General features: G+C 39.0%; 5 protein-coding genes and 2 non-coding genes across 27 annotated transcripts; 3 read left to right on the forward strand and 4 right to left on the reverse strand.

The window, feature by feature from the left end:
* Positions 1 to 612: 612 nt before the first annotated feature.
* Positions 613 to 99,288, reverse strand: Epc2 (enhancer of polycomb 2). 2 transcript variants are annotated; one of them, XM_021186102.3, is made up of 14 exons: positions 98,850 to 99,288; positions 62,982 to 63,141; positions 37,948 to 38,093; positions 28,375 to 28,581; positions 21,936 to 22,084; positions 20,790 to 20,922; positions 18,708 to 18,899; positions 15,596 to 15,685; positions 14,218 to 14,366; positions 13,774 to 14,117; positions 5,193 to 5,329; positions 3,428 to 3,587; positions 2,285 to 2,618; positions 613 to 1,106 (listed from the first exon to the last, which is right to left on the reverse strand). In XM_021186102.3, exons 1-14 carry the CDS (start codon positions 99,000 to 99,002, stop codon positions 1,034 to 1,036), a joined length of 2,427 nt encoding a protein of 808 aa, XP_021041761.1. In that variant the 5' UTR covers positions 99,003 to 99,288; the 3' UTR covers positions 613 to 1,033. The 2 variants fall into 2 exon arrangements, with proteins under 2 accessions (XP_021041761.1, XP_085691045.1); XM_085834919.1 differs by lacking the exon at positions 18,708 to 18,899.
* Positions 99,289 to 158,094: 58,806 nt separating this feature from the next.
* LOC115030473 (small nucleolar RNA SNORA29) lies at positions 158,095 to 158,234 on the forward strand. Its single transcript, XR_003836069.1, has one exon. It is a non-coding gene; the product is annotated as a small nucleolar RNA SNORA29 (small nucleolar RNA).
* A 74,983-nt stretch (positions 158,235 to 233,217) lies between these two features.
* Positions 233,218 to 611,104, reverse strand: Mbd5 (methyl-CpG binding domain protein 5). Of its 13 annotated transcripts, XM_085834923.1 has the most exons (20): positions 610,364 to 610,460; positions 538,527 to 538,598; positions 527,812 to 527,912; positions 519,504 to 519,586; positions 483,504 to 483,556; positions 461,338 to 461,403; positions 450,521 to 450,613; positions 433,688 to 433,840; positions 385,733 to 385,837; positions 317,397 to 317,573; positions 303,488 to 304,152; positions 299,618 to 299,720; positions 298,436 to 298,616; positions 291,603 to 293,738; positions 276,755 to 277,771; positions 275,033 to 275,244; positions 269,758 to 270,966; positions 250,282 to 250,355; positions 237,587 to 237,662; positions 233,219 to 234,904 (listed from the first exon to the last, which is right to left on the reverse strand). In XM_085834923.1, exons 11-20 carry the CDS (start codon positions 303,598 to 303,600, stop codon positions 234,833 to 234,835), a joined length of 5,193 nt encoding a protein of 1,730 aa, XP_085691049.1. In that variant the 5' UTR covers positions 303,601 to 304,152; positions 317,397 to 317,573; positions 385,733 to 385,837; positions 433,688 to 433,840; positions 450,521 to 450,613; positions 461,338 to 461,403; positions 483,504 to 483,556; positions 519,504 to 519,586; positions 527,812 to 527,912; positions 538,527 to 538,598; positions 610,364 to 610,460; the 3' UTR covers positions 233,219 to 234,832. The 13 variants fall into 13 exon arrangements, with proteins under 13 accessions (XP_085691056.1, XP_085691049.1, XP_085691050.1 ...); XM_085834924.1 differs by lacking the exon at positions 527,812 to 527,912; XM_085834925.1 differs by lacking the exons at positions 519,504 to 519,586; positions 527,812 to 527,912; positions 610,364 to 610,460 and adding an exon at positions 610,997 to 611,104.
* Orc4 (origin recognition complex subunit 4) lies at positions 610,272 to 657,586 on the forward strand. 7 transcript variants are annotated; one of them, XM_085834932.1, is made up of 15 exons: positions 610,476 to 610,587; positions 620,420 to 620,487; positions 623,319 to 623,395; positions 623,994 to 624,084; positions 625,225 to 625,273; positions 627,174 to 627,246; positions 627,606 to 627,691; positions 631,012 to 631,060; positions 634,083 to 634,234; positions 644,429 to 644,602; positions 650,605 to 650,691; positions 653,132 to 653,240; positions 653,907 to 654,002; positions 654,088 to 654,155; positions 657,188 to 657,586. In XM_085834932.1, the coding sequence occupies exons 4-15, from the start codon at positions 624,029 to 624,031 to the stop codon at positions 657,374 to 657,376; spliced, it is 1,188 nt and encodes a 395-aa protein (XP_085691058.1). In that variant the 5' UTR covers positions 610,476 to 610,587; positions 620,420 to 620,487; positions 623,319 to 623,395; positions 623,994 to 624,028; the 3' UTR covers positions 657,377 to 657,586. The 7 variants fall into 7 exon arrangements, with proteins under 7 accessions (XP_029329914.1, XP_085691058.1, XP_021038334.1 ...); XM_085834931.1 differs by lacking the exon at positions 610,476 to 610,587 and adding an exon at positions 611,276 to 611,429; XM_029474054.2 differs by lacking the exons at positions 610,476 to 610,587; positions 625,225 to 625,273 and adding an exon at positions 610,272 to 610,421.
* Positions 657,587 to 659,649: 2,063 nt separating this feature from the next.
* On the reverse strand, positions 659,650 to 743,931 carry Acvr2a (activin A receptor type 2A). 2 transcript variants are annotated; one of them, XM_029474050.2, is made up of 12 exons: positions 743,536 to 743,931; positions 693,562 to 693,769; positions 691,002 to 691,111; positions 690,695 to 690,849; positions 677,158 to 677,181; positions 673,381 to 673,524; positions 671,531 to 671,674; positions 670,206 to 670,351; positions 668,662 to 668,776; positions 666,324 to 666,462; positions 664,142 to 664,272; positions 659,650 to 663,169 (listed from the first exon to the last, which is right to left on the reverse strand). In XM_029474050.2, the coding sequence occupies exons 1-12, from the start codon at positions 743,588 to 743,590 to the stop codon at positions 662,975 to 662,977; spliced, it is 1,566 nt and encodes a 521-aa protein (XP_029329910.1). In that variant the 5' UTR covers positions 743,591 to 743,931; the 3' UTR covers positions 659,650 to 662,974. The 2 variants fall into 2 exon arrangements, with proteins under 2 accessions (XP_029329910.1, XP_021038300.1); XM_021182641.3 differs by lacking the exon at positions 677,158 to 677,181.
* Positions 743,586 to 790,955, reverse strand: LOC147005927 (uncharacterized). The gene is made up of 4 exons (XM_085828540.1): positions 790,550 to 790,955; positions 745,741 to 745,763; positions 744,030 to 744,718; positions 743,586 to 743,669 (listed from the first exon to the last, which is right to left on the reverse strand). Exons 1-3 carry the CDS (start codon positions 790,953 to 790,955, stop codon positions 744,032 to 744,034), a joined length of 1,116 nt encoding a protein of 371 aa, XP_085684666.1. The 3' UTR covers positions 743,586 to 743,669; positions 744,030 to 744,031.
* Positions 790,956 to 874,250: 83,295 nt separating this feature from the next.
* LOC115030416 (U6 spliceosomal RNA) lies at positions 874,251 to 874,359 on the forward strand. Its single transcript, XR_003836022.1, has one exon. It is a non-coding gene; the product is annotated as a U6 spliceosomal RNA (small nuclear RNA).
* Positions 874,360 to 1,153,433: the final 279,074 nt, after the last annotated feature.

Below are 1,153,433 nucleotides of genomic sequence, written 5' to 3' on the forward strand. Positions count from 1 at the left end.
ATGAAGGTGTCCAACACTTACAGTCAGACGTTTTCCAACCCGTTACTTGCCTTGTAGCCACAGGAAAACTCTCCAAAATTGAAAAGACAATCTTGCCACAACCCTCCCCCCTCCCAAAACCTGGGATGGCTCGATATATAGACTTCCAATAATTATTGCAATGATATGATGCAATACATACCTGGTAAATATCTTTTATGTGGTGTGTTACAGTTTTAAAGCCAGTTAAAATATGCAGTCTTCAGATAAAATGTAATCCATGAAAAATTTTCATATCTGCACAGTTTAAATGTGCTAGATGCATAATTTCCTAGTCCACTTTTTCTGTGTAATTATTTTTTTATAAACTGGTATTATAAATAGAAATATACATTCAAAATATATGGAAAAGTGAGTTACTACATTAAATTTGCATGTATCGATCCATCCCTTTCCCCTGCACAGTAATAGAAAATACTATTTTGCCTTGAAGTCGTATTTGACAGTGAAATGCCACTAAAGTATTTACCAAAAAGTCCATCTAGTCAAATTGTGAAACAAAATGAACCAAGTGAAAACTTTACAGTTCCTTTAGAAAAAAATTACAAGAATTTCATTTCCTAGCTATGAATCTTTAACTTTTTAGACACAAAGTTGGATTTATTTTTTTTACAAGATACAAAATGTAAACATGGCAAAATAAATAGTTAAAACAAGTGATGCAGGATCCCATTTCATGCTCATGATCCCATTAAAGAATTATTTTTAAAATCCATTCAGTTGCAAATTCAAGTGCAAAAGCATGATGATGAATATCTACTATTCAAGTAACAGAAATAATATTGATGATACAAATAAACTATTTTACAAGGTAGTGATTTTCCCAATTTTACAAAATATACATCATATATTGACTTAACATCCGGTATACTGTACTCCATTTAGGTCCATTGTTCTGCTCTGTGATCCACAGAGTGCCTGCCACCCGCCTTTGTATTCCGCTGGAATAGGCATGACTGCAACCATCCACACAGGTCAGGCCACGTGCCTTCCGTTATGTCACCTCCATAGCTACTGTTGTCTCTGCTAGTCCATTTAAACCCAGTCTTTCTGGTTCATGGTTCTCTCTATAAGAAGGTAAAGAGGAGAATAAGCATTAGCACTCTTGAGAATACACTGACCATGTATAAATCCCATTTTTAAGTAACTATAACTAAACATAATTCTGGAAAACTCCCCATTTTTATCATTTCTAGGCAGGAACGAAGAGGTTTTCTTCAGTTCAGAAATTCCATTAATTTCTAATACTAACAATAGATTAGGGAATATAACATGATTAATTCAAGTTTCTTTTTATAGGCTTAAGATCATAAACTTTTTAACCCATGCAGATCAATTTTCTTCTGCTTTACTGTTTTCCTTGCAATAGTGCTATTGAAAGGAACATAAAAACTTGCCCTGCAAAACTTGAAAATTCATCAAATTTACACACATATACACACACACACATACAAATACTATAAAAATGAAAATTCTTTTTAAAAATATAAAGCTTAGAATAACAGTTTGGTTTCACCTTAAGCTCTGATCACAGCTTCAACCTATATTCTCAATCTATAAAAATGAGATAGGATGGAGGCTGGAGAGATGGCTCAGTAAGAGCACTGTTGCTCTTACAGTAAGAGCAGTGTTGCTCTTACAGAGGACCCAGGTTTGATTGATTTCCAGCATCCAGATAATGGCTTGCATCTATCTGTAACTCTAGTCACAGGGATCTGATGTATTCTGCTGGTATCCTTGGGTAACAGGTATGCACACAGCGCACACACACATGCATGCATGCATGCTAAACACTCATACACATAAAATAATAAATATAAAACATTTTTAGTAAGTTTAATAATTTTAATAAAATGTCCTCTGTGTATCTCTGGCTGTCCTGGAAATTGCTCTGTAGATCAGGCTGGCCTCGAACTCTGAGATCTTCTGCTTCTGCTTCCCTAGTGCTGGGATTAAAGGCATGTACCACTACCACCTAGCTTATTTAAATAAAAAAATTTTAAAACATGATGAGACTGACTGAAGTGTTTAAAATCAGTCAATTTGACTTTTTTATGTTTTCTTTTTTTACAACTCTGGTTGGCTCTAGGCAAAGAGCTTTCTTTGTAGCAAGCAAATCCTCACGCTTTTGAAAAATCAAGTCTGTCAAAAGATATAGTTGAGCAGCACAAAGCCAAAACGGCCCTTCTCTTGATTCAGGACAGCTAGAGCACAGCTCAGGAATGGTACCCACGCGCTCACACACCTGGCTATGCTGCTAATGGCACTGCTGGGAGTAACCTTTGGCACTCTGTCCATGCTGGCAGCAACTGTGGCAAGTTTTAAGGCTGTTGGCGATGGTGCTGAAGTCCGTGTATTGATATGCACATTGACAGGAGAAACAACACTGACGTTATTGAGGTGCACTGCATTGGTCAGGCAGGAATTGTTCATGGGAAGTGTCTGAGGACTGCTTGTGCACAACGCTGGGATCAAGTGGTTTGTAGTAGTGTGGCCAACTGTCCTTACAAGCTGTACAGCTGAAATCCCTGGGCTGGATGATAAAGCCATATTGGTGGAATATAATGTTTTAGAGGGTCCTGCAGAAGAGGGAACAATCACTCAATTAGTGTGATGAGACAATAAAAAATGTTTAAAAAAATCAGGAACTCAGTAATAAAAATAAATGTACCCATATTCTAATTAAATAAATATGAAGTTAACTTTCTATATCACAGTCATATAAGGAGGTTTCCAAAGCATTTTGCTCTCTCTGTATGTGGCAACTCTGGAGATAAATACAACAGGACAGATGAAAATGATAGCTGGGTTTTCCTAAGGATTTATAGGCGCACAGGATCAGCAAGGGCAGACTACATAAAGGGGTAAAAAACAAAGTGATCCTGAGTACATATAAACAAACCCAGAGAAGTCTGAGCTTGGGAGCTGTGAGAGGACCAAGCAGCACGTCTTTGGGGTCAGGCAGTAAGCAGCAAGTGGCTTTCACAGCTGTAACATATCAGAGGAGGAGTGGGGGGAAGTGTCTTTCTGCATGTGGACGTGGATTGCAAACCCGACTTCAGACTTTTTAATAGACTGTGCTGTTTTAATTTCACTTTTTAAACAATTTATAGATGATTCAATAGGGGTGGTTAACAATGAACTCAATGGATTTCCTAACATGTGAGGCAACTGATAGTTCATGAATGGAATCAGAATGGATGGAGATAGGCATATAGAAGGTACAGTGAGAATTCTGGAAAACACTCAGCTATTCATTTGTATCAGTTCAAGGCATTCTGAACAGCACTGTATACATTTCCCCTGTGTATGTGAAAAAAAAAAATCAAACCCAACTTGATGAGTAGCAATTTTAAGTTAATAAGTATTACAGAAACCCCAGTTGTACCTGAAGGCTGGACAACACCATTCATATTGTTGTGGCCAGTGTTCTGTTCCTTGGATCCCTCACTGCGACTTGGAACAGGAGCACTGACCACTGCAGATGCAGCAAAGTGGGCGCTGGCTGAGTCAAGTGTTTTAGACATACAGTCAGAGGTGCTTGAGCCCTATAAAACGGATAGCAACACAGTTCAGTTTTCCACATCTATTTATCTATCTAATCGCTCTCCATTTTTCTGCATGTGTTGGGGTAGGGGAATAACAGCATGTGTGTTTGTAGAGGTCAGAGGACAACTGTCAGGAGTTGGTTCTGTTCTTTCACAATGACAATTCCAGGGATCCAACTCAGGTAGTTAGACTTAGCAGCAAGCGCCTTTACCTGCTAGGCCACCCTGCCAGCACCTTATACTCTGTTTTGTTAGATGTGATTAATGATATTAAGAAATGTGTGGCACTCAAAAGGATATTGCCATTCTAATCATACATAGTCATAATATGTTCTTAGATGAGAGATTTAAGACTTCAGACTTTTTTTGGTATATGAAGCATGAAAATAACTAGAAACTAGAAAATAATTATTTCTGAAAAAGAACTATCAAACTGAAAAACCCATGCTCTATTAATCTTCTTACATAATAATAAATACTTTAAAAACTGCTTGATGAGTAGACACTGGATAAAATGAAATCCCAGCCATGACTCATAACCAGTCTATCACAATGTAAATACCTAGACGGACCCAGCTTTGAAACAGGCTGCAAACACTTCAGGGTAGTTATCTGAAGAGACGCAAAAAAAACAAACCAAATGAAGTACAGTGGCCACTCTTCCATGCTTCTGTGTAGAACTGGCTGGTACTATGGTACTAACATAGATAGCTGCAGACTATAAGCCAAGTCCAGATCTACCAGTACTGTCACAGGGGTGTGGCTCATCAAGACTTCCATGGTGTCAACTCAAGACTTGAATGTAAAAGGACAGACGCTTGAGGATGAACTAAAGCACTGTTGGTAGATCTTGGTCTGAGAACTCAGAGAGTGACTGAATGGTGTTAGTCTTAGTTATTACTGAGATTCTTGCTCTTTAAAATTATGGACAACAAAATTTCAGACCTTAAATGTGAAGTTTATTTTGCCAATTCAATTTTGAGACTAAGTCCTTTTATCTCTGTTTTGCTTTCAATGGCCTAAAGCAACAGAACCAAGTTCTTGCACAGTTCTAGCAGCCATGGCCCACAAGGAGTCTCCCAAGGCTCATATCAAGGTTTGCTTTTCTGGGTTGGTTCCTGCAGTCTTTTATAGTATTTTTACTTTTATCACTTGTGTCTGTATTTATGGATGTCTAGGAACTTCTGGTGGCACGTGGCATTTCTTTTTCCCTTCAGGGAAATGTGATTCACACAGGCAAGGGGGCCTGTGAAGCTTAGATTTACCACATAATTTAACTGAATTCCTTCTCCTTCTAAGCTGTACTGACATAGGACTTAAGTATAAACATGAAGAGGTTAGAAAAGCCATATTCTTGGGGAAAAAAAATGAGGGGGGTTTAAAAAATAGCTAATTATTTTATAAACTCTCAACAATCCTTCTAAAATCTAGTTAATTCTTTCCTAAACAAAAACTACCATATTTAGCTCTCAAATAACCAGACTAGTCTAGAAACTAGCTATTCAGAAATAGATAATAAAAGGAAGTCTGGGCTAATTCTCAAACTCAAGAACAGAGGAGCAGAGTCACCTGTAGGAACGTGAGAAAGAAGAGAGTGACAGTCACCTGTGCTTTTGGATGTGTCTGCTGTGAGGAATGCTGGGATTGTTGTTTCTGATGAAGCTGCGCAAGTTGCTGCCTTTGCATTTGAACTAGCTGCTGTTGATGTGTCTGAAACTGCTCTTCTGTGATGCCCCCTGTTACTGATAAAGGATAAAAGAGTATTAGAGTACTTTTAGTGACATAAGCAGAATACAACACAAACTCGCAAAGATGAAAAGCAAATACAAGCCACGACATACATCTGCAAAGTAGAATCCCAATGGCAAATCTTTCTGAGTGCTGTATGTTCATGTCCACAGTCTCCTTTGTTCCTATGCAGTTTTTAACTGTATAACACGATGGAATTGAAATCTGTTTTTGAATTTTTGTGTTTTTAAAAAAATGTTTGTGTGTTTAGCATGTATATGTGTATGACAATGTATGCACAGAAGTCAGGTCGTCAGGCTTGGTGGCAAGTGTCTTTCTTTACTCACTGAGCCATCATGCTGGCCTCAGCTTTGCAGTCTTTCTTTAGGATGCCCATGGAATAACAGTAGTAATAATAATGATAAACATATGCATTTACTACTGTAAATATAAATAATTACCAAGTTACAGCCTTAATAAGAGACAAGTGACTTCTGCTGGTTTTTATGACACTTAAGTGAAAATATTTTCTGTTCTGATTATAAATTGGAGTAGAAAACAATCACATTCAACAGCCATAAGCCCCAGTGTGAGCCAGTGCAGTCAATGTCTAAATAAATCCTACAAAGTAAGGGCTGGGAAGGAGACATTTTAAGAAAACTAGAGTTATAGTGGACCCTTCCAGGTGCAACCAACAATGCTCTGAAGAGTGTATGAAGCTATGGGTTTTAGGTAAAAGCAATATCCCTGTTTTCTTAAGCTGACAGAAGGATCAGTTCAAAAGAGTTACAATAGGTACATTTTCTTTTCTCTAAGAAATGTACATGAAATTTCATGAACTCATATTTAAGTGATGAGCCAATGCAGCGAACACAAGGTAATTTCATAGAAATGAGCACTCATTTAGAATATAAGTCTCCAGAGACACCAGGATACACACACTCTTAAAAGTAATTCTCACTTTTCCTTTCTTTTCTCCTTGCAGTGCTATGGGGTCCACATCGTCGGCTAAACTAATCCCACCACAGAGCTACATCTCTAGACTAATTTTACTTTTTTTTTTTATTCTTTTCTATTTTACTCAATTAGTAATAATTTACTGTCTACTCCCAGAATGTGCCCTAGGGATCTTGGTGACTATAGGGAAAATGAGTTAGAAAAAGGGTTATTACTATAAAGTCCCACAGTACATCTGGGAATAAACAAAACGTCGGTCAATGTTTACATGGGCCGAGCAATCTAATCAACATGATTTACAACCGAGGCACCTACTCCCCCAAAGCTTGTGTTCAGTAACACTATCAAATAAGACAATTTTTGATAGTAATTTGACAGCAATATAGACAAATAGCTAAGCTATGCTTAGCAAGATGGACAAAGCTTTAGATATACTTTCATCTCTCTTATATGATATAGCATCACAATTTCTATTGAATTATGAAGGGAAAAGTATTTTATTTCTAGAAGATTCCAAACACTGGCATATTTATTATACTGCTCACTTTAGAATCTTTACCTGTATTTTTGAAGTATACAATAGTTATTTTACTGAATTACCAACAAAAATCAAAAGTCTTTCTTTGTACATGTTAAATTCATTGCAAGTGTTCTATTTTTAAATAAAATAATTAAGTCTAAAGTTACAATCTTCAAAATCAAATGAAAATATGAAGTATTCATGAATTTCCAGCTTTTTGAAAACCTTGGGAAAAGAGATGAAAAAATAGCTTATTAGATATGAAGGCAGGAAGAAAAACCATAAATCTAAATAATTTAGCAAGTCTTATATGTCTTTTATGTTGAGCCATTTGGAAAGGAAAAGGTAGAGAACCCAAAGCTAGCTAGTCCAGTGAACCAGTGCTCTCTGACTAGATCCGAGCTTATGTTGTGGAAGAGTGAGACTCGTGCTTGTTAACTTATAAATAGTAAGACATACACTTTTAGAGCCATTTAAAAACAGAAATGTGAACAAGACTTTGTTTTTTTTCTCTTTCCAAAGCCTTGTGAGGCAGTTAGTTGGTAAGATGGCAGTAATTTAGAATAAAACACTAACTCTGATAAACCCATCCAGAACCTTTTCAATGTATTTAAAGAATTTAAATCTGAGCATTTAGATTTCAAATATTCTGATAAGGGATATTTATAATGTTCACACAAATATTCTAAAACATTCTTAAATGCTTTATGTCAGATATGGAACAGTTAACTGTTATCAAAATTAGTAAACAAAATAAAGTATCATTTTTAATTAAATACATTATTTTTGGTCTTGATTGTGGTGTCCCTGGCTATGATCCTGCTAAGGCAGAAAGATAGGCTGAGGCTCAATTACTCTTGAGTTAGTCTATAGCTAACAAAATATTGCCCACTAAGTGTTCTGCACACTTCAGTGAGCAAGTAGTATTTATGTATATATTTAAAAGCAGTACTAAAACTCTCATTCCTGACCCCACTTCTGGTTAAGAATCACTGATAAAACAACAACAAACAAAATCATAGCTAAAACCTAAAATCAAACAAAGCCTAATTTTACAATACAGATAAGCTCTTACTCAAGCTAAGTTTGCATTCAGAAATAGAATGTTATTACGGTGTTTCGTGTTTCAAACTTTCTTTATCTACAATCTTCTAGAGTTCTGTTTATGTATTCAATTCTAAGATACAATGCTGGAACAACTACCCACCCCTCTTTAAGACAAGGTTTCACATAGTCAAGCCTGGCCCAGAACTCACTATGCAGTGGAGGATGATATTGAACCCACAATCACCTGCTTCTACCTCTCTCATGCCACAATTATAGATGTGTGCCCACATCCAGCACAAAACACTTTAACTCCTTTGTTAGCAGGAGTGGTTAACGGAAAGGTGGTAAAGAGATACAGACACAGCAGTAAGCTGATTCTCGGGGTTGATGAATTTGAGGGAAAGAGTAAAGCTTAGATTAAAAACACTTTCTCAGTGGATTATTTTTCCTAAGTTACAGGAATATTTCCACAACATTTATTTTCTTTTTACACTGAGTCAACTAATGGCATACATGAAAATGCATCAGAAAGGTCACAGTTACAGTGAACACATCCATTTGGGATGAAATGAAGGAAAGGAACTCCTCACTGGAAGGGGTGGCGGTGGCACAGGCAGAAGTGGTAATGGATCAAACAACAAGCTCTCTTCCCGCTTGTGGCCATTCGAACTCTTCTCACTCACTAGGTTACTGTACTAGTTCTATCAGGTCACAATCACCACAAGCCTGTCCGTCCTGAAAGGTGACAATACTTAACTGTTTTAGGTATATGGGAAGCATTCTTTTCCTTAAATAAACAGCTTTACAAAGTTTCCTGGTTAATATCCTCTGACAGACTGGTATAACCACTAACAAATTTCTTCCTTATGTGTCCAACACCATACACAGTAGAACCTTGCATTTCTTGCTGCTTGTACATCACTGCCAGTATTTTCGAAACGCGCCCTTCTTGGCTCCCTTCTATACACTGGATTTGCTTACCCCTCTTGCACTAGTTGGCTTTCATTCTTCAGACGACTCCATATAGCCTTTACAGACACTAATGGCCATTACTTTTCTACTGTGTGCTGTCTATATGGCGCTCTGCTTGGGCTAAGTAAGCTCTTTGCACCTTTCTCTACAGGTCTCTGGTTAATGATCCATTAAAACAAACAAACAAACAAACAAACCCCCCAAAACCAACCCACTCTGGATACTTTATACAGTGACATAACTACAAAATTCTAAGATTGGATCCACAGAGACATTGTGGTTATATAGGTATATTCAAATATTTCTTGATTTTGTATTGCTGTCCACTGATAAACTAAAGAGAAAAGTAAACAGCACATGTTCTAGTTACTCTGGAATGATAATCCAACAAGGGAATATGGACCTTTTCCACTTGTGCCCACTTTTGCTTTTTAATTTTTAACAGAATTTCGTAAGCTGGGCTAAGATATATTCTTGAGAAAGCACGATTTTTCAAATACTGGCCTAGACCAAGTTTTCACAGTTTAACAGAGAACTAATGTGCTGGTGAAGATTATGTTATCTTGCATTCTCTACCTGGGGAGTCTTTGTCGTGAATTAAAGCAAATGGTTTAAAGCAATGCTGACCACACCAGGATTTCACTGTAAGGGACAGGACAGATGTGGGTCTGAACTGGGTGCAGGCAGATGGGGAGGTTCTGTCTTATATCTTACACATCACAGTGTAGAGTAAGCAGTGGTGCTCATAAAACACTGGAGGTTTCCAGGGAAGAGCTAGGGGAGTTGGAATTACTGTGCAAGCCTACAAAAGTTCTTAGACTTAACTTGGAGATACAGGAAAATAACTGCCAGAGTTGGGAGGGTCGGGGAATGATGAACAACTGGGATAATGACAACAGATTTACAATGTCCAAGCACAGGAGTTAATAATAAAAGAATGTTAATACTTTTAACAGTCATGCTACAGTGTTCTAATAGCTTAGCTTAGGTCTGGACCTTTAGAGGAGGCCCTAATCTTCCCAAGTAAGTGTGACCTTATGAGTATTTACACTAGTTGTCTCACTTCCTAATGCTTTTCATCCCTGCGAACCTTCCATGGCAATTTCAGAATGGGAAGAGAAACTAAATAAATGAAAACTCAGGAATTCTTCCTGGAATACCATATAAACTGTTAATGATTGTATCTGGAGATGCTCAAAAAGGGTATTGGTATCTATCAAAGCATGCATTAAAAAAAACTATTATCATGTTAACTTGATAAAACCATGTTGAACAAAAACCTGGCCCTTCAAGTTTGAATCAATAAAGCTGTTTTACATATGAAACATGTTTTCTTGAATTTTATACCAAAGAAAAAAATTTTTAAAAATTGACAGTACCAGTTTCAAATGACTACTGACTCTAGTACCCTTTACTCCTATAAAGAATGGAATGTTGCCATGTGCTGTCAGATTCTTGAAGATATCGTTTTTTTCCTCGACTTTTCAATCATTAAACATAGTGCTTTGTATATAAAACAGTGTAAATAATTTTATATGAAATAATTTTTCTGTTTATTCACTCAACACAGCCTCTTTCCTTTCTCAGTTCGGTTGAGTTTTTAAATTAAGAATACCTTTACGTAGTAATTGGTAATGTTTCTCATTTCATTTAAAATATGTTTTCTGTCTTAGTCTTTCTGATATTTAGGGCACACATTTAAATTTTCTTTGAAGCATATCAAAAATGATAAATGTTAAGTTAGGTATGATGGGATACATATGCAATCCTAGCTCGTGAGAGGCTGATGCAGGAAGATCATTAAGTTTGAGGCCAGACTGGGCTACATGGACATCCTATCTCTAGATAATCAAGACATTAAATGAAACACTTTTAACACAGAGATTTTGACTTTAAAAGTTAACCATGTTGACTAACCACACGAACATAAAGACTCTCGGCCGCTTTCCTTTGAGTACGCACGGGATAGAGCCTTCTTCCTGCTTTCCTTAAGAACTAAGAACATGCCGCAGAAACAAAACTACTGCTAAGTACATGCAATTCCATTTCTGCTTAAATTCTTCATTTATTGGGATTTCTCAGCAGGGAAAGAAAACAGGTAAAATTATATGCCTGTCCTATTAGTTTTAAAAAAATACACAGCTTTTGAGACCAAAGTTCACCCACATGAGTAAATGACAAAATTATTAGGCACAGAGGGAACCCATGTGGGTATTTACTCAACTGTACTGGGAAGTCCCTCTCAGTTATCCAGCTGTTGTCTACAACAGCTCACTAGATACCTACAGTCCCATGTCTGACACTCTCACTTCTAAAGCAGTGCAAAGACCCAAACGTAGGGCCTGTCCTGCCTAGGAAAGCTCTACCACGGAATGAACATGAACTTCTCCAATCAACAAGCCAATATGTTAAAAATGTATTAAAAACAAAAACTCTCATCATCTCAAGGACAAGAAGACCTCAGGCAGTCTAGAAGTAAATAAACTCTTTGTTTTACTAACATATAAATAAGAAAAGCTGATTTAAAAAGACTGAATTCTAGGGCTGGGGAGACGGAAGAGTTGGCAAAGTGCCTGCTGTATAACCACTGCAACCTTAGGCACTCATGCTAAAAGTAGGGTGAAGCAGAAAGCACATGTAATCCCAGTACCACAAAGACAGAGGGAGGCACAGTTCTGGAACTCACTGGCTGGTCAGCTCAGAAAATCCTCCTGTTTCTACAAAGCATCAGATAACCAACATTGATCTCTGGCCCCCATACATGCATACACACATAACCATATGGGCACACATACTAACACACACATACCACATATAAACACACACAGAATGACTTCTAATATACCTTCGTTATTACTTAAATTCAAACATTTTTGTGTATGCATGTTCCCTTGTGTGTGTACAAGTACATGGGCATATGTGCAGACCAGAGAACAACCTTAGGTGTAATTCTTCAGGTACTATCCACCCTTAAAAAAAAAAAAGACCTTGCTTGGAACTTAGCAAGGAGGCTCAACTGGCTGTCAGAGAGTTCCAGAGATGTGCCAGTCTCCACCCTCTTAGTGCTGGGATTACATGAATACACTACCATGCTTGGCTTTGTAAGTGTGTCTGTACATTCTAGAGCTCAAACAGAGGTGGGAAGGTATGGTATTATATATTGAAAAACACAAGAAAAAATGGCAGATGGCATGTACACTTATGGTAATTTAAATGCTTTTTTCATAATGATACATGGATAATGTAACTCAATATGATAGCTGATTGTTAGAAAAGTTTCAGTTATATTAAGTTATAATTTTGGATCAGTATATATTCAGAATTGATACAGCAACAGAAAACATATATTATCTTGAAAACATTTATGTCAAATCCAGAGTTCATTTAGAACATACAGTAGAAATCTGTAAATACTCAAATTGAGAATCCATTCAAACCATTTTAAACATGCTATATGTTGGTAGAGTTAAAAAGCCAACATATAGTCAAACACAATTATCAACACCTATATTGGATATGTTTTGAATTCCCTTTTTGAACAGTGTTTGGTACAGAAATTTCTATTCATATAATTTTGAATAATCTTGGGAATTGGCTGGAAAAACTCAATACTATTTAACTTCCTGTAATAACAGATTCCTAGAAACTCAAAAGATCTCAAATTATATGAGATATTTTTATCCATTTCAGATTAAAAGGCTCATTAAGCTTCACCAGCTCACAAAGTATAAAGAATGGGGCATCATTTTCTTAAAGTTCAGCTTGGAGAAAAGGAGCCAACATATTTGGAGCAAACCAGTAAATAACATTCAGACAGGGGAGGATCTCATGGGTCCCTGCACTACTCAGGGGACCTAATGGCAACCTAGGGCTGCTGGTGGAGAGGAAGTCAGCCATCTTCTTCAGTCATGTAGCTACCGGTGAGTCATTCATACTCCAGTGAATAGATTCACTCCCACGTCCACAGTAAAGGCCACGATTAAACAAAAGCACAACAAAACAAAAAGGTAAGAAAATGGAACAGGGACTTGATAGGTGGGAGAGGGTCTTTGAAAGGGCAGGGAGGAAATAAGAAAGAGGAGAGGAGTATATGTCACCAGAATATACCATTTATGTTCATGGAACTGTTGAATAAATTGTTTTAAAAATGAAATAAGAGGTTTTATTTAGTATATTTCCACTGGCTACCACGCATAATTGTAGTGTATATATTATAAACATATTTATAAATTATATATACTTGTAAACATGTAATTAGATTATCCACAGAATAAAACACATCAAAATTATATTTTGGAATACCTAGATATTCAAATTATTCTTAATGTATATACCATAAAAACACTAAATTATTTGAGCACAAACTCATTACATACATACACACATAGGGAGGCAGGGCCTCAAAAGTAGCTATGTAGTCAAGGATGACCCTGAACTCCTGATTTTCCTCTCTGTACCTTCCAAAGGTTGAGATTATAAACACATGTTAATATATCTAGCACAGTATCTCTTAAAATGAAAAAGATATTTCTGATCTCAATTAGAAAGGAAAGCATGCTGACGAAAACCACTATTCAATAGCATCCTTAATTTTTTTTTTTTCCTAGAAAGGCTTTCAAGAGAACTCTCAAAGAGCAATGCTTACATTCCATCTAAGTCAATGAACACTTTTTAAATAAATAGCATTGTAGAGCAATGATCAGGAGGCAGCCAGTGAGCAGTAAATTCACAGGGAACACTGGGCTCAGCCCACACGCTTGCCACACCACTCACATGCAAAAATTCAAGGCATTTAGTAGGGTGCTGTCTCCTAGGCTGAGAACTGAACTGAACTACAATTTATTTTCCAAATAGAAGTAGGAAAGTAAGTCTCCAAAATGTATTATGAGTTCATTTATTAGGTAATGGACACGGAGGAGAACAGAGCAGCAGCAGCCATCTGAAAGACCTTTTAATGCTTACCTGATATGCCGTTCTTGCTGGTGTTCAATAAAGCTACAGATGCTGCAGAAACTCTTTTACTGCTCACAGTCTGCCCTGGTTTTCTTGAGGTACATTCTTCACTATCAATGTCCTGTACATTTAGTAGCCTTGGCTGGAAACACTGTAGTCGACATGATCTGATATTGCTTAATATTTCAGAAAGAGACAGTCTATTTTCACAAGGTTTACTGGAAGCGTTGGTCCGAGAGAAATTAGAAGAAAAGTCTATAGTTTGGGAAGAGCTTGAAAACCCGTTCAGCATCTCAGGGTCTATCTGTTTCAGGACGGGGTCATGTTCTGTGGATATTCGGTCCATTATGACCCTGTAAAGCAATATAAGACATACATGTGTATATCATATATAACTGTTTCTCTATTGATTGCCTTTCAGGTAGACAATGCTACAAGGTCAAAGCAGCTTACCTGCCACCTCTGCCAATTCGCCTCCTTGCAAATCCTATACATCTTCTTGGAACTGTAAGTGTCGTAAGACAATGCTTATACCTCAACTTATCCAAGTCTGCCAACTCTGAATTTTCACACATATGGTTATTAGCTTGGTCCAAACGCGGCTGCGAAGAAAGAGAAAAAAGATAACTCAGAGTAATTCTGAAATGAAGAAAAGTTAAATCATGATAAAAATGAAATGACTGCAAATTGTATTAGAACAATTAAAATTTAGATGAAAAACTGTAAAACTGAGGCTAAAATGTTTTAATCCAGTTAAAATTTAAAAAATTAAAATCAAAAGCTAATCAAATTAGATAAAAAGTTTCCTTATCCAAATTACCCACTCGAAATTGCATACACTTAGTATGTATTTAAAAGATACCTTTAAAGAATATGTTTTAGGTTTCTTTATATAGAGAGCGATAAAATTATTAATTTATAGCTTTTCTACATGATAAACTAGAATGACGTTTTTTAGGGGGTGCTAAAGGCAACTAAAAATTTAGTGGAAGCATATGTACAGGCCGAGCTTAAGTGTTCTCTTTGCTTTTAAGAAACGTAGGGCTTGTTTCTTGGCCTTTTTATTACATGCATCCTCCTGTTTTTCTGTCTCAGCACTTTGTCCCCCTTGTATAGTTTTCTCACCTTCTATCACCATACCTTGAAAATAAATCCCTATCCTTCCTAAACCAAGACTGCCCTCAAAAAAGCTGTCTATCTATCTGTGCATACCATAATGCAGTCAAATGGTTTGCATAAACCATGCTAACAGGGCAAAACTCCCTTTTCTACTCTATAGTTATATACCTGACAGAAAACTTTAGCACTGTGACGCCAAGGCCATTCTCTAAACACTGCACCCAAAATGGGACATTAATAACAAAGAGATCCCTAATGTATCTGAAATTTATGGATGACAACTTTGCCATAAACTATAAAAATATACTTATTGGGTCTCTCTCTCTCTCACACACACACACTCACACACACACACACACACACACACACACACACACACACACACACACACTTCAGTGAATATCCAGAAGCCACCAAAAGTTCTAAAGCCAACTTAAACATGTGCAATTAATTTTCACAACTGCTAAAGCTGTAATTAAAGCTCCAAAGGAAGTAATTTTGAAAATAGGAGTTGTCTAAGTAATGAAGTCTAATATTCTGTGAAAGAATTTGGCATCTTTCATCTTCTTCTGCTGGTATTCACACGCCACAGGAGGCATTAAATAAGGAATATTGATGCACTTCCCACTTTTAGACTGAGCCTACGTTACCTTGACATGAATGATCTGTTAATTCCAGCTCACAAAAATATCACAAAAAACAAAGTTCTTACAGCGTAATACTGGCATCCTGCCCGCCTTCTGAAAGCACAGGAACCATCAGGATCATTTTCTTCTTCAGGTTCTGAAGCTGGAGATGGTACCTGGATAAAACAGGTGCTCCATTTAGCAGTTACCAAGTTAGCATAGCAAGGTACGTAACGAATGAAAATAAAGGCAGATCACAAACACGCTTGCCTACATCCAGCAGGTAGCTAATTTGTCTGAAACATTAAATGACTGGTAAATATTTTCTGTAGCTAAAAATCCTTTCTAAGATTTATTCTTGCATCTAAGCACACTTGGTACTGTTTTTGAACGAAGGCTAGACATTATCACTACAGTTTTTATATATCCCATTTATATAGTCATAAATAGTTCAGGCATAAATGCTTGATGACAATTATGCCTCACCTATAGTAGTTGTCATTTTTATCTGGACTTTCTTTCTATAATAAGGTCAAATGCTAGGAAGAAGTGGGCACTGGACTCTCTGGAAGCAGACAGCAAGCTGTGAGTACCATGTGGGTACTGGAAGCACACTCAGGTCCTCTGTAAGAGCAGCAAGTGAACTCAACCATCTCTCTAGCTCCTTAAATCACTGCTTAAACCTAGCAGCTCAGAAACAGAAATTTAGCGAAGTATATAAAAACACTGGTTGCTGAGAGAAAGTTTAAGACTACAACCAACAGTGGAGGAAAAGTGTAAAGGCTTTTAAAGAGTCGCTACATTAAAAAGGATTTTGCCAGGACCAGATGCTACCAGCCAAATATCCTTATATAATGTGAAAAGTATTCCTGGGAAAGAACTGACTCAATAGAGCACAGTCTTATGTCATAAGAACAGGCTAAGTGATGATATAATATATATGATAAAATATACTTTGATACAGCAGAGAAGCAATAAATATAACGTCCACAGTAATGGTTAAACAACACAAAGGCCTTGGGTCTTAAGTTTGGGTTGTCTCTCAATCTCACTTAGCAGCACATCTCTTTCCTCACAAAATGCCCACCTCATCATATTAACCTGGTAGTTAATAAGTCAAAAATCTCATTCCTTTTTAGAGGATTTTCCCCCTCCACATTAATTCTAAACTGTGGTGACTACCATGGAGCTGGGTCACCTCGGAAGAAAGGCATTTATTTGAGGTTCCAATATGCCTTTGATAGCCTGCAGGGGAGAACGGCACAGCGGGCTGGGGCTGATCCTCCTTCCTGAGGCACCAACTCCCAAACTCAAACTGCAAAGAAATCTCAACTCTACAGCTTGGTTCCTCTCTGCAGATGTCTGGCAATTTCTGGCATGAAGTGCCTCACTCCTTCATTCTCTAGGATGGACTCCAGCACACAAAGGCAGCACCACAGAGCAAGCAAAGGACAACCAGAAGTACAATCAGTACAGACAGACAGGGTTTCTCCATCTTCCCAGGTACAGTCTGCTAGTCAGCCTTGGTTAAAACACTTCCTTAAGCTTACCAACTCCCTTGTCCATTGTTTACTGAGCAACATATTCTCTCTCCCCATGTGTCCTGGAATCCACTCCTGGGAGAATTTAGAACTACAGTCTAAATACCTACGTTATTTAGTGATGCCAACATATAGGCAAAAAGTCTGCAATAATGAGAAAATACCATAAAAACAAAAGTTGTCTAAAGCTTTTAAAAAAAGGCCTCAGGAAACCTGTAAAATGCAATTTTAATGGGGGGCGGGCAATGTAATTAACTATAAAAATTAAAATGAAAACTCCTTAATATATAAGAGACGTATGTCAAACAATGCTGAATGAGGTCTTATCTAAGTTTTGCACAGTTTGAATGTATTTAACTGTGCCATTTTCTGATTAGGCTTTTTAACAACTTCCCATTTGCCTGCTTTCCATGCACCATCCATCCTTACGCTATCTATCCCTCTCTCTGTGTGTGACTCCAGAAGTGGCCAACTGCTACAATTCCCTTCCATCATGCTGTATTTCTGCTTGCAGCTTCGGCTTGCTCTACCTGGAAGAACTTGATAGGTCACTATTTGTTACATTCTTCATTTCTTCAAAATGATCATCTGATGACTTTCCCATGACTGCAAAGGGGTATCCCAGACTAACTTTATAGTTTTTCTGACAAATACACTGACAGGTTTTATTAAGTGGCTCTTAAGAACATGTAATATAATGCATATTCTTGTATTTTTAATGCATATGAACACTGCAGTATAGTTTTGGGGGGAAAACCCCTAAGTGGCAGGGTCAAGAGTGATGCAGGCATGGTGAGCACAGTCCTACAAGCTGGTTGTCAATCACGTGCCTGCGACAATCAAAGGCTTCACGAGCAGGCTTGCACCTAAAGGTGTATATTTGATGCTGACTTTAAAAAGAAAATTGCCTTTAAATAAATAAAACATTAAAATATGACACATCTGCTAGTAGTTTCAAGTGGTTATAGTATTTTCTTTGGAATGCTTTAGGTCATATAGAAAAAAGAAAAACAGATTTTTGTCAGACCAGGTGCTTTAAAAAAAAAATAGCCTGACCCTTTAATATAAACATTAAAATAGCAATGATAAAAATAGAATTAAAAAAAATCAATTCTAAATACTTTGCCAAGAAACTGTTGAATAGTTGACAAAGAATTTTTTTTAAGTTAAAACTTTAATTAGCTCTTCTAAATCTTTAAAATAAAATTGCTATTACCTGACAAATAAAATTTACACTAAATCAAAAAGAGGTTATGTTGGTAGAATATGAAAGAGAGAACACTACTGGTACATATTTATACTTATGTGTAAATGTTTTCTAATACTAAGATCTTGGACTCAGTAACGCTATTTCTAAAAAGCCACGTTAGAAACAGGAAGAAGATAAAGATTTTTTTTATAAAAGGCAAAACCTGAAAACTATGTTAATGTTCCATACAGAATACATTTCTACAGTTGACAAAAAAATAACAAAGAGTAAATATAAACTAGGGCAACATATATGTGTGTATACATGTACACTTATGAACCATGTAAGAAATGTTTTATAACACTAGGCGAGCAAAGCAGCATCAAGACCAAGATGCCAGTTACATGGCAGAACACAGCAATATAAAGAGTAGGAGGACATGTGTTTAAAACAGTTTCAAACAAGCACCTGTGGAAATTCATCTTCATCTGAGCTCTGAAAGTCATATTGCTTAATGTCACTCTTATTGATCACAGGCAATGTCTCAGGAGTGGGCTGCTGAGGTGCTATCACAGCCTCTGCCTTAGGCTTCTTTGGGTACTTCTTCTTTTGACGAACCACATCAGCAGCCTCTTCTTTCAAAGACAAATGATGAGGGTGCTGTTTACATGACGAATTTTCCCCCAAAAGGAAGAAATGAAAATCATTTTAGAAATCATGAAAAACTATGCTCCTCTTTGAAAAACATACATTTTTCTTTAGGAGTTAATTTTAATTATTGTTTTAAGTATGAAAACTTTATTATGTCATAAACTGAAACATGGTTTAGATTTACTTTCTGATAATTATGGTGTTGATAAGTTTGATTTTTATGAAGAGTTAATTTATAATTTTTAGGCTATTCTATTATCATGCCATCCCATGTTTAAAAGGTATTTTAATTTAATTCTTACTTAAGTCCATTGTGTTGGTGAACAAAATTCATTATTTTATTTTTAAAAATAACTGAAGTGGACCACTAACTTATTTAGTTCTACACTAATTTCCAATTTATAAAAACGTCTGTGTGAGGTAATCTTTTGAAAAAATAAATTTATAAGCTAGACAAACACTTTCATTGTTTACAACATGTAATTATTGCCTTGACTGAACAATAATCAAATGGTCCTCAAGTACCCCAGGGTTCGGTGTAGTCCATCTGGCAAAGGGTCTGATTGAAGGGTTTGGTCCCTTCTTTCCACAAAGTTTTTTTTTTATATATACTGGTTGGTATTGCTTTTAATAAAAGAAGAACTCACTTTTTAAAAAGCTGAAAAATGATTGAGCAACAAAGTAAAAAAATATTGAAAGTTTAAAATTATTAAGGAAGTTATATATTGTCTTATGTAGTCCAGATATTAAAAATAGCTTGGAATGAGAAACAGTGCACATGACAGAAATGCTGTGTGAGGGACAGATCATACTCAATGAAATATAAGCTGCTTGACAGAAATTGATAAGGGGGCAAACTATTAGATCAAAAAGGGAACTACACACTCTTAGCAATTTTCCATGTTTTAAGATGGGATGAGTAAAAATTAAATATAGTAACTATGTGCACAGGGTAAGACAACACTATGTCTCTAAAAATAATAACTACTTTATTTACTTAGGTAAGCCCTAAAGTAAGATTCAATATAATTCTGCCAGTAATTATGGGTTAAAATTTTATATTGAATGCCTAGTAATTATACTCTTGGGAAAAGCACTGATTGATATAAATGGATTAAAAAATAGTTTTCAAAGCAACATGTATTGTGCTGGTAACTTTTTTGGGCAATCAACACAAGTGTGATTCAAAGGGAATCAGGTGGGTGGGCTAGATGCCTGTGATTAATAAGAACCGGCTGCTTGAACTGACATGAGCTGAATGCGGAGGAGTCAGACTGCTCCACATTCTTCCTTAGTGTTTAAAACTGAACCCATGAACAATATCACTATACATTTTTCAAAGATGAATTTTCCACAAACACCCCAAGTCATGTATAATGTCTGTCTAGATGTTTCATATCAATGCTTATTTAAATCTAAACTTCTTAAAATTAAAGGTTCTATACATTTTTGTATACCCAAATTAAGTAATATTTGAATACAGCAAATAGGTACTAAAGAAATACAAATCTTAAGCTAAAAATACAATGTTTACCAAGGCTAGCTCTTTCACTTGGAATACACTATTATCCAGAAAGTAGAGGACTTTCTAATGCCAATCAAGGTACGGAACTGGCAAATACTGGTTCTGGCAATGACCCTGTTTTCTAGAGAAGCAGGCAGCACATTAAAAACAATCCACTTTGGTAGACATGAACTCAAACTGTGAATCTAACACTTAATACTTATGATCTAGAAGTCACAGAGGTAGAGTTCTCAAAGGACTAATGGGTTTATATGTATATAAAAACACCCATCAAAGTGGTGGCATTAAAAAAAAAGTGCTATTTATTTTCTTCCTTTACTGCCATATTACAAGATTAATACAACCACTCATGATGCTCTCCAAAGAATATTTACCTTAGGTTTACATTCTTGAACTTTGTGATGATTTCCATTATGAAGGGTTGCTGGACTGGCATATAACTCTTTTTCTGATCTATTAACTTTCACTTCATTAAGGATTTCACCCCCATAGTCTCCCAAATGATATCTTCAAAAGACAAAAAAGTATAAGAAAAGAAAGCAGTTTAGTAATAAAGAAAAATATATTCACAACAATGACATTTTAAGTAACTGAGTCAGCAAAGTAGAGTTCTCAGTTCTGGGGGATGGGAAGGGGTGAGACAGGGCCTCAAGGGTCCAGCCAGGTAGCATCACAGTAGACTCAACTCCTGATCCTCCTGCTGAACATGTAACACCAAGCCTAGCTTTAGAATATCAGATTACTGTTACGAGAAATGCTACAAAAACAAAGCAGTTCATATTTGAGGTCCAGTTAAAAACACAATAAACAAGAAACTTTAACAACGCCTAAGGTATACAATACATAAATTAATCACATAATGTGTTTTATCAAGCACCAGGAATGTTGCTTTGAATGGTTATTTCAGCAATAACACAAAATTCCCTAAAACCTAACAGAACTTTAGTCTATTTAATTATGCAGGAAAATACTTGATAGATAATTCTGAAGAGTGTAAACAGGATATTTTGCTTTCCAACCATTCATTTCCTTTAGTATTCAAGAAAAAGTAAGAGACAAATAGGCAAGATAATCCTTCGGTTTCATTAAGAAAAGTCCAACGATTCTGCCAATATCTAAAACAATCAATTCTCTATACCAGTGTTTCTCAATGTATGGGGTGTAATCCTTTGGTTCATATCATATATCTTACCTATGAACTATTTACATCATGATTCATAACAGTAGCAAAATTACAGTTATAAAGTACCAATGAAATACTTTTATGGTCTGGGGTCACCACAGCCATGAGCAGCTGTGTTAAAGGATAGTAAGCGGCATTAGGAAAGCTGAGAACCACTGCTCTCTATCAAAATACCCCCACTTCAATGCAATTCAAATCCATAACAATCTAATTTTAAAAACCACTAGTAACTACCAATCTTAAAGAAGTAGGAACGAAATTCTTCTAGACAAGCAATATCCACTGTCACAAAACCTGGCTAGCCCAGCCTCGTAGTATGAAAGAACAGCAATGTTACCTTTTTTCCACAACTTCCAGTGTTAAGTGCAATAATTCCCGTTTGGTTTTTTCTCTTCTCTTAATCATTTCCAAAATTGTTATGGCTCTGCTGAACTCCCGCCTCAGCTTCAGCATCTTTTCATAAGAAGCTTCATCATTCTTACGGTTCTTTAGAAATAATGACAATTTTAGAGAATAATGAAATTATCTTTTATTTAACACGATCTGACAAAATCTCAATTATCCTATACGTTTTAAATTAGAAACACAAAAAATATGCAAATAGCAACTCCATAAGAACTCATCTGTGTATCTATGAAAATTTAAGTAGAAGCAAATGTTTAGGGGGGAAAATGCTGATAACTATTGGCACAGAAAGAATAATTTCAATGTGAAAAAAAGAAAAAAAATCCACCTAAACCTAGTATATAAAAATTATAAAGTCCTTCTATTACAGTAATGTGTTACCCAATGATTAAAAAATATGGGGATCCATCCCATAAACAACCACCAAACGCAGACACTATTGCATATGCCAGCAAGATTTTGCTGACAGGACCCTGATATAGCTGTCTCTTGTAAGGCTATGTTGGGCCTAGCAAATACAGAAGTGGATGCTCACAGTCAGCTATTGGATGGATCACAGGGCCCCCAATGGAGGAGCTAGAGAAAGTACCACAGGAGCTGAAGGTGTCTGCAACCCTATAGGTGGAACAACAATATGAACTAACCAGTACCCCCAGAGCTCCTCCTGTCTCTAGCTGCATATGTAGCAGAAGATGGTCAAGTTGGCCATCATTGGGAGGAGAGGCCATTGGTCTTGTGAAGGCTCTATGCCCCAGTACAGAGGAACACCAAGGCCAGGAAGCGGGAGTGGGTGGGTTGGGGAGCAGGGCGGGGGGAGGGTATAAGGGACTTTTGAGATACCATTTGAATTGTAAATGAAGAAAATATCTAATAAAAAAATAGTTCTACCAAGATCAAGGTACCTAAAAAATAGCTCAAATGAGTGTCTAAATATATATCCATCCAAGTCTGTAAGTGGGAGCTACAAAGTTTAAACATAATCAAGACTGAACTTCACCTCTAGTGACTCAGAAGGCTGAAAACAGTATATTGAGCACCTCAAGAAATGAGATTCTCGCACCCTCACAGAGGCAGGGGGGAGAGGATGGGGTGGGAGCTTGTGGAGGGGAAACCTGGAAGAGGGACATTTGAAATGTAAATAAATAAAATAACCAATTAAAAAATCTAAAAAAAAAAAGGAAAGACTGCCTCATTGCAGATGATGAAAGAGATCTAGCAAAAACTCTAGGCTTCAGAATACTGTTAACTTCTTACTTGTAAAAATAAAACATGGGGGGGGGGGCTTTGGGGGACTTTTGGGATAGCATTCGAAATGTAAATGAAGAAAATACCTAATTAAAAAAAAATCACTTCAACTAAGAATTGGCTTCATTGTAATAAGTAGCATTCACGAGAATATAAAATCACCAATGATGTACATAAGTCAAATGCCCCAAGGTGGTCTCATTTAAACATAGACCTCTAATACTAGTCAATTTTCACAAAAACTTCTACTTAAACAATCTTTTCATTCTTGAGTTAACAACTGAATATAGAATTAAAGAACCTAAAAAATGTCAAAGATCTCATAAATACAAGATTATAAATGAAAATAAAAACAAAAAATTAAAACCCTGAGTTTTACATTTTCTTTTTTTTTTAAAGATTTATTTATTTATTATTATATGTAAGTACACTGTAGCTGTCTTCAGACACACCAGAAGAGGGCGTCAGATCTCATTACGGATGGTTGTGAGCCACCCACCATGTGGTTGCTGGGATTTGAACTCTGGACCTTCGGAAGAGCAGTCGGGTGCTCTTACCCACTGAGCCATCTCACCAGCCCCACATTTTCTTTTTATATATACTTTCTAGCACTTGGAAAATAATCATCTATGAAAATAGTGTAAACCATATTCCTTTATAGTACTACATATGGAGTATTTTAAAATGCTGTTTGTCTGATTTAACCAAAACAAAATTCACTTTATCCCCTATCCCTGGCTAGTGCTCTGACAAAAGTGAAATATAGAGCACAGCATTAAGCAGTTCTGGGGAGCAAATGGGCAACAATACTTGTAAGTGACAATAACATTATCAAGAGCAAACAAGTGCCTGCTATACTGCTAATGTTATATATGATTTCTGGACATGTGAGCAGGTGCGCAAACACACACACACACACACACACACACACACACACACGAGGCACTAAAATCAAAAGATGAACATTCCTATGAGGCCATATTTACCTATCAGTGAAATGACATTCTCATGTCCACCAGAAACTCTAAAGATTCCATTAAATTCCTAACCTTTTTCTTTCTCCGCTGTGTCTAAAACATTATTTTTTATTTTATAATTATTATAGACTATTTTTATGATTATTATAAAACAGTAATTATTAATGTGTCTTCAAAACATTATTTAAAAACAATTTCTGACATACAAAAACAACACAAATGCTTTCCGTGGATGTTTGACCAGATCTCCAAAGGTTTCAAGTTTAGTTTATTTCTAATTATGTATATAAATGTTCATAATATTGGCAATATTTTCAGAACTTGAGATGAACATATGTCCCTAAATATTCTAATCTGCTTTTATAAAAACAATTATGTTTTCATATACTCAAAGCAAGCACAAAGATCAAATTCTAGAAAATAAGACCAATGAAATATTAGTAAAATAGAATTTTTATTTTCAAAATTAATTTTACAAATCTGATTCAAGATTAAAAATTGTTTCTAGTTGTCATGTTTCTAATATCCCATTTTTAAAAAAAGTTCTGTTTTTTTTGTGGTCATCATGATTTTATGACCTTTTTTAAAATGTAGAATCTTTATTTTTGTAGTGTATTCTTCAACTGAGTGTACTGATGCTTTTGGACGATTAAACTCAGGTTATGTGTTTTGGTACCATTACTACAGAAATGACACTGAGTCCGCCTCACATCCTGTCAAGCATTAGATAACACAACTTGTCCTATTATGCTGACTACTCAGGATGCTAACTGTTGGGTTTACCTACTAATATATTAAATTAACCTGTAATGATGTAGAATTATATATTTAGTTTGTCATTAAAATTCCTCATAAGTTTAATGTCAATGATTCTTTTACTTGAAATCATTATTAGTATTATAGCTGCCAATTGGTAAAGTTTAAACTCTGTTTCTATTGATATTTTAAAGTTTGACATTTAACTAAAAAGAAGTAATGAATGAATAAAGAAAACACACACACACACACACGGTAGACATTTTCAGCTATAAAAATGAGATTATATTTTACAAAACAGATAAAATTTTAGATCATTAAACAAAACAAGCTAAGACTCAGACAAATACATACTTTTTGTGTGTGCAGAGATGTGTATATTTATGGTCTTGAAAACAGAAAGGGGATAAATAGATCTTGGAAAGGGGTATAAATATATGAAATACAGGGTATAAAGTTCTATTTTTTGTGATCTCCATGACTTTGTGACTTTCATTTTTTTAATGGACAATAGTCACTTTTGTAGTGTATTTTTCCACCTGAGTTTCACTGACGTGTTTCCATGATCAAATTCAGGCTACAGGTTTTAGTCCAACTACACAGAAATGATCCGGACTAAAGGAAGATGTAAGAAGACCAGCATGTGGAGAAGAGGTCTGGGGACAGAGGACAGTACAGACACATGTGAAACCTGAAATCTTTTACCTGCGTCCAATCTCAACCTTAATCTCCCTTTTACATAAGTATGGGATCGTGGGCTAGTCTATGAGTTATGATTTATTATTCTCATTGTTTAATGCTTAAACATTCCCACCTAACTTCAGGTTGGCTCCTGTGCAGTACTACGGGTCCAACATTCTTATTTTCTTGAACAGCAGAATCCTTTTCCAGGTTTATCTTTATTTATATCAACATTAAAAATTGGAAGTCTATGCTGACACTACTTCTATCTTTTCCAATGGCCTTATTTTCCGGTTTCTAACTGTTCACCCCTTTCTTATAACGACCTCTCTGCTCTAGGCCAACTTCTGTTTCCTTTAAAACACTTTTTAATTCTTGTTTTATCTTAATTATATTGTGTGTGCAGGTATGTGTACAAGCGTACAGGTGTCTACAGAAGTTAGAGGTACTGAGTTACCCTGGAGCTGAAGTTACAGGTACTTGTGAGCTGTGAACCAAACTTGGGTCTTCTTTAAGAGCAGCAAGTCCTCTTAACTGCTCCATCCCTCCAGCCTCATAGGGTTAACTCTTTCCTTCTAATTGTAGTCATATTATACTTCTGTGCCTACCATCAAATCCCTAGGGAAATGATTTTTAACTCGTGTCATTTCGAGTAATTGCATATCTTTTCATAATGTAAGATGATTCACAGGTGACTGATGTGCATAGGCAGAACTGAGAACCTGGGAGTTTCCCTTCCCACCTAATTACTTTTTTTGAGCCAAACAGAGGAAGACAGATGGCACAAGCAATAAATAAGACTGTATCTATGTAATTAGCATATTAAATACACATGCTGATTAGGATTTTTAACTAGTGCATTTAGATAAGATCATCTGGTATACAAATGTCCTAAAGTACTTATTAATACCCAAATTAATTTTAGTTCAGTGAGTCATAGCTAAGTTCTAGATTGTCATGTAAACATTTCAGTAGTCCTTTTCTTTTCATAAGCAGTGCTTTTAAGTTTAATGATGCAAAAAAGGAAACAGGGCCTTGTTACCAGCAGCAGCATCCCTGCATGCTCCCTCCTGCCTACCTCCTCTTTACCTAGTATGCAGTACAACCCGAGGAACACTTTCCCACCTTCTAATTTTGAAACACAATAAACATTTGTTAATAGCACACAGTGCATGGCAGGGATAATCCATTTGGTCTACAATTGAGAAGAATAAAAAGCAAAGAGCACTGAAAAGGAAATGTAGTAGTACCCCGACTACAAGGAAAATGAAAGTAACATAGGAAAAGGTGAGAAGCACCTCTATGAGAAACTGCTATTGGTGATCAAGGAGCGGTGACACGCCTACTTTAAGAAACGTTACTAGTAGTTCTCACAATACAACGCTGCTAAAAAAGAATAAATTATATTTTTATATCTAGGATGTTACTTACATGCAAATCAATATCAATTTTCACATTTACTCACTAAAAGAAGAACAATACTTCTTTCCTTCCAGCAAAGATTATCAAGAGTCATGTCTGAATGTAATCCAATTGATGACACTGCTTTTTAAAGGCAGCTGGCAGTTCAGATTGCCAATGCCGACGACAAGTCTCTCTCTGCATCTCAACAGTCTTCATGCAGGTAAAGCTTAACTGTGCTCATAAACCCAGTGCATCTTAGTCTTTTCTAACTAAAATGTTATATCTTCGGAACCCCTACATCTCCTTAGTTAAGGCTGGAGTGCTAAACTGAGAACTAGGCCTGTGATAGTGAGTCATATATTTTTGGAAAATTTGTCCTCTGATGTTTAGGAAAATAATAAAGACTCATACAAAAACTTCCTAGTTATTAAGCAGTAGGAGATTTTTCCTAAAACACACAATGCCTGCATCTGCTATCCTTCACAGCTGTTATCCTAACAGCTGTCAGAGACAAGCTTTCAACATTAGGAGAAACTAGAATCCACAGAAGATGCTTTGTTCCAAATTATAATTCTCCAGTATTTATCTATGTGTTCCTAATTCCTTGTGATGTTAAGAGAATATGTTACCATGAGTAGTATTTCCTGTTTCTTATGAGAAATACAGGGTGGTGAATAACACCCTGAAACAATATTTTCATTTAATTTTATATCATTCATATCATTCCACAGTACAAAATTCTATTTCTCTTAAATTCTGCTTCACAGTTTTGAATTTCAGATGAAGACATATCTGTCAATTTGAAATCTGACACAACTAAAAAAAATGAGCCAATCAAACAAACAAACAAACAAACAAACCCACGCCACTGTTACTCTTGGGGATTGGTAGAACAACTTTTCCTTACTTCCTACCCCATAAACTTACAGGCAGCAAGACCTATTCTCATTTGCAGGAATTAGATTATTATTTCAAAACTCTTAAGCCTCCCATGAGGATAATTACTGTTCAAATTCCTAACTTTCCAAATAGAAGTGATTCATGAGCACATACCCAGCTTCGTGAGGAACTCAAACCCTCAAAGTTCTAAGCACAAGAGACTCTTCCTATTGCTCTAACTGGAAGTCTAAACTAACTGTGGTCAGACTGCTATGGCAGGCTACAAATACTGTCAGCATGTGCTCAAAAGATCAACGGAAGAGTAGGCTTTCAGCAGGTTAGGTCATCAGTGTCACTATGTTCAAATAATAAATGGCAGTAAACACTATCAAGCTACATACAGTCAGTTAAATTACAATAGGACATTACCTTCCGAGTCTGCATTTTCTCTGTCCTCCTCCGAAAGGCAACGTAAGGATCATTGTTGGTAGAGCCATCTCTTTTCTCTTGCTTAATCTGGGGGATGAGGGATGGCCCCCTGCAGTTCTTTCGTTTTCTCACCCAGTAGTCATATACAGCTTTAATAAGATAATCATCTTCATTTAGCAGCAGTTTTGCTTCTTGAAGTGTTACAAGCTAAATAGAAAGCACAAGATGTCACCAATGGAAACATCTGAGAAAGAGATCAGGATAAACTACAGCAATCGCAGAAAATGTGATCCACTGACATAATTACAATTAGATAGTGTGACAGCAGGTGAAGATGGAAGTCTATTCAACCTAACAAAAGTCTCTTAAACTGGGATGTTATCTTAAAAATTTGTATTTTGTCCAGGAGGCAGTAGTTCCACTACTTAAAATATCTGATAAGGAGCTAGGGAGATGGCTCAATTAGAAATGTGCTGGCCTTAAACATGAGGACCTGATGTCAGGCATTGACACCCACTTAAAAAAGGTATGGGGTGTGTGTGTGTGTGTGCCTGCAATCCCAGTGCAAGGAGGTGGTGACAAAGGACTCCTGCATATTGATGGCTGGCTCGTCCAGTTTAGTCAGCAAACTCCAGGTTCAGTGAGGAACTACAACTCAAAAGTAAGGTGGAGGGTTACTGAGAAAGCAGGTGCCAACCTCTGGAACACATGTATGTAAGCTCATGTGAGTTCCTGTGTGGACATAAATTTACAGAATAAATGTGATCACTGGATTTCCCAAGCCTATGGTACTGATGTCTAAGGTTAATTAATTGGTCTATTATAATTTGGCTGCCCTTTCCTATTGCTCCAACTGGAAGTCTAACCTAATTGTGCTAAATAAGGCAGGCTAAACAAATACTGTCAACACATGGTCCAAAGATCACAGAAGAGTAGGCTTTCAGGAGGTCACCAGCATCACTGTGTTCAAACAAGTAATGATAGTAAACACTGTCAAGCTACATCCAGTTAAACCATTACAACCTTGCTGTATTATTTCTGGTAGGTTTTCCAGCCTTGAAATTACTTGATCTTTTTCTAATTTAGAGTTCATTATAAATAACTGACAGCTCCATTTATACCCTGCTAAAAAGCTAGTTGAGTGATCCAATCTTTTCGAGGAGTAAGGCAATGCATATGATTAAGGACATTTTTATACATCTTATTTTCAGTTATATAAACATCTTACCTGCTGAATTCATAAAGGAGAAATAAGCCCGCTAATGCCTATGTCAGAGCTCTTATGGAAAACATCTGTCAGAGTTGACAGTATCTTGAACCAGTGTTTACAACAAGAATTTTCTAGCACTAAGCCAGCAGCCTGCATAGTGACTTTACTCTTATATATAATTCCTACAAGGAAAAGAATATACTGCTAATTCAGCCCATGTACTCTTGTCCACATGACAGTCAGCTGAGGATAAAAAAGGACTGGTATTTTTAAACATATTTTCTTAAAGCTATTTTTAAGACTATGCTTATTTAATGTGTATGCATGTATGTAAATGCTCCCATGTGGAGGCAGATGACAACCTTCATGAGTAGGTTCTTGCTGAGGGAGGGGGGTCTCTTGTTTCTGCTGCTGCACTGTCAACTGTAGGTTAACTAGCATGGGGGCTTTAAGGTGATTCTCCTATCTTTGCTAGCCATTCTATGATCTTACTGTAGGACTACAGACGTATGCTATTGCATCTGACTTTTTACACAAGTTCTGAGACCTAAATTCAGGCCATCAGGCTTGTTGTTGCCTTTACCTGCTAGGTATCTCCCTAACCCTCTAATGGAATCTTAAAATAGAAAGCTTCAAACTGTTAAAAACAATTCTGTTGAACAGTAATTTAGATCCCTAAGGTCTACAAGAGCAGGACTAGAACAAGAACTGATTGCCTACCTATATATCTATGTGTGCATGGGAGAGTAGCAGACCTACACTCAGGACCTAAGGCAGGTTAAGTGAGCACCCACCTAATGACCGACAGACACTATTAATCCAGAACAGACTCCCTGAAGCTCACAGATTCTAACTCATACTGACAGCATCACGGCATTTTTGGCAGCAACCACGTATTCCAGAGCCCAGAAGAACCAGTGCTCTGCTAAGTTGCATGTTGTTCACCTGTTTGGTCATTACACTGCTGATACTATTTTATAATCTTTGCTAATTAAATCAAGATCTTATTCTAATTCTAGAGTGGGGAGGAGAACAAGGGCTCTTTTCCAGTCAGCAGAGCGATGGTGAGATTCTTAACCCACACCACAATGTGAAAACATCCTATGCTCCTGCATGTGCTAGAAGACTAAATCGCCAGTTTACCTCTCTTTTTCTCATGCTCTTTGCTCCAGCTTCTAATTTCTTTTTACCTTTTAAAATATTTGACATTACAATAATTTAATATACAATTTATGGTTAAACATTCTGACATTTTAAAATTTCAATTATAGTTTCCAAACATCTATAAAATGACAACCCATTATACTTCTGTATTTGTCTGTTTGTTCATGCATGCAGGGATTGCTCTACTGTAGTCCTGGTTCACAGTTCTGCCTCGGCCTTCTCACTGCTGGGATTACAGCTAGGCAGGACAGTGCTGGGCCTTATCTACCACTCTGTACTAAGTTTTAAAAAAAACCTGTCACTCAACATGCATTTCACTTACTGAAAAGCAGTGGAAGCCAGTAGTGAACTGGTCTGAAAAGGTCTGTAGCAAATTTGTTACTTCTGAAACAGCTCTGGGCTCACTGGTTATCTGGGAATGACAGGCAGGGAGAAAACTCCTTACCAATGGGCTTCTCTTGAAGACGATTACAAGTTGTGTGGTACTAAGGACCATTTATTTTGCTGACAGACAAAACTCAAGGCCTTGCAATTTCAATATATGTTGAATAAACAAATAAATTATAAAATATTAAAGATTTTAAAAATATCAATTAAGCAAAAAGAAAGTATCAGCTCCATTAGTTTACAGATTGTGGAGAAAGAGCAAATAAACTAAGATAAATTCTCTGGCTAAACACACTGACAAAGTGGACACCAAGACAAATAACATTGAAAGGGAATGTGGGGACTCCCAGCCAGAGTACTGCTGTAGTCAGACACAGTGGAGCACGGAGGCGCTTCATCTGATGAAGTCTGCATCTGTGAGGGCAATTGCTTATAGGCCCTCTTTCTCTTACCTCTCTTCTTTCAAATCTAGTGGTTTCTAAATAACTAATCATTCACATTAAATTTAAAGTGTTAAATGATACCTTTTCATTTTCTGCTCTCTAAGAATGAATAACTGCATTCAGTTTAAAATTGACATAGTGTGTAGTGTCATGATTTTTATACAGATAACATGAGAAACATTTTTACTTATTAAATCACTTGTAATTTATAGTTCCACACAATTATAAAAAGCCAATGTAAGGAAAAATATCATCATTTAATTAAGTAGAAATATACACTGTAACACATAGAGTATTCTACATGTATTAAGTTGAGGAAAAAGCATTCTTTTTTCAGAGGCCTTCCAACTATGGTAATGAAGCTTTGAGAGAAGCCCAGTCTCAAAGACAGGGTCATCAAGAAAGCACTGTAACATCAGCCATGTACTATTTTTCAAAGGACATGTGTCCAAATTAAAAGAGTTCTATTTCAATTTGAAGCCTATTAATACCACAGCTAAATAACACAATACTTTCCTTCTTCATAAAGAACCAAAGCTAACCCATTAAAATTCATATCCCTTCCAGGTGGAGTGAGAAACACTTGGAACCTCAACAGCTGGGAGGTAGAGGCCTGGAGATTAGGAGCTTCAGGCAAGGCTGATCTACATGAGACCCTGACTCAAAGCAAGCAAACCAGAAATCAACTAGCCAAGCAAGCAAACACAAATTGTACTATTCCACTTATCTGCTGCTCATTTGAGTTAACTACTTAAGAAAAATCTTTGCAATCCATTCTTTCATTCAAAACTTTCACTACAGTTTCATTTAGGAACTGTTTTCTAGCCACACACTGATAAGATTGCTGATGTGCTGAAACCGCAGCAATGTCTAAGAAACACTCTGGTTTTCCAGCAACACAAAGCTAAAACAAATCTTTAAAACACTTTGAGTTGTAATGGAAAACATAAGCAAACACTAAATTTGAGAGAGTTGCTTTAAAAGTTACACTACTTGGGGGCTGGAGCAATGGCTCTGCAGTTAGCATGAGCTGCTCTGTTGAGAACCCTAGTTTGTTTCCCAGCACTGACATGTGGCTCACAACCCCCCCTAACTCCAGTTCCAGGTGATCCAACATCCTCTTTTTATCTCTGCAGGCACCTGGCATGGACATGGTTCGCAAACATGCAAGCATAAATAGTCTTGCTCATTCAATTTAAAAAATCTAGAAAAATTTTAAATTAGATTGTCTTTCATCGACTTAATAACATACACGTACTAAAACATATCACAGCATTCAGTGTGACTACTTAAAAGCTGTACAATTTGACAGCGGTAATGAAGACTAGAATACAAAATGGCCCTTTATCAATATTATTTCTCTTGAAAAAGAACTATTTAACTATCAGGATGCCCAGAAAGACCCCAAAGTTCTAGCTCCCCTTCTATTTCTAACCTCAGATTCTGGCAGGAACCTAGCACCAGAAAAATAGGATGGCTGACCCTGGCGAGGAGACAGAGCAGGGCAGAAGCGAGTGTGGCTGCTTTTTCACTAATTCACAAGTGGCTGTGGAGATGGTGGACGTGGAACAAGTGTGAAGTTTAGTGAAGAATCATCACAGTGGCATCTAGACTGCTGCTTACTAAAACCATGGTATTAGGAATGTAGACTTGGCCATTTAGGCAAAGGGACACAACAGTGAAGAGCTATAAGAAGGACAGGGCATTCGTTAGAGAAGCGGGGAGAGGTCAAGCACCTGGAGTCAGGTGGAAGACTAGCACTTTTTCCTCCTTCTTAAAAAAGGGGATTTTATGAATAAAATAGCTTCTAGGAGAATAGGAGTTCAGCTGAGAAACAATACAAATGGAAGAGGTAGAATGAAAGCACTAGTCCCCTTTAGGGTAGATTGGCTGTGGATGATTATGCGTACAGGAATGGTGTCCTTAAGAAAGAAAGGGAGAGCTGTAGAATTGACAAGGGGTCTGAAGATGATGACTGAAAATTCTGCTGCCCTGTCAGAGATGTTCTAGAGAAACACTGCCTGGAGCTCAGCAGGTGGACACAGCATTTGAGGACCAGCAAGAGGCTACTGGTAGCTTAGGTTATACAAGCGTAAGGGCTGAGGTCAGAACATCAAATGAGTATTAACACATGAGGAAAAGGGCAATGGAAAAAGAGGAAAAAGAACATCATCTAATGTGGGCAACATCACCCAACACAGGGAGACATGGGTTGAAAGAGGTTCTCAGGTGGCAATCTGGGCCAAGTAAGACCGTGGGAGTATCCAACTTAGTCGGTTATGAGTAAAAGCCTATGGGAAATGTAGGAAGCAGCAAGTTATTTCTTATCTTTTGAAATTTAAATTTTCAAAAGGGAGAGACAAGATGGTGATTTGATGAGAAAGATGAGATGAAAAGAAAGGATTCTCTTGGGAACAAAGACCCTTAGACACTTCTTTGAGGAGACAAAGACTTAAGAAATGTGATGAAAGATAAGTAAAACTGAAATACTGAAGAAGTATGTAGTTACACACACAAATCAGGAAGGATTGGAAATCTGCCTTTGTGAGAAGATAAAAGGAGGTATGTAAGTAGGAAGGGAGGAAAATTTCACAGTTTATGGGTGATGGGTGTCTGTTTTCCCCACATATTATTAGAATCACTCTGTTCAGGGCAGGGATGCTGGAAGGCAAAAAGTAGTCTTTTTATGGGAATGTGTGCTAGGTGAAAAGCAGTGTTAATAAATACATCATCTATGTGAAAAAAGAGAAGAGAAAACTTCTGTTTTAGAAAGTATTTTATTAAGGTATTTATATTGAAAGGAAAATCAGTGAAAGAGAGCGCAACTTATGGTAGCTTGTGGCAAACAAACAACTCAAAACCAAAAACCAAAGCAAAATAAATAAATAAATAAATAAAAAATCAAAGCCCTACAACAAAACACCAAAAACCATTTTCACTTAGAAAAGACTGCAAATGTACAAAGCTTGCAAGTATAAACTGTTTCAAAGAACACCTGTGTCTTTTTAACCTAGACTCAATCACTGCTATTTTTAATACTTTTATCCAAACTATCACCCATGTTCAATTTTGTCAAGTGATTAAGATAATGATCCTACCACTTTCCTCTTTCCAGTATGAGGTAAAATCTAAGTTCAGGCATGGGAAATGGCTGTCATGACTGAAAAGATTAAAAAGAGAGAGAGAGAGAGAGAGAGAGAGAGAGAGAGAGAGAGAGGAGAGAGATGAGTTTGTATAATCTCTGCAAAGACATGTTAGGACCATCCAGGATGAAAGGGTAATTCGTCTTAGAAGGGTGTCAAGCTTGAGGGGTCTTAGTGGAGATGCAAAGAGGTTAGTTATATCAGAAAAGGGGGAAAGTCCTGAAGCATCATAGAGGTCATAGGCACAGAGGTCCATGGCTTATTCTATCCATTAGAGCCGGCGGTGAGGTGATACTACCCTGAATGAAGGTAAGAACACTGAGAATGGAATCCCACCAAGTCAGCTGTACTGCCAGAGCTCAAGAGGCCTGAGGCCAACTCCACAGCCTGAGAGATGAGGCGAGGCCTTGCCTCAAAGAAATAAAAACAAACAAGGAAACAGAAGCAGCTCAGGGAAACAAAACCAGAGGGACAAAACTGTTTAAGAACAACACCAGAGACAGTTTTAAGATACAGAGGACAGCCAGCTCAGCAGCAGTGGAATTTTTAGAATATACAAGGAAGGCCCTGGGATCAATGTCCAGCACTACAGAGGGAGAAGGATAGGAGAATACAGAAATAAGCCATAGATGATAGACTGAAACTAATCACAGCATTTGGTGACAGTTTTCAAAAATGATTTCATTGCTAGGATCTCCAGAACAACAGGAGCAAAAATCTTGCCTATCTTTTAAAGTTTTTCCTCCACCAACCTAATAAACTCAATCCTTTGCCCTGTGAGGCTATGCCAGCTCCCAAAAGGAAAAACTAGAGATCCATGAATTAACAGAGCAGGGAGTCAGGAGGGCAGATGGCTCTTTGGGGTCTGGAAATTCTTAGTTCTGGTCACAGGATCTTATCCCAGTCCTTTGATAACACTTGTGCCATTGCTTCTCTGCTTTTAAGTAGGTGCTATCAAGTACGCTGCTCAGCGACTCCTTTGAAGGCCCAGTATCTCATTCCTCAGCAAAGAGAAAACGAGATGGCACTGAGCAGCTGTGCACAGTGAACTGCCAGGTGCGTGTGCCTTGTTTATCCTCTTCCTACTTGAATAAGCTGTCATCTGTCTCATTCAGTGTTATCAACTATTTGTTTGCCTAGACACTAAGAAAGTAAGGCACTAAACAAGATAGAAGACTTTTGATGTAGGATCTCAGCCATACCAAGTGAATTTCTAAGCCATTACAGAAAATAGAATAAATTCCAAAAGATTAGCTCAGCCTAAATTTGCTGGGAACATCTGTATATAAAAGGATCCCAGAAACTATTTGATACCTGTGGATATAAACTGAGGACAATTGTGCACATAAATCTAATGAATCCTGATGTGATAATGAAGAAAAAAAACTAATAAAAAAGATATCTAAAATATTAGTAGGTTTAATACTTTAAAACATGGGTTATGTTTCCCAGGCTGATCTTAAATTTGCCATGCTGTCAACTGATGAGTTGGTAATACTTCCGACTACCTCTGGAGAGCTGGGATTACAGGCACATGCCACCACACCTGGTTGCATGACCATGCTAGGGATCAAATTCCAGACTTGGTAAGTACTTTCTTAACTGAGTTTTAGCCTCAGCCCCAAAGTGTGCTTCTTTTGATAGAACACTGGGCATTATTTTCTATCAAGACAAAGGGTAGGATAGCTACCTACCTACTGTATAGCTAAGTAATTTTCCAATGGAAAGGCTTTGAAAATGTTCTGAAGAGCTGCTAATACCTTAGACCAGCAGTTCTCAACCTTCCTAATGCTGTGCCCCTTTAATACAGTTCACCAACCATAAAATCATCTTTGTTGGTTTTTCTTAACTGTAATTTTGCTGTTATGAATTATAAAATTAAATATCTGGTATGTGATGATCCCAAAGGGTCACTACCCACAGGTTGTGAACCATGAACTTAGAAATTTAAAGAATTTAAGTTGTAGAGAAAATTGATTTTTATAGACTGGTAAAAAACAAATTAAGACTCTATTGTATATTTTATTTGTAATTTTGTTATATCCCTAAGTTCCTTATGAGTAATTAGTACATTAATATACCACACAGGTACACCAAAGTAATTTTTAAAAGTTTATTTAAAAATCTAATCATGTAAAAACAAATCCTTTATTATAGCAAGCTTGCAAGACAGAAACAGCATAAGGAGTACAAAAATCCCCCAAATCTCCACATCTAAATACAACCATAGTCAGCATTTTGTTGTATCTTCTTTTCCCTAATGCATATATGCAAGTATGTTTTAAACAAACCATAGTTTTCTAAATAAATTCTGTATCCTGTTTTCAAAAATCAGAAACATAAGCAATATTTATGGTATTAGTCACCATTTAGAGTCATTTTTAATGTCTGCATTATACTCTATCTTACAGTTAAATGTCTCTCTCTTTGAGTTTCTGTGGTACATGGGAGAGACCACCAGGTCTTACACATGTGAAGTAGGAGCTTCACCACTGAGCTACATTCCCAGCCACCTAGTTACTTTTCTGCAGAATAATTCTAGACATGAGGTCATTAAGTCAAAAGGATACTTAAAGCCTCCTGACATGTGATGTCTAATTTTTTTTCTAGAAAAATAGTTTTTATTTCAAATTCCTTGTGAAATTTTGGGGCAGTTCACTAAAGAAAATTCTCAATTACTTTGTGAATAATTTCATATAACAACACTATAATGTATGTTATTATAGTTAAAATTCATTAAAAGATAATAGAAACTTGTATAAATTTAGGCAACTGAAAACAAGATTTAAGATAACTACTTCAGATACCCAATTAAATAAAATTAGTTACTGAAATATCAAAACTACAGTAACTATGCAAAGGATCAAGGCATTATGACGGTCACAACAGTATTCTCTAAGCTCCTATTCAAAAAAATTATGAAGTATTTTGTTTAAATAGAAATTCTAGGATGCTGAGAGAAAGGGAGAGGGAGAGGGGGGGTTGGGAGGAGTAAGGGGGAGGGGGAGAAGGAGGGAGAACGAGAGAAAGAGAGAAAGCAAGAGAGAGAGAGAGAGAGAGAGAGAGAGGAGAGAGAGAAAGAAAGAAAGAAAGAAAGAAAGAAGAATGGTTGGAGGGAGGGAGGGAGGAAGTGCAGCACTTTCAGATAACATCCTTAAATATTCAGATGCAAAGGTGTTAATTGGTTTAATTATAAGAAAAGAGACAATTTTATATGGTACAGTACCTGGTTAGAACTGGCTTTTTCAAGTCTGTCAATCATAATTTCAAATTGCAAAGGTTTAATTTCCATTTTTCTGTTAAGTCTATTTAATAATGTCTCATCTTCTGAATCCATATCATAATCTGGTTGCTCGTTGTCTAGGTTAAAAGCTAGAAAAGAAAAAGAGAAATTCTTCAAATTGAGCTGAAATTATGAAGTTACATACTTAGTTTTAGAGACTATACAGTGACAGGCATATTGCTTTACATATATATGGAATAAGAATACCAACCAAAAAACTACTTTTTAAAGTATTTCACGTATATGACAAAACATAAAACAGTAATTATAACAGATGAACATGCCAATGTGATAATGACTACAGAAGAACATTAAAAATCTAGAATTAAGCTTAGCATACAGCACAAAATGTAAATCACTGACGATAAAATGTAAAGTAAAAAATAATTTTTAAAGACAAAAGCCAGCACCCCTGCTTATGAGGCAGGGGAAAAGACAAGAAAGCAGAATAGCTGGCTCGTTACAAAACAAATGAAAGCTAATGCCTATCTTACTGTGAAGCTAAGAATGACATATCACAACATTCAACATAAAAGCCCAGATACTCTAATATATAAAAAGAAATTACAGAAAGAACTATATGGACAGTTTTAAATTAAAAAATCACAAAAACTAATTTAAAATAATTGGCTATATAAATTTATATTTTTACATATAAAACTTTGTAAGTCAAAGAACTGAGGAAAAAGTAACATATAAAGGTCCACTTTTCTTACAATTTCTCAGAAATACAAGAAAAACCCCAATACCTTTAAAAAAACTGGTCAAGAATTTTTAGTGGAGAATAAAAACCAATGTACTTTTAAAAATGCAAATCAGACACACACACAGTATTTTTCAGTCATCAGCTAGACTAAGATTTAAAAGTTGCTAGGAAGCTATTTTGGGCTGTGAGGAGGAAATTATAAGCTGGCATTTATCAATTAAAATACACTCTCAAACTTGTTAATTTCAGTGACAGAAATTTACATAGCATTTAACTTATATTGCATCCTACATAATAAAGTTAATAAGTCAGGAGGTTCAAGTTATTGGTGAACTTATCACACACTATTCTATACTTATGATTAATTTTAAAAGTATACTCAGTTTGTTTTAAAAACGTAATTCTTACCTTTTTTATATTGTTTAATTACATGATTATCATTTATTTACAAGTAAGCTTTCAAAAAGTCAATCTATTTCAGATCAGACTCAATGAGAGACGTTACAGATCCTACAAACTATACAGCTTACTCAACGCCACTCTTTCTTCCACAAAGAAAATGCTATTTGCAGCTCACACAATGATACACCTTTGGTGTACAGACTAATGACAGTTACCCAGGTATCTGATACAAGTCCAAGCTATTTTGAAAGAAAGACTTGCCTAAATGCTAAGCAGCAGTAACTCAGTAAACAAAAATTCCCACAGGTTCAGGGGCAGAGCTATATATAAAAGCGCATGACCATCTGTGCACACCTATCTAATCTTACTCACCTCTTGCTCCTCCACCTCCTATCTGCTCTATCTAGATTCTATTCTGGCAAAAGCCAGCACCCCTGCTTGTGAGGCAGGGGAAAAGACAAGAAAAGCTGGGGAAAAGTTTAGAGAGATTAATGGTGACAACTGACAGGAGATCTGACAAAATGCTAAATCAGACCCAGGGCAAAGACTGGCTTACACCAGCACCCCTTTACTCTAGCATTACCACTGTCCTTCTTATTTGAAAACTGTACAAGAATCCTTAGAGATTCAGACTTCATGCTGTTTGCCAACCAGGTACATGTGTTTCAGCATTCTGTTTACTGCATACTTGGGTTCTTTATGTTATCAGACAAAAAGCTGTCACTGCTTTCATCATACATAGCTCTACACAGTACTTGGGGTAAAATGAGTACTAAATGCTGTTGGCTAAACCTGTATTTGATAAATACTGTACAAAATGATTCTTTTAAACTATAGAAGCAGAATATTTTTAATTTATTGACACCTCGGTTTATGAAACCCAGTAAACATAACAAACGATAAAAATAATGGGTTAGTGTTCCAGGCTGGTCAGACAAAAAAAAAAAAAAAAAGAGAGTCCCCTATACATAAGAAAGGGAGGTGGCAGGAGACAAAAGAGCTGGAAATGTGTTGATACAATAGATTGACAGAAAGTATTGACAAAATATTCCTGTACCTAAGGCTCAGAGAACATTAATGAAGAGGGGGAGAGAAATACTGTAAGAGCTTGCTGTGAGATTGTGTCTCCTAGGAATGTCAGAAGCTATACCCATAAAGTCACATCAGCATGATTGCCCAAACATGAGCTGAACAAGCACAACAACAGACTGCCAAATAGATGGGGTGAAGCCCATGAGGCTTTAACCCTGCAGGCAACTAAGGAATGCTGGGAGCAGAAGAAACAGGCATTCCCGGGAAAAGCACACCAATTAGTTGCCCAGTGCCAGTCAGTCAGCCCTGAAAACATATATACAAGTACCATAATATGGACTGAACAGGTTTTATTTGGGAATACCTATGTGTATACATAAGCATACATGATTGCAATAACAATCAGTGAAAAAGGAGGCCTTGAATTTGAAGAGAGTGGGGAGGAAATATGAGAGGGCTTAGAGTGGGGAAAGGAAAGAAATGTTGTAACTAGATCCTAATTCAAAGAATGAAATTTTTAAAAAGGCCCTGACAAGTGAATAAGGGTTATGTGTCTTCCTGCATGTAGATTTCTTGTGGTAAAAGCCTATCAGCAATGAACAAAAAGGAAAGGATTTAAAGGTGTGAATAAGCACACTGAGAAGGAAAGCCAAAGTGGGAAAGAAAGCAGAAAATTCCCTGCGGTGTCCACCAAGAAAGTACGGTTACTTTCTGTAAGAAGAGCAACAGCTACTGTATGGGAAAGAAATTAGAATAGTCTCTTGACAGAATATATGATGTGTTTACATGCTGACTGGCGTTAGCTTAGGAGATATATGCACAGTTTAGCCAGGAATGCCTTTCAAAGTTATTCAGCATTATACCATATTCATTTCCAAGTCTCTAATAAGCTCAGCAGCCTAATGGAATGAAAACACATAAAACCAGAAAGACCAGATTTCCAGTAGCTGAAATATGATGAGATGGTTTCAGATTAAACAGCTAGCTAAGCATGGTATAAAATGAGTAGAATCCAATTCAATGGAGCACATAACAAGGACAGGCAGTGGCTGTCTTCACAGTATCATTATTAACATGACTGTTAACTACTATATAATATCATGCTTATTACATGTTGTATGATACAGAGAAACATTCTTTTCCTCTGTCTTTCCTCTCCAATCTTCAGGAATTGTAATACTAGCTTGGTTTCTACCCCCTTCACAGTTTCCTCATGACATGTGGATCTGGAAGAACTTAAATGGGTGTACATTTATTTTCTTATGTCCTCTGTGGTGGTTTGAGTATATTTGGCCCATGGGAAGTGACACTATTAGAAGGTGTGGCCTTATTGGGGGATGGGTGGCCTTGTTAGAGGAAGTGTGTCACTGTGGAATCAGAGCTTTGAAGGCTCATGTATACCCTCAAGTCTGGCCAGTGTGGTGTCTAATCTTCTGGCTGCCTTCAGATCCTTTAGCAGCATTTCTACCTGCAAGCTGCCATGTTTCTCACCAAGATGATGAACTAAACCTCTTACCTTCTAACAGTACTAATTAAAGCTATGTCTTTTTATCAGTTTTTAAGTAGAAAGGGGAAAGGAACAGTACTTTGTTCAATACAGTATTTTAAGCAGTCAATATTTTCTGCTACTTCTTTTTGTTTGACACCAAAACATTCTATTTCTATAGTTTATTTTCCATCTCATGGCCTTTCAATCTATAATACAATTCTCACCTATTCAGTCTTTTTACTTACACAAGAGTGCAGCAGTATGTGTAGCATAAGTATTCTCTGACATACTAAACATGTTTATCAGAGTACTTAGAAATCAAGGCTTTTCAAAGAACAAACCCCAACCAATCAGGTCTCTACTTATTTGTGAATTCAGAACTCTTTACACAAACCATTCTTATATTTATAGATGTCTACCTTGCCCTGGACCCTTCTTCTGCTGAATCTGACACACTTCCACAGAGAACTGCACCATAGATGTGCTCAAACAGCCAGAGTCTAAAGTATATACAACAGATTTCCTCCAACAAAAACATGAACCTAAGTTAAATAAGGCAGGTGATCATGAGGCTTGTATTAAAATCCCATTCTCATAAAAGCAAATGGCAAGTCACTAGAGCTGATGAGAATGGAGTAAAAGTAATAAATGTTTCAGAATTAACAGGGAAGAGAACACTGAAATACACAGTACAAATCAGGAGCCCTCTTCCTCCTTTGTATGTAGGAGTTAGCTAAAATCACATTTCCTTCAAAGGGATGAGGAGTATGAGTTTGAAAAAAATGACTGGTTGAAAAACTTTTATAGAGATAGATTTTCTTCTTTCAGGGTAAAGAAAGAACCACTTTCTGCTCAAATATCAGCCTGGATGTTAATTTATAGAGGCTGTTTCAGAAAACTGTGGCCTCAAACACCAGCTACATCAAAGACAGGCTGAGGTGCCATCAGTGGACGTTTAACACCTTCGTGTAAAAGCGATGGCTTTCTGTAAAAGCAGGATACTCCTTTGGCCTGCTGTACAAGCCGACAATCTGAGATGAACTCCTAGAGCCAGTGTAAAAGAAGAAGAAAACTGACCCAAAAAGTTGTCTTCTGGCCTCCATATTTGGGTTTTGACAGTTATTCCCTCTGAATAATAATTTTTAAAATAATTTTAAAAATTTACAAGTCAACACAAATGTTCACAGCAAATTTATTCACAGTAGCCAAAAATGTCTTCTAGTGGTGAAGCAGCAATGGGCTTACAGTCCCAATGTATAAGACCAAATTACTGATACATACCAAATTACTTGAAAAATTGCAATGGAATTATGTTGACTTTGAAAAATGTCAATTGTACAAGTCACATAGTATATATTCCATTTATATAACATTCTTGCAATGACAAAATTATAGAGCTAAACAAAAGATTAACAGCTATAAAACAATAAACTTATATATCTCCTTAAATTTTCATAAGAATAAAATAATATGCACCTATCACAATGCCAACTACTGAGCAAGCATTCAAGAAATATTGATAGCTCCTATGATTTAATTCTACATCATTAGTTGATCAAGACTATTGTCTAATTTTGCAGAAGTGAAGTAAATAAAGTACAATACAATGTTACTGCTCATTTTGGTATTGATGCCCATTATAATGAATATACAGAAATCATGGTTTTTAATTAAATATGGTAAGTCTCAACTATAGCAGGGAATAATACTCTATTGTGAAAATAATAACCCTGTCTGTCTCTCTGTTGGCAAAGACAAATCTGAACTCTAATTTTAGGGGCTCCAAAAGGCATGTACATGGTATACAGACATGCAGGTCAAAATGTCCCTACATGTAAAGTAAAATAAATTTTAAAAAGATTTTAAATGATACAATTCTAAGTAGTACCCTCTGTAAATGAGATATTATTTATTAACCTCACCATCAATAAGTAATAAAATGAGAGAACTGTATCTAGTCAGAGGCAAAAATTTACATTATATGTATATACCCACACTCACAACGATGTATGTCCAATTTAGCTATAATGGGTGGTTTACTACTTTAATAAAAACATATTAAACACTAAAACACATAAATACACTGGCCAGCTGCCTCTGAGTCCTCACTTTTTACCATCATGGTCACTCATCTGTATGGCAGCAAGCATATTCACAATGCTGTTCATCCACTTTCAGAAGCACCTTGCATGTTCTAGTCCAGCATCATCTCCCTCTGCCTTTCCTTGTAATGCTGCAGAAACTGCAGTGAAGATATTACTGTTGCAGAGCGATGATGAAACAGGCATAAGTGTCCAGGCTTTCAAGGATGACCGATTTCTATGTAAAAAATACCTGAACAGGAAACCTAGTGATTGCCAGGGTTTTTTCTGCACAAATACACCTTGTGGTTACCCAGCTTAGGAAAAAAAAATGTTGTGTGGAAATGTTAGGGAAAAAATTTGTATCCTTTGAATTACTTTGACCGTATCTATTTTAGGTTTCTCTGTAAGTCACCGTTTACTTGTATTACTCACAGTAGCTAAGTTACCCTGAGGAACTTCTGAGTGATTTCTCTGTAATGAACTTAAATCACCACTGGGTACTGAAAACTACTGATTAGCATTCCTTTCCAAATAGTCAGGGTGTGCGTGTGTATGTGTGTGCTTGTGTGTATGTTAGGAACAACCCCTCCTGTTTTCCTTTCCTAAGAACTATCAGGCAGAGCAATTCCAACAAGGAAAGAAGGCAGGTAGCAGAGTTCAGAGAATACAGAGGGGAAAAGAACCTTACATTTACAACAAAGCAAGCAGATCATCAAAACTTAGAAATACATTTGTGAAACGCATACCTCGCACACTAAGATAGCTAGAAGCCACACCAAAGAGAGCAAGAAACATCATGTTTGCTAAGAGCCTCAACAAAGTTGTTGGTAGGAATGCACAAAACCATCTTAGTGTGTTTACTTAGAAAAACTATGTATACTAGTCATCTATACAAACCCTCCTCTTTTCAAACCTAAAGAGCAAGAACAGGTTTTGTGTTTTGTATTTTGTATCTCATCTTACTACCCAACAGAGCGAAGAGTAGCTACCATGTAAATTGGGTAGGGTGATTTACAGTTCTTCTTTAGAAATGGAAGCTTGTGGTGCAAAAGAGGTTTAAAAAAAAGTCATAAAACCAAATAGCCCCTAGAGCCCAGACGTTCAAAGAGTGACTGATGTAAGTCTTTCTTTTCATGTTTAGTAGAAAAACACTAGGTATGTAAAAAAAACTTTGGAATTAACTATGGTCACTCATGCAATATGTAATAAAGGGAGAAAAAGCAATCTTAAAATTTGTATTGCTATGCTCACTCATTCATGGAATCCAGTTGGAACTTTTAAAAATTCTCTTCTCCCTACCACCATTTTCACTGAATGAAATACAGAGAAATGCATGGAATACAGAGTATGCCACCCCAAAATACACTACACTGGCTAGGCATTCTATGACCCTGAGGCCTGTGCTCAGCTCACCAGGGTTCTTAATCAGTTTCTGAGCAGCGAAACTTATTCCCAGATAAAGATACTTGGAAAGCAGCAGATCCAAGAAGAGCACGACAACCTTCCCTTTGAGTCCTCAAAGCAAACAAAGCTCTCATGTGAAGACACCTCACCAAACAGGAGATGGAGAGCAAGATGACCCAGAATAAGGCTACAAACAGACCTGTTATCTGCCTTTCATTTCCCATTACTTTTTCAGAATTGCTATTCTTTGTTCTGAATAGTACATCAGTTTCTGGACACACCTATTTTTTCTGATCTTCATTTACCTATGAGGTTCCCCCATGCAGCTGTAATAATCTGTATGCTTCTCTTCTAATAGTGTCTTTTATGTGGGTTTAATCCCCAGATCAGCCAGAATACCCATGTTAAGGCCTTATTTTCAAAAAAGCAAGGAAGTTAAATAAAGACTGACATATGAGTTTATTTATGTGTTGACACAGCAAAGTTATGTAATTTAGAGCTGAAAGACCACATTGTACAGCTCAGAAACTGGTTAAGAACCCTGGTGAGCTGAGCACAGGCCTCAGGGTCATAGAATCACTGGCATTTTAATTACACATAGAAGATAAATCACATCATTCTAGTCTTACCTGCAGCAATGAAAGTCTTTAGAACATCAAAATGAAATAAAGACAACAATATGTCAAAAGACAGTGTGATGGATTGTATATCCTTGGTCCAGGGAGTAGCACTATTAGAAGGTGTGGCCCTGTTGGAGCAGGTGTGGCCTTGTTGGAGTAGGTGTGTCACTGTGGGTGTGGGCTTTAAGACCCTCATCCTAGCTGACTGGAAGCAAGTATTCTGCTAGCAGCTCCTCTGGCACCATGCCAGCCTGGATGCCACCATGTTCCTGCCTTGATGATAATGAACTGAACCTCTGAACCTGTAAGCCAGCCCTAATTAAATGTAATCCTTCTAAGAGTTGCCTTGGTCATGGTGTCTGTTCACAGCAGTAAAACCCTAACTAAGACAGATAGTTTTTGTTTTATAATGAACTTAAATATTTAAGCTTACAAATTATACTTATTAACCAAAGACAATACAAAAAGATTATCATGGACTGGTGAGATGGCTCTGCAGATCAAGGTCCTTGCCTTATAGGCCTGATAACTTGAGTTAGAGCCATGTTAGAAAGTGAGAACTGACTCTACAAAGTTTTCCTCTGACCTCCACACATGTGCTACCTTTTCAACATTTACCTAAATTATAGTAGTTTTAAAAAATCATATTAGTCAGGCTAAAGAGCTCAGTGGTTAATTACCACTGACTGCTCTTCCAGAGGACCCAGGTTCAATTTCCAGCACTCACATGGCAACTTGCAACTGTCTGTAACTCCAGTTCCAGTGGATCCAACTCCTTCACACAGACAGGCCAAACACCAACACATTGATTAATTAATTAATTAATTAATTAAAAATGTATTAATCACATCCATTTATTTCCTAAATGATTATCCATGGAAACTACTTTTAAAAATCCCTTTAATTGTAGGCAACAAAGTAAGACAGAAACACAAGTATATCTTGTCCCTAAGGCTTGTCTTTAAGCACTTTTAACAGTACTTTCTAAGAGAAGCATGTATTTAAAGACTAACCAGGCTATATCTCCTATCCAACTGTCTAGTTCTTTCTTATGATTTTTAAAGCCATTATTACTTCAGTTTATCTGAAAATATCTGACTCCTCAAATATAATACATATGGCAAGCTACCCTTGGAAGCAAGCAATATACCAATACTATAAAACACAGAGAAAGTGAATACAAAGGCATTCTAGAAGTAGCAAAAGGAATAAGGAAAGGAGTGTATTTAACCACAAAATATAAATTGAGACTGGGCAAGAGGCTATGTGACCCAAATCTACCTTTACAGCAAAACAAGTGTCCAGGACTACATAGCCAAAGAAGCTGTATGAGCATATGTTTAGTATCAATAGATATTCTATACCCAAATCTCACATAAAGTAGAATACAAGAGTATCTGCATAAGATCCACCCCCCTCTTTACATGGTTACCAACACAGTCTTGAAGCCAGTGTTTCTCAAACCTCACCATCCACTAGAAACCACATGGAGGACTTGTTAATACTGGGAGCAATGATTTATTTGCAATGTGGTAGGTCTAGAGTGAGGTTTATAAGTCTGTCCCCAAGTGACACTAAAGGACACTATTCTGAGAACCACAACTCTAGTGCACTAAAACATCAGAAATGTTGTGTCTAATGTACAATACACTGAACTTCAAGAATTTGTAAAATTTTCAGGTCCAAAGGTAGCTACTGAAAGCTAAGAGAAGTGCCTTTGCTGGGAGCTCTCCGAGGTTCTGAAACAACACCCGAGCCTGCCTGAGAACCATCCATCAAATAATAGCTCTGAAGGAGTAACCAGGACCTTTAAAGTGACTCCCAGATTTCTTAGAGTTATAAGACTTAGCCAGAGATAGTGTTCATACCTCTCATCTCTAACCTACAAGGAAAGTGAACTGAAGCCAAGTTCAAAGTTATTTCTACAATGTTGCGCAGTGAAGTCCAACCAGTCACTGATTGAATTCTTCAAAAACTCTATAATCAGGATGATTCTTGGTCCTTTTGGTCAGCCAACTACCCACTTCCAAAAACTCATTATATATAAATAAATACTAAATATCACTGGCCAGGAGTAATGGCAATTACAGGAACTATAAGCAACAATAATGAGCAAGTTGGTAACGTTAATTCTTTTATGTTTGAACTTGCAGCCTGGTAATGTGGCAAAACAAGGAACACCTGCTGCCCCTTTCCTTTTCCGAAAGATGCTGGGCTGCCAGGGCTCAGTAGTAGAGTACTTGCCTGGCACACACTGAACCCTAGGGAATACTAAGAACAGAAGAAACTGTCTTCTCCATGGATGTGGACACCAACTGGTATCCAGTATCAAGTGGTCAACCTGAAAACATCACAGAGTTGGAAGTGTCAAGAAAATTTTATTTCCCCTGTATTATTTTCTCCTTTCAGATTCTCTCTCTCTCTCTCTCTCTCTCTCTCTCTCTCTTGGTTGCTTTGCTATTCAAAAGAAAATTCTGTGAAGGATAGTAATAGTTATGAAAAAAAATGCTCCTAACATTTGAAGGCACTCAACTTCATAAGAAATATATGTTATAATGCTACCAAGAGAAACAGAAGCCACAGGTACCAAACTAAGACAAAGGATATCATTACAGGAATCTAAAACTGGTTGACAGTGTACAGGGACCATTTGTACCACTTTTCTCTAAATTAAAAAAAATTCTATTTCTGAAATAAAGGATTTAATAATTTAATTTTTAAAATATTGTGATAGTTTAGGCATGACATATACTAGAAAAAAAAGCTACTGCGCTGAGAGCAGGAGAAACTGTCTTCTCCATGGACAAGAACAACAACTGGCTCTCCAATATCAAATGGTCAGTCTGAAAGCATGTATGTAAGTAATAGTATATAATACAGTATCTATTAAATACACACACATATATAGGATATATAAGTCTATAATAAAATAGTATATAAGATAAGATGGATGCATTTATAACTATATATGCACATGCATATACATATATGCATGGAACAACAATTAATGGAAAAAGAGGCCATGAATTTGAAAGAGCAAGAAGAGGTATATGTGAAGGTTCGGAGGGAGGAAAGTAAAGGAAGAAATGATGTAATTATAATTTCAAAAAAAAAAAATAAAAGAAAAAATGTACTATACCAAGGTATATAGTTTCTTCAATAAACAGACCAAACATTAAAAGCAGTATTTTAATTAGACAACTCCCCCCCAAATTAGCATTTTCAGGTTAATATAAAATGGTAAAATCTCCAAGAATACTATATTTGAGCTTTTATGTCAAATAGAATCATGCTTCTATGACATTCATTATATTCAAGATTAGTCACTAAAGCACAACAGAAGGCTGGAAACAATCAAGTCTTCTTTAACAAAAAACTCGATGGGAGGGGTGCACACACCAAACAGGCTTCTTAAAAAAAAAAAAGAAGAAGAAGGACATCCTATACATGCCAATATATTTCTAGGGCTGGAGAGGTGGCTCAGCAGTTAAGAGCACTGACTGTTCTTCCAGAGGTTCTGAGTTCAATTCCCAGCTACCATATGTTGGCTCACAATCATCTGTAATGGGATCTGGTGTGTCTACAGTGCATGCATATAAAATAAATAAATATCTTTTTTAAAAAGATCAATTTCCAGACTACAGTCTTTTTAAAACTACTCTTTAACATAAAAAAGCAAGGTGTAGAAAAATCATACAAGGAACCAGGGAGGTAGGTTGGTGGTTAAGAGTGCTGGCTGCCTTCAGGTGACCCAGGTTCCATTCCCAGCAGCCACATGGCAGCTCACAACCTTCAATAACTCTAGTCCAAGAGGATCTGACATCCTCTTCTAGCCTCTCTGGGCAATGCACACAGATGATGCACATTCACACATATAGGCAAAACAGCCACACACGTGTGTTTGTGTAATAAATTTTTAAAAAGGGAAAAATACACACAGGGTATAATAAGAGGAACAAAATAAAAAGAACCACATGCTTGAGTTTAGGTGAGAAGATAAGACAATAAAAGAACTGATAAAGAGTTCACTGTAAGAGTGGCTGCAGGGCAGGCTCAACACATGGGAGATTTGCTTCAGAGTGGTGTGTGTTTGTCTTTAAAGAGTCAAAATGATCTGGTCTATTTAAAGTCATATTTGTGTATATAAAAACCACTTTGTGTTTTAACAGTTCTAGGTCAGTGGTCCCTATTTACTCTCTGACACACTCATATTTTCCCTCTAAACTATCATCATTCTTGTTCACTCTCCAGTTTGGCAGGCAGAGAATGAGAGCTGAAATTCTTATCTAGACCGAGGTCAGGCAGCAAGTGATAACCATCATAAACTAAACCCAAAACCAACACACACAGAAGAATAGAAATATATTAGTTTCTCATATAGCATACATTTCAAAAATCAAGATGTATTCCTAGAATCTTAAGTGGGGGCAAGAACACTTGCAGTGTTTTCCAATAGGCTGGCTGTTTCAACACTTACATACAAGACAGTGAACTCAGGTCTGATCTCAGAACATAGCTGAAATCAGAAAGAACTGGAAAAAAAAATGCCTACAAAGCAAAATTTTGTGGGCAATTAATGTTATTTTCTTTGGCATTCTTTGCTAAGGATTTTACCAGTTTTTTCAAAAAGAAATATCTGTGCCAAGGATATGAAATTCTAAATTACAAAATATAAATTACAAAGCTACAGTAATCTAAAATAAAATATGAGCATAAGGTTCCACAAAGTAGGGAACTCAGAAACGAACCCTCAGGTGTATATTATAATGACAGACAAGGGTCCCAAAAATGAACCAATCAGAAGAACAGATGATGAGAACTGAATATTCACATGAGGAAATGAACTCTTATAACAAATAACTAAAAATGGGTTTAAGACGAGAAACTACAAAACTACTAGAAGAAAACACAGGAATTAAGTCCTGACAAGATTTCACACTAATTTTCCTCCCTGTATTTTCCTCACCTCTAACAGAACTTTACAGTATAAACCAGGCAGATCTGGAACTTGTCAGCTCACAGTACTCCCACGTCCTAAGCCTCCCCGTTACCCAAAGCACCAAAACAAACAGCTTCTACACAGCAAAGGAACCGATGAACATCATAAAAGAAAAAGGAGGGAAATGCAAGGCATATATGTAAGAAAAAGATACTATCCACAATAAAAGCACTACAGTTCAAGAACAACCCCTACTAAGAAATCCATTTTACAAATCTGCAGAGATCTTGAAGAAGTATTTCTCTAAGGAAACATAAACAACCAATAAGCATATGAAAGGATGCTTAACATCAATAATCATCAGAGACTACAAATTAAATCACAATTAGATCTAACTTCCCTCCTGTTAAGGTGGTCACTAGCACCAAAAAAAGCCTAAGAAAAAATGTACTGCTGAGCATCAATTAGTATGGCAGTTCCTCAAAGCACTACAAATCCTCCTCTGCATAATGATAATAATAATAATCATCATCATGACGATGATGCTAATAATAATAATTACGATGATGGTGATAATAATAATTCAATAATCCAATCTGGGTTAATGCCCATAAGAAACTGAAAAGAGGATCCTGAAGAGCTGCGTGGTTGCCCACACTTAGCGCAACACTGTTCAGAATAAACAATAGAAGCAACCCAAATGTTCATATACTGATGAACAATTTTTTAAAAATATGATAGACATGGTGGAATATTATATAATACTACATTAAAATACTATGAGAAAAAGTCTTGTTATAAGTTAATGACATGGATGAATCTTGAGGACATTATGCCAAATGAAGTAAGCAAGCCACAAAAGGTACTGTAGAAGTCAAGAGGTATCTAAAACACTCAAGCTCATAGAACAGAAAGTAGATATTGTTATTGTCAGGGCCTGGCTCCAGGGAGGTAACGAGCAATTATTATTCAAATGATATAGAAGCTTAGTTTTACCAAACGAAATAGAAGTTCCAGAGATCTACCTAATAATATATACTGAAAGTTATTAAGGTAAATTTATGCTCTGCCATTTCTTTACTACAATGAAAAGCTAAGCAAAAACTCAACGTTCAGGCAGAACCATGCCATAATTGGTAAATCCACAGTAAGGTGCTTCCTACAAAGTAATTAGGCTGTCCCTTAAACACATCACTGGTATGAAGCAAAAGAAAACTTAAGAGTAATCTGAATAGATACGACAGATAATGAAAAACTTTTTTTTAATTATACACAAGCTCAAAGAGATTAGTTAACTATATTTTATCAAAGACAGTTTATTCATTTTGATAACCATGCTGTGGTTAAATGAGAAAATGCCATTGTTCCTAAGAAACATACATTGAGGTATTTGTAAGTAAATCTAAAATTTACTCAAAAAGAGTTAAGAAAGAAAACTACCGTGGGGAAGAAGAGAATGACAGGGGAATAGGGAAAACTGGGGAGCGAGCAATGAATACTGCTAACTCTACATTTACTGAAGCATGGAGACAAGTCTACAGAATTCTCACACCATTCTGGCATCTTTCCCCTGACTTGGAAGTTATGCCAAATTTTAGGAATGTGATTTAAATTATATCAAAATAAAAATTTCTCAGAAAGTATGTTTAGGCACCATTTTCTCTCAGTACCAATTTCATCTTCTAATATAAACACAAGTCCATTTAAACCTACATATACCAAATATAACTAAAGGTTGTTTTATAGCCCACCAAATACAAAATTAATTAATATTTCAATCTGTTTCTTTTCAAGTCTGAACTAAACACTATTAGTAATCAAAATTGTTTTCTGCTCCCAGTGTCTAGTAACAGTGAAAATACATAGTTCAGTACCTTGAAGAGGAGGCACATCTGCAACTGAGGTCTCACACCCAGTAACAACCACATTCTCTTAAAAAAAACAAACAAACAAGCAAAAACCAAATCTAATTCTAGATCCTTCAAAAATGGTTCCCATAGTCTATTCCTTCATACCTAATATAGCATTTTGTCCAAGAATTCCTGTTCAAGTATTATCAATGCCTAGAAATTCACTAAAAATGCTTCTAGAAAGGACAGCAAAGTAGTTGCTATAAACAAAATGAAACTCTTGGCTAAATGTTAATGAAACTGTATTTTCTTTGAATGAATAAAACTTAACTAATAAATAGTGAGCAAACTTACAAACAAATAAACTAGACTAGTGTAGTGGTACATTTTGAAATCCTAGTACTCAAGACAAAGAACAGAGGCAGGTTACTGCATAATTGAAGCTACCCTGGGTTACAGGGAGTTTCAGTCAATCAAGAGCTACAGAGGAAGACCTTGTTCCAAAACAAACAAACCAAAACCTAAAGCAACTAAAATATATATGTACACACACACATATATAGTTAGATCACTTTAATTGAAGTAGACACGAAAATGATCTTATTTAAAATTAAAATTTACTTTAAAAGTAAGTAAGTTGCACATATATTCTAAAGCAAATACTTGAGAAACCATTCTCTGCAAGCACCTCCAGGACAGGATATAAATTATAAAATATATATATACCCATGTATGTAATCCCAGCATGAGGAGACAGAGCAGGGATATCCTAAGTCCAGTGTTACAGCAGACCCAAGAGGAAGAGAACAAAGAAAGAAGGCTGAAGAAAGAAGGAAGGAGGGAAAAGAAAGGGGAGGGAGAAGAACAAACAGCAAAAAATTCTATAAAACCAAATAATACCAAAGTTATTAACTAAAGCTGAATAAACTCCATTAAGCCAAAAGGCGAATATTTACAATTACTGAAGGCATCTTAAACACATAAAAAATTTCACAAGTTTTTGACTTTTTCTCACAAGTCTCTAGCCATCACAGAAGACAAAAGAGCAAACACAAGCAGTGCTTGGTATCACTACCATCACCTGCAGACTACAACTATGCTTTAATTAGAGAGAAAAAGTATAAAGATTGTCAGAGAAAGCCAGAAACTGATTACATGTGTAACAACTTCAGGTTTCCAGGTAAGGAACTGAAAATTTGCCACTTCATCTTAATAACACATGAAAAGGTAAACAAAATGAACAAGGTCATAGTTTAAGTCATTGTCACCAAAATTGGAGACAGACAGGTGAATTCAGACTCTGAAACCAATTCAGGAGATATGTGTATGCTTAAGCCATGACTAAAGGTGGCCTAGAAAAGTCTAAGCACCCAGCCATTGGGGTGCTGCATACATTTCACCTTCGGGTATGTGAGTAGGTCTGCAGCGGATACAGGGTCCCTCAGTGCTTCTGGTGGGAGAGGAAATGGAAGCACTTTGAAATATGCCAGAACATTTAGTTCTTAGCAAATGCTGCACATGAGTTATTTTACCAGAGCCTAATCTGCTGATGGTTTATCATAAAACTCGGATCTGGTGGAAGAGAAAAGCCAATTCTAGAGGCTTGGTGGGCACCGTCCTGTTACTTGCCCCATCAAAAGGACAAAAAAAAAAAGAAAAAAAAAATGGGTGTTGGGGGTGGAGAAAAAGAAAACCTTTGAGAAGCACCAGGGTTCGGACTCCAGATACCCAGGCTCACCAGAAGAACAATGTGTCTGTCTGATTTTGTACTATTAATTAACCACTCCCCAACTCATACTATTCAAGTCTTCTTTGCTGCAGTCTACTTTGCCCAATACATCACATCTAAGTAAAGAGAGACTTAATAGGTACCACAATCAGATCTAAGACCTGATAGGAATGTTATATTGTTCTGAATAGGAAATAAGAAAACTCTAACATAACTAAATTAACAGCAGCAAATTGACAACATGCAAGGCAGATGGATAATGTAAGCTGAAAAACAGGAATCCTAGAAAAGAAAATCTAAACCAATGATAAGATCAAAATTACTAGCAACAAAAAGTTTATTAGATTAGAGACAATTAAGGAAAGAGTCTCTTGGGTGGGCCCAGGGATTCACATTTGTAATTCCAGCTCTGAGGAGGCTAAAGGAAATTATTCTAAGTCTGAGGCCAGCTGGGTTTCAAAGCATGGCCCTGCCTCAAAAAATCCAAAATAAATACTAAAACTCACAACACATTAAAAAGAATAAAAGCCAAAGACTTAAAACTAGAGATCGCCCATAAGTGGTCCTTTAACCTCAACAGACAAACTGTGTGTGGCATGTGCACAAGCATACACACAAGCATGCACAAACACCAAAAAAATATATATAACAGCAAAAAGTAAAAAAAATCTAAAAATAAGCCAGGAGGAGAAAGTGGACCTACAGTGAACCAAAGATAAAAATGACATTCAATACTTAAAAGTGCAAGCAAAGAGAATAAATTGAAATATCTGAAATGTTGAAAACCATCATAAAACCTTCTACCCTAAGAGTACACACGCTATGAAATAATCCTCCCAAAATAAATAAAAAGTTCTCGGACAAATAAAATCTGAGGTGATTTGCTGCCACATGCTTGACTTGCATGAAATTTCAAAGTCCACCAGAGAAAGAAAATGACATGGGTAAAAAAATCTAATCTGTATAAAGGCAGACAAGAAAATAAGTAAACAAGAGCAAAATAAAACTGTGATTTTTTTTCTTATTCCTAACTACCTAACGGTAAAAAGATAATTTGTTCAAAACATTAATGATGACAACATATTATGCATACACATGTGATCTTTCATATGATGAATCAGTCAGCTATTAACTACATACAACAGTAGTTCTATATGATTATGACATTTAAAAACATTTCTATCACTCACTCGTTTTTGGTGATGCTAGTGTGAATCATACTGTGTTGCTAGTCATATAAGAAACAAAGCACATTCAATTACGTACATCATGTAATATCTGACAATCAATGACTGTAAGTGGTCTATGCATTCATATATTACACTTTGTCACTATGTTGTCCTTGTTTACGAAATAGGATGTCACTAGATTCCTCAGGATGGTCTGGAATGTCAGGCTTAAGTGATCCTTACCTCAATCTCTTGCATAATTGAGACAAGCCACTATGCTCAAAACTATACTAAAGCTTTTATCATTAGAGTACACTCTTGTAAAGCACACGCACACACACACACACACACACACACACACACACACACACCTAGTGTAAAACATTCACATATTCATGTATACAACACAATGCATATTTAAAACAAAGTTACTAATTGCCATGTGTTGGTTGTCTTTAAGAAATGAGTCACTGATTTTCTTCTACGATTAACACTATAGATTTTCTTACACTATTTGTATGTGCAGGCCGCCGAGTGCATGTGGAAGTCAAAGGATCATTCTCAGGAGTTAGTTCTCTCCCTCCACCATGTAAAAGCCCAGAAACTGAACTCAGGTCAAGTTTGGTGACCAAGCAATTTCACATCCACACACCTCTCCTTCTGTGTATGGTCCTATTTGAGTGCAACAAACTATGCATGTGCACTGGAATGAGAGCAATTTTCTTACTTGTTTCTCTTCTCTGAAAACACACTGAATAAACCTCTTTTCCACTTTTTCACACTACTACTTGTTCCTTTGACATACTGAGAATGGGTGACCAAACCTAGCTTGTTGGGGCTCAGAGTGTCCAGGCTTATAACCTAAATCTCTGGGAATAGTATGAGAAACAAATGGCCTAGTGTAACTAAAATTTATAACACTAAACAAAGCCTAGACGTAGCTCAGTTAATATTAGCTATTTCACTACATAAGAAGAACAGTTTAGTTTCCTATTAAAATCCCCACCCCCACCCCCCGGACCCTGAGCTCCTGGGGACTAGATCATCAACCAAAGAGTACATATGGAGGGACCCATGGCTCCGGCCACATATGTGGCAGAGGATGGCCTTGTTGGCATCAGTGGGAGGAGAGGTCCTTGGGCCTGAGGGTGTTCGATGCCCCAATGTAGGGGAATGCCAGGGTGGGAAGACAGGAGTGGGTGGTTGGGTGGAGGAGCACCCGCATAGAGGCAGGAGGTGGGGAATGGGATAGGGAGTTTCCAAAGGGAAGACATGGAAAAGGGAAAACATTTGAAATGTAAATAAAGAAAATATCCAACTAAAAAAAAGAAAAACAAAACAAAAAGCAATGGGGGGAAAAAAGAAACCTTTAAAAAGATCCAAAGAAATAAGCGTTTTCAGAGAACTTTTTTGTTTTTTGGTTTTTTTGTTTTTTGTTTTTTTTTTTTTGTTGTTTTTTTTTTTGCGGGGATGGGGGTTGGGATTCGAGATAAGGTTTCTCTGTGCAGTATGGTTATCCTGGAACTTGCTTTGTAGACCAGGCTGTTGTTGAACTCAGAGATCTACCTGCCTCTGCCCCCCAAGTGTTGGGATTAAAAGTGTGTGCTGCCACAACCAGCCAACAGCAGAGAGCATTACTTATAGATAGGTAGCCCACAGAATTATAAGGCAGGAAAGCAAACTTCCCTTAGATTTTGTACACGATAGGGAACTAAGATATTAGATTGTGCCAACTCCCAAGGTAGCATGGCATCTCTCCAGCATCTTCAGGAAAGATGCTAGTTGCTAGGTGAATGTGCTGCAGGTCTATTCCTGCTAAGTCTTACTGGCACAACCAGGTATGCTCTATCTTTCTATAGTATATTCTGCAGGAAGACACACGAGGGAGTTCTAAGTGTTTTTAAGCCAGCAACAACACTACCACCACCCATGTCTGGCACCCTGCCCCTTCTCATGAAGAATGTTCTGTCATTCATTAGTTCTCTGCCCAGCCCAAAGAAAAGTGTGCCCGACAGCTGCATGCACCACCCTTTTCTATCAATAGGTAACATGTTTTCTACAGCCAACCTCATTTTTTTGTTTTATATGTATTAATAGTCTTAAAACACATGTCACAATACATGCAATTTAACTATTAGAGTGTTTACTTTCTCCCTGATTGCTTTATTCATGACACTCTGTTATATTTAAATCTAGGTGATGGTAAATCTATTCCCCTCTTTTTAAATACCAGACATTCAAATTACTGAGGTCAAAGGAGCATGCATTCTCCTTGAACTCAAGACTTTTCATCTCTCTACCAAAATGAACAAGGGTTGATTACTTTGTTCTTCCCAAAATATCTTTACTAAGTAGCATCTTCTAGGTCAGGAACACCCTCCTTACTGAACTAGCACCCATCCAGATACTGCTGTCACTTCTATCTAGCTCATGTTAGACTCAGGAGGTGGCAGGAGTTACTGAGTAACCTGGGGAGAAGAATTTTAGAACCAGCTGATCTGAACTGCAGTTGCTGTTTGAGTCTGGCCCTGCTGGCTATCTCAGTCATTCTTCTAAACACCTGAACTAGGTTAATCTGGAAAGTGCCACAAACTGAATACAAACTGCCTCTAACTGGTGGTACTGTTTTTCTAGCGCTTGCTTATTTTAATAGGGAATGCCATTTCATACAATCTATATTCAGTCTGATTTCTTGACAAATACTCAGTGATGGAGGGGGTGGAGGGAGAGAGAGAGAAAGGGAAAAAGGGAGAGAAGGGGGAGGGGAGGAGGGAGGGAGGGGGAGGGAGAGAGGGAGAGGAAGAGGGGGGAGGGAGAGGGAAAGGAAGAGGGGGGAGGGAGAGGGAGAGGGAGAGGGGAGAGGGGACAGGGGAGAGGGGAGAGGGGAGAGGGGAGAGGGGAGAGGGGAGAGGGGGAGGGAGGGAGAGAGAGAGCGAGGGAGGGAGAGAGAGAGCGAGGGAGGGAGGGAGAGAGGGAGAGCGAGAGAGCGAGAGAGCGAGAGAGCGAGAGAGCGAGAGCGAGAGAGCGAGAGAGCGAGAGAGCGAGAGAGAGAGAGAGAGAGAGAGAGAGAGAGAGAGAGAGAGAGAGAGCGAGAGAGCGAGAGAGTGAGCCAGCCAGCCCAGAAGTACATTCTTCCCACCAGGTAATTCTAGTGTGGTGCAGAAATGCAGCAAAGCTCAGCCACTGCCTTGGCCTTTTCTCTTTCAGTCAAAGTATAAATAGATCATTCCTAACTCTTTTCAATAAAATTATGCTTGTCCCTGTCTCAAGGAAAAGGGTGTATAATCAGTTTTGTTCACTGGGGATAACACTGAAGATTATGCATGGATAAGAAAGTAAAATTAAATGTTAGTCTGGCATGTATTTTACTTGTTGAAAATAAAAACAATATGAAAGCCCACTTTATATTGAGTATTACATTTCCCTTTTTTCCATGTAGAATGAAAACAATCGACTTACCAAACAGCCTACACCAAGTATACTGAAGTGAAAGAACTGTCGACACATACCTATCTTCTCTGGTTTCAGGATCTTAGGAACAGATTAGAACAACTCAATCTTTTTTGAGTGTGTTTTCAACCTGACAGGTAATAAGATGCTACTTCACCAATTCTTTATCCTGAACTCTCTCCTAGTTCTGCAGGGCAGGTAATCTATAGATACATATTTGCAGGTTGTGATGGTGTATATAGCTTGGCCCAGGGAGTGGGGGTTTGTTGGGAATGGCTGTGGCCTTGTTGGAGTAGGTGTGTCACTGTAGGCATGGGCTTTGAGACCCTTATTCTAGCTCCTTTCCAGGAGCCAGTCTCAGCTTCTCTGGCCCCACGCCTGCCTGGATGCTGCCATGCTCCAGCCTTGATGATAATGGACTAAACCTCTGAACCTGTAAGCCAGCCCCAATTAAATGCTGTCCTTTACAAGAGTTGCCGTGGTCATGGTGTGTCTGTTCACAGCAGTAAACCTCTCACTATGACAGAAGTAACCCTAACTAAGACACAGGTGTAATTCAGTGAAAGAGGAGATGAACCTTCCTTCTAAACTAAGAAACACAGCCTTGCTACCAAGAACCATTCTACTGGCTGCAAAAGCAGATCCAAGGTAATGTAAAGCAACACTTCAAATCTATTCATGTTCTAAAAGTCTGACACTTGACAACAACTAAAAAAAATTTTCCCAGTAAGTAAAAGGGTATTGGGAAATTAAATAACTGACTGAAAGAAACCACCACTGTTCATAAGGGGATCTAAATGTAATTAACTTATTGAAGTCCAAAAGGAAGACCCTCTTGTGTTATGAGTAAATTCTCAGAATACCAGCTCAGAGACTCTAGAAAACAGACACTGAGAAAGACAGGAATGAACAAGATATTTATCTCACATCCAGATTTATTCCACTTTCAGCATCTTGTGGTGGGGTGTGGGGGGGGGGGTCTGTGCTAGGAGTCAAACCCAGCACTTTGTATATGCTGGACAAATGTTCTACCACTATCCTATATTTCTGGCTTTTGCTTTTATGAGGTGGATCCTTACTATGTAGCTCAGACTGGCCTTGAACTCACAACCTTCCTGACTCTACTTCCCATATGGTGGTATTATAGGGATGTGTCATCAAACCTGATCTCTACCCAATCCATCTATTCTAAACTAACACTGCTGGCGATTAAGAGCACTCCCTTTTAAATTCCTAACTTAGATGCCATAGAGTAAGTCTTCAGATTTGACTGTATGTGTTATTAACTTTAGTCTTATATTTAACTCAGTATATAATTTTTATGTCCGGCAAAATTACTGATTGAGAATGATCATGATTTGCATGTATTTATTTTTAATTTTCAATTCATTTACTCACTTATTCAACAAACATTTCATTGTAATCATAATCATGTTACATAGTATACTAGGCAAGGAGATTTAGATTTTTAAAATGTGAATTTTAGATCTCAAAGTGCTTTATGGCTTGGAGAGTCATCAGAAAGGGGCTTTAAAGTGAACAGAGCTAAGAATTTTGCTGAACAGAGTCAGGAAACAAAGGATGAGACTTATCATAAAAGTAAAGGATTAAGAAGGGACAAGCAAAGAAGGTGTACATAAAGCAAGTTTTTTGTTGGTTTTTTTTTTTGTTTTTTTTTTTGGTTTTTTCGAGACAGGGTTTCTCTGTGTAGCCCTGGCTGTCCTGGCACTCACTTTGTAGACCAGGCTGGCCTCGAACTCAGAAATCCGCCTGCTTCTGCCTCCCAAGTGCTGGGATTAAAGGCGTGCGCCACCATGCCGGGCCATAAAGCAAGTTTTAGAGCTCAGCACTCTTATAGCTTAAAGCGTGAAAGGCTAGAGAAATTAGAAAACCAAAATTTGCTGTGACTGCAGTTTCAGACTGCACTGGGTAATGGTATACTGTAGTGAATGGGATAGGCTCCTAATGAGCTTAGAAGGCAGAGGAGGAGAGGGGAGGAAAGACACCCAATTTCAATTCAATTCAGTAAAGGTGACATGATGCAGAGCCAAACATGGTTGGTGAGACACAGAGAAAGGCTTTACATTACACAAGCAGGCTAGAACGTCTATCATATAAATAACAGATAAAGAGGTGCTAAGGCATTTTTAAATGGGTAAGCACAATTGTAGGAGCGCATATGACTGACTCAAAGGTCTAAACTCAAGTAAGTTCTATCCCAACAGCATTTACTCTTCCTCCAGCCAAAACGAACCCACACCACAGAAGGAGATTTTAATCAATACTTAATAATGTAGGTTTCTGCCCCTAGTAATGTAAATTATTGGATACTTAGAAATCTTCAGTAAGAAAAAAAAATTAGTGGCATTTTCTAAAGTTCCTTGTATTTACAGGGTTTACAAGAAGTCGTGTTTTAAATTTAAGACTTTCTTTTAAAAATCTAATTAAAAAAACAAACTTGAGAGTTCCTAACCTTAAGTCCAATTGGTCTATAAGGTGAGCAAACTATGGAATATCAATTTAACAAAAATTTACATAAGCTTAAAATGGCAGGTTATAGATACAAAACCCTAAAATTTGAAAAATAAGTGGAAAAGGCAGAATATAAAACCACATGTATAATATGAAATATAATACACTACATATTACATGTTAACAAGCTTAGGCTAAAATAAAATGAATGACAAACTGAAAGATCAATGTAAGAGTCATGCTTATTGAATGGGGCTGATTCAAACGTGTTACAGTTAGTTTTGGTGTTTTATTTCCCAAGAAAAATTTATAAACACAAAACAACTGTTTCTTTGGTTTGGAAAAATGTTTAAGTGAAAATCTGTCTCCTTTCTCACTGATATTAAAATAAAGGCAATTCAAAAAACTGAAAGGATTCAAAGATAAAACAAATCACGTAAGTAATGTTTGCAAATATATTTATTCCCAAATGTTCAGGGGAAGGGCTGCACTGTGGCTGAGTAGTACAGTGCTTGTCTAGATCTGTCCCATCCTGAGTACAGCAAGAACACAAAACAAAAGGTTTCTGAAAATGACTTTTGCACAATAGGGCTTAATTTTTAGTACCATTTAAAAGCAATGAGTCAACATGTATATAAAAGCTTCAGTTGGGACAATAGGAATTGAAGATGAAAACTCAATTCAAAGATAAAAAACAAAGATGGACATCTTAGGATCAAAGGAAGATAATCATAAATATGCTGATGTTTCAGGATTACCTAGGGGACTTTATTAAAATTTGTATCATTAGGAGGATGTAATCCAGGGGTAGAGTACATGCCAGGCATTAACAAACCCCAGACCTAATCCCCAGTGCTTTCAAATATGCATTTCCAGTCAGCATACCTATGGACAGTCAGAGAGCAGAGCTTCAGCAGGACGTCCCCAAAGCCCTGAATCTCTGTCTTAACAAGTAACCCAACGTGTAAACCATGCTGGCAACTCTGACAAGATAGGAAACATTGACACTTGTGTGCAGAATATTAACAATACAGGAAATAAGGTTTTAATCAAGAACCCGACTGCGTGAGACTGAGAATTTGGAACACCACTCTGGTGCAAGGCAGACTTTGTAAAGAAGACAGAATAGCATAAGGATGAAAAACAGAGGGTAGTAAAAATGTTACAATAAGGAGATTGTCAAATACCACTAAAACTGGAGATGGTGACCATTTATGTACCAACAGTGGGAGGAATACTATAGTAAAAGAGCAGTAAAAAAAATTACAATTAGAATTTTATAAAACTTAAGTGCAAGATGTTTTGAATTTTTCTAAAGATATAGCCCTACTGTGAACATTAAAAATAAATCTTATTTGAGTATGGCAAACCATCCTCTTTTTATCAGTGTAATAAACTGTGTTCTAAAAATCTTATATTGTATAAATATTACAGGTCCAAATATTATTAAAACTCAAAGTGATCTCCAAGCTCAAATGAAAATACAAACAGATTTAAATATCTAATGTTTAACATTCTATTCATCAAAGAATATGAACTAAAAGCTTAAAGTCTCAGACAATACAGAATATTTTCAGTGGCTGATAATTTAAAATTACAAAATTTAAAAAACAATCAATTAGCAAACTTACGCTGAATATGAATGAACTGCTTGGGCTGTTTGAACTCCCCTTTGTACAAGCGATTGTAATAGTTGACGTTGCTCTCTGCCTCAGGAACTGGAATGACCATGCTCTCTTTTTTTTCTCTAAATACTTGCTGCGCTGAAATAGCTCGCTGTAGGTGATGTTCCTGGAAAATATAAAGTAGGTAATGTAAGTTGTGTTAGTAATATTAACTCCGTGCATAATTCTACTTAAAAGTTACTTTGTTAATTGATAAATGCAAAAATCAATTTGGAATAGTTCCCCTTTGCTAAACCACAGGTTTTTTCTGCATAGCCAAGAAAGCATTACCATCAGTCTCCCTTAATTCCTGCAGCTTATAATCAGCATCATAACTTTATAACAATTTTTAAAAGTAGAATTCTTAAAGACCATATATACATGTTTAGTATATACAGTATAGACCTTATGTGCTAAATAAATTGAGGTGTTCATCACCACTACCACATTAAGAAGAAAATATTCAAGTCATAGGAAATACGTTTGTATTATAAGTTTTAAGTATCTTCTTCACTTGAAATCGAATAATTAAAATAAAGATGAGTACAACAATCATATAACAACCATGGCAGGAAATGTTTAATAAATATTAAACAAAAAGTTCCTATAAAACATGTAGGTTCTGGTCACCTTTCATCAACAGCCTCTGAAATGTCCTGTACTTAGTCCCTTTAGAGCAGCTTTACCTTTTAGACAGCAAGCCAGGTCATGCCACTCCCACAATGATCACCTTTGGGTCAGTAGAAGGATAAATTCCTCAATGAGTCTTAAGGCTCTGTATCTCTCAACATCTCAACCTCTCTCACCTTTTGCTCTAGCCACAATGCTTCTTCCTGTTTTGAAGTTGTATCCAAATAGCCTACTTTTGAAAGTATCCAAATGGCCTACTTTTGAAATTCTTTAGTTTCATCTATCAGAGAGGCCTTCCTAGAATTTCCTTGTCCATCACTTCCTGAAAGGACTTATTTTCCTCCAGACCATTAGTTACATAAGATACACTAAAAGTCTCATTTGTCCATCCACCTGCTAAGCACAAGTAGTTCTGCCCCTTATGTAAACTTTTACATTTCCAAATTGCATAAAACAGCAACAAAAGCTGATAAATATATGTTTAATAAATTAAATCTACTGGATTACTAGTATTTTAGAAAATAAAAAATAGGAGTAGGGCCACAGGCCTCATCCGGCCGGATCAGCGCCGGGGTAGCTAGAGCGCAGGGTTGCCTGACATCCGCCAGCTACCCACGACCCCCGCCACAGGATTTTGGGACTGCTGGTGAGTGGAACACAGCTTCTGCTCCAGTCCAATCACGCGGGACCTGAGACTGCTCTGGTTGGGGAGAGAGAAATCCGGCCTACATAGGGCCACAAGCCTCTTCCGGTCAGAAAAGCACCGGGGCAGCTAGGGCGCAGGGTCGACTGACACTCGACAGCTACCCACAACACCCGCCACAGGATCTTAAGACTTCTGGTGAGTGGAACACAGCTTCTGCTCCAATCCAATTGCGCGAGGGACCAGAGACTGCATTAGTTAGGGAAGCAGAAAACCGGCCTGAGTAGGACCACAGGCCTCTTCCGGCTGGACCAGCACCGGGGTACCGCCAGCTACCCACGACCCCCGCCACAGGATTTTGAGACTGCTGGTGAGTGGAACACAGCTTCTGCTCCAATCTTTAAACAGTGACAACGATAACAACTAACCCCAGAGATTACCAGATGGCGAAAGGTAAACGTAATAATCTTACTAACAGAAACCAAGACCACTCACCATCATCAGAACCCAGCACCCCCACTTCGCCCAGTCCAGGGCACCCCAACACACCGGAAAAGCTAGACACGGATCTAAAAGCATATCTCATGATGATGGTAGAGGACATCAAGAAGGACTTTAATAACTCACTTAAAGAATTACAGGAGAACATGGCTAAAGAGTTACAAGTCCTTAAAGAAAAACAGGATAACACAATCAAACAGGTAGAAGTCCTTAAAGAAAAACAGGATAACACAATCAAACAGGTAGAAGTCCTTAAAGAAAAACAGGAAAACACATCCAAACAGATGATGGAAATGAACAAAACCATACTAGACCTAAAAAGGGAAGTAGACACAATAAAGAAAACCCAAAATGAGGCAACACTGGAGATAGAAACCCTAGGAAAGAAATCTGGAACCATAGATACGAGCATCAGCAACAGAATACAAGAGATGGAAGAGAGAATCTCAGGTGCAGAAGATTCCATAGAGAACATCGGCACAACAATCAAGGAAAATGTAAAATGCAAAAAGATCCTAACTCAAAACATCCAAGAAATACAGGACACAATGAGAAGACCAAACCTACGGATAATAGGAGTGGATGAGAATGAAGATTTTCAACTCAAAGGACCAGCAAACATCTTCAACAAAATTATAGAAGAAAACTTCCCAAATCTAAAGAAAGAGATGCCCATGAACATACAAGAAGCCTACAGAACTCCAAATAGACTGGACCAGAAAAGAAATACCTCCCGACACATAATAATCAGAGCAACAAATGCTCTAAATAAAGATAGAATACTAAAAGCAGTAAGAGAAAAAGGCCAAGTAACATATAAAGGCAAGCCTATCAGAATTACACCAGATTTTTCACCAGAGACTATGAAAGCCAGAAGATCCTGGACGGATGTTATACAGACACTAAAAGAACACAAATTCCAGCCCAGGCTACTATACCCAGCCAAACTCTCAATTAACATAGATGGAGAAACCAAAGTATTCCACGACAAAACCAAATTCACACATTATCTCTCCACGAATCCAGCCCTTCAAAGGATAATAACAGAAAAAAACCAATACAAGGACAGGAACCACGCCCTAGAAACAACAAGAAGGTAATCCCTCAACAAACCTAAAAGAAGACAGCCACAAGAACAGAATGCCAACTTTAACAACAAAAATAACAGGAAACAACAATTACTTTTCCTTAATATCTCTTAATATCAATGGACTCAACTCCCCGATAAAAAGACATAGACTAACAAACTGGCTACACAAACAAGACCCAACATTTTGCTGCTTGCAGGAAACTCATCTCAGAGAAAAAGATAGACACTACCTCAGAATGAAAGGCTGGAAAACAATTTTCCAAGCAAATGGTATGAAGAAACAAGCTGGAGTAGCCATTCTAATATCTGATAAGATTGACTTCCAACCCAAAGTCATTAAAAAAGACAGGGAGGGACACTTCATACTCATCAAAGGTAAAATCCTCCAAGAGGAACTATCAATCCTGAATATCTATGCTCCAAATACAAAGGCAGCCACATTCATTAAAGAAACTTTAGTAAATCTCAAAGCACACATTGCACCTCATACAATAATAGTGGGAGACTTCAACACACCACTTTCACCAATGGACAGATCATGAAAACAGAAACTAAACAGGGACACAGAGAAACTAAGAGAAATTATGAATCAAATGGATCTGGCAGATATCTACAGAACATTCTATCCTAAAGCAAAAGGATATACCTTCTTCTCAGCACCTCATGGCACCTTCTCCAAAATTGACCACATAATTGGTCACAAAACAGGCCTCAACAGATACAAAAATATTGAAATTGTCCCATGCATCCTATCAGATCACCATGGACTAAAGCTGATCTTCAATAACAAAATAAATAATAGAAAGCCAACCTTCACGTGGAAACTGAACAACATGCTTCTCAATGATACCTTGGTCAAGGAAGGAATAAAGAAAGAAATTAAGGACTTTTTAGAGTTCAATGAAAATGAAGCCACAACATACCCAAACTTATGGGACGCAATGAAAGCATTTCTAAGAGGAAAACTCATAGCTCTGAGTGCCTCCAAAAGGAAACTAGAGAGAGCACACATTAGCAGCTTGACAACACACCTAAAAGCACTAGAACAAAAGGAAGCAAATTCACCCAAGAGGAGTAGACGGCAGGAAATAATCAAACTCAGGGGTGAAATCAACCACGTGGAAACAAGAAAAACTATTCAAAGAATCAACCAATCAAGGAGCTGGTTCTTTGAGAAAATCAACAAGATAGATAAACCCTTAGCCAGACTCACTAGAGGGCACAGTGAAAGTATTCTAATTAACAAAATCAGAAATGAAAAAGGAGACATAACAACAGATCCTGAAGACATCCAAAACACCATCAGATCCTTCTACCAAAGGCTATACTCAACAAAACTGGAGAACCTGGATGAAATGGAGAAGTTCCTAGACAGATACCAGGTACCAAAGTTGAATCAAGATCAGGTTAATGATCTAAACAGCCCTATATCCCCCAAAGAAATAGAAGCAGTCATTAAGAGTCTCCCAACTAAAAAAAGCCCAGGACCAGATGGGTTTAGTGCAGAGTTCTATCAGACCTTCAAAGAAGATCTAATCCCAGTTCTTCACAAACTCTTCCACAAAATAGAAACAGAAGGTACTCTACCCAACTCATTCTATGAAGCCACAATTACTCTGATACCTAAACCACAAAAAGACCCAACAAAGATAGAAAACTTCAGACCAATATCCCTTATGAATATTGATGCAAAAATCCTCAATAAAGTTCTTGCTAACCGAATCCAAGAACACATCAAAACAATCATCCATCCTGACCAAGTAGGTTTCATCCCAGGGATGCAGGGATGGTTCAATATACGGAAATCCATCAACGTAATCCAGTATATAAACAAACTCAAAGACAAAAAACCACATGGTCATCTCGTTAGATGCGGAAAAAGCATTTGACAAGATCCAACACCCATTCATGATAAAAGTCTTGGAAAGATCAGGAATTCAAGGCCCATACCTAAACATGATAAAAGCAATCTACAGCAAACCAGTAGCCAACATCAAAGTAAATGGTCAGAAGCTTGAAGCAATCCCTCTAAAATCAGGGACTAGACAAGGCTGTCCACTTTCTCCATACCTATTCAACATTGTACTTGAAGTCCTAGCCAGAGCAATTCGACAACAAAAGGAGATCAAAGGGATACAAATTGGAAAAGATGAAGTCAAAATATCACTCTTTGCAGATGATATGATAGTATATATAAGTGACCCTAAAAATTCCACCAGAGAACTCCTAAGCCTGATAAACAGCTTCCGTGAAGTAGCTGGATATAAAATTAACTCAAACAAATCAATGGCCTTTCTCTACACAAAGAATAAACAGGCTGAGAAAGAAATTAGGGAAACAACACCCTTCTCAATAGTCACAAATAATATAAAATATCTTGGCGTGACTCTAACTAAGGAAGTGAAAGATCTGTATAATAAAAACTTCAAGTCTCTGAAGAAAGAAATTCTAGAAGATCTCAGAAGATGGAAAGATCTCCCATGCTCATGGATTGGCAGGATCAACATTGTAAAAATGGCTATCTTGCCAAAAGCAATCTACAGATTCAATGCAATCCCCATCAAAATTCCAAATCAATTCTTCAACGAATTAGAAAGTGCAATCTGCAAATTCATCTGGAATAACAAAAAACCTAGGATAGCAAAAACTCTTCTCAAGGATAAAAGAACCTCTGGTGGAATCACCATGCCGGACCTAAAGCTCTACTACAGAGCAATTGTGATAAAAACTGCATGGTACTGGTATAGTGACAGACAAATAGACCAATGGAATAGAATTGAACACCCAGAAATGAACCCACACACCTACGGTCACTTGATCTTCGACAAGGGAGCTAAAAACATCCAGTGGAAGAAAGACAGCATTTTCAACAAATGGTGCTGGCACAACTGGTTGTTAACATGTAGAAGAATGCGAATCGATCCATTCCTATCTCCTTGTACTAAGGTCAAGTCTAAGTGGATCAAGGAACTTCACATAAAACCAGAGACACTGAAACTTATAGAGGAGAAAGTGGGGAAAAGCCTTGAAGATATGGGCACAGGGGAAAAATTCCTGAATAGAACAGTAATGGCTTGTGCTGTAAGATCGAGAAGTGACAAGTGGGACCTCATGAAACTACAAAGCTTCTGCAAGGCTAAAGACACCATCAATAAGACAAAAAAACCACCAACAGATTGGGAAAGGATCTTCACCTATCCTAAATCAGATAAGGGACTAATATCCAATATATATAAAGAACTCAAGAAGGTGGACTCCAGAAAGTCAAATAACCCCATTAAAAAATGGGGCTCAGAACTGAACAAAGAATTCTCACCTGAGGAATACCGAATGGCAGAGAAACACCTGAAAAAATGTTCAACATCCTTAATCATCAGGGAAATGCAAATCAAAACAACCCTGAGATTCCACCTCACACCAGTCAGAATGGCTAAGATCAAAAATTCAGGTGACAGCAGATGCTGGCGAGGATGTGGAGAAAGAGGAACACTCCTCCATTGTTGGTGGGATTGCAAGCTTATACAACCACTCTGGAAATCAGTCTGGCGGATCCTCAGAAAATTGGACATAGTACTACCGGAGGTTCCAGCAATACCTCTCCTGGGCATATATCCAGAAGATGTCCCAACCGGTAAAAAGGACACATGCTCCACTATGTTCATAGCAGCCCTATTTATAATAGCCAGAAGCTGGAAAGAACCCAGATGTCCCTCAACAGAGGAATGGATACAGAAATTATGGTACATTTACACAATGGAGTACTACTCAGCTATTAAAAAGAATGAATTTATGAAATTCCTAGCCAAATGGATGGACCTGGAGGGCATCATCTTGAGTGAAGTAACACAATCACAAAAGAACTCACACAATATGTATTCACTGATAAGTGGATATTAGCCCAAAACTTAGGATACCCAAGATATAAGATACAATTTGATAAACGCATGAAACTCAAGAAGAATGAAGACCAAAGTGTGGACACTGTGCACCTTCTTAGAATTGGGAACAAAACACCCAGGGAAGGAGTTACAGAGACAAAGTTCGTAGCTGTGATGAAAGGATGGACCATTTAGAGACTGCCGTATCCAGGGATCCATCCCATAATCAGCTTCTAAACGCTGACATCATTGCATACACTAGCAAGATTTTGCTGAAAGGACCCAAATATAGCTGTCTCTTGTGAGACGATGCCGGGGCCTAGCAAACACAGGAGTGGATGTTCACAGTCAGCTATTGGATGTATCACAGGGCTCCCAATGGAGAAGCTAGAGAAAGTACCCAAGGAGCTAAAGGGATCTGCAACCCTATTGTTGGAACAACATGATGTACTAACCAGAACCCCGGAGCTCTTGTCTCTAGCTGCATATGTATCGAAAGATGGCCTAGTCGGCCATCAATGGAAAGAGAGGCCCATTGGACTTGCAAACTTTATATGCCCCAATATAGGGGAATGCCAGGGCCAAAAGAATGGGAATGGGTGGGTAGGGAAGTGGGGGGCGCTATGGGGGACTTTTGGGATAGCATTGGAAATGTAATTGAGGAAAATATGTAATAAAAATATTAAAAATCAAAAAAAAAGAAAAAAATATATTGCACTCAAAGTAACTGAGGTGTTAATATGCTTAGTAACTTATCATGGTCACATAATTTTAAGTGATAAAGCATATATGAACTTGGCTACATATGTAGAAGCCAAATTCTTAATTATATCATTTATACAATTTTACTTTTTTAAGTTCTATAAAGCCTAAGAACTTAGATATTAACTTCATTCACGCCTTCGGTATAGGCACCAGCCACACTCACAACCACAGTCCCACAATGGGCACAATAGCTATGAATGTGACTCAAACACAGCCTTACTTAAACATTATGAGATTTTTTTGTAATTTTTAATAATTCAATTGAGTGGTTCTCAACCATGAACTTTGTGAACACCATCTTAATGTCATGAAAAATAAATGTGGTATGTTCTCACTATCTGTATATATACACGGCTCCAGTTTGCAGGTGATGTGTGCCTTTTGGTGTCACATTCCAAGCACAATCCAATTTACACCATCAGACATAACATGGGCTCCTAGTAGCTTGGTAAGTGAGATGCAGCAATTATCAATAATATTTCAGTCTACTACTGTAAGCAGTAGGTGTTTCGTGTCACTCAAAAGTCACAGATGAGGATGAGCTACCAATGTAGGTGATGGGTATGAAACCCAGTCCCACCGCAAGAGCAACCGTGTTCTCAATCGCTGAGCCCCTCCATGTCATTGTTTTTTTTTAATACAATGTCAAATAGCCCACTAACTTTTATGCTTTAAAAACAACAAACAATTTTTTAACTAAAAGCTTTTTAGTTGTATCTTAAAAATATTTCAAATTGACTGGGCATGGTGGTGCATGTCTTTGATCCCAGCACTCAGGAGGCAGAGGCAGGCGGATTTCTGAGTTCTAGGCCAGCCTGGTCTACAGAGTGAGTTCCAGGACAGCCAGGGCAGAGAAACCCTGTCTCAGAAAACAAAACCAAAAAAATTTAAATCATATTTTAAAATATTTTAAAAATCAGAAGAGGAATTTTTAAATAAAAATATCCAAAGATACTGAATGGAGAAAGAATGTTATCCTAAAAATATTTCAGTCACAAATACGTGCACTATTATCACTGGCAACCAAAATTTCAAAAGCATTCCAATACCATAAATGTTCTGAGAAGGTCTTCCTGCTCATAATAAAAGTAACCAAAGCCTTCAAGAGATTTAGAGATCATCAAATAGTAACATAAATTGCTATTCTTATCTGTAGTATCCTCAGCAATGAGCAAACAATATCCTACTTCTAAATAACACAGTCTATAGGATCCAGGTTTAGAACAGCACATTTAAAGTGAAATAATCTAGCCATACACTTTCCCTCCTAGGAAATGACACCCTATGAATCATTCTCACCCTTCTAAGTCTTCTTTAAAGTTCTTTTTATCATTTCTCAAATTCATATACCTTTCAATTATAAGCCCCCCAGTCTCACAGGCTTTTGTTTGTTTATTTAGGGTTATCATGCTCACAGAACTTCTCCATCATATTGGAATAAAGCAAAGCAGGTTAGCTACCTCCTACTACTGTCTCATTTTCTAAGCTTCATAAACACAACCTCTCATTCTATCAGCATGTCTCTCCCTAAGCATGCTCCCCCAGAATCACAATGCCCACCATTTCCTCTGCATCCTCCTGCCTACCTTCACCTCTCAAATTCCTGGCCCTCTCCTCAAGACAAACAACTTCTACTTTACACTCCTCATTATACAAACAGCTCTAGGCTGTTATTAACATTTTGTTCCTTGATTTTATGAAAAGCTTCAGTTTATCAACCTTTCCATTTCTCTATCAGACCCACTCATTGCCCTCATTGTTCATCCAGGTCTGGAATATACTCGAGACTACCCATCTTCTCTCCATTCTTCTATATTCCATTCTATGTAAAAGCATTGATCAATAACTCAATACCGTATGACTTTAAGCTCTACTTATGCTTTTCACATATATTCAAGAATTTATACATATAGCACACATACATGCAAAAAAAAAAGCTTCAAGATACAGGAAGTGCACTAGGCTAGTATGAAAATTAGCTGATGCTGCAACAGATAAATTTAAAAATTATTTATTGTCAGTCATCCTTCCAACATGTTTAAGTGTAACTGTTAGACTTTGATATTACCTTGTCACTTGAAATTTTAGAGTGAATGAGCACAGTCTCTGCTATTAAGAAGCTTTTTTGGTAAGAGGGAAATACTCCAGTATTCAATCATGTTTGACCCTGACAAGTATGTCTCTTTTCAATTAGTCAAACCACAACAGGAAAAGATGCCCAAAGAATGCAAATCTAATTTGAGACTTTTAGGAAGACTGACGAATTGACAAAGCAATAAAAGAAATAATGCAGGCAGCGAAACCAACATGAACAAAATGGACAAAGGCCAGCAACAAACGGAAGGCCTTAGGACAGGATTAGTTGTGTTCCCACACCTTCCATGGGCTTTTCTTTACAGAGTAGGACCCAAGCTCACGATTACATTTTCTCATATATTAATAACTAGTACTGTGTTATAAATTTTGAATATATTAGCAGTAGAATTTGAGTCAACTGAACAATTGCAAGGATTACACAAAGACAACACAACTAGCATTCAGGAATTAAGAAGCAAAGTTCATTTCTAATACTTAGAAAGTAAGACAAGACAGGCAATGCCTTCCTTTCAGTTACAAAGTATTTTCTAGCTCTTAGAGACCATCTACAATCACAACAATCTTGAGAATCAAACAGGTAATCTGTTCCTAGATAAATTACATCTATATTAGAGAATCAAATTTCAGGACTTTGATTCCAGTGTTGTTGAACTATTCTATCCTCACAGGGCAAGGGCATTCGTTAAAGTAGAGATGAGAAACCACATTCTTATAATACCAACAGTTTGCAGACTTGGGTAATAAGAATCTGGGTTGAATAGCACCACATTTTACATTTTACAATTTGTATTCTTAGCTGGGCAGTGGTGGGGCACACCTTTAATCCCCGCATTTGGGAGGCAGACGGGGCAGGTTTCTGAGTTTGAGGCCAGCCTGGTCTACAAAGTGAGTTCCAGGACAGCCAGGGCTACACAGAGAAACCTTGTTTCGAAAACAAAACAAACAAACAAAAGCTACAATTTGGATTCTTCTAATAAAAACATCACTTTCCTCCAAGTATAAAACATTTTAAAGTATTAATATAATCATGCTTTAAAGTATTAAAATTATCAAAAGATTTTAATAGATGAGGATTTCATCTGTGGTGCTTTGGCTGGTGACTTGGTCATTCAAAGTAACTAAAATAGTAGCACTACCTGATCTTTCCTTTAAAGGGGCAGCCCTGTAGCCTTAGTGATGGCTCAGCAGGTAAAGGAGCCTGACAACAGGCTCGATGATAAGAATTTGATATCTGGAACCTACATGGTAGAAAAAGAAATATCTGCTCCCAATTTTAAAACTAAAAAGTACACTTGCTGGGATAGCTAAGAGGGTACAGCACTAGCATATCACTCCAAGGCACCTCTTAACTCAGGCACTAACCAACAGGCCTGCCATTCCATCTCTGAGGCTTAGAAGTTCACGGTCATCCAAGTCTGAGCTTCCTACTGACCTATATAAAACTGTTTCCAATCTACCACCACAATGGAAAAGTTAAAAAGGCGATAAGATGGCTCAGCAAGATACCTAGCTTTGCCACCAAACCCAATGACCTCATTCTGAATCCACATGAATGTGGAAAGTGAGAACCAATTTCAAAGTTATTTTCTGACTTTCACAGTAGAACCATGTAATATGTACTCACATACACATACCATAAACATATAATAAGTAAAATTTAAAGATAAAACAGGCTATTACTATATTTACACCCAAATATTTTGTGTCTTGATAGTGATTATTTTAGATTATTTTCCCTAGTAAGCCATGGAATTATATATAAGCTATGAAAAGTAAACAAATTAAGTAATTTATGACTTTCAGTCATACCTAAGTACCACAGTCTCTTTACTTTTTCCTTTTGGGAAGGTATCAGCTAAGGTTCTATGTCCATCCATTAGGAATTAGGACTGAAATCTAAGTCCTGTTGAATTTAACAATGCTCACAGCCCAACCTGTTGGCTTTCAGAATTTACTCACTGAATGAATGAATGTAAGGAGCTGCACATTAAGTCAAAGGTTATCTGTCAGCTTTAGAACTCCACAGGCAACACCATCAACTAAAGGCAACTACAGGCCACGTGCACTTCACTACTGTAAAGTTACTAGTAGCAAAGTAAGCCTCTTATAAACCACAAAGACACGGAAACAGATGATCAGTACCAGACACAAAACAAAATTCTGGAAACAAAAATACTCACACAGAAGAACACAGGACACAAACTCCTATAAAGGCGGGACAAAAAAACCCAAGCCTACCTGACCTACAGAAGATCGGACAACGGCAATTCTGAAATACTAGCAAGAAGAGCGAGACTTTTTTTTTAAAGGCCTAATTTAAAAAATTATACACAATGGGAAAAGTTGAGTCTACAAAAATGAAAATGAGAGAACAAAACTTAGTAAATCTCTTCAGTAATTTAAACCCCTGAAAATATCATTCAACTCTACCTATACTGATGCACTCTTGTTATCCCTGGAATGAAGGTGTAAAAAAAAGACCCAAACTTAATTAAATCCAACTCTATCCCATATGATGACATTTTGGGCAACTGACTACATAAATAACAGTGACCCAGATCATTCTCTGGTACCAAAAGAAAAAAGAAAAAAAGAAAAAAACCCACAAAAAAATCCACCATTAAACATCTCCATTTGTTTAACATTCTACAGAATATGTAAAGCTGTATTCCCAAGATCAGGATGTGGTGGCCTATAGCTATAAATAATCCCAGAAATCAGGAGGTAGAGGCAGCTAGATTCAGTGTTTGAGTCCAAGTCTGGGCTACATAGCAAAAATTGTCTCAAAATAACAACACCGACCTGGGGATGTTGGCACATGACTACAGTAATCCTAATATTTAAGAGCCAGAAGCAGAAGGACCTAAAGTTCAAAGTTAGCCTGGACTATACAGCAAGACCCTGGCTTTAGAGACTAATAAAAATAAAAGTGAACAACAAACCATATTCCAGGAAATTTTAAAATTAAAAACTTCAAAATTATATATTATATATATAAGTAAGGCTTTTTATTGGGGAGCAAAATGAAGGGACAGTATGCCCCAAACTATACTCCTCCACATAAGAGTGACATCATGGTCCAAAGAGCCTTCAGAAACCACCTCAAAGCTCATAGTTCACCAGGCAAGCTGAGAAGAAAGAAATGCCATTTCAAGCATGCCTTCAAGTCAGCATAGCTGAGTGTCACTGGGGGGGGCGGACTTGAACACGACCAGCATGTCTGTGGAGCATTTTCTTGAGTGCTAGCTGATAGTTGAGACCATAGGCCACTGTGGGAGGTGCCACCCTGGGAAGTTGGTTCTGTGTCTCATAAGGAAGACAGCTGAGGCAAGCCAGAAGAAGCTTGTTACTCCACTGTCTCTGCTTAAGTTCCTTCCTTGGCTTCCGTAGATGACTGAATGTAACTTTTAAACTGAAATAAACATCTTCCCCAGTAAACTGGTTTTGGGCAGAATATTTCCTCACAGCAACAGAAAAGTAAACTTGAACATGCACCAAAAGAACCTTGGAGCATTAAGAAAACAAAACAAAATACCTGACTTAAGAGGTTCAATAAAAGGCTTAACCAACCAGAATATTCTATGAACTCAGGAGACAGGTCACATAAAGCTATTAAGAGGGGAAAGTGCAGAAATGAATGAAGGTACAGAAAATCTAATCCTAGTGGGATACAATCAAGTGGAAAAATACACTTTTAAAGGAAATTAAGGAGGAAGCAGGAAAGAGAAAGCAACAAGGATATTATTTGAAGAAATAATGGCCAAAAAGACATCCATATCTGATAACTTTCAAGAAGCTCAAAGGATAAGGACAAGCCAGAGATAACCACACCATGAGACTGTCAAAAGTTGTTAAAACTGTTGTGGAAATCCTATAACTCATTAAAGTATTTAGAATAGTTTACTGTATAACACAATGTTGCTTACTTTTTTAGGAAAGACATGACCAAAATAACCAAAATAATAGAATTTTAAGAACAAGAGGGGGAAAAAAAACTACAACATTTAAATGTCTAAGTATTACAAACAAACTTTCAATAACCTATCCATATTTGAAATTCCCCTGATAGGAACGTCAGCAACTTGGTAGAAGACAAGCAACCATGAAAAGTCCCCTCTCACATTACTCTGTGACCAACAGTAGTCCAAGGCAAACACCTCTGTTCATTTCTAATCACCACTCTACTTGAGTTTCGAATTAGTGTAAATAACAGCAGGCAGATTAAAAATAGGAATAAGATCATCTTGTATATAACATAATCATGACTTAGGTGTGGTGATTAGTGGTATAACCATTGTTAAAACACAAAACTGTACAGAAAATAAGCACAATATATTGTGTTCAATATATTCTACAAACTTCAATAGCTAGAAAAAAAATCTATGAAGTGAACAAAACAAAGATGGAAGCAAATAGGTATGTTCTGATAGCATTACCTTAATAAACTTTAACAGTTATTATTTATGTAATCAGTATAACTGGAAATGACTAGAGTTTTCAGTTTACTTTAGCAATTTACATAATGAACTGTTAACACTGCCATTTAACACTTTTTGAAAAATGTAAGGACTTCTTTTTTGAGACAAGGTCTTACCATGTAGCTACAGTTGGTCTAGAACTTGCTATGTAGACCAGTCTGGAATTGAGCTCACTAGACCAACATGCCTCTGCCTCCTGAGTACACATCTTAATTTAAGGACTTTAAAAAGGTGATTATGCATTAAGAAGAAAAGACAGAAGACCAAGATTATCACAAGTCACATACTCAAGATTATCTCATAAGTAGTAATGTGAATAGACTGATAGATGACAATATGAATGGATAAAGTATTAAAAAGAAACAGAAAAAGAGGGGGGAAAAAAGGCCTGAAAGATGTGTTCAAATATCAGGCACTGCATTGGTTCCTAGTGCCCTCTAAGTCTTTTCAAGTTCTCTGCAACTGTCTCAGAGGGCAGGTGCTACAGAAGCAGGCAACACCAAAGTTTAAAACCATTTATATGTATTGGCAGTTCCTCTGAAAATCAAAGAAAGGAACAGATAGAGGAAGATAGACAAGAAAGAAAAACAAACCTCTAGAAATCATTTTCCTATTCTAATTAAACTTGCAGTTTTTCTAGTAAACTTTAAATCTGATTCTTAGCCCAACAGTGAACTAAAGTCACCGTCAGAGAAAAAACCAGATGCAACTGGAACTCATTAATGCTACACAAAAGGAGATTCAGAGAGACAAATAGCACATTTTTCTCTCACAGATGAGCATAAACCACATTTAAATGTGTGTGTGTGGGTGTGTGTGTGTGTGTGTGTGTGTGTGTCATAAAACTAGTCAGGAAACCATGACAGAGAAGAGTTTAAGGGAGGTAGAAAACAGCAAATTCAAAATCTTAAGAGAACAAAACTTGAAAGTTTTGAACTATTTACAAGTAATTTAACTACATTCCCCAAACAAATGTTAAGAACATTAATGAGAATACAAAAGTACCTATCACTCAACAAAACAGAATTCAATGGGATAAAATAGTTTTTCAAATCTAAACCAGTGGTGGCACATGCCTTTAGTCCCAGCACTCAAGAGGCAAAAGTAGGTGATTCTGTGAGTTTGAGGTCAGCCTGGTCCACAAAGCCACGCTAGAGAAAAACTGTCTCAAAATAAAAAAAAAAGAAGAAAAGAAAAAAGAAAGAAAAGAAAAGAAAAGAAAAGGAAAGGAAAGAAAAGGGAAGAGAAGAGAAGAGAAGAGAAGAGAAGAGAAGAGAAGAGAAGAGAAGAGAAGAGAAAGATAGGGAAGAAGGATGGGGGAAGTGCTATTTAGGATGTGAGGAAATTTTATTCACTGCTAGTGGGGGTACACACTGGTATAATCATTATTTAAATCAGTATTAAGTTTACTAAAAAATTATAACTGGGACCACTATATGACTCTCATACATATACATATATGTGTAAATAATACATATATAAATAAAGTATATAAAAATAAATTTGTGGTGATTTGAGCAAGAAATGTGGCGCCTGGGTTCATACATCTGTACAGTTGGTCCCCAGTTGCCAGTGTTGTTTAGAGGAGGATGTGGAATCTTTAGGAGGCAGACATATGCTGAAGAACATATATCACTGGAGCAAGATCTGAGAGTTCAGAACCTCACCCCACTTCCAGTTTACTCTCTCCACTTCCAGTCTGCAGTTGAGGATGAACGCGTTCAGCTTCCTGTTTCAGCCACATATTGTTATGCCTCTCCAGACATTAGGGACTCCATTTCTGGAATCCTAAGGCCCGAAACCCTCTTCCTTTTGTAAGTTGTCTTGGCCATGGTGCTTTATCACAGCAACAGAAAAGTAAGCAAGATAGAAACTGACACCAGAAAAGTGGGCTGTTGCTGTGGAAGAGCCCGATCATGCTGTTTCCTGGAGGAATGTGGAAGACTTTAGAGTGTGGGCTTACGAATGATGTAAGGAAAGCTTACACAGCTCTGGTAGGAGTCTGGAAGCTGGCAAGGCTGAGGGTGATTCTAGTGGTACAAGTCCTGCTGAAAAGGTTTCAGTGGGAAAGAATATTAATAACTGGGGTAAAAGCCACTTATATGTACGGTATGTTGCCAAAGAATCTGGCAGCCTTCTGCCCTATGGACTTTTTTGAGGCAAAATTGAAACATTTCTTTGACAAATGAAATTTCCCGAGAACATCTGAGTAACCCATGGCACAGTTATTACTGATAGCTCTTACTGCAGATTTGTGATGAAATACAACATGTGAGACAAAAAGAAAGACAAGTTGTAGAGTTTGGAGAGAAAAGGTGCAGTAGGAACTTTATTTAGTGTTACAGGAGACAGGTGTGAGGAACTGTACCACAAAGGAGATTCACTTCTTTAAGGAGAGGCCTGTTCTGCACTGGAATAAAGGAAAGCACCCTTAGGGCAAGACCCACCCAGCTAAGCTTCCAACTAGTAAAAGGTCTAAGAATTTTGCTCCTAGAAAATAACAGCATACTAAAGCGCCTGCTAAGAGGACAAGAGTCCATCCCATCTTTGGAAATAGAAAAGCTTTAAGAGGGAGGAGACCATAGACTCTTCTTCCATGATTTCAGAGAGCTAAGAGCAAGTAACATGTGGGAGTTCTGGAGTTGCTTCACTGCATGAAGCCATCCATGAAAGCTGCAGGGGAGACTCCAGTGTGCTGAAAATGACAGAGCCATGAGCCACCTGTCTGCCAAGGAGAGCTAACATACAGGAAGTCAAACCAGCCCAAGAGAGCTCCAGGACAACATGGACTATACAGTGAGCATAGTTCAAAAGTTCATCTCAAAAGGGTACAGAGTATTTTAGTAAACATAATACAAATTTAAATGGTCACTTACAAGGAATGAAGTCACACAAAATCTAAGATACATGGGCATTAAATTGAAACTGGGTAACAAAGATCTTTATGAACCCATTAAGTATTTAGAAACCAAACACACTCTTCAACTATGGACCAAAGAGATAAAGAAAGAAAACTGACCAATATTGTGAATTAAATAAAAAAAAAAAGAAAAAAGAAAAGAAAAGAAAAGAAAATCAAAACAAGAACCTGAAGATGCTTAGAGGGTAAAAGCAAGCCTGACAAGCTGTGTTCAACTCCCAAAACCTACAAGGTAGAAGAAAATAACCAGCTTGTACAAGTTGTCCTTTGACCTCCATACTTGTTCATGCCTGTACACACACACACACACACAATGTAATTAGATTAAAAAATGTAAAATATCAGCAAAGCAACACTTATGAGAAAAAAGATTTGGGCCAAAGTTCAGTGGGAGAACACTGGGCTAGCAATGTGTAAGGCCCTGGGCTTAATTCCCCAAAAACACAAAAATTAAATAAATAAAATAAACCAATAACCTGAACATCTACCTTAAGAGAGTAGAAAAAGAATAAATTAAATGCAAAGTAAGCAAAAGAAAAGAAATAAGACAAATGAGGAAATCAATTAAACAGAAACCAGAAAAATACATAAAAGGAAAAGCAGATAATTTAAGAAAATTCACAAAACTGATGATAATACAGGTCACAGAGAAAATTAGATGCAAACTATCAGTATCAGCAAACATTTCAATCAATTTACTACCAAGAAACTGGGCAATCAGCTAACAGGGACACATTTCTTATCCCCCCTCTGGTTCCTCCCACCTCAGATTATATAATACATTCTGATCAATTTCCCCTCCCCCAGCTCCTTCCAGATTCTCCCCACCTACATAACTTCACCCCCTCTCCCCCTTCTCTCTTTAGAAAACAGGCAGACAAACATGATTAAAATTGGGGGGAAAAACCCACTAGAAATGCACATTACAAACAACTAAGAAACACAAAAACCACAAAAATAGCATTGTTTGTCTTGTGCTGGCCATCTACTGTTAAATGTGAGGTCTACTCTTAAGTGTGATTAATATACCCAGTGAAAGTCCACTGGTTAAAACTAATTTTTTCCTTTGTGAGTGTCACCTGGAGATAGTTTATAGGTTAGGGCTAGGAGCCCATGTCCACGTCCCCTCTCTGAGATGGGACCTGGTCTGTCATGAGCCTGTGCATGCCCTGTGCATTCTCCCACAGTCTGAGTGAGTTCATATTTGCATCCATCCTACAGTGTCTGGACGAGTTCTCTCGGTGTCATACATACCCTCTGGCTCTTATAATCTACCCACCTCCTCTTCACAGAGCCCCCAGAGCCCTGAGGGAAGGGGCGTGATGAAGACCTCTCATTTAGGACTGAGTGCTCCTAAGTCTTTGACTCTGCACACTGCCAAGCTGTGGATCTCTGTGTTAGTTCAGGGACAGATTTCTCGAAAGAAACAAACTGTAAAGCTTACTCAGAAAGACACAGATAACCTGAGTAGCCTTTCGAGCACTGGCATGTCTGAACTATACTTTTAAAACCCACAAAAAGAAAACTCATGGACAAAGGCTTTACTGGAGGATGTCTTCAAATAAATAGCTAACTAAAAAACAACAGCAACTCTATCCAAACTTTGCAAAATTATGAAGAGAAGGGACTGTCCCCAAATCATTCTATGGAACAGTATTTCTCTGATACTAAAATGAGAAAAGAATTGGAAAAAACATATATACCAAATATCCCTATATATGTAATCACTCAAAACAAAAAATGAGCAACTAGAGTCTAATAGTGTATTGAAATACTCTATTACACAAACAAATGGGGCTTATCTCAAGAGTTAAGCTGGGTATGATAGTATATATATATATATATATATATATATATATATATATATATATATATATATGTGTGTGTATATATATATAAATCCTAGAGGTAAAAATGATCAGGAAATGAAGAACAGCTTAGGCTACATACTGAAGGCTAGCTTGAGATACACCAACCTCGACTTGAAACAAGTAAACAAGAAAATATTCAAATAGACTATTATCCACAATGTTATTTTTAAAATGAAAAAAACATGATAATCTCTATAGACAGATATAAGCACCTGAAAACAAGTAAACATCTATCCCAAAACTCAGAAAAAATATAAAAGCTGGGTTTAGAGAGATTGCTCAGTGCCTGAGAGCACTGGATGCTCTTCAGGAGGCCCCAGGTTTGGTTCCCAGCAGCCCTCTTAGCCGCTCACAACTGTCTGTACCTCCAATTCCAGGGAATCCTACCTCTTCTTCTGGCCTCTGTGGACACCAGAAACACAAGTGGTATGCCCAAACATGGGTGCAGACAAAACAGCCACACACATAGTAAAAATAAACCTTTAAATAAACTGTTGGATAAAATACACGGCAAGCTCTTCAGTGTAGTGAAGGGCATTGCATACACTTACATCCTCAAGGCTTTCCTCCCAGGACAAGGGATAAGACAGCAGCCAAGACTATTTTCTACCTAATACCTACTGCAAGTTCATGCCATTATCATCAAGCAGAAGGGAGGGAAGGAGAAAATCAACTAATTTGAATGGACCTGAGACCACTCACTCTCCACTGGTTTGAGACTCACCAGACAACTCTTAGAACTCTCTTGCTATGCAGCTCTGAGGTCTTAAAATTATTAAGTTCTGGCCTATAAAGTCTTCATTCCAATACCAAGATCAGTGGGATTCTCAGCTCTGTATTTCAACCAAATTCTGATTCTAGTATCTCAAAATCTACCTTTTCTTTCTTAATTCTTTTCTATTATTTGTTTGTTTGTCTGGAGACAAGTTGTCACTACTGTTGCTCTGGCTGTCCTCAAAGTCACAGAGATGCACCTGCCTCTGTCTCCCAAGTGCTGGGATTAAGGACATACACAAACACCACCACAGCCAGCTTGGATCTTCCTTTTCACTTAGTACATGTTTCAACAGTATAATCTTGAATTCTAATCACACCTATTATTTTCTATCTAAGAATCTGTTGAACCCAGTAGTAAACATCAACGTAGCATAGTTTAATCTCCAATGTTTTTGTGCAGGGTGTGTACCATATTAAAATGTCATAACCAACCCAGTCTTTAAGTTTTCTATTTATAAATGTCATTTAAAGAATTCAGACTCAGTAAGAGTGATTTCCAGTTCTTACTAAGCACATCCTGGATAATCAGTATTTTGAAATGAAGAAAACAAATATAAAAACAATACAAAAAACAAAACAAAAATGTTCTTCAGAGAATAATGAGACATATCTGAAGAATATCCACCTCTCTGGTATTTTTAAACATACACTTCCTTTGAAGGTAACATCATACACATTTCATTAATTTTGCCACCTTTGCCTGGTAGTAGTGGTGCTTTAATCTCAGCATGCAGAAGGCTGTAGCAGGTGTGTCTCTTAATTCAAGGTTAGTCTGGTCTACAAAGTGAGTTCCAGGACAGCCAGGGCTACACAGAGAAACCCTGTCTCAAAAAGCAAAAACAAAGGGGGGGGGGGGGGAGAGGAAATCAAGTGTTAGCTTGAAATAAAGTTAAATTATTAAACTTCCTGTTCTTTCTGTTAATGTATATTTAAGGATGTTCACCAAACAAAGTAAGTGTCCATTTGCAATAAGTTCTCTTTAGATTGAAACTCAAGGTAGAGATTGTTTCTGTCCTAAAAACCAGCTGAGGTGGATTTAAGTGACTCAGAACTGATAAGTCCACACTTCTCTTTTTATTATAATTACTTGGGAGGTATATGAAGGCCAGGTGGAGTAAGGGACTTTAATTCAGCATGTTACAGTATAGGCACAGATGAAAAACTGGAAGCCATCTCAACCTTATGGAAATGTCATAAGCTTTATTACTTGACTTACAGATCAATGTCTGAAAACTCATTATAAGTTACTTTAACTTGCTCCACTTGATAAAGTAACAAATATCTGCCCTTCATTCCTATATCTAGCTGCTGGGTTTCTGAAACCTTGTTTTGAACCATGTATTTGCTAATGATAATTAAGAACATAATCTTCAACATCAACTCTACTTAGGAGGGTGACACAGACACCCATGGCATTTAGTCTATAGGCATTTACTCAACAGAGAAATGAGCAGAAGATTCAAAGCAGTAACTGACATTTGGTTGTAAAAAATAAAAATGGCTTAATGACAGTTAATTTTTTATTTATCCTCATTTCTCAAATTATCTTTCATTCTTATCATACTAGGGTTGATAACCTCACATAGTATTTCAAGAACTACATTTTAAAAACAACCAAAAATCAAGGTTTGGGGAGATGGCTCAGTGGGCAAGTGCTCAACAAAGCATGAAGACATGAATTTGGGCCCTCAGTATCCTACACAAAAGCCAGCCGTGGTCATGTGTGCCTATAACTACCTTGCTTGAGAAAAGTAAAGAGACGGAGACAGAAGGACCATCCCTACTAACCTAACCAAAATACAGAGAGCTCCATAAGCGGTGAGACATCCTGAGGGGTTACGGTGGAGATGCCTGACATCTTTGACTGCCACACAGGTTCAGATGCACTTACAGATACTCCCCTCCTACACACACATGTACACACAAATCTCCAAGAACTGTATTATTGTGTGGTAATTTAAATAAGAATGGCCCTCATGGACTCAAATATTTGAATATTTAGTTCACAATTGATAGACTGTTTAGGAAAAGTATAGCCTTGTTGGAGCTGTGTCACTCTGGTGATGGGTTTTGAGGTTTCAAAAGCCCACAATAAACCCAGTTTTTCTCACTCTTTCTCTGCCTGCAAATTGTGGATCAGATGTAAGCTCTCAGCTACCGCGCTGCTCCAGTACCATGCCTGCCTGCCACAATGCTTCCCAACAGGATGGAAATAGAATAACCCTCTGAAACTGTGAACAAGCCTCCAAATTAAACCTGTAACTGTTCTAAGTTGCCTTGGTCATGGTGTCTCTTTACAGCAACAGAATTGTAACTAAGACTCAGTGACTGAAAAAAAAAAAAAAGACAAAGAACATAAGGTACAGCTAGCAGCCTGCCAACTCATCAGGTGTGGTGGTTTGAAAACGAATGGCTTATATGTTTCAATACCACCCCCACACCCTATCCTTCATTCCCGTTGACAGAACTGTTCGGAAAGTATTAGGAGGTTAGGACCCCCTGGAATGCCCAGAAACTAGTCTTCCAGTGATCTGAGATCCTGTCAAGTTGACAATTAACCTTAACCACAATAGTCTCCATTATCAATATTATGCCATATTTTTTAATATTTTCAAATCCTAAAGAGCATTGGAACAACCTAGAGAATCTTAAAATAATAATAATAAATTGCATTTAAAAGTTCACATTTTGATTCTCTAACTTTAGGATGCGACCTGGTGTTTAACATTTTAAATATTCTCCCAGGTAAGACCAAATCACCATCTCAAACTTTTGTATAACAAAGTTTTCAACTATATAAACATCTGGAAAGGTACTGTTAAGGTAGAACCTCTATGAAAAACAGCTTGACAGCATGTCTTACAAAGTCCACACTTTATATAAAACTACCATTACCTGAAGCCATTTCACTTTAAGCACATAGTTACTAAAAGTCATTCTCACGGTAACTTTATTTGTTAACAACCAAACGTCACCTAACAGGTAAATAGCTGCTGTACAACAGCTATGAAAGGAATACTATTCAGCAATAAAAAAGGATGAAGCTTCCTTTCAGAAGTGAGAAGACTTTTTAAAAACAGTTGCCTCACTATGTGTCATTGGCAGGTCTGTAACTACAAATTTGTGGTGATCTTCCTGCCTCTGTCTCCTGAGTATTGTTATTATAGGTTTGTATGGCCACACCTAGCAAGGGATGAAGTACTGATAAATGTTTATATATATATATATATATATATATATATATATATATATATATATAAAATAATTCTGAGTAACGATAAGCTAGAGAGGGTTAAAAGTATATCATGTTCCATTTATACAAAATTCTAGAAAGTATTATCATTAATCTCCAATTAAGGAAGACTGTTGCTTATTTAAAACCCTAGGTAGTAGAGTGCAGAACATTTACGTTCACTATCCTGACTATGGAAATGGTTTTGCAGGTGTACACAAACACGAACACTACCCAATTACATAACATAATATGTATAGTGTGTCAAGTATGCAGAATGTAAGAACTTTGTCTTTTAAGGGATTGAGAATTGTAGGTGGTTGACTCTGAGGGTCATTTAGAACCTTAGTTCTAAGTTACCACTAAACACTAGACAGTGATGACCCAGGTGTCTGAAGCCACTTATCAGAAGAGAAACCAGTCTGGACAGTCAAACTGTAATTAATATTTATAGCTATGAACTTTGTATTATAAAATATAAAAATTGCAGTAGGTATCTTTGCAGGTATTTGTCCCATTCTTTAAATTCCTGTTCTCTCCCACAGACTGAATAGCCATCAACCAAGTTGTTTTAATCAATCGCCTCATGATACCCCAAATCAGTAAACTGAACCAGACTAGATATGTAACCTGAACGAGCCAATCATATTCTATCTCTCAGTAACTTAGAAAAATGAATTACAGAAGCTCTGGCATGGCCATATTTGTTCAAGATGTCTAAGATCTTTTGTAGAGAATTAAAAGAAAAACAATATTTGGCGGCTAGTGTTTGAGAAGCATAGGTAAACAATCTCTATTCATAGGCAGAGATCTAAGTCAACAACCCAAGGGAATTGATGCACCTAGCACAATTACATAATTTAGTAACGTTGTAGAGTATGAAATTAGCATATAGAAATCAATAGCTTGGGCTAAAGAGATGGATCAGTGATTAAGAGCACTTGTTACTCCTAGAGAGAACCTAGGGGCTGGTTCAGAACACCTATATCAGGTGGCTCATAAACGTCTGTAACTGTCATTCCAGGGAATGCCCTTCTCTAGTTTCTAAGGGCACTAGGCCCACACAGGGTGCACATACATATGCAGGTACTCATATGTATACATATAATCAGCATAAACAGTTTTGAAAGTAAAAAAAAAAAAAACAGCTTTTATGACAATAGAAGGAAATATTGAAATGGCATTTACAATAAAAACCACATAAAACTTCTATAAATAAGCTCAACAAAAAAAAAAAAAACAAAATATCATTAAGAAAAGCATTCCCCAAAGATAAGCAGACTTCAGCAAATGAGAGAATCTATAAATATATCAATTCTCTATAAGTGGATTTACCAATGTATGGGGAATCCTAACAAACACACCAACATTATTTTCTGGATTTTTGGCAAAATAATTAAAAAGTTCACATGAAAAAATTCAATGGCACCTAGGAAATCTCTGAGAAAGCAGATAGCGAGAGAGGCAACAGTGAATAAGAGATGAAATAACTGATAGAACATAATGATGAAATTATAAAACAATTAACAAATAAGGCAGTAAACATTCTGCTCAATGGAGCCAAAGACAAAGTTAGACGTTAGGCATGAGAGAGAAGTGCTGGCCTACAACTCTAACCCCAACTACAGAAGACTGATATATGGGCGACACAGAACCATGTCTTAAGACATTCAAAAGGCCCTAATACCTAGGGAACTTTGGAGAAAAGATAACTGTATTTTTTCTTTGGACAACTGGATACCTATTTGGATAAAGGAAGCTTGTTATAACTTTTAGGAGCTTGGGATGTGACTCAGTGGTAAAGAACTAGGCTAGCATAAACAAAACCTTGGGTTTGACAGTACAAACAAACAATAGCAAATACTAGAAGAAATCATACAAATTTCATAGTAAAGATTAAAGTAGTTAATAACCAAAGGGAGAGACCTTTTAACTTCAATTATATAATAGAAATATTTTTATTAAGAAGTTCTTACTGAGCCGGGCGGTGGTGGCGCACGCCTTTAATCCCAGCACTTGGGAGGCAGAGGCAGGTGGATTTCTGAGTTCGAGGCCAGCCTGGTCTACAAAGTGAGTTCCAGGACAGCCAGAGCTATACAGAGAAACCCTGTCTCGGAAAAAAAAAAAAAAAAAGAAGTTCTTACTGGCTGCATGTCAGTATTTTGTCAAAATATAACTAATAGTAGAGCCATCTTTAAACCACCACCTAGCTACACCAGTGCCACAGAGCCCATAGGGGTTTAATGAACATGAGTTCATAATGAACATGAACATTTTAGTTCCTTTGTTTCTAAACCACTATTCATTCCAAGCTCAGGTTAGAGCAATGACCCAACTACAAGCTGTCTTGTTTCTACATCATCTATGTCCTAGGCTTTAGTGACAAGACCACACAGACTCAACCAAAGAGATTCATTTCTCAAATTTTCAATCTAACAGAAATAGGTAAAAACCAAAACAAAGTGTCTGTTCCCTTCTCTCATAGTCATATATAGGATACTGCAGTAGTACCCAACTAAATACTCAGTTGATTCCGCCGGTGGTGTGGTGCGTTCCTCACTACCCACACTAATGTTCTGGGTTCCCAAATGAAAGACACATGCATAACATTTATATTTTGATATGCCTAAAACAGCTCAACAGCTGAGCCATTTCTTAACCTCCACGTGGCTAATTCACCTCCCTCCAATATTCCCGAGTTATTACACTAAATTCTATATTCCACCTTTGTTGCCCTGGACCCAGTCAGGGAGCCCTCTTGGGCTGCGAGCCCCTGGCTCCTACACGGTGACCATGCTCTCTATCTTCTATCTTCTCAGGTGTGGTGTCTTAGTTTTTAATTGAGTACTACTAAAGGATACTTGTACAGAAAAAAGGCAAAGACAGCAAGAAGAACATTCACCTCAAAAGCCAACCATGGACTTCTGAAGGTTTCTGAGATTTAGGGATCTTTGTTTCATTGTCATACTTTTCTGGCATCTTTTCACATATTTAATATTGTTATGATAGAGAAGTAGTTACAGGATGCACAAACCTACTCTGGAAATCCAAAAGGATACCACAAGTGGAAAACTCCACACCTATAGTACACAATGTAGAAGTTAATAAAAGTGATATGCCATCAAAAACAAAATAAAGGTTATAAAACCATATGATCAATTCAACAGAACAAGGCATTTAAGAAAACTCAAGAGTGTAGAGGAATTTTAATCCAGCAACTTGGCTACTCTGGCTAGAATACAGATGAATTTTTAATCCCAGGAGACAAGGTAAGCAGATCTCTAAATTCAAGGCCAGACTGGTACAGAGCAAGTTCCAGGCATAGGAAAGCTTGGGTGAAGGTAGGTAGGGTGGTAGACACGGAGTCAACTGAGTGGCAGTGCAATAGAGTTGAGTATGGTAGTTCAGTTGGTGGCATTTTAGTTCACAGAGTTCAGTTTTTACAAACAGGTTGCAGAGAGAACAAGCTGACACAGGTGAAAACAGAAAAAGTCAGTGAATGAGAAAGAGCCAGAAGATGAGAACAGATTGCTAGAGTTAGTTTGAGGCCAAGCAGAGCAATTCAGTCACAAGTCGAGAGAAGACAGTTAGAATCAGTCAGCTTGGAGAGGAGTTTGAGCCAGAACAGCTGAATTGAACCAGCCAGCCAGAGCTCATGAAGAGCTAGAAACGTGTCGGGCAGTGGTGGCGCACGCCTTTAATCCCAGAGCTTGGGAGGCAGGCAGAAACCCTGTCTCGAAAAAAAAACCAAAAACCAAAAACCAAAAAACACAACAAAAAAAAACAACTAGAAACATGAGTTTATTCAGCAGTAAGTTTCAGAGATGACAATTACAGCTGGTGAATAAAAGATACTTTTACACAAAAGGGACGGATAGCAATATATAATGGTTACCTAAAATAAGCCAACACCTATGGCTATAAGGAATGAGAAAACGTTTAATGCTTTCACACCAAGACAAGACAAAAATGCCCACTTTTAATCAACACAATACTAGCTGTCCTCCCCAGACTAATCAACCAAGAAAAAGAAGTAAAGAGCATCTAACTGTCACTGTGCAGATGGCATGATCTATACACAAGAAAACCCAACTCCACCAAAAGCTAGAATGTATCAAAATTGCAGAATACAAAGTCACCAAAACAAAATGAATAGCATAGCAATACACCAATCAATTCCTAAAGTATTAGAATGACAAAATCAGTGCCATCTAGCCATCTACAACAGCTACCAAAGGAGGCTGGGGGGGGGGGCAAAAAACTAAATGTATAGGACTGAATATGTAATGAAATATGAATGACTGAATATGTAATGAAAGAAAAGCACCTCTCCAGTAAGAACCATAAAACACTGATAAACTATAGAGAATAAAGAAGTATGTGTGTATATACATATATACATATACATACACACACACACACACACAGGAAGGAAGGTGGGGGGAGGAAGGAAGGAAGGTGGAAAGATGGCTCACCAGTTACCACATACTGCTCCTGCTGAGGCCCTGAGTTTGGTTTCCAGAACTCAGGATGGGTGGCTCACAACTGCCTGTAATTCTAGCTCCAGGAGATATAGTAAATCTCCTGGCCTTTTGGGGCACCTCTACATATATGGTATATGTAGACACATGCGCATGAATAAAAGAGAAAAAAAAAAAGGAAAAAGGAAATGGGGGAAAATGAGGGGGATGAAGGAGAGGGGAGGGGACAGTCTATCCTGATCTCAAATTTGGGTCCCTAGACAAATGGCATCAAGATCTTACACTGATAGTTAATCTTCATTGTCAACTTGACTGGATTCAGCATCACTATGGAAACATACTTATGAGTTTGTCTACACAATTTCAGAAAGGTCTGAGTAGAGAAGTTCCCACCCTGAATGTGAGCTGCACTATCCCATGAAAAAAAGGGGAGCCATACTTGAACATTAGCACTCCTCTGTGCTTCCTGGCTACAGTCATAATGGAACCAGCCACCTCACTCCTGCTGGCTGCTGTCTCTGCTACCAGAATAGACTCCATCTCCTCTTAAATCATGAATCAAAATTGAACCCTTCCCTTCATAGGTTATTTTTGTAAATTACTTTGTCACAACAGGAAGAAAAGTACCTGATTTATTTGGAAATTTCTTAAAAACAAAAATCTTAAGCTCCATACTAGACCTATTGATTGAGACACTGAGACTGCAACCCCAAATGTCTGTTTTAATAAACCTTCAAAATAATCTGAGATATATTAACATTTGAAAATTACTGAACTAAACCATTTACACTACTCTGGGGGTATTATGGAAGCCATGACAAGTCCTGCTAAGTGGCTAACCTATCTCACATGGCCTACCTGCTAAGCACTATACAGGAACAGTTCTGCTCTCAGTCTTTAGGGAAATCAGTCACTGTCCTTTATCATAAAGTAACAATCAATGTATCTCCTACATAACAAGCAAGCAGCAATGTTTCTTATGACATCTTTTCATAGACCTTTTCCCCCAGGAATCACGGATCCCCAAAATATTCACAGAAAATAACTGAAGGATCCACAGAATGGCTGAGAACTAGTCATCTTTTAATTTCCCTAACCGCAAGCAAATTTAACATTTCCTTCGGATTTACTAATGTAGTCAATAGTAGGAAGTGTACTAGCAATACTAACAGAAATCATAAATCTTTTCATGTAATGTTACAATGTTACTTGTCAAAATATTGTTTATATTCATCACTACTTAAAATTTAACATAATCAGATCAAACTCTGCACCCTGTTTTAAAGGTAATATCATTTTAACTGTTTTCTCATACAACTTTTCTCTGATTTTTTTCCCTCTCAGACAGGGTTTCACTGTGTAGCTCTGGCCAGGAACTCACTCTGTAGACCAGGCTAGCCTTAAACTCAAGAGACCCGCCTGCCTTTGCCTCCCAAGTGCTGAAATTAAAAAGCATGAGCCACCTCTGTGGACTGTCTCTGATTTTGCATATTAAAGAATTATCAGATTGCCAAGAGAAACCATAACCCAAAAAAGCTGAGAATCCCTAGATAAAGGTTCTCACATCAAGTGTTACACCCTCCATTTAGAAACTGAGAGAGGAGTCATTTCCTAATTATCCAAACTAGAATGCTACCAGAAATTAATGAGCAAGGGCAGATGTAAACATTTCTCATTTTGCCTGCAATAGTCCTGTTATCGTTCACTGCAGATTGAATTGCTAATAATGTTCCAGCTAAAATATTACAAAAATAAAACATGTGGCATGGCTCCACTCACCAATCACTTTGTTTTCTAAATGTGTTAACCCTGAAGCTCACTGGTGTACCAGACAGTCTTCGTCCACTCTTCTTGTATATACCAACCCCTGAAGAGGCTGTCATCACACTTCTCTCATGACTATGCATTTATCCAATCTTTAAAATAAAAATTAACTCTGAAAAACAAATACAATAGTATTTGTCTAACTAATACTTTAAAAACCAATTACTGCTTCAAAAGTAGCTAAAAGTTTTGTTCTTCTTGCCAGTAATTTTAACTTTTAAGTTAATTTGACTGTTAATTACTCTGCCACAAAACAGAAAATACATATTAACTTGCTAGTGCATTGAAACTAAAGCTTTTAAAAATAAATATATTTTCAACTGGCAAGATAAAGAAAAAAATGGGGAACTATGAAAGAATGTTTTGGGGATACTTCATATTTTATTCTTCCCATTCCTTTACTCTGCATCACTGAAAATTGTTCGTCAATAATAGTTGTTATCAAATGGCATATAAGGCTGATTCAAATCTTGCCAAAAATGAGCTCTTTAATTTTAAAACCATGCTTTGAGAGGCTGATGAGATGGCTCAGTAGCTCAGAGCACTGCTGTTCTTAGGATGGAGTGGGGCTGGGTTTCTAGCACCCACATGGCAAGTCACTACCATCTGTAACTCCAGGTACAGAGGATCAGACACACTCTTTTGCTCTGTGGGGGCACGAGGCATGTACCTAGTTTACTTAAATACATGCAAGTGAAGCACTCATACACACTTAATAAAAATAAATAAATCTTAACAAAAATGACCTTTTGAGATGGTTATCACTTCCTTTGACCATGGGAAGAGGCAAAGGCCAAGGTTATTTTGTCCAATTAACAGTACTATTAACTGTTGATTCCTGGTCAACAAAAGCTTTACACCCTTTGCCCAAGGAGGGCAGTGGTGAGGAGATGCACTGACAAGTAAAAATGACAGGCTAACTCTCACAATGCAGCCATCTATCTGATTCCAACACTAGACTCGCTTAAGGGAAAGAGACCTAAAAAACAGACAGCTAAAGGAAATGCTGCTGAGGAAAATCTGACAGTGACTACCATTTCCTAACTCCACGAAGAACAGTACTGAAAGGTGAGGTAAGCAAATTTGTAGTTGTAAAATTTATTCCATTTATACAGTTCAGGCAAGGCACATAATCAAAGAGTAACTTTTTTTTTCTGTTGTTGTTTTGGTTTTGGTTTTTTTTTTTTTTTTTTTTTTTGAGACAGGGTTTCTCTGTATAGCCTGGCTGTCCTGGAACTCACTTTGTAGACCAGGCTGGCCTTGAACTCAGATATCTGCCTGCCTCTGCCTCCCAAGTGCTGGGATTAAAGGCGTGTGCCACTTTAAGACAAGTCTAATAATAATAAGAGACCTTCTGCTGTCTTTATTGGTCTCCTTAGTGATGTATTTTTATCAGCCATTCCTCCTCTGCTAGCCCTACCACTCTACTTGAAATGAAATGCAGGGATACTTGCAGTCATATAGTCAAAGTTAACCAAGTAGCTGTGAGCAGAGTTAATGCCAATATTATAAACCTTCCATCATTTAAAGTAAAAAAGGACATAAGTTCCTGGTCGATATCCTGCTTGTGTTAGGTATTAAATTAAACAAACATAGTAACGATGTTATGCCTATTAGTCTAGCTGGGAAAATGTATACTCATTCTCTCCTTTCATATACAACATTCATACTCAGACAGTTTTACACACAAATCCAATAGACACAAGAAAGCTGACTAAAACAATTAACAGCGATGAGTAATAGCAGCAAGATAGTGCAAGAAAATCAAAGCTAAAGAAACAGCCAAAATATAGACTAGACTGCTCTATCCCTTTATAAGAACAAAAAGGTATCAGACAATGGATAAACATAATCAATTCTCATATAAAAAATACCCCATGGCAAAACAATAAATGGCCATGAGAGCTGCAGAATTCAATCTTTACAGGAGCATCCCAACACCCAGTGCCATATTTGTTCTCTTCATCTAGTCATGCCTGGACTGTTAGACAGAATGGAAACTCGCTATCAAGTCCTTTTTGCAGGCAAAAGTCATCTAAAGGTCAGCCTAATTCTATTTCAGAAATGAGGAAATCAAGGGCCAAGAAGGCTAAACAAGCTCTTTGAAGCACAGAAACTCATACAATTCTGCAAAGTGTGCAAGATTGGCTTTCTTTAAACACTTGTGGAGATTTCTTTTACTCTAATCTCATTGAACCCCTTTCAAATTCATGGTTTGTAAAACTAAGTACACGAATTCACTACAGTTCAAACCATGGATTTTAAAAAAGTAATCTATCTAACTGTTCCATACACAAAGCAGTAACTATCTGGTCAACTTCCTGCCTAGAAGTAGACCACCTCTATAACTACAAGGCTTAAAGACAGAAACTTCATGCAAGTCTCACAGAAATCACACTCCACATCCCAAGAATCTGAAAATTTAAACTAAGAAAAATTTAGCAGTGATAAAAATAGTAGGGCTAGTGAAATAGCTAAGGGGTAGAGGTGGTTGCTGCTAAGCCTAATGATCTTGAGTTCAACTCCCAGAAATCACCCAGTCTCAAAAATTGTCCTCTGACCTCCACACAAGCCATTTTGCATGCATATACACACACGTGCCCAAACACCACACACACTAAATAACTGCAATTGAAAATTTTAATTAAAAGATAGAAATACCTGAATGCTTACTTTATGCCAATTTAACTTTTCTAAATACACAACAATTCACCCTCCAACAAATTGATAGGATCTTATAAATACTGGCATGTCTCAGAATGGGGGGTGGGGAGAGGGAGAGAGCCTCAACTAGGAACATGTACACTTAACCAATATTATTCAGAGCTGCCATGGCTCCTGGACTTGTCTCTGGGAAAATTCTCAGAGCTCCTTAAAGTTGCCTGATTCGTTTTCTGCTGCTTGAAACCAACAAAATCATCTTAACTGTAAAATGTAACATAGGGCCTCATTTTCAGAGCCTGACACAAATGATAAACTTATACCACAGATAAAGCATTCCTTTACATTTAAAAGGAATGTATATATAAAAGGAATTCAGTTTCTTTAATAATACCATCTGCCTCAAGTCAGATGAAACAATACAAAGGTAAGGCTCAGAATCCTAAAGTCAGACACAGGATCTCAGTTCAATTTTTGACTCTACTGTTTTTATTTTAGACAGGTCATGTTGGGCGAGTTTAATTTCTACAGTGCCATTTCTGCCCTCTAGAAATGAGACATTCACACTTGCTATAGTGAACTCTAACCCCTATGTTGAACTTAACAAAGATGAGATACGTGCTCAACATAGTCTGGATGTTACATAACATAAACAACCTGAGGCTCAGATAAGGTAGGGAGGGAACTTCCATCAGTAAAAGGCCACCTAATGATCAGAACTAGAAAAACTGACTCCAGACCCACACCTGAAAAACCTTTCTTCCAGACTGCTCTATCATTCCCGGGCCTAACACACAAAGCCACCTAGAATCTGTATAGTTTTCTGCTTTGCTCAACTTAATCTCCACCCCGTTCTTCCTCAATCACTTACCAAATATTTACAGAATTTCTACTATATTTTAAACAGAATTTAAGATAGGAGCATTCAGATAGGAAATGTTAATAAAAGAAAGTTTAAAAAAAGTTTGCATATCCAAAAAAGAAAAGGCTAAAAAAACTAATAAAATATGGATAGAGCAGCACCACCTCCTCCTGGAGTCTGGATCAGTAGGAGAGGGTTATGAATAAATGATAAGGAATCTGGAAGAACCTTCCTTTTGTCTATTTAACAGTCATAGACCTTGCTTTAAATACCTTACACTCAAATATTTGCATCAACATATAATGTACAACTAAGCTCGAAAGCTCAAAATTGGGGTGAGCAAGATGGCAATTGGGTAAAGACACTTGTTATATAAGCTTTTGATCTGCCTTTGATCCCCAGATCCTACATAAAGGTGGAAAAATAACTGATGCAGCCAGGTGGTAGAGAGAGAGGCAGGCCGGTCTCTGTGAGTTCAAGGCCTGCCTGATCTACAAAGCAAGCTCCAGGACAGCCTGGGTCAGGCAGTGAACCCTTTTGAAAACACAAACTAACAAAAAAGAGAACTGATACAATGAATCTATCCCTACCCTCACAGGAGCACCCTAGCATTTCTGCACTAGTTCACACAATGTAACGGTATAAAAGAAAACTCAAAATTCTCTTTCTGTAGGCAGCCTACTCTATACCTCAGAAAGTTTTCTCTCATCGCAACTTCACTGGCATTTTACTTTTTCTGATGTACTCTGATGTCTGCCATGTTACCTTAAGGCCCTAGTTTTTGCTAATTTTCCCGATACTGTACATAATCTTTACCTCATTTTAAGCTCCATGAAATCAAGATATATATTTTCTTGAAAAAACTAAGAATACTTCTGCACACTAGCTTTTACATAACTTTGATATCCAATGCATCTCAATAACTAATATCCCACTATCTCATTTATGTAAATAACATAACACTTGTCATGTTTTTACAAAACTATATTCTATCAGAAATCAGGAAAACATCAGTGTCTTGGTTAATTCTGAAAAGATATTAAGACTCAATATATTTCACTCAAAAAATATCAATTAAAATACAAGTGACAGAAATCAAGAAATAGGAATGGGGGAAATTCAAGTCAGACCTGTTTTCTTTGAAAGTAAGATAAAAGGTGTACTGGGCACAACTACAATTTCATGGGAAGTGGATGCAGGAAGACAGTGAGTCTAAGGCCAGTGTGGCTACAAAGCAGGGTTCTTGTCTTAAAAAACACTGACTATGGGTAAATGTAGGTACATGTATGTATGTATGTATATTATATGCATGTGTGAATGCTAAATCATGATTCATGTGCTTGAATGAAGATCTCTCACAGAAATCTGGCCATAGTTATAATAGTTAATTAACGCAGGACCAAAAAAAAAAGTATTTCAGGTGTAGCTATGTGTTAAAAAACAAAACAAAACAAAAAATACCCTGAGTATCAAAAAAGGCCTATACTTATAACTCACAAAAGTAATTTAAAGAAATTTATATCACATTTATTTAAAATTCTTAGTACAGTATCTTAGATCTAAACAGGAGATAGTATAAACAGTAACTACCACTATACAACATTCAAGAAGAAATGACAGACTGACTACTGATTTTTCAACTGGCAGACTTTTGGCAAAAGATAGCAAACATAAGGAAGAGAAGAAAACGATGTGAAAAAACACATCCAAAGGAAATGGCTAAGAGAAAGATGTGATCAGCAAAGACAGTGCCATGCTACCAAACGCAGTTTCTAGATCATCTATCGGAGACTGACAGAAGGTAGCTCAAAATCAAGTCAAATAGCCTCATAAGCAAACTTCTCAAACACGATTCGGTTCTATCTGAATCTTAGGCATAAAAGCTGGGTTTTAATTTTCTGAAGGTTTAAAAAGAGGTCTTATTTTATATTCTACTGAAAATGTTAAGTCAGGTAATCAAACACCAAAAAAGAAATGTGATTAAGTCAAAGCACCAACACAGTGAGGTCAGAATTCGAGCAGCCAATCAAATGCTTAAAGGCATTTCCTGCAATATTAATAGTCAAAAGAGAAAGCCAATCACAGAAACCTCCAGCTTTCTTTTGACAGTAACAGAAGCTAGGGAGCCAATCCACACACACCCGTGGTTGACAATAAGGCGGGACTGAAGGTTCATTGAAGAAATTCTTCAGGGTGCAGTTACTATGAACTCCGCACACAAGTAACAACACTCCAGAGTCGTAAACACTGTCAAATCGGAGGAAATTCAGTCTTGGGTATAACTTAACCCCCGGGAAGAAGGAAACAGCATTTTGCCCAAATTTTAACATCTGGTCAAAAACGCAACTGTCAATGCGGACGCTCTGAGTCCTCAAGTTGTAAACAGCCATCCCACAAGCAACTTCCCCGGACGCTCGCTGCACGGGAAGCGCGGGCCTGGAGGCCAGTTTCAAGCATTCGGGCTCCGTCCTAATTCCGTACAACCGAGGAGGGGCCAGCCCGGCAGGCGAAGCCCGCGTGTAGATCAGAGGACTCGTAACGCAGAGTCTGGACCGGGGGTCGCTGCCCGGCCGCAGGGATGCATCGCCTACTCCCGCGGCACCTCTAGCGGGCAGCGCAAACCATCACCCATCACCCCACTCGCAGGAAGATGCATGTTTTGAAAGAGCTTTACTTTCCCGAGATCGTTTGTTTCAAAGGCAATTTCGTGCACGCACGAATTTTAAAACGCAACGAAAATAGCGCCTTAGCCCAAGGACCCTTTCTCGACCCATTAACCCCACTCCCCGCGAGATGTCTACGAGGTAAACAGAGGCTGTACGCCAAGTGCGGGCCGGCGCATCCCTGCGCCATTCCCGGCCGCTGCTTACGGCAGGGCCCCCTTACGGCAGCGTAAGCGGCGCCGAGAGCTAATCACAACACTGGGACGCAACAACATGGCGGCCGCGGGCGGGCGCTGCGCCGGCCGACGGGTTTACGCTACTCCGCCGGCGTAGGGTCCGGAGCGCGCAGCGGCAGCGGCGCCCTCCAGCGAGCGTAGAAGCGCTCTGTGAATGGCGAGGCCCGGCTGACAAAAGGGAGGGGGGAGGAGGGAAGGGGGGGGTAATAAACACTCGAGTCCCTACCGATTCCTCCTCCTTCTCCATCCCGGTGGGCATCTGGGGCACGGCCCGGTTGATGGAGACGCAGTCGTTGAGATCAGGCATGTCCTTGCCGCGGTAGATGGGCAGCGGTTTGGCGGCGTCCAGCGCCCGCGCTCGGAAGGAGAGTTTACTCATTGTCTCCCCGCCTTACAGGAACAGCCCGGGCGGCGGCGGCGGGGCGGGCGGGGAGGGGGGGGAGCACTCCCGCCGCCTCCTCCACCTCCTTCCTCAGTGCAGCGCGGCCGGCCCGCTCCTCCTCCTCCTCCGCAGTGCCCCCGGCCCCAGCATGGGCGCCCACCCCGCCCCAGAACAGCCCCCCGCCGCCCGCGGCCGCTTCCACACTCTAGATCCGCCGCTCGCCCGCCCGATCCGCTCCCTGCGCCATGGCCAACATGGCGGACATTACCACAGCGGCGGCGAGCGATCCCGGCAGCCCGCGCGAGAGCGCGCCCCCGCCTCGGGGACGCGCGTCGCCCTCTCCCTCCCTCCCTCCCTCCCTCCTTCCTTTCCCTCCCCTGCCTGCCCACCCACTCGCTCCGCGGCGCGGCGCGGCCAGCCCAGCCGGCGAGAGCGAGCCGAGTCCCGGTGGCCCTCCTCGGCGGGACGCTCGGCACGCAGGCGGGGCGGCAGGTGCCAGGTGCGCTCGGTCCCCGGCTCCGGAGCGGGCGCCTCGGTGCCTCCGCCGCCGACTCGCTCCGCGCGCGGGGCTCCCTCGGGAAGGCTCGGTGCCCAGGACCGCTCGCCTCGGAGGGACAGGAGGCTGTCCGCCCCCGGGCCGCCGGCCGCCCCTCGAGTCTGCACTTGGACAGCTCTGCTCGCCCCGGCGCCTGCTGGCTGGTTTCGCGCCTCGGGTTTGCGCATCCCCGGAGAGGTCCGACAAGTCCGCTGCGTCTGCCCACGCCGAGAGGCACAGCCCTGCTGCGTCTCGCGCCCTGAGAACTTGGGCAGTCCCTGTCCAGAGGAGCTCTCCAGAGTTAGGCACCGGAGCTCACCCTCGCCTTCGCCGGGAGGATGCTCGGGGTAGACAGGAGGGTCGGTAGTTGGAGACTGCTACTTGAAATAGTTGCTGGACGCGGCAACAAGCGGACTTGCACCTGTCATCCAAACTTTCTTAGTTTGATGGTTGGCATTTCTTGAAATCTCTAACCAAAGCTAGTTGTATGTAAAAACACTGGTTACTGTGACGACTCAAAAAGAGTTTAATAAAGTTCCAGACTCCAATTAGTTTGCGTGTTACTGTGTTACAACTAAACTGTTGGATAATTAGTAACAAGAGTCGTAACTACTTGAAAGGGCAGCTGCAAAGATGATGGGGAAAAAAAAAATCTTGAAGAAAACGCTACAGACCACACAAAAGAGTGATGGAAAGTTAATTACCACATGACATCTGTAGTCAGTTGCTGTGACAGGTCAAAGAAATTAGACATAGCTTTGGCCAGAACTGGTTTGCGAAAGCTCTGCAAAAAGGAATCAAATTGACTCAATTAAATACTAGTCACTATTGATACAAACCTTTGTTGCAGTTTCTTAGTCTTCAAGCAGTACATGTTTCTAAGCAAATTGCCTCACTGTGCAACAGTTTTACCATTTTCTAATCATTGAAAAATACCCTACCTAGCTCATAAAAGGGTAGATAGATGGTTTGCTAAAGTCCAACAATAAAAACGGATTTCTTTGTCATGTCTTAATATAGCAAAACCATCTACCTCTCTTCATTGCCACCCATTATTTTTCTCTATTTTCTTCTCTCCCTGCTTTTTTCCCCCTCCCTCCCCCCCCTCCAGCTTTTCCTTTGAAAGCTGAATGGTGAATATTGACTTCCTGGTAACACAAAATAATCTAACCAGTCTGTCCCGGGACACTTTGGGATGGTATTCAGTGGCCTTGTTTTATGTCCACTTGTTACTGGTAACAATGCAAACAGACTGTGGCTCAGTTCTTGTAAGCAACACCTTTCTCATGCTTGTGAGCCTGTGCTGTTGTGTCACCCTCTAGCGTAATTCCAATCCTTTGTAAGGAAGAACAAGAAGTTCTCAGAAGGGGGACTGGGGGGGTCATTATTGAGCACTAGTCTGAAAATCAGGGGGAAAAGTGTTTGAAAAAATGAGTCATTGGGGCCTTTTATCTGGATTCTCAGCCCTTCTCAGGCTCAGAAACGGTAGCTTCTTTCTAGTCTCTCTGCCTAATGTTACACTCAGAAAAAGAAATGTGGACATTGTTTGGGGGGGGGGATATAGTCCCAAGCAGTTGAAGTCCACTCAATTCTTATAGCTATATACTTCTACATAGGGAGAAATGCTGTGATTTTTGCTAAAAAGGAAACAGACTCAGACCTATAATTTGTCAAGTTCCAATACCAGGGGACAGCAGACCTGGATTCAAATCTGGCTCTATCCTAACTCCAAAACACTTGTTCTCCTAGTTGCACACTTTAGTATCCAAGCTCTTTGGTTTATTGGCCATCCAATGTTCAAAAGTTTCTGACCCAAAGTTAATTAATGAAAGCCCCAGAGTTAATTAGTGAGAATGGCTAGCCTTACCTCACAGAAACAGGCATCTAGTATGTTTGCTGATAGCTAGGAAGTCCTATCAGCTACACAAAGAATTTCAGTGCTGCTGTGACATTCTACTCCAGGTTGGAGTTTTGAGTGCCTTCCTGGCCTGCCATCAGGCCTAGCCATTGATGCTAATTTTTCTTTTCTTTGGCCTACCCAGGAACCCTTGCCATCAGAACTTTATAAACAATAAGAACATCTCAAAGAAACTTTTTTTTTCTAATGTAAAACTCAACCAAGAGAATGGCTTTTGCATCATAGTTGGTTTGCTGTTGGTCTTTGCTTTAAATGAGAATCAATTTTTATCCTCCAATGTTCGCTTTTCTTCTTGCCTTGTTGGCAGTGATTACAGAGCTAAGAACAAAACAGTTTGAAGCAAATGCCACAGTAGCCTTTCACCTGAGTCACAGTCTGTATTTTCTTAGACTCCAACTCAGTGCCTAAACTCAAATGCCTCTTTCACTTTGGAAAGTAATTTTTATTTCTATGCAAATACTATTTATTATACTACTTATTTCTGTTTGTTGAATGCTCTTATTTGTTAGTGCTAAAGACACAAATATCTTTTCAACTTTTGAAGTAAATCCTCTTAGGAAACTTACCAAAACCTGTTTCAAATGGTTATATAGCTGAACCTATTCTAATCTACATATGCAATGCACATGTGTGTGTACAGCCATCCTAAAAATCAGTCCACTTCAAATATGTTCTGGATCAATCCAAGTGACAGTCATTTAATCTGGCGAATGTAATATATAAACACCAAGAATTAGAACCAGTTTCATAACCATAAAAAAATCTACAAATAAGAAACTAAAAAAAAGAAAATTACATTTCAAGTTTCCAATTCCCAGTATAATAATCAGGGCTTCCAAATAATAGACAAATTCCTTTTTTTAAAAAAAGAACCCTTAAACTAGTAAACAAGGTTGCTAGTCAGTGATTTCAGGGTTTTGCAAATGTCACGTTCCCTCTAATTGACTCCCAGTCTCAGCCAACCCAATTGAAAGTTAATTGGGTTGGTATGTGGACTGTATCTCCGCCCTTCCCCCCTCTAGGTTTCTAGGAACCAACCTAGTGCTAATAAAGCCTCCTTGTTCCCCATATGTAATCTGAATGTGGGAGTCTGCATTCATTACAATCAACTGGAATCAATCCTGCAGTCCCGGAGCACTTTATGACGGCAGCTCTTGATTGTCTGAGATGTTGGGATAGAGGCAGGACTGAGGGGACACATGACAAATGTCTACTTTCACCCCTTCATTTGCCACAGGGAACATGAGACAGTAAATAAAAAGCTGTAGCTGTGGCTCAGTGACCGGAGCATCTCTTCTCTCAGACCTGCTTGGAATCACAGGGTGCCACCTTGTGTATAAGCTGACAATTTACTTCCCAACTCCACCAAGGCTCCAGACAGACTCAAAAATAGTCTGCCCCAAATCGCTGCATCTTATTGACCAGGGAAAGATGAGACAGACTAATTGAAGGAAACAAATTTGAAAACACACAACTCCAGAGAATCTACAACACTTTATTTTAAGTCTGGCAGCCCGTCTCATTTGTCTCCCCACCCCTGACCGGAAAACACACCCAATGTCCCACATATGGAATAGATTGACTCACAGGCTTTTAAGTGGGGGAGGGGTAGAAGTAATTAAAGCTCTTGCGATGGGCCTAATATTTCTGATTTGGATAATTATCTGTGTTCTAACCTGTGTGTGAGTGAGCCACTTAGATTTAATTTCAGGACTTTGAATTTCTTAGAAGCATTAGGTTCTATTCAGCTGATGGATATGGTCCTATTTGTTTTAATAAAGCGTGATATGGCTGTTTGGAAAAATGAATTTGAAACAAGGTGGGGAAAAGCAAAGTCATGAATGGCAAATAAGATATCTTTTAGTGCTATAATTAAGGGAAAAAATCTCTGCCTTCAGTACTGCTCCCATGTAGCTAAGACTTAAGTTATCTAAGGCTTTTGTGTTATTTCCAATAAGGCGTTCAAATGAAGAGCCTGGGGCTTTGCAGGAGTGTGGTGTTGGCTAGGTCTCCTGTAACAGGCTCATCTCAGCTACTTTCTCTGGCTTTGTCTACTGACTCATCTTTTTCTCAAGGACCCCAGAAAGGTAGCTGGGAAGGTATATTTACTTATCCATAGTCTCCCTCTCCTCCCACTTCCTGGTCTCCCTGACCAGAAACAGGCTCAGACCACTCAGCCCTCTGGGGTGGAAAAGTCTTAGCTGAGAGGACTCCATTGCTAGGAAACCTGGTCTCAGCTATGCTAAACGCTTCTCCCCAATTCTTAGCTGATTTTTGGTTTGTTTGGTTTCTTCTTGTTGTTGTTGTGGTCTCCCACTAACGAAAAGCCGATGTTTAACATAAAAGCACACATTCATGAGTAAGGTTTGCAGCAGGAACCCTGAGTTAGAGAAGATGGAGAACTGATTTAATAAGAGCCACGCCGCGTTGAGCTTATTGTTGTTGTCCTAGAACAAAACAGTTCATTTCCTATGGCACTTGCTTATTGAATTCCATGGCAGATAGTCGGGAGGCAGAGAGGAGCGCAACTTTACAGCTCCAGATCAGAAGGCCTTTTACTTCCCTTTCCTCAGCCAGTAGAGGTGACTTTGCTTGTAAAGAAGCAAACCACTGAAAGAAAACCCTGATGGTTTACCTTTTTACTGGCATACCTAAGCCACTCACCTTGCGTCCAAAAGAGTTTCATGTAGCTTTTGAAGGTGGCTTACATAAGTGGCAAGGTGGGATTTGAACTCTAAATTCCTAGCATCATGAAATACATACGCCAGCTTCACAGTTCATGGTGCCCATTCTATACTAGGATTTACTCAGGATATTTGCTACTGCTCTCAATGGGAATGTCCAGAAGGAAACAGAACAGTTAGACAGTACAACATTCATCTCAACAGTATCTTTACAATAGACGTAACAGGGCCCCCTAGTGATGTTTCCTGCAGTGACCTTCTCTATAAACTATGAGATTAAAATGAGCCTGGTTGTCCGGGACTATGAGAATGAGCCCAGACAGGTTTGGGGGGTAAATGGACACTGTGGCCCCCCAGGCAACCTGTCATGAATAGCATTTTTTTTTCCTCTACTGTTTTGGCCTACCCAGAAATCCTTAGAGGGCACACCTGTGATCTCTATCTTGAGGCTGGAAGATACAGGCTTCTGACCTGGATCTTTACATGGAGATCTTGAGGCAGAGTGGCCATGAAAAGGTCAGACCCAGGCAAGGTAGTGCATGCCTTTAATACCAGGAGACTGAGGCAAGCAGATCTCTGAGTCAAGATCAGCCTGGAACAAAGTAAGTTCCAGATCCAGGCATGCTGGTACACACCTTTAAACTGGGCCATACCTTCTGCTGGAGGCCTACATAAGGACATTGGAAGAAGGAAGACTCACTCTTTTCCTGCTTGCACTTACTTGCTAGCTCATCTCTTGGTACCTACCTCTTCAGGATTCCAGCTTATACAGAAGACCAGCTAAAACAACTAGCCTCGTGGACTGAGCTAGACTTTTGGACTTCCCATTCACAGCTGCCCATTGTTGGGTTAGTTGGACTGCAGACTGTAAGTCATCACAATAAATTCCCTTAATATAGAGAGACATTCCATTAGTTCTGTGACTTCTATAGAACCCTGACTAATACAGAAGTTGGTACCAGGATTGGTTCTAGAGGAGCACAAGTATAAAGATGAATCTTTTAAGAATCTGGAATTGACTTAAAAATTCACCAGCACCTTCAACTACTGAAACCTCTTAAGATACGTCCTCTCCCGGGAGCTTGGAGACTATGGAAGGTCCACGGTGAAAACTAGATTTCAAACTTAAAGAAACAAATGCCTCTGATCATCTTGCTCCATCAATTGTAATTGGCAATGAATTAGGTTACCCAGTATATGAAATTTTCTACAGTTTGGGGGAAAAGAAGAAAAATGATTTTGCTGGCTTATTGCTCTTAATATATCTGGATAAATTGCTCTATGATAAAAAGGAAAAGAGCTCTATGATAAAACCAAACTGTTCCAGATGCAAATAAACAATCTAAAGGTTTCTAAGTGTGCCCTTGAAGAGAATTTTCTCTCCGGCAGCCATAGAGCTCGAGTTGCAGGAAATCAAACTGAAACCCTCATTATAAGGTTGGCTAAATTACAGTGAAAATTCAAGTCTGAGCCTCAGAGGATGTCAGCAGTTAAAGGAAGGGCATTAATTGAATGGGATCCTATAACTTGGGATGGGGATGTGTGAAGCTGAGAATTTTGAATCCTCTGATCCCCAAGGGTTTACATCACCTGAGGAAGTAGTACCCTCAACCCCAACCCTTGAAATAATGCCTTTTTCTCATGAGGAAATTAATCCCTCAGAGTCTGATAAACCAGCAGTGACTTTCTCTGAAGAAAATGCTGGGCAAGACAATATCGGTGTTCCTCAAGGCCTACCAATTGTTTCTTCCAGACTCAAGGCAAAGCAGGACCCTAGAGGGGAGGCAGAAAGTATAGTCCAGGATGAAAGCATAGTCCTTAGTACACTACGAAGGAGCTTAATGAGTTTGCTAATTCATTCAAGCAGAAGTCTGGGGAATATGTGTGGGAGTGGATTTTGAGGGTGTGAGATAATGGTAGAAGGAACACAAAACTAGATCAGGCTGAGTTTACTGATATGGGCCCTCTGAGTGGAGACTCTAGGCTCACACAGTTAAAAAATAATGTCAGAAATTTGAATGGTTAGATGAAGCATTTATCAAAAAATGGCCTACTGAAAAGGAGTTGGAGAAGCCGGATATTCCTTGGCTTAGTGTTGAAGGGATTTTACGACTCAGGGAAATTGCAATACTAGAGTGGATACATTGTGTAAACGTAATCCTCCACAATGGGAAGGCCCGGAAGATATGCCCTTCACGAATCCTACAAGATGCAAACTGGTGAGAAGGGCACTAGCACATTTGAAGAGTTTTGTTCTTGTCCTTTTCCTTGTACCAGATCTAAGGGTTGGAGATGCTGCTGCTCAATTGGGTGAATTAAATGCAGTGGGTTTAATGGGGCTTCAAGGTAGCAAGGGCCAGGTGGCAGCATTGACAAGGTGATTATAGCTATTATAATGGGTAGCATAGACAAAACAATGCTCGTAATGACCTCCCTGTAATGGTCAGCACAGCAAAGGTGAGATTTATAATGGCATGACTTGTAGCTAATCAATCATGGTGTTTCCAGGCATGAAATAGATAAGAAGCCTATTGCATATCTATTTGATCTGTATAAACAGAAAAATTCTCAAACAAATGAAAGAAAGGTTACATTAGATCATGGTAAAAAGCAATATTGGCCAGTGAATTCATTTCCAGACTTGAGCCAATTTGCAGACCCAGGACCCCTTGAATGAAGGGGTGGCCAGGTTCCCCTGAGGAAGGATCTTAATAAGACACCTAAAAGTTTTACTGTAAGCCTTTCTCCAGTTCTTCCCCAAAGGGACCTATGGTCTTTAAACAGGAAACTGTACACTGGAGGAAAGGAAACAATCAGACTTTCCTGGGTCTATCAAAACTAGTTCTGGAAAAAAAAAAAAAAAACTAGTTCTGAATTGACTAGTTCTGATATCCTGATCCGAGGATATCCCAAGAAACAGTGTGCCCACTTAAAGTAGGGACTTATGGAGCCCAGGTGATTAATGGAATTTTTGACTGATGTCTGACTCACAGTAGGTCCTGTAGGTCCCTAAGTACATCCTGTGGTCATTTCCCAGTACTAGAATGTATAGGTGGGATGGATACACTTAGAAGTTGTCAGAATTCTTACACGAGTTCCCTGACCCACGGAGTGAGGCTATTATGGTTGGAAAAACTAAATGGCCTTTAGAATTGCCTATGCCAAAGAAAATAGTGAATCAAAAACAGTATCGAATTCCTGGAGGAATTGCAGAAATTAGTGCCACTATCAAGGACTTGAAAGATGCAGGGTGTTGGATCCTACCATATCTCCCTTTAGCTCTCCTCTCTGGCCAGTGCAGAAGACAGATGGATCATGGAGAATGACAGTTGACTATTGAAAACTAAATCAGGTAGTAATTCCGATCGCAGCGGAGATCGGAATTGTATGAGATGCAGTTTCATTACTTGAGCAAATTAATACATCTCCTGGTACCTGGTATGCAGCTATTGATCTAGCAAATGCCTTCTTGGTACCTGTCCATAAGGACCACCAAAAGCAATTCGCTTTCACTTGGCAAGCCCAGCACTGTACCTTCACAGTTTTGCCTCAAGGAAATTGTAACTCTCCTGCCTTGTGTCATAACTTAGAAGAGATCTTGATCGTCTGTCTCTTCCAAAAAATATCTCATTGGTGCACGATATTGATGACAAGCTGGTTGGACCAAGTAAACAGGAAGTAGCAACCACTTTGGACTCATAGGCAACACATATGCTTATCAGAGGATGTGGAATAAATCCAATCAAAATTCAAGGACCATCTACCTCAGTGAAATTCTTAAGACTCCAGTGGTGTGGCGCATGCAGGGATATTCCTTCTGAGATGAAAGATAACTTATTGTACCTGGCCCCTCCCACCACCAAGAAAGAAGCACAATATTTAGTGGGTCTAATTGGATTCTGAAGACAGCATATTGTTCACTTGGGTATGTTATGCAGGTCCATTTACCAAGTTATTTGGAAGCCTACTATTTTCGTGTAGGTCCTGGAACAGGAGAAGGCTCTTCGACAGGTCCAGGCTGCTGTGCAGGCTGCTCTACCACTTGGACCATATGGTCCAGCAGACCTGATGGTACTTGAGGTGTCGATAGCAGATAGAGATGCTGATTGGAGCCTCTGGAAGGCCCCAGTACGTGAATCACAGAAGAGACCTTTGGGTTTTGGAGCAAAACTCTACCATCATCTGCAGACAACTATTCTCCCTTTAAAAAATAGCTCTTGGCCTGCTATATTGGGCCTTTGTGGATGGAAACTGACATAGGACACCAATTTACCATTTGGCCTGAACTGCTCATCTTGAGCTTTATGTTATCGGACTTAGGAAACCATAAAGTAGGACGTGCCTAGCAGCAGTCTATTATCAAATGGAAGTGATATATACGTGATCAGGCCAGAGCAGGTCCTGAAGGCACAAGCAAGTTACATGAAGAAGTTGCTCAAATGCCTATGGTTACAATGTCATCTACTGCCAAGCATGCGCCTATAGCCACATGGGATGGTCCGTATGATTGGTTGACTGAAGAAGAGAAGACTAAGACCTGGTTTACTGATGGCTCTACACATTAGGCAGGCACCACGCAGAAGTGGACAGCTACAGTATTACAACCCCATTTCGGGACAACCCTGAAAGGCACTGGTGAAGGAAAATCTTCACAGTGGGCAGAACTTCAGGCAGTATACATGGTATAACAGTTTGTTTAGAAGAAGAAATGGCCAGATGTATGATTATTCACTGACTCATGGGATGTAGCCAATGGATGGACTTCATTGTCAGGGATTTGGAAAGATCACAATTGGAAAATTGGTGAGGAAGACATCTGGGGAAGAAGTACATAGATAGATCTCTCCAAATGGGCAAAGGATGTGAAAATATTTGTGTCCCATGTAAATGCTCATCAAAAGGTGACTTCAGCTGAGGAGGAATTCAATAATCAAGTGGATAAGATGACCCATTCTGTGGACAGTCAGCCTCTTTCCCCAACCATTGCTCAATGGGTACATGAACAAAATGGCCATGGTGGCAGAGATGGGGGTTATGCTTAGTTTCAACAACACGGACTTCCACTCACCAAGGCTAACCTGGCTACAGCTGCTGCTAAATGCTGGATCTGCCAACAGCAGAGACCAACACTGAGCCCCAGATATGGCACCATTCCTCAAGGTGGCCAGCCAGCAACCTGTGGCAGGTTAACTACTTTGGACCACTTCCTCCGTGGAAAGAGCAACGTTTTGTTCTTCCTGGAGTAGATACTTATTCTGGTTATGGATTTACCTTTCCTACGCAGGATGCTTTTGGCAAAACCACCATCCACGGTGGTTTTACAGATTGCTTTATCTGCCCTTGTGGTATTGCACACAGTATTGCTGCTGACCAAGGAACTCTCTTCACAGCCAGAGAACTGCGACAGTGGGCCCACGATCATGGAAAAAAATAGTTCTGGATGAGAAAAAAAAAAAACAGGAAGGCTTGAGGGACTAGGATGGCAACCCATAGAGATGTAATTTACTGAGTTAAGAGTACAGATTATGTCTGAGGCCACCTTAGAGCACTGTCATACAATAGATTATGTGTTTTGTTTTGTAGACTTTGGAAAATTAAGATATGTACATATGTTAATACATCATACAATTGACACTCAGTATTTCAATATGTTTTTGCCTTGAGTTCTAAAAAGGCTGATTCTAATATTGTGCATTTATTAAGGTTGGTGCCTATCTTGGAGACACCTTTACAGATTGAAGCTGATGATACTTCAACATATGTATCCATTAGAATATGATATTTTAGACATTATGACATAGAAAATGTTACAGATATATCTTACAATCCTACAGGTCAAGCAATTATACAGAAAACTAACAGGACTTTAAAAGAAATACTTATTGAACAGAGGGAGACAGGGGATCTCCCAGAGATAGATTAAATAATTCTTTATTGCCTTTAAATTTTTTAAATGTCAGTAAGATAGATAACACAGCTGTTAAAATACACTGGATTTTAGAAAGGACTGTTGAGTTAGATCAGCATAAGTATGTGATAACTTTAGAATGGAAGGCAGGAAATGTGTTGCATTGGGAAAGAAGTCTTGTCTTTGTTTCAACAGTAAAAGAAAAGATTATGATTTCCATCAAAATTAATAAAGATTAGATTAGGGGAGACCCCCTGAAGATCTAGGCTGTACCCATTGGAGGGCATGGTGTCGGGGAAAACCAAGAAGGAAAAAAACAAGTAACACGAATGCAGATTCCTCTACATGAGAATAGCTCTGAAACTGGCTGAGACATGAATGTTTACAGCCAGGACTTCGGCTATGCATAGCCAATAGATTTTGTTGGCTACAGAGTCCTCAGGACTTATCATCCCATCCTTTCAAATGGTATGGATGGAAATTTATATTACAGTTTGTCCATACAGTCCAAATGTACTTATACGGTTTGATGCCTTTCACCTGCTCAAAACAAAGAACAGAGTATCATCTTTAGCTAAATTGTACACATTGCACATTCCATACATGTGTCAATGCAGAAATGTATATTACCTATGAAAGTTTATATGTTTGCCGAATAAAAGGACCAGACACCAAAGAAGACAAGACAAATAGCCCATGTGACTTCAGCCTCACAGTCTACCTCGATTGCTGTTGCCTTAGAAGTCGGCATCCCGCAAAGCTTCTCTATGGACAACTAGATCATCCAGCATCACAGACTGTTCTGGGTAGGATCAGTTAAGTCCTGCACTGTCCCATCATCACTCAGGGAACAAGCCCAAGCCCATGATCTAGGCATTTATTCATAAATAAATAAGCTTCGGAGTCGGTACTCAGGAACTGGGGCGTGGCTGGAAAAGCCCAAGGTTACAGAGGTCATGCTGTTTTGATTTGCTTCAAAAGGAGCCATAATGCATTGCGGTGGATTTAACCCATCTTACTGGAACAGAAAACGACATTTAAAACTTTTTTCAAAGATTTATTTCTTTTTATGGATGTTTTTTCTGCATTTATGTGTGTGCACCACTTACATGCTTGGTGTCCTTGGAGATCAGAAAAAAGGCATTGGATTCCCTGGAACTAGAGTTAGAGAATAGTTGGTAGCCACCACGTGGGTGGTTGCAATTGAACCCAGAACCTCTGTACAAGCAACAAGTGCTCTTAACTGCTGATTCATCTCCAGTCCCTAGACTCTGAGGAATAGATATAAAGCTGGAATTATTTCCAAAATATTTCCTTAGTGGGAGAGTTCTCGGCTACCTTTCCAGCACCATGTCTGCCTGCCTGCATGCCGGCATGCTTCCTGCCATGATGATAATGGACTAAACCTTAGGAAAGGGAAGTAAACCCCAGTTAAATGCTTCCCCCCCCCCGCCCCGTTAAGAGTTGCCGTGGCAATGGTGTCTCTTCACAGTAATAAAACACTGCCTAAGACACCCCTCCAACTCCCAGCCAAAACAAACCCTTCCTTTTCTTAATTGCTTCTTACTTATATTGTTGCAGAAATGAGAAAAGTAACTATACAATGGCCATTTAAATTTTCAATGTTTTAGTTTAAAACGGAGCAAAATGAAACATTTTTTCCCTGCACCCTCTTGCTTTAATAACTCCATCTCTGTTCCTTTTTCCCTTCCTGTCAGCTAGCCAGGTGTAGGGATAATTATTCACACTCTCATGCCCCAAACCTGATATCGAGGTGCTATGCTCATAATCTAGCACTCGGGAAGATGAGGCAGGAGGAGTGCAAATTTGAGGCCAGCTTGTGCTACATAGTAAGATCTATTTCAATGGATGGAAGATAGATAGATAGATAGATAGATAGATAGATAGATAGATAGATAGATAGATGGATGGATATCATGCTGAGAGGCAGGGAGGCTATGGAAATGTCTCACTCAGTATTTTTCTTGCTATGAATGAATGAGAATCCCAGCTCCTGGCAAAAATCCATACACTGTGGAACATGCCTGTAACCCCATAGCTGAGAAGGCAGAAACAAGGGGAAACCCTGGGTACCACAGGCTAGCCATTTTAGCCAATTGGAATCTCCAGGATCAACGAGAGACTGCCTCAAAAAGCCAGGTAGACAAAGCTAGAGAGATATCTCAGTGCGTAAGAGCACAAGCTGTTCCAGCAGACCCAGGGCTCAATTCGCAGCAACATGACTGCTCACAACTGTCTGTGATTACAGTTTCGAAGGATTGGAGGCCTTCTCTGGTCTCCACATGCACCATATACACAGGTAGTGTACAAATATATACGCAGGCAAAACACCCATACACACATAGCAATAAGAAACTTTTTTAAAAAAAATAAGGTTGAAAACAAACAGGAAGACACTTAATATCACTTTCTAGCCTCCACATATTCATGCACCTGCATGTGAACACACCCCTCACAATACAAGAATACACACACACATATAATATATAATATATAATGTATAATATACAATGTGTAGTATGTAATATATAACATATAGTATATAATAATTCAAAGACACAAAAAAATTCATGACCCAGCCAAAGAGATGACCTTAAATTTTTCAAGTAAGAAAGCTATATCTTTTATTTTATTTTATTTTATTTTATTTTATTTCATTTCATTTTATGGAGATAGGGTTTCTCTGTGTAGCTCTGGCTGTCCTAAACTTACTTTATAGACAATGCTGGCCTTGAACTCACAGAGATCTACCTGCCTCTGCCTCCCAATTACTGGGACGAAAGGCATGTACCACCACACCTGACCTGAAAGTTCTATCTTTATTAGAGAAATATCATATATTTACCAGAGACCATCTTGTGTCTAAATCTTGAATCAGACTCTAAAACTGCTTCTTAGCCTGTGCGTCATAACCCTTGTGGGGTCAAACAACCCTTTCAGAGGGGTTGCCTAAGACCACCAGAAAACATAGATAATTATATTATGATTCATAACAGTACAAAATTACAGTTATGATGTAGCAACCAAAACCATTGTATGGCCAGGGATCGCCACACCATGCGGAACTGTGTTAAAGCATCGCAGCATTAGGAAGGGTGAGGACCACTGCTCCTGAATCATCCCATTTGCCGAGAGCTTTAGTCCAGGTTGGAGAGTGGCACTTGCTTTTGCAGAGGAATTGGTTCGACTCCCAACACTGATATGTCAGTTTGCAAACCATCTGTAACTCTAGTCTTGAGATCAGACATCCTCTTCTGACCTTTGAAGGTATCAGGTATGCATGCAGTATACACACACACACACACACACACACACACACACACATATATATATATATATATATATATATATATATATATATGGCAAAATATTCTTACACTTAAAATAATAAAATAAGTCTAAACAAAATTCCAAAAGTTCTCTTCCTCAACTATGGAAAAAAATCATGTGAGAAAATCCTGTCATTTCTACCTTCTTTTCTCCACCTTTCTTCCCTCTCCCCTCCCCTCATTTATTGTGTGGGCCTCTGTGTGTGTATGCCTGTATATGTGTGTGTGCCTGTGTATGTATCTAAGTGTGTGTGTCTGTGTGAATATCTCTCTGTATGTGCCTGTTAGTGTGTGTGCCTGTGTCTGTGCCTATGTATATTCATATGTGTGTATATGTGTGTCTGTATGTGTGTGTATGTATCTATGTGTGTGTATGTCTCTGTGTATATGCCTGTATGTGTCTATATGTGTATATGTATGTTTGCCTGTGTGTATGCCTGTTTGTGTATATGCCTGTGTATGTATATGTGTATGTCTGTGTATGAGCCTGTATGTTTTTTATGCCTGTGTGTATGCCTGTGTGTGTGTATTTGTGCCTGTATGTGTGTGTATGTGTGTATGTCTGTGTGTGTGTGCCCATGCTTGTGCCACAGCACTGCAGATATGGAGATCAAAGGGTAGCCTGTAGGAGCTGGTTCTTTATTCTCACTGCACAGGGATCCAGAGACAGCACTCAGGTTGTCAGTCTTGGCAGGAGGCACCTGTACCTGCTGAGCCATCTTGCAGGCCCTTCTTCCTTCTTTTCTTTTTTTTTCACTCTCATCTTTAAAAAAAAACAAACATTTTTATTACCTCTTGATGTCTTTATCTTGTGTGCATGCATGTGCACATGTGTGGGGATCAGGAGACATCTTGTGGGAATTGGCTCTATGTGGGTGTAGGAGACTGAACTCAGGTCTTTGGGCTTGGCCATAGGCAGCTTCTGTTCAAAATCAGACGAGGCTTCCCTGAAAAGACCCATTACAGTTAACGGGCCGGCTTGTCTGTTCTTTTGGGAAATAAACTGCCATGTTCACAAGTGACATAAAAGTGACGTTAGCAGAAGTCAGAAAGACATATCTCTACAACATACAGGGAGGACTTCTAGAAGAACCCAATGGCTTTTGAAAAGGTTTGTCTGATTGTCAGTTTATACATACCCCAATAAGTTTCCTTGCATACCCACCTTTCTTTAATGAAGAGCCAGACATCTGAGGAAGTCAAGCTTTTCAGTAGATGTCTGGTTATCTGTTGTTGTGTTCAGATTTTAAAAGGTTGTTTTCATTTGTTTCTTTTTTTCAACAGTCTCACTGTGTAGCTATGTTAACCAAGTTGGTCTCTAAATCACAGAGACCACCTGCCTCTACCTCCCAAGTGCTGGAATAGAAGGTAGGATGTATTTATTTAGGTCTCTCTCTCTCTCTCTCTGTCTGTCTGTCTGTGTGTGTGTGTACGTGTACATCTGTGTGCTCAAGGCCTTTGGAGTTACAGGAGTTTGAGGGACTCCAGACTTACTACACGGGCTCTGGGATGTAATGTCCAGTCTTTGCAATGATGCAGCAGGCACTTAGGCACTCAGCTAACTAGCTGAGCCATCTCTTTAGCCCCTTGGTTTTGGATTCTCATTTTCCTGTCACAAGGGTCAGAGACTGGTTTCCTTACAAGGTTTATGACTTTGAATGCCTTTCCAAACAGAGTTCCCAGGACTCAGTGAGCTTTCCCAAGACTCCATTGTGAAAGAGTCTACTGTTGGATACATATATTGTGTAGTTATTAAATCAGTCCCAGGTTAGGTGTGGTAGTGGCACATGCCTATAACCCCAGTACTTGAGAGGCAAAAGGATCAAGAATTCAAGGGCGGCTTAGGACATGAGACCCAGACTCCAAAACAAACAAACAAAAATAAAACAACAAATTAAAAACAAAATAACAGGACCTGACTTCCTGACCCTTTGACCTCTTTTTTTAAAATCAATATTATTTATTTATTTATTTATTTATTTATTTATGATTGTTCTAGTGCCGACAATTACTAGGCAAGCATTCTACCAGTGAGTTATAGCATTAGCCCCTCCCACTTTGACCCTTTTATTTATCATTGATATGAATAAATTCAAAGGAAATTTTGGCATAGAAGGTTGTAGACTTAGTTAGATTTATCAATATGTCTGAATCCCAAGAGGTAGGAAAATTCCCCTCACAAGAGTTTAGGGGGAAAAAAAAAGAACAATAGCTTTCCTGACTGGCACTATGTTCTCTGACAAAATATTTGTCCTTTATTATTTTTACGAAAATAATGTTCTGCTTAAATAAGCTAGAGTCAAGCTTGATGTGTTTTGTTAATTTTAATGGAGCCATTAAGTTTGTACGTATTTCATTATTTTTAGAGTCACTTTACTAATTACAAATAGTTTGTCATTACATGAAGTACAAGTATAATTCAAGTACTTAGAATTGAAAATGTCAGCTTTATTTCTATTTATTTCTTTCCCAAACCAAAGATTTCTTTCATTCCCTCAGAGGTGGCATTTGCTGTCAATAGCACAACCAGTAGGCCAAAGCCAACATAATTACTGGCTTCCCATCTCCTCAGCTAGATGATCTCTAAATATAAATTCCTGGGGTGGTCATGAAGTTACACACAACAGTCAGTATCGTAATTAATAGGCCCAGCTTGGTACAGATATACCATGATCACTTATCAAACAGGCATTGTCTAACATGACATGACAACATCACCATTGCCCAGCGGGCCTTTTCACCATGGCTCCTAACCTAGCCCTGACTAGAATACCAGGCCATGGTGAACATCAGAAATGTAACCCTATTCTATAGAGACAGATTGGTGAGGACATACCACAGAATACCTAACTCCTCAATCCACTCAGATGGTGACATCCTGGAGGAGGCTCACTCACATAACAGTTTTTATCATACGAAACTTTGGAAATAGACATAGCAAGGATAAAAAGAAAATTAAAAATGATCCTGGATGCTGAGATTATTGTTATAATACATTCCTGCCTCTCTTTGTCTTCAAGTATTTAAGGAAGAGTAATAGAACTCCTTTAAGACATTTTCGGTTATCTACTTTGTGAGAGGAAGGCATGCACGCTATGGTGTACATGCATGTGGAGGTCAGAGGAACTTGCAGGCATCGTTCTCTTTTTGTACCATGTGGATCTCAGAGTTCCAATTCAGACTGACAGCTCGTGCCGTGCCTTTCCATGCTGACCCAACTCACCAACCGAGAATGTCCAACTGAAAATAACTTCTTTTTGTGCAGTGTAATCCTAGCATGAAAAATGGGTGTTGCAGATAAGCCCTCACTTTGACCCTGTAGACAAGGGTCTACTAGTGGGACTGTAAGTGTGACCACCAACCTTCCAACTTGTGCCAAGTGGGCATAAGAAAATGTCTCATGATGAGCAATGGTCCATAATTAGAAAACATTCTAGCAAATGGACTGAGGGAAAGATCAAGACACACTGCTGTGGTTCATAAATTTCCTGCATGCTCAGCTCCAGTGCCTGTGGCAGACAAGAAAACACATTTGACATTATCATGATACTGTCCTTGGAGCAGATCCTTTTGATGGAAGGTGCGATGTTTCAGGGCTGCTTTGATGTGTGTGGAGATACATCAACATCTCTGTGAAAGTAATGGTTATCAAGTATTGTATAGAATTAGAAAGAAAAGCCTTTTAGGCACGGAGATAGACTTTTTTTTTTAGCTTTAAAGAAGCAAATGGATTTTAAAATTTGAATAAAAATAAAATTTGAAATCAAATTAACAAAAAGGAGTGTAATTATTTTATCAAAAAGCTTACTCTTAAATGATGCTGTTTCCATGGATGCCAATTTGGCTGATCTGGGACGTGGCCCAGAATGTACACTTCACAAAGCAGGTGATTCTGCCTCGGAATATTCCACACTGTGGTTCCTCTTTTATGCTCATTTTTTCCCCTTTTCTCTAGTTTTCATCTTTTTCTTGTTTCTCTTATGTTTCTTTGCTCTTTCTCTTTGACTCCTTCTCCTTTTCTTTCCTTCTTCTGGAAATGGAAGGGGGATATTGAAGGAGGGTGGCAAAAAGGGTGGGAAGACTGGATGGAAAGAACCTGAAGAATAAAGAAGAAAGGAAACGCCAATTTCATCAACTTCAAGCTGTGCTCTCAAACAGTACATGGCCTCACCATGTTCTCCATGCCCCTGCAATTGTGGCTCACACGTTGGGCTACCTAATTCTCTACTGTCATGGTTCATAGTTGGAGGCCAGTAGAGGCCAAGGGAAAATGGGCATGGATCTTGGATTAAAGCTTGCCAATGTCCAAATTTAGTTCTGCCAACTAAAAGAAGCTGCATTTAAAATGCTCAGAGCTGCCAGGCGGTGGTGGCGCACACCTTTAATTCCAGCACTTGGGAGGCAGAGGCAGGTGGATTTCTGAGTTCAAGGCCAGCCTGGTCTACAAAGTGAGTTCCAGGACAGCCAGGGCTATACAGAAAAACCCTGTCTCAAAAAACCAAAAAAAAAAAAAAAAAAAAAAAAAAAAGCTCAGAGCAAAACCAGTATCTCCATCTCTTCTATGACTGCTTGCTTTTGTTTATCTCTGCCACAGAGAGACTTGTTCAGATTTGTTTTTCTAACATAGTAAAGCAACACTGTTTGAAGAACGTTGACCTAGGAGTCAAAGGAACTTTACCCACAGCAGCCCCTAGCATCAGCTAATCTTGGTCCTTGGCACATCATGCAAACTTTCAGTTCTCACTGCCCATTACTGTCAAAACAAGGGGAGTTATCTACAATGTTCATCTTGGTGATAGGATTATGCTAAATTAAATTATATTAACCTTTTATAAAGTGTCGAGATAAAGCTAGGCATGCAGAATTATAAAGATAAGTGAGCTTTTATTATATTTTAATTTTTAAGATTTATTTTTAATTTTTAATCATGAATATGTGGAGGTCTGTGCAAGTAAGTGAATGTGACCTTGAAAACCATAGGTGTTGGTCTCCTGGAACTTGAGTTGAAGACATTTGTGAACGGATACGTTTATCCAAACACAGAAAAGCAATAGGAAGGTATCCTGAAAAACTCAGTGTAGGCCTTCGCTTATCGTGACTCTTTGTTTGTTTGTTTGGTTTTTTGTGATTTTTTTTTTTTTTCTGAGACAGGGTTTCTCTGTATAGCCCTGGCTGTCCTGGAACTCACTTTGTAGACCAGGCTGGCCGCAAACTCAGAAAATTGCCTGCTTCTACCTCTCAAGTTCTGGGATTAAAGGTGTGTGCCACCACCACCTGGCTTCCTTGTCTATGACTCTTGAGTCCTTGCTTCTAATCAGAAACAATATCCACGCATCAGAGGTTTCCCAGATATCTAGAATCAGATATTCTATGCCTGGTGATTTTATGTAAGAGGTTGAGCAACCTCTTGTAGTGTGAAAAAACATTTCCTGGGGAGACACAAAATATCTACTCACCCCAGATAAGGAGCCCACAACAGAGCTTGTACATATACCACCAAAGTCCAATTTGGTGAACCAATACGTTTTATTAACCAATGAGTTACTTAGAGGGATATGAAAGCTCTCAGTATCATGGGTGACAGCTTACAAAATCTGGGAACCTGGTGCACACTTCACAGCCTTCAGACAGCTCAACAGGTTGGACAGTGTTCTTACCAGTGCCTGAGTTGGTACCTCATCCACATAGCAGGGCTGGGTTTTGTTTCTTCAGGACAGCTGGTCTCTGAGTCTTCTTTGCAGCTTGTCTTGTCTGAGAGTGATTCTTGGCCGTCTTTATTCCTTAACATTTGAGGCAATGGGATCTGACAGAGTGGAGCTGATAAATGAGGCATATTAAAGTCTCATGCAATAGCTAACTTTATTCAGAGCATCGGACAATTGATACTCTGAGGGTTAAGAAAATTCACATGAATAAAGTTCTCATGAGTTCAAGTTATACAATCACAAGGACGAGCCACATGTGGCAAAGCATGTTTTACTGTAGAGGCACAAACATTTAGCTGAATGACACCAGCATAGTGAGTAATGGGAAGTAAATTCACTCCTGTCTGCTACACCTGGGGAACAACACAGTCCAAGGGCAGTTCCACGGTTTGAAGAAACTGAGGTCACAAGACTCTTGTTTTCTCGGAGTTTTCTCACAAGCACTCAGCATTCTCCTTGCATGACTCCATTCTAAGACTATGTTCTGACACTTAGGCTACCAGAAAGGAGACTAGAGAATCTGGTCAGTTTCAGGGATTTCCTGACGCTATTTTAAGTTGTTTACCCACTATCTTAAAGCTTCCCTGTTGGATGGGATGGGAAACTGTCACCTACCAGTCTCCTTGACAATTAAAAGCAAACTGGTTGAACATCTTCACACTATCCTGTAAGCCTACTCTTGGCTGCTTTATTGAGTTCTTATATTTACCACCCTATCTTCAGCTGGCAGAGTCAGACCCCTGCCTGAGCCTGAGACAAATCAGAGTCAGCTGCTGTGGACAATCTGTAGCATCCCCATATCCCACACCTGGAATTAAAACAGGAACATATTTGGGTAGCATAACTGTGTTTCTTTCTTTTTTTTTTTTTTTTTTTTTTTTTACAGTTTCTAAAATTTATTTCTGTTATACTTTTATTTGATGGCAGAAAATCAATTACTGATAAATTACTGATAATAAACAATACATAAGTGATACAGAATAAAATGGTATAGTAAATCTATACATCCATCCCTAAGTTATAATCACTCTCTAAACTCATTTTAGTCTAGATATTGCTGATTCATTATGAAAACCTACTATTCCTAAAAAGAGAGTTTATCATTTCAACTTTAACAAAATCTTTTAAAGTAGGTAAATATAGTTTATTTGATTGGCTTAAACATAAAAATAGTAATTTTCGGGCTGGTGAGATGGCTCAGTGGGTAAGAGCACCCGACTGCTCTTCCGAAGGTCCAGAGTTCAAATCCCAGCAACCACATGGTGGCTCACAACCATCCACATCGAGATCTGGCGCCCTCTTCTGGAGTGTCTGAAGACAGCTACAGTGTACTTATATATAATAAATAAATCTTTAAAAAAATAGTAATTTTCTATGTTTGAATATTTAATATACCACATTATGTTCAGATTCATTGTTTTCTATTTAGGGTTGCATTTTCAGAATATTAACTTGCATGTTTGAAAAAAGGTATATCAGAGGGGTTATAAGGAGTACCTTAAGGTGGGAGTGATTTTAAAATAATTTACAAGCATCCATTTATGGAAGTATTTCACATTCTATAACTGTGTTTCTAAAGAAACCAAGATTCTCACTAAATTATTCTAAAGAGAATATTTCTACTCTCAACTTTGGAATAAAGAGGAGATATCAGGGAGAATGAAAAATATTAGATGTGCTGAGCTGGAGAGATGGCACTAGCTGCTCTTCCAGAGGTCCTGGGTTCAATTCCTAGCACCCATATGGCAGCTCACAACCCTCTGTAACTCCTCTTCCAGGGAACCTGAGACCCTTACATAGACATACACGCAGGCAAAACATCAATGTACATAAAATTTAAAATTAATTAATTTAAAAATATTAGAAATGTTTCTCTCCCTTTGATCTTTTCACCTTGTTCATTTCTTCATTCCAGCATCACGCCTGCTATGCTTTCTATTTTCTACTAAGTAAAGCTTTCTATGAAGTTCTTTGAGGATTCACAGATGAAAATGTACTCTCCTTTGGTGCTGGTTGCCTTTTGAAGGACCTCAAACAGGCCTGAGCATAACAAATGTGACTCTAGCAGGCCTTGCCCTTCTCCCCCATTCCCCCTGCCCCACTAAAACCATTAGTCTACATCCTAAAACTAGCCACCAAGGTCTATTCCCTTATTTGAACAATTCCTCCCCCAGAGGCTGACCACCAATGTTCAGCTCTCAAAGTATTGAAGTACAGCAACCAAAAGCCCCCCTTGGCTCACCTAATTAACATGACCAAACAAAATTAAACACCTCATCCTAACACAGGGTTTCTCCTTTTACCTTTGTAAACTGCTATTTGCCTGTGGGCTGCGTCTGTCTCCTCTCTATCCAGACGCAGTCAGTCCTTTGTCCCTCTGGAGCAAATATTCCTTCTTTTCCTCCCACGTTCCGTTCCGTTCTCCTTCTCCCACATCCTCTGTCTCCTGTTTTTGTCTCTTATTCCCCTCCCTTTGTTCCTCTGGGGCAAATAAATCTCCTTTGTGTTGAGAATGTGGATTTGGGGTGCTGATATTGGTCCCCTCACCTACTATAAGACCTAAGGTGTAAATAGACATAGGTAACTAACTATACAGCAACATATAAAAAATAGGCATCATATGGGAACTTCAACACTAAAAATAATGGGGAAAGAAACTATGCAGAGATTACTTCTGGCTGATGGGGTTGGTGGTATGTCAGAGGAAACTTAAGAGACGAAATATGACCTAAGCTTTGGAAAATATGTAAACAGGTAGATACAGACAGAAAGGTGTTTTTGCTGGCTGAAAATGCTGAAATGCACACACAGGAAGGAAGGATCCCAGAGAATGGAGCAGGGTGAATGCAAACATCTACAAATTAAACCAGTAATGCTTCCAGTCTAGGTTCTGCCTAGTAATAAACATGCCATCAACATAGTTTTCATTTTCAGCATTTGCTATTGCAGATGGTAAAAGAGCTAGCTGTCGGCCCCACCGGGTGATTGTGAACATGAAGTGTAGTGAAGCCTGGGAATACACTACAAGTTGCTAGGGTCTGGATATCCCTCAAAATGCCTGTGTTGAAATTTAGTTGCCAGTGTAATGGCATGAAGACTTCTAGTGAGCACAGCCTCATCCTTCCTGTTGCCCAGCAACTCATCTGTCTTGTGGTGTCATGTCTCTCTGAGCAGAAGCTCCGACTGGACTCCCATGATCTATCTCCATCAGGCTTGGACTCCACAGATCTAACACCTGTCCAGTCTTGCCCTCCATGTCTCCACAGCCATGTGAGAGTGGCCATTTTGTGTGTTAATCTGTACATGCCTTTCCTAGGTTTCCTATGGGCCACAAAGCCCTCCCCAGTCTCTCCTTTCTCTGTCACTTCACTCTTCCATTCACCCCAAGTTCTAGTGTCTACATCCTATGTACTAGTGCATGGCTGCCTTCTCATCAGACCATACTTGTCCAAATTCCTTCTCGAATTGCTCTTCCCTGGATTTTCTGCTCAGAGCCCTTACAGCTCCATCATCAAATAACATCGGTCCCTCTCTCACAAAGCCACCCTGATGGCCATGCTGCTCATCATTTGGTCTCAGTGACTCAGCTACTGTCTCAACACTTCCTCCACACGTAGGCTACTGGAGCATTCTCCATACACGTTGTCATTGTTCACTGGTCTCCAGATCAGATCCAGCGACCTCTGGTGTTTTTTCAAGCTAAATTTTTAGAAATTTAGGACAGTGGAACTTAATAAACTACTTGTTAAATAGGTTAACCATGTACCCATTGACTTAGGCTTCGTAAAATACTCTACAAATCTTGGGTTCTTTTTCATCCTTTCTCTGACTGCCTATTCTATTTAGTTCTTGGAACCACAATTTCCATTCCAGTTCAACCTGACCACAGATGTCTCCCGTCAGGAGTCAAAGGCCATTCTCTGTTTTCAAGCGACACTGGCCTGCAATGAAATAGAAGCTTTCACATCCATCCATCAACCATCTTTCGCTCTCTCGCTGTATCACAATTTCACTTACACATACATCTTGAAGAGGAATGGTTTTTGCCAAAGTCATTCCAACTCCTGACTTGTGAACAGAATTTCACCCAATAGAAGGAATAATGGGGAAGAAAAATGGAGGTAATATCCCAATTCAAACTCACATCCAGTTCAGCTTTGGATATTGTGTACGTGCCAGGCTAAGTCTAAGGGTGCATCTCCGCACCTGCTCTTCTCCAGCTGTAACCGTTTATCTGCACATTTGGTACCACTGATGTTGAGACCCCTACAACCACGTGTTGGGAAGGAGGGGGCGTTTCATGGCATCAGCATATTCCACAGTCTCCTTTGCTTCTACCCACTAGATGCCAGCAGTGTCCACACATTATGACAGGGAGAAATGGCTTCAAACAATTGACAAGTATTTCCAGGGGGGGAAAAATCACTCTTGACTGAGTTAATTATGGTTATCATCTAAACTTTAGCTAAAACGGTATTACCTCTTTGAAGTCTTCCTTAGCCCCTTAGAGTAAATCAAATGCCCCGTTATCTGCTGTTTCATTACTTTTTGTCTTATTTTATGAGTATGGGTGTTTTGCATGCATGCATATCTGTGCACCATGTGAATGCCTGGTGCCCTTGGAGCTATAACAGGGCATCAGACTCTGTGGAACTGTAGTTACAGACAGTTGTATGGTGTACCACATGGGTCCTCTGAAAGATCAGCCAGTGCTCTTAGCCACTGAGCCACTTCTCCAGAGGTAGTTTTTTTAATATTGTATTTAGTCCCTTCATATCATATTATTTATTGTTCTATTTTAATATTTAACATTTTAACATATTTAATATGTTCTCAGTTCTTTTACTACTGTATACAGTTCCTTCAGAATATATATGAAGGCTTGTAGTTATCTAGTTATTAGCATGTATATTAAAGTTCTCTATAAACAGAACCAATAGGATACATAAGCAGGATTTATTTTATTAGAGCAGCTGCAATCATGGAGGCTGAGAAATCTCTGAGCCGCTGTCTGAAAAGTGGTAAGTGGGTCCTCTCACAGCTGCAAGACTAGTACCAGAGAAACTCATTTTCAGCCGCCATCAAAGGCAGGAGAATCCTGGGAGTACTGGTCCAAACCCCAAGTCTCAGGACGGGGCAAGCTGCAATTCTGAAGTCCAAGTGCAGACAAGGAGGAAGGTCCAGGTTTAAGAAGAAGGAAATCTTTCTCTCCCTTTTGTTCTATCTTAGCCTCTAGCTAATGCGATGGCTTGGTCGCTATCTAGGGCAAACCTCCCGCTCTTCCCCCTGAATCACATGCCACCCTCCTCCAGGCACACCCAGCAGTGATTAATGCGTTCTAGCTCTCAGCGCTCCTTTACTCAGTCAGACTTACACCTAAAACCAGCCACCGCAGCACGTTTCCAGGCTGCTCCGTGCCTTGCCCTTAACACAGTTACCCGGCTCATATCCGAGACTCTGTAAAAGAACTGTATAATCTCACACCCAATAGCGAAGTCTTAGAAAATTCAAAGACATCCTGATTATTGTCTTGCAGCTGGAGGTCTTTAAGAAGTGGTGTAGTTTACAAAGGACAGGAGCTTTTAATATTCTTTCTGAAAATCTGGGAGACGGGGAAGAGCAGCCATAAAAATCAACAAGCCAGAAAAGTATCTGATAAACCCTTGAGGACACAGAGGGACAGACAACATAGATGTTTGTGTTTGCAAGAAGCACTTGATGGAGGTTGGCCCGCAGCAGGACCCACAGCTCCCATAAGGCCATAGTGCACAGAAAGGATGTTCTTGATCTGGACCATGGCAAGCAGCAACAGCAAGGGACCTCGGGACAAACTAGGAAAACAGTTGAAGAATTTGTCCCCAGCTTCTCAAGCGTAATGTATTTGTGACTAAATTAAACACAAAAGCTGCTTTCCCTTTCCTTCAATAAATGGATAATGGGTCCTTCTCCTTTATGGAGGTGTAAACAAAATAGGAACTAAGCCATTTCCTCATATCCCCCAGCTATCAGCAGCATCTTTCCAAACAAAGGACCTTTGACTTGTTTTTGCCTTTTTTGCTCTAAACTGTTTATGCTTTATCTTGTTTGTATTTTATCTGAAGGGTGTTAAGAGTCAGGGTCTGAGCAAGAAAAACAAAAACTTGATAAGAGATGTTTTACAAAGCCTGTTGGGAAACCACAAGGCTAGCATCATAGCTGAGGTCTTGTGAAAAGAGGAGGCACTCTGGTTGTCTCAGCTCTAGGCCTAAGGGATAAAAATGGAATGGGGAGGCTGTGTACAGTGATCTGTGGTCTTCAGAACAGGGATGAGGTGATCAGGTGATGGGTCGGGGGACAGAAATAACTTTCCTATTCTCCGCTGCCTCATATTACTGCCCTCGACTGCTAGCAATCCTGTCCTGAAGCAGCAACAGGTTCTACTGGAGCTCCCAGGGGCGCAAACATCATGGGAAGGGGCAGCAAGAAGATCCTATGTCAGACATAAATGCCAACAATTTGTAAAGGAGTGTTGGTTTTCCAACAAAACTTCGATTAGGAGATGGAATAGATTTTGAAAGTTGACACATTCAGAAATGAATGGTGCATGGCTGTCTCAGAGACTTGATTGTCTTCATTGTTGTAGTTGTGTGCCACACTTCAGAGCATGGATTGAACTAAACTCCGAGTCTGCCTCTCCCCTGCAGGCAGGGATGTTATCGGTCTCACCATGCCACAGCTTCCTCTTTCACTTTGTCTGTGATGAAAATGGAGAAGTGAGAGAAAAGCACCGGGGCAGCTGGGCGCAGGGTCGGCTGACACTCGCCAGCTACCCACAACACCCGCCACAGGATCTTAAGACTTCTGGTGAGTGGAGCACAGCTTCTGCTCCAATCCAAGTGCTCGGGACCTGAGACTGCATTAGTTAGGGAAGCAGAAACCGGCCTGAGTAGGGCCGCAGGCCTCATCCGGCCGGATCAGCGCCGGGGTAGCGGGAGCGCAGGGTTGCCTGACACCCGCCAGCTACCCACGACCCCCGCCGCAAGATTTTGGGCCAACATCAAAGTAAATGGTCAGAAGAAAACTTCCCAAATCTAAAGAAAGAGATGCCCATGAACATACAAGAAGCCTACAGAACTCCAAATAGACTGTACCAGAAAAGAAATACCTCCCGACACATTATAATCAGAACAACAAATGCTCTAAATAAAGATAGAATACTAAAAGCAGTAAGAGAAAAAGGCCAAGTAACATATAAAGGCAAGCCTATCAGAATTACACCAGATTTTTCACCAGAGACTATGAAAGCCAGAGGATCCTGGACGGATGTTATACAGACACTAAAAGAACACAAATTCCAGCCCAGGCTACTATACCCAGCCAAACTCTCAATTAACATAGATGGAGAAACCAAAGTATTCCACGACAAAACCAAATTCACACATTATCTCTCCACGAATCCAGCCCTTCAAAGGATAATAACAGAAAAAAACCAATACAAGGACAGGAACCACGCCCTAGAAACAACAAGAAGGTAATCCCTCAACAAACCTAAAAGAAGACAGCCACAAGAACAAAATGCCAACTTTAACAACAATAATAACAGGAAACAACAATTACTTTTCCTTAATATCTCTTAATATCAATGGACTCAACTCCCCGATAAAAAGACATAGACTAACAAACTGGCTACACAAACAAGACCCAACATTTTGCTGCTTACAGGAAACTCATCTCAGAGAAAAGGATAGACACTACCTCAGAATGAAAGGCTGGAAAACAATTTTCCAAGCAAATGGCATGAAGAAACAAGCTGGAGTAGCCATTCTAATATCTGATAAGATTGACTTCCAACCCAAAGTCATTAAAAAAGACAGGGAGGGACACTTCATACTCATCAAAGGTAAAATCCTCTAAGAGGAACTATCAATCCTGAATATCTAAGCTCCAAATACAAAGGCAGCCACATTCATTAAAGAAACTTTAGTAAAGCTCAAAGCACACATTGCACCTCATACAATAATAGTGGGAGACTTCAACACACCACTTTCACCAATGGACAGATCATGGAAACAGAAACTAAACAGTGAAACTAACAGAAATTATGAATCAAATGGATCTGGCAGATATCTACAGAACATTCTATCCTAAAACAAAAGGATATACCTTCTTCTCAGCACCTCATGGTACCTTCTCCAAAATTGACCACATAATTGGTCACAAAGCAGGCCTCAACAGATACAAAAATATTGAAATTGTCCCATGCATCCTATCAGATCACCATGGACTAAGGCTGATCTTCAATAACAAAATAAATAATAGAAAGCCAACCTTCACGTGGAAACTGAACAACACTCTTCTCAATGATACCTTGGTCAAGGAAGGAATAAAGAAAGAAATTAAGGACTTTTTAGAGTTCAATGAAAATGAAGCCACAACATACCCAAACTTATGGGACGCAATGAAAGCATTTCTAAGAGGAAAACTCATAGCTCTGAGTGCCTCCAAAAGGAAACTAGAGAGAGCACACATTAGCAGCTTGACAACACACCTAAAAGCACTAGAACAAAAGGAAGCAAATTCACCCAAGAGGAGTAGACGGCAGGAAATAATCAAACTCAGGGGTGAAATCAACCAAGTGGAAACAAGAAAAACTATTCAAAGAATCAACCAATCAAGGAGCTGGTTCTTTGAGAAAATCAACAAGATAGATAAACCCTTAGCCAGACTCACTAGAGGGCACAGGGAAAGCATCCTAATTAACAAAATCAGAAATGAAAAAGGAGACATAACAACAGATCCTGAAGACATCCAAAACACCATCAGATCCTTCTACCAAAGGCTATACTCAACAAAACTGGAGAACCTGGATGAAATGGAGAAGTTCCTAGACAGATACCAGGTACCAAAGTTGAATCAAGATCAGGTTAATGATCTAAACAGCCCTATATCCCCCAAAGAAATAGAAGCAGTCATTAATAGTCTCCCAACTAAAAAAAGCCCAGGACCAGATGGGTTTAGTGCAGAGTTCTATCAGACCTTCAAAGAAGATCTAATCCCAGTTCTTCACAAACTATTCCACAAAATAGAAACAGAAGGTACTCTACCCAACTCATTCTATGAAGCCACAATTACTCTGATACCTAAACCACAAAAAGACCCAACAAAGATAGAAAACTTCAGACCAATATCCCTTATGAATATTGATGCAAAAATTCTCAATAAAGTTCTTGCTAACCGAATCCAAGAACACATCAAAACAATCATCCATCCTGACCAAGTAGGTTTCATCCCAGGGATGCAGGGATGGTTCAATATACGGAAATCCATCAACGTAATCCAGTATATAAACAAACTCAAAGACAAAAACCACATGGTCATCTCGTTAGATGCAGAAAAAGCATTTGACAAGATCCAACACCCATTCATGATAAAAGTCTTGGAAAGATCAGGAATTCAAGGCCCATACCTAAACATGATAAAAGCAATCTACAGCAAACCAGTAGCCAACATCAAAGTAAATGGTGAGAAGCTTGAAGCAATCCCTCTAAAATCAGGGACTAGACAAGGCTGTCCACTTTCTCCATACCTATTCAACATTGTACTTGAAGTCCTAGCCAGAGCAATTCGACAACAAAAGGAGATCAAAGGGATACAAATTGGAAAAGATGAAGTCAAAATATCACTCTTTGCAGATGATATGATAGTATATATAAGTGACCCTAAAAATTCCACCAGAGAACTCCTAAGCCTGATAAACAGCTTCGGTGAAGTAGCTGGATATAAAATTAACTCAAACAAATCAATGGCCTTTCTCTACACAAAGAATAAACATGCTGAGAAAGAAATTAGGGAAACAACACCCTTCTCAATAGTCACAAATAATATAAAATATCTTGGCGTGACTCTAACTAAGGAAGTGAAAGATCTGTATAATAAAAACTTCAAGTCTCTGAAGAAAGAAATTCTAGAAGATCTCAGAAGATGGAAAGATCTCCCATGCTCATGGATTGGCAGGATCAACATTGTAAAAATGGCTATCTTGCCAAAAGCAATCTACAGATTCAATGCAATCCCCATCAAAATTCCAAATCAATTCTTCAACGAATTAGAAAGTGCAATCTGCAAATTCATCTGGAATAACAAAAAACCTAGGATAGCAAAAACTCTTCTCAAGGATAAAAGAACCTCTGGTGGAATCACCATGCCGGACCTAAAGCTCTACTACAGAGCAATTGTGATAAAAACTGCATGGTACTGGTATAGTGACAGACAAATAGACCAATGGAATAGATTGAAGACCCAGAAATGAACCCACACACCTACGGTCACTTGATCTTCGACAAGGGAGCTAAAAACATCCAGTGGAAGAAAGACAGCATTTTCAACAAATGGTGCTGGCACAACTGGTTGTTAACATGTAGAAGAATGCGAATCGATCCATTCCTATCTCCTTGTACTAAGGTCAAGTCTAAGTGGATCAAGGAACTTCACATAAAACCAGAGACACTGAAACTTATAGAGGAGAAAGTGGGGAAAAGCCTTGAAGATATGGGCACAGGGGAAAAATTCCTGAATAGAACAGTAATGGCTTGTGCTGTAAGATCGAGAATTGACAAGTGGGACCTCATGAAACTACAAAGCTTCTGCAAGGCTAAAGACACCATCAATAAGACAAAAAAACCACCAACAGATTGGGAAAGGATCTTCACCTATCCTAAATCAGATAAGGGACTAATATCCAATATATATAAAGAACTCAAGAAGGTGGACTCCAGAAAGTCAAATAACCCCATTAAAAAATGGGGCTCAGAACTGAACAAAGAATTCTCACCTGAGGAATACCGAATGGCAGAGAAACACCTGAAAAAATGTTCAACATCCTTAATCATCAGGGAAATGCAAATCAAAACAACCCTGAGATTCCACCTCACACCAGTCAGAATGGCTAAGATCAAAAATTCAGGTGACAGCAGATGCTGGCGAGAATGTGGAGAAAGAGGAACACTCCTCTATTGTTGGTGGGATTGCAAGCTTGTACAACCACTCTGGAAATCAGTCTGGCGGTTCCTCAGAAAATTGGACATAGTACTACCGGAGGATCCAGCAATACTTCTCCTGGGCATATATCCAGAAGATGTCCCAACCGGTAAAAAGGACACATGCTCCACTATGTTCATAGCAGCCCTATTTATAATAGCCAGAAGCTGGAAAGAACCCAGATGTCCCTCAACAGAGGAATGGATACAGAAATTATGGTACATTTACACAATGGAGTACTACTCAGCTATTAAAAAGAATGAATTTATGAAATTCCTAGCCAAATGGATGGACCTGGAGGGCATCATCTTGAGTGAAGTAACACAATCACAAAAGAACTCACACAATATGTATTCACTGATAAGTGGATATTAGCCCAAAACTTAGGATACCCAAGATATAAGATACAATTTGCTAAACGCATGAAACTCAAGAAGAATGAAGACCAAAGTGTGGACACTGTGCACCTTCTTAGAATTGGGAACAAAACACCCAGGGAAGGAGTTACAGAGACAAAGTTCGTAGCTGTGATGAAAGGATGGACCATTTAGAGACTGCCGTATCCAGGGATCCATCCCATAATCAGCTTCTAAATGCTGACACCATTGCATACACTAGCAACATTTTGCTGAAAGAACCCAAATATAGCTGTCTCTTGTGAGACGATGCCGGGGCCTAGCAAACACAGGAGTGGATGTTCACAGTCAGCTATTGGATGTATCACAGGGCTCCCAATGGAGAAGCTAGAGAAAGTAACCAAGGAGCTAAAGGGATCTGCAACCCTATTGTTGGAACAACATGATGTACTAACCAAAACCCCGAAGCTCTTGTCTCTAGCTGCATATGTATCGAAAGATGGCCTAGTCGGCCATCAATGGAAAGAGAGGCCCATTGGACTTGCAAACTTTATATGCCCCAATATAGGGGAATGCCAGGGCCAAAAGAATGGGAATGGGTGGGTAGGGAAGTGGGGGGCGCTATGGGGGACTTTTGGGATAGCATTGGAAATGTAATTGAGGAAAATATGTAATAAAAATATTAAAAATCAAAAAAAAAAAAAGAAAATGGAGAAGTGAGAAGAGCCATTGAGGCTTAAGATGTGTGCAAGGATTTGAGGAAATGGGGGGGGGGCGGGAAGCAGAGAGAAGAAAAAACAGCTGATTGGAGGTCAAGAAGGTCATTAGACACTACCTAGATATCACGGTGTACTGGCTAGTTTTGTGTCAACTTGACACAAGCAGGAGTTATCACAGAGAAAGGAGCTTCAGTTGAGGAAATGCCTCCATGAGATCCAGCTATAAAGCATTTTCTCAATTAGTGATCAAGTGGGGAGGTTCCCTTGTGGGTGGTGCCATCCCTGGGCTGGTAGTCTTGCGTTTATAAGAGAGCAGGCTTAACAACCAGAGAGGCAAGCCAGTAAAGAACATCCCTCCATGGCTTCTGCATCAGCTCCTGCTCCCTGCCCTGATTGAGTTCCAGTCCTGACTTCCTTGGTGATGAACAGCAATGTGGAAGTGTAAGCCAAATAAACCCTTTCCTCTCCAACTTGCTTCTTGGTCATGATGTGTGTGGAGGAATAGAAATCCTGACTAAGACACAGGGTAAGCTGTTTGCCCATGTGTGGTGTGATAGATAGTGCATCTTTCCCCTTTGGCATTTTCTGAAACATTTAAGAGAAGGTTTCAACTGCTTTCCAAGTTTGTTTTTAAATATGAAGCTACTCAGAAAGAGACCATAAATTACCCCAGCCTTTAGGTGGGCTACAGAAGAAAGCAGAGAACAGATGGCCATCTGGCCAGGATGGTCATCCAGGAAGAACATGCCTTGAGTTACCAGGCTCAAGGCCAGCCATGCCTTCATGAGCTCCTCTGCCTTTACTTTCAGAACGCCTCCATCAGGGCATCAGGGAAGATGCAGAGGTGAGGAGAAATCCACTTCAGTGTAGCTGCACATGGAAATGCTGAGCAGAGGGGTTGGGGCCACTCTCATTAACAGAACTCCTTTAAGATAACAGGGCCCAAAGTCCACTGGGAATGAGACAGCTTGCTCTTCAAGAGCAAGCCCCTCCTTCTGCCTGTCTGATCTCTCAAGTCCTGATGTAAGCTTGTCACCCGTGCTCTTGTCTGGGAGCCTCACTGATAAGTAACCTCAGCTTCTATCTATCTGTGCCTTAATGAGTTCCTCCTGCAAACTCAAGCCCTAGAAAGCCCGTGCTCACAGACTTTGAAAACCACCTTTCTCCCTTCCTTCCTTCCTTCCTTCCTTCCTTCCTTCCTTCCTTCCTTCCTTCCTTCCTTCCTTCCTTCCTTCCTCTCTCCCTTCCTTCTCTTCTTTTTTAGTTTTTCCAGACAGAGCCCTGGCCATCCTGGAACTAGCTCTGAAGACCAGGCTGGCCTCAAGATCTGATTGCTTCTGTCCCCCGAGTGCTGGGTTTAAAGGCCTGTGCTTTTTTTAACAATAGGTTTTGTCCAGCCAGGGTGGTGGACACACGACTTTAATCTCAGCACTCAGGAGGCAAAGGCAGGTAAGTCTCTGAGTTCCAGGCCAGCCTGTTCTACAGACTGAGTTTCAAGATGGCCAGGGCTACACCAAGAAATCTTGTCACAACAGGTTCCCAGGACCCAACAGGGAGGAGATTAGCTGAAATACCCAACAAAGGGGAGATAGAACCTGTAGAGACCATATCCAGTGGATAGGCATGGCCCCCTGAGTGAGGGATGGGGCTACCCATCCACCTCAAAAATATTAACCCAGGATTCCTCCTGTGAAAAGGAAATGCAGGGACAAAGAGTAGAGCCAAGACTGAAGGAAAGGCCATCCAGAGACCGCCCCACCTAGGGACGAATCCCATCTGCAGACAACAAACCCAGACACTATTGCTGAAGCCAAGAAGTACTTACTGACAGAAGCCTGATATGGCTGTCCCCTGAGAGGCTCTGCCAGAGCCGGACCAACACAGATGTGAATGCTCACAGCCAATCATCAGACTGGGCATGGGGACCCCAATGGGTCATACCACCATGATTGAATTGTGCAGGATTCCTGGCACTGTCCTGGCTCTAAATGAATGATTCCTGTATGGTAACCAGAACAGGGCAGGGATTGATGCTAAACCAACTTCAGGATACTGTCATTAGGGCACTTCAGTCTTGCCAAAGCCAACCGTCTCAAGTCCCTGAAACTAACATTGTATTACTGATATTTATTGTTTATTTCCCCACCCCCACCCCCCAATGATTTGAGGACTTAGCAAATAATTATCTGCTAGAATCCACAGGAAAATCTTATTTGTGAATGAATGCTATTCCCATTTTTACTTTATATGATAAAAGTGCAATGTGCGTTAGAGACACCATGACCAATGCATTTCTTATAAAGGCAAACAGTTAATTGGGGCTGATTTGCACTTTCAGAGGTTTAGCCCATTATCATCATAGTGGGAAGCATGGCAGCATGCCAGTAGATATGGTGCTGGAGGAGCCAAGAGCTCTACATCTTGATATGATGTAGGCAGTCAGGAAGAGACCGGACTTCCACACTGGACAGATCTTGAGCAAAGGAAATCTTAAAATCTGTCCCCACAGTAATGTACTTCCTCCAACCAGGCTACACCTCCTCCAACAAGATCACACCTCCTAATAGTGCCACTCCCTTTGGCCAAACATTCAAACCCATAAATGTATAAGGGCCATTCCTATTCAAACAATCACAATAATATTACAACCTACCAAGACTTTCTCAACAGAAGTGAGCCTTGTCTTTTATTATCTTCTTTCACTATGAGTTTGTGACAGTAAAGAATTAGATGACCACTGCTAGGAGCCTCAGTCCTGATCCTTGTTGGTAACATTTTACATTATAATGAAAATACTTTTGAGTTCTCTTAGAAGGGTCGTGTGTTACCTTAGGAAGCTGCCGATCACATGGGGATCTGCTGTATCCATCTACTTGGGTAATCAACACTTCAAATGCCTTCTGCACATTTGTGGGATTATCTTCTACCATCACAAGAGTCAGCAATGCACCTGTAAGACAGGGTAAGCCTGAAATGCAGAAAAGGCTCAAAAAGAAAGAACATGAGGGAAAGTAGAAATCATACAAACAAGTGATCTCATGATACCTTCTTTGGAAGCGTCTGGTGGTGCTTTGCTTGTAACATGTTTCAAAGAACAATGTTTTGGAAACAATCTCAGTGGTTACTATGTTCTACTGGTTTCCATGAGTTCTTACATCTCAGAGTACATAAAATGAGTTCTTTGCCTGTTTTTGAGACACAAAGTTTCATTATGTAAGCCTGCCTGGTCTGGAACTCACTATGTAGACCAGGCTGGTCCAGAACTCTCTACCTAAAGGTAGAGATCCCTCTGCCTCCTCCTCCCAAGTACTTGGATCAAAGGTGTGCACCACCACAACTATTTCATGAGTTTGTTTTTTGAGGCGCAACAACACAGAAATTCAGGGAGGACCTGTCTTTGCTATGTAATCAGAAAGTGTTTGCTGGCACAAATTCGGTTGTTCCCCACAATCTGTGTGGAGTTCTCACTTCTGGCCAGTTTTATTATATCTACTTTCTCTTTCCAGGATGCTCACAGTGTATTTTGCAGCTGCTAGCAAGTGTGTGGTGTCATCTAGGAGAGGATGATGTTGTGAGGAAGTCAAGTTTATACTTGGTAGATAGGGATTTATGTTTTAAAGGAGGAAAACATCCATCCTTTTAAAGATTCTCAGAGCCATAGTCATTCTCTGGGCGGAGCACAGGAGTTATTCACAGTCAAGCTACAGTGACTAGGAGAGTCACAGGCCCTGAACGAATCGCCCTGGAGGAGGGGACCTTGGAGAGAGGCCATCAAGGTAGAACTTGGAAGTGGAACAGGCCATGTTCATCATGTCAGTGTAGCTCAGCGTTGGTGTTGTCTCTGGCTTTAAGCCATGGAGGTGCACCTTCTTGGTAGGACTAAATCCACCCTCGGAATAGGCTTACACCAAAACATCATCCTGTCTCCAGATCGGTGTTTCTTCTTAAGACCTCGGTTTCGAAATCTCAGAACAGGGTCAATAGTTGCCTTAAGTCCCTGCCATGTGGTCAGGAACACAGATTCTTTTCTATTCCCATTGATGAATTGGAACCAAGAGACTGTTCCCAACCTGATGTGTCTGTGGACTGAAGGGGAATTCGTTTAGGAATGGAAACCCAGTGTGGGAAAGAGAAGAGGAAGAGGCTCACTTCTCTTCTCGTGAGGAAAGGCTTATGGACACAATCTCAACTCCAACCAGAGGTGCCTATTACGGAGCAACAGCGCATTTTACACCTTCAGAGGTATTCGCCCTTTGGAACTGTCCTGACATTTTTTTCCATTTGCAACATACACATTTATGATATTTATACTTCTCTGCTACCACCCGGATCAGGCTGGGGGAACGTGAGCCCCTCTGCTTGTGGAAATGCTGGGGAATGTTCCTGAAATGAGGAAACACACAAGCTGTAAAATCTGTCTGCATGTTTGCATCACAGGCTGTTCCCTGGTACAGAGGCAGAGCGGGTGGCCCAGACTCAGTGCTTTTAGAAGGTTCTTTTGATGTTAAAGGAAACGAGAAGAACCTAATGTTTCTTTCAAATGTAGTGTGTGCACAACAAGAACAGGAGGTATTCTGTCTTGGATGCCTCTGATGAGATCTTTACATTTTTCCTTTTTTATTTTCTTCAAAACAAGGATCAAGGCTTCTGGTTTTGCCTGTGTATTGTAATTTGCCTGTAATTCCAAGGGCATTAAGAGTTGTCAGAATTCACACTGTTGGTATTTGCTACCTGGGTAAAATTCTCAGTATTTGAAGCTTTTTCAAATGATTGAAAAAGCCATGGGCCTACCATTTGTGCCCAGGAAAATAAAATAAAATAAAATAAACAATATAAAAAACAATCAAACACACAAACAACCTGGGCTGTCACCTATAGCTGAGGGTAGGGTGGTGACCTGGACTTTGCAGAGCTCAGACTTCCTATCCACAAAATGCCATGATAGTACCTAGTTTATAAGGTGTGACTGCAAGATAAAATGTGGTGGTGGTCACACAAATGAAATGCAGTTACCTGTGTCATGCAGAACCAGTGTCAGTATCAAGCTGGAAATGGCTAGCACACTCTCACAAAAGTAGATAGCTCCATTTTTCACGAATTCTGTCAGCCAGTTGTCAAACTATTGGTAGTTTGTAAGTACAGTGGTTGGAATTCTCACACCATAGATGTCAGCAACCGCAGACAGGGCTTCTCCCAGTTGACAGCCAAAGATTTACAAGCATTCCACCAATGCTCATAATAAATGTGAGGGTTGTTTTTTTCCCCCTTTGAATTCAGTGCTCCCTGCCCCTGTATCTGAGTTGAGGAAGGGTTTTGCTCTGTAGCACAGGTTGACCTTGAACTCAGACTTCTTCGTCAGCCTCCCAGTGATGGGATTCCATGTATGTCGTGCCCTGCTCAATTTCTTGTTTGATGTCCTAACACTATGGGGAACTAAATTGTGTGTGTACAAATGTCTTGACAACGTAACTTTGTTCAGTGGGACAACGTCTCTTAATTAAAAAAATAATTTTTTAAATTAATGTGGAACACCTGAGAGATTGGATTTCATGTAACACCAAGCTTTGTGGTCATGGTAGATCCTTTAGGCTGATCACTGTACATCCCTCCCCTCTGCCTTTACCCTTCTTCCCATGCTGAAGGACTAGTAGTGTTGCTTTGAGTGAAAGTTAGACCGAAGCTAATGCACAGCTCCACAGATAGAAAATGGTAGATTCTTTAGTCATGGAGATGGGATTTCTCTCCAATGGTGACCTGTTTAGTGGTGCATTATGTGACCAAGCTGTGGCTTTCATTCCAGATACAGAAACGGGCTAACAGAGCGGTTGCATCTTTTGTGCTCACCTGTTGGGGTATGAGGATCTAACCCGCAGGTATCGGGCAGGTGGGGGGGAGGGGGAAGCCGACTTTATGAGGCTCTGAGCAGAAAAGTAGAGTGTATTTCTGTGACATTACTGGCTTGAACTCTGAAACTACCTTTCCCCAGTAAAAACAGTTTATACCACAGTTATATCTGCCTTTTATTTGAAGCCCCCAAAGCTTTCAGTTTAATACATGGAGGGAATATATTGCAAATACAGCTGTCCTTTCTAAGTTCTCCAGGTAGTAACCTGTAATCAACACCTACTTAGAGAGACTATCCTGCTTCCAAATCTCAAAAGCACAAAGCTCAGTTTAAAGAAGACCGTGTTATGGGGGTGTCTTAGTCAGGGTTTGTATTCCTGTACAAACATCATGACCAAGAAGCAAGTTGGGGAGGAAAGGGTTTATTCGGCTTACACTTCCATACTGCTGTTCATCACCAAGGAATTCAGGACTGGAACTCAAGCAGGTCAGGGAGCAGGAGCTGATGCAGAGGCCATGGAGGGATGTTCCTTACTGGCTTGCTTCCCTTGGTTTGCTCAGCCTGCTCTCTTATAGAACCCAAGACTGCCAGCCCAGAGAAGGTCCCACCCACAATGGGCCTTTCCCCCTTGATCACTAATTGAGAAAATGCCTTACAGCTGGATCTCATGGAGGCACTTCCACAACTGAAGCTCCTTTCTCTGTGATAACCCCAGGCTGTGTCAAGTTGACATATAAAACCAGTCAGTACAGGGGGTAAGATAAATACAGAACGGGGATTTGTTCAGCTACCGTAGTAGAGGCAAGCATAGGTGAACCTCCCTTTCAAGTTCTCTAGGCACAACATCCCAGGGACCCTTTTAGGGTTTTTCATGAGTTATTTCATCCTGAGTCACTCAGAAATCTTACCAGAAATGGTACTTGGGAAATTCATTCATGGCTGCAAACATGATGAAGACACTTAAGGAGTGATGGAGATGATCGTGGATGCTGTGAAAACAACCTACTACACTCTGCAAAGAGAAGCCTGCTTCTCTGTCCACTCCCATGACAGATTTTTCCAGACTTCATGCAGGAAAACTGGGCGTGGGACCCAGGAAACAGGGCTCAGGAGTGTGTGCAGACAGCCCTGTGCCCTAATCTCCTCATGAGCAGCTCACTTCTCTATGGAGCCTTTGAACTTGTCTGATGCTAACGTCTTCCCATACTCCAAAGGCTAGAGTCTTCAGAGGCTCAGCTGCCAGGCTGGTGCCTAAGAGGGACAACGGCACTAGTGAGAAGTCATTCAGGGTCCTGGCACTGGGAAGCGGCGGAGATCTCGAGGGAGTCTATGAATGGCTTCTGATGCCGTTTAGGGAGTATGAAGTCTTCCTTTCTCCTTTTGCTGAAAACTCCCACTGGAACTGAAAGGAACCTCTGTCTGATTTATTTCAAAGGAGAGCCTGTAAAATAAATAAATAAATAAATAATAAATATGCTGAACATTATACAAGTAGCTCCTTACTGGCTAATTTTCAGAGCTAAATATCTGAACTGGTCAAAAGTACTTTTTTCTTATTATTCAAAGGGAATGAGAATGGGACTTGACATCAGATACATTTTTTAAAAATATACATATTCTCTCTGTCTGCTGGAAAGATTTAAGCAGGTACAGAAACAATTTTTAGGGAGCGAGCTGGTCCCTAACAATGTTCATCACGACAAAGTCAACTTCAGAAAGGAACGGTGTTCTTGCACACAGTACTGCTACGGTATTGTTCTCATTTGGGATCAGCAAACTCTGAAATTTCTAAGACGCAGCAGAGCCATCCTGTTTCCATGTTCATTTGCCAGGTGAAAAAGTTAGAGAGAGTATGGCAGGGTCCCTCTAGGGTCATGGCTTATTTGAGGTGTGGAATTTAGCAAGCCATATAAGCAATATGTAGAGGAAGATGTGCACCACCCCCTCACTTCCTGCACATCCAGGAAGCAGGCATGAAGACGGAAGTGACCATGCTTCAGAGGTAGGTAGAGCTGCTGCTACAATATCATTCAAAATGAGGCTGAGCCATTTAACCGACAGAGACCCATTCGGATCACTGCAACAAGCATTGAGAGCAGTGATTCTTTTGCCTCTCGAGTAGGCAAAAGATCCTATAAAGGATCAAGGGACCCAAGAAGAACCACACATCCTAGCCACCAAGGGCATGAGAACCGCTGTGGAGTCAGGCGAGGGAGAGAGGAACTGTCGCGTTCATCCAGTTCCTACTGTCAACACTAAGCTGTTCTTCCTCATCTCGTTATTTCTGCCTTATTTTTTTAGTGTTTGCTTCCTCATCTCGTAGTTTCTGTTTCCTTTGGCCTTTCTGCTCATGCATAGACCCAGTGGCACCTTGTAATTTCTCTCAGTGCTCCTCGGCTTCAGCCCCAGACTCTTTGCTTTGCTTGGCCTCATTTACTGCTTCCTCATCCTGTCTTCTAAGGAGAGTTTTATAGCCTGGCTCATCCTCTCCTGTTCAGTAGCCCCTCTATCCTGTGGCCTGCTTTCTGTGGTTTCCGTTACTCATGGTTAATGTCAGTCTGGAAATTATTAAGTGGCAAGTGCCATAAATAAATAATTTATAGATTTAAAAATTGTTAGCTTTTCTTCTCTCTCTCAACTTTTCTTTTCTTCCTCTCTTTCCAGGGTTTTGCTATATAGGTTAGTCTTCAAATTTGCACACCACCTTCCTAGTCCTGCCATGTCTTCCCATTCAGCTCTCCCTCCCCTCCTTTGTCTCTGTCTCTTTGTCTCTCGGCATCTCTACCTCTCTGTGTGTCTCTCACTCTTTGTCTCTCTGACTCTCTTTGTCTCTCTCCTTCTTTGATATTGTGTGGATATAGAGCACAGGGCTTTGTGCTATTGCATGCTAGAGCAGCACTTCATTACTGAACTACATCTTCAGTCTGTGTGTGTGAGTGTGTGTGTGAGTGTGTGTGTGAGTGTGTGAGTGCCTGTGAGTGTATGTGCATGCAAGTGTGTGTGTATGTGTGTGTGTGTGAGTGTGTGAGTGCATGTGTGTGTATGTGAGTGTGTGAGTGCATGTGTGTGTGTGCGTGTATGTGTGACTGTGTGAGAGTGTGTGTGTATGAGTGTGTGAGTACATGTGTGAGTGTGTGAGTGTGTATGTGTGTAGGTAAGGTCTGACAACATTGCCAAGACTGGCCTCGTCTCCTGTCTCTGCCTTCCCAATGCTGTAGTAATAAGTGTGTTCCCTCATGTCCATCTCACCCTCAAGTTTCTTGTTGAAAGACAGCAACGTAAGATCAGACATGAGAGAACACAGAGGGTGAGCATTTCCTACCTCACCTCTTCTGCCCTTGATACTGTGATCTTTCAGTGGCCTTATCTCTCTAGATTCCATCTCTTATTACTTGACTCCTTCAGCTGTTCAGTTTCTTCTTCCTGGGCATCAAGCCAAACTTGGTGTGATAACATCCCATCATTGCTAGACCGTTGGGCCCTCTGTGTGACTAATTATAATTTCTAAGTTGACCATTATAAAGTTTCCCGTCCCACACTCTCTTTCAGACCCTTCTCCTCTGCCCCTCATCAAGAGAAGGTGTCTAGACAAGCGTGGCAATGCAGGCCTTTAATCCCAGCACTCCATATACAGAGCCAGGACGAGCTCTGTGAGTTCAGGGACAGCCTAGTCTACATAATGAATTCCAGGGCATCCATAGTGAGACTCTATTTTAAAAATGTGTGTGTGTGTGTGTGTGTGAGAGGGGGGGGGATGGAACCTATGTTCCTTCTTTTCAAACCTGGTCTGACTTTTGTGTTTACCTTCACACATGAAATAGAACCTCAGAGATGAGATGTAACTTCCAAGCCTAACCATAAAAGGAAATTGCTATGGCTTGCACAGAGCTCTTAAAGGTTTTCATATTGGAAATGTCATTCCTAAATTCATGTCAGTGATATCTGGAGTTGAAGTCATGAGGGTGTCCTATAGTGACATCAGTGGTTTTAGAAGAGGAGAGAGACATGAGCTAGCAACAAAGTCCTCATTAGGCACTAATGTCATGCTCTTGGATGAACCAGATTCCACAACCATGCGCCAAACTTCTTTGTGAGTAACCCTGCGCGACTGTAACTTCGATACTCAGAAGGATTGGTGTGAGTTTGTTTGAGCCCAGTCTAGGCTACCTAGCAAGATCCTGTTTCAAAAACCTAAATTACATTAATCATCCAGTCTTAAGTATTTTGTTATATTGACTGAAAGTAGACAGAGACATTGGGAATCCTTGCTCCTGGCTTTAGGGACACCTATTTTTGGAGCCCTCAGCCACCTTGAAGCCGATGCAAAGAAGATATTAGGTAGGTACAGATGCCCAAGGAGCCTCACTACTTCCTGCACCCATCTGCACCCATTTGGTCTCCTGTCCAGACAAAGCTGTGTGGGCAGGTGACCTCAGAATGATTCTTGTTTTATCCAGTTTCATGAGAACAACCTCACTGAGCCCATTCAACCTCTGAGAAATATTAGAAAAATGGTTGTTACTGTTTCAGGGTAAGTGGCTGAGTAGCTGCAGGAAGAATGCGTTTGGCATCCCATACTCTGTGCATCTTCCCAAATACCCAGGTGAGCAGGTCTCTGGTTTCCTGAAGGACCCCGGCTGACATTCAGAAAAAGTCACTAGGAGGTAAGATTGAAAAAAGCATTCAGAGATGCTAGAGTGAGACTTCCCTCTCTAGTTCACAGGTCGGGCACAAAGGCTCAAGTAAGAAAAATTCAACTAGAACTTTATAGGAGTGTACGGAGAATCACTTTGTTATATAGATGCTGTGGGCTGAAGTAACTACTTGTCCGTTTAGAGTTGATTGTCTCAGGAATTTTGTCACACTAACAAAAAGCTAACCAACCCCTACCACTGCTATCCAGAATTACTATATACCGGCAGACAAGATGGATGCTGTAACTGGGATGTTAGTCCCCTAGAATTTATTTATTAGAAATTTAATCTCCAAACGCATATGTTAATGGCATGTGTAGTATTTGGAGGCGGGGCCTTTAGGAGGTGACTGGAAGAGGTTATGAGAGTGGCTTCCACAGTGTTATCATATTTATAAACAGGAGTGAAATCCAAGTCAGAGCATTCAGCCAGCCTGGCCATGTCATGCTCTGCATGTTGTGACCTAGCAAGAAGACTCCCCTGAGGAAAGGCTGGCTCTGTGGTTTTAGAATTCTGACCTTCAGGAACTGGCTGGGGGTCAATTAAACTATGTTTCTTTATGTGTTTTTCCAGTCTTGGGGCTTTGCTATATGTAATGGTTTGTATATTCTCGGACTAGGGAGTGGCACCATCTGGAGGTGTGGCCTGGTTGGAATGGGTGTGTCACTGTGGGTGTGGGCTTAAGACTCTCACCCCAGTTGCCTGGAAGTCAGTCTTCCACTAGTAGACTTTGGGTGAAGACGTAGAACTCTCAGCTCTGCCTGCGCCATGCCTGCCTGGACACTGCCATGCTCCCACCTTGATGATAATGGACTGAACCTCTGAACCTGTAAGCCAGCCCCAATTAAATGTTGTTTTTATAAGACTTCCCTTGGTCATGGTGTCTGTTCACAGCAGTAAAACCCTGACTAAGACACTATATTAATAGAGAGTAGTCTAATACTCTGACTTTCTGGCAGGTGCCCTTCTGAAAGCTTCATAGCTTACCATGTCCCTTGACTAACTTATATCAGTAAATGTTTACCGATTTGCTTTTCAGATATTAAAACAAAGCCTTTGATGATTGTACTTGCTGGTTTTGTGTCAACTTGATACAAGCTGGAGTTATCATAGAGAAAGGAGTTTCAGGTGAGGAAATGCCTCCATGAGATCCGGCTGTAAGGCATTTTCTCAATTAGTGATCAAGAGGGGAGGGCCCCTTGTGGGTTGTTCTGTCTTGGGCTGGGCTGGTAGTCTTGGTTTCTATAAGAAAGCAGGCTGAGCAAGCCAAGGGAAGCAAGCCAGTAAGTAACATCCCTCCATGGCCTCTACATTAGCTCCTGCTTTCTGACCTGCTTGAGTTCCAGTCCTGACTTCCTTATAATAAACAGCAGTATGGAAGTGTACATTGAATAAATCCTTTCCTCCTGAACTTGCTTCTTGATGTTTATGCAGGAATAGAAACCCTGACTAAGACAATGATGTTTGGCAATTTTTGTGTATAAATGTTTCCCTATGACTGGTTTTGAGTCTTTAACATGATATCCATAAATATGGCCTTGGGAGGAGATTCAGACAACAAGCTCTGACTGTACAAGTCTATACAAGTCTATACAAGCAGATTCCAGCATGCCAGCACCTCTAAGGTCTTTACTGTTTTCTTATATGAGAATGACAGTCCAGTCCCTCCACTGCTCCTTAAACACTTCCAAGCTCATTCCCCTAAGTCTTCCATTGGTGCTGGTCCTACCTGCTTCTAAGACCCCTGTGTTTCCCTCTGGTATAGAAGCATCTGAGGTACTTTGCATAGTACTTGGTACATACATAGTGAGTCATTGTGTTTATTGGATAGATGAAGGAGTGCATGTGTGCATGCCTTCTGTCTCATGAAAGAGGCTGTTGTGAGCAGCTGTCTGCCCGGTATGAAGCCAGGCAGAACATATTCACTAAAGATGTAAATGATGCATCTGGGAACGACTTCCCAAGGGTTGAGATACTGCTCAGTCTCATCTCATTGAAAGGCTGTGCTCCAGTGATCAGTAATTCATGTCTTCTCCATCCTGTGCTAATTTTCCTCACTTGTGAAGCCCCAGGAGGCTTCCCTTGGTAGATGGCAACGCCCTGAAAGGTGAAGGGCATCTGTGCAACCTGAACGTCTTGCTTATCTTTGTCTGTGAGAAGGGGGACAATAAAGCTATCAGGATGGTGGGTAGACACGGGGAGGAGCGGTAGGACTGGGGGATGGTGGTGGGAGGGAGCTGGGGCTGAGAAACACTCCAGAGGGGGAACTGAAGGTTCCTAATTCATGCCCTACATATTTTGAGGGCTGGAGGTAGGGAACATTCTATAATTACAAGTATATTCAAAGTTGGAACAATACTGGGCCATTTATTCTAGAGAATAACAAATAGCAATAGGCCATTTTGACTCTCTGTAAGAGAAGACAGGCATGAAACGTGACAAGCTCCTTACAGGAAAGTTTGTTGCTACATCCATACACTAGAAGTGTAATACTTGACCTCATGACTCGAGCTCAGGTCTGGGGACTAACATGGTGAGAGGAAGGAATGGACCTCAAAGGTTATTCTCTGACCTCCCATTTGCGCTGTAACATATTCATTGCCACCCCCTGTTCGAAATGAATAAAAAAAAACAAGCAAGGGTAAAATAAAAATTAAAAAGGAGTTAAGAGGTAAAGCTTCCAAGCCTCCTGGGCACCTGTGGGAAAGACCCACGTGTTCACGGTCTGCCTTCTCTTGTGTCTCCACCCTCAAGGGACAGTCAAGGCTGGAATTCATGTCTAGCACACATTCCTGTGTGACAACACAGAGGAAGTGTGGCACTGACAGTTGGCTCCACATCTGCCATCCTTGGTGTCAGCTGAAGGGAAAGGGAAGTGTCGCTCCCCGAATCTGTTACTGTGCTCATCTGGAGGCTTGCTCCTCCTTCTTTGCTTCAGTGACTCCTCATGTTATTTCCCAAGAAGGAACTCATTAAAATAAAAATTCCCAGTTTCCAAAGCACTTGAATGTAAGACCTAAGTTCCCAGAGCCAGCCATATAGTTGGAGGTAAGGAGACAGAGGTTCCAGTCTCTATAGGCAGAGTAAGTGATTCTTTACATGAATCTCTGATCCCCAAGGTGATAGATGAACTTCAGCGTGGACTGTGAAATTTCAGTCATCTCAGGAGAGGACTTATGACTTTCACTGATGCCTCAAAAGGGCAGCACTAAGAGGCCCATTCTTAATAGAATCGGGTTGCAATGGAAATATCATGGTCCTACAGTCGTTTGTTTGTTTGTTTGAGATAGGGTCTCTCCATGTCATCCTGGCTGTTCTGGAACTCACTATATAGACCAGAAAGATCTTGATCTCAGAGATCCACCAACCTCTGCCTGGGATTAAAGGTGTGCGCTACCACACCTGGCATGTAGGAAGCCCATGTCCACCCAAGTGTGGTGAACAATCTCACAGGGGCTGCCCGAAGAGCAAAAGAGCAAGCAGAAGAGCTTGGCCTCAGGCAGGTGAGTTAGAAAAATGATGAATCCTGACTACGAGAATCCAAAGGAACTTGGACAGACGGTGTGAAATCCTGGCCTCAGCAGCCCTCCTTGCTTTTAAATGGACAGTGTACAGAGTGTGTGAAGGGCTGGGCAGCGGAGGCAAACCAATTTCAAATATATTTTCCAACACAGTTCTAGATCTATTTTCATTCAGTCATTTCATTTTAGATAAAAGACTTTCCAATTTAAACCGAGTCCAGTTGTTCATCTGAGAAAAGTCTAGTTAGCACCCCCTTTCTCTGTTTCCGGACCTTTTGAACTACTGTTAGTGTACTGGAAAGTGAACAACTTTTCTATAAATACTGTCTGGGAACTGAAGAAAAAGATTCATGACTATATTACTTGAAAACAGAATAGCACAGTGCTTAAACAGGTTTATCTCCTCAGATAGATATCCTCTGCCCACAGGTTGTGGACACACTGTCTTTATTTTTAGTTAAAGAAACATTTTGTAAATCCCAAAGAGACAAGCTAGCTCTCTGGCAAGGGATAAGGGTTTGTTGTTCTACACCGCTGTACATTCCATCAATATGAGGCACCAGTGGTTACATGCACGCTTGCCTGTCTTTTTTGTCCTTCTGTCCCTGCGTTTCTTTCAACTGCAGTGATGGCAGGATCCCTAGCATTTCCCTGTAAGCTTTCCTCCTGGTAGATGACTGTACTGGCCTAGAGGATAACTGTGCTCTTCAGAGAGGAACTCAGTCATATCTATTCACATGAACCTGGTTTATAAAAATGCTGACTGCACAATAAGACTCCTGGAGAATTTTTGATCTTAGCCATTCTGACTGGTGTGAGGTAGAATCTCAGGGTTGTTTTGATTTGCATTTCCCTAATGATTAAGGATGTTGAACATTTTTTCAGGTGCTTCTCAGCCATTCGATATTCCTCAGTTGAGAATTCTTTGTTTCGCTCTGTGCCCCATTTTTAATGGGGTTATTTGATTTTCTGGAGTCCACCTTTTTGAGTTCTTTTTACATATATATATATATATATATATATATATATATATATATATATATATATATGAGAGAGAGAGAGAGAGAGAGAGAGAGGATATTAGTCCCCTATCTGATTTAGGATTGGTAAAGATCCTTTCCCAATATGTTGGTGGCCTTTTTGTCTTATTGACAGTGTCTTTTGCCTTACAGAAGCTTTGCAATTTTATGAGGTCCCATTTGTCAATTCTTGATCTTACAGCACAAGCCATTGATGTTCTATTCAGGAATTTCCCCCCTGTGCCCATATCTTCGAGGCTTTTTCCCACTTTCTCCTCTATAAGTTTCAGTTTCTCCACTTAGACTTGACCTTAGTACAAGGAGATAAGAATGGATCAATTCGCATTCTTCTACATGATAACCACCAGTTGTGCCAGCACCATTTGTTGAAAATGCTGTCTTTTTTCCACTGGATGGTTTTAGCTCCCTTGTCAAAGATCAAGTGACCATAGATGTGTAGGTTCATTTCTGGGTCTTCAATTCTATTTCATTGGTCTACCCGTCTGTCCCTATACCATGCAGTTTTTATCACAATTGCTCTGTAGTACAGCTTTAAGTCAGGCATGGTAATTCTACCAGAGATGGAAAGAGAAACACTCCTCCATTGTTGGTGGGATTGCAAGCTTGTACAACCACTCTGGAAATCAGTCTGGCGGTTCCTCAAAAAATTGGACATAGTACTACCGGGAGATCCAGCAATACCACTCCTGGGCATATATCCAGAAGGTGTTCCAACCGGTAAGAAGGACACATGCTCCACTATGTTCTTAGCAGCCTTATTTATAATAGCCAGAAGCTGGAAAGAACCCAGATGTCCCTCAACAGAGGAATGGATACAGAAAATGTGGTACATTTACACAATGGAGTACTACTCAGCTATTAAAAAGAATGAATTTATGAAATTCCTAGGCAAATGGTTGGACCCGGAGGGCATTATCCTGAGTGAGGTAACACAATCACAAAAGAACTCAAATGATATGTACTCACTGATAAGTGGATATTAGCATAGAAACTTAGAATACCCAAGATACAATTTGCAAAACAGATGAAACTCAAGAAGAACGAAGACCAAAATGTGGACACTTCACCCCTTTTTAGAATTGGGAACAAAACACCCATGGAAGGAGTTACAGAGACAAAGTTTGGAGCAAAGATGAAAGGATGGACCATCCAGAGACTGCCGCACCCGGGGATCCATCCCATAATCAGCCACCAAATGCAGACACTATTGCATATGCCAACAAGATTTGGCTGAAAGGACCCTGATATAGCTGTTTCTTGTGAGGCTATGCCAGTGCCTGGCAAACAGAAGTAGATGCTCACAGTCAACTATTGGATGGATCACAGGGCCCCCAATGGAGGAGCTAGAGAAAGTATCCAAGGAGCTAAAGGGGTCTGCAACCCTATAGGTGGAACAACAATATGAACTAACCAGTACCAACAAGAGCTTGTGTCTCTAGCCGCATATGTAGCAGAAGAAGGCCTAGTCAGCCATCATTGGGAAGAAAGGCCCCTTGGTCTTGCACACTTTATATGCCTCTATACAGGGGAAACACTAGGGCCAAGAAGTGGGAGTGGGTGGGTAGAGGAGCAGGGGGAGGGGATAGGGGACTTTCAGGATATCATTTGAAATGTAAATGAAGAAAATACCTAGTAAAAAATTGGGAAAAAAAATACTCCTGGAGGAGTCCAATTCTTCCTCTGGATAAAAGCAAGCCCTGCAATATGTTCTCAGTGCTCTGTGCTAAGCATCTGCCTGTGGCTAATAGGTTGTCTGCTTCCTGACTCCTGTACAGTGCCAACATCATATCATGGTGTACACTACGGTGGGGAGTGAGCCTTTAATTCCAGCGCTCAGAAGGCAGAGGTAGGTGAGTCTCTGTGAATTCAAGGCCAGCCTGGTCTACAGCTTGAGTTCCAGGAAAGCTAGGGCTATACAGAGAAACCCTGTCAAAAAAAAAAAAAAAAGGAACAAAGGAAGGAAGGAAGGAAGGAAGGAAGGAAGGAAGGAAGGAAGGAAGGAAGGAAGGAAGCTGAACAAAAATCAATGCATATGATATTAAGTGAGGACATTCAATCTCAGAAAGAAAAAAGCAGCATGTTTTCCTCAATATCTAATCTCAGAATGGAATGTAAGTTGTTCATTTTGACCTAGTTTGCTTTCCGTTGCTGTGATAAGACACTCTGAGCGAAAGCGACTTGGGCAGGAAAGGTTTACTTCAGCTTACACTTCCATGTCATACACCGTCACTGACAGGAGGGAGTCCGACTAGGAACTCAAGGCAGCACCGTGGAGACAGGAGCTGAAGCAGCAGTCACAGAGAACCCTGTTTGCCAACTTGTTTCCTATGGCTTGCTCAGCCTGCTTTCTTATACCCTCCAGGGCCACCTGCCCAGGGGTGGCACCACCTACATTGGTCTGGGCCCTTCCATATAGTGCCCCACAGACTTGCTTAGAGGCCAATCTGATGGAGGCAACCCCTCCAATGAGAGTTGCTCTTCCCAGGTGTGTCTAGGTTTGAGTAGTGCTCAAAAAGTAATCAGTACACATGACTATTCATAAACAAATGTACATGTGGGCACGCTATATAACATGTAGAAAGGAGAACAAGAAAGGGTAGCATTATTGGATGAGAAAATGGGGTATAGATAAGGGGTGTGAGCTGTAGAGAGGCTAGAAAGCTAATTGTTTTTTTAGTTTAACCCTGGCATGGATTTTTCAGTGTTCTTTCCCTTTTGGGGCGGGTGCGGGTGGGAAAGTGCGTTAAAATGCGATTACTATGAAGGTGTGCAATCCAAGGCGAAGCTCCGGGACTTCACAGTGGTTATTTGAACCGTGCTGAAGCTCATTGAGATGTGCAGACTCTGGGTCTGTACAGCCAGCAAGTCCTTGTGGATGACGGCTTGAAAGTTCTCTATCATAAAGCGATTTTTATAATTGAAAACAAAAGTGAAGCAAATGTCTATACAAAGACTTGAGCTAAAACTTGAAATTCTAACCTGATGACATTAAATGTAGGCTGATTAGTCTGCTACATTTATAGCAACTTATCACACAGCGTTAAAAAATTAACATATAATCCCAGTGTTCATTAGCAGGTGAGTATATAAACACAGTGTAGCACTCACCTTCAATGAATGTTACTTACCATTAAAAAGAAGCCCGCTATTGTTAGGCGACCTCAGGATCTTAGGACTATGCATATAGAGGGAATCAGGACTGTGGTTGCTTTTGAGAGTGTGTGTGTTTGACTGGGCAAACACTTAGGGAAGCTTTCTGGCCGCTAGAAGTCTTGTTTAGGATGGTATTTACATGGAATATAAACATTCATCAAACCCAACAGAACAGTGCACTTAAAAAAATCTACATTTAATCTCACATACTTGTATTTTAAAGCACAGCATTTCTTCTCCCCGTTTCCGATTCAGTGGGTCTGGAACAGTGGGGTAGAGAATTTATTCTGTGTGTGTGTGTGTGTGTGTGTGTGTGTGTGTGTGTGATTGAGTGTATGTGCATACGTCAGAGGCCAGTCTCAGATGTCATGTCTCAAAGGCTGTCCACCTTGTTTTTTGAGACAGGGTCTCTCACTGGGACCTGAGCTTTGCTGACTGTTCTAGCTGGCTGGTGAATTCTAAGTATCTGCCCGTCTCAGCCTCCCTTCACTAGGGCTATGCCACCATGTTTGGCTTTTTTATGGTGCTGGTGATTCAGTGCAGGTCCCCCATGCTTGCAAGGCAAGCACTTTGCCAACTGAACTATCTCTCCAGCCCCAATTCTTCATTCTTAATCAACACCTGCTTCTAATGCAGAAGTTATCCCAGAGTGGCAGGTCATGTAAAAAGGAAGGGTAGGGAATCAGGGACATATGGGTTTTTCTGACTCAATTTAGCTTTCTCCCAAGGGATCTGCATTGCAATTAGAACAATGTCTCCACTCATTACTCAGCCAGTCAGCAGGCACTTCCAGGCAGTTCCATGAATAGAACATCTTTTGAGTAATTACTATTTATCTCATTTAAAGAAACCATGAGACAACCACTCTTCCAAACGTGTGTAACATTTAATTAAAAGAAAACACCTGTGTATACATGAAATTGGGACCATTTGATTGCGATATCAAGGGCATCAACATTCACTTTATCCAATTTATATTTTTCCTGGTCACTTACCAAACTATTCCCAACGGCCCTGATCCCTTTTGCTCATGTGCCCTTTAGCATAACACTCTCATGGATCGGTTTGTGCTTGTAATGGCTGTTCAGGTGCTGTTTCTACTTCCAGTTTGCCTTTGATCTTAAAGGTCTCCATTTTCATTGCAGCTAATCATGAATTCAGCAGATCTCAGGCTCTCTGAGTTGAGTTTCAGGGAAGTAATACTCCACCCCAGCCCCCACCCTCAGGTCCCTGCTGTCTTGTCAGAGCCCTTGTTCCAAGAACAATTGAAGACTTTATTCTGATCAAAGCCCAGTCAGACAGATAAAAGACACCATCCTAATTCCCAGATGATACTAGTTTTTGCTGAGCCTCTTTCCCAGGGTAATTTCTGCTAACTACCTAAGTGCTGACTTTTAATCCTAATTATCTCAGCCTATGATGTTCATAGAGATCCATCCCTTTGAAACCTTCCTAACCATTTTCTACTTCCTCAATTCCAGGTCATTTAAAATAGCGCTTTTTTTTTAAAGTTTTTTTTTCATTTTTATTAGATATTTTATTTACTTACATTATTTATTTACAGTTCAAATGTAACCTGAATTCCCCCTCCCCATCTTCCCTGTTAGCCAACCCACCCACTCCTGCTTCCCTATCCTGAATCGAGTCCTACATCAGGGTAGGGGAATTGAGTCTTCTGTCCTGGAACAGGCCTCGAACTCAGAAATCCACCTGCCTCTGCCTCCCAAGTGCTAGGATTAAAGACATGCGCCACCACTGCCCTAAAATAGTGCTTTTTGACGAATAATTGATGGTCCAGAAAATATTTCTCTCTGGTGATAAAGATGGAAAATTTTCTTCTTTGCTATGGAAGAGCAAAGTGTCCCAGATCAGAATGGCTTGGCAAAAACTTGTTGTTAGAGGGAATTCCCACTTAGGTAGACTACAAATCGAGGGACTTAAGCAAAAGGTGGTACATTTGGCAAAAAGCAATCGGGATGAAGGAACCACGGGGGCTCTTTGGTCCAAAGGAAGGTGAGCTGCAATAGATAGCATTGGCTGTCTTCCTACCTACAAGCAAAGGACTCTGTCTGGTAGTATGAGGAACAGAATGATAGATCTTAGTATGAGGAGGAAACATTTTCTTACAAATACTACTTAGAGATAGAATGAGCTGTTTGGGAGGATGTAATAGCTTTCTATGGCCATGGTAACAAATGATCATGAATTTAGCTTCTTAAAACAGCAGTCATTTGTTATTGTTCAGCTCAGGAGGTCAGAAATCAAGGCACAGTGGGTTCCACTGGATCTTCTCTGATTCTCAGAGTGCAGAGACAAGGGAGCTGGCCAGCCTATGTTCCATCCTGGGATCTCTGAGAGACAACTGAGCATCCAAGCTCATCCAGTGTGCCAAATTCAGTTCCTTATGGTCATCAGGTCATTGCTCCCTCACTAACTGTGTCTTTTATTCTCAGGGGCTACTGCATTTGTCCCCATGTTTCTTATGTGCATCTTCCTCAGCAATGGCAGGCTGAATCCTTCTCATAATTAGATATGGTGAGTTTTCCTTCTGCCCCATTCCTTAGACTCCTGATATCTGCAGCTTCCCTTAAAGGTTTATATGAAAGGGATGGGTGTAGCTCAATCAGAGTGCTTGCTGAGCATATATGAGGCCAGGTTTGATCATTCCCTAGCAAGGGTGTGTATGTGTGTGTGTGTGTGTGTGTATGTGTATGTGTTTAAGGCTCATATGAGTATTTTGACCCTACCTGGATGATTATCTCCCACACTTAGGTTCCGATGACAAGTCACTTTAGTCATATCTTCAGGATCCTTTCATGGTACTAGACAGATTGATGTGGTAGGAGTCTTGTGAAGCGTCTTTGGAGTTCTGCCTACCACAGGAGCTCTCTATTCACAAAGACAAAGATTATAAGGAAGAGAGGGGGCAGATACCAGTGAAAGAAGTGTTGGCCTCTACTCTACATAATGCAGAACTATACAGGGAAGTACAGGCCTTGTGCACTTACTTGTCACAATGACTGGTGTTATTGTAGCTTTGATGTCACTAGAACAAGGATACCGTATTTATACAGTATTTGGGACAATCCTGTAAAGTGAAGATTTCTCTCCCCAGTTGTTAGTAGAGCACCTGCTGAGAGGTTCTAGCCATCCAGACAGCCGCCAGTACAGGATGTTGATACATATACCCTCACAGAAGCCCAGATGCCCTTGTACCCTGTTTGTGCCATTTTGCTTTCAATAAAGATACTAGAGGAGAAAGGGACACAGGATCTGGCTCCTCCCAAAAACACAGTAAAAACAAACTGGTGATATAGGCATACAGGCAGGGCCTTGAGGTGTGGGTACAGACTCAGCTCTGGATAGGAAGGCCTGTAGCTATAATGTCTGGTTGCTCTGCCTTCATCTGTTGTGTTGATTCTGTGGTGCTGAGATGTCTGCCAAAGTAAGGAGACACTTGCAATTAGTTCCAAAGGGACAATAGAGGACATGCTTCCTCGAAGGGTTCTATGTAGAAGAAAGTTCTTGAAGGTAGACCCTACTGTGTCAAAGGCAACTTCAGGGACAGGAGTGACGACGCATCATGCTGGGCTAACCTACCACGCTCCACTGTGAAGTGGGGAGAGCAAACAGGAGTACCTGGTATGCACAAAGGGTGGAGGTAAGATGGAGAACCTGGCAGCAGAAGGAGGCAGGAGCGAGGCCAGGTTAGAGAGAGAGAGAGAGAGAGACATGGCTCCTTTTGTGTTTCCCACTCTGAATTCTCAGAATACATGGGTTTCTTTCCTCCTACTTCCCCATCTTCTTGACATCAAGTGAACTCACCTTTTATTTCCACTTTCATGCATTATGTTTATCCCAATATGAATTTTAAAAGCTCTATCTATCTATCTATCTATCTATCTATCTATCTATCTATCCAGGTGTGTGTGAATGTAGGGTGTTTTCTTAACTGATGATCAGTGGGGGAGGACCCAGCTCATTATGGGTGAAACTACTCTTGGGCTGCTGGGGTTCTATAAGAACCTTGGGTTTAATAAGAAAGCAGGCTGAGCAAGCCAGTAAGCAGCATGCTTTCATGGCCTCTGCACCAGCTCCTGCCTTCAATTTCCTGCCCTGTTTGAGTTCCTGTCCTGACTTCTTAATATAAGATTGTAAGGCAAATAAGACACCATTTCCTCCCCGAGTTGCTTTGGTTTTGGTGCTTCATCACAGCAAGAGTAACTGGAAAGACAGGTCCTCTGGAAGAGTAGCAAGTACTCATAACCACTGAACCATCTCTCCAGCCCTCAATAGGAATTGTGAATTGCCATTGATATTTAAGAAGTTCTCAAATGTATATATCTAGACCAAATGTTTTTTTTCCTGAATGTAAGATTTTTTGCATTTGCTTATACACTTGGAATGTCTCTTGCACTAAACAGACATGCCCATTTTTTTAAAGTTCTTTGTAAGTTTCTAGTTTCATACAAAGTGTTTTGATCATATTCACCCCCTCAACTCTTCCCAGATCCACCCCCTTCTCTATCAGCTCAACTTTGTGTCCTTTAAGAAAAAAAAAACCCCGGGCTGGAGAGATGGCTCAGTGGTTAAGAGCACCGACTGCTCTTCCGAAGGTCCTGAGTTCAAATCCCAGCAACCACATGGTGGCTCACAACCATCCGTAATGAGATCTGACGCCCCCTTCTGGTGCATCTGAAGACAGCTACAGTGTACTTAGATATAATAATAAATAAATCTTTAAAAAAAAGAAAAAAACCCTCCCAGACCTACTTGTGCTGCCTAAAATGTTCTGGGATATATGCTCTTCCACTAGAGCACAGCCAGCTTACCAGGGGCTAAACTCTTGGAAAACCCCTCTTTCCTCAGCAGCTGATGTCTGTCAATTACGCCACCACTTCTGCACCCACCTGTTCTCTTTATGATGGGATTTGCTCTGGCCTGAGCTTGCACAGGTTTTCTGCATGGTATTGTAACTTCTGCGAGTGCATATATGCAACCTTCCTACTGTGTGCTTGCTGTCTGCCTCTTCTGGCTCTTCCACACATTCCACCTCCTTTCCTGCAAGACCCCCAAGCTTGGGAGGAGGGGTGAGGGGTTATATTTATATACATGCATATACATATACATATACATATACATATACCTATCCTTTATGGCTGAGCACTCTGCAGTCTCTTATTCTCTATCCCATGGCCAGTAGTGAATGTCCATGTCAATCCCCATCTATTGTAAATAGTAGATGAGGGTCGAGAGTGCACTGAAGTGAATTTAACATTCCTAACACAATCACTGGTCTTCCCTGGTCTTCCTTCTTTTCTTAGTCAACAATGCTCCATTTATGCTTAGATAGTTTCGTTAACGGAATTCTGGAGTTTAAACCATATCATATAAATCAAATCATGTATTCCAGGTGGTTTAGGAAGGATGATTCTACATGTGTGGAGGTACAGGATAAGTGTGATGGTTTGTGTGTGATTGGCCTAGGGAGAGGCACTATTTAGAGGTTGTGGCCTTGTTGGAGTAGGTGTGTCACTGTAGGCATAGGCTTTAAGATTTAAGACCCTTGTCATAGCTGCCTGGAAGCCAGTCTTCTCCTAGTGCCCTTCAGATGAAGATGTAGAACTCTCAGCTCTCCCCTGCACCATGTCTTGCCTGGATGCCTCCATGTTCCTGTGTTGATGATAACTGACTGAAACTCTGAACCTGTAAGCAAGCCCCAATTAAGTGCTGGGTTTTTTGTTTTTTGTTTTTTGTTTTTTTTTTGATAAGAGTTGCCTTGGTCATGGTGTCTGTTCACAGCAGTAAAACCCTCACTAAGACAGTAAGTGAAGGTCAGGAAACATTGGGGTAGCCAGCCTCCAGGAATGTTATCAATGATCCCAACCTCTTAGTCATTTCTGCTTTTGTTTGTCCTTTCCCACACTGAATGTGGCTATCTAGAATTAACAGATATGATACCATGTTACTTCTGAGGTGTGATCCTTGAAGATATACTAGATCATAATTTTGTAAAAAGTGTATGGTGAGTGAGTTTGCTCTGAGGGAAGCCAGTTGACATGCCATCCCTCCTTCCTTCCATCTCTGCCCACTGTTCTCCAGAGAACTTAAACAGCTCTATGGAGAAGTCCAGTTAGCAAGAGACAGAGGCTCTTATCAACATCAGTGGCTAAGGCTTATTAACCACTCCCATAATTGTTTTATTTCATAGCAGGTTTCTTGATCCCTGTGGCTCTAGCAGTCTGAATTGAGGTACTTAATGTGCATGCGTGCCTTTGTGTGTCGGGTGGGGATATACATGGAGGCAGATGTGAGCTGATTTGCTCTGCCATTCTTTGCCTTGTTCCCTTGAGACAGGGTCTCTTGTGAACTCAGAGCTCACTGTTTTTTGGCTAGGCTGGCTGGCTGGCAAACCACAGCAATCTTGTGCCTATCCCTTATGGTGCTGATGTCACAAGAACGTGGCGGCATGATCAGCTTTTCGCATGGGTCTTGTTGACTCTGCAGTTTACGATCTTGGTGAGATATTAGTTAGTGGCTGTCAAAACCTTGCCTTTCAGAAGTCTTACAGTGATCAATATAATATGCCTTGTGCTCCAGTCCACCTATGATCTCATCTTCTGCTCTCTGCTCCCTCACTTCCTGATCTCTGAAGCAACTGCTTCTGTCTTGTCACCATCTGACATGGTGTCTAGGATGGACAGTCATCTAGGTCCCCAGGGGGCTGACCAAACTGTCAGATCTATATAGTGCCCTGAAGGGTGTCCCTTCCCAACCCTGCTTCCACCTTCTCCCCACCCTTCTTCCCCATCACTGTTCTGGCATCCTAAGCCAGGGCCTCGTGCGTGTCAGGCAGGTGCACTGCAGCCCTCTCCTGTTCCTAGACTCTTTATTTCATTTTAGGAGCACCCCCCCGCCCCAATAATCTTTTGCATTCCTAATTTTATCTCAGTGTCTGCTTCCCCAGAGACCAAAACAAACCCAAGTACTTCTGTAAGCCCTTAACATACATTAATTAATCTAAACGTGTGACTTTTTTTTTCAGAATTCTTAAAAATATAAAATCCCAGTAGCATGAGAGTTAATTAATCCTTAACTTTTTGTTAGAAATATCCCTCTTGGTTCTTAATCTTAAATCATTTTAAAAACAACTCATTTTCCCCCTGGACCTTGTGCAGCCTGACTTCCCTCCAAGGTTCTGGCTCTCTCAGTACCTGCTCTTCTCACCAACAATATGTTTTCTTTGCTCTCTCCCAACACCACATCCAGCTGTCGCTTCTCTGCTTTTCCTGTGAATCCTTGCCAGGGTCTTCTCACAGTGTTTCCCCCCTTCCCTTCCCCACACTATCTCCGAGCACTTTCTCCACTGGAATTCGTCCATTGCCATGGCTTCTGATAGCACCTGCAGATGTCTCAAGGTGGTGCGGCCCCTGTCACTTCTGTACATGGTCACACTTGAGAAGATGCTCCGTAAGAGAAGCCACATGAAAGACTGGAATCTGCCTGCTTAAGTTCAAACCACTGGCATCTTAGAAAGCCAGGCGACCACACAAGAGATGCTAAGGAATTAACCTGACCGTAAGCAAATATAGTCATCAGGCGAGCGTCCTAGTTTGCTTTCTAGTGCTGTAATAAACACTATGACCAAAAAGAACTTGGCCATGGAGGGACACTGTTTAATGGCTTGCTTCCCCTGTGTCTTAGTTTAGTTATGTTTCTATTTCTGTAGCAAAACACCATGGCCAAGACAACTTATAAAAGAAAGACTGGGCCTGCCTGGGCTTCTGAGATTTTAAAACTCATCCCTAATGAAGTACCTCCTCCAACAAGGCCACCCCTCCTAATCCTTCCCAAACAGTTCCTCCAACTGGGGACCAAGCATTCAAATATATGACCCTCCCTATGGGGCCCATTCTCACTCAAACCAGCACACTCTGACTTGCTTAGTGACCCCCTCTTACATAACCCAGTGCCACTACCTACTCAGGGGTGGCGTGCCCTCAGTGGGCTGGGTCCTCCCATGTTAATCACCAATCAAGAAAATGCCCCTCAGTCTTGCTCACGGGCCAATCTGATGAAAACAGTTCCTCAACCAGAGTTCCCTCTTCCAGAGACTCTAGCTTGTGTAAAGTTGACAAGTTAAAACAACAACAACAACGACAACAACAACAACAACAACAACAACGACAACAACAACAAAGAAGCACAGTGAGAAAAAATTTGCATTACAAATTCAAGCAAACATTCTAAAATGGTAAAATAGAAAGAAGATAGAAAAATATGAGCACTACATAGGGCTATCAAGGCAAACGGATGGTGGGACACCAGATACTGACTCGAAAAGGAAAGAGTTTGGACCCTAACTTTATACAGTGTGTGTATGTATGTGTGTTTATGTATGTGTATATGTGTATGTGTATATATGTATATGTATTGTGCTGAAGGACCATAATACTGCTACTCGGAGGCTGAGCCTGTCTCTGAGGAATGAGCAATGGCTAGCATCATGGGAAACCATCAACTTCACAGCCACCAATGGCTTTCCGTGCACACCTTGCTGAACTTGAGGTGGGCATCTTTCTGTGCCCCTTGAGAGCAGGCTCCTGTTCTGTCAATGACTGTGTTGCCATGAACTGACTTAGGCACTGCACATAAAATAGTTGTTTTCTTCTCTTACTACTAGATATGGTGGCTACGTTTATGCAGTAGATTAACATTGCCATGATATGAAGAGAGAGGGCTTTTCAGTGTTCTCTTTCTTTATAAAATGGCTGGACATACTATCATTGCTTCTGATTGTTTGACCCTACGTTACATGTGGTAAAATCCAGAAGTTTGAGTAATGAACTTGTAAGGATTTTTATCCCCCATCCTTTTTTTTTTTTTATCTCATTTTGAACTTTTAGAATTTCTTTTTTTTTTAATTAGGTATTTTCCTCGTTTACATTTTCAATGCTATCCCAAAAGTCCCCCATACCCACCCTCCCAATCCCCTACCCACCCACTCCCCCTTTTTGGCCCTGGGGTTCCCCTGTACTGGGGCATATAAAGTTTGCAAGTCCAATGGGCCTCTCTTTGCAGTGATGGCCGACTAGGCCATCTTTTGATACATATGCAGCTAGAAACAAGAGCTCCGGGGTACTGGTTAGTTCATATTGTTGTTCCACCTATAGGGTTGCAGTTCCCTTTAGCTCCTTGGGTAATTTCTCTAGCTCCTCCATTGGGGGCCATGTGATCCATCCAATAGCTGACTGTGATCATCCACTTCTGTGTTTGCTAGGCCCCAGCATAGTCTCACAAGAGACAGCTATATCTGGGTCCTTTCAGCAAAATCTTGCTAGTGTATGCAATGGTGTCAGCGTTTGGAAGCTGATTATGGGATGGATCCCTGCATATGGCAATCACTAGATGGTCCATCCTTTCGTCACAGTTCCAAATTTTGTCTCTGTAACTCCTTCCATGGGTGTTTTGTTCCCATTTCTAAGAAGGGCAAAGTGTCCACACTTTAAACAGGAAATCAGCACACTATATCAGTAAATGTAAATGTTAATACATCTACGTCTTTCCAAATTAGTAGGGCAGGTGATGAGTTCTTCTCTAATATGGTAATAGATGTGGTGCTGCTGTTAAATACATAGTTAAAACTTATATAAAATTGATCCCCTCTTACACTGTAATTAAATTTGTATACATTTTGGTTTGTTTGCATGTTTAAGCTTGGATAATTTCACCTCTCTTTAACTAAAAACAAAGCAAAAAGCAATGGTTGTTTTCTAATCTGAGGCGAAGTTGAGTCATATAATAAGTTGGCATATAATAACTGTGTCTCAAAGAATAAATGAGGACACAACACCCAAGAGTGACAGAAGAGCTGTCACCAGGCAGATTTCCAGTGCTGCCTCTTTACCAGTGGCCAGCCACACCTCTGCAAAGTGACAAAACAAACTGTCCGCAGTTAGGAAAGGAGCCAAGCAGCCTTTACTCTCCAATCACAGAGAACTTTAAGAAGCAGCACGCACGGTCTGCTCTATTTTAATGCTTAGATGCGTGGCATGATGAGGTTAACAGTTTGCAACTGTAGCACCTCTCTGATACCTCACAGCTTCACACGCTGGTCCAGACTCCAGGATGGGCCGCACTATGGGCTCAGGCTGGGACTTGCACTTGCCTTAAATTCTTTCTTTGTTGTGAATTCTGCTTGGTTCAAACAAAATGGACACATCACCCATATCCACAGGCAGGGAGCCATCCGGAAGATCCTGTGGAGGGCGGCAATCCAGTCAGGCTGTCCTTCACAGGTCGCTGATAGCATCTTTGTTGTTGTTGTTGCTTTTCTTCAGTCTTTGTGTTATTTACTGGCAAATTCCAAGTAAAATTAGCACTGAGGAATACGAAATGGCCAGTGAGTGTGGAGCCACTCTGGTCCAGATTTTAATTGGACATTTTTTTTTCGGACTGGATATGGTAGGACACACTGGGAAGCTGGAGAAGTAACTCAGTAGTTCTCAACAGCATTAACAGATAAAAGCAAGTGTGATAGGATGGAGCATGCTAGAGTTTATACTCCACAGGAAAGGGAAGACTGCTTATGGAGTCCATGGTCATCGTGTGTGCATGCATGTGTGTGTGTGTGTGTGCTTCTATATAGGTTTGTTTCTGTGTGTTTAATGTTGTATATTTAATATAAAATCAGATGCTGTCTTTATATTCATAGTCTAGAATCTAAAAGGCGCCGACCTCGTGCTGATGCTAATGAGTCACAGTTCACAGCAAATCCAAGGTCTGTGAAGTGTACGGCTTGCAAGTGACGAACGGCTTTCATCTCTAGATGTTGGGGGGAAAAGATCCAAAACAATATTTCACGATGAAAATCATATGATATCAAAGTCCCATGTCTACATGGCATTATTGTGATCTAACCATTTCTGTGTGCTTCCATATTTTCTGTGACCATTTCAGAATGTTTAAGTACAAGCAGTTAAGACAGTTACTTTAGGCCTCACACAGCTTATAATATTACCATCTTTATACAAAAAAGATTAGCAAGCCCTGATCTGGAGAAATTGTATGTGTGTATATGTATATATCAGTATGTGTGTATACATATATATACATGTACACACACATTATATGTATGTATGTATATATGTATAATGTATATATGTGTATGTGTGTATGTGTGTATGTATGTGTGTATGTTTGTATGTGTATATGTATATATGTATAGATGTATATGTATAAGTATAGATGTATAGATGTATATATATGTATGTATGTGTGTGTATACATATATTTTTTTTCATGGGCATGGTGCATGTGCATATGTGTTTGGAAGCCAGAGGTCAGTCTTTGGTGTAGCTCATCTAAGATGCCTTGCACCTTTTTAGACATCAAGTTTCTCATTGGCTTGGCCTGGAAGTTGTTGAGTAAGTAAGGCTGGCTGGCCAGTGGTCCCCAGAATCACTCGTCTCCACCTCCCCAGCTGTGGGATAACAAGTACAGTCTACCATGCTTTTTGCATGGGTTCTGGAGTCTTGACTTGAGAAGCTCGTCTTTGCCAGCTGAACCTTCTCTGGGAAAGAGAACTCATTTTTATGATCATTTTCTTGTCAGATTTGTTGAATGCCTAGGGAAATGATATATTTGGGAGTGCCAAGGGCACTATTGCAGCTCCCTGCATCCTGTGGGACCCATTCTGTCCTATGTGCTACTCCTTAGCCTCTATATCTTCTACCCTGGAGCACCCTGTGGAGTTGGCCTAGGCCTCTGGAGCAGCCTTTCCTGACCACACTGGGTTGGATTCCTTGTCATTGGTCAAGACACAGTTATGCAGGTAAACTTTCTTGCCTTCGATGTAAAGACAAGTTTCTGAAATACATCTTTCATGCTAGAGGTCTTCTGTGGAGTCAGGCCTGGATCTTTGCCTGGATCACACTAATCCTAGTTCCATTCCTTCTGGGTACTGTTGGCATCATTGCCATTGGGGTCTCCTGAGTACTTTAACCCTTAAGTTAAAAACAAGACTGGTGGCCGGCAAACACCAGAGGCCTTCTGTTTCTGCCCCCCACAGTGCTGGAGCTGTAGATGCATATGGTCATGTCAAGCTTTTTAATTGGGCAATAGGGGTTTGAACTTAGGTCCACATGCTTATCCATTGAGCCATCTTTTCAGCCCTTACTAAATTATTTTTAATCTCATCTGTTCACTGGGATTGCCATCTTAGTGATAAAGTATGAAAACACTTGTCATTCAGATTCTAGAAGATGAACACATTTGCCTTAATTTTAGAAATGATGTGTCATATTTATTTCCATTCAGATTTATAATCTCTGGGAGTTAAATGTCAATATATGCTCACAACATTTTCTTTTTAAAAAATCTCTATAATGTTCCTCAACAGAGAAATGGATACAGAAAATGTGGTACATTTACACAATGGAATACTACTTAATTATTAAAAACAATGACTTCATGAAATTCATAGGCAAATGGATGGATCTAGAAAATATCATCCTGAGTGTGGTAACTCAGTCACAAAAGACCACACATGGTATGTACTCACTGATAAGTGGATATTAGGCAAAGGGCATGGAGTACCCATGATACAACTCACAGACCACATGAAGCTCAAGAGAAAGGAAGACCAAAGAGTGGATGCTTCAGTCCTACTTAGAAGGGGGAACAAAATAATCAAGGGAAGTAGAGAGTGGGAGGAACTTGGGAGGAAGAGAAGAGGGAAAGGGGAAAAAGACGGGAAGAATCAGGTATGGGAGGAGATAGAGGAGATGTACAGAGGGTCAGGAAATCAAACAGATGTGTGTAGCAATGGGGGATGGAGAACTGGGGTGGCAACCAGAAAGTCCCAGGTGCCAGAAAAGCAAGAGCCTCCCAGGACACCACGGGGATGACATTAGCTAAAATACCCCACAAAGGGGAGGGAGAACCTGTCGAGACCATATCCTAGGCATGGTTCCCTGGTTGAGGGATGGGGTCACCCACCCATCTCCAAAATTTTAACCCAGAATTGTTCCTGTCTAAAGGAAATAAAGGAACAAAGAATGGAGCAGAGACTGAAGGAAAGGCCATCCAGAGACTGTCCCACCTGGGGATCCATCCCACATGCAGACACCAAACCCAGACACTATTGTGAATGCCAAGAAGTGCTTGCTGACAGGAGCCTGATACAGCTGTCTCCTGAGAGGCTCTGCCAGATCCTGACCAATACAGTTGTGGATGCTGGCAGCCAACCATCGGACTGAGCACAGGGACCCCAATGGAGGAGTTAGGGGAAGGACTGAAGGAGCTGAAGGAGCCTTATCTGGCATTAATGGGAAGTGGGACCCTTGGTCCTGTGAAGGCTGATGCCCCAGAGTAGAGGAATGTTAGGGCTGTGAGGCAGGAGAGAGTGGGTGGGTACGGGAGCACCCTCATAGAAGCAGGGTAAGGGGGGATGGAATGGGGGTTTGCAGAGGGAAAGAGGATAACATTTGAAGTGTAAATAAATAAAATATCTAAATAAATACATAAATAAATAAAATTATAACAAAATTACTTTTATTTTACTTTAAGCTTTATAATAATTACAAAATTATTATAATCATTTTGAATGTTTTAAATAATACATGAAAAGTCAAGGAAAAGATAAAATTAACTCAAAACCCTACCATACATGCTATAAACCAGTGGTTTTCAACCTTCCAAATGCTATGACCTTTAAATACAGTTCTCTATGAACCCTAATCATAAAATTATTTTGTTGCTACTTATATAATTTTGCTGTAACTTTGATACTGTCATGAATTGTAATGTAAATATTTGATGTGCAAGCTATCTGATATACAACCCCAAAGGGGTTGTAACCCCTAGGCTGAGAACCACTGGGTAAACATTTTAACCATTCTGTCCTGTTTTCAGTCATTTATAAGTCAGGGAGTAAGTCTGATTGTCACAAAGTTGTCATGTCCCAATATCAAACTAAAATCATCATTTAATTCAATTTATATTTGTTTGTTTGTTTGTTTATATTAACCATTCCATTAATTACATCTCAAATGATATCCCACTACCCAGTTACCCCTCCACCTATCCCTATCCCACATCCACCCTCCCCCTCCCTTTTGCCTGTATGAGAGTGCTCCCCCACCCACTCACACTATCTTGCCCTACCACTCCAGCATCCCCTACGCTGGGGCATCAAGCCTACCCAGACCAAGGTCCTCCCCTCCCATTGCTGTCAGACAAGGCCATCCTCTGCTACATATGTATCTTGAGCCATGGATCCCTGCAGGTACACTCCTTGGTTAGTGGTCTAGTTTCTGGGAGAACTGGGTGGTCAGGCCAGCCTATGTTGTTCTTCCCATGGGGTTGTAATCCCCCTCTGCTCCTCCAGTCCTTCCACCAGCTCCCCTACCAGGTTCAATTTGTTTTTAATTGCTATGATGGGCTTGTTTTTAGCAATGATAGTTAGAAACTGAGTCCTCGTGCTCATATACGAAGACTCAAGTATTTAAAGTCATTTTAAAAGCTTTGAGAGCCCAAGATGACATCCTTAAAATTAACATAATTAAATAAATAACACACTAGTTTAATTAACAAAGCATAATGAATACAGGCCAGCAGCTGGCTTCACGTAAGGATGATGCAGTTGGGCCACTAGACATGGTGCTGGAAGGAGTCTGAGCATATACACGGCAGACAAAATAAACAGTGCAGGAAAAGTTATGTTATGGCAACTTTCTAAATGATATGAATGAATGACTTGTTTCCAATTTTCACCATTTCCTTTCCAAACATTGTGAACTCTATGTCAAAATTAAGCATTTTTCTAGCACCTGCAAAATTAGAGCAAATTCAGATGGCATTTCCTTCTTGTGACTTGATCTTTCCTTAGTGATAAGGCAAGGCAGTTTGTCCTTGAGTGTTCTCCAGCTCTCTGTCATGTGAGCCACTAGCCAACATGCAGAGTGGGCTGTTCAGATGTTTCTTCTTGTAAGGAGCACAGCAGTGACATTCCCTGCCCCTCTCCACAATGACTGCCTGATCGCTTTCGAAAAAGGTCACACCAATTCCCTGTTCCTTGAAGGTGTGGAAGTTTGCCAAATTCTCACCAACACGGACTTCTACAGATCTTCTAAATCTTTGCAGGTCTGGTAGTTGAAAACAAAGACTTGTATCTAAATGAAGTACCTTTCTCTCTCTCTCTCTCTCTCTCTCTCTCTCTCTTTCTCTCTCTCTCTCTCTCTCTCTCTCTCTCTCTCTCTCTCTCTCTCTCTCTCTCTCTCTCTCTCCCTCTCCCTCTCCCTCTCCCTCTCCCTCTCCCTCTCCCTCTTCCTCCCCCCCTCTCTCACTGTGTGCGCGCGTGCGCACACACTTGAGTGCATGCATAAACACACGTGATAGCATGCATGTGGCAGCTAGAGGACAGCCTGTAAGAGTTAGAGTTGTTTTGTCTTTCCTCCATGGAAGTCCCAGGATGTGAACTCATCAGCAGGTGACTTTCCCATGGAACCATCGTGCCGACCCTAGGTGCTTTTAGCCTGTGTTTCTGTGTTTCTAATGTGTCTGAATGATGTGGTGAGTATTGAAATCTGAAGGCAACTCATTTACTCATTTGTTTGGTCTGTTTATCTGTGGGCAACTTATCACCCAGTAGCCACAAAACACTATCCTGCAGATGGTTAAGATTTCCGCGTCTCTTGCAGAGTAATGCTCACGTTTAAAAACTGTTTGCAAGCCTGAAGGTCCTAGGAAACTTCATGTGAATTCTACTTACTCTCATTGTACCCTGAGAAGACAGCAGATCCAAGAATGGGACCCCATTGGCAGCTGTCCTGGCCTTCTGTACTGATATGAGAACAGTTGCAGTTGTCTCTGGATTCAAAGAATTTCTAAGACGGGGGTAGATCCCCCTCTGGGGAAGCATTTTTCTAAACAGTTGATAAAAGTGTCGTTTGTGTTTCCAAGTTCCAGAGTCTTGATTTTCCATGTGTGGGTTCAGTGTCTGGGGACAGTATCTTAAAGGGTATCTTAAAGCCATTTGCCCAGATGACAGAGAAAGCATGCTTGCAGTAAACCTCTTTGGAGACAGAGTATATCCAATCATCCCTGCAATCGCCCAGGCCTAGCAGAATGCCTGACACAGGATTGCAGGAACAAGAACATCCATGTATGTCTTGGACATTTGGGTGGAGGAAACAGTTGAGTGTTTAAGGAACTCCTTTCATATGGAGGCTACTATTTAGACTTTGCTGGAACTGATGACAAGATATTTTAAATGCTAAGTACAAGTTCTCTCTAAAAACACAACTGAATGGCTTACCAATTCTATTAGTAACCAGAAAAGAAAACTTGATTATAATCAGAAACGCTTTTACTAAGGGAACCAATAGAGTCAATTGCCTCATTACTGATGAAGCTGAAAACACAAGTTAGGAAACAAAAGTCCATCAGTAGCCAATAGGAGAAGTCTCTAAAGAGTTCTTTGACCTCTCTTGTGGTGTCTTCATCACAAACCCACCCTAAATCAGGGTCATAGCTGGTGGCAGCCTATAGACAGGACATGGAACAAAGGAGTTTCTGCTTTTGCCTGCCTGCCCTCACTCTTGCTGGCAAGTTCCTCTCTCCTACTGCTGAGGCTTTCCTACATTAGCATTAGAATCTATTTCTTTGGGATTCCAAAGGAGACTTAAGACCGGCTGAGACTTCCAGCCTCATGGTTGGACTCTTGACTTTGTATTGGAAGACAGACATTGTTGGACTATCCAGACCACAGCCTGTAAGTCACCACTCTAATAAATCCACTTTTGATTATATGGAGTTATTCATTCGGCTGTATTCCTCTAGAGAACCCTGGCGAATACACCAAATTACCCAGAAGACCTAGGGAGTGAAAGATTCTCTTGTTTAGAGGACTATCACGCAAGTCTACACTGAGAACAAGATGCCAAGCCATAATTGCTGATCTTCCAGTTAATGGAGGGCCCATGGCTAAGAATAAGGTTGAAAGGGCGAGGGGTGGGGGTGGGGGTCTGGCAAGATGGCTCCGTGTGTAAAGATGTCTACTACTAAGCCAATAATCTGAGTTTGATCCCTGGGAACCACATGGTGAAAGGAGAGAATCAGCTGTGGCAATGATCTCCATAATTGTGTTGTGGCACATGCACCCACATATGTACACAGGCACACTAAATAAGTACACAAAAGTGTGATAGAGATTAAATTAAAAGAGAAATGCACAACATTGTCTTCCTTCTTCCCACCAACTCTCAGTGCCATCTCATGTCCCTAACTTTGCTGACTGAGAAACATTTCTGTCCTATGTGGTAAATGTTTGGTTTCAGACCCCAGGACAAGGGACTGAGGTGCATATCTTACACATAAAAGCAGACCTGGTTTCCAGGTTCTCCCAGCATCCCTCAGTCCCTACCTGGCATACCCTGCCCTCTACCTTAAACGTCCCAGCCCAGGGGCTGGGCTGCCCTTCTCCCAGAGGCTTTTCTCTATATAATCCAGACATCATCTTCGTCATCATCATCATCATCGTCATCCTCTCTCTCTCTCTCTCTCTCTCTCTCTCTCTCTCTCTCTCTCTCTCTCTCTCTCTCTCTCTGCAAGGGTTCCCGTTCTCTGTTTCTTTGTCCCTCCCCAACCCCCTCTTTCCTCATGATTATGTCCCTGGCCTTTGTCCTTGGGGCCACTAAACTCGCCCACCAGAGAGCAGCTTGCCAATAAACCTGCCTATAATATAATATAATATAATATAATATAATATAATATAATATAATATAATATAATCTGGCTTAAATTAGCTCATTTCACCAATGTCAGAGAAATGACTTATCAGTAAACCGCAAGCTTCTAGGTGACACTGGGCATACAGAATCCATATCAAGTAAAAGGTTCATGCACAAGAAAGATTTTTACATTTATTTTTCTTTGAGGAGTACTTTCCTTGGGAGGCCTCCTCACAGTTCCCAGGCTGCCGCGCCTTCCTTTTTTTTTTTTTTGTTGGTTTTTGTTTTTGTTTTTGTTTGTTTGTTTTGTGTGGATTTTTTGTTTTGTTTTGTTTTTTTTGTTTTTTTTGTTTTTTGTTTTTTTGAGACAGGGTTTCTCTGTGTAGCCCTGGCTGTCCTGGAACTCACTTTGTAGAGCAGGCTGGCCTCGAACTCAGAAATCTGCCTGCCTCTGCCTCCCGAGTGCTGGGATTAAAGGTGTGTGCCACCATGCCCGGCTGCCTTCCTTTTTTTCTGTCACTACTTATTGACTGAGTGAAATCACTCTGCCCCAGCCTCCCTTTCAGCTCTGCAGAGACTGGAGTCTTGCCAAGGGGTCTTTGATATCACATTTTCTCCATCACAGAAATCATATAAAATCAGCAGTTATAAATGTTCCAGTGACTAAGCAGAAATCCATTCTGAAGCAGGCCAAATGCAAGGAGCCAATTAGAGCACAAACAGGTCTGAAGAGCTGAAGCCTGCTATGGTGATCGTTATGAGAGCCATAACCTAATAGAAGAGAATTGCTTTTTTTGTTGTTGTTGTTATTTGTGTCTTAATCCCAGATTTCTACTCTGAAAACCTTCCTGGGCCTACTATTGTCTCCAGAGCACATCTGTGTTGTGTTTATCCAGCGCATTCACCTAGCTCAACTGTCTTCTTAGCACTTGCTGTCAGGGATGATAAGGTATTGGAACATTATCTCATGCGATTGTATATAATAAAGGACTTTGGTAAATCTAGACAAATAAGAATAACCCAATTTGAGTTTAAAAGTCCTTTAATGTGTACATTTAGAGCTCACCATGCTAATAGTGTGGGAAGAAATAAAGACCGATCAAGTACCTAGACTAAAATACATTAGAGATGAGCCTACAGTGTGTTTAGTACTGATTTGGACTCTAAAAGTCTAAGGCAGACATTCCAATGTGGTGTGGTTCTTCACTCTGGCTATGCAATAGAGACATTTGGAATATCTATCTATCTATCTATCTATCTATCTATCTATCTATCTATCATCTATCACAGTGATTCAAAACTTTCCTAATGTTGCAACCCTTTAATACAGCTCAGCGTGCTGTGATGACCCCAGGCATAGAATATTTTGTTGCTACTTAATACTTGCAGTTTTGCTACTGTTAAAATTGTAATGAAAATATCTAATATGCAGGATATTTAATGTGACCATCAAAGGAGTCAGGACTCACAAGTTGAGAACTGTTGTTCTACTATTTATCCATCTCTTCTCTCTCTCTCTCTCTCTCTCTCTCTCTATATATATATATATATATATATATATATATATATATATATAAATAAAATGCCTAATCCCATTCCTAGATGATTTTAATCAATTTGTTAGAGTGAGGCTATTTTTTTAAGTTCCCTAAGTGATCTGTCCATGGCCAAAAGTTTAAAGGCATTGCTTTGAAAAAATATAATATTAAATAATTTATACATAAACTATTGGGCCAATTTATTTTGACCTGTGTAATAACAGAGAGCATATTTTTCCGTATGCTTTTAGAATATGGCCTTTATGTATTCATGACATTACAGTGAGTCATCAAGAAGGAATCCTGAAGACCTCCATGATGACATCTGAGCAGCTACAACCTCCTGGCCTTCCTACATCAAACTCTTTTCTAGAGCTTGATTTCTAGAAGGAAGTAGAGTATATGTGTATGTTAAATAACATATAAAAATACATAGGTCCGAGCATCCCCTTTTGTTAGTTTATGTTACCATATTTCACCTCGTTGCAGCTGCAGCTGAGTTTCTCAGTTACCAACTTTCCCTGTATCCCACCTCTTAGCTCATTCCTCCTGCAACTTAGCTTTGCTCTTAATGCTCCAACATTCCTCAAACTTTCAAGTACTCATTATCAATAAACTCTTGGCCCTATTAATATTTAACTAGCCAAGAATCATTGTGATTAAGGAAATTATATGAGATGCCAACCACATGGCCTTCATCTTTTTGAGACAAACTTTCCTGGGGTTTGGCTTATGAAAAATTGACTACATTGTCCATAGTTTGACCTATCTTTCTTCTTCACATTCTTCATTTTTGTCATTTTCTTTACTGAAAGCAATTACGGTCACCTGGGGAAATGTGTTTGAGGACTAGAACTGAACAGCAGAAGGAGTGAAATAGTCAGGGCCTGCTGCAACAAAATATGACATCCTGGGTGGCCTAAGCATCAAAATGTGCTCTCTCATCATTCTGGATTCTAAAAATCCAAGTTTGTTCCCTTATAAGAATGTAAAGAATCTGATATGTACTTCTCTCCCTACCTTCAAGTGGTAGACCAGTAGTCTCTAGTATTCACTGGCTTGTACCATGTCAGCCTGAGCCTTGTGTTCTCTTTCTCTTTGTCCCCTCTACTTCTCCATTTCTTCCTTATGTATGAATACTAGTTGTACTTGATTACAGCCATCTAAGACCTAATTCTACCTGACTGCCTCTCTAAGACCTTATCACCTGTTACAGTCTGAGGTATTAGAATTAGGGCTTTAATTCTGGGGAATCAGTCCAGTCTGGTTTGAGTCTTTTCCTGTGATGTCTAAGATGCAATGGTTTACATCTTGCTTCCTCAAAAGCTGGCTTGACAACACTATCTGTGGTTCCTTCCAGTTTCATAATGCTTTTATTGACATCGTGGCTGTGGTCTCATTGGCATTGTGTTCCTCCAAAGGAAACATCACTTGTTGTAGAGAGAGAAAACAGATACTTGATTCCAAGAACTTCCTACCTCTCAGGAGACCAAAAGCTCACTACAACAGTAACATTGTTTTCTGTTGTTCTTCCCCATCCCCTGCTCCCCACACCTTTTCTCAAGCTGCCACTCTGGCTTGCATTTTTTGGCTGACTTTCCTGGAAAGTAATTTGGGTTTAAGTCATTACCTACTGCTTTAGGAAAGCGAAGGAAGCCACGTATCCAAGTCTCTCAAATAACTCAGATGCTGGGGCATACTGCTCTGAGTCCTCTGTCCTTTATAGAGGAAGACAAGTCCCGTGAAGGGATGGGTGGTGGTCTCATCTGAGAGTAAAGAAGTCAACAGGATGAGCAGAAACGGCGCACCTGGGGGGAATGCGGTCCAATGAGGCCGAAAATAAGTGGGAGAATTACCATAGCACCCAGGAAACTGCTTGAAGCTTTGGTTCATATTTGCAAGAACATTGGGTTTTCTTACAGGTAGAGAGCACACCCATAGCTGTTTCTAAGATCAGGGCACAAAGCTGTGAAGGGGGAATTGGTTTTGATGGTTCTTTTGGGTTTTTTTTTTGTTTTTTTTTTTTAACCTCTAGAACTTGGCTCATAACGAAACCATTTATGGTCATTGTTTTACCCTGATGTTATGATGTCAAACAAAATAAAAGATACTTTTTGCTTCAGGAAAACTTTTCATAAGATAGCTAAAAGCTTATTAAAAGTCATCTCCCAATATGTGTGAGAATCCTCTAGAAAGAGCATGAACTGATGTCAGAAACAAAGTACAAGTAAAGTCTGTGGGATCGCTAAGAGATCAAAGCAGGAAGTCACACTGTGTTTGAGAAGACTTTAGAAAAGAATATAAACCAATGGGTGTGGTGGGGTTTACTATGTGGTAAAAAATACCTCTTACTTAGCCACTCTGATTTCCTTTTTAATCTATCAAACAGGGAACATTACTTCCATCCAAAGGTGGAGATATTATGTGCAGAATTACACCATTTTTGCCTATACAACAATTCTGAGCCAATTTCTCTGCCTATTCCGATGACTATATCTCAGTACAGTCCCGAGTGTAAGGAGTGCTAGGAAAAAGAGAGAACAAAGAGATACCAGGACAGCAGATGCTCCAAGGACCTGTCTTCTAATACAGACTTCCTGCATCCTGATCACTTCCACTCAGATGTCGCCAAGGCTGGGTGACAAACATAGTCTCCACCCATTGCTCTCACTCTGCTCTGTGTTCCAGACCCAGTTTCCCCTACATGTGGGCTCCTGTACATACACACAGCCATCTGCACACACTTCTCTACAACAAGGAGGCTTTGTGATGCTCTGAAGTGGGAGACCAAAGGAAGCTTTCATTTTACCGCAGTTCACTGTAGCCTCTCTATCCTCTCAATTATGACTGTTCTTATAGTGAGTTTTAATATTGTCAACTGGTGACAATATTTAATATTTGTCCCACCTGGTGATGCAAAGGTCAGGAACAAGCCCCTGTATCTCTAAACGTCCCTGAAGTTCCACAATGTTCAGAAGAGAATAGATGTTTTTTAAAATACTTATTAGAAAAAAGAAAGTGGGGGAATATCTTGGAATGTGTTTGGCAAGAGAGACAATTTTCTGCTATTGCAGGAACAGAGAGCAACAAATAATAAATGGGACCTCACAGAACTAAAAAAACAAACAAACAAAAAACAACAACAAAAAAAAACCAACAAAAAAACCAAACCAACCAACCAACCAAACAAACAAACAAAAAAAACCAAAAAACAACACTGCATGGCAAAAGCCATCAAAGGACAGCAGCAGCTACAGAATGGGAAAAGATTTTTACCAACCACATCTGAGATAGGACTAATATCCAAAATATAAAAAGAACTCAAGAAACTAGCTATCAAAAATCAAATAATCCAATTTAAAAATGGGGTATGAATCTAAACAGAATTCTTGGTAGAGAAATCTTAAATAGCTAAAAAACAAAACAAAACACCCTTAGCCATCAGGGAAATGCAAATCAAAGCTACTTTCAGATTCTATCTTATACTTGTCAGAATGGCTAAGGTCAATAATATAAGTGACAGGTCATACTGGTGAGGCTGTGGATCCAGTAAGGGGAACACTCCTCCATTGCTGGTGAGAGTGCAAATTTGGGCATCCACTATGGAAATCAATATGGCAGTTATTGATATTATTATTGTTGTTGTTATTATTTGTTTATTCACTTTGCATCCCAGCTCCCCCTCTCCTCCCAGTACCCCCTCATACAGAACCTTCTCAATTTCTCTCTCTCCTTTGAGAAGGGGGAACCCTCCTCTAGGTATCACCGCCCCCACCAGCCCATCAAGTCACTGCAGGGCTAGGCACATCCTCTCCCACTGAGGCCAGCCAAGGCTGTCCATTTAGAGGAACAGGATCCACAGGCATGCATGCAACAGATTAGGAAGAACTTCCTTTCCTGTTGTTGGGGACCAAGCTGCACATCTGCTACATATGTGCAGGGAGCCTAGGTCTAGGCTGTGCTCACTCTTTGGTTGGTGATTCAGTCCCTGGGAGCCCCCAAGGGTTCAGGTTAGTTGACTCAGTTGGTCTCCCTGTCCTCTTCAGGTCCCTCAATCCTTCTCCCAACTCTTCCATAAGGCTCCATGAGTTCCATCGAATGTTTGGGTGTGAGTCTTTGCATGTTTCCATTGACTGCTGGGTGGAGCCTCTCAGGGGACAGTTTTGCTAGGCTCTCTGCAGGCATAACAGAGTACTATTAATAGTGTCAGGGATTGGGTCTTGCCCATGGGATGAGTCTTAAGTTGGGGAACTCATGGGTTGGCCATTCCCTGTGTCTCTGCTCTGTCTTTGTTCCTGCACATTTTGTAGGTGGGACACATTTTGGGTGGAAGGTCTTGTGGGTGGGTTACTGTCCTTATCCCTCCACTGGGAGTCCTGCCTGGCTAGCTGCAGTAAGTGACCACTTCAGGATCCATATCCCCCACTGCTAGGATTCTCAGTTAGAGTTGCCCCCATAGACCCCCTGGGGCCTTAACACCCCCCCACACACACTCCCATCCTAGGTCAGTCCCTAGAGATGCCCCACCACTTATTTCCCTTCTCATTCTCTTGCTCTCCCTACATCTGATCCTCCCCCTGCCCTGTTCCTCCTTCCCATCCCCTCTCTATTCAGTACCCTCCTTTCATAGACCTCCAATATCTATTTTGTTTCCTCTTCTGAGTGAGATTCAACCATCCTTTCTTGGGTCCTCCTTGTTATTTGGCTTCTGTGGGTCCATTGATTATAGCATGGTTATCTTGTACTTTATGGCTAATAACCACTTATAAATGAGTACATACCATGCATGTCATTTGGGGTCTGGGTTAACTCACTCAGGATGATATTATCTAGTTCTATCCATTTGAATATGGCAGTCCTTAAGAACATTGGGAAACTAATCTACCTCAAGACCCACTTATACCACTCCTGGGCATATACCCAAAGGATGCTCCATCCTATCACAAGGACACCTGCTCAACTATGTCCATAAAAGCTTTATTCATAAAAATCAGAAACTAGAAACAATCTAGATGCCCCTCAATTGAAGAATGGATAAAGAACATGTGGTACATTTACACAATGGAGTATTACTCAGCTGTTAAAATGGTGATTTTATGAAATTTGCAGGCAAATGGATGCAACTGGAAAAAAAAAAATCCTGAGTGAGGTAACCCAGACCCAGAAAGAGAAACATGGTATGTAGTCACTTACATGTGGATATTAACTGTAAAGTAAAGGATAACCATGCTACAATGCACAGACCCAGAGAGGCTAAGTAACAAGGAGGGCTCTAGTGGGGAATGCATGGATCTCCCTGGGAAGATGAAATAGAATACATTTTGTGGGTGAACTGGAGGCAGGTGGGGATGGAAGAAGAGGAGTATGGTGTGGGAGGGAGGAATGGAGGAGAAAGTGTGGGGAGAGATGACTGGAATGGGGGTGGGGCACTCCAGGGAAGTGTGGGAACCTTATGCAGTGGAAACTTCCTGGAATCTATGAGGGTGACCCTAGTGAGGACTCCTAGTAATGGAGGATACGGAGTCTGAACTGGCCATCTTTTGTAGGCAGGCAAGACTTCCAGTGGTGGGACTAGGTTGATTTGATTGAGTTGTTGGCCAAGGGGTTCCCATGGAGATCCCCAAACAATCCAGGCTGATGCTAGAACAGAGGGTCACTTTCTGAAAACTGACAATGAAGCCCCATCATTGAGGATAACTTTGGCTTGTTCAACATAGAGGAGATGAGCTGGTGCCTGCATGGAGCCTTTGCCTACATTCTAGTCTCTTTGATGTGGTAAGGTACTCTGCAGGCTACTGAAAGAAACCTGGACACCAACCCAGTCACAAAACCTTCAACCTCTAATTCATTCTGGCTGCAAGATGTGCTGGGACAATGGTGATGCTGAACTTGTAAGAGTGGCCAAAGTCTAGTTTAACTGGAGGTCCATGACCTACATTGCTTGCATGGCTAGGAACCAGAGACCTAGGATAGAACCAAACACGACTGGCAAATGAAACAAAACAAAACAAAACAAACAAACAAAGTAAAGAAGAAACAATGAAATGATTCCAAATGATATTCTGCTATACTTAGAGATTGGTACTTTGTCCAGTCATCCAAGAGGCTTCCTCCAGCAGCAGATGGGACCACTCCCATGCAGAGACCCACAACAACAAAATGCTGGCGAGATGGTTTAGAACACTGTCCACTCTTCCAAAGGACCCAGGTTTAATTGCCAGCACCCACAAGGAGGTTCATAACTGTAGCACTAGTTCCAGGGGATTCAATGCCCTCTTCCAGCTTTTGTGGGTACTACATATACGTAGTGCACAGATATACACATAGAAAAAATGCACATACACATAAATTTTTTATCTAATGCTTTATCAATTGGATTTTCATTCTAACTGTATACTGTAACTTGTGTGATATCAACTTCCCTTTGAAAACTAAAACAGCTAGATTAAAAAAAAAAAAACCTCTGCATTTGGAATAACCAGAGAGTTACCAAGGTAGACAGGAATAAGGGCTAAGACCCTGGAGACTGCAAGCATGTATCACAGTGAACCACAGTAGGAGACATGTCCGCTCCAACTCACAGGCATTTGCTAATTCTTTTTTTTTTTTTATTTTTTTTTATATTTTTATTACATATTTTCCTCAATTACATTTCCAATGCTATCCCAAAAGTCCCCCATAGCGCCCCCCACTTCCCTACCCACCCATTCCCATTCTTTTGGCCCTGGCATTCCCCTATATTGGGGCATATAAAGTTTGCAAGTCCAATGGGCCTCTCTTTCCATTGATGGCCAATTAGGCCATCTTTCGATACATATGCAGCTAGAGACAAGAGCTCCGGGGTTCTGGTTAGAACATCATGTTGTACTAACCGGAACCCTGGAGCTCTTGTCTCTAGCTGCATATGTATCGAAAGATGGCCTAGTCGGCCATCAATGGAAAGAGAGGCCCATTGGACTTGCAAACTTTATATGCCCCAATATAGGGGAATGCCAGGGCCAAAAGAATGGGAATGGGTGGGTAGGGAAGTGGGGGGCGCTATGGGGGACTTTTGGGATAGTATTGGAAATGTAATTGAGGAAATTATGTAATAAAAATATAAAAAAAAAACAAAAAAAAACACTTAAAACAATATATTATAATAAAATTACTTAAAACTTGTGAAAAAAAAAAAAAGAACATCATGTTGTTCCAACAATAGGGTTGCAGATCCCTTTAGCTCCTTGGGTACTTTCTCTAGCTTCTCCATTGGGAGCCCTGTGATACATCCAATAGCTGACTGTGAACATCCACTCCTGTGTTTGCTAGGCCCCAGCATAGTCTCACAAGAGACAGCTATATTTGGGTCCTTTCAGCAAAATCTTGCTAGTGTATGCAATGGTGTCAGCGTTTAGAAGTTGATTATGGGATGGATCCCTGGGTACGGCAGTCTCTAAATGGTCCATCCTTTCATCACCGCTACGAACTTTGTCTCTGTAACTCCTTCCCTGGGTGTTTTGTTCCCAATTCTGAGAAGGTGCACAGTGTCCACACTTTGGTCTTCATTCTTCTTGAGTTTCATGCGGCATTTGCTAATTCTTAGATGAGAGGCTGAGAACACAATCTGGAAGCGATCGATGACAAAGACAAAGCAAGTAGGAGTTCCCATAGTGGAAGATATAAAAACTGGAACTTGGGCATCCCTGCATGTGGGACCATGGAAATTTGGGGTAAGACACACACAGGCAAATTTGTATTCTTTGCGTTTAAGAACCACGGGGACTGCTGTCTGCTTCCCTCTCTTGCTGCCCTTAGTGACTGACAGTGAAGGGGCTTGGGTAAAGACCTCAGGCTGGCAGGTGAGATCCTTCCAAAGAGACATGGTAGGAGAAAGGAAGACCCCCAAAATAGTTATTTCTGAGTTCAAGTTCAATAGAAATCTAATTTCACATCAGCTCAATCCAAGGCTGGGCTAAGGCAAACAACCCTGTGTCGCCGTCTTTCAGAAACAAAGATCACTTGTGAGAAGAGAGCCTTCTCTAGAACTTCCAAGTTGTTATTTCACGGTGTAAAGGTTTGTGTACCTTCTGAAGCCTGACCTTTTGGGTCTCCTGTGGAAAAATAGCACGTGCTTCTGGCTTTAGTTCCTTATTAACTGAGACGGTTTCTAGCTTTCAATGTCTCTGTCTCTAGAGTGGGTCTAGTCTCAGGCCAGTCATTTCCTGCTTACCCTGCCAGTGATGAAGCAATCCTGGCTCTGTGGTAATGGGGACAGCTGCAGAGAGGATTCCAAACATTGGGTACACATACCAGGGTCACAGCACAGCCTCAGCCAATGGCAACAGTATCAGCAGGAGCACAGTCAGGTCCTATAGCTAACCAGCCTCCAGCATCTTCCTCCAAAGATTCTCTCAAATCCAGAAACCAGAGAACTCTTCTCTTTGCCTTTCACCTTGGTTTTGAATGTGTTTTCAGACCATCTTCAAGAGACCTCTTGTTAACCTCCATCCTCTAAATGTCTTCTCAAAGGGAGGCCAGGGAACACTCAGTGGGTAGGACCTCAGTTCACATCTTTCTTTTTCCTTTATTTCCTTTGCATGTGCATGCATGTGTGGTATTCACAACTCTATGTATGTTCATGTCAGGAGAGGGCACATGTGTATGTGCTTGTGTGTGTGTGACAGAGGTGACACCAAGTGTCTTCCTTGGCTATTGTTTATTTATTTATTTATTTATTTATTTATTTATTTATTTATTTATTTATTTTTGGTTTTTCGAGACAGGGTTTCTCTGTGTAGCCCTGGCTGTCCTGGAACTCACTTTGTAGACCAGGCTGGCCTCGAACTCAGAAATCTGCCTGCCTCTGCCTCCCGAGTGCTGGGATTAAAGGCGTGCGCCACCACGCCGGGCTTGTTTATTTATTGAGATAGGGTCTTTCACTTGAGTCAAGAGCTTGACAGTTTCGAGAGCCTAGGTAGGCAGCTTACTTGGGGGATCCCTCCCCTCTGCCTTCTAAGTTCTGGGAGTTTAGGGGAGCCATTGCCCCACCTAGCATTTATATGGGTGCTTGTGATTCACACGCTGATCTTTGTTTGCACAGGAAGCTCTTTACTTGCCAAGGCAGCTCTAACACTTATCAACCTACAAGGAAGACAGCTTCATCCAAAAGAGCTCTATCTCATGTTAAATTAGTGTTGGCTTCCTTGGTGACCACTAATGACACACTCTTAGTCACTAAAGACAGAGAGGCTGCATGAAGAACAAACTGTAAAAAAACCAAACCACATGACAGCGCTGTGCTTCTTAAACCCACAGGATAAAAATTTTGCCAAATTTTCCACAGTCCTATATGAAGATAGCCCTCAGAGTTTCAAAGTCACGAGTGGATGGGATAAAGCATACAACAGAAGTGTCCCATTGATAAAATACGTTCAAAGGCACTGGGCTGTCAACATCAGGTCCCCACTGCAGCCAAATCTTTTCTGGTGTTCAGTCATTCAGATCTGAGGAAGCAATGACAGGAGATGGCTATTTGGTTGGTATTATAATCTCTGCCTTCTCGATCTTCCCTTCATCCAGGGAAATGTGAGTGTCAGGAGAGGAATGGGAGAGATGCTGGAGCCATTTCTTAGGCATTTCCCTGACCCAACTGGCATATGCACTTTCAGAGACACCTGTGGGCATAACAAAGTCTTGCTCCATTTTCTTGTCCTTTTCTGATGATGGACACATTGTTTCCTATTCTATCTCTTTGTCTCCTGGAATTCTCAGAGGACAGCTGTGGGGGAGCTTCCAGAAGGTTTAGGAGCCTTCTTGCAACGAGGTAGTTCCACAGAAGGCCGGTTTCCTCACAAGTACCACGAAATGAGCCTCCGAAGGCTGTTGGGGTGTGTGGGGTGGTACACAGCCAAAGCATGTGCACTTACCCACACTGCTGTTACTGGCTCACTCCCAAGCCTGAACAACAATGGGCCCGCTGAGGACAGATTCTGTTACCACAGTCCAGAAAACTCTTATTTTATTTCCATATAGAAACCATTTAATCAACCAGAACAGCCTGTGGTCAGGCAACCATGCCCACACATGGTCCTGAAAGCCTTCTGTGCTTTGCCATGGGCACAGATACTATTCTTGAACATGTTGCTACGATTGTGTCTTGTTTGCCTCCCACTTCCCACCACCTGCAGGTCTAGTGATCTCTACAGGCCTGTGGCTCCCTCTAACTGACCACTGAGGGGGGAGACAAGTTGGCTTTTGGGTGGCGTGAGCTGACGTTGACTGCTTTGTGGTTAGTTTGTTTGTATAGAACAGCATCCCTCCTATATACACTTCTGTACCCTACTTCTCACGACACAAGGATGGTGGCGGCATAGTGCCAAGGCCTGCAACTGAGTGATGGTGCCTGCAATCATAAAGGCAGGGACAGAAAAGGCATATGAAGAAATACATGGGTTTTTTTTTTCCTTCTATTGTCTCTATTTTCCAAAATGTTTTTCCTTTTGGAAGAGAGATGCCAGGAAGTCCTATCCTGAATCCTCTGAGTGTCAGACTGGGATGCAGTCCTTGTTCCACTTACCTATAGGACATAGCAGCGTGTCCTCTAATGTCAGACCACAGTCAAATTCTGCTTCAGCTTCTTTCTAGCTATGAAGCCTTGGGTAAGTGGCTCAACCTCTCTAGTTGGAGATTTTTCACTTACAAAAGAAACACAAGTCTCCATCTTGTAGACTTGAGAAGATGGCTTAAGAAATCCCAGGAAAAATTTGCAGCCCTGGTGTATATGCAGAAGTGTGCAACAAAATAAGCTAGATAAACACCTTATTTTCTACCTTTCCTGAATGAAAATCTTTGTTTTGCCCAGCAGATATAAAAGTGAAATTAGAAAAGCCAAGATATGGGAAGAGAATATGAGAAGGGAAAAAAGGGAGGGGGTCTGGAAGAGAAGTGGGAGCTGGACTCCGTATATGCTAGGGTCTCTCACATTCCTTAAGTGCCTCTGGGTACCACACAGACAAGAGAATGAGTCTATTCCCCCAAAAGATGCTTCCAGGGCTTCTTTGCAATAAAAAGGAGATCAGCTAGAGGATTTTTGAAAAAGGACACTCTATAGAGGATGTTACAGAATTTCCAAAGTCAACCTAGGAAATTAATTTAGTGTCAACTGTTGGGTGAGATGTGCCTGGACTCTCAAGGAAGTCAGGCTACACGCATTTATGAGTCATATCTGCCATTTTTAATATTATACAGAATTTTCAGTTGATATCATTTCCAAATGTAAATATGGATACAATTTTTCCAGTATCTCATAGATTCTTGGAGTACTGGGCTGAGGAAGGAGCTGTTTATCATTTCATAAAACCCTTGCCATTCATTACAGGCATGTGTCAGTGGGACAGCCACCAAGGGATGACAAGGAATGTCCAAACAGGCATGCAGAGCCAAATGAACATACTAGAGGCGGGAGACTATTTCCAAAGGTCACATGTAATGATGGTGTGGTTAGTGCAGAATGCACGAGCCATTGAGTGTCATCTGAGTGGCAGAGCAGGGGCCCAGTCAACACATTGGCACTTGACATTTGAATTTGATCTCTCTAAGCTGTAATAAACTAATGCCACTTAGGAACACATAGAGAGTGGCTCAGAAGACCATGACTATGCAGAAAGAAAAATGTCAAAGATTCCTGCAGTGTAGGTGAGACAGGTGAAGGTCTGAGCTGAAATAGAATCCATAGGAAATTACTTTTTAATCTTTTCCCAACATCCATTCATTTATTCAGTGTGTGTGTGTGTGTGTGTGTGTGTGTGTGTGTGTGTATGTTTCTGTGTATTTGTGTGTTTGTCTGTTGTCTGTATGAAAGGGCAAATTTTGGGAGCTGGTTCTTTCCCACTACTGTTGGTTTGAGATGAAATTCAGTCATCAGGTTTGTGCATCTCTCCTTGCCGAACCATCTCACTGGACCAGAACTTATGTTTTGAGTTATTAGATCTTGGAAAGCTTCTATCAGTAGAAAGGATGACTTCCTGGTTGCTGGTTCGAGTATCTAAAGTAGGTGATGGGGATTCAAGGAACAGAGAATGTGCACATGGGAAGTGGGTGCTAGCAGATCAAGGGTTGAGTCTAGAGGAGTGTATGTGCATGTGTGTATGTTGCTCAAGCTCCTGTGTGTGTGTGTGTGTGTGTGTTTGTGTGTGTGTGTGTGTGAAAATAAAGAAGGACTGGGGCTAGTGAAAGTGTTTTCAAAGTGAAATTGAGAAGAGATTAGCTTATCTGCTCCTTCATATTATCTTTGCTGCTGTTCTTCAGAGGACACCCCAAAGGCAAAGCAAACAACTAATGTCTACTAAGTGTTTCCTCTGTGCCATTCTTGGGCCATTAAATACTTTACCTATATTACCTCATTTGATCTTCAAAATGGTTTTATGAAATGAGTATTATCATCTTGAGTTTGCAGATGGGCCAACTGAGATTGGAAGGGATTCAGTGCTAAGACCCACACCAATGTCAAATGGTAGCACTGGTGTCCAGCCATGGGAATAAAGACATTGTCTGTAAAGGAGAAAGGAGTCTTTCTTGTTCCTATTTCTGGTTGCAGGAGGATAGGGTAACAAGAAATGTAGATGAACAAATGTGTTTTGGCAGTTTTATTATCTCTCTATTCCTAGATTCGTTGATGCTTTCAAGACATGGCCACATCTCCTATTTCAGGTCTCTTTCAAATTATCTCTGTGAGATAGCCCAGGCAGACGATCATGTCTCTATTAATCAATCAACAAATATTTGGTACCACACTGAGCAAGTCACTGTTCATAATGGCACGTTCTCTGCTTCCAAGGAGTCGAAGTCTAGGAAAGGGGCCCTACGGGGGAGTGGTGGGGGGGGGGGCGGAGATGTGACTATTTGAAGCTTGTGCCCTGATTGCTAAGTGGAGGCCATGGAGCCTTAGCTGTCAAATGGTGTTCCATGGAAACCCCAGATCCTAGCAGCTATGGTAATGCTTCTTTCTGCTTCAGAAGGGTTCTGCCCTCAGAGACTTCTGGTAATGCCGAAGACAGCTTGGGTTCTGACAACATTCCACAGAGCCCGCCAGGTAGGAGAAAGGACAGGTGCTCTTAGCATGCAAGGCACAGGGAAGCTGCTGAATGTCCTGCTGGGTACAGGACAAAGCATTAAGGAGTTCTCCACCAACACAGAAATCATGGCCAGGCTGAGAAGGCTCCTCCAGAAAAACAGACCAATAAAACAACAAAATCACAGCACACAATTCACAAGTTCATCTGAGGACTGAGATGCACTAGGGAATTCGGTGCTTTCTTGAGAGACTTCCTGACCCAGCAATCACAAAGACCTCTTCCCAACAAAGTGACACACTATGACACTCTAAAATTTCAAAGATGGTATTTAAAAAAAATCTACCATTTGAGGGTTTTCTCAATAAAATACAGAACTACATTTGGAAATTGAAGCTGATATAAGACTACAGTCATCTATAACACTTCCATATTTTTGTGTTTATCAAGCAACCTAGTTGAATTTGCAAATAAACGCTAGGGTTGAATTTTGTACATTTGAATAAATGAAATATTCGTTTTGAGGAAGGGGAAAGGCTTTTACCACTTCAAACAAACAAGCAAGTAAACAAACAAACAAACTCAAAACTATGAGAATCTACTGGGAGTAAAATCCAAGACCATGCCTGCCTTTGAGCCTCTCACATGTTCTTCATAGCAGCAGAATTAGGATTGTTTCGGGGAACGTAGCACAAACACAGAGTCCTTGCACAGCTCAGACTTCCTGAATCAGAACCTGCATTTATACAAAATGCCACTCATAGTAGAGTTTAGAAGTTCTAGCCTCTAGAATGTCACAGAACAGAGACCTTCTGGGCCATTACAAGTAGGCGGGACTACAGGCAGAGCAGAGTTTCTACAGGTGAGATTCAAATGATCGAGAAAGGATATATGGGTGGAACCCCAGGTGAGGAGAGGAGCAATGTAAGAGGTCTTAGATCAAATGTCGTCCCAACAGAATGTTCTAGAAGCAGGGTACAGGAAGCATTTGAAGAACTAGGGGGAGTGGGGAACTTGGAGTTGAATGCATGGTATCCCTCCAGCTTCCTCCTGCGGTGGCTGCCTCCTTACAGAGAAGCCTCCACTGTATTCCAGGCCAGGACTGCCAACCAGTCGGGCACCATGAACCAATTATACCTTCAATAACACCAGAATTCGAGGCTCATTATCTCCAATTTCTAGAGTGGAGCCAACGGCTTCCAAAGCTCTAATTACCAAAGGTCAGCGGAGCACCTGAAACAGGAAGTCTGGTCTAGCACATTCTTGGCCTGCCTTGGATCTCCGTCCTCCCAGAGGAGGGGCTGCTCTCAGTTGCTGGAAGTCCTTCCAGAGTTTCTGGGCCCTTGAGGGTCAGTGGCAGAAGAAAAGGGGCTGCTCCCGTCTTCAGTTGGGCGCAGTTTAGGGTAGCGAACGGACTGTAGCCTCGTGCCACAAAGGGCCAGGTGGCTAAGAAGGTTTACAAGAGTGATGCTGGGACAGAGGTGCCCTGGGACTAGTAAAGTGGAGCTAGGGAAAAACAGGAAGCGTCTGCTATGGAGTTGTGTCTCCATTGCTGTATGAAGTTGGAACCGTAGCTGGCATTCAGTAAAGCGGCACAGAAACCTCAGGGAATCACTCAGTTTTCTGGGAAATCCACCTCCGTTGTTTAGCTATTGTTACTGTAAGTGTGTACGTGTGGAGGTGCGTGCGCCACACGCTATGGGTAGAAGTCAGAAGACAGCTTTGTGCAGTCAGGGCTCTCCTTTCATGTTTATGAAATTGATTCACCAGGCAGGAGCCTTTACCCACCTAGACATCTTTCTAGACTTCCTTGCGAATGCTACCTGAAGCCCTGTTTCCCTGAATAATCTTTCACATGCTAGCAATGGACGTTTTGGGAACTGGAGACTGGCTGACAGCCTGGAGTATAAGCCAGGTGGGGACTCCTCAAGTCCTGATTTTGCTAGGAATCTGGGTGTGCTGAGCTTTCTCCTGACCTCTTGTCTAAGTCAAGGCAATGGACTAAACGTTAGTAAAGGGACAAGTGCCCAAGGGATGACAGGAAAGTGTCAGATCAGCCACTCTCTCCCTCTAGAGACACCTTCTGCCATTACCTAGAGATGCTACCTAGAGGCAGGACACTCCTGCCTAGCTCTGGCCACCTTGGCTGGGCACCTTGAGCCCTGCTTAAGAGGCTTGTTCTTGGCTGTCAGAAGCCAACTATGAGGATTCGGAGCCGGCGGAGACCCTGGTTCCTGGTTAATGATTCTCAGCTTCTCGAGCCCTGAGTTTGTTCAGATATTTGGGAAGAAGGGCTCTGAAATCTGAGTCTAGGCAGCTCTGGACACTATTGGGGTGCAGCACGAGTACTTGTCTCTGAAATGGGCTATAGAGTCACAGGAATGGGACATATGACGGTTGCTTGTGGGAAAAGTGGAAGTTACTATCCCTTTGACCACCTAGGTCTCTGGCCTAGGTGTCAGACATGACCCTGGATTCATGGCCTGGTCTTTGGAATTAGGTGACCATGTAAGGAGCCTACGATGTAGCCTAAGCAACAGGTCTCGGGTTTCTCTAGGATCTACTAATGCCTGAAACTTACACTTTGGGATTTAAAAAACACCAAAACTTTCTGGCAACAACAAACCCTAGGGAGGGGGGTTAACATTAAGCTAGGAATACCTTAACATAGTAAATGTGTTTGGGGCTTCAACACGGTCTGGGCAGGGGGAGAGGGAGGATCGACGCATGAAGAGAAACAGGAAAGACCCAAGCTAACTGTAAGGCAATAGCCTCTGGAGTAGCACAGCAGGTTGTCCTTCAACAATAAACTGGTTGTGGATGAACCAGAATCCCTGGGAACACTTCAGGGAAAGGTGGGCACAGGGTGGGGAAAGAGCCAGGCAACTGTCAGACCCTAGTCTTTAGCAGGACAGTGGAGCCCTGGTGATTTTATACCTCAAGATCCAGAAAGTAGGCAGTAGGATACGATAGAGTTTTTTAAAAATTAGTAGCTAGTGAGATGGTTCGGCAGGTGAAGTCTCCTGTTGCCAAGCCTGATGACCTCAGTTTTGATTTCTGGAACCTCCATGGTGAAGAGAGAGAATCTCTGACTTCCACATCTGCACCACAGCATATGAACACCCACGTTTCAAAGAAATACATGGAGGGGAGAAATGGCTCAGAGTTTAAGAGTACTAGCAGCTTCGCATGGGTCCCAGGGCTGGATCTCAGCACCAGGCGGTCACATGATGTACAGACATATATGCAGGCAAAACATTCATACACATAAAATAAAATAAATAAATCTTCAAAAATCATTTTAAAAAGAATTATACTAGCCTTCAATAATGTAATTATGGAGAATAATCCCATAATATCTTAGTGGGAAAAAGGGAGCATTGTGTAGCTATGGAGTCTGGCTATCTCCTGAAATGCACATGCATCCATGCTGAGAGGATATCATCTGGATAAAACTTTGAGGGCGACAGTATTTTCTTCAGGGTCCTGGTTTTCTTTAACCAGTACTGCCTGCTTCTGTCAACAATAGCTGCTTATCTAATGGCAGCTTTACTTTAAATGGTTGAAGTTAGCAGCGTGAGGAGCAGTGCCAAAGGGCCTTGTGGCCCTAGAACTCGCCTCTCAGCCTCCCTACCCCCCTTTCTTCCCTCCTGCAGCTGCCTTAGGTCATTCTAGTGTTGAGTCTCTCACTGCCCTTGTAGATCCTCCATTTAGAGCTTGTTTTGTGTGCTGGAGGGAGGCTGACTTTAGGAACCACAGCTAAAACCCTGGCTGGACTTGGCTAATAGGAGAGGGAAGCAGGGGCTGGGGGGGGGGGGAACCACGCATAATGCCAGAACACTGGTCCCTTATCTTCTTCACTGAAGGCTACTGGCAGCATGCCTTCCTCCCATGGTTCTTCCTACAAACCTCTGTGCATCTCTTCCCTTCACTCTATTTCTGCTGGGTACGGTGGCCAACACCTGTAATCTCAGAGCTTGGGAGAGAGAGGCAGTACCTGGAGTCCAGGGCATTCCTCTGTGACATGGTGAATGAGATCAACCTGAGCTATTTGAGGGCCTGTCTCAAAAACAAAACCAAGGGGTGGATGAGACTCTTCATGCTTTGGTTGTCACTAAAATGAGGAAATTATGTGGGATTATCTTTGTCTTGGAGTCATCATCAGGGAGAAAGACACAAGGAGAACTGAAATACAGAAGAAGAGATGGATGTAATAATTGGAGTAGAGATAGGAAGGATGTGGCCACAAGTCAAAAACAAAAACTGGATGGGATGAAGAACAGATGCTCTCCTGGGACTCTAGAAGGACTTACGGGATCTGGAGATTAGATATCCAATAAATAAGGTTTGGGGAGCACATCAAAAAATGAGCTTTGGGGGGAACATCCAAATGTAAGCAGAGAAGGGGCAGTGAACACACCTCTCAGGACTCTTCTCAAGGACCCCACCATTCCTCACCCTATAGTTAGAAGATTTCCTACAGAATGCAGTGATCTGTGCTTGCTTTTGTTAGTCTAATTCGGAGACTGGCTCCCGCTGAGTTGTATCCAGCAGAATTTGGCTCCCTTTAAACAGTAGCTTCCGTTTGTATGCTCTTTTCTTTACTCTGTAATCTTTGGAGAAGGCTCAAACATCTCTCTTCTCTAGGAGAACTGGTTTCGGAAAAAGTGTTATTCCTGGCCAGAAAATATTTCAAATACAGTCATCATAGATGTAACTGGATACGTGGGATGCTGTCTGGATACCACCCAAACATCAAGTCTTTGAGATCAGAAGAGAAAGATTCAAGGGTTTATTGCAAAACTTTTCTATTGAGTTTTGTGGGCCAGAAGCATCAAACCACAGAGGACTCATAAGAAATGCATATCTAAGGTCACATCCCAGACCCAGTATCTATCACTGAGGAGATCTGCGAAGTGATCTTCATGCACACAAAGCCTATAAATATCCAAGTTTATCTTATTGTGTTTCATTAATTAAATCTTCTATTAGAAAGCAAGCATTAACTATTCATTATATGCCAGCATCTTTTCTAGGGGACTATGGTGGCAGGGAGTAGCATTGTTGGAGGTGCAACCTTGTTGGAGGAAGTATGTTATTGTGGGTGGGATTTGAGATTTCAGATACTAAAGCCGTCCATGCCCAATGGCTCACTTTCTTCATGCTACCTATGGATTCCGATGTAGAACTCTCAGTTACCTGTCTAGCACCATGTCTGTCTACATGTCACCATGCTTACAGCCATGATAACAATGGACCAAACTTCTGAACTCTAGACCATCCTCAACCAAGTGTTTTCATTTATAAGAGTTGTCATTGGCATGGTGTCTCTTCACAGCAACAAAACCCCAAGACAGAAACACAGTAGCAAAGTAATACCTACATCCCTTCCTCCCATTCTCGTAGGGCAGATGAACAAATATCTAAGAAATAGATATTGGGGAGCAGGGTGGGAGGAGGGCATAGGGGACTTTTGGGGGTAGCATTTGAAATATAAATGAAGAAAATACCTAATAAAAAATTGGAAAAAGTTGGAAAAAAATCTATAACTCACAGGAAATGTGCATAAATAAAATGTATGCATTATTTAAAAAAAAAAGAAAGAAAGAAAAGAAAAGAAATAGATGTTGGGCTGGAGAAATGGCTCAGTAATAAAGAGCACTGGTTGTTCTTCCAGGGGTCCTGAGTTCAATTCCCAGCAACCACAGGTTGGCTCACATCTGTAATGGAGTCTGATACCCTCTTCTGTCATGCAGGCATACATGCAGGCAGATACTGTATAGATAATAAATAAATAAATAAATAAATCTTTAAAACGTTTTTTTTTTTAAAGGAAAGAAAATTGATGTTGAGAGATCCACTCACTGCTGCCATTCTTCACCGGCAGGAGGTAGAAGACACCCAGAAGCCAACCGCCTCAGGAGAAAGCAGAGAGGAATGCTTTGAGCATTATGAAGAGATGTGGAACTGGGAGGTGTGAGAGTAGAGAGAAACTGCCCGCTGTGAGTAGGCTGCCCTGCCACCCACAGCTATGGTGAAATCTATCCTGTTCTGCCACTGAGCGCCACATCCGGGCTCCAGCCCTTGCAGCAGCAGGGGTCTGTGTTGATGTTACCACCAAAGACCATGTAAGATGTCCCTGGTCTGGGCTGCCACCAGGGACCATGTTAATTGATTTTTAAGAAGTGTGAGAGCTAGCCCCATCCTTTGCCAGCTGCAGCACATGGTAGAGCTGATCCTGCACCTCACCTGGGCAGCCCAGTAGAGCTGGCCATGGTGGCGAAGGCACAGGAGACTTGGCCCAGGATGGGATGAGGATAGAAGAGCTGGAGAGCTGGCCCCACCTCGTGCAGCCTGCAGCACTTGGGAGAGTTAGCCAGGGGAGTGTTTTTACAATTCTACCTCCTATGCTCATCCATCTTGTCTTTCTGAGGGTTTGTGGCTTACCACTATGACCAATTTCTTTAAAATCTCCCATCCTTAGCACCTCTTATCTCCCAAGTGTAGTCTCTTACAAAACACTAAAAGATCTGACCTTTGATTCCCCTCTGAGTGCCAAAGTACCTCCATGTTCCTCAGGAAGCAGGACTGCATCTACTTTCAGTTCCAAGCCCTGTGAGATATTCTCAGCCCCACTCGCACTCTTGTAGGCTTTGTCATGACTCATCCTTAACATTCTCCCTTAACACTGCCCTGTGTTTTTCTCTTAACTGATGAACTGTTCTCGTGTTTCTTTGAGAAAGGAGATAGGATGGGGTGGGAATGCTCATTTTCCTACTTACAATCCATGAGCAGATCTTCCCTTGCAGACTTTTCCCTTTAGCTAGATGCAGCATCCCTCTCGAAAGTTCATGGTGTCCCAGGTATTCTGAGTGGTCACACAAACACACACATACATGACACATGAACACACAGAAACACACACATGAACACACACATACATGAACATACACAAACATACACATGAACACACAGAAACACACACATGAACACACAGAAACACACACATGAACACACACATGAACACATATGAACACACACACACACACACACACACACACACATCCCGGTCATTCCTCTAGATGAGTCCACTCTATCTTATCATTCCTACTGTAACTCACAGATACTGCAGGATCTCCCATCTGTTCCTCCTGTAAGTTTTATCCGTGTTATTCTAATACAGTTAATTTTAGCTACTTTCATCTTTGAACTGTTTCTATTGCAGATATTCACCTCTTTGATTCATTTTTCCTATCCTTCCTTCCTGTCAGCAAGTTTAGCCATCTTTGGCTAAACTAATCAATGTTGTATGTACATATTACTATGGTATTCACAGCTGAACATATAGAATGATATTTTTTCTGGGTTACCTTTGATTGTCTTAGAGTTATTAATTATTTTATTCTTCATTGCTCAGGTTTTTAAATGTCACTAAGTTTTTCTAAACTTGCCAAACAAATTATATAGCTTCTCTCCTGGGTCACAGATGGATAACCAAGTTCCCTCTTCATTCTCAAGTTTGACACCATTGCAAATACTGCTGAAACTCAGCTCAGCTGAGAGTGTTACTAGACCCTGGGCTTAAATGTGGTGGCTCTAGGTTGGTGGTTATAGGATGGCTACACTTCTCACCTGACAGCTCAGGATTCCAAGCACAGGTGTTCTAGAAAACAAGATGGCACTCTTGAGGCCTTTTGGGTCGTTGCTTGGGAGTCAGGTTGCATTTCTGCTATATCGTTAAAGTCCACCCAGAAGCCTGGGGGCTGGGCAAACCTTTCCAATGTATGGGAGGAGTGTTACAGAAGATTTGTCTGTGTTTTGCACGCGCGCGCACACACACACACACACACACACACGTAGAATATCTTTTGAGAGATTTTCAAGAATTTGAGAGCAAAACTGGGTCACTGGAGACAGACAGAAAGAGACTTAGTGTATAAATCATTTTGAATGTTTTGAATTTTGCATTCTCTGCTTGAATTACTTCTTAGAATATACTGAATGATTAATTATTTGTACCTTATCACAACTTTTCTGCATGTTGCCTGCCGTCCCCGTTCCCCCCGCCCCCACTCCCCCGGCCATGTGTGTTCTCAGGTTGCACTAGAGCTGTACTGTCCTAGAGAACATTTACGATGGTGGGAATAGCCTGCATTTGAGCCAATAAGCTTAAGAAATTATGAACAAAATTCACACCATACTGCACATCACAGTTCCAGGAAGGAAAGGATTGAATGGGACCAGTGCCCACCAGGAAGATACCCTGGGTTTCAGATTCTAAATAGTTTTGCTCAAGTGCACCCTAAAACAGCTTTAAGCTTTTGTGTACCCTTTGTGCAAATTAACGCTGACATCTAAATGCTCCATCTTTGGCTTGAGAGTTTATTTTTGTTAGGAGTTATAAAAGATTAAACATTTCATACGATGAAATGAGATGAGTGGCTATAATTGGAATAAATATTTCATGGGCTGGTTTGATAAAATAAGTTTTAATTACGGAATAATGCAGAATAACTCTGAAGGAAATCATGCGAACAAGTCTGTCATCATTAACCGATGGTGCTCCAGGCTAAATTTAGAGCACCTCAGAGGGGCGCACTTCACCCTTGACAGGCACATGGCTCGGGGCGGATGGTGGCAGGGAAGCTGGGGAAACACGGGGCCGGGAACACGGGCACCGTGGACACGATGGGCATGACATCATAGAGACTACTCGGACGTGATGGGATGTGATGGGACGTGATGGGACTTGGTCGTGAGCCCGCAGACAGTAAGCCTTGAGGGGTGACAACGACGACTTGATGAATGAATCGTTAAAGAAACCAATATATTCATCGTCTCTCTTTTGGCTCAAGGATCTTTTCCTACCCCAGAACAAGGTTCTGTTTTGAGATTACAGAGGGCAGTGGTCATGCGGGACTTTTGGGAAATGATTGTAGAAATCAGTCCTTGGGAGCTAAGATTCTAGCAATGGAGCCTCTCTAACACATTTCATGACCTTTGTGCCGCGGAGAAGTTTGTACAGCCTTAGATGTACTTTCTTCCCAGTCTGATAACAGCTGCTGGGGGAAGATGGAAGATGACTTTAGCAGGCAGTCGCTGCAGCTTCTGTTGAAGTTTGGGAAGAGAAATGAAGAAAGGACAATGTGCTGTGGGATGAGTCAGGGTTGTGCGGCTGGCAGGATTGCTCTCCATGGTATTCTTGTTTATTTAGAGTGGAAAGTGGCAAACTCCAGGGCTGGTTTTCGCGGGATTTCGGAAGAACCAGCAAAGTGAAACCCAGTCGTTTTGTGACCAGTAGTGGACTCTGCTCCAACCCCGCCCTTCTCCCCCGCCAGCCCCTCCCCTCCTACCCAGGAACTTCAGGTTGAACACCGAGGCAGGTGTGGCGTCCCGGCTGGCTACAGCATATTCCTCATACACAGACTGTGACGTCAGACCCAGAGGGAGACAAAATTATTCCTTAAAGTTCTTGAAGTTGGGCATAAGAATGGCATACAAAGGGTTTACAGGTGCCACACTGGAGACCAATATGCCATCTTTCAAAACAGCCTATGCAGAGTCTCGTTTCCCTTCTGCCCAATCACTGTTTTCTTTGGTCCATGTGTAGACGACTGGCATCCAAAAGCCACACCGTGCCTATATATTCCTCTAACCTGAGAATCATACTCTGTACACATGTTGGACACAGAACTCTGAGAGAGGAGTGGGGAGTCCTGTCTCCTCTAACGTCCTGAAACTGTGAACAAAGATCATGCCCTACTGGCGTGGTGGGCCGAGTCCCTGATAGCGTATCCTTTTCTGATCAGAAAACTGCCCCTGCCCTACTGTAGGCTCAGCAATTTGTAGTTAAATCATATAGGTTTACATCTGCCCGTGGCCCTCACCAGCTGCACTCACTCCACGTTCTTTGGTCATCTTGAGAAGGTAGCAGATGTTTACTGACAGCTGTTCATTACCAGTTCTCTGTAATAAGCAATCAGTGCTTACCTTTCAGACAAGACTTAGCACAAAGGCCCCTCAGCATCGCTCTGTTTCCTATTTAAAACCCACACCTCTGTCTACTTGCAGAGTCATAAAAGACTCAGAGGGCAAAGAGGGTAGACACATTTGGCCCCTTCCATTAACACAAAGACCTACAGTGCCAGGAAGTGGCAAAAGGCGCAGCTGTCTAACACCTTAAGGTAGACTGACTGAATGCTGTCTGTCCTGGAGAGCGACCGAAAGGACCCAGAGGTTCAAAGCTGCTCAGTGGAGTGAAAGAAAAGATGGATGAATTAAATCCAGGAAAGTGAAGATACTTCATGGGACAAGATCTGGATAACATTCCGTAGAAGATACTTAAAGCATTGGTGTATGCTCTCTCATCCTCTGCCTTGGGGTGACATCTAACACATCAATTAATAACTTCTATAGCATGTGTTTAATTTGCCTATAATTGTCATAAAGAAAAGCAATTACCTTCCAAACCCAGCTGGTTTAATCGGCGTTAGGATTCACTCCATCATGTTGATTTCAGTGACTAATGCTTCTCTCTCCTCAGAAATGGACTCAACATTACCACTGCTGCAGGATACTTCACATGGCTGCTTCTCTTCTCCCATCCCAGCATCTTCATTAAGGCTTCTGGATGGATGGTGTGCTGAAGCCAGCACCCCATGGGGTGCACCCCCTTGTCAGCCACCTAAATAGTCCACCGTTCTGCAGATGTAAGGAGAGGGGCAAATGAGCCCGAGCCATTGCAGAAGATGTCAGCTTCTCTGGAGGCTCGTATTTCTGTTAGTTTTTGATAAAGTATCGGATGTTCTATTACCTCTGTCGCTATCTTTCATCTGAAGTGCCCATTGCTGAACCTCAAGATGTTATTTTCTAAGTAGCAAATGCCTGGTGTTTGCCTCTATAACTCAGACCCAGACCCTTTGTTTTTGGGTTGTGATAAGGACACACTTGTTCCCAGGGGAGAGGGTTCAAGGACAACCTACCTGGGCATTGTCTGTCCTGGGATTATTACCTGCTTAGTGTACTCTCCTTCACAGAGTCTGCCTGCCTGCTGTCTCTGTCTGATGCCTAAGTCTTTGCTGATAGCTTTTTCACATCCCCTCTCTTCTCTCAAGAGCTACTGGGAGCTCACTTGAGATCTGCCCAGTGTCTTCTTTGCCTCACCATAATCTCTTTCTTTAAACTCTAGTAGATTACCCTGTCCACCCATTCCATGGTATTTCTGCCTTAGAGCTTTCCTATGTTTTGGCCCTACTTCTCAATAGCGGTGGCTCCATTAATGACAGGGTTTGAGCATGTGTATAGCATATATTGGTTTCAGAAAAAGAACCTGGGAGGGGTTGACATGGTGGTGAGGGTTAACAAACCACCTCAGACATCATGGATTCAGATGTTCACCCTGAGAGCTTTCTTCCATGGAAACGCATCCTTATCAACACAGAGGGGAATTTTAAGTCAGACCTGGAAGCTTGGCCACTTTTCTATGACCGTGATATAACACTATGGCTAAGGCAGCTTGTAAAAGAGTTTGGTTGCATCCCAGAGGATTAGAGTTCATGCTGACTGCAGGGTCAGTGAGGGGAGGCCTGACCAGCAGCTGAGAGCTCACACGACCATGCGGGAAGTAGAGAGCGTACTCGGACTGGCATGGCCTTTTGAAATCTCAAACACTCCACACACATACTTCCTCCCCAAATGGCCACTGGTTCCCAACTGGTTAAACCAACTGAGAACCAAGTATTCAAACCTGTGAGCCAAATGCAGCTCATTCTTTTTTTTGTTGTTGTTTTTCTTTTTTTTTTTTTTTCGGTTTTTTGAGACAGGGTTTCTCTGTATAGCCCTGGCTGTCCTGGAACTCACTTTGTAGACCAGGCTGGCCTCGAACTCAGAAATCTGCCTGCCTCTGCCTCCCAAGTGCTGGGATTAAAGGTGTGCGCCACCACGCCCATCGATGCAGCTCATTCTTATTTAAACCAACACATTCCACTCCCTGGCTCCCATACCTGTACAGCAAGGTACATTTAATCCAACTTCAAAAGGCTCCAACAGTCCCTCAGTCTCCGTACATTTAAAGGTCCAAGGTTCAGAATCTCAAAGGTTCTGAGCTCAAGCGGATCTCTTAACTGTAAACCTTGCTTAAAAAAGAAAAACAAACCACCAACAACGAAAACTACACACTTCCAATATACAATGGCACAGAATGTACATTACCATCCCGAAAGAAAGGAAAGGCCGGCGGGGTGGGGGTGGGGGAGGGGGCGAGGGAATGCCACATCAAATCAGGACCACAACCCAGCACGACAAACTCCGACTGACTCCCGTACTTCCAAGTCTGATGTCTGAGGGCTTAAAGAGCTATCCTTCCACCTTTGCTCCCTGCAACACACTTCTCTCTCTCGGGCTGGTTCCTGTGTGCAGAAGCACTCCCTGTGAGCAGCTCTCCTTGGCAGTTGGTTCCTGGCTCTGGCTGCTCTGACATCTTGGGGTCTCCAAAGCAATCAGGCTTCACATTCACGGCATCCCACACTGGTCTCTCAGGGCCTCAGTGCAGGGACTCCCCTGCCAGACGCAGCAGCTCTCTGTAACCTTAGAAGAAGATCTCATGACCTTGTTATATTTCCTAATTCTAAAGACTGCATGCGGGTGACACTGGCAAGTTAGGCTACCAACTTTGGGTGAACCCAGGCCTCTAGAATTAAGAAGGCTAGGTTGATTCCATGACAGATTTCAAATTGCCAGTGAAGAAGACGAGGGCTAAGAACTGGACAAATCCAGGAAAGTCCACATAAATCAAATACTAATAGGAAAAACCCCAGGCTCCAGCCTCCATGCCCCAATAATAGTTCCGGAATGCCTAGAGATAGAGTAAGACAAAGCCCACCGACCCCGGGGATTCCTCAGCAAGCTTCCAGCCCCCACGCCCGGGTAATGGTTCCAGACGACTAGAGATAAAGATAAAACTCTTCTACCCCGGAATTCCAAAGTTCTTTAAATCAGGCTTAGAGCTCACTTGGTTGTCTCTCTGTCTTGGTAATGGGAGACCCCAGCATGCTGGACTTCTGCAGAACGAAACACTTAGGTGCATTCACATACCATTGGAGTCCAGGGTGTCATTCTTTTGAACCGTGGACCCTCACAGAATCACTTTTGAAGTGGATTTTATTAGTTGTTCCTCTCTAAGAGAAAAACATTCCTTAGGTTGTTTCCTTTCACAAGTTTAGCTGAGTGGGGTCTTGCACCTTTCCCCCATTCCAGCTCAGACCCTGCCTTTACGTTTTTCATCTCTCAGTCCTTTTCTGGGTTTCTGATACATTTAGAGTTTTTCTTCAAGGCCAGTTCTGGAGGAGGAGTTTCTGACTTCACCTCCTGCTTCTAGCCAGCTGAGTTCTTTTTATGTGTGTCCAGTCTCCCGCCCAAACTCCTCCAATACCCACTAGAACTGGAAACATTTTTCTTTTAAACATTTTCTTCCCTACCAAAATTTAGGATCAAGAAGACAGAGATCTGTGCACACTGTTCCACACTCATCCCAAATACCCAATGTCATGCCTGGCGTTATTACCAGTGACTACTGGACAGATACATTGATTGATTGATTGATTGATTGATTGATATCTAATTGATACCCATAAGATGTCGCCACTGCTGAGGCCTCTCAAATGTGTGCTCCTGGGGCTGGAGAGATGGTTTAGCAGTTCAGAGCACATATTGCCCTTGCGGAAGACCCAAGTTTGTTTCCCAGCACCCACCCACTTCTGGTGGTGCACAACTACCTGTAACTTCAGCTCCAAGGGGTTTTCTTATATTATATATGTATATAATCCTTTTGAATTTAAAATAAAATAAGGGCTGGAAAGATGGGTCAGAGGTTAAGACCCCAAGATATTAGAGGAGCCAGAGCCAGGAATCACCTTCCAGGGAGAGCTGCTCACAGGAGTGTTTCTGCACACTGGACAGCTACAGCTATGGAGACTAAGAAAAGGCAGGGTCTGTGCTGGAATGAGGGCTAGGGTGTCCTCAACTGCCCACATTCATACATACATATAAAAGATTTCTTTATTTATGCATGTGAGCACACTGTCATTGTCTTCAGACACACCAGAAGAGGGCATTGGATCACACTACAGAGGGTTGTGAGCCACCATAGGGTTGCTGGGAATTGAACTCAGGATCTCTGGAAGAGCAATTGGTCCTCTTAACCTCTGAGCCATCTCTCCAGTCCCCGCCACCCTTTTAATTTAAAAAGTTTGGCAGGGCATTGGTGGCTCATGCTTTTTTTTTTTATTATTAGACATTTTCTTTATTTACATTTCAAATTTTATCCCCTTTTCTAGTTTCCCCTCTGAAAATCCCCTATCCCTCCCCTGCTCCCCAAACCAACCAATCCTACTTCCTGGCCCTGGCAGTCCCCTATACTGGGGCATAGAACCTTCACAGGACCAAGGGCCTCTCCTCCCATTGATGACTAACTAGGCCATCCTCTGCTACATATGCAGCTAGAGCCATGAGTCCCACCATGTGTTTTCTTTGATTGGTGGTTTAGTCCCAGGGAGCTCTGGGGGTTCTGGTTAGTTCATATTGTTGTTCCTTTTATGGGGCTACAAACCCCTTCAGCTCCTTGGGTACTTTCTCTAGCTCCTTCATTGGGGACCCTGTGCTCTATTTCAATCCTTCTTAGAAGGGGGAACAAAATACCCATGGAAGGAGTTACAGAGACAAAGTTCAGAGCAGAGACTGAAGGAAGGACCATCCAGAGACTGCCCACCTGGGGATCCATCCCATAAACAACCACCAAACCTAGACACTATTTCGGATGCCAACAAGAGCTTGCTGACAGGAGGCTGACATAGCTGTCTCCTGAGAGGCTTTGCCAGTGCCTGGCAAATACAGAAGTGACTGCTCACAGGCATTCAGTGGATCATGCTTTTAATCCAGCACTGTGATGTAGGCAAGCCTAGACTGCATGGAAATGTAGCATAGCCAGAGCTACATAGAGAGAGCCTATCTCAATTTTTTAGAAAAATAAAACAAAACAAAACTCTGTGTGTGTGTGTGTGTTGCCTGTCCATCACTCCCTTGACACCCTACTTGGGCCATTGGTTTTTTGTTTATTTTGTTTGATTTTTTTTTAATTTGTTTTGTTTTTGAGGCAGGGATTTCTTTGTGAAGCCCTGGCTGTCCTGGAACTAGCTCTGTCTGCTTGTTTCTATCTACAGAGTGCTGGGATTAAAGGCACACACCACTTTAAGTAGGGATTAGTGAAGTAATCTCCGTGTATTAGATCTGCCCAAACTTCTTCCTGCTGGGGGGGGGGGGGACAGAGTCAGACAAAAGCATGGCCCAGTGTCATTGCCTTCCAGGGAGAAAAGAATTTATTAGAATCCGGAACATTCCCCTTGCAAGCAGACTTGGTTTGATTTTGTTTATTTTGAAATGTTAATGTGACTCAAAGACACAGATGTCTTGAAACAGAAAGAGTTAGAAAGAAGGAAGGCTCCCAGCACTCGGAAGGCAGAGGCAGGCAGATTTCTGAGTTCGAGGCCAGCCTGGTCTACAAAGTGAGTTCCAGGACAGCCAGGGCTATACGGAGAAACCCTGTCTCGAAAAACAAGAACAAAAACAAAAGAGAAGAAAAGAAAAGAAAAGAAAAGAAAAGAAAAGAAAAGAAAAGAAAAGAAAAGAAAGGAAAAGAAAAAAGAGGGAAGACTAGAGCTTTTTCCTGTTCACCAATCACCAAATTCAGAGGGGTGGGGGCACATCTACCCTCCTGCAGCTTCCTAGGCTTCCTAGGTGGTACATGGGGAACTTTAAAGTACCCAAGCCAGTGCCTTCTAGGAAGAGGTCCTGAGACAGACCCTGACACCCAGGAGCTTAGAACCACACCAAGGCACCTGGGTGTTTGGAACCGCTCGACTTCAGGAAAGGAGGGAGATGCAGCCCCAGTAGAACTCACAGTTCCCTGCATCTGAGGCTGTGTTCTGCCATCCAAAGTGCTACGGCAGCCTCTTCCACGGAAGGCATGAAAGCCTCCCTTGTCTTCAAAGTTAACTATTTCCTGAATCTCATTTCCACATGTTCTTGTGTTTAGAAAACGGAGAGGTTCGCTTCATCTTGGTGCTGTCACGAAGATGAATACAATCTCATGGCCTCCCCCAGCTAGGCGTGGCCTTTGGAGGTGAATTTTGGGCCAACCAGAGGCTAGGGAGCACAGAGGCAGTTTGTTAGAAGTACGTGGTTGGCTGGGCCTGCAGGCCTTTTGTCAGAACCATTTTACCTGTCTCGGGCCACTCTGCGATCACGTGAGACTGCTAATGAGCCTAAACTGGATGGCTTTCCAGATCATGGGACTAACGGGCAACTTGTACTCTCATTCATGGGTTGAGCTTAGGAACGGCCCTGACTTTGACAACACAGGGCCTCCATCTCTCTTTTGGTCTCCAGGAGCCATCTTCTTAGTGGCTCCCCAGAGCCTCATCAGACCTTCTCAAACTTCTCCACTGAAGTAGCCCTGACAAGAGTGTGTGCCCCCAAGCAACAGATAGGAAATTTCTTTCAAGTGCCTTTTCTATCTTAAAAATTCATGTGAATTTTGCATCTGGCTTTATAATCTATTCATGCTTGTTTTTAACATAAATATATTATTTCCTTTAAGTATTCAAATAATATGACAGTTCAAGGAAGCTGCCAGCAGAGGGGGGCTGGGTGGCAATCGAGCTGAGAGAAAGAGTGCTCAGCCCTCACAGTCGAAGCCTTGGCTAACTCTCTTCCCAGCACAGCCCTTCAAGTAGAGACTTTGGTTAGAAGAAATATATTTATAATAAAATAATTAAGGTGCTTTCAGCCTTTATAGAGCATACTGTGAACACCCCTACAACCTTTTTCTCTAAGAAAAACCCTGGAAAGGAATATCTGTGTTGCCTTAATTCTCAATGGCCTTACTCTGTCTGGCTATCATTGTCCCCTGCAGTCTGTGAGTTCTGTCCCCACTCTATGGTCACTTGCTGATACTGTCTCTATGTCGTACATAGAGAATGGCAGCCTTCTGTCCAGACCCCATTCTGATAATTACATGTAAGCTATCCTAGTTTGCTTTCTATCTGTTCTTCCTTTCTATACACTATGATCAAAAGCAACATGAGGAGGAGAGAATGCATTGCATCCTACAGCTTAGAGCCCATCATGGAGAGAAGCCAAGACTCAGGGCAGGAACCTGGGTGCAAGAACTGAAGCAGAACCACGGAGCACTGCTCACTGGCCTGCTCTTTGGGGTTTGCTCATCCACATTTCTTACACAACTCAGGACCCAATGCCCAGGGATGGCATTGCCAGCAGGAGGCTGAGTTCTCCCACACCAATCATTAATCAAGAAAATGCTCCACAGACGCATACAGGCAGTTCAGTGGGGATAATTCCTCAACTGGGGTTCCTATTCCCAGATCACTCCAGCTTGTGTCAAGTTGACCGAGAACCCTAGCCAGCACACAAGCTTTGTTTGGAACTCAACTCTGTCTTAAACCAAGAGAAATCTCAGGAGAACCTGGCCTGTTAAGGTACTGCCCTGGTCTTGAGGCCCTGGCTTAATTTCATGGGGGACTTTTTTGTGTGGTGGGGCCATCTGCTGGTGGCCAGATGTTCAGGACTGTTTGAATAAAGAGAGGAGGCCATGAAGTGCTTCAATTTAGTGCCAAGACGGGAGCTGGATATTGTGATCTCATCTTGTAAATGAGAAGGTGCACTGAAAAGCAGCTGCCCACAGGCGGTCAAGAAGCTCCTGGCCATAGAGCCCTAGGAAACCCCAGTCCAGAGAATGTGGAGATGTTGCGAGGTCTGGATGCAAATCTCTGTCTTATGTTCACAGGGTAAATAGGGTCCCAAGAAGAAGTTGGTGCTTATAGAATGTCCCCAAGAGACTTAAGTAGCTGTGATCAGCAACCAGGTGTCCAAACAGAGCATCCTAGAGAGGAGAATGGTGTTTTTCCTCGGGGAGACTCTAGCAGTATTGGAAAGTGGGTGGAACTCACAGGTGAAGCGCAGGCAGAGGTTATGAAGAACTGCAGTTTAATGTTTCTTTTTTTTTTTTTAATGTGGCCTTAAAAACATTCACATCCTCAAAGGCTTTGGGAACTTCAGAGGAAATTTTTGTCTATCAAGTATTTAGTCATGGGATCTTTCTTTCTAGTGTATGATCTAAAAACAAAACCAACCAAATAAGCTGGTGCTTGCACGACACACACACAATTAACTTTCCCCTCCAGAGTGGTGTCTCAAGAGGTGACACACCAACTCTAAGATGCTCATGATATCTTCAGAACCATCTGTGGGGATGACTGGAAAGCTGTTCCGAGTCACACTTGTGATTTGAATCACCCATCTTATTCTTTAGCTTTGTCTTGGAATAATTTTTGTTTGATTCCAAAGACACATCCATTATCAAATAAGTATTATCTTTCATCAAGCCTGTTTCTCTGTAGACTATACATTTCTTGAATGGATGGAACATGTCTGGCTTATCTTTGGCCACTCAAGCCCTGGCCAGGTGCTTCAGAGATGCATGGATGGTATTTGTTTCTGTGATGGCTCACTCCCCTCCACTGAGATGTTGTATATGCTGTAGAACCCAAGTATCAAAGGGTTTGCCTCAGAGCATACACCTTTAGTCCCAGCACTCAGTAGAAGCAGGTGAATGGATCTTTGTGAGTTTGAGGCTAGCCTGGTCTGCAGAGTGAGTTCCAGGACAGCTAAGGCTACACTGAGAAAAAAAATCAAAACAAACAAACATTTATGTTTACTTCTCAGTGAATTAAGTAGGTGATCTTTACTCCAAAGAGTATTGCTTTAAATCTCCCCACACAAAGCCCATGGTAGATGCCTGTGGAACCAGAGCTAACCTGTTCACTTTGTTCGCCACACAGAGTGGGCCATCAACATTTTCTCCTACACTGCTCTTCTTTGTGAAAGCACAAAGTGAAGATGAAAGACACGTGGAAGAGGAAGTTGGCACTTGATGGATTGAATATATAGTCACTTATTTATTACACTTCTTAGAATTTGGTATAATTGCTTTGACTTTTGCAAGCTGGGAGAAGACATTTCAGTAGATAATGCTCTCAAGTGATGGTTACCATACTGTGTGTGAAAGTGAAGGTTCTAAACAAAATACGTTTAAAAAAAAAATAGTTCCAAAGAACTGAATGGGAGTCTGGAGACCAGTCCCTGGTGGGAGGAGGCTGGGAAGCTGGCAAGTATTCCTTGGCCAGATCTTAAGTCAAACTCTTAGCTCCTAGGACTGGGAAAAGATCAAGTCCATGTGCAGTCCAAAGCCTACAGATGCCTGTGAAGCTTTTCTGGGCAGAGATTTCCAGGGTGAGGATTGGTGGGATTTCAAGTCCTGAGCTTGGGGAGCTCAGGGATTGGTGGGTTTCTGTAGAAAGTTAAGGGATTGGTGGCCTTTTTTCCAATCCTCTTTTCCCTGCATTGGGCCCATGGGTCAGGAAGGGAGGACCTTCCTGGGCACAGACAGCCTTAGCTGAGGTGGAGGAGCCGCTGTGGGAGGATGGAGAAGAAGTGGTCCCTGCTTTGACAGTTCCTGTGGTGGTACCTCACGGCCTGTCTTGGACAACACTTTTATGTTGCTACTTCTCATCAGACCCACAAAGGAGGAAGGGCAAATAGTAGTATGCAGGTTCAGACTAAGAACAGGAGGTATCCAAGCAGATCCCATGCTACTGGTGAATGGCAGTGCTTAGCATCAGCTCGTCAGAGCCTGGCTTAGCATCAGCTCTTCAGGTCCTGGCTCAACTCATGTTACTCTGGGCTTGACTAAAAGAACTATAGAAGAAACTTATTTTTTAAATAAAAGTATCAGGCCTCACCTATCTCCTGCTGGGGAAGTCATGTTCCTACTTTTTGGTTGCTAGAGCCAGAGTGGAACGAGAGGGACCAGGAGGACTCTTGTCAGAGCCGAGGTAAGAAGCACGCAAGCATTTTGTGTTTATCTGAATGGTACAGGGGTTCCAATCTGGCTTGTTTGATGCTGAGTATTCTAAGGGACCATAATATCATTGTAAATATGCGAACCCTGTGCATCGATGGGTCTGTGTTTCTCCCAAAACAGCAATATTTTTTAGCAATAGTTATTTCTATGAAAATGCAAAATCTTCTTTGATACATGACCAAGGGATGTCTCCAACCTCCCACCTCCTCCTTCACCCCACCCCTCTGAGAAGTAAGAGCCTTTTGTTCTTCTACCTACAGATGAGGGCCATTAAAGAGGTGGAGATCTCAAGCTTAGACTGAACGGCCCTTGATGAAGGGGATTTGGCCCAGGCCAGAGAAGCAACATGAATTTAGAGGCAAGTTCTTAGGAAAGGGGAGGAAACACCAGGGCCTGCTTCCTGGAAGTCCTTCCTAGAGCTCAGACTGTGCTGGGCCTACCCAGCTGCTGCTGCTTCTTTTTCTGCTGTGTGAGACAATGGCATTGGCATCAGAAACTGCTTTGTGGTCACCAGTTGCCTCTGAATCCAATGATGACATCACCCCTAGGTGACAAAGACCCTCTTGTGTATGTTGCCATGGCAACCACCACACACTCCCAGCATGCTCTCACCTGCGGTGGTACATGTGATTACGTCACAGCCCAAATAAAAGGCAGAGACCCCCAACTCCTCGCCCCTTCTTTTCCTTCTTCTCTTCCTCACTTCCTCCCCCACCCCCAATAAACTTCTTCTTGTGGGACTGAGCTGGCTTGGTGTGATCTGTCTGGATACGAGCCGCCTCCTAACACAACATTTGGTGCCTTGACTCGGGGATTGCTAGTAACCACCCAGGTTTGCCACCAACTCTAACCAAGTGTTTCTCTGCTAATGCAAAATGTGTTTTTCTCTGTTAATGCAACCTGTCAAAGTCACTGAACAGTTAAGGTTTTTGGTGTATCCCTGCCTTGGTAAATGATTTTTGCTACTGCCATTAGATTCTAGTGTACTCTCTTGTCTAACTCAGATAAGACCAATAGATACTGTTCTCAATCTTGTCAGAGGTCTGCCAATTATTAATATTTCAGCTTATGACAGACAGAATCTCCCAAAGCCCAACAGACCCCCAAAGATCCCAGAAGATAATGGACATAGCTACTAGAGACTGCCTGGATTGTGGTATGATAACCACTGAGTAACACTGTGGGCAAAACTGGATATCCTAAGAGTCAAATGCCTCATACTGCCTTAAGTCAAGGTGGGTCATTTCTTATTTCACATGTGTCTATTCCACGGGGGGTCCAGGGAGCTCTCCATATTCTGGGCTTGAAGTTGCTATGGAGACCACAGGGATCTGGGAACTGTTTAGGCAGTGGACTATAGATGAACTCTGTCATTTTTAATTAATACACGACTCCTAGATTATAATTTATTCTTCCCCAGATTTCTGACTACATTGACAGCTAAGCTAACAGTAGCTTGACAGCTAGAAAACAGACCTAGCTCCTTACTACTACACTAATAAACTTGTTCACTGGCTAAGACTGCCAGATTTCTTACAGACTTCACGACAAATGATGCACAAGTTCAGATGTAAGCTTTCATAGGTATAACCTGTCACTTCCTTACCTAAGTTCAGTTTCCAGCAACTAACTGCTTCATATTTCCTCTTCTTGCTATTCCATTGTCCTAACACTGACCAAGAGTTCTTATATATTTGCCTAACCCTAATAAGACATTCCACTATACGATCCAATGTATAATCACAAATTCAAATTTTAAGTTTTCTTTTGTTTTCTTCTATTTTATTTTATTGATTTATTATATATTTTATTTATTTATTATATTACAGTAAGTACACCGTAGCTGTCCTCAGATACTCCAGAAGAGGGCCATCAGATTTCGTTACGGATGGTTGTGAGCCACCATGTGGTTGCTGGGGTTTGAACTCAGGACCTTTGGAAGAGCAGTCGGTGCTCTTAACCACTGAGCCATCTCGCCAGCCCCCAAATTTTAAGTTTTCTTGATTGTCTTTTAACTAAATGTAAAGTGTTTCATGCTGAATCTGTAATATAAGCTATCATACTCAAATATGTTTCATTTGATTGTACTTTAACTATAGACTTAAGATGTGTTTCTCTTATGATCAACTATATTCACAAGGTCAAGGTTTTGAATCTTCTTTGTCTCTAAATTATAAACTTAAAATTGTTTCTCATTATGCATATTCAGTTTCCTAGACAGAAGGAAAAAGCCCTTCTTGTTCCTTCTGCTCCACGAAAGGCTTAAGGTTCCCCATAAGCTCATCTTAAAGACTGCTCATGTTGTTAACTCATCTTCTTATCTCCTCTGTAAACTCATAAGCTACAGGAAACCCACTCAGTTCTACCTTTCATGGACCAAACAGACTCCAGAGACATACATCTGCTAGTCAATAGCCTAAAGTTCCCACTTCCTACCTATTTCAGGGGGTGAGATTTCTCTCCCTGGAATTGAGACTCACCCCCAACCACCAAGACCTAAGGGTTTCAATTTTTTTTCTCCCAAACACACTTAACTTTATTCTCTACCTATAATGTGTGTGTGTGTGTGTGTGTGTGTGTGTGTGTGTGTGTGTGTGCTCAAGTGCATCTTGTTAAGTCCAGGCACTTACTACATCCAGGACAGCTCAAGAGAAGCAACCCCCAGATGCTCCAGTCTTCTCTCACAGACACTTCTACTGGACCCATTCCTTCTGATCTATCCACAGATGGTTCCACAGACCCTGCACACCAAGGAAACAGCCAGTTCTCCTAAGACTGGACCAATGTTCCCATACCCATTTTCCTAGGTTTCCTAGAGACACATTGCCCCCAAATCAGCAGGAAGTAGCTAAAGATCACAATGAGCACATTCCTGTTCCACCATCACCTCTTTCTAATTATTTTTTCTGTTTTAATTAAACGAAAACACGGGAATGTTAGCATTTTGTCTAGGTTCTGCTGCCCCACAGCTACCTGGCAACAGATATAAAAGGGGCTGCTTGCCCCCCTCTACTCCTTCTTGCTTTCCCTCTGTCTTCTTGCCCCTTCCTCTTCTCTCCCCATTCCCCTCCCCACTCTCTCTCTTCACATGCCCATGGCTGGCCTCTACTTCTCTATTCCTTTATTCCTCAACTTCCCTGCTCTTTCTTTCTGCCTTTCTCTGCCTCTACTACCCTCTCAACTCCCCTCCCCATGCCCTGAATAAACTCCATTCTATACTATACCATTGTGTGTCTTGTCCCTCAAGGGGAAGGGATGCCTCAGCATGGGCCCATGGAGGCACCCCTTCCCCACACCTGATTGCACATCCACCAAACATATTCCTTCTCTCCTTACCTTTTTATAAAACACAACAAATGGGCTGAGTATGCTTGGGACCAGTGAACAACTTTCAGTGTGCGCACACACACACACACACACACACACACTAGGACCAGCATGTTCCATACATTGTCTATTCCATAGAGAAGGCCTTTGTAAGGTTCTGGCCAGGACTGGCCAAGTTGAGTCAATCTTGTCACTCCTCCCCTCCCCACCCTCTGCGACATTCCACAAGACAATTGCCGGTGCCTTTTCTTCTTTTGCTTCATTTTGCCAGAGTGAAGAGATTCTTTCTGTGGAGTTGAGCTGTGTCCTATTGGCAGGCATATGTCAATTCCTAGCCACTCATACCTCGGGATGTGGTTGTATTTGGATGTAGTCTTTAAAGAGATGGTTAAGATTGAGTGAGTTGGATCTGATCCAATATGACTAGTGTTATAAGAAAAGTTTAGGGCTCACACTTACCACAGGGGACAGCATATAAAGAGCCATCCACAGCAAAGATGCCTCAGGATAATACCTTCTTACCTCTTGACCTCAGACTTCTAACTTCCAAAACTATGAAAAAAATAACTTTCTACCATTTAAGCCACCCAGTCTATTGTTACAGGATATCTGAACCTGTTTATGAGTAGGGTTTGGTCCAGCCCTTAGCACACACCTTTAATCCCTCTGGCTGGAATACAGGCACACCCTTAGTTCTCACATTTAACCCCAAACAATGAAGGTAAGGTTAGTTTGCAGAAGGAAGCACCATGTTTGAAAGTGATGTCTAATTGAGTGGCAGGAAAAGTGACAAATCAGAGAAAGATTGACAGAATAGGATATTCCCCACTCTCATAAGAAGAGAGAGGGAAGCTACTTAAGGGAGAGAGAGACAGTAAAAGAAAGTACAGTGCAGGAATACAGTAGAGTTCATGGAGAGCAGCACAGAGAGGGAGAAGGAGGCAGTTTTCCTGGGAGAGTTTTACAGAGACAGATCGAAGAGAGAACAAGCTAGACACAGGTAAAGTCAGAACAAGCAAGAGAATGAGTAGGAGCCAGAAGATTAGAACAGATTGCTAGAGTTAGTTTGAGGCCAAGCAGAGTAATTCAGAAGCCAAGAGAAAGCAAGAGCGAATATGTCAGCTAGGAGAGTTTGAGCCAGAACAGTTGAGTTGACATACAGAGTTCAGAAAGAACTAGAAAGGGTGAGCTTAGTCTCAGAGGTTGAAAACATTCTAGGCCTAGATAAGAGAGGCTAGAAGCCTCTAGGTCTAGGCCTAGATTAGCAGACTGAGATAGTAAGTCTCCCAGACAACAATTGTAATAGGAGAAGAAAGGTTACTTTTGCAATCTGTAGTACTTTACACTTGAAACCTCAACTAATGCCTCTTTCTTCAGACCAACTGCAATGATGGCTTCCTGCCTTCTCTTCCTTTCCCTTAAAAATGTTATTTGTATGGGAGTTTTGCCTGCATGTATATCTGTGCACCATTTGCATGTCTTGTGCCCAAGGAGGTCAGAAGAGATGTCAGGTCCCTTGGAAATGGAATTACAGATGGTTGTAAGCTCCCATCTAGGTTCTAGGAAAAGAACGCAGGTCTTCTGCAAGAGTAGCCTTATCCACTGAACCATCTCTCCAGCCCTAACTGTCTTCTTTCTTAACTATTGGTGCTCATGAGGCCACTACCAATAGAAAGGAGCCTGAGGACCTTTCTCAGTGACTTTGAAGGCAACCGCTCCCCCAAGCCCCCATCCTTTTCGGATCAAGGATGTATACAGGCTCACCAGATGCTTCTATTGTGGACATTCTGTAGAGAGGAGAGGCTAGCTTCCTGGATCCCCCCCCCCCCCCCCCCCCCGCCCATTCAAGCCAGTTGACTCAACTTTGACTCCATTTCTTCTGCGCTTATGAAGTTTAGTTTGGGGCCCCTTTGGGTCTGGCATTATCAGTAGTGTTTGGTGGCATTAGACTAGACTAACTGCCAGTCATTTACTCCCGTTCCTAAAGCAAGCCGTGAGTTAGGGTTATCTAGGTTGACAGAAACAGCCACTCAATTAGACATCACTTTCAAACATGGGTGCTTCCTTCTGCAAACTAACCTTACCTTCATTGTTTGGTATTAAAGGTGAATAGTAAGGGTGTGTCTTGTCTTGTCTTATCTTGTTTTGCCTTCTATGACCTGGGTAAGTGAAGGTCAGAGTGGTGGTTCAGGGAACCCACAGGCAACGTACTGGCTGACTTTATCTATCAGATACAAACCAAGGGCTCACTGCACCAAACTATCAACACTGGGTCATTCCAAATAGGATTAGCTTTATTGAAAGCCCGCTGATACTACAGGCTGCTCAAAACTCTGTCCCCATTCCTCTTCCTTTCTTTCTTCTTTCTTTCCTTCCTTTCTTCCTTCTTAAATTTTTTTAGTTTTGATTTTTCAAAGCAAGGTTTCTCTGTAGCCTTGGGCTGTCCTGGAACTCACTCGGTAGACTAGGCTAGCCTCAAAATAATAGTGTTCCACCTGCCTCTGCCTCCCAAGAGCTGGGATTAAAGGTATATGCCACTACTGCCCATCCCGTCCCCATTTGTAATGAGGCCCCAGTTATAGGGTACTGGGAATGTGATTGACTGTACGTGGATGCCTTTTATCATCCATGCACCATAAACTGGTGCAGGTGAAACTTGTAAACTATTCTGATCCATCCTGTAGCAGTTGTTGACGCCCTCACTTCTATTCCTTTGCTTTCTTCTGTCTCAATGCCATTTATTTTATCTATTTTTATGTTGCTGGAGATGAACCGAGGTCCTTGTACACTGTGGCAAGTGTCCTACCCCAGAGCTAAACCCTACCCCTGAAGATTGTTTTAGGTCAGGTCCCAGGGTTCTCGGCCTGTGTTAAGAAGAACTTTTTATGGTCCAAAATTGGCTGTACTATGGCTGCTTTCGTACCCGGGGGAGGGGCTTGTTGTTCTTGATGCCACCTCTGCAACAGGGGTCACCAGGAGGTGCCCTGAAGTCTCCTACTGGTGGCTGAGTAAGATGCCATTATCCTGCTCTCAGAGGTTAGGTGAGCTGACCTGGTTGCGTCTATCCCTCATTTCAGCAGCACAGCACAGAGTGGGCCTTTGGCATTCCACAGTTCCTGGTTCAAATACTGCCTCCCACACTTGGTCATTGGGTTAATGTTTGACAGGTTATTGGCAGGGAGCCACCAAGAGCCTCATTCCTGTCTCTGAAGCAGGTGTGGGGCTGAGGCCCTGGACTAGCAGTCTGGGCTTCACGCCAACTTTGTCACTCACTCACACCCTGGGTGGTAGGAAGTCACAGAGTGTTCCCTCAGTTTAATAGCAGTTCCCTCAGACATGGGTGGTTATGAAACTCAAACGAGATGATGCGTGCAAACATTCAGCTCAGTTCCTGCTCATTATGACCCTGACAGGATCACATCATTATGGCTGCTGAGAGCACCCACAAAGCCTGACACACAGTTGGTACTAAACAAATATTGGTTTAGTGAACATGGGAGGTGGGCTGGAGGCTAAGTCCTTGATGGGTTCTTCTGTGTTTGGCAAGGGGACAGCCTCAGACAGTGAGACTGTGATGTCTATGGATCTGGTGTTTTAGAGCCTAAGAAGCCAATGAGAAGTAAGAGTCTGATCTTTCAGGAGACAGGGAGGGTCTCCCTCAGTTCTCTTCAGCATCTGTCTGAAGATGGAGATTGCCATGGGTATTGGCAGGACACAGTCCTAGGGGGAAAAGTCAGTGGACGGTGCTTCTGGGCTCTCGAGCTTGGGCTAGGCCTATTGCCTAATGCTTGGGAGCCATCTTTAACAGATATTTGTTGGTTTTGTCCTCCTGCTCCCATCTGCCACCTCTAAGCTGAGAGCACCAACCAGGAGGTCTGGCTCAAGCAGGGCATCCAGAGGTTAGTGAATGAGACAGTCTATTGTCAGAGGGATTAGCAAGGGTGCAGGAGAGGTGTATCAGTAGTTGCATGTCCATGTTAACTAGAGTAAGCACGGAAAGTAGCATCCTCATTAGGGGCATTCCCAGGATGGTGGAGGAGCACTGTTACTGAATAGCAGGAACACAAGGACATATATAGACTGATAGGCTGGATGCACACAGGCATCCATGTATACACAGACACACAGACACATTAGAAACACATACACACAGAGATATAAAGAGATAGACTCCTACATACACATTGAGACACCTAGCAACAGACATACAAAGGATAAAGCAGAATTCAAGCTTCCTTCAGTCCTTCAGGTCAATGTGTGTTGGGCTCCCTGGGCTAGGCAGCCTGTGTGGGATGCTAGGGTTTTAAGTCTCCGGTGTTTCTGGGAATTCTGTACTTTGCAGGAGCTCCTCAGACCATGCTAAGAGGGTGATCCCTGGACCATAATCTGAGAGACATGTGTTTAATGCCCATTATTACAGTGATGACTTTGGAGAGATGAACAAAGGAACTGATGTGACAATTCTGGGTCCCAAAGGCCAGTCTCCACTCTGATCTAGAACACTCGTGAAGCATGCCAGAAAGGTTGACCACATGGGACCCAGCTTAGCAAGGACAGTCATGGACATTAAGACCTGGTTTTCCTCTCTCTTACCTCTCCCTCCTCCTGGACCTTGTGTGTGGAAGCACACAGACGACACTTACTTAGAATGCCCAAGCCCTATAGCCCTGCACAGTCCCCAAATATACTCTACCTTTCTCCCCTCCATCCCAAGGTCAGCAAAACTGCCCCCCTACATCATCATCATCTTCCACAGGAAAGGCTGTTAGCAGACACTCCCTGGCCTGGCTGTCCTTGTGGGGACAAAGAAACATTAGGAGAGAGCAGAGGTTCACTGGCTCTGGGGTTCACTAGCTGGTGGCCTTAGGCTAATTCTGGGCACCATTGTCCTTAATGCAATGTCCTGGAAGAGAATAAAGGATGCAGATAGTACATTCCCTTCCTGTTTTGTGGAATAACCTCCCCTCCCCTCCCTCCCTCCCTCCCTCCCTCCCTCCCTCCCTCCCTCCCTCCCTCCCTCCCTCCCTCTCTCCCTCCCTTCTTCCCTTCTTCCCTTTTTCTCTCCCTTTTCACTCCCTTTTCTCTTCCACCTCCTCCTGCTTCTTTTTCAAGCAAGTAGACATGCCTTATGTTTTGGGGGAAGGAGGAAGAGAAGAGCAGGAGAAACAAATGTCTCCAAGTCTGAGGGGTCACAGGCAAAGCAGAGGGAGGTCTGAGTTTCATGAGTCCCGCTCTCTATCTCCTGCAGTGTCCCAGGTGGGCAGGACCCCACAGGGAGGACCCCATACCCAGGCAAGGAAAGTACACACTTTCCTGGGAAACACTGAGGACAGAGATACAGGGAGCCTGGCAGTGCCCCTGTGCCAAACAAGGTGCTGGGACCTTAAGTCTGGACAAAGATGGGATTGCCCCCTCCACTAGCTTTGTGGACTGGGGCCACAGGAAATCTTGAATTTTGTGTTAGGAGAATAAAAGAATGCTCTGTTTCGACTCCTCTTTGGTTTGTGATCTGACATTTTTTTATTCTGATTTTAGCAGTTAATTTCTTCAGACACATTTTTGTTTTTAAGTATGTGCAGTATTTGTGTGTGTGTGTGTGTGTGTGCATCTCTATGAGTGTGTGCACAGACACCTCTTTGAAGTAAAACTCTTTTATTAAGAGTTTTTAAAAGGCAGACAAAAGTCACTGTGTGCATGTCCTGCCTCTCAATTCAGCCATGAAATGATGGGAAGACTCAGGCCTTGCCATGGCTAATCTTGGTTGTCAACTTGATTGAATCTGGAATCAACTGAAACAGAGCAGCGCGTACACATGTGAGGGGCAACTCCTGATTAGATTGAAGCAGGAAGACCCATCCTAAGGGAGGCAACCCAAGTCAATAGATCTAGAAGGAAACCTTTCCTCCTGACTGCTTGCCCTCATGCTGGCTGGCAGGTCCATCCATCCTGTCTTGGTGGTATTGTTGCATAGTCGCTATGAGATTCAGCTTCTCCAGACTTCCCACAGAGACCGAACAGCAGCTCTTCTCCAGAAATCCTCCAGGCCTTCATTACCAGAGCAGGACTGCGGACACATCCAGGCCCATGAACCAAGCAGTCAAGCTCCTGCCCTCTCCAGTGTGGATAGACATTGTTGGACTCCCTAGACCCTACCTCAGAAGCCAGTTTAATAAGTACCAAATATACATGTGTATGTGTGTGTATGTGTGTATATAGAGCTATATTCATTCTATATGTTCTCCTCCTCTAGAGAATGCTTAGTCTCCATCCTAAAAGAGGAAGAAGAAACTACAGCATCCATCATGCTGTGGGTCTGCTCTGCCCTGTCCTTTTCACACCATCTCCTCACACCTTGTAAGGTGTAGCTGCTCCCCTCTGCCTCCCGGTGCTTCCTGCTTTGGCGTAGACATGTAAGGTTGTATTCTTAACACTGGATCTCATGGCTGCTGTTCATGCTGCCTTTGCTCTTAGTGTCTGGGACAAAGAACTTCCCAGGGCAGAGACTTTTGAGCTTCGAGGAAAATCCTAGTGCAGGAGAAGCTACAGAAACTTATCTAAGACTTATGGCAGAGTTTTTTTGTTGTTGTTGTTGTTTTTTGTTTGTTTGCTTTTTCAAGACAGGGTTTCTCTGTGTAGCCCTGGCTGTCCTGGCACTCACTTTGTAGACCAGGCTGGCCTCGAACTCAGAAATCCGCCTGCCTCTGCCTCCCGAGTGCTGGGATTAAAGGCGTGCACCACCACGCCTGGCTATGGCAGAGTTTCTTATGCTTCCTTAGAAATAGTTTGGCTTAATAACAACAACAAAAATGAAAAAAAAAATGCTCCAAAAGGTAAGGATTTTTACCTTCTCAAAATGAGCGTATTTGATATTTTACAAGAGCTCTGTAAATTATTGCTTGAATCCACTCCTTTGATTAAAGTCTACATAACAGCCAGTGTCAAGTCCAATGGAAACTTCCTTTTCCAAATTCTGGGGGTTGAACAGAACCCAGGATTCCTCAGGAACTTATAAAACTGGCTCCCTTCTACCTAAAGGAGCCATTTCCCTTATCATTGGCAGAAGGAACACAAGGCTATCCATAATGCGTGTTACTAAATCAGAGCACATGCTGACTGTCAGGCTCTCTCCGCAGTACAAGGTCCTAGATCTTCTCACCTCTTCCCTTATCCTAAAGCTCATGGGCTTCTGGCCCCTCGGTTGCTCATTCTTTTAGTCCTGCTATTTCCAGTATGTTTGCTCTTGCTCTCATTGTCTTCCTCTTCTGTTTCCCCCACCCCCACCCTCTCTCTCTCTCTCTCTCTCTCTCTCTCTCTCTCTCTCTCTTTCTACCCCATCCCCATCCCCATCCCTCTTCTCTGCTCCTGTTTCTCTGATGACCATGTCTAGTCCTCTGGTTATATACAGTCTTCTTTCTCTCTCTGCTCTGAACTCTTCCAAATGCCTCTGGCTGTTCTCTGCCTCACATTTACAATGAAAACTTTGCCTTTAGCCATGCCACACCACGCCATGCCATGCCACTGAGCTGACATATTGTCAGTTTGTACGTCTGGTGTTGAAACCCTGGAGAGCATAAATGGAGCCCTTTCTAAGGAGCTCAGCCTTTCCCAGTGGAGCCACGCTGCTGATTCAATTCTCCTGAGGTATGAATCATTTGCTACTGCTGGCTTCTGGTAATCTTATTTGACTGCAAAATTTAAAGTCCGTCTCTTTAGCCACTTTCTTCCTCTGCCTGCTCTCTTCTGGTACCCGAGAATTGCCTTGGAGCTGCCTGCTCTGCCTCTCTTTGATCCTGGAGCCTTCTACTTCTACAAAAGTTGTGCCCCGATGCCAGGCGGCTTCTCTCACCACCCTGAGCATCTACCACATGCTAAATGATACCTTTGCTTTGTGGTTTGGGACATTTCTCTCTGACAAGTCTCTCGGGCCACTTGAGATGCCCTGGATTGAAATTCTTGTCACCAGAACATTTACTCTTCTCTCCTCTTCCATGTTCCTCCTCCCCATGTTCTGTCTCTGTCCCTCTCACTGACTCTCTGAAGCCTGCAGTTTACATCCTGCAGGTTCATCAGACAGCCCTGTATGCCCTCCGGGGTCTCTAAGATATTGAAATCTTCTCTCAGGAATAATCTTAATCAAACATACTCTATTCATGAAATACATGTGGCTCCTTATCTGAGATGTTTACTCCCAGGACAAAATCATCATACAAAAATTCATCCTAATCCAAAATATTTAGAGCAGAGGCTGTTAATTCCTTAGTCCAAAAAGGAGACAATGGCAAGCTAAGGGCTCCATGGGACTAAGAGGTTTTATGGGTGCCACCTTAGTTGGTTTATGCCACTTGGTCATCTTAATCAAGATGATGGTGAAGTTACATGGTATGTATTCTCTTTAACCTTAGTAACGATGGCTGCCAGCCACGTGGATGCTTCCATCTTGATGAAATCATCAGCCAAGATGGCAGCAAGCCACATGGTTGCTATGTACTCCAACATAAGCCAATCGGGCTTATATCCTCCTCCCCCCTCCCCCTGTGTGCACACTCTCTTACCTCGCCCCTCTGTCTTCCTCTGCATGGCAACTTTCTGGCCTCATTCCTTGCAACTGATAAACTCGCCCAAGAGCTGCTCCCAGTAAACCTGCATTTATATTTTAATTTAGCTTGCATTGGCTCATTTTGTCAGCAGAGAAAACTGACCATCAATGACCACAAACTACAGACGTTTCCCCATCCCGAGACTTGGCAGCCTCTGCCAGAGATGCTTAGACCCCTGACATTATTAGAAAAAAAAAGTCTAAAGGTGTCAATTCAGTTGGGCTGCAGTTCTCACTGTTGTTCACGTGTGCTTAGCATGTTGATGGCTTCCATTGCGACATAGTGTTCAGACAGCAGACACAAGAAAAGACCCCCTCTCAACTGTGTATGTGATAACCACAACATATTATTTGGCAAATATTTATGAAGAGACTTGATTTTCTGAGCCAGGCACTGTCCTATATGTTAGGGATGTAATGAGAAAGAAGGCAAACTGTTACAGTAAAGATAATTATTACTGTTGTAAGTTGTGTTTTTGGAGAACTTATAAAAAGAAGTAAAAATATCAAAAATATAATTTAAAACAGTGTGATTTGTCATTTCTTTTTGAGACCAGGTCCCTCTATATAGCCCAGCCTGTCCTGAAACTTGCTATGTAGACAAAGCTGGTCTCAAACTCAGAAATCCACCTACCTCCGCCTCCTGAGTGTTGGGATTAAAGCAGGGAGTTTAGAGTAGTAAACTCTTTTCTTTTTAATGAAGGCATATTCATATAACTACAAACAACATCTCAGAGGACTGAAAAGCAGAGCATTAACACATGACCACTACATGACCATTACATGGCCATCACATAATCATCACAATACTCCCCCATAAACCAGTGTGCATATGGTTTCCTGTGCGACAGTAAGACAGGCCTCTGCTCTTTGGATTTGTAGGATACACAGAGTTTTACTCTTCGGACAGCATTGCTGACATAATTTATACATCTACAATTCACCCATTTAAAGTAGTTTAGTGGTGTATATTGTAGTCACTGTGCTAGGCATCCATCACTATAGTCCTTTAAAATGCTTTCCTCTCCCTACAAGGAAAGCCGACACTCGTTTGCTGTCACCCCAGTACTTCTAAACACCTCTCGCAAGTCCTGGACAACCACTTTCTGTCTCTACAGAGGAACCAAGTTTGGACATTTCACATAAGTTGAATAATACAACTTAGAGTCTTTTGTGGATTCTTCTTCTCTTCCTCTTCCTCCTCCTCCTCCTCCTCTTCTTCCTCCTCTTTATCTTCTTCTTCCTACAATGTCTTCAGTGTTGTTCTATCAGCCTTTCATTCATTTTTTATTGGTAAATAATATTCCATTGTAGCTGGGTGGTGGTGGCGCACACCTTTAATCCCAACACTTGGGAGGCAGAAGCAGGTGGATTTCTGAGTTCAAGCCTGGTCTACAAAGTAAGTTCCAGGACATCCAGGGCTATACATAGAAACCCTGTCTCAAAAAAACCCTAATAATAATAATAATAATAATAATAATAATCCATTATATGAATATACCATGTTTTGCTGATTCATTGATCAGTTGGTGTATATTTGAGTGGTTTCCATTTACAGGCTGTTGAGAACAAAGCTATGACCATCATAGATAAGTTTTTCTATAGACATGTCTTCATTATGTCAGCTATAGTGACCTCAAGGTCACTCTGGGATATGTGAGACCCTCAAGTATGTACTTCAAAGAGGAATTGATGCTTCATAAACAAACACTGTAGTTAATCACTTAAGTTGCTTATTTCATTTAAAAAGTCCCACCTGTAATGTAGGGAGTTTCCAATTTCTCCAATGTTCACCAGTACCTACCTGTAAGTGGGTTTATTATTGTAATACTACCATGGGAGACCTGATAATGTATAAGAGGTGGTTACTTATTGTGGTTTTGATTTGCTTTCCCTGAAAGCTAATGCTGCTGAACATATCTTCATATGTTTATTGGCAGTTTGCTTACCTTTTGACTCATTCAGATCCTTTGCCCATTTTTAATGGGTTATGTCTTTTTCTGCAACAGCATCGTAACCATTTATTATGCATTCAAGATAAAATTCTGTAGAAGGAGTGTGATTTCTATAAAAGTTTTCTCCCATTCGGTTGGTTGCATTTTTTACTTTCGTTTTGTTTTGGTTTGGTTTGTTTTGGTTTGTTTTGGTTTGGTTTGGTTTGGTTTGGTTTTTGTTTTTTTGAGACAGGGTTTCTCTGTATAGCTCTGGCTGTCCTGGAACTCACTTTGTAGACCAAGCTGGCCTCAAACTCAGTAATCTGCCTTCCTCTGCCTCCCGAGTGCTGGGATTAAAGGCGTGCACCACTTTCTTGCTAGAATCCTTGAAAGCACAAACTTTTTTTATTTGCTGAGAGTTTAGTTTTGTCCTTCCTTCATTGATCCTAATTTTGATGTCATATCTAAAAAGTAAAACTATTAACATACCACTGCCTGATCCAAGGTCATGAAGATTTACACCTGTATTTCTCTTCCAGAGTCTGTAAGACTCTGTAAGTCTATGCTTCATTTTGAGTTAATGTTTTGCAGGCACTGTAAATTGAGTAAGAACCATAAATTGAATATAGGTTTGAAGAGGATGGTTACAAAAACCCATAAAAATGTCCAGGAAAAAAGATGACAGAAATTTAAGAAATACCCATAAAAGTCAAGAAAACAATTTTAAAATCAATAATCCATATAAAAGAAAAATTCTAGTGAACATCAGAAGAGAATATAGAGCTAACAGTTAATCCATTATTCTCTAAACCTCTTTTCCAAATGATTGAGACCCACTGAGTCAGCCACAAGTGTGGTCATCTAGTTGGTAGGGATAGCAAGGTAGCAGGGGATTTTCATGCAGAGGAAATCGTAAGAATGTGGTTGGAGGAGGATGTGTGTTGATGTTCATGAAGCCATTCCCTATGGCAGGGCTACGGAGGACAACAGGGTCAAGTCAGGAGAAACGAGTGGAGATGGAAGTTTGGGCATAGTCAACAAAGAGACTCTCAGCTGTTCCGCCTGCCATACCAAATTACCTCAAATGAAGAGTGTGATAACGCACTGATTTCTCTGGAAGCTGGAAGTCCAAAGTGCAGGGTATCAGGGTGGCTCCTCACCTCCTGTCAATTGTATCCATGTAAGGCATAGCTCTGCCAATGACATCTGTATTTCCCACTTTGTACTTTTCTAAGGGTCTCACGTAGCCCAGACTGGCCTTAGACTTATTTTGTAGCTCGGGTTATCCCGACTTCCTGAATATCCTCCTGCCTCTAAATGCTAGCATCACAGGCTTGCCTCATGAGGTGTTGTGGCCTGAGTATAATATGCACCCTGTAGGTTCAACTGTTTGAATACTCAGTCCCAAGACGTTTGCAAATGTTATGGAACCTTTAGCTGGTGGGGCATTGCTGGAGGAAGTACAGTACTGGGGGTGGGCTTTGAGAGTTCATAGCCTAGCTATCTGCTTGCTGTTTTAACTTTGCTTCCTGAGTGTAGATGCAATGTGATCAGCCAGCTTCCTGCTCCTGCAGCCTTGCCCTCCCAGCCTGTGGCCCTGTCTTTCTTGTCACGATGATCTCTATCACTCTGCAACCGTAAGCCACAGTAGACCTTTCTGCATTAAGTTGTTTTTCTCAGACTATCTTACCACAGCAACATAAAATTAATATACCATGGGAGAGATACCCAAGTGTGCACCCCCAGGCCCCTTGGTAGATTGACTGGTGACTACAATGAGCAAATATACAGTGGAGAGATGAGAGAGAAGACAGAGCCGAGCGTTCTGTACACTGTGGAGAGAAGAGGAACTGGAGGTGTAATGGAGTTGAGGAACAGGAGGATGGGAGAAGCCTTCACAAATACCCGAGGCCATGGAGAGGTCTGGCCTGGGCTATCGCCAAGGGTCATGTCTGGGTCCAGAGTCCTCATTGCAGCTGGGGTCTGTGCCGATGTCTGTGGCCCATGCTGCCACCAAAAGCCATCAGATGTCAATGGTCTGGGCTGCTGCCTGAGACCATGTTGATGTCTGGGGGCCATACTGACATTAGGGACCCAACTGATTTGAGTGTCCTGTGCTGTCATTTGAGGCCATGGTGATGTCCTGACCTCGACTGTCCTTGAGGGCCATGTCTGGGTGCATGGTCCTGCTGATGCCAGGGTCTATGACAATGGCCATGGCCTGAATAACCACCAAAGGCCATGTGGATGTCAGTGATCTGGGCTGCCACCTAAGACAATGTGAATGTCTGAGGTCATGCTGCCACTGGGTAACACACTGATCTGAGTGGCCTGTTCCACGCTGCTGCCAGGGGCCATGTCTGTGCCCATGGTCTGATCCCAGCCATACAGATGTCCCTGGTCTGGGCTGCCACCTGAGTCTGAGTGTTGTGCTGAGCTGACCATTACTGGCTACCACACTTGGGAGAGCTGGTTCTGCTCCTTGCCTGGGCAGCATGGGAGAGCTGGCCCTCAGAGTATAGGTGCAGGAGAGCCGACAGCTGATCAACTCAGCTTCCACCCAGGCCCAGATCCAGGGCTTTGAGTTGGCCCATCCCAACATCTACCCCACCTATGAACTGCTGAAGCCTGTGAAAGAGTCAGCCCTACAGAGGCAAGCTGCAGGATCACAGGGCAACAGCAGGATATCCTAGAGTCCTGGTGAGAATCCAGTATTGACAGTGTAGCAGAAGACAGAGGCCTCAAACCAGACCAACACCTCATTGCGATGAATACTTGAAGTCAAGAAGTGTGGACAAAAGGGTAGATACTGTGTGATACGCGGTGATGCAGTGCAGCTTCCACAGTGAGATGTTTTTTAAAAATCTTTATTTATTTATTTATTTATTTATTTATTTTCATTTCGTTTTGTTTTCTTTCGAAGGGTAGGTTGCCAGGGCAGTGGGTGGATCTGAAGGGACAGATGGATGAGCGGGGTTGTGTTGTGAGATGTGAAATTCACAAAGAATCAACATGGCGTTTAAAAAAAATTAGTGTATCATGCCTAGCTTATCTCATTGCTTAAAATTTGAGAGAGGGTCTCTAATTTGCCCAGACTTGCTTCAACTTTCATTTCTGTCTTCGTTGGATTTCAGGCCTAAGCTGCTGAGCCCTGTATAGTCTTCCTGTTTGGATTACAAATGGCTGTCTTATTATTGTGTCCTTGACAGGCATGCTTTCCAGTTGCTTTACATCTTCTTAGAAAGACAGCAATCCTATGGATTATAGTTCTACTCTTCTGGCCTCGTTGAACCTTACTGGCTTCCTTAAAGGTTCCATCTCTGTAGAGGGCAAACCGTCCTTGTGCTCACAGATAAGCACTGGAGAAGTCAGGAAAGTTAAACACAAAGGCTTCCTTCAAAGGAAGGAGTTGTTTACTTGTCCTGGAATGCGGAGAATGGATGTGGTTTACAACCTAATGCTATTTTGCTAGTAATGAGCCAGGTTCCACCCATATCCTCTAGAATAATCTGTTTATCCCAGACTACCCCTCCCTGTTCAAAACCTTGAGCCTTACTTGAACATTGAGGAGATGCCATTTGTACTTTGTAGCAGCCTAAGTGTCTTCTGGTATTTTAGGGCCAGGCCAATCCTGAGTCTCGCAGGCAAATGTTTACCTCCTAGGGAATTCTACCCAGACCTTTATCTTAAACATTGTTTCTAATTCAACAGATCCCTTCTTACAGATGTAGCAGTCGGTACTTTGTAAAGTGCTTCAATGTAAACACGTTTTAAGTTTTGTTGTACTCAGGACACTGAGTTAATTGTTATCAGAAAAATCTTTATTTCCCAAAATTGTGCTCTGCTTAAATATGGCTACATTTAACAAACTGGTATCGGCCCTCAAAGTTGTAGCTGAGCACCTGTTACCTAACTCACACCTGTGTGAGTTTCATTCATTTAAAAAAATTTTAAAAATTATTATTATTACTACTATTATTACTTTATTAATCATTCCATTTATTTACATCTCAAATGATATCCCACTTCCCGGTTACTGCTTCACAAGTCCCCTCCCCCATCCCACAACCTCCCTCTCCTCCCTCCCCTTTGCCTCTATGAGGGTGCTCCCACACCCACCCACCCTCCCCCCCTCTATCCCGCCATCATTCCTCTACACTGGGGCATCAAACCTCCACAGGACCAAGGACCTCTTGGCAATGGCAACAGTGTCAGGTTTGGTGTCTGCAGACAGGATGGACCCTGGGTGGGGCATTCCCCGGATAGCCCTTCCTTCAGTCTCTGCTCCATTATTTGTCCCTTTAGATAGGAACATTTTGTCCCTTTTCTTCCTTTAGACAGAAACATTTCTGGGTTAAAAACTTTGAGATCGGTGTGTGTCCCCCATCCCACACTGGAGGGGGGGGCTGTGCCTATCTACTGGAGGTGATCTCTACAGGTTCTATCTCCTCGTCTCTGCTAAAATCCTCCCCATTGGGTCCTGGGAGCCTTTTGTTTCCCTGGCATCTGGGACCCTCTAGTGGCTATCCCCAGTTCCTCATCCCCCTACATATTTTTATTCAATTTCCTGACCCTCTGTACCTCTTTCCTGTCCCCTGCAGTACCTGATATTGTCCCTCATATTTCCTTCCCCTCCTCTCTCCCTCAGGTCTCCCCCTCTCCCTCCATCATCCTGGGCGAAGTAACCCAGACACAAAAGAACACACATGGTATGTACTCACTAATAAGTCGATATTAGTCCAAAAAACTCACAATGCCCATGATAGCACACAGACCATATGGAACTTAAAAGAAAGGAAGACGAGGGTGTGGATGTTTCAGTTTGGCATTGAGGGGAAACAGAATGATAGAGGGAGGTGGAGTGAGTTTCATTCTTACCTACCCCTGACTGTTGAAAAGCCTTCAGGGACCTCCCACAGATTTTCAAATATAGTTATGAATGGTAATAGGGCTATAACACAGCCTAATACAACTCAATGTATGCCTGCCTATACTATTCACTCCTCTCATTTCTATTATCAAATACCTAACAAGAAAAACTGAAGGAAGGAATAATTCATTGGGCTCATGGTTTGAGGGGAGACATGGTGGTAGGAGGTCCCATGGCACTGGACAGCTCCGTGGCTGTGGTGACTCTATATACAGTATCTGCTTGTTCAGATCCTAGCAGATGAGGAAGGAGAGAGAGAGAGAGAGAGAGAGAGAGAGAGAGAGAGAGAGAGAGAGAGAGAGAGAGAGAGAGAGAGAGAGAGAGAGAGAGAGAGAGAGAGAGACTGGTGTCCAGCCCGTAGGAGATTGTATGCTGCTGTGTTCAGGGTGGGTCTTCCTTCTCATTTAATTCTCTCTGTAAATACTCCCACAGACGCAACCCGAGGTATATTGAACATGGACATGTTCTGGGAACACCTTAATCCAGTCTAGTTCAAGTTAAGGCTTTTTACTTTAATTGAATTTTATCTCCTGGATTTTACCCAGCAGGGCCACAGATAAGACATGTCACTTTGAAAGTCTATTCTGGCAGTGACAGAGGAGACTCTTAGAAGTCTGGAGGGAAGCAGAGCTAAGCAAGAAAGTTACAGCAGTAACACAGGTTGGAGATGGTGATGGCTGGAACTATCGGCCTTGGAAATGGAAAGAAAGGTGAAATGTCAGGGAGCTGTGACTGGCGGCGGGGAGGAAGGGGACAGAGATGCTCTTCCTGGAGGTAGCAGAGGTAGTAGGAACATGTTCTTGGGCAGCTGATGAATGTCAAAGCTGAGTTGCTGGTGAAACATTTGGGAAGTGAAACAAGAACAAATAGACCCGAAGGAAAGGTTGGTGGGGAGCTTGGTGCTTTTGGCTTTCATGGAAGGATGGCATCCAAGTCTCCAGAGGTCTGTGATGGCCAGTGTTCCTCCACAAAGGAGCACAAACAAGACCAAGACCTGTGTGCTCACTACGCACAAATAAATAATGCGATATTGGCGTTCACGATGCAATTGAGAAATGAGCAAGAAATCACACGAGGCGCGTAGAAAGAGCACTGAGAACACCGATACGCGACGGAGAGGATGAGCGCTGTCACACTTCTGAAGGACGGAAAAAGGAGAACAGACTGGAAGGGTTTTTAAGGTTAGATCTTGTTTAATCGTTTGTGAGGAGAGCAAGGCCTTTTGCCTGAGATGGACAAGGCTGGTAGAGGAGCCGATGTGGCAGAGGGGCTAAGAGGAGTTAAGTCTCAGGATGTGAGCAGACCGTTATCTGCTGCTTCCACCTTCCCCGTGGCAGGACTTGCTCCTCTGCAAGGCAGAGAGGCTTCTGGGAGTCTGTTGCCTGCGCTGAGCTGTGCAGGTAGTGATCTGGGGAGAGATGAGCGAAAGCTCCATCCTCAGTCTTCCCCTGTGATTGGAAGGGTTCTGTCTTTGAGCACTTCCTGTTTCTACTTCTTCTGAGACTTGTTTTGGAGAAAGCTTTGGCGTAGCTCATAAAAGAAAAGAAAAAAGACCCACATACATCTAGGGTAACTGGCTCATTTTTGAGCTAAGGCAGCTCTCATCTTTCTTGTTTTGATTTGCATGTTGGTCGAATGGGCTCATACTTTTAAATGAAAGTTCTGAACTGGAATGCAACCAGATACAGGAAGTTTTCTTTTTTTTCTTTTTTTTCTTTTTTTTTTTTTGTGGTTTTTCGAGACAGGGTTTCTCTGTGTAGCTCTGGCTGTCCTGGAACTCACTTTGTAGACCAAGCTGGCCTTGAACTCAGAAATCCGCCTGCCTCTGCCTCCCGAGTGCTGGGATTAAAGGCGTGCGCCACCACGCCCGGCTACTTTTTTTTTTGTGAGGAAGTTTTCTTTGAGCTGAATTTTGATAGGTGACTTTGGAACTGCCAACAAGCCAGGATGAAAGATTAAGCAACTGGAGCTGTCACACCGCTTCAAACAAGGCCGCTAGAAACACAGAACCGGAAGCTGCTGCACGCAGACGTGAAACAAGGAGATCCTGACTTCCGCTGCTTCTCATCTGTGCATTCAGGGTTTTATGCAGCCTTGGTAGAACCTGCCTCTGACAGATACCCCTCTGACACTGAACAGTCCCCCAAACCCAGGAGAGAGAAGGGATAAAATCTTGAGGACCTGGGTCCGTTGTGCTTTTGGTACCAACCTCCTTTAGCCTGCCAGGTGCCTGTCTCCTTGTTAGTCAGATAGGCTGCCTGCAAGACAGCAAGATGTCCCAGACTGTGTGGCTTAAGCAATAGACAAGTATTTTTCAGTTGTAGATGCTGGACGTACAAGAGCAAGGATCAGTGGGCTCTCCTTGGCTTGTACATGGCTCTTACAGTGTCTTACCACTGATGTATGCATTTCCTAGTTTCTCTCCTTTTTCTACAAGGACAGCAGTCCTATTAGATTTCGAGGTCCTATTTCCTACTGGAAATAGAGTTGGGGAGGGGACAAACACTCTGCAGTCTCCCCTTAACGTCCTCAGGAGGGGATTCTCTGGGTGACGTTCAACCTGTCACACAGCTCCTTCTGTGTTCCTATGCCAGGTGGCTTCAGGGGTCACCTCTCTCTTGTTAGAATTATCTAGTGGCTGAAGACTGAAGAGCCAGCTTTTCACTTTGAACTAACTTGGTTTTGGTGTCCTCACTGATACAATCTCTAAGGAGGCCCCATAGTTCTCATCTCAAAGGACTATCATGAGAAATAAAGGAATAATTTTAAAATGTAGAGTCCAGCCTTTGAAAGATACTGAGGGCTGCTGTCACCTCTTATTCAGGGTCCCTGGCTTCTGTCATTGTGTCTATTTCTCTTCAGCAACAGGGTTCCCTCCTAGACATATTGGGCTGGCCTGGAACTTGCCATCTTCCTAATCCTGGCAGCCTTTCTAATACTGAGATTACAGGTACCTGTTTGCTAGGTCTAGATTCCAGCTGTCTAAAGTTCTCTCTCTTCCAGCTGCTTCCTTAGTCCTTGTGGCCTAGGCATGGACGTCATCCAGTGATAGCCACTTCATTCTCACCAACTTGATTTTTTTTTTTTTAAATACAAAGACCCATAATGAATCTTTTTTTTTTTTTTTTGTGGCATTTGGCAAACAGTTTCTAAAGGAAGGAACTTAAATGTTCCCTACTCATCATTTTGTCTCATTGGTCAAGGAAACCTAGTTAGGTCTTTCTGATTGGTCAAGGGAACCTGGTTAGGTCTTTCACTAATCATGCTCTGCCTTGGTTCAGTCATTCAAATCTGGGAAAGAACCATTTTCTTGTGTACTCAGTAGTTGGACAAGGAAGGGTGAAAGCCAGGAAAGGAGCACAAAGAGGCACCGTGTGCACCTGTGATTACGTCATCACTATGCGCCACCACTTCACATCGCTGCCTTTCCCAAACACATTAGAACAAATGACCTTTTAAAATGGCTTTTCTTTCTCTCTTCCTCTTACAGCCCTCTTAACACCTGACTGCCCCTCTAGCCACTCTCTGGGAACTATTTCCATGCACTCCTATTTATCTTCTGGAAATTGTCCACAGAGACCTCAGTCCTTTACTTACTTGAACTCCTTGACCCAGTGAGACATCCTGTGTAACGGGGTTCTGCTGTTTCCTGTGCTGACTGCTAACCAGCCTGAGGTTCCCCTGCTATATGCCTCAGATTTCCGACTTCTGGACTTCAGCAGATTCGTAGGTTTCTTAGACTGTAAGGTTCTACGAGACAGAAACAACATCTTCAAAGTGACCAAAAAGGACTGTTTAAGTGATTACCAACAAAGGCAGGATCGTAGGATGTGTATTTCCACACAGTGAGGGATCCAATTGATGTTATGTCCCTACTTAGAATTCAGTATGAGAAGGGGTCAGAAGTCTGTCCCCTTTGGTACTGTGGATGGTTATCTCTGAAGGGAAAACACAACTACCTTTAGAATTCGATAGTTGGAGAGACAGGAAGCTACAAAGCCACAATGTGAAGCCAGAGTTTCCTGAGTTTGATAGAGGAAATCAAAGCATGTTATGGAAAATAATCAACACTTGGTGTTTGGTGGATATTTTCCCCTCTGAAAGATGAGACTCACTACTGGGCATCTATAGCAAGTGGTAGCATGTGTCACGGGTCAAGAACAGGAAGCTCAGATGATGATCTAGATTGGTCCAGGTCTGTGCCTTCAATGAAACAGGTAACTCCCACTGCCCTCAGGGACCAGAGCTAGAGATCACAAAGCTCTTTGTCAACAGAGAGAATGATCTATCTGGTTCTCACCTTAGTGTTGGCTTAGTTTCAAGGGTTGGACTTGGTGTCATAGACGAATTTGAGAAATTTTGTTTAGCAGATGGAGTCTCTGTATCCAAGGCTGGTACACATTTCTGCCTTAGCTTCTCCAGTTCTGGGATTAAAGTTGTGAGCTACCATGCCTGGCTGAGATTATATATATATATCTGGATTATATATTATATATATATATATATCTGGATTGAATGAGACTCACTTTCCTATTAGATTCCTGTTCCAGAGTGGGCAAAAGAAGGTGAAGAGGCTCCCAAAGTTCAGACCCTTTCTCACAATACCATCCTTTGTGGGCTAATGTCCCTGATTACCCCCATCCCCATCCCCACACCCCGCAAGTCTGGGCTGTGTGGAATACACAGCTTAGGGTATCTGGCTAAATTATGAGCTAGAGGCTCTACAGTGGTTGTGGTATCCTTTTACCCTTCCTTCCTTCCTTCCTTCCTTCCTTCCTTCCTTCCTTCCTTCCTTCCTTCCTTCCTGATGACGTCCAGGGCCTCTGATATCTGTCTTGCACCCTGGATGGGTGACTCCCAAGCCGGTGTCAGGGCTTGGCAGTGACCTGACTCCGATCCAGGAAGATGTATCTGGATAGATACTGTGAGTTTATAGAAAGATCAAGGTCATTCTCAAGCAAAATAGTCCATGTTAGTTATCAGATGTCCCAGAATCCTCTGCTTCCTTTGGTTATTCTACCACCACTTCCTTAGGACTAGGTATTCCACACTGAGTAAGAAAAGCTGGGTCTCTCTCCCAGGAGCTTTGCTTGCTTCCACTGCTGATGATACTCACAGGAGCAGCATACAATAGCCTGGTGTCTTGCTATCTGGACTAGGGCTTCTCAAAGTTGCATGCACTCAGCCCCAGTGTGATGCAAAGCAATCTGTGGGAATGAAGGAAGAGGGAAAAAAAGCCATTCTCAGCTATCTCAATGTTTCTTCACTTCTATTTTGAGTATTCCTAAAATGTAATGTAATGTAAAATGTTATATACATAACACTATACACACACATATGTAGTATACCTTCAATTTTATTTTTATTTTACTGATACAAATTCCTTGTTTAAAAAAGGGTGGAAACCATTGACTAAGAAAAACAAAAGCTAGTCGGGCCTGGTGATACCCACCTGCAACTCCAGCTGCATGGAAACAGGAGGATCTGGGGTTCAGTCTGCCTGGGCTACACAGTGAGACCTTGGCTCAACAAGGAGGAGAAGTGGGGTAGAGAAAGGGGGAGAGGAAGAGGAGGAAGGGAGAGAGGAGAGGGAGAGGAGGGAGGAGGAGGGGAAGGAGGAGGGGAGAAGTTGTTTTGCTCTTTGGTCCAACCACACCTTTCATCTTTATCTTCCATTTGGAAGTCTATGAGTTCCTGGTGGCAATTTCCGGGTATGGTCTCTGATTACACTCAGAGTGACAGTGCTTGCTTCTGCCCCTTTCCAGGATGCCTCAGCTTCTCTGGGACCATGATCATTCTGGTCATTTGGGAAGAGGCTGGGAGCCAAGAGAAGTGAGGAGTAAGTTATCCAGCCTTCACTGCTGATTCATCCCCAAAAGATGAATGCTCTACCAGAGATAGTAGGTATATTCCTCAGTACGGTTCCTGCATGCTTGTTTCTTGGCTCCTGTAAAATGATGTTTCCCGTACTTTGACAGATAAACCAGTGCAAAGAGAATCAGCTTAAAATAACTAGCTCCTACCTCCATGGTTATACTGAAATTTCAAGGGACTTACCTAATTCAAAATGATCACCACGTGTGCAAAAATAGGGCAGCACCTGCCAAGGGTCATGAGAGAGTTCTGAACACTCTCCTCAGGACCAGGGCAACCACTGAGGGTGAACTTGGGTAGGAGAGCTGAAGTCTCCGTCCTGTCTGCTGAGTTCCCCACAGCCTTTCTCATACCCAGCAGCTCCATGGACAGGAAACCCCACAGAGGCCCTGTCTGGGAGTAAGTATCCAGTTATCTTTCCATCACCAGGAGTATTTCTGCTTCCTCTTACAGCAAGGTGTGCCTATGTCTTCACAGCATGCAGAAACCTTAGCATGGGATTTAGATAGGAGCTCCCAATTAAAAAATAATCTTTAATGGCACTTTTAAATGCCTCTATTATATATGTCCTTTCTTCTCTTTTAAAAGCACTTCTCAGTCTACCATATCTTTTCATTTCATGCTACTTTATGGGGTAAAAAAATAATTCCAGGATAGTTATGAATCCACCCAAACCCACGTCCTTCCAACTCTCATACTCAAATCTTCCAAGAACTTCTTGACCCTTGCTTGGTTATAATTCTGAGTACTCATGTTTAAATAAGAGGACATATTTAACCACACACAGTTAAATGTGACCAGCAAGGTCCATTAAAGTGGCCAACAGCTGGGAGAGATTTCTTAAGCTACTTACTTGAGGCTGTATCATTATCTGGAATATGTTCATGGAATAATGAGAAGCTTAGCTTCTTTATTAAGGTGGATATAATTAGGTACTACATATATAGCGATTATAGTAATAACTACATTTATGTTGCACTTGGTGTATGTAGTTAATCCACATCAATTTAAGTAACACTCAACAGTTTTATGAGATAGCTTCTAAGTTCATTGCCATTTCTCAGATGATATAACTGAGGAATGGAGACGTCACACCTCACCAGTCTGACCGTAGGATCTTTCTAGTTACCCATCCTATGAGACAGAGCCATTCAGTGTCAATGACTGAGACTTCACATTTCAGTCTCTCATCTCAAATCCATCCTCACCCGCCCTAAGGTCTGCATTGTTTAGCTGTTTACACATTTGAAGTCTAGCTACTTATTTGTAGAGCTGTTCTCAACTTCATTGTGAAGCTGAGACTTAGAAATGTTCACATTTGCCTTGGTTACTATGACCAACTCATGTAACCTCTTGGAGAAACAGATTTCTAGATTACTTCATTGGAGAATGGTTTTGTTGGCACACTTCTACATGTAGCATCATGAATAGTAGAATCCATTCTGGAAACACCACAGCTAAGTCAGTCCAGAAACCTGAGGCTGGGGAGAGGAACCACAAAAGGCATCTCCGAGGAGTCACCTGTGGTAGCATGACCCTAGGCAGGACATCTTGTCCTCTGTTAGCACCTTCCTAGTACTCCCAGCATGCTGGACAATGGTAGTGTCTGACAGTCCCTTCTTCTGACAGAGAGGCTATTTGCTGATCAAAATTTTTACATTGCATGTGAGCAGTGCATGGCAGTAAGAGTTTTATATGTTATGTCACCCAGCTTTCAACAAAGCAAGTACCATGATTCTATTTTTTTAGATGAAGGACTTGCCCAAAGTCAAGCTACTAGGTAGAATCAGAACTACATCTGAATGCATATCCATCAGGACTCTCTAGGGCCCAGCCTGTAACCATTATAATGGGCCGTGTCCATGGCGTGTCCAGTTCTGTGTACATGACCTCCTGTTATAGGGAAGGGATTTTTGCTGGCCCAGGGGTCATTGGATCCGATACCTGTTATTGTTTGCTTTGTTGGTGCCTGTTTATTTTTTTAAAACAGTGTGAGCTTTGAAAATCCCCCCAATTGCACTGTTCATTGAGCATAGTAAGTGACTAATTGGGGCTGGAGAGATGGCTCAATGGTTAAGAGCACTGACTGTTCTTCCAGAGGTCCTGAGTTCAATTCCCACATGGTGGCTTGCAACCATCTATAATGGGATCCAATGCCCTCTTCTGGTGTGTCTGAAGAGAGTGATGGTGTACCCATATACATTAACTAACTAACTAACTAAATAACTAACTAACTAAATAAATAAATAAATAATTTTTTTAATAAAAAGAAAGTGACTAATTGTGGTTAGAATGTTTGCCGAATACATACATACATACATACATACATACACACATACACACACACATAGGCTGGTATGCACCATGAAAGGCTGTATGTTCTATCCTGATGAAATGGAGATCCAACAGTCCAATGGCCTGTTGTAGGCCCTGACCACCTTCTATCTGCCTCTTAGTTCTTCCATAATCTTCAGTGCTCCCTTGTACTTTGAACATTGTACTTTGAACATCAAGCACCTTCCACCATAGCCCCTTATAATTATTATACTTACATGTTTATTTACCTGTTCTCACCATCCATTCATTGAGGACAGCCAGAATCTGCACTGCTTCACACAGGGTGTCACATACAGTGACACTTAGTAAAGATTTATTCGGTGAATGAGTATAGCAACAGTACCTCCAAGATCTTCTGAATTGCTTCCATCAGAATTGTTGAGTGGATAACCAAAACTACTGATACCCGAGCAAGGCAACTGTAGAGAACACACATGTATCGTGATCCTCATAAGCAAAGGCCTCATCTTATTCCAAGAAAAGCGCCCACAAACCCATCTTGACCTTCCACTTCCTAAAGGTCCCCTATATGGCTATTGGTCTTCTTGTAGACTCTAAGCCACATGTACTTAGGAAACTCTTCTAAGCTATTATCTCAGTCTTGATTATCTTGGGTCTCATGGTCAAGCAGCAATGTCCAATTTGCAGCCCAGTGGCACTGTGCCTCAGGATAGCTATGAATGTAGCCCTACACATTTGTAGGTGACATTGCATGGTGTTGAATATCCCTGAAAAGTATAAAGTTCAATGTTTCACTTCCTTAACTATGATGGATCAAGATAGACTCAGTTGACATCAATTTTGCTGCTTCTGGAATCAAGTTCCTAATTATTATATAATGCAAGTCTGTCTGTAGTTTACATATGCTTCCAAACTGGCAGTGTTTTGAAAATTTCAATTTGAACCCCTACACTCTTCTTCTTCAGCAGGTATTTGGTGCTGCCTGGTACACTTTTGATTGTTATGACTTAGGAGAGGGTGTTACTGACAGAACAGTGGCTGACAGACACTGGGAAACAAGGCAGCCCCTTCAATCAGAAATGACCTGGCCTCAGTGTCACTAGTACCAAGGCTGAGAAGCCCAGTATTGAGGTGACACTTGTTAGACTCTTGAGAAACAAAGACTTAAAGCCTATTCGTTGACATCATACTTTCTAAGATCCATGGGAACACAGCAGAAAAGTGTAAAAGAGCAAAGCAGCAAGAATGTGGGAACTCTTCCCCTACTTAATGTCTGAAAGGAAGATTTGTAGGCTCTCAAGTAGCATATTTGCCTTTGGGAAGTTTTTCTACGTTGATCCCTGGCACAGATCATTGTATTTCCTATGGAAATCTCATAATGTGAGGTATTTAGCACAGAGTTCGACAGTCTTGCATTGAAAAGGGAACTTGGGAAAGTGGAACCATGGTTGGTTTTCACATTGAAAAGTTTCAGGCCATTTTCTTTTTCTAATGCTATAACCATCTAGATGAAAATATCCCTTTGAGTGAGATGCAAACTACTATCCTTCTACACAGACAGTCCAATGCATTTATACTTAATTCATGAAGGCATAATGTTACAAAAAACATTTGTATATTATGAAGCCATATGGCATCAAATTTTCCAATTTATAGACAACTTTGTACTTACATAAATTATTAAATCAACCATTTTTCAGGTTTATAAAAGGTGACTGAAGTACACACACAGTGTGTATAAGAGCAGATAAGGCTGATCATACATTTTTACAGTAGATACAAATTAACTTTCATATTTAAAGATAACACGTTTGCCTTGTTTTTTATGAATCAGACTCCCCATTGATAGCAGAATTTCCCATGATTCCGCTGTTCACTGCTTTTTTGGCTCATTGTTTTGATTCTCACTTTTGGGTTGTTTACACAGATGAATAACTAATGTTCTGATATCTTTGGTTAATGCAAATATGATACAGTGAGTCAAAGAAAAGATAAACTAACAGTATTCCAGCTTTAGATTGGTATCTCTGTTCATAGCTTGAGTCTTGCGTTGTATCACTTGGGCAAGTGGTCGAAGGGAATAGATACTAGGTGAGATTTAGAACCTTGGCCTTCTTGTCAGAAAGAATAGTGCTACCAACTTCCTAAGCATCTTGCTAGGTCTTAGATCCTAATGGAAAATTGCTTGCAGTGTGCAAGTGAAGACTGCACACTGCATGGGAGGTCATTATGGTTAACAACATATTATCACCATCCTAAGTGAAAAATCAGCTCACGTGGTCTGAGAATCTTCAGAAACCTTACAGAAGGTGAACCGTCAGCCTCAGCTCCTCCCACACTGCCATGCTGTTACAAAGTAAGAAGGCCACGTTTACTTTAAAGACAGATACAACAGAACTCTGAGTAGGGGTCTTCATAGATGACTAAACATGGCTCATGATATTATATGGGATGAGTGCTCTTCAAGTATTTCCATTCAAAGTGTATCTCAAAGGTATGTTCCAAAAAATGTCCTTTTAAATAGATTGTTAAAAACAAGTCCTGGGCTGCCTGTAATGCTACAGAACAAATTACACAACGCCTTCTTAGTTAAGTTTTCCTCATTGGAAATAATCTGTTGAAGCTACTTAAATGTGTGCTTTATTCTTATGTGCTTCCCAGAACTGTGAAAGGGCAGGAAATATATTATATTTCCTTTGGTAGTTAGGACCATTATGTTCTGTAAAGGAAAAAGAAATTCATTCTTTCCCAATGTTTCTTTTTTTTTTTCTTTAAAAAGGGTTATTTTAGGAAATAAAAATTTTAGTAACGTAGAAGGGTAAGTTTTCATTTAAAAATAATTTGGCTTCAAATACTACAAAGGAAATGGCTCTATGGAAATATGAGTTACCAGTTTTTTAATTGTAAGGTAGATGTAACATTTTAAAAAGTGTTACAGCTTTGCACGACCTAAAATCCTGACAGTATTTACATTCCCTGCTTATCTGAAACCATGGAAGTGTACGCGAAAGAGGAAGCCCCATGTGGACAGGCTCAGCCTCACTCCGCACCTGCAGCAAAGCCACGAGCAACTGTGAGGTCACGGCAGAAACAGATTCATATGGTTTCCTGGCGCAAAGTATATCACGGTGCAAATGGAAATGCACAAAAGAAGGAGTGGCCGAGTCAGTGTAAAGATGGAAGGGCAAAGGCTGACTCGTCTTTTGTACAGCAACAGGTCACACATGCAGACCCACCAGGCATACAAACACGCCCGTGTCTATCTGAGAATACACACAGCTATGGACACAAACAAGATGAAGCAGGCTGATGCAAAACAAAACAAAACAACAACAACAACAAAACAAAACAAGACAATAGTTGCTTAAAGAGACCAAATACATCAACTTGTAACAAACACGTGTCCATTACATGACACAAGGCCTTCTTAGTTAAGTTTTCCTCATTGGAAATAAATGAGGGAAATTACCAAAGGAAATGTAATTCATTTCCTGCCCCTTCACAGTTCTGGGAAGCACACATAGAATAGAGCACACATGAGACCCTCCCTCTTGCTACTCATCTCACCTTCCCAGAGGACAAAATGAACATGGAAGGAAGTTCTGATGCAGCTCTTTGCATTCCTCCAGGCTTGAGGATAAGGGTTAAGGTGAGGACAGAACAGACAGCAAGACACAGAAATATCTGAGGGGAAATCTCTGAACTTTGCTATAAAAAAATGAGCCTGGTGGAGGATGTGTGTGGTGGCACATACCTTTAATCCCAGCACTTGGGAGGCAGAGGCTGGAGGATCTCTACGTATTCCAGGCCAGCCTGGTCTACATAGCAAGTTCCAGGATAGCCAGAGCTACATAGAGAGACCTTGTCTTAAAAAAAAAAAAAAAAAAAAAGGGACCTGGGTGGGGTGTGTGTGTGTGTGTGTGTGTGTGTGTGTGCACGCGTGTGTGTATGTCCTGTGCACTCTGAGCTTTGTCTCTTTTATCTTGAGTTCCTGGAACACTGTTACTTGATGGGACTGCAGAGTTTAGGAGGAGGAGGATTAGAAAGGAATAGCATCTTGGAGTCCAGAGCCTGGAAGGGGACAATGTCCCAGCAGCTGAGTGCAGGACTAGAGGATAGCCAGTGTTCACTGGGGTTTTGGATGGAGGCTGATTCCAAGAAAGAGGGATAACAAATTCTTTCTTTTGACAATCTCTAACTGAGGCTGTCTGAAATTTTACTTATGGCACCATCACGCACAATATACTGTCCTTGGTTATTGATCATTACACTGTACTTTATGCGCTCAGTTTTAAGTCTGCATACTTGTAATGGAGTAATTTTCTATATTTATTTCACATTTCTCTTATTTAATGCAACATAAATAATTTGCTTAATAAGACTCAACTCACATATTTCAGCCACATTAATATATATGCATATATAAAAATAATCTGTGAATGATATAAATAATTCTTTAAATAAAATAAATCTGATATGTTACATAATACTAATAAAAATTACCATTGCTCGTAATTTTGCAAGCCACTTTCACACTTCTGGGTAAATTGGTACTGACGAACGATATAAAATGTGGTTTGATTTATGTTTCCACTCTGAAAAGGAAAAACTGAACTGTCATCATCCTTCTGTCTGTAGATGGTTTCAAAGTATCGCTTCTGTCTCCACGTGTAGAAATGAGAAGTTTTACCAAGTTTTACTTTGTCAGATGTTGTATGCAAAATACCCCAAACAAACAAAATCTCTGATTCTGAGCATCATTGACAGAAAACGATCACACAGGTAGCCATCAAAGACTTACTAAATAAATGATTGATTGAAATAGTTCATCTAATTTTTTTTTAATTTTATAAAACCTATTCTGTTCTAAAAGTGCCCTGAATGGGAGAGCCGTATCACCTTTCCAAGGTAGGAAAGGGGGTGGAGAGATGATAAGACCAGAGGCTAGGGCGGTGTGCTCCGAATGTGTCAGGACCATCTCACCCATGAAATCACTGCAGCTGTGGTTATCTGCACAACACACACAGAGAACTGAACATATCACTACTTCCCAATGGATGGTGGAGGGGCCCACGTGGCCCCACTCCACCTGAGGGACTGTTAGCAGCTAATGATTGCTTGGTAGCCTCCTCGTTTTTCCTCCTGGTGTAGCCAGAGACAAGTTGCCCTTGTGCCATCAGTACAACCCCGCCACCCCCACATGCTCTAATCAAGCTCTGCAGGGCAGGCCCAGGGACACACCAAAGCAGGAGAACACTTACTGGCAAGAGCAAGGAGATGAAGGAGCGGTGGAGGAGTGGAAGTGGCTCAAACTCATTATAGAAATGTATAAAACTGTCAAAGAATAACGATGCAATAAATGGTTGAGGTCCTGAATCCTTGATTTAGGCTCACGAGCATTTCTCTCTTCAGAAATTTGGAGACTTCCTAGACACCCAAAACTCAGTCTAGTGTTGCTGGGCCGTTTAAAGAGACATTATAAATGAACACTCAGTGGTGTGCAGTGTATGCCATGACGTGTGTATTACATCATCATGCCTTTCCTCTGCCATTAAATACAAAACCAGCATCTTTTACATTATCATAGAAAAGCATTTAGGTTGTATTTTTATTTATCACTTTACACTGGTAGTCTCTGGTAGGTGTACTCCATAGAAACCAAAGATTTTTGTACACTATTTCTTTGTACAATAAAAGATAAAGTGTGCATTAAGTATGCTTGTACATGACAATATTGTACAATATTTACATTTCTAATATCACCATGAAATTCTGTATTTTCTATATACAACACTGAAAATTCTCCAGAAACATTTGGACTATTTCTTATAATCACAATTTTAGTACAATAGAAAACGTTCTCAGCGATCACTTGACCATTTACCGCTTTGTTCATACAGGGATTTTGATTGTTCTGTTTTGCTTTTGACATTCATTTTCCTTCCTGATCAATGCTTGTCTCCATTGCTGTTCCCTTTAGGGCCCTGTGGTGGTGGTAGCTATCTGCCATAGATTACAGATTGATCTAACGGTGGCCCTATCAATACCTACATACAGGTGTGTCTGTGCATGCTCCTCTGATAAACACTGTGTGTCAGTGGAACAGTCTCTGTTATCTGGAGATCTTCCTCCTCTTGGGTTTGGGGGGCCTCATTTGTCTGTCACCCTGTGGGATTTGGTGAACCTGGAAATAAGGTGGGGGAAAAACAACAACAAGATTGGAATCACAAACACCATATGACTTCTGACAAAGAAATAGGGCAGAAAACAGTCTGATTCACTTTCAATCACTATATCCTGAGACACTTTAAAATACCATGAAGACCTGAGTCTGTGGGAACACTGCCTCAAAAAGGGATGGGAAACAGTAAAAGACACACCCAGAAGAATCCACTCAACAGGGGAGCATGTCTGAGCCAGCAGAGCTCCCTCAATCAGCTAAAACCAAGTATTCGTTTGTTCTTTTCCTAACACCCCTTGTTTCATAACTGTTACAAAGTGTCAAAGGTCAGAGCAGCTACATGTAGCTCAGTCCAAGGATGTCTGTTCATGAGCAGAATCAGCAGGGATGTTAGAACATCACTGTCATTCACCGGCAGGTCTGAGTTTGTGTAAACTGGGGAGAGTAATTAATAGAATGCAATGGTATATACTAATAAAGGAACTAGAGGCATTTAATCCCGTGGGTCACATTGAGAAAGGGTTGGATGGTACTAGATACATTTTGAGGAGCAGGAGGCAAATAATCAGATCTTCCAAGTTGTAACATGGCTACTGATGTCAGAGAATAAAGTAAGACCCAGAAGGCAGAGTAGAGTTAAAGCTGTGTGCTAAACAGCTAGTATTTGGAAACAAATGCACTGTAGTATTTACCAATTCCCATGGTCTAAATACTTCTATCACAGATGATTTTAACCTACTAACATGATGTCACAGGACTAGGAAAACAATCAGTTGGTTTAACTATGTGTTTAGAATATAATGTTTAAGGGTTGGAGGCTGGGTTAACTGTAAGTGCTTGCCAAATATGCACGAAGCCCTAGATTCAATTACCAACAATGTGCCAATTAAAATAAAGTTTAGACAACACCAAACGTTGTTTGCCTTTAGTCAAAGGTAAAATTCTTTTTACAAATAGTATTTAAAACTTTGAACTCTGAACTTCTTAGACTGCCTGTTTCTTTGCCATTTTCCACACATGTTTTTAAAACAAGCACAAATTCGGAACTGAGGAGTTATGTAATTGAGGAGAGAGTCTTTATTCACAACAGCAAATTAGTAGTTTGTGGATCAACTATGGCCTGAAAACCTGTTATACTAGCTGTAAACAGGTTTGTGTGTAAGTGCTTTAATACCTTTGAAACCACTGTAAACATGAGAAATTCTAGATTTTGGTTCTCAAGAGAGTTGAGGCAACTCCAGTGCCCCTTCCCACATGGCTCAACTCTGCTCAGTGCGAAGGAGAAAGCACGTCTGAAGAATACATTCCAAGATGGCCTCATTAGGTACCAATGCCTGGGGGCACAAAGGCCAAATGTCCCAAGGTAGAGAGGCATGAAATGAAGGCCAACCCATTTTCACATTTTTCTTGGGAAGGTAAATCATTTACTGCATTTCTTAATCCACTTGAGTTGGTGACGTCTGGGCTCATAGGAGCTACGCTGACATTTCTTCATGCCTTCTCTCGTTACTATCAAGCAGGACGCAAAGGATATACAAAGATGGGGCAAGCACATCAAGGTCTCAAGGAACGGTGGGCACTCCACAAAGAAGGGATCTAGGTCTGGAAGTGGCCAAGTGGAGTCACACCTTTCTCTGCAGGCACCAGAATCAAGTGAGCCATGGCCTATGGCTGGGTGTCTCAACAGGCTCAGCAGCAGGCACATTTTTATTGGCAACTCTCAATTTTAGAATTGATGCTCTCATTCCTGATCCTCTTTAGTGACAGAGACTATATATATATATATATATATATACACACACACACACACACACACACATATATATATGGTTCTAGAGGATGCTGTAGTTGATGGCTACAAGTTTACCAGGAAACTTAGGTTTCCTGGTAAAATCCAATCATAGGTTAGATGAACACATGTCTATGACCTGTGCCATCTTGAGGCTCCCTAACTGTTACCCATCATGAAGCAGCCAATGGATGGGTTGTAAGTTTCAGATGGCCTAAGTAAATGGCTTGTCATTCCTATGCAGCCTGAAATAATGCTTACTTTAAAGAGATTACTGACATTATATTTATGTGTTGAGTCTGCATGTGATGGAGAGAGAGCTTTATACCTCTCATCTCAAACTAATGGATGCATAGGTCAAGAAAAGTGTGAAGAGAAAGCACATCTCTTCCTTAATCACAAGGTTTACAGTTACTAGTGACAGAAATATGCACAAATCATCTTAATTTTAAGGTAGCAGAAGGAAAATAAGAAGTTAATATACCCTCTAAATTGACCAAACTTTTTATCGCACTTGGTTTTTTTGTTTTTGTTTTTTTAATGGATGGAGTGAGGTTGCATTGGTGTATATTTTGGCTACAGTGATGGTCACTGCAACTCACAGTCAAACTCAGAAAGCTGGGGTTGGGACCTCACCATATTGCTGCTGCCACTTAATGAACCTTTTTAAGAAAACAAAAGTTACTTATCTCAGGGAAAAAAAAATCCATAGCTAATACAGGCTCCCTTCCCTTAAATTCTTTTCTGCCGCCAGTCTTTTGCTTGCCTGGCAGTTTAGTATTGCTATGAGAGTTGCTTTACAATGTTCAAGAGATTTTAACAACAACAACAAAAAAGTGTTAATGCAATTTATTTTCAAAGAGACTAGAATAATGGAAAAAAATAAATTGACTTACAGTCCCAGACATTTTGTCCAGTTCGCTCATGGCCTCGTGAATAGCAGCTTCTAAATGGTTATTTAGTTTCCCACTTCTGGAAGCAATGAAAACAACATGCCAAATTAACAAATTAAAGAAACAAAAGCCTCAATTTAATTCCCTAATCAGAAGACAAAAATATCAATTCTATCAGAGAAAGTCAATCTAGATTCCCATTTGGGAAGTTCAGGCGGTAAAGCATCATCCTGGGCTTCCCAGCACGGAACGCTAACCATTAACGTAATACGGCCGATAAGGTTAACACAGGAAGCCCACGCCACTGTGTGTTTCTTCTGCATTTTCATGAAGAGGACTGGGCCAGGAGCTCGGTGGTCTCCAAAGCTGTGCTTCCTACCAGGAAACAGGCTGTGGCTAGGACACCGAGGCTGAACTGCAAGTTCTGGCCACTAGGGAGCTCCCTCCACCCTTTCTGGATCATCTCAGCTAAGTACAATTGAGCAAAGAGAAAGCTACATTTTGGTGCGTGGGTAAGAACGGCTCGTTACCTTGTTACACCTGAGGCTCGAAGGCTGGTTTCGCCACAGTTCCCCTTAAACTGAAATGACTTGATCCTTTCAACAGACACACAAGGACTGTCTCAGAAGCTTTTGACTATTGCTTTCCGATCAGCATTCCATGAGTAACGTACAATATGTGCCATTAAAAAAAAAAACGATATTGATGAAGCTGTTGTGCCTGTTACTACAGTCAGGCAGTTCTCTGTGGCTCTACATTGTTTGCCTACCCTACCTTATTTCTCACGTACATATATAAATCTTACTCCGCAATCTTCTAAATATGCAGGCAATCTGCTAGCATTCATCCCATCAGGACAACTGACAGGAAAGCCCTGAAGCAAACTCCTATAGTGAGCTATCTGTTACCATGGCGTCCTAAGAGTTAAGTCCTATCTATCTATCTCAGTGACTACATGGAGGTTGGAAATTTGCAGCTGTGGGAGAAAACGCACTTTAACTTCAGTGTAATGCCTTCGGGTGAAGTCTCTCCACTTACCACAGTGTTCCCTAGGCTTTATCCTCTATAAAAAAAAAAACGACCTGATAACTCCTCTATTTTGTTTTCCCTGTGCTTTACAGACACTTAGTTGTTCATCTTTGAGTATTACACGTTTAGGCACACCATGAAGGCTCCACATATTTGCTAAGCGGATTTGCCCACAGTGAATATAAACGGTCCTATATCATATTAAAACAAATGTGCAGTTAAGTCAGTTCTACTGGAAGGATAGATCAACCTACCTACTAACCTAAACCAGTTGTAAGGACACTACCAACAATTCCCTCCAGCATGCTCTTAATGATCTCCCCCCCCCCCCCCATGCAGAGAAGTTCAGGGAACAAAGTAATCCCAATATACCCACTCTCCAGAATGGGTTGTTAATAAATTACATGTTCTTATTAAGTATTCTTTTAATCAAAAAGATAAATCTAGTATTTCTATGTGGTCACTATTCTCAGTCACACTCACTCCCCCATGTCTCCCTAGCTCATGTTTTATATGATACACCATGGACAGAATTGCTTTATGTACTTATCCATATTAAAAAGCTGTCATGATACACAATTCATCTCTTCCTGCTCCTATATCATCATCACCATCACCACCACCACCACCACCATCACCATCATCACTACTGCTTTTTTGAGATAGGGTCTTGCCAATGTCGACCTGGAACTAACTCACAATCCTGTGCCTCTGTGCTAGGATGGAAGGCATGCATCACTACATCAGTGTCCCTGTATCTTTATTTTGGACATCATGGCACTTGATATAAATCTTTCATTCTTTCTCCCCAGTGCATGGCATTTTCACATTCCAGGGTTAGGAAGCCCTGCATCTTTTAGAGTGAGTCACTGTGCTGTTTGTCCAGGGAGGAGTTTGCTAAGTGTGATCCCGGGTGGCTGAGAGGAAACTCAAGTCCAGGTCTCTGGAACCATCTACGTTTGGCTATTTGGTGAGAATCCTGATAAAGTCATCCACAGGGAAACTGCCCAACAACATCACACTTCCTGCAGGGCATTCAGTAGGCTTATCTTTAATCTGTCATTTTGACTGAGAAACAGGCATTTAATTTTTTCAAAAATTAAAAAAGTTGTACTTATGTTGTTTGAGTGTCTTCTTTACAAGTATGTTTGTACAGCATGAACATGCCTGGTAGCCACAGAGGCTAAAAGGAGTGTTGGATGCCCTGGGACTGGATTTATAGATGATTGTTAGATTCCATGTAGGTGCTAGGAATTGAGCCTCAGTCCTCTAGAAGAACAGCCAGTGTTCATAACTACAGAAATATTTCTGTATTTCAGGCCCCATATGTATTTAAGTGTCAAGGATATTTCATTTTTTTAATGTATTTTGATTATAACATATTATGGATTAAAATAGACTACACCTAAATAGTTCTATTTAGCTAAGAAAAAAAAGATAAAACATTTCATTAAAAAAAAATCCATCAGGGAACCTTGCTCTCTTCCCTTGAATCTCTTTAAATATATATAAGTAAATATTTATATTATTTATTTATATAAGCCATACATTTATGTATATATGTATATATATATATATGTGTATATATATGTATATATACACATTCATACATACACTTATTTATTGATTGATTGATTGTGACTGTGTACACGCCATGGTGTTGAGATCAAAAGACCAGTTATGAGACTTGGTTCTCTCCAACCATGTGAAACCCAGAGCTGAACTCAGAAGGCATCTTTACAAAGCCAAGCTGCCTTGCCAGCTCTCTATTGAATTTTAAGAGCAAAAGTACTTCCTATTTATTGAAAGGCTTATATTTGCCAAGAATTGTGTTAGATCTTTATGTGTTGTCTCATTTAATCTTCAGAACAATCTCATAAAGTAGGTATTATGGCAACTGTATGTATATAGTACTTCATAAATTTTTTACATGAAAAGGTAAAGTCCTTTATCATTATGTAATTCAAAGAATATGTATTTAACTATATATAACTTTCCAAGGTATGAGCCATAATTTTTTTCTATGAAGAACATAGTAACATGACCAAAGTACAAAAATGATTTAATAACATTACTTGTTGAATACTAAGTTAGAACATTAGAAATTCATTGTCCACCCAAGTATTACAAACAATATTTGTAAAAATACATGCAATATGGGCCAGCGAAAGGGTTCAGTTTGTAAAAGTACTTGTTATCAAAGCCTGATCACCTGGGTTTGATTCCCAAAACAAATGTGGGAACAGAGGAGAACCAACCCCACAAGTTGTCTTTCGACTGCACATTTGCCATCACACGTGCATGCGCCCCCCGCCCCCGTCCCAGACAAATAGTTAATTTAGACTAAATAGCACAGTGCTGCATTTATAGTGAACTTAAACAGGTATTAGATGGAGAAATGACTATTTTTGGAAGGAGAATACACAGATGTGGAGCATGAAGTTATTTGAGGATATCATGAGAATGAAGATGTAAAGACATTTTTCCAGCTGTCACATCTACAGAATGGTTTCCACAGTATTCCTGCCAAGTACAAGTGAGCTCAAGAGAGGAAGAGAAAGAAAACTTCATGAGTTCATAAAGGGAACAGTCAGTCACATTTTGGTTTTCTAGTCTTGAGAGTCCCCCCCCCCATGGCATCTTTGCTAGTATTTTCTATTTCCTGCTGGTATTTAATAATAAACATTTTTACTAATGGACACTCTAAACCCTAATTGATTAAGCAAGAGACACTCATATGATCACATTTCTAGTTATCAATGGAGATAACTGCCAATTCTCTTCTCCTTTGACTGTATTGTCACATACTATCTTTATCTTCACTAACTACAAAGGAAAAAAGGCCAGACAAAACCTGTGGATGATACTAGATGTAAGTGTGAGCTGAGAGATTATGTATCACTTTGTAAGACTATGACTAATTTCAGGTAGAACACAACAAATTTGGATAAAAATGGAAAATCAAGAAGTATGTGCTCTGAAAATCTAATCTATAAAGCAGTGTGACAACTCAAAACAATTTTTAAAAGCTTAGTTGAATTTAATCTTTTTTAATGTTTGGGAGTTTTATGTGCATATGATTCATTTTGGTAAAATCCACAACTCCTGCTATTTCTCCTCCTCCCCCTACTACTTTTCCCTCCCAATTCACATTTTTCCTCCTCCTCCTCCTCCTCTTCCTCCTCCTCCTCCTCTTCCTCTTCTTCTTCTTCTTCTTCTTCTTCTTCTTCTTCTTCTTCTTCTTCTTCTTCTTCTTCTTCTTCTTCTTCTTCTTCTTCTTCTTCTTCTTCTTCTTCTTCTTTCTCCTTCTCTTCCTCCTCCTTCTTCTTCTTCCTCCTTCTCCTCCTCCTCCTTTTTCTCCTCCTCCCCCTCTTCCTCTTCCTCCTCCTCCTCCTCCCTCCTTTTCTAAGTCCACTGAGTCCACTTCTGACTTCATACATACTGTACATATATGGGGATAAGACATTGGCTAAAGCATGGGTATCTTCTCCAGGGCCACATCTCTGAAGAAGACTGACTCTACATCTTCCACAGCCATCTGTTGCCAATAGCTCTTCATCTAGGGGCAGAATTTCAGGAGTTCCTCTCCTGTCCATGCTGGAATGTTGACTGGCCTGTTTCTCTGCAGATGCCCACTTCCTCTGGCCCTTATTTTTTTCTGTCACTCCCTCTTCCGAGATGATTCTCACACCTTAGTGGGTAATGTGTGATGCAAGTGTCTTATCTAGAACTGGACACTTCACAGTCCCTCATTCTTTACATGTTGATCAGTTGTGGGACTCTATACTCATCACTATCTACCCCAAAAAAGTTTCTCTAATGAGGGTTGAAAGGTGTTTTAATTTATCAATATAAAGATCTTAGGGACAGAGGAGTTCTGACATAACCAGGATCACAGAAAGGACAGTCTCCAGTCAGATATAGTGAGGACAGGTAGCACTAGAGATAAGCAGATGGTGGGCATAAGAGCATAAGCCAACAGAAACCAAGGTTACTTGGTGTCATCAGATTTCAATTCTCCCACCATAACAAGTCCTGGTTACACCACTACACTGGAAAAGCAAGACTTGGATCTAAAATCACTTTTGATGATGGTGATAGAGGACTTTAAGAAGGACATAAATAACTCTCTTAAAGAAATACAGAAGAAAACAGCTGGAAGCCCTTAAAGAGGAAACACAAAAATTCCTTAAACAATTCCAGAAAACACAGTCAAACAGGAAAAGGAAATGAACAAAACCATCCAAGATCTAAAAATGGAAATAGAAACAATAAAGAAATCACAAAGTGAGACAACCCTGGAGTTAGAAAACCTATGAATGAGATCAGGAGTCATAGATGCAAGCATCACCAACAGAATACAAGAGATAGAAGAGAGAATCTCAGGTGCAGAAGATACCATAGAAAGCATTGACACAACAGTCAAAGAAAAAGCAAAAAGCAAAAACCTAAGCCAAAACATCCAGGAAATCCAGGACACAATGAGAAGACCAAACCTAAGGATAATAGGTATAGAAGAGAGCAAAGATTCCCAACTCAAAGGGCCAGTAAATATCTTCAACAAATTTATAGAAGAAAACTACCCTAACCTAAAGAAATAGATGCCCATGAACATACAAGAAGCCTACAGAACTTCAAATAGACTGGACCAGAAAAGAAATTCCTCCTGTCACATAATAATGAAAACACCAAATGCACTAAACAAAATAAGAATATTAAAAGCAGTAAGGGAAAAATGTCAGGTAACATATAAAGGCAGACCTATCAGAATTACACCAGACTTTTTACCAGAGACTATGAAAGCTAGAAGATCCTGGGCAGATCTCATACAGACCCTAAGAGAACACAAATGCCAGCCCAGGCTACTATACCCAGCAAAACTCTCAATTACCACAGAAGGAGAAATCAGATATTCCATGACAAAATGAAATTTACACAATATCTTTCCATAAATCCAGCCCTACAAAGGATAATAGATGGAAAATACCAACACAAGGAGGGAAACTACACCCTAGAAAAAGCAAGAAAGTAATCTTTCAACAAACCCAAAAAGAAGACAGTCACAGAAACATAATTCCACCTCTAACAACAAAAATAACAGGATGTAACAATCACTTTTCCTTAATATCTCTTAACATTAATGGACTCAATTCTCCCTAAAAAGACATAGACTAACAGACTGGATACATAAACAGGACCCAGCATTTTGCTGCATATAGGAAACATACCTCAGTGATAAAGGCAGACATAACTCAGAGTAAAAGATTAGAAAACAATTTTCCAAGCAAATGGTCCCAAGAAACAAGCTTGAGCCCTTCTAATATTGAATAAAATCTACTCTCAACTAAAAGTTATCAAAAAAAAAAAGATAAGGAAGGATACTTCATATTGGTCAAAGGAAAAATCTACCAAGATGAACTCTCAATTCTTAACATCTATGCTCCAAGTGCAAGGGCACCAACATTCATAAAAGAAACTTTACTAAAGCTCAAAGCATATATCACACCCCACACAGTAATAGTGGGAGAATTCAATACCCCACTCTCAGCAATGGACAGATAATGGAAACAGAAACTAAACAGAGACACAGTGAAACTAACAGAAGTTATGAACCAAATGGACCTAACAGTTACTTATAGAACATTTCACCCAAAAGCAAAAGAATATACTCTTCTTCTCAGCTCCTCATGGTACCTTCTCCAAAATTGACCATATAATTGATCACAAAACAGGCCTCAACAGATACAAGAAGATTGAAATAATCCCACGCACCCTATCAGATCAGCATGGACTAAGGCTGGTCTTAAATACTAACAAAAACAATGGAAAGTTCACATACACATGGAAGCTGAATAATGCTCTACTCAGTATAACTTGGTCCAGGAAGAAATAAAGAAATAAATTAAAGGCTTTTTAGAATTTAATGAAAATGAAGACACATCATACCAAAACTTATGGGAAACAATGAAAGCAGTAGTAGGAGGAAAACTCATAGCTCTAAGTGCCTCCAAAAAGAAACTGAAGAGAGCATACATTAGCTGTTTAACAGCACACCTGAAAGCTTTAGAACAAAAAGAAGCAAATACACCCAAGAGGAGTAGACTGCAGGAAAGATTCAAACTAAATAGAAACAAAAAGAACTATACAAAAGAATCAACCAAACCAGGAGGTGGCTCTTTGAGAAAAATCAACAAGATAGATAGACCCTTCCTTCGCCAGAGGGCACAGAGACAGTATCCAAATTAATAAAATCAGAAACGAAAAGGGAGACATAACAACAAAATATATCTTAAAATAACTATTCTGTTTGTTGAATATCAACAGTTGAAAATATTAAAATCATGTTCTACTGTGCTTGAAATTAGCATTTTCTTAATGTTTAACTTCAAAGAATTTTTGTTATTTTGAAAAATTTAAAATATACTTACTGATAAAATAATTTCTCTCCTAGAAACACTGATAATCTTTTTTAAGTAAACTGATTGTTAGACAATATATATATATATATATATATATATATATATATATATATATATAATGTGTTTTTAAAACTTTCACTATGTCAGGTGGTATCATATAAGGACTTTTGAATATATTTCTTAATGATTAACTTTTAATATTTTATGCTCTTTTACTCTGCTTCACTCCAAAGGATATTTTGTATGCTTTGAAACAATTTTGTACTCAACATTACATATAGGACTCTCACTCATGGATAGTACTAAATATTCATTAATGATATTTTTAGGGTATGACAGGATATGCATTTAGAAGTTGAACAAATTTTTATGTATTATTTGATTCTCAAAATACTCAATATTATTAATATCCTTGGTATATAAAATACATTTAAATAATAAAAAATTTAAGAAAAAAAAGAAAACACTGTAACTCAAAAAACAAAAAAAAACGATCTTGGGGGCAGTTTATTACTATGTCCATTTAGCAGAGTAATGGTAGTAGTTTCTCTGTTAGGGCTTGTGACCTAGCCAGCCAATAGCTGTTGACCTAGTTAGTAGTATCAGGGACAAATTATGTCTTATAGATCAACCCTTACATCTAATAATAAACTAAACCCATGCCACTATTGTGCTAGTGGGTTTGTACTGCCAGGGTGAGCAATCCTGAAGCTTGCTGTGTTCACAGATGGGTAAGAGAGCTGATTACATTTTTGTCCTAGTAGCTTACATAGCATCTTCTGTATAGCACTGTGAAAGCTCTCCAGTAGGGATGAAGCTTCCAAATTGTCACCAACTCGATTTTCACAAATTCCATGGCTCAAGTGTGGTGACCTTTCTCAGTTTTCAAGTGGCTCATTTTGATCATCTACCATTTTCCAGCTTTATATCAGGCAACCAAAAGAGTTTGTACGCATGGTAGTTGAAAATAATAATAATAATAATAATAATGCATCTGAAGGCTTTAGAATTATCTTTAGTAGAGACACTTCTTTAAGTAAAAGATTAACCTGAATTAAGCATTAAAATGTTACTAATTCTTATGATTAGGATGTAATAGATATGACAATTTAAGGATACTCATTTATGATATTAATGATTATAATGACTACATAAAATTCTGAACACTATAACATGTTTCAACTGGCAAAAATATGGGACAATTTATTTCTTTTACTTTCACCTATGTATGTCAAGTTCTGTATGTAAGGCTCTCTATATTGTCTAAGTATAGTACTAAAGAAGAGATTAATATGCACACTTTAGAAATGTAGATTTAGAGTCAGAGAGATTAAGCAACATACCCAGAGGTATACAACTGTGAAGCCACAAAAAAAATAAGATTTGTATCCAAGTCAAAAATCAGCATCTTAACTCTCTGAACACTTTCCCTTCTCAAACCTTTCCTCTTCATGCTCTACAGCAATGCTTAAATCTTTGTCATTGTTGTGGTTTAAATGTAAGATATTTATTTTTTTTCCAATTAGTCAAATATTTTAATCAGAACACAAATGGTTTTATATAGAGACATGCATAGTTAAATTAGCATAAGGAATCAAGACATTATAGGCAATTGTTCAGAGACATGAACTAGATTTCTCAAGTGGCTCCCAGTCATTTTTCTTGATGGGGGGGGGGGGTGTTGCTTTACATGAATGTAAGATATTTCATGTATTTAAACGCTTGGTCCCAAGCTGGTACAGCAGTTTGGGAAGGTTGTCTAACCTTTAGGAAGTGGAGCCTTGCTGTAGTAAGCAGACTACTGAGGGACAGGCCTCGAGGTTTTATAACCTGGTTCCACTTCTTGCTGATTCTGTTTCCTGAGTGCAGATACAATGTCCCCAGCTGGCTTCAGGTTCTTGCCCTCAAGCCTTACCAGCCTGCATCCCTATTGGGATGGACTGTCCCTCTGGAACTGTAAGCCAAGACAAACCTTTTCCCCTGAGTTGCTTTTGTAGGTATTCTTTGTCAGGTATTTTCCCTCACAGGTACGAGAAGTAACTACATCTATAATAGCTTTGGTGAGATGGCTCAGCTGCTGCTCTTACAGAGGACCTGGTTTGAATTTCCTGTTGCTTGCAGCTCTGTGTAACTCCAGTTCTAGTGGATCTGATTCCCACTTCTTACCTCCAAGGCACCAGGAACCAGGCATACACATGGTGTACATACAATGCAGGCCTGCATGTGTGCACCCCTAAAACAACAATAAACAAACCAAACCCAAAACTGACCCCCTCAACCCCCCTAATAATAAAAGATCCCACCTTTATTGTGGTTTTCACAGAAAATTTCACACGAAGAATAGAAATTGGTCTCCTTTCTCTACTTCATTTTATTCCATAATCCATGAGCACTTTGTATGCTACCAAAAAACTGGGAACCAGCCTTGGCCTGGCCACAATGCCCTCCCCCTCTCCCTGGTTCATCTACTTTTCCCTAGTATTTTGCTCCATCTTTTCATTTTGTTAACTGTCTTACTTTCCTAGCATTCAATCCTTAGTAGACTAATCTCCAAATTGGTCAGAGTACCTCTGTGGGAGAGTAACATTTCTACATATCGAATACCATTCTTCCAGTTTCAGACTTGTCTGTCAGCCACCCCACAGATGCAACATATATCTGTCAGACAGTGTTTCTACCCTGTCCTCACTGTGTAAGCCCAGGTCTGTGATTCCTTTCTTTCCTATTCTGATCACCAGCATGGTTTCTTTATTTTGTCTCTTAAATATTTCCTGATCACATTTCTTCTCTTCCATTCTCATTACTGCTTGGGTTCTTACCGTTCCTCACCTCCTGGCATGAGCTTCTAGATCATCTTCTACCACTGAGACTGCTTCCCTAAGATCCCTCCTTCTATACACTCAAATCAAGGTGAAAAATCTGACCACCTTCCTGCTCTGGACACTTCAAATAAAGAGAATATGCTGGCTCCTGCTTAGACTTTTGGTTCTATTTCTTGGAGTGTTCTATCTGACGTTTTCCCAGATTCAATACTGATCTTATCTAAGTACTGTCCTACCCCACCCCATTTTGGTACTGTGTAAGGTTTTGGTTTTGGTGTCATCTCTAGGAACCATTTGTTCTTTTTCTGAGTTAGAATCTCTCTACCTAGCTCTGGCTGTCCTGGAACTCACCATGCAGACCAACCTGATCTTCAACTCACAGAGATCCACCTGCCTCTGCCTCCTGAGTGCTGGGACTAAAAGTGCATGCTAGGATGCCCAGCTCTAGAACCATCTTTGCTGAGGTTACTGTCACTTCTCTGTGAGATATATATATATATATATATATATATATATATATATATATTTCCTTGTTAGTCTCACAGTTTAATTGTGTGTTTTGGGATCTGTCTCTAATGACAGTAACATCACAGGTGGCACATTTTTTTTCTAAATTAGGAACAGATAAAATTGGATATAAGTGAGTGAATAAATAAGAGACTTGGTTCAACATCATTTACCAGTTATGTAACTTTCAACTAATTAGTCATGATATTTGGGTCTAAGTGTCCTCCTCTGCAAATGGGTTTGGTACTTACGGATTATTTTGTGATTGGGAGAATGACACAAAAGGAAACAATGGCCATGTAAAATGCAAAACACTGCTCTGGTGTCCAGGAGGCCGGCCAGCGTAGCTGGACAGCAGCATAGTAAATAAGGCTGCATCTTATTATTTCTGCTTTGTGTTTTCTCCTTTTGCTCCAATCTGTATGCTAAACTCTGTGATTTCCTATGATTAAGTACACTGCTTAACATAGTCCCACATCAACTCACCACAGAGAGTAGACTGGCACTAAAGAAACAATTTTAAAATTGTGTTATGAATTACGTTTCAGAAACAGCCTAACTGAAAATTTGGTGCAGGGGGGAGAGATCCACTTCATCTCAAAGGAGTGTTTGTAAGTATCACTTGTGTGTTACCAAATACATCTTGCAAATAACCCAAGTACCTACTGTGCTTCCGTGGCAGATGCATTTGGAGTTTTTTACAGCAAAAGCAGGGGCACCACTGCGGATTCAATACTGACTCACTATAAATGTGTGACTTCAGTATCTCACACTATCCCATTCTGTTTGCGCCTGTGTTAATTTTACTGGTCCTGTCCTACACCTAACCTTTTCAGGGAAAGTGCCACTTCAGTGCTGAGGGCCCTAGAACTTCTAGGATCTACTACCAACCATGTAAGTGAAGCTGGCATTTTTAAGAGGATGGTGAGTGGGGCTGGTAAGTGGGAGATCACTCATGAACTTGTGACACTCTTGTGTTCTCCCCCCCCCATTGCATAAAATAAAATAAATAAAAAATACAATAAAGTCTCAAAACAAGACCAGCAAAGACAAAGCCTATGCCTTAAGGTGTGTGCAAGGATTGTCTTACAAATGAACAAAGATTAATGTGTAGTTCTTTTTAGAAAGAAATATTTAGTTGTGTGTGTTTACGTTCCCAGCTCATCAGCAGCACCATGGTGCATACTTAAGAGATCAGAGTATAACTTGCAGGAGCCGGTTTTCTTCTTCTACTATGTGGGTCCAGGGTTTCTAGCTCTAGTCATCAGGCTCCGTAGCAAGGACCATCTTGCTAGCCCTGCTATATAATACTTGGTTGTTTGAAAATGGGGAACTAAACAGCTATGCCAATGACATGGTTTAAAATTACCTTCCGTGTACACATGCAGAACTACATTTGTTTCTCTACCTTAACATGAAATAATAATTCATGAACTACCTCATCATAAAATGCTTTATAATATTATTACCTTCATATTGGTATATTTTATTCATCAAATAACAATCCAGAAAGACGTGAATAATAATAGTTCAATGCTCAACTTCATGTTAGAGTTCTAAGAGTACTTATATTCCAGTCCACAGCTGTGGTGAAAGAGCAGCCAATGTCATTAGCATCGCCTTGCTTGATGGGTAGGTAATCTGCTAGTGTTGATACATGTGTGTAACTGCATGTTCCACCCAGCCCACGCCGCCCAGTATCCTACAAAGAGGTGAAGATGGAGACAGGAAAGAATGGAAGAAGAGGCAAATCCCACATGCCATACAGACGAATTACACGGAAAACGTCTTTCTGTAACAGCATTGTCTGTTATGGTCTTCTGATAATAAATATCAAAAAAAAATATTTACTGCACAAAACAAATCGTTGAGACTTCATAGTCTCTGACGGAAAGAGAGAATGGAAAACCAAAGCGCTTACTTTCTGCTCCTTTTCCGGACGCGGCTGTAGGCTTCTAAACCTTCTGTGAGAGTCTTCAACTTCTCGGGCTCCACCTGAGTGAAGGTACGAAGACCAAACCACATTACCCAGACCTATAATTGTTCAACATGCTTTTTATTCTACTTTCTTGCTGTATGGCAATTGTGTCACTGGGGAAAGGAGCCCCCTCCCCGACCCCCAACAAATATAATGTCCTTGCTCAACTACAAGCCGATTCTGGGACTTTATTATGTTGAAGCATCAGTGGAAATGAAAGCTTGGCTTTGACACTTGTCAGTGTTTTGGAAATAACATTTTGGGAACAAAACCTGGACTTTAAATAGCTTTCATTATACACTATCATTTAGCCCACAAATCCTGGCTCACTCTCTCCACGCTTTATGCTCCCAGAAGCTGCATCTTCACAACTCACAGGAGAAAGGTAAGAGAGGTGCTCAGGGAAGGGGGTGGGCTTTGGAGGCCATAGGTTAGAACTGGGATCTTAACTCCTCATTTCCTACTATGACCAAAGCATTTAAATATTCCTTTAAGAGTTTTAGGTTTATTTTACTTTAGTGAGTATACTTGGGGCCTGTGGATATCGGAAACGGGCATCAGAGTTCCTTGAACTGAAGTTACAGATGGTTGTGAGCCACCACGTGGGTACTGGGAACTAAACTTGAGTCCTCAAGAACAACAAGTGCTCTTAATGGATGAGCTAACTCTCCACTCCCAGACACTTATATTTTCTACCTCATTTTCCCTGAGCAAAAGGCCAGTAATAGCTATCTCACAGCTATGTTTTGTGATTGTTAGAATGAAAGGCCACATTGTACATAGCCTAGTTAAAGGTAACCAATGAAAGGCCACATTGTACATAGCCTAGTTAAAGGTAACTATTATGTAGCAGGCATTAGGTTCCCCAGAGGTCAAAAACCAAACCAAACCAAACCAAACCAAAACCCCAAGATGGGTCCTTGCTATTGTAAGAAGCAGGGGCTAATATTTTGTGGGCTTGTCTCCTCTTTTGTTCTGCTTTCACTGTAAACCTGTGAAGTTGGCTTTCTCTATAGAGCTTGGCTACCCGGTGGGGCTGGGTACTCACGGGCATTGGGGATATACAGAGCTTTGGCCACTCCCTCCCCCACTAAAAACAAAAAGCAAAGAAAATGTACATGCATCAAAATTCTTTGGAGAATATTTTGCTGTTGTTGTTGTTTTTTGTTTTTTTTAAATCAAGCTATCCCTTATCTGTATGCTCCTCACTACTAAGCTACTTTTATTTAAAAATTCAGAGTTTGGGAAAAGCTTCATGGATAAGAAAATAATACTTATAAGTAAAGAAATTAGCTTTTGCCTTTAAATTTTAATGACACTCATGAATGTCATTTATAAATAATTTCTCTGTGGCCTCCTCCTCAAACTAGTGTGCACAGTAAGAATATCAAAGCGTTTTATTTTCATGTCTGCATGCCAACACTTCTGTCTGTTCAGTCAGGCAGCACAAAGGTATTTGTTTTTGTAGCTCCGCACATTGTCTCAAAGAAACCAAGTTTATTAGGGATATCTGAGCCAATGTGCACCAGAACAAAAGACATCTTTGTTCCTGCTGCATGTCATAAAGAGATGTGTCTTACTGACCAGAAAAGCACATGTGAGCTGAATATATCCACATCTCTAAAACACAGAAGGCTTCTAGTACAGTTTCACATTTCATGGTAAAGTTCTATTTTATGTTCACTTTCATGAAAGGAACATACAACATACTCTATTATTACATTTATGAAACCATACTACAGTTACACCTTTCTCGTTATTTGAGCCCAGGACTCATTATAGAGTTGGTTCCCAGTATAGCTCATGCCTAACTCCTCATTTTTAAATGAACTTCCTGCCACTAGGAGGGAAACCTTACTGCACAGAAAGATCTATCCAACCTCATAGTGGACAGAGACCTCAAAAGTGTGACGAGGCACAGAATTCAGGTTAATATTGAAACAAAAGATGCAAAGATTAGTCTGTTGGCCTTAGTTTTAAAAACTGGTTAGGCCAAAATACTTTTTTAAGTTCTCAATTTATAATTTTAATTGAGTAAGAAGTAAGGGACAGTAAAAAATTCTAGTGCAGTTTATGTAAAAGGAACTACTTTATCATTTACTATGATAATCTTACAAATTAATTTTATTTTGCATATGAGAGTAGTGAGTTTAAACAATATGGCTAGAATTGAATAATTCTGATTCCAGAATACTCAACCGCCTTCTACTATGTTAAGTTTAAGACTAATTAAAATTAATTTTATAGCTAAGAAAGCTACATTAAAAAGAACATGGATATATATGTGCACACACACACACACACACACACACACACACATATCACAGAAAGCTAGGCTAAATTATTCAAAATAAAAAATTGTTTACCGATATTTACTAACATGTGCAAATTTATTTTCAGTTAAATTTTTATGTTTATCTGTATGCATGCATTTGCAGTTTTATTTATGCTTATGTGTATGCATGCATGTGTTAGTGATCAGTCACAGAGGTCAGAGGACACCTTGCAGCAGTTAGTTCTCTTCTTCACCATGTGGGTCCCAGGGCTTGAGTTCATGTTTTGGGCTTGAGAGCAAGCACCTTTATCCACTGTGCTGTACTCAATTTTTTAAATGCCTAGATGAGTTTCCAATGGTCTTTAATTTTTTCGAATTCATTTACCTACCACAGTTTCTTGATTTAAATCTGCGTCTGAAGCTATGAGATACAGTCACATTGAGCTACATTATTCATAGATGGTTCAGTGGCCTTGAGAGGAGTAATGGGAGTGGCTTCTGAAACTAAACAAAAGGAAGGTACACACCACTGTGCATTTCTGTGATAAAACCATATATATCCCCAGGAAAAATGTTTATTTACTGTGTGTACAGACACACAGACACACACAGACACACACACACTGTATATTGTTTCTGGAAAAAGAGTGGAATATTTGAAAAATTTTAAGAAACTCTTTAAAAGTACTCCTAAAAATGGCATCAGAGAGGAACAAAATATATTCAAAGTCTAATCAAATGGAAATCATACTTAATGATTTAATAAGATTCCTTTATAAATTAGTTATCATGTAAATAAAAACAGGAAAATCAAGCATATAAATATAACATTACAATATTAAACACACAAATATCTTTTATAAAACTTACACTGAAGGAATGAGTTATTTGAAGATACTTAATGGTTTATGTATAGTTATAATTTTAGATTTTGGTATACTTACAAGTCAGGTCTTCTATAAATTATTTTCTAGATTAGTGCAAAACTGACAGACTCATTTTATCTTTGGTCATCATCTCAAAGTTTCACTCTAATAAATGCGGCCATTAGCAATGGCCACCATTACTCTTCATCCACATTTAACAAGTGTAAGAAGCAATTCCCATCAAATATCCAATGAAAATTTTTACAGAATTTAAAAAATAATCTACAAGTCTGCATGGAAGAACAAAGAATCCTAGATAGCCAAAACACTCTTAAACAAAATAAAACAAAACAAAGCAAAACAGAATGCCCCAAAACTCTGCTGGAGATATTCCCATTCCTAAGAAGCACAGTAACAAACACAGCATGACACTGGTGTAAAACCAGACACACTAATATAGCACTCATTTGAGGGACCCTGAATCAATTCCAAGCACCTATAACCATCTGACGCTTGACAAAGATGACCAAAAAAAAAAAAAAAAAAAAAAAAAAACACTGGAGGAAAGACAGCATCTTTAACGAATGGCTTTGGAAAAACTGGATACCTATGTGTAGAAGAATAAAACTTTATACTTCTCTCATCCTCCACACAAATCAACTTCAATGCATCAAAAAGTTCAATGTTGAAACTATAACTCTAAAGCTTTGTTAAGTGAGAGTAGGGAGTACATTTCAGGGTATAGGCTTAGAGACACTCTGAATAGGGCTTTGGTCACCAACGAATAGGACTACAGTGGTTTGAACGAGCTTGGCTCTTTTATCTGAATGCTTGATCCCTGGTTGGTCGAAATGTTTGGGAAGGATTAGGAGGTGTGGCCTTGTTGGAGGTGTGTCATTATAGGTTGGATTTGAGGTTTCAAAAAACTCCTTCAACTCCAAGTACTCTCTCTGCCTTGTGGATGTGGATCAAAATGTGAGCTGTAAGCTGTTCTATTGCTCCAATGTCATAGGACCTAGTCCCATGAAACTGTAGGCCAAATTAAATGATTGCTTTTATAAGTTACCCTCATCATGATATTTTTTTCCTCATGGTTATGGTAATGGTAACAGTAATGGTAACAGTAGCTAAGACAAGGACCAACAACAAATAATAAATACTTCATGAAATGCAAAGGAAACTGATAATAGACGGAAGAGGCATCCTATAAAATGGGAAAAAATTATTTACCAGCTATATATCTGACAGAAGATTAGTGTCTACTATAAGCAAAGAACTAAACAGCTAAATACCAGGAAAACAAGTATCTCAACAATTGTGGGCTATGGAACTGAACGGAGGATTAGAATGGAGTATTTCTTAATGATTAGAGAAAAATCTATAATTGTCTATGATCCTTAACTATCATTGAAATGCAAATTAAAACCATTTTTAGATTTCATCTTACTCTAGTCAGAACAGATACTATTAAGAAAATAAAAGACAAAAACATACGTAAGGATTTGGGGAATGAGAAACTTTTATTTTTGTTGTCAGTACAAGCTGGTATAGCCACTATTGGAATAGTGTGGCAGTTCTTCAGAAAACTAGAAACAGGGTTGCTACATGTCTCAGCTATATCATTGTTGAAGCATGGTCCAAGAATGGAGTTGTGTAAGGAGAATTTTGAGTACCTGGGAGACAACTCCAACTTCAACTGTTGTTATTCATGTCCCTGTATGGAAAACACAATTTTGTCCCATGTGGCTTACCCATGCCATGTGACTTGCCCACTGTGTGTGACCTGACTTTGTGATTGTACAATTTACTCATGTGACTCCTCTTAATCCTTGGAGTATAAATTGTCTGATGCTCTGAATAAAACTGGATATTGCACTAGACTTTAGTCTGCCCCATTTTATCAGCTCCTTCTTCCTGGGTCCCACCATGTCTAGAGATAAACATACCATAACTGGGCATACACAGAAAGAAATGCACAACTACAAAGACTCATGCTCCTCCAATGTTCATAGCTGCTCTGTTCACAATAGTTAGGACATGGAAGCAGTGTAGATAACTATCACTCGATGCACAGATAATAAAAATGTGGTACCTGTGCACAATGAAATTTTATTCAGTTGTAAAGAAAAAAGAAATTATGAGATTTACAGGTAAATGGAAGGAACTAGAAAACATTATATTGTATCTTGAGTATTCTAAGTTTCTGGGCTAATATCCACTTATCAGTGAGTGCATATCAAGTGACTTCTTTTGTGATTGGGTTACCTCACTAAGGATGATATCCTCCAGATATATCCATTTGCCCAAGAATTTCATAAATTCATTGCTTTTAATAGCTGAGTAGTACTCCACTGTGTAAATGTACCACATTTTCTGTATCTATTCCTCTGTTGAGGGACATCTGGGTTCTTTCTAGCTTCTGGCTATTATAAATAAGGCTGCTATGAACATAGGGGAGCATGTGTCCTTATACCATTTAGAACATCTTCTGGGTATATGCCCAGGAGAGGTATTGCTGGATCTTCCAGTAGTACTATGTCCAAAGACTGACTTCCAGAGTGGTTGTACAAGCTTGCAATCCCACCAGCAATGGAGGAGTGTTCCTCTTTCTCCACATCCTCGCCAGCATCTGCTGTCACCTGAACTTTTGATCTTAGCCATTCTGACTGGTGTGAGGTGGAATCTCAAGAAGAAGAAGGAAGACCAAAGTGTGGATACTTCATTCCTCCTTAGAATAGGGAACAAAATAACCATAGAAGGAGTTATAGAGACAAAGTTTGGAGCTAAGAAGAAAAGATGGACCATCCAGAGACTACCCTACCTGGGGATCCATCCCATAATCAGCCACTTAACGCAGACACTATTGCATACGCCAGCAAGATTTTGCTGAAAGGACCCTGATATAGCTGTCTCTTGGGAGGCTATGTCAGTGCCTGGAAAACACAGAAGTGGATGCTCACAGTCAGCTATTGAATGGAACACAGGGCCCCTAGTGGAGGAGCTAGAGAAGGTACCCAAGGAGCTGAAGGGGTCTGCAATCCTATAGGTGGAACAACAATATGAACTAACCAGTGCCCCCAGAGCTCGTGTCTCTAGCTGCATATGTAGCAGAAGATGGCCTAGTCGGCCATGATTGGGAAGAGAGGCCCCATGGTCTTGCAATCTTTATATGCCTCAGTACAGGGGAACGCCAGGGCCAAGAAGTGGGAGTGGGTGGGTAGGAGAGCAGGGTGTGGGGAAGGTTATAGGGAACTTTCAGGATAGCATTTGAAATGTAATAAAAGAAAATATCTAATAAAAAATTTAAAAATAAGAAAAAGAAAATATTATATTGAGATAGCCTAGAACCAGGAAGACAAATGTTGCATATTTTCATTCATACATGGACCTTAGCCTTGAATCTTTTGATTTGTGTTTAAGTTGGAGCAGAATCTAGAATTCTAGAAAGGAACAAGTAATGGGAAGGTGAAAGAAAGACTTTAAGGATAAGGACTAGTAGAACATAGGTTACATGAAGAATAAAGAGGGAGATTGAAAAGGAAGCTTAAACAGAGAGAGGAATGGGAGTATAAAACAAAGTAGGGGATGGGAGATAGAGAAACAATTTTAAGGTATAGGGGAATTTCCCCTATTTGACTGGCTGATAAAGTCAACAGGAAGCCAATCACTGGGTGAAGATATGGAGGCAGAGTCTTCCAAGCAGAACAGGAAGAGAAGGGGAGAAGAGAAGGGTCTGATGAAATGGAGGACAAAGGGAGAAGGAGATGAAGATGGAGCTGACCCACGTGGCCTGGAAGAGCCGCAAGTCGCTAGAGATTTTATATATGGGCAATAGAGTAGCATAGGCTACATTTGCCCAATCTAGGTGTGCAGCTTGTATTTATATCAATTGAGTTTTGTGTTCTTTGGGCAGGCATTTTGGGGTTGGAGATTTATTGTTATATATACTGGGCTTGTATATTATAAGTCTCTAGTGTTTTCATTTCAAGGAGCTAAGGGGAGCTGAATGACAGCTTCAGGCATTTCAAGAAAGACTGGTTTGGTCAGCTTAGCAAGCAGAGACAAGGAGCTAGCTTGAGAGTGGGCTTTTGACTGGAACAGCTTGGCAGCAGGCTGGCCACAGGAACCAGGGCAAGATGGTTGGTCGCTTGGGGCTGGCCATGGAGGTGAGAGAGACTGCCGATGGTGGTACATAGTTGTGATTAGCATGGATAGTTTTTTTAAAAAACTACATGCTACAAGAAGTTTGTTTCAAAAAAAAAAACATGAATACCTACTATTTTATAAACTTCACATATAAGTTCATAGAAATGCATCTAATTGTGATTATTCACTAATGGGAAAATGTTCTTTCCAGAAGCCATAGATTGCCCAACAAAATGCCTTTGCCAAGTATTGGATACTTCTTTTCCAATTGTTGGTCAGGAGTGCCCTGGAGTCAGTATAGGATCTTGGTTGCCCACCAATAACTCAATGATTGTTGAAGATGATCCACATTTTGGTCATAGGACATGGAGAAATCAAGATGGTGCTAAACAGGAAGCTTCCTGCCTTGACTAATTTTGTTGTAGCAGAAGGTACTGTGTAGACTTCTGGTGAGAAAGCCATCAACAATCTTACCTAGCTGTGAATCCTGTGAGATGTGATGAGCGAGTCGAGAATATCCATGGCAACAGTGGCATGAATGCTATGGGGGTAACCAAACACTTTCTAATAGGATTTAAGAACTGTTCCAAAGAAGGGAACACATGCCTTTTTCTGTACATCTGTTCAAGAATCCAGGTCTCAAGGTGAATTTACCCCTATTATTTTTCTAATCTGACATGATTATCAAACTCTCCTCTAAATTTGTATGTCTCTCTCTCTCTCCGTTAGTCTATGGACAAATGATGGAGCATCATCCATATCACAGATTTCATAACTGAGATGAGACATCTGTCTTCAAGCATCCCATCTCATTTCTAGCATGTCTTGGGATTCTGGGCTAATGAGGAATTCTGTGTGTAGAGTTAGAAGGCCAAGGTTTGAATTTGACTGAATAGCCTGTGACTCGCATCTTTACCAATGCCTTTTCTCTGAGCTTCAGTTCTCTCCCCTGTAAAGTGGGGGTAAGGATGTACATCATGATCAGTTACTGAGATCTAAAAAGAACATTGATATAAAGTCACTTTACAAACACCAAAGTATTCTTTCCCCAAATGCTATTGTATGTGATGTTATTTTTAGTAGAACATTATAAAAACCTTTCAACAGTTTGTTATATATTTACATCAATTTATATTTTAAAATACTCACATAGTATATCTGAAGAATAATGAAGTTATTTAAATTTTTGAGGTGGCCTAAAGTTTAGTATATGAATCCACAACTATTATTTGTTGACAGAATAAATTAATACATGAAAAAGAAAAATATTAAATAGTAACAGTACAGGCAATATGCAGTGCTAGTTAAAGTCTGGGAAACACAGATCTGAACTAATATACAAATACGAAGTGTCCATTAGCTACTATAAAATTATTAAATAGAAACACTGAAGATACCAGTAAATATTTAACAATAACATCTTTTAACTGAAAAATACCACTAACTTAAAAGAATACTATTTCAGTACTTTGGAGATAACTGAAATTTGTTGATAAGTAATAACTTTTTAGTATTAAAAGTTGATTTATTTATGATTAGAAGGATAAAAATAATTCCCCAGCGTAGAGCAGATGAAAAACTTCTTCAGAAATCCTGGCATTTTCAGTGTGCCAACCAGCCCATCACCACCATCCTATCCAGGGACACTCTCAACAGCACTTTGGCAGCCACTTCCATTCTACTGGAATACTTAAGAATTTTTTACAGAATTGCTAAGTGTTACAAAATTATTAAGAAATAGTAAATCCTTCAATGTGATATGAAGCACCGTATTATGCCACCATATATGAATAGAAAAACAAAACAAAACAAACAAACAAAAAAAAAAACGTTTGGGGCAAACTTGAATTTCTGGAAAAAATGTGTCACAGAAGCATGGGTTAGAGTCGCCTGAGAATTGAGATTTCATTTGCTGCTGTCTAGACAGATGTTGCTCTAAAGCTTGGGGACTGCCATCTACATTAATCTCAGTTATCAGTTTGTGGAGGGAACAAACCTCTGATTCTAGTTTAATCTTGCTTAAGGGAACAAAAGGTTACCACAGTTAAAGTTTATAGCCGTACCTAGCTTTTTGACCAGTTTAATATTTTTCTTGATATTCATATCTTTGGACTGATCTAGTTCTTCATTCTTATTATCTTTCGAATTTGGATTAGGGCCTGACTTTTTTGGTCTGGATTTTATCTTTCTTATTACTTCCAATATGATTCTGCTTCATTTCTAAGAAGATTCTGGTACCAGCAGAACATTGGTTACCTTAACACTAGTCAAAATGTAGCCCAAAGAATGTGACCGTGAAGAAAAATACTCATTTCCAAAAGTGGTTAGAAAGATAAAGAAAAAGTGAATGCACGAGGAACATGTTGGACACAGGATCACAGTACTACAGACTACAGATTAGCTACCATGTGTAATCAAGTACACAAAGAACACTCTTTAAATAAAATGCTAAAACATTGCAGGAGAGTATATCACCCAGACTAGGTTCCCTGGTGCAACTTAAGTTTATATCCCTGGAACATAGACACAGCCATTTTTGGTTATGTACCACACTCTCAAAAATCTGTGTATGTGATGATGCTGAACTGAAAAACAGAAACCATGGTGCCTCTAAATGAGTCAGTTTTAACAAGGAGGGGGTTGGTCTCTTTAATCAACCAACCAGAGAGCCATCTTTATCACTATCACTGCAAATACACGTAAAAAGAGTCAAAGTGTGAATTTAAGAAGGGCACTTCCACACACTGATGCTTTCTGTAGAAGTTTTTCTGGTAATTAACAAGTGTCTCCCTATCTGTCTTACAATAAATGTTTCTTGGAAAAGAAACATTTTTTTTGAGCTCTTTTGTTAAAAAGTCTCTTTTAAGTTTTAGAATATACACAAAAGCCCCAATGAAATATGAAGAACAAAGAGATAACATTGAAAACAGTGAAAAGATTTATTCATGCAAAATAAGAATTTTATGCTTTGATTATTAGTGAGTAGCAATCTTTTAAGAGTAGTTTGCATGATCAAAAGTGGCAGATGACACCTATCTATCCAAAATAGTATAACATATAGATTTTTAAAGCACAAAATCAAAAACATACAGAAAATAAGTGACCCAATTAAAAATGGACTAATATATTGGAATAAAGACTTTTCAAAACAAATATGGATGGTTAATAAATATGTTAACAATTGTTCAACATCATTAGAAAAAGGAAATGCAAATTCAATCCATTTTCAGTCTCTACTCACAAATAACTAGGAAATCAGACCAGCATATATGTCCATCAACTAAGGAATGGATATTGAAAATGAGGTACACATGCACAATGGGATTTTTATTTAGTCACAAATAAAAATAAACATAAGAAACCTGAAAGTAAATAGATAGAGCTTGAAAAAATTATGTCAAGTGAGTCCAGGAAAACAAATGTCATGTGTTCTTCTTCACTTGTGGATCTTAGTTTTCCAATCTCTAAATTTGCATGTTTAACTTGGAGTGACTGCAGAAGCCAGGAAGCTAGAAAGAAGCTATGGGGAGAGGCGTGTATAAGGGAGGGTGAAGGTAGAGCTAAGAATATGGAAACAGAAGAGAGAATACTAAGGATAGAAAGTTAGCGGAAAGGTTATGTGGGTGGTATACAGGAAAAGATGGGGCAGAGGTAAAGTCAACCAAAATGGAAGACATTTGAAAAAGTTGTATTCAGACCAGCTAGTTACCAAACTAAAGAAAATCTACTTTATCCAGCAAAACTTGCTGCTGGAGAGATGGCTTTGTGGTTAAGGGCATTTGCTGCACTTGCAGAGGACCCAGGTTGAATTTGCAACACCCATGTGGTTGCTTAAAACCAGTTATAACTCCAGTTTCAGGGAATACAATGCCTTGTTTAGACCTCCATAGGCACCAGAAGATACTCATGTGGTACAAATACACACACATGTAGGCAAAACCACTGATTAAACATAACATAAGATCTTAATATCATAAAAAACAAAGAAAAAAAGAAAGGAAGAAAGAAAGAAAGAAAGAAAGAAAGAAAGAAAGAAAGAAAGAAAGAAAGAGAGAAAGAAAGAGAGAAAGGAAGAAAAAGAAAAGAAAAGATGAAGAGAAATGATAAAATAATTGGGCCTTTTGTTCCTCGAGATTCAACGTGACAAGACTCATGCCCAGCTCTGCAGCAGACAATCTGTATGGTCTCCCTTTACTCTCTAACCCCACCCCCAATGTATCACAAAGCCCTTCTCCTCCAACCTTCCTGCTCCCAATTTATCCCACGGTCTCAAACTCCAACACCAGCAGAAATTCACCGGGACTATACCTGCCTATCAGGCCAGGTAAGTCAACTGAACACCTTCATCATTTCCTCCTCCCTTCCAAATCCAATCTCCCAGTCTCATCCCAAACTCCTTAACAGAACACCAGCTGCACCTCTCCCCCATCTGTGGATCCCCACAGAGGGACTACTAATTATTCCCCTCCCCCTACTCCTAGTTTTATCCCACTCCTCAACCCCAGCAGGCACCCCTGCTACCAAGTGCAGCTCCTGGCAGGGAGACAAGTAGACTGCCAGGGGATCCACACTCTCTTTCTGCTCCTCCAGGTCTAAGCCTCAGGCAGCCACAACAGTCTCCTAAAGTCCAGGGAGGAAGGAGAAACTAAGGAACAAAGCACTCACCCAAAAGAGACAAAACTAGATATCACCACCCAGAACTATTATAGTCATTCCAATCCTAGATGCCTGGATTAAGCTGCATATCAACAACAAAAGGGCAGAAAGCTTACAAACTCATGGAAACTGAACAGTTCTCTGCTGAATGATAAATGGATAAAGACAGAAATAAAGAATGAAATACTTTCTAGAATTCAATGAAAATGAGTACAGGCCATACTCAAACTTATGGGACCCAACAAAAGCAGTTCTAAGAGGCAAGTTCATAGCACTAAGTGCCTACATTTAAAAAAAAAAAAAAAAGAAGCTCAATATCACACCTGAAAGACTAAAAAGAAGAAATTACACTCAAAAGGAGTAGGTGGCAAGAAAAAAACCAAACTCAGGGCTGAATTCAATAAAATAGAAATAAAGAGAGCAATTCAAAGAGCCAATGAGGCAAAGAGTTGATGTTTTGAGAAAATCATAAGATCAGCAAACTCTTATACAAATTAACTAAGAGAGAGAGAGAGAGAGAGAGAGAGAGAGAGAGAGAGAATATCCAAATTAATAAAATCAGAGATGAAAAGGAAAATGTAATAACAGCCACCAAGGAAATTCAAAGAATCATTAGGTCATGTTTTAAAAATCTGCACTCCACAAAACTGGAAAGTCTAAAAGAAATTTATAATTTGATAGGTACTATCTATCAAAGTCAAATCAAGATCAAATAAATAACCTATGTCCCCTAGTGAAATAAAAGCAGTCATCAAAAGTCTCCCAACTAAGAGAAAGCTCAGGGCCAGGTGGCTTTAGAACAGAATTCTACAAGACTTTCAAATTATTCTCCTCAAATTAGTCCATAAAATATGAACAGAAGGAACATTAGCCAATTCATTGTATGAGGCTACAGTTACCCTGATACCCAAACAAAGACAACAAAGAAAACAAAGAAAGGAAATTACAGATCAATTTCCCTTATGAATATACACACAAAAATACTCAAAAAAATACTAACAAACCAAATGCAACAGCACATCCAAAAGGTCGTTCACCGTGATCAAGTGTGCTTCATCCCAGAGATGCAAGGATGCTTCAATATATGAAAATCAGTACATACAATTCACTATATAAACAAATTGAAAGAAAAAAGCCACATAATCATCTCATTAGAGGATATTATTAAATTAACTCCCCAAATCAGTAGCTTTCTACAATACAAATGACAAAGGGACTGAGAAAGAAATCAAGGAAATGACACCTTTCATAATAGTCCCAAATAATATGAAATATAGTTGTGTAACTCTAACCAAGAAAGTGAAAGACTTGTATGACAGAAACTTCAAGTCTTTGAAGAAAGAAATGAAAGATATGAAAAGATGGAAAGATCTCCCTCTCCCATGCTCATGGATTGGTAGGATTAATATAGTAAAGATGGCTATACTATGAAAAGCAAATCTACAGATTCAAGGCAATTCTTATCAAAACTCCAACACAATTCTGCACAGACAAGTCTCAGCTTCATATGGAAATAGAGAAAAAACACACTACTGCTAAAACAATCCTGAACAATAAAAGAACTGCGGAAGGTCTCACCGTTCCTGATTGAAGTTATACTACAAAGCTACAATGATAAAAACAGAGGATAAAGTGGGGAATAGTCTTGAACACATTGGCACAGAAAAAAAAAAAACTTTCTGAACAGAACACTGCTAATGCAGGTTCTAAGATCAACAATTAATAAATGTGACCTCATGAAACAGAAAAAGCGTTGCATGCAAAAGACACAATTGTTAAGGCAAAGTGGCAGCCTACAGAATGTGAAGAGATTTTTTTTTTCTCTTTAACCAACTCCACATAGGATAAAGGGCTAATATCCAGAAAATTTAAAGAATTCAAGAAACTTGGTATAAAATATAAATAACCCAATTTAAAAATGGGATACAGATCTAAACAGAATTCTTAAGTAGAGCAAACTTGAATGGCTAAGAAACACTCACGGAAGCATTCAACATCCTTAGCCATCAGGGAAATGCAAATCAAAACTATTTTGCAATTCTTTCTTACACTTGTCATAAAGGCTAAGATCAATAATACAAGTGACAGCTCGTGCTGGCAAGGAAACTGGTACAGCCACTATGGAAACTAGTATGGTGGTTCCTAGGGAAGATGGGAATAAATCTGCCTCAGGACCCAGCTATGCCCATCACACCCACCTGTGAACCTCCCACATATGATGTACTCACTTTTGAAATGGTATCACAACAGTTATAGAGGTAATCAACCACCAGTCCCTAATTGGATTTGAGGCCACTCACTCCACAGGAGGGAACTTGTTCCTGGTACAATAAATTTGGCTAAAACTAAAACCAAAACCAAACCAAAACAAAGAAACATGGGATGGGGTTTGGGGAGGGTGAGTCAAAGGCTCTAGCTAAACTGCTGTTTAGCTAAACTGATGTAGTGTTAAACTGCCTTCTAAATATTTATGTTTATACTCCTAGACAAATGCTACGCGCAGCCTTAATCAGAGAATCACCTTGTTTGAATGCAGACACTCATGAGTGTAGAAGGTGTTGAGAACACGGGATAGTTTGAGTGCTCAATTGTAAATATAATATCATCTGGGCAAGACAAAAGAAATTCCAGTGTGATAATGAACCCACAATCATTGTGAATGCCTGAACTGGGTGTGCACAACAGGCCTGTCACAGTGGGTCGCAAGAGGAGCTGGGGGTAGTAGGGTGGGCGCTGGGGTGCCCAATCCATCACTGCTGAACTATTTGCTATGGATAGATTCAGAAAGAGGGGGAGTCTTTGCTTTTGGCTGTGAACCCACAGAGGACCCAATAGGCTTCAGTGGACAGTCTCAATACAATGGTCACACAGGTGATCCTGGTTAAACTAAATAGATCTCAAAGCAAACTCAAAAGTTATAGATCTAAGGAAAGTTGCTGGTGGGGAGGGAGGAACAAGGGAGATAAGAGGGGATGGGGAATAGAATAATTAAAATGCATTGTATACATATGAACGTGTCAAATTACTATTTGTGCTTCTTAAAAGTAAAATTATTAAAATGTGTACTTTATTTAAAAATTATTGAAATAATTACCCAAAGATAACCACATACCCTCACAATCTTAGCACAATGGTGGATGATACCTGTAATAACTGGATTAGCCATGTATGTTTCCAAGAATTCTCTAATGCTATGCCAAGATTCAAGGTGCATCTGTTATCTGGTCATGAGTATGTGTGTGTGTGTGTGTTTGTGTAATTCTGTCTCTCAGAACATACTGTTCATTATAAGTGAACAAAAGAAAAAAAATTGGAGCTTTCTGAGTAGTGTTAATACAAGGTACACACATCTTCCTGTGTTGCCACACACAGCAGCGGCCAACTTGGCTTCTTTCACACACTATTAAAAACCTCTACTGGGGGGAGGGAGAGATGGCTCAAAGGTTAAGAGCACTGACTTCTCTTCAGAGGTCCTGAGTTCCCAGCAACCACATGGTGGCTCACAACCATGATGTCTTTTTCTGGTGTGTCTAAAGACAGTTACAGTGTAGTCATATACATTAAATAAATAATTCTTTAAAAAAAAACAAACCTCTACTAGCTAATATTGTCAAGGGCTGGGGGCTGGGAGATAGAGGAAGGAAGTCTGAATTGGTAAGTTTTCAAAATAATTGAGAAACTACAGACTGTCAATTTCACTTAACAAAGAATTCTAAAATGTTGTTAGGCAGACCCCCTTCTTGAGATTAATTTACTAATTAACATTGAAAATGTAATTTGTATGCTATGTGATAACATTCATAAACCCATCACAAACTATTTTACTTGCTTAGTATATTCCATATGATTCTTTTATTTTCATCCTGGTGAGTAAATCTCTATATACAGATAATAAGCCAACAACAACAAAGATCTTCTACCTCAATTCAACAATGGTGGAGTTCAAATGAACTAATTGTCTTAAATAGGGGAACCAGGCTAATTTTTACTGGGGCTTCTTCTGTTTTGAGAACATACAGAAATCTCATTCAACTCTTGAAACACTATTAAGAGTAGGAACTACTGTTTCCACTAGAGGAGACCAAGCCCTTAGCGAATGATACACACACGCAGGTCTACTTAATTGTCTGGTAGTAAGCTCCTAACAGAATGTCCAAAGCGCCTTCTGCAACACTGTTTCTCATGGTCTCTTTAAGATGCAGCAACATTGTATCTTAACAAACTGTCTCAGAAACTAGGTCTATCTTATGCATTATCAGTCTTCTGCTACCTGCTACCCAGTACCAAACATTAAAATGCCTTTCTAATAGAATAAACTAAGCAAATTTTATTCCCTAGAATGATTGCACTCTACTAAAGTCAGCCATTGAACAATACCAGAGTTCTAATCTATACTGAAGACTGCTCTGTATAACTGGGAGACAAAAGAGGCAAACAGTTTGGTTTTAAATAGTAGTCTGTGATCCTGCTATTATTTATTTTCCTAACTTGCATGATTCTAGAAAGAATTGCTAGTGGCTGCTAAGAACAAAGAGTGTAAAAGAAAAAAAATGTGGGATGGGGTTGGTGGGATAACAAATCTATTTTACAAATGAGTTAACAGGTTTTATCTGGTAGGATCTGACAGGATCTTGGATTAATTTACTTTGTTGAACATACAAATAGCATCAAAGACAAAGGCTAGGAAGGCTTAACATGACAACATGTAAGACAGCTGTTTGGCTTACTATCGAGGTAAACACCAGGAGAAATGGCCTTGCAGCGGCTCAGAGGAACTAATAAGGTTTACTGTAATAAACCTAGGCTTATATAAAGTGTTGACCACCCATCACTACACAGAAGGAAGTGTATAGTTTTTACTTTTTAAAAACAGAAGCCTGCTTCTTAGCATTCAAGGCTTTATCCCATATTGCGAGGGATCCTATGTAAATAAAACTCATTATCATAATTAGTTCACTTTGATCAAAGGACAAATTTAAAAACTGTCCTATTAGGTATCTTTTTCGAATAACAGATCATACTTTGCTGTACTAAGGTCCTGAATATATTTTAATCTTTCCATAATGATAGGGGTCATTAATACACCACACAAAGGCTTGAATTCTGACTGTCTTCTTTGAGTCTTCTTGGGTCTCACAAAAATGAGAAAAGTGAGCATTATTCAATAAGATGAGGAAGCCTTTTCTCGGTTTTGTGAAATACACATAAAAATAAGTGCAGCAAAATAAGTACGTTGCTTTTTTACAAACAAAAGTGATATGGGTCTTGCAAAAACGATGTTTAAAAAAATGCTAAGTAGCCTAGAGCTTTCACTGCTGTTGTGCCTTGCTTTCAAAGTTACTTATGACGTGTCTCTGTATGAGTGTGTGTGTGTAAAGGTCAGGAGATCACTTGGAGAGTTCAGTTCCCTCCTCTCAGCATGTGGCTCCTAGGAATCTAGTTCAGGTGGTCATGCTTGGCAGTCAACACCTTTCTTTCCCTGCTACTCCATTTTGTTAGTGCTGTAACTTGCTTTTTAGTGATAGGCAAATATTTTATGTATTATCATCAATATTTCAATAGATATTTTAGTTTTCACATAATGTATGCTTTAATTTATATATTTTGAATTACTAAAAATACTTTTCATGTGTCTTGATAACAAAGTTTTAACTTGAGAAATCAATATTCTAATGTCAATGAAGGGAAAAAATAATTCCCCCCTCCAAGATTTCATGTTCTACTGTAGGAAGAATCTGGTTTTTAAAATGAAAATAAATTGTTGTTTTAAATGTAGCAACAAAATGGTTTTTAAAGTCATCTAGAGATCAGGAGGGCATGAAGTGACTTAGCAGGTGAAATGCTTGAGTTTACATCTACATATAAAAGCCAGGCAGGTGTGGTGGCCCACAGGGAAAAAGGGCTGTGCCAGACTAGTTGAAACAAAGAAGCTAGGGGTAGTGAAGGACCCAGAGACTGAGGAAGACACTTGGCAACCACCAGGGACCTCTAGGATCTCCACAGGCACACATATATATGTGTATATGTACCCATACATATGTGCCTACATAATGCAAAAACGTATGCATACCATACAGACTTAAACAAACAAACAACACATGCTTTTATCATGTGAGGGTACACAATGGCATCTAGAAGCAGACTCAGGCAAGAACAACGTTTGGAGGAGGGTCATAATCTTTCTTTAGTTGTATATTTTTATAAAATGGTACCTGAACAGCTTTGGTTCATTTGCACAGAAATTGTAAAGCAGTTTAGCGAGTCGCTCTTGGATTTGTAGCAGTTTCATTTATAAGCAGCCCAACTTTGCTGTTTCTAATTATCTTTTGAATAAACTGTCAAAAATATTTAGGTTTATCAACTTAACAGATGCTTGGCTGGCCTCAGAGAGTATTAAGAATAAAATGTTTTGTGAACTGCAGTATGGAATTCATTTTCTTATCAAAAGTAGAAACACCAGGCTCAAAGTGTATCATGACAAGTATATACTAGGTATTATAAGCAAGGGTTTGAAGACCTCCTGGCCTCATGATGAAAGACAGTCCTTTTATTGTGCTGGCAAAAATGTTCCTAGTTTCCTGCCATTAAATCTAAGTGCCAGCTTAAGTCTGAGCAGAGCTGAATTGCTTTGCACAACGCCCTCTTTATGAGAACAGTGTATACCTGTAAGAGAGATTCTTATTAGCTAAGAAGATGAGAAATTCTGTTTCTTTATATGAGGGAATTGGGCATGATTTTCTCCTTCTTATCCAGTAAAAAATGTTTCTATTTAAGTTAAACCTTCTGCATGCTTCTTGCAGCCAATTTTACCAATTGTAAGGGAGGTCAGAAACCCCTATTTATTTCTTCTATCTCAGATGGTAGTTCATGGAGACATTTTCATTTAATTTATATGGTCAGACTGTGTTAAGTAGACACAGACTATTGATATAAACATTTCCACATGTTATAAAGACCCAGAACTTCCTCTGAAAATAATTCAGGTGTAACTGGCTGCTTTCTGTAATGGCTGTAGCTCCACCCAGATTTTACCAATGCCCTTCCTCTGGATGTCACATGTAAACTGGTACAGGAGAGCTGTCTGTTGGCAGACCTTGCTACCTGGGAGCAACCCTTCCTCTGCCATGTTTCTCCCACTCACTGACACTTGTCTTCCTCTATTTATGGAGTAAATGGCTACATAAATACAGAGAAGGCAGGCAGAGTTGACAGAATTCTAGACATTTGGTTTCGTGTTAGGGGCACCCTGAGCCTAGTGGGTCTATAAGTTTTTCATAACTCACCCCTTGGCAATATGACACTTTGGTGACTATAACCATCCCCTCTTCATTTTATGTTCCAGAAGCTTGTGAGACCTCAATGAGTCATGAAGAATCTTAAAATCAAATCCAAAGAATCCAAAGTGATGATAACAAAAAAGAACAATTGATATTTGAACAGAGGTTAGTATTTGACAATGGATAAAGATTGGTATACCTTCCCTTCCTCGGGGCTTTGTTGGCATGAATTGTGAACGTCGTCTTCTCTTATGAATTTTCCAGGCCAGGAAGTCAGTCCTTTGATTTGGCCCCAGACCAAGTCGCCAACGTTGAACGTCCTTGGTCTATAGTGTATCAACTCATGTGAGGAGGGGGAGTCTGGATTCCGTAGGTCGTCTTCACTACTAATGCTTTTAGCATCTGAGGGACTAGGCACACACCCATTAATGCTTTTGGCATTAAAGTCTCCATTGTAATGGATGTAGTCTTTGACCAGAGAACTTTCCAAACTATTTGAAGAACCCGGAGACTGCCCCTCTAGGACTAGGTCTTGTTTTGCAGTGCCTAGCAGCTCTCCAAAGCCCCGACTCTGACGAGGTCTGTTTCCATTAATGTGTGTACATCTCTCCACAGTACTCTCTAGTCTCTCTTTAAAACTCATCATAGTTCTTTTGTAATTATTATACCTGAAATTTTCCTCCAGAATCTTATCACTTTGACAGTTTCTTGGTGGTAACAGTATCGGGTGCTGTTCCCCAGCTAGAAATGGCAGTGTAGAGACATTGTTGGGCCTTTCATGGCAAGGACTACTGTGGATATGGCCTGGATGATCTAAAAACTCTTCATACTTCCACCTGTTGCGCTCCCCTCTGGGACTTTGCTCCCCATCCCACTGTTTTCTGGATGTGTGGCAGCTCGCTGACTTGAAACACTCAAACCCGTCTCCTTCGCTGGAGTTCTTCCCATGGTCTATGTTCTTGGGTAGCCGTGCCCCTCTTGCATTCCTCAGCCTGCCATCATGATCCACTCCTCCCATGTTCCGCCCGTGGATGACAGCGCTCACAGCACTGGACAGATTTAATGGGTCACCAATGGAGGCAGTGAAGGCACTCATGGCGCTCAGGGCTGGGATAGGGCTGATTTGAGTCGTGCTGTTGACAGCAGTGGTGATGACAACCTGCATTCCTTTGCTGGCTGCATCCACAACTGCTTTGTAAATGGCATCTACGGAGGCATCTCCTTGGCCACCCATAACAAGGCCGTCCTTCATAGGCTGACCAAGAGACGGGTCAATCCTTGGCTGCAGCTCACAAGGTGTATCTTGGAAATGTGGAAGTGCAAGGTTTGGGTTCTCAGGAAGTGCTGTGAGCCCAGGCTGAGTGCTTATTCTTTTATTTAGAAGAGCTGCATCTCCTTGCATCCTCACCTTAAATAAGTAGAGGAAGGAAAGAGAGAGGGAGGGAGAGAGGGAGGTAAATAGAGGGAGAGAGAGCAAAGGAGAGAGAGGGAAAGAGAGAGAGAGAGAGAGAGAGAGAGAGAGAGAGAGAGAGAGAGAGAGAGAGAGAGAGAGAGAGAGAACGAGAGAGAGAGAGAAGAGAAAAATGTAAAGACCTTAAAAATATTATAATTTAAAGATTCACCAAAAGATAAACAAGGAAGTACAAAGAACAAGAATAAAAATGAAAGGAAAAAAATCATTCTGTATAGAAAACCTCACACATTGACTGTATTTTTATATTTGGGTAAATTTTTTTTTAGTTGAAGTAGTTCAACAGATCTTTTAAACTTATCATTGCCAAATGTTTTCTAGAAAAATTAAACTTGAGGTAGTTGGACACAAGGTGTTTCCATGTGTTTGCTCAATGGTCTTACAGGCACTTGAAACTTAAGATTGATAACTAATTTAACTAAGTTAAATAAAGATAAGATAAAGTAAATTCCTTTTCTAACAATGAATTACTTTGATATGACATTACACATGCTAACTTTTATTTATATTTATTTTGTGTATACAATGTGTGTGGGCACACATGTCATGGTGCATGTGTGGAGATCAGAGGACAATTTTCTGGAGCTATTTTTTTCTTCTCACCTTTATGTGACCTGGGGGTTGAATTCAGGTTGCCAGGCTTGTGAGAAAAGAGCCTTTATCCTGTTATGGTTTGTACATGCTTAGCCCAGGAAGTGGCACTATTAGAAGGTGTGGCCCTGTCGGAGCAGGTGTGGCCTTGTTGGAGTAGGTATGTCACTGTGGGTGTGGGCTTTAAGACCCTCATCCTAGCTGCCTGGAAGCAAGTACTCTGCTAGCAGCCTTCAGATGAAGATGTAGAACTCTCTGCATCTCCTGCACCATGCTTGCCTGGATGCTGCCATGTTCCTCCAGTGAAGATAATGGACTGAACCTCTGAACCTGTAAGCCAGCCCCAATTAAATGTTGTCCTTATGGAGTTGCCTTGGTCATGGTATCTGTTTCATAGCAGTAAAACCCTAACTAAGACACCCTCTTAGTCATCTCACTAACCAGACAGGATATTTGTTGAAGTCTTTAGACTGGGTATTAATTCCTACTCTTCGTTCTTATCAGACCATTTCCCGAGATGCATCCTCATGCTGCCAGAAAGGACAATGGTTGTCTATAGAGTGACTATCAGTTAGGAAAAGGCAAGGGGAAGGGATGTCTATATAGGAAGCATTAATGAAGTTTGGAAAAAAATTTTGTGGCTTCTCTAATTTTGCAAACACTGTATAAGAAATACTGTGACAGATTTTAGGTCTAATATAATCATTAGTTATCAATCTTAATTTCTACTCATCTCTGGCCAATAGACCACTCCCCTCTGGTCTCTACTTACTTTCTTACTAAACCAGCACCTAGGATCAAATGGCACATCACCCACTCTTTTGCTACTACCCCTCCCCTTGTCTGGACTTGCCAAATAAAATCTAAACCTTAGATCATTTTAAATTCTGGTTTTGTCTACATCCACAGGAAGGTAAAGTATTTTATGAATAGATATTTATGTTTTCCAACCTGGCCTGTTGCTGCTCCTTCAGTCCTGTGGCCTTCCAGTCAGGAATCATTTTCCCCACAACACTCTTTCTGTACTTCTTCAAGATGATTGCCATATCATTTCCTACCCTATTCTTGGTAGATAGCCCTACTTACCAGAGAAAATGAAGCTCGTGGTAAGATCTGTCACACTCCGGCAGTTCTTGATCCTTTTTTTTTTTTTAAAGATTTATTTATTTATTATATGTAAGTACACTGTAGCTGTCTTCAGACACTCCAGAAGAGCGCGCCAGATCTCATTACAGATGGTTGTGAGCCACCATGTGGTTGCTGGGATTTGAACTCTGGACCTTCGGAAGAGCAGTCGGGTGCTCTTACCCACTGAGCCATCTCACCAGCCCAGTTCTTGATCCTTAATAGCTTATATTTCTCATAAGTTATGCTTTGCTTACATTTTGTCCAGTTTTCCATCTGCTCTATGGAAGAAAGCTCTGTACTTCCCTTTCTTCATATTTACATTCATGTACTTTTTTGGCTCTTTATGTTTAGCATATGATATGTTCATGCCTCCCTACCTAGAAGGTCACTGCTCAACCCAGTGTACCCTCTGGAGCATTAACCCAGGCCTCCTGCTCTTCACAGTGTCAGTTTGGTTTTTGAAGCAATACCTCATTTTACAAGTCTCAATGTTCCATTTGTCATTCTGACCATTGCAATATGACCCTGCTTCTACCACTTCCCCAAACTGTATTCTCCTGGAGTTACTCTCATGTCCTAACAGCACAGCGAGCTGGCTGCAGGCTTTAGCTTGCTTTCTGGATGCTGTAGGTATGCACATCTTCCATTATGAATTAATTTATTACATATGTGTGGATATTTCATTCTAGGTGAAAGATGTGTTCATCACCATTCTTTACTAAACCAACACTTCTCTGTCTTACTCTATCTTACTTCCTTTCTCAGAAGAAAGAAAGAAGGGCTGTAGAGCACCCTGGCAGACCCTTAAACTATTAAAGCATGTAGCAATATCTAGTTTCTCTTCTCCATCCCTCCCTCCCTTTCCTTTCACGGTATGAGGAAATATACTGCACCACTCTTCTGCTAATACTATGGTGTTAGGATTTCGTAGTCTTGGAGGTCTCAGCATATTTGAGCGAATAAGACTACCTAATCTTTTAAGCTTATAGATAGATGGATATAATGTAATAAAATTATTTTCTGATTCATCAATACCTTAGAGCCTCTTAATTTCTGACTCATGTTGTAATGAATGCTCTGCTATGTGCTCTTCTATTCACATGTGAAGATGTCTCGTAAGTCAAACATATGTGAATTAAATGTCTGGGCTAGAGAACAGATATGTGTTTAGACACACATATACACATATATACAAATATGCTTAAGAACTTGATAAACTACCAAATTATCTTCCAAAAGAAATGAGCGAGGCTGGATATATAGCTCAGTGGTAGAGCATTTCCACAGCTTGTACACGGCCTCACTTAGGTTTGAACTCTATCAAAAAGAACAAAAAAGCTAATAAAGCTTAACCAGAATCCATATGGAGCAACAATAAAATCAAAGTGCTGACTCCTTTATACCTTTACCAGCAGTGCATGCCATCAATGGGGAATACACAGTAATGGACATATTGGTTATTCTTTTCATGGTATATTAATAATTAATATTTCATTTCCTGTGAACTCTCTGTTTATAATTATTCATTATTTTCTAGTCAAGTATCCTTTCCTTCTTGATTTATAGGAAGTACATTAATATGAAGGGTGTCCATATATGGCATGCATTATGTATATATTTCCTGACATTTGATACTTCTATAACTTTGATCATATAGAAATTAATATTTTTGTATTAGTTACATATTTTTCTTTTAACCTAATGGTTTTATATCTTGCTTAACTAGCTTCCTCTGTTTTATTATTTATAGTCTGTGGTGGTGCATGTCTGTAAGTCCAGCATAAGGGAGTCTGAGGAAGAGGGTGCAAATTCAAGACTTGGACTACATAGTGAGCCCCCCTTTTGTTTGTTTTTTTAAAGTGTTACATCTTTAAAAAAATATTGTATATTTCTTTTTTACACTCATATAACATAACTCTTTCTATATAATCTTTAGCATATTAGTCACCTTTGTAGAAGTAGTTGACCATGTGGCCTAAATCAGGAGGAGAGGGTAGTGGAAGCTAACATGGAAGAAAGTGTATATTAATTATGAGAGTAATGTGTACACAAGGCACAAAAGGGCATAAGAGGGTAACACTATTAGTTTTCACTCACAATTCCAAAAAGACTACTGCCTTATACAAAATAAAATTATTTTTTCAGAAAGGACTGGAATGTTTAACAATAGTCAATATTAAGAAATAACTGTCAATAGGCTCTAAAGGGTACTTTTTCATTCCTTCTCTATTTCAATAGAACCAGACATTGTTTCCAGCTAAAGTCATGTGTGGAAGGAAAGTACCTGGAAGTTCTGAAACAGACAAGCCATGGGGTTATTGTTAGCTGGGCAAGGGACTGTGGGTTGTCCTTGGAAGGCCTGGAGATTCTGGTGTCCCTGGAGAAGGTGTTGCTGCGGCTGCTGATTTGGAGGAAACATCTGATTGCTGTTTAGCAGCGACTGTAGATGAGTCAGTTGATGGTTATTCAATGAATTGTTTATGGATGGTATATCACCTACAGTTTTGAAAAACATAAAATATAAGTAAACGTGCTTCTTCAGAGAACTAACTTATGGTTGTCTTTGCACCTGATAATTTCTGAAACAAAAACTGAAAGCTCAGCTTCATGGGAAAATTGGTCTTTTTTTTTTTTTATCAGCCTTACTTAGTTGTAAGTAAAGAATAGCTTTAGCATTTAGTTTTATCTGTAAGGTCAGCCTTTTATTTTATACTACATAAAAATTGCTTAGTCATTAATGTTAAACTTCAGAGTTAAGTGTCCCTATGTTTATTTTTATTAGAACACCTACAATTAAAGGTTGAAAATTTTCCTTAGCAATTACTTAGCAGTAAATAGTTGAGCAGATGATGATAAAGAGTGGGTATGATATAGTCTCATTTATAAAAAAAACAATCAGCTTTAAGTCATAATCATCAATAAATGCCACCAATTAAATTAAATGCTTATTTTTGAAATACTCATTTTGTTGCTCAGTTAAATGTTAGTCAGCTAAAATTAAAACTGTAAACCCAACAATACAAAAGAATTCACTGCTACAGCTGTTATGAAGAGTTTTAAATCAATGATGTCAATGGATAGCATTAGTAACTGATACATAGTTAAAATTTAGAATTGTCTTAAGTTGTTTAAATTCTTTTGGGAACAATTTTGTAACCTGAGCCTGTATGTTTATTATGATTTTTTTTTTGGCTAACTATATTTTAGGTCTAGACAAAACTAATAGCACTGCAGTATAATTATAAAAGTTTCCATAAAGTAATGCACATAATTAGCTCTGCAGCGCATCAAGATGCTCTTGACAACACCATGTACTCTTGCTTCTATTTCTGGGTTTCGCGGGCACTTCCTATCTATCCTTCTCCCTGGTGTTACCTGCACCCACCATTATAAGTACTTGACATTATTTTCAACTTTTTCCTGATAAGCTGACCTATACAGAGGACTGTATTTATGGACAAATCCATTATTATAAAAATGATAATTCTGAGGAAACCTAGTATTATTTAGAGGGACATTTTCCTTTGTCTTGGGGGAAACCCCAGCTTGGGGTATTTTGATTTCTGGCCTTTTTAGTTTTGCTTCTCAGGGTTCACCTGGAAGTACTTCCTCCAATTGTCCCCACCCTAGTGCAGCTGCTCATACCAACCCTGTGATGCCACACCAACTAAAGTAGAAATGAAGGCTCTTTACAGGATGCAGACTGTACTTGGCTGAAGGGACTGGTAGGTAGGTTAGGTTCAGGTGGCATCAGAGTTAGAAGATAAGAGGAAGCAGATTACAATGGTATTTAGTAATGCTAGAATCAGAAAAGGAAAAAGCCATTTTTGATGTTTGTTTAGCTATAGTTTTGTGTGGGTGTTGTTATATTTAATTACTTAAATAAACTGTGACATAATGAAGACATTTTAAAAAAAATAGTGTGACAAAATGTAGTTTTAAAAAGGAGAATAGAGAATTAGAAAAACGTTTCTTAAAAAAAAATTTGTGAAAAAATTGAACTTACCAAGCAGACCTGTCCCCAGTAGAGGGTTAAGTAGCTGTGGCACCACAGAGTTACTGTTGAGTTTAGCTGGACCAGGTGGATTCCCAGCATTATTAGATATATTCAGCAATGTTTCTGCCATTGACACCACTGCTGTCCCACCAAGTGTTGAGACAGTCAGTGCTGCCACTGCTGATGATGTAGTGGTTGTGGTAGTGGTTGCCTGGGAGGAGGTTGCTATGGAAACCTCTGGATGAATAGCGGTGTTGGCCGATGCCGAGTTCAGGACACCTCCCAACAGCTGGGGATTCAAGGCCATTAATCCTGAGGCCCCAGTGACAGCTGGGAGGAGCAGGGGGTTAAAAGTAGTGTCACTGCCTGCTAAAGGGTTTCCCAGGGGGCTGCCTAAAAGGGTATCAGCTCGGCTGTTGTCTGACTGATTGCTTGGCAAACGGTCTGGTGGGGCTGTCATCTGTGTTAATAAGGGTAAAGGGGTATTTTGCTGTTGCAAAAGATCTGAGATGGTCAGATTGAAAGACGGCAGGGGAAGCATGGCAGCTGCTTGGGCTTGGTTCTGAAGCAGGGCTGCTAAGAGCTGAAAGTGAACAGGCTGTAATACCTGCCCATCCACATCACCGGAGAGAAAAGCTAAAGCAGCGTTTACATTCGGGTTGAGAAAACCTAAAGGGTGGAGGTTGATCTCAGACTTGCCTTCTCCTGCTGAAGGCTGGAGGATATTTAATAGATTCTGGTTTAGGAGATGCTGTTGATTCACTGGCAAAGAGATAGGTAGAGAACTGAGGAGGCTGGGGTTCAAGGGGTGTGGAAGATGGTTGTTTGAAGTGCTGTTGGATGGAAAATGAAGGGCATGCTCTTGGCCAACAAAAGGAAAGTCACTCCCAATGGGCAGCTGACTCTGCAGTGGGTTTCCAGCTGCGGTGGTGACTATGACACCATCTTGGAGAACAGATGTTGTCTTTGTGATGGCAGGGTGGTTGCTGCCAGCTATAGCTATGGAGGACGGCAGGCTTGAACCACCTACAATGAGAAAACAGAAACAGTTATTAGTTATGGACAGTTAGCAACATTACCCATAAAGCTTCCAGAGATACATTTCAGGTTGTTCTACTTACTTGACTGTAAAGAGATTAATTGTAACACAGATGATTTGACATCTGGTAATGGAACTTAAATTTGAAAACTAGTGTCTGACAACATTTGCTGAATAGCAAAGAGGTTTCTGTGCATAGCTCCACAAAGTGAAGATGGGCAAGGGTGGTAGAGTTAATCCACTCAGTTTGGTATGTTAAAAAAAAAAGAAAAGCTTCATTTCTTTCCCCCAAATTATACCTTTTGGTATACCTGTTTGTCTTATTTATAAGATTAGTAGTTTCTCTTAATGAACAAAACACATTTTCTTAAAACTATAATATACATGAAAACATAAATCAGCTAATAAAAGGTACCCAGTTAATAGAAAATATCAAATAACATTTTATTATATAGCTTTCTGGTCTTCTACACCAGTATGTATATATGAATTCAGGTACAGTCAGTCAGCCTCTCTCTCTCTCTCTCTCTCTCTCTCTCTCTCTCTCTCTCTCACACACACACACACACACACACAACCATGCATTTTGGAAACAAAACAATTATGCTATAATTTTGTAGCTTTTCATTTATCAATTTACTGTGAGCACTTTTCCCTGTGAATTTATATATACTGAATCATTTTAGTAGTTTCACGTATTACGACTTGGTAACCTAACCACCCTAAGACAATGATTGTTTTTTTGCAACACTTTGAAAATAATTGTTGGTGACACTTCAGTAAATATTCTTATTAATGTATCTTTTTAATTACCCACTTTTTTTGTTTTTTAAAGACAGGGTATCACTGTGTAGCCCTGGCTGACCTGGGACTCTTTATGCAGAACAAACTGGCTTGGAACTCATGGTCTTTGTCTCCCAAATGCTGGTACTAGGGTGTAAGCCACCACACTGGGCCACTCAAGTATCATCTAAGGATAAATTCTTGGACATGGAATCCCAGAGTCACAAAGCTTTCCACATGTATTGCCAAACTGTGCTCAAACGAAATAGAGGAATACACACCAAGTTTAAATTCCTTTAAGCTGTATAATAGTGCATATCTCTCACCAACACATTATCGCTATTCTTGACAGTGAAAAAGATAATAATTAACAATCTGTTGTTCTGATAGTATAAAAAGACGCTGCACTTAAATGCCCTGACATTAGACTAATATCCTTCCAAAATAGCACCCATATTCTTAAAACCCATAATAAATGTTAAACTTAAGATAACTTTATATTTAAAACATTTTAGTTGATGTATAATTACTATTATAATAATTATTAGTGGTTCTCAACCCAGGCTACACAACAGAATTACCTAGGGAAATGAAATAAAAATACAAAACAACAAAACTAAAGCTAGTATCTGGGCCCTAACGCAGACCAGCTGAAAATTCATCTCTAAGAGAACCACCTGGGGTATAATTGTCTTTAAAATCAACTCTGCTGATCCCCGTGCATATAGGGAAGGCAAGATAGGAAAGGTAAATCTAAATCTAAAAGCAACCCCTACCTCTGCTCTGCCTGACAACTTTTTTTTTTTTTTTCTTTTTTGAGCGGGGCAGATGATAGGTGGATAAAAGGTCTTCTTTCCATTAAGATATTGTTTTATATAGTACATTCATTGGACAAATGTTTTGTTTTCAACTATTTCACACATATATATGGTACTACTGTCACCAAAAATCTAAAGGAATTGAAAGTCATTTCTGTTGTGATGTGCCATCAGAATAACCTCATGTTACAATGTAAGCAACATTTTCCCCAAATATACAGAAATGTTTTCATAACTGTGGAATAGTAAAAATACAATATTGTTTTCATCAAATGGAATAATGTAAAAAAATTTTAATGTATATACTTTTTGGTTATATTTTAAAACTAAAACTATGTAGTATGTGAAGTGACCATATTTATTAAGCCACACTGATAAAGTTCAGCATTCATATTTTGATTTCTGTCATCACATATAAGCTCAGTGGTGAGCATTTTCTCAGATACCTTGCTACTGATTTGTGTGCACGGGTGCAGCATGCGTGCATGTGCATGCGGGTGTGTATGTAACAGGTGGTTAAACCTAAAGCCTCAAGTCCTAGAACTATACCACTGAGTTTTGTTATTTTTAAATAGGGTTTTTTTTTTCAAGTTGCCCAGATGGCCTCGAGTTTGTGATCCTCCTGCCTCAGCTCCATGACTACGAGGATTCTAGTTACATACCACCATACCTGGCTACTACTGAATTTTTCCTAAGGAAGTTTATTCCAAAGTGTTCATATAAAAAGTTTCATCATTGTGATGCTTGCTATGAGAATCAGAGATAGGTAAGGAGAGCTGGCCAGTTGGAAAGTCCATACACACTGCCATTATTCTTGGCATCGGCAGGATGGTGGTGGGGCAGCAATAGTGGCAAATCAAACCAGTACTGCCGACACCGCCTTTCAGAGTGATGCCAGTATAACGGTTTCTGTTTTCCCATCTGTCATAGTCTGATCTTTTAAAAAAAAGCTCTCAGTGTTTTATTTAAAGGCTGAGATTAAAAAGAAGGCTTTTTGAACATATATAAATATTTATGAAATATTATCATGAAATAATGACATGTTCACAAAGGTTAGAGTTAGAAGACATACAGAATGCTGAAGTAGGCATGTGGTATACAACTCTTTAAATATTAATTTGAATTTTTTTTCACAAAGCAATCAACACCTTAAATATTTCATTGGCTCCCCAAATTGCTATTTCCATACATACAATTCATCATTTGCATCTGGAGTCCGTGTGTTAGGTGAGCCAGTGAGTCTTATTTACTGGGACTCACTGTCACTGTCAAGTTTCTACCTGCTAAATTATAATGACAAGCTTAAATGTGGAGCTCACCATTCTTCTGACCCCATGCAGAGTATATTTCCAAAATATTTAGCATATATGTAGCAAGGCTTTGTAGATGGGTTTCCTTAGAGATTTTTTTTTATTACTTTAATTTGCCACTGAGAAGCATCCATATTTATGATTCAAGAAGTAGCCATTTGGGGATAACACTGTTTTAAAAGCTCTCCATCTAAATATTCTTGAGAAATTATAATAAAACACAGTCAGTATGAGTGTTTTTACCCTGACAATGAGAAAGGACAAATCCAAGCAGGATGCAGATCCAGACACACATGTAAATACAAATATATATTTTAATACAAATATATATTTTAATCTTCTCCAATTTCTAACAATTCAGTTCAACAAACAGGTACATTCTGCTGGAGAACAGGATTGAAATAGTGGTAAAGGTTTAAAAACCTTGCCATCCCCCCCACCCCCCAAATTCAGAGTTTAGGCAAAGTGGTAAATGCAGAAATCTGTATTCTTCCCCCATCTCGAATATAGGTAGGATTTTTAAATGTCTTTTTATGTATTAGCCAGGATGATGAGACTGCAATATGCTAAGGCTGGAACATCTATATAGACGTCTGCAACAAGGGGACAATTACAAAACTGGTGGTGTCTGAGAAAACTGCACAAACAAGAAAACTACAGTTTGATCAGGCATCTGAGGGATGTAAACAAGATAAAAAGTGCTTCAATGCAGAAGGTGATTCTTTTCCCTTAAATAAGAAAGTAAGGCAGATGATGGGGACTATGTCCTGAGTTTCACAAATACAGAAATATCTGAAATATGTGTATGGCTTTTATAGACCCTGACTCCCTCAGCCCATGGTTAAGCCTGCCAGTTTACACGAGCAGTAAATACATTTGAATAAATATTTTAAACCATTGAAATAGTATCATTTGTTCTCTCTCTCTGTATTTCAAAGACATCACAGTCATGACATGTGCTTGGATTAAAAAAACTGTTGGTTGGTATAATGAATCTACAGAGGCCCTAATATTTGTACTCATTTCCATAAGGGAGGTAACAATGTAGACATGAAGGTGAAAACTGACTTTCCAACTTACTGATCCAGTGCCAGGAGATGGAGACATCAGAAAGGAGGTGGCTTGAAGATGACAGATTACTTTAGAATGCTCTCAAGTTTCTCAAGAATTTAAGTTACCTCACAGCAGGAGACATTTACTTCAAAGGACAGTTGTAAGGTTATTCATTTATGTATGGAGTTACTCAAAGAGAAATCTGAATTTGCATGAATTTTTATATTAGGTTTCTATTTTGTATAGGAATTTTGAACCGTTATACAGAAAATGTGGTACATTTACACAATGGAGTACTACTCAGCTATTAAAAAGAATGAATTTATGAAATTCCTAGGCAAATGGATGGACCTGGAGGGCATCATCCTGAGTGAGGTAACCCAATCACAAAAGAACTCACATGATATGTACTCACTGATAAGTGGATATTAGCCCAGAAACTTAGAATACCCAAGATACAAGATACAATTTGCAAAACACATGAAACTCAAGAAGAACGAAGACCAAAATGTGGACACTTTGCCCCTTCTTAGAATTGGGAACAAAATTCATGGAAGGAATTACAGAGACAAAGTTTGGAGCTGAGATGAAAGGATGGACCATCTTGAGACTGCCATACCCGGGGATCCATCCCATAATCAGCCTCCAAACGCTGACAGCATTGCATACACTCGCAAGATTTTGCTGAAAGGACCCAGCTATCTCTCGTAAAGCTATGCCGGACCTTGCAAACACAGAAGTGGATGCTCACAGTCAGCTATTGGATGAATCACAGGGCCCCCAATGGAGGAGGTAGAGAAAGTACCCAAGGAGCTACAGGGGTCTGCAACCCTATAGGTGGAACAACCTTATGAACTAACCAGTACCCCGGAGCTCGTGTCTCTAGCTGCATATGAATCAGAAGATGGCCTAGTCGGCCATCAGTGGAAAGAGAGGCCCATTGGTCGTGCAAACTTTATATGCCTCAGTACAGGGGAATGCCAGGGCCAAGAAGTGGGAGTGGGTGGGTAGGGGAGGGGGGGAGGGTATGGGGGACTTTTGGGATAGCATTGGAAATGTAAATGAAGAAAATACCTAAATTTTTTTTTATTGAAACTGATAGCAAAACTAGGGTAATCATACTACAGTTACAAAACTTCGGTCTTAGCATCATTTATGCTTCAGCTATGTAAGTATAGGCTCAGGCATCTGTTTTAGAAATCCATTCTTGCTTTAAGTCTTAAGAACAGAAGAAAAGTTTGAGACATTCAAAAACTATTGCACTAATTCATTAAAAGGATCAGGCCTGGAAAATGAATTGTTTCCAAAAATAAAGTCTTTTTGGTGAAAGTAAAAATAAAATGTAAACAGGCATTATTTTATGAACCTATTTCAGAGTTCTGCATAAGAAACTTTCTTGAACTGTGTAAAGAAAGTGTTAGTTAAAATAGTTCTTTTCCATAGCCAAGATGTTTGGTACTTAATTAATAGTAGGGAAAGGAGGTTTTTTTTTTTTTTTTTAAAGATGAAATATCATCAAACATATAGAAATAATTACATAGGCATCTGGGAATTTGGAAGAAGTTAGCCAGTTTCAGTCATTTACTTAGTAAGGATATATAAGATTATTTTGTGCCAACCACTATGAAGTGACAATTTCTTTTCCTGGTCCTGTTGTTTTAAAGGAGTAGAAAGGGAAAGCCATTCAAATTAAAGGGGTCCCAGATTCCTAGCCTAGACCTACAGAGGCAGGCAGGCTAATGTGGTGAGGGAATGAACATGCTAATCTGCTGCGTGCTGCACATAAACCATACACACACACAACTCATGTGCTCATGAATTTAGTGTGTTTATACAAATAGCCTAAAATATTTGAGGGATTTACAAAAAGATATTTCTTATTATTAAATTCTTTTTTATTATTATTAAATTCTTAAGATGTGTAATTTCTTTTAGTTTTAGAATTGCTTTTGCCTCTTCAGTTTTATCTCCCTGGTTACCAAGACTCCTTGAGAGCAGCTCATATTGTGATCATCTTTTATATGTTTGCCTCTTAAATATTATTACTTTTGTTAGAAAGTACATGTCAAAAAGCCCATACCATGCAGATCAATGAAATGTTTAAAAAATGTCACTAACTAGTTTGATTCACTTAACTCTAATTTTGAATGAGTATTATTTAGTGCTAACAACTTTTCTAAACAGAAATCGCCACATATTGCTTTTATATCCATGCAACTCAAGAGCTTAAGAAAAATATGAAACTTATGAAAAATAAGTGTAATGAAAAATACCCCTTTACTGTTTGACCTTTATCATTTGCTTTACTAACTGTACTTTTATTGTAAACAGGTCAAAAGTAATCCTTAATAAAAATAAATCCTTCTAGAGATAAAATATGCTCTATGAGTTTAATAAATATATTTTTATTTCTCAGTCCCACTGAAATATGAAAAAGTGTCTTCTACATTTAAAGGACTGTTTTTTAAATGATAATAACATAGTGCACTGAAAGATAACTTTTATAAGAAGTCTAAGTATTCCAGTAAAACTTGATTGATATTTTCAAGCCTTAGTAACAGACAGATTAATGTGCATTTAGAAAAACGCGCCAACTTCACCCTTCTGATTTGGATCCTAACACAGATTCTTGATATTCCAAGCTAAGCAGTAGGGATACAGAGGAAGGGACCTGTAGCTATTTTATTTTTCATAAGAGAGAAAGGGACCTCAGACAAAAGTACAGAGGATGGAGAATGGGGAAGAAAACAACTGCAAGATCTTAGCAAATGTTCTTACTCTGTAATAGATGCTGCAGAAGAGAAGGTGGGCAGGCAGAAAGAAATGTAGCTTAAATTTTAGGATGTTAGGGACACCAGTCTCCAGATGTGATCAAATGAATTCAGAAAAAGCAAAAATGTGTGTGATTCTAGTCTCTTTCTCTTCTGGTGCTGGGGTTGGAACCAGGACTACATGCATGCTATGCTGCAGTTCTACCCTGAGCTACATCCCCATCCTGCACCAATACACAGAACCTCTTAGACTTTAAAAAATTTGGGAAATGTCAGATTGGCTAAGTAACAAAGTTCATGTGTTTTTAGGTAAACAGGATATTTGTGTGATGGCAAGACCTGAAAACGGAGGTTACATGTCTTGTTGGGGTTTGTTTTTTTGAATATGTGTAAGTTAAAAATGCATCACTAAATACCAACTAGAAGTTTCATTTCAAGAGGATATACTGAATTTTTAATATAGTCAACTTCCTATCTTATATCCTATTTTATCTGCAACTATAAAATTACAGTGCCTAGTTTATTACAGGTGCTCAATAAACACTGCATTATTTGATGAATATTCTAAAACAATTGTGTCATGGCAATGAGCTACAAAAGTCAACTTATAATGCTCCAACTAGTATTTTATTTTGACAAGTGAAATGCAACATTTGGAGAACACTGTAGTGCTATTTTTGAACAGTCTTTCTGATAGCTTGTGCATATAAGTGCTAGTGGGTGCTACAATCACTCCAGTGTGTCATGATTGTGATTAAACATTGATGTGGAAAGTGGAGGTATGCTGGAATGAGGCTGAAAATATCAGACTAGTTTTTTTTTTTAAACTTTCATTTGCTATACATTAAAATGCTTAGTAGACTGTCAAGCCAGCAATCTAAAAAAACTGTGTGCGTGTGAGAACATGCCATGGTGGCTATAAGCTGGGAGGACAGTTTACAAGAGTGGGTGCTCTCCTCCCACCATGTGGGCCTGGGTCTCTAAGGCTGTCACACTTGGCAGCAAGCACGTTTATCTGTGGAGCCATCTGGCCGGCTCTAGGGAGTTTCTTATTGTGTGAAGAAACTGAAAAGTGTTTCTTTAGGACGGGGTCTCTGGGCTGCTCCATCACTGAGGCACAGTCTACAGAGTTGGGCTGCCAATGAGCCCCAGACCATGGTATAGGATGAATGCTCACACCTGTGCCCATGGGTGCATCTCTCTGGAGCACTTCTAAATTTTGGAGTCTTTCAGCAGCTCTTTTGGATTACTATTTTTGGTTTAGCTTTTTGGTTGTAAAGGGTGAGCTGTTACTTTGAATTCTAAAGATAATAAAAAACTAATTTTTACTCTTTGATTGGCTTGCACTGATACTGTTATATTCATAGGAAGTAAGAGTTTTATTATTTTGAATTATTTAGGACTACATGAATGTGGAAATGAAATCTACTTCGACAGAGATACATTTTAGCATTGTTTTTCATTAAGTCAGTTTTTTTTTTTTTTGGTAGGGTTGATATTACTTCCTAGTATCTGGATACTTTTTGAACCAACTTAAATATTTTTGGACCAGATTTTAGTAAATAATAGCTTAGGTATCTTCTAGGGAACTGGAAGAATTGGTGGTTGTGTAAGAGTGCTTAATATGTTACAATGGAATAAAGTCTTCCAACTAGTATACTAGAACAATTTATTTCTTTAAAGGTACAAAATAGATCACTGAATCAGCAAACATCATACCACTGAGTTTTGTTATCACTCTTGATTACATAGACTTAATGTCTGAAGTAAAAACATATTTTAACTCCTCTTGTATACAAGATAACATTAAACCTATGATATGTAAACGGAACAAGTGGTGTGACCCTGATATGAGGAGACCTTCTGAAGGACTGAGACATTGCCTATAGTGAAAACATCTCATCAATAAAAAAGTATTCATTTTGCCGGACATTAACTAAGGAATAGATTTTCAAGCAGTTTGTTGTCTGGTTAAATAACAAGAGCACAGAGCACTTCAAACTTGCAAATCACTAGCATCACATGGGAAAGAGAATCTAGGCTTTAAAACCCTGAGGCTGAAATGTTTCCGCTAGGAACCAGCATCAGTTCAGTTACAACTGTCAAGGGGCCCTGCTGCCTTCTTTAGGCTAACAAATGCCCCGCAGCTACCAAGTCAACATGGCCATCTCTACCTGTCTGCACTGTAATCCCCTCTGGGCAGGGCAGAACTTCCCTTTGCCTTATTTACTGGCATGGTATGACAATAAATACACTGAGCTAATAGACTCAGTGGCTTTTTGTGGTCTCATTATTTCATGGTCTTATACCTACCATTTCATTAGAGTTTCAAATGTATTTTGTGCTGAGTGCAAACATTTTCATTTGCTGTTAAGAATTTACATAACACACACATATATGTATGTACATACTCATGAACATATATTTATTCATAGGTTTATTTATATCTTGATGAGTTAATGCACAGAGTTAAGGCAAATAAATGTTTGTTTGTTTCTCTTCTGTCACAAACCCATACTCTTGTCCCTCAGAGCATTGTAATTTCATGTGCTTAAGCAGAGATGATTGTTTTTAACAGGAAAAAGTATTTTCTAGTAAAGATATTTTAAGGACTTATTATATGGAAAGCAGCATGGTTATTACTAAGAATATTCATATAATAACTTAAACCCTTCTGTTTGTACTCTGTGAAAGATCACAGGACCAAAAGCAGGACTAGCTATAGGGATGGAAGCAGGCTCTGGGTCATGGCGCAGGTGCTGTTATTTGGAAAGCAGACTGGTAAGCCCACTGAAGTTTGCTGGTCAAGAACACTTGACTTTTAAACTCCCCTCTAACATACTTTGTCTAACAGGACATCATACTCAGGTGCTGAACTTTGTCTCTCAAAAACCTGAAAATTATGTACACACGGTGATGTGTGTGGGAATGAATTTGTATGCGTGCAGGAGAGTGAGTATGTGTGGGGTTTGGAGGTCAGTGTGAGTTGTGTGATGTGTGTGGGAATGAATTTGTATGCGTGCAGGAGAGTGAGTATGTGTGGGGTTTGGAGGTCAGTGTGAGTTGTTCTCCTTAATTGTTCTTCATTGGATTTCCTGAGATGGAGGCTCTTACTAAACCCAAGGCTTACTGATTTGGCCAGATTAGCCCCAGGGGTGGGTCTGTGTCTTCTAATGCTGGGAGTCCAGGGCTGTGCCACTATGTATGGCTTTCCACACGGGTTGTTGGGGCTTCAAAGTCAGTAAACACTTTACTGACCAAGCCATTTTCTGTGTCTGGATTGAGGTAGGGGACTTTGAGGTCTAGTTTCTAGATCCATCTACAACATTTCTTGACAATTTAGGCACATCACCAAGGATCTTACTGTTATGTATTAATTGGGAATATTAGGCTTGCCTTGCAACTGATAATCAAAAGGTAAGAGATACTTGCACACACTTCAAGATAAAATATTCAGAAGCACTCATGGAAAGGTAACTTAATTAATAAAACACATAGCCTTAAGTTTTTAGAATAAAGGAATTTAGTATTTTTTATATAACCACACAATCTTTGCCTCCAATTCCTATAACTGAACTGAATGCTTAAAAATGTGAATACAGAATTCACATATGGGCTTGTAAACCAGTATCTTTAGAGTTTAAGACAGAACGAGTCTCCTTGAAAAACATTCTGAGGGGCTAGAGGGATGGTCAGTGGACAGAGGCATCTGCTATGCAGGCTTAGCCATCTGAGGTCAAGCTCTGGCGCCCCCTGGAGTGGAAGGTGAGAGTGGACTTCACAGAGTTGCCTCCGATGGCCACATGTGTGCTGTGGCACACGCCTGCCTTCCCCACTGCCTGGAAACATGTGATAAAAAAAAAAAAAAAAAACTATTTTGAAAATTAGTTACTTATTGAATTAAGCACAAGAGCAAGTCATTTCTTAATGTCTTCGTGTTGTATTTCTGATTTACACATAAAAGATTGGGCAAGGCACTGGAGTGAAACGGTCACCTGTGGTTAGGCTTTGTTGGGAGAGTAGAGTTGGACCATGCTTCCTATCAGTCTGCCACTGTACCATCATGCCATGCAAGACTCAAAGAGCTGACATCGTCCTGCTTCAGGTCTTCAGAAGCATCACTCATAGGGAACTGATCCTGTGTCAGTTATAAAGGTCACCAAATACAGTTCACATATTCGGGGAATTCTCTTGATATTCTGAACAGCTCATCGGCACCTACAGAAATATTCTAATCATGTGTGCTATGATACCAGACTCCAAAGAAAGAAGGCGGAAAGAACTGGCTTTTATCTAAAACATATTAAAAATTTACATCTGTGGATTGTCACATGACTTGAATAATAATTTGAAAAGGAAATCAGTAATTCTGGAGACTAAACATTTCAGATGAACTTACGTAGCTGAGAAGGTGATTATTTCAGGATCAGAGAAACCTGAGTTCTAATCCTGGTTAAGTTAGAAGATTTTGGTTAGTGAGGTTGTCTGAGGTTCAAGTTTCTCATCTGTTAAATGAAGACAACATTTTATACTATGGGCATCTATACAGGCCATGAATAATGAGTGGAGTACTTGGCACACAATAGCTATTCCATGATAGCTATTTGCAGCATTTTACAAATAAAATATGGTAGCACGTGCTTTCAATCCCAGCACTCAGAAGGTCAAGACAGGAAGATCATGAGTTTGAGTTCAGCATGAGCTATGTACTTTATCTCAAAACAATAGAAAAAGACCAAAAGGTGCATTTCTCTACTCTTACAAAGAAAGCTGTTGCTTTATTCTAAATGCCTAACATCACTGTTCAATGAGTATTAATGAAAGAACAAATACCAGTGTAAACAGGTATTTATGCCAGGCAATTATGATAGTACATTCAGTTGACATAATTCACTTCATAACATAAAAAATTATGGGGTAAGAATCCGTTTTAGAATTTACCTTACCAAAAGAATTCATCAGTAAATCAACCCATATTCATAGTCAGCTGATCTCTGTACAACAATTAGTATTTAAGTTTATTAGATCTAATATTTTCAAGGTTTTAACTGACCTAGATTTCTACTAAGTCTAAAGTGTTAGCCTACACGTGCTCAGCCATATGCGCCACACTGCTCAACATTTGTTATTATTCTTTTGGGTATTCATATGCTAAAGCTTTCCTTATTTTAATAAACTTTCAGCCCATGTGCCTTGATACCCCATTATCAATCTAGGTTATATGTTTATATGGATAAATGAAACAAGAAAATAAATGACCAAGGCTATATAAAATAGGTCTAAATTTGACAATCAGAAGAAACAAGAATATAAATAAATGTCTTTTTCCCATAATATAAACATAAAAATACATCATTATTGAAACACATACATTTGCACATATGAACGTAGACCTGACATGAAGCAAACTATGATAAAGGAGTATAAAAACTGAGTAATAAATGAGACTAACAATGCTTTACCGAAATGACTGAAGGCATGCTCAATAAATATAGTACATCTTAAAACACTTACGGACTTACTGTTGTTTTAATTTCTAAGTGCATATATTAAAACTTTTATTTGTACAGTATTAGCTAAAACAGCATGAGTCAGCGAGAAATTGGAAGCCCATTATGCACCTTTAAACACATAAAGTTTCACAAGGGTCCTCAAACTAAGAATAACAAGGCACTAGTTACTTCAAATCATTTTAAGCCTGCATTCTTTTTTTTTTTTAAACACAGGAGATCATTGTGCAGTTCTTCATAGAATACTGACATCCAAACAACACAAAACACAAACGGTGAAAGATGGCAGTGTAAGGTGGCAACACCAGGAAACACTTGACTTTACCTTTAACAGACAAGTGGATGGTAACATTTCCCACACAGTGGTATATGCAGCCTATACACATCTACACGGTAACATACTCGCAAAGGTGTCAGCAGTTTTCTCATCATGACTAGTGATCTGGTTTTTATTTATTTTGTGGTGCTGGGATTGACCTCAAGGTCTTGTGTACACTGGACAAGGGCTCTTCCATGGAGCTAACCCCAACCTCCGATGGTTTAGTTTTTAAATCCTGCTCATTTTAAATATGAATGCTAGTGTCCCTGCCCTCTTTTATTTCCTCCTTGTCGGTTCCTACAAGTCTGAAATCGTGTTACATTTTGAGTATTTTCTCTAATGCTTCCATGATCATCTTTTCTGTTGCTTCAATGATTTACCTCTCTAGTATTCCAGGAATAATTTTTATAATGATTTCTAAAGATTTTATTGTGCAAAACACAGTTTTTCTAATGTGTTATTTCTGTATAAACTTGTATCCATTAATGGTGCATGAATATTTAGAATAATTTGGGTCCAAAACCTTAATATGGATGCTAAAAATATAGTTCAGTTCTATGAGAAATTTTAAAGGAATTTCATGATAAAAAATTCTGGAAATCAGGTTTTCAAGCCTCATTTTATTAGAAAATTTAAATTATTTTTTAAAAAGGAAGTAGCCAATATCCATCTTTGAATTTTCTCGAACAAATAGCAAAGGAGAGCAGACTACGGTGAGAAACACATTAGAAGACAGCCTCCTACTCCCACAGCCGCTAGTGATCCTTTCCTACCCAGTGACCTATTTCTGTTGAGCAGCAAGAAAAAAGAAATCCATTTCTTTTGGCCTTTCTGGATTTTCCAAGATGAGCCTCATTTACCTGTGTACAAACCAAAGCTAGGTAAACAACTTCCATATTGGCGTACGCCAAGGACACATCTCATGGACCAGGACACCTTGCCTTCTGTGGCTTCCTTTGCAGTGTACAGTCCAATGGTTATGAAATCAATTGAAAGTCAAACAATATTCAAAATGACACAGATGGACAACAAATAACAAGAACACACGGAATCCTCTCAGTTGGTATTCTTTCTAAAAGACAAGTCCCTATCCTTATCATTCTGTAAATAAAATTATAAATACTAAAGAAATGAAGAAAATATTCACAATGGGGAAAGGAACATCTGTTATCATAATAAATATTTTGGTACAAAAATTTAAAAACTGTAGAAAACTTTAGTACCTTTGGGTACTTTTTTCTAATAAAATCATACCTGCTTCAGAACTTGTTTGATTATAGCTGCTAACAATGCTGTTTGGTATCACTGGAGTGGAGGACGTTGAAATTCTTGACTGAGGTGGATTGGGATGTAATGAGTTTCCTAAAGCCATGCCCGACTGACTGAGCATCCCACAGTTCCCGCTAGCCTGAATCTGATTTATTAAACCTGCAAGATGGTGGTTGGGGACTGGACTGTTACTGTGAACAAAGTTAGTGTTTGCATTGTGGCAGTGCACGGCTTCCCCTCTTAAAGGTATGCTCTGTGTCAATGAATTCTGAAGAACAGTGGAATTCATATTAGGATCTGGAAAATGCAGCTGGTTAGCAGAGCAAGGCAAAGCAGTATTTGATCCCCCACAACCCGGGGTACTATTGCTACTCAAGTGAGAGCTTTGACAACTCATAGACTGTAGTAACTGAGACATTGAACTGATGGGAAATGACCCCTGCCCATGCTTCCTTAGCAAGTCAGGTCCAGGTTTAGGAGCTGTAGAACTATCCATTTGGGACTGTCTGAGCAAACTCAACACTGTGGTGGGTGGCTGCTTTCTTTTCCGTAATGAGTCTTTTTGCTGAGACATCAACTTATCTCTTAGTGCTGCTCGACCACTTTGACCTTCACCTGTTGGGAGAAGCATGTTGGCAGTTGGAGGGAACATGGTGTTTAAAGTGCTGTGTCCTTCAGTGTTGCCGCTGCTGGCAACAGCTCCAGAATTGTTACTGCTGCTACTGTTGTTACCAGCAAGTTTGTTTTGATTTGCTAGCTGTGCTTTGGCTGCTGCTGAGAGTAAACTACTTGCTGGAAAGGAGGCAGCATTGTGCTGGTTCAAGATCTGATTTAAAGGCATTCCCAGCAAACCAGGCTGACTCTTTACAGAACCATTTCCGGCAGGTGCAGTAGGAAAAGCTGCACTGCTTGGGGTATTGAGTACATTACTCATTCCAGCAATTAATGGGTTAGGGATATCCTTGTACTGATGATGTCCATCAGACTTGGTAGAAGGGCTTGATGGCATTGATGGCCTTGGGGAACCTATTGTTGACCTTGGTGACCTAGGTGGAACCTTTATGCCACTACAAGTGGCCTGGGGTCCTACAGGTGGCATCATGAAATTTCCATGATCTGATGATGTGGAAGATGAGCGTGATCTTTGGGGCGATGCCTCAATCCTTCCAATTCCAGTCCCCATCATGTGCACTGGGGATGTCACTGGAGAAGGGGACAGGGAGGTTGAAGCTGAATGCTGAATTCTTTGTACATGACTCCCGTGATTCATATGACCAGGTTTTACAGTTGGCAAAGGGAGATTACTTGGCAAAGGAACAACAGCAGGAGGCATGCTTACATTCATCACAGGTACCTGAGAGTGGACATTTGAATGGAAACTGGTTGGATTAATGATAATAGGGTTCTGATTCACTGGTTTACTAGGAATAGGGTCAAGAATGCCAAGTGGATCTTTCTCAGATGTTAATGGCTTTTTCTGAAGAGCACAAGAAGGTGGAGGAGGGGGAGGTGGGCCTTGGGGTGGTTTGTGGTGGAACATTGCTCGTGGTATTTCCATATTAGTTGAAAAATTACACATTGGTTTTTTCATTACTGGACTCTTTGTAGTCAAGGTTGGGGAAAGAGGTATATTAGTTCTTCCAGCCATTGCACAGGATGACTGTACGGGAGAACCATGTAGCATTACTGAAGGTGGAGAAAGAGGAGTCCTATTTAGGTGAATAGGGCTGGAATTGGGAGCTCCATGAAAACCAGGGTTATTTCTTGTGAAGACATCAGGGCTTCCGAGCGGGTCAGTCCTTGGAGAGATTGAGCCATCTCCATAGATCTGGGACCCTGATGATGCTGGGCTGGGCAGGCCTCCATGGCTGCCACGAAATGGAGATTTCTGTCCATGCTCACTACTGCCCAATCTCTGGCGGGGGTAGACAGGGTGGAGCTCCTGCTGCTGGCTTCCAGGCAGGTCTTGCATGTATAGCCTTCCCATGGCATTTGATGATCCAGTCATTAACTTGAAAGGATTCTTACATTCTGGCATTACAGAATTTGTAATTCCTTCATGAGACTTGTTTCTTACTGATCTTGGAGTTGCCGCCCGTGAAGGTACTACTGGAGTTGCATCTGATGTGAAAGAGAAAAAGAATTTCATTAGTTGTCTCAATTGTTTTGGGACAGTTGGGAAGAAGAGAGAAAAAGAGAAAACAGAGGAGGGTGAGACAAGGACACCTGGGAATGCAGATTTGTAAGTGAAAGCCGTAACTCTACACATTTAAAAGAATTCTCGAAGCCATATTAAACTTTGATTTAAACAAAGTCTATTATTCATCCTTAAATGATGAAAGGTTCTCAGTAACTACTTATTATCCTTGTTTACTCCTTGTCTGTTAAGAACGCATGGCCATAACAATCAGTACAGACTGACATTAGTCATTTTAATATTCAGAATTTGAAAAGCCAAGACTGACAGCCCAGATGGCGAAGGCTGTTTTGCTGCAGTTGCAATTTTTAAGAACAGTCACAACAGAAAATTTGTAATCTTTCTGGCATTTTTTTCTTGTGGTGCTTAAATAAATTGCTATTTGCACAAGACAATGAGTTACTCTGTAACTGTTTCTGTTACCTAACTGAAACTTCCTGAGATGCTATGGAAATAGTTCCTTATCGTAGGATTTGTCACAGTAAGAGCAAGGCTCTTAGTTTCTGTGATTTGAGTAAATGACGTTTCAGTTCTTTATTGCAGCAGTGATAACAAGAATACATGTAGTGATATAACCACACTTAGCTTCCTGGATGGGAACTATCTGTAATTCTGTATAATACAATTTCTTAATTTGTTCTTATTGTGAAGACAGCTTTAGTTAACCAGCTTGGGTGAGATATTACAGTCCTTTTCTAAGGACAGACTTCTCATGTAAAGTGTAGTTGGGATGTTAGCGTCTTCAGGACTGTGTTGCACTCCAGCACTCCCTTTCACATCAGCTCATCTCTCCATCTTTTCAGAATCCTTCAGTTCCTTTGGAGATCAGACAGGATATAGGCAACAAAAGTAAGCTGGCTCATCATACAGAATTTTCGGTCTAAGATTTTTAAAGAAAAAGTTTTAAGGCCCTAAGAATACTTAAGTATTTTATAATGTTGCACACCTTCTAAAACAAAGATGGCAAATAATACCCATATACTAATTCCCATTCATTTGTATTGGCTGCTTAGAGAGTTGTGTTGGAAAGAACGCTGAGAGAGCTGCACTTTGTGAGAAATGCCAGAGTCTCTATGGAGGCACAGGAGCTGGAAGTGCCACCAATCATACTATATATTTGCCATATCTATTTTGAGACTTAAAAGCATATTAGCAATTATACTTAGTTTCATTTGCAATCAGAGATACACTTAAGGGATAATTACATACTTAAAATGAATCAACTTCTACTATTTGCAAGAGAGTATACAGGTCAAATCATATAATAACTTTGAAGACAGCATTTCTCCATCATGGGCACAGAGATTCTAGCTAGGAGAGGGCTGAGCATGTGTTCCCAGTTCCCGACTGGAATATGGAGACTTTCTGATTCTAGTATCATAGGGGTTCTTTGAAAGAGTAAGTATTTTGGGACTAAATAACATAACAGAAGACACAGGATACACTTAACTGAGGCTAATTTTCTTGTTAAAGAGGGATCATTAAATGTTATTAATTAAAGGAACAAGGGATTAAGATATGCAGTTCGTGGTACTTGGTGGACAGTGAGAATAGAGTTAAATGTAGTAGCATCACTAGCAGGACCATGGACCTGCTTGCATTTTTAAAATTATCAATATGCTTATATAATTATCTATAGTCCCATGATTAAGATACAGATAGCAGTGGCATTTTTTTTTTATATTCAGCTAATAGAATTTATACAATAGTTGTGGTTTAGAAAGAATTTCTTCTATATCTTGGGATAAATTGTTATCTTTAAAATAATAGTAATGTTAAATAGACAAGAGTCAGGCTGATGTTGAATGACAGGGGCCAAAGTACAGTTAGCAAGTGTGAAATCTTGGTGCTGGTCAGGTACTGTCAAGTATATACAGGTAGAGCATTTGAAGGAACAAATGGAAATGAAGTTAACATTTATGCTAAAGGGAGGTGAGCATTGCTTTGTAAGTCTGAATTTTAAATTACTTAAACCTCACTTTATGGTGACATAAACTCAGGAAACAAAGCTTGAGTGTGAAGCTAGTAAAACAGTGCACTTAATTCAATCAAACACACTGTTCTAAAAGGAGATGTCACACATCTCTCATGGTAGCTTCAATTTCAAGAATTGAACTTGTATGTACAGGTACAGTACAAGTCCTAGTATACGATTCTGCTAGGGTTTTTAGAACAACAGTGCAGACTGCAGAGACAGGCAAATGCCAGGATACCACAGGGTATGATATCAGCATGTTTAAGAGCAGCATGAGCTGGAGTTGGCTCAGTGGTTAAGAGGACCTGAGTTGAGCTCCTAGCACCCACATGGCACCTGACCACATCTGTAGCTCCAGTTCCAGGAGACCAGGTGTCCTTATCTGACCTCTGCTGGCACCAGGCATGTATGTTGGTGCTCAGATATACAGACAGCCTTAAATCTAAAAACAAGAGCATATGCAACACGCGCAAAATTCATGCAAAGTGGTTAGTAGCTATGCTAAGGTGGCAGGGCAATGTTAAACTATAATAACTTATTACCATCAAATGTACACTTACAATGTTAGAGCCAATTTGAAGTTAAGAACCTATACCTTGTTAGGAAATAAGTTCCCTGAAAGATTGGTTTTTCTTATCTACTTCAGTTCAAAGTTAGTGGGTTATTGTACAGAAGCTCTCTGTTAACAGCACCTAAATATCAATTTTTCTCTCAACTCTTGGCCTGAGGTCTTTTAGTATGTATATGATATGCAAATATTCTTGCATCCAGGGCTCTCATTGGTTTGGCTCCAGTTTACTTATTATTATTTAATCTCCTACTCAACTCAGATTATTTCCATGCCATCTCCTATGTATGGCACACTACATATGGTATATAATTATGGATAAAGTTTCTATTCTTTTTACATGTAAATTATTTTTCAAAGCTAGTCTTGTTTTGAGTTCTTCCATACAACCTTGGGTGATGGTTAGACACATCATGGTGATATTTTTAAGAACTTTATAAAACAGAATCAGCTGTCTACTGAATAGACACTTGGGAGCTTAGCTACATTTGTTTTGAGTTACTGTTTCAATGTTAGATTATAGCTCCTCAGCCTCACGTAATCTCACAGAGTACAAATTGATCATTAGGGAAAAAAAAATTAACAGTGAGAAAGTCAAATGGACCCAATCTTAAGCAAGTAATCAAAGTTAATGTTACCAACACAAGATTAGCTGACATCATGTGCTTCTTGATGAAGATATGACATCATTCACATAACATTCCTGCCAAACCTGGCATAAATGTAATATGAGGAAACAATTATGAAATCCAAACTGAGGAACATTCTGTAAAGCTAGCCCATGTGCCTCAAAAATGTCAGTGTCATGAAAGATTGACACAGACTGGGGAATTGAAGAGTAAAGAAATGGAAAAGCTAATTACAGTGTACAATCTCAGGTTATATTCAGATCCTAAAGTAGGAATGAACTTTTAATGCTAGCAGGGTTATTAGTAGGAAAATAAAAGGAACTTGAATACAACAGGCTACATATTAGCTCCTAGAATTTTATCAGCATCATTGGATTGTGGTGGCACAGAAGAATATCCTCTCCCTCTACATACACATGATATTATATCCTTCATCAGAGAGTTTCTGATGTTAGCAAGAATATTTATAAATGGCCTGGAAGATCAAACTTTACAGCATAGGGGAATTCTACAAATACCCTGGCACTTTTCTGTACCTTTGCAATTTTTTACAAAGGAAAGTGTCATGGCTAGTGAGGTAGCTCAGTAGGCCAATGTACTTGCCCCTAGGCCTGACAACCTGCCTTTGACCCATGAGAGAGAATCTACTCTTGCAAGTTTCCTTCTGACCTTCACATATGTACTGTGACCATGCATGTGCATGCATACACAAACACACTTCAATACACAAATATACTAAAATTTTTACTTAAAAAGAGATTGTGTGTGTGTGTGTTGTCGGAGTGTGCCGTAAAAAGCTCTTGGCCAAGTGTTCTGTATTCGGGTAGGTGCTTAATAATTAGCTACCATAATTAAAAAAAAAGTAACATGGTTAATTCCTTTTTATTTAACTGTGATTGACAATGGGCTTTCTCATGTATTATATCCTGGTTACAGTTTTCTGTAGCTCTACTCCCCTCGCCCCCCAGTTTCTCCCCTCCCATCTGGATCCACCTCCTATATCTCTCCCATTAGAAAACAGACTTCTAAGGGAAAGTAATAAAATAAAACATAATAAGATCAAACAAACTTCTAATAATACTGGTAAGCTATATTGGGACTTGATCTTATCCACTGAAATCTAGCCCTATGTAAGTGGATGTTTTCTATAAAACAATGTAGTCTTTATTCCTGTTAGCTTTTCTGTATGCAGATACAAAGAATTTTAATTTGCTGGTTAGTATTGATTTTGATTATGCAACTGTACGTTATGAATAAGAAAAATTTAAAAACATATCCATGGTAATTTTTTTCAAAGAAAATTTGCTCTTTGTACTCAAGATGTTAGAACACACAAAACTGTGGATGTTCAAAATAGATAATAAGAAATCCCTTGCAAGGTGATTTCTAGCTATTCTTTCTTTGGAATGGAGTCAGGAGATTTGCTAACCCTGCAGCAATGTTACATACTTGTTCCTCCTCCAGGACTGGTGAGCACCAGAGAAGGATGCGGGGCCTCCATGCTTTGATGGAGTGTGGCCACTGCAATGATTTTTCTTTTATGTATGCATAGCTTTGTGACATCATCATCTGCCTTAACATCTTCTGCAGTTCTCTGCTTCACAGCAGCTCCAGGATCAAAATTAAACACCTGGAAAAAAACCACAGATTCTGTTTATAGTATGTCTAGCAAACATTTAATAGAAAAACCTCTTGTTTACACAGAGAAATGCTGGGCATAGATTAAGCTACAGACAGGAATTAAGCCTTTAAGGTTTTAAATGGAAGGAAAACAACTTTACATAATTTAAAAATACTTCTGGCCAAATAAATTTTTTTTAGTGAAAGACAATGAAAATTATACAAATTTTATGATAGTTAATTTAATTAAAGACAGGGAAGGGTATAAAATCTAATAATGTTTATAATTTAGGTACTTCCTGACGGCGTGACAGCACAGAAACAGATGGAGCACACTGTGAAAAACGTGAAAAGCCACAGCATCCTATATCCTTGTTTTTGCCAGAGCATCCCGGTCTGCTCACTTTTATTGCTACATTAATATTACCTCCTTACTGATCTAAAAATCTACTGTATGTCAAAAATTCTTATTATATAAATTTATTTTAAAAATATGGTAATATACAAAAAGAAAAAGGTGTTTATTAATCATTAGTTTTAAAATTAATACTAAATGTACATTTCAGAGAATAATTATCTATTTTTTTAACCAAATAATATTTCACTATTTTAAATTATATTGCTTTTTTACTTTGTAAAGCAGTAAAACTGCTTCATATTCTTATGATGAGAGTTGAACTTTGTGATTTTAAGAATATCTATGGCAGATTTAGCAATACCAGTGCAGAGACTATCATTACAGATTTGAGTAGCCATAGTAGTGAATGAACATACTGTACTATATATAAGCAAAGCTCCAATGAAATGTTCAATATGTCACCTATGAAAATGAATCAAATTATTTTTTCACAATCTTTAAGCATTCCAAAGTGCATATAAGATAACTGAAATGAATGTAAGCTAGAAAACTAATGTAAAAGTGAGATGCCAGGTGAGAAAAGCGAAAACATGAAATGACCCAAGCCAAACCCTGACTGAAACCCTGCTGCAGCTCTACTGTGAAACGGTTACCTTGGGAAGAATAAGAGGACACTCCAAGCCACACTTGCATGTTCCGTCAGTGAGCAGGTAGGTCTTAACCTGGTCCAAGCAAGATAACAAAGACCCACTGGGACTGCAAAGATAGTTAAAAAAAAAAACATCAGGAAATAATTTTGACTACATATATAAATGTATACGCTTTTTAAAAATAAAAAGTAAAATTTATAGACTTATTGGCCCTTCATGAGATATTATTTTCCTAGTATGGAAAGACATTTTATTTCCAATATTATGTTAGGTATTAATTACAGATGCTAAAAGCATCTCTTTGGAATGGAAATATTTTTCAGGAAAATACTTATTTTTCATAGAAAATGAAACAAATTAATTTTTGAAAATTTGGGATTGAAGATGGTAAACTTCTATTCTTAGCAAAGGACAGAAACAGGTAAGATAGGAAGAGGAAAAGTATGTGAAAGTAATGCTGTTCATCTGAGCTATAAGATCTGCTTTAAGCTGGTTGAGAAAAGTGAAATGGCAGCATGCTGAGTCTCAAACCAGAAAGTCTAAAGCACAAAGAAGCTGGAGGGAGCACATTTCTCCTGTGTCTGCTGCTGCCCGTTGCTGTGGAAGCAGAGGAGCGTCCAGCCACACTTCTTCCCATCCCCTCTGTGTGCATCTCTCAAGATGGATAAGTGTGACCCAATTCAAACTCCACTAAACACAGAGAGACTGACAGAAAGGGAAAGAAGGATTAGGTAGAACTGACAGAAGATGGTAAATTTTTGAAGAAATGCAGTGTTAGGTATCACAAATTGCTGTATAGGTTTCCATGCTCAGGTTTTCATCCATGAAGTCAGTAAAATAAGAAAGCATAAAGTCATTTTAAGTCTATACATTAAGAACTAAGTTTATATTTTAGGATATTTTATTAGTAGGTTGATTTTTTTTAACAACATAAATGCATTCCAAAATTTGTATCTATTAAGAGAATATATTTTATTTGTGACTCTTTAGAAAAACCTTTCCTTAAGCCTTATTCATAAAAAAAAAAAATACCATTTCCCATGCAAAACGTCACTCCTGGATAGTCTATTCTGCATCCACAGAAGCACAGACAGTACTTGAAACGGGCTAGGTTAAGATATGTTTATAAAAAATTATACAAGTCACTTTGGCACAAAGAAAAGGTCTAAAAAAAATTCTCCATCTTAGTTGAGTGATCTATTTAGATGACATGAAATAGTAATAATTTCACAATGTAGACTGGAATTTCACCATAGCAGACCGGCATCACCACAAATGCCTTTGTAGGCCTGATAATCTTAATTAAAAAGTGCAACTAACATATATCATATTTCTTTTCTCTTATGAAGAATTATTAAGTTTAACACCAAGAAACTGCTCAATATTCCACTTAAAACAAAGTTTATGGACGGCAAGCTACAGGGATTTAATTGTAAAATTTAGCCTAAAGTGAAGAATTCCTAAAGTCTATTAAGAATACTCCAGACACTTTAAAAATACTTTCCTACCACTCAGTTCAGTCTTTTTCTTCAGTTGTAGCTCTTTAATTAACTTTTGGTAGTAATAATTAATGTAAAAATAGTTATGTCTTAAATCACAGATAAAGCTTACAGGATTGGAAACAGGTGGCAAACTTAACTAACATGCAGCCTCTGTGCCACGAAGCAGGAACAGCTGGAAACTAAGCTAATAATGAGCTGTGTGCATGGCTGTGTGCAGGGAGCTGTGTGCATGGCTGTGTGTAGGGAGCTGTGTGTATGGCCGTGTGCAGGCAGCTGTGTGCATGACTGTGTGCAGGGAGCTGTGTGCATGACTATGTACAGGGAGATGTGTGCATGGCTGTGTGCAAGGCTGTGTGCAGGCAGCTGTGTGCATGGCTATGTGCAGGGAGATGTGTGCATGGCTGTGTGCAGGCAGCTGTGTGCATGTCTGTGTGCAGGCAGCTGTGTGTGACCAGGAGCAGCAGAAGAAGGGCTAACTTCCCACAAATGTTCCGGCAGAAATTAACTGGCCTCAGCCAAACAGATCAGATCCATGTTGGCTTTACTTAATGTGGAAGCATTTTAGTTTTACCTTATCTGGTTAGTTCTTCTCTAAGAATTTTTGATGTTCAGATTTGATTTGGAGACATTACGCCGAGGCGATTATTAGATGTTCAAGACTAGGGAGATTTGGAAACTCACCCACAAGGTCACTGTGAATTCTTAGACCTTAGTCTTGTTTTTGATTCTTAGACTTGGCCTGACTTTTGGTCACAGTGATGTGAGAAGCTGATTTCATGAGTAGTTATCAAAACTTTGGAATCGCTTGGCCCAGGTTGTATGCACTTTTTTTTCTTTATAGATCTTGAACAACATGAACACAAACATGTCTCTAATAACGTGAAGTGTTGTATTAGTAACAAGATATTTCTGGCTATATATGAACAATGGTGGCAGTAGGAATAGTTTGAGAAAATTAATCATGAGTGATTGTGTATCTTATTTCCATGGGCTAGACTACACATTCCCTATTTTTTTATTCCTTCACTGCAATGAACAGAGAACACCTTTAATATTACAGAACAAAGAAATGTATCTGACAAAGAAAGGAATTAAGTTTACCTCAAGAAACTTCTAACCTGAATCAAAACAAACCCATATCTACTCTGCCTTCTTGAGTTATGGGATATCATTTTTTATATTTATATAGTAAAGAGTATCTCATGCATATATTTTTTGTTTTTCTAAGGATAAGGTTTCTGGTATCCCAGACTGATTTAACTCACTATGTAGTTAAAGCCTGCTCTAAATTCCTGGTCTTCCCACCTCTCTCTCCTAGGCATGCACCAAATGCCCATTACATATATGTAGCACTGTAGAACAGAAGAATTGTGTTGAATCTAGGTTATAAAAACCACACTGAAACTCATGCCACCAGTATAATGATGTGCTGTCTTCTTTAAGTATATCATAAAAATTTATGCATCCAATCTGTCATTACTTATTAAAATCTATAAATAAATTTAGGCACCAATTACTTAATAGAAAAGGGTAAATTTTTTTTTTTTAGAATTGGACTCATTATGTAGCCCAGGGTGGCCTAGAACTTGCTATGTACACCAAGGTGGTCTTGAACTCACAGAGAGGCACTTGCCTCTCCTTCCCAAACACTAGGGTTAAAAGAGTGGGTCACCATTCCTAGCTCGGGAGCTAAAACTTTATTAACAGCCAGCCAATTTCAGTGTGTGTTCATTTGTTCTCTCTCTCTCTCTCCCTCCCTCTCCCTTCCTCTCTCTCTCTCTCTCTCTCTCAAACACACACACACACACAAACACACACACACACACACACGTTTATATACTTGCCAAAAACATGAGCATTATGACTTTTTTTGTTTTTGCTATTACAGTAAGATTACTGATTAAAAATATATACAGAAAAGGTACAAGTTACTTTAAGTTAAGAAGTCTAACAATGAAAATAGTTAATTAGCTTCAGAAAAGCTAGAGGGAGTATTCTGAAGCAGGGTGATCTTTAAAATAAGATATTGGATCTATTTCTACTGTTTTGCATTCTCCTGTGAAAATAGTATTCTTGTTTATATTTCTTTTAGAAAGCTTTGCATTTTCTTTATCATTCTTACAGAGAAGCAGAAAGATAACTTTACAAAGATGAAAGTGATACATAAAGATTCTCCTCAATAATCTAAGGAATTTACATTGCTAAACAGCAAAGAATAAACATACTTGTGTATTTCCAGCACAGAGGTCATTTATTCCAGTCTATGTTAGGTGCTGTCAGTCAAAACATTTTGTTCCTTTAAAGAAGATCAGTCTTTTACTGCCTTAATCTTGAAATTGCAAACTTGGGGTAAGAGTTAGCAAGAGCTCACCTGATGTAAAGCACGCCATTATGGTCCACACGCCGCTGCCAACCCACAGGAACCTGGATAGCTGGAAGACCTCCTTCCTTGTCTCCTCCGTCACACTCTTTGCCTCCATTCATTTTCTGTGTCTGCTTGGGTGCTCCAAAGATATCAGCAATAAGATGATATCCTTCTATTACAGAGCATGGTGGCCTTCAAAACTGGGCCAGCATAGTACAGTTTTCCCGGACTACGAAGTACACGGGGAAACTTGGGCTCAGTTTGGAACCAAGTCCTTGAAATCAGCCATTGTGAAAGTGTTCCCCATTATAATCTACATTAAATAAAAAAGTATTTCATTCCTAGGCATGGTCTACATAGGCAAAACCAAACACTCTCAACCAGGGAAAATCATAATTCTCCTATGCTGGTACCTGTCTGAAGCAGAAGAGGAAGGGATGAAAAGTTTTTAGTTGTACATTTTGCCTTGAACCTTGATACTGGACTAAAATAACCTCTACTATCTAGACACTGGTCTGTTCTGGCACCAGCAGCCAGGTAATGTCTCCAGTACTGCCCGCCGTTAAAGGCCACATGCTTTAAGCTTCCACTTCATTTTCCAATGGGAATCCAAGGTGTTGCAGGCTGGTTCATCTGATGTTTTCATGTCTTCAAAATTCCAATGATGTAGCCTGAAATACATGTACATATATAAGCTGCACATTTAATGTTGAAAATTGAGAAGCCACATAATTTAAAAATAAACTAAATGTACCCAGTCACCTTTGTGTTCTCTGCTGTCAAAATCATATATAAAATTGAATTTTTTAAAAAAAAGTTATCTTATAGTCTTTTAAATTGGAATAGAATAACACTTTCCCTTCCCTTTCTTTCCTCTAGCTCCTCCCATACCTTCCCTCAAACTGTTCCCATGGGCTACTCTTCCCCCTGTCACTCTCAAGTGGATAGCTTAGTTTTCTTTAATATTGTTATACATACATATAGACATGTATATACACACACACACACACTACTGAGTTCTTTTTTGTTGTTTATGTGTACATGGTATTGGGCAACTATAAGGGGCTGGTCCTTGGGAGAGGCTGATTCTAGCAAACTTATTTTCTTATAGATTGATCCATTCACTGTAACTAAATCATTTGATTTATTTTTCACTACAAGCAACTTTTAAATTACTTGAAATACATCCAAAATTATGGTTGCTCACTCTCTCTTCCTCTTAACTTGAAATGAAAATATACCCACCAACTTTTATGACCTGTCTACCACAAAAACATGATTTAATGAAATCACATTTTGATTACTCTTTACTATTAAACTTAGCTATGATTAAGCTTTCTTTCCTAATCATTATATTGTACTACGTTTCTTTATTTTTAAAGGAAACAGTAGAGGAAATAAAAAAATTATACATTTCTATATATAAAGGAAAGTTTTCTCTTACATTTGATTTATAGTCAAAAATTTCCAAAACCTGTTATATTGTGGTATACTCTCTAAACTTCTTTATTAAGTTACAAGCTGTATTTAAAAAAGACATACTGAGCTGGGCATGGTGGCACACGCCTTTAATCCCAGCACTTGGGAGGCAGAGGCAGGCGAATTTCTGAGTTCGAAGCCAGCCTGGTCTACAGAGTGAGTTCCAGGACAGCCAGGGCTACATAGAGAAACCCTGTCTCAAAAAAACCAACCCCCCCCCCCCCAAAAAAAAAAAAAAGACATACTGACTTAACAGGGACTAGTGGTAGTGTGTGTGTGTGTATATCATACTTTTACACAGGTGATTTTGATAAAGCAATTAAATAAAAAAATAAGTAAATTTAAAAAGTTTGATTTACTCTTTCAATATTATGGAGAATGCAGTGTCATAGTTGGTAGAATTGGGTTGTAAAGAAGTCCTTAGGTGGACAATTTAACATGTACTATAGAGTCAGATCAGTGAAGTCATGAAACCGCATTAAAAATGAAGAATACTGTACTAGTATTTAAGAACAGGACATGTCAAAAAGTTTCAGGGTTAGAGAGATGGCTCAGCAGTTAACAGCACTGACTGCTCTTCCAAAGGTCCTGAGTTCAATTCCCAGAAACCAAATGGTGGCTTACAACCATCTGTAATGAGATCTGATGCCCTCTTCTGGTGTGTCTGAAGACAGTGACAGTGTACTCACATACATAAAACAAACAAACAAATAAATAAATCTTAAAAAAAAAACCCAAAACAACTTTCCAGCGAGAGCGTAATTCACAAATGACAGGATTCAGAGGATGTTTTAAACTAATTTCAGAAGATTTAAGTGAGAAATTAACATATTGTTAAGCAATATGTCCATATAACTAAACAAGTTAATCAAAGGAAGTAGGCATATAACTAGTCAATATCCATTCTTAGACTCTACATATTTAAACTGGCTTAAAATCATTCAGAGGTCTTTCATTAGGAAAGCAAGAAACCTTCTTACAGTGAAGGCCATTGTAGATTTAGACATATGCCTTAGGTGTGCCTTGGCCCAGAGACAGGGTAAAGATGTTGTACTGAAGCACACACTGATTTCATTGAAAAGGAGGAACTGTGTTTATAGGTGTGGTAAATGATGGTAGACAATTGGAAAGCAGCAAACTTCCCCAATATTTATTGAGAAAAAATTCAGTGTGTGAAGAATACTGCTACATAGTCACAGCTCCAGTGGGGCTGGTGATTCTATCACTAGGCTCCATCTCCTGTGCTATACTTCTTATATAAATGACCCACTTTTAGGCTCAGTATTCTTTTTAACTCTGTTTTCCTTTCACCAAACTTTTGAATATGACTATGTTTATTTATATTTTATTAAATACTCAAAGAACAGTAAGTATTAAGCATTGTGCTACTTTCTAGGAATACAAAGATGGTAAGTGTTATGGTACCAAATTTGACCCTCTAGTTTAGTTGATATTAGTTAGCATCAGGAAGTTAGCATTTGAAAGGTGATCAGTTCATGCGGAAAGGTTGATGAGGGAGATTAGTGGGTCTGAGAGGGATCTTCTCAACTCTGCAAGGTTACAGTGAAAAGACAGGCATGTAGAGAACAGCAGGGGACCTCTTAGTAGGTACTGCACATGAAGCTGCCTTGATTTTGAAGTTATCAGACTTAGGAACAGTAAGAAACAGGGTTCTGTTGTTTAGAAGCCATGTAAATTTAGTAGCCTACACACAGTGACAGAACAATTAGTGTAATATTTTGCATTAAATCTTGTGTGCAAGCTTGAAGATAAAACTAAAAATTGAGCCATAATTTCACTGTGGAATAGTATCTACTGTGTAACTGCACATTTCAGTTATTTTTTTTTCTAGAAATGTTACAAAGTACACATTAAAATAGTTTACCATCATAAACAACAATGTATCACCACTCTATGTTCATGTACTGTGTTTTGTCAGATTCCAATGTATATATATTTTAACATATAGATTATACTTATATTTTATTTCACAAGTGCTATTGTTATGAGTCTCACAATGATAATCATGGTCACAATATAATAAATGCCAGGTTTTACTGATTATAATTGATAAGTAAATGTCAGTAATTGTCATAGTAACAATGTGAGATGAATATTATCTTTTTAAAAACATTTTTAAAATTACTTTTGCATTTTACAATCCAGTTGTTGCCCCCACTCCAGGTCTGCCCTCCCACAATTCCTCATCCCATTCCTCCTCCCCCATCTCTAAGAGGATGTCCCCTGGGCCCTGCCAGGCCTCCCCTCTCCCTGGGTCCTCAAGTCTCTAAAGGGTAGGCTCATCTCTCACTGAGGCCAGAGCAGGCAATACTCTGCTGTGTATGTGTTGGGGGCCTTGGACCAGTTGTCTGGTTGGTAGCTCAGTGACTGAGAGATCTCAGGAGTCCAGGTTAGTTGAGACTGCTGGTCTTCTTATGGGGTTGCCCTGAATAAAGGACTTAGGAAACACTGCAGATCTAGTTAAGTACTATCTCCAATTACCACGTCATTTCTCTTTTTAGACTCATCATCTTTATTTTTCCTCAGAGGTGATCACTACCATTATTCTGGTCTATATTTGTGTATTCTTATGTATCTACATAAGCAATATGTATATTGTTACATTTATATTACAATTATACACCGTTCAACAACTCACTTTTTAGAATTTAGCATTTTTGGGGAAAATGAATTGCTTCTAAATATTTTCCAAGCATTAATGTATCTTGTTTATTTTTTTCTGGAAAACTTAATATATACAATTGCCTTATTTTTATTTGATGTATGTTTTGCCTATACGCATGCTACATGTGTGCAGTGTCTGCAGAGGCCAAAGGAGGATGCCAGAACTGGAGTTAGAGACAGTTTTGACCTGTCTGCCATATGCCATATGCTGAAAACTACATTTTTGTTTTCTGCAAGAGTAGTTACGTGCTCTGAGCCATTTCTCCAGTTCCTCCTTTTTTCTACTATTAAATCATTGCCAGTTTGTATTTTTTCCCCTTGGACACTTTTGTATGGCATTAAATATTTTCCCTAAATATTTCTTTTAATAATTAAGATGGATTTTTGAGAATTTAGTAACTTTCATTTTTTTCTTTGTCGACATCGTTTTTCTCCAAGCTTTCATAAATATAAACAAGTTTCGGCTAACGTTCCTACAAATATAACTACATAGTATTAATAATCCACCCAGAATTCTTTGTAAAAACACAAGTGTATAGTTCTGGGCCCTTCAGACATTCCTTTAGTGTATGAAGAAATCCTAGAAAAGGACTGACGGTCACGATTCTAAAGCTTCTGATGCCTATGCATTGCATTGTTTTGTAAAATATTAAAGTATGCTCTACTTGCTTCTAGGACTCTGGCAATTTTATCTTTTATAGAAACCAACCCATCTTCTGAGATGCAGTCATATATATTTTTAAGTAACTTTCAGTATAAAATTTGAACACCTTCTCTTGTTTTCCAAATTTAGCATTTTAATATTACTATGCTTCAAAAAAACCTACATTCCACAACCTGCTTCTCTCCTTTCCCTTGGAGACCAATCTTGTTTATGTGGCTTCATGAAACTCCAGGAAAACAGGTTAAAACAGAAAAGACTGTGATATTCAGGCTAAAGCCCTCGTAATTAGCATTTCGGATCTAAGATTCAGTTTATGCTTCAGGCTAATCTGTATAAAAATTCACTTTGAGAGAATTCAATTTCAGTGGCTTGATTTTTTTGTTGCCCTGGCTTCTTCTGACCATTCAGAATCTAAGTAAGATGTTACTTCCCCCTAAAACAATAATTTATATTAAACATGGACACTCCTTTATCTGTAATTAATTCACTAATGCTTCCTGTTTTATGCTTATTAGCAAGATTAATTTGCTTACTGACTCTTTTTACAGGGATAGAAACACTGAGAGGAGTCTTGACTCACTTTATCCTTCCTATATTCATAGTTCTGATATTAATTCCTATTGACTGTGCATATTCTAGTCAACATGATTTTATACTCTAATTTTTATTGTAATACCTTTTAACATCACAAATCTAAAGTGAGAGATGTTTTAATGGAGGCCAATGGGTGCATGTATGTTGATAAAATCTAAGCCAATGAATTTATGCATGCTGATAAAAATCTAAAAAGCATTTTTGTCCTCTAGATTTATCTTTAAGAATTTCACAACTTCTGAGTAACAACATAAGTATAGACAACTAGGCTTCTATGAAGAACTTGTGAACTATCAGTTTTATTAAGTAAAATATATTAATTGTATTAATAAACTAGAAAATGAATGAATATTTTAACAGGGTGCTATTAATGCAAAAGTCCTACTTTTTCAATCTGTTTTACTTATGTTCTTGTTAACATAAGAATAGACTTAATATGCATTACTAAATGTATTTTTAAAAGTCACTCAAAAACCTATGAAAACTAAATATCTGAGAATATGATATCACGAAAGTACTAAATAGCCATTCTTCATAAAAGTATTTAAAATGCCATAAAGTTGTTGGAATAATGTCAAACAAACTTTACTAACAGTGATGATATTCTCTATCAATGCACATAACTAACTGGTTTTGTGCTCAGTGGATGAGCTTAAGATACACAGTAGCACAGAACTAACAGCAAATGATTATTCAATTATTAGGAAGAAACTGTACAATAAGTAAAATGTAGAAATTATGTCATACAATTAAATCATCACCAAGCTTTTTAAAATACAATTTTAAACTTGGCTCATGAAATATTTATAAGTCTATTCCCATCCTGCATTGGCAAGACTGAATGCTTCATTTTTCAAACCGATAGTAAGTTTCATATAGAACAATCCTCTGTGCTTGTATTCCAACATTCACATGAATGTGATTAGACTAAAATACATTATTAGCAGTATAGAGAGTTGTATCTAAATGACTACAACATAGCTATCATTTGACTGAATACTAAAAGAAATAACCACAACCTTTCTATTTGTTAAATTATGCTTGTTAGAGTAGCCATAGACCACACTTCCCCAAATTATTTTTTCATAAAATATCAATTACTTAAATGTGTCCTTCTTTGCACCTACCCAGCCCTTGTCAATCTTCATATATTTATTCAAGTCATGGATGTTTATTTATGAGCATCTTATCTTTTCTCATTTGTAAGGACATCTTTGAATCTTATTAGCCCATCTATACTAGTTATTACTTCCATTTGGTAGTTATGATGACTTAGTGGCCACTTCCTCTAAAACCTATCTTTTTGATAAATCTTCTGCAAGAGACCCCAAAACCCTATTCCAGGCTTTGCTTCCTCTAATAAGCACCAGCAGAACTGTAAGTAGTTGTACCAGAACTTTCCTTGTTGACAACTAAAGTTCTCAAATTCTAGATGTTCTGCTTTTTCAGAACATAAAGTATTAAAGTTCACAACCTGTGTAGCTCAGTCATTAAGAATACTGGCTGCTCCTGCAGAGAAAGAAGGTTCAATTCCTGGAAACTTCATGGTGGTTCACAATGGTCTGTAACTCCTGTTCAAGAGAGGAATCCAATGCCCTTTTGTGACCTCTATGGGAACCAAGCATTCAAGTGGCGGTCAGACACAAATGTAGGCTAAGTACCCATATGAATAAAATAAAAACAAAAACATTAAAAAGAAATAAAAGTTTATCACATGAGAATGACATCCCAGTCATACAGGAAAGACACATATCACAAAACTTAAGGTCTTGGGATAGGCTCAAAAGAACTTTGTACTCTTCACAGTCAAGGTAACATGTATGGCGAAGAATATTACTTATAACCAGGACACTTATTTTGGTTATAAAATTTTTACAAATCTCATCAGTCTACAGAGAGAGTTTTAGGTCAGCTAGGATTACACAGAGAAAGTATGTCTTGAAAAATCAAAAATCAACTATTAATCAATCAATTAATCAATCTAAAATTATGTATGATGGATTGGAAGTAGCCCAAAATACTTTTGTGGTTTTCACAGGGCCTTGTGATCTTCAGTGAAGTGTGACAAGGATGTCAGGTCTCACTGTTTCTAAACGTCAAGAAGTCTCATGCTGTTGTCACATGAATTTTTGATCTTAGCCATTCTGACTGGTGTGACGTTGAATCTCAGAGCTGTTTTGATCTGCATTTCCCTGATGATTAAGGATGTTGAACATTTCTTTAGGTGCTTCTTTATTTAGCTCTGATTCTCTGGAGTCTAAATTCTTGAGTTCTCTGTATATATTGAATATTAGCCCTTTATTGGATGTAGGATTGGTAAAGATCTTTTCCCAATCTGTTGGTTGCTATTTTGTCCTATTGACAGTGTCCTTTGCCTTACAGAGGCTTTGCAATTTTATGAAGTCCCATTTGTCTACTTTTGATCTTAGAGCATACGCCATTGGTGATCTGTTCAGGAAAATTTCCCCTGTGCCCATGTGTTTGAGGCTCTTCCCCATTTTCTCTTCTATTAGTTTCAGTGTATCTGGTTTTATGTGGAGGTTCTTGATCCACTTGGACTTGAGCTTTGTACAAGGAGATAAGAATGGATCAATGTGCATTCTTCTACATGCTAACCACAAGTTGAGCCAACATCATTTGTTGAAAATGCTGTCTTTTTTCCGTTGGATGGTTTTAGCTCATTTGTCAATGATCAAGTAACCATAGGTGTGTGGGTTCATTTCTGGGTCTTCAATTCTATTCCATTGATCTACCTGGCTGGCACTGTACCAATAACATGAAGTTTTTATCACAATTGCTCTGTAGTACAGCTTGAGGTCAGGGATGGTTATTCCTCTAGAAGTTCTTTTATTGTTGAGAATAGTTTTTACTATCCTATACTTTTTGTTATTCTAGATGAATTTGCAAATTGCTCTTTCTAATGCTATGAAGAACTGAGTTGGAATTTTGATGGGGATATCTGTAGGTTGCTTTCGGCCAGATGGCCATTTTTACTATATTAAACCTGCCAATCCATGAGCATGGGATATCTTTCCATCTTCTGAGATCTTCGAAGGCCACTGATTTGAGTTAGTTTTATATTTAGCTACTTTGCTGAAATTGTTTATCAGGTTTAGGAGTTCTCTGGTGGAATTTTTGGGGTCACTTAAGTATACTATCATATCATCTGCAAATAGTGATATTCTGACTTCTTCCTTTCCAATTTGTATCTCTTTGATCTCCTTTTGTTGTCTAATTGCTCTGGCTAGGACTTCAAGTACTATATTGAATAGGTAGGGAGAGAGTGGGCAGCTTTGTGTAGTTTCTGATTTTAGTGAGATTGCTTAAAGTTTCTCTCCATTTAGTTTGATGTTGGTTACTGGTTTGCTGTATGTTTCTTTTACTATGTTTACGTATGGGCCTTGAACTCCTGATCTTTCCAAGACTTTTACCATGAAGGGTGTTGAATTTACCATGAAGGGTGTCAAATGCTTTCTCAGCATCTAGTGAGATTATCATGTGGTTTTGTTCCTTGAGTTTGTTTATATAGTGGATTACATTGATGGATTTTCATATATTGAACAATCCCTATATCCCTGGGATGAAGCCGACTTGATCATGATGGATGATTGTTTTGATGTGTCTTTGGATTTGGTTTGTGAGAATTTTATTGAGTATTTCTGCTTCAATATTCATAAGGGAAATTGGTCTGAAGTTTTCTTTCTTTGTTGGGTCTTTGTGTGGTTTAGGTATAAGCGTTAATTGTGGCATCACTGAACAAACTGTGTAGTGTTCCTTCTGTTTCTATTTTGTGGAATAGTTCAAAGAGTATTGGTATTAGATCTTTGAAGGTCTGATGTTGGTGAGGTGTGGAGAAAGAGGGACACTTCTCCACTGTTGGTGGCATAACTATAACCAGTGGAAATCAGTCTGGTGGTTCCTTAGACAATTTGACACTGTACCTGAGGACCTAGCTATATCACTTCTGGGCTTATAACCAAAAGATGCTCCAACATATAACCAGGACACATGCTCCACTATGTTCATAGCACACTTATTTAGAATTGCAAGAAGCTAGAAAGAACCCAGATGTCCTTCAACAGAGGAATGGATACAGAAAATGTGGTACATTTACACAATGGAGTACAATTCAGCTATTAAAAGCAATGAATTCATGAAATTCTTAGGCAAATGGATGGAACTAGAAAATATCATCCTGAGTGAGGTAACCCAATCACAAAAGAACAATATGGTATATACTTACTGATAAGTGGATATTAGCCCAAAAGCTTGGAATACCCAAAATTCAATTCATAGAACACATGAAGCTCAAGAAGAAGGAAGACCAAAGTGTGGATACTTTAGTCCTCCTTAGAATGGGGAACAAAATACTCATGGAAGGAAATACAGAGACAATGTGTAGAGCAGAGACTGAAGAAAAGGCCTACCTGGGGATCCATCCCACATACAGTCACCAAACCCAGACAGTACTGTGGATGGCAAGAAATGCTTGCTGACAGGAGCCCGATACAGCTGTCTCCTGAGAGGCTCTGCCAGAGCCTGACAAATGCAGAGGTGGATGCTTGCAGCCAGCTACTGGACTGAGCATGGGGCCCCCAATGGAGGAGTTAGGGGAAGGACTGAAGGAGCTGAAGGGGTTTGCAACCCTGTGGGAAGAACAATCAATGAACCAGACATCCCAGAGCTCCCAGGGACAAAGCCATCAACTAAAGAGTCCACATGGAGGGACCCATGGCTCCAGCTGCATATGCAGCAGAGGATGGCCTTGTCAGGTATCAAAGGGAGGAGAGGTCCTTGGTCCTGTGAAGGCTAGGTGCCCCAGTGTAGCGGAATGTCAGGGTCAGGAGGCAGGAGTGGGTGGGGGAACACTCTCAGAGAAGCAAGAGGAGGTGGGATGGGGTAGGGGGCTTCCAGGGTGGGGGGGAGTAGGAAAGGGGATAATATTTGAAATGTAAATAAAGAAAATGTCCAATAAAAAATAAAAGAAGTCTTATGCTTCTCATTCTGTTTTCTTGGAACGTCACTATCTTGTCAACAATCTCAGCTAAGTCCCTAGTAGTTGAGAAATGATGTGGACATAAAGAAGCCCATCTGTCTGTCTGTCTGTCTCAGATGAGGCCTGTCAGGAAAATGGATGTAGGGACCATCTTGTGGAATCGGGATGAGATAGCTCAACTGATTGCATAATAAACTGCAAATCTACGCAACTGTTAGTATTACAGCAGCTAAAACCTATATTGGAAATGGTATGAAAGCCAAAGACAGAGTTGGCTTATAGAGCTGAGAGGGTATTTAGCACTACTGGTTAACAGTATAAGCCTTAACTCTTATTTTCTCATGACATAGAAATTACAACAGTATACTTGTTCTTGGAAAAGAGTTACCTTCTATATGCTTAGAACATAGTAGTATTCAAATCAGTATTTATGTCAGTATAAACACAGGACAGTAGCAGGCTTCCAGTTACTAATGTACAGGAACAGGATACTAGTGTCTTCCCAATTATTACTGTAGGTTCTTTGGTAATAGGAACATATTTTCTTTCTTTCTTTCTTTTTGTACAATAAGCAAACATCAGCTCTGTAATTAGGAAAATACTATTTTAAAAACCTAAGTATAGTATCCATAGAACAGGGAATTCATGTTTTCTGCTTCTCAGAAGTACCAGGGAAATGGTTCAAAGCACAAACTTTGTGCTTATGACTGTTACAATTTATTTTTGTGTTTTATTTTCCCCCCAAAGAAAACCAGAATTAAGAGAATGAGCAGCAGTTAACCTGGATGATCTGAATGAAGAAAAGCTGAGGCTGCTTGCTGGCTTCTAGATCCCCCTGGGATCACTCCTACTTTTCTGCTTGGATCTCATTTTCCCACCCCAGCTTCTTGCCCATCACCAAAGTATCCCTTATTTGTTTCATTTGTAAAACTGTAACACATTTTTTCCCCCTTTGCCAGTTTTTTTTTATGACTTCGTGTTTATATTAGTATCCTACTTTCATTTCTGTTCGGATAAACACTATGACCACAGTAATCTGGGGAGGGGAGGGTTTACTTCACCTTACAGCTTACAGTCCTGCATGAAGGAAGTCAAAGCAGGCTCCTGGAGGCAGGAACTGAAGCAGAGATCACAGAGGGACACTGAATGCTGGTTTGTTCCTCATGGCTTGCTCAGCTTGCTTTTCTATACTACTTAGGATGCCCTCTGCCTAAGGTTGCCACCACTCCCCAAGGGCTAAGCCCTTCCAGATTTATCATTCATCAAGAAAAATGCCTACAGGTAAACAGATGGAGGCAGTTTTTCAATTGAAGTTCCTCTTTCCTGATAATCCTAGCTCCTGACAAGTGGACAACCCCCCCCACCCCAACAAAACAAACAAAAACTTAGGACATTTAGGCTTCCTTTGTAATTCTCTCTTGTAATATTCAGTTCTCTTTAAACAATGTCTTTTTTTAAATATAGAAACTGAGCAATAACTGGTCTCAACTACGTATCCTTAAGTCTTTTTTGTAATTAGTTTTAAAAATAATAGGGTATTTATAAAATAAGAAACTCACTATTATTCCGAAAGAAAATTATCTATGACCTATTTCTACATATTTATTCTATTATGTTAGTTTTTTTTGCTTTTCTGTACTATGAAGATTGTCATGAAGAATAGTGATAATAAAACCTGGTGCACATTTATATAAGCACACATGATAAGAGTGGTAGTTTTTGCATTTTATCCTTGTAGGAGTAGTATTCTGGCTACTTCAGAGGCAGGTTAATTTATGAAGGCCAAATTATTATTGAAAATAATCACTTAGTCATCATGTAGTTATCAAATAGAACTCTTCAAATTTATCCATCCCATCTGTAATCATGTTCCATTTGACCAACATCTTTCTCAGAACCTTTTTTGCACAGCCAACCCTGCCCATGGGCAACGAACTACCATTCTATTTTTTATTTCTGTGAAAAAAATTTTTTTTTTTTTGGTTTAGATTTCACTAATGGGTGAGAAAATGTGGTATTTGTCTTTGTCTAATTTTTGCATTATAGGTAATATCCTCCAGGTTATTGCTAATGGTAGAATTTTATTCTTTGTAATGGCTACACTAGATTCCACCCTCATGTGTATGTGTATCATATTTTCTTTATATGCACTCATCTGCTTATACATACATATGCACACACTTTGTATCTACAATCAATATATAAGTAAGGAGATCTCTTCCACACACCGACTCCATCTTTTGGATATATACCCAATCATGAGAGTGCTGTGTCAGATAACAGCTCTACTTTAGATTTTGCTTTGGGATCGTCATACTCATTTGCTTTCTCACCAGCAGTATGTAGGCTTTTCATTTTCCACATCTACATCCGCAATTGTTATCTTTTGTCTTTTCAATTACAACCACGCTTGTTGGAGTGAAGTGGCATCTCATTATGGTTTCAACTTGAATTTCTCTAAATCTTTTGAAAAAAGTATTTTTTCTTTTAAAACTGGATTACTTATTTTGCTATAGTTTTAGAAACATAGGTTTTGCATATTAAGTTTTTCCAGTTTGTATAGCTGGTAAATACATTTTCCATTCTGTAGGTTGCCTCTTCTACTTTTTGATTATTTTCTATGTCATACAGAGAAACAAAGTGCAAACAACACTCCAGTTTGGTGCAGACTCATCAGCCTGGTTTTGCTCTTTTAGATTTCTCTTCCACACACTGATTCTGTCCTTTGGATGTATGGCAAGTGCCATTACATATTTCTTCTAAGTGTTCTTGTAGTATCAGGCTACCCTTGAAGTGAAAAAATTGTAGCAACTCATCAATGAGACACTCATTCAAGACAATGTCTCAGCATATGCATAAACCCCTAGGACTACTCAGATCCAGTCAGTCTCCTGATAACATAATTAGATCTTGCATAACTGTGGTCTAATAAAAGTTCTAATACCTTCTCTCAAGAAACAAGATGAAGAGAGTGCTTTTGTATGTATTTTAGAGAGGGATCTTCTAAACCATACAAGCTACATGAAATAAACGATCTTTTAATGTGTTTAAGCTCAGACATTAGAAACAAAATAAGTGGTGATATCTGCAGGTGTGTGACACTATATATATCATATATAGTGTCTTGAACGAGAATCATTTTGCATGGTATTGATACTTATTGGAATGCTGAGAGTAAGTGTAAAAATGTGCTTACCAAAGAGAATTTGAGCACAAAGTACTCAAGTTAAAGACTGGAAAGGCAACTTCAGAAGCCCAACACGAAGCATAAAATAACTCAGGGGACAAATCAATAAAAAGCCAAACCTGAAGAAAGTAAAGTCTCTAACAAATAAAGAAATATACTGGTTATAAACAGGACTTCGGATCAAATCCCACTTACAAAAGTGTTTGGCTTATACAGGGTTTATAAACAACAACAACAACAACAACAACAGAAAATTAATTGGCAATATTTAAACTAAAAGACTTCAATGAAAAAGACAATTCCTGTTTACCTGAGAAACTGGACAGTGAGTGCGGTAAGAGTGAGTCAACATTTCTGCCTCTCCACGGTCATCTGGAACAGAGCAGGGGCTGCTCCTCCAGAAAGGGCTTGGCTTTCCAGCTCCCTTCAGCGGCTTCCTGTTTCATTCCACCATTCTGGCCTCTGTAGGCGGTTAGGTTTCCAACTTCTGGAATAGAAAAGGACTTTGAGAATAGGGCCGAAGCACCCACTTTGGCCCTGGTGAGAGGCAAAATTAAATTTTATTCATTACTTAAATTATATTTTCATTTCCTTAAAAGGGTGAAGGGTGAGCTCTTTGTGGGCCAGCACACATTCTGTAAGTACAGGGACACCATTAGACCAGTTAAAAACCATAAGCACACAGGTAATTGTCTTACTAATAATGGTGCTGAGTTGGCCCTTAGCCTGGTGATTTTTGAGTCAGTGACTACACAGAGAACCCCTCCCCCTGCCATTATCTTCTACATCTCCACTGTTTACACAATTATGCACCAGTTATCTTGGTATACCAAATTTGTGGTAAGTACTATGATGGTCATTGAAAACCCAAAGACTAGGAGAACACAGTGCACATCTTAAGGTGGTTACTACATGGGAAGAGAAGGGTGAGGAGTTAGATAGCCAAGTTGACATTTAATGGACCTGGCCATGGCAGAGATAAGCATGGAGTACTAAAAGGGCACAGAACCAGTCTATTTTCAAGGGTAAGGGTGGTAGAGGGCTATGGCTACATCTCAGACTGCATAGAGGATAGACAGGCAAAAAAAAAAAAAAAAAAAAAAAAAAAGTCACCAGGGGACTAGAGACTTCACTGAATTCATTCAAAACATTTCCATAACAAAACATTAATATGAAAGAGTTTACATTTCTGTCTATTGATAACACTTCCAACATTGTACTCATTTTTAGTAGATAATCAGACATAAATGTTTATTTTGGTCAGACCTTTAACTTTGTGATATAGTAAGGGATAAAGTTTTGATTATTTGCTTAATTTTTGAAATATAAAATGATAATGAGACATCTTCAAGATATATTAATAAAGAATGCTTATTTATATCAGTAAGAAAGAAATGCTTCTGGTTTCTTTCTGTCTGTGCCTGGAGCTGATCCTGTGCAAAAGAACTCCATACCCAAATACTATCTGGAGAGAGCTGGTCTCCCAGGAGTGCTGACTCACCTCTGAACACAGATAAGACCACCACTTCTGCTCAAATTCCTGGCCCAAGAGAGATCCGCTCTAAGCCATCAGGATACAGGAACCAAGGAAAAGCTGGGGACAGGATCCTTCCAGTTTCCATCTTACCCCAGAGCTGACCCTGTGCTACAGCTGTCCATACCCAAATTCCTCCTGGAGAGAACTGGTCTCCCAGGAGTTCTGGCACACAGGCTTGCAGGAGGGACAAGCCACATTCAGAGACAGCAAGACCAGCTCCCACCAGAGATAACCATCTGGTTACCAGATGGTGAGAGGCAAGGGCAAGAACATAAGCAACAGAAACCAAGGCTACTTAGCATCATCAGAACCCAGTTTTCCCACCACAGTGAGCCCTGGATACCCCAACACACCGGAAAAGCAAGATTTGGATTTTAAATCACATCTCATGTTGATGATAGAGGACTTTAAGAAGGACATAAATAACTCTCTTAAAGAAATACAAGAGAACACAGGTAAACAGCCTGAAGCCTTTAAAGAGGAAACACAAAAATCCCTTAAAGAATTGCAGGAAAACACATCCAAACAGGTGAAGGCATTGAACAAAAGCATTCGGGATCTAAAAATGGAGATAGAAACAATAAAAAAATTACAAAGGGAGACAACCCTGAAGATAGAAAACCTAGGAAAGATCAGGTGTTATAGATGCAAGTATCACCAACAGAATACAAGAGATAGAAGAGAGGATCCCAGGTGCAGGAGATACCATAGAAAACATTGACACAACAATCAAAGAAAATGCAAAATGCAAAAAGCTCCTAACTCAAAACATCCAGGAAATCCAGGACACAAGTAGAAGACCAAACCTAGGTATAGAAGAGAGTGAAGATTCCCAACGAGGGGCCAGTAAATATCTTCAACAAAATTATAGAGGAAAACTTCCCTGACCTAAAGAAAGAGATGCATATAAACATACAAGAGGCCTACAGAATTCCAAATAGACTAGACCAGAAAAAGAATTCCTCCCATCACATAATAGTCAAAACACCAAATGCACAAAACAAAGAAAGAATATTAAAAGCAATAAGGGAAAAAGGTCAAGTAACATATAAAGGCAGATCTACCATAATTACACCAGACTTCTCACCAGAGACTATGAAAGCTAGAACATCCTGGGCAGATCTCATACAGACCCTAAGAGAACACAAATGCCAGCCCAGGCTATTATACCCAGCAAAACTCTCAATTGCCATAGATGGAGAAAACAAGATATTGCATGAGAAAACCAAATTCACACCATATCTTTCCACAAATCTAGTCCTACAAAGGAAGGATAATAGCTGGAAAAAAATCATCACAAGGAGGGAAATTTCACCCTGGAAAAAGCAAGAAAGTATTCTTCTTTCAAAAGAAGATAACCACACAAATATAAAAATAACATCAAAAATAACAGGAAGCAACAATCACTATTCCTTAATATCTCTTAATATCAATAGACTCAATTTCTCAATAAAAAGACATAGAATAACAGACTGGATAGGTAAACAGGACCCAGCATTTTGCTGCATATAGGAAACACACCTCAGTGTCAAATAATGACACCAACTCAGAGGAAAGCGCTGGAAAACAATTTTCCAAGAAAATGGTTCCAAGAAACCAGCTGGAGTAGCCATTGTAATATCAAATATAATCAACACATTAAAGGAAAAATCCACCAAGAACTCTCAATTCTGAACATCTATGCTCCAAATTCAAGGGCACTGTACTGGCTATTTTTGTGTCAACTTGACACAGCTGGAGTTATCACAGTGAAAGGAGCTTCAGTTGAGGAAATGCCTCCATGAGATCCAACTGTAAGGCATTTTCTCAATTAGTGATCAAGGGGGAAAGGCCCCTTGTGGGTGGGACCATTCCTGGACTGGTAGTCTTGGGTTCTATAAGAGAGCAGGCTGAGCAAGCCAGGGGAGGCAAGCCAGTAAAGAACATCCCTCCATGGCCTCTGCATCAGCTCCTGCTTTCTGACCTGCTTGAGTTCCAGTCCTGACTTCCTTTGGTGATGAACAGCAGCATGGAAGTGTAAGCTGAATAAACCCTTTCCTCCCCAACTTGCTTCTTGGTCATGATGTTTGTGCAGGAATAGAAACCCTGACTAAGACAGGCACCTACATTCATAAAAGAAACTCTACTAAAGCTCAAAGTATATATTACACCTCACAAAATAATAGTTGGAGACTTCAACACCCCACTTTCATCAATGGACAGATCATGGAAAAAGAAATTAACAGAGACACATTGAAACTAACAGAAATTATGGACCAAACAGATATAACAGATATCTATAGAACATTCCATCCTAAAACAAAAGAATATACCTTCTTTGAAGCACTTCATGGTACCTTATCCAAAATTGACTATATAATCAGTCACAAAACAGGCCTCAAGAGATACAAGAAGATTGAAATAATCCCATGCATTCTATCAGATCACCATGGACTAAGGCTGGTTTTCAACAGCAACAAAAAACCACAGAAAGTCCATATACATATGAAAGCTGAACAATGCCCTACTCTATGATAAGGTCAAAGAAGAAATAAAGAAATTAAAGACGCTTTAGAATTTAATGAAAATGAAGGCACAACATACCCAAACTTATTGGACACAGTGAAAGTAGTGCTAAGAGGAAAACTCAGCTCTGAGTGCCTCCAAAGAGAAACTGGAGCGAGCATACACTATAAGCTTAACAACACACGTGAAAGCTGTAGAACAAAAAGAAGCAAATAAACTCAAGAGGAGTAGACGGCAGGAAATAATCAAACTCAGGGCTGAAATCAACCATGTAGAAATAAAAAGAACTATACAAAGAATCAAGCAAACCAGGAGCTGGTTCTTTGAGAAAATCAACAAGATAGATTAACCCTTAAACAGAATAACAAGAGGACAAAAAGACAGTATCCAAATTAACAAAATCAGAAATGAAAAGGGAGATATAACAGCAGAAACTGAGGAAAAAGCCTATACTCAACAAAATGGGAAAATCTGCATGAAATAGACAATTTTCTAGACACATATCAGGTGCCAAAGTTAAGTCAGGATCAGATAAACTATCTAAACAGCCCAATATCTCCTAAAGAAATAGAAACAGCCATTAAAAGTCTCCCAACCAAAAAAAGCGCAGGATAAGATGGGTTTAGTGCAGAGTTCTATCAGACCTTTAAAGAAGACCTAATTCCAATACTCGTCAAACTATTCCACAAAATAGAAACAGAAGGAATACTACCCAATTCATCCTTTGAAGCCACGTTATGCTGAGTAGTCTCCCTTGTAGATGGAATGGTTTCTGTCTAATCAGGAACTTGTCACAATTTCCTTTCATAGAGGGTTTAATAGATTTTTCTCCTACTTCTATCATGTTTAATGTTCCAAATAGATTTTAAAAACTGGTTGAGTGCATATTACTTTTAGCTTCAGAGGATATCATGTATATTTAAGAGGCATTTGACTATTATAAATTATTTTGATGACCTAAAAATGTCAATACTGTGTTGTATATTTTAAAATAAATTTTACTAGTTTAATAAAAAATAAAATAAAATAAAAACTATACTAAAAAAAGGAATACTAGAAATTAATGCATATAAACAAAAGTTGCAAAGGAAGCTGGGTGCAACAATATCTGGGAGGCTTGAGATTTCAAAGTCAATCTTGTATACAAAATGAGTTTGAAATATGCTTTGGCTAAAGGTGCCCCTATCTTATGCACGAAAACAAACACACAAAGAAGTCAAAAGGGACTAAACATAGCCAGGGTGTACCAGACAATTCAGTTTCAAGCTATGGGAGAAAATATCCTTCTTTATGAAAGGAATTCTGAGTGAAGCAAAGATGTTGGCTACAGTGCTAAACAGCAGAATACATGAATGATATTAGGATTATGTTATCACCTAGAAACATGTTGGACACTTTACACATGCATCTGTTAAGTCATTTAATCTTCAGTACAACTCTACAAGGCAAGTGCTTTTAATATTTTTATTATAGAATGAAACTAGTGCCAGAGAACTGAGGCAACTTCACCATCTACTCAGTTTTGGTATAATTCACATAGACTTTCACCCAAGTGTTATCATTATTTAGCATCCATACATTTTACTGTTTATCAGAGACCTAGTTGTCTGTTCTGAAAAGAAGGCAAGCCTTGTAAGCACAGGGAATTCAGTAAACATTATAACAGACAGAAATCCTTGAGAACTTCTGCTTTGAGTTCAGTAACTTCTCAAAGACTAGCTTTGTAGCATGTCTCTCCCCCCCCCCAACCCCCGCAAAACACAAATTATTTTACAAATGCTTGAGCTAAAATATTTTCTGGGTAGATCATAAATACAGCTGATCATTAAGCCTATCCTTGTCATGTTCATCACCCTAAATGTAAGATAGGGGGCTACAGAATACAGTCCCCTTTTCAAAGAAAACTTACGAATCAAAGCAAGGTATAAGCATGAAGAATACCTAGGGCATAATATGATATATCCTTGTATTTTATGATATTCATTGCTCAGTTGACAACATTTATCTAAAATACCAACTCATTTTTTCCTCCACATCACCCTAACAGAGGCCTAACTAAACATTATTGTAATGTTCATAATACTAAAGCAGGAACTGGAACTGACCTGAAAGCTTCCTTCTGAGGACCGGCTTTCATGGTACCAGAAGGCACAGTGCAAACGTCCAAAGGAAGGAAAGAACCATCATGACTGCCTAAACAAGAACAAAATAGACATGCTAACAAGGATGGGCAAAGTCCAAGAGGCCTCCTTCCTATTTAAAGAACTACAGCAACCAAGGATTGCTGAGCGGGGAGAGCCTTCCCCAGTGAAGAACATACTGATGGGCTATCTAATACCAGATAGTTACACTATGCATACTGAGCAGCAGTTTGTACTTATATGTTTAGGAATATATGTAAGTATGCATGTAACAACAAGTAATGAAGAGACAGGTCATGGGTTGACAAGAAAGGAAGGAAGATCATATGACAGGCAGTGAAGGAAGGAAAGGGAAGGGGGGAAAGGATGGAATTATAATCTCAGAAAAGTAAAAGAAGTAGTAAAAAGATAAGACTGGAAGCAATAGTTCAGACCAGAGAAGAATAAGCATAGCCAAGAGAATGTGGGAGGAAAGCAAGTGTGGCTATAATTTCTGAGACGTTACAACAGGACTAAGGACAAACAATAGAACTAAGGACACAGACAGAAAATACAAACCACAAACAAAAAGTGAGTGCAATCAACACACATCATTCATTAATAACCTTAATTTCTCAATTAAAAGACACAGCTTAGTTGACTGGATTAAGTAATAAAACCCATCTTTCTGTTGCCTTCCAGAAATTTGTGTCAGCTGAAAAATAGGAACCACCTTAAAGTGAAAGGATGGAAAAAATATTCTAAGCCAATGTGAACAGGAAGGAAGTGGACTTCTTTATACTAATATTTGACAAACAGACTTCACACTAAAACACGTTAGTAGAGATTAAGAAGAATAGTTACTTCTAATTAAAGGAACAACCAACTAAGTAGACATTATAATCCTAAACACATATGTACCAAGCTCAGGAGCCAAACTCAACTCTAAATACAAACACACCCATTTTCATAAAAAAATTTTATTACTAGGCTTGAAGGCAGATTAAGTCCAGCGTGGTAAGAACAGCTGATTTTAATACACCACTTACTCCTACAACAGGCCACTAGAAAAACAATAAAAGAGAAACACCAGAATTAAATGGCATCATATAGGGATAGAGAGATTTGTCAATAATTAATAGGGCTTGTTGGTTTTCCAGAGGACCTGTTCAGTTTCCAGTACATACAAGGTGTCTGACAACCTCCTGTAACTCTAGTTTCAAGGAATCTGACACCCTCTTCTGGCTCTGTAGATATCAGAGATGCAGAGTACTTTCTCTACATATACACGGAAAAAACATTCATAGACATATAAATAAATAAATCATTAAATAGAACCATATATCAAATGAATATAAAAGGTATTTATAGAACATTTTATGGAAACAAAAAGAATATACATTCTAGACAGTAGCCCAATAAAGCTCATTTAAAGAACCTCTGGTGGAATCACCATGCCTGACCTAAAGCTTTACTACAGAGCAATTGTGATAAAAACTGCATGGTACTGGTATAGTGACAGACAAGTAGACCAATGGAATAGAATTGAAGACCCAGAAATGAAGCCACACACCTATGGTCACTTGATATTCAACAAGGGAGCTAAAACCATCCAGTGGAAGAAAGACAGCATTTTCAACAAATGGTGCTGGCACAACTGGTTGTTATCATGTAGAAAAATGCGAATTGATCCATTCCTATCTCCTTGTACTAAGGTCAAATCTAAGTGGATCAAGGAATTTCACATAAAACCAGAGACAATGAAACTTATAGAGGATAAAGTGGGGAAAAGCCTTGAAGATATGGGCACAGGGGAAAAATTCTTGAATAGAACAGCAATGGCTTGTGCTGTAAGATCGAGAATTGACAAGTGGGACCTCATGAAACTGCAAAGCTTCTGCAAGGCAAAAGACACCATCAATAAGACAAAAAGACCACCAACAGATTGGGAAAGGATCTTTACCTATCCTAAATCAGATAAGGGACTAATATCCAATATATATAAAGAACTCAAGAAGGTGGACTCCAGAAAACCAAATAACCCCATTAAAAAATGGGGCTTAGAACTGAACAAAGAATTCTCACCTGAGGAATACCGAATGGCAGAGAAGCACCTGAAAAAATGTTCAACATCCTTAATCATCAGGGAAATGCAAATCAAAACAACCCTGAGACTCCACCTCACACCAGTCAGAATGGCTAAGATCAAAAATTCAGGTGACAGAGGATGCTGGCGAGGATGTGGAGAAAGAGAAACACTCCTCCATTGTCGGTGGGATTGCAAGCTTGTACAACCACTCTGGAAATCAGTCTGGCGGTTCCTCAGAAAATTGGACATAGTACTACCGGAGGATCCAGCAGCAATACCTCTCCTGGGCATATATCCAGAAGATGTCCCAACCGGTAAGAAGGACACATGCTCCACTATGTTCATAGCAGCCTTATTTATAATAGCCAGAAGCTGGAAAGAACCCAGATGCCCCTCAACAGAGGAATGGATACAGAAAATATGGTACATTTACACAATGGAGTACTACTCAGCTATTAAAAAGAATGAATTTATGAAATTCCTAGCCAAATGGATGGACCTGGAGGGCATCATCCTGAGTGAGGTAACACAATCACAAAGGAACTCACACAATATGTATTCACTGATAAGTGGATATTAGCTCAAAACTTAGGATACCCAAGATATAAGATACAATTTGCTAAACGCATGAAACTCAAGAAGAATGAAGACCAAAGTGTGGACACTGTGCCCCTTCTTAGAATTGGGAACAAAACACCCATGGAAGGAGTTACAGAGACAAAGTTTGGAGCTGTGATGAAAGGATGGACTAGAGACTGCCATATCCAGGGATCCATCCCATAATCAGCTTCCAAACGCTGACACCATTGCATACACTAGCAAGATTTTGCTGAAAGGACCCAGATATAGCTCTCTCTTGTGAAACTATGCCGAGGCCAAACAAACACAGAAGAGGATGCTCACTGTCAGCTATTGGATGGATCACAGGGCTCCCAATGGAGAAGCTAGAGAAAGTACCCAAGGAGCTAAAGGGATCTGCAACCCTATAGTTGGAACAACGTGATGAACTAACCAGTACCCCGGAGCTCTTGTCTCTAGCTGCATATGTATCGAAAGATGGCCTAGTCAGTCATCTCTGGAAAGAGAGGCCCATTAGACTTACAAACTTTATATGCCCCAATACAGGGGAATGCCAGGGCCAAAAGAATGGGTATGGGTGGGTAGGGAAGTGGGGGGGGGGTATGGGGGACTTTTGGGATAGCATTGGAAATGTAATTGAGGAAAATACGTAATAATAATAATAAAAAATAAAATAGATTACATATTGGTAAAAAACCAAACGTTAAAAAAATCTAGAAGATATGATTAACTTCATGCATTCTATCTAATGTAATGCAATAAAAATGAAAATAAACAACAGACAAGTCTTTAGTAAGTACAGAATCACATGGGCCAGAAAACAAGTCAGGAAACAAACAAACAAATCCTAGAATTAAATAATAAATAAAAATACAACACAATTAAGCTTCTAGGAGACATTAAAGGCAGACCTAAGCGAGAAATTGCTCAAAGCACTATGTTAAAAATCAGAAGATGCAAAAAAAAAAAAAAATCAGAAGATGCACAGTAACAATGATGCAATGGAAGAATTTGAAGAAAAAAAACCCAAATAAAGCCCAAATTCAGAAGATAGCAAGAAATAATAAAATCAAACAAGAAATTAATAAAATAGATACACAGCTAACAATACAATTAATCAATGAATCTAAGAGGTTGTTCTTTGAGAAAATAAACAAGATCAACAGAACCTTGGCCCAGTTAATTCAAAGAAAGAAAGAAACTACTCAAATGAACAGAACTAGTGATGAACAGGGAAACAGTACAACAAACACCAACGAAATTCAGGCTATTATAAGCAAATTCTTTAAAAACCTAGACCTAGAGTCCATTAAATTACAAAATCTAAAGCATAACCAAGTTTCTAGAATCACCCAAACCATGCAAAGGACCAAACAAGTGATTACCAATTTATACAGCCTCACAACAAATATGGTCAAAACAACATCTTCTGTCAGATGTAGGGTTGGTGAAGATCCTTTCCTGATATTTAGGCTGTCATTTTGTTCTATTGATGGTAACATTTGTCTTACAGAAGCTTTTGAGTTTCATGAGGCCTCATTTATTAATTGTTGATCCTAGAGCAGGAGTGCTGGGTGTTCTGTTTAGGAAGTTGTCTCCTGTACCAAGGAGTTCAAGGCAATTCACCACTTTCTATTCTATTAGATTTAGGGTATCTGGGTTTATGTTGAGGTCTTTGATGCACTTGGGCTTGAGTTTTGTGCAGGGTGATAGATATGAGTCTATTAGCATTCTTCTACATGCAGATATCCAGTTAGACAGCACCATTTGTTGAAGATGCTCTCCCTTTTCTATTGTTTGGTTTGGCTTCTTTGTCCAAAACTCATGTGCCTGTAGTTGTGTGGGTTTATTTTGGGTCTTTGATTTGATTGCATTGATCAACCTGTCTGTTTTTATGCCAACACCATGCAATTTTTATGACTATTGCTCTGTAGTACAGTTTGAAATGAGGGATGGTAATAACTCCAGAAGTTCTTTTATTGTAAAGAATTGTTTTAGCCATGCTGGGTTTTTATTTTTTCCTATGAAGTTGAGGATTGCTCTTTAAAAGTCTGTAAAGAACTGTGTTAGAATTTTGATGGGAACTGTATTGAATCCGTAGATTGCTTTTGGTAAGATGGTTATTTTCACTATGTTAGTTTCACTACCTATCTATGATCATGGGAGATCTTTCCATCTTCTCATACCTTCTTCAATTTCTTTCTTCAGAGACTTGAAGTTCTTGTCACACAGGTCTTTTACTTTCTTGGTTAGAGTTACACCAAGATATTTTATATTATTTTTGGCTATTGTGAAGTGTATTGTCTCTCCAACTTCTTTCTTAGCTCGTTTATCATTTGCATAAAGGAGAGCTACAGATTGTTTTAGTTAATTTTGTATCCAGCCACTTTACTGAAGGGGTTTATTAGTTGTAGGAGTTCTCTGGTGGAATACAGAGCTAAACAAAGAATTCTTAACAGAGGAATCTCTATTGTTCAAGAAAACCTTGAAATGTTCAATGTCTTTAGTCATCAGGGAAATGACAATGAACCTGAGATTCCACCCTACACACATCAGAATGGCTAAGATAACAAAACAAAACAAAAACCTTAGGGTACAGCACATGCTGGTGAGGATGTGGAGGAAGGGGAACATTCTTTCACTGCTGGGGGGTGGCGTGGGGGCGGTGGTGGTGCAAACTTGTATAGCCAAAATTGGGAATATTTCTACCTCAAGATCCACTCCTGGGCATATATATCTCAAAACCCAGCCATACCACTCGAGGGTATATACACAAAAAATACTCTACCATACCACAAAGATTGTTGCTCAACTATGCTCATAGCAGGTTTATCCATAATAACTAGAAATTGAAAACAAGCCAAATGTCCCTCAGCTGAATGGTTAAAGAAAATGTGGTTCATTTACACAATGGTATACTACTCAGCTATTAAAAACAAGGACATCATCAATTTTGCAGACAAATGGATGGAACTAGAAAATATCGTAGTGACATAATCCAGATCCAAAAGGGAAATGCACAGAATGTACTCACTTATTAAATAACATCAGCTAGAAAGTACAGTATAACCATGCTGCAAGCCACTGACAAAGAGAAGCCAAATAACAAGGAGGGCCCAAGGTAGGAGGCTTGAGCATTACTCACAAGGGGAAATAAAATAGATATCTGAGGTAGATGAAGAGAAGGAACGGGGTGGGTGAGGGGATGGGGAGGAGGATGCGGTGGGGGAATGAGGTGTAGGGAGAGCATGGGAGAAAGAACAGAAATTGGCTGTGGGCGGCGGGTGGGGGGGGGCAGACATCTCTAGGACGTGCCAGAGACCTGGGATGGGGTAGGCTCCAGGGAGTCTACAGGGGTGACTCTTGCTGAGACTCATAGCACTGGGGGATATGGATCCTGAGGTGGCCACCTTTTGTAACCAGACAGGACTCCCAGTAGCAGATCAAGGACAGCAACCCATCCACAAAACCTTCAACCTAAAATGAATCCTGGGTACAAGAACATCCCTGAACATCTTGTAGTTCAGGGACAAAGATAGAGCAGAGACTGAGGGAATGGCCAACCAATGACTGGCTCAACTTGAGACCTATTCCATGGGCAAGAACCAATCCTGGACACTACTGATGATATTCTATCATGCTTGGAGACAGGAACCTAGCATAACTGTTCTTTGAGAGGATCCACCCAATGGAAACAGATGCAGAGAATCACAGCCAAAAATTAGATGGGGCTCAGAAGTCTTATAAAGAGTTGAGGAACTAACTTGGACCCTTGGAGGCTCCCAGAGACTGAACCATCAACCAGAGTGGGCATGGGTTGGACCTAGGCCTCTCCTGCACATATGTAGCAGATGTGTAGCTTGGTCTTCATGGGGGATACCCTAGTTACAGGAGCAGGGTCTGTCCCAATTCTGTTGCTTGTTTGTGGATCCTGTTCCCACAAATGGGGTACCTTGTCTGGCCTCAGTGGGAGAGGATGTGTCTAGTCCTGCAGTGACTTGATGTGCTTGGGGTGATACTCAGGGGATGGACTCTCTCTTCTCAAAGGATAAGGTGAGGGAGAATAGGGGAAGAGCTGTATGAAGGGGGTACTGAGAGGATGGGGGTTCTGATATTGGCATGTAAAGTGAATAAATAAACTAATGAAAAAAATGAACAAAGAATTACACCTATAGAAACTAGAAAAGCCAGAAGGCCCTGACTGTTTTGCATACTCTATGAGACCATGGGTGTCAATCCGGATTACTATACCCAGCAAAACTTTCAATCACCATGTATGGAGAAAACAAGTTATTCCATAATACAGTTGAATTTAAACAATATTAATTTTATAAGTCTAGCCCTACAGTAAGTACTAGAAGGAAAACTCCGATCCATGGAAGGTAACTATACCCTCCAAAATAAAGGAAATACATAATATCATACCAGCAAAACCAAAAGAAAAGCAATATACACCCACCTCCATCACTGTTGTGGATGGCCCTTGTGCTATTTGTATTTTGATGTTAATTTTGCTTTTCCCAGTAGGGGCTCTCTGGAATGAGGAATGGAGTACTCAGGTAACTTCCACTAATGAATAAAGAAACCAATCACTGGGCAAGTAGGCAGGTCTTACAGGTTGAACAGAGGAAGAGAGGAGGCAGGAGAGAGATAGAGGCTTTTGGGACCGGGGGTGCTAGAGGACAAGATGTAGCTATTAGTGACTCCTGGTTTAGATGGGGAATCCACCAGGATTTGCCACTGGAGGATTTAGATTTATATGGCTTACAAGACTAGGATTCTAGATGATGCACCCAGCGATTGAGTTACCATTGATTCTGAACTAAGTTTGTGTGGTGTTTTCTTTCATGCTGGAGCTCAACTGGGTTCCAAAGAGAAAGGTACGGTGGCAAAGCTTGGGTTTGCCAGAAGTGTAACACAAAAGGCCATGGGAGTTTTGGAACATGGGGCTGGCGTGGTAACCACCAGCCAGTGAGAACTTAGCAAGCTGGGTGGAGAAATTTTGGAGTTCTGAGTCAGAGGGTCTCCATGAGATGAGAACAGGCCAGCCATTGCCCCAAAATAAAGGAATTCACAATCATTGGTTATTGATATCTCTCAATATCAATGAATTTAATTCCCTAATAAAAAGACACAGACCTGGGGGTTGGAGGTGCACGCCTTTAATCCCAGCACTTGGGAGGCAGGTGGATTTCTGGGTTCTGGGCCAGCCTGGTTTACAAAGTGAGTTCCAGGACAGCCAGGGCTATACAAAGAAACCCTGTCTTGAAACAAACAAACAAACAAACAAACACAACAACAAAAACCACCCCCCAAAAAAAGAAAAATGGCTTCCAAGGAATAAGAAACCATGGACCATATTGATTTTCAAAGTGGCTGTAGAAGTTTTCTTTCCTTCACATCAGCAATGGAAGAATGTTTCCCTTGCACCACATCCTTGCCAGCATGAGCTGTCACTTGTGTTATTGATCTTAGCCATTCTGACAGGTGTAAGATGTAATCTCAAAGTAGTTTTGATTTGCATTTCTCTGATGGCTAATGATATTGAATATTTTTAAGGTGTTTCTTGGCCATTTGAGATTCCTCTGTTGAAAATTTTTTACCTCTACACCCTAGATTTAATTTTAATTGGATTGTTTGGTTTGTTGATGTTAAGAATTTTGAATTCATTATATTTTTCAGATATTACATATATGTTATATAATACATATTATATAGGATATGAGTTGGTGAAAATCTTTTTTCATTCTGTAGGCTGCTGTTTTGTTCTATTGATGGTGTGTATACAATTGTTAAATTGGGTTACTTGGTTTTTTGCTTTCAAGTTTCTTGAGTTCCCCCCGCCCCAACTATGTGTGCAATTAAGTTTCCTGCTAAAAGGGTGGGTCCCATAGGAATCCCCAAACAAATTAGACCATTGACAAGACAATAGGTTGTGCTCTCCAAAACCTTATAGCATGGCCCCATTGCTGAAGACAACCTCCGCACATCTCATTGAACACGGAGAGGTTAAACGTGTCTACAAAGAACTTTCACCTCAATGTCCTAGTGTCTTTGACGTGGAAAGGTACTCTGTAGGCTATCAAAAAGAGGAGTATATGTTGTTAGAGGTGAATTATGTTTGTGTGGCTATCTTCTTTGGGATTGTTGAAAGATTACTTTCTTGCTTTTTCTAGGGTGAAGTTTGCCTCCTGTGTTGGAGTTTTCCATCTATTATCCTTTGTAGGGCTGGATTTGTGGAAAGATATGGTGTAAATTTGGTTTTGTCATGGAATATCTGGGTTTCTCCAGCTATAGTAATTGAGAGTCTTGCTGGGTATAGTATCCTGGGCTGGCATTTGAGTTCTCTTAGGGTCTGTATGAGATCTGCCCAGGATCTTCTAGCTTTCATAGTCTCTGGTGAGAAGTCTGGTGTAATTCTGATAGGTCTGCCTTTATATGTTACCTGACATTTTCCCCCTATTGCTTTTAATATTCTTTCTTTGTTTTGTGCATTTGGTTTTTTGACTATTATGTGATAGGAGGAATTTCTTTTCTGGTCCAGTCTATTTGGAATTCTGTAGGCCTCTTGTATGTTTATAGGCATCTCTTTCTTTAGGTTAGGTTTTCCTCTATAATTTTGTTGAAGATATTTACTGGCCCTTTGAGTTGGGAATCTTCACTCTCTTCTATACCTATTATCCTTAGGTTTGGTCTTCTCATTGTGTCCTGGAGATGTACAGAGGGTCAGGAAATTGAACAGAGGTATGTAGCAATGGGTGATGGGCAAAGGGGTAGGAACCAGGAAGTTCCAGATGCCAGGAAAGCAAGAGCCTCCCAGGACCCCAAAGGGATGACATTAGCTGAAATACCCCACAAAGGGGAGTACCTGTCAAGAGGACAAAGGGGAACCTGTCAAGACCATATCTAGAGGTTAGGCCTGGCCACCTGGTTGAGGGATGGGGCCACCCACCCATGTCCAAAATTTTAACCCAGAATTGCTTCTGTTTAAAGAAAATACAGGGACAAACAGTAGAGCAGAGACTGAAGGACAGGCCATCCAGAGACTGCCCCACCTGGGGATCCATTTCATATACAGTCACCAAATGTAGACACTATTGTGGATGGCAGGAAGGCCATGTTGACAGGAGCCTGATATAGCTGTCTCCTGAGAGGCAAATGCTCACAGTCAACCATTGGACTGAGTACAGGGTCCCCAATGGAGGAGTTGGAAAAAGGACTAAAGGAGCTGAAAGGGTTTGCAACCCCATAGGAGGAACAACAATATGAATCAACTGGACCCCTCCAGAGTTCCCAGAGACTAAACCACCAACCAAAGGGTACACATGGAGGGACCCATGGCTTCAGCAGCATATGTAGCAGAGGATGGCCTTGTCAGGCATCAATGGGAGAAGAGGCCCTTGGTCCTGTGAAGACTTGATGCTCTGGTGTAGGGGAATGCCAGGGTGGGGAGGAGAGAGTAGGTAGCAGTCCGTGGGGGAATATCCTCATAGAAGCGGGGGAGGGGTTGTCATAGGGGGTTCCGTGTATATGTGTGTGTGTGTGACAGGGAAAGGGGATAACATTTGAAATGTAAATAAAGAAAATATCTAATAAAAAAAAAAGGGAAAAAACTTCATTCAGGCACACACTCATGTAAATAAAAATAAAAATTTAAATATAGTATAGAAAAGCAAAGAATTAGAAAGGAATAAAGAATAGGGCTCAGTGGTTAAGAGCACTGACTGCTCTTCCAGAGGTTCTGAGTTCAATTCCCAGCAACCACATGGTGGCTCATAACAGGATTCGATGCCCTCTTCCAATGTGTCTGAAGAGAGCAATACTGTACTTACATAAAATAAATAAATCTTAAAAAAAAAACCCTGTATTTTTTTTTTTAATTAATAGGGGGAAAAAAAAGAAAGAAAGAATAGGAAATGCCCTTGCTGGAGTAGGCATGGCCATGTTGGAGGAAGTGTGTCACTGTATAGGTGGGCTTTGAGGCATTCTATGCTTAAGCTCCACCCAGTCCAAAACAGAGCCTCTCCTTGCTCACTGAAGAAGACAGTTTCTTCCTGCCTGCCTTTGAATCAAGATGTAGAACTCTCAGTTCCTTCTCCAGTACCATGCATGCTGTCATGCTTCCTGCCATGATGACAGTGGACTAAACCTCTGCAACTGTAAGCTAGCCTCATTTAAATGTTTGCCTTTATCAGAGCTGCCTTGGTCATGGTGTCTCTTCACAGCAATAAGATCCCAACTAAGACAGTTTCTTTTTTGAAAATAAGCTTTAATGATGTGTTGAGATGTGTTAAATAAATCTGTGTTTTTACCCTCTGGAGGAAAAAAAAGAGGAATATAAACACCAACCAAACCACAAAACCTTTGATCTACAATCTGTCTTGCCTACAAAATATGCTGGGGTTTAAACCATGGAAATAATCAACCAATGTCTGATCTGACTTGAGGCACATTCCATGAGATGAACCTCATACTCTGCTTGCTGACCAAGAACCGTAGTCTCGATAGCTCAAGGCCTATGAAAAAAGCAAACACTACTGGTCTAAAAAAACAAAAAAGTAACAATAAAATGGCATCTAATGATGTTCTGTTATATTCATAGATGGGTGCCTGGTTTAGCCATCATCAGAGAGGCTTCCTGGGGGAAAAATGACACACATCAATTCTCTTCCTTCAGAGCTCACAGAACCCTGTGGCAGAAGGAGTGGGGGAGACAGGGGATGGAGGACACCAGAATAACAAGGCTCTCTAACAACTGAACAAAACTCATACGAGCTCACAGGGAGTGAAGGAGCAATCACAGGATGTACAGGGGTCTACCCAGGATCTCCTGCATATAGACTATAGCTTTCAGTTCAGTACTTTTATGGAACTCTGGACTATATGAACAGGTGCTTCTCTGATTCTTGTTCCTTCGCTTGGGGCTCTCTTTTCTGTTGTCTTGTCCAATTTTGAAATGAAGGTTTGTTTTATCTTATGTTTTATTTTGTTTCTATCTCTTAGAGTCATGTTCTTTCCTAATGAGAGAGAGAAATGGAGTGGATCTAGACAGGAAGGGAGGTGGGGAGGAGCTGAAAGGAGTGAGGAGAAACTGTATTCAGGATATATTGTAAGACTCTGTTTAATTAATTCAAGGGAAGAGCTAAAGTTGCATGCTCTTTCATATGTCCAGCCATTGATCAGCATTCATCAGATATTTCACCCCAGTATAAGTTCTATTTTTCTATTGAAGTTTGTGGCATACTCCATGTATTTTACATAAATACATCAGAGAATCTGTGGGAAATTTCTCATTAGCAAGTCTGTATTGATCTCACAAAATACAAGAGAAAGAATTGTTATGAATATTTAAAAATAAAATTATATGTATCAAAAATGCACATTATGAGGTTAAAGTGTCCATGTTATTTATTTTCATATTATTCAGCTCAGCTGATAACATACAGACTGTGCAAGCATGACAACCTGCTTTAAAATTCCCATCATCATCACTCATGCAAAAATTGAGCCCTGTGAGGCACACTGGTAATTCTAGTGCTGTAGGTAAGGTGGGGTGTAGAGACAGGTGACCCCCAGAGGTAATGTGTTAGTCAATCTAGCTATTCAGTGAGTTTCAGGTTCAGTGAGAGACTATGACTCAAAAAAAAAAAAATGGAAGCATGAAGAAGAAACTGGAAGAAGGAAGAGAAGGAAAGAAAGAGCAATAGGAGATGACCTGTTGACCTTTGAAGTCAATATCTATATGCGTAACTGTTCATATATACATATACCCAAACACACTCACATACAGGCACAGAAACATACACACACTCATGCACAGGCAGACCCCTTCCACATACTTTGTGACAAATAAAATGGAATGAGATCTACTTTGATCTAATTGTGATCTGTTTCTATGGTTTCAGAAGATGTTACTACCATTGAGAGAAACTTTTTTTTTTTAAACCAATCAGTAAAGACCTGACAAATGTGGCTCAAATGACAAGGGCCAAGCCCTCTCTTGGCTTTCTTGTTGTGGTTTTTTTTTTTTTAAAGACTTATTTATTTATTATATGTAAGTACACTGTAGTTGTCTTCAGACACTCCAGAAGGAGGCGCCAAATCTCGTTATGGATGGTTGTGAGCCACCATGTGGTTGCTGGGATTTGAACTCAGCACCTTCGGAAGAGCAGTCGGTGCTCTTAACTGCTGAGCCATCTTTCCAGCCCCCGAGAGAAACTTATTAATTATAACATTTCTCTATAACATCTCATGGTTTTACACAAATCTATAATTAACTCAATAATTTCCCTTAACAGAATTAACTTTAGCATATCCAGAAATAGAAAAGATTATAAAATTAAGAACATGGGGGACTTTTGGGATAGCATTGGAAATGTAATTGAGGAAAATATGTAATAAAAATATTAAAAATAAAAAAAAATAAAATTAAGAACATTAATAGATATTATAACAGTATTTTACATGCTTAAAAATAAATAGATATGTAAGATAATTTTACAAAAATCCAAACAACTTCTACAGATCAAAAGTATAATGTCTGAGATGAAGAATACACTAGAAGGAATTTATGCAGATTAGCTATTGTAGATTGGTATACCTGAAAATATAACGAAAGAAAGTAAATTAAACAGGAAAAATAAACAAAAAATAGAATAAAAAGCAACACAAATAAGAAAGGATAAAGCATTTTTCATCTGTGCATCAACTCAAGTGCCCTACTACATGTACAATTTGAATTCATAAGGGAGAGAAGACAGTTGGAGACAGAAGTATTTTCTTAAGAAAAAGTGGCTGAAAAGCAACAATGAATTTCTAGCATAAGATGCACAAGGGGTAGGGGAAGGGTATCTTGGGATATGTCATAAACCATTGACAAAGGAAAAAAGTTTGTAAGTAGCCATGGAGGATGGGCTTATTATAAAGAGAAAAACAAAGTTTGGATGATAACAGAAGTTCCCATGAAGATGATGGATATAGCATATAACATGATTGGTTTTATCACTGCATCTTCCTACATTTTGTTCTTGTTGATCCTCCATTCCTCTTCTAAGCCTCCTGTTCTACTACAACTTATTTCTTTGTAACAATTCTCTTTTAATGTCACATGTATTTGATTACACTATATTTTATTACAAAGGGAATTTTTCAAAGGTCTTTTCTACATTTAATGAGATATTTAGTTTTTTTCTATTCTCGAGTCTCTTTATTTGTGGATAAAATTTATTGATTTTTATTGATTTTTACATGTTGAACCATTTCTCTATTTCTGGGATCAAGATGACTTAATCAGAGTAGATACATTTTGTGATGTGCCAAGTTCATCTTGCAATTATTTTATTGAGAATTTTTGAAATTATGTTATTCAGGGAGACTGGCCTAAATTTTCTTTTTAAGTTGGACCTTTGGCTGATTTTGATATCAATGTAATATTGATTTTGTAAAAAAAATTAGGGGGTATTTTTATTTTATGGAATAATTTAAGGAATTTTGGTGTTAGTTTTTCTTTAAAATTCTGATAGAATTCTATACTATATTCATCTTGTCCTAGAATTCTTACTTGAAAAGATTCTTTTTCCCCCTTTCTTCCATTCATCCTTCCTTTTAAAGATTCCACTACTGTTTTAAATGAATTAAGTATTTTGTCTGTCTGTATGTCATGTCTGTACATCATGTATACACAGTGCCCGAGGAGAACAGAAGAGGGCACTCACTGGATTCTGTGAAATTGGAGTTCTAGTTGTCTGTCTCCATGTGGCTGCTAGAAGTCAAAGCTGGGTACTCTGGAAGAGAAATCAGTGTTCCTAACCGTTGAGTTATCTTTCCACATCTCCATTTGGGAGATTTTTCACTATTGCTGCTATCTTAATTGGTTGCTATACATCTATTTAAATTGTTTGTTTAATCTTGAGATAATTTTGATAATGGAACATACACATCTTTTTTTTTTTTTTTTTAGATTTTTCCATTTTATGGGGCTACAGAGTTTTAAAGAATGTCCTGATATAATTCTCTGAATTTTTCAGTGGTCATTGTAACAATCTCTGACTTTACTAATTTGGATACTTTTATCATTCAGTTATTTTTGCTAAAGGTTTGTCAATAAGATATATTCATTGTGCAAGAGTAGAGTTCCAAGAGTAACTAAAGGTTTTCTGACTCTATTTAAGGCTCCATTCACAAGATGTAATCTCTAATTGACACCAATATTGTGACCAAGAAGCTGTCGCTACATAGATCATATGGTAAAAAGGAGAACCAACTACTTGTATTCTGCTAAATGGACACAGTATGTAACAGACTCCTATTGATCTATTGCTATACCCATAGATTGGTGGATATCTCAGCCCTTATTGGAGAAGCATCTTTTTGAAGTAGCTGGTGAATCACACAGAAGCTTACAAATGGTCAGAGAACACGAAACTGTGAAGTGCTCAGTCCTCAATGGAACATATATACAACAAGCCCTCCTCCCAAAGCCCAGGGATCATGGTCGAAGAGGGGGCAGAAAGAGTTTAAGAACCAGAACTGGTAGACTATAATAAATCTGTTTTCCAAAGAGAACATGGTCTTTATAGACCCAACAGTGTAACTGCAGTTGCGAGAGTGAACTCACAGTGGTTATAACAGCATGCATAAGATGGATAAAATCCAAGTAGAGTGCTTGGAAGGTAGGCATGATTCTCACTCCTAGCTGAGGTATTATTGGCAATTGATAGCTGCTGAATGGAGAGCCCATTTTGTATAAGGGTGCGATGACCATGATTTGGGAGTAACACCACACCAAGAGTATTTATTTAAGCAGCACAAATTGGACAAGTGTTTAAAAAAAAAGTCAAGAGGGCATTATGCTTGGTGTGTAGGGAGGTGGGACTGGACTTGAGAGGAGGTGGGAGAGAAGAGGTGAATATGATCAAATGCATATTAAATTCTGAAAGAATTAATAAAAATATTAAAAGATGAGAAACGAGTTATACGTTCTCAGTATATAATGACACAGAGTAAATGCTCTTATCCCAAAGGGAAAGAACAGGTGAGTAAAGAGGAATAATCAAGTCAAACCACACCCAGAACCTAGCAGAAAGCACCAGATCCTGAAGCTCCATGGCTGAGCTCTGGGGCTTAGAATGTAATCATCGGTTTTCCAAATGGCAGGTGTCCTTACCTTGCCAGCTCTGCCTGTAGTGCACACAACTTCTCTCATAGACTTAGGCTGGCTCCCCTCCAACCTCCAGCTCTCTTTGGCAGATGTCTATGATTGTGGCATCTTCTGGGGTTTCCATTGAAACTGATGCTTTACTTTCAAAGGTTCATGAAATGAGTCTGTTCAGGGCCTGTTTGCAGAGACTGTAATCCTTCCCTATGGTGTCTGGCCACATCATCTTTCTATAAACCCCTCAATCTTCCATCTTTGCCTTCAAAACAAGTATCAAGTACATGATGCCTACTAGATTGACAAATTGTAATGCTAGCTTAAAATGTAGCCCAGCGCTCCCTGTGCCATATGTGTCCATACATATACAGAACACATACACATAAATACACAAAAATAATAAACTTAAAATCCTCCTTATCACCAACATAGCAAGATAGAGCTAAATAATCCAAAAGTCAAATGTATTTTTACTGTTTGAGTGACCACACAGATCTGTGACTCCATCTTCAAGGGCAATCAGCTATTAGAATTCTTTTGTGGCCAATGAAAAGACATTCATTGCAAGTATAGCCAAACGAATATCATTTTCCATTAATAAGGATGAAGAGAAGTTCAACTGTAAAAATAACAAAGATTTAGAAGAAAAGATGTAGAAAAAATTTAAAGAATTTGCCTTAGAATGAAATTAAATGGAAAATAAAGATGTCATTTATAGTATACGAAGCTAAGTCTTTCCTTCATATACTATAATACTTTTACCTAAATACTTTTTTGGCTAAGTGCAAGTTCATATGTCTAGTTATAGATATAACTGTTAAAAGGGTAAGGGGTACTCATATTTATCCAAGAAAGACATTTAGTTTACATTAGTATACACTATTCTTTTAACAAAGTAGTTATATTCCATGTTTCATTCAGCAAATTTCTTTGAGGATAAAAATTTAGAATAAATTAATCTCCATGGCAGATGGAAATTACAGATGCCTTTGAAACAAGAAAGAATCTTCCCTGAGAAACCATTCTGCCTTGATGGAATGGAAGCCAGGATCTCATTATAAGCAGTGTTTGAATATGGTGGTGAATCTGAGCATGACAGGCTTCCATGAGGAAAATGGAGTAGCCTGCTTATTAATGCATCATGGCTAAGATCAAGTGAGGATACGTCCATGTGCCAATTCAGCACTGGGCCAGGATGGCAGCAGAGCTAGAGAAAAGGATGCAGACAATCAGTTCACGAACACTGCTAGTAGATGCTGAGAAGTAATCTTTCTATTGTATTTTAGGTGTGAACCCTTCTTTAACTAGAACCAGCTTTAATTTCTTTTATATTAGGATTCCATTTAAATCTGTTACAATAAAATATCTACATTAATAAAATAAAAATATATAATCCTTTAGATCAGAAAACAGAAGCATGCGTCAAGATGCACACTCATGAATTAACTAGAGAATTATGAAATCAAATTCAATCTAGCTGACCATGTAGTCAATTTGTCAGGGGTTATCAACTCTTACTAAATAGATTACTTTGACATCAATTCTTTTAAATTACACAATTAAAAAAATTTCCTAGTTGTTATTGACTGCCTCAAGCATGACTTTCAAAATGAGAATAAAAGAAATGGGTACACTTTACATAAGAACTTCAGGAAAATAATGGCAAATAATTGTGACCTTACAGGTTTTACTAATCAGAACTCAAGCAGAAAATAAGACAGTATACTCAAATGGGACAACATGTGGAAATATAACAAATGTAAGGGAAAGTTTCGGGTGAACCAACAAGAGGTGGTGAATGACCCCAGGGATGAAATTACCAGAAAGGTCTGACCACACTAGAGAAAAGCAGTTTCTGTTGCTGAAAGTAAAGAGACACAGCTGCCTATAATTTCCCATGCTTACTTTCTGAGTAAAAAAGGCTCTTTGATGTATCACAAATGTAACTGCAGAGGCAGCAAGGTGGAGCAGAGGTAGAGCACTAATTTTAATTGACAGACAGTTGTTGCCTGAAGCACCATCCAGCATTCCATGGATCTATAACTATGAAAGGCAGTGCCTTCAGCACATGTGTTCATGGGTCAGAGTTCTGAGTATGGAATGATGCTAAATAATTTACAACTTTGGACTTTATAAATCTCAACTTGTTTGCCTGACTTTGTTAACACCATGCCAAAAAATCAAATGAAATACACAAAAGGGATAAAATTGGGAGCAGGGATGATAAGTTGTACTGATTTTGAAATGCTCAAAGGCTATTATGTTACGTTTCTTATTGCTGTTACAAAAAGCTTGACAAGAGCAGTTTAAGGAAGGATTTCCTTTGCTTATAGTTTGGGAAAGCAGTCTGTCATAGCCATTGGCCACATTGTATCCAAACACAGGAGAGAAAGAGAAAGGAAGAGTGCTCTCTTCACGTTCTCCTTCATAGTCAGTCCAGAACCCCAATCTCTAACCCAGGGCAGCATGCTGCTGTCCTCATTCACCGTGGGTCTTTTCTGATAAGTTAGAATCTGCTAGTAAGACTCTTCTGACACACCCCAAAATGTGTTTCCATGGTGAATCTTAATCTGGTCACCTTGACAAGGCCACCCACTACAGCTATCATATGTATATGAGAAAGGCTGAAATGGTAATCTGGCAATCAACAGGTTATGTGTGAGTTGAAATGACAAAAAGTGGAATATAGGGGGAAAACTACTAAGTACAGAATCTGCAAATATCAATATGTAAGGGGCAAGTGGGATATTAACAGCTTAAAACGATAAAGCTGTAAAAAGCTGCAATATTAAGATTATAAGTACACTTTAGAAGGGCAAATTTAAGAAAACAAAGTAGAATATTTGTGGAAGAAAGCTGCCTTTCAGTGAAGTAATAACTGAAATATGTACCCTGCCCGTGACAGCCAGGAGATGCCTGGTGCCAGGGTGCGAGCAGCTCTAACAGCACAGTAGGATGGGAAGCCCAATGCTAGTGGGATGAGATGCTGATGAGAGAGAGACACGGTCATAGATAGACAGAAGCAGGATATGATACGAAGAGGTTTCCGATTCTGTGTCACATCAAATTAAAAGACAGAAAAACAATAAAAGCAAGCAGACCATTAATAACCACAACAAGAAAGAAAACCACAAACCAATTATTTGAAAATAGGAAAATAACTAAAATACACAAGAAAAAAGTAAACTAAAAATAATGTACCAATTTTAGTCAAAATGGATATTATCAAAACAATAAAAGACAATTATTAGAAGTACTGATAACAGAATTCTCACGCATTATTCCTATCAGTAGAGTGATTAAGAACTACAGTATAGAAGCTCCATAAAAATCTGAATACAGAACCATGAAACTTCTTTGAGCACTTTGTCCCTCATGCCTGCCTTTCTGCATCCTATACTACAGCAACCCTTTCCAGCCACTAGAGGAGCAAGGCCATTAACTCCAGGCACTGTGATGACTGAGGACTACCTCTTCCTAGTAGCGCTCACTAGACTAACTCCTGCACCTAGTGTAAAGAACAAGTCCCCTGCCTGTCTTCTTGTGCCCCTCTCTTTTCACATTCCCTTTCAGATATAGAGTTCCAGCTCATGCTGCTAGTCTCATCCATCCCCACTGAATGTTCTTGTTTCCCCAGCTCCAGGTAGGGAGCCTAGACTCCCATGCTAACTTTATCAGTGCCCACTGTAAACACTTGCCCCCTTCTCTAGGCAGAAACGAGATCTCTGAATCCAACTCCACCCATCCCATTGACCAAGGACTGCTCCTCTCCAGTGAGGCTCACTAGACATCTGAAACTCAAAACCCTGCGTTTATGTGTGACTTGATCTTCCTCTCTTGCCCCTTTATTATCTACTTGCTTTGTGGTCTTTATCTCCTGCTTCTCCTCTTGTGGGAAGGATCCTAGACTCCCATTACCAATTCCATCAGCCACCTTTGTGTGAGGGAAAGTTCTGGTACCTACCCAGACTCCTGAAAATTGTCTGTAGGAATCTTCTAACTTTACATAAAGTTTCCTGGGCTCAAAGCCTCACTTACCTTGAGTCAAAGCAGGACTTCTTCTGATACCCCATTTGAACATTAATATTGAATTGTCCAAGACGGAATCCTAAACGTCATACAGCTAGTCAATTACCTGACAGACTGGAATAAAGAGGAAGTAGCTTCAATCTCCCACTCCAAAAAAGAGATAAGATTTCCATAACAAGAAACGCTACTAATGACTGACCTAACTCCTGATTCCAAGGTTCCATCATAAGCGCGTAGATATGAATAAACAAACCTTAAATCTCTGCCCAAATCAGCACTCCAAAGTCATGTTCCCCAGGAAAGCAACTTAGATGAGCATAAGACAATGAAATTAAGAATAGCAATGATAAACATGGTCAAAGACTTCAAAGAGATTAGGAAAAAATATTGGAATGAAGACTGAAAAAAAACACAAAAAATTGAAAGAAATAAAAATAATTCAATAAAATAAAGCAGAATTTAATAAAGAGAAACTTCAAATCAAAGACAAAAGGAAGTGAAATTGGAAGTGAAAAATTCAGAGGAAAGCTCCCCCAACAGACTGGATAAAGGGGAAGACAGACAGTGTGTCAGGTACTGAAGACAAGTTAGATCACTCAGTTGAAAAAAAATCTAATCCAGAAAAACTCCAAGACGAGAAAATATAGATACTCTAGGAAACTGCAAAAAGACCAAACTTATGAATAATACATATACAAGAAAGAAAAGAGAGCCATGTGAAAGGTACAGAAATATTTTCAACAAATCAGAAGAAAAATTTCCCTGATCTGAGAGATGGCTCTCAAAGTAAAATGGAATACAGAACACCATACAGACAGGAGCAGAACAGAAACTCCATGTTACATATGTAGGACAAAAGGGCCAAGGAAAGAGCACCCTGCCTCTGACCTGACCCACATACCTGAGACCAGGGCCAAGAGAAAGAAATCCACCTATCCCTGAACATGAGATTCTACCAATCCCGAGTTTGGCCCAGGATCATGCCACAGAACCCCACCAATCCCCGAGTTTGCCCCAAGATTAGGTTACAAAACTCTCATGAATCCCAGGCCACCCTAGAAAGCTCTGACCCCTTCCCTTAAGATCAAGAACTGACAAATGGGACCTCATAAAATTGCAAAGCTTCTGTAAGGCAAAGGACACTGTCAATAAGACCAAAAGTAAACCCACAGATTGGAAAAAGATCTTTACCAATCCTAAATCTGATAGGGGGCTAATATCCAATATATATATATTTAAAGAACTCAAGAAGTTGGATTCCAGAAAACCAAACAACTCTATTAAAATGGGGTACAGAGCTAAACAAAGAATTCTCAACTGAGGAATACTGAATGGCTGAGAAGCACCTAAAAAAAGGTTCCACATCCTTAATCATCAGGGAACTGCAAGTCAAAACAACCCTGAGATTCCACCTCACACCAATCAGAATGGCTAAGATTAAAAACTCAGGTGACAGCAGACACTGGTGAGGATGTGGAGAAAGAAGAACACTTCTCCATGGCTGGTGGGACTACAAAGTGGTACAACCACTCTGGAAATAAGTTTGACGGTTCCTCAGAAAAGTGGACATAGTTCTACCAGAAGATCCAGCAATACCACTCCTGGGCATATACCTCAAAGATGCTCCAATATGTAATAAGGACACATGCTCCACTATGTTCATAGCAGCCTTATTTATAATAGCCAGAAGCTGGAAAGAACCCAGATGTCCCTCAACAGAGGAATGGATACAGAAAATGTGGTACATTTATACAATGGAGTACTGTGTAGCTATTAAAAACAATGAATTTATGAAATTCTTGGGCAAATGGATGTCTCTGGAGGATATCATCCTGAGTGAGGTAACCAAATCACAAAAGAACATACATGATATGCACTCAGTGATAAGTGGATATTAACCCAGCTCAGAATACTTCTTAGAAGGGGAAACAAATTACCCATGGAAGGAGTTACAGAGACAAAGTTTGGAGCAGAGACTGAAGGAATGACCATCCAGAGACTGCCCCACTTGGGGATCCATCCCATAAACAACAACTAAGAAGCAGGCCAACAAGAGCCTGCTGACAGGATCCTGATAAAGCTGTCTTCTGAGAGGCTCTGCCAGTGCCTGGCAAATATAGAAGTGGATGCTCACAGTCATACATTGGACGGAGCACAAGGTCCCCAATGAAGGAGCTAGAGAAAGTACCCAAGGAGCTGAAGGGGTCTGAAGCCCCATAGGAGGAACATCAATATGAACTAACCAGTACACCCAGAGCTCCTTGGAACTAAACCACCAATCATAAAACACATGGTGGAATTTGTGGCTCTAGCTGTATATGTAGCAGAGGATGGCCTAGTCGGCCATCAATGGAAGGAGAGACCCTTGGTCCTGTGAAGGTTCTATGCCACCGCATAGGGGAATGCCAGGACCAGGAATAGGAGTGGGTGGGTTGGGGAACAGGGGGAGCGAGGAGGGGGGAGGGAATATGGGATTTTCGGAGGGGAAACTAGGAAAGGGGATAACATTTGAAATGTAAATAAAGAAAATATCTAATAAAAGAAAACAAAATTTATAAAGTTAGAACCTAAAAACAAAACAAAACAAAACTGAAGCAGATAAATATCTCTAATCGCTCTTACCTTGGCCACCCTGTAGGAGACTAATTCACAAAAATCTACAAATACACAAGTCTTTCCAAGTTAGCTTTAAACAAACAAACAAACAAACAAAAACAAAATAAAGAAAGCCTATAAACAGCCTGTCTCCTGCTCAGCTCTTTGCAGCTTCTTCCTGGAGCAGAGGAAGCTACCCTCTTGTAACTTTCCCAAGTAATCTCTTGTGTGATTAGTTATGTGGGAGTCCTTGGCTCCCGACTGCCAGGATACTGTTCCCTTCAGATGTAACATTTCCACGGGGAACCTTTCCCCTTCACAGTTCAACATCTGTACTGGGGAAGCTTTGTCCCTCAGCATTGCAACACTTACAGCATAACAGGTATATAACAGAAGACAGAAGACAGAAAGGACACTGAAGGTGGCAAGAGGGGAAAGATCACGTCACACAAAAGCAGGCCCATCACAGTAACACCATAGTTTCCAATGGAGACAACAAGAGCCGGAATGGACTCTTGTTCTCTAAGTCATGAAACACCAGATATACCAACTTCGATTACTGCAAACTTCATCTTCAGCAAAACTATCAGCTGCAGTTACGGGAGAAAGGACAACTTTCTATGATAAAATTATATTTAAGAGATTTGGAACAATAGGCCAGCTCTACAGAGAATACAGGAAGGAATACTTAGGTCTGAAAAGAAAAGGGTTTAACATGTTCGCCAAAGGGCAAAAGAGACAAATATTGATTGTCAACATGACAGGATCTAGAAGACAAACTTTAGGTATGTCTCTGATTTTCTATATTGCATTAATCGAGATTAGAAAAATCCCTCTGGAGAAAGATGGTGCCAGGCCCTGGGCTTGGATCCTGGACTGAATAAAAAGGAGAGAGTGTGCTGAACACTAGCACTCACTTCTCTTCTTGAGTGCAATAGACCAGATGTCTCCAGCTGCCCCTTCCTTCCTTCACCAAGTTTTATTCATTTTTTTGATCATATCAATGAAAAAAATTAACTAATACAACCAAGGGTAGTCTCTGACTCACAGTCCTCCTGTCTCAGCATCGTGAGTGGCTGAGATTCCAGGCATTCACTCCCACATGAATGATTCATTGTTTCCTGTGGTATTTGTTGTATTAGGACAGTCATTTAGGGTAAAACAATCTGACATACTGCTGAAAACAGACATCCTGACAATAATTTTCTATTTTACATCTATGTTTTAAAAAAATATTTAAAAAGAAGTATTAGTATTTTATAATAACAATGACAGTTTATGAAGTAACTAGATAAACTTTAGCCGAGGTGCACGAGACCATTCCTCTTTTCATGGTAGTGAGGAAAAATAACAACTACTCACCTCTCTTATTTAAATATATTTTTTCTAGGACATTCCTCAGTTTCTCCTAATTCCTTTCACTTGATACAACAGCATTTACAATTTAAACCCCACCAATATTAACAATAGGAGGGTTCATCTACACATAAAAAAATATTGTTTTCCAATTGAGTCCGTGAAAAGTCAAACATTTTAATAATAACGTAATCATATTTTTAAAAAAAATTTTTGCTATATATTGTTAAAACACATCTGAACTATATTTCATTATGTCTGTATACTTCAATAAAAAATATGGACATTAGAAAGAGACATTAAGAAAAAGCTAGATAAGCAAATAATTTTTAAAAGTTTGCTTGCCAGAATTATTATTTTTACTTTAAGACAGACTAAAACATTTTTCTTATTAAGGGGAGAAAAGTTTGAGTATTTATGGTAAGGGAGAAAAGGGCTATTTAAAACTGTTGAAGAACTTTTCCTAATATACCATAAAAACTGAAACCACCGTGATAAAATGGAATTATTTATTCTCCTTAAGAGAAAAGTAATTGAACCATGCCTTTGTAATCGCAAGGCAGTAACATCTTATGAAGCAAAAAAATGCCTGAAACAAGAAAATGAGAAGTCGTTCTTCAATTTAGCAAAGACATGTTTCTTAGCTTTTAAAACAGGGCAGTAATTCTGGAGGTGAATGAAGCAAGTACCAATATTATTCAGGTCAGCTTTGAAATTTATTAGAAACTCAAAATACCACTAAACCGATTTTTCTATTATTCTCTCTTTGCTTAGAATAGCTCAAGATTAACATATCAAACAGTTTTACCTAGATAAACTATTATTTCTTAAAGGAAAAGTGCTTTGACTAATTCTGCAGATACTGAAACTGCCACGTCAATTTTAAGTCATATGTATCTTAAAAACCTCAGGTTATTGACAAAAGAATTCTAACAATGTGTTTTTGTATATGTCTAATAAAAAGTTTTATATATAAAAAAAAAGGTCTATAGTGCCAACCAAGTTTGAAAAGTGTAACACTGGATATACTCTTTCCCAGTTTAAATTTGAGTGCTCCAGAGTAAACTACCAAAAAGTATTTTAGTAAAATGTGCCAGTAATGCACAAAGAAAATAATTTGAAAAAAAATGCAGAGAACAACTTTAAAAAATATTTTTGTACAAAGCTACTGAAAATTCAGTGCTAGAGCTATGACATTCTGTTGGTACTGCTAATGATAACTTTTCATTAATGCCATGTATTATCCTCTAGGCAGGATGGTCAAAATTTCTTTAGAAATCAAAGGTTTTGGTCTTCAGAATGAGAATGTTTACACATAAGGCATTAAACATTGCATAGTAAAAGTTAAATAAGTTCGAAATAAAACCAGTGAATTGGACAATAAACTATTTAAAACAGTAGTATTTTTTGATACCGAGAAAATCTGTATAGGTGTGAAAAACCAGAATCCATTTCCCCAGAGGAGTGCTTGCCTATTATAGACAAGTACCGACATTTCTTCCCCAGGATGGAAAAAAAAAACAAAAAACAAAAAACCAACTACACCGTAGTCACATGAATAAAGAAGAAAGAAAGCTAGATTCGGTAACACATGAGGAGATTAGTGTATTTTGATTGTTGTTTTGAGACAGGACTTGCTATGTTACCTAGGCTGGTCTTGAACTTGTCTTAAATTCTCCTACTGCCTTAGTTTCTTGAACTGCTGAGTACAAACAGGCACTGTTGTGTATGTCTCAGTCAGATGGCAGAACTGACTACTGCCATTTTGTATCTATTTTAGCAATTTACATTTCACCTGAGACTTCATCTTTTCTTAGTATCCCAGAGTCCTAAAAAGAGGTTCTCTATCCTCTCTACCTTAACTGCAGGCTAAGGGAATCAACAAGCCACCTTTAGGCTCTCCATATGAGAAAGAATGTGTAACCAGCAGGTGAGCAATGGGTACGTCCTCATTGTCTTCTGTATATCATAATTTTAAGGTTTATGACGCACTTAGGGAGTATTCAATAGATAGTTTTTAACTCACTATAATCCATGGCATTTATAAAAACCAACACAAGAGAAATCCAAAGGCTATAACAAGAAAAACAGAACCTTCTCTGATACGTTCAGTATTACTTAAGGGTTTATTATAGAGACAATATGATTGAGGACAGTTAAGCACTGACAATATACAGTCAGAATTATTTCAGCCTCTCTGACTTTGCTTCAAATGACACACAGGAATATGACTGTCCATATTTAGTGCAAACACACTTACTGTACTTAGTGTCTTAGTCCACTGTGCACCTCTATTGCATTATACTGTGTTGCATGGTTCAGTGTGCTTGTCTTAAAACCACTTGATTATAGGAACTATATTTTCTATGCCTCCACCTTAGATCTACTGTTATAGCTGGCTTACATACATCATTTAATTTCAATAAATAAGTAGACACATGTCAAGCACATATCAACAGGGAATTTAATCAACCAACATTAATGTTTTACGCGCAGGTCATTTGATGTGTCTAAGAATACTGATGGGGGAAAAATCACTTTTGTATTTTCAATGAGGCTGATTTTTTAATTCCCACAAGTTATGCATGCAAAAAACCAAATATGGGTCTCATGGTCTCACATTCAGTGTAAGACAAGACAAAATATATGTCATACATAGAATTTGACTACAAATTCTATATACTTCTGTTTTGATACCAAATTCTAAATTTCTTTTTAAAAAAATGAACATGGAATGTTTAATAAAGTTTGGCACTACCAAAATAGCTGTACAAAAACAAGCCCAAGAAGAAGGAAGACCAAAGTGTGGATGCTTCAATGTTTCTAGAACAGGGAACAAAATACTCAAAGGAGGAAATATGGAGTCAAAGTGTGGAGTAGAGACTAAAGGAAAGGCCATCTAGAGACTGTCCCACCTGGGGATCCATCTCATATACAGACACCAAACCCAGACACTATTGTGGATCTGAGAAGTGCTTGCTGATAGAAGCCTGATATGACTGTCTTCTGAGAGGCTTTGCCAGAGCCTGACAAATACAGATATGTGAATGCTTGCAACAAACCATTGGACTGAGCGCGGGGTCCCTGATAAAGGAGTTGGAGAAGGGACTGAAGGAGCTGAGGGGATTTGCAGCCCCACAGGAGGAGCAACAGTGTCAACTGGCCTGATCCCCCCGGCCCCCCAAGCTCCCAGGGACTGGATCACCAACCAAAGAATACACATGGAGGGACCCATGGCGCTGGCAGCATATGTGGCTTTGTTGGACATCAGTGGGAGGAGTGGCCCTTGGGCCTGAGGGTGTTCGATGCCCCAGTGTAGAGAAATGCCAGGGTGGGGAGGTGGGAGTGGGTGGGTGGATGAGGGAGCACCTTCATAGTGGCAGGGGAAGGGGGGAGGGATAGGGGGTTTCTGAAAGGGAGACCTGGGAAGGGAAAAACAAATGAAATATAAATAAAGAAAATATCCAATTTAAAAGAAATGAACTTGTATGTTTAATAAAGTTTGGCTTTACCAAAATCGTGGTACAAAGAGCAAGTTACGCGCCCACACAAGAAGTACTCCCCCCCCCTCCCCTTTAATTCTTCAAGGAGAATTAAAACAAAATTCTCCCTGGGCAAGCCTCTTCCAGGCTCAGGCCAAGAGAAAATCCAGGCTGGCCTGGGAGTCTGGAGAAGGTAAGGTTAGGCTTTTGGATTTGGGAGTGGGTGGTCCTTGGGGAGGGCTAGTGGGATGCATAGGGAGGAGGGTGAGGAATTCTGGGAGACTGAAAATGAGTCCCTGTAAGAGCTCCCTAAGGGCTGGCAACAACAACAGCAACAGCAACAGCAACAGCAGCAGCAACAGCAGCAGCAGTGGCAACAACCACCACCACCACCAACCAACCAAATCAGAACCACAGTTTAAGGAAGCTTTACACTCTGAAAACCTTATGTGTATGGGATTAAGCTCATATGTAGCATCGAGCTCCCGAATGCTCCTTCTCTGCACCTGTGGGCTGCTCTGCTGACTCAGTGAACTCTCACAGGCCGCAGAAGCAGCAAGCACGAGCTCCTCCTGCTTACTGTAACAGGAGAAAGCATCACTTCAGTCTGCCGGGAGACTTGATTGCTAAAAGCAAAGCTAACCAAGAGAAAACGTAGGTTAACACTGATGTAGAACTCATTCTGCTGCCAACAAAAGCTCTAAGTTTAAATCCTAGCAAAAATATGTTCACACGATAACATGTTATTTCCTCATAGAAATTATGATTACTAGAAGGACAAGAAACTGTTAACATTTTGTTCAAAAAATTATGAATGTAGACTAAGAAGTCATTAGTGGGCTTTGAAGAAGGCTCAGCAGAAAATAAAAAAGTTTATTTCCTGAAACGCACATTTGCCAATTCTTAGTAAGCTACTAAATATCACAAGGGATCAAATAATTTATCATAAAATATATTGGAGAAAAATGCTTCTGGATGAAGGTTCCATTACACTTACATTAACCAAGTCAAACAGGGGGTTAGGATGGACTAAATGAGTTTCTTGTGTGTCTTTTGAAACAGCAGTCCATTACATATCTTCTAACTGCATTCATTTAAAATATCTTGTATGTTACATTTAATATAAAGAAATCCATGTGGGTAAAAATACGCTATAAATAACCTTTTCCTGAGGATAGAAAATATTAGTTACCATTAAAGTTTTATTTCATAATTGCATTGATTTGAATAAAAAGTACGGAATAATTTCTAAGGCTTCGCTTTGTAAAATGAATGTTTTCTTTGTGCACATATGGAACATTAAGGCCTATTATGATAAGAAAGCCTTTGACTTGCAGTGCGGCATATTCACATTTCAAAAATGTGTTCCAAGTTATTTCAGAAATTCAAACTTACTGGAAAGCTGCATGAACCAGACAAGGGGCTATCATTCCCTTTATTCAGTTTGCAAATACTGACATCCTGCCCGTTTTGTTTGTTTGTTTGTTTTTTGTTTTTGTCCTGGCCAGTGATGAATCTATTCTATTACCTATCTATCCCCCTACTCCTTACCCTCTATCTGTCTGTCTGTCTGTCTATCCATCCATCCATCCATCTACTCATGTATCATCCATCCATCCATCCATCCATTCATCCACCCACCCACCCACTTTATTCTTCTGAGACCTTGGAGATAAACTGAGCAACAATTCCAATTTACTTCGCACACTGTATTTCAGTGTTCCCTTCTGAGAATTTGGAGATTCTTTCACAAGCCCCTAATATAACCCATAGCCCATATACTAATTAGTACTCTTTACAGAATGTTAATTTGCTTTAAACCTCAGGGCCTGGATCCAGTCTGTCATTAGATGTTACATATAACTTTTCAGTATCTTTCTTGATCTTTGAATGTAAGAGAATTAATTTGTTAAGTATCTCTTATTTTGAGTTTGACATTTCCTCATGATTATATTTAGAATTGCATTTTGGTGGAAATATTATGGAACCACTGCTTTTCAACGTCTTATATCAGGGGGCGCTCAACTGCAAGTTTATGCATTCATTTCTTTAGGACCTGAACATGCAGCTCACCGATTGGCTAGAATATTGGCTAGTAAGCCCCAGGGATCCCCATGCTTGTGCCACTGCAGTGATGGGACTATAGATTCTTAATGCCATGCTGGGCTGCTTACACAGGTCCTGGGGACAGAACTCAGTTCTCCATGCTTGCACAACAAGCACTTTACTGACTGAGCCATCTCTCCAGTGTGCAGTGACAGTTTAATTCTATATGCTTGCTATTACCCTTTTCAATTTTTCAAATGTAATTTTTACAAATATTTAACGATTCTTTGGTTCTCCCAATGTCATGTCTTTTTTATAGTAATTTGTGAGAAAATATTTTAAAACTTATATAGAATTAGTTAAACAATTTACTGAGTAATTTTAACATCCAATGATATTTCAACTGAATTGTCCATTTGTTAGCTGCCATGATAATGGAAGAGTATTTATTTATCTTTACACATGGAGAACCCTCCTCTCCTCCTTTTTTTGGTGATGCTGAATAATCAAATTCAGAGCCCTGTACATACCAGGCCATTGCAGGACCACCAAGCTGCATCCCCAGCTGTCTTCATTCATACTTGTTTGAACTTGTGACTATTGCTTTGCATTATTATCATTATCGTTATTTTGACGGTCCTTTTACTTTGTATTTGTCTGGGGGAAACCTTCTGAGGTGACCCCTATATTCAAATGGTTGTCTTTAAACAGCAAATAAAAATGAAACATATGCAAATAATAAAACCCCTCTTCCATTATTTACTTTAATAGAATATGCAGACAACTCTGAATGGATTCTAGAAGACTATGTCAGAAAGATTCTTAATTGAATGATGGAAAACAATAGTTTTCCAATTTGAAAAAACTGTTTCTTACTATTTCCTTACACGTGGAGGATGTTACATGTATTTAAAAATTCTTCACAATGTTAAGAGTATTTTTTACCCATTCATAAGGACTAACATTTTAAACTTGCCTTAAATTTAGCTCATTTGCTAATCCAGATAACCATTTGCAAAGGAAAGGTTTGTTTTCTCCAACAAGGTCTCACTGGCTATACAAACCACACGTCTGCAAAGGGCCCATGCCCAGCAGTAGATGGTCAACATAAAATGATATTTTTGGAGGTAATTTTTTTAACTTTACAGGTAGGTCTTTTGCTTGTATACTGCCATTCTGGTTTGGTGCTTTTATGGGATTTCTGTTTGTACAAATGTGTATCTAGGCATCTCTATGTGTTTCTTTGACCTTTTGTTTGCCTCTTTATTTCTCCATATTCTTTTAAACAATTTTTTCTATTTTTTAAAATCTTATTTTATTATTACTTTTTAGATGACTGGCTGTTTCCTAATAATAGAGAAAGAAAGCTTATGGATTTGGGTGGATGGGAAGGTGGGAATTATCTGAGAGGTGTTGTGGGACAGGAAACTATAATCAGATATATTGTATTAAAAATCTATTTAAAAATTTTTTATTAGATATTTTCTTCATTTACATTTCAAATGCTATCCCAAAAGTCCCCTATACCCTCCACCCCACCTTGCTCCCTTACCCACCCACTCCCACTTCTTGGCCCTGGCGTTCCCCTGTATTGGGGCATATAAAGTTTGCAAGACCAAGGGGCCTCTCTTCCCAATGATGGCCGACTAGGCCATCATCTGCTACATATGCAGCTAGGGACACGAGCTCTGGGGGTACTGATTAGTTCATATTGTTGTTCCACCTATAGGGTTGCAGACCCCTTCAGTTACTTGTGTACTTTCTCTAGCTCCTACATTGGGGGCCTTGTGTTTAAAAAAAAAACCTATTTTCAAAAAGTAAAAAAGAAAAAAAATGAAAAATTTCAAAATCATAATAGTTTCATTAAAAAAACTTCAACTAAACATGGAATTGGTACAGGACAATGTTTCAACTTAAGACTCTCATCTTATGGATTGCGCTAGTGTTTGGTCTTTAAATCTTTGTCCTTTTCTTTCTCTCAACAGATAGATTAAAATTACTGAATTACAACATTGAAGAATTAGAAGTCGTGTGTTTTCCAGGATATATTCAGAGGATCACTTAATATATGTGGCACAGACATGTGGATACATAGAAAACTTTCATAAATGAACATGTATATTAATAAAACACGTATATAATTCTCTAAATATGAGTAAAGAACTGGAGAATAGGTTTCTCTCCATCATTTGTTTGTGTGCACATGTGTACGCATGCATAAGACACAAGAAGGAACAGAGACCAATGTGCAGGGGTTGATTTTTCTCACCATGTTGGTTCTTGTATTGAGCTCAGGTTGTCAGACTTGGTGCAAACAGCTCTACCTGAACCATCTTGGGAAGGAATTATCTTCACAATGTAAAAGAAAGCTGATGGCAGAAAAAAGCACCAGGGCAGCTGGGGCGCAGGGTCGACTGACACTCGCCAGCTACCCACAACACCCGCCACAGGATCTTAAGACTTCTGGTGAGTGGAGCACAGCTTCTGCTCCAATCCAATTGCGCGGGACCTGAGACTGCATTAGTTAGGGAAGCAGAAACAGCCTGAGTAGGGCCACAGGACTCATCCGGACGGATCAGCTCCGGGGTAGCGGGAGCGCAGGGTTGCCTGACACCCGCCAGCTACCCACGACCCCCCGCCGCAGGATTTTGGGACTGCTGGTGAGTGGAACACAGCTTCTGCTCCAGTCCAATCACGCGGGACCTGAGACTGCTCTGGTTGGGGAGAGAGAAATCCGGCCTACATAGGGCCACAAGCCTCTTCCAGTCAGAAAAGCACCGGGGCAGCTAGGGCGCAGGGTCGACTGACACTCGACAGCTACCCACAACACCCGCCACAGGAGCTTAAGACTTCTGGTGAGTGGAGCACAGCTTCTGCTCCAATCCAATTGAGCGGGACCTGAGACTGCATTAGTTAGGGAAGCAGAAACCGGCCTGAGTAGGGCCACAGGCCTCATCCTGCTGGATCAGCGCCGGGGTAGCGGGAGCGCAGGGTTGCCTGACACCCGCCAGCTACCCACGACCCCCGCCGCAGGATTTTGGGACTGCTGGTGAGTGGAACACAGCTTCTGCTCCAATCTTTAAACAGTGACAACGATAACAACTAACCCCAGTGATTACCAGATGGCGAAAGGTAAACGTAATAATCTTAGTAACAGAAACCAAGACCACTCACCATCATCAGAACCCAGCACCCCCACTTCGCCCAGTCCAGGGCACCCCAACACACCGGAAAAGCTAGACACGGATTTAAAAGCATATCTCCTGATGATGATAGAGGACTTCAAGAAGGACTTTAATAACACACTTAAAGAAATGCAGGAGAACACTGCTAAACAGGCAGAAGACAATAAAGAGGAAGCACAAAAATCCCTTAAAGAATTGCAGGAGAACACTGCTAAAGAGTTACAAATCCTTAAAGAAAAACAGGATAACATAATCAAACGGGTAGAAGTCCTTACAGAAAAACAGGAAAACACATCCAAACAGATGATGGAAATGAACAAAACCATACTAGACCTAAAAAGGGAAGTAGACACAATAAAGAAAACCCAAAAGGAGGCAACACTGGAGATAGAAACCCTAGGAAAGAAATCTGGAACCATAGATACCAGCATCAGCAACAGAATACAAGAGATGGAAGAGAGAATCTCAGGTGCAGAAGATTCCATAGAGAACATCGGCACAACAATCAAGGAAAATGGAAAATGCAAAAAGATCCTAACTCAAAACATCCAAGAAATACAGGACGCAATGAGAAGACCAAACCTACGGATAATAGGAGTGGATGAGAATGAAGATTTTCAACTCAAAGGACCAGCAAACATCTTCAACAAAATTATAGAAGAAAACTTCCCAAATCTAAAGAAAGAGATGCCCATGAACATACAAGAAGCCTACAGAACTCCAAATAGACTGGACCAGAAAAGAAATACCTCCCGACACATTATAATCAGAACAACAAATGCTCTAAATAAAGATAGAATACTAAAAGCAGTAAGAGAAAAAGGCCAAGTAACATATAAAGGCAAGCCTATCAGAATTACACCAGATTTTTCACCAGAGACTATGAAGGCCAGAAGATCCTGGACGGATGTTATACAGACACTAAAAGAACACAAATTCCAGCCCAGGCTACTATACCCAGCCAAACTCTCAATTAACATAGATGGAGAAACCAAAGTATTCCACGACAAAACCAAATTCACACATTATCTCTCCACGAATCCAGCCCTTCGAAGGATAATAACAGAAAAAAACCAATACAAGGACAGGAACCACACCCTAGAAACAACAAGAAGGTAATCCCTCAACAAACCTAAAAGAAGACAGCCACAAGAACAAAATGCCAACTTTAACAACAATAATAACAGGAAACAACAATTACTTTTCCTTAATATCTCTTAATATCAATGGACTCAACTCCCCGATAAAAAGACATAGACTAACGAACTGGCTACACAAACAAGACCCAACATTTTGCTGCTTACAGGAAACTCATCTCAGAGAAAAGGATAGACACTACCTCAGAATGAAAGGCTGGAAAACAATTTTCCAAGCAAATGGCAAGAAGAAACAAGCTGGAGTAGCCATTCTAATATCTGATAAGATTGACTTCCAACCCAAAGTCATTAAAAAAGACAGGGAGGGACACTTCATACTCATCAAAGGTAAAATCCTCCAAGAGGAACTATCAATCCTGAATATCTATGCTCCAAACACAAAGGCAGCCACATTCATTAAAGAAACTTTAGTAAATCTCAAAGCACACATTGCACTTCATACAATAATAGTGGGAGACTTCAACACACCACTTTCACCAATGGACAGATCATGGAAACAGAAACTAAACAGGGACACAGTGAAACTAACAGAAATTATGAATCAAATGGATCTGGCAGATATCTACAGAACATTCTATCCTAAAACAAAAGGATATACCTTCTTCTCAGCACCTCATGGTACCTTCTCCAAAATTGATCACATAATTGGTCACAAAGCAGGCCTCAACAGATACAAAAATATTGAAATTGTCCCATGCATCCTATCAGATCACCATGGACTAAGGCTGATCTTCAATAACAAAATAAATAATAGAAAGCCAACCTTCACGTGGAAACTGAACAACACTCTTCTCAATGATACCTTGGTCAAGGAAGGAATAAAGAAAGAAATTAAGGACTTTTTAGAGTTCAATGAAAATGAAGCCACAACATACCCAAACTTATGGGACGCAATGAAAGCATTTCTAAGAGGAAAACTCATAGCTGTGAGTGCCTCCAAAAGGAAACTAGAGAGAGCACACATTAGCAGCTTGACAACACACCTAAAAGCACTAGAACAAAAGGAAGCAAATTCACCCAAGAGGAGTAGACGGCAGGAAATAATCAAACTCAGGGGTGAAATCAACCAAGTGGAAACAAGAAAAACTATTCAAAGAATCAACCAATCAAGGAGCTGGTTCTTTGAGAAAATCAACAAGATAGATAAACCCTTAGTCAGACTCACTAGAGGGCACAGGTAAAGCATCCTAATTAACAAAATCAGAAATGAAAAAGGAGACATAACAACAGATCCTGAAGACATCCAAAACACCATCAGATCCTTCTACCAAAGGCTATACTCAACAAAACTGGAGAACCTGGATGAAATGGAGAAGTTCCTAGACAGATACCAGGTACCAAAGTTGAATCAAGATCAGGTTAATGATCTAAACAGCCCTATATCCCCCAAAGAAATAGAAGCAGTCATTAATAGTCTCCCAACTAAAAAAAGCCCAGGACCAGATGGGTTTAGTGCAGAGTTCTATCAGACCTTCAAAGAAGATCTAATCCCAGTTCTTCACAAACTATTCCACAAAATAGAAACAGAAGGTACTCTATCCAACTCATTCTATGAAGCCACAATTACTCTGATACCTAAACCACAAAAAGACCCAACAAAGATAGAAAACTTCAGACCAATATCCCTTATGAATATTGATGCAAAAATCCTCAATAAAGTTCTTGCTAACTGTACTGGCTATTTTTGTGTCAACTTGACACAGCTGGAGTTATCACAGAGAAAGGAGCTTCAGTTGAGAAAATGCCTCCATGAGATTCAACTGTAAGGCATTTTCTCAATTAGTGATCAAGGGGGAAAGGCCCCTTGTGGGTGGGACCATCCCTGGGCTGGTAGTCTTGAGTTCTATAAGAGAGTAGGCTGAGCAAGCCAGGGGAGGCAAGCCAGTAAAGAACATCCCTCCATGGCCTCTGCATCAGCTCCTGCTCCCTGACCTGTTTGAGTTCCAGTCCTGACTTCTTTTGGTGATGAACAGCAGCATGGAAGTGTAAGCGGAATAAACCCTATCCTCCCCAACTCGCTTCTTGGTCATGGTGTTTGTGCAGGAATAGAAACCCTGACTAAGACAAATTGGTACCAGCAGAGTGGGGTATTCCTGTGACAACCTGACCATGTTTTGGGGAGGACTGTGGAAGGACTTTGGAACTTTGGGCTTGAAGATCCATTCGTTGTTAAGAGCTCTGTCAGATGTTGTGTAGGAGCTTGGAAGATAATGTTGAGAACAGTGCAGAAGATGGAGGTCTGGTTTGTGAAATTTCAGAGGGAAAATTAAAGACTCTTTTCAGGGCCATTGCTGTTTTGATTGTGAAGATTTTGTAGTTCTGGTTAGCTGGGGCTGAAGAATCAGCTGTGATTAACAAGATACCAGAACTACTAAAGCAAAAACTTTTCATTACTGGGACTATTGATGTTGGTTAGCTGGAGCTAAGAAATTAGCGGTGATTAAGAAGAGACCAGCATCGTTGAGGTGACATCTTCTGGGAAGTGTTTTCTGAAAGCACAAGGAGGCTGTATTCCAGAGATAGGCAAGGTTGTACTCCTTCTGCAGTGGGACTTGGTAATGTGTAAGGGTCACCCAGGTGGTACTGGTTTTGAAGGCATGAAGGGGTCACACAGAGCAGCTGAGGCTCGGCACTGTGAGAGGCCATGGAAGGCCATTGGTGAAGGTGCAGCCTCAGTTGCAATTGACGGCCCAGGACTGAAGGGGTCATGCAGTGTTTTGGAGATGCCAGTACCATGAGATGACCACCAAGAGCAGCAGCAGCAGTGGAGTACAGGCATCTGGAGCCTAGAGGACGATGTGTGTGCTACAAAGGGCATGGCTGGAGAAGTGACCCAAGCCCTTGGAGGAGCCCAGAAGATTGTGAGTTGGATCCCAGACGTTGGACGGTTGGAGATTGATTTTTGCTTTGATTGTGACTGTGCCCTGATATTTTCCCTCTTGAAGAAACTGTTTTAGTGGAGCCCACAGTTAAGAGACTTTTAATTGTAAAAAAGACTTTGGATTTTAAAAGAGATGGATATTTTAAAGAGATTGAAAATTTAAGAACATGTAAAGACTGTGGGACTTTTAAAGTTATTTAGATCTTGGGGATGAATACGAATGTAAAGGTTGAGGCTTACTAGTGATGTGTTTGTGTGTCAAGTTGACAAGGGGTCAATTGTACTGGCTATTTTTGTGTCAACTTGACACAGCTGGAGTTATCACAGAGAAAGGAGCTTCAGTTGAGAAAATGCCTCCATGAGATTCAACTGTAAGGCATTTTCTCAATTAGTGATCAAGGGGGAAAGGCCCCTTGTGGGTGGGACCATCCCTGGGCTGGTAGTCTTGAGTTCTATAAGAGAGTAGGCTGAGCAAGCCAGGGGAGGCAAGCCAGTAAAGAACATCCCTCCATGGCCTCTGCATCAGCTCCTGCTCCCTGACCTGTTTGAGTTCCAGTCCTGACTTCTTTTGGTGATGAACAGCAGCATGGAAGTGTAAGCGGAATAAACCCTATCCTCCCCAACTCGCTTCTTGGTCATGGTGTTTGTGCAGGAATAGAAACCCTGACTAAGACACTAACCGAATCCAAGAACACATCAAAACAATCATCCATCCTGACCAAGTAGGTTTCATCCCAGGGATGCAGGGATGGTTCAATATACGGAAATCCATCAACGTAATCCAGTATATAAACAAACTCAAAGACAAAAACCACATGGTCATCTCCTTAGATGCGGAAAAAGCATTTGACAAGATCCAACACCCATTCATGATAAAAGTCTTGGAAAGATCAGGAATTCAAGGCCCATACCTAAACATGATAAAAGCAATCTACAGCAAACCAGTAGCCAACATCAAAGTAAATGGTGAGAAGCTTGAAGCAATCCCTCTAAAATCAGGGACTAGACAAGGCTGTCCACTTTCTCCATACCTATTCAACATTGTACTTGAAGTCCTAGCCAGAGCAATTTGACAACAAAAGGAGATCAAAGGGATACAAATTGGAAAAGATGAAGTCAAAATAGCACTCTTTGCAGATGATATGATAGTATATATAAGTGACCCTAAAAATTCCACCAGAGAACTCCTAAGCCTGATAAACAGCTTCGGTGAAGTAGCTGGATATAAAATTAACTCAAACAAATCAATGGCCTTTCTCTACACAAAGAATAAACAGGCTGAGAAAGAAATTAGGGAAACAACACCCTTCTCAATAGTCACAAATAATATAAAATATCTTGGCGTGACTCTAACTAAGGAAGTGAAAGATCTGTATAATAAAAACTTCAAGTCTCTGAAGAAAGAAATTCTAGAAGATCTCAGAAGATGGAAAGATCTCCCATGCTCATGGATTGGCAGGATCAACATTGTAAAAATGGCTATCTTGCCAAAAGCAATCTACAGATTCAATGCAATCCCCATCAAAATTCCAAATCAATTCTTCAACGAATTAGAAAGTGCAATCTGCAAATTCATCTGGAATAACAAAAAACCTAGGATAGCAAAAACTCTTCTCAAGGATAAAAGAACCTCTGGCGGAATCACCATGCCGGACCTAAAGCTCTACTACAGAGCAATTGTGATAAAAACTGCATGGTACTGGTATAGTGACAGACAAAAAGACCAATGGAATAGAATTGAAGACCCAGAAATGAACCCACACACCTACGGTCACTTGATCTTCGACAAGGGAGCTAAAAACATCCAGTGGAAGAAAGACAGCATTTTCAACAAATGGTGCTGGCACAACTGGTTGTTAACATGTAGAAGAATGCGAATCGATCCATTCCTATCTCCTTGTACTAAGGTCAAGTCTAAGTGGATCAAGGAACTTCACATAAAACCAGAGACACTGAAACTTATAGAGGAGAAAGTGGGGAAAAGCCTTGAAGATATGGGCACAGGGGAAAAATTCCTGAATAGAACAGTAATGGCTTGTGCTGTAAGATCGAGAATTGACAAGTGGGACCTCATGAAACTACAAAGCTTCGGCAAGGCTAAAGACACCATCAAAAAGACAAAAAAACCACCAACCGATTGGGAAAGGATCTTCACCTATCCTAAATCAGATAAGGGACTAATATCCAATATATATAAAGAACTCAAGAAGGTGGACTCCAGAAAGTCAAATAACCCCATTAAAAAATGGGGCTCAGAACTGAACAAAGAATTCTCACCTGAGGAATACCGAATGGCAGAGAAACACCTGAAAAAATGTTCAACATCCTTAATCATCAGGGAAATGCAAATCAAAACAACCCTGAGATTCCACCTCACACCAGTCAGAATGGCTAAGATCAAAAATTCAGGTGACAGCAGATGCTGGCGAGGATGTGGAGAAAGAGGAACACTTCTCCATTGTTGGTGGGATTGCAAGCTTGTACAACCACTCTGGAAATCAGTCTGGCGGTTCCTCAGAAAATTGGACATAGTACTACCGGAGGATCCAGCAATACCTCTCCTGGGCATATATCCAGAAGATGTCCCAACCGGTAAAAAGGACACATGCTCCACTATGTTCATAGCAACCCTATTTATAATAGCCAGAAGCTGGAAAGAACCCAGATGTCCCTCAACAGAGGAATGGATACAGAAATTATGGTACATTTACACAATGGAGTACTACTCAGCTATTAAAAAGAATGAATTTATGAAATTCCTAGCCAAATGGATGGACCTGGAGGGCATCATCTTGAGTGAGGTAACACAATCACAAAGGAACTCACACAATATGTATTCACTGATAAGTGGATATTAGCCCAAAACTTAGGATACCCAAGATATAAGATACAATTTGATAAACGCATGAAACTCAAGAAGAATGAAGACCAAAGTGTGGACACTATGCACCTTCTTAGAATTGGGAACAAAACACCCAGGGAAGGAGTTACAGAGACAAAGTTCGTAGCTGTGATGAAAGGATGGACCATTTAGAGACTGCCGTATCCAGGGATCCATCCCATAATCAGCTTCTAAACGCTGACACCATTGCATACACTAGCAAGATTTTGCTGAAAGGACCCAAATATAGCTGTCTCTTGTGAGACGATGCCGGGGCCTAGCAAACACAGGAGTGGATGTTCACAGTCAGCTATTGGATGTATCACAGGGCTCCCTATGGAGAAGCTAGAGAAAGTACCCAAGGAGCTAAAGGGATCTGCAACCCTATTGTTGGAACAACATGATGTACTAACCAGAACCCCGGAGCTCTTGTCTCTAGCTGCATATGTATCGAAAGATGGCCTAGTCGGCCATCAATGGAAAGAGAGGCCCATTGGACTTGCAAACTTTATATGCCCCAATATAGGGGAATGCCAGGGCCAAAAGAATGGGAATGGGTGGGTAGGGAAGTGGGGGGGCGCTATGTGGGACTTTTGGGATAGCATTGGAAATGTAATTGAGGAAAATATGTAATAAAAATATTAAAAATCAAAAAAAAAAAAGAAATAAAGAAAGAAATTAAAAAAAAAAAAAAAAAAAAAAAGAAAGCTGATGGCAGCCATTAGTTAAGCACACCTCTGGCGTGGCTGTGAGAGAATTTCTAGCAAGAATGAACTAAGCTGAGGACTGTTCACCTGATGTGGGCAGCACTATATCCCTGGCTGGCATCCCTGAGGGAAACCTGTTAGTATAGGCATTTGCTCTGCTTCCTACACAATACAAAGTGAACACAAAGCTCATTCTACCACATCCTCTCTGTTAGGATGCTTTGCCTCACCATAGGCCCAAAAGCAATGGAACCAGTGGACCAGGATGACTGTTAAGTCAAAATACCCCCGCCCCTCCTTAAATCCATTAAGTACAATTTGTGTTGCCCAGATATTTTTAGGTATGTTCTTCCACTGGAGCATGGCTGACTTTCTTCCTCTCCCAACAGCTATTAAGTTCGAATAGCTCCTAGACTGGGGGTGGGACTTTATGCCTAATTCCCCTCTTCAAGCTAAGTCGTAGTCTCTTAGGCTTGCACCGGTCTTGTGTATGTTGTCTTTTTTTTTTTTTTTTTAAATTAGGTATTTTCTTCATTTACATTTCCAGTGCTATCCCAAAAGTGCATGTTGTCTTAACCATCGTGAGTTGATTTGTGCAGAGAATATTTCCTTGTTATCCATCTCTTCTGACTCTCATATTCTTTCTGCCCCCTTTTGCATGAAGATCCCTGAGCCTTGGAGGGAAGGAGTATGTCATAGATGTCCCATTTATGGCTGAGAATTCTACAATCTCTTGTTCTCTGCACCTTAGGAGGAGCTGCAGGAGATGGGTGAGTATGATCAAAACATGTTGTACTCATCCATATTCATTGCTGCTCTATTTACAATAGTCAGAGAAACTGGAAACAGCCCAGATGTCCATCAACTAATAAATGGAAAATGAAAACACAGTATCTTTACACAATGGAAAAATTCCTGTTAAAAATGAAATTATAAAATTTGCAGGTAAATTGATGGGCCTAGAAACATTCATATTTGGTTAGAAACCTAGAGCCAGAAAGACCAACACTGCATGCTTTCTGTTAGATGTGCATGCCAGCTCTTACTCTTGTACACATGCACAATCCATTTAGAATTCCCACAGAGGCTAGGGATCTAGTAAAGGACCAGAGGGCAGAAGAGCTTCTTCTTTTTCTTCCTTTTTGTTGCTGTTTTTTGAGACAGGGTTTCTCTGTGTAGTCCTGGCTATCCTGGAATTCACTATGTAGACTAGGCTGGCCTTGAACTCTGACTCCCCACTGCTTTTAATAAGAGGAAATAGGTTGTACTGTTATAAACAGGGGGAGCCAGAGCAAGACAATTAAACGGGAGAGTGGATGAGAGGACAGGGTAGAGACTGAAATATGGGGAGGGATACCTAACACTAATCACTTTTTTAAAAGCAACCTGTAAACCTACTACTGTTGAAGTTTCCTAAAATATGTCCATTTATAACACACACACAGAGGAGGGGGAGAGGGAGAGAGATGGGGGGGGGAGGCAGAGAGAGAGAGACAGAGACAGAGACAGAGACAGAGACAGAGACAGAGGAGAGGGAGAGGGAGAACAAACAGTACTTGAACTAGGCATTGTATGTTACCAAACAAAATCTCCAGTATCAGGAATGGGTTACATCTTTCTGAGTTATTGCCTAAAAGGTGTCCACAAAACCCACAAAAAAATACAGACTATTTCTAATGCTATTAGTTGCTCTCTACAAGTTAACAGTAAGAATCTTAGTGCTAAAGAGACCACATACTTATGTCATAGAACATGTAGAAAGCTAGCTGGGTCTCAATGGAAGTTCACCCCTACTGGCTCGTGTCCACAGTAGTGGAAGATAAAATAGACACTACAGGAGAGGAAAAGCAATCCTCAGCCTGATCCACCCACAAACCTTGTGACCTACAATGGTGACCCACCTCCAGGATATGTTCATTGGGCAACAGTGGCACAATGTTCTGAGAGTGTAACCCACACCTGACACTGTTAATGAGGCCACATCTTATCCATGCTGACTACATAGGTGATGGGCTTTATGGTTTATCTGTTGGACTCCCAAGTAGACCCCATGTTCACAAGTAGTTGGCCAACACAAATCAGACCCATGCTTTTTTAGTGTTGGTGTTTTGTTTTGTATATTGTGAGAAAAGGAACATGAAAGTTTGATAGGCAGGGATATGAGGGAGGATCTGGGAAGATTTGAAGGAGAAGAAAGAATATGTTCAAAATATACTGCATAAGAGTCGCAAAGAATAAACAAACATTAAAATGCACATTGACAAAGAATAAAAGTATCTTTCTCATATGAGAATACTTAGTATCTCAGATGAGATACTGCAACCCTATAGGAGGAACAACAATATGAACTAACCAGTAGCCCCAGAGCTCATGTCTCTAGCTGCATATGTAGCAGAGGATGGCCTAGTCGGCCATCAATCGGAGGAGAGGCCCTTGGTCTTGTGAAGATTATATTGCCCCATATAGGGGAATGCCAGGGCTAGGAAGCGGGAGTGGGTGGGTTGGGGAGCAGGGGGAGGGGGAGGGTATAGGGGTTTTTCGGAGAAGAAACTAGGAAAAGGGATAGCATTTGAAATGTAAATGAAGAAAATATCTAATAAAAAATATGGCTGCTATGAACATAAAAAAAATGCACATTGTATAACAAAGAATAAAAGTCTCTTTCTCAGATGAGAAAAGTTCACTTAAACTACTGGTATATACAGGAATGACTCCTCCCTGAGGATTAGCTTTCTTGGCACCAGAAGCGGCCATACAAACTTCCAAAGGAGAAAGGCAATCAACAGTCCTACCCAGCTATGAAGCCCAGGAACCTCTACAACCACTAATGGTGTAGCAATGGCAAGCCTGCCTGTAGCAATGGCAAGCCTGTCTGGGTGGTAACCAACAGATATCTAATTGGATTTAAAACCCACTCAACAAGAGGGAAAACATGCCTGGTGGATCTTAGAAGAGAACAGACAGCCACCAGTTTGTCAAACAGCAAAATCCCTAAAAACAATCTAAGCATTTGTCCTTATGTCCATAGATAAGTGTGACCTCCCTCCTCATCAAGGAAACTTCTCTTTGCAATGGACAGAGACCATCACAGAAAACTACCACGAATCAAAGTGCAGAGTTGTAGACCCCTGTCTCAGAGGACACCATTTCAAAAAATTCTTGTACCTAAGGCTCAGGAAATATTGCAGAAGATGGGATGGAAAAATTCTGAGAGTCAGAGGAACAGGTAGTTTGCTTTGTGACTGTATCTCCTAGTAATTAATGTCAGAAGTTACTTATACCCATATAAAGTCTCAGTAACATGACTAAAAGATGAGTTCAGCATGGACACTTCGACTGGACACGTCAAAGTGGTTGGGGGAAAAGCCCAGGAGGCCCCAGCCCTACAAAAGAACTACAGGCAATTACAGAATGCTGGGAGCAGCAGAAACAATATTTCTAGGAAAGAGAGCAACAGGTGGTTCTACAATACCAAGCTGTCATCCCTGAAATCTTTAGATAGAATGAGCAGGTTATATTTAGGAATATGCATGTATATACCTATACATGTATGCATGTTAAGATTAATGAAAAGGAGGCCATTAATAAGAAAGAAAAAAGAACAAGGAGGGTTAGGAGGGAAGAGAGGGAAGGGAGAAATGTAATTATATTATATTCTCAGAAACCCACATCTGTCCTTCTGTAAGGTATGCTGTCAGGTGCTTTGTCACATTGATGGGAAACTGAGTAACACATGGAACTGCATTCCTATTTTTCTGATTGTAATGTGAGCCCTTTGTTGTTACAGCCTTGACCTATGCCAAGTACAGCAGTTATACGGGAATATATTGGACAATTTTGCACAGTGGGTGAACTCAGAGTATCCCACTGTTTGAAAATGCCCTTTTACAAACAGTTTCCAATATTGCTAGAATAAAAAAAAACAGAGCCAGATTTCCTACTTAACCGTAGGAAGTCTCCATTCTGTCATCCACATACACTCCCATTACACAGCTCAGATCCCACACCGCACACCTCACCTGTACATCCTCTCTCTAAGACCCATTGTTAGCTGCTGGGGACTATGTCTAGTTTATGCTTATCCAACAGCATTTCTTATTTATTTTTGATTCTCTTTGCACTTCAGACTTGAATCACTGCACTGGATTTCTGGTTTAAAGCTGTCTCATTCTGGTAGTCAGTCCTGGAATTCTGTGGCTTTCTCTGGTTGTACAAAGAAACCTATTAATTAGTTTGGTGTGCTAGTTTATCCACAAGAACCAGGCAAAACCACAAATCTGATCTTTAGCAAGCTTGTATTTTTTTTTTTTATCTCTGCAGGAACTTGTGATGTAATTCTATTTCTTCTATTTTAAAATTTTTCTGTATAAGGGGTAAATAAGCAAAAGCCTTCCAATAATATGAATCTCTACCTCCGAGCAGCTACCTGTGCCGCCATTTTAATTTACGCATCCAAGCTTTTCTTTTGTGGTGTTGCTTTTTAACACAAAAGCACTAAAGAAAACAGCACTGGCAAGGCAGCTTAGAAAACACAAAACCTAAAGTAGTATTTTCCAGTGGTTTGAAGTATAACAAAATTAATCTAGCCTGATCAATTTTATAATGTAGCTGCTAGATATTACATGTTCTGAACAATCCTTTCTCTAATGAAGGAAATCAGATTAATTTCTTTCTTAGATATCTAAGTTAACTGCAAGGCTGTAATTATAATTATGAGGTAAAGAATAGAAGAAAATATATTCAGTCTTATCTAGTTTGATGTAAAAATAAATTATAAGTGAATATTGACCAAGACATCCCAGCTATAACATGAAAAACACTGCTTTTTCATTTGATTATTTAAACATGCTTTCAAGAATATTTTAACAGCAACCTTGAACATGGTTACGTGTAGTTGGAGAGCTTCTAAAACAGCACAGCATTATGTAGTGTGCTCCCTGGGACTGCAGCATGGAAACCGAGCGTTTCTGCAGTAAGTGTCAGCAATGCCGCACACGCCCTGCCTTCACTTCAGTATCTAGGTCACACAACTAACTCTGAACGCTGTGACGAGCGAGCGAGGAAAGCAGGATGGCTAGAGAGCCACCAAGAAACCATAGTGACATGCAAAGAGCGGGGAGACAGCACATCACGGTTTTTAAAGTATAAAGTCCCATGTAAAATAAAAGATAAAACCTGAAACATGAATTTATTTATTAATTATGTAAACAGAATAAAGCCTTTGAGAAGTGTTATTTACTTAATGTCTTTGTCTCTACCACTCTCTCAGATGTGTGTGTGTGTGTGCTTACGCATGCATGCTGCACAGCCAGAAGCAGACAAAAAGGGCATATACTGAAAATAAATGCGCTGCTAATCAAAAAGCATAGCAATTTTTGGAGAAATCTTGCAGCAGTTATGAGCAATCAGAAGCTACATCTTCCATTTACAACAAAGGCAAAGGAATATGATATGAATGGTCTCTAGAATTATTTTTTGGTTCTACAAGAAAAATTTTGAATGTTTATAATATATTTTAATTATGAAAAACACATAATACTTTAGAAATTTCTTAATAAATATATTGTTAGAAATATTCTAAATGATCGGTTTTATTATTTTGCTTGAAATCTACAGAACATGTTGTGTTATAGATTTAAAATGTCTTTAGTTTCCAAATGGTATGTGAAAGATAAGAAATAAATATATTTCTCAGCAGAACATAGATCCATAAGAACCTATAATAATTAATACAACTTTCATATTTGTTAAATTATTATTTTTATTTTAATTAAATTATAATTACATCATTTTCCCTGTCCCTTTCTTCTGCCCTGTGTCTGTCTACTCCTACCCCTTCTCATTTTTTTTTTTTTCTTTATTTTTTGGTTTTTCGAGACAGGGTTTCTCTGTGTAGCCCTGGCTGTCCTGGAGCTTACTTTGTAGACCACACTGGCCTCAAACTCAGAAATCTACCTGCCTCTGCCTCCTGAGTGTTAAGACTAAAGGCGTGCGCCACCACGCCCAGCTGTCCCTTCTCAATTTTATGGCCTCTTTTTTCCTATTTTTAAGGAAGATAGAAATGAAAACTATCTGGTCTTACAGTTTTCTTAGCCTATGTGAAAAAGAGCCTTTCACTTTGCAAGCCTAACAATTAATTAAAAGAAGTAACATTAAAAATTAGTGAATGTTTAGGAAACGAACTTCACATTATCACAAATATCTCCAGACTAATAAATGCAATCTCTTTAATGAACCTATAATAAGGCACACAAAGCAACCGCCTGACACACACAAAAGCAGCAGACACCAGGACACCTATCCTCCTATGAAGCCAGCTTATGCTGCCACAATTCAAACAGTATCCACAATAAATCTGTGAAATTTCAATTGGTCTGGCTTTTTTCCTGCTTAAAACCTTTGTGACTTTATCTAAGTACAGAATGCAGAGGGCTGGAAAGATGGCTTAGCAGTTAAAGGCTAGGCTCACAACCAAAAATATGAGAATGTTGAGCACATATTTCTATTTCTGTTAGGACCCAATAAAATAACATTGCAAGGATTAAAATATAAGTAAGATACCAACAGGTGGAGGATGGGCCAACAAAAGATGAGAAATTTCAACAAACTAATGTGAGCTGTAAAAGAGAATTGCCAGAAAATCTTGGCCCAGAGTAGCTGGGAGTATTATTCTATGGAAGCACAGGGAAATTCAGGGCTTCGAGATGACTGATTAGAGGGGAGCGGGAGCGGGCAGCGCTGGAAATGGCAGAGTAACTGAGTATGTGTAGGAAAAGGTACTTCTAGTCACTGTGGTGAACCACACAAGTATCTACCATGTAAGAGATCAGTATCAGAGAAAAGACCCGTGTGAGAGGCAGCACTGAGAGGTATGCCAGCTTCCTGCAGTGCCACAGAATCTTCATCTCCCTGTGAATGAATACTGCAGGTGAAGATGTGTTACCTGAAGTACTAGAACTAAGTTAAGCCATGTTAGGTGAGTAGCAACTGCTTCTCTTCAACACACTCTCTTCAAAGGAAAACTTTTAGAATGAAATGATGGCTAAGATTATAAAGAAGGTAGTATTAGTTTTATGAATTGCCAAGTTTTTAGACAGTGTTTCACAAAGATCTCTTAATCCAAAGTAGCATTTTAAAATGTGTTTTTTTCCTTTTTGAGTAAGGATATACACACAAACCTATTTTTGTCCCCTCCAGTAAAGCCCAAATGACAAAATCTAATATTAAACTCAGACACATGTCTCATGAGAATAGATTTCAAACATCTACAATTTTGAAAATTTGATTATTCATAGCTTTGTAGTTACATTACAGAGGATATAAAATTTGTAGCGGGGAAAAAAATATCTGTGTTCCAGTAGTTCCAACTAGGACACGAGGGAGGGAAAGCCCAGGGTGACACTGGGCAGTCAAAGGATACCATCACTTGAGCACTTCCAGCAGGAGAGAAGGTAAGAAAGATGCAATAGCATTTCTCTGCCTGTCTTCACCAGGCATGCAGCACCAGGAACATACAGATTAGAACCCTCAATCCCCTGTCCCACCAGTCCCCAGGGGCACACCTACTGCAGGGTTGGGGTTGCAGAGCAGAATGCAGATGGACAGGAGAACTTTGGACACAGTTAATGCTGGGGACCACTGTGACCTCAGGATGTCCAGGCAAATGTTGCCATTGCTCTTGATATCTGGGTGATAGATTTTGGTAGTGAAACCTACCTTTTGGGGCTTGAAAGGATAATCTGTAGGGATGTGGATGGTCAGGAAAAAGATACCTCCTTGGTAAAGACTGTCATTCTGGTCCATTGTGGTGGCCTGTCAGTGGAACAAGTCATTACCCACAGGTCCTGCGGAATGCTGAGCAGAAGTTCCTTCTGGATGATTTTCAGAGTCAGCTCCTTCTGGATGCATTTCAGAGCCATGTTCCTGCTGCTCAGGCCCCACCAGCTCCTCTGGGCAGCTTAAGGTGGGTGCCTGAGCTGTAGTGCTGCATGCTTGGAGCAGCAGTCTACTGCGTACCCACATTCATAAAAGAAACACTACTAAAGCTTAAATCACACATCAAACCCTACACATTAACAGCAGGTGCCTTCAACACCCCCAAAGGACAGGTCATCCAGAAAAACTAAAGGGAGACATGATTAAACTAACAGATTATGATATGAATAAAATGGACCCAACATAATTCTATAGAATATTTCACTCAAACATGAAAGAATATACCTTCTTCTCATCATCACATGAAAGCTTCTATTAATTGATAATATACTCAGTCACAAAGCAAGTATCAACAGGTATAAGAAAATAGAAATAACTTCTTGTATACTATCGGATAACCATGGATTAAGGCTGAAATTCAACAACGACAAAAAAGAAAGCCTACAAACTCATGGGAACTAAACAACTTTCTACTCACTGGGACAGGGAGAAAACAAATAAATTAGACTTTCTAATGTTCATGAAAATGAAGGCACACATATCTGAACTTACAGCACACAATGAAAGCAGTGCTAAGAAAGTTCAAAGCACTAAGTGCCTTCATAAAGAAATTGGAGAGTTCTCATAGTTGTGATTTAAAAGTATACCTGAAATCTCTAGGAAAAAAAAAAGAAGATGCAAACACACACAGGAGGAGTAGACAGGAAATAACCAAACTCAGGGCTGAAATCAATAAGTTAGGAACAAGGAGAAAAATATAAAGAGTCAACAAAACCAAGAACTGGTTCTCTAGAAAAACAAACATGATATACATACACTTACTCAAACTAACTAAAAGGCAGGGAGAGTATCCAATTAAACAAAATCAGAAATGAAAAGGGGGACATAAAAACAATCACTGACTCAAAGACTCAACAAAGAGAATTTCAGAACAATTTCCCTTATGAACAGTGAAGGAAAAACTCAATAAAATACAAATCAAATCCAAACTGAATCCATCACAAACATCATCCACCATGATCAACTAGGGATACAGGTTCAATGCATTCCCATCAGAATTTCAACACACTTCTTTACAGACTTTAAAAGAAAACTCAACTTCATATGGAAAAACAAACAAGCAAACAAACAAAAAATAGCTAAAACAATCTTGCAAAATAAAAGAACTTCTGAAGGTATCATCATCACTGATTTCAACTTATCTACTGAGCAAGAGTAATAAAAAAATTGTGTATTACTGGCATAAAAACAGACAGATTGATCAATGGAATCAAATAGAAGACCCAGAAATAAACCCACACACCAATGGACACTTAATGTTTAAGAGAGCCAAAGCCATACAATGGAAAAAAAGTCTGGAAAAAATTGTGCTAGTCTAACTCGATGTCTACATGTAGAAGAATGTAAATAGACCCATATCTATCACTCTGCACAGAACTCAAGCCCAAGTGCATCAAAGACCTCAATGTAAAACTGGATACAATAAATCTAATAGAAGAGAAAGTGGGGAACTGCCTTGAACTAACTGGCACAAGAGACAAATTCCAGAGCAGAACACCAGCTCAGGCACTAAGAGCAACAATTAATAAATAGGACCTCATGGAACTGAAAATCTTTTGGAAGGATAAAGATATACTCAATAGGACAAAACAGCAGCTTACAGAATGGGAAAAGATCTTCCCAATCTTGTATCTGATAGAGGACTAATATCTAAAACATATAACAAACTCAAGAAATATATCAACAAACCCAATAATTCAATTAAAAAAACGGCTCCGAGGGCCAGTGGAAAGAATGGAAACAGGCAACCTTGGGAGATTGGAAGTGGGAGGACCTTCTAGAATATACCAGAGACCTGGGAGGGGAAAACTTCTCAGCACTCAAAGGGAGGGACCTTAGATGAAATGCCCTACAGTAGGGAGAGTCCACCTCCAGTAGAAAGACAGGACATCAAGTGGAGGGATAGGATTGTCATCCCACAGTCAAAAAATATGACTCATAATTGTTCCTCTCTGAAAGAACTGCAGGGACCAAACAAACAAACAAAAAACAAAACAGAGAAAAGCCCGAGGGAAAGGAGGTCCAGTGACAGGCCCAAATTGGGATCCAGCTCAACAGGAGGCTCCAGTGCCTGACACTATTACTGATGCTATGGTGTGCTTACAAATAGGAGCCTAGCAAGACTGTCCTCCGAGAGGCCCAACAAGCAGCTGAGAGTCAGATGAAGATACACTCATCCAATGGACAGAAGCCAGGGACTCCTGTGGTTGAATTAGAGAAAAGCTAGAAGAAGTTGATGAGGAGAGTGACCCCATAGGAAGACCAGAAGACTCAACTAACCTGGACCCCTGAGATCTTTCAGACATTGAGCCACCAACCAGGCAGCATACACTAGCTGATATGAGGCCACTGACACATGTATACGAGAGGGCTGTCTAGTCTGGCCTCAGTGAGAGATGATGCACCTAATCCTCAAGAGACTTGATAAAGACAGGACTATAAAAAAAGATTGAAGAGTAACAGAGACAACAACAGCAACAATAACAACAACAACTAAACAAAAATGGGGTATAGAGCTAAGCTGATAATTCTCAATAGAGAAATGTCTACTGGCTGAGAAGCACTTAGAGAAATGTTCAACATCTTTAGTCATAAGGGAAATGCAATCCAAAACAACCCTAAGATTCCACCTCACATCAGTCAGAATGGCTAAGATAAAAAAAAAAACACAGGTGACAGCAGATGCTGGTGAGGATGTGGAGAAAGAGGAACACTCCTCCATTGTTGGTGGGATTGCAAGCAGTACAACCACTCTGTAAATCTGTCTGGAAGTTTCTCAGAAAATTTGACAATAGTATTACCTGAGGATCCAGCTATACCACTCTTGGGCATATACCCCAAAGATTCTCCAACATTTAACAAAGACACATGCTCCAGTATGTTCATAGCAGCCTCATTTATAATAGCCAGGAGCTGGAAAGAATGAAGATGCCCATCAACAGAGGAATGGATACAGAAAAGGTGGTATATTTACACAATGGAGTACTACTCAGCTATTAAAAACAATGACTTCATGAAACTCATAGTGTAGGGGAATTCGAGGACGGAGAGGCAGGAGTGGGTGGATGGGTTGTGGAATACCCTCACAGAAGCAGGGGGAGGGGAATGGGATAGGGAGTTTCAGGGGTGGGTGAGAAAGGGGATAATATTTGAAACAAAGAAAATATCCAATAAAAAAAGAAAAATGTTCAAAGTCCTTAGTCATTAGGGAAATGACAAAAGGCCTCTGAGATTCTGTCTTAAAATAGTCACAATGGACAAGATCAAAAACTCAAGTGATAGCACATACTGGCTAGGATATAGAGCAAGGGCTACACTCCTCCACTGCTGTTGGGAGTGTAATCTTGTACAACCACTTTGGGGGACATCAACCAATCCATAAAACCTTTAACACCAAAATTTTCCTGCCTACAAGTTTCACAGGGAGAAAGATGGAGCAGATCTTGAGGGAATGGTCAACCAATGACTGCCCCAACTTGAGACACATCCCATGAGAGAGACAACCCCTGGCACCATTAATGATACTCTGCTATGCTTGCAGACAGGAACCTAGCATAACTGACTCCTGAGAGGGTTCATCTAACAGTGAATTGAAAGAAATTCAGAGACAATACAATGCCTACAGAGTAAACTAACCTGGGCCCATGGGAGCTCACAGAAACTGAGCCATGAACAAAAGAGCATGCACTTAGCCCCCTGTACTGGCTAGTTGTGTGTCAACTTGACACAGCTGGAGTTATCACAGAGAAAGGAGCTTCAGTTGAGGAAATGGCTCCATGAGATCCAGCTGTAAGGCATTTTCTCAATTAGTGATCAAGGGCGAAAGGCCCCTTGTGGGTGGGACCAACTCTGGGCTGGTAGTCTTGCTTCTATAAGAGAGCAGGCTGAGCAAGCCAGGGGAGGCAAGCCAGTAAGGAACATCCCTCCATGGCTTCTGCATCAGCTCCTGCTTACTGACCTGTGTGAGTTCCAGTCCTGACTTCCTTTGGTGATGAACAGCAATGTGGAAATGTAAGCTGAATAAACCCTTTCCTCTCCAACTTGCTTCTTGGTCATGACGTTTGTGCAGGAATAGAAACCCTGACTAAGACACCCCCCTACACATTTGTAGCACATGTGTAGCTTGGTCTTCATATGGGTGACTTAACGACTGGAGTCGGGGCTGTCTCTGACTCTCTTGCCTGCCATCAGATCCCCTTTCCCAACATGGACCACCTAGTTTGACCTCAGTGGGAGAGGATGTACTTATTGTGGTGGGAATGAATGACCCAGAGCAGGGTGGTACACAAGGAGAGGGAGATTCCTCTTCTCTGAGGAGAATGGGAGAGGGAAATTGGGGGGAAGGTATTTGTAAGGGTGGGATTTGGAGAGGAGGGAGGGGGCCTGTGATTGGGCTATAAAGTAAATAAATAAATTTAACAACAACAAAAAAAGATGTAAGAGCATTTCATAGAATGGACAGTTGTAAAATACCGTAATGAAAGAAGAAAAACTGCAAGGAAAACAAACCAAACAAAACAGGTAGAAATTCTAGAAAACTGAAAAATGATTGTCTTAGTCAGGTTTCTATTCCTGCACAAATCATCATGACCAAGAAGCAAGTTGGGGAGGAAAGGGTTTATTCAGCTTACATTTCCACATTGAGGTTCATCACCAAGGAAGTCAGGACTGGAACTCAAGAAGGTCAGTAAGCAGGAGCTGATGCAGAGGCCATGCAGGGGTGCTGTTTACTGGATTGCTTGCCCTGGCTTGCTCAGTTTGCTTTCTTATAGAATCCAGGACTACCAGCCCAGGGATGGAACTGCCCATAATAAGCTGTGCCCTCCCCACTTGATGATTAATTGAGAAAAAGCCTGTTACAGCTGGATCTCATGGAGGCATTTCCTCAGGAGAGGCTCCCTTCTTTGTGATAACTCCAGCTTGTGTCAAGTTGACACACAAAACCAGTCAGTACAGATGACATGAGTAAATATATAAAAGGCTACTTGGCATTACGATCATCAGCTAAAATACTAATTGCTTAGTGGCAGCTGTGTATGTGGCATTCTTTCATTCACTGAAACAATGGCAATGGTGGATAAGTGAGAATGAAAGAAGGGAGGGCTCAAGGACTGTATCCACCTGGGGTATGTGACCTGTAGCAAACCGCAGCTGTGAGGCTTGTTTTTAAATCACGTATATCCTAGAGGGCTTGGAGGGTGGCTCAGGGGAAAAGAGCAGCTGGTACTTCTGAAGAGCACCTAGGTTCAGTTCTCAGAATCTACATGATGGCTCCTACCCAACCCCATCGTTCCAGGAAATCTGATATGCTCATCTGACCTTGGAAAGCACCAGATACATATGCTTTGTTTAAGCTCACTGATGCAGGTAAAACACTCAACACATGACAAATACAAAGAATTACAAAAAATAAAAGGGAAAGAATTATATAAATACGTAATTATGGTTTTATAAGAGACATAAATAAAATTGCTTATTGTACTGGCTATTTTTGTGTCAACTTGACACAGCTGAGTTATCACAGAGAAAGGAGCTTCAGTTGAGGAAATGCCTCCATGAGATCCAACTGTAAGGCATTTTCTCAATTAGTGATCAAGGGGGAAAGGCCCCTTGTGGGTGGTGCCATCCCTGGGCTGGTGGTCTTGGGTTCTATAAGAGAGCAGCCTGAGCAAGCCAGGGGAGGTAAGCCAGTGAAGAACATCCCTCCATGGCTTCTGCATCAGCTCCTGCTTTCTGACCTGTTTGAGTTCCAGTCCTGACTTCCTTTGGTGATGAACAGCAGCATGGAAGTGTAAGCCGAATAAACCCTTTCCTCCCCAACTTGCTTGTTGGTCCTGATGTTTGTGCAGGAATAGAAACCCTGACTAAGACACTTATAGAAATACCAAAATAAGATAAGCAAGGGCAGAACTGTAGAAAGTGAAGAGCTGAAGAATAAGTAGGGTATACTTAGAACTTAGTCATAAAACATTATGCATAGTTAATGGGACAAAACCTGGTGATACCTGGAGGCAAGGGGCTAGATATGCAGAGATTAAGGAAAACTGCAGCTGTGTTATTGTATCTGTGGTCCAGCTGGATCAGAATGCTCTTTTGTGGGTAAACATTTTTGAAGGTGCAGCTAGAAACTAAGCTGAGAAGGTGCTCAGAAACTAAGGTATCAGAACATGTTCCAGTCACAAATATTCAATAATAAATGGTACATAACCTCAAAAGATGCTGCTAGAACTGTAGTAACATTTGTGTTGTGCTTTAAATCAATCCTTCACTTTGTAGAAGGATCAAGGAGGAAATTATTCAAAAAGAGAGATCTAGTCCTCCATGATCTAAGAGGAGAAAAGACTCAATGTGTTGGTTTGAATGGCTCCTAGACTCGTGTGTGAATGCTTGGCTCACAGGAAGTGGCACTATGAGGAAGCGTGGCCTTATTAGAGTAGGTGTGGCTATTTTGTAGGAAGTGTGTAACTGTGGAGGCAAGCTGGAGGTCTTATATATGCTCAAGCTACATTCAGTGTCATACAGTTTTATTCTGCTTATGGATCAAGATGCAGAACTTTTGGCTACTTGATCACAATGTCTGCTTGCCCATTGTCATATTCTTTGCCATGATGATAATGGACTAAACCTCCGAACCTGTAAGCCAGCCCCAATTAAGTGCTTTCCTTAAGAGTTGCCGTGGTCCTGGTTTCTCTTCAGAGCAATGGAACCCTAACTAAGATACTTCGTATATAGTCACAAAATTCTTTCCACCCACAGTGCAGAGCACAATGGTCTGCTACACCTTCTTTGTGATACCATGCTTTAAAGTACATGCTTTGTGCTGTTTTCTTCTCCTATATAAACTTGTTTTAACTGTTTATGTCCTTACACCGAATCCTTCTTTTATTTCAGAAGACAAGAACTTGATGGACTGAAGTATCTGAGGCCATTAGCCAAAATAAATCTGGGTTCACTCACATACTTGCACAGTGATAGAAAAGCTGGCAATATGCTCCATAACTCCTTCTTGAATGTTATTTCAACATCTATGGGTTCTTTTTATCTTGAAAAAATCCATATTGCTCCGAGGGTAGTTTTAAATGTGTAGAGCCTTTCTGAAGAGCCATCCATGATCAATCTGTTGGACCCTCTCTAGTAAAGCCTCTTGGATGCTAGTCTCCTCTATAATGGGATATGCTTTTAAAATCTTGACTCCAACCACTTTTAAATGAAGGCTTACATGATCTGAATTCCTTTCACATGGTTCACTCCATTAAATAACAGAAGGAATAGCTGATTAGTTAAGTGTAAGCTATGTGCATTAGAAGAAATATGAAGTTAGAGTCTAGGGCATAGCACCGAGACACAGTGCTTGCTTATCATGACAAGCTTAATTTGATCTCTAGGACTCTCAAAAACTACACCTAAACAAAAGGGTTTTGAGTGTAGTTTGAAAACATACTAAGAAGGGTTAAGAGCAGAGTGGCAGTAATCTTAGTAAGAAACTGATTGTAAAAAAAGTTTGTTTTCAACTTGCAACAGAAGGGTATATTGATGTAGACATTTAAAGAGACCAATAATAAAGTTTGATACATAGTAGGCTCTCAGCAAGTATGTGCGGAACAAAGTGAGCACATTATTACAAGCTAACGAGCCTCAATTAGGGTCAGGAGGGAAGAGGGATACTTAGAATCATAAGTGAGCTGCATACTTACTTTACTTTTATTAATTATATTTAAATTATTTTGAACACAAAATAGTAATGATAGTTTTGTTTTATCAAGGAAAATAGAATAAATTTGGGATCATTAAGAAAAATGATCTTAACAAAGAAACAATTCTAAGTTATAAATTTATACAAATAAATATTTTCAAATCTGTTTATCCTTTTCCACCTGCTGTTTAGTCCTTTATTTAATCTCTTAGAGACTCAGTGTCCTTTCTTGTAAAGTGAGAGAATAACAGAGTGTTAATGAGAGTGGAGCCTCACACCCTCATCGTCGAGGGTCGTTTTATACTAAGCTTCCTTTCTAATGTGATCCCAGAGACCAAGTGAAAACTAGAAATGCATAGTGTGTTTATTTGTGTAGCCACACCTACTTTAAAAGGTGATACATAATTTCTACAACTTTCAGATACAAAGTTTTCATTAAAGAAGGTAGCTTTGAAGGATAAAGAGATTGTTTCAATACTTGATAAACACCAAGACACACACTTAAGACTTCAGGGTTTTCAGAAGTGTTTCAATAGCAGTTCATAACTTTACCACATTAGACTAGAAGAAAACTTGTAATTATAGTGAGATATCAGAATTTACAATTAAAAATTTCCCCATGAAATTCTAGTAAAAATGATACATGGAGTTTATTTTAAAGAAATCTTACCTCAGTGAGTTAACAGTCAAAATTGTTGAACCCAATTTTATGTAGTGATTATATTTTAGGTGTCTCAGCTTTAGATGTAAGTATTTTTGAGGGTAAATAAAATACTTAGGCTAAAAGATTAAAATTACAGGTGCAATTTAGAACTCTAGGAAGGTATCTTGTGTTGGTAATCTGACTCCTGAGATGACTCTTGGGATGAAGGGTCTAGCTCAGGTTTCTTTCTCTCTGGTGTTACAAACAATACCTACAGATGTAGGCCCAGTTTCTCAGAATGAATGACTGGCTAGGAGCACACATGCCCTGAGGCTTTGCCTGAGGCCCACATCTCATCTAATCATTATTCAAAATCCCTAGAAAAGCCTCAAGTCAAAATTGTGATGGCTATTTAGAACTACACCTGTAAATTCATTTTAAAACATTTTTCTTATGCTTTCATGAGTTCAGTTTCTGTTTAATTCATATGTACCATCAGATATAACTTGACCAAGCGGTAAAGATTAATATTAGTAAATTGGAATGTTGGGTCTCTTGATTCATTTATAAAAGAAAATTTTAATAACAAAAATGCCTATGCATGACATTATGTAACAAAACCAACGGGCATATTAAGACCTTCAAGGCTTATGAAAAGCATTGATGATGGAGAGGAGTTCCATTAGCTTATAATTTTAAAATATAATTTTCATAAGTTAGCTTTTATTTGAAAAACAAAATAAATTCAATAAATGGAAAAATTAATTTTAAGATGTAAGGTCTTCTGATCACACCATACCCAAAACTAATTTGATTCTTACTCTTACTTAGTAAGTAAATATATTACTTATTGCCATATGTTATAGTGAAGGTTTTCACTCTTGCTCTATTTCTAGGACAGACCACTGCAATCCCCTCGCTTTGCAATCTGCCTCAATGAAGTGCAAGACACAATTTCTTACTAAATACTGTATTAAAAAATCTCTTTTTGCAAACCAGCCCACCCTATACTTATTAGTATCACTATTATTACGAAGGCAAAATATAAGTGATGGTGTGGAGAAGGATGTTCATTACTAGGGGGAATATAAATTAGCTCTTCTATTATGGGAAAAAGCCCTGGATGTTCCTCTACTCTACAGCATGGTCATTACAGTTACAACATACTGCCTATTCAAAAATGGCACTGACAGCATGTCTCTGCACAACACCTACAATAATGACAAGTGAGGGTGACAGTAATTAATGTGAGGTAGTGATTCACAAGATAAACACATCAGCGTATCTGGTAAAGAAGCTCCTCTTTCAAGAAGAGTGACTGAGAGTCTCAGGTCAGAATCACTGTATCTACAGAGAGAATAATACCTTCTACCTCAATTACATATTACGAAAACTAAAAAGTTAAAGTAGCAAATCAATATTTAGTACAGTTATTGTTGGTACTAACTTTCTAGAACCTCATTTACTTTTCAAAAGTCATCAAGGATAATTGAAAGAAAATTTCTATATGCATGACCTTGGAAAAAATTGAAGTTTAACTTTCTGCTCTTCTCAATCCAAAAGAGAAAGAGAAAGAGAAAGAGAAAGAGAAAGAGAAAGAGAAAGAGAAAGGGAGAGGGAGAGAAAGAAAGGAAAAAGAAAGAAATGAGTTGCTATTACTCCAAATATTTTGTTTTAAAAATATTTGCTGTTTTAATTTATGTGTATGATGTGTCTAGATGTGAGTACACACATGAGTATGTGGGTGCCTGCAGAGGCTAGAAAACACCTATAATTCCCCAGAGCTGAAGTTATATGTGGTTATGAGCCACTGGAAAGCAAATTCCAGTGCTCCGTAAGAGCAAAAAGTGGTCTTACACACTGAGACATCTTTCTGTCATCCCCAAGGATTTTTTAAAAATTATAAAACCATACATTATTTTTATATCCATGACTACAATTTATTTTTCATGTATGTGTTTTCTATGAAAGGACAAGTCTACTTCTAGCTGGGGGTAACCTGCTATTGTGTCATTAACTAAGAATTAGACCTGACAATAGTTTTTAGTTCTTCTGCCTATAGTTATCATGGGGACGTTTTCTCAACTTTCTATGATGAGCTACTAATAGATTTACTATCAGATCTATAGACAACCCTAAGAAAGTACTACTTTCTTCTCAACTGATACCTTAAAAATGAGTCAGATATTGATTGCATCAAAAGATGTAGCATTATATTCCACCTGATTCACGGATAACAAGATGACTGTTGTGTTACAGCACAAAGCATATATTAAATTTTTGCTTAAAAGATTTAGGAAGGTCCATGTTGGTACATCCACAGAATTCAATTTAAGACAGAGCGTACCGAGGTTTTAAAAATGAAATATATATAATGGTCTAAGTAACAATTATAGTTATTAATAAGGTAATTCCAATAAAAAAACAGAATTTTTTGTAGGTTTGTGAGCAATCTGTTTTTACTATATGATAACCATTTTTTTTCTTGGAAATAGTTTAGTACAATTAACTTCTTATAGGACTCATTTTGAAACAGCAAATTAGGTAATGATAATATTGGCTAATGCTGAGACGTAATATTCTAAGTATATTGTAATGGAAGTATGTGACTTCAGCCAAAGTACCACAGATGTAAAATAAAAGTTAAGTAAAATACATCTAGAGTGAGTGTGTACATTAAAATACTAACAGATGACATTGTATAATATCTGTAATTTACGTCAAAATAAAACAAGATGCATAAAGGAAATAAGATCATCCACAAGTTCTTAGTTATTGATGCCAAGTTAGGAATGTGATGATTCATTACTAACATTTTACATTTATTTATTAATTTTTAAGAATTACATAAGTACTGTATTAATATAACTTCCAGGGTATTCTCGTCTTCCTCCAATTCTTCCCATGTCCTACTGATGACTTCATCATGATTTAATTAGTTACTGTTTTATACACATACACAGACCTGCACATAAACTACAGGAAAACAAATATAATCACACACGATTTATAAATACAAGCCGCTGAGTCCATTTATGTTATGCACTGTGTGTGTGTGTGTGTGCGTACGCGCGCGCAGGGCTGGGGTCCCGTGACATTTTCCCATCTGTGTTGTGATGGTAACTGGTGTTTTCACTGTGCAGGTCTTGTTTAGGGTACCACATTGCTAAGCTTTCAGGGCTACAGTTCCTTGTCAAATACAGAAAAGACATAGCAGACGCCCTCATGCTCTGTCTCTTCTTTTCCCTCCCTCTTCTTATGGGATGTTCTTTGAGCCTTAGTTGTCGGGTTGTGTTATAGATGTGTACTTTATAGTCACATTAATAACCTTCTTTGGGAAGAAATGATACAAATATGTTTACATACAAAATAAAATCAAACATTAAAGAAAATTATTAAAAACTGAAAACTCAACAGGCATATTACAATAGAAAAGATGTACAGATTTAGTGATTAATGAATTAGGGGGTTTTCCCACACTGTAGACACCACTGGCCTGGAGGCCACTCTGCACCCAGGCTTGCTCTGAAGACATAGTCCTGGTGCCCCATCCTCCCAAGTTTTGGGATTGCAAGTATGAGACAGAACTTTCAGTACAGATTTCATAGTTTTAATATGATTTTTACTTTTATTAAAAAAAAAAACTGCAAAGCTTCTGCAAGGCAAAAGACACCATCAATAAGACAAAAAGACCACCAACAGACTGGGAAAGGATCTTTACCTATCATAAATCAGATAGGGGACTAATATCCAATATATATAAAGAACTCAAGAAGGTGGACTCCAGAAAATCAAATAACCCCATTAAAAAATGGGGCTCAGAACTGAACAAAGAATTCTCACCTGAGGAATACCGAATGGCAGAGAAGCACCTGAAAAAATGTTCAACATCCTTAATCATCAGGGAAATGCAAATCAAAACAACCCTGAGATTCCACCTCATACCAGTCAGAATGGCTAAGATCAAAAATTCAGGTGACAGCAGATACTGGCGAGGATGTGGAGAAAGAAGAACACTCCTCCATTGTTGGTGGGATTGCAAGCTTGTACAACCACTCTGGAAATCAGTCTGGCAGTTCCTCAGAAAATTGGACATAGTACTACAGGAGGATCCAGCAGCAATACCTCTCCTGGGCATATATCCAGAAGATGTCCCAACCGGTAAGAAGGACACATGCTCCACTATGTTCATAGAAGCCTTATTTATAATAGCCAGAAGCTGGAAAGAACCCAGATGCCCCTCAACAGAGGAATGGATACAGAAATTATGGTACATTTACACAATGGAGTACTACTCAGCTATTAAAAAGAATGAATTTATGAAATTCCTAGCCAAATGGATGGACCTGGAGGGCATCATCTTGAGTGAGGTAACACAATCACAAAGGAACTCACACATTATGTATTCACTGATAAGTGGATATTAGCCCAAAACTTAGGATACCCAAGATATAAGATACAATTTGCTAAAAGCATGAAACTCAAGAAGAATGAATACCAAAGTGTGGACACTGTGCCCCTTCTTACAAGTGGGAACAAAACACCCAGGGAAGGAGTTACAGAGACAAAGTTTGGAGCTGTGATGAAAGGATGGACCATCTAGAGACTGCCATATCCAGGGATCCATCCCATAATCAGCTTCCAAATGCTGACACCATTGCATACACTAGCAAGATTTTGCTGAAAGGACCCAGATATAGCTCTCTCGTGAAACTATGCTGGGGCCAAACAAACACAGAAGTGGATGCTCACTGTCAGCTATTGGATGGATCACAGGGCTCCCAATGGAGAAGCTAGAGAAAGTACCCAAGGAGCTAAAGGGATCTGCAACCCTATAGTTGGAACAACATGATGAACTAACCAGTACCCCGGAGCTCTTGTCTCTAGCTGCATATGTATCGAAAGATGGCCTAGTAGGTCATCACTGGAAAGAGAGGCCCATTGGACTTGCAAACTTTATATGCCTCAATACAGGGGAATGCCAGGGGCAAAAAGAATGGAATGGGTGGGTAGGGAAGTGGGGGGGTATGGGGGACTTTTGGAATAGCATTGGAAATGTAATTGAGGAAAATACGTAATAAAAAACAAACAAACAAAAAAAAAAACTTACCAAAGTGTCACCATGAGGAACAGTTAGATATTCATAAGAATGAAAATTTCAGATAAAAATTAATGTTCATCATTCTGGTGATAATATAAAAATGAAAATCTAATAAATGTTCATTAGATTTAAGAACAAAAACAGCTAATATAAAAGTTGACAGAAGTCAAGAGAAAGGAGTACTTTTATGAAGTGTTAGTGAGATGTAAATTAAAAGTTTTTAGTTGTTACCCTTTCATGAATCAATGCTATTTCAAAGAATATCTGGTAAGTTAAGTTAGCCTCTCACAGGCATTCAGTGGGGTGTGACACACAGCTGTGATTTTGTATACAGGTACATATAAATCTAAGGAGTGCATGCTTAAGAGCAAATAGCACACTTTCGGAAATGATTTTCAATCATCAAACATGAGTACAAAAATATGTACAAGGTGTGCATAAAAGTCATGTTTATCAAAGAAAACTGGAAAAAAATCTCAAATGCAATTACAAGAAAGAAGTTTTATATTTTATGGTCTTAATAAATTGAAATGTTACATAGTGGTTAAAAATAGTGATATGAATGATAGGATACCAACAAGGAAGATGCTGCAATAAATCACTAAGTAAAAGAAGCAGGGCAGCCACAGAGCATTTATGTCACACACACCCAGGTCCTAGTCACATTCAGAGACATACATGACACATAATATGTCAATTAACTCAGAAAAGAATGTCAGAAAACAAAAAGTGTATCTCCAAGTTGTAGTACTACTATGTTTTTCTGCATTACTAACTTTATAGTCAGTGTTAACTAATTTTATAACAGAAATATCTCCTACAGATGACATATTTACATACTTTTCATGTCTAATGAAGATGGGAAAACCATAATTGTATAAGGAATCTATGGAGGACAAACACCATCCCTACCTTCTGGAGAGAAACTGGGACAAACATAGCAAGCGTGAGCTCCAACAGTGTAATGGTGGCAAGTGTCCAGGGGCACTGTGCTCAGCAAGGGAGTGCTGCTTCTCTCTGGAAAAGAAGAACATGGGCAATCTTGATTTAGAAATTGGGACCAAAACCCATTCCATCAAGTCTGCCAGAAACATCAATGAGTCTTTGACAAAGAACATAAGGATTAGGGTATTGCTATCTTCTAATTTCAGAGAGTTCTGACTAGCCACTAGAGAACAGTACACACTTTTCTTGTATATTTTACATACTTTAAGGAGTTATATCTATTAACTGTCAACTTGATCATATGAATGTTCATAATGTCTACTTTCTGCCAGGAAGTGTGCTAGGATCCTTTCCTGTCCTTTGATACTTCCAACACTTTGTCCTAGTGAAGAACTTAGGAGAAGCTTCAAGGTGAAAGTTGCATTTGAGAAAACTGGAGTCTTGGGCAGAGAAATATAGGAAGAAACAGCCTCAAACAGGCAAATGGCACAAACAAATCCGAACAGCATGAAGGGAAAAAGTACCTGTAGGTATCCTGGAATATCCGTGTGTGTGTGTGTGTGTGTGTATACACATATTTATATTATATATTATATATGTTACATATATTATATAACAATTAGTAAAAAAGAGGGTATAAATTTGGAAGAGTACAAGGAAGGCTAGACAGGAGGTTTAAGGGAGGAAAGACACAGAAGAGATGATGACATCACATTATAATCTCATAAGAGAGTCATTAAAATATACTATTAGAGGGACTCCAGGACGTTGTGACTGACTGATAACATTAGAGATTTGGGCAAGATGAGAGAGACACACTAACACATGAATAGGGTCCAAAGGGGTTTGACTTTCCAAGCTTGGGCAGTTGGTGGCCAACACAAGTGATGCCAAATGATTTTCAGGATCTTATTCACATACTCAGCATAATAATTTGAAATAATCATAGTGCCAAGTGGTTTTAGAGATTTAGAAAAATGTCACATACGTTAGAGGAATTCACTTCAAATAATTATATTTTCCTAAAATTTTTGATCAAAGAACTATTTTCTATTAACATATCAGTACGAAACACATTGTGGTACAATATAAGGTGTAACTATAACTTAAAAGTTAAGCCTCCCTTTGGGTCTATGATTCCTCATCTTGGGAACCAGCGAGATGACTTAGTGGTTTTTTTTTCTTTTTAAATTAGATATTTTCTTTATTTATATTTCAAATGTTATTCCCTTTCCTAGTTTCCCCTCTGAAAATCCCCTATCCTCCTGACACCCACTCCCTAGTCCACCCACTCCCACTTCCTGGCCCAGGCATTCCCCTATACTGGGGCATAGAACCTTCACAGGACCAAGGTCCTCTCCTCCCATTGATGGCTGACTAGGGCATCCTCTGCTACATATGCAACTAGAGCCATGAGTCTCTCCATGTGTTTTCTTTGATTGGTGGTTTAGTCTCCTTGGGCACTTTCTCTAGCTCCTTCATTAGGGACCCTGTACTCCATCTAATGGATGACTGTGAGCATCCACTTATGTATTAGTCAGGTACTGGTAGAGCCTCTCAGGAGACAGCTATATCCGCCTCCTGTCAGCAAGCTCTTGTTGGCATCTGCAATAGTGTCAGGTTTTGGTGGTTGTTTATGGGATGGATTCCCAAGTGGGGCAGTCTCTGGATGGTCATTCTTTCAGGCTCTGTTCCGAACTTTGTCTTTGTAACTCCTTCCATGGGTATTTTGTTCCCCCTTCTAAGAAGGATCAAAGTGTCTACACTTTGGTCTTCCTTCTTCTTGAGTTTCATGTGTTTTGCAAATTGTATCTTGGGTATTCTGAGCTTCTGGGCTAATATCCACTATCAGTGAGTACATAGCATGTGTGCTCTTTTGTGACTGGGTTACCTCACTTAGGATATCCCCCAGATCCATCCAGTTGTCTAACAATTTCATAAATTCATTGTTTTTAATAGCTGAGAAGTACTCTGTAGATTGCTTTTGACAAGATGGCCATTTTTTCTACATTAATTCAGCCAATCCAATTAGCATGGGATATCTTTCCATCTTCTGAGGTCTTCTTCGATTTCTTTCTTCAGAGACCTGAAGTTCCTGTTATACAAATCTTTCACTTGTTTGTTTAGAGTCACACGAAGATATTTTATATTGTTTGTGACTATTGTGAAGGGAGTTGTTTCCCTAATTTCTTTATCAGCCTGTTCATCCTTTTGAGTATAGGAAGTCTACTGATTTGTTTAATTTTATATCCAGCAACTTTGTTGAAGTTGTTTATCACCTGTAGGAATTCTCTGGTGGACTTTTTGGGTTCACTTAAGTATACTATCATATCACCTGCAAATAGTGATATTCTGACTTCTTCCTTTCCAATTTGTATCCCTTTGATCTCCTTTTGTTGTCTAATTGCTCTGGCTAGGCCTTCAAGTCCTATATTGAATAGGTAGGGAGAGAGTGGGCAGCCTTGTCTAGTCCTTGATTTTAGTGAGATTGCTTCAAGTTTCTCTCCATTTAGTTTGATGTTGGTTACTGGTTTGCTGTATATTTCTTTTACTATGTTTACGTATGGGCCTTGAATTCCTGACCTTATCAAGACTTTTACCATCAAGGGGTGTTGAATTTTGTTAAATGCTTTCTCTGCATCTAATGAGATTATCATGCAGTTTTGTTCTTTGAGTTTGTTTGCATAGTGGATCACATTGATGGATTTCTGTGTATTGAACCATCCCTGGGATGAACTCTACTTTGATCATGACAGATGAGTGTTTTGATGAGTCCTTGGATTTAGTTTGCAATAATTTTATTGAGTACTTCTGCATTGATATTCATAAGGGAAATTGTTCTGAAGTTACCTTTGTTGGATATTTGTGTGATTTAGGTATAAAGAGTAATTGTGGCTTCATAGAATGAGTTGGGTAGTGTTCCTTCTGTTTCTATTTTGTGGAATAGTTTGAAGAAAATTGGAATTAGGTCTTCTTTGAAGGTCTGATAAGAGCTCTGCACTAAACCCATCTGATCCTGGGCTTTTTTTGGTTGGGAGACTTTTAATGACTACTTCTATTTCTTTGGGGAATGGGACTGTTTAGATAGCTTATCTGATCCTGACTTAACTTTGGTACCTGGTACCTGTCTAGAAAATTGTCTATTTCATCCATTTTCCAGTTTTGTTGAGTAGAGGCTTTTGTAGTAGGTTCTGATTATATTTTGGATTTCCTTGGCTTCTGTTGTTATGTCTCCCTTTACATTTCTGATTTTGTTGATTTGGATACTGTCTCTGTGCCTTCTGGTTAGTCTGGTTAAGAGTTTATCTATCTTGTTGATTTTCTCAAAGACCCAGCTCCTGTTTTGGTTGATTCTTTGTATAGTTCTTGGTCGATTTCAGGCCTGAGTTTGATTATTTCCTGTGGGCTAATCCTCTTGGGTGTATTTGTTTCTTTTGGTTCTAGGGCTTTCACATGTGCTGTTAAGTTGCTAGTGTATGCTTGCCCCAGTTTCTTCTTGGAGGCTTTCAGAGCTATGATTTTTTTTCCTCTTAGCACAGCTTTCATTGTGTCCCATAAGTTTGGGTATGTTGTGGCTTCATTTTCATTGAATTCCAAAAAGTCTTTTATTTCTTTATTTCGTCCTTGACCAAGTTATCATTCAGTAGTGTGTTGTTCAGCTTCCACGTGTGTGTTGCTTTCCATTCTTTTTGTTGTTATTGAAGACCAGCCTTAGTCTGCAGTGATCTGATAGGATGCATGCGATTATGTCAATCTTCTTATATCCATTGACACCTGTTTTGTGATTGATTATATTGTCAATTTTTGAGAAGGCACGATGAGATGCTGAGAAGGTATATCAGGAAATAGGAGGTTGGGGGGGGACCCTCCAGAATGCACCAGAGACCTGGTAGGTGAGAGACTCCCGGGACTCATAGGAAGGAACCTTTGATGAAATGCCCAACAGTGGGGAGAGATAACTTATACACCTCCAGTACGAAGACAGGATATCAAGTGAGGTGTGGGGTTGCCATCCCACAGTCACACCTCTGATCCATAGTTGTTTCTGTCTAAAAGAATTACAGGGATGGAAATGGAGGGGAACCTGAGGAAAAAAGGTCCAGCAACAGGCCCAAAGTGGAATCCAGCTCAAGGGGAGGTCCCAAGGCCTGACACTATTACTGAGGCTATGGAATGCTCACAAAAAGGGATCTAAGATGACTGCCCTCCAAAAGACCCAACAAGCAGCTGAAAGAGTCAGAGGCAGTTATTTGCACCCAACCAATGGACAGAAGCAGCTGACCCCTGTTGTTGAATTCGGGAAGGCTGAAAGAAGCTGAGAAGGAGGGTGACCTTGTAGGAGGATCAGCAGTCTCAATCTGGACCCCTGAGATCTCTCAAACACTGGACCACCAAACAGGCAGCATAGCATATACCAGGTGATGTGAGGCCCCCAACACACATACAGTAGAGGACTTCCAAGTCTGTGTTCATTCAGAGATAATGCATCTAACCCTCAAGAGACTGGAGGCCCCAGGCATTTAGAGGTCAGGTGGGGTGGGGGATGGGGGCATCCACGTGGAGATGGGGTGGGGTGAGGTGGAGGTGTGGGATGTGGAGGAGTTGGATGGTGGATGGGGAGGGGCGGGGAATGGAATATGGAATGCAAAAAATGAATTACAAATAAAATTAAATTATAAAGAGTTCTATGGATATTTGTTAAATTCATTTGGTTTATAACTTCTGTTTGTTTCATTGTATCTCTGTTTAGTTTGTTTCCATGATCTGTCCATTAATGAGAGTGGGATGTTGAAGTCTCCCACTATTATTGTGTGAGGTGCAATGTATGCTTTGAGCTTTATTAAAGGTCCTTTTATAAATGTGGGTGCCCTTGTATTTAGAACATAGATGTTCAGAATTGACAGTTCTTCTTGGTAGATTTCTCGTTTGATGAGTATCAAGTATCCTTCTATATCTTTTTTGAAAGCCGATTTTATTTGATATTAGAATGGATACTCCAGCTTGTTTCTTGGAACCATTTGTTTGGAAAATTGTTTTCCACCCTTTTACTCTGAGGTAGTGTCTGTCTTTGTCACTGAGGTGGGTTTCCTGTATGCAGCAATATGTTGGGTCCTGTTCATGTATCTAGTCTACTAGTCTGTTCCTTTTTAGTGGTGAGTTGAGTCCATTGATATTAAGAGATATTAAGGAAAAGTGATTGTTGCTTCCTATTATATTTGTTGTTAGAGGTGTAATTCTGTTTATGGGGGCATCTTCTTTTTGGTTTGTTAAAAGAAGATTACTTTCTTGCTTTTTCCAGGGTCTAGTTTCCCTCCTTGTGTTGGAGTTTTCCAGTTATTCTCCTTTGAAGGGCTGGATTTGTGGAAAAAGAGCTCTCTTGGGAGACCAGCTCTCTCCTGGCAGGATGTGTGTGCAGCAGGCCATGGAACTGCCCCAATGTAAACTAAGGTTTACATTGTCTATACACTTATGTTTATGTGTCATATTTTCTTTCTCTGCACTTTATTAAAATAATCCATAAAATTCTTTTAAGTCTTATTGTGGGGGCTGGAGAGATGGCTCTGCAGTTGAGAGCACTGACCACTCTTCCGGAGGTCCAGAGTTCAATTCCCAGCAACCACATGGTGGCTCACAATCATCTGTAATGAGATCTGATGCCCTCTTCTGGTGTGTCTGAAGACAGCAACAGTGTGCTTACATATAATAAATACATCTTAAAAAAAAAAAGTCTTATTGTAAGAGCCAGAAGAACAGTAACTATGCTTTGAGATTGTGTTTCCTAGAAATGATAACATGGCTGAGCTAAAAAAGATCTGAAAAATTAAAAGACCAATAAACATACAAATATCAAAGGGTGAAATCTCAAGAGGCTCCACATCCAGACAAAGAAGTACAGGTAACTAATAACTGTCAAGAGAGGGAAAATTAGCTTTTCCAGAGAACGGCACCCTAATTGGTTATCCAGTACCAAGTGGTCAGCCCTGAAATTCCACACACAAAAGCCACACTAAGCTGGATTTAGGTTATTTTTATATATGTATACACACACACACGAAAATATGTATTTATGTAGCAATAATAAAGAAAAAGAGGCCATCAATTTGAGAAGGAATGAATGGACATGGGTTTGTTATTTGAGAGAAAGTTTCACTGTGCCATTCTGGCAGTTCTGGAACTTACAACAGGTTGGATTTGAATTCACAAAGATCTACTTGCCTCTGTCTCTGAGTGGTTGTACTAAGGTATGTTCCACTATGTCTGGAGATGTATATACTAATTAAAATATTTAAAAATTAAACTTACCAATATCAAAGGGTGAAGCTCATTTAATTGACTCAGGAAAAAATATATTTAAATATAAAAATTCAAATATTTTTCAAATAATTTGTAATGTATAATTAATAATTATTTGGTAAATAACAGTAATAGAATATGTTTGATTACTGGAAAAAGTTATATATATTACCAAAGTTGTCACATCTATGACAATGTATAATTTTATTCTATTTAGGTATGTTAAAATATTCTTATATTACTACTATGAGATGCTTAAGATTATAATGTTATAACTTTAAGGATAAGAGATATGATGAACAGGAATTGCTTGATAAAAGAAAAGCTATGTTCTTTGCTTTTGTAATTTTTTAAGATGCTTCCAGATTTAACTTTAACTAAACAATATGAAACAAAAACATCAATGTGAAAAAAAAAAAAGAAAAGTAAAGAGAAAGAAAGAAGGCTTTTTTTGTCTTACATGTCATGGTTTTCCTTAGTCAACCAAAACCAGTTGCCTAGTGATTAAAAAAATATATGACAGAGTCAAGAGTGACTTTTCAACAATTGCCACATGACATAGTATGTTTAAGAAGCTTTCTATCACCTTTGTTATAGAATGAACTCCAAGTTACCTGTGTAAGACATTCACTATGTTGAGTTACGAAGATGACAGTCTAAATGTTAATACTGGTAAGTTGTAGTTGCTATACTCTGGAGATTGTGTTTCAGTACAGTGTGGAGATGATGAAAGTATTCTGGTTTGCTAAGAAGTGTGTTGTCTTCCTGTGGATCCCAGTCCACACTGGGTTCCTTAGTCCTTTCCTCAACTCTTCCATAAGACTCCTGGAGCTTTGTGTACTGTTTGGCTGTGAATCTCTGCATCTGTTTCAGTCAACTATAGGTGGAGCCTGTCAGAGCATAGTTATACTAGCCTCCTGTCTGCAAGCAAAACAGAGTATCAGTAATAGTGTTAGGGACTGGTTTTTGCCCATGGGATGGGTCTCAAGTTGGCCATTCCCCCAGTCTCTGTTCCATCTTTGTCCCTGCACTTCTTGTAGTGGGACACATTTTGGGTCAAAGGGTTTGTAGGTAGGTTGGTGATCTTGTCCTGTCACTATCTGGCTACAGGAGGTGGGCACTTCAGGCTGCATATCCTCCACTGCTAGAAGTCTCAGCTAGAGTCACCTTTATAGACTGCAGATATTGAACCACCAACCAAAAAGCATACATGGGCTGGACCTAAGCCCTTATACATATGTAGTAGATGTTCAGCTTGTTCTTCAGGAGGGTCCCTCATGAACAACTGGAATGGGTGCTTACCCTGAGTCTGTTGCCTGCCTATGGATCCTATATCCCTTAAGTGGGCTGCCTTATCTGGCTTCAGTTGGAGAGGATGTGCCTATACCTGCAGTGACTTGAGGTGCCAGGAAGGGGTTGTATCCAAGGAGACCTCCTCCTTCTCAGAGGAGGATGGGGAATGGTGGTGTGTATGGGGGACTGGAAGATGATGGGGGTGGGGAGCTGGGGTTGGGATGTAAAATGAATAAATAATATAAAAAAAAGAAGTGCATTGTCAGACTAGCAAGTGGATAAAGGTGACTGCTATCAAGCTTGATGAACTAAGTCTTTCCCTAGGACACATATAGTGGAAGAAAAGAACTGATTTCTGAAAGGTGTCTTCTGACCTCCACACATGTGCTTTGCCATGTATACCTTCACACATACAGTAAATAAATAAAATTAAATTAAGAAAGAAGTGTATTATCTGTGATGAGAAAAAGTACTGTGATGAGCCACTTACTGCTATTACACTAGATGATTTATTAATAAATATTGCTATGATACTCAAACAGAATATGAGGGCCAGTTTTCTACTTCCTAGTTTTCTCTGTAAATGTTTCTGATAGTTAAAACTAAAGCCAATAAATGCAATTAGAATATAAAAAAAATAAATAAAAGGAAAGGGAAATAACTATTTAAAGCACATAAGGAAAGAATTCTACCAAGTGTGGTGGTTTGAATGAGAATTGCGCCCACAGACTCATATACTTGAAGACTTGCTTCCTACTTGGAACTGTTTGGGAAGTATTAGTGTGATTTTGTTGTAAGAGGTGTGTCATTTGAGGCAGGCTTTCAGGTCTCAAAAGCGCAGGCCAGTCCCAGTTAGCTTTCTTGTCTCTAGCTTGTGCACTGAGGTGTAAGCTCTCTGCTCCTGCTACAGCTGCTTGCCTGTTGCTATGCTCCCTGCTTGATGGTCATGCAGTCTAATATTCTAAAACTTAAGTCTCAAACATTAAAAATAGAAAACTCAGTTATATACATAAAAGTAGAAAATCATGTAGGTACCAAAGGGATAAAGAAGGTATGTAATAGTTAAGGGGGAAAAGGAGAACAGTTTTAGTAAGGTTGATGCTTGGCTGGTCTTGGATGAGAAGAAGAAAAGAGTAGAATAAACTATGAGGTGAAAAACTTGTGCAGAGTTGATGTTTTGTGTGGTCAGGCTGATATACTGTATGATTTATAAGGTTTTACATTTGAAGACCCTAGTAATATGGAGCTAGAATTTATTTCCCCCATCTATTAAAAGTAAAAGAGCTCACCTGGCTTTATAGCATTTTAAATTACAGATTAAATTATGATGAGTTCATGTGCTGATAAACCCACTGAAAACTGAGAATACTGTTAAGCCGCGAATACATTTACTATAGCCATAGAACATCCCAACTCTGCCTAGTCTACTTAAATGTGCTCCATATGTATTCCAATGCATGTAAACAGCCAGATGAGGGAAAGTAGATTGTCTATTCCTATCAAATATTTATCAGTCTGTGCACTAAGAACATTCAAGATGTTCTCTACTAGTCATCTTGAAATATTCATTTATCTGTTGCAGAACCATGTGCTGGCTAATCGCACATCCTCCCTCTCTTGGCTCCCTCTTTTCCTACTCTGAACACTTGGCACTAACCATTACTCCATTCTGTTAGGTAAATTTAGTTTCCACATGCAAGTGAAAGCATAGATGATTTGATCTTTGTGCCTCACTGATTGTTGTTAACTTGTGCTCTTCATTTCTATCCATATCACTAAAATATCAGAATTTTCTCTAAATTCAGCAACAGTCAGGGTGTGTATAGCTTAGTCACAGTTTCTTTATCAGTTCTTCTGTTAGTAGGGACTGAGCTGATTTCAAAACTGGTTTCTGTGAACAGACCCATAGGAGCCAGGTGACTACAGATAAGTTTTTGACTGGCTGGCTGCCTTTCTTTTGGCTACATACCCAGAAGTGTGATCTCTGGGTTATCTGTACCACATCCTTTTTCCCAAAGTTCAAGGAAGGTCCTTGAGAAAGATGGGCTGAAACTCTGAGAGCCAAAGGCAATGGTAAGTATAGGATTCTAGACTATAGTCCTATTCTAGGTTTTTGTTGTTGTTTTTGTTTCTTGAAATTCTTCCAGATAATTTTTCACAGTGGATATAATAATTTAAATTCTCCCCAACAGGGTTGGTAAAGGGGACAGGTGTGTGTGTGTGTGTGTGTGTGTGTGTGTGTGTGTGTGTAGTGCTGCAGCTGCCACCTCAGGGGTCAATATGAGTAGCAATAAATGGGAACTGCTACAGCTTCTGATCTTACATTGAAATATTATCCATGTTGTTATCATGTATATGGAGAGAATTGAATATACTTCATTCAATCTTTATATGAGTATCAAGATTATTTATAGAATAAAATTGCTTTAATATATCTATGTTCTATTATATTTGTTGGAAGTTGTCTTAAATATGTAGATTTGTGGATTTTATGCTATTTTAATAGTCTATATGGTCTAAGACCATTCTGCATAACAGGTATTTGTATTGCAACTCATAACAGAAGCAAAGTTACAGTTATAAGGTAGCAATAAAAATAATTTTGGTGGTCACCAGAACACAAGGAACTGTGTTAAAGGGTTGCAGCATAGGAAGAGCAAGGACTACTAACATCGAGCCATGTTAAAATTTTCTTATCTGAAAATCTTCATAAGGAATCTCAGATTGAGATTTTATAAACATCACGAGAAAGGATAGCAGATTATTAGACAAACCAAGAAACTCAGGGTTTGCTACTGTGGAGGTGTTTGTCACTCTCAGAACCTGCAGTTCTCAGTGAAGTCTTCCAGCTTTGGGGCTTGAATGCCAGGAACCAAGCTAGTATTTCTAAAAGCTATGAAAAAACAACTTCATCACTTAACCTATTTTTTTTAATTTGCCTGATCATTTCTAAATGTATTCATAAAATTCTCAAATATGCCATTGTAAAATGGGCTGGGAATTTAATGTCAAGGCTTTTACTGGAAATATTTAGACATACAGTTACATAGCTGTATACTGAATAAAGAAACCGGTAGTCTAATATTAAGAGCATGGGTTTCCTTTAAGTATATATGGCCCACAAACTGTGACTTTTTTGATTATACAGGACGATTACAACAGTACACCTCGATAACAGTACTTGGTTTATCTTTAACTAAAGGACATCCAAATAAGGAGATCAAATTATCCTTGTTCATAGCTAACATGATTTTATATGCAGAAAAATGTAAAGACTGTATTCTAATACTTTACAATTAATAAATTCAGTAGTGTTTTTGGACTCTGAGTGAACATTAAAAAATCTGTTATGTAGTAATGATACAATAACTGAAATTACAATTCATATCTGAAAAAAACAAGAAAGCAATAGTGTCACACACACACACAAAACTGAAGAAAAGATTAAAGTATAATGAAAATAATAAAACATGAATTAAAATGAAGAGGTCACACACAAAGAGAAGACAACCAAAGTTCATCAGAAAAAAGTAATGTAAAAATGACCAGACTTGTATGCCCCACCGGGCCATGGCAGATGCCACTGGCTGACCAATTCAGCTACCATCTGGCTCCAGATCTAGTGCTTTGAGTAAGTCCATCCCAACATCTACCCCATGTATGAGATACTGGAGTGTGTGAAGGAGTCTGTCTTGCATAACCAGAGCTGCAGGATTACTATGATTCTGGCAACAGCCGGATATCCCGAAACTAGTCTTGGTGATGGTCCAGTATTTATGGTGCTTCAGAAAACAGAAACCTTGAAGTAGACCAATCAGTCATTGCAGTAATTGTGATAAATATTTGTAAAGCTGTCTGGGCAATACTACTACTACTACTACTACTACTACTACTACTACTACAAAAAACAACTATATTACATACCACCATTTTCAAGTCACACCACTAAAGGAATGAATATTCAATGGAGATCTGAGTGAATAGTGGAGAGAGACAGAGCTGGAGACAGGAGTGAGAGAAGCCTGTGACGGATAGGGAAACGTATCCATTGCTGAATGAGGCCAGCAGGAAGGTAAGCAGCTTGGCACTTGCACTCTGTCTCAGCCCCAGAGAACATTGCCCAGCCACAGGATCACTGGGTTATGAGCAATAGCAGGATGTGCAAAATGAAGAAGGATTGGGCCATTTTCTGTATTGGACAAACTCAAAAGACCTCTATGGTCTGTGTATCCTCTGATGGCCACTCTGGAATCCATGCTCCACTACTCTAGGTTATATTGAACTTGAGTTTAATGTGGATGTCCATGGTCCTACAGCAGCCAGGAGCCATGTTGATGTTTGCTGGCATGAGGTGCCACCGAAGGCCATTCAGATGTCCTTGGTCTGGGCTACTGCTGTTCCCAAAACTCTCTTTTCATTGCAAAGATGCCCACAAAATCACAGTCAAAGAGTGGGAGTTAATTTATCAAGTAAATAAAAGCTTCAAATCAGCTTTCCTGATGCTTGATAAAATAGAATTGAAACAAAAAAAAAACAAGTCAATAAATAGAGAAGACTAACAAACTGACCAACAAAGAGAACAGTTCATCACAAAGACATAAAATAATATATTTATATGCACCAGATGTAGAGGTCTCAATTTCATAAAACAAACAACAATGGTCAAAATGGGCCAAGAGCTGTGAAACAATACTAGTAGGGGACTTGATTAGCCCTCTGTATCTTTAGATGGGCCATCCAAATGAAAAAATAACAAAACAATGTCCACATTAACTATACCAGGGATCCAATGAACTGAACAGATATCTATAAAATATTCCACTAAACAGAAATGGAATGCACAGTCCCCCTCCCCCCTCCCAGAAGACATAGAAGCCTTCTGTGGAAGAGATCACACTCCAGGCTACAAAGACAGTCTCACCAAATACTAAAGAACCAAAGTTATTTCAGAGCACAGGAGAATAAAACTAGAAATCAATAGCAAGAGAAATTCCATAAAGTATTCAAATCCTTGGAGGCTTAGCAAAGAAATATTGAATGAGCAGAGGTCAGTGAAGAAACAATCAGGGTAGGGTCTTAAAAAGACTTAGAATCAAAAAAAAAAAAAGGCACTACTACAACTTTCAGAATGCAGTAGTCATTCTAGAACAAAAGTTTATAGCTATAAATACTTATATAAAATTACTGAGATACCAAATACATGAACTAATGATGTAACTCAAGGTCTTAGAAAACAAGAAGAGTGGGAGTGAGAAATAATAAAGAATGGGATAGAAATGAATGAAATGGACGCTAAAGGAATACTTCACAGAATCAACCAAACAATTCTTTCAAAAGATAATCAAGATTGACCATTCCATAGACTAACAACTGGAAAAAAGAGACAATCCAAATGAATAAAATTAAATGATTCTTACAATAGATATAAATAAAGTCTAGATCTGTATTGAGTACTTTGGAAACATATTCCAAACTGCTGGAAAATTAAGAAGAAAAATATATTCCTAGATACAGATCAATTATCAAAATGAAACATGAGATAAATAATTGAAAGAGACCCATACAAAACATGGCTAAAAGATATTTATATCTGTCATCCATCCATCCATTCATCTATCATCTATCAAGCTCTACATTTATACCACAAGGTTCTGGGTATGTTATAGAAGAGGAGGCAGAAGAATGTAACAGTTGGATCATAAGGAAAAGGGTGGGGAATGACATTTGGAGAAAATAGGGTTACTGCAATCTTATAGTCTCTCCCATGTCTGCAACAGGTCTACAAAAGAATGGGCATGGATGAAGGGGTACAGAATGCTTTTACCATAATTTCTGAACTATTTGCTACTGATAAACTTAGGAAGACGGTTGTGCACCCACTAATGACCTCACCAGACTCCAATGGACAGCCTCAATGACAAATGACCATGTTTTAACTATATGGGTCATAAAAGGTGAAACGTCATGAATCTGGGAAATGGATAAGAGATAATAGTAGGAATAGAGGAACTCTAAAAGAGATTGAAAGGAGACATTAGAGGGTCTTGGAGAACAGAGTAAATATGTTATACACATGTATAAAATGTCAAAGAACAAAAAAAAAATTAAGATGTTTCTGCATGAAGGAAAACCTAGGATCAAAGGGATTCTCTGTTGAAATCTACAAAATCCTTACGGAAGAGCCAATACAATTTCTCTAACTAACCTTTCCATCAAATAGAAAGGGAAGGAACATTACAAATTCATTTCACAAAATTGGCATTACCTTAATTCTGAAATCTGGATAGCATAACAACAAACAATGAAAGAAGTAAAGTCAAGCAAGCAAACAAACAAACAAACCCCCAAAGTATACAGTAAAGTTACGAATGAACAGATATATAAAAAATTCACAACAAAATTCATGCAGTTTATATTCATGAACACATTGAGGAAATCATACAGAATGACCAAGTTCATTATATCTAAGGCACGCAATATTGGCTCAACATACACAAATCAATAAGTGCAACATAATATATGAGTAGACTTGAAGCTAGAAGCTGTGTGACAATCTAAATATATAGTCTTTGTCAAAGATTAATATCACTTTGACCAGAAGTGATATTAATATATAAAAATCCCTGACCAGAAGATACCTAAATATTTAAATAAAGAGCATGTTACAAACCTATAGCAAACATTATGCTAAACGAGAAGAACCTGAAAGCAGTTTCACTGAAAGCAGAGATAATACACAGGCGCCCATCCTCAGCATTCTTTCACAATATGGTGTTTAAAGTCTTGGCCAGAGCAAGAAGACAGGAAAAGAGAAAGGGATGCAACTATGAAAGAAAAAAAAAGATCTAAGTGTCTTTTTTTGAATACACCATAACCCTATCCATAAGAGATCCTAATGAATCCCAAGAAAACTCTCAGGCATGATAAAACCTTTGCGCAAAGTAGAAAGAGATGAAATGAACATATCAAAACCAATAACAATTCTATATGGCAAAATGAACTTGCTGGAAAAGCGATAATGAAAATATTATAACAGAACAATACATAAGAAAAAAGCCTTATCCATGGAAAGTAGAGAACTCTACAATGAGAACTTTATGACACTTAAGGAAGAAATTTAAGAAGACACTAGAAGATGGAAGGACTTCCTATGCTGATTGATTACCAGAAATAATAATAAAAAATTGGTAAGACTAAAAGTGACCTATTCATTCAACATAATCTCTGTCAAAATTTTAATGTATTCTTCACACAATTAGAAAATAATGATTCCAAATTTTTTTATGGAAGCACAAAAAACCCTCCTGGATAGCAACAATGTTAAGAGGAAAAAGCAAGAGTAGAGGCATCACAATACAGGATTCCAATTATATTATAAAGCTACATGAAAATAGCAATGTAGATGAATGAAACCCAATAGATCCTCTCCAAATAAACCCAGTTACATCATTTAATTTTTAACTAATGGTTACAATTTTGTCACCAAAACTTGTATAAAAATGAAATTACAACTCTCTTACTATGCACAAAACAAATTCAAAATACACATGAGGTATTAATATAAGTCATAAGACCTTTAAAACTGCTTCAGGATAACAAATGTGAACCACCTGAAGATTTAAGCATAGGTAAGAAATTTCTGAGAAGACAGCACAAGGAAATCACCATCTGAATGAAGAGGCAGATCCCACTGTATGTGTGACTTTGGTGGGGATGGTAATTTTCATACTGTTAGTGCCCTCTCTGGTGTATCCTTGTCAAAGCTTTTGTGTCACATGTTGCATTGCTTTATGAAAACTAATTACCAAGAAGTCAAATTAGACATCCAGTACATGGACTAGTAAAATGAATAGTCTATTGTCGAAATAAGTTGCTGATAACGATTTGAAAACAAAAAACCAACATCACTAGCTCTGAAGGGAATGGAAATTAAAAGCTGCTTTGGCTTATAGTATGAGGCATGGTACTTTGTTATGTATTTTGTTAAAGCAAAAAAGTGTCTCTGTGTAATGACAATATTCAAGAGAATGTAATGGCATGCATGTGATAGAAACAAAGGGGGGGAACCTTTTTGGTAGGAGAAAGGGGAACCAGCAAAACACAGAGGTAAGGGAAATGACAGAGGGCACTCGGGAGTGAAATGAGAGCAAATATAATGACATATATGCATTCATGTATGAAGGTGTTATGGAGATATTCATTATTACACATAATTAATATATGCCAATAAAAATTCCTACAATATCTTCTCAGTACCACTTGATGTTAAGGAAGTCCAAAAGCATACCAAAGTCTGATATTCTACATGTAATATGATTGAAACAAGAATAGTAGCAAGTATTGCCCAGGACATAGACAAACTGAATCTCTCCTGCTCTCTAGATAGCAATGTAAAATGGTCCAGCCATTTGAAAACAGTTTCACAGTTACTCAGATGTGAAGTATAATCTCATGCTTCTCTCATGTGGACAAGAAGGGGAAGCGGGAGGAGGGGGGTGTGAGGGTGGGACTGGAGGTGAGGAAGGGATGTAAAGTGAATAAATAATGAAAATAAAATATAAATATTAAAAAGTTGACAACATGTAAATGCAAGAATGATTAATAGCTGCAAAGCGGAGGTGTTGTGGGTAGGGAGAAAACAGGAAGCAATTGCTATTGGAATCAGATACTTTGTGAGTCAATGAGAATGTTCTAAAATATAATGTGAAATTGTTCAACTGTGTAATATAAAAAAAAGCCAACGAATTATATACTTTATTTTTAATTTTTTTCTTTCATTGAAAACAGATTCTTTTCTCACAAAGTATATTTGATTATAGTCTCCCCTCCCTCTACTCCTCCCTGTTCCTTTCCACCTCCCCTCCTATTCCGATCTACTCCCTTTCTCTCTCTCATTAGAAAATAGGCTTCTAAGAAATAATTATAAAATAATTATACTCTATTTTGTAATTATGAAATTACAAAATAGAATAAAACAACATTATAATGTGGAAGTTGAACAAAATAAATCAACAGAAGAAAAATAGCCCAAGAGAAGGCACAAAAATCAGAGACCCAGTCATTTACTCACTCAAGAATTCCACAAAAACACTAAATAATATATACATAGAAGACCTGGTTAGATGCAGTAGATCTTCTTTGATGATGGCTGAACAAGGCTCAGACCTAATGAGTATAGCATAGTATCATGAAGTCATTTTTGCATTGTGTGTTTATGTTTGTATTTGTTTCTGCTTTTGTGTATGTTTGTTTTTAAGACCAGTAGTTTCTGGCTTTATCCTAGGTCCCTGGGATATCTAGTGTCTGGTTCTTGGCCATCCAAGCAGTGTGGGGTGTGGTCCCATTCCCCTGAGTGGAGATGAAGTCAATCAGTTATTGGTTGGTCACTCCCACATGCTCTGTGCCACCACTGCCCTAGTACATCTTGCAGGCAGGACACCACTATCGATCAAAGGGTTTGTGGCTAGCTTAATGTGTATGTTTCTCTTTTGGTAGCATGAAGAGTACCTTCCTGTGCCAAAGATGCTGAAGTTTGGGAATGAAGGCACTATGTAGGCACCAACTCAATTTTTCCATGTTCATTGATATAGGTATTGTTTCCAGAATTGGGGTCTTGCCATCAGTTTATGGTGAGCGACCTATTGTCTTGGCAACAGCCTTGGCTGTTTAAAAGAATAACCTATATAACACATGGTTTATTTCCTAATAAATGTCACATATATAGAGAGTAGGTAATAGTCTAAGTGCACCAGTGTATTAGACTTTTGTATCATTTCCACAATATACCTGATTCAAACAATTGAGGAGCTGAAGGACCTATTAGTAAAAGATTACTGAGTTTTCAGTCTAGTCTGGTCTGTAGATTTTGTTCCTGCAGTGAGCTGGTGGGAGCATCTGGCAAAGGTCTTTCACTTCCTGGCCGACAGTGAACACAGGAAGAGTGGCTGCATTACTGGCTTTCTACTTTCCTCCCCGGCACTAAATCTGTGTCTCTAGCTTATGGCACAGGTCAATCACATTCAGAGTAGTGTTCCCACTTAGGCATTTGTTCTGGAAATGCTCTCACAGGCACATCCTTTTAGCTTCTTCTTCTTCTTTCTTCTTCTTCCTCCTTCGTCCCTTCTTCTCCTCCTCCTCCTCCTCCTCCTCCTCCTCCTCCTCCTCCTCTTCTTCTTCTTCTTCTTCTTCTTCTTCTTCTTCTTCTTCTTCTTCTTCTTCTTCTTCTTCTTCTCCTTCTCCTTCTCCTTCTCCTTCTCCTCCTTCTTCTCCTCCTTCTTCTCCTTCTCCTTCCTTCTCCTTCTTCTTCTTCAACATTTATTTTATTTATATGAGTACACTGTCACTGTCTTCAGACCTACCAGAAGAGGGCATTACAGATAGTTGTGAGGCACCATATGGTTGCTGAGAACTGAACTCAGGACCCCCGGAAGAGCAGTCAGTGTTCTTAACCACTGAGCCATCTTTCCAGACCCGTTAGCTTCTTTATAGTACAGGCACACTGACATTCAGTATTTGCAGAATAGAGTAATACCTGAAGTGGAGCTATGGCATAAGTAGTGTTTAAAACAGCAAAACATCTGTGCCAGAGGAGACCAAGTCAGTACTTCAGTACTATTAAATAACATAGAGGAGGTAGTCTTCTTCTATTATGAATTGCTTGGTGTATGCTGGGCAGATAGATGGTGCAGTGAGTAAAGGTCTGCTTTATGGGCATGATGATCTGAGTTCTCATCTTCAGCACTCACTGAAATGCATGTGTAACTCAAGCAAATGAAGATAGAGACAGGCAGAAACATGGCAACGGTCTAGTTAAATTAGTGAGCTCCAGTTTTAGTGAAAATCTGCCTCAAAAAAATCTGGCAAGGCCACTGAGATGGGGCGGTGAGTAAAGGTATTGGTTGCCAAGCCTTACAACCTAATTTTAATCCCTGGGACCCACATGGTACATGGAGTGAATTCCCATAAGTTGTTCTCTGATCTCACATGTGAGCCACCAAACAGGCACAAATATGCATTAAAGAATGGATAAATAAATGTTAAAAATGGTGAAGGTTAATGAAAGACTTATGGTCAACTTCTATCCCCTATATTCAGGTGCACAGATATACCACCACCTACACCTACCCTTATGAACACGAACACACACACACACACACACACACACACACACACACACACACACACACACCTATGTATCAACACATACAAGAATTGATTTCATGCTTTACTTAAAACTTGGTATACATGATCAGGTTGAAAGGCTGAGGAACAATTTTAGTTATGGCTCCTCTCATGAGAAGAAAATCATGAGCATATTCTGGGTAGGACCGGAGTCTGGGGTGGCCACTCTGAAAACAGACACACATTCAATGGCTTTTGAGTTTATAAGTTAAGAGAAGGCCATCAAGGCATGAATGGCAGACTGCATCTCATCAGCTTTATGTGAGGTAAACTAGTTTTGCTTCCCATTTCTTATTCCGAAATACCCTATACATATCAAAAGGAAGGGCTCTAAACCTTAGGAAATATGTACAAAATATTTTAAGTATTCAATTATTAGTTTAAAAAACAATTTAATTACCCATTCTTAAACTAGTAAATTATTTAATAACCAAGTAAGTATAAAACTTACCAGGGAAAGCCACAAACTGCTAAACAGTTTATCTTTTGCACATTTTAAAAAAGATAATTTTCCCACCTCACACCAGTCAGAATGGCTAAGATCAAAAATTCAGGTGACAGCAGATGCTGGCGAGGATGTGGAGAGAGGAACCCTCCTCCATTGTTGGTGGGATTGCAAGCTTGTACAACCACTCTGGAAATCAGTCTGACAGTTCATCAGAAAATTGGACATAGTACTACAGGAGGATCCCGCAATACCTCTCCTGGGCATATATCCAAAAGATGTTCCAACTGGTAAGAAGGACACCTGCTCCACTATGTTCATAGAAGCCTTATTTATAATAGCCAGAAACTGGAAAGAACCCAGATGCCCCTCAACAGAGGAATGGATACAGAAAATGTGGTATATTTACACTATGGAGTACTACTCAGCTATTAAAAAGAATGAATTTATGAAATTCCTAGGCAAATGGATGGACCTGGAGGGCATCATCCTGAGTGAGGTAACCCAATCACAAAAGAACTCACACATGTACTCACTGATAAGTGGATATTAGCCCAGAAACTTAGGATACCCAAGATATAAGATACATTATGCTAAACGCATGAAAATCAAGAAGAACGAAGACCAAAGTGTGCACACTTTGCCCCTTCTTAGAATTGGGAACAAAACACCCATGGAAGGAGTTACAGAGACAAAGTTTGGAGCTGAAACAAAAGGATGGACCATCTAGTGATGGCCATATCCAGAGATCCATCCCATAATCAGCTTCCAAACGCTGACACCATTGCATACACTAGCAAGATTTTGTTGAAAGGACCCAGATATAGCTGTCTCTTTTGAGACTATGCCGGGGCCTAGCAAACACAGAAGTGGATGCTCACAGTCAGCTATTGGATGGATCACAGGGCCCCCAATGGAGGAGCTGGAGGAAGTACCCAGGGATCTGGGGGGATCTGCAATCCTATAGGTGGAACAACAATATGAACTAACCAGTACCCCCCCAGAGCTTGTGTCTCTAGCTGCATGTGAATCAGAAGATGCCCTAGTTGGCCATCACTGGAAAGAGAGGCCCATTGGACTTGCAAACTTTATATGCCTCAGTACAGGGGAACGACAGGGCCAAGAAGTGGGAGTGGGTGGGTGGGGGAGCGTGTGGGGGACTTTTTGGATAGCATTGGAAATGTAAATGAAATAAGTACCCAATAAAAAAAACATAAAAAAAGACAATTTTCCTAACTTCTTTATTGCAAAAAACAATGATAATACTAAGTTACATATATATATGCATATATATGCATATATATTTATATTCTGTGTTTCAACAATTGTCTTAAAGCAATGTATGTAATAATAACATATGCCCTGTGATTTGCTTATTACAATTCATCATTGTGTATCATTTGGGTTGTTTCCAAGTTCAATTATTAGTAATGTTTTGTGTTTCCTTTGGCTCATGCTATTTCTTCCTATAGAATTTTGAAATTACATCAGAGGAGAATATTTGGCATCTGGTATTCTCTCTGTCTCTCCCTCTCTGTCACAGACACCTGTACCCTGCCCTGTATCAATTAGCACAATAAGAAAGTACCTCTTTGTACACACTTTGACAAACGCATCTTATCCTCATGAGTATTACCTTCTTCTTTTCCAATTTTTAAATTAGATATTATCTTCACTTACAATTCAAATGGTATCCAAAGTCCCTTATACCCCCTACCCTGCTCTCCAACCCACCCACACCCACTTCCGGGTCCTGGTGTTCCCCTGTAATGGGGCATATAATCTTTGCAAGACCAAGGGTCTCTTCTCTCAATGATGGGCAATTAGGCCATCTTCTGGTACACATGCAGCTAGAGTCACAAGCTCATGGGGTACTGGTTAGTTCATATTGCTGTTCCTCCTATAGGGTTACAGACCCCTTCAGCTCCTTGGGTACTGTCTCTAGCTCCTCCATGGGGGGCCCTGTGTTCCATCCAATAGATGACTCTGAGCATTCACTTCTGTATTTGCCAGGCACTGGCATAGCCTCACAAGATTCAGCTATATCAGGGTCCTGTCCACAAAATCTTGCTGGCGTATGCAATTGTGTCTGAGTTTGGTGGGAGATTATGGTTGTGGTATGTACTTGAAATTCTAGTTACAATCTCTGTTGAAAGTATAATTCATTATAAAACTTTATGAGAGGAATAGTAATCAAATTTTGAATCCATCAATGACTTCAACTAATTAGTTCTTTTAAATCAGATAACCTCTCAAGAGGCCTAACTGGTAATAGAGCTTTTAACATATAAAATTTTGGGGACATTACAAGTGCAAATCATAGGGAGCCAAGATTATTCTGGAAAAATATACATTTCTATCTGTATCAGAAAAGTAAAAATGTATTTTGAACATGTCTTAGGAAAAAAACATTATAGGTCATAAAGTATGACAGATTATGAGAAGCTTATAGTTTGCTTGGAGCATTAAGACACAAAAGTACTTTAATAACTATATAAAAATCAAATAAAGAGTTTTATAAACTATCAGAGGAGGTACAACCAGTACATTTCCTTTCTTGGGCAGAGAATATTAATTATTCACTCTAAATTACTTTGAAGAAATCATTTCATCATTTCAGATTTCAAGGACTAAAACTTATGCATACAGATTAAATATATATTTTAAGTCATGATGTGCTGATACTTTGAAGTGGTTTTGCTACTGTTTTATTTAAGAGTTTCAAAATATGAGGTCTTAGATTATGGTCTTTACTACATTTGGAGTTGATTTTTATGTAGGGTGAGAGACAAGGTCTTCTACATGCAGATATTCAGTTTTCCTAGCACCATTTGTTAAAGAGTCTGTCTTTCCACCAAAGAATATTTTCAGTATCTTTGTCAAAAATTAGGTGATTGTAGCTGTGTAGTCCTTGAATCTAATCCATTGATCTACATGTCTGTTTTTGTGCCAGTCTCATGGTGCTTTTGTTATTATGACTCTAGTATGATAGGAAACCACGTATGGTTTGATTTGTAGTAGTTTTCTTTTTGATTATGTTTACTTTGGTTATCTGACTTCTTTCATACTTCCACATACATTTTAATATTATTTTTTCTATTTATTTAGAATGGCTTTGGAATCTTAGTGGAAGATGCACTGAATTTGCACGTTTATTTTGGGAATTGTTGTTAATTCATATTAATTGCCCCTCTTCATGAACATGGGAGTTCTTTCTCATTTTATTATCTTGTTCCACTTCTTTCCACATAGTGCAAAACAATGTTGATTCTTCAAAATGTACAACCATAGTTAATGAATTCTTCTGTAACACAGATGCAAACTGTAGTTCAATGTGCTTGTGAGCAAAGGATCTATAAACTTGATAGTTTTAAGTATCCATTTCACACTGTAGATGTAAATGCAATGTCCATTATCTTTGCTTACATCATGTTAGATTCAGTGTAGAGAATGTAAAGAGTAAGATAACACATGATTAAAACACCTTTGACAAAATGCTGGACTGTACAGTATGGAAGATTAAAACCAATGAGACATTGTATGGTAATTCAGTATCTCAGTTTAAAGACTGAAACACAGGAGAAATATGATCACAATTCTCATTACTTGTGCTGTGACATTTCTCAGTGATGAAAATTTTGTAGGTCTATATATTATATCATAATTAATATATAATGCAGAAAAACCTATGAATTGTTCATATAATGATAAAAATCAGTAATAGCATATCAATGTAGGAAAATAATGTTCATTAATAAGAAAGAAAATAAATTTATGAAGTACTTCAATCTTAATGAGAGCCATATATTATAAGTTAAACATTTCTGTTTAATTTGTATACCTGAGTATAATATAACAACTGGTTCCTGATCTGAATTTTTATTAAATTCTATTGCATTGTGAAAAGTAAATAAGAAAAATGAATGAAGCTACTAGGTGTACATAAGTAGTGAGGGGAGTGTTATGGGCCCACTTTTGAGAGCTAGGATATGATGCTACAGGCAGCCATGGTTACATATTACAATTATGCAAGGGAAATCGGAATCTGGATTTACACAGTATTCCCTCATTTTAGAAAATTATGGGAGTAAAATGGTTTGAAAATATGCTGTTATGGTTGTATATAATTTATATTTACAGTAAGAAAGATATCTCAAACATTTCAATACAGTTTTCTTGTGTGTTGTGCAGCAGTCTCCTCTGAGATAAAACATTTCACCTTGGACAGAAACAGCTTAAGACACAGAATGTGTAAAGGGAAGCTAATTACCATACAGGAAGTAAACAATTCAAAAGCTTCAGGAAATCTGTTTCCCATATATCAACCATGGAGAGCATGCCCACTTTGCCCAAATGAATATAAGCAGTAAAACTGCTGAGAGAAATGATCAGCCAAGCTAACCACCTTGAAAGGGGCTCAGACTAACTGCATTTGTCCAGAAAATCCAGTCTCTAACCTGCTGAGCTGACCATAAATGACGCAGAACACTTCAGGTTTCCTTCAGGTTTTCAGCCTTTGTAAGCTCGCACCCATGCTCAGATGAGCTTCTTGAGAGACAAGTGTCTCAGTCAGCCATGGTCTTATGATTACCTCTTGTAAGCAACACCAGGAAAACTCAACGGTTCCCTAAATTGGACTTTGGTGGAAATTCCTTTGGCCTGTCCCCATTTCTCTATGTGCGATGAGTAGATGTTTGTTCTTGTGTCCCCGCAAGAGTGTCACACAACATTGTTTAGCTTTCTGAACTGCATATGGAAAAGGTAAGAAGATAACTAAAGATCAGGCCTACAGTGTAAAGAGGAGGGCTCCACACTTACATGTATCCCTTTCATTTGGTCCCTGGTGTCAACAATTTAATCTTTGTATTTCTCTGTCATGAACAAAACCATATTGCTTTTAGATAAGTTTCTGCTACATGAATATAAAGAAAGAACAAATGCTTTACTGGGTTCCTAGGATGATAACTTTTTTTGGTGATTTAAAAATCAAAATAGCAGTTAAGGTTAAATAGTTTAGTTGTTAGAATTGATCAGCCCAGTCTGTGAAAATGTTATATGGACTGGAAAGAAATGCTTGTGAAACTTAATTCTGAGCTGAAATTAAGTTTCTTTTACTTTATTTCAAATTGCTACAAACTAAATATTCAATGATGTGTCTGAAAGAGCAAAGGATTCTAGCACTTTGGTCTTAGAAGCTGAAGTGTCCAATGGAAGAACCAGATGCTGTACTTCCTCTGCACTGCCCTCCTCTGAAACTATTCTTAATAATGCTCTCACTGAGAGTTGTTCCTTATTTCCAAAAGTGCGGGATCAATTAGAGATCTATCACATTTTCCAGGCTCTGGCTCACCCGTTTTTCTTATCAGTTCCAGGAAGCTTCCGTGTGAGATGAAGACAAGCAATCACAGTTTACACGTTCCGTGACTCACACTGATCTGTCCTCACAGCTTATTTTATTGATTGTTTACAAGTACTCCAGTTATATGAGTATCACTGTCTCTCTTTGATAAATAAAAACACACTAACATTCAGAGAGTGATGAGTGGGTAAGAGCCTATAGCCTATCAGGACAGAAGCCAAATTGCAACACAGCTGTTCTAACCCTAGATCCAAATAATTTTCTACTATGGCACAGTTTACCTTACATAAATCTGCACCAGGCTCAGAAAAGAGAGAGCTGAAGAGTACTCGTAAGGCTGGGAAAGTCTGTATGTGTGTGTTTGCACATGTGTACATGTCTGTGAACCCCACAGTCAACCTTGGATGCCATTACGGAAAGCTATACTTGGTTGTTTTGGAGGCAGGGTTTTAAGACCTGGGAAATGCTGATTAGCCAAGTCTGGATGGACAGAGAGCTCCACAGATTGAACTCTAGTCTCCTCAAACTGAGATCCTAAGCCTGGCCTAACAGACAAATGCGAGTGCTTGACAGCAACCTCAGGTCCTTATTCTGGTGTAGCAGACACCATACCATTTGAGTTAATCCCAGTCCTGAGAACAGCTAAGCCTTTTTTATTCACTGAAAATATCACACATGTGCATATGAGTGTATAAAATCATATATCCTACTCATTACCTTTCTCTAGCTCCCTCCCAAAATTCTCCAATGTGTCTCCCTCCCAACTTCAGGTCACATCTTAAAACAAAACAAAACAACAACAACAAAGAACCACTGAGTCCATATGAATATATGAAATGGGGCCATCATCCACAGAGTCTGGGCCCCAACCACTAGCCATATATCCAAAGAGAAGTTGTTTATCTCCCCTTAGCAGATAACAGCTCCACATCAGGAGTGAAGGTGCAGAGCAAGGCAAGGGCAGCGACTAAGTATTAACAGTTTATAATAAAAAGAATATTTAGTAGTAAAAATTGCCTTTGAAGATAATTTATATGCATACAGTTAATAACCTCAATAACACACACACATATGCATGCACGCACACACACGAACACATACAACAGTATTGTTTAAAAAGTTCACCCTGAGTTATAATATATGCTGATGCTTTATCTATTACTACATTAGTCTTTTAAGAATTTCATGAGGTAGATATACTTTTTAAAAAACAAATGAGGAAATAAAGACTCTGAAAAGTTGAATCTTATAAAATAGTATCATCATCAAAATTTAAATCTATTCAACTTGAGTCTATAAGTCAGGTTCCAGAATATGAATTGCTATGCATGTTTTTATTGTGATCACCATACCTGGGCAGCAGTCTGACCTGTATATATGTCATATATGACAGGCTTGACAAAGATTGAGAGTCTAATTTCCAAATCTTAGTGTGGAAACTATATGGATGCTACTATAAATGCACATTTAAGATACTTCTGTGAATCAGATACTCAGTGATCACCAATAAAATACAAATTACAAACTATAAGAGATTTCGAAAAACATTAAAAAAAATAGCTGGCTAGGCATGGGGGACTATTACTAAAATGCTAGAATTTGGGAGTTTGAAATAGGATGACTATGAGTTTGGCGAATTCTAAGGGTAGCGTACACCCAGGAAGGCTGTTTAAAAACAAAGCTGCACTAAAAATAGAAACTGGCACGTCACAGATCATAAATAATAAGAGTGAGCCAGTCTCTTAGAACATGAAATTGCAATGAGATGTGAATTCCTAAACTGTGAAATAGACTGAGAAAGAATCCTTTGGAGCTAATTAACCTTTATACAAAATGCCGAGGTCCTAAAATCCAGGCCAACGAATCCACTGACTCCGTGATATGGTAAGGAAACGTATACAAACAGAACAAACCTGTAATTACAAAGTTAAAGCATCTGAGGAAAACTGAAGGAAGAAAGTAAAACAGTACAGCAAATGGATCTGTAGACTAAGAAAATGGGAAAACAGAAAAATTATTATTATTATTGTTGTTAATTTAATCTTTCGTTTTTTTGAAACAGGGTTTCTTTATGTAGTCCTGGTTGTCCTGGAACTCACTATGTAGACCAGGGTGGCCTTGAACTCAAGAGATTTGCCTGCTCTTGTGTGCTGGGATTAAAGTACTGCACCACTACTACCTGCCTCAGAAATTATCTCAAAATAAACTCTTAGATTCATAAAGAGGGAAGAAAGAGCACCTATGTAAAGTAACAAATTGTATAACAAACCAATGAAAAAGATGAGAACAGTTATATAGAGAATCACAGCAAAATTATTAGAAATAAACATTCACCAATTGAAAAAGAAAACCTTAGAGGGAGACATAAATTCTATACTGGATATTGTAAAAAAATATCATTAGTAAACTGTGTAGAGAAATTCTACATGGCTGCTCTGACAAGGGATCACATCTAAAGATACGATCGTGCCAAAATGAAAACATGCCCCAGTTTTCAGTATGATCTGGCTGGAACACAGACATGCCTTTAGCATTCTCCTTTAATCCATAGCATTGAAGATAAGTTAGTTTGTACAAGGAAGCAGCTATGTTTGAAAGTAAAGTCTAATTAAGGGGCAGACAAAATGATGAATCAGAGAAAGATTTGACAGAATGAGTCAGAGATATGATACACCCAATTCACATGAGAACAGCAGAGAGAGAGAGAGAGAGAGAGAGAGAGAGAGAGAGAGAGAGAGAGAGAGAGAGAGAGAGAGAGATATTACTTAAGAGCAAGCAGAGAGAAAAAGGGTGTGGTGTGGTATGATGTGGTGTGGAGTGGAGTAGTATGGTGTGGTGTCAGTACTGTGTGTGGCAGTTTTACCAGGGAGATTTGACAGAGACAGGTTGAAGAGACAACAAGCTAGATACAGGTGAAGACAGAATGAACCAGAGAAAGAGAAAGAGCCAGAAGATTAGAACATATTGCTAAAATTAGTATGAGGCCAGGTAGAACAACTTGTTCAGAAGTCGAGAAAAACTAGACTGAATCAGTCATCTTGGCAGATTAGGTCATACGGAGGCTAGAAGCTTCCAGCCCTATGCCTAGGAATAGTTAAAAAAATTAAAAAAAAAAAAAAAAAAAGAAAGAAAGAAAAGAAAAATGCTCTGGGCTTAACCCAAATTGTGTATTTGCACAGCATAGTATAGCTTTCATCTCATTCCTTCTGAGGAAATAAAAGTGACATTTACAAATTTGGAAAATAGAAATAAGGAGGTCTCTCAGATGAGAAGAAAACTGAAAGAAGAAAACTGAAAGACGAAAACTGGCTGGACAGTGGTGGCACATGCCTTTAATCCCAGCACTTAGGAGGTAGAGGCAGGCAGATTTCTGAGTTCAAGGCCAGCCTGGTCTACAGAGTGAATTCCAGGACAGCCAGGGCTATACAGAGAAACCCTGTTTTCAAAAAAAAAAAACAAAACAAAACAGAAAACTGAAGTGGCCATTGAAGTTACAGTGGGTGGAGGGCTTAATACTCGACACCAAATTAAAAAAAAAATAGAAATTGTGCCTTTTTAGCAATGTTTGTGCTAAAAGACCTGAGGTATTTTCAGACTCAAAGATCAATGACATACTGAAAGCTCTATTAACAAAGTCAGCAAAAGATATAAAAAGTAATTTATACCCCTAAGCTACCTCCCCTGACACAATTGCCAAAATAAATCTCTTTCTGTATGTAATTGGCTGTGTATCTAGAAAACTCAGACAATAAATATAAAAAATTAAATCTGAACTAAAGTCAAGTGTTATATAGGAAAAAAGTGGCTTTTATAAAGTAGGTATGTCAATGTTTTGAAATAAATCCTTAGCATACTGAATAGTATATGGACAGAATTGAAAAAAATTCACTAACAGAATATTTGCATTCATAGGCACATAGACACATTGACACAACACATAAACACAGATACACCCAAAATAGAAATTATATGGATTAAATACCTCAGAAAATAGATTTCAACAAGAAGACTGATAAGCCTTTCTGACAGGTACATGTAGCTTCTACAGGGGAATTCTTCTCAAGCATATATACATGGACCATTCATGAAAACGGATCACATTTTCATAAATGTAAAAGAATATGAATCACAAAAGCAGACTCTGAGTATAATGACTCAGGCTCAGACTCTAATATTAATTTACCCAATATTATGAATCGATACCAAATGTTAAATGACAGAAGAGGTCTACAAATATGGTTGCATTTACATGACACTCTAGAAAGGCAATATATGGAAAGAAAGTTGAGGATTGTTAGGGCTTGGCAATATTGGGAAGACAGATTGCCTATAAATGTACATGAAAGAACTTTTGTGGTTGAGACAAGTTCCATTTCATTAGTATGATAGAGCTGTGAAGCTGATTTTTTTTTTTTTTTAGGTACAATTAACATTTAAATTAGTAGGGATCCTGAATGAAGCAGATTATTCTAGGTCTCATCCATTCATCAGACTGCCACAATCACTTCAGCCAAATTCTTTAAGACTTCCTTCATGTACACACCCATTGGTGCTGTTTCTATGGAGAATCTTAACTAAAAATAGAAGACAGATTCAGAAGGTCCAGGAAATAAGAACTTGAGTAGATATGTAGATAATGGAAGAAAATAATACCAGAATTTTTCCTGAAAGGAAGGGAGTAGTAAAATTTTAGAAGAGAGGAGTTTACTCAAACATAGTAAGAAAGCAACATACTTGTAGAAATTACAAATCATATCATATATTACAAATTGAAAGAGTTTTAAAGCAAACCATTGTAAGGGTCTCAGCAGAAAAATCATCTCATAATAGCAACAATAAATGAAGCTGATATTAGACTTCTCCTTCATAAACACATGACACAATGGATTACAGAACATTTTAAATTTTAAAGGTAAAAATTTTCATGCATGAACTTTAGACATTTAGTTTAGAACTTTAGTTTAAGTAGTCACTTAAAATTTTTTAGAATTATTTATTTCATTTTATATGTATGAGTTGTTTGTATGTATGAATACCGCATGTACACCTGATGCCTATGGAGGTCAGAAGGGGATGTGGGATCTTCTAGAACTGGAGACATAATGATAGTGAAATGTCATGTAAGTGCTGGAAACTGAATCTGGGTCCTCTGCAAGAGTAACCGGTACTCTTAATGGCTGAGCAGTTTCTGCAGCCTTCTAAATATTTTAAAGATAACTATACCTTTTATCCTTTGCAATCTCACTATTGCTCTTTAACAATATGACCTAATATGTAAAAAGGTTTCTTCAATGAGTATCTGCAATAAGATATGAAACTTTTCTGTTGGCCGAAATTAACACGGTACCAAGGCTAAAGCATGTTACAAGAACCATTTGATAACAGCCATGATACAATCAATTTTAATAAAAAATGGTGGTGAGCAAGGGATGAGAATAGGAAGATGCAAATTCACTACATACGTACAAGACTATTACATAATTTTATTGTGAAAATGATGCCCTAGCAGCATAATAATGTGATATAAAACTTTCATATGAGAATTCAAAAAAACCTGACAGGCATAGTAAAATATAGGAGAAAAGGATACTTGAATATTGCTGTGAAGACAGACTTAAGAGTCATAACAACAACAACAACAACAATAATAAGTACATGGGAGTACTATATATGCTAATTAACTTAATTTTGCCATATCACAATGTATACACACTTTCAAACATATTATACATAATAAATACATAGAATTTTCCTTTGAAAATTTTAATAATAAAGCAAGAATGGCAGCATTAGTAATATACTTATGAAATGAAAGCAAAATGTTTGTAATGTGAAAATTTGATTCATCAAAATGTAAAGCTATGTAATGAGGATATATATTTCATGTACTTTTAATACTATAACTAAGAGCATTGGAATATCAATAAAAGCTATTTAAAATTCAAGAGAACATGAAAAGGAAGAAATAATTGTTCTGGAGATATAATTTTTCTTACAGTTAATTATAAATTATAAATCAGGCTTTCTAATGTAAATTAATCCAAATATATATACAACTCTGTATAACAGTGAACAAATTCTCTTTAAATGTCCTAGACATGTTCACCAAAATTGATTCTATCCTAAACTATAAAGACAATTTCAGCCAGGTATGGTGGCACATGTCTTAATCCTAGTACTTGGGAGGCAGTGGTAGATGTGTTTCTGTGATTTCAAGTCTGACTTGGTCTACATAGTGAGTTCCAGGCTAGCCAAGACTATGTAAGAGAGACTCTATCTAAAGAAAGAAAGAAAGAAAGAGATCAGCGCCGGGGTTGCTGGAGTGCAGGGTTGCCTGACACCCGCCAGCTACCCACGACCCCCGCCGCAGGATTTTGGGACTGCTGGTGAGTGGAACACAGCTTCTGCTCCAGTCCAATCACGTGGGACCTGAGACTGCTCTGGTTGGGGAGAGAGAAATCCGGCCTACATAGGGCCACAAGCCTCTTCCGGTCAGAAAAGCACCTGGGCAGCTGGGGCGCAGGGTCGGCTGACACTCGCCAGCTACCCACAACACCCACCACAGGATCTTAAGACTTCTGGTGAGTGGAGCACAGCTTCTGCTCCAATCCAATTGCGCGCGGGACCTGAGACTGCATTAGTTAGGGAAGCAGAAACCGGCCTGAGTAGGGCCACAGGCCACTTCCGGCCGGATCAGCGCCTGGGTTGCTGGAGCACAGGGTTGCCTGACACCCGCCAGCTACCCACGACCCCCGCCGCAGGATTTTGAGACTGCTGGTGAGTGGAACACAGCTTCTGCTCCAATCTTTAAACAGTGACAACGATAACAACTAACCCCAGAGATTACCAGATGGCGAAAGGTAAACGTAATAATCTTACTAACAGAAACCAAGACCACTCACCATCATCAGAACCCAGCACCCCCACTTCGCCCAGTCCAGGGCACCCCAACACACCGGAAAAGCTAGACACGGATCTAAAAGCATATCTCCTGATGATGGTAGAGGACTTCAAGAAGGACTTTAATAACACACTTAAAGAAATACAGGAGAACACTGCTAAACAGGTAGAAGACATTAAAGAGGAAGCACAAAAATCCCTTAAAGAATTGCAGGAGAACACTGCTAAAGAGTTACAAATCCTTAAAGAAAAACAGGATTACATAATCAAACAGGGAGAAGTCCTTACAGAAAAACAGGAAAACACATCCAAACAGATGATGGAAATGAACAAAACCATACTAGACCTAAAAAGGGAAGTAGACACAATAAAGAAAACCCAAAATGAGGCAACACTGGAGATAGAAACCCTAGGAAAGAAATCTGGAACCATAGATACCAGCATCAGCAACAGAATACAAGAGATGGAAGAGAGAATCTCAGGTGCAGAAGATTCCATAGAGAACATCAGCACAACAATCAAGGAAAATGTAAAATGCAAAAAGATCCTAACTCAAAACATCCAAGAAATACAGGACACAATGAGAAGACCAAACCTACGGATAATAGGAGTGGATGAGAATGAAGATTTTCAACTCAAAGGACCAGCAAACATCTTCAACAAAATTATAGAAGAAAACTTCCCAAATCTAAAGAAAGAGATGCCCATGAACATACAAGAAGCCTACAGAACTCCAAATAGACTGGACCAGAAAAGAAATACCTCCCGACACATAATAATCAGAGCAACAAATGCTCTAAATAAAGATAGAATACTAAAAGCAGTAAGAGAAAAAGGCCAAGTAACATATAAAGGCAAGCCTATCAGAATTACACCAGATTTTTCACCAGAGACTATGAAAGCCAGAAGATCCTGGACGGATGTTATACAGACACTAAAAGAACACAAATTCCAGCCCAGACTACTATACCCAGCCAAACTCTCAATTAACATAGATGGAGAAACCAAAGTATTCCACGACAAAACCAAATTCACACATTATCTCTCCACGAATCCAGCCCTTCAAAGGATAATAACAGAAAAAAACCAATACAAGGACAGGAACCACACCCTAGAAACAACAAGAAGGTAATCCCTCAACAAACCTAAAAGAAGACAGCCACAAGAACAGAATGCCAACTTTAACAACAAAAATAACAGGAAACAACAATTACTTTTCCTTAATATCTCTTAATATCAATGGACTCAACTCCCCGATAAAAAGACATAGACTAACAAACTGGCTACACAAACAAGACCCAACATTTTGCTGCTTACAGGAAACTCATCTCAGAGAAAAGGATAGACACTACCTCAGAATGAAAGGCTGGAAAACAATTTTCCAAGCAAATGGCATGAAGAAACAAGCTGGAGTAGCCATTCTAATATCTGATAAGATTGACTTCCAACCCAAAGTCATTAAAAAAGACAGGGAGGGACACTTCATACTCATCAAAGGTAAAATCCTCCAAGAGGAACTATCAATCCTGAATATCTATGCTCCAAATACAAAGGCAGCCACATTCATTAAAGAAACTTTAGTAAAGCTCAAAGCACACATTGCACCTCATACAATAATAGTGGGAGACTTCAACACACCACTTTCACCAATGGACAGATCATGGAAACAGAAACTAAACAGGGACACAGTGAAACTAAGAGAAATTATGAATCAAATGGATCTGGCAGATATCTACAGAACATTCTATCCTAAAACAAAAGGATATACCTTCTTCTCAGCACCTCATGGTACCTTCTCCAAAATTGACCACATAATTGGTCACAAAACAGGCCTCAATAGATACAAAAATATTGAAATTGTCCCATGCATCCTATCAGATCACCATGGACTAAGGCTGATCTTCAATAACAAAATAAATAATAGAAAGCCAACCTTCACGTGGAAACTGAACAACACTCTTCTCAATGACACATTGGTCAAGGAAGGAATAAAGAAAGAAATTAAGGACTTTTTAGAGTTCAATGAAAATGAAGCCACAACATACCCAAACTTATGGGACGCAATGAAAGCATTTCTAAGAGGAAAACTCATAGCTCTGAGTGCCTCCAAAAGGAAACTAGAGAGAGCACACATTAGCAGCATGACAACACACCTAAAAGCACTAGAACAAAAGGAAGCAAATTCACCCAAGAGGAGTAGACGGCAGGAAATAATCAAACTCAGGGGTGAAATCAACCAAGTGGAAACAAGAAAAACTATTCAAAGAATCAACCAATCAAGGAGCTGGTTCTTTGAGAAAATCAACAAGATAGATAAACCCTTAGCCAGACTCACTAGAGGGCACAGGGAAAGCATCCTAATTAACAAAATCAGAAATGAAAAAGGAGACATAACAACAGATCCTGAAGACATCCAAAACACCATCAGATCCTTCTACCAAAGGCTATACTCAACAAAACTGGAGAACCTGGATGAAATGGAGAAGTTCCTAGACAGATACCAGGTACCAAAGTTGAATCAAGATCAGGTCAATGATCTAAACAGCCCTATATCCCCCAAAGAAATAGAAGCAGTCATTAATAGTCTCCCAACTAAAAAAAGCCCAGGACCAGATGGGTTTAGTGCAGAGTTCTATCAGACCTTCAAAGAAGATCTAATCCCAGTTCTTCACAAACTATTCCACAAAATAGAAACAGAAGGTACTCTACCCAACTCATTCTATGAAGCCACAATTACTCTGATACCTAAACCACAAAAAGACCCAACAAAGATAGAAAACTTCAGACCAATATCCCTTATGAATATTGACGCAAAAATCCTCAATAAAGTTCTTGCTAACCGAATCCAAGAACACATCATAACAATCATCCATCCTGACCAAGTAGGTTTCATCCCAGGGATGCAGGGATGGTTCAATATACGGAAATCCATCAACGTAATCCAGTATATAAACAAACTCAAAGACAAAAACCACATGGTCATCTCGTTAGATGCGGAAAAAGCATTTGACAAGATCCAACACCCATTCATGGTAAAAGTCTTGGAAAGATCAGGAATTCAAGGCCCATACCTAAACATGATAAAAGCAATCTACAGCAAACCAGTAGCCAACATCAAAGTAAATGGTCAGAAGCTTGAAGCAATCCCTCTAAAATCAGGGACTAGACAAGGCTGTCCACTTTCTCCATACCTATTCAACATTGTACTTCAAGTCCTAGCCAGAGCAATTCGACAACAAAAGGAGATCAAAGGGATACAAACTGGAAAAGATGAAGTCAAAATATCACTTTTTGCAGATGATATGATAGTATATATAAGTGACCCTAAAAATTCCACCAGAGAACTCCTAAGCCTGATAAACAGCTTCGGTGAAGTAGCTGGATATAAAATTAACTCAAACAAATCAATGGCCTTTCTCTACACAAAGAATAAACAGGCTGAGAAAGAAATTAGGGAAACAACACCCTTCTCAATAGTCACAAATAATATAAAATATCTTGGCGTGACTCTAACTAAGGAAGTGAAAGATCTGTATAATAAAAACTTCAAGTCTCTGAAGAAAGAAATTATAGAAGATCTCAGAAGATGGAAAGATCTCCCATGCTCATGGATTGGCAGGATCAACATTGTAAAAATGGCTATCTTGCCAAAAGCAATCTACAGATTCAAATCAATCCCCATCAAAATTCCAAATCAATTCTTCAACGAATTAGAAAGCGCATTCTGCAAATTCATCTGGAATAACAAAAAACCTAGAATAGCAAAAACTCTTCTCAAGGATAAAAGAACCTCTGGTGGAATCACCATGCCGGACCTAAAGCTCTACTACAGAGCAATTGTGATAAAAACTGCATGGTACTGGTATAGTGACAGACAAATAGACCAATGGAATAGAATAGAAGACCCAGAAACGAACCCACACACCTACGGTCACTTGATCTTCGACAAGGGAGCTAAAAACATCCAGTGGAAGAAAGACAGCATTTTCAACAAATGGTGCTGGTACAACTTGTTGTTATCATGTAGAAGAATGCGAATCGATCCATTCCTATCTCCTTGTACTAAGGTCAAGTCTAAGTGGATCAAGGAACTTCACATAAAACCAGAGACACTGAAACTTATAGAGGAGAAAGTGGGGAAAAGCCTTGAAGATATGGGCATAGGGGAAAAATTCTTGAATAGAACAGCAATGGCTTGTGCTGTAAGATCGAGAATTGACAAGTGGGACCTCATGAAACTACAAAGCTTCTGCAAGGCTAAAGACACCATCAATAAGACAAAAAAACCACCAACAGATTGGGAAAGGATCTTCACCTATCCTAAATCAGATAAGGGACTAATATCCAATATATATAAAGAACTCAAGAAGGTGGACTCCAGAAAATCAAATAACCCCATTAAAAAATGGGGCTCAGAACTGAACAAAGAATTCTCACCTGAGGAATACCGAATGGCAGAGAAACACCTGAAAAAATGTTCAACATCCTTAATCATCAGGGAAATGCAAATCAAAACAACCCTGAGATTCCACCTCACAGCAGTCAGAATGGCTAAGATCAAAAATTCAGGTGACAGCAGATGCTGGCGAGGATGTGGAGAAAGAGGAACACTCCTCCATTGTTGGTGGGATTGCAAGCTTGTACAACCACTCTGGAAATCAGTCTGGCGGATCCTCAGAAAATTGGACATAGTACTACTGGAGGTTCCAGCAATACCTCTCCTGGGCATATATCCAGAAGATGTCCCAACCGGTAAAAAGGACACATGCTCCACTATGTTCATAGCAGCCCTATTTATAATAGCCAGAAGCTGGAAAGAACCCAGATGTCCCTCAACAGAGGAATGGATACAGAAATTATGGTACATTTACACAATGGAGTACTACTCAGCTATTAAAAAGAATGAATTTATGAAATTCCTAGCCAAATGGATGGACCTGGAGGGCATCATCTTGAGTGAGGTAACACAATCAGAAAGGAACTCACACAATATGTATTCACTGATAAGTGGATATTAGCCCAAAACTTAGGATACCCAAGATATAAGATACAATTTGCTAAACGCATGAAACTCAAGAAGAATGAAGACCAAAGTGTGGACAATATGCCCCTTCTTAGAATTGGGAACAAAACACCCAGGGAAGGAGTTACAGAGTTAAAGTTTCGAGCTGTGATGAAAGGATGGACCATCTAGAGACTGCCATATCCAGGGATCCATCCCATAATCAGCTTCCAAACGCTGACACCATTGCATACAGTAGCCAGATTTTGCTGAAAGGACCCAAATATAGCTGTCTCTTGTGAGACTATGCCGGGGCCTAGCAAACACAGGAGTGGATGCTCACAGTCAGCTATTGGATGTATCACAGGGCTCCCAATGGAGAAGCTAGAGAAAGTACCCAAGGAGCTAAAGGGATCTGCAACCCTATAGTTGGAACAACATGATGAACTAACCAGTACCCCGGAGCTCTTGTCTCTAGCTGCATATGTATCGAAAGACGGCCTAGTCGGCCATCACTGGAAAGAGAGGCCCATTGGACTTGCAAACTTTATATGCCCCAATATAGGGGAATGCCAGGGCCAAAAGAATGGGAATGGGTGGGTAGGGAAGTGGGGGGCGCTATGTGGGACTTTTGGGATAGCATTGGAAATGTAATTGAGGAAAATATGTAATAAAAAATATTAAAAATAAAAAAAAAAAGAAAAGAAGAAAGAAGGAAGGAAGGAAGGAAGGAAAGAAAGAAGGAAGAAAGGGTATTTCACTTGATGTGAAGCAATCTATTTTGGAAAACATTCTTTTCATCAGAATGTATGAAGATATCAGGATCATTTACTATATGCACTTTATATGAAAACATTTATTCTTTATATGTGAGCATGTTTATGAATATTCAGAAACTGTTGGTGGAGAGAGGAGTCCTCTGCGACAGGAACCTGAGGTTTGCAGTGTTGGTCTTGTTACACGCTGAGCTTTATGGGCAAGGTTTTGAATTCTCTAGCTTCAGCATGATTACTTGCCTCATAAGTTGTACTGCCAAATGGATAATATATGTAAATGCTTATTCATGTAATAAGCACCATACCTATTTATTTCACATATATAACATTTAATTTCATATTTTACATAAACATATTGTTTCTGAAAAAAAGAATGAGTAAATAAATGATATATGAATTAAGAAAGTAAATAATAATTCCTAAGTATTTAAAAGTTATCAGCTTTTAAAGACAGCATGTTCAAGTATGAGATTAAACATCAAATTAATTTTATTTATAGGTCACAACTCATTTTTGTTTAAAAAATAAAATGAAGTGCTTTCAACTTCCTGTTAGGTATATAAATTCTTCTGTGTACTCTCAGGTAAGTTCAGTGTTGTAGTTTTACTATTAGTGAGGCATAAACGTTTCTTTTCACCTATCCTTAGTAAAAGAAACAACAATAGGAAGAGTTATTAAAACCATGTTTGTTTGTTTTTTTAACCTAACCTGTTAAAGACACAATATAAACAGGCTTTTCATCCATTTTCTCATTCACTGTTCACAAGAAACTAGTCAGAGAAATATTACCACTCTGACTTTGAGGTGAAGAACCTGGAATTATCTGAGAAATATTTTACTTTACTTTATCCAAGATTCCAAAAGTGGCAGAAACCCAATAAAGTCAGAATAATCCTAAAATAAGTGGCTTACTTATAGAGACAGCTCATGTACACAATATCCTACCCTACAAGTCCAGTTATAAGAGAACAGTCACCCCTTCTTTCTATACTTATCTAATATTCAGGATGATAATGGGCTCTCTTAAAGATCACCTGTAATTCCGATATATAATTAAAAACTAGTATGTATAAGCATTTATCTTGGGCAAATTTGTGTTAAGAACTATACTGTCAATGTAAGCCTACTCTGTATGTACCTACTTGCTTGTGTTTGTTCTATAAAACCTTTCTTGTGTTGATTCTATAAAACCTCTTTGAGGCAATGTTGGATGAGGTTAATTTATGCCAATCCTAAATATGCCTAGTTGGTACTATGTTAATAACTCCTCTCCAAGACAGAGTCTTACATATAAAGTCCTGCTTGGCCTAGGACTCAGGTATCTGCCTGCCTTTGCCTTCTAGAGATGTGGGTAAGCTCAGCTTTATAAAAAGTTCTTAAATGTTGGCAAAAAATGCTAGTGTGAATAAACTAAACATTTCAGCTGAGAATTTAAGTAAACATTTATATTCAATTCTTTGGCCAATTCGTTTACAATTAAAAATACGTAAAAGCTCAAACTGTTTCATAATTGTAAACATTTTATTAAGTTTATCTGTAATAAAAATGCTCAAAGTTTACGAATAGTAAATATATTTTATATTTACATAAAAATATTAAACATATAACGCTCATGTGCTATGCAAATAGGCTTTGTTTATCTTTTGTATCATAATTTTAGGTAATATTTACTATAAAATATAGTTTTGTACAATTCAAATTAATGTATATGACTATATAAGGATAAAGATAATTCACCTTAAACTGCACAAGTGATTAAAAAATTTTTAGACCTATAATCATCAGAGAAATATATGAACATTTGCTTTCAACAAAACCACGCCCTGACAGAAATTATTTTATTTCCTCACATAAATTACATTTTGATTTTTCAATAACAATAAAGTCAATTGGAAAGGACAGATTTTAATCTGAAATGTTACTGTGCATTCTTCTTTTGTTGTAGAGAAGAGTATATGAAAATTTATGCTATGCATTAGAGATCAGATTCTCACCCCCGCTTCACATGATTGATGGGTTTCTATTTGACCAGGCATAAATGTGAATAGCAACTGTGAAATGTTTACCAGAGAGACAGAGCTAATGCACTTCAACCAGCTTCCCCTTTTATTGTCAGCATGAAATTGCTTCTGTTTTTGAAACCACACGCAAAATCTTAGCATATAGCTGAAATATAACACAAAGCAACAGACACACACAATCATAACGCAGTTCTCACAACAGGCCAGGCAGAGATGGTAACGATTCACAGAAAAGCCCATTCAATAAACAATTTTTGAAATAACACTTTTGCTCCAGATGCAAATCATTCAGTTCTGAATCACAACTCAGCTCTCAAGGATAGAATATTATTTATATGTATCACTATATATTTAATATATAATAAATATATAAATATACTAATATGTGATATATTTAAAAATATGTATATATATCAGTCTACATAGATCATATACACAAATGCTACTCCTAAGTCAGACAGTTCTTATTGAACAGTCCATCTGCCTTGAAAGTCAAAATTTTCATCAGACTTTCATATTTGACAGAAAAAAGTCCAGTAGTCCTGACACTCAAAACAGAAAATTATGTTGATTAGAACTCTCGGGTTGTGCATACTATTGCTTATAATGTTGCTTCTCAAATGACAATCAATCCGTTTCTCCCACATAGAATATAGTGAAACTAGAACATCTGGAGGCATAAACTCGCCTTAACTGATCAACTTAACTGATCTGTATTATGGATAGAGAGAGGCACAATCCTGGGCAAGTCACTGTACATGGGAACATGAAACTTTACCACCTTAAGGTAATATTGGTCATAAAGGGAGAAGCCTCTGCAAGGACCAACTGAGTTTTGGATCCTATGCCTACGTTTTACGTATACTTTCACCTTTAATGTCTGAAGGAAACTCTAAATGTTCAAATGTTTATTTCTACTATATAAGCAGACCCCACTGATCAGAAATCTGAAATAACTCAGTAATAAACAGCAGAGTTAAGACTCAAAGATAGACCTAAGTGACTACACACATTATGAAGTAAAAATATAAAAATATAAAGACCCAAGGATGCCAATTCTGGTAACAATGGAGTAAATTAAGTCACAATAATTCCTCTAGCTACAAGAACAGCAACAACAAGAACAGCAACAACAACAACAACAACAACAAACAATAAACTACGTAAAAGTCCTGGACAGTGTAAAACAAAACAAAAGAAAACAAAGACCACTCTTGAAACTCTTCTGGAGACACACTTACAATCAGCAGACTAAGAGGGAAAAGAGAGACCAGTGGGAGAGAACTGTGTGATCAACCTCAATGACATCACTGGACACAAAAACACAGCGTGGAAGAGAAAAATGTTCAACAAGAGCAGGGAAAAAGGTGTGCATGATCTACATACACTGTGTATTTATTTGTGGAAATGTCATAATTAATATATGGTAATGAGAGCACTGAATCAGATATTACTTATCCAGAAAGCTTTATTTACTGCCTTATTCGCTAGAAGGATCAGAGGCCAGAACTCAGATTAGTCAGAATAAGGTAAGTTGGTGATGGAAGTAGGAGGAAAGAAAGAAGGGAAAGAAGAGGTGGAACTTACAGAATCTCACCTATGGTGACCCTGCACTCTAAGTGATATAAATGCCCTGCCTATGGAAGATGGCTAGAACCCCAGGGACAGTAACATCATGGCAGTGCACATAGTGACTGTCATTGCAGGAGACGGAAAGCTCAAGTCTGAATTTCAAATGACCACAGCTACTTGGCAAAGAAAGCTTTTGGTTCTCCATAAGTCTTTAAAGGTTCACACAGGAGTAACTCTAGGATCAAGGTAGAGCATAAACTGATCTGTTTTATAACATAAAAATAAGCTTCATTAGATGAAGTCAAATAGCTAGTGATCCCACTAAGCAAAAAAAAAAAAAAAAAAAAAAAAAAAAAAAGAATCAACTTGGTGCCTGGGAACAAAATGTGCTCAAAAAGTAAAACATGTATATTCAATACACAAGACAAAAATTAGTAGACATGCAAAAGAGAAGGAAAGGAACCCAAGGTTTATCAAAAAGCAGCAATTAGAAAACAATGATTACCAATATAAATCATTAAGTAGCCATCATCCAAAGAAATTTTCATCAGAAATTTCATCAGGAAAGAGTTTAAAAAAATTCAAGAGCACTTAAAAGTGGTTAATATGGTAAATTTTATATCTCAAATATGTTACCATGTTAAAGAATTAAAAAGAAATTATATAATTGAAAACTAAAGTATTAAAATGAAAAAAATTATTAGGTGGGCTTTAAAAGAATATTGGAGCAGGAGGAAAAACAGCTATTGAACTGGAGGTTAAGAATACAGAACATTTTAAAGAATGGTCACTAAAGAATAATTTAAAAATATTGGAGAAACAACAAGGCTTGTAAACTTCACAACCAGGAGTCAACACTGAACTGTCATATTTAAACACACATTTGGTGGAAAAAAAAAGAAATAATTGAAGCAATGAAAAATTCATCATGTTTGGTTATAAAAAATATCAATTTTTAGAAATAAATAGGTCAGTATGAAGCCTACAGAGGAAAAAGCAAATAGGTCCAGCTTGTAACACTGCTAAAAGCAAAGGAACAGAGGGAGCTTCCACCTGGGCATTGTGGCACAGGCCTGTAATCCTTGTAGTAAGGAGGTAGAAGCAGAAGAATTGCAAGTTTGGGGCCAGCCAGAGCAATATGTTGCGATCCTATTTCCAAAATTAAGAAATAAAATATTATTATGACATTGAAATAAAATGTTTAATCTTAAATGAACTATATAAACTCAAAATATGTATTGAAGAAATGAAGGAATATACTTTGATATACACAGGATATCAGGATACCATAAAGATGACATTTTCAACTAATGAAAAAGATGTTGCTAGGGAACTAACAGAATTGTAGATATAGTTTCATGTATAAAAAATGTAGGTCATTAACCACCTGCTTTCTGAGTGGCTTTAAGGCCCACTACACAGCAGGAAATATAAACCTGATATTGTAAATCTGGCCAAGAGCTCACAGAGGCAGAGCTCACAGGCCCCAAGGTTGCACCTATTACAATTATTTTGCTAAGTAGGCATGGTGTTAAGCTGCTACATTTTATTTCTTTGCCCACAGATAAGTATAGATAAGACTAGATCTCACCAGAGAAAACTGCTGTGGACAGTGGTTGATGCACAAACTCACAACTGGTGAAAGTACAGAGAAAGAAGCACCTGTGAATGCTTAGTCACAAATGTGACATCTATGTCATCACCTCCCCCAAGACCTAGAGACCGTCAGGGAAGGGGGAGTGGAAAGACTGTAATAGCCAGAGATCAGAGAAGACTGTCACGCAACAGTATCTTCTGGATATGACAGGACCTTGGCACCTTTAGTTTTCAGCAAAAGACTTGCACAGGATCAAACCAAGTATATCCAGCATGGAGAGAAGAGGAGCCAGGGTGGGGCATGTTTTTAAGGGTGTGGTCTGTGTAGGTCCACCATGTTCCAGTGCACGGTCCCACACCCATGAGTATATGGGCAGCTGAGACTGGACTCAATGGGTCACATTAATAAAATTTTAAAAAGGACACAAAGTTGGAAATGGTGAGGAATGGGTGCAGATCTGGGAGGAGTAGGGGATGAATAGTATCAACATTTTTGCACATGTGTATGACACTCTCAAATCATTAATAATTTTTAAAAAGAAAAAAACAATTAGTCCATGAGATGAAGAAAATTGTGTATTATATTTTATAAACTTGAACATAAACTCCAGAAATTATCATAGAAACACTGATTACTTAAGTCGTGCAAAATGTAAAAATTCAGTGTGGGGAAGTAAACAGAAAAAAAAAACACAAGGTTGTAAGCAAAGTAAACTACAAAAAAATATCTCAAACATGAAAAAAATGTCATATTTTATTAGTACGAGATGAACTTAAGAGTAGTAAAAAGAAGGAGAGAGTAGAAAGATCACTAACAACAGTTACTAAACTGGACCTATTATGTGGAAAAAGATGTAATGATATCTGCATACAAGTTGTGTTTATGTGACTAGTGTGTTCTACAGATATTTGGGTTTGGACAAATTATTTCTGAGATGATAAAGTAAATACAGGAGACTTGTGTTACAGGAGGATCAACTTTTACCTTTTTCTATTTTTGCTTCTCAGTTTTATTCCCAACATATGTGCTGCTTTTGTAACTCAAACATTAAGCCCAACAGAAATGTATTTTTGAAGAACCCACATCCCAGTAACACGCTGATTGTGCGAACCAATGCTCGTTCAGTTTGGTGGTCACTCTGCTTCTCTGACTATATGTTCTATGCTGAATTCTATTACACTGATAAAATATTTTTAAATGGGAGTTGCTTGCTAAAAATCCAGTAAGACTCTGTAATAAGTGAAATAGATAGCTAAATTTTACTTAGGAACTTATTTTATTGCCTTAGCATTTGAAATACAGAGGGAAGAAAGGGATAGTGGTATGGTGTTTACTTTGCTGAAGTGAGAACTAACTAGTTTTCTTTCAAATCTACCTTTCCTTTACTATGGAGCCCTGGAGGCAACCAGCACCTGTTCTCTAATGTTAATCACTCTGAGAGCTCCCTTGTGGGTGTTAACAGCACTCCTTATAGGAAGGTGCTCTCTGTCCTGTGAGTATGGCTTATTAACAGTCAACACTTGCATCAAAGCAAGGGAAGGGAAGGGAGTTAATCTTAGGACTCTTAGTCTTTATCAGTTTATAGCAGGTTGTAACCTATAAATAAATATGTCAAGAATTTTCTTCTCCAAGACTTAGTATCAAGAAGAACCTTTTTTTTCTTTTTCTTTTTACAATGATCATGAGCAGTGAAGTTCACTGTATTTTATTTTGCCATGTTTGGTTGCTATCTCTTAGAAGCCCGTTCTTTTCTAGTGAGAGACAGAAAGGGAACAGATCCAGAGGGGAAGGAAGGTGGAGTGGAACTGGGATGAGTAGAGGAAGGGGAAACTATAAGTAGCATATATTATATGAGAAAAGAATCTATTTCCAATAAAATATGACAAAAATGTATAAAATACAGAGTTGCAAATCCATTTTGCTAATACACATTTTCTTCATTTGCTTTTGGACGCTTTCTACACTTTAGCAAAATATACACTGTGTGATTTCTGATTATACCAGCATTACACTAGTGATATGTGGGTCCACTACCAAAATGGAATGCTTTGTAGGACTAGAAAATTAATGTAAAACCTAATAAATTTGGTGAAATTCTAATATTTTATAGGGTCACTGTTGTATTCAATAATTGTCTGTAGTATTAGAATTACATCATTGATTAAACCAGTCCTCCATGTAAAGGAGAATATGGGCCAAAAAAAAGAAATGTATTTTTTATACAATATATTCTGATTGCAGTTTTCCTTCTCCCTGCTTCCCCATCTTCCCCACCCCCCCACCCAGCAACTTCCAAGTCTTCTTTCTCTCTTTAGAAAGCAAGTGGGCAACAAATAAAAAAATGAACACATGTAATCTTCGATCACAAATCTCTACAAAAATATCAGTTAAAGTTACCACAGTGCACAAAGAGTGTTAGCTACTAAATGAGAGCTACAGGCAATCAGTCAGGCCTAAAGAAATGCTTGTAGAGATTTCCTGAAGTAAATAAGCACATCTGTTCATAAAACATGCCACATCAGGAACACAACAGCTTTTCAGAAACAGGACAGAAGAAATCAAACTCCTTTGTCTTTATATCCAGCCAAAGACAGTATACAGAGTTATAATTGAATTATGTTCCTCTAAAAGGCCTGCTTATACACTGGTCCCCAGTACCTATGAACGTGATCTTATTAGGGCACACTGTGGTTTTGTAGATGTAGTCAAGTTAAGAAATTTCCTTCCTGCATTAGCTGTAGACGCTAGGCTAATGTGAATTGTGTTTATAAAGAAAGGAAAAAGTGGGTTGTAGAGACAGATGAACAGTTCCAGCTGCACAACATGAAACCTGAATTTGGATACCCAGAATCCATGTAAAATCTGCATCTGGTGGCGTAAGTGTATGTAACCCTAGCACTGGGGTAGGAGTACAGGGTCAGGCAAATTGCTGCAGTTCATTGGCCAGCCAGCCTCACAAAAATCACTAGTTTCAGGTCCACTGGGAAACCCTATTTCAAAATATCAGGTGAGATTTGCCATGGAAAACATCCAGTGTTAAGCTCTGGTCTCCATATACACTGCTTAAATGAATATTCATTTGCACACAACTACATATGGATGCATACATACATACATGCATACATGCACACACACAAAATCTCCCTGATTACTGCACTTGCTTTCTTCAGCTTACACAAATTTGAGAGAATAGTTTTTGCACTTTAAGTCACTAAGTTTGTAGTAGTTTCCTACAGTGACCTAGGAGACTCATGATTTCTCTAATCATTTTTACCTATGAATGGAATATTTCTCAAATAATACTAGTTAATATGGCATAATGTTTTCTCTATTGTGAGTTTTGAATAAACCTCATTTCCACATTTTAAAGCATAAGCTTCAATATTTTTTTGAGATACTTCAATGTGAGCAAATTTATCAGTGTAATAATATGATATAAAAGAAATTATTCATTATAAAAGCTGAGTTTATAAGGAAAAATATTGTTCATCACCTCAGAATAGTAGAAAAATGATAGCATCTATTGATGAATTATGTGTGAGGCTAAATACCTAAGCTATTACTTTTATATCTATATTATTTAATCCTCAACATTGCACTAATATTAGTATTAGTAAATAGAATGAAATTAATCAAGAATACAGGAATGGCTTCTTAATATTGTGGGGAAAACATAAATTAATCTGACACTGATAGGTGGTAGTGGCTAAAGAATAATTTAAACTGGACTGGCAGGGTGGCTCAGCTGGTAAATCCTCAGTGCAAAGATTTAGGACCTGAGTTGGAGCCCTGGAACCTGCATGGCAAACAGAGAGAAGCAACTAGTGCAATGTCTCTCTGACATCCACATATGCACTGAGGCACACATGTACCCCACCTCCACACAAACAAGATATGGTATAAAGATGAGTTAATAAGTTACTTTTGTGTAGATATTTGATGGGCTGTTAATGCAAGAAGTTAGTCTACAAAACTATTTTTTTTCTGTTAAAAAATTAGTAAAGTTCTAGTACATTTTAAAAATACTTTAGTGGTTGGCTATAGTAAACTAAGAAAAGATGCAAAAATCTGTGGGAAAAAAGATTTAGAAACAGTGACTTAGTGACGTATTTAAGGTTAGGCAGAGATGTTTCTGCTTCTCCGAGCATCTGGCAGACTGGTGCAGGTGGCCCTGGACAGATACCTTGTATCTCTTCACAGACACAAGGCAACAGCAGCAGCTCGTAAGCTCAGGCATGTCCCTGGCTAGTCATCTTGTGACCACACAAGGCATTATTGCTGTCATCCTGTGGCAAGGGCAATGCAGCCTTAAAGTTGGTGTTGATGATTTGATGTCCCAAAGCTTCCAAATTAAACACAAGAACTGATTTTGATTCTCATAAAAGAAAACCCCTAAGCTTCACCCTAGGTTCTTTTGAACATGTATGGTCTCCTTTACTTATAGAAAGCATGGTTATAGGTCTAGCAGGGTAGATATACTTTCTGAGGATGTTAGGACTATGAGCTGAATCAAAACTAAAACATTCAAAGCCTGACTACAGTTTCTCCACTTGAAACTTTCATGGTTCCTTATATTTTAAGTAGGTTATTTTTAAAAAAAGATTTATTTATTGTATTAATGTGAGTACACTATAGCTGTCTTCAAACACACCAGAAGAGGGAATCAGATTCCTTTACAGATGGTTGTGAGCCATGTGGTTGCTGGGAATTGAACTGAGGACCTCTGGAAGAACAGTCAGTGCTCTTAACTGCTGAGCCAGCTCTCCAGCCCCGAGATGTTACTTTTTAATTTCATTTTTTCCCCTATCTACTTGGGATTTTATTTTTTATAAATGTAAAAAGGGTGGAAGACTGCTTATATGATTTTTTTTTAAAAAAGTAAGTTTCTATCTATGTAAACTTTCCATTAATGACAATGCAATTAATTTCAATTTTTAAGATGGCAGTTTTCTATATAGCCCTTACTCATCTGAAAATAATAGCATCTGCCAGAAAAGAACCTAGAAGCTATATGAATCATCTTGATGCTACAGAATGATAAACCCAATGCTGCTGGGGATAGAATGTGTTGGGTTTCCAAGACTCTCTTGAATACTTGTCAAAAATAGGAGAGGAAACTCTCAAGTTATTTAAATTAAGAAATGGTACAAATAACTCTAAAATGAATAGACAATAATTAAACCTCAAAATATATTTAGTATTTTCATTTATATTTGTCTAAAGTAAATTCAAAACTCATTTTCAAATGTGGGTAGTTAATTTGTTATTGTTATTATTTGTTAATCCTTCTTCAGCCTGTGTAATCCTGTAGGTAGGAAATAAGCACTCTAACATAACTTCTGACATGCAACAATGCTGAAGAAAAGGAAGTGAAAAGATGAGAGACAGACATGTTAACAAGAACCCAATATTTACTAAAACCCTATTTGATTTTATATAGTAAAAGACAGAAATCTCATTCCACAAATATTTCATTGCTTGCCTCCAAGAAATTGTTGACATCCTCTGTGGCCATCTGCCAAGGTGGGCCTTCCTCTGTGCTCTGTGCTTGATGGAGTTAGAAATGTTTCAGGGTTCTGAGGATTGATGGAAGGAAATATTCTGTGCTCTTGATTTCTTGTATATTTCTGTGGCGCTGTTAAAAAGCAAGCAAGGGAACATTTACTAACATTGGACAATTATTCCGTATGTATAAAGATTCACATTAAAAACTATAAGCTTCTTAGGAGGCTTGATTACAGTCATATAATTTGAGTTTCACTGACGGTGAGATAATAATGAGTGATAGGGAGCTGCATCAAGCAGGTGATATGACTCCCGTGTTTCACACTAAGTCAAATAAACAACCACCTCTACTTGGATCCCAGGGGTGCCCAGTACAGCCTGAACTTTCACTCCAACACTTGAGCAAAAAATAAATGTTTATTTGGGGCACACAGTAAACAGGTTTTTTAAAAAAAAATTTAGTAGATAATGAAAACAAATGGGGAAGAGTACATTGCACCATCTTTCACAAGGATCTAATTGGTGGAGCTAGGATACGAAAGTGTTCAAGTCTGGTTTAAGAATCTATATTTTAACAGTTTTGCTAGATTCCCATTACACTATACTGGTTAGATTATTTGATATTCAATTATCAAATATATACAACATACAAATATAAACACCACATATACTGTTGGTCCTGGAGATGTGATTAAGTCTTTTTTAAAATATTACAATAATAAAGGTAAAATGTTTATTGTATGATCCTTAACTTATATCTACCTAGCTTTCCATAGACATATATGAGCAATTTAGACATGTGATACAACTTGTACCAGTAATGCACCAGTTTGGTGCTTTTGAAAAAATAGTACAATGTAACTGATTTTTAGCTAAGAGAAATAGTTTCATAGATTATGACCTTCATTAACAGGCCATCAAATTTCTGTTGAAAATTTCTTTTTAAACTCACCTATGTCTAGTGTCTTGCTTCAGTTACTCTTTATTATTTTTGTCTTACATTTGTTTGTGTGGGGTGAGGTACATGTGCACATGTGGATGTTAGAAGACACACTGCACGAGTTGGTTCTCTCCTTGCAGCATGTAGCTCCCAGGGCTCCAAGTCAGGTTCTGATAAATCTTCACAGTGATTCTTTATCAGTTGAACTGCACCACTGGTCTCAATTATTCTTTAGCCACTACAGCCTATCAGTGTCAGATAGCCTTAATTCATGTTTTCCCCACAATATTAAGAAGCCACCCCTTGAAGACTCCCTCATTGCTGGTGGGAGTGCAAACTTGTACAACCACTTTGGAAATCAATTTGGTGGTTTCTTAGAAAACTGGAAATAGTTCCACCTCAAGACCCAGCTATATCACTCCTGGGCATATATCCAAAAGATGCTCCACCATCCAACAAAGGCACTTGCTCAACTATGTTCATAGCATCCTTATTCATAATAGCCAGAAACTGGAAACAACCTAGATATCCCTCAACTAAAAAATGGATAAAGAAAATGTGGTACATCTACACAATGGAATACTATTCAGCTATAAAACAAAACAAAACAAAACAAAACAAAACAAAACAAAACAAAGACATCATGAATTTTGCAGGCCAATGGAATGATCTTGAGAATATTACCCTGAGTGAGGTAACCCTATTCTAAAGGACATGCACACTATGTACCCACATCTAAGTGTTTATTAGCCATAAAATACTGGATGCCCATGCTACACTCCACAGACTCAAGGAGGCTGGACAGGAAGGAAGGTACAAGCAAAGGTGCCGAGTCTCACTTGGAAGGGGAAAAGGTATGGGAATGGAAGGCAGATGGAGGGAGTGATCTGGGTAGGAGAGGAGATCAGCAAGGGAGTGGGATATTTCAGGATTGGGTGTGGGGAGGTGCAGGGGGGAATGTCCAGATGTCCATGAGAAGGAATGGAAATCTGTAACCAACAGGGGGGTGGGTAGGGGGCATCTCCAAGGGGAGGAACCCAAGAATCAGTAGGATTATCTTTAGCTGTCACTCACACATTGTGATATGGAACCTGGGGAAGCTGCCTCCTGTGGCCAGAAAGGTACACTGATGGAGTGATATGGGCACAAAATCACCCACAGAGCTTTCTATCCAAAACTTAACCATGTCTACAGGGAATGCAGGGATTAGGGGTAGAACAGAGACTGAGGGAATGGCCAACCAATAACTAGCCCAACTTGAGACCCATCCCATGGGCAAGCACCAATCCCTGACACTATTAATAATACTCTGTCATGCTTGAGGACAGGAGTCTAACATGGTTGTCCTCTGAAAGGCCCGACCCACCAATTGATTCAGACAGAGGCATGTACCCACAGCCAAACTGTGGAATGAGTTTGGGGACGCTTATGGAAAGGTCATTAGCGTCAACTAACTTGGACCCTTGGGGCTCTCAGAGACTGAACCACCAACCAAAGGATATACAGGGGCTGGACCTAGGTCTCCCCACATATATATATATATATATATATATATTTATAGCAGCTTGTTCTTTATGTGGGTCGTGAAAAACTGGAATGGGGACTACCCCAAAAGCTGTTGTCTGCACAAGGGATATGTTATAGTTGTGCTGCCTTGTCTAGTGGGAGAGGAAGTACCTAACTTGAAGAGACTTGAAGTGTCAAGGTTGGGGAATATATAGGAAGGCCTCCACCCACTCAGAGAAGGGGATGGTGATGGGTGAAGGATTGTGGGAAGGGTTGACTGGGAGGGAGTTAGTGAGTGGTATGTAAAGTGAATAAATTAAAAAATAAATAAATGAAAGAAAGAAGTCACCACTTGTTCTTCATTAATTTCACTCTATTTATATCTATATCATTAATAAGCCAATCATTAATAAGACAAAGAAGATACTTAGATTGTAATTTGATATCTTATTTCATTTGTTTCCCATAATTTTAGGATTACATACAATTTATAGTAGTCATTAGAGAAAATTAAGAAAAGATGTTAATGTGTGAAGTACAATTCTGAGAATAAAAAAAAAAGAGTTAATAATTTACAGTGAAGTTGAAAGATTAAAGAGTGATGTCTCTATGCTGTTGAATGGCAGGGTGGATGGTTCCAGGCTATTCAGGAAGTTTAGGAGCCCCTGCTAGAAGACAGCCACGGAGAGGATCCCTTACAGACATCAGGAAGCTCAGGGACTGCACAGAAGTGGGAGATGTGTATAATGCAACTGCTTTCACATTGCTGATCAGGATTTCCTAAAAGTTCACCAAGAACTGCAGAGTATTTTCAAATATGATACACACACACACACACACACACACACACACACACACATATGACAACATATATTTAGAATATAGGAAGTAAAAATAAGCAGATTTGTAAAAATACCTAGATCCACCCACCACATACACCCTCACATCTTCCTTTTTTCTGATATGGCCATCCCTTGCCTTTCCCACTCTTCAGATACTTGGCATATTTAAGACAGAGAAAAATTCACAGTTTTGTGTGTAGGGTGGCGCTCTATCCACTCTGTCACACAGGAGTCTGTCCTGTCTCACACCTATTGATTAGGAATACCACCCACCAGAAACTCAGAGGAAAAGGAATACTGATCTTGGCCCACTTCAAGAGAATTTTAACACAATAAAAATGCTTCACTTCCTTTCCCCAGAGAGCAAACAGCACAGATGCCCTCTTCTATGGCTCCTTCTATACATCTGTTCACTTGTCTTCTAAACTTTAGGGGACAGATTATTTTGTGATTTAGTGTGTCTCAAATTTGAGAAAAGAGCTTTGATATATTTGCTATATAGGAGTGAACACCAGCCAATACCAGGCAGCAATTCATAATAAACATTCCTTCAGTTGATATTTAGGCTCTGGTTCCACTTAAAATTCATGATATAAAGTACTCTAAGTACTTTGTTAGCTTTTAGCTATAAATGAGTTAACATGAAAAGAAAAAAGCTTACATTTCCAACCTTTGTGCCTTCAGAATGGCTAGAAATACATGAAGTAACTCCATCCATGGAACCACAATATATCAGATATAGTAGATAGATACACTGAAAAATTATAATCTCATTTTTATTCCCATGCTTTACTGTGTGTCCCCAGTCCTAGTGTTCAACAAACTTAAGAATGAAAGCTGTAGAGAACTGGAGGTTGAAATTCCTTAGGAAGCGTAGGTAGTGATTTATAGCCCACAGGTGTCTGGTGGTCTCTGGGTTTGCATATACTCCTTTTACAGAGAAGTCAGCTACCGAGAGAAACGACAGTATTTTGGAGTATGTGAATGTGGAACTTCTCACTCACCATCTTACCTACTGTCTCTTTATCATGTCTGCCACTGCCACTCATACGCACCCCAATCAGATGGATACTCGGCTACTATTTATTTATTAAAAATTATTCATATCACACACATGTATGTTTGTTCAGTTCTTTCACATCTCAATTTTCATTCCCCACTTTTTCTGTTTAAAATTCTATATACTTTACCTTAAAATAAACATATATAATATGTAGACAAACACATATATTTTAAATAAAAATTTCCCATCTAGGCTGACAATGTGCTCTCCTTTGCAAGAGTCAAAGACCATCTAATGGAAAACCCTAATAGGAGGTATATATGAGCTCTCTTTTGAGCTGTTGCTATTCTTGGTTGGCCCCAGAGGTGGACAGTAAGTCTTCATTGCTGAAGACAGCATGTACTTCAGATGCAGGGCCCAGAGGCCCCTGAGCGGGAGCTGACCGGAAAGACTCCTTAAGGACTAACTTTCATGGTACCAGAAGCCACAATGCAAACCTCAAAAGAAAGTCCTACCTTGCTATGGCACTTACAAACCACAACAACCAGTGTGGTCCAATAATCCCAAGGGTGCAGTAACAGTACACATGTCTTGGTGGCACCCAAAAGCTCTCTAACTGCACTTAAGTCTCACTCAACAGGAGAAAGATCATGCCTGATAATGGAAACCTAGCCAATTACCCAGAACTAGTGAAGTCATGGATTTTGGAGGAGAATCAACAACCATCACTTTCCTAAACCAGGATAACCCCAAACTACATTTGGAGTACTTGTTATTATATTAACCAATACATATAGACCTCATCCCTCAGCTAAGTAACCTCTCTTTTTAACAGTCAGAGACCACAAAAGAGAAGCATAACCATTCAAAATGCAGAGTTGTAGAACCTGTCCAGTGCAAATATCTACAACACAACTCTGGCATCTAAAACTTAAGGAACATTGTAGAAGAGGAGGCAGACAGACTATAATAAATAGACTTCCCCAGAGGAGAAAGAACATTGAAAAAACACACCGGTAACATTATATAGACAGAAGAAGTTGTACTTTCATATTTAGGAACACACAAATACACACAAATGCACATACTCATATAACAACAATTAACGAAAAAAGGAGTCATGAATTTTGAAAACAACGAGGGGTATTTGGGAGGGTTGGAGGGAGGAAAGAAAAGGAAAAAAAATGATATAATTAAGTTAAAAAAAAAGTTCTTCACCCAGAGCTCCCAGGGACTAAACCACCAATCAAAGAGTATACATGGAGAGATCCATGGCTCCAGATACATATGTAGCAGAGGACAGCCTTACCAGAGAGCAATGGGAGGGGAGGCCCTTGGTCCTGTGAGGCTTGATGCCCCACTGTAGGGGAATGCTAGAGTGGTGAGGCAGGAGTGGGTGGGTGGGCAGAGGAGCATCCTCATAGAGGCAAAGGGGATGGGGGAGAGGGAAGTTGGGATGGCGGATTTGTGTAGGGTTAACCAGGAAGGGGGATATCATTTGAAATGTAAATGAATAAAATGATTAATTAAAAAAGCAGTATCAAAACTTGCAAGAAAATAAAAACATCACACACTAACAGTAACTGGCCTCCAAAGTCTATGAAACATGAATTTCTATACAACTCAATTAACTTCATAGTTAGAATAGGCATTTGTAAAGGAAGCTATGGTATTTTACAGTAAATTTTATACTTCTACTATATTATGTATTTTATGCACTTACGCTCCCAAACCAAATCATCCATGACAGAATTAAAATTAGAACACCAATTAGCTTTATAGCCTCGTTCATTTTCTGTACACAGTCCTTTCTTGACCCTTATGTTTAGCTTTTCTTGTTTTCTTTTCAGGTTGTGCTGTGCCCACATATACGTTTGTTTTATATAAGCACTAATAAGGAGAATATATATATATATATATATATATATGTGTGTGTGTGTGTGTGTGTATGTGTGTATAATATTAATATATTAATATATATTACTAAAATGCATGTAAAGGACAAAGGTTAAACCCTGGATGTTGCTTATCAGAAGCCACATCTCATTTTGTCAATTCTTTTATTTTTTGAGATTATAATATATGCTGGTTAGTTTTTTGTCAACTTTACTCAAGCTAAAGTCATTAGAGAGGAAATAGCCTCAATTGAGGAAATGCCTTGAAAAGACAGGTGAGTAGACAAGCCCTGCATTCTCTTAGTGACTGATGCATTCTCTTAGTGATTGATGCAGAAGGGCCCAGGGTATTGTAGGTGTCACCTCACCGGGGCTCATGGTCCTGGATTTTATAAGAAAGCAGGTTGAGCAAGCCATACGAAGCAAGCTACCAAGCAGCATTCCTCCATGACCTCTATATCAGTTCCTGCATCCTTTCTTCCCAAGTTGTTTTGGTTGTTGTGTTTTAACACAGCAATAAAACTCCCAAGACACACTCCTTCCCTTTCTTCCTTCAAATCCTCTTAAAACCCCTCCTTGCACTCTTTTGAATTCATGGTTTGTGGTTTTTTCATTAATTGTTGTATATGTATTTGCTAAGAACAACTTGACCAGTTTGTATAATGCTACTTTTATCTATGTTCTTAAGGGCTGACTGGTTATGAATAACCAGTTGGTGTATTCTTCCCTGGGGAAGCCTACTTCTCCCACTCTCAGCATGCCTTAGTTGCCTGCAGTTCCTTATGTAGGGTTGAAACATTCTGGGTTTCCTCTGCCCACTTTGGCATGCTTATTGTTCTTGCTCAGTTCATGTTTAGTCAGTCATGCTGGTAAGGCTTTCCGGGTGTAGCTACTGACTTTCTGAGGAGACACAATCTCACAACAGACTACCTGATCCTCTGACTCTTAAAATCTTTCTGCTCCCATCTTCTGCAATTCTAAAATGTTCACTGAGAATTAGGAACGGGAGTGCTTTGTAGCTGTATCCACTGGAACTAGGCTCTACGACTCTGCAATTTGATTAATTATGCCTTTCTGTAATGTTCTTGGCAAAGAGAACTTTCCTTGATATGGTAACAACTATACTTATATGTTCATAAAAGGTCTAGTATTCAGAATTTAGTTAGGGATAATGCTGGTTTAATAAAGTGGTGATTGTAGATTCTCCTTCAAGATCAGTGACTTTATTATTTCTGGGTAGGTGGCTAGGTTAGGCTAGCTTGTTGAGGGGGACTCTAGTCAAATTAGAGAGCCACTGTTTACTGCCAAGGCAAACATGCTACCACTGCACCCTTAGGGTTATCAGGTTTTGCTGGTCACTGTCATTCATACATGTCATAGCAGGTTAGGTAGGAAGTATGCATGGTGCCTTCTAATCCCAAGCTCTAACCATGGGCTTCTGGATTAGAGTAAATTCACTGTTGAGTAAGCATTTGGGATCTTCCTGTCTTTGTTTCTCCGGGGCTGAGATTAGCAGCACATGCCATCATGTGGGTGCTAGGAGCTGCATTCAAGTAATCTCATGTTTGAATAGTGTACTGGCTAGTTTTGTGTCAACTTGACACAGCTGGAGTTATCACAGAAAAAGGAGCTTCAGTTGACGAAATGCCTCCATTAGATCCAACTGTAAGGCATTTTCTCAATTAGTGATCAAGGGGGAAAGGCCCCTTGTGGGTGGTGCCATCTCTGGGCTGGTAGTCTTGGTTCTATAAGAGAGCAGGCTGAGCAAGCCAGGGGAAGCAAGCCAGTAAGGAACATCCCTCCATGGCTTCTGCATCAGCTCCTGCTTCCTGACCTGCGTGAGTTCCAGTCCTGACTTCCTTGGTGATGAACAGCAGTGTGGAAGTGTAAGCTGAATAAACCCTTTCCTCCCCAACTTGCTTCTTGGTCATGATGTTTGTGCAGGAATAGAAACCCTGACTAAGACAAATATCAATCACCACACTGATGGATATATCTCTCCAGTAATCTACTTTTAAAAATTATGGAACTATTTACATACTTATTGCTTTGTCTTCCCTAATAAAATATTAAGCACCATTAGGAATTTAGTATTTATGATAACTCATAAAACAACCCCTGGTCAACTTGAGGGCACACAAATATACTTTAAAATAAATGAATAAACACCTGAGTAATAACCTTAATGTTGAACTTAAATAAAAAAGCTTAAAATGCTTCCAAAGATATAAAGAAAAGCATATAAAGACAAGTTACTTATACCAATTATCCCAGAAGGGCTTCTTAAGTTATTGCTTTTAAAGTGTACCCTCATGTTGAGCTGAATTTTTAGCGATTTTAGAATCCATCAGTACAAGCACATGCCATTTTTCCTAGTGAAATGATAGCACTTTCTGTTTGAAAGCAACTTTACTTTGTTTTGTATTTTCTTTAAAATTTATTTATTTATTTATATTTATTTTAAATGTGATTTTCACATCTACAAACTCTTTGAGAAGATATATTTATCATACAGCACAAACACTGTCTCAGTATTTTTGACTTCTAAGGTGAGCAGAAAATAGACATGGAGATTATATAACTATTAGAAAATTTAAGTGTTACAAAGGAGATGCAAAGTAAACAAGAAATGATAATTTAAAATAGAGTTATAGCCCGCCTGGGAGGGTTTGCCGGAGCATCTGGGGAAGCCATCTTGGTTCTCGAATCCCACCGAGACTAGTCTGCACAGGCAAGAGTGTGGACTACAGAAGCTAACAGCTTCTGGGACAGGCGGGAGCCACAGAGCTTCTGAGGCAGCCCCCTTTTCGGGCTCTAGACATCCGGCCACCTTCCCTGCCAGAGGAGAGGTGTCCACCGTGCCTGGGAGGGCTTTGCTGGAGCATCTGGTGGAGCCATCTTGGTTTCCGCATCCCGCCGAGACTAGTCTGTGCAGGTGAGAGTGTGGACAACAGAAGCTAACAGCTTCTGGGTCAGGCCCTGTTTTGGGCCTTCATGTTCTGCCAGGAGGCAGGTCTGAATGCAAAGTATCTGTGCACCGTCCCTGCAAGAGGAGAGCCTGCCTGCAGAGAGTGCTGTGACCACTGAAACTCAGTAGAGAGCTAGTCTCCCAGGTCTGCTGATAGAGGCTAACAGAATCACGAGAGGAACAAGCTCTAACCAGAGACAACTATAACAACTAACTCCAGAGATTACCAGATGGCAAAAGGCAAACGTAAGAATCTTACTAACAGAAACCATGACCACTCACCCTCATCAGAACCCAGCACTCCCACCTCAGCCAGTCCTGGGCACCCCAACACACCTGAAAAGCTAGACCCAGATTTAAAAGCATATCTCATGATGATGGTAGAGGACATCAAGAAGGACTTTAATAACTCACTTAAAGAAATGCAGGAGAACACTGCCAAAGAGTTTCGATCCTTAAAGAAAAACAGGAAAACACAACCAAACAGGTAAAAGTCCTTAAAGAAAAACAAGAAAACACATCCAAACAGGTGATGGAAATGAACAAAACCATACTAGACCTAAAAAGGGAAGTAGACACAATAAAGAAAACCCAAAGTGAGGCAACGCTGGAGATAGAAACCCTAGAAAAGAAATCTGAAACCATAGATCCGAGCATCAGCAACAGAATACAAGAGATGGAAGAGAAAATCTAAGGTGAAGAAGATTCCATAGAGAGCATTGACACAACAAGAAAAGAAAATGCAAAATGCAAAAAGATCCTAACTTAAAACATCCAGGAAATCCAGGACACAATGAGAAGACCAAACCTACGGATAATAGGAGTAGATGAGAATGAAGATTTTCAACTTAAAGGGCCAGCAAATATCTTCAACAAAATTATAGAAGAAAACTTCCCCCAAATAAAGAGATGCCCATGAACATACAAGAAGCCTACAGAACTCCAAATAGAATGGACCAGAAAAGAAATTCCTCCCGACACATAATAATTAGAACAACAAATGCACTAAATATAGATAGAATATTAAAAGCAGTAAGGGAAAAAGGTTAAGTAACATAGAATAACACCAGATTTTTAACCACAGACTATGAAAGCCAGAAGATCCTCTACAGATGTTATACAGACACTAAGAGAACACAAATGCCAGCCCAGGCTACTATACCCAGCCAAACTTTCAATTACCATAGATGGAGAAACCAAAGTATTCCATTACAAAACCAAATTCACACATTACCTTTTCAAAAATACAGCCCTTCAAAGGATAAAACAGAAAAAAAAAATACAGGGATGGAAACCACGTCCTAGAAAAATCAAGAAGGTAATCCTTCACAAAACCTAAAAGAAGACAGCCAGAAGAACAGAATGCCAACTCTAAAAACAAAAATAATAGGAAGCAACAATTACTTTTCCTTAATATCTCTTAATATTAATGGACTCAATTCCCCAATAAAAAGTCATAGGCTAACAGACTGGCTACACAAACAGGACCCAACATTTTGCTGCTTACAGGAAACCCATCTCAGGGAAAAAGACAGACACTACCTCAGAGTGAAAGGCTGGAAAACAATTTTCCAAGCAAGTGGTCTGAAGAAACAAACTGGAGTAGCAATTCCAATATCTAATAAAATCGACTTCCAACCCAAAGTTATCAAAAAAGACAGGGAGGGGCACTTCATACTCATCAAGGTAAAATCCTCCAAGAGGAATTCTCAATTCTGACTATCTATGCTCCAAATGCAAGGACAACCACATTCATTAAAGAAACTTTAGTAAAGCCCAAAGCACATATTGCACCTCACACAATAATAGTGGGTGACTTCAACACACCACTTTCACCAATGGACAGATCGTGGAAACAGAAAGTAAACAGGGACACAGTGAAACTAACAGAAGTGATGAAACAAATGGACTTAACAGATATCTACAGAGCATTTTATCCTAAAACAAAAGGATATACTTTCTTCTCAGCACCTCATGGTACCTTCTCCAAAATTGACCATATAATTGGTCACAAAACAGGCCTCAACAGATACAAAAATACTGAAGTTGTCCCATGCATCCTATCAGATCACCATGTACTAAGGCTGTTCTTCAACAACAAAATAAATAATAGAAAGCCAACATTCACGTGGAAACTGAACAACACTCTTCTCAATGATACCTTGGTCAAGGAAGGAATAAAGAAAGAAATTAAGGACATTTTGGAGTTTAATGAAAATGAAGCCACAACATACCCAAACTCATTGGACACAATGATAGCATTTCTAAGAGGAAAACTCGTAGCTCTGAGTGACTCCAAAAAGAAATTAGAGAGATCGCACACTAACAGCTTGACAACACACCTAAAAGCTCTAGAACAAAAGGAAGCAAATTCACCCAAGAGGTGTAGATGGCAGGAAATAACCAAACTCAAGGGGCGAAATAAACCAAGTGGAAACAAGAAGAACTATTCAAAGAATCAATCAAAAGAGGAGCTGGTTCTTTAAGAAAATCAACAAGAGAGATAAACCCTTAGCCAGACTCACTAGAGGGCACAGGGACAGCATCCTAATTAACAAAATCAGAAATGAAAAGGGAGACATAACAACAGATCATGAAGAAATCCAAAACATCATCATATCCTTCTACAAAAGGCTATGCTCAACAAAACTCGAAAAACCTCGATGAAATGGACAAATTTCTAGACAGATACCAGGTAACAAAGTTAAATCAGGATCAGGTTATTGATCTAAACAGTTCCATATACCCTAAAGAAATAGAAGCAGTCTTTAATAGTCTCCCACAAAAAAAAAGCCCAGGACCAGATGGGTTTAGTGCAGAGTTCTATCAGACCTTCAAAGAAGATCTAATTCCAGTTATTCACAGACTATTCCACAAAATAGAAGCAGAAGGTACTCTACCCAATTCATTTTATATTATCACAATTACTGTGATACCTAAACCACAGAAAGACCCAACAAAGATAGAGAACTTCAGACCAATTTCCCTTATGAATATCGATGCAAAAATACTCAATAAAATTCTCGCTAACCAAATCCAAGAACACATCAAAACAATCATCCATCCTGACCAAGTAGGTTTCATTCCATGGATGCAGGGATAGTTTAATACATGGAAATCCATCAACGTAATCCAGTATATAAACAAACTCAAAGACAAAAACCACATGATCATCTCGTTAAATGCAGAGAAATCATTTGACAAAATCCAACACCCATTCATGATAAAAGTCTTGGAAAGATCAGGAATTCAAGGCCCATACCTAAACATGATATAAGCAATCTACAGTAAACCAGTAGCCAACATCAAAGTAAATGGTGAGAAGCTGGAAGCAATCCCACTAAAATCAGGGACTAGACAAGGCTGCCCACTTTCTCCCTACTTCGTGTCTCTGGTTGCATATGTATCAGAAGATGGCCTAGTTGGCCATCATTGGAAAGAGAGGCTCATTGGTCATGCAAACTTTATATGCCTTAGTACAGGGGAACCTCAGGGCCGAGAAGTGGGAGTGGGCGGGTAGGGGAGTGGGAGGGGGTTTGGGGGGACTTTTGGGATAGTATTGGAAATGCAATGAAGAATATACCTAATTAAAAAAATCAAAATGAAAAAAAATAGAGTTATAAAGATGTGGCAAATGGTCAGTTTCAGCTACTGTGAGCATGAAGCCAGAGAAGCAGAAGAAGAGGAGTCTGCAGAGAGCAAGCTCCCAGCTGAAAACTAAAAGGAAAGAAAACTATAGAATAAGATGACACAGAAATGTCAGAGCAGGATTTATCAAATACACAACATCAGGGTAAATATTTACAGGGAGGAGGGAATTATCCCCATAGTTAAAAAGTGATACCACTCTTGGGCATATACCCAAAAGATGGCCACCATGTCACAGGCACACATGATCCACTATGTTCATAGCGGCCTTGTTTTTGATAGCCAGAAGCTGGAAGCAACCCAGATGACCCACCACAGAAGAATGGATACAGAAAAGTGGGGAGGGAGGGAGGGACCTGAGAGGGAAAGTGGATGGGGGTTGGGGGGAGAAGAGAATCTGATCTGGTATTTGGTGAGGGAAAAGGACTGAATCCCTGAGGGCAGCAGAAAGAATGAAAACATGTAACTTCAGGAAATAGGAGGTTGTGGGGACCCTCCAGAATGCACCAAAGACCTGGGAGGTGATAGACTCTCAGGAATCAAAGGGAGGGACCTTAGATGAAATGCCTTCAGTAGGGAGAGGGAATTTATAGAGCCCACCTCCAGCATGAAGACAGGGCATCAAGTGAGGGGTGTGGTTGCCATCCTATAGTCACAACTCTGACTCATCAGTGTTCCTGTCTGAAAGGATTACAGGGATAGAAATGGAGAGGAGTCTGAGAAAAAGAGGATCCACTGACAAGCGCAAAGTGGGATCCATGTCAAGGGGAGGTACTAAGGCCTGATAGAAGCAGTTGCCCTCTGTTGTTGAATTAGGGGAGGGTGAAGGAAGCTGAGGAGAAGGGAGATCCTGTAAGGGGACCACAGTCTCAATTAATCTAGACCTCTGAGATCTCTCACATACTGGACCACCAACTAGCCAGCATACACTAGCTGACATGAGGCACCCCAACACACATACAGTAGAGGGTCTATGTTTATTCAGAGATGATGCACCTAACACTCAAGAGACTGGAGGACCCAGAGAGTTTAAAGATCAGGTGGGGTAGGAGTGGGGACATGCATGTGGAGAAAAGGGGGTGGGGAGGAGGTGTGGGATGTGGAACAGTCAGAGGGTAGATGGGGGTGGGAATAAAATATCGAATGTACTAAAGAAATGTTCAACATTAGTCATCAAGGAAATGCCAATCAAAACAACCCAGGGATTCCACCTCATACTAGTCAGAATGGCTAAAATAAGAAACTCAGGTGACAGCAGATGCTGGTGAGGATGTGGAGAGAAAGGAATACTCCTCCATTGCTGGTGGGATTGCAAACTGGTACAATCTCTCTGGAAATAAGTTTGGTGATTCCTCAGAAAACTGGACATAGAACTACCTGAGGACCCAGCTATACCACTCCTGGCCATATACCCAGAAGATGCTCCAACATGTAATAAGGACACATATTCCACTATGTTCATACAGCCTTATTTATAAATACCAGAAGCTAGAAACAATCCAAATGTCCTTAAACAGAGAAATGGATACAGAAAATATGGTACATTTATACAATGGAGTACTACTGAGCTACTAAAAATGATGAATTCATGAAATTCTTAGGGAAATGGATAGAAGTAGAAAATATTATCCTGAGTGAGGTAAAACAATCGCAAAAGAACAAACATGGTATGCACTCACTGATAAGTGGATATTAGCCCCAAAGCTCCAAATAACTAAGATACAATTTACAGACCACTTGAAGCTCAATAAGAAGAAAGACCAAAGTGTGGGTACTTTGGTCCTTCTTAGAAGGAGAACAAAATACTCACAGGAGCAAATATGGAGATAAAGTGTAGAGTAGAGACTGAAGTATAGGCCATCCGGAGACTGTCCCATCTGGGGATTCATCACATAAACAGTCACCAAACCCAGACACTGTTGTGAATGCCAAGACATGCATGCTGAAAGGAGCCTGATATGGCTCTCTCCTAAGAGGCCCTGCCTGAGCCTTACAAATACAGAGATAGATGCTCGCAGACAACCACTGGACTGAGCATGGGGTCCCCAATAGAGGAGTTAGAGAAAGGACTGAAGGAGTTAAAGAGTTTTGCAATTCCATGGGAAGAACAACAATATCAACCAACCAGAACCCTCCAGAGTTCCCAGGGACTAAGCTATCAACAAAGGAGTACAGTGGCTCCAGCTGCATATGTAGCAGAGGATGGCCGTGTTATGCATGAGTGGAAGGAGAGGTCTTTAGTCCTATGAAGGCTCGATAGATGCCCCAGTGGAGGGGAATCGAGGGCAGGGATGTGGGTTTGTGTAGGTGGGTGGAGGAGTACCCACATAGAAGCAGGGGGAGAAAGGATGGAATAGGGTGCTTCCTGGATTGGGCAAACCAGGAAAGGGGATGACCTTTGAAATGTAAATAAAGAAAATATCCAATTAAGAAAAGTAAAAAAAAATGGATTGTAAAAAATTTAATTAACTTAAAACGTCCCCCTAAACAAACAAACAAACAAACAAACAAAAAAGAACTATCAAGAGGTTACTTTAATTCAGGTAATTGTAATTTGCAGTTATATAGAAGAAGAAATTATCATGTAAATATATATAAAATTCTATGGAATGAAATAAAAACCTAGAAACTGACAGTAAGAATGGATACAGAAAATGTGATTCATTTCCACAATGGAATACTACTCAGCTATTGAGAATGAGGATATCATGGGTTTTGTAGGCAAATGGATGGAACTTGAAAATTCCATTCCACATTAGGCAACTCAGACCCACCCAAAAGAATGTGCATGGTATGTACTCACTAATAAGTGGATATTAACCAAAAAAGTACAGAATACCCAGGACACAATCCACAGAACTCAAGAAGGTTAACAAGCTAAAGAGCCCAAGTGAGGACGCATCAGTCCCACTTGGGAGGGAAAAGAAAGTAATCATGGTGGGAGGGGGGAGGGAGGGACCTGGATGGGAAAGAAGACAGGGAGGGAAAGAGGGGAACATGATCAGGTATGGGGGAGGGCACACACAGGACCTTTTTCCATTACTGTTTTCAATATTCTTTCTTTGTTCTGTGCATTTGGTGTTTTAATTATGGTATGAGAAGAGGAATTTCTTTTCTGGTCCCATCTGTTTGGAGTCCTGTAGGCTTCTTGTATGTTTATGGGCATTTGTGGGGGAATATACAGGCAAAAGGGAGGGGGGAGGGCAGATGTGGGATGGGGGGTTGGTGGTGGGGCTAACTGGGAAATGGAATATCATTTGAGATGTAAATGAATGGAATGATTAATACAAAAAAATTTGAATCTCATTTTAAAAGAAAAAAATTTTTTTGGTATGGAAATACAAAAGAGCCCAAGTTCACACAGACACAGACAACCAGACACACACAAACACACACACACAAAACAACAATACAACAAAGAACAACAACAACAAAAAACCCTGCCAAACCTAGTAAAAACATTAATTGCTAATTAAAAATTTAAGAGAAACCAGATTTTAAGTACTTGTACTCTAATGGAATCTGGAAAATAGAGTACTATGGGGAGAGGGGGTAGTTACAGTCCCTTGCCTCAAAGGCTGTATCAACTGTTGTATCTGGTTCAAATAGTGACAAAAGTATACTTTGTATGAAATCTAAATTTTATACTGCTATTGAAAAATAGTATTTTATATCTCTATTTCTGATTTATATTAAAAAGATAACTAAAGTTTAGTTTTACATCCCCTCATTTCACTTTACAAGCCTTCTGGAGATGAAGGACAGTGGCCCATTTTTTAGGTCATATGTTGACAATGTCCCAATGTAGTAAGTAAATTTTAATATGCCTTTTCTGGTTTGTATAGCTCATTTGAAAAATTTCAGATACAGCTGGGATTTGTAGGTGTGCACACAGGTAAGCAGTCAGACACCAGTAACTCTGAAGGAAAGACCATGCGGGAGGAAAAATGGCAAATTAAACTCTGAGTGAGCACAGTAATGACTTATGAGGCTGCACTTTCTACTCACCTTGAGTGTCTTAATTTCTATAGGTATTTTCTACACCACACAGCCTGCAATATCTATCTTACGGAGGCAGAAGTGGACATCTTTGATGCTCTCCTAAAAGAGAAGTACAAGAACACATGAGCAAGTGTAGAGATGAATGAATTTCATTTATTTAAACAGAAAAATCTTCAAGTTATGAATTTCTTATTAAAGAAATAAATTAATTTAATTATCTAAAGCAAGGAGAAGGTAGGTCTATTTTAAGTAAATAAACAAATCTAAAAATTACATTGAAATTTCTCTTTAGAAAACTCAGGCAGTTCTGTTCAACACAGATTTTATTAGCATTTTCTCTCTCTTCGTTTATACATTTGGAATTTATTGTATACTGGGTTGGAGTGGTGTGTGGTAGATGTCCTGTATTCATGCACTATGAGGTCAGAGGACAACCTGCGGGAGTCAGTCCTCTCCTGTCACCATGTGGAATCTAGCAATGAGGCTCAAGCTGCTGAGCTTTTTGGCAAGCTCTTACAGGCAGAGCCTTGTCCTAAGTCCCTGCTGTAGATGGAGATGCATGTCACAGGGGGAGCAGTTTCTATAGTGCTTTTTAACTATCCAGTTTCTGTGCACATGTTTGGTTTATTTTGAGATTATAATTTAATTACATCATTTTCCTCTTCCCTTTCCTCCCTTCAAACCCTCCAATATACCTCTCAGCTTGTTTTCAAATTCATGGCCTCTTTTCTCATCAATTATTATTGTATGCATATATGTTTGTGCACACACACACATCCTAAATATGACCTATTGATTCCATGTAATATTTCTATGTAAATTTTCAGGGCTAACTGTTTGTCACTGGACATCTAACTAGGACTCTTCTCCATCTCCCAGATTTACTTAGTTCTGTTAGAAATTTGTTCCTTATTCCTAGTTCTTACAAAATATAATCTGAATTATACTTGACCTGTTTTAAGAGCTAGATAAAAAATTACTAAGTTCAAGATTTCTGACTTGTGCAAAAACTAAAACTCTATTCTTATCACATGAATTCCGTAATCAGTATTTTATACCATCTTAGCAAAGCTTGGCAGAAAAAGTGTTTTTATAAAGATCATGAATGTGATTGACAGATGGATTTATCCAGAGAATATACCCTTTACCTAAAAAGCTTTGTTCTTATTACCTCACAGTACAATCATGGAGGAAATTTTAATTTTACAGGGCCATTCCTTTAACAGGTGGTTTTAGAGTTTACCACGTTTCAAGTTACAGACAAATAAATTTGAATACAGTACCCTTGTTGCTTTTATTCATTACTATTGATTCCTGTGTTTGTGTCTATACATTAAAATACTTGAGATACTTCTGAAAATACTAAAAGAAGGTTGTTTGTGAGCTATTCTGACTTAAATTTTATGATGCTAACAGTTTATATTAAAAATCACAGACTAATTCCAAATGCAGTATTCTATATGCCTTAAATTCCATTAAATATGGCTGAAACTTGAAATATAAATTTGTAGTTTTAGCATATTTCTAATTTCTTGTAAAATATGCTTTCTTAAAATATTTCTATACATCTAATTATAAAATTCAAAAATGTGTAGGAAAATACATGCTTTCTTGTCTCCCACAACTGTAGTAGTGCACATGTTCTCGTCTTCCACAGCTGTAGTAGTACACATGTTCTCTTGTCTCCCACAGCTGTAGTAGTGCAATAGCTGTCTTGTTTTGCATAGCTATAAAAGAGCATCTATGCAATTTTCAAAATACTAATCATATGTATCCTAAAAGTAACTTTAAAAACATTTTAATTTACATTTACAATGATTTAACCCATACATTATCATAGTAAGAAATTAATTAATAAAATAAAATTCCAGTAATTCAGTGTAATAGTAATTAAACATCTGAATAAATAAAAATGTTTGTAGATTATGCCTACTTTATAAAGGCCTCCAATTTTTTAATAAAAATTTTAATCATACAATCCATGAACGATTTCTGTTTAGAACTGTTTTGTGAAGGAGAATAATTTTACCTGAGCATATGCAAACTGCTGTTTAATAGAGTGAAGACCATTAGAATGTTTATTCTAAATTATTCTATCAATGGACCTTGAATTAGTATGGGTCAAATGTAACTGTGACATCTTTGTAGCAAAGAGCAGAAGATCCTACTAGGTATGTCTATGACCTGATGAAAAATTCAAATATGACTGTGAATCTTGCCCAATGACAACATTTTCTTCAGCCCTTTGCTGCATGTCTACATAATCTGGCTTCATTAGGCACTGTATTTAAAATATAGAGGAACTGAAGATCCTTTCATGTTGATAATCTTTAGGCTTCACAAAGAACTAATAACAAATGAATTAGGTTTGTAAAAATAAGCAGTATTTTTTCCTTTTCTTCCCTAACCAGTATTTTCTAAAAATATTCACTCCATATGGACAAACTCTTTGGTTGGAATAATCTGGTCCTGATAGAAGTGTTCCCTCATCTACAAGGGCAAGTGGCCTTGAAATGCAACGCCTTAACCTCTCCAGCACTGGGAAGAGAGATAGTACTGTCATGTCCAATCCAATGGTATACTTTCATTATATTCATTATTTTGGGGAAACTAGTTAATTTAGGGTTATGATCATCTTCTAGTATAATCAGATTTTCAGAAAGTAACTGCAACATATTTCCAAACACAGTAACAGAGAACATTCATATGTGGGTGGAGAGAGAGAGAGAGAGAGAGAGAGAGAGAGAGAGAGAGAGAGAGAGAGAGAGAGAGGGAGGGAGAGGGAGGAGGGGTAGGAGGGAGGGAGGAGGGAGGGAGGAGGGAGGAAAGAGAGAGGAAGGAGAGAGAAATGACCCAGGTGACTGTATGCTTGTTGACATGGGCATGTGTATGCCAAGTACTACACTACCTCGGTCACATGAGACTGGCAAAGCCTTCCTTGGGTGAAGTTCACTGGGATGACAAAGCTTTCCTCTAATCCGAGTGTGACTATGGACAGTTTGTGCAGAAAATGTCCACCATAGCTTTCTCCTCTGTTTATAGTCTGAAGACTGAGCCCCAAAGAGACTCTGCTGACTGAGACTAGTGAAACCCACTTCCTTGCTAAGCTGTATATAATAATTCCACTTCCTTGTTTTTATGTATGCAGTAACTATGCCCCCTTTTTAAAAAGCATGGGGCCACTCACCCACCATCAAAAAATTGGACCCAGAATTATTCCTGTCTAAAAGAACTTCAGGGACAAAAATAGAGCAGAGACTGAAGGAATGGCTATCCAGTGCCTGGCCGAACTTGGGATCCATCACATGGGCAGGCACCAAACTCTGTGACTATTACTGATACTATGTTGTGCTTATAGACAGGAGCCTAGCATGGCTGCCCTCTGAGAGGCTCTACCAGCAGCTGACAGAGACAAATGCAGATACTTACAGCCAACTACTGGACTGAGAATGGGGACCTCTATGAAAGAGTTAGGGGAAGAACTGAATGACCTGAAGGGGATAGCAACCCCATAGGAACAGTATCAACTATCCCAGACCCCTTAGAGCTCCCAGAGTTGAATCACAAACCAAAAAACATACACGGGCTGGTCTGTGGTCCCTGGTACATAATGTAGCAGAGGACTGCATTGTCTGGCCTGTGTAGGAGAGAATCTGCCTAATCCTGTAGAAACTTGATGCCCCAGGAAAGGGGGATGTTAGCTGAGGTGAGGTGGGTATGGGTGGGTAGATAGGGGAGCACCCTCTCAGAAGCAAAGGGGATAGGGGATGGAGGATGGGGTAAAGAACTCAGAGGGGACACTGGGAAGGGGGACACCATTTGGATGTGAATGAATAAAATAATTTAATAAACAACAACAACAAAGCTGTTGTGATAACTCTTGTTCAAGTATATATAATAACAAAACTGAAATTTCAGGTTGCTATGGCTTCTCCCTGAGAGCCCAACCCACCTGATCTCAGTATTTTTTGTTCCTATATCTGTAAGTTTGTGCTTCATTTTCCTTGATGCCTCTGTTAGGTTAATCACTGGAGTCATGAAGAATACTGTATATATGGACATTCTATTGTTAGGTTTGTTGACAGAACCAACTACTAAGCCAACAAGATTGAAGTCTACTGAATAGGTTGGCAATTTCACCCATTACTTTTACTTCTATAAGGTCGTTTTCCATATCTCAAAAATGAGGTTTTTGTAAACAATTATAGAGCAAACACTCAAGGCTGAACAAACAAGTAGATTGTAGAAATCAACAAGGTAGGACAAATTATGTAAGTGTAAGTATTTAGATTACATTTAAAATAATTTTAAAAAATTTCAAATGTTTTACAAATGAAAAACAGTCAAGGAAAATGTTATATCTAAAAAAAAAAAAATCTTGGCACAAAGCATCCAAGAAATCTAGAAGTATGCAAAAAGACAAACTCTATGAATATGATATGAATGGATAGAGGAAAGAGAAGAAACACAGGTCAAAGAAACAGAAAACAAAATAATAAATGAAAACTTGAAACTTTCCCCAATGTAATCAAGAACACGGTGCCTATCAAGTTATACAAAGATACAGAACACCAAATAGACAGGAGAGGATCAGAGAGAAAAAAAAAAAACTCCCCATGACACATAATAATCAAAACATTAGATATCCAGTACAAAAGAAGGCTGTAAAAATCTTATGGGAAAAAGACCAAGTCCTGTATAAAGGCAGGCACATTAGAATAATACCTAACTTCCCAAGGGAGACTCCAAAGGCCAGAAAGGCCTAGACTCATTCTACAAACTCAAGAGAAACTACAAATGCTAGCCTGGACTTTAGGACTCAGCAAACGATCAATAATAATCAAATAAGAAACAAAATATTCCAAATAAACCCCTAAATTTACACAATTTCAGTTCACTAAATCAGCTCTACAGAATGCACTAGAAAGAAAGCTTCAGTCTGAAGGGTTAACTATATCAAAGACAAAAGTAATAAATAATCCCATACCTGTCAACAGAAAAGGGGGAGTTAAAAATAATAATAGGAATCTATAAACAGTACTCATTATTTACAATCCATACCAATGACCTTAATTCCCCAATAAAAACAAACAGACTAACAAATTGGATTAGAAAAGAGGATATGTCCTATACATCCAAAAAACAAATGTCACCATCAATGACAGATGTCACTTCGGAGGAAAAAGAATGGAAAAATGTATTCTAAGCAAATGGATCCAAGAAGCAAGCAAACATAGCTATTCTCATAGCTTGACAAAAAGATTTCAAGCCAAGACTAATCAGAAGAGACAGGCAAGGACACCAAATACTCATTTAAGGAAAAATCCACTGATAATTTCACAATTCTAAACATTTATGCACCAAATATAAAGGTACCCAAATTCAAAAACAGAAACTATACTACAGGCTAAAACCACATATTGAAACCCCTGCTCCTTGCCCAGCCACAGTGATAGATGGTGACATTGAGACACTGAGATCATTGAAACAAAAACCAAGCAGAACAGAATTAAATAAGTCAGGTATTCAATTAATTTTGGTTGAAGGGGATCCAGTCGGTCTCTGTATTCATTATGTGGTTATTCCTTAAGTTATTGAATGTATAATTGGATTCAGATTCAGATACTGAAAAGCTGATAGAAAAACAAGCTGAAAAGCTTGTGGAACTATTATGAGCTATTATGGTTGGAAAGACCAAATGGAAGCCACTGGTGATGGGTCTACCAAGAAAAGCAGTGAACCAAATACAGCAAAACCAATACTGTATCCCTCACTGAATTGCAGAAGTTAATTTCACAATCAAGGACTTGAAAGATGTAGTGGTAGGACTACCCATGACATGTCCGTTCAGTTCTCTCATCTGGCCAGTGCAAAAGACAGAAGGATCATGTAGAATGAGAGCTGACTATTTAAAAAAGTAATCAAGAAATGACTCATATTGCAGCTGGACCCTTATATGAGAAGATCAACATATCTCACGGCACAAGGTAGTCAGCTATTGATCTAGGAAATGCCTTTTCTAGGTATCTGTCTGTACAGGCCTCTATGAGCAATTTGCTTTCAGTTGAAAAGGCCATCAGGATACATTTAAAGCTTGACCTAAAGGGTATATTAACTCTCTAGCCCTAAGTCAAAACTTAGTTCAAAGGGATCTTGGTCTCTGTTTCTTCTACAGCATATCAATTGTCCACTATATGGATGGCATTATGTAGGCTAGAACAAGTAAGCAGGCTGCAGTAGCCATTTTTGGTTTTGTTGGTAGTGCATAAGTATATCAGAGGGTCTTAGTCAGGGTTTCTATTCCTGGACAAAATATCATGACCAAGAAGCAAGTTGGGGAGGAAAGGGTTTATTCAGCTTACTCTTCCACATTGCTGTTCATCACCAAACAAGTCAGGACTGGAACTCAAACAGGTCAGGAAGCAGGAGCTGATGCAGAGGCCATGGAGGGATGTTCCTTACTGGCTTGCTAGCCTGCTCTCTTATAGAACCAAGACTACCAGCCCAGAGATGGTCCCACTCACAAGGGGCCTTTCTCCCTTGATCACTAATTGAGAAAAATGCCTTACAGTTGGATCTCATGGAGGCATTTCCTTAACTAAAGCTCCTTTCTCTGTGATACTCCAGCTGTGTCAAGTTGACACAAAACTAGCGTACACAGAGGATGGGAAATAAATCCAAATTTCAAGGGCCTTCTTTGTCAGTGAAATTTCTCAGAGTTCAGTCATGTGTAGCATGGAGATATCCCTTCTATGATAAAGGATAAGGTTGTTATCCAGGCCCCTCTCACCATTAAGAACAAAGAACAAAGCTGCTTAATGGTCCTATTTGGATAGGGATACAGCTCATTTCTCACTTGGGTGTCTTGCCATGTACCCAAATGACTTGGAAAACTGTTAGCTTTAAATAGGTCTTGGAATAGGAGCCGGCTCCATAATAGGTCCAGGATATGAAGACTGCTCTGTCCCTTTGACAAAAGATCCAGCAGACCTGATGATACTTGTGTCAGTGACAGATAATGTTTGTGACCTTTGTCAAGCTGCTAAAGGTAAATCATACAGAAGGACCTTGGGAGTTTGGAACAGGAATCTATCATCATTTAAGACAGTTATCCTCACCTTTTAGGGACAGCCCTTAGCTTGCTATTGGGCCTTAGTGGAATCTGAATGTCTGACAAGTTACCATGTGATCTGAGCTGCCTATCAAGTATTGGATATCGTCCCACTCATAAAAGTACAATGCACACAGAAGCAATACATTACCAAATAAAAGTTAAATACACATGATTGGTCCGGAGCAGATTTCGAGAACATGAGCTGCATGATGAAATAGCTCAAGAGCCTATGGTTTCTACTTCATTTGTAATGTCATCTGCTTATAGCCTCATGGGATAAGCTCTATTACCAGTTGGCTGAGGAGGAGAAGAGTAGGGCCTGGTTTACAAATGGTTCATCATTCTATGCAAGTGCCACCCTGTAGTGGACAGCTGCAGCATATTAATCTCTTTCTGGGACAACTTTTAAAGACAATGAGGGGTAAATTTTCACAGTGTGCAGAACTTTGGGCAGTAAAAATGGTCAAATGCTTTGCTTAGGAGAAATGGCCAATTGTGAGACTGTTTACTGATACATGATGTATAACCAGTGGATTAGCTTGATAGTCAGCTACTTGTATAGAACATGACTGGAAAAATTAATGAGAAGGACATTTTGGAAGATATTATGTGACCACCTCTCTCAAATTGGTCAAAGGATATAAAGGTAACTGTGTCTCATGTAAATGCTCATAACAATTGACTTCAGTAGAGGAAGAGTTCAATAGTCAAGTAGACAGCATGACCTAGCATGTGGACAGTCCATCTCTTTCCAAGCCATCCCTGTCACTGCCCAGTGGACCCATGAACAAAATGGCTATGGTGGCAGAGACAGAGGTTATGCATGGGCTCAACAATATCGACTTCCACTCACCAAGGCTGGCCTGGCTTCAGCTGCTGCTGAGTGCTTATCTGTCAACAGCAGAGACAAACTACGATTTCCTGATTGATATGGAACCATTCCCCAGGATTACTGACTAGCCAGGGATCTAGTGGCAGGTGGACTACATCAGACCACTTCCTTCATGGAAAGGACAATGCTTTGTTCTTACTGGGGCAGATACATGGTTGGGTTTTTGTTTTGTTTTGTTTATTGTTTTGTTTTGTTTTGTTTGTTTGTTGCCAAACCTCAGCTTGTAAGCCATTCTAATAAATCTTTCATACATACCCTACATATATACACATACATTTCATTCTATCAGTTCTGCTCCTTTAGAGAACCCCCCTAATACACATTAGTATCATAGTTTGATCATTTCTACCATGTTTCCTTGATGTTCTCTTCAATTCTTGCTTGAACATCTTGTTTAAATATTGTTAAATATACATACATATGTATACATGCAAATGAAATTTATTACTTTATGTGTATGTTTGTTTTACCAGTATGTATGCATGTAAGTGCACATTTGTTCCTGGTGTCCATGGGGGTACAATAGGGTGTCACGTTCCCCTGGAACTGGAGGAATAAAGAGTAGTGAACCGTCATGTGGATAGTAGGAACTCAATCTAGGTCTTTTTAAGAGCAACAAATGTTTTTCAGTGCTGAGCCATCTTCCCAACCTGACATATGTATATATAAATATATAACCCACCAAGTATATTATTAGTTTTGTTCATATGCAGAAGTATTCAGGGCTTATTACTGGAGATTGTCTAATTCTCTCAACAACTGATTACCTATAGTTCTTCATTTAGGTGGGACCCTGTGAAATTTCCCTCACATTGGCATTCTGACTTGCTAGCAGATCTTCCACAGAGTTTTTAAATTTATAGATCTATTATTGGGTTTTTAGAAAACTTAATAAAGAATGAAAAATTCATCAGAAACTCAATTCCTGGAGATGGGCTTGGCATCTCTCTTTGTGAATTTTTGTTTTGTTGTTGTTGTTTTCAGTTTGCAAATAGGCCTTTAGCTAACAGTGAACAGGCTCTTGCTGAGCCCTTCACAGATCAAAAGAATGTGCCTATCTCTGACTTACATCTGCTTACATCTAGACTTCCAGTCTTTTACTCTAAAGCTCTGAGTGCTTTTTGACCATTTCTGGCTACAAATGACTGCTGGGTGTGGTCAAATGCATTCCATTTCAATGTCTGCAGTACTTTTAGGTTATTCCTAATACTTTCATTTAACATTTTATTACATCTTATTTTAGTATCAAGGTGGCTGATAAATATTTTATTAGTTTTGTGGCACACTAAGTTCCTTGAATTTTAGTTTTCATTAACTTAGAATATTATTCTATACTATTTTTATTGCTTTCATTTTTTTTAGCATGTTAAATGTCCCTAAACATTCATACATGAGCATTTCATATTAAGGTTTGCTTTAGTTCAGCCCACAAGTATATGTATATAAATTTAAGCTTAAGAAAAACTAAAATGTATTATTATTTTCAACATTAAGACTTATCACTTATATTGATTTTAGTATTATAAATTATGTTAGAATTGTAATGATACATTGAGTATGTTAGATGCTTTATTTAGTCACACACTTTTGCTAATTTTTAGTGGTATTTGTTAGCCAATAGGAAATGGAAAAGGATCTATTTTTTAAAAATATTTTGTTCATAATAAAATACTCTCTCTCTCTCCCACACACACACACACACACACACACACACACACACACACGGTTTGTAGCTGGGGTTCCTCCAGAAGCTGACTACTGCATTATATTATAATCTCAAAAACAAAAAAGATAATTTTAAAGAAAAAAGCAAAATAAAAAGCCTATTGATTATTCCTATGAAGATCTTTCCCAAAGAGCAAATAATAGTATGAAAGTAAGCTGAACAACATAAACTTAAAAAAAAAAGAAAGGAAAGAATAAGGAGCTATAACTTGTTTGGGACTTTGATTGTCACTACAGAGAATTTAAGAACATGAGAAAGAAGCATGGGCAGAGGACAAAAGGCCCAGCAAAACCAGCTATCCCAGAGGCCCCTGAAGGCTAACTGCATGAGGAGAACACATGTGGTACAAGCTGCACAGCTGCTTATTATGATGAAACAGGACAATGTTTGCTTGCAGTCTTGTTTCAGTTGATTCAGTCAGGTCAAATGCCAGTCTTAGAGCTTAGATGCAGGAACTGGCCATTGGAAGACTGGTGTACACATAACAATAAGAGCTTCGTAGATGATACAGTCAGGGGACTCACACCATTTATTATCTTAGAAAAATCAAAAGGCATTCATAATCACTATGATGATAATTAGTTCAAAAACTAAGTTTTATCTGGAAGCTAAGGTATACTAAAAATTGCTATTTTTAATTAACGTTTCTTACTATGAAAATGCTTGAGTACAGATGTTTGCTTATAGCTACATATTAGGAATAAGGCTTGGACTACACATATCCTTAATAATTACATTAATAAAGAAATGAAACTGAATGACTATCATTTTATTTATGTTTATATATAGCACATTATCAATTTCAATGACAAAGCTATTCTCTAAAAGGAGTATCTTTGAAAATAAATCAAGTTAGAAAAGGAAGAGGAATAGACATGACACTAGGAGGAACAGAAATAACTCAGAAGTTCAGAGAATTTCCTGTAGGACCCCAGATTCTGTTCCAGCCCTCACACAACTGTCTGTTCCTCCTGTCCACTCCTGATCTCCAGGGGCACCAGGCACATGCGGGGTGCACAGACAGACATGTATGTAAGCCATCTATACACATGGAAAACAATTCTTAAAGGAAACTACTCAAGCACTCTTACCCAAAGTTGTCCTCCTTTTCTCTTCTGTTTTTAATTCCTCTGAAAACTACACACATTCAAAAGCACCTGTAGGATAAAGTCAGGTTTGCCATCAGTCTTATTTTAATTTGCACTATTTTCATGCTAATTTAACGAAAAATTTATGTTGCTCTTCATTAATCACAAAGTTTTAAGAATGATAAATCCTAGTGTTCTAAGAAACCATGAGTGTAGACTTTGATGGTTACAAGAGAAATCAGTTGAAGGAAGTTCTAGTCTTTAAATATCTGATTGAAAATGAAGGACAAAAAGGAGATTAATGAGTTTGTAAAAAAACTAGGTAAGATAAAATTTAGGACCACACATAACTAGAGATTACAGCTCATAAATTTAAAAATGTTTAATTATCTTAAGAATAAGACTCCTTTGTAATGGAAAAATACAGTAAAATAATCCTATTTATATAACACAGCTAGTACAGAGAAATGTCTTTTATTTCCCATTTGGGAGGCTGGGAGACAAGCTCCCCTTGGTAAGAATGCTTTCTACTGGCAATGAGGCAACATGGACACTCAGAATGAATAATGCTGTCTCTTCAAACCTCCAGTCACTTTTGATATTCATTAGGTCTTTGCCAATCAGATGGTGACAATTTAGAATTCTTTTACTCATACTTTTTTTTTAAAGCTTTATTTATTTTATGTATATGAGTATACTGTCTCTGTCTTCAGACATACCAGAAGATCCCACTACAGATGGTTGTGAGCCACCACATGGTTGCTGGGATTTGAACTCAGGACCTCTAGAAGAGCAGTTAGTGCTCTTAACCGCTGAGCCAACTCTCAAGCCCCAAATCATATTTTTAATATATTGGATCAACTTTAATAGTTTTGTCACTAATTTTTCAGGAAGGAAAATAAAAATATTTTATCTAATCTAGTAGCAGATAAAATGTATTAAATTCAAATTCTACTTACACCATTATAAACAAATGTTTCCTAGTCCCAAGATGTCATTTAATCACCACTAAACATAAGGCTATAGGTAATATCTCATTATTGCTCAGTGAGAGAAATGACACTAAAATTGAACCTCAGCCTAAAGTTACCCTCTCTGCCTTCCCAAACAGCTTTTTGGCTTATTCAGAAAATGGATCTCAGTTGTGTTAAATACTGAGCACATTACATTTTTAAATTACTTACTTGTTTTATTTCAAAATGACTGAGGCAGCTAAGAAAAGGCCAGTACCATATGTTAAAAGTGAAATAAATGAGAACATTATAACAAAGGGAAATTTTGAGTGACAAAAGTTTAAGATTAAGAAATTAAAAGTTATGGGAAATACTTTTAACAGACTAGAGGCTGTCCAAAAAATTATTACAAAACAGAAACACCGCAAAGGACCTATAACATTCCAAGAAGTGAATTCCTTCCGAAGTTCTCTGCTCTGTGGGCTGTTCTTTCCTGTGACATAGATGCCAACAATGGCACAAAGGCTGCCAATGCTTCCTTCCTGACGATAACCAGGACTATGTTGTCTCCAAGGAACGTGTTCCTAGAAACCCAGTTCCATTTACTACATGGTTTCTATAAACATACATAGATTCTCAATTCCAAAAAGCAAATTGTTAAGGAAAAAAAAACCTATGTATGATTAAACCAAAAATTTAATTCCCCTTAATATAGTTTATTTCGTATTAATACAGTATAGAAAACCTATGTGAAAACTACAGCAATGACCAATCGATACAACTAGATGTTTCTAGTTAACAGTATATGTATATTCCACAAAAATTCAATTCAAATTGAAGTAAACACACTTCAGTAAATAAAACAATTACCCAACTTTAATCATATTATATATGAATTATGAAAATATACATAAAAATGTCAAACTTCACCCAAGTTTCAATCCTTCCCCAAACAACATCTCTATGGCCTGTTTTGTCTTTTTGATTTGATCAAAAATGTAATGGTTGTACTTGTATTGATTAATCTGAGTTTAAATCAACTGTGTAGCTGGAAAGAAGCAAGATGTAGCAACATGGTAAAAGAATAGTTCAAATACTAACAAGATTTACTCCAATTTCAGCTTTTATCCTACATGTGCTTTTTAATCTTGTGAAGAAAGTGGCTACATAAACACATAGCACGAATGGCTGAGGCGCAGTGTATATGCTGGGTTTTCTCATACTTACATTTATGTGTCTTGCTGGGAGTGGTGGTGTGCAACTATAGTTCTGGCCCTTGGGAAACTGAGGTAGGAACATCCCTTGAGCCCAGGAATTTACTATTTGGCAAGACAACAATATCCTCTCAGTAAATATACAGATAGCTTCTAAACTGACTGACGTTGCTGAAGACAAGCCAAGGAAAAGAACTCTAGTCCTAATGTGTTGTCTGAATGGCATGTCCTGTATGAGTACATTTTGCTTTGTGTGTGTGTGTGCACATGTGTGTGATGTGTGTTTTAATAACAATGCATTTATACATCTCAATTCCTCAATATACAGTGTGAGATGTGTGAGAGAAGAAAATTATAGAGAAAAAAATACTTTAAGATCCCCCATCCCTTACTATTGGTCACATTTCTTCACTCATCTAATTAAGATACAAATATCTAACATTGCCTATGTTTTTAAACAGAATAAAGGAAATAAATAGTTATTACTATTACATGAAATCTAACATTATGACCAAAATTTATCTCAGAAGAATTAACAAATGCTCACTTATCAGATTTTTTTTTTTAAGTGGGTCTGGAGAGATGGCTCAGTGGGTAAGAGCACTCACTGGTTGCTCTTAGAGAGGACCAGAGTTCGGTTCTGAGCAGCTTCAAGGCAGCTCCAAGATGTCTGTGATCCTAGTATCAATGGGTTCTGAAGCCCTCTCTGGTCTCAATAGGTACCAGACACATAAATGGTAGACAGACATATAGGCAAGCAAAACACTCATACACATAAAACCAAAACAAAACATGAAACAAACAACAAAAGAAGCCAAACAACTTTCATTTATTGCTTATACTTGTGTTAATAAAATCTGGCTTTCAAAGCTGCATTTTACTCTGCCATGTAAATATACAATTGGATATATTTCATTATTTAGATTTCCACATTTTCAGCATTATATATACATATATAACATACATTTATTTAATATATATAACAATAGTTTCTCAAATTGATATTGAAGATAAATAATTAACCTTTATGTGGAATTTACAACATTTTGAAATTCTATGTTGTGCAAGGTAGGTCTTAGGTGCTCTTGTATATTTTAAGAACAGGAGTAAAGAATATCAAACAGAGGCCAGCTCCATGCCACCTTGAGCACAAATTGGCAGACAGTCCAAAGGTCCCCAGAGGACTCTCCATGCTACAAGCGCCCTAGCACACCCAGGATCTTGGGATTGCTGGTGAGTGGAACACAACATCTGTTCCAAAACAACCCAGAGGGGCTTAGGCCAGCAGGAACAGAGACACAAGAAACCAGCCCGACCAGCAGCAGGGGTTTCATTCTGTTCAGAGCCAGCACTGCGCCACCTTGGGCATGAACTCCTCAGACAGTGTCACAGTCCCCAAAGGACTCTCCATGCTGCAGGCACCCTAGCACACCCAAGATCTTAGGATCACCGAGGAGTCCGCCTCCAGAGAGGGCTCTGACCCTGGGACTCAGGTGAGAGTGCCATCTTCTATCCTGGGTCTCTTTGATCGGTCTGCTCAGGATAGCACATGGGCCTCAGAAGCAACAGAGCTTCTTGGACAGGGTCCCTTCCGGCCTTCATCTTCAGCCAAGAGGTGGATTTGAGCTTCAGACCTCTGTGCATCTTCCCTGCAAGAAGAGAGCTTGCCTGCAGAAAGTGCTATGACCACTGGAACTCAGGAGAGAGTTGGACTCCCAGGAGTGCTGTCAGAGGCTAACAGAATCACAGGAGAATCAAGCTCCAGCCAGAGAAAGCTAGAACATCTAACACCAGAGATTAGCAGATGGCAAAATGCAAATGTAAGAATCTTGCTAACAGAAACCAAGATCACTCAGCATCATCAGAACCCAGTACGCCCACCACAGTGAGTCCTGGATACCCCAACACACCCGAAAATGAAAGTAGAAACAATAAAAAAAAAACCCAAAGTGAGGCAACTCTGGAGATAGAAATCCTAGGAAAGAAATAAGGAACCATAGAGACAATCATCAGCAACAGAATACAAGAGATGGAAGAGAGAATCTCAAGTGCAGAAGATTCCATAGAGAACATGGGCACAACAATCAAATAAAATGCAAAATGCAAAAAGATCCTAACTCAAAACATCCAGGAAATCCAAGACACAATGAGAAGACCAACCTAAAAATAATAGGTATAGATGAGAATGAAGATTTTTCAACTTAAAGGGCCAGCAAATATCTTCGAAAAAATTATAGAAGAAAACTTCCCTAACCTAAAGAAAGAGATGCCCATGAACATACAAGCCTACAGAACTCCAAATAGACTGGACCAGAAAAGAAATTCCTCCCAACACATAATAATCAGAACAACAAATGCACTAAATAAAGACAGAATATTAAAAGCAATAAGGGAAAAAGGTCAAGTAATATATAAAGGCAGACCTATTAGGATTACACCAGACTTCTCACCAGAGACTATGAAAGCCAGAAGATCCTGGATAGATGTCATACAGACCCTAAGAGAACACAAATGCCAGCCTAGGCTACTATACCCAGCAAAACTCTCAATTACCATAGATGGAGAAACCAAAGTATTCCATGACAAAACCAAATTCACATAATCTCTTTCCATGAATCCAGCCCTTCAAAGGGTAATAAAGGGAAAACACCAACACAAGGATGGAAATTACACCCTAGAAAAAGCAAGAAGTAATCCTTCAACAAACCTAAAAGAAGATAGCCCCAAGAACAGAATCCCAACTCTAACAACAGAAATAGGAAGCAACACTTACTTTTCCTTAATATCTCTTAATATCAATGGACTCAATTCCCCAATAAAAAGACATAGACTAACAGCCTGGCTACATAAACAGGACTGAACATTTTGCTGCATACAGGAAACCCACCTCAGGGACAAAGACATACCCTTCCTCAGTGGAAAAGGCTGGAAAACAATTTTCCAAGCAAACACTCTGAAGAAACAAGCTGGAGTAGCAATTCTAATATCAAATAAAATCAACTTCCAACCCAAAGTTATCAAAAAAGACAAGGAAGGGCACTTCATAGTTACTAAAGATAAAATCTTCCAAGATGAACTCTCAATTCTGAATATCTATGCTCCAAATGTAAGGGCATCCACATTCATTAAGGAAACTCTAGTAAAGCACACAGTACAACTCACACAATAATAGTGGGAGACACCCCACTCTCATCAATGGACAGATCCTGGAAATAGTAACTAAACAGAGACATAGAGGTGGACTCTTCAAATTCCTTTTCCCTACCATGGGGCATTTCATCTAAGGTCCCTCCTTTTGAGTCCTGAGAGTCTCTCACTTCCCAGGTCTCTAGTTCATCATTCAGAAGTTATGAAGCAAATGGATTTAACAGATATATACAGAACATTTTATCCTAAAATAAAAGGATATACCTTCCTCTCAAGACCTCATGGTAGCTTTCTCCAAAACTGACCATATAATTAGTCATAAAATAGGCCTCAAAAGATACAACAATATTGAAATTATCCCATGCATCCTATCAGATCACCACTGACTAAGGCTAATCTTCAATAACAACATAAATAATAGAAAGCCAACATTCATATGGAAGCTGAATAACACTCTACTCAATGATAACTTGGTTAAGGAAAAAAAGAGAGATTAAAGACTTTAGAGTTTAATGATAATGAAGGTACAATATACCCAAACTTATGGGACACAATGAAAGCATTCCTAAGAGGTGTAAACTCATAGCTCTGAGTGCTGCCAAAAAGAAACTAAATAGAGCATACACTAGCAGCTTGACAGCACACCTAAAAGCTCTAGAACAAAAGGAAGCAAATTCACCCAAGAGGAGTAGCCTGCAGGAAATTATCAAACTTAGGGGTGAAATCAACCAAGTGGAAACAAAAAGAACTATTCAAAAAAAAAAAAAATCTACCAACCAGGATCTGGTTCTTTGAGAAAAATCACCAAGATAGATAAACCCTTAGCCAGACTAACTAGAGGGCACAGGGACAGTATCCTAATTAACAAAATCAGAAATGAAATGAATACATAACAGAACCTGAGGAAATCCAAAACATCATCAGATCCGACTACAAAAGGCTATACTCAACAAAACTGGAAAACCTTGATGAAATGGACAATTTCCTAGACAGATACCAGGTACCAAAGTTAAATCAGGATAAGATTAATAATCTAAATAGTCCCATTTCCCCTAAAGAAATAGAAGCGGTCATTAATAGTCTCCCAACCAAAACAGCCCAGGACCAGATGGGTTTAGTGAAGAGTTATATCAGACCTTCAAAGAAGACCTAATTCCAATTTTCCTCAAAGTATTCCACAAAATAGAAACAGAAGGTACTTTACCCAATTAATTCTATGAAGCTACAATTACTCTGATACGTAAACCACATAAAGACCCAACAAAGAAAGAACCAATTTCCCTTATGAATATTGATGCAAAAATACTCAATAAAATTCTCACAAACTGAATCCAAGAACATATGAAAATGATCATCCATCATGATCAAGTAGGCTTCATCCCAGGGATACAGGGAAGGTTTAATATATGGAACGCCATCAATGTAATCCACTATATAAACAAACTCAAAGACAAAAGCCACATGGTCTTCTCCTCCACTGGGAGCCCTGTGTTCCATCCAATAGATGACAGTGAACATCCACTTCTGTATTTGCCAGGCACTGGCATAGTCTCACAAGAGACAGCTATATCAGGGTCCTGTCAGCAAAATCTTCTTGGCATATACAACAGTGTCTGAGTTTGGTGGCTGATTATGGGATGGATCCCTGGGTGGTGAAGTCTCTGGATGGTCCTTCTTTCCATCTCACCTCCAAACTTTGTCTCTGTAACTCCCTCAAAGGGTATTTTGTTCCCCATTCTAAGGAGGAACGAAGTATCCACACTTGGTCTTTCTTCTTCTTGAGTTTCATGTGTTTTGAAAAATTGTATCTTGGGTGTTCTAAGTTTCTGGGCTTATCAGTGAGTGCATATCATGTGAGTTCTTTTGTAACTGTGTTACCTCACTCAAATGATATCCTCCAGATCTACTCATTTGCCTAAGAATTTCATAAATTTATTGTTTTTAATAGTTGAGTAGTACTCCATTGTGTAAATGTACCACATTTTCTGTATCCATTCCTCTGTTGAGGGACATAGGAGTTCTTTCCAGATTCTAGTTATTAGAAGTAAGGTTGCTATGAACATAGTGAAGCATGTGTCCTTATTACAAGTTGGAACATCTTCTGGGTATATGTCCAGGAGAGGTATTGCTGGATCTTCTGGTAGTACTATGTCCAGTTTTCTGAGGAACCACTAGACTGATTTCCAGAGTGGTTGTACCAGCTTGCAATCCCACCAACAATGGAGGAGTGTTCCTCTTTCTCCAATCCTTGCCAGCATCTGCTGTCACCTGAATTTTTTATCTTAGCTATTCTGACTGGTATGAGGTGGAATCTTGGGGGTTGTTTTGATTTGCCTTTCCTTGATGATTAAGAATGTTGAACATTTTTTCAGGTGCTTCTCAACCATTCAGTATTCCTCAGTAGAGAATTCTTTGTTTAACTCTGTACTCCATTTTTGATGGGTTATTTGATTTTCTGGAGTCTGTCTTCTTGATTTCTTTGTATATATTGGATATTAGTCCCCTATCAGATTTAGGGTTGTTAAAGATCCTTTCCCAATCTGTTGGTGGCATTTTTGTCTTATTGACGGTGTCATTTCCCTTACAGAAGCTTTACAATTTTATGAGGTCCCAGTTATTGATTCTTGATCTTACAGCACAAACCACTGCTGTTCTGTTCAGGAATTTTTTCCCTATGCCCATATCTTCGTGGCTTTTCCCCACTTTATCCTCTCCAAGTTTTAGTGTCTCTGGTTTCATGTGGAGTTCTTTGATCCACTTAGACTTGAGCTTTGTATAAGGAGATAAGAATAGATCCATTCAAATTCTACATGATAACAGCCAGTTGAGCCAGCATTTGTTGAAGAGACTGCCCTACCTGGGGATCCATCCCATAATCAGCCAACAAATGCAGAGACTATTGCATATGCCAACAAGATTTTGCTGACAGGACCCTGATATAGCTCTCTTGTGAGGCTATGTCAGTGCCTGGCAAATACAGAAGTGGATGCTCACAGTCATCTATTGGATGGAACACAGGGCCCCCAGTGGAGGAGCTAGAGAAAGTTCCCAAGGAGCTGAAGGGGTCTGCAACCCTATAGGAGGAACAAGAATATGAATAAACCAGTATCCCCAGAGCTCATGTCATTTACTGCATATGTTGCAGAAGTTGGTCCAGCCAGCCATCACTGGGAGGAGAGGACCTGTGTCTTGCGAAGACAATACGCTCCAGTACAGGGGAATGCCAGGGCTAGGTAGTGGGAGTGGGTGGGTTGGGAAGCAGGGTGGGGAGAGGGTATAGGGGTCTTTAGAGATAGCATTTGTAATGTAAAAAGAAAATATCTAATAAAGAAAGTATCAAATAGAAAACCATAAGTTACTAACAAAATACAGGTAAAAATAAACTGACATCTCAACTAAGGTAATAAAGTAAATTATTTACAAGCAAGTCTTAGAAAACTATGAAAAAATAGAACTTTAGTATACTAAGATTCAAGAAACAATACTTACAATAAAGAAAGATGCTTACAATAAAATTCATACTGAAATAAATTTTTCTATAAAAGTATTTTATTAACTTCTGATTCATTTCAAAGATACCCACTACACTTGTGGGAATGAGCCTATTCAACAGTTATTGTTTCTTAGTGCCTGTATAGATGCCATTATTACTATAGAAAGCTTCACCAGTTGACTTATTTCCAATCATGTTATCATGATATGTAAAGTAGTATCAATGTACACTTACAGAACTATCTTACACAGCACACCATACTCATGTGGGACCATATTCACTACATATTCCATATTTGTAGCTGAGTCTATGTGTCTGGTATCCTTTCTCCCAGTTAGTATGCAGAGAAGCAATGGGTTAACATGCTTTAAGAACAAGACAAATTTAAAATAGCAGACAGATTTCCTTTTGAGGTTAGCAATTCAATTCTGGTTGTTTGGTAGTGGTTGCCAAAGTACCATGTTAAGAAAGTTATTAAAGCCAGTGCCAGCTCACACTGCCTTGATTTAGATCTTGGCCATGAAACTTATTAGTCAAATTTAATCAAGCCTTCTTTCATATGAATCAGATTCACTATTTATTTAATGAAGCTAAGGCACAGACGCTATGCTAGGAGATACATGTACAGACTAAAAACAAAAATCCTGCAAAAGTTATGAGAGTTCCCACTATTAGGGAAGTTAAATAACTGACTTAAACAGTAACTGAAATGAAAAGGTCACACAGGAGTAGGCACAGACAAGTTAGTCAAGCTTGCTCTATTTAAATCTTAACACAGGACTTTTACAGAAGATCACTTCAGACATCAATACTGAAGGATAAATATGAGTTCATGTGGCAGGTACGGGCTGAAGAACATTCTGAAAAATTAGTATGGCCTGAAACTTGCAGTCTTTCTTCTGGGATACAATTACAGGCAGTCCTGTACCATTGGGTACAGAACTTAAGGATAAAGTGGGGACTAATAATTTAATGATGCAGAGGTACATCCTACATTAACTCTCTTTATGTGCTGTTCTGCACTTAAGCTAAAGTCAACAGGAAGTGGTGCCTCTTCATCACCAGTGCTGGGGATGGAGTTAGGATAGCGTAATTGGCAAGCTCTCTATCTCTGAGCAACATCATAGCAGGCACTGGTGGAAATCTACTCTGATCATTAAGTCAACTTGTCAATGATTTATGATGGCTGACTAGTAACCAATGGATCACCAGATACTTTACTAGGGCCTGAAAATACCATGCAAACCTCCACCAAGCCCTCATCCAGCCCCATGTGAGTCACTCTCACTTCTGTCCTTGAAACATCAAATTGCCTCCATTTCTGTCCTTCCATTGGTTTGGTTGCTGTTATTTTAGCATTTGCACAATTGGACCATTTGTTTGATCACCAGTTCTTTTCTCTTGAAAGTATAACCCCCACTTACATTTTCTTTGAAAGTAAACTTTCCTCTGGAGAGCTTGCACTCACACTCATAGATGGAAATACCTGCTGCTCATGTGAACGGACACTGCTTGTTCCTGAAATGCTTATTCCTCTGGCACATCTCTACTTATATCACCCACCTTCCTTGCCCTGGTTGTTTTGAATTTTCAGAGGACAATGAAGTAGAATAAGTTAGAAAAGATCAATTATTAGAATCTGATTTATCGATTCCTTTAGTGATTTACTTAAGCAGGTTTGTATTGCTTATTGCCAAACATGACTTCACTTTGCTATTTACAACAGAATGGCCTGAAGAGATAGCTAAACTAGAATAGGTCACTGCCCTTAGCAACTTGACTACAAAAGGTTAAACCTGTTGATTATAACATATGCCTCTGAAAACGAAAAGCCTCCAAGCTACCTGCCACAGGTGCTCTATAGATCCTACCCACTTGCTTGTTCACCTCACCTTGTGGTTTTAGAGTATACAAAATGAGGATGCAAATTGGACTGGAAAACAAAGTCTTAAAGAAAGTCCCCTGGCTTTGGTCCACCAGTGAATACATCCCTTTCATTCCCACTGGCGTCGGAGTGCTCATTCCAGGGAGATTCCCGCAACAGCTATGCTCACTTCTAGTTTGATGGCTAATATATCTACAATGTGCAGCACAATACTTGATACACAGAAGACTCTTAAACAAATACTAGGTATAGGCTGAGAGGCTGCCGATCAATAAAAATTATTGAACATGAAGAGAATAGGAAGACATAAAATATAAGAGTTAGATGTGGTGACTTACTGTTAGAGGAGTAAAAGATGAGAAGAGATAGATAGAAATAAAACATTGAAGGAAAACTCACAATTTGAAAAAACAAACAGGGCTATAGAACCAACCAAATCCTATTTTCTGCTGGCTAACTGAGCACTGAGCTGTTTGATTGCTCTCCACCTTACCCCTTCCACACAGGTCCAACACAATGGCTACCACATTCTGCAAAAAGTAAAGCACATTCCTATTTCATAGCCTGCACATCTTGGATACATCTTGCCTAGATATTTATATGACTCACTCTATCGATTCTTCTGATGGTTGGTTATTTAATAGGTGCCTTATTTAGAACTACAACCCTATTTAATTCCTTGGCAATCTTTACTGATTCATTTTCCTTCATAAAACTGATCAACATTAGACACATAATATAATTTATTTGTTCGGTTTCTTTCATTAGAAGCATAAATTACTTAAAATGAACATATTTAATTTAATTCATTACTATGATCAGCCTACAATTCTGCAGGTATTCAGCAAACATTGGCTTAATTATTGATGAGTGAATGAAGTAATGAAAGAGGGTACTTATATTGGTATGAGGAAAAGACTTTAAGAGACACAGGACCAGAAGTCTTCTATGAAATTGTGACTCCTAGAAATGGTAGGGAAGCCTCAGCCAAAATACCCCCACCACATGGCTGCTTAAAGAAGACCTGATTAAGGGCAGCATCAAGGACATGCTGCCATGTAAGGAAGGAATCCCACGGGACTCCACAGTAGACAGAGACCATGGGTAAATAAGAAATGGTCAGAGTGGGAGAATTAGTCTTCCTCAGGGATGAGGTCCTAGTGGGTTATCTATCCAGTGGTCTACCCTGAAATCATGTACAGATAAGTACCACTGATCAAACTCAGTAGATGTTACATATTTGTGCATGTGTATATATGTAACATTAACAATCAAAGAAAAAGCCATTGTAAATTTGAAAGTGAGCGAGGGTGGGATGTGAGAAGAGCTGGAGAAAGGAAGGAGAGAAATGATATAAATATATTTCAATTTGAAAACTGTAATAAGCAAAATGTACCAAAAAACCCACCAACTAACTAAATATGAAAGCTTTATTGTCATTATGCATTAGCCTCCAAGCCTAACTAATTATCAAGCCATCATCACTTACAAAACAGTGATGAGTACCTAGTACTCTTCTCTAGACAGAGTTATAAATGTGTAATAATCGCTAACACTAGTTAAAATACTGGTTGAAATCAAAGGAGTAGGTACTTATGGTAGAAACTTTATTCATGATATATTTTTAAAATGTTTGGAGGATTTGAGTTTATTTAAAAAATTATATTTATGTACTGGTAGCACGAACATGGTAATATTAATAGTAGCATATTGTCAAATTCAACCTTTTCAGAACTTGGAGAATTAAAGCTTTGAAAGAATCCAAAGAGTATTTATTAAATTACATTGTCTACATCTCAAACTAACACAGGAACAAACCAACAGAGGGAAAAAGAAATGACTAAATCTCAAGAAAATACTAAGGCACTTCTCCACTTCTTCCCTAGTTCTGGAGTAAACTGAATATCACTCATATTACTGTGGCAGCTCAGTAAACCTGTAGGCTAGCAGCAGCTGATACACCAGTTCTAGTGAAGACAGCTCTCAAATACTCATTACTCAGAACTCTCGCTTTTTTTGACCTGATAGCTCACTTATCTCCACATTACTCTTCATTTCAGCTCACTGAATACTACCACTGTTCAAACAATCCTTCTAGAGCACTTTTCAAAGCAACTGTACCTTTTTTCCTAAGATTTAAATATTACTCCCCAGGATCCAACCCAGAACTGCAAAAAGAAAAGAAAAAGAGAAAATAGATTTTAAGCACTGAAAAAGAAAACATATTAAAGAAGAATTTACTTCCAGAATGCAACTTATCACAGATAAAGAAATTGAGATCTTTAAACACAAAAATCCATACCTACACCAAACCTTCAAAGACTATTTCATCAATAATCTGGCAAAAGTAATATAGAGTCCTTGAGAACAAAGAGAAAAATACTAGGCAGAAATTTTAATCCACCTAGAAGAAAAAAGAATACCAAAAAAGGTCACTAGTATAAAGTTTTCTATGAAAACATATTCATATAATATATATTAACAAAACATATAATTCAGTCATAAATATACACACCCCATACACACATACATACATAACACAAACATTTTTGTTTGCATTTTCTCATCAATCTGTTTTAAAACATAAAGGCATAATTTAAAATTGTTTGACTAGGTTTACATGTAGAAACATAATCCAAAAAACATTAGTATAAACTAGATAGAGACTGAATGGAAATATACAAAATCAAAGTTTTGGAATTTTAATTAGGTAGTGTCAATCTATGTTAAGTTGTTTTAGGTTATGATATTAATTAGAATCACAAGGGAAAGCATCAAGAAAATAACATTAAAATATAGCAATAGAAACAATGATTGAGGGCTTGGGAAATGGCTCAGTCAGGAAAGAGCTTGCTGTGTAAGCAATAAGGACCTCAATTTGGATTCCCAGCACCCACCTTAAATACTAAACGTGACAGAGCCTGCTTGCAATCTCAGAACTGGAAAGGCAGAGACAATAAGACTTGGCAGCTAGTCTGGCCAATCTGAGTTTCTGGTTCACTCAGAGACTGGTCAGAAAGTTGGAGGTGAGGTGACTGAGGAAGAACACTGTCATTCATTGGGTCGCCACACTTGCAACTATAAACATGCACACACACACACACACACACACACACACACACACACACACACACACACACAGCAAAACAATAAGGGAATTAAAAGAGAATGTTAAAAAATACTTGTCCAAAGTAAAGTTCACACCCTAGGAGAGTGACACATGGAGTACTCCTCAGCTATTAAAAACAATGAATTCATGAAATTCTTAGGCAAATGGATGGATCTGGAGGATATCATCCTGAGTGAGGTAACCCAATCACAAAAGAACACACATGATATGTACTCACTGATAAGTAGATATTAGCTGAGAAACTTAGAATACCCAAGATACAATTTGCAAAATACAATAAAATCAAGAAGAAGGAAGACCATCGCATGGATACTCCATTCCTCCCTTAGAATAGGGAACAAAATACTCATGGAAGGAGTTACAGAGACAAATTTTGGAGCTGAGACCAAATGATGGACTATTCAGAGACTGCCCCAACAGGGGATCCATCCCATAATCAGCCACCAAACACAGACACTATTGCATAGGCCAGTAAGATTTTGCAGACATGACTCTGATATACCTGTTTCTTGTGAGGCTATGCCAAGTGCCTGGCAAATAAAGAAGTGGATGCTCACTGTCATCTATTGGATGGAACACAGGGCCCCCAGTGGAGGAGCTAGAGAAAGTACCAAGAGCTGAAGGGGTCTGCAACCCTATAGGTGGAACAACAATATGAACTAACCAGTACCCCCAGAGCTTGTGTCTCTAGTTGCATATGTAGCATAAGATGGACTAGTTGGCCATCATTGGGAAGAGAGGCCCCTTGGTCTTGCAAACTTTATATGCCTCAGTACAGGGGAATGCTGGGGCCAAGAAGTGGGAGTGGGTGGGTAGAGAAGCAGGGTGGTGGTGGTGGTGGGGGTATTGGGGGAATTTCAGGATAGCATCTGAAATGTAAATGAAATGTAAATGTCTGTTTTTCTTTAGAACAAATAAGTTTTGTTGCATATGGTCCACCTTACTAGACAGGAAGAACTAAAAATAAAAATGATCTTTGATGCCTTACATGTTTGTATGCTGGTGAACAATTCTTGTAAAAACTATTTCTTAAAAAGATAATAATCTACAGTCCAACAATAACCTATGTTATTTCAGGTGTTTTCATGACAGAAATCTTTTAAGTCTGTAGACTGACTTAAAGAAAAGAACTAATAAAGGGCAGAATGCACAGCTACGTTTAAATAGGGAATATCAGTACTTTTATATGTACATGTGAATGCATATGTACGGGCATGTGAGGATGCATGCATGCTCATGTGGACGGACGACCAAGGCTGATGTTAGATTTCTTTCCTTGATTGTTTCTACATACTCACTTATCTAAGCACTTATGTGAGTAGGGTCTTTTACTGAATCCCATACCTAGCTTTCGTTAGACTGCACTGTGAAGCCAGACTCCACAAACTCTGCTTCTGCCCACCCAAACTTCTGTTACAGTTGCACATGAACATACCTGGCTTTTACAATCCAATGAAAGTCCCATGCTGTACAACAAACACTTTACTCACTGACTCAGCAGTTTGTCTGCTTTGCTTTTTAGTGATAGCATCTCAGCATTTTAACCCCATGCATTCGCTCCACTACGCAATGCAGGTGTGTTAGCTTTACTTCATAAAGCAATATACTATTACCGTAAATATTTTATAATATTGTCTTTTATTATAGACTTATAATTTATCTTTAAAAAGTCATCAAATATATTATAAAGGATTTCTGGGCATAGTGGCACACACCTTTAATCCTAGCATTTGGAAAGCAGAGGCAGGTGGAACTCTGAGTTTGAGGCCAGTCTGGTCTACAAAATGAGTTCTAAGTCAGCTAGAGCTACAGAGATACGCTTGTCACAAACATATATATGGGATAAATTTGGAATGACAAAGAATATCCCCATTTCTTTGTCTAAGAATCAGAATATATGAAAGATTTACTTTCTTTTCCTCCATCCAAAAGTAAAGCCAAATTGGTATTTAATGATATAGTCAGCTTTAGAAATAGCGATTTTAAAGTTTACATGGATTCTTTGCTTTTACCTACTGCAATTACTCTTGAAACTTCCACATTTAGGCTTTTTTTAAACAATGAAAAGATATAATATTGTATATACATTTTTGTTCATTCTTTTTTTTCTGAGGTTAGATAAATACCCTCAAATGCCAGTTAGAAATAACAACAGAACAAGAAACAGCTGGTAGTGGCAGAGGACTAGAGATGGAAAGACAAATACAGAAAGCAAATATCAACACGGTAGATCTAATTCCTACCCAAACACCAGTTATTATCAGTTTTTATCATAAGAATGAGATTGGCAGAATGTAAAATAGACCTGACGCAAGTACACACTATCAACAATATATATGTGCATATATGTATATAGTACAAGGATATCAAATATCAAAAATTAAAAAGTACAAAACATATTTATTTTAACCAAAAAATGAGCTTTCATAACTTACTTAATATCAAATAAAATATCCTTGCAAGTTTAAAAGAGACACAGAGGGTTGGGCCATGTCAGGCTAGGCCAAACCTATAATTTCCTCTGTCAGGATCATCAAGAATTTAAGGGCATCCTCAGCTACAAAGTAAATTCAAGTCATAACTGGGCTACAGGAACTCTGAAGCAGCATATGACTCACACAAAGAACAAGAAACCAAGTAATATAGGTTTACAATACACTGGTACACACATAGACACACATACTTTCTTCAGATGAATGGAGATCCACCTGCTTCTGCCTCCTAAGTGTGGGAGTAAAATCATGCTGCACCACACCCAGATACAAATGTACTACTCTCCAGTCAGAGATAGAAAAGCAATCCAGAGAGCTGGACAAGATGCATTTATACTGCAAGGAAGTATAATCAAGAGAAAGATATTTTTAATAGTGAAAGTCAGGAAGACAAAGCTATTAGACACAAATAAACCCTGACAAAAAAAAAAGTCCCAGAAATCACAGAACTGAGGAGAAAAAAAGACACATAAGCAATGATTGGAGACTTAGCTAACCTTTCAATGATGAATGATATAACTAAGCAGAAAACCAACAGATAAACAGAAGACAGGAGCAACATAATAAACCAATTAGGCACAGTACATACATAGTATACTCTGACCAACAAGTGTGTAAATCCATTTGTTATAATTAACTTCCCTTGTCAACACACATCGAAGAGGAAGCTTCAAATGCGTCCATCAGACTGGTCTGTGGGCATGACTGTAGGACCTTTTATGATTGAGAACTGACGTAGAAAGGGTCCAGTCCACTGTGTCAATATCATCCCTAGGCAGATGGGCCAGTGCTGTATAAGAAAAGTAGCTGAGCAAGCCAGGAAAAATGAGTCAAGGGAAGCAGGCTAGTAAAGAACATTCTTTCATTGTCTCTTCTTCAGTTCCTGCAAGATTGACTGTGAAGTGTAAGACCAAATTGCTTCTTGTCATAGTGTTTATCACAGCAAACAAAAACAAACTAAAATACCATTCTTCTTCAAGTGAATAGGGACATTCACACATGAGAAAATTTAACAATATTCACAGATAACCCCAAGGTCAAATTAAGTATCTTGAGAGAAACTGGAATACTTTATTTAAAAAAGATTTAAAAATGAATTTAATAAAATCTAAATCAGACATTATAAAAGAGTAAAAGAAAAAAAAAGAAGTCAAATCCAGATTTAAAAAAGTGAAATACAAGGGGGAAATGATCCAAAATTAATATATAGAAATTCTTCAGCTAGATTGACTAACAACACTTAAATTATTAAAATCAAGAATAATTTGCAGGACTGGAGAGGTGGCTGGAAGGCTAAGGTCACTGTTCATGCAGATGCCCCAGGTTCAGTCCTAGTACCTACAAAATAGCTCACAAGCATCTGTAAGTTAAATTTCAGGGTCTCTGCCAGTACCAGGCATACATGTAGTACACATACTAATACTCGGGCAAAACAGTTCACACAAAATAAAATGAATAAACCAAAAAGAAGAATTTCAAAACAGAGTATATTGAGCATAATCAACAGTAATGAAAATATAAATTATAACGAGTTCCTAAGAGTCAACCACTTTTATCAGTTTTGTTTTCATTTTTGTTTATTTTTTAATCTAGCATTAATTTTACAATAATTCTTGATCTTTTCTTTCTTCGTTCATCAAATTTAATCAGCAACAGCTGTTTCAAAATTATGGATCAATATATTTCCTGTGTCCACAGTTTACATTTCTCAAATACCGTTAAAATATGGGGTTCAATGGGTGGCAATTGTTTGTGTAACTGTGGCTTGTTAACAGTGAAGGCCTGTTGTAACCTGGCTAATTTGGTATAAAAATGAAGGGCTTAGGAATAATTCAAACAATGATATGAAACATCTGTACCTTGACTAAAATATAACACTGATGAGAGAAAAGAAGAAACAAACGGAGCAACATACATCATCAGGGACTAATCATGTGAAAATGTCTACAGAACTAATGTGATACACAATTCAATTTATCATTGTAAACACTATCATTTTCTTTTGCATGTCTAGAAAAGGCAGTACTAAACACTGTATAGATCCAGACAAAACCAAAAACAAATAAGAAATATGGGGCCAATTGCTTACAATGGAAACATGACACCCCTTCATTGCAAAATATAAAGTTATAAGAAAAAGAAGTTACAAAAAGAGAACTTTTGACTAATAACAATAGGAAATCCAAGAAGTACACTCAAGCAACAAAGGTGTCAAATATGTAGAGTGGAGGAAAATGTACTTTCAATAAATGGCTTTGGATGGTTATGCAGAGATTAAAACTGCAGAACACGTCTTAAAATTATCTTTACTGTGTATAAAAATTAACTACAATTGGGTAAGAGTCCTACGCATTAAACCTGCAATAATAACATTATATAGTCTACAACATTGTTTTAGAAAATTATCTCTTAGGACCCTAAAACCACAAGGATCAAAAGAATAACTGCCAGAAGGGAGGGACTGTATGAACTAAGAGACTGTGACAAAAGAAACAAATGATCTACTCACTAGGAGGAAGTAGTTCTCCCACCATACAGGTGAAGAACAAGCTAGTCTCCAAAATATATGTACTAATAAAACTCAAGAAAAAGAATATATTAAAAGCAAGTAAAGGATCTAAATATACATTTCTCAAAAGACAAGTGGAAATGGCAAACACATAGTTAAAATAATAAAAATCTGTTAATTACCAAGAGAATACAAACGAAACCAAAAGGGAATATCATCCTATGTCCATCAAGATGGTTATTAAAAGTTATTTTCTGGGCTGGAGAGATGACTCAGCGGTTAAGAGCACTAACCGCTCTTCCAAAGGTCCTGAGTTGAAATCCCAGCAACCACATGGTGGCTCACAACCATCTGTAATGGGGTCTGATGTCCTCTTCTGGTGTGTCTGAAGAGAACAATGGTAGTGTACTCATATGCATAAAATAAACAAATAAATCTTTAAAAATATGCATAAAATAAACAAATAAATCTTAAAAAAAAGAGTTATTTTCCCTACTTCAAAATTCATGTTCTTCCTTTAGATTCTAGGTGGGGCAGAATTGTTCCTACAAAACACAAAAGGACCTTATGTGATCTACCAAGTTGCAATTCAACACACATCCAACATTCATGACACTATATCCATGGTGTAGTCTTACACACACAGGCTCCACAGACTTTCCCTAAGAGATGTGAAGTTCCAACTCATGAGTAAAGCTTTTAATTTTTTCCTATATGCTTGTTAGTACTGTCAACTTGACATAAACTGGAGTTTCTGGGAAGAAGGAAAATTAATTGAGGGACTAGATCTCTAAGATTGCCTCTAGGGGTCTGAGGGGCATACTTATTTTCCTTAACTGTTTACAGGAGAGGCTCAGTCTGTTAGGAGAGTAGCCTGGGGGAACTGGTCTTGGGTTGTACAGGACAGAAGGCTGAGCAAGTGATGGGAGTGAACAAGTAAGGAACTTTCCCCCATGGGCTTTGCCTCTCCTGTTCTTGTATTTCTTCCCGGACTTCCATTGTGGCCATCTATGATCAGGCTCTGTAAGTAAGAGAACCTCTTTCCTTCCCCATCTTGCTCTTTGTTCTGTGTTTAATCATAGAAACAAAAACCAAATTAGTAGACAGTCCCTTTTCATATCTGTATGTTGACGTCTAAACATGTAATAAGGATGAAAATTCATAAAATAAGCTACACACTTTGATAACTGATGCTCCAATTAGAAAATTAAACAAAAACTACCTGATGTTGATGTGAACTATGACAATCAAAGGGATAAAATTGCCCCATCAAGGTTATTTTCAAAATAACAATCACAAGAGAAGTTGACAAAAATCTGGAGAAGATGGAACAAATATATACTGATGGTGGGAATGCAGCAAGATATATTCTGTAAAATAATAAGTAAAGTAATGATGAAAGATGCTTGAAAACAACTCAAAGATAGAATCCTAATATCTCCTAGCAGTCTTGGTAAGCTAAGATAGTGGGTAAAGAGCTGAAAGCAGTTAGGTTGAGGAAAGGTTGGTAATCTTATGTACAATTCAGCATTATATACACAGGCAAGATTTTTAAAAAAATCTCAGTGTCCACCAATGAATGATAGATATAGAAAAATGTGCTACATATATAGAGTGGAATATTACATGTTCTTATAATGGAAAAATTTTTACACATTTGATATCATATATATATTACAAGAAGCAAGAAATCACAAAGTTTGATCTCACTCACATAGAATCTCGGAAATACTGGAAAGGTGGTTATGAAAAACCAAGTGGAAGCTCAGGAACAAGAGGAATAAGAAAAATGATGCTGATTATGGAGGTCACAGTTCTGGTTATACTGGAAGTTCATGTTTCAGTGCTCTGCATAGTGACCGTCATTAACAATGTTTTTCATATGCATTTAAAATGCTAAGCAATTTTAAATATCCTCACTATAAAAACATTAGTGAGCTGAAGATATGCTAATTGTCTAGATTTAATCATTCTACAATGTATACACAAATCAAAACATGGTATACATATTATTTGTCAACTAAAAACTGAACAACCCAAAATTATTCTATAATTAAATTAAATTATACTTTTAAATGTGTCTATTTTAAAATGCATTATCTTTAATAAAGTGCAAATTATTTGAGACATTTTCATGGGTTTTCACAATATGTTAAACATGTTTTTACATCCCACTTACATGAAAATGCATTAGGATTAAAGTACTTTGGAAAGGAAAACACTTTAAAATTCAAATTCTAAATAGCACTGATTCAGATAACTATAGCACAAGGAAAGATTATGAGAAATCATGAGATGAACTTTCATATTTTGCAAAATTTAAAATAGCATTTGAGTATTTCCTTCAGTAAATTAAAAAAAAAGATTGTCAATAATTAATTACTTTAATGTGGAACTAAAAAAGTCTAAATAACCTAACCCGAGTGGTCAAACATATAAACTATTACATAAGCCTAATGACTGAACATGAATTCATTTATATACTTTTGTATAGATCAATCTACATAATTAATCATATTATATGTTTAGCATAGACTAAGAAAGGCACTGTTTTCTGTTTCCCACAGAATTATGGAGAAATATGTATTAGCAATGAATTTCAGAACAAAGAGCAACTGGTTTCCATATTAACAAGGCATTAAAAAAAACAGGATACTTTTGAATATGGAGAATTTCTGATCAATAAGTAATTCCTTAAGCATTACTTTATTGTAACACCAACTTGTAGAAAGTCTTATTGGCTGAGGGGAAAGCTCAGTCAGGGAAGCGCCTGTCAGTCACACACCTAGGAGTAGTACATCTCCACAACCAAGGGAATGGGCCAGTAGGTCTATATTTGTCAAGAAAAAAACAATTTAAAAAATGAAAAAGCAAACAAAGTGAGGGCAGAGACATGTCAGAGAAAGTCTATCCATACACATCACATGTCAATATTTGACTGAAAATGATTTACTTGGTACAGTTTAACTTGTACCCTATTATGATTATAAAATATATGGCTAATTCACTTGAAATAATAAGTGAGAAATAATAGCCGTAAGAAAAATACAGAAAGATTATTCTAATATCCTCTTTGAATAGGCTATAACATAATTTAATTATTCAAGCTGCTTCTTTAAATTGTTATTATAATCCCCCTACATAAGATATCCTGAGATATGAATTATAAACTTTAAAAAGTGGCATTCTAGTACAGTACTATAAGAATCCACATTTTTCTAGTAAAAACCATATCGTTAAATATAATCCCCACAATTTCTTTGGCTAGCAAGCATGAACTATGGATATGTAACATATAAATCAAGTACTGCATCAGTGCGCTACACTGTTGGTGCAAGTAACGTACCTGTAATGAAAGTAACTACACAGCAGTAACAGCTAACAGCTCAAAGTGTTGTTCTAAAAGACATAATTTCAAATTAAATAGACAAAAATGAGTAATAAATAAACTTGCAAATACTAAAAATTAATGCATGCTTAATTAATTAATAAATTGAATGCCCTACCTTCAGGGAGCTAACATATACTATAATTACCACTGAAATATCACCTTTATTCACGTATCAAATATCTCAAAGATTTTCTTAACAAGTATTTCATGCTTAGTCATATTCCAAACATTTCTGTAAGCAAAGCAGTTAGCTATTTTTATGTTACACAAATGAAAAAAATTATGAGTATTACTGTTTAAGGAACATAATTTGATTTTATGACTATTCAACATTAAAAAAAGATGATTTTTTAATTTTAAAATTGCCATATGGATATAGTTCACTGAAAATTAATCTCTACTGAAGGCTTGAAGAATTTTTTTAATAAGTGATAAAAGTAACAGATGAAATTTATAGATCATCTATGTACATTTTATTACCGTTACAATTTTTGAATAAAGTTTTAAGCTCCAGAAAAATAAAGCCTTCAAGTAGACACAATAGAAACACTATTAATTGCAAAAAAAATTCTCTTGCTAAATCCACTAGTAACAGTTTTGAATATTTGAATATTTTCATGTGCCAGACATTATACTCAACAAATTATCACATTTATTTTTAGCAACTTAGCATAATTATTCTCATTTAACTTCTATATCTCATTTTATCTGAAGAGATCATATGGTCAAAATTAAAGCTCAAGTTTGGCTTCTAAATTCTGTACAGTAATGATGAATCAAAGGTCATAAATTAAAAGTATTCATGTGGGTAATGAGTGTCTTCAGTGACAAGCAGATGAAAAGCAATGCACCCCCTACCAAAAACCATTTGTAACCAAAGTCATTAGAAAATTTAAGCAACATATTCTTTTTCAGATAATGTATCAGCTTATTATTTAATATTTAAGGCTGCTCTTTTAAATGCTTAGACTATTTGTATATTCTAAGGAATATAGACCAATGTAGATTCCTGGAAAAATGAAAATTCATACTTATAAAAATTGGAATTCTGTTATTTTTTTTTTTCCATTGTATATTTTTGGTGTCTCTGTCAAAGATCAAATGTCCATATGTAGTTGGTTTTATTTCTGGTCTTCAGTTCTATTCCACTGATCAACATGTCTGTCTCTGTTCCAATACCATGCAGTTATTATCACTATTGCTCTATTCTAAAGCTTGAGGAAAGGGATGGTGATTTCCCCAGCCATTCTTTCATTAAAGAATTGTTTTTGCCCTGTGTTCCATCCAATAACTGACTGTGAGCATCCACTTCTGTATTTGCCAGGCACTGGCCTAGCCTCACACGAGACAGCTATACCAGGGTCCTGTCAGCAAAATCTTGCTGGCATATGCAATTGAGTCTGTGTTTGGTGGATGATTATGGGATGGATCCCCAATGGAGGATCTAAGAAAATTACCCAAGGAGCTGAAAGGGTCAGCAACCCTATAGGTGGAACAACAATATGAACTAACCAGTACCCCCCCCCCCCCCCCCGAGCTCGTGTCTCTAGCTGCATATGTATCAGAAGATGGCCTAGTTGGCCATCATTGGGAAAAGAGGCCACTTGGTCGTGCAAACTTTATATGCCTCAGTACAGGGGAACTGCAGGGCCAAGAAGTGGGAGTGGGGGGGGGAGTGGGGGGAGGGTATGGGGGACTTTCGGGATAGCATTTGAAATGTAAATGAAGAAAATATCTAATAAAAATTGAAAAAAAAAAGAATTGTTTTCGCTATTCTGGGTTTTTTTCCAGATGAATTTGAGAATTTCCATGTCTTGGAATAATTATGTTGGCATGCTGATGGCGATTTTATTGAGTCTGTAGATTGCCTTTGGTTGGATGGCCATTTTTAATATATTAACTCTGCTAATCAATGAGCATGGGAGATCTCTCCATTTTCTGAGATCATCTTCTCTTCCTTCCTTCCTTCCTTCCTTCCTTCCTTCCTTCCTTCCTTCCTTCCTTCCTTCCCTCCCTCCCTCTCCCTTCCTTCCTTCCTTCCTTCCTTCCTTCCTTCCTTCCTTCCTTCCTTCCTTCCTTCCTTCCTTCCTTCTTCCATTCTTTTGAGACTTGAAGTTATTGCCACACAGGTCTTTCACTTGTTTGGTTTTATATTATTTGTGGCTACTGTGAAGGGAGTTGTTTCCTTAATTTCTTTCTCAGCCTGTTTATCATTTGTAAAAAGGATCTTTTTGAGTTAATTTTATACCCAGCCACTTTGCTGATGTTGCTTATCAGCTGAAGAAGATCTCTGGTAGAATTTTTGGGTTCACTTATGTATACTATCACATCATCTGCAAATAGTGCTACCTTTATTTCTTTGCAAATTTGTATCCCTTGATGTCTTTTTTGGTGTTTTATTGTTCCAGCTAGCACTTCAATTACTATATTGAATAGATATGGGGACAGTGGACATCCTTGTCTGGACTCCAACTTTAGTGCGATTACTTCAAGTATGTTTCCATTTAATTTGATATTGGCTCTTGGTTTACTGTATATTGCTTTTACTATGTTTAGGTATGAGCCTTGACTTCCTGAACTCTCCAATACTTTTAACATGAAGGGGTGTTGTATTTTGTCAACTGCTTTTTCTGCATCTAAGAAGATGATCATAGGATTTTTTTTTCCTTTCAATTTGTTTAGAGAGTAGATTTTGTGAATGGATTTTCATATATTGAACAAACCTTGCATCCTGTCCATTGGAGAGTCTGGTGTGGAAGTCTCCCATTATTATTGTGTGGGGTTCAATGTATGTTTTGAGTTTTAGTAAAGTTTCTTTTATGAATGCGGGTGCTCTTGCATTTGGGGCATAGATGTTCAGAATTTAGACTTTCTCTTGGTAGATTTTCCCGTGAATGAATATGATTTGTCCTCTCTCATTACACTTGATAACTTTTGATTGAAATTCTATTTTATTGGATATTAGGATGGCAACTTCAGCCTGTTTCCTGGGACCATTTGCTTGGAAGACTTTTTTCCATCCTTTTACTCTGAGACAGTGTTTGACTTTGTTATTGAAGTGTGTTTCTTGTATGCTTTCAATTACTGGATCTTGTTTGCATATCCAGTCTGTGAGCTTATGTCTTCTAATAGATGATTTAATATTAAGGGATACTAAAGAGTGATGAGTGTTGGCTCCTGACATGTTTCTTTTTGTAGGTGGCTTTATGTGCTTGTGGTTCTCTGCTTTTGGCTTCATTGTGAGATGCTTAATATCTTGTCCTTTCTTTGGTGCAGGTACCTTCCTTGTGTAGGAGTTTTCCTTCTAGGATCTTCTGTAGGGCTGGATTGGTAGATAGATGCTGTCTGAATTTGGTTTTGTCCTGGAATATTTTGGTTTCTTCATCTATGTTGATTGAGAGTTTTGCTGACTAAAGTAACTTGGGCTGGCAAATGGATACAGACAGTGTGGTTCATTTGCACAACGGAATACTACTTAGCTATTAAGAACGAGGACATCCTGAGTTTTGCAGGCAAATGGATGGAAATAGAAAATATCATCCTGAGTGAGGTATAACTCAGACCCGAAAAAACATGCATGGTACGTACTTACTAATAATTGGATATTGGCCAAAAATAATAATAAAAAAGTACAGATTACTCAAGATACAGTCCACTGAACTCAAAAAGCTCAACAAGCTGTAGGGCCCAAGTGGGGATGCCTCAGCCCCACTTGGGAAAGAGAAGAAAGCAACCACAGGGGAGGAGAGAGGGAGGAACATGGGAGGGAAGAGATGGAGGAGAGAGGAGAACCTGATCTGGCATTGGGTAAGGGAAAAGGACTGAAGCCCCGAAGGCCAGCAGAAAGAAGGGAAACAGCCATCCTCAAGAAATAGGAGGTTGGGGAATCCTACAGAATGCACCAGAATGGAAGATGAGAGATTCTCAGGACTCAATTGGAGGGACTTTAGATGTAATGCCCAACTGTAGGAAGAAGGAACTTATAGAGCCCACCTCCAGCAGGAAGACAGGACATCAAGTGAGGGGTGGGGTTGCCATTCCACAGTCACATCTCTGACCCATAATTGTTCAGTCTAAAAGAACTACAAGAATGGAAATGTAGAGGAGCCTGAGGAAAATAAGGTCCAGTAACAGGCCCAAATTGGGATCCAGCTTAAGTGGAGGTCCCACAGCCTGAATATTACTGAGGCTATGGAGCGTTCATAAGAATGGACCTAGCATGACTGCACTCTGGAAGACCCAACAAGCAGCCCAGAAAGAGTCAGATGCAGATATTTGCACCCAACCCATGGACATAAGTTGGTGACACCTATGATTGAATTAGGGAAAGGCTGAAAGAAGCTGGGGAGGTGGGCGAACCTGTAGGAGGACCAGCAGTCTCAATTAATCTGAACCCCCGAGATCTCTCGAACACTGGACCACCAAACAGGCAGCATACATCAGCTGATATGAGGCCCCCAACACAATTACAGCAGAGGACTGCTGAGTCTGTGTTCAATCAGAGATGATACACCTAACCCTCAAAAGACTTGAGACCCCAAGGAGTTTAGAGGTCAGGTGGGGTGGGAGGTGGGGACATCCATGTGGAGGCAAGGAGGTGGAGAGGAGGTGTGGGATGTGGAGCATTCAGTGGGTGGGCCGGGTGGTGGTGGGGAATAATATCTGGAGTGTAAAAAAATTAAATAAATAAATTAATTAAAAATGGAATTCTGAGAGTTTATTAAATGTATTCAATGTACTATGATTATAGTGACCTTCTTTTAAGAAATGTATTTATATTTACCATTAGTTTAATAGACTTATATAGCTATGTTTTTGATTTCTTAAAACATCCCCACTGACTTTTCCGATTTGCTAGTATTAGGTTACTGTACACATGCATACTACTGTCTAATAACCCTCCATATCATAAAAAAACAGTAATAAGAAACAAAAAAATCTATTAGATGGAGGACAGACAAACAATAAAACAAACTGGTCTTTCATCATTTCTATATTCCTCTTTCTTTGTCTACCTTTTAAGTACTACCAATAAGTATTGTGATGACTACAGGTTTGACATAAATTCCTTTTAGTATGTTTATGTATGTTCCTTGTATCTCTCATCACTCCAAGAAATTTATCATGCAGGGGTGTTGAATTTTGTCAAAGGCCTTATCAGCATCTAATGATAGGATCATGTGTGGTTTTTTTCTTTTGGGTTCCTTTATATGGTGGAATACACTGATAAGACTTTCATATGTTAAGCTATCCCTGAATCTCTGGGATGAACTCTGTTTGGATGATCTTTTTGATATGATCTTGATTTTATTGAGTATTTTTGCATCTATGTACACAAGTTCAATTGGTCTTTCATGTCAAAAGACTTGTATCACAAAAACTTCAAGTGTTTGACGAAAGAAACTGAAAAAGATATCAGAATATGGAAATATCTCCCATGTTTATGGATCTGTAAGAGTAACAAAGTGAAACTGACTAACGTATAAAAAGCAATCTATAGATTCAATGATATCTCATCAAAATTCCAACACAATTCATCACAGACCTTGAAACAATACTTGACTTCATATGGAAAGACAAAAAAACCCAGAATAAATAAAACAATCCTATAAAATAAAAGAACTTTTAAAAGTATCAGCATTTCTGATTTTGAGTCATAGATCAGAGCTATAGTAATAAAAACTGCATGACATTGAAATTAAACAGAATGATCAATGGAATTTGAATTGAAGACCAAGACCTAAATTTACACATATGTACACCTGAATTTAATAAAGAATCCAGAAGCATACAATGAGGGAAAAGCATCTTTAATACATGGTGCTGTTCCAGGTGACTATCTGCATGTAGAAGATGCAAATAAATCCATATCTATCACCCTACACAAAACTCAAGTCCAAGTGTATTGAAGACTTCAAGTTAAAACCAGATACACTGAATATGATAGAAGAGAAACTGGGAAAGAGCTTTGAACACATTGGCACAAGAGATAACTTCCTAAACAGAACACTGATAATGCAGGCTCTAAGTTTGGCAGTTTATAACTGGAACTTCATGAAAGTGAAAAGCTTCTATAAGGCAAAAGACACCAACAATATGATAAAATAACAATCCACAGAAAAGCAAAAGATTTTTCACCAACTCCACATCTGAACTCAAGAAATAAGATATTAAAAAAACAAAACAAAACAAAACAACCCCCCCCCCCAAAATGAAATAATCTAATTAAAAAATGAAGTAAAGATCAAAGCAGAGAATTCTCAACAGAGGAATCACAAAAGGCTAAGAAACAAATGATTAACATCCTTAGTTTCAGGGAAATGCAAATCAAAACAATGGCTAAGATAAAAGGACTCAAGTGAAATCTAATGCTGGCAAGGATGTAGAACAAGGAGAACAAACCTCCATTGCTGGTGGGAATGCAAATTTGTACAGCCACTTTGGAAATCAATATAGTAGCTTCTCAGAAAATGTCTGATCTATCTAACTCAAGAGCCAATTACAGCACTCCTGGGCATATACCCATATATCCATTCTACCACAAGGATTTTTCCTCAACTATGTTCATAGCAGCTATATTAATAATAGCTGAAACTGGAAACAACCTGTATGACCCTCAACTGATATGTGGTACATTTATACAATTGAGTATTACTCAGCTATTTAAAAAATCATGAAATTTGGAGGCAAATGGATGGAAATAGAAAAAAAGAAATCATTCCAAGTGAGATAACCCAGTATGACAAAGATGATGCAGAAAATCAAAGATGGTATGAGCTCACTTATATGTGGATGTTAGCTGCAAAGTAAAGGATAATCATGCTACAATTCACAAACCAGAGGCTAAGTAACAAGAATTGCTCAAAGGGGGATGTATTGATCTCCCTGGTGAAGAAAAGTATAATAGATCTTGTGAATGAACTGGGGGCAGGTGGGGATAGGAACAGCAAGGATCAAGGGGCAGGGGCAGGAAGAGAGTACTGGGAGAGATGAATGAAATTGGGGAACATTTTGTCAATAAGGTAGCAACCTAGTGCAATGCAAACTCCTGGACTCTATGAGGGTAACCCTAGCTATGACTCCTAGTAATGGAGGATGTGGTGCTAGAATTAGTTATCTGTAGCCAGGAAATGCTTCCAGTGGAGTGAATGGAATACCAACCCAGCCACACAATCTTCAACCTTGCCTTCAAGATGTGCTGGGGGGACAGCTAGTCAATAAGTAGTTCAACTTGTGACCAATGCCATGAAAGGGGGTAGACCATGTCTGACACTGGAGGACCAAGAAACAGAGTGTGGATATCCCAAAGTCCAAGGATAGAACCAAACACACCACCAGCAAACAAACAGCAAAAGAAAACCCTAAAAAAACCAATCCCCCAAATATTAATGAAATGATTCCTAATAATATTCTGATATACACAGCAGCTTAGCATAATCCTCATCAGAGAGGTTTCCTCCAACTGATTGGAACAGGTGCTGAGAATCACAGTCAAACAATAGGCGGAGCTCAGGGAGTCTAATCGCTCTCTTACCTTATCAAGTGAGTCAGTAACAATGACTGAGTAAATTCCTACTACTGTTTACACAGGACTGTGTCAAATGAGAAAGAACTGGGCATCAAATTAAAGCACATCATTTAATAGGTTCATCTACAAGATTTTCCGCTGGTGCCCTCCTATTTGTTACCACTGATTCCTTGTACAGTGTCATAAGATACATGCATGTCCCTTCTGATCAGAAGTCCTGAAGGATTTCTGGGTGTAGTCACTTGACTGAGCTGCATAAAGGTTTTTCAAGTTTCTAGAATAAAAATTCTGTTTAAATAGCAATCTTTCTATCTTATCAAACCATTTCAGATAATATTTTTCAATTTTGCTGAGAACTTTTTACGTGCATAGTTCTAACTAAATATTTTCAAATACAAATGTCCTTCTAATGGACAAAGTAATGATAAGTTTGTATGGTATAAGTGACTTGCTCCATCACTTACGAGACCATTCTGTTTCCTACATGTCCAGAAATCATCTAAAGTCATGAAAAAATATATGGTATACCATGAGTTATTTAAATTTGGAAATGGATCACAAACTTTGGAACATTGAAAAAAAATCTTTTTAGTAAAAAAATTTGGATGTCTCAATTAGAAAAGTAGCCTAAATTTCAGAATTCATTTAGGTTATATGTAAGTAATTTATCATATACTTTATTGCTTCAACAATGAACGACAAAGGAAACATTATCACTCCAAGGGAGTCATGCAGATGTGAGAGCAACCCTTTGAGAACTGTATTCTATATCCTATGGAAGTTAATAGAAAAAAAATATTTAAAACCTACTATTATATAACGAGTACCAAATTCTACTTTTTTATACTCATTGATTCAATGTAATATATTAATAATTTCTGATACCATTATACTGTATATACACAGTAAAGCAAGAAGGTAAAAGACTTAGTAAATTAATGTTTGCATGTGTATGGGTATCTTGTCTGAATTTATGTCACGGCATGGTTCCCTGGTGTGAAAAGAGGCTGGAAAATGGTATCAAGATTACCTAGATCTGGATCCAGAGATGGCTATGAGTTAGCATGTAGAGGCTGGGAATGAAACCCTTTTGGTATATATGCCAAAAGGGCAGAATGTGACTTCATCCACTCTGGTAACTGTCAAATATTATAAAGATACAACTGTGATACTGGTAATTACATGTTAAATATGGTATAACTTGATATTTTAGAAACCTTTTAAATTAGTTAATTTTTAAATTTACATCCCAAATGCTGTTCCCATCCTAGTCTCCCAATCACAAACTCCATCTTCCCATCACCTCTACCCTTCTGCTCTGAGAGGTGTGTCCCCCTGGGTTTATTAATAAAATTTTATTACATTTTTAGTTGTTAATATAAAAATTTAAGACTTATTACCAGGAAAATATGCCTCACTTCAAATACTGAGTAACATTTTCAGTACAGTGGATCAAAATCTTTGTATAATATATCAACTGTACTTTTACTGCATATTTATTGTTAAGGCAGGTAAGACAGATAACAATCAGAGTCACTATTTTCGTTAAGCAGTTCTTTTTTTTTTAATTGGGTATTTATTTCATTTACATTTCCAATGATATCCCAAAAATCCCCCACACACTCCCCCATCCACACCCCCACCCACCCACTCCCACTTCTTGACCCTGATGTTCCCCTGTACTGATGCATATAAAGTTTGCACGACCAATGGGCCTCTCTTTCCACTGATGGCCGACTAGGCCATCTTCTGATTCATATGCAGCTAGAGACATCAGCTGGGGGGGGGGTACTGGTTAGTTCACATTGTTGTTCCACCTATAGGATTGAAGATCCCTTTACCTCCTTGGGTACTTTCTCTAGCGCCTCCATTGAGGGCCCTGCGATCCATCCAATAGCTGACTGTGAGCATACACTTCTGCGATTGATAGGCCCCAACATAGTCTCACAAGAGACAGCTATATCACAGTCCATTCAGCAAAATCTTGCTACTGTATGCAATAGTGTCAGCGTTTGGAAGCTGATTATGGGATGGATCCCCGGGTATGGCAGTGTCTAGATGGTCCATCCTTTCTTCTCAGCTCCAAACTTTGTCTCTGTACCTCCTTCCATGGGTGTGTTGTTCCAAATTCTACGAAGGGGCAAAGTGTCCAAACTTTGGTCTTGGTTCTTCTTGAGTTTCATGTGTTTAGCAAATTGTATCTTATATCTTGGGTATCCTAAGTTTCGGGGCTAATATCCACTTATCAGTGAGTACATATTGTGTGAGGTCCTTTGTGATTGGGTTACCTCACTCAGGATGATGTCCTACAGGTCCATCCATTGCCTAGGAATTTCATAAATTCATTCTTTTTAATAGCTGAGTAGTACTCCATTGTGTAAATGTACCACATTTTCTGTATCCATTCCTCTGTTGAGAGGCATCTGGGTTCTTTCCAGTTCCTGGCTATTATAAATAAGGCTGCTATGAACATAGTGGAGCATGTGTCCTTCTTAACGGTTGGAACATCTTCTGGATATATGCCCAGGAGAGGTAATGCGGGTTCCACCGGTAGTATTATGTCCAATTTTCTGAGGAACCGCTAGACTGATTTCCAGAGTGGTTGTACAAGCTTGCAATCCCACCAACAATGGAGGAGTGTTCCTCTTTCTCCACATCCTCGCCAGCATCTGTTGTCACCTGAATTTTTGATCTTAGCCATTTTGACTGGTGTGAGGTGGAATCTCAGGGTTGTTTTGATTTGCATTTCCCTGATGATTAAGGATATTGAACATTTTTTCAGGTGCTTCTCAGCCATTCAGTATTCCTCAGGTGAGAATTCTTTGTTTAGCTCTGAGCCCATTTTGTAATGGGGTTATTCGATTTTCTGGAGTCCAGCTTCTTGAGTTCTCTCTCTCTCTCTCCCTCTCTCTCTCTCTCTCTCTCTCTCTCTCTATATATATATATATATATATATATATATATATATATATATATATGTTGGATTTTAGTCCTCTGATTTAGGATAGGTAAAGATCCTTCCCCAATCTGTTGGTGGTCTTTTTGTCTTATTGACAGTGTATTTTGCCTTGCAGAAGCTTTGCAATTTTATGAGGTACCATTTGTCAATTCTCTATCTTACAGCACAAGCCATTGCTGTTCTATTCAGGAATTTTCCCCCTGTACCCATATCTTCGATGCTTTTCCCTACTTTCTACTCTATAAGTTTCAGTGTCTCTGGTTTTATGTGGAATTACTTAATCCACTTAGATTTGAGCTTAGTACGAGGAGATAGGAATGGATCAATTCGCATTCTTCTACATGATAACCGCCAATTGTGCCAGCACCATTTGTTGAAAATGCTGTCTTTTTGCCACTGGATGGGTTTTGCTCCCTTGTCAAAGATCAGGTGACCATAGGTGTGTGGGTTCATTTCTGGGTCTTCAATTCTATTCCATTGGTCTACTTGTCTGTGGCTATACCAGTACCATGCAGTTTTTATCAAAATTGCTCTGTAGTAGAGCTTTAGGTCAGGCATGGTGATTCCACCATAAGTTCTTTTATCCTTGAGAAGAGATTTTGCTAGCCTAGGTTTTTTGTTATTCCAGATGAATTTGCAGATTGCCCTTTCTAATTCGTTGAAGAATTGAGTTGGAATTTTGATGGGGATTGCATTGAATCTGTAGATTGCTTTTGGCAAGATAACCATTTTTACTATATTGATCCTGCCAATCCATGAGCATGGGAGATCTTTCTATCTTCTGAGATCTTCTTTAATTTCTTTCATCAGAGACTTGATGTTATCATACAGTTCTTTCACTTCCTTAGAGTCACGCCATGATATTTTATATTATTTGTGACTATTGAGAAGGGTGTTGTTTCCCCAATTTCTTTCTTAGCCTGTTTATCCTTTGTGTACAGAAAGGCCATTGACTTGTTTGAGTTCATTTTATATCCACCTACTTCATTGAAGCTGTTTATCAGGCTTAGGAGATCTCTGGTGGAATTTTTAGGGTCACTTAAATATACTATCATATCAAAAAGTGATATTTTGATTTCTTCCTTTCCAATTTGTATCCCCTTGATCTCCTTTTGTTGTCGAATTGTTCTGGCTAGGACTTCAACTCCTATGTGGAATAGGTAGGGAGAAAGTGGGCAGCCTTGTCTAGTCCCTGATTTTAGTGGGATTACTTCCAGCTTCTCACCACTTACTTTGATGCTGGCTACTGGTTTGCTGTAGATTGCTTTTATCATGTTTATGTATGGGCCTTGAATTCCTGATATATCCAAGACTTTTATCATGAATGGGTGTAGGATTTTGTCAAATGCTTTCTCCACATCTAACCAGATGATCATGTGGTTTTTGTCTTGAGTTTGTTTATATACTGGATTACGTTGATGGATTTCTGTATACTGAACCACCCTGCATCCCTGGGATCAAACCTACTTGGTCAGGATGGACGATTGTTTTGATGTGTTCTTGGATTCAGTTAGCGAGAACTTTACTAAGGATTTTTGAATCTATATTCATAAGGGAAATTGGTCTGAAGTTCTCTATCTTGGTTGGGTCTTTTTGTTGTGGTTTAGGTATCAGAGAAATCGTGGATTCATAGAATGAGTTGGGTAGGGCACCTTCTGTTTCTATTTTGTGGAATAGTTTGTGAAGAACTGGGATTAGATCTTCTTTGAAGGTCTGATAGAACTCTGCACTAAATCCATCTGGTCCTGTGCTTTTTTTGGTTGAGAGACTATTAATGACTGCTTATATTTCTTTAGGGGATATAGGACTGTTTAGATCATTAACCTGATTTTGATTTAAATTGATACCTGGTATCTGTCTAGAAATTTGTCCATTTCATCCAGGTTCTACAGTTTTGTTGAGTATAGGCTTTTGTAGAAGGATCTGATGGTGTTTTGGATTTCTTCATGATCTGTTGTTATGTCTCCCTTTTCATTTCTGATTTTGTTAATTAGGATGCTTTCCCTGTGCCCTCTAGTGAGTCTGGCTAAGGGTTTATCTACCTTGTTGATTTTCTCAAAGAACCAGCTCCTCTTTTGATTGATTCTTTGAATAGTTCTTCTTGTTTCCACTTTGTTGATTTTGCCTCTGAGTTTATTTCCTGCAGTAAACTCCTCTTGGGTGAATTTGCTTCCTTTTGTTCTAGAGCTTTTAGGTGTGTTGTCAAGCTGCTAATGTGTGCTCTCTCTAGTTTCTTTTTGGAGGCACTCAGAGCTATGAGTTTTCCTCTCAGAAATGCTTGTCATTGTGTCCCAGTTTGGGTATGTTGTGGCTTCATTTTCATTAAACTCCAAAAAGTCCTTAATTTCTTTCTTTATTCCTTCCTTGACCAAGGTATCATTGAGAAGAGTGTTGTTCAGTTTCCACTTGAATGTTGGCTTTCTATTATTTATGTTGTTATTGAAGATCAGCCTTAGTCCATGGTGATCTGATAGGATGCATGGGACAATTTCAATATTTTTGTATAAGTTGAGGCTTATTTTCAGACCAATTATATGGTCAATTTTGGAGAAGGTACCATGAGGTGCTGAGAAGAAGGTATATCCTTTTGTTTTAGGATAAAATGTTCTGTAGATATCTGTTAGATCCATTTGTTTCATAACTTCTGTTAGTTTCACTGTGTCCCTGTTTAGTTTCTGTTTCCATGATCTGTCCATTGGTGAAAGTGGTGTGTTGAAGCCTCCCACTATTATTGTGTGAGGTGCAATGTGTGCTTTGAGCTTTACTAAAGTTTCTTTAATGAATGTATCTTCCGTTGCATTTGGAGCATTGATATTCAGAATTGAGAGTTCCTCTTTGAAAATTTCACCTTCGATGAGTATGAAGTGTCCCTCCTTGCCTTTTTTGATAACTTTGGGTTGGAAGTCGATTTTATTAGATATTGGAATTGCTACTCCAGCTTGTTTCTTCAGACCACTTGCTTGGAAAATTGTTTTCCAGCCTTTCACTCTGAGGTATTTTCTGTCTTTTTCCCTGAGATGGGTTTCCTGTAAGCAGCAAAATGTTGCGTCCTGTTTGTGTAGCCAGTCTGTTAGCCTATGTCTCTTTATTGGGCAATTGAGTCCATTGATATTAAGAGATATTAAGGAAAAGTAATTGTTGCTTCCTTTTAATTTTGTTTCTGTCCTTGTATTGTTTTTTTTTCTGTTATTATCCTTTGAAGGGTGGGATTCGTGGAAAGATAATGTGTGAATTTGGTTCTGTAGTGGAATATTTTTGTTTCTCCATCTATGGTAATTGAAAGTTTGGCTGGGTATAGTAGCCTGGGCTGGAGTTTGTGTTCTCTTAGTGTCTGTATAACATCTGTAGAGGATCTTCTGGCTTTCATAGTCTGTGGTGAAAAATTTGGTGTTATTCTGATAGGCCTGTCTTTATATGTTACTTGACCTTTTTCCTTTACTGCTTTTAATATTCTATCTTTATTTAGTACATCTGTTGTTCTAATTATTATGTGTCGGGAGGAATTTCTTTTCTGGTCCAGTCTATTTGGAGTACTGTAGGCTTCTTGTATGTTCATGGGCATCTCTTTCTTTAGATTTGGGAAGTTTTCTTCTATAATTTTGTTGAAGATATTTGCTGGCCCTTTGAGTTGAAATTCTTCATTCTCATCTACTCCTATTATCCGTAGGTTTGGTCTTGTGTCCTGGATTTCCTGGATGTTTTGAGTTAGGATCTTTTTGTATTTTGTATTTTCTTTGATTGTTGTGCCGATGTTCTCTATGGAGTCTTCTGCACCTGAGATTCTCTCTTCCATCTCTTGTATTCTGTTGCTGATGTTTGCATCTTTAGTTCGAGATTTCTTTCCTTGGTTTTCTATCTCCAGCGTTGCCTCACTTTGGGTTTTCTTTATAGTGTCTACTTCCCTTTTTAGATCATGGATGGTTTTATTCAATTCCATCACCTGTTTGGTTGTGTTTTCTTGCACACTTTAAGGGATTTTTGTGCATCCTCTTTAAGGTCTTCTACCTGTTTAGCAGTGTTTTCCTGTATTTCTTTAAGTGAGTTATTAAAGTCCTTCTTGATATCCTCTACCATCATCATGAGATATGCTTTTAAATCCGGTTATAGCTTTTAGAATGTGTTGGGGTGCCCTGGATTGGGCGAGGTTGGAGTGCTGGGTTTTGATGATGGTGAGTGGTCTTGGTTTTTGTTAGTAAGATTCTTACGCTTACCTTTCGCCATCTGGCAATCTCTGGAGTTCGTTGTTATAGTTGTCTCTGGTTAGAGATTGTTCCTCTCATGATTCTGTTAGCCTCTATCAGCAGACCTGAGAGACTAGCTCTCTCCTCTGAGTTTTAGTGGTCAGAGAACTCTCTGCAGGCAAGTTCTGCTCTTACAGGGAAGGTGCACAGATATCTGGCGTTCGGACCTCCCTCCTGGCTGAAGATGAAGGCCCAAAACAGGACCTGTCCAGAAGCTGTGTTGCTTCGGCCTGTCACAGAAGCTGTTAGCTTTTGTAGTCCACATTCTCACCTGCACAGACTAGTCTAGGAGGGATCCAGGAACCAAGATGGCTCCCCTAGGTGCTCCTGCAAAGCCCTCCCAGGCTGGGCGGACACCTATCCTCTGGCCAGGAAGGTGCCCGGATGTCTGGAGTCGGAAAAGGGGGCTTCCTCCGAAGCTTTGTGGCTCCCTCCTGTCCCAGAAGCTGTTAGCCTCTGTAGTCCACACTCTCACCTGTGCAGACTTCTTTTGTAGGAGTCCTGGATCCATGATGTCTCCCGCCGATGCTGAGGCAAAGCCCTCTCGGGCGGTGGTTAAGCAGTTCTTAAAATATTCATTAGCCATTTGTCACATTGTTTTAAACTGCTAACAGAAATTTGCTGATCTTAATTATCTTAGACTATATGAAGATATTAAAGTTGTGGCTAAATGGACTAAAAAAGCATTTTTAAAGATTTCTTTAAATTTGTACGTGTGTGTGTGTGTGTGTGTGTGTGTCTATGAGTGGGTGCACATTATATGCACACAGTGCCCATGCAGGTCAGAAGAGGGTATCAGATTCCCTGGTTGTGGAGCTCTAGCTGGTTGTGAACTCCCAAGAGCATGTTGAAAATGAACTTGGGGGAAAGTATGGAGCAGAAACTGAAGGAAAGGCCATCGAGAGACTGCCCCACCCATGGATCCATTCCATATACAGACACCAAACCCAGCCAGACATTATCACTGATTCCAAAAAGTGCTTGCTGATAGGAGCTTGATATAGCTGTCTCCTGAGAGGTTTTGCCAGAGCCTGACATGTACAGATGCAGAAGCTTACAGCCAATCACTGGACTGAACACAGGGTCCCCAATGGAGGAGTTATAGAGAAAGGACTGAAGGAGCTGAAGGGGTTTGCAACCACTGAGGAAGAACAAGAATATCAACCAACCAAACCCACCAGAGCTTCCAGGGACTAAACCACAAACCACGGGGTACACATGGCGGGAACCATGACTCCAGCCACATATGTAGCAGAGGATGGCCTTGTGTGGAATCAATGGGAAATGAGGCCCTTGGTTCCCTGAAGGCTGGATGCCCCAATGTAGGGGAATGTGAGGCAGAGGTGGGTGGGTGGGGGCATATTCTCATAGAAGCAGGAGGGGGGGATGGGATGGGGCTTTCTGGGGCGGGGGTGTATCAGGAAAGGGTATAACGTTTGAAATGTAAATAGAGGAAATATTCAATAAAAAGTATTAAAAAAAACAGAAAAAAAGGAAAGAAAACAAAGCTGAGTTCTCTTCAAGACAACCAGTGTTCTTAAATGCTAAGTCACATCTTCAATCTTAATATTAAAACATTTAAAAAATCAGAATAACATTGCCAAAAACAAATTGAAATCATTAGCCTAAAGTAAATACATGTAAAGGACCAAGTTTTAGACATTAAAATTTGTAACAGCATTAACAGTGGGCTAACAGAAATATTGAAACAGATGTTGGCTTTCTTTTCATTTTTGATACAGTTGCTTTAATCTCAGATGGATTTTTCCTTTTTTTTTAAATTTTTAATATTTTTATTACATATTTTCCTCAATTACATTTCCAATGCTATCCCAAAAGTCCCCCATAGCGCCCCCCACTTCCCTACCCACCCATTCCCATTCTTTTGGCCCTGGCATTCCCCTATATTGGGGCATATAAAGTTTGCAAGTCCAATGGGCCTCTCCTTCCATTGATGGCCGACTAGGTCATCTTTCGATACATATGCAGCTAGAGACAAGAGCTCCGGGGTTCTGGTTAGTACATCATGTTGTTCCAACAATAGGGTTGCAGATCCCTTTAGCTCCTTGGGTACTTTCTCTAGCTTCTCCATTGGGAACCCTGTGATACATCCAATAGCTGACTGTGAACATCCACTCCTGTGTTTGCTAGGCCCCGGCATCGTCTCACAAGAGACAGCTATATTTGGGTCCTTTCAGCAAAATCTTGCTAGTGTATGCAATGGTGTCAGCGTTTAGAAGCTGATTATGGGATGGATCCCTGGATACGGCAGTCTCTAAATGGTCCATCCTTTCATCACAGCTACGAACTTTGTCACTGTAACTCCATCCCTGGGTGTTTTGTCCCAATTCTAAGAAGGTGCACAGTGTCCACACTTTGGTCTTCATTCTTCTTGAGTTTCATGCGTTTAGCAAATTGTATCTTATATCTTGGGTATCCTAAGTTTTGGGCTAATATCCACTTATCAGTGAATACATATTGTGTGAGTTCTTTTGTGATTGTGTTACTTCACTCAAGATGATGCCCTCCAGGTCCATCCATTTGGCTAGGAATTTCATAAATTCATTCTTTTTAATAGCTGAGTAGTACTCCATTGTGTAAATGTACCACATTTTCTGTATCCATTCCTCTGTTGAGGGACATCTGAGTTCTTTTCAGCTTCTGGCTATTATAAATAGGGCTGCTATGAACATAGTGGAGCATGTGTCCTTTTTACCGGTTGGGACATCTTCTGGATATATGCCCAGGAAAGGTATTGCTGGATCCTCCGGTAGTACTATGTCCAATTTTCTGAGGAACCGCCAGACTGATTTCCAGAGTGGTTGTACAAGCTTGCAATCCCACCAACAATGGAGGAGTGTTCCTCTTTCTCCACATCCTCGCCAGCATCTGCTGTCACCTGAATTTTTGATCTTAGCCATTCTGACTGGTGTGAGGTGGAATCTCAGGGTTGTTTTGATTTGCATTTCCCTGATGATTAAGGATGTTGAACATTTTTTCAGGTGCTTCTCTGCCATTCGGTATTCCTCAGGTGAGAATTCTTTGTTCAGTTCTTAGCCCCATTTTTTAATGGGGTTATTTGACTTTCTGGAGTCCACCTTCTTGAGTTCTTTATATATATTGGATATTAGTCCCTTATCTGATTTAGGATAGGTGAAGATCCTTTCCCAAACTGTTGGTGGTTTTTTTTTTTGTCTTTTTGATGGTGTCTTTAGCCTTGCAGAAGCTTTGTAGTTTCATGAGGTCCCACTTGTCAATTCTCGATCTTACAGCACAAGCCATTATTGTTCTATTCAGGAATTTTTCCCCTGTGCCCATATCTTCAAGGCTTTTCCCCACTTTCTCCTCTATAAGTTTCAGTGTCTCTGGTTTTATGTGAAGTTCCTTGATCCACTTAGACTTGACCTTAGTACAAGGAGATAGGAATGGATCGATTCGCATTCTTCTACATGTTAACAACCAGTTGTGCCAGCACCATTTGTTGAAAATGCTGTCTTTTTTCCACTGGATGTTTTTAGCTCCCTTGTCTAAGATCAAGTGACCGTAGGTGTGTGGGTTCATTTCTGGGTCTTCAATTCTATTCCATTGGTCTATTTGTCTGTCACTATACCAGTACCATGCAGTTTTTATCACAATTGCTCTGTAGTAGAGCTTTAGGTCCGGCATGGTGATTCCACCAGAGGTTATTTTATCCTTGAGAAGAGTTTTTGCTATCCTAGGTTTTTTGTTATTCCAGATGAATTTGCAGATTGCACTTTCTAATTCGTTGAAGAATTGAGTTGGAATTTTGATGGGGATTGCATTGAATCTGTAGATTGCTATTGGCAAGATATCCATTTTTACAATGTTGATCCTGCCAATCCATGAGCATGGGAGATCTTTCCATCTTCTGAGATCTTCTATAATTTCTTTCTTCAGAGACTTGAAGTTTTTATTATACAGATCTTTCACTTCCTTAGTTAGAGTCACGCCAAGATATTTTATATTATTTGTGACTATTGAGAAGGGTGTTGTTTCCCTAATTTCTTTCTCAGCCTGTTTATTCTTTGTGTAGAGAAAGGCCATTGGTTTGCTGTAGATTGCTTTTATCATGTTTAGGTATGGGCCTTGAATTCCTGATCTTTCCAAGACTTTTATCATGAATGGGTGTTGGATCTTGTCAAATGCTTTTTCCGCATCTAACGAGATGACCATGTGGTTTTTGTCTTTGAGTTTGTTTATATACTGGATTACGTTGATGGATTTCCGTATATTGAACCATCCCTGCATCCCTGGGATGAAACCTACTTGGTCAGGATGGATGATTGTTTTGATGTGTTCTTGGATTCGGTTAGCAAGAATTTTATTGAGGATTTTTGCATCAATATTCATAAGAGATATTGGTCTGAAGTTTTCTATCTTTGTTGGGTCTTTTTGTGGTTTAGGTATCAGAGTAATTGTGGCTTCATAGAATGAGTTGGGTAGAGTACCTTCTGTTTCTATTTTGTGGAATAGTTTGTGAAGAACTGGGATTAGATCTTCTTTGAAGGTCTGATAGAACTCTGCACTAAACCCATCTGGTCTTGGGCTTTTTTTAGTTGGGAGACTATTAATGACTGCTTCTATTTCTTTGGGGGATATAGGGCTGTTTAGATCATTAACCTGATCTTGAATCAACTTTGGTACCTGGTATCTGTCTAGGAACTTCTCCATTTCATCCAGGTTCTCCAGTTTTGTTGAGTATAGCCTTTGGTAGAAGGATCTGATGGTGTTTTGGATGTCTTCAGGATCTGTTGTTATGTCTCCTTTTTCATTTCTGATTTTGTTAATTAGGATGCTTTCCCTGTGCCCTCTAGTGAGTCTGGCTAAGGGTTTATCTATCTTGTTGATTTTCTCAAAGAACCAGCTCCTTGATTGGTTGATTCTTTGAATAGTTTTTCTTGTTTCCACTTGGTTGATTTCACCCCTGAGTTTGATTATTTCCTGCCGTCTACTCCTCTTGGGTGAATTTGCTTCCTTTTGTTCTAGTGCTTTTAGGTGTGTTGTCAAGCTGCTAATGTGTGCTCTCTCTAGTTTCCTTTTGGAGGCACTCACAGCTATGAGTTTTCCTCTTAGAAATGCTTTCATTGCGTCCCATAAGTTTGGGTATGTTGTGGCTTCATTTTCATTGAACTCTAAAAAGTCCTTAATTTCTTTCTTTATTCCTTCCTTGACCAAGGTATCATTGAGAAGAGTGTTGTTCAGTTTCCACGTGAAGGTTGGCTTTCTATTATTTATTTTGTTATTGAAGATCAGCCTTAGTCCATGGTGATCTGATAGGATGCATGGGACAATTTCAATATTTTTATATCTGTTGAGGCCTGCTTTGTGACCAATTATGTGGTCAATTTTGGAGAAGGTACCATGAGGTGCTGAGAAGAAGGTATATCCTTTTGTTTTAGGATAGAACGTCCTGTAGATATCTGCCAGATCCATTTGATCCATAACTTCTGTTAGTTTCACTGTGTCCCTGTTTAGTTTCTGTTTCCATGATCTGTCCATTGGTGAAAGTGGTGTGTTGAAGTCTCCCAATATTATTGTATGAGGTGCAATGTGTGCTTTGAGATTTATTAAAGTTTCTTTAATGAATGTGGCTGCCTTTGTATTTGGAGCATAGATATTCAGGATTGATAGTTCCTCTTGGAGGATTTTACCTTTGATGAGTATGAAGTGCCCCTCCCTGTCTTTTTTGATGATTTTGGGTTGGAAGTCAATCTTATCAGATATTAGAATGGCTACTCCAGCTCGTTTCTTCATACCATTTGCTTGGAAAATTGTTTTCCAGCCTTTCATTCTGAGGTAGTGTCTATCTTTTTCTCTGAGATGAGTTTCCTGTAAGCAGCAAAATGTTGGGTCTTGTTTGTGTAGCCAGTTTGTTAGTCTATGTCTTTTTATCGGGGAGTTGAGTCCATTGATATTAAGAGATATTAAGGAAAAGTAATTGTTGTTTCCTGTTATTTTTATTGTTAAAGTTGACATTCTGTTTTTGTGGCTGTCTTCTTTTAGGTTTGTTTAGGGATTACCTTCTTGTTGTTTCTAGGGCGTGGTTCCTGTTCTTGTAATGGTTTTTTTCTGTTATTATCCTTTCAAGGGCTGGATTCGTGGAGAGATAATGTGTGAATTTGGTTTTGTCGTGGAATACTTTGGTTTCTCCATCTATATTAATTGAGAGTTTGGCTGGGTATAGTAGCCTGGGCTGGAATTTGTGTTCTTTTAGTGTCTGTATAACATCTGTCCAGGATCTTCTGGCTTTCATAGTCTCTGGTGAAAAATCTGGTGTAATTCTTATAGGCTTGCCTTTATATGTTACTTGGCCTTTTTCTCTTACTGCTTTTAGTATTCTATCTTTATTTAGAGCATTTGTTGCTCTGATTATTATGTGTCGGGAGGTATTTCTTTTCTGGTCCAGTCTATTTGGAGTTCTGTAGGCTTCTTGTATGTTCATGGGCATCTCTTTCTTTAGATTTGGGAAGTTTTCTTCTATAATTTTGTTGAAGATGTTTGCTGGTCCTTTGAGTTGAAAATCTTCATTCTCATCCACTCCTATTATCCATAGGTTTGGTCTTCTCATTGTGTCCTGTATTTCTTGGATGTTTTGAGTTAGGATCTTTTTGCATTTTACATTTTCCTTGATTGTTGTGCCGATGTTCTCTATGGAATCTTCTGCACCTGAGATTCTCTCTTCCATCTCTTGTATTCTGTTGCTGATGCTCGTATCTATGGTTCCAGATTTCTTTCCTAGGGTTTCTATCTCCAGTGTTGCCTCATTTTGGGTTTTCTTTATTGTGTCTACTTCCCTTTTTAGGTCTAGTATGGTTTTGTTCATTTCCATCATCTGTTTGGATGTGTTTTCCTGTTTTTCATTAAGGACTTCTACCTGTTTGATTAGGTTATCCTGTTTTTCTTTAAGGATTTGTAAGTCTTTAGCAGTGTTCTCCTGCAATTCTTTAAGGGATTTTTGTGCTTCCTCTTTATTGTCTTCTACCTGTTTACCAGTGTTCCTTTGTATTTCTTTAAGTGTGTTATTAAAGTCCTTCTTGAAGTCCTCTACCATCATCAGGAGATATGCTTTTAGATCCGTGTCTAACTTTTCCGGTGTGTTGGGGTGCCCTGGACTGGGCGAAGTGGGAGTGCTGGGTTCTGATGATGGTGAGTGGTCTTGGTTTCTGTTAGTAAGATTATTACGTTTACCTTTTGCCATCTGGTAATCTCTGGGGTTAGTTGTCGTCGTTGTCACTGTTTAAAGATTGGAGCAGAAGCTGTTTTCCACTCACCAGCAGTTTCAAAATCCTGTGGCGGGGGTTGTGGGTAGGTGGCAGTACCCCGGTGCTGGTCCAGTCGGAAGAGGCCTGTGGTCCTACTCAGGCCGGTTTTCTGCTTCCCTAACTAATGCAGTCTCAGGTCCCGCGCGCAATTGGATTGGAGCAGAAGCTGTGTTCCACTCTCCAGAAGTCTTAAGATCCTGTGGCGGGTGTTGTGGGTAGCTGGCCAGTGTCAGCCGACCCTGCGCCCTAGCTACCCCGGTGCTTTTCTTAACGGAAGAGGCTTGTGGCCCTATGTAGGCCGTATTTCTCCCTCCCCAACCAAAGCAGTCTCAGGTCCCACGTGATTGGACTGGAGCAGAAGCTGTGTTCCACTCACCAGCAGTCTCAAAATCTTGTGGCGGGGGTCGTGGGTAGCTGGCAGGTGTCAGCCGACCCTGCGCTCTAGCTACCCCGGTTCTGATCCGGCCGGATGAGGCCTGTGGCCCTACTCAGGCCGGTTTCTGCTTCCCTAACTAATGCAGTCTCAGGTCCCGCGCGCAATTGGATTGGAGCAGAAGCTGTGTTCCACTCACCAGAAGTCTTAAGATCCTGTGGCGGGTGTTGTGGGTAGCTGGCGAATGTCAGCCGACCCTGCGCCCTAGCTACCCTGGTGCTTTTCTGACCGGAAGAGGCTTGTTTGGATTTTTCCTTAATGAAATGAACTATGGTACATACTAAATAAAGATAAACATGAATATTTTATACACATGGAATATATTAATTTTAATTAGATCCCACACCAGGATAGAGGTAGGAGTGAAGCTTTAGGTATTAACAACAGTGGCAATACATGTATATCCCTGTGTCTGTTTGTACAGAATATAATTATAAAAATTTATGTAGTCCTTTATTAGTGTCGAATGTCATTTTAGTCCATTACATTGAAATGTAGTATGAAGAAAGGCAAACAGACCCATAAACCAAGGAAAATGGAAGATATTTTTTGTTCCACTCTAATTATGGTGCCTTTAGATCTTTATTAGCTATTGGAGTTCCCTATAAAAGGACACAGTACATCATATTTTCAGGTTTATAAGGATCAATAATATGCTTATGTATTTCTGTATATACTGAATGTATACAAAGCAACATACATGGATACTTTAAATAGAGCTTCTCACAAGAGTGCTAAATTAATTTGTTATTAACATTTAAGTTCAGGTTAAACATTTTATTTTTAGTACATTTATTTTTAGTACAAAAAAATTCAGTATTATACTTATAAAGTAAACTGTGTTTTCTGTGTGTAGTTCTACCCCTCTCTTGCTTCTCCATTAACTACAAGCTGACATACTTTTTGTTTAGTGTGTGTGGTATAAAGAACTATTGTTCACCATGGAATCATATCAAATACAAGCTACCAAGTATTGTTTAAATATAAAGGGTGTAAATGAGAAGGCATTACAATCATTGTTCATATTACTACAATTCTACCAGTCAACGTAAACAATTCCTTCTTCTCTTTCCTTTTAGTGTGTGAGGAATGTGTAAGGGGACCACATGTGAGTAAATGCTTCCACTATGAAGGGTGAGCTAACATAAACACTCTGGTTTTCATGTAAAGAACGTAATCTTTAGGCATCTAATAATAAATTCTATTTTCTCCTATTTTGAACATTTTCATTTGTGAAGTTACCTACTAATTGAACTACAATTCTTAAAGACTTTTCCTGGCTAGCTAATAAACCCTTTAATAGATCTTGACTTCTGGTACTGATTCTTTTGAAAAGACATTTTAAAGAATAAAGCCCGTATATATTTACAATAAATTCCTTGTTTCCTTCTAAAGTAGTCATGTAGATCTTTAAATCTCTATTTTACTATCTTTTAAATTCAACAAAAAGCTTTTCATAGCATATCTTCAAAATAATTTAAAAACATTTTATAGACATTATTACATATTTTAATATTTGCTGAACTATTAAGTGATAGCTATATAATTCTAGTTTTGAGGAAACCTAATCAGTAAAAGAGAAAAATAATGCGTGGCTCATGTGAAGAACAAAGTGTCATAAGTCAGGTGGAGTAAAGGATGTACTTGCATGTGGTCTTGCGTGTGTGTGCATGTGTATAGGTCATCAAGCCACGCTAGAAGCATCTTTGAGGTTGAAGACAATTTTTCCACATGTTACCAAAGTCAAACTTTGAAGTCAGAATAGAATACATCGAATCAGGAAGGATATTTCCAGCAAAACAGTTACTATATGAATTATATAGTACACATTTTTCATGATATTTTCTTTTAGGAAAGATGGCAAAAATTACAGCATGGAGAGTCAATCATATAAGTCATGCAAAAAGCCCATAATAAATCTACTCTATACTGAACAAAAATAAAACCATTAGCAAACAAAATGGGATTAAAGTAGTTTAAATTTTTTCATGTTTTTAAAAATAAAAATCACATATTATAATGAATTCACAAAACATCATGTAGCTAGATTAAGTTAGCTACTCAAAGACTTGCCAAGTCCAAACTCTACATGTCTCAATAAATTAATTTTAGTTTTAAATTATTTATTTCTTTTTATTTTATGAGTATGGGAGTTTTATGTGCATTATGTCTGTGTACATTGTGCATGCAGAGTCCTTGGAGGAAACTAGAGTTATAGATGGTCCTTAGTTGCTAAGTGTGTGTAGATCAAAACCTTGCTTCTTAGCAAAAGCAGTGTGTGCTCTTTACCACTGTGTTCTCTCTCTCTCTAGTTCTCAATGAACTTCTATATGATTAGAATAGCTATTGTGAAACCATGGAGGTAAAAAAGAAAAGAAAACAAAATAAAAAGAAAGGTTCACAGAATAATATGCAACAGAACCAAAGAAATAATTACTACAGTTCTAGAGTCCAAGATGGTAGCAGAATCAATTACAATCTGCGATTGCAATATTAAAATGTGGAAAAGTATGCCTCAGAATCGATTTAATAAAATTTTATATAAAATTATCTCATTTTGATAATGTTTAAAACATCTTTAACTAATATATATATATATATATATATATTCCTTATCCCACCCATATTAGAGGGCATATCATATGTATTTTTATAAATATTTATGAATATATAAGTATATCTAATAGGTCACATTTATTTACAGCCAACCCTAGCACTATCTGGAAATTATCCTAAGCTCCCTGTACATACTCCAAATCAAGATAGTTCAGTTCCACTATAATACTTGCTATAACCTATATACATCCTTCCATACATTTAACTCTAGATGGCTAATAATACTTAGTACAATATATACCATCTATAATAGTTGCCATGCCTATATTATTTAGATAATAATGGTGTGTGTGTGTCCATTTCAGAGCTCTTTTTTCCCCCTCAAAAATGTTTCCAATCTGTGATTGACTGAATTCACTGACATGGAAAACAGGACTACAGAAGTCTGACTGCAGTATATAGTTTACATTTATATACTATGGAAATTTACGATTATATCTCTCATTCATTTTCATTTTCCTTGATTTTCTAATGTTAATGCAATACCAATTTCTTTGGGGGCAAATTCCATTACATGTAATATACCTTCCAGTTATAAGTGAAGCAACCCTTTCAACAATAGTAAATGAAAAATTTTTATGTCTTGAAATAGAGAGAATAGAGAGAATAGAGTAATCATTGTATATGAAAGAAAAAAAGATTTAGAAAATGGAAAAGAGATTTCTCATGAACACTTTTAAGGAAGAACTTAGTGGGCAGGAGGGCACTTATACTCAACTTTTAAAGTAAGTTTTCATGGCACAAATCTATCCCTTTTTGTATTAAAGTCTCTTTAAGAAAATGCTAAATGTTCCTTAACCATCCCCACTGAGTAGGGACATAACCTTTGCCTCAGGACAGCCATCTTTCTTCAGAGTTCATATTCACTCAAATTCAATCAAACTACCTTCTCCAGATCTTCTTTTACCACCAGCATTAGGTTTACCCCCCTACACCTTAGTTCACAGCAGTCTTCTTCCTTAAAACTTTACTTATTTTAAAAGGTCAAAAAAATCTATTAAAATGTGTTTCTTAGGTTAGTGTCTTACATATAAATAGTATGGGCCCATTTCAGTTTGCAGGTAGAGAATTCTAAATGATATGAAGAATATACAAATCTAAAACACACCACAATATTATCTTTATATTTGTTGTATAGCTTGAGTTAAGAAAATAAAAACTATCACAATACACAGGTCAGATTCATTTCTGACTCTCCCCAACCCCTTTTTTAAGACTGTAATTTTCAGTAACCAGGCTATGAACAATGTTGTATACACACTTATTTTGCTTTTACCTTGTACCTTCTGAACAATCTCACAATGTACCCATGTCTCACTTGGATTACACAACAGCTTTCTGAGTTCTTTCAGCTCCTAATATTAAAACTTAAAAAAAAAAACTAATAAAAAAGTTCATACTCCTCAGTTTTTTAATACTTTTATAAACATTTCTACACTGCATATTTTATACCTACAAATGTGATAAATCAAAGAATTTCAAGTTGCTAGAATTGAAACGAGACCATGGCAGAACAAAAAAGCTGAGTATCACTGTCTCTCATTAAAATATACCTGTTTACATTGCCCACTTAATCTGGCCAGTATGGTCATTTTTGATTTTGCACAGTTAAATAGCCTTTCTTATTTTCATGTCATATATATTGTAGGAAAAGTAAAATAAACCCTCACATTTAAAGTAATGGAAACTGCTCAGAATGAACTTTGTATAAAAGACTGTTTATATTTACCTCTTTAAACATAATTACGGCACATTTTTCTAGTGCTTTTACTTCTAGATAGCATGATTTTTGTTTTTTGTTTTGTTTTCTTCTTGTTTTTTTTAAGATTTTTTATTTATTCTCTCTCTCTTTTTTTTTTTTTTAGATTTATTTATTGATTATATAGTACACTGTAGCTGTCTTCAGACACTCCAGAAGAGGGAGTCAGATCTCGTTACGGATGGTTGTGATCCACCATGTGGTTGCTGGGATTTGAACTCCGGACCTTTGGAAGAGCAGTCGGGTGCTCTTACCCACTGAGCCATCTCACCAGCCCTATTTATTCTTATTTATATGAGTATATTGTAACTGTCTTCAGACACACTGAAAGAGGGCATCTGATCCCATTACAGATGATTGTGAGCCACCATGTAGTTGCTGGGAAATGAACTCAGGTCCTCTAGAAGAGCAGTCAGTGGTCTTATCCACTGAGCCATCTCTCCAGCCCCTTGTTTTTGTTTTTTGAAACAGGGTTTTGCAGAGGAATTTTAATCCAGTAGCATGGCTGCTTGGGTAAAACATCACATCCAAGGACCTTCTAGGAGTATGTGATGTGGCTGGAATGCACACACACTCTAGATTGTAGCTAGAATACAAAACACCCTTAGTACAGACCTTTTGTACATTCCCTCTTCCTGGAACACAGACATACCCTTAGTATACACCTTGAATTTTTCACAATGAAGGCAAGGTTAGCTTGCTGAAGGAAGGAAGCAGCCATGTTTGAAAGTGAAGTCTAATTGAGCAGACAAAATTATCAATCAGAGAAGATTTGACAGAATAAGTCAGATGCAGAACATAAGAACAGTACATGAAGAGAGGCTTCAGTAGGTGAAGAGAGATGATGAGTAGATTCATGAACAGCAGTGAGAAAAATGTGGGGCATGGTATGTGGTGAGTGTTATATGTGTACGTCAGTTGTAACAGGACAGGTTGCCGAGAGAACAAATGAACACAGAGAGAAGAGGTGAAGATAGAACTAGCCAGAGAATACAAAGGAACCAGAAGAGTAAAAGATATTCGTAAAGTATGAAACCAGACAGCAATTCAGCCAGAAGCCTACAGAAGCCAGACTGAGTCAGTCAGCTTGGAAGACAAGATTATACAGAGGAAAGAAGCTAGTGACAGAGAAAGAAAAGCTCTGGGCTTAGCCCAAGCCCTGTATGCACGTAGCTTGGGACAGTTCTCATTTCATCTCTTCCTCTGAATAAATAAAAGCAACATTTACAGTTTTTTTCTCTGTATAGGCCTGCCTGCCTTAGAGTTCTAGGTAGACAAGGCTGTCTCTGCTTATGAAGATTAAAGATTACCAGAGTCCTGTTTAGAATGTTTTTATAAACAGAGGAAAAGATAAGTTGGTCTATACAAAGAACTGCTGACTTCATTAAGGAAACAAAGAAAAAAGGTAAAAAAAAAAAGTCATTCTTGTAGTTTTAAGAAAATGAAAGCTTAGACAAATGATATTTAAGTAACTCAAATGTAAAAGAAAATTTAAAAAGGTACCTTTTGGGGAAAGATATTCATTGTTAAATTTATAAATACTTGTATTTTCCTAAGGTAAAGAACAATTTTTTTGACAACTAGTCTATCCACAGATAGTAACTTATACTGTCATATCATTTTGTGTCTCTCATTTTTATATTGCTATTTTAATACAACCCATTTCCTTCCTGCCAAAATGTCTTTATCCACATATGATTTTTGCATTGGGTAATTAGAAAAAATATATTGAAATTAAAAAATTAATGAGAATTTGAAGAGAGGAGTAGGGAGACTTGATACAAGAAAAACTTCAAGGTATCTATTTCCTATGTTCTGCATCTTTATCATATTTTTCTTCTGTATTAGGGTTATATTCCAACACATGTTCATAAAAAAATTTAGTACCTATTAAAACTGGCCAGTTTTGTGTGAACTTGACACAGCTGGAGTTATCACAGACAAAGGAGCTTCAGTTGAGGAAATGCCTCCATGAGATCCAGCTATAAGGCATTTTCTCAATTAGTGATCAAGGGGAAAAGGCCCCTTGTGGGTGAGACCATCTCTGGGCTGGTAGTCTTGGTTCTATAAGAGCAGGCTGAGCAAGCCAGGAGAAACAAGCCAGTAAGGAACATCCCTCCATGGCCTCTGCATCAGCTCCTGCTCCTTGCCCTCCTTGAGTCTTGACTTCCTTGGTGATAAACAGCAGTATGGAAGTGTAAGCCGAATAAACCCTTTCCTCCCCAACTTGCTTCTTGGTCATGTTTGTGCAGGAATAGAAACCCTGACTAAGACAAATTGGTACCAGCATAGTGGGGTATTCCTGTGTCGTTGTTAAGAGCTCTGTCAGATGTTGTGCAGGAGCTTGGAAGATAATGTTGAGAACAGTGCAGAAGATGGAGGTCTGGCTTGTGAAATTTCAGAGGGAAAATTAAAGACTCTTTTCAGGGCCATTGCTGTTTTGGATTGTGAAGATTCTGTGGTTCTGGTTAGCTAGGGCTGAAGAATCAGTTGTGATTAACAAGATACCAGAACTACTAAAGCAAAAACTTTTGCATTACTGGGACTATTGATGCTGGTTAGCTGGAGCTAAGAAATTAGTGGTGATTAAGAAGAGACCAGCATCTTTGAGGTGACATCTTCTGGGAAGTGTTTTCTGAAAGCACAAAGAGGCTGTGATCCAGAGATAGGCAAGGTTATACTCCTGCTACAGCGGGACTATTACATGGCCATTGCATGAGAATTTAGCCCAATTCATTTTAGGCCCAGCTCTGGAGAAAGGCCCGAAGATGTGCTTACCAAAATTTTAAGGCTTAGAAAATAAAAAGACTTTTAAGAGGAAATTTTTCTAAAACTGAAGTCATTTGTAGAAAATGGCAAAGTATAAACAAACAAAATTAAGTCAATACTTCCCTAAATTATATTTTTTCTTCTTCCTCCCCATCCCTGCTGCAGCTTTTTCCTTTTTTTTTTTTTTTTTTTTGTTTAACAGCTGGCTGCAGTTTTCTTATAATTTATTACTCTAACTTAATATACTTAGATCAGTGGGTTTTTCTTTTTATAAAAAAAGTATTTTATTTATTTACATTCCAGTCATTGCCTCTCCCCGAGTCCCCCCTCCCACACTTCTTCATCCAATCCCTCCTCCCCCATAGAATTTCACCATGGCTGTCCCAGAACTCACAGAGGTCTGCTTGCCTCTGTCTCTCAAGTGCTGGGAGTAAGGATGTATGCCACCACCAACTGAGCAGCTATTCTTCATTTTAAAAAATTATACCAAAATGATAAGTATACCATTCACTACCTTTTCTAAAAATAACTTTCCAAAATGGTAACAAATTTTGTACTAAATGGTTTCTACTCGCTGCAAAGTGAACAATTCCACAGAGCTTCAACACGGTTCACAATAAGTATTAAGGAAGATGACATGAACTTCTTTGCAAATCATGGTTTTTAGTACTTCTTAAAAATAGTTTTAAGTGATACTTTTTAAAAAGTATCGTGTACTTTGTCATTCTCTTAAATTTGTTTCTCATTATATTCTACTTACAGATTGTCAGTTTCTATTCCTGAATTTGGAAAAAGAAAACAACTTTCAATCTAGTTTCAGAAATCCTAAGAAGCCCAAGTTCTGCTACCAGCTCTCAACCTCAGTCATCTAGTGAGTGTTTAAGGATATAGATCTACCTGATGCTCTATTAGACCAGGATACTTTAGCATGTAGAATGTTGCCCTATTCTCACTATTATATGATTTCTTTGGGAGTTTGCTTCTAATATACAGTTGGGAGCTTACTTTTCCTTACCTTTTGAATTACAGTTGGGGTTCAGATAGGTTTATCAACTATGCTTCTTTTTTACTTTTATGGTCAGTCAATGCCCTAGAACTGTTTCTTTTTTGCTTACAGAGTATAGAAAGTAAGTTGTACTTCATCCACTGGGAACTTTGCATTATGGAAATCATTCTTGCTTTTAAGCATCTGATCTCACACTTGAACTGGTGATTCATTCTCTTTCTTTCTTTCTTTCTTTCTTTCTTTCTTTCTTTCTTTCTTTCTTTTTTTTTTGGCATTTACTATTAACACTTAAGCTCTCTACTTGTTAACAAGGATAACACACACTTGTAAACTCATCACTCAGAAAGTGAAGGTATGAAGATACTGAATTCAAGCTCAACTTGGGCAATGAAGTAGGACTCTATCAAAAAGTAAAATAAAATAGATAAGTAGTTAAAATAGGTAAGTAGAGAAACCATTTGTTAATTTCTCTTTCAGAAAATTGTGAGTCAAGTGTACCTTATTCTGTTATAAACAGTGAAAATGTTTCATTCTATTCTCAAAGGAGCAAGATAATGTTATTTTGTATGCCAGTTTTGAATATGAGGCGAAGAGAATTTCAGCAATCTTCCCAGGGTTTCAAACTGAATTAAAAACTAATTTCTATAGTATATTTTTTAGCACACAAAACTGTGCTGACTGTTTTAGACAAACTTCACCAATAAAGCAACACTCAGCATCTTCTGTATATTAAAATGAAGCTTAAGTTATTTTTCAAACCTTTATTCAAGTGTAGCGTATATTCTGTCACCCAACTCAAAGTTAAAAATTCATTAATTTTAAAAAACTGTGTCAAGGGGCTGAAAATATAGCTCAGTGCTCAAGGGTGCTTGGTGCTCTTGCAGAGAATATAAATATGTTTTTCAGCATCCACATCAGTGGCTCACAACCCCTACCTCTACCTCCAGTACCAGGGGACTTGATTCTCTCATTCTGGTCGGTGTGAAGACATGCACACATATGGTATGTGCGTGCCTATATATATACACATCCAATAAAAATTAATCTTTAATAACAATTAGCACCCACTATCAAACAGTCATTTTCTCCCCATGACCCAACCTGTTCCCAACTATTCAATAATTTAAGATACTGTTTTTGAATAAATATTTGTCTATGTGGGTATTTCATTAAGAATTACATAATATCAGGGCTTGGGACATTGGTTAGCAGTTAAGAGCTCTTGCTACTGCTCTTTCGGAGGACCCCCACATGGGGGCTCAAAACCATTTATAACTGTAGTTCCCCAGGATCCAATGCCTGCTGCTGACATCCATGGGCAATATTCACATGTGATACACAGACACATGTGCAGTCAGAACCCTGTACATATAAGTTTACAAAGAAAACTATTTTAAAAAAAGAATCATATAAATGTGGCCTTTTGGTTCTAATTCATTTCACTTATATTTTAAAGGTTACTCTGTGTTGTAACATATGTCTTCACTTCATTTCTTTCACTGACAATATCCCAAATTTGCACAGATAATATTTGGTTGATAATAATTTGTTGAAATTTGGGTTTTTGCCATTGTAGTCATCGTTGTCATCGTCATCATCATCATCATTGAATAATGCTTCTATAATGCTATGTATAAGGTGCTTTTTGTGAAAAGTCTCGCTTTCTAGAACTATGCAGCAGTAGAATTATTAATAACATTTTATCCAATAATTTTAGAAATTTTGAGAAGCTATATTTCCAACACTTACATTTGAGAATTCCAGTTCCTCTACATCTTCATGAATAGTTGTTACTATCTTTTAATTGTAAAGACTTGGTGAATGTGAAATTGCATTATGGTTTTAATTGCCATTCCTCTACCAATGTTGACTGTGTTTCTTTGCTGTTTTAAAACTTCTATAGAGGGGTTGAAAAGATGGCTCAACTTAAATTAAGAGCACTTACTGTTAAGAACCAGAGTTTGTTTCCCATCACATACCACTTACAATTCCAGCTTCAGGAAATCCAATACCATCCCCCGCCTCTGTGACACACATATACATGTGCATATGAACACACACACACACTTATATAAAAACTTTGTTGTACATCTAATTATTTAGAACTTTTCCAACTTTTTGGTTAGGACAGTTATTATTCCTTTTTAGGAACTATTTATAAATGTTGACTAAAACTCTGTATCAGGTATTTGATTTCTCAAATGCATGTCTTTTGGATTTCATTATGGTATCATGATGTACAAATTATAGCTTTTAGAATTAGCTGGAGAATTATCACATTCAAATATTAATTGATATGTTATCCATGATAGGTAACTGCTAGTGAGACAAATATTTAAAAACATTGGTAAAAATACACGTTAAACACCAGCTGAGTAGGCCTAGGGAAACATATGCCTAGATGCCAACTGAAAATACAACCAACAGCCAGGACAGTATGTTTCCACTGGAGCCCAGCAACCCTATTTCAACAGACCCTAAATATTCCAACATAGCTAAAGACACCCTCCATCCCCCAAAACCCTTAAAACAACCTGTATGAATATAATAGCAGTCCTAAAGAACAAATAAATTCCTTACCTAAAATCAGGAAAACAAGCAAATCTTGTGAAGAAATGAATTAATACAAAAAGAAATCCAGGAAAACACATAAAAACAGTACAAGGACATGAATAAAACTGTTCAAGACCTGAAGATGGAAGTAGATTAAATAAACAAAGTCTAAACTGAGGGAAATCCACAAGTGAAAATTTTAGGAATTCCAACAAGAACTACAGAGACAAGCATCATTAAGAGAATACAAGAGATGGACATGAGAATCTCAGGCATTGAAGATACTATTAAGAAACAAAAAACAAAATGGATACATCAGTCAAAGAAAATGTTAAATCTAAAAAGCTCCTGATAAAAAACATCTAGGAAATCTGGGACAGTATGAGAACACTAAATCTAAAAATAATAGGAATACAAGAATTCTAGCTCAAAGGTCCAAAAAATATTTTAAATAAAATCATAAATGAAAAATTTTATAACCTAAAGAAGGAGATGCCTAGAAAGGTTTATGAAGCACAGAAAACACCAAATAGATTGGACCAGAAAACAAAGTCCCTTTCCTAGGAACTAGAAAATATCATCTTGACTGAGGTAACACAGTCAGAAAAGAACATACATAGTATATACTCACTGATAAGTGGTTATTACTCAAAAAGCTCGGAATACCAAAGATACAATTCACAGACCATATGAAGCTCAAGAAGAGGGAAGCCCAAAGTTTGGATGCTTTAGTCCTACTTAGAAGAGTGAACAAAATAATCACAGGGGGTAGAGGGTGGGAGGGACTTGGAAGGAAGAGAGGAAGTGGAGGGGGAAAAAGAGGGGGCAGGATCAGGTATGGAAGGAGATGGAGGAAATGTATAGAAGGTCAGGAAATTGAACAGAGGTGTGTAGCAATGGGGGATGAACATCTTGGGGTAGCCACCAGAAATTCCCAGAAGCAAGGAAAGCAAGAGCCTCTCAGTTCCTAATAGGGAAGGCATCATCTGAAATACCCCAAAAAAGGGAGAGAGAATCTGTAGAGAGATCATATCCAGAGGTTAGCCATGGCCCAGATTGAGGGATGGGGCCATCTTCCCATCTCCAAAATTTTAACCCAGAATTGCTCCTGTCTAAAGGAAACACAGGGACAAAGAATGGAGCAGAAACTGGAGGAAAGGCCATCCAGAGACTGCCCCAAATAGGGATCCATCCCATATACAGCCACCAAACCCAGACACTACTGCAGATGTCAATAAGTACTTGCTGAGAGGAGTCTGATATAGCTGTCTCCTGAGAGGCTCTGCCAGAGCCTGACAAATACAGATGTGGATGCTCCCAGCCAACCACTGGACTGAGCATGGGGACCCCAACAGAGGAGTTAGGAGGACTGAAGGAGCTAAAGGGGTTTGCAACCCCATTACAAGAACAACAATATCAATCAACGAGACACCCCCTACCCCCCACCCCCAGAGCTCCAAGGGACTAACACATCAACCAAAGAGTACACATGGAAGGACCCATGGCTGTAGCTCTATATGTAGCAGAGGATGGCCTTATCTAGCATCAAAGGGAGGGCAGGCCCTTGGTCCTGTGAAGGCTCCAGTGTAGAGGAATGCTAGGGTGATGAGGTTGGAGTAGGTAGGTAGGTAGGGGAGCACCCTCATAGAATAAGGGGGAAAGGTATTCAATAAGGGGTTTGTGGAGGCAAAACTGGGAAAGGGAATATTTAAAATGCAAATAAATAAAATATTCAATAACAAAAGGAAAAAAGATGCTAAAAAAACCACAAAATTAATTAAAACACTAAAAATACAAATCAGCAAGAAGAAATATTAAAAGCTGCAAAGGAAAATGGCCAAATAACATATAAAGGAAGATCTATTAGAATTATACCTGACTTCTCAAATGAGACACTAAAAGCCAGAAGGTGATGGGCACATGTACTATATATAAACAATATGAGACTACAGATCCTAGCTTAGGCCACTATTATACCCAGCAAAACTTTCAGTCTCCATAGATGGAGAAACTAAGACATTCAACAATAAAAAACCTACAATTCCTGTTCTACAGAATGTGCTGAACAGTGGTTCTCAACCTCCTTAATGCTATGGCTCTTTAATACAGTTCTTCATGTTGTAAGGACCTCCACCCATAACATTATTCTTGTTGCTACTCCCTAATTGTAATTTTGCTATTGTTATGAATCATACTGTAAATATCTGAGATACAGTATGATCTTAGGTGATCCTTGTGAAAAGCTCATTTGACCGCTGCCCACAAAGAAATAGTGATCAACAGTTGGAAAAACACTGTGATAGAAGAAAAGAATATAATATAAGAGGTTAATTACAACCATGGAAACACAGGGAATGAATAATCCCAGATCAGCAAAACTAAAAGAAGGAAACATGAGGATTGGAGAGATGACTGATTCAACAGTTAAGGGCAGTGACTGTTCTTCCAAAGGTCCTGAGTTCAAATTCCAGTAACCACATGATGGCTCACAACATCCATAATGAGATCTGATGCCCTTTTCTGGGGTGTCTGAGGACAGCTATAGTGTACTTACATATAATAAATGAATAAATCTAAAAAACAAAAAAAAAAAAAAAAGAGGAGAAGGAAACATGACATGAACACAGAACACCACCACCACTATCACCAATAAAATAACAGAAATCAACTATCATTGGTGATTGATATCTCTCAATGCCAATGGTCTCAATTCCCCAATAAAAAGATGTAGACTAACAGAATGGATGTGAAAACACAATCTTCTGTTGCAACACAAAACCATATTTCAACATCAAGGATAGACATTACCTTGAAAGAAGATAGTCCAAGTAAATAAGGAAGAAGGTAGAGTAGTCATTTTAATGGCTAACAAAATAGACTCCAAGCCACAACTAATCAAAAGAGAAAAGGAAGTATATTAGATATTCATCAAAGATAAAATCCACCAAATAACATTTTTATTCTTTGTTTTTTTTTGTTTCTGTTTTTGTTTTTGTTTTCCAAGACAGGGTTTCTCTGCCCTGGCTGTCCTGGAACTCACTCTGTAGATCAGGCTGGCCTCAAACTCAGAAAATCGCCTGGCTCTGCCTCCCAAGTGCTAGGATTAAAGGTGTGCGCACCACACCTGGGTACATTTCTATTTTTAACATCTCTGTGCTAAACACAAGGACACCCAAGTTTATAAATCAAAATGAAACAAAATACTACTACAGATTAAATCACATATTGACCCACTCTAATGAATGAAAAAAAATGGCTTAAGATAGAAATAAGAGGATCCTGCAATACCTCTCCTGGGCATATATCCAGAAGATGTTCTAACTAGTAAGAAAGAAGCAGGCTCCACTATGTTCATAGCAGCCTTATTTATAGAAGCCAGAAGCTGGAAAGAACCCAAATGACCCTCAACAGAGGAATGGACATAGAAAATGTGGTACATTTACACAATGGAGTACTACTCAGCTATTAAAAAGAATGGATTTATGAAATTCCTAGGCAAATGGTTGGACCTGGAGGGCATTATCCTGAGTGAGGTAACCCAATCACAAAAGAACTCAAATGATATGTACTCACTGATAAGTGGGTATTAGCCCAGAAACTTAGAATACACAAGATATAAGTTACAATTTGCAAAACACATGAAACTCAAGAAGAACGAAGACCAAAGTGTGGACACTGTGCCCCTTCTTAGAATTGGGAAGACAACACCCATGGAAGGAGTTACAGAGACAAAGTTTGGAGCTGTGATGAAAGGATGGACCATTTAGAGACTGCCATATCCAGGGATCCATCCCATAATCAGCTTCCAAACGCTGACACCATTGCATACACTAGCAAGATTTTGCTGAAAGGACCCAGATATAGCTGTCTCATGTGAGACAAGGCCAGGGCCTAGCAAACACAGAAGTGGATGCTCACAGTCAGCTATTGGATGGATCACAGGTCCCCCAATGCAAGAGCTAGAGAAAATACCAAAGGAGCTAAAGGGATCTGCAACCCTATAGGTGGAACAACAATATGAACTAACCAGTATCCCGGAGCTCTTGACTCTAGCTGCATATGTATCAAAAGATGGCCTAGTTGGCCATCACTGGAAAGAGAGGCCCATTGGACTTGCAAACTTTATATGCCCCAGTACAGGGGAATGCCAGGGCCAAAAAGTGGGAGTGGGTGGGTAGGGGAGTGGGGGGGAGGGTATGGGGGACTTTTGGGATAGCATTGGAAATGTAAATGAGGAAAATATCTAATTAAAAAAAAGAGTAAAAAAAAAAAGAAATTAAAGAGGTTCTATAACTGGAGAAAAATGAATACACAACATACCTAAACATATGGGTCACAAGGAAGGCAGTTCAAAGAAGCAAGTTCATAGCACTGTCTATATAAACAAAATAAAAACACTGGAGAGACCTCAGACTAGCAATTTAACAGCACACCTGAAAGTTCTAGAATAAAAAAGGAGAAATCACACCTAAAAGCAGTTAGATTGTAAGAAATAATCAAACTCAGGATTGAAATAAATAAAACAGAAATAAAAACAATACAAAGATTTAATAAAACATAGAGTTGGTTCTTTGAGAAAATCAATAATGTAGACAAGTTGTCATCCAAATTGACTAAAAGGTGAATAGAGAATACTCAAATTAACAAAAGTGGAAATGAACAGGGGTCATAACAAAAGTCACCAAGGAAATTTAGAGAATTCTAAAGACAAACTTAAAAATCTGTACTCTGCTAAGTTAGAAAATATTAAAGAAATACATAATTTTCTAAACTATTACCACTTACAAAGTTAAATTAAAATCAGATAAGCAATTTAAATATCACCTAAAGTAGACTCAGTCATTAGAAGTCTCCCAAACAAGATAAAGAACAACAAAAATAAAAAACAAAACCAACACACACACACACACACACACACACACACACACACACACACACACACACACACACATAAACGAAAACCAAAAACAAACACCACCTCTCCATCCCCGAACCACAGGACCAAATGGTTATAGCACAGAATTCTAATAGACTTTCCAGGAAGAATTAATGCAATACTCCACAAATTATCCCATAAAACAGAAACAGGAAATACTGCCCAATTCATTTTATGAGGCCACATTTACACTTATACCAAATTATATAAGGGTCCAACTAGAAAGAAAATTAGAGACCAATTTTCCTTATTAACACAGATGCAAAAGTATTTAAGATACTTAACACACCAAATCCAAGACCACATCAAAAAGATCATCTATGATGATCAAGCAGATTTCATTTCAGAGAGGCAGAGAGAGTTAAATGTATGAACATCAAGAAATGTAATTCAGTGTATAAACAAACTGAAAAAAAAAAAACATGAGATCAATTCATTTGATACGGAAAAGGCCTTAGACAAAATCCAGTATCCCTTATTTTTTTTCACTTATTTTTTATTAGATATTTTCTTCATTTACATTTCAAATGCTATCCCCTTTCCTAGTTTCCTCTCTGAAAGACTCTTGTACCCTCCCCCAGCCCTGCTCCCCAACCCAGTATCCCTTCATAATAGTCTTACACAGATCAGCCATATAAGGAACATACCTAAACATAAAAAGACCATAGTTGACATCAAGCTCACAGCCAATTTCAACTTAAAGAAAAATTCAATGCAATTTCATTAAAATCAGTTTATTCTCCTTATCTAACTCAGGGTTTCTATTCCTGCACAAACATCATGACCAAGAAGCAAGTTGGGGAGGAAAGGGTCTATTCATCTTACACTTTTCACATTGTTCATCTCTAAAGGAAGTCAGGACTGGAACTCAAGCAGGTCAGGAAGCAGGAGCTGATGCAGAGGCCATGGAAGGATGTTTACTGGCTTGCTTCCTTTGGCTTGCTCAGCCTGCCCTCTTATAGAACCAAGACTACCAGCCCAGGGATGGTCCCACCCACAAGGGGCCTTTCTCCCTTGATCACTAATTGAGAAAATGCCTTACAGCTGGATCTCATGGAGGCATTTCCTCAACTGAAGCTCCTTTCTCTGTGATAACCCCAGCTTGTGTCAAGTTGACACAAAACTAGCCAGTACACTCCTCATATCTAATTACTTTATTACTTGAAGTCTTTGCTAGAAGTATAAGACAACTGAAGGAGATCAGAGGCAGACAGATTGAAATGGAAGACGTCAAAGAATTGTTATCTCCAGGTGATATGATAGCATATAAAAGTGATCCTAAGAAATTCACAATATAAACAAACTTAAAAAAACAAAAACAAAAACAAAACCAAGATCATCTCATTTGATGCAGAAAAGGCCTTTGACAAAAGAGGAAATTTTACAGTTTATGAACAGTTTTAGCAACATAGCTGGATGCAAAAATCAACTCACAAAATTCAGTAGCTTTCTGACCCATAGGAAGACTAGCAGTCTCAAGTAACCGATATCTCTGAGATCTCTCAGAAACTGAGCCACCAACCAGGCATCATACAGCAGCTGATATGAGTCCCTCCACATACACAGCAGAACACTGCCTGGTCTGGTATCAGTGGGAGAAGATTCAACTAACTCTCTAGAGACTTGAGATCCTATGGAGTAGGGAGATCTTGGCAGGGAACATCCTCTTGGAGACAGGGGGAGGAGGAGGAATGGGATGAGAATCTGTGAGAGGATGGACCACGAGGGGGGCAATGAATGGATTGCAAAAACCTTAAAAGTAATTAAAAAAATGTGATACATATGTTCTAACATGTAAAATAATACAGTATTGTTTTATTTCTTTAAAAAATTTGTAGATCTCATGTATATAAATGACAAAGAGACTGAGAAAGTAATCAGAGAAATAATTTTCACAATGGCCTCAATTAGTATAAAATAACTCCAAGAAGCAAGTGACTTGTTCAATAAAAAACTGTAAGTCTCTGAAGAAATAAACTGAAGAAAATACTAGAAGTAAAAATATTCCATGTGAATAGATCAGTAGGATTAATGTGGTAAAAATGGCTAGTCTACCAAAAGCAACCTAAAGAGACAAGGCAATCCACTAAAATTCTAATACAACTCTTCACAGATGTCAAAGGACAATTCTCAGCTTTATATGGAAATATAAAAAACCCAGGATAGCTAAAGTAATTCTAAACAATAAAGAACTGCTGGAGGTCTCACCATTCCTTATTTCAAGATGTACTGCAAAACTGTAGTAATAAACGATCATGGTATTGGTATAAAAAAAAGACATGTTGATTACTGAAATTTAACTGAAGACCCAGACATAAACCTACACACCTATGGACATCTCTTTTATTTTATTTTATTTTATTTTGTTTTTTGTTTTTGGATGTCTGCATGTAGAAGAATGTAAATATATCCACACTCTTTACCCTGAACAAAACTCAATTTCAAATAGGCCTCAACATTAAACCAGATAAACTGAACATGATAGAGGAGAAAGTGGGGGATAACCTTGAACTCACTGTCACAGGATAAGACTTTCTGAACAGAACACCGTTAGTACAGGACCTAAGATCAGCAATTAATAAGTGGAACCTCTTGAAAATGAAACACTTTTGTTAGAAAGGGACACTGTCTTTCAGACAAAGGGGAACGCCTAAGAATTAGGATTTGTTTTTTTAAGCAATTCCACATTTAAGAGGACTAATGTCTAAAATATATAAAAAATTTAAGAAATCCCAAATAATTCAATAAAAAAAATAGAGCACAGATCTAAACAGAATTCTTAACAGAGGGAAACTCAAATGGTGAGAAAACATGTTCATCCTTAGCCATCAGGGAAATGCAAATTAAACATGGGGTTGAGGAAAGGAATATGGGAAGAGGCAGGTAGAACTGAACGTGGGTAGGGAAAACTAGTGTAGCAGAAATTTCCTAAAATATATGATGGCAATCCTGATGAAGTTTCCAATAATGACGTAGATGGAGCCCTATTTGACCATGCGTTGTTACCAAATGAAGCTTCCAGTGCCAAGACTGGGTTATATCCAACTAAGTTGTTGGCCAAAGGGCCCCCACACAAAGTCCCAAACAACTTAGGCTGTTGGAAAGACAACAGGCTGTTGTCTACAAACTGACAGCAAGCACCCACTGTTGAAGACAACACTCAAATAATTCACTGACTATAGAGAGGTACAGCTGGTGCCTATAAGAACCTTTGCGCCTGTGTTCTAGTGCTTTTGGTACAGGAAAGGTATTCTGAAGGCTACCAACAGAGAATTACCAACCTAGCCATATACCCTTTGATCTACAATCTGCACTACCTAGAAAATATGCTAGAGTAATGGTGGCATGAAGTTTGTGGGAGCAGCCCACCCATTTCATTTGACATAAGCTACACTCCATGAGACAGAACCCACACCGTGCACTGCCTGAATGACAGAAAACCGAAGACTAGATAGACTAGAGACCTAGGATAAACCCCCAAAGTACTGGTCTTTTTTAATTAAGTTAACAATAAAAATGAAACTAAACGATATTCTGCTATACTAATAGATCTGTGTTTAATTGAACCATTCTCTGAGGATTCCCCTCGAAGTAGGTGGGAAAAAATATTGAGACCCACCACATTTTACACAGATGCACACATAAATGCACACCCACGTGTGTGCCCCCCTCCCCAGACATACAGGGAGGGGAGTCAGAGTGGTGATGGGGGAGAACAGACCAACTGACTGACCTTGGAACACACAGATCTAAATGTGATGTCTCCATCAATTCTCTCCCCTCAGAGCTAACAGATCCTTGAGGAAGAGAAGGTGGAAGGAGTATGGGAGTCAGAGGGGACATCTGGAGAAGGCAGCAAACTCATGGATACTGAACCAGTTAGCACAGGGCCTAAGTTGGTCTGTGTATATATTATGGCTTTCATTTTAGTACTTTTATGTGACTCCTGAGTGTGTGAACAAGTGAGTCTGATTGTTGTGCCTTGTCTTGGGCTCTTTTCCTCCTTTGGATTAAACCTGTGAAACTCTGATATTGTGGTTATTGTTTTGTATATTTTCTTAAAAAAAAAAAGAAATGGGAACAGATTTAAGACAAGGGCAAAAAACCCCAATAAATCTTTAAAGAGAAGGAAAAAAATACACGTTAAATTAACATTTGCTAGGATATTGCATTAGCATTACAATTAAATGTAGTGTGCTTGCCTATGACAGACCTGTTTAGGACATATATAGTTGTGTTTCTGTCCACCTATTCTGGCAAAATTTCAGGATCAATGTGAGATTTAGCCTTTCCTAAGGAATAATGTGTTTATATTTCCTGTAAAATGAGTACAACTGAAGAATTACTAAAATACCAGATAAACTATGAAAATACTATGTATAAACTTACGGATCAGCCACCAAGAAAGGTTAGAATAATACATATGAGATTAATAAAGCCTGTAACACTTGATGCTGAGTCAAAAATTTTAAGGCTTTTAAAATTTTAAACAACATGAAATATTTGCTAAATCCGAAGCTTGAAAATTGAGTTATCTCAAAGTAGACCATCTACAGTGCTGAACCCAGAAAGCATTACCCACTTAATGTAATAAGCATAACCACATAAAGTGATAATGAGAATACTGAACACATACAGTTTATTGTATTCTTAGTGCTTCAAAGATATTAATTAATCATGACAAGCAATATTTAAATAGCTCCATTGCAATAGTCAATGGATAGATCAGTAATCTGCTCAAAAGTACCTGAGTCAAAAGGTAACTTCTAACAGTAGGTGTCCATAGACCATGCACTGTGCTTAGTGGCAGGTCCCCTATTCCTAGTGGGGGTACTTGTAAAACTTAAGGCTTGTATAGGAAAAAAAAATCTCCTTTAAAAGCTATAATCCCAATTTTTCTCACTGAAATCTGCAACCTGAACCTCCCCCTGTTTCTTCAGGCTATAAAGGCTTAGGCTAAGTATTCAAAGTGGTCCTATATTAATAGACTTTTATAATACTTGTTCTTGAGCATTTTAAGAAAATACATTCTTTTCAAAGTTCTACTTTAAGTACAAATATCAAAATATTTTCAAATATCAAGTTCAAAGAAAGATGCACAATCCAGTATAAAATAAATGTTTATAAAATATAGAACATTATATATATAATAAAATTTGACAAGTCTATGCCTAAGATGTTAGCATTGGTGATTACACTTTATACATATAGGATGACTAATATGTTTCAACATTAGTCCTAATAGTCTCTAAGAACATGACCTTTAACATAAAAATCACCATTCTACAATCACAGAGGATGAACCTTAAAGCAAAAGAACAAAATCTAGCGAATAGCATGAGAAGCTAGCTACTATAGTACAGCTGAAAGTTAGTAAGAGAACCATAATTGAAGGCATAATAGACCACACCAAATAAATCTTTTGAACTAAAACCCATGTAAAAGAATATGAAGAGACCTTGCATATGCCTGAATGAGAATTCAAGGACGAGAGCGAAGCAGACAACAATGGCAACATCTTTATATCCTTTAAAAAAATCCTTGAATTCAAACATCCAACAATCTCAATGAGTCTCAAAGCACAATAAATGAAAAGACTATTATATGTTACTATAATAAAACTACAGAGAAAACAACAAGATCTTAAAAGTAAACATTACTATTTATTCATGTTGATAGTACAGACTGGTGTGCTTGGTGACTATGAAAATCAGTTTGGAGGTTCTTCCAAAAGCTAGAAAGAGAACCATATGACAGAACTAATTCATTCTTTGGCATATGTCCAAAGGACATGATATCCTACTATTGAGATACTTACTTGGTCATATTTACTTCTGCTCTACTCACAATATGAATGTAACAAAGGTAAGCATATTAAAGGTTCGCCAAGTAATGAACTTGCAGACAATGAAAATGAAGTACATAAACACAAAAGAATTGTATTTAGCTTTAAAGAAAATGATATCATAAAACTTTTGGGAAAACAAATAGAATCAAAAAATATACGTATAACATAAGCTATGACCCAAAAGAACATATGTCACGTTCTCTATTATGTATAAATTCAAAATATGAACCTTTAGGTTTCAATGTAACCTTGCTGTCCTAGTTACTTTTCTATTGTTGTGAAAAGATACAATGACCAAGGCAACAACATACAAAGAGTTTATTAGGGCTTACAGTTTCAGCAAGCTATCATCCATGACCACCATGATAAGGGAGCATGGTAGCAGGCAGGCAGGTATAGCACTGGTGCAGTAGCTGAGAGCTTACATACGGATCTGCAAGGAGGAGGCAGAGAGAAAGAGAGCAAACTGGGAATGGCATGGGCATTTGAAACCTCAAAACCTGCCTCTAGTGAAGCACCTTCTCCAAGAACACTACATCTCCTAATCCTTCCCATACAACCCGTAAACTAGGGACCAAGCATTCAAATATATGGTCTATGAGGCCATTCTCATTCAAACCACCCCATCTGAGTAATCCTAGAATCTAGGATGGTAGAAAGGAACCATTGGATGAAGGGCAGAACAAGGACAAGAAGAGTCTCATAGCACAAAGGTGCTATAAAGGAGAAAAGGGAACGATGAGGTGGGGGACCTAACTGGGGAAGGGTTAATACAGAGGAAGAGGGATAACACTAAGGAACTCTAGAAAAGCCATTGCAAACCTATTTTTTATAAGCATATTTAAAAACATATATACATGTACAAACACACACATGCACACATACACAGATACACACACATATACAATTTTAGGAGTTACTCCACACAGTGGGATACTGCTTCCTTCTAGAGTCATAGACTACCTAACAACTATAACAGCAGCAACAACAACTACAACAACAAGCATCAACTTGTTGGTTAGAAGGTTTAAGTGAGTCTTGAAAAATATAGGTGCTTGCCAGTGCTCTTGCCTGCTTGTTAGAGCATGCAGGCAAGCCCTATTGTTGAAGACACAACACAATCTGGTAACAGGGTTAGAAGAAATCAAGCTGGTCCTCTGCCCTGGAAAATTCCTACATGAGAAGCTGGTCTCAGTGTCAGGTGCTAGTTATGCAAGGGAGAACAGACACCAATAGTGCTACCCATCTGTAAGTCTGTTGTATTCTTTTCCTGTTGCTATGCTTAGACATGTGCCACTAATAACAAGAAATGTTTATTTGGGTTCATGTTTCCAAAGAGGTAGAGTCCATCATCATCATGATAGGGAAGCTTGACAGCAAGCAGGTATGAAGGCTGGAGTAGCAAGACGAAAACTTATTTCTTAGGTCATTAAATGGAAGCAGAAACAAATTGAATGCCTTAACGCTTCTGAAATTTCAAATCTTCCAAGTAACAAACACTCTAGCAAGGTCAAATCTCCTAAACCGATGTAAATATCTCCAGCAACCAGAGACCAAGTATTCACATGCAAAAACTTAGGGGATACCTCATTTGAGCCAGATCTATAAACTATAACAATGACCGACCTAACAATGCTATCTCCAATGACTAAGTCGTTGTACTTATATCTTGGGAGTAACCAATAGCTGTCTAATTGGACCTAAGGCCCATGTAATAGATACTATAAACCTAATCAATAATTTGTGGCTGGTGTGTTCATAATTCCTATAGGAGAACCCACTACTATCATTTTGAGAAGTTAAAATAACTTACAAGTGTCTTCTAAATGCTTATTCTTAAGCCTATACATAAGTGCAGCTTTATGCAAGAAAGCTTCCTTTTGAGGCTGTCAGACATAGAGATCCATAGCCAGTCACAATTCAGCAACCATAAGATGCTCAGACTCTACAGGACATGTATAACCTAGCACTTAAGGGTAAGTCTCAGAACATTGTGGTATAGGGGACAAAGATTCTATGATCCTGAGGACAAAGATCAGTGCTGAAAGAGTGTCTTCTAAACACAATGGGGATGTTGTACCCATGGACTCTTAACAACATGATTACTTGAAGAAGACCATACGAGTTGACCTGTCAACACTGACAGAAGATAACTTCAGATGGCTTGATACTAGATGAAGAGCTATCAGTTATAAGAGATACAGAAGGAAGAAAAGCAAACAGTTTTCTTCACAGACAGTTGCTCAAGAGTGAATTTTTCAGCATTAAGCGTGTGTTCATAAACACTACATTAGTTGGAATCAGTAGGCTGTGCATGAATATCTGTGAGCATATATATATGTATATATATATATATATATATATATATACATATATATATGTATGTATGTGTGTATATATACATATTGTCTTAGTCGGGGTTTCTATTCTTGCACAAACATCATGACCAAGAAGCAGTTGGGGAGGAAAGGGTTTATTCAGCTTACACTTCCACACTGCTATTCATCACCAAGGAAGTCAGGACTGGAACTCAAGCAGGTCAGGAAGCAGGAGCTGATGTAGAGGCCATGGAGGGATGTTACTTACTGGCTTGCTTCCCCCTGGTTTGCTTAGCCTGCTCTCTTATAGAAGCAAGACTACCAGCCCAGAGATGGTCCCACACACAAGGGGCTTTTCCCCTTTGATCATTAATTGAGAAAATGCCTTACAGTTGGATCTCATGGAGGCATTTCCTCAACTGAAGCTCCTTTCTCTGTGATAACTCCAGCTGTGTCAAGTTGACACAAAACTAGCCAGTACAATTGACCCTTTGTCAACTTGACACACAAATTACTAGTAAGCCTCAACCCTTACATTCTTATTCATCCTCAAGGTCTAAATAACTTTAAACATTCCACAGTCATTACATATTCTTAAAATTTTAAGGTCTTTAAAATATCCATCTCTTTTAAAATCCAAAGTCTTTTTACAATTAAAAGTCTCTTAACTGTGGGTTCCACTAAAATAGTTTCTTCCTTCAAGAGGGAAAATATCAGGGCATAGTCATAATCAAAAGCAAAGAATCAATCTCCAACTGTCCAATGTCTGGGATCCAACTCACTATCTTCTGGGCTCCTCCAAGGGCTTGGGTCACTTCTCCAGCCATGCCCTTTGTAGCACATGTGTCGTCCTCTAGGCTCCAGATGCCTGTACTCCACTGCTGCTGCTGCTCTTGGTGTTCATCTCATGGTACTGGCATCTCCAAAACACTGCATGACCCTTTCAGTCCTGGGCTGTCAATTGCAACTGAGGCCGCACCTTCACCAATGGCCTTCCATGGCCTCTCACAGTGCCGAGCCTTAGCTCTCTGCTTGACCCCTTCATACCTTCCAAACCAGTACCACCTGGGTGACCCTTACATATCACCAAGTCCTGCTGCAGCAGGAGTACAACCTTAGCTATCTCTGGAACACAGCCTCTTTGTGCTTTCAGAAAACACTTCCCAGAAGATGTCACCTCAACGATGCTGGTCTCTTCTTAATCACCACTAATTTCTTAGCTCCAGCTAACCAGCATCAATAGTCCCAGTACTGCAAAGCTTTTGTTTTAGTAGTTCTGGTATCTTGTTAATCACAGCTGATTTTTCAGCCCCAGCTAACCAGAACCACAGAATCTTCACAACCAAAGTAACAATGGCCCTGAAAAGAGTCTTTAATTTTCCCTCTGAAATTTCACAAACCAGGCCTCCATCTTCTCCACTGTTCTCAACATTATCTTCCAAGCTCCTACACAACATCTGACAGAGCTCTTAACAACAAATGGATCTTCAAGGCCAATGTTCCAAAGTCCTTCCACAGTCCTCCCCAAAACATGGTCAGGTTGTCATAGGAATACCCCACTATGCTGGTACCAATTTGTCTTAGTCAGGGTTTCTATTCCTGCACGAACATCTTGACCAAGAAGCAAGTTGGGGAGGAAAGGATTTATTCGGCTTACACTTCCACATTGCTGCTCATCACTAGAGAAGTCAGGACTGGAACTCAAGCAGGTCAGGAAGCAGGAGCTGATGCAGAGGCCACGGAGGGATGTTCTTTATTGGCTTGCTTCCCCTGACTTGCTTAGCCTGCTCTCTTATAGAACCAAGTGTACCAGCCCAGAGATGGTCCCACCCACAAGGGGCCTTTCCCCCTTGATCACTAATTGAGAAAATGCCTTACAGTTGTATCTCACAGAGGCATTTCCTCAACTGAAGCTCCTTTCTCTGTGATAACTCCAGCTGTGTCAAGTTGACACAAAATTAGCCAGTACACACACACACACACACACACACACACACATGAAATTAAGAACAATAAAGAATTTGAGGGGTTAAGAAGGAGAGGGAGGAGTGGAAATGATGAAAGAAAGTGCACTTACAAATAAAATTCTCAAAAAATAAAGTACATTTTAAGAGTTAAATGAGTAAATGTATTTAAGATTAATGAGTGAAAGCACTGAAATTAATAATTGAATTCTTGAAAAGAAAAGGACAATGAAATTGAGCATATAAAAGAAATTCACTCTAATTTTACACCAGAAAAGCTTACTACAAACAAAGGTAAAACAAGATTATTTAGAGATAAAGATTAAGAGGATCTATATTCCCTAATATACTTTCAGTCACAAGGAAAATAACAGATCTTAAATACTAGACATCTGATAAGAAAAAATGGTAAATGTATGTCAAAATGAAACCAACCTTAACATTATAAAGCAATTATAAATATTTCATATGCTTTAAACTAAGAAACAACAGTATAAAAATGAAGAAAGGGTGGATAGTTAAAAGTTTTTGGTCTAAGGGTGTTGTTTTACTTGGCTAGGTAATAAAAGTATCCACATAAATGTACAGTACACACGATGCCATTTCTAGGGTGATCATCTAAAAATAGAGTCCTTACGTACCAGAGTATAAAAACAGAAAGCCAATCTGTGTGTGTGTGTGTGAGAGAGAGAGAGAGAGAGAGAGAGAGAGAGAGAGAGAACAAAGAAGAAAAAGAGATTAATAAAAAAGAGAAAGGACAAATAAATGTGGGAAAATAAAAACAAAATACTAAAAATACAAGGAAAGGATATTAAAAACCAAAAGGAAAAAAACCATGTAACATAGAAAGGCAGGCACATAAGAAGAAAACCCTGGCTCTTCACTGTAACTTTTGAAAGCCAGCAAGGTATGGATGATGGGTGCTCTGCAAAAGGAGAGATCACAGAAGCCAGTGTAGACTACATACACTGTAAAATTATAAATCACCATAGATGGAAAAAGAAAATCATTGCACTTATAAAACCAAACCTAAAATAACTCCTGGACACAATTCAGCTCTACAGAAGGTACTAGAAAGGAAACATCTTAGGAAATTAACTACACTTAAGAGGACACATAGAACATATAATCCAGAAACAGTAACTCAAAAGCGTGAAAAAGTAACCACACTGCCACAACAAAATAACAAACATCAATAACAGGGCTCACTAACAATTCTCAATACTGATGATCTCAACTCCTCAATCCAGACTAACAGACTAGAGTAGAAAAAGGATTCACCTTCTTTCCACTACTCTTGGGCATATACTTAAATGACTCAGTATCAATTATAGATATATTAGCTCATCCATGTTCATTGCTGTTCTATTCACAATAGCTAGAAATTGGAATCAGTCTAGATGTTCACTGACAAATGGATAATGAAAATGTGGTACATTTACACAATAGAATATTATTCAGAAACTAGTAAAAGTGGAATTAGAACGTTTTACACATAAAAGGATATAGCTAGGAATAATCACCCAAAGTGAGGTAAATCTGTCCAAAAAGACAAGTATTGTATATATTCTTCAATGTAGATATTTGCTCCTAAGTTTTCAGTATATTTTATACAATCCAAATGACCAAAGAGATTAGACACTTACTAAGGGACTAAATGGGAAGAAAGGATTTCCCAAGGTGGGGAAAACAGTATATAGTGTTTTGTGGAGATTAAGGGGAAACAAGGAGAAAAAAATAGGGTGGGGGGAAGAAAGATAAAAATCCATGAGGGAATACAGGGATGAAGAATTAATACAATATAGGGAGAAAGTCAATATGGAAGACTATTATTAGAGAACTTTTCCAAAACACGTAAATATATGAAAGGAATCTTCAGGGAGTTGACAAATAACCGGGGAGACAATTCCCAAATTAGACTAATCTAATGCCACAAGTGAAACCTCCAGTGCCAGGAATGGGTTAATTTTGTTGAGTCACTGGCGAAAGGGATCTCATGGAAACCACATAATATGACAGGCTAGTGTCAAAGCTATTGGTTGCTGTCCATAAATTGATGTTAAGTGATGCAAAAGACAACACTTAACTTATGTCATCAAACATTTACAAGTTGAGCTATTGCTTAACTATATTATCTCTACTGACTATTGTTCCTGATACTGAATGTACACAGCATGGTACTAAAGGAGAAAAGTCTTCATCAGTATTACCCGACAGCATTTGGCCTGTAAGATACACTGGTGCACGAGGGTGCCAATGTTATGGGAGTGACTACCCACACTTTGCTTGGTCTTATGGTTTCAGTCAGTGCATGAGGAGGCCCTTTTCAGGTCTGTGATCTTGAGATTTGGTCAAAATGAATAAAAACAACAACCCATTCAATTGCAAGCCGAGTTCAAACTTCTTGGAATATCTTTGAGGTTCGACAAAGATTGAATACAATAATGAAGTTAGCATTAAGAATTGATACTGGACTTTTAAGCTTTTCTTCTAAATTTAATTCAGAATTTTTTACAGAGTATTACTCAGCTATTAAAAAGAATGAATTTATGAAATTCCTAGGCAAATGGATGGACCTGGAGGGCATCATCCTGAGTGAGGTAACCCAATCACAAAGGAACTCACACAATATGTACTCACTGATAAGTGGATATTAGCCCAGAAACTTAGGATACCCAAGATATAAGTTACAATTTGCTAAATGCATGAAATTCAAGGAGAATGAAGACCAAAGTGTGGACACTTTGCCCCTTCTTAGAATTGGGAACAAAACACCCATGGAAGGAGTTATAGAGACAAAATTTGGAGCTGTGACGAAAGGATGGACCATCTAGTGATTGCCATATGCAGGGATCCATCCCATAATCAGCTTCCAAACGCTGACACCATTGCATACACTAGCAAGATTTTGCTGAAAGGACCCAGATATAGCTGTCTCTTGTGAGACTATGCTGGGGCCTAGCAAACACAGAAGTGGATGATCACAGTCAGCTATTGGATGGATCACACGGCCCCCAATGGAGGAGATAGAGAAATTACCCAAGGAGCTAAAGGGAACTGTAACCCTATAGGTGGAACAACAATATGAACTATCCAGTACCCGGAGCTCTTGTCTCTAGTTCCATATGTATCAAAAGATGGCCTAGTCAGCCATCACTGCAAAGAGAGGCCCATTGGACTTGAGGACTTTATATGCCCCAGTGCGGGGGAATCCCAGGGCCAAGAAGGGGGAGTGGGTGGGTAGGGGATTGGGGGGGTTGGGTGTGGGGGACTTTTGGGATAGCAATGAAAATGTAAACGAGGAAAATACCTAATAAAAAAATAAAATAAATAAAAGCAGGATAGACAACATATGAGCTAAGAGAATAATTAAAGTCTCTTCAAATTTATGGGATGGATGCATATATATGTATATATATATAAATATATACACACACGTATATATCATAGAACATGTTCAATATATCTGCGTGCACTTAGGCATATATCCATTACAACACATATACAAATCAAGGTTTTAACATAAGACAATCTGAACAAACAAAAGAAATATGGTCAGAAGTACAATAAGTGGATGTCTCAAATTTACCCTGCTAGGAGAACACAGTATATTTTTAGGTTTATAGCATGTGAATTGTGCTGAGGTGAGCAGACAGCATAATGTAATGAAGGTGGATACACACAGAAATACACACCTAAACACTATCCTATAGCTAGCAGGTTTGTGAAGATAAAATCCTGAAATTTGTTTACGTAAAATTACAGGACCCATAATGATTTTTCTTATTCCTTTAGTCTTCTTTTTATTCTGGCACACAGAAGATAGGATAGAGCTACTAAATTCTACATATCCTTACAAAAGGATGAATAACACAGTAAAGGCAAAAGTGACCATAACTGTTACGTATTTCTATAACCTAGGTTTGTTTTTATTTGTGACCATTCTTCATTATTCTCTATTTATTGTACAGAAATGTGGTCTTACTATGCCATCACCTGGGCTGAAAAGAGCTTCCTTCCTCAGTCTTCCATGCATCTGTGATTAAACATGTACCCCATTTTACCTAACTAAAGAAGAATCTGTTTTGTTTGTTGGGCCTGGCACACACTAAATATATATTCTGTCAGCAAGTTCCAATCCCATACTTCATTTGTAAACATCAATGAAATAGCCCTCACCCATAGGCATTTCGCCCATATGGGTGATGTTCTATACTTCCCTTTGAATATAGGAGAGAACTTGTGCCTATGAGTGAATATGGCAAAGATAATACTTTGTTTGTGACTTCAGAAGCTAGGTCATCAAAAGGACAAACCTTCCACCTAACTTTATTATTCTTCTAGATACTCAATGTATGAAGACCTAGTCTTCATGTTATGAGACAGCACAAACTAGCATGTATGAAGACATATATAAAGTGACTTCTACTGAAGAACTGAGTTCTGGACCAAAAGAATTATCTGCTGGATGTGAATGAAGTATTTTTTGCACGATTTCAGTTTACAGCTCACTAGTTAGAGTTGCAGTGAAGAAACACAATGACCAAAAGCAAGTTCAGGAGGATATTGTTTATTTGTGTTAGACTTTCTACTGCATACCATCATTGAAATAAGCCAGGACAGGACCTCAAACAGGACAGGAAACTGGAGGCAGGTACTGATGAAGAGGTAATGGGGGAATGCTATTTACTGGCTTGTTCCCTATGGCTTTGGTCTTCTTATGCAATCCAGGACCTTAAGGCCAGCGATGTTCCCATCCACAATGGGCTAGGCCCTCCCACATCAATCACTAATTAAGAAACTACTTTACAGGTTGCTTCCGGCCCAATTTTACAGAAGCATTTTCTCAACTGGGGTTCCCCCATGTTAAGATAAGTCTAGCTTGTTTCAAGTTCTTATACAATTAGCCAATACAACTGAGCCTTTGTCAACCTGACACACACACACAGATCACTGTCAAGCCTTTCCTTTCTTACCCATACCCAAGATCATACATTAATAATGACAATACAATAAAATAATACAATGTAATATAGTGTAAAACATTTACAAACTTAAAAGTCCTACAATTTTTGAAAATTCAAACACAAAAAAATATTTAATCTCTTTTAAAAAATGCAGTCTCTTTTAAAATCCAATAGCTCTCCACTGTGGGTATTACAAAATAAAAGATGAGTGAAAATCTTCAAGAGGGAAAATCCCAGGTCACAGTCACATGTGAACAAATCAAAACCAAACTCCAATTCCAACTATAAAATCTGAGTAACCAACATCTGGGATCCACTAATGACCTGGGCTCCTCCAAAGGACTTGGGTCGGTTTTTGGCTCTGCCCGCAGGAGCTGCACACACAGGAAGTTTCCTTGCATTAGGCTAGCTCACTCCACACCTGCTGCTGTCTTTGGCAGTCACCTCATGGTACTGTCAACTCCAAAATGCTTGGGTCTTCTGCTGAAATTGCACTGCATTTCACCAAGTGTCTCCTAGGCTCTATTTAGGGACTCCAGCTCCGTCAACACAGTACCAAGCCTCAGCTGCTCTTCATAACCCGTTTATGCCTTAAAAACTAGTACTATCTGGGCCAGTCATACTACATAAGTTCACCAGCCAGCATGAGAAAGAACCTTGGTCAATTCTGGAACACAGCTTCTTTGTACTGATCCTTAAGAAACACTTGCCTGGACGTTCCACCTCATAATCCTGGTCTCTTCTTAATCACTTCAGCCCCAGCCCCAGGCCCAGCCCCAGGCCCAGCCCCAGCCCCAGGCCCAGGCCCAGGCCCAGGCCCAGGCCCAGGCCCAGGCCCAGGCCCAGGCCCAGGCCCAGGCCCAGGCCCAGGCCCAGCCCCAGCCCCAGCCCCAGGCCCAGGCCCAGGCCCAGGCCCAGGCCCAGCCCCAGGCCCAGCCCCAGCCCCAGCCCCAGCCCCAGGCCCAGGCCCAGGCCCAGCCCCAGCCCCAGGCCCAGGCCCAGCCCCAGCCCCAGCCCCAGGCCCAGCCCCAGGCCCAGGAAAACAGAGGTTTCATTTAGTGGTTCTGGTCTCTTGTTAATCAGAGGCAATTATTCAGCTCCAGCTCACCAGGCACAACACCAGGCCTGATATAGTCTGTGCTTCCCTCTGAAATGTCACAAGCCAGGTTTCTATCATCATTACTGCTTTCAACATTTTTATCTTCCAGGCTCCTACAGAACAGCTCACTGAGCTCTCAACACCCAATGGCTTTTCTAGCCTAAAGTTCCAAAGGGTTTCCACAATCCTCCCCCAAAAAAACAGGGTCAGGTCTGTCACAGCAAGAACACACTATGCTGGTACTAACTTGTCTTAGGGTTATTTATGTGCAATGAAATGACATGAAACCATTTTTAAGGGTTAACAAGAGATGAAAACCTATTTATTCAGATGAATTACCTGCGATCAAATAATGTTAAGAAACACTTTGAGTTAAGAAGATCTCTCACTATTAACTGTATCTAATCCAACTGATTAAATAAAATAAATAAATAGTCATGGAGTAGAAGCGATATTTTGTTTTGTTTTGTTTGCAGAGTCCTATCTTCCTATTCTTCTTGCTGTCATCTTCCAGATAATTTCTTCAAAAATACTTTCTCATCTTTTAAACTTAGAAATCTCTGGACCATTCTCATAATTTTTTCCTCCTGTTAAAAACACTGGAATCCAGTAACCATGTCAATATACTATACAAACAACCCAGACATACTTTCTATACTGTCACATGCAAAAAACAGTAAGTTGAGAAATGCTACTCACCGATCATGATCTTCTGATTTCAAACATTTTGATTTAGTTAGGATCCAATACACAGGTTCTTGTAGAAGTTATCTTCAGAAGAGAACATAAAAGAAAAGAAAAGAAAAGAAAAGAAAAAAATAAGATAACTCAGAAGAACAAAGCAGTAAGCCTTAAAAGCATTTATTTATTTATTTCCATTCTATTTTGTTTTTATAACTTCTAATTTTGCAAGCGCTATATAAAATACAAATGATACTCAATGTTATATATTCTATATAAGCTTTGTAAATTTTATAAAGTTTAGTAGCTACTTTATAGACTAATGTTAACCTCTATTTTTTTTTAAAGATTTATTTATTTATTATATGTAAGTACACTGTCGCTGTCCTCAGACACTCCAGAAGAGGGCGCAAGATCTCCTTACGGATGGTTGTGAGCCACCATGTGGTTGCTGGGATTTGAACTCTGGACCTTTGGAGGAGCAGTCGGGTGCTCTTACCTACTGAGCCATCTCACCAGCCCGCCCTCTATGTTTTTTCAATACCTTTTCTGATTTTATTCTGTTCAGATCGTCTCAACCACCTAGCCATCAATATCATCAACACCCTTTCCATACCTGTTTTTCCTGCTTGTTTTGTGTAAAACATGAAATATAAACTCTGCTAATAGTGGGAATATCCTAAAAGCTAGGTGTGGTGGCGCACGCCTTTAATCCCAGCACTTGGGAGGCAGAGGCAGGTGGATTTCTGAGTTCGAGTCCAGCCTGGTCTACAAAGTGAGTTCCCTGTCTCAAAAAAAAAAAAAAAAAAAAAAAAAATAGTGGGAATATCCCTGTTGATGTCCTCCGACTGGGACAGAGTACTGCCTGTTAATACTATTAGTTGCCCTGTCTTTAGGCTGTGCCACACTCCATAGCGATTGGATACCACACTTAAAACAACTCTAAACTCTCCAACACCGAATGCTTCCCTCCTCTTACAATGGAAAGACACTACCTTCTGGGGCCTGCTTTGTGTGTTAAGTAAGTTTGTTATCCTGTCTGTTTCTAGTCCACTTAGTTTCTCCGAATTAACTTCCTTTCTCTTCATTTTCACAAATTCCTCGAAGAAGTAAAAACACTGGTTTTTATTGTTTGTTTGTTTTGTTTTCCTGAGATACTTGAATCAATCCCACTAAAATCAGGGACAACTTAAGGATGTCCACTCTCCCTGTATCTACTCAATATAATACTTGAAGTTCTAGCCAAAGCAATAAGACAACAAAAGGAGATCAAGGGGATACAAATTGGCAAAAAAAAAAGAGGTCAAGGCATCACTAGTTTCAGATACACATAAAGGACCTCAAAGATTCTACCAGAGAACTTCTACAGCTGATAAAAAAAACCCTCCAGCCTGGATATAAATGAACTCAAACAAATCAGTAGCCTTCTTTTATACAAATGATAAATGGGCTGAGAAAGAAATTAGGGAAACAACTCCCTTCACAATAGTCAAACATATAAAATCCCTTCGAGTAAGTCTAATCAAACAAATGAAAGATCTGTATGACAAGAACTTTAAGTCTCTCAAGAAAGAAATCAAAGATGATCTCATAAAATGGAGAGATCTCCCATGCTCATGGATTGGTAGTATTAACATAGTAAAAATGGCTATCCTACCAAAAGCAATCTACAGATTCAATGCAATCCCCATCAAAATTCCAACACAATTCTTCAAAGACATGGAAAGAGCCAATCTCAATTTCATATGGAAAATAAAAAACCCAGAATATGAAAACAATTCTTAACAATAAAAGAACTTCCATTCAATTAATAAAGAATTACATTAAATAGAACTTCTGACCATTAGTTCAGGTAACTGGTTCATATTCATAACAACAATCTAATGGAATTAACTCTTGATCATTACTTTGGGTTAGAAAAGAAGACAGTTAGGGGCCAGTTATTACACATCAATCTTACTAACCTATTTAAATCTAAGGGAAAGGTTAAGAATCCCAACCTTAAAGCTTTCCCAAAGACTCTGAATACACATTCTTTTTCTAGTATGTAACCGTCTCTACTGGGCACATAACTTACATTAGCAACCAAAAATTTTCACATATATCCCACTAAACACAAAAGTTAATACACTCTATTCAAAATTCTCATCTTTATATTAATGCTCAATTCTTTTGTTCACACATAAGCTAGACAGGTCTTAATCTGAGATCATTCTCCACTGCCAATATAGACATTTCCCTTATTATTACTCACCTAAATTCAAATGTTGTACCTGTTATCTATCCTCCCTATCTATTCTATCTAATGTTTTCCTACATGGCCACTGGTCGTTTGGACTAAGGTTAAAATTCCTTAGCTGGCTTCTCACCTTTTCTTTCCTCCAACACACATTACTCACAGCAGTTGGAATGAGCTTTCCATAATTCAAGCTTTATTACATTGCTCTCTGATGACTCAAACTTTGCCATACTTTAAACATTCAATTGGCTTCTCAATGTAATCAGACTCATATACAAACAGCTTATCACAGGTTGGTGAATGTGGTCCTATCCACTATGCATCCATATTCATTGTTCAAGTGGGAGTTCTCTTCCTCTTCCTTCAGATACAGCCGTAAGATTATAATAATCTTACAAAATAATCTCTCTCTTTTCCCCCCATCTATGTAAGTGCTTAGTTTTCATGTCATAAAAAGACATGTCATAATCCTGGGAAATTGTTTTCTGATTTATATAATCTTTGTAATGACCAGTGGCATGGTTTTGGTATCCTATGAAATAGAGAGCCTTAGCACCTCTACATTTCTCAGATTGCCTTTCAGGTAGGCTGTGAAAATAAGGGTTATTTGGAATCAATAAGATATGAACAAAGGAGCCAAGTGTAGGGCTGGTCCTTAAATGCTTCCTATAAGATTATTCAATTTCTCCTTTCTTACTGTCAATCTGAAAAGCCAGTTCAGGGGACCGGGACACCCTAATATACTAAAGAAAGGAAAAACAAATTTCTTCATGATAATATTATTCTGGGATACCTAATAGCCGAGTTTAGCCTATGCTTAGTTATAAAAATTATGACTTGAGAAATATGTATTTATATAAACCAGGAAAAAGACAGAAAGATTATTTCAGGTCTTATGCCAATGACTAAAGGATGACAAAAGCTACCACAGGACTTCCTTATTACTTAATACAATTGGTTAAGGATTATTTGCCTGTCAAACTTAAAGAAAAAAATGTGTTTTTCTTGCCCAATGCATATTTATAGTATAGCAAAGTACTTTAAGTAATAGAAAGAAAACAGGCGCATGTTTTGATATAAGCTACACTGCTATAATATTATTATTAATAATTATTGATAATGAAATATTGCATGCTACCTACTCAGCCTTCTAGTAGTTTCAATGCCTTTTAATTTTAGTTTAAAAATAGCTGCATAGGTATATCATATATTTAAAATTTAATAAGCAGGGACCTGCTATTCACAACAAATAATATGCCATAAGCATATAATTATATATTATAATAAACCCAAATATTTCCTGTTTTTTGACATTTAGATTTTTCTATCATCAATTTTAGACAGATCATTATTTCTGTTTCTATTCACGATAATAATTGCCATGTTTAGCCATATTAGGTTCCATTTTCTTTTTACACTGTATTTTCCTTAAGAGTTTGAATTTTGTCTTCATATTCTTATACTCCATGGTATGCTTGACTTGATGTTAACTTGTACTGAATGTTATATATTACTGATATTAATATGTACTGAATACATTTCAAGCAAAGTGATCAATGTAAAAACAACATGTATTTCTTGGTGCTGTATTAAAAAGACATCGGAACAAATAAATTATAAACTCAATGGCTCTGCAATTCAGAAGAATGTAACAACTGGGCATCTACAATCCTAGCACACAAGAAGTGGAGGAAGAAGTATGGCCAACCAGTCTGGGCTAAATAGTGAATTTCAAATACGATTTGGTTGCAGTTTAAGATCCTTACTAAAAGGGGGAGAGGGAGGTGAAGCAAAACCAAAGGACTCTAACAAATGTACTGGCTCTGGTGATCTGCGGTCCTGACAGAAAGAGCAGCAGCACATCAAGGGAGAAGATGGCATCAGGACGTCTGGGTATTTCTCCCAGTTCTGAAGTAAGAGCTGTCTAAAGCACTGCCCCTTTAGCTCCTTGGGTACTTTCTCTAGCTCCTCCATTGGGGGCCCTGTGATCCATCCAATAGCTGACTGTGAGCATCCACTTCTGTGTTTGCTAGGCCCTGGCATAGTCTCATAAGAGACAGCTCTATCTGGGTCCTTTCAGCAAAATCTTGCTAGTGTATGCAATGGTGTCAGCGTTTGGAGGCTGATCATGGGATGGATCCCCGGATGTGGCATTCTCTAGATGGTCCTTCCTTTCGTCTCAGCTCCAAACTGTGTCTCTGTAACTCCTTCCATGGGTGCTTTGTTCCCAATTCTAAGAAGGGGCAAAGTGTCAACACTTTGGTCTTCGTTCTTCTTGAGTTTCATGTGTTTTACAAATTGTATCTTGTATCTTGGTAATCTAAGTTTCTGGGCTAATATCCACTTATCAGTGAGTACATATCATATGAGTTCTTTTGTGATTGGGTTACCTCACTCAGGATGATGCCCTCCAGGTCATACATTCCACCTAACGCAATCTCCTTCGAAGGAGGATACCTTCCAATTTTCTGGCTGAATTCCTAACCAGCTAAAAAAAAAATATTAAAACTAGAGATGGGAAATCTACAGCCAACATCATCCTAAAAGAAGAAATGCTTTAAACCATCAACTGCAGGAAGGAAGCATTGATGGTCTCTACCCTTACTCCTTTTCAATATTGTGCTCAACTACTACATGGATCAACAGGCACAAGAAGAAAATTAAAGGTATACGAAGAGGGAAAGAAGTCAAACTATCTCTGTTTGTAAATCTCATGATATTACACATTAGAGAACCAAAAAATGTGTAAAAAATGTCTAGAAGGATAACTGGAGCAATTTGGCAGGACACAATCAGTAACATTCTATATACCAGCAATGAGAACAGAGAGGAGAACATGGACACACTCCATTCACAATGTTCTAAGTAAATGAAATATATAGGAATAAACAATCAAGGAACTGCTAGATCTCTACAATAAAAACTTTCAGCTTTTGAAAAGATAGAGAAAAGGAAACAACTAAAAAATGTAAAGATACCTCATGCCAATTAATTGGTATAGTTACTGTTAGGAAATGACCATTTCTCCACAAGCTAATTACAGAAACAATGCAATCCCATTACAAAATCCCCATCAAATTCCTCACAGAAATAGAAAAAAATATTATCCTAAAATTTATATGGAATCACAAAAGATGCTGGATAAGACAGAAAAATACTCAATAACAAAAACAACAAAATCAGAAACAATGCATGAGAGATTACCATTTCAGCTTTAAGATATACTACAGTGTCATACAATAAAAATATATTAGCTTTCATGGTACCCGAGGCCACCATGAAGGATTCCAAAGGAAGGAATTAACCAACAGTTCTACCTATTTACCACACCAACCAGGAAGGCGCAATAACCACAAAAAGTGCAGTGGTAACAAGTTTATATTGACAGTAGCCAATAGTTCTCAAATTAGATCTACGATCTACTCAACAAGAGGGAAATCATAACTGGTACTGGAAACTTGGTCAACTACCCAGGGCTAATAAAGTCATCATTCTTGGAGGAGAACCTACTACCACCATTTTATGAAACCGCACAATTCCCAAGTACAGTAAAACTATCTGTGCTTACAAGCACAGATAAATATAGTCCTCATCCCTGATCAAAGAAACATTCCTTTGCAACAGATTGAGACTTACAGAAAACGACAACCAATCAAAATGTACAGTTTTGGAGTCCAGTGCCAATGAATATATCTACAAAACAATTCCTGTAACTAAGACTCAGGGAACATTGCTGAAGAAAGTTGGAAAGATTATAAGATCCAAAGGATCAGGGGGTATGCTGTCAGATTGCATCTCGTAGTAATGTCAGAAAGGATGCCCATAAAGTCTCAGCAACACGATTACCTAATACAAGTTGAACAAAATAACAACAGAATTGTGAAAGTGGGCAGGGGAAGAACATGAGACTTCATTCTTAAGCAAAGAACTATAGGCAACTAAAGATGGCTGAAAGCAGAAATAGTCTACACAGAGAAAAGTTCACAAATTGATAGGTTTATCTAACCCCAAATGATCAGCTCTTCAAATATTCATAAGTAACATTGTACAGACCAAGTAGGTTCTATTTAGAAAAATGTGTGTATATGTATGTGTGTGAGTGTGCATGCATATATGTATGTATGTATGTATATATATATGTTTGAACCTACATGTATATATATATATACACAAACACACATATATACACAAATTTGACAAAATAAGTAGTGGCATAGGGAGGGTTTAGAGGGAGGAAACAGAAATGATGATATTATATCATAAACTCAAAAATCAATGATAAACAAATAAAAGTGAAACATACAAATGAATAAGCAAACAAATGAGCTATGTTTAAAATGCCCCTTCTTTTTCCAATGTCAATAATTTCCTCAAAAAGAAGAGCTAAACATGAACTTTTAGTTTTTATTAAGATACAGGAGAAATGTTTTGAATTTTTCATTATTTACATTATTAAGATTTATACAATATAATATCATAATCCATTATATAGTGTACAATGACCAAACCAGGGTGATTAACATTTCAGGTTATTGAAAAGATACTTATAATTCTGATTTACCCACAATAATTGTATATATTTATATCATGAAGTGCTGCATTTCAATACTTGTTTAGCATGTGTACTTTCAAATCTAGGTTATTCCATCACAGGTCATATACTGTTCATTCTTTTTTTTTAAGATTAACAATTTTCTCCATATTTATTAACTTTTTAAAAATTGTATCATTAGGTGTATAATTTTTCCCATAATTTATTTCTTAATTACATTACATCCCAATCGCAGCCCCCCTCCTTCCTCTCCTCCCAGTCCTGTACTTACAAGTCGCCACCCCTGTTATCCCCACCCTTTCTTCTCAAAGAAGTGGAAGACCCCCTTGGGTACCATCCTACCCTAGAATATCTAGACCCAGAAGTTAGGCACATCCTCTCCCACTGAACCCCAATCAGGCAGTCCAACAAAAGCTAGACCTGGTTCTCTGAAAAAAAAAAAAAAATCAACAAGATAGATAAACCTTTAGCCAAAAACCTAAAAGGCAGAGAGACAATGTCCTATTAACAAAATGAGAAATGAAAAGGGAGATATAACAATAGACACTGAGAAAATTCAAAGAATCATTAGGTCTTACTTCAAAAGCCGGTACTCCACAAAATTGGAAAATCTAAATTAAATGAATGAACTTCTAGATAGATACCGCTCAACAAAGTTAATCAAGATTAGATAGCCATTTAAACAGTCCTATAACACCTAACAGAAACAGCCATTCATTTAGTAGTGTCCAAAGCGGGTAGTGTTAAAAAACTTCTTCAAAACATAAAAGGGAAAGAAAGCTGAAGTCTGAAGCTATTCTGTGCCATTTCTTTATCCATTCTGTAATTTACTTTAAGTTTTCAAAAGCCTACTAAGGAAAAGAAAGAAAATAGGAAAAGTGTAAATGTTAAACTGATAATACCATGCTAATTGATTTCATCATAGAAAATTAAAAATTGATAATAGTGTTATTAACTCATAACAATATTTCAGTTAGTTTTCCTCTTTCTATTCTTAAAAAAAAAAAAAAAGGTTTCAGATGGGTTTATAATCCAGCACATCCCAAATACATTTCACACTTCAAACCCTGAACATATGAAACAGTCTCTTCATTCAAAGTGCATTCTACAAATCTGGTGAAGATAGCTAGATGAATATGTACCAAATCTAACTTATAGTAATACATTTAAATTAAAAATAGATATTGTGCATAGATGTGTATTAGTATTAACAAGTAATTTATAATGATATGTCACCAAGTTTATATAAATGTCAAATTAACTAATTAAATGCTCCCAGATAGGATCTTAGGCCAGTTAATTGCAACACTTGTATATGCCTGGTTTCTGAGTTGTTAGTTTCATATTGAGTTACTGTCCTTTCTAAATTCTAAGATATTTAGAAAGTTAAATGGTATTCTCATCATAGTTTATATCTACATATATAAAAGGAAACATTAGTATTTTACATTATCAGTGCACACTAGGCTCATTCTTGTTTTGAAATACTTCATGTGGTAATGTCACTACAGGTAGATAGAAAACACCTTATGGATACATATGAGAAAGAGTTCTTAGAAGTCTTCACAAAGATTTCTTGGAGTAATTAACAGTTAAAAAGTTTAGGCATGACTAACAAAACCCATCCTTCCCAAAGCCCAACGGAAAAGTGTTCTAAGAGGGAATTACTTGCATTCCTGAAGTTAGAAAGAACTTGGTATATTAAACATTGACAGGCTAGCTGAGATTATTGATGTAGATTGCCAAGTCCTTTGGCCAATGTGAAGAATTTGTATGTTTCTATGTTGTAGAAGTGATGCAATGTGTCATATTTAAATAGTAAGCACTTGAATTAATCTTTGGTATTTTTAGAATAAATTTCTAATTAGTTGAATGATATTCCCAAAAGCATTATTCATAATCTAAGAATTTTAGTTAAAAAAAGTCAAAGGCTTGTGTCTGCCACTTATGATCACATAAGGTAAGTCTTGTCACTTAATCCCTTCAAGACTTCATTTTTCTGTAACAAATGAAAAGAATCAGGATGAATGCCTATACGAATTCCTGTGCATATTAATCAATTTAAAGAATACAAGTATTAAAAATTAATTTAACTTGTGGGTGGTTAATAAATATCAGTAACATTATTTATAGTAATATAGACCACTCCTTGATTTCTTATTTTGGATGACTTATAGGTTGGTTGTTTTTGAGATGTGATTTCTATTTATATCTCAAATTTGTGACCCACATGGCTCAGCCTCCAGAATATTAGGATGATTGGCATAGAACACCATGTTTGTTCTTCCAAATCTATGTATAAACTCAACAACCAAAGAAAAACCAAAAGATGCTAAGTTTTCTAGAAAACCTTTCTGGCATATAAATTGCCATTTTACATCACGTATAGTATAGTATAGTATAGTATAGCAATTATCAGATTAAGTTTGCCATTGCATTCTTCAAATAAACCTGTCTGTATGTGGCAATATCTATTTAACAAGTGAAAAAAACCATAAAATAATCATGATTATAGACTTTAAATCAATATACAAAAACCTATACTTAAGATAATTTTTTAAAGTATAGGATTAATAAGACTAAACTTTTCAAAATAGCCTTCAATCTTTTCTTCTCTAGATAGTACAAGAATAAGTTGAAAGGCTCCATGGTGCTCTGATTTTCAGTTTTAGAGTGTTTTTTTGGTCAAAAAAAACAAAAAAACAAAAAAAGCAGAAAAACTCTTAATTTTATGTATAAATATCGACCACAATGTAACAGTTCAGATGGATCATGTAAAATTGGCAGGTAAGAATAATATAGTTTCATCTTAACAGAGCTTAGCCACCAAAATGAACAAGGACACCAGTAACATTCACAATAATATTACAGAGAGCCTAAGTCTTCCCCAAATTGTTTAAGGAAAGCAGCACTGTGCCTAATCAAAGAACGCCAGATGTCTCAAAGTGTGTTAGGGCAATGTAATAAGAGCACAGCTTCTGTGGTTGCGACTTTCCTAGAAAACAGTTGGCATGGACAGTGGGCAGTTTCTAACATACTTCTTTAAAAGCAATAAGCATGGGTCATATGTGTTGAGTATAAAAGATAGAATGAGGTTAAGGACAAGTTAAAGAAAATATTTAACATGAGCTTGCTTAGGAAACTGATTCTCATACAAACTAAAGATCTACAAGACAAATTGGTCACAACAGAAAACCAGCTTTTCTACCTCTTGCCAGTCGTAGTCAATATTCTTTCTTGAAAGCCTCATTTTTTAAGCACAATTATCTGTCTGCCTATCTTACATATGCAATGGTATTCGCCTGTGTTTGTATGAGGGTGTTGAATTCCCTGGATCCGGGGCTAAAGACAGTTCTGAGCTGCCATGTGGGTGCTAGGAATTGAATCTGAGTCTCTAGAAGAGCAATCAGTGTTCATTATTATTACTTTTTATTAGATATTTTCTTCATTTACATTTCAAATGCTATCCCGAAAGTTCCCTATACCTTCCCCTTGCCCTGCTCCCCAACCCACCCACTCCTGCTTCCTGGCCCTGGCATTCCCCTGTACTGGGGCATATGATCTTTGCAAGACCAAAGGCAATCAGTGTTCTTAAACACTGAACCATTCATTTCTCCAGGCCCCTACCCTCAGTTTCTTAGTAGTTTTAATAATCTATCATGTAGTTTTGAATTCCATTTTTCCTCATTAACAGTACAAAGCATTATTTTTCATTCTTCTTTAGGAATGAAAAACACCGAGACAGAGGAAGGTTAAATGAGTGATTAGAAATCAAAGTAGCTGAGGAGGAAAGGGCCGCCCAGATATTCACCAACAGAGAGCAGGAGTGCAGATGTCACTAGTGGGGGAAACCCTTGGGCAAGCAGACTCTAAAGGGGAATGGAATGGAAATAAAATTACAGCTAGGACAGGCAGAAACACCACATCTAGAAGGGCACAGAGACAGCGGTCTGCACAGGTAGGAGCTTAGACTGAAGGAGGATTGGTGAGTTTAAAGCTAGTCTGGAATATGAGGAAAGATAAAAACAGACAAATCTGCTATGACATGTTAGCTGTTTTCTCAGCTTCACGGACATGTTTATACTTATTGCATAAACTGGCAAAAGCCTTAAAGTCAAGCAAAGGCTGTGCTGATAAAGTATGTTTGAGGGTTCAGGGTAATAATATATGGTTTTACTTTGAAAATGGTTTCAATATGAACACAGTCAGAATTCCCATCAAATTGTCAATATAAGAAAATTGTAAAATTATTTTATAAATAGTAAGAAGATGCCTTGCTTTAAAATAATGACCAGTTTCCAAAAATATATATATATATATCATGGTGATATATATTTTGCAGTTAGGACAAATTAAAAAAAAAGTGTAAGTTTGGGTAACTTTTAATTTTACTTTTTGTTCATTTATTTTGTATGTCTGAGTTATTTGCACACCTGGTGCCAGGAAAGATCAATGAATCTTCTGCAACCAGAATTACAGATGGTTGTTAGTCACTAAGCGGGTTATAGAAGCTTAAACCAGTCCTCTGTAAGAGTAAGTGCTCTTAACAACTGACCCACCTCTCCTGTGCCAAGTCTTAGTAACTCTTAAAAGTACACAATAGTCATGTATTATAAGGAGCTAGAGAAAGTATCCAAGGAGCTGAAGGGGTTTGCAGCCCCATAGGAGGAACATCAATATGAACTAACCAATAACCCCAGAGCTCCTTGGGAATAAACTACCAACCAAAGAATACACATGGTGGGACTCATGGCTCTAGCTGCATATGTAGCAGCGGATGGCCTAGTCAGTAGTGGATTGGTGGGGAGGGGGGAGGAGTACGGATAGGGGATTTTCAGGGGGAATCTAGGAAAGGGGATAACATTTGAAATGTAAATAAAGAAAATACCTAATAAAAAAAGAAAAGAAAAATAAATAAATAATGACATAGACATGAAAAATGTGGAACCTACAAAATGTGAAAATACGTTAACACATTGCCACTACAAGATCCCAAAAATGTTGAAATTGTACTTTAAAACAATGACATCAAAATCAACAAATACTGACTTTTAAAAAATTATGTATCATAATTGTTTTCCTTTATGACTCCCATGATATTATGCCATTTTTTAAATCCTTGCTTTTGGAACATTTTGTTTTACTGTGGCAAAACTGTATAATCCCAACAACTGCCTGAGTCTTCTCATTTGGCATTTCACAAGGAGTTGGTGGCATCATTACAAGAGAACAGAAACACAGAAAAAGTTAAGTGTTTTGCCTAATATCAACAATGACACAATATCTTGGTTTCAACTGAAATGTGATTAAACACTATGTAAACGTATGCTCTGCAACATGATACTATCTAGTTTTAAACAGATGAGAGAGATTTTAGTATTTCTTCACCAGGTTTTCATTCTTTTTATGTAAGATTTATGTACAGCAGAAAGGCCTGTCCATGTGAACTATGATAACTATGATCAATATGAAATTATACAAAATATCTTAAAATACATTATGCAAACAATGTAGAAGGATGAAATAGGATCTTGATTTCTGCTTGCATAAATATTGTAACATTGTAAAACATGTAATGTTCTTTGGCAGAAACAACAGATATGTATTCTCATATTAATCAAACAAAACAAATCTTTAAGAAGCCATGTTTGCTGGTACCCAATCAGCTACAGATAGATAAGATGGCTCGCCTGCTAAGCCACATTTACAGATCCACAATCAGGCAAAAGCAGTTAAGGGGTGTGCTGCCTGGCTAGAGGCACTTGCTGAGGTAGAATAAACCAGGAACAGAAAGTTGTCCTCTGATATCTACCTACAAGAGGAGGCACAGGTGTTCCGATGCATATCATGTATAGACACTGTAAAAAACTAAGAAATAAAAGCAAAATAGAATCAATCCTTTTCATAAAAGTTGTCTATTCCATAATATATGTTTCTAAATAATTCAAAAGTTATGTTTTCCATAGACTAAGCCATCAAACTAAAGTTTTAAAAAAACCTAAAAACAAAAAACCCAGAAACTTTGTATCCTACTCTGACTTAAGACTCTCACATCCATGTGACCATTCAAACTATCCATTGTCAAGGAAGGAAGAGCATCTATGAGTGCTCTTGGTCCAGGTCCAGACAGGAGCAACATCCATGCATTCCCTTTAAAACCATATATTCCATTAAACTGACAGAATTAAATAAAATGTATGGATTTCTAGATTCTTCAAAACCAAGAAGAAATCAACAGTTGAAAGAAACCCATAGTAAATGCAGAAACTAAAAGAGTAATTAAAAACATTTCACCAACAATAAAAAGCACAAATCCAGATAAATTTATAGTAGAATTCTTGGACGTCACTAGTACCAATCGGTACATCTAAAATGAAGCCCTGTATCTAAAGCCCAGGCCAGGGAACATCACAGAGGAGAGGGTGGAAGGGCTGAAAGAACCAGAAAACCAGGATACCTGCTTATAGATAGTGTCCTCTACATGATATGGATGCTTCACACAAGAAATTTCAACAATATTGTTACCTAAAAAATAATGACAGCCCATATGATGTGCCAAAAAGGATGGGGCAAATTTTTAAAAATCCTAACCCACCAATGAAGAGCTCATAGGCAATCAAGGGCTCTGGAGAGAGGGTGGGTCAGTCTTCTCCAGGGAGCATCTTCTCCGTAGGCTAACCAATTGCAAAGAGTCAGTCATAAACATACCTACAGAACACAAACATTAGCTCAGATGGACTGCAAGAGGGGCAGGAAGGGAGGGAGAGTGAGTTAGTTTAACAATAATTTTTATAGAAGTGAAAGTCATGAACTTCAAAGTGGTATGGAGGAGTTGGAGGGAGATAGGGAAAGGATTTAAAATGGAAATATGATATAATTATAGAATGATAGAAACAGATCTCAAACATGAAATTAAAATTAAAAAGTGAGGATTCTTACCACTATATGAATGACTTTAAACAACTTTGTGCCTTAGCTTCCTCATGAGCACTTGTGAAGATTATAAAAAAAAAATCGTGTTTATAAAACCTAACAAATGCTAGTATAATTATTAGTAAAATATTTGTAGAAACAACATATTAATTTCTTTTAAAAACAAACTATCAACTTGGCAAAAGCTATCAGCAAAAAGATCCTTTGGAATAGCAAATGCACATAAATATCGTTCTATAAGATTATCTGTAAAACAAGAAAGGTAAGCTTAAGTTAGAGGTGCATAGGCTGATATGCTTATTCTTCAAATGTAGAAAATGTTATAACAAGGAGCCCCATTTTTAAAAACAAAGCATAGCATATCCAGTTATATGAGGTGGTGATAAGTAATCGTTGCATGACAACAAATAAATCAATAAGCTGATGTCGATTAGAGAAGAAATAAAAGGGTAAAAAATGAAGACAATGGAACAGAGAAGTAATCGAGAACCCGATGCGGGCAGTTCTGAGCTAGGAAAAAGCGAGGGAGACCTAGGAGAACAAACAGAAGGAAGAAAGTTAGATGATGGAGACTTGACAGGGCGATGATTATGTACCACAGAAGACATGGAATGAATGGTAAGACCTGTAAATCTCAGATGTGTTTGATATTTCAGGTGGGGTCTGGAAGGAGCAGTTTCAGTCTAAAACTAGAGAGGTTTACAGCTAGAGAGAAGTGTTAACTTCTCATATAGGAGCTTTCAAGAAGGCCTCTGGTTTTATGCAGAAGTGGGAAACATTTCCTTAAAAACAAAATAAGTATGGAGGGATTAAGCAAGGGAAAAACTCACAAAATGACGCAGCAGAATAAATCCAAGTAGAATGATTCAGAATGTCTAAGAATTTATACAGAACCACAGTGAAATGATACAAGGGAACAATAGGTCTGTGTTGAAAAGAAGTTATTCACCTATCAGATCAATATGCATTCAAGATGGTAATTTAATTGTGTCCTATAGTGGTTTGTATTGTATTGTAGCTGGAATTCTCAAACATAGGCATGTGTTACAGTTTAGTACATGCTATGTGGGATAAACAATGAGTGAGAGCCCCAGTGGTGTGGGAGGTGTAGTAATAAGCCTATCATGTCATTCATACGTGTGCAGGACCATCTGGGAAGCCTTCTGCATGTGTGGCCATCAGGGTCCATTTGTGTAAAGCACCTATCTCTGTTATGTCCCACTTCATGTACTCATGCTACTTCCTGAAGCCAGGATGCTCTTTCATCTTACTCAGCTCTACATTGTTACATGATGTTTTTGCTGGCTTAAGGCATCTTTAAAAATGCACTAAAATATAAAAACCCTGTTCATATTATCACAAAGTTATATTTTAGATTTACAGATAAATAGAAATGGGAAATATAACATGAACACTTTTTTCAATTAGCATATAGATACTAGTAAATTAGAAAATTTCTTATATCCTTCAAAAAATAATTCTTTAGAAGAAAACATTCATTTAACCACACATATATTCTTTTTATAACTCAGTATCTCTATGTCAGTTTTAAAAGTAACTGAAATCTAGTTATCTGGAAAATTGCCTAAAACTAACTGCAAAATGCACTGACGTCTGATGTTGATTTTAAAGGACTGCGATTTTCCTACTTCTCTTGCTCTTCTATAAAAATGCTTCCTACTGAACTTAGCATATGGGGAATTCCAGAATGCTTAATTGAAAAAAGATTAACCCCCTACCTCTAATTCTGTACAGCTAAATCCCATGCTCGCTTAATTCCAAATTTCTTTAACAAAAATATTTCGATGAGATTGGTATTAATAATTCCAAGATGTGGTGTCAGAAATTTTAAGTTATTATTTTATTCTGAGAAAGTGATAAACTGACAACCTGGTTTTAATTAATTAGATTCAGGAAACAGGCAAGGTAAGTTCGAAAAGTGAGAACAGTCACACTTAACCTTGAGACACTGGAGCAGAAGAGTGGAATTACTGCTCTGACACACTTGATGGTATGCTTTCACATAAGCTCACTAGCAAAGGTGAGCATATGAATGTTTATTTTATCGTGTTTAAAACTGGGAAGGCAGAGGTAAACAACTCATTTTTTACTAAAATACTAACTTAGCACATCATGATTTAAAACTGGTCTAGGGGACAATGAGTAACTCAGTTATCTGATTGTTTTCTTTTTAAAACATTAATCATGTAGACTAAAAATATATTTCAGTGTACAGTCAAAATGACAATAGAAAGGTAATAAAATTATGTAAATGCCAAATCCAAGCAAGAAATGAGTCAACAATATTAATCATTTTCCCACAAACATGCCTTAAGAAAGTTATACATGAGGCTGTTTTAGACTCTGTATCAACATATCCATACATGGGCAAAATATTTTGATTATAAATTTACTTCTTACTTTATGACTCTAAAATTTCCTACATAAGGACAAGACTGTTATGGAACCAAAATTACTTGATGGCTACAAAGCCAAACTGTTCAGCTACATTTGTAAAAGAAATTTCCCTACCAATTACAAAAAGGCTACATTTGTAGTGTAGAAGGAAGCACCACCTTGCATTACAAATATTCTGTGATTTATCTACTGTGGAAATGGCAGTCTCAAGACCTTGTTGTATAAAGGAGCATTGGCAAAGGTTGTGCAGTAGAAAATAATAAAAGAAAATGAGATTTTTAAATGCAATCTCTGAATTAAGTTATAAAAAGTGAATTGTATAAAAACTTCAGTGAATACAGACATATTTGTGTTTATACAACAACCTCCTGCTCTCAGACAAAAAGAGGTTGATAAAACATGCTATCAGTATGATGCACAAGTAAACAAATACCCATAGGACACAGAGAATCCATAGTGTATGGGACCAGAATCTCCTCAGCATTATTGGAGGTTGTTGCATAATTTTAATCAAGCAAAGGAATCACAAAGACTTTTAGGAGTCATTTGGAAAACTATGCTTGTTGTATACTAAGAAAGTTAACTCTACTACTTGTAAATACCAGTGATGGTTTTATTTCTGAAAAAATATATCAGCCTGTGTCATCTTGGGCTCGAAATTGGCAGAGGGTCCCAAGGTCCCCAGAGGACTCTCCACGTTGCAGGCACCCTAGCACACCCAGGATCTTGAGATCTCTGGTGAGTGGAATGTAATATCTGTTCCAAAAATCCCAGAGGGTCTTGTGCTAGCAGCAACAGGGGAAAAGGACAAAGACAGGACTTAGCACACCAAGAAGCTTGGGATCACTGAGACCAGTCTACTAAGGAGAGCACAGGGGCAGCAGAAGCAACAGAGCTTTTTGGGCATGGTCCCTTCAGGCCTTCGTCCTCAACCAGGAGGCAGAACTGAGACTCAGACCGCTGGACACCTTCTGTGCCAGAGAAGAGTGGGCCCCCAGGGAGGGCTCTGACTCCAGGACTCAGGAGGTGGATCTGAGCTCCTGACTTCTGTGCACCTTCCCTGCAATAGAAGAGCTTGCCTGCAGAGAGTGCTCTGACCACTGGGACTCAGGTAAGAGTTGGACTCCCAGGAGTGCTGGCAGAAGCTAAAGAATCACAGGAGGAACAAACTCCAGCCAGAGACAACTAGAACATCTAACCCCAGAGATTACCATATGGCGAAATGCAAACATAAGAATCTTACTAACAGAAACCAAGACCACTTGGCATCATCAAAATCTAGTACAGCCCACCACAGCGAGTCCTGGATACTCCAACACACCCGAAAAGCAAGATTCTGATTTAAAATCATATCTCATGATGCTGGTAGAGGGTTTTAAGAGATAACCATGAACATACAAGAAGCCTACAGAACTCCAAATAGACTGGACCAGAAAAGAAATTCCTCCTGACATAGTAATCAGAACAACAAATGCACTAAATCAAGACAGAATATTAAAAGCAGTAAGGAATAAAGGTCAAGTAACACATAAAGGCAGACCTATCAGAATTACACAAGACTTCTCCCCAGAGACTATGAAGGCCAGAAGATCCTGGGCAGATCTCATACAGACCCTAAGAGAACACAAATGCCAGCCCAGGCTACTATACCCAGCCAAACTCTCAATTACCATAGATGGAGAAACCAAAGTATTCCACGACAAAACCAAACTCATACAATATCTTTCCATGAATCCAGCCCTTCAAAGGATAATAAATGGAAAACAGCAACACAAGGACAGAAATTACACCCTATAAAAAGCAAGAAAGCAATCCTTCAACAAACCTAAAAGAAGACAGCTGAAAGAACAGAACCCCAACTCTAACAACAAAAATAATAGTAAGCAACAATTACTTTTCCTTAATATTTCTTAATATCAATGGACTCAATTCCCAAATAAAAAGACATAGACTAACAGACTTGCTAAGTAAACAGGACCCAACTTTTTGCTGCATACAGGAAACCAACCTCTGGGAAAAAGAGACACTTTCTCAGAGTAAAAGGCTGGAAAACAATTTTCCAAGCAAATGGTCCAGAGAAACAAGCTGGAGTAGCCATTCTAATATCGAATAAATTCAACTTCCAACCCAAAGTTATCAAAAAAAGACGAGGAGGGGCACTTCATACTCATCAAAGGTAAAATCTTGCAAGATGAACTCTCAATTCTGAATATCTATACTTGAAACACAAGGACTTCTACATTCATTAAAGAAACTATAGTAAAGCTCAAAGCACACCCTGCATCTTACACAATAGTGGGAGACTTCAACATCCCACTCTCATAAATGGACAGATCCTGGAAACAGAAACGATATATCTAATGATTTTTTTTCTGAAGGAAGGTATGTGAAGCATTTATCTCAGTTTACTTACTCCCTATTAACACTCAACAGGACACATGGATGACCTCAAGACTATGAATCTTTTTAAAAATTTTTAATGTTTTAACTAAATGTGTATGTGTACTATGCACATGTTTTGTGTTTGTGGAGGTCAGAAGAATGCAGCTGATTCCCTTGAAAGTAGAGTTACAGACTAATGTTAGAAAATGTTATGTGTTGCTGGGAATAATCCCATAACCTCTGTAACAAGTACTCTGCAGAGCAAGATTAGAATTCTGAGGACTCTAAAGGGGTGGGAGAGAGGAGTCTCGATGTACCAGGGTGGGGGTATAGCTGGTGGGAAGACCTATCCTCTCAGAGGCAAATGGAACAGGATGAGGGAGGAGTTCTTTGAGGGAGGATTAGGGAGGCAGGCACCATTTGGGATGCAAATAAATAAATAAATAAATTTTAAAAAAGATTATCCATATATTGACATGGTCAGGGTTTGACTAAGAGACCTTACCTTGTCTCATACAATAAACTGAAGGTGCAATTAAAGATCATTACGAAGATCAACCTTGGGCCTCCACATGCACAGATATAGGACTCCACATATGTGCACATACAAACCACACAAACACACACACATGAAAAATATGAAAACTTTTCTTTCCAGTGGCTTACTCTATCTTCATCTAATAAGGGTTATTACACATGTGCTGTCCTTTTCTCCAAAATTGCTTTAGATCAATCCTGACTTATTGTTTTTAGAGTATTTCTCTTAATCTGAATACTTTCTTTTTCTCTAACTTGGTATGTCCTTGTATCTTGACTACTTCAAATAAGTCAAGACATCACACTATCTTAGAATAGGACACATTTTGAACCACAATCTTTTACTACTTAAAATTATAAATTTGAAGATAGCATACTGGTCTAAGATATAGAATATAAAAACCTATTTTTTGTGTGTTCTCATTACCTGTTATAAGTTTTTTTGTTTTCTTTTGTTTTTGAAGAAGTGCTTACTTTAGTCTAGGTTTTCAGTGAATTTGAGTTCATGAGGGCAGAGCAAAGGCATGGTGGCAGGAATAGCTAAGAGCTTATAGTTAAATCCATAAGGAGGAGGCAGAGGGAAGGAGAGGGAGAGAGACAGAAAGATGAACAAGACACTGGCAATGGCTTTGGTATTTTAAAACCTTAAAGCCCTCACAAACCTCCAAAACCCCTGCACCTCCTAATTCTTCCCACATAGTTACAGTAACCAAGGATCAAGTATCAAATCTATTAGCCTTCGAGGATCATTCTCATTCAGACCACCACAGACACTATCATTCACCTGAATTATAACACTCCACCAGATCCTGCTTCCCAGTGACTTATTAGAAACTCTTGAGTGCACTTTGTTGTTTCCACACAAGCTGAGCACACAAGACATCCCTTATGTCAGCATGGAGTCCCATATGTTTTTCAATATCACGTGGTTAGTGAAGGGTTGGACAGACACATCCCTTTTGTCCATTTATAACTTATCTTAGCTAAGGGGATGAAAGGGCAAAAGGGTTATATAGGCATTTTTTTGCAATCCAGGCAACAGCAATTATACCATTATCTTTCTCTCTTCCTTACCCAGACCAACAAATTTTTGATATAGTTAGGTAATTGAAGGTTATGAAAGCACAGTTTTGACTCTTAACCTGTTGTTCTAATGATTAGACTGTGACTTTACTTCAATACTGCTCAAGGATTCCAAGTCTTATAACTCAAGAATTCATTCTACTTCAGGTCTTCCTTGTCCAGTCATCTTCAGGGTTTCTTTTCCTGCACAAGAAGCAAATTGGGGAGGAAAGGGTTTATTCAGCTTACACTTCCCACAATGCTGCTCATCACCAAAGGAAGTTAGGAAAGGATCTCACACAGGAACTTGGAGGCAGGAACTGATGCAGAAGCCATGGAGAGGTGCTGCTTACTGGCTTGCTTCCCCTGGCTTTCTTTAGAACCCAAGACTACCAGCCCAGGGTGAGCACAACCCACAATGGGCCCTCTCACCCTTCATCAATAATTGAGAAAATGCCTTACAGCTGGATCTCATTGAAGCATTTTCTCAAGCAAGGCTCCTTTCTCTGTGATAATTCCAGTTTGTGTCGACTTGACACACAAACACATCACTATTAAGCCTCAACCCTTATTCATCCTCAATATCTAAACAACTTTAAAAGTCCCACAATCTTTACAAATTCTTACATATTAAAATTTGAATCTCTTTAAAATATCCAATCTCTTTTGAAATTCAGAGTCTTTTTACAGTTCAAAGTCTCTTAATACAAGGTTCAATTGTGGCTGCCTCTGTGTTCCAGACTTCACCTCAGTGATGCTGGTCTCTTCTTAATCACCACTAATTTCTTAGTTCCGGCTATCCAGTATCAATAGTCCCAGTAATGTAAAGGATTCACTCTAGTAGCTCTGGTATCTTGTTAATCACAGCTGATTCTTCAGCCCCAGCTAACCAAAACCACAGAATCTTCACAATCAAAACAACAATGGCCCTGTTAAGAATCTTTAATCTTCCTTCTGAAATTTCACAAGCCAGGCCTACATCTTCTACACTGTTCTCAACATTATCTTCCAAGCTCCTACACAACATCCCACAGAGTTCTTAATATCCCAATGGCTCTTCTAGCCTAAAGCTCCAAAGTCCTTCCACAGTCCTCCCCAAAACATGGTCAGGTTGTCATAGGAATACCCCACTATGCTGGTACCAATTTGTACCTCCCACATTGCTGTTCATCACCAAAGTAGTCAGGATTGCTTCCCCTGGCTTGCTCAACTTGCTCTCTTATAGAACCCATGACTAACAGCCCAGAGATGGTCCCACCCACAAGGGGCCCACCTACCCTTGATCACTAATTGAGAAAATGCCTTACAGCTGGACCTCATAGAGGCATTTCTTCACCTGAAGCTCCTTTCTCTGTGATAACTCCAATTTGTGTCAAGTTGACACACACCACCAGCCAGGACACTAACCAAGAAGCTCTCTGTAACTGATGTCTAATTGCAAATGCAAAGTTAGTTTTCTCCAAGTAAGTTTAAAGGGGTTTACAAACTACTCTGGATTAAATGCCCAGCAGTCAATGACTTACCAGCATTTTTGGAGGTTCCTTGCCTCATAATTTTAGTCAGTGATTTTTAAATGTAAATTTTCAAGATAAATGAATTTAAGTCTTATTTTCTAAAAAGCAGTTATTTATAGCTTCTTTTATTTCCCATTCTAAAACAAAGCACCACTCAACATTTCTACACAGACACTATCCATGCATCAAATCAAATAACTGCCTCACTGCTTTAAAGCCTAGTTCCAGTAGTGTCTAAAGGTTAATAAAAGACTGTATTTTGGTACAATAAGGGATCATAGCCCCACAAAAATTGTGTATCACCCTAAATAAAAGGCAAACTACTAAGAGAAATGAAAACCTTATTGGTAGTTTACATTTTATCCAACAGTTAGCTAAAGAGGAATTTGCTGTAGATGCTTCAAATTTAAGTACAGATATAATAAAGCAAGTTTTGGGCAAATGTTTTCTGTAAAGGCTTAGATAGTGTTTGTTTGTTTTTTGTTGTTGTTGTTATTTTTCATATGCAGGTTGCTTAAAGTCTTTGTTTTCCTGAGCCCTTTAAAACCAGTGCTAAAAGCATGGTAAACATTCCTTCAAGGATATACAAAAAAGCTACAGGGCAGGTTTGCCCTCTGAGCAAGTGTCTGTGATGTTTACTACATAATTAATTCTTTCATTCAGACTTCAGTATAATACAGTACGATACTCTGGGACCATTTACTTCATGAGGGTAGTCTGTGAATAAATGAGATATATTAGCAATGGTATATAAAAATATTACAACCAGGGCAAATTATAATGCTGTGCACCTGGATCTTTTTGCTACATATAAAGACTTAACTTCTCAGCCTCCTTGAATTTGGGTGTGTGACGTCTGAGCTGGAATGTTAGTTTACAAATATGAGACACTCCCCTCTCATCCCCTAAAATGCTTTCCAGCATGGCCATCAGCAATGACTGAAACAATGGCTGTTGCCTTAGATTCTTAGGTGCTTCTTATGAGCAGTTCTTGTGGTACATGATAGAAATGGATGGGATCAACAAACAAATCACTGTTGTTTCTACCATTGAGCTTCTCGTTATTGCACAATAGAGTCTATCCTGACTGATATATTACCAATTATTATTGCACCTTAGGCTAACAGGGACCCTATTTACACCTAATACCTGGCTATAGTACAAACCAGAAAAACTACAGAATCTTTATCATTTCCTAAAACAAAAAGTATCTTCAATTTTCAACTGTATTACTACTGGTGATGTAGTTTAATCAATGGTAATAGAATTGAAGATCCAGAAATAAAACAACTCACTTATGGATCTTGAACTTTGACAAGAAGTCAAAAATGTACAATGGAAAAAAGAAAGCATCTTCAATAAATGGTGCTGGTCAAACTGGCAGTCGGTGTGTAGAAAAATGAAAATAGATCCCTATTTGTCACCTTGCACAAAACTCAAGTCCAACTGGATCAAGGACTTCAACATAAAACCAGATACACTGCATCTAATAGAAGAGAAAGTGGGAAGAGCCTCAAACTGATTGGCAAGGATTGGGGGTGGGAGGTATTTCTTAAACAGAACTCCAATGGCTCAGGCTCTAAGATCAAGAATTGATAAATGGGACCTCATGAAATTGGAAAGCTTGTGTAAGGCAAAGGGCACTGTCAATAAGACAAATCAGCAACCTACAGATTGGGAAAAAATCTTCACTAACCCCACATCTGATAGAGGGCTAATATCCCAAATATATAAAGAACTCAAGAAGCTAACCTACAAAAAATCCAAACAACCCAATCAAAAACATGGGGTATAGAACTAAGCAGAGAATTCACAACAAGGAATCTTGAATGGCTGAAAATCACCTAAAAAAAATGTTCAAATGCAAGAAGAAAAGACAAAAACAAAAAAAAAAAAAAAAAAAAAGAAAAGAAAAAGAAAAAAAAAACCATAAATCTGAATTCATATAAGTTAACAAACTGATTTCTCTAAACATCACATAATATTTTCTAGATTGCAAATTAAGAGGAAATAACACAAAATATATATGGCACAATGTTAAGTATAAAATAATGAAGAAAAATATTAAGATAATGGTAAGGAACAGCTGATAAGTAGTTGCTAAACAGTGTATGATAGAGCTAAAATCTCAAACTCAGCATTGAATATGTATGCATTAGTAAAGTGAACTTCTGTAATAAGAAATTGGATGATGATGGATATTTAGTCACACTTAAAATGTTTCTTTAATCTTTTTTTATTATTAGTTTACTTTTAATTATACCTACTCCTTTTATAGCAATGTTCCACTTTTATATAAGAATAGTTTTATTAAATCTGTTATAAAATGAAAAATAATGAATAAAATATTGATTATAATTACTATATTCTCAGTTCTTAATTAACTATACATATATTTTCAGACAGACAAGTAGATATGTAGATACAGAGAGAGGGAGGAAGGAAAGGAGGAGGTATATTGATATAATGGTACATATGATATTTTGTTTAGCCTTTAGAAATCACTAAATTTCCTATGTACTGTTCATATACATAAAAACAGATGAATAAAAGTTAAATATGTAAAAAATAAAAAGAAAGAAAAGAAAATGCTTGAAGTCCTTAGTCATCAGGGAAATTCCAATCCAAAAAACAAACAATAAATCAAAACAAAAACAAAAACTCTGAGATTACACCTTACACCAATCATAATGGCTAAGATCAAAAACTCAGGTGACAACATATGTTAGCAAGGATGTAGAGAAAGAGGAACACTCCTCCATTGCTGGTGGGATTGCAAACTGGAACAATCACTCCAGAAATCAGTCTGTACGTTCCTCAGAAAATTGGAAATAGATCTACCTGAAGACCTATTGGTCTTGGCTATTCAACTCTTGGGCATATATCCAAAAAAATGCCCTAACATGCCACAGGGGCACGTGTTCCACTATGCTCATAGTGGCCTTATTTGTGATACCTAGAAGTTAGAAACAACCCAGATGTCTGAGAATGGAAGAAGAGATACAAAAAATGTGGTTCATTTACACAATAGAATACCACTCAGCTATTAAGAACAAAGACATCATGAGTTTTTGCAGGTAAATGGATGGAACTAGAAAATATCATTCTGAGTGAGGACATGCATGCTATATACTCAATAATACATAGATACTAGCCAAAAATTACAGAATACACAGGATACAATCCATAGATCTAAAGAAGGTTAACAAGCCAAAGAGCCCAAGGGAGGATGCTTCAATCCCACTTGGGAGGAAGAAAGCAATCACAGGTCAGGTAGGGGGAAGGATGGAGGAACTCAGGTAGGAGAGGGTAGGGGGAGAGAAAAGGGAGAACACATGACCAGGTATTTGGAAGGAGGGGGGAAACAGGAGTGAAGTCCTGAGGGCCAGCAGAAAGAATGGAAATAGGCAACCTCAGGAGGTAGGAGGTAGGGGAACCCTGTAAGATGAACCAGAGACCTGGGAGGTGAGAGATTCTCAGGACTCAAAAGGAGGGACCTTAGATGAAATGTTCCACAGTGGGGAGAAGGAATTTCTAGAGTCCACTTCTTAGAAAGACAGGGCATCAAGTGTAGGGACAAGGTTGCCATTCCACAGTCAAAAACTCTGACCCAGAGTTTCTTTCTGTCTAACCGAACTGTAGAAACAAAAATAGAAAAAACCCCGAGGGAAAGGAGGTCCAGTGACAGGCCTAAATTGGGATGCAGCTCAAGGGGAGTGCCCAAGGCACTATTACTGATGCTATGGTGTGCTTACAGACAGAACCTAGAAAGGCTTCCCACTGAGAAGCCCAACAAGCAGCTGAAAGAGTCAGATACAGATATTTGCACCCAACCAATGGACAGAAGCTGGTGACCCTTGTGGTTGAATTAGGGAAAAGCTGGAAGAAACTAAGGAGGGAGACCCCATAGGAAGACCAGCAGTCTCAACTAATCTGGATTCCTGAGATCTCTCAGACACTGAGACAACCAACAGGCAGCATACACCAGCTCATATGAGGCCCTGACACATATACAGCAGAGGACTGCCTGGCCTGCCCTCAGAGAGAGAAGCACCTAACCGTCAGGACTCTTGAGAAACCAGGAAGTGGGGGAGGCCTGGTGTGGGTGGGGTGGAGTGGTAGGGACATCCTCTTGGAGACAGGGGAAAGGAGGAATAGGATGAGGAACTGTGGGAGGGCAGTAATGACTGGATTGTAAAAAACTAAAAGTAATAATAATAATAAAAGAAAACACAGTTAATGTTATGATTAGAAAAATCTACAAACTTTTCAAATTAATACAGAAATAAAGGAAGTTTTCTTTAGTGTTATAATGGTATTGTAGCAATGTTTAAATTGAGTCTGTTACACACCTAGGCATGGAAAGAGCTCCAACAGCTTGATGCATTCATCTGAAAAGAAGGTTATTTCCATTTCTCCTAAAAGGGCCATGCTTTAGGTAAAGCCATGGATGGAAAAAAGACAGACAGACAGACAAGCAAATAAACAAACAAAGATGTACTGCGGTCAAAATCCTAGACCAGCACTCTGCTTTTAAACAAACACACACACACACACACACACACACACACACACACACACACACACCTGTGGGCACACAAGCCAGACAGAATCTTTTAGTTGCAATTAATCTCCGTGAGTCTCATGATTTTCCTTCATCTTTGGTCATACCCTGAGTTATAAACTCATTCTTCTTCTCAAGTAAGTTATTATCTTTTGTTGCTTCATTCTATTCTGGATTGCCTCTTGTTTGAGTCATTACTGTAACCATCTTTTCATAAAGTGCTATTACATCTCTATTAGAGCAGTTATAATTATTAATTACTAGCTCACAACCCCTTATGCTTATAGGTCCTCCCCTGGAGATCTTTATTTTAAGAGAAGTCACATTGTACATTGTAGCTGGTATCTCCTTCTTTAGGAAGTCATTATTTTCAAAAGGCACTTGTAAAAGGCAATAAGAGTTAGAAGGAAGAGGCAGGCATTATTCCTAAACCATGACTTACCATTCTTTTGAAGCTTATTTCCAGTATACACACTATTCCTAAAATGAAATACTATCATCCATAACTCTGGTTTCTTTTCCTCTCCTTTTTAAAGCAAGAACATTTAACACAAAATGGAGTAGAACTTAACATGTAGGTCTGAACTGCAAGTCTTGCCTCTACCTCCAGGGTCCTAAAATTATAGGCATGTGCTATCAAACTTGTCCTATTGTGCTACCTAGGAAGATATAGAAGACTTCATGCAAGCTAGCCAAGCAATCTACCAAGTGATCCACATACCCAGGCCCATACTCTCTGTTATCTTCTAAGCCAACTATAAAATGGGGTCCAGAATTTTATAAATAGAATCATACTTAATGTGAAATCGCTTACCTGTTATTCTAAAAGTAATAGAGATTTTCATGTTGGCAGCACAGATTTATATAGCATAGCACTTAAGACTACAAGCTTGAGAATGAGACTATACCCTTGTCTATAGCTTACTTCTTTTTCCTGATAAGTCAATGAGCTTGGGAAAGTATCATTCCTTGTTTTATTTTCTATTTTTCATTATACTTCTATTTATAGTGTTTTCACTCCCATGCTTGTGTAGTGAAGAAGATAACCCCACAGAGCTAGCTCTCTCCCTCCACCTTATAGAAAAACCCAAACCAACAAGACAAAAAGCAAAACCCAGTAACATTTAATAACAACGAAACAGCTATCTATCTAAATGGTCTCGCCTGGAACAGGAGTAATTGCTATTTTTCTTGAAAATTTAGAACTATAAAACTTTAAATAAGCCCAAATTTACTCACACATCAGAGCCAATTATGGAAAGTAGCAATTCTGTACCCAGGACAAGCCTATACTTACTCAATTTTCATACAACTAATGTACATGCCTTTATGCTAGAAAAATTATTCAACGTACTTCTTAAATAAATATTTGTTTGGCATATACATTATGCCCTTAGGAGAAAATTTTTCTAGGACAAAATAATGCTTAATAAATAGGAATGTTATTTTTATTTATCTCTTATCACACATACAAAAACATGATTACTGAGTTTCATCTACAAAGAATACAGTCGACATACAGTCCAGCCTACTCTGCATCAAAAGTCCCTGATGCTGAGAAAATAGAATCTGCTTTTTGCATTAAAAATTGTACTCCAAATAAAAAATGACATTACTAAAATGCCATAGAAATGGGAAATTTGGTAGAAATGACTGATTTTCAGGACAGTTTCCAGGTCACGGTTCACATACTACCTTTACAGAAGGATTTTTGTTACTTTAATTTCTTTATACATGAGACCTATAGCAAGTTAGAGCAGATACTTATACTGATGATATGAACATTATAGGATGCTATGATAAGATCTGCTCATAAAATATCTTCACTGTTCAAGAACGGTTACATGAGGGGCTGGAGAGATGGCTCAGAGGTTAAGAGCACTGACTGCTCATCCAGACGTCCTGAGTTTAATTCCCAGCAACCACATGGTGGCTCACAACCATCTGTAATGGGATCTGATGCCTTCTTCTGGTATGTTTGAAGACTCAAATAAATAACTAAATAAACAAAAATAGAAAAAAAAAAGAACAGTTATATGACGGAGTATAGACATGGGTTTCTCAAGTAAGTGAAAATAATAATTAAAAAAGAAAGAAAGAAAAGGAACGGAAAGGAAAGGAAAGAAAGGAAAAGAAAATGCTTCACCATTTATGCAGCTGCACTTGCTTCTGCTTCTGTTTGTTCTGCTTCTCCTCTTCCTTTGTGAGAGTCCAGGGACCCTTTTACTCTCTTAGCATGAGGAGCGCCTGTATCACTATGGTCCATTGGCAGGTGATGATAATTTGAAAATTCAAGGACGTTCTTAAGTTTTCATCATACAAGCAGTTAATTTATCTTAAAACTGACCACAATTTTAACAATTATTAAATTTGTAATGCTATGCTTCCCAATTTTTCAACTAAAAAGAGAGTTATAAAGAGTGAAATATATAAAATGTGTTCATTTAAAAGTGCTTTAAAATAATGCATTTCAAAGACAGTATAGTCTGAAGGAATGCAGTTAGTGAAAAAGGTAATATTGAATGATCAAAGAGGAAAAAAATCCTTTTCTTAACAGTCTGGAACTCTCAACAAAAAAACTCACAGCAATCAGTGAACCAGAACAATTCCATCCAAATCTCAAACTCAGGGTCTACTAGTAAATGACCATGAAGCAGCAAATAACTCTTAAAGAATAAGATAAGCGAAATTCATGTTTCATTGTTTATCAGAAGGCATTAGGGAGAATTTCCCTGGATAATCACAGTATGTGTCTCAAGAAATAGAGTTTCTGCCAATCATTTCCGTATTTACATGCACATATACATGAATTCACATGTTTGAACATATACTCATACAGAGAAAGAATTGCTGTATATAAATATCAATGTATCTTTATAAGTAACACAGCTGGAATATGTCAGAAAGCAGAATATAAGTTTTACTTGTTGCTAATAATTTTAATTTTCAATAAAATTATCACTATTTTAGCATGCCTTTTAAGTATCTACTTAATGTAGATAATTTATAGTACTATTATAACTTTTATATTTCAATTAGAATTATTAATTGACAAACTAGTGTTAAGGTCCCATGGAATGTTTATTTTTACACTCTCCTTTTCATACCTATCAGGTTGCTTGACTCGTCTCTGTACTTTTAAGGTATAAAGTGTGCTTAGTATTATTAAAGGGAAAAAATGTATACAAAAGGCATAGACAAAAGATTTCCTAGGAAGTCAGGTGACATGCATGCCTCATACCTATAATCTCAGCACCTGGAAGTAGAAGCAGGTGTATCAGGGATTCAAAGGCCTTCTGCTACAAATTAGTTTTGGGCTAGCCTGGGATATATGATACCCTGTCTCAAAAATCAAATGCCGTTAGCTGATAACTAAGCACGTAGAGATGTTTTCCACCAACCCTGAGAGCTTAAGTTTTATCCCTGAGATCCATACAGTTGTCCCCTGACCTACAGATGCATGCTGTGGCACATGCACAAACAAAATAATTTTTAAAAATGCAATTAAGCAAAAACTTTATAACAAAGCAAAATGATTTTCAACATATTATTTTGTACAAAATAGTGATATGTGTACTAGGAGTTACAGACCTTTGGCTCTGTATATTTAGTATTCTACCAATCTCTACCTTGAGTTACCATGGGAAAGCCATGGTAAAAACAGCATCTAGCCTGAGGATCTCTTCATGATTTAAGTTTTACTAACTGTACTGCTATTTCTGAAAAAAGCATTTAGGAAGAGTTTTCTGATTTACTAAGCAGTATGCATACTATCCACCTCTTTGGTATTTCTTATGTGTGTATGTGTATATATTATTTATATTGTTTATTTTTAATATGCATCAATAAGTTAATCTTACCCTTCAAAGCATATTTCTATACTAAAGTTCCTATTATCCAACTGTGAGGAATAACTGCTAAGCACATAACCATAAGGTAAAATCTATATAAGTAGTAAATCTAGAATCAAACACTGAATAAAATGGTCATTTACTGCAAGCTATGAAGCAACATTCCTGTTATTTAAAAAAAAACAAAAAATAAAACAAACAAAACAAACAAACAAAAACCCACAATGCTAATCGATGGAGGCAACTCCTCAACTGCAGGTCCCTATTCTAAGATGACTCTAGCTTGTGGCAGGTTGAAGAAAACCAATCAGTTCCAAATTCTCTTAGTAAAGTTAGATAAATTAACCTTCATCATAACTAAAAATCAACATAGTAAAAATTAAATATGCAGGATGTTAATTAGTTACTATTACCATTAGCTTCTTGTTCAGGATGGGAGATGTCTATAACATTAATGAAAAAGAAATCAACTAAAGATCAGACTGGGTTTTTTGATGATATCAGTTCTTTCTAATAGAATCTGCCATTTGCTACATATATGGCACTTCCTTTTAAACAATCTTATACAGAAAGAGCCCTTAAACCCAATGATGTCAGAGCTATGACCACAGACAATGACTGTGAAATAATGTACCATGAGTATTCAGTTTGTTCCTTATTTTCCCTCAATAAACTCTAGGGAACTAAAGGTCAGCACTTCTGCAACGCTGGTGAGGTCTGATCTCTGTAGGTGCGACTAGATCCACATATTTACAGGACAACTGTCATTCAGCCTGAGTACCAATCTCCTCGGAATGTCAGAAGACAAGAGCCAGGGCAGTGGCTATCCTTCAGCTGTTTTTGGCCATGGAGGGGCCAGACAATCATCTGATTTGGATGGCTTCATAGTTCTTGGCTGAGGTATAAGATTGCAAGCTTTGCATCCAGTAGATTAGGGGACTTTACTAAGTTCAGGCTTTATTTCCATCAAAAACCAATGTCATTTGTAACAATTCCATAAGTATATTTTCTAGAATCTTTCCAACAGACGCCAATTTCTAAGAGTCACCATCCATAAAAAATCCAAATGAATTCCTTCTAGGTGTTTGTAGACACATAATCTATCAAATGAAGGCCACCAGTGAAGGTTAATACTATAATCAGCAATTTGCTTAGTAACATAGCCATCATACTACCATCAGTTGAGAGAATGGATAGGTTAAATGTCCACACAAGAGGAAAACATTAAACCTGCTCTAAATACGACAACATACACTCTTAAAACAACTGGTGAAATATCAAAATACGAAGACTTGGTTACATGATACTTGCAGAATTAATATTAGTGGGATGGAGATAGAGGGAAATTAGAGACACAGGGTACTGAATAATAAGGAAAATAATGAATTTTTTTGCAATACTCAACAGCATTCTTGACTCTCCCCTGTCATTCTTTCTTGAGATATAATCTCAGGATGAAGTTAAGACCTTCCCAAAACATGTTATGGATTCCCAAGCTGGCTTTCTAATCTAAGATACTCTTACAGCAGTTTGCCAAGTGCGGGTATTAGAAATTGCCATTAATCCTTACATAGAACTCAATTAAATTATAAGCAAATTTATAAAAATTTAAATTCACTTTTCATTTTATAGATGAGCAGATCTAAACATTAGAGTATACACATATTCTAAATAATCATATACTGCACTTAAGAGTTATCAGAGTGTAAGAAAATTGATATGCCAGGTTAAATAAGGTGTGAATTGAAATTAACATATGTATCTTGCTCTATGTGGTAGTTTGAATGAGAAAGGCTCCAATAGGCTCATGTATTTAAACATTTGGTTTCCAGTTGGTAACACTGATCAGAAAGGCATAGGAAGTGTGGACTTGCTGAAGGAGGTGTGTCACTGAGGGCGGCTTCTGAGGTTCCAAACACCATTTCCAAGCACAGTCTCTCTCACTGCCTTGTAATTTGTAGGTCATAAGCAGGCTCTTAGCTATTGCTGCAGGGTCATACCTGCCTGCTGCCATCCTTCCCACCATGATAATCATGGTTTCACCTTATGAAACGGTTTATTTTATAAGTTGCCGTGGTCAAGAAGTTTCTTCACAGTTCTATGCCCTAGTATATGGGAATGCCAGGGCCAGGAAGTGGAGGTGGGTGGGTTGGTTAGCAGGGAGAGGGGAAAGAGGAGAGAGGATAAGGGATTTTCAGAGGGGAAACTAGGAAAGGGGATAACATTTGAAATGTAAATAAAGACAATATCTAAAAAACAAAACAAAACAGAGCAAACAAAAAAAAAAAAAACCCTTGGTTCCAATCATGGGAAACCAATCATGGGAAACAGTGAATGATATTACTATGGCTATCATTATCATTACCATGAGAATTTAACATTTATTATAATAAGGATTCCATAAAATGATTTGAAGTTTAAGATTACAACATTTCCTACTCAGTAGTAAGGCAAGAAACAGTATTTTCCTGAACTAATGAAACTCCCTCACATTTGGAGCCAAAGGAATAACCTCTACAGTCACCATGAAGCTGTTTTATGACATCTTGATGGTACCAAGATTCTGCTCAATGTTTTTTCTCTGGACTTATGCTGCAGTACAAGTACTTCATTGTTCATTTGTTACTTGGGCTGCATTTCTCACTAAAATAGATAGCAACAGATTTTCCTCCCAAATTATTCCTAAAATGCTTTGTATTACTTCTGATGTCTCTTACAATCATAGTCAGTTTAAATTCACTTGAGGTATATTCTCTGCAATCCTACTTTCCAGGACTTTTATCATGACGACCTTTGAATTAGTTAAAGAAGTACTAATAATAGAAAACAGAACACATTTGTCTGAGCCAAGGAAATCAGGATGTTGTATGATATCTACAACGTTGAGAGCATAGGAAATCAAAATCAAAATTCAGAAGAATAAGAAGTGTGGCTGGTGAGAGGAAACAGAAAACAAGAATCTCTAAATACAGACACGTGACTGTTGGAGGGATCCTACATAGGTACAAGGAACAGAAAGAGAAACCAGCATGAGCCTCCTTTCAGTCCTTTACCTGTCCTGTGTAATTCATTCTCACGAAGCCATTTTCTGAACTCAGAACATTTGCTTCTAATATTCTTCGCAGAACTCTTTGATTCTGCTACAGAACATTCTCTGTGACTATTCAATCAGTCCAGAATCTCCATCTAATTATGCCTCATGCAGAATTGGAAAAGGGTGGTTTTATTGATCACTATCTCCATTAGCACATCCGGAAAAATAGTTATAACCCCAAATGTTTGTTGATTAAAGATTGAATATATAGTAATAAAAAAGTTTCTTCACAGCAATAGAAAAGTAACTAAGATGTTCTATGTCTAATGAGAACTAGTAAGAAAAATAAAATGCAATAAAAATGCCTTAGCTATTATTCTAACAATTACTCAGAGGCTCTTAACTAAAATACAAAATAAGGATTTAAATAGATATACTTTAAAGACATATTTCAAAGTCTAAGATAATGTCTCATTATGGGGATCTGACCTCATCACTACGTCTTGCTCAAAAACATTAAGGAGATCCTTGCTTATACAACAGATAAAATTTATTAACTGCCTGTCAATTAACTAGTATGTTCATGTTTTTTTTTTTCCTCAGCTTTGTATTTCAGGCAATGAAAATAAAAAGACAAACCTGCAAAGCTTTAAGTCTACAATACATAAAATATCCAAATTTAGTTATATGCTGTGATGATCCCATCCCCACCTTTCTCTGTCAACTATGGTTTACCCTGTAAGCAATCATTAACTTTAAAACATTTGAAGAAAGATGCATTTTCTTACTATGATAGCAAACCTTTTCTACACTGTATATCTATCATTTTGAGTTTGACTTCCCTTTCTTTCCTTCTTTCTTTATTTCTTTCTGTCGTTTTTATTGAATGATGGTTTCAAACACTCATGGCACTGCTTCTTAACTATTATTCTTAAAGGAAATGATAGGTTATAGAATGAATGCTCACGAGGGAAAAGAAACAAAGATGCATCCCACAAACTCAATAGGTTTACCTTCTTAAACATTAGCCAAATTTATAATTCATCCAAAACTAATGATCCTGCATCCATTGGATCCTCCTTCTTCCTATCTTAACAATGATGGTAAATACCAGACTACTGAAGACAGGACAGCCTCATGAAGCTCAAAGGAAGTCTACTAAGCCCTTCTTTGTGCATGCTACAAAGGACAACAAATGTGTTTGCTCACCTTTTACAACTGCAAACAGGGGCTGACTTTAAAAAGACTAAGGTGAAACATAGATATTAAACTTTTAATCTTCATTAAAAAAAAATGTGGTAACTAAGCTTGTAACCTCTAAATACTGGCCATTCAACTGCCATCTCTACCGGACTCCTAAGAGGTAAGACTCTCACCTAACTATTAGGTTGTTAAACCTGGGAAAGACAAAATAAATAGAAACTGTGATTAAGGATATCAGGAATTACATGTAATATGATTTCAGCTCTCAGGTAGTTATTACAAATAAACTTAATATAAAGCAGTTAGATATGAATAAGAAATACCTGCCAATATCATAATCTGATTTTCAAACATCAGTTACTAAAGAAATAAAGAAGGACAAGACAGAATGAAAGAAAGCCAAGTAAGGGACGCAGAGAGAAAGGACAAACACTTCAATCTTAAGCTTTCACCTAGCTTTAGTACGTCATCTCAGAATATGGTTTACATAACTAAATAGATATTATAAAGAAAGTTAGACATTATTCAGTCATACTAAATTACTTACCCTTTCTTTGATTAGACAAGTTTTAAAACTCAGGGTTAGAAATTTGGCTCAGAGCCGGGTGGTGGTGGCACATGCCTCTAATCCCAGCACAAGGGAGGCAGAGGCAGGTGGATTTCTGAGTTTGAGGCCTGGTTTAATTCCCTTTGACCATATCAGGATACCATGGATTGGTAAGTAAGCATGGATGCTTACAAATTAAGATATATTTCTTTAGTGTTTCATAGTTGAAAAGTAGGGATATATTTAAGTATGGATAACAAAATAGCATTTTAATTTTGCCGGTATATTTCCACAGGTTCTTAACATTATTTAAATTTCTAATTGCTAAACACATTAATAAAAACTTGTCTTGGTGCATACAAACTGAAAAGTAAAGGTGAGAGCAACAGGGAAGAAAACTTGTTTATTGGGCATCTCACTTTTTAAATTTATGTATTTACTGTGTATCAAAATCAACTTCTACATGTGGAGAATATTTTGATATTTTAAAAAGCTACTAACAACTGTATTATTTATAAATGATGCTAGAATAGTGTGGAATAATGTATACAAAGAATTTTTATAAACAAATGTGAGCACAGTAAATGAATTCTAAGAAATTATTGTCAAGGTTTGCAATCCAAGAACCCTTCTTTTTGATGCTATCTTAAACATCCACAATATGAAAAGACAAAGGACACTGAGAATTGTCAATAACTGTACAAAATATGTATGCATATTTATCGAGATACCCAGCCATTATCCATCATCCATCCATCCATCCATTCATCCACTGCACTTTATGGAGCTCTTATACTGTGTAACAAGGACTCACATTCCAGGCTGATATACTCAAAACAGTTTCTTTCTAAGCTTCTATACTATCATTAACTTCTAGAAAGCTTTACCTACACAAGTCCCTTGTGTGGGAAGTGTTTAGACTGGTAACTCAAGCATACTCTTTGCATGGACAGTTTTTGACCAAGTTTTAAAGTCAGATACAAAAACTGAAGTCCATGTGAAGACAAGGTGAAGCATCTTGCCTCTCCTATCGAGTACTTAGGTTTCGGGTAAGGAGATAAAACAGACTTTAGTATGACAATGTGTTCAATTATGTTTAATGAAGTAACACAACTAGTGTGAGTCACACTTGATAACAGTAAGAAATAAGGATGAACGAGTCACTCCAAAACCTCTTAAAATGAAATTTCGATTTAAATTAACAAGGAATTTGCAAATACCAATATTTGAACACTCTTGAAAGCACGCACCACCACTCCAGTCCTAAACTTGTTCCTAAACAAAACTGTAACAGAAACACAAGCAATACTGAGGAGAAGTTGGTTTGAATTGTGTCCTCTTCTGGCAGGCACAAAAACTAAAAAGAAATAAAACGTGTAAGTTTTGGAAAATGACAGAAACAAAATATTGTTTTTGGTAAAAATCATCAAAATAAAAAACATTACATAAAAGAAAAAATTATAAAAATATTTCAAAGAATCCACACATAAATTGTTAAAGAGCACGTGTTAATCTTTCTGAATACATAAATAAAAGACATTTCCATTCCTATATATAACAAGATAAATATTGTTTAAAGTACTAAGACTAATGAAAGTACAGAGAAAAGTTCAAAACTCTGAGACACTAAGAGGTGAACTAGTTCGTTACCTAGCAAGTAAAGCCCAAGACCAACTTCCCTCAATGTAAACCTCAGCAAGAGAATGGTGAGACATCTTTAGAAAGCCATATGCCAAGCCTTTCCTTATACTATCAGCTATTCAGAGTCTCAGCAACTGTAGCTTAGGCAAGGCAAAGAGACAAGTGGAAGAGGGCAGTGAGCCCAGAGCTGAACAGCACCTTTGTATAAACACGTTCAGAAATAACTGGGCATGTGAAATCAAAACTGCAGGAGAACCTGCTCAATAAACAATGCTGAGGTAACCAAATCATCCTGATAAAATCTCACATAAAATTAAAATCTATATTTTGATGGCATCAAAGATGTAGAGATAAAGGAAAATATTTAAAGAAACAAACAACACATATACACACACACACACACACAATTTTGTACAAAATAGGGAAAGTTCCTAAACACGAAAAAAAGCCATCAAAGTTTCTAGTAAATTAAAATTTAATATTTTCATTTATCAAAGTAATACTCACTGCAAGCAAACAAAATACAAGTTCACAAACAATGATTACAAGATCAGTATCTCTTATAAGTATCCTGTAAATTCAAATCATAATTCAAATGTGCTCTACATATATCTGAGTGCATTTAATCCTCAATCCAGGAATGCAAGCAGAAATTATAGCATTCAATTTTATATCTAGCAAATTGCAATAATTTAATACAGAGCAGAACAGAGGAGCAAAGGCAATACTCAATTCTTAATAGTGGGATAGAGCCTTGATTTAGCAATTGTGGAAAACAAAGCAATTTATTTCACAAAGGTGAACATATGTATGAGTCTGTGATCCTCCAATTCTATACCAGTATATCTAGTCATTCACAAAGGATTCAGAGCAAATTAACTAGTTAAACATTATATGTCAAATCTTTTTACTAATCAATCTGTATGTGTAGCCAAAGTTAATTATTAGACTCTAATATCACTAAATTATAACATGGCTTACTAACAAAACACTCACATACTTGAATGTGGCCACAATATCAAGCTGCCATTTAAGTTTTTACCCAGAGCCAATTTATATTTTATTTTGTGGTAGACCAGTGGCAGGTTTTAAATGAACATTGGTCCTTGAAATCCTTTTTAAAAGGCATTGTGCTATAACAAGGCCTTCCAAAAGAACTACCTGGGATAATAGAAATGTGCTATTTCTGTGTTGTTCAGAACATTCACTACCATATGTGGCTACAAATAAATCAAATTTTTAAAAAAAAATTACTTTAAGCTCAAAATGTACAACATAAGCTGCCACATATGCATAGTGGCTACTACACTGGACAGCACAGCTTAAGAAATCCTTTCAAGATATACACATATAACTTGAGAGATCCTCACAGATGGTGAGAAAGGCTAATTGAACAAAAATCACTTGAAATGACTCAAATGTCCATCAGCACAATAGGTAAATGCATTGTAACTAAGAGAAGAATGTTTTTAAAAACACTAAAGCTAGTTAAACATAGTTGTGTGTGTGTGTGTGTGTACATGAAAATTATGGAACTACTTGAATAAATCAAAAACTTCATATAGTAAGGTAATGAACAGCATTTTAGTCAAGGCTACAATATTTCTATGATGGTGGTATGTTAAGATTGCTCATCTAATGACATCTTTATGCAAATATCACAATGATGTTCACACAGCAAAACAATCTAATGCCACCTTGTCAGAATGTATTAGCATCATTAAGTTATACAGGACTGCCCTCACCATTTAAATATAATCATAATTAGGAAAATGAAATATACTGCTATAAATAAACAATCAATTATTTTTTATAACAGGAGGTTGGCAAGATGGCTCAGAAGGTAAAATGAACTACTACCATGCCTGATAACCTGGGTTCAATAACAAAAATCCACATGGTTGAAGCAGAGAATCAATTCCTACAATTGTCCTCTAATTTCCAACAAGGTTCTATAGTGTATACACACACACACACACACACACACCAAACAAAAAAACAAACAAATAAATAAATAAATTTGAAATGGAAAAGCAGAGAATGGTTAATCACAAGTCACTTACTAGGGTTCTCTAGAAACAGACAAGCAAATGATAAGAATAACAAAGGTAGGCTGGGGATGGGTCTAATGGTGAGTGTTTTCCTTGCTAGTACAGAGCTTTGGCTTTAGTCTCCAATGATGAAAGAAGTTAGGATGGGATGGAGAGAGAGAGAGAGGGAGGGAGGGAATGAGGGAGGGAAGGAGAAAGAGAAAATATTTGTAGTCTCAATATTAAGTAATTTTGTAGATTCATATTAATCTCATTATTAAGCTTCAAAAATTAATCATGCCACATATTTTACTCTGTATATTAAACATTATATAATAAAGTGTTTGAAATTCACATGCTAAAATGTCATTTAAAAATACAACCACTTTGACAAAATTGTTTTAAGAGTATAGAACTTCGCATAGTAATACAACTCTAACAGTCAAGAAGATATAGCAACTATAAGCCTATATGCATGAAACCACATGAAACAGAAAAATGAAGCATGAAAGAGGACAGAGCTCAGTAACACTGGCTGAAGACCTCAACATCCTACTTTCTTACTAAATCGAACCACTGGATAGAGGATGGAGGGGACAATGACAGACTTGAGTGATGCTATAAGTTAAGAAGAAGTAACATTAATGGGAGACTCTACTCAAAACAGCAGAACACATTTTTCTAAAATTAACCAAGTGTTTACCAAACAGACCACATAGTTAGCCAAAAAGCAGGTATCAATAAAACTTTTGAAAACTGTAAGAGAGTAGTTCTCAAACCATGACTGAACAAAATCAGAATAATATTTGGAAAACTTGAAAATGTATGTTCAAATTTACCATTTCCAAATAACCACTGGCTTAAAGAAAGAGAAAGTACAATATATATATATATAAATCCCTAGAGAAAAATGAAAATGAAAGCATGGCATTTGAAAATTTATGGTGTGCATCCAAACCAATGCTAAGAGGAAACATTACAGCTGGAAATAACCACATAAAAAATAACTCAAATTAGTCTCCTACCACCTTAACAAAAGGAAGAAGCAAATTAAATCCAAGCGAGAATAAAAGAGTAGAACAGAGATACGAAATAACAATTAAAGGGAGAGAAAAAAATTCAGTGAAACTAAAAGCTTCACAGAAACATTTCTCTAAAATGATAAAATTGGCAAACCACTGACTAGATGAATAAAGAAAAACAGAGAACATTGAGGTCACTAAAATCAGGAATAAGTATGGGCCAACAAAGGCTTACTTGCAGAAACAAAAGGCACAAAGAAAATACTGTACGCAGTACAGTGTATGGGGCTGAGGAGCTCTTGGTGGATAGAGCATCTGAAGAAGTAAGATTGCATATCCAGATCCAGAACCCCTCTAACAGCCTGACACATGTGGTAGCAGCCCAGCTATATTCCAGAGTGAAAGACAAAGGGCCCTTTGGCTAAGCTAGTTCGCTAGTCCAATTTCCCATCTCAGTGACTAAACTGGAGAACCATAGAGAAAGGCATCCCATGTTAACCTGTGGCCTCTATATGGATGTATAGACATGTGTACTGCATGTGAACACATCAAGCCAAACAGCTGTATGGCAAGAAATTGAAGAATATGCAGTGGATATGTTTCTAAAACACAAAATATCACAAAATAAGCTCTAAGAAAAACAAAACAAAACAAAAAAACCTTAATATACCTATTACAAGTAAAAAGAATGAGTCAATAATTAACTGAAAGAAAAAGAACATAGTCTCACCCATTCTATGATACTTCAATGCCAAAGTGATACAAGGAAATCATTTTATAAAAACCCAGAACACTGTGTATTAGTATGACTAATGGCTACCAATTCAAGATTCCTGAACAAAACATTGGTTAGAAAAATGAACCTAGAGATACTAATAATATACATGGTAGGTTGGTTCAATATATAAAAAATCATAGTAAAGAATAAAAATAGTAAAACGTCCATTTTAATAAAGGCAGAGAAAGCACATGATAAACATGACTAAGAGCAACACCTACAAATGGGAGTAGGGAATGTGAAGACTACTGGAAACGGTATGCGAACTTCATGACTATATAGAGAAAAGTCTGAGATCAGAAACAAGGATGAGACCTTTATCTACATCTTTTGTAATCTATATTAGTGATTCTCAACCTGTGTGTCTTTTGATAAAGCCTACCTTTAAAATTATTTACATTATAATTTGTAACAGAGGCAAAATCACACTTGCAAAGTAATAATGAAAATAATTGTATGGTTGGGGGTCACCACAACATGAGAATTAAAGAGTAGCAGCATTAGGAAGGTTGAGAACCACTGGTCTATGTGGTTCATACATTTTAGTCAAAGAAAGGAGTTAAAGGAAAAATAAGTCTCCAAACGAAGAAATATAGCATGATCATATGTATGTGTGTGTATGTTAGGAACAACATAATAAAAAGTATTTGTATCTCTAAACAGTAACAATAAACAAATCAAAAATGAAAAAAATCCACCTATAATTATATAATATATATAATTATATGTATAGCTTATAGTTATAAGTTATATAATTATTAAAGTTATTGTAAGTATTAAATATGTTATATACAAATAACATATACATACAACTCATATTTAATACTTACTAAACTTAACAGAATGGGTCATTGACTATTATCACTATTACTATTATTATTATTGAGAAGTATGTGCTAAAAAAAACCCTACAGACTATTCAAATGCATTAAACAAACATGACTAAGAGCAACACCTACAAAAGGGAGTAGGGAATGCAAAGACTATAAAGGGAGTTTAGGAAGCAAAGGCAAGAGGATCTTGATCTCAAGGTCAGCCTGGTCTGGTATAGGGGCTGTGCGCATCAGGTAAAGAATGAGAGCACGTGCCTATGGACTAGATGAGCTGCCATCATGAAGATGATGCTAATTCCAAAATGATCTACTATCAGGGCAAATTCCAAAGTGTGTGTGTGTGTGTGTGTGTGTGTGTGTGTGTGTGTCCTAGAAACTCTAAAATTCAAAAGGAAAAATGGGGCTCTATAGAGACCAAAAAATGAATGTGCTGAGTGCTCACCCTGGAACAAACAAATGAAAGTGCTGGAACGGACACATGACTGTTAAGTTCAGTAAATGAAAAGGTATCAAAACAATGTGGCACTAACATACATTTGGGGACAGGAAAAGGAACAACTGAGTCTAAAACATCACACATATGATTCATGTGTTTCTGATAAATAGTGGAAGTCATTGAATGAGGAGAAAACAATGGCAAAGGGAAGTTAAAGGGACAAAGGAAGTTGTCTGCACTTAGATCTTACCATGTGCACCAACAATTGAAATGGATCACAGAGCAAAGATACTTAATATAAGAATAAAAGTTGAACTTCTCGAAACTGTGGTATAACATCTTCAAGATCTTGAAAAAGGAGTGTGTGTGTGTGTGTGTGTGTGTGTGTGCGTGTGTGTGTGTATTCACAATGAGATTGAAAACTAAAGCACCAAAAGGCAAACAGATTCTGCTTGAAAGGATTTTACCAATCTAGGCATGAAAGTACATGTCTGTGTTCCAAGACTCGAGATATAGAGCCAAAGGTTAACAAATTTGGGGCCATCCTGAAGCCTTGACTAAAGTAACTAACCTTTAAAAAGAAAAGATATAATCAAGAGTATGAAAAACCTCAAGGAAGAGTAGAAACTGCCACCAGATATCTCATAAATGCCTATTATCCAAAACATGACTAGACTTTTATACTCTAACAATGAAAAAACACTAACTAAATACAAATAGGATATGAATACTTGAAATATGATATAAAAATAACTAATAAGCACAAATATTTTGAACATTATCCATTATGGGAAGAAAATTAAACCCAAATGAAGTGCCACTTCATATTTTAGTAACAAAATACTACATTAAGTCAGTAAACATACAAAAACACCTTGGTGTTGGTGCATGACCTTAATCTCAACATTCAGGAGACAGAGGCAGGTGGATCTCTGTAAGTTTGAGGCCAGCTTGCTCTACAAAGCTAGTTGTAGGAAAGCCAGAGCTAAACAGAGAAACTATTCTCAAAAACCAAAACAAGCAGGAAAGAACAAGCAAGCAAGCAAGCAAGCAAGCAAGCAAACAAAACCAGTAGAAACTTGAAATGCTGCAAGGTCTGATTGGGAGGAGAGAGTGGCTAGCAAGTGCTGTGGCCACTTTCAAAGTCTTAGTTTCTTAAATGATAATCAGAGATTCACAAAGTGACCAGGGAATTGGATACCCTGAGTAGGTTTCCAATAGCAATGAAAACATGTACACACATACTTGGGAATACTATCCACAATAACCAAATAGTGAAACCCTCAAAAATACCCATCAAACACTGATGAATGGACAAATTATAACACAATCCTATAGGGAAATTTATTCAGCCACAAAAATTGTTTATATATGTACTGAAAAGATAAAACATGCTAGCTCACAGTAGAAACCAAATACAAAAGGCCATGGATAATATGATTCCATTTGTACGAGCTGTCTGCAATAAGCAAATCATTGTAGTTAAGAACAGGACAAGTAGGTATTAGAGAACTGGACATCACTGGTCAAAGGTACAGAGTTTCTTTTCATGGTGAGGTGCATAACCACATGCCTATATAGATATGCTAGGTTAGTGAAGTTATGAAGTTTATGTTACACTTCATCTAAATGAACACACACACACACACACACACAGAGGGGGGTATAGATAAAGAGACAGAGAAGGAGTCAGACAGATCTAGAAGCCCACAGTGGTAGACATAAAGTATTACTTTCCCTCTTTTCATTCTCATTCTAACACTGCCAAATTCCTTACAGGTTAGAAACACAGCTGGGCTGGGATATAAAGTGGAAGCACAGTATTTATTTTGTCATCAATTCCTACCCACTGCTTTCTAGGAATTTCCAGAGTTCTATTTTCTCCCTTGGCCCAAAGACAGGTCAAGCATGGCTGAGGTCCTGGGATATCCCAAAAAATCCATGTGTCACATGATTTCTAGTTTATTGAGAGCAATGTGCTCTCAATCAGTGTGTTATGAAAACCAGAAATATATATACTGACATCCCATCTAATAATCTATCAGATGCATGTTAGCTACTTACATAACAGGAGAAGGCTTCATTCAGACTACCGCCAACAAGATGATCAGTTTCCCACCTGCTGTATCTTAGGCCCTACCATTTCTAATCAAATACTGCTCCTTCTTCCTGTCTGAGTTCTAGTTGTATTTTGTTAAGTTAGATGAGACTTCACAGTGATTGATGTGGAATTTGAGCATCCCACACAGGGTCGTTTTTCACACAGTTTTCTCTCTTAAATGTTTTTTACTATCAAGGCAGTGAAGTTGTAACTTTAGACCTAATAGTTCATAGTGCTGAACCACACACCAACACCCTACAATATATTTAACCCCACACCTGTCTTTAGCCTCAATTTCCCGTCTCTGCTAGAGGTGCCTTAACAATTTATCACTGTAGTCGTCATCATCACCATCATCATCATCACCCTATGTATGCTGTGATGTGTGTGTGTGTATGTATATTGTGTGTGCAAGCACTCCTGTACCAGGACACAAACTTGGAGTTCAGAGGGCAAGTCTCAGGAGCCAGCTCATTCACTTAACCTTTCCACATTTCCATACATTTTTGGAAATCGACCTCAAATCAGCAGACATGCATAGCCAGTGCTGCTCCCAGCTGAGACATCTCACCCAATTCCATCACAGCATTTTTCTTTCTCTGAGCAAATGATGTTAACACTGACTTTGTGTTTCAAACTACCTTTCCTAGAAAGCGAGAGACCTCTCTAATCTTCAACTGCAAGCCAGCTGTTGACCACACAGTACAGTCAGTATTCCTTGAGGATGACAGCTTCTCCAGTGGGCGCACCTTCCTTTCCTCAGTATCTTTTTATCAAAACTTCTCCCCTAAAGTCATTAGTAAAGGACACTCATTTTCAACAGACATATAAACATATCTTCATGAAATTACCTAATTTATTAAGGGAAGAGGGAGTTTCTTAGTCATCTTTGTTAACTCCAGTACTTAATATATAAGGAGGACTCAAAAAATCATTTCTTAAATAAATGGGCGAAAGGGGAAATGAAAAAGCTATCAGCAGATGCAATATATGTTAACACTTCTTGAGTCCTGTTGAAATGTTTTTATGAACCAGGTACTGCCAACAGCTTTCTCTTCATTATTTTAGAATCTTCCTAAAAACTCTAGAAAGTAAGTGGAGTTTTGAATGTATTAAAGATGCTTAATAGAGGTTGAATACTTCTATATTTTAACTTGAATGCAGATCAAAAAAATTCATGTTCTAAGCTACATCAAAATGATAGCAAAGGTATAACAAACAATGGATAAATGATTGCACTCAAAAAGCATATTTAGAAATTAAGTTGGAATTCATCTATTGCACCTTGCTGGAGCCATTTGTGTAAGGCCTTCATTTACTGAGCTGGCCTTGCTGTTTCTGTATCTGTGTTTCTGTACACATAGATCCTTTAGGCTAGGGAGCCCCAATCAATCTTATTTGTCCAGAAATTCCAACTCACAGCTGAAATTCTTTTCACTTCTTATGTGAATCCTTTTTGACAAAGGAGAACTTCTCATCATGAGACATTAGCATTCTTCACAAGTACTTCAATTAGAGATGACATCAGATTTGTTTCTTTATGTCTGACTTAGTCACTCTAACTTCTTTAAAAGGCAGAGCCCCATTCTTGGGTGCTGAGGGAACATTACCCATGTATATAAAAAGGCATTTAGTAAAAATACTACCTTACATTTTTAGTTCCTACTTTGACTTCTTGGTAGGCTTCAGATCTAACAGTGTACAAGCATGATATTAAAAACATCCACACTTGCTACTGCCCATATTCCTTCCTCTTAAAATTTCACTCTACTGCCACATAAATTGTATTCCATTCCCTTTGCTGCAGAATCCTTACTTTCATCTAGAATTGTCTGAGTCCTTGCAAAGCTTAATGACCACGACAATGTGAGAACATGTGATGATGCAGGCTAAATGTGATGGCAAAAATAAAATCAAAAACCTTCACAGTCGTAAGGGTGCAGAAGCAATACCAGAAGAACTTCACAAAAAATTAATTAATCATAAAAAATGAAGAAAGGACAAATTAAGTATGCTTGTTTAAACTCAGGTGACTTATAAGAAGTGACAAATGATGTAGGGATTGTAGTAAAATTAAGATGGTGTAGGAGGATGGCTAAGCCTGTGGACACCAGACAGAACACAATGCATGTGCACAGGCAAGAACTGAAGAACCTAGCATGTTGAAGAGAGAACAGTTATGTGAGTTGAAATATAAATAAAGTAGAAAGGTAATAGGTGATAAGGCTGGAGGCCTAAAATTGAAGGACGATAGTAAAGGTGAGGGCATGTATGCTAGACTGAACTTGGGTTTTTATAAAAATCATAAGAAGGAATAATCATGACATGTTATTTTTGTATTTGGAAACATATAACTCACAAATGACAATATGGAGAAGACAAAAAAAAAAAAAGGAAAGCAAGAGGCAGATTAACTAGCTAAAGAGATTACTTACTGTCACTCTCCATTGAAAGAATGAATTACAGCAACTACAATGTACTTGAGGCAAGGCAGAGGTGGCAGAAGACTCATATCAAGGAGTGTGTGTGGTAAACTAAAGTAACTTCTCCTCCAACAAGAAGAAAGAGTTTTGTGGAAATATAAAATGTCCTTGAAGACCTTGCATTGTATTTCCTTTGTATCTGTAGCACAGAAAGCCCTCAATAAAACAATCAAACCTGGTGAGGGGCTGGTTTCATCTGTGGACTACAGAAGCATACATAAATGAAGACACATTTTGTTACCCGTTGTGGGAGTCACAGTCCTCACAATGTCTGCTCTGACATATACAATGAATGCTTCAATACTTTATAGCACAAGGCAGAACACATGGAAGATAAGAAGCACTTCCCACTTTATATTGGCTAGTAGCTGAAGATATTCGCTTCTAAGTCTTCATCTATCTACTATTTCTCCTAGGGCTTGTAGCTAGTCTACAGTTTACCAGAGAAACTGAGCTGATTTAATATTAGATTTTTCTTTATAAATAACAAGCAGTAAAGTGTCATATAGTGTTTTTAATCACATTCTGGAAAAACTTGAGCAAGTTGATAAATTGAACCCTTAATTTAAATCTGTAGAAAAGGATGAATGACTACTTTATATAATAACAATTATGTAATACAATATATAAGCCTATTAATTATGAATGGTAAACACAAGAAACTGATCAAGGATCTGTCATTTTTCTTCATGGGGAAGAAGAATCAATCAATCAATCAATCAATTTAATCTATCTATATCTGGTAGTTGTAGTTAAAGAGAGTGGACATGTTTTCAAGTCATGTAAAGGTAAAGTATTGCATGCAAGAACTATTTAAATTCAATTAAAAGATGAAATGTTCAGGCCTGGCAGTAGTAGTAGCTCATGACTGATCCCAGCACTTGCAAGGCAGAGGCAGGCAGATCTCTGATTTCAAGGCCAGCCTGGTTTATTGAGCTAGTTCTAAGATAAATAAGGCTATAAAGAGAAATCCTGTCTCAAACAACAACAGAATAATAATAAAATAAAAAAATAAAGAGAAACATTTAACGTTCATTTAATCTTGCTTGAATTTGTTTGCTCATTGATAGAAATAAGAATTATATTGAGTTTGAAGATGATGGCAGCATAAATGATCTTCTTTATTTGTAAGCCAGGTGCTTTTCGTGTACAAGCTAAGAAGCTTCTACTATAATTCTTCTAACCATCATTCAAATGTGAAAATGACATGTAGTTCTTACTGAAAAGATAAAATAGGTTTTGGACCTTTTTTTTTTTTGTTCCTGGTCTCTGTGTGTGCATCGGTGTTCCTAAAAAGTACAAATCAGAAGAAACAAAGACACTGAATTCATCAACTCAAGTTCTATATCCTAAACGTAATAAGAAAATAAAAGAACTCATCATCTGAAATTAGAAGCGTGAAGAAAATCACCAAATTATAACTTCTGCAGAGTAACTATTCTTTTCATAAAAATCCGGAGATAAAAGGAGACAAAATAATTTCTTAAAAGGAAGTTTCACCTACTTTCTACAAATAAGAATTTTAGGAATAACATGTTTAACATGATAATACCCACTGAACGGTTTAATTTTTCCTTTAAGAAAAGATATACAGATGAACATTAAGAATTTTATCATACAGAGGAATAATTAAGTAATACTAAAAAATATTTTAGCATAGGAATGCTATTTCTGACTTGTCCACTGGTCACCTGTTTTTTTTGTATGTCCTTCCATATTTAATAAAATGGAAATGTGTTGTAGGTTACAGCACACAGCAAGGGAAGGAACATTGAACTGGGAGCTGCAAAGGCTGCTCCTAGAACAGGAGTGGGATTAGCTTATGGAGCAGTAAAGCAGCAGTTCACAAAGTGTCATTAAACAGAGACTCAAAGTGACCCAGGAAAGGCAGTGCTGAGGCTGAGCGCTGCACACTCCCTCCCACCAGCCTCTTGGGGTGGATCCCATGGCCCGTGCGCTAACAGGGAACTCTGGGCATTCTAAAGCATCAGTCTAGAAAGTTACGTGTTTTCCAAAGTTTGCGAGCACAGTCAAGCCCACCCACAGATAATTTTTCATTCAGGCATTATTAGATCCCCAGAGTCAAATGACTTCAGTAGAGCTTTAGAAAAATGACCTTGCATATCATGTAGATGCTGAGGTTTCATGGTTTTCCTTCATCCCTACAGCCCCAACATGCCCTCTCTCCGTCTGCACAGGTGCGCATGTAGTATTTATATGTCTACTAAATTTTCATAGGGAAGTTATTTTAGCTCAGTTTTTCTTTAAAAAGTTTTGAAAACTTGGGTATGGTAGTACACAAAGCCAAATCATAGCAATTGAGATGTGGAGGTGGGACGATAAGGAGTTTGAAGACAACTAGAGCCAAACAATAAGTTTGACAACAGCCTATCTAAATAAGGCCTTGCCAAAATAAAGAAGAAAAAAAAAGAAATCTAGTTTCCTTACTAGTCTGTGGCTTGTAGTATTTTTACTTTGTAGTGTCCTTTCTTCATCTCAAACTTGTTAAAATAAATATTTTTACACTTATTGTGCATGGTAAAACCATAGGGGTATTGTTGTTTTAACATGATGTAATGGGCCTTGATAATGTGAATCATTGAAAATTGTCCTTGTTTCAAAATGTTTGTCAAAAGATCTTTAGCAATCCAAGAACATACTTAAATGACAAAAAAAAAAAAAAAAAGGAAAGAACGTTTATTTGGATTTTTCCTTGGATTTACCTAGAGCATTATATTTGCTGAGAGAAATGTTTATGCTTCACTTTCTTCTGCAATGCAGCATATTCTTCTTACCAGTAATATAAAGATGCTTGCAACTCTAAAATGTTACACAGCACTAAAAACAAGTGATAGAGACAAAGGCAAAAAACCCAGGGTGGTTTTGTTAGAATACTTATTCTGATGGCTATTATGCAGAGTTAGAAAGGAAGTACAGTGAAAATACATGGCTTTTCTAGACCACAGTAAAATCTACCTAACACGTTTGATTATAAACTTGTCCTAGTTATACCCACAGAGATGGTTTACTGAGATTTGTCTCTTTTCAAAGTAAAAGCACTATTCTCTAAAAACCTGAAAATCAGGCTGCCCAACAGGCGTTTAGGAGGTTAAAGGATATTGGTGCATATCTTTTATGCCTCAGTGCATAAATTAAATCAGCAACCAAGGAGGGGGTTGGAAATTTTTGTTGTTGTTGTTGTTTTAATACTGACTCTCAACTTCAGATTAAAAGAGATATTTAACTTCTGAAGACTACAACAGGGGACTGAAGAGATGGCTCAGCGGTTAAGAACACTGACTGCTTTTCCAAAAGTCCTGAGTTCAAGTCCCAGCAAACACATGGTGGCTCACAAACATCCCTAATGAGATCTGACACCCTCTTCTGGTGTGTCTGAAGGAGCTACAGTGTACTTACATATAATAAATAGATTTTAAAAAAAGACTATACATGTTTACAAGGCAACTATTAGTTTCTCATTAACTGATTAAAGAGAACCAGTTCTAAGCACAACTTTCAAAAAAAAAAACCCAAAAACTGATGATCATTTATTGGTTATGGGTAGTGTAGTGGCTATTCCTGGTTTTCAACTTGACTATATTTGGAATGAACTACAATCTAGAATTGGAAGGCTCACCAGTGACCCTAATCTGGAGGCTGGAAGATTGAAGTTTCTGACCTGGATCTTGGTATAGAGATCTTGAGGCATAGTGGCTATGGATTCCAGAAGATTAAGACAGGGAGATCTTCAAGTTCAATGTCATCTGGGATTAAAGGTGTGGTGGAACACACCTTTAATCAGGGCTACACCTTCTGCCGGAGACCATATAAGGACATTGGAAGAAGGGAGTCTCGTTCTCGATCTTTCGCCTGCTTGCCCTGTGAGACTGAGAAACTGCTAGATCCTTGGACTTCCATTCACAGCTACTACTGAACCATTGTTGGGAACTGTAAGTCATCAATAAATTCATTTACTATATAGAGACTATCTTTAAGTTCTGTGACTCTAGAGAACCCTGACTAATACAGGTAGGTACAGGTAGAACATGAAAAAAAAAGGGGGATATAGGCACCCCTCAGGTGTCCCAATCTTTGCAACGGAACATGCTATCCTTACTTGATTTAGAATAGATGAAGGGGAGTTAGAACAGATGATGGACAGGAAAAAGAATGGGTGTGGAATGACATGGGGCTACTAGAGGGCATACTTATGAAGATCATAGCCTTCCAACACTTTTTCACCAGGAAAGATAGTTCACAGTGGCCTACAGAGGATTTATATAAGTCCATTTCAAAAACTGGAGAACCTGAGTGGTTATATTATCTTTTCTGAAACTTTGAAACTCTTTGGTTTCATCTAACCAAAATGCTCTGCTCTGGTATCAAGAAATACACGTAATAATCTCCATGCTATCCTCAAATGAACTCAACATCATCACAACCTAGTGCTACTGTCTAGAGTACAGATTCGATAATAGCAAAGTCCTCCTTTAAAGATTACTAAATAGTGAAGTAGAAAGTGTTAACATGAAATATGTCAGCTTTGGAACAATAATTTTCAACAATAACTATATTTTATAATAGATCAAGGTTGTTTTTAGACAATAAAAATACCTGGACCCACAGTATCAAAAATAGTGACTTCAAAGCCACAGATATCATCATGCATGAATTCATATGTAACCAGGTTCAAATACCAATGTTCTACACTTAGGAGAAAAAAGATACATGCAAATCCAAACAAAAAGTTTTGCTCTAACATGCTAATGAAAGGGAAACAATAAATTATCTGATAATGGGTATGGCTCAAGAAGCAAGCCTGGTGTGCCAAATCACATGCTAAGCCAGGACAAATGAAATAAGATAACTGTGGGCTAGTCTTTTAAAAAGCAAACAATGTAATTTACAGCAACTACTGATATCTGCCCAATTATCATAATAAAAACAATAATTATGGTATCAAACATTAAATATACAAGAAATTAATACACAACAAAATTAATGTCAATTTCCCTTAGAGCTCATGAAAATAAAATAAATAATAATGTTGCATATTCTACTATGCAAGTATTAACTATTTTCAGATTTATAGATATATACACTCATAATATAAAATAAAAGATATTGCTTATCAGTAGGATTATCTGACCATTAAAAATCAAGGTAGACAATAGTCCAGTACAAAACACCAGTGCATCATTTTTCACTAAAGGAGAAACAGACAAATGTGCATGGTTATTATAACCCAAAGAAAGTAAACAGTCTGAAATATAGTTAGCAAGCAAAGTTAAAGACATTATCACAACATTTTAGTGTTTAACATAATAGAGAACTCCATTCAGTATCTATAAACTATCTGAAAGATAATAAATTAAGTTATAGCTCACTCAATAAAATATAAAGTTAGATGCAAATGGAATTTCACTATGCACAGAATCATTTTTCTCTAGTTTCTAATTAAAAGTTTATTAGTGATTTATTTCTAATTACTATTCTGATGTAATAACTTGATAGCTTAAAAGTTTCCTTGTGTCTTTTAAAACTCAAGTAGAAAGTGATTTTACAAACATTTAAATGTATCAGTAGTACTCTCTATTTAAAAAAATCTTTAACTCGGGAGGCAGAGGCAGGCGGATTTCTGAGTTCGAGGTCAGCCTGGTCCACAAAGTGATTTCCAGGACAGCCGGGGCTATAAATCTTTAGTTTAACACAATTTTTAACACTGTATGTACAATATGTTGGTTCAAAAAATATTCTTAAATCTTACCCAAAATTAAATAAAAAATATTACTAGTTCTTAAGAGACAAAAGATATGTAGCAACAAAACAATGCAGCTTAAAGCATACAGGATATATTATAAGCTTACTACAAGCTGTATAAAACAGAAGGTTTGCTACAGTAGGGAAATGTATTTTATGAATTAAAATCTGTTGCTATCAGCTCATTCCATCTGAAAAGATGGTGTTCATTTTTGATACAAGGAATCTAAGGTTAACTTGTAGCATGTCTGTCTGTCTGCTGAGCTCTAGCTCTTCTGTGCCATATGCACTGTAGGAAGGATGCCTCTTTTGCTTACTATGTCTAGTTTTGCAAACTCAACTTTCAGACTTTTGTTTACTTCTGAAAATTTAATCGTATTATTGTGTTTTGCTTCTCCCATTCTTCAAAAGAAGGGATAAACACATTAGTTCTTCTATTAAATATACCAAATTTTGGAAATAAAAAAATTTGAACCCTTAGATTTTAAATGTAGACAGTAATCCAGAATTAAGAAAATATAAAACAAGCTGGGTAAAATCCTTTCTTACAAATATTTATCTGTTACATTGCATCCCCTCTGGAACTGCCATGTGGGTGTACTGGAATACAACAAACTGTGGTCCTCTGCAGGAGCAGCACGTGCTGAAGTCTTCTGACATGTTTAAAATATCTTCCTATGTAAAGTGCTTGCTACAACTTTCTAGTTACTTGCCTAGCTTTCCTTTCTGTCATCGTCTCATTTAATTTTACATGGGAGATGTAAGTAGACTAGGAAGCAGGTGATATCAGTCCCACGTGTAGTATTTGCTACATGACTTAGGATACCCATCAACTTTTTCTGGATCTCTTTTTTAATAAACAATAAAATTCAGAGCATAAAAAGGTTAGTATTTATGATTATCATTTAGAAATGCCTGACTTAAAATTCAGTCAAATCTATGGCCAAATACTTAATATTTGTCGAAAAAAATGAATAGACCTTCCTTTGTCTTTTTCTGTATCATATGTAAAATATGAGACTGAGTCTCAAGTGTGAGGACTCTCTTTTCTGACTCTATAATATTAATATAAGCACAAAACAAATTTTTGGCTTTAAGGCAACTTTCTTATTTGGAAATCTTTATTATTACCTTAAGTTCATCCCTGATGCCTCTTACTAGCCAACCTTAGCTTTCAGGATAGTCTAAAATGCAAGTAACAATATCATTTTAAAAGAATAATCTTTTATATGAAGTACAACTTTAAAAACACATTTAAGCATGACATTTCTTGGCAGAAATTTAAAGTGGTTTTAACTATGTAAGAATTTACAAAATTATCTGATTTTTTAAGTAGGAATAATTGGGTGAACTAGGTTTCCAAATTCACATATGAAACTAGCAAAAGAACTATCAAAACAAACAACAATAATATTCTAATTACCGGTCCATCATCTGTAAAGATGGCTTGATTTTTATTAGTATGAACTTTATGTATCTGAACTCTGTCTTAACGGGCTGACAAAGATGGCTCAGCACTAAAGTATTTGCCACACAAACCCAAGTAAACAAAAGTCTGAAAGTTGAGTTTGCAAAACTAGACATAGTAAGCAAAAGAGGCGTCCTTCCTACAGTGCATATGGCACAGAAGAGCTAGAGCTCAGCAGACAGACAGACATGCTACAAGTTAACCTTAGATTCCTTGTATCAAAATCAGGCAAGATTTTGGGCTTGGACAAGGAAGTGGCCTCAAGTATTTTGGTCATCATGACAAGCTCTTTGAAACAACTGTCTTGGGATTTTGCTTACTGTCATGTTAGTTCCTTATTGTACTGCTTGCCCAAAATACTTGCATGCAATTCAATTGGTATAAAAAGCAGTTTGGAAAAATTAAATTTGTCTTCAGTCTCAGAATTGACTGGGGTCATGCTCTAATGTTGTCTGTCTTTTTCCTTTTTAATCCTCACTCCCGTGCTGGAGAACCTGTTGACTGAGTAGGCTTGATCACACACAAGAATATGCACATTTTAAGTTTTTGTATGTGTAAAAGTCTTCTATAATGTTGCCTTGTTAATTAGACTCTAAAACTAAACTTTACTTTTTTCCCTAACTTTTGCAGATTAAACCAAGGGTCTCAGTCATTCTGGGCAATAGTCTATCATTACATTACATTCCTAGCTCCTGTCTGTGCCTTTTAAAGAGAAAATTCATCATGCCTTTGTGTGTGTGTGTGCTCAGGCACATGTAAGTGAATATGTGACCATGTGTGTCTGATAAAGCTATATGAAATTGTATACTCTCTTTCTTTCTTTCTCTCTTTCTGATCTAAGCAACCATCTACAATTCTCTTAGACATGGTTTTCTCTTAAGTCTTTCAGTGTTGAAGTGTTTTTCTTCTGGTTCTCAGTTTATCACATTCTTAAAACTGATGAATTATACAGGATATGAGAAAGCAGAATACTTTAAAACAAACTGTTCCCTAATGCCTTAAGAAAAATACAGTATTTATCTCATAAACCTAGAGGTTTTAAAAAATATTTTATAATGGCACATCCTTTATACGTGGGTATCACTGTTCACAGAAAAGAATAGTGAGATGCATCTAGGAGAGTTCACACAATCCTCCTGAATCCATAGAGTAAGCACAGGAACTAGAGTACTGACATCATTAGGAATAAGACAGTTTTGACCTAGTTCATAAAAGAGGGGAAAGATATTTGATGATCAAGATAAAATACTCAACATTGAAGTATCCTAAGGGATAGCTGGGACACCATTTGACTTTAATTAGTCTCATCCAATTAATGCACTTTATCCCACACAACCACTAAGTGGATCAGTCTTAAATAAGAAGACACCAACACAAAACAATGAAATTTCTAAAGATGATTTATTTTGCTAACTGATAGGCTTTTGGAATTCTCAATAAAACACAGAAAATAGCTTGGATCATGAATACTCTGACACAAGAACTATTTTTGCATTCCTATATTCGTCTCTTTTATTGTCATTCTTTAAAAAAGTACTCAACATTTCTGTATCTCAGTCTCTTTATGACAATGGGGAGAACTACTCGAAAGAAACAAATTAAACTGGATGTTTTATTCTTAATGGAAAAAAAGAATTACAAGTCAAACTGCTCAAGTTACTTAATATTATCCTTTTATATTATAATAAGTGCACATTTTATATATATACAAATGTGTTTATGTGTGTGTATATACACACATACATATATACACACAAAAAACTGAGAAAGTTTCTTTTATTAGGTCCATTTTATTAATAAGACTGAATCAAAATGTTTCACATCCAACAAATTTAGCTCTAGAGTCCATGACCTTAAGCATTTTTATAGTATTACCAACTTAAGAAAAAAGAAATTAAGACTAAATATATATTTTTGTTGTTTTAATGGTAAAAGATTGCCAAAAGTCAATGTGCAAAATCTGAATTGACTGTATGCTAGACACAAGGATTAGACATTCTCTATAACATGTTCTCCACAACTTTTAGAGAATATTTTTAACTGTTAAGAAAAGCACAGGTTAGAATAGATGAATTAGACCAGATCATCAGTTATAAGGCACTATTTAACTTTATAAAGAATAAAAAACAGTAAAAAGTAAAAGGAAAATGTTAATCAATATCTACCAGATGCTAAGAGTTCATATGTTCTACATTTAAAGCACGAAATAATGCTAAGAAAAGCATTAGCAAACAGTTTTCCTTATTAAAAAAAAATACAGCACAGAATCTGAGTAGCTCCCCAAAAACTGTGTACTATAGTATTCGGTGTACAAAGCTGGCTCTCAGGTCAAGGGGTATCTCTCAAGCTCTAGTGCTTGCTGCTTAGTAATAAAAATGACTATAATGGATTACTGGTGATATCAATGAACACTGTGGCTAGAGAAGTGCGGAAGCACAATAATATATTTAGTATTTAGCTTTATGGAGAAAGTCTGTGACCTTTATTTCCCAGTGCTATAAAGATAGAGCAAAAGAATGGTATTTACTTACTCTTATATTCTTTACAGAAAATTGCCTATGTATTTATAAGAAGAAAGAGAGGCCCATTGGTGGTGCAAAGTTTATATGCCTTAGGACAGGGGAACGCCAGGGCCAAGAAGTGGGAGTGGTTGGGTAGGGGAGTGGGTGGGGGAGCGTGTGGGGGACTTTTGGGATAGCATTGGAAATGTAAATGAAATAAATACCCAATAGAAAAAAAAAAGAAATATGAGGGAGGAAATACTTCCTACTTGTTTCTTAATGTGTTTTTGCTGCCTGTTATAAGAATTAAATATATTACCTGAAGTCAATAATAGTCAAGCAGCAATCTGCAGAACCATAGAGTTTAGGTCAGATGAACAGGTAACAGGAAAGGGAAACAGAGGAAATAGGTATGAATGGGGGTGGGGACTGGCCAAATGGGAGAACCAAGTGGAGATGGGGAGCAGGGAAGGTAATGAGGGAGGAAATATTAGGAGAGACGGCTAAGTTAAGGGCCATTTGAGAGTTAGTATGGAAGACTAATTCAGTAGAAGTTTTCTAAAATATATACACATATGAAGATGAGTTAAATAAAATTGCCAAATAATGGGGGACACAGAGTCCAGCTGACCATCTCTTGTCACCAAATGAAGCTGCCAATACCGGGACTGCTTTTAGATAATTGAGTTGTTGGCCAAAAGGGTCCCAAGTGAGCCCCCGAACAATCCAGCCTGTTGCCAAGACTATAAGTTGCTATCCACAAACTGACCAGTAAGGCCCTATTGATGAAAACAACACCTGAAAACCTCACTGAAATTGAAGAAGTCCAGCTGGTACCTGGAGCCTTCCTTGCTACATTCCAGCATCTTGGTCATAGGAAGGTACTTTGCATGCTACCAAGAGAGATGTAAATACCAAATCAGCCACAAACTCTTGGTTTAACAATGGTGTCCTGCCAGCAAGATATGCTAGTGAAATGCTGACCAAAAGCTTGTGGGGAGTAAACAACCAATATCTGATTTGATTTAAGGCCCACTCTCCTCCTGCAGCTGAAGGGAACACATACAGAGAAGCACAGCCAGACATTACAGTGACAAACTTTTGAATGATCAGCTCTAAATGAAGTATCACCATCAAATCCCTCCTCTCAGGACTCGAGAACCCTGTGAAAGGGGTGCAGAGAAAGGGTACAAGCCAGAGAGACAGGAGGATGCCAAGAATACAAGGCCTTCTAAATCAGTATGATCAAAGTGCATAGGAACTCAAAGACACTGAGTCAGCAAGCACAGAGCCTACATGGGTCTGCAGCAGGTCCTTTGTTTATAGATTATGGCTTCTGTTTAGTGGTTTTATGGAATTCCTGAGCATGCAAGTAAGTGGGTGAGTCTCTTTCCTGTGCCTTCTCTTAGGCTCTTTCTTCTCTTTGTTTTGTCCAATTCTAATGTACCAGTTTTTGTTTTATCATAATGTTATTTTATTACTATCCTTTAGAAGCCTGTTTGTCTTCTAATGAGTGACAGAAAGGGATCCAGATGGGAGGGGAATTAGGGATAAACTGAAAGAGTAGAGAGAGCAGAAAGCATAATCAGAATATACTACATGAAGAAAATAATAAATCTACTTTCAAAAAAAGATAAAAACAAAAACAGATTTTTGATCACATTCATATACATTAGTATACAATAAAATTCACAAATTGAATATATTACCTATAAAATTCTTAATATAGTGCATGGGACACAATAAATAACTAATTAGGTTATTAGCAATTACACTGGAGATTTGAAACTTGTACTCACAGATCCTAATATATGCTATACATCCTACCACCATTCTTTAATTATAACCTTATTTGATAACAGAGTCCTTGGGGACAGAAGTACAATGCATTTATCACAGAACTAGTGTCTTTAGAAATATGCTTTACTAGAAAAATGAGGTATAAAGCAGAGGTACACAGCAATTTCTGAATAATGCTCAAACCAATCTTTAGTCCCACTTAGGAGATACAGCTGGCCCTTCAGGGTTAATGAACTCAGTAAGTTCTCTTCTCGGATATGATAAGCTTTTCAAGTAGTGGTGGTTTATGAACTCACTATTCCTTAGGTACTGCAACGAAATATGTATCAATGTTATCTATACTGTCATTCAGAATGCTGGATTCATAGTAAATAAATTACGCTAAACATTTTTGTCATTCTTAGAGATTAAAATATGCTTTGAAAAGCATAGTCTGAGCTCAGAAGACAGCGCAAGTGGTAAAGGTATTTGTCACCAAGCCTGCAAGACATGAGTTCAATCCTTGACCCATATGTGGAAAGAACCCACTAGCACTGTCGTCTCCTGACCTCTACTTACTTGACCGTGTCCCCCCGCCCAACTTCTGCACAAACATTTAATTTTTAAGAAAGACGGGAAAGAGTGGGGAAGCCAAGAGTGGGAGAAGATTATCTGAGATACCTGAGAATGCCAGAAAACTAAGCTCAAATTTATTTTACAAATTGTTCATCTTTAAAGTTAATGCACTAGAAGAATTTATCAACTCCCAAATAAGGCAGGAGCCTATCGATTCAGTGAGTGCATTTTTACTTTTATATTTCTTATGGTATTTTTTTGTCAACAACTGACATAATCCATTAATTCTATCATTTTCATAATATTTTATTTCTTGAGCCTCTAGTTACCAGCTAACTTTTTATTAAGAAGAGACAGTGGTATCCAAAGCCCAAATGCAATGAGGATAACTCAATGATGATTACAAAATAAAATTTAAAAAATTCAATTTTATCTTTAAAAATACTATTGCAAATCAGATATTGCAAATCAGATACACCAACATACTCAAAGCTAAGATCATAGCCTGAGATAGGGAGTGCAACCTAGTAATTTACTATCGTTTCTGACTGGGTTAATATGAACATAACAATAAAAAAGCTAATATTAGTATTGTCATTATTGGGTAACTCCATTTTTCTTACTGATAAATGAAATAATTTGGAAAATTTTTATATTCTAGTAAGTGATATAAACATGCATAGATTTATAATGGTTTGTCTTCTATCTACTTTGATTTGTGGCATGTGTTACTGTTCTGTAGCTAGAAGCAGCTGAATGTCTTTACAAGTTGGCCCCCACACTGTGTCCCTTACCTTCATCTGTTAACACTATCCTCTATCAACCTAGCACCTGAAGGAGGCTTTTTCTTCATAATATAGATTGGTCAACCACAACCAGGTCCTTCTCTTTTGAAATGAGACATATTATTTTAATTCCCTTTTTAAGTTCTGCCTAGTTATCTCTAGAAAAGTATGTTATGTTCATAGTTTCCAATCTATTTCTGTTAAGTCTTATAAGATCTGAAACTAAAATCAAGACTGTATGGGAAAGTGCATTATTAGTTTTAGACTGAAATAAAGTGTTCTTCCATAACAACCAGCCTATAACTAACTATGTTTTTCTCATAAGAACAGAGAATATTTGTCTAAGAATTAAACTTAAGGATCAAGGAAAACGGTGCTAACAACAAATGTCTTGGACTTTAGCTCATAGCTATCTATGCCTGTGGCAGCCCTTGGGCTCTTCTTTTCAGCAAATGTTTCTTCATCATGATCAAGGTAATGCTTTCTCAGAGGAATTACAACCCAATAAGCAGTGCCTCGTAACAGATGTCTCCTGGTTTGACTGAATTCTCTAATTACACTTCATGTAACTTTACATGATAAAAATTCTAACTTTGCATTATTTGGTGCAATTGTTTGATTAAATCCTTTTCCATGTCCAGGGTTCAGTTCTTGGAAGACAAAGAACTATGATAATTCCTGAACATACATCCCAGTGAGTACATAATAACTTTCAACAAGTTTGTTCAAGAATGTTCACAATGTATTGGCAAGCCATTGGTTGGAGACATTGAACACCCAGTTCATAAGAACTACAATTTTAAAAATAGACATTAATTTCTTTTCAGCTGAGAAGAAGATACACATTTGTGGAAATAAATTTTCCTGTTTTCAAAAGGAATAAAAACAAAAAACCCAAATCTCTGGTGGTAAGGGTGGAATACCATGTATTTTAACTGCAGAACTACTTCAGGATAGATCAGATCCATGGAAATTTATGACATAAATGGAGAAAACATAAGCTATACTGTTTTCTTTTAGCATTTACATATAGTATGTTGTGATGGTTTGTATATACTTGGGCCAGGGAGTGGCACCATTTGGAGGTGTGACCTGGTTGGAGTAGGTGTGTCACTGTGGGTGTGGCCATAAGGTCCTCACCCTAGCTGCCTGGAAGTCAGTCTTCCACTAGCAGCCTTTGGATGAAGACTCTCAGCTCTGCCTGTGCCATGCCTGTCTGGATACTGCCATGCTCCCACCTTGATGAAAATGGACTGAACCTCTGAACCTGTAAGCCAGCCCCAATTAAATGTTGTTTTTATAAAACTTGCCTTGGTCATGGTGTCTGTTCACAGCAGTAAAACCCTAACTAAGACAGAAGTTGGTACCAGGGACTGGGGTATTGTTGTGATAGGCCTGACCATGTTTTTATTTGACAGAATGTAGACTTTGGGACTTTGGATTTGGAAAGCAGTGGAATGCTTTAAATGGGGCTTAATGGGTCATCCTAGTAGGAATATGGAAGACTTTGTTGCTGGGAGTAATTTAACTGTGTTGACCTGGCCCAAGAGATTTCAAAGGAGAATTTCAGTATGTGGCATAAAGACTATTTTTTGTGATATTTTGGTGAAGAATGTGACTACTTTTTGCCCTTTTCTGAAAAGTCTGCCTGAGGTTAAGGTGATGAGACTCTAATTGCATGGACAAAGGAAGTTTAAAAAAGCCCAAGAAGAGACTTTGTTCTCTGGTTAAGTCTTATGAAGAGAAGTTTGAACAAGCATAGCAAACATGGAAAGGAAAATATAAAATATATTGTTTGAGTATTAAAGGGGTACAAGGAAGCAAAATGGAGCAAAATCCTGTGTTCTAGGAGAAAACAGATTAGGGGAATGGGACCTTGGGGCAAGATCCTACCCAGTTAAATTTAGATCCAGGCATGGTGGTACACACCTTTAATCTCTGGAGACCGGCAAGCTGATCTCTGCATTCAAGGTCAATCTACAGAGCAAGAACCAGGATAAAGCCAGTGATAATGTAACAGTACAAGGGGGTCATGTTCTAGTTCCTGCAAGCAGCTTCAGCCATGTGGCTCTGGCTCTAGAGTTAAGAATGGAAAGAACTACTGGGACAACTGAAGCTTGTTAGCTGGAGCTAAGAAATTAGCAATGATTAAGAAGAGACCAGCATCACTGAGGTGAAATCTTCTGGGAATTGTTTTTTGGGAGCACAAAGAAGCTGTGTTCCAGAGACAGTTAAGGTTGTAAATCGTGCTGCGGCTGGACTTGGTAATGTGTAAGAGTCACCCAGGTGGTACTGGTTTTGAAGGCATGAAGAACAGCTGAGGCTTGGCACTATGGTCATGGAAGGCCACTGGAGAAGGTGTAGCCTCAGCTGTAGTTGATGGCCCAGGACTGAAGGGGTCATGCAAACGATTTGAGGCTTGGCACCATGAAGAGAGCTTATGAGAGGTTATTGGTAAAGCCTAGTTGGAGTGGAAAACCCCAGTGTATTGGAGATGTCAGTACCATGGGATGATCACCAAGAACAGCAGCCGTAGTGGAGTGGATCAACCTGAGCTCAGTGCTGCAGAGGGCAGAGCTGGAGAAGTGATGCCAGCCCTTAGGAGGAGTCCAAAAGATCAAGTGGAATCCCAGACACTGAAACAAGAAGCTGTAACATTGAAATTGCCTTGGAGACTCAAAGATGTTAAAGATGCCAGAGCCATGGGATACATGCTGAGGAAAGCTGATAACAGGGAGTGGAACCAGCCCAGGAGAAAGCAGTTTGTTCCAATCAACAAAGATGAAAAAGTAGAGATCTGAAGACATCAGTCATGGAGATGCAGAGTTTGGAGTTTGCCCAGCTGGTTTCCTGTCTTTCTTTGGGATTACAGTTAAGTGATTGGATGAATCTCAGAGGAGACCTTGAACTTTGGACTTTTAACATTGTTGAGACTGCTATAGACTATGAGGACTTTAAAAGTTGGACTAAATGCATTTTGCATTATGCTATGTTTAAATATGGCCCCAACAGACACATGTGTTTGAACAAGTCTATGGGGTCCAGGGAGTGGAATGTGATGGTTTGTATATTCTTGGGCCAGGGAGTGGCACCATTTGGAGGTGTGACCTGGTTGGAGTAGGTGTGTCACTGTGGGTGTGGGCTTAAGATCCTCACCCTAGCTGTCTGGAAGTCAGTCTTCCACTAGCAGCCTTTGGATGAAGACATAGAACTCTCAGCTCTGCCTGCACCATGCCTGCCTGGATACTGCCATGCTCCCACCTTGATGATAATGAACTTAATGAACCTCTGAACCTGTAAGCCAGCCCCAGTTAAATGTTGTTTTTATAAGACTTGCCTTGGTCATGGTGTCTGTTCACAGCAGTAAAACCCTAACTAAGACAGAAGTATACCTCATAACTGCTCTCAAGAATCAACCTCGATATGAATTTTAATAAGGAAACAAAACACGCAACACTCTTGGAAATACTTAACTATCTGAACTACAGTGTTTCATTGCCAACTAATACCCAGATACACTAGCTTAAGATGCCAATTGACATTCTAGTTCTTATTGCACCATTACTCATTTTCTTAATCTTTGCCTAAATTATTTTCCTCCCATTTTCCTGCTTATTTCCTTTCTGAGTTAGGTTTGAGGAATAAAAATGTAAATCCAGAAATTTACAAATATAACATTTCTAATCTCACCCTTACTTTTCCAGGTTATTTTGAACTTTACTATTTGTTTTTACACATTAAAATTTTAATATTTGTTTTAATGTATTAAAAATAAATATCTTGGGCTGGGTGTGGTGGTGCATGCCTTTAGTCCCGGCACTTGTGAAGTAGAGTTAGACAGATAGGCAGAGCTCTGTAAATTCCATGCCAGTCTGCACTAGAGTAAGACCCTGTCTCCAAAAACAAACTAGCCACAACAAAATAATACTTAAAAATCAAATTTGAAAAAAAAAAAAAAAGAAAATGAAAACCAAATTTTCCAAAGACATCTTCTCATTGGAAGGTTTGTCTTTACCTGAAATCTCTCCCTTCTATGACAACCTAGTATTTCCCCTCATCCTCATTAACTTATCTTTCCCAAAAAGTACATGGTGATTAGCTTTATGGAATTCTAATACTTCTTTATTAAGCATAGTTATATGCTCATTTTCATACAATTTTACAAAAGTTTCTATAGTGATTTTTCAAGGACATATTTCAGTCACATATTTCAGTCAATGCATATTCTTAAAAACTTTCTGCTTTGTTTATGCCCTCAATCCAAACCAGTAGCTGAATACTGAAAAATGTATAGCAATGTTAGGTGGCTCTGTGTTATCTGTATTTCGATGAACACACAGTAACTAGTGTCTCTGATGTGCATATGTAAACGTACTTTCTATCTCAGACTAAAGCTTCATAACTGACATCCTTCAGTATAAGTCAGGGTATATTAAAAGGATTTTCAGGAAGAAGTAAACTACTTCAAGGTACATTATACTATATTCACTGTCCCTTCCTCAAAGGACAAGGCTTCATGTACTTATGTAAGAAGACTAGATCATTCTTTGATTGTGAATCAATCTACAATAACTTTAACAATACTAAATTTCCTTAAGATATTCAGGGATCCATCTATTCATGTGACTATTTGGTCAGGCATATAATTTTTCTGAGCAGTCTTTTTCTTGTTACTTTAACATATACTTTTTCGTGATAAAATTGCTGTATAAATATGAACTTAGGAAATCAAATCTAAGTAATGCTAAAGCATATATTAATGCTAATACAAACATAAAATATAGTTCTTTCATCTATCGGAATTCCAGACACAAAATTTCTATATATAAAAGATGCAAGTTAGTACATATATTCTAGATCTGCAGATACACAAACACACACACAGACACACAAACTCACACACACACACCTCGCAGAGTTTATAAATGATGGAAAAAATAAGCACTACATTATCTGTACAAACATACATTCTCAGATACAACAGAATATTATACATACATTTTTATAAAAATGACAGCACACTGTACATATTATCTGAATTACTTTTGTACTTAGCTTATCTCAGAACTCTATCCATGTATTTATTAACCTATACATCTAAATTTTGTATATTTTTCATTTTTAACTTCAGATACTATACTGCATCTCTTACCTTTCTATCTTAAATCATTCCATATCAAAGGAGTATATATCAAAGTATTAAAAAAAGTGAGCCATATATATCTTTCAATAATACTGTTGAAAGATTTTTACTAGCAGTTTATTCTATATAAATTTTCATTTTTCCTAAATAATACATTTATATTACATGTATCCGGATTTTAGCAAAATCATGTCTATAATATGTACATTAAGTCTATGAATAAATGAAGTAAAACAGAATTAGGAAAATGCAATAAATTTAGCAAAAATGGCTACTAAAATAAAAAACCTAAATGCACATACAATTTTGACTAGTCTCAATCAGCTATACAAAAACAGATAAGCAGCTACAGAAGTACTAAATTCATTATACCTTTATTAAAAGAAAACTAAACCATTTAACAACATACTTAAAACACAGAACCAGAACGAGCAAAAGGAACAAGATAGAAAGCATGTAGGATTAAATTAAAATCTGTCATTACCACCTAGACTCCTTTCAGATACATAAAAACCCTGGAAACGTATGACTCCTAGTTTATGTGGGAAAAGCAGCATGACATTCTGTTCTTTAAACTAGAAGCAGGACCCGAATCAACTGATGAGCAAAGCAACCCCCCAGTATAGAATGGGAAAAGTTAAAATAAACACACAATCAAACAAAAAAACAAAAAACAAAAAGAAAAACCTTGGACCATTTAAGCAAATAGTTAGGCTTTATTATTTTCAAAAGAAATTGTTACAAAAATAAATAGAAAATACTATATTATTGCTTGTTTTATATATCTGTAAAAGATGTAAATGCTAACACTTCCTATATTAAAAAAATATATTCTTGGGAGCTGCAAAATCTAGCAAAGCCGACTGCAACACAAAATCATCACAAACATTACCAGCAATCCTTTTAGCTGGTATGGGCTTGCTGATACACAGTGAACTAAACACTGTAGCTTTAATTGAAATGTGAATGTTATAAACAGTTAGATGTCTGGCTCTGGCCAGCATTCTAATGCCATCAGCAGCACGGAGCTGGGAAGCATAAACAAACCTTTTAACTAGATTAGTCTCTAAAATGGCCAAGAAATCCTTTAGCAAAAGCTCCATTGTGATAAATGTAGGAGGAGGAAAATAGTTTTGGAATAATGCTTTAAAAAAATAAACCCTGTCTCTACTGTGTTTGTAAATATTTTGCTATGTAATATTTAATAATGACAAGCTCTATATTTGATTTTTTAAATAAAAGTCCTTTTCTCTTTCCATTTTATGGCACTTTCACTTTAATTAGCAAATCCCAAATGAAGAGAAACAACTTAAAATGTCAGTATTTTGTTTCCTTGACCATGTTTTTTGAACCCTATTTCAAGAATGGATTAATAGTTATGGCTAACATTTTTGTACTTGTAGTAATAAAAAACAATAACCATAGCAAGAAGAAGAGATGCAAATAAAATATAAGACTGGGTCTTAGGAAACATTTCCTTATTTATTTCTAGGTTCTGACATACAGACATCCAGTTAAGAAGTATGGTAACAAGGTAGGATCAAGAATTTAGGTTTAACCGTAACAACAAACCAAAAAATTTCCAGATTACTAAATCTGTTTACCTAACAAAAGTTTTAGTAAAAAATAATTTTTTCCACAAATTTTCTACCATGCAAGGTAGGTTGATAGTTTATTACATAACTCATTTTATTCCTTGAAGGTAATATATTCTAATAATTTGTTTAATGCTATGGAATTTAATGAAAATTTCTCTAAGACAAAGCTTTACAAGCCAATCATGCTACATCAAAATTTGTCATACCCAACTTTGAATGAAGTACAAGCTTTGTAGTTGCTTTGACATCATTAGCAATTTTTATTTCCTGTATGCCAACCTATGTTAGAAAATACAGATTGTGTGTTAATCTATAAATATGTCACCTCTTTTTCTCTTTGAAGACTTACACAGTTATTTAAATATTAAATTATTATGTAATATACTTATATCTCAAATAGAACTGATAAAAGAGTTAGAATTCTTACTTTTAACTTAATTTTAGGTTTTCTAAAAAAAAAAAAAAAAAGAATTTTGGACCACAGACTTATTCTCTCCCAAGTTTAAAAAGTTTTCTCATATGTCGGGGAGGGCATGGGGGAATTTTGGGATAGCACTGGAAATGTAAATGAAGAAAATACCTAATAAAAAATATGTGGACTTAAAAAAAAAGTTTTCTCATATGTCAGATAGCATTTGTAATTATCTATTCTGAGCTCCAACAGAAACAGAGTTCCTTAGCATTAAATGTTTTCAAAGAATGGAATACTGCCCATTTGATGACAGTCAACCTGAGTAGACAGTATGAAAATGCATTTACTAAGAAGGAACATAAAGATTAATGAACAACAACAAAAAAAGTATTCTTTTTCATTAAAGAAAGCAACAGAAGCAAAAAAAGCCAAACAAAAGAAAAATCAACTCTTACTGGTTAAATTTAAAATCTTTTAACTTTTGAAGATGGTCTTCAATACCCTGTTGTTTTGTGGTATTCTACCAACAAAATGAATGTATGTATAAAAACTGTTAGAAGAAATATCTTGCTACATACTGTTGTAGCCTCCAACTTAACTTCATTTAGCAAAACACTGCATGTAACTCCATGCATGTAACAGGAAGTTGAATATGAAGAATTCTGAAATATTTTGCTATGTAAAGAGAAGACTGGCTTTATGATTTAAGTGGCACAGTGTTCTGTATGACAGAGTGATGCTTTTTGGTTTGTTTGTTTGTTTGTTTGTTTCTATCCTTATACACTGTGAAAAATTTTCCATTATCTTACTTATAAAGTTACTGGAGCCATTATTCTATTAGTTCTTTCCATGGCACAGATTGATAAACTCTTTATTATGATTGTATTTTGAATTAACTACCCTATGTCTAACATAATATCGTATAATAATTTAATACTCCTTGGTTGGTAAACACTTTCCACATATGGAACACGACACAATAATGCAAATGTAAAGACTGAGTAAAACTGATATATATTCACTAAGGTGCTATACATTTCAAAAAAATAATGAATACTTCTAGAATAGAAACCTAAGAATGACTGTGAAAGACTTAAGAATTTATCAGTTAGTCTATTCACTTCTCAAAGGTATTAAACTAGCCAGAAGAGGTATCCACCCCTTTTCTTCAACTGTGAATCAACACTATTCTAAAACATACACAGTCGAACCTGAGGAGCAAGTGTAGCTTTTGCTCTCCAGGGTACTTTTCAATTATGATTTAAAGCTATTACAGAAACCGATATCAGAGTCTTTGCTTTCTAAAGAATTCATCTATTGAAAAAGTTCTAACTCATTTTATTAAAACTATAGAAGTAGTATCAAACATTGCAAATGTTTAAGAAATAAAATGAGAAACTTTTTCATGAGGATCGTGAAGTAATATGTACAGTATATACTAAAAATCCCAAAACTCATACAAAGTTGGTACTAATTTAGTGAACTTCAATGATATTGTTATGAATTGCTTAAAATATGGTACAAACACTCAAAATGAAAATGTACACCTTTAATATCTGCTATATGAGGTCTAAATATATACTGAGGGCAAACTATGAAATCTGGAGAGAACTGTCTTTTTTAATTTGAAAAAAATTAATAAACATTTTAAATTATCTTCAAGTTAAAGAATTATAGTTAGAATAAAACCCAGCAGCGGTAGCCACATAGATAGCTTTATAGTCTAATAGATGAATTGTGTGTCAATTGAAAACCCCTAAAGTACAGTATTAAATAGAAATTTTCTTATATTTGTCTACTTTAATAAAATATAGTAATATAATCTCCTAAAATAGGCATTGTTCTAACAGTACTCATATGGTCAATATTTTTTGGTAAAAAAAAAAAAAATAAAGATTTGACCAATACATCTGTGGAATACAATTATGAAATCCGTTTACATGGAGTTGCAGAGACTGTCCTTGGTTTCAAGTGCCTAACATATGCCTGAGAGACGAAGATACTCTATAGATGTTTAATTAATAACTAAGAACAATCTACTTTTCACATACATTCAAAATGCCACAAAGTTTACAAAGATACAAAAGTTGGTATAGGCTTTCTGGCTGACTTCATGGGGTCCCACTGATGACTAGATGTAAATCTTCACATCCATAGAAAACTGGAAAGCTGATAATCCTCTGGGTAAGAACCAAAAAAACACAAAGGGACACATGTCACCTAAGCAACAACTGCTTCACAGAGCTGCCAAGAACAGCGTAATAACCCCAGCTACTCAGGGCACCTGAACAAGTGGCCGTCCAAGCGAGAGTTATGTCATCTCATAGTCAAAATAAGCCACTTCTGTCAAATTCTATCCTGATGAGGACTCAAAGGGAATGCGTTTTTAATTCTTTGAACACTATACTTTTTAACAGCATTTAATTTGCTTGTTAATTAGGAAATGTGAGAGCCATAGCAAACATCAAGAAAAAAATTCTGAGGAAAATAAAAAACTTCCATGTATTAAAAATTGTATCAATAAGGAGGGAAAAAGGAGAAGTTAATTTTATACTTCTTAGTTGAAAAAATCAAATAGATCTATTTTTAAAACTAATGTGGATTATGCCAACCACTTGGCCCTACTATGCACCATGTTTGCCATGAACGAGGTTGCATACAAATTCTCATCAGGTGAACTTTTGTCCTTAAGTGGTTCATTAAGTCAAACTTGCAAGTAAACATTTATAATACTAATTGTTGTTGTAAATAGGGGTTCTCAAAACAAAAGGAAGAAATAGATTTGCTGAAATGATTCACTGGAGATCTGAGGTAGGGGATCAGCAGTTGAGAAAGTAGGATTGATTCTGAAAGGTAATAATCCACAAGCAGTGAAATCAGCACTACTTCATTGTCATGGGCAACAACGAATTCCGGTAGCTTTACAAATGGGCAAATTACAGTTCTAAAGTCATATACCTTCACGTTCATAGAAAAGAACTAGCTTAGACAGGCATATTAGCTGCTCACTTTTCCTCCCAGGACAGAGGAAGCAGAGGGTAGGTGGATCTCTGGGAATTAAAAACAACTCTGGTCTAGATATGGAGTTCCAGATCATAGACTCAGTCTTGAGAAAAGCCTATGTATACTACTTTCAATAACTACATATGGAAATAGGCATGAAAATTTCATTTCTGGCATAAATAAATAAATGAATAAAATAACAACAGCAACAAAAACAAACAAACAAAAAACCAACCATGGAATCCTTCAATTCTTCAGTATTTCTAAATATCACAGCACATAAAGAGTTAGGTAATATGACCTCAAAGGTATTATCTAGGTGAAAGATTATCTTCCTAAAATATCAACAGTATTTAACACTCAGAATATAAGTCATACTAAAACTAGAATAAAAGGTTTTTAAGTCATGCCATTATCTCATTAACAGAAAATGCAGAGTCTTCTAACCAAAGTAGGGGTTATGTAGGAAACAGGTGAATAGGAGCGCTTCCAAAGGAACTAATGCAAGGTATGGTAGCACTGTAACCCCACTGCTCACACGGTTGAGGCAGGGTGGCATGTGCTCACGGACAGCCTCAGCTAAGTATCTGAGACCCTGTCTCAACAAAAAGGAAACACAAAGTAAGCACAGGCATTAAATTCAAGATTGAAATTTTTTACTTAGCTGCCTACTAGGCCAACACTCTCCCAACTGTCTATACAAGCTGCATACTTATAATTCTATCTGTTACATTATGGTTAGGAGTTTTGAAGAAGACAAGAAATCTGAGGTGGACCAGTAATAGTATTACTATGGGAGAAACAACTTGGGATTAGCACTGATTTCTGCTTCAGTGAAACAATCACATTTCAGAGAAAGGTGAAAAAAAGTGTTCAAATTCATAACAGAAATCAAAGAATAAGGACCATACTGATTACTGCTATAGTTCCCCACTCTCTGTGTAAATGTCTACTTTTATATATGGTTGGTAATTAAAATTTTACTAGACAAGTTCTACGTATGAAGTGCTTTTAGGTTACTAAAATATGCATATATCATGTTTTGGCTTTACAATCAAGCAAAAAATGTGAAACAAGAAAGGATCATCACAGTGTAATACTACGTCAAAGATCACATGCCAAATGTCTTTATAGATTTATTTCTTCAATCCTTTTTGCTGATTGAATGACTGCTTTTCTATTGCTGACATAAATTATGGAATCAAAAAAACCAATGCGGTTTTTATAAAGTGAGAGAGAAGCATACAGATAGAATATGAATGTGTGTATCCATTTTCAAAGAAGGCTAAAGAAATGGATAAATGAAACAAAATATTACCTCCTAATGTAAGCTGTAACTATGAGGCCTACAACAGAAATCTATTTTTAGTACTGCTGGAATAAAATTTGGCTCTCTATTTTGAAATATAGGTATAATATATAAATATAAATAAAATATAGCACTATAAAATGAAAGCCATAAGAATATATCATATAGGAATACAAAATAGTTATTTTTATCAAGACTGCTATTCTATAAATCTAAATCTAGATTTACCTTTCGATTGTAGCCATCTATAACAAACTACAACTTCATGATTTTTTTTAACTCATTAAAGTTTATTTTGGAAATTTATTTTGTTACATATGATGTGAACAATTTGTTCACAACAAAAATTGAGATGAAAACCTCTTCTCGATTTACAACAGTAAATAAATAATTCAGTTAAAACTGAAGTGATACCAATCCAGCAAAATATTGATGGGGAGATCTGGCCTTGTATGCAGCAAGAACAACATAAAGTTTTCAATGGGGATTACTCGTTCAGACAAGTTACAACGATTAGAGGGGGAAAAGTTAGTTATGAAATATCTAATATTTCCATGTTGTGGAAAATAAATACCAGAAAGGTGTGTGGGAAAAGAGAATACCAATGGCATTTAAACTTTAAGCATTTTAAGCTTTAAATATATAGTCAAAATGAAGCAAATATTTTTTACAAAAAAAAAAAAAGAGAGAGAGAGAGAGAGAGACAAGTGTAAAATCCAACCAAAGGCCTTATGAACTAAAATTTGAAATTCGCTATGCAATTCAGACAAAATGAAAAATGGAGAAGCTAAACACCTAACGTAAAACCAGTCAAGTCTTTCAACACTAAAGTCAATATCCAAGCCACAGACAGAAGCAAAGAGAGAGAAACACTCAGGTCTACAACTGGTTAAAGCAGTTCCAGCACAATTCAGATCCCGACATTTTCCCACTCAGAAACAAATGCAGGCAGCTTTTCCTGAGGAAAGAGGGGGAAAAAAAAATCTCTCCAAACGTAATTTTTTAAGTGACATCCAGAAAGTATGCCTCTTTTCTGTCTCTTTCCCTGGCGCCTCATTGGAGGAAGGAGGGGGTTGTTTTTGTATTCTCCCCCAGTGAAGCAAGACACAATCAGATGTTAGCTGGAGAAAGCACTTTTGACAACAGCAAATAAAAATAAAAGTGTCCTTCCTTCCCTGACAGGGTGGACACCCCACCTCACACACCCCTCCTCACTCCGGCCCCTCCTTCACTCCCCCCCCCCCAGCACCACCCCCTCCTCACCCCGGAGCTCCACTGCGTATGAGGTTTGGTGCTACTGCTGCCCCGGAGTGAAAGTCAGAGCCAGAGGAAGGCAATGGAGCCCCCACAGACACACTTACCTTTCCTGCCCCCCACTTTTGAGTGCCTTCCCTGGAGCTGTGGAGGATGACACAAAGGGTAATAAAGGGGGGGAGTGGAGGAGGAGGAGGCGAAGGAGGAGGAGGAGAGCTGGGGAAGTGGCTGCTCCCGGTGTAGGGAGATGTCTTCAGCCAGGGCCAAGCAGCAGCAGCAACAGCAGCAGCAGCAGCAGTAGCAGCAGCAGCAGCAGCAGCAGCAGCCAAGGGTCTGTGTTGCTAAGAGGCTTTTGGTCTCTTTCTCTCCTTCTCTCCCGGCCACAGAGAAGGAGGGTGGAGGGGGCTCTGGAAGCAGGCGTGTGGAGGGCTGAGCGGGTAGGAGTCGTGGATGGGGGTTTTTCTAAGAAGAAGAAACTCCTCTCCTCTCTCGGGCTCAATTCCCCCACTCGGGGCTCAGAGCTGGAGGGTGGGGGAGGAACTCAGCCGCCTTCCCCCCACCCCCCCTCAATTCAAGGTTGAAGTGGGGTAAAATTAGTGTCCTGTCCCTTTAAAAATAGAAATAAAAGGTGCCCCCCCTCTGCCACTGCCTCTCTCTTCATCATCAGCTGCTGCTGCTGCTGGGGTCTCTCTGCTTGGGGGGGAGGGGGGGCTCAGGGAGACGAGACGGGAGGCACTCACTGCGCATGTCCCGTTCTGACGGGAGGCTGGTTGGTGGACGGCAAGGAGGAGGGGGAGGGGAGGAAATGAGATGGTTTTCCCAGAAGGCTCCAAGGCGCTGGCGACCCGGAAGACATTGTAAGCAGGGGGTAGCGGGGCGGGGGCGGGAAGAGGGAGGAAGTTGCTACTCTTGAGCAGCCCCAGCTGCCTCCTCCCTCCTCTGGGAGAGCGGAGGGACGGAAGTAGGCGGGGACCGACCCGAAAGCAGGTCACGTGGTGGGGCGGGGCCGGGGCGGGGCCGCCGAGGCGGGCCTGTCGCCGCGCATGCTGGGAGTTGCTGTGCGCGCCGGGCTGCGGTAGGTGCAGCTGGGATGAGAAGGTGGTGAACATCCTTTGGTCCTCACCGACGGCGGCGGCCGGCTTTGCCCGATTTAGGCAGGCTTGACTGGGAGAGGTAAGGCTGGTTTCGTAGGCGAGGTGAGGGCCGCAGTGGCCACGGGCGGGTGGACAATCTGAGGGGAGTGGGAGGCTCGTGCAGGCCCGGTAGGCCTAAAGCAGGAGGCCTGCGCCTGGCTCTCGGCTTCCCCGAGCTGCTGTGGACGAAGCGGGCACAGAGCTCAGCAGAGACGGGCTACAGAAGGCTTTTGGTTGAGGAACATGATTGGGCAGTGTTGAGAGATCGGGTTTTCTGCAGAGAGAGAAGCACTACCTGCTTTAGAGCGTGCGACCTATTTGGAAAAACCAAACCAGATGTGTGCCTTTTGATCAGCTTCTACGGTAGCCTTGCTCATACTGGCTATGGACACATCCTGCCTTCCTGACTTTTCTGTTTTCCTTGGGATTTTGGAGAAGCTGTAGGCATGTAGGCAAGGAACGGGCAGGAAAGGTCTGAGTGAGGGCTCCCTGCATGTTCTCTGCCTTAATGCTGCAAACACAAAAGACTGCCCGTTTGAGGATGCTTGGGATTGTGCGGTCTTTCATACCGAGTTTTGTCACTAAAAAAGAAAAGCCTTGAAATATTCTTTTCTTGTGGAGTTAAAGAGAAAGCTTTTTATCTTGGTGTTTCTTTTTTTATAGTGAAATAACGGCTTCTTTTCCATTTTAACTTTCTTCGTTAGTCTTTTAGCTGGTTTTTGTCAAGATACATTGGAGGATTATTACCTCGTCTTTAATAATCCAAGTTACATAAAAAATTCAAAATCGAAGATCTTCGCACTTACTTTTACTTGGTCTTAACAATTTTAGTTCTGCTCAGTAGGAGTCAGTCTGTTAAAGTTACACATTTTCCAAATTGTTCTTGGTGCAAGTCTATACAGTACGCTCTTTAATGTATCCATTGCACGGTGCTTTTTTTCCCCCTTCGTCCTAGGGAGGTAATTATGTCAGATGGGCTCAAAACAAAACTCCAGTACCCTTAAATTTTATTAGAAAACCAAATCTCAATCTTGTTATAGAAAACTATTATGGCCTAGGTAAAACTTTTAAGTCCTGTTTTGTGTAAGGGCCTAAATGTGTGGGAAACTGCACATAACACAGATGTAGGGAACGACTTTAGCATACATCACTTGTAACCACTATGAATCAAGAACCAAAACATGGGTAGCAGCTGGCAGGCACAGGCCCACAAATTCCTTCCAGGCCGCTCTTCCTCTGGTGCCACCTTACTATTATCTTGATTCTTGTGATTCACTGCTTTTCTTTTAGTAAAAACGTATGTCAGCGTTTCTAAACAAATTCTCAATTGGCCTCTTTTTATCTGCTTGTAGGTAGGTCCGTCCCTATTAAGTCGGACCCTTTATTTGCTTGGCTGAGATTTGACCCTGTTAATACATTTTGCTGTAATTTATATATTTTCGTTGTAGTGTAAGAGTTTCTAAGAAATAAGCACTGTTTTTTTTTTTAACTAAGCCACCATTAGTCTAAATGGACTTTGACTTGTATTCATTTCTTTACTACTAAATGATCTACATAGCTACATAATAATGATCTGAGTAGCTACATAATTTTTATATGAATATAGCTATGTATTTTTATGAGTTGTATGTGGCTGTCTTCATTCAGTGTCACCAAACATTTAGACTGGTATGCTGTCTTATCCCCCGGCCTCAGGTGTGAGTGATCCTTATTTGTACCATCTCACCAACAACTAACTTTTAATTTTGCCAATCTGATGAGTGTAGTTTTATAATTTGCTCTGTGTTGAGTAAAGTTCTGTACTGGTGATATTGACTGTTTTCAGAAACTTACTGGCAGTTTGAATTTATTCATTCAGAAATTGTCTTTTAAATCATCCTTTTAAGTCTTTTGTATAGTTTCTTTTTCTATTTTGCTGTTTTCCACAAGGATTTATAGCATTGTGGCAGATAGATAATCTGTTCTTGTAGTAGTACTTTCTTAGTACTTTCTTTTCTTTTTTTTTTTTTTTTTTTTTTCTTTTCGTTTTTTCGAGACAGGGTTTCTCTGTGTAGCCCTGGCTGTCCTGGAACTCACTTTGTAGACCAGGCTGGCCTCGAACTCAGAAAGCCGCCTGCCTCTGCCTCCCAAGTGCTGGGACTAAAGGCGTGCGACACCACCACCCAACTTAGTGTTTCTTTCTTAATTTATATGTTGTTATTGTTTCTTGAACTTTCTATTTAGCTTTAACTCCAGGACATAGGGCTTCAACTTGTGCTAGACAGTATAATTGCCACCAGCCCCATGTGACTTTTGAGCACTTGAAATGTATTGTTATAGGTAGTTTGACTTACCGTAGGAATTTTATTTTAGTCTTTTGTTGTTTCATTTTATATTTGACAAGTGTGTAAAACACCTCAGCTTCTCATTATATTTGCTTGTTAAAATTTTAACTACTTTCACTTTTTTGCTTTATTAAGTATACTAGAAAATGTTAAATTAATTAGGATTTACATTTATGTTGGACAGCAATATTAACTATAAATATTGACATAGATATTTCTACATCTTGGCCACTTTCTTCTGATTAATGTCTTGCATTTCTAACTGTCTTTTTGGCATCCTTTTCCTTTTCTTAGGATAGTCTGCAGAAGTTCCTTAATGTATTTAACCAGTTCTCTTATTTCTTTGCTTCAAAGCTCTTGTTTTGCCTTCAGTTCTGAGGAATTATGGTTTCTTACAGCTTTGTGGATAGTTTTCAACACTTTGAGGATAACATTCTATTTGGTTTTTTTTTAGCTTCTCTTATTAATTTGCAGAAATTCCCTCTAAATCTAATTCCTGTTGCATTTAACGAGAATCTTTTTTTTTTTAATACTTTGTTAGCTATGGTTTGTCTGCTTTTTTACTCTGATGAGGGGGGAGGTGGAATTCTTGGTCATGCTTTAGAGTCCTTCTGGATTGTTGTATCAGCATATCATTGTCTTTAAAAAACATAGAAGGAAGTGTTTGTACTTACCTCCTCTAATTAAACCTTCACTTTCATTGTTGATTCAAAGAATTCAAGGTTATAAATTTTTTTGAGTGTGTTTTTGCTGACTTATAATATGTACTTATTTCTCAGGGGAGTGCAGCAGTTATATCCTTTAGGAAATTAGAGGAATAGGTAGGTATGGGATAATGGTGTTTTTGAGAAATAACACTTTACTAGGAAAGATTCCTAGGGTTACTATCAGTCATAAATCGTCTATCTAAATCTTGGATTCCTTACTATAGACATAACATTTTACAAGACTTAAAAATATGTTAAAATCTTGCCATTTTCCCTTATCCTCATTAGGTTGCCCTTAATTTCTCAAGGTAAGCTGGGTAGTTTCTGAGTACCCATTTTGGTGGACCTTGAGCTGTGGTGTTGTACCATAATCCAGCAAAGCCTCAGTTGACTCATCCTTTTTATTAGGCAGAAATGACTGGATGGAGCTTTTCTCTGACTCTCTTCTTTCTAGATCCATGTAATTTTAGATTGCTTTATATCTCTTATTGTCAAGTGTGTGCACATGTCTGTGTTTTGGCTTCAGCAAGATGATCTGTCCAGTTTGCCTTAACCATAACTTTAAACCTCATATACTCTTTTTGTTGTTGCTTTAAATGAAATAAGTTCATGATTTTTGTGAATATGTGGCAAGGATATGTTGACCAGTAGCAGTTGTTTAGGACTAGAAATTACAGAAATACTCAATAGCTATCTATCCAAAAGTAAGGTATCAGTGAGAGAATAGGCGTGCTCTGGTTTTTGGTTTTTCTTTTAGCATCCTTAACCACCTATGTCAGTAAAAATATAAAATTAGTTTGGCTTTTTTAGTATATGTAAACAAATATATTGTATATATGTAAACAGATTATATATTGTATTTTACTTTTCTTTTGCTGCCAAGATTTAACTTCATTGGTACATTAAGCTATAATTCATCCATTTTCGTTACCATATTACTGATATCTCTTACATTCATATATAGTGAAAAGATATATAAAAGGCTAAGATATTTGTATTAAAAGCTACATCTACATCATCTTTAATAATTATTCCTAAAATTGAAAAAGCAATATTATTTGAAGCTTAATAGTAGAAGAATTAGATAAAATAACTGAAAGATGTTCTGAGACAGGAAACTGACAAGTACTTGACCCAATATTATAACCTTCCTGGGCTAAGCAAAATGCCAAGTAAAGAACAAAATATTTTAGTCTCAACTGTAACAAAGAGTAGTGAGGTGGTTTTAAATATAAACCATGTAGAAGTACATCTTCTTTTGTTTGTGTGTTTTGCTTTTTTGTTGGTTTTTTAAGACAAGATTTTCTTATGTAGTTCCAGGCTATTTATAGACTCCCTGTGTTGCCTAGGCTGGCCTTGAATTTACCATGAATCTCTTGGCTTTAAAGTCTAAAATACAAAATTAAAGCTTGAACTACCATAAAAAGTAGTGATTTTTACCTTTGAAATTATTGCCTTATAACAAAAACAAAGTGTTTCAAAATATTTTGTCGTTTTAATATCTAAAATGTCTTCTTGTACCCCAGAGGTAAATTTGATTAGAGTAAGTTCCTACATTCCTGCTAATAAACACTGTCCAATCTTCTCTACTATTGACCTAGTTTCTAGTATGAACTCTTGCCTTAGTAAGTTGTATTTGTTTAAGTCCAGAATTGACAATGAAATTGTCTTTGTATTATATATTCTGAGGAAAAAAAAATCTCTTGTGACTGTCCCCTATTAACTTTCCTCAGACATCGGACAGCCATTGATATGTTGTCAATGTTTCTGAAGCTTTGCCTCTTTTGTCATTTATAGAGTTGAATAATACGTTCTTCTTTCACTTAGGAGTAGCTATCTAAAGTTTATTCCTGGCTTTTCATGGCTTCATGGCTTTATAGCACAGAAATAATCATTGCAGGGCTATACCAGTTTATCCATTCTATCAAAGAACATACTGCTTCTAAATTTCCATGATAACTAATAAAAATTCTCGGTGGGTATGGTAACATGTAGTTTTAATCACAGCTGTACAGGTACTTATGTATTAAATAACTTGAATTTGGGAGTTCCAAATGAGTATCAATCTCAAAGAAAATAAATACAGCCGTAAGTTTCTTATTGCTGTTGTAAAATTGTCTAACAAAAGCACATACACTCAGCTTCAGGTTCTAGTCTTATCATGACAAGAAAGTTTCAGTCAGCAGCAGTGACTTGAGAAGTCAGATTCCATCCACTCTCAGAAGCAAGAACCAGTGAATTAATAATGCAATGTTGCTAGGGTTCAGCGCTTTTTATACTTGAACAGATCAAGAACGCCAAGCCCAAAGAATTATCTCTCTCACACTGGTGGGTGTGGCTGTTAGCATGAACGTGAGCACATTTACATATGCACTTGACATGTGTGCAAATGTGAATATATTTTAATTTGGAAATTAGGTTTATTATAGGAAAGCAATAGCATTGCATATTTTTTATGCATAAACAACATAATAGGGATTATGTGATGTTTAAGGATTTTATACATAGACAGTCATAATATCTGTGAAACAAGACCATTTTTTCCCGTTATATCTGTGTCTTTGACTTTTCTTACCTAACATTTTATAAGACTTACTATACCATTTGAAGTGTAAAAGTGCCACTTCCTGGGTCAAGTGTATTCAAACGACCACACTAGCTCTAGATATTTTTCTTAATATTTATTTACAATGTCGAAAAATATTCTTGTCCTACTTTGCTATATTTTTTTTTAAAAATCAAGGATCAGTGTTGTATTTTGTTGAATGGGAGTTTTGCGCACTTGTTTACAAGCATTTAATATTTCCTTCTTTAATACTAGAGGATTACATTTGGTGTCTCACAAGACTTGGTATGGGTTGGAGGCCTGACAGCAAGCAAATCTATAGTAGATTTTATGTTTATCAAGTTCAGATTTAGGATGTTTGCCAAAAAACAGATAAAAAAAGCTAAAAGTTCTTGTGTCTTTGCTCTTGTTCCTATAAAGTTTTGCTTGGGTTTGTTTTTTTTGGGGGGTGATGTGGGGGGAGTTTAAATAAGAACTTCAACTGGTAATGGAACCTGCTTAAATGTATGGAGGTAGGGAAACATTCTATATTCCTATCATTAGATCTCAAGTTTTGTATTTGTCCCAGAACTACCTAGTAGAGGCTACTGAAGTTGGTTGGTTGTCTTCCTGGCAATTAGGCTTTCTGATAAAGTTCTAGTTAAATACTGTTAAAGTACTTTTTTCTGAAGACAAGTCCTGTTAAGAACTGCAACATATTCTGTGATTATGTTACTTCTAGAGAATATGCCTGCCACAGAAAGGTAGTTTTTCTGAGTGATATTAGTAGAATTCCTGAAGATTAGTTTAAGAAAGTGCTTAGACTTCTAAAGTGTAAGGCTTGGTTTTTCTGTAAGTTTTCTTGTTTGTTTGTTTGTTTGGTTGGTTGGTTGGTTTCGTTTCGTTTCGTTTTGGTTTTCAAGACAGTTTCTCTGTAGCCTTGGCTGTCATGGAACTCCTTTTGTAGATCAGGCTATCTTCAAGTTCAGGGATCCACCTGCTTCAATCTATCTAGTGCTGAAAGTAAGGTATGCACCACCATGTCTGGCTAACCTCTTTGCACCAAGAGCATTCAGGCAGTGACCTGAAACCATCTTTATTCCAGTTTCTGCTCTTGCTCTATTACATTGAAATCCTAAATATCTGCCAGTGTTTCTCCATGTAGGAAGAAATTGTTTAACTTGTTACCTTAGTATTCTTGCACTAACAGTTGTTTTCAATGTATTTGCAGAGTTATTGAGCTATGCTGGTCATTGACACATTTCAGAGGTGTCATGTAGAACTGTTGGTTGTTCCCTCCTTTTGAAGCTTGCATGGCACCTTCCGGTACTATGAATGCTAGTCCCTAGGGAGAGGCATTCAGGTCAGTTCAGACTCAGAAATCTCTGGGCCCTGTTTCTTCATCAGGTCTCCTGCTGTCACCAAGAAAAACAGCAGTAGGATGTTTGTTTTGGGAATCTCCTAGACAGCCCTGGCCAATAATTCAAAAGAGGATTTCTCTTGTCTGCTGTTGGGGTTTTCATTAGATGATCTTTGGCTCTTGGGAGTACTGTCAGCACAGTTAAAAAATTTTAACCAAGCACGTGAAAGAGTTGTATAATAAGATACCGATGAAAGAAATTGAAAAAGAAAGAGACCAGAAGACCACAGGATCTTCATGCTCATAGATTGTTAAGATTATGATAGTGAATATTGCTTTTCTACCCAAAGCCATCTACAGATTCAACACAATCCTCATCCAAATTCTAACACAATTCTTCACTGAAATTGAATTAACAATTTTCTGCCTCATGGAAGTGCATACACTCTCCTTCAGACAGGATAGCCAAAACAATCCTGAATTTAAAAAAAGAATGCTAAGGTATATCGCATTCAGGTAGTGATATTGGCTTGAAAGCATACACATTGACAAATGGAGTCAAATTTGAGACCCACATCTAAGTACGTACAACTATAGACTTATTTTCTGGAATAATACAACATTGGAGAAAACACAACATAGCAGTAAGCTATGCTGGATGTAGAATAATGCAAATAGATCCATATTTATCAACACAAACAGAACTCAACCCCAAATGGATCAAGGACCCCAGCATAAGACCAGACAACCCTGATTCTGATTGAATTATTTGGCCACAGGGATTGACTTTCTGAGCAGGATACCAATAATATTAGCATACGTGCTAAGACTAACACACTATCCCTACGTGTCTAGTAGAACTTATATCTAATTGGACTTAGGACACAAATTATTTTAGCTTGTTTCACTCACTGAAACCTTTTCTTTCTACTTGAACTATTTTAGGTAGTTTTGGTGGGTACAGTATATAAGACGGCATCCAAAGTCTTCTGGCTTTAAAGGTTTCCGTTGATAAATCAGCTATTGTTGTGATACATTTCCATCATAATTAACATGTGGTTGTCTTGATTTGTTTCTTACTGCTTTCAGTACTCTCTTTGTTCTGTTTAATGTTTTAACCATAATATGCCATAAGGACCTCTTTTCTAGTATTATTTGGTGTTCTGTATACTTCTTGTGTCTGAATATCTTTCCTTAATTTGGGGAGATTTTCTTTAATCTTTTTTGTTTGTTTGTTTGTTTGTTTTTAGACCTGAATTATTTTGATTTTGAGTTCTCTTTTATCTATGTCTGTAATTTAAGATTAGATCTTTTCATGGTGTTCCACTGTTCTTGTGTGGTGTCAACATTCCCCAACCCCCTCATTTTCTTTGCCTGAATCGTTCAAGCCTTAAATTCTGATAATTCTGTGTTTTCCTGTTCTATTGTACTAGAAAGACTTTCCCTGGGTTTTCTACTTGGCTATTAAGTTTTTCATTTCCATCTTTCTCTTTGCTGAATTCCTGGGTTCTTTGTCATTTCGTTCACCCATATACTGTGTTTTCTTGAACTAAGCTATTAATTAAACCTTATTGTGTAGGTTGTGGTGGTCTTGCATAGAACAAAAATGGAAGATGTACTGTAAAGAATGATTCCAGCTGGATGGATGGGTAGGAGAAACATTTTGTATAAAAGAAAAATATTAGCCGGGCGTTGGTGGCGCACGCCTTTAATCCCAGCACTCGGGAGGCAGAGGCAGGTGGATTTCTGAGTTCGAGGCCAGCCTGGTCTACAGAGTGAGCGCCAGGACAGCCAGGGCTACATAGAGAAACCCTGTCTCGAAAAACCAAAAAAAAAAAAAAAAGAAAAAAAAGAAAAATATTTGAGTTGTTCATTTATGGAGAAGGGGGGAGGAGGAGTAATCAGGAAAGCCATATGAATGAGAGTGCCAAGTAAGCTTGTTCATGAACAAATAAAAGCAGTTGTAGGTTTGTCATTTGAAAATTTTAGACATTTTTTATATTTAAGAACTTGTATTTGACTCTGTAAATGTAGTTTTTAAATTATCTTTTAAAACAGAATTTTATATTTTATTCACCCTATTTTCTTTTTTAGGATTTGAATTAATCGACATGAGCAGTCGTAAAACCAAGAATAATGTACATGCAGAGTGTCTTTCGCAGGTTAGTATGTATGTTCCTGAATCTAAAAGCCTGCTTCTTAATCTCAAAATCTTGCTAAAGGTGATCAGAAAAATGATCATCTTTTTAATCTGATTTTTTTCTTAGCACTTTTCTAGTGGAGATAGCGTTACAAGTTGTAAAAATCAATGGGTAGAAACAAATCTCTCTAAATTGTAAAATTAAATGTGAAATGGTACATTCTGTTTTTACTATTAAAGTTATTGAAGGCTTCTGTTCCGTTAACTTGTTGATTTCTGGGGGTGCTGTGTAACTTCACTCCTTTTATTTGGATAGTTGAATCCTAACCTTTACTTTGTCTTTCCAAAATAATCTGTTTTAAATTTAGTTAAATATTAACATACAAGGCTTGCACCCCTTCTATTAAATATATTCTTTCTTTCTTTCTTTTTTTTTGTTTGTTTGTTTTTTTCTCTGTGTAGCCCTGGCTGTCCTGGAACTCAATCTGTAGACCAGGCTGGCCTCGAACTCAGAAATTTGCCTGCCTTTGCCTCCTGAGTGCTGGGATTAAAGGTATCCACCACCACACCTGGCCTATTAAATATATTAAGTATTTTTATTCTTTTAGATGCTGTTGTATGTGAACTATTTTCTTAATTTCGTCTTTGTTTCGGTCATTGTTTATAGAAATATAGTTAATACTAATATAATAGCATCTCACTGAGCTCATTAGTTATTATTGTTTTTTAGTTTATTTTGGAATGTTTTATGTTCAATGTTGTGTCATCTTTAGAAATTTTATTTTCTCTTTTCAGTTTGAATATGCTTGCTTCTTTCTCTCTCTTTCTTTCTTTCCTTCCTTCCTTCCTCCCTTCCTTCCTTCCTTCCTTTCTTATTTTTCTTTAAGGAGAGCCATGGCAGTGGAAAGTATAGTACTAGGAATATCCCCAGAGGTTAGAGCATGCTAGCATGCTAGAAAAATACTATTCTAAACTACAAGATTTGGATGGCAAAAGGAAAACAGACTGTCACTATACTTTGCTGATACCCTTTACCAATCGGAGCAAGTCTTTTTATATTTTTAGTTCGTTGAGGTTTTTAATATTAAATGTTTGTTATTATCTTAAGCATGCTAAGTGTGTAGATATGTGTGTTTTCCATATGAAGTCTACAATCTGATAGGGAATTGCCATGCTAATTCTACCCTAACTTGGATGTGCATTGACCTCAGCCACATTTACTTTTAAAAAGCAATGTTAAATTTGAAAGACTTAAACCCCCTTTTTTTTTCTTAAATACATGTATATGTGTTAGATATGTGTCTCCAGGCCAGTAGGGGTTGCTAAGTATCCTCCTCTGTCATTCTCCAAGATATTATTAAATGAGGTCTCTTGCTGGACATAGATCTTGCCAGTTGGCTAGACTGACTAGACAGCAAGCTCCATAGTCTCCTATGGTCTGGAGTTACTGGCATGAGCTTGTTGTGCCTGGCATTTTATGTAGGTGTTGAGAATCTGAACTTAGCTTCAGCACAGCAAACAATTTATCAACTGAGCTATCTGCTCAATCTTGACCTCATTTTTCTTTTTTAAGAAAAATTACTTCTTAAAAGAATAGGAGCTCTTTTTTTTTTTTTTTTTTTTTTTTTTTTTTTTTGTATGTAAAGTGGACGGTTCTTCCAATTAATATTATATTAACCTTGTGGATGATAGATATAATTCATTGACTCTTTAGATGTCTAAAAATCCATTTTAGTGATTAATGGGAATCAACTATTACTCATATAATTCCTATATTGTATTTTAGATAATACTGCTTTAATCTTCAAAATAGGCCTGACAGAAAAGTGTTAATTCTCTATTATTTAGATGTTTAGATCTGAAAAAGACTTGATCTTTTAATGTTGACTTAAATGACTCCTTTGGCACTAATTCCATTATTTGTGCTTCATCTACAATAATAAACATGAATCATTTACTTTATCCTTTTATACATGTTTTAAAAAAATAACCCTCACTATATCTTTGGTACTTTTAGACTCTGAAAGCTGTTGGTCTAGAAGCAGCAAAGAATGCTGCAGTCTTTATTCCAGCACATTTGTTCAGGTCTTAGACAGCTACCTAAGGAGTGTCCCTGAATGGTTACTCTAGTAGCACCAGGTCCAGAAAGGGAATAATGGTTTCAAGGTTTTTCTTTTTTAATTCATGTATTTATTTTTGCAATTATGCTGACAGAAACCAGGGCCTGATCATATATACTAGGCAGTATGTCTGTCATGGAACTACATCCCTGGGTCTAATTCGTTAATTTATAGACTAGTTAAATGTCATTTCTTACACATAATTAAATACTGGCTTGTAGATTGAACTAGTTTTGTTTTATAGTTTGTTATTTGAATTTATATTTCTGCCTTTTTTGCAGTGACTTTTAAGCCGTGAATAGTAACCTTGTAGTATTTCTGCGCTCAGAATCTAATGGATATTTAAAACTATACAAATCTCCAAGTTTCGTTTTCTGTGGAATCTTGACCTGTAGGGCAGGTGGTCCAGACTGATTGTTACTAGACAAGATGTTTTAGGAGTCTTAGTTTCTAGAGAGACTGTTGTTGCACTGGCACTGTTGCGTTAGATTGCATTGCCCGTGCACTGAAACAGCTTTTGAGTTGGTGATGTATAGAAGTAGTTCTGCCATTCACTGACGTGACATCTCATTATTTACCTGACACTAGATAAAAGAAGAATCTATTTTTATAACTGAGAAAAATGGTGCCAGAGCAGTTAGTATTTAATTCCTGGCTGCTACAAATAAGCTTTAACATTCACTTTTATTACATGTGTAATATTTTTATTACATCTGTTCTTCATGTTTATCAGGTACAAAGAATTTTACGTGAAAGATTTTGTCATCATAGTCCACATAGCAACCTATTTGGAGTGCAAGTACAATACAAGTAAGTCTAACATCAGCTCCTCTATGATAAGTTCATTTTCATTTCCTCTCTGAGTTTTGAAGAAGGCTAGTCATATACATTACCTTAAGTTATGATGAAGTTACGTCTTATATATAGAAACAATATTGTAAAACAGGAACTTAAGTACTTAATGTCTCATAATGTTATTGATAAGGACATATGGTCCCTAATACTTCTTTTGTGTTAATTATCTGCTATTATTGAAAGAATTCGGACATTCTGGTACTTAACACCTGGTAGCCAGCTCAGGTGATAAGGACCAAAGTGCTAGCAAAAATAATTCTCTCTAAGCCTAGAGGACCTAAAAGTTAGCTTAATTCTCCCTTATCTTCTCCCACTATGAGACTGAATGAATTCCCTCTTTCCTGGATTTCCTTTTCTGGTCTCTAGAGAATCTCTACCGGCTAATGTTCTTTTGTGTGTATTTTCTATATGTAGGAAAATTTAGATCCTTTGGGCTAGAGAGCCAAAAGGGTAAAATTAATATTGACTTTCAGGTTTAGCCTTTTAAAAGTATGACCCAATAAATTATTTCACCTTTTTTTATTATTATTTCTGCCTTTCCGTATCATTTTAGGCATTTGATTGAGCTACTCAAAAGAACTGCTATCTATGGAGAAAGCAATTCTGTACTCATTGTTGGACCACGAGGATCTGGAAAGACCACAGTAAAAGACTTAAGTTTCTCATATATCATTGCTTTAAAAGACATTTGAAGTTTTTTATATCAGATGGCACTAAAAATGTTTTTCATTTTATTATATTGCAGCATTCTTTGTTTTCTATTCCTTTTTAAATGACAAAATCCATGCAGGTATTCTACAAAGTTGGGTTGTGATATGGGAGTTGATCCTGCTTTTTATGTTCTCTGCTTGGTATATTGGCCTACACTGGGGCAGGGATTTCAATCCTCCCATCTATCTGCCACTGAGAGTATAAGGTCCGTGCTTCCATACGTGGGTCCTGAGGGTCCCAACTCAGGACCTCCCAGGTCATCATCATACAGTGATTCCCCACAAGCATTTTCCCCCTTTTTACAGTTTTCACAGTTTTACAATTTATTTTTAACCTTCAAACAAATCTTTCATATCAAGGTCATCAATATTTATGTCATATTTCTCTTTTTCTGACTTAGTTAATCTCAAAAAATTCTTCTCCCTCTCATCTGTTCCTTTTTACAATATACAAAACAAATACATCAACATTTGAATGTATTAGTATTAAATTCTAATGTGCTAAGTTGTATAAATTGTATTTTTCTAGTATTCTATAATAGCAAATTAATATTTTGTTCAGTCATATTAATATACCTTAAAAATAGTTAAGATAGTAAATTAAAACTGTTTCTATTTTTTAAAATAGTACATGTTGGTTCTATATTATGTAAGATGAAGAACTTTTATTTATATTACCATTTCCATTTAAAGAACATAACTTGGTAATTGACAACTTTATTACTGTTTCAAGAATTTATACATTTCTTATAAGATGTTTTACTCTAGCCTGCTTTGGTCCTCCTACTCACTTGGTATAATTACCAATTCTTTGCCATTTGTTGTTTAGTTTTTATAATTTTCTTTTGCTTTGATTTAGCAACTTTTTTCAATAGAAGGACTATGTAAAATACATTTGTGGTTTTGATTGTTTTCCTTAATGTATCTACTGCCCGGGGTTATAGGCTTCCTCACAGGTGTTTCTGTTTCTGTTTTTCCTCTCCTTAGAATTGCATGAATTTTGTTTTGTGGAGAAAATCCTGGAGTGAGATTTTGTTTAGTTTTTCTTTTTTCTTTTCTTTTTGCTGTATTTAGATTATATAAGTGGCTGAGCTACACAGAAGTCTCCGGTCCCTGTGGCTTAGTAGGACATTTTCTCTTTCTTTCTTTGTACCGTCTATCATAACAGTGTGCAAATCAAAGGAAGCAAGCTTGTGTGGAGGACCTCAGTGGAGGAGATAAAAAGTTTTACTAACGTCTATCCTTTAAAGGATTTGAAGGGTTTTCTAATGTGTGATTCATGAATTGAAACAAAATGGCTCCCAAGTAAAATATAAATGTCAGTGAAATGTAAGAAATAGGAGGCAGCAGACAATGCAATAGTTTTTAAAAATACGTTGAAAGTAGTGTTGTTAGGGAGAAAGTTTGTATGAGTCACAGATGTTCTCTTGTGATAGAATTGATCTGATTCAAAGATAGGGAAGCTCTGTCTTATCCCTTTTGGTTGCTTTTATTGTTTCTTCTCAGCTGGACTACTACAGAAGTCAGACAGTTGTACCCAGAGAGGTTCCTTTTTTATTTTATTTTTTTAAGAGAATCTAGATCAAGAGTACCTGTGTATAATTCCATGTCCTTAAAATCCACACATACCAAAGTTAAGTTCTATGTTTACTATCCTTTTGTGAAATCTGTCTACTCTCATTACTTATATGTACATCTAACATCTATTTTCCTGGACCACTTTTTTTTTTTTAATTTTATATCTTTTTTTTCCCACATTTTTTATTAGAGATTTTCTTCATTTACATTTCAAATGCTATCCCAAAAGTCCCCTATTCCCTCCCCCAGCCCTGCTTCCCTACCCACTCACTCCCACTTCTTGGCCCTGGCGTTCCCCTGTACTGAGGCATATAAAGTTAGCAAGACCAAGGGGCCTCCCTTCCCAATGATGGCCGACTAGGCCATCTTCTGCTACATATGCAGCTAGAGACACAAACTCTGGGGGTACTGGTTAGTTCATATTGTTGTTCCACCTATAGGGTTGCAGACCCCTTCAGCTCCTTGGGTACTTTCTCTGGCTCCTATATTGGGGGCCCTATATTCTATCCTATATATGACTGTGAGCATCCACTTCTGTATTTGCCAGGCACTGGCAAAGCCTCACAGGAAACAGCTATATCAGAGTCCCTTCAGCAAAATCTTGCTGGAGTATGCAATAGTGTCTTCTGAACAATTTTTGATGTGACTAAAAGTGTTTTACATTGCCCTTAATCTTCCTCATTTATAAATTTTATATTACAATGATACCTTCTCGGTATAAGTACATTTTCATAGTAATTATTATTGGTAATCTTACAATTTCATCTAACCTTTTACTGACTTTTGTATTGTTTTATGTTTTTGTTTTGTTTTGTTTTTTGTTTTCATTATTTGTTTGTGAAACAGTTTCATATAGTTCAGGTTGCGGGTCATTCTGACTCTTCAATTTCTCACTCTTTGCCTTCAGCTCCTCAGTGCTGGGATTACAGGCTAATTGCTGCTGTGTCCAGCTAAGTTTCATCACTATGCTTTTCTATTCATTTATTCATGAGTAAATACTTTATATTTTTCTTTTTAACTATTTACTATTTCTTATTTCATGACAATATGCAGACTATCAACAGTGTTGCATAAAATTGACATTGGAGGACAAACCTTTTACAACTATTTAGATTTATTTTTTTCTATAGCTTTTCACTGCTTTCAGTGGCACCTGGTAGAGAAATGTTACTGAATAGTAAAATATACTGAGTCATAAAGATTACAAAGGAAGGTTTTATGATTTTTTCCAATGTTTATTAAAAGTTTATATAAATTATTAAGATATTAAAGTTTCAGTTAGGCTTTGCCATTAGACTTAAACATAATGAATTGCATATATCTAAACCTTTTAGCTATAAAGTAATTTATTTGTTTATATTTATTCTCAACATTTATGATTTTAAGAAAGAATAGCTTCATTTTATCTTTTCCAAATTAAACATTTTACACATTTTTATATTTAGTTATTAAATCATGCTTTGAAAGAATTCATGGAAATAGAAGTGAGTGAAAATGTGTTACAAGTTCACTTAAATGGTGAGTATATCATTATTTTTCCATTAAGAAACAATGTGAACTAGTTTTGCATATGATGATAATAAATTCATTTGTGTTTTAAGTCTGTCTATATATTAAAAACTGTATGCCTGTTTAATGGCCTTTAGATATTAAAGGAAAGTGTATATGGTAAAAGTGTAAATTTTCAAATAGTTAAATAGTTTTTTTAATGCTTCTATGATTACCATATTTTTAGAAGAAGTAATATGAAATAGCAAACTGATATTCTTTCTAATTAAATTTTTAAAAGCATTAGAAAATATATTTACTTGGAAAATAATCTGTGTCAAATACTTGCTTCTTTTTATTTAAGCACCATTAATTGTACTCTGTTTTAGGACTCCTGCAGACAAATGAAAAAATTGCTCTGAAAGAGATCACAAGACAATTAAATCTAGACAATGTAGTTGGAGATAAAGTTTTTGTAAGTATCATTTCAGATATTTTATTTCTGGAAGGCTAGGAGAGTCATATTAGAAAGTTATATAATATATATGTTAGAAGTTGATGTAAGATTTTTGTTAGAATAAGACTTAATGTATGGTATATTTAGTCATCAAGCTTTTATTTAGTGGTTGTTTTATGTATTTTTATGACTATTTGTTTAAGTAAAAGTCTTTTTTAAATCAAGATTTATGAAGTAGCATGAACATATTAGATACTATTTTGAATTTAAAAATGGCATAGTGGACTGACTCTTTTGTTGCTAAGAGTTGATTCCCTGTTGGTGATACTAGGCTGTCGGATCAATGAATCTCTCAATATCAGGTTCTTTGACTAAGTATACTTACTTTGTGTATGTAACAAGATTATTCTAAACAAGGGACGCAAACATCCTCTTGATTCAATACTCTGTTGGATGCTAATGTGCTGTATGTATGAATATCTGTTACCTCATTTCCGTCACTTAGGGTATGCTGGTGTGTCTTGAAGTCTCAAAGTACCGATAGTGCTTCAGACTGTAGTGTTGGAAATGTCTCATTCAGCTGTTTACCTAACATAAATGACCTAAGGAAGACATGAGTAATCCATGTCCGAGACTCCATATGCAGATGAGACACACATTTCCCAAGTCTATTTTCTGTTTACTGCTGTTCCTGTAGTACTGTCTTTCCCACCTTACCACTCTTTGCTCTGTGCTGCAGTGATCTGAGCACAGCTATGCACACACACTTCTAGTATCTAGGAATTGCATTCTTTGAGTTAGCAACAAAAAGTTGAGCCAACTATATTTTCTCCTTTCCTGCTCTACAAACTGTTGAGAAATAAAGTCAGAATGTCCCTTTATTAATACCTATGTTCAACAAGAATTCCTATTAAAACTCTGTGTAGCTTTTAATTTCCAAATGATCTGGGGGGGTTAATTCTAATGTTCCTAGATGGATATATTAGTACTGTATTTGTATATATTCATGAAAGAGACAGTTGTATTACAATCTCATTCCAATCACAGCTATTGTGATTATCATGAAAGTCAGTCCTTTGTATATTTAGGTCCGATATCTGTATATGCAACCAATACCAAACTGAAGATATTCAAGAAAAATAAATGCATTTATGCTAAGCTTGAATAGACTGGTTTGTTTGTTTTTTGTTTTTTGGGGTTTTTTTGTTGTTGTTGTTTTCGAGTCAGGGTTTCTCTGTATAGTCCTGGCTGTCCTGGAACTCACTCTGTAGACCAGGCTGGCCTCGAACTCAGAAATCCACCTGCCTCTGCCTCCTGAGTGCTGGGATTAAAAGCGTGCGCCACCACGCCCGGCTTTGTATTTTGTTTTTACATATTTAAATAATACATTAGAAGAGCTAATAAATAATATCTAGATAATATTTTTAGGTTGCTTTCTGTTTCTATAATAAATATATTAATGAAAACTAATCTGGCGATAACAGGGTTAATAATCTGGCTCACTGTTCCAGATTATGGGAACTCAAGCAGGAGCAGAGGCTGGAACCATGGAGGAACTCAGGCCCATCTGCCCAGGATTAGTCCTGCTCACAGTGAGCTGGGCCCCATATATAAATTAGCAGTCAGGAAAGTCAGTCTGATGGAAGCAGTTTTTAGTCAAGATTTTCTTTTCCAATATCCATATAGATTTTGGTCAAATAGGCAAAAGCTAAATATGACAGCTAGTACTGCACTCTATTAAGTTATTGAGGGTGATATAGAAGTAATGGATTATGGTATGCAATTAATTTGTAAATACTATGCTATTTTATTTAGCGGGATTGATCAGTTAAACATTTGGTATTTGTGTGTATGAAAAGGGGGTCCAATATTCAATCCTCCACAATAACAAGGGGTGGCTGTTAAAAGATTATTATCTTATAATCTCTTTTTTGAAGATTAGGTCTCTAATAGAGACTAATTAGTTTGCCTGAGCTCATAAGTTTGTGTAGTCTGGACTTGAAAGAACAAAAGTTGCTTAAGCCAGAACTTTACTGTGTTCATAGTCTTTGAGTAAATATATTTTATAGGTACATCATATATATTTATCTGTGTATGTATGTACATATACTTTTTCATATATATTTGAATAAATGTGTGTGCAATACTTTATGATGAGGTATAATGAACTATTGATAAAAACGGAAGACAAGGTATCTTTGAATAAGTAATTGACTGCTGATTTCCAGATTATCTCTACAAGGCAGTGTTAGTTACAGTAAATTGTGTAGACTCATTCTTGGCATTAGTATGACATCACAGCATGTATTCTTGTATGTGGATACACTTAAATCATCATGCTAGACTGGTGATTTGGCTCTGTGCTTAGACACTCTTGCTACCTAGCTTGACAACCTATCAGAACCCACTTAAAGGAAGGAAAGAATGCACTCCTATAAGATGCTCTCTGCCCTCCAAATGTACATTGTGCTGCACAGACACACAAAATAATTAAGTGCAAAAAAAAACTAAAAATGTTTATGTTATATAAGGTTCTTTCTGGAAAAGAAACCTATTGTGTTTCTTTTCTCTTTTTATAGTTCCTCAAATTTAAAGTTGACTTTTTCCTTAAAATATGTGATCATCGAGGAAGTGGATAAGTTCACCAGAAAGGTGCTTACTGCTCTTCCAGAGGAGCTGAGTTTGGATTCAAATACCTGTGCCAGTTGGTTCACAACTATGTTCTAAATCCAGGTCAGGGAGCCAGTACCTCTGGCCTCTGTGCCTTCAACATGCACATACCCACATGTAGACAAACATTCTTCTAAAATGTTTAAGTTTTCCAAAAGTACTTTAGAAACAGATAATGTGGTAAACACAAATTGCTAAATAGGCGTTCTTATCTAGAAAATTGATGGTTAATATTTTAAGCAAACTCCCCCGTTTGGATCTGATTTTAACCCATATTAAGTTTTTTGCTGGTGCAAATTAATTTGAGACTAGAAAGAAAGTGTTGTGTTTAAAGATATAAAGTGGAATATATTTCTAGTCCTCAGCTATATTCAGAATCTAGCAATCCTCCAGAAACTATACTGTTATCTAACATTTCTACCAGTATTATCCAGGAAAAAAAAAAAGGAAACTTCACACATGACATACTACTGTCATTTTCAGTGTTATACTTTCCTCTCCGTTTGTATTTAAGTTACAGATAATTAATGCAGATATTCAATTGAGAATCTATTCAATGGCTAATTTCCAAATAAAAACAATGCATAGATATGTTCTTTTGTAAATATTTTAATATTCATTCTAATTTATTTTATTAAGCTTCAGTCTTATCTATTTTTATTGTGCAGGGAAGCTTTGCTGAAAACCTTTCATTTCTTCTGGAAGCTTTGCAAAAAGGTACATGTTAAGCCTTAATTTTACCTTCAGTCTTCTCTGATTATTTAATTATTACAGATTTTTACAAAAAAAAAGTCAGAAAAAGGAAAGAAAAAGGTATGGGAATTAAATAGTTTAACTAAATAATCAAGTGATCTAGTGGCCACTGTAATGATTGTTAGAATATGATTTTTTAACGGGGTAAACTCAGTATCTGTGAGGTTACTCAGCATGGAATAAGCACTTAGCACACTAGCTTGACAGCTTGAGTTTGCTCCTTAAAGCCAAGATATAAGGGTGCCCTCCAACTTCCACATGCTCACCATAACACACTAGAGCATGTACACAAAGACATCATTCAGACATACTAATGATTCAAATTTAAAAAGCTAAAATTGCTCACCTGTAATCACAGCACTTACGAGCTTAAGATAGGAAGAAATGGGACTCTGTCTCAGACAAACAATAATAAAATAATTTTTGCTATTATTTGGTTATTATGGTTGTCTTGAATATAAAGATGCTATAAAAGTTACATGTTTTTGTTTTTTATCTAGGAAGAAATGTTTCAGAGATTATTCATGTATTTTTCTGAATAGGTTATAATAGGTAAAATTTTAGATTAAAAAGTTCCAGGTTGAAAATATAATTACATAAATATCTTTGAAGCATGTTTGAGAGTCCTTTATATCCAGAGTTCAAAGACAATTACAAAATTGTATCTTTGGCTAAAAGGGTCAGAAAACATCTTCAACAAAATCATAGACATGATCTTCCCTAACATAGTAAAAGAGATGCCCAAGACCATACAAGAAGCCTACAGAACTCCAAATAGACTGGACCAGAGAAGAAATTCCTCTGGACACATTATAATCAAAACACCAAATGCACAGAACAAAGATAGAATATTAAAAGCAGTAAGGGAAAATGGTCAAGTAATATAAGGACAGACCTATTCGAATTACACCAGACTTCTCACCAGAAACTATGAAAGCCAGAAGATCCTGGACAGATATTATACAGACCCTAAGAGAACACAAATGCCAGCGTAGACTACTATACCAAGCAAAACTTTCAATTACCATAGATGGAGAAACAAAAGTATTCCATGACAAAACCAAATTTACTCAGTATCTTTCCATGAATCCAACCCTTCAAAGGGTGATAAAGGGAAAACTTCAACACAAGGAAAGAAATTACACCGTAGAAAAAACAAGAAAGTAATCTTTCAACAAACCTAAAAGAAGACAGCCACATGAACAGAATCCCAACTCTAACAACAAAAATAACAGGAAGCAACAATTACTTTTCCTTAATACCTCTTAATATCAATGGACTCAATTTCTCAATAAAAAGACAGACTAACAGACTGTCTAGATAAACAGAACCCAACATTTTGCTGCATGCAGGAAACCCACCTCAGGCACAAAAACAGACACTACCTCAGAGTAAAAGGCTGGAAAACAGTTTTCCAAGCAAATGGTCCCAAGAAACAAGCTGAAGTAGCCATTCTAATATTGAATAAAATCAGCTTCCAATCCAAAGTTATCAAAAAAGACAAGGAGGGGCACTTCATACTCATCAAAGGTAAAATCTTCTAAGATGAACTCTCAATTCTGAACATCTATGCTCCAAATGTAAGGGCAGCCACATTCATTAAAGAAACCTTAGTAAAGCCCAAAGCACACATTGCACCGCATACAATAATAGTGGGAGACTTTTTTGTTTTTGCCAAAATTATATCTTTATTCTCAGATCATTTGTTTTACTATCGAAATAGATAAACCTCTTAATCTTTGCTTGAATTCAGTGAGATATCTACTCTGGCAAGTAAAGGAAGAGTTATGTAATAGCAGTAATATTTTATACAAATTGGTAATATATTTTACTTTTTCATACAAGATTAATTTTCGATTTGGAATAAAACAGTAGAATGAGTTCTTGCTTTGGCATAGGTTTGTAAATGGTTTTACCTGAATTCTAAGTAAGGAAAATTATAGAAACTTACATGAATCTTTCTGTGTTTAACTTTTTTGTTGTTTTGTTTTTGTCCAATCCTGAGAACTAAATCTAAGACATTACACATAGTAGACAAGCACTGTTACTACTGAATTGTATTCACTATTTTGATAATCACTATTTTGATAGCAAAGTTCACTTATAAGTTGCTCTGACTGTCCTTTAACTTACGTAAGTCTCAGAAAGATCTTGATTTTGTGATCATTCTGAGGACAGATTACAGGATTATACTACCAGAACTATCTGTATCTACGGTGTGCACTCCTGGATACATGTCAAACCGAGAACCTTCTTTTCTCTAACTACTGTAACTGTTATGTCTGCAAATTTCTTCATGGTTCCCATTTCCCAGCTTTATTCTCACATCATTTTGTTTTATTGTCGAAATAGATAAACCTCTTAATCTTTGCTTGAAAGATTTTACATAAATGTAAATTATTTATTCTTAAAGTCTGAATTATTTTTCTATTAAAGAAGTTTCCATTCAAAGTAGAAAGAGTATTGAGTCCTACTGAATGTTTCCTCCTGAATGAAATGTTAAAACTTGTATTAAAAAGAATTATTGTGGTTTTTTTAATTTTCTTTGATTTTTTTTTAATTACACTTTGTATTCTAGTTTGTGTTTGTAGAGATAAATTAAATGGGAAGGTGCATCTTGCATTTCTAGTAGCTGAAAATATGTCTTATGAAACAGTTTTTATTCATTAGTGACTCCTAGAGTGTTTGATAGGAACTACATTTTCATAATTATAAAACTATGTTGCCAATTAATTTTCTCAATTTATTTCATCGAACTGCTAGAATCCTGTAAGTAGAGTGTAAACTGCTTTACAACAATGGCCATCTTTGTCCTGTGTCTAACTTCTTATATAGAAGTAAGCCTGCATGTATAAATGCCCTGCCCAGAGTAACTTACCAATGTGTGTTGACTTGAAATTTAAACTGAAGTATAACATTTTGAAAATACAAGAAAAGTTGATGTAATTTCTTGTCAATCTAAACTCTTTTTTTTTTTTTTTTTAAGGTGACCGGACTAGCAGTTGTCCAGTGATCTTCATACTGGATGAATTTGATATTTTTGCTCATCAGAAAAATCAAACACTCCTTTATAATCTTTTTGATATTTCTCAATCTGCACAGACACCAGTAGCAGTTATTGGCCTTACATGTAGATTGGTAAGTCTGTGTAGATTTCAAAAATTCAGACTTTATTATACGGACATAAGTCATTTAACTTAATATTTTTGAAATTTATCTTTTTTCCATTCTTTATACATTAATACTGCTTTTCAGTTGATGTAAACAAGAAAAGATTGCTGCATATTCTATAAGCTATGATTTTAGTCCTACCAGTGAAATGGAATAAAACTCACAAAATACAAATTCAGTGAGATGTCTACTCTGGCAAGTAAAGAAAGAGTTATGTAATAGCAGTAATATTTTATACAATTGGTAATATATTTTACTTTTTCATACAAGATTAATTTTCGATTTGGAATAAAACAGTAGAATGAGTTCTTGCTTTGGCATAGGTTAGTAAATGGTTTTACCTGAATTCTAAGTAAGGAAAATTATAGAAACTTACATGAATCTTTCTGTGTTTAACTTTTTTGTTGTTTTGTTTTTGTCCAATCCTGAGAACTAAATCTAAGACATTACACATAGTAGACAAGCACTGTTACTACTGAATTGTATTCACTATTTTGATAATCACTATTTTGATAGCAAAGTTCACTTATAAGTTGCTCTGACTGTCCTTTAACTTACGTAAGTCTCAGAAAGATCTTGATTTTGTGATCATTCTGAGGACAGATTACAGGATTATACTACCAGAACTATCTGTATCTACGGTGTGCACTCCTGGATACATGTCAAACTGAGAACCTTCTTTTCTCTAACTACTGTAACTGTTATGTCTGCAAATTTCTTCATGGTTCCCATTTCCCAGCTTCTTATTTTGTAGTTTTATTTCAGGCTTGCTCATTTCTTTATTTTCTTTCCTACAGCTCTCTTTCCTTTTTATAAATGTTCTTTCAATTAATTAATTCATCTTTTAACAATCCTCCCTCTGGTTTTTTTATGAAATTTTCACTTTCTCTATTGCTTTTCTCTGGAATTTCTGTCTTTGACATTTTTTAAATACTATTTGGTATACTTCATGTGCTTTGAGATCATTCTTTTGTATTTATCATTGATACTCTACTTATCTTTTCTCCAAATAAGAAGCTATCACCAGGCTAAAAGAAACACATCTTTCTTTAAAGAAAGGGATAGGGAACTGGGGCTGAGCTGGTCAGATGTGAGGAACAAAGTCAAGTCCTCAAAATATACTTATTTGCCTAAAGGGGATGGGCCTGACAACCCACTTGCAACCCCAGAAGTTTAAGACCTACCATGTATCTCTAGCACAAGCTATCTGACCATACTAGCCTAATTGGTGAACTTGGGGGTTAAATTGAGAATCTGTGCCTCAATGAACAAGAAAGATGGGAAACCATGATGAATACTCTTGACCTCAAACTCAGGCCTACACACATACACACACACTCATATACATATGCAAAGCATGCCATATTTACATAAGAAAATAATCTTTCGGGTGAAAATAACATGAAGATTTGAATTCAGACTTCCACACCCATAGATGTGGGCCACTTTAAACACACACTGGGGAGATATATACAGAATTTCTGTGCCTTCTTAGCCAGCCTATCTAGCTAAATAAGCAAGCCTCTCGTTCAGTGAGAGTCTTGCTGTTTCTGTCCTTTTTTTTTGTATGTGGATGCAATAGGTATGTAAAAGGAACATGTACTGTAGCATGTATGTGAACAACAGAATAACTTTTAGGAGTCACTTTTCTCCTTCTACCATGGGAGTCTGGGGATCAAACTAAGGACCTCAGGCTTGGTAGAAAGTGTCTTTACCTTCTGAACTGGATCACTGTTCCCGAGAAACCCTATCTTAAAAACTAAACCAGAGAGCAGTTGAGCCTAACACCCAGTCTTAACCTCTGGCCTCAAACACGCTCCATATACAAACATTCATGAGTAGCTTATGCATATTTTTCTAATTCTGTATTTCTTTTATGTTGAATTATGCTCATGTATATTTATAGAAATATATATAGAAAAAACCAAAGCATAGGTATAAAAACAGTTGCTGTGTCAGCAAGAAACCCTTCCTTTTAAATTTTCACTTTAGTATTTGCTTTTGCTTTATCATCCCTGTAGCCTTGTATGTTTAGCTTTTGTCATTACTGACTAACACTGGAGCAGCTTCTCTGTTCCTTCTTTTCTCCATTCTGGGAAGCAAGATTTTTTTCTTTGCAGTTCCTTCTTACTTATTTGGAAGGTACATGCCGTGGTGGACATGTGACTGCCCAGTGACACCTTGGAGGAGCTGGGTCTCTCCTTCTAGTGCCATGGGTTCCTGCAATTGAATGCAAGTCTCAGCCTTGACTTCAGGGGCCTTTCACTCTTAGCCATCTTCCCAGCACCCAAGTACAGGTTCTTAATCTTTGCTTAGAGTTTGCTTTATTAATCATTGCTTTTCCACTACTTATTTATACAAGTAACTTACAACTTCTCTTTAGTAGAAAATAAATTGGTGTGTATACTAAATTTAGATCTTTCCGTCTTATCCCTATAATTCAGCAGTTGTCACTGTAATAATACTTTTAAAAACATTTGAGGTATTTGTTTTTCTCTCTTTGCTATTTGACTTCCTAAATAACCTAAGATTACTGAAATTTTTCATGCATATCATGGCTTATTAACCCTTTTGCTTGTTTTCCTTTGTAAAGATCATTCAGGTAAAAAAAAAAATACATTTCTGGAGCCACTACCTTTTTAAAAAAGAAAATTTATTGTAGAAAATCAATTCTTGTTGGAAATAGTAGTATAATGAGGCTTTCTCCAGCATTTATTTAGTAATTTTAATAACTACATAAAATGATCTAATCTATATCTGTCTTCCCTGTAAAATGTTGAGGCAAAAGAATAATTTCATCTCATGGTTATGTTTTTCAGTATATTTTAAGAAGATGAGAAATTCTCGAGGTTTATTTGCATTTAGTTCCACCTTAAAAATAGACAATAATTGGATGGAGAAATGGCTCAGCCTTTAAGAGCACTTGTTCTCATTGGAAAAGATGAGAACTCAGTCCTTCCACTCATCACAGCAGCTTGATACTACTGTAGTTCATCAAGTAGTATTTTGCTCTATTATATATTATGTTTCTTGAGGTTCTTAAATAAAATCATGAAGATATCTGAATTTTTGTTAATGGTAGTAAATCTCATTGCATTTTGTTACCTCAGATTTTATGTGAATTTTATTGTAGGCTGTGCAGAATTGCACACTTAATGTCTCTCTGATCAGGAACAGTAGCTGTTTGTATGTCCTTAGTAGGTTTGAGAATGTTAGCACTTAATAATGAGGCCAAAATGCAATCACAATGATACTGGTGCCTAGAAAGGAATTATTGAGTTCAGTAGTTATCAATTTGTGGTTGCAACCCATATAGGGGTTGAACAACGCTTCCACAGAGATCAAAGGGGTAAGCGGAGACCATCCTTCATATCAGATATGTGTATTACAATTTATAACAGTAGCAAAATTACAGTTAGGAAATGGCAATGAAAATACTGTCTGGGAGTCATGACTGGTCACAAAATTAGAAAGGTTGAGAACCCTGATTTCAGTTCTCCTCATTTTAAATGCTTACTTATACATTATGCATGTTACTAGTTACAAGCTATAGTTAACTTAATATCTAACAGCATTTTTAAAATTAATTTATGTTTTATACTCCATATTCCATTCCTGCTTTCCCCATCCACCCTCTGAATGCTCCACATCCCACACCTCCTCCCCAAACCCCCTACCTCTATGTGGATGCCTCTAGCCCCACCCCACCTGACTTCTAAACTCCCTGGAGCCTCCAGTCACTTGAGGGTTAGGTGCATCATCTTTGAATGAACACAGACCTGGAAGTCCTCTACTGTATGTGTGTTGGGGGCCTCATATCAGCCAGTTTTATGCTGCCTATTTGGTGGTCCAGCGTTTGAGAGATCTCAGGGGTCCAGATTAATTGAGACTGCTGGTCCTCCTACAGGGTTGCCCTCCTCCTCAGCTTCTTTCTGCCTTTCCCTAATTCAGTCATAGGGGTCAGCAACTTCTGTCCATTGGTTGGGTGCAAATATCTGACTCTTTCAGGGCTGCTTGTTGGGTCTTTCAGAGTACAGTCATGCTAGGTCCATTTTTGTGAGTGCTCCATAGCCTGAGTAATAGTGTCAGGCCCTGGGACCTCCCCTTGAGCTGGATCTCACTTTGGGCCTGTTTCAGGACCTTCTTTTCTTCAGGCTGCTTGCCATTTCCATCCCTGTAATGTTGTTGTTGTTGTTGTTTTATTTTTTTTGTTTGTTTGTTTTGAGACAGGGTTTCTCTATATAGCCCTGGCTGTCCTGGAACTCACTTTGTAGACCAGGCTGGCCTCGAACTCAGAAATCCACCTGCCTCTGCCTCCCAAGTGCTGGGACTAAAGGCGTGTGGCACCGCCACCCAGCCCTGTAAATCAGACAGAAACAATTATGGGTCACAAATGTGACTTGGATGAGAATCCCATCCCTCACTGGATGTCCTGCTGGAGGTGAGCTATATAAGTTCCCTCTCCCTACTGTTGGGCATTTCATCTAAGGTCCCTCCCTTTGATTCCTGAGAGTCTATCACCTCCCAGGTCTCTGGTGCATTCTGGAGGGTCCCAAACCTCCTATTTCCTGAGGTTGCCTGTTTCCCTTCTTTCTGCTGGCCCTCACAGCTTCAGTCCTTTTCCCTCACCCAATACCAGATCAGGTTCTCCACTCCCGTCCCTTCCTTCCCACTTGTGATTGCTTTCTTCTCTCTCCCAAATGGGACTAAGGTGTCCTTACTTGGGCACTTCAACATGTTGCCCTATATGAGTTCTGTGAACTGTATCTTGGCTATTCTGTACTACTTCCTTTTTTTTTTTTAATTATATCCACTTATTAGTAAGTACATACCATGCATGTCCTTTTGGGTCTGAGTTACCTCACTAAAGATGATATTTTCTAGTTCCATACATTTGCCTACAAAACTTAGGATGTCCTTGTTCTTAATAGCTGAGTAATATTCCATTGTGTAAATGAACCACATTTTCTGTATCTATTCTTCTGTTGTGAGACATCTAGATTGTTTCCAGCTTCTGGCTATCACAAATAAGGCATTGTGGGGCATCTTTTGGGTATATTCCCAAGAGTGAAATAGCTGGCAGGTGCAGCTATTTCCAATTTTCTGAGGATCCTCCAGATTGATTTCCAGAGTGGGTTGTACCAGTTTCCAATCCTACCAGCAATGGAGGAGTGTTTCTCTTTCTCTAAATCCTTTCTAATGTATGTTGTCACCTGAGGTTTTGATCTTATCCATTCTGATTGGTGTAAGGTGGGCTCTCAGGGTCATTTTGATTTACATTTCTCTGATCACTAAGGACATTGGATGGTGGACATTCTTTAGGTTTTTCTCTGCTATTCAAGATTCCTCACTTGTGAATTCTCGGTTTAATTCTATACCCCATTTTTTGATCGGGTTGTTTGGGGTTTTTTGGTGATTAACTTGGGTTCTTTATGTATTTTGGATATTAGCCCTCTATCACTTGTGGGGTTAGTAAAGATTTTTTTTCCCAGTCTGTAGCTTGCTGATTTGTCTTATTGACTATGTCCTTTGCCTTAAAGAAGCTTTCCAGTTTCATGAGATCCCATTTATCAATTCTTGATCTTAGAGCATGAACCATTGGAGTTCTGTTCAGGAAATTTCCCCCTGTGCCAATGAGTTCAAAGCTCTTTCCCACTTTCTCTTTTATTAGATTCAGTGTGTCAGGTTTTATGTTGAGGTGCTTGATCTACTTGGACTTGAGCTTTGTACAAGGTCACAAATTTTTTTCATTTTTCTACATACAGCCAGCCAGCTAGACCAGCCATTTAATTTATTGAAGATGCTTTCTGTTTTCCACTGTAATTTTTGGCGCCTTTGTCAAAGATCAAGTGATCGCAAGTGTGGTTTCATTTCTGAGTCTTCAATTCTATTCCATTGATCAACCTGTCTGTCTTTATGCCAATACCATACAGTTTTATGATGATAGATCTGTAGTAAAGCTTGAGGTCAGGGATGGTGATTCCCCCTGCTGTTCTTTTATTATTAAGAATTATTTTTGCTATTCTGGGTTTTTTGCCTTTTCAGATGAATTTAAGAATTACTCTTTCCATATCTTTCCATATGAAGAATTGTGTTGGGATTTTGAAGGGGAATGCCTTGAATCTATAGATTTCCTTTGGTAGAATGGCCATTTTTACTATGTTAATTCTGCCAATCCATGAGCATGGGAGGTCTCTCCATTTTCTGAGATCTTCGATTTCTTTCTTAAGAGACTTGAAGTTATTGTCATATAGGTCTTTCACTTCTTTGGTTAGAGTTACCCCAAGATATTTTTTATTTTTTCTGACTATTGTGAAGTGAGATGCTTTTCTGATTTTCCTTCTCAGTCTGTTTATCCTTTGTATAAAAGAAAGCTACTGATTTATTTGAGTTAATTTTATATCTGACTACTTTGCTAAAGTTGTTTATCAACCAGAGAGGTTCTCTGGTAGAATTTTTAGGGTCACTTATGTATACTATCATATCATCTGCAAATAGTGATATATTTATTTCTTCTTTACCAATTTGTATCCCCTTGATCTCTTTTTGTTGTCTTATTGTTCTAGCTAGCAGTTCCGGTACTATATTGAATAAATACGAGGAGAGTGGGTATCCTTGTCTTGTCCCCAATTTCAGTGGATTTCTTCACCTTTCTGCATTCTGGTAGAATTCTGCATTTAATTTGATATTTGCTGTTGGTTTACAGTAATTGCTTTTATGTTTAGGTATGGGCCTTCAATTCCTGATCTCTCCAATATTTTTAACAGGAAGGGGTGTTGTGTTTTGTCAAATGCCTATTCTGCATCTAAGGAGATGATCATGTAATTTTTTTTCTTTGAGTTTTTTAATATAGTTTATTACATTAATGGATTTTCATATATTGATCCAACCTTGTATCCTGAGAATGAAGCGTACTTTATCATGGTGAATGATGGTTTTAATGTGTTCTTGGATTCGATTTGCAAGAATTTTATTGAGTATGTTTGTATCGATATTCATAAGCAGGATTGGACTGAAGTTCTCTTTTTTTGGTTGGCTCCTTGTGTGGTTTAGGTATCAGAATAATTGTTTCTTCATAGAACAAGTCAGGTAGTGTTCCTTCTGTTTCTATTTTATGGAATAGTTCAAGGAAAATTGGTATCAGGTCTTCTTTAAAGGTCTGGTAGAATTCTGCACTAAATCCATCTGGCTCTGCTTTTTTTGGTTGGGAGGTTTTTTTAATGATTTCTTCTATTTCCTTATGTGATATGGGCCTGTTTAGGTAGTTTACCTGCTCTTGATTTAACTTTGGTATGTGGCATCTCTTTAGAAAACCATCAATTTCATCTACATTTTCCTGTTTTGTTGAGTATAGACTTTAATATAGTAGGATCTCATGATTTTTTTTTAAATTTCCTGTTTCTTTTGTTGTATCTCCCTTTTCATTTTTTAGTTTATTAATTTGAATTCTACCTCTTGGCACTTTAGTTAGTTTGGCTAGGGGTTTATCTATCTTGTTGATTTTTCTCAAAGAACCAGATTTTGGTTTTGTTGATTCTTTGTATTGTTCTCTTTGTTTCTATTTGGTTTATTTCAGGCCCTGAGTTTGACTATATCCTGCTGTCTACTCCTCTTGGTTGAGTTTGCTTCTTTTTGTTCTAGAGCTCTCAGGTGTGCTCTTAAGTTGTTAGTATAAGATCTCTCCAGTTTCTTTACCAGGGCACTTAGTGCTATGAACTTTCCTCTTAGCACTGCTTTCATTTTGTCCCATAAGTTTGAGTATGGTATGTCAATATTTTCATTAAATTGCAGGAACACTTTAATTTCTTTTTCTTACCTGACCATGTTGTCACTGTGTAGAGAAATGTTCAGTTTCTACATATATGTGGGCTTTCTGTAGTTTTTGCTGTTATTGAAGACCAGCCGTAAGCCATGGTGATCTGATAGGATGCAGGGTATTATTTCAATCTTCTTGTATCGGTGGAGAGTTGTTTTGTGATCAATTATATGGTCGATATTGGAGAAGGTACCATGAGATGCTGAGAAAAAGGTGTATTCTTTTGTTTTAGGGTGAAATGTTCTGTAGATATCTGTTAAATCCATTTGCTTCATAATTTTCTTAGTTTTACTGTGTCTCTGTTTAGTTTCTGTTTCAATGACCTGCCCATTGGTGAGAGTGGGTTGTTGAAATCTCCCGCTATTATGTGTGGGGTCCATTGTGTGTTTTGAGCTTTAGTAAATTTTCTTTTATGAATGTGGGTGCTCTTGCATTTGGGGCATAGATGTTTAGAATTGAGACTTTCTCTTGGTTGGATTATCCCCTTGATGAATTTGAAGTGCCCTTCTTCATCACACTTGATAACTTTTGGTTGAAAGTCTATTTTATTGGATATTAGGATGGCAACTCCATTTGCTTGGGGGACCTTTTTCCATCCTTTTATTCTGAGATAGGGCCTGTCTTTGTTATAGAGGTATTTTTCTTGTATGCAGCAAAATGCTGGATCTTGTTTGCATATCCTGTCTGTTAGCTTATGTCTCTATAGGTGACTTGAGTTCATTAATATTCAGAGTATATAAAAGAGGGACGACTGTTGTTGGTTCCTGATACATTTGTTTTTGTAGGTGGCTTTATGTGCTTGTGACTCTCTGCTTTTGACTTTGTTGTGAGATGCTTAATAACTTGTCCTTTCTTTAGTGTTGGAGTTTTCCTTCCAGAATCCTCTGTAAGGCTGGGTTGATAAAGAGTTTTGCTGGGTATAGTAGCCTAGGCTGGCATTTGTGTTCTCTTAGAGACTGCATGACCTCTGACCAGGCTCTTCTGGCTTTCATAGTCTCTGTTGAGAAGTCTGGTGTACTACCTTTGTATGTTATTTGGCCTTTTTCCCTTGCAGCTTTTAATATTCTTTCTTTGCTCTGTGTATTTCTTGTTTTTATAATTATGTGACGAGAAGATTTTCTTATCTGATCCCATTTATTTAGTGTTCTATACGCTTGTACCTTTATTGCCTTCTCTTTCTTTATGTTGGGGATGTTTTCTTCTATGATTTTGTTGAAGACATTTTCATGTCCTTTGAGCAGGGAATCTTTGTTCTCATCTATTCCGATAATTCTTAGATTTGGTCTTTTCATTATTTCCTGAACTTCCTGAATGCTTTGGGTTAGGAGTTTTTTATGTTTTGAATTTTCTTGACAGTTGTGTCCATCTCTTCTACTGTATCTTCTACACCTGAGATTCTCTCTTCTATCTCTTGTATTCTGTTGGTAATACTTACATCTGTAATTCCTGACCTCTTCATAAGTTTTCCATTTCCAGGTTTGCCTCCATTTGTGTTTTCTTTAATGTTTCTACTTCCACTTTTAGGTCTTGTGTGTCACTTCATTCAGTTCCTTTACCTGTCTACCTGTGGTTTTCTGTATTTCTTTTAGTGAGTTATTGATATACTCCTTAAAGGACTCTATTATCTTCATAAGATAGGATTTTAGGACAGATTCCTGATTTTCAGTGTGTTTGTATATTCAGGGCTTGCTGTGGTGTGAGAACTGGGTTCTGATGATGCCCAAATATTTTGGCATTTGTTGTTTGTGGTCTTGCATTTGCCTTTCACTATCTGGATATCCCTCGTGTTTGTTGGTCTAGGTGACTCTATGAAGTCTGCCTCTTTTGTCCCTGGGTTGCTTCAGGTCTCAGGTAGGCCCTGCTGTCCTGGCTGTATCAGACCACCTGTGGAGCCCTCCAAACTGGGGGCTCCTCACAGGGGCTGCTGATCTGTTGCCCTGGCTGCAGTAGATCTCCTGGGAGGCCTTCAGTCCACTGCTCTCAGTGAAGCTGGTCCTCTAGGATGGATCAGGATAGGGAAACTTTACTGGAGCAAACCAACTAGGGGTCTGCCCCAGAAGCAAGGACTGGGCAGAAGGGGTAGAAGGAATGGAAAGGGAGCGCAGGGGTTTGGTGGGTGATGTGTCCTGAGTCCACCAGGCTCCCAAGGGTGGGGACTGGGGGCTGGGGGTTCTTACCAACTTCTCTTGAGTGCAGGGGCTTCTCTAGGATGGATTGGGATATGGAGTGTACAGGGGAGCAGACCAACTAGGGCTAGGGGTTCCCAGCAGCAAGGACCAGGTGGAAGGGACTAACAGCATTTTTTTCAACATGCATCTTATATGAATTTCATTTTTCTTTTCAAGGATATTTTGGAACTCTTAGAAAAGAGAGTGAAGTCACGATTTTCTCACCGACAGATTCATTTAATGAATTCATTTGATTTTCCACAATATTTGAAAATATTTAAAGAACAATTATCTCTACCTGCAGAATTCCCAGATAAGGTTTTTGCTGAGAGATGGAATGAGAATGTTCACGTAAGTTGACAATAATCACAAAGCAGTATATATATCTTTACATGTTACTGAGGGAATACAAATTATAAACTTTTTCTTATTTAAAAGCAATAGAATATCTTGTCTCCTAAAACAGTCTCTTCCAAAGAACTTCAGGTATCAGTAGTTGAAGTTTTTATCCATACCTGGTTTACATTTTAGATAATTTTTTAGTGAATTTGCATAGTTTAAATTTTCTGAATTTTATAAATTTAGAAAGAAACTGCTTGATATTTCATATTTCTTTCTTTCTTTTGATTTTTCGAGACAGGGTTTCTCTGTGTATCCCTGGTAGTCCTGGAACTCATTCTGTAGACCAGGCTGGCCTCAAACTCCGAAATCCACCTGCCTTTGCCTCCCAAGTGCTGGGATTAAAGGCATGCGCCACCATGCCCAGCTCATGTTTATTTCTATATATGTTTTTATTTTATTTCCAGTTCTTATAAACAACTTCGCTTTGGTTTGTTAGCTGATAGTGACTCTCAGCATTAGTTTATTAAGATACTGTCCAGGCTGTGGTGCCACTCTTATGTATTCTAGGCAACCAGACAGCCAGACCTTACTTGGGAAACTACATTTTGTTTTACACAGGTTCAGTGCTTAGATATAATTTCTTTTTATTTTTAACTTTGTTCTGATTCATAATTCCCCACCTATAATAATCATTGTTGTAAAAAAAATGCATAGGAAAATCTATTTAAGATAGGAAGAGTTTATTTTGAGATTATGTAGTTGAGTTTGAGGATATAGAGGTGGAAAAGTCATGGAGACCAAGAGCTTTCAGCATCTGGTCAGTAGCAATGCTGTTAGGAAACAGTGACGGATGTTCCTATTTAGCTCTTTCTCCTTTTCACCCAGAATCTCAACCCATGTAGTGCTACCCACAGTCGAGAATGTTAGTCCGAGAGTATTAGTCACTGTTATATTGATGTGAAGAGATACCATGACCAAAGGCAGCTTTTTAAAGGAAAGTATGTAATTAGAGGCTATATTAGTGTTTCAGAGGCTTATTCTATTATTACAGCAGGGAGCATGGACACAGGCATGCATAGTGCTAGAGAAGTAGCTGTGAGCTACATCCTCATCCACAAGCAGAGGCAGGGAAAAAAACTGAGCCTGTCAGGGGCTTGTGAAACCTCAAAGCCCACTCCCAGTGACACACTTCTCCTACAAGGCCACATTTCCTAATCCTTTCAAACAGTTCTGTTTCTTGGTGATTAAACAATAAGATATGTGATCCTATAAGAAACATTCTTATTCAGACCATCACAAATGCCCCACCTCATTAAACTAATCTAGATAATCCTTTACAGGAATGTGCCAAAGGCTATCCTAATGCTGGTAATTTCTCATTAACAAGTCAACAGTCAATATTATCCATCACAACCATTATATGTTTATATTAAGATGTATAATATCTTAATTTTAAGAGTAATTAGTTTGGGTCTTCCCTTCCATCAGACTAATCTTTCATAGGACTCAGAAGATGGCTAACTAAGCAAATTTTCTCATATTAATACTGTTTCTGATACAAGATCTCTATGGGGCATGTTCCCTGTAGTTGGCACTTCACATTGTTCTTTTTCTTACTATTGTCTGGAATTTAACATCTAGGTCACTGGCTACTTGCTTTACTTGTCAGTGCCTAACAGGCCTTCATTCCCTTTATATATCTCCTGAGCTCATTAAAAACTCTGTCATGATTTTGAGAGATTTGAATGCAGTTGTTCCTTTGCATTTAAATATCAGTTTTCCTGTTGATATTATTATTTCCATGCCTATTTTCTCTCTTTTCCTCTGGTGACTTTACAGCCAAGGCCATCATCTATCTATCTATGTTATATTGTGAGTGTCTATAACTATATATGTATTTTTTAAACCCATGGGCCCTGCATTGTGAGGTGCAACCACAAATGAAAATTAAAGAGAATAAAATAGTGACAATTATGTTGTACACATTTGTTATTCCCTTAATAATTAGGTGTAATAATGACCTAGATTTGTTGCTATAATAAAACACTATGATCAAAACCAAGTTGAGATGAGTTTATATGACTTACAGGTTAGAGTCCATCACTGGGAAGCCAGGACAGGAACCTGAAGGCAGGAAGTGAAGCAAAAGCCAGGCAAAAGCTTCTTACTAGCTTTTTCAGTTTACTTTATTATACAACTCAGGACTACCTGCTCAGGCATGGTTCAGCCCACAGTGGGCTAGGCCCCTCCACTTCAATAATTAATCAAGAAAATGCACCCACAGACATGCTGATAGATGGATTTGATTTCACATAGTTACTTAGTTGAGAGACTATTTTCCCACATGGCTTTAGTTTGGGTCTAGTTAGCAAAATTCTTAACCTACACAAAAAGCTATTTACATACATTTACTATGTGTTAGGTAATATAACATATATAATCCAATGATATATAGAAATGTGCATTATTATTACATGCAAAATACTATACTTGGTGATTAAACAATCAGATATGTGATCCTATAAGAAACATTCTTATTCAGACCATCACAAATGCCCCACCTCATTAAACTAATCTAGATAATCCTTTACAGGAATGTGCCAAATACTATACCCAAATTACCCTGCCTTCTCATAACAGAGAACAGCATTTCCCTATGTTTTGTCTGAGGTATCTCCTTGACTCAGTTCTCCTATAGACACAGTAATGAATAGAAATAAAGAGTGATGGAGGTTTCTGTTTAAGTACTAGTGAGTCTTTGGACTAGATGAATTAAAAAGTATATACTATTTGATGATAGGGTGACTCAGTTCTAGTTTTGTTATCAGTTAAACATGTCTGTCAGATTAGTCTTAGCCTCTCAAAGTAAGAATTCAACCAAGACACAAACAGCTTAAGTAGACATTTATTTAGCAAAGTAGTCCAGTCCATAGAGAGACTGGGACATGATGCTTCAAAAAGAAGAAGGAGGTAGCAACTCATTGAGTCCTTTCAGGTTTTGTGACTGTCTCTGGATGACATGATCATGAGGTAGCATTACTGTCTTCCTCCTGGAAAAGCAGGGTGAACCAAGTGTCTCTTGGGTTCTTTATTTCCTGTAAGCCTTTGAAACACCCAGATGTCAAGTTTTTTGAGGATGCAAGTCCTTCATTAGTTGTAAAAGTTCCCTGGGACCTTCGTTTCTGATATGGTTTTAAGAACTACCTTTAAGAAAAGCATTTGTCCTTTGGGAAACACCCTTTTCAAGACACAGATGTAGTTTTCTTGGTTCCTTCATGTCTAACTGCATCTGATCAGGGTACTAAGCTACGTAGGTACAGCTGCAGTTTTCCTTGTTACCTCAGCTGTTTGCCGACAACTTGCTTTCAGTTTTCTTGTTTTTCCAGAATTTATAGCCCCTAAACTTAAATGGTACATGGTAGGGGATGATCTCTTTCATTGGCAGTCTTGTAGCTTTAGTGACCAAAGGAGAGCTATCACTATTAGGGTTTAGAGCTCTTATTTTCTTCTCTTTAGACAATCATCTTGTGTTGCTTTGCATGGATAGGTGTTTTTGTAAAATATCCTTAGAAAGTCTGTCAGGCCGGGCGTGGTGGCGCACGCCTTTAATCCCAGCACTCGGGAGGCAGAGGCAGGCGAATTTCTGAGTTCGAGGCCAGCCTGGTCTACAAAGTGAGTTCCAGGACAGCCAAGGCTACACAGAGAAACCCTGTCTCGAAAAAAAAAAAAAAAAAAAAAAAAAGAAAGTCTGTCAGTAACATGGCCAGAGTCCTTTTCCCTTGTTGAGTGAGTTTGTGGTGAAGGTGGTTTGGGGAGCTAACCTCTATGCCAGTGCTGACGTTGTCGTGAGCTTTTTGTTGGTTTGTTTACTTGCTTGCTTAGGTGTTTAAGATAAACCTGTAGTTTCAACCAGCACTTTAAAAGCAATAGAAAATGAATATTTAAGTAGGAAATAAATCTGCTGAAAATGTTAAACTTCATTTCAAGAGATAAAAGCTTATTCCCTAAATTTAGATATTTTGGAGGTGAAAGAAGCAAACCATGGTGTTATAGCTCCAGTAGGGATGAAAACATTTAGTTTTCTGGGCCTTTTGACTTTTTGTCATTGTTTATGGAGGTTTAGTTCAGTTTTTATGTTTGTTGGAATTTTTAATCGTCTTTTAATTTTTTTAAGATGCCATACAATGTCCTTCAATTATATGGGTTTGTTTGGTTGTTGTTGTTGTTGTTGTTGCTTTTTTTAAAAACAATTTACCCTGTCCTAATAGTGCTAAGTATATACTCGGTTGTGGGGCCATCTGCTGGAGACTGCCCAGCCTGTCAGGAACAACATACTCTACCTTTCCTAGAACCTATAAAATATCCTAGCCCCTCAGCCAATGCTTGGGGGCTCATGAACCCCTTCCCATATTGTGCTAGAATAATGCTAACAGGCTTGATAGTGTCCGGATAGCCACAGCTACCATGAGTTAATAAATTAGCATTTCTACTCTGGTCTTCCTTGCCCTTTGGCTCTTAGAATCTTTCCACCCCTCTTCTGAGATGGTCTCAGAACTTTGGGAAAGAGTTTCAATATATAGATACTCCATTTCTGAGTATAAGTAATCAGTCACTTATACTCTGCACTTTGACCAGTTGTGAGTTTCTCCATTAACTACCATCTGCTATATAATCTTTTAAAAAGAGTTCTGAGCATTGTACCAGATACAAATTTAGAGGGCAGTTTGATACAGTGTCCATATAGTAGAATAGTAGAGTAGAGCTCTCCAGCCATAGGTTTTGGGCCTTATTTACAGTTCTAGGCATGTTCCTCCTGTAGAGAGTCTTAAATCTAGTTCATATTTGCAGCCCTAATCCTCCCATGGGCATAGCTTGCCATGCTGATCATGGTTTTGTTCTGACTTGTTGCCAGCAGAGGACTTTTGAAAAGTTATGCCAAGTGCCGATGCATCTTTGCTTACTTTGTTAAATTCACTCTTTTCATCTGTATTCCTTACCTTCCATTAAATCCCAATTCTCTAGAATTGTCTCTATCCATTGGCATCTTCTTAATGTACCTCGCTTAGTTTTAAAAATTACTTTGTATTATATTATCCCTTCCCTCTTGAAGCTTCTTCGCTTGTGTGATGATTAATCTTCATGTCAGTGTGACTAGTTTAGATGGCCATGGAAACACATTTCTGCATGCATCTCTTTCCAGAAAAAAATTAACTACAGAGAAGAAGACCTATCCTGAATGTGGGTGTCACCATTCCAATATGCTAGAGTTCCATACTGAATGGAAAGGAAAACATGAGCTGAGAACTAGCATTCATTTTTGCCTCCTTCCTGATAGTGCATATACACTGGCTCATGCTGCCTCAAGCTCCTGTAGTGGTGCCTTCCTCTCCATGGTGGATTATACCCTTCAAAAGTAGGGCCAAAATAAACACTCCCTTAAGCTGCTTTATTGTGAGGAGTGTTTGATGTATACATCTTGTTTTCTAGATTGTTGTGGTATCTTGTACATTCTTACAGGCTTTAGTGTGTCATTTTTCAGTACTCCTTTTTCCATCTACCACTTGATAACTTCTTGACCACAGCTTACTCTGCACAGACACTCTGCCCACCTCCATAGTTCATCATTCTCAGTTGTTGTTTCCTTTTCAATGAAGGCTTCATCAGGCAAGTCTTCTGTGAATGTCTGAATGGCCTCTAGTTGGGCTTTCTTTTTTCTTCCTGTTCAATCCCTTTGCAGATGGCTGTGCTTAAGGTATATGATGACACCGTTTTGTTGTCACTGTGATATGATCTTGTTTCAGCTCATGTTCTAATAGCTCTTCATAATTTCCCCACTATATTCTTGTAACTCCACTGTTTTCTCAAATATTAGAACTCTTATTCTCTGTTGTGATTTGTGCTACATTCTGTTCATCCATCTCACTAGTTTTGACTATATAGTTTCCCCATATTAGATTCGGAATTTGGGATCAAGCTATATTTTCGTTGATTTTGTTGTTTTTGATTTTTAGTGTCTCTCTGAAGATTCAACTGTGCTTGAAGTTCTACAGAAACATTTCAGTGTCAACAAAAACTTGCAGTCATTACATATGCTATTGGTTTGTATTTTAGATACATTTATTTTTACCTAATCTATGAAAATAACTTACACATATTATGTATGATTTTTTTAAGTATAAGTACATAAGTATTATGCCTATTTTACATATAAAAACTATACATATTAATGGACTATCTCATATTTTGATACATTCATTAATAATCTGTAGTAACATGTAGAAGTGCCTTCAAACTGTTTTCAATACTAGCTAGACTATTTCTGCATTCCTGCCAATAGTATGTAAGTCAAGAGCACTACTTCTATCTTGATATAAAACTTTGAATCTTAGATATGCATTTGAGGAGAAATGTCTTATTTATTACATTATTATGCTGGTATTTGAAGACCATGCACAGCTTACTTGTAGAGTTCTTGATTGGTTATTTTCATTGATACTCTGTAGTTCAACAAAGATCCAGAACAATACTTTAAATGTATCATACTTAAGCATCTCATTTTCCTTTAAAGCAGTTGTTTTATGATTAGTATTTTTATTGTTACTGCATAAAAATTTGATTGGGCTTTGTATGTTAATTTCATATTCTTCATTTAGTTTTGCTGAACTCTCAGACTTGTAAAATTAGGTTCTTTAGGATTTTCTGTGGACATACTCAGATTGTCTTCTAGGAAGGAGGAGTGTTTTCTTGGTCCCTTTGTAGTCTTTTATTTTTCCTTTTCTCTTGTCTTCTTTTCCTTCCCTTCCCTTTCCTTTCCTTTCCTTTTCTCTTTTCTTTTCTCTTTTCTTTTCCTTTCCTTTCCCTTTCCCTTTTCCCTTTTTTCCCTTTTCCCTTTTCCTTTCCCCTTTCCTTTCCCCTTCTTCCCCTTCTTCCCTTTCTTCCCCTTCCCCTTCTTCTTCCCCATCTTCTTCCCCTTCTTTCACAGCAGGAAAATGGCAAAGCTGGAACTCCACTTTAGGCTATTTTAATCACTCTAATGGCATGTCTCATATGTTTCTACCATGGTATCTTTACTGATTCTTTGTTTTTCTTTTTTTTTTTTGGTTTTCCGAGACAGGGTTTCTCTGTATAGCCCTGGCTGTCCCTAGAACTCACTTTGTAGACCAGGCTGGCCTCGAACTCAGAAATCTGCCTGCCTCTGTCTCCCGAGTGCTGGGATTAAAGGCGTGTGCCACCATGCCCGGCCACTTTACTGATTCTTATTCCCCACATCAGCTTTTATTAACGAATGCTGTCTTTCTCTAAATGAACTTCCTATCTCGTTAGTTTAATTCCCGTCTACCCATCAAAAGTATACTGTCATTTTTAGCTACTTGGCTATAGTGAAGTTATGGATTAACAACCTTTATGTATCCATCCACAAATAAAGATGCATAAAACAGCATATGATATTTTTTTACTGCAGTCTTTTTTTATCATTACAAAAAATAAAAAATGGGATGTGTTTATCAACAGGAAGTGAGGAAATGTGAGTAATTACAAAGGAGTATAATAGAAAATGAATGAACTAGAATTGAAATCTAAATGTGGATTAATTCTCATATTGTCATTTGAAGATAAGTTCTAAAACTAGATTGCATTGGTTATAGAATGCTTAAAAATTAAATTGTGTTATCTAGTAATACCTGCAGTATAGAGTTTAAAGTTTATAAAAATATATTAATATAAAGATATTGACTATTTTATGTGGCAAAAGGTGCAGTACACTCAAGGCCAGTGTCCACAACTCTGTAACAGGTATATTTTAAAAATATAAAAGTGGAATATTATATATATTATTCTCTTTGTTTTTTTTTAATGTAAGAAATATCTTACAATAAATGGAAAAAAATAGAAAACAAAAGAGCCAAAAATGGTCTGAGTTTTAACTTGTAGAAGAGTGAACTTCCGGGATTCCCAACCTCTTGTCATTAACTGTAAAGTATCTGAAGTCCACATTTAACCTGAAGCTGTATGTTTGCTACATCTATCTATATATATATTGCTACATAATATATCTACTATACCTACAAATTCTAAATTCTTGTATTCCAAATACAAGTCGTTGAGGGTAAACTTAGTCCTAGAAGGTGATGTTTGCCTAAGGAGAACTAAATAAAGAGGATAATTATATCTAAGTTTATAATTGTTTTCAAAATTAGTAACTTCTAAACTGAACTTACCTTTACATGTTTGTAAAAATCTGTATAAAACAGCTATTCTTTTAAGGTGTGTGATATTTGATTAGTATTCTTTCAGTTTTTTTCTTATTAGACTTTTCAAAAATTTTTTTTCTTTTGGAGAGTAATAAATGTGATTCCAATGCAAAGTAGTAGAGAAAACAGCATCTGAACTAAATCATTGCTACATTTTCATGGAGCAAAGTTTAAGGTTATCTAGTTTCTATCTTACAAGAATAAACTATAAGACATTAAGATTGTTCTAAAGTATCTCCAGAATATTCAAGTAAATAAGTACTTTTTAAAATGCACCTTTCTTTAGATGCTTGCTTTAAATCGAGTAACCGTATCACACCCATTTATGACTTCAGCAGATCTGATGGAGGCACAGCATATGTGTAGCTTGGATTCTAAGGCGAATATTGTTCATGGTGAGAAACTGCATTGCTAATCTTTCTTTTGATGTTTTGATTTTAAAAGTTTAGATGTTTTCTGAGATAATGAGTGTTGAGCATGGTGCTCTGTATACAGAATGCTTTTTATATACAACCTTTAATTGATACTGTATTAAGTATATTATCACTCTTTGTGTTCTGCATCCCATATACCACATGGGGCGTCCAGGTGGGACTATTGTTGATGTTTTCCTTGCTTACCCTACGTGCTATTACATTTGTTGACACTTGCTCATTTGCATTCACTATCTCTTTTGAAATATAAGATATATTTTAGATCTGTTTTCCAGAAATTCTCTGCATAAATGCTTTCCAAAGGTCTATGGTACTTGAAATTACATGATATTCACAATATTTGCTGTTTGTTGTGGTATCAAATCTTTTCTACTTATAGCACATTCCTTTAAGTTTAGAAAAACAATCCTTATGCTGTAGATCATCCCACCCCTAGCAAAAAGGCCTTAAAGTCTAACAAGTTAAATGACTCGTGTTTTTGTAGATAATAGTTGTTGGAATACCTTTAAAAACAGAAAAATGCTGACCTCTACCCTTCAAAACCTTGCGTTATTTTCTAGATAACAGTTTGTTTGGTGGTATGAACCCTTTGCTGAAACTCAGGAGTACATCTCCCTTTAATTCTAGGTCTGTCAGTCTTGGAAATCTGTCTTATAATAGCAATGAAACATTTAAATGACATATATGAAGAGGAGCCGTTTAATTTTCAAATGGTGTATAATGGTAAGATGAAGTTCATCATTTTCTTGTCAATTTCTTGCCTTTTTCTTATTTGAAAGTACTAATGTTCTCATTGCTTACTCTGCAGAATTTCAGAAATTCATTCAAAGAAAGGCCCATTCTGTTTATAACTTTGAGAAACCTGTGGTCATGAAGGTATGGTTTGATTTGGTTGTATTTTTTATCAGATCCAGTGATTTTTTTTTTTTTTTACTTGCTTCAAAACTCTTTGAACCCTTGAGTAATTTATTATAGGAATTTTTTCAGCAAAATTTTGTAAAATGAACTGCTTCAATAATTCTGTAGCTAGCCCGTTTTACAGTTTGTGAAGATATATTGCCCTCTGCTGTCTGTTCCTAGCACTTGCCTACTGAAAAGGAACTAACCCTCTGCACCCACAAGTTGGAAGTTACAAGATGTTAAGTTTATTATTTAGGGTAAGATATCAGTTCACAACTTTAAAATGCTATCCGAAAATATACTACTCCACTACAAAGAAAATGTAAATCACATAATTTTACATTTTCTATAGGCATAGGAAATAAAGGTCAAAAAATTGTAACAGTATAACCCAATTGATGAAAAATATTTTCAAATTTATGATAAAAGTATTTCCTGAACTATTTTCCTTTGTGTTTTTAAAATTTGGTATATTTATAAAAAGTTACAGCAGATTGCATTTTAATAAATATACATTAGAAATTCATTCTTTTAAACTCATTTAATATGTAGCTAAAAGGACTGATTTATATTTTAAAATTATACCAACTATATTCATTTTTCTAAGTAATTTAGTCTAAGCATTTTAAGCTTATATTTATTTAATGGAAATTAAACAGGACACATTCCGAGGTCCTGTTTGTCCAGTATTGTTGGCACAGTGTGGTTCTGGGGACCATATGGAAGCAAAGGCCTTCTTTTTTTTTTTTTTTTTTTTCTTGTAAAGCAATACAAGCTTGGGCCTTGGGTATTCCTTGTACAGCATAGCTAGAACTTCATTTTCTGTAGCAGTTGTTAAAAAGTTAGCAGTCTTGTATTCAGGCCACAGCAGTCATAGCATCCTGAGGGTAGATCCTTCTCATTGTTGCAGTTTTGGAAAGGGCATCTGCAAGTGTCCGGGAATAATTTGTAGATGCTCTTTGTACATTTTAAAATAAGGTATATTTTGCATCTTGGAAATATGTTTTCAGTTTTGTTAATCTACACCTGAAGAATTTAATATTTTCTCATTATTCAAAATGAAGGTTTTTTCTCCCAGTAAGAATTTTTATGATAAACAGAATATGTTCCGGTGATACTTTTCACAGGGAACTGTAAGAATGCTCAAGAATGTACTTCAGTGTGTCACTATTTTAATATTTCATCAGAGTATAGTTTTTTCCTTCTTGTCTTATTAACATACTTAAACAATTATTAAGTGATGCATGATTTGTAGAGTAAGAGGAACCAAACAATGAAGAGCTCCATTAAGGTGCCTAAGAAGACTGGGGGTTAAACAATCATGGTTCCCTGCCCCACCCCCTGGTCTTTGCCATCTTACAAGGTCCTTTGCTTACATGATGAACCCAGTAAGCTTCTTGTACTCTAGAGTCTTTCTTACCTCTTGTACTACAGCTATTAACTTTTATCTTTTTAAAACTTTATTTAGTTTTTTATTGAAAGTAGTTATTTTCATGCATGTATCAGTCATGGATTCCCTTCTTTCAGATTCTTCTCACCGCCCTCCCCCACGACCCCCGAGCCCCTCTTTTTTCCTCTCTCTCTCACAAAAAGACAGGCGAATAGAAAAGAAAAGCAAGAATAAAACAGAATGAACAAACTAACAACAGAAAGAGAAAGAAAGAGCATCAGGAGAAAGCATTCACACAGGCACACAAATAGAACCCGTGACTACAAAATTGGAAGCCAGAATTCATAAGCCAGAGAAGAGAATGGTACGGGAGAAAATACTGAAACAAAGCCATATGAAACTGACCCCTCCACACACAAAATAAATCTTTTGGGTTTATTTTGTATTGGCTATCTGCTACTGGGCATGGTCCATATCCTTAAAGTATAGTTTGTATACCGAGATATTGGAGAACTATTTTCTCCTTTGCAAACAATTGTTAATTGGAGGTAGCTTCTTAGAGCAAGGGAGTCTAATTCCCCATTTCAACACTTGAGACCCCATCTGGTTTGGACAGTGGTTTTGCCTCCTTTTTCACAGAGTTTCCTTGATCCTTGAAGTGGAAGGCTCTGATGAAAAACTTCCATTTAGGACTAAGTGTTTAAAGGTCTCTCATTCTGCACATGTTCCAGTTGTCTCTATTAGTTCCCATCTGCTTTACTGATATCTAGGCAGCACACTGTTCTACTGGTATATATAGCTGTACCATCTCATTCCAAAGTCTTATCAGATTAAGGTTTTAAGATCAAAGTAATAGACAAAGGACTGGAGCTACAAAGCTCAGGTGGAATCCATGCTGAGCATGAGTAAGATTTAGGTACAGTACTAATCACCCACCATTGGAAAAGTCCAAAAGGAATCTATGATATACAGTCTGCCTAGAAACAAAACCTCATGATTAAGGTTCAGGTAAAATTAATATTTGCCTGATTTACATTGAGCATTATGGGGACATATATCAAAACATTTTCTCCAAATGTACAGTTTTTATGGATTTGATTAAACGTGTGTCTGAGGGTGGGGTAGGGCTATTTTGTTTAGCGGTGCAAGGTAAGCACTTTATCCCTGCTGAGCTAAATCCCCATTCCTAAGAATGAGTGTTAACTCCATTGGTGACCTTTCCATTCTACTCCTTTTTTTCCTCTGTGTGTCATGAACAAAGTTGGAGTTTATTAGGAAAGAGATTTTAGAGTCAGATCTGCCCTGGTGATACACACCTTTAATCCCAGCACTTCAGAGGCAGAAGCAAGTGGATCTCTGGTCTATAAAGCAAGATTCATGACAGCCAGGACAATACAAGGAAAGCCTGTCTTCAAAACCTTAATGAATAAAAGAATTTTAACATAAATTCAAGTGTGAATGGTATAGAGAGTACTTAGGAAAAAGGCAGTTCAAATGTGCTGATTTCTTTCCATATTTTCCACCTGCCACTGTTTATCACACCTTACCAATACCAATAACTATCCTCTGGATTTAACACATGTCCCCTTACATCTAAGCTTTGTCTTTTCTCTTACAGGCATTTGAGCACTTACAACAATTGGAATTAATAAAACCCGTGGAAAGAACGTCAGTGAATTCTCAGAGAGAATACCAGCTAGTGAAACTACTTTTGGATAATACTCAAATTATGAATGCTCTACAGAAATACTCCAACTGCCCTACAGATGTTAGGCAGTGGGCAACATCCTCACTAAGCTGGCTCTGAAGATTTTAAGTACATTCTGTGAAGACCTAAAAGTGCTGCTCTTTAATAAGATACGCTACTACATTGCTTTGTTGACAAATATTGTTTATGGGAAATTTGCACTTAGTATCTTGGCTATGTTTTGAATACTGACCACGCATGGACACAGTTTATTAATTTAAATTGCACCACACAAGTAGCAGTTCATAAGAATAAAATGTGCTTATTTTACGCATGGTCCATAAAATGATTTGATACTCTTGTAAAGTGTATGTGGCCCATTAGAAAGGTTAATTCCAACAAAGCATTTAGTTTACAGATCATAATCCTAAGCAGTCAGGAGAGAAATACGAACAGAAATTACATGAGGAATATTCCGGCTAGATTAGGTGCCTGTGGATATTGGAGTTGGGTTGATTTTCCTGAATTGGTTCCTATAGGATCCTCCAATTTTGGATCTTCTACAGATCCCCCAGTGTTCTAGTTTAGTAAACTGTCCCATTTGGGCTGAAGAACTTGGTGTGGAAAGAGTCCAAACAACTCATCATTTTCTTCTCTGCATTATCTCACCACAATTATAGGATTTTTTTTCCATGTACATTAGTTCAGAAGGCATCAAAATTGCCATCTAACAGGTACCTTAAAGGATTCCTGAGCATCTAATTCCACAACTAGTAAGTATTCCAAAGTGTTGTTGGCTTCAAAAAAAGGAATTCTCTTAACATGGTATGTTGGTCAGAGTCCACCTCCTAAGTTCATAGACAAAACTAACAGGTTAAAATGGAATTTGATCTCAGAGATCCTTTGTTCAAGAATATTTGATTGCATATTTAGTTGTAGTAAGATTTTATAAAATACATAATCCTTTGTATGTGCAGTTTGCAAAGTATCTGCATAATTAAATGCTCTTATTTACAGATCAGAAAACTAACACCAGTGTCAGGATCACAGTATAGTAATGACTGATGTGACCTTGAATGCAGCTTGGTTTGACTGACATTAAAGCCACTGTTAAAAACTAAAGCTTAACAACAAATGTTTTATTATTTTTACAGGATACTGTAAGGAATAATTTGACTTTTAAGAAATCTTAAATATAAATTTTCTGTGCATTAATGTAGTACCTCATAGTTAAAAATTATTTTCATTAACATCCTTTCCCTTTCACAGTAAAACATGCTTAGCTTTCTATGTCTTTCTTTTAGTCATGATAAAAATGAAGCTGTAATATCAAGGTCATACAAGTATAAACATATATGTCCAATTTTTAAACTACTTCTACCTTAAAAGTTGTTCAAAATACATTATTAGATAATTCTAAGATGAGAAAAATTAGATTCTAAAACACAAATCACAAGAATGTTCGGTATTGAAGTGTCTGGCTTTAACATATGATTCCACAAGAGTAGAAGCAAGAAAGGTATATACTTTTAGGAGCCTAAATAACATTTCCAAACTAGCCCGAGTTATCTCAACAACAGGAGCAGAGGGAGACGAATGATTGTGAACACAGTCTGACTTGAAGATTCTCTGCAATGAAGAGAATTTAAAACCTCTGCTCAAGACTCTCCTGGGCCAAGAGATGGAAGAACAAACAAAAAGGACTTTCCATGTAGCCTTCCTCCATGTGGCCTAGTGAAACATGGATCTTGTTTAAAAGGCATCTGATTTTACACAGACATGTGTCTGAAAAATTAAAATCCATTGTCCAAACTTCCATACATTAGGTAACGTCTTATAATGTAAGGACATAGTATCCACTGCCCTAAAGAGTTAGACATCACAGACTGTGCAGTGGTGTTTCTACATCAGTAATGTACTTTCTACCATGGTGTGCCTTTTGATATGAGTGAGTTAACAGTGCAGGTTCTTGTTACCTTCACTGTTATCCTGAGAGCACATAATCTGATGAATGTGTGACTTTAAGAATAAACCTACGGTCATGGGCAAGAAGGACCAACATAGACACTTGGGTAGAAATACAGTCTGATCAAACAACGGTGTAAGGAAAATTCCCTAATTCACAACCTCCCTGATTTTATGACCCTTGAAAATCTCAAGACAGAAGCCTCACTGTAAGTTGGAAAGCTCTCATTACCCTCTTTAACAACATAAATACATAGCTAAAGAAAAACTGCATGTGCAAATAATATCATATTCATTTTTTATTTAACATGGGGATGGAATGGGGATAGCATACATTTTATTTGTACAATATTTAACAATCACTTATTCAAGGTGGGATTTTATGGGGATTTTTTTCTCATTTTTAGCTTTCTGTTAAATACTTGCAGAAAAAAAAAAATAGCAAGTACAATATGACAGTAGTACAACAACCTGTGCCCAAAACACTGACAAGAAATACAGAGTAAAGCTAAAATAATTGTTTACCAATATTTTGAGAGGTAACAAATAGGGAGATACGGGTTGAGACTGCATAAAAAACGTACTGCTGGTTGAATATCTGAGGTAAATGATGTTTAATCAAGATGCTACTTGTATCTTTGTCCATAAATTGTAAATAATTTTATGCACATTATACCAAATCTTCCTAAAAAGTAATTTTTCAAAAAAGTAAAAAAGAGAAACTGGAAAATATCTGATGAAGCATTTTTTTTTTAAAAAACAGTAATGAGTCTATTCCACTAAACTACCATCTATCTGGCGAGGAGTTTGGTTTGTTTGTTTTTTCCCAACCATTTGAATTTTACTTAAATGTGACTTAATTATTAAGGATAAGAAAAAGGGTCAGAAGCGATGTTTTCATAATTGTGTGTGATACATGATTCTGTTTTTAAGTCCAAAGGTGTTTGTTTTTTGTTTTTCCTGGTTATATTTTTAGAATATCACCATGAAAGATAGTGCAAGTTCATGGGACCAATAATTGTGAGGCACAGTCTCTGTTCTGGAATTCACAAGGTACCTGTAATAAAACATCCAAACAAGAGTCACAAATCACATGCTAAAACTCCTAGCATCTAAAATACATACAAGATCTGTGCAGGGCATAGATAGACTTCAAATAAACTCAAACACTGGTTACTCCATCAGTCAGTCCTATGGCAGTTGATCATAAAGCATTTCTCACATGGGAGATTTGGGCAAGGTAGAGTGAGAGCAGCAGTTCTGGTGGGTATCAGAAAGGCAAAGTACAAGACACCGTGAGCACCATACACATGAAGATATACAGGGGTCCAAGTCTGCCATCTCCCTAAAAGTTTTCATTCTTTGATCTTTCTTTTTCAATGTCCCTAACTCAATCTTTTTATCTGCCTACTCTGCACTTACTGTAAACCAAACACTAAAATGCCCTGCAAAAGAAAGTTGTAACAAGACTAGGAATAAGGACAGGTAGTCACTGGAACATTCTTAACGTTACTGCTTAGAAAAAAGGCTTTCTGTTAATGTAGTTCCTAAGAGAATACAAGTTTTAAAATTGATAAGCTAGATTTACATACAATACCCAAGATTTCCTTTAAAAAAAAAAATTGTAGCATAAAGACAAAGCATTTTATATCATGAACCAGTCTTGGTAAAATTTATCTGTAGTGCTTTCTTAAGCCACACAGTCGTAGCATCCCTCATTTATCAGTTTTTAAAGGAGGTTGAATGTTTAAAACCAGTGGTAGTTTGCTTATGGAGAGGAATAATTTCCTTATATGCATATTTTCTTATGGTTTTCCTTGATTAGTTTACAAGTGCAAGCAAACCTATATCAAGAGTTTGAGGGGCCAAATATGTAGAAATCAAAACAATGAACACTGAACTTGGCAATCTTACGAATACAGTGAGACCTTGGGTACAGAGACAACGCACAATTCTCTATGGTATGTGGCATACAGACAAGAATGCTGTTATCCTCCCCGCTTAAAGTCTGTTGACCTACGTACTGTTTGTAATTATTTTTCCCAGAGATTAGTGCACATTATATGTAAAATGTAGTGTCTGATGTCTTAACCATCTGAAGATAATGCATTCACAGTGAGCTCCTGATAGTAACGTACAAGTTTATAAAGTTAATGTATGGATGTTAAAGTGACTCAACAAAAATGTATAGAACATAATACTGGCTATTTGTTGGTAATTTAAAATTCAGGGAATTAATTTTTTACTTGGGCCCGTGCAAGCTTGAGGAAAGATCCAATCATATTCTAATGTAATATTGTTTACAATATTAAACTCTGGTACCTACATGCCATCAATTCCACTTTCTTCGCAAGGATAAGGCATGAACTATCTAAACTTAGCTGTAAAAGTAATCTGGGGAGGACACTGGGTTGTGTTCCTTAGACCAGCACTGGTTACCTCTTAATGTCATTGCATATTATAAGTTATAAGTTCAACTTGTTATCCCTGATTTGTCTTAAAGCAGTAATATCTGAAACCCATTCTTAAAGGTCGCTACCTTTATCCTAAGATAATTCTCTCCATATCACAGACATCAAATATTACTCTGACAAGATGGCACCACGCAGTACAGTGATAAAGTTACAAGTCTAGAAGCAGAGTGAAGAATTCTGAGTAATGACACTTCCTGAGGTGATCATAAAACAGTGATAAGAATATCCCACACACTGTTTGGTGAAAAGAAGAAATACACCACCATTTTATATATATAAATAGGAAAAAAATCTATTTTAAAAGAAAAATGAAGAGCTTTCCAGTGTCACAGCTCACTTAAAAAATTTTAAATCATGCTTTATGTTTTCAAATATTTCCCAAACACAGCACACCTTAAATAAAAAAGTACTACTTAAGTATGCAATATTTTGGGACCTTGATATAAGTATGGGGGGAAGGGTGACACCATATTCTTTTCCATTTCAAAGACAGCACTTTGTTTTCCCTAAATTACAAGCCAGTAGATAGAAGAAAAGCTAAAACACTGCTTTACAAATAGCCACTTACTATTGGCACTAAGCATAGCTTACCATTTTTTCTTAAATAACACAGTGAATTTGTAATACCTTGTTATAAAACATGGACTGATTTATTCAAATTCTGTTAGTGTTTTCAATTTTATAATTTAGCAACCGTGGAACTGAGGTATACCTTGTTGAGGGAGGTTAAAGTAATGCTTGGAAGCCTCTTTACTGTACCCCACTTTGATGACTATGTACACAGAACAGCAGCACACTACACATTCACAAGCTGTGTCATGTTGGCATTACAATAGTCATTTATAGAAACAACAGCAAATGCAATAAAAAGTTACCCTTTTTAAAATCTGAAATGAAAAGTTTTTGATTTAAAAAAAATAGCAGTAGTTCATTTAAGGAATTAGTGTCTTCTGACAGACATTAAGAAATCTGATGTCAGTTTTCAAATACTTGATTAGCCAGGTCCAAAAGATCCTTGATTTGGAGAGGGCCACATTCTTCGAGTACATTTTCAGAAGTTCTTGACAGTTTGCAGCTTTTCCCTTAGACTCCTCTTCATATCTGTGCTGCAGACGATGCAGTAAGTGTCCCAGATCCATGCTTTCCACAAGGGGCTGCTTGCGTACATGTCCTGGAGGCATCCTACTCATTTCACACAGAAAATAAACTAAGCACTTTCCTTAGCTTAGCAGCTCCAGTTCAGAGTCCCAATTCTCAGTGTGTACAGATGGTGCAACCATCATAGACTAGATTCTTTGGGAGGAAAGTCAACATTAGTCACCATTGTGACCACTGTTACAATGTCCTCTGTAGTAATGATATTTGTTAGTCTTTGCATCTGAGTAATTCTTTCACCTACACATCCAGCTGATAACCTGGCTTCTGCATCATGATCCCAACATTCTTCTATTGTTTCACAGAGCATTGCCATTCCCTAAGAGGAGAAGAATAGTCAAACTTAACAGCTATTGTTTTCTGACAGGAAACAGGCTAATAATGTCATAATGAAATAGCTATTTCCATTGACAATGGTTTCAAGATGAGCACAGTGTGACCAGTACCCACTCTGGATCCTTTTAATGGGTGTATTATGCAAGCCAGCCTTTATCTCAAAGTATTGATCTTTCTGCCTCGAGCATATGAGTGAGATACAATTGCTAGATGAATATTCATTTTTACTGAATGTCATTTTACATACCATTAAGTCACTTTTCCAAGCATTAGTGATTTACAACAGGAATATGTTTTAAAGTTCTAAAAATCCATGTTTACAAATCTGATCATTTCAATGCTTGAGCTTTTCAAGTAGACTCACAAGTCTGATGTGTTTTTGTTTCTTTAAAATCATTGTCTTACGTTGACACTAGCTTTTCTCCCTTTCAGTTTAAGATTAAACTGCCACTCTTGAGTCAGATCTCTGGTATCAGGATGAAGTTACTTATTTCTACTTGAGTTTCTAGTGATATTAACACCAAATTGCCAGCACAATTTTATGCTGTTCTGCCCACTCTAACTGTAAAGTGAAGTCTTGAAAGAAATGACTTCAGACTTCATGGACTAGAGATATCTCAAATGGAATAAAGACAACTTCAGTGCTTAGTAAGTGTTAAAATGACATTTACTAGAAGGTAATAATAAGACTATCCAGCTTTCCATGGGTTCAGAGCCAGCATGTTTCCTCATACAGCTTTCAAAACAGGAGATACTGGAACATCATTAGATTGCTGAAGTAAGAGGAACCTGCTCTATAAGGCTCTGGGACTTCAGACAAAGCCTTCTGCCTCTAAGCTTAGGTACAAAGCCCCTGTGTGAAGACCACCTTCCCTGAAGAAAGTTCAGAGAATTGATCATTCTCCTAAAAGTATTTTCTTGAAATCTCAAATGGAAAATAAGTGTATAAACTTACTGCATGTTTCTGCCAATAATCTCTTAAAACAGGCCTCTTTTTTTTATGCACAACAACTTCCTGCATATCTTCAAGAGATGGATGCTGGCCGATTTCTTCCTCAAATGGTAGCATGTACTCATCTACGGGTCCTGAAATGTAAAGAAGGAGAATCCACTGACATGCTTCCTGACTGGTACAAGCTGGTTAAAACACACTTTGTGCCCCATTTTTCCCATTCTGTAGTAGATAATGAAAGGAAAGAAATGGACTCCTAGCTGGACTTGTATCACAGTGGAACCAGAATCCAATTTACAAGAAACCAAAAGGTCTGTTTTTATGAGTTCTTAATGGCTGCTTGTTGAAGACAGGTTCAGACTAAAAGGTTTGGCTGGCTTTGAACTCGTGATCTTCATATTCAGCCTTACCAGGCTGTTTTAGAATACATATGCTGAATGCCCATTCTATATATGACAAAGAGCTGTTGGTATTTAGCAATCAATTCATATCAGAATATTAACATTCAGAGCACATTGGCACCTCTGGAAACTTAGTGCTCCACCTACACTCTACTTGAGTAACTGATGCACTTTCCAATTTTCTGTCCTATCAAAAACATATTTATGATACTTATAAATATTTTTATATTCAAGAAACAAAGGTGCATCAACCAGAATTTCCATCAAGTCAAAATGTAACACATGACAATTTTTTTTCAGGAACATAACTTGTTCTTCTTAGATATCAGACATGAATGTGCATGATTTTATCCCCCAATGAAGTTGGACTTTGCTCTATTTTGTAAATATGATAGCTCAGAAAGTTATGAGATTTTGTACAGAGGTATCTGATTATTAAGAAGTAGAGTTGAAATCTAAATCTTATCTGAAGTCTGTGCTTTGCTCCCTGTGACACAAACATGTCACTACTGTGCAGTTTCATTGACCAGAGAGAAATAGATACACATAGATGAGCTTTGTGCAAAGTGTAACTATGCACTGAACACTTCAATCAGAATCATGATCTGAAAGAGGCACTGACTCAACCCTGTACCCTTGTTTTAGGAACTCTCTTATTACTTCTACACTTACTGTGTGTGCATGCCACAATATTCATATAGGGATCAGAGAACAACGTGCAAGGAAGGGTACGTTCTCACCTTACACTATATGAGACACAGGACCAAAATTAGGTCATGAGAATTGTCCACTGAGCCGTTTCACCAGCCCTGTGAAACCCTTTGGATAGCTGAAGAACTGCTTAGTTTGTCTAGAGTATTAGTATTAACATATTAGAATTTCAATCTTTGGTTCATGGGTCAATGGCACAGGCATCAATCGATGGTAGCTTGTAAAATACACAGACTACTCAGCCTAGGCTACTGATTTTTTTTTAATGTGTATGATTGTTTTGTCTGCATGTGTGCACCACAATATGACCTGGTACTCATGAAGGAAGAACAACCAATGTTCTTAACAACTAACCTATTTCCCTAGCCTCCAGAGGCTTATTTTTAACAAGATCCCTAGGAATTGGTAAAGTTTGAACTGCTGAATTTTAACTAACAACTAGACACAAACTTAAATGCACTCACCTTATCCATATGGTTCACTTTCTCTTTGGCCCTTATTTCTGCCTTGGAACATAGCCTGCTCTTAATTATTTTACAGCATATAAAAGGCATTTAGGAAAAATTAGCATCTAACCTCATCTCTTGCTCTATGAATCCCCTCCCTATAACTCCTTTCCCCACAAAGGATCTGTATACCACACCTTAAATTTCTCAGCTGTGACTGCACCTCATTATAGTTACTTCAATGCCTTATATACCAGGTCCGGGCCAATAGTTCCCCCTTACCTCACTCTAGAGTTCACTCTACAGAAGGTAGTATAGTATCACCTTAACTATGTATTACTTAACAGGGCCTATGTCACCATCACACCGAGTCATAGTTTGATATGAAGGACTAACACTGAAGTTCTTAACCTATTTTCTTTTAGTATGTGCTATGTAACCTACTTCTATCTCCAAAGTATCGATACCAGTTTCTTTCATACCCAGCCCCTCCAAGGTCACCTTGCTGTCTGCATCTTCTGCCACCTTGTGGAGTTCATACAAGAAAATGTACTTACCTTTTTGTATAACCACTTTTCATAAATATGGCATATATACTTTTTTTTAAAAACCAGCTTTTTCCCTTACCATCTGCAGCAGTGCAACGAGAAGCCAATTCCCACAGGACTAATCCCATGGCGTACATATCTATCCTCAGAAATGCGTCCCTTTGGAAGTTTATAGCACCCTCCAACACCTCTGGAGCCATATACCTCCGGGTACCAACCTAAAAGAGATTTTGAAATCAAATTATGAACTAATGTTTTGTCTATGGTTTTATAAAAAGAAAGCCAAATATGGTCTATTTATCCAGGGAAAATAAATTATGATTATACCACCACAGGATACATAAAAGAGATGACTTCTGGATACTCTCACCAGACAGCCATACAGGGCTTTCCCTCCCTTTCTAGATCTCATCACAAAGTACCAAGTAATGCTTTGCTGGGAGAAGGAGGGAATGGAGAAAACAGAACACTTCACATATTTGAGATATATTTTTTAAGTTCTACTTTTAAAAAATATTATTTACTCATAAATTCTCCTGTCTTTGGTCTCTATTTATATTTGTCCCCAACAATTTGTTATTTCGTAGTACCTTAGCTGTGGCCACTATGCTACGGCAGCTAGTGCCAGTTGGTCTTGACAGCATTTTAATATGAACACATTTTATGAATTGTCAAGTAGACTAAAGTATATACCTAGTTAGGTCTAGGAGGCACCTTTGGCATTACGGCTTTCATCCTTAGATAATGGCAAGTGATCTTTTCACTAATACGTTAGCAGTGAAATGCACATATAGCAATAGTTTTCAAAAGTAAGGGCAGATTAATAAAACGATTAAGTTCAGTTTTTAACTTATTTTATGAGAACATAAAGTAGCTTTTTGGCGTTTCCTGTTCTGCACAAACATTTTGACTATATTCTGAATGTCTCTCAGAAGGCTACCTTTCACTTCTTTTAATATTACAGCTTATCTAATTTTAGTCTAAGATATCATCTTTTATGAATCAAAGGTGATATGACAGTAGAGAAACTTTACTGGTGTAGGCAATTTCTTATATTGCCTAAGCCTGTAATCCAATTGTAAGGACATTAAAAAATGACTGAATGTCATGAATCAGGCTTTAAAAAAAAAAAGTTACTAGTTTTGCTACATGCCAAAAGATGAAGCTGTTCCATACATAGTGCCCTGGAATTATTAATCATAGACTAATTACAAACCTTTATCTCTAGGCTATTCCATTCTTGATAGTATTTTCCCCCAAACATGTCAACTTTTCTAATATTCTACAGCTGCTGACATTACATTGAAACAAATCTGAAATTATTGATTATTGCCAGAAATCAGTGTACCATGACTGCATACAGCTATGTTCCTGGGGATCAAGGGGATATGGAATGAAAAAGAAAACTTGGGAATAATCAAATAACTTGAATAATTTGAAAGACAGAACTAGTAAGGGCATGACCTTGTAGAAATGTCACACACTTCAAGCTATTTTTAAGAATATATTTATTTTTAATTGCACATGTGGAAGGTGTATGTGCATATGTGATTGTGGGTGCCCACAAAGGCTATAAAAGGATGGCGGATCACCTGGACCTGGTCTTACAGACATCTGAGCAGCCTGAGCCAGGAAATGAACTTGGTTCTTGCAAAGGAAGTAAACACTCTTTAATCCTTGGGCCTTCTCTCCTGTTCTTATCTTGTTCTTGTGAAAAAGTGAATCTATACAAATGTATCACCGTCCTAGTCTCAGGTTTTTCTGTGGATAAAAAAAGCCTGACTCATCATTTTTTTTAATGTCCTTAAAATTGGACTACGGGCTTAAGCAAAATAAGAAATTTCCTATATTGTATCTCCTTTGGCCTTCCTAAAGGATTCTAAATCTATCTGTGCAAACCCTAACTGGAATTAGACATTTTGCTCTGGCCTTTTCAGGAGCTCCAAATTTTAGAAAGAATTTAAAAGAAAAGATTAAATTGTAATTGAATCAATAAAGTGCCAGAGCAATAAACTTTTATATAGAGAAATGAGAATTTAAAAACTGTAGTAAGAAGTGACCCATTATCCTCCACTGTTAGGGTGATGAATTAACCAATGAAAGAATTCCCTAAAGATAAATTATTTAGAACTGGATTCTTCTCTGTCCAATTGTTTTTAAAAAAAAAAAAAGAAAAAAAAGAAAATAAAAAAAAAACCAAAAACCCAATACTATCACAGATGAATGCTGTTCTGGTGCTTGCTTAAACCTGAGTTATACAACAGTGTAAAAATGTTGCCTTCAGGAACTAAAATCTATCACACTCTTCATTAGATGATGCTTCAATGACTACCCCATCAACATTAGATCAAATTAGTGCTGATCTAAGAAAAATATTATGTGCTTAATTTTGCTTACTTTATAGCTGTTGTTCTTACCTGCCCATGGGTGTCACCTGCAGACTTGCCAGCCTCGAACTTTAAGGCCAACCCAAAGTCAGCAATGCAAGCTGTCAGATTGTTTTTCAACAGCACATTTTTACTTTTAATGTCCCTTCAAACATAAAAATAAAATACCTTAAGCAAGTTATCTTTTAAATTTTTCTACTGAATACATGGAGAATATGATATAAAAATAAAGTTACTTAAAACTAAGAAACTTTAGAGCAGAGAAAGAGTGAAGATGCTTATGCAGAATCTCAACCTGTCGTAAAGCACGGGGATGCAGTAACAAAGCTGCCCTAAAGGAGCAAGAGGGAATCTTCTCCATAAAGCGCTTTTACAGTCATTCCAGAAATACATTTTCATCTATGTTACTCCCACATAATGATAAAATTTACTCTTTCTTTAAGGTAATAGGAATGCTTCAGATCTATTAGCTACAAACTCCCACAGTACCCAAATTTCAGAAAAACAAGAAAATTTTTAAAATTTGATAAAGACTTCCATTTTAGAACGGCCCCTCCCTGACCTACATGGCTACTTTTCAAGGAAAGCACTTCTGCAAATACAGAACAGACAGAAGCCTTTCACCATAGAGCAAAGCTGGTCTCTGAAAAGTCTATCAGCTGTAAGTAAGGGATATATTCTTCCTGCACATCTGCCTCATCTGGTTCAACTTAATGACAACTCTAGCAAACATGTCTATGCTCTCATCAATAGGTACATTTAGAAGTAGTCGTTTAGTCCTACAAAAGATGAAGGTAGAGTCAAATGCTCCAGACACCAACTGACATCAAACATTTTAAAGGGCCCTATAACTAATAAGTTAGGGGACTCATAAACATGAAAGAAAGGAGAGGACTTTCTAAAGAAGTCATGATTTAGTAACACTCAACTACACATCTGCTAAATCAATGTTAATACCTACTTTTAAAACAGCCATTTTAAAACTGAATAGAAAGACAACTCAATCCCATATTCTTCCAAGGAAGTTAAATAATAGCAAACAATTTATTTCCCAGAAGCAAACATGTTTCCTTTTTAAGACGGTAACAGTCTTTTCCCTGATGAGCACTATTTCTTTACTCAGCAGCTAGCTGTCTCCTCGTGGGGGTCCCTTCTACTTTAGCTCAAGGAATGAATGTTATATTCATCCAAAAGACAGAGAAAATACTTAATCTATCCTTAATTCTATCATTGTGGATCTACTAAAAATTGTCTTTAAAGTAAACTCAAAATTTTGAGTTAAAATCATTTCTCCTTTGAAATAGAGAAAATACACTTCTATTCTCAAACATACTTTCAGAAGTTACACAAATTAAAACATGGGATCATTAGACTTTATTAACAAGATTAACATGTATATTAACATGTACATACCAAAGTACACCCTAGCCAATCTCACCTAATTTTAAAAACTTGAAAAGTCTTTGCCTCTTTGCTTGGATAATCACCGCAAAAATAAATTTTACTCCAAGAATTAAAAGTTTAAGTAGTAAACATTTGAGTTGGATGGAAAGACAATACAGATTTTGTTCTACCTGTGAGATATTGCAGGCTTGTGGCCATCTTTTAAGCCAGGTATATCCTCATGTAAATATGCCAATCCTCTAGCCATGGTTTCTGCAATATGACAAAGTTCATTCCAAGAGACCACATTAGCCTTAAGAAAGTCTGACAGTGAGCCCTAAAGAAAGGAGAGGTGGGAGGAAAATACCCATAAGCTCTTGATTAAAATTTTACATAAACAGAAACTTTTCCCTGGATATGAAAGCAACACATTTCTTTCAAAAAAAAATTCTATAGAGCTGTTCAAATTTCCTTTCAATTCACAGTAATTAACATTCAACCACAAAAGACTGATTTTTGTTTTTCAAGTCTTATTACCAAAATAAGTTAATAATTGACTTTGGGAGGTTAAGAACAAAGGACAGACTAGTTTAAAATGTTAGGAAAACAACTAGTCTCTAAGATGAAACATACTGACATAGAACTACACTGAAAACATAACTAACTACTAATGTATAGACTATTCCCGAGGCAATGGCTTAGTTGGCAAAGTGCCTGTTACACAGCATCAGGACCTGAGTTCTGAGACTCAGACCTACATTAGTCCATCAACCAACCCAGTGCTAGGAGGACACAGACACAGGTAGATCCCTGGAAGCATCAGTGCGCTACAGGTTCAGCAAGAGACCCTACCTCAAGCAAAAAAACAAACAAACAAAAAAATCCAACAAAAAAACAAAACAAAACAAAAAACCATGAAAAGTAACTGAGGAAGACACTGAAAAACCAGGAGCCTCCACGAGTGCACCTTACTCATAATCACACACACACACTTGTGCACATGCACGCTCACATACAACCCTTCTCTAGAGATATTATGATCATCATGGCCAAATACTTAGTGAAATATAAAGACATAAAAATCAAACATCTTAGCTGGCCATGGTAATGCAAGTCCATAACCACAGCACTTGAGAGGCTGACAGGAAACAAGAGTGAGTTTGGGACCAGCCTGTGCTATACTGAAGACATGTCTTTTAAAAAATATTTTAATTGAAAAATGATGGAATAGCAAATGTGTTTTGGAAATAAACACTGTCTATTCTAAAGCATCCCTAAGAGAAGTAATTGCAGCACAGGAAATCAAAGACTAAAGTTTTTCTATGATTATAGGGCTAAGATAAAAAGCTGTTCTTTCCTTAAAGTCACATTTTTATATTTTTATTCATAAGTGATGTATATTTTTTGGGTCAAATATTAATCAACCATAATAATATACTGTTCTCTTGAAATAAAATAGTTAACATTAGACAAGCCAAGTCCAACTTAACTAAACTTAAGTATTACGTCGTTATACCTTTTCATGAAATGCTGTGATTAGCCACAGGTCCACATCCACACTGGTGCCTCTTTTCTCTGCACCAATGAACTGTAGTATGTTCTCATGCTTCATTCCGGGTAGACTATAGACTTCATATTCATTCTGCCAGGACTGTTTGTCCTAGAGTAAAGACAAGAAAGCACACTAAGAGCACAGAGGACAAGAAACACTGAGGTTACTAGAAATGACCACAACAAAACAAGCTAATACAAGTGGTCCAACATCAAAATGAGCTAGGGACAGAGGTCTTTTGTTATATTTTTATAAAAGAAATCTGTGACAGGTAATAACAATAATCCATAATAAATCCTTCTTTTTTTCCCATTCCCTCAAAATCTACTTTTCTGTGTAGCTAAGTTTATATACACAGGCATTCATCAAAAATGACTGCATTTCTGTATCGTAAACGGCAACACATTCTGTTACAAGCTACTGCAAGCACTATATGGTGTTAAGTTATTTATGCTAACAGTCACAATCATCTCCCTGAAATATAAATTTAGATAGAACCTTAGATAAAAACCACTCCTCAGCCTGCCCTCCCCAACTTCCAAAGTCAACAGTACCTTATGTTTTTCTTTTAATTATCAATTACTCATTCCTGCCAGTGATCTGTATCTACTGTATACTTCCTTACAAAAGATTCGTTTCTTTTCACTATGAAAGGGCATTGAAAGCTGAGTTACACTATAATATATGGTAAGGAAATCTCGGATCCAAGATTAGTGACACTGTAATATATGGTAAGAAATCTCTGGATCCAAGATTAGTTTAAATTTTGGCCTTTCCTTTTCCTTTTATAAAATCATTTGTTTTTCCAGTGAAGTAAAAGAATAATTGTGCTATTGGTTGCTAAAGTGCTTATTTTATGTTTATATCTAAATAACATATGAACATACAACAGGTAAATCATTACTTTGTCAATAAAGGCATTTGATAAAATGGCTACTGTTGTTTCTACTCTTAATATCCAGTATCTTTTTCTTATTGTTAAAATTCCTCACATGAATCTTATTATGAATCTTAGCACAACAGAATGCTTCTCTCTAGAAAAGCCACACTGTTGCCAAGAAGAGGAGAGGAGGTAAAACCTAGGTACATTAAGGAAACTGTTTCTGCAGTGACTCTGGAGTGATGGGGATTGGGTGTGTAGCTGAGACTTCAGTACTAAGGGTCCTCTCAGGCACAGGGGTGGGTGTACTGACGGAGTAAAGGGGAAGATGAGATCCCTCAAGTCTACCAGCAATGAGCAAAGCAGCAGCACTGCGAGACTGGGATTGGTCAGGCTGTCATGAGAGTTCAGCTGCACTGAAGGGGAAAACAAAGTAAACTAATACTTTGAAACCTGAACCACTGCCTCTGAGGAATTACCAACAAAAAATGGGGGTGGGGGGAGAGGAAAGTACATATAAATACTCAAAGTGCAATGAAAAGATAACAGTCTGGCCATGTAACTGCAAACACCAATTCTAAAGTAAAGCACAGTCTACTGCTCTTTCCTGCCGAGGAGACAAGATACTACCCAGACGGTAAGCTTATTTTTTGACTGGAATAGTTTAGATTTTATTACCAAAAGATTGACTACATGTGCATGTACTGTGACTCCAATTCTGCCAACAAAGTCTAGTGCTGCATTAAATCACTCCATCTCAGCTGTGACAGCAGCACAGAAAGGCTAGGTTACTTTCCCAACTATCACAACAATCACTTTACAATGGGTTTACAATGGTTTATATATTCACGCTGTTTATGAGCTATAATGTCCTAACCAGTTACAGCTTTAAAAATACAGAAGGAGGTTGACTAGGGAATTTCAACAAACATACCTGTATCGGAAATATTTTGACAGCCACATATTCATTGAGCAACTGAGCTTTCCAGACACAACCAAATCTTCCCCTTGCTTTCACTTCTAACAGCTGCAATGGCTTCAACCCTAGTAATGGGGAAGGTGGCGGTGGTCCTGGGTCCTAGAGGTAAATAATAATAATGCTATAAATAAGTAGAAAATAAGACATTGATTCTGAAATGAAAAAAGGGTGGTTATACTGAATAATGCTCTAACAGAAACCATGGCCTATGAGGGACTGTAACATCAATGTGACCTTAACTTCCAGCCTGCGAGAACTTAGATGCTAGGGCATTAGTGGGAACCACAAAGCAGGCAATGTTTAGCAACATCAGTGCTGCTGCTACTTAGGAAAAGAAGGTGAAAAGAGTAGGCAGCCAGTCTACCCAATGTTCGCAAGATGTTCTGTGAATTTCAGAACACTCTTAATAGTATGTCATTGGCTTTATTCAGCTTATATTCTCTTAAAGGGCACAGATTTTAAAAGTATCAAAACAGCAAAGTATGAGCATTTCTCAAAAAAAACAATCTCAAAATCTGATACTTTCTCTAGTAGCTGTCTAACATTAACTTTTTTCTTCATTACTTTCACAATGCCCAGTCATTTCAAACAAGTATATAATCCCAGCACTCAGGAGACAAAGGCAGGTAGATCTCTATGAATTTGAGGCCACTCTGGTCTACAGAGCAAGTACCATTACAGAGAGAGCTACCCAGAGAAACCTTGTCTCAAAAATAGATAGACAGACAGACAGACAGATAGATAGATAGATAGACAGACAGACAGACAGACAGACAGACAGACAGACAGACAGATAGATAGATAGATAGACAGATAGAGCAGCCAGGCAGTGGTGTACACCTTCAATCCCAGCACTTGGGAGACAGAGGCAGGTGGATTTGAGTTCGAGGCCAGCATGGTTTACAGAGTGAGTTCCAGGACAGCCAGGGCTACACAGAGAAACCTTGTCTCAAAGTAAACAAAAACAAAAACAAAACAAAAAGAAAAACCACAAACAAAAAAGAGAAAGGTTTCTATAGACAATCTTTGTTCATTCTTACTTTTCAAGATACTAACAGTCCATCTCTTTAGCTATTCCCCCAAACTGACCAGAAATAAAAATCATTCTCTAAGAATAACTGAAAAGAAAAATAAGACAAAGTATAAATAAATCTAGAAAAATGGTAGTCATAGTTAGAAAGATAGAATGTTGAATAAGAGACAAGAGTGCTACCATGATGGATCTTTAAAACAGGGCCAGGAAACTACATAAAGGAGAAAGAAAAGTGAGAATTCCCAATGCCAGAAGAATAGCAACCCTTTGTTTGAAGTGTTCTCTCGGTTTATTGTCTGCAACTGAAGCAGATGGGAAGAAGCTCCTGGAAGCCAGCAGAAAAAACATCAGAAATGTTTCAATGCTTATTTAAGTTTTGTGAGAAGGAACTAAAATTTTTGTGGCAAGGAGAGACTACCAGTAGCACTTCAGATACTTAAAAATGACATTTTATCCAAGATCAGTACATCTTACCCTAACTTTCTTCTCCCCTTTTAGATCTTCATAAAATTCCAAAACTTATAGTGCTCCTTATAGGCATCCTCCAGTCACTAGTCTGTTTGGGAGTCTATGAGTTTTCAATTAAGCATCAAAATTACCCCAGAAAAAAAAAAGTTCAAAATATTTTATAGAAATAGAATGCAACTTGTAGGCAGTCCCTTAAAGGCTTGAAAACTCCTATTTTTTAAAGTAAGGCAGAAGAAAGACTTCCTGTGATTCAGTCTGAAGTCATGTTTGTTTTTAAATGTCTAAAAAGTTGCTGTTCTTCTCAAATTAAAAACATGAAAGGTTAATAAAGCCAAAGTGCTTCCATTTAGCAGAGTGACAGACCAAAGAGGTTGTCTACAAACCTACAGGAAGGCCAGGCTCACAGTGACTCTGTCTCTCTGGGAAGTTGCTATGGGAAGTCGATCCTCCCTTGCCATTCTACAGCCATCTCTGCCTGTAATAGGATTCTACTGGCATGGACAGGGTGACTGAGGGGACTGAAAGGAAAAGGCGAACACTAATCTAGCAAAGGCAAAGAAACCTAGACAGTCTGCAAAGTCCAAGAATAAACGTATAAGTTTATAAAGAAATAACTAAATAGAAATGGCAATAATCAATTTTTCAAAGCAAAAATACTACAATCTTCAGATAACTGAACAGAGAAAAGAGGACAACAATGCCACTGACCAATAATGTCTCTAGAGAGAACACACACATCTACTGTGTTCAGATTTGCACCAGCTACAGACATGAAACAGGATTGAGATCATGTCTTCAATATCTCAGATTAATAATATAACAGGGAGTTCAAAGTATATTAAATGTTTTCTAGATGGAAAGATAAACTTCAAAGGTCCTATAGGATTACAAAGCTTCCCTTAGTAAATTTCTTAACACACTTCCGTCTCAGAGAGAAACCTGGGGTCAACATTTAATATTACAATTTACTCAGAAGTTTTCTATTAATTGCTACAAAACATACAACTGTCAAATTTTCTTAACAATATAGAAAAATTAAATAAAAAAGCAAAACACTGGCCAATATTCAAAAAGGAAGAACGTGATCTACAAAGGCTCACTCTTGCCAATGATGATGTACTCTTAGCTATCATTTTATACTCATGGATACTTAAGATTGGGCTTAAAACTCAGCTTCATAATAAAAATAACTACACAGTACAAAATACCAATCATTGATATAGCTTTTTGTTTTCTTAACAAGAAGTTATTAGGATGAAGTTTTAAATGTATCTCTAAAATCTAAATTTTAATTATTGAATAAGGTATATTAAAAATTACTCTCAGTTTATTAGTATCATTATAGTAATTTATTCAGAACACCTAAGACTTCTATCATTAAACACGCAAACCCCCAAGGCAACAAATGGGAACTTACACTTCATAACTGATGGCATCCATGAAGCATAGCTTTGCCATGATGCACAGAAACACTTGGAAGACAGCAATTCCAAGGACTACAGAATTTCTGAAAATCTTCCCTCGAGTTCCCAGTGCTGTTTCAACAACCATTCAATATGTAAAACTTAGAGGATGCACATCAGAAATGGCTCTGACTGTGCATTCCTTTTCAAGACATAAGAATGTATGCTGAAACTGCAGTTACTGGTAAAGTCTGACTGTCCAAAGCCCCTACACCGTGGCATTAGTATACCCACTCCGGGCTACTCCTTAAAGGGGTTAGCAAGCCATCTGTCATCAATGCTGCTTATCTCTGAGACACTTGTACATACTAGTACAAACTGCCCTAGCCTTCAAGGCAGCAACACATTTGTCAAAGGTGTTACTTATGCAGCTAATTCATTAGCTAGAGAAGACATTGGAAAATATGGATTTTAAGTTAAAAAGATAATGAGCTAGACCAGAAAGTTATCTCTTATTTAAATGAGTAAGGCTGACATTTAAAGAACTACTGGGTTCCTAGAGCTAATGTCCTCATTAGATTTTATCTTCCAATCAGAAGAAACCTTAGATAAGCATAAATACTGCTAACAATTCTTCAAAAACCAAATGTTTTTACTATGTCAAATGAATAATATTTGGATACAAAAGAGAGGACTTTTATAACAAAAATGTAGATAAACTATAAGGGATGCAAAGTAAAGCCCCAATAACAAAACTGTAAGGACCAATGTCTAGTGTGCACCCACAGAAGCTTTCACAACCATGAAACAAACAGCAATGCATCTTACCTCTATCATTATATGAAAGGCGTGCTTGTGAAGAAAAAACACAGGCAAAAGAAATTACGATTCGTATTCAGAACGAAATGAAAAATGACACATCAGTTACAAAGGTGAAAGAATGATTTAGCTTTTTAAGACTTGACAGTGATTCAGCAGACTGTATTTTTAAGATAAGAATGAAAAACTCATTCCTTATAACCAGAGGAAAGTGTTATTTTTAAAAATATAAGGAAAAATCCTTAACTTACACCTACTAGGGTGGCAGTAAATAAATTTGGATGTAAAAATAACCCAAAATTACCTAATACAATGGGCTCAAGCAAGCAAGTAAAATAAATTTTAAATATTACGTATTACTTGTAAAGATTTGAAAGTCTAAAGTGTGAGTGTAAACAGGCAATTCTGGTGAACAGGAGCTGCAATTGGATTCTGAACAGCAGAGGGCAGTATTGCCTTTAACAAATACCAGGAAACAAAGCCCTGAGGAAATCCAGTTCTCTCAGACCAGGGATTCTAAGAGCTTTTATGAGTGTGTGCATGAAGGTTAGGGGGCCACCTCAGGTGTCATTCCCAAAGTGCCATTTCCAAGTGACCTGGAACTCTCCAAGCAGGCTAGGCTGGTCAGCAAGCCCCAGGAATGCACCTGCCACAACTCTTTTAGTGCTGGGGTTGCAAACATGCAGCATCAACCCAGCCTGCCTGCCTGTGTGGTTGGCTGTTTTTCTATTCTCTTCCTTCCATGTGTGTTCTAAGGATCAAACTTAGGCTTTTGTGAGCTGTGATGTCTTTCCAGTTCTAGGGTTTGTCTGGTTTGTTTTATTTTGTGTTGTGTTGTTGTGTTATTTTGGAGGTTTTTTTGGTTGTTGTTTTGGGGTTTTGTTTTGTTTTGAGTTTTTGTTTGTTGTTTTTTGTTGTGGTGGTGGTGATTTGGGGTTTTGTTTTGGGTTTTTTGGTTTGTTTGTTTTTTTAACAGTTTTCATAAGAACCTCTGAAATTTCCTACTTCCAGTGAGTAAATTATCTCACTCACCTTTTTGGAATGTACTAGGTGAAACACAGAATAATGCTATGTGTGTGCTCAGGAAAGACAAACCAGGAAGAAAACACAAAGAACGATGGCCAGAATTAAATAAAACCTGGTGATAAACTAGCTCTGTTACAAACCTCCCTGTCCAGCTGTAGCAACATGAATAAATCAAAATATATCCTGACAGAACAGGATTTAAATGACTTAGTCCACAGTCTGAATTAAGCATTTGTTAGCAGTTCAAACTATAATTCCGGTATTATAACAACTTTAAATGTAGGAAGTAAGTAGTAATCCCTTGGAAATAAGTATACAGGCACATTTCTCAGTCTGAGGATAGTCAGGTAGGAAAAGAGAACAAGTCACCACAAAAGAGAGAACTGCCTGAAGTTTAAATAAAGTAAAACACACGTTAGCCGCTGCTACGGAGCTCGAAAACTCCACACAGATGACACATTTCCCAGTTGCCACTATTTCTACAGAGAACAGTACCTGACGAAAGAAATGACAACTCACTTTTCTGTATCAGTTGTTTTCTTGGTATCATCCAAGGCTATTCATTATCCATCAAAAAACCAGCTTAATTAATACTTCCATACCATGAGAGAACCTCTCTTTCACAGGGATGCAAAGGCACAAGAATTACTGGGATCTTGTTTACACACAAGAACTTTCAGAGCTCACAATGTCAGTACTCTTAATCTTAGAAAGTAGTATGCCTACTCAGGAAACTTCCTAACTAATGGAGAGAGTAAACATCCAACACAAAAACGAATGAAGACAAAACCAAACCTTAATGTGCTAAAAATGGGCAAGACAAAAGCAAAAGAATTAAAATAACTAAAACAGATTTTAAGTATAGTTTTTTTTTTTAGATATACTTCTCAATAAAAGAACATTAGAACAAAAAGACACAAAGTAATAAATAAGAGGCACCAAGGGCATGCTTTTTCAAAGTAGAAATTGTTACAGTATATAGTCAAAAAAGGCAAAAGAGATCACTGACTATACAAATAGATACAACTGTATTCCCAAAATGAAAATGGTGGCTTTGAGTACTCAGCACTAAAACTGTACGTAACTAAAAATCAAATCAGTACCTTAATGCCAAGTAATTAGGTTTCCAGATTAGAAAGAGACTCGCTGCTTATCAAGAAGGAATGAAATTACTGCCAAACATCAGAAAATATAAAACTTGATTCACCCATTCATTTATCCACTCATTCAAACAAAGTTTTCTGACTATACTATTCTTGTCAAATACTAACTACTCAGGCTCTTATGAACAAGTCTTCATTTCTTAGACAAATATATAAAAAAACAAGAACAGAAATAAAATTCATAGAGGATAAGACAGTAACTTCAGAAAAAAAGTTTCTGAACTAGAAAAAGGCATAGATTAATAGATGAATAAATCTGATGCTGTCATATGGGTCAGCCATGACTCTGTTAATTAGATCCCAAGTTTCTTCATAGTTTCTCTCCTTACTTTTCCCCAAAACAAACAAATAAAAAATGCACTGTGGATAAAAATAAGGACTCTGAAAAGATTCCCTAGTCAGTTAGCAGCACAGGGCTGCCAGCACTAGGGTGGAAAGTCTCCAGGAGATACAGGGAAAGCACAGTCTCCTCTTAGTTGCTGTTCAAAAGCTGAGGGTTATGACTAACTATAAAGAAAGCTTACCTTTATCTAATTTAATGTTTATAACCTCTAAGTGAAGATGAAAAATGAAAATGAATATGTGTAAATAGAAATAAATTCTGGTGTGTGAAAATTATTTCACCATCAGGCTGTATAAGCACAAATAAAACCTCTATTCAGGATGAAACAGTAAACTCTAATTAATTTTCCCTAATTTAGTTTTCTATGGACTCCATCAAATTACTTATTTGAAAATAAGCTGTTCAATCAGTGGACAGTAACTCGTGAGTAACTCCCACTTGGATTGGGATTGTAAGTTAGGTCACTTTACCTTTTTCTCATCAATAAAATGAACACGACACAACAGATATTTTAGAGTAGTACAGCAGTAGCACTTTCTATGAAACTTACTCCTTTTGGTCAGTTCTGAAGCTGTGACAGAAAGGACAATGACAGCTGACATTTACTGAGCGTTTTAACACTGGTCAGCATCTCAAATGCCGTGTGGGAGTGCAGAACGCCAATCAGATCTGTTCTCCCTGCCACTCCCTGCAAAACCTCTTCACCTTCATTTCCAAGTAGCAAAGCCCAATAAGCAGCTGGTTTGTTTTCACCTTTACTTGTAACTGTGAGATCCAAGAGGGCAAGCCGAGAGCATCCTGCACCAGTACTATACAGATGCTTAGTGCAGGACTGAGAGCAGGTATGCGAGCGCCAAAACCAGAAAGGCAGCCCACAGTACTACTTCATTAACAAATGAGCTTTTCTACTTCTACTATTTCAAATTAGTAGAAAAGGGTTTTAAAGCAGTGGCACAGCAAGGAATAAAGGAAAAGGTCTAAGGTCAGATCCAGGAAATGAGCCTGATACAGAGAAGCAAAGGTGTGCCTCCTCCTGCTAATAGTTGCTCTCCAGAGAAAGTCCACTTCCAGGCTGGCAAGAGAAAAGCTGCATTCCAGGCCTAAGAACTGAATGGGTCACCAAAGCACTCATAAAACTCACTTTCACAAATTGAGTGTCATATACACATTCACTCTAACTGGGTTAAGCTCCATGGTTTTTGTCTTCCTCCCAACCATTTTTGCTTCTGGATACAGAATTCTCAATCTCCAAATAACTATATTTAAGCACTTGTAGGTAGGAGAAAAAATGTATGTGCTTGATGAAGGTAACTTTTCAAGCTTTGTATCTATCAATAATTTCTAAAAATTTGCTTAAAAGTATACTCTAAATGAAGGTGGAAATTTAGTTATTGAATCAAAAAGCAATTATATATCACAGTGGGACACAAAAGGAAAAACAACTATAACAACCATGTACCATTCTTAAGAATATACATATACAAAGATGCACAAGTTTAAAACAGCATTATATCATATTTTAAACATGGTTGGAAATACTTATGAAATATAGATTATCCTATCAGAAATCTCATACAAACTACTAAACTGGTAAAATGTGTGTGAGTGATATATGTATATGTAATTATATAGTAATATAATTGTATATAAATATATTAAAATATATTCTTATATAATTATATTACATACATATATCATACACACATTTTACCAGTTTTATATATTATATAAATATATTATATTTTTATATAATTATATTACACACACATATATCACAGTATGCCTTAAATGTACAAAATTTGTACCAAAACACACTAAATTTTGGTATTTCTTGAGCATGTATTAGCACTTTACTAAGTTTCACTTAAAGATACATCTTTTAATGGATTGAGATAAATAGCACATCAAGCTGAAAAGCTATTTTTCTACACTACTATAGTCTGTATGTGTGTATATATATGTGTGTATATATATATATATATGTAAATATATATATATATATATGTGTGTGTGTGTGTGTGTATACTAATACTATGTGTGTGTGTGTGTGTGTGTGTGTGTGTGTGTTCACTAAGTGTATAGAGAGAGAGAATGCCCAAGATACAGTCCACAGAACTCAAAAAAGGTCAACAAGCTGAATTGCCCAAGTGAGGACGCCTCAATCCCACTTGGGAGAGAGAGAAGAAAGCAATCACAAGTGGGGAGGGGGGAGGGAAAGTGGATAGGATGGGGGGAGTGGGGAGGAGAGGGGAACCTGATTTGGTACTGGGTGAGGGAAAAAGACTGAAGCCCTGAGGGCCAGCAGAAAGAATGGAAACAAGCAACCTCAGGAGACAGGAGGTTAGGGGGACTCCCCAGAATGCACCACAGACCTGGGAGGTAAGAGACTCCCAGGACTCAAAGGGAGGAAGGGACCTTAGATGAAATGCCCAACAGTAGGGAGAGGGAACTTATAGAGCCCACCTCAAGCAGGAAGACAGGACATCAAGTGAGGGGTGGGGTTGCCATCCCACAGTCATATCTCTGACCCATAATTGTTCCTGTATGAAAGAATTACAGGGATGGAAATGGTGAGCAGCCTGAGGAAAAGAAGGTCCTGTAACAGGCCCAAAGTGGGATCCAGCTCAAGGGGAGGTCCCAAGGCCTGACACTATTACTCAGGCTATGGAGCGCTAACAAAAATGGACCTAGCATGACTGTACTCTGGAAGACCCAACAAGCAGCCCTGAAAGAGTCAGATATTTGCACCCAACCAATGAACAGAAGCAGCTGACCCCTGTTGTTGAATTAGGGAAGGCTGAAAGAAGCTGAGAAGAAGGGCAATCCTGTAGGAGGACCAGCAGCCTTAATTAATCTAGACCCTGGAGATCTCTCAAACACTGGACCACCAAACAGATAGCAATTACCCGCTGATATGAGGCCCCTAACAGACATACAGTAGAGGACTGCCGGGTCTGTGTTCATTCAGAGATGATGTATCTAACCCTCAAGAGACTGGAGGCCCCAGAGAGTTTAGAGGTCAGGTGGGGTTAGGGGTTGGGGGTATCCTCGTGGAGATAAGATGGGGTGGAGAGGAGGTGTGGGATGTGGAGTAGTAGGAGGGTGGATGGGGGGGAATGGACTATGGAATGTAAAAAATAAATTTAAAAAAAGGAAAATAGTATATCTAATAGTTCATAAGAAAAAAAACGCATAAACTAAAACAGATGAGGCTAGAGAAAGGTATTCCAGGATGTACACCAATCTTAAAATTACTTACAGAAAGTGATAAAAGAAATGCAAATGATTTCTTTCCCTTTTTGCTACAATTCATTCTAAATAATTTGTGTCCATAAATCAAACAAAGTCTTATTTCAAGCAGAAGAGAAACAACGTGTATTAATAAACCATAGGCATTAAGCCGCCAACTTCTATAACAGCTTCTTCCCAGATTTAAACATTTCATCCTTCAGGATAATGCCTTAAAACAAGAAAGTAAACAACTCAAAACAGTTCCAGGAAATACCTGAAACTGACCAGATTCACTAGGCCCCTCTCTCTGCCACAAAAGCTGAGAGTCCCTCTCAGACCTAGTAGGCTAATCTGTAAAGAAGACTCAGAAGAGCAAAAGATGAAAGGAAACTCTGAGCCCAGACCACCTGCCTAGAAGAAGTAGCGATCGGTGGAGCTGTCTAAAAAGAGGTTTAGACCAGAGTCACTTATAAAGGACACTCTCCAACCTGTTGGGCTACCTGCAGGTTATGCAAAGCACTCCAGGTTCTCAGTTGTTGTGAGTGGTCACCCATACTCGGTGGGCTTTGATAATGTAGCTGTCCTTGAATCATATTTGTTCCTGAAAGTGACACACTGATTGTAACCCCAATCAAACTCATGGTTCACTAAGTTCGACTTTGGTGGTATTTGTTACTTTGGTCTGTTGTGGGATTCCTATCTAGGGTGAACAGATATATGTATTGCATCTGCACAGGAAAAAGTTTGTTACACAATAGTAATTCAAAATGGATCCAATCTGGAAACCTTCATGTGGTCCAGCTTCCATGGTTCTAGAAAATCCTATGCACGCTGCCAAGGGAGGGAAGTAATTTAAAACCCTACCCAGTTGTGACACCTCTGAACTAATACTAACCAGCACAATGAAATGTCCATCAAGATACAGTGAATGTAACCAACAGCATCTGACTGCACTAAAGGTCCACTCAACAGGAGGAAAAAAATGTCTGGTACCGGAAACAGAGCCAGATTCCCAGGGCTAATGAGGTCATGGACCTTAGAAAAGAATCTAATACCACGATTTTGCTAGGTCTGCATAGTTCTTTACTATCAAGTGGAGACAATTACAGAAAACCACAACTGGACACAACACAAGCAGAGATTAACAGAGTGTGGAAGTCAAGCCTCATGTACACATCTACATTGCTACTTCTGTATCTATGGCTCAGAGAATACTGCACAAGACAGGCTGGGACAATTTTAAGAGCTAGAGGACCAGGAAGCCTGTGGTAAAAGTCTTCCCTAAAAATGACTGCATAGAGGATGGCCTAGTCAGCCATCAATGGGAGGAGAGGCCCTTAGTCGTGTGAAGATCATATGCCCCAGTACAGGGGAATGCCAGGGCCAGGAAGCAGGAGTGGGTGGGTTGGGGAGCAGGGTGGGGGGAGGGTATAGGGGACTTTCTGGATAGTGCTTGAAATGTAAATGAAGAAAATATCAAATAAAAAATTTGACCCAAAAAAAAAAAATGACGGCATAAACAGGTATTATCACCAAAAAAAAGAAATCTCATAGGATTTTACCTCTAGGTAAAGAACCAGGGGAAAACTAGTCTTTCCCAGGGATAAATTTTCTAACAAAGGAATCTGAAACCATACACACAAACCACAAAATCCGACTCTCGGCAGGTTGTATCTTTACATTTATACATACATACAGGTAAACTCCGACTCTCGGCAGGCAGGTTGTATCTTTACATTTATACATACATACAGGTAAACTCCGACTCTCGGCAGGCAGGTTGTATCTTTACATGTATACATACATACAGGTAAACTCCGACTCTCGGCAGGCAGGTTGTATCTTTACATGTATACATACATACATACAGGTAAACTCCGACTCTCGGCAGGCAGGTTGTATCTTTACATGTATACATACATACATACAGGTAAACTCCGACTCTCGGCAGGCAGGTTGTATCTTTACATTTATACATACATACAGGTAAACTCCGACACTCGGCAGGCAGGTTGTATCTTTACATTTATACATACATACATACAGGTAAACTCCGACTCTCGGCAGGCAGGTTGTATCTTTACATTTATACATACATACAGGTAAACTCCGACTCTCGGCAGGCAGGTTGTATCTTTACATGTATACATACATACATACAGGTAAACTCCGACTCTCGGCAGGCAGGTTGTATCTTTACATGTATACATACATACATACAGGTAAACTCCGACTCTCGGCAGGCAGGTTGTATCTTTACATGTATACATACATACATACAGGTAAACTCCGACTCTCGGCAGGCAGGTTGTATCTTTACATTTATACATACATACATACAGGTAAACTCCGACTCTCGGCAGGCAGGTTGTATCTTTACATGTATACATACATACATACAGGTAAACTCCGACTCTCGGCAGGCAGGTTGTATCTTTACATGTATACATACATACAGGTAAACTCCGACTCTCGGCAGGCAGGTTGTATCTTTACATGTATACATACATACATACAGGTAAACTCCGACTCTCGGCAGGTTGTATCTTTACATTTATACATACATACATACAGGTAAACTCCGACTCTCGGCAGGCAGGTTGTATCTTTACATGTATACATACATACAGGTAAACAAAGTACTCAGAGGAAGCAAAGGTGTGATGGGAGAGGGAGGCAGGGGGACATGGGAGGAGCTGGAGGAAGGTAACCTGGGGGAAAGGGAGGATGTAGTTATATTTTAAGTACAGATGAATGTTAAAAGGCACGCTTCTATAAATGCTAAACATTATCAATAATTTAGTAATTAATAAATAACATCTTTCCTAAGGAAGAAAGGAGCACATCTTCCTAAGCTGGCTTCACTATTATCCTACAGCTTGGTTTCTCACTACTTCTCAATAGATATGTATATAAGTTCACAATCAAGAAGAAGATGCTACAAAGCATTTTCAGAGATGATTTGGTTTCTCAGAAGGTAGTAATTTGTCACAGCATGAAATGTCATCCTATTATTGCTTTAATATTAAGGTCGATGGTTGCATGCTCAACTTGGGGATCCCCAACATATGAAAGCCCTTACTCCATCTCAAACCAACAACCAGACAAAATTTCATAAGGACTAAGGAAGTTGATGTCACTTTAAAAAGAACAATGTTGCAATACTAAAGTGCCTTTTGAAATGAACAAAAAGCTAGCTTTGTATCTTATTTAAGGTAAGCAATTTCTAGACTCTAATCTTTACCTGATCAAGTGGCAGGTGTTCATTCTCAGCATGAACACTGATCTTATAAACAGGAAACTTAAGTTCACCAACAGTTTTACTGAAACCACATTAACTCTTTACAACATAAGGCTTAATAAGAGAGTCAGTCGTCAATTCCCTCACACTCATGACTCACTATCACCAGAAAAACCAGTTTGCATTCAATTTACTCCCTGTGGATGAGCGTCTTCCTATGTGTGGAAAGAGTTCCAGCAGAAGCAAAAGAAAAGTGGCCTTATAATACAAAGTGAGAGGCTGCTTCTTGAGTCGGGAATCATGTCTCTGTCTTATAAAAGCTAGGAATACTTCAACTTACTGTACATCCTCCAAAACTACAGTTTTGTCTCAAGGCAAAGTTCTAAAAGTATCTGAATGTTTATTACAGGAATTCCTGGGGTTGATCTTATCATCTCAAGGAGACTCGACAGAAAAACTCAACATTGCGTCCAGTACTTGCAGGGTGGTCATCCCTCACCAACACTATAAACACAGCAGTTACATACTTTGTCTTCAAGAAGCTTAGGAATAATGAAATATGATACAATATTTATACAGATTATTCTGATTTTTCTCTCCTGGGATTATTTATCGGAACCAAAGAGGAAAGAATATAACTCTACATGTGTATACTAGATGGTTTTGGGTATAGCATGGAGAAAAAACATGAGAAGATGGTGTACGGTGGACCACATATGATAGGCTACAAAGCAGTAAGAGCCCTTGAGTACTTTTGATCACAGAAGCAACATAATCTAACATGTAAAGTACTATTCTAGCAATAGCAGAGGTGAAGAAGAACATGAAAGCAAGAAGACCAGCTGTAGGTTACAGAGACATCCATAACCTGAAGGGCAGCACATTCTGAACACCAAACCATCAAGATAAAGGTGGTGAATGGGGTCTGCAAGAGCACTTAGAGCATCACCTCCCCAAACTTTCATCAGAGATGACTGTGGAAGCAGTGACACCATGAAACAATGGTGAGTTGGAAAGTAGCCTCAATCATTAATCACACGGAGGCATGCCTTGTTTGTATCCTTAATCATGCTAAATTATTTTGCAGTGAATGGTTTTTGTTCATTATAAAGAACCATAATTTTAAAGAAACAGATTTTAAATTATGTATGTCCTATTATCACTGAAGATAATACTAATAAAAATACTCTAAATAAATGATGTCTTTGCTATAATGACTCCCATTACTTAACTGACATAGCCAGCTTATTGATATTGTTAAGGTCAAGTCCTTACAAGATAGCAGTTTATACATAAACCAGCCATTAGCTAAAGATATGAAAGTTTCTCTAAGTAGTAAAAAGTACTATGCCATTTTCCTAAAGAACTTAAAACAACATGCAAAGAAAATGTTCTTGGCAAGAATGCAAGATCTCTTCCTAACAGGTCTTTTAACTGTTGGAAGGTGGGCACCTAGCAGGTAAAGTACAGGCATGTCCACCAGACTTTAAGTGTGCAGCATACCTCACCTACCCACTCATTACTACTTCCAAACACTTTAAACAATGAGTGCAAGCTGGTAAAATCAAACCAGTAGCCAGAAATTTCTGTCTATGGCCGAATCACTTGTTCAAAAATGTATTCTACACTTTCAAACAACTTTCAAAGAGAAACACATGAGTATGTGTTTTCTGTACAGCTGTGATGTATATTCTTTCATCTTCATGAGGCTAACAAGATGATGGCAGTGCTCACAAACTACTCAATACTGAAAGCTAAACTAGACAATAACATGATATAGAGATGCCAAAGATGTGACGGAATTACCTAAATAGTATGTAAAGTAACTGCTCTCTGAAAAGAGGAGCAACACAGAAAAGCGGAAGAAGCAAAGTTTAAAAAGCATCTTGGCTTAGATTCCAGATCTGATATTTGTAAGCCTTTATACATCACAGTTTATCTATAATCTAATACTACAGACTAAGTCCTGTGAGATAAAAATTAATTAAGCTAGTGCTTATTAAATATACTTTATCAACAGCTCCATTCTACACTTTCAGAAGTATGGTTGAGGGATGTGAATGTTACAACAAATCCCAAAGATGATACTTACATACCAGTATCACAATTTAAAATTCAGTGAAAAGAAGCCCTTTGTGCATTTGTTTTGTGTATGTATGTATATAATTATTTGCAACACCACCCTAGAACAAGCACTTAAATAATCAGTAAATACTTGATGTAATTACCTCCAATTATTTTTAAATTTAAAAGGATTACAAAATTTATATAAAAACTCTCACCAAAAATGAGACTTAAACCATACAGTTACACTATGTCAGAGAAAGTCTGAGGTGTCCAGAGTGAGATTCCACATAAAAAACAATGTCATTTTCACAAAGTTTAAAATCCACAGAAAGTTATAAATCAGTTCAGGGTTGTCTTTCTTATAAAGATTTGCCCATGCCAAGTTACTCAAGCACAAAAGTAAGGCCTTGTTTTTCAGCATTCCTAAACACGCACAACAATATCAACAGCAACAAACATCCGAAACCCAGGGGGTACCTACAACAGGTCTCGGTCTATTATTTATGAATTGTAGTAGTGTCTTTCCTTTGTTAAATAAAAAGTGTTAGACTCTTAATTAGTACTTCTTATGAGAGTCATCTAATATATAGACACAGACACACAGACACACACACACACAGGAACATCTTAACAACACTTGCATACCAGCATTAGATATACTTCAATGTTCTATCATCTATAACATTATATTAATGCTCAAAACTTCCTTTAATAAAAATTCCATAATTATATATAAAGTTCCCTTAAATGTGTTTTTTAGATTTTTCTGTCACATTTATGAATCCAGGGTAATTTCAAACAATTATTAGGGCACAAAGTACTTTACTTTCTCTTCTAAATTTAGACACTGAAACAAAATCACTGACAGAAGAATGGAAGTTATCTACCACTGGGTTTATTTTTCTACATGCATTCTTCAAAGATTACAGAGATGAAAGAGCTGATGCAACAACATATTGCTAGGTATGTTATGTAAATTAATGCTTAGAGGAATTATTCTTTATCATTAAATACCAGGTTTTCCTAATTTCTTTTATCAAATTTTACCATTTAGCCTACTAATATTAGAAAAACACAGTTAAACTAAGAGACCCAGAAGGATCAAGGTATTCAAATCTTATAGTGTTAAAAGAAACAAAGTAAAAATTAGGATTTAAAGATGGCTCAAGCCGGGCGGTGGTGGCGCACGCCTTTAATCCCAGCACTTGGGAGGCAGAGGCAGGCGGATTTCTGAGTTCGAGGCCAGCCTGGTCTACAAAGTGAGTTCCAGAACAGCCAGGGCTATACAGAGAAACCCTGTCTTGAAAAACCAAAAAAAAAAAAAAATGGCTCAAAGAAGTATAAACAAAAGTTATCAGTTTTCTTGGGCATGTAGATTGTTAGTTACTTCCATGAAAAGTTCTGTGTGGCACTGAACTAATGACAGCACTCTACATAGTGGAAATAAAGAAAATTCAGAGCATTTAATCTGATTACCCAGTTTACATTTTTAGAAATATTTATAAAGTGAGTAAAAATCAAAAACATTTTTTAAAGTTTTTACTATCCAATTAATATTTGCTATGTAAACAAATCAACACACCTGAATTACCAGTAATACATGGTAAATATTTCTCTGCAACTTTACTTGAAAGATCTTTACAAATGTATATCACTAAAGCCTTTACAAAGCTTTCATTTTCCATACTTTCTTGCCTAAATTTATGGGTCATTTCTAACAGTCAAGGGTGTTTTGGCAAAAGATCTTTTAAAAGGCATTAAATCTGAATAGAGAAAAGCATAAAAAAGACAAAGAAGATTCTGAGACCACTTTTCATCATTAATAATTTCAATATGAAAGCAGAGTGCATTCCATACTTAAGGAACTAGGTAGGAGTGAGACTACAGGAGACTAGGGATGATATCAATACCTGACTCTATTTTGCTGACAGGACCCTGTCTCTTGTGAGGCATGGCAAATACAGAAGTGGATGCTCACAGTCATCTATTGGATGGAACACAGGGTCCCCAATGGAGGAGCTAGAGAAAGTACCCAAGGAGCTATAGGTGGAACAACAATATGAACTAACCAGTACACCCAGAGCTCATGTCTCTAGCTGCATATGTAGCAGAAGATGGCCTAGTCGGCCATCATTGGGAGGAGAGGCCCTTGGTCTTGCGAAGATTATCTGCCCCAGTACAGGGGAACGCCAGGGCCAGGAAGTGGGAGTGGGTGGGTTGGGGAACAGGGTGGGGAGAGAGTACAGGGGACTTTTGGGATAGCATTTGAAATGTAAATGAAGAAAATATCTAATAAAAAAAAGAAGTTTACAGCATACAAAATTAGCAAGACTGCTATTGGCTCTAGTTTCCATGACAATAAACATTCCACAATGAACTCCAAAGAAAATAACTAACATAGTACTCAGTTATACTGCAGTTAATACTTCTTTACAATATAAAATGTACAAAAGAAACTATAGGATAGTAACTTACTTGAGTAGGAACAAGTACAGGAGGGTAGGCCATCTTGTGATGTCTGTATACCCAAAATGCACAAATGACAATCCCTGCAATTAACATTAGTGGTACCAAGGAATACAGCAGGATGTTGTAATAGGGTGGCTTCGGTGTAACAGGATTTGAAGTGGCTGCAAAAGAGGCAAGAAGAAATGGCTCGGATTTGGTCTACACAAACCTATAAGTAGTAACCATAGTTGGGAGCCAAGGGTTGGAGGGATAGAGTATAAGAAAGTAATAAATTAGTCAACAACACAAATGTATATTTTCACTATGCACTTACGCTGTGTGACTTCCATCTCCGGAAAATAAGAGAACTTTTCATTACACATATTGCCCTCACAGCAACAAAAGTACACTTCAGGGCTGTCTTTTTTTTCTATACAATCAGTCCTATTTTTAAAAAAGAAAGAATAATTAATACATATAGCATTATATTGACCCCACAATAGATGCATTTCTTCTGAGACAGGAGTCATTATATTCAAATTCAAGGCATTTGTGAGTATCCAATAATCAACTCTTAAAATTAAAACTGTCCTTAGACTTCTGTTAGTAAATCTCAGCAGAAAAAATAAACAAACATCTGAGTTTATGATGATCACACTGGCTTCCTCAGACTATTGCTTTAATGTGGTTAAATGAGCAATCTAAGGTAACTATCTCCTTTGTTTTCTTTTTAATTATTAGAGAAGCTTGAAGAAGAACATAAAGTCAGTGAGGCAATTTAGTCTAGGAGTTGCATTTGCTCATGGGAAATATAACTCCCTATTTTGTGAATATTAAAAACTAAAAACTAGACATAAAGCTAAATAAATACACACATACACTAAGTAATGTGAGTTTGTATCTCAGGAACAGAATTTATTTCTGTATCAAAGACCCAAACTAGCTTTTATCAGGTAGTAGTTTTACAATTCTTGAACAGATGAACAGGATTGTATTTTAAGAAAACAAAAAAGCAGAGAACTAATATGAACAACAAACATATAGGACCTCATCCCTCAGAGTGATCACAATCAGGACAAACTGAATTAAAATAAAAAGCAGCAGCCTCTAGTGGTGACGCACGCCTTTAATTCCAGCACTCAGGAGGCAGAGGCAGGTGGATATCTGAGTTCGAGGCCAGCCTCAGAGTGAGTTCCAGGACAGCCAAGGCTATACAGAGAAACCCTGTCTAGAAAAAACAAAAAAACAAAAAACAGCTATATAAATCTGTCCTTTTAAAAAAATCAACTTTACTGCTGTTAAACATCAATGAGCCTGCTTTGTGTAGCATTCAGCAACAACTGAGACAACTCCAGATAAAAGTTCAAGTTTAAGAGCTAATAGCTTTACCAGTATCAAACTCCAAAGAGAATCCACTAACGTCAACTATGAAGAAATTAAAAGATAAGTCAAGCTGTTTTATAAGGAGTATGTAATTTAAAAATTAATAATCATGTTTCCAAGCACTGAAAACAACTCAAAAAAATTCCCTTTCTCATACTATCTTTATTTGTTCAATTGATTTATTCAACCAATTTTAGAGCATAAATATTGGATTCATGAGTTTCTATATTATTAGCATTTAATCCCCAGAAACAAAGCTGGTGTGGTCATCACTGAGATCAAGCACTTTATGCTGAGTAATACTCTCTGTGAGGCTCCAATGAATAGCTCACTAAGCACTGCAGTGCTGCCTGAGTCTCCCACAAGTAAAACGATGAGTCGAGAGGCAAGAAGTACAGGAGTTTTTACTACACACATGCATATGTATGTATGTATCCATATACATATAACACATATGCACATGTGCACATGTAAACAAACACACTCACAGCTTTCTCATATGAACTAACAAAAGATCAGTTAGAGTAAAGATAACCCCTACATTTTTTTTCTGTTTTCCCATTTCCTTTTATAATAGTAGATATCACTTAATTATGCACTTATAGTCAGAAATACAGGTAAAGAATGTAAGTTTAGAGAAATAATTCTTGGAAACTTTACAAACTTTGAAGCATAACCCAAATATTAAATATATAGCTAAATGATTTTATTTTACTATAATGCCTAGGTCACATATGGCTAATCAATCATCAACTGTAGGTAACTGAGGCTCCTGGAAAAAGACAGAATGGTCAGCAGCTATAGCACAACTTCTTGGGTCCAAAACAGCTGGTTGCCTAGGGCTGTGCAGGCCTCTACCATGTTACAACACCCACCCCTAGTGCAAAAGTGGCAGGGAGGCAGGAAAATGATCAGTCCAATATTGATGTCCCTTCCTATAGAAAGAACAGAAGTACTCAATAGCATTACCATTTATTTATTCCAGTATAAAATAATTGAAATAAGATGTACTAAAGAAAATATAGCTTTGTATGAGTGTTTAGTTCTGATATAATTCTGAATGTCAACATAAATATCTCTTGGGGTAAAAAAAACAAAAGTCTCAATACTTTCCAAATATATAAAGAAGAAAACTGAATGGATATTGAACACTGCAACAAATCATTACTCCTCCTTAAGGGTATACTTTTCAACACATAGATTTTCTTTTAAAGTGATTATTAAATTGGCATTAAAGCTTATAATGCTACTAAGATGGTAAAAATTATTCATATATAAGGGTTCTCACTACTTGTAGATTCAAAACATATCAAGAATAAAGTAGAAATATGGTATGTTTATTACTCAAAAATCTTGTCACTGGTGAATGTTATGATGGTTTTCATAATTTCATCTTCAAAACAGCAAGAAATACTTGAAAATCCACGCATTGATCTTTCTTTCCTTTTCAAGGCAGGACAGAGAGAAGGAAAGTCACTGAACTCCATCATAAAAATTAAACACATTCTTACCTGTCATAGCAGTTGATATCATCCAGCCAACAACCTTGCTTCACTATTTCAATGGAACCAGAAATATTCTTCCAGGTAGCAAAACAATGTCGCCGTTTATCTTTATCACCATAGCAAGGTTCAACACCAGTCTGGTTGGTTCTGTCTCTTTCCCAATTAGCATTAAAGAAAAGACACTCCTGAGTTTCTGATCTGCCAAGTATAGCACCTGTAAGGTAACAGAAAACTTAATGTAAATATATACTCCTAAGGCCAAGGTTCTGAAGAAGGAAGCCGCTTAAGGTACTCTTGCAATGTCCAAAGCTCCTACTCCCTAATGCTGAACTTTGCATTTACATCCCCATGCTTTAGGCATAACAATAACCACAGTCATCTAAATTGCCTACATATATCACAAAATTTCTCTTGACCATGTCAGTTTCATTTAAACATACAAAAAGTAGCAAAAATTGTTAATTTTATTACATTTCAACCCTTCCATGGTTAGACCTCCTTTTTAATATTTTGTGTGACATAATACAACCTAAGAAAACACAATTCTCTGTATAGTTTGGCTGTAGCACCTTCAACTCTGTAGACTAAACAAACCAGGGCCATGGAGACTTTCAAATCTGGCAGACATGCTCTCAAAAGTGAGTCTGTTAACTCAAGTAAAGCAATTTATATTAATATGCATTGCCAGTGGTAAAATTGGAATCTGTTGGTAAAAACAGGATTTGTGAGGAAAGATTTGCAACTACTAGCATTAGGATAACATGTGACAGTGGTATCAGTAGTAATAGTAACAAAAGTAGCCTTTAAATTCTGAATAATGAAATGAGCCAATATCCAGAAGATCCACATAATTCAGAGAATCATTTTATGAAAGAATTAATGTGATGTTTCAAAGCATTCATGTGTAAAAAAACAATCAAGCTGAGAAGGATCAACTGATTTAAAAAAAATGAGGCTACTTTGTGAATTGTGGTATCATATAAAAGAAAAGATGTAAGTCTCTAAATAAATTATTAAAATATTTTCGCTTTTCTAACTAGTTAATTGTGTATGGATAGACCAAAATAATACAACAATCAAAGTAACATACATTGGTAGCTAAATAAAAAAGATAGATAAGGAATCCTATTGTTTTCTACTAAAAGATCATGAAACTTACAAAAACATCACACTTCTTTTTGACTCAGAAAATATTTTTCATAAAGATTTCTTTTACTAATGTAGAATGGACACCTGCCATTTAACAAACTGCCATTTGAAAATGTCCTCATTTCTAACATGGAAAACATACAATCTGCATTTAAAAAAAAAAATCTCGGAGTAGTTGTGCTATGGCCAGGAAATATCAGCCCAAAAGGCTCATGTGTTAAAGATTTGGTCCCCAGATGTGGCATTATTGGGAGGTGACTAGACACTGAGGTCTCTGACACAACCAATGAATTAATCCCATGTTAGTGCCCTACAGTGTAGTATTTTACAAGATCCCTGGGGGCCTAGTGAAATAGGTCACTTGGGACACAACCCCTTCTCCCCAGCTCTTCTCTCACTCTGCTTCTTGTCTGCCATGAACTGTGTGGCTAGACTGCACAGTCCCATTCATAAGGTTCACATCTGTACGAAGGTCCACAGCAATGAAACAAACCAACCAACAAGTGTCTGAGACAAGAAAATAGGGATCCAGCATAAATCTTTTAAGTCACTGATGGCTGGTATGTTGTCCTAGCAACAACAAACTAACACAAGTTTCTTAAGTCTAAGAACCTAAGTAAGTCTTGGGAACGGCTGTTCTACAATGTACTAACAGAATGTACTAACAGAGATGTAATTATGAGTTTGTAGTGTCTATGTGCAGAAATGCTGTCATGAAATGACATAGTGCAAACTATATGATAACTATGGCATCTGTATTCTAGAGAAGGTCTGCTACTACTTATTTATCTGGACACATCAGCAACCATTTTCTAGGTTATTTCTTTTCAGAAACTTATTCAAAACACGAGCAAACCAAGTTTCTCTTGTACTAAAAATTCTAAAAGCATGTACTGCCCACACTCTTATCTTAAAACAGGGATGGCAAGCGTTCTGTAAAGGTCCAGACAGTATGTATTTTAGGCTTTGCAGGCCATATGGTCTGCACAAGCAACTACTCTGCTTGGGAAGTACGAAAGTATCCATAGACAGTAAATGAATGAACAGAGTTTGTATTCCAATAAAACTTTATTTATGCAGATTAAAAACTAAACTTTTTGTAATTTTTAACATCTCACAAACTATTATCCTTGATATTTTTTCCAAACACTTAAATAAAGAAATTCACTCTGGGACGCATCTGGCCCACAGGTTGTGTGAGCAGCAGCAACTCCATCTTAAAGCATTGCCAAGAGACTGGCTGGCCTGCCTTTCATTTGTTAGATGGGTGTTTGGGGTGCTTTCCTCTCCACTTAACTCATGGGAAGGAGAAGAAAGCAATCATGGGAGGCAGAGGGAGGGAGGGAGGAACCTGGGTGGGTGAGGGGAAGGGGAGGGGAAAAGGGGAACATGATCAGGTATTGGAGTGGGGAGCAGGAGAAAAGCCCTGAGGGCCAGCAACCTTGGGAGTTGGGGGGCAGGGCCAGGGATCTTCTTGGAGACAGTGGGAAGGAGGAATGGGATGAGGGAGTGTGGAAGGGCGGACCTGGAGGAGGGTAATGACTGGACTGTAGAAAAATAAAAGTAATAAAAAAGCATTGCATAGCTATTTTCAATTTTCAAAAGAGGAGTTCATTGAAGCACAGGAATATCTTAACTAAACTATGACCAAAACAAACGAACACTGCTTGTAGCCAAAGTACCAACTGGGCAGCACCTTTGGTTTCCAGTCAATGAACAGTAGCTTCCTGAAGTATTCTACTGAGAGTCTGAAGAGAATTTGGTAGCACATAGGGATGACAAGGAAGGGGAAACATCAGAATTATGTTTGTAGACAAAAGACAAACAAATCGTCACTTTAATCACTGTGAAAAAACTTCTAACATTTATCTTTTAATGTTAAACACATTTTCAGGATGATTTCCTAGATCCAGACCATCATTTTTTCCTCCATAGGTAAAGAAAATTGCTTATAAGAAAACATCTGACAATCTTCCTCCCTTCTTCTGAAGCTAGTTGGGTAACGAGCCTCTGTCCCATACATTCCCTAACTAAACAAGAAATAAAATAGCATGATACTTATGAAAACATACTAAATGTATCTAACTATTTTTTAAAAGTCTTAATGTTCACATTGTGATTTCAAAAGATAGTTCTATACTAGGATACTATTGTTCAGATGGTACATTCTAATCTAATGGTTTCTGAAATGTTAAGCCTCTCTCCCTAAATTTATTCTACCAAAATAATTCCAAATAGTCCAAGCTGCCGTTTTTTAAAGAAATAATTAGGCATAAAAGTGTGCATGCAAGGCACACTCTTGAATGCTGTTTCATGCATTTTTGGTGCCATTTTCTGTATCTGGAAAAGAGGCAGTAACTTAACCACACACATATGCATACTATATAGTTATATATCTATGTGTTTCTTCCCCCCCCACCCCCCACCCCATGGAAGACCTAATAATCCTTCCTAGCTTAAAGTTTCTGCACTAAACCTACAACCTCATATCTAACCTTGAATAAGCAAACAAATCCTTCACTACCTCTTTCCACATTTATAAAATTAAACAGGCTAATTCAGTGTCTACATTTTTCTCTAGATCCATAATTCAAGTCCAACTGTAGAAAATCAGAAACTCTAATCACAATCAAGTATCTCAGTAGCGTATGCACCATTTCATGTAAAGCACTTGCATTGATAACTAGCATTAACTGCTTCATTTTCTTACCACTAGGAAAAAAATTAAAACAAGCTATAAAAAGGATTTGAAATTTGGTAGAACACACACACACACACACAAAAAAAAAAAAAAAAAAAAACACCCAAGATAATCAAATCAAAAACACTTTTCCATATAAAGAAAAGAAATTTCACCTAAAAGATAATCTTTAAATATAATTTGGTTTTTGGCACCAAATATTAAAATAATATAGCAATGCTAGTTTTATACACAATCACTCACTTCTGGATTAAAAACAATACTTCCTTATTCATTTCAAAGTAAAAATTCATTTCAATCAACTAATTAATTTCAATATGACTATGAAATTGTACCACACTTATATAAAGTAACAGCAGAGGAAAAACAGGCCACTAACTTGGTTGTTAAAGTTCTTAACGAAATGTTAGCAAACACAATCTAATAATGTATTTAAAAAAAAAATGAAAACTAAAACACCACATCTGGGCTTACTTCAGCTATGCAAGGCTAGTTTGGCATTCAAACTTAGTCACTGCAGTCTAGTGAAAAATAATACAAGCACATAAACCAACACAGAAGAAACATCAGATAAAATTTAACACCCATTTATAATTAACCAACAGCATACTTGAAATTAAAAAAAGAAGTTCTTCAACATCATAAAGAAGATCTAAGCGAAGCCCAGCAAGGACATCATATTTTTTTTTGAGACAGGGTTTCTCTGTGTAGCCCTGGCTGTCCTGGAATTCACTCTGTAGACCAGGCTGGCCTCGAACTCAGAAATCCGCCTGCCTCTGCCTCCCAAGTGCTGGGATTAAAGGCATATGCTACTGTGCCCAGCTCAGGACATCATACTTAATGGCTATACGTAATGGGGAAGACTGAAGGCTTCAGGCTAAGAACAGAGACGGACATTCATCCACATTCCTCAGACCCTTCTATTTAAGGCAGTGCTTACGTTCTGATTTGCTAAAAAGCAAGAGACAGAAACCACAGGTATCATCTTGAGAAAAGAAAAATAAAACTGTATTTTCAGGTGACATTACTTTTCTAAACAATATTCCAAGGATTCTATATAAAAGAAAATCTACTAGAACTCGTAAGTGACAAGATTAAAAAAAAAAGTTGCCCTTCTATACATTAACAATTAGCAAAATGAAATCAAATTCTAAAAAATTCAAGACTAGATATAATGTTAGAAACTAACATAATCTAACAAAGCACAAATGTGGTGAAAATTATAAAATGATAATGGAATAAATATCCAAATACTTGTAGAGGTATCCAGTTTTCATATAATAGAAAGCTCGGAATCAAATGTTAGTTCTCCCTGAAGTTATGTACAGTTTTATTTAAATGCAATCAAAATCTCAATTTTTAAAGACATAAAAATTATCAGATGATAGGTTTTTTTTTTTTTAAAAAAATAACCCTGGAGAGGTTACTCCTCACTTTTCCAATGTTACAGTTTACTACGTGGCTACACAAACTGGGACGCTGTGATAGTACAGGAAGATAGTACAGATGTGTGATACAGACAAAACCAGAAATAGATCCACACAAACCAGACCAATTAACTTTTAACAAATGAAAGCAATGCAAGGTAGCTTTCTCAGTAATGATTGCTGAAGGGCTTATACTGTGTAAGCAACAGTAGTTTTGAATCTCTTCCCCTCACCATTGTTAGCCTAGCCATTCCTAAAAAGCCAACTCTTTCAGGAAACTTTGCAGGCTAAATCTCAAATATGTTTCTATTTTCAAATTTTCTTCTGGTACACATAGCAAAACCCTAAAGTCTGATCTTCATTACTCCTTTCATTCTTCTCTCAAAAGCGCTCACTGGCTCACTGATTCAATGTAGGTGATTACATCCTTGAGCCGATAGAAAGTGATTTGTAGATATTGATTTATTTTATACATAATATTAATAACCTAGATTTCTTTTGTTTTAATTATTATCATCACTCGGGTTTTTGCAATGCTGACGAACAAACCTAAGGCCTAGCACATGCCACTTAGATGTTTCCCAGCTCCTATTCACAGATGCCAGTCAGTCTGTGGGTGCAATAGTTCGTAGATGCATACATGCGGACACACGTGTGCATGTATCCTTTTCCATGTTAGAATGCCACTGATTGTTAAGATTTTTAAATCTATGAAGTAATGCGCATGTAAATTAATATGGTTTAGCCATTATGTAATGTATAGTTATTTTAAAACATGCTGTACATGCTAAATGTACGCAATTTTTCAAAGAAAATTTAATTTATAAAAAGGCATGAACAATTACTTGGTTTAATGACTAGGAAAGCTATACGCTTGAAATGAGCTGAAATGGCATGTGTTCATTTAGATAGGCAAAAAATAAATGGTGATGACTGATGGCCCTGTCTTCTATCAGAATGCCAGGTTTTTACTAGCAAAAAAATGTATTTTATTCATGACTAGACCCTTATATCTAGCATAATACACAAAAATCAACATTTGGTGACCTGATGCACACTGATATGTAGATGCCTGCATAATATCTAGATATCACTTAACACGAAATTGAAATTATTTAACTGTTTCATGTTTCCTTAATTTTATTTTCAACAATTTCTCCTGGTTAAGCTTTTGGTTTTTTGTGAAGTACAACTATTAATTAGTTGTAATGTGTTAATCTCGATATAAATAAAACCCTGAACCATTTTTAAGATATATTTATTTATGTATGAATATTCTATTTGCATGTATGCCTGTATGACAGAAGAGGACATCAGATCTCACTATAGATGGTTGTGAGCCACCATGTGGTTGCTGGGAACTGAACTGGGGACCTCTGGATGAGCAGTCGGTGCTCTTAACCACTGAACCATCTCTCCAGGCCAACTTCTAACCATTTTATAAAGCTGCGTGGCCAATAGTTTTAAGTAAAAACATACAAATGTGCTTTTCAGAAACACTCTGGGTGCCCATCTTACCTACCCTCTAACATACAAAGTACTTAACGAGTGATAAAAGGCAAAATACACTGCAACAACTGAAAGAGGTCTATTAAGTACTAAATGGGTGGTTGAAAGTAAACTATCATTTGTGATTACAATTTCATGTTATATTTTTTCTAATTAAGAAAGCATCTTTGAGAACCCTGTGACCAACCTCACCCTCTAGTAATTTTCCTATGTGTAAAGCAACATTTGAGAAAAAAAAATGTTTTGGCAACTCAAAAATCTAAGGTTCTTCCCCAGAAGCTTTAAACAAGCGGATAAACAAGAGAATACAGAACAAATACAAACTCTGGCAGGACACATGCTACCAAGCCCACGCCTAATCACAGAGCTCCACTGATTCCAACCAGTTATATATGACACTGGGAATCAGATTTTAAGTCTATATAGGAATACACATGTAAATTATGTGTCTTAGTCATTCCACAATGTGCATATATTTCAGGACATGTTGTGCCTCCCAATGGGAACTCCAGAATGGTTGTACCAGTTTGCAATCCAACCAGCAATGGAAGAGTGTTCCTCCTTCTCCACATTCCCGCCAACATCTGCTGTCACCTGAGTCTTTGATCTTATCCATTCTGATTGGTGTAAGGTAGAATCTCAGGGTCATTTTGATTTGCATTTCCTGATGACTAAGGACTTTGAGTGAGGTAACTCAGTCCCAAAAGTACATGCATGGTATGTATAAGTGGATATTAGCCAAAAAAGTACAGAATACCTAGGATATAATCCACAGAACTCAAGAAAGTTAACAAGCCGAATGGCCCAAGTAAGGATGCCTCAATCCCACTTGGGAGGGAGAAGAAAGCAATCATGCAGGACCAAGGGAAGCAGGGACCTGGGTGGAAGAGAGGACTGAGAGGGGAAAGAGGGAACATGAAGATTGCCAGGCTCTGGGTGTGTGTGTGTGTGTGTGTGTGTGTGTGTGTGTGTGTGTGTGTGTGTGTGTGTGTGTAGGAGGTGGGGTGTACCAGAGACCTGGGAGGTGAGAGACTCAGGTCTCAGAAGGAAGGACCTTAGATGAAATGCCCAACAGTGAGAAGAGAGAACTTGTAGAATCCACCTCCAGTAGAAAGACAGGGCATCAAGTGGAGGGATGGGGTTGCCATCCCACAGTCAAAAACTCTGACCCAGAATTGTTCCTGTCTAAACGAACTGCAAGAACAAAAATGGAGAACAGACTGAGGGAAAGAAGGTCCAGTGACAGGCCCAAATTGAGATCCAGCTCAAGAGGAAGCTCACTATTACTGACCATATGGTCTGCTTACAGACAGGAGCCTAGCATGGCTGCCATCTGAGAGGCCCAACAAGCAGCTGAAAGAGGCAGATGCAGATACTTATACCCATCCAATGGTCAGAGCTGGGGAATAAGGGAAAAGCTAGAAGAAGCTAAGGAGAAGGGCAACCCCATAGGAAGACCAGCAATCTCAACTAACCTGGACCCCTGGGATATCTCAAACACTGAGTCACCAACATACACTAACTGATATGAGTCCCCTGACACATATACAGCAGAAAACTGCTGGTCTGGCCTCAGTGAGAGAAGAAGCACCTAACTTGACTTGAGGGCCCAGGCAGTGGGGAGGTCTGGTGGAGTAGGGACAGGGGGAATGGGATGAGGAACTATAGGAGGGCAGATCAGGAGGGGGATAACTGCTGGGTTGTAAAAAAGATTAAATAATAATAATAACTTAAAAAGGAGAAAAAAGAGTAAATTTCTGATACTCATATTTGAGGAATGGTCTTTAACTGCATAGAATATTCAAATTAAAATTTATATGCTATTTTTAAAATGCACAATAGAAAGCTACATTAAGAGATGAAATGCAAATTCTCAGAATCATTATAACTTTTTGATGCTTTATGTTCTTGGAAGACTGGACCCTCTTCTCATTAAACTCATCAAAGCTATGCAAAAAAGTGAAAGTGAGAACAAATGGGGTGGAGGTGAGCATGACAGAGAGTGCTGACGCTGATGATGGTGATGGACGTGAAGAAGGAGCCTGAGCAGGACTGACAGTGAAGGTGGGGGTGAGGATGGAGGGGGAGCAGAGATGAGTTTAAGTGGGAGTGACCTTGAGAGTAATCACTTCTGCACTGTGATGGTACAAGCAGCAGCACCCTTGAGGACCAAAGTAGGGAACATAAAAGGCACCTCTCACCATCCACCAGCTTAAAACTGCAGTTGAGGGGCTGGTGGCGCAGCATAATAGCAGAGGATCCTGTGATCCACTTCTAGCACCCACATAGTGACCCACAATCATCGGAAACACCAGTTCTAGTGGATACAATGCCCTCTTCTGGCCTCTTTGAGTACCAGGCACATGTGTGGTTCAAAGACACAACAAAATGGTCAAAATATCTATACACAGTTTTAAAAGAAATATCACCAACAACTTTTTCTATCTTGTTTGTTTGTTTGTTTTTGTTTTTCTAGACGGGGTTTCTCTGTATAGCCCTGGATGTCCTGGAACTCACTTTGTAGACCAGGCTGGCCTCAAACTCAAAAATCTGCCTGCCTCTGCCTCCAGAGTGCTGGGATTAAAGGTGTGTGCCACCACGACCCGCCTTCTATCTTTTAAGCTATGTTTCTTCAGTTTACAAGCAGTGCAATTTCAAGTGGATAAAAACTGAATAAATAAAAGTCTGGCATGGTATTACAAACCTGGTGACACCAGTACTAAAGAGGCTGAGGCATGAGGACCATTCAAAGTTCAAGACCAGCATGTGTAATATTTTATATCCAGCATGTGTAATATTTTATATTTTATATTTCTACCTACGGTGTGGCTCAGCCCTTAGCACACACCTTTAATCCCTCTGGCTGGAATACAGGCACACCCTTAGTTCTCACATTTAATCCCAAACAATGAAGGTAAAGTTAGTTTGCAGAAGGAAGCACCATGTTTGAAAGTGATGTTTAATTGAGTGGCAGGAAAAGTGACAAATCAGAGAAAGATTGACAGAATAGGATATTCCCCACTCTCATAAGAAGAGAGAGAGAAGCTACTTAAGGGAGAGAGAGACAGTAAAAGAAAGTACAGTGCAGGAATACAGTAGAGTTCATGGAGAGCAGCACAGAGAGGGAGAAGGAGGCAGTTTTACAGGGAGAGTTTTACAGAGACAGATTGAAGAGAGAACAAGCTAGACCCAGGTCTTACAGAACAAGCAAAAGGCAGAAGATTAGAAAATATTGCTAGAATTAGTTTGAGGCCAAGCAGAGCCATTCAGAGGCCAAGAGAGAAAAGCCAAATTGAATCAGCTTGGAGAGGAGTTTGAGTCAGAACAGCTGAGTTGAACCAGCCAGCCAGAGTTCAGAAAGAATAAGAAAGGGTGAGTTTATTCAGCAGTTAAGTCACTGAGGCTGAAAACATTCTATTATATTCTGGAGGCTCAAAGTTTCCAAAACTAGGCCTAGGTAATTACAACAGGAAAATAAAACTTATTTTTATAAGCATGGGCTTCATAGTGAGACTTTGGTTGAAAGAAGGCTATGATAGAGCAGAGGAAGAAGAAGGAACAGGAGGGGGAAAGGAGAGTAGAAAGGGATGAGAAGAGTAAGGACGAAAGCGGGAAGAAAGAGGGATGTAAAGATTCTGTGTACATTTTTGTTGTGGGATCTCCTGCCCACTTGATTAAAACGGAGGTTATAGGTTTTCCTCTGAGGTCCAGGGCTTCACTACCCAAGCAGTTGTCTGTGTCTCTATGACCAGGCATGGTTTTCCTCCTATTGAGCAGGCCTTAAGTTCAATTAGAAAACTCCTTCCTCAGTTTGTTTTTATACAATTATAAGTAAATTATACATCTTTTGGTATCCTGTTTTCTATACCAATGTATATGGAAAAGCAGTTACCTTTCACACTTGGCTGCTCAGAGCACTTTTTACTTGTGTTAAGGGCTATTCTCAATGGATAAACATTCACTGAGAGGTATAGCTGCCTTTGGGACTGGTTAACTTTTATGCATAATGTTTTTTATTTGCAAGTTCTTTATAGGATCAATCACTGTCACAGACTTCTGACAGATATGTTAGGCATCTGATTGAGGGGAATCAATTTTTAAATATTATTTCTGCATAGAAATGCAACATTTGAAGGCTCTTATTTTTTGTTTTTAAACTAAGCACCTTTCTACCACCAAACAATCATTTCTAAAGGAAAACACAAACATGTTCTGGCATGCTTCCCAGAACTTTTTGGTTTGTTTGTTTTGTTATGTTTGCTGTGTGTATGATTTCCATTCTTAGCACTTACTCTATCAGTTTGGCAAAATATTACTAGATCTCTCAAGTAACATCTATATGGTATAGATTACTTTTAAAAAATACTGAATATGCTAAAAATATAAACAATGTATGTTGTGGCACTAGATGCCATACACAAACATTCATATGTTGTGAAAAGTACAAGCACTTAAAGTCCACATCTAATCACTGATTATTTAATAGTTCTTTATGCAAACTCCTGACAATACCAAAAGGAAAACCAAGATCTTCAGTAAGGCAAGCTGGGTTCAGCACGACTAACATACTATAAATACAAAGTTTGGCAACATAAATGTATTCCAATGCATAAATGACTGTTTCTCCCCATACAGACAACACCAAATAAATATGTCTTTGACAAAGATCAAGATTTGAAAATGTACTAACTCTCTTAAAATACTACAACACAAAGTTGCAGATCTTGGAATGGATGTCGTTTTGCCAGACATCTTTACAACGTGCTTATTTCTTAACTCACGTTAGTATAAATAAAGATAATACAAAGAAGTATGTTTTTTTAACTGGTGAAACCTGTAGAGGAGATTGTCTGTTGCCACTTATGTTAATTAGATCCCCAAAATTATATGGGAAGCAGGAAGATATAGAACTGCCATGCTAGGAAAACAGTAAGGACCAGGCCTAAGTCATACAGAAGAGAGAGCATATCAATAATGTAAGTGCAGGGGAAGAACGGCCCTGGGGGTGGGGGGATTGGGTCTAGGGCAGCAAAGATGGAATATAGACTTTAGTAAATAATAACTCAGGAATATTGGAGGGGAAGTGTTAGCCACTTGGAGGTTTGGAAGTGGTCCAGGTGTTTAAAGCATATTAAAATATAGGGTTCTGTGCATGGGCATGTGTGTGTGTGTGTGTGTGTGTGTGTGTGTGTGTGTATGTGTGTGTGTGTATCTATCATTCGGGAACCTAGAATACTGGGGTGCGTAGTGAGGAACACGTGCCACCACCCTCTGGTCAATTAGAGAAGAGATTATCTGGCAACTGCAACAATCATCATTTAAACTCTTCCCCAAAATATTTCCCAGAGATTGTTCTAAAGAGATGCTGAAAGAATGGGAAGGATGTTAAATATTGATAAAGCATCCTATGCAAAGATGGTATAGCAAAACCTACTTATTTGTAAAATATACACAAATTTTAAAAGTAACTAACCAAAATGGAAGATGTCAACTGACCTGAACTACTCATTATCAAGAAATCCATTAAAATGTTTTCTCTGTAAAGACTTTTAAAAAATGAAAAAAGTCTTTAAAAATTATAGACACTTCGGTATGCAAACAGGGAAAATGTTAAAACATCAGTATTTGACTTTCATCATCTTACATCTAAGGAATGCCTTGCATTTAGTTGTTCAGAAACCTATCTCAAGTTGGTATTACAAGTCCAGTATTTTTCCCCTTTAGTAAGAGGAGGATTCACATGTCTAGGCTTTCCACCACTGCCAAGAAACTTCCAGGTAAGTTTATTTTGAGGGCACACTACACAGAATTTTAAAGGATACTGTATCTCTCACACAGAGCACTGTCTGCCATCAACCTGTATACAGAATTCATTAGTATGTCCCTGGCACTTGATATTTGTCATTAAACAAAAAAATACTGAAAAAGAAAGTAATTTCAAAGCATCTCCTCAAAACTGAGAGGAAGGAAACAATGGAAAGCTTAATTTTCAAAACAGGGAATAGAAAGAAGAATGAAACTCACAAAGCAAGACTGAGGGATTGCTCAGCCCATACTATTTGTCACAGAAGCATAAAGACCTGATTACTAGGGCTCCCCGGCCAGCCGGTCTACACAATCAGCAAGTCCCTGGGTTCTGTTTGGGACTCCGTCTCACAAATAAGGTAGAGAACAACTGAAGAAGACATTCAATGCCAACCCCTAGCCCTCATACACAGGTGCATGGACAACACAGACACACACAGACACAAACACACACCCCATAACATGCACAAATATTATATTATATTATATTATATTATATTATATTATATATTCTTTCGAAGATCCACTGAAGTCTAATTTTTCATGTGAGGTGGCTGACAAGGCAGCAATGATGAATATAAAATCAAAAGTCCTAGTGAATTTTAGGCATGTATCATCATCAATGCCTTTTTACTAAAGAGAGATGTAGAATGCCTAGAGGAAAGCAGGATTTTATCTTGAACAAAGTGAAAGTTAAGGAACATTTCCTATTCTAGCACATGAAACATGGTTACTCATCACTGCTGCCTGTTAAGAGGCCAGCAGCCACACTGACTCCTTGTTGATTCTACAGTAAAAAGGATACCACAGAAAATACGCCTCTATAAAGACACTCGTACTCACTATAAAACCACCTGTTCATACTAGTGCTCAGTCAATAAAACAAGACAATGGTACCTAAGGCTGTCAAATCAGACTTTGTAACTGAAGTTCCCTTTTCCCTGCCCCACAACAGAGAATAAAATCAGCTCACCTGGAATTTAAAGCATAAGCAATACCAAAAAAAAAACCTTAAAGATTTTTAGAAAATCTCAAGTTCCTTTGTTGCTGTTGTTAAGAGAGTGTTAATTGAAGTAAAAACTCTATCGCATGTTATTATCAGTCTATTCTTACAATGTAAGATATGCACACTCTCCTCCAGCTTCCATTTACCCCATTCAATCAATTCTTCATCTAAAAATCAAGACAAATCTTTACTACAGCAAACAAAATTAAACCACTCCTCTAGCTTCCCACTCTTGTAGATCCCACAATCAAACTCAAACAAATCTCAGAAGACCTTTCATACCCTGACTTGTGGTCAGCTGCAGCTCGTACCAGACAGGTAATCTTTTTTTAAACATCGGTTCTCTTAGGCCAGGATGCAGTCTACCTTCTCTCCTCAGTCCTAATGCTGTTTGAATGAGAAGCTAACTAAGAAAATGCCTAGAAAGGTTTGCAGGCCATGGCTTGTGCTGTGCCTCTTCCAAAAGTTCTGTTGGAAGGTACTTGGAGAGGGGACCAAATAGGAACTGTGTAAGCCATTGAGTCCCACTGTCATAAAAAAGGGGGCTTTGAAAATGTGTTCTTCCTCATGTTCTGTGCCATGAAAATATGAAACAGTAAGGTCCATACCAGGCCCTAACTAACACTCTGATCTTGGACAAGTCACCAGAACCATGACAGAATAAGTACTTTCCCTTATCCTCACTCAAATATTGTCACAGCACTTAAACAAACAAACAAACAAAACAGCAAAACAAAACGAAAACAGTCTAAGACAACATTGAAAATTACCAATTCACAAAAAGTACTGAATTTGCATCTGGAATGTTATCTTTACTTCAAGTGTAATCACTAACTGATGTGCTGTGCTGCTTAAGCGAACCAACTTCTAATATGTTCCCACCTGTACAGAGCATCAGCCAGGAAAGTCGTGGTTAGTAAGCTGAGGGAATAAAGACTTTTTCAAATTTAGGAGAATGACAATGTGGATTCACACAAGAGAAGAAGAGTAAACACTCACTAGTACTAAAGTGATAATAAAGATTAACAATATAATACCTCCTTATTTCCATTCCTCACAAATCTTCATGGCTGCCACTGCTTCCTGGGGCCATGCGAATATTTTCTGTACTTTTCCAATATTAATACTAGTTCTGTCTAAATAAAAACATTTACCTGTGTTTTAAATAAAATAAATGTCTTACAAAAAAACTCTGAAACTTTGCTAGCACGTTTTAAATACCATTCTAAATCCTCCCATACAAGAATGCTTACATTCAGTGTTCTTGTAAGAAACAAAGACTCAAGGAACTAGAATTATTCACTACAGCACTTATGGGAGCATTTAAACATGAGGTAAACTTCTAAAATGACAGTACTGAAAGAAGGTTCAATGATAAGATACTTTCTAACAAGTTACTTTGAGATGCTGGAATATAAGTGAGGCTCAATATATAAGTCAGTCTATCCCTCAGCATAGAAGCCTGGGATCAGGAGACAGAAGCTTTAAGGACAAGACCCCATGGTCAATGGTGTACTTGCTAACTGAAAAGGGAAGAACCAGGAGGAATAAGAGGAAGAAAAAGAACGGAAACAAAATGAAGTTGAAAAGACATGGAAACAACTGCACCCATCCATCAATTTCAGCTAAGCAGCTGGTTGGTGAGTCAGGGGTCAACAATTCTAACCCCTGGCTTTCTACTAAATATGAAAACCAATTCCTAGTGGAATTCACATACCCTCTTCCTGCTTATCACTTAAATCTGCATCAATTGCAAATGAAGAACAGTTTTGCTTTTAATGCATTTATTCATTCATTTGTTCTTTCATTTTGCAGTTTGTGAATGTGGTGTGTGTGTGTGTGTGTGTGTGTGTGTGTGTGTGTACAATGTCTGAACACTCATGCAAACCCTGAAGTTCATATTACTTGTCTTCCTCAATCACTCTCCACTAAATGTCTTGAGACAGGGTTTCTCCCTGATCCTGGAGCTCAGACACAGCAATGCAGGCTGGCAAGTCAGAGAGCTGCAGGCATTCTCTTCTCTCTGTTTTGCCAGTGCTGGGATTATAGATGTATGCCACCACATCCAGCTTTTTTACATAGGTGCTGTAATTGCTGGGGATCCAAATGCATGTATACATGTTTTCATGGCCAGCATTTCACTGACTAAGCTAAGCCATGTTCCTAGCTCCAAATCCGCTTTTTAAAGACAATTCTTTTCTTTTTTTATTAGATATTTTCTTTATTTACATTTCAAATGTTACCCTCTTCCCTAGTTTCCCCTCCGAAAATCCCCTATCTCCTCTCTTCTCCCCATGCTCAACAACCCACCCACTCCTGCTTCCTGGCCCTGGAAGCCCCCTATAACTGTGGAATAGAACCTTCACAGGACCAAGGGACTCTCCTTCCATTGATGAGCAACTAGGCCATCCCCTGCTACATATGCTGCTAGAGCCATGAGACCCACCATGTGTTTTCTTTGATTGTGGTTTAGTCCCAGGGAGCTCTGGGGGTACTGGTTAGTTTATATTGTTCCTCCTATGGGGCTGCAAACCCCATCAGCTCCTTGGGTGCTTTCTCTAGCTCCTCCATTGGGGACCCTGTGCTTTTGTCCAATGGATAGCTGTAAGCATCCACTTCTGTATTTGTCAGACACCAGCAGAGCCTCTCAGGAGACAGCTTTATCAGGTCCTGTCAGCAGCTCTTGTTGGCATCTACAATACTGTCTGGGTTTGGTGGTTGTTTATGGGATGGATACCCAGGTGAGACAATCTCTGGATGGTCATTCCTTAAGTCTCTGCTCCAAACTTTGTCTCTGTAACTCCTTCCATGGGTAATCTGTTCCCCCTTGAGGGATCGGAGTATCACACTTAGGTCTTCCTTCTTCTTGAGTTTCAGAAACTTATAGAGGAGAGAATAGGGAAGAGCCTCTAAGATATGGACACAGGGGAAAAATTCCTGAACAGAACAGCAATAGCTTGTGCTGTAAGATCAAGAATCGACAAATGGGATCTCATAAAATTGCAAAGCTTATAGAGGAGAAAGTAGGGAAAATCCTCCAAGATATGGGCACAGGGGGAAAATTCCTGAATAGAACAGCAACGGCTTGTGCTGTAAGATCAAGAATTGACAAATGGGACCTCATGAAACTGCAAACCTTCTGCAAGGCAAAAGACACCATCAATAGGACAAAAAGGTCACCAACAGATTGGGAAAGGATCTTTACCTATCCTAAATCAGATAGGGGACTAATATCCAATATATATAAAGAACTCAAGAAGGTGGACTCCAGAAAATCAAATAACCCCATTAAAAAATGGGGCTCAGAACTGAACAAAGAATTCTCACCTGAGGAATACCGAATGGCTGAGAAGCACCTGAAAAATGTTCAGCATCCTTAATCATCAGAGAAATGCAAATCAAAACAACCCTGAGATTCCATCTCACACCAGTCAGAATGGCTAAGATCAAAAATTCAAGTGACAGCAGATGCTAGCGAGGATGTGGAGAAAGAGGAACACTCCTCCATTGTTGGTGGGATTCCAAGCTTGTACAACCACTCTGGAAATCAGTCTGGTGGTTCCTTAGAAAATTGGACATAGTACTACCGGAGGACCCAGCAATACCTCTCCTGGGCATATATCCAGAAGATGTTCCAACCGGTAAGAAGGACACATGCTCCACTATGTTCATACCAGCCTTATTTATAATAGCCAGAAGCTGGAAAGAACCCAGATGCCCCTCAACAGAGGAATGGATACAGAAAATGTGGTACATTTACACAATGGAGTACTACTCAGCTATTAAAAAGAATGAATTTATGAAATTCCTAGGCAAATGGATGGACCTGGAGGGCATCATCCTGAGTGAGGTAACACAATCACAAAGGACCTCACACAATATGTACTCACTGATAAGTGGATATTAGCCCAAAACTTAGGATACCCAAGATAAAAGATACAATTTGCTAAATGCATGAAACTCAAGAAGAATGAAGACCAAAGTGTGGACACTGTGCCCCTTCTTAGAATTGGGAACAAAACACCCATGGAAGGAGTTACAGAGACAAAATTTGGAGCTGTGACGAAAGGATGGGCCATCTAGAGACTGCCATATCCAGGGATCCACCCCATAATCAGCTTCCAAACGCTGACACCATTGCATACACTAGCAAGATTTTGCTGAAAGGACCCAGATATAGCTGTCTCTTGTGAGACTATACAGGGGCCTAGCAAACACAGAAGTGGATGCTCACAGTCAGCTAGTGGATGGATCACAGGGCTCCCAATGGAGGAGCTAGAGAAAGTACCCAAGGAGCTAAAGGGATCTGCAACCCTATAGGTGGAACAACATTATGAACTAACCAGTACCCCGGAGCTCTTGACTCTAGCTGCATATGTATCAAAAGATGGCCTAGTCGGCCATCACTGGAAAGAGAGGCCCATTGGACACACAAACTTTATATGCCCCAGTACAGGGGAACTCCAGGGCCAAAAAAATGGGAATAGGTGGGTAGGGAAGTAGGGGGGGAGGGAGGGGTATGGGGGACTTTTGGGATAGCATTGGAAATGTAATTGAGGAAAATACGTAATAAAAAAATATTAAAAATTTTAAAAAAAGAAAATTGGACATAGTACTACTGGAGGATCCCACAATAGCTCTCCTGGGCATATATCCAGAAGATGTCCCAACCGGTAAGAAGAACACATGCTCCACTATGTTCATAGCAGCCCTATTTATAATAGCCAGAAGCTGGAAAGAACGCAGATGCCCCTTAACAGAGGAATAGATACAAAAAATGTGGTACATTTACACAATAGAGTCCTATGCAGTTATTAAAAACAATGAATTTATGAAATTCTTTCACAAATGGATGGATCTGGAGGATATCATCCTAAGTGAAGTAACCCAATCATAAAAGAACACACATGATATGCACTCACTGATAAGTGGATATTAGTCCAGAAGCTCAGAATACCCAAGATACAGTTTATAAAGACAAATTACAAAGAAGAAAGTGAAGCATGATTTAGAATTTAGAATATGTTAACAGCCTCACTGAGTCAGATAACGAGGACACAGGCTAGTGAGAACTGTGTGTCTCGATGCCACAGAGAGTAAAGCTCAGTCTCTAATATCTGCATCTCTAAACATAAGTAAATAAATTATAGTATGTAGCTCACCCCTCAGCAGAGGCATTAGTATAAATATCTATCTATGAGCTAAGGAAAGAGCATTGATATAAATAGAGTGAGTAATACAAAAACAATTTTTAATGCTTTTTGCTTCTTTTGATTCTTAGATATTTTACTTTTCCTTTATAAACTACTTCATTCATTTTCAAATTACATAGTATAGTAAAAAGGGAAAGTAGAACCCATAAACTGAGGAACAGAAGAATTAAGCAATATACTGTTTAATGAGAAATGGGGGAAGGTGGGGGGACAAAAACCTCAGGACTGTCCAAAGGCATAAAGGCAAGCCTAAGAGGTGAACGTAAGTGTTGTTAAAGAAGCTAGTGGGAAGCATGATGCCATGGACACCATGAAGCACAATGGCTTCATTCAGCAGAAACGCCAAATAGTACCTGGCTGTTCTGCTTCTGTTCCCTTTTTACTATTGAATCTTAACCATTTTCTCTGATGACTATATCATGCATTTCCTGAACCCTTAAACTCCCATAAAAAGGGAGGCTGGGAAAAAAAAAAAAAAAAAAAAACAGACTTCTCCAAGGGTCAGTTATCTCTGAAAATGTGACCTTTTTAACACATGTTATTTTTTTTTTCAGAATTTCACACAAGTACTGTATTTACATCATTATCCACCCCACATTTTCCCCTTCAATTCCTTCTATATCCCTTCCCTCTCAAGATCTTTTTAATTATTATTGTTACATATGTACAAACACACACACACACAGAGTCACAAAACACCCACTGAATCTATTTACTGTTGCTTAAATGTATATGTGTTTTAGGACTGGATAACCTATGGAGATGGGAGTTCACAGAGAAGAATGCTTAGCAACCATTTCTTGCCTATATCTCTTGATCTAGGAATGGAGCCTTATGACATTTCCTCCATTTGTGATGCGATGCCAACTGGTGGTGTGGTAGTGTTATTATTTAGGTCCTGTTTAGGTAACCGTATTGTGAAGATGTCATGGGTACAATTCCCTGCCATATATAGGAGACACTATCTCACAGCCAACACCCTGGACCTCTTAAATATGTTAAGTCCCTCATCTGTGATGTTCTCTGAGCCTTAGGTTTAAGGGATGTGCTGTAGATGTCAACTGGAAATGGATAGCTCATAGTCCAGTGTTCTCTGCATTCTGACCAGCTGTGTCTTTCTGGGATGGTCTCCATCTACAACAGAGAGAAGCTTCTTTGTTCAACGGTAAGAGCCATACTTTTTTTTTTTTTTTTTGGGGGGGGGTTGGTTTTTTGTTTTGTTTTGTTTTGTTTTTTTGAGACAGGGTTTCTCTGTTATAGCCCTGGCTGTCCTGGAACTCACTCTGTAGACCAGGCTGGCCTGGAACTCAGAAATCCGCCTGCCTCTGCCTCCCGAGCACTGGGATTAAAGGCGTGTGCCACCACGCCCGGTGTAAGAGCCATACTTGCCTGTGGATATAAGGATAGGTATTTACAATGATGGTGAGAATGATACTGGTTTAGGTACATGGTAGTAGTAAATTGTCTTCTAGGGTCTCTGAGCTCAGTAGCCACAGGAAGCCGGCTGAATTTACAGTACTATGCATTAATTCCCTCCTATTGAGTCCAATAAGTCAGCTGATAGTTACTCTGGAGAAATAGGTGCAATTACTACATCCTTGGTGATATCGTGCCGTACTAGATATTATTATAGTTTGTTGGCTTTACATTTCAGTATGACTTTTAATTGCTTTTCTCCCTTGGAAGTTCACACAGTACATTGGAATGTTATGAGCTAGTCCTCAGAAAAGAAACTTCCAGGTCTTCAAGCATAGGACTTGGTTGTGACCTGTAAGTTGTGAGTTTGTTTCTTCATTTAAGTTCTATTAGTATCATTAAAAGTTACACACACACACACAGACAGGATATTTAACACCACTGGTAAGTTTTATCATAGTGAATGCCTACACCCATGTCCCCTGAGGAAACAGTAACATGAGGCAACGTTTCTTAAAAACAAGTTCTACCAAAACTTCCAGACTGCTGATTTCTTGGCCTATTCCAGATTCACTAGCTCAAATTCTCTAAATGTGAGTAGTTTATCTGAAACTCCACATTTTTGCTTTTTATATGCAGAGAAATATGTGCAGGAATCAAGTAAGAATATTCTCAAACAAGAAAATAAAAGCTTAAGAACTGCCTGGTCTGTAATAAGACAAAATGGGAATAGTTCACGCGTAGAAAAAGTACTCATGGCAGGTAGCTTTTTGTTCGGAGTTGGGGATTTCATATGTTAAAGGTTTAAGCAGCTACGTGATAAAACATGGAAATTAAAAGTAGATTTTAGCTGGGTGGTGGTGGCGCACGCCTTTAATCCCAGCGCTCAGGAGGCTGAGGCAGGCAAATTTCTGAGTTCGAGGCCAGTCTGGTCTACAGAGTGAGTTCCAGGACAGCCAGGGCTATAACAGAGAAACCCTGTCTCGAAAAACCAAAGAAAAAAAAAGTAGATTTTATATAATCCTTAAGTAAACTATCTAAACAAGAGTAACAGAAATTGTGTGGGGGTTGGGGGGAGACACATCATACTGATAGGCTGTAAACTCTAAATTTAAAAATTAAAACAGAGAACACTCTTTCTTTAAAATTATATGTGGACATCCTCAGTATCTCTGCGGAATTCTTCCCAGACATCCTCCTGTGAAGAATGCCTGAATTCACAGATGTTAAGGTACCTTATAAAATGGTGAAATAATGTTAATATTTGTATATAAGCAATACACATCTCCTGTATACTATAAATTGTCTCTAAATAATTTTTATCAAATATAACGTAAATGCTATGTAAACAGTCATATAATGGGTTATTTAATGCATCAAGAAAGGTGTACACAAATGTAAAAATAAAGTCAGGTGAAACGCGTGGCTATGGATGACAACCATCTCCTAGAATCACTCTCAGCTCGAGTACTGATACAAGGTTAAAAATTAACTGGGGACAAAGGAGATAAAAGCAAGCTCATCATTTTGTAGATACATAATCAGGCATCAAAAACTACTTGAAAACTATGATCCACCAAGACCCATCTACTACATAAATCATTATAGATAAGAGTCAGTGCCATTTAGATTATCAGAGTCTAAAATTAAAAATTTGTTCACTAAATCTAATTTTTACAAACTTAGAAATACCTCATTTGATCTTCCCAATTGCATAGGATATAAGGAAAGAGACCGTATTCCAACACCAATTCTACTCTGAGTAGATACGTACTTGAATTGAATGAAATTTTATGATCATCCTGTCTAATGGCTCTCCAAATGGGCAATCTATACATAAAAGCTATGCTAAAGTGTAAAACTTTCTTTCCTCTACCATGAGCAACTGATTCAGGAGGTCTAAGATAGGGCTTAAAAAGCCACAGTTTTTAACCAGTACCCAGGATGGTTCTGATGCTGGAAGGTCCTCCAATATTAGTTTGAAAGACAATCTCAACTGAGACCAAAAGATAAGTCATTTTATGGAGAAGCTCAGACTTAATTCCTGACTTCTGTTCTCCTTTACATTATCAACTCCATTCATGAACGAAATCTAGGAAGTTCTTTCTTCACCTCACAGAAATATGTGTGTAAAGAACTTTTCACCAAGTACTTATCAAGAGGCTTGACCATGCTGAACTCTGAAACCACTTTAAGGAGTTCACAGCTCAGTGATGTACTCACACACTCCAAGAAAACATACTCTCCCCAGCCCATACCAGAAACTAAGAATTAACCAGAAATGTATCACACTAGTAAACACTACTATGTGCTTGTTTCATTTAATCCGTATAATTTTACTAAGAAGTTATTATTTCTGCCAGTTTTATGGGTAGGGGAAAAAACAAAAAACAAAAAACAAAAAAGGCTTCGGTAGTTGTAAGGAATACAAAGTGGTCAGTACAGAACTAAGTTAGAGAGCTGAACTCTTTGCCGTACAGAACAGCAATGTGTCTATCATCAGGGCCTCTAACCACTGCTTAAGCAATACATTTTGATACAGTATTCTGCGTGCTCTTTCATTTGTCCTTAGGTCACAAAGAACTTTGTTCAGTGTTTACTTCATAAAAATCAATCATTTACCTCTGACTCTTCCTCTCTCCTATACTAAAGCAAACCGTCCTGCCTATCGCTCACATTATGCTTCTGTAATCAATTTTATCGGATCTTAGTGTTTGTCTTGGCTGTCACTATAATAACTACCTCTCTCCTCCATATGCAACAACACACAGCCTAGGCTAAAAAGCCCTGGGTTTTGTGAAAGATGATTTTCTTAAAATGATAACCAACTGCTTTAGCCTTCTTGTGGAATACTGCCTAGTGTCCAGCTCTGCCATTGTATTTTTGACTTCTGAACCTCTGCTGCTCTAAACGTAAGGATAATTTGCCCATAATCTACCAAAGCTTATATTCACAGGGAGTATCTAATCTCTGCACCCATTCTTCAAAACAAAAACAAAAAACAATTGACACACTCTCTTACAGAGAATACCATTAACAGGCTTGTCAGAGAGTCATATTGGTTAAGTTTTCAGGCTAACGTCAATTTGCTAAATGCTTACACCTGAGTTGCCCAGTAGCATGCTCACTAGCCTTGTCTAGTTATGAGCCTTAGAAATATTACTAGTATAGGCTGAAATGTAAAGCATAGTCTGGATTTTAAAGGCAGTACAAAGAGACTCATCCATGATTTTCATTACATTTTGATTACAAGCTAAAATGATATTTTGTTTATACTGTGCTAAGTACACAGTTAAAATTAATTTCACTTTTAAAACCTTTAAGTATATATACTAAAATATATGAAATTTCATTTACTAGCTCACATTTGCATTATATTTCTTGTATAAGCATAACTCTAAAGACACTAAAAATTCTAAACCTGACTGACCCACTGCCCACATTTTAACAGATACAATATAAGACCTTCTTTAAACATACCCAGTTTCTCTGTCCAAACATCTCAAAACTTTATCTATCATATCATCTGACAACAAAAAATCTAAAACAATGTTTCAGAACAGAGATAAGTTTGTGAACATTTAAAGGAACACTTCTGGAAATAAAGCTACCAGAAACATCTCCAAAGTATAGTTAATTTGCCACAAATTAGGTAGCCAATGCCCTATTCAAATGGTATGTGTAAGTTACTCCTCTACGCCGTAAGTAGTCTTCTCCAGCTCTTCAAAGTACTCGAGTGACCTTTGCTTACTTTTTTTTTTTTTAAGACTTCTGTGTACTTAAAAATGTGCCCCCATGGTAACATAATCGTTTTCTCTAACTTAACAAAGGAAAAGAAAAACCATAGGAAGGACTGATAAGTAGAATATCTATTACTGTTTATATGCAAGGTGCATTTCAGTTGAATACACTTAGGGGAAAATTATTAAAATTTTAGAAAGGCTATAGTGGACATCTGGCCTAAGCCCAGCTTAACTGATGACCTGGGGACCTTGGTAGTCAACTCGAATACTGTGGTCATTTAGCAGTTCCCTTCTCAAAGAAGAGATTAAAATCATTCTATCTTTAATTGTATAAACCACGAAATGAGTTGATGACAGTTTGTAGAAATGGTAATGATAAATCAAAATATCAGAAGAAAAAGATTTCAGTCTATTGCTATCAGACAGAGAATGAAATCAGTAGTAATGGGCGAGAAGTACTCTGAAAACATGAAGTATGGTACACTATATTGTACCAGTGCTTTAAATCAACTACGCAACATGCAGAATAGTCAATGAGGATTCTTTAACTAATGTATAGAAGCTCTTTATACTAAGACATATCTAGACTTTTAGTTGTTCTTTACATACTATGTTGATTTAGAAAGAATACTTTATAATTTCTTCTTTGATAGATGTAAAACTAGTTAGTGGTGTACATTCTAAAAGTTAGATGACCATTAAAATCTTAATTATAGTGGAATACAAACATGTGAGCCCATGTTTTCACTAATTCAGAGGAAAAAATGATTAGTATATGAACAAGTTTGCTAGGTAAAAACTTTTTTCCTTCATAAGGCATTGCTATATCTCTTATGAAATAAATTTATAATTAAATATACCATATGTATAAATGCAGAGGTATTTAGGCTAGATCTTACGTGAATAAGATGAAATACTCATGGATTCAGTGTCCCTGTATACTAACTCCTGCAGGTTAATTTGAAGTTGTAAGGGATAATGCATAAAAGTTCACTATTCACTGTAAACTTCAGCCTGGATAACTCACAAAGGAACTAGACAGTCCAAAGAATTACACACCAACACTGTTTAAAGACATAAATGCTCTAATAAGAAAGAAATCAGAAATGTTAAAACAGTATTTTGGCTTGAGAATGATTCATTCAAGGAGGTGCAAATATATTAAGTTATATTAAAAGTAACATTTTCATTAAATGAAGGAACAAAAAGATAATCAAGAAGAATATTCAAGGAAGGAAGCCAGCAGTAACGAGTGTTAACAATCAACAGGAAAGTCTGATACTGAAGGTCGTCTTATACCGTAGATACTTGTTTAATAATTGTTTGTTTCAGTCAGAATATCTTAGTCTCTCAAACCCTTCTCTGCACATTTTTACTCACCTATCTCATACCCCTTTACTTCTCCAACTCTTTCCTCTCCTATACCATCCCCTAATCATCCTACATACACCATAGACATTATCTAGAATCCAAGGTCCTACAAGAAACACAGCAATGACTCACTCACCCTCTTTATCCATCTCCCATGTCAGGTCATTTTACCACAAGCATGACATTCTTATTGTTCATATCTTCAATATCCACAACTACTCTCCCATCTACCTAAATCTTCAGGGTTCACTGACGCCCCATTTTCCTCAGGAAGCTTCCTTCCCAGGCTACCTTGCCTCTTGCTTTTTCACTGTGCTGGGTTTCCTACTCATTCAGCGAGTATCCAGCTGCCTTCTCATGCAATTCATCACTTAGATATACACCATATCGTAACATTTACATTCAATTTATATACAGAATTTTTTCTACAACTAGAGAAGAGCAAACTCAAGCTTTCTGTTTGCTTCACAGCAATGTAAAAAGCAGTACATTTCTTTTGAATGGCTCTTAATTTCATACACTAGTCCCTGCTTTCCCCTAATATTGTTTCATAGTTCCCCAAATACATTCAACTCCTAGATTTTTCTCCCACAAATTCAAAATATTGCATTTAAATACACCACATATAACTGGAAGGGACTTACAATCATAAGTTGGATATTGGCTTAAGAATATAACCAAAAGTAAGGATGAATAGTTATCTTCTTGAATAATGATGCAAAATTAACTTTAACACTTTTTACAAATATCCGGGGGGGGGGGAGCACATGAATAGCAAAACATAAAAATTTAAAGATTTCCTCAAGCAAATCTGGATAGCCAATTACCAACCCAAAAGACAGTAACTTTAGGAATTTCTCTAAGGGGAGTATGTGACTATTAGAAAAAGAAAAAGAAGATAAAACATGAAATTAAATCATTGTATCTCAGAAAAACTATGAAAACATTCATTTTAAAGATATAAAAGGCAATGACAGGAAGTACCTATATAGTCAAAAAAAAAAAAGGTCTTATGTCTTATACTCTTTAGAACAGAAACTAAAAAATAAATTAATAAATAAATAAATCAAAAACTGGGAAATATTAAAGCATTTCACAAAGGAACAGAATTATCAACATCTTGGATACCAAACCTTTCCTCAAAAATTCAAAAATAAGCACTGCTTACCGGAGTAAGAAGGGATGCCCATTGCAACAGTGCAAAAAAAAAAAGCCTTTAAGCATGCCACTGAAGATTCCATTCGATTTGTACTCAAATTACTTCCCCAGCCCTATCTTCCCGCTGTAATCCTACTCACCTATTCAAAAGGAGTATTCAAGAAATTGTTTATACTATCACACATAGTATCTCAAAATTCTTACATATGCTGCCTATGTTGCATAAAATGCTCTATGAATAAATCTAATGACTCCTCTCAAGTCCAGTCAAATGCCACAACTTTCATTTATTTACTTTTTTTCATAACACAATGAACATGAAATAAACACAAACTCCACTGGCACTGATCCAGACACCAAATACAGAGAGATGAATCAGTGATAACTACTGCAGATGTCATGTGAAGAGAGAAATGGAAAAACATCAATAACATAGAATAATGGATAAGTACAATGTACCACAACTTAGAGCCCTTAATGCATAAAAGAGCAGGAAACTCAAGAAATACAAAAGACTGGAGTATGAAGGTAACTATGAACTGGAGAAACGACATTAGATGTTTGAAGTACTAAAGGACCAAAGGAAATAACAGGAAATGAAGGTAAAAGGATAGCCCTATGGGGAAACATAATAGTAAGTCACATCATTTGTAAGCCACAAGTCAATGAAGAGCTTTAGGTTCATGAGACGCTTGAAGGGAAGACAGGGAAGATAGAAATAACGTAATTATAAATTATTTTTAAAAAATAGCAAAAAGTTAAATCACATTTGTACACTTCTCCTAAGAAGAATGGAAGACTGACTTTCCGTTACCCAAATTTCTTCCTGGCCTCCTCTTTTGTTTGACTTGCTGAGTAGAAAAGGAAAATATTGGTAAGTTCAGACAAGGGTCTGAGGGCTGGAACCCAAGGGATGGAAATGGAACTGTGGACAAGACTGAAATACTATGGGTCAGACCCATAGTATTTACTTGTTACTAGATTTGGGGGCGCTACACACACTAAAGATGTCGGTTTCTGGCAGGGCGTGGTGGCACAGGCCTTTAATCCCAGCACTTGGGAGGCAGAAGCAGGCGGATTTCTGAGTTCAAGGCCAGCCTGGTCTACAGAGTGAGTTCCAGGACAGCCTGGGCTACAGAGAAACCCTGTCTCGGGGAAAAAAAAAAAAAATGGCAGTTTCTGGCTATGATTTAATTTTACCTTTTCTGTAAGCTTAATCTTGAGCATCCCTCCAACACTTCCAACCTAGCTTTCTTCCCTATCTTGAAAAGTGACAGCCCACAGCTAAATCCATCTGTATCTACAGTTCATTCACAGCATAGTGTTTTGTCTTCATCACTCCACAGAAACATCTCCTGGAGTTACCAACAATGTGTAAAGTTAAAAATACTCTAAAGTTAGATAGGTTGAAATAAGTAGCAGTGATTTTTCTAAGACTCTGACTTGATTTCAGGTTGTTGAATAACCTCTCTACCCAGATTTCTTATGAAATAATACTTTTCTTTATTATTGGACTCATCTTGGTTTTCTACACAAGCTCTTCCTTGATCTCTATGCCCTGCTAATGTTGGTATTCTCCTAATTTTGGCCTTTTGTTGGCTTGGTATTCATTCTGCTTAGTATATTCCATGCCAATAAATCTAATGGCTGGACCTCTTCAACTTGGACCTACATCTGTGACTTGACATTCCTATAAGGCTGTCAACTAGACAAACAATAATAGATCTCTTTATTATAAAGGGTTAAATTAACTGATCTACTGTTACTCAAAAGGGCCCCTCCCCACCCTTCTGCAAAAGGTTCACATTAGCAAATCAAGCCCTTTGTAATTTGACCTCTCCCCAACATCTTCGGTGACTCATCTTCCAACAACTGCCTAATGTTCCATATATATCATGATATAGGTTTCCTGAGCTAGTTTCTTAAAACACGTAGCAATTGTGTATATATCCATATAAACTGTCCCCTTTGTCTATTGGCTCTTAGCTTCTTTAATCCTTCTCAGTTCCAAGTACCATTTCTGAACAGACACCAATGCTCCACATATAACAAAGCAAACTTGACAGTTTAACAATTTCTCCAAGTGAATCATGAGGGCCAAATCTTAGGAAAACTATACTTTAATCTGCTGGGACCACTACTGCAATTGCACGATGTTGCAGGTATCAGAAAAGGGCAAATTAAGCACACAACACTTTTTGAGCTTTCATCTACATCATTCCCTTACACACACTGTTTTGAATTACACTGCGTAGTAATGAAAGCGTTGTTGACTGTCCTGTTTTCACAGTCACCCCTCCCATTCTGGATTCAATGCTTGACTTTGCTGGCATGACACTGACCTGTAATTTTCAACAGAACCTAAGGCTCTCAGGATTTAGAAAACTTGGTACACTGAGGTTTCTAACCACAGGGAGCACTGATACCAGGAAAAACAAACAAACAGACAAACAGACCACTCTTCCCACCTATTCACCTGATGACTTTACAGTCATCACTTCAAATATTGCTGATGGAAAGCACAAAGTGAATACGGCCCTCAAAATTAAATAAGGCCATCTTTATGATGGCTCTGTCACTGCTAGTTTACTAATCATTCTCCTCAAGAAAGGCTGTAGGGGAATCATGTAGGGGAAACACCATGCCTTCTCCACTTTCATAGTGCCAGATCCGACATATACTTAATGTTTACAAGATAACTAATAAATATGTCTGGAACTTATGAGGGAGGATCAAAGTCAGATATGTAACGCGGATCTCCACATTTAGTTAGAACTGAAGATGAGACATGACATTATTTCAGCAGAGGACAACTAGAATAAAATTTGCATAAGCAAAAAAAAAAAAACTTGCATAAGCAATAAACTGAAAAAAAATCCTGCATGAAGAGAATAAATGATAGGACGGTAAGTGAAAATAGCCACAAGAAGGGAAGGCACTAAGGGAACAACAAAACAAAATCTGAAGGAATGCAGACAACAACTTCAAATTCAGAAAAGTCAAGTAAAAAACAAACACAGAAAAGCACTCTTTAGGTATTATTAATTGATCAATATCATTAATCTTTGTGGGAATTATTTCATGTTAACAGTAAGATAAAGAGAGAACAAAAGGTACAGACAAGACTCTTTCCCATTAATCTATTCAACAAACATTCATTGAGCCCTGAACACAACGAACAGAATTGCACACATATAAGGACCACAATCTTTATCCTTAAAAGGCTTTTATTTAGTAGCAATAAATTCCAGAAAAAAAATTGGCAAAAAAACTCAAAAAAGACTTTTTTTTTGAGTCAATGAAACTCTTAACCTAGTAAAAGTCTTACTAAAAGGTAACTGAAAATTAATTAATTAATTAGAATAAAAACTGGTGACTGGTAAGATAGTTCAGTGGTTATGAGTACTTGCTACCAGCTGCCCTGTTCCTGGCCATAATGGTGATGTACTCCTATCCCTCTGGACTGTAGGCTCTAATTAAATGCTTCCTACTATAAGTTACCTTGCTGCTTTATCACAGCAGTGGAAAAGTAACTAAGACAGACAGACAGACGCGCGCACACGCACACACACACACACATATCCCTAAACAACAAAATAAGTTATTTGGTGCCAGACACCATTAATTTTAAAAATCAATGTGCCTATTATTTATATACATCACTCAGTTGTAGAATGTAAGATTTAAAATTCTAGTGACTAAGGACGTTGAACACTTCTTTAGTGCTTCTAGCCACATGAGTTTCCTCTGTCTAGAATTCTCTGTTTAGCTCTATACCCCATTTTTTAATTGGGCCATTTGGTTTGTTGGTGTCTAGTTTCCTGAGTTCTTTATATATTTTGGATATTAGCCATCTGTCAGATACAGGGTTGCTGAAAGTCCCATTCTTTAGGCTGCCACTTTGTCCTACTGACCATGTCCTCTGCCTTAAAGCTTTCCAATTTCATAAGGTCCTGTTTAATTGTTGATCTTAGTATAGTACCTGAGCTGTCAGGAAGTTGTCTCCTGTGCCAATGCATTTGAGACTATCCCCTACTTCCTCTTCTATCAGATTTAGTGTATCAGGTCTTTGACCCACTTGGACTTGAGTTTTGTGCAAGGTGATAAGTCATGGATCTATTTACATTCTTTTACATGCATTCATCCAGTTAGACCAGCACCATTTGTTGAAGATATCCTCTGGAGGCCTCCCCTTCTCTAAGGAGACAAGCAGGGAGGGAGTGGGGGAGGGGAAAGGAAAGGGAGAGACTGGGAGGTAAGGAAGGAGGGGAAGCTGCGATCCAGACAGAAAGTAAGTCAATTAATTAATTAAAATTCCAGTGACTTCATTCTTGGACTTTGATAGGCTCTACAGAGCCTGGCAAACTAAAAGGTGCCTATCTAGTAGGTACCCCTTAATGACTACTGTTATTTATAGGTAAATGAAATACAGAGATTAGTTTTTCCATAAATTCAGTCATCTAAACTCAACTCAAATTAACCAAAGGCTTATTATTTTTCTCTAACATTCATGTGTCATATTTTATTCATATTGGTTTTCCTCCTATTCTCTATTTTATTTTACTGTCTTTGCTGTCTTACTAAAGTAGCTCAATTGCTACTTTAACAGTTTGAGGTCCTTGAATTTGGGCAAATAGAGCAACAATATACCTTTTTATCAATATACCTTACTATAAAGGAGGAGAAAGCAACCACAAACCCTAATACCAGAATCAGCATAGGTAATGAGTACCAAGTAACCAAGTAACAACCATTACTACTAAGTGACTTACCAAATGGGAAGGAGAAACAATGCAAATTTGTTTTTCCCACACAAGAAATTCCAATCAGATTCTCTGAATTAAGTTCATTACTTTAAGAAGATAAAGGGCACTCACTTCCAATGTTCAATTCACTAATTACTCAGGTGGTCATCAGAGCAAATGCATGCTACCCTGGTCCTAATCTTGCCTTACTGTATAACCAAAAAAAAAAAAAAAAAAAAGTTTCTCCGTCTTTACATAGCTCTATTTCCATTCTAGGGATGAAGGAAGCTCTGCTGTATCAGCCACAGAAACAATAACAGACTATCAACACCTCAGTTTGGGAACAGCATTTTTGGCTACATCATAGAATGCAAAGGGTACCAGCAATATCAGCTGCTTTTAAAATGGGAGCAGGAAAAAGAAACCTGGTCCTGACAGGTTGGAAAGAAACACTGTTCAAAAATCATTAACTCATATTCCAATATATATTTTAGAATATTTGATTCAATAGAACCAATTTAAGTCTTTCAGGCTTAAATATCCCAGCTCTCTTGCTTATTCAGTCAAAGAGCCTTAGGTAAGTTTCTGGGTCTCCGTTTCCTCATCTATGAAGTGGGAATAGTATTTTTATCTACTAGGGTCGGTAACTCACACATACTATCACCAAAACTTACAATCTTAGTCCACAGTATACTGCAAGTAATGGTTGTTGATGATGGCAGTTTAAATAAATGATAGTCATTAGCAATATTACTATTATTATTATTGAACCTAACAATATGACTGGGCTGTGCAATAACTTGCCAGTTCTAATTTTGACCTAAGAAATGTAGTAAAGCAAAAAATCCAGCACATGTGCACAAGACTGACCCATTAGAAAAACAATTCTAAACATTCCTGATCAAAAAGCAAAAATGAGTGAGAAAAGCACTCCAACAAACAAGGGCAGCATTTACACATAATCCTTTCTGGCAACACCACCACCTATGGGTTTATGGCTGCCATCTCGCAGTGCAGAAGCGAACATTTGCCCTAAAATTAGAACTCACTTGAGTGCTGCTTATTGCTATATTACTATTTCTGGCTCCTAAGGACCAAACGACGGTTTCTTCAAGGTGTGATACAAAGCCACTACTGACAAATTATTGCAAAATTTCTCCCCCCTAAGTCTGGAAATAGTGGGAATGGACTAAGCTCCGGTACGTACTCTTTCTAGAAATCTTAACTTAAGCCTTTAGTCTTAGCCTCATAGATTAGTGATTTCAGACAAATTATATCATCTCAAGTCTGGATTAAACAAAGATATAAAATTTTCTTCAAATAAACCCCAAAAGAATCAAACAGGCACATATAATCATTTTAAAACCTTAAATAAATAAAAGTTATTTTCCCAGAAGTAAACATGACTAACTTTTGGAAATCTCATCTTATCTCCTAACACAGCTACTCCCTTTATCTCATCTGCAAAGAAAGTTCTGAAGCATCCTCACTTGGAAGTATACTTCTGAAAGAAAACTTATTCTATTCTATAATTTCCTGATAAGATCTCTCAGTCTTTATATAAATAATATTACTAAATCACATACTTGAAAATGAGAGCATGGGAACTGGAGAGATGTCTCATCGGTTAAGAGCACTGACTGCTCTTCCAGAGGTCCTGAGTTCAAATCCCAGCAACCACATTGTGATTGCTCACAATCATCTATAATGAGATCTGATGCCCTCTTCTGGTGTGTCTGAAGACAGCTATAGTATACTTACATATAATAAATAAATAAATCTTTTTTAAAAAAAGAAAATAAGAACACTACTCTCTAAAAATCAAATGTTATAAAATTAAAGCACAGTCAAAGAAATACTACTAAATAAGAAAACAAACACAAATATTATTTGTATTCTGAACAAAACAAGATGGCCAACTGCCAAAGTGCAGTATCTCAATAAATATACTAGAATGCCCTCAATTTTCAACTCATTACATTTTGGCTTGTTCGTATTCCATAAACAGTTTATTTAGGCACTGCTAGATAATAACAAACAGCACCAGAAATTAGTTATTTATTGAGTTAGTTACAATACTACATCTGAGAAATAGTCCAAGCACATTACTGTAACTTATACTTCGTGTGTGTATGTGTGTGTATACTATACATTGAGTAGATAGATCTACATGTCCTATATGAGAACCAGGCCATCTACCTCTCCTGTTCTCAGTTAAGCACTAACCACTCATTTTGTAGTGAATGAAGTTTAAAGAACTTAGGGTAAGCAGATAGACAAACACATAAAAGTAACAAGCAATTATAACATGGAAAGGCAAACTCGTTATTAAGGGAGGCTAAAAGACAAGTGGTAGGCCTAGAAATGTCTAAGATAAGTCTTTGGGAACTACTTAGCTGAAACTCATTCCAGATGGTTGGTAATTCCATTTCAAAAGCATTCTTGCCTATCCAGCCTGGGAAAAACAGAATACATTTTAAGGGTCTTGCCATTTTTTTTTTAACCTAAGTATGTTTGTGTGTGCTATATATAGTTTTGTTTCTTTTCTAGTGAATAAAACTAGCTTGTCCAATCTTTTTCTTCTCACATTTACTAATCAAGTTAGAGATCAGAATCAGTTCATTTTCACCATATTGCTAACTTAACATACAATAGCCAAAAATGTCTCAAAGATATATACTATGACTTTTAAGTGCTTAAAATGAATAATTATTCTAGACTAATCTAATGTTCCTAAGTTCACCTAAGTTTCTCAGAGAACTATATCCAATCAGCATATCAAAGGTACCAAAAGCCAAGACTCCTAACAGTGTATGAGCAGGTCCTGTTTTACCCATTTGTAAACTGCCACCTCAGAACAGCAAAGCCAGATGGATGGCCCTTCTACTTTAGCTTCCTTCCTAATACACTCTTTGCCAAATACATGACTGTATGACTATTTCTCACCAATTGTATCCTCTCAGTCCTCTACTTTTCCTATCATTGGAAGGATCATTGAGTTCAACAAAGAAGATACTAATTAGGGCCGGGTGTGGTGGTTCACGCCTTTAATCCTGCACTCAGGAGGCAGAGGCAGGTGGATTTGAGTTTGAGGCCAGCCTGGTCTACAGAGTGAGTTCCAGAACAGCCAGGGCTATACAGAGAAACCCTGTCTTAAAAAAAGAAAAAAAAAAAAAAACATAATTAAAAGAGGGAAATGGTAGAGGAGAAGAATAAAGAAGGTACAATCGGCCCTCTCACTTGTCACTCTTGTAGAGATCATTTCATCTCACTGGACCAGTGGCCAACTACAGAAACTAATTCTCGGTGCCCTGGTAACCTGGTGAGCTGTCACCAACTGGGATGTGTTTTGTCCCCTAAAACACAAAGGCCAGATATAACTTCTTTTGCCATCTAAATGAGATGGGCACCTCTGAGCCTCAGCTCTGAAGCTTGTTACCATGTCACTCTGCCTTCTCTTAGGTAGTAGGCTAGCAGTCTCCTATGGACAAGCAGCATGATGTAGAAAGCAAGCAGGATTCCTGCTCATAGCTCATTTGGCTCTCACACAGATTAACAAGAAATGGAAGGGGGAATCTCACGATCAGTATCCCAAACCCTAAGAAAACAGGCTTTTAAACTTCCCGAGCATAGTACACTTCACTGTAACCTAGCTTACAAATACAACTGAAATTTTACAAAACTTTCCTTTAACTATTATGAATAACTCTTTCTGATTATTGTCCATTTTCTTTCTATTAATATGGCCATTCTACATGAATTTCAAAATGCTCTAAGGAGTTGCAACCTGTAGTTTGGGGAAAAAAACAAAACAAAACAAAACAAAAACTACCTTCCATTCTTTTCTCTCCCTCCCCATTTTTTTTCTGCCAATCTGCTCCCTAGCCATCCACAAAAAGCTTTTTGAAACCTTACCATAGGATGGTACAGAAGAACCTAGAACAGGGTAGTTTTAGAATGCAAAGTCTAGGAGGCAGAAGAGAGATCAAAAAGTACAGAAATCCTGATGATAATGAGGAGACCATTTGCTCTGAACTAAGAGAGAACAGTAAGCCCATCTTCTTTCAGAGAATGTTAATCTGAAGGGTAAAGCTTTACAGTACTGCCAGAATACAAAATAGGCAAAACAGGCATATGGATTGGTCTGGGGTGGTAGCCAACAAATGTTGACAATGATTTTGTCCAGGACTAGCTCAGTGATTAAAAGCACTGGATGCTCTTCCAGAGGATGGAGGTTTGATGCCCAGCACCCACGTAGCAGCTTAGAACCAGCTGTAAACTCCAGTTCCAGGGCATCTGACAGCATCCTCTGGCCTCTGTTTTGGCTTCTGTAGGCACCAAGCCATGCATGTGGTGAACAGGCAAACATGCAGGCAAACATCTACACACTTAAAATAGAATAACTGGCAGGGAAAAGGAAAGAAAATGTGTCTAGGTTCAAAAGTAAGTTTTGTTTAGTAATAATTTATTTCTAATTGAGAGAGATGGGCCACCTGCAAGTATCCAAGAGACTAGAAGTCTACAGATCAAATCTAGTTTGTGGCCTGGTTTCACTCAGTCTCTGAACAATGACATTTTAAAATGGTTTTAAAAAAATGAAAACAATAATACTTTGTGACATATGTATGTGAAACTGAATTTTCAGCATATACAAAGTAATTCTTATTACAAAATATTTACAGTTGTTTATTTATGTAATATTTATGGCTATCTAGCCCTTTATAAAAAATGTTTATAGACCCATCCCACCCCCAGTCCCCAGAATTTCAAAGTACTGTCAGTTCACTAACCAAAATATTAACCTTACATGTCAGACCCTGGAAAATGTGAGATGAATAATGGTCCTCTTACATATTCTGAGAGATGGCCCAGGGGTGAGTGTTAGAGGAATAAAAAGCAATTGATAGGAACTTTCAGAGAGGCAATATGGCAAATGATGAGAGTGGACAGGGTAAGAAGCAAGCATTTCTTTCATAGTTGATACTAAGTTGCTTACAGAAGTAACAACTTTATTCATTGGCAGCTTTCAAACAAATGGCTTATCATTAAGAATCACAAAATTCTGAAGTAGAGGATTTGTCATAGTTAAACCTTTACATTTCTCTGTACACTTTGAACATCATTGTATTACTTATAAACATTTGGTGACCAAAATCAAAATTTTACATTTCATGTATACTTTTTTACATGGAAATATGAGTTTCCGTGTGTAGTCTTAGATCCCCAATTAATCTTGTGAGTTGGCCATTACAAATTTTACTTCACAGTGAAGGAACTAAGGTTATACAGAATTTCTCCAAGTTCAAAGCAAACTACACATCGTTGTAGTGAGAAGTCCTAACACCTATGTTTCTTCCCTGCCAAATATTTGCTATTTTTCTTATACTAATGCAAGGATCATATAATTAATTACTATTATTAATTTCACGACAAGGGAAATTCTTAGTTATTTGTTCTAAAAGTTGCATTTGTACCAAACAACTACATTTATGCCAGCAATATTGGTTTTTATTTCTTTCACTAGCCTTTACAATGTACCATGTTCCAATGGTAAAAGATTCTGTAGTTTTAAGGGCAGGCCCAACAGCTTCTGTTCTCTAATGAGCTAAGTTGCTTTCATGACATCAATGCAAGACTACTAACTATAAAAATGTCACTTAAATCAAGGCTGATAAATATGTTACTACAGTCTCTGATATGGGGATGTACTTGGGCAACAGTAAGAAAGCCTGTAGAGAACAGATAAAACTCAGTTTCACTCTCTTCATTAGAAATGAAGGCTGCCTACACTTCTCTAATCCTAACCTAGGCTTCACTTCTGCCTATAAACTGGGGACAGCATAGGTCTTCTTAGGCCTACCATCCAGATGGAGGAAGGCATGTGACAGTTTATTAGACCCCACCAGCACTCAAAACTTCCTACTTTAATTACCTCTATTATTTCTAGCTCTCTCGGCTAATAAGCAATCTCTATTTACATTTTAACAACAACAACAAAAAAGGAAGTAGTAATTAATTCCCAATTCAACACCAGGTTTATATAATTTTTAAGGAAGTAAAGAAGAGAATAAGAAAAGGTTATTACCAAATAAGATTTGTTACATAACTTTATACAGACTAAAAGGATGGTTAGGGCAGCCACCACTCACTGTTCAAACCTGGGGAAAGGGCAGGCTCCTCTGGTTTCCCCACTCTGCACTACTCTGAAGGAAATCAAGGTTTTCCTCATCAAGGCAGCTGCTAGTGAACTTCTGCCCTAGGAAGAGTTTGTCTCCATGCACCAAGTACACCTGTCTCCATCAAACAGTTCAGGCTACAAATGTCTCCAAATAAAATACCAAGCTGACTATGTAGTTAAAGGCTGAAGCCCTGAGGAAAACTACCAGGCCAAAGTACAATTTATCTCTTCAGCATGTATATAAGATCTCCATATCCTGAAAAGATAAATTTTTAAGTAAATAAACTTCTAAGAAGATAAATTAATAAGGATGAAGATACAAGATACACTTACATTTTTACTTCTGAATCCTCAACCATGTCCATAAAACAGTATACCGTATGTTTAGAACACTGAGTTAGCAATTTTTTTAAAAAGTGGATATATGAAGAGAAAAATAAGAATATGAAATAGATATCATATGCACAAAAGTAATAGACAGGAGTGTTACCAAAACACAATAAACTAGCCTGGGTTTGATCATCTCTTTTGTAGGTTGGTCTGTTCATTGATTAGTTTAGTTTTGGGTTTTTAGTAATTACAAATTGGGGGAAGGGTGATGTTAAAGGGACTGATAATTACAGACAAGTTTCCTACAATACAATCAGATATTGTGAAAGACCAGAAGAGGCCTTAAACAGCCTCTCCAGCTTACACTCATATGAGAAGCTGCTTAGTGGTCTCCCTCTGCCTCTGTACACTCTTATCTGCCAACAGTTATTAACCAAATCATTTCCTCTTTAAACCTCTTTACTTCCCAGTGTTCTTTGCATTTTATTCTAACTCCTACCTCTGTTAGTCCTATTTGATCTTACCCCTACCTCTCTCTACCATCCACCCCCCTCCCCAAATTTCTTCAGACAGCCAGTTAAGTACCTACGGACTTTCTACTTGGTGTAAGGAACTGGGTCATGTCATGGGGTACACTGTAAGGAAGGGAGGGGACACTTCTTCCCATACTGAGCTTGCACACTAGCAATAATAAAAAAACAAGAAAACCAAGGTAAATAATTAGAGAATGCAATGTGTGACATGAGGCAAATGATGTCTTAAGCTCTCACCACCTCTTAATTTCTGACAGCACATTCAGAAATGCATAATTATTTGATTCATTTCACTACATGTTTATCACAAGAGCTCCATAGGACATAACCATGTCAGTATTGTTCACTGCAGCACCGAAACACTTAGCATTGACCATTATGATGGTCTCTATATGCTTGGTTCAGGGAGTGGCACTATTAGGAGGTGTGTGTGACCTTGTTGAAGTAGGTGTGTCACTGTGTATATGAGCTTTAATACCCTGTCCTAGCTCCCTGAAAGTCAGGATTCTCCTAGTGGCCTTCAGATGAAGACGTAGAACTCTCAGCTCTGCCTGCAGCATGCCTGCCTGGACGCTGCCATGTTCTAGCCTTGATGATAACCTCTGAACTTGTTAGCCATCTCCAATTAAATGTTGTCCTTATAAGAGTTGTCTGGTCTGTTCACAGCAGTAAAACCCTAAGACAACCATGTATCCACATGTTTATCTATTAAATGAAGAGGTTATCAATATTATCTACTTTAATTCAGGAATGAGTAAAATAAGGTCTTGATGTTGTTAAAAGTCAAAAATGAATTGAGTGGCATACACTTTTAAGTCCCAAATATATATTTAAAATACTAATGTTTGCCAGATGGTAGTGGTACATGCCTTTAATTCTGGCACTCAGAAGGCAGAAGCAGTTGGATGTACAGAGAGAGGGAGTTCTAGGTCAGGGCTACACAGAGAAACCCTGAGTTGAAAAACATACATACACACACACACACACACACACACACACACACACACACACACATATATATATATACACACACACACACATACATAAATTTAATTAAAAAATAAAATTAAAATAAATAGATAAAATACCAATGTTTGGTTTGGTTTGGTGAGTTTCCTATAGCTCAACCTAGCCTCAAACTCATTACTGAGCCTTCTGCCTCTTCAAGTACTGAGAGTACAAGCCTATGTCATACCTTTTACTTGCTGCTAGGGAACTGAACCCAGGGCTCCATGCTCCGTGGGTAAGCATTTCATCAATTGAGCTACATCCTAGTCTTCAAAATATTTATCTTTAAAATTCAAACAACTCGGAGCTGGAGTGATAGCTCACCGGTTAAGAGCACTGACTGCTCTTCCAGAGGTCTTAAGTTCAATTCCCAGCAACCACATGGTGGCTCACAACTGTCTGCAATGGGACCCGGTGCCCTCTTCTGGTGTGTCTGAAGACATTTACAGTGTATTCACATATATAAAATAAAAATAAAAACCTTTAAAAACATTCAAACAAAAGATTCAATGGGTAACAGTGCTTGCTCTACAAGCACAAGGATCTGAATACTCAACACATGCTCTGTCATGGCAGCAAGTGCCTATAACTCTAACACTGGGGAGGCAAAGACAGACTTAACTATTCCTTTACAGGGTGCCATGTTCCAATAGTAAAAGATTCTGAAAATGTAAAGGCAGGGCAGGGCTAACAGCTTCTGTTCTCTAGTTTAATGATGTGAGTCCCTTTCATGACATCAATACAAAGCTGCTAACTATAAATAAAATGTCACTTAAATCAAGGCTTGTAAATATATGTCACCAGTCTAAACAGAACTAGTTTCTGATATGGGGATGTTCTTGAACCAGCCTCACCGATAAGGAAAACAGTCTCATATGAGCATCTGGTTCAGTGAGAGACCACCCAGGTCTCAAGGCAAAAAAGAAGACAGCAATAAAGGAAGAAACCCAGAGACCTGCTTTGCCTCTACATGCACATGCACATGCACATGAACTAGAGCACACACTCTCATGGGCATTCACCACACATTCCAGCACACACATACAAATCAATTAGTAAAATAATCCTAGCACTGTGAAGATACAATCAGAAAGATCAAGAATTCATGGCCACTCTCAGCTATGCAGTAATTTTGAAGACAGTCTAGGCTATATGACCTTTCATCTAAAAGAATTTTAAAAATACTGACCAATTAATCTTTAAAAACTTAAGAAACCCTCAAAGTTGGTGGGCTGGAGAGATGGGTCAGTGGTTAAGGGAACTATCTATCTGCTCTTCAAGAATTCCTGAGTTCAATTCCCAGCAACCACATGGTGGCTCACAATCATCTACAATGGGATCTGTGGCCCTCTTCTGGGACACAGGTATACATTCAAATAGAATACTCATATACATAAAATAAATCTTTAAAAAAAGAAGAAAAGAAAAAGAAACCTTCAAAGTTTACCTTTGCATAAAAAAGTTTTAAAAAAAAATACCTAATACTTAAATGTAGTTGTTCGAGAAGAATATTTCAAATTCCATCAGATAAGATATTTATCTTAATGTTTTGTTTTTACTTTTGTTTTTCTGAGACAGGGTTTGGCTGTTTCGCTCAAGCTGGCCTGCTACTATGTAGCCCAGGCTAACTTCAAAATCACTGCAATCTCTCTGCCTCAATCCATGCTAAAACAAGTGAACTTTAAAGAAATCCTGGTTTAAAACAAAACAAACTCCCAAAAAGCCCCCCAAAAAAACCTCTATCTGAAGATTCTAGGTAATCCTAGTACCTCTCGGGCATTCTATACTTACAATTTCTTTGGCTAAATTATTGTTAGAATATTGCTTTGCTGTAATTGCTCAGTAACTTGACTAAAAATTTAAAAATATCTCCCAAGAACTGAACCTATATTTTAAATGTCTTATATACTATGTCCTTCTAAATTAGACTCAAAGATTACTAACATATGTTAACGTTATTCTGGAGCAGCTACTATGTTATTTAGTGTATTTCATTTAATACAACTTGGCTTATAAATTTTAAAATGTAACCTCAGAGTTTTAGGAACTTGCCAAGCTCTCAGAACTCACCCACTCCCAGTCACCTTGAAATGTGTTAGAGTATAAGTTTGATATAGCACCTATACTCATAAAGATGTGAACAAGAGATATTTTTTTTTTTGCCAATTAATGGTATTATAGAGTAGGGGGAGGGTCTTATTCTAAAGGTCAGGCTGGTCCAGAACTCACTAAGTAGCCTACACTGTCCTTGAAATCATGGCAATCCTCCTACCTCAGCTTTACAAATGCTGAGATTACATGAGTGAACCACCACACTTGTAATATTTCTACCAAATATAAATTTTAAAATCAGTAATTCTAACTAAGAATGAAGCTTATAATTTTTTAAAGCTCCAAGTTTTGTAACAGGCATATTTTATTACAATATATAAAGAGCTGACATGTTCTAAAACAATCTGTCCCCACATGTGCAGCCAGTCCTTCTAGTTGCTGTCTTCCTGCTTTACATGTGCTTCTTTCAGCAACACTGGAAAGTAAAGTTAAACCCAGTAAGAGTGCAAACAAATGAAAACTGGTTTGTTTGCTTGCTTATTTGTCTGTTTGTTGTCTCATCCAGAAGAACAGCCTATGGAACAGGTAGACTTCAGGCATGAACAGCACCAACTTCAGCAAAGACCTTAGTGTGCTTGTGTAGAGCAGTGTTACTGTGAGGAATACCTCACATAAATTAAGAATGGAAACTAGATATCACCAGTAAGAATTAAAAGTGTAACTACTAGAAGGTAACTATCCTCTAAGCACAAACATGCAGAACCATTAATGTTCAGAATCATTTCTGACACCACAATGGAGATATTTTCATTGGTGTTTTTCCTTTCACAATATCATTACCGGCTAGAGAGATGGCTCTGTGGTTAAGAGCACCAACTGCTCTTCCAGAGGTCCTGAGTCCAATTCCCAGCAACCACATGCTGGCTCACAACCATCTGTAATGGGATCTGATGCCCTCTTCTGGTGTGTCTGAAGACAGCAATGGTGTACTCACATACATTAAATAAATAAACAAATAATGTCATTACATTTTTCTCATGGGTTTTAGTACCCTTTTATTTTTCTAAATTCGCATGTGTACTTTTATTCATATTTACCATGTAAATCCATAGCCACCTAGACACTTACTTAGCTATAAAAAAGTTTCTAACTCCTTCTGGCCTGTTACTTCCTTACCACTTGTATTAGTAATGTTATCATCTACCTTAATCTTCACATTGCTTTTCTGTCCTGTACTCCAAATATATGGATCCAGGACATCCCTCAGGATCTTTATCATCCCCTCCAAGGGCATCTCAGTTTCTGATCTCCCATCTGAATTTATGCCCTCAGCTGAGACTGCATATCTCTTTAAGCAAAACATAAGCATTCTTCAGGACTCCAATCTTTCCTTCAGATGAGGTCTACCCCACCTTACCTTCCAATCTTTCTCGAGTTAATGTTAAAGTATCACCTATGATTTTGATGCTCCTTCGTGGCCTTTCCTTCACATTCCATAAACATCCTTTTAAATTTCCTGTTAAGATCTTGTATTCCCAATATCTATTTCTGCTAATAGTATTTTCTGAGTGAAAAACTCTAAACATCCCCAACATACAAGGAGGTACTAAAACAGAATTGGACTGTAATTTAAACAACTGGACCAGAAGAAAAAAGGAGTCCAAAGAGTCAGGTCCAAGTTCTCCCCTAGGACAGTCTGCTCTGTATTCCACGAACTGGCACATACTATTAGAGATTAATTTTAAAGCCATTTTGGTACATTTTTTTCAATCCCATTCAAACAGTACAGGGCAGAGGGAATAAGGGAATTGTAGAACTAGATGGGTGTTTTTGACAATAAAAGTCAATTAGTTAGTCACTGACTGAATTGACCACACTCAACTTTTTTAAAATTTTACTTTGTTCTGTGTGTATGGGTGTTTGGTCTGCATCTAAGGCTGGGTATTACCTCCATGCCTGCCACCCACAGAGGCCAGAAGAAAGTGCCAGATCTCCTGGGATTGGTGTTAAAGAGTTGTGAGGCACCATGGGAGTGCTGGAAACTAACTAAACCCAAGCTCCCTTAACTGATGAGACACCTCTCCAGCCCCAATACTCATCATTTTTAAATGAAACAAAATATAGTAATAAATAAAAGTATCCCTCCTGTATACAGTAAGAGTAAATAATCCATGAAGCTTTATTCTGACGTACACACAGACACCATCACATGGAAACTAAGTCATGATACAATGTAAAATTCTCACTGTGGATTAGTTTAAAAATTAGGAACATCAATGAACTTGAAGATATTGAAGATTCTTTATAAATCTACATAATTCAAATTCTAACAAAATGCTAATCTAAGGATTAAAGACAAAGCATTTTTAAAGCAAATGGAACTTAAGAATATCAAAACAACCACTAGCAAAATGTATTTTCTTAATAATATGTCACTATTGTGATCAAATCCTGAGAAATTGGAAAGCTTTTAGGGAATCACCTAACCCAAGCTCGTTACTTATTAACATAAAAAGAAATCTATGCACCAAACATGCAAAACAGTTCCATTTCATTCCCTAAATAAGTGTTTTCTGAGTAGCTACTGTATGCCAGGGTGGACACACAGTGGTTAAAGGAGCTCTTCAGAAAATAAAGACAGCAAGGTAAGCATTTGTACTAGCTTCAACAGTAAACTAGCCAGTGGACATTTACCACAATTACTGAAACTAAGGTCACTCCAAAGTGTTAAAGAGCAAAAGCTACTACACCTCAGTAGAAGTTAGGTGGCAGAGAAAATATTTCTAAGGATAACACTTTTCAATCTTAAAAATAACAGGAGTTAACTGGATAAAGTAAGAAGAAACAACACACACCATGGCACAAGGCACACAATAAAAGGTAACTGCATTTTGAGTTTTTAAGACTGGAGTACTGAACTCATGAGGAGTGGCAACATTGTTGGAGTGCTTGCCAGGTGTGGTGGCAAAGGAAGGTGGACCTCTGAGTTCAAGGCCGGGTCAGTCTACACAGAATCCAGGCTAGCCAAAGGTGCACAGGGAAGCCCTGTCTCAAAACAAAAACAACAACAAAACCCCACACTAGCACTCATGTGCCACCTCATCAAACCACTTCCTCAAGTGTATACCATTTTGTAGAGCACAAGAAAATGAACCAAGTTTGACAAAGATGTGAAGCTAATTTAAACCAAGGAAACTTGAGTTTGGAATGCAGAGTCTTAACCATTGTACCAAGCGGTTAGAAAAAGCAAGAATGATGAAGGACCAAATGATGGAGAACCCAATATGTCACTATGCTAAAGGTGATTCTGTCAGTGAAAGACTGTAAGCAAGACTGAGTGATTGGCTGATTTTTTTTTTTAAGATAGGTTTTCACTATGTAAATCAAACCAGGCTGGAACTTGCTGAGACCTTCCTGCTTCTGCCTACCATGTGCTGGGAGCAGCATAGCCAGCCTCGGATTTCTTTTTTAAAGAGACTAGGTTGGGGGCAGGATGGGGTGGGGGCGGGAGGGGGGGGAGAGAAGTAGTAGCTTTGGGAGGAAAGTAATAGCTTGGGGGCAGAAAAACAAAAACAAAACAACAACAACAAAACTAGATACTCCTATTTAAAAAGATGTAACAGTGTGAGTAGAAGGAAGACATACGAGCTAGACTGCTCTAGCACTCACAACCACATTTTTGTTCACTCTGCATAAAAATCTCCCAATATTTTTTTTCTGAGCCCATCATACTAACAGTTCAAAAATTTCAGCTGCAGAGAACTACGTAATTCTTTTAAGTCCCTTTATTAAGCAAAGCCTAACCACTAGATGCACTGGGTATACATGACAGTGACTGAAATATCTGGTCAAGAATGACAGAATGCCAACTACCATCGACAATAGTTTTCTTGTCTTCTTCCTTTATACTCTATTCCTGGAACTTTCATCTTCAATAGTCAATTTAAATCAATGTTCTGTCTAGACATGACTGTTACAACCTAACAGAATTAAATCTACAACAGAGGAACTCTAATGTGGGCCCATCAGTGGCAATAAATCCACTCACAAGTCTGGTCAAATTTTGGCTTAAACAGACAATGAACAAAGCACAGTAAGAGATTTTTAAAAGGCAGCAATGAGAAAAACCCTGAATATGAAAAAGAAAATAGGAACAATTTGAAGTTCAAACCAGAGATGTACACTACTCTCAATATGTGTGATAGTCCAAAACTCACCAAATGAAAGAACAGTGGGAAAGACTATGAAGGGGCTGGAGAGATGGCTCAGCATCAGAACACTGGCTGCTCTTCCAGAGGACCAGTGTTCTGTTTCTAGCACCCACATAAAGCCAACAGCTTGTCTATAACTCCAACTCATGTACGAATAGTCACATGCAGACACACACACATCAACATACAATTGAAAATAAGAATAATTTTTTTTTAAAAAAAGGACTATCTGATCTCAAACATCCTAGATTCTCTTTAATGGTATAGTACCACATAATTCTCATCTTGCCTGCCTACCTTAAGTTTTTAAAACCCAGAGTTCAAAACAAGGTAAGCATTTATTAATTACAATCAAGATTTAAACTTAAACAGGACAAAGGTCTTTAAAGGACTATAGAATAGTACTTGATGTGTTTTAAATGAGTGTAATGGTAACCAAAAGCCAGCTAATTAGCCACAAAAAAAAATTATACCATCAAGAAATCACTTTAAAAAATTTTAAGTTAAGTAAAGGAAATATCCTTTTTGAAATAATGAACTTATCTAACCTAACCCTAACACTTATACCTTGGAATTACTTAGGTAATGCATTCATTCTTAATCTACATGATACAAAACTTTTTAGACAACATGTTTAGCACACACTGCCCACAGCCATGCAGTTCCAGAATTTCAATAAGAATAAAAGGAAAGATCTTAAAAGGTGAGAATACCAGATCAAAAACAAATATGGCTCAACATGATACCCTGGCCAATTATCCATCATGTCCATGAACAAGGGTGTTCATGAACTGTCAGAATAGACCACTAGAGACTTTATTCACAACTCTCAGCAGAATACTATAAATGACATATCAGGATGAAATAATGTAGAATGAGAACTTACTTTCCTAATGCAATCACTAATTTCCTAATGCAATTCTAAATGTAAACGATAATGAAACCTTCTAACAGTCACCTGGATTTCACCAATACCCTGTACTAGTAAAACTTTGACAACTGACTTTGATGGGAAGGAGCCCAGAGTTCCTTCACTAACATATTTATGCTTTTAAAGCTTAAGAATTTAAAAGTTGGCTCCTCAATCTGAGCACTGCTCGCTCACACTTTGAGATAGATAATTCTTGTTGTAGTAGCTGTCCTGTGCAGTGGAGAATGGTAGCAACATCCTTGCCTTCCACCCACTAGGTGCCAAGTAAGCATTCCCTCCCCAATTTTGACAAATAAAAAATTTCTCCAGATGCCTCTCCTGAGGAAGAGAGACCAGCATGGGAACCACTAGCTCAGATCATAAACAGGAAAAGTCTCAAAGTGGAATGCGGGAGGGAGAATTTGCTTTGCTTTTTCATCTAGTCTGTATGTTTCAGCATACTATACTGGGATTTAACAGCATATATGTTAAGAGATTTCTACCTTTAAGAAACAAAGCACTGAGCTGGAGAAGCAGTTTGGCACATAAAGAGTATTTGCTGCTCTTCTAGAGGACCAGAGTTCAGTTCCCAGCACCTATATTAGACAGCTCATAACTAATTCCAGAGGCCTGACACCTATGTCTCCATGCATTTACGTGCACATGCCACCCACAAGCAGACACACACCTACACATAATTAAGACTAGTAAAAATAAGTCTCTTCTCTACAAAAGTGAAAGCAAAGGGACAAAAGAAAAAGTGTTACTATTTATCATTTGTTAACCAACATTCAGAAGCTCTCCCTCCAACTACACAGTGATGCCTAGCTATCAACTACTGTTATTTCTGCTCTTCTTTATGAATATACTGACCATACATGCTGTTACCATGGAATCCAAAAGAATCAAATTCATAGCCATTCAAATCCCACCAGAGCTTTCAGCGCCTGAGGTAGAGTAAACCTCAGTACTGGGCAGGGTTAAACTCAGCCTCACAGTTTTACAACTTGTGAGAAAAACGCGCAAATTCGCCATGATGCTTCAAACAGTAAAAAGCAGATTTGTGTTTTGAAACAGACTCTAAAGAAGGATAAAGAGGAATAAAAATTAAAAATCATAGGGAATCTGAAGGCATTCCAGGATGAGGGCAAAACTTAAAATGTTTCTCCTGGAATGAGAGCAAGGAGGAAATTATACACTTGGCCATATCCTACAGGAATAGTCTGCATAATCAGTCTCCATAGCACATACCATGGGATGGAAGCTGAAAAAAACCAAAGTCTAAAAAACAGTTAAAAACCAGCAACCATAGATCCTTCCTGAAAACCTGGAAGAAACACATTCCTTACTACTGTTTCCCATTTGACTTTTTTAAGTCAGATACCCAGAAACAAACTGGTAATTTAGTAAATTACTTAATTCTAATAAAAATAGCCACCCTCTGCTTCCAGTGCCAGATTACACATTACACAGAAAAATCAATTAAAAGGCACCACACACATACACAGAGAGAGAGAGAGAGAGAGAGAAACCTTTTAAGAGTGCACTTGATTCCTGACAAAGTCCTTTAAATTTTTTTTTACATTTTAAGCACAAACACACCTTCATGTATCAATATGGATAAAGCTTTTCAAATTATTTCAATGGATTATCTATATGTTCTATAACAGCAGAACTTCTCAACCTGGAAACGTTTGCTATTAGCCTGTGAGTGAGCCCAGTGAAAATAATCGCAAAGGGAACTACTGCTCTGTTCCTCTTCCTCCGAGCCAAGCAGAGGAAGCTGTAAGATCTGTAGTGTCAGCTTGCTTTTCCAGGAGTGATACCTCGGGGTTGCTCAAGAATAACCTCCCTCACCAATTAATGAGACTCAGGTGGGTTTGAGAAAGAATAATGTCCACAGTCGTTGGTCAGTGGCCATGATGCCCCTCCTCCTCAAGGGCAGATCAGAAAAAAAGGAGACCTAAGCAGGAGTTTACCAGCTAGATATATAGGGTCAGGGGGAAAAGCACTATGAGGGGGAAAAACTACAGGGTTAAGTCGGTTCAGAAAAGCAAGATGTTTAACATCATCAAAGCTTTCATTCATTTCAGACACCATTGTTTAGCTTGCTCTCTAAACCGAGCACAAAAAGAACTGTCCGCCTGCCTTAAGCATGTTCCTTCTTCCATTTAAACAGACATGATTCTTTTGGTTAATCTCTGGCAATGATCGCCATTTCACAACACATTCAGCCCACCCGGAACTGATCAATACCACTACAGACATAAGACTAGACTTTATCCATTTATTAACCACAAGGAAATGTACCATTCAGCAAAATTCTATACATTACAAAAGATTCTATTAAAAGGGGGGTGGGGTAGGGAAGATGGACACACACACAACAGAGAGGTACACAAAGAAAAGACTACCACCTTCTAATTTCCCTGTGACATACGAGGGAATGACACAGCCATGAAACCTGTCAATTTGTCCCCCACCCCTCCTGTTTGCCACAACCTAGGAAGTATACACTGAATTTTTATAATGAATGCATTCACTGTGACTTTTAAACTGTTTCATCCCTCCAACTAACTCTCCGGTTAAGTGCATTTGCACACCTTTCAGCTAGATGTATGTATGCATTTCCAGAATTTCAATACAAAAGCCTAGTTTTTCCAACCACTGGTTGCAACCATACAACATCTTCACATAATCAAATTTTTCAGATATAAAATGGCCAGAGTATTCTCCTAACCTTGAGTTAAAAAAAAAAAAGAAAAAGAAAAAGAAATACATCTCACAAGAACAGCATATTTAACATGAACACAATTTCACATGGCCTGTTCTTAACTGAAAACAACGTGTCGGTGCAAAGCGTTTAAAATAAGTATTCCGTAGGTAAGCAGAATCTACGCCTGAAAAGAGCACCCAAATGGTGGGTGAAAGCCAGCACACACCACCAACACACAGCAGCATACCTCTTCTGCACTGGGTTAGGGTTAATACTCCGGCAACTAAAACTATTTTTAACACTACTGGACAATGTAGTTGGAGAAGACGTGAGAGGAGACCTAGATTAAATCGCTGATAGGATGCATTGTTTCTCACAGTCAAAATTAAACACCAGCTCACTTGATCTATGTCTCGATATTCACCGGTGAAGCACTAATTAGATGACGACCAAAACCGGTCCTTGTTTTGGAACAGCTTAGGCTAAATGACATTTTGGAATACCTCCTTCTGGGTCTCAAACCTTTACATAAATTTTCACTTGTGGTATTTGCGGCTTGAACAGCAACCCAACCAGCGCTGTCATCGAGTGTTATGGCCACAAACCATGACTTTCTCACTTGCACAACAACACAGCACTCAACCTATCAGTTCGCCAAACCAACCCAAAACAAGTGGAATTCATGGGGAATTTGAGATGATCCGGGCTGCGGGTTTAGGCGCGGGAAAAGCCTCGGCCCGAGAACTGCCCAGCCGACGGCAGCCGGCCACAGCCCCGCCGCGCCGGCTCCTCCACCTACCTGAAGAGCAAGAGATAAGAAAGACGGCGAACGCCAACTTTGCAGCAGCTCCCATTTTCCCGAGGCGCCGGAGAAGCCGTAGGAAGTTCTCGCTAGATATCCAGTTCCCTGGGTCTTCCTCGGAGACAAACCTCCTGGTGTAAAATCAACCGTCATAAAACATATTCGGAAGCCCCAAGGCGGGGGGGAGGGGGAAGCAAAAACGTTCACAGGGTTGAAAAAAAAGGATTAAAAAAAAAAAAAGGCACAACAATTTAAAAAAATGTACCACGGGGGAAAAACCGCCACATACACGCACAACACACCAAACCAAACAACGAAAAGCCAACAACAACAAAAGCGGGTTGGAATCACTGTCAAAATCACTGTCAGCTCCGCTCGCCTCTCGCGTCTCAGCGAACAAAACGCCTGGCTGAGGCGACGAGGCGGCGGCGGCGGCGCCCGCAGCCGCCCGGACGGTCCGGGAGCCGAGCTGCTCCGACGTCCGGACCGACCTTCAACCCGGACACCCAAAGTCCGCGGACCACGGTAGCCGAGCTCGCGGCGGTGGCGGTGCGAGGCGGCCGCGGGAGACGGCGACGGGAGAGACGGTGGCGCAGGCGGCGGCCAAGTTCTGGTCCAGGCTGTGGCTCCGGCTCCCGGCTCCCGGCTCGGCCGCGTTTTCGGTCTCCTGGCCTCCGCCGGCCCCGCCCCCTACACTTCCGGTTCCGTCCTGAAGCTGGAAGCCAGGCGCGGCGGAGAAACGCTCCGCGGCGGCGGTGGCGGCGGCGGCGGGAGCGGCGGCCGGGCGCAGCGCGCGTGCCGGGCGGCGAGCGCGAGGAGATTGTCCCGGAGGCGGGGCGAGCCGGAGGGGCGGGGCCGGAGCCGGAGCGCGCTCCGCGAGGCCTGCGGGAACCGAGACCGAGCAGACGGGACGGCGGGCCCTGCGGGTGCCCGCCGCGGCCCCGAGACGCCCGGCGTGCCCAGTTGCGGTGCCCGCCCGGGCGCGAGAGCCGGGGCGCCCGAGCGGGATGGGCGATGCTAAGGCCGACTGCGGCGCCCAGCCTTTCCTCTGGGGGACGCCGAGGCCGCGCCGACTTGCTCCGAGTGGGCGGGAGCCGCACCCGCTGCTGCCCGAGCGAGCTCGGTGCTCGCGAGCCGGCCGCGCCCCCGCCGCCGAGGCCTCCCCACGTTTGTCTTTGGGCTAAAAAATAAAGGCAGGAAGGGCTGTCCGCCAGGTCAGGACACCCTCGCCAGATAGCTCGATGTGAGGTTCGGATCCTTTCCACCACACCTTGTATACACAAAGCATTGTGTTGCAAACAGGTTTGCTCCTAGTTGGCGTGAAAGTCTGTATTAAGCTTGAAGTGAAAATCGCAGATTTCAGTGTATTGGATCGTCAGAGACGGCAGTGTTATCAATTCTTAGCCTCTTGTAAGACCTGTTTTTACCCCGTAAGTCATGTTGAACTGTTGATCGGGTGTTCAGTTAAGCACTGAAACAAATACAGAATGTAAAAAATGTGAGCCCTCCCTCCAGAAGCTCGGCTATTTGGGATATTCGAAGTTGGCTATAGCGTGCAAAGGATGATTGCTAGAGTCAGTTCGTCTGCCATTTAGCACAATTTGGTATAATAAAGGGGAAGATCTTGTTTTCCACTTTATTCCAGCATTCTGAAGGTTTTGACAGGAATGCTTCCTCAGTAGATAGGTAAATACCTAGAAGTTTGCCCTTTTTTCTTAATACAGTAACCTCTGTGTTTGGAGCCTTTTTTTAAGAAAAAAAGGAAGCAACTGTGGGATGTGTAATTAATGTTTTAGTGTACACTGATCCCCACATTTTTCCACAAACTCACTTGTATTTGTTTTCTTTTTCTCTTCCTATAAACTGCTCTATATTTCTGTCTATTAAGTACATCCTATAATTATCTGCCTATTTCTACTACTTGTCAGGGTTAATAATCATTGTGGCTCTTTAAACTCTCTCCAAGATTTCCAGTTCTCAAGCCCTGCTCAGAATTGATGGTATTATGCAACAAAATCCCAAACTGGTCTTCAGGATGCCTCAGTAAATCGAACGTAGTTCTGCAAACAGTTTAGGCTGGACAGAAAGGAAGAGTTGCCACTACCAGTCCTAAAACAGAAGAGTGTGTTTACTTTAGAACCATCTACCCTCCTTTCTCCCAGGGATCTGATGGATCAGGCCCTACTGTTGTCTTGTCGCTACATCGTCTCGATGTTTCTTCATCGCTAAAAACAGAGCAAGTGAAATACCAAGAGTTGCATATTAGTCTCCCCTCGCCTCCTAGTCTGCCATATGAGTGAATGTAAAATTATTTTCTAAAGTAATGAAGAAGAACTTCAAGAATAGTTCTGAATAAGAGCATTCTTTGCTAACAAAGAGTTAAAGTAAACCCCTGGGAGAAATTAGTGACAACCAGTCATAACAGCTATGCCTTCTGTTCTTAAATGTGCTTCAGGGAGGCATTGGGATGGGCTCTTGTGGAGCTCAAGGTAGCTTCGAACTCCCTAGAGAGCCTAAGATGACCTTGAACTTCTAATCCTCCTGCCTCTACTTTGTAATTGCTGCAATTACTGACATGCACTACTGAGTTGCATTTATGTGGTCCTGGGGATCCAACCTAGAACCCCATGCGTGCTTAGCAAGCAAATGAACTCCACCCAGAGCCCAGAATGTACTTAAAAAAAAAAAATCCAGAAATAGTGGCTTTAAAAGATAGTGTTATTAATCCCCACTACGGTTCTAACGTTCACACTGAAGATAGAAATAGCTGAAATTATTAAGTCTGCCCTTTTTCCTCCATATTACTTATGTTTGACAAATTTCTACAAATACTATGTAATTCAGTCATAGCCACCCCTAATGCTCCCCTCCCAGTACTCCTAGAACCCCTTAATAAATGCCTTTATATAGTCTGACTGAGTCCAGGTAGTGGTGCTTATATAAGTGTGGGCAGTCTACCAGTAGTCACATCCCTGCAGAAAGTCCTCTTCCCAGCAACCTGCAATTGCCAGTGGCTCCTCAGCTAAGGCCTCGAGAGTCTCTTCCCGTCAAGATGGGAATTCCTGCCTGGCTTGACCTTGCCAGGGTTACTGTAGCTGCTTTGACTTCCATGCCATGTCCAGAAGATAGTATTTCATTCACAGCACTCCATGGCTGGTACTTTTCTCCCATCCCCCATTCCATGGTGTTCCTTGAGCTTTATGGGATTGATCTAGACATCCTATTTAGGGCTGAGCACCCAACAGTCATTTACTCCTTAGCACTTTGACTAATTACACGTCTCTGCCTTGACTGCTGCTCACTGCAAAGGGAAATGTTCCTGGCCAGGGTTGACAACAGCACTAATATATGGGTATAACCAAATATTTAGAAGGCAGATTGGCAACACTTCTGCCTAGCAAAACAACAGTAGTAGGTTCTCCCACGACAGCTTGTGTCCTTCCCTGGCCATGGGCTTTTGACAGTTTGCAGTTCTAGGCATTAATTCAGTGGTTCTCAACCTTCCTAATGCTGCAACCCTTTAATATATTTCCTCTTGTAGTGGTGACTCTCAACCATAAAATTACTTTTGGTGCTACTTCATAAGTGTGATTTTGCTACTGTTATGCATTGTGATGTAAATATCTGTGTTATCCAATGGTCTTAGGCAAGGGTTGTTCTAACCCCAAAGGGGTCATGACCCATAGGTTGAGAAATGCTGAATTTATTCCTATGGAACCAACCTCAGATCCAATCAGAAAGTGGCTAGTCATCTTCCTAATATGTATGCCACTATTGCAATATACATCTTGCCTAGGAGGTTAGTAATGCAACATTCAGGGTTCACTGTTGGGTAATATTGATGATTTTTGGCCCCAAGTAGCCTGCATAGCACCTTCTAGCACTATGAAAAACAGCTGTGAGATAGTTTACAGATCAGTTCTAGCTTGATTTATCTATGTCCTATAACCAAACTATGTTGTGTCTTCAACCATAGGGTCTTTCCATCTAGTGAGAGCAACAGCAATAGCCTATATTGTTTAAGGGACCTCTATGGCCTAGCCAATAACATGTAAGGAAGTATCCCATAATGGGCACTGAGATTTTTCACTGATTGACCTATGTTTTCTGGGGAAAGCAATGTCCACCTCTACAGGGTAGAGTGTGGTGGTAGTAGTGTTTAAACTACTTTAAAAAATGAAAGAAAGAAAACGGCTCTCTGCTCCTCCTGATTCCAGAGACAGTCACATCTTGTGCAATGCCAGCCTCATCCCTGAGACATGATGATCACCATCAAAGTGAGCTGATTTGGCTCTATTGGGTGCCTTATTACCAGGGCTGCCTTTAGTAGACAATAGTAACTGCTATTCTAGCGCTTCCTGATTTCTATAGACCTAGACAGTCAAAATTAAATGATTAGCTCCCTCCCTCCCTCCCTCCCTTCCTTCCTTCCTTCCTTCCTTCCTTCCTTCCTTCCTTCCTTCCTTCCTTCCTTCCTTCCTTCTTTCCTCCCTTCCTTCCTTTTATCTTTGCAATGAATGGCAGTCAATCCAGAGACTCAACTGGTCAAAGTCCAGAGCATAAGTGCCTATGAAGTTCTCAACCGTAAATTAGACTTTTATATCACATTCCTCCCCATAGTGACTCAGGAATCATCTCAAAAGATAGGCCATAAAGATTATAAGATTCCATCAATCACCTTGTCTGTTTTTATGCTAATACCATGCATTTTTTTATTACTATAGCTCTGTAGTACAGTTTGAAATCAGAGATGCTGATACCTCTGGAAATTCTTTCATTGTACAGAAGTGTTTTAGCTATCCTACATTTTTTGTTTTTCCATATGAAGTTGAGAATTGTTCTTTCAAGGTCAATAAAGAATTGTGTGGGATTTTTTTTTTTGGAAATTGCATTGAATCTGTAGATTGCATTTGGTAAGATGACCATTTTTACTATGTTAATCCTACCGATCCATGAGCATGGGAGATCTTTCTATCTTTTTCAATTTCTTTCTTCAAAGACTTGAAGTTCTTGTCCTACAGGTCTTTCACTTGCTTGGGTAGAGCTCCACCAAATTGTGAAGGGTGTTGTTACCCTGATTTCTTTCTTAGCTAGTTTATTGTTTGTATATAGGAGAGCTACTAATTTTTTTTTTTAATTCTGTGTCCAGCCACTTCGCTGAAGGTATTTATTAGCTGCAGGAGTTCCCTAGTATAATTTTTTGGGTTACTTATGTATGCTATCAAATCATCTGCAAATAGTGATACTTTGACTTCTTTCTTCCCAGTTTGTATCCTCTTGATCTCCTTTAGTTTTCCTATTGCTCGTGACAAAATTTAAAATACTATATTGAATAGATATGGATAGATTATTCAAAATGGGGTATAGACCTAAATAGAGAATTCTCAACAGAGGAATCTCTAATGGCTAAGAAATACTTAAATGTTCAACATCCTCAGCCAGCAGGGAAATACAAATGAAAACATCTTTGAGATTCCATCTTCTATCCATCTGAACAGCTAAGATCAAAGACACAAGTAACAGCTTATGCTGGTGAGGATGTGGAGAAAAAGAAATACTGCTTCACTGCTGATGGGAGTGAAAACTGATACAACCACGTTGGAAATCAATATGGCAATTTCTCAGAAAATTGGGAATCGATCTACCTCAAGACCTAACTATACCACAACTGAGCATAAACCCAAAGGATGCTTTACTATACCACAAGTACACTTGCTCAACTATCTTCATAGCAGCTTTATTCATAATATCCAGAAACTGGAAACAATCTAGATGTCCCTCAACCAAAGAATGGATAAAGAAAATGCAATTTACACAATGTATTATTACTCAACTATTAAAAACCATGACATCATGAAAAGATTATCCTGAGTAAGGTAACCTAGACCCAGAAAGATAAACATGTTATATACTCACTTATAAATGAATATTAGGTCTAAAGGATAACTGTAACAATTTTTTTTCAATCCTTTTAATGATGGTTCTTAAATGCTTTAACCTCTCTTGTAACCCACCACCCACTAGAGGTAGTGGAAAAGAAAGGATATGGAGGAAGTGGACCTATTTGACAGGTTCTTTGGAGCAGCAGTCTGTGTTGTCTGGAAATCCCCAGTTCAGTCCACAGGTTAGCAGGCAGTGGCAGCTCAATCCATTTGGAAACACTTCATGGACATACCAGCAGGGCAGTTTGGTAGAATTGTGATAGCAAACAGGAATCAGCAGCGGTGACATGACCTAGCAGAGACAGCTAGGCCTGTGCCTCAGCTCCAGTTATCAGGACACCAGGAGAAGTTGTACCTCTCTTACCTCAGTACATGCATCCAATCAACCCAAGTCCTTGGAAGTGCAAGAAGCTGCAGCACATCACCAGAAGCTTTTTGGTGCATTTCTTTCTATGGAGCCTCAACAAATGTATCTCAACTGGTAAATGTAAGGCAGACCAATGCATGCATGTCATTAGCAAAGAATCCTTAGTTACATGTCCTCTCACGTGCTTGCTTTAGTAGAATATCTCCTCTCCTGTGTTTGCTTCAGTGTCTTGAATATGCCATTGGCCTTTTACCTGTGTCCAATTTAATGAAATGTTCCTTCATGTGTTTGCTCCAGCAAAACACCAGCCAACTGACTTTCCAAAGAACCTTTAAGTTTCCACTTCAGATAACTATGCTACAATCCACAGACCCAAAGAAGCTAAATAATGAGGAGGGCTCAGGCAGGGCGTGGTGGCGCATGCCTTTAATCCCAGCGCTCGGGAGGCAGAGGCAGTCGGATTTCTAAGTTCAAGGCCAGCCTGGTCTACAAAGTGAGTCCCAGGACAGCCAGGGCTACACAGAGAAACCCTATCTCAAAAAAAAAAAACAAAAAACAAAAACAAAACAAAACAACAACAACAACAAAAAAAAAAAAACCGAGGAGGGCTCAAGGTGAATCTCACTGAGAAGAGGAAAATAAATAGACATCATGGGAGGATGAGGAGAGAACACTGTAGGAGGTTTGAGGGGTGGAGATGGGAACAAGAAAGATCAATGGGGGAAGGATGGAAGGAATGAGTACTGAGAGAGACTACCGAGATCAGGGGCATCTCTGGGATGAGCTAGAAACCTAAGGCAATGGAAAATCACAGGAATGAATGGAAGGCGACCCTAGCCAAGACTCCAAGAAATGGGGGATATGGAGTCTGATCAGTCATCTCCTGTAACCAGGGAAGACTTCTAGTAGTGGGATTGGGGCACCAACCTATAAAACCTTTGACCTACAATTTGTCCTGCCTACAAGATATGCAATGGTAAAGGTGGCACAGAAATTGTGTGAGGACCAACCAATGACGGTCCAGATTTAGACCTATGCTATGAGAGGGAACCCACCACTGACACTGCCTGGAGGGCCAGGAACCAGAGTCTTGATAGCCCAGAGGCCTAGGATAGAACCGAACGAGACCAGACAGAAAAAAAAAGAAAAATGTCAATAAAATGATGTCTAATGATATTCTTCTGTACTCGCTCAGCAACTCATAGGGACAGACGCAGAGACCCACAGTCACACATTAGGCAGAATCCTTCAGAAGAGGGAAAGGATTATAGGAGCCAGAGGGGTCAAGAACAGTATAAAAAAACCCACAGAATCAACTAACCTGGGCTTATAAAGGCTCACAGAAACTGAGCCACCAACCAGGGTGCCTGCATGGGCCTGACTTAGGCCCTGCACCTGTATGTTACAGTTGTATAGCTTGTCTATTAGTGGGACTCCTAACACTGGGACTGCAGAAGCAGTCTCTGACTCTGTTGCCTGCCTTTGGGACCCTTCCCCCCAACTGAAACTTGAAATGCTATGGCTGGTTGATAACTATAGAGTCTGGCCTTTTTCTGAAGAGAAAGGGAGGAGTGTCTTTGACTAGTTTTAGGAAAAGCCTAATTGAAAGATGTGAAGTGTTGGTGATAAGTGAAATTTAAATATTTGGCTATATAAATTAATTAGTTAAAGTAGGTAGGAGCTAGGGGAAAATACATGATCAAGAGGATTTCAGTGCTGCCAGGTATAGGTAATATAGACCTACAATCTCTCCATTCCAGAGGCTGAAACAGGAAGCTTGCAAGTGAGAGCTAAGGGTGGTTACACAACAGGGCAATTCCTACATACACAATAAAAGAAATCTATTTTGTTTCCATTTTCAGTTGAAATGTGACTTATTTCATGTGTAAAATGATAGGGTGGTGCCATAGGAAGAAAGACTGAAAATGAAGAGAGAAAAAAAATATAGGCAAACTATGATTATGGCAATAAAGGAGATGTCAAAATGTGAGCGTTGGTTGGTCCTCAGGAGTAAGGTAACCATTCTCTCCTCATCCTTGTCCTCCTCAATGCCACCCTCGTCTTCTTTCTCCTCCTCTCTCCCTCTCCATCCACCCTCTCTCTTTATAAACAAGGACAGAAATGAGAAAAGTAAGGGTAAACAAGACATGGGAGTTTACAGAGCTAGATAGTACAAGATGATGGTAATCAATGCTGAGCAACCCTCGTCTTTCTGAAATATACAGTGAGGTCTTCTGTTTAAAATGAATTAAGTATAATTGAAAGGTGAGAAGCAGTTTGGAGATTGGAAGAGAGAGAGATTGCAGTGGTCAGTGTTGAATGTTTATTTGAGGCCAGAGATAATGTTTTTATCTCTACTCATCAGCTTTTTTTTTTTCTGAAAAAATATGGGTATTAGTAATCATGGAGAAGACAGAGGGTTGAGTTCTTGAAGATTTGGACTTATTTAGTAAGTGCTTTTGATAAAGAGAGATCTAAGAAAGTTGTAAGGATTGTGTGTGGTCTATGAAACACTCAATAATGACATTCAGTTTGGAGAAGAAGGAAAGCCTAGAAGAAGCTAGTATAAAAACGAAGTGATGGATTCTATAGTGCCATAGGATCTATACAGACTGCTTATAGAGAAAAGTCACCAACAGTCTTACCTAGCTGTGGGTTTTGCATGCTACACTACCCAGCTCACAGTCAAGATGTGCCCACTGAAGCAATTGTGGCATGGCTCACATGGTGGTAACCAACTGCTTCTTGACTAGATTTGAGGCTCATTCCTCAATGAAAATTCATTCTTGGTATGTGGATCTGATCAAAAGATTATGGCTGGGGATGTTTGTAAGCCATAGTGGAGATCATGTAGCTGCTGTTTGCTAGATGGAAATGTGTGCCCATCAGGTTGCATTCTAAAAGTTGACTTTTATTCTCATAGATTAGTGCTTCCATCAGCTTTGCTCAGAAAAACTTCTTTTTCCAGTGAGAGATAGTTACTACAGAGACCCACACATGGCTAAAGTAATAACTTACTCTTGAATACTGAATCTTGAAAACTGGATCCTAAATTGAACATCTGTGTCACCCCTTCCAAAGTTCATGGAACATCACAGAAGAGTTTAGTAGAAAAAAACTATGCTAGAGGAAATGGTGGAATGTTATGGAATGCTGTCTTATGGACATGATGTAGTCTCTACACTCATGAACTCAGAGCAGCTGTGACTAATTTAATAAGACCTACACATGACTGGGCACATGACCAACTCCCATTATGAAAGAATGGGAAAGAGGGTGGCGTGACTTTTCTCTATAAGTTGGTTTCTTTCAAGGATCTACAGGCAGTTAATGATTGATTACTGAGGGAGAGGAAGACATGTTCTTTGTAAGGGGAGGTTCTGAGGCTAAGGTCCTGTTCCCCAATTGGTACTTGATTTGTCAATAAAGAAGGTGGGTGTTAATTGTTTGGCAGAAGGTACAGGTGGGACTTCTGGGTCCCAGGAGGAAAAGGCAGAGGCAAGGAAGGAGAGGGGTCTTTTTGCTATGCATTAGAAGAAGAAGAATGGAGCAAGCCTGTAGGTCTTGAGGAGAGCTGGGGCCTGTGGCCTCCTCTACTGGTGAGTGGCCAAGGATGTTTGACAGAGGCTAGGTGGGACTAGCCACTAAAGTTTAGGGTAGATGGAGAGACAGAGATAATAAATTAGTAAGGACATGATTTTCCAGGCAGAAGATAGTAATGTCTAGCAATTGTGCCAAGAAGGCAAATTGTAAAGTGACAACCTGTGTATGTGTTTTTTATCTGAGAATTCAAAGGTCTCTGGAGTGGGCTTGTAGTGCAGGCACCTCCTGGAGCAGAGGTGGGTAAAGCAAAAGGAAAGCCATGTGGGAGCCAGAGCATGGATGATTCTAAAGGCAGTAGTTTCAAAACTGCATGCAACATTTCTTCAGTGGTATAACCACTAGTAAGTTACCTGCAGATAACTCTATATCCATGATCCTGTAACAACCCTCATTAAATGAACTGGGTCACCAAAACAAGAAAAACAGAAAAACAGTAAGACAGGGTCCAATTGAGGAGAGAAAAGGAATTAACAGGTGTTAGAATGGAGACAAGAGAAGGGAATAGAGGGTGAACCTGATCAAAACACATAGTTTACATGTATAAAATATAATGATATGCCTTATTGTATATAATACTACATGATAGTGATCTTAAATTTAAAAGAAGAAGTGACGGGCGTAATTGTTTAGAGGGTTGACACTGTTCTGATGTCCCATTAATTTCTTGGCAGATACTAAGCAAATAAACTAGAAAAAAAACAGGAGTATGAAAGAATAGAAGTAAAAGTGTTTTTAAGCGTTGTCTAATGATAATGAAGCTGCAGACTACCACTGTAGTCATTGACAAGAGTGCCCACTGGTAATGAGGCCATGGCTACCTCTTTGTGTGCATTCTTATTTGACTTCTTTGAGTACTTTTAAAGAAACTTGCAAAATACTATAATTTTATAGAAGAGGGATAATCTTGACTGCCAAAAACATCTAAGAGTAATAAACAGTTATAAATAGACACATCCTAATTTATTGCCCTCCTTTTCAAAGATTTCTATTACTTTTAAATTAGTGTGTGTGTGTGTGTGTGTGTGTGTGTGTATGTGTGTGTGTGTGTGTGTGTGTGTGTGTGTGTGTGTGTGTGTGTGTGTAGATGTGCACATGAGCACACATGCCTGCAGAATTCAGAAAAAAGACATCAGACCCCCTGTAGCTGGAGTTATAGGTGGTTGAGAGCCACCTGATGTGGGTGCTAGGAATGGCATTTTGCAAAAAGCGTTCTGACTCTAAACTTCTGAGCCTTCTTCCTAACCCCCATCCTAGAATTTAAATGGGACTGATTTATTAGATATAAGTTGAGGCCTACTTATTAAATATTTAAAATCATCCCTTTTAAGGCTTCATTTCATTGCCACATTCTTAAATATAAGTTATTTTAAATTTTCTATAGATAAAAACTTTTATCTTCTATTCTGTTCAAATAAAGAAAAAATGCTAGACAAAGAAATTATTTGAATATTTTCTTCTTTTATAACATGGAGAGAACATTAAAGCTTTTCTGGGATAAAGTTTTAGTTATAATTATTATATTTAAACTATTTCTAAGGAAAAAGCATTTGAAAGATGTGATTAATTGTTATTATTATTAAATTATTTCATGTAAAAGTGGCCAAAAGTCTGTGCGCGCATGCACACACACACACACACACACACACACACACACACACACATATATTATAATGCATTTTTACATTAATTAAAAATCCTGTGGGCAGAAGGAAAGATTATTTTTCTTTCTAGTTTAATGTTGTTGTTGTTTTCAGGGTTAACTACACCTATTTAAGCAGTCAAATTTTAAAAAAAAGAACTATTTACTTCTCTTTATTGTACTTCATTTTAACTTGAATCAGAAGAATTATGATAAAAGCAGCACTAAGGTTTTAGGGATAAACCGAACTGTACAAGTGCTTGCAGTCACTTTGACTAGTAAAATATATTAATACGGTGCCTTTATTTGTATGAAAAAACACTTATTATCAGAGACACAGATTCTTACAAATAAATGATCATTTTATCTCCTTTTCAGGTGGACAAACACAAAGGTTAAGTGCCTTGACCACAGGCATCAACTGATTCACTAACAGAAATGTGATTATAATTCTAAACTACTGACTCATAGCTTAGTCCAGAGCCATGCTGCTTCCCAAAGTAGTAAGTGTATTAATTGCCAACCCCCCTCCCAGGAGGAAACAGGCCTCTCAGTGGATCATGCCGCATCTAGAGGGGGAGAAAGGGGCTATTTAGAAATAAACCAATAAATTGAAAAATAACATGAAATATGTTACAAAGTAACACAGACTCTCTTACTTCTAAGCCTATTAGGGTTTTCAATGGTGAGTTTAGATCTAGGACCATGGAGTGGTGGCATGTTATAGAATCACATATCTAGACCATTTAGGAATCTATTTTCCATTTGTTATCTAGACTAATCACACAAGAGTAGCATTATATTTATATAAATATTCCTTAAAACTTGAGAATGTGTTTTCTTGTCTTTGTCAATCTTATTTGAAGTACACCCAAGCACATAATTCTCTTCACTCCGTTTTGATGCTGTACTTACTTTTTTCTTTCTGGACTCCTCCTCCTAGCTTTATCAGCTCAATCTATTTAACTATTTATTTATTTATTTTGCATTTATAATATGTCTTCTTTCCTTTTCCTTCCTCCAGATCTTCCCAACAACCCTTCATCACTCTCTTTTAAATTCATGCCCCCTTTTCACTTGATCTTAGCCAAAAGGCCGAGAAGCGATCATGCCCCCTTTTCAAACCAAGTTATTGCATATATATATATATATATATATATATATATACACACACACACACACACACACATCTATATTCCTAAATATAAGCTGTTGAGTTTGTGTAATGTTGCTTGTGTATATGATTATAGGGTTGACTGGCACTGGACAAAGAGTTGGCGTGCTCTTTCCTGAGGAAGGCCACCACTCATGCTCCCAGTTTTCCTTAGTTAGTACTCTACTTTTTATTATAATAATTGAGGCCTGTATTTACCAGTTTTGTTTTTACCTTGGTATTTGCAAGTTCAAGCCAACAGAGAAAGAGCAGAAATGTTATAGGCTTATGGATATTTTACTGGACTAGAGAGAGATCAATGTTGGGGCTTACCACTGCCGATATGATTTGGAGCTGAGCAGGGAAATACTTTAGTGAAAGGCTGAGCCGAGATTTTGAAGAACAGGAGAAAGAAATGAGAATTTGGAAACCGCCAAGGAGGGAGAGCCCAAGTAAATACCTCAGGCCTTCAGAGAAGAACTAAGATGGTTGTTTAAAAGTAAAGGTTAAGATTTAAGATTTAGGACAAACTGGACTCTCAGCATTCAAAAGAAATCTGAAATTCAACTTCAACAGAAAGAATATGGTAAGTCCACACAATATATGATCACTAGAGCAAATCCCAGCCTTTCAGTAGAAAGTGTATTTCATGCAGCCTTTGCAATTTCTCATAACATCCAGAATTCAATTAAACAATTACTGGACATTTAAAAACAGGACAAATGGAAATGCTAGAGCCTAAAATTATGAGAAGTAAAACGAACTAAAAGATGGTTTCCTAATAAGCTAGGCATGGCAGAAAGAAATCATTAACAGAAAGAGGGAGCTGCAGAAAGCACTCAAATTCCAACATAGAGGACAAAAGGGATGGGACTAGAGAAGGGAGGATAACAAAGCACAAAGGGGAAGATTAAAGCAAAGTTTATACCTAGAGTCCTAAAGGGAGAGGGGAGCATGAATTGAACAAAAGCAACACTTGCAAAGCTATGGGTAACTATCTATGCTCATAAGGCTGGTGATAAAAAGAAAAGTCAGAACTGGGGCTCCCTGACCAACTGACTGATCTTATTCGAGATCTCCAAAGGGAAAAAAAAGTTTGTCCATAGGACCCATGATCTATCTAGTCTTACTCCTGGCCATTTATGCAGTGTCAAGTATACTTTACATCCTGTGGAGTAAGCCTTAAATACAGTTCAAACGTGATCAGTTGCTTTCCTAACATTTGTGCCACCATTACACCAGGATATCTTGCAGGCCAGTCACCGTTGTAAGGCACAGGGTTTGTAATTACATATTGATGATTACATTTGGTTTTTGTGGTTTTAATTTTTGTTTGTTTTTTTTTCAGACTGTTTTAGTTTTGTTTTTGAGAGAGGAGGTAGATGGAAAGGAGATGGGAGGTGTTGGGGGAGGGGAACAAATATGCCCAAAATATATCAAACAAAAATAAGTCTGATGAAATTTATTTTTTAATAAGAAAGAAGACAAGGTGGATGGTTCCTATAGAACAATTGGGTCAATGTCTGACCTCCATAAACATGCACACATACCCCTCATACAGTTCACCTGTTCACACATAAACACACTCACAATAGCTATAGGACTAGCATATATGAAACCAATGTTTTTTTAAAAGTAAATACAGAATGTCATGGTTTAGATTTATATAACAAAGCAACACATACTGACTTACTTTAAAAACAAAACCATCTTCTTACAGTTCTAGATATCGATAAGCCTATGGACAAAGAAGCTAGAAAGTTCTGTTCCTAATGATTATCTACTTACTGGCTTGCACAGGGTCAACTTTCACTTCGCCTCCTCACATCAGGGACAGTTCTAGTCTATTATAAAGTCATTGACCCTATCTTGGCACCTCTTCCCTATGTCTAAACCTAACCACAACTCCAAGGACTCACCTTCAAACCGTGTTACATTGGAAGTTAGAGCTTTAATATTGTAGTTTGAGGATAAGAGGATTCAATTCAGTCTGTAACAGGAAGTAGCAGTTCAAATATTGTATGGCCCTGGTGTTATCTAAGAGAGACAAATACAGAAACTTAGGGTAGACTATAATAAGGGCATCATGTTGGTCTCTACTATTTTAGGCTAGTCAATATGATAATTAAAATATACAACCAACAATCCATTAGTAGTGACAAATTAAAACACTTAATTGTACAAATAGAAAGCTAGAGAGACAAAAAACAGATCTTGAAATAAGACACATTTAAAAAAGCAAATTTGCACTTAAATACAGCAGTGTTTACATTAAATGGATTAATTTTCTGATTAAATGAAAACAATAGTCAGAATCAGTAAGAAAAACAATATCCAATGATTTGCCGCTTATGAGGGATGCACTTTGACTATAAGTTCTCTTCAGAAGTTGAAAGTGATAAATAACATGAAATAATAATGTGAAGCCATAAACAGACTAAATGCAGAGTGTTGTGGTCTATGCACATGTAGGAACAACATGAGTTCTGTTACTTTAGGTAAGGAGTTCTGTAGAAATCTGTTTGATTTAGTTATTCTATGCTATTCTAGTCTTCTATATTCTTGTTAATCTTCTCACTTTTGTTCTTTCCATTGCTTAACATCTTTAGTAACCATTTTGTCCTCAGTTCTATTTCCTCTAATATTAGTATAGCCAGTCTTCATTGCCTTCATACCTACCAGATGGTATTTATTATATTATCCAAGGAAAGTTTCTTCTCCTTTGCTTTCAATATAAAGTGTATTTCTTTGAGTGTAAAGTGTATTTATCATAATTTATATGAGTGCCTCACATTTATTTTCCTAAAAATTCATTTATGATTCTCTGATTTCTGAGTCAAGTGACTAATCGATATACATTGAGGCCAGGTATGAGGTAGGATTCATATCATCCATTTAGCATTCATAATCTATGTCATATCTTGCTCTTCATCACTTCTTTTGCATTTGCTTTTCCAGTGTACCATCTGGCGCGCATCCGACTCGCCAGCAAGAAAGACGCTGCAACAGGATTCTTCTGTACACGTTTATTGGGAGAGCTTGATTATAGAGGCAAAGAGACCCCAAGCCCAGAACTGGTGCTGCTTATATAGGCCTAGGAGAGGCGTGTCTCACACCTGGATTGGTTGTGCATTCTACCTCATTTGCATGTTCCTCATCTGATTAGTTACTCTCTCTCAGTACTTCACAGTATCTCATTATCATACCTCATTTGCATGTCTCACATCTGATTGGTTATACTCTCAGTACCTCATTATCATACCTCATTTGCATGTCTCACATCTGATTGGTTAACTCTCTTAGTACTTTGCAGAGCCTCATTATCATGCCCGGGCCAGGCAGTGTTTTGGCGAAAAAACTTTACTGCATAAGTACGCATTGGTTGTTTGCCCAAACTTATGCATGGTGGCCAGCAGTAGCCTGCGCCACCCTGCAACAGCACATGTGGCTTCCCACAGTACCATTTTGAATTCCTCGGTGTTTCTTATATTATATTACTTTCAGTCACATTTAACTGGTTGCAATGGAGATTGCAACTAAGACAATCACTTAAAACAATGTATTTCAGGGGTAGCAAGTGTTGCTGCCAAGCCTGATGACCATCGTTTGCTTCCCCAGGAACCACGTGATGGGAAGAGGGAACTGATTCCTGCAAATTGTTCTCTGACCTCCACATGCATGCTGTGGTATGTATGCATACATACATTCATTCATACACACACACACACACACACAAAACAAGTAAATAAATGTAAAAAAAAAAAGACAATATGCTTTATATTATAGTATCTTAATTTCTTTTTTGTGGTATCCATGCATATTTATATATAATTCAAAGAATGTATTTATATGAAAATCAAAGACTAATTTCTCATTTTTACCACAATTAGAAGTCTCCAGTTTAAAGGAGCATGAGAGAGCGTGAGAAGAAATCCATATCCCAAAATATGTAGAGCTTGAGTGTGGCTTGCTGTTTTTCAGTTTATTGAGCCATCGCACGGCAGCCCTTGTGTTGTGCCATTTCCCAGCCGAAGGTCCACCTGAGGTGGTTTTGGCTAGGATGGAGGAGGTTCTTCTGAGCTAGCCAACTACTTACAAGCATGGGACAGTGTTTCTTATGTGGACACATGGAAGAGATAAACATGGCAACTTACAATATTTTAATACAAAAATAGATTTTTTTCCCCATAACTCCATCCATATGATCTGGGATAAGAAGAGCAGCCTTTCTTGCTTGTTAGTCATCTTCAGTGTCATCTTTAGGAGAATCTGCCGAGCCCTGCTACAACCTTCCTGATGTAGCTCGCCACTGTGCTGTCTCCACAGGATACTGCAATTTTAGCTAGAAGACCCTGAAACATGAGAGCAAACGGGCATTGATTTCTGTAAAACCTGTTTCCCCACAGCCTTTACTCTTTTGTCACATAGCCAAAAGATGAGGACTGTATGACCCTAGGGGAGGGTGCTTCCATCAGAACAGGTATTACTGAAAACTGTCCCATGCTTGTAAGTAGTATCTTAATTTCAATAGTGAACACTTTATTATAACTTTTCCCTGACTTTAGTGCTATTATTATCATAAGAATTGTATTTCATATATGAAGGTCGTTCAATGGAGTTTCATGACTATTGTTTTATACATTTGCCTTTTAAATCACATAAAAGGAAAGGAAAAGCCATTTTTCTTGTATTTTTTTCTCTTTTTACACAGTTCCATTACTACTGTCTTGTGTGTGCATATGCGTGTGTAGTATGTGTGTGAGTGTGGTGGTTTTTGTGTATGTGTTATGGTATGTGTGTGGTATGTGTTTGGTGTGTGTGGGGTCCTTTGTGTGTATGTGTGTGTGGTTTGTGTATATGGTATGTGTGTATAATGTCTGTGAAGGAGTGTATGGTGGTGCATGAGGTGTGTTGTGTGGGTAGGTGTCTGCGTGTGTTGTGTTTGGAGTCTATGTGTGTTTGTGTACACATGCAGGGGTATGCCTTTGGTACTTGTAAATTTTTTTTTTAATTTCCTCTAATGATATGAGAGCTGTACCTAAATTTTACAAATGCATGGCTTGGGCTGAGCCCAGAGCTTTTTAATGTAATTATTGCTAGCCACAGGCCTGGAAGCTTCTAGCCTCCATACAATCTAACCTTTTGCAAGCCCAGACCTTGAAGGCTTCAGCTTCCAGCCTCCATCTGCTAACCTAGGCCTAGAATGTTCCAGTCTTAGAGGCTCATTGCTGAATAAACTCACTCGTTCTAGCTTTTTCTGAACTCTGCTGGCTAGTTCAATTCAGCTGTTCTGGTTCAAGCTGACTGATTCAAGCTGGCTTCTCTCAGCTTCCCACTAAATTGCATGCTTAGAAAAACTGCCTCCAAACTCCACAAACTGAACTGCCCTGACTGCACTGACTGCATGAACTGAACAGAACTAAATGGAATGCATGAACTCAACTCAACTCAACTGCATTCAACTGAACTGCACCAAACTCAGCTGAACTCAACAATTCTCCCTCTCTCCCTGTGCTGCTCTTAACTAGCACCTCCTTCCTGTCCTCATGAGAGATGAGAACATCCTATCACTAATTCATTGTCAAATCTTTCTCGGATTCATCATTTTGTTTGCCCTTCAATTAGACATAATTGTTCAAGATTAAAAGTGTATACTAAAGGTGTGTCTGTTTTCCAACCAGAGGAATTGAAGATGTGTACTAGCGATGTGTCTGTATTGCCACCTGATCACACGGGCCTAGGTCTTTGGATGTGATCCCTTGCCAGAGCAGCCATGTTGCTGGATTAAAATTCCTCTACAGCACTCAGTGTTTTATATCCCTTCATTTTTTTACTTGCACAATGCCTAAATTGTTCAGAGATTGGAGAAGAGAATAGGACTAGATTGTGTCTGGGTCTTGTTTTCAGGAGTGTTGGAACTTCACCATGCTATAATGAACTTCTTATTCAGATTTTCTTTTTAAGTATTTACTTTTCTCCCCTCTCTGAATCAAGCATTGATTTATCTCATATGTTATTTCTGCTTCTCAGTATCTATGATGTTGTACGATTTCTGTTCAATGATTTTAACAGATATCCTGAGCATAGAATTCTCCTCACTGAATGAACTCTGAATCAGATAGAGTGAAGATGTATAGCGAATGGAACTTTTCCTCTTTGTCGTCAAGCAGCTCAAATGATCACAATTCACATCAGTTTGTCTGCCATAACTTCAGACTGGCTTTGTATCTAGGGTCTCTTAGAATAACACCAAGTACCAGGGTACTCTGGCTGCCTTCAAGAGATGGTGGTGAGCACGACTACCTTCTAAGCGCCATGGTGTAAAGCTGGTGCTTTTGAAGGCTGCCTTAAATGCAAGGCAAGGCCTCTGAGAATCAAACAAATAGTGTCAAAGATTTGTGTTCTTACCAAAACACAAATTGAGGGGTTTTCCTTAATGGAAAACGGAGGTCCTTCAACGGAGGTCCTTGGTTTCCAGTTTTATGAAAAGGTTGATTTGGATCATTTTCACTGGGGCTCTTACTTTAGAAGGTTGGTTTTCAGACATCATTTTCCATTCTAGAAGGAATTCTGATTTGGTCTCCTCATGACTGTAGAGATGATCTTCATGGATAAGAAAAGAAAGCCACTGCCTCCTGCTCTAACACTGGTGACTCTCACAGACACAGTGTTGAGACAAAGAAGCCAGACCCAAAAGATAATTTTGCATTCTGGTTTCGATCCTTGTGGGCTTCTGAAAACAGCTAAAACTCAGGGTACTTGCTTCTGTGCTCAGAGGGAGTGCTGAGCTGGCTGGTCAGCATGGCATCACTCATTACAGTTCCTGGAGAACTTAGGAACTTTTTGAGTGTTTGTACATGTAAGACAATTTAAAATCTTCAACTCAAGGCTTTTGTTTAATTCCAGAATACTTTCCCTTGTAGAGTTTTGTTAAAAGACTGACTTTTTTTTATTTATAGAATTTAAAGAAATTATGTGTGACCCTTGAACATTGGAAAAATTTGCTTTTAATAGCCTTGCCATTAATAGTAAAATTATATGTCCATTGTGCCTTATAGTTTTTAAAGTCCTTTCTTTAATATGAATTTTATCTGTACAACTCTTTTTTTTTTTTTTTTTTTTTTTAGGTTTTTCGAGACAGGGTTTCTCTGTATAGCCCTGGCTGTCCTGGCACTCACTTTGTAGACCAGGCTGGCCTCGAACTCAGAAATCCACCTGCCTCTGCCTCCCGAGTGCTGGGATTAAAGGCGTGCGCCACCACGCCCGGCTATCTGTACAACTCTTAAATTTCACATATAGTTTTCAAATGAGAAAACTCATGTAGAATCACAGAATTTATGAAGGATGAAGATATTCTTATTCATGTTTTAAATAACTCACTTATGATTTCCCACCATATTTATTACTGTTAGTTTCTTGAGAATATTGCTAGTCCCTAATTTATGCAATTTAGATACATGTCCAAAACTCTGGAACTCTCCACTCTTCCTCAGGTGATATTAAACCTTGGTTATTGGAGGATCCTAGATCTTAGGATTCTAGTGTTAGCAAAAATGAAATATTCTCTTTCCAGTCTTACTAAGAAAAGAGGTTATCATTCCAACTCAAGCATGACCTCAAATGATTTTCAATGTGCATTCACCACAACACCACACAGCTTGGATGTCTCTTGGAGGCCTGCATTTTTCTGAAGGGAAGCAGATAAAGTGGATCTAGGGGAGAGAGGAGATAGGGGTACCATGAAGGAGTAGAAGGTGGGGGAAACCACTGGTATGTATTGTACAAGAGAAGGATCTATTTTCAATAAAAATAAGAAGTCATCAATAAGTATGTCAATAATTTCTTCATCTCCCTCTATACTACTGTACTACGTTGGAGTACCACTGAAGAATGGTTGGCTGGTCACTGGTATATGATTGTTTTAAAGATATCTGAGGCACATTAGAGGTATTTCCTTAGCCATAATTTCTCTGTCTGTCTTAATATTTCATCCAAAATACCAGAGTTTTCGTGAGAAACTATAAAGGTGAGCATCTATAATCATAAGAAATATAAGCTATCTTCAGTTCCCCATCCCCACCCCCACCCCCCACACCTTTGAGAAAAGATATTTCTATGTAGCCCAAACTGGCCTCAAATACCTTCTCATCTCAACCTTTTAAGCACGAAAATTCTACGTGTGTATCACCAACCCAACTATGTCTTTTATTTCTTTAAGTGATCTGATTTGCAGTTGTCGCCATCAAAAAAATCATTGATTTGTGATGATGACTTATAATTCAATCATTTTCAAGTAATATGCATGTCGGAGAATTTTGCATATTTGGCTAGTTTAATAAGTACTTTCTCAACATAAATTCTGAAATCACAGATGAGAATAATAAAGCAGGACCCACAAAGCTGTTATGTGTTTGTGGAAAGATACTAGAAAGCCTTATTTAGCTTTTCAGGCAAATAAAGAATAGTGAGAAAGTGCTGGCTATAAAGAAAATAAAGGGCTTAGACATTTTATTTATGCTTTTGTAATTAAGCTCTAAATGCTTGTTGCAACCTCATCCTCAGAGCCCAAACGGAAATGAGCTTTAGTTGAATTTTCTTTGCCCTTAATCTTGAGCGAAACCTTTCCTTTTCAACCACTTAAAAAGCCAGGGAATGAAGAGTCCCCAGGGTCTCTTCCAAATACTTCTCCACAGCCCTTTCTCTCTCTAGAGCACACCTTTTCTATTATAGTCACCAACATCTAGTTCACAGAGTCAATCCCACAACGAATAATACTATCCTCTCAGGCAATTCAAGGAGCAAATTACAGACAGAAGAGATGAGTTGCTGTTGAATGTGGCCGAATTGGCTTGGGACAGCCCGAGTGCAGATCCTTCACTTGTACATGTCCTCGGGTCTCTTATTTACCATTCTTTCCTTAACTGAACCTCTTTTAATCACAGCATCTCTCCCTACTTTACCTATATCAATTACTTAGCCAAACACAAACAGATGTTTATTGTTTTATTAAGAAAATTTGATCTCTTGTTGTTATTCTGAAAAATATTAAAGATATACTGTGGTAGTTTGGATGAGAATGGCCCCACATAGTCTCATATGTTTGAATATTTGGCACTCTGTTTGGTGGGACTGTTTGGGAGGGCGTGGCCTTGTTGGAGACAATGTAACTGGAGGTGGGCTTTGAAGTTTCAAAGGACTATACCATTCCCAATTAGCTCTCTCTGCCTCATGCTTGTACATCTTGATGTAAGTTCGCAACATGCCCCAGTACCATGCCTGCCTCCATGCCACCATGATCTCCACCATGATGGTCATGGACTCTTGCCTTCTGGAACCATGAGTCTCAAATTAAACACTTTCTTCTATGAGTTTCCTTCACAGCAATAGAACAGAAACTAAGGCGTGCACATGTGCAGCACACACACACACACACACACACATGAATATATATTATATAGAACTTTCAGTTACTTACAACCCAGCCTCTGCAGCTATGATATGCTTGTATTTATTTTTAAAAGAAGTAGCTTTTGGTTACTGTATCATTTCAAAATGGCTTTTTATGAAGTGTTTCTCCCCCCCCCCCCAAGATCAATTTGATTTTCATCTTAAATCTAGACTGGAAACCAGTCTGCAGTGCTAGTGGAAGAAGTAGGAGGAGATAAAGCCAAGTAAAGAAATAAGGTTCTTCTAATCCTTAGGGTAGCTCTTTTTTGTAATTGTTGCCACATAAGGCAAGTTGTAACAGAGAGTGGGTCCTAAGATCTTTGAAACAATAGCTGTAGGGAATGCTGGATGATTGGAGTTTGTTTCTTTTTTTTTTCAATCATACAACTGTTGCCATGGTTACCCTACTTTATGGTCTTTGGTGAAACCTCTGGAAGGAAGACTGGCTCTGTTTCAGTAGAAACCAGTTAAGGTCTGAGAATATATTTATGGTGAAGTGTTAGCAGCTGCAACAGCTCTACTAAAAGAGAAGCTTCAAAAGACTAACATGTACAGCCTACCCCTTGCTACCTCTTGGTAAAGTTAGAGTGTTTAGACACTGAGCTGCTTCTGGGGATGAACGAGGTGGTTGGTGAGTAGTGAAGGCTGAGGTAAGGACTGTGAGAGCTTGGCTCCCAAGAGTCTCCCAAAGATCCACATGGTTAAGCCTTAGGAGAGTTGTACAATATCGGGGCCAGGCAGATGGTGGGACATTCAAGAACTGCAATCTAATGAGAGGTCTCCATGTTCCTGGGCTTGGGACCTAAAAGGACCCCTCCTCTCCTTTACTTTTTTCCTTCTTAGCCATGAAATGAGTGGTTTTGTTATGCCAGCCACTTTCCATGCCACTGCCCAAGCAGTTTAGAACCTCTAAACTATGAACCCAATAAATCCTGATGATGTCAGGGCTCTTGCCCCATATACATTGTGGTATGCATGCATGTATGTATGCATGATTGCATGAGGGAGACATGTATGTGGTGCAGAGAGTGATATCATGTCATTATCTACTGTCATTTTCCACTTGGTTTTATTGTGGCAGTGTCTCCCATTTAACCTAGAGAAATTCCAATGGAAATTCAGCTAGTCTAGCAGATCAGCTTGCTCCCTAGGGATCAGTCTCTGCATCCTGAACACGGATCACAGGAGGACTACCAGTTCCTGCCCAGCTTTTTATGTGGCTACTGTAGATTGAACTTAGAGCATGAAATTTCTTTATCCATGATAGCCTCCCCAGTTCTATCTCATGCATCACAGTGATAGAAAGCTAAGAAGTATAATAAAATTGTGCCTTTATGGAAATTCTTATGAAGAAGATAGAGTATATTGCAGATACTCTTGTGGCTTAATTGGAAAGTTTGTAGATATTTAGGGGAGAAATGACCTTGGTAATTTGTAAAAGTTTTGTTTCAAAAGAACATGAATTTCAAGTTGGACTGGTTATTGGTTGGCCATTCCCTCAGTCTCTGCCCCCTCCCCCATGCCTACATTAATCGGAGATGGGATAAATTTTAGGTTGAAAGTTTTTTGGGTGGGTTGGTGCCTCTATTGCACCACTGGGGTTCCTGTCTGGCTACAGGAGGTTCTTTTCAGGTACCATATCCCCAATGTAGTGAGTCACATTTAAGGCCACCCCCATTGATTCTTGAGCACCTCTGTTATCCCAGGATTATTTCCTTCTGGAGATGCCCCCAACCCCTGTCAGCTGCAGATTTCCATTCATTGTCATGGCCATCTAGCCGTCTCTTCTGTCCTTCCCTATATCTGATCCTGAACCCCCATTCTCCTCCCTACCACTCTCCCTCTCAGTTCCTCCCTTCATCTGCCTCTTAAGACTATTTTATTCCCCCTTCTAAGTGAGATTCGAGCTTCCTCACCTGGGCCTTCCTAGACCCATCCCATGGGCAAGCACCAATCTCTAAAACTATTAAGGGTACTCTGTTATGCTTGCAGACAGGAGCAAGTTGTTCTCTGAAAGGCTCCACCCAGCAGCTGACTCAGACCAACCAATACAGACACCCACAGCCAAACAGCAGATGGAGCTTGGAGACTCTTATGGAAGAACAGAAGGAAGGATTTAAGGCCCTAAAGGGGATAGGAATTCCACAGAAAGACAGAGTCAACTAACCTGGATCTTTGGGGTTCTGTGAGTTTGAACCACCAGCCAAAGTACATATACAGGCTGGACCTAGGCCTCCCCACTCATATGTAGCAGATGTGCAGCTTGACTGTCATGTGAGTCCTAAACAATTAGAACAGGGAGCTATCCCAAAAGCCATTGCCTGTCTGTGGGATATGTTCTATTAGCAGGAGATGAAGTGCCTAGCCTTATAGAGACTTGAAGTGCCACTCAGAGGAGAAGGGGAGAGGAATAGAAGAAAGATTGTGGGAAGGGGTGATTGGGAGAGGTGCAGTTGTGGGAAGCCACATGTGCCGTTACAGGGTGGTACTGGCTACTGCTGGCCACCACGCATACATAGGCAGTTTTGAGAATTAACCAATCAGATGAGAGACAAGTTAACCAATCAGATGAGAGAGAAGTTAACCAATCAGATGTAGACATGCAAATGAGGTGGTAAGCATAACCCATGCAAAACCAATCTGGGTATGAGACACGCCTCTCCTAGGCCTATATAAGCAGCACCAGTTCTGGGCTTGGGGTCTCTTCGCCTCTGCAATCAAGCTCTCCCAATAAACGTGTGCAGAAGGATCCTGTTGCAGCGTTGTTCTTGCTGGCGAGTCGGGTGCGCGCAAAAAGTGGTGCTGAAACCCGGGAAAAGAAACATCTTCAGGCACGAGCGAAGACCCCCTGCTACAGAGAGGATTCAGAACTGCATCGCGGGGAAGGAGCGGTTAATAAAGTGTTCCCGTAAAAAAGGAAAAGAAAAGGGAGGAAAAATAAAAGGAATCATTGATAAAGAAAAGGAAATAATGAAGGAAAGGAAAAGGGAAAGGAAAGGAAAGAAAGAGAAAGAAAGGAAAGGAAAGAAAGAAAGGGAAGGAAAGAAAGAAAGGAGAGAAGGGAAAGAGAAGAGAAAGAAAGAAAGGATTGAGACGATAAGGTTCCCGGCTTTGGGACAAGTTAAGGTTCATGAGTTATGCTTTTTTTTTCCCATTGACCCTTTGTGGGTAGGTCTGATAGTTTTGGTCTTGTTTGTTCTGATATATGGACTCTGTTACTGTTTGAAACTGTGTGTAGAGGCAGTCAAGACAGGTCAGAAAATCCTTACAGAGCAACAAGAAAGTATGTCGGAAGAGGAGAAGGGCTTAAAAAGAAAAAAGAAAAAGAAAGGAGACACAGTGTTATCTGGTGGACAGAAAGGACAAAATAAAAGAGCCGAGGCGGAGGAGGAAGGCGAATTAGCTTCTGTGCCCCCTCCCTATGCCTCCTCCTCGGCAGCCACCTATAGGTGGACCTTCTGTCTGGAGGTTTGGAGAGAGGTTAGATTCTCCTTGCTGGGATGTCCTATTTTCACCGACCAAGCAGGGCAGAGATATCATGAGCCTCTAGATTTCAAAGTAATCAGGAATTTGGCTGAGTCCGTGCAGACATATGGCCTAACTGCCTCCTATACTGTGGTTCAAGTAGAGGCCTTGAATAGACACTGCATGACGCCGTTCGATTGGGCAGTCTTGGTGAAGGCATGCCTTTCACCTGGGCAGTATTTAGATTGGAAAGTCTTCCTTATTGAATTTGCAAATGAACAGGCAGCGGCTAACTCTGCTGCAGGAAATCCAGCATGGGATAGGGATATGCTGCTTGGTCAAGGTCGCTTTGCACAACAACAGACAGGATATCCAGTGCAGGTGTTTGAGCAGGTGAATCAGATTGCCATAAAAGCGTGGAAATCATTGCCCACCGGTATTGACATGGGTGAGAGGGTCCATTTGTGTGTTTCCCCAAGGTCACCAACAACAGTTGTGGGTCCCAGAACAGCTGACCAGAGCAATTCAAAACAAGCAGAGCTATGAGGACATGGATGTTCCTGTGGCTGGGGGTGCTCCTGCTAGTGAGAACTGAAGATCTCTGTGTTCCTGAAACCATGCCGTTGACACATTTGGGTGTTTCCTCAATTCTTTACATCTAATGCCAGATTTTAAGCCTTAATGGAACTCGAATAGAACCCATCATTGTTGGCAATTTTACCTCTTGGCTTACCTCTGCTTTTTCTTACTTTAAGGAATGGGTGGGAGTGATTTTGTTTGGTGCTGCCATATGCTGTGGACTGGTGTTCATGCTCTGGTTGGTATGCAAATTCAGAACCCAACAAAAACGTGACAAGGTGATTATAACTTAGGTACTTTTAGCTATTGAAAACGGGGCATCCCCTGAAGTTTGGTTATCTATGCTCAAGAATTAGTCGGCATCTGAGTTCTCTGCTCTTCACCCCACGGATTTATGGATCCATTGCACTGGGATGAGAGAAACTCAACAATCATTGATCGGCCCTTGCACATCGCTGAGGTTTCCTCATTGCAAGTGATAGGGTGATCATGATTTCCCCACTAATTCATTTTTTGGCTGGCCTCTTTTTTAGAGTTCGTCCTAGGTCATTTAGCAGTTACTGTCACACAGCACTGTGGTATCCAGAGACTGGCAACTTTCCTCATGCACAGACCAACCTAAGACACAGGGCCCGGTGGCGATAGGGTTACCCTATGACGGGTAAGGCTGTGACATTAGAGGAACGACCTAAAACAGGAGCCAAGGCGGATGGACATAATTGCATAGGCCTAGTCCAGCCTCATTTTATTAAAACAAAAAGGGGGAGATGTGGGAAGCCACATGTGCTGTTGCAGGGTGGTGCTGGCTACTGCTGGCCACCACGCATACATAGGCAGTAAAGTTTTTCTTGCCAAGATGAGGTTTTGAGAATTAACCAATCAGATGAGAGACAAGTTAACTAATCAGATGAGAGAGAAGTTAACCAATCAGATGAGAGAGAAGTTAACCAATCAGATGAGAGAGAAGTTAACCAATCAGATGTAGACATGCAAATGAGGTGGTAAGCATAACCCATGCAAAACCAATCCAGGTGTGAGACATGCCTCTCCTAGGCCTATATAAGCAGCACCAGTTCTGGGCTTGGGGTCTCTTCGCCTCTGCAATCAAGCTCTCCCAATAAACGTGTGCAGAAGGATCCTGTTGCAGCGTTGTTCTTGCTGGAGAGTCGGGCGCATGCAAGAAGCAGTGAACAGGATGTAGAGTGAATATGTAAAAAAAATTTAAAAAAATTTTGGGGCGTAGGTTCTCTGTGTAGCCCTGGCTGTCCTGGAACTCGCTTTGTAGACCAGGCTGGCCTCGAACTCAGAAATACACCTGCCTGTGCCACCTGAGTGCTGGGATTAAAGGCATGCGCCACCATGCCCAGCTTAAAAAAAGTTAATTTAATTTAAAAAAAGAATGTGAAATCGAAAGACAAATAGGAAACAAGCCTTCAACACAAAGGAATTCAAAACTCAGCTCAAGCCGGGCGTGGTGGCTCACGCCTTTAATCCCAGTACTCGGGAGGCAGAGGCAGGCGGATTTCTGAGTTCGAGGCCAGCCTGGTCTACAAAGTGAGTTCCAGGACAGCCAGGGCTATACAGAGAAACCCTGTCTCGAAAAACCAAAAAAAAAAAAACTCAGCTCAAGAAGTGTACCTTCCACCAATTTTTCAATAACAGAATTAAACAATTTACTCATTGTGCCGAGAAAGCTTTAAAGTTCTGAGGACACATTGGAGAAGTCTTCAATACTGATGGCGAAACCCAACAAAAGTAAAGGAGAATTCAATTTTAAAACATTTAGAAAATATGCCCTGAAGGTACCGAGTGGTTGATTTCCTGTGTTAAAAGGGGCAGAATCAAAAGATAAAGGAGAGTGTACATATGTGTGTAAGCTCCTTTTGTTTTTAAAGAAATCAAAATTTCAAAATTGTGACTACAGAGGAATATTCTAGATTGAAGATTGTAGGATTTTTAGCTTTCTGTCACTTTGACAAAATGTGTGAGAATATCAATTTGTAAATTCAATCCCATTGCTTTGGGACCCAAGTTGAGGCAGTCTATCATAGTAGGGCATTTGAGAAATGTTCTCAAAAGCATACTCATGATGGCCAGGAAACAAAAGAGAGGAAAGAGGAGGAGACATACAGATAAAATCCATTATTCTCTGTGAGGACATACCCTCTGTCTTATTTAGGGTTTCTATTGCTTTGAAGAGACACCATGACCATGGCAACTCTTACAAAATGAAACATTTAACTAGGACTGGTTTACAGCCTAGAGGTTTAGTCCATTATCATCATGGTGGCATGTAGGCAGACATGGTGCTTGAGAAGGTGCTGAGAGTTCTACATCTGGATCAGCAGGCAACAGGAAGAGACAGCCACTAACTTGGCTTGAGCATCTGAGAGCTCAAAGTAACACCCCCCCACACACACACACACAGTGACATACTTTCTTCAACAAGGCTACCCCTACTCCAACAAAGCCACACATCCTTATTAGAATGCCACTCCCTATGGTCCAATCATTCAAATACAAGCATCTATGGGGGCCACTCCTATTCAAACCACCATACTCTTTGTGACCAAACTTCCTAACCTTACAACCCACCTACTAATGGTTCTACCATTTGCTACAAAACAATCAGCTAACACATGGATTTTTGAGGGATACATACTCAAACCACAATAAAAGTGTCTTTTAAAAACAAAATGCTGCATTATCATCTTAATCTCAGTCATCACACTTGCCATCCTCTTTTAGGTTTACATTGAACTGTCTTAGTTTTAAAGTGCATAATACAAAACCACCTATTTGTTTTTATACCTATTACTGGCTATAATATCTTTGTTATATTCATTTAAAACTTGATGAAGCTTACTTAGAAAAAAGGATTAATGATATTCAATTTTACTATATAACATGATAAAACACCAAAAAACAATAATGCAAAAAAGAAGAAAAGAAATCAGAAAAAGAAAAAAGAAAGAAAAAGAAAAAAAAAAAAAAAGGAAAAACCCAAAAGCTCGGGGTGATGGTGCACACTTGCAATCACAGGCAGAATTTAGGTAGCTGAGTCACGAAAGTTGCTTGATGCTAAAGCATTTGAAGGTTTTATTGGTTACTTTTCTGTTGCTGTGATAAAACATCATGATGAAGGCAACTCATAGAAGAGCTTGTTTCGCTTACAGTTCCAAAGGATTAGTCAACCCTAACTGCGACATTCAACTATTCTATTTTAAGTCAAGGTCTAATCCCATCTTCTGTATTGTTGGTGATGGTTTGTATGTCATTCCTAAGAGAAGAGTGAAGCATGACAGCATGGTGGCTGGAGCAGGGTGCCGAGAGCTCTGTCTTGAACCACAAGCACAAACCAGAAAGGATGACCTGTAAGTGCCTGGAGTCTTTAAACACTTAAAGTCTTCCTCCCCTCCAATGACATGGGCACCAAAGGGTTCAAACACATGAGTCTAAAGGGAGACAATCCCATTTAAACCACCACTCCGGGCCAAATAAGTGAGTCTGTGTTTCCTCCCCCACAGGTCTCCCCTCCCCCCAAAAGGAAGAAGGGGAGGGAAAATAAGAAAGGAAGAAAAACAGAAGGAAGACATGGGGAGAGGCTTGCAGTGGGGAGAAGACTCGCTTTCCCATTAGTCTTACAGTGGGGTTGCATTGAAGCAGTTTTAGAGAGGATCTTCATGGGATGAGCATGGCAAATCCTTCTGTCTGATTTCTTTTTTTTTTTTTTTTTTTGGTCCATAATTTTTTTTTAATTTTTAATATTTTTATTACATATTTTCCTCAATTACATTTCCAACGCTATCCCAAAAGTCCCCCATAGTGCCCCCCCACTTCCCTACCCACCCATTCCCATTCTTTTGGCCCTGGCATTCCCCTATATTGGGGCATATAAAGTTTGCAAGTCCAATGGGCCTCTCTTTCCATTGATGGCCGACTAGGTCATCTTTCGATACATATGCAGCTAGAGACAAGAGCTCCGGGGTTCTGGTTAGTACATCATGTTGTTCCAACAATAGGGTTGCAGATCCCTTTAGCTCCTTGGGTACTTTCTCTAGCTTCTCCATTGGGAGCCCTGTGATACATCCAATAGCTGACTGTGAACATCCACTCCTGTGTTTGCTAGGCCCCGGCATCTTCTCACAAGAGACTATATTTGGGTCCTTTCAGCAAAATCTTGCTAGTGTATGCAATGGTGTCAGCGTTTAGAAGCTGATTATGGGATGGATCCCTGGATACAGCAGTCTCTAAATGGTCCATCCTTTCATCACAGCTACGAACTTTGTCTCTGTAACTCCTTCCCTGGGTGTTTTGTTCCCAATTCTAAGAAGGTGCACAGTGTCCACACTTTGGTCTTCATTCTTCTTGAGTTTCATGCGTTTAGCAAATTGTATCTTAAATCTTGGGTATCCTAAGTTTTGGGCTAATATCCACTTATCAGTGAATACATATTGTGTGAGTTCTTTTGTGATTGTGTTACTTCACTCAAGATGATGCCCTCCAGGTCCATCCATTTGGCTAGGAATTTCATAAATTCATTCTTTTTAATAGCTGAGTAGTACTCCATTGTGTAAATGTACCATAATTTCTGTATCCATTCCTCTGTTGAGGGACATCTGGGTTCTTTCCAGCTTCTGGCTATTATAAATAGGGCTGCTATGAACATAGTGGAGCATGTGTCCTTTTTACCGGTTGGGACATCTTCTGGATATATGCCCAGGAGAGGTATTGCTGGATCCTCCGGTAGTTCTATGTACAATTTTCTGAGGAACCACCAGACTGATTTCCAGAGTGGTTGTACAAGCTTGCAATCCCACCAACAATGGAGGAGTGTTCCTCTTTCTCCACATCCTTGCCAGCATCTGCTGTCACCTGAATTTTTGATCTTAGCCATTCTGACTGGTGTGAGGTGGAATCTCAGGGTTGTTTTGATTTGCATTTCCCTGATGATTAAGGATGTTGAACATTTTTTCAGGTGCTTCTCTGCTATTCGGTATTCCTCAGGTGAGAATTCTTTGTTCAGTTCTGAGTCCCATTTTTTAATGGGGTTATTTGACTTTCTGGAGTCCACCTTCTTGAGTTCTTTATATATATTGGATATTAGTCCCTTATCTGATTTAGGATAGGTGAAGATCCTTTCCCAATCTGTTGGTGGTTTTTTTGTCTTATTGATGGTGTCTTTAGCCTTGCAGAAGCTTTGTAGTTTCATGAGGTCCCACTTGTCAATTCTCGATCTTACAGCACAAGCCATTACTGTTCTATTCAGGAATTTTTCCCCTGTGCCCATATCTTCAAGGCTTTTCCCCACTTTCTCCTCTATAAGTTTCAGTGTCTCTGGTTTTATGTGAAGTTCCTTGATCCACTTAGACTTGACCTTAGTACAAGGAGATAGGAATGGATGGATTCGCATTCTTCTACATGTTAACAACCAGTTGTGCCAGCACCATTTGTTGAAAATGCTGTCTTTCTTCCACTGGATGCTTTTAGCTCCCTTATCGAAGATCAAGTGACCGTAGGTGTGTGGGTTCATTTCTGGGTCTTCAATTCTATTCCATTGGTCTATTTGTCTGTCACTATACCAGTACCATGCAGTTTTTTATCACAATTGCTCTGTAGTAGAGCTTTAGGTCCGGCATGGTGATTCCACCAGAGGTTCTTTTATCCTTGAGAAGAGTTTTTGCTATCCTAGGTTTTTTGTTATTCCAGATGAATTTGCAGATTGCACTTTCTAATTCGTTGAAGAATTGAGTTAGAATTTTGATGGGGATTGCATTGAATCTGTAGATTGCTTTTGGCAAGATAGCCATTTTTACAATGTTGATCCTGCCAATCCATGAGCATGGGAGATCTTTCCATCTTCTGAGATCTTCTATAATTTCTTTCTTCAGAGACTTGAAGTTTTTATTATACAGATCTTTCACTTCCTTAGTTAGAGTCACGCCAAGATATTTAATATTATTTGTGACTATTGAGAAGGGTGTTGTTTCCCTAATTTCTTTCTCAGCCTGTTTATTCTTTGTGTAGAGAAAGGCCATTGATTTGTTTGAGTTAATTTTATATCCAGCTACTTCACCGAAGCTGTTTATCAGGCTTAGGAGTTCTCTGCTGGAATTTTTAGGGTCACTTATATATACTATCATATCATCTGCAAAGAGTGATATTTTGACTTCATCTTTTCCAATTTGTATCCCTTTGATCTCCTTTTGTTGTCGAATTGCTCTGGCTAGGACTTCAAGTACAATGTTGAATAGGTATGGAGAAAGTGGACAGCCTTGTCTAGTCCCTGATTTTAGAGGGATTGCTTCAAGCTTCTCACCATTTACTTTGATGTTGGCTACTGGTTTGCTGTAGATTGCTTTTATCATGTTTAGGTATGGGCCTTGAATTCCTGATCTTTCCAAGACTTTTATCATGAATGGGTGTTGGATCTTGTCAAATGCTTTTTCCGCATCTAACGAGATGACCATGTGGTTTTTGTCTTTGAGTTTGTTTATATACTGGATTACGTTGATGGATTTCCGTATATTGAACCATCCCTGCATCCCTGGGATGAAACCTACTTGGTCAGGATGGATGATTGTTTTGATGTGTTCTTGGATTCGGTTAGCAAGAACTTTATTGAGGATTTTTGCATCAATATTCATAAGGGATATTGGTCTGAAGTTTTCTATCTTTGTTGGGTCTTTTTGTGGTTTAGGTATCAGAGTAATTGTGGCTTCATAGAATGAGTTGGGTAGAGTACCTTCTGTTTCTATTTTGTGGAAGAGTTTGTGAAGAACTGGGATTAGATCTTCTTTGAAGGTCTGATAGAACTCTGCACTAAACCCATCTGGTCCTGGGCTTTTTTTAGTTGGGAGACTATTAATGACTGCTTCTATTTCTTTGGGGGATATAGGGCTGTTTAGATCATTAACCTGATCTTGATTCAACTTTGGTACCTGGTATCTGTCTAGGAACTTCTCCATTTCATCCAGGTTCTCCAGTTTTGTTGAGTATAGCCTTTGGTAGAAGGATCTGATGGTGTTTTGGATGTCTTCAGGATCTGTTGTTATGTCTCCTTTTTCATTTCTGGTTTTGTTAATTAGGATGCTTTCCCTGTGCCCTCTAGTGAGTCTGGCTAAGGGTTTATCTATCTTGTTGATTTTCTCAAAGAACCAGCTCCTTGATTGGTTGATTCTTTGAATAGTTTTTCTTGTTTCCACTTGGTTGATTTTGCCCCTGAGTTTGATTATTTCCTGCCGTCTACTCCTCTTGGGTGAATTTGCTTCCTTTTGTTCTAGTGCTTTTAGGTATGTTGTCAAGCTGCTAATGTGCGTTCTCTCTAGTTTCCTTTTGGAGGCACTCAGAGCTATGAGTTTTCCTCTTAGAAATGCTTTCATTGCGTCCCATAAGTTTGGGTATGTTGTGGCTTCATTTTCATTGAACTCTAAAAAGTCCTTAATTTCTTTCTTTATTCCTTCCTTGACCAAGGTATCATTGAGAAGAGTGTTGTTCAGTTTCCACGTGAAGGTTGGCTTTCTATTATTTATTTTGTTATTGAAGATCAGCCTTAGTCCATGGTGATCTGATAGGATGCATGGGACAATTTCAATATTTTTGTATCTGTTGAGGCCTGTTTTGTGACCAATTATGTGGTCAATTTTGGAGAAGGTACCATGAGGTGCTGAGAAGAAGGTATATTCTTTTGTTTTAGGATAGAATGTTCTGTAGATATCTGCCAGATCCATTTGATTCATAATTTCTCTTAGTTTCTCTGTGTCCCTGTTTAGTTTCTGTTTCCATGATCTGTCCATTGGTGAAAGTGGTGTGTTGAAGTCTCCCACTATTATTGTATGAGGTGCAATGTGTGCTTTGAGATTTACTAAAGTTTCTTTAATGAATGTGGCTGCCTTTGTATTTGGAGCATAGATATTCAGGATTGATAGTTCCTCTTGGAGGATTTTACCTTTGATGAGTATGAAGTGTCCCTCCCTGTCTTTTTTAATGACTTTGGGTTGGAAGTCAATCTTATCAGATATTAGAATGGCTACTCCAGTTTGTTTCTTCATACCATTTGCTTGGAAAATTGTTTTCCAGCCTTTCATTCTGATGTAGTGTCTATCTTTTTCTCTGAGATGAGTTTCCTGTAAGCAGCAAAATGTTGGGTCTTGTTTGTGTAGCCAGTTTGTTAGTCTATGTCTTTTTATCGGGGAGTTGAGTCCATTGATATTAAGAGATATTAAGGAAAAGTAATTGTTGTTTCCTGTTATTTTTGTTGTTAAAGTTGGCATTCTGTTCTTGTGGCTGTCTTCTTTTAGGTTGTTGAGGGATTACCTTCTTGTTGTTTCTAGGGCGTGGTTCCTGTCCTTGTATTGTTTTTTTTTTTCTGTTATTATCCTTTGAAGGGCTGGATTCGTGGAGAGATAATGTGTGAATTTGGTTTTGTTGTGGAATACTTTGGTTTCTCCATCTATGTTAATTGAGAGTTTGGCTGGGTATAGTAGCCTGGGCTGGAGTTTGTGTTCTTTTAGTGTCTGTATAACATCCGTCCAGGATCTTCTGGCTTTCATAGTCTCTGGTGAAAAATCTGGTGTAATTCTGATAGGCTTGCCTTTATATGTTACTTGGCCTTTTTCTCTTACTGCTTTTAGTATTCTATCTTTATTTAGAGCATTTGTTGTTCTGATTATTATGTGTCGGGAGGTATTTCTTTTCTGGTCCAGTCTATTTGGAGTTCTGTAGGCTTCTTGTATGTTCATGGGCATCTCTTTCTTTAGATTTGGGAAGTTTTCTTCTATAATTTTGTTGAAGATGTTTGCTGGTCCTTTGAGTTGAAAATCTTCATTCTCATCCACTCCTATTATCCGTAGGTTTGGTCTTCTCATTGTGTCCTGTATTTCTTGGATGTTTTGAGTTAGGATCTTTTTGCATTTTACATTTTCCTTGATTGTTGTGCCGATGTTCTCTATGGAATCTTCTGTACCTGAGATTCTCTCTTCCATCTCTTGTATTCTGTTGCTGATGCTCGTATCTATGGTTCCAGATTTCTTTCCTAGGGTTTCTATCTCCAGTGTTGCCTCCTTTTGGGTTTTCTTTATTGTGTCTACTTCCCTTTTTAGGTCTAGTATGGTTTTGTTCATTTCCATCATCTGTTTGGATGTGTTTTCCTGTTTTTCATTAAGGACTTCTACCTGTTTGATTAGGTTATCCTGTTTTTCTTTAAGGATTTGTAACTCTTTAGCAGTGTTCTCCTGCAATTCTTTAAGGGATTTTTGTGCTTCCTCTTTAATGTCTTCTACCTGTTTACCAGTGTTCCCTTGTATTTCTTTAAGTGTGTTATTAAAGTCCTTCTTGAAGTCCTCTACCATCATCAGGAGATATGCTTTTAGATCCGTGTCTAGCTTTTCCGGTGTGTTGGGGTGCCCTGGACTGGGCGAAGTGGGAGTGCTGGGTTCTGATGATGGTGAGTGGTCTTGGTTTCTGTTAGTAAGATTATTACGTTTACCTTTCGCCATCTGGTAATCTCTGGGGTTAGTTGTTGTCGTTGTCACTGTTTAAAGATTGGAGCAGAAGCTGTGTTCCACTCACCAGCAGTCTGGTGCTGGTCCAGCCGGAAGAGGCCTGTGGTCCTACTCAGGCCGGTTTTCTGCTTCCCTAACTAATGCTGTCTCAGGTCCTGTGCGAAATTGGATTGGAGCAGAAGCTGTGTTCCACTCTCCAGAAGTCTTAAGATCCTGTGGTGGGTGTTGTGGGTAGCTGGCGAGTGTCAGCCGACCCTGCGCCCTAGCTACCCTGGTGCTTTTCTGACTGGAAGAGGCTTGTGGCCCTATGTAGGCCGGATTTCTGCCTCCCCAACCAAAGCAGTCTCAGGTCCCGCGTGATTGGACTGGAGCAGAAGCTGTGTTCCACTCACCAGCAGTCTCAAAATCCTGTGGCGGGTGGGCGTGGGTAGCTGGCGGGTGTCAGCCGACCCTGTGCTCTAGCTACTCTGGTGCTGATCCGGCCGGATGAGGCCTGTGGTCCTACTCAGGCTGGTTTTCTGCTTCCCTAACTAATGCTGTCTCAGGTCCTGTGCGAAATTGGATTGGAGCAGAAGCTGTGTTCCACTCACCAGAAGTCTTAAGATCCTGTGGCGGGTGTTGTGGGTAGCTGGCGGGTGTCAGCCTACCCTGCGCCCTAGTTACCCAGGTGCTTTTCTGACCGGAAGAGGCTTGTGGCCCTATGTAGCTCTGTCTGATTTCTAAACCCTCCTCACTGTCAAAGAATATTCAGTGTCAACAAAACAAAACAACAACAATAAAAACACAGATAGTCTTTGTTGATCTTCGGGATGATGTCTCATCTGTTTAGATTTGGTTTTTATTTGACTTTCATTGACTTCGTGGCCAAGCCTGTTTTGTTGGTCATGTTAGCTCAAATATGTAGTGGGAGAATTCAACCATTTACTGATGCGTGTGGAACTTTTAAAAAATAGCGCTCTTGGGTTTTCTGAGAGTAAATATTTCCTAGCATATATGAGTTTTGAGTGATATCTTGTTTTCTTGTAGCTGGTCTGTCCACTTGTCTCTTACTAAGAGACATAGACTTCTGGTTCCAGGATTTTTGTCAACATTTCTCTATACCTAGCAGTTGACCTTAAATTAGATGGGACAATGTGTCTCCTTTAAGTGGCTCATTGGATACCAGTGCCTTTCAATGCTAGTTTCTGAATGTTTCAGATGTCTCCTGAACTCAACACTGACTAGCCATCAACATGTGAAATTTGTTGTGTTGAAGAACCTCCTTTAAAGCACATAACAATTTTGCCATGTTTCCAAAAATTAGGAAAAAAGTACAGGCTCATCTATTAGACCAGTGGACCAATGGATATAAAATGGAGAAGTCAGAGTTGTGAATAGTAGAGGTTTACCTGTTCCTCCTAAAATTCTAATTTTGCTCCTGGACATTTTATTTTTTTGCGTTGTTTCAGGTACGATTGAATTTCTGTATTTTACCTCTTTTCTATAATAGTCTCTTACCAAAGTCAGCAAAATGCTTTAAAATTCCAGTATTAAATAAATGTTTGTTTGCTCTCAGACATTACTTCTAAAATAATGATGATGATTACAATAAAAATAAAAATAAAGGAACCTTATCAAGTAGCACAAAGAGTTGGAATCTTAAGAGACTTATCTCCTCCTGTATGTTATTGGAGAATTGTGGACAATTGCACCTTCATCAGGAGGATGCTTCTGTCCATGCACTACAGACATTAAGATTGTTAGAAAGAGTAGAGTCTCATTTTATCAGACTCTTATTTGCCAATAGACTTGAAGTTTTGATACTCAACGTTATCCTATGGAACTGGAGAGATAGCTCAGTGGTTAAGAGCACTTTCAGAGGACTAGATTACCAGCATCCACACAGAGGATCACAACTCTTTATAACTCCAGTCCCAAGACATATAACACTGTCTTATGTCCTCTGGGGTACTGCATGCACATGGCACATAGACATACTTGCAGGAAAAACACTCACACATTCTTCTTTTTAAGTTATTCATGGAACCCGAGTCTTCCTCTCTTGGTGTGATCTCATTTCAAATGCCTCCCAAGAACATTTCCTTCTATCTGGGATATGCTATGATTTTTGCTGTCTTCTGTTTTATTTGTTTGTTTTGTTTTGTTTTTAAATAAAGTACATCTTTCAAAGGAAAGGAAATCTGAAGAAGAGAGATGGGGTGAGCCCAGGTCTCTTCACATGGCCATCAGAAGTGGAGCCAGGAGAGCACTTCGGGTCTCAGGAGTATTTGTTTGTTTATATTAGAAATCTTACCAAAAAATATTGACTAGAATGGTTGTCAAGCAAGCCTTGAGGGATCTTTCTGTCTCTGCCTTCCTAGAACTATGATTTCCACACAGGGGATACCATGATTTCCATGGATGCTATGATTCAGACTCAGGTCCTCATAGTTAGTCCTCATACTTACCCAGCAGGTACTTTACCAACTGAACCATCTCCTCAGCCCCTGAACAAAACATATGAAGAAGACATGAACTCTGTGTAAATGTGGGCAGGTGCATTGAAACACCTTATATGGTTCTTGCTGTGGTCAGAAGTCACAGGGAGTGGGTTTCATTTTGGTCTTTTTGCTTCAGAATTGGCTATAAAAAGGAAAAGAAGGTGGGGCTTTAATAGAGGTTCTCTAGCCATAGCTTCTTCATTTGTATATGTAGGTCTGATCTTTTTGCCTGGCCTCCTCAGAGTTCATCTAAATGCTAGGATACTTCATTCTCACATATTTAGATTCCTAACTGGAGCATTCAGCTATACTATTTTAAATAAAGGTCTAATTCCATCTTCTGTACCATTGGTGATGGGTTTTTATGTAATTCCAAAGAGGCATGCTTTAATAATGTTAGAAAGAGAATAGATTCTGAAGTCAGGCATGTCACAGTTCGAGAGCATGTTCTTCATGTACTTCTTAATTATGTAACACTTCAGCTATACATTGATTATATGAAAACCAACCACATTGTACCCCCTAGGAAAACTCTTTGAGATCTTACTTGCAAAGTGCTATCTAGAGCTCAATGCATCGTTGGCACGCTACATGTGTGAGCTTCTAAATTTATTTCAGGTATTTGAGAGCTTATTATCTTTGAAAAGGAACTTAGGTTTTAAAAAAATCCTTTTTATAGGCAGCAAGATTGCTCAGTGGATAAGGGTACTTGTTACCAAACCTGATGACACAAGTTCAATCCTCTGGACTCATATAATAGAAGGAAAAAACCTTCTGGCATCTACATGAATACCATGGCATGTACACCCACTCATGCATGCATGATGCGCCCATATAGTCAATAAATGAATAAATAAATCTGATAAAAATTGTAGAATATATTTCAGTTATTCATCAAATATTTCTTGGATACCTTTTTTATGTTGGTCACAACTTTAAAGAGCTGGGAATATGCAGTAAATAAAAGTAAAAATATTTATCAACATTGTATTCATGAAAGAGATTGTATTCTTATAAAGAAGCTAAAGGAAAAAAATCTAATTAAACATGTGTGATACTTAATATGTCAAATGATGGTCACTATGCTAAGGGTACATGATGTACCAGGAGTAGGTTAAGTTTGAGTGGAGACTTAAAGAAGGGGAGGGAGGAAGGCAGAGAGGGAAGGAAGGAAGGATAGATAGATGGATGGATGGATTTGCATGCCTAGTGAAGGAAGGAACAAATAGGTACATTATCCCAAAGCAAAGAAGTTGGTTTGTATAATGTAGAGTAAGAGATGCAGGCAGACAACCAGCAAAGGCAAAGTCATGTGTCATGCTACATTTGTGGTAGGGACCTTGGGTAGGTACAGTGAAAGTGAACTAGTTTGATCAAAAGAAATGACATGAGAAAAAAAATGAGAAATGATAAGGTTTGCTTTGTTTTCTGTTTGTTATTTAAAGATAATCTGGCTGCAAGATGTAGTATTTTGCATAAAAGTGCCCTCTATGCTTCTATGTTTGGATATGTAGTTATCAGGGAGTGAAACTATTTGGGAGGGATTAGGAGATGTGGCCTTGCTGGAGGAAGTGTGTCTCTGAGGCTTTGAGAGAAGCCAGGCCCAGTGACATTCTCTCTTCCTATTATCTGCAGATCTGGATGCAGAACACTCCGATACTTCTCCAGCACCATGTCTGCCTGCATGCCACCATGCTCTCTATTATGATGAAAAAGAACTAAACCTCTGAAACGGTCAGCAAGCACCAGTTAACTGCTTTCTATTATGATGAAAAAGAACTAAACCTCTGAAACGGTCAGCAAGCACCAGTTAACTGCTTTCCTTCATAAGAGTTGCGGTGATCATGGTTTCACATCATGGCAAGAGAACATTGACAAAGACAAAGACTCTTGGGAGAAGCAGGACAGACTTAGGGGCTGTTAGTGAGGAGGTTGAGCAGAGACCCAGAGAAGTCATCATAATAGCTTCGCTACCTTGCTACGGCTCAGAGGAAGCAGAAGGGGCTGCACTCTAGACTCACATCTGCGTACAGAGCTGAAGGGGTTTTGTAGGCTCTGTAATTACAAAGAAAATGGAGACAAATAAAAGATGACCATCAAGTTTTTGGCATAAGGAACTGGAGTTTTCGGGTAACTGAAAGGGGAAGACCAGAACATCAACACGCTTGGAATGGGGGTGAAACGGAGGTCAAAAGTTTTAGTCACACATGCTAAGCTTGAGATTAAAGTGCCTATTAGACATAAAAACAGAAACGCTCATTAGACTTTAGAACCAAAAAGTAGTTGAAGACTACCAGGGGACAAGCCATTGAGAGAGACAAAACCTTGGGATCTTGCAGCATTGATCAGAGATGGAGCTGAGCAGGAACACTCTCGTTTGCAAATGTATTGTTCCAATGAAAGTATGGCTTAAGGAATACATTTTGAGGGGATTTTTCTATGTGAACCATACTTTCCAATCAAGTCCTAAGGACAGAAATTTTTTTCTTTTTAAAAAATAAAGATTGAATATTTACTCATTAAGAAGTTTGGAACACAAGAAATGTTTAGAATATTTCTATAGAAAACAAAGGGGTGGGCGATGGTAATCTGTATTGGAGACACTGAAAGGTTTGGGCTGGGGAGAATGTGTAGCAAACAGATTTAGAAATGGCTTATAAATATAGCAAGATCAAAAGTAGGAGAGTTGGGTAATGAAATGGGCTGGGAAGTAATGGTCAGCGAAGGTAGTTCTGTGTGGCTGACTTAGAAATGGTTTATGAATGTGTCAAGCACCAGCAAAGAACATAGATTGTTGAAGAGAGAATTCCAAGCCTGAAAACAACCTATCAGCCACTGAACATGCCAGACGAGACTTTTGGTGAGTGAATCATTCCTTTGTCCCCCCTGAAGAAAATATTAAAACAAAGCAATTATGGAGAATCAATGTCAATGAAAGGACTCTTTACAAAGGTTTGGTCATGGTCAAGCCATTGTTTAGGGTCCCTTTGGTGGATGTAGCATCTCAATGATAAGAATGTAGCGGGATGCCACAAGGCAAGCAGGCCTCCTGGGACACTGAGCAAGTGAGATGACTGGAGAGGGGACAGTAGAGACAGATTGTTTGGCCTCTTGTTTCCACTTGCAAAAGTTCCTAATTATGTTCTTCATAAGCATTTGATTACTACTAAGAACTCCAAGCGATAGTAAATAAACAGTCCCATAGCCTCCCAGTGTTTATAGCGAAAATACTTCATTTTTCCTCCCCTCCCCCCACCTTTGGGCCAATATTATCACTGTTTGTTTTAGTTTGTTTCTGTTACAATGTTCTGCTCATAGTTTTGTTAAATATTTATAACGACCTTAGTGTGCCTCTTCCTATTTGGGAAGAATCCGGTTTCAAGCAGGGTTCCAGACTTTTCAGGCCAAGCAGAGTCTCATTTTGTTGTAGCTCTCTGCAGATCGTTTAAATGTAGCATTCAGACTCTAGTTTGAGTTTTTGGTTTTAGCCTGTTTGATGTAATTGAAAAACTTATCCCCAAAAGAGAGGGGCTAAACGTCTCCTGTTTTACCAAATAGTTAACTCTCCCATTGTATTTAAAAGTTAAAGTTTCCTGCTGACTTCAGTACTCACCACTCTCCTGAGTCTAGGCTCTCTATAGACATCTAGTGAGAAAATGTAGGCCAATTATGTAACTAGACTGTGCAAAATGAGGTAAAGACCAAAGAAGACAAATGAAGGCATCAGAGTAAAAGTCTGGAATGTTATGTTTGAAAACACACCTGAGACTAAGAATCATACATAAAGCCTCAGTACATACATAAGGAGTGGGACATAAAGCCGTTTGCAGATGCCCATCACTTCTTGCTCAGCACTTGCTGTTTTTGTTAAAGATTCGCTATCCTCATAGCAAGGATTAGTTTTCCCTTTCTTTCTTTAGTAAAGGAACTCTGAATCATCTGGGCCTGTGGTTGTTTAGATAGAACTACATTTCCCAGCTACTCTTGTTGCTATTTTTTGGCCGTATATTTTAGGACTGTCTCAATGTTATATAAGCAGAATCCAGCCATTCCTGAGAAAGCGACAAAAGCTGCTTCAGACCATGAGTTGGAAACCATGTGTTCTAGATGGTAGAAACCAAAGCTGAAAGTGGTTAGGGCTTCAAGAATGAGAGGCAGCAGCAATGGGAACCCTGGATGCCATACACTCTAGCTTTTACACAGGAAGAAATCAATGTTTGTTTGAGCTGTTGTACTTTTAGCCTTATAACCATGATCAGAATTCTATCTTGGTTTATTTTTGACCTCTGCCTTTTTATACTGTATTGATTTATTTTATATGTGTGTGTGGGGGGGGGGGGGTAGGGATGAGGGCATGCACATGCCACAGACAGATATGGATGTCAGAGAACAACTAATGAGATTTGGTTCTTTCATTCTACCATATTGGGTCATCAGATAACTTTACTTAGTAAACCACCTGCTGTCTTCCTTCCCTCTCTTTGAGACAGGGCCTCATGTAGCCCAGCTAAGCCTCAAACTTTTTATGAAGCCAAAGATGACCTTGAACTTCTGATCTTCCTACTTTCCTACATGATGACTTTTCTAGGTGATGACTTTCCTAACAACGTTGCAACTTTCCCATTGCATAGTACTATGATGAATATTGTCAGTCCCAGATTCATGTCCACACAAAACCTGTAGATTTGACCATATTTGAAAATAAAGTCTTGTAGATAAAAATCAAGTTCAGGTGAGGTTATAGTAGATAAGAGTAGGCCATAGACTAAGGATTGGTATCCATTTGAGAACAGGTATGTGGTGGTTAAAGAGAATGTCCCCCAGAGGCTTAATATTTGAATACCTAGTTCCCTGTTTTGGAAGGATTAGGAGGTGTAGAATTCTAAAAGAAAGTATGCCACTGGGGGTGAACTTTGAGGATTCAAAAGCCTACACCAGGACCAGTCTTTAAGCGTTCTCCTTGTGGGTCAGATGTAAGCTCTTAGCTGCTCCCCTGGCACCATGCCTACCTGTTTGTTGCTTTGTTTCCCACCATGACAGTCAGGGACTCACCCTTAGAAACAAATAGGAAAACTCTCAATTAAAAACGTTCTTCTATAAGTTGCCATGGCCATGGTGTCTCTTCACAGTAATAGAACAGTGATGAGGGCAGGTACATTTAGATATAGAGAATGAGGACAGCCATGTAAAAAGAGAAGTGTAGTTCAAGAATGCTCATCTATGCCAAGGGGCACTTTGAGGGCATTGATGCGAAATCCTCCCCTAGAGAATATTTGGGTGAGCATTGCCTAGCCAATAACTACATTTTAGATTTCTAGCCTTTAATGATGAGAGAACAAAGTTCAGTTATTGTAGTGAAGCCAAGTTGTGTTTCTTTGCTACTGCAGCTGCCCCAGGGAACTAAGACAGTGCTGTCAATACTGCCCTGAGTTGCAGGCCAGAATGGTATTCAAAATGTTCAACAACCAGTGCGTGAGCCATCCAAACAGAAGGGATGGATGAACTGCTGAAGCAGAGTTTAAAAGGATTTTTACTCTTCTGAGCAGACGTTGTAGTTGCTGGAAAATGGAGAAGCTACGAGCACTTTAGTCTGCTGATGCCATGAGCAAGACATGGGGTGAGTGGTTGAACCTGGAGAATCAGCTAGTTTTCCTCTCACGAAGAAGCAGTTCAATAATTTTGCATGCATGAGGTCATATGAGTATGACCAGTATGTGCTAGCATTTGTCCTGGATGGTCTAAATCAATACAACTGCCCTGTTTGCCCTGCAGATTACTCAAAAGAGACACAAAGAAATGACGCTCAAGACCTTCATGCTTTGCCTGGAGACCATGCACTAGTTGATGGAAAATGTGAGTAAGAAAGAACAGTATCTGACTGCTGTCAGTTTGGATGTTGCAACCTCAAAACAAGTAGTCTACAGATGGAATTGCCTAGCAAAGTATGGAAGCTCTGAGATAAGTGGAGCTGTGTGGGTTGAGAAGTCTGACCATTTAATTCCAGAATCCTCTCTGTCCTCTGATACACGAGCCATGCGTTCTGTCTGGCATTTATTCAAGTTTGAGCTGGCTCTTTGTTTGTTTGTTTGTTTGTAACTCCAAAAGCATTCTAATTGTTGAGTCATTGTGATATTTCTTGGAAGAAATGTATTAGATTCTTTCCTTTGAAACCTTTTGTTTTGATGTTGGCTGGTATAATTATTTTGTAATAGCCTTTGCCTTTGCTTTCTTCTATAATAATACAGGAGATCAGCAGATACAACTAGGCTTCAAGAAAATAAGACTTGGCTGAATGTTTACTTGGAGCTAACTTTATGCTAAATTTCTAGAATCTGATTTTTAAAGCAAACAGACCCATGTGAATGCATGCAAACACCTGCTCTCTCTCTCTCTCTCTCTCTCTCTCTCTCTCTCTCTCTCTCTCTCTCTCTCTTTCTCTCTCCTTATCTTTCTACCACATGTCGTAAGACCTAGCTTGTATTACAGAGGCAGGTATTGGAGAGTCAAAAGAGTATGTAACCTATGGGGCTACTGTGGAACAATAAATAAAGGTGGTAATTGTAGTGATATCATTTGTACATGCAATGCTCTTGTACAAGATTAACTCCAAAACTAAATCAGGCGGGATTGCAAAGCCAATTTAAATCTAGATGCAAACAACAGAGAAGGGGGCAGATGAAGAGAGGCAGCCAAGGCAAATCATAAAGTTAGACTATAAAATAAAGCTTTTCTTTGAAGTTGTGCAGCCACTTCAGCAGTTGGACCAGGCGAGGCAGAAACAGTGTCCTAATGTTCTCTGTGCCCCTTTAAAGTTGAAAACGTTGAGCTGATTCACTTGGTTTAAGTTTTTTTGAGCATGGAGTTGGAGACTTCAAGTTTATTGTTTGGTGAACATGGCTAATGAAAATATTTTTCCAAGCGATTCCAAACTTAAACAAAGATATTTCACTTACTTTGTTTTCCTCTTTTTTTTATTAGATATTTTCTTCAGTTTTCACTTACTTTTGATCAGTTTTCAAGTTGGTATGTTGCTTTCCAGTCATTTGGAAAAGTAATCTTAAAAAACAACAACAACAAAACTGTAGAAACTATGAAGTAGTATTTCTCCATGTGAGATTCATGCTAAATTGCTGCTGGCTGAAGAATGCCGCATGAAGGCTTTATGAATACATGCAGAACCACACGTTTCCTATTTTAGTTGCTAATTACTATTCAGGTGTGTGGTGGAATACATAAAACTAAATGCTAATGCTGTTTCGTTTGCGTCTTAACATGTACAGGTTGTTACTGTATGCAGCACCATCTTGTCTGTGCACATGTGTAATTGTTTTTTCTCTCTCTATTTGCAATCATAGTATGTTCATATAGCATGTGATTCACTCTTCTAAGGGCATGATATGAATAAATTTTTTGTTTTGTTTTGTTTCAGAAAAGCACTACCTTTTGTAGTGTGGAGATGAAAAACCAAATCTCAGCGTCACCTTTGAAAAGGCTTCTCCTGAGGACTTAGTTGAACTGATCCACCCATGCAGAAATTTTATTTTTTCCCCTCTATTTTGCTCCATTTAATTTATGATCAGCAGCGACATCAAATTGTGAGCCACCTAATGGAAGTCATTTCATAAATACTGCATTTGGCTTTATGTTCTTCAATCTGTATTTCCCTTATCAAGTATTTTCATGTTAGGAATTTTCAGAGTTAATGTGTGAGGAAGTAACTAGGTACTTTAGTTAGTTAGATTTCTCTTCCCCGAAGAAAATTACTATAATGGTTACTTTTGCTAGAATGCAATTACTGTCACTGTTACGATCAATCATGTTTTTATACAAGAAACTTTAACAACTCCTGAATGCATTAGGAAAGGTAAATGGAAAAGACTCAGTGTGGTGTGAGAGCAGACACCTGCCCTTTAATACCCAGTGCAAGGTGTCTCCGATTTCCCTGTTATAATATAGATTTAACATGTTACCCGAGATCACTATAAATGTTATAGTAGGAAGCAAGTTCCTTGAAACATCGCTGACAAAATTTTCACACATTTATCTACTAGTAGATATTATCCTTTGTAGTAAACAATGGTTTAGTCCTAATCCAGCAGCACCTTTAGGCCTTGGATCCCTCACGTTAAGAAGCCGGAAGATACTACTTGGAAAGGTTTAATACATACTTCCATGGACAGATAATGCCAACCCCACATGAAAAATGGAAGCTAGGAAATATCAGTTCTCAGCTTAACAAGTCCTTAGTTGACATAAGAAAAAAAAAACCAACAATAAAACCCAATTCCAAATATGTATTCATACTTTACAGACAGTATTCATTCCCCAAAAAACATAGTCATAGAGGTCAAAGGTTAAGTACGACAGGAGACAATTGTTACTCAAAGTACACCACGCATACAGTACTGAGAATATAGAGATCGTTCATTTGTTCTATACTGCTATTTAATAACATGTGAGTTGACGCAGTGAATACATTATAACTGATGGTAATCAAAACAGATCAAAGAATAGTGTTCTGTAGGTAAAGCTGATAATTTCATGTAGCTCTTTGCGGAGTAACACCAAATTAACATTGAGTAGCACAGGCAGCCACAGCTCTGCTCCCTGCCAAATGCATTCCCTGCCTGCTTGTCTGCTTCTATAATCTCCAGCGTCTTTGAAGCTAACGCCAGCCAGCCAGTCTCTACACTGAACACATGGGGGCATTTTGATGCTTTTCTCTTTTTAGCTCTGTTCTTCACATCTCAGACTTCCACCATCTTCCTAGAGGCCCCTGTCAGCATCCTCTACAACCTTAGTGTGACCAGTCTCTCCCTTGCTCCCTACATACCTCTTGCGCTGTTTTCAGTTATTTTTCCAAATCCCTTGGTACGAGGTACTGTTTCCACACCCATTCTCTGTGTTTTCACTGTGGGTACCTTGCGGGTCATACTTACCTTATTGGCTTGTCCTGTTAGTGGGACAGCCAGTCCCCAAGCTCTGTCATAGGGCACTGTTTTCCTGTCCTGGAAGATGCCATTCCCCAGGTCTCTGATAGAAAATTCCTCCCCTTTGGGAGAATTTCGTCTAAAATCTGTTCTCTTTCCCCCTTTCACCCCACCAGGAAAAGCAAAGTGTTGGCTTCCCTGCACTGTCATAGCGGTTGAGACACAGTGGTTGGTAGCGCTTCCTGTGTTTCTTGACGTTTTCCCCTGCTTGGCTGTGAGTTGTTCAAGGCCGGGATGCCTTGCATGCATTTTGTTGCTCCTGGTGCTTGGCTCAGTGCATGTCACCTAGGAGCTGCTCTAAACAGAGTGAAATAATAAATCATTTTGCACTTTTAATTGTGAGCCAATTTCAATGTTATTACTTAGAGATTCACATTCTGTCTGGGAACGAGGCCATTAAGAAAAATAATTTTAGCCATGCAGTAAAAATTAGCTTTTCTCAATTTACCTGAAAGCAAAAATCCATTATGATTGGCCAATATTCTTCACTATTAAGAAGACCCTCTGTACGTATGGATATCTTAGGGGGGAGGTTTAGAAGTATGATTTGTGAGTGGCCAATATATTACAGCTGCATGTAAGATTATTACCTTTAAAAAATATTCCAAGCAAAAGAAAACCATTATAGGATATAATGTTCTGCTGGACACTACATTTCTTTGATTTTCCTCAAAGCTAAAGCTGGCTATAAAGTTCATCTGGTGGCAATTTTTCAAATGTATTTTAAATTGGACAGTAGCAGGCCAATGCTATCTATAGAAAATTACATTTGGCTCTATTGCCAATATGTGCTGTTTTCTCCTCTATACTCCATCTGTTATCAGAAAACTAATACAGGTGTTTCTTAAAGTCCCAGCCACACTTTCTAGAAAAAAAGGGAAAGAATAATAACACACCTTAGCATTCCCCCTCCCAGGGAAAGGAAACATTATAATGCTCTGATCTTGTGGCACATATAATAGAGACAGTGGTTATATCTATCTGGTCAATGGAATGGTCTTTGAGAAGATGCTCAAGGATTTTGATGAAACATAAGCCCCAACAAACCATCAGCCTTTATCTGCAGGAATAGACATAGTGGCATCTTGTCTTTCTTCTTGTGTTTGAGTCATGTGGTAGGTATATGACTATAATCCAGAGAGGACAAATTAATGATCTCTCTCTCTCTCTCTTTCTCTCTCTCTCTCTCTCCCTCCCTGTCTCCCTCTCATATATATACATATATATATCTCATATATATACATATATGTATATATATGAGAGAATTTCAGGTTTATTTTCCAGTTGATAGCCTTTCCATTCCACTTTCATCTTTGCCATTTCTAATTTGGGTGACTTTGACCAAGTTATTGAATCTCTTGGTGCCTCAATTTCTTCAGTACAAAATAAGAAATCATATGTCTCCTAATGGAATTATACCTGGGACTCAAATTACAGCAATGAACTGTTTGCCACTAGATGTTTGCTCATTGCTGCTATCCCAGGAGCACAACCATCCCTCCACTGAATGTACTCCACGATGTCTTCTAAACTGCTGAGTAAATGAGCATATGCTCAATGCATGTTGATCTCTCTTTTTCATCCTGCAGTTAGAGGTGTGTATTAAGTTATTTTTTACAACAATAGCCTCAGTGTCTTCCCTTCAGTATGTCCATTGGAGATATATATTACCCCACCACACTGGTGTTGACCTTAGTGGTGTTAAATGAGTCTAAATGATGGGATGTGGCTCAAGACTTGGCATGTGCTTCCACATTAAGATTTTTCCCACTCTTGCTCTCCCCTGTTCTCACAAAGAAAAGGATATATCCCCAAAGCCAATGTCACTTGACCATTGTCACAGGGCAGGCTGAGTCCAGTTCAAGGAAACCCTAGTTAAATAGATACAAGGAGAAATAAAGTACTACTTATTTATCTTTGATTCTAATATTTTCTTGGCTTCTAATATTTCTTGGAATGTTCAGGAATAGGTGACTGGTACAGAAAGACTTAATTGTAAAAATGGAGCTAGTGCCAACTTGGTGTGTAAAAGTTTTAAGACATAACTATGTCTTCTGTGTTTGTTAAATTGGAGTGATCGGTTTGCACTACAGTTTAAGACTATCCTTCACCGGATTAATTCATCCACTAACAGCCCATTGTAATCCTGAGTAGCTGAATTAGAAATTCAAAGAACAAAAGACACTTAGTTATCTTCAAAGAGTACATAAATATATCCTTAAGGAAAACAAAACAACAACAACAAAAAAAACCCGTGTCTTGTCTTTAAAAAAATAGCTGACTCTGTATAGATTCATTCTGCCGCTTCTCGTCAGGACATAGAGAAAGAATTCTGCATTGCTTCTAGGCTCTGACCTGAGAGAGAAGGAACCCAACTTCGTTTCCTCATCTGCAAAACAAGGATAAGAATAACTACCACCCAATGGAGCTGTGAAACTTAAACGAAAGCATACATATAAAACTCTTAGCACACTGTCTGGCTCATAGTAAGCAGTTAGTAGGAGTTGGCCCTTGTTGTGGTTGTTATGCTTATGAGTGACAAGATGCTTAGGCAAGGGGCCAGGCTAATTCTGCCACTCTAAGCCATAATGACAGTGCATTCTAGCCTAGCTCTGGGATAGGACAGGGAGTCTGAGAGCAAGAACTCATTACAGGGAATCTAAGAGACCCATATCTTTATCCTTATGAAAGGGAAATAATGTGGATCACATATTTTCTTTACAACTATTCCTATACAGTCTGTTGGACCTGTTTCAGATTTTTTTCTCCCTCAGGCCCAAGAATCTGAACACATAGTTATGTTTGTTTTTCACTCAATAATCATCTAGAAAATTTCACATTCCTAATGCTATGTTGTAAAGATTGTAGATCTTTAGAAATTATAGATCTAAAGAAAGCCAACAATAGTAGAAATATAAATTTCTACTAAGGCTGGCAAAGAGCACATATTTTACTATTTAGTTATTTTGTCTTGAAATCCTCACCTGTGATCCTATGTCCTTCTATTTTCAGCCAGTGGATTTGCTAGTAATATTGAGCTCATTCTTGGGCCTAGATTGGACCTTCATTCTATCTCTGTACATGGCTCTCTGGCATAGATGCACATGATTCTAGACAAAGGATACCACAAATGAATAATTTTGTTCTCAATTTATGAATTCTTTCTTTTCTTGCCAGGGATGTTATCAGAATGTCAGGTTTACAGCTCCTATTGATGGGGCTGTAGGGGCAAATTGGTGGTAGAAGGTTAAATCAACACAGACAAGACAAAGTACAGAAAACAGAGATTCAGTTGGTTCCTCGGCAAAAGCAAATAAATAAATAAATAAATAAATAAATAAATAAATAAATAAATAAATAAATAAATACTAACTATAGCCTTCCCCAAGTGATCTTAACTTCTTAAGTCTGATAAGTTTATCTCATTGGATAAGGAACGTTGAGTGGGATTTTGTTAATCCACCTGCATGCCACACCTTTATTCCTATCCTGGACATTCAGATGATCTTAAATGCTGATAAGGTAAGGATATTTTTTCCTGAGGGATAAACAACAGTCCTGTAGTATTCCTGTGGCATGTTTAGTTAGCTGTGCATTTTCCCAGTATCCCCTTTCTTCATTTTGTCTGGGGATGCATAGTAGAGTGACATCCCCGAATTGTACTTTCTGTTTCTTTTCTAAGAAAAAAGTGTTATTGGGAGTCATGATGTGGTTTAGTCAGGAAATCACTTGTTGTGCAAGTGGGAAGAACTGCGTTTGGATTCTGAACACCAAGTAACAAAGTAGACATGGTGGTACGTGGCTGCATCCCAACAACGAATAGGCAAAGACAGGAGGTTCCTGGAGCCCTCTGTCCAGCCAATATAGCTGAATTGGTGACTTCCAAGTTCAGTGAGAGATCCTGTCTCAAAAAACAGGGTAGAGTACAATTGAGTCAAACACCTGCTGTAAATCTCTGGCCTCTATGACTACTGCCTTAGTACATGAATACACAGTTACACAGGAACACACACACACAAGGAAGAAAAAAATCACTATTAGCTAAAAGATAGAAAAGGCTGAACAAGAAAATTATACATACATACATACATACATACATATATTTTATATGCATTTGTATATAATCAACGTGTATTCCATAATACAACCTAAACTCTATAGACATTCACAGGAAACATTGCTTTTATAACAAAACAATGAACATTACTAAATGTGTTTCTTCCTGCCATGAAGCTATAACACCAAGATATTGTCCTTAGATATAAAACACTCCTTTCCTACCTAGGCAGGCCTAGTGAGATGTGTGTTACACTCCTTTGTCACACAGTCACTTCACTTAATAATTAGATTGTGATCAAACACTACAGCATATTAATTCCCTAGTGAGACAAGGTAGAATACAGTGTGCCCTGCTGTTTTGTCACGTTTCCCTCTTTTTATTGTAACTTTCTCTTAGTGTCACCAAATGCGGTGCTTTTTATCAAAATGATTGACTCCTAAATTGGAAGAATTGTTTGATCTCAATGTTCCATAACATGGAGGAGAGGCTGAAGATGTACAAGGATCTATGCATGGCTTTCCCTCTAGTCTTGTACAGCTGGTATTTCTAGTTTCTAAAGCTATGCTTAGAAAAAGAAGGAAGACTGAAAGAGAACCTTTTTTATCCCAATTAACTGAAAAATGTTCAGGACTTTCCAGGTGCTATCTAATCATGGCTAATTTTATTGTCTTTATGTTGACATATACCTTTGAAATGGTTGTCTTTGTGGTGAAGCAGAGGAAACCAGTTACTCAGTGTTTAGGGCTAATAAGGCTGGCATTAAGTTAATAAGAATTTTCAATTATCAGTGGCATGGTTAATTGTAAGCCCCATACGTAATGAAAGTTTATATCCTAAGGATACAGGAAAAGAGATGATGTTCTTAATGGGGGGATGAGTGTAACAGAAGAGTATAATGCATGTCTTCCCCATTAGTGATTTTCTACCTAGAATGCTTTTAATATTTAAGATTTTTTTCTAATGTTTTTGCCCACTCATAGCATTTTATGGCCATGCTTCTCCCTTCTTAGGGAGCTGAGGAAGGGGAAGGGAATCATGGCAAGAGGAGAAGAGACAGAACCATGGGGATTTACTCTGGGCTGATTCAACAAAGAGGTAGGAGTAACTTTCTCCAAGAGGACTTGTAGAACATTGTTGATACAGTCTACTATAATGCTGGGAGAGAGAAAATTTACATTCATTATGTAGTTTTCTTCCCCGGCATTTAATTGAAAGGTAGACTCAAGGTCACTGCATCATAGATCTAATCCACAACCAAAGAGAATGAGACTATACTTTGATCCAACCTACAGAATAAATTATGCATCTTGGCACATTAAATCATAGTAAATGAGCATTGCTTTTTCTATCAAGATATTTGTTGTAGTGATAGCGTCAAATACAGATAGGATGCTAGACTTTTTTTTTCAAATATTATTTCTTCTTCGTTGCCAAAGATTGCACAAGCTTCATAGATACTGCAAATGTAGAGAATGCTTTTGGCTAGCCACTGAGATCACTGTGAGGCTTGAAACAATATGTGTGGACCAATGGTAGTCAGAATTAGTTTCTTTCTGGTGTGAGAGCTTTATGCTGCTTGTTCTTAGCTTATGTTATCACACACACACACACACACACACACACACGCGAGAGTCTTTAGTTTTACATATCTACAAAAAAATTTACATATGGCATTTCCCCCCCCCACTCAGTGTTAGCTTTAACAGTTGTTTTAAAAGTTATTAACAGACAAATTGACAAATTAAAAATTCAAGAATTTAACTCTCGTTAGTGTTAGGGAATACTTTTAATATATGTACATTTGAAATAATTATCAAGCATTAAAATCATTTTGAAAAGTATAAAACATGGCATATATATGTATATATATATATATATATATATATATATTTCAAACCTGAAATAGTGCCAGAACTTTAGCTGGTTTTCTATATTAACATATTAACAAATATGTTGAAGGCTTATAAGATACCTGGACATATTGTATAGTTATACAATACAATATAATGCCCTTGAGCCATTAACATGCAAATTTCTAAAATCTTTAGACTTGGGGGCTTAAGAACACAGACTTTGCCAGGGAGTCTAATCTAGCATCTGTTAAACCGCGTTCAAGGTCCTTCATCCTCTTTCCTCATTTCTTCATCTGTGAAATGGAAACATGTACTACATTATAGTTTTTTTGTTGTTGCCAGAATTAAAATAACTGATAAATGTGAATCACATAGAATTGTGTCTGGCATAATGGATGTTTGATAAACGTTATTATTGTAGATGATTTTTTTTACCCTCTTGTAATGGTTGATTGGAAACAATCCAATTAATGATAATATTGTATTATGCTTTAAATCTTGACATGTCACACTAAATACACTACTCCTCCCTAGCCCCATATTATGTTTATCGAAATGAGAGTTTTAGAATATCTAATCAATACTTCCATTATCATTTTCTACTGCATTATGTAAAGAAGACAACTAATTAGGGAAAATTAGATTTTCTTCATCCGTGTCTCTAATATTCTGAGCAACTCAAAATAAAGTGTTTAATATACATGCTACAGAAGGCATATAATTTCTAATATAATAACGTTCTTTCTTATTCCCAGGGTACTTGTGATGTTTAATTAGTTAACATTTGAAAAGTACTTTGCGGATTAAAAGAGCTACGTAAGTGCTAAATCTTCATTGTTAGTAACAAAAGATCAAGTTTGAAAGAACACATCAAGCACATTGTACAAAGAAATTGTATTTTATTATAATTTTTGCTCTTCAACTTTGTAGAAGACTGCCATTAAAGTTTATTCTTTTAAGAGATAAAACCAGAAGCATCACGCTGGAAATCTCAGCTCACTTATACCGTGATAAATGGTGGGACTTGACTGAGCCACTAAAAACATAATTAAAAAAAATTCTAAAATATTCTTCTTAAAGTTAAGATAAGCACATTTAACCCCTGCCTGCTTAATGCAGCCATGGAGACAAGTATTCAGGAAGGTAATGTTAGATTTCTGCTCCTTGGAGAATTAATAGCTGCTGTGAGCATTGTTTGAAGTACTATACTTCCTATGCACCCACAGACACAAGCATGGAGTGCAGGAATTGGGTCTCTGTCAAGAGCAACGTCTGCAGACTAGGCAATCTTCATCAACTGTCATCACATCAGTAACAGGACTCATGAGTGGACAGAGCTTATGAATTTAGGAGCAGCAGACGTCTTTAGAGACCACCTTAATCCATATCTTCGACCCCCAGATGCAAGTAAAGTCCATATGGAAAAAAAATGTTGTATTTTGTGTGTCTTCCTTGGGTGAATTTCATGGTGTGTGGCTGACATTGCAATGGAAACTCTTTTTTTCCCCACAAGTTTATTTCCATTAACTTTCTCTCTCTCTCTCTCTCTCTCTCTCTCTCTCTCTCTCTCTCTCTCTCTCTCTTTCTCTCTCTCTCTCTCTCTCTCTCTCTGTGTGTGTGTGTGTGTGTCTGCCTATGCCTGCTGTTTTGACTATCCTCTAAAGAGTGGCAAACTTTAACTGACCCTGTTCTGATTCCATCTGTGTTCTTTGATAGATTGCAGGATGAAGAGATGTTGGTCAGGCAAGGACCTCATCTAATGTCTTTGTTTTAAGTGATAACAGCAGACAGGGAAGGAAAGATATTAAAGCTGTTCTCCTTACCAGAAGGCATTGATTTTTCAGGGATTCTAAGGCCATGTTGACCTAGCACACACACACACACTCTCTCTCTCTCTCTGTCTCTCATATACCTGTACATGTATGTGTGTTATGGTGCATGTAGAGGTCAGAGGTTAATGTGTGATATCTTCTTCGATTATTCACCACCTTATCTTTGGAGATGGGGTCTCTCTCACTGAATATGGAGCTCTGATTCATCTAGATCAGCCCAGTGAGGTCCAGAAGTCTGCCTCTCTCCACCTCATCCCAAGCCCCCGTGAAGGGGTTACAGGTCTCAGCTACCACACTTGGATACCATCTGTAGATGCTGTGTGGAGCAAGCGTTTTTTTCTAGACTGAGCCATTTTTACAATCCTCCACTCTCAATCTCCTGTTTTGATTTCTGACACTTTACCCCGGAGCTCCGTGCCTTTGCTCAGTGGTTCTCCCTCTACCCTCACAGGGCAACTGGAATGCAAAGGAGACAAAATTTTGAGTTATTATAGTTCATTGGTAAAGGAGACAGGGATAATGGTAACTACTCTATATAACCAGTCAAGCAGAACAAAGCTTGGTCTAATTCAAATAGCCAATAGTGAGTGTGCTGAGAGATTGCAGTGGAGACACCATAGTGGTAACTGTCATTGCTACTACAAACTCACCATAAGCTTGGCACTAATTTTGATACATTAGCTGGTAAGAGATGGTAGGGAGAAAACATGGCTATGAGTCCTGTGGGATAAGCTCTCATACAGGGAAGGCATTATTGGTTGGTTGACCCACAGTCACTGGCACTGTCTTCCCCAATTGTCTCTTTTTAACTAAAGAACACAGAAAAGCTGATTTTCTCCAAGCTTTCCTTTGGGATGAGGGACTCTGCTACAAATGCCGACTGGAAATAAATAAGTAAAAGTCTACATGAAGTGGAAGTCAGGGCTTCTGGTGACTTATTCCTAGAAAAGAGATGGCTGGTGGTTCCCTTTCCCTTTCTTCTTGTGATGGAGTAGATGTAGTGTACAGAGCCGTTGTTCAAACATGGGAAGAAAGCCATGCAGAGGAAAAGTTGATGCATTGAGAATGGCTGGGGAGGAGGAGGCAGGGATGCAAAGCAGAAAAGTGGTTGGGGTCTCAGTGCCCACTAAGCAGCTACATAAATAACGGCCACTATTATACCAGATCTTGCTTTGTTATACAAGGGGATGTATTAGGTTGATCCATGTAACTTTGTTTTCTATTAGTTATAGAGCTGAACACATTTCTGACAATTCAGAGTCCAAGGCAAAATTTACAAATATTTATATGCATAACTTTACACGTGCTTATTCCACTCTGTTCTTGGATTATTCTGTCAATCATGGCAGCCCTTTGCTTGACTTAGAGAGTATCCAAGCCTGGCAAGACGCCCATCTAACTAAGTTCAACATGAAGAACTTATTATTTGAAAGGCAATGCAGCAGACATAAAAATTCCGGAGGTACAGTCCCTGTCTCTGCAAGCTTTGATTTTAAGACTATTTTATTAAGTTCTTTTGACCTAATCGGTTCTAGGACTGTTAATATAGTTTTGATAGTGTGGAGTCTGGTTTACAAGAGGGAGAGATCAGAGACAGGGCAGCCAGGTAAGAAGTGGCTACCATCATTTAGTCTGGGGCAGTGTCCACAGTCCAGTCCAGATCAAGAGATGGCACCACTAGGTGTCTGAACATGGGTTCAAAGGACCAGAACTGCATTTTCAAGGAACAATTGGCATTTCAGCTGCTTTCCTCTATTTTGATGATCCTGCTTGTTGAAATCACTTGTCCTCATATCAAATATCTAAAGGCAAGAAAACAAACAAACTGATTAAGCCTCTATGGAGTGCTTAGTAGAGGAAGGGTGACTTACTGGATCCCAGTACTGGCTGTGCCACTTGCAAATGAGGTTTTGTACCTTGACAAGCAACCAAACATTCCTGTGAAGATAATACAGTCTATCTCTAGGGGATAAGATGAATACTTGTTTCGTAATGCTTCTCAAGTATCTGAATGCAATGGTATGTATGTAATGGTGATGAGTACAGGCTCAATGACTATGAGCTATTGTGTGCACAGCACTGGACAAGGATGCTGAGAATGCAAAGAGACAAAGAACAATGGGATTATAGCCCTATCTTGTGGGAGTTTAATAGGCCTGGGGGCAGAATATAAAGGGGGAAAATAAATACACTGATGTTTTCTGACAGGAGGGACAAAGCAACTCCAACATGCTGTACCTGATTCTACATGACGCAAGCATGATAAGTTCTAGTGCTCATACTTACATTTGACCCTTCTAAGGCCAATTCTTCTCCAGCAATGGTGAAGGAGGGTTCATTTAAAGTAGGTTAGAAAACTGAGTTCAATTATAAGTGAACAGGCATCAAGCTCAGTTGGTGGCACTACTTGGGGATGTTATGGAACCCCAAGAACAGTGAGCCCAAGATGCTCTATGTGAAGGGCTATTTGTTTTCAATTTATTTTTTATAGAGGCAGCAATATTTTTTCATTACCAACAATATTGGTAATTTTATATAGATGCATTGTTAACCTCAGTCCTATGTAATGCATATGTCCAGACACTAATCTGTTAACTTTTGAGTTTTCTGAGACTGGGTTACATCATGGCACCTATGTAAATATGGAAACTCCATGCCACTCTTATTTAACACAGTAAGACTTTACTAAAATGTCCTCTGTTCTTTCCCCTGCCCACTACATGGTATTGTTCAGAAAAACGCTTTGGCTTCAAGCACATATGATATTTTTTTAAAAGAAATGAATTTGTTTTCTTTCTGGCAGTGTAGGCTGTCAACTTGAAGCATCAGGAAAAGCACGTTTTGAGCCTCAGTATTTTCATTTGAACAAAGGTCTGCAGTCAGGTTTGGTAAATTGACTCTAGAAGCATAGCATCTTTGAGTATTCAGTCAACCTTAAAGTCCCTTTGTGTTTCCTCATTTATCTGCAATAACACATAAGTTTGGGTCACAGAGACGTCATGTGGTTTTAGTTATGAAGAGGAGTGGATGGACCTATGACAGACAACTCCCTTCCTTTTGGAACAACTGTGGGCACAGGTTCTGGGGTAGAGAGGTGAACATAATGAAGAGGAAGATGACTCATCACCTCTTTAGAGATGTAGCTTAGAGCTTCATTCCTCCTGCCTCCAAAGTCTAAAGGTGAGCTTCTTTGTTCTTTTATACCATCCTTTTCTGTGTGTGTGTGTGTGTGTGTGTGTGTGTGTGTGTGTGTGGTGTGTGTGTGTGTGTGTGTGTGTGTGTGTGTGTGAAGCGAGAGAGGTTAGGTACGGAACAGATGGAAACGTTGATGAGGAGCTGGGGAAAGCATTGTCAAGAGCACATCCCAGGAGTTATGTTGTAATGAGGTGAAAACCAATTCCTGAAGCCAGCTCTTGGTTTTAAAAATATTTGCATACCATTTAGGATACGATTTGAACTTGCCTTTTTAATCAGATGACAAAAAAGAGTTTAAGCAGACTTTTAACAGCACGAAGATTTGTTTATTTGTATGATTCACAAACATGTTTGAGTTAATTTGCTTGGTAGTCAAATTGTTGAAATAAAAAATAACAACAAAAATAAGATCAAGAGAGTTACTTTCTCTCCTCTCTCTCTCTCTCCTCTCTCTCTCTCTCTCTCTCTCTCTCTCTCTCTCTCTCTCTCTCTCTCTGTGTGTGTGTGTGTAATAGGGAAAATAGAACTGTGAAATTTTATAGATGATCAGGATACCACCATAACTTTGTAATTAAAATGTTTGAAATGCCTAGGTATGTTTAAGAAAAAAGAAGGAAGGAAAGAAGGAAGGAAGGTGAAAGGAAAGCAAACGAGTGCGGGTTAAGGAGATAAGTTCAGTTGGTAAAGTGCTTGCTGTGTAAGCGTGAGACTGAACTCATTTTCCCATCACCAATGAGAAGTCTGCTGTGGTGACACATACCTTTAATCCCAGTGTTGCAAGAGTGGGACAAGGAGGCTCTCATTGACTGGCTGGCCAGATAGTCCAGGCTCAGTACGGACCTATATAAGAAAAGTGGAGAAGGAAGATGCTTGTCATGGACGTACTTGTGTACATCTGCATGTGTATGTGTATATACATCACACACACACACACATGCAGCATGCATGCACAGACCATTTGCTTCCTTATCTTGATGCTGTGTGATGAATTTATTTGCTATTTATTTATAAATTTTGATGTGCTAACGAGTATTGATCTGTCGGTCTATCATATTGATCTTGCTGTCTATCATCTATCCATCCAGAGGCAGAGAGTGTATGCTGCTATATTTTGTCTTATCCTTCTTTATTTGAATTGACCTAATCCATTATCAAAATTGGTGCTAATGGTACTTATGTGTCTACTTAAATGCATTTATATCTATATTTGTAGTAAAAAGGGAGAAGGGAATGATTAATTTCCTCAATTTTCAGGAACCACTGGAATTAGAAGACATTTCTATCTCTGTGCTCACATCCATGGCTGGTTTTATGATTACTCCGCACAGCTCTCCAGGTGCTGCGCTCCATCTCAGTATGCATTGTTTGAGTGATTGGGTTCCCCATAATTGACATAATAAAAATATTTTATGATGGAGTGGAGAAGACTTCTCAATTGCTGGGTGTTAAATGGTATGAGAATCTTTGAATGCAAGTAAAAATTTCTCTCTTGTTTTCAAGGCTCATGAACAAAGATGGAAGTTTCTGATAATAGTATTGAAGTTCATTTGAATGTCAAAAATGTACAAGGTACTATGTGTCTGTCAAGAAAATCAACAGGACACACTCTTTATGTATGTGAGGCTCATCATATAAATATAAACCCTCCCCATTCAGCTTTGGATTAAAAGTGGCTAGAGCCTGCTAGAACCTTCTAAAGGATGTGGGACACCATATCTCTGGCTCTACCTGCCAGTTAATTGCAGAGAAACAAACTGTTTCTGTGCTCAAATTAGGTCATTGTACTTCTATTATACCAATATACTATTAGTCTGAAAGCTACCCTTTAAACGATATATATGTATATGTATATATATATATATGTATAATCATGTATACATATTTAATCATTCTTTTATGAAATGTTTACAAGTTAGAAAATGATTCTCTTTAAAGGCTGACCATTTATCTTCAGTACCTGTCCAGCATCTGTGTCCTTGTCTTGTAGCTATAAACAATTACAATATGGCTTCCAGATCCCAATATTAAGATATTTGATGAATTACATACTCTATATAAGTTTTCATTATTCAAGTCATTTTGAGATTTTTTTCTCTTAATTGGTAATATTTTACTGGATACCATTGGATCAGAGTTTTTTCTCATGGATGTATACTTTTATCACTTGGACAATATTGAGAAAATGTATGCTTTACCTATCTACATCCTGTATTAATCCACTAGACAATTGTTCTAAAGCTATAACCATGAGGTTGCAGTTGAATCCAGTACCTGTAACTGATATGTAGTTTTGAATATCAGATTAACTTTAAACAACAGGATACTGTGGATTGGTAGGATATGAGAAAATTCAAGAATGTCAATGGCTACAAGGTAACTATGAGATTAAGCTAACCTTTGGTATCTTGACAGTTATAGAAAGACAAAATAAGGTTGAAAAGTATGCAGAAAAAAGATTTAAAAGGCTACACTAGTATCCATTTAATCAGAAAAGACCTTATCTAGTCACTATATTTAAAAGATCTAGCAACTTACAGGTCTGTAACAAAGATACGTACATACATACACATGTACGTACATACACATACATACATATAAACATACATGTGTGTGTGTAAATGTGCGTTTGAAACTGTCAGAAGTCTAAAAATATAAAAACACAAATTATTATAAGTCTGGTCATAGAAGAAAACTATATAAAGTAAGTTTCCTAATCTCAGGTACGATAAATGGTGAGTTTAGATCATTGAAGATAGAAGCAGACTGATGATTTTATGGAATGGGACACGTAAGAGACATGAAGGACTGGTGGCTTTAGATAGGAATGTAGAGAGCAAAGAAGCAGGCCTGTATTGCAAAGAGAAAGACAAGCTGAGGCATAAGCAGAAAAAGTTTCCTATAGCATGATTTATGGGATGAAGCGTGGGTATAATTGTTGATTGTTCGTGTGGGCAGAGCCTGAATGCTCCAGTGCGCTTGTTACAGTATTGCCACAGAACAAGCAACACATGTTCACTTAGAGGCATTTAATAAATATGCTTCTCGTAATCCACCTTTCACTTACAATTTAATGTCCCTGATTATCAATGTGAAGTCTGGGAACACTGCAACAGCTATAAAAGCAGTGGCAGAGTGTGCTGACTAGTGTCCACTGAACACCAGCATGTACTGTGGACACACATATATTAAAACATGGCTTTTGGTTAATGACTCTATGACTTGTACAAGTTGGTTTCTCTTTAACTCTATCAGCTTAGATATGAGGATAATAATGTCCTATTGCAGGCAACTACATACCTGCTTATTCACCCACACATTGACCTGGAGATTCTCAAGAGGAGAGCCTCCATTGTACTTAGCATGTACAATAAACTAGTGATTAGTTCATGCGGCTATAACAGAATGCCATAGGTTGGATGGCTTATGCAATGTTTATTTTGTGCAGAAAGAGAAATCTAAGGATAGGGGTCCTGCATGGTAAGGATGTGGTAATGCCCCCTTCCTAACTTCTCACTGTGCTATGTGTTCAGTGTCTACTCGATGCGTGCTCAGCATAAGAAGGGGCTCCTTGGCATCTCCTTTCTTTTTATAATGACACCAGTCTCATACTGCAAGTCCCATATTTATGATTGCTTATAAACCTGCTTACTCCAGCAAAGCCTTAGTTTTTGTGTCACTGGAGGTTTTAACAGAGGACTGTGGGGGGAAACAAAAATTCAGTCCATTATAGAATTCAGCAAGTATTTCTGCTGCACAAACTTGAATGGACTAATTTTTTTAAATGATCAAATAAAGTGAATAGCAGATAAAGTTTATAGACAGAACAATGTATAACTGAGGGCAGATGTTTTTGTATCCCTCAATTTCTTTGTCTCTTCTCTGCTGAGGAACCACTAATTTCTAGACTGATTGGAGAGTCATTCCTATGGCAAATTCAGGACCCCCAGCTTAGGCCAGGTTCCTAGAGTACAGATATTACCCCAGGGCCAAGAAACCCATTTTTTTTTATCTATTTCTTTTTTTTTTCAGTTTCATAGACTTGGTGGCCTTTATTATTTTTTTTAATTTTTAATATTTTTATTACATATTTTCCTCAATTACATTTCCAATGCTATCCCAAAAGTCCCCCATAGCGCCCCCCACTTCCCTACCTACCCATTCCCATTCTTTTGGCCCTGGCATTCCCCTATATTGGGGCATATAAAGTTTGCAAGTCCAATGGGCCTCTCTTTCCATTGATGGCCGACTAGGTCATCTTTCGATACATATGCAGCTAGAGACAAGAGCTCCGGGGTTCTGGTTAGTACATCCTGTTGTTCCAACAATAGGGTTGCAGATCCCTTTAGCTCCTTGGGTACTTTCTCTAGCTTCTCCATTGGGAGCCCTGTGATACATCCAATAGCTGACTGTGAACATCCACTCCTGTGTTTGCTAGGCCCCGGCATCGTCTCACAAGAGACAGCTATATTTGGGTCCTTTCAGCAAAATCTTGCTAGTGTATGCAATGGTGTCAGCGTTTAGAAGCTGATTATGGGATGGATCCCTGGATATGGCAGTCTCTAAATGGTCCATCCTTTCATCACAGCTACGAACTTTGTCTCTGTAACTCCTTCCCTGGGTGTTTTGTTCCCAATTCTAAGAAGGTGCACAGTGTCCACACTTTGGTCTTCATTCTTCTTGAGTTTCATGCGTTTAGCAAATTATATCTTATATCTTGGGTATCCTAAGTTTTGGGCTAATATCCACTTATCAGTGAATACATATTGTGTGAGTTCTTTTGTGATTGTGTTACTTCACTCAAGATGATGCCCTCCAGGTCCATCCATTTGGCTAGGAATTTCATAAATTCATTCTTTTTAATAGCTGAGTAGTACTCCATTGTGTAAATGTACCATAATTTCTGTATCCATTCCTCTGTTGAGGGACATCTGGGTTCTTTCCAGCTTCTGGCTATTATAAATAGGGCTGCTATGAACATAGTGGAGCATGTGTCCTTTTTACCGGTTGGGGCATCTTCTGGATATATGCCCAGGAGAGGTATTGCTGGATCCTCCAGTAGTACTATGTCCAATTTTCTGAGGAACCGCCAGACTGCTTTCCAGAGTGGTTGTACAAGCTTGCAATCCCACCAACAATGGAGGAGTGTTCCTCTTTCTCCACATCCTCGCCAGCATCTGCTGTCACCTGAATTTTTTATCTTAGCCATTCTGACTGGTGTGAGGTGGAATCTCAGGGTTGTTTTGATTTGCATTTCCCTGATGATTAAGGATGTTGAACATTTTTTCAGGTGCTTCTCTGCCATTCGGTATTCCTCAGGTGAGAATTCTTTGTTCAGTTCTGAGCCCCATTTTTTAATGGGGTTATTTGACTTTCTGGAGTCTACCTTCTTGAGTTCTTTATATATATTGGATATTAGTCCCTTATCTGATTTAGGATAGGTGAAGATCCTTTCCCAATCTGTTGGTGGTTTTTTTGTCTTATTGATGGTGTCTTTAGCCTTGCAGAAGCTTTGTAGTTTCATGAGGTCCCACTTGTCAATTCTCGATCTTACAGCACAAGCCATTACTGTTCTATTCAGGAATTTTTCCCCTGTGCCCGTATCTTCAAGGCTTTTCCCCACTTTCTCCTCTATAAGTTTCAGTGTCTCTGGTTTTATGTGAAGTTCCTTGATCCACTTAGACTTGACCTTAGTACAAGGAGATAGGAATGGATCGATTCGCATTCTTCTACATGTTAACAACCAGTTGTGCCAGCACCATTTGTTGAAAATGCTGTCTTTCTTCCACTGGATTAGCTCCCTTGTCGAAGATCAAGTGACCGTAGGTGTGTGGGTTCATTTCTGGGTCTTCAATTCTATTCCATTGGTCTATTTGTCTGTCACTATACCAGTACCATGCAGTTTTTATCACAATTGCTCTGTAGTAGAGCTTTAGGTCCGGCATGGTGATTCCACCAGAGGTTCTTTTATCCTTGAGAAGAGTTTTTGCTATCCTAGGTTTTTTGTTATTCCAGATGAATTTGCAGATTGCACTTTCTAATTCGTTGAAGAATTGATTTGGAATTTTGATGGGGATTGCATTGAATCTGTAGATTGCTTTTGGCAAGATAGCCATTTTTACAGTGTTGATCCTGCCAATCCATGAGCATGGGAGATCTTTCCATCTTCTGAGATCTTCTATAATTTCTTTCTTCAGAGACTTGAAGTTTTTATTATACAGATCTTTTCTTCCTTAGTTAGAGTCACGCCAAGATATTTAATATTATTTGTGACTATTGAGAAGGGTGTTGTTTCCCTAATTTCTTTCTCAGCCTGTTTATTCTTTGTGTAGAGAAAGGCCATTGATTTGTTTGAGTTAATTTTATATCCAGCTACTTCACCGAAGCTGTTTATCAGGCTTAGGAGTTCTCTGGTGGAATTTTTAGGGTCACTTATATATACTATCATATCATCTGCAAAGAGTGATATTTTGACTTCATCTTTTCCAATTTGTATCCCTTTGATCTCCTTTTGTTGTCGAATTGCTCTGGCTAGGACTTCAAGTACAATGTTGAATAGGTATGGAGAAAGTGGACAGCCTTGTCTAGTCCCTGATTTTAGAGGGATTGCTTCCAGCTTCTCACCATTTACTTTGATGTTGGCTACTGGTTTGCTGTAGATTGCTTTTATCATGTTTAGGTATGGGCCTTGAATTCCTGATCTTTCCAAGACTTTTATCATAAATGGGTGTTGGATCTTGTCAAATGCTTTTTCCGCATCTAACGAGATGACCATGTGGTTTTTGTCTTTGAGTTTGTTTATATACTGGATTACGTTGATGGATTTCCGTATATTGAACCATCCCTGCATCCCTGGGATGAAACCTACTTGGTCAGGATGGATGATTGTTTTGATGTGTTCTTGGATTCGGTTAGCAAGAACTTTATTGAGGATTTTTGCATCAATATTCATAAGGGATATTGGTCTGAAGTTTTCTATCTTTGTTGGGTCTTGTTGTGGTTTAGGTATCAGAGTAATTGTGGCTTCATAGAATGAGTTGGGTAGAGTACCTTCTGTTTCTATTTTGTGGAATAGTTTGTGAAGAACTGGGATTAGATCTTCTTTGAAGGTCTGATAGAACTCTGCACTAAACCCATCTGGTCCTGGGCTTTTTTTAGTTGGGAGACTATTAATGACTGCTTCTATTTCTTTGGGGGATATAGGGCTGTTTAGATCATTAACCTGATCTTGATTCAACTTTGGTACCTGGTATCTGTCTAGAAACTTCTCCATTTCATCCAGGTTCTCCAGTTTTGTTGAGTATAGCCTTTGGTAGAAGGATCTGATGGTGTTTTGGATGTCTTCAGGATCTGTTGTTATGTCTCCTTTTTCATTTCTGATTTTGTTAATTAGGATGCTTTCCCTGTGCCCTCTAGTGAGTCTGGCTAAGGGTTTATCTATCTTGTTGATTTTCTCAAAGAACCAGCTCCTTGATTGGTCGATTCTTTTAATAGTTTTTCTTGTTTCCACTTGGTTGATTTCACCCCTGAGTTTGATTATTTCCTGCCGTCTACTCCTCTTGGGTGAATTTGCTTCCTTTTGTTCTAGTGCTTTTAGGTGTGTTGTCAAGCTGCTAATGTGTGCTCTCTCTAGTTTCCTTTTGGAGGCACTCAGAGCTATGCGTTTTCCTCTTAGAAATGCTTTCATTGCGTCCCATAAGTTTGGGTATGTTGTGGCTTCATTTTCATTGAACTCTAAAAAGTCCTTAATTTCTTTCTTTATTCCTTCCTTGACCAAGGTATCATTGAGAAGAGTGTTGTTCAGTTTCCACGTGAAGGTTGGCTTTCTATTATTTATTTTGTTATTGAAGATCAGCCTTAGTCCATGGTGATCTGATAGGATGCATGGGACAATTTCAATATTTTTGTATCTGTTGAGGCCTGTTTTGTGACCAATTATGTGGTCAATTTTGGAGAAGGTACCATGAGGTGCTGAGAAGAAGGTATATCCTTTTGTTTTAGGATAGAATGTTCTGTAGATATCTGCCAGATCCATTTGATTCATAATTTCTCTTAGTTTCTCTGTGTCCCTGTTTAGTTTCTGTTTCCATGATCTGTCCATTGGTGAAAGTGGTGTGTTGAAGTCTCCCACTATTATTGTATGAGGTGCAATGTGTGCTTTGAGATTTACTAAAGTTTCTTTAATGAATGTGGCTGCCTTTGTATTTGGAGCATAGATATTCAGGATTGATAGTTCCTCTTGGAGGATTTTACCTTTGATGAGTATGAAGTGTCCCTCCCTGTCTTTTTTAATGACTTTGGGTTGGAAGTCAATCTTATCAGATATTAGAATGGCTTCTCCAGCTTGTTTCTTCATACCATTTGCTTGGAAAATTGTTTTCCAGCCTTTCATTCTGAGGTAGTGTCTATCTTTTTCTCTGAGATGAGTTTCCTGTAAGCAGCAAAATGTTGGGTCGTGTTTGTGTAGCCAGTTTGTTAGTCTATGTCTTTTTATCGGGGAGTTGAGTCCATTGATATTAAGAGATATTAAGGAAAAGTAATTGCTGTTTCCTGTTATTTTAGTTGTTAAAGTTGGCATTCTGTTCTTGTGGCTGTCTTCTTTTAGGTTGTTGAGGGATTACCTTCTTGTTGTTTCTAGGGCGTGGTTCCTGTCCTTGTATTGTTTTTTTTTCTGTTATTATCCTTTGAAGGGCTGGATTCGTGGAAAGATAATGTGTGAATTTGGTTTTGTCGTGGAATACTTTGGTTTCTCCATCTATGTTAATTGAGAGTTTGGCTGGGTATAGTAGCCTGGGCTGGAATTTGTGTTCTTTTAGTGTCTGTATAACATCCGTCCAGGATCTTCTGGCTTTCATAGTCTCTGGTGAAAAATCTGGTGTAATTCTGATAGGCTTGCCTTTATATGTTACTTGGCCTTTTTCTCTTACTGCTTTTAGTATTCTATCTTTATTTAGAGCATTTGTTGCTCTGATTATTATGTGTCGGGAGGTATTTCTTTTCTGGTCCAGTCTATTTGGAGTTCTGTAGGCTTCTTGTATGTTCATGGGCATCTCTTTCTTTAGATTTGGGAAGTTTTCTTCTATAATTTTGTTGAAGATGTTTGCTGGTCCTTTGAGTTGAAAATCTTCATTCTCATCCACTCCTATTATCCGTAGGTTTGGTCTTCTCATTGTGTCCTGTATTTCTTGGATGTTTTGAGTTAGGATCTTTTTGCATTTTACATTTTCCTTGATTGTTGTGCCGATGTTCTCTATGGAATCTTCTGCACCTGAGATTCTCTCTTCCATCTCTTGTATTCTGTTGCTGATGCTCGTATCTATGGTTCCAGATTTCTTTCCTAGGGTTTCTATCTCCAGTGTTGCCTCATTTTGGGTTTTCTTTATTGTGTCTACTTCCCTTTTTAGGTCTAGTATGGTTTTGTTCATTTCCATCATCTGTTTGGATGTGTTTTCCTGTTTTTCATTAAGGACTTCTACCTGTTTGATTATGTTATCCTGTTTTTCTTTAAGGATTTGTAACTCTTTAGCAGTGTTCTCCTGTAATTCTTTAAGGGATTTTTGTGCTTCCTCTTTATTGTCTTCTACCTGTTTACCAGTGTTCCTTTGTATTTCTTTAAGTGTGTTATTAAAGTCCTTCTTGAAGTCCTCTACCATCATCAGGAGATATGCTTTTAGATCCGTGTCTAGCTTTTCCGGTGTGTTGGGGTGCCCTGGACTGGGTGAAGTGGGAGTGCTGGGTTCTGATGATGGTGAGTGGTCTTGGTTTCTGTTAGTAAGATTATTACGTTTACCTTTTGCCATCTGGTAATCTCTGGGGTTAGTTGTTGTCGTTGTCACTGTTTAAAGATTGGAGCAGAAGCTGTGTTCCACTCACCAGCAGTCTCAAAATCCTGTGGCGGGGGTCGTGGGTAGCTGGCAGTACCCCGGTGCTGGTCCAGCCGGAAGAGGCCTGTGGTCCTACTCAGGCCAGTTTTCTGCTTCCCTAACTAATGCAGTCTCAGGTCCCGCGCGCAATTGGATTGGAGCAGAAGCTGTGTTCCACTCTCCAGAAGTCTTAATATCCTGTGGCGGGTGTTGTGGGTAGCTGGCGAGTGTCAGCCGACCCTGCGCCCTAGCTACCCTGGTGCTTTTCTGACCAGAAGAGGCTTGTGGCCCTATGTAGGCCGGATTTCTCCCTCCCCAACCAAAGCAGTCTCAGGTCCAGCGTGATTGGACTGGAGCAGAAGCTGTGTTCCACTCACCAGCAGTCTCAAAATCCTGTGGTGGGGGTCGTGGGTAGCTGGCGGGTGTCAGCCGACCCTGCGCTCTAGCTACCCCGGTGCTGATCTGGCCGGATGAGGCCTGTGGCCCTACTCAGGCCGGTTTCTGCTTCCCTAACTAATGCAGTCTCAGTTCCCGAGCGCAATTGGATTGGAGCAGAAGCTGTGTTCCACTCACCAGAAGTCTTAAGATCCTGTGGTGGGTGTTGTGGGTAGCTGGCGAGTGTCAGCCGACCCTGGGCCCTTGCTACCCCGGTGCTTTTCTCTATCTATTTCAAACAACTAAAATTCCCGCTACTTACTTTCTAGATTGGCAAGATTATTTTACTGAGTTCTAGCAGTCATCACAGAATAGACCTGCCCTGCAGGCAAAGCCTCTAAAAATCTCTGCATTGCCCCTGAAGTTGGCCATATTCTTCATAGGCCTTGAGATGATTAATATCAGTTAAGGTAACTGTAAGTCAGCCCAATTGGATCTGGAATCAATTAAGAGACAAGCCCCTGGGAAGGTCTATACGGGTACCCATAATAAATATTTAACAGAAGGAGGAAGACTCTTTAGAGAGAACACAGCTTTTAGCAGCCAAAAAACTCAGATGTAAAGATAGCTGAGGAAGACCAGGGCTGTCTTTCATAGGTTTGGTGTACCACTGACACTGGAACCTAGCATCTGCAGCCTTCCTATGGAGATGTCAGACTCTCAGCAAACCAGGAGCCCTCCAGGCCTTCAGTGTTAGATTGGGACTGCTGAAGTATCTGGCCTGTGGACTGAGAAATTACCATGTTCTGAGTCAACATACAGATGTCCATTGTTGAACTACCTAATCAGTCTAATAACCCCTTTCTCATAATCTATATTCATTCTAGAATACATTTATTCTAGAATATATATCCATCCTCTAGAGAAGGCTGACTATACATTCCTGTGCCCTTTCACTGACTGGATGACAGAAAATGAAGCTGTGTTAGGAAGCCTTCCTTGAGAGTCAAAGGTAACTAAATGCCCCACACTAAGAGAAACCAGCAACAATATACTGTCTCACAGTCTAGATGCTGTCAGAGGATAGCAGTGTAACCAAGGTGGCTTCCTTCTAAAGGCTGTGATCTGCTCCTGCCCTTACTTCTGTTTCGTGCCATTTCCCCCTCTTTGCATGTCTGTTTACAAATTTCCCACTTTTTCAAAGACACCTGTCATTTTAACTTAAGACTCACCCTACTGGCTGGATTTCTACTTTACCTCAGAATCTGTCATGTTCCTTTTTTTATCTTATGGGAGGAAATGACGATGATGACCATGAGGCAGATGTGGCAGAGACACTTGCAAGAGATCCTCCAATCTGTTTTCTTTCCCAACAGCATCTCTTACAGTTAGGTGAAGATACAGAACTGAGCTCTCAGCAGCAGAATGTGGAAAGGATGGTGCACACTTCTGAGCCTGACCTCCAAAATATCCCTAAAATGTCCAGACACTTCTTTCCCCTTCCTCTGTCTGCATGATTTCAGCGTGTTCTTGATACAGCCATTGAAAGGTGGAGACCTGGCTCTTAGTACAGTGATCAAAATCAAGCACCTCATTGACCCTTGTTCTCCTTGTCACACTACCCTCAGTGAACTCTGACATGAGCAAGAAAACACACACACACACACACACACACACACACACACACACACACACACACTGCTGCTACTTTGTTGAGTCCATGAGATTTGCGGCTGCTCTTTTGATACAGTACTTGACACAGCTTTATAGGTGTAAGCCTTGCTGCTATTGGATCTGTTTATTCTGTCCCTGAATAGTCCTTCTTATGCCTTCTGTGAAGGCCTCTTTACTGAGCCCACAGATTTGACAGAGGGACAGAAGATGCCATAGCTTCTCTCAAATTTAAGGCCCCAAAGTGATACCAATCTTCCTTCCACTGTCATGTATCCCAATACCCCTGAGAAGTGGTCTGGTATAATCATTTTAATTGGTACCTCTGTCTACTTTTCCAGTTTTGACTCCCTCTTGCATTCCAGTACCAAATTTCTATTTAGCTACTGAGTATAATAGCATAATTAAGTTGAATTAGATTTGCAAGTAAGAAATACATTACAACAGTTGTCATCTTTCCATCAAAATCTGTGCTCTCTTCTCTGGATAACAGGACTACACACTGTCCTATAATCTTGAGATTTCTTGCATCTTGAGATTTGAAAGGCATTTTAACCTACTCTACTACATAGCCTTTCATGTCCACTTTGCACCTCAGCCTTTGCCACTTCTGTCCCTTCTCTGCTGTGCTTTATCAGCCAGGACCTCTTCACCTAATTTCTGACACATTTGTGCCTTCACACCACTTTAAGGTTTTCTGTCTCAATTCTATCCTTTGATGTTTTCAGAATTACATTGTGAAGTTGTGGCTTAACCACAGCACCCCTCATCTAGGAAACTCTGGTCTCATTTCATTATCTACAAAATGAACCCACAGTTTTAAAACTTCACATTGAAAAATCTTTATCCGTTAGCTCATCCCATCACCTTGCCCCTTTCAATGTACATTCCTGCTGCCTTAGACTCATAGAAATCACTATACATTTATTTATTTATTTTTATTCATTCATACTGTGTGGATATGGTGGGAAGGGTGCATGCCACAGCACATATGTGGATATCAGAGGACAACTTGTGGGAGCTGCTTCTGTCATTCCACTCTGTGGGTTCTCAAGATCTAACTCAGTTCACCAGGCTTCGTGACAATGCTCCTAACTGATGAGTTAAAATACTTAAGTATTTTCTACATTGCCATTTTTACTTTAATAATCCCCACTATACGATAGGGTAAATACATTAGTATCTGGACTTGGTGAAAGGAAAGGTTATATTTATATAGGATCTCTGTCATTGAAAAGGATGTGAAGAAAGCAAAGGTGACTTTCTCAAAGAGGACACACTGTTAGCATACACATTAAAGCTTAAACTACATTACTATAAAGTCACATCTAGCAATAGAGAGCATGTGCACTCAGGAAACTGCCCCTCTTAACAGACAAGAGACAAAGCATGCTGGCGAGTGGTTAAAGTAAGAAAACACACAGAGATGGGATGACAAAGGCATTTGTGTCCAACTGGCTGGATGCTCCAACTGTCCATTCTGTCAAGTGGGATGGCCAGAGACAAAAGATCCATTAGGAACATCACTCTTTCTGGCCTAGACCCTATGTTTCTGTCCTGGATAAAAGAACTGAAACAACAGTCCAATAGCTCATAATAACAAATGAACAAACAGAGAAGAAAGGACTGGGACTTAATGACTCTCCATTCTGACCTTAGAAAATGAATAGGAGAATCACATCCGTTTTGCTTTTGTCCCTAGCGACAGCAACTGTCAAGCCATTGAATGCTATACAGTAAGTCATTTATGGTAAGATGCAGCCATCACAGGAATGACATATTTTGAGGTATGAGCAAATGTTTTGGATCTAAGTGGTCTTTAGTGACTTTTTTTTTCTTTAACTGGGATGATTATCGTTTTAAGGAATTCCACATCTTGGAAAGGGTTAACAACATGGTGTTTTGAAACCAGATCTGGTCTGTTTTTCAAGCTGTGCTGTATTTAGTGATATATTTAGTTCTGCAGATGTCTTGAGTCTGTCATTGGAATTGGACTTTCCCATCAAAACCAGACACTGCTTCTCAAGTAGCCAGAATGGAAGGCTCAGTGCTGCCTGGTTGGAGCACTGTCATTTTGTTTTCCACTCTAAGTGACAATACAAAAGATACAGTACATTTATGCCTTTGTGTGTCTGACCCAACAGCCATCTCAACCCTCCTTGTACTCTGAAGTTTATGAAGTCTACATTTGGGTTTGTCTTGGATCGGGGCATTTTGGGGGGGATGTTTAATTCATTTCCAAAGTTTTAAAAAAGGTGCAAGGATGAGAATTTAAAAACACTGATGGGGATTTATTTATCTTCTCTGCAGAGCAGAGTTGACAATGGAGCAGGGAAGGAAATGTGATGTAAAAGAAAAAAGTACTTAAGGTTTAAATGGCTGAAGAGTCTGTAATGAGTTTCTAATCAAGGGATAGGAACTCTAGACCTGAGGAACCCTGGGTTGTATGTTAGCTTAGAATGAATAAAACCAGACATTGGTCTTTGAAATACATCAGGGACTGACTGCTCTTTCAAATGCTTCAGGAGTCATTGAATATGGCAAAAGAGTCGAGCATGTGTCTCATCTGACTGAATAGATAAAAAATGAAATCATTCAGGGTAAAATGGTTTTCTATTGCTATTGTGCTATTTTGTCCAATTCCCCCCACCCAAGGTGTGATTTACATAACAAAGTTAGAAAAAAAATTCCATGGCTAATTATCACTTTCAAAATAGAAGCTGGAAATCAGCCATTGGTGACTGAAGATTACAGATTTTTTTTTTCAAAAAGCAAATCTTGAGTTCAGCTCAGAAGTTACCCTTAAAAAACTGTATTGTATTGTTTTCCCACACCAAATCAAATGTCTTTTGGCATCAAAGAAGGCAGCTCCTGAGCTAATTCATAACTCAGATGCTGTCAATTCAGGCTACACTGAAGCTGTAGCTTTTTAAAGTTAGAAAGATAAAGGACAATTGTGTCTATGTTGTTTCTAATGACAAGTTGCCCACGTGATTTTCTTCACAGCCTTTTCCACTTTGTAAAGACCAAGACAGTAATTGGAAAACCGAAAATACATTCTTTCTCTTCCTTCTATGCTCCATCATAGAGATAGCAGATGTGATTAAAAACACAGGTTCTAGGATGAAATACCTTGTTTGTGTGCTCCCCAACTGTGAAAGGGGAGCTGACAACCCTTTCTGCAAAGCACAAAAATGATCTTAAAAAAATGGGAAATTCTTATAATAATAACGACAACAGTAACAATTGTGTGAGTGTGTCTGTGTGTGTGTGTGTGTGTGTGTGTGTGTGTGTGTGTGTGTGTCTGTGTGCAGGCCTATGTATCTGTATCCGAGTATAGCAGATGACAACATTGGGTTCATCCCCAGGAATTCTGTTTATCTTGTTGCAGACATTGGCCTGAAGCTCACCAATTAGGCCAGATTGGCTTACTCATGAGTGCCCGGGTCCTGCTGTTTCCACTCTCCAGTGCTGGTGCAAGGCATTGTGCATGCTTCTGGCTTGAGCGACAGGTGCTTTACCAACTGAGCCCCCAACCTGAGTGTCTTGCACACTAAGATGACACTCTGTATAATCTCCTGGGATGCTTGTCAGTCAAAATGTAGGTGCAGTAAAATGCATTAAAATTATCTTAAGGTTGTGTGTGTGAGGGTGGGTGGTGGGGGTGGTGGGTTGTGGATAGGGGTTATGTCTCACTGTGTATATGCAAATATCCCAAAATCTGAACAAGTTTTGAGCAGGAAGCATTTCAGATAAGGGATATATTCTCTTCCCCATTCCATAGTCCCCTCCCTCTCCTTCCTTCCTTTCCTTCCTCCCATTCTTCCCTCCCTCATCCTTCTTTTCTTCCCTATTCCCCCCTCCTTTAGATTCACTATGCCATTGAGGATGGCCTTCAACTTCTGATCCACCTACCTCTATTGATCAAGTTCACATGTGCTTGTATTACAGTCCTGTGACACTGCATCCAGAACATAACAAAACCTTAATATGTAATAATAGGAATTTTCCCAAGAGACTTTTTGAGAATATTAAATGGGTTAACACAGTCAACATACTTAGCTCAGTTCCTATAAATAGAAATCCCACTAAGTATTCATCATATCCTAACATGCTTTCTGCATTGATTGTTCATTTAGGAAGATTTAGATCCTATCTATAATGAAATATTTATTAATTTTGCTCGTATACATATACAAAGTAGAAAAAATAAGTATAGAAGTTATAGGAATAGATACAAAATATATGTTTCAGTTTGGTTAGGTATTTAAGCATTTATTCAAATAAATAGGAAAAGCATCCAATTCTGCAGGAATTAATATGTTTTTGGCAATTTAATGTTCATCACAAGCCACTGGCAATCCAAAGTGCTCAGTGAGTATGAGGCTAAACAGCTGTTTGGAGCTTCTCTTCTCTAGACTGAAGTTATCTACCTTTATTAGAAATGCTCCTTTCTGGACTCTTTAGAAAGACTAAGAACACGAGACTGACTATTATTGTGAGATCTGGTATCAGGAGAGGGTCTCAAGAAGTTTCAATTCAATAAAAGAGTTAAAACACATAAAACTCTTGTTGATCACATTTTGAAATTTTGATAAACTCTTCTTACACAGAGATACTGTGTAAAAAATCATGGATCAAAAGGAAAAGGTAGAATTCTATTTTAAAAGATCTCATGGACTGCCAGCAACAAATGATAACAAGACAGCTCATATTTACCTAGTATGCTAGCAAACACATATACTTCCATATTTAGGTGCTGAGACAAGAAGACATTCAGCTAAGGGACAGATTGTGCTCTATAATTTGAGCCTGGTCTGGGCTACATAGTGAAACCCTGTTTATCTTTGTGTCTCTCTATGTCTGTCTGTCTGTCTGTCTGTCTGTCTGTCTGTCTGCCTGCCTGCCTGTCTGCCTGTCTCTGTCTCTCTCCCCCCACATAGTCTATTGAGTGATTATCATACTTCTTGCTGTTATTGTTGATTCTTCATAGAAAATCTTCTATATAAATACTTATTTCTATACTCATTTTGAAGATGGGGAAAATCAGGGTCTTATTAATTAAGGAGTTCATGTTTTGGACATACTGTGTCTCACAGTAATTGGAAAAAACATACAGAAAATGTAATGGACTGAAGATAATTGGATCTCTATAATGCTTATTTGATTATATGATCGTCATGATATCATGCCATCATATATACGTCGATTTAAAGCATTCAATTTGAACAATACACCCTCAGACTTGTGTGTAGTTAGCCTTAGATTATAGAGAAAAAAATATAATAATCAGAGAGGTGAGAGCGATCGCCCAGTTTACAGTGATTGCCTGAGGAAATGTAATTTGTGTTTTTTTGGTTTCAAGGCCCACATTTTCCCCACCACAAGTAATTTAGAATGAGATGAGCGGCAAGAGAGATGGGGAGACCACAGCACCATGGTGTGTCTTGTGAGAGGCAAGCAGCCACCACAAGATTTCAGTAGAATATCAGATTTGTGATTCAGAAAGAGCGATAGACAGCACTGAAGAAGAATGACTGTATCTTATTTTTATTTTGTAATTACAATGACTACAGACTACTTTTACTGTGGATACTTGTCTCATATTTATATTTTCCTTCTCTATTTACCCCATGATATTGTCATCTCAATTCAACTATAGGTGACCTTCCCAAATAAGTATGGTAATAGAGGCATCCCTATGAGGCATAATCGCATAATAAGGTAGAATATGTGTTGATTTGATGAAATTAACAATGCTATATTGTTTATCTAGCAGGATATTGCACTGATTAAGAGCTAGGACTCTAAGCAGGAAGAATCCTGCTGTGCTACTTGCTAGCTCTTAAGCACTTTACTCAAGGTCATTTAGCTAAATACATAATTGGAACATGGTGAGACATTTGCTACAATAGAGCAACAGTCACAGAAAATGCAACAGACTAATTCTAGATGCATGCTTACAGTGCAGAGCATGATAGGTGGTATGCTGAATGCTTCATGTACATCATTTAATAAAAACATGGCAGACCATATGTAGCTAACTAGCTATATGCTTTACATATGTAGGCTTGTTACTCATAAGTATATGGCAGACACAGAAGATGGATATTATCTCCCAAGATCAACTTCTTTGGTCATTAGTTTCATTATTTTTCACAAGGCTATTAATAGTAGATATCGTTTAGGGCTGTTATGAGGTATAAACTATTCAATTCATTTCAACATACTTAACATATAGTAAGCTCTCCATCAATGTGAACTATTACCTGCTAAATCAAGAAGTAATTAAAAATAAAAGCATGAGACCTTTGAAACAAGACTATCAGGTATTAGAAGGCCATATTCATATAAGAAAAAAGTATAAATCAATCAGAGAGAAAACAGAAGCATTTTTCAGCTTGTTTATTAGATTAAAGTAGATCAAGCTGACTAGCTGGCAGAGTGTGCTGTTGTATCTATGACCACCAGCACAAAAATAGCACCAGCTTTTAGATTTAAGCATCCTTGATAATTTATTGAAAAAAAAAACCTTATAAAAATGAATACTTTAAGCAATTATATGCTCACTGATTAAACCACAGCAAGTGAAGTTTAATGAAAGAAAATCAGCTTAACTCTTAAGTGTACCAATCTAATGGAACACAAGTCAGAAAAAATGCTAAATTTAAATTCTGTGAAACTGGAAAAAAAAGGAGGCAGATAAAATTGTCTGTAAATATCAATTGGGGAGCATTTTGATTTCTTAACCCACTTCATATATGTAAATAATATTCATTTATATCAAGAGAGTATTCGATGAAAATGACACCTTATCTAGAAAAATTTAAAGAAAGATAGTCTAGAGGGAGTAAAGGAGCCAAGTGGTTACTGAAAAAACAAGTTCCATCATTTTAAAAGATAATAATGTGTTAAACTAGTAGTAGAATATTCAAATCCTGGGCAGGTAGGATGGGTCAGCAAATGAAGGCACTTATCAGCACTCCTAATGACCTGAACTCTCCAGACTCCCCATGGCAGAAAGAAAGAACCCTCTCCTGAAAGTTGTTCTACAGCATACATACAGATAACACACACACACTAATTAAATGTAGTATAAATTTAGATTCTCTTATTGTAAGTATTCAAAATTGTAACAAGCCATGTTGGGTGTTACCTAGTGAAGGTTGTGTGGCCTTCCTTTCTCTGGTAAATGCTGATAGGTCATGGAAGCCAAATCAGTAGAACTTTACGCTCTGGAATTCCCATAGCTGTTTTACAAATGATGTGAAATAACTTTAATTTCTTTTTTTCATTGGGTAGCTATTCAAAGAGGAAATTTCAGGAATGAATTTCAAACTGTATTTTCTAACTATAGACAGTCTCGATTAATTTTTCTATTTCAAATTGCTGGGTCTTTGGCTAGATTTCTATCTTGATTTTGTGATTGGGTCTATTTATCAAATATCCATTAGACATCATGCTGGTGGTGATCAAACCCAATATTTTTGGAATTGCATAATATAGTATATCATGCAAATATCATGGCTTATATACTAAAAATACTGAAAAGTAAAAAAGAATCCAGAAGATCCATCAATGAGGAATTTGTAGGTAGCATTTACAATGTAGTTCTAATGGGAATGCCACAATGGCACAGGAGAGAGGTCCAGGCTCTGCCATTTTCCTGTAGAAGAAGGCAGGAACTCTAGAGAATTTCTAGTTTCCCTTGAAATGCTTCCATGGTGGACCTGCTGTGGATACTCACCCAATTTCAAACATGTGTCTAAACACACACACACACACACACACACACACACACACACACACACACACACACACCTTACCCTCTGTGACATTTATTTTATTCTGTCTTTATAGATTTCCCTCCATTCATTTAGAATACACATATTCATGGTTAAGAAAAAAGACTTTCTAGATGATTCTACTTGTGAAACAGTGACCTTCTGCAGGGGACTGTCTCTGGACATCTCATTTACCATTCTAACCTTTCCTTCCAGTGATTCCTGTCCACTTTCCCTGACGTGTTTTCCCCATCTTGCTTACCAACATTATTGTAAATAGTTTTCTTACTGATCAGCCAGTGCAGCGAAGAGAAAAGATCTACAGAGATGATGACTTGAAGTTTTACACTTCCTCTGCATAGGTAAGTGCTTAGAATGAGCTCTTGTGCTTAGTGAATGTTCAGGGAACATTTGAGCAATGTTGATGTTGATGACAGTGAGGATCTCTGTCTCCTCTGCTCCTACACAAACTATCCTTAAAGCACTAGCACTACATGCCTAGATCCCCCGGGATGAGTCTAGCTATATGATCTAACCATGGAGATAAAGTTGTCCACAGATCTTTTTGCATATCACAGACAGAGGAGCACCCCTAACTATTCCTTCAGCAAACTCTTCATATGTTACTTAGGCCATCTATCTTATCTTTAGTTCCTCAAATACCCGTGTTTGTTGAAAATAGTAGATAGTACACTCACTTGAGGATTTCTGGCTGATCCTTTAATTGGTTTCAGCCCAAATCATCACTTTACTGGCTAGATCTCCACTGATGTTTTCTTCCTTATCATCTTTGGTATCTTCCACATCAGTGTTCTCATTCCTTCCCAGGACCAGTCATCTGCTTCTCTGATTCTTATTTTGGGAAACAAGCCTCAACACTAGAAACCATCTCCTCCAAAACATAATACTGGATCCTGTAAACATTCTCCTCTTATATACATGGAAACTGTGGAAATATGCCTGAACCTGCCAAGGCCACAGGAAATTCCTTACACAGTAGTGAATTTGTGTGTGGAGCACTGTCAAAGGCTTCCTTCCTTGGTGTGTCATTTTGTTTCTGTCTCTGAACCTGTTGACTCTTTACCTTCCATTCCAGTCCTTGTGTTTAAAACCATTCCTGTTGTGCAGGGTCCATGGGCTTGTTGCTATGGGTCATCTTGTGCAGGAGCAGGACTTTGAGTAAATAATTTTTGAGCACAGTCAAATGCTACTTCTGCACATCATCTCCTAGATGCTCCTATTCTTAAAGTTGTAAGGGCTGAACCCAAAAGATTGCTTTTCATCCTTTCCACTCCCTGTTTGAGGGTTCTTGTGTCATCAGCCTGGATTGTGTAGGAAGGGGAACAGAGAAGCTAGACATGTTGACCCATGAGTTCTAGAGTACTGAATTTGCTGAAGACAGAAATACAACTGCTCACAAGAGTTATCAAGTCTCTAGACTTGTGACACTACCATTGTGTCTTCACTGCCCCAAACCAAATTCTAGTACCTGAGAAGTCCTCCCTTCTGCATTCAGATATATGCCATGGTATCACGTTTGTGAGAATATACTTACTAGCTAAGAAGCTCTGTTTTTTTAATTTTTCCTGAACAGGACAGTGTGGGACTCTCCTTACAGGTAAGAGAGCTAGGGAAGTCCAGGACCTTTTTTGTCTTGTATTTGGAATGAGATATTTCACAGCACTAAGTTGATAGTATACACTTGTAATATATACCATATATTTGTCATCAAAGGCATCTTTATGGAGTGAGACAATTGCTACATCCTCAACTTTAACAGCAGCTCCTGGCCAGGTAAAGCAAAGTGGAGGTAGCAAAGGGGTTGCTCACAGACCATCTGTCTACTTAGAAGTCATGCTGTCACCAGGGCTGTGATGTCAATAACCTGTCTTTTTTGTGCATAACAACATAAAGGGTCTCTTGCACCGCTATTGATTTAAATTTTTAAATATTTGTGAGCAAACATTTACAGAGTACCCAGTAGACAGAAACTGTTGGGGGGGGGGTGAAAACTCTAAAGATTCTAATAAATAAGACATCTTTGTTGTTACCTACAGACCTTACTGTTTGTGGGGTGGGGCAGGAATGAGCACAGATCATATTGAATATTACAAAGAAGAGAGATGTGGCCTGTGATGAGTGTGGTGAGGATAGGCCATGTGCATTGTGCCTCTGAGAGGAGAATTAGTTTAACAGTGCATGCAGCTTGTATTTCTTTTGCAAAAGGAAGAATAAAAATTCTGTGATCTTTTTTAATAAGACTATTAAGCTAAACTACTTCCAACAACTTAGACAAATTTGGTTATTCATGAGAATAACACCTTTTCTAAAAGAAATAAAGTTAATTTTCTACTCTTCTGCAAAGGAGGTCATTAATTATACATTTTAGATTTCATCAATTTCAGTGAGATGAGACTAACATTTTAACTAGATGTCAAGGAAGACATAAGATACTAAGTTAAATACAGTGGATGACAATAAGTGGCTATTAAAAACATAACTTATGTTTCTCTCACGACTTTCTCACTTGGGCGTCTGCTCAGGAGCCTGACCTCTGCACTTAGGTAGACAAGTCGATGTATGGAAATACTGTGGGTTTAAAACAAAAGCTTCTAAATCATCCAGGCATTTCCAGATTAAGGACAGATGGATTGATTGTTTTTCCTGTTTACTCTTTTCAAAGTAAAGAAAAAAACAAACCTAACAAAAACTACTGCCTCCTTAGCATTTGCCATCTTCCTGAAGAGAATATGCCTTACTCTGTCCCCTTACAACAAGTGCACTGCTTACTTTTTTTTTCCCATGAGGAACTTACATTTCTGAGATTGGAGTTGCCTCAACTCAGTTTAATGCATGGGATCCTAGGTTTTGAGCGTTATCATCAGCAAATAGTGGGAAATGAAGGAAGAGAAAGTTAAGAGCACTAGTTGTTTGGCACGCGTGGTGAGTTTCCCCCAGGTTGCCATTCTGTGCTCATCTTGTACTGATTTTCAAAACTCACCCTGTGTTTGGACAGCTCCCTCTGAGCTGAAGCTGGAGGAGCCATGCATGCAGCGTGCTCCCTCATGCGCCATGGGTAGCGGCAGCCAGCTTTCTTCTTTCACACCATCTTCTGTTCGCTTGGCCCAGATTCACAATTGGAGAAACTTTTCTTCCTCAAATTTGTTTTTTCTTAAGAAATTTGATAGAAAATATTGATCTATTCGAATTGTTTTTATGAAGCCTGTGGGTAGTGAGAAATATCCACTTTTCAATGAAGTTTTAAGTTCATGTTTTTCTAGACTATGGGTTTGTGAAGTAAAAGCTCTTAAATCCTTTGGATTTATGTACTTAAAAAATAAAAAAAAAACCCAAAATAGAACAAGGACCAATTTCACTCGACCACTAGAGAGGAAAGATCTGTCTGGTAACAATTATCTATCACATGGTCAGGATGTGTAGAAGAGTAGACTCTGGATAAAGAACCAGAAAGTAGAACATAGTAGTTACATCTTTTGAAAAATGTAAAATCCAACAGAGACAAACAGTGTGTGTGTGTGTGTGTGTGGTGTGTGGTATGTGTGTGTGTGGTGTGTGTGTATGTGTGTGTGTGTGTTCCTCATAAGAGTCAAGATAAGAAACTAGGCATCTTTGCTCTGAGTTCAGCAAGAACATTCAGGTCATTTATAAACATTTGTCTACATTTTTTTCAGTACGACAAAGTGACCTCAGAGCCTCACAATACCAGGCAAACACTCAGAGCTATGCCTCAGCTCTTTTTCTATATTCTCTTATCTCATTTTTGGATTTGCTTTGTCTCTGTTGGATTTGGAAGGTCTACTATGTTCTACTTCTTGTTTCTTCACCCCGAATCTAGTCCTCTACACGTCTTGACCATGTGATAGATAATTGTTACTGGACTGACCTTTCCTCTCTAGTGGCAGATTGAAATTGGTCCTTGCTCTATTTTGTTTTTGCTTTTTCCTATTTTTTCCCTTTCATATTGTTCTGTGAAAAATTGGTGACCTTAATCTTCAGTGTGGTACAGAAGGAAAAGAGATGGCTACAGTTGACACAAATTTGAAATAGCAAGGAAATGGGTCACACAGATGGATAGCAACAATACAGAGACTTTAGGAGTAAAAGAAGCCTGTACTTCATACGTGCCCACCTAAGCATCGCTTACTTATTCTTCTACTTCCAACAATCACGCATTTGATTTTCTTCAGAGTGGTTTTCAAAGACCTCACACAATAACCTCATCATCTAAAAATGCATAGCTAGAGCTTTGCCCTCCCTTTTCAATGTTATATACGGACATTAAACACAAGATTTATATTAAATACTCCTGAAGCTATGAAGAAGGGAGAAAAGACCTTTTGTATTTTCTAAGAAGTAGCAGCAATTATGATTTTGTAGATTTTTGGAAAGCTTCCCCTTTCTCCTTTTTCATTCTGTCATCATTTTTGCTTTATTAGAAAACAAGAATCCATCTGTTTTTTATATGAAAAGAAAATGTTTTTTAGTTGTATTCATATGCAAGCCAATAATTCAAAGCCACATGGTTATTCTGAAGCAATATATAAATGGTTTCAAGAAACGATTCATAAGTGGCATCTACCATTCAAGTTTTCAGCTCTTCTTGCTTTTCAAGCTTGGCAGGGGGCATATAGTATTCTTCTTGATTTCCCAACTGCCATTAATTTGTGCTATGACTATTGCTGAGAAAAAGTCAGCAGACAAAGAGGAATCATTGTGTCAAAGAGGAAATGGCCAGCCTAGCAGCGCCTTTGATTGTGACTTATCTCTCAGCAAGGCAAGTGGATAAACTTAGAATTCCAATTTTCTTTGCCATTTTATCACAATAAAGGCTATATGCCTTGGAATGATAACTTTTAGTTAGATCAGAAAAAAAAATCTAGCTTTCCAATTTCATGCAGATTTTTCCCACATAATTATATTGTAATGTGGAATTTGGACAGAATAATCCAGTATACAAACTACTGAAAGTACTACAGACTCTCACTGGTTAACTGCTTTAGATCAATGCTTTATTAGATGGCTCCTGTTCATCATTTTACTTGGATAAGTTATTTCCAATCCATATGGTTGCTCAGATAACAAATGTATAACTTTTCAAAATGCACTTAGTTATGATAATAATTGAGGATTTAATATGAAATTTCTTTTGTCCCCTTTGATATAAAGTAAGTTATAAAAGCAATAACATAAAGAAAAGTATGTGCTGGTTGAGAATATTTTTGCTATTATGACTACAGACCACCTCAAATTAATTATCAATTAGAATTGAGTATTATATGTTTTACTATACTTGGAAGAAGCTGATTTGTGATAATTCAGCACCAAAGTATAACTTAGGAATCACTGCTTGTGTCTTTCTGTGCATCAGGGGCTGTGTGAAGCTCTCGAGAGAGCATTTTTTTAATGGACATTATAATTCCGCAAACCAAAGGAATATCGTGGCACTGAAGGTTGATGTGAGGATTCTGGTCCTTCATCCTCTATTAATAGCTGTTCCAGTGGCTCACAGATGTCTTCAACAGAGTGTGAGGTGCATTTCTGGAAAGGAGTAAGGGTGATTTTTGTTTTGATAAAGGAAGTCTTGGAAGCATTTGAACTTTCATTAAAGACAAGTAGAAGACAACTACATATCACTGTCTAGTTAAGAAAACAGATAGAACAGCACTCGGGAGGCAGAGGCAGGCGGATTTCAGAGTTCGAGGCCAGCCTGGTCTACAGAGTGAGTTCCAGGACAGCCAGGGCTATACAGAGAAACCCTGTCTCGAAAAGAAAAAAAGAAAAAGGAAAAAAAGAAAACAGATAGAAGACAGATCAGAAAGGGAGAGGATCTTGGCCATGTGTATGAGATGGAGGAAAAAATGGAATGAGATAAAGAAGAAAATACAATATGCACTTAACACTCACATAATTTACAACCTAATCATCTTAGACTTTTTTTTCAAACCTGTGATGAGTATTCAGAAATAGAAAACCAACAAACAAAGCAGAAAATTGTAGCCCTATCTGGTTGAAAACTTCTTTTAAAACTTACTAATACAGCTTGGAAACTCAAGATAATATAGAGTTATTGATGAGACCAGTATGTAGTTTAGAAATACATTTGTTTATTGTTTTATTTATGATTAACTGTTATAAACGAATATTAAATTTGCATCTTCAAATATAGCCATAGCTAAATCCCTACACATACTGATGGCCATAGCTTAAACATTCTTTAAAACAAATTAACACACTGACACCTTTTCTAAAACACATCATAAAGTATATGATGGAGGGGTCAGAGCCCTGTGCTATGAAAGTATGGTTCCTTTGCACACCAGGGAGCCAGGTTTACCAGCATCTGAGGAATTCACACAGAAGCTCCTTACTAGCTAGCACAGTAAAGCCCACAGTTCAAAAAGAAATATTCTGCAGCAAGAGAAGTTAGGCAGAGGTAGAGCCTCTGCTTTTATCCACGGCCATCCCTTTGCTTACACTCCAGCCCCACGAGGCTTTCCATACTCTGATGCTCTGATTATAAATTGGTTAGAGGTTTTTCTTTGAAAGCTGCAGCATCTGTGACTTTTTAAAGGAGAGAAAGGCATATCATCAAGATATTTCAGGTAGGTCTCAAACTGAAGGGTCACTGGGTCAAGTTAGAATGTAGCTGATTGCATCATTGCAACCGAGAACTGCACTCTTCATGGTGTAGAAATTTAGGTCCCAGATAACATCACTTTCTTCTTTCACCATTTGTGCTGGTTGCCAAATGTAGAAATTAACAGCAGACACCCCCCGCAGAGCCAGATGCTGCCACTGTCACGTCCCTAATCAATCTCCCTGTGCATTTCATATTGATAGATATGAAATGTCTTAGATCTACGGTAGATAGAAAATTGTCGTAGATTTTGGTTTTGCTTGGGATGTGTTTGCTTTGTGCAGCCTAGGTCTGATGCACAGTAGTTGCAAATGAGTTTTAGAGGACAGAGTGTCTTTTGCTTTTTTTTTTCCATGTGGGCAAGGCTGAATTCTTGGTGTGAGAATTAATCAAAGCATTGACAGTATTTAAGATAGGATTCAGCTACAGTTTGGAAAAGTTCCAGAGGCTCTGACTCAATGAGTAGTTAGTAGGATTCTAGTGCCAGGCATAGCTTTCCTGTTGTTGGGTCTTAAGTTCACTTAGAGAACTGTTGGTTACTGCCAAGCTACTCATGCCACTACTGCCATCTTAAAATCATTGTTCCATGTTGATCATTGTTATGGTTCATAGGCATCATATCTGGGTAAGACAGTTGTTTGCCTTCCTACTTTGGACATTTGCGTGGTACTTTCAGGAAACCTGTTCTAGAAGCTACTCCTCAGGAGAGGGCTATGCAGCTCAGCCCCAGTTCAGTGGTCTCTGGGCCCTGTGTCTCAACTACTCAGTGCTAGTGGATTCATGGTTATTGGAAGAGAATCTGAAACCACTAATTTGCTAAACTGGCATAATCCTTAACAAAAATCTATAACCATTTGTCCTTACATTCATTGATAAGTGTAGTCTTCATCCCTCATCAATGAAACTTCTCTTTGCATCAGACAGAGACCACTCTAGAAAATCATAGCCAATAAAAATGCAGAGTATGGAGCCCAGTCCCAGTGGATAGGTCTAGAAGACACATTCACACTTAAGGGTCAGGGAGTGGTGTGGAAGGGGATGAGGCATGGTGGAAAGATTAGGTAAGAGCCAAAGGATCCGGGAATTTGCTGTGACATAATCTCCTAGTAACATCAGAATCTATACCCATAAAGTCTCATGAACAGGACTGCCAGAAGTGAGTTGATCAAGGATGAAATCGATGGACAGGCCAAACCAGTCAGAGAAAAAGCCCAAGAGACCTCAACCCTACACAAAGAACAAGAGGCAAGTGAGCAAGTCAAGGAGCAGAAGAGGAAGTCTCCCTCAGGGATGACCACCTCAACTGGCTGTCCGATGCCAAGAGGTCAGTCCTGAAAACATACATATAAGTAATTATATGGACTCAACAGGTTGTGTTTAGGTGTATATATATATATATATATATATATATATATATATATATATATGTGTGTGTGTGTGTGTGTGTGTGTGTGTGTTTGTGTATGTATAGAATAATGAAGAGGAGTGGGAGGGGTAGCGGAAGGAGAAATAAATGTTGTCACTAAATTACAATCTCAAAAACTAAAACTAAAACAAAAAATAAAAAATAAAACCTCAGTAAAGATGCATTGATTTTTAGATGAACTAGCCATTAAAATTCATGTTATATTCACAGGTATGCTCACTGCAAATTGGAAATAAGATTTTAAAAAAAATCTTGTTATATGAGGATTGACAAGATTATAATTTCTAAGTTTCTAACATTCAAAATACTAAAGAATAAAATAAACATGTAACATGCATGTCTTATGAAGACAGTGACAAAAATACCAAAGGACTTAAGAGGAGGCAGGAGATGAAAAGGCTCCTTTGGCTAAACCACTTATTACATACAATGATGAAAGTGATCTCAAACTCCATCGACAAGGCAGTGATGATGCTACTCAAACTGCAGATAGGTTTGGGGGAGGGACGTTGACTTAATGTTTTGGATCATAAATATAGCAACAACATTTTTTTAAAAGAAAATCATCAGATAACCATAAAGGATTGGGGAGGTGGCATAGAGGATACAATGCCTGTTGCCCAAGCGTGAAGACAAAAGCTCAGATGGCTAGCACCCACATGAAAAACAAAATGAGGGATATGGTGGTGTGCACCTGTAACCTCAGTGTGGAACTGAGAATGTGTGTGTCTGTGGAGACAAGAAAAACCCTGGAGTTTGTCAGCTACCCAGTATAGCCAGTTAGTGGGGGTTGGGTCTAGTGAGCAACCCTGTCTCAAAAGACAAGGTCATCTTAACAGTAGAAGAAGATATCTGATGTCAACCTCTGGCCTACACACACACACACACACTGCATTATACACACTAAGACATACAAAAGAGACACAGAACAAATGAAAGCTTTACGAGAGCAACATGATGTTGGGGAGTATGAGATGTGTCACTTGTAGCACATGAGTAAACAGGACAGGGTGCAATGATGGCTCTGGGAGAAGACATGTAAATAAAAGATTAAACTATATAACAAAGGCATGTGTACAATGGTGAGTTGTTTTATGAGTATTATAACAGAACTGATAAGCCATTCAGAACGTAAACCACTGTATACTGACTTTATTACACTAATGTATATTCCACATGGACTAAATAATTACCACCAAATCAAACCAAACCAAACAACCACCAGCAACAACAACAAAACAAAACACAATAAAATACCCAAACCCTAAACAAAGAGAAAATGGCGGTGGCCAGGAGTGTGTACTCTCTGGTGAAGAACACTTTTCCCATTGCGTACATGTACATCCTCGGAGTCCTACACAGAAGAGAATCACACACACACACACACACACACACACACACACACACGTGCGCGCGCTCATGTACATCCTCGGAGTCCTACACAGAAGAGAATCACACACACACACACACACACACACACACACACACACACACGTGCGCGCGCTCACAAACCTTAAAGGAACATATTGAAATATTTGTCCATAAAAATCAAACATTTCAGCATAGTAAAAGAACCCTTAAAAATCCTTAAAAATTCCAGAAGAGAGTATTAGAAATTAGGGGAACTATCTGAAACATTTAAATATATCTACAAACAACATTAGGCACACTATAATCAGGGATTCAAGAAGCACAGTTTCCAGTGTGCTCAGACCCACCAGGCATGCTTAAATGGAGAGTTGCTGCCTCTTCTGCAATTTAGTCCCTCTATAGAGTTTTCATCATATATTTTAGGATCCATAGTAAAACTAAGCTGAAAAAAAAAAGATTTGATTAATTCATTTGGCATTAAGAAAAAAAACAAAGAAAACATTTCTTCTAAAAAAGAACTTGTCCACTATAGACATTAAGTTTTGTACACTGAATGTTTCTGTAGAAAAAAGTAGATGATTTGCATTTCTGTAAAAAAAAAAAAGTCATGAAAGGTTTGCTGGGATTATGCAGGCTTTTCTAGTTTCTTTAGCTTTCTCAAATCCAAGGAAGAAAAGGCAGACTTTTTAAAGGGGGGGGGGGGATTGCGTTCCCTTCAGACTGGTATTCTAAATCTGACTTGATAGCAGAATCCAAAGTACATCATATCCCAGATAAAGCTAGCTGCTTGCCAGACTGCTCTGTTACAATTGAACTGTAAATGGCTCACATCAGCACATCCTGTCAACTTTATATAAACCCCACTTTATGTAACATGATTATAGATCCCCTGAAAACTGCTCTGTACCTGCAGCTTGCAGACTGATCTCTTGATATTGTCTCCTAGACGTGACTAAGAAAAGCAGCAGGAGCTGCCCTGAGAGACGCAGGTCAAAGAATCAGGCAGATGCTGTCTGGATTTTTCTTTTTCTAGATGCCTGTACCATGTCCAAACAAAAACAGGTTAGTGTGGTCTTTCTTCCTACTCCCAAGCTATTCATCATTGAACCCTGACTTTATCCCACTCAGAGATGTATAGAGGCTGGCTAACTTTGACTACAGTCTAAAGTGAGCATTCTATGAGAAAACAACATGATCCCTGTGGTTAGCACATTTTGCTGAGCAAGATAGTATCTCCAGAAAAGCTTTGTTCTCCATTTCTCTTTGAGGGTGCCATAGCTTTTATTTCATCATCTGGCAGGTATGCATTCATTCAGTGTTTGCTGTATGCAAGTTTTGAGTGAAGCCCTCGGAATCCCAAAGCAAACATTGAAAGGCGGTGGAGGTGACAATCTGGTGGGAGAGGCAACTCCAAACCAGAATTTCAATACAACATGATTGACAAGACTCCTGACTATTGAGGGAATGCGAAAGGAAGGTACAGAGTCAAGCTTTGGATCCAAGACAAGGTTTCTCAAAGAGATAATACTATGTTGTGACCTGAAAGCCGAGAATGAATTGCTTAGGAGGGATAAGAAATTCTGGTTAGCATGGAGACATAGGCAAGGAACTCCCAGCCTGCAGAGTTCTGGAGGGAAATGTTGCAGATGCGGAATGGTAGGGGAGGAGGCCAAAGAAAGGAGTCAGATTTTGGATGCCACTCTTGGGCTTTCTATACTCAGACAGTGCCAAGTTCTCTATTCCTTGATTTCTTCTTTATCCACATTCAGTATTTAAGCAAACTACCTTGTCAAGCTGTCCCAAATGAGACTACTCCCATTGGTCTTGGCCAAGGAAGCATTACTTCCACCAGGATCATGGTTCTACAATTAGATGCACAGGTCTCTGATGGCTCCTCCCTCACATTTAGAATAATTACTAAGCCTGAAATGTAAGGCCTTATTGAACTGGCCCCTATATCCCTTTCTTCCATCTCATGGCAATGTTCTTCCCCAGTTCCTTTGTGCTGAGACAAGGCTCTCTTGATTACCTTTTCCAAAAACTATCCATATTCATCACACACACACACACACACACACACACACACACACACACACACACACACACGTCTTATTGCCTGTCTTACAGAAGGTAACGGTGTGCCTGTTTTGCTTACTGTTGTATGCTCAGTTAATAGAACACTGGAGTCTTGGTCATTGAATGAACTAAATAAATTCAGAACCCTGCTAAACTTGAGAGTGAAACAACCCTGTTGTATGTCAAGGAGATGACTCTTGTGTACAACATAGAGGAAACACATAAAGGAATAGAGTTCCAGAGTGAGAAGATAGGAATCTGCAAGAACAACTAGAGAAGTCTTGGGTTCATCTAGATGAATGGCAAGACTGAATCAAGGCAGTGGCATTTGGCAAGAAGAGATATGGGATAGATTTGAGAAGTGTTTTAGTGATAACATTGGCCAAAGATGATCAAATTACATCTGGGCCTCCCTTCAGAGTCTTGGCTACAGAAGAGGATGATAAAAGAAGCTGGAACTGGAAGTGGTCCAGAATCCGAAGGGGCAGGATGTGTTGCCTGAGTGCCTTCTGGGACAAGCACTTTTCCATTTCAGCATTTCCTGCGGTTGGTGTTGCCAAGGCATTCATGTGTCCCCTGTGAGGTGCAGAAGCATTGTCTTGCTGTGGATCCAAATGACAACAGTGAGTTAGATGTATTTTTGGCACCAGATAGATGTTCGATAATAGTTTTAATGATAGTTTCTAAGCAATTGGATTTACCCTGGAGGCTTCTCGTCTCTCTAATGACTAGGGCCACGCCTGCTTAGTTTATAAAGTCTGGCAAAATTACAGTGTGAACTGGTAATGCCGGGGGCTGTTGTACAAATTATACTAGGTCTGTGTCTAGTATGGCTGGGAGGAACTTATCTGAACCCAGTGCTTCCAGAGACTTCAAGAATACTCACTTCAAAGGAGACACTGCACCTTTATGAACATCACAACCCAGGTACCTAACAAAACAAGAAAAGGCACACAGTGTCTCACTTGTAAAAGTATTTGATCTGCTTGCTGTTTTTGAAGGTAATTGATCTGTTGAAATTGATACTTAGTAGAATGTCACAATTTTGTTTTCAACATAGTTTGGGAAAGTTCCTTTTAGCCTGGGGAAATTTATTATCTTAGCCAAGGAAAGAATCATAAACACTCAACCAAGAAAGATTATGAAATTATTTTGGATGATTGGGACAGAGGTCTTTCCAAAGAAAAGGTTTCTCACATGGGTGATTTTAAAACCCTTCTGAAATTGCATCTCTAAGCGATGACCTAGAAATCTGACAATGTGATAATGAATTCTCAAACAAATAAAACAAACAAACACAAAAATCACATTGAAACTTCTGACAATTGGCAGGATAAAAATTGGCAAGCATAACTTCTGGAGAAGTGAGTTGGATTGTATAGCATTAACATGAGTTTGGGGACTCTAACATGAAGTCAACACATTCATGAGAAGTTTGGAATGCTCAATTTCCCACAATCTCATCATTTCTCTGCCTGACAATTGTAATTATTCCTCATCATCTTGACAATCAAATGAACTTCCTGTAGTGATAATATACCTGCTAACATCCTGTCCATATCGGAGAAATAGCTTTTTCTTTGATAGGTTTGTTCATTTCTGAAGAGAATTTGCTATGTTGCTTAACTCTTATCTTACATTATTCATTAATTTATCACTACTTGGGGTTCTGACAGTAGTTTCTAACTTTGGTGGGAAAATGAAGAGGTAACAGTTGCTTCCTTGAATAAAAAGCAATGTTGATTTCACTTATGGATGTCACTAATGAATTATCACATTAATTTTTAGGCATTTAGAAAATATTAGACATTTGTGCATGTTTCCAAAACATTTAAGGTCACTAAATACATGGAACTAACATATAGCATATGATAAAGAAATCTAACTCTGAGTAGGCGGAGAAAATATTCATGAGGCAGTAACAACAAGCCAAATAGTTAATAAGTAACAAATATGAGAAAATTATAATTGTAAAGTAAAAGTGCCTGGTGATTATAAAATATATAATATGGAATCTGTCCTTTTAGTTGTTTCGTTTGCTTGTTTTTACTCTTGTCTAAGAAGGAGATGTCTGTGTAATATTTGAAGGAGCTAGTAAAGTGGATCTTGAGGAAACAACTTTTTAGACAGAGGGAAGTGCCCACACAAAGCCTTGGAGGGGACCATGCTTCTGGGGTGCAGGAAGAGAAGACAAGAGATGTCCAAAGACCAAAGCTGGAACAGAGAAATGCATCAGGAAAGGAGGAGAGGAGATGTCCTGTAAATAACCACATGTGTGTACTTGTAAACAGCTGAATGGGGGAGGAACGGAAGGGGGAAGAGTGTGGGGAGGGGAAGACATGATTCTAGAAGAGGAACCGGCTAGAAAGACCAGTAGGAGTTTGGGGGACAAGAAAATGTTATGGCATGAACATGATCAAAATACATTACACATACATATGAAATGCCAAGATGAAACTATTCCTGTGCTAAATTAATATATATCCTAATTAAAAACCTAAAACCAGTAGTGACTGTGGTCTTATGGCTAACATGAAGATTTACCCTTTAATTCGGGGACAGATTGTGTGTGTGGGTGGAGGGGGGGTGAGAGGCTTATAGTGTTTTTCACTGATGTAACTTTAGTTTTGAAAGTGTCAGTCTTTATATGTATGGAGAGTAGTCAACAAGGATCATGGTGGAATTACAGAGACTTTACAAAGAGAGACTCTTAGTTTGCACCGTGGATTGGATCAGTAGGAGTGCAAAACAGAGGGAAAGGGCTCAGATTCTAGATATGTATATTTACTTTTACTTTATTTTAATTGTGTGTGTGTGTGTGTGTGTACAGGTGCCTGTAGAATCCAGAAGAGGATGCCAGATCCCCTGGAACGAAAGTTACAGGCTGTTACGAGCCACCTCATATGCTTACTGAAAACTGAGGTCCACTGGAAGAGCAATATGTACTCTTAACCACTGATCCATCTCCCCTGCTCTATTTGTATATAATTCAAAATCAGTGCTAAAGAGAGGATTATTGCTCAAAGAAAAGAAGCAAATTAAGGTTTATGCTAGCCGAGGAGGGCGTTGCCATTTGAATCAGGATCTTATGATGCTGTGACCAGTTACCACAAATCTCGTAGTTTAAAATCTCATCTCTGACTGTCTCTATCTCTGTCTTATCTCTCTCCTCTTTCTTTCTCACATGAACACACACACACACACACACACACACACACAGACACACACACACACTAGTGGGCAAAAGATCAAAGTTAAGGAGTTAAGATTTGACAAGCTGCATTTTTGCTGGAGGTTCACTCTGGGGGAGATTCTTTTTTTTTTTTCCTGGACCAACTTCCAGTGGTATGTATGTGAACTCACTGACTCACTGGTGTTTCTTGGAGGCATCACAATGTCTCCTGCTATTCAGTCTCGTACAACACCTGATAAATCTATGGTTTGAACTTTCCAGAGGACCCTTAGCTTAAGAATATTTAGAAAGCTCCCTTTTCAACAGAACAACAGTCTTTATAGTTCTTGGGTACTTGAGCATCTTTTCTCGGACAATTATTCGGTTGCCATACCATTTAACAAAAGTGGAAAAGACAGGGACTCAAGCAGGAGGAGTGAGGGGGAGGAAATGCATACATTTTTGCCTCTTAGCTGAGAGCACAAGCTCATAGTAGTCAGAGTGGTTGAATTAAATAATCATATTTGTTATTAAATGGATTTTTCATATGCGTTATGAAAAGCAAACTATTAAATCTGTAAAATTCAGCTCAACCCAGGTTTCTGTTTACCTTCTCACAAACTTTCACTCACGTGGCGAGAGCAAGGGCACACCATTCATAATTGATTTTCACTATTTTCCTCCATCGACCTTTGATTCTCTATGAAAGTGCTGATTTATTCAGTTATTCAGATGGTTACTCATTTTCAGAGTGTGCAAAACAATTAAAAGTACTTCCTATCCTTAAAGAACTTCCATGGAACAATTTGGCTCCACCCCAGAGCTTATTCTCCTGCATTCCTTCCTAATGGGGCTGGGAAGCACACGGCTTACTCACTTTCAGCAGTGTTTTGTGAGTAGGAATGTGGGCGAGTTAAGTCTACTTCTCCAGTCGAGATTGATAATGGCCATGAAGTCTTTCTCTTGCTTTCTGTTTCACAGTCGCTGTCCCCTCACATGGAGAGAGTTTAAGTAAGCAATTACAGATTGTGAGCTTCAGGTTCCAAAAGTGCTCCAGAACGCAGGAACAAGATACCAGAATGAATGCACAGTGGGTGGAATCAGTTTATTTGAGGAGCTTTTCCTAGAAATAACCCATCCTACACTCTGATTTAGAGAAGAGAGTTTACTGAAGAGACAGAAGTGCCGGGAAACAAGCACCATGAAATGTAACTAATGTAAAAGAAACTGTGATCTTGGAGACAGAAGTCTGTTCGTGACTAGCAGTTCTAATGAAAGGTAGGGAAAGCAAACTGGAGGACTTTTGTCAGTGTTTATGTATGATGGTATGAAAGAAAGGAGACTGTCACCAGTGAGCTGGTTATCTGAAAAGTGATAATCTCACTGATCCCTGGGAAAGACTGATTTCAAGAATTTATATTCCATCTAGCCTCCTTTGCAGTGAGCCTGGGATCACAGGGGCACACCCTGGACTGTTATTGTAAAGAGTTCTGGCCCAGTGCTCAGTAAACAATATGAACTCAGATTTGCCTGTTACTAAAATAACAATCCCTTCATTTTCCTCGTTACTTTATCATTTTTCCTAGGGTGACTGGTGGCCAGGGTTACACTGAGGAAACTGAGTTTGTAAACTTTCGTGACCTAGCGCTGACTGTGACCCCTCTGGTCAGAATGTAGTCATTTAATTAGTCGCTTTTCAAACATTGTACTAGCTCTTTCCTAATACTTTCTCACACTGAGATAATGTTTGCTAGCCACCATCAAATAGGATCCCTCCTAATTGCTGTTTTTCACACTTAATTACAATGTTTTAAGATCATCAAACTTTTCAATAGGTCAGTGGTACCTATAAATGAGTCTAAACACAAAACAAGACCTGCTTGTTATCATTTGAGTCCAACAGGCTTCTAACCAGGCTTTTTACAAGCTAAGCCACCATGGTCTCTGTAGGTTACTACTCCAAGTAGAGTATCAATCTTTTACAAAGCCTATGCTTTTTGTCATCCATGCCTTTGCTCATTGTTACAGCTTGGTCATTTAGTGTTCTTCAAAGGGTCATGTTCTGATGGCTTGGTGCCCAGCTTGAGACACTTTTTAGGGATATTATAAAAACTTCAGGGAAAGTAGGTCACTGGAGGCAAATACTTAAAAGTGTATATCTTGTCCCAAGGCCGCATCTCTGCTTCCTGTCTACCATGAGGTGAACAACCTCCTCTCCAACTCACACCTACTGTTTTGTTATTCAGCCTTACCTCAGCATCAAAGTAATGGGATTAGTCTTTTATAAACTGAGACCCCCGAGATGGTAGAAACTAACCCCTGAACGTGTCTTTAAGAAATTTTTAGGTTAGATTAATTGAGGTAGGGAGTCCTACCTGTAAATGTGGGTACCATCATTCAGGACTGAATAAAAAGGTGAAAGTAAGGCCCATAGCAGTGTCCCCTGACTGTGGATATGATGTGAGCAGCCACGGCCTCCTATTCCTATACTTCCCTTGCCATGATAGACTCTAGCCCTTGGAAGTTTAATCCACAGAGCCTTTCCTTTAAATAGCTTCCTGTCAGGTATCTTTTACAGCAATGAGAAAAGTAAATACTATACCAAACGATTCTTTCTGTAAGTTGTTTCTTCAGATATTTCGGTCACAGCAACTGAAAGCGAACTAATCACACAGTTGATACTAAAGAAGTAGAGTTGTAGCTCTTAACTAAAACTGACCATGGATCTGAAACCTTTAAATTAGCCTACAGTGTGACTCTAGGAGATTTTAGAGATGCAGACTGAAGAAGCTCCAGAATGTAATAAATGGAATGGAAAATTGGAGTAGCACTTTATAAGAATGTCAATGGAAACATACCTAGGAGGGCTGTGTACTTATGACGTTAATTGTCAACATTAATTGTTGACAGTTGTCAACAAAATTGTTAATTGTCACAAAATCTAGAGTTCCCTGGGAGATGGGCCACTGAGCATATCTGTGGGGCATTATCATGTTTACAGTTACTTTTATATTGCCATAAAGAGATACCATGACCAAGGAAACTCATAAATGAAAGCATTTAACTGGGATTTTCTTATAGTTTCGGAGGGTAAGTCCATGACCATCATTGCAGGGGGATAATACATGGCAGCAGACAGGCAGATATGTTGCTAGAGCAGTAGCTGAGAGACTATATCTTATCTGTAAGTTGGAGGAAGAGACTGAGAAATGCCTAAGTCTGGTGTGGATTTTTGAAACCTCCAAGCCCAACCCTCTAGTGACATACTTACTCCAAAAAGGCCATAGCCCTAATCCATCCCAAAACAGTTCTACTGACTAGGGGCAAGCATTCAAATATATGAACGAATGGTGGGAGTCTCATTGTCAATTAAATCACCACAGCACTAATTGAGATAGGAAGTTCCAACCACTGTAAGTGGCACCATTCCCTAAGCAGGGATGCTGGGCTGTATTAGAGTAGAGAAAGTGAGTCGATTATGAGAACTCACCTCTTTATTGCCTTCTTCTGACTGTGAACACAACATGACTAGCAATTTAAACTCTTTCTATATTGATTTCCATAACATAATGGACTTTGCTTGAACTGTAAACTAAAACTGTTTATCCTTTAAGTTGTTTGGTTAAAGTACTTTATCATAACAATGGGGAGTTAGATAGATGGGAACAAAGATTTTATGGGCAATAACACCAGAGACCATTAATTTACATTTGGCAGAGAACTTACCAATATTTTGTCTGCAATCTAAAGTTGCGGAGGAGGAGGCTGAGTTTGAAGAGGAAAGACTAATTAATCTGGTAGAGAGAATGTAAAGGCTGCCAAGCGCGTCAGCTGTGAGATAGTTACTCCCCACTGCTTCTAACCAGATTTACATTGAGAATTGGGAACAAAAAGGAGAGCAGAAAGACTACAACAATTTTTAGTTTGGTCACAGAAGTTCTTGTATAGTTAGGCTAAGGAAGGTATGATTACTGAAGAGACTAATGCTATTTAAATGACTCCTAACTCGAATTTCCTAGACTTACATCCAACTCCCAGGAAAGTAAAAAGGTGCTGTTGCCAGGGAAGAGGCAGTGCAAGAGCACAGAGAAGGGGATAGCAGAATGTGAGTGATGAGGGATCTGATTGGAGAAATAGACAATGGGGCTCTAGTTAGGGAAGGAGGATAAGTAGAGGAGAGTGAGAGAGGAGGAGAGAGTAATAGTGAGGATGTCTGAAAAAGTTACAAGGAATCACACTATTAAACTACCTAAAAACAAATATCTGATATGTGTGAGGTGGTATAAGTTTTCATATAAAATTTATTGGAAATTCTTTCTCCAAGATCCAAAGATCATCTAACAAATTTCCCTCCACCTGGAATGAGAAGACCTCTTTCGAATTATTAGTCAGGGTAGCCAAATATTTTACAGACTGTTTGCTATTTCACTTGGTCACTCATCAGAGATGAAAGGTAAGCTCTTATTGTTGAAGACACTGTGCACTTAAGACTCAGGGCCCAGAGGCCCCTGAGCTGGAACTGACTTTAATGCCTCCTACTTGAGAAGTAGATTTCATGGTACTAGAAGGCACCACACAAGATTTTAAGCAGAGAGGTAGCCAACAGTCCTACCTTGCTATAATGTTTATGAACCACAACAATGCCTGCCACACACTCTGGTCAAGTCAGCTTGGAAACTACTCACGAGGCAAAGAGTTTCACGAAAACTCACCTCCTGGAGTCTGGCATCTTCTCTACCCCACACATTAATATTCCATTCCAGAGTTAGTCTAGTGTATGGATCCATGTGCTCTCTTTTAGTATTATCCTATTATAAATGCCTTTTAAGATTGAATTCTGACATAGCTAAAGCCTTCGCCAGTGTTCCAATGTCCTAGAAAGTCCTTGAGCAGACCGTGGGCTTGGAATTCAGTAAGAATGTTGCTATTCAGTGACATTCAGAATTGCCTCTGGTACTACACTATCACTTTGAATAAAAGCTAAGTCACTGCCCTACACAGGAATTTACCATCTTCTAGGAAGAAGGAAGTTTGAGACCTAAGGAGAAACCAGAATAGATATTTAGAACTATAGATAGCTGAGTTACACCCATACACATGTATATTCAATGGTCTAAGGGAAAGGTGGACTATACAATAGACTAAAATAGGAACTATGGCAAGGGCATGAAGCCCTTGACCCTGGCTTCTAAGATTAAGTGAATCTTAGGTGGAGCCATTTTTGATCCCAGTTGTTAACAATGAATTCTATCCAAGGTGGTTCCTGTTAGACCTTCTGTGTTTGCATTCCTCTGTTTTATGTAAGAATCCAGTAACCTCTTTGTACCTTGTGAATATGTCACCCAACTTCCTTATTGTCTTCTGTATAAAAAGTTTGATGCTCGATTTGACAAATTACATTCAGATTCTACACAACCTCTCCTGTGTGCATCTGTCTGTCATCTCATCCAACACTTTGCCCGCCTGTGACTAGAGACCCCTTCCATGAAGACAAAGGGGCCCAGAGGGTCTGAGGCAAATGCCCAGTATAGAATGATAACCCTAAGGGTATGTAGTGGCTCACATACCTTGGCAATTATCAACAGATTTCCAACTAGACATAGAACCCTTTCAATAAAAGGGTTTTGTTCCTGGTACTGGAAACCTATCAAATTACTCAGGACTAGTGAAGTCAAGATTTTGGAGAAGAACTGATAATTTCCACTTCACAAAACCAGGGTAATCCCTAAGTACATTATAAATATTTTATCTCTATGCCTAGACTTAAGTGCAGTCCTTAGCTTATATCAAGGAAACCTCTCTTTGAAACAGAAACCATTACAGAAAGGCACAAGTTACTTAAATTCAGAGTTGTGGAGCCCAGTCCAATAGATACATCTGCAATACAACTTCTACACATAAGTCTCAAGGATCGTTATGGAAGAGAGGATAGAGAGTTTGAAAGAGATAGAGGAATGGGATGCTTGCTTGAGATTCTGTCCCCTGGTAATGTCAGAAGCTACCCCTATCGTGCCTCATCAGCATGAGGGCTTAAATCTTAACTGAACAAGGACAATGATAAACATGATAAAATTGACAGGGTAGGGCTGAGGGAACCCATGAGGCCTTAACCCCGCACCAAGAACTATAGGTAACTAAGGAATGTTGAGAGTAAGAGAAGTAGTCTTCCTCCCAAAGAGTACACCAATTGCTTATCCAATCTCAAATTGTCAGCCCTGAAAACATGCGTACAAGTAACAGCATACAGACTGAACAGGTTGTACTTAGAAGCATATATATATATATATATATGCATATAAGTACATGGAGTCAATTTAATGAAAAAAAAGAGGCCATGAATTTGATGGAAAGCAATGAGTGGTATATGAGAGGGTTTGTAAGGAAGAAAGGGAAGGGTGAGATGATAAAATTATAAAAATATAATTATATTTTAATTATATATATTAAATATATCTTATATATTTAATATAAATTAAATATATTTTATAATTTATATATTAAATTATAAAAATTATAAAAATATAATTGCAAAAATAGAAGTAATAAAAGAAGAAATAAAAAGATTTTCATTGGGACAATAGAAACACGTCTAGAGGCATCACAGAAATTGACTAAATGCTGCTGGTCATAGACTCAAGAATATTGAACTTCTTCTACGTGCTTCCTGTGGCTATGATGGTCTGCTTCTCTTCAGGCCCAAAACCATAGAAGCCAGTTGACAATAGAATAAACCATCTGAAACTATGAGACAAAATAGTTCCTCCTTTTAAGTTGTTCCTGGTACCTTAGTCATAGCTACTGAGAGCTAACAAACACGCTTATGTACCTTTTGCCTGCAGGAAAGACCTAATTTCCTCCCATTGCATATCTCAGAAAACATTCTTACTATGCTTCAAAGGACATCTTTAGCAAACCTTTCTATATTCCGTGGCTGAAATGAGTCCTATTAGAACCTGTGGTTTTTTAATCTGTTTCTGGGATGCATGCTATATCACAATGGCTGGCCTGTAGATGGAAAGGAGATACCACAGAAATGAGTCAAGGCTCACTAATGCCAGATCAGCATGTGCCAGATTTACCATTCCAGTGCTGGGAATATAGGTTCATACTGCTATACCATACTGCCATGTAGGCACTGGGTATCTGGACTTAAGTCCTCAAGCTTGTGTGGCAAGCACTTTAGCGACTGAGCTGTCTCCTATACCCTACTTGTTACGTTTACTCTATGTATAAGACTTTAGTCAGTTTGAGGTCAAGGACCATGCCTCTCTTGTACCGCTTTATATCTTGCTTAGCACAACGTTTCCTTATAGAATTTTTTTGGCTTTATTTGTAAGTTCATATGTTTCAGTGTTGCACCTTCAACTATGTAACAGGATGCTAGAAATCAGGATAATGCTCTCGATGTCTTAGTAGTTTCCACCTTAGCTTCTGGGTAAATGCTGATATAAATGCACTCACCCTGGTAGTAGTAAAACAAGTTGAAGCAGCCTCTTCTTAGAATATTACTTAGTCTACTTACTTTGAGTACTAAATCTTGACTGTGTTGATAGTTGGGGTCTTGGGGTTTACTTACTCCTAACAATATTTTTTATCAGTGTCTGTAATAACTATGTAATTGAGAATAAGTGAAAGCATATTGCAAAAATGAGTACTGGGATGCCTAATGTTAAGCATGAATTTATATCCAATGACTATCAGAGTATATTACAGCCATGAAATTTCTCCCTTCACAGTAGGGTTTTCATGAAACCTGTGTGAATGTGGGACCAGAGAAATACTTAGTGCTCACTGCTTTCTTGAAAATGGACATGAAATGCTTCAGAGTCAGGGTTACCATTGGAAGAGGACATTTAGTTGCTGTCCTTACGATTATATAGTCTTTAAACAGAGTTCTTATAATTATTAACCATTTCTTTAGGTAGTTGCCTAAGTATAATTTCCTCAAATCTCCAGTTGTATTTAATGTAAAGAAGTCTATGCCTCCTTTATATTTTATAGAGTCTTGCCCTCTGGGTCTCTGGGAATTGTTGGTGTACAGAGTAGGTTTGTTCTCTGCTGCAATTGTGGAAACTTGGTTCCTCTGAAGCACCTCCACCTGTGCCAGTACTAAAGATGGAACTCAGAGCCTCACACACTAGGCAAACGTGCTATCACTGATTTATTGTGCTAGTTTCTGTAAGGGCTTTTTGATCTGCTCTAAACTAAAAAGTTTGAAATAATTATATGAACTGCAATGACTTTTTGATATAAGAAAGCAGCTACTGGTTTGATTCTACCTGAGAAATGTACTCCATGTTGTACAGAAATCATTTTAGGGCTTCCACTTGTCACTATAAAATGCCTTCTATACTTACTCTTAACTAAATACAACAAGCATTGCTTTGCTTACCTTACAGTAATAAATACTTACTAAACACTATTGGCTAAACTTGGAGTTTATTTTTATTCTTGAAGTTTAAGGGAGGTCTTTTAAACTAAACAAAACCTCCAAATGTCCACATAAATTCCATAGAGTTTAAAAGTGACAGTCATGTAACCCACACATCACCCTCACAAAATGAGTTAGGCAATTATTTTGCATACTGTGAAAGAAGGAAGATTACTAATAATGTTTGTTCTAGCCATAATATTCTCCTCATATATAGGAATAAACTCAGAGATGATGATGAGGCAGTGAAGGGAAATTAATAAGAAATCTGAAATCATTGAAATGTTTTCTCTGGTGTACTGTTCCCCAGTGTCTCTCTGTTCTTTATATGTCATGTGATATACATTATACATGGCTTTGCATAATTAAAAGTACATTTCCTATAGAAATTGTAATTTATTTTTAGGCTCAAAACTGGATTTTTGTTTGGGAGAGATAATTTTTGAAAGAGAAATAAGGTTATAATTCAATTATCTTTTCACAGCTGGATAGAAATTAGTTTTCATTGGTGTTAGAAAAATTAAGTTCTATAGCATTTCTTTTACTTTGAATAAATGAACTGTCAGCTCTTGTAATGAATCTCTGTTCTACCTGTTGTACTTTAACAGGTGGACCAACCTGAAAGGAATCGGTTGTCTAGCTCAAGGATACATGGGACTTTGGGACACATTTCATGTTCCTTGGCATCTAATCCAGGATACTTACTATTTTCTCCCAATATTCCTACCATCCTTATAGTTACCAGAAAGGACTGGCATTGTGCAGTAAATGTCTGTGTCTTCCCAAAACTTGTAGATTGAACTTCTAGCCTTCATCATCGTATTTGGAACCTTGGCTCTCTGAAGTAATTCGAGTTAGATAAGGTAATCCTCAAGATGGGATTATACAAAAAGTCACCAGGGAATTTGCCTTCTGCCTACTATACCCAGGCATGGAGACAAGGTTGTTATGTCAAGCTAGGGAAAGAAACCTTAACTCAAAACTCATCACACTGTTACTTGCAATTGTGTTTCAAGCCTCCAGAGCTGTGAGAACATATGTTCATTGTATAAGCCACTTAATCTGAAGTACTTTATAATAGCATCTAAGTAGACCACTACAACCAATAAAGACAAAACCACTTCTTTTCATATGACCAAATTTTGCTGTTTTCCCAGTGGTTTAGTTGCAAGTATAGATGTTAGAATTAGAAGATGAGGAGGAAAAGAATTCTTAAAAAAATTTTTTTTGGTATTATAATATAATTACAATATCTCTCCCTTCCCTTTCATCCCTCCAAACCCTCCCGTATATCCCTCTCCACTCTACTACAAACCCAGGCCTCTTTCTTCACTAATTATTTCTGCATGCCTATGTTTACATGTAAATACATTATGTATTCATAAATATAACCTGTTCTTTCTATATAATGCTTGTCCCTGGGGAAAGCCACCTCTCCTGCTCTCAGCTTTCCTCAGTTGCTTGTAGTTCTTTGTGTAGAGAACAAGCTTCACGGGCCTTTCCTGGTCTATTTTGGCCTGTCCATTGGTGTCAACCTTGTTCACTCACATTGGGAGGTCATGTTGGTGAGACTCTATGGATGTAGCTTCTGACATTACTAGAAGACACAATCTCACAACAAACTCCCTGAACCTCTGGCTTTTATCATCTTTTTGTCTCCCTTTCCACAATGTTCCCTGAGCCTTAGGTGATGTGGTGTTTACAAATATATATATTGGAACTGGACTCCATAACTTTGCGGTTTGATTGGTTGTGATTTTCTGTAGCTGTTTTATATCTATCTTTTTATGTGGTTGCTGGTGATCCAAGCTCAGGTCCCCATGCCTGCATGGCACTCGCTTTACCAACTGAGCTGTCGCCTCAGCCCCCAAAGATGTATCTTTATTCCTGATGCATACTGCATTTCCACAGACTGAAAATTCACATTGCAGACAGAGGTGTGCTGCATGATTTATGGACAAAGTCTGTTCTTTGGTTTGCCCCAGAGATGGGTCTGCTTATGCAAACAAAGATTAATTTGATTAGAAGGAATATTTATAACACCTTTAAATTTTCTCTTTCAAGTGGGACCATGTTGTTCACCACTAAGTATTCAGAGCTACATCAGGTGATTCCTAATGATCTTGGCCAAAGAGTGAGTAGCACAGAGAGTTTGTATTTCTTATTCTGCATCTATAAAGATACAGACAATTCACTAACTTTCAATGAGATAAGTTATTTTCACTGCTACAATCTATGCCCAACTCAGGAATGTAACATTTAACTGATCTCCACGCTTGTTGTCCTTATCTGCACATTTATTGGAGCATTTTTCATGCTATATAAAATAACCTTGTGATTTTTTCCATTTGAAGTCAACCATAAATGAGGATGATGTGGGTTTTTGGGATTGGTTGGATGGAACTGTGTTCCAGTATTTCAGTTTTGGATTGAGACTCCCAAGGAGAGGTCACCTTGTAAATACATTAAAGAATATTAATTGTTGATTATAATAGAGAAATGGTCTTCCTCAAAGAACCCCTGCTCCTGAATTTGTTATCTAATATCAAATCGTAAGCTTTGAGAACATATACATACAGGTAGCATTATACAGATTGAGCAGGTTGTATTTATGTATTCAGGAATGTGTGTGTGTGTGTGTGTGTGTGTGTGTCTATGTGTGTATGTAAGTAACAACAATTTTTTTAAAGACCATAAATTAGAGAGAACAAAGGGGGTGTGCATGAATGAGTTGAGGGGAGGAAAGGGAAGAAAAGGAAGTGTCATAATTTCAAAATTAAAATATATCATTAAATAGAATTAAAAACAGAAATATCAGAAAGATTAAAAGAATATATGCATGTTATTGCTCCCCCCTCCTAGCAGAGTTGTTTTGTATATCTCAGGCTGGACACAAACTCCTGAGCAACTGTAGACTACCTTGGAGTTCTAATCCTCCTGTTAGGATTACAGACATGCATGCCACGCCTAGTTTATACTGTAAGGAAGAGCAAACCCGGGCCTTCTGCATGCTAGGCAAATATCCCATGCTACCAGCTGGACTATGTCCCAGTCTTCTAAACTATTGTTATCTTACTAGTTAGTCATAGTTATCACTGGGAAATGAGGGTGCCATGATTTTCCATTAAAACATCATATAGTTTTACATTACTGTGCTGCTGTTACAGAAAGATAAGTAAAGAAGGGGTTTTCAGGTGTGTGTGTGTGTGTTTAATGATATTATCTATATGGACTTATTGCTTATCGATGCAAGGACATTCAGTGAGCTCAGCAGGAACATTGGTCAGCAGGTGGGCTTAAAATGGTTTTCTTTCTCGAAGGCTGTGTGAATCTTCTAGATAGACATAAATCCACGATCCATGTCCAGGCTAAAACACTGCACTTTTTATCAACATAACATGTCCTTTGTTTTTTACCTGATGATGCCAGGGAATCCATTCTGAAGACACTCTGACCTCACTGCCACTTTCTCTTACAAATGGTTGAGTGCTGGCATTTATTTCTTTGACCTGTTGGAAGCACTTGTTTATTTCCTTTAAGAAACTACCTTTGAATAGATGATCCATACAAATGCCCCAGAGCACTAATGAAACAGAAGGGTATTCAATGAACATTTCCCCCACAGAATTCCATGCCCAGCAGTAACCATGTTGTGCTCCTAGAGATATTTCTCGAATATTCAGAAGAAATAGGACATCAGACATCTTTTCCCAAAACAAGCATATATGTACTATTTTCTCTTTTTTCCTTATATAAGAGATAGGCAGACACACTAAGATGCTAATATAAAGTTGATTTGTTTCACTTATCCAAATATCTTCTGGAGCCTTCTATATTATTCCTATAGAGTACTACATTGTTGTCAATAATTAAACAGATTTCATGTTTGAGATGTCATAATTTATTTAGTCAGTTCCTGAAGTTACCCATGTTGTTTAGAACTTATTGCTATTGACTGTAATTCTGCAATGTATGTCCTAATCAATTGCAATTGTGCATCTTTCTACTATATTATTGTATCTATCTCTACACGTAGTATTTCTTGGTTAAAGGGTATATTTACATTTGTAACTTTGATACTACCAAGTCACCTCCCAAAGGCAATGTATTTTAACATGTATCTCCTTACCTTTCTGCCTGAGACTGTTTCCCTATATTTTCACTGCCATAGAACACTATGAACGTTGGTCTTTGTTAACTTGAGGGCTGAACACAGGAATCATGGTGAACTTTAAATCTTTTTTTCCCTCATTGTGAGATGAAGTAGGATACCTTTCTTTCCCAACAATCATTTATGTTTAATTATTCATGATCATTCATGAACTATATTTTTCTCTGTTGAACATCTTTTTAAATACTGCTACTCTATGGATTTTTCTGTAACTGGTCTGTTGCTCCTTCTTGGTCTCTTAGCTGTATCTTCTTCTGGGATCCTCTGACGGTCCATCCATCTTATTTCCTGCTTGTAATCGAATGAATTCCATGTAAGAGCTTTGAAGCTGCCCTCTTGAGCCTCTTCTCCGGGCTGTCATCTATCTTCCTGCTCAGCATACCCATTGATGTTCTCAGTGGCACATCAAGTTCAACATGTCTCAGGTAAAACTCTTGGGTCTTCCCTTTTTCTCCAAGTTCTTGCCAATTCTCTGATAAGACCTACTATCTGAGACCAGCTGATCAAGCTAAGAGAGTCTTCCTCTGTCTCTCCTTCCTCACTAACAGCCTAATGATCAAGAAGCCTGCTAAGCTCTGCCACAGGTTATGCCAGGAAGTGACCAGTGCTAATTATAAACATTGCCACTGTCACTTTCTCTCACCAGCTCTGTTCAGCTGAAATCACTATATAAACAATGATAATAATTGCTTCAAATTCCTTGTCTTCTTTTCTCATGATTTATTTTTCACATAGCAATCAAGATGATATGGTTCCTGGACTTTGGAATATACACTGTGGTAGCAGTACTTGAAAGGCTGAGGAAGGAGGATCCAATGTTTGTCCATCCTGGGACTTCTAGGGCTACAAAAGTCATTTGTAATAAAAACAGGATAACATTCCCATCCAAAAACTTAAGTTAGATTATATCACACACTAATTAAAAAGGACATGCTTTCTGCATCAAATCCTTCTCACAGTCCTGGTGATTTGAATGGTCTCTTCATGCCCTCTCCTTGAACCTGTCTAAGTGCCCAACCTTATGACCTTGCCATGCTTTTAACATAGTGCTACATTCAGAAAGACTGCATGTTCTGTTTCTTTTGTGGTAATACTTTTCTCCAGATTCCTGCACACAATATCTGGCTGCTTCTCCAGTGTTGGTCTCAATAGTATAGGTTTTTAGAATGCCCTATTAGAGAGGCTCTGATGTGGTTTGAATGTCCCAGCAAAACATGCATTCAATTGTCAGATGCTAAGAGGGTAAAGACTCAATTTAACTGCACATTTTTCAATTCTTAAGAGTGAAGAACTAGGCTTATGTTCCTAAAACTTCTCTAGGGTTATTTTTCTTGAGGACACACTTGGAGAGATATTATGTTTACACTTACCTGAAGTTATGGCCCATAGTTTGACACATTAGCTTCCTTGGAAAACATGCATTATTTATTAAGACTCCAAGTGTCTTCCTAGTGTGGCCAATGTGTTCCTTTTTATTTCTTGGAGGCATTTGTTTATTTGATATTAAGAAAGGACCTTTCTGTATAGCTCAGGGTGGCTCCAAATGCCTTAAATTCCTTTTCAACCTTCTGAGTGCTTGAGTAGAGACACGTGCCATGATGCACAGTTGTTTCTTTCTTCTCTATCTACAGAATGACATATCTGGTGATGTAATAATCATCAGGATTGCCTTCAGGGGCCTTGAAAGCACACAACTCTATCTCCTTGTCCACAGTTTGATTTCTACAGCTACCCATGTCCAAATGCGATCCAAAATTACTAAGTGTTGTGTTTAAAGAAAAAGACCACAGTTGCAGAAGTTTTTATTTAGTTGTTTCTGTTCTATTTTAGTATCTTGATTGTTAGTCTCTTGCAGCTGCTCATTTGCAAATTAAATGTCATCATAGGTGTATCTGTGTAGGAAAACTCACCATATCACATAGGTATCAGTGAAGTGAGGTCTCAGGTGTCCACTGGGGGTTTTGGAATGCACACAGTAGCACAGGCAGCTTTCCCGTCCTCTGCTGAGCATCAAACCCAGAGCTCAGGCAAACACTCTACCACGGATCTCTGCTGCCAGGCCATCTGCTACTTTATATTAGTAAACTGTTGCAAGGCATCAAAAACGTTAGTAGGAAAAATGCATGCGGTTATTTCTTAGCTTCTTGTTATATTGAATAAATAGCTCAGTGGATTGTGGTCTTCTATCAATGATAATATCTTTTCATTTTTAAAGAAATGCTGTGTTGCTGCTGATTCTTAGAATTTCAAAAAATTAAGTTTTTTATTGCTATAGTGTAAAACTGTACACATGTGGATTTGAAAGGAAGCTGGGCAGTTGCTCTGTTCTAAGATACAGTCCTAGGGTGGGTAATTGAAATTGCCACTGGACATGATTCATTATTTTCTGTTATGTTCTTTCTTCATAAAGTGGCAAACACTCTAGAGAAACATTATATGATGAGTAACTCACACCCTATTGTGAAATAATTGGTCATGTTGGTTTTTTTTTTATCATAGGCAACACTGGAGAGGAAGTCCCGGCAAAGGACTCTTGAAAAGTAGCCTCACTAAGAATGGGCTTGGCCCAGTGATGTACAAGCTGCCGTACAATTGTCCTTGTATCTGACTGAGAGCTAAGCCCATTGTTCTTCTCATAACTATAGAGTTTCTCAATTGCAAATTTAAGATTTGTAAGTATGTAGGAAGTGGAATAGAAATCTGAGACAATTACCCAAATTATTTCATTTAAAGAAAAAAACCTTCATTAAGGCTAAACAGGGATTTTTTTTCCTGCTTAAATTATTCAACTGGACTAACTACATTAAAATTATCTAAAATTGCCTTGCTCCCTGGTTCACCTTATCTGTTTAGAGAGACAGACCTTAGGCTGTGTCTGCTTTACCCTGTATGGATTGATTTGGGAACAAAAATTCAATTAATTCTATACACAGAGGGCCATCTTTGTACTGAGTGAATGGCAATATGAATGCACCGTTATTTTTTTGCTGTCCCATTCCACCGCAAAGCCTGGGAGGGCTTGAGGTAATGAACGTAATGACCCATTTCAGTCAGTTCACTAGCATCAGTGTGAGCTTCCATTTGGTGACTTATTTTAAATATATTGCCTTCAAAAACTGCCTTGCGTTGGGACAATGGGCAGAGCTAATTCACTGTTTGGGAGGCAAAGAAAGGCAAATTGAGGCAGTGTGTTTTGGACTAATATCTGTGTCATGTTAACCATGTGCTTAGTATTTATTATCTCATTCATCTAAAGTAATCGTAAGTGGTACAGGAGCCTCTCCCAAGGAAGTTTGGCACTATGACCCAGGAGCTTAAGCAGAGTGCTGCTCTGAGAGGCAGCGTGCACAGTGGCTAAGAGCACTGCTCTGGAAGCTGAGTTAAATAACTGTGTGGTCATAGTTTTTTTCTCTGTCAAGTGAAAGTCTGAAAAATTTCTATCTCATCGTACTGTTTGGAGGAGAGAGATTAATACATGGGAAGCACTTAAAGAGTACCTGGTCCATAGCAGATTGCCTAATAAATTCTGCCTATACATTATTAACATTATTCCTATTGTCCCTATGTCAATGTCATAATATCCCCCAAAGGGACTGTGTGGGAATCCTAATCCAGTTCCTGAATTTACTTCTCTTTTCATCTTTAATGACCCCCACAACTCCCACCTCCCTAGCACATACATTCTTAAATAGTGAGATTGGCTTTGCAACTGTACATTTCAGCACAATTATATATCAAGAACAAGTGAGCTGTTTTTGTCTTGGTGGTACCATCAGCTTATTTCTTAATTTTTTTCTTTACTTTAAAAGCATGTAAATGTCACGAAGGTGATAAGATTTGTATAGTACTCTTGGTGCTAGCATGTTTTATATTCATTATCTCATCTGATACGGCAAACTGGTATAGAAGAGCGTGCAGATGTGATTTCCATTAATAGAAGTTGTTGCTCAGAGAAGTTTAAAAAAAAAAGGAAAAACTTTCCAAAGGACTTCTTTCTCACATATAGGGGTTTGGAGTTCCCCATTTGGAATGGGCGGGTAGTCGAAGTTGAAAGAGGAACAAGAAAGAGGTTTGGTGTTACTCTGGGAACTTAGAACTATTTGAGATTGTTAATGTCATGTTTCAGTATGGTGAATAGAAGGGATAGGAAGCCTAAAGAGGACAGAAAAGAGAGAGGGGGGAAAAGAGGTAGGCTAGGAGAGAAATGGAGTGAGGTGCCAGTAGTAATTCAAGACTAATGACTACTTACACCTAAACCAATGCAAAGCAAAGCACCCGAGATGGTCCTCTCTCTACCTCAGGGTTGTTATCGAGATCATTAATGTCCCCCCACCCCAGTACTTAGTATAGTATTGTTGAGTGTCTAATAAATGGTTATCTTTTGCACTAAGGATTTCCCCTATAGTATCTACTGTGAGCTTAAATGATGAAAAAATGGTTCATGTGTCTCATTGAAGAGAAAGGAAGACCTCCTATGAAGTTAAGGAATTGTATGAAAATGATGGGTATCCTCTGAAGTGGTTGAAATTAGAGTGTTGTGGTCCAGAAAATAATCTGTGCTTCAGTACAGATACATTTATGGAAATGTCAATAAATGCTGTGATTAAACTGCGGATAGGACTCCGCCAGAGAGATCAATTTAACTACTACACAAAAGGATTTTTGCTTGTTTATTTTTGGTGAGTGTGTGCTGTGCTGTGTGTGTGTGTGTAGTGCACTTTGCATTTTAACCATCCAGATAATCTAAGAAAATCCAATTCTTCAGATTGATTAAATTAAATTTTTAAGTTTTTCTTTCCTTTTCTTTCCTTTTCTTTTCTTTTCTTTTCTTTTCTTTTCTTTTCTTTTCTTTTCTTTCTTTTCTTGTATTGAAAAATCCTATTCACACAGTATAGTGTAATCATGGCTTCTCCTCTTTCAGCTCCATTCAGCTCTTTCCTCCCTTCCCATGCACCGAGATTCATGCTCTTTCTTATTTTCTCTCTTTATGACGCAAGCAAACAGGCAAACAATAACAGAAGATGCCTAAACAAATCAGAATAAAAAGAAAAAATATACAAGAAACACACATACACAAACACATTTAATTTCACATTTTTTAAATTCTAGAATTCTTTCTTTTATTATAGTACATCACTTTCACAAAATTTTTTTTTTTTTTCACATTTTTTTTTTTAATATTTTTATTACATAATTTCCTCAATTACATTTCCGATACTATCCCAAAAGTCCCCCATAGCGCCCCCCACTTCCCTACCCACCCATTCCCATTCTTTTGGCCCTGGCATTCCCCTATATTGGGGCATATAAAGTTTGCAAGTCCAATGGGCCTCTCTTTCCATTGATGGCCGACTAGGCCATCTTTCGATACATATGCAGCTAGAGACAAGAGCTCCAGGGTTCCGGTTAGTACATCGTGTTGTTCCAACAATAGGGTTGCAGATCCCTTTAGCTCCTTGGGTACTTTCTCTAGCTTCTCCATTGGGAGCCCTGTGATACATCCAATAGCTGACTGTGAACATCCACTCCTGTGTTTGCTAGGCCCCGGCATCGTCTCACAAGAGACAGCTATATTTGGGTCCTTTCAGCAAGATCTTGCTAGTGTATGCAATGGTGTCAGCGTTTAGAAGCTGATTATGGGACGGATCCCTGGATACAGCAGTCTCTAAATGGACCATTCTTTCATCACAGCTACGAACTTTGTCTCTGTAGCTCCTTCCCTGGGTGTTTTGTTCCCAATTCTAAGAAGGTGCACAGTGTCCACACTTTGGTCTTCATTCTTCTTGAGTTTCATGCGTTTAGCAAATTGTATCTTATATCTTGGGTATCCTAAGTTTTGGGCTAATATCCACTTATCAATGAATACATATTGTGTGAGTTCTTTTGTGATTGTGTTACTTCACTCAAGATGATGCCCTCCAGGTCCATCCATTTGGCTAGGAATTTCATAAATTCATTCTTTTTAATAGCTGAGTAGTACTCCATTGTGTAAATGTACCATAATTTCTGTATCCATTCCTCTGTTGAGGGACATCTGGGTTCTTTCCAGCTTCTGGCTATTATAAATAGGGCTGCTATGAACATAGTGGAGCATGTGTCCTTCTTACCGGTTGGGACATCTTCTGGATATATGCCCAGGAGAGGTATTGCTGGATCCTCCGGTAGTACTATGTCCAATTTTCTGAGGAACCGCCAGACTGATTTCCAGAGTGGTTGTACAAGCTTGCAATCCCACCAACAATGGAGGAGTGTTCCTCTTTCTCCACATCCTCGCCAGCATCTGCTGTCACCTGAATTTTTGATCTTAGCCATTCTGACTGGTGTGAGGTGGAATCTCAGGGTTGTTTTGATTTGCATTTCCCTGATGATTAAGGATGTTGAACATTTTTTCAGGTGCTTCTCTGCCATTCGGTATTCCTCAGGTGAGAATTCTTTGTTCAGTTCTGAGCCCCATTTTTTAATGGGGTTATTTGACTTTCTGGAGTCCACCTTCTTGAGTTCTTTATATATATTGGATATTAGTCCCTTATCTGATTTAGGATAGGTGAAGATCCTTTCCCAATCTGTTGGTGGTTTTTTTGTCTTATTGATGGTGTCTTTAGCCTTGCAGAAGCTTTGTAGTTTCATGAGGTCCCACTTGTCAATTCTCGATCTTACAGCACAAGCCATTACTGTTCTATTCAGGAATTTTTCCCCTGTGCCCATATCTTCAAGGCTTTTCCCCACTTTCTCCTCTATAAGTTTCAGTGTCTCTGGTTTTATGTGAAGTTCCTTGATCCACTTAGACTTGACCTTAGTACAAGGAGATAGGAATGGATCGATTCGCATTCTTCTACATGTTAACAACCAGTTGTGCCAGCACCATTTGTTGAAAATGCTGTCTTTCTTCCACTGGATGTTTTTAGCTCCCTTGTCGAAGATCAAGTGACCATAGGTGTGTGGGTTCATTTCTGGGTCTTCAATTCTATTCCATTGGTCTATTTGTCTGTCACTATACCAGTACCATGCAGTTTTTATCACAATTGCTCTGTAGTAGAGCTTTAGGTCCGGCATGGTGATTCCACCAGAGGTTCTTTTATCCTTGAGAAGAGTTTTTGCTATCCTAGGTTTTTTGTTATTCCAGATGAATTTGCAGATTGCACTTTCTAATTCGTTGAAGAATTGATTTGGAATTTTGATGGGGATTGCATTGAATCTGTAGATTGCTTTTGGCAAGATAGCCATTTTTACAATGTTGATCCTGCCAATCCATGAGCATGGGAGATCTTTCCATCTTCTGAGATCTTCTATAATTTCTTTCTTCAGAGACTTGAAGTTTTTATTATACAGATCTTTCACTTCCTTAGTTAGAGTCACGCCAAGATATTTTATATTATTTGTGACTATTGAGAAGGGTGTTGTTTCCCTAATTTCTTTCTCAGCCTGTTTATTCTTTGTGTAGAGAAAGGCCATTGATTTGTTTGAGTTAATTTTATATCCAGCTACTTCACCGAAGCTGTTTATCAGGCTTAGGAGTTCTCTGGTGGAATTTTTAGGGTCACTTATATATACTATCATATCATCTGCAAAAAGTGATATTTTGACTTCCTCTTTTCCAATTTGTATCCCTTTGATCTCCTTTTGTTGTCGAATTGCTCTGGCTAGGACTTCAAGTACAATGTTGAATAGGTATGGAGAAAGTGGACAGCCTTGTCTAGTCCCTGATTTTAGAGGGATTGCTTCAAGCTTCTCACCATTTACTTTGATGTTGGCTACTGGTTTGCTGTAGATTGCTTTTATCATGTTTAGGTATGGGCCTTGAATTCCTGATCTTTCCAAGACTTTTATCATGAATGGGTGTTGGATCTTGTCAAATGCTTTTTCCGCATCTAAGGAGATGACCATGTGGTTTTTATCTTTGAGTTTGTTTATATACTGGATTACGTTGATGGATTTCCGTATATTGAACCATCCCTGCATCCCTGGGATGAAACCTACTTGGTCAGGATGGATGATTGTTTTGATGTGTTCTTGGATTCGGTTAGCAAGAACTTTATTGAGGATTTTTGCATCAATATTCATAAGGGATATTGGTCTGAAGTTTTCAATCTTTGTTGGGTCTTTTTGTGGTTTAGGTATCAGAGTAATTGTGGCTTCATAGAATGAGTTGGGTAGAGTACCTTCTGTTTCTATTTTGTGGAATAGTTTGTGAAGAACTGGGATTAGATCTTCTTTGAAGGTCTGATAGAACTCTGCACTAAACCCATCTGGTCCTGGGCTTTTTTTAGTTGGGAGACTATTAATGACTGCTTCTATTTCTTTGGGGGATATAGGGCTGTTTAGATCATTAACCTGATCTTGATTCAACTTTGGTGCCTGGTATCTGTCTAGGAACTTGTCCATTTCATCCAGGTTCTCCAGTTTTGTTGAGTATAGCCTTTGGTAGAAGGATCTGATGGTGTTTTGGATGTCTTCAGGATCTGTTGTTATGTCTCCTTTTTCATTTCTGATTTTGTTAATTAGGATGCTTTCCCTGTGCCCTCTAGTGAGTCTGGCTAAGGGTTTATCTATCTTGTTGATTTTCTCAAAGAACCAGCTCCTTGATTGGTTGATTCTTTGAATAGTTTTTCTTGTTTCTACTTGGTTGATTTCACCCCTGAGTTTGATTATTTCCTGCCGTCTACTCCTCTTGGGTGAATTTGCTTCCTTTTGTTTTAGTGCTTTTAGGTGTGTTGTCAAGCTGCTAATGTGTGCTCTCTCTAGTTTCCTTTTGGAGGCACTCAGAGCTATGAGTTTTCCTCTTAAAAATGCTTTCATTGCGTCCCATAAGTTTGGGTATGTTGTGGCTTCATTTTCATTGAACTCTAAAAAGTCCTTAATTTCTTTCTTTATTCCTTCCTTGACCAAGGTATCATTGAGAAGAGTGTTGTTCAGTTTCCACGTGAAGGTTGGCTTTCTATTATTTATTTTGTTATTGAAGATCAGCCTTAGTCCATGGTGATCTGATAGGATGCATGGTACAATTTCAATATTTTTATATCTGTTGAGGCCTGTTTTGTGACCAATTATGTGGTCAATTTTGGAGAAGGTACCATGAGGTGCTGAGAAGAAGGTATATCCTTTTGTTTTAGGATAGAATGTTCTGTAGATATCTGCCAGATCCATTTGATTCATAATTTCTCTTAGTTTCACTGTGTCCCTGTTTAGTTTCTGTTTCCATGATCTGTCCATTGGTGAAAGTGGTGTGTTGAAGTCTCCCACTATTATTGTATGAGGTGCAATATGTGCTTTGAGATTTACTAAAGTTTCTTTAATGAATGTGGCTGCCTTTGTATTTGGAGCATAGATATTCAGGATTGATAGTTCCTCTTGGAGGATTTTACCTTTGATGAGTATGAAGTGTCCCTCCCTGTCTTTTTTAATGACTTTGGGTTGGAAGTCAATCTTATCAGATATTAGAATGGCTACTCCAGCTTGTTTCTTCATGCCATTTGCTTGGAGAATTGTTTTCCAGCCTTTCATTCTGAGGTAGTGTCTATCCTTTTCTCTGAGATGAGTTTCCTGTAAGCAGCAAAATGTTGGGTCTTGTTTGTGTAGCCAGTTTGTTAGTCTATGTCTTTTTATCGGGGAGTTGAGTCCATTGATATTAAGAGATATTAAGGAAAAGAAATTGGTGTTTCCTGTTATTTTTGATGTTAAAGTTGGCATTCTGTTCTTGTGGCTGTCTTCTTTTAGGTTTGTTGAGGGATTACCTTCTTGTTGTTTCTAGGGCGTGGTTCCTGTCCTTGTATTGGTTTTTTTCTGTTATTATCCTTTGAAGGGCTGGATTCGTGGAGAGATAATGTGTGAATTTGGTTTTGTCGTGGAATACTTTGGTTTCTCCATCTATGTTAATTGAGAGTTTGGCTGGGTATAGTAGCCTGGGCTGGAATTTGTGTTCTTTTAGTGTCTGTATAACATCTGTCCAGGATCTTCTGGCTTTCATAGTCTCTGGTGAAAAATCTGGTGTAATTCTGATAGGCTTGCCTTTATATGTTACTTGGCCTTTTTCTCTTACTGCTTTTAGTATTCTATCTTTATTTAGAGCATTTGTTGCTCTGATTATTATGTGTCGGGAGGTATTTCTTTTCTGATCCAGTCTATTTGGAGTTCTGTAGGCTTCTTGTATGTTCATGGGCATCTCTTTCTTTAGATTTGGGAAGTTTTCTTCTATAATTTTGTTGAAGATGTTTGCTGGTCCTTTGAGTTGAAAATCTTCATTCTCATCCACCCCTATTATCCGTAGGTTTGGTCTTCTCATTATGTCCTGTATTTCTTGGATGTTTTGAGTTAGGATCTTTTTGCATTTTCCATTTTCCTTGATTGTTGTGCCGATGTTCTCTATGGAATCTTCTGCACCTGAGATTCTCTCTTCCATCTCTTGTATTCTGTTGCTGATGCTTGCATCTATGGTTCCAGATTTCTTTCCTAGGGTTTCTATCTCCAGTGTTGCCTCATTTTGGGTTTTCTTTATTGTGTCTACTTCCCTTTTTAGGTCTAGTATGGTTTTGTTCATTTCCATCATCTGTTTGGATGTGTTTTCCTGTTTTTCTGTAAGGACTTCTACCTGTTTGATTATGTTATCATGTTTTTCTTTAAGGATTTGTAACTCTTTAGCAGTGTTCTCCTGCAATTCTTTAAGGGATTTTTGTGCTTCCTCTTTATTGTCTTCTTCCTTTTTAGCAGTGTTCTCCTGCATTTCTTTAAGTGTGTTATTAACGTCCTTCTTGAAGTCCTCTATCATCATCAGGAGATATGCTTTTAAATCCGTGTCTAGCTTTTCCGGTGCGTTGGGGTGCCCTGGACTGGGTGAAGTGGGGGTGCTGGGTTCTGATGATGGTGAGTGGTCTTGGTTTCTGTTAGTAAGATTATTACGTTTACCTTTCGCCATCTGGTAATCTCTGGGGTTAGTTGTTATCGTTGTCACTATTTAAAGATTGGAGCAGAAGCTGTGTTCCACTCACCAGCAGTCCCAAAATCCTGCGGCGGGGGTCGTGGGTAGCTGGCGGGTGTCAGGCAACCCTGCGCTCCCGCTACCCTGGCGCTGATCCGGCCGGGTGAGGCCTGTGGCCCTACTCAGGCCGGTTTCTGCTTCCCTAACTAATGCAGTCTCAGGTCCCGCTCAATTGGATTGGAGCAGAAGCTGTGTTCCACTCACCAGCAGTCCCAAAATCCTGCGGCGGGGGTCGTGGGTAGCTGGCGGGTGTCAGGCAACCCTGCGCTCCCGCTACCCCGGCGCTGATCCAGCCGGATGAGGCCTGTGGTCCTACTCAGGCCGGTTTCTGCTTCCCTAACTAATGCAGTCTCAGGTCCCGCGCAATTGGATTGGAGCAGAAGCTGTGCTCCCCTCACCAGAAGTCTTAAGATCCTGTGGCGGGTGTTGTGGGGAGTTGGCGAGTGTCAGCAGACCCTGCGCCCCAGCTGCTCAGGTGCTTTTCTGACCGGAAGAGGGTTGTGGCCCTGTGTGGGCCGGATTTCTCTCTCCCCAACCAGAGCAGTCTCAGGTCCCGCGTGATTGGACTGGAGCAGAAGCTGTGTTCCACTCACCAGCAGTCCCAAAATCCTGCGGCGGGGGTCGTGGGTAGCTGGCGGGTGTCAGGCAACCCTGAGCTCCCGCTACCCTGGCGCTGATCCGGCCGGGTGAGGCCTGCGGCCCTACTCAGGCTGGTTTCTGCTTCCCTAACTAATGCAGTCTCAGGTCCCGCGCAATTGGATTGGAGCAGAAGCTGTGCTCCCCTCACCAGAAGTCTTAAGATCCTGTGGCGGGTGTTGTGGGCAGTTGGCGAGTGTCAGCAGACCCTGCGCCCCAGCTGCTCAGGTGCTTTTCTGACCGGAAGAGCCACTTTCACAAAATTATGAGTTTCATTATGACATTCTCAAAACATCAATTTTTTTAATGTAGTAATGTAGAATGTAAAATTCTACACTCCATTGCCTTGCTCTGGTGTTTACTCTTGGGACATAATGGTTACACCTTTGAAAGCATTGGTATGGACATAATTCCATTCAAGAACCAATAGCTATTGTGTGGGGGAACCCTGACTGACACTAAGGATATCCCAAGTTCTTCCTCAGGAGGCAAAACGTCTGCATATTAAAAGACAACAAAAAAGGGTCTGGAGAGATCCCTGAGCAGCTAAGATCACTCCTTTGCTTTTCTAGAGGACTCAGGTTCAATTTCTAGCATGTTAATATACCTGCAACCATCTATAACTGAAGTCCTGTGGGAACTGATACCTTGTTTTGATCTCTGTAGGCACTGCATGTATGCGTGTGCGTGCTCGCGAGCGCACATACACACACACACACACATGCACACGCACACACACACACACAAAGCATATGTACACATAAGAAAAATAACATATGAGAAAGACAAGGATTCTGAAAAAGATGAGCCCAAAAGATTGTGGAATGCTGGGCCTAGGCAGATGAGACAATTTGGTCCTTCATGTTCATGGATTCCACATCTATGAAGTCTGCCAACTGTGGATGGAAAATATTTTTAAAGATTATATCTCTACTGGCTATATACAGACGTTTCATGTAATTCCAAACAATGCATATAGCACAACAACTACTTATGTAGCATTGATATTGTATAATGCTAGAATTATAAGTAATCTAGATGAGAGGATAGAAATGCTTATATGAAAACATTGTGTTTGTCTTTTTCCACATCCTCACCAGCATGTGGAGAAAGAGAAACACTCTTCCATTGCGGGTGGGATTGCAAGCTGGTACAACTACTCTGGAAATCAGTCTGGCAGCTCCTCAGAAAACTGGAAATAGTCCTACCTGAGGACCCAGCTATACCACTCCTGAGCATATACCCAAAAGACACTCCAACATATAACAAGGACATATGCTCCACTTTGTTCATAGTAGGCTTGTTTATAATAGTCAGAAGTTAGAAACAACCCAGATGTCCCTCAGTGGGGGAACGGATACATAAAATATGGTACATTTACACAGTGGAGTACTACTCAGCTATTAAAAACAATGACTTCATGAAATTCATAGGCAAGTGGATGGAACTAGAAAATATCATCCTGAGTGAGGTCACAGTCACAAAAGAAAACACGTAGTATGTACTCACTGATAAGTGGGTATCAGCCCCAAAGCTCAAAATACCTATGATACAACTCACAGACCATATGAAGCTCAAGAAGAAGGAATACCAAAGTGTGGATGCCTCAGTCCTAATTAGAAGAGGGAACAATTATGGGAGGTAGAAGAAGGAAGGGCCCTGGGAGGAAGAGCGGGGGAGGGAAAAGGGGGTGCAGGATCAGGTGTGGGAGGAGACAGGGATGAAATACAGAGGGTCAGGAAATTGAATAAAGGTGTGTAGTGGGGGTTGGGTGGGGGAGCTGGGACACTAGAAAAGTGACACTAGAAAGTCCCAGATGCCAGGAATTCAAGAGGTTCTCAAGATCGAACGGGGATGACATTAGCAGAAATACCCAACATAGAGAGATAGAACCTGTAAAGTCCATATCCAGTGGATAGGCATGGCCCCAGGTTGAGGGATGGGGCCTCTCACCCGCCTCAAAAATTTTAACCCATAATTGTTCCAGTCTAAAGGAAATACAGAGAGAAAGAGTGGAGCAGAGAAAGGTCATCCAGAGACTGCCCCTCCTTGGGATCCATCGTATTTGCAGGCACCAAACCCAGACACTATAGCTGATGTACTTGCTGACAGGACCCTGGTATAGCTGCCCCCTGAGAGGCTGTGCCAGAGCCTGGCCAATACAGATGTGGATGCTTATAGCCAACCATCCCAACCATCGGACTGAGCAGGGGGATCAAAATGGAGGAATTAGGAGAAGGTCTGAAGGAGCTGAAGAGGTTTGCAACCCCAGAGGAAGAACAACGATATCCATCAGCCAGACCCCCTACAGCTCCCAGGGACTAAACCACCAACCAAAGAATACACATGGAGGGACCCATGGCTCCAACTGCATATGTAGCCGAGGATTGCCTTATCTGTCATCAGTGCGAGGTGAGGCCCTTGGTCCCGTGAAGGCTCCATGCCCCATTGTAGGGGGATGCTAGGGTGGTGAGGCAGTAGTGGGTGAGTGGGTGAGTGGGTGAGTGGGTGAGGACGTACCTCATAGAGGCAGGACGAGGGAGGATGGGATGGGGGTTTTGTGGAGGGGAAGCTGGGAAGGGGGACAACATTTGAAATGTAAATAAATAAAATATCCAATTAAATAAGGAAAACATTGTCCCATTTTTATATAACTTATTTGGGAAGTCACAGATTTTTATATTCTCAAGGAAGCCTGAAATCAATTCCCTGAGGATACTGAGGGACAACTCTTTATATCTGGAGACTTTTCAACTAGATAAATTTTATTCCTTATTTCACTCATTGTCTCAGTTGAAGAACTGAAGGGCTGGCACAAGCTCCCCAGGGTGATGAGCCCATCTATGTATTGAGTTCTCTATGTGCAATGCTATAGAGACAGGAGAGTCAGGGCTAAGGATGCTTTTCGGAGTGACTATGGAAACAGGAGAGTGAAAAGGTAGGTGAAGCCTAATCTCCACGTGTCTTGTCTGTCATTCTGAATGAAGTTGAGTTAAAATACCGTGTCAATGGAGACAGGAGGGTGGGGTGAAAGGATAGGAGCAGAAAGACTGTGCAGAGGCATATTTAGATATACCCCCAGGGCTCCTGGGTGAGGGGTGGACTGGGAAGAGGGCATGTTACTGAGAGCAACAGGGGATGAGTCGTCTACAGGGAAGATGATGTCAGTGATGGACAGAGCAGACAGTTTTGAATGATAGTAAAGTAGAAGTTATTATAACTTGATGAGAGAGAGAATTCAGATGGGAAGGGATGGGGCGGCAGAGAGACAAGAACAAAGAGGAAAAAGGGCTCTTTTTCAGGCATAAGAAGTTAGTGGTTTCTTTTCCTAAGAGAGGGTACCTTGGGGGGCAGAAAGTGTGAGGTGGAAAGTCACTTAAGGTTGCTTCCTTCAGAAATGAGCTGTTGGGACTGAACCCCCAGCAATGAATACTATATTGGTGCAGTTTTCTTTACAAGTGCCTCTGTAACAGTGCTTTTGACTCCTGACCTGTCTTCTTTCTCTCCCATCTGGACCCTCTCCTGTGCCTGTTGTTGTCCTTCCAGCCTCACCTGGCTGAACTAATGCTTTTTCTCAGCCCTCCCCTCCCCTCCTCTGGTACACCCCACAAACATACCATAAAGTTACAATAGAGAACAAATACTGAACCAACGCTTTTCTTCAACAGCCTGACTGCTTTGTGGATGGGGATTTGTCAACACATCTGTTCTAAAGGATTTTCTTTTAATAGATTTTTGTGGAAACCAGATCAGCAAAGCCTGGTTACTATGGCTTGCCCCCAGAGACCCGGAGACTGCTGTAGTAAGCAGAACTGATTCAATGATAATTTACCTGTTTACAGTGAAGCTCAAAATCTGTTCTTGAAAATTAACACCATTGCTTGGCCGAAGGCAATCAAGGAGAGGGATATACTATTTGACATATTCTAGGATTGCTATCTGAAATCTGTCTCAAGACAATGGGCTTCTGCTTTAGTTAGGATAATGCACCAGGAAGGATAAAGAGCCCACCATTCAGAGCAGAGGAGGCCTAGAAAGGGGAGCAGCAAGGCAGAAGGCACTAGCAGATACAGAGCTAGGCACTGGTCAAGCAGGTGGTAAGTGTTTCTCAGTCATGTCATTTTGAGATACCAGACAAGGGTCATTCTTACAAATCCAAGACAATGTGTATGTTATGGGAATATGATGAGTTCTTAAGATGCTTGATTCTCAGAATAAATGTCATTCTACCTCAGGATGCTTGTGAGACAAGTAGATTCTGCCAGCCAGCATCCTTTCACAGTGGAAGACAGGCTTTAGCATCACCCAGAACTCAGGTGCAGCCCCTGGAGAGAGTGTGGTAGGTAACCTGTCACTGCGATTAGAAGCAGGAATTATGGACAGGCAGAATATAACTTAAGCCTTCCTTCATCACTCGCTTCCTACCAGTGTGATCTTAGGCAAGTTCTCCAGCATCTCTGAACCTGGCATTCCCTACTCTGTACAAGAAGACTAGCAGAACCCACATCATTGCTTTGCACTGGTGGGTAACTGAACTTTACAGCACCTCATGTGACCCTTGGCCTCTGAATATCCTTAAGGGATGTTCAGTAAATGTGGATGAATGATTAGTGGCTTTCTGGTGGGAAATCATGGTTGGAAATCATAGGTAGCGCCTGTAAGAGAAAGCACTGGGAAATAAAGATGTTTCCATGTTGTGTGTTAAGCGAGGGGTGGATGTCACAATGAATTTGCTAGAGTTGATAACTATGCATTTGGACATGTTCTGCAATGTTTAGAAGTCTTCCTGCATCCCTGTGCTCCCAGTCACCATAGCCAATGTTGTCCTGTGGACTGTTCTCACTAGAAGTCAGCCTCACCCTCTAGCTCAAATCATGCTTTAGTCAAAATTCATTTTGTTCCCAAAGAAGCCAAAATCTTCTCTTTGGCTTTGTTCATTTCTGGCTTCTTTCCTTCCCTTTGCTAGAGGGATTAAAGTTCTTTAAAATGAGAATAGAGCATGGTCCTTAGCTCAGTCTGCAGAGGGGCAGTAGCTGAGCTGTTTAATAATAAGGTGTGTGTATGCAGGGATCTACGCTGAACTCTTGGTAGTGTCCTTGTCAAATCCCCAACCAAGGGTCATCTACAGGGTGTTAAGCCACTAAGAGAGCTGAGAACTTTTCTCTGTGTTTATGGGGCTCCATATGTGCCTCTTAATGGCAGTTTGCCCATGAAGCAACGTCTTGTTTGAGTTCGTTCTAATACGGGTACTTTGTAGTTCATTCACATCCAGACTTCATCAGCTGTGCTGGTCTTTGACTCTAACTTTTCCTTTTGCACTGATGTATCAAATTGGGAAAAATTAACACGTGTTTTTCTTCAATATGAATATATGCTTTAAATCAATTTAAAAACAAAAGCTAACTTTCTGCCATATCTAGAATGCATCTGGCAGAAAGATGATGATCTCTTAGCTACATTTCTTCAAGATCATCCCTCCTTGATTAGAAGTCATTCTCTGTGTGGTGGTTCCTTGTTTCAACCCATTAAATGTGTCTCTCCCTATTTCCACACTTGGCTATAAAATTTGAGGTTACAGATTGTTCTCGTGTATAGTGCATGGCTCAGTGGGGCCCCGCTTCTTAATACTAGAGTGTTGGCATCGATCAAATCTATAGCTGCCCCTTTACTGTAAAGTTTATTCGTGGGTAAAGCTTAAGGCTAAAATGTTTTCAGCAGTGTGAATTTGAAGGTTGTTATTTCCTAATAAATTTTGTTGTATTTCCTTCTTAGCCTCAAATTAGGATAGATTGCAAGTGTTTCTCAAAATGTTCCTTGCCTTTATGGATATTTCCAAATGTCACTGGCAAAGGAGAATATTTCTTGGACAATAGATTGAGAAAACGCCACCACAACAAATAGATTTTTTTTTCTTTATGGGACTTATCAGAGCCTTTATCTTGATAATATCCATCATGTAACCAGTATTTACAATATTTCCTCTAAATTATTCCCCCATGTTACTCACCATATCCTCTTTCTGAGCAAAACTAAAACCCTGGTTTATGAAGCTGACATTTTGGGAAAATGCTTTGGGAAATAATCCTCTAATTTTCGTAAATGAAAAAATGTAAACAAAGTAAAGAGAATACTAATATCTGAAAATGAAATGTATAAGTATAACCATTTGACACATTTCCTTGTAATAGTATTATAATTTAAATAATTATGGACTTTTGGTTGATATGTATCTTAGACCAAGAGGTTAACTATAGACGACTAATCCATGCTCCACTTTGCCAGACAGCCATCTGGAAACAAACATCTCTGTACTACAGTTGATCTTAGTAGTTATTAGTGTCACAGAGAAAGTAACAATACCATACTAAGAATATGGCAATATGGAGCAATTAGGGAGTTGAGAGATTCAAGACAAAACAAGCCAGAAGCCTTCTCTAAAATCTGCAGTGAACAGGATGCAAAGTGTAGATAGCTGTTAAGAGGGAGCTACCATTCAGAGACCAGATAGAATAATGGATCCTCTTCTCAGGACCAGTGTAGCCCTAGGAAGTAACTGTATTGTGCTGAATCCATCCAGAGCATCCTTTGACTCACTGGACAAATATTTACTAGATCCCTACAAAGTGGGAGTCACTGCTCTGGTCCAATTGAGCTATTGCAATGATGAAAGTTTTCAGCTCTCTGGACTAATATTTCTAGTACCCTGTTTAACCTGTACAATACTAAACAGGAGAAAAAGGGATGATCATGAGAGGCTAAGAGTGCAGAGTTTCAACTCTCGAAGTTGCCTTACAAAATACCATTTTTCAAAGTCTTCATTTCTACTTACAAATAAATAAATTGAAATAAATAATTTGACCGAGAGTAACACTCCTAACAGTAAAGCCATGTCATCTGCCTTCCCGCTCTGATCTCTCTCTGTCAGCATTTGTAGCTTGGAAAACTGGTCTGGAGGTGGAAAATATATGCAGTCAACAGAAATTTGGTTCTCAGATAGTGGTCGCAAGCTGGCTGCACGAGCCAGAATTCCATATTCTCAGCTAAAGTTCCTGATTCAAAGTCCAGAGGAAACAGTGGCTTGGGGACTGTGTCCAAGGGTAGGTTGGTGGGCATGGGCGAAGGGAGAAAGCCCCCCCAGCCCCGTGGGCTGAGAATGGTGAGCTAACTGCTGCCAGTATTTGTATTTGTACCCTGCTGGGTTCTGAAAGCATGGTGATGGCCTCCAATCAAATTTGTCCAGACACTGCAGAATCATGTTTCATAACATGTTACATGTGCAGTCATGTAAGTCCTTCTTGAGAAGATGGGACTCTCATGTCTTAAGACCTATATGTCTGTTGTAAACACTCTACAAAGTCAGAATTTTATTTTTCTTTGATTGCAACAGTAAATGTAGAAAAGTCAAGGGGAGCAGGACAAACAAAAAAGTTTCATTAAAAAACAAAACAAAGAAAACATCGGGATTGGGGATTTAGCCCTGGGTTCTGGCCTCAGCTCTGGAAATACACAAACAAACAAACAAACAAACAAACAAACCTCTTGGTTTAAAAAGTCTCTAACAGTTTTGTTGTTGTCATTGTTGTTAAAAATGCATGAAAGAAAACATATAAAACAAATAGCATAAGCTATGTATTTTCTGCTTTTAAAATCTTAAATAAACTGAAAAAAAGATTGATGGATGAATATAATTTTTTGATGTGCAATCCACAGATATAGTAAGCTTCAACACTATTGGAAGCAACATTGCATGGTAAGGACTGCAGATATGAACATGTCCTGATCTCTGCTAGAAAGTATATATGTATAAGATAAACAACATGCTATGATACAAGGTTAGAATTTTCACTCCTCTTAAAGAAATATGACATGTTTGGAAAGCCAAAATTACAATAAAAAACCATAATAACAAAAGAGATACCCTGGTCCAGCATTTGCCTATTGAATGTTAGATCTTAATGAAACAGTAGAAATTACACAATTTACCTTTTGGAAACAATGTGGTATGGATGGCATGACTCAAAAGTACTGCTTGCAACATCATCTATAATAATAGCTGTTATTTTTTGAGATGATGTTATATTGGCCCAGATCCTTCTAGAGTCAGTTGTGACATTTATACAAGAGCAGTTAGCTCCTTGCAGACAGCAAGCTCACCATCCTCGCATACTTGTATCTAAAATAGTCCGAAAATTCTCTTTATTGCCTCTACACTGTTTCCCAAAATGAAGCATGAGATCATGGTAGTATTTAGTTGTCGGTTCAGTTTTCTGTCTTCCTAGATCTTTTTAAAGCATCTCTGTCCTAACAAAATGACCTTCCAGCTTAATGTCTGCTCACGTGACCAGCTATTTACAATGTGTGCTGTTCTAATCCGATTCTCTTTGATAACATATGAGGACATTTGGTCATATGGTCTGGGTAAGTATCATTTTCCCCTAGTCTGAAAGTCTTTGGAAATTGTTCGATAACAGAATATACTGAGTGAATTGCAACATTTGATAGCAATTAAGTCAGCCCTCTGTGGGTCAGTTTCTTCCAGCTATCTTCAGTTGTTGGTTATAACAGTTCTAAAGTAAATAGGTGAAAAAAAAAAACCCTTCAGTTAGTGAATATGCCAAGCTGTGCTTTGATTATTTTGATTATCAACCTTATTATAAAAATATATTAAATATCTATGTCTTAGATCTTATGTGCAAAAGAGTACATGCATTTGAAAACAAAAGTCTGATGTGGACTTACTTTTGCAGCATCGGTTATTTAAATTATCTTAGAAATCATGGCTGCAGGTTCCTTCAAGGTACACTTGTTCTGTACTGGTCCTCAGCTTCATTGCAAATCTATTATGCATACATAATGCATTCCACACTGACGGAAGATGAAAGTCACTGCACCCACTAACAGTCTAACATAGAACATTATTATTTTTTCCTTTGAAGGAATGCAATATCCTTCTTAGGCTATCTTTTTTTTTTCAGTGTTGTTGATTTTAACCTTTGACATTAGAAAACTGGTTCTGATTTTATAGAAAACTGTAGCCTATCTTATGCAAGCTTTCGTGAGCAGCTATTTTTGTTTGTAGGAACAGGAACAAGCAAATACTGCAGTTAAGTTATTTTTAAAATGTTTTAAAATAGTGTTTGTTATTTCAAGGCATCGAGGAGTAAAACATCTTAGCGAATACTGGTCAGTTGTGTTTATTGCCTGATGTCAACACACTTGTCAGTTTGAGAAAGTGTCACAATCCTAGAAGAAAGGGGCTTGTAGTCTCTGAGTCATATGCTAATCTGAGAAGTGCCCTGTGCATTTCAGCAGCTCTGGGGCTGCACACATAAGCATCTTACTTCTCACAGCAGAGAGGGAGAGAGGCTGGGATACGTTTCCCCAACAGCACAATTGCAAACTGGATCACTTGTGCAAGAGAATGGAAGGAGTTTATCTCCTGTAGTTTTATTTTCTTTCCCATGGTCTTTATATTGTTGATATATTTAGAGTGAGCCAATTACTGACAGGCGTGGGCAGAGCATAGAATTGGTGTCAAGAGACCTGCATTTGCCCAGAGACAGCTATTTGACTTTGGATTTAAATGTTTTGTATCTCAGTGTCTTCCTTTTTGCAAAGCATGAGAGATTTAGACTAATGTTTAAATTGAATGTGCACAGTTGTTTAGAGCAGGTTTCTAGCTTCCCTAGGGCTGGGAGCTCCTGTGGGAACAGTTGGTTAAAGAGCAAGGCTTTGGATTAGAACCCCAGCACGGGAGAGGGAGGAGTGCAAGGGCAGTCCCCACACCTCTGCACAGATTAGAAAACCTGACAATGTGGGGTCTGCTTCTCAGACAGCAGAGATTTACTGAGCCCAGTGTTTCCTTCACTGGCCTGTCCTCGTTTGATGAGAGTTCGTTCCCTTGATCTTCTAAAATGGTGTGACTCTTTTGGGATTTGTTTCAAGGAACGTTGTGGGAAAAGTTTAGTTACTCTGAAATTCATCAAATTCATTAGACATGCTACTTTTCTTTGTCTGTCTCACAGAAGTTCAGTTCTGCTCTGGTTTCTCACTGCCCTTCTGTGTCCCCGTGCAGGGCTGTTCCACTCTGCCCCCCTTGTCTAAGAGCAATGGCAGAGGCACAATTTTGGCGTTGATTTTTCACACCTCTATTTGATCTTTCTTCTACCCTAATTTTATTTCTATTTAGATAACGTAAAATGATTCGCTTCTCCAAAATGTAGAGAAGCAGTGGCTTTCAACTGACAAAATGTAACACACAGAGAGAACCGGGAATAGACAAGTGAATCCTACTTTCTAAAGCTGTGCTCTGCTTGTTTCACATTTTTGGTTACCATGCTGTATCTAATCAGATTCTTGCAAAGCAATGCTATGCGTGCAGCGATTCCTCTATAACTCTCTTTGGAGACAGATCCCAGCTGCTGTGGTGAGGGCTAGCTGCTGCTTATGGCTACGGATCATCTTTCACTAAATAACTCAGATGGTAGTCTCCCCTTCCCACCACTGAGCCGATGATATAAGCTTTGGTCAGGCAAAGGGAAGATGTGTGACTATGAAATGTGTCTTCACATACAACTTCCCCAAAGGATGACCTATTGTCAGACATCCTCAGTTCTCTCCCACTTCTCATTCAGGGAAAGAATCAGCTCAGTTAAGAGAAATCTAGGGTAGTAAATGAACCTTGAATTTACAGGAGAGAACAGCCATGGAAAAAGGAATTCCTTTCTGTATATTCAGAATTGAATTTGTGTAGAAAAGTTTGGACAATGGCATAATAGAGAGACATTTGAGGAAGGTAATACCTAGTTGCTGAGCGAAAGCACTTGTCAGTCATGAGGTTGATACAAGATGGTTGCACTAAGGGACTATAATGAGAAACAAACCACAGGCATGGCTTACTGTCAAATGTGATCTGTGAGGACTGTGGCCATTAACAGTTAAGGGCCGTCTTAAGAGAATGTATCCTTGCAAGATGATTTTCTTTCACCTGTGGATTATTATGGGAGAAATCAGCGATCCCATATGCAAGTATACTTTGTTCCCTTTTTACTGGATGGATTCCCAGGACCAGACTAGAGTAAATGCAAATTAGAGTGTTCCACAATTGATCAGAAAAAATCGCTAGCTTGCGACATGAACCTCTCAGCAGTGAGGTCTTGCAGAAGCACACAAAAATGGGAACTCGAGTCGGGAAACAGAAGAGGTGACAGGGTTCCTGACTGAAGGACTATCATGCAGTGTAGAAAGTCCCCTGAACATGTTGTCAATTGGTGAATTTATCCACCCTGCCCACCCACTACTCCTATCTAGTCTCCCTTAGTTCAACACTGACTATCTGAAAGTGAAAACAGACCTGCCACGTGCCGATCATCCAACTCTGGATTTGTGCAAAATGTATTTCCTTAAGACATATACTGGGGTAGGAAAATCCCTTCCAGAACAATGCAGAGAACACACGAAGTACATAAGGCACACATGCAGTTATAACCAGAGTACAAAAGGCTTCTGGATCTATCCTGCTTTGTAGCTAACTAGATCTAAACTAAACCTTTCAGTAGATTCATGGAAAATTGGTAGAATATTTTGAATATCGTGTAATGAAAGTTAAGACATGATTCCACCTAGGGGGGAATCTGGAAGAAGGCAACTCTATGAATATCAACTGAAAGCTCTTTCGTATCTGGTCATGATTTGGATTCAGAAGTTCCTTTAATATAAAGAATTTGGTAAAATTCAATGACAAGTTGTTTCCTGGCATCTTTAGAGCCCCCATGATCTGATGCAATAGGATCATTTGCCAAATTGGGGAAAGTAGTAAGGAGTCCCAGGCAAAATCTTTTTTTTAAAAAAAATTGTGAGTTAGTAATTGATGAAATTGAGTTGGGATTGGTAACTGTTTTATAAGCTTCTTTTCATTTTAAGTGTTTTTAGATACTGGAAGTCAGATGGAACAGTGCCTTCCTACATCCTACATCCTACATCCTACATCCTACATCCTACATCCTACATCCTACATCCTACATCCTACATCCTACATCCTACATCCTACATCCTACATCCTACATCCTACATCCTACATCCTACATCCTACATCCTACATCCTACATCCTACATCCTACATCCTACATCCTACATCCTACATCATTGGGAAACCAAGACCCAACAAATGGAAATGCTGCATTTTAGTTACATTCAATCTCAGCAGTAGAAGGAGAACGGATTCTTGGTTCCTCTCCCAAGGCTTTGCTAGGAGGACCTGCTGCCTTCAGTTCTCCCACCAGATCAAGCTGCTGGCTTGGGTAAAGTTCTAATAATTGATATTTCATTTCTGATAAAAGTTTATTTTGTGAAGCTCGCATCACATTATGTCCTTTCAGCACTGTAAAAAGGAGCTTAATTTGAATGTCCTTGTAGCATACTGCACCAACAAGTGTACCAGCTTAGCCAGTACAGTATCAGCACCAAGCTCCAAGAACACTGTGTCACTTTCCCACCTGATGCTAGCCCCTATCTGTCGTGTTCAGCTTTCATCTGAAAAGCTGCCCAATTTCGTTGAGATCTGACTAATCTTACAGAAAGATGCTGCCTTTAAAGTACGGTGATTGTCCAGAACTTCTTCCCGGAAGCTCACTTCAAACCAGGGCACAGAAAGGATTGAAATGCTTTTCTGCATGTATTACAGGCAGACACAGTAAGACCTTTCTGCAAATAAAGTGCCTACTGTGCTGAGGCCTTTCAGTGTGCATAAAAATGTAACTGTGGAACTAGAGACAGATATAAACATGATCTTCTTTAGGCTTCTTAAGCTACTGGTCTAGAAATGCAAGATACCTTAAAATTATAGTTTTACGCATCCAACTTGCCTCTTTTCTTTTTTCATAATGATTTCCATAGTTAGATCGCTTGCTAGAAATAGAGATACTTTCCAAAGAAAGAAAAGGGGAAGATCTGAACGCAGAGAAGGAGATGACAGAACATGTGTAATCTAAAGGCAGGGTGTGGGGCTTCCCTGTGTTTGAGAATTGTTTCTGGAATTAGCAGTCTACATAACTGTATAATGGCTGCCATGACCTTCTGAAAGGAGGAGAAGATGGGGTTGGAGGACATAGAACAGGGTAAGAAAACAGCAAAGAGATGATATGATAGTATATATAAGTGACCCTAAAAATTCCACCAGAGAACTCCTAAACCTGATAAACAGCTTCAGTGAAGTAGCTGGATATAAAATTAACTCAAACAAGTCAATGGCCTTTCTCTATACAAAGGATAAACAGGCTGAGAAAGAAATTAGGGAAACACAGTAGATCAACATCACTCATCTCTCATCAGAGAAGCTGTTTCATGCAGTAAGTGGCAACCAATACAGAATCTCACAATGTACAGAAAATGAGGGTGTTTGGAGTGCCCAGTTCTAAATGGGAAGTCTATGGTCAAACCTACCTGTAAGGCTCAGGGAATGATTGCAGTGCCTGAGGTGGTAAATAAGTTAAAAAGAAGTGTTTGAAAGACTATCAATATATTTGATTGGTGATGGGTGATGGAAGGATTGTTTTCTTCAATGGCATGAAACCCAGTGCATTGGCCACACTCCTGAGCAAGTTCTCAGACTCAAGAACTCTTGGCTAACACAAACACCTTGGTGGACCAAAAAGGGAGGATGACAAATAACAATGACAGCATTTTACAATGAATGGTTAGGAAACACAAATCTGAGTTTGATTCAACCACCCTTGTTTGATTGTCACTAAGGCCATTGATAGCTCCATAATCACAGCTGTGTTTAAACCCAAGGCTTCCCTTGTAGTTTCACAATTCAAATCCATGCATTGTGGATCAAAAGACTGGGGAAGGAAGAATGCTTTCACCTTCTGACTAATTTCATCTTCAGGTGATAAGCCGGGTATTAATGCCTTTGGCTTTGGTTTTCTGAGTTATAATGTGTGACTCTTAATCAGTGCTCTTGAAATACAAGGACCATCTTGAAGCATAAAGACAGGAGCTGTGCTTGCTTCAACAGCACATATATACTAAATTTGGAACTATATAGAGAAGGTTAGCATGGCCTCTGTGCAAGGATGACGTGCAAATTTGTGAACTGTTCCATATTTTGTGATAAGAGTAATGGAAGCTAGAGGCATCGTACGAGACCAAAGAGTCATTGCAATGAATGTTTGCAAGCAGAGAAGCGTAGACAAAGGATATCCTGGGGCACACTACAGCTTCCACAATGATACTTTTGACTCTGTTGGGGGAAGAATGCAAGGGTAAAGGATGGATATGAAGGGAAGGGGTGATAACAGGATTGGGTGCATGATGTGAAATGGACAAAACAAACAATAAAAAGGGTTTTTTTTTTTTAAATAAAAAGAAATTAGGGAAACAACACCCTTCTCAATAGTCACAAATAATATAAAATACCTTGGCGTGACTCTAACTAAGGAAGTGAAAGATCTGTATGATAAGAACTTCAAGTCTCTGAAGAAAGAAATTAAAGAAGATCTCAGAAGATGGAAAGATCTCCCATGCTCATGGATTGGCTGGATCAATATAGTAAAAATGGCTATCTTGCCAAAAGCAATCTACAGATTCAATGCAATCCCCATCAAAATTCCAACTCAATTCTTCAACGAATTAGAAAGGGCAATCGGCAGATTCATCTGGAATAACAAAAAACCTAGGATAGCAAAAACTCTTCTCAATGATAAAAGAACCTCCGGTGGAATCACCATGCCTGACCTAAAGCTTTACTACAGAGCAATTGTGATAAAAACTGCATGGTACTGGTATAGTGACAGACAAGTAGACCAACGGAATAGAATTGAAGACCCAGAGATGAACCCACACACCTATGGTCACTTGATCTTTGACAAGGGTGCTAAAACCATCCAGTGGAAAAAAGACAGCATTTTCAACAAATGGTGCTGGCACAACTGGCAGTTATCATGTAGAAGAATGCGAATTGATCCATTCCTATCTCCTTGTACTAAGCTCAAGTCTAAGTGAATCAAGGAACTCTACATAAAACCAGAGACACTGAAACTTGTAGAGGAGAAAGTAGGGAAAAGCCTCCAAGATATGGGTACAGGGGGAAAATTCCTGAATAGAACAGCAATGGCTTGTGCTGTAAGATCAAGAATTGACAAATGGAACCTCATAAAATTGCAAAGCTTCTGCAAGGCAAAAGACACCATCAATAAGATAAAAAGACCACCAACAGATTGGGAAAGGATCTTTACCTATCCTAAATCAGATAGGGGACTAATATCTAATATATATAAAGAACTAAAGAAGGTGGACTCCAGAAAATCAAATAACCCCATTAAAAATGGGGCTCAGAGCTAAACAAAGAATTCTCACCTGAGGAATACCAAATGGCTGAGAAGCACCTGAAAAAAATGTTCAACATCTTTAGTCATCAGGGAAATGCAAATCAAAACAACCCTGAGATTCCACCTCACACCAATCAGAATGGCTAAGATCAAAAATTCAGGTGACAGCAGATGCTGGTGAGGATGTGGATAAAGAGGAACACTCCTCCATTTTTGGTGGGATTACAAGCTTGTACAACCACTCTGGAAATCAGTCTGGCAGTTCCTCAGAAAATTGGACATAGTACTACCGGAGGATCCCACAATACCTCTCCTGGACATATATCCAGAAGATGTTCCAACCGGTAAGAAGGACACATGCTCCACTATGTTCATAGCAGCCTTATTTATAATAGCCAGAAGCTGGAAAGAACCCAGATGCCCCTCAACAGAGGAATGGATACAGAAAATGTGGTACATTTACATAATGGAGTACTACTCAGCTATTAAAAAGAATGAATTTATGAAATTCCTAGGCAAATGGATGGACCTGGAGGGCATCATCCTGAGTGAGTCAACCCAATCACAGAAGAACTCAAATGATATGTACTCACTGATAAGTGGATATTAGCCCAGAAACTTAGAATACCCAAGATATAAGATACAAGTTGCTAAACGCATGAAACTCAAGAAGAACGAAGACCAAAGTGTGGACACTTTGCCCCTTCATAGAATTGGGAACAAAACACCCATGGAAGGAGTTACAGAGACAAAGTTTGGAGCTGAGATGAAAGGATGGACTGTCTAGTGATTGCCATATGCAGGGATCCATCCCATAATCAGTTTCCAAAGCTGACACCATTGCATACACTAGCAAAATTTTGCTGAAAGGACCCAGATAGAGCTGTCTCTTGTGAGGCTATGCCGGGGCCTAGCAAACACAGAAGTGGATGCTCACAGTCAGCTATTGGATGGATCACAGGGCCCCCAATGGAGGAGCTAGAGAAAGCACCCAAGGAGCTAAAGGGATCTGCAATCCTATAGGTGGAACAGCAATATGAACCAGTACCCCCCTACACCCCCCGGAGCTCGTATCTCTAGCTGCATATGTATCAGAAGATGGCCTAGTCGGCCAACAGTGGAAAGAGAGGCCCATTGGTTGTGCAAACTTTATATGCCTCAGTACAGGGGAACGCCAGGGCCAAGAAGTGGGAGTGGGTGGTTGGGGAGTGGGTGGGGGAATGTGTGGGGGACTTTTGGGATAGCATTGAAAATGTAAATGAAATACATACCCAATTAAAAAAAAATAAAACGGCAAAGCAGGGTGTGAAATGGGAGTGACAGAGTGGTCCCACCATGGTCTCTTACTCCCTGATGGCTTTCATTTCATCACGTTTACTGATTTAACCTTTATCTATCATGAAAATTAACTGTGAAAGTGGATGACAGATTTTTAGAATGTTGAGTTTGTCATTCTGTTGTTTCTGGTTAGCAATTGCATTGCTGCTACCTGCCTAAGACGAGTCCTTCTTCTCGATAACCTTAAGATTTATTTTTTTACTGTCACCGATGGTCACCAAACAGTGTGCCTACTACATCTTTGGGATAGATTGTTTTGTCCTACTTGGGGTTTGTTGAACTCTCTGGATCTTTAGATAAATGATCTTTTTATTAAATTAAATTTGGAAAATTTAGGGACATTGTTTCTTTAACTTTTATACCTTCCCTCATCTCCTATGAAGCACCTGCTCATGTATACCATTTGCTAGGTATTTTCCATTGTTTTTTGGGGCTAAGTTCATTTTCTATCATCTGTGTTTTAAGGTGGACAATTTCCCTCAATGCATCTTCAAGTTCTCATATTTTTTGTCATGTCATTTATTTTGGTAAGAGTGAGTTTTTTTATTTCATTTATTGCATTTTTCAACTCCATGGTTTTATTTGATCCTTTGAACTTGTGTGTTTCTGAGATCTTCTATTTCCTGAAGCACTGATTTATCTCCTTTAACTATTAATATAGACTTTTTTAGTTCACTGGAAATATTTGTGACGCTGTTTTTAGGCCTTTGTATGCTAAATCCAACATCGTTTCCTTCAAAGACAATTTCTAGAAACTCCGTTTCTGTCCCTGCCTCCTGAATATAGGCCACCATTCCTTTTTCCTTTCCATCTCTTAGTGGAGTTGATTTGCAAGTTGTCAGACAGTTTCAATGACCTCTTGCAGCAGCTCCAGGGTCAGCCATTTCCTCTGAGGAATTTGCTTTTGTTTACTGCTTGCTTGATAACTTTCCTGGACTAAGTCTAGAACGCCCATCATCCTTGTAATATACGGCTCCAGAGACCTTAGTTTGTTTCTCTTTCTTTTAGTTTGGAGCCTAATTGTATCTAAATGGCCGTATTTCACTAAGTTATCAATGAGAGGCTCTGCCAAATTCCTTGCTCCGCATCTGGCTTTCATTCTCTCCTGACAGGGTGCGGGCAGGTAGCATATTCAAATTTCAGATCACCTTCAAGTCTGCATCAGCTCTGACATTTGACTAGAATGTTCTTAGCAAGGATCCCTGTTGTATGCTCAAATTCAGCTCTTGTAACCCAGGAGCAGAGGATGGCGCTGAATATGCTTGGTCTCTTGTGAATGTTTCTCACGTCCTCTGTGGAAGGCTTATTTTCCCTAACAGGGTTGCAACTCTAGCTGCTCTGTCAGTACAGTGCTTGCCCCAAACAAATCAGCAACCTCAGGCTAATGGAACCTGGCCTTCCCTTGACTGCAAGCTCTTAAAAAAACAAAAACAAAACAAAACAAAACAAAAAAACCCAAAACTAACAATGCTAAGTCAAGTGTGTCCTTAGTAGTAGGAACAGCAAAGTTTATTTATTTCTTAGCTGTCCCCAGTCAGACTGAAGAAGTAATGGTAATAGCCCTGGGCAAAGTGCCAGGTCTGTACTATGCTCTTACAAATTTCAGTAGTTTTCGGGAATAAATGTTTCTCTGTTTTTGTTGTTGTTGTTGCTGTTTGTTTGTTTGGTACTATTTTGGACAATTCCAGAATACTGAGATGATGGCTTTGAATGTTTTGTTTAACTTTATAGGTGCTGTAGGGAGAGAGAGGATTTTTCTTATATCTCTGCTCTGTTATAGTGGAAACCACAAGCCTTCTAGCCTTAGTTGGAATGACAAGTTCTTCACTGAAGATAGCTTTCCTTCCCCCTTGTATGTAAACATAAAAACATAATTCATGTATTAGGCCATGTATTATATTATTATATATGTCAGTATAGCAGAAATGGAACCACTCTATCCACTACTAGAAGCCACTAGCATGGAGACTTCCCGCCTCCCCAGACCCTTTCCTTTATTTGCCTCTGAATGCCAGAGTTCCCATTTTTGAGCACCAAAAACCAAAGTGCAGAGGATAACTTTCCCCTAGGCAACAGAAGTGGTCACTTAGTTTTCAGGTTGGGGAATTGACGGTAGAAAGATGTTACCTTTCTCCTTTCCTAGGAATGAGTAGGTTTTAAAGACGTAAATATCTCTACCATCTACTGAGTACCGACTAGATGTTTTAGATATTTTGTCAAGCATTATAAAATGGGCAACAAAAATAGTTGTGTGCACAATTATCTTCATTATTGAAGCTTGAGGAAATTGGCTCCGTGGTGGCACCACTGCCCCTAGACATCAGGTAAATCAAGTCCACACCTGTTTGCGAGCTTGGCTGCAACAATGTGGCATTGGTGATCCTCTGCCCACTGGGATTCCTGTCTGGGTCAGTGGGCGTCTTTCTTCTCCAGCTTTTCCTCACCAGCTCACCGAATTTCATTCTAAGCTCGGACATACAAGAGGGAATCCAGGGACTTACGCTTTGAGATATTCTTTCGACTATAGGACTCATCTGGTCACAGATGGGGTTCTCTTGGCAAGAACCCTTCCCCTCTGGGGACTAACAATGAGGGTAAGTATTAGGGAATGCTCCTGGGATTGGTAATTTGAAAAAGTTCTTTCCCTGGTTAGAAGGCAGAGCTATCTATGAAACGATTCCAGCTGTGTCCTTCGACATATAAAAACATAAAGAAAAAACTTAAATCACCTCTGTGGGTACACACATGTGGATGTGCTTTAAAAAAAGAAATCAATAATAAGTTTTAACCAAGATACCCTACTTCATGTCCCACATGAAGAGTCTGGGAACATGAGTAACCTTACAGACTTGAGGGCCCTTTGGGTTCACAGGAATCTATCTCTCCTGAATGTGATCACTCTGGGCAAAGGATGTGGTCACCTGGGCAACAAGTCAGAGGTGAGGTGAGCTTAAGCTGGTGCCTCCCAGAAGCCAGTACTGAGAAAAGTTACTACCTAGCACTGCTGTCTCCCTCCTGCCTCACTAAGGGAAAGTCTTATCCTGCTTCTTAGGTGAAGGTCACCTAACACAGTTTACTTATATTCATATAGGGTTTTTTCTTGACATTTGTTAATTTTCTCAATAAAAATACAAGTTCTAAGTATGAACCATTTGACAGGCACTATGGAACAATCTGGGGCTAAGACAATGAGAAATAGTCACAGAGTTCTTACAACATTGCGATCTGGGAGATACTGTTCACACGTAACTCTCCTTGCCATCTCTTGTTTAATCAGAGTTTGGTTCTAGGCCAGTAACTCTGTGTGGCCTAATTTAAACCAATTTTAATCCCTTATTAAGCTTTAAGCATCTGGTTGTACTTTTAAAAATGCTTTTAAATGAGTAGATGTCTTTCTCAGATGGAATTATACTAGATCATGCCTAGAAGTTTTGTTTTTGTTTGTTTTATTTTGTTTTATCATTTGCAAAGTCACAATTACAAGTGGAGTGGACTGTGAGCACAGGAACCTGTGATTTAAAAAAATTAATAAAAGGATACAATTTGACAGAAAGGAAGCTGTAGTCAAATTTGTTTCCCAAGATTATCCTGGCTTCTAAGCAGTTTTATACTTAAGAAAGAGATAGTATGTTTTAATTGTAATTACTTTAAATAATTATTTTATCCTAGAAGGTAAATTATTAATTAGGTTATGCATTATAAATTACCTTTTTATGAGGTGATTTCTGTCTGACAATAGTTTCTAGTTTTTTAATTAAACTATGTCTCTTGGATTTAATATTAATAGCTTTGGGCTCTGTTAACGGGGAAGGGCTAATCTGAGTTCTGCCTCCTGGCTTGACATGCTACCAGACACAATGAATGTCTGACTGAGATAACTGGTGGATTATGTGTGTTGATATGTATGGTTTTGGCTCTGGGGCCATTTTTGGATGTGGATTTCATTTTCATAATTTTTTCACCATGAATTTTTTTTCCTGTAGATTTAGTTCCCATGACTATTGCACATGTGGCAATGTGTGCACATGTGGCAAGAAATCATTAAAATTTTCCTGCTTGTGTATAAAATAAGGTATCTTGGTTAAAACTTATTATTGATTTCTTTTTTTAAAGCACATCCACATGTGTGTACCCACAGAGGTGATTTAAGTTTTTTCTTTATGTTTTTATTTATGTATAAGAACATACCTGAAGAGGGTTGTAGAGCCCACTACAGATGGTTGTGAGCTGCCATGTGGTCGCTGGGAATTGAATTCAGGACCTCTGGAACAGCATCCAGTGCTCTTAACCACTAAACCATCTCTCCAGCCCCTATTATTGATTTCTTTAAACTTAATAAGTTTAAACTAAAAATTTTAAGAAATAGCTGTCCAGCAATAAATTATAAAAACACAACTTTGTAAAAGTGGGAATCAATTTAGTTCCCAGTTTGTCTTTCAAATGGCTGTTTTTTGTTGAGGAGATCCTTTGAGTAGAATACCCGTAGGAGGAGGATGCAGTTTGCAAACTCCTTAATGAGGACTGGATAACACTTCTCACCCAAACTCTTTTCTTCATCCACAGCAAAACTAGTGTCTGCCGTCCAAAACAGATACAGCAAGGCCTTATTTCCTTGCTTTATTCGACCCGATCACACCAACACGTAAAAGCAATAGCTGCAGTCACTTCATCTTAGGTTTGAGATCTTGAATCGCTCCCATAAACTTTTGGAAAAAAATGTGATTTTTAAAGGGATCTTTGGACTTCAGGGTTGAAGTTGTGCATCTCCATTAGTGATGCCTGCCTTTCCCCCTTAAATTAGTGCAAAACCCAAGGAGTCACTTATACCCAGAGTGTTATGCTGAGACTTCAGGTCTCTAGTAACTGAACAAATTCGAGGGAGAGACTCTTTGGTAGCTGGGAAGCCCTTTTCTGTTTAAGGATTAAGTAGAATACTCTGCCTCAAGCTTGGCTTCTGACCCTCCATCCACAAAGGGAGGCTGCTAGTTTATTCTTGTCACATGGTCCTGCCTCCCCTGTCCTGTCACATGAGAGCTCCTGCAGCAAGCAAGTAGGCTTCTGTGGTGACAAGGAAACTTTTTCTCTGAATGCTACAGCATAGCCAAAAAAAGGAAGGAACTAGTACTGTTAAAGAGGTAAGCAAAATAGAAAATAAACAAATCAAATTCCAATAGAAACAAAACCAAAATCCCTCAGAGAAAGTCAAGAAATTACTACATAATAAAGATCAACCAAGAAGCAACAACTCTTTTTTTTTTGATTTTTAATATTTTTATTACATATTTTCCTCAATTACATTTCCAATGCTATCCCAAAAGTCCCCCATAGCGCCCCCCACTTCCATACCCACCCATTCCCATTCTTTTGGCCCTGGCATTCCCCTATATTGGGGCATATAAAGTTTGCAAGTCCAATGGGCCTCTCTTTCCATTGATGGCCGACTAGGCCATCTTTCGATACATATGCAGCTAGAGACAAGAGCTCCGGAGTTCTGGTTAGTACATCATGTTGTTCCAACAATAGGGTTGCAGATCCCTTTAGCTCCTTGGGTACTTTCTCTAGCTTCTCCATTGGGAGCCCTGTGATACATCCAATAGCTGACTGTGTACATCCACTCCTGTGTTTGCTAGGCCCCGGCATCGTCTCACAAGAGACAGCTATATTTGGGTCCTTTCAGCAAAATCTTGCTAGTGTATGCAATGGTGTCAGCGTTTAGAAGCTGATTATGGGACGGATCCCTGGATACGGCAGTCTCTAAATGGTCCATCCTTTCATCACAGCTACGAACTTTGTCTCTGTAAGTCCTTCCCTGGGTGTTTTGTTCCCAATTCTAAGAAGGTGCACAGTGTCCACACTTTGGTCTTCATTCTTCTTGAGTTTCATGCGTTTAGCAAATTGTATCTTATATCTTGGGTATCCTAAGTTTTGGGCTAATATCCACTTATCAATGAATACATATTGTGTGAGTTCTTTTGTGATTGTGTTACTTCACTCAAGATGATGCCCTCCAGGTCCATCCATTTGGCTAGGAATTTCATAAATTCATTCTTTTTAATAGCTGAGTAGTACTCCATTGTGTAAATGTACCATAATTTCTGTATCCATTCCTCTGTTGAGGGACATCTGGGTTCTTTCCAGCTTCTGGCTATTATAAATAGGGCTGCTATGAACATAGTGGAGCATGTGTCCTTTTTACCGGTTGGGACATCTTCTGGATATATGCCCAGAAGAGGTATTGCTGGATCCTCCGGTAGTACTATGTCCAATTTTCTGAGGAACCGCCAGACTGATTTCCAGAGTGGTTGTACAAGCTTGCAATCCCACCAACAATGGAGGAGTGTTCCTCTTTCTCCACATCCTCGCCAGCATCTGAAGCAACAACTCTTAAGAAATAAATGTTCACCAACATGGAGATAATTTAAAAACATGTCACTACAAAAACATTTTGCTATATACAATTACTTTAATAAAAAGAAAGATATATTAGTGCCAGCTCAGGAAAATAGAGGAACCTTAAGAATGTGACAACACAGGAAGAGGAAATAGAAATATATGAAAATACAGCTGTTAAGAGAACCAAGATGAGAGATCTAGATCCTTTCTTGCTGTGATTGGAGTCATTACCTAATATGATCCTGGGAATGCTAAGAGCTTCTACTACCCTGAGGATATTACAATCATTTGAAAACCAAACAGGAGAAGAAGGAGGAGGAGACACAAGCTCGGCAAGCTTACAGATGAGCACCAGAGGGACTGGCTGGACACACTCATGGATTGTGCTCTGATCTCTGGGGCACAGGAGCTGGTCCCAGCCCCAACAGATCCCTACTGTGTTAGGGCTAGAAGGAGCTAGGAGAATCATTCTGGATTCTATATGTTGAGTGACTTGATTTACTAAATGCAGTCTTTTTCCCCATATCCTTCTAATTATATGTTAGACATGACAAGGCTCAGGGAGAGTACACCAGGTATTTTCCAGAAAGAGCTTTGAGTATTCCCAGTAACTCAGTAGAATCATGGGAAATAACATGTGTGTATGGTCTCATATATATATATATATATATATATATATATATATATATATACATATACATATACATATACATATGATGGCATAAAATATAATCTGGAAGGATATAGACTGTGTTTGTTTGGGATGATGAGAGGGGATTTTTTTCTTTTTTAAAAAATGATTTTCTGTATTTTTGAATTATGTTTATATCAATTTTGCACTTAAAAATAATAAGTTTTTATCTTGGGGGTCTGAATTTATAATAAAGTCCTTGTGAGAGGAAGCGATCCTGCATGCCTAGGACTCTAACTTGTGCAGGTGGGAGAAGCTGTCAGAGATGAACCCTCCAGAGCAGATTGAAAGGCCTGTGAGGGAGAAGTGAAAAATGAGGATATTGTAAAAATCCTGAAGACAGATCAGAACAGAAGCATCGTCTTCTTTGTGGTCACTCACCACCAGTACGTACAAACTTCCTGAGATCAGTCATCCCCATACACAGAGGGCTGATGCTACCCAGTGTTATCTACAAAAGGACAACAGATGCATAGTCAGAATCTTCAGAGAGTGAAAGAGCTGAAGGATGGAAGGGAAGTAAAACATGGTCTCCCAGGAGAAAGCTTGAGGTGCCTTTGAATAAGTATTGAAGATTTTACTACCTTCTCGGCATCCTTGGAGAAGGAGCTAGTAGCTTTTGTTCTCACTGCTGTCATGAAGACACACTTACTCCGAGTAGTGTCTGTGTAGATGGCTATCTTAAGTGCTTTAAAAGGCAGTTAAATAAAGGAGAATTGGTTTCCCCCCACCAAGCATGCAGATTATTAAAGCAGAAAATTTGGAGACTGTCTTGTTAAAGCAGAAGTTATAAACTCTAGCTCTTTGTAGTGAAACTTGAATGGTCATGTGATGGTTCAAGTAGTTAGCATTCTTAGTGGAATTCACAGGCCCTGGCCTAGAAAGAGAAAAGACTCTTCCTCTTCAGATGGCCAGCATCATATGTGTCCCTGTTAATTAGACAATGCCTCCAACAGCAGCGACAGAAAACCATAGAATTGCCCACCCATGATACACTCCTTCCCCTACAAAAAAGACATTATGTTTGTAAGATTAAAAATAAATAATTCACACTCTGAAAGTTACTTTTCTCTACCAAAAAAAAATGCCATTGTGAAAAAAAAATTTTTTTTTTGTTTGAAGGCAGAGTGTAACAAAAGCAGGGGGAAGGTAGGAAAGGCAGAGAAGCCGATTTAATAGATAATGTATTGCATTTAAAGAGCTTGAATGCTCTTACTTTTCATCACTTAACTTCTCAAAGAACACTTTCAGCTTCCTTATTTGCATGTTTCATTGTTTTCAAGCCTTTACACTGTATGCTTAAAATGCAAATGGAATAATATAAGAATAATGAGAAGTAATACTTGGAAGTGTTCTGGAAAAAAAAATGTTGCAAAAGGAGCCTGGTTTCCATCTGATTGAAAAGAGGTGAGATTTTGGAAAGTCAGACTGCTGTAATTTTATCTTAAGCTCTGATGAGAGGCCTCATTACCATCCTTCTTTTCCTTTGTCGTGGTGAAAATTATTGAATATTTCTCTTCTGTGACTCCTGCCCTGGTTGGGTCATGTCTGTGCGATATGAGCTAGAGTTATCTGGGAAGGGAAATCTCTCGATTGGCCTGTGGGCAGGACTGTGGAGGTGATTTCATGATTGATAACTGATGTGGAAGGGCCCAGCCCTCTATAAGTGGTGCTGTCCATGGGTAAATGATCCTGAGATGTGTATGTGAACAGGCTGAACAAGGCAAGAAGCACTACTCCTCCATGGTCTCTGCTTCAGTTCCTGTCCCCAGGTCCCTGCCTTGGCTTGTTGCCCTCACTTTCCCCTGTAAGAACTACAACTGCACATTGCAATAAGGCCTTCCTTGCCCAAGTTGTTCTGGGTCATGATATTTATCACAGCAATAGAAAGCAAACTTAGATACTACATTGTGCATACTTCCCCGACCCCAACATTAGATGTCTTTCAATCAATTAACTCATTTCAACAGTTTCTAAGAATATCTGGAATTTAGAATAAACAACTCATTGTTAGGGAAAGTAGGGGTTAGTTTAAAGGCAACTGTGTAGAAATACCAGCCAGTCTCTGACGCCTGGGCTCTCCATTGGACAAACTAAGAATTAAGACACTCCCTGGAGCCAATTCCAGCACTGTTGTTTCTTAAACATGCTGTTCACCTTCCCTGGACCTCAGTTCCCTCATCTGTAAAATTATAATAGTAACGTCTTTCTGGCTATGTGGCTATGATGATTAAGACCAATCACATAAAGATATCATTTAGGAAGAGTGTGGTCTTCCTATTTCACAGGCCACTGTGATCAGCACTGGGTGGGTTTCAGAAAGACTAGGATGCTCTCTGTCCATGGCTTGTGATACAGTGAAGAGTTGATATGGCAGGTCTCTTGGGGTTCTTTTAGTTTGGAATAGGAATGATTGTGCCTGTTAAATCTGGATGAGCTGGTCACGGTAGAGGTGGAGGGACAGGAATCTCGTGAGTTCTAATCTCAAACCAAATAAGACAAATTGTATCCTAAGGACCCAGAGTTATACAGAGGCACCGAGGTAGGTGTAAGTGAGAAGCATGAGGGTGTATGAGAGGCTATTGGGAATTCTAGGCTCAAATTATTGGATGGATTAACAGAGGCCTTAAGAGCCACAATCGAGTCTGCATTTCTACAGGGGTTCTAGGGAGGTGGGTTTGGAGGGTTGGGGTGGGAGGACATAGTGGAATAGGTGTCTCAAACCTTACATTCCATTTTCCTTCAGAGAACTCACGGGGCCATTTCAAATAGATTAAAGTGAACAATTTGTCGTTAGGCCTCATTTTAGTAGTAAGTAATTACACAACTCCCGTATGTCAAGGTTTTTAAGATAGCCTTTCTTATATGACCAAAGTGCAAAGTAGTTTTTGTTATCTTCAGTTTTAAACATGGAGCATTCTTTCTCTCCTCTCTCTCACCCCTTATCTCATCACTAGTACAATGTGCTAATCTTTATCTTCACAGCCAGTTTTTCTTCCTCCCCATTCTCTAGTTCTGCTTGAGACATAATTACATGAAGTCCTCTCACTCAACATTTTTTACTCTAAATCATCCTAGTTATGGTGCCCAATTAATCCTGATAAACAGCATTTTGGCTGCATCACCTTCCTCTTCAGCAGCCAGCGGTGGCTTCCTATTAGCACCTGGATCTAGGACACACTTGTCACCTGTCTTTACCATTTCTCCACAAGAGATCTCTTCCATACTACTACGCTCGCTTTTCCCACATAGCTCCTCAGAAACCATTCATGACTCTAAGTTGCGCCTTTGTGTCTTTAGCTTTCATAGAGCCTGTCCCTGTGTTGGCTTCAAGGCGGCCCACACATGGGTTGTATTTCAGCTTCCTCTTTAAATCCACAGCTTCTCTCTGAGAAGAATCCAGTGGGAAGTCTGCTTCCAGACATAAACATGTGAAAGAAAATTTTCCGTATTAGTTATTCTCAGTGATTGTAAACAGCCTACTTTTTCTTGTGCCCCTCACATTGGGGAGACATTATATGGCATGGTTGGCACCTCTAGGTCCTTTTCTCCTGACACTGCAGTCACGGAATAGTGGTGTTGAGATTTTGGTCCTAGGATCTGAATGACAAGTGCTGCTACTTTGGAGATGTTTTGAGTGAGATAACTAACCTAATCAAGTCACACAGATCTTGATTTAGTTGTTTTGTTGGTTACTTAGCTCTGTGACAGGTTTTCATGTAGCCTATGCTGCCCTTGAACTTGGTGTATAGCTGAAGATGACCTTGAATTGTTGATCCTCCTGCCTCCTGACTGCTGAGATTATAGCCCTGGTGGTTCTGTTTGCTTGATTTTGTTTAATCTCAACATAATATACTTTCTCCTGCTAGTACCAAATTGAAATGTTTAATGGTGAGCAAATAAACATCTCAAACCTTTAGAGTAGCCCCAGATACATAAGGATTTGCTTTCCTTAACTTCCAGTTGGAGCAAACAAGGGCTGATATTAATTTAAGTCAGTCTTTCAACTTAAGCTGCATTGCTATTTCCCAAGGATTTACGAATAAGGAAAGAAACCAGGTGTGGAACGTGCAGACCAATAGCTAATAACTCTGCTTCTAGAATCCCATCCTCCAACTTCTGCTCTCCACCCAGCCATCTTCTTTTTCTCTTCTGCCTCCTTTCCTTCCTCTAAAGTGCCAGCTGAAGAACTGGAAGAGGTATTATTTAATCATTGTGTTACCAGAGTAACACCAGCCTGCATAAAGATCCAGGGGAAAACTGGAATGGATGCAGAAGTCTGTTGGCTTCGTGCTGACTCTGCAGTCATCATGTCCTGTCCCTGCCCTTGGCAAAGAAGAGACCAGCATCATGCTGTCATGGGGAGGAAGAAGAAGAAAAGAGGGAAGAGGAGGATTCGACTCATAAATATTCTCTTCTAATAACATCAATTTTGTTGTCATGGAAAGCAGGGGAGGAAGAAGAGGAGGAGGAGGTCAGATCTTTTTAATAATCCAGGTTGTTATTGTTTACTGTGATAATCCCAAAGAGTCTCTTTCCATCTTCCCAATATTGATTGAACTTCAGGTATTAGTGATATAATCCCATAGTTCCCTATATCTGCATATATGTATATGTATGCAGATATAATTTCTAGCCATAAATAAAGCCGACTTAATATATGACTGTAAAAGTACACATACAGTGCATGTTACTTTGCTTTTGTTTGCTCATTGTCAGGATATTTTTTGGAGGTAGTATGGGTGGGTTGGATATTGAGGTAGATACTATGGTTCCAGGCTAATTAGTGTGTGATAATTAGCGTGGCCTACCAAGAAGATAATGATGTTTCTTTGAAGCATTATAGAACTGAGTAGATTATCCAATTCATATTTTAACCTCACAATGTAAACTATTAGAAAGAAACTGAGGGGGAGGCTGAAAAGATGTTCCTTGGGAGAATTTTTTGTTGCTGAAATAAATGGTACCAATAGGCTCACAAAAAGTTCCCTACAACAAGTGAAAAAATGTCACAGTGAAGATATAGATAATTTGGGAAGCTGCAGCCATCTGGCTATGGTCAAAATAGCTGCTTCTGATGCCCTTAGATGGTACAAATTATTGGCAGACCTCAAAATCCAGAATGGGGATCCATTTTGAGATGAGATTTCTTCTGCTTTCAAGACATGCTTACAAAGAATTCAAGCCTAGCGGCAACAGATGAAGAACTGAAGTGTGGAGAGATCTTAGTACCAGAGAATTACCGATTTGGGCCTCTGCCTCACATGAGAAGGGTTTGAATGAGAGGACAACTGGTTGTCTGGAGCCAGCCCATTCATCTGGCCCTTTCATTTATCATAGCCCACAGTGTCCCAGCTTCTGACCCGTGGATCTGTTAGGGATATAAATCATAAGAGTGTGCTAATAATGACAAGTGATAGGCCCTTTCCCATATGAGACTGGTTACCAGCAAAAAGAGCATGGGGAAGGTTGAGTGTGGAAGGTGATGGTTTGCAGAGGGTGCCATTGTGAGCTTAGCATGAGAATTAAAGATAATCTATATTCATAATGTATTAGCCATTGAGCCGGTCCATGCCTACTGGGGTAGGGGGCTGCTTATCACCTCACTCAGCCTTATGGCCAATGTCTACATAACCACTCCAGTTCTACTCTTAACCCTACATTCTCTGTGAATGGAACCTTCTGTCACACCTCTAAGCTCAGCTCTACTGTCTTCGTTTCTTTTCCTCACACCTTCTCTTTTGTTGTTCTTCTCTATTTTTTCTTCCCATTTTCGAGAAATGGCCCCTATTCTGATTTTCTGTTCTAGACATGAGTAGGATCAGAAATGAATCACATAACTTCCTCAAAATGTTGAATCTTCAGAAATGAGGAAGGAAAGGAGGGGTTGATGTTCTTATATGTGAAAAATAATTTGTGTACTTTCATATATACTGTAGATATTCAATATGTAGCTAAAATCACTACAAAATGAATAATTATAAATGATAACAAAGAGTAAAAGGGTACTTAGTTCATATGAATTTTGTGCACATTGCTTTCAACTTGTTCTCACCTTGTCAAAAATGCTGAAAATTCCTTTTATGATCACAGCTGAGGCAAGGATTAATACAGTGTGCATGATCTCATTTATTACCATTGGCATGTCAGAGATTTTTTTTTTTTTCAGAGGTTCCCTAGAACTACTTCGAGGAGACAGATGATCACTGTCCCAAGAGGCTAAAGTGGAAACCTCTTGGCCTGTGGCTAAGAAAGATGCTCTTTGCATGTTTGTAGACTCCATTGATGGTGTCTTGGTTAGGGTTTCCACTCTGTGAAGAGACACCATAACCAAGGCAACTCTTATAAGAGACAACATTTAATTGGGGCTGGCTTACATGTTCAGAGGCTCAGTCCATTATCATCAAGGCAAGAAGCATGGCAGGATCCAGGCAGGCAGGCATGGTGTTGAAGGAGCTGGGAGTTCTACATTTTGATCAGACTGCATCCAGGAGAGGACTGTCTTCCTCAGGCAGCTAAGAGGAAGCTCTCAAAACTGACCTCCATAGTGACACACTTCCTCCAATAAAGCTATACCTGTTCCAACAAGGCCACACCTCCTAATAGCACTCAAACACCTGGGTCCATGGAGGCCAAATCGATTCAAACCACAAGAACCAAGAACCTAGCAGCTGTCCAAAAGAATTTTAAGTTAATGGTCTTAGAAACATACGTTACACTTAGAGATGTTGATTTGTAACCATCCTTCTTCTCATGAGGACAAGTCTTTGTGACTGCATTTTTATGTAAATAACAATAGGATTCTGTCTATAGACAGCTAACACTTCTCATGAGTCATACCAGGGCATTCACAAAATGAAATAATTGTGAATTTGCAGATGGTTTTTGCCTGAAAAGTTTGTCTGTACTAGTCATGGTAGGTTAACTTCCATGATAGTGGGCCCTAGATATATTACGGCAGATGTTTTCATTAGTTTCTCATATGATAGATGACATGGACAAGCAACCAGATCAGCAAAATGGCCTCTCCCAGGAAGGTGCTTAGGGAGTGGGGCTGATGTCTGACTGATAGGGTAAGGGTAGAGAAGGGGATGCATAATAGGATCTTAGGATCCATGGAAGTGACCCTTCCTACTGGCCACATGGTCACATGTACCTGCAGAAGAAGATGCAAAATACAGCCTTCCTGCATGCATAAGGGGAAAATATGAGTTTTAGCCAATAGTTTCTACCAGTGTCCATTTAACCAATCAATGTTAAAACCTTCAGAAAAAGACAGAGCTCATTCAAGGGATAAATTTTGTCAAAAAGATTTATATGGCCTTTCCGACTAACCTGAACCTCCAAGATCTTTGAGACACTGAGCCACCAATCAGATAGCATACAGCAGCTGATATGAGGCACCTGGCACATATACAGCAGAGGACTGCCTGGTTTAGCCCCAGTGAGAGAAGACACACCTAACCCATGAGAGACTTGAGGCCCCAGGCAGTGAAGAGGTCTGGTTGGGTAGGGGTTGGGGGTGGGGATACCCTCTTAGAGATGGGGGAGGAGACATGGGATATGGAACAGTCAGAGGGCAGACCAGGAGGGGGAAAATGAATAGACTGTAAAAGATTAAATAATAATAATAATAATAAAAGATTTACATGGCAGCTCCTTTTGCCAAGGCATTAAGATAACTATTACTTCCTCCAAGGAGAAATATTTATTTAGTGTTCAAGGTTACATATCTCCAGCACTTGTGCTATCTGCCTTGTCCCACCTTTTGGTAACTATCTTGGTGATGATAACACCACCATCATCACCAAGCCTTCTTCCCATTCAAAGGGTTTGACAAAATATTGAACACAGATTCACTTAATGAAATATATTGTCATTGAAATAAGTATGCTGGAGTGTACTTGTATACAGTTTCTAACCTAAAAGCTAGGACCACTGCTCAGGAACTACATACCATGTCTCTGAATGGCTCACAAACCCTTATATTCCCACCATTCAGGGGAGCATGATAATCTTCTGTGGACCTTTCTGCTATTTGAAAACCAATCACCTTGTTTTGGTTTTAGCCAGAAGGCTTGGTTTAGTTGTCAGTAGAGTTGAGTCTTTCCAATGATTTAAGGATCCTTCTCCTTACTGGCCTGAAACCTTAAATGATCTATAATCTGAGGGGTGAGGTCTTGCTGCTGGCTTACTTGTAGAACCAGTTATTCGTCCTGCAGGGGACTGCCATCTCACATCAGAAGTAATGTCTTTGTTTAGGCTAATTAGGTGGGTGAAAGGGCAAAGCAAACAACGCTGCTTAGGAACCAGCTGGATTCTGCAGGTCTGTGAAGCTCAGGAAATACTGAAAACTCTTCCAGTCTCCCTATCTTCTGATTTTAGTAACTCCCTCTTCTGGTCTGGTACCTCGTTGAGGAGCAGGGAATATTTTGGAGTTATCCTTCAATCTTGCTGTCTGCTGGCATTAATGACTCCCTTCCCAGGGTCTGATACCTCTGTGAGAAACAGAGAATACTTTGGAATTATTTCTCAATCTTTGTGACTGCTGATGTTAATAACTCCCTTCTTGGGGTTTGGTTCCCGTAGAAATCATATCAGTGACGTGTTTAACTCTTTCTCTTACCTTTGGCTCCCGCTTGCTTGTTTTTCTGAAGGCGATTGGGAGCAAATGAATGCCGTCAAGAGGCTGTGAAAGGTTGGCTTGCCCACGAACTGTACTAAGAGCTCTGGCACCCAAGGGTCAGTGAATGAAGCTGTTTCTTGTCTGAGAGTTTGGGCAGATTAGAAAAAGGGGACGTGAGCTCTGAAGTCAGGCACACTTAATTCAACCCTCACCTCTACCTGCTAGCTATAGTTATTTCGACTCTAATCCCTTGCTTCCTTAACCATGAAAGAGCTCGAAACTGTCTCCTTTCCATTGAGTTGGTGTGAGGGCTGAGGTCACGTGTGCCATGCTCTTAGCTGGCTCCCTGGCACGTAGTAAGTACTCAATAAATATTAGCTGACGTTTGAATGATGTGGGTAATTTGGACAGCTTTCCCTCTCTTTCATGTTCCGTGTTCTTCGTTATCCCTGATGAGAATTAAAGGGTCCCATATTATTGAGGTTCCTTCATTGAGTGCTGTTTCAGCCCCTGCTGCCCTCCATGACCTTTGAGATGAAACAGCTTGGTAGCTCAGAGCAGCTCTTTCTTCTCAGCTCTATTTTGTTCTTGATATAGCTGTTCTATTCACACACCTTGCAATCTGTGAAGTTAAAATTAACCTATTTGCCAACCTGCGTCTCAGTGAGAAACTGAAAAATTACACCTTCTCTACGCACTAGACAGTGTTTCTAGTGTATCTTTGATGAAGAATATGTTAAAGCAAGAGATGGCTTAAAGGGAAAAGACTGAGTTCTATCGTGCCTAATATATTTTTCACCCTTTGGAAGAGTTCTCTGCAAATGTCAGAGCTGGGTTGAGAGAACAGGATGTGACATGGAAGTCGCTTAGTTGCGTCTCCACACACAGTTTAGAAATGGGGAATCATGGTGTGCCAGTGTCGCTGTCAGCTTTGGGCATATGGAACAATCTAAGGAATCAGACTCTTTCCAGTAACAAGTTTAGCAACTTCCGAGGGGTGGGGGAGGGACCCTTACTGCATTCACAAGCCGTGGATGCCTTCCGTCAGTAGTTCAGAGGAACTGCTTGTCATCCTGGAGCAGGTTGACATTTTTCTGGCCTCACACAGGGGTAGGACCACGTTGCCACCTTCAGTGGCAGGTGCCCCGAATTAACCTGGCTGACTCCTGCCTCTTTATTATTGTGGAGCCATGGCAGGTGGCCAAGGATGAGTCTGTTTGCTTTGGTCTTTTAGAGAGCAGCTGGGTGTTATCATTAGCCTCTGAGATGTGCTGGACCACTACACTGGGCTGCACAGCGTAAATTCCCCATGCTTCCTATCTCTTTTAATAGGGAGCCTGTCCTCAGTTATCTTGGAGTTTATCTCTTGTTCCCCTTTCGTGTCCCCAGCAAAGTTCCAAGAAACTTTAGAGTCTAAGAATCAGTGGGGCTGGGTACAAACTGTAGTCTGATTCAGGCTCTGGTTGATAAATTACTATATTTTAAATTAAAAAAAAATTTGTGTGTGTTTGTATGTGTGTGTGATACATATGTGGGTTCCCTCAGAGGCCAGAAGAGGGTATTGAATCTCCTAGAATTGGGGCTACTGGCAGTAGTGAGCTATCAGATGTGGGTGCAGGGACCTCTGGAACTCTGGAAGAACTGAGAGGTCCCTTAACCACTGAGCCATCTCTCCAACCTCAAATTAGTCGCAACCATCTTTGGGTGGGTGCAAATTATTTTACGTTAAAAAATTAGAAAAAGAATTATTTGAGACAAAGCTTTGCTGCCCATCTCAGGCTTTTCTGAAATTTGCTGTGCAGCCCAATCCTCCCTTGAACCCTGACCCTTCAATGTCTATCACAGAGATGTACCACCATGTTTTACTTAGGCCGAACTTTGAAGACATGACAAGGTGACATACAACTTGACTCTTAGATATTATAAGGGGTTGAATGTATCCCTCTCCCACTGAACAATGGATACATAAGTAAGGTAGAATTTCATATGGTGTATATATGCTATCAGTTGTAGCCCTCTGTCCTGAACTATATTTTGATGTCTATGATTTTATCATTGGAGACTCATTACTTTGGATATTTTAGTTATCAGGAGGTCATTTATATCTGTATCTGTCAGGGAAACATGATCTTTCCAAAGAACCCTGTGAGGCAAGCAGATATCACTCACGTAGTGACACAGCAAGGGAACAGAGGAGGGAGAATTGGTTATCCCTGAAGCCTGGGAGTCTACTCTGCCCCTTGCCTTGTGTCTCATATGAACATAATTCTTGTTTTTCTAGCTGAAAAGCTGTGTGATGATGGAAGCCTCCAGTAACATCGCTCTTGGAGTAATTCCAAGAGTTCCTGGAGAAGATCTGAGAAGCATAGACCTATAGGTACCCATACAGTGTTTGCATCTACCACATTCTTTCCTTTGTTTGAGTTCTGCCTTGCTGTTGCTTCAGTGGCATGGCATTTCAACATAAGGGGACTATATACTATATGTACTAGTGCCCACTGAAAGAAGCAATGGATTCCAGATTCGAGGAGTGGGGATTTTCTTGACAGTGGAAGATGTCAAATTGTCAGTGACCATATGCTCTGAGTGGGTATAGAGGACACCTGGTACCTGTGGCCCTCAGCTCAGCCTGAGCTCTCCCAAGCTCTTTGTTCATGGTGAACACAGGAATGATGCTTCAGCGTCCTTTCTAGCTACACTCCCAAGCCCTATCTGACAGACTCAGGAAACAGCTAGTCCTGGCAGCCATCTTGGGGAGCCGTCTATACAGTCAAAGGATAATTTAAACTTGCCGATCAGTCCTCTCATCGGGTGGACTGTGGGCCAGAGAGAGGCTTAGAAGCTGTCAGAAGTATTTGTAGGGTGCCAAAGAACAGGAAAACTAGAGCTGATGGCAGACAGGAGGAAGAGCCTTGTGGTTTCAGGGGATTGGTAATATCCCCACTCTTCCCAAGATATATTGTTCCTTTCTTCCTTGACTGACATGAGCGAGTGAAGTCCCATGTCTACATATGTTGATTTGAATTATACTTTTGTCACTGGCACCTAAAAGAAATCTACAAGTTCAGCAGTTGACAGTTTTTGGTTTCAATTCCTTGATGTCTGTTTTCAGCTTTCCCTTGGGCTTTGACAGAGGGAGCTGCTGGCCAACTGAGAATCTGCCATCAAACATTTTCCTATTTTCCACCCACTTCTTTCCTTATATCTAACGTAGTCCCTTAAACCTAAGGTGACACCTCAAAGTTTCACTTATATGCAAATCTACTCTAGAAGAGAAATACCTTAAGCCACTGGCAGATAAATTTCCGCATTGTGAGAGGAAGTTGCTGACTTCTGGGAAGTCGAGCCTGACTGAAGGGTGGGAGACATGGATCATGCACACTGGGTACTAAATTCATACTTAGGAACTCCATCCTAGGTGTGGCAGTGCCAGGAGGTGGAGGCTAGCAGAGCGTGGCTCCATCATTGGTGGGTTCTGTCACTTAGAAGAGGCAATACCCTGGCAGCACAGTTAGTTCCTGTGAATGTGAGCCCTAGTAAATAGATACAATCTGGCTCCTGCCTCACTTTGATTTCCCTGTCTCACCATGAGATCACTTCGGCATGCTCCTACCATTGTAATGTCATCTGTTATAAGTCCTCACCAGAGGCTGAATATGTATGAATAAGTAATCTTGGACTGTCGGCTTCCAAAACTGTAAGCTAAATAACATTTTTTTCTTTTAAAAGAACCCAAACTCAGGCATTTTGTTCTCATACCAGAAAAAGTTTATTCCAGGGAAACTGGGGGCATATTTGTCAATATGAGTCTTACCTATTGATAGCTCATTTTACTAGACAAATATAGACATCTATATGCTTGTTATACTTCTATTCCAATTAACAGCACCATTAAATCGAAATACAAACATATACATATATACATATACATGTATGTGTTTATAATTAATTTGTGTTGTATTTGAAGATAAACCAGGGTATCGATGTCTATTTTATTATATATACTTTAAGTTTAGGCATTTTAATTTTGATATCTAGATTTATCTTGAACGGGCTATAAGCTGATAATGTGCTATTTATCAGACAAGTTATCCAGAAAAAAAGCAGAACCACTTTGAAAACACACACACACACACACACACACACACGGATGCACACCTTGAATTGAACACATGAACAGAATAATAGAAACTGCTGGGTAGTGGTGGCACACACCTTTAATCCCAGCACTTGGGAGGCAGAGGCAGGAGGATTTCTGAGTTCAAGGCCAGCCTGGTCTACAGAGTGAGTTCCAGGACAGCCAGGGCTACACAGAGAAACCCTGCCTCAAAACAAACAAACAAACAAACAAACAAATCAACCACCACCAACAAAATAGAAGAATAGAGACTTGTTAGAGACTTATAGAAGAAACCAGAGTTTCGTCCCCTGTTTAAGAAGCTTTGCTATCATCAGGCTGAGAGGTTGATACTCTGATTCAGCGTGAGAATGATTCAGGATGGAGAAGACGGGCATCCTAGCAAAGACAGATTAACACATCATTCCTCCATCTTCTGCTGATCAGACCCCTTAGCAGATTGGAAGGTGCTTTCTCATAATGGTGAGAGAAATCTCCTTACACCATACCTGGAAATAGTGACTGACCAAGCATGTATGTGTCTCTTGGTTTAGGTATCAAATGAAGTTCACTAGCTCTGGTCAAGGAGGCAGATCCTGCAGAACTTTGACCAGATCCTAGGGATGTGAATCCTCCTCTCACATCATTGTTTAATATTCACTGATAGGAAAATGGCTGCTTGTTAGGAATACTATACACACTCGTACTTTCTACTGGGTTTCTGGTTTCAGTCTGCGTTTTGCAGAGGGGTAGGAGAACAGAAGAGAAGTTAACCATCTTTGATTTTTCTTCTAAGTTACCAGTCTGGTGTGGTTTATAAATGTTTATAGATAGGGAGTTTATCTGCCCATCTTTTCTGATCTATTATTCTTATCTAAACATAGACTCTTGGACATAGAAGGGAATTCAGGGGTTGACTGATTGACTTAAATCTTTTGATTATACAGCAAAGAAGCTGAGCTGAACTGGTCAGTTTCATTGTTGTTTAACAGTCTTCAAACTCCTACGATAGGGCTGGTTTCAGCCACGACATGAAAACTTTCCAAATTAGTTTTCTGTATGAAAGCTAAACTTATGTTTTTCATCATTTCCGTCCTTTGCTTTTTTTTTCTTTTAAACAGAGTTGATGGTACTTGTTTTCTGCCAGCGTTTGATTGCGTTTCAATTCAGAAGAGCCTGAGCTCACAGGACTGGAGAGTGAGGGGCACACAGACGGGGGATTGCCTCATGACTGCAGAGCAGAGCCAAGGAACCACAGAATGCCTGTCAGTGGGCACAGAGATGGATATCAACAACTCTGCTGTCTTATGCGATGGTGGACGGAAGCCAGTGAAGATCAGGAGGCTGGGAATAAAGGGCTGAGGGAGCACTTAAAGTCTGGAGCACCGTTGGTCAGACTTCAGAGAGACCTGCTTCTCACCTCCCCTGGTCCTGTTTCTCATGGTGCAGAGGTTATCTGCATGCGGAAGACCTGCAGTCACTAAGTGAAACAGAAACTATCAGAAAGCATGGACTGTATTGGTGAATACTTGTCGATCCTGCTAATTCCCAGGTTTGGATGATGAGGTCAGCAATGAAAAAGCCTTCTTAAGCCTTTCTTAGGCTCGTGTGTCTGTTGAGGCTAACGGATGGGCTCAGACAAATCACTGAGGACACACCACAGAGCTAGAAGATCTGGGAAACAACACTTTTATGTATTTCAAGTCATGCATTTTTTTTTTTTTGGTGGCAAGTTCTTAATGTGCTTCCATTTGAATAATTTATGATTGAAATTTTCCCACCCTCTAGTCTGACAAATTTGTGTTGAAATTAAAATTATGAGTCCCTTGAGAAAAGCACTGGAGAAGAATTATAGAAATACAGATTTTCCTGTTGGCACAAAGCTAATTTCTTTGTTCCTTGGCTGAGTAGGAAAGGTTGTGGAACCAGAGATCCTCTACAGGGACCTCTGGTTAGAAAACCCAGTCCTTCTTCTTACCCTCCTGATTGCTTCTCTGCCTCGTGTTTCATTTCATCTGAACACAGACTTCACAAGCTTCTTAGACCACCACAGTACACAAATGAACGAAGTAACGCTTTAACTGAGCGTGCTGGAAGCACATGGGGAAAGCATACAGTGCCCTATACCAGGGCTTCCTTTAAGCATGTGGTATAACTTGAGGAAGGCGAGCAGAGAACTTCCATACACTTGCTAAGCTTCTCTCTGCTAGTGGCATGCCACTCAGCACATGCTTGCTTGTGCCATAGTTTGCCACATATTATCTTCCATTTCGCTCTTTAAATTTAAGTCCAAACTCAGTGTTCTGTCTGCACGTTACAAAACTATGGTCATCAAATAAGTCAGAGATCAAGGCTCAGCTTAAGGAACAGCAACAGGAGATATTTTAAAAGCGGTTTGGTACCTGGATCTTCCTGGGCTTAGTAGGGTTTATGGAGCTTGTGTGGCTGTTCTTTCCCACAGCCCCGTGTCTACAAGATCTGGGTAAATTGTTGTGATTCTCTGAGGAAACACTTGCCTTGTTCTCAGAATTGTATCTCCAGGAGGCTTCAGCTGCCTGCATCACAGCAGGGAAGCCCTGTCCCCAGTCTTCTCAACACAGAAGACTCAACATAGAGTCTTCGAGTATCTGTCTGATGCACCTGAAAACTGCAGGCCAAACTAGAGTTTTAGACAAATTTACCTTGGTGTGTGCTTTCCTGACAACCATGGACATACTATCCAAACTGTCTTAGTTTGACCAAGACACCTCTTATAAGGACAACACTTAATTGGGGCTGGCTTACAGGTTCAGAGGTTCAGTCTATTATCACCAAGACAGGAACATGGCAGCATCCAGGCAGGCATGGTGCAGGAGGAGTTCTACATCTTCATCTGAAGGCTGCTAGCAGAATACTGGCTTCCAGGCAATTAGAATGAGTGTCTTAAAGGCCACACCCACAGTGACCCACCTACTCCAACAGGGCTAGACTTTCTAATAGTGCCCCCCTCCCTTGGACTGAGCATATATACAAACCATCATACAAACCAATATTTTATTTTTTCTTTTGGGATGGAGGACAGTGGATTAATTCAGCTGTGGTGGTAATATTTTCACTCAAGAATGTGCATATCCCAGAGTTCTTCTTTCTATATTCTCTGTGTGTTCAGGCCGATCAGAGGTTTATACAAACTATGTCCCCAGGGTAGAAATCTAGGGTAGGTTGAGTGGCTCAGTGGTAACATCAGTGAAAGAAGTTTATTCTGTTTGGGCACTTATCTTAGTGCCTTAATGTTTTAATCCTGAGCAAGTTAGCTCAGAATCACAGGGCGCCTGCCACAATGCCTGGTGAAGTGACTGTATTTAAGGACAGAGAAGTGAGGGTGAGCACAGATGGGAGGCGAAATGGCTTACGTTATCCATCTCTTTTTTCCCTATATACACAGACAGACATAGAAATATACTAGAAGGCCCCAGAAGATGCTCACTTCTAACTCATTGGTCAGAGCTGTCTATGGCAACTCAACATATGAGTTGGAAGCTTATAGAGCTGAGAATCCCTCATTCAAAAGTGCCTAGAACCAGAGATGTTTAGGTGTCTGATTTTGCATTGAGATATAATCTAGGATAAGATCTAAGTCTAAAGAAAAAAATTCATCCATGTTTTATGTTATACACCTTAGACACATATGTGTAATTTTCTATGGTATTTTAAAAATAATTTTGTGCATAATAGTTTCATTATGTGGGTTTTTTTCTTCTGCTTTTAGTTATTATGTTGGCACTCAAAATGTTTAGGATTTAGGAATGAACATTTCAGATTTTGTCTATTTTGGGTTTGGGATGTTCAACTTATATCTGGAAAACATGCTGAGAATTTCAGGGTGGTTTAGATAATCATCACTTAAACACACTGGCAAGCCGGATTCAGTTCTTCTGATGATGCTCTCTGGTATATAAGGAGGGTGCAGCTTTTGAGGAGCACTCTGTCCAGTAACAATGTTGTTGGGTTTTCTTTCACACTGGCATGGAGAGGGACTCATTCCTTATGAAGGGCCTTTCCCAGTCCACACACTGTTGCCACATGAGCAGCTATGCGAACTGACACTTCCTTCTTTTGCCACTGGTGAGATCAAGCACCAGAAGTGTGGCACAATTTTGGCCAATGAGATATATGAGGACTTGAGCAGGTTGCCTTCACAATCATCATAAAGTGTCTTCATGTTAGTAAATGGGACAGAGGGGAGTGGAAAAGGTACTTATTTTTGGTAGTAAAAATTGGTCTTATGATTCAGATTGCTGGTGCCCCCATAGCAGGCATGAGGAGGGACAAAACACCTGGGCATTTAATAGAACTGAGTGACCCTGTTAGTAATCCCCTCCCCCCAGAAGAACTTATTTGTATAGGAAAAGAATTATTACTGCTTAAGCCATTCAGAATCTTTTTTTTTTTTTTGCTATTATTTTTGCCCCAAGATTCTCCTGGAAGAATTCTCCTGGAAGTAAGGAAGTAAAGAGGGAAGGAAGGGAGGGAGGGAGGGAGGGAATGAGGTAAGGGCAATTAATTAGGTCAGTTTTCCAAATCAGATAACTTAAATGTTATCTCCTGGACATTCTCTTCGATTCAGAGCAATCTATCATAGAATAAATCTGAGAAATTCGAAAGCCATACATGGTCATGGAAGTTAGTGGTCAAATTAGCATAGCAAATGCTCAAAGCAAAGTGATACTTAAAAAGAATTCTTACCTCTGCTTAGCATCCTGCAGCTCCATTCAAGGAGAAGTAGAAAATAACATGTAGGTGTGAAATTGCTTTTGGAACAGGAAACATGGTGGATGTAGTAATTGGCACCATAAATAAAAACTTCCATGGACTCTCCTGCTTTTGTTCACCTCTGGGCTTTGTCTATCTTTGTCTCTGTTGAAACCCTTTAGGCACCTTGAGGAGGGTCCCTTGCCTCCACTGGCAGGCCAGCTCTTATTTACTGCTTATCATCATAACATCTCCTCATGTTAGTAAGCAAACACTGCTTGCTGATCACTTACCATGAGTTCAGAACTGTGAAATCTTAGTAAATACAAACATGGCGCCTTGAATATCCCTTAGCGTAAATGCTTCGTCCCTGAAGTGTGTTGGATTTTAGGGTTGTTGGGCTTTTTTTTTTTTTTTTGAATGACTTATTTACAAAATAAGATATGGGATTGATTGGACTCAATGATTAACTGAACTCAAATTTAACCCAATATTCATTTATTTCCCACATACACTTTGCACCTAGCCAGAAGGAAGTTACATAGTGAATTTCAGTGTAAGTGCTGACTGCTATGCATTTCTTTAGATGCATTTTTTTTTGTGGGATTTCATGTTATTGGTAAGCAAAAGCTTTGGATTTGGAGAATTTTGGATGTGCTGTTTGTCAAGCACATCCTTTAATGCTTCCCTAGATACTCCGCCAACTCACGGAACACTTCACCCTCCTCTAGAGTTAGAAAGAGAGGACTCTAGATGTGTGGGTAGAGCATGCTGCCTCTATTGGTTCTGGTGGAGTATTCCCAAGAATTTTGGACTTGCTCTGTGTGTGTGTGTGTGTGTGTGTGTGTGTGTGTGTGTGTGTGTGTGTGTGTGTGTAAAACTCTGGGCACCAGAGGTTGATGCCAGAATATCTTCTTCATTTAGTCTCCATCTTAGTTTTTGAGGCAGCGTCTCTCACTAAACTTGGAGTTGATGCTTTGGCTAGGCTGAATGACTAATACGCCCTTAGGATCTGATCTGCTAGTCTCTGTCTATGTCTACCTCCTGCTGGTACATGTACCATGGTAATTACTGGTACATGTTGCCATGGCTGGCTTTTTATATAGGTCTTAGGGATCTCAAATCAGAATTTTATCTTCTGTTCTGAGCCATCTTTCTAGTTCCAATATTCTCTACCTTCTGATGGTGCTAATTACCCTCACCTTGAAGCAGCTTACTCTACCATTGCTTCTGTCAGTCTATGACTGTCTTGACTCTGTGATATGGGCTCTTCTTATGAAGCATCATTGGGATAAGGCCTATCTTAATACAGTGCAATATCATGTTAGCTAAACAGTCCTGTCAAGTCCTACCTGCAAATATAGTCTCCAAGGAGGACAGAGTGGAATGTTTTTGATTAACCATGGCAATGGAGAGCACTCATGAGTAGACTATAAACTAATAACTCTACACTGGAGAAAAGAACCACTAACTGTGATTCCTGGGGACGTGTGTGCAGTGTCAAGGCAGTGTAAGGGTGCCATCCCCCAAGTCTAGGCTTCCTGGGCACGGGAGTAGGACACAGATAGACCTGCTTTATGCATCAAATATGGCCTGACTCCTTGTAGAAAAGAACCTATGGATGAGAACCAAAGGGTGATGTGCTGGTTAGTGTTGTGTCAACTTGGCATACAGACTAAAGTCATTTGAAAGGAAGTCACCTGAGAAAAAGCTTCCGTAGGATCCGGCTGTAGGGAATATTCTTGGTTAGATATTGCTGGGGAAGGGCCTAACCCATTGTGGGTGGGTGCCATCCCTGGGCTGGTGATCCTACGATCTATAAAAAGCAGGCTGAGCAAGCCATGGGAAGCAAGGCAGTAAGCAGCACCCCTCCATGGCTTCTGCATGCACTCCTGCCTCCATGTTTTTGCCCTGTTTGAGTTTCTGTCCTGACTTCCTTTGATGATGAACAACACTGTCATAGTGTAAGGTATTCACTGGTACATGTTACCATGCCTGATTTTTTATGTAGGAAGCCCTTTCCTTCCCAAGTTGCTTTTTAGTCATAATGTTTTATCACAGTAATAGGAACCCTGTGACAGACGCGTATGTGTTTTAACTGTAAATAAATAAAAAGAACAGTTGGATGCTATTCACCATAACAGATATGCACAGATCAGACCTACAGCTCCAATCCAGATGCAAGTTTATTTTGTTTTTTGTTTTTGTTTTGTTTTGTTTTGTTTTTTTTTCTGGCTTAAACAAAGAAGAAATTTGAAATCTTGTTCTTTGTTGTTTATGTATTATTGTGTGTTTTTTTTTTTTTTACTTTTTGTAACTTTTTAAATGTCTACTTGCTTGCTTTTTTGATTACTTGTTTGTTTGTTTGTTTGAATAAGGCCTTACTTTGCAACCTATTCAGGCCTCGAACTCACTGTGGAGGCCTGCCTAACTTGGAAGTAGTAACAATCTTCCTGCCTCAGCTTCCCATGTACTTGGATCATACATACAGATGCTCTCTATTCTGTTCCTGTTAAGATTTGTAAGGATTCCCAAATGCGATCCTGAGGATTTGTGGTCGTTTCAAGACCCGTTGCAGTGTCTGGATGCCCTCATTATTAGCCTCAATCATTTCAATGTAACTCCAGCCTGGATCCATATGCAAAAATTTGATAGAGATTTTGCTGTGCCTCATATAGACCTGGCCCAGTGCTTCCTTCCTCTATATAGTTCTTTGCCCTATATATAGATCAAACAGTTTCTAAAAGTGACTCTAATTCCTGGTCTTCAAAGTGTGCAGAACAGCTCTGAAATTTTCTCCAGAAATAATTAAGTTTCCACTCAGCCTACTCATTTAAGTCAGTTGTCCCCAAATTTGCGAAGGTCCTTTGGTCTAAAAGGACAGTCCTTTGGTCTGCTTTGACAGCAGCTTTGGTTCAGCGCATGTCTGATCAGTGGGATGATGTACTCCTGTAGGGCCACTCAAGACTTCCCCTGGAATCCTCAGATCCTGCAGAAACAATGCTTCTGCCTGCTGCTGGCTTCTTTAATAACGTTCATTACTCTTTGGTGGGAGACTCTCAGTTTCATTGGCAAAATTGTGTCAAGGCCTAACAGCGTGTGAAGATGGATCTGAAATGGTTGAAGTCAAAACAGAAAAAGCCTAAGTGAAAGTCAAAGACAAAAACGATTGAAAGAGGCATGGCTGAATCAGGGCATGGCTGCCAACAGTCAGAACAGAAACTAGATGCACATGCTGGTGAACTGTCCGGGGATTCCTGCTGTCCCCTGCCTTCTCTAGACTGTTACCAGACTTGAAAGCTCTGTCTCTGTCAGTCTGCCACCTTCTTCTGTGATGGTGGCCAGAAGGAGAATGGCTTTGCTTCCTAAAGGCCTGAGCAATTTTCTTGTTGGAGGAAAGCTTATCCTTCCATTCACATTTTATGAGAATCATTTCACATAAAAATGGTAGAAGAGGCCCTAAGACTGATGGTGAAGCGTTTTGGGGAAAGCTATGAAACCTCCCAGAAGATCACTGTTTTTCTTTAAAAAGGCTGAGAAATGAAGCACAGCAGAAATTAGACACAGGCGAGTCCTGCTAGTTATAATTCTTGTAAAAATTTCTGGGGTTCTGATACTTCTAAGTAAAGCATGATTTGAAGTGTGCTGCTCACATGTTTAATTACCATTCAATATATACTTAAGAGAGAGAGAGACAGAGAGAGAGAGAGAGAGACAGAGAGAGAGACAGAGAGGGAGAGAGAGAGAGAGAGAGAGAGAGAGAGAGAAGCACACACGTGTGTATCAGTATTGAGATTATATATTATATAAGGTAATTCCCCATTGTCTGCATCAGTGTATAATGAGCCCTTGTGAAATATTTGGTGATTGGCTGCTGGAGACCACCCTGGGAGCACCCTAGCTTTTGGAAAGAAGTACACATTAGGAGATAAGAGAAATGTACCCGGAGAGTGGACATCAGTATTCATTACTTAAGCAATATTTTCCATAGCAGGAGAATTATAACTCACAGAACACAGTTTTAAGCTAACAGTCTTTTTTTTGATAAAGTCCTCTGTCATAGCAGGTGTTATTAAAGGTAGCGAGTACTTGACCAGTAAGAGATCGATGCTTTCACTGGAATGTTTGTGGAAGCATCCATCATTGTTCTGTCAAGTGCCTAATGTTTTAGTTTCTGGGGAGCATCGTGACCTGGAAACAGTTAGAAAATGCTTGGTGATGGTAACAGTTCCCTGAATGATTGCATCCTGAAAAGGAAAGGCTCTGGGATTCAGGAAAATGGACAGGCGTAGGTTTGAATTGAAATAAACCCTGAATCTTTATCTATGGTCCTGCAAGGGATCATATACTGGAAATAAAATGAAGCATACACTCTGCCTAGAGTAGGTGCATGGTGTCAGAAGAGAGAAGTTAAAGTGTGTACGTGAAGTCTGCATGTCCAGCACTTGTTTAAAGAATATGGGGCCATTGCGGTAATTGTTTATTATAGGAAATCTTATTTGTTTTTAAAAAACAGATACTGCTAGGGATGTACTTCGTTAGTAGAACACTTACCTCACATGTGCAAAGCCCTGGCCCCTATCCTTAGTACAACAGTAAACAAATGATACACAGATAAATGAATAAAAGCTTTTAAGAAGCGTGACTATGGAGATGACTCAGCAGTTAAGAGCACTTGCTACTCTTGTGCAGGACCTGAGGTCAGGTTCTCGGCATCCTTTTCAGACTGCTTATATGGCCTTCAGTTCTAGGAGATCTAATGTCTTCTTGCTTCAGAGGATGTCCACATTCACAAACATATACCACATGCACACACATGCACAAACACACGCATGCACATGTTATGTCTTAAAACCTTTATAAAAAAATGGTTGTGGTGGTGTGCATCTGAGAGGCCAAGCTAGCAGAATCTCAGCCTGAGGCATGGAAGATAAAATCAAACAGAACGAGAAAGAAACTATGAATTCTATAGATCAGTTATAAAAGCTCCCTTTGAAGCCCAAGAGACACAGTCTCATTGGCAACTAGTACACATTCCTAACTAGTACAAATTCCTAACTAGTACACATTCCTAACTAGTACACATTCCTGATGGCACCAGGTTGGTAATTCATTTCCTTGGCAACACTGAATGCTGTGTGCCGAGTTTCAGGGCTGGATGTGCAGTTAGGAACATCCAACAGTCTTTGCACTCTTAAAGGTGATGCACTGTAAATGAAAACCAAAGCACAGGGAAGGCATTGGGAATAGTTTCTTTATTGAAAGCCTTCTAATGTGGTCAGGAAGGATAGTATATCAGACTAATATCAACACATCAGCCAACATTTATCACAGAGCTAGACCTCCGGCCTCATCACTGTAGAGGATGCCCATGGATCTCTCATTGCTCTCCACCTTGCTCTTATGTGGGGCTCTTTATTGTGGAGCCCTTGCATATCTCGTTGGCACAGATGACTCTGGAGTCTTGTCATCACACCCCTTTCTGATGATGTCATCATTCGTTCCACTATAGAAACAGGTCATTGTCATGCAGTACAGATGGTGTAGCCTGCTGCTCTCCGTGTGTGTGGGGGGGGGAGGGGGGTGTACAAGAAACCACGTTTTCTGCAGCTCATCAGTCCAGTTTTTCAGGTCTCAGCCTAGATACTATCTTTCAAAGTGGTTTCTGGTCACCCAGTCCCCACCTGCCTACCCCTCACCCCACTCCCAGGTGATTCAATGTGTGTATAAACCAGAGGAAGGAAGGACAATATACAGCTAACCGTGGAAAGTAGAGAGGTTATTCTCTTCTCTGTTTATAGTATGCTGTAGTGCCATGAAAGACTGTAATTCACATTGCCAAGACTGAGCAGCAAAGCAGGACATTGACCATTTATACTGTCTATTTAAAATAGGTCTATCCTTAGAGGAACTAGGCCTTTTTATATGAGTGTGTATGTGTAATACACACACACACACACACACACACACACACACACACACACACACGCGCGCGTAATCATCATTGGGCAAGAAAACCCAAGGTCTTGCAATGTTATCACGATTTATGGACATAAGAACAAGGTCTTGTAGAGGCAATTGAAATATGGTGACAAGCATTAGCATTTCAGAGCTGTGATGAGCTACTTGTGTGAATTGATGTGGCTAAGAATTAGACAAGGCATATTAAAAGCCGAGGCCATTCAGGCTTAGGAGCAGCTGAATATGAGCAATTATGAAGCAGTTTAGCCATTAAATAAAACTGAAGATCCTGTGAACTGCCAGAGCAGGAGGCACCTCCGTGTGACCAAGTACTGTATCACTCACACGCTGCTCTCAAAACATAAACATTAGAAAGTGTGAGTGCCAAGAGCAATGCAGGGACTGTTTAAGGCACCCCTTTCCACATGGTAATCTCATACCATGGAAGTCATCTAACTGAGCATGTCAACTGTGTGAGCAGATTGTGGGGATGAAGCCATTAAGGGCAGCCCTCAGTCTGGGTGCATGCAGAGAAGAGCTCACCTAGCCTCGGTGACTGCGTTCACGTGGGTTACATTTATTAGCTCACTCCTTTGAAAAGCATTGCAAACGTAGAAATGTTATCTGTGGGGAAATGTTTGTTCTATTTCCATTCTGCTTGTGTGTTAGGCTCTTTAGCACGAGGGAGCTTCAAGAACATATTACATGAAGAGAAATAATCCTAAGAACATCTGTTCTTTACCCTAATCACTGTGACTTGGCTAGATCACTTGATAGTAAATAAGATTATTTCGAGAAAAAAGGCTGAGCCAGTTTTCGTATGGGTCTGGCCTATGGGAGTCATTCTGTGTCTGTATGCACAAGTCATCTTGAATGGCTTAATTGGTTGTCAATAGAAACATCTAATATTTATTGAGATGCTGCCATGTGCTAAGCATGGGGTAGCAACGTTTGCATGTTCATTCAGGAGAAGCATAGTGTTGGATTAAAAAGGGCATAGAAATCAGTTTTTAGCATAGTCTCCAGCTAGCAGTGGGAGTGCTCTCAGAAGATGTAAGGAGGGAAATGACTATGCTAAATCTATTTGAAAGTGTGTGTGTGTGTTTGTGTGTGCGCATGCCCACGCACGTGTGCATCTTTTTGACAGGCAGCACAAGTAGACACCTGAGACAGAGATTTGAGTGTTTTTCCTTTGTTCAGGGGATTTCTGTCCCATGCTTCTTGTTGCCCAGTGTCTGACCTTTCTTCTTCCATACAGTCCGTCCTTAAAGCTGATTAATGTGAGAGAGTACTTGTCACCTAGGAAGTCCATTATGGTCCATTGTGGGCTTTAAAGAAATGTCCATCAAGAGTATCATATATTTAGAAGAGAATCAAATTTTATTTTCCTAACTGAGCTTCTAAGTGACACACTGTCTTCACAACCAAACTGGACTCAGCACCGACACCTGACCCAGAGAGCACACTTACCAGAACAACGTCTGGGCTTCCCTGTGTACATTCTCCCCTGCTTCCTGCTCCATTCTTCTCTTGAGAATCTTTGCTTCAGAGCACCAGCTACTCCAGTTTAAGCCTTTTACCCTTCTGGATCCCATTACTTATTCAATTAGTCTGGCTCCCCTTTTTGTTTGCTTTTTGGTCTTTGCTACAGTCAGGTTCCTAAGTTTATGTGTAGCTCAACAATTTATCTATCTGTTTGTTGGTTACAATGTAATTTAATGGTGTGTTTATATTGCTGTATTTATTAGCTTTGAAATTCCTAACAGTGGTATCCACTTTCTGCCCTCGGGACATGCTCACATTTTAATTACCACGTATGCATTAAAGAATATTTTTTTACATGTTTCTAGTGACCCTTTTCCTTAAAGTCTTTCATTAAGATCAGTTTATTGAAAATGAGGAGTGTAGGAAACATAATGAGAATTGGAAAATAAAAGCAAATTCGCCACACCAACTCCACATTGCAGTGGTTGGCAGCTGCCACACTGGCTATTTTTCTTTGTGGTATGATATTTCAGATTTCTCAAAGCTACAGAAAGATTAGCTCTTGCTGGCCTGTGGCCACTAGCCTGGGAGTTACAAGTCCTGATTCTGTTATCCTATAGCTTGGGTGAGCATGATCTGGTCAGGCATGTAGCACAATGCTTGACAGTAAAGCCCTGGGTTTAGGCTGAGTGGCTCACGTGATTAAAGATGGGAAATGTGGAGCCTTTTATCTTTTGGTTTCCAACTCAGAGCCAATCAAAGAGTCCCTGGGTTTAATGATCAGTTAGAGGATCCTGTGAAATAAGCTGTTGCTGTCAATCGTGCTTCTAATGAACAAGAGTCCCCATAGTTCTGTGCCACATGGTATCCTTTGTTCCATACGACTGATAAATAGGCTGTGAATGGCATGGTTTCTGGAAACAATTTATGTACAACTTCTACCTCCCTACCTCAGGAGAGCTTAGGCAGTTTGAGAGGATAAACTATAGGCAGAAGTCTTTCCAAACTTTGTCACTGACCCAAACACATAATTTGGAGATGTTTTAAAGCTGTGGGCTAATACAGAGATGGGACCATGTGAAAAAAAAGGGTCAAAAAATGTCAAAGGAAGGTGAGGCTACTGTTGGCTAGATAGACTCCGAGAGCACCATGCAAGGGGCCACAGTCAATAGCCACAGTACTCACTACTCTGCTTCAGTTGGCAGAATTCAGGTTGGGGGGGTGGGGTGGTCAACAGCAGAGGAAAGAAAAGTGCTGAGCACACAACTGAGTAGCAGGGTTAAAACCCTAGTAATGGAGAGCTGGAACCCTAGGCTCTCCCATCTCATCATTAGGTTCTGGGATCAGGGGAGAGAGTATTGGGTGAGATGATAGGAACTAGGGGGGGATTTGCAGGGCAACGTGGAAACCTAGTAGAGTGGAAACTCCCTGCAATCTATGAGAGTGATCCTCGTAAAGACTCCTAGCAATGGAGGATCTGGGTGAGCCATCATCTGTAACCAGGCAAAGAGCCCAGCAGTGAGACAAGGAAAGCAACCCAGCCACAAAACCTTTGACCTACAATTTGTCCTGGCTGCCAGATGTGCTGTAGTAATGGTAGTACAGAGCTTGGGAAAGTAGCCAACCAATGACTGGTCCAAATTGAGGCCCATGCCATGAGAGGTATCCCATGCCTGACACTGCCTGGATGGCCAGGAACCATTGTCTGGACAGCTAACCGAACATAACTGGAAAAAAAATAAATGAAATGATTACTATTGATAGTTTGCTATACTCATAGATCGATGGCTAGTCCACTTGTCATTAGATAGGCATCATCTAGCAACTGTTGGGAGCAGGTGCAGAGACCCACAGCCAACTCTAGAGGAGATGGGGGATTGGAGGAGCCAGAGTAGTCAAGGACATCAGGAAAAATGGCCCAGGGAATCAACTAAGCAGGGCTCATAGGGTCTCACAGAGATTGAAGTGACAATCATAGAGCTTGTATGGATGTAAGCTATGTCCTCTGGGTATATGTTATGGTTGTGTAGCTTGGTGTTTTTGTGGGACTCCTAACAGTAGGAGTGTGTGTGTGTGTGTGTGTGTGTGTGTGTGTGTGTATGTCTGTGTGTGTGTGTGTGTTGAGGGGAAATGCATTTGGTTCTTTTGCCTGCTCCTGAGACTCTTTTCCTCCTACTAGGTTGTCTTGTCTACCTTTGCTATGAGGATTAATGTCCAGTCTTATTGTAACTTGCAATGTCATGTTTGGCTGATATCCCTGGGAGACCTGCTCTTTTTTTTTTTTTTTTTTTTTTTTTCAGAAGGAAAACAGAAAAGGAGTGGATCTGGGGAAGATGGGAGGTGGGGACCAGAAGGAATAGAGGGAGAGAAAACTACAGTCAGGATTTAATGTGTGAGAGAAGAATAAAAAATAATGAAGAAAAATCTCTCTTTAATGGGTAGATATGGGTCAATTTGACAAAACAGCATGTATATTAAACAAGATAATTCAAAAATGAAGACAGATATGACAAAGGAATTTAAATGACTTGGGCGTGGCAGCATAGGCCTGTCTGTACTCCCTACCTCTCAGGCATGTGGCAAGAGGAACACTTGAGTCCAGGAATTATAGTCAGCATAGTGAAGCCTTGACTCTTAAGCAAAACAAAATAAAAACAAAAACTCAAAATTCGTAATTTGGACCTTATGTTCTTGGGAGGGAAGGAAGGAAGGAAGGAAAGAAGGAAGAAAGGAAGGAAGGAAGGAAGGAAGGAAGGAAGGAAGGAAGGAAGGAAGGAAGAAAGGAAGGAAGGAAGGAAAAATAAAGAACTGAAATGGTCATGTGATTCTTCTGGTCATGATCACTAATAAACGTGCAAAAAACCTTTTATGTTGACCTTCATTCTTATGCATTTTTCATGTTGAGTACTGTTTTATGAAACCTTTTTCATACAGATGACCATGAAAAGCATGATATAACCTGGTCTGGTGCATCAGCATAACAAGGACGACTGGGTACACATTTCCTGGCAGAACTTTATCTTGGGGGAACTTTTGACTATGATTTCTATATCAGGTACAGACTCTGGAATCCAATTTCCACAAAAGATTCAAGTTTTCCAGGATGGCAAAATACCCAGATTATTGTTGGCATCGGATAAATACTGGCTAACTGAATAAAAAATATGAACATTAGAGCAGAGGATCCCTTTTCTAGAGTGCTCCATAGATCAACTACCAGTGTCTCTGAGGATTTCCTTGCTCATCAAATACAAATGTGTGCATCCTCCCTATCTCTCAGCAGTTGTAGCCAGCTCAAGCTAGAGCACTAAAGGATGACCTTTAACTGTTCTAAGAGCTGAGTTGTGGTACTGAACATTCTGTTTTGTATTTGGTTATCTTTGGGTCTAAAATAAAATCCAAGCAGTCATTAAGACAAATAAATGGAAGCTGTTAAAACAGTATGTTTTAATATGCTCCCCCACAGTTGCAAAGTCATGATGTGAGGTTGAAAGAACTTAGAGATTCTTTGCCAGTCCTCGTGGGAAACTGCAGCCTTTGAACTCGATTTCTCCTGTAAGGTCAGAAGGTTTGATCTGAGTGATCTGCGAGAGTCTTTGGATTGTAAACATCCTGCAATAAATTTTAAGAGCCCAATAATGTGATAAATAAGTAAATAAATAAACACATACAATGCTTCAACCGACTAAAAGGTCAAGGGATATTTTATCAGATCACTTTCCTTTTCAGGGCATTTAGTACTGTTATTTGGTATGAGCACCAGAGGGTAAGGCTTTGGGAGCCGAAGTTTCATCTATTCACAAATTCCTAAATCTGTATCTAGTTAGCCAGACACAGCAATATTTAACTTTCATTTTCTAAAAGAAAGAGACATTTGAACATAATATTTAATGTCTTTATAGAAAATATATGGTAATTCAACATAAAATGCATAATAATTGAATCAGGGTAATATAAATTTCCAATTTTAAACATAGTCATTTAAAAATATTTTTATTACTTGTTTATGCATATGTGTGAATGTGCACAAGCCACTGGCAGGCATGAAGAGGTCATAGGATCTAATTCTCTCCTTCTCCTATATGGGTCCTGAGGATTGATTTTAGGCCATTGAACTGGGTGACAATGCCTTTACCCAGTGAGCGATCACATTAGCCTAAGCCTAATCATTTTCATTGGAAATTTTATGTTCTTCTAGTCCATTTGAAGCACACTATAGAATGTTTGTGCCAATAGTTTTCTTACTGTGTCTTAGAAATGCAGAAACAATTCCTCTTCTCTGAGTTTTGCAGCCCCCTGTTGAACCTTTCCCACCCTGATGTTTGCTTCTGATGTCCTAGGACAGCCTCTCCCGACTTCAGAGTTTCTGATCTCAACCTCATCTTTTTCCATTGTTAGGATTAGTTCAAAACCAAATATAACATTTAGACTAGACAGCAAAAATAAATTTGCCCATGGTATACATCTGTTGGGGTCAGAAGGGACAGAAAAGACAGAGCACCTGGCCTGCATTATCTCACTCTCCTCCCCTGGGCTTGCAACGATGGTTAACCACTCCTAGCTTTCAGGGATGTGGTAAGATTCTGGAGTTTTTAAACTTAGACAAGGATTTTTGATGGGAGTGAAGTGTGATAGAATAAACTACTCAACCTTGAGGGTCCTATCAATGTGTACTTAGGACAAAGTACATTGGCAAGCTTTTTTTCCTCCACCAATACTTCTTATCGTTCCCTCTCTGACATTTAAATGTAAGGCATAGTGAAGAATTCTCAGGTCAGTGGGCACAATCTCTGCCCAGATTATCTGAAAGGGCCTTTAATGAAAGACCAATTGGAAAACAGCTTTGAAACTTACCCCTCTTCCCCCACCTGACCTAAGTTGTGGACCATGTCCATACTCCCAGAGATTCCCCAAGAGAAACTTACTTACCTACTTTTCAACCACCTGTCTTCCACATAGTGGCTTGTTTTCAAAAAGGATTCCCTGTCAACCATGGTGGGGAAAGTTTCCTGCCTCTGAACATCTCCACCTTTGTCTAATATTTTTAACCTGCTGCAAAATGTAAAGTATTTGCCAAATTGATGCTTTTTATATATTTAGTTTTATAATCACTTTACTTTTGAAATGATGTTTTTGGTTTGTATGTGTATCTTCTGATTTTCCATAAATGTGCTTATCATTAATTCAACATGAGACTCTTTTGCCTTTCTCCAAGTCTGTCATCAATTTCATATTGATATGTACCAGATAAATCATCAATTCTGTCATCATGAATGAAAGGCTCTGCTGCAAATTTTTCAACTTTTATTTATTTAATTTTCAGTTAAAAACTAATTTATTCTTCTCTCACACATTACATTTTGACTGCAGCTCCCCCACCCACTCCTCCAAGTTGGCCCCTGCTACCTCCCCTCTCCCTTAGATCCACTCCTCCATTTCCCTTCAGAAAAGAGCAGGTCTTGCATAGATAATAATCAAACATCACATAGCAAATTACAGTAAGATTAGGCACAAACCCTTATATCAAAGCAGGAAAGGCAAACTAATAAGAGGAAAAAGGTCCCCAAAGTAGGCGAAAGAGTCAGATAACCCCCTCACCTACTGCCACTATTAAGAGTCCTACAAGAACACCAAGCTTCATAACCATAACATATATGTAGAAGACATAACTTTGACCCATACAGACTCTGTGATTGTCACTTCAGTCTCTGTGAGCCCTCATGAGCCCTGCTTAGTTGATTCTGTGGACTGTGTTTTGGTGTTCTGGACCCCTCTGGCTCCTACAGTCCTTCCTCATCATCTTACATAGGGTTCCACCTCTGCCTAATGCTTGGCTGCGAGTCTTCAAGAGCATCCCCAGAGTGTGTCACTGAGTAAAATGATCACTTTATATCACTTCCACTCCAAATTCCTCAATATCATATTTGCTTGCTTGTGTGAAGCAGAGCCTCATCAAGTGGTCCAGCCTGTCTTTGAACTTGTGATCTTCCTGTTGCCCAACTTCTTGAGTATCTGAGATTATTGGCGTGTTCCCACAGGCCTAAGTGTCCAACATTTTGGTAAATTAGAAAAAGGGTTCTGAAAAATCTTTTTCTCTGACAGACTTGGGTCAGACACAGTTGAAGTGGAGTTCAGTGTTTCTCGAATCCCTTCTGTCTAAAGGTTGAGTCTATGGGTACCTTTGGTGGCATTCCCTGAAAGAGTCTGGAGACTGCCACTTCAGGAGCATTAAACTATTCTTGAGTACTGACTCTTGGGACACCATCTTAGAATTGTCAATAAGTCTTCTAGGTGACAGCTGTGTGTCCTAAAACCTTGCAAATAAAAATGCACCAAAACTAACCTGCCCCAAAGTCTATGCATCTCCATGAACTTCTGTACAGTTGTAATAGGATACAACGGGGTAGAATAGAATACCTCTGGATCATCACACTGAATCTTATACCTGAAATCAGCTGTGTATCGCCTTTCATGGTTTGACTGTCCACTACCTACACCTAGTCCTTTCATATCACTTAATTATTTTTATTCTTGAAGGAAATATCAATGACCACAAATTGGAGCCTTTTTTATTTTCTTTTTTTAGAAATGAGAAATGTCTGTTGCGTTAGGTATATCATGTGTTCCCTGTCTCTGCTCCCACGACATCCTATATATGCTTGTATTTAAATCCAACTATGAGGCAAGTGAGATTAGCAGAAGAAGGAAGATAGATAGGTTGAGATCTAGTGGCTGAAGTTCAATCCTCACCCTATCACTTATGGTGTGGGACTATAGCTCATTCTCTTGAGGCTCAGTTTCCCTCTCTGTCAAGCGAGGGCAAAGAGCTCATAAACGTGGCATTCAGATTCAATGAAATAATTTTTATATGGTGTATGAAATGCTGGTTGGTATATACTGACCATTCTTTACAAGTTGGCTAGTAAAGATATCCATTAACTGCTGATAGATAACGAAATGTGATGCATTTACATAATGGAATGTTAAGGACAATTCAGCTGTTAAGAAAAATGAAACTATAGCATTCTCTGAAAAGTGGATGGAGCTGGAAACAGTCATTCTGTGTGAGATAACACAGGCAACAAAACCACAAACATTTATTTTTTTCTAATTTGTTGATTTTTAAGTCTTTAAATATATGTGTTCCCATCTAGAATATCCATGGAGGTCAGGAAATTGGTAAAGGGCCTTGGAGGGGGATTTTCGGGGTAGGCAGATAAAAAGCAATGAACATAAGGTAAAGGGTTAAAATGGAATCGTAGAGTAAGTAAGGTTAAATGGGAGGGATGTGGGGACCATGGTAGAGGAAAGAATACAGGGAGGAGGATAACGAACACTAAAAATATTTTTAAAAAGTCATCTGGAAACCTACTTTTGTAGAAGATTCCTAAAATAATATACACATATATAAAAGGAGTTAAAGCAGAATTACTGTATAATTGGGCAATGATGCTCCTACTAGATACCATGGGATAACAAACTCAAAGCCCAGTCCAGGAATAAGCTACCTCTTTTGAGCTTGTTGAAACCTGAAGTCTTGTAGTCCTCCGAGCATTGCAGACTATTTCCAGTGCTCTTGTTAACCAGCTGGAACTTAACAGCAAGACCCTGTTCCTGAAGATACCACATGCTTGATTCATGGGACATGGCGAAATCAAGCTGGCCCGTACCCAGAAGCTTCATTCTTACTGGCTAGCTTTCATAGTGCTGAAAGGTGTTCTGTATTCTACTGGAGGAGGCAAGAAACCTTACCCAGATAAGAACCTTACAAGCTATAACAATCACTGACCTAGAAAGACATGCACACTGGTATAATAGTTACCCAGTGTTATGAGAGTAACCAACTAGTCTCTGATTGGATTTAAAGTTTGCACTATGAGTTGAAACCCATACTTAATCAGCATCATTATCTGGGCCAAGAACCTATGTCTAGATAGCTTGTGGGCCCCTAGGGGACAAGCAACTATTGTTGCTCTGCCAAATATACAAAGTATTAAACTGACTCCTAATAACTTATAACCCTTAGATTAGTGCATCTCTGAACTCTTAACAGAGAAACTTCTTTTTGCAATAGATGGTGGCTTAGTTAGGGTTTTACTCCTGTGAAGAGACACCATGACCAAGGCAACTCTTATAAAGGCAAATATTTAAGTGAGGGCTGGGTTACAGTTTCAAAGGCTTAGTCCATTATCATTATGGCAGGAAACAAGCAGTATTTAAGCAGACAGAGTACTGGAGGAGCTGAGAGTTCTACATCATGATCAGAAGGCAGCAGAAAGGGATTGTCTTCTGCATTGGGTATAGCTGGAGCTTATATATGAGATCTCAGAGCCCACTCCCACAGTGACTCACTCCCTCCAACAAGGCCACACCTCCTAATAGTGCCACTCCTAACGCCAAGCATTCAAATACACGAGTCTAAGGCAGGGGGAGGGGGGAGGAAGCATACTATTCTAACCACCACAGATGGTGATCAACACGGAGACAGAGAAATAGTCAATGTGTAAAGAATGCGAGACAGTAAAATGGTCATCCCCAACTAGCTGGGTTACATCACATTCTCTCCTTCAGGGGATTAGTGATGATAAATGGGTGGAACACTGCATGCGTGCATCAGCCTCAGACACACTGCCTTGCCCCTGACAAGTTAAAGAGCACAGCTGCTACTTCCATGTGTTCTAGGACTTACTGAACATCATTAGGTTTAAGAAAAAATTCTAGTTAGACAGGACACACGCTAATAGGATTTGAAATTTGTTGCAAAGAGGTCATCGATGTTCATTCTACAGACAAGACTTTGTTTCTTGTGGTACCCTGCGTCATTGAGAGATGTTAAACTAACCATGTAGGAAGGTCTGAAACAATTTTCAGACCTGGGATATCTAATTTTCAGAGGAAGGTTTTCATGAGTATATATCACCAGGGAAATAATGAAAATTTGCTGAGTAAATTTAAGCAGAAAAGTAGAAGAGATGGGGTTATATAAAGAGCCACCTTAAAAGGGAATAACTCATGGCTTTTAAAAAGCCAATTACCAGGTGTGGGATAATTCCCTTTGAATATATGGTCATAGGTGCCCTGGAAACAACCCCCAAATACAGGCTATTGCCATTGCTATTGTTTGCCCAATGGAAGTTAATAGCAAGATCACATGGCTGAAGACAGTAAACACACTGGTTACATACAGTACATGGAGAGTTCAAGTTAGTATTGACCAGGAAGTTTCCTCTATGCTGCCTTAGCTTGCATAGTACTGGAAGGCGCTATGCAGGATTCTGTGGGAAAAAAGTTATCAAGCCTTATTCAGTTACTGACCTGCAAGGGAAAGCTAGCATGGTAAGACATGCCTCTGGGTATGAGAGTAGCTCAGATGTTATGGGGGCAGGCAATCACTTTCCAGTTGGATTTAAGATCCTCTTCCCAGGAGAAAACATATGCCTGATACAGACATAGAACATACTATCATTCTTTTGCTAAATGGACAGGATATTATAGTCACTCCAAATTTGTCTCTCTCTACTCATTAGACAGGTTTCTTTGCATAGTGGATGGCGATTAATCCAGAAACTCACAACTCTTCAAAACAGAGAGACGAAGGGACTCAGGAGTATTCAGCCACAGGTGGGACATTTATGGCAACACCTTCCTCCATGGCTCAGGGGCTATCACAGAAAATGGGGAAGAAAAGATTGTAAGGACCAGAGGTCAGTGAAGACAGGATTCTGGACATTACAAGATTCTGGCACTCATGAACCCACAGCATCTGTGACTGTGGACCCAAGACCTGCACGAGATCCAGCCAGTCAGCATTCCAGCACGGAGCTAGAAAAGGTATGAACATCTCCTCCCTAATTGACAGATGATGGTTTCTGGAGGAAGGAAAGACAGTTTTCCTTAAGGTGATGGTCACCTTAAATAGTAATGGAGTAAATAGCTCTGTATCTGGAAGTTTGCAGACAGCACAAATTGGAGCTGATAAAATATTAAATTAAGTAGAAAACAAGGATACAACGTTGCAGGGTTTGGAGATGGGATGGATCTAGGAAGAGTTAAGTGGAGGAGTTGGGGGTGAATAAGACCACAACACATTGTATAAAACGCACAAAGAATTAACAACAATATTTATTCATGAAAAAGGAAGAGGAAAAATATTTCTGACTTAAGGCCTCAGGCAAGAAAGTAGTCTCCGGATTGTGCTCATGTGCTACAGCGAGTGGAAAACTGAGTAAGAAGGGTGTTTCTGCTTTGAGATCAGAGTTGTGAACGGGCCTTACTAACTCTGGACTTCTGAATACTAATGTTTGGCAAGTCACTGCTTCACACCTTTGAAATGCAGGTAACATCTAATTTATAGAATCTTTATGAGAATTGCATAAATGATTTAATATATAATAGCCAACAAGTAGTGAGTGTTCTGAATAGGGTTTTTGTTTGTTGTTGTTGTTGTTATTGTTGTTTCCTAACTTGACAAAAGCTTTCTGTAAAGAGGAAAAGTCAAATGGGAGAATTGCACCTATCATATTTGTGTGGAGGCAAGGTTGGAGGAGGTATTTTATTGATTAATGATAGAAATTAGAACCTACAGCACACATTAGGCAGTACCACCCCTTGACAGACAGCTTTAGGCTATATGAGAAAGCCAATGGGAGCAAGCCAGTGAGCAGCACTCCTCCGTGGTCTCTGCTTCTGTTCCTGCCTCCAGGTTCCTGCCTTAAGTTCCTACCTTGGCTTTCCTCAGTGATGGACCGTAAGCTGTAAGATAAAATAAACCCTCTTCTTTTCAAGTTGTTTTTGTCTGGTGCTTATGACAGCAATAGAACATTAATTAGGACAGTAAATTAAATGTGTGGATCTTGGAAACTTCATTAGACTCCATGTGCCTGGGTTTTCATGCCTGTCAATAATAGATGGGACAATAATATGCAAGACAGTTGTGAGAATTAAATGATATAATGGATGTAAATTTTCATGTTCCTTTAACATCGGTTGTCTGGGTGCATTGCTCATTGCCCCCTTCTTTTTCTACCCCTTTTCCATGTACAGCATCCTTTCTGACCTTCTACCTAAAGGTCATGGCCCTCATATGTCATGCTGGTGACATACTCCTCTGTAGTGCAGAATTTCCAACTTGACCTTAGTGATACCCAAAGCTACTTTAAAAAAAAAAATTCCAGTTAAAACTCCTGTTTCTTTGAGTGTTCATCTCATCTGGGTATCAGTAAGGAACACAGTGTGATTGAAGCCATGTGCATGTAGCTCTAGACAACTGGAAAATAAACAGCTCGGGTGCATTTTCTAACTCATGCTAAAGGGAAATATTCTGACTTGAAAACTATCCTCAGAGTCTATTCAAACAAAGGACTCAGCTGCATTTATGCAGAAGTTAAGGAAGAAAATGTTTTGTGGAAGAAATATTTTGGGACAGTGTACCTTTCCTCTTCTGGCAACATTTCCTTCAACACATACAAAGAGGGAAATGAGTCAGCACCACACCTCTGACAGGCTGCTGCTGGCAAGAGCTGTCTTTTCATACGGAGACTAGATGCAGGTGTTTATCCCTGGATCTCTTGTCGACCTAACTGGCTCTTGGTGGTATGCCCTCTACAGAGAGTTATTTTGTAAGATCCTATGTTTTGAGACAGCTCCAAGTACCAAATGCATAGATTTTTTTTTCCTTGAGAGCACAATGGAACCTCTATTTTTATCTTGGCTGGAAATGAAAGGGAACACTTCCAAATGTTCAGATCCTCAGATGTCTTTAGTTTGGATGGGATAATATGAAAGATGAAGACTAGAAGGGATATGATTGAAGTCCATAAAGTCACGGAAGGGTCTGAGAAAGGTGACTCTAGACTTACCAAACATCTGAAGACTAGAGCCATGGTCAATGCCATAAAGCTTCCAGTGCTAGCTCATTATTGTACTTATTGGCAGCTTAACAAATAGTAGCTAAGTGACTTCAAGAAAATAGTGTAGAATTCTAAGAGACCTGTTTATCAAATCCATGGGAGTTTACTTCAAGAGGTGCCAACAGCTGGACATGGAATTTAAGTTCCACAACAGTCTGCAATTGAAAGACTAGGATTAAAGTAGATCTAAGACCCTTGGACATCATGGCTCTGAATGTAATTAGTGAAAGTTATGAAAGGCTTTTGGGATAATCCCCATTTATCAGATTTTGACATGCTATAAGAAAAGATAAACAAGAACTAGAAGTATCCTCTTTAGTGTTAAGTTTGAGTCCAAAGGTTCAAATCATCATGTTGCATGAGATGACTTCATGTTTGGAGAAAGTGAATATCTTTTAAACTGACTTATGAGTTCTTTATTGCCTCCATTGTCATGTGACAAAGTGAAATGAGAATGTTCTGATGATGCCTTCTATTCCCAAGTGCTCCTGAGTTCATCACATCCTTGAGAGTTATCAGATGTTCCACGTTACTCTTAGCAGCGAACACACACACACACACACACACACACACACACACACACACACACATATCTTTAGTTAAATTCCAGTATTTGTTTCTTGACTTGAAGTGATTTTATTAGTTTTAAAAAGCCATAGTGCACAATTCAAAGTGGATTGTGTGCTGTTATAGCAAATGTGTATTGATTTGATTAAAAATGCATTAATTTCTCTAAATTTCAATAACAATGGATTCATTTTCAGAAAGAAAAGGTTGGAAATGTGCAGTCATGTAACCTGAGAAGCTCAGATAAGTGGTATTTAGTATTTCTTGACTGGAATTTTTTTCCTATACATCTAAAGCAAAAGATCTCCACTATCAAGTGATGTATGAAGTACATATGAAGAATGTAGAAGAAAGAAAACTCTCTAATCTAACTCAAGGTCACATGCAGACTGTCAGAGTAAAGAGGGAGTTGTGAAATTATCCAGGGAACTTGAAACAGTCTAGACAGTCAATCCAGATTGTTTAAAGAGATTTGTTAAAGATATACGTAAGAGGAAGAGAGCTATCTGCTAATATGAAGATACAGTTTGGGAACAAATCAAACTTGGGGTAAGAGTCTTGTGGCCTTCACTTGAAACTTATTTTAGTAAAAACATATATACACTTAAAATATTCCTATAAACAGAGACTTTTTAAGCAAATAGGCACAACCAATTCACTTATTATACACAGCCATAGAAATACTTAAAAATAACTTGATGTGTGTGAATATTTGTTCTTTTCCTTTTATGTCAAGTAGATGGAATTAAACAAAGGCTATTAAATGTCATACAGTATGTAAAATAAACCCAACAAAAAAACATTTTCCTAGAAAGAGGAAGAAACCCAGTGTGCTTGTAAATCTTTTATGAACTAGGTTTAGGAAAATTTTATTTTTTTAGTTTTCACTTGCAAAATGAGAAAGTTAGAATTGAAAAAAAACTAGAATAGAGAACTTCAAGTCTAATAAAATGCAGCTGGATAATTTTATATCATAAAGACGTAGCATAATAAAGGTTTCCAGCAGCTAATTGTGGAATCTGGAAATGGTTAGCAAATTAATAAATTAAGCTCTGGTTTACTCCTTTCCCAAGATTAGGGCCCTAGTTAGTGGGAACTCACTCAATGGCTGTAGAATTGAATTGGCTGTGACCCACAGTATGAAACACATGGCTTTGAATCCCATCACGTATGCTAAACTCTCACTAGTGTTACATTCTACACTAGGAGTCAGCCTAGTGTATATTTCTGAAATTCTTCAGAAAGTATTTTCACTATTTTCATGGCTTGGATAAAGGTGGTAGATTTCACTAACAAATAATTATCTTTGAGAAGAACAGAAATATGAACAAAATCCCAGCTTGGATGTGAACTGCTGCTTCTTTCCAACGCACACTGAAGGCCAAGTGTGTGTGCACACATTTCCTGTGCCGAGGTTCTCTCAGATAAGCTGCCAGTGCCATGTCATGCACTTGCCTTCCTTCCAGTCCTCATATTACCACCACTGTTATCATGATGGCTGTCCTGGAGGTGTTCTAGGCAATGCCTTTCCTCCCAGAACTCAAATGTTCAAGACTGTAGTCACCAGCCACTGGACATGTGAGTAGATCAGACTGAGATATGCTTTAGCATAAGACACCATTGGGATTTAAAGGGTATGGCACAAGAAAAGAATGAACAATACTACTAATCTTTTATATTGGTTACATGATGGAAATTATATTTCAGATAATTTGGTGTAAGTAAAATATTATTGCAAAGAATACTATCTGTTGGCTGTTGTTACTTTTTATAATGTAGCTTCCAAACACCTGTAACATTTCATAAGTGGATCTTTATTTTGGGCTCATATTGTATTCTTGCTGGGCAGTGCCTTTCCCAGGGATCTTCTGGAAATGAACCTACCCTCATGTTGGTTTTCAGGGACTCTCGAGGTGCCCCATCAATATTCGTTGCAGGCTCTTTTCTGTTTCTGAGGCCATCTTTCTGAATCATTCTACTCAAGTGTTGAAAGAGGAAACCGTCTCTTCCCTTTTAAAACCCATTATCCTTTTCCCATTCCTCCTCTTTTCATCCCACCTGGGTTAAGACACTGAGTAGTTTAATTCATGGAACATTTGTTACTATTGGTGCTTTGAGCAAGAGGTTGTGCTGGACCCTGGAGGACACAAGCTTATGCTCTTAAAACATTTTCTCTCAGAGAAGCAAGAGATGGGCAAGCAAAGCTCTAGGTGACAATGTAGTGTCCTAAATGCCACAAGCAGAGCTGATGGGCTGGAGCAGGTCTGAGGATGGGCACTTAATTCAGGTCCTAGGATTTAGAAAGCTAGACCAGAGAAGCTGGAGGCCAAGTTGAGGCTTAAAGAGTAAAGAGGTTTTTATATGTGAGGGAAAATGGAAGAGGGATGTACCATTCACAACCTTAGCAAGGTTGTAAGAATACTCCTGTGACATTGAGGGAGATGAGCCACATCAAAGAAACAAGTTCAGGCTGTAGGTCAGAGTTGGCCACACCATCCATGGTTCTGCCTAGGGATCTTGGTCATCTTCTTTCTTTCATATTTTTCTCTACTAGCCACATTCAGTACGTAGACCCTATTCATGGAGCCATTTCATAACGCTTTCTGTATCCTTACCTTTGCCATGTGTTATTTCAGAGCCTTCCATCTCATAGTCTTCATCCATGACTTAAGATCCTGGTTGAGATCCTTGGTTGAGACCCCGGGAGAGCTCCAAGACAGAGTTTGGTTTTTTTTAGGGAGCAGGAGGTCCCATGTTCAATCCTCAGCACCAAGAACCCAAAGCAAAGCAAGAATGTTCGCAGTTCCTACTTAAGAATCCATCTGTCATTGTCCTGAGCTTTTTCATACTGTGGCTGTCATAGGAAGAATGAGAAATGCGTGAAATGAACTGAGCCATCACAGGCAACAGAGTCTAGTTGTTTTGGACCTTCCTGTAACAGCCAAGGCCCTGATATGCCGGAGAAATCAGCCAAGGTGGATGTCACTGAGCATGCAAAGGGCTGAGAGCTCACTCTGAATAGGATTATTTGCTCTGCAGCATAAGGTAAACAAATATAGCTGTTTGTTTACCCTCTACCCCAAGAGTATATCCTTTAAAAAAAACATTTTTAACCCTTTTTTATTTAATCTGTGTGGGCATTTTGCCTGATTCTGTCTGGGTACCACCTGTGTGTGGGACCAAAGGGGCCAAGAAAGACTGTCAAGTCTCTGGGACTGGAGTTACAGATGGTTGTAAGTTGCCGTGTAGGTGTTGGGAGTTAAACCCAGGTCCTCTGGATGGACCCAGTGCTTTTAATAGCTGAGCCACCTCTCCAGTTCCAAAAGAATATTCTAAAGTACGGGATCACACCTATATTTCTATACTTATACGTGTACCTAGCACGTAACTAGTAATCATCAAATATAGTTTAGATTGTTGAAGCTTTTAATAATAAAAATTCTAGTCATGAAAATATGCGTTTTCTTTTTTAATTTATATTTTTGAGACTTTGATACATAAGTACTTTATTTACATATTGTCCACCCTCTCCTTCCACCAATTCCTCCTGTGCCCCCCTTTCAAATTCATGATTTCTTGTGTAATTATTATTGTTAGATACAAACACCCCCTTTCACCCACATAACTTACTAAGTCTGTTTCGTGTTGCTCCTATGTACATATACTTAGGGCTGACCATTTGAGATTGAATAACCTATCAGAGAAAACGGATTCCTTCTATACAGCAATTGATTGCCTGCTGCCTTGTGAAATGTACCCATCCCACATTGGCATAGCAACTGATATTGTCATTGTGCTGGTCTGTGGTCAGTCATACTGTTGAGATTTCATGGGTACAGCTTTTCTGTTTCGTCTAAAAGATACTGTTTAGAAGCAGGTATCCTGGACCTCTGGCTTTTAAATCTCTCTGATTCAAGATTTTCCCTGAGTCTTAAAAACAGGGCTTGCCTTGCAGATGTGCTAGCTGGGGTTGGGAATCTCACACGGTCACTGATTCTCTGTGCTTTGACAAGTTGTAGATCTCTGTAAAAGTCTCCAGCGGCTGTGAAAGAAGTATCTTTGATGAGGCCTGCAATCTACCTTTATCTATTGATATAAAGATATGGGTTTTTTTTTAATGGAAAATTTCTTGAGCTAATATTGTTGACCTTCCTAAAAGTCAGAGGTGGAAGAAGCATCCGCTTGCTTCTTTTTGTGTCTGGAAAGCCCCCAAAGGCAGCCCCTGGAAAACGTAAGGGGACAGAATAAATGGCTCTGTGAATTTTCTGCACCTGCAGGGGCTCTGGTTGGTTCAGAACAGTTTACCCAGCAGCACATGTACTTTTTAGAGTGTAATGGGCACAGAAGAACTGTTTAAGTACAGCCTCCGGAATCTAAATCTATCTGACAGCTTTTCTAGAATGCCTGTCCTTCTCAGCAAAACCTGGCTTTGACAGACGCTAAATAGACTGCCAGAGAGAGTCACTGAGTTCTGTGGGCTTGGGTCAGGTGGGTCAGAGTGGATGGCATTGTGTCATAGTCACTTTCCATCACCAGAGGGTTGAGGGAGCACTGCTGAAAAGATCCTGCTACTGTGTTCTGAGGCTATACTTCAGAATGCTACTAGAAAGCAAGGAACGCTGTTGGCCTCTGCTTCAGATCTCTTGAAAAGCTTGCTGACATTATCAAGAGTTATTGGACAGCAGAAGCCCTTTCTTAAGACAAATAGCCAGGCTGGTATACAGATGCCAAGAAAGGCAGGCACCAGCAGACATGAAATTTAGTCTGCTTTCTGAAGTCACCCTAATGCCGTGCTCTGTGCCAGAGTCCATAGGAAGGGATCCAGGCTCTTGTAGGGAAATTTTCCTTGGGAATCAAAGTTGTAAAGTCATTTTGAAGTCATGTCACATGGATTCACATCCAGCTCTGCATTATCCTTAGCAGAAAAACTTGGTCTCTGAGCTCAGTACCCCTCATGTAAGACAGCAATGATAAGGACGAATGAGAGAAAGCACGGGATGCTTTTCCGAGAGTGCCAGGCACATAAGGAGTTCTCAGAAACAGTGGCTGCTATTAGTGATTATTTTGTCTGTGATGATTCTTAAGATCCAAGCAAAAATAATCAAGCTTGTACAAAAGACAGATCTATAGGCAGTGACGTTCAGTTTAACAGTTTATCAGGCTTATGCTAGCTATAGATAATGCTGCTGTAAAATCAAGTTGTCCCGAGAGTCTTTTATGTTCACCCAACCCTATCTCTTAAGGCTGGACCACAGCCTAATGGGAAAGAAACTTGTTCAGCTGCAGAAACTGCATGCCACGTTTGCTGCCCAGGGATAACTGTTCATTCAAGTTGGATGGAGCCTAGCTACTGTAGTGGCTCTGGATGCTGCAGAGGCTCGGCATTTCAACTGGCCAGTAGCCTCTCAACTTATACTACCTTTAAAATCTGTTTTTTAAATTCAGTTCCTTCTATTAAACTTCCTGGTAAAGTCTCTGTTTACCTGACTATGCTTCAAGTGACATAGTTTCGATACTTAGCTTTTTAATGTAGGAGACACAGATATTATTCTCATGTACCCACAAATAAGAAATAGCTACTGTGGTATGCAGTGCACCACAGACAAGGCGTTGTTAAACCAGTCTAGAATCTAGGTATTCAAAAGTGAGGCCCACTTCTCTGGAGAATTACCATCCTGTGGGATGTTAACACCAATATAGAGTTTCAGATTCTATCCTGGAGACAACTAATTCAGCTCATCGTCCCTTTAGCAAGTTTCCCAGTTCAGCAGAGTGCTCCTATGACAACATCTACTTTCACTATGATTTTCATTACCCAATCCTGCTAGCTGTGGTCTATTAGGCTTTCCAAGGATCAGTGGTGGCTCTGAATTAGAGCACTGTTCAGAAAGCTTGTAACGTTTCTTAATGCTGCCTGAGCAAACACCTCAGGCCACAATACAGCCAGTGCAAGATTAGGGTGACAGTTGTGCTAATTCTGTTAGAAGAGCCAGAACATTGCTTCTCTTCTGGCTATTTTGGGGTAGCTGGAAGCTGAGCACTAGAAGACCGAGACTTTAAAACGCACTGAAGCATGTTGTGGGAAAGCAAGTGTCTTTCCAAAAATGATCATATCTCATATCATCGGTACAGAATATTTGAGCTCCATATCCTTTCAATAGCAATGAAATTTGGGTAACACTCCTGTGCACTGCTTTGTAAATCACAACGCAAATTTCTCAGAGATGTGCATTTGAAGCCAAGCCAAGGCAAATGTTATACACATGTTTTAATGGCAGTCTCCTTAGCTTTTTGCAATTTCTCTATTCTTTAGCATATCCACTGAGTTTTGGACATGCTTGTTCTTTCTTTGTAGCCATATCTCATAATCAAGTAAGGTAAAAAAGACAACAGAAGTGAAAGATCATGTGCTGAAGCAAAACATGGAGGGTGCTTGTTCCTCTGCTTCAGCATCTTGAATTTCCTGTAGGGTATGAGTGTCTTCATGTCCTTGGCCCACACTTTGTCCTGCAGTGTCCTCATCTCGTAATTCATCCATATCTTTCATAGAAAACCAGCAACAAATGTTTTTCTTTCAATTTTAGGATCAATCTTAATGAACTAATCTCACCAAAGAAGGGAGGGGCAGGATTTCTTATTCTGTCCAGTGAGCCAGAGGAGAGGTGACACCACGGTCCTTGCTGTTGGCATCTGGAGTAGGAAGCAGTGCTTCTGTGGGACTAAACCTTCAACCTGAGAATCTGATGCTGTCTCTAGGTAGGGAGTGCCAAGCTGAGTTAAATTATAGAATACCAAGGCAATATTGACTGCATAATTGCTTAGGGTATGGGTAAAACTCTGCACAGAGCTGGTTACAGAACTGATCAGGGTTGAGTGGAGGCTGCTCAAATGGTCCTTACAACAACATACCTTAATGCATGGTTCAGATGGTACCTACAACAACACACCATGGCTCAACTTGTGTAAGATGATGCTCCACAGATGAAAGGAACTAAAGTATTAAAAACACCTACATTTAAAGCAAAACTCTAATGTCGACATATATTAGAGTGAAATGTTCTGTGGTATTTGTGCTTAGGTGAAAATAAACTAAAGACTCCATTGTCCCCTTACAAATAGCTGAGATTTTTGTTTTTGTTTTTGTTTTTTTTTTTTTAATGTTATCTTGTATTTCTCTTGTCTGGGTTTCAATTTTTGTTTCCTAATACTTCTTGGTTATTTGTAACCAGGACACTAAAGACTCATTTAACAAGCGTTTACTGAGCACTATCATTCACAAGGTACCGTTCAAGGTATTTGTAATATTCAGAGATTCAGTTGTTGTGCCCATTGGGTTTATATTTGAAATGAGGTCAAGTTGCTCCAGCAAAGGTTAATTTGGTAATCTTTGGGCCTAGCTCTGCCTAAGAAGCTGTATCCTCATGGGTTGTATGTAGGATGTGAACCACACTTGTGGTTCACAGTTGCTTTTTGCTAGCTCTCGTCTTACAGTGAATGAAGGTGCTCATGTGATTTCTGAGCATCTTATTCAGGCCCCCATCCCCCAACACACACACACCCCACAATGATTAAACATTCACCGATGACTATGTCAAGTCTACTGTTGACCTCCTGGGAATAGTGAGACCGCCTGCTTGCAGATTTTATTTTTATTAACTCAATAATTTATTCATCTGCTTGTCACTTCAAATAGCATTTGTTGAAAACACAATGCTAGATACTTTGCTCGGAACTGAGAATACATCTCTAAATAAGACAGGGTGATCCTGTCTCCATAAAACATCCTTTCTAGCAGAGAAACATATAGGAAAAGTGCTGTACTACCAAACTCTCTAGGAAGGCTCTGGTTATTGAGAACAGACTACCTCTGTGGGGAGTGAAGCTAAACTCTGGGGCACAGGAGGCCTTCCTTAAGTAAGAGAAGAAAGAAGAGAAGTCTATACAGAGCAATAGGGTGTGCAAAGGCGCCAAGGCAAAAGTGAACATTTTGCAGGCAAGAGGACTGGATAATGATGGCAGATTTGGATGTGAGAAGACATAGGTAGATTAATGGATATTAGGAAATAAACACTGTAAGGATATGTTGGCTAAAGATGCTAATTAAGAGGCAAGGTCAAAGATGATGTATTAATCAGCTTCCTCTTACAGTGACAACATATCTGAGATAATCAAGTTGAAATGAAGCCAGATTTATTTCATTTTATTGTTTCAGTCTATGGCCATTTGACCAATGCTTTAGGCCAGTGGTGGCATAGACTTTCACACATGACAAAATTGATTTCTCTATCCTATTGTATCCAGTAGACAAAGAGAGAAATTGGATGAGACTGGCTCTTAATTTCCCTTTCAAAGGCATGCCCCAAATGACCTAGCTTTCATCCAATAGAACGTCTCTTAAATGCTGTACCACATTTTCATATCGATCTAGGCTGGTGGATAAGCATATAGCCATGGGGCTTTGGGAGGTTATTAGGTGGTATTACCACTATAGGTGGCATTAGTTGGCATCCACAATTCTGGCCAGAGCCACTGGTCAAATGGTGGTATTGTTAACAAAGATGAAAAGTACTGGAAGAGAACTGGATTTCCTAGGAAAATGACTTGAGTTTTGTAGAGTTGGATCTATGTTGCCTTTAGGACATTGAAGAGAGGAAGTTGAGTAGGAAGGCAATATACAAGTCTAGAGGTTGAGGGTAAAGTTTAGACTATAAATTGTGTTCTGAAAGTATTTCTTTTACCTGTAAACTGTGGAGGAAACTACAGGCCATTAAGTCTTAGTTGGAATTCTTTTAGAAGGTAAATTCATTTTTTTTTGTTGCTGTTATACCACTTTTGGCAATGGCTTTGAGTATTCTACGGTAATGCAAATTATGATGACATGGAATTTGGGGAAGAGAATAGGTTTGGATTGTATACAAAGGAGTTTATTATTGATTAGCATTGCTTATCTCTTACACATGGCTTGATCAAAAGTAGTGTAAAGGGGGAGGCCCATGGGACTAGCCACTGGGATTGAATGGTCAACAGAAATGCCAATCAACTAGTTATTGCTTTAAATGATATGTGCCAATTGCATCAGTAAGCATTGGTTGTATAACAACCCAGCCCATCCAGTTTAGTGCCTCTCTCAGACTGAATGTTTACATCATCTTTCATATTTTGAAACCCTAGGGATTTGGAGGTAAAATATTTGGGATGGACTTTAGTTTCAAGTCATGAAGTTAGAGGCCCCATGATGAGGTTAGTGACGTATAGGAGGAAAAGAAATTAGCTCTCTTACTGGTGTGCAGGGACAAAACAAGAAGGCAGTCATCTGCATACCAGGAATTCCACTCCCAGCATCTCAGCGTGGGGATCAAGTCTTAGTCTTGTGCTTCCCAGCTTCTAGAACAAATACGTGTTTATTTCAACTTCCCTGCCAATGGCTTTTTATTTTAGCAACCCAAACTGCAAACTGACCAAAACAATGACTCAGAAAGTGTTTATTTATTTACATGACGGTTTTGCAGGTTGATGATCTGGGGTGTGCACAGCTTGACTGCTTCAATGTTGAGAGCCAGCTTCATTGCTCTTGGCTGAGATCATTCAGGCACTGTAACTGAGTACTTCATCAGTTGGGCCCGACTGGCTTGTGCTGGGGTGTTTTACACTTTCTCTACATGATTACTTACTTCCCAGGACTCGATCATGTAATAACGGTTCGTGAGTTCCAAAAGAATGAGTGAAAACAAGCAAGGTTTCTGGTACACGGGTGCAGCTGTTTCTGTCTATTGGCCAGAACAAGTTGCAATCTCAGTTCCGATTCCAGGACTGAAAGATAAACTTCACTTTTTCATGAATTCAAGAGCATATGGGAAAATTTGCAGCCTATGTTTTTGTAATCTACCACCACAGATACCTAACCATTCACATTAAAGGAGAAGTGATGAGAGAATCTAGGCTCTCATAGAAGCAAAATATCTGAACCCCATCTGTAAGGCAGGAACTGAGGAGCATAGCTGTGTAAGTAGAGGAAAAGGGATTCAAATCCTGACTGTGTTGTTGACTGGCAGGGCTCCTTATTTGTAATGACTAGCCTGAGAACTTGGGAGCACGTCTGTAAAGGAGACCCTTAGCATGGAGTCTGGCTTGTGGAGAGCAATAATCACAGGCAATTGCGGTGGCTGGTGTTATTACAGGATGCTGTCAGCCATAGGCCTCAAATTACAGAAAGGCTCTACCAGGATGGAGAACAAAAGGACTGAACAAGAAAAAGGTTGGCTTAGGATAGCAGGACATTGCAGGACTGCAGAGAACCAGAGGCATCCTGAATACAGGATCAGACAGTAGGACGCTGCTCTTAGCTTTAGGAATGCTGGTTAGCACAAGACTTCTAGCAACAATATTTATGGAGTACCCGGGGCTAAGCACTAGTTTAAGTGCTTTTCAAGTATTAACTCAATTTTTTTTTGAGACAGGGTCCATTTGTAGGTCTGGCTGTCCTGGAACTCGATCTGAGGACCAGGCCGGCCTTGAACTCCTGCCTCCCGGGTGTGTGCTACCACTGCCCAGCACATCCAGTCATCTTAATATGCCCAAAGAATTCTTGTCATTTTCATGTTATGCCTGTGGATACTGAGGTACAAATCAAGTCAAGCTTATGCAGGGCATAAGTAGTAAAACCAAGACACTGCCTGTGTCTGTGTTATTCCCCATCCTTATGAACTAATAAGGAATTTAACTCCTTACTTTACTGTGGGAAGATCCAAGACAACAAATGAAACCAGATAAAGGCCACTCAGAGATTTTCAGATGGGCAGGGGGAGAGTCAAGCAGGATGCTGGCATCCAGTGAATCGTAGCTGATGAATTGTAAAGGGTGGGGAGAGGCGACAACTGTCTGGGTAACTAAGAGCCGCCATACAGCATAGCACCCCCATTTGCACTATTTCTAGCATTAAATTTTCTAGTCCTCAAGATGAAGAAGGTGAGAATTACTTTCCTTCACAATTATGCTACTTGAAAGAGTAGTTGCCACTCTCTGCTGTCATGTCTTCTCTCTTACGGTTTAGAGCTTCAGACTGACTCCCAGCCTGTGCCTTGGCCAAGGAGTGAGTTGGTGGCCACTACCAGTGGGTTCTGTATAGTCCTTACTGCTTTGTGTTAAATGCTTCTACCTTTTATTAAACATACCTTTTGTAGACCCACTCACTCTGGGCTCCTCCCTTTGTCTCTATATTTATAGAAGCAGAATCCTATGGCCATTTCAAATGTCTCTGCGGTCTCTCTCTCTCTCTCTCTCTCTCTCTCTCTCTCTCTCTCTCTCTCTCTCTCAACTTTGAATGATAAAAATGCTGTTTGTGTAGCCTCTGACTAGTAGTATAGAAAATGAAACTCTGAAGTGGGGTTGGTAACTTTCCTCTTTGGAGTCCACGTGGCAGTTCTTTGAAATCTGTGAGGTAAGTCACTGCTACTTTTAACGTGCGGATAAGGAAGCAAGAGTCATAGAGAAAATGAACATATATGAGGCCTCTGAATTAAAATATGAGATGCCCTGGGCATTGGGTACCACAGCAAGCGTTTCTCTGACTGCCTTACACTGCTTCATATAACTCACAAATTGTGCACTCTGGGATCAATAGTTTCACCTGTAATAACACAGGGTGTAATTTGCATTTATTCTGTTGGTACTTGTGCGTTATTTATTTACTATTATTGCTTTTGGGACACAACAGAACCTGGCTGATTGATTAAGGGGAATTTCAGATCTGCTTCCCAATTGAGCAGGATGTGAATGCCAAAGGCCTGAATTCTATCTGAATGCCCGAGTGCCTCTTTTTCTCTAATTTGTAGCCAGAGTCTGACCTTAATTAGAATGTCCTTGGGATTTTATAAGACGGTGGAAATGTGCTGGTAAGATTTCGGATCAATAGCTCTTCCTCAGGACTCACAGATTCAGAGCAAGCAGTAGTTCAGACATTAGAAATTGCAACCCAGGCATGAAAGCACCTTGGAAAAACACATATTTTATCCCCAGTCCCCCTGGGATCAGAGTGTCACTGGAGCCAATAAGTTAAATCTTAATATGTGAAGCTTAATAGCCGAAGCAGCAGCATATTAACGGAGGAAGATGAGAAGGATGTCTTGACCTAGTAATTTGGAAGGAGAGTAGGTGAAGTGTGTAAATTAGAGAAAATTCAAAGGTGAGTCATTTTGGAAATGTATGGTAGGCATACATCATGCTCACTGTGGCTCCAAATTGTAGGTCTCACATATAAAATCTATTAAAGCAGAGTGCCTAGAATTTTTGCCATTTTAATATTTGCTGTTTATTTTAGCTTCGTCATACGCGATCTACATTTATGTCAAATAAAAATAAAATTAAAAGGTCTCTTTTGCTGAAGTTTCACTGATGTCCCGTTGAGGTGGTATGAGGTGATTTAACGGAAGCATCTCAGGTTAGGGATTATGGTCTGGGCATGAACCTCATTTGCTGTCTCCTTCCATTTTCAGGCTAGAAAGAAGAGCTGGGTGTAGTGTTTCAGGCTAAGGTACCAAAAAAAAAAAAAAAATTCAGTGCCCCAGTGAGCTTGTCTACAAAGGTGGGGACTAATTGTCTTGGATTTGCTTGCCCAAATTTAAGTATAAATTAGTATTGCCATTTCAAGAAAGAGAAAACAGTACACTATCCCACCTGACAGGAATTCTACCCCTGTCCAAGGCTCAGCTTGATGTCTGAGCATTCACTCACTCACCAAACAGTTTTTGACCCCATTCTAGGTCAGGTTCTGTGTTATAACCAGAAATAAAACAAGCAGAGCCTTCTGGTCCTTGAGAAAATGACACATTTTCTGGTGCAATAGATATAAAATTAAAAAATAAATATGGAACTATGTTGAGCCGTGCTGAAACGGAGCTAGGTAAGGGAATTGTATTTTTTACAATGGAAGAGATTCTTTTAAAATATTTTTGCTAAATTGATTGATTGTGTGTAAGTGTGTGGGCACATGTGCCAAACTCAAAGAAGTGAAAAATGACATGCAAAATATATTATACTTGGAAGTATGGGTCACAGAGTGACTAACAGAGGTAATTTGATACAATTCTCACTGACATGCACAGTCACTTTGGCTGTACTGTTGAAGGAATATTAAGCAAAAGACCTTGCTCTCTTATCCAATTGCATTACCAGGAAGGTACCACTCCCCGTGCTTGAAACTGCAGAGTTTTATTGCCTTGTGATTAATATAAATGTGTGACGGTCAGAGCCACCGAGCAATCAGAATTTGAATGCTGATTTACTTTGTCATTTTACCTTGTCCCCAATGGTGACAGGAATAAGCAAGGCAATTATCCAACTCTAGGGGAAAACAAATCAAGATGCTTGGACCACACAATGCACGGGAGTCATTCTTTTTGACAGGTTGTCATGGTGTGTTAAATAAAATTTCTTATCTAACGTTTGAGGGTGAGAAATAACATGGCATAGAAACTTCAGCAAGAACAGAACTGGCTCTTTGGGGGAAGTTTTACCTTCAAGATAAACATCGTTTGTTTACTTAACTAACTTACAACCCATCTGCCATCTCATGGCCAAATCTTCTTTAGTCTATTTCAGGACTTTTTTTTTTTTTTTTATCTTGGTTAGAAATTATTTGTGTGCATGAAACAGAATGCATTCAAAGAATCTTAAGAGGTAGAGGAATTTATTAGGAAGATAGACATCACAGCAAGGGAAGGAGAGAAAGAAGGTAGACAGAGTCACAGGAGCCGAGATTTTAAACTAGAAACCCACAAGGAACAGGAATTACTTTCCCCAGAATCCTCAGTCTACGGTGTCTTGTTTCTACCTTTCTCTGCTCATGACTTCTTTGTCTCTCTGAAGAGAAGTTGTCTAGACCTCTCTAGGTACCTGTCTGTTCCTCTTTTTTTTTTTAATTAACAAAAAATACTACTTTCCTGTTCATTCTTTAAAAGAAACTCAATAGAGTTAGTCCTACCTAAATAAATATGTTCAGGGCAATTTTATTCCATAAACAAATTTCATATGCTTAGAAAATAACTACAGGCTTTATTTTGTTTTATTTTAATATTATGTATGCATTTTCCAATCATCTGCATGGAAATGGCTTCTTCTTTTTTTTGTGATCGAGGTAAATGGTGAATGAAAGGTTAAGGTGAGCTCTATCTAGGAAATTCTAGTGGTCTGGGGCCACATCAAATGATGGAGAGGCATCAGTGGGTCAAAGGTAGCTTGCAGGAGGGTTTAGGTGAAACAGCATCATGGCCAAGAGCAGGCCTGGGGATGGAGTGGCTTTTCCTTTCTGAGTTTATTTAATTATTTTTATGACAACACCCTCAGAGAGTTGTGAGTCACAGGACAGGGGCAGCATTTGTGAACATGATTATATGCTCGGCGACCTCTCTTCTTTCCTCTCTGTCTTGTTTTACTAGCACTGCTGTGGCTATGTAGTCTGGAATTCTGTCCTTCCTAGACTGTTCCATGCCTTGTAGGGTGGCTGCTTACTGACAGTCAATTCATAAAGAGCCTTCATGTCTTCTCTTTCCTGACTTATCCACTTCTTGGCGACAGCAGAGTGATCCCCACCCTGCTCACCCACCCCAACCCCCAGCCCCGCCCCCCTCCCTTGCAAGGCGCCACCAGAACAAGCTGGTTCATGGTTTTCCTAGCTTCTGTCATCCACAGGTCAGTTTCACACTGCTTGGCAAGGATGCAAAAGCTGTCAGGGCTCTGGCTTCTGCCTCCTCACCAGCTCATCCCCCACCCGCCTGCCACTTTTCGATCACTTCACGCTACAGTGACCCTGAATTGCTTGTAGTTCTCCTAGCATACCATGACATTTCACACTTCCGTGCACTTGCACACACTGTTCCTTCCTTCTGGAATGCTCTTCAGCTATGTGCCCTTGGAGGCCTTTCTTCTGTTCAGACGTTGCATCTTTTGGATAGATTCCCTTGTGGTCACAAATGGGAGTGTTACTCTGTACATACCATCATTCCTTCAAAAATCCCCTAGATTTATGTTTACAAAGCCTTGGAGTAATTTGTGTATGCTCATTTCTCCAAGAGAAGAGGCAGAAGCAAGGTACAAGTCCCGTTGACCAAGGTTAGTGGTGCTAGGGGTATGGTGAGAGCAATTTCACTCTTTGTAAAGTCTCAATTTCTGTTCGTCACTGGTGCCAGGTAAGTGTTGCTTAAAGGAATACAATGATAATTCCAACCTGGACTCCCAGAAACATTGTATATTGGAAGGTTCCAGTGTATTATAAACCTAAGAGGAAATAAGAGGATGGACAGTACTAAAGGGTTTGCAGACACTATCTCCTTTAATCCCTCCGCAGATCAGGAGGTTTTTAATACCCATTTTATACTAGAAGAACTACGGCTCACAGAGGTTTAAAAAACTTACTCAAAGTCACACTTCTAGAAATTGGCCGAAGCAGTATTTGAACCTTACTTTGGGCCTTTGTGACTTGAACCAGTGTGTATCTGAAACAGTCTCTAATGAGCAGTGTGATCATAATGAGCACTTGACATAGCTAAGTAAAGACATCTTCTCATATCTGAAAAGAAGGTTCGACTTTCCTAAGGGAATGATTCTCACACATTTACTGTGCTCCTAGATCCACTGCTGAGTCCCCGTAAGCCCATGCTCCATGCTGTCTTTAGAGCAAGGAGGTAATGGCATTAGCAGATTTTTGGCAATGTACAGCCAGGATGAAGAAGTGATGTCATAGCTCAGGTCTTTCTAATCTTTAAGGTACATATTACACATCTAGAGGTCTGGCTATCCCCATCTACCCCAGTAACAGAAAGCTCTCAGGTGTACACATTGCTGCAGGGTTTCACATTTCATGAACACTATCAAGCCAAGGAAGGTAGTCTGCCTTATAAACGATATAATTTATATAATTATATAACCAAACGATATAATTTATATATAATTTCTTGCCTCCTCTGCTAAGAAAATGCAGTTTACCATGTTGGTTTGTGTGAATCAGCTTTTATAAGGTTCAGTCTGGTCCCTGATAGCCTTGTTCTCTGTCATCTGTGAGCTAGTTGGCACTATGTGGCATATCTCTTGGTAGGTTCATGGTAGAGGATCCATTTAGGGGCACAATTGAGACAGGATCTTGCGACACTTAATGAGGGCAGCTGCTGCAGTATCAACCCAAACCACTTAGAAATCCAAAGTGGACCATAATGTACAATGCTGTGACTGGTTCATGTTCAGTGCTAAACTGTTGGCTACTGGGAGTCTGTGGGCTGGTTAACTAGGAGCCCACCAAGGGGGCAACTATAGATGTAGGCAGAGGACAAGAGAACTGTCAAATAAGGTTGAGCGGAAGAGTTGGTAGAGTGAGCCAAAATGGCTTCCGGCGAAATGGCAACTGTCCACACTCATTATCAAGCCATTCACCGTCAACTCTGACTACCTATGACTTAGTTTCTCCAAGTGGCTATCTGCTCTCTGGGAGTGCATTTGAATGGTGAATTATTAGTGTAAATACTCATGAGTCAGAGAAGAAACCTACTGCTATGGGGGAGAGTTGGCAATCGAAGCCCTAAATAATCCCACAGCATCTCACTCCAGTGGCGGCACGTGAGTGGTACCCCTTTCAGCTGAACCTGTTCCCTGGAACTCCCTCCATACAGCACTGCCGCATGAGTGTGGATATAGTTCCACATTAGTGCTGTTTATACTACCAAAGAGAGGGGCTGTGCCCCTTTGTGAAGAAACACAGACAAGAGACCGGAACAGTAGACACTAAGGAACATCCCTGCCCCCCTCAAAGTCTGAGAAGTCATTGGTGGTTCATTCAGAAATAAACCTTCAAGGTCTTAGATGGCCTGCTCTCATGGTCTTCCAGCCCTGAGTTTAGTACTGTGTTTGTGGGCTGGAAACTCCAACACCTTAGCTGCTCAGATATCCTAGCCACTGAAGGCTTTTCCCACAGACTTCACAGAAGCAGCCTACCTTTTTGTTTAGCAGCTTGAAAAGGAGGATTAAAGAAGAAGAAAAACCGGAGACTCGCTAAGACAGGCTGGACTGGAGCTCGTTTTGCAAGGCCCTTCTAAATTGTGCCTGCATTCCTTGTGGAATCTGAAGGCAGAACCCCTTTCACTTTGTGCAACTTCAGCAGCGCCGGGACCCCTAGAAGAAGCTGTGGCACCCCTTGCTTGGGGACGTTTGTGCTGTCTTTGTCAGAGAGGCCTCGCGTTCTTCCGAGGGACAAACAGACTGGAAATTCCTGACCTACCTCTATCACCAGTCATCTGACCTGCAAGCTTGTACCTGAATACTGAAGCCTTGGGGTTCACTGCTCAAATATAATGCCTTGGGAAAAAAGAAAGGGAGCAAAGAGAGGCTTCTTAACCTTTGCAAATGTCACGCACTATTTATATAACATTTGCTACTTTTATTTCTGAAGCCTGGGGTTTTGTGAGGAGAAAGGGCCAGGCACCCTAAACCAAGCCTAAACCATTCCTCCAGGTTTTAAATTACAGCTTTCTTTCTGAGGTCCGGGGTCATGGTATAGACATTGCTCCTCAGGGGCTCATTGTCTCATAAACAACGTAAATTCTATTTCTTGGATAATTCATGAAACTGGTTTGATAATCACTTTAGGAGACATTTTTTTCCCTTTCATTTCAAATTAAATGAAAACAGTTGGTTCAAAATACAATTTTATCTGTTTGAGGGAGTTGGTTTTTGTTTTTGTTTTGTTTTTTGTTTTTGATCTAGACCATAATTAAACAAGATTTTCTTTTCTGACAAAATCTCTATAAAATTAATCAAGTCTATTATCTAAAACTACACTTTAGCCAGAACTCAACTTTGTTACCACTCGAGATCTGAGCTTGACTGCAGTTGTCATGTAAAGGTGAGTAAGGTTTTTTTTTTTTTTTTTAATAAATACAAGAAAGGAGGAGGCCATTATCTCATCTTGACAACCATTCTAACTGGATAGATAAGAAAAACAAACAGAAGTTAATATCCTCCAGGGCTAAAGAGAACACGTACCTTAGGAAAGGTGACAGATAAGCATATAAATTCTGAGGTTTTCCTGGGAGTGCTTGTTCTGGCAACCATATAGACTTCATATATTTGATCTTTTAATAAAAACAGACAGTGTCTGGCCGGGTGTGGTGGTGCACGCCTTTAATCCCAGCACTTGGGAGGCAGAGGCAGGTGGATTTATGAGTTCGAGGCCAGCCTGGTCTACAGAGTGAGTTCCAGGACAGCCAGGGCTACACAGAGAAACCCTGTCTCAAAAAACAAACAAACAAACAAACAAACAAACAAACAAACACACAAAAAAAAAAACCAGACAGTGTTAGACCATGAGCCTCCGAGAGCTCAAGTCTTACAGGGTCTGACATGACTCTACTCTATTTTTGTCTTAAACCAGCTGCAGACTAATCAGGGGTAGGTGACTGGTAGCGCTTCAACCATTTTTGACCAAAGGATGGCCAGCTGACTTTGTTTGACTCTCATTGAGTTTAAAAAAGAATTGGTTGTTACATTTCAAAATGAAGATGCTGCAGATAAATATAAGTATTTCTAGGGTTGGAGAACTGGCTGCACAATTAAGAATTATTGCTGGCCTTCCAGGGGCCGTTGGTTTGTTTCCCATCCTTCACATTGATCTGCTCATGTCTGCCTGTAACTCTAGCGCCAGGGGATCAGACGCTTTCCTTTGGCTATCATAGGCATCTGCCCCCACTCAACACACACACACACACACACACACACACACACACAAACATGAGTTAAACTAAAAGTAATTATATTTTGAAAATAAAAATACTGAAAATGAATGAATGAATGAATGAATGAGTATTTTTAAGGCTAACCAGATGATCTGAAGGTAAAACTACTTGTTCTCAACCCCTTATGGTCCCAGTTGATCCTTGGAACCCACGTGGTAGAAGATAAATAACACCACCAGAAAATGTCTCTGACTCCCAAAAGCTGTGGCACTTGTGCCCTGCCTCCCAAATAAAAATAAATATAATTTTAAAAAGTAAAATGACATTTTTCTCTTAAAAGCTAAGTGTTGTGGTACATGGGTAAATTTTCTAGCAGTTCAGAGACTAAGGCAAGAGGATATAAGAGTTCAAGGCCTACCTGGGCTATACAGTAAGAGCCTATCTCAACAAAAGAATAAGCAGAGAAAAACCGAAACCAAGAACAATTGATGTTCTGTATTGGACAATTCTACAAACAGCCGGTCCATGTTTCTAGTCTGTTATGATTGGCTAAAGCCAGTTAGAATGTCCAAAGATGGAGCAAATTCATCTCCCAATTTGTCATTAGTTTGCTGAGGTCCACTTGCCTCATCTTCACTGCCTCAATGTTCTTTCTAGGATTTATTTATTTATTTATTTGCCAACCGTCTAAAGCTGCGTGCTTTACCCTTGCGTGGGCATTCAGCCTGTAATGTGGAGACCCTTAGTTGTCACAGGCACAGTTAACTTCTTTCTTGGCTACTGTCTGGTAGAGACATTGATTTTCTTCTTGTCGAGGCACTGAGGCATTAAGGAAAGTGATGGCTTTTTATTTTATTTTTTTTTCTAGAAGAAGAAAAGCCATCATTCAGAGAAGCCATCATTTAATCTTTTGGAGTCTGATACTGAATCTGGAAAATGAGGGGTTGATTTATTCACCTACACATCTGACTAACTCTTAAAATGTACCTGTCGTGTGCCGTAGATTTCAAGACTCACCAAAGGGCTCAGCTATGTTATGACACAAGCTGGTGTACAGTCATGGTCTGTGTTGGTGTCCAACAGTTTCTGTAATAGTGCATTTGAAAGCCTTTAGATGGTTTCCCACAGTGCTCTGCTTCCAGCCAGGCAGGGTCTCCATTACCTGCCTGACCTGTCAGTCATCTGGGTTTCCAAATAGTCCCTCATCTCTTCAAGTCATTTCCAGCTCTGACATCTTGTGGTTTTATTCTTTGCCAACAACCCGCCTCTTTTTCTACCTTGCCTCTTCTTTGTTCTGCTGCTTCCTGTGTCTCCCCCAGCCTGAGGCTTGCCAGGGGCTTGGCTTTTCAAGTCTGCTGCGGAGGATCTGCTGAGAGAATACTGGCTCCGTCCCTTTTGTTGCTTTCCTTCCTCACCTTGACAATAAGGACACAACTCTCCGATTTACTCTGTAGTTCCATTTACTGTTTGCAGCAGATTTCCCCCCTTTCTCTGGAGCAGCTGTTCTCATTCTTCTAACCAGTTTTTAAAAGGCTCGGATTTGGAAATACGGTTGCTCTGTGCCTCTTTAGAGATTCATCCATAACTGTCAGAGCCTTTTCATTCCCTGTCTTTTGTATAGGTTTCTTTTATGAGCAGAGTAATTTGCATTTGTCTTTAATTCTTAATTTGTCTTTGCATTTACTGTGGATGGAACACGCAGCTGAATTTGCATTTTCCTTTCACTTCCATTCGCATGGACTGGGGCTGTCTGAGGTGTAAACTGTGGAGAACTCAGGAGCCTGCTTGCTGAGCAGTAGAGTTGGCTATACTGGCTTTGTTTCGCTTCTCCCTTTCTTTACTCTGCACTACCTTATTATATTTACATGCTGGAAGTTGTAATCAAACACACCCTATCCTTCTTAATCCATTGGATACTTATTCCCATTAGCTGAAGATTTGCCCTTTAAATGGCAGCTGTGCTGGCTTTTCAGGAGAAACCTTTTGTAACAGGATGCTCTTAGTTTCTTGGGTATAGAAAAGCTTAGGTTTTACTTTGTCTCTATCAAAATCATGGGTCTGTGCCAGTTCTCTCTCTCTGGTCCTCAGCTTCTTTATCTGTAAGAAGGGATTCTTAATGACTTTTCACAGTTCTTCTGAGTTACAAGTGATAGGAAGAGCAGGGGACCCATTGGGAATAAAGACACCATTACTTCCCCGGGAGTCTGTCTAGCTTGTGTGTGGCTGCTGATGGAGCATTGTTCCATGGAGTTTTACCAACAGTAGCCACTGTGTTTCAAATCATCTCAAAGTTCCCATTAGAAAGGCAAAAAGGACCAGGCTAAAATCCACCCACAGCCCCATGCTAGGAGCTGCTCTTAGCACTAGGAAATAACATTTACACAAAAGGTTAATGCCTTACACCAAACCTGGAGTCCTGATGTGTCTACCGAAAGCATTAGATCTAATTACCCCTCCTAGACTGGCAGAAGTTAGAAGTGGCCCTATATATTCCAACATTCAATTACAAGGCTGCTCTTGAGAAATAGATTTCTTTTAAACCGTGTTGTAGAATGTTGAGAAAATTGTTAGTTGCTTCTATTGCCCATTCTGTAGAAATGTATAATTTTTAGCCTCTCTGAGAGGGAGGAGAATTTCAAGTCAGTGTGAACTAATTGCAGGGAATGCAGTAGTAGTTCTCAACAATGTCCAGTGCTCCCTCCTGATGGCTTTCACTTGTTCGTCCTTATTCATCACAGGGGCCTTGGAGGCTACAGGAAGATTCTAGAATTCCAATAAAGTTTACTTGGTACTGGAGCCAGGGCCATTCCTTAAACAATGAACTTTCTTCTCCTCCTCTCTGGAAGTGCACATTTTTTTTTTTTTTTTTGCGTTTGGAATTAGGCTCTGAGGTAAGCAGAATTCGTGAATTTAAGTGAGTCAGAATCGGTTTGAACATTTAGAGAGTGCAGCAAGTCCCTTGCTTTTCTTCCAATCACTTTTTACCACTCAGAGAAAGCTTGCTTTAGGTTTGGGGAGAGGGCAGGTTCAGAATCGCCTTGCCAAGACCTCTGCTCTTGATGGCACAGATGTGAAGAATCAGGAATGTGACCATACGCACATTTTTCTTAAGATACAGTAAAGACTTGGAGATGAGAGAATGAAAGAAAGGGGACTTAGGTGGAGAGGTCAGAAGAAGCAGAGGGCATCGCATGCTAGGAAAACAAGAAAAGTGGAATAAAGCTCCATCGTGTTCTCTAAAGCCAGAGAAAATAGCCTCGCCACAACCAAACACAAATGTTAGGATGAAATTGTTGGGTTCAGAAAGCTGCATTTTAAAACTTAGGGACAATATCTCATGGTGGCTGGCGAGTCCTTCGTCACAATCTTTGTAAGTGCAAAGGACACTGATGTCTTCTTGGAGTTTGCCAAAACTTTTGGACACAATATTAAGTATGAATCAGAGCTTAGGAAGTAGATTTTTTTTTGTCCTATTTACCCTGTCTGGGTAGACAGAATGCAAAGTTTGTATCAAGCCATCTCATTGGAAGCAGCTGTCCAACTTCTGTGTCTAGGAGGACAAGCCATTTGTTCTTTAAAACTTCCATGCCTCAACTGGGCAAGTGTAAATGTCTTTCTGACCCGATCTCTCACCAGGGGAGGGTCCTTTCTGTTCAGATTGCAGACTGACTGCTTTCCTGGGGTGTTAGGAAGCCTTGTTCAAAGATCTCAAAGCCTGGCTGCATCTCTTTCCTAATGAAGCACCCTTAGCTTGAAGCTGGGGGAGAAGGTCCATCTGGCTTCTGCCATATGTGTGTATGCTGTCAAACCAGTAAACACGGCAGAGTTTGCTGACAGTGAGGAGTTTCAGTTAGTCAGTCATAAATTAGGGAAGAGATATGCAGTGTTCCCGCTGACGAGAGCCTTCATGCTCTGGATCAGATGCTATACGTACGTACCTAGCTGGGAAAGAAAGGCATTGTCAGAGGTCACACAGCTCAAGCACATGTAGTGACAGAGAATGGGTATGGGACAGAAAGTCCCAAACCATCTCTGAAACACCCATTTCATGTCTGTTTGCTTACACAGTCAGTATACTGGCTTTTCTGTGTTCTCACACATCTATTTAGTCAATTTCAGGTTTGGTTTTCTTTGTTTTTTTGTACTTGGGGTAAGTGTTGGGTAATGTCTCTGTGGAGTCTTTAAAAATATTTCTGTGCTCGTGAACATATGTGTATTGTCTTCCCAGAATGTGAGTTATTCTTGTCTGATAATCAGGTAGGGAGACAATAATTAAAGTTTAATGCATCTGTCTTTTTAAGGAGAAAAGTGCTCTCTGACTCCTAATGGCAAATTTCATTATTATGATTTTAATGCTTTTAGACTAAAGGGGAGTTTGCATTTAGGCTGTGAGAAGCACAGCTAAACTATTCCTCCAAGACATCTTCATTTCATTTATGGGTTTATGTTGCGGTGTGTTTTAATGTATTACATTTAAAATAGACTGTGATGTGTTAGGTTATTTGAATATCTTAAGTCAGAAATCCTTCAGATAGTAACTAGCTATATTTGAAGATATTACCAAAGGAGGGTCACAATTTCTAGGTGGAACGCCACACCCTAAACACCCCCTCTTACCCAAGAGATCCTTCAATGCCTAGAAGGCCTTCCCTTACTTTTTCTTTGTAAGAGTAGGATATAAAATTAGCTCAGAAATGTGCGGGGTCTAAATTAGCCATGTTTTGGTTTTTTTGGACTTAGGATTTAAAATGGAAAAAAGGTGTTGATGAATGGGGGAAAAAAGAATATGTTTCTAATTTGTATAAAATGGATTATGACTGTGAGGTGTGTATGTGGGGAAAATGTTTTATAGGAAGAATGTTTTTCTGGTCCCAGAGGTAAACATTATAAGCCCCCTGATTTCCCTTTTCATTACTTGGTACAAGAATGATAGGCACACAGATGATGGATGTTTAGGAAACCTTTGCTTCTTCACTTGGAGTTTGTTTTAACCATGTGACACTGAAGCTGATGTGCCGCTGTAGTGAGTGGTTGAACAGTAAGCCTCGCTCAAATTCACATCTACATGGAACTTAAAATGTGCTTTATCTGGAAAGTGAGTCTTCTCAGGTGTCATAATGAGTGAGCTGTAACTCTGGTTGAGGGTGGACACTAAGTCCTTATAAGAAAAGGACAACAACATTGAGAAGAAAGTCATGTGTGGGAGGAGACACTGTCATTACCCACCTACCAGCAAAGGAAGGCCAGCACTCTCGTGACCCCCAGAAACCAGCAAAAGGTGTGGATCAGATCCCCCTATGTCTCCAAGTCAGGAAAGTGTACCTCCTTAGATGTGCAATCTAGCTGGAATGCTCACTTTCGTGGGGTGATCCAAGCACCCTTCTCTCTTAATCCTTATGCCCATCACCTTGCTGGAGGATATGCACCTTCCCATTCTTCCCTCTCCTGCTCTGTCAGCACCTCAGCCCGCCTTCATCATCATCGCGTCTAGTGTTTCTTTATTCCTTTCTTATTCTCAGGCATATGGATTGATTCTGGTTTTACTCAATATTCTATCTCTAGCACTCAACCTTGTCTTTGGCATTGAGAAGTCAATAAATATTTAACTGAATGAAGAGCTGAACACAAACACCTATGGTTGTGAATGCTGGGTACGACCCTTTTTGTTTCAGGAAGACCAGATCGTTTGGTGGGATTGGTTCCCAGCATGGTCTGGAATCTTCATCTTCTTTACAAGTTACCTTGAAGCAACTGTGCTTCCATCTTTGGAGTCTGATACTCAGACCAAATCTGTGCGTTTGTCTTGTTTCTCTAGTCGCTGCATGTTTAGTATGCATCTTTCCCAACCGTAAGCTTAGTCTGTATTCCATCCTGCTTGTATTCACTGTTAGGAATTTGTATGAAAGAATATGTAGGCGTATTTTCAAGCACACCTGGTCAAACCTCTGTTCCAGATTCCGTTGTGGTTAATTTGGGGTGGACTTTAAGCGTGCTTATTATATAAAAGTTGCAGGGGTGAATCTGCTGAGTTTGGTCTTTCATGCTTTTTAAGAGTGGGAAACAACTATTAGAAATGAGAGAGTAATTAAAATCGAATTCTCTAAGTAACCCCAATGTGCAACCAAGGGGGAAAGAGCGTCCGCTAGAATCGGCAGACTTCCTGTTTAGGAAAGTAAAAGAAACACAGATCTTGGAATGTAGGTAAGAGAACGTGAGAGGCTCAAGTTTGGGGCCAGATTGCGGTCTATCCATGGAAAGAGGCCAATGGGGGAAAATGTTTACTACCTTTGTCTCCTAGCCAAGCCTCTCTCTTTGTACCTGGGGCACATTCCAGCACTCCTTCCTTATGACTCCTCTCTTATTGTCTGTTCTGCCAGAGTGCCCTCCTGGTGGTTGTTAGCAGGTTGATAAGACAGTGGCTAACCAAGAAAGGAGATCACTGGGGCTGGGAGAACATTATAAGAGCCTGCAAATTATGAGTATGGGTGACCTCCTTTAGGTTTCCTATCCGAGGAAAATTTTCCTCCCAGCTGCCTAACTGAGGCTGGGTTCTGTCAATTTTGCAAGAAAGGGGCCTTGCACTTTAACTGTGGTGTCACTAAGTGTTCCCATTTTATGTAACACAGCCTTTAAAACACTTCTCTTAAATATATGTTAGGGTTGGGCTATTTAAAGCTCAAGACTTATGCCGCTCAGACATGAAGCACAACACTCCAACATAGCTTTAAGTTATGCAAATGATTTCTTCTCAGTTGCCGGCGAGAAGCTTTGTTTTGTCATACTGGCCTAGGGCCAAACAGGTAGTGCGATCTGAGTAGGCAGCCCTTCCTACTCCAGAGCCTGCGGAGTGCTTAGCCAGTGCTGGTCTCAGGCATCCAGGCAGGGCAAAGGTCAGTCCGAAGAAAGACGTGTTGGAAGGTGGCCTGCTTTGCGGAGATGTAGCCAGCACCTGCCTAGAGGAAAGGGTGCTGAATTCCATGCTGCTTATTGGAAAGATAAGCTGTTTACTTTTCTGTCTCACATCCTTTGCTGAACTGGGTCATCTTTTTAAAAGTAAAATTTTACTTCTTAGAAACATTGTTATTTATAAATACACATAAATAGTATACATGAGTAAACACGGCATGCCTATATACTCAAAAGCAAGCTGAGTCTTTATCACTGAGAGCACTGGTCCTCAACCTTCCTAATGCTACGACCCTTTAAGACTGTAGTTCCTCATGCTATGGTGACTCCCCAACCATACAGTTATTTTTGTTGCTACTTCATAACTGTAATTTTGCTACTGTTGTGAATTGTAATGTACATATCTATGTTTGCTGATGATCTTAGGTGACCTCTGTGAGAGGGTTCTTAAAGTCCCAAAGGGGCTGTGACCCACACACCAGTTGAGGACTACAGATTTGGAGATTTAGCATTATTAGTTTGGATCCTAGTCAGGTCCCAAGTCCTTGAAAGTCCAATATTATTCTAGAATTTTCTAAGTTTATTGGCTTGTCTGTTTCATACTTCAACATCTCTATGAATTGTGGGTAAAAAAGGCCCAATTTCATATAGACAATAGAATATCATAAACCTCTAGCAATTTATCAGCTTCAGTGAAGATCTTTTTTTTTCATAGTGGAGCAGAATCACATTCTACTCTATATGGTGCCAGTGACCTCCTGCCTCCATTTCCCTCCCCCCCTGTGTCTGCTTACCTCCTCTCTCTCTCTGCATAAGTTCTGCTTTTCACGTGACCCTGGATGACCCCTGCTAAGCAGAATAGTTTGGTCCATGGAAGCAACAGCAGGAGCTGGGGCTTCTACTCTATCCCTAAATTTCCAAGTCTAACTCACAAGGCCCTCACTGCTGCTGAGATGCACCATTCTTAGAGAACAGTCTTGACTATAAACAGTTTTCTCTCCAAGGCCTCTGATTCCTTACCGTGTGCTCAGGTGTATCATGCATATGGATATAATGGATACTGTGGAAATTTTAGAATGTACAGGTGGGCTTTTTTGCAGGCAAGCTGTGTGATGTTATTAGCCCTGAGCTATATAAAACCATCCAACTTTAAAGCTTGAATCTGCACTATTTTGGTACAGAAAGAGAGTGATGCTGAGGAAGACGAAGGGAAGAAGTGGAATGTTCGGGCATAGATGTGCCGCTCCCTAAGTGAAAGGTGGGAAATCTAGAAGCCAGCCTGGGAATATTAATGAGACTTTGCAAAGACTCTCCTGAGTTTTCAGAAGAAGGACAGATGCTACATAAGCATCCCTGTGAGATGGAAGCCAGGGAAGATTACTCCATTTTGAAGACAAGGACATGGAGAAAGGAGATGTGACTTGCCCTTTAAACTGTCACTATCTCCGTGAAGGGGGCCTTACAAAGTCCGTACTTGTAAAGTCTTTAGCAACCAGCCCCCATGCTTTATAATATGTCATTATTACTAGATGCTGCTCAATATTTCTTTGGCAGTCTCATCCATCCATCTGTCCAAATCTGAGCCCCCTGTGGGGAAAGACTGGGTCCTTTCCATTGCTTTAGGCAGGAGAATATTAAGGACTGAACTCAATAATGCTTGTGAATTGGTGGGCAGTGTGCTGTGGAGGCAACAGAGGTTTAACCAGCTATATCTTTTTATATATTAAAAATTATATATATTTTCCAATAATTTTCCTCTCTACTATTCATAATTATAATTATGAATATTTTTATCTTAAAAATTAAAACAGGGGCTAGAGAGATTGCTCAGTGGTTAAAAGTTCTTGCTTTTGCCAAGAACCTGGGTTCAGTTCCCAATGTATAGTGGTTCACTACAATCCTTATCTCCAGTGACAGGGGATCTGACACCCTCTTCTGACCTGTGAAAGCACCAGGCATGCATGTGATCACACACACACACACACACACATACACACACATAGACATACACACACAGGGACAAATATGCATATATGTTATAGAGAGCTATATCTATAATATGCTACTATTTGGAAAAATACAATGTATTTATGATATATAAATAGATATGTGTATCTATTTCCAAATAGTAGCATATTATTGATTTAGCTTTGTACCTTGTTTTTGTATCTCGACTTAGCTTGGAAATTATTCTGTCTGTTTTTGTGTTGCTTCATTTGTAGTGTTCCTGGCTATAGATAGACATACCACCATTTATTTATTTTCTCTATAGTAGGAATTAAATTACGTTAGATATTTTGTTATCTCAATGATACAGTGAGTGTCTTTGTGCATATATTAAATATGTATGCAGAACAGGCTGGCTTTGAATTTACAAGAGATCTGTCTGTAGTCCCAAGTGCTGAGATTAAAGGCACTTACCACCTCATCTGACATTTGGGAATACACCTATAGAATAAATTCCTAGAAGTAAAATTGTCATCCCAAAGAATTTATGTATCCAGTAACTTCGAGGACATCACTACCTTGTTCTCCATGGGGTGGGGACTGTTTCAGTATGCATGAGGTAAGAGAATATGGTTATTTTATTTTTGTGGTGCTGGAAATGAAATCTGTGGGTTTGTGTTTGATACACAGGTGGTCTACCACGGAGCTACATTTCCATGTCGCATTTTGGGAAAGCTCTATGTATGACGTGAAAACATAGAAGGTGCCGGAGCCCTGAAGCATGTCCCAGGGTAGAGTGGAGGGACCGCATTCATGCGCAGTTTACTATGTCCTGAGCCCTGGTGTAATCTTGACCTTGTTCGTTCAAGACTATTTGGTAATTTGTGTGTGGTTTCATTTGCTGGCGAATTGGCAGCTATTCAGAGATAACAAACATTTACTGGCGACCTTCTCTGTACTAGAATTAGAAAAAACACTTCCTTTGCTATAGTAATTTAATCCTGAGAAGTGGATATTATTATTCTTGTTGTTTTTGATGAGGGAAATGAGATTCAGGTTAAGTAATTTACCCAAGACGTGCTGTATATTGAGAAGGGTTCTCCAACCCTTTGTACTCTGCCGCCCTGGCTTCCTCTCTTACTTGTGTGATCTGAAAGATTAAGGAAGTAGTTAGTTGGTGGAACTATATTTTATCCAAGCAAGAAAAGCTTCAAGTACTGCAGCAGGGCCATCGTTAAATAAATGCATTCTGAGCGTATCCATAGAAACAGAAAGCACCTGGTAACAAAAGGATATGTTCTGATGTAAAAATCTCAACAATATTGTAATTCTAAATCACAGGTCTGTATTAGAGAATATGTTGTTGTATACAATGACTCTGCATGAGAAGGGAGACATCTTAACCTCACCATCATTTAGGATTTGGTAACTTCAAGAAAGGGGCTATAAGGGAGAGGCTTATTTTCTAATTAGGAACACAGCTGAGCTGAAACAGCTGCCAGAATTTAAGCTCTGTGGTTACCACTGTGACAAAACCTGATGATAGGGTGTTTTCCTTCCAAATACAGAATGACCACTAACAGAACCAAGAAAACCTTGCAACCATCTGTTAGGCTTTCCCCTACCATGAGAAGATGTCACAGGGCTTTTACAGGAATCCAGAGATCACACTTTGTGTCTCCTTTGAGGTTTCATTGATAAGGTGTGCTATCTATGAAAGTACCATTTAAGTAAGTGTCATGCTAGACCAAACTTTGAGATTTACCTGAATCAATGGTTGACCTTGTTTAGGCACAAGCACAGTTACCTTTGAAAGCATGAATACATCACTCCTATGCTTAAAATATTGCAATTACCTCCCATTTTAGATAAATTAAATTAATAGTTCATAATGTAAGCTACAATATCAGTCTTTTACACCTCTGATCTCAATCGGCAGTGTATTCATCTCCCTGAGAATGATCTTGCCAGGCCACATTAGTCTCGATTTGTCCTTCGTGAAAGCCAAGCTTCTCTTTGACTTCAGGGATTTTGCTAGGTTTTCCCCCCATTGCTCTTTGCACATCCATCTAATATGTATGCCCAGGACGCTCACCTCACCAGTAGGAAAACAAAGTATGGTTAACTGTACACGTCTCCTGAGATGTTCAGCAAGAGGAGATGTATATAGCATTGTTCTTTTCTTTGGGAAAACAAGTAATGAGACCAGACCTTCTGTTGAAGGAGGTGAAAACACACAATAGTGCAGGAACCGGAAGGAGGAAAGAGGAGAGAATGTTGGACAGCAGCGCTTCGGGCTTCCACATGCACCTCCTAGAAGCATCGTGCTATCCAGAGGTAGGAGTATGTGATCTTTGCTCCTGGGCTCACATTCTACTCACTGCCTTCTTCTACCAATGTGACCTAGTGAAATCTTCCTTAATACGTTTAGCATTTGTTTCTGTAATTTTAGCTCAATGGCTCAATTATCTGCTTTCCGATCTATACGTAAACAAGAACAGAGAACACATGTTTTTTCTTCCCCATTGTATCCTGAAAACCTCGCCCTTTTACGTAGTTGGAGAACTGTCTCATTTACCTTTTCATACCTTTGTTTTCCTGCCCAATGTGACTAGATACTTCTTTATGTGCAAAACATAAAACAAGAATTCATATAAACACTCCTCATGGAAGCATTTACACATTGGCAAGAACATAGTAAGCTAGTTGGACTGAGCCAATTTGCTATATTAGAGGTGCTCATCCAGCTAACTAGTACTTAGACTTAGTTGTGAAGGATGCTTGAAGGCCTGTCTCAGAACTCCTGCATCCACCCCCGATCTTGTCTAATAAGCTTCTAGGCAGCCATGGTACACATTAAATGTGAGAGCAGCCAGCTGTCAGCAAGCAAGTCACAGAAGGAAGTCGAGGACAGAGAGTGGGGGAACAAACAGGAAGTAAAAACATAAAGGCAGCTGTAGAGGTCACTTTTTCCAGTCAGCTCTGACCTCATTTCTGAGGGCTGTGGTTGAACCTCTGGCCTTTGCTTGTTTAGCCACATCTTTTAAATTTCTTCTTCTTCTTTTTAAATTGTCAATATGTTATTTTGTTAATGTATTTTTTTCACTGACATTATATTTACAGAGGCAGAGACTTTTTAGTTAGAAAGCAAATTCTGTTGGCATAATGAAGAATTTATTTTAGGAAGCTTTCTTGGATTCGTGCTAATCAGTACTCCATAGCTTTGTTAAGAAAAAAACAATCCATTACCATGTTGAATAGCATTGTTCAAGCATGATCCGGACATGCTATTTTAGGAGAAAAGAAAAAAAAATCAGGCTAAAATCAGGATAAGATCAGGCTGTGGGGTATTTAGAGGTCCTAAGAACATTGGGGGACATTGAAAAATAGGATCATAGATGAGATATGGTGCAATTTACACAGGTTAGTTAATTAACAAAGTGTCAGAGGGAGGATAGAGAGCCTAACAAGCTTTCCTAGTTAATGATTTAGGATGTGCCTCAGAGAGAGAACAAGCATGCCCATCACTGATGCTCTTCAGCTACAAACCCACCAGACACTTCTTACTCCAGTGTCAGCATGGCAGTTAGTGGTTTGGTTTGATTTGGATGACCATCTACTCACTGTTTAATTCACACCAAAGCTCTTGGCATCAACCCTTCCTTCTTGGTGTCTCTTTGGTTCCTCTTTAAACTCCTGACTTCAGGCTCTGCTGTAGAGGCTCCTTTTCCTTTCAGGGTTTAAGGCATTTTCCCCTCCCTTCCTTCCTTCCTCCCTTCCTCCATTCCTCCCTTCCTTCCTTTCTCTCTCTCTCTCTCTCTCTCTCTCTCTCTCTCTCTCTCTTTCTTTCTCTCTTTCATCTGTTTATCTATATATTTATCTATTTATCTATTAATCTACCCATCCATCTATTATCTGTCTGTCTTTCTGTCTATGAGAGAGAGTGTGTCAATATATAGCCTTGACTGTTCTAGACCTCACTTTGTAAACCAGACTGGCCTTGAACTCAGAGATCTGTCTGCCTTTGCCTCCTTAGGGCTAGGATTAAAGGTGTGCACCACCACTGCTCAATCTTTCTTAAGAGTAGAATTCTTTAATCATGTAGGCTGAATCTCTCCCCCTCCCTCACCCTCTTTTCTCTCTGTGCTTTGAAAGTAGATCCTGAACACATCACCCTTATGCCTTAGTTGTTCTCCTCTCAGGCGTGCACCCATTGTTCTTGAGAACATTTAAAATGGGGACTACTACCATTCTTAGTCTTCATTAGACTTGCAAGGATTTTTGACTAACTTATTCTACAAGGGGGAAAGCGTTTTGGCAACTCCAGCAGGACAGATGGAAATGGGCCTGGCAAGGTTTGATGTTCTCGGATGTTGTTTCCATCATCTCTTGTCTAGCCACAAGGTGCTTTGGAGTAGGAAAAGGAAAACTGAGTTTGATGTGGGTTCTTTGACCAGATATGTGCTAGTGGGAAGTAAAGTCTTTTGGCACGGGCCTCTAAAGTGCTTTGAAATAAACAGGCACCTCAGTGAACATTTGATAAGGACAACATGAGACTTTAACAACTGCAGCAGTGAAAACAGGAAACTAAAGTCTGCACACGTGTTGGAAAGAGTCTGCCTGTGATGATAAAAGTATATTATGGAGCAGAAAAGGAGCATACTTTTAAGGAAACATAGATTAGATCGTGCAGGGAACATTGAATACTTAGGGGAATGAGCAAAGGTATTCTGCAGTCTGTCTTTTGAATGCACGTTAATTAATTAGACACAGGCAGCTGTCCTGAGAAGTGAGTCAGGGTTCCTCATTTCACAAATGAGGAGGCAAGGGCAGAGAGGAGACATGACTTGCCATTCTGCCAGCCAGAGAACTGTCCCAGCCATACTGTTAGTATTTCCAGTGAGGTTTCAAAGGATGACATTAAATTCACACTTAACCTGGGTTCATGCAAGGCCACCAAGGTAAAATTTCCAGTTCTCTAAAGTCACTCACATGTCCAGCCTGAGAGGCTGATTATGGTCAGTAAGGGTCTACTAGGAAGATGTGGGCTTTTAAAGTGCGTTTTATGACGACTTAAATTAGCACTCATCTTGCTTTCCTCCTATAAATGCTCCATCCCTGAGTGGCACTTATGTGCTAGACAAAACAAAGAGTGAACTTTCTGGAAATTTAATTAATTCAATAAATTTGTAGCAAAGAAACTTGTTAGCATGAAAGACCAACAGCCCCGTGTGATTTGTAGCAATAGAATAGAAAAATATGCAAAGGAATGAATTTCAGATGCTGAAGCAGGGGAGTGGGAGGGTGGTAATGGTAACTAGTGACTGGCAATAGAGGAAAGGTCCACTGAGAGTAGTCATTCCAGATTCAAGTTGTCTTCTATGTGGATTAAGTTGTGTTTATACAGTGACCCCATGAACAATGCAGCCTCCCAGGGGTGTTAGGAGAGGAGCAGGGTAATGGGACAACTAGCTATGCTTTAGACGACTGAATCAGTTCACAAACCTTAGGAAATGAGGGTGCAATTATTTAAGCAGACCCTGAAGAGTGAGCACAGAGAATATGCGTTCAATAGATAAATAGTTTTACATTTCAGCTTACCTGGGCCACTGGGCTGCCAATGTATTTGGTGTGTGTGTGTGTGTGTGTGTGTGTGTGTGTGTGTGCTGAGGATGTTTCTGGATAAGCTTTAAGAGACCAAATAAAACAGATTGCTCTACCTAATGCTGGTGGCCTGTACCCAACCTAGTGAAGGTCTAAAAATGATAGCAAGTCTGTCAGGCTCTGACGTGGTCTCTTTCATCCTTCAAATGAAATTTGAAATATCTCTTCTTTTTGGGTTTCTTTGTTAGCTTTTAGACTTGAGCTCATCCACTGCCTCTCCCTGTTCTCCAGTTAGTTGGCTATCTGAAAATCTTGAGACACCCTAGTCTCCAAGATCACATAGTCCAATTCCACACCTGCTCCCCTTTCTAATACAGATGGAAACAGAATTTTATACAGCTGCTAATATTTTGAAGGGGAAATGCCTTCTGAGAGCAATGGGGAGCAGTGTCAAGCAAGAAGGACAGGGGAAGTCCAGTGGTTAAGAGAGGCACACTTGAAAAGGGGAAAACAGAAGTGGGCAGTGGGAGGGTCCAGCTGTGAGCTTCATTCTAGAGTCTGTAGATACAGAGAGAACATCGCTATTACACTTTGCCAATGGGAAAGGAACTAATTAGAAACAAGGATGATCTTACAGTACTGGGAAATGCTGAATTTCAATGGAGAAGTTGTCAGGGTATTTCAGAGTGAGTCAGAGGAACTAAATGTTTAGGGGCACATAGTTTATGAACATATGATTCATAGGGAGAATTTGATGTTCTAAAAAATGTCATTGAAAAGTGGGTTTTCCTGGATTTTTTTTAGTTCAAATTTGCCTTATTAGTATCATGACTCTAAAATGAAGTGATTTTTTTTAGGGGACTGAGTTATAAAAATTTAAATTTTTATAGATTAATTTTTATATGGAAAATTTTGCATAATGATCCCTAAATGAATTTAGAGAATAAATCTCAAGGTGTATTGAATGGCTGGATGAAGAGCTTCATGCCAAGTTCTAGAAGGGGTCCTGAAAGGAATAAGTAACAATGTAGTCATGACCTTAAGTCCTACTTTCAATGTGTATCAACATACCTAAAGGCTGATGTATTCCTCCTTCCTCTTTCTGTGGGCATATGTTAACCCAGATATAATCAAGAATACAGAAATAGAGCTGGCTCAGCAGTTAAGCAGACTTATTACTCTTCCAGAGGGCCTAGGTTCCATGCCCAGAACCACATAATGGCTCACCATCTGTAACTCCAAATTTCAGAAGATACAGTGGGCATCTAAGTGGTGCACATACATGCATGCAGGAAAGACATTCATATACCTATAGTAAAATAAATAAATAAATCTTAAGATACATAAATATTTGCTATAGGAACATATTTATAATTATGAACTACCAGGAAAACACTGGAAATAAGAAATCACTACTCCTTTATTTGGAATGATGTACAGCTAAGCTAAAGAACACCCGTTTGATAGAGCTGGATGGCTTTGGGCTACTAGGTATCAATAAAATGATGTTTACAAAGATGACGGAATCGATATGGGAAAGAATATAAACTTGTTAAGCAGAAAGATTAGGATAATAGCAACTCATATTTATTTAGTATTCATTAGATAATGTATTTATGCTCTTTAATGTTTCAATTCATTTAACCATCATAGTCTTAAGTGTGGATATTAGCATTGCTCCCATTTTGCAACAGAAATAACTGAGGCATTAAAAAACGCTACATCCAAGAATGAAGTAGAGCCAGAATAGATGTGCATGTCATCAGATCCTAAAGACACAATATAAGGTTGTGCTATCATATGATTAAAACTCTCTAGAAAAATCTACGCAAAGAAAGAATGTATTGATTTTTAAAAGTGGAAACTGTTACTAGTATAACCATATTCCTTTAAGGTTATTATCTTCTATGGTCAGCTGCTTAACTGTGCATCAAAATAAACATAATCCTATTAGTCTGGAAGTATTGAATGGATTGCATGGCTCCTTTGGGGAACTCACGCACAGCTTTTTTTCTGGCATGGGATGAGTGATCTGTAGCTGTATTAACTAAATTTTACCATTTGTTATCTCTCTTGTGTATCTGGTTACATCCAATTGGAGATCCAAAGAGATGGTTGATATTAGCATAGATAGATCTAAAATGCTTACTTCGCAAGTCAATATTTCATTCAGAGGACTTTTTGGAGCCCAAACCTCAGGCTTACATGAGACCATCTGATTTATTCATTCTCATTTTTTATTTTAATTAAAATATAATTATATCACTTCCTTCTTCCTTCCCTCCGTCTGACTCTTCCCATATGCCCCCGCACTCCCTCTCAATTTGATGGTTTCTTTTGCTTTGATTATTATTGTTATACACACAGGCAAATACATAAATACAGTCTGCTGAATTTATTTAGTGTTCTCTCTGTGTCTCTCTTCCTCTCTGTCTCTGTCTCGTGTGTGTGTGTCTGTCTGTGTGTGTGTGTGTGTGTGAGTGAGTGAGTGAGAGAGAGAGAGAGAGAGAGAGAGAGACAGAGAGAGAGTAAGAGAGACAGAGAGACAGAAAGACAGAGAGACAGAGAGACAGAGAGACAGAGAGACAGAGAGACAGAGAGACAGAGAGACAGAGACAGAGAGACAGAGAGACAGAGACAGAGAGAGAGATCTGGTCTTGGGGAGAGATTCATTCTCCCTCTCTCAACAGTCACTGGTTGCCTATAGTTCTTTGTCTAGGGGTGGGACTCAGATGAGATTTCCTTCTCATTTGTTAATATGTCTCTTGGTTTTGTCATTGTTAATGTCTTGGCTAGGGAGTATATTGTGAAGGTATCATGGGTATAGCTTTCCTGTCATTTCTGCAAAATACAATTTCACAGCAGACTTCTTGGTCCTCTGACTTTATAATCTTTCTATCTCCTGTTTTCTAACGTTGTCTAAGTACAGGAGTTGTGTTGTAAATGCATCCATTGGAGCTGTCTTCCACAATCAGTTGGTTTTGCATTATGACCAGCTGTGGCTTTCTCTAATGGTTTAGTTACTGCAAGGAGAAACTTTAATGTCTTTGATGCAGTGTGACAGATACTTGTATCTGTGCATATAAAAATAAGTTTTAGAACAACAACTTCAAATCTCTGAAGATATTGAGGAATACTTTAGAAAAGTGAAAGACCTCTAGTGTTTGTGGATTATATAATTAAAGTTTTGAAAACGACCTCTGGGAGCTGGAGTTACAGGTGGTTGTAACTTCTACATAGTGCTGGAAACTAAACTTTGGTCCTCTGGAAAATCAACAAGTGCTCTTAACTGCTGAGCCACCTCTTCAACCCCAAGAAAGGACATATTATAATGGTATTGTTTTATGATATTTTAACATGTTTTACTGCTCACAAATAATTTCATCATCATCTAATCTGATCTTTACAAAGGATTAGCCTTATTTTACATATGTAGAAAGAGAGGACAAGATGACTTTAATTACAAAGTCAGAACTCAATCTTTAGACTTCTTTTAAAGACGTGACCAAGCTAGGTATGTGTGTGTCTGTCTACTAGCCTGTCTTCCATTGAGCCTTGCATTTCTCCCTTAATACTACATGGTGCACACTTCTCCAAGATGACTTGGGAATAGCACTCATTATTTTAATAGTTACATGATAAGTGGCACCATAAGGTTGCATTATAGTCTATTCACCCTCTTGACCTTTTGTAGACATGTAACTTGATTAAAGTTTTTGCCATTATTAAGCACAGCATTGCAATAAACATCCTTGCTACATATGTCATATATACTGGTACTTTGATTTTTATGGGACTGATTCTCAGAAGTAGATCTGCTGAGTCAAAGGCTGTAAGTTTTTAAAGTTTTAATATGTCATGTCCAATTCCTCTTCCAAAGACTGGATCAAAGGCATTCCCATTGACGATGAATGAAAGTGCCTGACTGTCTCTGTGTTTACCAGTACTACGTTTCCATTTGTAAATTTGTTCTACTCTCTTATAGGATGAACTACAGAAGGCATTCTGACTTAAATCTTAGACTCTGCCTTTTCTATCAAGATGTCTCAGATCACAGAGATTTAGAGTTAAAAATTTGTTTTAAATATCTAAGGAGATAAGTATTCACAACTTAATAAACTTGGGCTCTGTTAAAAGACTGCTTTTGGCTTCAGTCACTGCTTTGCATACACATAAGATATCAATAAATAATAACCATTATAACTGAGCATTAGAGTTGATAGTATGGTACGTTATGAGCAATTCTCCTCATTAGCAACACTATTATTTTGGTGTTTGCAGTAATCTAGTGTTCACAGTTAAGTTGAAACAAGAGCCATTGTGAATGGGAGGCATTTTTAGCTCATTTACTCAGAACCCATTTGCATACAAGTGCACTTGGCTCACACCATATGGTGTAATGTCAGGACTAGAAGTAAAGGCATGTGAAGGAATAGGGTCTCTTTGACGTGGGGGCGTATTATCATGTATTTGGATGAGAATAACGGCAGAAATGAGTTACCAATTTACCAAAGTTTCTGAAAGGATTCAGATTTTAATTCCCTTCTGAGTGACCCACATACTTTCTGGTTATGAAAATGGAAAAGGTCCTGTTCTGATATATTTGTGAATGTATGTTTTCACTTACTGCTTTGTCCAGAGCTGCAGTGGTGACATTGCATCATTGGGCTACATAAAAGAATGTTGTCATCATTTTATAGGTTTAGGCTGAGAAATTGATTCCTTTGGATGCTGGGTTGGATATGACATAATTCTCTTCAGGCAAATGGCACCTTTATTTTTCTTTGGGGCCCTGTTACTCCCCAGTTTTTTTTTAGTCCTGGGGGTGTATGAGGAGATTGTATGTAGCATCTCCCTCTAACCTGCTCTGCTGTATGATGGACATGGGATGGACACATGACCTTGTCAATATTCGGGCATTTGTTAGAAGTGAGAAGAGATGATTTCTTTTTGCAGTGATTGACTGGGGTGGATACAAGTAAACAAGTGGTCCAAGGACCTTGAGAGAATGTGGTCTACCTGAGAGTGCAGTCCACCCAGGTTTTTACAAATGGAAGAGGGAACTGTTCCATATGCTGGTATTTCTTAACTGAGCTCAGTTGTCCTCATGCTATTGCTTTATTTTTAAGGTATACATTTTTTTCTCCTTACTTTTGACTTCACCAGTTTTAAATTAAGCCTCCTTTACTTGCAAATGAATCCTGAATTAGGCTTTAAATTGTTTTCATTTTTAATAGTACTTGTGTGATTTCCCCCACCTTGAGTGTCTCAGCTATTAAACTGAATGAACCAATATATTTTAAATCTATTTCTGATGAAAAACATTGGCTCTAGTTTTATACACACACACACACACACACACACGCACACGCACACACACATGCACACGCACACACACAAAAGAACTTCTCTGGCAGATCTACAAATTGAAAGTTAGTTTTTCTTGTTTTCTAGTCAGTCTGTATAAACATATTTTTGAGGATTTTTTTCTCTCCTTGGTCAGAGTTAACCATTTCATGGGATTTAAAAATATTTCCTGCTCTAATAGCAAAGTATGCTAAATATCTCATTGGGGATCAATAAAAAGATAGAAGCTACCAACAGGGTTAAGTGAAGGCACGCTCCCTCACACAGAGCCACACAAAGTCATTCTCAGATGATTTCTCTGCATTCCTTTAATTCTGTCCTGAGTGATGTACATAAAATAGACTGGAAAATAATTATTTTTCCTGTGAGTTGAGGCCCATCGTGTGCTAACTCTTTGAAGATCCAGTAGGGATGTTCGGTTTCAAAAATAAACAAGATGAAAAGAGGAAGGTTGGCATTTTTTCCTCCAAATATAGTAGAGATCCGGGCAATCATCCTTTGTACGTCCCAGTACGAAAAATACTTATTTTCAATGGAAGGAGCAAAACTAGCTTAAGTAGATACTCATCCAGTACCTCAGAGTGGTCACAGATGGGCAAGAGGGGGAGACAACTGAAGTAGACCATGGAGTCGAGACTAGTAGCCTGGCGAGAGGCTCTGAGAACTAGCAGAGGAAGCAAGCCTCAGAACTACTGCTGATATAAATAGATATAGATAAGCCATGGCCCTGTGCAGGGACAAAAGGACAAAGTAGGCATTCTCTTAGACTTAGCAATGTGAAAATTTAGCTGATGAAATGATCCCATAAAAGACGGGGACAACAAGGATGGAGGAGACAGACTGTGACAGACAGTGGAAGAAGTGACCATGATAGGAGCTATAGCATTTGTCTCAGCCCTTTTTGCCAGAGAGTCATCATCAAATATTGAATGAGTAGAATGAAAGTAAATATATATATATATATATATATATATATATATATATATATATATTATATATACCCATATATATTATATATATGGGTAGTGTAAGACCACATGAATCCTATTTGTGTGTATGTATATGTACAGATCTATAGATCCATACTTTCCCTTAAAGTGCTTATGGATCTTACTTCATGTCCATGAATCTGTGATTGACATGAATCATATGCAGTCTGAATGAAGTCTTTGCTTCTCGTGGCACAGTTAAGATTGCAGTGGCTGGAATGAGCAACCCATGAAAGCAAGTAATGTTCCTGTCAGGTTGATTTCTAGTTGACTGTGTTCTCTGGGTCATCTCCTCAAGCAGAATATTGAGATTTGAAGGCTTCTGGTCCTACGTCTTAGCTCTGAAACATAGTTATGTACAGTACCAGCCTCGTGCATGGTATTTCCAACTGATGAAGTATTCCATACAAAGAAGCCTTCCTCGTATGCCTCTTATATTCATTTGGCTTTCTTTCTGATAACATTGTAGCCAGTGAGGGATGCTGATGTGTCTGTGTGTGTCAAAACAGAAGAAATGCAACAAGGAGGGGCAGAATAGACAACATGTTAAGCCCCCAACGCAATTTGTTGTATGACCTCACACAAGTTCCTTAACCACTCTAACCTCAGTTCATTTGTAAAACAAATAAAAAAGTACCTTCCATGTTACAAATTCATAAGGAAGAAGCTATGACTGGAGACATAAACAGAGTAGTCCCCCAGCACAGAGTAAACAATAAATAACTTGCAGTAATGTTAAAGATGTGCTGATTCTTGCCCACCTCCTTAAAATACTTCACCATGGTTCAATAAGCTTGCCCAAATAGAAAATGAAGTCACCTATGACACACCCTACTAGGGTAGCAACAGACTAGGAAGTTTGCTGTGACAATTCTTTGTTGTTCTTTTTTTCAACTGGCGTATGATATGATTTAATGTTGATGTAAGCGTATTCACATTTTATAGATGCACAATGCTTTTGTCTGTTGGAAGCATCCTATGATGTGAAGGACACAAATAAACCAGCACTTTTCATGTAGAGGAAGAAACAAGTGGCGGTCACCGAGGTTAACGAGCATGGGTGCAGAGACACCATTGCTTGGAAAATTTTGGTTTTTACCACATAAGTGTCCTAGGAGCTAATAGAGAAATTGACATTTTGCCATAGCAACAACTTTGGCTGCTTACAGCTTGTGCTTTAAATAGCTCAAGAGATGATATGGTTTGAGATTAAAAGGCCAAACAGAGCGTGTGCTTATACATGCTCAATTCATGCCTTGCAGATAGTGACTAGTACAGTTCTTGTTATTCCATTCCTACCTAGGTGCTGTTATTTGTTTCCATGACACTGGCTCTGGGAAAGGCACTGAGCACATTCAGTCATTACAAGTGATGGATTAGATAGTAATTGATGTTTGCTATGAAACTCACATCTGGGCCTTCCACCAACTGAGAGCCAGTTTGATTTGATCTGGCAAAAGGAGTTTTAAAGCATTTGGCTTTTAAATTACAGTGATTTATAGAAAAGTACCTCTCACGATGACTATCAGCTGGTAGCAGGTTGAGTTCCCAGAAAAAGCACTCTCATTATCCTGCTTTCTCCAAACGGCTATGATCTAGTTCGTGTTCTCCACCTGCCTCCTGAGGCTGTGTCTTCCCATGCTAGGACAGGGGTGCGGTGGGCTGTAAATTATTTGGCGTAATTGGACAGTACTGGGATTACCAAAACTGGGAGAATGAAGCACTCTATTCCACAAAGTTAGAATTTTTAAAGCTTTGTAAATTTATGTGAACAAGAATGTATTATTTTCATTTGAGTCAAAGGACATAGAAGTCTCCTTACAAACACTGTTAGGACCTTTTAAATTCTATTATCTCATTCCTACACCCCCTTTTCGGTCGTATTTATCTTCCTAGTGAGTAACTTAAAAGCCCTAAATCTCTCCCTCTTCTCTCACCTCCCTTTTCCAGGAAAACTTGCAGAAATCTGATCCGTGTTTCATGCTTGTTGCTGGATTTTTACCTCAGTATGATTGAGTTTCTGTCTATACATTATCTTTTAAATAAATTTCACTTTATATTTTTAAAAATTTCTGGCTCGGAAATGAAAATTCTTTTTTCTTACCCGTTAAAGAAATTTTAAGCACCACTGAGCAGGAAAAGTGTGTTCCTAAGAGCTGGGTAAAGCAGTCTTGGAGTTTCATTGTTACCCTGAGGGATCTGAAGGAATTGCTAGCATCTGCTCTCTCTCTTTGCATTGTCCTGTGACTGCTAGAAACCTATGGTAGGGAAAGCAGTTTGGTGTTTTCAACCAAATACTGTCTTCCTGTATAGGTTCTTACAGTAGCTCCTAGTGCCTCTAAAATCTGCAGTATGTTTGAAGACTTTTTGCGTTGTGCTAAATAGTGATTCTGATTCAGCAAATTCTGGGCAAGGACTGAGAACAGACACTTTTGACAGTGTGGATGGGAACACTTTAGGATGTTTGGTCTTCAAGCCACATCACCTGACTGACAAGGGTCTGGAAAGCTCTGGTTTCCATGGGTAATGTTCTCCTTTCCTTTTGACATTTTCTACTTTGTCTGAGATAAAATGTGAACACACATTCTGTACTATTTAATCGTATAATTGTTAATATATTGTAAAAGTCCATATACTAGTCCAAGATAAATTAAGTCAGTTTGTAATATTGAGCACCTGCAAATGCACTAGTTATTTTCCTCATCATTGATCACAGAGAGGTAAATAAAGCAAGCAAAATTCTTCATCTTACAAAATTCCATTCTGCTTCGAAGAGCAGACAGCCAATAAAAAGAATACATAGGTCGAGGAAATACGTGGCTATGAATGAATAAACAAGTTTATATTAGACCCAGAGAAGTGCTAGTCAGGCTGGGGTAAGAGATAATGGATGGGTTGAGTCGTGGCAATTGAGGGTAATGAGAGGTGACTGGGGGGCAGCTGTGAAATGGGTGAGGGTTAGTGATGGAGTGAGTGAGTGGTAGTGGGAGTTGGTTGAAGACTAGTGGTGCAATGGGTGATGGGTAGTTATGGGGTATTTGCGGGACAGTGATAGAACAATGTGGTGACTTGAATAAAACCAACCCAAAATATCTTTGAATGCTTGGACTCAAGTTGGTGGAAGTGTTTAGATAGAATTAGGATGTCTTAGGGTTTCCATTGCTGTGAAGAGACACTGTGATCACAGCAACTCTTATAAAGGAGTTAAGCATTTAATTGGAGCTGGCTTAAAGCTCCATTATTATCCAGACAGGAGCATGGCATCTTCCAGGTAGCCATCCATGGGCTAGGAGGAGCTGAGAGTTCTGCATCTTGATCTGACTGCAGCCAGGAGAAAACTGACTTTGGTATTGGGTAGAACTTCAAAGCTCATGCCCCCCCCCCCCCCCCCAGTGATGTACTTCTTCCAATAAGGCCATATCTCCTAATAGTACCAATCCCTCTGGGCCAAGCATATTCAAACCACCACATAAGAGGTATGGACTTCTTGGCGGAGTTATGTCACTGGAGATGAGTTAGAGGTTTCTGAAACCCATGTGTGGTGGTTTGATTAGGAATGGCCTCATAGACTAATGTGTGTGAATGCCTGGCCCATAGGAAGTAGCACTATTAAGTGGGATGGCTTAGTTTGAGTAAGGATAATCTTGTTGGAAGAAGCAACATTGTGGAGGCAGGCTTTGAGCTCTTATATGCTCAAGTGTGTGTTGTTCTGCTGCCTATAGATCAAGATGTAGAACTCACAACTCCTTTCTTCATCACCAAGAAATCCTGCATGCCACCATGCTTTTCACTATGGTGATAATGAATTAAACCTCTGAAACTATAATCCAGCATCAATATTTTCCTTTATCAGAGGTAACTTAGTCATGGTGTCTCTTCATAGCAGTAGGAACCCCAACTAAGACACCATAGTATTCCCAACTAGTCCCTTCTTTCTCTTCTTCAAGACAAGGCTGTACCTTCTCAGCTAGTGCTCAAACTCCATGCATGCCTGCTGATAACATGCTCCCTGCTATGATGGCCATAGGCTCATCTGAAACTGTAAGCAAGCCCCAGTAAATTCTTTCATTTATAAATTGTCTTCATCTTGGTTTCTCTTTACAGAAATAGTAACTAAGATAAATAAGTAAGATAAATGGTAAGTAAATAAGATAAATAGTAACTAAGAGAGACAGTTGAGAGTGCTCTGAAAATGACATCCCGAGTAATAACTCATCCATTTCCTAAAATCTATGACACAATTCAAATGACTATATTTGCTATTTTTTTAAAAAAATTATTTATTTATTTTTGTTTATACAAGTACACTGTAGCAGTCTTCAGACACCAGAAGAACACATCAGATCCCATTACAGATGCTTGTCAGCTACCATGTGGTTGCTGAGAGTTGAACTCAGGACCTCTGGAAGAGCAGTCAGTGCTCTTAACTGCTGAGCCATCTCTCCAGCCCTCATATTTGCTATTAAACAAATAATTAATTCAAGCAGAAAACTTGAGTGAAAGATGAGTGAAAAAAGTTCTAACGTCTCAGGATCAAACAATTTGAGTTTGTAAATGAAGCACATACTAAATAGTATGATTCTCTTTGAGGAAACTGTCACCATCTGTTGGAGTAAGATGTTCATTCTGCAAGGGCACCAGTTAAAATGGCATCTGCAGACTTATCTAGGTATCCCAAAGTATGAGTAAACTCTGAAAAGAACTAAGAGATGCCAATCAAGTTCTAAACGACATGAAAAACCTGTCTACCCATTTGCTGTACAGGTCACTGATCCGAGCATCTAGTATGGTCTTTGGTACTCTCAGTCAGCTAGACCTTTTTATTTTATGCATGAATATCCTGAAATAAAATGGATGGCAACTCACTGGCTGCAGCTCCTGGAAGGTTGGTAGGAGGTCTGGTTCCAGAAGAACACTGGACTGTAAATAGGCACCTTGCTGGTCTTGTCATTCCACATTATTTTCTCTGACAACAGTACTTCCAACAGCATTGAATAGAGTTTTAAAACAGTGTTCTTAAGATGTTTCAGGGGCAGGATCAAGTGGGTGTCGTAATCCAGAGCCATCTACTCTGGGAACAGAAAGATAATGTGTGATCCAGTAGTGAAGATTCTTAGGGCACTCATCTTACAGTCTGTGTTCCAGTAGTCTGGGGACACAGTAGATAAGGAAACACCCAGTGAACCAGACAGGCATCTCTTGAATATGCTTGTTATCAGGGCAGGATAGCTACTATAGTTAGCCTCCAAACTAGGCATTTCTTTGGAGGAAAGCAGCTAGCCCTACAAGATGGACTTTGGAAAGACTTATAAATAAGTTTCCCATTGAAAGAAAATGTTAGATTTGTTAATACTCTCAAGATTGGTAAATCAAGTAGGTCTTATTTTTGTTTCTTAGAAAGGAATTGGGGAGACAAAGAACTGCCTATTTCCAGCTCCCAATGGGCTCTTTATGTGGCAGGTTTGTTGAACAGTGGGGTTGTAGAAACACTAAAGACATTATAAATTTCTTAGCTCTTTGGGTATCTCCTTACTCTTGCAAGCAACATGGGTAAGAAGCAAAGAAAAACCTAACTGGTCAATTTGTCTTCTTCTTTGGCTTGGTTTAGAACCTCAGTCTATAGTCATACTTCTTAGACTTTTAGTGAGGGGATCTGGGCAGTTTTGTGTTTTTGTGTTCTTTTCACTTTTTTCTTTTTTAATTTTGCTTTGTTTGTTTGTTTGTTTGCCCTAATTAAATGCTTCTTAAGACCAGAAACCCCCTGTTATTATTATTGATCTTCTTGGAATCATCATGTTAGTTTTACTAATGATAATTCTTTTAGAAAAAAAATCAGATATTTGCCAGTGGATACATTCAGTATAAAGACAGATATCTTCAACTGTAGCAAATTGCTGGTTCATTTGCTAGCCGTTTTTGTTTCATATATTTGCATTTGCCAGACAAACATTGAGAATAAATATGGAGATATAAAAATTCCTAAGGTTTTTTTTTTTTTCTTTTTGTCGTTTTATAATGATCCTTTACAGGATCATTTGTAAATGATCAGTTTAGTCCTGGATTCCTCATACTATTAATCTAGGAAATATTTCAGTTGAAAGATATAGACTTTATTTTTTTATTATTTTAATTTAATTTAATTTTTTTGGTTTTTTTTTTCCCAAACAGGGTTTCTCTGTATAGCCCTGGCTGTCCTGGAACTCACTCTGCAGACCAGGCTGGCTTAAACATCACTTTTCTTGGGTCACACAAATGAAACATAGCATGCGACAGTCACTTCAGAAAGTGTTTTGGCTCACGCTCAGCTCATGTCCTCAGTTTCCCTTCTTCTGCCCATAACTTCTCAGGCTGGCTTCTGACCCCGGATTTGATGAACATTGTGGGTTAGAAAAGGCCTACAGGATGGAGTCTCTGGAAGGAAGGTACAACCCTGGAGAATGGCTTTCATATGTTCAGACATTCTGAAATCTAAAAGAATCAAAGTCCTAAATTTGTCTTCCCACCCCGTCGTCTTGTGAAGGATCCTTCCTTGCTTCAAAACCCCCAAGTAAACAAGCTTGATCAGAAAGATGACAGGTTTCAGCTTTTGAAGTTACTTTACCTTTATGAAGAAAAAGTTATTCAAAACTCAACTTCTAATTAAAGTCTTCAGCCTTTCTCGAGCAGAAAAGATCAAAGGCCCATCACAGCTTCAGCAGGAACCACAGTGTTTAGCCAATGAATTTAAATAATAAAACATACCTTGCCATTAGGCTGAGGTTTGAACCTATCTATACACAGGGATCTGGGCTTCCAAATATTTATGTTGTGCTTTCATTATCATTACATACAAATCTGTGTCATTTGTTATATTTTGTTAGGTTCAGTGCTTATAGTATAGTTACTTTTTAAAAAAGGGTACTTCAGGATAATCTCATTGTGGAAAGCTGCCTGTTGTTTGGGCTGATTTTTCTTTCACTGGAAACTAAAATTTTGTAAGGTAAGTAAAATAGGCAGGGTTCAGAAATGACGTTTCACCCTGCGGAGTAAATCTCTCTGAAGGCTTAGAGGAGCAGAGTAGGGTTTTTCAAATCTGGACACACTGCAACCGAGTTCCCATAAGACGCCATAAGGTGTCACAGGATTTTCCTGGGAGCAACTGAAAAATAAAGACACAGTCCTGTGAGCGTTAAGCACTGTTAGGTGACTTTGCCTCAGGCCATCAAATAAAAATGGCACATGCCATTAGCCTTATAGAGAGGGAGTTTTAAATATCTTTCTTCAAAATCATGTTCTCTCTTGATTTTTTTTTCTTTTGTGGTTCCTCTTATTCGTCTCACATTTCTTGAGGAGGTCTGTGATGGCTGGGGCTGGGGATGCCCAAGGGCTCCTCCTTAGAATTTGACGTGTTGAGAGTTCTTTATAATCCACAGCTTTCTTTGATATTGGACACTTTCTGAGCCTTGAATTAACTCTGCTGATAAAAGCATCACAGACACACACACACACACACACACACACACACACACCGCAGAGACATACACAGAGTTATGGAAACACACAGACACACAGACATACACAGAGTTACAGAAACACACATACACACAGACACACAGACACACACACCCAAACAACAACAACCACAAAAATACCCAAGTCCTCTTAAGACAGCAAAGAACTAAAGCACGGTTGTATATCTGTAAAGTATAAACCTAGTGATTCTCTCTAAGAAACCAAAGCTCTGGTAGTGACACATGACTTGCTGTAGTCTCTTATGCGGTATCTTGATGGTCATTCTAGTTCCCATTCATGCCTAACCAACTTTCTATGATCTTTGGCATATAATTCAAGCTTCAGGGAAGAAAAGTGAGGCTTGTCTTCTTGGGAGCTTTGTGGGTAGAGAGAAGGTAGAGGAGACCCGAGGAGAGGAGAGCCTGACGGCTCTTGTCATATTGAGATTGGAGGAGTACAGTGGAAAGTTCCAATTCAGCAGGGATAAGCAATACATGTCATTATCTTAGATAATGAATGAGAGGCTTCTGAGTGTAACCACTGTTAGCCGTTCCTCTCCGAGACTCACTGAGAAGTGAAGGTCACATCTGTTTCAAGCATGGAGGCCTTTACAGCAAGCCAATCTGTAAGGATTCAGGCATGTTATAATGACTTCTCGGCCACATTCCACAGGTCGGTTTTATTGTTGGAAACAGGGTGATTTTACTACTGCAAGCAAGCAGTATGCAATAAAACTAAAACCCAAACCAAGTTAAATTATGCCATTTTTTTCCCTTGCCATGTTTTTCACATCCATCCTGTTAAGCACTGACCTTTGAAGAGGAGCAAAGTGGGAATGTTAAATTTTTCTGTAACACAGAACTCACAGCACACTACGCTTGAGGACAGAGCCTCAGCAAGTTCTGACTAGAACAAAGCCATAGCACGGCTTCCCGTCAAGTGTGGCTACATAGTTCATCTGGATGTTTCGAGAATGAATGCAACAGGAAACTTTTAAGAGACCTCAAGCCCTGTTGCCCCACCTGCCTCATGTCAAGTATGAATTTAGGGAAGTGTACAGAATGTACGCATCCAAACAGACTTATTTGATTCTCTAGCTTTTCTGTCTAGGAATTATGGAAACAGGATATTCTATTTGATCCTGGGATGTATTACTGAAAAATAATAAAAAGGAAACTCAATTGATACACTAAAGTGTCGGGAAACAGGCTTCGAGAAGGAGGACACTGAGGTCACTGCATTGAGAGCTTAGGAGCAGAGATTCTGACTCCACTGAGCAGGGTGTGTCCATGTGCCTTGGCCTGCATGATTGTGTGTTGTGATGTGTGTGTGTGTGTTGAGGAAGTCATTCTAGGGAAAGAGATTTCTTTGGCTCATGTTGCTTCAGAGAAGTACTTTTAAATGACATTTAAATTCTTTTATTAATTCAGGTTGGTATAAAAATGATAATTTTCTTTTTTTTGGGAGACCATTTACCATCATTCTCATCAATATTTAACCATTGGGAAGCAGGGGAGGCCTATTAGGTTATCTCAAGGACTGTTTAAAAATCTGTGATAATTTGAATAGAAATTCAGTCTGAAACTTGGGGAACCTGTCTGTCTAGAAAGTGTTCTTTTTTTTTCTGTCTTCCCTTTCCCCTCCCTTCTTCAAATTCTCCTGATTTCTAAGCCCAGGGCAAGTTTAATTATAATTAGTTAATGTTAGTTAATTAGGTAATGTTCATATAGTGCTTTGAAGACGAAAAGTGTTTTAGAAATGCTAAGTGCTATCATTATTAATATCAGCAATGGGGGAAAATTAAGTATGCTGAACACTTTTAGAAGCTGCAGAACGTGAATGTGAAGTGGCTGGTACCACGTGACTGCTCAGTTCCACCATCACAATTCCTCTTGGGATCTGAAGCAGTCTTTTGTCTTCAATGTTTGAGCGTCCAGAGTTACCTTTCCCTGGCTCAAGCAGTCGCTGCTCAGAGACTGTGTACTGCCCCCAACTGTGTGTTGACAAATATACATCCACATGTTCACACATGGACAGATCCAGCCTTCAGTGTGTGGCCACACTAGTGTTTGTCTCTGAGCTCTAAGATATCCCATGGGATGGGTTCTTTGTGTTTCAAATGGATTGTCAACATCAAAATGAATTCTCATTGGATTATCTAATTTATTTAAGATAACCTGGCAAGTAAAAATTGTCACTCCTATAAACACATGGGATTCTCTTAGTGGTAATTAAGGTACAAATCTTTAGCATATGGTACCTAAAGTTAGAAATAAGTGACTGTCCTGACCACTTACTGATCACAAAGCACTTACAGGTGATGTTATACTGGACAGTACTTCAACAGCTTCTCATGATGTGTGCTGAAGGAACTGGGTCAATAATTGAGCCCTGGCCATAGCTAAGTCTAGGTAAAGGTGAAGGTTGCTCTTTGGAGAAGAATGATAATTGGAGACTCTGCCTTCCTCTCCCATTTTCTAAATATGATTACCTTCGTCTCCGTTCAATTGCAAAGGTGCTTCTAATGGAGAATAGGTTACAGCTTCTGATCTTGGAATGAAATCAATCAGTTTATGGTGGTGCAGAACAAAGGGGTGGAAAGAGATTGGAGATGAATGTTGTCTCTTATGATGGACTTTTCCAAAAGAAGTAAAGACTATGTGGAATGATCCAGGCTCGTGCAAAGATAGATAGAAAAGTCTGGTCTCAAGACTGCCTTTCTTCTTTGTTTAGATCATCAATTTCGTGCTGCCTTTCCTTCATGTAAATTGTTTAGGTAGGAGGAATACCAGGGAAGTGGCACCGAAGCATCTTGGAATTGAGTTAAATTGTTCCCAAGGGTCCAAATTGGTTTCTTGCTGTTTGGTGGAGTAATTTGTGCATCACACCGAAGGGCTAATGAACACTTCACTTTGGCACTTGGAAACAGACACATTCAGATCATGTTAATCAAACATAATTAACTTTCAAGGAAGGAGGCTGGAGAGCAGGCCAAAACAAATATACTGAAATAGAACAGGGATGAATATGAAGTCCGTACAGTTAAAACATGTACATGCATAGAATTACTATTCAGTTTATAAAAACCAAACAAAATGAAAACAAAACCAGGCCAAAAAAAAAAAAAAAACTCCACCTAAATTTAGCAGCGTTGTTGACTAAAGCCTCATCTGCATGCAGTAATGTGACCTGCATAGAAAGCAGGAAGGCTCCTGGCTACTTCAGGGCCTTGGCCAGCACTGAGAGTGAAGGAGAGAGGGCTCCCCTGGCCTAAGGAGACCTCGTCCTATGGATGAAGGTTTTTCTGAGCTTTGAATTTTAAGAAGGTTTCAGAATCTTACGTGGAAGGGTTGAACTGTGAGAGATTTAGTGGAGACGAGGAAAGATTCTAGAAGTGCGATGAATATTTTAAGATTAAAAAATTAAATATTAAAAATCTCTAAGGACTGTAAAGAGATTAGCCCGGAATGGCTACATCCATGAAAGGAATAACCAGTTACGCTGTGGTTTTGCACTTTATGGCCTGCGTATTTGGACCTGTTCCTTTCTCCAAACTCCCTTATCAGAACCTCCTGACTGTACTTTGGGTTGGCTCGATGACCCAAGGCCACAAGCTAGGCACCTGGTCGTTCTTCTCTCAGTGTGTTCTAAGTCCCGCCCATTGGTTGTCTCACCCATTAATTTTCTGTTCCTGCTGTACTTCTGAATTTCCCCAGGAGTCTTTAAAGTACTATGCCTGGGTTCCACTTTCTGAGACTCTAATCGAATTGGTCTGGGGTTAGACCCCGGCGTCAGCATCATTTTAAAGCTCTCCAGGTGTTGTTAATGAACCTGGACCACCAATTTAGTCTCAATTTGGCTTTGATGATCCAGTTCTCAATTTCTCTTGTTCCTCTGGCCTCCTGCTGGGACATTGACTTGTAATTAATATAATGTCTGGTTTAATTCATTCAATGAGAAGCAACCATCAGCTCTGTTTTATTAATCATGTCTAAGTGTGCATATGCCTGATTTTTTCTTTTTAGTTAAATTCCCAATTCTTTGGATATGTTTGGCATTCCATACTCCTTGCCTGCAGAACTGCACATGTGTGAGATTTCTTTTTTTAATTATTATGAGGTACAAGTAAATATTTCTTACTTCATTGGCAAATAAACTGTGGATTTTGATAGTTAATATTAAATGTACGAAATTCACAATATCCAATAATTTAAACATGGGAGTTCAGCTAAATTACTGAGAAAACAAATGGGGAAAATGTGAGTATTCTCTTGGGTGCATTTGTTTTTGCAATAGGTATAGTTATAATGGTTTGCCAAAGGTACCTCCCGAAAGAAACAGTAACATGAGGCTGATCTTGAGCGTGGCTTAATAGGACTAGTTCCAGGTCATTGGTGGTCTAGAGGGTCATAGCATACACATTTAACTCTTCGTAGCTAATGAGAATACTTTTACATTCTTTATTGCCTGAGAGATCATGCTTATTGGAATTGTTGAACAGAATGCCACTACAGCCTTACAGGTGGATTTCTGCAAACCAGAACAAAATTTCTTGTCCCAAGAAACAAGATGAAGTAACTAAACTATTAGTAAATTCCAGTGCCACCCAATAATAGGACTTTGTATTAATACAGCATCTTGCTTGGAGGAACTCAAAGCATTTTATAGGCTATGAAAGTTAATCAAGTTGGGGATTTTTTTTTTCAGTCACTGTGGGAGTGAGATCCAGGCCTACACACCTCCAAGCTGTCAAGCTGGCTCTCCTTATTTACACATGTGTACCCTGTTAATGTGGAGACTTCAAAAAGGCCCGGGCTCTTTGGCCTTGGAGACATTGGGCTATAAAGTGAACTTAAATTATTTCTGGATACTTGGCATAAGGAGTGAAACAATGTTTCAAATATTTTAACAAAGAAAACTAAAAACAAAAAAGAGAGAGAGAGAGAGAGAGAGAGAGAATTATATGCAGCTGCCTGGCATTAGTTTGTCACCATTGTTGCAGAAGTACATCCATTCTCATGCTTTTGTCCCCACTCCTTAGTTATTGCAGGGATAGTTGTAGGGAGGGAGGGTCAGTTTGCCTTTCCTTATTGACTTTTCTTCTTTCTCCCTATTCTAAATATCTATATTTTTCTTTGTAAACATTATTTCACGTGTGTGACTTTTGCCTGCATGTATGCTCTTATATCATGTACATGCCTGGTGGCTGTGGAGGCCAGAAGAGGTCATTGATATAGAATCCCTTCAAACTGGAGTTACAGATAGATGAGCTGCCTTGTGGATGCTAGGAACGTGACCTGGCTGGTTCCTCTGCAAGAGTAGCAACTGCTTTTGCTCATCAAGCTCTGTCTCCAGCCCAAAATATGCACAATCATTTAGTAATAAAATGGACTGATTGAGGCAGGCTTTCGGGAGCATGGTAAGGTTAAGAAGCTAACAATAACTATCTTGCTATAACAATGCTAAGTGGATCTTGGTTATTTTCACAACAATGAGGAATCACTTTATGGAGATGATTATATAATGAGATTCAAACACAAGCAGGAAACACACCCCTGTGGAGACAGAAGTTTAGAATTTGAATTAATAGTAAGAATCAAGTAAATGACCCATGCCATCAAAGATGAGTGAGCTAGATCTGCAAATCTGTGATTGTAGAATATTTCTTTGCTTAGGAAGTTTTATTCTTGCTACTTGATTGTTTACTGTGGAATTGTATTTTTGTCTAGGCAAACACTACTCATTTCCTGTGGTCTAGGAACTTTAAATCTATTGTATATAACACAGATTTTGTTAATTATTTTTATCTTATGTGCATAAGTGCGTTCATTCGTGTGTGTGCACAATAAGTATGCAGTGACCCCAGAGGCCAGAAGATGGTGTTGGATATCCTAGAGCCCAAGTTACTGGTGGTTGCCAGGTAGGTGTTAGAAATTGAACCCGAGTCCTCTACAAGAGCAGTGGATGCTCTTAACTGCTGAGCCATGTCTCCAATTTCTTGTATATCTTCCAAAGAAGAAGATGGAGCTGACTTTGAGGGTCTTCCTCATTGTAGTGCAATGAAACATTAAAAAAAATTGCAGTTTAAATCCATTTAAACATACCTTGCCATTTCAAGTAAATTTTGGTGATTCAGGATGCTATTAGACAGGGATGCATTCCGGGCGGTGGTGGCGCACGCCTTTAATCCCAGCACTTGGGAGGCAGAGGCAGGTGGATTTCTGAGTTCAAGGCCAGCCTGGTCTACAAAGTGAGTTCCAGGAGAGCCAGGGCTATACAGAGAAACCCTGTCTCGAAAAAAAACAAAAACACAAACAAAAACAGACAGGGATGCATTACAACTCCTGGATTAGACGTCATTTATGAATAACAAAACCATCATTTCTTCTATGCTACTTATAATAACCTGGTCTATTCTTAGAAATATCAGGGAACTATTCCTTGTTTTCCTGGGATTCAGATGAGAAATTCTGATTGAGAAACATTTTTGAAGGGGTTTTGTCAGTATAAACCAGTTGTATTTGAGGCTAGTTAGCCATGTATACAAGGGGTGAAGCACCAGCACCAAAAGGGGAAAGAGAAAATATCAAGGGGTAGCAAGAAGTAACAAGGAGCAAGGGGGTGGGGCAGAGCACGAGGCACAGATCCACGGTGAATCGTTGTACTCACTTTAGGACTCTGTGATGTTAGCAATAACCACTTTTGAGTATACTGAAATACAGGTAGGTTTGTATTCTGAAAGAGTTGTTTTTACAGTCCCTGTGGTTTCAAGTTGAAGGCAGATCTGAGCTCAACTTCTGCTTGGTGACCCTAGGCAACTCATGTAACTATGCTTAGTCTCTTAAAACTGCAACAATACATAGTTGGGTGTGACGTTATCTACTGGAGCATAGTCAGCCATTGATTAGACTCAAGGACATGAAACTTTAGGTGGATATTGGGAGAATCCAGGGCAAGTAAGTGCTGAAAATGATTTTTTTCATTTTAAACACAATGTTTACATTATAAAATTCTCAAAGAAGTCAAAACATTACAGTAAAAATCCAGTCATAGCATTGGCACTTTAGGGCTGGCTATTGGATATAGAGGATACTTGGTTGTTATGGGGAAAACAACATGATAGCATGACTAGCAAGTGTGGTGAGGTCACCAATTCCAAAACAAAACAGGACCTTTGAAACAAACAAGGAACCCTTGGGAATGTGGGCTTGTCTGTCCTTCTCTTCAGAATGTGACCCCTTCGCTGCACAGCTCCCGTGTTTCACATTGCTGTGACTCTTTCCCAGCTTGCTGCAACCATGAGCTCATCACTGCAGACTCTGAAATCTGTCCCTGCCTACCATCCAGGGAAGTGGAGCAAAGCCCTAAGTCAAGGTGGAATGATGTCCCTACATAGCAACCATGATGCGTTTGTGTACAGGAGGTGGATGTAGTGGTAAATTCACTGAAGTTCTTTCCTGGGATGAACCATGGAAGAGTTATTCCAGACATCCTTTCTGGCCTATTTCTCCTTTCCTCTGCAGGACAGCTTTTTTTCAGGTATACAGCTCCTTGTGCTAACTCTCTCCCTTAAGGCCAGTCAGACCACTGTCTCATAGAAAGGAGTCTCAGGAAAGCAGCTATTTAGGCCTTGAACAAAAGCAAATTAGCATTATTACCTGCCCCAGGTGTGTTTGCTATTTGAAGTTTTTATTGCCAGCTTTGGAACTTTGCCCCTACTAAAGAGACTTCAGAAGGTTCTAAAATTGTCTGAAAAGGGCTCAGGTGGGGAGATTCGTATAGACAAATTCTAGAAGTTTAACTTCCATTCTTAGTCAAATCTCAGACCTCAAGGCTGATGATTCCTTGTTCCCCAAACTATGTTCTGTGCAAGGGACCCTTTATTATTGGTTGGCTTCCTGAGTTCAGTTTGAGAAACACAATTCTGTCTGGCTTACATTAGGCACTTAATTCCTGTTGAACAGTATTGTTAGATGGTGGTATACACAGGGGCCACTGTCTGTTAGGGCTAAGACGCCATTAGGGCCTTGGGGTTTGCAGCTGCTTTCTACCATTTCTAGGCTTTCACAGGTTCAGAGTTCAAAGCCTGCTCAGTTCTATGAGGTAATGTATTCTGTCAGTATCTATTGTATATCTAAGTACAGATTACAGAAAAAGAATACAAAGGAGAGACCAAGTGGCTTTCAGACATTTTCTTTGAGCAGTTTAAGACTTTGTCAAGCTTGGCTCATGTGGTCTGGTCTTTTGGAGGCCAGACCTAACATCTTTTAGGACAAAGTGTGAAATGCTGCCTCTTTCAACAGGGCTACATGGTAGAAGGGCCCCTTGAGAGCTCCTATTGCAGGCTGCTAGCATTTTGTTTTGATGTTATTGCTGCTGTTCTGGGTTTTTAAATATTTTAATGAAATTTTTATTGTATTTGTGGACTGGCTTTTTGCAAAGGCTGTAGTCTTAAACATTCTAATAAATGAATGGGGAATGCCAATAAGGAGAATAAAAAAAATGGGACCCGGGCTGGTGAGATGGCTCAGTGGGTAAGAGCACCCGACTGCTCTTCCGAAGGTCCGGAGTTCAAATCCCAGCAACCACATGGTGGCTCACAACCATTCATAATGAGATCTGACTCCCTCTTCTGGAGTGTCTGAAGACAGCTACAGTGTACTTACATATAATAAATAAATAAATCTTTAAAAAAAAATGGGACCCAGGTAGCACAGATGATCATGTAGATTGTAGAACATATCATAGTTTATGTTTTTGAAAATATAACATAGGAGCAGGCGATGGAGAAATGGGTGATACTCCTTTTTTGTTTTTCAGACTTGGAATAACCACAAAATCACTGCCCATTCCCAGCTAGCAGGGTATTTAATTGCCCTTTTTAAAGTATATTATGTTTTGCAGTTATAATAGATTTGCTGTGTTTCAGAATTCTGCCTGATTATATAATATGCAAAGAAGATAAAGGAAGTAATGACTAACATAAACATTTTGGCCTTACTTACATATCTTCTGCCTCCTACAGATAAATTGTGAGGCACTGTGCACAAACGGTAGACGTTCATAACTTGTAGAAAAAGGCCTGGATATCTATACCTACGTATAAATGTCCCCTGGGAGCTGTAATGCTTATTTTGTGAAATAGTAAACGATTTCATCCCACTTCTGGTTTTGAGGATTTATGGCCTTTCCACAAAGCAAACAAACAACAACAACAGCTTATGCCATCTAGCTGGGTAGTATGTTTTAAATCCATTCTCCTTTTCACTATTGGATGAAGCAGAGATGAGGGGCAGAGGCAAACAAGGAATATTAGAGCAGGATTCTAAAGAAAGCTGCCTTTTTTGTTTCCAGAAAACATTATTTGGAAAATGGTGGGAAGGCAAGTGGTCAGGTAACTAGACAAGGAAAAGTCTGGGGGTGGGGAGGGGTGGGAGGAAGCCAAGAGCCCTATAAAATATCCAAGCCAACATCTGCTTACCAGAATTCCAGATTCAGGCTTCTCCCATCCAAATGTATAAAGCTGTTCCTTTCCCTTTCTTCACAGCTTGCTCTTCTGGCTTTTCTAGTTCTTGCCAGGGTACAAGCTCAGCAATCCCCTAGACAACCACCAGCCATGTTACAGTGCGCTCTCTCTCTTTCTCTCTCTTTCTCTCCTTTCCTCTCTTTCTCTCTTACTCGCTCTCTCCTTCCCTCTCTCTCTCTCCTTCCCTCTCTCTCTCTCCTTCCCTCTCTCTCTCTCCTTCCCTCTCTCTCTCCTTCCCTCTCTCTCTCCTTCCCTCTCTCTCCTTCCCTCTCTCTCTCTCCTTCTCTCTCTCTCTCCTTCCCTCTATCTCTCCTTCCCTCTCTCTCTCCTTCCCTCTCTCTTTCCCCCCTCCCTCCCTCCCACTCCTGTTCCTAAACCCTAAAGGACAAAATGGAAAGTTCTGACCAGTGATACCGGTCACTTCTCAGTTTGTCCTTAGACTGATTCCTGGCCCTTTTCAGGCTGTACCTAGTCCAATGTGTCCACTCAGAGATGTATAGGCAAGAAATAGGAATGGCAGAAGACATCAAAGACATCTATTAAGTCTCTCTCTATCTCAGGTCTCATCTCCAGCAGCGTCTCTGGCTTTCAAATATGTTATGTATCGATGATCATCCTTACACTCTACAGCTCAGCTTGCTTAGATCCAGCTGGATTTGGGATCTGGCACTATCTCTCCAGCCCCCTTTTCCTGTTTGTTTTAAAAAGAATCCCTAACATATTATTTTCTGATTAAGCATATTACATGACCATTATGGAAAAAAACAAGTGGAAACACCATAAAACTATAAAAAGAAAAGTGTTGAATTGCAAGAGAGCCTAACATCCAGCAAGAGCCATAATCAACATATTAGTGTACTTCCTTCCTGTGTGTGTCTGCTATGAATAACTATAAACTGGGAATGCTTTTGGAAACATCCACTTGCTGCTATTAGTGGCTTCTTGCCTATGATTTGATTATGAGCTTCTGTGATAAGAGTGAAATGCTGTCAGAATATCACTCCAGTTTTCAAGATGATCACCATGAAGGCCAAGATACAGCAAACCATGGACATGGGAACCAGATACTTTCTACCAACTATGCACCCCCACCCCCAAAACAGCCAGGTAGCCAGCTGGCCAACCAACCAACCAACCAACTAACCAACCACCCACCCACCAACCAACCAACTAACCAACAAACCAGTCAGCCTATCAACTAACAAAAGTGCTGTTATCTTAAAAGCTATCTCCAGAATAAATATATTTGGAAGTCATCTCATTCTGTAGTTTTCCATGGTAGTAAATAGATAATGAGCAGCTTCAAAAGGTGTGTGTGTGTGTGTGTGTGTGTGTGTGTGTGTTTCCCAAAGGAAAACAAACATCTAGGCAACTTAAAGAGGACTAAAATCAAGTTGTTCAGAATCAAAGTACCTGCAAATCTTGTGTTGTGTGGCACCTTTCTTCTGATGAATGGGCACTTTTTTTTTTAATTTTTAATATTTCTTATTACGTATTTTCCTCAATTACATTTCCAATGTTATCCCAAAAGTCCCCCATACCCCCCCCACTTCCCTACCCACCCATTCCCATTCTTTTGGCCCTGGCATTCCCCTGTATTGGGGCATATAAAGTTTGCAAGTCCAATGGGCCTCTCTTTCCAGTGATGGCCGACTAGGCCATCTTTCAATACATATGCAGCTAGAGACAAGAGCTCCGGGGTACTGGTTAGTTCATCATGTTGTTCCCCCTATAGGGTTGCATATCCCTTTAACTCCTTGGGTACTTTCTCTAGCTCCTCCATTGGGAGCCCTGTGATCCATCCAATAGCTGACTGTGAGCATCCACTTCTGTGTTTGCTAGGCCCCGGCATAGTCTCACAAGAGACAGCTATATCTGGGTCCTTTCAGCAAAATCTTGCTAGTGTATGCAATGGTGTCAGCGTTTGGAAGCTGATTATGGGATGGATCCCTGGATATGGCAGTCTCTAGATGGTCCATCCTTTCATCACAGCTCCAAACTTTGTCTGTGTAACTCCTTCCATGGGTGAATGGGCACTTTTTAACTCATTATTTCTTCATCTCGTGAGCAAGGGTGGAATTGTATTTAAGCCTGCTCTGTAAGTGGGTAATCTGAGGTCAGTGAGGGAGTAATAGACCCTAAACCACCGATCCAACACCTTCAATCAGACTCCCTGACTCTGAGAAGGTTAGTATTACTCAGGTGTAGCACTAAGCCTCATTCCCACCAGATTCTAATTGCAGAGCTTCTAGGACGGGGGCGGGTGATTTGTATTTTCTGTAGGTCGTCTGGTGTCAGCATTAAGAATTATTGCTGTATGACCTTGAGGTTGTCACATTGACTTGTGTAACTGCTTTCTTAGCCTTGTGGTAGGTGGCACACGGTGATCTTCATGAAACCTGAGGGTTTCAACTGTAAGTCTTAGCGCAGTTGTCTGGGGAAGCTTCATTAGCTGTGAGTGTTCTTTCTCCTGCTCCCATTTAGTATATGCACAGCTTCCCACGCTGGTTGCCTTGTCCTATTAGACAGAGGCTAGTTTCATCTTTTGAAAGCAGAAGTAGGCTTGTGGTGATTGAGAGCTGTGAGCCCAGTGACAGGGAGAAGACAAAAGTTCTGGGTCTTCTAATTTCCTGCTGGGCCCTGCTGGATTTGATGCCATAAGAATTCCTACTGTGTCCCATTTTGGTTTGTCTTCCCTGTCAACATGAATTAATTATAAAGGAATATTTAAAATATTAGGCTCCTCTCCTTTCTAACATTTAACTCTATCTAGTCACAGCCCGAATTTGTTTGGTAGCTTTATGAACAGTAAACCGAACTAATATGTTACTGGATCAAAATATACATGTTGGGTATCTACTACTGCAAAACAACAGACCCAATACTTGGGTGAATGGCTCAGAACAACATGCATTTATTATCCTATGGCTTCATTAAGTTAGGAATCTGAGAGGAGGTTGGCCAGGTGTTCTAGGGAGGGTCTTGCAGTTAAGTCACCATCTGGGGTTTTGGTTGTCTTGAGAATCACCTATAAAGTGGTTTATGTAGCCATGGGCCAGATCCTCCCTGGCTATTACAGACGGCTCAGTCCTGCCCTTTGTAAGAGTCTCCATAGGCCTGCCTGTTCGAATGTCTTTATGGCCTGGTTTTCCCCTCTGGTACACAATACAAAAGAGATGAGAAGGGAGATGTTTTCTAGTCTTCAAGCTAGTGTTCTGTCACCTGCCGTTCTCTTAGCTGCAAGTGAATCACAAAATAAGGAAAAGGGAGTTGGCCTCCATCATTTAAAGTGCATAATAGCAAAGATTTAGGGTTCTAAAGTACTCCACTGGTTAACTCTTAAATATGTCACCTTTTCCAGATACCAGAGTTAGAAACTAGTGAGACCTCACGCTGTTCTGTACAGTCTGGGGTTATTTCTGCCTTACTGACTTTAGATAGGGAAGGGAGAAGCAATTTTGTATCTGGTTGGTTTTTTTTGTAAATACCCTCCCCTGACTGTGATGCATAATCATCCTTTCTGGTTCTGTACTGTAACCACACAGCAGTCACCTAGTTACTGTTCCCAACAAGAGGTTTTTCTCACAGGGTTTCTCCTATCTCCATTCCTGATCAGGCACTGGTTCCTCTGGTTTTCTGAACATTGTTTTGAATCTTTCTTTCTGGCAGTCCCATTCTTTGTCCTCAGTTCAGCCTCGAGGAGAAACAGAGCAAGAATGGGAATGGTATTTATAAGGAGGAGGAAAATCTTTTTTCTGCCTGGGTATTCAGGAGTTGTGATACCCACTATATCCTAGCAACAGTTTGGGAGGTGAGGCGATGCTTTGGGAGAATCAAAGCAAGTCTGACAGCGGCATCATGGCTGTTGAAAAGGCCTTTGAAAGATGACAAAACTGCCAATTATATGTCTTTGAATTGGATTCCATGTAAGCCCTTCTTGGAGGAATCCCATATGCTGGGGGTCTGGGCAGCAACCGTGAGGAAGGAAGGAAGCCGGGAACACAGACTGCCAGTGCACGGAGCAGTTCCTTTGGCAAAGAATGATGTTGTTTTCCCAGGTTAGGTAACTGAAATGTGGGAAGGATAAGCACAGGATCATAGTTTTGTTGGACTTCTTAGAACATCAAACATCAAACCACAGAGGTTCATAAAATGCCCATGGAAATGGTCACAGTTCAGTCGTAAAGCAAAACAGGGAGCTTCTTTTTGTAGCTCTCAGATGGCAAAGGTGGAGGAGGGCCATTTTCTAAACTTCCTTGTCCAAGGAAGAAGGCCTGCTTCTGTAAAACCCTTGGAATAAAGACCCAATCACTACAAGGAGTATAGGATCAGTGCTGCTAATATCAAGTGTCAAGTTGTGTGTGTGTGTGTGTGTGTGTGTGTGTGTGTGTGTGTGTGTGTATGTGTGTGTAGGGGGAGCAGCACATACACACATCTGTGCATCTGTGTGGAGGCCAGAGGATGCTGCTGCCTGCCTTTCTCTGTGGCTTTCTTCCATATGTTTTGAGATAAAGTCTTACTGGTTAAGCTAGGCTGGATGGCCAGGGAGCGAACAGACCTACCTGTCTCCATCTTCCAATTCTGGAATCACAGGAACATACAGCCATGCCTGGCTTTTGTGTGGCTACTGGGGATTTAAACTCACATCCTCTTGCCCACATAGCAAGCACTGAGCATCTCTCCAACCCAAAGTGACCCATTTTGTTATGTCTTCTTAAGCACACAGGTTGACTTTTCTTTATTATGGTCCCTATTTTTTAACTGCTCTTTTATTATAAAGCATCTCCCTCTGCACAGTTATGACAAGCATCAGAACAACAATGGGTAACTTCAATGTTTTATCTAAACATCCCAGAACCTGGAAAGGCAGTCCTGCTATTAATGGCAAAAGTCTCTGAGATTTAGGGGAGTTGTCTTTCACAAGGTTACAAAGCTACAGGGTGGCAACCCAGGACCAGGACTGAGAGCTGGCATCATCTGGCACCCTGCGTACCTTGCTTTGACTTATCATAATAGTTTGTACACAGAAAGTCATAAGAATTCCCACTTCTCTTTTGTGTCTCTGAGCTTCTTTGAAAAGCAATGAAATGACCTTATCTTAATCTACAAAATGGGCTAATAGCTGGATTGATAGGATCAAATGAGATATGTTAAAGCATTTTTTATACTCGAGGTTGAGTTATACACAAGCCATCATACTCTCTTCTTTAGAGCTGTTTAAAGAGTGGGCTTATAGTCTGAATGCGATGGTCTTGCTCTAGTGAGTGCTAATAGGCTCAGCTCTCCTTTGACAGAGGCCCAAGGGAGCTTCATTTCCACATCTGCCTTGTGAGAAGGCAGCAGAAAGCCACCATCTTCAGGACAAGGAAGGTGTCCTGGCCATGCAATGATTTTGCTGGCTCCTTGATCGTCAAAAGCTCAGCTTCTAGAACTGTAAGCAACAAGTTTCTGGTTCATATAAATGAGTACTTTATCATATACCAAGCAGGCCATGACACATTTCAACCAGCTAGTCAACATGTAGTGTGTGCTCGTTGTGTTTGGTGCATTGCAATGAGAATGTCTGGTTGAGTTGGAGGTAATGGGATTTCCACGTAGTGTCCTGATGCTATTTCTTGAGAACTCAAGAGTAACACGAATGAGGGATGATTAGAATTGGCAGAGCAGAAAGGTATCAGTGTCTGCCCGAGTCCTGTGCACTCCCACAGTTTTGGAGTTGAGCAAATGATCACTTTTCTAAAATATGATTAGTGGTCTGTTTTGAGTATTGGAATATGTGAGGGACAAAGAAAAGTAAGTGCTTTATGATAATTATTTAGTGCAAAATAAAGACTAACCCTGAGTTCAAGTACAAAGTGAGGGGGCAGGGGAGGGCAAGTTCCTTTCCCCATAGAACTTCAGGTAGGATAGAACAGTAAACAGTGAAGTAATTGAATAAATAACATGAGATATTTATAAGATAAAGTTTTTCTTTATGGAGAGAAGGTCTTGAATGTAAATGTGAAATATTTATCTTCTTGCTACTTACCATCGTTGGCTTTAAATGCGCCTGTCTTGTTCATTAATAATGAAGAGGACAGCAGAACACCATCATTCTTAAGATGACTATACAAATTTATAATCATCTATCATTTCTAGGTGCTTACTTTCATTTATTAGTTTTCTAGGCATCAATATTAAACTTGTTCTCATTTAATGGTTTCTAGAATTCTGCAGGGCAGAGGTGAGCTTCCGATGAGGTTGATCTATGGTCGCCGTTGGTAAAAGACTCAGGTCTGAAGCTTATTTTGATGTCAGACTTGCAGAAAGCCTCTTAGTCCAATCCTTTCTACTCCCCCATGTGCTTAAGAAGACAGTGGAGCTGAAATGAACAAGGGTGTGTAAAGGAGCTGTGATTAGCACCCAGCTACCTGTTCTTTCCAGTCCTTTCACTGCATTCTCATGTGCTTCATTCACACTTGGCCCCTCCCCCAAGCACTGGATTATCTGGGAAGCTGCTCTTGCTGCTTTGGCTTTACCTTCTGCATCTTGGTAGAGATGATGGGGAGACAGAAGTTGGGTGCAATGGACTCAGCCTTAGAAATGATTTTGAGATGCCTAAAGTGTTTGTTTTTGTTTTTGTTTTTGTTTTTGTTTTTGTTTTTGTTTTGTTTTGTTTTGTTTTTTTTAATTTCAGCCCACTGGATTTGCATTGGCACACTATCCAAACATCTTATCCCCTATGCGACAACAAAGTCCCGGAGTCATAACCTCAGATGTCCCCCGAGGTGACCTGTTCCTATCAAGCCAGAGAAAGGAAAGGAAGAAGGCCTTTCTTGCACAGTTTCATACTGGAATTTGGTTCACACATCTTTCCTTTCCTCCAAATTGTTTGCAGTCTGTAGTCACCTGGATATATTTTCAAAGCTGGAATAGGTGGAGGGACAGAGAACCATGTCTCCATGAAGAAGGCTTGAATGCTGATGATCCCAGAATCAGCCAGAGAGTTGTAAATACAGTTTAAGTGAGGCTGAGTGAAGACCGGAGCATAGGAAAGAACATAGCCAATAAGACAGGGGACCAGAGAAATCTCTGCTTATGTCCTTAAGTCCTCTTTTAATTTTATTCATCACTGGCTGACCTCTAGCTATTATTGCCTATTTTTAAAACCAATCAACAATCATGTAGCAATGGGCAAAGCAGGGACGGATATACCCTGCGCTCATCAAAGAAGTCATCATCTTCATCAGCATCTCGTGGAGACTTGATGTGACTCCAGACACGGAGCTCTGCTCCCAACCTGTTTAATAGTCACTCCTAGGAGGTAAGGACAGGGCTCTGGTGTTAAAACATATCTCCAGATCAATCACATCAATGTTTGAAGAAAGCAAGTGAGAGAGACGATTAGGTGGCCCCTGATGAGAAGTGGAATGATGATCATGTAAGCACTGGATTCTTGTCTCAGTATTTTAGAACTGGCCTTACCACAGATCAGAAAAGACTTGTTCTTTGTTCATTCCACCAGTTAAAAGCCAAGTACCATAATCTAGTTTGCTTGTAAATAATAGAGCCTCATTTCTTATACCTTCAGGTAACTCAACCTCCAAGATGAAGGTGTGCATAGACTTTCTGTTTGGTGAGGGCCTACCTTCTTGTTCATAGATGGTGGCATTGCACTGTGTGCTCACATTGTGAAGTAGGTGATGAATCTTCCTAAAGACTCTTTAATAAACACACTGATGCTATTCATGAAGGCATTCATCCTGAGTTCATCGTCATAGGGGTTAGGATTTTGAAGGGATATACCCTTCAGTGCCATCCATGACTCTAAGACGGTGGTGGGTGAATGACTATACCACATATTGTACCAGTTATTGCAAACAAACAAACAAAAAAATAAATCCTCCTGTTCTACGGTGTGTGCATTAGAAAGTTGGCCCAGAGAACTGGTTTAAAAGCCTTTTTAATACAGAATAAAAAGACTAATATTTTGAGGAGAAAGAGAAGGGTGACTTCTGTATGCTTCTTAATGCATATGTACGGCTTTGAAGGGATTTCTTATAGAGCGCAAGAACAGAAGATTAAGAAATTAAGGATCATGATGCTTAAAATAGATAGCACTATTTTTTTTCTCACTCGAAGTAAAGCAATCTGCCAGGCAGGTGAGGTTTCTGAGATGGTGACAATGAAATATCCAAGAGTCTGGGATGCCGTTCCTCTGCCAGCAAATATCCAAATGCACTTTTGATGAATATTTTAAAATTTACCTAGCAACGTGTAGATAAGCAGGACTGGGGGTATAGTCTTCAGGTGCCCTTCTGTGTTTAGGCTCAAAGGATGAACGGTGTGGAGGACTGCCTTGCACTTAACACTGCTCTTCATGTGCAGAATCAAGCCAGCACCCAACTCAATACTTTCATTTTAAGGTTGCGGATTTTCCTTTGTTTCTGAAATCAGCAACGGCTATGGAGGGAAAAAATTCATACTGGGTATTTTAAAAATCTGTATAATTGCTTTCTTCTCTCATCAGATTAGATTTTTTTCCCCTTCTCTTTGCTATAAATGCCATTACATCATAATCAGAGAAAAGGGTTAAATCTAGCTGAGGCTTTCACAAGAGTAGTGTGCCCAGCTGAAAATAGCATAATTGTGGCTACATATATAGTGTACCACTGACCAGAAATATATGCAGATTCTCTGTTTCTTAGGAGGAACCACATTCACAACTTCGATGTCCTGCCGTCGTCTGTTGATACACTTGTGACTGGTGCTGTATTTGTCTTCCTTTCTTGTGCCTCCCACTGTATTTATCTCCACATCTTATCTATCACATTGTAAAGTTTGTAAGCGCAACAGCTCTCTGACATGTCAATATTCTCATCTGTTCCCTACAAGTAGCAATGGGCAACACCCTGCCCTATACATAGGTCATCTATAGGTTTGACCTGGAGGATGCTTTGTTAGTTACACTCTCTGTCCTGTGTCAGACATAGGAGAAAATCGACTTAAAGGACGAAAGGGTTATCCTGGCTGGCTTTGGAGGTTTTAGTTGGTCATGGCGGGGATGTCATGGGGGAGTAGAGCAAGTCACAGCCTGGGGATCAGTAAGAATAGGTGAATGCTGTGTTGGCTGTCCTCTCAGTCTTCCTCCTTACTCCATCTGGGTCCCCAGACTATGGAAGAGTGCCATGCTCATTTAGAGCAGGTCTTCGCTCCTCATTAGTCTTCTTGAGCAATACCCTCACAGACACAACCCACATGTCCTCTATGAATCTCCCAGTTGCTTCTTAATCCAGTCCAGTTAAGGATCCTGTGTTCCCACCACAGATGCCAAGTCCCCTATTCTCTGCAACTGCTCAGTTTTTGATCATATTAAATTCCTTTCCTGTTTTTAAGGTTAATTTTCTTTTCATTAGAAAGAATCTGTTAAATTTTACACAGGACTCTAGAACGGAGGGCATGGGACAGGGACAAAAGTGTTTTGAGTGGAGACAGTAACTGGTAGGAGAAGTGTGGAGAATACTGTTGGTGAGGATAGGCCTATCTATCCTGAGGGCACCTTCGGAAGAGCTGCTGGAAGCAGTGAGATCATAACAAAGGGGGTATAGTTTGCATTTTTCCAAACCTTCCCAAGATGAGAAAGGGGGATGGGAATAGTAGAAAATCTTGTCTGTTTGCTTCTATAATTCCATAGGAGGTATTTAGGCATGCCAATGTACTATACTGTCCCTCAAGAGTTAGCTCTCTTCTGTGTGCAACCCCAACAACTGCAGTCAGCAGAACCAAAGACAGCTGCAGTCTTGCTGGGTGAGGGATAACCTGTGAGGATATTCATCCTTTCAAAGATCAGCAAGAATTGTTTATAAATGAATTTCCAAAAGACAGTCACTCCACTTACAGTACTTCCAAAGATTTCAGCGGAAAACCGAAGAGTGGTCCCGGGGGCCACAGCAATCACACCATTCTCTACAGAGGAAGCTCGACAACTCTCTCAGCAGTGTGTCCCAGGATTCCTCCCCACAGTGGGCCCCCCACCCTTGCTATTCTTCAGAGCCTCCTCCATAGCTAACAAAGGATGCAGATATAAAGAGTTGGCAGTAATTGCTTCTGATGTTGTCCTTTGAAATCCTTAATGGGGAGTGTCTGGTGTCAAATGAAGTAGGTGATTTTTATAAGGCACATTCCAGGACAGACATGTCAATAAAAGACACTATGGCTTTTGGCAAAGGACACAATATGATTCAAGGTAGACATTTCTTTGAACGTAGAAATCAAAAGCTGGTTAAAAGATAGCCCCGCTACTTCTTGTGGCGGGGCGGAGTTATGGCTGCTGTGTTTCAGGGTCTGTCAGTGCTTCCATTACTGAAGCCTCGGGGGGCTGTAATTTAATGTAACTATAAAAATTTACTCTCTGAATTTAAAGTTATTGCCTTGCTACTTATTTTGCTGATATTTTGCATTTTTTTTCGAGGAGAGAAAAGGATGCATTTTCTTCCTGTGTTAAAATTAGAAGAGAAACAGAAAGCTTACTTCATTTTTTCTATTTTTGATAGTCCCTTAAAATAAAATAATATAATATGTGCTCTGATTTACACGTTTCTTTTCCTTCTATTTCCATGGCACTTATTTTTATGTATTGTCTTAAACTGTATCCCCATTTTTGCCTTCTAGAATGTATGTGAGTATGAAATCTATTGTCATTTACATTATTGCTCTCTTTCTAGCTATTACTCTGTACTAAACAAACATTTGCTACTATCTGTAAGTATGATGCTTTGGGCTCAGGCAAAGTAAGATGAATAAAACATTTTCTATGTATTATTGAATCTCTTTTAGGGGACAAACATCCAGCTTGCTTATGTTCTTATGTTTGATTCTAGTCTTCCCTCTGCCCAGAGAACCAACTGACCTCGTATCCATAGATACCCTTAAATATGAAACGCAGAACAATGTCATGAACGCTCATAAAATAGTGACCATTGTTTGATGTCCATTTTCTCCCTTTGACCTGCCTTCCCTTTCCCCTAATTGAGACCCACAAAGCAACCTGTACCAGGGGATATTGGGTAATGGTTCTTCAAAGCTGTTCATTCTCTAATCCCTGGTGTCTGTGAATGTGTTACCTTATATGGAAAAGTGGCATGACGCTGCAGACACATTCAGGGTGCTGATTTGCCAACTTTAGAAAAGGACTTCCCTGCTTTGTGTGTGTGAGCCCAGTGCAATCGTAAGGGTTCACAAACTCCAAAGAGAAGGTCACTAGAGCAAGTGTTGCAAAGGGACTTACCCTCTACTGCTGGCTTTGAGAGAGAAAGAAGGGACTACATGCCCAGGAAAGTGAATACTGTCTAGAAGCCAGGAATGTCAAGGAAGTGAATTCTCCCCTAACCCTTAACATCTCAAGTTTAAACCAGAAAAACATTATCTTAGATTTCTGATGTCTGGTATTTTGAGGTAATTAACTTATTTTGTTTTAAGACACTAAGTTTTTGGTATCATGAACACCAGTGATATTAAACTAATATATAAAGTAGGAATGAGTGGGTAGGGAAGTGGGGGGCGCTATGGGGGACTTTTGGGATAGCATTGGAAATGTAATTGAGGAAAATATGTAATAAAAATATTAAAAATCAAAAAAAAAAGAAAATCAGGAGCAAAGGTGGGAAGAAGATTGAACTACGTACTGATAGATCCAGGCTTTGGCATTTCTTTGAAGTGCTAATGATTATCAGATTGGAATTCACACATATTTACTTCTGTACCTTAGCCTGGGATACCCGCTTTCTCAAAAGAAAAGTATGAAATTAAATAAGACAAGTTATCAAAACAATTTAATTTATATACTTTTGCTGAAATTTCATGTAAGGAAATAGTAACCCAATGCAATTCTTTCTATAGTGTACTTATAAAGGTATTTAAATAAAAATAAAATAGCAAATTCTTTATGGTTACCACATCAAAAAAAATCTTGATTTAATGTATAGTACCACCAATTAATATTATATTTCCTTATAAAACATGGAACCCTTTAGATTGTTCATTGTCATACCATAAACGTGGTTTTCTCTTGTTGCATACAAAAAAAAAAAAAAAAGTAGGCACAGAGTGTATTACTCAGTTTCCTTCCTACAAATGGATTATTTAACCAATGAGAGTCAAATGCATGCTTCTATACTCTCAATAAATAAACAGTGTCTTGACAAAGTTATTAATTTTATGAATTTTCCAAGCTAGGAAACATAGCTCTCCACAATTCCATGTGATAGCAGAAGAAGGATTCTTAGATTGTGCCTGCTGCATCTCAAGTGTGGCTGCTCAGAGGAAGACCAGCTTGAATTGGAGAAAGTGGTGTGGTTGTTTGAATTGCAAGTTGCTTTTTTTATATATAAGAATGCATTTTAAATTGAGTGAGTGACTGACAGACTATGGTTATACAATTTTAAGTATTTGGTAGACATTTTCTTAAAAATTAACAACAAAATGAACCTGTCGCTGCAGGAGAAGAGAAAACATATGTCACCAATGATAACATTCACTTCCTTAGGTAAGGAATCCAATTTTGGAAACCCTGTATTTGCCACCATGATTTTAACAACTTCCCAGGTCATAAGGACTCTCATACTATGAACGTAACTTTCTGGTATTATATAAGGCTTGTTCTGCCAATACCTAAAAGGTCTTATAACCCCAGCAAATGAATAAATACTCTCTAAGTTGCCTGTCAGAGCTTCCTCAAAATCATTTATGAGTCAAAGATCCATGACGGTGTAAAACAGATCAATAGACTTTAATGCAACAGCAGAGAGATTTTGTGTTGACGTAAATTCTGATTCTATATTGCAGCTAGCCTTTAAGATACTGCTGCTTGCTGAGTTTGATAGTGTCAAATAATTCCCAGTAGTTTGCAAAAGCTATTAAAATTCTCTTTTCTTTCCCAAGGACAAAAATCTATGGGAGGCTAGATTTTCTTCACACACTTCAGAATGTATCGCAACAGATTGGATGCAGAAACAGGTATGAGAATCCAACTGTTCCTCATGAAGTCAGACATCTATGGAATTTGCAAAGATGCAAAATGATGCCGGCCTTCTTTTGCATTTTTATTTTGTCATTTCTAATGAAATATTTTAGTTATGTTAATGCACATTCAGCTTATTATTTTTACATAATAAATATTTAAATGTTTCTTAATTAAAAATTTCAATATAGTAAATATTAATAGATAAGTCTCACATACACATAAGCTTTCTAGAGTACCCAATAAACTTTAAAGACCAAAAGAGAACCAGAGGACTAAGGTTAGGGCAGTAGCTGGGCAGAGCAACGGATTTTGGTGAAAGGGGAAGAAGTAATGCCTGTAAACTATACCTGACATAGCTCTCATGGTATAATTATATAAATAGTGTTTGCCCCTTACAGTGAGAAAGTTCAGAAACCAGAGTGTCTTGATTGGTTAGAGTGGGTGCAAAAAAGAGCTCTCATTTACTGTTAGTAGAACTTCCCATGTCCTTGCTGGTACCAGCTATTTGGTACCTTCTAACTTTATTGAGGATGCATTTCATAGCCCAGTAATTGCCCATTCAGTTCCTCAGAATGAGTGCTCCAAGTTGAATGGACAAGGATGCCCATTGCTTGACTACTTTGTAATCGCAAAACAAACTAAACCCTGGATGGTAGATAATTAGAACATGACACCTGTAGTGGTTTGAATATGCTTGATCCATGGCAAGTGACACTATTAGGAAATGTGGCCTTGTTTGGGGAAGTGTATCACTGTGGGGGTGAGCTTTGAAGCTCTGCCCAGTAAGAAAGAGCCAATCTTCTCCTGGATGCAGTCAAATCAAGGCATAGACCTCTCAGCTCCTCAAGTGCCATGTCTGCCTGGATGCTGCCATGCTCTCGCCTTGATGATAATGGACTGAATCTCTGAACCTGTAAGCCAGCCCCAATTAAATGTTGTCCTTTATAAGAGTTGCCTTGTTCATGGTGTCTCTTCTCAGCAACTGAAACCCTAACAAAGACAACACCTTTCACAGAACAGAACCTCATATAACTGTTAAAGAAACAACAGTTATTTAAATGTGTGTTGACCATTAAAAGCATGGTATTGAAAGAAATGAAAATTTTAATGTGCATGGTACAATATCATTTATGGAAAATTTGAAAGATAATTCACAAAATATGTGAGGTATGGTTGAACTGCCTGAAATTTAATTCTAGGTACACAGAAAACCAAATACGAGAAAATTATTATTCAAACTAGATATAGAGAATTTTGAGGGAAAAATGCTTTTGTGAACTTTTCTTTGGATAAAGAGAGTGTCTGTACAACAAGGAGGGACTTCAGCTTTATCTGTAATATTTAATTTCTTTTATGAAATGAGAATGACAAAATGCTAGGGCTGTAAGTTCTAAGTGGCAGATCTTGGTGTCTGCTTCACTAGTACTTGTTAAGGATATAACAATTTAAAAAAAATAGCTATTGGAATTGTTCAAAAGAGGATGCAATAAGTCAGAAGGCAGAATGCATCCTATTGCTCACTGTGCTCAAGGATAGAATGGGCATATGTAAATTTCTTTTGGGTAGCCTCTGGGAAACCCTGTGAATTTAGCCAAAGGACTGACTGACTGGACTATGATTCACTCCAGATCCAACAGTGTTTTACTGGGAGTGGGGGGAGGACTAACAGATGGCCCATAGGGTTCTATGTGGAGCTCTAAACACCCCAATTCATAACCAGGTCCAACAGAGATTGGACCTTGGAGAAGCAAGATTTTTGTCTAACAGAATCTACACTTCAGCAAGGCTGAAAATACAAATTATTATTCTCTCAAGAGAATGTCATTTGGATAATTTCCCTAGCACCGTGGAAGTTAGAATGACCCATTAGAACAGATTTAAAAATGTATGAATTATTAGCTGAAAGGAAACATGAAATTTAATGCCTAACAACCATAATTTCTGAGTTTTTATTTTTATTTTTAAATTGGGTCTGTTTTAAATTTCTCAAAACAGGATTTTTAGTAGGAGAGTTACAAGAAAAAAAAGATGACATCGTACCTATGTTTCTTAGTATTATAAGCAAATATCATATGACATATTTGGTATAAAGCAGAGAAGAGATGATTGAAACAAACAGAAGAAAGTTCTAGTCTTCATGACTTGCCAGTGCTCAAACCCATGAAATTATGGCCAAAGGACGTATAGGAAGGGACCTATGTGGGCCTTGTTGGTGGTAAAAGGAGGGAGCTCTCTAGTTGCTGCAGAGAGACTGAGCAGGGCAAGGTGCTGACATGGCCCTAGACAGGGAATGCCCAGTTGGGTAGATACATCCCAGAGGCTGGAAAAGCAAGATGATCTGATTTGCTTGCTTGCCAATGGCTTTCTCTGGAACTTGTGTTTTTTTGATGAATTTGGAAGTTAATGTGGGAAGAATGGATTGAGCTAGTGGTGGAGAGTGACTCATGGCAGAGGCCTGACTCTTGCAAATGAGTTGGGAAATATGAGCAGTGTGAAATATAGCAGGTGATGGCTAAATAGCTCAGGGTTGGTTATTGTTACTAGAGGGCGTGAGGCAGTCTTCTTCTATTTATAGCACACTGTTCTGAGTTTGTTCAACTCCCACCTCCACCCTAAAACACCCAGTGCGGCATCAGGCAGAAGAAGCAGCTTATCTGGGTGAAGTTGCTTAGGGGGTTCCCACAGAACTTCAAATTATTAACATTTCACTGACATTTTCTCAGGAAAGGGACGGGACTGTGCGTATAGCCAGCTGTCAGAAAGTGACACTGAGCTGAGCTCAGAGGAAGGCCCTGGATACTTTGGGGTTGATTTATCTAGGTTATATCCATGCCAAAGTGGGGTTGTCTCTAAGTTTCTGTCCTTTTCTCAATGCTCCATGCCAGGACAGCCGCCCCCAAAGGTCACTTTGTAATTTATCGGAAGGATCTTTGGTTATTCTAAGTTACTCACTTTGGCTTAGCACTAAGCTGGGCTTCCTATTTTCTAATTAGTTCAATTATTCACTTACTTAATGTGTGTTGAGTATCAGACTAGGTTAAAAACAAAACTTGTCCTCCAGTGAAAGAGAAAATGAAAAATGTACAAATGCGTAACTAGACTGAATAACCACGATGTGCTGTGTTGATCGAGAGCCAAGAGTCGTCAAAGGAAGATGCTCAAGGTCTATTATGAGCAGAGGCAACAATAACGTTTGAGAGACTTATAGTAGAGGCTACAGGACAAAGGTATGCAACTGACCAGATTTACGATGCTCTTAAATATTTGTTCAACATTTGTTTACTGGTGAGAATAAGCTCCACATAATCCCCTATTGCCCCGAGTGAGTCACCGCAGTTCTGGCCCTGAGCTTGCATGCCCTATTTAGCAGGATAAAAAGCTCTGTAGTTACCTGAGCCTGCTGTGCTCCTTGAAGACAGTCTAGCTGTGGTATTCACACGAATCCCTGGCACTCCTCCCCACTACTAAGTGGCTTTATTAAATTATTCCTCCCCAGCACCTACAGTGCTGTTTCTGAAAGGAGTCCTAGTAAACACAGTTTGCCCCATTTCCTTTTATTTTTGAGCATTACCGGGTAGTTGCCATCTGGCCTTCTTCTAACGCTGGAAGAAGCAACAGTCTGAGCAAAAGTTTGGAGGCTGGAGCGGTTGGGAGTAACATCCCAGAATGCAAGGTACCATCTGCAGTAGAGAAGAGGGAAGGATGCAGGAGGAGAGGCAGCAGCTTGGAAAAAAAGTTCTCTCCCTCAATGCTTGAGGAGCAAACCCAGAATTTCTGGGCATGCTAGGCAGGAGCCCTACCACTGAGCCACACTCCTAGCCCCTTGGAAGCTGGTTTAGAAGAGGAGAATTGGCTTTGCTGTAGAGCAGGGCACTTAAGGCTGATGAGACAGGGTTCGAGTTTATATGATCAGATTTATGTTTTTAAAATTCCTTTTTTATTTAACATAGGGAAATGGTGAGTTTTAGAGTGTATATCTGTTGTAAATTCTCATTATACATTTATGAATATAAATTTCCATGGTTTCAATGATTTTCTTTCCACTCATAACTGTAACCGTGGTTTTTATTTTCATCAGGTAGAGTCCATTTCTATTTCTGTGGTTGTGTGTGAGTGTGTGCACACACATGTGATAATCACAGTGCATATAGAACCTGTTTTCAGTTGTTATACTTAATATAGCATTAATATAACACATTAGTAAAATCCTTCGTAAATAGTTTCTATTGTACTATAATACAATTTCATCAACCTACCTCTGTTATTGGGCATTTGGTTGACCATCCATTTATCTGTTATTGACAGTCATAATTAATAATATTCATTTGGCAGAAATACGATTTGGAGACGAAGGTTATGTTGTACAAATGTTTGGAAATGCACTAAAGACAGTAGGAAATTGCACTGGTTTGAGGTTTAAATTTGGCAGCAGCAGAAGAAAGGAGAGGTCAATTCGATTATTGTTATTTCCTAGGCTTTGATTTCTTCAAGACCCCCAACGTGTTTTCTTCTTGGTTGTCACTGTGAAGGGCTCAGTATCAATGAAAACATGAGTCACCGTGACTGACTTGATGGAACACTCAGGGGAGGTTCATCCCATCACACCTACTGGAAACAGCCTTCCAAGGACCAGAGATGTGACTCACTAGGTCAGTCCTCTTGCTGTAAAAACATGAATACCAGAGTTTGGATCCCAGGTTCCAGAAAAAGCTGGCACATTTTCCTATGACTCTGTAGACATGGGGATGGGCAGAGACAGGAGGGTAGTTTTGCTACAACACTTTGTGTTCCTGGTGCTTTGCACGCACACACCCGACCAGGAGCTATCTTTGAATCCACGAATGAAAGACACACACAGAGCTTATTTTAAGTGCCTTGGCTAACTAAAAGGCTGAGAACTCCTAAACCTTCCCCTGCTACCCCAGGCCCAATCAGAGAAGCAGTCAGTGGCCACTTTTCCTGAAGTCTCACATGGCTGGTTGGTGATATTTCCTGCCTTTCCCTTGTCCCATTCTTCTACTCCTAAGTCACAGCGAAACTCTTTCATTCCTCTCTGTGTCCACACCCACGCAACTCTAAGGGTCCTGCCCTGTGCCCAGCCATTGACTCTTGGCATCTTTTTTTCCTTTTTGAAATAGCAACAAAATAATTTTTTTATTAGGTATTTATTTCATTTACATTTCCAATGCTATCCCAAAAGTCCCCCACACGCTCCCCCACCAACTCCCCCAACCACCCACTCTCACTTCATGGCCCTGTCATTCCCCTGTACTGAGGCATATAAATTTGCACGACCAATGGGCCTCTATTTCCACTGATGGCCAACTAGGCCATTTTCTGATACATATGCAGGTAGAGACACGAGTTCCAGGGGGTACTGGTTAGTTCTTTTGTTGTTCCACCTATACGGTTGCAGACCCCTTTAGCTCCATGGGTACTTTCTCTAGCTCCTCCATTGGGGGCCCTGTGATCCATCCAATAGCTGACTATGAGCATCTACTTATGTGTTTGCTAGGCCCTGGCATAGCCTCACAAGAGACAGCTCTATCTGGGTCCTTTCAGCAAAATTTTGCTAGTGTATGCAATGGTGTCAGCTTTGGAAGCTGATTATGGGATGGATCCCCGGATATGGCAGTCTCTAGATGGTCCATCCTTTCATCAGAGCTCCAAACTTTGCCTCTGTAACTTCTTCCATGGGTGTTTTGTTCCCAATTCTAAGAAGGGGCAAAGTGTCCACACTTTAGTCTTCGTTCTTCTTAAGTTTCATGCATTTAGCAAATTGTATCTTATATCTTGGGTATTCTAAGTTTCTGGGCTAATATCCACTTATCAGTGAGTACATATTGTGTGAGTTCTTTTGTGATTGGGTTACCTAACTCAGGATGATGCCCTCCAGGTCCATCCATTTGCCTAGGAATTTCATAAATTCATTCTTTTTAATAGCTGAGTAGGACTCCATTGTGTAAATGTACCACATTTTTTGTATCCATTCCTCTGTTAAGGAGCATCTGGGTTTTTTCCAGCTTTTGGCTATTATAAATAAGGCTGCTATGAACATAGTGGAGCATGTATCCTTCTTACTGGTTGGAACATCTTCTGGATATATGCCCAGGAGAGATATTGTGGGATCCTCTGGTAGTACTATGTCAATTTTCTGAGGAACCGCCAGACTGATTTCCAGAGTGATTGTACAAGCTTGCAATCCCACCAACAATGGAGGAGTGTTCCTCTTTCTCCACATCCTTGCCAGCATCTGCTGTCACCTGAATTTTTGATCTTAGCCATTCTGACTGGTGTGAGATAGAATCTCAGGGTTGTTTTGATTTGCATTTCCCTGATGATTAAGGATGTTGAACATTTTTTCAGGTGCTTCTCAGCCATTTGGTATTCCTCAGGTGAGAATTCTTTGTTTAGCTCTGTGCCCCATTTTTTAATGGGGTTATTTGATTTTCTGGAGCCCACCTTCTTGAGATCTTTATATATATTGGATATTATTCCCCTATCTGATTTAGGATAGGTAAAGATCCTTTCACAATCTGTTGGTGGCCTTTTTTGTTTTATTGACTGTGTCTTTTACCTCGCAGAAGCTTTGCAATTTTATGAGGTCCCATTTGTCGATTCTCGATCTTATAGCACAAGCCATTGCTGTTCTATTTAGGAATTTTCCCCCTGTACCTATATCTTCGAGGCTTTTCCCCACTTTCTCCTCTATAAGTTTCAGTGTCTCTGGTTTTATGTGGAGTTCCTTGATCCACTTAGATTTGACCTTAGTACAAGGAGATAGGAATGGATCAATTTGCATTCTTCTACATGCTAAACGCCAGTTGTGCCAGCACCATCTGTTGAAAATGCTGTCTCTTTTCCACTGGACGGTTTTTGCTTCCTTGTCAAAGATCAAGTGACCATAGGTGTGTGGGTTCATTTCTGGGTCTTCAATTCTATTTCATTGATCTACTTGTCTGTTGCTATACCAGTACCACACAGTTTTTATCACAATGGCTCTGTAGTATAGTTTTAGATCAGGCATGGTGATTCCACCGGAGGTTTTTTTTATCCTTGAGCAGAGTTTTTGCTGTCCTAGGTTTTTTGTTATTCCAAATGAATTTGCAGATTGCTCTTTCTAATCCGTTGAAGAATTGAATTGGAATTTTGATGGGGATTGCATTGAATCTGTAGATTGCTTTTGGCAAGATAGCCATTTTTACTATATTGATCCTGCCAATCCATGTGCATGGAAGATCTTTCCATCTTCTGAGATCTTCTTTAATTTCTTTCTTCAGAGACTTGAAGTTCTTATCATACAGATCTTTCACTTCCTTAGTTAGAGTCACGCCAAGTCATTTTATATTATTTGTGACTATTGAGAAGGGTGTTGTTTCCCTAATTTCTTTCTCAGCCTGTTTATCCTTTGTGTACAGAAATGCCATTGACTTGTTTGAGTTAATTTTATATCCAGCTACTTCATTGAAGCTGTTTATCAGGCTTAGGAGTTCTCTGGTGGAATTTTTAGGGTCACTTATATATACTATCATATCATCTGCAAAAAGTGATATTTTGACTTTTTCCTTTCCAATTTGTATCCCCTTGATCTCGTTTTGTTGTCGAATTGCTCTGGCTAGGACTTCAAGTACAATGTTGAATAGGCAGGGAGAGAGTGGACAGCCTTGTCTAGTCCCTGATTTTTCAAGCTAAATGCTAAAGTTCCTTGTCCCCAGCTGGTTTTTGATTGATCAATAAAGATGCCAACAGTTAGTTTATTTATGTAAAATGTCATTGGTACTATGTGAGTGTCACAAAGCCGCAGAGCCAAGGAGGGAGAGCAGCAGCCTGCAGGAAGATGGGATCTTGCAGAAGTCACTTCTCCATGAATGGTGGTCCAGCCACAAGTTCTCTTCAAGATTGCTTCAAGCTTCTCACCAGGTACTTTGATGTTGGCTACTGGTTTGCTGTAGATTGCTTTTATCATGTTTAGGTATGGGCCTTGAATTCCTGATCTTTCCAAGACTTTTATCATGAATGGGTGTTGGATCTTGTCAAATGCTTTTTCCGCATCTAACGAGATGATCATGTTCTTTTTGTCTTTGAGTTTGTTTATATAGTGGATTATGTTGATGGATTTCCGTATATTAAACCATCCCCGAATCCCTGGAATGAAACCTCCTTGGTCAGGATGGATAATTGTTTTGATGTGTTCTTGGATTCGGTTAGCGAGAATTTTATTGAGTATTTTTGCATCGATATTCATAAGGGAAATTGGTCTGAAGTTCTCTATCTTTGTTGGGTCTTTTTTTAGTTTAGGTATCAGAGTAATTGTGGCTTCATAGAATGAGTTGGGTAGAGTACCTACTGTTTATATTTTGTGGAATAGTTTGTGAAGAACTGGAATTAGATCATCTTTGAAGGTCTGATAGAACTCTGCACTAAACCCATCTGGTTCTGGGCTTTTATTCGGTTGGGAGACTATTAATGACTGCTTCTATTTCTTTAGGGGATATGGGACTGTTTAGATCATTAACCTGATCTTGATTTAACTTTGGTACCTGGTATCTGTGCATTTCATCCAGGCTTTCCAGTTTTGTTGAGTATAGCCTTTTGTAGAAGGATCTGATTGTGTTTTGGGTTTCTTCAGGATTTGTTGTTATGTCTCCCTTTTCATTTCTGATTTTGTTAATTAGGGTGCTGTCCCTGTGCCCTCTAGTGATTCTAGCTAAGGGTTTATCTATCTTGTTGATTTTCTCAAAGAACCAGCTCCTTGATTGGTTGATTTTGAATAGTTTTTCTTGTTTCCACTTGGTTGATTTCACCCCTGAGTTTGATTATTTCCTGTTGTCTACTCCTCTTGGGTGAATTTGCTTCCTTTTTTTCTAGAGCTTTTAGGTGTGTTGTCAAGCTGCTAGTGTGTGCTGTCTCTAGTTTCTTTTTGGAGGCACTCAGAGCTATGAGTTTTTATCTTAGAAAGATGACACACTGCCAAAATGGCTGGGAAACATGGAGAAGCAGAGAACTTGTGGCTGACCACCATTCATGGAGAAGTGACTTCTGCAAGATCCCATCTTCCTGCAGGCTGCTGCTCTCCCTCCTTGGCTCTGCGGCTTTGTGACACTCACATAGTACCAATGACATTTTACATAAATAAACTAACTGTTGGCATCTTTATTGATCAATCAAAAACCAGCTGGGGACAAGGAACTTTAGCATTTGGGCATGCAGAACCCCAATTGGACCAGTCTCCAACACAGGAGGGTCACTGGAGTTCAAAGCTTATCCAGATTAAGCAAAAGCAGTGAGTTCTAGGCTCATTAAGAGACCATGCCTCAAGGGATAAGACAGCGGGAGATAGAACAGGACACCTTATGTGCTTCTCAGATCTTCACATGCACACTTACCAACACACACACACACACACACACACACACACACACACACACACACACACACACAGAAAGAGACAGAGAGACAGAGATAGAGATAGAGAGAGCTTCTAAATCAGTTGCTCATTCTTAGGAACTACTGCACTACTTCCCAAACTCTTGGCACACCTATTCCCTCTGGTAAGTTTTACGTACTTGTTTATTTTTTGAAACAGAACTCAAAAAAGTAAGAGTGTTAAGCAAAGAAGTTAATGTATTTAGCTTCCTCTTTGAAACACATTTCTTATTTACTTTTGGTTAATGAAAAGTACTTATAACAATTCCCTCAGTGTGCTTACTCCCTTCCCAAGAATGGTGTACATTCTGCCTTCCCCATAACTTACAATTTAGTTGGGGAGAAAAAACAGATAGCCAGTAATTTAAAAAGGGTGTGGCTTAAAGAGTTATGCTTATTTGAGAATGAATTTACTACCTACAGAAAAGGAGTAAGAAAATGCCAGAGGAATGTCAGCAAGCACCGTAGAAAGCAAAGCCAATTTTATAAACTAAATGGAGTTTTTGTAATTTTTGCCTGACTGGATAAAATGGAGGCAGAAAACAGCTGGCTCACATGTGTTGTGTAGTGGATCTTTCTTTAGTTTTCTGCTGTAAACTAAAGGTCTCTACATTCATTTAACCAGCATTTCACCCTTTATTCTCACCTGTGACCTAGCTTATACAGGCAGCCTCAGAGACAGGCAGATCTGACTCTAATACCAGCTGTGAAATAGATGTGAATAGTCACTATTTTCTAGTGCGATGATCTCACTCTAGGAAATAATGTTTATGTGCTAATTGAGCTAATGAGAATGTATTAGCTGTTGGCTTAGTGGAGTAATCTCATTGCTACTGTCTCTTAGGTAACCTAGCACTTCAAGATAATGCCACTAGCAAATGTTAAACCAGAATTCTCAAGTGTATGTAGGAAGTACTCACTGGACAGGGTGGATGGGTAGTGTGAAGTCCCAGAGATGCTTCAGGTCAAAGCATCACTTGAGCTCCATGGGTAGAATTCAGAGATCTGGTGGAATTGGATCAAAAGATTGGTCTGCATTTTCTTTTATTGTAATTCCAAAGAGCCAAATGTAGTTTTTTTTGTTTTTGTTTTTGGTTGGTTTTTTTTTTTTTTTTTTTGCAGTACTTTGGCTTGTGTCAGTCACTGATACAAGTCAATGATCTTTTTCCTGAAAATTATTTCCTATCTCATGAAGTTGGTCTGTGTCTAACAATGAGGGGAAAGTGTGACAATCTTTCCCCTCCAGTTAGATCTCATTATTTAATGCATTGGAAAAATATAATACTATACTACCAGTTTGTCTTTAAAATATTTTGATATTAGTGGCTAAATATAAGTTGTCTCCTTTAAATGTCTGTGTTTTATTTTGTACTTTTAGCAGAATGAGCATGAGAGAGCATCATAAACTAGACAAAAATACCTGGGTTAAAAAAAAAAATACAGGTTGGAAATTCTGCTTAGGATGAGTACCCTGGAGCCTTTTTTCCTTATGGAAATGCTGCTATTTGCAATACAAATTCTTCCTGCTTTTCTGACACAAGGGGATCCCACCACCAGTCCCTTTCTATGGGGGAGAACTTGGACCAGTTCTGCTGTCAGTTTATACAGTGAGATCCTCACCATATGCAACTTTCAAGGCTGGAAAGATGACACGCCGCCAAAATGGCTGGGAAACATGGAGAAGCAGAGAGCTTGTGGCTGGACCACCATACAAGAAGTGACTTCTGCAAGATCCCATCTTCCTGCAGGCTGCTGCTCTCCCTCCTTGGCTCTGCGGCTTTGTGACACTCACATAGTACCAATGACATTTTACATAAATAAACTAACAAAACCCGGCTGTAGAAGGCACTCTGTCCAGCTCTTTGGCTTGGCAGATGGTATTAGATGTGAAAGGAAAACACACAGTAGGGCCAAAGACCATATCCCTTCTCACTGTGGGTGGACCCCACTGTCAATATTGCCCTGGCCTCCAGATGACAGGTAAGCTCAGCTTTTGATTAAATCTGGTCCTGACCCTGTCTTCTGCAAGCTGGTGAGGGTGGAACAGGTCCTCAGTATTCAGGGTACTTTGACTCCATGAGAAAACAGGGATGGGAGAAGGGAAATGACTGGGAATGGCTAGATTCTGGCCCACTGTGGCCTCTGAAGGTGGGTTGTGGAACACAGTCACATCTGCCGGGAAATGGTGCACAGAGAGGCTCTTTCTGGCTAGTTTTGCTTATGTCTTCAAGGCAGAGTTGAACAGTCACCAATGAGAAAGCGCAGATTGCATTCTGCAAAGGCCTTTGGAAGATTGCTTCTTGGTGTCATGGACCTGAGGTGGCTGTACTTTGTCAGAGTAGGGGTAGAGTTTAGGCCCAATAATAGCCTCCTTTAAATGGAATTATTTTCCCTGTAGCTTATTTAACTTTTTTATTTTTTTATTTTTATTTTTTTGCCCTTGTGCCTTCTAATTTATTGCTATTTTCCACATGACTTTTGTTTTGTTTAAATATTGTTTGTTCTTATGCACTGGGCTTTTAGAATGAAATGAAAACTTTCAGGCAGGATTGTTTTGTGGCCAGAGCCAGGAAAACAGACAGGATACGTAGGAAATTTATGTATTGAAGCATAAACACTCACTTATTTGGGACATCATTGTCCCACAGGTGACTGGCCAAGCTGCACATCTACTACAAGTTGTTTTGTGGCTGAGTTCTTCATAGAGATAGATACCTTGGCTGCTTCCATGGAGGGTCTTAGCAGTTTGAATAACTGACCTGAATACACTGGAGAACCTAAGGCCATACCTGCTCTTCCAAACCATATCTCTTGAATTCCAAATGGGAACTCTTTGTAAATTCATAAGGTAGTTTAAATGTCATCAAAAGGCTACACAACTAGACGTTTCCTAGTTCTAGGGGACATCATATAGGGACATTTTGCATGTCCTTAAAGCCATTCATTTATCAGATTATTGTTGGCTACAGTTTTTTTTTTCTGTAATCTTTATTTTGGAGGTAAAAGATAAAATACCAGTTAAATACCTACAGGTGGTTTGCTGGTTTGCTCAGAAACCAACCTTGATGAGGTTATTAGGGATTAGTGGGAAATTTCCCTTAATCTACTATAAATACCATCTCATGACCAGAATTTATGAGTGTGATTAACAACCATAAATAACCGAAGACACATTAAAACCTCAAGTCATGAAAGAGCCAGAAATGTTTAAGAACAACACATTTGAAAGCTAGTTTTTCTTATTTACATCTCATCGAATCGCACATTGAACTTGCAGGTTGAGTTTTAGTATCTTTAGAAAAATAGCTAAATTTTGCTCAACTAGTTTCCTGATAGTGCGATAGTGCGTCAGTGGGCTACCACTCATGTGAACAATAGTATACTGAAATTTCAGTTTTATTTTACAGGCTGTGACGTAAGTTTATGTATTTTCCAATTTAATGTCCACTTCAATCTACATGTGTTCGGCTTGATTCCTCTGAAGCATAGGAAAAAATTATACTGATGTATAAGCCATAGTTAAAATAATGAATAAGAAAATATTCAACTTTCAGACAAGATGAAACTGAGGCACAGTTGTTTTTGTTTTTTTTTGGGGGGGGTTATTTTTTTTTTGCTTTTTCTTTTGTTTTGTTTTGTTTTTGTTTTTGTTTCTTGCTTTAGGAAAAAATGTGTGCCCTGTAAGCATGAATGTGAAGCAGACTTTATACAGTGTAGGGGATCTGAGTTGTTTGTTTTGTTTTTGTTGTCTTTCCTGAGGTAACCATGAGAGGACTGTGTTCTCTTATTGCCAGTGCATGTAATTCTAATGAACACGGTGAAAGCAGAGTTTCTGTGATACAGCAATTTTAGCCACGAGATCTAGGCCAGGAGTGGTATGAGATTTGTTTATTATTTTACTTTGCTTGAGATTTTGCAGTGATATTATTCATAGCTCTGGACATTCTTTTGCCGTCCATGTAGCATCTCTTGCAGCCTCACTATTTGATGTCTGTGACAAGCTAAACCATAAAATCAAATGCAAAATGTTCTTGTTTATTCCTCTGGACAGAGAGACTGGAGTGCAGCTCAGTGATGGGAAACAGTATGCCTCATTCCTCTTTGTAAAATGTACAAAAGCACATACCTGTAACTCTTGAAGCCGTATGCACACCACATTTGAAGCATTAAGGATTAATAGAGCCTTTATGTTTATGAGCATCAAGATAAACAGAGATGCAGAAATTAAATTGAATAGCTACAACTCTATGTGGTGGAGCTTGGCACTCTAATGAGGTCTGAGCTCATATTCTGAGCTCTTTTTTTCTAAACTGGTCATCCAGATAACTGAGCTGAGGTGTTACACCATGGTATCCCAGCTATGCACTTTGTTTGTATATTGTTTCCTGTGTTCTGAAGGCACGTAGCTCTATCTTCTTCCTTTAGAAATCAGTAACTTCCTCTCCTAAGTAAAGTGAATACATCAAGATGGATAATAGTTTTAGAAGTCAGAAAGTCTTCCCTGAGAATGATACTAAACAATGTGAAGGTCAGGAAGTGATCTGGAGTGATGATTGCTTGAAGGATCTTGTAGGACAAGTGTGAGGGCTTTGTGAGAAAGAAGCAGAGCAAGGAAGGGATGGAGAAGAAGCTGTGGCTGAAGCATAGGGTGTTATGGAAGGGCAGTGATGGGAACTTGATCATGCCAGATCTGTGCTATAATTTAGAACTGTAGACAGATAGTTGACAGACATATACACACATAGATAGATAGATGATAGATAGATGGATAGATAGATAGATGAATAGATAGATAGATGGATGGTTATACAGACAGACCAGTCCTTCTCTGGATAATCTAGAAATATACAACAAAGCCACTGCAAACTTGTAAATAAAACAATTGCACATTTTTTTAAATAGCAAAGAACATTCCATATGTGAGAAAAATCTACTGGAGGAAGAAGTAAGAATGGATAATGGAATCTGACTGTTTTAATGGAAAATAAAATCATGATAGGTTGCTTAAGCTCTAGGGAGAGAACCAAAGGTAAGGCGAGTCGCTATATCTCAGATATATTTCGTTGGTAAGATAGACTGGACTTGGTGATTGCTTGGATAAGAAGATAAATGAGAAAGTTTAAAATGAATTTAATGCCCCCACTTAGGGTTTGTGGATTTGTCTGGGTGGAAAGGATGCCGTTTACAGAATTGGGGAGTGCTAGATTTGGAGCAAATTGGAGAGAGAAATCAAAATTTAATTTTAAAAATTACTCAGTTGAACTATTTTTAAGAAATTAGAGAACTGTTAAGTAATCGTTTGGATGCAAAATATTCTAGTTTGATTTCTGTTGGTGTTATAAACACCATGACCAAACGCAACAAGGAAAAGTAAAGGGTTTATTTGGCTTACACTTCCTGAACTTCCAGGCAGGAACTCACGCATACACCAAGGAGGATGGCTGGTTACTGGCTTACTCCCTCTTGCTAGCGGTTGGCTCACTTTCTAGTACTACGCTGGACCACCTGCCCAAAGGTGACATCACTCAGAGTAGGCTGGGCCCTTTCCCACATCAATCAACAAATCAAGATGATTTCCCATAGAGATGACAACAGGCTAATTCAATCTGGACAATCTCTCAACTGAGAGTCCTTCAATTGAACCCTCACTGTGTCAAGTTGACAGCTGAAACTAACTAGGAACTCAGGTTGGATATGTAAGTTGAAAACTCACTGCCATGTTGACACAATTTGAAGCTGTGTGAGTATATAACATTTTGCTGATGAATAGGTTTTAGTTAGAAAGGAAGAAGGGCTGAGTAGTCAGCTCAACTTGTATTCAGACACCATGCACAAAGGTCTAGGTTCTAGCCTTGCACCTCAAAAATTGCCCGTGACCCCACATACTGCAATTCCAGTATTTGAAAAGTGGAAGCAGAAAGAGAATCAGAACTTAGCATCATCCCTGAGGATATGTTTAAAGATGCAGGTGAGTGTCAGAGCAGCCTCTTTGACAAGGTAGGAAGGTATATAGTGCTTTCAGAGTGAGTCGATCTGAAATGCCACAGTACAGGGTTGCAGTTTGCAAGGTGAGATTTCTAGAAGCAAAGAGGGGATGTTGTGGTATTTGGTAAGGAGTACTTTCTAATAGATCAGACTAGAGCTTTGGTAAGGAGTGCTTTCTACTGATAGGTCAGATTTGAGCTGAGTAAAAAGGAGGACAGAGACACAAGAGGGAAAAGTCACACCACTTAAAGACATGAAGAAGAGGAAGTGTTGCGTGAGCCAGTTCAGGAAAATAAGAGTCGCTTTAGTGCACACTGGTTCCACCTACTTTACCCAGGAGGATCTAGGTTCCTACTTTGTCCCCACCAACTGCCTGACACCTATTTATTTATCTGCTGTTGGGGTGATGTTAAATTATATGGATCTAGCTCATGGGTCAAAGTAACACTTTTCATACTATTCTTTTAGATTGAGAGATATTATAGTTTTAAGTTAGAGAACTTTCTGAACTAAATCTGTTTTTCTTGTTCCATTGTCTAATTTTAATTCATTTCTGTACGCAATTACTTTTCTTCAGTGGCAGAATTGTGCCTTCAAATAGCCACCAAGGAACTCCAAAGGCTTCGGTTTATAGTGCAGGTCCTGCCAGCCCTGCTGTCTTAGGCTGGTCTTCAGTTTGTGATGCCTGAGGAAGTGGATCTTCTTGCCAGAGCCGTGACACCCGCCACTGCAATGATATTCTATATCTCTGCCAGTCTGAGCCAAGTCTTCAGTGGTGAGCCAACCTGATGAGGGAAGAGCTGACCATGTGACAGACTCTAGTTACAAGGCAGTCTGGGATGATGGGTGACCCACATTCCCAATTTCCAGGAACAGACAAGAACATGCTTGCTCAGTTCAGAGCCTATAGTTCAGCCAATTTTACATCAATGTCTATGGCCAATGTCCCTGAAGCTGACTTACTAGCATCTGCATCTCGGTTGAACTCTTAGTCATTTGCCCTTTCCAGCTTCAGTCCCAGTCTCTGACTCCCAATTCCTTTCAAAGATGACTTTTCTGTGGCACTATTCCTAGTCATTGAACATAAGAACCTGAGAAGACACTTACAGGGCCTTAGTAGGATGCAAACAACAACGTTACTCCCAAAAGATCTGATGCAATGGAGTCAAGAATAATAGAAGTGGCTAATTTTTAGACAGAGTTAAATCCGATTATCAGATGCTTCTAGAAATCACTAGATCCTTGCAAAGAAACTGAGTATTTTTAGATCCTTTGAGTGAAAATAAGTATCTTAAAATGTTTCTTTTATGTTAGAGAAAATGTTACAGGAAGTCATGCCGTAGCAAAAACATTAAGGTACCGATACATAAGATAAATAATTTCTGATTACTTTAATCTTGAAAAAAAAAAAAGCTAAACAAGGATCTCTTTGCTTAGTTCCTATAGTTCTTTCATGTACCTATAAAATGCTGGCTCCTTTGCCAGAGAGATGGCTCAGCATCTAAAGCTTCCAAGCCTGACAACCTGAGTTCCATTCCTGGGGTTCACTTGGTAGGAAAAGAGAATGGACTCCTTAATGTTGTCCTTTCATCTTCTCATGTGTGCTGTCACTTAATTTAAAAAATTAAAAAAAAATTTTTTTCTCAGAGAGTCTCATTAATGTTTCTGGAATGTGGTTCCCACCAGTCTCAGGATGCTGGATGGCTCCCAGAGTGGCTTTGTTGCCTTGTTTTCTTCCTGTGGCATTCCTTATCTAGATACTGAGAGCAACATTCTGAGAGCTTTCTTTACCTACTAAAAGTCCTTAGTCTCTGAAGACAGTAAGACGTCTAGTTAGAAGTTTATAGATGCACAGCCACCGCTGAATACTCTGTAATAACATCCTGCTTCCTTTGCCTCCTAATTGTGCTTGTGGAAGTCAGAAGGCTCCAGGCACTTGAGAATCTATACCTAGACATCAAATGCTCATGAAATCTCCAGTGGTTTACATGCAACCACTCACCGGTGTGGCTCATGGATCTGAATACAGCCTTTTCGTTTTCTTTCAGCCACTGCCAATATTTATCTTTCATTTCTTCTGCTTCCCACAATTATCCACCTCTAAACACTATCAGAATTGTCCCCAGGCAGCTAAACTTTAAATGAGATTGTAACTCTTCCATTTGGGCCTTGTTTCATTAAACAAATATGTGGGTGCTACATGATTTTGCAGCAGATACTGTTTATGTGGGAGTTGGATTCATACTGTGTTTACAGCTAAAAAGGAAAAAAAAAACCAACACTTTATTGGACATGTACTAGCATGTGGGTGAGGCTGAAGAAAATAATTGAGTGTTGAAATCAAATACAAGCCTGGGAAAATATTCCTTTCTGAGGGGGGCTGGCAGGAAAGGCCAACAGCTGGCACACAGGGATCTCTAAGTCAGCCTATTTTTCCAAATGCTCTGTCAGGAAGTGAAGTGCTCTAGATGAAGCTAGTCACCCAGAACAACTCAAGGTATAACCAATTTTGTCTGGATTTAAGACATTCTACCACAAAGTAAAAACCATGTGGTGTTACCCTACTGGATGAGAAATCTCCTACACTTCTTGAACTCATCTGAGAGAATTCTCATTTTCAATGGCAACTGCATCCTGTAAGGTTGCAAGGAAGGATGGCCTGGTGAACATGGAAACATTGCTGTCAGAGCAAATACTGAATTATGATCCTGTGAGCCCCGAGGGAGAGAATGCTTATAACTATACATTGCCTTAGCTGCCGTATTTAACTACAAGTTTAACTTTGTCATTATGAGAGTGGGGCCCAGGTGCCTTTGACATCGGTTCTAATACTACACCACACCCACAAGGCTCAAGCAAGTTGGCCTAGATAACATCCTAAAGAAATAGCTCCCATACTCCAAACTGGGCTCTTGATTTCCTATCACTTCCTTTATGTGGCCATTGTGTATTTGCCAGGCTTAGTCACAGTGCAGCCTGGGATCCATCTCTCTTTGTTTTAAATCCACCAACTAAATTGTCCTTGGGAACTACTATTAGGATATCATCCTGTAGGGGAGGGTGTGGCCTTTTCTGTCCCCTGGTCTAAGCTCCCTTTCATCTGTTGTATACCTGGAGCCTGAGACCCCACAGTTCTCAGGTTTCACTTCTAATAGTAAAACCTCCTAACTTCCAACTTGTTAATGTGGGTACTCCAAAGATGATCTTCTGTCTGGGCCTGTGGTAGCTACTTAGAAAAGTACTAGTAGTTTAACTAACCAATCAGTTATGTTAGTAGCAAAACTCACATTGTTTCATGCAAAACACACTGGTGACATTTTCATCAGCTCAGCCATACAGTTTCCTGTGGGCTTCTGTTTAAAGAAGCATTTAAAATATAATGTTGGTTTATTAACACTAAATCCATATCCAGTAATATCATAACTCACATCTGCACAAAGCTTTTATAACACACATATTTCTCCAAAAGACATATAACAGCCCTCCTTGCTCTTGGAAATACCAGTCAATATCTCAGTTCTACCCTTGGGGGTCATTGAAAGCATGCAATCAGCAATAAAGACACAAAAACATGCCACTAAATAGCTGCAAAGGACACTTATTTATAATATGAAAGGTAAAAGAAGGAAAGTAGAGCGTCACCTTGTTTGAACTCAGCTGAGGACCTGTGTGTCGAATGACTCACATTCTTCTCTGCTCTGTGCGCATCCATGAATAACTGTTAAAGCGCCGCAAGTGTTGATTTGGGGCTTACAAAAGATGTCAGTGAGCAGATGAATTTGGAAAGAAGGAGTTCACAAATAATGACAAATGTATTCAGCTGTCCACCAACCTTTCCCTCTACTCCTTCTACTCTTTCATCTATTCATCTGCTTGCTTTTAGGGCTCGAGGCACATAGTGTGAATAGAACATGCTATCCTTTGAGGTCTAAGGCTGTGTGTTTAAATGTCGTGATAGTTGGTGCTTTGGCTTCTGGCAAGTGGCACACATGCATCTGCCGAGGAGCTACATGGATTCATGAATGAATGACACAAATATACTCAGACACACACACACACACACACACACACACACACACACACACACACACACATGCGTGCCCATGCCAGTTAATTTTAAAATGCCTTGTCTAGCTCAAAGGCTAGGCAGTTCTAATCCTCCCCACACCTAGCACGCGTTTCCCTCCTATGATTCTGGCTTAATACCCTCTAATTCTATATTTTATCTTTCATGCCCTGGCTCCTTCTGGACAGCTCCCTAGTCCTTGCTGCCCAAGATGTTTCTGAGCAACCCTTTCAGGGGCACATTCCTTCTCACCTACATTTCAGATGATTTTCCTTCTGCAGCCCTAGGTCTGATCCATCTCCCTCCGAATCATGGTGATTCTCCTTTCTTCCTTCCAGTTCCTAGCCCACCCATATCCAAAGGTCCCACCTCATTCTACCTACTCAGCCATTGGCCATTGGTTCTTTATTGATTGATCAAAAACCAGTTGGGGACAAGGAACTTCAGTGTTTGGACACGCAGATTCCCGATTTTGGGGGCTGAATTAATTCAAACATTAGAACCAATCCCCAACATTTAAAATATTCAGTCATGAGGTCATCCTTCAAGTTGAAGTTGAAGGCCTTGTTTGCTGCTGCATTCCCATCTCTACTGTACAGTGCAATGCTAGAGAGTAAGTTCTCTATAGGTATCTATTGAATGATACAACAAGTGACTTGCAAGTACCCTTACTGCATAGACTAGTCTGTTATTCCTCTTTGCTCATATTGACCTCAAATAGAAACATCTCTGAAATATAAAAATGCTTCTATTATGTAGGTAACAAATCATTAAAAAGAGTTAAAGTAAAACAATTCAGTAATTATGTTCTATGATTTCAAATGAGTCGAGTTAGTTGCTCATAAAACCTATTTTCAAATTTTCTTCTCATTTCCTCCTGTAAAACCTACAACTTTAAGATTAAGTAGAGCCAGCCCATAAAATTTCCTACATGCGTAATATTTTAGAAGCATAACATCTCAAGAATCTTGTTTTGCTTTTGTTGGTGGAAATTTTGTATCTTTACTACAATTTAAGGCACTACCCCTGCCCCCAGACTCCATGTGGCTTCTGACTCTACTTCCTTTCATGGTGCACTAGGGTGAACTCTATATATATCAGAAAGTCTTGGACCGGTAGGTCCTAGTCTTCACTTGTCCAAGTTAAGCAGTGTGTGCTCCTTCAGTTCTGTTAGCTGTATAATTTCTGGCTGTTAAATTGTCATTGTCTGTATATTCCTTTTTGGTAGTGGATTATTGGTTGGACATGTAATTTTGGAGAGAAACTGTTTAAGTCAACATATGCCTAGAATTGTGTGAAGAGTAAACAAGGTTCTAAAAACTAAATAAAGATGAGAGAGACAGCGTTTTCAGCATGGAAGCCAAATTACAACACATCAAACTAATCTTTCAGAGTATGGAAATATGGGGGTTGTGCAATTCCACAGAAGCCAGGTTTATAAGTAGTGGTGGCTTAGCTCTTCAGATGCAGGAGGAAGTGACCTGGGGTTGGAATGAAGTGACACAGAAGCATCTGGGACTTAACATATTGTTAAAATTTTCAATCACAATTGCTATGATTATTTAATGTTTCTTGGGATATATACACTATAATTTACACACACACAGACACATATATACATGCAAGTATACATATACATATACGTATACGTATACGTATACGTATACATGCATGCTAACATTTTTTTTAGGATTAGTGGTGAAAGATGGTGGTTTCAAATTCTCAGGTTATCATGGACACTTAGAAGTATTATTATGAATATGAGTAGTGTTTAAGTGTTTAAGCTTTTTGTATTCAGAGCCAAGTTGGAGTCTTCAACTTAAACACTTGTTATAAATATGTGAGAACAGTACTACTCTCTGCCTTTGATATTATCAAAAAGCACTTTCCTGGGCCAGCAAGATAGCTCAGTAGACAGACACCACTGTCAAGCCTGATGACTTGAGTTCAATCACCAGCACCCACATGGAAAGAACTGATTGCCCAAGTTATCATTTAACCTTCATATTGTGGCATGTACATATCCACATTCAGAGACATGTTCACACATTCATACATAAGTAGTTGTAATAAAAGATAAAAATCCTTTGCCAAGTTTTGATATATGTTGAATTTAAACATTTTATATCATACATATCTATTTATCTATATATAGATATAGATATTGAATTTAAACATTTTCATGGTTTCATGCCCATTCTTTTTTCCATGTCCATCATTTTGCCCATTTGCTGTTGTTGGCTTTTACAATACAACTAAGGTTTTACTTTTACTTTTACAGCCTTTTACTGTCTGCTTGTCTGGTTCACTGTTACCTGACCTTAAGATAACCAAGCCTTCAATTATTCCAGTTTCGGGGATATGAAAAAGTTCAATATCATGTGGCTTTGGAGGAGTGGCTCCAGATGTGCCTGTCCTGATCTCACCTTACTTCCCCCTGCCTGATGGGGACTGTCAGCTCTGGAACTTGTAGGCACCAAATGAATATGTGTCTGTGGCCAAGTCTTTATCAGTAATAAGGTTGGAAATAAGGTTAAGGTCCTGAAATGCCTGCAATTTCTGGTGAACAACAGGTTAATATCAGTCTCCTCTTTGTGTGTATCCAGCCAGTTCCCACATTCTCTTGGTTGGTTTGGTCTCTGTTCTTGCTACTTTTCTACTCAATGTGGATTGTATGCATGCTGCCCTACTGTTGATTTACTTTGAAACCTGGTTAGTAGGTAGAGATCCCTGAGTTCATTTGCTTTTTGACTTGGTAACCTGGCTCCCTAGAAGGAACTGGCAACCTTGCAGAAATGTTGAAGTCACCTCTATCTCCAAATCCTCCTGCCTAGACTTAGTCCTTGCTTGTGGTAAACTCAGGCTTGGATCTAATCCTTTGGACCTGTGACTTGGAGCTTGACAGCTCTCCTCCCTGACTTAAGAACCCCTAGCTTCTTTCTTCTTCCTGCTTTCCTCTTATCCCTGCAGAGATGAGTTAGGACCTGAACTGACTATCCATGGAACTTGTGCTGGGGATATGGAGACTCATAATTACTGCTTCACAGAAAAGTCAAATAATCTGTGCCAGAAGGATAAAGATAATGCTCTAATGACTCTGAGAAATTTTGGGTGACTATCTAGGCAGTCAGCTGTCTCTGTCATTGCTGTAGTGTTGGAAGCTGCTTGCCTGCACTCTCTGCATATTCAGACTATATTTCCTTCTCAGGTCTCTGATGGTATTGAAGACTAGACAGTTATAGTCTCACAATTAAGCTTAAGTTGTTTAGAATTTAAGAAAATGTTTTAAGTTCTTCGAGGATATTCTTAGGTTTATAAATTTAAGTTAGAATAAAATTTGATTTAAGTACAGAACTCTGAACTCAACAAAGATAGGATAGATAATAGAGTACTTTACCCAAGGTTCTCAAATATTAATGGACTGGACATTATGAATGTAATTCATATTGAATTCTCACTTAATTGTTTTCAAAATTAATATAATTGTTTATAGTTTATTAACATAAGAGAAAGAGCCTTTTATTGAGCTAAAAAGGGGGAGTTGGGGGATGGTGTTATACACTGTATATTCAGATGCTAATTTCTATATCCAGACTTCTGGTTGCAGTCCGGATGTTGGCATGATCAAGTATCTCCAGTCTCAAAGTATGTGAAATTTGTTTTCCATCAGTTCTGACTGGTTAATAAAGAAATGACCAGCCAATTAGCTGGGTAGAAGAGATAGAGCTGGACTTCTGATCCCTGTCAGGGGGTCCCAAAGAGACCAGAAAGGAGGAGAGGAGAGGTAGAGAAGAAGATGTGGAGAGATCATGTGGAGGGACCAGGAGGAGAAAGAAGTCACCATGAGGCAGGTCATGGACCATAAGGAGTTGCCATAAGCAGGTCATTAAGGGAGTCTCCATGAGGACAAACATGGAGCAGAGAAAGCCAAGGCAAGACTCAGATTCAAGGAAAAGAACCACGTGGTGGGTGATAGGCAGCCTAATTGATTAGATTAGGTTAGAATAGATGAATCTCTGCCCAGTAATAATGCTGTCAGTTTCTTAATAAATCTATCAGGTATCTGTGTCAATTCTTTTGGAGCTAAAATGGGCTAGAATAAGCATAGGAATCCTCATTCAATTATTCGTGAACAAGGGGGCAAAGATAAACGCCCAAATTAATATTGCAATAGGGGGCTCAGCTTCTAAAGGTGTGATGGTACAAAAATATTTATGCTTTCTGGGTCACAATTTTTAAGTTGCTAAAAAATCATTCATTAATTCTTTATTCTTAAATCAGAATTTATTGAGTAAATACATATAGGAGAGTGACCCTTGGTCTTCATTTCAGCGCAATAAATTTGTTGAAATCACCAAATTTTTTCTTCATAAAGACAATATACCTCTTTTTTTAAATGTTTTTTTATTAGGTATTTTCCTCATTTATATTTCCAATGCTATCCCAAAAGTCCCCCATACCCTGCCCCCCACTCCCCTACCCACCCACTCCCACTTTTTGGCCCTGGCGTTCCCCTGTACTGGGGCATATAAAGTTTGTATGTCCAAAGGGCCTCTCTTTCCAGTGACGGCCAACTAGGCCATCTTTTGATACATATGCAGCTAGAGACAAGAGCTCCAGGGTACTGGTTAGTTCATATTGTTGTTCCACCTATAGGGTTGCAGATCCCTTTAGGTGGGTTAGCTGAGTAGTACTCCAATGTGTAAATGTACCACAATTTTTGTATCCATTCTTCTGTTGAGAGGCATCTGGGTTCTTTCCAGCTTCTGGCTATTATAAATAAGGCTGCTATGAACATAGTGGAGCATGTATCTTTCTTACTAGTTGAAACATCTTCTGGATATATGCCCAGGAGAGATATTGTGGGATCCTCTGGTAGTACTATGTCCAGTTTTCTGAGGAGCCACCAGAATGATTAGCAGAGTGATTGTACAAGCTTGCAATCCCACGAACAATGGAGGAGTGTTCCTCTTTCTCCACATCCTTGCCAGCATCTGCTGTCACCTGAATTTTTGATCTTAGCCATTCTGACTGGTGTGAGATGGACTCTCAGGGTTGTTTTGATTTGCATTTCCCTGATGATTAAGGATGCTGAACATTTTTTTAGGTGCTTCTCATCCATTCAGTATTCCTCAGGTGAGAATTCTTTGTTTAGCTCTGAGCCCCATTTTTTAATGGGGTTATTTGACTTTCTGGAGTCCACCATCTTGAGTTCTTTATATATATTGGATATTAGCCCCCTATCTGATTTAGGATAGGTAAAGATCCTTTCACAATCTGTTGGTGGCCTTTTTGTCTTGTTGATGGTGTCTTTTGCCTTTCATAAGCTTTGCAGTTTTATGAGGTCCCATTTGTCTATGCTCGATTTTACAGCACAAGCCATTGCTGTTCTATTCAGGAATTTTTCCCCTGTGCCCATATCTTCGGGGCTTTTCCCCACTTTAGCCTCTATAAATTTCAGTGTCTCTGGTTTTATGTGGAGTTCCTTGATCCACTTAGATTTGACCTTAGTACAAGGAGATAGGAATGGATCAATTGGCATTCTTCTACATGATAACCACCAGTTGTGCCAGCACCATTTGTTGAAAATGCTGTCTTTTTTCCACTGGATGGTTTTAGCTCCTTTGTCAAAGATCAAGTGACCAGGGGTGTGTGGGTTCATTTCCAGGTCTTCAGTTCTATTCCATTGGTCTACTTGTCTGTTGCTACACCAGTACCATGCAGTTTTTATCACAATGGCTCTGTAGTACAGATTTAGGTCAGGCATGGTGATTCCACCGGAGGTTCTTTTATCATTGAGAAGAATTTTTGCTATCCTAGGTTTTTTGTTATTTCAGATGAATTTGCAGATTGTTCTTTCTAATTCATTGAAGAATTGAGTTGGAATTTTGATGGGGATTGCATTGAATCTGTAGATTGCTTTTGGCAAGATAGCCATTTTTACTATATTGATCCCCCAACCCATGAGCATGGGAGATCTTTCCATCTTCTGAGATCTTCTTTAATTTCTTTCTTCAGAGACTTGAAGTTCTTATCATACAGATCTTTCACTTCCTTTGTTAGAGTCACGCCAAGATATTTTATATTATTTGTGACTATTGAGAAGGGTGTTGTTTCCCTAATTTCTTTCTCAGCCTGTTTATCCTTTGTGTACAGAAATGCCATTGACTTGTTTGAGTTAATTTTATATCCAGCTACTTCATTGAAGCTGTTTATCAAGTTTAGGAGTTCTCTGGTGGAATATTTAGGGTCACTTATATATACTATCATATAGTCTGCAAAAAGTGATATTTTGACTTCTTCCTTTCCAATTTGTATCCCCTTGATCTCCTTTTGTTGTTGAATTGCTCTGGCTAGGACTTCAAGTACAAGGTTTTATAGGTAGGGAGAGAGTGGGCAGCCTTGTCTAGTCCCTGATTTTAGTGGGATTGCTTCCAGCTTCTCACCATTTACTTTGATGTTGGCTACTGGTTTGCTGTAGATTGCTTTTATCATGTTTAGGTATGGGCCTTGAATTCCTGATCTTCCCAAGACTTTTGTCATGAATGGGTGTTGGATTTTGTCAAATCCTTTTTCCGCATCTGAGTAGATGATCATGTGGTTTTTGTCTTTGAGTTTGTTTATACAATGGATTACGTTGATGGATTTCCGTATATTTAACCATCCCTGCATCCCTGGAATAAATCCTCCTTGGTCAGGATGGATGATCGTTTTAATGTGTTCTTGGATTCGGTTAGCAAGAATTTTATTGAGTATTTTTGCATCGATATTCATAAGGGAAATTGGTCTCAAGTTCCCTATCTTTGTTGTATCTTTCTGTGGTTTAGGTATCAGAGTAATTGTGGCTTCATAGAATGAGTTGGGTAGAGAACCTTCTACTTCTATTTTGTGGAATAGTTTGTGCAGAACTGGAATTAGATCATCTTTGAAGGTCTGATAGAACTCTGCACTAAACCCATCTGGTTCTGGGGTTGTGATACTATTAATGACTGCTTCTATTTCTTTAGGGGATATGGGACTGTTTAGATCATTAACTTGATCCTGATTTAACTTTGGTACCTGGTATCTGTCTAGAAATTTGTCCATTTGGTCCAGGTTTTCCAGTTTTGTTGAGTATAGCCTTTTGTAGAAGGATCTGATGGTGTTTTGGATTTCTTCAGGATCTGTTGTTATGTCTCCCTTTTCATTTCTGATTTTGTTAATTAGGATGCTGTCCCTGTGCCCTCTAGTGAGTCTGGCTAAGGGTTTATCTATCTTGTTGATTTTCTCAAAGAACCAGCTCCTCATTTCGTTGATTCTTTGAATAGTTCTTGTTTTCACTTGGTTGATTTCACCCCTGAGTTTATTTCCTGCAGTCTACTCCTCTTGGGTGAATTTGCTCCCTTTTTTTCTAGAGCTTTTAGGTGTGTTGTCAAGCTGCTAGTGTGTGCTCTCTCTAGTTTCTTTTGGGAGGCACTCAGAGCTATGAGTTTCCCTCTTAGAAATGCTTTTATTGTGTCCCATAAGTTTGGGTATGTTGTGGCTTCATTTTCATTAAACTCTAAAAAGTCTTTAATTTCTTTCTTTATTCCTTCCTTAACCAAGGTATCATTGAGAAGAGTGTTGTTCATTTTCCATGTGAATGTTGGCTTTCCATTATTTATGTTGTTATTGAAGACCAGCCTTAGTCCATGGTGGTCTGATAGAATGTATGAGAAATTTTCAACATTTTTGTATCTGTTGAGGCCTGTTTTGTGACCAATTATATGGTCAATTTTGGAGAAGGTACCATGAGGTGCTGAGAAGAAGTTATATCCTGTTGTTTTAGGATAAAATGTTCTGTAGATATCTGTTAAGTCCATTTGTTTCATAACTTCTGTTAGTTTCACTGTGTCCCTGTTTAGTTTCTGTTTTCATGGTCTGTCCATTGATGAAAGTGGTGTGTTGAAGTCTCCCACTATTATTGTGAGGTGCCATCTGGTAATCTCTGGAGTTAGTTGTTATAGTTGTCTCTATAGAGCTTGTTCCTCAGGTGATTATGTTAGCCTCTATCAGCAGACCTGGGAGACTAGCTCTCTCCTGAGTTTCAGTGGTCAGAGCACTCTCTGCAGGCAAGCTCTCCTTTTGCAGAGAAGGTGCCCAGATATCTGGTGTTTGAACCTGCCTCCTGGCAGAAGTTGTGATCCACTCACCAGAGGTCTTAAGATCCCGTGGATGGTCCTGTGGGGACCTTGTGGGGGTCCGCAGACTCTTCGCCCAAGGTGCCCTGGTGCTGGCACGGACCGGAAGGGACGTGTGACCCTGGTCAAGCCGGGTCTTCTGCTTCCTTAATTAATGCAGTCTCAAGTCCCATGCGATTGGATTGGAGCAGAAGTTGTGTTCCACTCACCAGAGGTCCTAAGATCCTGTGGAGATTCTGTGGGGACCTTGGGGGTGTCCACAGACTCCGTGCCCAAGGACAATACACCTCTTAATTTACGTTCTCTGTCTTACTTATAATTGGCTCATATATTTAAGAATATTCCATATTCTCTTAGAATTCTATCTTATTTTACTAATAGCAGTGAAAATTTTAATTCAAGGGAGAGTATCAACAATTTATCATAGCATTCTAGCATCCTATCTTCTATCCCCAACCCAACCTCAAATATTAGGTAATTTACAACTTACATGTTTCCAGAACTTTCGTATTCAATTGACTTAACAACAGCTAGGGCTGGAAAGATGACTCCGCAGTAAAGAGTATTTATTGCTCTTGCAAAGGACCCTGGTTCAGTTCCTAACATCAACATCATGGATTATGACCATTCATAACTCCAGTTCTAGGGAATCTGATGCTCTCTTCTGATGTCCATGGGCAGAAGAAACACATGTAGTATACACACATGCACATGTGTGTGCACACATACAAGCAAAATACTCTAAAATGTAATAAAGAAATCTAAAAAAAGTAATAACTATTTTAATACAATTTTTGTCTAGAAGTTGTACATTTTCCCTATAAAGACTCCTCTAAGAATGTAATGTTTCGAAAAGTACAATTCTTGATTCAAGAATAAAGTATGGCCTACATAGGTGTGTGTGGGTTAAGCTTGTATGTTTATTCATCATTAGTGCTCTAAGGCCATTTTGTTATATCTTTAGCATTATTCCCACAGGACCAATAGAACACACGTGCCGCATTATTTGTGGGGAAATGGTCCTTTATCCAGTGGCTGGAACACAATATAATAAAAGGGAAGATCTTAGACAATCTATAATTCAGGTTTGACTTTTTCTTATGTATTCTGGTCTATTCAAAATATGAGTAAAATGTATATATTTCTAATATTTGCACATATATTGTAGGCAAGTTTAAATAGCATTGTGTATAATACATTTATTTTTTAAAAATTCTGGAGCAATTTACCTCTCCCTACGAGGACTAGAGAGAGTCAAACCCTACATTTTCTGAAATTATTGAGCAAAATAAGGCTGATTTATGAAACTGCCAATATCATGTTATCTCAGAATGTGATATTTGTCTAATCTGGAGATGAATGGTCCTTTGAAGTGATTAAAGACACAGTGCCTTGTTGAATTTTTGTTCAGAAAATAGAATAAGAACCTAGGTTGTTTTAAACATGACACTGTCTCAGCCTTTTTATGGGATTCCTGTATTGATTTGCATTTAAAATGTTTTTCTATCTGAATCTTCTGCCATTTTGAATGATCCCAAGGTCTTAATGATTTGGATGGAAACCTTGGTGAAGTTTGAAGAAATTATTTTTTATTTACAAATTTCAAACAAAGCATCATTTACCATAATGAACAGTCAGGTCCTAATAGTGCATTAGTGCATTAAACTTTAATGCTTTTACAGATGATTTAGTCAGAGCTAAAAAAAAAAAAAAGGCAATGTCCAAGTGCAAGCCCAATTATGTGGTCCCTATCCATGAGGCCTCCTCCATCCAGGTACGGGTTCTCTACCAACCTTCCTGTCTTAGATCCTTGCCCTTCCTTTACCTCTGAGTTTAAGATGCTCTGAGATGGTAACAACATGAACAGCAATGATGGGAAGATGAAGTGGAAACTAGCAAGCTGGTCAGAAGTTATGAGTTGGATGTCTGATATAGGGCCCATGATTTTGTCTATGTCCTACAGATTTGGACATGAATAAAAGGCAGTCTCTTTTGGCCAGTAGCTTGGCCTCTGACCTCCTTAACTGACTGACTCACTGGGGTGTGATGGCAGAGGGCAGAAGTAGGAACTTTCTATTGTTTCTATTCTTACAAAATTCTTGAATGGTGTGAGAAAATGATATCATCATTTATAATAATATAAAATGTTATGTATAATAAATAATATTATTGTTCTAATAAATTATCACTTATTTCATGCCTATTATGTGTCAGCATCTTCAATTTTTTAAAGACAATGTTTTATTTACTACTTCGGCAGGGATTTTTGTGGTGAGCACGTAGAGGTCAGAGGACAACTCTGTAGGGGTGACTCTTTTCTTCTTTCACCTTAGTGTGGCTTCAGGAAATGGAACTTGGATCATCAGGCTTGTCTAGAAAGAGCTTTACCTGAAGATTCATTTCTATATCCTGATTCGTTCTGCCTTTGACAAAGTACAAGTATTGTGAAAAGATCTATCTTTTGGAAGGTCTCAACTCTCATTAGGAATATGAAATGTGATGTTTTTATATGATGTTTAAATATTTGTTTATATTTTTCATTCTGAAAATTAAAACAAAAACCCCAACAACAACAACAACCAAACAAACAACCCAAGAGTATCTTTAGCCTGAATTTCCAAGAAAATCTTGTATTGGCCAAACATATCTTCTTTCCAAAACATATGTCATAAAGGTTAGTGAATGTTGTTTATGTCCAGGTTACTGTAAAGATTTATGCACATTTAAGTGACTCTCCTATTTTCATTTTCTGACATTCAATTGAGTGTTAGCTGTGTGACTATGTGTGGTATATGAACTAGGGATTCTTTGTTTCATGTGCCTTTTGAGACAGCATCTTATTCTTACAGCCCAAGGTGGTGTTGGGTGTACTGTGTAGTCCAGGCTAGCTTTAAGTTTGAGAACCCCCTACTCCAGCACCCAAAATGATAAGCTGTGTTACAACATCTAGCTTTGAATTGGAAATTTCTGATAATGAATTTTATTTGAGTGGATTCTTTCAGACATGTATGTATATATGAAAAATGATGTCATACTAGTTACAGGTATAGGAGTTACTTTTGCAGAGTGATGTGATGGCCTTGAATTTTTTTTATCTCTGCCTACATATTACATCTATGTATTTTACCTGTAGGCATATCATCACTTTGGTTATAAACCTCTCATTACTAGATACTTTAGAGTCAAGGAAAATATAATTTATTCAAAACAAGAATCAAAATTCCAAATAACTCATCTTTGAATATCCAGAAATTGTGTTCAGAAACTGATACATGTAGTTCTTGAAAAAATAGACAATTAATCATTTTTGAAGAAACAGATAAGATGATGTCCTGGTTGAATTCTTAGACTGGACTGATGTGATATTAAATGATCTCCACCAACTACATCCTCCTACTTTGGAGCTAATACAGGAGTGATAGGAAGTAACCTGAGAATAATGGTGGCATAGGGGTCTCTTGGCTTCTACTGAATAACTGGCTCATCATAATCTTACTACAGAATCACCAGCTGATAACAGATGTTATGCAATAATGTCATTTTGTAATGCTTTAAATTGGATACTAACAGGAGGCTCCCTTGGATGGGGAATTCATGCCATGTTATAAATCTTTATAAAAGGGGCATTATAACTCAATTCCTACAGCTCCTCATTAACAGTATTCTGAAATGTAACATTATAAGACATAATCCTCAGGCTCCCTGCAGACTTGCACTGAATTGTGATCTCTTTATTGCTTTGTGTTTATTGCACATGAACATTTCTAGCAGAGTTTAAACTTCCTGCTCACAGAGATGTTTGCCTTACTCAGAGCCATGCCCAAATGCAACTTACAACACACTGGCTACTTCTGTTATTTTAAATATGAACCTTTTAGAAAAAAAACAGACCAAGTTGTGAAGTTCTGAGAGCATTTCTATGGTGTCAGGAACTCAGTGAGTCTCAGTGACTGATTGGCAGAGTGGGTAGTACTTTGTACCTCAGAGATGGTCAGTAAGTGACTTCTTCAAACCATTCAACCTCACAGCAAAGTAAAAGTTAATTTAAACAAAAGTAATTGAAGATTAAATTATAAGGCATCAGTGTTTTATCACAGAAACAGAGAGAAAACTAGAAATACCCAGCTATGGAGAGAGGAAAGTATATTTATTTGGTCCCGGGTGAGTAGCTATTATTGAACAAAGTACGAATGCACAAAACAAAGCCAGAAATAATGAAAAGACAATCACCTTCTGGTTTACAGTGCTGAGACTTGGGAGAGCGACTTCACAAATATTTTATTAAATTCTTACACTATGATAATCTCATGCATATAATCATCATAATAGATATACATGTGCATAAATAGATGTGTGTACATGTACATACATAAAATAAAGATATAAATAGATTATATTGTGTTTGTGTGTATATTGTATATCTATGCATATGTATATGTACATGTATATGTATACATATATACATATGTACATGTATATATGCATACACACATATTTTTATACACACACACACACACTGAAGTATAAACATTGGAGTTTACAGACACTGAGTGGCAAAGATGTACTATGACTTGATGTTGGTTTTAGGCCAATATGATCTTCTGTTTTCTTAGATTCTGGTGAGATTTTTGCTTGTCAAATTTGTAGTTTTATAGCTAGGGTGAAGGAGCCTCATAGGAAATGGAGAGTTAGGTGTTCTTGCCAGTCAATGTCTGAGCTGCGTGTTACAATAGTAGAAATGTTTGTAATACCCATGAACTCAGGCCATTTTTGAAGATATACCCTGCAGTTCTTATAGTTTTAAGCCAAAAGGTCAGTGACAGTAATGCCAAACAGACATTGCCAGGGAGAAGCAGCGACAGGAAATCTATTTCCTTTCTGCTTCTGTGGTAAAACACTATGACCAAGGCAACTTATAGAAGAGAGAGTTTACTTGGGGTTATGGTTTCAGAAGGTCATGGTCCATAATGGTGGGGAAGCATGGTGGCAGGTGGCTGGAAGTTGACAGCTGAGAGCTCACATCTTGAAACTCAAGCAGAAAGCAGAGAGAAAGAACTGTGGATGGCACTTGAGAAGCTCAAAGCCCACGCCCCACTGACATACTTCCTCCATCTAGACCAATAGACTTCCTAAACCTACCCAAACAGCACTACCAACTGGGGACCTAGTACTCAGATGCCTGAGCCTATGGTGATACATCTTACTCAACCCAACACAGTTACAGAAAAGTACCTTCTCTTTCATTATACCATGACTTTAACAGGTAGAATGTTTTAAAACGCGCATTTGAAAGAATATTGTTTAGGACGCAATCATCACAATCATAGGTTCCAGAAGAATCCAATGTGTCTATAAATTATACTCATAGAAGGAATGATGTTTGAGGGCATGAGAAAGGAAAACAACTATTTTCCACCTTAAGTACTGCTTTGGCCATATGCACCCCTACTGCTGTTAACAGAATATGTCAACAAAATCCATCCCTCAAGAGTGTCAAAATGTGGTTTGGGAACGTCTTCCTGAAGATTTACAGGTATATTTCTGTAACAAGATTACAAGACTTATTTTTGGCATAGAACCTTCCTGGTGGTTGTTGTTGATGATTGCCCCGGAGTTCCTCTTTTCTGAGTCCCAGCAAGAGGCTTCCTAAGCAGAGACAAAGGCTAGGCTCTGGTGACCATCAACAAGGGTGGGCATTATTCTTTGTGTGATTGCCGTGCTGAGAATCAAATTCATTTCAAGTCAGTCATTTATCCTGGCTGGATAATAGCCACTGGACATCCTAAAGCTGGAAGGCTTTAGAGAAATAAGGAAGAAGGTAGGGATCTGCTTCAAGCAGTTCAGGTTTCACTGAGTGATATGCATGAATCACCAGTAAATTTGTATTTTTTAAAAATTCAAAATATAGAGGACCTATCAAAATAAGATTGCAGTCTTACTCCTTTTAAGCACTATAAGTGTATTTCCACTTAAAGTAATAATAATAATCTGCTCCCAACAGCTTCTTTTCATATATTAACCTCTGCCAACGTTACCTTTGAACAGTTCTACAACCTCCCAGGGTGCAAATGTCTCTGTTTAACTAACACTCTTTATTTTATTACATTCAAAATGTACTTGTGAAAATGGAAGTGCTTTGTATTGCTGTTATAGCTCCAACAATGTGATTATTTAGCACTTCTCGGAGACTGATTTCCCTGTTAGTATTTGTACAGCCCATGTACCCGCTACAAGCCATGAAAGGTGCAAACGGCTTTGGAAGGCTGGAATTATTTAGCATGTTTTAGAGCAAGAATGACAGGGAACAACAGCAAGAGGGAGCACAAAGGAAGGTTTCTAAGAAGTGAAAATTCTAGGATCCTGTTGACAAAACCCTGTAAACAAATGTGGAACATAATCAAAATAACCTCTCACTGTAGCTGCGAACCAGATTCTGGAGGTAAAATCTGCAAAAGGCGCCAGCCATGAGGAAGACAGTGAGGGATTTATACTTCATATCCAGGTCTGCACAGAAGGCTAAGCACAAGAGGTCTACCTTTACAGATGAGCACATATTTCCTAGACACATAAAAAGGTTCACCTCTAAATTTGTGGAATTAATTTCAATTTGTTCACTTTTAAAGAAAGATGTTGACTTTCTGATTGAGTCACTTCTGACTTAGACCTTCCTGGAAAGTGGGGCTGCAGGTAACTTGGATATGACAATGACTAACAGCCAGGAGTCTTGGTTAGACAATTATAAAATTATGGGGCTGCAAGGGTTAATACTACTGACTGTCTCTGTGTTTAGAAGACAAAGCAAAGGTGAAAAGTCACTCTGTGGCATGCGCTTTGCTCCCACATATGGCATTTCCTTTTCTACCCTGTGAATGGCAGGTGGGGTCTTATCCTCTGCTGGTCCTTGACCTGTTAGTGTGAGAACAGAAAAGTATGTCAGTGATTCAGAAACAGGCCAGTATAAATGAGAGCTATGCTCTTTGAATTACAGTTCTGAGCTTTCCTTACTACTGGGTCTGCCTTTGACATACTAACAGTCGGGTCATGGTTTTAACAATGGTGCTTCAGTACAAAGGAATGTCACGCAACTTTTACTAATCATAAACTAGGAGGCTGAATAGAAGCTTACAAACTGTTTTACAGTGTCACGAAAGGGAGTAGGGTGGAGATTGATATGAACACCTTGGCAATGGCTGTGGAAGATAAAGTAGAAGTAGGAATTGGAAGGTGAAAATGTAAAAATTAAAACCTTCTAAGGGCTCGTGGTGGAGCTCAATAGCGACATGGTTGCCCATCATGGGTTTTAGCCCCCATCACCAAAGTACACACTATCAAACAAACAGTAAAACCAAACAGGGAAAAAGTAAACCAAACAGGGAAAATTGGTTTATCTGAAGACTGTTTTGTTGCACTGTTATTATTGTTATTATTATTATTTCTATGACTGCTACTATTATTACTAGTTACCACTAGTGGTATTACTATTACTACTCATAATAATAATAGCAGTAGTAATCTTTTATTGTATTTTGTGTATGTTTGTGGACAGTGCCCAGAGGCCAGAAGGGGGCATTGGATCCCCTGGAACTGGAGTGAAAAACAGTTGTGGGCCACCACTAGGGTGCTGGGAATTAAACTCAGGTCCTCTACAAGAGAAAGCAGTGCTCACTGAGACATCTCTCTAGTCCCTGTTTTGTTGCCTTAAAAAACTTACTGTAGTTTCACTAGTTCTCATTATGTATACACACACACATACAAGTCAAACAAAAAACAAAATCTACTATGGCTAGCATAATTTGAGAAACTGAAATAAGAAATATTTTGCCATATATGTAAATTTGGGAAGAACATAGAAGCTCAAAGACTTGAATTGGCCCAAATTCATAAAGTTAACTTGATCAAAGTTTTATGCTTTATATAAGTGTGTGTCTATAACAATCATTCATAAAACATGAAATAAGATAAATTAATACTTTAGTTCTGGAATTGCCAATAATCTGTTAAAAGAAAGTTACTTTCATTGTTTTTGCTGTGGACCTTGTCTAACAAAGGTAGGGGTAGAGAAAAATACCAGTGTTTATTAGGTTGTTGTCAAAGGTATTGATTGGTGTACTGGCTTGTTTTGTGTGTCAAGTTGAGACAAGCTGGAGTTATCATAGAGAAAGGAGCCTCCCTTGAGGAAATGCCTCCACGAGATCCAACTATAAGGCATTTGCTCAATTAGTGATCAAAGGGGGAGAGTCCATCCCATTGTGGGTGGTGCCATCTCGGGGCTGGTAGTCCTGGGTTCTATAAGAAAGCAAGCTGAGCAAGCTAGGGGAAGCAAGCCACTAAGCAGCACACCTCCATGACCTCTGCATCAGCTCCTGCCTCCAAGCTCCTGCCCTGCTTGAGTTCCAGTCCTGAATTCCTTTGGTGATGAATAGCAATGTGGAAATGTAAGCTGAATAAACCCTTTCCTACCCAGCTTGATTCTTGGCCATGATGTATTGTGCAGGAATAGAAACCACGACAAAGACAAACTGGTACTAGCATAGTGGAGTATTCATGTGGCAGCCTGACCATGTTTTGGGGACAACTGTGGAAGGGCTTTGGAACTTTGGGCTAGAAGAGCCATTAGGATATTAAGAGCTCTGTGGGATGTTCTGTCAGAGCTTTGGAAGATAATGTTGAGAACAGTGCAGAAGATGGAGGCCTGGCTTGTGAAATTTCAGAAGGAAGATTAAAGATTCTTAACAGGGCCACTACTGTGTTGATTGTAAAGATGCTGTGGTTTTGGTTAGTTCTGGCTGAAGAATCAGCTGTGCTTAGCAGGATACTAGAATTACTAAAGCAAAACTTTTGCATTACTGGGACATTGATGCTGGTTAGCTGGAGCTAAGAAATTAGTAGTGATGAAGAGGAGACTAGCATCACTGAGGTGAAATCTGGGAAGTACTTCTTGAGGACACAGAGAAGCTGTGTTCCAGAGGCAGCCACAGTTGTACCTTGTGTTTGTAGCTGGGCTTGGTAAGGTGTAAGAGTCAACCAGGTGGTACTGGTTTTGAAAACATGAAGGGTAGCAGCTGATGCTTGGCACTTTGAGAGGCCAGATGAGGCCACTGATGAACGCATAGCCTCAGATGCAGTTGAAGTCCCAGGACTGATGAAGTCAGGCAGAACAGTTGAGGCTTGGTACCTTGAAATGAACCTGTGAGAGACTATTTGTGAAAGTGCAGCCCGGTTGCAGCAGAAGACAGCAGTGTTTTGGTGATGCCAGTACCATGAGATGACCACCAAGAACAGCAGCAGCAGTGGCGTACAAGCAGTTGGAGACCTAGAAGACAAGGTGTGTGCTACAAAGGACAGATCTGGAGAAGTGACCCAGGCTCTTGGTGGAGCCCAGATGATGATGAGTGGATCCCAGACATTGGACGGTTGGAGTTTGATTTTGCCTTTGATTGTGACTATGCCCTGATATTTTTCCCTCTTGTAATAAGAAAATATTTTAGTGGAGCCCACAGTTAAGAGACTTTGAATTGTAAAAAAAGACTTTGAATTTCAAAGGAAATTGGATATTTTAAAGGGATTGTAATTTTAATATGTAAGAGTTTGTAAAGACTGTGGGACATTTAAAGTTACTTAGGTCTTGGGGATGAATAAAAAAAGTGAGGGTTGAGGCTTAATAGTGATGTATTTGTGTGTCAAGTTGACAAGGGGTCAGTTGTGCTGGCTGGTTTTGTGTGTCAACTTGACAGGAGCTGGAGTTATTACAGAGAAAGGAGCTTCAGGTGAGGAAATGCCTCCATGAGATCCGGCTGTAAGGCATTTTCTCAATTAGTGATCAAGAGGGGAGGGCCCTTTGTGGGTGGTACCATCTCTGGGCTGGTAGTCTTGGGTTCTGTAAGAAAGCAAGCTGAGCAAGCCAGGGGAAGCAAGCCAGTAAGTAACATCCCTCCATGGCCTCTGCAACAGCTCCTACATCTAAGTATCTGTCCTGCGTGAGTCCCTCTCTTGACTTCCTTTGGTGATGAACAGCAATGTGGAATTGTAAGCTGAATAAACCTCCCCAATTTGCTTCCTGATCATGATGATTTGTGCAGGAATACAAACCCTAAGACAATTGGCTACCTTTGATTAACTCACTCAAAGTATTTTTTCCAAAGAAAAGGTTAGAAATGAAAAGAAATTCATCTTTTTATTACATTGACTTATCTATTTAGTGTATGTTCACTAAAGGGTAAATGTGGTGCTCAGAGAACAACTTGCAGGAGTTGGTTCTCTCCTTTTACCGTGTGGGACCTGGTATTGAACTCAGGTCGTTGGTCTTGCCTTTATTAGCTGAGCCTTCTCACAGGTGTATTAGAACCTCTGGATGTAACGAGAACTTTATGACTGGCCAGCTGTAGAAATCAGTATAAATGTCCTTTTGAGTCTGAGTTACCTCACTCAGGATGTTATTTTCTAGTTCCATCCATTTGCCTACAAAAGTCGGGATGTCCTCATTCTTAATAGCTGAGCAGTATTCCATTGTGTAAATGAACCACATTTTCTGTATCTATTCTTCTGTCGTGGGACATCTGGGTTGTTTCCAGCTTCTGACTATCACAAATAAGGCTGCTATGAACATAGTGGAACACGTGCCCCTGTGACATGGTGGGGCATCTTTTGGGTATATTCCCAAGAGTGATATAGCTGGGTCTTCAGTATTATACTAATACCTTGAGACTTTCTGTGCATCCTGAGGACACAATCCCTGTGGCTAAGGAGGGAAAACTGTACTTAGAGAATAAGGAGGGGGGGGCCTTGCTGGAGGGGTTCCACTTCTATCTTTTTATGCCATATTTTTAATTTTCCTCTTCCTCCTCCTTCCCCTTCTCCTTTCTTGTTTCCCTCATTCCTCCCTTTCTTCATCTTCTTCATTTATGGTTCTCTGATGTTGAAGACTAATTCTGAGTCTCATCTGCGCCCTGCTCAATTACTTGGTTGTATCACTAATCCAATGGGCTTTTTTAAATGTTTGTGTAGGGAAATGACTCTACTGACAAAAATGAAAGGAGGAAAGAAGGGAGAGAGAGGAGGTGAGGGAGGAGAAGAAATAAAGAGAAAGAAAAAGATGAGAAGGCTGGAGTATTATGGGTCTTTCCCATTCTGTCTTTCATTTTCTAAACACATTAATCTTAAAAGTATCTGTACCTTTTATCTCTTATATCTAGATGCCTCCACCCTCTCTTTCTCACACATGCACACACATTCACACACACCGTTGTAGAGAAATTAAGAAACAATGAGGGCTGGATAGTGCAGCAATAGCTCTAGACTAGAATGTGGTGCTTAGCAACCAGGACCGCAAAGTTGCTTGCCTGGCCATCTGGATTGATTTTGTTTTTTGTTTTTGTTTTTAAAGCTCTGATAATAGCTGGAGATTGTCTTGTGGTCTGGAGTAGTGATTCCCAGTGTGTCTTTGAGTCATTATTCTCTTTGACCGGCAGCAGTCAATTTCATTTGTACTTGACCTCTGCCTAGTGATGGTACTTTGGACCACATTCTCTTGCACTAGGGTAGAACTGTGGGCTACAAGTTGTAGACGGTTGTTCTGGAAAGTGGACCTCTAAAATGGGACAGGACCAGCTGGTGAGTGACATTAGACACTGGTTCCTTACCTCAGAGACTGACTGTTGATAAGCAGCTGATGGAGCTTTTTGTGGGGGGCTGGGGATTGTATACTCTGCTCAGGAAACAGTATTTTAGGTTTCAGTTTAAATAAAATCACCAGTAACCTTTCCATGCAAAGAATGAAAAGGCTGACTCCCTAGTTTGAAAGCATCAAAGATACATGCATATTTGTCTATTCTTGTAGACCACCAGTGACTCTAATGAAAGTCTTTAAAATTAATCTATACACTTGAGATCTAGTCCAGTAAAACCTTTTAAGTGTTAGAGTAACTGATAATACACACACACACACACACACACACACACACACACGTTGTCGTTTCCTAATGTGGGTGAAAACAGCACTTGTTTGCGCCTACTCTCCATGCTCCTTTACCAGGGGTGATAACTGGACAATCCATCTGATTTAGCAGATGAAACCTTCCAGCTCCTTTTACCCTTCTACGCTTTCCAACTCTAGTGGACTCCAGGAAGGAAATTGCCATTCTATTACCCAAAGTCAGCCAGGAAATACTCTTTTATTTTAGGCAGCTTCGGGGTTCTTGGAGAACATGGAAGTAGTTATAAAAATGGAAGTTTCTCAATTTCCTGTCCTCATCTTTGGCCAGTCTCCTATAGTCTCATGGGCAACAGGACCCTGTTCTTTCTGCCCTCGTGACACTCTGCTGGCCATTGCCCCAGTCCCCTAAGTACTCCCTTGTGCCTAGAGCCTAGCTCCTTTTCCACTTAGCATTGCATGAAGTTACCACAGTCAATCATGTGGCTTCTTGGCTTGGATCTGAGTGGGGGTGTATTTTTTCCTGTTTTCTAGTTCATATTTTGTGGGGATATCTTTGTCCAGATGGTCCCTATCCCAGGACATTTTGCAGAATATCTGTGAGCCAGCAAAATGCCAGGGAATTTCTTATTTTCTTTGGACTCAAGAAAGTCCCTTGGTTTGCTCCTTGTTGCCGAGTCATTCTTGTGAACTTTATGCATGTTCCCTTCAGAAAGCAGTATTTTCTGAGCCACACACACACACACACACACACACACACACACACACACATATACACATGTAGCATTTACTATGGAACAATAAAAATTAGTCTTTGGCAGATTCTTGTAAAAGCAGACTGTGGAAAGGATAGCATTTTTATTTATTCATTTTTTTATCCCTTTTATGAGACAGGCTAACCCTTTCTCTTTGTGGCTTTATTTTTAAAGCAGAATTATTGAGCCTCAGAAATACATTTGGAGCACATGTTCCCAATTGGACAGTCCCTGGAATTGACCCCAAGGACTCCGTATCTGTCTAACCTCCTCCCAATACCAATCCCAGAACGAGACTGAGTCCTTTAGAAGCAAATCACGTGGAATAAGCCAGATTGCAAATGAAAGCTGCACGGTCTATTGGCAGCAGCGTAATTTGTGTTTATTATGCTCTTTCAAGCACTGCTCTGTCCCTTTTGTCTCCTTTGCTTCTCGCACGGTAGACATCTGCTCACAACTGAAATGCCTTGGAAGAACTTGATCCCTTCGGGCTAGAAGAGGTGAGGGTGGAACAGGGGCCACTTCATCTGAATAATGTTTAGCAACTTCACTCTGAAGGATGGTGCGAACAATCTTTCTTCTCCCTTTCTCCTGCAGCCTAGCACAGCCCACTCTCTATTGTCTTGCAATGTGCAGGAGCGGTCTGAGTAAAGGATGCCGTGTTGAATGACTACTCCTGTTGAGGGCTTTTAAATGCTTTAACATGTGGCATCATTGTTATAGCTGTCATTGCTGTCTTGGAATTTATTCTCAGCTCTGAGAAAGGCTTTTAAGCCATGTGTCAGGCAGCACGTCAGCAGAAATTGCCAACAAGCATGATTTATATTCAGCCTTTTAGGGCCAGAAGAGTACTGCCACAGGCTGCTTCAGGTCTGAAAAAGATAGGAGCCCATCTCAGCAGTCTGGGACCTACATCTGCCCTTGGTCAGGCTAACCATTTTATTTGAATGGTAACAGACATTGTTACTGGCAGATTTCCTGAATATGTTCTCCTGTGCTGTAGTTTTAGAAAGTTGCCTCTGTACCTCACAATCACCCCTATTCCCTGTCCCGTATCTGCACTCAAGTCCTCTTTAGAAGGTATTAGAAAGGGGCCATTCCAGCTGTCTACACTAACTGAACACAGGAAAGACTGATAGTTTCTTGATAATAGGGATATTTGTTGTCAGAGAGCTTATCATTGGAAATTTAAATTAAGTAATATGGTACAATCTCATTCGATGGCCTATTTCTTACTCCAAAGAATACCATGCAGATATCACATACTAACAAAATAATAAACAAAAATCAAGTTATTCACCCATCTAACTAATGGATAGATAAATAATGAGAACATACCCATATAAGAGAGTATATTCAACCTTATAAATAATCAAGTTACTGATATATGTTACGACATGAATGGTCACACACATGCACACATACACAAGTAGCAACTTGGTATACTATTCCATTCCTATGAAATCTTTAAGATATACAAGTACAGAGAAACAAAGAATAAATAAACTATTATGTGGCAGAGGCTGAGCCAAGGAAAGAGAGGAGGAGTATATTAGTGCATATTGAGTTTCTTTTTGAGGTAGAAAAAAATCTGGAATCAGATAGTTGTAAAGTCTGATGTGCATCATTAATGTATTAATACTACAGTATTTTTCAATTTTAATAGGTGGGTTTTAAGTCATGTAAATTATAATCTGAAAGATATTATATATATATGTATATACACACACACACATATATACATATATACATATAGTGAGATTTTTTTTATTTTAGTTCCTTTTGGGTGTTTGTGTGTGTTTCTAAAGGAACCTTAACAAAGAGAAATTGATCTAAGACGGTGTAGAGATTATGAACTTACATCTATAAAAACAGAAGATATGAGCTACAGTTATATGCCAATAAGGAAGACTTGTTTGGTGAAATTGCTATGGATGGAATTAGAATTTCATAACTTCCTTTGCGCCTCTGTGTGTTTTTCCATTTTAAAAATTATGCTGGTCTATTTTGTAGAACTTTGAAGATGAATCTAAGTTTTATATTTGAGGAGAAGAGGAAAATAATGTTAGCTTAAAATGTTAATCTCTATCCAGGGGAAAAACAGTGTGCCCTGAGAAATAAGAATCAGATGGGGAACATGAGATATAGAGCAGGCCAGTCATTCTTCATCATTTACACACACACAGAGAAAATAGTCTATTTAGATGTATTGTCTTAGCATCATAACGGTGATGAATGCGTTAGAAGGACACTTAACCTGGCTGCCGGGCACTCCTAAGACCACTACCTTGTTGGTCACATTAACTTATATATGGTTGAAGAAGGTTACTTTCAGCACCTCTGCTCATATTCCACTGGAGAGATCAGTCATTATGTCGTCATACCTTGTCTGGTTGCAACAGGAGACTAGACAAGGGATTTCTGGTTGGTTGACTGTGTGTCTCACAAAAGCTATGGTGATTCAGAAAAGGAGAAGTGTGGATTTAGAGGAAGGGATGGCTAATATTGATTGTCAGTGTGACCACATCTAGAGTTAATTAAAGTACACGTTGCTGGTCACTCCTGTGAGGGAGTTTCTGGATCCGGTCATTTGGAGCAGGAAGAGCCACCCTGAGTGTGGGCAGTACTTCCTGGTGGCAGAATGGAAGAAAAAAATATTGCTTTTTGCCTGTTTGCTGTTCCTGACACTGGCAAGTTCTTTATCTTGCTGAGGCAGCATTCAGTCCCCAACATATCTTCAGACCTCCAAAGACCAACTCTCCAGGAATCCCCCAGACCCTCAGTTAAGGCTACTGAGGCCTCCAGCCTTGTACACTTAGCAACTACTGCATTGGCCTCCCCTGTGTGAGACAGCAGTTGGGTTTCCTAGACTCAAACGAATATAATAAACCTCTTTTTAATATATGTGTCCATTTAGTCAGTTCTGTTCCTTTAGAGAAACCAACTAATGCAGAAAGGAAACTAGCACACTTCCATACTGTCTATTTAAAAGATGCCTTTTGAGTATTTTCTAAGTATTTGACTATTTTTTCCAAATATAATAAAATTAGATTTATGTGACATAAAGATATCTTGAAACAAATGGCAATTTTAGATTGTACTTGTAGGTAGTAGAGGTTATTGGTACTGTTTAAAATTATGAAACTAACCTTGTGGTTTGAATGGTTTGTAGGCATTCGCTTCTTATATGCATGTTGTGGGACTCAAATGACCCTAGAAGTTTTTTTAACCATGTGCTCATTAATGTCCTCCTTTGCTCTTTCTTGTTTTACCCAGAGAATGGTTGCTTATAAGCCACTCCCATTCTTGATTATCCTTGTATCTAAGTTTTTATAGATCTTTTAGCACCAGGGTTGATTTTTCTGTACAAAAAGCTCTCGTTGTGCCCCATCTCCTATAACAGTGTCTATACTAGTTACAGTAATGCTAGGTATTTCAGTGAGTGAGCTCCAAATTTCAATTTCTTAAGAGAATATAAACATGTTTCTTGGTTATACAACAAGTATAGTATGAGTGTGCCATGGGAGCTTTGAACTTGATGATTGAGCCAGGCCCCTCTCTTCTTTTGATGATATCAGTTTTAAGATCTCTCCCATCCTTAACATCTAGCTATGTATAGGAGGGTGAGAGATAGAAACTACACTACAGTATGCAAGCTTTCTATGGTCTAAGACTACAAATAAAGTACAGAATTTCCACAGCTCTTGACTAGTCATGTCACATGGCCATGTCTAATCAAAGGAAGATTCAAAAACATAGTCCAAGTGAGTCTTTAACCCAGACAAAGGAAATGTTGAGAAACTATTCCTTACCGAGATAGGAGTAAGTCTGCAGTCTATATAATGACTGTATGCTCTTTTATGCCTGGCTCACATTTACTTCCAGAGCCTCCTCTTGCTTCTTCAACTCTATTCCATTTCAAGTCACTAAATCATAGAGAAGTCTGGCCTGGGGTGTTGATAGCTCATATAATAATATTGTTTGCCAGAGGAACAGTGACTAGCAATTATCCCAATCTTTTGATCTTCTTATCTTTAGTCCCCTGGACCCAACCAGCTTTTATCAACAGTTTTCCCACCAAATAAAAAAAGCCAGGGTATTATGAGTACTACTGCTTAACCACTCTTTGATGTTCTGTGATTTTTTTTTTAACGTTCTTTTCATCCTAGAAAATCTTAAAGACTGGGAGAGAAGGCATTTCTTTCTGCATAACTGTGCACCAAAGAAGCTTTCTGGTCTTTGTCCTCTCCAGTGTGGAGAATAGTTTAACTAGAGTTGCCTAAGATACTCGCCCTCAACATTGATGTACTTAAGGATAATTTAGTAAGCTTATGAAAGACTATTTTAAGTTCCCTTCGTAAAGTCTGATTTAATTAGTCAGGTGTGCCACTCATTTATCCATAGTTTTTAAGGTTCTGGTATAATGGTCCGTAAAGTTGTCATTTCAGAATTATTCACCTAGCTGCTTATAGGGACTAAAGTAGAAAACAAGAAAACTATCTACACAAATGTATCCTTCTCTACATGAGTAAGATTTAATTCTCCAAGGCAATACTACCATAAACCTCTATTAATGTTCCCCTCAGTTTGCTCTGAGGTGTCTGTCCTTGAACTTCTAACATTTGTACATTACTACTGCAGCTAGACTCTTACTTTTAGTAGCCACAAGATATTGCTTAAAAAAAGGATAGTGTCACATGTGTGGGCTAGTAAATGGGACTTTTAGGACTAAGATACAGGGTAAGCTTCGTGATGTCAGAAGTCAGGAATCTAGCAACCATCTTGCTTCTCCCACTTTTAAAGTTAATTCTCTGACTACGTGCATCAGGAAGCCTCTGCAAAATAGTTGCTAAAAATGTAACACAATTATGGGTGTCATTGAAGAGGTGTTAATGTCCATCTCCACAAAAAGAAGGTCCCATTCTGTTTTGTGGAGTCCATACAGAGCTAGACCAGTATTCCTCTGTGGTAGCCCACTTAAACAAGGGTGTTTACATTCTACAGTTATCTTGGCTGAACAAAATAGAATGAGTTCTGGAAACCATATCCCATGGAAAAGCGTTCAGTCAACTGGTAGGCTGAGCTTTCTGGTTTCAGGTCTAGGTGAGAAATCCCTTACCTGTCACCAGGGCATGATGATCAACTTAAAAGAGTCAAGAAGATAAAACATTTTAAGAAGACCTCAACTTATTTGATGGCTTGGAGGACAGAATGATGACATTGGGAAGAAAGAGATCAGGGTGAGGGATGTATCTCTGCTCAGAAAAGCCTAACTGTAGGAAGAACACAGATCCTGGGATGGCTGTGAGGAGTATTTCTGCATCAGGTAGTTAAATTACATGACCTGTATGGTCCTCTCTTGATTGTTCATGGCTGGGCTGAGGGACTGAGGGACTTAGCAGTATGCCTCCTGGAGCTTCTAGAAGTTCCTGATGAAGCTGTTGAAAATGTGTCAGGTCATGTGGGGTTCATAGGCTTTTGGGTTTTCCACTACTCTTTGGAAACAGTGGCATTAAAACTCAATTTATGTACTGCTTATAAGGGCAAACTTGCCAAGAGAGAGGCTTTTAAAAAGCACTGCTCTGTCCCCCACCATATTGGAATTTATTTTACAGCCCCTGGGTATAATAAGGTAATATTTTCCTCATTTTGCCATTCCCAGGAGGAGAAGAAAAAAGATATCACTGGTTCCATCTCTAAGTAAAACGAGAGAATTATTTGAAATTGGGTGAAGATTGGGTGATATTTGCAGAGGACTACCTGCGTCCTGTGTTAGTCCAAGCATCATTCTGCTTTAAGGTTTGTGATACACATACACACACACACCCTCAGAGAGAGAGAGAGAGAGAGAGAGAGAGAGAGAGAGAGAGAGAGAGAGCTGGCTTATTAAGCTGGTTAAGCTGGGCTGACAGCTGATGGCTAATAGCTGAAAGTTGCTCTGATAAAGGCTGAGTTCATATTTAAGAAATCTTTGATAATACTAATGTAATATTGTCTTGGGACCTATGCATACACAAATTACACTTTGCTCTGGTCTTACATGCTGTTATAAGTTGCCCAGGAAGCATTATGCCTGAAAAATGGCAAAACTAATAAATCAAAATTTAAATACTACTTTATTACTGGCTAGACAAGTGTTAAAAAACACCTAGTGAAAGCTGGGTTGGCACAAGGGTCTTAATCAGTAGCCCACATGGGACATTCTTACACAAGACCCAAACTTTTACATCTGAATTTTTTGAAAAAAAAAAAAAAACATGACACACTGACACAGGAACATAATCACCATGGTTGGGAAGATGAAGTCTGGCTTCTGGATATTCTGAGATAGCTTACCCCATGATCAATGAAGAAGATAAGCAAACATTATTTAGAGAAGCAAGGACAAAACCTGTCCAGTGAGAGTGCATGACACTTCCAGGAGGACAGAAGCTGAGAGTCATGGGGAACAAAGTCCGGCAGAACACTTGGCTATTCTTCTATCAACTGAAATATGGCCCCCAACCTGTCATCATTGTTTAAGAAAATGAGAATTGTACATCTCCACAGAGGAAGAACAAAGGATGCCACCAAAGCTGGTCTTGGGTCATCTAGAAACTGTCATTACTCAGGAACAGTGGCAAAACAAGTAAGGTGAAGTTGTCAGTAATTTCTGGCCTGATTAGTTGGCTACTAGCTATATGTAAATGGAAGGGAAGACAGAAAGATGGTCAGGTTACAAAGGAGGTCAGCCATAATTCACCAGGCTAACTATGGGAAATGTTTGTGGAGGAGGACCGAGCAAGATGGCCAGTTTGGTTCAGATTTTTACCAGCCAAAGATGTGGAAGCTGGCAGTAGGAAAGTGGGTGTGGCCCTGGGTGGAATCCTGTAATGGAAAATGAACCTCCCCTCTGTGATTCCATCTTCATGCTGAAGCATGCCTAGCAGCATGCACAAACCATCCTCCTAGCATGGGAACGAGGCTGGGTATAAGGAGGGCTAGGGTCACTCTGCACCACCATAGAATGTTCACGCAACATGTGATGGGGAAATTTCCCAAGGGACTCCTAATATTTTATTGGTTCATAAAGGCTGATTTTTCAGGCTTCTTGGGACCCATGTGATGATCTTTGGTCTTGAGAAGTTCATTCCCATGTTATATTAACATGTGACATTTAAAGAAGCAATAAAGGAGAGGGGGGAGTATAGTAGAAAAGTTCAACCTATGCTTTAGTTTGAACGTCTGAACTCAAATATCAGTTCTGAACATTCTTGCCTGTAAATGTTAGTTTTCTGTTCCAGAAAACGGGAAGATGATATTAGCATAAATGTCAAAAGAAAGAGTGCACACAAAATGCAAGATCTGTGAATAATAAGCACTCACAAAGTTCTTTGGGTTTTGTTTCTCTGGAAAAAATACCATAATTTTATAATGGTAAAAAAAATGATTTCTTGGTTTCTTAGACTGTGCATGTGTGTGGGTATAGGTGTAGGTATAGATATAGGTCCCTTCATCTAAGAATAGTCAAGTCCTTGATCAATAGTTAGAATCATTGCTGTCTTTGTGGATCCTGGTAGTAAAGGTAGTAATGTCATGTGAAATAAACAGAGACACATGCAACTTAAAACTAAAACTGAGCACTGCTACTGTGATTATCCCCCCTCCCACTTGGGGACTTGCTTGGGTGATGACGAGAAGTAATGGAATGGCAGACCTATGGTTGAAAAATGCAAACACTTCTATTTCTCCATCATCTTGGGTAAGCTTTTCCTGGTCCTCAGAGTGATTTTGGTGTCCTACAGTCAGCAACACCGGAGCTGCGATTGCACAGTCTGGGCTGTGGAGCTCATGGAAAGAGAGACAACCTACAGCTGACGATGGCCTGCTGATCTTATCTTAATAGGGTTAATGTAAGATACCCAATCTTTCACATATTAAAGGGGCCTGGAATGTCTCTTGTGCTTGTTATAAACTTTTGTCTCTTGTTTCTGGTGACAGCACTTGAGGTTATCCATTTTAAAATTCAAAAATAAACATACCATATCCTAGGGATTCTGGCATTTATGACCACTGGTTGTTAAAAGTTGCAGAGACCAGAAAGGCTGTCTTCTCCTGCAGCTTGCAGATCTCAAAACCAAGTCCTAGAAAGGTTAAGTAGCCTGTCCAAGGTTACACAGCTAATGAAAATTACTAGAATATATAAAATCATAGTGAACATTGTATAATGCAGTGACTGGAATGAGTTTCAGACCTGTTCTTGGAGCTACCCAGCTTGATTCAATTTACCAGAAACAACTCTTTCACATAGAAGCATGTGCTGTACTCTGGTCAACTCCTTTGGCTTAGTTTTCTTAATTATAACCTGTGGAAATCAACAATACCTACCTCGTATGTTACATAAGATTTTAAACACAGATACAAATTATAAAGACCAATATGCCTAACACTTAGGAAAAACAATAATATAACTTTTCACCATTAATTTTATATAACTTCTGTTTCCTCGTAAAATTGTAGTCAACTGTATATATTCACTGAGTCCTTGTATGTCCTGAATCTCTATAACTTTAACTCCCTCCACTGACAGCACCCCAAACCCATTACATATCATCTAGATTTCTGTGATTACCTTGTCTTTGTTCTAGCCTCTCCATCTTCTGAACAGTTCCTTGGTTGTTAATTGTTGTATAATAAACTATCCCCAAACTCATATCCACAGTTATGTAGGCCAAGAACTCAGATGTGGTCAGGAAAGGTTATTATCTGTATTGCATTATTACCAAGATGCCCAAGAGCTCTGTCTAAGCTGGTCATTCACACAATAGACATCAAGCTGGCTCTTGTCTGAGTTTTTCTCTGATGTCACTCTGAACTTGATTCCTTTCCACAGGGACCAGAGCATGAGTTGTCTGGGCCTCCTTGTAGCCTGGTGGGCAGGTACATGGATCCATGTTCCAAGACACTGTAAGTGGAAGCTGTCAATTTTTATAGACATAGGCTGGAAAAACTGGCAAAGTGTCACTTTCACCATATTCTATTGGTCAAAACAACCACAGAGCCTGCCCAGATTCAAGGGAAATAAAAATAGACCCCACTCTTCAATGAGAAGAGTGTCAAAAAAATCTGTGACTGCCTTTAATCTGCCATGCTCCACTATAGCAAATTATTTTCAGAGGATCACAAACTAACTTTAGAAAATGTAAATGAAATCATGTCACACAAACCCTCCCCCATCAGTGTAAGTCATATGTGCCTACTCATCATGCTCTAGATAAAACACAGACTTTTAAAGGTGCTCCATGAGACCCTGCATGCTAGTTTGATTGCTTCCCCTCATTTGTTTACTGTTTATCCTGGGTTGACTGCTCATTCTGTTTATGCTCATTTGTTCATTGTTTATCCTGGGCTGATTATTTATTCTCCTTTCCCTTCCCACCCCTGTGTAGTTCTATTCTCTGATGCCTGTCTAAAGTAACATATTGTCCATTTTCTACTCTCCTGTGCATTCTTCATAGTTGCTTATTGCCTGACATTACATTATATTGTGATTGGTTGATTCGCCCATCTCAGCTCCCTTAGGACAAGGTCTTCCTTTATTTTTATTACATAGAATAGTGTTAAATACGGGGTAAGTGGTCTAAGATTGTTTGTTTTTTTAATGGACAATGGTGGTTTTACATTTTTTTTTCCTGTACAAGAGGGTTTGTCCTTTTTGTGTACTTGACTTCTGCTATGGTTTCATCTCTTTACCTTGAAGGAGCTGCCTTGGTGTCTGTTCTACTGGCACACACAGGTTAGGAAGGAAGTCAAGAAAGAGGATTGAGTGACCTTGCAGAAGCTATAGTAAGGGGCTGCTGTTATAAAGTATCACTGTAAGTTGGGTGTGTAGGTCATGTGTATGTAATGAGAAACAACAGATGGAAATGTCAATGTGATGCTCACTTAAGAGTAGTGGTAGTAAATCCGAATGAAAACCAGATTGGTGGCATTGACATGTAACACAACTGGGCTTCTCGCTAGGCACAAATTAACTTGCTTAACTTCTTTGAGACTTTACCTTCTCTCCTATGAAGGAGAAACAGTAATTCTCTTTGGCAGATTCTATGAGCACTACACATGTAAAAGTATCTATAGGAGGTTTAAATATGACTACAAAATCCTGCTTCCTCTTCCACTGAGCCCTGGGATCTGTGCCCCTCCCCTTGAATCTAGACAGATTGTATCTACTTGGATCAGGTAAGAACATTAGAATAATGCTCTCAGTCCTCCAAGGATAGGTCACAGACAGCCAGACAGCCAACCTGATGCTTGAATCTGGCCTGCCTGTGGCTGCTGTGCTGCTGTCGCAGTCTGGTGAACTGTTCTTTTGCTGTGCCAGCCTGGGCAACCGATAGGTAAACTGAAGAAGACATCTTCAGTGAGAGTCTGCCAAACTGAAGGAAGGATTCCAGCCTTCAACTTTTGAGTCATTCCAAGTCATGAAAGTCTTCTCAGTCAAGGCCCCAAACAGGTTGAACAGAGAATTGTCTCTTTCCAGAACTCTGACATATGGAACTAATGAGTGTAATAAAGTCACTGTTCCAAGGCACTGTGTTTTGAGGAGTGTTTGTCATATAGCAAAGGGGAGCAGGGACAGAATGGAAGCTTTCCATCTCATCCCTTATTCAAGGAAGATGTTCTCAGCATGCCAAGTTTATTCTTCTCCTCTAGGTTTTTCAGAAGTATGGGGAGGAGGGATGGGCTTGTGGCCTTGATGGACTAGTGGGTTGTTTGTTCTTTAAGATTTATTTTATATTTATGAGAGTTTTGTCTGCATGTATAGATGTGTAACATGTGAGTGACTGGCATCCAGGTAGACCAGAAGAAGCCATTGGGTCCCCTAGAATTAGTTATGAGTAGTGGTGAGTCTTCATATGGGTGCTTGGAACCAAACCCAGACCTCTTAGAGAGCAAGTACTCTTACTAATCACCAATTTATTTCTTCCCCTCCAAAGTGGTAGATTTTGAGTTAGGTCTTAAATATATCCCAAAATTTTGACAGGGAGAAGGGAAGATGTCCCAGAAAGACATTGCAGGCAGAGAATGTACTTGGGATTCAAAGTCATCACAGGTACAGACCTGGAGTAAACCTTCTGAAACTTAGTAATATCTACTGCAGAATATTACTTCCTCAGTGTGGGAAGAAAGGTACTCAGAAGGACACATCCTAAGCAGTCACTTCTTTTCCACAAAAGAATGTCACATGATAGGAGCCCTCTCTACAGGCCTGTCCCAGAACCAGTCCTCGCCAGAACTAACCTCAGAAATCTCAGGGGCCTGTGTGGTCAATCCCTTTCCTTCTGGCTCAGTACACGTTGGTTCTGCTCCACTTTGGCCCCACATCAGCCCTTCTCCTCTCCCTTGTCTAGTGTTCATTCCTTGTTTGTTTATTCAAACTCCCTTGTCTGCATCCCCAAAGTATTTTCCCCTGTTGTTTCTTTACAGAACTTAAACAAGAATTTGGTTTTGCCAGTTTAGCATATTTTAAACCTGCATTTACACAGATATGATACTTCTTAACAGAGGTAGTATCTACACATATTTGAATATAGTTACCAATCATGTCACCTTTGGTTCAAAAAGAAGGGCCATGGCTTTAGGTACATTGTGGATCTTGGAGTGAGTGTTCTCTTTGTCTTTTTCTTTTTCTTTTTCTTTCTTTTTCTTTTTCTTTTTCTTTTTCTTTTTCTTTTTCTTTTTCTTTTTCTTTTTCTTTTTCTTTTTCTTTTTCTTTTTCTTTTTCTTTTTCTTTTTCTTTTTCTTTTTTGGGTCTCTTGAGAGACAGGGTTTCCCTGTGTAGCCCTGGCTGTCCTGGAACTCACTCTGTAGACAAGGATGGCCTCGAACTCAGAAATCTGCCTGCCTCTGCCACACAAGTGCTGGGATTAAAGGCATGCACCACCTCTGCCCAGCTTCATTTAATCTCTTAAACAGAGTATTTATATCAAGAAACAGAAAAGGCTTTTCTTGGTCTGTAGCATCATCAGTCACATCCCAGAAGCTCCTACGTTCAAAGAACAGACCAGTCCATGCCATTGGAAGGCGACTCTGTGTTTTTGTTTGTTTGTTTTGTTTTGTTTTCTTAACAATGCTTTATAAACCCAGTCAATTCTTCCTTTCCCCTTGAATAAAATCTTGGCTAATGCTTGAATGTAGCTGCTGCTTCTCCTTCTACTCCTTCCCTGTCCCTTCCCCCCCCCCATCCTCGTCGTCGTCCTCCTCCTCCTTCTTGTTTTTCTTCTTCTTCCTTCTCCCTCCTCCCCTTCTTTTCTTTTTGATTTTTTTCAGATTGATTTCTAGTTACCTTATCTGGAAAGAAAACGACAGGCTCATTCCTTTTTTGAGGTGCAGGTTAGGGTAGAAATGGGGGAAAAAAAGGGAGGAATAAACATTGCCCACACTTAAAAGTAGGGAGATGGAAATCTGACAGAGGGCAAAGTAAGAGTCTGAAAAAGCTCTTCCATGTATCTCCATGTTACAGTTCTCTCCTTCCTCATCCAGATCCCTGACCATTCAGATATGCATAAGAGCAGGGTAAAAGGATAGACAAGATCTTGTTTGGCTGGCACTATTGAAGTCAGTGCTGTAGGATAGAAAAAAGACTCAAGTTTATTCTCTTATGGATATTTTTTGCATTTGGGGTACTTTTCACTTAACACCACCACTGCTGAGAATCCATGCCTTGCCACAAATGAGGGATTCTCTTCCCAGGACAGCTGCATATGTCACTGGCCTCAGCCCTGGACAGATCTACTGAACTGTAGCATGTTTATATTGTTTTTTGTTTGTTTGTTTGTTTGCTAGAATATCACAGAATTAGTTCTCTTTTGCTGTAAAATGTTCACAGACTTTAAAACGATGTGAATTTATTACTTCATTGTTGATGTATGTCAGTCATAAATGGGTCTCCAACAACTTCTCAGGCTGGAATCCAGGAACTGGCTATAGACACACCTCGCATGGCTTGGAGTCTTCTTTTGGGCACACATAATTGTTGGCAGAAATGAAATTGTTCACAGCTCCAGAACTTACAGAAGCCGATCTTCCAGAACAGTAGGACGGCGTCTCTCTGACACGTTGCCTTCTTCTAATGGCTCATTTAATTAGGTCAAGTCTACTCAAGAAATCACTCCTTTGCAACTCAAAGTCAGTTCATTAGCAGCCTGAGATAAATTTCACCATGATTGACCTACAGAAGGGTGGTTCTTGTGGCAGTTCCCACTCTAGGAAGTTGATCATGCAAGGGGAGGGGGCTGACAGAAGTGTATAGGAGAGGTCAGTGTTCTGAAACCTCTTTCTGGAAGGGACTGAAACTCCTCTCTTCTGTACCCGTTTTCATGGCCCATATCTGCGATCCTTTCTGTGGGATGGCATTTACTTTCCAGCACCAGTCTATGTTTTGGTTCCATAAACCATATTAGCCAACTACCCTATTTCCACTATGTTAATCCAGATTTATTAGATCTACAACAACCTCACTAAGAGATTTCCTCCCTAATAAGACTTTCTATTAGTATTGAGAGAGGGTGAGCATTTCTCTAAAACTCCTCTGCTCTCTTCAATTCTCTGTCTTACTAGATTATAGACTCTATTTTAAAAAATCTAGCAAATGAATGCAAGCAATGGAGCTTTACAATAAATTTGATACTTTCCATATCAAATATACTATATAAATTTATCCTCCATGAAAACCAAAAAAGTCCATGACAGTTATTACTAAAAAAGCAATTAACTTTATTTCGTCTTTCATAATACACATTCGTTGCCTGCATTCAACTCTTCTCCGTCCTCTTATATTTAGCCTTTCTTGTTCTCTTTTCTGTACTATATACACTCTACTTTGTGTAATATATTCTCAGCTAGGTCTTTACATATGAGAGACAATATACTTTTTTTGTTTGTTTCCTGAGGTTATGTGGTATAATTGTATACATTCGTCTTTTTCATTTGTCTACATTTTTTCTAAATTTCATTTTTCTTTAGAGGTGAGTAATTTTTATTATTTGATCTGTCTTGATGGACAACAAGATTGATTGCAATTCTTTTTGTAGTGAATAAAGGAACTATTAACAATGGGGCAGTAAATATCTCTATGCAAGCATAGGGAGCTCTTTGGGTATTTGGCCAGAAGAGATAGCTGGGACATACAGAATTCTATTTTAATGTTTTCAGTAACTTTTGGGAATTGGTTCTAATGCTTTGAGTTAATTTGGGCCCCCAAATCAGGAATCTGTATGTCCAAATGCTGAAGGTCGTTGTCCCAAATTGGCTTTTGATGAATCAGTAAAGAGCCAATGGCCAATGGTTGGGCAGATAGACTGAGGTGGGACCTTTAGATATGCATGGGCTAGGGCTGGTGGAAAAGAAGGAGAGGGAGAATTGCCATGACTTGGAGGATAGGATATAAGAGGTGCAGGAGAGAAAGCCAACCAGCCATGTAAGAGTTTGGATAAGTGGCCATTGGCCACTTACCTAATTAGGCCTAGGGTAGCAGGGGAAGTTATAGGAGTCTCAGGAGTACTGGAGGGGAGGGTTTGCTAGCAGGGAGGTTTAGGAGAGGTTTAGAAATGCCCACCCAGTATAAATTAACTGGTGTGTGTGTGTGTGTGTGTGTGTGTGTGTGTGTGTGTGTATGTATGTATGTATATGTGTGTATGTATGTATGTATATGTGTCTTTCATTCATGAACCTAAAGAGATCCTGGCCAGGAGGCCAGGAGTGTGAACTGCAGGGAGCCAAAATTTGCCTACAAGTAACCTAACCAACAAATTGATTTCCACATTGGCTATACTAATTTGTAGCCACACCAAAAGTGAAAAAGGGTTGTCTCTCTCCACACTGACTCCAACATTTGTTGTCAGATTTGTTGGTGATAGCCATACTGACTGGCCTGAGGTGTTATCTTAAAGTAGTTTTAATTTTCATTTCGCTGATGGCTAGAAATATTGAGTGCCTTTCAAAAGTTATTGCTGGTTTGTATTTTAAAACAATTGTTTCTTGAGCTAATCTGCCCATTTGTTGATTAGCAGTTTTATTTCCTTGGTATCTGATTTCAACAATTCTCCTGAGTTTCTGGTTATTTGCTCTTTGTCTGAGGTGTGGCTGGTAAGGATTTTCTCTTGCCCTCTGGGCAGTATGTTTGCTCTGCTTATACATTTCTTTGCTGAAAAAAAGACATTTTATTTTCAAGTAGTCCCATATGTTGATGTTTGTGATTACTTCTGTGATGTTGCTGTTCTATTTTAAAAGCTCTTGGTACCCCGATATTTTCAGAGGCATCCCCTACTTTTCCTTCCAGAGTTTTCTGTTTCTGCTTTGAAATTGAGGGCTTTGATCCATTTTGAAATGGCTCTTGTACAAGGTGAGAGATGTAAATCTATGTTTATTGTTTTGCAGGTAGAAACTCAGTTTGGATAGGGTAACTTTTTCCCAAAGTATCTTCTTTGTTTCTTTGTCAAAAATTAAGTGAGCAAGAGTTTGTAATTATATTTCCTGATCCTCTATTATATTTCATTGGCCAATTTGTCTATTTTTATGCCTTTATCACGATAACTGTCTTTATCACTATAGAATTATAGTATAATTTGAGGTTAGTTATTGTACTACTTCCAATATTGTTCTTCTCTTTAGGATTTCTTTGGCTATTCAAGGCCTTTTACCACTTTACCTGAATACTTGTATTTTTTTCTAATCCTTTGAATATGACGTGAAAATTTTGACAAGCACTCCATTACTTTTTATATTAATTTTAGTAGTATTGACATTTTCATAATATTAATTCTGCCTGGTTAGGGGATCATGAAATATGTCTCCTTTGTGTAGTATCTTCTGTGATTTCCTTTGTCAATATTTTGAATATTCATTGTAGTGTCCTTTCCCTTCTTTAGTTACATATGTTCCTAGACACTTGATTTTGGGGCAAGTTATTTTGAATAGAATCTTTTTCTAAATTTCTTGCTCAGTGAATGAACTATTCAAAAAATGTTGACTTCATATCCTGTAATTTTGCTATAAATGTCTATTAGCTCCAAAAGTTTTCTAGCAAACTCAACAGGATCCTTTGATCAAAGGGATCACATCATCTGCAAATAGGGATAGTTTGACTTCTTTAATACTGCTATCCCTCTTATGCCTCTCCTCTCTGATGGCTACAGCCAAGACGTTAAACACGACATCAGAAAAGAAAGAAGAGAGGGGAGAGTAAACAGCCTTATCTCATTCCTGATTTTCAAGAAAAATGCCTTTTAGTATGCCTCCATTTAATGTAATATAATATTAATTACATTTGTTATATATAGACTATTCTTAAAGTCTGTAGAACTTTTTATCATGAAGGCATTCGTTAAATATCTTTTTAAGCACAATTTTAATAATTATGTGGCTTCTGTCTTTAAACTTGTTTATAAGGTGTATTACATTTATCAATGTACATATGTTGATCCGACTTTGCCTTTCTGGGAGGAAGCCCACTTCATCATAGCGTATAATCTTCTTAGTGTGTCCCTGAATTCCATTTTCAGATATTTTGTTAAGAATTCTGCATCTATATTTATCAAACAAATTGGTCTTTTTTTTTTATCTTTACCTGCTTTTTGTCTCAAGAATAGTAATATCTTCATTGATTAAATATAGTAGTGGTCCTTCACTTTCTATTTTCTGGACCAAATTAAGAACTGGTTTGCTGGGCAGTGGTGGCACATGTCTTTGTTCCCAGCACTTGGGAGGCAGAGGCAGGCTGATTTCTGAGTTCGAGTTCCAGGATAGCCAGGGCTATACAGAGAAACCTACCTCGTAAAACCAAAAAGGAAAGAGAGAGAGAGAGAGAGAGAGAGAGAGAGAGAGAGAGAGAGAGAGAGAGAGAGAGAGAGAGAGAGAATGAATATGAATTGGTTTGAGTTCTTTGTTGGAAGTTTGATAAAATCAGCACTGAATCCACCTAGTCCTGTGTTTTCCTTCAAGGGAAGGATATTAACAACAGTTTAGCTCATTGCTTTTAATGGGTTCATTTAAGTTACTTAACTCTTCAGGGTTTAATTCTTGTAGTTGATATGCTTGTAAAGACTTTTCTATTTTTGTTCTGGGATATCCAGCTTATCAGAATATACATTTCTGAGAGAAAGAAGCAGAAGACGCAAATTATTAAAGTCAGAGAACAAGAGAGTGTTGTTATAACTGACTGCAATGAAGCTCAGAGCATCATTAGGAATGCCTATGAAAACTTATTCTCAAAATTAGATTGCTTCATACTCGAGGACCTGTGAGGACACAAGGGCCATGGAACAGTTTGGAATACCCACTTTACAAATCAAGCTCAAGTTGTTGGATATCTCACTTTAGAATTTGAGAACAACTGGCTACTTTTCTAGGCTACACTAAAACGGTTTCATAATATTCTGATTTGGGAGAAAACTGTGGATTAGAAGTCAAAATATTTTCTCAGGGTCATACTGCTTAGAAATAGTTAATATTAATAGTTCCATTTGAATAATATTTCACCCATCTCATACTGCTGTCTTCACTAGTGTCCTGACATTTTCTCCCAACTTACTCCTTAAATAAAATCGCTTAGAATACATTGGGCAAAATTGCTTGGTGACAGTTATACTGATGAATTTATTATCATGTGGTATGTGACTATATACTCAGTTACATATAATGGTTGTTTTATTTTCTTCTATGTTAGAGGATTTTGATTAAATAATTAGAGGGTTTTGATTGAATAATTTCAACCAACTTACCAAATGCAGGTCAATTTTGCTATTTAGCCTGGCTAGAAAGGTTTATCAAATCAGAAGCTGAGACAGTGACTGGGACACAAACTGACCTGATCAGGAACTCCCTGTCACCCTCCTGCCTTGGGCAATGTTCTTGAGGGCTTGAGCTCATGGCAGTAGCAGGCTGAGAGCTGGTCCCAAGTGGAAATTATGAGAAATTTCATCCCGTTTGAGAGCTAATTGTACTGCTGCTCTGTTTGTATTCCCTGTCAAAACTAAAGAGAGACCATAATTGGTTGTGAATATTTATTGAGTTTGTTTCATAACTGCCTTTCCCCCCAAGTGTCTGGTTGCCTTGTGTTTATTCAGAACACTCACCATCCTGCAATTCACAGGCAAAGTTAACCCACGGCAGGGATCCAAGCCTACAGACTAAAGAGGTTCAGCCTTCCTTTATGCTGGAAACTGTCGTAGCAATAATAAACCACTTCGAGGCACTTGAGACTTGGTTTGAGCCAAGGTGGCAGAGAGCTGTGTAATGACTGCATCTCATGTGGAAGGATTCCTAGAAGAGCCCAGTGGGGATGGAAAGTTTGGGAATGTCATCAGGACTTGAATTAAGACCACATGTGCAGGCAGGAAGGCAACATTTGATAGACTGTTGATTGTTCAGCAGGACACAGAGTGCCATTTCTGAACTAGAGCTTTGAGATCTGTGGGTCCAAAGCAAAGTCATCCTGTTATCCACAGGAATGATCCTTCTGCAGCTCTTTCACGGCAAAAATTTAATCTCAGATCGCCTGTCATTGCCATAGAAAGAAATATACGAGGGGAATGAAAATTAATTTCAATATTCGCCTAAATAAAATCTAATTAAGAAGATAAATTTTCTCCCAGGAAAACATGTGCCATACATTCTAGAACAATGCAGAAATGATTTACCTTGGGTAGTTTGGCATTATTTCAATGCTGTTCTCTCCATAGCTTAATGCTCTCATTAGGGAAATAGCCCAGAATTGGCTGAAGAGAGAATGGATTGCCTTCTGTAACCTTTGAAAGGTCACTGACTTCAGGCCTATGAATTTAAATCCGCGGGGAACGAAAGTGGTGGAGGGCTTCTCGGCTTGATGGGGTTTTGTGGTTACGAGTGATGCAGCCAGGAGCAAGCATTACAAGTTATGTTCTCCAGATGGTTGCACGTCTCAGATCAGGCCAGAGATATTGTTCAATTCCTCTGAGTAGTTTGTGTGAAGTATGTCTGGGATGGAAAGTATAACCATGTAAGGAGTCTATAGAGGAAGAGCCAAGTTCAGAGAAATTCTTTTCCATGGAGCTGGATCCAGCTCTGTGGGTGAGTTTTCTGGGCTCGTTGGAGCAGGAGTCCTGGAGAGTTCATACATGCCCTTATTCAAAAAGACTCTTACTAGGATTTACTGGCAAAACAAAGGCAAGAAAATTCTCCTTTGTTGACAACCTTTATATATAGTGCATCATTATCTGCAAAGATGATCATATCACATAAGGTGGAAGGTAGATTTGTTTTTCATTCCCATTGTTTAGGATGAGGAGATTGGATCAAAGAATGGTTAAAGAACTTGTCCAAGAAGTAATGAGTCCCATGTCCTCAGAAACACCACATCATTATACCATTAATATCATAATCACAATGGTAGTTAAAATGTTTAGCACTTTGAATACTCCAACCTCTTCAGCTAAATAAGTAGATATCACTGGTATATGGAGGTAAGTGACTTGTCTAAGCCAGACAGATAAGTGAGTCCCATGATACAACTAACTCACCAGTGTCCCCCTTGGCTATTTCTTGTCTCATTTCTAGTGGAAGCTGGAAATGTGTTTAGTCCATCATTCTTCTCTGGAAGATACTGTGCCAATTATTGCACAGCTCTTTATCTTCTTCTTCCTTGCAGAAGAATCCTTGTTTCTCTGGAATGACTCTTTCCCTTGTAGAGTTTTGCTGCGGTCACTGTGCTAGATGGGCAGAGGACATCCCTGCTGGCCATCGCCCTTGGTACCTATGCCTATACCTATCCTTTGAAGATGCATGAACGAGCAGCTGTGTCCATTAGCTGACTGTACATGCCCTGACGATAAGTTGCAGAGAAAGGGCAGTGACTCAAATGTTGGGAACACATTTTCCTTGGAGGAGAATCAGGGCTTTAGGCTGACTTTCTACCCTGTGTATCTATGAAGAGCTTGGATCAGCCAGGTCTCGAGTGACTTAGTATGGCTTGGGGTCCTGGTTTGACATGATACCCTGAACTTATTGAAAACTTGGTTAAAACAAGCTATTTACTGCGCCTTGTTGGCTACTCTTGTCTGCTCACCATTCTAGGATTAAATTATAATTAGCCCACCCTCTTCACAAATCCCATTTCAACTGTATTTGTGTACTCTCTGACTCTTAGATAAACCAGTATGTGTAATCGGGGTTACATGTACTGATTTATTGCTGTAAAGTTATATGTAAAATGTGAGGATTCTTTGAAACTGTCAAGGTCAATATTTACATATCCAGGATATTCGAAAATAAGCTAGGCATGGAAGGAGCTGACTGTCCTTAGTCATCTCCCCTTTGATTCTAAGAAATAACAGAAAGCAAGGCTAGTGACTTTGTGCTTTTTAGATTAAAAACAATATTACTATGTTAATAATTGTGCTGGTTTATTCATCAGGCTAGGCTGTTTTGTCAGTAAGAATAAGACTGTGCAACTTCTACAAAATAGTAGAATTAACAACGCAGGTTTCTAGGAAAAACTTTTCTTAACCTGATCAGAAATGATAATTTATCTGTAATCAAAAAGCATAATTTGTTCCCTATGTCAGTGGCCACATTTGTGCCTTGGCCAATGAGAAGCAGTGAGATTAATTAACGGATTGATTTATTTGAGATTGGGCCTCACTGTGTAGCCCTAACTGGTCGGTAACTCACCATGTAGACCATAGTGTTCTCAAACTCACAAATACCTCTATGCTTCTGCCTCTTGGGGTGCTGAGATTAAAGGTGTAGAGAACCACTACCTTACCTTTACTTTATATATACATCATATATATTATATAATATATGCATATATAATTTTATAAAGGTTTCCCATGTCTGGCACTAACATTTTTGCTGAACACTCTATGAGTTTAATAGAGAGCATTGTCACCTTGATTGAAATAATTATATATATTTTATATAGTATATATGCTATGTTATATTATAATTATATAATATATAATTGTACAATAATGTATATAAAATTAATTATATGATATATATATATATGTATAAATTTTCAATTGAGGTAACAATGCTCTCTACCAAAATCATAGTATCTAACAACAATGTCAGTGCCAAGCACAGGAAACCTTTTTAATTTAATTGGTGGAAGGAATCCAAGAAAACTCAAAAACAATACATTCCTTTTAAAGCCTTGTTGTAGAAATTATTTAATCCCAACCTGGGTTTCTACCCCACCTTGATTATTCAGTTCCCAGGTAAATGAGACACAAAGCCTTAATCAGCACTAGAGCTGGGCAGATATGTACCCTCGATCTTGAATTATTACTACTTAGTCTTCTTTCTTCTCCCCTTGTGGTTCTCCTTGACCACCATGCCCAGAAACCCTAAACTCCGCCTATCTCCCCAGCTATTGGCTGTTGGAATCTTTATTTAGTGATCAGAAATATCTTAGGGGCAAGGTCACATAGAATCTATGTGCAGACTTTCTTGTCCCTGAGACCACCAGGTCTTGAGGAAACACTATTAGCATTAGGGTACAAGCAGTATCAGTCCAAAACACCACAGAGTCTCCCAGAAAAGAAGGATTTCAAGGTTAATGACAGCACAGTACCTACTTTGGACACAGGACTTGCGTGATCTGGATCTGACTGCCTGAGTACTAGTCCTCAGAATCAGAGGGAGCTGTGCAAACTGCAAGGGAGAAAATCACATAGCTATCCTACCCAGCTGTAATACCTACCACTCACAACAATGCCCAGCCCAGCAAGATACTCTGAAAGGTAAAAAGATAGCACTTCCTTCCAGGGCAACCACCAAATGCCTAATTAGATGCAAAGCCAGCTCAATAAGAGGGTATCCATTCATTCCTGCACTATAAAATGAGCCAACTACCAGTGTCTGTTTAGGCCATGGAAACTAGAGGAGTTTCCCACCCTGCCATTTTCCTAAACCAGTATAACCTCTAAGTGCATTCTTTTTTTTTTTATTACATATTTTCCTCAATTACATTTCCAATGCTATCCCAAAAGTCCCCCATACCGCCCCCCACTTCCCTACCCTCCCATTCCCATTCTTTTGGCCCTGGCATTCCCCTATATTGGGGCATTCTAAATACTTATCCTTGTACCTACAGGTGGGTGTTGCTCTAAGCCTTCATCAAAGAAGTTTCCTTTTAGAAAAGAAGACTGTTACAAAAAGCCACAAGTGGTCCTCTGCATATATAGTATGGCTGAGTAGCTTGAAGTTCTTGCAGGAATTCTAACAATAGGAAGCAGGGATGGGGGTGGGGGTAAGGTGGAGGGTGGGAGGATCAGAAAGTGTGTGGGGGGAAGTGGGGGTTGGGAGGTGAGGGGTAAGGATTGTCCCTGACTGTTTGTTGTCCTGTCCCACCTTGTTGTGATGGTGTGGACTTGGTCTTCTTGTAGCTTGTTATGTTTGGTTGATGTCCCTGGGAAGCCGCTCTTTTCTGAGAGGAGGATGTGGGGTATGGATCTGGGGGAAAAGGGAAAGTGGAGGGAAGAGACTGGTGGGGGTGGGGAGGGAAAGGAAACTGTGGTCAGATGTAACCTATGAGAAAAGAAGAGAGGAGAGTAGAAGTGGTTTTATTCTTAAAACTGAGCTGCTGTAGAGAAAAGAGGCAGAGAGAGAGAGAGAGAGAGAGAGAGAGAGAGAGAGAGAGAGAGAGAGATTACCATATGATAGAGAACCACTTCCCTGTCGGGTTTATCTTTTTGTATGGAGAATATTAAGTTAAGAGTTGTTTTCTCTTTCTTTCACACAGCTTAGCTCAGAGTTCCCGCGCGCTTTCCTAGAAGTCCAGGTCTCTAACTTCCTTGCTGTGTATCTTGGCAGAGTTCCCAATCTGTGTGTCTTTCTCTGAGTTACTTGTGACTCTTGTGAAGCAGGACCAGACCAAAGTGATCCCTTCGGGTTCTGACTCTGGATCCTGTTTGGAACTGTGAACACCAGATCCCTTCTTCTCTCTTCCAAGTGCTTTGTGGCACTTTTAAAATTAAAGCATATTAACACTGTGTGTTTTCAGAATTTGGGACAGTGTAAAACGGGTTGGAGTTCATTGTCTCGAAGCTTCTGAGAAGGTAATGGCAGTTATGTTAATTGACTTCTTACCTGTGTATTTGGCACAATTTAGTTAAGCCTTATTTTCACCACAGCCTTATTAAGTAGAACTTGCTTTGAGCTTTGAGCTCTGTGTTGGAGAACAGAAACTAATGGACATGTCTGTGGCCAAGGTTGTATAGTAAGTAATGACTGTGAAGTTTGAATGTAAGCATGGGAAAAGAATGGTGTCTTAGTGTAGCTAGGTAGCTGTGTTCCCTGGGTTTGAGGGTCACAGACAGTGCATGTTCATGGTGACCTGTGGACAGACATTCTTTGGGAGATCACAGATAACAGGTTGTCAGGATAGCTTTCTCTAATGATTTTAGGATCCCTGAGACCTAATGTAGCAATTGAAAACTAACATTTTTGGAAATCTATAGGAGGTATAAGTTTCCTTCTCCTTAGGGGACTCCTCAAGAAAGTGTTCCTATTGTAGCTATGCTAGACGCAAGGATACAGCCAAATGACTTAACCTCTGAAGTCTCCTGTACAGACTGTCATGTGGTACTGGAATATCTGACAGCATGTAACAAACCTGGAACCTTCTCAATAGGGTCTCCTGTTGAAATTCTTGATATCTGAAACAATCATCTAATCAATAGTCAAGGCCTCTGGTGATGTGGTTAGATTGCCCAACTAGCCACCATATAGGTTTTTCTCCTAGCTTGGAGCATCACACATGGAGATGGGCCTTAGATCAAATGTCACAGAATTCCTCTACTCACCTAAGAATTCCCTGTCTATTCTGAGGACAGGTCAGAAGCCAAGGACACAGAAACACTACATTTCAGTTTTCAGGCTGGCCTAGCACCTCAGTCACTTTTCTCTCAGTGTTGGGATTATAGCTGGTGGTTTCTTAGCTGTGGAAAAGATGATGCTGTATGGTACATTCATTTCGAACCTGGTTATTTATTTTGTAATTGATGGTCCATTGTTCCTTTTTCTTCAGGAGTTTGGTCATAGCAGTTCAGGTTGCTGCATGGTGAGTTACCTCTTGCTTACCTTGTGCTGTTGCTATCTTGAACATTTGTTTTTCCAGCCCTTGTGACCCTGTCACTTTTCTGGTAACACCTTCAAGATCTACCAATATTTCTAGGATGAAGTCCAAAAATGACAAAGTGATTATTGCCAACCTATAATGTGTGCTTTGCATATTCTCTTTCTTTTCTTTGGTGAGCACTTACATATTGTTGAATATGTTCCAGGACTTGGTCTAAGCATTTTGTATATGTCAATGCCTTTGAACAGTGTAGTAATAATCTTCTAATCTTCTAGGGTTGTTCTAGGAATCTTCTCGGAATGCTAATAGTGTCACTCCTAGTTCATATATTAACTATCACCAGCATGAGGGGGCCAGCATGTGGGGCATTTGTGAGGTGGTTTGTTTCTGAGTTGGGTGCTCTTATTATTGACATTAGTGCCCTATACATGTGCCCTAGTGTACTTTCTAGTTCTTTTAATCACATGAGAACACCTTCAGAGGGTGATGCTCATAGGCCAGAATGAGTATCATCAGTGATGGTGTCTGTCTTCACCTGAAATTTCTAGCCTTCCAAAATGGCAAGAAGTATACTTTTTGTGTATATGAGCTATCCAGTCAAAAGGGCATTTTGTTACAACAAACCTAATAGACCAATCTGTTTTTATGTTTCTCATTTCCTTTCCCAGATAGAAAAATGGTAGTGCATATTATATATCATACTCAAGGCCAGATAGCTAATAGGAGGTGGCATCTGGGTTCAACCCCTTTGGGTCAGATTCAGCACCTGCTGAACCCCTTGCCCATGTCAGGTACTTCACAAAGGCCTCCTGGTCAGAATTCAAGCTGACTCCGCTCTTCCCACACCCTTCATCCAGCTGTCTACCAGCCCTTTTCAGTGTGAAGAACAATTTCCCCAACCCCTCCCCCAGCTGACCACATTCCTCACTCCACAAGCACCTTGTATTTTCTCCTTATTGCACATAACACACTGATGATTAAGTAATTAGTTGAATAATGAGGGCATTTTTCTCTTCCATTAGACCTTTACATGACTTAAGGGTAGAGAGCGTGTCTGCTTGTGTCTTCAGTGCCTGGCATAGTGCTCAACAGGTTTTGGTGCTAAATTACCATATACTGCATTTAAGACATTAAACTGTCAAACTGGAACAATTCACCCAGGGATGAATGCCTGGAAGGCAGGCAGGTCTGCTGCAGCCCTGCCTCTCTCACTGCTGGGCTAAGTGTTGGGCAGGGCACTTAACCTCTGAGTCTCCCTTTCTTCACTTATTAGAGGGTCCAAACAACTTTTATCTCTACCAAAAAGTATTTGTCAGGGCCAAATGAAAAGGAGTGTATTCTTGATGCCACTCTAACTTTTTTAGTTGTTATGATCTTTTCATGCTTATGAGAATATATCTCTTAATACATTTTCTTCATGAAGCATTTGGTATAAAAGTTACACAAAAATTCTCTCTGCATCCAGTACATAATTGTCAAGAAATACCTGGGGCAAAGGAATCTTTGGAACTGTATTGTCAGCATGCAGTATGAAAGCTCTAGATTGTGGGCCGTTCTCTGGTTCACGTGATTTGCAGCCTTCAGCAGACAAATTATGGGAGAAAGCAAGTGGTGGTGGTTATGATGTGTGGGTGTGTGTATTGTGTGTATGAGAGAGAGAGAGATCAAAGTAATATGTCTGATATTTGATATATTTGATAGCAAGAAATATCAAAAATTAAAGAAATAAGTGTTAAAACTAATGAGTAAGAATTTAAGTAGGAAAGGATTACTAGAAAGGCTACGACTCTGGGTATGCCTTTGAGGTAAGGGAAGTTTCTCTGAGGTGAGGCACGCAGAAAGGCATCTAGGGCAGCTGGCCGTGTTTTACATGGTGATACATGAGTTTGTCATATAGTAAATTCATTCTAGGACACGTTTGGGTAATTGTCTAGACCTCTATTGTTAGCATTCCTTCTAGGCTCCACCCTCAGTTATCTGGCAACATCCAGATAATACCTGGCTTACTATAAAGGGGACTGTTTGGCCCTTCCCCACTTCCCAACTCTGCCCCTTCTCTCCCTGCCCCACCACCCTCTCCCCTCTCTCCACATGTTCCTGGCCAGCCCCTCCCCCTCCCCCTCCCTCTCCCCCTCCCCCTTCCCCTCTCCGTCCTGTTTACTCTGTCTGCCTTTCTCTGTCTCTATTCCTGTAACTCCCCTCTTTATGCCTGAAATAAACTCTGTTCCATACTGTATCCATCAGATGGATGTATACCTCAGGGAAAGGGGATGCTTCCAAATGGGCCTGCAGAGGCACTCTCTTCCAACTCATCATACCATACTTCTACCAAACATATCCTGGCTCTTTCTTTCTTTTCTTTTCTTTCTTTCTTTTTTTATTTTTATTTTTTTATAAAACACAACATCTGTTTTGTTTCTCAATGAGATGATTTAAAAAGAAACTGAAACAATATAAGGAAATCCTGGGTCATTGTATAAATAACAACACTATAGAACTCTGGCTGCCAAATAAAGGATGGTTTTGGTAAAAATCTATCCTGGTAACATCCTTAGCCAGGGGTGGACAAATATCTCTGAAAAGCACCAGAGTCTGCTGTTTAGGCTTCACAGCTGTCCATCTGTCTTCAGGACTCTGTTCTGTCATGTTGACTAAAGCAACCAGAGACAACTTATCAACAGCGGCAGGGCTGTATTCTAAGCTCAGTTTAGAAACAGGCTGAGGAGTTGGTTTGGCCTCAGGGTGGGCTTTCTAACCCCTATCAAAACTTTAAGTAGTGTGCTGGCTGGCATCCTTGTCCTGGTGCAAAAGCATCACAGCCTGTTTCTAAAGCTTCCTTCAAAGGGGCTGAAGTGGGGTGGGGTGGGGATGGGTGGGGTGGGAAGGGGTGGTGCTTACTCTAAAGGCTGCTATATTATTCAAAATGTCTTGAAAACAAGTTGGGAATTTCCTTGAGATAAAGTGGAAGGGAGACTGTCAGGTTCTAGAAATGCTGGCCCTGGTCATTCACTGGCAAGGCTACTGAATAATGAATAAGGTGGGCAGTCAAGCTTGGGGCTGGCGGTTAGGGGAAGGCTCATCAGCAGCCAGAGCTTCAGTCCACTGGTCACTCCCTTCTGTGAGTGGAGTTTCAGATCCTTCACACACTTTCTCACTCATTCCAATGGTCCAGCTGGCTTTAGTGAGAGATTTTGATCTAAGTAACGCCTTTGATACTAGAGAAACAGAGGTGTCTACATGCTGGTGATAAGGCCACGTCTTTTTGTTGTGACTGTCTTCTTTTGAGGGCTCTTAGGGCTTCATTTTGGAGACTTGTGACCTGTTCTGGTTGTGTTGTTAACTCAGTCCTTTATCACTTCAAGATAGGGTGGTGCTGATTCCCTCATTGATAAAAATGCATGCTTTACTGCTAATAATTCTTATCACTGGTGATGCAATCGACAAAAATTTGACTCATTTTCTCCCCACTTGGAAACCATTTCTTTACCATCACCTATTCAGCTCAAATTCTCATGCTCAAATTTTGGTGTGAATGGCTAAACTTTTTTACTTTTTAAAGCTGTTTTATACAAATTCTGAGGGCAGAAGATAACTTAGATCACTATCATCTGTACCTTGCTTGTCTTTGTACCTGCAAAAACCAAAAACCCCACTTTTCTTATCACTATGTCAACCTAAAAAATAATTTATACTGGCTTAACTTTCTGATTTACTCAGTTCCATGCCATGTTTGGCACTGATGGTTCATTTAAAAAAAAAAAAAAACGCACACCCATGGAAAGGTGTCCTCAGGCAGCTGTGATAAAGCAAGTTACTACGTGTCCTTCCCTAATTTCTACAGCTTTGCTTTCAGGAAGGTTGTGAGAGGAACAGTCCATCATCAACAGAGTGGCTCTTACACACAGACTCCATCAGGAAGTTTGGAAAGACCTTGACACAGTACTTAGGAGAATCCCCAAGGGACCAGAAAGAGGAGTTAAAACATTTGAAGAACACGGAGTGCAGACAGCAAGTAAACCTCACTCCCTCCCCTATCCCCTGCTTTCCTTCTTTTTATCCTATCTATTTTTCTTCATACAATACATTTGATCTTGGTTTTCTTTTTCCTCTACTCTTCCCAGATCCTTCCTACCTCCCTACCCACTCAACTTCATGATCTCTCAGTACCCTCTCTCTTTATTCTGTCTCCAAACAACAACAACAACAAAAACCCGGCAAAATATAAATCAAAATAAACAAAATCCCTTACGACCAAGAAATAACAAAACAAACAAACAAACAAACAAACAAATCCCCCCACCCCCAATCCCACTCTGTTCATTTTGTGTTGGCCAACTAACTCTTGAGTGTGCTGCCTTGGCTAGGAATGGGAGCCCGTGTCTAGTTCCCTTCCTCAGTACTAGGATTTTGTTTGGTTTGAATCTGTGCAGGTCTTGTGCATGCTATTACAGTCTCAGTGAGTTCCTAGGTGTGTCAGCCCTGTTGTATCTGATGATACACTTTCTTTGGAGTCATCTTCCACCTCTGGCTCTTAAAATCTTTCTATCTTCTTCATAGATCCCTGAACCTTGAGAGATGTTTCATGAAGATATCCCCTATTTAGGGCTGAGTTCTCTCAAGTCTCTCGTGGTCTACACATTGTTTAGTTATGAGTCTCTATGTTAATTCCCACCTATTGTAAAAAGAAGCTTCATTAATGAGGGTTGAGAGGTGTGCTAATTTATGGGTATAGCAATATGTCATTAGGAGTCATTGTATTTCTATATTCCTTAAGAAGAAAAACAGAAGTAAGGTTTCCCCTAGACTTGTGACCTACCTAGTCTCAAGTTCTTAGCTGCTTTAGCAGTATCAGGTATGGTTTTCATCACATAGTCCTTAAGTGCAACCAGAAAGTGTTGTTTCTAGAAAGAAAGACAGTTACTCCCATAATATTGGTGCCTCTGTTGCAGGCAAGACACTGTTGTAAGTAACAGGGCTTGTTGCTAGGTAATACTGGTGGTAACTTTTCTCCTCCAGTAGCATGGCGAACACTTTCCAGCACCATGAACACTAGTCAGTAGTGCTGAATCTACTGGTTGGGCACTAGCTTCACTTCTCAGTGTTCAATAATAGAAGTTAAGTGTTGTCTTAAGTGATAAGTCCTTGACACAAAATTTGTTGAGAGTGACCAATAGCCTGTGATGTTTTGGAGGTGTTTGTAACTGTGGGCCTTTCAATGCCTTCCCCATTTCCTGAATAATGACACCTGAGGCATGTATTTCTTTATAATGCTTTTGGCTTTAGCTTAGGCTCGTACCTCAACTAACTCATAGCTCAATTATCCATTATACTAATCTAAGTTCTGCCACGGTAGCTGCTTACTCCCCCACCCCCCATCTCATTCGTCCAACTGACCCAATGTCTTGGTAGTGAATCTCTCGAGTCTCTCTTTCCCACCATTCCTCTCTCTGCCAGATGTTCAACCAATCATAAGGTGCCTTAGGCAGGCAAGGAAGGACAGAGACATGTCTTCACATGGTACATATAAACATTCTTTTTTCATAGATGTCTATGGGACTCCTTTAACCAATGGGTTTCATGATATAACCCATTCTCAGCACTGGAAGGTTTTTTTTTTTTTTATGGTGGCATAAGATGTCTAGTTAGAGTATTGTCATCTCCCCATATTGATGGTTCCATTTAAAATCTTTTTCGCATGTATATATTTTAGGAAGTGTCTACAGTAGTAAGTTTTCATACAATTTTTCAAAAGGCCTTTATTGTTAGTTGTCACTCCTCCTGTTCCCTCCTTTATCTTTCTGTCCTCTCCTCTCCCCATTTAATCTTCCTTTTCTCATTTCCCCTTTATTTCTTTATAAGAGCATATTCTATTTCCTCTTCCTTAGAAGCCCCCCTCAGTTCCTTACTAGATATCCAACATCTGTGGTCATTTGGATTGGAATATACATATTGAAGACTTAAGAGTTAGCACCCACATATAGGAGAGAGCATGCAACATTTGTCTTTTTGAATCTGAGTTACCTTACTTAGGAATGGCTATTTCTAGCTCCACCCATTTAACTGCCAATTTTATAATTTTTCTTAATAAATGAATAATATTCAATTACATGAATGTACTACAATTTTATTAATCATCCATCAATCAATCGACATCAGTTTATAGATTGTTTGGAAGTAGGTAGGCTATTTCCAATTTCTATTATGAATATAGAGGCAATGAATGTGATTGATAAAATACCTCTATAGTAAAATGTAGAAGAATAATGGTCAGAACTGGACACAATCCTAAAATTATCCCTGGGAAGGAAAAAGAGGAACTAAAGCATTTGAAGAACTGGTCCTGTGAAATGCAGGATGCAGTTTGACCTGACTTATTTTCCATTCCTTTCCTCCTCCCTTTCCTTCCTTCTTTCTCTTTACTTTTTTTCTCTCTTTTTGAGATGTGGTCTCACTGTGTAGGTCAAGCTTTCTACAACCTTGCTGTCATACTGATTCAGACTCGTTAGTGTTGAGATGTTTAGGAGTAAATTACTATGTGTGACCCCACAGGCTTTTTCTTTGACCAGAATTTATGGATAGATGTTACAACAACAACAGCAACAACAACAGCAGCAGCAACAACAACAGCAGCAGCAACAACAACAACAACAGCAGCAGCAGCAGCAACAACAACAATAACACCCTTCCAATGGGTTAGGACCAGCCAACTTGACTCACAAATCATTTGTAAAAGATTGTAAAAAAAATTGTCCAATTTGTCCATGGCTTCTTGCACTTGTGTCCTGAAGTGTGATCTCTTATCTTCCTCCTACAGCTGTAGATTCTGCTCTCTTCTCTCTTACTTCTGAATTGGACTTGTCCTTGCTTTCCTAGCAGAATGAAATGGATATGATCATGGTTGGAAAAATATCACATTCTTCTGCTTGCTCTCTTGTTCTTCAATGGCTTACTGGAGGGTAGAAGGTATATCAGCCACACACCACATTTTCTTACCTCACAGTCAATGACCTTCCAGTCATATGAATTAGCATCCAAACCAAATCACCAGGTAATCAGAATCATGGGTGAATGAGTCTGGCATACCTCAGTAGATCCAGCTTGCTAAAACATTGACTTGTAATTAGTAGTTAATATATGTTGCTTACAGTAACCAATTTAATTCTAGAATCTGGAAGAGAACAAACAAACAAACTATATATATATATATATATACATACACATATGTATATTATGTATATGTACATAAATATATACATACATGTATATATTTGATAACAGCACATTGGAAGAATGGTTGAGGATTACAAACTGAATAACTAGAGTTATTGATGGATGTAGAATCCCATTGGAAAGAATGTTGGTTTCCCCTTTGGTCCATGTTCTTGCCTATGGAATCCTGTTATGTTTTGTTTGTTTGTTTTTGGTTAGTCTCTCCCTGCCTAGTGTCAAACACTATTGACTGGTATTGGGATGTCTAGTCACACATTTAAACATTATCTTAACATTCTTCAATCTGACCTTACTCATATTTCTCCAAGGCATCTTGGTGGTGGGAAACCTGTCCTGGTAGGAGTAAAGAATGAATATGAAGAGTTCTGTGATCTTGTCCAGCTCCTGACATCACTGTGCAGTATTATATATCATGCAGGCACTTTTATTACAACTATATAATACATTTAAAAGGTTTCCCCAAGTCAACCTGAACTCCTATTTGTAAAATTGCAAAAAAAGATGACCTAATATCATACAAGAATTTTGTGAAGATGAAAAGAGGCAGACAAGTAAACAATTTCATCAAACCAATGTGTTTCGTATATTTATTTTTGCTTAAATATTATTATACTGAGACAAATGCAAATCAAGCACAGTGTCAATTTTAATTAATATTCATATTGATGTGGAACACATTTTCTTAGGATTTTGTGTGTATGCATGTGCATATATATATATATATATATATATATATATATACACACACACACACACACATACACATACATATGGGAGATATGTGTTAGTGGATGTCAGAGGTCGACCTCAGGTGTTGATCCTTGGGCACTGTCTACCTTGATGTTTGTGGAAGGTCTCTCATTGGCCTGAAGTTCACTAATTCATGTAGGCTGGCTGGCCAGCAAGCTGCAGAGATCCTCCTGCCCCCCACCCAACACTGAGCTCATAAGCTTGCCATCACAGGTACCTTTTTACATGGTGCTAGAGATCAAACTCATGTAAAACAAACCCAAAAGCATAGGGTTCCTGTGCTTGTGTTGCAAGCGTTTACCAACTGAGCCATTTCCCTACTCCCCTCCATTGCATCCTTTAAAATTAACCTATTCATTTTTCTTTTGAACCTAGGCATTTATTGAAATCATTTTATGTGTTTCCACAATTTTTTGTTTAAGAAAGGGAACTATGAGAAAAGTAATAAACCATTTTAGAATTTAAAATATTTCTTCCCATCCTATTCTAATTATATATTGTTTCTCAAAGTTCTTTGTCATCATTAGACAGCTTCACTAAAGAATTTTATTTTATTTTCTATTTTTTTTTTGAAAAATAAAAAGGAGTTGAGAATTGTCTCAGCCTTCATTATCATGCACAAACTTTTTACCAAGGTTCTGTCCTGGCAGGAGGTGCATTCCTGTAGTGCTGGTGATATCACTCCCCAGAGATTTTTGAGTGCTGAGGAAGAGGAAATATGCATAAAACAAGAGTCATGAGAATGGCTGTGCCTAGACTCATGAACACTCCCTATAAGGTTAAATTCCCTACATGCATATTTCATTCTGCACAAATTGCCGTGAGGTTTATTTTGCTGAGATATTTGGAGAATGTCAACAGAAAAGGAAATATCCCTTTACCGGGTACAGGAGGGAGATTTCCCCCATTGCTGTTAATTCTTGAAATGGTGTTTTTAATTGGATGGGCATGGGGATGGTTGGTTGGCTATAGCATCTAACGTTGGTAACTAAGAGTTCCTTGTGCAAAATTAAGTGTGGTCTGAGCACTGAACTTCCCTGTTTGCCCCACTCTGTATCAGTGCTGGGCCTCCAACTTCTCACTCTATCTCACTCTTCTTTTATGCTCATTTTGAGAATTCAGTCATCGCAAGGAGCCTTGGTCCTCAATACTAGTTCTCCAGATGAAGCATGGAGGAATTTTTATTCATAACTGTAGATGCTTGTTCTCTGGGAAAGAAAGAGCTGGTGTAAGATTTTTCTTGGATACTCCAGCACAGTACTCCAAGGCAACTGACTAGTGAGTGCTAGAGGCCAGGAGCCATTTCTTGCCTCAGGCTACTTCAACATCTGGTTTCCCATTCTTCTGGAATCTGCACAGTGCCAAGCTTCCCCTTCCAAATCTCTCCTTTTCCTAAGGACCACTCACTGTCTTACTGCTTTACAGATCTGGAATGGGAACAAGAAAGAGACAAGCAGAAAGAGAGTCTGTGTTTCCTCTCCAGAGATCCCAGGAAAGCTGAGATTTGAAAGACACCAAGAGAAAGAAAATATAGATCATTTCCTGCTAAGTGGGCAAAAAAAATGCATATATAAGATTATTTATTCATGGGCACAAGGAAGCCATCTAAATATTTTAAACACAAATTAAAAATTTAAAAATGCATGAAAGGAGATTACAGTGTTTAAACTAACTTAAGTCATATGTAGTCACAGGTATAAACCTGCTTTTGAGAACAAATGATACCATTATCTTTCTATAACTTTGCCCTTCCTGATGAAATCATAAACACAAAGGCAGTTTTGAGGATAGATGATGCTTTCTATTTTGCCTCACTGTGAATTTCCATATCAGTTTGCTTCTGACTGCACAATGCACAATTTTTGAAATCCTCAGTGCAGTTAGTATAATTCTAGGAGCCTCAGGTTCCAGAACTGATGCAATTGGGGAGAGCTTCAAGATGCTACTGACTCTAAGTTTGCCATCTGGCAACCCTGGTATGGCCTTAGTAGGTACTTTTAGGGGGATAAGTAACTAAAGGTCTAGATCGTAAATAGGGGAAGAAGCAAGTTAGTGTTATCCCTAAGCTCCATCTAATTACGGAGACTGAATTCACAGCCTGTAACTATCGCACAAAGGATCTAGTGCAGAGTCATATCAGTCTACATTAGCACCTTCCGTGGTACAAATGGCATATGATAATTGAAAGATGGGAGGAAGGAGATGGGTCCTCAGAGTTAAGCTGTCTAGTGTTTGAATCCTGGCTCTTTTACTCACTCACCTTCAGGTCTTGGAGAGAATCAAAATGGCATCATGATAAAATGATCATATTTTTCCATACCTGCAGGTACTTGGAAATTAAGTCAGATGCGTATGGCATATGGAAAACACTCATCAAATGCTCCTTCCCTTCCAAGGGCAGGTCCATGGGAAGGATGCTGGATATACAAGCTGTTTTGTGGCAAGGAGTGGAGGGATCAGGGGATCAGGAAGATGGGGAAAGGTTTTCTTTTTCAGTGGGGCACAAGCTGGAGCACCCTTGACCATTAGGTGACCAGTGGAGAAGCTCTGGTTGCATATAACCTGCTCACTCAAACCAATCTAGTGAGGAAAGGATAGAGCCAGAAGCCTGCTAGAGGCTCAGAAAGCAGCCTTTGCTGACGCCTTAATTCTGGGGTCACTGCTGGCTCTCTCTCATAGATCCTTATTCTTCAAACATAGAGATAAGGCCAAATGGTCAAATTACCAACAGCCTTCTAAAAACCTGGAACGTAGTAACATTGTGATTTGCATAGTTGCTTTCCCCCTTCTTCATCCTATAATTCTCTAAAGGTTTGTGGCTTTTTCTCTTTTTTAAATGCTTGATTCTCTCCCCCCCCCCTTTTAGGAAGCAATATCTAAGTGTGAGAATATTCTGTTCTGTTGGCTTCTTTCCAGCCTTCAGAGAGAGAGAACTCAGTCAACATTGGCAATTTCTTGCCTGCCTGCCAGCTACCTCTGGGAGGCAGAGATTCCAGAACCAGGTGCTTTCATTTCATGTTGGTTTCCATTGTCTTTTTCTACCTTACCGGATGTGTATACACACACATTACATATGTGCACACAAGTACATTCATACACACACACACACACACACACACACACGCACACACACAGACTCTGTTGTGTTTCAGTCACTCTATTGACCTTAGACATATAGTGAAGAGTACAGCACTGTTCCCACCCTCAAGCAGCTGGTGCAATGGATGAGATATGTATTTTAAAAAGCTGCCAATTTCAGCATGCTGCGAGTGCAGGATGCTTTGGGAGCCATAGAAGATGCATCCAAGTCAGGCAGAGCTTTGGTAGAGAAGCTGAGCGAGGGAGGAATACTTGAGTCGAATCTTCAAGGACCAGAAAGTATTATTCAAGAAACAAAGGATGCAGCCTGAACAGACAAAAAGAAAAGTGAGAACATTTTAAAACCATTTATTTCTAAGAACTATCACCTGATTGGAAGCATAGCATGAAAGATAATGATAAATGACGAGATAATGAGAAGATAAATGAGACTTGATGGATATCCCTTCAAAAATACCCTAGAAGCCTACTATGTCTTAGACTCTTGCTTCAAGTTTTGTGATAATGAGGATGAGATGTAGGTAGATTATTGAGGATACGAAACAGGAAATGACATAAGCTGGTGTTAGTAGACAGCCCTACTTACGTCAGAGATGGTCAGATTGAAATAGAAAAAAAATGAATGTTGAAAAGATGTTCCTTTGACAGTGATGAAGACTTATGGGTATAACACACAACTAGAAAGACATCCATGTAACAGTCCTTTTCCCCCACCCTTAGGGCTACATCATCACTGCTATAACAAGATGTGCAATGTCTACCAAGAAGTTGAAGAAAGCAAATGGTCAATATTTGTCCAATTTATTTATTTGCTCATTCACTTCTAAATACTCACCAAGGAACTTTAAGCTCTGTAATAGAGTCTTTAAGTTGTTGTTGTTTTTTGATTTTTGTTTTTTGTTTGTTTGCTTGCTTGTTTTGCAAAGAGTTTATATATTTGTATTCTTCAACTAAATTCTTTAAACTCATGGCCCATTTTCTGATGCTGTGCTCACTTGTGAGGCTCCTGCTTGAATCCAGCATATGGGTCTATCTGGTCTGCACACAGCACAAATGCTTAGGGGATAGCTTGGCTGCAGAACACTGCCTTGTTCTGAAATGGCAATGGCAATGAAGAATAGCTATGCTGTATCAAAGTGTCATCATATGTTACCATTTCCTATCTTAGAAGCACTTAAATGGCCTTTCTTCCCTCTTTCTGCTAATCCTTGGTGGGAATGGTTAGACAATGGCAACTAGGATATCTTTGGTCATTGTTGCTTAAACTTAACTTATTGTTCTAAAACTTAAGAGAGGTTCACCATTAACACTTGAGTAGCTCCCGAGGATTGGTCTGGCAACATAGCAGCAAGGCACATGGATGTTTGGAAAACTAACTTCTTTGGATGAGGAACTAAGTTGAAACTTGCATCTTGTAAAAATCAAAGAAACATAATTATTTTTTTGAAAATCATGAATGCTTCCTTCCTTCTCCTCTTTTCCTTCCCTAGCTATGTTTTAAGGTCTAAGCAGCCTATCCCAGAGGATAAAACAGAAAACACAAAACCCTCATTCTTGTCAATTATAGATTAGCTCTGCAACTTTGCAGGAATGGGAAAACTGTACACTATCAATGGAAGGTAACATTCTGCTTGGAAGTAAACTGAAAGAATATCCTGAAAACTGCTTAGAAACTTGGTGTCTCATAAAGTTATCAAAACCATTTTAGGCAGGACAGAAGTTTTATCCATATAGGACACTGTCAGGTCCAAAAGAAGCTAAGAGCAAATGGCTAACTGTAGCACCTATTAGCATACCAAAGAGCATGCTGGCTTCCAGGCTTTCTCAGCATTGCAAGTGTTTGTGACAGAGTCCATGCTGATCTCCCGACTCCTCTCAGCATTTCTTACCCTGCTCCCTACCCTAAACTCTTTTTAGCTCATACCCCCAAGCTCCCAGGTTCCCGAAACATCTCCAGCCCATGGGTTCTCTTCCCCAAGCTTCTGATTTCTATATAATCCTGCCATTTTGGCCATATAACCTCTCGGCTTTCTTGGTCCTCTCTCTCTTGGTCTCTTTTGCCCACAGTCTCTTCTCTCCCTCCCTTGGCCTGGGTTCAGTCTACTGTCACATTTAGTTTATTACTTTCTCTTTCTGCTCTGGAGTTTTCCAGATGCCTTTGGCTCTATTCTCCCTCACATTTACAACAGGACTCTTCCTCTCAGCCTTATCTTGAAAGTGGTCATGTCCTCCCCTTATGCAGACACCATGAAGAAATTGAAACAGGAGGAAATGAAAAGCAGCTGGGGTGTTGATGACTAGGAGAATTTGATGTGGAGAAGAAATGAAGATAATGAGCTACCTACCTGAAGCTCTGACAAAAGGCTGACATCCCCTTGGATAGGGTGCTGCAGAAAAGACCACAGAGCACTGGGAAAGACGAATAGCAAGTGGAAGGTTTTATCACCTCCCACCCCATTACTTGTCCCAAAGGAACGTTGAGACACTGCATAGCAAAGGGAAAAAAAAATGGTTCATAGACAACTACATGGCACTGTCTCCCAAGTATACTGGCTAATCTTTTAAAAATGTCTACTATTTTTCTTTCTATCACTCTTTCCTCCCAGGCACATGGATGTAGGAAACAATCACAGAGACTCAGGGAATCCACTATCCATTTGGTGGGCATTGCTAACAAGCCTCCTTTGCACTTTCCTGTCTGGAAGCATCTCCTGTAGTACTTGCATAGCTTTGGGGTTAGGAGTTTCTCCGACTCACAGATTCAGATACCATTTCAATGGTTGTTTTCCTGAGATAACAAGCCCGATTTTGAAAGAAAGAAAAATTGGAAAAGAGTCATTTAGCTCTAGAGATAGTAAAAGAGAGAGAATGTTATCAAATATGGCTTATGAAAGGAAAGTGGCAGGAGAGGACGCCATACCCAGCGATCCTGGGTAAGGAATAGAGTACAAAGCTGGAAGGCTCACCAATCTAAGAGCACTTTAAATTGGAGGGTGGAAGAAGATGAATCTATAAACTAGATTTTGTAGAAGACAGTCAATGCAGCATAGAAAAAACTGACATGAGAGGAGCCCAGTAATTTCTTGAGGGAAAATAATAGGGGAGTTGTTTGAGGGCTGTATTTATGATCTCAGAGTATACACAGATTAGAAGTAATAAATAAAGCCAGCCTGGAGTTTTGACACTAGGAACTAAGTCGGGTAACATAGAAAATATGGGGATTTGGTGGACTAGACTTTATAACAACATATATGAGTGTCTTATTCGAAGGAAGCAATCTGTTGAGGTAATAGAGGTGATAGACGTGTCCCAGTCTCACCTATTCATTGACAACTGCATAATGGAAGCATGAATGCACAGTGCAAGACATTCCTGAACACAGGAAAGGAAAAAACAATCTGGGGTTGTTAGGATGGGGCATGCTGCGTTACATGCTCAGGTGAAATATGTAAACAATGATGTCAAAATGGGAACAAACTACAATTCACCATGCCATGAGCAAACTTCACCAAGCATTCGAATGGCCTTTGTGCTAAAGGTGATTATTTGATACACTATTCAGGGTCTATCCTCTATTAAAGTCTGTCTTAGTTAGGGTTTCCATTGCTGTGAAGAGACACCATGACCAAGGCAACTTTTATAAAGGACAACATTTAATTGGGGCTGGCTTACACTTTCAGAGGTTCAGTCCATTATCATCATGACAGGAGGCATGACAGTGTGCAGGCAGCCATGGTGCTGGAGGAGCTGAGAGTTCTTCATATTTATTGAAAGGAAGCCAGGGGCAGATTGTCTCTCGGTGAGCTAGGAGGAGGATCTCTTCTGCACAGGGTGGAGCCTGAGCCTAGGACCTCAAAGCCTATCCACACAGTGACCCACTTTCTCCAACAAGGCCACACTCTCCTAACTGTGCCATTTCCCATGAACCAAGCTTATTTAAGTCACCACAACATTATAAAGTATAGAATAAGTGTGATGTTAAACTCATGGAAATTAAAAAAAGCTTCCATATAATTCAATAAAAATATAAGTAACACAATAAACTCAGCGAGACATTAGATGGTCATACAATGATGAGTAAGACATGGAAAGTTTCTCCTGTAGAAAATGCAGTTGCTAAATAACTGTCTTCATGACCAATCACTTACATTTCAACCATGAAACATCACACACAAAAAGCATCAGGTTGTGGTGGACAGGCTAGAGCAACTAATAGTGCTGTAAGAGTCATGGGAAGCTCCCTGTGGGAAATGATACTTCTGGAATCTATTTGGAAGGGAGCCCTGAGCTGGGACCTAGCAGCAAGGCTGGGTCTGGGTGAAGGGTAGGGACTAAGGAAGAGTGTGGGAGAGATAAGAGCTCATCATGAGCTCCTATGCTCACATTATTCTAAACATCTGCAAACTGAAGTTACAAGACCCTGTTAGCACAGAGGTTGTCTGTGGAAACATTGTATGAGCCTGTCCTCTTGGTAAGGATGCTGCATATGGAGAAGGGATAAGGCCAGAATTGTTCTGAGTGCTTCCAGGCCTGAGCTAATTCTTCCGTGTGCTTGTCTCAGGGATGACCACGTGTAGAAGCTCTGCCTGTATCTGCAGTTGCCAGTTTTGGGATGCCCTGGCCAAGAGGAGACTGCTTTATCTGAATTCAGGTAAAAAGATAAAGTGGAGCTACTTGAGCGTCTTTTAGGGTAATCTAGTCAGAACGGAGTACTCACATTTGGAAATTTATGCAGTGTACAATGTTCTTCACTTACAAGGTATGACTCTCTGTGTTTAAGGGACAGAATCACAGACAAGAACAAACATGCTACCTTCCTTCACATAACAGAAAAGGCTGGATCCAATGTGGGCAAGTGCTCCCCCACTTACAGTGTTTACAACTTAAGGCACTCACGAGCCCCAGCCCAATGTCCTGCCACTCAGTGTCATAGCTACATGTAGGCTTAGATTTTTCAAAACCTACTTTAATAAGGGTTGTCTAATGTTTTGACCTCCCCCCCCACCCCCCGCCTCTTGCCCAATGTCCAAAGGTAGGGAAGAAAAGATGGTAAATAGGACAAGGGGATGTGGACTTGTTTAGAAGTAGTTCTTGGGCAGTGATTCCAATCTCCATTGTCAGGATACCATCAGTCCAGTTCAGTAGTGTCATAATACCGATCAAGAATGAGCAACACTGTCACAGTCCAGAAGAAACATCCAGGCCTCTGCTGAGTCAGAATGAGTCAGCAGGGAGTGACCAGAATCAGCCTGGATGCCAGGTTCTCTGCCTTGCCTCTCTCAACACAGTGAAGATCAGTGAAAATGCAAGAGCAATGAAATGTTGCGGCTAGCTATTCAAGCACCCTTTCACTGTCCATGGAGTCCTATTTATACTCTCTCCAAAGATCATGGGTCCTCTCACTGGTCTTACCTCAGTAAAGCACCACGTGAGTCTGCATCACATGACACAATCACAAACTTCTACTTAAGCTACAGTAAGACTTTATCTGCCCTGCTGGTCCTGGACCCCGAGGCTACCCTCCCTGAGTCATCTCCACTTGCAGCTGCCTGCTTTAGTGCTTATCTACTGCCCAGCTTTCCAGTTCTGCCTGCAACTTAATTCTTTATCCCCTACCAGGCTCTTAGACTGGATAGGCTGGTTTTTCTCTTCTAGGAATTGCCTCTGGGTACCACCCATCCTCCTTTTATTCCCAGTTTCATTAATGGTTCCTATCTAATCTGTTCTTGGCTTCCCATCATGCTTCCTTGCCAACATCACCTTGCTGGAGGGGAGAATTCATAGGGGTCCAAAGTTGCAGTCATTTCCAAAGTGGGTTGTGGACAATCCATAAAATCTCCTAAGTCATTTTACACAAAAGAAGAAGGGCTGGCATTTCAGGCAAGCACACCAAACACACACTAATATATTCTGTCTTCTCCGTAGAGACAATGGAAAACCATTAATATCCTGAGGGTCAGAATAACAAGACCCGTACTGCCTCCAGGTTCTTGGCCATCCTGGAATCCCATGCTCCAGCTTACTTCTTGATCATAAATACACCTGCCACACTTGCTGCTACAAGGTAGGATGCAGACAACAAAGTGAGGTAGGATTGTAGCAAATGTATTTCTGTAAATTAATCTATTGAGTAACCATTAAGTGGGATTCCATTCTGATCCACTCTATAGCTTTTTGTTATTGATTTAGACAGTCGATTCTTGACAGAAGAGCCACTTGGGTAAGGAAGTTATTTGAGAAGGTGGGTACTAACATAGCTTGAGCAGCACCTTGCTTTGGGAGGATAGTAATGAAGAAGGTGTCTTCTCTTTGTGGCTCTGGCCTGGGAAGCATTCATGGAGTAGGTCCTCACCTCAGCCTCTTAACCACACAGCATCAGAACATTCTATGCTTTGATAGGATCCTATGTACTTTTTGTCTTTGGAAGTCTTTCACTTTACATAGTTCTTTGGCAAGTACTCTCAATTTGAATTTTTAAATGGAAAGGAATGAAGAAAGGATGTGTGTTAAGGTGTTATTTAGAACTGAGCATTCTATAGTGAAAGTAGGCTTTTGCGACCCAGCATAGAACATTAACACTTAGAGCATTCCAGCTGCTCAGTGTCATCACTCAAAGGAGGTATTTCAGGAAGCATGTGGGAGAGCATCCTTTGCCCTTGAGCTTGTGTGTGCCCCATGATGGATGTGCCTGCATACTTGGGGGCTCAAGGAAGTGCAAAGTGCCAGCAGCACCCCTTGGCACATCTGGTTCTGACACAGAAGAATGGTCCCATCATCTCTGGGAGGAGCTTCAGGCTTACCTTTCAGGAACTGTTCACCTCCTGCTGCTGCCATAATTAGCCTTCAGCCTGGCCACTGACTGGGGGCCACAAGTGAATTGTGTATGTGATACACTGGTTGAATCCATCAGAGCTTTTGCTGCTGAGATAATTTTGAAGCTTATGCAGGACTCACTGGTGAGTGTCTTGCAGTTATGTGTTAAATCTTTTCAGTAGGCCAAATGGTCACAAAACAGAGCTCAAGCCTCTAAATGCTTTCTTCCCAGTAACTGTTTTGAAGATACAGATCTGGTTCCTAAAGGCCCATTTCAGGGATATACCTTGTTTCTTTCCTTCCTTCCTTCCTTCCTTCCTTCCTTCCTTCCTTCCTTCCTTCCTTCCTTCCTTCCTTCCTTCCTTCCTTCCTTCCTCCCTCCCTCCCTCCCTCCCTCCCTCCCTCCCTCCCTCCCTCCCTCCTCCCTCCCTCTGTGTCTCCTTCTCTGTCTTTCTCTGTGTCTCTCTTTCTTTTTTTTTTGAGGGGGGGTGTGGATGTCTGATATAGGTGGTATATTTTGAGCTTATCTTTGCTGACGTCCTAATCATTAGGATAATAATTGTGAATGAGCCTTATTGAAATCGTCTTCACAGATTTAATGATACTCAGATGAAACCATTAATGTGGACTTTAATCTGACAAGACTTGTTTTCTAATAAGAAGAGAGAAGTTGGGACCCAGTCACATCGGGAGATGGCTACATGAGGATGGAGGCCAAAGTTGCAGAAGTGTGCCTACAAGTCGAAAACCATTTGCTATGTACTGCCAGCAAATCTATGTTGGTAACACAGAGCTGAGCTTCCACTAAAGCAACAGTTCCCAACGCGTTGGTCACAATCCTTTTGGCAAACCTCTGTTTCCAAAAGTATTTACATTACAATTTATAACAGTGGCAAAATTACAGTTCTGAAGTATCACTGAAAATCGTTTTATTCTTAGGGGTCACCACAACATGAGGGACTGTGTTTAAGGATCTCAGCAGTAGGAAAGTTGATAACCACTGGTTTGTAGCTTCAGAAGACTAACACCTTGGTTTTCCATCTTCTGGCCTCCAGAACCATCTAGATTGTAGTCATTTGTTCCAGCAACTCTAGAAGAGTGACACAGGTAAGAGTAGGCTCCAATACCAGATAGCTCCATATAAAAAAACCCGTCTTTTGATTATTGCATGTACTGCAAAGTTATGTTTCCTGAGCTACAATTTCCTCATCTATATGATGGGATATAATTGCACTCACTTGCTGGTAATGTTATAGAGGTGAAATGAGGCAAAACAATGGTTTAAGAGAGGCAAGATTGAGATATGTGAACTCTCAGTATTTCCTTGTCTTTGTGTTTTATCTCAGAAGCTGCTGCTCAGGGCCACTCGGCGATAGATACCCACATTGGGAGACATTGCTTTCACTTCGTTAAGAGCCAAGATGAGTGCAATGTTGGATTTGTTCTCTTCCAAGGCTTTCCACCCTGTCCATCATAGGCGTTTCCCTCCCCCCTTGCTTTCCGTTTATGTCTAAGTGTGTGTGTGTGTGTGTGTGTGTGTGTGTGTGTGTGTGTGTGTATGCTGCTACTGGGGAAAGCCAGAAGTGTTAGGTCTCCTGGAGCTGGAGTTACAGGTGTTTGTGAGCTTCCTGGTGTAGGTACTGAGAACTGAACTCACGTCCTCTATAAGAGCATGCATGGTGGTAACCACTGAGCAGTCTTTCCATCCCCTGGGTATTTTTTGCTATTACTCAGGGGACATCGTAATGAGGTGGATAAGACACAGTGCAAGCTAGAATTAACTCTGGTTGTCACTGCCTGGTTTCTTGTCTCTGGAGAGATTATATAACCATTTGAGCTTCAAATTCCTCTCTGTAAACTCGAGATTGGCATTGGACTCAGACACACTAAAAACTGTGTCTTCCACAGCACTGTGTATTGCAGAGGGGCTGAACATGCTTGGGTTTTTTTTTCCCCCCTTCTGAAGTTTTGTGCCTCTCCATCTTTAAACTCTGGATTAAAAAAAAAAGTAGAATTATTTTTAGTGAAAATAGAGCTACATGACACGTACATTTTAAGAAGACTTATAACAGATAATGTTCCTGATTTATAAACACACATTCCCATCCAAGTTCACAAAACAGTCGCTCTCTGTTAAAGTAACACCAAGGGCTGGACTTGACCCTCATCAGCTATTTCAACTAACAGAGAAAAGCTAGTCCTTCAAAGCCCATGGCATGAAGAGTGTGGGGTTGCTGGCTCTCTAGGCACATTTTGTAACGTACATGATGTGACCAACAGGACCCCCATGTAGCAGCTGTCACAGGAGGGGTCAAGTTCAAAGGCTTGGCTGCACTCTTGGTTGACAAACGTTTAAGATCTGTTGGCTCAACATGGAGAACTGAGGAGGGAAAGCTGTTCTGTGAGTTCTAGAGAGGCAGGGCAGAGCTTAAGAGAGTGATGGATGAGGTGTGTTTGGTGAGAACTGTACAAATTGTTTCCTTTTCACAAGATGGAAGCCTCCTGGAAACATCTGTTTTAGGCTCTCTAATTATGTTTTGGCTTTCCCCACTTAGCGGCAGCTTTGATGGCTCTAGATTTCCTTAAGGCCTTGTTAAGAAAAATAATATTAGAATGTAATTATACAAATCCACTATATCTATTTTATCTTCCAGTAGCACAACACATTTATTGGACTCATTCACAATCTTTTACAAGGCCCTGACTCCATCTCAGACAGCTGCTAGGTACCGGCATTGTTAGTTATTTCCAGTGCTGATTTTTTGAAATGCACTCGCGGCTCAGTTTATCGCCACTCTCTTTGTCCCAGCATTAGACAGGGCTGAGCTACAACTTCAGGAGAGACCAGTTTTGTTCTCCAGGCACTTGTCATCTATGTGTCAGAAGAAGAAAGACTGGCTTTCAGCTTTCTCAAGGGCCGCAGCAGCAGTAGCATAGTGATAGTCGTGTTTGTGATAATGGCTACTATTATTTATTTATTGTGTTGTATGTCATACGTGTTTGTTGCATGACTCTTCCTGGGCAGACCTGAACAAACATGTCTATTTACCCGATGGTACTGACAAACCAGAGGAAGGATTCCATTCCTGTGCAGCTTAATGAGCAGACAAATTTGCTGGTGTTACTTACAGGAGCTCAGGGACTGAGCTACAGTGGTTGCTAGCTGCCTCCTCAGTAATGGCAATGACTTTATGGAGTGAAGTTATGGAGAAAGTTGACCTTCAGTTAACTTTCTACCCCAAATGTAATCTGTCATCCCTCCCTTAACTCTCCTATATCCAATTTGACTTGATCAGTCAGAGGGTGACAGAGATGACACTAAGCGCATGTCTTGCTACACAGTCAAGTGTCCTTCTAGATAGACAACTCAGCCTCAGGTACATGTCTTATTTCTTGTAGCAGGGTCAGTGTCACGGTTGCCATGGAATCCCATCAGTAGGGCAGCCATGTGTCGTCCATATTCTGTAGGTCACCATAGACATTTCTATTCTAAGAAGGCTAGTGGTCGTACTGGGCCCAGGAGAGAGAGAAAATATTACAATTTAGCTGGGCGTGGTGGCGCACACCTTTAATCCCAGCACTTGGGAGGCAGAGGCAGGTGGATTTCTGAGTTCGAGGCCAGCCTGGTCTACAAAGTGAGTTCCAGGATAGCCAGGGCTATATAGAGAAACCCTGTCTCGAACAAACAAACAAAAACAAACAACAAACAAACAAAACAAAAAAATACAACTTAATACTCACATAGACTCAAAGAAAGATGGACTAATATGTCAATTTTTTAGATGAGAGAACAGAAGTAGCTTGCTTGCTGAATTGTAGTAGAAAGTGGTAGCCTTAAGATCTATACTGTATAAACAAGTCTTTGCCTTGCATGTATGGACTCTGTTCTAAAGTGCTACCAACTGCATTTGCTAAACTCAAAGGAAAGTTTGGTTGTCAACAACGTTGTTATGTGCTTTTCCTTCTTGAACATACTCACTTTCCACTGGGAAATCCCTTTGGCTTATGCATACACAGTTTTAATTATCTGATATAGATAACACAGGAAGCAAATCACAGTGTGGGAGAAACCTTTTTCTGTCTGCTCATGGAAACATTTTCATTGACAGCTTTCTTCTAATACTGAAACACAATTTAAATTATCCCTCTGCACAGACAATTTCTGTTGATTTTTAAATTCCAATATTAGGTATTTGTATATTTTTTACTTTAAAAAGGCTGAAAAGAATGAAGTGAAAAATAAAACACCCATTTCTACCCTGACACCCTAAACCTGAGCAGTTTCTTTTTTTCCTCTCTATTATTTTTTTATTAGATATTTTCTTCATTTACATTTCAAATGCTATCCCGAAAGTCCCCTATACCCTCCCCCACCCTGCTCCCCAACCCACCCACTCCTACTTCCTGGCCCTGGCATTCCCCTGTACTGGGGCATATGATCTTCGCAAGACCAAGGGCCTCTCTAAGGAAAGTTTCTTGAGTGTTTTTGAGGAAACTATAAGGAATGGAATATTTTTTTGAAGGGGATCCACTTTTGCTTACTTTTGAGACAGGTTTCCTCTCTGTAACTCAAACTAGCCTCAAACTCATGCCCCCCATACCTCAGCCTCCTGAGTGCTAGGATTACAAGCACTGGGCATCTTGCTGGGTTTTTCTACTAAGCCATCTCAGTAGCCCTGAAAAGATTCTGTGTGTGCTGAATCCTCCTCAGGCAGAGTCACAGACATCATACAGTAGTTTTTCTGCATAAGCTGAAACTATAAGTAACGCATACACCTGTGCACTGCTGTAATTTAGATACTCAAGTGTACTAAGGTTTTCGTCTCAGATCAGGACTTTTGGGAAATTATTGAACCTCTCGGAGATGGAGTCTAGTAGAAGGTCTCAGATCATTGTAGTTGTGTCTTGAAGATACAGAAGGACCTCTGACTGTTTCCTCTTTTTCTTCTGAGCCATGAGATTAGATGTTACCAGACAAACAATTCCTCCCACGACGTGCTACCACCCCAGTCTCAAAGAAATGGGTCCACTGAGTCACTGGGTAAAACCTCTGTCACCACGGTGAGCCCAAGCCACCCTTTCTTTTTATATCTTGTTGCTTCAGTCATTCTTCTGTTGATGGACAGCTAACTTCTATACCTTTCTTACAGCATAGCTTAGGGACATAGCACACTGAAGGATAGCAGCTATTTCTCCTCACAAGTATATGTTTGACTGGGAGCTTGGTGCTACATCCACCACTGAAATGGACAGGTGTATGTACGTGCTTGCCTTAGGGGATAATCAGGATCAGAAGGTGAAGTGCAGTTTCTTCTGAGCTCATACTGCAGCATTGCAAAGACTTTATTAATTTATTTGCCTGGTGCTGTGTGAGGTACATGTGGAAAGAGAGTTGCCAGAGGGAGAGTCTTGCGCGCGCCCTACTCACCAGCAAGTAAGACGCCACAACAGGATCCTTCTGCACACGTTTATTGGGAGAGCTTGATTGCAGAGGCGAAGAGACCCCAAGCCCAGAACTGGTGCTGCTTATATAGGCCTAGGAGAGGTGTGTCTCACAGCCGGATTGGTTATGCATGGGTTATGCTTACCACCTCATTTGCATGTCTACATCTGATTGATTAACTTCTCTCTCATCTGATTGGTTAACTTGTCTCTCATCTGATTGGTTAATATATATCTCATCTGATTGGTTAATTCTCAAAACCTCATCTTGGCAAAAAAAAAACTTAACTGCCTATGTATACGTGGTGGCCAGCAGTAGCCAGCGCCATCCTGCAACGGCACATGTGGCTTCCCACAGGAGAGAGTCCTGACCATTGGTTGGGCCCCTAGTTTTCTTCTTGAGTGCCTACTTAAGTGTTAGGGAACCTGAGACCTTTGGTCCTTAGTTATCATCCACAGAACAGGTATGGCTTAACTATTTGCATTTAGACGCAACACAACACATGCATCTGCAGGGATCTCCTTTATTTCCTCATTTTAATTATCCTTACAACTCCAAGGAAAAGATTTACCCTAAAACCTAGTACAGATTCTTTCTTATACCCTGCCCTGTTTTGTCTGTTTCCTTTCTGTAATCCTGCCCCCATGCTACAATTCTGAGAAATTTTCCCTATATCTCAGGGCCTTGTTCTTGCCATTTTCTCTTTTCTATCAGGTGTCCTTGCTGCAGAAGTGCTCATGTGCCTGTGCCTGTGCCTGGCTGGTAACACTTTGCTTGCACGCTTCTGCTGATGTCCTACCCAGCAAGAGAGGATCCTTTGTGGAGGTATCTGGGATCCAAGGATTCCTCCTGCTCGGCTCCCCTTACAGGCCTTTGCCTGTGCTTCTTTCATCAATACACCATTGCTAGGCGTGAAATGGGCTATTTAGGATTTTAAGAGCCAAATGTAAATGTGCTTAATGAGCCTCGAGGGAGCTGCGGCATGGCCAGGAGAAAAAAAGGCTTTTAGCAGCAGATGCAGACAAAAGTATTGGATTTCAGTCTCCAGGTCTCCTGAAAAGTCAAAGACAGAGAAAATAGAGATCCTGGCCCCTGGTGGGGTAGGAATGAGTCAAAACCTAAATCCGACCGAACAACTGGAGTGTCTTGCTGGGGTTTTCTCTGAGGAAAAGGAATTCATGGAACAGCCAAACAGCTAGGGACACATGGGCTGAGACCGTTTGTCACGGTGTGTAAAGCCGGGATCCTGTTGGGCCAACCCGAAAGAAGTTCAAGGAAGCCTGTGGTGGGGAGAGAAAATGTTGCAGTGGTTTTGAAAAATTTTTATGTGAAAATGCTAATCTGAGTCTTCAAAACCTTGCCTGGAATCTCCTCTGGGCTCTGTGGAAACATTCATTGTCTCCTTAGTAGTAAACACAAAGGCTAGTTTGGGCATTTCAGAGCATTAGAAATCTGTTGAATGTCTCAAATTTACTCTTCTGTAGCTTGGGGCTGGAGTCTGGGAGACTTCCTGCTTCTGACAATTGTTTTATGCCTTCACCAGGTTGGGCCAACTCTTCCCTAGCATGTTAAAAGTGGCATGTTTCTGAATATAACAACGCTGACACTTGATCCTGGCAGAGAAAGAAATGAAAAAATAACTCATCTTTTTTTTTTAATGTGGCTTTAGGCAAGTCAGTAACTCTTACAGTAGTACCATATGGGTTACTTTCTGTAACAGCTGAGCGTCCAGCGTGAGCATCCCTGAGAGGAGGGGGAGGTAGGATCACCCCAGTGTTTCCCAGTGAATACTCATGCTCTTCTCTGTGTGGATAAGAAACCAGCACTGACTGTGTGGTCCATATTCAAACTGCCCTAGGCACTGTCTGCAGCTCCTATCATAGCCTTTAGTCACTGCCTTTCTCTGGGCACCCATGTGGCCGCTATGGCTGATGACTTCGGCAGAGACAGGGATGATGCTTTTCCTTATCTGGAAGATCCCCGAAAACAGGTTTTGCACGCAGAAAACGCTACACAGGTATTTGCTAATAAGTTTTAAAGCATCATACCGTATTCTCGTTCTTGTTGAAGGTATATACTTTTTGAAGAGTATGCACTCTTGACGGACATGTCTAAATTTATATTCTAGTCACTACTTGTGACGTGTCACTTAAAATTTTATATGTTCATAAGCTTGAACTCAGTTTGTTTGTTTATTTATTATTGACATTTGGCCGGAAGAATATCTGATTATGTGCTTTTGAACAAGTCACAAGTCTTACTGTTTCTGCCTTTTAAACAAGAGGGGAGTTATACAGTATAGAGATCAAGACTGAGACTGACAGAGATGTCCACTGTGGTACAGAAGCCAGCGGCATGATTTTAGACAAGCTGCCTGACCTTTCTGAACTTCTGTTCCTTTCTCTGTAAGTTGAAGATCAGCTCTCATTTCAGGGCTAATGGGGAAGATAAAGGACATACACATGTTTGATGTACATGAGTTTGCTTGTGCTGCTTAAATGTCCCAAGACCCGCAATGATCCTGATGGCTTTGCTCAAGTAGAAGCCTACAGAAATGTGAGACTGAAAGCCAACTGGAGCAGGGGAGAGGAGATTGGTGAGTCATGGGTGAGCTGGCCCTGGAACTGACTGCCTGGCTGTATCCCCAGGGCAGAGCATTCTCATTGCAAACAGTCGATGGCTGCCAGAGCCACAGGCTGCAGGCCTGGAAGCCAGCCTGGCCTAGAGTCCTCAGGCCCCAAGTGTATCTTAAGGACAACAGAGCGACCAACTAGTGAGAAGTCCTCTCAAACTCCTGAACATCCTGGACAGATAAGAGATGACCCACAATGGATGGGGTTCTGATGACCCCAGATTTCAGCAAAAAACCTGGGGATCTCAGAATACTGGCATTTACGAACACCCAAAGAAAATACTGAAATTTGATTTACAGAAATTGAAGGCATATGATATTTCTTACAGTAACATGGGAAATATTAGATCTGCTGTAAACTTTGATGTAGGTGTTGATTCTGTATAACATATTTGAGGGTATGGAAGGGAAGATGGGTTTTTTTAAACATATTTTAAAATCTTTCCTGATGACAAGTTGACAATTTTTATCAAGTAGCCTTTTCTATTTTTTAAACAATAATTTTATTGTTTAATAAAAATTTATTGTTTAATAAATCTGATAGGCAGATGCTATGGAGAGAATGGTATGTAATGATGTGAAGAGATAGGTCATGGGAGGGGGGAGTTTTAAGACTGAATGAGTGTTATTACTAAAAGAAAAGATAGGCACAAGAGAAATTATGTCTTCACTATGTGAAGATACACAGAGAGATCTCTGTAGGGCCTTAGCAGCAATGAATTCTACCAGGGCCTTGATTCTGAGATTTCCAGGTCCAGAACTATGAGCAATATATTTCTGCTATGCAAGCTGCCCTAACCATGGTATTTCACTGTAGCAGAGAGCTAAGGCACCTAGACTTCCAGTACATTATGGTTATTTATTCTTTTAATTGGAATGAACACCTTGAATTTTGTGTAAAGTTATATAGAATAGATTACATATTAAATCAATAAATAGGCAAATGGTTGCTGACCACTAGCATATAATATAAATTGCTGTAGGATGTTAGTCTCTTAAGACATATTTGGGAAATAAAATGAATTATTGGGCAGATCCTTACAGAATTTTAGAGTTACTGACAAAATTGTAAATATTATTTTCCTTAGTTTACTTATAAACTATTAATTTAATGCTTATAAAATTAGGCAAGCCATATAAACTATATATCAATCCTTATTATGTTATTAATATTATATACACATACATATGCACTACTTTCTAATACTAGTAAATAATTGAGACCTCATAGAAGTGAGGTTGCTATTGTTAACTATCTCATGACTTATAAACTTACAACATTGTTCTTAGGCAAAACTGAGAAGGGGTAAGACTTTTCCCCATCTACAGACTATTAATATTTATTTTTGACTGACAGATCACAATTGCACACATAATGTTATATTTTAGTGCATGTAAGCAATATGAGATGTTGAGCTGTAGAGGAATTTTTAATCCAGCAACATGGCTTCTGTGGCAAGGGACCACAGCCTTCTGGGCTGTATGATCTGGGTAGAATACAGTCATACTACACACCTTTAGTCTGGAGTCCTTTAGTACACACCTGTAATCCCAAACAATGAGGGGCAGACAAAGTGACAAATCAGAGAAAGATTTGACAAAAGGAGTCAGAAATAAGATATGCCCATCTCTTAGGAGATAGCTATTTAAGAGCAGTGCAGGGAGAGACTAAGTCAGTTCTGTTCCATTCGGAGCAGTTCAGTTGCATGAAGATGAGTTCAGCTGAGTTCATGCAGTTTAGTTCTGTTCAGTTTGGTTAGTTGGAGAAAGTTGGGAATCAGTGCAATGGACTTATTTGTTAGTTCCTGCAGTTCAGTGCAGTTCAGCAGAGGCAGTTGAAGACAGAGAGTAAGGAGGATCCAGAGGATTAGAACAGATTGCTAGAGTTAATTTGAGGCCAAGCAGAACAATTCAGTGAGAAACTGAGATCAGCCAGATTGAATCAGTCCTCTTTGGAAAGGAGTTTGGGCCAGAATAGCTGAGTTGAACCAGCCAGTCAGAAAGAACCAGAAAGGGTGAGCTTATTCAGCAGTAAGCTTCTAAGACATCAATTATATTAGGGGAATAAAATCACATTTACATTAAGCTATCACGGGCTTACTTACCTATTATTTTTTATGGTGAGACATTTGGAATATGCTATCAGTTAATTACAGTCATACAGTTGATTATTGTTGACTAGTCATCCACTGTGCAATAAATCTCAATATCTATTCATGTAGCCTATCTGGGGCTAGTTTTCCATTCCTCCCTCTTCAGCACCTCTAGCCTCTGGCAATCATCATTGTTATTTCTGCTTCTGTGAGTTCAGCTCCTTTTGGATTTCATGTGTAAGTGAGATCACACAGTATCTGTCTCTATGCTTGTCGTATTCCATTTACCAAATGTCTTTCACATTCATGCTTGCATTTTCAAATGACAGGTCTCCCTATTTTAAGGCTAAGTAGTATTCATATGCATATATGTATAAATATTACATTTCCTTTATCCATTCACCCACTGGTGTACAATTAACTAAGTAGCTTGGCTAATGTATATAAGACACTGAACACAGGACTTTAAGTGTCTCTTTTATATATTGATTTCAATTACTCGGTGTATATAGCCTAAAGTGGCATTACTGTATCATATGACTGGGTGTGTTTGTTTGTTTGTTTATTGAAGAATTTTCATACCATTCTCCATAATGGTAACACTAATTTATATTTTCATCAACAACATACAACATGAGTGGTCTTTCCTTTGCATCCTTATAAATTCAGATTCCATCTTATCTCTGACAGAAGCCAGAGGTGTGAGGAAGTGTTTATTTCACTATGGGTTTGACTCACATTTCCCATTGATGAGTCACAGCGCATCTTTTTATTTACCTATTATACACGTGTGCTTTCTTCTGAGAAATGCCTCCTTAAGACTTTTTAAAATTAGTTATTTGTGGTTTGCTACTGAGTCATTTGATGGCCGTATAAGATTTGAATATTAACCCCTTCTTTTCTTTTGCTGTTATAGCTTTTTTTTCTTTAGTGTGGATTTCATTTCACCTAGTAGGACTGTGGGATAGCAGTGGCTCTTTGCCATAGCAACCCACATCTGGCATTTCTTTCTGTTTCACTACTTGTCTTGGCAAAAGATTTGCATTATAAGCATGCCTGGTCTTTTTTTTTTTATATGATTATGAAAATTATAGTTAAAATAAAGTTTTCAGATTCTGGGAAGTCCTTGTATAGATACCACGCAGACATTATAAGTGGTATTTTCGATAGTGATTTAATAACCTAAGGTAGTGTTGATGATGTCATGTCAAATGCAGAAGGAGAGAATGTTTTGTGTTTGCTGCTCTTGTGCCTATCAGACACAGTGCAGAGGACAGGAGGTATCACTGACCATGCTTGTTACCAAGTCTTTGTGCTTAATACTCTATTCTACGTGGAATTTTTTTAAAGTCTTGGGGAACATCTGTGACTCCAAGCTCATACACATTTTTACAAATACCTGGGTGCAACCTTTCCATGCCGATCACTAGAAGAAGAGTGTAATTTTTAAAAATAAAATCCAAGATAGGGTTTGTAGACATTAGAGAGTCTTACTAGGTGCAAGCTTAAACAAAATACATACTTAGGTTTAGTGGTCAATCAAAAGGGCCCATGAGTTGAGTTAGGAGTGTCTTCAGAAAAGTCACAGTTCCTTCCAGCTAAATCTCAAAGGGCAGGGAAGTAGGTACTTTTATTTATTTATTTTTTTAAGTTTTTTAGCTATGAGCATATATTGTCTTATAATTAGAAAAGAGAAAAATAAAAACCTCCAATTTGCTCATATACATATCCTCATTAGTGTGTGTATGTGTGTGGCCAAAACTAGACCATGTGTTCATGGATATGCAAATTATAGTGACTTTACCCAATTTACCCATAAAGAAAGGCTACCCAGGCTGCTTTCCTGGTATTTTAAGTCTCTTCTAGGATTTTCTTCCACTCGGTTGGTTTTGTCAAGCCTTAGTGCACAGATAAACACCGTTCATCTACTACTAGGCCACTGCCTTTTCCTGGGTGACAACCTTGAACTGAATGCCCATCAGGAAAAGGAGTTTATTGGAAGTTTGCTAAAACCATGGAACTATGAAGGCAACAGTGTTGTAGATGTTAGCTTGTAGCAGAGTCCACAAAGGCTTGTCACCAGAACCTGTAGCCCCAGGGCTAACTCAGACTCTCCATCCCCATGCTGTGTGCCCATTCTGCTACCCAAGGTTCTGGGATTCTGAGAGCTGTTAACCCTCAGAGTTCACATATGCAGGTTTCTTAAGTCATTGCTGTACTATAGCTCCCATCCTGTGGCTCCATTTCTGGTCTGTATGGATCCTTCCCAGGACAACTGACAAAGACAAGAAATACCCTTAGAGAGAAAAATCCTAAATCCCTGCCCTGAAAGGAGTGTGGCTGGGTTCCAATGTTAACAGAAAAAGTATAAGTTATCTAACAAAAAATCAATATTTTTCTGAGCTTTTCAGTTATCAGCTCCACATATCAGACTTCAATGATCCAGTTCAGGCTCCTCTGAAATTATCGTTCCATTTTTTTCTCTTTTCCAGCCTGAAATCAAGGTCCAGCCTGTGTAGTTGCCCTCCATTACCCTCCACTTGTAAATAACATAAGTAAAATAAAATGCATACATACACATGCATTTGTCTACATGAACACATACACATAGGGCCAGGCCAGGTATGTACATATATTCACACATCTTTGTGGAAGAAAAAGCAACACGTTCCTTGTCATAGTGGACACTAAAAGAAAATTATCTCACTGAAAAACAAGTGTGTAGAAACTTGCTAAACCCCATACTCCATGAACTTCTGTTGGTTTATATTACCATACAAAACATTTATTTTCTCATTGAAAGCACCGGAATTCAGTTTACTTCATCATTTTCTCTAAGAACAATAATGGGTGGAGACTTCCTTTGCATCTGGGTCATTGATGAGTTCCGCTTGAACCAATTTCCTCCAACCAGAAGAACAATCTATTCAGCTGTGTACTTCTCTTGACAGAAAAATGTGTTAGGTTTTGACATTGTACTTTTCTAGAAGAGGGAAAGGGGAAGTTTTAATTTAGAAGAGACTGGGTCTCCTGAAATCTGGGCTGGCTTTGAACTTGCTGTGTTGTTAAGGATGACCTTGAACTCCCGATCCTCCTGCCTCTACCTAAGTGCTGAGATTACAAATAAGCACCACTGTGACCCAATAGAGTCGATACTTCATGCATCGTGTTCTGTGGGGCTTATTTTCTGCAGCAAGTAATTGGAGAAACAGATGCAGCAGTGACAAATAGTAGCTTCTTTCACCTTTTTGTTCTTCTTTGGAATTATTAGTGCCTTGGACTCTCTACCTTTAAGGTTGTAAGTTAGTGCAGAGACTGGCCTAGGTTCCCGGTTCAGGGTCTTAGCAGCAGCAGAGGCAGAGGAGAAAAAGCAGTGTTCTTCATGTAGGGCCGTATTCTCACAAGCCCTGGATGTCAGATTGTGCACTCTAAAGCGCTGGATATACCTTGGGGGTTCTCAAAGCTCTTCAGGGCTTCTGTGATCCAAGAGATGGACGGGAAAGCTAAAAGACTAAAAGGAGAAGTTATATATATGGGTGATTCTTTTAGGCAAGGTGGGATTTGTCTAGATGGAAATGATCTTCATGCGTTTATGAGTGAAAGGGTGTAGAGATATAATTGGAAAGATCTCACTTTGTGTTGCCCCAAAGTGACATCAATAGAGTATTAACAACCCAACTGAAATGGTAAATTTTTGTATTCTACCCATAGTTCTTAGCCATAGCCAAGTGAGTGTTTCCTTTTTGATATCCACCTCAAGTCCTTCCCACTCTCCTAGTCCTCACACACCATTTTGTTAATTATTTATCTTTAAAACTACTACTGCTTGCCCTAACTAGGATGGCCACCTCAGTAAATATAACATACAACTGTCTCCACCACTAACAGATTTCTCTTCCTTCTCCTCAGCCCCATCCCCCTCATCTAAGAGTGACAGGCTCTTTAAGATTCCCCCCCCCCCCCCACACACACACACACTTTCTTCTAGAGAACTCTGTCTTTGAATGTCTGTTTGGGTGTCGTAGCTATACCTTTTCACATTTACTTTTATGGTAAAATTTCCTCCCTTGAATACCTATGCCCCACTGAATGGGTTATAGTTATTTGTCATCTTCAGTATTAGTTTCTGTTTTACATTCATTCATGTATTCAGTAAGTATTTACTGAATGTCTGTTCTAGTCCAGACACTGTGCTTGGCACTGGTAGCAGGAAGAAGAGCAAAGCCAGAGGGCTGAGCTCAAGGAGAGAAGAGATTGCTTGTAAGATGCTCTGGTTTGGTATGTGCCTCGAGACAGATAAAAAGTGAGGACTTATAGGGATTTTAGAGAGGAGGGGACCCCTAACTTCAGCAGAAAAGCTTCACATGGGACTGGGATGGATCTTGCAAGAGGCGTTGAAGAGGAAGACTGTTCTAGGAAGAGAGATGAAGACATGCTGAGACAGAGGTATGACGTGGCCTTGTGTCTTTGGTGACTGATGAGCTGATAAATGGTGCTTAAGAAACGCTGTGTGGATGTGGTTTGACGGTGGGGAAAAAGAGATGAAGGTGATAATCTGGGACCAGCTTGCCACAGGCCTCATCTGCTGTGTGAGGTAGAGATGTTTGTGCATTTTGTTTTCAGAGTACAGTAATTCACAAGAGAAGAACAGACAGACTCAGGGTTATCTGATAGAAGTAGATTTCTGGTACAGAGATGGTTAAATAAGTCCCAATCTTAATTTAAAAAAAAATCAGATTGGACTCCTGGATTTTGGAAAACAAAACAGGAAACGCTAGGAGCTGTTGTAGATGGGATAACACAACCAAATAGACGACAGTGCTAAGAGACATGCAATAGAGAAGGATAAAGGGAGACCTTAGCTGAGAAAAGAAGGCTTTGCTATAGGTGGGAGGCTAGGGGCTATCTGGTATTCAAGCTATGGTATTCAAGTAAAGGATAAATAAATTGACAATGCTCCCACAAGAACCACGTACTAACAAAACACCTAGTATCAGGCAACATCAACTTCCTTTTGAAGAGTTGGCCAGGGTAGTCTAACTGAATTCCAAAACAAAACAGAATATGGAGAGTAACTCTTTGTTGTCTCTCCAGAGTTGGACCCCCATTGCTGAAGACACCAGTCATTTAAGGTATAAGACTTGATGATTCAAGGTGGATCTGACTTGAAAGCCTCTTCTCTGTGTTCTAGCTTCTATGAAATACTATCAGGGCTTCCAAGAGAAGGAAGCAATAAAGAGGCCTGTTGAACTGTAACACCTATAAACCTTAGCAATGACCAGCATGGCAAGATACCCACGAAGGTGCACTGATTGGCACACAAATGTCAGTCACCAGCTGTCTAATTGAACTTCAGGGCCACTCAACAAGAGAGATGTCACTCATGATACTGAAAAACTAACTAGCTTTCCTAGGATAGGAAGCTAATGGACATTAGCAAAATAGCTGCTACCATCACTTGCTAGAGCAGCATATTCTGTCCTATGTTGTAAATCTTATCCTTATACCCATAGGTAAATGTAGCTACTATCCCCCATCAGATAAGCCTCTCCATACAGCAAACTATCACAGCACACTACAACTGGATACAATGTAGAAATCAACAGATCATGGGATCCTAGCCCCCGTGGATACATCTGCACCACAGCTTCTGTACCTATGGTTTGGGGAACATCAGGGAAAAGGAGGCTGGAAGATTTTAAGAGTCAGATTACCAGGTTGTCTGCTGTGAAACAGTCTCTTGTAGAAATGGCTAAATAAACAAGACCAGAACAATGGGAACATCAAGAGACATATTATTAACAAGAAAGGGGAAATTTTCGCTGGGTCCCAACTTTAGACAAAGAACTGCAAGTAACTAATGTCACACAGCTGGAGGAAGGCATACTAGCTTCTCCCAGGGAAGATCTTTATTGGTTATCTAATGCAAAGAGCCTTGCTCTGAAACCATATACACACAAGCAACAATAGCCTCAGCTGGTTGTATTTTTAGATTTGAATCTAACAATAATAATAATAATTGAAAAAGGGCTATCAACTTATGATTAGAGAGGAGGCTTGTGAGGGATTAAAGGGAGAATACTTGGGAGGGAAAGGAGGAGAGGAAAATGATGTAATCATGTTTCAATTCAGAATATTTAGGAAAAAATTACTTTAGGGAGGGTAGGGAGCTTGAAGGGAAGGAGGGGAGGAAGGGACAGGTGAACAGTACAGGTGAGTAAGAGGTTGCTGGCAGCAAGATCTCTCAGTAAACAAGAGGCCATAGAGTCTAGCAATAAGGTAAAGGTTCTCTTTGACCAAATTGGGGGAAAGGTAAGACTCCAACGACTGAAAGTAGTAAGCCTAGTTCCTTTTCTCTTAAATTTGTTATCCTTGGTTGCTCATATGGCATTGACTTGCAGATAATAAATATCTTAATTTAGAATACTTTACATCTGGATGTGTAAAACTCACGTGTTTCTTGTTACTTCAACATGGTTTCTATTTCCTTATAGGAATAATGCTACGATCTTTCTTTCTTTCTTTCTTTCTTTCTTTCTTTCTTTCTTTCTTTCTTTCTTTCTTTCTTTCTTTTTTTCTTTCTTTCTTTCTTTCTTAATTTCTTTCCTTCCTTCTTTTTTTTTGTTGTTGTTGCTGTAACCATTTTTTTCATAGGTAGAAGTTTTGCATTGTGAAAATTTAAAATCCTAGGGGATGGGCTATAGACACTGGCTGCTAAAGATGTAGTTGGGCAAGAAGCAACAGTAGCTCCCATGGAACTGGTTGAAAATGCAGTTGTGGGCCTTCATGGTAGACCTGCAGTTCAGAGTCAGTTTAGTGGCAACCCCTCGAGATCTGGGTGCATATCACAGTTTGAGAAGCGCTGGGCAACAGACCCCCTTTAGAAACCTCTCCTGCTCCAGATTCTGTTCTTCTACCACCTTTGCTTCTTCACTGGGACAGCACAATGACTGCTGCAATTATTTCCTACTTTCAGGAGCTGTTGCCCCTTGACAAAGTCTGATAAATTTGAGTTTTAAAAGAGATAGGTTAGTTTGTATTGACTCTCCTAAGATTCTTCATTTTAATATTAAAACCAAAGGATTATTAATATATGTATATTGGGCTGGGGATATATTTACCCAACATATGCAGAACCCTGGGTTTGGTCCTAACCACTGGGGGAAATAGATATAATGGAATCCTCTTAGTATATCATATAAAAGAAATTAAAGCTGACATTACTAAAGTACTTTTAGTTTACTGTCCAGGCTCTCTCAATGGTTTATATTTGATATAACTTAGAAGTTCTCAGCTGTGTGCCTACCTGTTAATAAAACAACATTATTGTTCATTGCTGTTGTCTTGCCCCCTGAAATGTAGTTTGTAATATCATCAATCCTTTATGATATGTAGAGCATATCAAAGGCAGGGAGAAGGACATGTTGCTCCCTGAAGAGCTGTCATTTTAATTAGAAGGCAAAGGCAAGGCAGAAACACTGGGAAGAGACAAGCCTAGGGTCTCATGCCCTTTCTGTTTCCAATGCCTTTGCATAGCGGCATTTGGCTCAGTTTCCAATGGGTACCACGACTGCCAGAGATTTGCTTGTTCAATTGACTTTTATTGCTTTGCTTCAAGCTTTTAAAATATTTGCAACTCAGGCAGAGCTTGTGTAATTCTGGGTACTGATGGATGAGTATAAAGATCTTTTGAAAACAGTTTGTTAAGAATGATAGATTATTTCTTCTGGGACTTTGATTTACATCATCAGTAAATGAGCAGTAACTGCTATTTTTTAAGTAGCAAAATAGAGCAAACCGTCTTTTGTTAAGAGTCTCTACAGCAGCCGGGTGGTAGAACTATCTAGACAATATTCAACATGGCTGGCTTTTCTACTTTAGTACTATTGTTAGTTTTTTAAGAGAAGAGGTGAATTCCATCTAATTGGATTAAAATTTGCCTTTAAAAGTAAAAGCAAATTATGCTGAGCATGGAATTTCAAACCTGAACGAAAAACATCTGAATACTGGGTGTTCATCTTTCTAACAAGCTTAGCAGATGGATGGGAAGTGATGTTAGCTGTTTATTTCCTCAACATATCAATATGTGAGGATGTGGTGCAAAATATGGTTTTCCTGCAAATGAGCAGAGCCCTGCAAGCAAAGTGCACGCACTGTGTTTGTGCTCTGAAAGGACTTCAGAAACTGAAGGGCCACTATTACTTAAAAATCTGCTCCGTGTGTGTAGCTCATCAAAATCTTAGAAGGGTTGCGATCAGGGGTTGAAAAGATGGAATTGTTTCAGCTACTCGTCTGAGCATGTTGAGGGTGCTTAAAGAGTCCTTTCAGTCAGGAAACACAAGGACAACTGGAAAGCTATCTGCATTCATGGCCTTTGAATTTAAAAATAAAAAAGAAAGAAAGAAGAACTTGCAAATCTACCAAAAAAGGGCAGTGTGTGTCAATTGATTTCCCCCCTCACCATCTCCACCCCCCACCCCCGCCAGATTTTAGCGTGTATGTTTGTGACCAGAGAGCTTTCTTGGGCTGTCTATCAGTTAAGAAATAGGCCACAGTTGGCAGCAGTTTAATGGTCAATTGGCTTTATTTGAGAATGCTTGTAGAATTAGTCATCGCAGCAATGTGATGATTTTTGTGGGCCTTATCACCACTGATCAACAAAACAATTAGGAAGTTGGAAAAACCCGCATATGAAACTCTGAGAGCTATCTTCTTTTTCAGTATGAAGACAGCTTTCTTAGCTTTTGGGGTGGGTGGGTGGGGGAGCTCATGATAAATTTTCAGTGCTTGTTAAAAACTTTATTCATCCATTGTTACTTATTTTGTTTAAGTGGCTGTTGGTTTTTTTTTTTTTTTTTTTTTTTGCCATATGGGTTACGTACGGGTTGCCTACAGGTCCTGGGAAATAGTAAAAAGTCCTTTAGACCAAATGAAAGTGATCCTAGTTTCCTAAGAATAAAAACGAAGTGATTCAATGTTAAAAAGATTCAGGCTCTGATGCATCAAGGTCAGCCATTCATTGCCATCATCCCACCGTAGGACCGTAATCCATGCCTTGGCTGCCCTAGCCTTGGTTATATGTATGAGCATTCCATCAGCTTAGCACCTCTGGGACAGAGGTGGGGACAGTCTGAGACACTTACACTGGGAGAAATGTTTTTATCTCAGTTTCTGAGTTGAGAGCAACACCTTAAAACTGAGAAATGGCAAGTGTGAAACTTTGCCCCAAGAACTAAAGATGAGTTCGTGCTGATTGGCCGGGAGGCCTGAGGGGTTGCAGATAAGGCCCAATGATATCTTGTTTTCCCTAAACTGTGTGTAGATATTCTTGGGCTTTTCAAACAGATCTCATGGAATTGTGTTATGCTATCACAGTGCATGAAGCAGGAAGCTCACTTGCTTGAGGGTTTAAAAGCTTGTTTTGTGGCTTCTAGAATTCTCCATTTTTTTTTTTTTGAGTTTTTCTGCATATAACAGAGAGAGAGAGAGAGAGAGAGAGAGAGAGAGAGAGAGAGAGAGAGAGAGAGACTGACTACAAGCGAGGGGGTGGGGGTGGGGGGAACATCCTGGTTTCATCATATACCAGAACGCAAGGCAGCGTAAAGGGAGGGCTGAGGTGAGCGCCTCTGCAGGACTCGGCGCATGGTGGCTTGTTTTACTCCCTGTTCACTTGGCATTTTAATCGTGTTCTCTCCACATGTGACAGGATTTATTAAATTTCTGTCAGGCAGTACTCTCACTGTTGCCACTATTAAGGTGGATTCATTACAAGGAATGATTTCTGTCAGCACTTACACCTTACTCAAATAGTGGCTAAAACACAGGGACTGGCTGGATTCCTGGTTTTGCCAAACGTCAGGAGCTGGTGCAGGTAGATCATAAATGCTCTTTTCCATGCATATACCAGACGCTCACACTCAGGCTACTGCAGGAGTTTAATAAGGACACGGAAAAGTGCAGGAAGGCCAAGAGCATGATGGGAAGGGGAGAACACAATGCAGAAAGCCTACCAACTTCTCAATGGTCTTGCTTTATATAGAGTGTTCATACTTTCAATCACTTTAGTCTTTCTAAAAATTTTTATCTCTAATATCAATTGATTTCTTCATTCCTTTTGGTTATCAGAGACCCGTGGAATTGCTGAACTGATGTTCTGAGATGTGAATCATTATTTATTTTCTCTAACAGAACAGCTGACAAATATTAAAAGCTCTTTTCTAACCTTGAATACGCTGTAGTCTGACACACACACACACACACACACACACACACACACACACACACGAAGCTTTGGAATTGACAAGTACTGGTAGGGGGTCATAGTTTTCTATATCTATCGTCTATCTATGTATGTGTGTTTCTGTGCTTAAAAATGTAAAACTTAGCCTTTTAAAAAATTTAAACTTTTTAATGAGTCTGGAAAGATGACTCAGCCAGGAAAGTACTTACCTGTATGCACGAGGAACTGTATTCCATCCTCAAAAACCACATAAAAAAACAAAATTGAGCATAGCTATATGTCCTGGTAATCCAAGCACTGGAGAGGCAGAGCTAAACAGACACCTGGACCTCCAGGCCAGTGAAAGAGCTTACCTCAAAGTCAAAACAAGCAAGCAAGATGAACAGCACCAGGAACTGCACACTGGCCTCCATATGTATCCATACAGAAATGCATGTGAACCAACACACACGTGCCCCGTTTGCTTTGTCCCCAACTCACAAAGTCATGAAATTAAAACTTCATATGTAAAATGCCTAATAGTAATGGAATGGGAAGATGGTTCAGTTGGAAAAGTGCTTGCTACACAAACATGAGGAGGAGGTCAGATACCCAGCACCTACAGAAAAGCTCAGCGTAGTGGCATAATCCCAGCACTGGGTAGATAGAAAGGGCAGATATCTGAAGCTAATTACCAGCCAGCCTAGCAGAATTGAGCTCCACTCCAGTGTGACCTTGTGTCAGAAAAGAGAGTGAACAAGTCATTGAAGAAGACACTCAAGGTTATCCTCTATATTCTATAAATATGTACATATATGCACGCACACGTGCACACACAGGAACCCACATAACACTGTATATATCACCATATACCATGCATATAAAACTAAATAAAATGCATTAACTAAAAGTATCAGTGGTTAGACTGCAGGGCACTAACACTTTGCTTTCTGTTCCTGGCAATTAGTGTCCCCTCGATGCCTCAAGTGAACTCCTGAGTGTTAATGACTAAACTTTTAGTCTTTTGGGCTGTCAAGTAATAAGGTAATGAGGACCATTCAGAGAATTCCTTGCTCCAGTAGCCTTAGTCCTCATCATACCTGTACAAAGTAACAGATAACAGTAAATGTGTTGAACATGTGTTGAACGATAAAACTTTCTTTGATCTACTTGTAAACATCCAGGTTGCTCTTAAACTAGAGACTTTGTGACTCTCTCTTCACTCACCTTTTTAAGGATGCTGAGACCCTAGTCTGTGGATCCTTTTGATCATCCCAAGGTATCACTCTTGGGGAGAACTAATCACTGGCCTGCAGAGTGTGGTATCTCTTAGACCTACGGAATTACAAAGCAACAAGAGAGAGTAATCTGGGTCTGTCAGTGTTTTATCTTGTCACTGAAAAGGATACTTTGATTTGTGGTTGAATATCATCATTGCATACATGTATGAAAATCTCAAAAAATGACAAATGTTGCATTTTTGAAAGAATACTTTAAAGAGAAATCACTAATGGGTTGTTGAAAATATTTTGGGGTATGAGGAGATAGCTCATTTGGTAAATTCAGGCACCCTTGGAAACAGCTGAACACAGTGAGTTGAACTTGTAATCTTAATTACTGGAGAGGTACAGATCCCAGTCAGTCTAGTATAATTAGCAAGCCTCAAGCCCTAGTGTAAGACTCTGCTCAAAACAAAATGAAACTACAAGGTGGACAGCTCTGAGGTTGACCCATGACTGACCTGTGGTTTCCACATGTAGGTTCACACACAAGTACACAGGAGTATGCATCATGTGAAGAGGAGATAAAGACAGAGGCTCGGGAGGGGGCTGGGGTGGGACTTTGAAACTCTTCAGTATTTCTGTGACAAAGACATGATTATGACAACAGGATTTTGGAGGAACGCAAAATGGTTCAAGAGTCAATGCTGTTAATTGTTTGATCTGAGGGAGGACATTTTTTCTTTGGAGAATATAACTGAGAATTAAATTGTAGCTCTGTTTTGTTATATGGCACTGGTCAAGATACTTAGGGTTTCTTTGTATTATCTATAAAATGTATACGTACACCACATTTCTCTATTGCTCAGTACATTGTAGGCTTTCAGGCAAGCATACATTCTTCTCTCCTATATACCTTTCTTCCTTTACTAATCATAGAAGATAGTTTTGATAATCAAGAAATAAAATTAAAAAAATGCTTTACAAATAAGGAAGCATGCTAAATCTCAAGTTCATGACATGTCACATGTTTGTGTTAAGTACATGAGTTTTCCTTTGCACAAGATATGTGGAAAAATTGGTGCACCAACAATTAAGCACCAAGCTTCAGAGTTTTGTCTGATTTTTTGAGCTCTTAATAACACTTTGGGTTAAACTATATAAACATAGCTATTACTTCAGTAAATTCTGTTTATTTTGCATATTTTTTGAAACAAAGAACATTAAACAGTCTACTCATGGGCCCTCATGCGTGTTAAGCTCTTTCAGATATAATATAAAGTCCACTGGAATTGTAAAGTGTTTGGAGTTATATTGCATTAAGTGCTACTGCATTCAATCTTACTGAGCTGTTAAACTGTTTTTTATAATGGATGTAAATATTTATGGCCTCTTTGAGAATAACCGAAGAAAAGTGCTTTTCATTATTTTAATTCATACCCTATTAGTCACACACATCTTTTATTGCTTCAAGTCTTTCTTGCTCTGAGAAGATGTTGAAAAAGTTTTGAACAATATGTGGTGGGAAAGGAATTTGTCTATTTTTTATTATCAAATTGCTCAGGAGTAAATTTCCCTGGTATTTCTATATATTCTATTGCTACTAAATAGAACCTTAAGGATTCTACCACAGGTACATTGATAATTATCCATAGCCAGTGGGACACAAGCCCTTTTCAGGGAAACCTGGAGTGTCTCATTCTAAACCCAGTATGCATGCCTCTTGGGTACACTTTTCAACTGAAGAACAGAATTTTATTTTTTAAAAAGTTGCTAATGTCCCTTCAGGAAAGAAAGTGTATCTTTAGGACTCAATCTTGGTTCCGAAGTGTGCATTTTATTTATTTATTTATTTATTTATTTATTTATTTATTTATTTATTTAGGTTTTCTGAGACAGGGTTTCTCTGTATAGCCGTGGCTGTCCTGGAACTCACTTTGTAGACCAGGCTGGCCTCGAACTCAGAAATCTGCCTGCCTCTGCCTCCCAAGTGCCGGGATTAAAGATGTGTGCCACCACCACCTGGCACATATTATTTTCAAGGGTAGTATAATAATTGGATGTGATTCATAGGACTGAAGTAAAGCCACTGATCACCACTCAGGAGTAAGTGGGTCTAAAAAACATGACTTGTCAAGGAAATGAGGAAAGATGGCGCTGTTCCCATGAAGTACTTGAAAATACGTAGTTACAAAAACCAAAACCAAACCCAAAAAACAAAACAAAACAAAAACAAAAAGAAAAACAAAAGCAACAACAAAATCCAAGAAAGGTCAGAGATCTAAAACTAACTACTTTGTTCTTAAATCTGTTGCTATAGATTTTGACAGATAAGCTTAAGTCTTGGTAATTGGTTTATACCAGAGGACAGAGGACAGCTATTTCAAAGCTTTTCTGTTCATTGTCAGAAATAATAACCACAACAAAGTAGAACACAAGTTAGAAAAAGATCTAACACCTGCTTTAAAACAGAAAACTAACAATAACAACAACAAAAAGAACTTAATATCAGGTCTTGAAATCCAGAAATGGACAGAAAAACAACTGCTTCACGCAGACAGCTGCTGGTAATCTGTGTGCCTGTCACATTCCCCTCACCTCATAAAAAAGTTATTTTCTTTGGAATTATGGTCACAAATGTAAATCACCAATTTCTTTCTAGACCATGAAGACTCTGTAATAAATATCAAATAAGTCCATTTTAGAACTGAACAAGGATTCTTTCAAATACGAAGCCTTGAGAGCAACTGTGAAGCAGGCCTTCATTCAGAGACTTTGAAATAAAAGGCAGTGACCTCAGACCACCAAGGGCTCTGAGGCATGCCAACTGATGTTTATAACAACGTACCCTTCCTGTTCTTCATATCTGATTTTATTAAATGTCTGTCAAGGAGTAGATTTTAACTTTGATGTTTCTAACAGGAATTCATTGTCTTTAACTCTTCTCCTGTGTTTTAACAGGTCGGCAATGAAAAGCATTATTTGCCGGCTGAATACCTCAGGCTGTCTCTACAAAGAAGAGAGGACTGAAGTCATTATTAGGTTGGGATTTCCCTCTTTAGTAACAAATTCTATTAGAAAAGTTAGAGATAAAAAAAATGCTGATGTTTGACTGATTGTTAGATGAAAACATCCATTATTATTTATAAAAGATTTGTTTAAAATGGATACTTTCTAAAGTCAATGATTAAAAATTGAAAAGGAAATACAGAGCTACTTTTATATAATGTGGACCCAAGAGATTGGAATTATATAAAGGTTCAATACATTGTCAGCCATACAGTGAAGACCCAAAAGACTCTAAGAAAAAAATTTAAGGAAATACACAATACAGTAGAACCAATTCAAAACAGGTAACATTCTAATTTGATGAGAAATAAGAAACTAGAAAAAGTCAACCAATAAAAATTCATTGCAGAAATGTATTACTTTTAATTTATAGTCAACACAATTTTTTGAGTTAAATTGTTTTATTTGAACTCAACTCATTAATTTAATTACGTAGGATAAATGAAACAAATTTGTTGTTCTTTCAAACCATGAATCAAACTCTGAAATTGGGTTAGTTCCTTTACACCAATTTGGAAGAAGGCCAGTTTCGTTACGTGAACTCCCATGCTCTCATTAAACATGCCTACTGCATGGGACCTAGTTAATGTCTTTTTCAGAAAGTAAAACAATTTTACTCATAGCAAAAAAAAAAAAAAAAAAAAAAAAAAGAGGAGGGAGTGGGGTGGAGTTCTAGAGTTAACTCCTTCTACCTTTCAGGAAACTTTCCAAACCATTTGAACTCTGAGATGTTCTCACTCCCTGCAGCCACTCCATAATGTAAACACTTTATTTTTTGCTCACATTTCTAATAGATAACAATGAAATGTAAGTACATGCCATAAAGTCAGCATCATGTCAATATTTTAAAATGAGTTCATAGACTTATTCATCCATCACCACAATCCAATTTAAAAATTGCATTCATACTTACATTGCACATTTTTTATATGTGCTTTATCTGTTTGGCTAAGAGCTAAGAACTTGGTTTAGATAACTGGATCAAAGAAGAGGGCAAGGGATATAGGTAACAGACAGGATCATTCTTTTCCTTTGTTCATTTATTTATTTAACAGTTAATGAGTCCTTAATTAACATGAGTCAGGCATAGGTTGTTTACAATAGGAATAGTTTTTTCAGACATAAGCTGATGGATGCACGAACAATTTAATCTTATTTCCATCAGAACCATAAGTATAATATAAATACGCTTGAGATGCAATGAGAATGCATAGACGTTCAACTCCAACAAGGGGTAGCAAAAGGGCTTCCTGGAAGAAGGGCTCAAGCGGTGCTTGAGTTGAATGCTTACTATATTCTCGCTACACTTGTCTCCATGGGATTTTATTTGAGTATCCATCAAGCATTGTGGGACCAGAATTCCAGCCAAGGGAGGTGAGAGGGAGGTGAGGCTGGAGAGGAAAACAGATTCTGCATAAGCTTACAGCTGGGTTTTGTCCTTTGTGCACAGGAAGGAAAGTTCACACTGCACATTAGATTCTCCTTGTAAGTATTAGAGAACAATATATATTGCAAGATTTAGTCCTGCTCAGTGAATGGAGATATCTGACTATAACTAGATTTATTAGTAGATGCATTCTCATACTATATTTCAAGATCAGCACATGAGTGTTTATTAGTCTGACTATATATATATGTATATGTATATATATATGTGTGTGTGTGTGTGTATGTATGTATATGGTGTGTGTATGAAACTTAATATATAGTTCAATTATTCCTGATTCCAAAGAGACAGGGAAGGGAAAGAGAGGGGGATGACTGAATACTAACAATATTTGCTAGCATATTTGATAGGACAGAATTAATGGCAGTTTTCAATTTCAGTATTTGATGCTACTCATTATTCATTATTACAAGATTCACCCCCAAGATTAAAACTTTGAGGAGGCCTAGGGGGAATCTTGGCATGGATTCAACTGGACCTGCACTCTGCTTCATGTAATGTTCAGAATCCTGCCATTGGCACTGCAGATCAAATACCTACGTGGATGTATTGAGTATGTCTTCATCTCTCCCTGCCAAGAAGCCACCAGAAAAGGCCCACACGTATGGCTTCAGTTGGATGTGGATAATTAGGATGTCTGCTCCACATGATGGCCCCCTGGGAGGAGAGCTGGCTCAATCCATTTGTATGGATTGTTCTGTTAGAATAACTCAGTGGTCAATTACTGCCTATCCTGCTTAGCAGACTGTTGTCTCAAGATAATTAAAGTGCAACTGGAGTCTGAGAGAATCTTGAATGTCACCCTCGTCAGGTGAAGCTCTTTAATCAGAAAATATATGTTGGTCTGCCAAGTTAGATGGTCAAGCAAAATGGGCAATTCTAATTAAGGCCACTGGGTGGTTTCAAGAAAACCTTCTTCAGAGATAAGAAGATCTAAATGGGTTGGGTCTTTGACTACCTGATTCTACATACGGGTACTAACTGAATCTATATACGGGGATGCAGGTGAAATGGCCAGTCCCTCTTATCTGGTTTGACATTAATAGAGCTGTTAACAAGGTTCAACTGCAGCAACACTGGATAAGAAAAGAAGAGCCAAATTCCTTACATCAGTCCTATTAAGTTAGACAGATGTCAAGTTTAATCAATCTGGCCACCTTAAGAACCTTGGCAAATGTCCTTTTTTTAGGTCTTAGTGCTGTCTTTAGCTGTTGCTTCACTTTGTGTTGCAAAGACACCCTTATCCTTTACAGAAACTGTGCAACCAAGGCACTTTGATTCAGCTGTTACCTTTATTTAACTCTACCTTATAAAAATAGGAATGTTTTCTAGTGCATTGGTTTCTTTACAGTCAAGATTGAAAGTGCATATAAGGATTGAAAAAAACCTGCAACCATTTATATTTTAAGATACCCAAGTGTAGTTAGATTGTATTTATTTGTGGTTTGAAGAAAGTGGCTGAGCACATGTGTGCGATGATAGGCAAGCCTCTGTCTGCTTTTTGTCAATGGACCAGCACCAGGAGATGTCCTTCAGCCTCTCAACTTTCATCTTAGGGACTCCTTGACAGCTGCCTCTCTTTAGCAGTTTCTTGGCCCAGTGGCTATTTGTAAATCTCAAGTTTCACACCAGGGTTTTGTTTCTTTGACTTCTCAACTTTAGTGACTTCAAGGAAAGTACCATATGCACATTTGGATGTTAACATGTTCTTTGTTTTAGTAAATTCTTTGGAAGGGAAAGAATACTGATAATGGGTTAAGATGTTGGGAAAGAAGTTGTAGAAAGATCTGAGCAGAGAACTGAGGAACACAGAGGAGGTGAGGCCTGGAGATTTTAAAAACTGACTTTCACCTCTTGTCTGAACTTTAAGCAGATTTAAAAAGTGATTTTCTTGGTGCATATTTTAAAACATCCTCCCTATATCTTAACATTCAGCATCACCTGCCATTTTCCTGCTAGAAAGTTAGAGATTCTAGGAATAAGAGTTGTATATGGGAACTAATTTGCCTTGTGTTGCCTTGAGTATATCTTACAGCCTCGGGCTTCTGGTATGCCTCCTTAGAAATGAAAGGACAATTTCATTTTTATTGTTCTAGTTAAAGTAAACTACACATTCATGGATACCTGTGTGCCATGGTGTGCATGTGGAAGTCAGAAAACAATGGAAAGGTTCTCTCCTTTCACTGTGTGGGTTCTAGGGATCCTGGGTTAACAGACTCCATGGAGTGCCCTTACCTGCTCATCCATCTCTCTGGCCCAGGCTCTAATTCAGATACTGGAGCATTAGGCATGTCTGGAAGGTTAGGGATGGGGGACTAAGTGTTGTGTTTCTCAGTGAACAATGAAGGCAATTGTTACAGCTTCCCTGTGGGTGGCTGCAAAGATTACCCAATATGAAAATTCCAAGTACAGTACTTGGAATGTTTTCAGGTCCCTTAACATTTTCTCCAAAGGCAGAGTGTCTAGGAGAAATGGGGGGAGGGGGTCCCCTGGTAAATGGGGCATAGTCTTGGTGCCTGCAATGTGGGAGGAGGAACACTTGAAAGGATCATTAGGAAGTGAGCCTCTTCTCTAGCTGAGTGGTGAAGAGACATCTGCGGCATGGTGGAAACCATAAGCTGGGTGTCATGAGCTGGGTGTCACGGTACTTCTTAAGGGAACAATGCACAGTCAGTGCAAAGTAAAAGATGTCCGAATGCAATTGGTACCCAGAGAGCCAACAGTTATTTCAAATTTGTTTTGGTTCTTAATTTGCTGATATGCACACATAACAATGTAAGCCCAATTCACATGCGATTTTGCAGATTCTGCTTTTTACCTTATGTAATTAAATTAATCTTTTGCTTGCTAGTGCACACTATATAGTTTCCAGATCTTTTTTTTATTATAATGAATCTTGTAGCAGAGAAAACATTTGTTTAGTTTGACTATCTTTCAGTCTGTTTATATAAGAAAAATGTCTAGCATAGACATACTTGGTCAAAGGAGATAAATATTTTGTACTTTAGAGATATTGCTCAATGGCCTTCCCAAGGATGTCCCAGTTTGTACTGCATGTGTAGTGAATGGACCAATGATGCATGGTTTTCCTGACACCTTACTGACTGTGGGAAGGCTCTGTGCTTCTCACTGTCTTCTAGAACAGACAAAGAATGTCAGTGAAATGTCAGTTTTAGTCAGTGTTTGTAGGGTATCTAGTAGGATCGACTATTACCATATCCCCTACCTACCTCCTATTTTCTTTTAATACAAAATGCTTCGTTGTGTTTCCTCATTTTGAGGTTAGAGTATTGGGAAGTATTGTCCCTGCATTTGCTATCACTTCTTTGTTCCACTTGCGACTAATCATCGCATGTGCTGAGATTCTAACCTGCATCCATTGATGAAAAGACAGAGTCAGGAAGAGAGTCAATGTCACACACAAACTGGAACTGCTGATAACTGGAAGTAGACATTTTGTCTTATCATTTTATATGAGTTTTTAAGTAATATAAATATTAACTCTTTGGGGAAAATATTTTCAGCAAATATGGATGACAATCTGTTGTTTTCCCTTTTTTACGAAATTATGCTATTTTTTGCTCTGCAGAGGCTTAAATTTTTTTCCATAAAATGATGGATTTGAAAGATACTGTGGTGGTATATTGGGCTTCAAGTTCTGCTTTATTTAGGTACCAAATCAGATCAGAGAGAACCAGAAGCCAAGAGACAGAGCTGTATGTGGGCCATGTACTAATGGTTCCACAGATGGAAATCTCTCCCACATCGGATAGGAAAGTGTCCACTGAGCCAGTCAAAGGTTATCTGTAATGAGCTCTTTTTCTAAGCTACTGGCTGGGTGGTCCATGCACAGTTATTGGATGGTCATTTTACTACTACTTTTTCCCACTCTGCCAAAGACTATAAAAAGGTCTATGACAGACCATTGTAAGACTGTTGGCCCTCCTAGAAGGACCACTGAGGGTATGTGGCTAGGTCCAGTAAGGATGAGGTCAGTAGTAAGATATCATTTTTAGTCATAGGAAAAATAGCAGTTGCCAGAAATAGTGAAAGATAAGCAAGATTGTGGCTAAGCTGCTTAGACCACCCCGTTGGAAGTTTTTCAGTGACCAGAGAATTCATGCTGCACCAGGAGACCAATGGGACTATCTTGAAATGTCCCGTCATATCACCTAGCATGGCCTGCCTTATCATGCAACTGAGGCCTGTCCAGATGTTTCAGGGCATGGCGGTGTCCCCTAGGTCTGACCTGGTGAAGTGAGAAGATCCAAAAAACTACCTATTAGGGGTTCATGCTAAAGAACGCGAAAGAGAAGCCTTTGCAGCCATGAAAAGAGAGAGCCCAGGAAAGTCGAGCCTGCAGACAGGATTCCCTAGGATGCGCAGTTGTACACCAGTCAGCAATGCAGACACAAAGTCTCTCAAAGCACCTCAGGCACTTGCTTTCATCATAACACTGGGGAATGGCTCAGCCTCACGTCACATAAGAAACGACCTTGCCAGAGTGGTGACTGCTCTCTGATCTGCTTCTGGGGCAGGACAGAATTCTTGGTCCCAAGCAGTCCCTGTTTCATGTACTTCAAGGCCAGTGGCATTTGAACAGAAAGAGGGCAGTGGAGAAGAAAGAACTTTAGGTGAGTCTCTGTTCCTTATGGTCATGTTACTTGACATGGGTGATAGCTCTGCTGGGCTGGGCTCTGATCATGAGCAGAGGGACCTTGTGGACAGAGAAAAGTTAGCTGTCCATAGTTGACATTTTGTAATTTTGTTTTGTTGCTTTGAGCTTTTAGAAGGCTAAAACAAATCCAGGGACAGCTGGGACACGGAAACCTGACACAGATACTGAGACATGCTGGTCTCTGAGTCCCTGTGGTTAACTAGGGTATAATGGTGATGACACTTCCTGGGCTCCCTGAAGGAACAAGAGCCACCTCCAGCAACTGCTGAGTCATAGACCAAATACAGCTTTGCCTTCACACTCTGATAAAAAAAAAAAAAAAAGACATTGTCTCTACCGTTTGTTCATAATATGTAGTCATTATTTCAATTAGCACACTGCTTTATCATGGCCCCCTTTTCATAAGTATGTCAATCAAAGTTGGTGTTTTCTCTCATAGCTTTAGGTTCTGTATAATATAGGCCTCGTCTGCTTAAGCTATTTCATGTCATGTACTTCTCATGTGACTTGCACTCAGGGGCTCTCGAACTACTTTCCACACTGATGGCTTGCCAGCTGTCTCACTATTAAAGCCAGTACCCTCCAACCTTTGGGTGGCAAACATCTCAAGGGCCTCTCGCATCACACCACGGGATGCTTGTAACCCCGGGGCTGTTTAATCCCAAATGTTGTCCTTTGCAAACTCTTCTCCTGTTACTAAGATGTCCCTTTCATCTTCTGATTTCCTGCTTCCTGCATTCCTGTTATTTATAGTAGCCCAGGAACAAGCCACTCCCAAATTTCTCAAGAGGATTTACAGTTGCTACTTGCAATTCCTCACCCAGCTTCTGCCACCACCCCCTGCAGCCCGTGTTCTGCTTTAGCCCATCTGCTCTTTTCCCAGGAGTGAGTGGTGGCATCCTTCCTCAGTCCAAAAGCCTGTTTTTCAGTCCTTGGTATTTTGGCTAATTCATCCCTGTTGGTCCCCTTTAATCTTGGTGTCCTGGCATCTGGACAGTGCCTTTTTTTCTCTCCTTTTGTGAACTATTTTTTGGTTTTTCTTCCAAAATATGAGCAATTCTGAAGTCTGAGCTTCTTTCTAAATATCAGTTCAGGATGACACAGAATGACAGCCGTGAGATCACTTCTTTTTGGACAGCACCTACCGTCTCTACTTAGAGTCTCAAATCTTCAAGCTTTAGACTCATAAGCTCATTCTTTTTTTTTTTTTTGCCTGCTCTCCAGCATGACTGGTTCGACCCTCCAGACCACTTTGGCTTGACTGTACCACCCCAGCACTAGCTCTTAGATAATTCTGAGTAGCTGTCATCCCTAGATGAGCAATCAAGAGACAGCATGAGAGTGGCTTATCAGGAGGAGACTGAGATGCTCAGGTACATCCCTTCCTCAATGATATGTTAGTAATTAACAACATCACAGAGATAGACTTTTCCATAAGCGAAAAGCCACCCATATACCCATACTTACAATAGCCCATGCTCCTGTAACCCCAATTAAACTCATTGGTTTGCCAAACTAGATTTGTTTGGAATCATTTCTTTGGTCTGTTATTGATACCCTGTCTAGGGGTGATGCCATATTTTTTCGATTCTCCTCAGGACCAATTTTGTTAAGATAATCCCTGCCCCATCACTCTTATCAGGGTTTTACATATTTTTATTTCCCACCTTAACCACCATGGTGCACGCAGATAACTATAATGATGGTTTACAAAGACAGTGACTCTCTATGAACAGTAGAACAGTAAGCCATTTCAAGATCTCTGGGGTCAGTGTGTGCAATTTGGAAAGCCCTATAGGTAGTTTGGGTATGTCACCATGGGAAAATGTTTCTCTCTCTTTCTCCTTCTACCTTGAACATCTTTCTCCTAAAGGCTTTACAGTCAGATTTCCTTCTTTCCTGTAAGTTCTGATAGATTCACTTTGATTCTCAGTGAAGATCCAGCAACAACTTTCCCTTCTCCAGTACATTCAATTATTCTCTCTGTTATCGCATGGAACTCTTAACTGCTTAGCTTGGCATCCCTGATATCATCCTTAGTATCATGGCCTTTCACTTCTTCCCTGCTTACTTTATGTTCTACTTACGTAGTTTGTGGCCTAACTGTGGAGTATCTCGATAGACTGCAGGCTGTTGCATCTCTGCCTAAACCACACCATGCCTCTGGTCGGAATGCTCCTTCGCTTTACCTCTACCTGTGAAATCCTACCTGAATGATAGGATCAGTTACAACAGAATCTCTTCTTGCTCCTGGTATTTCAAGGACCCTTTTCTTGTGAACATCCACATTTGTGTTATGTTTGTTATTTCCCCCCTGGATAGAGTTTTCCCTTTCTGGATATCATTTCCAACTTTTGGGACCTTAATAAATCATACCTTGCCTGTTTGTAGTACAGATCACCATTTGTTTCATCTGGAGTTATATTTTATTCCTGAATAAAGTATTTTAGAGTGGTTTGCTGTGCTGAACCTAAGTCAATCAAATATTGGACTAGATGTTAAAAGCAAGTTTTTAAAACTTTTGAATCAGAAATCAGTGTAGCCAACTTTTTTTTTTTTTTGCTCATTGCTGTGCTGAAGAAGAGCAGAGGGTTGGTTTTGGCTCCAATGGTTTGAGGCCCCAGTCTACATCAAGAAAGGGAGGAAGGCGCAGCAGTGCAACAGGCTTCCTGGTCACATCACACTCACAATCAGAAGGCAGGCCATGAGTCCTGACATTTAGCTGGCTTTCTCCTTCTGTTAAGTCCCAGATAGCAGCCCATGGAATAATGCGGGCTACATTTAGAGTGATTCTTCTTACCACAATCAACGCAACCTAGCCATTCCCTCAAGACCTTTAGAGGGTTCTTCCTCACTTGAGTCTATATCCTGTCAAATTTACATCCAATATTAATCACTGCACTAAGCTACTCGCTTGTCTAAATTTAGTTTCTAGGATGTTTTTATAAATAAGGTTTTTCTGGGGCTTTCATTAGTTTATATATTTGTCTATGTTCGCTTTCCGTATTGCAATGGTAGAATTGAATAGCAGCAACCGAGATTTTATGACCTACAAAGCCAGAAGTCTTTACTATGTACTCTCTGGTTCTGTAGATTATTTTCCAACTCTTGGTTTAGAGCAATGACTATTAACTAAAGTCATCTGAGAGAAGGGACAAATGGATGGGAAGGCGTGCTAAGGTAAGAAGCTGGGTGAAGATCTTTATTTCTATAGCAAGCCAGTTATTAATAAGAAGCTGTTATCCTCTTAAACATGCTCAACACAAGGGCCTTTTTGAAGGGACATTTTTCATCACCTCTCGATCAATGACCTCATGGGGTAGTGAGTCAGTGTCACTCAGGAGCTTGTTCTGTATCCATTAGTGTGGCAGAGAAGATGGAAAGATTGATTTAGTGAGAAAACTAGTCATGAGAACTGAACTGCAAGCGTAAATCTTTGATTCCTAGCTGCCAAGCTGCAGATCTATTATGACAACTGAGACCATTCTCCGTAGCTAACACAATGAAACTAGACCCATTTGCTTAAAAATGGACAAAGTTTCTTGATGCTAAGGTCAAGAGTTCCTTGATTACCCTATAAGAAACAGTAGATAATATATTCAGCTATAGTTTTGGAAAAGATTTATCCAATATATTGAAACAAAAAAATTTTCATTAGGGCACACTGTACTTGAGGAAGCAGTAGTAATAGTTGAAGGACTTTTTTTTTTTTTTTTAATGTCTTAACTCATCATGAGAACAGGACTTAGATAACTGGGTACTTCTCATGTCCCTTCACAGGAACTTTAGTGGATGAGCTTTGGCAGGCCCTAGACACAGGCAGATTTGGGGTAGCGTTCCAGTGTGTGCTGGAAGTACTCCTCTGTCATCTAAAGGATTGCAGGCAGAGTGCTGGCTTCACACTTTGGTATGAAAACTTAGAGCTTACAACTTGTATTTTTTGGCTGGCTTGACCAGTTCAACTTAGTGTGACCGCATGTGGTGGAGATGAGAGGTAGAGAAATTTTTCATCAGTCTAGGAGACAGCAAAGTAAAGGAATTGAGGGCAATAATGGCAGTAAATAATTTGTGAGCCATTGCTTGCATTGATACTGTTATTAACACGGCAAATGTATTCTTAAAAAAAAAAATCATTCTGGAGTTCAGAAAACTCTGCATGATGTCAGTCACTACCCACTCACTCATTGTGTGGAGCTAATTATTACAGACAGAGATTATAGGTGGGATGGATTTTTAAGAATTAACATTTGGCATCATTCTGGTAGGCCTTCAGAAAATAATCCAAATTAGAAATATGTAGCTATATTGTTTTCTTATATAAATAGTCCTAAAGATAAGAAAAGTAATGCTTATATTACATGTAAAATGTACACAATAAAATGACAAGTGCTTCCGAAGTGTGTGGAAGGTTATAGTAATGTGAACACAAAATCTATATTTCTTGTCTTTATACATATTATATTTTAAAATGGCGAAATTCTTGTTGGATACTGAATAAGAGAATAATTCCACTTTTAATTTTTTTTATCTTTTCAGAAATTTGTGAAAACGGATGCTAATGATTTAATATAATTTGTGGTCATGATATAGAAGACAGGAGTGGTAGTAGGTAAAAGAATATGTTAATAAATAATTTTCTCTTTAAAATGTAATTGCCACTTTAGCCAATTGATATTAATCTTAATCACAAGGACATTTGTTCTACCAAGCATACCTACACCAGAGCTGTCTCAGGTTGGTTCTTTTAGGGACCTGCTAGTTATAACTTGTTGGTACTAGCTCCACATAGTAAGAGTCAAAGGTCAGGGCAGCACCTGCACACCCAAGGTCAGCTGCTGTAGAATGATGAGTGCATCCAGAGGAATAGGATTCCACACACTGTGTGTGCCACACTTTCACAGAGTCCACGAGGAAAGGCGTATTTAGTCATGCCATCATAAGGGTTTTGAGAGGGTCTGAGTACAGAATCTCTGATGCTCAACTAGTATACTTCCAGGAACAGTTACCACAAAAGGCTTAAGAACATGGCTTCCAGGATCAGAACTCTTGCTTTCGAATACTAACTCTGCCACGTTCTTTCTTGGTCTAGATCTCACATTCATAAGCTCAAGTTAATTCTGGCATATGGTTTAAATGACCATATGATTTTCGCTAAATCTTACTGTATACTAAGAATATTATTTCTGTTGTCCTCAGGGTCTACATGGCTTATAACTTGTAGCTAATAATTCTAGTTGTGAAGTAATTGTTGTCATAAGTCCATCTATCCAATACTAAGCCATGTCAAACACATTTAAGAAATCACATTTTAAATTCAAAAATATAGAGAAAAATATTTTTCAATCTAGAATGCATTCCATTTATTGAAACTGTAATATTGGGAAAAAAAGCATAAAAATTTGTTTTAAATTTTAATTTATTTTAAATTAGATTTTTCTAAAACTTTGATGTTCAATAATATCTTTTGTTGTTTCAATAATACTTTATTAAACTGGAATATATTTGTCGGAATCTATCTGATTGTGTATGTGTAACTCAATTATTTTATATTTGGGATTATTTCAGAATTAGGCTTTGTCAATATAGCCTATAACATTTAAAAGAGAACTGAAGAATTGAATCTGAAATGTATCATCAGTTTATTTGATGTAACCTAATAACATAGGCTTTTTCTTTTAATATTTTTATTCAGTGGAGTAGAGAATCTAGGGGCATTTAAAGGATAATGTAATCCCAGGATACTCTTAATCTTTGAAGCTATACCCTGTGCATCAAAATTTACTCTTTTTATAAATTAGACGTTTATATGTAGCTATGTATGAGATGCGTGAAACTCTAGTCAACTATTGTGTTTTATCAAAATGTAATTGAGCATATTGATTTCCACCCACAATTTATTTTATTACTTACTTTTGAATCAATAACTTTTCTTCTAGGATCTCTGCATTTTGATGTCTTTAAAAGCTGCTAGGATACAAACCTTCCACTTCCACTGTTAAAATGTGTCTTAAGAGAACAATTCCCAGAGAACTTTCTTGCTGTATTTGTTGGTCTAACAAATCCTAGTTGATTATCTCCTGTGGCGTTTTGCATTGGCAACAAAGACTGGTCAGGAATATGGCACAACTGGTGCCCACATAAAATGAAAGTGTAAGAAAGATGTGAATGGACATTTTGTCCTTTTGCATGGTGACAGACAGAGTTGAGTTTCATGAAAGAAATTTTGTTACAGAAATGTATTAGGGGGGTTCTAGCCTAGACTGAAGGCAGGCTCAGAAAATTCTTGCCTATGGACATAAATGTTCATTTGCAACTTAAAGAATAGACATAACTGAAAAAGTGAGAAGCATTTCAGAATGTAACATGGATGTATAAGCCATGGATGAACAAGTGGAAGAGAGTTGAGAGCAGCCAACAGTGAGGACAAACAGGACAACAACAATCATAACATGTATAAATATAAACTCTTGGTGCTGAATACATATATTTATGTATAAATATAAACTCTTTGTCCTGTGTGGTACTTAGCACTGGAAAGTGTTTAAATAAGAAGTGATGTGATTAGTGATACATTAAAAATCACCTCTTCTATTCTGTGTAGAAAGCACTGGGGAAGAGAGGAGAATCAGCTCGGAGGCCGCTGTAGCTGTCCAGATAAAGGGTACTATTGGTTTCAGCTTGAGTGGATGGAGTTTTTGATTTGAGTGAGTTATATTCTAGAGCCCATAGACTTGATATTGTGTATGTACATTAAGTCACATTTGGTGGGGAGATTAGCCGTTGATTTTGAAATATTAAAAGCAAAAACCTTGGGCATCAAGGGAAGTTAACACCAAGAAGTTAGTTGACTGTGCAGTTCTAAAGCCTTAGAGAAGAGTTGGGGCTTTAAGGTGATGTTTTAACGATATCTCAACATCTGAGGTTTACAAATGAGAAAATTTTGTAAGTAGATTGCCTACAGAGAGAATCTAACATGAGAAGAAGTATCTGGAATATTTAATATCAGACGGAAGAGGATCGGCATCAAAGTGGGTTAAGGCAAAGCCAAACACTAGGACAAGCACGTTATGAGACAAGAGAGGAACAGAGAATTGCAGGCACCGAATACTGTGGAAAAGTTGAAGGGGAAAATCTTGAAGACTGATGCTACCAAAGAGTGCTGAAGGGTTAAAGGGCTTGGGATTCAGCATCCATGTGTAAAAATGGTCTTTGTAAAGGGAAAAGGATATCTCTTGTTTGTGATTTGAGAGGAGAGGCAGGATAGATGTGGGCATAACTTTTGTTGTTTCGGAGGAATATTTAAAAGTGCATTGTACTATATTTATAAATAAATGCTCATGCTGTATGATTCATAAACTATCATGAAAGAGGACTTGAGATATGTAAATTGGAAGTAATTCTATGTAAACATCAGCTCTGATACTCCTATTTCCACGTCTCCTTCAAATAGTAATGCCTGGAAATTGAAACAAACGTATCTTTTCTTGCATCTGTACTTCTGCTGAGTGGTTATTATATTGTTGCTGGTTCCACTTTTCTCTTTTGGCTCTGATCTGTAATCCATCAGCTTTCTATACTCCTACCAAGGAGGAGAAAAATCATTCTCTGTACACAAACTTTCAGTATTCATAAAGCTACTCGTCTATAATATTAGAGCTGTCACATGCCTCTCGTTCACCCGGCAGTGCAATTTACCTCCACCTGTAGTTGTAAAAAGGAACAAACTTAATTTTACTCTTCACTTTTCTGACAGTTTTAAAGTTATATAAATGTAACTTTGCTTCCTCTGGCAGTTTCAAAATGTTGTCAGGCAGCCAATCCATCACAAGTAACGAGATTGACTTTAAATTCAATGATTTTATTTCATTCATCCCTGTAACTGTAAGGCAGCTACAAAATTATACCCTACATTTCAGATCCTATTGGGTACAGTCTCGCAAGACACTTCTCATACACACATACAGCTATATCCCACATCAGGACAAAGCTGCATTCTAGAATCTCTTTGCCTAGCCCACATCACCCCACAAACAGTCATGGTTTTGTGCATGAGTCTGTATTGTGCTTATCTTCAGTTGTTTGTCTTATCATTATTACAACAATCATTAAGGCATATTTGAATAGTTTGTTGTAGACTCATAGCTACATTTCCTAAGGTTCTTTCCCAGGTATTCTTCCATATGAGGTAGAACAAGTAGTAACTGTCAGTCCAGATGAAGCCACTAAGGCACAGACATATTACAGTGGTTTGCTGAAAGCTTTGGACCTGTGTGTGCTGGAGCCAGGGCTTTCTTTTGTATTCTGACTCTTGAGCTACAGTCCTTGTCAAATGCCCATTCAAACGTTCACCTTCTCTGAACTTCTCGACCTTTTCCACTAAAACATGGAAAGAAAAAAAAAATCATTTTCTTCCAATGAATAAATGAGACAATATAAACAAAGTCCCTGGGGAAATGCAGCATGCAGTAGAGAAAAAAATATCTTTCCCTTATTATTACTGATAATAATTGAGCACAGAGCACTCAGGGAACGTTCTGTTGTCTGGAGCCATGCTTGCAGTTCTTGAGAGGACTCTAATTCTAACCTGCTTTTGTGTGTGTATCTAGTGCTCTGAACCAGTTTCCCTCTGAAAGCCAGAGGGAGTTGGCAGGAATTGCACCATACCTCCTCATGCATGGCCTTAGAGACAATGTGCCCCTGACCCTTGTGGAGTCAGTTGTGAATGCCTTCCAAGGCAGCTGCACTCTCCCGCTGTCTCATTCCCTTACCAGTATATTCCTTTTCTCCTTCATGCCAGCGTTCTAAGCAGACATGGGGTCAAAGTAGACCATTTGCTCCATTCTCATTTAGGTCAGTGAAAGGAAACATGACGTTTCCTACACTTCTTATCTCTTTTTCATAATAGTCTACTACTTGAAATTTCTAAACCGTCTTCCTAAATAGTTTAGCTACTAGGGAAATTGGAAGGTCTAAACATTTCCTTTCCCCACATGTTGATGCCCATTTTAAATATATCACAGTGGCTGGGTAGGATTTTTGAATCTATCCAGGCTGGCCCTGGGTAAAGACAGCAGCTGGAGTGTATTGTTGAGCAGGACTGTATTGCTCTGAATTATTCCATGCTGACCTCATGACTAGAAAGTCTGACTCCCAAGCCTAGTGCACAGTGCTCTGTCCACTCTTGAGGCCCAATCAACACCGGGAGTTATTTGCCATCTACTTGTTTCCCTTTTGATAACATCATCCATATCTGGTACCTCTCATTCGTAACTGTGAATTGCAATTGTAGGCATAATTGGTGGTCACCTGCTCAGTTGACAGAAGTATTGTGGTCTAAAGAGAAACAACTGGTTGCAATGGAAATGTTTAGCTTAATACCTCAAAGAATGTGATGATAAACAAGGGATGGCAATTTATTGTTTGATCCAATCAACATGCTTTGAAAAGAGCTAGGAGACCTAGCCTGGAACTCTTTTTCTACCAATAAGCAACCCCAAACTAAAGCCCTTCATTCTTATAGACTTTGATTTTCTTATATATAAAATAAGGGCCCAGGATTGGCAAAGCTTTTGCTTTTCCTTAGTTTAAAGGACTGTAAGTGGTGGTAAGTATTGCTGTGTGTGCAAGCTAAGGAGTTGGCTGTGTAAGTATCAGTGCCCTTGGGGGACATTGATCATTTGTTTGAGAACACCACATAATTGCATAAAGTAGGCAAATGTTATCTCAAAAACCAGAGTAAGTGTGTGGTGCTTGTGTTTACTTTGGACATTCTGAGCTGGTGTCAATGAAAGAGCTCTCAAGGAAGGAGGTGATGGATTTACATGCCAAAAGATAAGCATTCTGTGTGTATTATATGCTGATATTAAAGGGAAACTCAATTTAAGGAGGGAGAAGTATAGATCAAGAATGAATGGCGCGCATATAGGGGATAAATATAGCAAAGCATTTATTGTAGTTTAATTTTTGACTTTTTTTTTATTTGATAATATTGTGACTATATTGGAAAAATTTTAACTACAGTTTGACAGATTTGAACTTTATCCTATGCAGTAAGGGAACACAAGTCTTTCCAAAGTAAGAAAAATATCCTGGACTGGTTTGAAAACCAAAATTTCTTCTAGCCAGACTAGACTATGGGGAAACCTAGGGCAAGAATATGAACTAAACATCCAGTTGAGGAGTTATTGGCTAGGACTGGAAATGAAGGACTGGCTACTTGAATAAGAGTTGACTGCACTTGTGAGCCAAAGGTAAGCTTGGGAATAGGAGGGAATTGAGCCTATAACCTTACCAACAGAGAAGTGGAGGCAGGAGCATGGAAACTCAGGCCAGACTGAGCTATGTAACAAGACTTTATCTCAACAAACAAACAAACAAACAAAACAAAAATAACATAGAAAAGAAACAAAAAAATCAAAAGAAATTTAAATTCTTGTTGGTTGAAATGTTATTTTAGAAGATAAAGCAGATCTTGTAAGCTGTTTCTCTTTTCAAAACTTTAATAGCTTCTTGTGATATTTTTGTAAACATCATTTGATTGTTCAAATTCATTTTTATGATGCCCGTCAAAAATTCACATGGACTCTGGCTTCCTTTCTGACTTCCTCCCATTCAAGGTCCCCACTACTCAGCCAGGCCAGTCTTCTCCTAAGGAACTGTATTGACCCCCAGCACCTTTGCCCTGTTTGTTTCTCTTGCCTGAGATACTCTTCCTGGGAGTTGATGGTGTTCTGTGTTTCATTCACACTGGCCTCTGCTCCAGTGTTACTTCTTCGTGGAGGACTGACTATCTTGGTTCCATGGTAACGGTGCAGCTGTCTTTGTCTCAGCCTCTAACCTGCTTTTTCTATAGTTATGGCTACACACACACACACACACACACACACACACACACACAGAGCACTGGAATCAAGTTCATCTGTGTAGGTTCTCTCTGTTGTATGATCTCAGAGAGCAGGTTGCTATCTGCTCGTTTTTTATACTGCAGGGCATTGTGCAGATGCTAAGTAGACACTTATGAATAAGTAGATGGTCTCTTAAAAAGTGGGTACCTCTCAAATTTTTCGTGAAAACTGCTTTGAGGATGGAAGATGCTGAGTTCCCTTCAGTCTTCTGAGTACCAGGAGGACATAAACAAAGAAAGAAAGAATGAAAACAAGAAACCTTTTAGAAATCATTCTGGTGCTTTTAGTAGAAAAAAAGCACAATGATTTTTATTCTAATCAGGCATTAGAGATGTTCAAATGACTTGTTAAATTCATTTTCTGTGGTGCCCAGAGCTTTTAAACGGGGGCTAATTTGAACCAAAGAAGATAAAGGTGATGCATGTTAATTGAATGCCCTATCCATCTGTCCATTTTAATATAAAAATCAATTTCTAAAGTACAGTTATAAGAGAAAGTGATTCGCCTAATTTATAGGGCAGACTGTGTTTCCCTAAAGCTGACACCGCCCCCACTCATTCGGTTCCTTGGCAGCTTTGCTCTATGAAAGGGCCAATTTGATCATCTTTCTGGAGACATTTATGCCATCAAAGTTCCCTTCTGTCACGGCAGCTCACAGCACATACATCTCCTTATCACTTAAAATACAAACATGCAGAACATCCTCCTGGCAATCTGCAGCATCGACACTGTAAGTAGAGGTGTTTGATGCCCCTGAAAGCAAGTGTGCACCTCTCTATAGAGCAGTCTACTTTAATAAAGTTTCAGCAGTTTGTAGAGCTATAAAACCCATGACATTGCATAAGGAAGCAAAGCCCCAGGAGGTAAAAGAGTCCCATGGCATGGGACACACATTGACATTGGCTGATTATAGGTTAGTTTAGTTCACCTAGCCAAGGAAAAGTATGCTGGTGGGGATGGGGCACTGATTGTTTAAGGAGTCAGGAATAATGGGTGTGGGTCTGTCTGGAGGCTGCAATGTAGGTTGTGTGGGAATTACAAGCTTCAGCCATGGTTTAGGAGCATTTCTCAGTGGATCACATTTAGGTCTTGTTACATAAGCTAGGCTGAAAAATTTAACTCTGGTCCTGGAAGAAGATTGGAACTGAGAATCAAGACCTTAATTTGAAGGGTTTCTATTTTCATCTGAAGAAATAAAGTTCATTATTTGAACAGGTCTTTACAGCTCCAGATCAGCTTTCAGGATACTCTGCCTGGTCTCTATGGGAAAGCCTTACTGCTGCTTTTAAGACTGCATTCTCTGCAGGGTGCTGGCAATTACATTCAAAATAGCAGCAGGTTCCTTAGGAGGGATGGGGATTGCATTATTGCTGCTTCGGAATGTGGCCAATCAGGGCAGCAGGGGTGGAGGTAAGGGAGGGGGGAGGGAGGGCAGGAAAGTCACTTTTACTTCTTGGGTAAGTATAATACCACTAGAGCATTTGAAGAATGGATTTGTTTTAAATTCCCTTAGGGTGTAAGCATTTGCCTTTGAATGTATGGCTTAAAGTGGGATGTTTACTCTTGAGAGCTATTGAAGGCATCACACTACAGGGCAGAAGAGTCAGGGGTTGTTCAGGTCCTGTAGACTATGATCTTTGCAAGTGCTTGTGAGTGGTATCCACACTGTCAGTCTCAGAGTTTATTAAACTTTTGATGTAGGAGTTGAACCTACAGATGGGCAAGTCTTAATTCTGCGTGTCTTATAACTCCATGCCACTGGGTAGCTGTTTTGGCATCTCTGTGCCCTTCCTTTGTGAATTCTAATGATGTGGGACTTGCTTTTCAACCTGCCTAAGGAAACGGACACTAATAAGACTCCAATAAAGCTATGATTTCCATGCATAGGCAAATTGTTAAAGGATGGTTCACTATAAGACCCCATCATTTTGCCCCCTTCCAAAATTGCATAGCATCAAGAACAAGTACATAATTGAACCCACAGCAATTTTATTGATTGTTTATTTGTAACCTGCTGTCTTACAACCACACTCTCCTATTAGATTTTCCATTAATTATCAGTGAGACTGATTGTTTTGTGAATCAGGCAGAAAGGGCCGATTCTCAATTACCTAAGAATCCCAGGGGGTTGATTTCTAGGGAAGTTCATTACATATAAAATAGTCATGTTACAAAAACAATTAGAGAGCTATGAGCCAGTCCTTTGAACACAAATGTTGTATTGTCTATATCCTAACTATTGGCAAATATCTATCCTAACTGGAATTGTCTTTCTTATACATTTTCTAACAAGTTAACTGTTTAGCAGAGGGTTTATAAATTGATTATGGCTTGATTAATGACCATTGACAAGCAAGTTACTGTTGGATTTTGCAATCAGCACTTTTATATGTCTTTCCTCCTACCATGTATAGATAATGATATACTTTAAGAAAACAAAAACAAACAAACAAAAAAACCTAACCATTAACTCTTGAATCAAAACTCAAACAGACGACAATAAGAAAGCTTACCAACTTACTCTCAGTGAGATAGATGGATCTTACCTAAGAATGCTGGGGCTCTGGGTTCAAGTCTCAGCCCTGCCTTTTCCTTGGTCTGTAACTCTCCAAGTTTAGATTTCCTCCCTTGAGATGGGGATTACATTTAACAGTGTGTCAACGTATTTATTATATTGCTCTTCTAGAAACTGCTCAGATTTGTAGCTTTCCTGCTTCAGTTTTTTTCCTTTGAACACTAATAAAATTATTCTCGAGGTTTCTTCTGAACCTGTTCTCAAATGCTTTATTAATATAACTAAAAACTATGTTTCCCCAGTAGCATGTAGTATCTCAGGTAGGGCCTTCCAAAATATCTGGTAACACAACGCTAGTACCTACTCATTTAGTTCACCTGTTAGTGAAAAGATGTTTATTGCTTGCCTACTATGCTAGGCTAAAAGCTGAACTGTGTTGTCCAAAGACATACTGAAATCTTAGTTTCTGATGCCTCAGTATATGACCTTATTTAAAATACGATCTTAATAAAAGAGTTCAATTTCGGATGAGTTTGTTTGGATGGGTCCTAACCCCCTGGTAACCACAGATTTTTCTGGAAGGGGAAGTTGGAGGCAGAGACACATAGAGTGGGAAGATGGCGCAAAGATCTCCAGAGAGTGTGACAAGGCTGTGTGATGTGCCTACAAGCCAAGGAGGCCTGGGCCACTAGAAGTGGGGAAAAAATCAGGGAGACTTTGCCAGCAAGAGTCAGATGGCCCTACTGGTACCTTGTTTTGAGCTCCTGGCAGCCAAAGCTGGACATGACCTAGTTCTGTTGTCCCAACCCCTTCATTTTACTCTGTAAGACTTTTGTGTGGCATGCTATATGTTAATAATAGACAGTGGCCAATATTAAGAACTTATTACCAGAACTGGAGAGATGGCTCAGTGGTTAAGAGCACTGACTGCTCTTCCAGAGGTCCTTAGTTCAATTCCCAGCAACCACATGGTGGCTCACAACCTTATAATGGGATCTGATGCCCCCTTCTGGTGTGTCTGAAAACAGCGACAGTGTGCTCACATAATAAAATAAATAAGTTTTTTTTCTTTAAAAAAAGAACTTATTACTGTACTTTTGTATGACATAGGAAAAGAGACACAAGGCCTCCTAGCATCTGGTAAGGCCTAAGAAAATAGTAAGGATGAACTTAGGGAATGACATATGGGGTTATACTCCTGCTTGAATTTACTGACCAGCTACAAACCTGAGCATCTCTTGTAATTTTAATGTGAAATAAAGTTCCAGGCCAGGTATGTTGTCTCCAGATCCCTTTTGAATCAAGTTGGAAGTAGTGCAGTTTTCCTTTTGAATTTTAAAGTAACAATAAATTCATATATATATATATATATATATATATGCAAATATACATAATATACATGCACACCTATACATATATGCATATATACACATACATATATATATACATATACACACACATATATATACATATATATGCAATTATAAGAAATAATACAGAATATAGAGATTCCATGAACATCATGGTCTTTGACTCACACACCCCATTAGAGCTTTGCTAACTGAGCAGGTTTTTTTGTTTGTTTGTTTTTTGTTGTTGTTTTAACCACAAGTTGTACTTGCTAGATGACAAATTGGTGATATTCGTCACAGGTAGCTCCGTTTCTCAAGCAGGCTCAAGTGAGGTGGGGTCTGGCCCTTGTTTGACTCAGGATCACATGTTTAGCCTGCTTTACTGACCAGTGCACACACTTGTCTTTGCCCCACCTAACAGCCTTGGTTCAGGTACCTACAAACTGAAGATTGTCAAAATGAAGACATCAGTCACCTTGACAGTCAGGGTCCATGTTTTCATGGTATTCTGATGTCTTGTGGTACTATTATTAATAGTAACAGCCAGGATTCATTGAACATAATCTATGTCAAACCAGGCCCATTTAAGTATGTGAGAACAACACTCTTACCTTTCCTTTTTTCATTTTTTAAAAGATTTAATCAATTTTATTATTTTATGTATATGAGCATTTTGCGTGAATGCATGCATGTGTACCATGTACATGCCTGATATCTATAAGGACCAGAAGAGCAGTTTGGGTCATCTAGGACTGAGCCATAGACAATTGTGAGACAGCAATTGTCGATGCTAGGAATTGAACTCTGGTCCTTTGCAAGGGCAACAAGTACTTTTACCTACTGGGCATTCTCTCCAGGGATATAATTTTCAGCCCTATGTTACTGCATCCATTTTACAGAGGAGACAACTGAGGCCCATATTTTTCTAATGAATGACAATTAGATTTGAAGTGTGACTTAGCTGCCATTCAATGAGTCAAAGCTAGCTCATTTAGAACTCTTATCTATTGGCTAAATTTTCAAACAGAGCTCAAGTCACCTAGATGGCTATGTACTGTTCGATACAGGTAAATTTTTGCAGTGTGACTGTATGGGTGAACAAGTTCTTCTTCCTTGTCAGCCAATACCCTGACTGAAGAGTACACAGTGGCCTTCCTTCAGCTGGGGTAAGGAGGTTGTGAGTTCTGCCACCTGTGGTTAAACCAGGGGAACAAGAGGACAGAGGGGACCTGCTACTGGCAGCGTTCTTCCTCTCCTAACCTTGGCCTCTGCTGTGACTTCATTCTCCCTGGCCAGCAGTCACGTGAAGGAGCTGTGTCTTTCAAAGGTCAGGCAAGGAACCCTGAAACACGTGCAGTAGGCTGCTGTCTAAATTATTTATTTGGTTTGTGCTATCTTGGATTAATGACCTTGCTTGTTAAAAAACACCATAAAATGACTCATAGGGCGGTGTGCTGCTAAAGCCCAAGTCATGTTAATTAGCCGCTTTATTTTATTTATCAGCGTGGTTCAGAACTGGGGCAAAAGTCAACCCACTTTAAAATGTTTGTGTTTTCTTCTCTCGGTGTTGCAATTTAAAACCTTTATGCATTTGCTCTGGGGTAACCCACACTGTTGCTTCTCGTCCTTATATTTTTTGGAATAACCGTTTCTTTGGTCCTCATGAATTCTTTGTCTAGCTTAGCCACATGCACCTTTTCTCCATAACATTTGCATATATTTTGTCCCCGTGGGCCTAAGGGGATATTCTACTGATTAGGTTACATTCAATTCACAGCTCACAGCATTAACTCAAGACATTAACGTATGCAGTATCATGGAGTGTAGTTCTGGCTGTAATGGCCAGATTAATTTACTATGTTCCATTTCTAGGGAGATCCTAAAACATGTCTTCCATGTGCTCCTCATTCCCAACAGTGAAGGGAGACCCTAGAGGCAACCTCACCCCTGAGGTCTGATGCGTGAACAGTCGGCAGCCACTCACTGCAGCTTCTGCTGGTTAATGATTATCCAGGACTGGCCTAGCTGCCCTGCAGGAAATAGAACACAGAAGGGAGGGCGGGAACAAGGTTGTCTTTCCCAGCAGTTTCTGAGCATGCTTGATAACTTAAGCACATGGGAGGACTGGAGAAAGAGAGAAGGGGAGCCCAAGACTTCCCACCTCACCTCTGTGCTCTGCCAACAGTGGGCGGTAGCTGGAGCAGTCTCTGCAGCTATGTCTGTCTCTGTGACTTCATCACTGTGACATGCTTGGAATTTAATACCTTGCTTCACAAAGCAGTTGTGGGGGGAAAAGAATCTGCACTGAAAGAAGTTTACATTAGGTAGCTGAAAAATGGCCAGCAATTGTTCAGAACCAATTAGGTCATGTTCAGCTGCTGATGGATGGAAGGAAGTCTTGGTTTGGTTTTGTCCCCACACCAGGTAAAAAGGGTGTTCAATTGAGACGCAGTTCTAAGGGCACAGAGGACTATATATGGAAGCTTGCCTATCTCCTTAGGGCTGATATTTAACTTGTTTTTATGATTAATTCTCCTGTTAAATATATAAAATATTTACTAAGCCAATAGGAAGGGAGATCTAATTTCTTGAAGGCACATACTCCATTTTTAAACATGGAAAGGTAAAAAGCCCAATTCAGCTTAGAGTTGTATTTACTCCTGCTTGATTACCTATAGCTTTTATCAAGATGGAAGATCCAGTATAAAAATAACTAGAGCAGCCTCTACCCCTACCCCGTATCACTGGACTTGTTGTATTATAACTTACACAGTGCAACGCATAAACTTACAAATGGTTATTCATTTCAGTGTGCAAAATATAAAAGGCTCTACATTAAAGCAAAGACAATGAATCATTCATGAGATAATATCTACTGGGATGGCAGCATAGGTCCATCTGTCACAGCAGGAGCCTTTGTTGTTGTTTATGTATAACTTCATTTAATTTTGTTTATGATGTTCCAAATGAAAGGGGGATTAGGACAGGCAAGCCAGGGATTTGTCTACTCAGAGATAACTAGAGTTAGCAGTTTCCTGTGAAAAGTCAAGTGCTGACCATGTATTCTGAAAAAATACACACAATAAGAAAAGTCTAGCAAGAACTGCATAAATACAAGTTACCTTGTCCATTGAAAGCTGCAACATTGTTCTTCCTGTGCTTTTTCATTTATCCTGTGTGTGTGTGTGTGTGTGTGTGTGTGTGTGTGTGTGTGTGTGTGATGCTAGATGTATTGTGGAAACAGCAAAGTCTCTAGTTTATTTGATAAAAACCATGTTTGTATCAAACACATAAGTCATTGACACCAGCATTTGGGTTGCCCACTGTGTGTTAACCGGCTTTCAGTTAAGGTCAGCTCTTCTGCCTAGGGAGCAAAATGGACATTACTGGCTTTCCCACAAACCTTCAATAAAATAGAGTAGGGTAGGGTGGTGGTGGGGGTGTAAGATAAGGGAACTAGACCCTGAGGCACCATGGCATTTGCTATACCTTAGCAATAGAGGTACAAGGCACAAATAGTTGAAGTCCTGTATATTTAAGTGCAAGACACAAATGGTGGAAGTCCTGTATATTTCTTCTCATTTCACATATTCCTTAGAGCTTCATTCGCTCCTAGAATAATTTGCAATCACTTAAGATCTGAAGTATTCTCATCTCTCTCTTTAGCTTCTCTCAGCTTGACTCCAGATAGATAATACATTCTCAATCTTAGCTAATTCTGGTTTTTACCAAGGGCCAACTTGGGCTGGTCACCCTTATCAGCTCATCTGGTAAGGATGCTTGCCACCCAGCTTGTTGACACAGTTTCAGTTCTTAGTACAGACAAGGTGGTAGGAGAGAGCATCTCCTGCAGCTTGTCCTCTGATCTCCATGGGCATGCTCTGGCACACATCCCTCCCTCAACATTTAAAATGAATAAATGAATGAGCAAATGGATGTAAATCTGACTGACATTTCCTCAGTCTTACAATGGACTGCATGGAAGAAGGTATTTATTAGGTACTTTCTAAGATGTGTTTGTTCATTCACACTTGTTAGGACTCAGACTTCCGTACTCAGTCTCCATCTTACTCATGGCCATGTGTAGATAACATTTCATTACTTCGTACCATTTGCACCCTATGGCATCATCTCAGTGTATGACTAGCCAGGAGGAGGTTTGAGAAGCTTGGAGCAAATGTGCCTCACACCTGGCAAATCAGCTCACAGTGCAGACTGAGGTTCTCTTCTTTACATTTAGGTGGCTACATACTGTGTAGCTGCTAAGTTATCAATCTCTTAAGAGTGACAGGATGCAGAAGACTTGGACACAAAACAACCATAACACAGAGGTGTTTATCATTTGTCCTTACACACACACACACACACACACACACACACACACACACACACACACCCCGAAGAATCACAGAATCAGATGAGCTTGAGCCAGGGGTTCAAGAGGACTGAGTTCCTCCTGGGATACCCAGTGCCATTATATCTGGAATTATATGAGAGCAGCAAAAATACTTTGGTCCTTCTGTGAGAAGCAGGAATATGAATGCATAGGAGTCCAAGGGCAAGACAGGGCCAGTGGTAGAGAGGGTACCTGGTGGAGGAGAAGTTTGAGGCAGCTTGAACAAAGCACAGGAAGGTGAATCCAGTGGATCTGGGTGGGGAGGGTGGGGTTAAGGAGGAGATGCAAAGAGGGACAGCTGGTTTACTGTACGTGGTTTACTGTACGGGGGGTCAAACATCTCTGCCCTAACTACAAAATTGCAGATTAGCAAAGGAATCTAAATCTGAAACCAACTCTCAACTACTGTCTTTGGAATGGGGCTATAAAACTTGAGCCCTTGAACAGTTGTATCTGCATTTAAGGCGTTTTAAATGAGTGAAATTTGACCTTAATATCAGACTTAGGAATTGTGACTATTTGGAAAATCTCTCTCCTTTTATTCTGGAGGGTGAGCTTTCCTCTGGAGTCCTGTCACATGGTTTTTGTGAACTTGAATGGAGGAGTAGAAGGATGCCTCTCCAACTTAATAAACAGCAAAAGCATTCTGTACGGATATCAGTGAGGTTTGGCAAGTTAAAACAATAGCCTTTGCTCTAAAAAATCTGGTCTTCTAAAAGGTGATGTGAAAAGTGCATACATGCCCCTGTGATTAGTGGTATAAAGTTGTCCACATTTCATAAAATGTTTTAATGGAACCTTGAAATCAGGCAACTGTGTTATAAGAAAAGAAACCTTTAATATGCCTTCCTAGATTTGGATTTAGGCCTCTAGTCAGATCAGTGTTTTGAGAGATGACTTGAACAACTGTTTCTTACTGTGCTGAAGCTCTGTTTGCACAAGGATGACCTCTTGGCAAGAACACCATCTTTCCACAAGCCTTTCACGAGTGAAGACACCTAGTGAGGAAAGGAACTTTTCTATTTGTGCCACTTAAAAATTCAACAGGTCTGGGAATGGCAGTGCATGCCTATAACCATATTACTAGGAGACTGAGATGTGACAGCTTGACATCCTATCTCAAAACAACAATAAGCAATAAACCAAACTTGGGCTGAGGATGCAGTTCAGTGTTTGCTTACTAGAGTCTTTGCTTGGCATGCACAAACTCCTGCTTTTGGTCCCCAGCACCAATACACCAGCCTGATGCATACCTATATGCCTATCACTTAGGAGGTGGAGGCAGGGGGACCAGGCAATGTCACCAGGTGATGTCATCCGCATCTACATAGGGGGCTCTAGACTCAGCCTGGAGTGTTTGTGATTCAGATGAAACAAGATAAAAACCTCAACAGGTCAAATATTAGACACACTGTTGAGGTCTCCTAAAAACAAACAGCAAAACCAGCTAACCACGGTTTCAAGCAAGGAATGATTATGGTTTAAAATGATCAGGAATCTTGGTTTACCTGCTTAGGAATTGACTGGCTTTTGTGACTTTTGGGGAATAAGGAGACAGAAGCAGGGAAGATGCAAAGGGCAGAACCTGAGGTTGAAGAGGCTCCAAGTATTCTCTGCCTTCTCATTTTGCTGTGTCCTTGTTATGAGTATTGATTTGTGATCTAGCAGTCATGAGATAAAGCTTGAGCCTCATAACTCATTTTGGGCCCATGTTTCTGCTTATATTCCAGAACACTGTATTCCTTGTATTTTACTGATATCCTGACATCCAAGGAAACTAGAAAGTATTGTACCAAGGTGTCTTGTTCCTTAGTAAGTGTCTTGAAGTTCCACTTGATGAGAGCCTCCAGAGTCTAGCTACCAGGTGTGTTCTGAAGTCATACCTTGTGATGGAGCTGGTCTGACTTCTGTATGCCTGATTCCTATTTACAACTGCCATGTCTTATACTGTGAAATGTGCTTCAGAGGGCATCATCTTAGTCCTTGGTTCCCTTTCTTTCTTTCTTTCTTTCTTTTTCTTTTTCTTTTCTTTTCTTTTTTTTTTTTTTAAGGAAAGTTCCACTGTGAGGCCTCAAATGATTATTCCAAGAAGAAAACAAGACAGTCTTACAGAAATCAGAATGGCTTGCATAATTATCAGCTTGGTGGTGATGAGCTAGAGGCTCTACAGAATAGATAGTGATAGCTGGGAGGTACTGCCTACTTGTATAATTTAAATGCTCATCTTTTGGTCTCAAATACTTGCTCTCTGATCTGGGTTTAAAGGCACTTGAAAAAAAATGTGTGGTAATCCTCATTTACTTCTGATGATATAAGCGTTCTTTGTAAGCTTCTATCAGCAATTTTATATACAGTCATGGCTGAAAATCATTAGTATTATCTGTTAGGTAAGCATGGTCTCTCTCTCTCTATATATATATCTATATAGATATATAGATATATATCTATATATCTATATATATATATATGTGTGTGTGTGTGTGTGTGTGTGTGTGATAACTATTATGATAAAGATAATAGTTAAATTCCAGAAATTACAGAACATGTGTGGATTTATAAAAATTGCTTTTTAACAAAACTAGTTGAGAAATGGAAAGGAAATCAACATATGTGTAATGGTATGTGTGAATGTATGCATGAGAAGGTCATTTGAAAAGAGGATGCCAAATGTTCAGTAATATGAGAAAAATCAAGAAAATTTCAGCATACTCTAAAATACTATAAACTATTATTATGAAGCATTTAAAAGTAATGTTTCTGGAGCGAGCGGGAGAGCAAGAGGGAGAAGAGAAGGGGGGGGGCAAATAGAAATAAAAATAAAAATAAAAATAACATTTAAAACATTACATGGCAAAATGGAAAATGCTTATTTTATAATAATAAATGAAACATACATGAGATGCTATCAGTTATTTTAGGTATATGTGAACTAAGCATGAATCAGAACTACTGCATGGTGGTTTGAATAACAGTGGGCCTCCATAGGCTCACAGATTTGAATGCTTGGTCCTAAGTTGGTGAAACTATTTGAAAAGGATTAGGAGGTATGGCTTTGTTGGCAGAAGTAAGTCACTGGGAGTGGGCTATGAGGTTTAAAAAGCACATGGCAATAGAAAAGTAGCTAAGACCTGATTCAAATAAATTCTGATAGCATGATGGAATTGTGGATTTTTTTTCTCTTTTTGCAGCATAGTTTTATTATATCTATTTTAATGTCTTTAGTCAATTTTACAACTTTTAAAAGGAGAGGAAATGTTCTAAATAGACAGTATTTCATTACTAAAATTAGGGTCAAATGAGATGTCTTTAGTGAGGTTTAAGGTCAAGGCAGGTTAGTGTAGTGCCCTGGGACTAGTGACCGAAAACCTAGAACTGTGCTTTGGAGAGTACTGCTCTAAGGAAAAGTGAGATGAGAAATGGTGTTATCACACAGAAGCTGACATCACAGGGAGGAGCTGATGTGGGTTGCCTTGGTCCTGTTTGTATTTTGATGCTAATCCTGCCTCCTCCCACACCCCAAGGAGCAGATCATGGAATTGGGTGATCCCATGTGAACCTGCTCCCCAATTTAACTTAAAATAAAGACTAGAGCCTGTGATTGGGCAGTGGAAGGGAAAAAATGGCTGGAAGTTTTAGAGGAGAGGAAGGAAAGAGGAGATGTGACAGAGGACAGAGGGAGAAGACGACGGAGGAAGAAAGAGGTAGAAGGAAGATGGAGCAGAAGCACATGACTTGGAGGAACCACAAGTAGCAAGTGATTTCATAGCTGGGGAATAGAATAGTGTAGTGGTATATCTGCTCAGTCTAGGTGTGCAGTTCATAAACATTACAACTGAGTTGTGTGTTCTTTGCATGGGCTTATTGTGGTTGGAGATTTACTGCAACAGAGGAGCCAAAAAGAATTCCATTCCACTGCCCCCTTCCTTCTCTTCTATGTTCTCCGAGAGATCTCCATTCATCAAGCCATGCCAGAAGACAGAACACCCTTTACTGTAACCCACTAGGATCTTGTGGGGTAGAGAGCTGAGTGAAAATGAGTAGAGTTGGTTATGATGGGCATTTAGATCTCATTTTTCCTAAGTTCACAATTATGTCTTTTTGTCCCAGAAACTCCAGATTCATAGCCCATAGACAAACTCATTCATGAGCCATATATTTTAGGATATCTAATATCTGGAATTGGATACCTAGATAGTATGGCTTAGTTCTAGTAGAATAGGATGATAAAGAAATTAAATCTTGAGAAAGGTTAGGATTGAGCAGTCATCAATAGGTTGGAAGACAGTGATGCTTAGAGGGGATTAGCAGGTTATATATATAGAGAGAACAGGAGGTGGGAACTCCATGGAAATCTAGCCTTTCAGGACAAGATTAATTTTAAAAAGGCAGCAAAAAGCATTTAGAACCCTGAATTATAAAATAATTGTTAGGAGTGTATAGTGGTGTGTGCCTGTAAGCTCAATGCACTGAAGGTTGAATTGGGAAGATTGCAAGTCTACGGTCATGCTCAGGCAGATATGTAGAGGAAATTGTCTCAAAAAAAATGAGAAAAGGCAAGTGAAATATTAATTTTTATCAAGTACTTACTTTGTGTCTGGTCATTTTATCAGCTCATCTCTGTGATTTTTATGGGCAACAGTCATTATCTCTACATAAAGTGAGGCTAGACAAGTTGATCCATAGGTCATGTGTTACAGAGAGCTAGTTGAGCATGGAGTTAGGTGGTCTGAGCTGTAGACATTGCTTCTTACAAGGCGAGCAAAGGTGAAGGGGTGGAACTCTAAAATGCCAAGGGGAATTCTTTTGGTGATGAGGAAGGGGAATGTCAGTTGCTTTTAATGTCGGATACGGGAAGGAGAAGTAGGATGATGGCTGAAATGAGTTATTTTCCATGACAATTTCCCACCATTTAAAAGTATTGAATAGATAACACATGTTCTGGTATATTTGTCTTTTCTTTTGTTCTTTTTCGGCAAGTTCCTTCTCTCAAACTTCTTTAGCCCAGGCTGTTCTGGGTTAGTGATCTCAGCTTCCTCAGGGCAGGTATTCCAGGAATGTGCTACCACACCTAGTATATATTGTTTCTATCCTGAGACTAGAATTTGAAATCTACAAATGCTATATTAAAGTGTTAGTATTTTTATTTTGAGTACTATTTTCATTTTCTTTCACAAGCTTATTTTCTTTTGGCTTTCTTTAGATCTTTCTTTTTTCTTTGAAAGGCTTAAAGTCAGATAGGTTAAGTGTTGGCTTCACGAGTGTGTCTGTTGTTAGGTTATGGATACAAATGCGGTGTTTGTAAGGGAATGAGACCCAAGCTGCTGAGAATCATTCCGTGCACATATGCAGACTGGAAGCAGAATGTGTATTAACAAACTGATTGGAATAGGAGTTACATCTTATACTTTCAAACATTTGACTTGGGAGCCATCAGGCATTAAGCTGCTACCACATTAGAGTGCAGTAAAAAGGCAAATTTAAGAAATTCCTGAAAAGATGATTTCTCCCATGTTCTGATGATGGTACAGTAAATTCTTAGTTTCAGAGTATAGATGCCATTTCAAGTTAAGTATATGCAATTTAAATTAAAGATGCTCAGATGTTAGCTGGCTGCCACAGCATATTGGCAACAGCATGTGTTTGAACTAGAGCAGATAATTCAAATGGCTCGTTATCCACTTACATTCTAATCATCTATGAGGTGGCTTTTCTCTGGGCAGGCTCAGCTTGCTCTCTGGGAGGTTTATAGCTTCTGAACTTACAGAACAGAGAAGGTGGTTGCTTGAAGGTGGTGATTCAACCCACCCCACTCAGGCTCTAGATCGCTGTAGTCCCAAACTTGCCTATGTAGCTGGTGACTTCTCAGCTTGGCTCCAGGCTGGGTGTTGCAGTTACCGATGCTGTATAACAAATTGTCCTCAAATACCATGACCAAAAATAATGAGGGGGGAAAAAAAGGCATTATCTTTCATGTTTCTGAGGGCTGATGATGTTCATCTAGATGGCTTTTCCTTGAAGATACCTTATGACATAAGTCACAATGTAGTTGGAGATGAAGCAATTTTGAAGGCATTTACTGGAGACATAGTAATTGATACAGGCTGGCATCTCAGCCTAGGGCTGGTGGCTAGAAAGCCTATACATGCTGTATCCATGTGTCTTTCTGGTACTAAGTTCAGCTATCCTAGGAAGGGCAGTTTGAGGCTGCTCTTCTCTCTGGCCTAGCCCTGGAAGTCACAGTGTTACAGATGGAGAGTGGACGTGGTGGTTAAGACTGCTTACTGCTCTTTCAGAGAACCCAAGTTTGGTTCCTACTATGTATGTTGGGCTGTAGCTCCAGATCAGGGGCAACAAATGCTTAATTTTGACCTTCCTGGGCCCTTGTGTGTATATATGTACACACACTAAACTTAAATATCAAAAAAGAAAAGAAAAGTAAAGAACTCTACAGTGTTACCTGCCTTGCGGTCTGAGGCATGTCCAGAGTTGAGGGGAAGGAGTATCATTCAAGAAAGTTGATAAGGTCATATTGTAAGAACAAGTGGAACAGGAAATTGTGCAGTACTTTTGCAAATACAAGCTGCCTAACTAGATTTTTTTTCCTTTTTTGTAGAAATACCCCTAGACAAATCTGTGAAACTACAAAGTCATTTCTCAGTTTGGTTGCCAGTTTTCTTTCAACAAGCTTTAACTCCTAAATTGTAGGTTCTCCCTGCAAGCCAGAATTCCATGTTGGTCTAGGCCTGCAGCTTGGTATACATAGGCAATGGATAAGCCAGGAAGAAACTCTTTTCCCTCGGGAGGGTCTCAGCTCATCAAAACTGACCTTTTTGGCACATGGAGTGAAAGGTAGATTCTTACACGTATGCATGTGCAAGACTAGAAAGTGACTGCATTTGTACTCATGTGACAGGCAAGGCTTCCTTTTTCTGAGCAGAAAAAAGGGTCCTCTTAGCAAATAGGACCCATTTTAGGGGGATTTTAATAGTTGGAGCCTAAAAGAGCTCTGGGAGCTCTGGTGGACCACCAACCTTTGTGAGTATGAGGTTGGCCTATGTGCCACAGTTTTAGGAAAGCCTGTGTTGTTGTTTTTGTTTTTGACGATTCCATAGATTTACATTAGCCTTCAGTTCTAGAGCAAACGTTGGCACTAGATGCTTGGAATCTACATATATGCATGAAACAAGTATTCTATACTAAAGGTTGTCACCAGGGACATCAGTGGATAGAATTCCTATAAGACACTGCCTGGAATTACGCACTTCTATCCTGCGATTAAGTAGAATTACATTGTATCAGTTCCATTTCTGTTGCTGTGATAGAATACTCTGAGCCCCCAAAAAAGAAACTTTGGGGAGAAAGGGATTTTACTGGATTATAGCTCCAGAAGGATACCTGTCAGCATCCTGGAAGGAGCATGGAGTAGGAAGGTGAGGTCAGCGTAGCAGTCAGGAAGCTGACTGGTTACATTTCTTCTGCACCAAGAAAGCAGAGGAAAGATGAACAGGAAATGAGGCCAGGCTCTGGAAGTCCAAGCTTGTTCTCAGTGAGTGATGTACTTCCTCCTAAAGGTTTCACAACCCTTCCAAACAGCACCACCAACCAAGGAGCAAGTGTTCAAGTATGGGAGGTGGTATGGGACAGTTCTCATTTAAATTAAATGCATTGTTCTCAGGTTAATCCATGTTTTATACATTGACCTCTTGGTTTGAAAACATATAGGACCCCAAGAAAACGAAATACCAGATACATTATCTTCGATGAGAGAAAAAGAAGGTGAGAAAACACCCTAACTTGATGGGAAGAGAGAATGAAATGGGCTTTTGTTAGAGGCCATGGCTTGACCAGACAGCTTTTGTTTCTGGTAGTAGGTGACAGGCTGCAGACCCTGATAGTTAACATCATTGACTCTGAGACCAAATGCCTTGATTTGAAATTTTGCCCTTCTGCTTGCTAATTATATTGTCTTTTGTAAGCTTCTTACTTTCTGGTGCTTCATTTTTATCATTTGCAAAGTGTAGCTAACAATACTAAACAGCTCATAGTTTCTTTGAGCATTAATTAAGCGAAATGCTGGCCAAATTAGCCCAGTGCCAAGTGCAAAGAAAATATACTTTTATGGCTCTTAAACAACCAAGTGGATCATTTTGTCTCAGATATTTTGTACTACCTTGTCAAATTAACTAAAGAACTGGTGTTTTCCTACATTGGTAGCATCAGGAAATGTTATTTTTTTGTAGAAGTATTTCTCTTGTTTTTTTCTATTATTTCATGGGTATGTTCTTGAAGAAATCACATTTCTTTGGTTTTTTTTTGTTTGTTTGTTTTGTTTTTAGGTTTTCTTCAAAATTTCTTTAATATGACTGGGAAATAGCGAGCTATGCTATGGCCTTTCTGTTCTGGGAATTCATCAATTTAATATGATTCTATTTGACAGTTTTATATTCTCCTCTTCTCCTATTCTCTGCCAGTTAACCTATTTGCAAGGTGAAATTCTTGAACAAATTTTCTACCCAAGGTACTGCTCTATAAAATCTATAAAATAGATGATAGGACCAGTGGGGTATGTGTTCTGTTGAGTCATATGAATGGCCAAGGTTGCAAAGGGCACTGGAAGGACCTATTCAGAGGCATGCTGAAACAGTACCAAGTGGGCGAAGCATTCAGCTTGGAGATATCTGAAAATTGCTGATAGCATTTCTGCTTTGATTCCCCTTGGAAATGATATTTTTCTGTTATGGTAACTTAAGCCAGTCGTTGTTTAGAGCTTTGGAAACATGTAAATCTGCTTGCTTCTCATATCATTGAAACCTGATTGTTTAAGGACAGGGTTTAGCTGTGATTTTTCAGGTTCACTTGGGCATCAGAATCCTCTGTGTGCGTTACAAAAATTCCATAAGTATTTTTTTTTTCTGAGACAGGGTTTCTCTGTGTAGCCCTGGCTGTCCTGGAACTAACTCTGTAGACCAGGCTGGCCTCGAACTCAGAAATCCACCTGCCTCTGTCTCCCGGGTGCTGGGATTAAAGGTGTGTGCCACCACTGTCCAGTCCATAAGTACTTAATAGTTCTTCATAGACCAGAACTCCTATTTTTATTTTAGATATCTTCCTAGATGTTCAGAATTATTGGCATAGACACAGAAGAAACAGTGATTAATTCATACCATATACTGACAATAGTGGTAAGTCTGATATTTCTCACATATTTGGTTACATGATTATCATTCTTCAGATTTTTCAAACTCTTTGATGAAAAAATGTATAAAGATTTATAAAGAGGCCTTATGGAAACCTACATTTGTAATATAGTTTCCAAATACAATAATGAGAAAGAGAGTTTGAACCTTGCATGAGTGAACAGTGCTGCTCCCAGAAAACATGGGTTACTAAGTGTTATTAAATGAACATTTCAGCACTAGCTATGAGATGCATCCCTATGAAATTTTGTTCAAAGAGTATCCAGAGTACCCAGTGTAGCCAAAATACTACAGGTTATTTCCATTTCTCTTGGTTGCCCTCTATAACTTATTTATAAGATTCTATTGCTGAAGACACCAAAAACACTGATATAGAAAACATAGAGAAATGACTCTTGAACCAACCAGGAAACTCTCTACCTACTAGCTACCTTTCATAGAGCTAGAGGGTGATATGCAGTCTGTGGGGAAGAAAACACATCAATGATCTTACCTACCATTGGATCCCACATACTATGTTATGATCACGCTAGGAATGATGCACCCACTCTACAATAGTAGCATGATGGTTGGAGAGATAAACAACTACCTTTTCAGTGGATTTGAGGTTTGTTCCACAAAAGGGATTTCGTGCTTGGTGCTCTATACCTGGTGAAAAATCCACATCTGTGGAAAGCATGAACCCTAGGAGTTCATCATCTTGCTGCTTTGCCAAATGGTCACGTTGTCACACTGTCCTTTCAACTTCTTGTCTGGCATGCCAATATTATTGTAGGATGTAGGGTCAAGATACAGATGAAGAAAAATACATTGTGTAAATCTCTGATATTTTCCAAAAATAAATAAAAACTGTCACTTCAAATAGGAAATGTGTTTATGATTAGGTTTATTGGCTTTAGGCTGGAGCTTAGGAGATTGGGAATGTGGGTGAGAGCAGTTCAGAGGTACCCCTTTGTCCCTTAAGCTATTGAGACTTAGATTCAAAACAGCAGAAACACTTCCGTAGCATCGCCATTGACTAGTAAATGGATTAAAAGAATCACCATGCACAAGAAAATATCTTTACTCTTAATTAAAAGAAATCCTTTTTTGTTCCAAAGAAGAGTAAAAAACTAACGCCTTACAAAGACAGTAGGAGAATGGTAAAGGCTGTCTGCCAAAACTCTTAACCTGCTTTATTCCACATGTGGTGCCAAAGGCCAATTACAACTGGTTTTGTGGTAAGATATGAGTCTGCATTAGACAATAGATGATTATACTATCATACAAAGAAGTTTTACAGGACAAATTATATTTATCTTTCAGGAGTTTTGTAATGTGACCCTGTGTTTTCCTTCAAAGTTTCAAACCTTTGTGCTTACACATTGCTGCTGTAGTTCTTCCAGCACACACTTATTTTGGTGTGAAAACCGTTAACAATTCTAACAGTTACTTATTCATTTTTTTTTTTTTTATCTTTTGAGACAAGGTCTCACTATGTAGCCCACCTGGCTAAACTGGAACACTATGTTGATCACACTGGACTTGAATTCCTAGACATCTACCTGCTTCTGTCTCCTCAGTGCTGAATATAAAGATGTGGACCTATGACTGGCTAACGATCACTGATTGATAGGAAAAAAAAAATCAAACACTGAAAACAATGTTGACTCTAAAATTTTAATAAATGGAAAAATTATCCCAGGAATTAATTTTACCAAGTAATATTTTGATTGCAAAAGAGTTGGGTTAATTTTCTGTCTACATAAGATATACTTTTCCCAATGCAAAGGGAAAATACGTTCTTCTTGATTGAATTTCTATTCTGTTTAGTTTGAATGAAAAAGACAGCTGTAGCTAGCTAATCAGAGAATTTATCTGCATCACTTGGGGGACAAAAATGACCACGTCTACCTGTAGACGAAGGAAAGAAAGAAACAAGCATGGTATTTTCACTTCTAGGTCAGGCCAGTCTAGCTCTGGGCTTTAAGCAGAGTTAGCTGTATTTCTGAGATAGTCTTCTTTCCAGCCTGTGTCTGGGAAAACCCCTCCCTTAATGTCCTTCCTCAGCCTCTAGAGATGAGAATACACCAGATGGCTGTATTGCTCTCATTCTCTGGTTAGTTCTTTTGTTTCTTTGTAGGGTTGGATTTGGAGGAGAGCTAAGAATTACAGTTTCTAATCTCTATCTAAAGGACTCTTGAGTCTCAGTCTGATTTTGATTCTCTAAACACAGGTTGAAATGGATTCTTAGCCCTTTTCTTCATACAATGCCAGTGAAGGTCTCCAGTAAGTAACTAAGAAACTAGTATTGACTAAGCAGTGCATTGTTGTGGCTTTCAAATTCATTTTCTCCATTCCTCTTGATCTCTATGTCTTCAATATTTACATCTCCCTAAGGACTGGGGTTGTGTCCTATTCTTTTATATGTAATGTTGTGTATCATTGACAAGTACTTATTAGAACAGGAAGGACACAAGGCCTGTTGTCCAGCTGCTTTTTGAGTCCTGATACTTCCCTGACTCCCTCCCTCCTGCCTACTTTCCCTCCCTCCTTCCCTCCCTTCTGGCTTGTTTCCCTCCCAAACTCTGGGCTAGTGTTTTTGTTTTGTTTTGTTTTGTTTTGTTTTTGGCTTAAACTATCACAATAGAGTACAAGATAGGGTTGGCAAATTGTGTCAGGTGAATTTACCTAGAGGTTTCATTAGCGGTTTACTGGAGCAACCAATTTTTAGATTTATTGTGAGGATAGGCAGCAATGTTGTGCCCCTCCACCAATACGAAGACCCAAATGAGGACATGGTTAAAGATGCTGCTGAACAGGGGAAGCTGGAAATCATTTGCGAAGCCATTTTACAACGTACGAAATTTAGTTTCAGTTTTCAACCTCTAGCCTGACACAGGAGCCCATTTGCAGTCATTAGTGTGTCACAGACATTCTCTTTGCAAGCACATTAAACTGTGGTAATGGTCCAGTGAGGAAGGCTTGTCCCATTACAGTATGCATGTCATCATGATCCACTTTTGCCAAGTGATCTACTTTTTTGCCCCAGAATTCCTCTCTTGGCCTGCTGTGTCACTGGTGAGATGTCAGAACTCTGCTGAGTTTCGCTAGGAGGGTACACAAATTTGTTCTTTTAATGGGTTGGTTTACAGGGGACATGAAGAACGTAAAAACGGTGAATGGAAAGGTCTGGCTTTCAGTGTGATCGCTTACTTTACTGATGGCTTGCCTGCTCTATACAATTCCTCCCAGACTTTCCTTTTTCATCTGTCATTCTCAAAGAGAAAGCAGGAAGAACATTTGTGTCTCTGCAGTCCTTGTTGGGAGTAGAATTTGTACCTGGAGTTTTGAAATGAAAGCACTTTCCACTATTGATTCAGGCCTAGCAGACCTTCTCTGCTGTTGGCTATATGTGAGAAACATCTGCCTTGCAGGACGAGCTAGGTAGTGAGCTAACTGGCTTCCCAGCATCCCATAGACTACCTCATCATGTACCATTCTAAGTCTCTGATGGTCTTCTTCAGGGAGAGCTGCTGTGGAGGAGAGCTGACTCTAGCCTAGGATGTGGATTGAGTTCCTGAGATTTATAATAATCAAAATATTAATGAAGTAGTCGATACAAATGCTGTTTGTGTAGAATGGCTAAGTAACCGGTTGTGTAATATATCAGGAAGAGATCCAGAGATGAGCGAGGCAGAGCATAATAAATCAGGTCATTTGTTTTGCAATAATGGAATGATAATTGTGATAATTTCAGAAGTCACTATCGTCCTGCAGCGTGAAAGAATCTTTTTGCTGGCTTCCCATTGTTTAAATATTCATGCGATGTCTATGAGTGACTTCCTGCTGAGAAAAATCTTTGCATACCTCCGGAGGCTGGCACAAGAACTCCAAATTGCTTGAAACCTGGGAAGGCTTTGCGGGAGGCTGGGTGCAGGCTTGGCTTTTTTTTTGGCGGGGGGGGGGGGGGGGGGGAGGGGTGAGGGGGAGTAATTCTTCCAGGGAAATAAAGGCCAGTGCTACTGAACTATTTTCCAAATGCCTTCTTGCAGCTAGCAGCTGTGTGAATTCATAGCCATTCACCTCTGCCCTCTGCACTGAGCGATGAGGCAGAGGTAAAAATAACCATGCTAGCTTGTAACGCAGTTATGCTATAGAAATATAAACAGGGATAATGACCCAGGGAAGAAAATCCGCAGTTGCTGTCACCTCTGCCCACCCTCCCCTTTCCCCAGCTCTCAGCTCTTTCTTTTTTTTTTAAACTTGGGGTGGGGAAATGGAGGCTGTTGTAATTGAGTTATCTAAATTTGGCAGGCCACACATCCCACTGTTTCAGTATCCTAGGACTTAGGTTCACCTGTTGCCCTTATAACCTCCCCTCCTCCAATCAGCACAGTGGGAGATAGACAACAAATGCTTTCAAATTCCTCTTCTGGATAAACTCCCCAAAGAATGGTAGAGAGATTTGGGGATTATTTGGGTCTTGCCACAAACTGGGATGTGGATTCCTTAACCGGGGGGCTATTAGAAGGATCTAGTTAAATGGATTTGAGCTGGTTATTTCATCAGAGGGCATATTACATTGTGTTTCAGATACAGTAGTCCATTTGAATGTGCTGGGAGTTGGTCATCTGGAGTTTTATACTTTTAGTGTTAGAAGCAATTCTTAAGGGACCTACCAGGCAGAGAATTACAAGAAAAAACTAACAGCAGACCTTTTTAAAAATAACTTAAGGGCTGTGTGCTCCTTGCTTGTTAAACTTCCCAATTCTTATCTGGTATAAGGAGAGAACTACAGTTCTCTTCTTGAGGAGAAAATAAAAGAGCAAAACCATGGCAACAAGGACAACAACAAAATACCCCATCACCACCATCACCACCATCCTCAGCCATCAATCAGCCAATCAATCAGTCAAAGCTCCCTGAACCAGAGAGAGCCAAAAGCTAAGTGCAACCCCATGGTCTACAAAAAGGAAGAGCTGAGGCAGCACCAGTGTCTCTGATAGAATTCTGGCTGCCAACTGGGTTTCCTACCTTCAGGAGTTAATGGCCTCTAATGGCGGTTTGATTTGGAGGTGATTATGCATCGGAACGACCTGATTAAAAGGTACGCTTCCAAATGTAGCTGATTACTTATTTACATATTGCTAGGGTTTAGGTGAAACCTTAAAGTTTAGCCGAAGGATTTTCTGAGAAATTCTGCTCTGTGCAGAAACGAGTTCTGTTTTTAACTTCATGATTAGATTGGACACCAGTTAATGTTTAAATTGATAGTCATTTTTCCACTGAGTTAAAAGAAACCAGTCTTGCATATATTCTTTCCATCATCAAGATAAAAGCAATTTCTGGGTTGGGCAGAGGGTGGTTGGCTGGGGCTGCGGAGGGGGAGGGTTCTGGTTTAATCACCCAGACCAAGATGAATCCTCAGCATTTGTTTAGTATCAGCCTTGAGGAGGCAATGGCTACGGAAGCGCTTTGCTATCTACTTACTAGCTTGCTCCTGGTATTTTAGAGTCTAAGGCCAACACACCAGGCTGAGATAATCCTACAGAAAATTCAGACACTTAAAATTGCAAATAAATTGAATAACAATGCAGGAATAGAGTAATCTTACATATCCAAAGAAGGGTTGCTAGGTAACAAGTGAGGAGGCGTCATGGCTTCAGATCAGAGAAGGCTGGTTAGAAAATAAAATGACATCCTCTCTTCTAATTAGTCCTTCCCAATCATATGCATCAAGATAATCTTGTGGTTTGGGGCTGTAGCCTAGTTTGCAAAGCCTGGTGCTTTATTCTGTTTTGAATAGGGCCGCTTCTCATTCTGTTTTCTAAGGTCCAGCGGCTGCTGTTTCATGCTGGCAGGCTATGGGCAAAGTCAGTTATAAACATGACAGAGGTGTTTGGTGAAAACAGGCAACTCAACAGGCCCAGTTATCAAAGCAAATGTTTCCAATTCGATGAAAGACAAAGCAGGCGTGTTTGTCTTTGTAGACAAAGAAACCAGGCTCGCCCTGCTGTTAGAGCTTTAACTGTAAATTCAGCCTATTGGCTCTCTAAATTAATTTGAGTTTTCTCACTTCACATAATTTTTAGAAGAAAGGAGAAAATAGTCCCATGTCCAAATGTTACAAAAACAAACACATTCAAGGCCCCCCCATTGCTGAAGACAGCACCTGAACAATTCATTGCACATGGAGAAGTCGAGCCCATGCCTACAAAGAGCCTTCACCCCTGTGTGTCTTCATTCCTATCAGCCACAAAACCTTTGATCTACAATAGTGTCCTGGCTGCACGATACACTGGGACAATGGTGACACAAAGCTTGTATGAATAACCAACCAACACTTGATTTGACTTAAGGCCCACTCTGTGACCTGACACTACTTGGGTGAAAAATAACCTGAGACTAGATGGGTGACCCAGGGACCTATGATAAAACCAAATACTAATGTCCTTTTAAAAATGACATGTTACACTCATATTCATAGGTGACCTTATTCAGTCATCATCAGAGCAGCTTTCTCCTGGAGCACATACAGAGACCCACAGCTAGACATTATGCAGAGAATGAGAGGCCTAGGAACACTCATCCTTAAATGGGATATCTCTATCAAATCCTCCCCTTCAGCCATCAGGGAACCCTGGAGAAGGGGTGTCGAAAAAAACCCGAAGAGTCAGAGGGAATGCAGAATACCAGCAAGGTCCTAGAAATCAACAGGACGGATCAACAGGATGCATATACAAACTCACAAGACTGGAGCACCTTGTTCAGGGTCTGCACACATTTGCATGAAGTGGGGGGTCCTCAGTCCTCCATTCAGTCCTCCCTATTCCAGAAGGTAACTCCATCTGATAACCACTCACAAATGAAAAGTTTGTTTTTTCTAAGGCAGCCTCACTGGGAAAACAAACTCCTCTTAAGGGTAGACTGCATGACCAGCAGGAGATGGCCTCGGTGGAATCATTGGGTTCCTTTTAGCTCTTTTTACCCCACAAGACCTTTGCTTCCAGTTCAGTGTGTGAGCAAGTGGATCTCTGTAGCTATGAGTGTTTCATGTGCCATTTCTTCTGCTCTTTTTCTTATGTTTGCTTTTTCCTTTTCTGATGAATTCGGTTTCATTTCCCTTCATTTTGTTTTTATTTTATTTTATTATTATCCCTTAGAAGCCCACTTGTTTTCTAAGTAGAGACAAAAAAGGGGGGTGGATCTGGATGGTAGGGGATAGAAAACAGTAATCAGGATATATTATGTGAGAAAAAAGGGCTATTTTCAATAAAAGAAAAAAATGTAAAAAACACATTAAGGGAGTTACCCAATGTGCTAAAGCGTAGAATCTTGGAACCATGAGAGGAATTTCTTCAGACCACAGAGTGTTCTGAAATCTCAAATGAGGACACACATATGTAGTTTTACATACTAAACCTTAATCCATATCATTTCTCTGTCATCTATATTGATACAGAATACCCATCCTGAAGCAGATAAAGGCTTCTCACTTAAAAGGGAGGGTCAATTATTTATAATAATATTACACTTGCTATACTAGCAGATTTTACTTCTCTTTATAAAATTTGTCACAAAAACAATGCTGCCTGTGAAATTGCTTCATCAGAAGGCTGAAAACAATTGGAAGCTCGTGAATCACTAGAGTTAGGCATGGTGATACATATCTGGAAATCCTAACACTTGGGATTCTGAGGTAGGAGAATCACGAGTTCAAGGACAGCACTTGGATCATAGTGAGACACTGTCTAAAAGATAAATAAACCAAAAAAAAAAAGTGAATTAAGTAGCTTTAAATAAAAATCTATTTTTATCTTGTAGTTGGGCATGGTGATGCCTGTCTGTAGTCCTAGTATTAGGGAGACTGAGGCATGAAGATCACTGAGTTTGAGGTCACCCTGGTAGATATAATGAGTACCAGGTCTGATAGGGCTAAATCCCATGGTTGTGTTGTTGTGTTTCAAAAAAAAAATCAATCTCTCTCTCTGTGTGTCTCTCTGTCTGTGTCTTTCTCTCTGTGTCTCTCTCTTCTGTTTCTTATCTCTGTCTCTCTGTCTCTGTCTGTCTCTCTCTCATATAATTCATCATCCAACTGAAGATTAATTATTTAAGGTTGGGGAAAAAAGCAAAGCTAAACCACCTTCTAAAGATTTACTAATCTGTGAACGCCATGTGCAGTGCTCTATTTGGAGGGTGCACAGTTGTATAAATAATATTGCTGTATATGCCTGTTTATTAAAGATATTTTGATTCAAGTAATGATGATGGAATAAAGAAGAATCTTATGGGAACAGCTGCCTTTTATGACAAATGACTTATAAACAAAAAGGCACATTTGAGAAATAGAAATGACGAAAAGAGAGGTCCTTTGAGTCTTTATCACAAATAAAGGAAAACTAACGTTTAAGAAACAATGGAAATGACTCTTATTGTACTCAGGAATGTGTGCTTTTTTTCTGGTATTAATATGTGATGACAATAAGCTGTCATAACTTCTATTTGAAGTATGGTGTTTATGTGCTTATTATATGGCTCGATATGGTCAACTCCCAGAACCCTACCGTGTTTTCTCTGCTTGGATCTGCCCTTGTTATTATCTGTGCTTTCCATAAGTGGAAGTCGAACAGGCTATTTCTCATCCAGGTTCACTGTTGTCCATTCAACTGGACTGAAGAATGAAAACACTTTTGTTTTTGACTTTTCTTCAAGTGGGCTGAATGTCAAGTTTAGGAGAGGATTTTTGCCAGATTAAGAAACAACATATTAAAACTTTGCCAGGATATTTCCAGAGCACAGGGATGGAGGGGAGTTGGAACTAGTGGTTATGTTATTACATGGAAGATGCCAACAGCTGGATGAGACCTTGTTCTGGAAAGGCTAGGCAACATTTTTTTTTATTTAAATATAGAAATCATGTATATTTAGTTCTTTTCCTCAGCTCAAAAAAATGGATGTAAAAATACTACTAGATCAATGTATCTACAGATTTAATTTCATGGGAGTTCTAGGTTTATACACTTGCTTTGAACTGGCTAAAATTTTATTTGTTGCTAAAAATCATGAGTCGCTCAACTGCAGGATATTGAAGATGATAAAATAATCATGACAACAATAATTCTGTTTTGCTGATGTCTACTTCTGGCAAACATACAGCTGCTATATACTTGTAAAAGTTATTCACTAACAATAATCTAGCCGGGCATGGTGGCGCACGCCTTTAATCCTAGCACTCGGGAGGCAGAGGCAGGTTGATTTCTGAGTTCGAGGCCAGCCTGGTCTACAAAGTGAGTGCCAGGACAGCCAGGGCTACACAGAGAAACCCTGTCTCGAAAAACCAAACCAAACCAAACCAAAACAAAAAAACAAAACTAACAATAATCTTTTAAGATGTCTTGTGATGAGGACAAAAACATTTCTCTATATAGAAACATCCTACTAGGTATTAATATGGAGGGAAGTCTATTGAGATGATGGTGTGACAGATAAACTACTCTCCTAGGAGGCCATCGTGTGTCCTTCTAACAGGTCTCTGAAAAGCTCATTTATTTGCTCAACAGTAGAGATTTTGGAAAATTAACTATAAAAGACATTATTTGAAACTCCTTAAATTTACCATAACTAGTAAAAACTCCTGTGTCAGATAGGTTTAAGCCTGTATTATGCTGCAATACGAGTCCCCTAAGTCTTAGGGTCCCCAAACAAAACTGTTATGTCTGGTTCACTGTGGTGGGTCTGCTTCAATTTTTCTGTTTGGAGTCAGGCTGATGAAATCTGTGTTTGCAGATTTTTAAAGTCAAAGTTATAGGAAAAACGAAGTCTTTTAAAAAACTGCTTCTCAATGTATATTGCCCCAAAGCAATGGATATTATCTTTGCTTACATTCCATTGGTAAAATAAAATGCATGTCTTAACCCAATTACAAGGGTTACAGGAAGTCCCATCTCACCTTGGGATTTGTTAAAAAACTTGAAATTAGTGAACAGGCTCAATAAGAATATTAAAAAAAAAAAAGGAAACAAAAACTTTGGTACCACTTAGTATTTCATCACTGAGTGAACAAGAAGAGATGTGTGTGTGTGTGTGTGTGCATATACAATAATTAAAACACAAAAGTAAAATGATAATTTAGTGCATAAACATAAAGGGAGGCTTTTATTAATCTTTAAATACAAAAAAATGCTTTCTCCCTGTCTTAGTCAGGGTTTCTATTCCTGCACAAACATCATGACCAAGAAGCAAGTTGGGGAGGAAAGGGTTTATTCAGCTTACACTTCCATACTGCTGTTCATCACCCAAGGAAGTCAGGACTGGAACTCAAGCAGGTCAGAAAGCAGGAGCTGATGCAGAGGCCATGGAGGGATGTTCTTTACTGGCTTGCTTCCCCTGGCTTGCTCAGCCTACTCCTTTATAGAACCCAAGACTACCAGCCCAGGGATGGTCCCACCCACAAGGGGCCTTTCCCCCTTGATCACTAATTGAGAAAATGCCTTACAGTTGGATATCATGGAGGCATTTCCTCAACTGAAGCTCCTTTCTCTGTGATAACTCCAGCTGTGTCAAGTTGACACAAAAATAGCCAGTACACTCCCCTATGTGTCTGTCTTTCTTGGCTTTCTGTTTCTTTCTTCCACATAATTTTGCATGCTCCTCTGCCTTGGGGTGGGAATCAGATAAGATGCTCAATGCTCATTTAGCTTCAGCTGAAGATGTTGCTGTTCTAGGCATTCAGTACTGTCTTATTTGTGCCTGTCCTGGCACTGGGAATAGTTCTTAGAGCATATCCTATCAGGGAAAAATGTCTGAAGTCGATCAATATTCTGGGAAAAATATCTAGAGCATGCATTTTAGAGGTATGTCTGGATCCATTCTTTTATGATCAGGGGCCTTATGAAAACAAAGATGGGATCCTCAGTTCGAATATTCTATATAGTCACAATTTTTAGATTTCAATTCCCCTTAAAATGAGCATAGTTGTAGACACCTGTAATCACAGCACTTGAGAGGTTCAGGCAGATAGGTCCAGAACTTGAAGCAAGTTTGAGGTATATATGTAGCACGATTGTTCACGATTCTGTTCAGGAAAGTAGACAAGTAAATGTGGCCCATAGCCCTTTCTTCTGGACCATCCCACCATCTTGGTGGGAATGATTATGGGAAGAATTGATTCGATGGAATGTTCTCAGTGTTTGCCTGGAAGTCTCATCCCTTCTTTCTCTTCTCTAGACACAGTGTAGCACCCTAGTAGGGAATCATAAGGAAAGGCTGTAGGAAAGATGACAAATCTGAGTTCTGGAAGATTGTTGACTTCACGCGGCAAACGCTGAGTCTCAGGACGACTGAAGTCTTACTTCATGCTTCATGCTTGCTTTGAACAGAGGCCCCCAACTCAGATTTTACAGCAATGCATTCATTCGTCTCCTCCCACCTCATCCTTATAACAGAGGTCAGCACACCATTGAAAATTCTTTCTCATAAAACAAACTCAAGCCGAGGATGTGCTTCGGGGGTTACAAGTGTGACAAGCTTTTTGATGGAAATCCTTCAGTGCTGTGATATGTGGGTATTTTTCATGGAAAGGCATATTTTAATAAGACCTGGAAAATTCCATAAAGAGGGATTTATCCCTAAACTACCCAGTAAATGAACTCACTGTGAGCGAACTCAGGGTTGGAAGATATTAATAGGTAAGCTGAGGGGGACATGATTACTTATTTCAATCCCAGAAAGCCACCTTTAAATGTTTATTCTCATTAAAGGACCTCACTCTTGCATCGCTTTCTCCTGAAACTAGCTTCTATTTGAAACTGTTATTGGATAGAAAGGATAAAATGATTGAAAAGGAGCTTGAACTGAATGACACTAGGCTATAAACGCCACCATAAACAACATTAAACATTGACTTTTCTTTTTTGATGGTCAGTCTTGCAAGACTATCCTTTTTTTCCTCTGAATGATTTCTTTCTTTGTCTTTCATTTTCTTTTTCCTTTTGCCTCTTGCTTTTAGCAGACTCTTTGTTTTGTTCTCTCTGGAAAGCAGGCAAATTTCATTGATGGTCCCCTTCATTCTGCACAGGGTGGGCAAACTGAGTATCCTGTGAGCAATGATGCCAGAGTGAAGACTCCACCCACTTATATCAACACATAGCTTTTATGGTGTTCCATAGGTTTGTTCTTCTAGACAAACCAAAGAACCAATGATTCCAGAGACCATTTTTTTTTTTTGGAGGTAATTTGTAACTGGGATATTTCCTGAAATAAGGAAGCTTTAATCTGGAGCCGAGCATTGCATTTGTGTTTCTTTGAATTAATGTTATGATTAGACTATGTTGTTAGTGTCAGTGCTATTGGCCATGGCTACTTTTAGCTTATAACATACTTCAACATTGAATATACATATCTGTTGATAATGGCACTTCAACAAATGATGTAACTCCTGCCAAGATTAGAACACAGAATAAAGCCACCTCCCTTTTTCTGTGCCTGATGGCTCATCAGCTAGAGCACTGTTCTCCACTCTCAAGAAAGTTCTATGTACAGTGGCCTGGCAGCCTCATTTCCTAGGAGGCCAGTGAAGACCAGGGCTATCATTTTCCTGAGAGGCACAGAGGTGATTGCTCTCTCCACATCAGTCAATGATGATGCTGAGTATTAAAATGGATACTCCACAGAGGTTTGAGCCTGGACAAGCTGGGTTAGGCAGCTGCTTGAGGTAATTAGGAACTGGAAGGCAACTTTCAAAAGGCGTCCAACAAGAGAATCGAGCACCCATAGTAGGGAATGGCTCTCAGGATGACAGAGGAGTTGTTGAAAGGCAGGCTAGGCTCCTGGGGAAACTGCTGCAAGTGTGTAAAAATAGACACTTGTAGCTTATGTTTAACTGCTTATAGTTGAGTTCCATGCTGTCAGATGATGTTAACATCAACACCAGATTCAGTGCATTGACGAGAGCTTGGAAAGTTTGGGTGAAAGGCTAAGTTACATTCTGGGGATACATTTTCCTGACTCAGTCTTTCTCTCAGCCTTTGCTAAATTAGCACCTGAGTTAAGTTATGCAGAGTTTTTTCTCTTCTCTTCTCTTCTCTTCTCTTCTCTTCTCTTCTCTTCTCTTCTCTTCTCTTCTCTTCTCTTCTCTTCTCTTCTCTTCTCTTCTCTCTCACCCTCTCTCTCCTCTTCCCCTTTCCCTCTCCCCTCTCAATTTTTGATTTTAAAAATATGTGCTGACACCCTGAATTCTGAAAAGAGCCTGAAGGGATATTGGATATTCTTTTGACTATAGTATTAATTCCTTTCTGACAATCCAGATAAGATTATCTTTAATACAGGCAAAACAAAAGAAAAAATTCTATTTTTTGTGTGTGATGTATTATTAAAAATGCTAGGAAAATGCTAGGGTGGGTTGTGCATGGCTCAATAATCATTTTTCATTGTCTTGCAATTGATGCTATATAGTCATTAAGGTGGCACTATATGGAGGACATTTATTTTTCTGTAAGAGCTCCTTCCCTTGAGTGAGAGTTGGGCTCTCTGTCACAATGAAATATGACAGGAGGTGGGTTCAAGCCTTTGCTGCTCAGGGAGTCCTCCACAGAAAGTCTATTAATGTGGCAATCTCCTGACCTGGAATATTCTAGTGGTTCAAATCCTGACCCCCTAGAGAGCAACTGTCAATGGTAATAAATCCAGCTTCACTGTACGGCATGAGTGCATTTCCATGAGAGTTTCCAGTTCTCTGAATCCCGGGTCTGATGGGCACCATGTCTCAGAGGTTGGTGATGAATTCATTGAGCTGCCTTCACCAGGGAGGACTGGAAACTGTCTTGGCACATGTGATAATTCAACACGCCTGCTTAGGAAATCAAAAAAATGAAAACAAGTTATATGTTACAAGGGATAACTGTTTCATGGGCTGTTACTAGGTTTTAGAAATTGGGATTTCTTAGAAATGCAGTGACCATGACCATGTATATCAGGTGTGAGGCAACCCAGATGTTATTCTACTTCATCCTTAGGATAGGCCCTGGCAAGCAGTGCTGCTGTTTGTAATTGCTACTAGTTAAGACCAGCTAGGTCCTCACCTTGAGGCCCTATTGACAATGTAGGAGGGTTTTTTTTTTTTGGGGGGGGGGTTCTAATAGGTGGGTGAGCCAGATTTTAAACTAAGTTTCCTCCTTATATTGGCATAGTCTGCCCGGTCTCTGTTCCTCACACACTTCTTGCTTTTAGTACATCAATAAAACACAAGCTGGTGCAAATAGATTCCCCATGACCTGTGCAAAGAGCTTAGGCCACTGAATCTCAACCACAGCCATTGTATTCCTGTCTGTCTTTCCTCTCAGTACCCAGATGGGAATATCCTTGATGAAGGGACTAAATCTCATTTATCTCGTCTCCCTAACACCTACTGTAGAGACTGACTGTTAAAATACACTCAGAAAGTAAATATTTGATGGAATGAATGGGAGTTAAACATCTGAGCAGAATGTTTAGTAGGAGGAAAGCGGAAAATGGAAAAGCTGAGAGCCACTCACCAGCTCTTACACCATGTGAATGACTCACTGAAAGCAGCTTCTGTGAGCCAGCTAAGGCCGTGCACAAATGACCTGAGTCTTGTCATGGGGACCTGGCCACGAAACAATGGGAAAAAGAATCACACAAACAGCAGCTCGGGGACCTTGAGGGAAGGAGAGGCAAGGAGAACAATCAATAGGTATCTCTTGTGGCAGCTGTTGTAAAGGTCCCTCTGTTAGGCTCCAGAGTAAGATTAGAGAGGGCGGCCATCTTGTCATTATCAGAAGCAAAGTGAAATTGGAGCTTAATGACATGAGTGTTCAAAGGGCAGTGGGAGAGAGAACAATGTCATTAGAACAGGTAAGAAGGGGGCCCATAAAAGGGGCACTTTTAAAAGCCATTGGTGCACTGAGACTAATAGATTTAATGGGCATGGTAAATAGGGTGAGACAAGGCCTATTGTGCAGTGCTCAGCCAACAGTGTCTCTCAGAGAATGATGGATTAAGAGGAGAGGGGGAGAGGATGAAACTGGAGACCTGGTGAAACAAAGAGGCTACGAGAAGGAGAAGCCATGGTAAGGAAAGAGTGCAAGTGAAATTGCAGGGGGAGTTCTTTAGTCAAGCTTGTGAAGAAAGGAACTGACTAACCAGCACAAGAGTAGCTCACAATGACAATAGTCATGGATGAGGTGGAGTGGAATGTGGCTATCCGATATAGCATATCATAGATTAACAGGATGGGAGCGTAACTTATCTATACCTATGCAGGAATAAATTTAAAGATTAACCCTTCCATTTCAATGTATGTCTTATCTATCCATCTCTTCATCATCTATCAGTCTATATTATATGGATACACAGGCATAAACATACAGACAATATTGGGTTTTACACATGCAGTTTGATGAGAAACTTAAGAATCCAGGGAAGATTTCTAAATGTCCTTCCATAGCAGGTTTTATTTTTCATAAACTGCACTGTTAGGCAGTTTTGTTTCCTGCTATAACCCCACTGCCTTTTAGAAGTATATGGGAGTACATGCTCACAGCAACGGTCCAGCCACCCTGATAGACAGAGGCCATTGCTGTCAGTTTCTCCTTTCCCATGAATTTTCATATAGCAGCTCTAAAGAACTTTTGTCTTTCATGAGTACTCTTACACTGTTTTTCTTTCTTGGGAACTCTTTTTGTTTTTGTTTGTTTGTTTGTTTTTAATGGTATAAGCTTTGTTTTGTTTTATCTTATTAAATTTTTTATTAGACATTTTCTTTATTTACATTTCAAATGTTATCCCCTTCCCTAGTTTCTCCTTTGAAAATTCCCTATATCCCCCCCAACCCTCCCACTCCCACTTCCTGGCCCTGGCATTCCCCTATTGGGAATTCTTTAGTTATATTTCTGTAGTTAAGTGTCACAGAAACAGCATATTGGATTTTGTTACCTTGGGCTTCTGAAGCTTAAGCCAAAACCTAGATTCCTGGATTTGGGTATCATAGAAGATGCAGGGGCCAGTAAGATGGCTCAGCCTCTAGAAGTAAAGTATGTGATGACCTGGGTTTGATTCCTGGAAGGACAGGACTGATTCCTGAAAACTGCCCTCTAACCTCCATGAGATACATCTGTGCACTTCCTCTCATGACAATAATAATAAATAAATAAAATTTAAATTTAAGGAAAAAAATATTCATTCAATCATAGGGAATAGACCATCGAACTTCAAGTGGTATGAATGTTGTGTTTTTTAAAATGTGGTATAGTGTGGGGTGGGGTGGCAGGTGGGGTAGAAGACACCTCAGTGGGTTCAGCCAAGGTGTCTCTCTGAACAGACAGGTCCTGGGACAGAACTAGTCTGAAGAAGTTTCATTGGTGGGAAAGGAAGGGCACTTGGAAAAAGAATAGAGGCAGGCACAGAAGAGGGACAGAAAAGAACAGAAAGAGAGAGGAGAGAGGAAGAGAGAAGAGGTCTGCTGGGAACACAGGGTAGAAAGAGAGGGGGAGGGGAGGGGGAGAAAGAGAGGAGGGAGAGGGGGAGGGAACAGTGAGGGGTAGAGGGGTAGAGGGGTAGAGGGAGAGGAGGAGGGGAAGGGACAGGGAAAGGGAAGGGGAGGAGGAAGGGAAGGGGAAGAGAGAGGGTAGCCAAGCAGTCCTTATATGCCTGGTTGGCTTGCACCTGGCAGGCAGCACTTGCTAGGTAGCTGTTGGGCAGCACCTAGCAGAATGGCCAACAATGAGCAGTGAGTAAATGAAGTGGTTTACTGGCAAGACTACAGGACTTCTTGTTAGGGTACATTAAGGTTAATTATTACCTTCAGAGGCACATTAAAAACTGTTCTCCACATTCCTTTGCTCCTGTTGATTTCTTTTTTATTTCTCTCTCACTTCTTTCTCTCCCTCTCTGTCTCCCTCCCTTCCTCCCTCTTTTCCTTCTTTCCTTACTCCCTTCCTTCCTTCTTTTGTTTTTGAAAAGTTCTCTTGTGGTTCAGGCTGGCCTCAACCTCCCTACAAGCCAAGAATCACCTTGAGCTCCTGTTCCTTTCTTCACTGCCTCTAAGGGCTGGAATCCCAGGTATGGCAGGTGTGCAACACTGTGTCCAGCTTTGCTAGTGTTGACTTATTGCTCGTGATTACTGATACACAGATTTCCTATCTTGCAGCTTACTGTCTCTAGTTCGAGACTATTGTGATTATTTAGGTAATCAGGTAGAAGCCAAGATCCATTGAACTTTTTAAAAATAGTGCTGGACCAAAGATAAACCCTTGACTGGTTATCTTTCAAGAATTTGACTCTCTGACTCTGCTCTCAAAATAGGGAAGGAAATTAAAATGGAATTGTGATTCTCCTGTAAATGAAAATCTGGCATTGATATCTTTCTTCTTATTGAAAGAACGGTAGCATTATGACTTAAGGAGTGAACTGTCAGTCACTGCTTAATCATCATAAAAACAATTACCTATCATGTATGGCCATTGTTTATTTAATGATTGATTACCTGCTGCAGTCTAAACATATATCATTTGGTTTTCCCATCAATTTTGTAAAATAAATAGCATAGTTTCTAATTATTGGTGGAGAGATTGGGTCCTTTATAAGCGATTTTGGCTACAGACTAGCTCCAAGAGAGAATGGGACATATATCATGAAGATTACGAGACATGATAGTTATTAGACCAAATACTGTCTTCACCCCTTACTGTGATCTTGGCCAAGCTGCCAAAGTCTACATTGTAGTTTTTTAATCTATAAGATGGGGACAATAATTGTACTTAACTCAATAATTATGAGCTATTAATGATCACAGCTTAGTGAGCAAGTGTGGCGGGGCTGGAGTGTTGCCCAGTCAGCTGCAGCTGCTGCTTCCCTTTCCCAGGCTGCCCCAGGGCCTGCCTGTGTAAACAGTGGCCTAGTGGCCACAGGAATTTTGCTCCATTGAACACTGAGGAGGCACACTTTTCCATGAAGCATGGAGGGTGAAACATGTTTCGCTGTAAGGGTAAGAGGGGGAGGCGTGGAAATCTTCCATCCCCATGTGTTCCGTGGTTGTTTTAGTGGCTTTCCATCTTGCTTTTAGGATAGTCATTTTGAGAAACTATATAACCCAGAGACATACATTTATTTATTTATTTATTTATTTATTTATTTATAGAATCCCCTATCCATGCCAAGCAATTTTGGTTAGCTGAGGCTCATGGGGATTGAGCTATCCGAACCTCAGACGTGTTATTTTAGCTCAGCAACTCATTGCTCAGTTATTGCTAAATCTTTTTCTAAGAACCATAGAAGTAGTTATTTCCTTCTTCTTTTTTTTTAAATCTCTGTTTCCATGTAGGGTTTTAAATTTGCCATTATTTCCTTTTGATTGGTTTCTCAGAGTATTCTGAGTTATGCCAGTGGTAATCTTATACTATTGCCCCTCATTAACAGCTTCCTTTCAAGGTGGACCACCATGAAATGGTGAATGGCTGCTAGCCATTTACTCCTAAGTAAGATCTCCACACCATTTTTCCCCCTTTGGAATGTGGGAGGTGATGTTCCAACCGTATGGCAGAGCAAATGCAGGTAAAAAAGAAGCAGCTCTAGAGCTTCCTCCAGCACTGGGCTTGCATCTGGGCTGGGAAAGAGCAGACTTCGCCTCCTGTTCCTGTATCACCCAACTGTCATCTTTCACATCCTTCTTTATCCCTTGTGACTTCCTTGGATAACACTCCTAGAGAACACCCCCTTGACAATTCCATTTATCCTCTCTCAGACTTCTTTGCTTAGTTGTCTATACTCTCTGCCTAGATCTCTAGTCCTGACATTTAAAATATCTTATTGGAAAGCTGTGGGCGGTTCCCTGGGGTTCAGTTATGGTCTTCTGTACTTTGTGCATTGTCCCCCTTTGACCCCACTTAAATGTCCATATGAGAGTCCTGTGATCCATCCAAGATCAGATCCTGGCCCTACACTCTTGACTTTTGCTTGGTATTTAATTCTTGGGGTTCAACTCACTCTGTGTGTGATGTTGTCTGGGTCTTTTTGTTTCCCACTACTTGCAGCATCACGGGAATTCAGATTCCTACTCGGTATTCCAGGTTTTTCTGTTTTTCCCCTCATTCTTCACTATAATCATAGTAGACAATCAAGCTGCCATAAGTAATGGTGCACAAGAATCAGATGTAGAAAAAGCTTTAGGTTGTGTCAAGAAAGGGAAGGATCTTGTAATTCACTGTAATGTGCCACACTGTCATTCTATTAACTCCATAATTGTTTATTGCTTCACCCAGTTCCGTGATGCTTTGGTTATGCCAGGTGTATAATTATTCAGCATCTTGTGCAACCAGTTTGGCACACTCGGTTGTCAAGCCTTGGAGGAGATTTCTACCCAGCATCCAACTCTCTTCCCAGCATACTTCTTTTTAGGCCATGTTTGTGCTGCTGCTGATCTGTGAGGGCACAGAAGAGGAAGATGACTGGGCTTTGCATGAACAGGACTCTGGCATTAACACATCTAAGCTACTCCTTAGCTGTCTCAGAAGGTTTGTGGTTACCTGGGTGAGCTCATTCTTTAAGATCAAGGCCCAGTGAATAACAGTGAGGCCGGTGCTACCTACTGCTCATCAGTTCCCTGACTTCATTGTGGCCTGACTCTCATTCTTAGGTTTCACTGACTTTGAAGACAATTCCCCAATCAGGTGTGTCAATAGTTGCCTTCTGTAGCATCTTTAGCTGGGCTTCCATGCTGCTGACGTGACTTTTGATGGTTTTGTCTGAAATTTTTTCCCCCAAAGTGATTTCAATTCACACTAATCTAAGCTTGAATTTACTGTCCTGGGTTTGAGGTTCATGGTGTAAAGTAATCCTGCAGTTACTATTATGACTATGCCTGTTTAAATTCTATGTTAAAATTAAAAAAAAAAAAAGAAAAAAAAAGAGAGAGAGCCTAACACATTTTAAGAAACTCACAAACACCTTGTAAAAAGTCAACTTGTAAAATCCCAGCTGTTGAAGTAGTATATTTAGCAACTCTTTACACCTGCACTAGGCAGGGACACACGGGTCTATGTGTGCGCACATGTTTTGGATTCATTTCTGTCAGAAAAAGAATGGTCAAGGACAGCTAGCCAAAGGTCTGTCTATTACGTTTTCCTTCTGTGACCATCCCATGCCGACTGGATATTCTGGGAAAGCTGTTTCACTTTTTTTTTTTTCAAATCTTAGTCTCTCGTGTCTAAAATATGAGGATATGACCATATGCTTCCCGAGACTTGCTCCAGCTCTCCCTTTATGATTCATTGTCAATAATATAGAAGAGTCGTGAACAGCCTGTGTTCAGAAGATGCTGCCTGGACCCAAAATAAAGTCTGATGACCAGTGGCTATAGTTTGCCCCGAGAAGAACAGAAGAGAGATGCGTATCTATTCAGTGCTATATACAGACTCGCTTGCTTCCACCTCTGATTCATGCGATGAAATCTATTCCCATTGTGGTGCTATTAGCAGCTGAGGATATTTGGCAAAAATGATTATAGCAAGGGCTCTTAGGAATGGGGTTCATGCCTTAATAAAAAGGTTAGAGAATTCCTTTTGTCTACTATCTTTTGATGATACAACCAGGAATACCTGTCTATGAACCAGGAAGCAGGATTGTAGCAGCCACAGGATCTTTCATGTCCTGGTTTCCAAATCTGTGGGGGATTAGTTTCTATTATATTACAAACTCCTTGGACTGTGGTATCTTGTTGCTGCTCAAACAGGTTGAGGCACCTAGCATTGAAGATCTCTTACCTCTTCTTCCTCTGGTCCTACCTCTGCTCCACAAATGTATTTATCCCCGCCCCCCCCCCCACCACCACTTCCCCATCTAATTCATTTACCTGTTCATTCAGTTCATCTATTGGCAAATCCGTTTAACCAGAACCTGCAGAGGAGACTTTCTTCGGCCCAGTTCCCCAGCAAGTGAAGTGATGGATTTGGGCTAGGTAAAGTCTCAGGTGTCTGGCAGTACTTAGAGTCTTTAACTCCATGAAGACCATCCCTCCACAAGCC

This window comes from Mus caroli, unplaced genomic scaffold (genome assembly GCF_978045245.1).
Source record: "Mus caroli unplaced genomic scaffold, Mus_caroli_1 scaffold_2, whole genome shotgun sequence".
Classification (NCBI taxonomy): Eukaryota; Metazoa; Chordata; class Mammalia; order Rodentia; family Muridae; genus Mus; species Mus caroli.

Excerpts from the sequence above, each read along its gene's own strand:
- Epc2 (XM_021186102.3), bottom strand. The coding sequence starts at position 99,002 with ATGAGTAAACTCTCCTTCCGAGCGCGGGCGCTGGACGCCGCCAAACCG. Across the intron at positions 22,085-28,374 it reads AGAAAATGCAGACTCGGAAG|AACCGTAAGAATGATGAAGC; the intron begins GTAATGTCCTAT and ends TTATTTCTAAAG. Across the intron at positions 14,118-14,217 it reads CGAATTGGCAGAGGTGGCAG|GGTCATAATGGACCGAATAT; the intron begins GTAAGCTGCTTT and ends ATTGCTTTACAG.
- Acvr2a (XM_029474050.2), bottom strand. The coding sequence starts at position 743,590 with ATGGGAGCTGCTGCAAAGTTGGCGTTCGCCGTCTTTCTTATCTCTTGC. Across the intron at positions 691,112-693,561 it reads GATATCAACTGCTATGACAG|GACTGATTGTATAGAAAAAA; the intron begins GTAAGAATGTGT and ends TTTTAAAAATAG. Across the intron at positions 664,273-666,323 it reads TCGTTGCACTGCTGCAGATG|GACCCGTAGATGAGTACATG; the intron begins GTAAGGGAAAAA and ends TTTACATTTCAG.
- LOC147005927 (XM_085828540.1), bottom strand. The coding sequence starts at position 790,955 with ATGCATGCAAGGCATCCCGGCCTTGAACAACTCACAGCCAAGCAGGGG. Across the intron at positions 745,764-790,549 it reads AACTGAAAACAGCGCAAGAG|CGATGAAGAAACATCGAGAC; the intron begins GTATGTAGGGAG and ends CTCTGTTTTTAG. Across the intron at positions 744,719-745,740 it reads TGAAGAAACATCGAGACGAT|CCCAAAGACAAACGTGGGGA; the intron begins GTAGCGACAAGA and ends TTTATTTTTTAG.
- Orc4 (XM_029474053.2), top strand. The coding sequence starts at position 618,301 with ATGCTAGTCCCTAGGGAGAGGCATTCAG. Across the intron at positions 624,085-627,173 it reads GAGGATCTGGAAAGACCACA|TTATTAAATCATGCTTTGAA; the intron begins GTAAAAGACTTA and ends TTTTATATTTAG. Across the intron at positions 650,692-653,131 it reads AGTCATTACATATGCTATTG|ATGCTTGCTTTAAATCGAGT; the intron begins GTTTGTATTTTA and ends ACCTTTCTTTAG.
- Mbd5 (XM_029474046.2), bottom strand. The coding sequence starts at position 303,600 with ATGAATGGAGGCAAAGAGTGTGACGGAGGAGACAAGGAAGGAGGTCTT. Across the intron at positions 299,721-303,487 it reads AATGGCGTGCTTTACATCAG|TCCCAGTGGGTCTTTGTTAT; the intron begins GTGAGCTCTTGC and ends CTATCTTTGCAG. Across the intron at positions 277,772-291,602 it reads TCAAACAAGTTCTGAAGCAG|GTGGTTCAAGCCTGCCGTCC; the intron begins GTATGATTTTAT and ends TTCTCATTGTAG.